Below are 975,081 nucleotides of genomic sequence, written 5' to 3'. Positions count from 1 at the left end.
ATTTTCAAAGTATTTTGCATATCTTAGTCTAGTCTCACAACAACTAAGTAAAGTAGGTACAATTATTATATCTATTTGACATATGAGGTATTATCTAGTAAGAATCTGAAGCAGGAGTAAAATTCAGATTATCTTGAATCCTAGCCCTTCATACTCTGTGCCATGGATCCTCAGAATCTTACACACAGGAAGCATTTCAAAATTTTGTATTGAATTGTTTTGTGACATTAGGCAAGTCACTCTCTGGATCTCAGCTAATGAAATCAAACCTTTATAGCTAAAAGGGAGTTAGAGATCATTTATTCCAAACCCTTCCTGCTACAGAGAGACAGGCTCAGGGAGATGACTGAGCCCTCAGCCAGGGACACATAGATGGCAAATGGGAAAATGTTGGATTTAAACTAGGATTCTTAAGCTTAAAATCCAGAACTCTTTTGTTTCCTAAATGATCCATCAGTTCTGCTTCTCTACTTGTCCTCTACCATTGTACTTTTTCTAAAACAATGCTCTGGAGGGCTCAATCCATTTGTCTTGGAATCACTACTCTGGGGTCATGTCCTGATTTTTGAATCAAACAGCATAAAATCACCTGGCCCACTTCATCCACTTTATCTAGCCAACTCTAACCATATTTTTTATCTCGCCCCACTGCCTATCCTGCTGCTGCCATCTTTCCCCATTTCCTTTTTCTACCTTTTGTTTGCTCCAAGAACAATACCCAAATCACTATCCTAGCAATGCTTCTAGATAAGGTTTGCCAGTTGACTACCCTATGGTACCACCCACAGCCCCTGTGACTTCTCAAACCAAAACACCTTTCTTGGCAACCGTGTCCTTGGTTTGCGCAATGAATTGGAAGCTCTTGAGGCCAAGGAATGTCTTCTTTTTCCCTTTTGTATCACCAGCTTTGAGCACAACACTTGGCCCATAATAAACACTTGTCATTCTTATATTCATTATTTGCTTTACATCAGAACTATCCCAATTTTTAAAATTAGAAGATTAGAGTAAATGATCTTTAAGTGGTTTCCCTCTCTGTATCCTCAGAATGATTTTAAATAGTCTAAGAATGGTTGTAAAGGTATTCTTTAAAAAAAATAAATGTCTTAGGAATAATGAATACTTTTCTCATTAATCCTTAGCATTGCATATTATCTCCCCGGATCTCTGTCCAGCCTAAAATCTGTATCAATGCTGGATTCTCTTTTCCCATTCATTTAAATCACTTCAAGCTCTCATAACTAGTAACTCTGATCACAGATCAACTCTGAGGTTTAATAGCACGGTACTATGTGTAGCTCCTCTCAAAGCTGCAAGCTATAACTTGCATCTCAACTTCCCTCTCCCAGCTAGTCGAGGGAGATAGTGCAGGTGGGTAGAAAAAAACATGATTATCACTTTGACTCCCCTTTCTAAGAACTGGTCTTTCTTCTCTTTCATGACGGAAGAAAGATTTTAGTGACATAGATTTATGTATTCCATTGGAAATTTTTTCTTTTTTTCCCACCAGTTAAAAAGTTCATGGAGGAGAGAAATAGAATGTCTTCATAGAACATCCAGGAGACCAGCATCAATGGATCAAAGGCAGGAATAAATATAAAAAGACTGAAAAGGTAGGGGAGGGTTAGTTTATGAAGGATGTTGAACCCCAAACAGAACATTCTGTATTTGATCCTGGAAGCAATAGAAAGCTACTGGAGTTTTTTGAGTTGGGTAGGGAAGGTGGGGGTTGACATGGTCAGACCTGTACTTTAACTAAATCTCTTGGGGAAAGGAGGGAAGAAAGAATCAAAATAGGGACATAGATTCCATATTGCAAGATTTTGCAAAGGTGCATGTTGAAAACTATCTTTGCAAATAATCACTTTGGTGGCTGAATAGAAGGCAGTTCACGTCCCTATTTATTGCTACATATATGCTGCTAAACAAAGGTAGAGAAAAGTATGCAATTGTTCTGAGTGGATCCACTATAAATTTATGTCACATAATTTCAAATAATGCTTTCATTCATTATGGGACCTAGGCCCTTACATCTGTTAGGTAAACTTATTTTACTTACCTTTTAATGCTTCATCAGGCCTCCCTGCACTCTCTTGGCTAAAAACCTCCTCATATTTTACAGAAAAAATTGAAGGCACTTACTTTAGCTCCCTCTTCTCTCCTCTTCCTCATCTATAACTAAGTTATTTTCTGCTACTTTTTCCTCCTTCATTCTTGTTTCACATGATGAAGTGGGCTTTCTTCTTAATAAAGATGGAGGATCCCATCCCACTCTGGCTCCTCCAATTACCCCCTCTCAGCCACACCCTCTTACTTATTTTTAATCTCTCCCTCTCTACCCTCCTGCTTACAAACAGATCCATTTCTCCCAATCTTGAAAAAAACTCTCATTTGCTCCTTCCATTCCATGCTAATCGCCTTATATCTCTTCTATCCTTCCTAACTAACTCCCTTGAAAAAGTGATGTACGTAAATGATCAGCAGAACGCTTTTAGAGAGGTCTAGAGGGACTTAAACTGATGCTGAATAAATGAGTAGAACAAGTAGATTATTGTACACAGCAACAACAAAATTATGTGATGATCAACTCTGATGGATGTGGCTGTTTTCAACATCCAGGTGATTCAGGCCAGTTCTAATGGTAGTGTGATGGAAAGAGCCATCTGCAGCTAGAGAAGCCTGTAGGGACTGAGGGTGGATCACAACATAGTATTTTCATTCTTTTTGTTGTTGTTTGCTTGTATTTTGTTTTCATTCTCATTTTTTTCCCCTTTTTGATCTGATTTTTCTTGTGCAGCATGATAATTATATAAATATGCATACATTTATTGGATTTAACATATGTTGGATTACTTTTCATCTAGGGGAGGGGGTCGGGGGAAGAAAGAGAAAATTTGGAATACAAGGTTTTGCAAGGATTAATGTTGAAAAATTATCCATGCAGATGTTTTGAAAATAAAAAGCTTTTTTAAAAAATCAAATTAAAAAAAAAGAAAATTATCCATAGCTGTTTTGAAAATAAAAATCTTTAAGAAAATAAAAAGCTTTAATTTAAAAAAAAAAAAGCAAAAAAAAAAAATAATAATAACATTGTGGAGAAAAAAAGGTCATCTACAAGAGGCACCTCTCTACTTTCCTCTCAACCCTTTACAATCTGTCTTAGGATATTATATCATTCCACTGAAACCATTCCCTCCAAAGTTACCAGTGACCTCCTGGTTGCCAAATCCAATGGCTTTTTCTCAACCTTCATCCTTCTTGACTTCACCGCAGGTGACACATTGATGACTTTTTCTTCTTTGACACTCTCTTCTCTCCAGGTATTCAAGACACCATTGTCTTCAGCTTTTCCTCCTGCTTTTCCTTTTTTCCTTTTTTCTATCTAGAAAAAATTCCTTTTTTCTCTTCCTTGTTGGACCTTCTTCCAGTTCATGCCTTTTAACTGTAGGTATTCCTCAGGGTTCTTTCCTAGGCCTATAATCTATACTATTTCCCTTGGTGATCTCAATAGCCCCAGTAGATTTCACATATCTTAAAGTGGATGTCCACTACACATCTTAAATTCAATCTTAGATATCAATAAGCTCAAAACTTAAACAGAACTAATTATCTTTTCCCCCTACATCCTCCTCTTCTACTTTTCCTAATGCTGGAGAGGAAAGTACCATCTTCCCAGTCCTTCAGGCTCCCAGATTCCCACCCTAGAGGTCATTCTGGATTCCTCAATATTTCTCCCTCCCCTCTCCAATGTCCAATCTGTTGCCAACTGTCAATTCTACTTTGTAACATCTCTTTAATGTAGCTCTTTCCCTCCTCTGACATAGGTGTAGTGAGGACCCTCATCACCTCATATCTGGCTTGTTGCACAAGGTTATTGTCGGGTCTGCCTGCCTAAAATGTCTCCCTGATCTAATCCATCATCCATTCAGGTATGGAGGTGATTTTTCTAAAGTACTGATTTGACTACATCTCTTTTTAGTGTCTCTCTACTGCCTCCAGGAGCAAATGCAAAATTATCTATTTGGCATTCAAAGTCCCTCATAACCTAGCCCACTCCTACCTTTCCAGTTTTTTTACATTTTACTTCCCAAAATATACTTTACAATCCAGAGACAGGGGCTTCCTGGATGTTCTGTGCCTTCACTCCTACTGTCTTTCATACCTGGATTGCTCTTCTTCCTCTACTCTGACTACTGACCTTCCTGGTTTCCTTTAATTCCAAGCAAAACCCTAACTTTTCCACTAAGCCTTACCTATCTGCTCTTACTCCTAATATTTTTCCTTTTATAATTATTTCTTACTAATCTTGTATGTAACTTGTTTTGTAAAAGCATGTCTTGCTTTATTGTGCTTTGCTTTATTGCACTATGAAGATAATGCATTTTTTTCACAAATTGAAGATTTGAAGGAATTCAACACTGTACAAATCTGTTGGTGCTATTTTTCCAATAGCATGTACTCATATCATATTTCTGTGTTACATTTTGGTAATTCTCACAATATTTCATACTTTTCATATTGTTATATGGTTATAATGATCTATGATGAGTGATCTTTGATGTTACTATTATAATTGTTTTTGGGTACCATGAACTGTGCCCATATAAGACAGTGAATTTAATTGATAAATATGTGTATTCTGACTACTCCAGCAATCTACCATTCCCCTGTCTCTCTCCCTCTCCTCTAGCTTTCTTATTCTCTAAGACACAACAATAGACCACAATATCCTCCAAGTATTCAAATGAATAGACCCCGCAGTGTGGAGATATACCTTGGTTTTGAAAGATTGAAACTGAAGCAGGAAATCAGGTCTCTGGTGATATCTTACACAGAGAAATCCTTTAGGGAAAAATTTCCCTGGAGAACTCAAGGATTCCCTCTAAGAGGATACCTAGAGAACAGCTCCATTCCTTAGTCCCATCTGCAGTTGACAATTGTTGTTTGAAAATTAAGATAAACTGAGAGACATAGTTCTGAATATGATCAATTTATTAGTTAGGCTAATAGTAATCAATAAATTAGGTCAATGGCCTCTCTCAATGACTAAAGAGAGAGACTGGCAGGATGATTTAATAGACATGCTTATAGTAATAGGGAAAAGGAGGAGCAAAAGAGGGTTTAGGGGAAAGGTAATGAGTTCTATTTTGGAATACTGAGTTTGTAATGTCTACTAGACATCCAGTTTGAGATGTCTCAAAGGCATTTGGAGATGTAAGATGGGAAAGATCAGCAGAGAGCCTGGAGCAGGATTGGTCAGCATAGAGATGATAATTAGTGAAATAGGTTAGAAGGAGAATAGAAAAGGCCTAGGACAGAACCTAAGTAACATCAATGGTTAAAGGGCATGATCTGGAAGATAGTCCAGCAAAGAGGGTAGAAAATGAGAGGTCAGATAATTAGGAGGAAAACCAGGAGAAAACTATGTCCTAAACACCTAGAAATTAGAGAATTCCAAGAAGATGAGAGTGATGGGTCGTGTCAAAGTTTTCAGAATTGTAAAGTGAGAAAAGGCCATTGCATTTGGCAAGTAGGGGACTAGTAGTAACTTTGGAAAGAAGAGTTTTGGTGGAATGGTGATGTCAGAAGCCAGATTGTAAGAGGTTAAGAAGAGAGGGAGAGGAGAGGAAGTAGAAAAATCCATTTTATGACTTTGGAGACTACCAGCCAGTAATTCCCTGTCCCTGGAAGCCCTATGAACGGGAGGAGGGAATTCCACATTCTTTCTTCTTTAGAAGCTCTGAAGGTTACTGCTCCCTTTTTCTGTGAGGGACTAGGTAGAGTCAACAAGCATTTGTTAAGCCCTCATTATGTGCCAGACACTAAGTTTCCCCGTGCCAGGGCTTTCTGCCAAAGGCTCTTGTCCCTGCTGGAGCCTGCCTCTCCTTCCATTTTAGGGCCTACTGCTGCCTTTCTCATGCCAGGGCCTGAGCATTTCTGTAAGCATTAGGCCTCTCCTCTACTGAAGCAGGAACTTTTCTTTTTTTTTCTTTTTTGAAATTGCAGAAAGGATTTTATTTTTTTTTATTATAGCTTTTTATTTACAAGTTATATGTATGTGTAATTTTACAGCATTGACAATTGCCAAATCTTTTGTTCCAATTTTGAAGCAGGAACTTTTCTACAGACACTTCCATGAATGGAGACTGAACCCCTGTGATGGGTCTTAAATGTTAATCCCTTTTTGAGTGATACTTTGAGTATTTCCATTGCACACCCCCGCCCCATGCCAGGACCTGATGCCTTCCCTGCCTTCCCTGCCTATGGCTCTATCTCCACCTGGGGCCAGAGGACTGCCCTCTTGTCTCAAGGGTGCTGTCCCATCAGCACCAGCGTTCTCCTCCCACATGCTAGGGCCGCGAGCCGGAGCATGTCTGTCCATGACAGACTCACCTTATTGATGAGATCAAGAACAGCTGCACACTGTGGCTGAGGCAACCCCAAGGAGTTCGGACCAACCAGGCCAGAGCATAGGTGCTTCCTCTTATGATCATCTTCCTAGATACTAAAAATTTCTGACATGGTCATCTTGGACCGAGGGATTCAGGCATCCCTGATACGTTGAACTCACAAAAATTTGTAACTCAAGCAAAGAGACACAAAACAAAAGAGGCAGGCAATATATGTGCTCTATTTGCCATGGATAAGCAGTCACCATCTCTACCAGCATGTGGGAGAATTCCTGGAGTCTTAATTCTGCAGAGAACCCTCATCCACCCTTCCCTGGAAATCCTAAAATAAGAAAGCTACAGTTCACAATTCTAAAATGAGATCACAAGCTGTCTTTCTTTTTAAATTTCTTAAGCTAATACAGTCTACCCCATTCCTCATAATTGGAGTATATTTGTTCACACCCCAGTTCTGAAATGGTCTCTGGATTTCTGGAAATGATCCCACAACTTTCCAGTGCCCTGCACCAAAAAAGGAAGACGGGGAAGAGAGGGAATATGTTCCAGGCACTGTACTAAGCCCTTTAACTTATTGTCATATAAATGTGGAAATATGTATAGAATTACACATGATTAGATTGCTTACTGTCTAGGGAAAGGGAGAAGGGTAAGGGAGGGAAAAAAATTTGGAACACTGAGTTTTGCAGAGATGAATGTTGAAAACTATCTTTGCATGTATTTTGAAAATAAAAAACTATTATATAAAAAATAAAAATATTATCATAGTTTTGCAGTAGCTTCCCAAATGCCAACTAAAAATCTCCACACTTTCCTTTTAGCACAGTTTTACAACAATCATGAAATTATAGTCTTTGGTTGGGAGGGGGAAGAGCAGTACTACCAATGTTTCAGGAAATGACTATCATCCACTAAACCAAAAATTATATAAATTCAATAAACAACAGTTTACAATAGTTATCATCTTCAGGAGATCTTAAAGCCTCAGAGCATATTTATTTCTGCCTTGATTTTCTGAATCCTCAGAAACAGTTTACTGTCTGATTCTGCTGCGGTGATAGGTATTACTCAGCCAGAGGCTGATAATAATCTGTCACTACCAACAGAAACGTAGCACAAGAAGCATCAAGGATTTTACCTTCTTACTATCTCTCTCTTCAATGAATCTAGTCCCACACTGACTATATCAGAAGTAATAGACCACGGCTCACCAGATTAGACTGTTAAATCAGGCTTAAAATTGGAATGACAAGATGTTCAGACTCATCTAACAATTAACAAAAGGAGGTCTACCTAGTAAGTATTGCTCCTATCATAGAATATGCTCTTGGGAGAACCACTCCCTCACTCTAAGACTCAGTTTTTTTTATCTGTAAAATGAAGGGATTGGGCTAGAAGATCTCTAAGACTTCTTCCAGCTTTGAGGCTATGAGGTTATAATTTTATTATTTATTATATATATAATTTATTATTGTTTATGTATTTTGTTATTAATATTCCAATTAGCAAATCCCAAGTAATATGTAAAAAAATCAGTATATATATATATTGTCCTTGAAGCTTCTTTTTCATATATTCCTATATGTAAATTCTAAATTCATGCAGAGGGGAGGAATTGAACAAATATTTAAATTAAGAACTTATCATGAAGTGCTTGGGCAGCTAGATGACTCAGTGGATAGAGCACAGGGCCTGAAGTCAGGAAGACTTATGTGATTCTAGACAAATCATTTTACCTTGTGTTCATCAATTTCTTCATCTGTAAAATGAACCAGAGAAAAGAAAAGGCAAATCACTCTAGTTTCTTTACCAAGAAAATCTGAAATGGAGTCACCAAGAGTTGGATGCAACTGCACAACTGAACAACAACAAATGTAGGGTTTCTTTTTACAATTTTTATTTTATTTGAGCCTCATAAGAACTCTGGGAGGTTGATGCTATTATCTTCACATAACAGCTGAGGAATCTTAGGCAGATGTCTTGCTAATGATAATTATAATAACAACAATAATAACAGCTAACATTTATATAATACTTACTGTTGGATTGGGCATTGGACTTAGCCTAGCTTTACAATTATTGTTTCATCTGAACCTCCCAGCAATTTTGGGAGGTAGTGTTATTATCCCCATTTTAGAGATTAGGAAAATGAGGCAAACAGAAGTAAAGAGACTTGCTCAAAGTCACACAGTTAAAAAGTCTCTGAGGGCAAATCTGAACTCTGCCCACTGTGCTAACTTGCTGCCAAGTTTAACCTTAAACAATTTATACTTCCATCCAATTCAGTTCCAATTGATCAATGATAGACAGAATCAGCTATACCCAAAGAAAGAACACTGGGAAATGAATGTGGACTACTTGCATTTTTGCTTTTCTTCCAAGGTTATTTTTACCTTCTGAATCCAATTTTTCATGTGCAACAAGAGAACTGTACAGATCTATACACATATATTGTATTTAAAATATACTTTAACATGTTTAACATGTATAAGACTGCCTGCCATCTAGGGGATGCCGTAGAGGGAGGGAAGGGAAAAGTTGGAATAAAGGTGAGTGCAAGGGACAATGTTGAAAAATTACCCATACATATGTTCTGTCAATAAAAAGCTATAATTTTTTAAAAAGAAAACATAGCAAAAAAAATTCAAGAAAAATAAAGATAAATAAAAGTAGGCTTCAAAAATAATTTATACTTCCTTCTATTATAATAGAAACATGTGGTTAAAAAATAAAAATATTGTTGAGCTCAGGCTTTGTTATCAACAGACAATAATCAGTCTCATGTTACAATCCTTAAAAAGAAGACAAAGAAATTATCAGCTGGTTTCCTGGTCTGAAATTACTCTCAGACAGGAAACAGAAACTTCATATTTTGTTTTTGGGCCAAAAGTGAGAGAGAAGGAATTATAGTTGGGGAGGAGAAAGAAAAAGTTTTCATGAAAACTACATTTAAAAGTCTCTGCCCCTGACTTTTAACTTTCAGTCTCTTGTGCTACATTTTCTGATTGATCTGATCAAATGGAGTACTCAGTTAACAAAATATGGTACATGATTCAATTTCAACAGTTTCATTAGATTTTTTTTAAACAAGCTTAGCCAGCCCCACCTGCTACCTCCAGTCCTGAATTGAGCAAACATTCACATGAGCTTGATTAGTCATTTTGATCAATCTAACATTCATCTGTGGCCTCTATGAGCAAATTTCTTTTCTTTCCAATAACAATCAAGTGTTTAGCTATGTGCAGAATGTAACTTTTAAAAATAAACTTTTGAATATATAGAGAACTGACCCTAATTTATAAGAAATCAAACCATTCTCCAGTTGATAAATGGTCAAAGGATATGAACAGACAATTCTCAGATGAAGAAATTGAAACTATTTATAGACATATGAAAATATGCTCCAAATCATTATTAATCAGAGAAATGCAAATTAAGACAACTCTGAGATACCACTACACACCTGTCAGATTGGCTAGAATGACAGGGAAAGATAATGGGGAATGTTGGAGGGGATGTGGGAAAACAGGGACACTGATACACTGTTGGTGGAATTGTGAACACATCCAGCCATTCTGGAGAGCAATTTGGAACTATGCTCAAAAAGTTATCAAGCTGTGCATACTCTTTGATCCAGCAGTGTTTCTACTGGGCTTATACCCCAAAGAGATACTAAAGAAAGGAAAGGGACCTGTATGTGCCAAAATGTTTGTGGCAGCCCTGTTTGTAGTGGCTAGAAGCTGGAAAATGAAAGGATGTCCATCAATTGGAGAATGGTTGAGTAAATTGTGGTATATGAACGTTATGGAATATTATTGTTCTGTAAGGAACGACCAGCAGGATGAATACAGAGAGGACTGGCGAGACTTACATGAACTGATGCTGAGTGAAATGAGCAGAACCAGGAGATCATTATATACCTCAACAATGATACTGTTTGAGGATGTATTCTGATGGAAGTGGACCTCTTTGATAAAGAGAGCCTTAATTGATCAAAGATGGACAGAAGCAGCTACACCCAGAGAAAGAACACTGGAAATGAATATAAACTGCTTGCATTTATGTTTTTCCTCCTAGGTTATTTATACCTTCTGAATTCAATTCTCCCTGTGCAACAAGAAAACTGTTTGGTTCTGCACACATATATTGTATCTAGGATATACTGCAACCCATTCAACATGTAAAGGACTCTTGCCATCTGGGGGAAGGGGTGGAGGGAGGGAGGGGAAAAATCGGAACAGAAATGAATGCAAGGGATAATGCTGTAAAAAATTACCCTGGCATGCGTTCTATCAATAAAAAAAATTATTTAAATAAAAATAAATAAATAAACTTTTGAGCTCATGTGGTGGAAAAAAGATGATAGAGTAGTGGATAGCAGTGCAGAGAGCTTCCCCAACAAAACTCCTCCAACCTATTTAGAAAATGCACACACTGAATCCTGATGGGAAAATACAACAAAAAGTTAAGTGAGCCATTTTTCGAGCCTTGGTTGACTCAGAACATTCTGGGAGCCTGTAGATACTAAAGACTGGGTCTTCCAGGAATAGTCTTGTGGAGCATTCCATCATTTAAAGAAGGGCTAGTATGAAAGGCAAGGGTCCAAATCCCTCGTGGAGTACCCCCAGACACATATCAGTGCAACCACAGAGCCCAGCTTTGGGTCATAGATCCCAGGGTGGTTGGAGGAAGAGTTCAGGTAGGGAGTGGCAGAAGGCTCTAGATAGTATGCTGAGAAGTGAGTTCAGAACCAGAAGCACCAGTGTGACTCAGGCTGCTGGACCAGAGCAGGGTCTCAGTTCAAACTTCTAGTCCAATCTGAAGCCTAAAAAAGGGCAGGAATATCAGTCATAAAAGGAAGTTTTCAGTTCTGTCACTCTTAACCAGAGGCGCTTTCCAGCTGCCTGATAGGGGTTAATAGACCAAGAAAGCAGCAACAGGACCAACCCAGATCTTTACTTTAAAAGTGCTCAGAGCTTGGCCCTAACATAAAGTCCAAAGTCAGGAGATAGGTTGGAAAACCAAGAAAACCAAGAAAAAAAGAAAGACTCAGAAACCTCTAAAAGTAAAACCACTAAGAGAAATGCAGCCTAAGTACAAATTCAGCTGTAATTTTCAGAAGATTTTTAAAAAGGATTTAAAATGTTTTTATCAGTGAGATGACAGTGCTAGAAGAAAAAAATTAGAAAATAAATGAGAGCTGTGGAGGAAAGGAGGAAATCAACAGTTTGGCATAAAAGATTGCTTACCCAAGAAATAAAAATTCCCTGAAATTTAGAACGAACTGAATAGAAGCCAATGACAGCCTAAGATAGCAAGAAATATTAAAACAAAGTCAAAAGACTGAAAAAAAAACTTAGAAGAAATATAAAAGATTCCATAGCAAAAATAATTGATCTCAAGCTATCATAAGGAAGGAGAAGCAGGAAGAAATGGAATACGAAAAATTTAGAGAGGAGAGGAAAGAGTGATCAGCAGTGTCCAAAGCTGCAAAGAGGTCAAGGAAAATGAGACTGAGAAAAGGCCACTGGATTTGGCCAACAAGAGATCATTAGTAACTCTGGAGAGAGCAGTTTCAGCAGAATGATATGGTTGGAAGCCAGATTGTGAGGGGTTAAAAAGAGAGAGAGAGGAGGAAAAGTGAAAGTACTTATTATAGCCTTTTTGAAGAGTTAAGCTACAAAGAGCAGAAGAAATATAGAATGATAGCAGGGATAGAAGTTTCAAGTGACAGCTTTTTCAGTTTAAGGAAGGCAGTAGGGACTAAATCAGTAGAGAGGGAGAGATTTAAAATAAGGGAAAGAATGGGTCTGATAAAGAGAGCAATCTTTTGGATGGATGGAATGGGATCACTTGAACAGGTAGAGGAGTTAGCCTTGGTAAGAGTTAAGACATCATGAGAGACAGAGGTGAAAGAGGAGATAATGGCAGAAGTTATTTGAGTGATGAGATGAGGAAGAGTAAAGAGTTAATAGGGAGTTATTGCAAATGGTTTCTTTTTTTCTGTAAATTATGAAGCAAGTTTCTCAGAATGAAAAGGAAGAACTATAGGAGGTTTGAGGAGAGAAGAAAACATTAAGAAGAGTTTTTTTGTTTTGTTTTTTTTTTTTTAGAAAATGAGATAGTGAGTTGATAAAGGAAACATATTAGGATTGCCTGGCAGCAATGAGGAATCGGTAGAAGTTGTAAAACATTAATTTGTGATGAACTCAGAACAGTTAGATGATTTTCTTCACCCTTATTCAGCAGTACATGGTGGTGAATTTTGAGAATAATCCAAGGATGAGGCTTGACAGGGCATAATCTGTAATTTAATAAAGGGGGTAGGGTATCAAAGAGATGAGAACATTGTAGAACTGAATGAGCTTACCAAGGAGTCAAGATGGGGAAAACGTGAGACAATGGAAGCTGCAGGAGGCAATGACCTGAAAGAAAATTAATTAATTAGAGGTATCATTGGATAAAGGGTAGGGTTTTGTAAGCCAAAGCAAAAGGAGAGGTGAAAAGTTAGAGAAGAACCACCAGTGTAATGGGCTGAGGCTCGAGTTGATGCACTGAAGTCCCAAGCACGTGAAGCTAAATAGTAATTGGACCATACTCTATTAATATATATGCTTGGAGAAAGAATGGCCCCGGCCCACTCTTTGTGTAAGTCCTGATGTGTTGTATAGGAAATGATGATTTTGGTGGGCAGAGGCAGAGGGGCAGGAAGAGAGGCGGAGAAAGAGACTGCTGGCTGGCTTCTTGTCGCAGCTGCTCACATTGCTATCTCAATCCCCCTTCACCTCCACAGAGAATAAAGATCAAAGATTTTCCCTTAACCTGAATTCCTGACTCTGGCTAATTTTAAATACGCGGTCATCACACACTAGGATTTTTATTGGCAGATATATATGAATATATATGAATTGTAAAGGAAGAAAAGTTACTGAGTGTTGGGAGTAGGGAGAGAACTGGAAGAAAGAATGGGGATCAATCAGTATTCCAACTCCAGTTCCTCAAGTTAGCCAAGTAGTATGCAGATGCAATCAGCACTGGTAAGGGTGACCAGGGAGACTGTTTCATTTCTGGGGAGCCAGGTTTCAGAAAGAGCTAGCAGATGGAAACACTGGAGGGTCTGCACATCTCAGTTGGGAAATTGGGCTGGCAGCAAGAGGTAGAAGTTTCTTAGTACTAGCACAGATGGAAGTCATTGCTTTCTGGCAGGGGGAAGTCCTTTAGGGCAGATGGAAGATGTCCAGTCCAGTCCCTTGCCTCTTTCCTTCAGGGTACACCCTGAACCTAACAGGAGATGGAAGGTACAAGGTGTGTGGTTACAAGAACTTTTGGCCCCTATTCTCATCTGAAGAGGTTAGCCAAAAGCAGAAGTAGGAAGTGGTAAGTTCCATGTTAAGAGGAAGTCCAGTGGGGCTGATGGAAAACATAAGACTATTTTTAGGAAACTTTTCTTCCTTTTGGGTGAATCTTTCATAACTATATTTTCCTGAAAATTTCATCTTTAAGAACCTTTCATTTCTCTTGAGTTGTGTTGATTTTTAGGTTCACAGGACAGACTTTAAATATTCCAAAGTCTGCTTTCTTAAAATCTAGGATGGAAATCTCACTATGGCCAGTATTCTCCACCTTATCATGAACCCTAAGATAATGTGGTTAATTGCCCTCAATATTTCCATCATTTCCAGTTCTCTTTAGGAAAAAACTTGTTAGCAAGATAAGTCAAAAATATCTCGATACCCAGATTTTTATAGGATAAGGCCTCTATCTAGTTAATGCTCCAGTACTTAAAGTCTGTCATCATTGTTTAATATTGCCTTTGTGCCAATTTTGTGATCTATATCATCCATTTCCTCCTTCTGGCTAGGTGATCTACAGCATATTTCTGTAATGCTAACATTTTGGTTTTCCCTTTTATTTTCAACCAAATATGTTTGTATTTGCTCTCCTTTGGGTTTCTCCTTTTAAGTTCCTGAGTTTCCACAACTGACATACTGTACTATTTTATCATTCTTTGTCATATTTATATTTTTAATATTATATAATATTTTATTTTTATTATATTATTAATAATTATTGTAATCAATAATTAATCATATAGTAACATACTATTTTAATATTATAATATTTAAAAATATATACACACTTGTATGCCTTTACATATGTGTATGTATATAGATACCTGTATCTGTGTATAAATATGTGTGTGTATATACAAATACATATACATGTGTCCCTTTCCCTTTTCAACTGTGAATTTAGATCCAAGATCCAAATAATAATTATTAATAACAGTTATTTCCTTCCATTAAATTCTCAAATTCATGTATTACCCATGCTCTCAATGTATGTGAGGTCATAAGTATCATTCATAAAATTTTTAAAAATCATAACAAACAGGAAAAAAATGAGAAAGAAAATAAAATGCAAGCAAACAACAACAAAACTGCTGGATCAAAAGGTATGCACAGTTTGATAACCCTTTGGGTTCCAAATTGCTCTCCTGAATGGTTGGATGTATTTACAGTTCCACCAATCTTGATTTTTTTTGTGTTGGTTTTAAATTTCAGTTTAAAACTTTCTTGATCAGATCATAGAATCCTAAGCAAATACACTCTTGTTTGTTCTCATCAAATGTGTTCTATCCATCATAGTCAAAAGCCCATCATTCTATTATTTTGTGCCTTGTTTTAGAGTCATAACTCAGATTCTTCAATATCATCTGCATTGATAGTTGTTTGCTTCTGATAACATGCTTCTTTCACTATTTCCAGCTTCAATTTAGAGAAGAAGTGAGAATCAATTGTGTTTCTATGTCCTTCAGTCTTTTGTTTAAGATTTTATAATTCCTAGAGTTACTTTTCAGGGTTCCTTTATCTTCATTCATTCTCAAAGAATCACCACATGTTGGGAGCAGTTGATAGATTTGAAGTCACTGAAGACGCTTTGTCACATCATTTATAAAACCTCCTGGAAGTCAGTGTCTACTTTGACCACATTAGGGAAGTTCCCATCCATCTGGGTCAACATCTTTAACCTGGGTATCACTGATTACCATGAGGCAGCTCTTCCTTCTAGGGCCAGGAAAAGATTCCAAAAAGAATTTCATTTAGAAGAAACGTCAATGAGCATATAGTCTGTCCCATACTTGAAAAAAGAATTTCGCCAGTACTTTCTCAGAAAGTTCTCCCAATGTTAAGGATAATTCTAATTTCAGGAAATTTTTCCTTAGATCAAGCATAAACTTGAATTTTTTTTTTTTATGGTTTCATTCATTGCTCCTATAATTGTCCTGTGGGTTCTAACAGAGCAAGTCTAATTCCTTTTTCATATAACAGTTACCTTTTAAATGAATGAAAATAACTGTCCCATTAACCTCCAAGCTTTCTTTGCATTAGGCTAAGGAAAGGCAGTTACTTCAACTGATCCTTATATGTCATGTACATGAGTCCCTTTAAGTCTGATTGCCCTCCTCTAGATATTTTTCATCTTATTAATATCCATCTTTAAATGTGGTACCCAGAACTAAACACAAAATCCACATTTGATCTCATCAGGGTGGAGGACAAAAGGACTATTGTGTGCTTTTTTCTGGAAGCCATACTGCAATAAAGGCAGCTTGAAGACTGCATTCACATTTTTGGCTTGAACACCACCATGATGACTCATATTGAGCTTACAAGCTGCTCAAATGATGCTTTTGCAGACAAAATGCTGTTTAGCTAGCGCTTACCCACATCTTGGGTTTTAGAAGCTCATTTCCTGAGATGACATGTTCTATATTTTACATTGATTCTCACTAAATTTTGACTTAGTTCAGTAGTTTTGGGCTCCCAAGTCTATCACCCACCATATTAAGGAAACTGTGTCCTCTGCTAATTTGATATGTGCCTCCAAGACCTTATTCAAGTCTTCCATAAAATGTTAAATAACACAAGGACAGTCATAGACTCCTGGAGAAATGCTGCTGTCTTTGCTACCAGGGAGCTAGGTGGCACAAGGGATAAAGCTCTGTGCCTTGTTTTGTAGAACCCTTATCTCCATCTTTGAAAAACAAAACAAAACTGAAGTACGTAGTGTAATAGGGAGAAGGAAGATAATGAGCACTTTCATAACCTGTATTATGTGCCAGGCACTCTACTTAGTGCTTTTTACAAATATTATCTTATATGGTCCTCAAAATAATCCTATGTGGTAGGTACCAGCACATGGTACATGGTAAGTTTTTAAATTTTTGTTGTTGAGTGTTACATAATTCTAGTGACCAACTTTGGTCCTAAAGAAATGATGGGAAAGTATATCACTCTTCTTTTGTCAAAGAGGTAAAAGAATCTGTATATAGTTTTTATTAAATAATGTGGGCCTTTTTTTGGTTTAAATTCAAGAAGATCTGAATTCAAATTTGACCTCAGACACTTATTAGTTGTATGACCCTAAACAAGTCACTAAACTTCTGTCTGCCTCAGTTTCCTGAACTGTAAGAAAGGGATAATAATGGCACCTCTATGTCAAGTATTAAGTACAGTGCTTGGCACATAGTAGGTGCTAGATAAATGCTTATTAATTTCTCAGTTTTTTCCAGTTCCTTGATTTAAATGGTGTGGGGGCTAATTAATATAGGGAGCAATCTAGAGGGGAAACTCCTGTTGCCAATGTATATCAATAACTCTCTGCAGCATAGGGTCTTAAAACCTTATTTGGGGGTTTTGTATTATCAAGGGATCATATAGTGAAATATACTTATTTGTCCTTCTACATGATTTTTTCCCAAATATTCATCATCATGCTTCCTGTCTCTGGTTCTTGGATTTCCTCACATAGGTATATCTTTTGAATGTAAAATGTGATTCTATTCCCCCCTTATTTGTCCTGTTTTTTGGGGAAAAGTTATATTCATCCAGAGCTATATTTTGGTCATGAAATTTTATTCTTCCAAGTCTGAGTTAAATTTGCTTCCTTTTATTAGGACCTTGAGCTCCTCTAGCTGGGTTGCCTAAACTTTATGTGTTTGTTTATAGAGTTTCTGAACTAAGTATTTCAACTTAGACTTCATCTATTATTTATTATTTAATTTTATAGATATATGTTACTTTGATATCACATTAATTTTCAGATATATATATCTTCTATTCCTTATGCCAGAGCCTTCCCTTAAAATAAAAAATATTTAAGCCATTTAATCAAAATAATATCTGTAATTCTCTATCTCTTTGACAAAAGGAGGGAGATATATTTTCCTGTCCATTCTTCAGAACCAAGTTTATTCATTAAAATTATGGAACATTCAATAATAATAACAATAATAACAAACATTTATGAAAACTTACTATGTATCAGATTTTGGCATCTATCTCACAGTCATTTTGAGGACCAAATGAGATAATGTTTGTAAAAAGCACTAATTACAGTGCCTGACACATAGTACATGCTATGTAAAGTACTAAGCACTTAAGTTTTGTTTTAATTATTCAGTTTTGTTTCATTTTTCAAAAATAGATAAATAAAAGTTTTACATATAACAAAATATAATAGAAGAATTTTTGTGGTTGCTTATAATTGTAAACAAAGTTAGTAACTATTAGTTAGGAAATGGTTAAACAAATTGGGATATAAGAATATAAAGTAATATTTGTACTATAAGAAATTATAAATATGAAGAATTCTGAGAAACGTGAAGACAAATATGAACTGATGTAGAGTAAATAGAATCATCAAAACAATATACACAATTATTACAACGTTGTACTATATATTTTACTATTGACTTCTTAAGATTTTATCTCTTGTGAACTAGATTTCTCAGTGGCTATTCTACCTTCTATAATATATCTTTTCTAGGTTGGTGGCTATACAAAGGCAGTTTTCTCTCATCTTTATCTTGTTCAGTTGAAAGTTCTCTTGATTAAATTTGCAAAACACACTCAAAAAAATCTCACTTATTTTTTTTTTAGATTGGTTCTTTATCTTGTCCAGATTGGATGTGCCCCATCCCAGTGTACTCCATCCCTATCCAGAATGCCTGTCGTCCTATATTTTAGGCTATAATCAAGAAATCCAAATTCCATTCTCAGATATCATCTCTTTCATCAACTGCTTACTTCCCAACTCAGCTTTTCTATATTGCATCCCTCACCTTTATTTTATTTTCAGCCCTCCCTTTAATTAGACAGTAGTAATGAAGTTTGTGTTCTTTAGTTTCTTACTCAAGATTTTATTCCCTTTGTCAATGTTTTCTAGGTTCCTTATTGCATTTATATTCAAGTAAATCACCTTAAAGTGGGGAGCAGTTATCTGTTTAAAGCAATCTTGGTCTATAATCCTAAGAAAATAAAAAAAAACCCAGACCAAAAAAAAAAAAAAAAAAAAAAAAAAGGAAAGAAAGAAATCTTGGAAGGTTCTATTATGTCTCGGATAAATGCTCTAGAAAGATTACAGTCTTCTTTTTTGTGTAAGAAGGCTTACAAATAGCTGACTTAGTTTCTCTAAACACGGAGCATTGGCTCATAGATTTAAAGCTATAGATAACCTTAGATATCATTTAATCCATTTAGTCTCTTGCTTTGCAATTGAGGAAACTGACTCCCAGAAAAGCTAATCTACTCCCAAGTAGTAAGTGCACAAGGTAAGGTTTTAACTCTGTTCTCTCTGATTCCTAATTCAAATTCAGTCTTCTTTCTGCCTTGTAAATGTCTCTTTTTTTCCTCTTCTGACCCTTATTAGATAATTTCCCACCTGAAAAACAAAACAAAACATGAATCATTGTTCCTTGGTGGATTAGCAGCTTTCTTCTTAAAATATTAAGCTCCCTACTCTTCACAAAGAGCTCTGAATTTGTTTTTTAGCTCCATTGTTCAGTAATCCTGCATTCTTTATACCTTTACGGTACATTTTTTTCTTTTTGCTCCTATCTAAGGAGCATCTAACTAACTACATTTATCTAAGGAGTATCTAACTCTTTTTTTTGCTTTTCACACTGAAAGCTTTCTTTTGGTTGATTAAAGAGTACTTCCTTGTCCCTGAAACCTGAAGTGTGGATAAAATTACTCAGATTCCTCCTCTTCGCTTCTAATGGGAAAAACAATTCGAAACTTGTTGTTATTTGTTCTTCATTTTGGAAGCAGACCAATAACATCAGGAGGGTGATGTCTTGACTTGTGCATGAATTGAATTTAATTTCAAGTAAGGCAGAACTGTGCAAAGTCAACAGTCTCACTGTCTCCTACAGAATCATTGAAGTTCAGTGGCAAGATAAAAGTCAAGACAACTGGTGATGATTCAGGATGCAGGTCCCCCACTGTATCCTGAACGACCAGTTGTCTTGATCTTTATCTTGCTATTACACTCATTCCAAGACTTCAAGAACTGACAATGAACCACAGAGGTTTTGGTCAGAGCTCTCATTGGCCATTCAATGAAAGCCAGAATGATTTGGGTTTAGAAGTATAATCAAGTAGCTCCATTTAAAACATAGTGGGGTTATGATAGAATACTATTATTCTATAAGAAATGATGAATAGAGCGCTCTCAGAAAGACTTGTAAAGTCCTCCATGACTTCCAGCAAAGTGAAATGTACTGTGTACAAAGTAATAGCAATTTTGTGGGATGATCAGCAGTGAATGACATTGCTATTCTCAGCAATTCAATGATTCAAGACTACTCATACACAGAGAAAAAACTGATTGTGTCTAAATACAGATTGAAGCACACTTTTTAAAATTTTATTTTTCTTGAGGGTTTTTATGGGGGAATATATATTTTCTTTCACAACATAACTTTTATAGAAATATTTTGTATTACTTCACATATGCCTCCTCAGTGGGGGAGGGGAGGGAAAAGGGAGGAAGAGAGAGAATCTGGAACTCAAATTTAAAAAAAAAAATGTAAAATGTTTTACTTATAACTGTAAAAATAAAATATAAAATATTTTAAAAAACACATTGAGTTTTTAAAAGCCTGTCTTTTCAGAGCTATATTTCAAGAAATCAAAACTGTCAGGATAAAAAAGTAGACTAACTTTTGAAGAAGGAGGAGGAGAAAGATAAGAAAGGAGAAGGAAGGAGAAGAAAAAGGAAGAAGAACAAGAAGAAACTGCTTCTGCTCAATTGGGTCTTTAAAAGGCAGTTACCCTCAGGTAACATGGTTAAGAGAGCTGATGCAAAATATTCTCTTTAGAACCTAGTTCACTCCTTTCCACTAATATACACAACATCCATAGAAAGAGTAATAGTAAAGTGAGGCATATGTATAAGAAATACCTGTGACAAGGTTTAACTCATAATACATGCTCTAGTAGTCCTTCCTTCTATGTAGAGACTTCATACAGGACTCTTATTGTTTGTCCTTTGCTCTGGAAGGGGGCCAATGATATCATAAGGGTATCTTGACATGTCCATGAATTGAATTACATTTAAGCTTCACTTTCTCCTCCCAAGTCATTGTAGTTCAGGATTACCTGAAACTTTATTAAAGGAGTTGTAGTCACTTGACTTTGACAGAAATATAAACATAACAGAATCAATGTAAATTACTGCATATTTTTTCCTCCCTTTCATTGTCATTCTACTTATCTGTCACTTCTAAGTCTCTAAATTTTCTTTTTTTTTCTCTTTTTTTTGTTTTGTTTTTTAAATCACACATTATATTCATTAATCGTTGTTTTTCTATTTTGTTAATAAGATAACTTTTATGGGATACATTTTTTCCCTATGAGGACTGATTTAGCTGCATCCCAGAAATTTTGGCATATTGTTTCATTATGATGATTTTATGTCACATTGTTACTATTCATCCTCCCATTTCGAAGATGACCAGTGACATAGTGAGATGATGTCTTGACTTGTACATGAATTGGATTTAAAGTCATCAGCTTCCTTTTTTCTTCCAGAATCATAGAAGTCTAGTGGCAAGATAAAACTCAGATGGCTGATGCAGTAAATGACCTTGACATCTTCCATCTCTGACCAAACGCCAAGCCCTCCAGAGTGCCTGCTTCAGTTGCCTTGGTGGCCATTGGAACAAGTTGTTTTCATCTGCCCATTCCACTGGGGAAGTTTTCACGTGTTTAGGGTAGACATTCCCTTAACTCATGGATGAGTCTGAAGCCTGTTGGGCATCTTCCACTTGGTTTATCTTGTTTGGCCAGCTAGTTTTACTGGGGTGTGGCCACTGCACATGTTGTAGCTTCTTGGAGCTACAGGTGAGAGCTGGGTGAGAGGGGAAGGCTAAAGATGGATGAGCAGCTCTGATTATACATTCTTTTTAATTGTTTCTGTAATTTGTTTACTGAACCATTTATTATTAGGGATATCATTATTAAATCTTCATTTAGGTCAATATTCTTTTAATATGCTTGCTTTCCATTGTCACTGGTAGTTTATATCCTTTAACTATGATGTTTAGTCATTTCAATGGTGTCTGATTAAGAGTTTTCTTGGCAAAGATAATGGACTGATTTGCCATTTCCTTTTTCCAGCTCATTTTAAATGCTCATCTGTAGATGAGCAAATTGAGGCAAAAAGGCTCAAACGACTTGGCTAGGATCAGGAAGACAAGTCTTCCTGATTTCAAGCCCAGTACTCTATCCACTGGCCCTTTTGCTTTGCCCTTTATCTAATTGTTAGTTATGATTCATCTCCTCTTCACATTTTAAAAATTTTTTTTCATTTATAATTTGAGTTCCAAAGCCCTGAAACCCAAAGAGACTGATAAGTCTCTAAAAGACCTGAAGAGACTTGAACTTTTTTACAATCAAAAAGATTTTTTTTTTTTCTGGGAGGGGAAGATCCTCAGGATTTCTAGCCAATAGAGAAACAAGAAAACTTGTTTTGTTTTGTTTTTTGACTAGGTAAAAGAGACCAGCACACCTGGTTTTAAGCACTGTTTGGGTATTGCTTCAGTCAAACTAAGACCTGTTAAACACCTTTGCTTAAAAAGGTCAAGGTCTCCCATTGCATCCAGGGCCATCTCCAGTCATCCTGATTTATATTTGGCCACTGAACCCAAATGATTCTGGAGGAGAAAGTGAGGCAGGTGACTTTGCACAATCCTGACTTACTTAAATCCAATTCACTTGCATGTCATGACATCACCTCCCTGATGTCATTTTTTTTTTTTTTTTTTTTTTTTTTTTTGGCAATGAAGGATAAACAAAAACAATAACATGCTTCTTAAAGCTACATTCAGCCTTAGGTAACTATTTCCCCATTTCTATGTCTATCTGTATCTTGGCTTTCTCAAATGCCCTTCAAACTTTCTCAACTTGATATCCAACAAAGATTGGAATATCTGCTGAGTGGACAGCTCCATTGCCAGATGTCATTGTTTTTAGAGGAAGAGGTGAAAAATTAGGTTCTTGGCCAACTCTCTCTTTGAATTCCTGGAGCTCTCAAACTTCTCTACTGACTCCAGTGGAGCTTATTTAAAGCCCCCATGAGTATAGCTAATTTTTAGACTAGCCAATTCTCTTATCCCTTTAAATTCAATGAGAAAGATGGGCATTCAGGTTTATAAAAGAATATTTGCTGTGACATATCTTGTGTACATTAACTCATCATATGTGATCATGTCACTTCTGAGCTAGGGTAATCAAAAACCCACTCTTTATATTTGTTCAGAATGTAGAATTTTAGAACAGCAGACAGGGAATCAATCACTGGACTTGGGTTCTTGTTCTAATTCTGTCACCAACTCAAGCAGATCATTTAATTTCTCTGAGTCTTAGAGAATCATAGAAACTCAGAGCTTCAGGGAACCTTAGAAGTTATCCAACTCAACTCAACCTTGAAACACCTATAAACCAAATAGTCACCCTGCTTTAGCTTGAACCTTCAACGATGGAGAACCCATTATCATTGAAAGAACCCATTGTACTTTCAGACAGTGCTAATTGTTAGAAAGTTTTCTTCTTTAATGGAATAAAAACTATCTCTTGAAACTTCCCAGGTTGTTGCAAGGTCTGCCTTTTGGAACCAAGCAAAACAAGTCTAAATCCTTTTTCATATAAGAGATGTTGAAATACTTGAAGTTATCTAAGTAACACTGAGCTGATGTGGTCTGACCAGGTCAGAATATAAGGCTTCTATAGAGATGGACTTTGAGCTTACTCTCCTTCCTTGTCAGGAAGAAGCCCATCTATTGTATCAGGCATAACCAAGTCTCAGACTATCCTGCTTGTATAGAATGATTTGTTATGATGGAACTCTTCATCAGCCTCCATATCCCTCAAACCTCTTTCATCTTTAAACAAACTTTGATATATTAATTAGCATATCTTTAGATAGATCTGGATCTGTTCTGCCAGGTGCATCTCATCTAACTCCTCCTTGATCCCCTTCTTTCTGAGCTACCAAATTCTTTCTAGTACTTCTCTTCCTCCTCTGAAACTCCCCCAGACTTGTATTTGCTAAGTCCTTTCCAGGACTAAGTTTGTGATAAGGTACTTTCTCTCCCTCGCAGTGTCTTCTATTCAATGGCATTTTCCCCTTCCTATATAGTTAACTCTGGTTAGTTTGCTAAACTCTTCTATGGATTTAAGCTGCCAATCAATGACATACTCATGGCATATTCTTTTAATGGATTCTTCCAAACTCCTTTCCTTGGTAATCCTATTGCTCTTCGAAATCTATTTCATATTTGCCATTCTGGTGCTTCTTTTATCTCTTCATTTTATCTGCACCTTCTTCTCCTAAATAACCCCACCTTTTGGCAAAGAGAATGGCCATTGTGAATTTGTCACATGTTTACTTTGAACTAGGAATTGATGCTCTGACCTAATCACTATCATATGCCTCATTCATAACATTATCAAAGCTACTAAAGTGCCATTAATTTTCTTGGCTAGCATAAAAAAGGGATTCTAGTAAATGGTTAACAATTTGCTCTTTGGGAAAAAAAATTGTATCCAAAGTATACTTTTAAGTTTATCCTGAATTATTAGTATTTTCTCCATCATTTTCATAAGTCTAAACCAGGAGTCCTCAAACTACAGCCCAGAGACCAGATGCAGCAGCTGAGTACATTTATCCCCCTCACCCAGAGCTATGAAGTTTCTTTATTTTAAGGCCCACAAAACAAAATTTTTGTTTTTACTGTAGTCCGGCCCTCCAACAGTCTGAGGGACAGAGAACTGGCCCCCTATTTAAAAAGTTTGAGGACCCCTGGAAACAATCAGTGAAACAATAATTAAATCTTGATCTGTAACCCAAAGACCCCAGCTTTTGGGATTAGAATTCACTATTTGACAAAAACTTCTGGGAAAATTGGAAGCTAGTATGGCAGAAATTAGGCATTGACCCACACCTAATACCATATACCAAGATAAGGTTGAAATGGGTTCATGATCTAGACATTAAGAATGATATTCCAAATAAATTAGAAGAACATAGGATAATTTACCTCTCAGATCTATGGAGGAGGAAGAAATTTGTGACCAAAGAAGAACTAGGGATCATTATTGATCACAAAATAGATAATTTTGATTATATTAAGTTAAAAAGTTTTTGTACAAACAAAACTAATGCAGACAAGATTAGAAGGGAAATAACAAACTGGGAAAACATTTTTACAGTCAAAGGTTCTGATAAAGGCCTCATTTCCAAAATATATAGAGAATTGACTCTAATTTATAAGAAATCAAGCCATTCTCCAATTGATAAATGATCAAAGGATACGAACAGACAATTCTCAGATGAAGAAATTAAAACTATTTGTTGTCATATGAAAAGGTGTCCTGAATCACTATTGATCAGAGAAATGCAAATTAAGACAACTCTGAGATACCACTATACACCTATGAGTTTGGCTAAAATGACAGGAAACGATAATTATCAATGTTGGAGGGAATGTGGGAAAACTGGGACACTGATGCATTGTTGGTGGAATTGTGAATTGATCCAACCATTCTGGAGAGCAATTTGGAACTATGCTCAAAAAGTTATCAAACTGTGCATACCCTTTGACCCAGCAGTGTTTCTACTGGGATTATATCCCAGAGAGATCTTAAAGGAGGGAAAGGGACCCACATGTGCAAAAATGTTTGTGACAGCCCTTTTTGTAGTGGCAAGAAACTGGAAACTGAGTGGGTGCCCATCAATTGGAGAATGGCTGGGTAAATTGTGGTATATGAATGTTATGGAATATTATTGTTGTGTAAGAAACACTCAGCAGGATGATTTCAGAAAGGCCTGGAGAGACTTACATGAACTGATACTGAGTGAAATGAGCAAGAACCAGAAGATCATTATATACAGCAACAAGACTGTACAACTATCAATTCTGATGGACATGGCTCTCTTCAACAGTGAGATGATTCAAAACAATTCCAATTATTCAATGATGAAGAGAGCCATCTACACCCAGAAAGAGAACCCTGGGAACTTAGTATGGAATACAACATAGCATTCTCACTCTGTCTCTTATTATTTGCTTGCATTTTGTTTTCTTTCTCAGTTCTTTTTTTTTCCTTCTTGATCTGATTTTTCTTATGCAGCAAGATAATTGTATAAATATATATACATATATTGGATTTAACATATATTTTAATATATTTAACAGGTATTGAACTACCTGCCAGCTAGGAGAGGGGAAGGAGTGAAAAATTTGGAACAGAAAGTTTTGCAAGGGTCAGTGTTGAAAAATTACCTATGCATATGTTTTGTAAATAAAAAACTTTAATAAAAAAATCTTGATTTGTAACATTTGCCAATTTTTGAGGTGCAAAATTTAGCAATCAGCTCTCATTAAGTGGTTTTGAAAGAGCTTCAATACACTCCAGGGGGTGTTCTGCCCAAAGGAATATAAATTTTGATGGCTGAAGCCTTTCAAGTTATCTTGGTATTATAGCCTAAATTTCTTTTTTTTTAAGGACCTTCCTTAAACCCAAATCTCTCTGACTCTTATTCATTGGTCAACAATAGGTCCCAGCCCAAACCTCATTTGTTCATTATTTGGACTCTGATGGCTCAGGGTAAGTGTAAACTGGAATTGTTTCTGTTTTGGTCAGAAACTCTCAAGATTGATTTTTTTTTTAATTAGGTAAAAGGCCATTTTTTGCCTCATTTCTTACTTGGCTGTTGTCTCCGACAAACTGAGACTTGAAAAAGAACTTAATTTAAAAAGCCCAAGGTCTACCACTGTAACCAGGGCAATTTCCAGTTGATCTGATCTATATCTTGCCACTGGGCTCAGATGGCTTTGGAGGAAAGGCTGAGGCTGGTGACTTTGCAAAGCCCTGCTTCACTTAAATCCAATTTACTTTCAAGTCATGACATCACTTCCCCCCCTCCTTCCCCTGCTGTCCATGATCCGGTTCAAGAATGAAGGATAAACAACTGTAACAAGCTAAGATATTACATTATGGATTTTAGTGCATATGCTACCAAAGTGAGCATCACTATATTAATTTATATTAAGCTTTCAATCCTCTAAAACTCCCAGATCTTTTTCATAAGAATTGAATAAATAATCAATTAACATGCAGTTATTAAATACCTACCTACTTTGTTTTAGTCTATCAAACCTCCCAGTTCAGTTCTTGGTATGTTAATCACTGCTCTAAGGTTCATGTCAGGTTACAAAGCTGATAGATATATCATTTATTCCTTCAACTAGGTCATTTAAAAAATATTGCTTCATTACAGTCCCAAAATTTAGGTCTATGGCATTCAAGTAGATATAAACGCAAGTCTTTTTCAGCTCTAAAATTTTGTGATTGTATTCCTTCTTGAATAGCTACAATCCCAAACAGAAGCCAAATTTATTTTCTCTATTTGTTAGTGTGTATCTCCAAAGGAAAAAAATCAATAATGAATCTTTGATAATTCTAATTCCTTTCCATAAATCATTTAAGCCTAGAGGTCACATAGTGTATTCTTTTGGTATTATTCAAGGCAGCTTGTACAGTTCTGGCTATTAGCCGGCACAAAAGGCTTCCCATAAAATATTCATAGGCTTAGAGCTCAGACTTTCCCAGTTACCATACACATTATCTGTACTGGAGTCTATTGCCTGAGGGATAACAACAACAACAATACCAATAATAGACATTTATTTGGCGCTTTCAAGTTTGTAAAGTACTTTACATATATTATCTTCTTAGAGGGATCACTAGTGAAAGTTGGAATAAATGTTGCTTTAGTCCACTCTTCATAGCTTAAGTATGTACTCTTGGCTCAATAGTAAAAGGAGAGAGACTGGGGCAGAGAAAGGGGGAAAGGAGAGAGAGAAAGAGAGGTACATACAAAGAAAGCGTGAGTAAGAGAGCAATGAGATAGGTAATAGATAGATATGTAGATATATAGACATAGAAACTATGATAGTTAATAGAAACTAGGTTAGAGCATTTTTAAAGCTTTCACTGTCTACCAAGAATCAAGCTTATAGCAAACAAGGCAAACCCTTCCCTTAGGAAGTTTATATTCTTATGGAGATGGGGTGGAAAATAACACATAAAGGGAATTTAGTAAAGGGCATGATTGCCAGAAGGATGGGGTGGAGTCCAATGTTCTGTTTGCTAGAAAAAGAATATGACCCTAGTGGAGCCCTCAAGGCATGGACTGGAAATGGTGAAAAGTGAGGAACCAGTAACACAGAAGTTGGCCAAAATCCAGGATATATCCAGAGATGAAGTTCAAGGTTCTTATAGAAAAGACATTTTTCACAGTCTATCAGCCCTAGTCTGGCTTCACTTCCAGTCTTAACCATCAGGTTAATGTTAAGCTATATACTATCCTCTACCCTTGAAACTTTCAACACTTTGCTATGTCTTGCTAAACTCCATCCCTTGGTATGGGATTTCCACTTTTTTTTCCTGATTGACTTTATATTTCATTCTTCACAGTGACTTTCAAACCTTCTCTTCTCTCCTCAATTCTCCTATACCACTTACTCTCTCTAAGCAGAGGATTTTGCTTCCCATTTTATTGAGAAAATACAAACCAAAAGCTCCCTTCTCTCCTCCCTTCCACAGCTTAAAATTTCTCTTCATCTCCCATCCCCTCTTGCTTTATTCCAGTCTTCCTATACATAGCATTCCATTTTTTACCATGTCTTGAGAGAGAACTCATTTTGTGGGCTTTAGACAAACCAGAGGAGGACCCCAAGGTTGAGGGAAGCAGTACTGGACTCTGAAAAGTCTCTTAAGTAGAAGCTAGCTTCTTTGGATGCTAGTGCCCTGGGTCAAAGTGCTTGTCACCTCACTGGAATTATAACTGCTTCTATGTCCTAAGTATCTAGAATAAACTAAAAAAAAAATCAATTTATAGAAACATAGTCTAATTTTAAAAAATGATTACACATGAAACTACAAATCTATTATGTATGACTTGCTATTTTAAAAAATATATAATAGTTATTATGTAAATTTTTCCCTTCCCCCTAGAGATGACTACCATCAGACACAAAAAGTATATAAGTAAAATTATTCTGTATATATTTCTATTTATCAATGCTTTCTCTGTGTTGTGCCAAAGTTCCCTTTTAATGTCGTGACCCAGTTTCTCCAATTGTCCTATTTAGTTATTCTGCCTCAGGTTATAACCTTTCCCTTTTAATGTTTGATGAGATAAAGATCTACCTCAGTTGCTCTGCCCCAAAACCCTAGGTTATAATCATTCTCTCTTAAATGATTGATGAGATGAAGGTTTTATATCTTTAGGTTATAGACATTCCTTCTTAATGTTTGACAGGATAAAGGTTTATCCATTTTAGATGTCATTAGAATATCAGTAACCTCCCTCCATTGTGTCATCCTAGGAGCCTCCCCCACCATTACATTTATCCCCACCTAGGTACCTCCCCATTATGTCATTGTTCTTGTTATCCTATAAAAAGCTTGCTGTCCCCATACTCAGTGCTGGACTCTTTGAGATGATAGTCTCGTCCAGACAGTATCTCTCTCCATTTAGTAAACTATTAAATTATTCTCTAATATCTGTCTTGCTCAGTTTCTTTGGCATTACATCGGGATGCAGATAACATTTTTTTCCCCATATCCTTTATTTATTTATTTTTTTCATCACTTATGCCTCCTAGGATTCCTATATTTCGTCACAATGCAATTCAGGGGTCATTTAAGATCTTTTCTGATCTTTTATCCTTCTCTCCCTTCCAGATATTAGGCTTTCCACCACTTGAAAATTACTTTGTATTTATTTTTCTGTGTAAATGTTGCTTCTAACTTGTAGAATATAAGATAGTTCAGGGAGTGGCTATTGGTGTTTCTATTCTAGTATCCTCAGTTCCTTATAGTGTTTTCTCAAGCAAAACTGCCATCTCTTTCTTAAGTTATAATTGTTCATACTTAAGTTTAAATATTTGAAAATATTTACAATCAAAATGTAACATTCAGTTCATTTGCTTTCTGATCCCTTTATGAGTTCTAGTAAGGAGCTATAGAAAACAATTAAGATCATTTTTTGGTGACATGTAGAAGCAAGTAAAGCTGAGTCCCAACCAGACCAAAAGTAGGGAGGGACAAGGAAAATATAAGTCACCTGTGATTCAGCTCTGTGATCCAGAAAAGGAAGCAACAGGGCCCAAGCAAATGTTGAGATGTTGAATGAAAGAGAATGTCTTCTGGACCTGAGTCTAACTTGGATTTTCCTTCTTTCTGCCTGCTTTGACCAGTCAGAGAGGGACATGGCACTGGCTAGGACAGCTGCCATATCTCAGGGGAGGCAACGAGATATGAGAAATGTTCTCCAGGTATGATAATTGGCAATGGACTATGTTGTATGGAGAAGTTGTACATATATTTTACATTGAGTATCGTCTAATTTTCATAATTGGTATCATTTTCCACCTGGAACACCTACCAAAGGTGCCTTGCCTAGATATTACTATGTTTATTTGATTTTGAAATCTTGTGTCTATATGAATACATAATGGATCTTTGATTCCATCAGGGTAGAGATTTCTGACATGGGAATTCTTTCAACAGTAGAAACCACAGCTTTAACTCAGATAAATAAGTTGTTCAGAATAACATAGCTAGTGTCAGAGGTGGGGATTTGAACTTGGGTATTACTGATTCTAGCCCTCTAGACAGCTGGACTCTCCTTATGAAATAGAAACATAGAGATGAGATTGTCTCTCCAGTCCTCCCATGAGTTTGCCAGTGCAACCCACCAGGTAACATTGAAGACCAGAAATAGACCAATCTCTCTTTTTCCCCCCCGATAGCATTTTATTTTTCCAAATATATATAAAGAGAGTTTTCAACATTTACCTTTGTAAGACTTTGTGTTCTAAATTTTTCTCCCCTTCCTATATTTCCCCTCTCCCCAAGAAAACAAGCAATCTAATAAAGATTTAATATGTGGAATCTTTTTAGACATTTCCATATTTGTCATGTTGTACAAGAAAAAGCAGACTAAAAGGGGAAAAAAAAAACATGAGAAACAAACAAGCAAACAATAAGGTGAAAATACTATGCTTTGATCCACATTCAGCCTCCATAGTTCTCTTTGGATGTGATCCGTCTTTTCTATCCCAAGTTTATTGGAATTGCGTTGAATCACTGCATTGTTGAGAAGAGCCATGCCCATCACAGTTGCTGATCTATCTCTTAAGCAGAAGGAGTAATTTAAATAAGGATGGGCAGCTAATCTACTCCCCACTCCCTTATTATTAGTTGAGTTTCCCTGACAGCTCACCATTACTTCTTCAAGGGTGTATCTTTCTTTTTCTGAATTCTTACATCACAAGGATGTTGCTTTCTTTTCAAACTTAGGTTCCCTGGTTTCTCCAGAGAAAATAGAAGTGGGTGAAAGCCTATCTTTGCTTGGTCTCAGCCTGGGATTATAATCAGTTTATGTTTTTGGTTTTAACTAGGGATATCTGGGTTTGGGATTCTTTTTGGATTTTTTTTTTTTTTGCTAGATTTTTAATAGTTACTCTAATACCAATCAGTCCTTCGACCCATGACAGCAGGACAAGATTGAATATTAGATTTCATCTCTCTTTTTTTTTTAAGGGATGTTTTTCTCTCTTCCTTTTATCTAGATAAGTGACCCTGAACAAAAATATAGCTTGGAATTTATGTTGGTTAACAGGGTTGGGGTTTTGTTTGTTTGCTTTTTTAATAGTAAGTCCTTCAAGAGATGGGAGTACTAAGTCTGGAGGAATCTGTATGTGGGCCAATAACCAACAGTTAGAATTGGACATGGAACAACTAATTGGTTTAAAATTGGAAAAGCTTTACATTGTCACCTTATTTATTTAACTTATACGCAGAGCACAATATGCAAAACACCAGGCTGAATGAATCAAAAAACCGGAATTAAAGTTGTGGGAGAAATATCAACAATGTCAGATATGCAGATGATACCTCTCTGATGACAGGAAATGAAGATGAATTAAGAAGCCTGTTGATGAGGGTGAAAGAGGAGAGTGTAAAAGCTGGCTTGAAGTTTGACATTAAAAAAAAAAAAAAACAAACTTTAAGATCTTGGCAACTGGTGCTATCACTTCCTGGCAAATAGAGGGAGAAGTGGAAGCAGTGTCAGATTTTATTATTCTTGGACTCAAAGATCTCTGCAGACAGTGACTGCAGCCATGAAATTAAAAGATACTTGCTCCTTGGAAGGAAAATGATGGCAGATCTGAACAGCATACTAAAAAGCAGAGATATCATCTTGCCAACAAAGATCCATATAGTTAAAGTTGTGACTTTTCTGGTAGCAATCTATGGCTGTAGGAATTGTACTATAGGGAAAGCTAACTGCTGCAGAATTGGTGCTTTTGAATTGTGGTGCTTTTTTGAGAGTCCTTTGGATAGCAAGGTGATCAAATTAGTTCACACTTAAAAAAATTAATTCAGGTTATTTACTAGAGGGTCAATGGATAGAATGCTAGGTCTGGAGTCAGGAAAACTCATCTTCCTGAGTTCAAAGCTGGCTTCAGACACTTAATAGTTGTAGGATTCTGGGCAAGTCACTTAACCCTGTCTGCCTCAGTTTCCTCCCCTGTAAAATGAGCCAGAGAAGGAAATAGCAAACCACTCCAGTATCTTTGTCAAAGAAAACCTCAAAAGGCAGAAGAGTCAAATGTGACTGAAAATGACTAAACAACAAATACTGAAGTTAAAGCTTAAATACTTTCACCACATAATGAGAAGACAGAACTTATTGGAAAAGACCCTGATGTTGGAAATGATTGAAGACAAAAGGAAAAAGGTGATGGCAAAGGATGAGATGGATAGAATGTCATGGAGACAATGAACATGAACCAGTACAGACTTCAAGAGATAATAGAAGACAAAAGGACCTGGTGTCCTACGCTTCATAGGGTTATTGTCATGTATCATTATTGGACCGAAAATTCCCAACAAATTATTTTATATTATCAATCAACAAGCATTTATGAGTTGCTTACTGGTTTTTTTTTTTGTTTTTTTTTTCTGAGCCAATTGGGGTTAAGTGACTTGCCCAGGGTCACACAGCTAGGAAATGTTAAGTGTCTGAGGTCACATTTGAACTGAGGTCCTCCTGATTTCAAGGCTGGTGTTCTATCCACTGTGCCACCTAGATACCCCTTATTTACTATTTTAGTACTTATTTTGCTAGGTAGCTTGGTAGTATGGGAGACAGAAGTCTGAGCTTGAAAGCACAGAAAATCTGAGTTCAAATTCAGCCCCAAATACTACCTGTGTAATCCTCAGTAAGTTAGCTGTAAAATAAGGATGATAATAGCATCCTTATGAGTAGGTTATATTGAAAGTCCATTTTTTTTTTTTTTACAAAGTCATTAGCACAGGACTTGGTACATAGGATAAACTTAATAAATATCTATTCTCTTCTTTTTCCCTAGATGCCAGACCCTGTGTTAAACACTGAGAATACAAAGAATGGCAAAAACACAAAGACAGTTGCTGTTATCATGGAATTAACATACTAATGAAGGAGACAACACATAAATAAAGAGTTTCATATAAAATACATACAGACCAGATAGAAAGTAATCTTAGAGGCGAAAGACCAAGAGGGTATGTGAAATAGGAAAGGTCTCTTGTAAAATGTATAAAAGGAACAGGTTTTTTTTTTTTGTTTGTTTTTTTAGTTCTTCTTGGCTTACAATTCCAAGATGAGTTTGGGATAACAGAATCTAAACCTATGCTGAGAAGTGAAACTTTATGGAATAAACTAGCATAATGTCACCATACTGCCCACAGACCCCTAATTAGCACGCATGTAAGATGTCATGAAAAATCTTTATATTAAATATAGTTAAAAATGCATTTTCTGGTGAAACTGAGCATTTAAGAGAAGTTTTATGACTATTCCCTATGCTAATGAACCAGTATGATGATCTTGTATCCATATGTGGGCCAAAGGATACTTAGCAGGAAACAACCAATTCCGTTTTAAAAGCAAAAGGCAAAAAAAGAATCCATCTAGATTAGAGCTTCTTCGGCATTAGTTCCATTTCTATTTTTAAATAGCTTTTTATTTTCAAAATACATCAAAGCTAGTTTTCAACATTCACCCTTGCAAAACCTTGTGTTCCAATTTTTTTTCTCCCTCCCTTCCCTCCTCCCTCTCCCCTAGACAGCAAGTAATCCAATATATGTTAAACATGTGCAATTCTTCTATATATATTTCCACATTTATCATGCTGCACAAGAAAAATCAGATCAAAAAGGGGGGAAAAAAGGAAAGAATAAAAAGCAAGTAAACAACAACAACAAAAATATTCAGCTCCCATAGTTCCTCTTTCTAGATGCAGATGGCTCTTTACATCACAAGTGTCTGTTGCATTCCTTTCTTTTAAAAACAGCAGGAGAGAGGTAGCTTAGTATATTAGATAAAGAATCAACCTCAGAGGTACCATTTCACATCCATCATATTGGTTAAGATGACAAAAAAGCAAAGAGACAAGTACTGGATGATTTGTGGAGAAACAGGCATACTGTTGGTGGAGCTTTGAGCTAGTCCAAGCATTCTGGAAAACCATTTAGCATTATGCCCCCCAAATTGTTAAATGAATCCTTTTATCCAGCTGCTACTAGGTCTAGGAAAATGATCTCCAAAGATATCAAAGAAAGAGGGGAAGATCTATATATACAGAACTATTTATAGCAGCTCTTTTTGTGGTGGTGAGAAATTGGAAACTGAGGAGATACCCATCAATTGGGAAATGGCAGAAACAAGTTATGGTGAATATGTTGAAAAACTATTGTGCAATAAGAAATGATGAAGAGGAAAAAAAAGAAATGATGAAGGGAATGGCTTCAGAACAACCTAGGAAGACTTCTATGAACTGATGTAAAGTGAAGTGAGAAGAACTAAGAAAACAATGTATAAAATGTATAATAACTGCTATATTGTGAAGATGCTTAACTTTGACATACTTATAACTGATCAGTATAATGACTAATCACAATCTAAATGACTCATTATGAAACATGTTCTCCACATAGATGTAAAGAGCTGAGGGAGTCAGAATGCAAATTGAAGTGTAATTTCTTTTCTTTCTTTTTGGATATGACTAAGGTGGGAATTTGTTTTGCATGACTATGCATATTTGAAATGAGTTTTCTCTTTCTTCCTTTTCAATAAGTGAGAGAGAGGGAAAGAAAAAGGAAGAGATTTAAATCTGAAAATAAAATAAAGTTGAAATTTTTAAAAAAGAAAATGTCCTAAGTAAATATTGAAGGTTATTTCACAATGAGAAAAGAATAATAAAATAAAAAAATTATAACTTAAAAAATGAATAAACTTCAGAGTCACAGGATCTGGGTTCAGGTCTTACCTCTGGTCTCTGATTCCTATTAGATGTGTGATCCTGGACAAGTCACTGAATTTAGCAGTGTCCCAGGTAACTCTCTAAGATTGGCAATTTCAGCTGTGTTCACAAAAAAATAGTAGGAGTAAGGGGCAGTGTGGTGGTGCAGTGGATAGAGCATCAGTCATGGAGTCAGGAACACTAGAGTTCAATGTGACCTCAGACAATTAATAGCTGTGCAAGTTTGGACAAATCATTTAACCCAGATTGCCTTAAAAAAATAATGATAGGGAAAGTTTCTTCCCTGAGAATTCTCACATCAAATAAATTCTAGGTCTAGTAAAACAAACAAAGAAAACATAACTAAGCAGAGTAGTCTTAACATTTACTGCAGTCAAGAAAATATTTTTTCCAAATCTGATGTTTTCATCCATTCATTTGGCATGTAACTTCCTAACATGTAATCACAATGACATTTATCTCAATTGTTCAATTAAGATTTCATGGTTTAGGTTTAAAAATAGCCTTCCCAGACATCTGATTGATTTATCACCTTTTGTAACTAAAATCTCTCCATCCATCAAAAAAAGAGATTTTTAAAAGTTGCTTGAATGCAACTGGGTTATAGAAAGAGTTATATATCTGTTAACATCTTGAATTCCTTTTTGTTGTTTGTCTTTCGTTCTCGAGGAGGACCAAGACATCAGGGACATGATTTAAATGAGGGAGGGTGGGGTAAGGTCACTGGCTTCACTTTTCCCTCCAGAGCCATCTGGGTCCAGTGTCAAGACTAAAGATGGCCTTGGGTGCAACGGGAGACCTTGGCCTTTTTAAGCTAAGGTCTTCAATGGGTCTCAGTTGGACTGAAATTGTACCCATTCAGTGAGTAAGCCTGGGTGGCTATTGAGGCAAAGAATCTCCTCTTTCACCTCATCCAAAAAAAAAAAAATCAAAATAAATAAATGAATGAATAAATCTGGGAGGAGAAGAGCACTTTACAAAAAAATATATATATACATATATATATTTGCAACTCTTGGAACTTTTTAAAAAAATTATCTTTTATTGTGAATTTAACAATCATCTGCAAACTGATGATTGATTTCAGTAACCTATAGCATAGCCTCTGTGGCTACTTCCCAAACACCATTTTGATTGACAGGTCAGGTCCTCAAAGAAAGCTTAGCTTCTTGTCTCATCAGGTTCCTAGAAATAATCCTGACGGGTTGGGAGTGTTTTCTAGGACTAGAGTTTACAAGCCCCTATAGAAATGTTTTCCAGTGATTATTAGTAACAACTTGTCAGTCAGATTTAATTAGCTTTTAGAAATGGGTCTTTACTAATGGCATGACTTGACAAGAACACTTGATATTGAACATCCCCTCACTGTTTGAGAGGGACTTTCCCAAAATTACAAAGAGTTCAGGAGGAAGTTGGCTCAAGGAGGGAGTAAGTAGGACATAGAGTTGAGTCTCAGTTTCTGGTTGTCAGAAATCCACGAAGTCCCCATGCTCTAACATGGTATAGTTTTCTACTAGGTTTCTGGTAGAGTCCTGAAATTACTGTTCCTCAATGTGCCTAGCTTGTCCTAAACTCCCACTTGTCATGGGAAGTCCAAAATCTGACTTTTAAAAGTTCACAAGGTCATTTTCTGGTCTGGGATGAGGGAGGAGATAGAGGCTTCTTCTTTCCCCAAATGAATCTTTATAACGGCTTGAATGATAGTTTCCTGCTCTCATGATGAAGCTGTCCCTTATCAATGGACACCCAGTTTCCAATTAGCTTTTTAAAAAATTTAAATCCTATAGGGCATTGTTGACTAATGTCTCATTTCAACCAATGATTTTCACTTGATTAAGGGATTTTGGGGGGAATATCTTTTTTTTTTTTAATCTAGTTTAATTGATTAATTCCATCAGTAGAAGTATTTTTACCTGATGACCTTGCAATAGAATTTGTGCCATATTTGCTGATATACCATCCATAGGATACTAGAGTGCCAAACCAGAATGAGCAATGAGGGGAATTGTAAGATCAGATCCTATCTAGTGTGTCAAGTTAAATGGAATGCACAATTGGATTTGTCGGTTGATTTCTGTTACCAGAGGAGAATGGCTGGCAAACCTAGGCAGCCTAACAGATAGGCTTTCCTTTTATGGATCTTATTATCACTTTTTTTCATTTTACTTATAGACTTCTACTTACCATTTTCCATACATAATAATGGTGATGATAGTTAATATTCATACAATGCTTCAAAGTTTACAAAATACTTTACATATGTAAAGTGTACATCTTGTGAGGATCTTTTGATCTTCACAATAATCTTGGGAAATAGGGTTTATTATTTATTTATTATTTATAGTGTTTATTAATTCTATTTTCCAAATGAGAGGTTAATTGATGTCCAATCATTTAGCTAATTAATATCTCAAGCAGGATTGAAACTCAGATCTTCTGGACTCCAAGTCTATTAATTTATTAATTGCAAACTGAGTCTCTCTCACAATCTATAGTAGCAGCAGGAATGAATGAATGAGTGAATAAGAATTATTTTTTCCTAAGCATTGGGGTTGCAATAAAAAAGCAAGATGGTCCCTAGGAGAAAACACATTTAAAAAGTTTCATTTGCACACTTTTGAGGAGGGAGAGGGTGAAAGGAGAGAGAGAATAAGTGAGAAGAAATATTAGCAATACTAATTGTAAAAAAATTTTGAATCAGGTTTCTCTGATGGAATATTATTGTTCTTTGGGAAATGATGAGCAAAATGCTTTCAGGAAAAAACATCACCACCTGGAAAGTCCTCCATGAACAAAGTGAAATGTACTGCATATAAAGCAATAGCATTGTTCTTGGTTGACCAGCTGTAAATGACTTTGCTATTTCAATCATCCACAACTACTCTGAAGGACTTATGATGAAAAATCCTATCCAGGCCCAGAGAAGGAACTGATTGTGTCTGAATACAGATCGAAGCATTCTCCATTTCTTTCTTTCTCTCTTTATTTTTAATTAATTTTTTTTGAGAGTTTTTATTTTCATTAGAGTGGGAGATCTGTGTTTTCTTTCACAACTTGATTTTTATGGCAATATTTTGCATGACTTCACATGTGGTTTTTTAATTGTGGGTGGGGATAAGGAAGAGAAACTAGAAGTCAAAAATCTTTTTTAAAATGTTAAAAAATTGTTTTGAATGTAACTGGAGAAGGGCAGTAGGTGGTGCAGTGGATAGAACACCAGCCCTCAAGTCAGAAGGACCTGAGTTCAAATCTAATTTCAGGCACTTAACACTTCCTAGCTGGGCAAGTCACTTACCCTAATTGCCTCAGCAAAACAAAACAAAAAGAATGTAATTGAGGAAAAAAATCAAATCAATTAACTAAAAATGTAAAAATATACACAAAATATATACAAAAAAAAAAAAAGAAAAGAAAGTTTCATTTGCAAGACAGACCAAAAGCCTCCTATAGTCCTTAGAGGGGTACAATAAATGGTACTGACACTTCTTTAGTGTCCTTTTCCTTAATAAAACCATATCCATTTCAGCCACAGAGATATTTGAAAATACTAAGACTGGTGGTGAGAACATTCTTTGAGTTCTTGGGAAAGTTAACATGTAAGGAAGAATATTTGAATCTCAGAATCTTCCCTTAAGCACCAGCAAGTTTTTCCTCATTCAATTTCATTTGAATACCCCAGATCTTGTGATTTTGAGTTTGGAAAATTTTCTTACCTCATCTGAAAGCAAAACGAGTCTCAGAGGAGTTTAATAAAGGAACATCAAGCGCGAGGACAACAGCGACCCTTGCTGACCAAGTCCCTTCTTGCAGGCAGTTTTCCACGCCAATACAGTTTGAAGGACACAATGGAGGCATTTCTGAGAAGCTAAGCGCCAGCTGCTTTCTGGAAAATTGATTCATATTTTAAATCCTCTAGGGGAGCCAAAGGAATCATATCTGCTTATTAATACAATAACAACTTCCATTATATGGAAAAGCACATTATAGATTTCAGAGAGCTTTTGCATATACAATCTCGTTTGATCAACCCTGTGAGATTGATACCTTTTGGAGGAAGCCATGAGAGCTAAGCCTTTTATCCTGGGCTCTTTTCAAGTTATATACAACTCACTTTTCTGTCTCTAGACTTGTATGCATAACTTCGAGAGTCTCGAGTTTAAATAAACATAGATTGCTAGTTTGAAGTCAAGTGACCTCAAACATTCGCTATTCTCACATGTGCAGGATGAATCATAGACCCATGACAAATTGAAGTTGTCCACTACACTTGTCTGACAGGGAATCATATATTATTTGGCTCTATATAAGAAAAAAAAAAATGATAAAAATGGGTAAGGTGCTGGCTTTCAAAATCTGTCTCTGATATTATATATATATATAAAATTGGGCAGATTATTTATCTCCCATGAGCCTCAGTTTCATCTGTAAAATGGGAATAATAAAAACTAGCCTTTATATAATACCTTAAGATTTGTGAAATAATTCATAAATATTATTTCATTTGATCCTCACAATCCTGAGAGTGAAAAGCTATGAGATAAGGAAACTGAGGCAAACAGGGTTAAGTGCCATGTCTAGGGTCACCCAGTATCTGAAGTCAGATTTGAACTCAGGCTTTCCTAACTTTAGTCTCGGTACTCTATTCACTCTCTGTGTCACCTAGACACTTAAAGCTTAATGTATAATAAATACATCTATATGTTTGATATATGTACATTGAGTTTTACTCAATAATCTGATTTCCATAAGAGCCTTGAAAATCCCACTGCCTTAATCTTCTTGAGCCTCTGTTTCCTGATCTGTAAAAGGAGAGGATTGCATTGTTTTTTCTTGTAGCTCTAAATCTGTGAGCCTGTGATGTCATTGCAATCTGTGAACTCACTCTTTCCCACCCTAATTCTGGAGCTCCTCTGGCATTCAAGGAAGAGTCACTAACTGCTTTGCTTCCAAAACTTATTCTCAAATTTCCAGATTGGATTAGGATCTGGGTGAGAAATCAGAGGGCTGGGACTCAGTTTCCTTATCTGTAAAATCAGAGGGTTCCTAAGGTCTCTTCTGGTTTTAAGTCCCAAGATTATGACATTTTGCAGATCTCTATAATCTATAATCTTTACAATCTCTATAAACCTATAATCAAGGTCTAACACAGCAAAAATATCCTTAGCCTGCTCCAAGCTTGGCTTAATTTTTAACTGGAACTGTGATCTCCCAAGTGAAATGCAGGTGAGTGGTTCCCTCTAGTGCACTTAGTTATAATTGCAACCCAGAACCAGGAAAAAAGATTTTAATTTTCAAGTGAGAGTTTTTTTTGCTTTGTTGCTATTGAATTCGCAATGATCTTTCTCCATGCAGACTTCTCAAAGTCTCAAATTTCCTCATTTTTAGGTTCTGGACCTCTCTTCCATTACACTGGTATAAGACAAAAGGCTAAATAAACATGATCAGTTTCTTTAACCCACCTTACTTTTAAAACCTTTTTTAAACAAACCTTTACAAAGCTTTTTCCATTCTGGTCGTCCTCTGGATGCTTTCCAGTTTACCAATAATCTTCCTAGAATGAGCCTCCCAGAACTAAAAGATTCCTCCAGGTGTGTTTCTGACCAGGATAGAAGACAACAGGATTTCTGCTAATCTCATAGACATGTAACAATAGGTACTGAGATCTCTTCTCAGTACTTGATGGTGGGAAAATCTGTAAATCCCAGGGATTTTAAGATTCCTGGACTGTAGGTACCACCTGTCTAGTCCTCTGAGAGGTCATTTGGAAGAGAAAAGAGATAAACTCTGATCACATAATAATAATTGACATTTCATTTTTTATTAAAGTTTTTTATTTTCAATAAATATGCATGGATAATTCTTCAACATTAACCCTTGCGAAACCTTGTGTTCCCAATTTTCCCCTCCTTCCCCCCACTTCCTCTAGATGGCAAGTAATCCAATATATGTTGTACATGTTAAAGTATATGTTAAGTCCAATATATGTATACATATTTATACAATTATCTTGCTGCACAAAAAAAAGCAGATCAAAAAAGAAAGAAAATTAGAAAGAAAACAAAATGCAAGCAAATAATAACAAAAAGAGTAAAAATACTATGTTGTGATCCACACTTAGTTGCCACAGTCCTCTCTCTGGGTGTAGATGGCTCTCTTCATTACAAGACCATTGGAACTGGCCTGAATCATCTCATTGTTGAGAAAAGCCACGTCCATCAGAATTAATCAATAACTGACATTTCTTTAGCCTTTACTGTTGAGATTTTAGCTGACATGCTAAAGCTCAGATATTGTATCCTCAGAACAGAAGCAACAAATTTATTAAGCTCCAAGTAAAGCTGGGCAGAAAAGAAAGACATGGAAAAAAAAGTTTGTCCACATCAGTATTTCCCTAATGTTCAATCTTGCCAACTTTCCTCCTCTTGACTGAAGCAGGGATTTTAATCTCCTACATTTGCCTTTTGCTCTGCTTAATTATACCAACTCCCATTTATTTCAGTCTTAAAATATACAAAGCACTTTATTCAAAAGTATAGGAGATAGGAGATGCAAGTTTTACCCTATTCTACACTTGAGGCGACTGAGGGAACTTGTGTTTTAATTTATTCCACAATTCCTCTTTGCCTCAGCCACTAGGTCAGAAGGAGTTGAGTTTCTGCTCTCTGGAGCTCTCAAGCAAAGGCTATATAACCGCTTCTCCATCATTTTGTAGAAGGGATTCTGCTGTGAGGATGGCAACTGAGATGCTTTCTAATAATAAAATTCTTTTTTTTTTTTAATAAAAATGTTTTTTGTTAAACATTTCTAGAAGGCACATTCGCAATTCAAAGTTTTGCTCATTACAGGAACCACAGCACTTTCCCATAACCTTTATGGAGTGGAGCAGTGACTCAATCCCTGTCACCAAGGAGAAAATAACTAACCCAAACATGAGTGGCGATAGCAAAGGGTTACTGGGCAGCTCCTCTGATGGTGAAAGGGGTTAGAACAGCTCAAATTCCCTAAGCATTTGCTTAAAGCTCTTTCATTATGCCAGACCACCTTACAAAGCTAGTTCATAGAAAGTAACAGAATTGGGAAAGTGGGAGGGAGGGAATTCAGGGACTTTATTCAAATAGCCGGAGTTTATTAGATGCTGGAGTCATCAAACACCTAATTGGAATTCTGGTCTTCCAAGTCTTTCTCAGATTCCCTTGTGAATATAACCCCCACAGAAATAGTCTGATCTAGTGAAAATAATTCTAGAACTGCAGTCTGGAGAGACCTGGGAGTGAATTTTATCTTTGATATTTACATCATATAAATGTTAATTTTTTTTTAAATTAAGAAAAATCCATTTTTTTTCTCATTTAGCTTTTCCCACGTTAAAAAAAAAGAAAGACAAAGTCCAAATTTAACAAATATACATAATCATACAAAAGAAAATTCTGCATTGATCAGGCACCTTTCATATATATATATATGCATGTATATATGCATATGTATATATGAATGTGTGTGCATGTGTGTATAGATATTTGTATATGTAGGGCAGGTTGGTGACCCAGTGGATAGAGCATTGGACTTGGAGTCAGGAAGACCTGAGTTTAAACTTGACCTCAGATACTTGTTAGCTGTGTGATTCTGGACAAATCACTTCACCTTGTCTGCCTCAGTTTCTCATCTGTAAAATGATTTAGAGAAGGAAATGACAAAGCACTCCAGGATCTTTGCCAAGTAAACCTCAAACTGGATCATGAAGAGTCAGGTAGGACTGAAACTACTGAAGAACAATAACAAAATCAATGGACACTGAGTCTATCGCCTCTTGTTCAGGAGGTATGTAGTGCCAGCCTTGTGGATTTGTGCTTGGTCAAATCAAGTCAACCAACATTTATGAAGTGCCTATTGTGTGCCAAGCACAGTGTTAAGCACTGGGAAAACAAAAAAAGGCAGGATACAATTTTTGTTTTCAAGAAACTGACAGTCTAATGGGAAGCTATGTAAGCAAATGTGTGAATATAATTTTAAAAGATAAATTAGAGGTGATCTCAAAGGGAAGGTACTAAGATTAAAGAGGATCAAAAAGAGCTTTTTGCAGAAGGTGGAACCTTATTGGAGACTTGAAGGAAGAGGGGAAATCAGAAGGCAAAGGTGAGGAAGGAAAGAATTCCGGGTTTGAGGGAATGTCCAATGAAAATGCCCAAAGTCAGGAAATGGACTATTGTATGTGAGGAGGCAAAAAGGCCAGTGTCATTGGATCTCAGAAGCCATGGAGAAAAGTAAGATAAACTGGAAAGGCAGGAATGGGCCTAGTGATGAAGAACTTTAAAGACCAGAGGGTGTATCGTTGGTCTGGGGAGTGATAGGGAGCCATTGCAATTTATTGAATGAAGGAGGGCATGGTCAGATCTGTGCTTTAGGAAGATCAATTTGAGAATTAAGTGGAGAGAGGATTAGAGTGGGGAGAGATTTGAGGCAAGGAGACCAACCAAGAAGCTAACGCAGCCATCCTAGTGGGAGATGATGAGGACCTACATCAGAGTGGTTGCAGTGTCAGAGAGAAAGAAGCATATGGGAAAGATTTAGCAAAGATAGAATCGACAGGACTTGATAACTGTTTGGATGGGAGTGGTGGGAAGAGTAAGAAATCCAGGGGTCAATAATAATAGTTCTTAAGTCTTTTAATGTTGTTTTGTTGTGCCATAGTTTCCTTTTATTGTCCTGCCTCAATTTCTCTAATTGTCCTGCCTCAGTTTCCCTAACTAGTTCTGATTCAGTTTCCCTGAATTGTTCTGCCTCAATCCCCGTGGTTGCAAACCCCTCCTCTAGTACATTAAGACTGATATAGCTCAGGGCTACTCACCCTAAGGTTATAAATTGTCAAAACTCAAGATAAGGGGAAGTTCAAATTTCCTGACTACTAACTCCCCCTAAATCATCAAGAATTTATAGCCCTACCCCACACTCTGTCAGAACCCAATTGAAGTCTGTTCCCGCTCTCAGTGCTCGGACTCCGCCCCTGCCTCAGTGTACTCCTATAGCTGAGCCACGTGTGAATATATACTTCCTGGGAAGTACACATTAGGGACTGGAAGCTTTGGACATCAGCCCTGGGGGCAGCATGTCCCTAGCACAATCTCTCCTCTTCAAATAAAATATTAAAAACTCTCTAATCTCTATCTTGCCTCAGTTTCTCCGGCATTACAGTTTTTCCTTATAATGTTGTTATTATTGTGCAAATTCATTCTCCTAGCTTTGCTCACTTCACTTTGCATCAGTTTGTACAAGTCTTTGCAGATTTCTCCCAGTAGATAGAACACTGGATCTGGAATCAAGAAGAACTGAGTATAAATTTGGGCAAGTCACTTAACTTCTCTATGTCTCTATTCCTCCAATTGTAAAATGGGGACAATAAAAGTATGTGCTTTCTAAGGCTATCACAAGGATCAAATCTGATATTTGTAAAGAAAGAGAGAGCACTTGAGAAGCTCCTTGAAGGAGAGATTCTTCTTGAACCCTCCTCTGTGAGACCCGTTCCAGGGAATCAAGATAAAGTGGTTTATCTTGCTGGGACTAGTTGAAGTAATCTCATTTAGTTGGAGATCAAGATTTCTATTGACCCCTATTGTTGGCTCAAAACCACTCCCAGTAAGTGGTCTCATCAAGGGCCTGGGGGCAGTGACAGCATTGAGGGAATTTCATTTGGTTGAAACTTCTGTCTCAGATTTCCTTATAAAAACGGCAATTTTAAACTCAGTCCTTGCTGAGGACCTAACATGCCAAGGAACCTCACCCTGGCATAGCAAATACCTCTGCCCGCCGAAATGATATTCTCTTTCAGTATTACCCTCTCTTTATCTTTCTCATCTATTTCCTTAACAAGACTTTATACCTGTCAGGATTTCTCTGCTAGAAACTTTACTTCTCTGTCAGGACCTTGCCACTAAGGAATTCAGTCTTTCTATTCATGCATAGCAAGACTGACTTCCCAATGCCAATAATAAACTTCTTTTACCAGTCCAGCTTTTCGGGTTCATAAATTCGTTTACGAAGGATCTCTGTGCTGCCATAAGGGGGTTCCCACAACTCCCTAACCTATACAGAATCCTAGGGGAATCTAGGGGAGCCAAACCTCTTCATTTGGTTCCTTGAACCCCAAACCTGCCACTAACCTCATCATTTAACTCCCTGACCACCAGGAATCCTAACATCATCAAAAGCACTTGGCACAGTTCCTGATACACAGTAGGAGCTTAATAAATGCTTCTTTCCTTCCTTCTCTGAAACCATTTCTTATTATATATGATATTCAATAATCATCTAACCTTTCTGAGCATCATTGTCCCCAGATGTAAAAGGATGATAAGAATACTTGTAATCCACATCTTCTATAAGGTATCTTCTATATGTCATAAATGCTTATTGACTTGATTTGACCAATCCATGTAAGGAAAGTGTTTTTGTATATACTTTAAAGCTGATGTGAATGTGTGGTTTTATCATTAGGCTAGGCTAGAAATTGTCATGATGATTTGAAATCACGGAAACTAGAGATTTAATTGTCCTTATAGGATCATAATTTTTGAGTTGGGAAGGGCTTTTCAGGCTGTCTAGTCCAATCATCTCATTTAACAGATAAGGAAATGTGGCCCCCAAAGGTATATTGATTAAACCATGGGCATTTGCCTTTGCAGAAAAACAATCACAGATTCAGTGTTACTGCGAAATCATCTTGCTTTCAGTTCTTCATGAGTCTCAGTTTTTCAAACTGCTTGTCAGAAAGTATCACCCAGCTCATTAGCAGCTCCTTAACATTTTGATGAATTCATTATCTCTTCTTTAACAACTTTGATAGTCACATTCTTCTTTCCCTTTTCTGTTAACTTCTTATCTTGTCTTACCAACCACCTTTTTGCTTTTCTTCCTACTGGGGTCCTAATTTGTTTATTTATTTAAAGCACATCCCCTTATTCATTTATTTAACAAACATTTAAATCCAATTCACTTGCAAGTCATGGCATTATCTCCCTCATGTCAAGATCTTCTTCAAAAACAAACAACAATAGCATGGCCCAGATAAGTCCCTGGTCTCTAGAAGCTTATATTCAACCATATGGAAACAAGACACAAGCAGATAAATCAGTAGTGAATATATGCAAAATATCCCTTTTGATTGAGCCCTTCTCATCCTTTGAGAGAGTGTATTTTTATTTCTGTCCTCTGAAGAAAGCTGAATATGAAAGAAAGAAAATCATTTGGGCTAAATTAGGAGGAAATTGTTCAGATAAATTAGAGAACTTTGGGATTATGAAGAAGACTAAAGAATGAATTTTGGGAGGGAGAAATTGGGAAGAACTTAATAAAGAGTTGAAGGAGAACTATTCTATGTAGGAAAAAATGTCTAAGTTCTGAGAGAAAAAGTGTCCTCTTCTTTGGCATTCTAATAGTTTTAGGGACTGTGAAAAGAATGCAAAGGGGTAGCTAATGTAGCTTGTGGAGCCATGAGGTAAAACCTCTCCTGAGGCAGATGGGAACTGACAGGTTATCAATGGAGATCTTCCATATGATTTCTAACCCAGAGATTCTGGTTCTAGGTCAGTCAATCAATACACATTTAGGACCTACTTTGTACCAGCTAATATGCTAAGTACTGGGGATACAAAAAGAGGCAAAAGTGTTTTGTCCTCAAATGAACTTACAATCTACTGAGATAAACAATATGCCAGTAAATATGTACAAACAAGAGATATAAACGAAAAAATATGAAATAGCTAACTGAGGGAAAGCATTAGAATTAAGAGTGATTGGGGAAAGTATCTTGTAGAAGATAGGATTTTAGTTGGGGAAAAAAAAAGTCAGGAGAGTCAGTAGGCAAAGTTGAGAAAGGTGAGAATTCCGAGCAATGGGGGCAGGCAGAGAAAATGCATACTGTTGAGATTGGAGCCAAGGAATAGGATAATAAAAGCAGAAGTGAAGAAAATAATTGGAAACTCTTACCATTGGTAAACAACAACTTCAGAGTTATGACTGTGAGAAAAATAATTAGTTCAGTATAAATTTTTTTTCAGTATAAATTCTTCTACTTTTAAACCCTACCTTATGTGATTACAGGTTGAATGTTGCCTGAACCCAGGCATTCGATCGTGATGGCTACCAGGGCTCCCCCCAGATCCTGGATCTAAAGTATTCTCATTTTGGGTTGGACAAAACTTAAGGTGGGTTCATTTGAACTTGCGTTTTAAGTTCCTCTGTGTTTTGGCATTGCCCAAATTTTCTTGCATGTTTATTTATATTTATTTCAATTTATATCTCTTTCAAGTTGTCCTTTCAGCAAAATTATTTAATGGCATTTGTGGGTGGGATTGTATGTATGTATGGGTGTGTGTCCCCCGGTCTAAATCCTATAAAAAGTAAATCTTGTACAGCCTGGATGGAAGGGAGCCATATCTCCTTTCTAAACTTCTCTCCCCACTGAACCACTTATCTGACCCTCTACCAAATAACCTGATAAATTTCTCTCTAAAAATATTTCAGATTTTGGGGTCTTTTTCTCAGAAGCAACCGCTTCTGGGAGGAGAATGATTCCCTCCCCTGCGGGAGCAAGGGCCTGGGTTGATTGCATGAGAAGTTCAAACAAAACCAGATAAAACCTTGGAGCAATGGCTCCTTAAGGTGTGGTCTAATGATGTCAGTGTTGATATGCTGAACACCTGAGCTCTGAGATTTATTGGTACAGAGTCAGCTAGATTTATTAGATGCTCCAGACAGGGACCTGCCTTTGTCCTTTCTTAGGTGGCTGAGATGGGAAGTTATTTGTATCTAACCCCATAAAGATGAATTCCTGTTGCAGCCAGTTCCCTGATGAGAATCTGGGAAGGGAGGGGATGAAATTACTAAAATAAATGAGTTTGGCAAAACTAAGAGCTGGTTTTATTAAAAAAAAAAAAAAACCAACAGAATAGATAAACCTTTAGTTAATTTGACCAGAAAAAGGAAAGAAGAAAATCAAGTTTTTAGTATCAAAAATGAAAGGGTGAACTTTCCACCAATAAAGAGGAAGTTGGAGCAATAATTGGGAGCCATTTTGCCCAATTATATGTCATGTGAATTCTACCAAACATTTAAAGAATAATTAATTCCAACATTATGCAAACTATTTGGCAAAATAGAGAAAGAAGGAATCATACCAAATTCTTTTTATGATACAGACATGGTGCTGATACCTAAACCAGGTAAGGTCAAGAGAAAGAAAATTATCAACCAGTTTCCCTAAAGAATATTGATGCAAAAATCTTAAATAAAATATTAGCAAGAAATGAGTTTGGTAGATTGGATTCATGGCTTCCCTCACTTTACCCTTCATTTTCATCACCCCTGAAATTCTCACTTAGTCCACTTTGCTCCCTGGGCAGCTACATCCTGACTTCTGGGTGGAGCTCTACATTACCCATAGAGTCTTCCACCTGGAGACAGTCATGCCTTGAGCAAATACTGCAATTAGTGTGAATAGGTGTTCTGGGAATGAGGGGAGGAGTCTGGAGTCCTTTGTAGGAATGGGTGGGCTGAGGACAGGACAATGAGAACCTCTGGTATGTCTCTTGAAACATAGATTTGATAAGGAAAGAAAAAAATGCTATTAAATTCTATTAAAACTACAGGGAAATTTAATACCAAAATTGTAGGGCCCTTTTAGCCCCACCAGGGCATAAGGCATTTTCTAAAGTCTCTGCCCCATATGAATAATTCTCATATTGGCCCCAAAGGGCCCATATTTCTAGAAGTTTCTGCCTATAAAGACTAGGATGAATGGAGTCTTTGGCAGGCACAGAAAATGGTTGGATTATGTAACTTTTAGTTTCTGGAGTTTCAAGTTCTCCAAAATGGTCATTCACTATACCACTTTTGAAAAGCAATTGCTCAACATTTAACAAATTTAGTAAAGTTGCAGGGTATAGAAATAAACCCATTCAAATCATCAGTATTTCTATATATTGCCAATAAAACCCAGCAGGAAGACATAGAGAAATTCTATTTAAAAACTTGTAGAGGGAGACTATATATTGCTTTAAAAGCACCATAGACAAGGAAGTAATATAAATTCTAAATATATCAATAAATAACATAATCTTCAATCATTTATTTATTTATTTTTTTTATTTTTTGGCTGAGGCAATTGGAGTTAAGTGACTTGTCCATGGTCACACAGCTAGAAAAGTGTTAAGTGTCTGAGGCCAGATTTGAACTCAGATCCTTTTGATTTCAGGACTGGTGCTCTATCCACTGTTCCACCCAGCTGCCCCAGTATCTAAATTCTTAAAGGAAAAGTTAAATGATTATAGAAGGAAATAAACAGTAAAACTATACTAGTGGGGGACTGTAACTTTCTAAATCTAATCATATGATAAAGAAGTTAAGGAGATGAACAAAATCTTAGAAAAGTTAAATATGACAGATCTCTGGAGAAAACTGATGGGAATAAAAAGGAATATGCCTTTTCTCAGCTATATATGACACCTTCACAAAAATTGACTATATATTGAAGCATAAAAATTTTGCAAATGCAAAAACAGAAAAATTAACTGCACCCTTTTCAGATTATAATGCAATAAAATTATATTCAATAAAAGTCTGCAAAAACAGATTAATAATTGGAAACTAAATAAATTGATCCAAAAAAAGAGTGGGTTAAAGAACAAATCAAAGAAACAGTCGATAATTTCATTAAAGAGAATGACAACAATGACACAACATGCCAAAATTTGTGGGATGTAGCCAAAAAACTTATATCACTAAATATATACATCAATAAAAGAGAGAATGAACAGTTTAATGAATTGACTTGAAATGAAAAAAAAAAAAAAACGCCAGAAAAATAGCATTAAAAAAACTCCAATTAATCACCAAAATGGAAATCCTGAAAATCAAAGGAGAAATTAATAAAATTGAAAACAAAAAATTGCACTAATAAATAAAACTAGATGCTAGTTTTACAAAAATTCCCCAATAAAATAGAGAAACCATTAGTTAATTTGATTTAAAAAAAAAGAAAGAAGAAAACTAACTTATCAGAATCAAAAAGGAAAAAGGCTAATTTGCCACCAATGAAGGGATAATTAAAGCAATTGTTAGCAGTTATTTTGCCCAATTACATGGCAATAAGTCTGTTAATCAAAGTGAAATGGAAGAATATTTTCTTTTTTTCTCTTTCTTTTTTTCTTTTTTTTTTTTTTTTGCTGAGGCAATTGGGGTTAAGTGACTTGCCCAAGGTCATACAGCTAGGAAGTGTTACATGTCTGAGGCCAAATTTGAATTCAGGTCGTCCTGACTTCAGGGCTGTGCTCTATCCACTGAGACACCTAGCTGCCCGCATGGATGAATATTTTCAAAAAATGTAAATTACCAAGATTAACATAAAAGGAAATAGAAAACTTAAGTAATCTGATCTTATTATTATTATTAGGAAAATAAGATTAAGAGGAAAGCAAGAAACTCCATTATCATCATTATAATGTATACTAGCTATAGCAATAAGACAAGAAAAAATTGAATAAAAATAAGCAATGAGGAAATGAAACTATCAGTCTTTGCAGATGATAAGAAGATGGTATATGTAGAGAACCCAAGAGAATCAACCAAGAAAGGATATAAAATAAACTCATATAAATCATCAACTTTTTTTATACAATCAACAAAACATAGCAGAAAGAGATAGAAAAATAAATTCCATTTAAAATAATTGTAAACAACATAAAATACTTGAGTTTACCTGCCAAGACAAATTTGGGGACTATATAAACACAATTACAAAACACTTCATACAATTAAAGACTTTTAAACAACTGAAGAAATCTAAACAACTGAAGAAATATTCATTGGTCATGGGTAGACCAAGCCAATATAATAGAAATGATAATTCATATCATACTATACTATGCCCTAGAATTCTTATTTATTTATTTATTTGCTGAGGCAATTGGGGTTAAGCAACTTGCCTAAGGTCACACTGCTAGAAGAATTCTTTTTTAGAGCTAAAAAAACATTAAAATTCATCTGGAAAAACAAAAAGTAAGATACCAATGAATTCAATGAAATAAAAATATGAAAGAAGGTAACCTAGGAGGATCAGATTTCAAACTGTATTGCTAAGTGGTAATCATAAGAACAATCTAGTACTGGTTAAGAAATAGAGTGGTGCATCAGTGGAATAAATTAAGTACACAATATGCAGCAGTAAATAACCATGACATTCTACTATTTGATAAACCCAAAGATGTAAGCTTTTGACAGAAAAACTCATCACCTGATAAAAATTTTTGGGAAAACTGGAAGCAATTCGGAAGAAATTAGGCAGACCAATATCTCACACCATTCAAGATAAAGTCAAAATGGATAAATGCTTTAGACATAAAGGTTGCTATTACAAGAAAATTAAGGAAGCATGGGAAAATGTACTTGTTAGATCTATAGATGAGAGAAGATTTGAAGACCAAACAAAAGATAAAAAGGATTATGGGAAGTAAAATGGATCATTCCAATTACATGAAATAAAAAAGCTTTTAGACAAACAAAACCAAAGGAGTCAGAATTAGAAGGAAAACAAGGAACTGGAGAATTTATTTCATTCCAAGTTGTTAATAAAGGTCTCATTTCTCAATTCAATAGGAAATTGAGCAAAAATTAGAAAAATAAGAGACATTCTTCAAATGATTAGTGGGAGGATATGATCAGTTGTTTTTCAGATCAGTTTTCAGAATAGTTTCAGAAAACTATTAATTGTCACATAAAAAAATGCTCTAAATCACTCACGGTGCAAATTGAAACAACTCTGGGGTATGGCCTATCACATTGGCTAACATGACAGTAAAGGAAAATGACAAATGCTGGAGGGAATGTGGGAAAATTGGGACTCTAATGTATTGTTGATGAAGTTGTGAATTAGTTCAACCATTCTAGAAAATAATCAGAGAGAGCTATGTCAAAGGATTGTAAAACTGTGCATACGCTTTCCAAATAATACCACTATTAGATCTAAATCCCAAAGAGATTAAAGAAAAAGGACAAGGACCCATATGTACAAAAAATATTTTTAGCAGTTCTTTTTGTGGTGGCAAAGAATTTGAAAGTAAGAGAATGTCCATCAATTGAGAAGTAACTGAATAAATTATAGTATATGATTCTGATGGAATACTATAAGAAATGACAAATTGGATCATTTCAAAAAAACCTGGGAAGACTTATATGCACTGATGAAAAGTAAAGTGAGTAATACCAAGAGAACATTGTACAAAGTAACAACAATATTGTAAAGATGATCAACTGTGAGAGGCTTAGCAACTCTGATTAATGCAGTGATCCAAGGCAGTTTCAAAGGATCTACAATGAAAAATGTTTTCCATCTACAGATGGAGAGCTAATAGATTTTGAGTGTGTATTGAAGTACATTTTTTTCTCTTTATTCTTCTTTCTTTTTTTCCCTACAGCATTGCTAATATGGAAATATGTCTTAATATGTATAACAGATAACAATGGTTTTTTTTTTCCTTCTTAATACATGGGAAAGGAAATAGAGAGAGAAAGAAAATTTGGAACTGAAAATAAAATTTTAAAAAGAAAAGAAAGAAAAGAAGTTGTTTACCTGTTACTGGATCTTAGTTGCTACTGAACAGATCACATATAATTATCAATCACCTTTTATTCATAATTGACTACTATAGTCTGAGTCATTCATAATGGTCCTTTACAAAGATGACAAGGATATACAATTTACAATACAAGGAAAAAAATTTCACTGTTTTTGTTGTGGTTTACTTGAATTTTATTTTCTTTTTCTTTTTTTTTTAACTTTTTGAGCTGATTTTTTTTGTGCTGCAAGATAATTGTATAAATATGTATGCCTATTTTGGATTTAACATATATTTTTACCACGTTTACTATATATTGAATTACATGCCATCTGGAAAAGGAGTGGGAAAAAAAGAACACAAGGTTTTTCAATGGTCAATGTTGAAAAAATTATCCTTGCATATGTTTTGAAAATAAAAAATTTCAATAAGAAATTAAAAAAAATATGGCAAGGATACAGGAGACTTCTAATACTAAATGGAAATGATAGATTCAAAATCTCTGAGTCCCTCCAGTGGTAGCATGTTCTTCACAAATATGTGACAACCTTTGTTTGCTTTTTTCTTTCTCATGGTTTTCCCTTTTATTCTGAGACTTCTTTCACAACATGACTAATGTGGAAACATTTTTAACATGATTCTACATGTATATCAGATTGCTTGTTGTCTTGCTGAGAGGGGAGGGACAAAGATTTGGAGCTCAAATTCTTACAAAGAAGAATGTTGAAAGCTATCTTTACATGTAATCGAAAAAAAATACTATTAAGAAAACCAAGCAAAAAAACAAAAAACAAAATCCAAATAAGTGGCAACTGTGAAAGAAACTAAAGCCTTTGGTCCAGACCCTGTAAACCTGCCTCCTCTTCTGGTCTAACACTCTCCCACTTATAAAGACTTAGTGAAATTTAGGGATGAGGAATGTCGTTTTGCCTTATTTACCAATAAATAACTGTCCACTACAAGAGAGGCACATGCAACTGGACTTCAGCAACTGGATTTACTAATCTGGTAACTTGAATGGAATCCCTAGAGAATGGGGCTCTTAGAAAATCATTTCATGCAAATTAAGACAACTCTGAGATCCCACTACACACCTGTCAAATTGGCTAGAGTGACAAGGAAAGATAATGCGGAATGTTGGAGGGGATGTGGGAAAACAGGGACACTGACACAGTGTTGGTGGAATTGTGAACACATCCAGCCATTCTGGAGAGCAATTTGGAACTATGCTCAAAAAGTTATCAAACTGCATACCTTTTGATCCAGCAGTGTTTCTATACCTCAAAGAGATACTAAAGAAGGGCAAGGGACCTGTATGTGCCAAAATGTTTATGGCAGCCCTGTTTGTAGTGGCTAGAAACTGGAAAATGAAAGGATGCCCATCAATTGGAGAATGGCTGAGTAAATTGTGGTATATGAACATTATGGAATATTACTGTTCTGTAAGAAATGACCAGCGGGATGAATACAGAGAGGACTGGCGAAACTTACATGAACTGATGCTAAGTGAAATGAGCAGAACCAGGAGATCATTATATACCTCAACAACGATACTGTTTGAGGATGTATTCTGATGGAAGTGGATCTCTTCGATAAAAAGAGCTTTAGTTGATCAAAGATGGACAGAAGCAGCTACACCCAAAGAAAGAACACTGGAAATGAATATAAACTGCTTGCATTTTTGTTTTTCTTCCCGAGTTATTTCTACCTTCTGAATTCAATTCTCCCTGTGCAACAAGAAAACTGTTCGGTTCTGCACACATATATTGTATCCAGGATATACTGTAACCTATTCAACATGTAAAGGACTGCTTGCCATCTGGGGGAGGGGAAAAATCGGAACAGAAGTGAGTGCAAGGGATAATGTTGTAAAAAATTACCCTGGCATGGGTTCTATCAATAAAAAGTTATTAAAAAAAAAAAAGAAAATCATTTCAAAGGATTGAACTCTGGACTGCATGACAGACATGTGAGAGAGCTTTAAGGGGTAGGGAGGAGGATATCTTCATGTACACTGATTTCTGGATAGTGGTCTGAGACCTGGAGAGTACAAGACAAGACAACCAAAGACTCTTCCCTTTGGGATTAGGACCAACAGAAGAATTTTACTGATGCCCCATGTGGATCCCTAATGTGGATACACATCCACATCAGGGCTGTTACAAGAGCATCAGAATTTAGAAAATGGGGTTCATCAATAATATGGACTTGGGTGTTGTGATGCTTTTTTGTACTAGTATTCTGACTAAGACCAAGACAACTGACCAATTAGACTCCTTGTGTCAGTTACACCATCCATTTAACCTAAATGACCTTCAATCTGTTGCTCACAGGCAAAATGATACTCTCTAATATCATGTTAATCAATAGCTGCATTTTAAAGCATCTGACTGCTCACAGAAACCATGACATTTCCAAATCAGTGGAAGTTCTAACTCCAAAAAGAGAAAGGCTCTCCTCACCAGTAGTTTTTGGAACCCAGTCTTCAGGAGAGGAACAGACTATTTTTAGACATAGTTTTGGCTAACACTCACTTTTCTTAACATTAGAATGGAACAAACAGAGTCTTGGTGTTAGACTCACCCCTAACACAGAGGAAGGAAACCTTCTCAATCTACTTTTTTCCCAGAAATTACCTGTTAAATCAGTGAATAATCCATAGTTACACCATGTCTTTTTTTCCCCCCTAACAATAGGCTAATCAGATGGAAATAGAACAATTTAAAGTTACCATTTTATCCTTCTTTTGATGAATACTTTGTTAGATAATGCTTTCTTTTTACGTTTACATTCTCAGAATCAAGGATGAGAAGGGCTTAGGTGGTTCTCTGTGTGGGGGCAACTAATTCTAGTCCTGTATTCCTAATGTATTCCTAGAATCCCATAGATATATGAAACTGAGGGGCTTTCTACTCTTCCCAAGACACACAGATAAGACTCATTTCCTGTGGTCTTATTCTATGGACACACTCTGCAGAAATAATGATTAAACTATATTAAACTGCATTTGGAATCAAAAGACCTAAATTCAAATAGTTTGAATTAGAATAATTCTTATAGTATTGGCAAGTCACATTACTTGTGTAGGCCTCAATTTACTCTTTTTAAAAATAAGCAAGTTGACCCAGATGATGTCTGAGGACCCTTTGATTTTAGAGATGCAATAATGGATAGAGTGTAGGAACTCTTCAGGAAGATCAGAGTTCAAGTAAGTTTTCAGATATTTGCTATTTTCCTCATCTATAATTTCTTTTTTTCTTATTTTCTAATTTTTATTTTCCTTATTTATAAAAATGGGGAATAATAATAATAACAGCATATAATAATAATAATAATAATAGCACTTACTCCCAAGAGTTGCTGTGAGGATCAAATGAAATAATATTTGTAAAGTACTTTGCAAGCATTACATAAATGTTTATATAAATTATATAATTATATAAATGTGCTATGTAAATAATAGCTGTTAAATACTGTGACACTATGATTTTACAGTATCTAGATTGAATTGGGTCAAACTCAAGTGGATCATTATGGATATTCATCCTCATGATAGAGACTGCAACCTATTCATTAAAATGTAAGCTCCCTGTTAAGAGGAATTTTTTTTTTTTTGTACTTGTTTCCCTAGAATTTAACACAGTGCCTCATATATAGAAGGTGTTGAGTAAATGCTGGTTGATCTTGTCCCCCCTCCCAAATTTGTTAGAGAAAGTTTTTAATTTGCAAGATACCAGAGACACATACAAGCTATCAGTTATCCTTCACTCATCTATGTGACTAGCTAGCTTTCCTTTTTTAAAAAGAAATTTCTTTTTGTCTTTATATGTTTCTTTAATGATATCCTTTATTCTTGTTCTTTTTTATGGTTTCTTTTTGTGTATGTATTGCAGCCTTTATATACCTATAATATATCTCTCCATTGTTTTCTAAGTAATACTCATTTAAAAATTTTTTTTATTTTTAAAACTTTTTCTTTTCTTTTTCTAAAGTTTTTTATTTTCAAAATATATGCATAGGTAGTTTTCAAAATTAATTCTCCAAACCTTGTGTTCCCAATTTTTTTCTCCTTCTCTTCCCCCCACCCTCTCCCCAAATGGTAAGTAATCCACTATTTGTTAAATGTGTAATTCTTCTATACATATTTCCACAATTATCATGCTGCACAAGAAAAATCAGATCAAAAAGGAAAAAAAGGTGAAAGAAAACAAAGTGCAAACAAATAACAAAAAAGTGAAAATACTATGTTGTGATCCATACTCAGTTCCCACACAAGATGGCACAAGACCCTTGGAACTGGCCTGAAATCACCTCACAGTTGAAAAGAGCCGCATCCATCTGTATATAATGTTCTCTTGGTTCTACTCACTTCACTTAGCATCAGTTCATCTAAGTCTCTCCAGACCTCTCTGAAATCATCCTACTGCTTGGTTCTTACAGAACAATAATATTCCGTAATATTCATATGCGATAACTTATTTAGCCATTCTCTAACTGATGGGCAGTTCCTGGCCACTACATAGAGGGCTGCCACAAACATTTTTGCACATGTGGGTCCTTTTCCCTCCTTTAAGATCTCTTTGGGATATAAGCCTAGTAGAGACACTGTTGGATTAAAGGGTATGCCCAATTCAATAGCCCTTTGGGTAGAGTTCCATATTGCTATCCAGAATGGTTGGTTGGATTAGTTCACAATTCTACCAGCAATGTTAATACTCATTTTTAATTCTTCTGGTATTGTAGTATTCTATATCTTGAAACTATACACTGCCAGAATATTGATATTAACAAATGGGCTTTTGTTTCTTGAAGAAATTTGGGATCATTAAAAGGACTTTGTAATTTTCCATGGGAAATTTCTGTTCTATTGCAATTTCTGTTTAATTTTTGGGTCCAATAGGGTTCATCTAATAAGCATTATATTTATACAGACATACACACATATCTTTACATATAAATTTGGGTGGCATATATGTTAGTAGTTGATATTTTCTCTGCTACTGCTTTTAGTTTTGAGATTATTTCCATGCTTTTGCTATCTTTCCTTCTTTCAAATACTTTGTGAGTCAGTCCTCTCAATGTTCTCACAGTTCTGTCATCCTCTCTATGCACATTATAAAAAGAAAGTGATTGCTTTTTTTTAATGAAAAATTGAAGTAACTTAATCTTAGTTACAAGAGAATATAAAAGATATTGCTAAGCAAGGAATATTGTATACTGAACATGGAGATAGAATCCATTTGAAAATGTCTAACAGAGTACCTAGGCTTTAATCTGTAAATTCTGTTCTAGTTCCAGCCCAAGGAACCTTGGAATCTTCTCTTTAAAATGTTTTCATTTTACCTCCAAGGGGTTCTTACAGTTTTTTTGTTTTCCTTTTTAGCGTTATTTTAATTTCCTCTGTAAGCTCACCAAGACCCATGATATCAAGATTCAAGTGTGGTGTCTTCTCTATCCCTGATAATGGAAAGTATTCATTATAGAACTTATTTGCAAATCTTTTCCCTCTTTTTTTCTGTTTGTTGTCTTTCAGTTTTTATCTTTAAATACTCTCAGGGTGATTTTGCTTATTTGTTTCTCTTGATAAGCCTTCTTTAAATTGGTTTTGCATTTCACTGCTGTCCTCTGTTTTTTGAGGTGATGCTGCTCATAATCTTCTGCAATCCTCTCTTACTCTTAAATTGATCTTAATCTGACAAATGATATTTGAAACCAGTGATTCTACTGACTTTTATATCTCCTTAAACCTAATGAGAATTTTTAAGTTTAAGTGAAGGCTTGGTGAAGAAGCTAAAATATACTCCAACAAAGTCAAAGACATATTAATTATAGTGGCCAGTATTTTTTATGGTAGGAAAAAAGAAAATTACTCAGCATTTATTTGGGAAATGACGAAATGATGATGAATAAGTAGATAAAAAATGAAATGTTTATTTTGCAGTAGACACTATGCTAATCTCTAATGTTATAAATAAATGTGCTATTCTCTATTATTAAGAAATTTACATTTTAATGGAAGATAAGGCATAGAGTAGACTGGAGATGTCTTGAAAGTGGGCCAGAGACCTAGTAAGACCAGGCCAAAGTTAAAGCCAATGAAATTTCAGTGAGTAAGGAATGGATATGGCAGTCCTAGTGCCAGTACACAAATGAAGATGTTTAGGAAGTATAGTAATGTAATGATATATTAAAGTGAAGTAAAAAACAAAAAAATTGATGAATTGAGAGCAATTTGAGAAGCCTTTTTTGAAAGACTACAGGGTAAAATAAGCAGAGTCAAGAGAATGATATACATAAAGATCATACCATTTAACATACTCAAGAGATTTTGGAATCTCTTAGTAAATCAGAATAAAATCAATGCAATGATCTATCTTATTTCTATAGGAACCAATACACCTTCCTGATCTTGGTAGGGAGCTTGTATGTTTCAGGTGCAGAATGAGAAATGTATTGTCTGACTAAGTGCAGAATGAGAAATGTATTGTCTGACTAGGTGCAGAATGAGAAATGTTTTGTCTGATGTGGGTAATGTGTTTGTTTGGATTCTGGGGGAAAGGAGATTATTAGGAAGTCATGATATTTAAAAATAAACAAGCAAAAACATCAGTAACACTTTTTTTTCTTATTTTTATTAGAAGAAACCAATGAGGTCCTTTGCCAGTCAGTCAGTAATCAGTCAATAAACATTTATTAAGCACCTACTATGTGCTATGTGCTGTGTTAAGTACTGGTGGATAATAGAAGCAAAAGACAATTTCTGTCTTCAAGGAGTTTACAATTTAATAGGAGAAAAAATATTTTTTAAAAGATGAAAAGGAGTGAAAGGAAAAGGAGGGAGGGTCCTCAACATAAAGACGTGATAGAAGTGGAAAATAAAGTGTCTGCCCTGGGTTTCTTCCCCAAATTGAGCATCTAAGATCCTCAATTTCCACCCTCCTTCCTCTATCAGAGGGTTAGAAGGATCCAAAGAGCAGGGTATTACTAAGGAGGTGTGAGTTTCATAGTTAATTTGCTCTTGCAAGATGATGAGATTGCAGAAAGATGAGTTTCTGAAGATAATGATAAAGTTTCAGTGAACAGCCAAATGGAAAATGATGTTGGGAGAAAGGACAGAAAGCAAGACAGAAGGTAAAGAGGCAGTGCACTAAAAATTCATTGCTCAGGAGGGGTAAGGAGTTTTGAAGACCTTATAGAACAATGTGAAAGAAGGGACAGAGGAGAATTAGAGAAAGTGACTGGGGGAAAGGAGAAAGCAAAAAAGTTGACAGTGACATTCTTCAATTCCTAAAATATATCAAAGAAAGAAAAAAGGAAAGAAGAGCATTTACTGACAAGCTCTAACCCATTCTTCCACTTGACATTTGTGGATAGCTTGAAAAATCCTGCCATAAAGGAGAGGCCAGCAGTGTTGGAGGGGTAATATGTGGGGCTGCATGTTAAAGGCATTTTCCCCAAAGGCTGGGAAATGCTGGATTTCATTTCATTGGGCCTTTGGGCTGAGGATGCATTTTGAATGATCTTTTCTCATATAGACTCTGGAATGGGAAGCTGGTTCTCCCGGACTCATAAAAGCAGAGCAGGGCCAGACCCAACAACAAAGCAAATAGGAAAGTCCAAAAGGGTTCTCATTAGGGATTTTCCCCTCATTAAATCCTCTCTGAGAAATCACATTAGGAAATCTCATCTCCGGACAGTTGGCATTGGGTCTCACTGGATGAATTTTGCCCCAGAACACATTAGCAGCCTCACTCATGATTCCCCAGGTTAGAAACCCTTAACATTTCACATTATTTAAATGTGGATTTTGATTGAAATTTCTCCTCATTTGAAATGCAAAAGCTGGCTTTCCATTTACACTGTGTGATTAATTCTCATTGCTATGAGCTCTGGATGGAAAACCTATATCAAATATGATCTCAAAAGCTCCCAGACAGGGTACTTTTTTAGGACATTTCTTTTTAAAGGAAAAGATAAGGAAAAAAGGTAATGTATGTGGAACAGGAGAAAGAATATCAGCCCTGGAGTCAGTGGATGTGTGTTCAAATACTACCATTATTGCTTATTCCCTGTGTGACCTTCAAGATTTGCAAGGAAGAAAGCAAGCTACATTTTCTCATTTGATCTTTGCAACAACCATGGGAGATAGATATTATTACCATTCAGTTGAGGAAACTGAGGTGGCCAGAGATTAGGTGCTTTGCCCAGGGTCAAATAGCTAGAAAATATCTGAGGCCCACTTTTATTTATATTATATATATATACATGTGTATTATATATATATATATGTTATATAGATATGTGTGTGTTGTATATGTCATGTGTGTATATCTATGTTATCTCATTTGGTATCTCCTCAAAATAACCCTGAAATATAGCTATATAGCCAACTTATATTGCCTTATATGGACAACTTCCCATTTCTGCGTCTGTTTACTTATCTATAAATGACACTAACAATAATAATAATAAGTAGCATTGGATATAGCACCTTAGATTTGCAAAATGAATTACAAATATTATTTATTTAGGGCAGCTATGGCATAGCAAATAGAGCACTAATTCTAGAGCCATGACGATCTAAATTTAAATCATTTCTCAGACACTTACCAGCTGTGTGACTCTGGGTAAATCACTTAACTACAATTGTCTCCAGAACAAAAAAATAAATATTATCATGTTTTGTCCTGCTAACTGACCTGGGAGATAGGTGCTATTATGGAGAAATTGAGCCATGGGAGTTGGGTAAAGGGAACAAGCATATTTATAAGGGTTTAGTGACTGACTCCTATATTCCAGACACGATAATAGATGCTTTAAAAAACATCATCTCATTTGATCTTTACAACAACCCAGTATAAGTGGTATTCCTATAAAAAAATAGTTGAAGAAACTGAGACGAGGAGTTAAGTCTAGGGTCACATAGCTAATAAGTATGAGGCTGGTTTTGAACTCAGGTACTCAGGCTAGCACACTATCCGTTGTACCACCCGGCTGGCCCTTTCTGGGCCTTCGGTTTCATCATCTATAAGATAAAGAGTTGGATTAGATGGTCTCTGAGGTCTCTGATCCTGAGTATTTTTAGATAATGAGGCAGAAGAAATTGAGACCTTCCTGCACCCCCCAGCCCAGATGTTTGGTTTAGTCATATAATCACACCACTTAGCTGCCTGCAAGGTCTTTAATAGGGCTCATCAGAGGGGAGACCACGGGGACATTCTTAGCTCAGTAATGAACATACCCATCGAGCAAAAGCTGACCCGCAAAGCTTTGGGACCATCCGGGGACTCATTAGTTCAACAACATACAGATCTATCAATAATGACTTCTATCGTATAAAAATATAGTCTTAAACATAATAGTAAACCTTTAAGGCTCACAATTATCCCCATCAAGAAGATTATCAACAGATTATTGTCATATCTGCCTTAGTCCCAGTGTGACCTGCCTGGACATAAGTGTGTGAATCTTTCTCTCTGTCTCTGTCTCTCTGTCTCTGTCTCTCTCTCTCTCTCTCTCTCTTTCTCTATCTGCCCCCTCCTCTTGCTCTCCCTTTCCCTCTCCCTCCCTTTCCTTTTCTCTCTCTCTTTGTCCCTTTCTCTGTTTCTGTGTCTCTGTGTTTCTCCCCCTTCTCTCTCTCCTTCTCCCTTCTTGCCCCCTCTGTCTCTGTCTCTCTCTCTGTCTCTATGTCTCTCTTTCTCTCCCTCTCTCTCTGTCTCTCTGTTTGTCTGTTTCTCTCTTTGTCTGTTTCCCGCTTTTCCTCTCTGTCTCCTTTTCTGTATCTGTGTCTCTGTGTTTCTTCCTTTCTCTCTCTCTCTCCCTCTCCTTCCTTCTCCCTCCCCATCTCTGTCTCTGTTTCTGTCTCTCCCTCTCCCCCCTTCTGTATCTCTCCCTTTCTCTCTCTCTCTGTCTGTTTCTGTCTGTTTCCCTCTTTTCCTCTCTGTCTCCGTCTGTCTGTCTGTCTGTTTCCCCTCCCTCTCTGCCTCTCTCCTTCTCTCCTTCTCTGTCAATGTCTGTCTCTGCTCTGAACACTTTCTCCACTTCTATCTTTTTGTTTTATTGATCTTTTTAATCTAAAAAACTAGTTACAGTTTATCCCCTTTATGTGCGAGGTCTCTTGTAAAAAATAAAACAATTAAGTAAAACTAATAATGGAGTGACCTCATCTGAAAGTACATACAATGCTCCATATCTGTAGTACCATCCCCACCAGAGGTGTGCTGGTAAATGTTTAAAACTTGCATTGGGGGAGGGAGGAGGCACATCTATAATACTCTTTAAATTTAATTTTCAGTATTAATATTTTTCTGTTATATTCTAATAGCTACACAGTTAACCAAACCAGTCAAGCCATGATTAAGGATGATTTTCAAGGAGTAATTGTTTACAGTGAAAATGTATCAGTTGGCTTTCTAGAGATAATCTGACTACAGCACACCATTGCCCTCATCCTTCTCTTTTAAAAAAAGTTCATCATTTTCTCTCTCTCATTTCTTTGAAAATAAAAAAGAAAAGTAAAACAAATTTCTTATAACAAATATACATAGTCAAATAAAATAAATTTCCTCAAATGGCTGTATGCAGAAATAGATGTTACTATAAAAATATCATATATAATGAATAGATTAATATGTCAACAATATAATACATATAAAAAGATAAATTTATATATAAATATTTATATGAACATATATAGTTATAAATAATAAAACAAAATAAATAACATGTTTTCTGTTAATGTGTTAAATGCTAATATATAAAATATATTTTTATAATATAAGTGGATTTAGGTTGTAGAAGAATGTAGACATTCATATGTCACACACACACATACACACATACACACACATATCTCACATTCTGTAACCTAAAACAATCTTTTCTGGATTGGATAGTATGTTTAATCATCACTCACATAAAATCATGAATGCTCATTGTTTTAATCATAGGTTTTGTATCTTTCAAAGATGTTTGTTCTTACAATATTGTTGTTATTGTACAATTAATAACAATTTATTCTGTTTCACACAAAGATTTCTCCAGGACTATCTGTTGTCTCTCCTATATTCTTGAAGAGAACCATGACATCAGGGAAGTGATACCTTGACATGAGTTGGAGGACTTGAGGAAGGATTGTGCAGGGTCACCTGTCTCACTTTTCCCTCCAGGGCCATCTGGGTCCAGTGGCTAGACATAGATCAGGAAGACTGGAGATGGTCTTGGATACAATGAGAAACCTTGGCCTTTAAGGTATTTAATAGGTCTCAGTTTGACTGAGGCAACATCCATTCAGTGATAATGATCTCGTAGAGAGGAAGAAGAAGGAAGAACAAAAGGAGAAGTGGATTGCTGGATTCTGAGTGCTGCAGACTTTTTCTCAGTCTGGGGTGGAAAGGAAGGATGGGGGCAAAAGATAAGTGGGTACAAAGCCAGGAAGCAACTTGCTTGTAGAAAAAGAGAAGGAAAGAGAAGGAGCAGAACGTAGATGTGTCCACTGTCATAAAAAGTCAACAGGCAAAAGGTGGCTCTGCTCCCTCAGCAGCCCGTGGCCTGAGAAGGATAGGAAACAAGGTCAAAGAACAAAGTCTCAGAAATCCTGCCAACTGTTTGTTGTCAAATTAGATTGTATACTCAGTCATATATCACCTTAGCTCCAGGAGGATGCAATGCTATCTGCTTTGGAACCTCTGTCAGAAAGAAGGCAGTGTGAAATGAGGGAGTCTGTCCCCCATCAAAATATTCATCTTATAATGGTCTCCTAAATAGTCTCCCTGCTGCAATTTTCTCCCTACTCATATTCATCTTCTACACTGATCTTGTCTCTCCCCTCTTCAGTGTTTCCTCTTACCTTTAGGATAAAATGTAAACTCTTCTATTTAGCTTTTAGAACCCTTCTCAACCTGACCTTGGCCTTTTTCCCAGCTTCATTGGATAGTATTCCCTCTCCTATACTCTTCAAGTCAGTCAAACTAGTCTTCTCTCTGTTCCTTAGACTGGAAACTTCATCTCCCATCTTTATATCTTTATTTTGACTATCCCCGATGCCTGGAATATTCTGCTTTTCATCTCTGTCTCAAGAAATTCCTCTGTTCCTTCACAGCTCAAGTACCACTTTTTAAATGAGGTCTTTTTTCATCTCTGTAACTGATAGCACTTTTCCTGAAAAAAAAATTGCTTTATTATATTGATATTTATTATTTAATATTTGATTTATTTGATGTATTTGTCTCCAGATTAAAAAGGAAACTCTTTGAGAAGAGAGATTGGTTTATTGTTTGTGCTTATATTTCTCATGCTTGGTATATAGAAGGTGTTTAATAAAATACTTGTTGATTGATCTGTCTTACTCCATCTAAATGTCCCATATTGCATTTTTTAATAGTATTTCATTTTTTCCAATTACATATAAAGACAATTTTCACAATTGATTTTTTTAAATCAGATTTTGAGTTTTAATTTTTTCTCTCCCTCCCTCCTTTTCCCCTTCTCCAAGATGGTAAGCAATCTGATACAAAGTTATACATGTGCAATCATGTAAAACATATTTCCATATTTGTCATGTTGTGAAAGAAGAAAGAACAAAAAGAACAAAGCCATGAAAAAAACTCCAAAGAAAATGAAAATAATATACTTTGATCTGAATTCATACTCCATTGGGCCTTTCTATGAATGCGGATGGCATTTTCCATCATGAGTCTTTTGGAATTATCTTGGATCACCACATTGCTAAGAAAAACTAAATCTATCACAGCTGATCATCTCATAATTTTGTTATTATTGTGTGTAATGTTCTGGTTCTGTTCACTCAGCATCAGTTCATGTATGTTTCTCTAGGTTTTTTTTTAAATGCTCCTGCTGATCATTTTTTATGGAACAATAGCATCCCATACTTTCATATACCACTTGTTCAGTCATTTCCCAATTGATGGACTGCCCCATACTTGTTAAAGGAAATCCGTTATAAGCATGGATGAATTGTGATTGATACCTGTAAGTGAAGCTTATTCACATCCCACAATCCCCTCACCCTGATATCTATCATCTTAAAGGACCAAGAGAAAGGCCTTTAGAAAACTGAGTAGATCCACTGTGGAGGATTTATGGGAAGATATGGACAAGAGACTTAGAGAATGAGGAGTGAATGGTTTATCAATATGCATCATAGGAGGAAACTACCATATTGATGAAATTGTATATCTATAATGAAGTATTTGAATAAAATTTCCATTATTCTAAGTTTAGCACATTATGGATCTGAGGAGAAAATGGTACTGACATTGGGCATATAGAGGAAGAATATAGAACAAACTGTTTCTAAAATTAGGAAGAATATTTCTTATTTTTTCATCCATAGTGCTAAATAATCATTGATTTATTAATGCATCCATATGGCTTTCTGGGAAGTCTATTACCTAGGGGAAGAGGAAATCCCTGGCTGTGGAATTTTTGTGGAATCAATTGTATGATTCGAGGAGAGTGTTGACAAGCTAGACCTTGGAAGAAAATGTCTCCCTTACTAGCCTGAAATTTCCTCCTTAAAAGAGTCATTCAATTTGGGTTGAAGTAATTTTCTCCAGAAATCCTTTGAAATATACAGTTAAGATTGGGTTTATGATCCCTGATACCAGGGAGGCTGAAGTTGGTGCATATCTTGAGCTATCCAAGTTCTGAGTTCCGAGAGGCATTTTACTAACCTATCTGTTGTCTGTAATAAGCCCGGCATTAATATGCTGAGCCCCCGGGAAAACCAGGTTGCCTAAGGAGAGGAGGATTAAACTCATCTAGATAGAAAACAGAGCAGATTAAAGACTTTTTTGTCCATCAGGGTAGAACTAAATCAGACCAGGAATATATTGTCTCTAGTGCTAGCCTATGTGAGATGCTGAGACTAAGGCTTTAAAAGAAAGAAAGAAGGAAATGAACATGTTACTTACGAGAAATGATTCATTGGCCCACTATCATTAAAACATTTAAAATTTGTGTTTAAAAATCTTAATTTAAAAAAGTGTTATGGATATGATAGTCCTATTTTGTTGTATCCTTTGTTGTGTGGAGATAATCATGTGTTCTTGAATGTTCTGCCAAGAATGTCTGATAAGATCAAGTTGGAGAATGTCTTGGTATAGAGAACTCGGTTCTCTAGGAATGAATTTATGCCTTTGACTTCTTAGGGTCATACTAACTAGGTTTAGAGCAGCAATACCAGAAGATAAATTTTGTATATTCCTTGCAAATGAAGATCATATTATCTATTATATCTGTAGTCCTAGCACCTAGTGTGTAGGTACTTAATAGATATGCTTGGTTGATTGATAGCTTTTTTTTTTTTTGAGGTATTTGAATTTTTTATTTAATAATTACTTTATATTGACAGAATCCATGCCAGGGTAATTTTTTTTTTTACAACATTATCCTTTGCACTCATTTCTGTTCCAATTTTTTTCCCCTCCCTCCCTCCACCTCCTCCCCTAGATGGCAAGCAGTCCTTTATATGTTTGATATGTTGCAGTATATCCTAGATACAATATATGTTTGCAGAACCGAACAGTTCTCTTGTTGCATAGGGAGAATTGGATTCAGAAGGTATAAATAACCCGGGAAGAAAAACAAAAATGCAGATAGTTCACATTCGTTTCCCAGTGTTCTTTCTTTGGGTGTAGCTGCTTTTGTCCGTCATTTATCAATTGAAACTCAGTTAGGTCTCTTTGTTAAAGAAATCCACTTCCATCAAAATATGTCCTCATACAATATCGTTGTCGAAGTGTATAATGATCTCCTGGTTCTGCTCATTTCACTTAGCATCAGTTCATGTAAGTCTTGCCAGTCCTCTCTGTATTCATCCTACTGGTCATTTCTTACAGAACAATAATATTCCATAACATTCATATACCACAATTTACCCAGCCATTCTCCAATTGATGGGCATCCATTCATTTTCCAGTTTCTAGCCACTACAAATAGGGCTGCTACAAACATTTTGGCACATACAGGTCCCTTTCCTTTCTTTAGTATTTCTTTGGGATATAAGCCCAATAGAAACACTGCTGGATCAAAGGGTATGCACAATTTGATAATTTTTTAGGCATAATTCCAGATTGCTCTCCAGAATGGTTGGATTCGTTCACAACTCCACCAACAATGCATTAGTGTCCCAGTTTTCCCGCATCCCCTCCAACATTCATCATTATTTTTTCCTGTCGATTGATAGCTTTTTAACAAGGCAACTCATTAACCATTTTACTAAGGCATAGAAGGATTGTTAATTGTATCAGTAGAGAATGTTTTTATTGTTCAGTTGTTTTTTTTAGCCATATCTGACTCTTTGTGACTACATTTGGGGTTTTCTTGGCAGAGATATTAGAGTTATTTGCCAATTTCTCTCTCCTGTTCATTTTACAGATGAGGAAACTGAGGCAAATAGGATTAAATGATTTGCCGATGATCATGCAATTAGTAAGCATCTGAAGTTGGATTTGAAAATGGGATCTTGAAGATTTGAACATGATTGAAAGCAACTCAACAACAAATTCTTGACTCTGGATCCAGCTCTTTATCTACTGTGCCACCCAGCTGCCCAGAGAGTAGCTATGCTAATGAAATCCTGTATACTTCAATCAAGGAAATAAACATTAATTATTATGTGCTTGATATTATACTTAACACTTCATTACTTTTATTTCATCTGATCTTCATAATAACCCTGTGAAGTAGGTGCTATTATTATCCACAGTAGATAACTGAGGAAAATGAGACAGATTAAAGTTAAAAGATTTTGTACAGGATCATACAACTACTAATTATCCAAGGTCAGGTCTTCTTGGGTCCACATACTCAGAGTGCTCTGTGTATTGCCACCTAACTGCTAATCAATCCTTCAATCAGCCAACAAGCATTTATTAAGTACCTACAACATACCAGGCACCCCAGCATAGAAATTTTAGTAGCTTAAGAGTCTACTAGGAAATGTCACACTTAATGGGACTAATGACCAGAAAGAGGAGTTTAATTCAATCAATTGAGATTGTTTGTGAAACCATAGGACAGTACATTTTAATACTTTTCAGGAATTGATTTGATTATTTCTTTATTTCCTAAGCAAAGGTGAAAACTGGCAGAGTGGGTGAAGGGAAAATGCACAGCAACAGGACAGATGGCAATATTCTCAATCAGGGCATCAGGTGGTTGATGGGATAATGGGAGGCTGAGGTCCTCCTAGCTAGCTAGAGAGAAGACTGAGGTGAGGATTGACTCATTTATCCTCCAATCACCCAGCAAACTGGAGCATAATCCCTTCTATTTGTAGAGAGCTTTATAATTTACAAAATGTAGCTGAACCATGAATCTTTGTCAGAGTGTCAAAATTGTCCCTCCTGGTCTGAGTGAGTTAACAGAAGCAAGGGCTAAGCACACACCGGCTTTTCCCTTTTCTTTTTTCTTCCACGGCATCTGGAGACCTGGATAGCTCCAAGAAGTCACCCTGGATAATTTGGTGCAGCCACCTGGAGGAAAATGGGAGGTAGAAAGGCAAAGGGAAAACAGCTCCAAAGTACTCTGCTGATCTCTGCCTCTCTCCCTTAAGGGAGCCACATTCTAGGGGAGGAAGGAGATCAAATTCATAGAGAAGTCAGAAATGAAGAGGGAATAGAAAGCTGTTTTCCACTTGCATCCCCTTTGTTTGTCCCCATCCATTTTGTTTGTACTGTGGGGCTGTGGGATTTAGCTATAAAAGAACAGAAATACATGGCTCACAGCCATTTTCATCCTTTGAAGGAATCAGAGAACTGTAATATTGTCTGTGGGACTTCTGGGTAAATTCATGGTTCATGGTTCAGCCGGTTGAGAACTGGCACTTTCTCCTGGGGAGGAGCCAGGGAGCATTTGCCAGAGGGCAGAGCAGCAGGGAGAAGGGCCCATCGTGCTTCTTGGAAGGGAGAAGAGTGGAAATGGAGTAGTGGAACATCTGTGGAAGGAGAGCTGAAAAGTTGGAAGCAGCAGAACAGAATTAAGATAACAACCATAAGAAGGATCATGATGTTGACTGGAAGCAGAAAGCAATGACTTCAGTAAAGTGGAATGGTGGATGCCTTCTGGCATCGAGAAAGCGTTTTGTAAATCTTCTTCCTCCTCCTCCTCCTCTTCTTCCTCCTTCTCCTCTTCCTCGTTGGACTCCCTTTCCCCTTCTTATCCCTTATCTTTTTGAAAACCCATCTGACACTTTTCTGCTCATTCACAAAGTCCTTAAATGATCTTTCTGAAGGTTTTCCCTTTTGGCATGGACTTTTTTTTTTTTTTTGCTGGTTTAGTATTACCTACAAACTTAGAGATGTCATTATGTACTCTCTAACTATTTATGGGAAATAGGACTAGTCCCAGGAGCCAGCCCTAGGGACCCAGCTCTAGGTTGTTACCACTCCTCTATTCAGTGAAGTAGCTGTTTGTCCTCATTGTTTCTTGGTTTTAAGTCATTTTCTTACCCATGATAAATTTTCTCCAAATTCCATATTTTTTTTTGCTTGCAGTATCTTTACTATTTTAATCAAAACAACTTAGAAAAACAGGGTATGAAAAAAAAACTCTTCCTTAAATGTTGAATAGGAACTAAGACCATTGAGTTCCCCCATAACTTCTATAAACACACAGTCAAAACCTTCATGCTGGGATATTAAAAAATTGTACAGCATCCATGACAGGTAATAGGAAGCATGAACTACACTTCAAAAAGGTACTTTTTGTGAGAGTTTTATGCAGAAATTAAGCAGAACTTGTCTTATCACCTTGATGGAATAGAGGTGACAAGAGATGCACACAAAGAATCACAAATTGTTCTTCCAGTGGGGTCATGTGGCCTTTTCATCACAGGTAAAAAAAAAAAAAAAAGATACTGACTCAATTAAAAAAAAAAAAGGCTTAAATGCAAAAACTCACCAAAGGCTTTCTAAAAGTCTGTCTCATAGGATGTATTCCGATGGAAGTGGATTTCTTTGACAAAGAGACCTAACTCAGTTTCAATTGATAAATGATGGACAGAAGCAGCTACATTCAAAGAAAGAACACTGGGAAATGAATGTGAACTATTTGCATTTTTGTTTTTCTTCCCGGGTTATTTTTACCTTCTGAATCCAATTCTCCCTGTGTAACAAGAGAACTGTTCGGTTATGCAAACATATATTGTATCTAGGATATATTGCAACATATTTAACATATATAGGACTGCTTGCCATCTAGGGGAGGGGATGGAGGAAGGGAGGGGAAAAATTGGAACAGAAGCGAGTGCAAGGGATAATGTTGTAAAAAAAAATTACCCTGGCATGGGTTCTGTCAATAAAAAGTTATTATAAAATAAAAAATAAAATAAAAAAAGAGAGGAAAAAAAAGTCTGTCTCATAGTCACTGATTCCCATCTTGTCCACACACTTCAAAAACTGGTAGATTAATCAGACATGCATTCCTTTTACAGACAAATCCTTTGTTTCCTCCTGAAGATTTTGCTTGCTCACAGTGCATCTAACATAGCATCCATTCATTAAATAATTGTTGATTTTATTTTTGATTAATTAATTTCTAGCGTCTCCTCTGGAGCCTTTCTTATTGAGTAGAATCATACTGGCAACATGCCAGTCATGAAGCATTGTGAATATTGTCCTATAGTTTTGTGATTTTTTTATCCTTAAATTTCTCTGAAACTTTTAGATACCTGCCATCTATGCTATCTCTTGGTAATTTCATTATCTCTAGTCTTAAAAAAATTAGACCATTGGGTCTCTGATTTGATAAATTGAGGTAGGTTTCTTTTGTGAGGGAGGCTGCTGACTCTAGGATCATCCCTTCCTTGAAGCTGGAGGACAAAATAGACATGAATGTTTTCTACCAGAAGTAATACCAACTAATTACCAAGTATCATGACCAAGGTGGTCGTGTCAGGATCCCATCAAAGTCAGCTCCACCAAATCAAGAGCCAATGATTAAATCTACAGTATGAACATTTATACCCTGAAAATGAGCAAATGCTAAAAATAAAGGCTTGTCATTATTTTTGCTGGGGCAATTGGGGTTGGGGTTAAATGACTTGTCCAATATTGCCCCAGTGACTTGGGGGTGGTATTATAGAAAGTATAGGCTGAACTTGATATCCTAAGAGGTCCCTTTCAACTCTGACATTATATGATATAACTGCTAAAAACCAGACACCAAGTCCCAGTCACATAAACATAAAAGTTTTGCTAATTTCAGTTCAAGAAAATTGCTCTGAGCACTGTTGAAGTCTTACATGCTCCCTTTACATTTTCATAGGTTTAATAAAGAAAGGGATTAAGGAATAGTGAAAAAATGTCAAGGATGTTAAAATGTTAAAGTATTGAAGTTTACACAAAATTTATGTAGTTTTTGTGTGTTCCATGGCCAAAGAATTTACAATTCAGTAATTCATCCAGATTGCTATTAAGGAGCCTCATTATACTCACCTAGTCTGGACCTTGGGCAACAGACTGTGCTTCACTGGGGCCATACTGGAAAACTTGACAGGATGGTACACCTTGCTAGAATTTGAGCTCCATTGGAAACACTTTCAGGACCACAGTGTTTCCTTTCAACTACCATTAGGCCTTGCAGTGGTACCTTAATGAAACACCACTGGCCTCCTTGCCCTGTGACAAACTATTCCTTCATTTGGGGGCATTTTCACTTGCTGACCTCTTTGCCTGAAAAACCTTTCTACCTCATCTCTCTCTTCTGCTTCTCTGATTTCCTTTGGGTTTCAGCTAAAATTCCAATTTTTATAAGAAGGCTTTCCCTAGTCATCTTTAATCTAAGTACCTTCCCTGTCAGACCACGTTCTAGTTTAATCTGTATTTATCTTTTTTGTTTGTCTGTTTGCTTCCATTAGACTAAGAGAGCTTTGAGATGAGGGATTGTGTTTTGCCTTTCTCTGTCTCCCCAGTGACTGGCACATAGTCACTATGTGCTAATTGATCAACTTCTAATAATCTAGATAGTTTATAAATATTAAATATTAGCACCATCAGTGTTGGGGCAGTGCCAGATCTGGACTCAGGGAGACCTGAATTCAAATCTAACCTGACACTTAGCATGACTCTGTGGGTTACTTAACTCTGTTTGCCTCAGTGTCCACATCTGTAAAATGAGCTGGAGAAACAAATCATTCCAGTATCTTTGCTAAGAAAATTCCAAATGGGGCCATGAGGAGTTGGGTATTGCTGAACTGATTCAACAACAATGTAAATGTGGTGACCATTGTGGGATGTTCTTGATGAAGTCATGGTTGATCCAGACAGCCTCTGAAGTCAATTCCAATTCTGAAGTTCTGTGACTGATTCTGTGATTTTCTGTTGAGGTCATGAAGAGGCTTGAATGTTATCCAAGTATTTAAGAAGTTCCATGCCATCAAAAATTTGGAGGTGAGAGTGGGATAAGAGGGTACCAGTATTTCCTAATACCCTAAGAGACTGCCAATGCTTTTTACTTGTAAGGCAACAGAAGAACTAAATACTGGCAACATAGTTGCTAGGATCCAAATCTTAGTGTTGATGACCTGTTTTATCCAATTCTCATTTTTCAGAGTTAACATCTTATTTAAAGAGGTTCAATTGGAGATGCTGTAAGTATTTTCATTATCATCTTCCCATCTTGATACTTTGTTCTGACCTATTTATGATCTGACTGTAAAGACAGCTGGCTTTGAAATGACTCCCACATTAGTAACCAGTTACTGTTTCCTGTTAAGTTGCAGTGATGTTAGGTGCTTGTTAGGTCTATTGCCTTCCAACTCTTTTGTATATATGTAAATCAAAATTAATTTTTTAAAAAATAGCTTTTATAATTTATACAGCTTGCCCCCAAAATATTAGTGCAGTACTAAGATTTAGTAACTACATTAAGTCTTTTGAGACATCCTGTATTTAACATGCTATTTAAATTAGAAAAATAAATATTTTGTGTGATGAATTGATTATCACTCCCAGTTTAATTTGGGGAATCTTTATAATGTAATATGCATTATGATAAATAATATAATAAAGTATCATAATAGTTTATTTTTATAAAGTTCACAATCTACTTGCATAGCAACAGTCCTATAAGGCAGTATTATTGAGACCCATTTTACAGAGAGAAAATTGATGCTCAGAGTAATTATCCCAAAGTCCCATAGCTATTAAGTGGTGAATTGGGGTCATGAATCCAGCTCTTCTGATACTGAATCTATAGGTCTTTTAACTTCATGACAGCTTCTTCATTTGGGTTTACTGTCTTCAAAACAATCACTCCCTGATAAATTTCATCATTAAAAAACATTACCTCTTTTAGTTCCCTTTTATGATGGCTGTACATAGAATGCTACTCTTGGAGTGAGGAGGCTCTGTATTTAAATCTGGCTTTATGTATTTACTGGCTATATGGACCTGGGCAAGTCATTTAGCTTGCTTGTGCCTCAGTTGTTTTTTTTTTTTTTTTAACTTGTAAAGTGGGGATAACAATAGCACTTACCTCCTAAAGTTGGTGTGGATACCAAGTGAGACATATGTAAAGCACTATATAAATGCTTGCTATTATTTAAATTTTTAAAAAGTAATATTTTCCCAACTATATAAAGAAAATTTAAAACTTTTTTTGGGGGAAGGAGTGAGACAATTGGGGTTAAGTGACTTGCCCAAAGTTACACAATTAGGAAGTATTAAGTTTCTGAGGTCAGTTTTGAACTTCTGACTTCAAAGCCAATGCTCTATCCAGTTGAGGTCAAGAATGGCCCAGATGACTATGCCAGTTATGGTCTGACCAGATTACCATAGTATAATGACCTCAGGTAGTGACTTTGTCAGCCTACCTCCTACACCCATCCCTTAGAGTAGAGTTTCTTAATCTCTCTCTCTCTCTCTCTCTCTCTCTCTCTCTCTCTCTCTCTCTCTCTCTCTCTCTCTCTTTTTCTCTCTCTCTCTGGGTGTGTGTGTGTGTGTGTGTGTGTGTGTGTGTGTGTGTTTTACAGATAACCTCTGGCAATTTTTTGAAGACAATAGACCTCTCTCTCATATTCAAATAATTGAAAAAAGTGTTAAATTTGTGTTAAAGATCAGTGAAAATAAGGATGTAATGTTTTTCACTATCCAAGTTCACATAGCCCCTGAAATCTATCTATGGATAAGAACCCTTTCTTTGGGACTTTAGGAATCATTTTCACTTTCTTGCTCTAGTATTCTTGGAATCTCAAAACTTTGAGGGTCATAATCTAGCACCATCAGATTTCCTGACCTTCCCCTGTTCCTTCCCCACAAAACAGATTCATGAAAATTTGTTGATATGGGAAGATTAAGGGTTTAATGTATATATAAGATTAAGGCATGAGAAATCATGGGGCTAAAAAGTAACTTGATCAATGACTTTGAAGTGGCCCTATTCCTGTCTAAAGTTTATAAGAGTTCACCTTACCCAGCCTAATGTCCTATAGAGACATCATCCTAAAGAGAGATTTATTTCTGGTTTTCTTAGAAGAAATTCATGTGCCATAAGCTTTGTCCTTCTCCAGGTCAGGTAATATATTGATAAAAGCCCTTAGATAGCAGAGCTCTCATTGGATAGAATGTCAAATCTAATAACTTTTCTCTTCTGACTCTTATTTTTTAAAAATCTTTTTAGCTAATCATATATGAAGCTAGAAAGTTTTATCTTTTTTTTTTAAATAACTTTTTATTGACAGAACCCATGCCAGGGTAATTTTTTACAACATTATCCCTTGCACTCACTTCTGTTCTGATTTTTCCCCTCCCTCCCTCCACCCCCTCCCCATGATGGCTAGCAGTCCGTTATATGTTAAAGGTTACAGTATATCCTAGATACAATATATGTGTGCAGAACCAAACAGTTCTCTTGTTGCACAGGGAGAATTAGATTCAGAAGGTATAAATAACCCGGGAAGAAAAACAAAAATGCAAGCAGTTTATATTCATTTCCCAGTGTTCTTTCTTTGGGTGTAGCTGCTTCTATCCATCTTTGATCAATTGAAACTGAGTTAGATCTCTTTATCGAAGAGATCTACTTCCATCAGAATACATCCTCAAACAGTATCATTGTTGAGGTATATAATGATCTCCTGGTTCTGCTCATCTCACTTAGCATCAGTTCATGTAAGTCTCGCCAATCCTCTCTGTATTCATCCTGTTGGTCATTCCTTACAGAACAATAATATTCTATAACGTTCATATACCACAATTTACTTAACCATTCTCCAATTGATGGGCATCCATTCATTTTCCAGCTTCTAGCCACTACAAACAGGGCTGCCACAAACATTTTGGCACATACAGGTCCCTTTCCCTTCTTTAGTATCTCTTTGGGGTATAAGCCCAGTAGAAACACTGCTGGATCAAAGCGTATGCACAGTTTGATAACTTTTTGAGCATAGTTCCAAATTGCTCTCCAGAATGGCTGGATGTGTTCACAATTCCACCAACAATGTATCTGTGTCCCTGTTTTTCCCACATCCCTCCAACATTCTGCATTATCTTTCCCTGTCATTCTAGCCAATCTGACAGGTGTGTAGTGGTATCTCAGAGTTGTCTTAATTTGCATTTCTCTGATTAATAATGATTTGGAGCATATTTTCATATGTCTATAAATAGTTTTAATTTCTTCATCTGAGAATTATCTGTTCATATCCTTTGACCATTTATCAATTGGAGAATGGCTTGATTTCTTATAAATTAGAGTCAATTCTCTATATATTTTGTAAATGAGGACTTTATCAGAACCTTTGACTGTAAAAATGTTTTCCCAGTTTATTGTTTGGGAAGCTTATCTTTGACTATGCAAAGTGAGACAAAGATCCAACACCTTATTTGAAAAAAAAAAAAAAAAAACAACCAGGAAATTTGGGTTCTAGAACCAGCTCTGGGGGTGGGTCATTACAAGATATTGAATAATTCATAACCTATTTAGACTTCAGTCTTCTTGTGTATAAAATGAGATTAGGCTAAAGATTAAAGAACCTTGGAACCTGCTTCTTGTTATCTCACTCCCTCAGAGGTCCCCAGTCATCAACATGATCTTTCTCTATCCAGGAACTTGGGCTTGTGTCTTCCCAGGTTCAGTATCCCCAAGTTTATAACACTGCCATCTGTCCAATTGACAGAAAATATTTTAAAAATGTTTAGCACAATTATGAAGTACTTAATAAATGCTTATTTTCTTCCCTTCCTTTCCCTTCCCTCATAAAAACTGGCAAAATTGGTAAAGAAAAGATTGAGTCTTTTCTCAATATAAGAACTACCAAGCTAGAAATAATTAAGGCTTTATTTTCTTGTAGGATGTATTAGGATGATGCAATATTCAGATTATACAGAATGTTTCTGAGTTGGAAAGGATTTTGGAAATCCTTTAGTGTAATCTCATTTTGTAGATAAGAAATCTGAGGTCTGGACAATTTATGAATTATTCATTATCTTATGATGACCCCTTGAAATCCAGATTTCCTGATTTCTTTTGATATTTAGCTAAATAAAATCTTAAATCATTTTCTTATCTTGCATTATCAAAGAAAGTTTCTAGCTCTACTCCTGTGATTACCTAAATATATATATATATATATATATATATATATATATATATATATATATATATATATAAAAGACAGAAGAATAAGAAAAGAAAAATTATTAGATTGGACATTCTATCCCAAGAGAGCTTTGCTATTAGGATGTATTCATTAGCACATTCTCTAGCCTTGAGAAAAACAAAGATTGTGGCACATGAATTTCTTCTGAGAAAACCAGAAATTAATATCTCATTTCAGAAGGATGAGTCAACTCCTTTGAAAGCACCTAGTAGTATCCAGCCAACCCCTATTTGCTACATCTGTGAATTGGTTGGCAAGTTGCTAAATTGCACCTATTGGTGAAAACACATGTAGGATTGTTTCTTTTAGAATTTCAGATGTCACATCATTCATTGCATAGAATTATTTATCAAGGTGATCCTGTTGTGTCCTGAAAGAACTTCTTCATCCCTGATGAAGGACTGAAGGTGAGAGAGAAATTGACTTATTCTGGCCCATCATTGGATTAAGTTCACAATGATTACATGGGTACAAAATCCCAAGTAACAGACTTGATTGTGATCGGAACTTTTTGTTCTCTGTGTTGTTTTTGTATCTTAGGCTTTGGCTGAATTTTCCTCCAGAAATCTGTGTTCTGGGTATAGATTTGGCTTAGGGAAAGCCATCCATCTGGATCTGTTTGATTTTAAAGTATGATCTTATATTTAAAATTAGAGTTTCCCATGATGAATGTGGGTCCTATTGATGTGTTTCCTTTCCTGCTCCCCTCCTCCCATGCCTGGAGGCATTCAGGAAGCTTCTGGGGGCTTAAAAAGATAACTATAGGAGGCATACTATATGTGAAGCCATTTGTTTTGCAGAAATATGTTGATTCCAAATCTCTGGCAAGCTCCACACTAAGTTGCTTTGCAACTTAAGAGTGTGGAAATCTCATTATTCTGATTGATCCTAACCATTTATCTACTAAAAAAGTTTTTTGACTTGCATCATGCTAAAGAGACATAGACTAGTGTAGAAGTTATTTCACCTGTTTTTCATTAGTTTTTCCTATTTCTTTTGTTGTTGTCAAATTGTTACTTATCCTTTCTTATTGCTCCTAATACCTATCTCTATTAACTCCCTTCCTTAAGTCTGCCACTTGTCATATGAGAGGTAAACCAGATAATCCAGCTCATTAGAACTGTATATGAAGTAAGAATAAAATGGGTTCTGAGTTTCAGGGAAGGGGCTTGCACTTTTTAAAATTTACTTTTAAAATTTGTTGTGTCTGGTCCTTCATGACCTCATTTGGGGTTTTCTTGGCAAAGATACTGGTTTGTCATTTCCTTCTTCATTTTATTTTAGATATGAGAAACAAATAAATAGGGCTAAGTGACTTCCCCAGGATCACACAACTAGTAAGTGTCTAAGTCTGAATTTGAATTTAAGTCCTCTTGATTTCAGGCCTGGTTCTCTATCCACTGTACCATCTATTTAGCTGCCTCAATTTTTGTTTTTGTTTTTTAATTTAGTTTTGTGTTTAGTTCCAGTCCCTTGACTTTGTTGCATATGGTTAGTATTAGATAAATGACTTCCAGATAATTGAGATATTATTGTATTTACATTGAAAATACAGCATTTGTATTTTTTATTCTAAAATAAATAACAATGAAATTATAAATTTCTCATTTATGAGGTTTCACAGTAGAGTCAGTTATTTTAAGTGAATTTTAATATAACTTAATCCTTTAAGAATCCCAACTTCTTTGACTTTGCAATTTTTCTCTTTTAGATGAAAAGTACTTTAAAATATCATACATTTCCCTGCCCTCTTAAACACAGGGATATTGAAAAAAATTAACTTTTTTTTTTTTTTTAGCTATCTCAGGATCATTATTATGAACATTCATTAATCTATTATCCTATTATGTACAATAGTCTTTTATCTACTTTTCAGCTTTTCTGGTTCCTTTTGTTAGAATCAGGACCATGGAAATCCCTTGGTGGTTCAAGGAGAAAGTCAACTGTATTCTGAAATTTATCTTTTCCATTGGTAAGCAGAGAGAACATTTTACCTGAGGCATTTAAGAAGGAAGCTATTCAGTCATTTCAGTCTTTCTGACCCCATTTGGAATTTTCTTGGCAAAGATACTGGAGTGATTTGTCATTTCCTTCTCCAGTTCAGTTTACAGTTGAGGAAACTGAGGCAAACAGGGTTAAATAATTAGCCTAGTTATATAAGCTAGCAAGTATCTGAGACCAGATTTGAATTTAGGTTCAGATTAATTATATCTCATGGAGGTTAGAAGAAGCAGTATCAGGAAACTCTCAAGATCTCTCTGAAGATCTTTGGTATGGATTGTGAGACACAAGAGATGCTGGCCAAGACCATAAGACCACCACAAGAAGGTATTATATACCATGAGAAAGAAGAATTTAAACAGCACAAAGGAAGTGAGAACAGTGCAAATTTAGAGATGTTATCTCTGATGATCCTATGGGACTACCTGTGCCCAATCTAGAATTGCATAGATCAGCTACATATGAACATATTCCACCCTGCCCCAACATCACGATGGCATTGATTCTCTTCAGAAGGAAATATAAACAGCAACAACAATCCCCATGCCCAACCTTCATGATCATGAAAGTTGTTTTGCTTATGACTATTCCATTAACAGTATTTTTCTCATGCAAACCATAAGTGAAAACTGCCTTTGGCAATCTTTTATTGATGAGTTCCACTTGGAGTCTCTACTTGGAGACGGGGCCCAGGCTTTATTATTTTCTTAGCATTTTTCTGACTGTATGAACTTTAAAATCAATACTGTCCCTCCTTTTAGCTTCCTTTTGTGTGTAATTTTCCCCTATTAGAATATAAGCTCCTTACCATGTCCAAATGACTATCAAACTGTGGATACCTTTTGATCCAGCAGTATCTCTACCGGGATTATATCCCAAAGAGATAATAAAAAGGGAAAGGGACCTGTTTGTGGCAGCCCTTTTTGTGGTGGCAAGGACCTGGAAACTGAGTAGATGCCCATCAATTGGAGAATGGCTGAATAAATTATGGTATATGAATCTTAGAGAATACTATTGTTCCATAAGAAATGATTAGGAGGATGATTTCAGAAAGGCCTGGAGAGACATGAACTGTTGTTGAGTGAAGTGATTAGAACCAAGAGAACAATGTACATGGTAACAAGAAGATTATGTGATGATCTTGGCTTTTCCTCATAATGCAGTGATTAAAGACAATTCTAATAGACTTGGAATGAAAAATGCCATCCTCATTCAGAGAGAGAACTATGGAGACTGAATGTGGATCAGAACATAGTATTTTCACCTTTTTTTGCTTTGTTTGCTTTCTCAGGTTTTTTTCCCCTTTGGGCCTGATTTTTCTTGTACAACATGACAAATATGGAAATATATTTAAAAGGACTGTACATGTGCAATCTAAATCAGATTGTTTATTGTCTTAGGGAAGGTGGAGGGGGGAGGGAGGAAGAAAAAACTTGAAAGACAAAATCTTGCAAAAATGAATGTTGGAAACTATCTTTACTTGTATTTGAAGAAATAAAATATTATTGATAAAAAAAATGAAAATGACTAAAAAAAAGAATATAAGCTTTTTGAGGGCTGGGATCACACACACACACACACACACACACACACACACACACACACACAATTTATTTGTATTTGTAGTCCAGTACCTAAAGCTTAATAAATATTGTTTCCTTACTCTTCCTTCCCTATTAATTATGGAGGCAGCTAAGTGGAGCAGTAATCCTGGCCAAGTCAATGCTGTTTGCCTTAGTTTCTTCATCTGTAAAATGAGCTGGAGAAGGCAAATCACGCCAATAACTCTGCAAAAACAAAACAAAACAAAACAAATGGAATCACAAAGAGTCAGACACAATTAAAAATGACTGAACAACAAGAATGACCCTCTAGTTTTATGGTGCTAGATCATCTGAAAGCTGCAAAGTGTTAAAAGACCAATTAGTGCCTCCTGGAAACATTCCCCCTAAAATAGTTAGAGATCTTTTGCTGCAAACTTTGAAATGAATGAAAACTGAAAAGGAAAATTAGAGAGAAGTCTAGGTAATGTGTTTCTTACCCTGTTTAGGGAAAAGGATCCCAAAGGAGCCAGAAAAAGCACCTGGTTGGCTTAAGGAGACTTAGCATAAGCATTTTCCTTGATCTGGTTTTGTAAACTCACCAAACAGTTTATTGCTACTATTTTGATTTTCCAAGTAAACTCCTCTTTTGGGAAGAAAATAAGCTGACTTGGCTGCATAAATATTAGGCCACTTAGAAATGATATAATTTTTTAAATATTTTATTTTATTTAATAATAACTTTATATTGACAGAATCCATGCCAGGGTAATTTTTTTTTACAACATTATCCCTTGCACTCGTTTCTGTTCCGATTTTTCCCCTCCTTCCCTCCACCCTCTCCCCTAGATGGCACACAGTCCTATATATGTTAGATATGTTGCAGTATATCCTAGATACAGTATATGCTTGCAGAACCGAACAGTTCTCTTGTTGCACAGGGAGAATTGGATTCAGAAGGTAAAAATAACCCGGGAAGAAAAACAAAAATGCAAATAGTTCACATTCGTTTCCCAGTGTTCTTTCTTTGGGTGTAGCTGCTTCTGTCCATCATTTATCAATTGAAACTGAGTTAGGTCTCTTTGTCAAAGAAATCCACTTCCATCAGAATACATCTTCATACAATATCATTTTTGAAGTGTATAACGATCTCCTGGTTCTGCTCATTTCACTTAGCATCAGTTCATGTAAGTCTCTCCAAGTTTCTCTGTATTCATCCTGCTGGTCAAGAAATGATATAATTTTTGAACTTATGTGAACTCCACACACTATTTAGCTCAACTCCTTCATTTTGACAGATGAGGAAACTGAGGTACAAAGAGGTATATCAAGTATGATAATGTAGAGTAAGGAGCAATGACTTTGAAGACTAAGGAACTGGATTGGAATCCTATATTTGTCACTTACTACATCTCTAACCTTGAATAACTCATCATTTTTCTGGCCCTTAGGTCCTTCTAGTTTTTTTTTTTTGGGGGGGGGGCAGGGGAGTTTGATGAATCAATTGGGGTTAAGTGACTTGCCCAGCTAGGAAGTGTTAGGTATCTGAGACTGGATTTGAACTCACATCCTCCTGACTTTAGTGCCCCTATTTACTATGTCACCTAGCTGCTCCCAGATTCTTCTAGTTCTAAAGCACATGATTTCTATAAGTGAAATGTTCAAGGTCCTATGTTTATTTAGAGGATTTTTTTATTTAATTAAAGCTGACTATATCATGATAAATTCTTTTTAAAAAAACTTTTTAAATTAAAGTTTTCTATTTTCAAAACATATGCATGAATAATTTTTCAACATTGAGCCTTGCAAAATCTTGCATTCCAAATTTCTCCTCCTTTCTCTCCATCTCCTCCCCTAGATGGCAACAAATCCAATATATGTATACATATTTATACAATTATCTTGCTGCACAAGAAAAATCAGATCAAAAAGGGAAAAAATTAGAAAGAAAATAAAATGCAAGCAAACAACAACAACAAAAAGAATGAAAACGCTAATGTTGTGATTCACCCTCAGTTTCCATAGTCCTCTCTCTGGTTGTAGATGGCTCTCTTCGTCATGATAAATTCTTAACTTTCTTTGCTTGGTATAAATCCATTTTGTGTGAGTTCAGGAATATAAACCTAGTTTTCCCCAGGGTCTGATTATTCCTGAATAAGCTAACTGGGGATTCTAGATTTCCAGATTTGGGAGACCAAGCAGAATATAAATCAGCCTCCTTGTTGTTACTTCCTTTTAAAAAACAATTGGTCAATTAGTTTTTACCTTAGCCACAGATGGAAAGGAATAAGGCTTTCTGAGCCATTGAAGTGGTCCAGGGACTGGTAGAGTTTGAGAACACCTTACTCTAAAGCATTTGAAGAACCATAACTCTCATTTACATAGCACTTTATTCACAAAAGCCCTGTGGGATAGGTCATGTTCAAAGTTGGAAATCAAACTTAGGACATTTGAATGTAAGTCAAGGGTCCCTTCCACTATGTCATACTGACTCTTTTTTCCAGAAGAGAAATTAACTTAAAGAATTAAAATGTGATTTTTTTTGTTTGTTTTTTGTTTTGTTGAGGCAATTGGGGTCATGACTTGCCCAGCGTCACACAACCAGGGAAATGTTAAGTGTCTGGGGTCAGATTTGAACTCAGATCCTCCTGACTTCAGGGCTGGTGCTTCATCTACTACACCAATTAGCTGTACCAAAATGTGAATTTTTTAATTCTCTATGCAACAAGAGAATAGTTGAGCTGGGATTAAAACTTAAAACACTTCCATGATAGAAGATTACTTTTTCATTGGGGAAAACAAATCAGATCACTTTCCTTACCTGCTCATTCATTACCACAGAAAAAAATTTGTTATATAGTGAAACTTCCAAAAAGATGGAATAACTCCATAAAAACTTAAAGGAAAAAATTAATTTTCCACCAGGACTATATGAATACCTAGAAGAAACGAAGCAAAAAATAAATGAAACAAGATCTCTGGAAGAAAATACTGGAAGGAAAAATTGTTTTGAAGAGAAAGTGATAAAGCATTCCCAGACTTCCTGAAAAATAGAATATACTAAATGAAAATCAGTGACTCTATGTGACAGTAAGACCTATTAAAACAAAATCAAAAGATTGAAAAAATAGAACAAAATGAAAGATGTTTAATATCAAAAACAACTCACCTGAAAAACAAGTCAAGCAGAGATTATTTAAGAGTCATTGAATTTCCTGAAAAATATGCTAAAACAAAATTGTGGACCTTATATTTCAAGAAATCATAAATCATAACTCTTCAAGGTCCAGCCCCTTTCTCCTATTGGTGAGTTCAAACTGGAGTCTCCATTTTGTGAAGGGCTCTAAGCTGGCTTTATTTCATTATTTTCTTGGCATTGTTCCTGACTTCAAAATCTCCCATTTTTCAGTTTCTTTCTGCATGCTATTTTCCCATTAGAATGTAAGCTCCTTGAGGGCAGGGAGGTTTTTTTTTTTTGGTTTACATTTGTATTTCTAGTACTTACACAATGCCTGGAATATAGTAAAAACATAATAAATGCTCTTTCCTTCTTATCCTCTCCTCCCCCAATTACTTCCCCCTTCCCTAATTCCTTTCCCAATTGCACACTTTTCCAGACCAAATCCAGAGTTTTTGATTGCAACCATTACCTTGGTATCCTTGATTAGCTATGACCTCCCCCTCCCCCCGAAAAAAAAAAGATCCCCAGATTCATATCACTTCACAGGAATATGAAGAATGGGAAAAGACCCTTGTTTTTCAGTTTTCCATTTCCCATCGGTTCATGTTATATGCACAGTCAACAGGGAAGTAAAATCATTTGAGGCAAAGGAAGTTTAAACACACACCAATAATTTGGTGTGGAAAATACAGCAAACTCAACAAGGAAATGAGTGATGATGGGCTAGGGGAATGGTTAGAAAGGAAGGAATAATACTATTAACATAATAGTCATAAGCAAAACAAATTTCCTGATTATGAAGTTGGGGAATGAGGAGTAAAAGGGAGAGAAAGAAAAACAAAGAACTAGATTCTGTGGTTGTATGCCCACCAATTGGTGAATTAATAAATCATGGTATGTGAATATAATGGAAGGACTACTATTGTGCCGTAAAATATTAATGAAAGGAATAGTTTTAGAGAAACTTGAGCAGACATATTAATAGATGTAGATGTGATAATATGTAGATAATAAATGTGAAATGAGCAGAACCAATAAAATACTTTATACAAAAACCACAGCATTGTAAAGAAAAATTATTTTGAAAGCCTGAAGAACTCTGGTCAATGCAATGATCACCCATATCTCCAGAAGACTTATAATATGACTTCCTGTCAGTGAGGTGATGGATTCAAGGTGCAGAAAGAGACATATATTTTTGGACATTTACTTAACTTGATTGTACTTATTTATTACAAAGGATTACTGTTGTTTTTATTGCATAGAAGAGAATAGAAGGAAGTTCAGAAGTAAGCACAGATAAACAGGACAGTTTTGAAAGTAACTTGTAAAATTTTTTATATACTTTAAAAAAAGCAAATAGTCAAAAATGGAGACTCACTGTTTCATATACAAAAATAAGATGCATAGATAGTGCAATAGTGTTGGTTGTGATATTTAAAGTTTCCTGAGCCCCCTCGCCATATGGATACATAGAAGAATCAACAGCTGTCCAATGAATCACAGAATTACACTTAAAATCTCAGAGTTGAAGAGGACCTCAGAATTCCTCTAGTTCAACTCATATCTCTACAATAACCCTAGATTATCTAGCCTCTACATTAAACTTTCTATTAAGGGGAACTAATGAAGGATTGACTTCTTCAGAAGAAGGCATATTAGGAATTATTCCTGATAGACAATATGGTATAAATCTTACTAGACCCTCTCCAATTGGAGAAGCATTGAATCCAAGTCAAGGGTGGTTAGGTGACACAGTGGATAGAAACCTGGATCCAGAGTTAGGAAGACTTAAATTCCAATCCATTCTCAGACACTTATCTGTATGATTCTAGGAAAATCACTTAACCTCTACTGGCTTAGTTTCCTTAATTGTAAAATGAGGAGAAGAATAGCAACTAGCTTTTAAAAATTTTGATAATAGATTTTTATTTTCAAAATACATGCAAAGATAGTTTTCAACATTCACCCTTGTAAAACCTTGTGTTCCAAAATTTTCTCCTTCCCTTCCCTCCACTCCTTCCCCTCGACAGCAAGTAATCCAATACAGGTTAAACACAGCACCTTCTTGTAAGGATAAAATGTGATGATATTAATAAAATGTTTTGTGAACCATCAGACTCCATGTACATGCTAGCTATTATTATTATTTAGATGAAAATATGTCTTTACTTTGTTAGAATTACAGATCCAGAAGAAAATTCTCTCACTACTTTTTCCTTCTCTCATCATTTACTCCCTTATGTTTTAAACAATAAATGCAGTCAAGAAGGACTGAATTCAACTTTAACATGTAATATTTGTTGTGGAACCACAGGCAAGTCACCTCACCTCTCAAAGCCTCAGTTTTCTTATCTGTAAAATGGGGAGAATGATAATTATAGTCCCTGCTTCATAGACTTCTTATGAGACTCAAATGAGATAATAGATGTAAAACTCTGCAAACTTTATAAAAGCAGTCTACCAATGTCCACTATTACAGTCATTTGTGTATATGTAGACTATAAGTACATTGAAGACAGGGACTGTCTGTGTCTTATCTCTCTTTGTAGCTTCCCTTGTCTCCCCTCTGCCCCTTGTCTCCCAACACACAGGGCTTTTATCATTCATCATTATCAATATTTTGATAAAATTTTCGATAATAAAAGTTTTGTTGGATGAAAGTTTATAGAATGCTCTATCCCTGCAGAATAGAGCCCGGAGCAGAGAAAACAACTAGAGATTTGGAACCAGAAGGGATCTTAGCCCCAATAGTTTCTTTTATAAAAGAAAAAATTGAGATGTAGGCAAGTAGACTCTCTTTGCCAAGAACACAGTTGATAAGTAGTAAAGCCTTGATTTTAAGCCAACTCCACTGACTTACCTCTTTCTTTCTTTGCTCTCATCTAATTATTATTCTTTCATGCTCTAAATTACTGGCTTCCAGATACAGTAGTGTGTATATGTCTGAACTGGGCAGTTGGCAGTGCAGTGGATAGAATGTTGAGCCTAGAGTCAGGGCGACTCATGTTCCTGGAGTTCAAATCTGACCTCAGACATTTACTAGTTGAGTGACCTTGGGAGAGTCACTTAACCTTGTTTGCCTTAGTTTTCTCATTTATCAAATGAATTGGAGAAGAAAATGGCAAACCATTCTAAAATCTTTGCCAAGAAAATCGCAAATGGGATCACAAAGAGTCAGACATGACTGGAATTACTGAACAACAATAAAATATGTTATGTTTGTTCTATCCTTTGATTCTCATAATAACTAGCTTTTAAAATCTGACCTTATCATTCAATGTGTCAGTAATTTTTCCAAACTTTGTATTGTTTGCAGCCCTATAAACCTTCATCCAAGATTCTGATAAACATGTTGGCCTTGGATACGTTGGACTCCCCACTAGAGACCACCTTTCAAGTTAACATCTGCCTATTGATGACCACTCTTTGGATCCAGGTCCCTGGATGAATCTCATCTAATCCATTCCTTCCCAGATAGTCTACATGGCTAGGATGAGACATTATCAAATCCTTAGTTTAAATTTAGGCATTCCATGTCTACAGTATTTCTTCTAAATTACTCATCTAGAAATCCTATCATAAAATGAAATAAACTTAATTGGTCTTTACCTAACCTTGTTGAAAGCTTGAAATCTTGCTTGTTTTTTTTTTTTCTCTTTTGCATCCAACATAGTTTTAAAAGGACCTTTTTTTGTGGCCCTTACTACTCCCTGCCAGTCTCAGCTCATTCTGAACTTTAGGGCACTTGACAGTGTTGGATTCCTTATCAATTTACCTTCCCTTGTTTTGTCAGTGTCTTTTTTAAAAGTCCACATCCATAAATTCCTGTGTCTCTGTATAGGTTGCTTAAGACAAATCCTTTTTATTAGAAATGTCTGTGTATTTGTCATTAGAATTTTATTCTGGAGATTGCCTAATTCTCTTGTGTTGATTTTCCCAGTGGAATGTTAGAACACAGTATCCTTCCTGTCCTTTCTGTGTACTCTTCAAAATATGCCTTCTCAACTATCTCCTTTAGGCTTAATATCTTCAAAATAATCACTGTGACAAAGTAAATTTCACCACTGAAAATATTATCATTTTATTTTTCTTTTAAGGACATAATGGCAGTAGTGTTTCTTAAGCAGCTACATGGAACAGTACATAGAGTGCTCTATTTGGAATAACAAAGACTTGAATATGAATACTGGTTCTGTGACCCTGGCCAAGTCAATTAAAAAAAAACCTCAAACCTCTGTGCCTCAGTTTCCCAATCTACAAAATGGGGATAATAATGACCTTTGTCTTCCAGAGTTTTTGTAACTCTGGAATATATGTAAAACTCTTTGCAAAAGTTAAGGCACCATATAAGTGCTAGTTATTGTTATTATTATTTTTATTACTAATTTATGTGTTTCCTTTAAATGTAAATGGTCACTTCAAACCAAGATTCCCACAATTTCTATTTTATACTTCCTCCATATTGGTCATAATCAGGCTCAGGATAGCAGTTTACTCTGCTGCTTTTTCCTCTCTTTGGAGAATGAAGTTATTATTAAGATAAACCAGGAATTATCAGCTACTTTGCTTTTGGTAGCGAGGGTGCAGCAGATGTCTAGATAGTTGAAGTTTTGCATCACAACTATATTGCACTTCTGTGCCAGGTTTGTGAACCATTTCCTGAACTCCTCATTTATTTCCTCCTTCTGTTCTCACTTCTGTTTCTCTCTCCAATGATCCTCACCCAAATGTGCTTTCCCCTTTAGTTCCTGTACTTCTTACATGCATATATCTCCTTGAAAGGTAGAATTGGATTGTGGATAGAGGTCTAGACTGGGAATTAGGAATTAGGCTCCAGCCTTGCCTTTGAGGGTTATATTAGCTGTGTGTCTTTACTCATCAGTGGTACAGAGAACCCTACTAGACAATAAGTTGCAGAGGAGATACCATTCTGAATCAGAATCAGAATTTCCACAATAGGAATTTCTATTTAGAGCATTGCAATCACAATCTGGTCTGAGTGTGTGTGTGTGACACATATAGGGCTATTCTGTCCTACCTTTTTATACATACTGTGCCTTTTGAATGAATTCATTCAACAGAATCTTCTGTATATATAATGTACATATATAAGTATATACATTTATATTATATATATACACTCATACATACATGTGTATAGATACCTCTTTGTCTTTTAATGTCTTTTTATGTGTTTAATTATATGTCTAGCTATTTATGTGTCTATCTGTCTATCTGTCTCTCTCTCTTCTCTCTCTCTGTGTCTATCTGTCTACATCACTTGTACAAAGTACAATTGGTCTCTGTAAAGGAAAAGATAAAAGGATTGGGAAACATGTCTCTTCTCTCCAGGTTAGCAAATAGAATGCAGTACTCCTAGAAAGGATAGTAGAAATATTTAAAAGGGAAAATTAAGAGAAAAGCAGAATTTTAAGAGAGAGACAGTAGAAAGTATATATGTGTGTGTATGTATATTAATATATACATAAAAATAAATGTGAGTGTAGATAAACACATATTATCTCTTCCAATAGATAAAGATTCTTTGTATCCAAAGAATCTTGCCTAGTGCCTGTATATAGTAGGTTCTTAATAATTGCTTTTTGGCTCATATTTTTCTATCTCAATATAGTCTACATTATCCCATTTTTGCCTGTTTTATAACATTTACAATAAATACATCCTTTGAGGCAGCTGGGTGGCACAGTAGATGGAGCACCAGCTCTGAAGTCAGGAGGACCTGAGTTCAAATTTGGTCTCAGACACTTAACACTTCGTGGCTGTGTGACGGGCAAGTCACAACCCCAGTTGCCTCAGCAAAACAAACAAATAAATAAACATATCCTTTTTTAAATAGCTGTCTCATCTCACTGTCTCAGTGATAAGTGAGTATGAATTTGCTTCTTTGTTTTGTTCATTAAAATAAAATGCTGGGTATTCCCATGTTGTCCCTACTGAAAGTTCAAGAATGACTCAAGGGACTGATCTCACTACCAGTTTTAGCATGCGTATTTGGACCTGATCTGTTTCTTATCTGGGCAGGTTTGTCCATCCTTCAGCAACATAGTGGATCTCTGCTCCTGGGGACTCATCATATTAAAACTAAATTTAGTTCATACCTGTTTAGTTTAAAAATTGAAGTTATGATATTTAACATGTATGAGACTGCTTGCCATCTAGGGGAGGGAGTGGAGGGAGGGAAGGGAAAAGTTGAAACAGAAGTGAGTGCAAGGGATAATGTTGTAAAAAATTACCCAGGCATATGTTCTGTCAATAAAAACCTATAATAAAAAATTAAAAAATATAAAAAAATTTTAAAAACATCCTCTCTATGACATAAAAAACTGATGTTATGAGCTATATAATTGACTTTCAATTTGGATATCTTCATCCATGAGTATCCTCTCTACTGCTATTATTGTTATTATTATTACTATTTTATGTCATATTTCCTATTCTCCATGATATCTAGTTTGACAGATATATGCAATCTTCTTTAACTTTGCCCATTTTCAATTTAAATCCCTCTCTTACTAATTGATTAGAATCTTAAAACTTCAGGCAATTGTATATTTACCATGTTTCATCAGATATATTCTGCCCTTGGACTTGATCCTATCATTCCTATCATTTTTAATCTCAGAAACCCAAATTCCATTCTTAGACACCACTGTATTAATGGACTGTTTACTTCCTGAATCTGTCTTTCTTGTAAAACCTCTACCTTTAATTGGCAATGGGCAATGAAAACATTACCTGTGGCCTGAATGTTGATCAAATCATAATCCACAGCAATGATACCTTGGTGTCTTGTGGCAACATCATTTACTCCCATTTGAATCATGAAGAGTTTGTAATAGTCACTAGATATAACAAATGTCAGGGGTTCTATGCCATGTTTCAGAAACATGCCTTAGAAAGATGTCAGGTTTTCTCGTGCCTACACTGTTACCAAAGATGACCATCCACTATCACTCATCTTTTCATTTGAGAAGTGTCAAATTGGTGACCTTTCTTAGTGGACATATGAATGCATACTAATTTCTCCTAGAGTAGCAAAAGTTGCTATTTCTTCTGAGGGTCCAGTTCTTACCCTATAGGAATAACCTCATGCTTACCTATTATATAAAAATTTTAATTGACCTTTTTTTTCTTTCCTTCTCTATGTTTCTGGCCTATAGTAGGAACTTAATAATGTTTCTTAATTATGTCATATTCTTCTGCCTTTAACCTCCAAAGCCTCATTGAGAATTAAGGACAAACTACAACCTCCAAATATAGGCTAGTATTTCTGTCTCTTAAATTCTTTTTTTCTCTCAATTTATCATCTTATGTATCTCTTCTTATTCTTACTAGGATCATTTCATTGTCTTTGATAATTTAGAGAGATGAGAGACATTCCTCCAACCCTTTTACCTTCTCCAGTAAGAAAAACAATTTGTCCTTTGTAGACATGTATCTATTTCTTGGAATTAGGTCATTGAAAAATTCCCCTTGACCTTCATATTTTCTGGAAGTGAGAGCCTCAGAATTTTATCACTCTCAGTGATAGCTATTATGACTAAAGGCCATGACCAATCACTATAATGAGTCTTCAGATACTTTAGTTTTTTGAGTGAACCTCTTTATTCCTATCTTTTCCTGAGAAATTATGTTCCTTTCCTCAGCTTCTTTTGATTGATAACAAGCAACTTCTCAAGAGAACCCAAATGCAAGCAAAAATTGCCTTCAACTGTTTCTTTAGGGCTTCTTCAGGCTAAACATCACCAGTTCCTTCACCAATTTCTTTTTTTTTAGCACTTTTTTGGCTTTTTTACTATCTTAGTCACTCTCTCTTGAATAGCCTTTATTTTTTCTAGTTTTTCAGTAATAATCAAAATTTCAGCCTCTTCCTATCCATTCTGAGAAAACCTCAGATAACTTCTTCCATTCAATAACAATTCAGTTCAACAAACATTTCATATAATCAGAGAATCTCAGAATTGGAAAGGAATTCAGAGTACATCTAGGCCAATCCATATCTGAACTAGAAGCCCCTTAAAATATATCTGACATGGCTAAGAACAGGAATTTGAAGGGGATGGCTATCAATTGAGGAATGACTGAACAAATTATGGTATATGATTATGATGGAATATTATTGTGCTATAGGAAACAATGAGCTCAATGATTTCAGGAAAGACCTGGAAAGACTTACATGAACTGATGCAAAATAAAGTGAGCAGAACTAGGAGAATGTCGTACACAGTAACAACAAAATTGTACAATGAAGAATTGAAAATGACTTAGCTATTCTCAGCAATACCATGATCTAAGACAATTCCAAAAAACTCATGAAGAAACATTCTATCTGGAGCTAGAGAAAGAAATGGTATTATTGTGAAATGTTGGAGGGGATGTGGGAAAACAGGGACACTGATACATTGTTGGTGAAATTGTGAACAGAGCCAGCCATTTTGGAGAGCAATTTGGAACTATGCTCAAAAAGTTATCAAACTGTGCATACCCTTTGATCCAGCAGTGTTTCTACTGGGCTTATATCCCAAAGAGATACTAAAGAAGGGAAAGGGACCTGTATGTGCCAAAATGTTTGTGGCAGCCCTGTTTGTAGTGGCTAGAAGCTGGAAAATGAATGGATGCCCATCAATTGGAGAATGGCTAGGTAAATTGTGGTATATGAATGTTATGGAATATTATTTTTCTGTAAGAAATGACCAACAGGATGATTTCAGAGAGGCCTGGAGAGACTTACATGAACTGATGCTGAGTGAAATGAGCAGGACCAGGAAATGATTATATACTTCAACAACAATACTATATGATGATCAATTCTGATGGACCTGGCCATCCTCAGCAATGAGATGAACCAAATCAGTTCCAATAGAGTAGTAATGAACTGAACCAGCTACACCCAGTGAAAGAACTCTGGGAGATGACTATGAACCACTACATAGAATTCCCAATCCCTCTATTTTTGTCCACCTGCATTTTTGATTTCCTTCACAGGTTAATTGTGCACTATTTCAGAGTCTGATTCTTTTTGTGCAGCAAAATAACAGTATAGACATGTATACATATATTGTAGTTAACAAACACTTTAACATATTTAACATGTATTGGTCTACCTGCCATCTGGGGGAGAGAGTGGGGGGAAGGAGGAAAAAAATTGGAACAAAAGGTTTTGCAATTGTCAATGCTGAAAAATTACCTATGCATATATCTTGTAAATAAAAGCTATAATAAAAAAAGAAATGATATTATTTGAATACAGACTGAAGCATACTATTTTTCACTTTCTTTCATTATAAAAATTTGAGTCTTTTTGTATAAAATCACTAATATGTAAATGTTTTACATGATTGCACATATATAAACTATATAAGATTGCTTGCTGTCTCAGAAGGGGGTGGAAAGAGGAAGGGATAGAATTTGAAACTCAATGCTTAAAAATGTTAAAGATTGTTTTAACCTATAATTAGGGAAGAAAGAAAAATATTAAAAATATACATCTGATAATTGGTCATTCAGACTTTTCTTGAAGACTTTTAGTGAGGAAAAACTTTTGTGAAGAAGTTCATTCTACTTTTTGGATAGCTTTAATATTAAGAATTTTTTCTTTATATTTAGAATAAATCAGGATTAAGGTCCCAGAGCACAGAAAAGACTCAAATAGATTCAAATACAAAGCACTCCTTAAAGAATGAAAGAATAACCTACATAGCTAAAGGGACATTCAGTGCTCATGGCTAAACCATGCCAATAGAATAAAAATGACAATATTGCCAAAATCAAGCTTATGCTTTTATTGTTATATCAATCAAGTTAATTTGAGGATATTTCACAAAGCTTGATAAAATAATAGCAAAATTCAGGCCACGTAAGAACTCAGGTTAAAAGGCTAAATTTACTTTCATCAGCTTCCATCTATTGCTCCTAGGTCTGCTGTCTAGTTGAGCAAGCCTAATCCCTGTTGCACATGTCAACTTTTCAAATGTTTAAAAACTTATCTCTGCTTCTCTCTTCTCCCCCTCCACCCCTCCACTAAGATTATCCTTCCTTAGCCTAGCTTTCCTCAGTTTCTTCAATTGATTCTTTTATGGCAAATTATAAGTTCTGTCACCATTATGATTACTTTCTTCTGGATGCTCTCTGTTTTTTCAATTTCTTACTAAAACATAGAATATAAAATCTGAATTTAATATTCTGGATGTGGTCTGACTAAGCAAAGTGCCTCAAAATATCATCTTCTGGGTCACAGATACTATGCTTTTCATAATGCAGTTTGAATTTTCATTTGCTTTTTTAGATGCTGAATCATACTATTGACTACTATTGTACTTGCCCTCCCCAAACAGATGATACCTTGTTTCCACTGCTTAATACTCACTACATTAAAAACAATGAAAACTGAAACATTCTCTGGAAGTAAGAAGCTTACATTCTACTGGGGAGATACATGTGCCTGGACAAGTAAATAACTTTGTATTAATCTATTATTTCTGTTGCTGTGGAGCTGAGAGACTTAAGCAGACACTATCCCAGAGTCTACTAATTGGTGATGATTTTTAATTTGAACTTCTAAGAGTGTTTTGAGGGATCTCTAGGAAAAGAAGTTAGTTCATTAGTTGGAAAGTTAGAGTTCTTGAGTGAAGTTATTGTCTATTTTCAAGTCATGAGGCAGATCTAGGTTAAACTGAGTGATTGCTTCCCTATTCTCTCTCTCTCTCTCTCTCTCTCTCTCTCTCTCTCTCTCTCTCTCTTTCTCTCTTTCTCTCTCTTTCTCTCTTTCTCTCTCTCTCTCTCTCTCTCTCTCTCTCTCTTTCTCTCTTTCTCTCTTTCTCTCTCTCTCTCTCTCTATTTCTCTCTCTCTCTTCTCTTCTCTCTCTCTCTCTCTTTCTCTCTCTCTCTCTTTCTCTCTTTCTCTTCTCTCTCTTTCTATCTCTCTTCTCTCTCTCTCTCTTTCTCTTTCTATTTCTCCCTCCCTCTTCTTCTCTCTCTCTCTTCCTCCCTTCTTCCCTTCCTTCTTCTCTGTCTCTCTCTCTCTCTGTCTCTGTCTCTCTGTCTTTGTCTTTCTGTCTCTTTCTCTGCCTCTCTCTCTCTCTGCCTCTCTTTCTCTCTCTCTCTTCTCTCCTCTCTATGCAGTCTGCAGCCTGTGCTGCTGCTATCGATAATGTAGTTGCTATGCTAGGCAGATGGAAATGAGACCTGAGAGACTTCCAAGAGTCATGCTTAGTGAGCTAATTCAAGTGCACCTTGGAGACAGCATCCTTCCCCCTCTTTCCTATACTCAGTTCCAGGGAAGAAAGCAACTCCCATCACTGTTCAACTCCTCTGCATTCTGCCTTTTTGCTCTTTCCCATGAGGATGAAGGAAAGGAATTAAAGGCAAGAGAGGCAGATTCACTTGAGAAAAGAGAAGAAAGGCAAAAAAGGAAGATGAGACCTCAGGGAGATTACATTCTAATGGAGGGAATACAACATATAAAGAGCAACTACAGGGGAGTAGATGGATAAACTGCTTGCAACAGTATGGTTTGTTGTCGATGGCTGATAAGTGAAGCAGAGACTTTTTCTAGGCATGATGAGGCGAGAGTTTCCCATCTGAGCTCAGGGTGGTTCACTGCCAGAACATCTCCCTGATGCCCAGTGCTGGACCTTCTTGATCCTGAAAACTGAGAGACTAGACCACCATTCTTTCTGTTTATACACTCCTGATTCTTCACTCCTTTTGTCTAGGCTTTCTCCCACAGCCCACTTATTGGAAATTTTCTGTACTCTATTTTTTTTTTTTGGGGGGAGGAGATACTTCAGGGCTAAGTACTTTCCTAAAGTCACACAACTAATAAGTGTCTGAGACTAGATTTAAACCCAAGTCCTTCTGATTCTGGGCAAGGAAGCTTGCACTGCACCATTTAGATTGCCCAACTTTATCTACTCTTTGACCTACTCTAGCAGGTCAGTCTAGTAATTTTCAGTTCCTAACAATCTCCATTCTGGTCTAGCTTGCTGTCTATTGAGCCTGGTATTGACAACGTTTGCTTCTGAGTTTTCAATATGAAATATAACCGTAGAGAGAAGAAATTCTAAACTCATAAGAATGGATCTTTTCTCCAAGATATGGAGTAATAGATGGATCCAGTATGTGAATATGTGGATGCAGAATCTAAAGAATCCTAGATATATGTCTATCACCAAGGATTGCAGTTCTGTCATCTACTATCTTTTTGACCTTGAACATAACACTTCCCTTTTCTAGGTCTATCTTTTCATCTGTTAAATGAAGGGATGAGGCCGGATAGGTTTCTTCTAGCTCTAAATTTATGGGTAATGCAATGGAATGGAGAAATTGTTTCTAGTCCTAGGAAACATGTCAATCTGGAAGGTAAGAAAGTGGCCACATTAAAAATAAAATGGAGAAAACTATTTCTAAAAGCTATCTAATGCTAACCATACCAATAAGAGAAGAGAATGAAATCAAAGGAATTAGAGTAGGCAATGAGGAAACAAAATGATCACTCTTTGCAGATGATAAAACGATATATTTGGAGAGAACCAACTAAAAATTTAGTTAAAATGTACAGCTTTAGCAAAGTTGCAAGATATAAAATAGACTCACATAAATCATCAGCATTTCCATATATCACCAACAAAGTCTAGTATCAAGAGAAAGAAAGAGAAATTCTGTTTAAAATAATTGTAGACAATATAAAGTACTTGGGAATCTACCTGCTTAGACAACCTGGGAATTATATGCATACAATTACAAAACACTTTTTACACAAAAAAATCAGATCTAAACTATTGGGAAAATATTAATTACTTTATGGGTAGGCCAAGCCAATATAATCAAAATGACAATTTTACCCAAATTAGTTTATTTATTCAGTGCCATAGCATTCAAACTACCAATGAATTATTTAATAGAACTAAAAAAAATAACAAAATTCATCTGATAAAAAGTTAAGGATATCAAGGGAATCAATGAAAAAAATGTGAAGGAAGGTAACCTAGCAGTATCAGATCTCAAACTATATTACAAAATAGTAATCATTAAAACAATCTGGTACTGGCTAAGCAAGACTTGTGGATCAGTGTAATAGAAAAGGTACATAATACAAAGCAAAAAAAAGACCAATCCAATTTTTGGACATGAATTAACTATATGACAAAAACTGCTGAAAAAACTGGAAAGCAGTTTGGCAGAAACAAGGCAGAAACTAATACCTCACATTATAAACAAGATAAGATCAAATTGGGTATGTGATTTAGACATAAAGGGTGATATCATAAGCAAATTAGAGGAGCATAGAATAGTCCAGCTGTCAGATCTATAAACAAAGGAAGAATTTGTGATTAAATAAAAGATAGCATTATGGGATATACAATTGGTATTTTTGATGACATTAAATTAGAAAGTTTTTGCACAAACCAAACCAATGCAGCCAGTATTAGAAGGAAAATAGAAAACTTGGAAACAACAGTTACAACAAGTTTCTCTGATAAAGGCCTAATTTCTCAAATACACAGAGAATTGTCAAATTTATAAGAATACAAGTCATTCCCCAATCAATAAATGATCAAAAGATATGAACAGGGAGTTTCCAGAAGAAGAAATCAAATCTATTGATAGTCATTTGAAAAAAATGCTCTAAATCACTATGATTAGTAAGATGAAAATTAAAATTCTCAGACTGATTAATATGAAAAAAAAGAAAAATGATAAATATTGGAAGGGATGTAGGGAAATTGGGACATTAATGCATTTCTGGTGGAGTTATGAATGGATCCAATCATTCTGGAGAACAATTTGGAATTATGCCCAAAGGGCTATAAAACTGTGCATATCCTTTGACCCAGAAATAGTACTATTAGGTCTGGATTCCAAGGAGATTAAAAAAAGAGAGGAAAGACCTATAGCAGCTCTTTTTGGAGTGGCGAAGAATTGAAAATTAAGAGGATGTCTATCACTGGGAGAATAGCTGAAAGTTGTGCTGTATGATTGTGATGGAATACCATTATACTATAAGTTTATAAGAAATGACAAGCAGGATGTTTTCAGAAAAACCTGGAAAGATTTATATAAACTGATGAAAAGTGAAGTGAGCAGAATAAGAAAATGTTGTGTACAGAAATATTGTATGATGATCAGCTCTGAAGACTTAGCTATTCTTAGCAACACAATGATCTAAGATAATTCAGAAGGACTTATGAAGAAAAATGGTATCCACTTCCAGAGAGTGTGAGTGTAAACAATTTGTTGCTAAATTGGAGGGAATGCTGAGTAAACAAATAGTAGCAGAAAAGGAATGGGCAGCTTTCCGAGATTTGGTGTAGAGTACCTCATTCACTCAGCTGGGCTTGAACACTCACAAACAGCAAGACTGTTTTAATGAAAATGATGAAGAAATTCGAAAGCTGCTAAATGAAAAACAAGAATTCCATAGGGTTTACCAGAAGGATAGTTTGTCCATGTCAAAAAAGGCAGTATTTAACTCCATCAGAAGTACAAGTAAAGCTTAGAGTGATGCAGGATTCTTGGCTTTATAAGAAAGGAGATGAAATCAGCTTTATGAATTAAAAGTTCTTCTATAATGCCTTGACAGATATTTTTGGGCCAAAAACTTATGGTGCATCTCATCCACTCCCTGCTGTAGGACACATTGATTAGTGATAAGGACATGATCCTGTTAATATAAGTGATATATTAACACTTCCATAGCATTCTCAAAGGATTGTCATTATCAATTGCAGAAGCCATTTACTACATATTTGAGATTGAAGCCAGTATTTTTCTAGTTGAACTTCCAAATGAAGAAGAGATTTTGAAAATCATTAGAATCCTTTTGTATAACAAATCACTTGCTGCTGATTCTATTCCAGCTGAGATTTACAAGGCAGGGAGCCCACATTTCATATAAAAGACTGAAGTCTTCTGGATAATATGGCAAGAGGAGGTTATTCCCCCAGATACCTCCATTGTCCCTCTCTACAAAGGAAGAAGAAATTTTGTTCTGTGACGATCACAGGGTGTCTCTCTCTTAGTCACAGTCAGCAAAACTTTTACCGGAGTCCTTCTTAATAGGTTGATCCCTTATCTCAAAGATGGTCATTACTCAAGAGCCAACAAGGCGTCAGAAAGAGCTTAGGAATGGCTAATATGATATTTGCTGCCCGACAGTTCCAGGAGAAATGCCAGGAGCAGAACAGAAATCTGAAGACAACACACATTATTTGATGCTGATAGTTGTGAGGTCTTATGGGAGATCATGGCAAAATTTGGTTATCTGGAAAAGTTAATCAGTACTGTATTCTGCTTTCATGGTGGTATGCTTGTACTGTTCTAAATTACTCTCTCAAACTTCCCCAGACAACAATGGAGTGAAGCAGGATTGTGTGCTGGCTTCCATTCTTTATAGTATGTTTTCAGCAATGTTGTTAGATGTTTTCAACAAAGACACAAATCGTATTGAGATCAGCTTCCACCGAGATGCAACAGATATAGACTGATTTTCTGCCACTTGTGCTAATTTTGGGCTAACAATAAATACCAAAAAATAGGCTCTCCACTGACCAGCACTGAACCATCCATATGTGGAACATATACAGTAAAAGTAGAAATTTTGCATGCTATGGATAAGTTCACTTACCTTTTCAGGGATGTCACATATATTGATAATTGATGTATGTATTGCTAGAGTTAGTTCAGTGATTGGGAGGTAGCCAAGGAAAGTGTGGGACAATTTGCTGACCAAACTGAAAGTCTATAGAATTGTTGTGTTGACTTCATTGTTTTATGCCTGTGAAACTTGCACAGTTTATCAGCATTATTCCACAACACCAAATTGCCTTCATCTGAAGTATCTTCTGAAAATTCTGAAGATCACCTATCAAGATAAAGTACGGACACAGATCCTTTCTCAAACTGAACTGCTAAGCATTCAGACTCTACTGTAGAAAGCCAATTCCAATGGGATGGTCACATTGTTCGAATATTGTTTTATAGAGAAAACATATGAGGTAAGTGGTCACAGAAGAAGTGGTACAAGAAAACTTCTCAAGGTCTCTCTGAAGAACTTCGGAATTGCTTGTGAGACATGGGAGATACTGGCATAGGAACATCCAGCATAGCATGCCCATATCAAAGAAGGCTATGTTCTATGGGCAAGGAAGAATTGCATGCACGATGTATAAATTTAGAGACATCTCCACTCCAAATGTTTATGTGGACTTCTTGTATCTGACCCATAGTAAAACCTTCCAGACTTTTTATTGGTCTGATCAGCCGCTGTCTGAAACATTGTGCGTTGACCCAACATTTTTTTTTATTTTTTAAAATAATTTTTTATATTTTTAATTAAAGCTTTTTATTTACAAAACTTATGCATGGGTAATTTTTAAACACTGATCCTTGCAAAACTTTCTGTTCCAAATTTTCCCCTTCTTCCCCCCATCCCCTCCCCTAGATGGCAGGTAGTTCAATACATGTTAAATATGTTAAATCCAATGTATGTATACATAGTTATAGTTATCTTGCTGCACAAGAAAAATAGGATCAAGAAGGAAAAAAAATTGAGAAAAAAACAAAATGCATGCAAACAACAACAGAAAGAGTGAAAATGCTATGTTGTGGTCCTCACTCAGTTCTCATAGTCCTCTCTGGGTATAGGGTAGCTCTCTTCATCACTGAACAACTGGAACTGGTTTGAATCATCTCATTGTTTGACAGCCACATCTATCAGAATTGATCATCATATAGTCTTGTTGAAGTGTATAATGATGTCCTGGTCCTGCTCATTTCACTCAGCATCAGTTCATGTGAGTCTCTCCAGGCCTTTCTGAAATCATTTCTTATAGAACAATAATATTCTATAATATACCATAACTTATTCAGCCATTCTCCAACTGATGGGCATCCACTCAGTTTCCAGTTTCTGGCCACTACAAACAGGGCTGCCACAAACATTTTTGCACAATTATGTCTTTTCCCCTTCTTTAGTTTTTGGGATCTCTTTGAGATATAAGCCCAGTAGGACCACTGCTGGATCAAAGGGTATGCACAGTTTGATAACTTTTTGAGCATAGTTCCAAATTGCTCTCCAGAATGGCTGGATCCATTCACAATTCCACCAACAATGTATCAATGTCCTAGTTTTCCCGCATCCCCTCCAACATTCGTCATTATCTTTTCCTGTCATCTTAGCCAATCTGACAGATGTGTAGTGACCCTAAAATTTTAATGTCCTTTTGGTCCTCTTTGAGGATGAAAGACAACGACCAAACAGCTATGCACCAAATGTACCAATCACTTACTAGTGTCTGTGGATATGAGATAAAAATGCTTTCAAGAAGCTTACATTATATTTGGAAAATAACACACACCCTTTAAGCAAACAAAAATATACACAAAATAAATCAAGATGACTTCAGAGAAGAAGCCCTAATAGCTAAAGCATCAGGGACATCATGCAGCAGGTAGCATTTGTGTTTTGAAGTTCCAAAGTTTCTAAAATATTAGAATTTTGGGTCAAAGTACAATGGAGAAGTTGGTGTAAATAATCTGAAACAGAAGCCCCATAATAAATTTTGCAGGAGGAGAAACATAGAGGAAGCCATTACAGAGATTTATGCCCAAAAAAGCAGATGGGATATTCATATAGAAAGAACAAGAGACAACCTTACTGGTCCAGTCTCACACAGCTAGTAAGCTGGATTTGGACTCAGGACTTCCTGACCCCAGAACCAGCACTCTCCATTTTGGTTGGAATGGATAGGTCAGAAAGGAGTATGACATCATTTAGTTTAGTTTAGTTGTTTTTAGTCATGTCTGACTCTTTGTGACTTCTTTTAGAATTTTCTTGGCAGAGATAGTGGAATGGCTTGCCGTTCTCTAGCTCATTTTACAGATGAGGAAACTAAGGCAAACAGGACTAAGTGACTTGACCAGGGTCACACAGCTAGTAAATGTCTGAGCCTGAATTTGAATCATCATGATTCCAAGACCAGTGCTCTATTGACTGAGTCACCTAACTTCTCTATAGCGTCATATGACATGAAAGAGAAAGTGATGTATTATGGGATATCTATGAGTACAATTTTTTAAATACTCTAATAAGAATATGACAAAGAAGGTCCTATATGTTATATGACTAGGATAATGAGAGTGAGGTATAACAAATGAATTTGCAGAAATTTCAAAAGTCAGGTCAAGTAGCAATAATGTTTGTGTGTGAAATGTAATTATTAAAACTCAACTTTTCAGGCAACACCAGGAAGTTTTAAATTAGAATAACAATTTTAATAAGACAAATGACTTAGTTGCTATACTTTGTTCTCAGAGGACCAAAATGACATCATTATGCTGAGGTCAAGGTAGAATATGTCCAATTGTGACTGATTAGACCAATAATGATCTTGGAAGGTTCTGCCACTAGTAGGGCACAAATAGTCCTTTGAACATTTGGAGTGGAAGTGCCTCTAAATTTGCATATCTTACCTTTCTTTTGTGTTACCGAAATTCTGCTTTGGTCATAGAATACAATGTGTTTTTTGAAGTGGGCACACCATGATAGATCCTATGTCAGTGTCTTCCAACACTGGACACTTACAACAGATTTCAAAGTTTTTCAGAGAGACCTTGAAAATACTCTTGTGTCACTTCTGATCTCCATGATAACTCTTGATTGTGACTTAGAACAAGTATTCCTAGAATCCTCAAGTAGACAAGTAGATAGCAGTAGCATAATGTTGACAGCATTGAATCTGGAATTATAGAATTATAGAATTTTTTTAAGTTGGAAAGAAACTGAGTGACCATCTAGTCCAAGGAAAACCATAATTTCTCAAGAACCTATTTACTTTTAGACAACATTAATTATTAGGAAGTAATAATTTCCTAATCTAAATTTTCCTCTCTAGAACTAAACAGAATAAGCCTAATCCTTACAACTGACAGCTCTTTAAGCCCTTCAGGAGAGCTGTCATATTCTCTCTGAGTCTTTCCCAAGATTCCTTGAACTGATGCTTAGAATCATGAACTCAAAGTTCTCAACCACCCTCGTCATCCAGTTTAGAATATTCTCCAGATTATTAAAGTCCTTAAATTGCAGTGGCCAGAACTGATAACAATATACTAGATGATATGTGATGAGGGCAAAGTTCAAAGAAACTACTACTTACTGCTAAAAGCGGTGCCTCTCAATGTACCTTAAATCATGTTAGCTTTTTTGGAATGTCATATCACACTGATGATTCATATTGAGTCTACAATTCATTAAAACTGCTAAATCTTTTTCCAGCTGTTGTCTAACCATGATTCCTCCATCTTTTAAGTGTAAAAAATTTTTTTTGTGCCCAAATATAAAACTTTGTATTTATCTCTTTTTAATTTCATCTTATAAGATTCAATCCAATGCTCTAGCATGTCAAAATCTTTTTAAATTCTGATTTTGCTTTCTATTTTGTTATTTATCCTTCTCAGCTTGGTGTCATGCTATTGATGTCTTTATATTAAACACTAGCGACCTATATATATCTTTAGGATACTGCCCTGGAAGTTTCCTGTCATTTAGTCAAGCAAGAAACATTTATTAAATGCCTACTATATTCCTGGCACAGTATTAAGTAGTGGAGATACAAAGAGAGACAAAAGTACCTGCTTTCAAGGAGCTCACAATTATTGGGGAGACAATTGGCAAACAGATATGTACAAACGTGCTATATTCAGGGAAAACATAAACAAAAAAATTAAGAGAGAGAAGGTTAAATTAAATTAAAGAAGTTGGGAAATGCTTCTTATAGAAAAGGAGAGTTTTAATTGGGACTTTAAGGAAAGCCAGAGGCAGAAATAAGGATGGAGAAGATTGCAGACATGGGGGAGTCAAGAAATGGCACATCTTATTCAAAAGAGTATAGTCAATGCATTAGAAAATGTGTGTGTGGGAGGTGTAAGGGGGTAAGATGTAAGAAACCTTTGGAAAGGGTGTGGGAGTTAGATTTTGAAAGGCTTTGAACGCCAGGGGATTTTCTTATTTGATTTTGGAGGTAATTGGGAGCCACTGGAGTTTGTTGAGTGGGAGGGGTAGGAATGGGGGTAACATGATCAGATTTGTGCTTTAGGAAAATCACTTTAGTGGCTGAATGGAGGGTGGTTGAATGTAGAGAGACTCAAATCAGGTAGGCTATTGTAGTAGTCCAGGCTTGAGTAATGAAAGTGGTAACCAAAAGTAACCAAAGTGGTGGCAGTGTCAAAGGAGAGAAGGTGGATTATTTGGGAAATGTTACAAAGGTAAAATTGACAGGCTTTGGCAGTCTTTTGACTAAGGAGAGACAGGTGAGAAATGATAAGTCAAGGATAATTTATAGGTTATGAGCCTGAGGGACTGGGAGGATGCTGTTGCCCTAAGTGATAATAAAGAAAGTTTATGTCAAAGAGGTCATAAAAATGTAAAAGGATACACTTATACAAAAATGTTTGAAACAGTTGCTTTTTTTTTTGTGGTAGCAAGAAACTGAGTGAATGTCCAGCAATTTGAAGAATAGCTGAGCAAATTATGGTATATGAATGTAATGGAATACTATTGTTCTATAAGGAATGATGGTGAGCAGGAGATTTCAGAAGAAACCTGAGAGGACTTACATGAACTGAAACATCGTGAAGTGAACAGAAACAGAGAACACTGTATCCAATAACAGCAACATTGTGGGAATGATCAACTTTGACAAATTGCTCTTCTCAGCAGTATAATAATCTAAGACAGTTCTAAAAGACTCATGATGAAAAATGCTATCCACATCTAGAGAAAGAATTATAGAATTTGAATGCAGGTTGAAGAATACTATTTTCACTTAATTGTTTTTTTCTTTCTCGTGGTTTTCCCCTTTTGTTCTTATTCTTCTTTTACAACATAACTAATATTGAATTATGTTTACTATGATTGTACTATAATATTAAATTGATTGCCATCTTGAAGAGAGGCAAAGGGGAGGAGAAAAATGGAAATCAAAATCTTATTTACAAAACAAATGTAAAAAATGAATAAGTAAATAAAAAATAGCAATAGGGAAGGTAGGAGGGGGAGAGAGTTTAAGAGAAAGATAATAAATTTGGTTTTGAACATGGTGAGTTTATCATGCCTACTGGACATCTAGTTTGAGATATCTGAAAGGCAGTTGGAAATGTGAGATTAGAGGTCAATTGAGATGTTAGGATAGAATAGAAAGATTTGAGAATCATTAGTAGAGAGCTGTTAATTAAATCCAGGGAAGCTGATGAGATCACCAAGTGAAATAGTATAGAGAGAAAGAAGAGAAGAGGACCCAAAAGAGAAACCTGTGGCATGTCTTTGGCTAGAGGGCTTAATCTGGATGAGTGATCAACAAAGGAGACTGAGGAGTAGTTGGATAGAAAGGAAGAAAACTAGAAGGCAATATCTTGAAAACCTGCAGAGTATCATGAAGAAGGTGATCAATAGTGTCAAAGGCTACAGAAAGGTCAATGTGAGTTCAGGTTGAGAAGAGACCAATGGATCTGTCATTTAAGAGATCACTGGTAACTTTGGAGAGAACAGTTTCAGTGGAATGATAAGGTTGGAAACCAGTTTATAAACAGTTAAGAGAATGAATGGAGAGAAAGTATGGGAGAGTACCTATCTTTGACAGCCTTTCCAAGTTGTTTAGCCAGAAAAGATAGAAGAGATGTCAGATGATAGTGGGAATGGAAGAGTCAAGCAAGAGTTTTTTGAGGGTGGGGGAACCTTAGGTATGTTTGTAGGCAGTAGGGAAGGAATAGTACACAGAACAGATATAAGGTAAATAAAAAAGGGATGTTAAAAGAAGCAATCTGTTGGAAAAAATGGGATAAAATGGATCATTTGTGTAGATTACAGCGGTTAGCCATGGTAAGGAATAAGGCAACCTGCCACATTGACACTAAAGCATTAATAGCTACTCTGAGCCTGGATATCTAAGTGGTTCTGAATAAGTTAAATTGTGTTGTCTTTGCTATATACCTCCATTTCCTCCATAAGAATAGTATTCAATAATTTATCAAAGCTTTATTAAAGTTCAGGTAAACAATAATACATACAGCATTCCCCTCATTTAGTAATTCAACAACCCTGTTAAAATAGAAATAAAGTTATTTTTTCTTGAACTTTTCTTTTTTAATGTTTGAAATCAATTAATTAAGAGATTAGGCATCTGCAATGGTGATTTTACATCTGGCTCAATGCTGACAGATGTGATCTGGTTAATAATTTCAGAAGAACTGTGCAAACCAATGAGAGATTTGTGGATTCTCATCTGGAACCCATCCCAAATCTTTGAAGGTTCATGGTAAGGAATTTTTCTTTATTGCTATTCAAAGTGTCTTAGCCGGCATTTGAACAGAACCCTTCACTTTCAAGTTCTTTTCTTTCACTCTAATTAGATCAGCACACACCTTCTCAAGTGATTTCACATGGTGGATGATGAGGGTCATTTGGCTCCTCAAGTGTCTTGCTGGTGTCTTTGAATGTTATGGTAGCAGAGCGGCTTCCTGAAAGACTTTTTCCGCTCAGTGAGCGCAAAAAGCAGAGAGTCCAGTGTGGACTCAAAGACTGACGGCTCCGTGCGACTGCCTTGATGGTACCTTTCCAAAGAACAAGAACTTCTTTAATGAAGCCCTGTTGAGCTCTTTGTAATTACCACTTTCCTTATTAGGTGTTCCCCAACCATCTCTTTACTGCTCTCTTCTATAATTTTTTCTTCTTCAAGCACTGAAGATAAATCAGCAAGATAATACTTTGCAGACTTATTTTCTTCTCTTCTTCATTTTTTAAATCGGAGGCAACATTTATTCATCTTCAGTTTCACGATTATTTCAATAGACTGATGGTGGGTCTGGCTGCCTCAAGTTTCTCCCCACTCTAATCCAACCTCCATTCAATCATTAATGTACTCCTTCCTTCCCTCCCTCCCTCCCTCCTTCCTTCCTTCCTTCCTTCCTTCCTTCCCTTCCTTCCTTCCTTCCTTCCTTCCTTCCTTCCTTCCTTCCTTCCTTCCTTCCTTCCTTCCTTCCTCCTTCCTTCCTTCCTTCCTTCCTTCCTTCCTTCCTTCCTTCCTTCCTTCCTTCCTTCCTTCCTTCCTTTCTTCCTTCCTTCCCTCCCTTCCTTTTTCTTTCTTTCTTTTCCCCTTCCCCTTCCCCTTCCCATCCTTCTTCTTTTCCTTTCCTTTTCTTTCTTTTTCTTTCCTGATTTTCCAAAGTCCAGATCTGACTCTGCCACTTCCTTGTTCAATAAACTCTAGTGACTTCTTATTGCCTCTAGGAGCAAATACAAAATGTTCTCCTAAGCATTAAAAGCCCTTCATAACTTAACCTTCTTCCATCTTTCCAGTCTTAAATCTTACTCTCCTACCCCATCTCTTTGATTGAGTGATGCTGGTCTGTGCTCTCTTCTATGAAAAAGACTCTACACCTCTCAGTTCCTCGAATTCTCTCTGGAACACTTTCCCTCCTCTTCTCTGATACTAAACATCCTGGCTTCCTTTAAGTCTCACCAGAAACCCCACTTTCTAAAGGAAGCCTTTCCTAACCTCTCTTAATGCCAGTGCTTCCCCTCTGTTAATTATTTCCCATTTATCCTGTATATATCTTGTTTGGTATACATTTGTTTGCATGTTCTCTCCCCTATTAGGTTATAAACTCCTTGAGTGAGGGGATTGCCTTTTACCTCCTTTTTTTTTTTTTTTTTTTTAACATCCCCAGCACTGAGCACAGGATCTGGCATATAGTAGATGCTTAATAAATAGTTTACTCATTTATTGACTGTGATACCTCTTCCATATTCCAAAATTTTTGAAATATTACTGATCTTAAGCATTAAGAAAACCTCAAACCTAGATATATCTTTTCTTTGTCTGTGTCTCTATGTCTCTATCTCTGTCTTTGTCTTTTTCTTTGTCTCTCTCTTTCCCTCAACCCCTCTGGCTATTTCTCTTTTTTCTAAGAGTTCAAAAATTCATTTGGGTCAAGATGACCCACTTGGATCCAGGAGAGTAATCTAATCCCATCCTATTTTCAGTATTGTTGTACCTTTAGGGTTCAGTTCAGAAGAAAAGTCTCAATTTATAGAATACTCTTGTTTTATGTGAGCCAGAAATTTCCCTTCAGAATATGTACAGAATATTAAATACACCCCTGCTCCACTCCTCAAGGGAAAATTTTCAGCAGTGTTCAGCCCAGTAAAGTATATTGTTAATTTTTAAAAATTAAATTGATTTTTTTCAAGGAACAAAAATCTATTTTTCCTCCCACCTTTCTTCCTTACCACCCTCCCTTGCCCTGCCAAAAGAAAAAGGAAATCCTAATAACAACTAAGCATGATCAAACAAAACAAATTCCCACATTGGCCACATACAGAAAATATATTTTTAATTTTACATCTTGGGTTCTGTACCCTGCCGTCAGAAGGTAGGTAGCATGCTTCATCATTGGTCCTCTGGAATCATGGCTATTCATTACACTGGGCAGAGTTCTTGGGTTTTTCAAAGTTGTTTGTTTTTATTATAATGCTATTATTATTTTTCCTTCCTCATTTCATTTTTCATTTTTTTTTCAGTTATAGAGCATTTATTTTATACTCTCTCACCACCTCTCCCACCCCCCCCCCCCCAAACTGGAAAAAAAGAAAACCCAGAGCTCTTTTAACAGATATGCAGAGTCAAACAAAACAAAGTCCCATTGTCTATATCCAAAATATGGTGTTTTATTCTGCTACTTGAGTCTATCACTTCTCTGTCAGGAGATTGGAGATCTATCACTTCTCTGTCAGGAGATTCTTCATCATCAGTCCTCTGAAACCATGTTTGATCAGAGTTTTTAAATCTTTCAAAACTGTTAATTTTTACAATATTTGTTGTTATAGTACAAATTATTCTTGGTCCATTTAACTTCACTCTGAATACAAATCTTAACAGCTTTTAAAAAACAAACATGTCTTTAGTAATTTCTTATAGCACAAAAGCATTCCATTACATTCATATACCATAATTTGTTCAACCATTATCCATTTGATGGGTATGCCCTTACTTTCCAATTTTTTCCATTAAAAAAGAGATTATAGAAATAATTTTGTGTACATATTGGTTTTTTTTCTCCTTCCCTTTGATCTCTTGGAGGTATCTGTTTAGTAATGGCATTGGATCAAAGTACATGAGAGATTGAGTAACTTTCTGGATATAATTCCAAATTGCTCTCAAGAATATCTGGAGCCCTACCAACAATGTATTATTGTGCCTGGTTTTCTATAACCCCTCCAAAAATTTTCCTTTTCCCTTTTTTTTGCTTATCTTGTTCATCTGTCGAGTATGACATGGAAGCTTAGAGTTATTTTAATTTTGGTTCTTTGAATTGCTAAATATTTGGGGCATTTAAATTTCTTCATTTGGCTGTTGTACAAGTGAGCACTCAGCTAGTTCTCATTTGAGTCAGGATGAAAGGCATTTATGGGTCATTGAATAGTTCACAAAGTGGTTTATTTTGCCAGACCTTAGAAAAGATACTTAAAAAGAACATGGTAGCCCACAGCTTAGGTGCACAAAGGGGTATTCCAGATCTGAGGTGAAAACTGATTGTTAAAATTTTAGTGTGAGAATTTATAACTGAGAAGTCAGAAAATTAGGGTTTGATTTTTTCTTTTGTTGATTCTCTTGATTTAAGAAAATGATGAAAAAAAATGTTAATAATGAAGATTAAGCTTAAAGAAGCATACATATACAAAAAACCAGCACGGGTTATTATACATTTACCAGTATACTTCTTCATGCAAATGTATCTATTCAGCAGGGTAAGCTGTCAAAATTTATGTTGTTTGGGAAAATCCAGCAAGTCTAAAGGGCCTGGACTCTAGGCGGGTGAACCTTTTTATGCCTTTGTATGACCAGGAAGCCATGTCAATATGACCAGAGGCTACCAGGAAACTACATTAAGGGAGAGGCTGAGGCCAACCGGATCCTGGGAATAGCTTTGTCATTATTTGAGGAAAGCTAGCATAACTCATATCATGGGAAATGGGAGAACCCTGGTAGATATTGATTTTATCACAGCTGTTGACATGGATGATGGATATAAACTGCCTGTTTATATCTTCTGATCATTTATCAATTGAAGAATGTCTCTTACTTTGTAAGTTTGAATTAGATCCCTAAATGACTTGAAAATTATATATTAAAATTATAACTAAAATTTTATTATTAAATAATTAAAATTATATATTAAGGAAACCTATTGCAAAGATTTTTCTTCTTTTGATTATTTTCCTTTTAATTTTAATTAGATTGATTTTGTTGTGCAAAAACTCTTACATTTTATTTAAACAAAGTTATCTGTTTTTATCTCTATTCCTTGTTTGACCCATCAAATTTTCTCCTCTCCAAAGATCTGAAAAGTAATTTCTTCCTTATTCCTCTAGTTTCTTTATGTTTTTACCTTTTATGTCTAAGTGAAGTATCAATTTGCAACTTATTTTAGCATGTAGTATAAGATTTTGGTCTCTGCCTGGTTTCTGCCTGATTATAATCCAGTGGTTCTAGCAGCATTTGTCATATAGAGAGTTCTTACTCCAGTAGCTAGGGTACTTGGGCATCATGCACTAGGCTACTCAATATGTTTGCTTATATATGTTGTATTTCTAATTTGATTCATTGATTAACCTATGTCTCAATCAATACTAAATAGATTTTATGATTAATGTTTTGTAGTAATTTTTGGTGGTATTTCCCCTTTTATTCTCACATTTTTTTCACTATTTTCCCTGAAATTTTTGATCTTCTGTTCTTCAAGATGAATTTCATTGTTATCTTATTTCTAGTTCTATAAAGCAATCCTTAGGTGATATGATTAGTATGGCACTGAGTAGTAAGTTGATTTAGGTAGCATTGTTGTTATTATTATTATTATATTAGTCCAGACTCCCATGAGCAATGAACGTTTCTCTAATTATTTAGATATGTATTTCCATAAAGAACATTTTGTTGTTATATTCAAATAGTTCTTGTGTGTGTCTTGGTAGGTAGACTCCTAAGTATTTTATATATTCAACAGTTATTTTAAATGGAATTTCTCTTTCTAGTTACTCCTGCTAGGCTTTCTATTATTCATTTTCTTAAAACATTACCTTCCAACTTGAGGACTTCAAAATAGTTTTAAAAAACTATTTTGAAAATTGCGTAAATATAACTGGTTTTCTTTGTAACCTTATGGATTTTATTTTCAATCCATCATTCTAAGAAAAGATTCTTAGGTTTTGCCAGAAGGGTTCATAATACATGAAAAAGATTGTTTGCTGAAGCTTCTTATTTGGCTGAATAATTAATTAAAATACCAGAAAAGAAGGTGAGTATGGCATTCAAAGTTCTGCAAATGGTGGGGTTTGATGATGGTATTGGGAGTGCTGAATCTAGGCAGCTGAGAGATATCGATCATTAGTACAGGAACCCAGTGTGTGGAGCCCAGGCTAATGTGCCTAATCCTGGGCTTGGGATAAGAAAGGATAAGAATCTGAGAGGGAAGAAACAGCCACTAGAGGTCAGCCAGAGACCTTAATTCCGCAGCAAACAGTTTTCCTAGACCCTTTGGGGCTAACATTTCTAAAGTGGGGGCCTAAGGTACTAAGCTTGTTGGTATACGTTAATGGTGACAAATTTAAATAGGAACGGGAGCCATTAATGTGTCCATAAGAATCCCTGCAGGCCATATATGGACTTAGTTTTAAAATGTAACTAGCATTGTTTTATTATACTATTCTATATTTTGTTAAATGTTTCTCAGTTATTTTATTTTGGTTCAAGCCACATAGGGAGTATGGCTAGCCATATGTAGCCCGTGGGCGGTATGTTGGACACCACTGGAAGCAGGACTAATCCTTCCTCAGTAGGTGATCTGGGCGATGTCCCTCTTGCTTGGAAGGACATCAGTGTCTTTCCATGAATCTACCAGCATAATGTGAGCTTAAATCCAAATTCTCTGTATTCCCTTTAGTTCTGGGTCAGAACAAAATGCAAACTCTTTCATTTGTCATTTAAAGTCCTTCACAAGATACCTCTCTGGACTCCTTTTAGAGATGGGGCTCCATAGATGAGGAACAATGTGTCAGATTTTTTTCATGTATTGCTTGATTTTGCTGATCTTTTCCTCTTCTTTTTTCTTAAAAACAAACAAACAAACAAACAAATCATAACTTTCTAGGAATGGGTGAGAGAAGGATGGGGGAGAAGTTTAGGCAATATAAAAACAAAAGATATCAATAAAATTTATTTAAAAATGAACCCACAATCTGGCTTCAGCTTACTTTGCCGGGCTTATATATTATTACCCTTCCTATGCTCTATGTTGCAGTCCAACTGGCCTACTTACAGTTTGTTCCCTGCTGTTCTAGGACATTTTATTTTCCTGGTTCTGTGCCTATGAAAATAGGGTTTCCTCTATTCTGGAGGGGACTATATCTGGAATGTATTCTCTTTACCTCATAGAATCCCCAGTTTTCTTCAAAGCCCAGCCCGACTGTCACCTCCACAGGAAGTCTATCTTCATCTCTCCATCTGTTAATTCCTACCCTAAAGAAATTATTTGGTATCCACTTTGTCTATATATTTGTAGTTACCATTCTGTGCATATGCTGTTTCCCTCCAATAGAATCCAAGCATCCTAAAGGCAAATCCTGTTTTGTTTTTATCTTTGTAGTCCCTTATGGGTTCAATGTCTGACTTGTCAGAGGGGCTTAATACCTATTTTTTAAATGTTGAGTGAAAAGGAGGTCCAAGGTGAGAAAGAGCTGAGCCACATCCTCATGGCCCTAAGGCACCAAGGTGTTTAGTGGACAAGAGTCATAAATTCAGAATTTCACCTTGGGTCCAAAGACCTTGACCAGATGGAAGAATTGAGAAGATAATTAGGGTGGTTCTTAGTACTGTTTAACCCTAAAGAAGGACTGAAGGGTAGAAAGGATCAGAGAACAATAGATTTAGATCTGGAAGGGATGTTGGAGGACATATAGTCTAACTCACTCATTTTATGGATGAGGCAACTGAGGCAAAGGGAAGGTAAGTGACTTGTTCAAAGTCACACAGGTAGGAAGTGGCAGAGAAAGAATTTGAACTTCAGTCATCCGACTCCAAAGCCAGTACATTCCCCGCATCCATACTATTCTTTCTCTTAAAGAGGCAGTAAACCAAAAAAGTGGTATAAATGCTGGCTAAGACCCAAGTTCATTTCTCAGCTCTGATTGCTTACCACTAATCCTGAGAAATCATTTCACTTCCCCGTGCCTCAGTTTCCTTGGGCATACAATGAGAGGATGGGAACAGATGACCTTTAATGTCCCTTCCAACTCTTCCTCTGATCTATGATTTGAGCTTTTACTAAGGCATTTAAAAATAATTTCCTGACTTCCTGTGGTTTATTGACTTTTTAAATCTCTACCTCTAACAAAGGCATTTTTTCCTCTGGTCTTCCTTTTCTAAAATGGAATAACCATCTGGCGGATATCTTTGGTTTCCCTCTCCCTCTAGGGGCTTCACTTTGTCTTCTGATTCCTCTCACACAGTGGCCCCCCAGAACCATTTCTAAGGGGCAAGTAGGCTCTGGCTTACCTACCTACATCATGTGGTCTTTACTCAGCCCATCATCTCCACCTCTTCCCCATCATAACCTTGGAGCCTGTCCCTTGTAGGCAGGTTTGGACCTGGGCTCTGATAGGTCAGCTTTGAGCTAATCTTGTCTGGGTCCAGTCAGTTGTTGACTCTACTGACCAGTTTCTGTTATTCTCCATACATACTCATGCTTCCTGAGCTGCATGAGGATTCAAGCAGAGGAGAAATGAACAAAACTAGAGAAAGTGGAATGAATAAAACTAGAACAGTTTACATGACAACCATCGTAATAGAGGGGAAAGCCACTTTGACAGACTCTAGAACTCAAACCAATGCAAGGATCAATCATTCAGAGAGCTGATTATGGAAGATCCCACTCATCTTCCGGATAGAGAGGTTATGAACCAGAAGAGACATGCATTTTCGAGCATGGTCAATCTGCCAATTTGTTTGCTTACCTGTCCTTATTTGTTAGGGTTGCTAGGTAGCAAGACCAGGCCTAGAGTCAGGAAAACTCATTTTTCTGAGTTCAGATCTGGTCTCAGATATTTGCTAGCTGTGTGACCCTGGACAAGTCACTTAACCACGTTTGCCTCTATTTCCTCATCTGTCAAATGAGTTAGAGAAGGACATGGCCAACCACTTAGTATCTTTGGCAAGAAAATTCCAAAAGGGGTTATGAAGAATCAGATATGACTGAAATGACTGAATAGGCTAATTTGTTACATTGCAAAGTTTTTATTTTTTGAGGGGGCAGAGTGAGTTAGTGATAGAGCTGCAAAAAAGGAATAGCAATGAATCATTAAAATATAGGAAAGAAAGCAAAGTGAAATTCAAAAAAAGACCTAGATAAATACCATTGCATTAAATTTAATATACACTTAAAAAGTCACAGAAATTTATGGTTTCGTATGCAATCTTTCTTTTTTCTTGAACATTGAAATGTTCAATTTCACTGATGATTAAGTTTTTAATAAAAAAAACTTTTAAATAATCTATGTACATATTGAAGGACTCCTTGATGAGGATATTAGAAAGGAAGAGGTAGGCTTTCACAAATAATATTAAACAATAGATCACATCTCTACTATTTCACAATGACTAAAAGATAGGGAAAATGCAAGATCCTATTGGCCTTATTGTTTGTTGAATAAAAAAGCCTGTGACAAAATTATATAAGGTTCCTTGAAAAAGATAACATAAAATAATTTTCAAAAAAAATACCCTTTTGTTTATTAGTATTCAGCAAGGCCTAAATCAGATTAATGTATTCTTGCCAGAGGTGTTTACTGTGATCATGGATGGTATGCAGTACAGAAAGTGAATAAGGGATTTTCTTGTAAATGGAGAGGGCCTTCAGATGTTTTGTCTTGCAATTGACATTGTGCTGATTATATCAAGGCCAGGAACACTGCAGAGTCTACTATATGAAATCTGTGCTTACCTAAAAAAGTTTGATATAAATATCAAAACAAGAAAAAACAAACAAGTGAAGAATTATACATTTGAATGATAAACTAATATAACTCATCTATAAGTGTATGTCTTTTAAATATAATATCTTGTAAAAAAATACACACATCTTGTAAATACAAGTTATTTACAAAGTTATAAATCTTAATAACAAATGACCAAAACAATATCTATCTATATCTATATCTATCTATTTATCTATCTATAAGATCAATTGGAGACAAAATCTGAGGAAAGACACTAGTATTAAGGACCAAGGAAGACTTCTTGCAGAAGAAGAATTTTAGCTAAGACCTGAAGGAATCCAAGGAAGTCCGGAGGTTGAGATGAGGAGAGAATTCCAGCCAGGGGAAAATGTGTGAGGGAGGGAAAGATGGAATCAATATGGTGTGGTAGAAGGAAACAATACAGCTGAACTCCTGTCCACAATTCCTCCAAACTGATCCAGAAAATTCATCAGACCAAATTTTGATATAGAAATCCAGAAAAAGTTATATTGAGTTCTTTGGCCAAAATCAGCATAGGAAGACAAAAAAATCCATGGACACTGGAAACAGAATTAGATTGACATAATACTATCTATCCATCTCTTCTACATTTGTGTCCTGGATCAGATCACTTTGGAAGTCCTGCAAGCCTTCAAGTTTCCAGTCCATATCTAAGATAGTGAAATAATACAGCACTTACTACCTCAAGAAAATAGCAATATGACTATCCCAGACCTTTTCTCTGGAAGTGTGGTAGAATTCAATCCTAATATCAAGTCCAAAGTCAGAAAGGAAGCTGGAAGAAAGAGACAAACAAAAAAAAATTATATCATAATGAGCTATTTATGGTGGCAGGAACACTCAAGACACAAATGTAGAAGAGAATGGCTACAGAATGTCTGCAATCATTGCCTGAGAGAAAAACACAGCATTGGTACAAATTCAATTAGTATTCCTAGAAGAGATGAAATAAGAGTGTAAAAGAAAGTTTAATGGGTTTTTAAAACAAATTGAAAGTACTAAAGGAAAAAATTGGAAAAAAAGTGCTATGAAAAAAAGAATTGGAAAAGCAACAATTTATCATAAGAGGTAAAAATATTGTTCAGCAACACATTTCCTGAAAATTAAAATGGAGCAAATAGGTCAATGATTTCATGATGCAATAAAAATATTAAGACTAAATTTAAAAAGGTGAAAAATAGAAGAAAATGTAAAGTATTTTATCACAAAAACAATTGGTTTGGAAAATAGATTAAGGAGGGAAATTTAAGAATCACTGTATTGTTTGAACACCATCACCAAAAAAAAGAGCCTTGACATCCTATTTCAAGGAATCTTAAAAGAAAACTTCTCAAATTTCCTAGAATCAGAAAAGAAAGTAGAAAAAGAAAGCATCCACTGATTATTTCCTAAAAGAAACCCCAAAATGAAAACTCTGAGAACATCATAACCAAAATTCAAGGTTTCTAGGTCAAAAGAAATATACTGCTAGCCACCAGAAAAAAAAAGAATTCAAGTATTAAGGATTCATAATAAGGATCACACACAACTTTGAAACCATTAGTACAAATGAACAGAAAACTTAGAATATGATATTTCAGAAGCCAAAGGATATGGGTTTATAGCCAAGAATAACTTACCTAGTAAAATGAAAATAATACTAAAGAGGAAAAAGTTAACCTTTAATGAAATAGAGGACTTCCAAGCCTTCCTGAAGAAAAGATCAGAGCTGTAGAAACACTTTGAAGTTCAAACATGAGAGTGAAGAGAAGCATAAAAAATAGAGATGAATGGAGATGGGGTATGTGTTTATTCTGAACGCTATCATCATTAAGGTTCTTAAAGGAAGTTTAATTAGACAAATCCTCAAAGTAGCTGTGTTACATCTTGATAATCTTGATAATGGGAAGAGAAGGGAAGAGAAAGGATAGTAAGAGAAGTTTACCTCACATGATTACATAATTAGGGTACAGCTGCAGGTGAACAAAGTGGCTGGAATTCAAACGTTAGTCTCATCTGAACTGGTAAAAAGAAGGAAAAAATATACATAAATACATGTATTTAGAGTATTTAGAGTTTAGAAATACATTTCACTCAGAAGGGAAATAGGAAGAAAAGGGGAGAAAAGAGAAGGGATATTTAGTGGGAAGGTAAATTAAAGGAAGGATTAATTTTAAGCAAAACAAATTCTAAGGATACACAAAAACATTTATGGCTACCTCAAAAGATCTCCACTGGAGTTGTTGAATGGTTGAATCTCTTGTCTCAGGAAAATTACTTTGGCAACTGAGTGGAAGATGGATTGAGTAGAAAGAGGTGTGGAGACCCACCAGCAGACTATTATAATGGCCCAGGTATGAGTTGATGAGAACCTACACCTGAGTGGTAGCAAAATCAGAGAGAAGGTACATACAAGTAATATTATGAAGGAAGAAGCCATAGTACTTGACAATAGATTGCATATGGAAGGTAAAGGAGAGTGCAGACTTGAGGATGGTTATAAACCTGCATGATTAAAAGGATGGGGCTTCTGGCAAAAAAATAATATCAGTAAGAAAAATTGAATCCAATGGGGAGCAGACAATATATATATACTCACTCCAGACAGCCATGGATAAAGAGATAGTAACTGTAGGGAGGAAACAGCTTCAGGGACAGTGACATCTGGCAACAGAAAAAAATTAAACATTCCCTGTCTTTAGTATCTCATTGTATGGTGAAAATACTAGATATTGAAAGTATTAGGACTCATCCTCAAACTTCAAGGTTTTATTTTTAATTTTATGCATATAGGCAACATTCCAAGGTGGTACTTCTGTCAGAGAAATAATAGTGGGTTATATGGACATTTTAGATGTTGTCCCAGAATTCAGTGGCGGTGTTGCTGTGTGACAAAGTCATTTTGGGTGACAGCAAGTGGGGATGGCCAGATCAAGAGATTTTCTTGTCTCTCCTCCAGTCTTCCAGCATAGCTCACTTCCATCAACCAGTATCTCATCTGAAGACCTCCCACCTACTGCAAAGAAAACCATTCTGAAAACTCCCTTTTCTTTTCTCTTAATCTCATATCCGTCAGACATCTTCCCCCACAATCTCCTCCTTTATAGGAGGTAGTCTTTCTTCCTTAAAAGGTCAATCATATTACATGAGCATGAGTCCTTTCCTTATTACCTTCTCTAGTTGGGGTATATGAGGCATTCAAGGACAACTAATATCTCTGAACATCTTGACTTTTGTCCTGCTGCTGCTGGGCTTCAGTGATTCTGAGAGGGGGGCTGATGATTTTGTGCAACTCTGTCCCACTGAAATCCCATTTATTCAAAACGTCATGTCATTGGTCCTCTTTAAAAATGAAGGAAAAAAACAACAAAGGTCTTTTCCAGTAGATTATTCTCACGATCATCTTCATTCTCTTATCTTTAATCACTTCCTATTGAATGGCTCCTTCCATACTGCTTACAGATGTAGTCATGACACCCCCATACTTTAAAAAGTTCTCCTTCTTGATCCTACCTTGCCCACTTCTTATTGTCCCATATCTCTACTTAAAAAAAATAATCTAACATGCAACATTTCCACTTTTCACTTTACTTTTTTCTTAATTCCATAATCTGAATTCAACCACATTATCTTAGTTACAAATTATCTCTTTATTGCCATAGCCAAAAGACTCACTCATCCTTCTGGAACTATTTTGCAGAATTTGTTCATCACATTCTCCTCCTAGATTCTTTCTCTTCTCTAGGTTTTTTCTTTTTGCTCATGGCACCTATTGAGAGAGATAGCTTTTTCTCAGTTTTTTGTGTTGGATTTTTATCTATGTCACTTCTACTAACCATGGCTGTATCTCGAGGCTCTATCCTAGATCCTTTTTCTTTCTTATTATTTGACTTGGTGACCTTCTCAGTTCTCTGTGCAGATGATAGTAAGATTTCTGTATCCATCCCTAGTCCCTCTCTTGAACTACCAGTTGCCTAATGGATATCTTCAACTGGTTATCCTTTAGGCATTTCAACCCCACCATGTCCAAAACAAAGCTCATTACCAAACTCTCCCCATTCTGAACATTCCTATCCTTTTGAGGGCACAGCCAAGAATCCTCCCAGTCCACCAGTTTTATCATGCTCAACCCTTCACTCTCCATATCTGTTACCAAATTTTGTTATTTCTACATCTTTTCCTATTCATCCTCTTCTCAGATCCTCATCACATCTAGCTGTACCATTCTTTTAGTCTTCTGATTGGTCTCCCTGCTTTAAAACCAATTAATTCCTACTAAAATTCAAATTCATCAAGTCCTACTCTAGTTCATCTGCCATTCAGTTGACAAAATGCTTTTCCTAATACATGGGTCTGCTCATCTCATCCCCTACTTGGGAAACTCCAGTGATTCCCTATTTCTATAGGATAAAATATAAAGTTTTATTAGGCATCTAAAGTTTTTCATTACCCAGCCTCTCCCCACCTATATAGTCTTCTTATAGCACACTTCCTTTCATGCATTCTATGACTATGCTACACTGACCTAATTGCTGTTCCTTATATTTCTCTGTTTGTCCTGGATGTTTCCATGCTGTCTTCTGCAACAGAACTTTTCCCTTCTGAGACTATTTTCCATCAATTACTTATATATCTTGTATATATATGTGTATATTGTACACATGTGTATATGTGTGTATTGTCTAATGGATAAGACAACATGCAAATATATATATATATATATATATATGTATATATATGTATATATATATATATATTTGCATGTTGTCTTATCCATTAGAATGTGACGTCCTCGGGGCTAGAGATTGCTTTTTCCTTCCCTTGTATAACTAGTACTTAGAACAGTGCCTGGAACATAGTAAATAATTAATGTGATTATTGACTGGCTGATACACTGACTGAGAGGGTGCCCCAAGTCTGGGAGAATTGTATTTTCTGGCAGACTATAGAATTCCCTTCTGCAGAGGCAGCAGATAAGGGGCTAAGACAAAGAAAGATTTGCTCTAGCAGAGGTCTGGATTGTCCCCAAGAGAGATGATAGAAAATCAGCTTCCAGCTCAAATCCTGTGACTGATTCAGTTGCTAGGAACTGCAAGAGGATCCATGAGAGGGAATTTAGTTTGCCTGTCATCACCAGGACTGCTAAGGAGATGCAGGAGGTAACACCCACTGGGAGCTTTGTCTAGTTGGGACTATCAAAGAACAATGAGGAAAACTCCTTTTCTGTTTTACCTTCCCATTCTTTTGAATCATCGAGCCACCCACCCAGGTTTTTACCTGCTCCCAGCGCTGGGATAATCATGATTTTTGAAATATATTATTTGATGTCATAGTTGAAATGATAGGGCCCTATTGTGCAGTCACTTAGGCTAAGTGATCCTAATGTTCGTAAAATATATAGGAAATGACAGACAATTTCTATTTTCCTACTATCCTGACCCATTCTAACACTTTCAAGCATTTAATGATAACAGCTTCTGATTGGGTAAGACTCCTATCTGACAGTAGCTGTTTATGAGCCACTCCTTTCTAACAGCTTCAGATGGCCAACTCAAACCCTTGCTCAATTTCTGATCCTGATGAAAAAGCTTTTTCCATCTGAGCTTGGTATCATAAATATCCCCTCCATCCCCCAATTCCCCCACCACATCTGGGTCTGATTAGGAATAGCTCCTCCCATATCTAGCATCAATGACCTCTTCTCATTAAGCCAGTTTTAGGGTTTAAAAATTTCTCATTAATACCCATTCTCTAAGCATGTACTTCCCCCAGATATCTTGTCACTGAACATACCTTCCTCCTTGAACTGGATGAGTTTCTTTGCATCTATGAGGTTGAACTTCTTCTCTGTATTGCCTGCCTCTCTCTCCCTCCCTTCTTCTCTCTTTCCCTGTCTCTATCTGTCTCTCTCTGTCTCTGTTTCACATTGCTATTGCAACCGCCCTTCACCTCCAATCCCCTTTTCACCTGCAATCCCCTTTTCACCTGCCATCCCCCTTCACCTCTGCTGGCTGGCTTCCTGTCGCAGCTGCCCATATTGCTATCGCAATCCTTCTTTACCTCTACTGAGAATAAAGATTGAAGATTTTTCTCTTAACCTGAATTCCTGACTCCGGCTGATTTTAATTACGTGGTCGTCACATTCTCTCTCTCTTTTTCTCTGTTTCTGTCTGTCTCTGTCTTTCTTACTCTGCCTCTGTCTCTCTCCCTCCTCTCTTTTTGTCTCTATCTCTGTTTTTCTCTGTCTCTTTTCCTTTCTCCCTCCCTCTTCCCTCTCTCTCTTGGTCTCTCTCTCTTTCTCTCTGACTCTGTTTCTGTCTGTCTCTGTTTCTGTCTGTCTGTCTGTCTGTCTCTTGTCCCTCTGTCTCTGTCTCTGTCTCTCTCTCTTTCTCTGTTTCATCTGTCTCTCTCTCCAGCTTTCGTTGTCTCTATCTCTGTCTCTGTCTTTGTCTCTTTCCCTTTCTCCCTCTCTCTCTCGGTCTCTCTTTCTTTCTTTGTCTCTGACTCTGTTTCTGTCTGTCTCTGTCTCTGTCTGTCTGTCTGTCTCTCTCTTGTCCCTCTGTCTCTGTCTCTCTCTCTTTCTCTGTTTCATCTGTCTCTGTCTTTGTCTCTGTCTCTCTCCCCAGCTCTCTTTGTCTCTATCTCTGTCTCTGTCTTTGTCTCTTTCCCTTTCTCCCTCTCTCTCTCTCGGTCTCTCTTTCTTTGTCTCTGACTCTGTCTCTGTCTGTGTCTGTCTTTTTTGAATTAATTTCCTGAAGACCAATATCTTAACCTAAATCCCCAAATCCAGGTCTTTGTTTTAATTTGAGACACGAGAACAAATAAAGCAAGCATCCTCTATGCTATACCTGGACTTCTAGAATCCATGAGCCCATATCTCATGCATCCAAACCTTTCTCTCCACTCCTCTGAGCTAAACTAGGTCTTTCTTTTGTGCAAAAGCTTTCTAATTGATCTGCCTCAAATCTCTCCTTTCTCTAACCTATTTTCTTTAGAGCTTTTAAGTGATATCTAAAGCACAGATCTGATCATGTCACTGCTCTACCTCAATAAGCCCCAGTGGGTCTGTATTACTTTTGGGATCAAATATAAACTCCTCTGTTTGTCATTTAAAATCCTTCATATTCAGGCATCAAAAGTTCTTTCCAGACTTATTATTTATCTGGCTGATGGGACTGTAGTCAGCAATAACAGGTAACAATTATATGTGCTGAGCACTGTGCTAAAAACTTTATAATCATTACTCCTTTGATCCTCACAACAACCTGGGAAGTAGAATTCTATCATTACCTTCATTTTATGGATAAGTAAACTGAGACAATTAGATGTTGAATGACTTGTCTAGGATCATAGTTATGATGAATTTAAATTCAGGTCCTCCTGACTGTCACCTATAGTCAAGACAGATTATGAAAGACAAGCTAAGAATTAATGAAAAGGAGCAATCCCTTTTATTCTCTTTATAATTTAGATAAACTGCCTTCTTTCTCTTCCATATAGACAGGAATAAATCTCTTATCTATGGGCTACTGCAGGTTCTCCCCCAAAGCTGGAAGGCAGTACATGCCCAGCTCAGAATCCCTTATTTCCTTTAAGACTCAGCTTTAAGCCTTTAAGACTCCAAGTGCTACACAATTTCCTTGTGTGATCCTTTTTACCCCCTACATAATCCTTGATCCCCTAGCTGCTAGTACTCTCCCAGGAAATTACCTCCTCTTTACTTTGTATGTTTATTTAATTGATTCATTGATCAATCAATCGATCTATATCCATCCATCATCCATCTATCCATCCATCTATCTATCTATCTCTACCCATTTATCTAACCATCTATTCACCCATCTTTATCTGCCCATCTATTTATTTATCCATCTAGGTCTATTCATCTATTTAATCTTTACCCATAATTAGATCTATGTATCTATATATCTATCCATTCATCTCTCTATTTATTTATTCATCTAACTCTATGTAGCTACCTATCTATCCTATCCATCTATCCATCCATCTCTTTCTTTCTGTCTTTGTCTCTGTCTCTATGTCTCTCAGTAATCTATAACTATGTTGGCTCCTCTGACAGGTTATAAGCTCCTAGAAGGCAGGGATTGTTTGTTTAATTTTGTATTTGTATCTCCAGTGATTGTGTAGTCCCTGACTACTATTACTATTATAACAGACACATAGTAAATATTTGTTGATGGATCAATAGATACAAATGGATTTTTTTCAAATGTCAGGAATGTAAAATAAATGTGAACTTGGGGTCTAATTGGAAGTTTTTTGGCACTTGGGTTGAGATAGTAACCGTAACTCTCAATCATAATCTTTTGCTAACAGGAGCAAAATTGGATATAATTCAGCTCACACCAGCCTGAGGCCAGTCTCTAAGGGAAGATATTGTGACTCATTTTATGTCTCTGAGACACAGTTCCTTCCTTGGTTAAATGAAGATACTCACACCTGCCCTCCCTTCTCCTCCCAGGGATTGTAAGAGAATGACTGCAATTTCATAGAAGGAGATTACTGGTAAATATGAAAAAGTCCAGTATAGCACCATGGACAATTGGATAACTTTAATAAAAACATAATAATAATAATAATAATAATAATAATAATAATAATAAGACAATGCATCACCAAAATTCTCTTTGAAGTCCTCAGGGACTAGGAACTTCAGTTCTGGAGGTCTGAGGTACATCTAGGAGATGCACTGGATAAAATGATAGGCTTTCAAATTTAGTTTCAAAGATATACTTGACTGTATGATCCTAGGTAAGTCATTTAACTTCTTTCAGTCTCAGTTTCCTTATCTGTAAAATGGGGATAACAATACCATCTATCTCATAGAGGTGTTGTGAGGATCAAATGTGATAATATATGTAAGGGTTTTGCAGATCTTAAAGTGCTATAAAAATGCCATTGCTGTTGATGTTATTCTCAGCTCTTGGGGAGAAATGAGCTACATAGAAATTGTATATCATGTGAACTTGGACATTAGCACCATAGACCAAAGCTTTTGGTTGCATGACTGAATGTGGGGGTAGTGAAAAATTTGGCAATAGTAAAAAATATCAAGTATTCCACCAAAATTTAATTCTTTACATAAAAATAAACCAACACATCCATCTCCTTAGTATGCAAATTTGACTATCTTTAATAAATGGTAAAATTATATTTATACCAAAGAATTGTTTTCAAATATTATCAGTAACTGTGATGGACTTAGCTCTTTTCAACCACATGGTGATTCAAGGCAATTGTGAGGGGTGCCATCCACATCCAGAGAGAGAACTAGGGAGACGGAGTGTGGATCAAAGCACAGTATTTTCACCTTCTTTTTTTGATTGTTGTTGTTTGTTTGTTTTTCTTTCTCACATTTTCTCCCCTTTAATCTGATTTTTCTTATACATTATAATGAATATACATTTTGAAGAACTACATATGTTTAACCTATATTGGATTGCTTTCTATCTTGAAGAAGAGGGAGGGGAGAGAGGAGGAAAAATTTATAACACAAAGTTTTGCAAAGGTGAATTTTGAAAACTATCTTATAGGTCTGTATTTGGAAAAATAAAATAATATTAAAAAAGAAGAAGCTCTGCCATAGACTACACTGAGTGCCATTAACACCATAACAGCTATATCTTTAACAAATGGTGTTGTAACCAAAGAGTTAAAACAAAAACAGGAAAAAGATATTTTTTAGGATTTACATAAAATCTGCCCATGTTGTTCTTCTAGTTCACAGTTGATCATTGTACGATGTTCTCCTTGTTTTGCTCCCTTCACTCAGCATCACTTCATATAAGTCTTTTTAGGTTTTCCTGAAATCTGCTTGTTGATCATTTCTTATAGCACAGTAGTATTCCATCACAATCATATGAAAAAACTTGCTCAACTACAGCCCACTTAATGGGCATCTCCTTAAATTTCAGTTCTTTGCCAGTATAAAAAGAGCTTAAGCAGTTCTAATGTTAAGGAAATATTTCTCTCTCCCTGTTCCCCTATTTTAAGCTGAAATTTACCTTCCTGTATCTTCCAGCCATTGGTACTAGTTTTGCTCTCTAAGGTCACACAGAGAAGTTTAATCTGTTTTTCTGTGACAACCTATTAAATATTTGAAAACAATGATTATCTCTTTCATTTCCCAGGCTTTTGCCTCCTGACAGTCTGGCCACAATATGGCTCCTTCACCATCCCAGCCAGTCAGTGAAGCTGGAGCTGACCTTCCTCTTGTGGCAGTAGATCTCTGCTTAACTTCATCCTGCTTCCAGACTTTCTGATTGATTGCCTCCATGGACCACTAGGCAAATGCTTGATTCTTCTCTGGTAAAGAAAAGCACAAGGCTCTGTTAGGAAAATCAATCCTTGATGGGCCTGGCAAATATTGAACTCTGTGAGAGTACGGCCTGCTTTTGCAGGGATATTTGTTTGTTTATCCCCAGCACATAGTTGGCCAAAGGAAATAAGCATTTATTAAGCATCTCTATGCCAGGAAGCTAGGTCTTTATTGCCTGCTCCTATCTCATAATTTTATTGTGTTATCTGCCCCATTTGGATGAAGTGTGACTTACAAAAAAATTGCCAAATAAAACAACTCTACTCTCTTCCTAGGAAAATGAGATCTGAACATTAAACCTCATTGGAAGGAATGAAATAATGTTTTCACATTCGTTAAATATATATTAGTTATATAAAGTTATGAAATTTATAAAGAATTTAAAAATAAATTACCTCATTTGATCCTTAAAATAACCTTGTCAGGTAAATTGGGTAAATGCTATGGGTCGTCTTATGTAGACTGGGAGACTAAGGCCCAGAGAATTTCAATTACTTGGCTGATGTTTCTTAGTCACTTACTGATAGGATCACTAGATTTCAACCCATCTTCTAATTCTTGGTTTATTATTCTTTTCCTCTACTACCTGCTTTTTTTGCAAAGTAGATGTAGAATACTCTACAGTTGCTAGGACTGGTTTAACTTATAGATTTCTAAAAATGGGTTGCAAAATAGATTGTCTTTATTGCTTGCCCCTCCCTTCCCTTTCTGTGTTCTCTGCCCCATTTGGGAACTCCACCCCCTTCCCTGCTCCAATTCTCCCTGCCACAAGATACTCAGGTACCTTGACTTGCTTTTTGACCCCTCAGGTCAAGTTAAATCAATAATCATTGATTAAGCTAAAGGCAACTGAATGTTGATAGATCTATTGAGTATAGATTACTGGTCCTGGGTTCAAATTGCTCCCTATGTTTGTTATCTTAGACAATTATTTCACCCTTGAAACTTCAATTAAGAGAGTCACCGGAAATCATTGTGAAAATGTACATATTTTACCTGGAAAGGGTAGCATTCCACCATGGGGTCAAAAGCCACAGCAAAATGGGCATAATAATAGCACCTGCTTCCCAAGGTTATTGTGAATATCAAATAAGAACATTTGTAAATAGTTCCTGGAACATTTTGTTGTTTATTTTTTTTCAGTCTCACGAGACTCTCTGTGACCCAATTTGGGTTTTTTCCTGCAAAAATACTGGAATGGTTTGCCATTTCCTTCTCCAGCTCCTTTCGCAGATGAGGAAACTGAGGCAAACAGGATTAAATGACTGGCACAGTCACACAGTTAGTAAGTTTGAGGCCAGATTTGAACTGAGGCCCTCCTGATTCCAGGGATAGTTGGCTCTTCATCCAGTGCACCACCTAGCATCCTGCAGCATAATCAATGCTTGTTAACTGAATTTCATTGGAGGGCCCTGGGTATCTTGTGGCGAGGAGAATGAGGTCAAGGAAAGCTCCTAATGGGGGGGAGAACACAAAAAGAAGAGATGGGGGAAGGCAACAAAGACCTAGTTGCTTGGAACAAAGTAGGTGCTTAATAAATGACTATTTCCTTAGGTCTACTACATGCCAGACACATAAATGCCTATTTCCTTTGGCCTACTATGTGCCAGGCCCATAAATGCCATTTATTTTGGCCTACTATGTGCCGGACACATATTATACTAAGGTGCTGGGGATAAACAGGCAACCTTGCAAAAACAGGCCCGACTCTCACTGAGCTCAATATTTGCTGTGCCCATCTGGACTTGATTTTCCTAACGAGCGGTATTCTGAACCTTGATGCTACTCCTCGCTCTAATAAAAATGATCATTCTTTGTTCCCTCTCAGAACCTTTCTGTGTTCCATCACTCAGACTCTCCAAGGAGGCTGCATGATATAAATAGAATGAGTACCAGACTAGGAGTAAGGAAGCCTGGATTTTTGTCCCAGAACGTTGTCTAATTACCCATTTGATTCTAGCAAGTCATTTAACCTTCCAAAGGCTGTTTTCTTATCTATAAAATGAGAGGTAAGAATACAAGGTCTTTTAGCTGCCTTTAAAATGCCTTTGGACTATATGATAGAAGGCTACCATTTCCATGTGAGATAGGTCCTTTTTTCCCCTTTTTTGAGGGGGTAAGGTGGGGATGGGAGGCAAGCAGGGTTAAATGACTTGTCCAAGACCACACAACTAGTAAGTGTCAAGTATCTAATCAGGATTTGAACTCAGTTCCTCCTGATTCCAGGGCTGATGCTCTACCCATTGCACCACCTGGATACCCCAGAGAGGTATATTTTCACAATAGCTTTCTATAAATACTGCCTTGGTGAACAGCACTGAGGGGGCTACAATGAATAGGTTTTTGGACTTAAGTTTAAGAGAGATATTCATATTCTGTTATATACTATTATTGGCTGTGTGATGGTGGATAAATTACTTAATCCCTTAGACTTTTTAATGCCCTTCTCTAAAATTATTAACTATTCTGCCTAGCAGGGATAACTGGGTGGACAGAATGCCAGGTTTGGAGTCGCTCTTCCTGAGTTTAAATCTGATCTCAGATACTTACTAGCTGTGTGGCTCTGGGCAAGCCTCAGTTTTCCTATCTGTAAAATGAGCTGAAAAAGGAAAGGGCAACTCACTCCAGTACCTTTGCCCAGAAAACCCCAAATGGGGCTACAAAGAGTCAGATATAGCTGAACAACAATCTAACACGATTTTTGTGAGGATTGATTATGTTGTTATCCACAAATCCTCCCCAGATCCTAAGGCTCTATGATTTTATACTAACTGACTCATGTGTTCTCATTTCACTGACAAATTCTCATTTCCTCCTAGATTTTGCATGTCATTCATAAATCATCTCAGTCTCAAGGAAAGAGTTTAGTTAACTTAGTAAAAGTATAAAAAATAATAAGTTTTAGATACACATATGTCTTTTTTTTTTAAAGTAGATACAATATTCCAGTCTTTTTTCCCCAACTCTAAATCTCTTTTTCAGGTTAGAGACTATTTTCAATCTAGTTTCCTGGGCTGCACAAAGTAGAAAATAACCTATGAGTTCAATGTTTTATAATAAACCTCCCATCTTCTGGTAAAAGCAGGAATGACATTGGCAGTTACCTTACAAGGGCAGCTAGATGGCAGTGAATAGTATGTAGGTTCTGGAATCAGGAGGACCTGAGTTCAAATGTGACTTCAGATACTTACCAACTATGTGACCTAGTCAAGTCACTTCATCTTGTTTGCCTCAGTTTCCTCGTCTGTGAAGTGAACTGGAGAAGGAAATGGCAAACCACTGCAGGATCTTTGTCAAAAAAAAAAAAAAAAACCAAATTGGGTTATGTAGAGTCACATACAACTAAATAGCAAATTAGCTTAAAACAGGTTGCTCACACCAACATTAAGGAATGATCAGAGTAAGGAAGTCTAGATTTTGGTTCCAGGCCATTCATTTAACCTCCCAGGAGATGTTTTCTTATCTTTAAAGTGAGGGATGAGAATAGATGGTCTTTTAGATGCATTCCAGCATTAAAATACTATGATTCCATGGTGGAATGCTGCCCTTTCAGGTAAGATAAGTACATTTTCACAATGATTTCTGATAACTTTCACAGAAACTTCAGTGATTCTCTAGTTGAATGCATGGGTAAACTACAAAGAAGTATTTCTGACTCCATGAGCTTATGGCTCCTGGACTTAAGAAATTTCACTATACATTGATTTCATTTACTTACCTGTCCATTCCTGTATCCCTAGTCCTGAGAAAGGGCCCAAGGGAGAATATTTTTATTTGTCTGCCCATTTCCTATAGTACCTAGAACAGTGTTTGCCACATAATAGACCTTGAATTAACGTTCCCTGAATGGATAAATGTAGGGCAGGCCCTAGAAGTTTGTACTTTATAGTAACACAAATTGACACAGCCTACACCCAATTTTGTCTTCCTTGAAGAAAACCTAATTGGTGCTGAGGAATGAAAACTGTTCCTTTGTGTGAACCTATTTGCTCTGTCATTTTGATTGCACAGGAATATCAAAATGGATTGTTTCTAGGAAAACTCCTACCAAACCACAGGTGTCTGAAATACCTTGCTTAAAAAGTAAAAATGTAATGGGAATTTGATACCTGTGCAGATCCAGACTACATCAGTTTTTGCTAAGGGAGTGTCATTTATGTGAAGATGCTAAGGAGCTACTTACAGGAGAATTTTCAAAATTAAAACACATGTGGATATCTGGAAACAGTTCGGTTGACCTTCTACTGGTTGGGAGGAGCCTTTTTTCCTTGACCTCATTATTGATAGCTCAAAAGGGCAGGAGCACCCCTACTGTCTCTTTGCTACATTCTCATCTTGAAGAATAGGTGACTCTTTCAGTCCTGGCAGGACATTTCAGCTAGCCCAGCATCGTTGCCTTGAGAAACAGGGATGCAGCTTTGGATGTAAACTTAGCAGCACCACTGCTATGTGAGAATGAGCTAAGTTGTGAGTTTAATCACCTCCATCCCTTTTTGTTCACTCTTTTTTTTTTTGTTCTAGATATAGGGAGATGAGTCTCTCATCTAGGCTAGGAATACAAACCACTGGGATGTAAAAGTCCAGGAATGCAGGATTTATGTTGCAGCCAGCCCAGCATATAACCTTGAGAAACTGGGATTCAGCTTTGGATATAAATTTGGTGTTATGTAAGAATGAGCAAAGCTGTGAAACTAATTACCTCCATCCTGTTTTCCCGGTCTCCCCTTCTCCCCCTCCATAAGCTAACTACCAGTGTCTTATTCCTAATTTTATTGGAAGATGGCAGTTTTATTATACAGCATTGAATTCATAGGTTGTTTTACATCTTGTACAACCTAGGAAACTAAGTAGAGTGAAAATAGTTTCTAACCTAAAAAAGAAATTTGGAGCTGGGAAAAAACCGGGAACTGATATCAGAAAAAAGGAATAACCCACAAACCCCTCATCCTGCTCTATAAAAGGGCTGGCCCTGGGAATGGGGCCAGAATGTACCATGTTACAGAATAAAATAAAAGTTACATGACAATCCTAGAATCATAGGAAGGTGGAGTGGGTAGAAGAAACCACAAAATAGTTTTTAGCGTGATTATGAAATTGCATACTGGAGAAACCACATAGAAGTTTCAGAAGTATTTGAGTCTGGTATCTTCATGTATACTGGTGTTCTCACAAAAGATTAGGCAAACCACAGATTCAGGGTCCAGAAAAAAGGGAGCATCCATTATCTGTGGAGTGAGGGATGCTGGGAATACTCCTCTCACAGTGTGGGACAGAGGAGGAGGCTTAATAATGCTCTTAAAGTCCTCTCATTCATCAAATTCACTCATAGGTGAGTGCCCTGGAAGTGGAGAAAGCGGGTCTAGGAGAATGCAGGCGCCTAGGAGTGGGCTTGGAGGTCGCATAAGGCTGGTGCTGTACCGCCCCTAAAAGTATCTTAACTGACAGCTAGCTAGAGCCGTCACTACGGTAACAGAACTGCACACAGCAGAAGAGGCGGTCCATGTGCTGGGGACCAGCAAGGGAATGCCAGAATGCTCCATCCAAGAGTTCCCTGCCCCCTCCCTTTAGTTAGACTTCTTGACAGCAGCCCCTCCCATTTGGGAGGGCAGTTGCTACCACAGTCACTATAAGAACCAGGGCCAAAATTTTTTCTCCGTATTTTATTCTAAAAACCTGGTCCTGCAGAACCATGTCTCTGAGAGAGAAAGCAGTGGGAGAGCTCACATTTGGAGTTATTTATCATGGACACAGAACTCTACCCTATAGCATCTGGTGTCTAGCCCCCTTTCCTTCTGTTTGTAAGTCTGGATAATTCTTCCTAGGCCAGCCTTTTGGGGTTCTTGTTCAAGGAGGATGGGGCAAATCAAGTCAAGAAATCTTTATTAAGTGATGACTCTGTGCTGGGCATTGTCTGTGGGGATGGGATGGAATCAGGGGTGATATAAAAATTATAAAACATACTCCCTATCCAAAAGGAGCTTACTGATGGAAGAAAATAAGAGACAAATTCATGTTTCCAGGGCCAGAGAGCTTCTTTGCATGTCTTTACTTTTCTATTTGGAGGTTCAGTCGGGACCACAGAGAAGTGGAATTTGAGAAACAAGGATTCAGCCTTGGACATAAACTTGGCAGTACCACTGCTAGGTAGGAATGAGCAAAGTTATGAGTCTAATCACCTCCATCCCACTTTCCTGATCTCTGGGTCTTGATCTTATCTACTGGCCAGGAACTGCAGGTCACCGATAAGAACTGACCTTAGACTAGTTCATAAACTCCGACTTGAGAGGTTGTTTTGAACATCTCTTTGTTTAACAGCAAGAGGAGTGATCTGAGAAGACATTCTCTTTGCTCCACCCATAGGGACTTGCTCCTAATCACAGTTTTGCTATTGTTTGAAACCTAAGTGCAGTAAGAGAACGATCCACAGAACAAAGAAGATTTTTTGGAGGAGGATGTTTGGGAAGATGAGCTCAGTCAGAAGTTCCAAGCAGCTTGAGAAGCACAGAGAGAGCACTGAGATAAAGGTTAAAAGGAAGGCAGGCTCGGGAGTCAAACTCTGCCTATTCCACAGTTTTATTTAGGGCTAGATCTGCTGTCACATCCCATTCTAGGATTCAGAGGAATTGGGATCATTAGGGCCTGTGGATGAATTTCTCTACATGCTCTCAGTAAGACCCTTTTGTACATGACACGAAAACATATAAATCACTTTCAGATTTATGCAAAATAACAAGGAAAGGCATTTCCTCTAAATTACTAGAAAAAAGCATGGTACGCTTTATCTAGATTTATGCTGAAACCAATAGAGAGAGTTACAAAGTAATTCTGTTAATGGCCTCGGATGTTCCCATTTTCCCTAAATGTGACATTGTTGTGTTGTTGGGGTTTTATGGAAGTGGGCAGTAGATAGGTTAAGAGAGATTAATTTTTAATTCTGCAAGTGATTCTTTTTCATTACCTCTGTATGCATTTAGGATAACAGCCATTGATATGCCTGAATTTTAATGCTAAAAGATCCTGTGGGTAGGGCTGGGTTTCCACCTAGTAGAGTAGCTAGACAGGAATCTTCAGCTCCTCTCATCATATGAAATTCTGACAATTAGAGATCAGTTGGGTTAATAAGCATCCTCTCTAAAAATGTGAATATCTCTGAAAGGATTAAGGGCGGGGAGGGAGACAGCCTCAGCATGGCCCCTTAGTATGAAATAATTTAACCACTTCAATTGAGCAACCCTTTATCAGGTGCCTGTTCTACACATGCAAGGTACTGGGCTGCTGCTTTTTCAGTCCCATCCTACTTCTCCCTAAACCCCATTTGGGGTTTTCTGGGCTTACAGGAGGGGTTTGCCTTTTCCTTCTCTAGCTCATTTTACAAAGGAGGAAACTGGGTTAAGTGACTTGCCCAGGGTCACACAGCTATTGAACTTGGGAAGATGAGTCTTCCTGATTCCAGGTCCCCCCAAGTTCTGTCCACTTCACCATATAGTTGTAATCGCTCAATAATATGCTAGCTATTTTATGTACAAAGGTGAAGTGAGACAGCTTCTATTCTTCCCAATGCGAAATGTATCTTTAGGGAATGGGAATTTTGAAACAAGAAGGAGAGAGACTATTTTGAACTGTGCTTGGGGATAACAGCTTGACTTGGAGAGTGTTTTGGGTAGCCAGAACTTCTAGGCATAGGCAGGAGTATGATATAAGGGGGAGGGAGAACAGATGAACTCTGGAGGCCACCAAGATTAATTTTACCTACTTGAAATTTTGTCTAGGACTAGTTGTAATTACATACTTTTTTTCCTCTTGATATTTTTGACAATAGAATAATCACCTGGGATAATTTAGGAAGAGTCCTATCTGGAAGGAAATGAAGAAAAATCTGTTAAATTAACAAAGAAATCATTGTGAAGAATACACTTTTTCTTTGTTGATAGAATTTTTTTTGGAGGGGAGAGGTAATTGGGATTAAGTGACTTGCCCAGGGTCACACACTAGGAAATGTTAAGTATCTGAGGCTGGATTTAACTCAGATCCTCCTGACTTCAGGGCCAGTGCTGTATTCACTGCACCATCTAATGCATCCCTTGAATTATAGTTTTTCTTATCATAAGAAAATGATCTCTTAACGATCCTATCTAGTGGCATTTTCTCATTTCTTATACCCTGACCCTCTCCTTCCCTAACTTCTATCAGTTTCCATCCCCAGGGTGTTTCCTCCTTTACAAATCATTGGATGCTGTTGACCACCTTTTTCTCCTGAATACTTTTCCCTTCCTAGTTTTGTAATCTTTCCTGATTTTCCTAATCCCTGTCTGATTGTTCTCAATTTGCTTAGATGACTCATTATCCATATTATACTTAATTCTTTTTTATATTCCCCCAAGGCTGGATTCTGGACCCCTTTCTCTTTGCTTTCTTATTTTGTCTCTTTTGGTAACCTCATTGGCTTCCATGGATTGAACCATTTCTCCGTTTATGACTCCTTAGTTTCTCTTTCCTGAACTCTAGTCCCATATCACCAACAACATATTTGACATTTCCAACTGGATATCTGGGAAACAGCTTAAATCCAACATGTCTAAAACAGAATTTCTTGCTTTTTTTTTTTTAATCTTCTTATACTTTATTTCCCTCTTTACATTCTACATTCTAGCTATTCTGGCTTACTCACTGTTTCATATACAAAATGTTCCATCTCCCCTCTACATAATTTTGCATGTACTCATATGCATTTCTCTTTCCTGTGCCCCATGCCTAGAAACATTCCTTCCTTACCTCTGCCTCTTAGCATCTCCAGTTTCCAATAAGACTTAATTAAAGCCCCACTGTCCTGGAGAAGTACTCTTTCTGACTCTCTCTCTAAGCTTTCTTGTATTCATTTTTATATATTCTTTATATATTGATATAGGTAGAAGCTCTATTCTCCCTTAGAATATAAGCTCCTTAAGGGCAGGAACTGTTTGACTTCTGTTTTTGTATTTCTGATGAATAGTATAGTCCTTGTTACCTAATAAATCTTCACTAAATGCTTATTGGTTGATTGACTTTTTAATTTTTTTTATTTTTAATTAAAGCTTTTTATTTTTAAAATACATGCAAATACAGTTTTCAACACTCACCCTTGCAAAACCTTGTGTTCCAATTTTTTTTCTCCCTCCTTTTCCCTTATTCCCTCCCTTAGAGGGCAAGTAATCCAATATATGTTAAATATGTGCAATTCTTCTATATATATTTCCACAATTGCCATATTGCATAAAAAAACAGATCAAAATGGGAAAAAAAATGAGAAAGAAAATAAAATGTAAGAAAACTATAACCAAAAAAGTAAAAATACTATGTTGTGATCCACACTTAGTCCCTATAGTCCTCTCTCTGGGTGCAGATGGCTCTCTTCATCACAAGACCATTGGAACAGGCCTGAATCACCTCCATATAAAAAGAGCCAAGTCCCTTGATTGACTTGTTTTAGGAAAAGCAGAGAGTGAGGCTGCTGCCACCCTCTTAACAATTTAGTATCTATTATGTAGTATCTACCTTTCCTTTCCTTCCTATGAAAACTATTTTTAGGAGGCTCTTAGATTTTAATGAAAACTTGTGTTGTTCAGTATCAATAGGGCAAAATGAACCAGTTAGGCAATAATAGGAGACCCTTCCTTTTGATTCTCCTTTTCTTCCTAAGACATCTGGACCTAAGTTCTGATCTGTTGGAGGCTGATAAAGAATGATTCTTAGGCAAAAAGGATTATAGGGTTTATGGTTCTAGATGCTATCTGAAAATTTTAAACACAAAATGGTCCTATTGTTTATTGATTAATGAAAAATCATTTAAAGTTTATTGAATTCCATAATTTGTCCTATTCTGGCTTTTATTTATCAATGTTCATGATACAAACATATTCAATGATGGTAAAAGAGTTCGTGAATCTCATTTCCAAGCAGAGCAACCCTGTATAGATAGCCAGTGAATGAATGGTAGGATCAGGTTGTGAAAACCAAGGCTAAAGGCTTTGGAGGAGGAATTGCAGATTTTCTTAGGGAGCTCTGTAAATTGTGCCTTTTTCCATTTCTTTTCAGAGTTTCTTTAAAAACAAAACCAAAAACAAAACATGTTGCTGTTTGTAGTCCCTGGCTTTCTATATTTAGTGCATTTGAGACAGATTGTGGTTCTCTTATTGAGGAGGTAAGGAAGAGAAGAAAGAGAGAAAGGAAGCACTGATTTCCCTGATTGGTGAAATAAGAGTCTCATCCAAGTGATTTCTTTTGATCATAAAGTTTTTCTTGTAGGATGAATTACATACTGATTCCAGAAAATACTGTGGAGGAGGGGAGGGGGCAATAAATGAAAGGTTATGTGTGTTTGTATATATGTGTGGGGAGAGGTTGAAAAGAAGTAGAGAATGGAATAATTTATTTTTAAAAATAGAAATAGTTTGCTTCAAATAAAAATAAAACTCAAAAATGATTTACAAAGCAATTGCAGGAACACCCCTGGCTTGACTGGATTGAGTGGAGAAAAATATGACAGTATAAAGTAAATCATCTTAGGAGGGAAAAAAGTTAGAAGAGAAGAATAAGAAAACATTTTTTTTAAAGATTGTGTTCTTTTAGGTTGGTTCTAGTGCAGAGGCAGTAAGCAGCAGGGGCCTGGGCTATGGGATACATAATTGGCCCAGGAATAATAAAGCCAAAATTGGATATTAACAGCAATTAGTTTCTGCAGTGACACTGGGGAAAAGACTGCAGAAAACCCCATTGGGGTTTAAGCTGAAGCAATCTGAAATGAAACCAGTGTCTCAATTAAATGGGAATAAATATTGCCTCATAAATCTATGCAAGTGTGGGTGGGGGAGAAGGGCAGCTCGGGTGAGAACCAGATGTGGGGGGAAAAAAAATTGATTTGCCACAGAAGCGTTTAGTCTTCCTGTACAGGACCTTATTGATGCCTTCCCCTTGAGGTGTGTCCTCCAGAGATAGTTCAGGTTCTTGTTCCCTTAGGCATCTCATCTGGAATCCAGAGCCCGGAAAGTTACTTTAGAGACCTAACCTTAATCCAAAAGGTTGTGTGAAGAAGAGAAAAGGGAAGATCCAGACTCCAGGTTATATAGAGAAAAGGACATTGGACCAGATGAGGAGAACTGAACTGTAGCCTAGAGTAGGCTAAAAAATAGTACTAAACTTAACTGCCCCTCAGCTTATAACAGTAAAGGGGCTGTACTATATAACCTGTCAAGTTCCTTCCAGCTATAATATTGTGATGGAGCTTATTGAACCAGGAATGAAGACAATTTAGGGGAAGAAGACTAGATTTAGACAAATTTTAAGCTTACATTTAACTACCCAGGGCGGAAGAAGAATAATATTTCAGAGTTTCACTGGAAAACATCCTTGGGAAGAAAGGGAAAGGAGCCGATTCTTTCCCCTGCATTTTCAAGCAAGCTGATTTACAAGTTTCTCTTTCCTCTCTAAGACCATCTGGGATAAGCTCTGATCAAGAAACATCTGATGAAGAAACATGTTGTTAGGGGTTTTTCAGTTTTTAATTTTTTTCTTTTCGGTGAGGGGGCGGAGAGGAAGGCAGGTGGTTGAGGATTGCGGGGCGGTAGCTGCGAGTGTGGGTTGAAGATTGCCTGGGACTGGGAAAGAGTTGACCCCAGGCTTTGTAACAGCCACTGATCCCCGGGGATTGGGGGTTGGGGATGGGCGGGTGTCATGCATAAGCACGGATGATGGATTGAGGTTAAAAAGAAAGCCGGGGGGAGCGAGGGGAGGGGAAGGTCACTTTGATGCCCCGGCCACTAAGATTGGAAGGTGAAGGGACGTCAGAGGTAGGGCTGATTCCGGGCGACTTCCTCTGACACGTTCATATTTCCCTATCCTCTTCGGCATCATTTTATTCAAGCAGCCCAGTGAAGGATGGAGCATAGGAGGGGTTTGGAGTCTCCACGGGCCAGGGAGAAGTTAAGGCCGAGGGGTCTTTAGGAAAGGCCCCGGACAAAGGCCGAGGCTTTAAGAAACAAGCCCGAGGAGCTGCAGGACGGTAGGGGGCAGTCATCCGGGAAGGTTCTGGGGTTCGGACAAGTGGACATGGCCGGAAGGCTGTGCGGACACGTTTGTGGCCGTGGAGCTGAAAGCGCTATTCCTATACTGCAAGGCTCCTTTCTTCTCCAGGTCCCAGTCTGGGAAGTCAAGCCGATGCCTCCTTCCTGCTCTCCCCCTCCCCCACGCTGTCCGCCCCCCGGACTCATTTTCTGAGCTGACTGTCAAGTGTCCATCTGGCGCCTCGGCGAAAATGGGGCGAAGCAGGTGCATCGAAAAAGCAAAACTATTACCCCGTTCTGCAGTCACTGGCTACGCCGCCCTCGCTTTTCAGTCACTTACCTTCCTTCTCCCCACCCGTTTTAAAAAAAAAAAAAATTCTTTTTTTCTTTTTTAGGCACATAGTTAACTACCTTTAGTGGCTAAGCTTGAGTTTCCGAACACGATGGGGGGAAATGTTAAAAAAAAAAAAAAAAAAAAAGACCAAGAATTCTTGGGCTTTAGTTCTGCCCATTCTGGACAATCTCAAGGAAGCGGGAGGCTGCAGCCCCTTCAGTCTGAGGGGACTGAGGCCTAGGAGACGCATCAAAGTCCCCCTCCGACCCCCCTCCATTCCTCTTATCCAGCCACAGTTCGTTCGGATTAAAGGGGAAAAAAGATCCTATAGGGCATTTTCTCAAGCGACAAGCACCGTGCCCTGCACACAGAAAGCACTTAATTAACGTTTGTGGAACGAACGAATGAATGGATGTAGTTGGAAAATGAACCGCAAGAAGGTCACCTCCCGCACCTCCTCTCCACTAAAATGACCTCTATTCAAAAGGAATCAGGAACGCTTTTGAAAAACAAAACAAAATTAAACAAACAAATAAACAAGATACCCTGGGCTTTTCATTTCGGAAACCACACATATCGAGGGGTCGTGGAGAGGAGGCTCTCTTGAGATCGGAGAAAGGCCAAGAAGCCTCCCAGGTTGTGAACTCCGAGCTCCCTCCCCCCAGTTTCAGGACCAGATCGGGCTGACGGAGCTATCGAGCCCAAGGTAGGGATTAGTTGTCATTTACAATAGGGGAAAGTCCGAGGTCAAAACCCGCTGGTTTTACTGCAAAAATGTTCAGCGCCGGGCCTCTTGCCTGGGCTAAACGTGAGTCGGGAGCATCACAAAAAAGAAAACAGCTCTGCCCTAAGAAGCTTTCCTTCAATATATTTTCAATCTCTCTGCCTCCCCCTCCGATAAAAATATGTTTAAGAATTGTATATATTCAATATATCTTATTATATAATCTGAACACCCAATAAGTCAAGTCCATCATGTTTGTCTTCAAATACGTAGGCACATAAACAGAACTGAGCCAGATGAAGTCAGGTAAACAGTTAACACTTTTTAATTTAAAATAAAACGTTTCCATCTCTTTGTTTTAGGAGAGGGGACAAAAAGAACCCTTATAATCCCTCTGATATAAAATGTAAGAGACACATGTGTCTCTGGGGTGCCTGGCCCCTGTGCCTGATTTCTTGGTGAGATTTAGGATTTTAAAGAAATACAAAGAAGGGAATAAAGGAAAAGGTTGATTTATAGCGAATCTTTTACCACTGCACTCCTAGACAGAATTATCAGAGAAAAACAAATGACTCCCTGAGTTTTCTCTGCCAACCAGATTGATGTGTTCCACCCAAATCCATATCCCATTTCTATCAAAAGTAGAGCTTGAGGTGTTAAAAAAAAAAAGCAATTTCTATTTAAACTCACTTCCTTTCTTCTATATTCACCTTTGAAATGCAGTTTTTAAATAATAGCAATAATGATAATGAACAAATAAATTAATTGCATGGTTAAAAAAAAACTTCAATGTACTTGAGAAGAGAAAAAAATCTTTATTAAGTATAATCATTTTTCTTATCACTATCAACATATTTTTCATCTACCAAGCCACTTGCTATTACATCATCTCCAGAAAGTTCCTCCTCTCCAAAGCCTTATAAAATATTGGTAAGTAAATAGAGCCTTTGAAGTGAGCTAAAGGCCAGGCATTTTCAGAAAGACTAATCTGCTGGTGGCCCAAGAGAGAGAAAGGATGTATATAAATGTCATAAGGGAATAGAACAATTTTCCTTTGGAGAAAGGTAGAAATAGATTTTTCTTTGGGTGTGTGACTATAGATAGATGTCCTTACTTGTGTAAAAAGTATGCTGACTTTTTGATACATGTATGGATAGATCTATAAGTATAAACTACAGAATGGTTGCTATGGGGCAGCCTTCTCTATTAGGGTCCTTCTCTTTTCAGCAATAGCCCCTCCCTTCCAGATTTTCATTATCAGTTCAGGTAATAGTTACCTCAGGGTTGTTTCCTCTGCTTCTGTTAAAGATCAATTTCCTTTTCCTTTATACAGGAAAGTGGCCTACCTTTAATGAGAAAAAAAGGAAAAAATAGAGAATAATTATACTACTAAGAGCAATTTCATAATGTCAAAGTATCATAGATTTAGATCAGGAAGGTACTCGGAAGATCATTGAGTATAACCCTTTAACTCTGAATGTTTCTTTGAAAATCCTAAGCATAGAGTAGGAGCTAAATAAATGCTTGTTGAAATTGAATATGGTATGGGTAATAGGAACTCTTAAAAATGATATAATCAATAAGTGGAACATGTGAATAGATATATGCTTTGAAGGGAAGAATAAAACAGCTTAAAAAATACCTCCAACATGATCTTCATTTTTGGCATACGATGTAAATTAAGTTGGGAGAGAATGGGGAAAAAAGAAGACAGTATTTGTAGATGAGGGAGAAACTGAAAATCTTCAGGTTTTCTGTGTCCAGATACTGGAGCACAAACAAGCCTTGAACATGCAAATGGAGGTTAAGTATTTACCTTTGTAATGGTCCTTTAATTGGTAAGAAATGAAAAAAGGACCTAGTAATGGTGAAAGAGGAATTAAGTCCATTAACCTTTCTTCTATTTATTTTTTGCCATTAAAGCAACATATAAGCGTACATTCTTTTGAGTCACAATTGAAAGCAAAAACTCAGGCACACAAATACACACAGGCACATGTGCACCTATTTTCTAATAAACACAGGACATATTCTGACCACACTCAGGCCCTATACCCCCATGATACCAGATCTCAGGAGGAAGTATGTGTATGTGTATGTGTGTGATAGGGGTTTGGAGTTCATTAATTCTGCCGATCCACTTGGATGCTCTGTGGGAGAGTAAATCATAATCAGAAGCATGTAATTATGGGGAAGAGGCTTACTAATATAGAAAATTCTGGGATGGTATGACACTGGTAACCAATAGCTCAAATCATGTTTTTTATTTGGTCTCTTGGTAATTTCTCCAATGCAAAAATGGTGTTTTCTACTCTTTTTCTTAATAAGCCTTGTAAAAATGTGTGCTTCAAAGAGGAATTATTTCAAAGGAGCCCTGCAGTTGCCATCATCCCTTGTTCCAAATACTGCAGAGAGCAGACAGCTCTTCTTTGGCTTCCTCTTAAATGTTTTCAGCAGAATAAGATGTATGAAGTTCCTATGATGTATTTTCTCTTGCCTCATGTGTTCTGCAGTTCTATCCTAGCAAAGGCAGGTGGCTTATGTCACATCTCTGCAGGCCCAGAGAGGCTTCTGGGAAAATGACATTGTATTATGGTCAATATTTGTGTCCTGGGAGTCCTCAAACACAGGGATAGAAATTTAGCTGGTACCCAATAAATGTTAGTTACAGTGAATTGAAATTGGGGAGAGTGGTGTTGCTACAGGATAACTTTTGTTATCAATTCACAGTATTTGAAAGCAGATGAGAATGAGTAACCTGAGGTTCTTGGCTACATTAATTGAAATATATGGTATTAGTAATAATAGTTAATGTTTATATATGTTTGTGAAGCATTCTATATGATATCGTTTGATCTCTACAACACCACTGTAGGGTATTTCTGTATTCCCAAAGGATACCATAGAAGAAAATAAGCAGATAAACAGACAAATTCTGAATTCCTTTCATCAGACTAGAGAACCTTCCACTGCAATATGCAGTTTTTCAGCTCTTGGCTGTTGAAAAGATAGACATCACTGGTGGGCAAGAGTTAAAGAACCCCAAAGCTCCCTGCTTCAACTCCTGATTCATGGGTTCTGATGCTCACTGATGGTCCAAGCTTCCCAAGCTCTTTCTCCCCCACCCTTTTTTTCTTCCCCTTCTCTCTTTCCCTTCCTACACTCTTCCCTTCCCCCATCCTCCAATCTCTTCTCCCGAGGGGGAAAAAAAAATGAGTTTAGGTCTTGACACCCACCTTCTGGTCCTTACTATGCCCTGCAGCTCAGAACTGTGCTAGCGTAATGCGGAGTTGGAGGGGGAGGGGGTAATGTTCTCTGGGTCCCTTCTGAAGAATGGAGTAGGATGCTGTGAAGCTGGAGTGGAAAATGCAGGGCGCAGCTGCTGCTCTAGGTCTGGGGGTCTGGGGGGTGGGGAGGCAAGGCACGATTAGACAGCCAGATCCTGCAGTTAGAGGGCAGGTTTAATCCTTTCAGGTCTTTCTCTGCTTCTTTTATAACATTCTCTAATCAAACCCCAGACATCTGCCCTATACGTCACATTTTCTTTCTGTTCAGGTTTAAAGAGGCACCATCCTTCCCCTCCTCAGACCTCCTAGTTTACTGCATTTTGCACTCATGTCGCCTCCTCCATCTCAACAGATTTCTGAGTGGTCCTCTGAAACAATAGTAATCATAAGCAATGATTAAGTTGGGAAGCTCTTCTCGGCTTTGGGTGGGGGTGTAGGAGATGTCAGGCTCCCTTTTCTCTCTGCCGGTCCCAAAAGGACCTCGGACAATCTCTCTCCCTCACCTCTCCCCACCCTCCAATTTCAGTCCCTGCGGTCTACATCCTTCCCTGCGGCACGGTGACCCTGGCTTCCAATCAGATGCCCCACAATACTCACAACACCCCACCTGTCCTCTAGGCATCCAGAATACAGCTTTTCAAGGGCACAACCGGACCCAGCGTCGAAAACAAAAAAACGCAGACCGCAAGCTGACGGTCCTTAGACACCCATCAGACAGATACACAAACACACACACACAACAGGAAAAGTGTATATATTCGCAACTTCAGAACACGCAAACGCACACATGCAGGTCAACGCGAATATACACGCGGAGGTCTCCACACAAATGCATCTATGTTGCAGAGACCACACACACACACACACACACACACACACAGAATGCGCGCGCGCACACACAAACACACGCACACACACCCCTCCTCACCCGGCAGGCCCCAGCGCGGGGCTAGCCCTGCCCGCAGTCGGTGCAAGTCCCCTCCCCGGCTCCGAGACTCTGCCGCTGTGCCCCAGTGGCTGCTGCAGTGCTGCGCTATGCGGAACCTCAGCTCCGCTCCCAACGATCGACGACGCTGCTCAGCCCCATTCTTGGCATTCACCGCGTGCCTTAATTGTATGGACATTTAAATCAAGGTCCGCTGTGAACACGGAGAGAGAGGCCTTTCTCCTGAGGGAGGGAGGGACGGTGGGAGAAAGACAGGAGGGGGGGAAGAAAGAGAGAAAAAGAGAGGAGGGGAGACAGAGAGAAAGGGGCAGAGAGAAAGAGAGAGAGAGAGAGAGAGAGAGAGAGAGAGAGAGAGAGAGAGAGAGAGGAAAAATAAAGAAAAAGAGGGGTGTATATGTGTGTGCTGATGATGGGGTGAGGGACTTGAAGGGGGTGTCAAGAGAAAAGGACAGTAGCATCCTCCCTACCCCAGCCTCCCCTCTCCCCCCCACTACATAACAGACAATGAGATAACAGCGATGTCTTCCAATGGCTCTTTGTTCTATCCTGATCCTTTTTTCATCCAGGCTCTTCCTGCAAAGCGAAGGGGGTGGGGTGGGGGGTGGAGGTGGAAGTAGGGGGAGAGAGAGGCATTCCTTCCCCATTTTAATTACTCCTTCTTTTACTTCTTTCTCTCCTCTCACCTCACCCTCCCTCAGCTCCAGACAATAGGAAAACAAAACAAAACAAAACCCACCTCGTCCTAGAGAAGCAAAGTCAACACCTACCCTCTCCAGCTCTCTTTTCCCCATCTCTGCCCAGGAAGAAAAGGGAGGGGTGGGGTGGGGGTGGGGTGGAGGGTGAAGGATGGGGAAAGAAAGACAAGGAGGGAGGAAAGGGGCTTGCCGCTGCTGACAGGGCGGCTGCCTTCTCTACCTCTGGTCTCAGAGTCACTGCATACACACAGCCTCCTCCAGTTTTCTGCAAAAATGGTCTGCTGCAATAAAGGGGCCTGGATCGCAGCAATAAACCGTCCCGGGCTCGCCTGCTGCAGTCAAGTCCTTTCGCTCAGGTCCCAAGTGGTGATGGGGGGATGGGGATTGGGGGGGGGGGAAGAAAAGAAAAAGAGAAAAAAAAAACCCATAAGAGCGGGGCCCATCTGGCTTCTCATCAGCTTTGTCAAGTCTTGCATACGCTAAAATGCTAATGACCTAGATAGCTCATGCAAAATGCAGCAGAGAGGGAGGGAGGGAGGGAAGGAGGGAGAAAGGGAGGGGGGAGGAAGGGGAAAGGGGGGGAGGAAGAGAGGGAGAGAGAAAGAGAAAGAGAGAAGGGGGAGGGAGAGAGAAAGAATATGTCTTAGAGACACCCCTGCATATAATCTCCCTCCCTACACCCAGACAATGTACCTTACCAGGTAAAGGATGGGCTTTGATTTAAAAGGTCACCCGAGTAAAATGAAAATACATCTAGGGTATAGGGTGTAGAAATGGGAGAGAGATCCCTAAATCATACTGACCATAAGTGACAAGGAATCAGAGAGATCATTTAAAGTCTCCCTCCCTCATCTTTCTCTTTATACACCAAAGGCCATTCATTCACTTTTATACATGTATATATGTTTATACTCATATACACACATATATTCTTCCCTCTAAGGTGTCTATGGGATACTGATGAAGATTGCCTTATCCCCATCAACACTCAGCCTGTAAAGGGGAATCAAAATAAACGTTTCTCTTCATCTATCCATCTCCTACCAAATACAGCTCATCCATCCTCAGTACATTTTAAGATTCTTATTCTTGAAATACCACATTTACACATCCCTCACCCCACCCTATCTCATTATCCCCTAATACCGCACAAGGAACGTCTCTCTTCAATTTTGCTTTTTTCTAAACGGATCATTGAGTTTCCCCAGACCCCTAATATGCTCCATAATAACACTTCAAACCTATGCTAGACGACCGTATTAAGAAGGTGGGATGAAGAGGAGTAGGAGGAAGCTAGAAAGCAAAGTTGCTACATCCACAGATTTTTAAAAAAAAAAAAAAAAGATACTAAAATACACCTTTATCATCCCCACCCTCAGTCTTTCAAAATGGGAGGGAGAAGAAGACAGAGAAAGCAGAAAGAATCAAATAGTAGTAGTAGTAGTAATAATAATAATAACAATAAAGTACCTTATAAGGACAAAAAATGTCAAACCCTAAATTCCCTCTTGGAAGCTCAAACGCTCTGGGCGCTCTTCTGTCGCAGAGAAAAGCTGTGCGAAATTTAGGGAATGCTCTTCCGACACCCTTCTCTCTCAGGTCCCATCCTTCCAACCGGATGATGCAGCAGCGGCCGCAGAGAAGGCGAGTCGAAGGTGCTGGGGCTGGGTGTCAATCCAAGGGCTTTTTTTTTTTTTTTTTTTAAAGGGGGTTGGTCACTGATAGCAGCATCCCAACCCATGCCCATGAAAGCCAGACAGCATCTACCGGGAATAAAAACCGAAAATGTAAAGTGACAGAGACAAAACCAGAGATAGGCAGAGACAGAGGGAGAAGAGAGAAAGGAAAAAGGGAAAAAGAGAAGGGAAGAGAGGGAGAGAGAGGGGGAGAGACAGAACGAGAAAGAGAGAGAGAAAAAGAGGAGGAAGAGGAGGAGGAGGAGGAAAAGGAGAAGGAAGAAGAGAAGGAGGAGGAGGAGGAAGAAGAAGAGGAGGAGAAAAAGGGGGAGGAGGAAGAGGAGGTGGAGAAAAAGGAGGAGGAGGAGGAGGAAAAGGTAACCAAAGGCTGCTAGCTGAATAATACAGATAAACACCAATCAAAGAATAGACTGGTGGCCAAGGTCGAATCCTTTCCCAGAGAGTCCAGGGAAAACCAAGCGTCCAGGAAGCAGGCGATGGTGGTCTCTCCACCTTGCAGGAGAAAATAATAACCATGATAAGGAAGATCATCATCATCATAATGATAAAAAATTCAGGATCTCCCTTTGGTGAACCAGAGCATGCGTGCAGAAGGAGGACTGCTGCTGCTGCTGGTGGGCAAGGCTAGCGGATCAAAAGACAGTATAATATTAATCATGATAACGTGCAGAGAGCAAGATGTCCTTTGCAACGGAAAGCCTGTAGCACAGGTTAGCTTTTATGAAGTGAGTTTTATAAATGATAGAAAAAGAGTTGAAAACGGGAGAGACGGGAAGGTGGGGTGCGGGAGGGAGAGAGAGAGAGAGAGAGAGAGAGAGAGAGAGAGAGAGAGAGTAAGTAAACGCTGGCGGCTTTCCAATTTATCATTAACAAGCCTGAATCTCGCTCCCTATCCTCTTTGGTGAGGATGAACTTTATTATTATTGTTGTTATATCTTTAAAGGATTATTAATCTCAAAGAAGTCTCGATTGCTTAGTTTCCCTAAAACAAGATTAGAATGCTCGCGATCAAGCCAGAGTCCTGTCTGCTTCTTCACTCTCCCTATCTTTAAACACAAGCAAGTCATAGTCCTTGCCCTGCAGTTAACCTTCCTTTCTTTTTTGCTCAGCTCAAGATAGCTGCGGTCATAGGAAATGAGGATTTTTGGGGAAGTGGGAAGCGGAGGATCATGGAAAAGCGGAAAAAGAAGAGCTGGAGGACGTTCGATCTGCATCCTTTTATCCCTCCCGCGTTCTCCTCTTCTTCCCTAACTTCTATCAGTTTCCATCCCCAGGGCGTTTCCTTCTTTACAAATCAATTTGGGATCTGCTGCTGTTTGTGTCTCCAACCCCTTAGACGCGCCCGTGCGCGTTCCCTCCTTCCCATCCCTTTCTCGGACTGCACAGATTCCATCCACTCCTTGCAAATTTCTCCCAGCGGCATGTGGTGCAGCTGAAGCTGAAACCCAGGCAATGGCTCTCTCCCCCGCCTCCGCACTCCCACCTCCCACTCCCCACCCTTACCCCTCCCCCATCCCCACCCCCACCTCCGGTTGCAGTCGCTCCTCGCCCGGCATCCATTCATTTATTTACTTGCTTATTTATTATACAGTCATCCGACTTTGCAAAGCGAGGTGCTGGTATTTGAGCGGGGGGAGTAGAGAAAGGGGGATCCGGACTCCAGAGTCCTTCCTTTCAGTGCAAAGCCTGAGGAGGTTGGGATAGGTTTGTTGGGATTTTGCCAGCTAGAGATGCTCAACTTTGGGGGCGGGGACCGGCTGGCTTTTGCAGCTGACATCACTGCAGAGAGAGGATGAGCTAGCTACTTGGGCTACTGCAGGGTTAGAGGGGATTTTGCAGTTTTTCCTTTAACATCTTCAGGGGAAGGATAGCTGGATAGATAGCTAAAAAGGCAGACAGACAGGTAGGTAGATTGATCAATAGATACAGATACTGAGAGACTTATCCGCCCACCCTACAAGATTCAAGGTGAATGTGAAGGAGAGATGGACACGCGCATGCAGCACACGCGCGAGCTCCAAACCGCAAGTCCGGAGGCACATAAGAGAGAGGCAGAATGCGCGTGCACGTAAATCCGTCCCGTTTAAATTTAGAAGCATTTAGGTGATGTCCCTTCATTCTTCCGGTGTACATGGTGGTAACCTTGTGTACACAGCAAGGACGCAGAGTAAGCTGCATTGTAAAGGAAAAACAAAAAACAAAACCAAACCAACAAAACCCAACAAGCTCTGAATGCATAAGGAAATCTTTCCATCTTTCCAGTGAGGGAAGTTTTTATGAGCCCGTTCTTTCTGCCTGGGTTCTATGTAGAATGTAAACCCTTTTTACATAAACCCTGGGCCCTTCTGCCTCCTTTCTCTTCACTCTTCACTCACAGCACTTGCTTGATGATGACTACAAAAACCTACATGGAAATAATGCTGTAGTTGAATATTAGTTACATTATTCTCTCCTCCCTCCAACTAAAAACAGCTAGCCCCAAATAAAACCAAACACAATTGGTTAAATAAAACGAATCCACCGGGATTTCTGCAGATACATAACGATGAATGCACAGAGACAGACATATAGAAATGGGTGTTATTTCCGGTGACATAGTTGACCCCACGCACTTTTCTACCTTATAAATGTCCATTTTATTTTTTTAAGTAGATTATTGGATCTCCTAAAAATCAGAAAATTTCAAGGAAAAAAACAAGCCCCTAACTCTGGACTTTTTTTTTTTTTTTTTTAAGAGGGAGGAAGGATGCTTTAATGGAAGAAAAGAATCAGTTTCCCCAAGGGAAGTCAAAGTGCTTGTAAGGAGAAAGTTTGGTCTAAATGTTAAAAAGACAATCTGGCACTATGAAAAGCAGCAGCAGTATTGAAAAAAACAAACAAACAAAAATTGTGTTTGCATAGGAGTGCTTAATATGAGATTCAGACTGCAGTTGTTATCTGCAAAGATACCATAATCTCAGACACTTCACTGGAGAAAGTTACTATTCTGATCTTCCCCACTGTCTTTCCCCCCCTCCCCTCAAGTTAAAAAAAGTGATATAGAGGGAAGAGACTATAGTAGTTTGCTTCAGAACTTAGACTGCAGATGATTTCAGATCCTGGACCTTTGCCGTTATTAGCGTTAGAATATAGATTCTTGAATGACATGGCAAAAGTTATACGGCTATTATTTCTTACCATTTTTAAAAAACAGCCTGGCTTTGTTTGGATGACAACTGTTTCCTTTCATCTCTTTTAGTGTTACAGGGTCTTTGCTCTCCCTTCCTGATGGTGGAGGAAAGAGAGGAGAAAGATCTACTGTTTAAGTGCAATGCAGCTCTGCAGATCTGATTGGAATGCTTCAAATGATGATTCCTGGGTTAAAAAAACAGCTGATGCTGAATTAATAGCTAAAATGTACCCCTGGGGCCCTTTTTAGCTAGAGGGAGCAGGAATCCTATCCTACTTCACCTAACTCTAACATTTCCTGGATACTTATGATCATTCTGGTAATATACTGGACCATTCTTGATGGTCTCTTTAAAACCTAAAACCCTGGGCTTAAGTGATGATCTCTGCCCTCGATCAGGTGCCACTAAAAATATTAACACATTAAGAAATGACATCATGAAACTGCCCCAAATCGGATTGCCTGGGATGCTCCAGGCCCATATGGCTTGGCAGCTGTGCTGACTCCACTTGAAAAGACACCATTGCCCCTCGGATGGCATCAACTAGGGGGGTTCCCCAGAGAGCTCAAACATGACCCAAGAATTAACTTAGCCTGGGGTGTGAATGAGTTAAATCTCTCCCATCTCATAAAGCTATTTTTTTTAAAGTGGAAACAACTAAAAATAAAAATAAACTTCAACAACAAAATAGGTGTGGTTTTTCTGTACTGCCTCCATTACTGTCTGCTTTCTTGCTTAAGGAAAACTCCAGATATAACCACTCATCTGCTTACCTCAGGCATTAGCTGAACAGTCTGAAGGCAAAGGAAATCAGGGAGGTGGAAGGGGTGGGGGGAGAGAAGGAACATACATTATTTGCCAGGAGCACCATGTGTCAGTGAAATTTGTGTTCAGAGAATCTGGGGTTCTGACCTCAGCCAATGCCCCAGCCTTACCTATAAAAATATACCTTCACAGTTTGATGGCCTTAGCCAAAAGATGAGGCACTGCTTGAAAAAAGAAAGCTCATTATAAACTGCAGCCAGATTTAATTTTTAATATGATGGCGTATCTTCTAACTCATTCCTCACGGTGTTTGTGTTCAGAATGAGTGATTCACTTGCTCTATGGCAGGCATCAGAATAACGCTAAGCCTTCCTGAGTGAGATTGCTATTGTAACATAACCTAGTTTAAAAAGATGTCCCCAAACAGAATATTCTGTAGCCTTCCAGTTGCGTGGCCTAGGAAATTAAGTTCGAATTTTCTCATCTTGTTTGGTGTAAAGCTCAGTGAGGTGACATGCAAACACATAAAAAGCCTCTTGTTTCCAGTGAAATTTTTGAGAATATAAAATTATATTTAAAATCTAAGAAATGAAAAGATTCAATATATGATCTATATGATCCTCGGTTGGTCATGTAGACTTCCTATAGAGTGTTTATCTTACATGTGTATATATATATATATATATATATATATATATATATATATATATATATATATATATATATATATATATATACATGCATAAATAATCACACACATATATACATACACTCATTTTTGAAAGTATCAGTTTTTCAATTTTTAACAGGTACAACCAACACTACAGAGAAAAAATTTTTTATAGATAAAACTAGAAAATAAAAAACTCTTTGGAAAAATAAGCTCTAGGTTTCTGGTCTAATGACTGGAATTAAACTGCAACATTTTTAAAAATTGTCTAGATGAAATGCTTTACATGTTTTTCAACTTAATTTTAAAACTCCAAATGAACTTAATAGATTCAGATGTGTTTCTTCATGCATCTTTAGAAGTGGATAGAGATGCTTTGGCCTTTGCTAGATTTATCCCATCCATATCTCTTTCTGTCTCTCTATGTCTGTCTCTGTATCTCTGTCTCTGTCCCTATCTTTGTCTCTATCTCTGTCTCCTCTGTCTCTATCTCTCTCTCACTCCCTCCCCCATCTCTTCTTCCCTCCCTCCATCCATCTAGACATCCAGAATCCATCCATCCATTTATTTAGCCATCAATCTTTCCATCTTTCCTTCCATCCAAACATCCATCTATCTATTTTTTATTTATCTTTATAACAATGCAGTTCTGATATATTTTTTTAATGTTTTGATGTTTTAACTTCTAGGACTTATTTGAATGACATACATTACAGTACCATAGAGCTGGAAGAGAACTTAGAGGTCATTTACTTTAACTCTTTTCTTTTTTAGATGAGAAAACTGATTCCCATCGAGGTTTTGAGACCTGCCCAAATTTGCTGTCTAGGATCCTTTTCAAAATATTGCATGTTATTGCCTGCGATGATCTTTTTCTAACTGAACTTTCAGGTTACCTGCAATTTGGGATGAGAGCAAATATAAGAAACAAAAAATCCTTAACTTGTTCACCTTCCATATCTGTAAATTTATTCTAAAATCCTCTCATTTTCTTTGAACTGTGGCTAGTTTTTCACATTCCTACAAAATATATTTTTATAGAGGAGATAGTTTTAACGAGGCTTTGGGAATGGGAGCCTGGAGGAGAGAATGCAAAAATCACAGTGTTGCAGGTACATCATATATTGTCCTGCCTTTACCCAGTGAACAAGTGAAAAGTGAAAAGATTTTGGGGGAAGAAAGCATACAGCTTCGGGGCAGCACATAGAATCAGCTCTTAAATTGTTTTAAGGGGAAAAGGAAGCATTTCCTCTATCTTTCTCCTAACTCAATTCACAGTACTCTAGGTCTTTTTTTTTTTTTTATTGGGTCAAGATGTTTGGTGTATAGGGCTCATTAACAAAATCATTTTTATTTTATTAAAATTATTATTATTAGGAGGCAGAATAGTGTAAGAGAAAGACCACTAGACCACCAATCACTCATATTCTCAGTTTTGTCTCTGCTTTATCTCAACTATGAATTTGCTGTGTGACCTTTTGGGGTTTCAATTTTTTCAACTATAAAATAAATGGGTTGGACTAGTGGTATCCAAGGTTCCTATCTGCTGTTAAGATTTCATAATCTTATTGCAAAGGAAGTAAAACAACAACAAAAAAGGGAAGGTAAAATGCTTCTGAATCTTGGAAACATTCTCTTGATTTAAAAATTTATCTGGTTAAGCCCATATAGGGCCTGGAGGATTAAAGCTTGAAGGAAAGAGTTTTATTTTGTGTGTGCTTACGCTCATTTGCCTGAAGCTCTAGGTCCTGTGTTAAAATGGCATTCATCTTTTTAAAAAATTCTGATTATGTTTTGGATCAGGTTAAGGTCCATGTGTCAGGTAAAAGCATTTTCCCATTTCCCTTTGTGCCATCCAGCATAATATAAATGTCTGCCTAGTGTTTATTCACATAAGCAGATTTAAAAGCTCTCCTACTTAGCCCTAAATCCTGACCTAGATTGCAGGACCAAGCCTAATGATTCATTTGCAATGCTTATGATGGACAGCTCCTTCAGTCTTTTTTTTTTTTTTTTTTTTTTAAACTTCTTTTCTCTTTTCCTTATTCAGGAGGAAACCTTTATACCATTAACAACTGTTATTGCTATAAGTAAATATTTTGGTTCTATTGCTATGCACTCGGTAGGAGGTGATTTTCTCATGAATTATCTATCTTAGAGAGGACTACATTTCACCAGAGCTGCAGACAATTTTTACCATATGTTTATAGCCAAGATTTGTGGCTTTTTGGGAGGTGTTGGTGGTGGAGCCTGGATAAGAAAGTGGAGATGGGAAGGTGAAGACAAAGTTCTTTTTTTTTTTTTCTTTATGGATTTAATGTAGATCTACCCATTTGATTACTTTTAAACATAAAAGTGGTTGCCAGTTTTTATTAAACTGACACTGACATGAGCCTTATGTCTTCCTCGCCCAGGGAATGGAATGAATGAGATCCTGAAATGTTAGCAAGACAACAAGAGCTATTAGAGTTGGGGGTGCCCTGATTGTATGCCATGCAAAGGTAACAGAACATGTATTAGTCATTATGGACTCATCATTTTTAAAAGAAAAAGGTTCTGACAGATAATGAGGTGCCAATTGATCTTTTCTTTAAATATACAAACCAAAGAGAATTAGAGTGAATCAAAATCCTACCATTTGCCCAAGAGAGGACAACCAGAAATGATTGGGAATAACCACATTTTCTCATATCCTGGCACATTATGGGTTTGGTTCTAAGATGATTTAAGTGAAGTTGGATTACTCTTAGGTGCCAAAGTGGAAATGAGAAATGTGGCCATTTGGGACAAAAATAAATCTATAAGAAGAGGAAGATAAAAAGGAGTGGGAGTTACTTTAGTAAGGAACAGAAATAGAAAGGAAAAAGATCAAGTAGTTTGGTGAAGAGATAGAAGGGCAGAAGGGTATGATATAGAAAGAGTCTGTATAGAAAGAGGCTTTGGATTCAGAAGTTCTGAGTTGAATGGATGCCATTTACTATTGCCTATATAGCTCTGGACAAGTCATTTAGTGTGAAATGAAGACACTGGACTGAATGACCTCTAAGGTCTCTAGTTCTAAATCTATGAACCTAAGACTAAAGGACAATTTGATGGTAGAGAAGGAAGGAGTAGTATAATAGGTAATTCAAAGGGAAGAAGGAGGGGGTAGTTTAGTGGGTATCTACTTTAAAATAAATGAATGACATCTGGATGATTTATTTCCCATTGCCAACATTGAAGAGACATCTTACTGTTTTCCATAAAATGTAATCATTGTTCCCACTGTGTTGAACAGTATCTAGCAAATTTTCTCTATGTATATCTCTTATGGTATTTAAGTGTGGCAAAGAAAAATGCCTCTTTACCCTTGTGAACTAGCTAGCAACAGAAATGGGTGTTTATCTCCTTTCCTTCTTTAATTTAAAGAGTGGAGTTTATACACACATATAACCTTTACATATAAAGCAAATGAGACTTCTTAGCAGGTTTTCCATAAAGAATAAGGCAATTATGTTATAATGTAAATCCTGGATGAAAAAGTTTTCTTAGCATTTGTCACCTAAGGCTTCATGTACCATGTTGAAGCAAACAGTGAGACTGACAGAGCTGATGAAAAACACCACTTAAGATAATTTTTTCTGCTAAACTCTGTTGTACACTATGCAAATATGATTGCCAAAGTGGGACATTATCAACACTTTAATGCTAGTTATCTTTCAAAGATGATACTTAGAGTAATCAACATAAACTTAGTATACAGTATCTTAAATAATAAAAATGTTGGCTTACATCACTCTGACATCTCCATATGACCTAGAAAGACTGGATGTATTGATGTAGTTGATCTAAAGCTATAATAATACTATGCATTTAAATAGGAGCTTAACAATTCTTTTAACTTTACTGGGAGTGGGTAAAAGAGGAGGTGGCTGGCAACTGAAAATAATTTAGAGTTCTAGGCCTGGAGTTTAGACATTACTAGCTGTGTGACCCTGGGCAAATCATAATCTCTATCTATCTCAGTTTACTCAACTGTAAAATGGGGATAATAAAAGCACCTTCCTCCCAGGGTTGTTATGATGATCAAAATGGGGTAATATTTGTAAAGCACTTTGTAGAGGCACCAAGTCTGTACTTAATAAAAGCTTATTCCTTTCCTTCTTCTCTTAGGATAGGCAACTATAAGCAAACCTAGAGATATAGAAGGAAAGTTGAGCTGTTAAGGGATATTGCTTCCTACAACATGAAAGGCAAATTACATGACGAGTGTTGGGTCATATATACTGCACTGGCATCCTTCTCATATCAAAAGGTCTAAAGGAAGGAATGTTGAGAAAACCCACAGAATATTTACAGGAGGACATAGAAAGGATTACAATATGGTGAGCAGACTTGTAATCTGCATCACTGGATGGAAGATCTACAAGAATAGGATCTAGCCAACAGTGAATAGGTTTAGGAAGAATCACCTCCAAGGAGGCTATATTGGATTTTTTTTTAATATTAAGGAGCTCCAGAAATAGTTATGGAGCACATCAAAATCTAGGCAACCGAAATGGAAAAGCAAGAGCCATACACACCCTTTCATAAGGATGATTTCTGTCTTGGTTGGAAATGTATGGTGGGGAGGGACCATTGCCTCAGAGTTAGAAGACCTTAGCTTCAGCTGTATGACTTTGAAGCCTTTACTTCATCTTTCTAAGCCTTAGTTAACTCATCTATCAAATAAGAGAACTGATCCATTTGATCTTTAAGATCCCTTCTAGTTGGTCTGTGAGCTCCCTAAGAGAGATTAAAATGAAATGGGTGATGGAAGAAGGAGCAGGTGAAGCTTTTTTTTTCAGAGGGAGAATTTTGTGATCTGTACTCTATCCTTTCCATTTACCCTACCATGTTACCCACACAGTAACATGTGACTTTTCACCAAATAAAGACCTATGCATAATGGAATTCTTTGACAATGAAAACATATGTTTTTATAAGAAGTAGTTTTTAAAGTCTTTGTTGTTATGCTGCTCTGCTTATGCCCCAGACAATTGTTTGCACTTACCCCTACTTTTGACTTTGTATATTTGAATTTGAATTTGCCAATCTTGTGCATTTAAATTGTTGAGCAAATGAAGCAGGTAAAGATGGTATCACTTGCAATAATCCTGGAGATTATCTTGGAGACTTAGTAGGCATAACAGTAATCATTCCTCTATCAGCAGTGACCATAATACACCTACTGATAACAATGACAACGAATTCATTCCTATTAACCCTGCTACATAATAAAGACACATTCTGGACCCTTGTTCCTTGCCTTAGGTCATGAAAAACAGACTACTGAAGTTGAAAGGGGCCTTATGAGTCATTAACCTTGGAGTTCTTAATCGGGGGTCTGTAAACTTCAAAAAAATCATGATAATTATCTTTAATATAATTGTCTTTCATTGTAATTCCATATATTTTATGCATTTAAAATATTGTTTTGACAAGTGGTCCTTAGTCTTCATCAGAGTACTAATGGGGTCCACAACACAAAAAAGATAAAAAAATTCCCAATTAATAGAAACCTTTCATTACAAAGATGGAAATTGAAATGAAGGGAAATGAAGTGACTTGCAAAGACCTGAGATTAGTAACTCAAAGTTACATATAAAAGGTCTTATTAATTTTTTTTATGAATCATAACCCATGTTTTCTTTCAAACAAATCATCATTTCTCTTTCTGTCTTCTCTCCTATCATCTTTTCAATTTTGGGACAACATTCTTAGTAGAGGGGAAACATTTCTCAGGACATAAGGATAGTAGATTGAATGTTTCAACTTTTAATTTATGTTAGCTATCCCAGCTCCCATGTAATAATGTTTAATCCTTTATTAAGGCAGAATTTTGAAGTTGAAAGACTTCAGGGTTACCAGCCTCTTACCGATGCATGTTATCTACCACTTGCCCCCTTTGGTAACTGAATGTCTTTCTGTGTTCTTTTCTTCCTGCTTCTAAAACACGTGCTGTCAATAAACAATCTGATATCAATTATTCATACTTAAGTGTGAATTTGGAGTCATATATTACCTCTCAGGGGTAATGTGTACTTTTTGTCTTAAGAATTCTGTTCCTTTGGAAAAGGCTTTCAGAGAACACTTGAAAGGGGAATTATCAGGGCAAAAAGGACTTTCCCTGGCCATCTTGAAGTGTTAGTCCCAAGTTTTTATTTCTGTTATAAAATACAACTAATGTGACCTAAAGCCCCTCAGAATCATGAGGAAAGACCCCAACTACAACTTAGAAATTTCATCCATCATCCCATTCTTTCCTCTAACTGGGGCAAGAACCTAGAACCCCTTTATACTGTTGCCTAAAAGGCTCTGCATTGCCCCAAACTGATCTCTAGCAGGAGTGGCTTCTTTATAAACTTTGAAAATCCTGAGGTTTTCAGGACTTTCCACTCAGTGGGGAGAAAGAGCTAGAGCCAGAGAGGAGAATGGGTTTACACTTTGCTGACTCATTCTCTGCTTGGCTCCTTTTACAGAAATGCCATTTTGTGGACAAATTTCTGAGAGGCAGAAAAGCAAGATGAACCCCAATTTTTACAAAGCCATGGAGGAAAATAGAAGGAGAGAAATTAGCGTTTAGACTAGGAAATTTTTTAGTTGAATGTAGGCTTGATGGTGATGATGATGATAACTGATATCGACATAATGCCCCAAAGTTTGCCAGATATTTACACATGTTATTATATTTGAATCTCATTACCATTCTGTGGCAATAGGGACTACAGGTATTATTGTCTCCATTTGAAAGACAGAGAAAATGAGGTTTAGAGAATTTAAGTGATTTGCCCATCATTACACAGCTAGTGTCAGCTGATATCTACATAGGATCCTACATAGATTTAGAGTTGGAAAACACTTTTGAAACCATCCACTGCCCTCATTTTGTAGGTGAGGAAATTGAGTCCCAAGGAAGGTAAGTTGTCCAAGATAGAAGTGAGTAAATTCCTGGAAGATGGTTTTGTCTTTGCATTCCCAGCACAGTGCCTGGCACTTAGTAGGTACTTAATAAATCTTTGTTGAATTGAACTTGGAATCTCCATTTGACACTTCTGAAAATAGGGCCAGAGAATTTAAGTTATTGGCTCAAGGTCATACAGTAAGTTGTGGAATTGAGACTTAAACTCTGGATTCTACTACAATGTCCTTAGCTGAAATTCCCTCATTTTAAAAATAGGGATGATAATAAATGCTTATTGATTGATTGATGATTCATGCCTTTTCCTATATCATAAGGATGGTTTAAGAATTAGAAGAGAAAATGTATGTAAAAGTGCTTCATAAATTGTAAGGGATCATATGATATTGTTGTTGGTCAGTCATCTCTGACTCTTCACAGCTCCATTTGGAGTTTTCTTGGCAAAGTTACTGGAAATGTTTGCCATTTCCTTCTCCGGTTCATATTACAGATGAGGAAACTAAGGCAAACAGGATGAAGTAACTTGCCTACTAAGTGCCTGAGGTTGGATTTGATCTTCCTGACTCCAGGCCCAGCTCTTTAATCACTGCATCACCTTGCTATTCTATAAGCAATAATACTATTATTATTAATAATACAAAAATAGATAATGATGTGAAAGGTTTTATAGATTGTAAAGACTGTGAAATGGAAGGTGGTATCCTTGATCATGATAATGATGATGATGAAAATTTTAATACCAAATCATTATGTCTCTTGTAGTTCAGTTTCTTTTAAAATGTAAATACTTCTTAGAGAAGTAAGTCATTGTCAGACTTCAACTTTTATAGGACATTGACATGAATATCAGATCTTTTTGCTAGCAAGACCCTGATAGAATGATGAATTTTGATTAGTCAGGTTCAAGTGGAAAGGCCACCTAGAGCACTGAGCTTATAGGTTTGTGTGCTCTAGGGAAACTGTGAGAAAATGCTGGGAGTGGGAGAGGGAGAAGAGTCCAAAGAAAGGAAAGGAAACTTCAAAGTGACAGCTTATGAGCTTTGATTATATTGTCTTATCTAATCCAGCTCTGCCTAAATTGTTAGAAATCTGTTTAACAACCGGCTTCTAAAAGCCGGGGTGGGGAAGAGTATGCTTGATACACTTTTATTTTTAATTTGCATTATTAAAATTTCTTAAACACTTTTTTAAGTCTAAAGAGCCAACAAAACAATAAACCAATCCCTGATTTATATCACTTGCTAAATTCTGAAGTTTAGATGCTCAGACTGAAAATTTAACAATATTCTCTCCCAAATGGGTAGGAGTGAGCTCTAGCACGTCATTGTCTGAACTGGTTTCATGAAGAAAAATTCAGCTAAGGAGCTAAACTTCTCTTCCCCCAAACTTCTCTGTTTTCACTGTTCTGAAGACAAATGAGGTGAAATCAGAATGAAAGAATACTCTTGTCCACAGTGTGGAGCTACTGTAGCTGAGTAAATGGTCAAGTATTTAATAGTTGAGATACTGAAAATGCATGGGAAAAGATAAATCCTAGAGAGTTCTTGGTTTCAAGGTATGTAGGACAGCAGATGTGAAAACAGGGGAGAGACCTGAAAGCTGAAACTCTCTAAGTTAAGAGTTAACTTGAAAAGATAAAAATCAGTCATAAGACTGTCTAGTACAGTCAAGACAATGAACCATGGCCCCTGTTGGAAAGACCTAAAAGAAATCTGGATAGGCCCATTGAACTTCCTAATTATCTTTTCATCTCTTTTTAAGATCCTCATAGAGCTTTGGTATTTATATAAAATAGAACTTTCTCATGTGATTAAATGAGATATAATATGTACAGTGTTTTGCAACATTTAAAGCATTAAATGCTATTATTATTATTATTATTATTAATTGTCATATTATTATATAGGGTGTTCTAAAAGCCTTATGTTTTAATAGTTTAAAACTACACTAAGACTTATGGGACATCCTGTATTTTGGATAAAGACCCTGAGGTCCAGAGAAATTAAGTGAGTTGGCTCATCCTAGGTTTTAGCACTCTTGATTCCTAGTCAAGTTTTCTTTCTACATTATTTTACTGTCTCCCATGTCAAATCTCCCTTATAGAAATCTGTATAGGTGGTAGAATGCAGCTGGTAGCTATTATAAGCAGTCATTTAAGGGCTCAAGGGTATGAATATTAGAAGTATTGCTGAAATATTCTAAGTGTAATTTTAGTGGCCACAGTAACCATAGTCCAATATTTCTGATTGTGTCATTAGCAGAGAACTTTAAGTACTGGTCACTGTGGCTGTATAATCATGTAAGTGGGCAAGGGCTGCTTGATTTGCTAAAAGTGGTGCAATGGCAATTTAGCTGGGAAATGTGTAGACATGGCCTTAAAGTGTATTGATATGGGCTGCAGCTGTGGTCAAAACTCTAAAGATGATGAGATAATAATGATAAATATCCATGGATCCAATGCAAATTGTTCAGATCAGAGACAGTTGATTTTCAGTTCATATGAATTGAGGAGAGTAATGGATAATTCTAAATAAAGACCAATAGAAGTTAAGTTTTGAAATGAAATATTGAGGTCATAGGATCCAGAGTTAGAAGGAACCTTAGAGATTACCTGGTCTAAACCCCTCACTTTACAGATAAAGTAACTGATGCTCAAAGCGATTAAATGACTTACCAAAAGCCACAGGGTCAAGTAAGTGACAGAGTTGAGATTAAAAATCAGGATACCCGATTTCCAGTCTAATGCCCTTCCCACTATAGCTCATTTTAGAGGATGAATCCAAGAACACAGAAAATGAAAAGCTGCTTTTAGAGACAACAGGAAAGAAAAAAAAATAAACCTAAATTTTTTTTTTATCATGAAAGGACTCTAAGTACTCATTACCTTTTCTTGCCAAAAGACTGGTCTTGAACCCTTCCTTCTCCATCCACTAACCACCCTTTGACCCTGCTAGGATGATTTCTTAGTACACAATGGCTTCCAGTAACCCAAAGAACAGTCTGGGTGAAAAAGATGGCTATCAGGACTGGAGCTGTTGAGAGAAAACAAGTAAAGCTATTCCCTTGCTGTTCTCCAGGCTGCAGCTGGTCAGAAATGAGTTCTCATGTTTACAGGAAGCATCAAGATGTGGCTTATAGATAGTTCTGCTGCAGCTGGAGGGAAGTAAATAACTTTGTGAAGAGGCACCTTGCGTCTATTTATTCTACCTACAGCTCTGGTGGTACAATTGCTTCTCTGATACATATACTCGGCACTCACTCACACACACACACACACACACACACACACACACACACACACCCTAGCATTAGGATTTTGCTATTGTCCAAACCTGACACCCTAGTGCTCTGCTGCAGTACTCACCACCCTTGGAGTGAGACACACCCCAGCTTGCTCTGGACTAGGGATCCATCCGTCTTCTTTGTGACCTGGTGCAATTATGGCTCACAAATGAGTTAGAAATGGTACAATCTGATTGTTTCCCTCCCCCCTCCCCCCAGCTGCTCCTACTGCAGCCACTGTGTGGCCACTGCAGCGCTTGCTGTTCCTACCACACTGCTGCTGCATTAGCACAAAAGTGCTGAGGCCAGCAGAATATCCCTCTCAGGAATGGTGGAGATCTGTGTGCTGGGGACTGGAGTGGGAAGGGTTACCAGCTTTCTGAGATCCATGGCTATACATAGGACAATGCATGTCAAGGGAGGGAGTTCTGCTTGAAGAAGGGGAAAAATCCCTAAGGATGAATTTGAAGGCATGTATGTGGCTTTGGTCAATAGAGTGGGGCCCTGATGGTGAAGCGGTCGGGCACATCGGCTGGGGAAGAGAAGCAGATTTACAGGGTGACCTATCCGCAGTAAACCTGCAACTGCATTGTTAGTGATGATGATTCAGTCTTTAAGACACTTAGAAACTTGTGCCTTGATTTTTTTTGAAGGAGATTTTTTTTTCTCTCTCTGATAGTTTAAGGGATCTAGAAAGACGTAATTCTATTCAATTAAAAGATGAAGCATTGGAGTCACAAGATCAGCTGTGATCAATTAGCTGGAATGAGCAATTGGGGCAAAACAGAGCAGAACCGTAAGACATGAGAGACAATAGTTTCTCCAGTATTTAGCATGATTCCAGGCCCAATCTTTACACTGATGCACTGAGGGCCTTCACCTGCCATTCTCTACTTTCCCCATACTCTTCAAAGGTTGGTGCTTTCTCTGTTATTTTTATTTCAGTTCAGTTCAACTCAATTCAATTTTGTTCATTTCAAGTCGTTTGTATGTTGTTTTTCCCACTAGCCTGTAAGTGAGCTTTGAGAGCAGGAACCTTTTTATTTTGCTTTATTTATTTATTTATTTTTGCATCTTCAGCACTTAATATAATGTCTGGGACACAGTAGATGTTTAACAAATGCTATTTGCTTAATATTTATTAAGCAGTTACTGTAATGTATGGTGATAGAAACAGAGATAGGGACAGGGCCAGTGATTTCACTGGTATAGGGTATATTCACTGGTATATTTCTCAGTAAAGAAACTCCTTTAAACAATGTAGGTCAGTGCCTTCTCTGCGACTTATAGTCTTAGAGTTACTGAGGACATTGAGAGATTAAGTGATTTGCCTGAGGTCACATCATCATTATGTGTCAGAGACAGTCCTAGAACCTAGGACTTCCTGCCTTTGAGGCTGGCTTTCTATCCATTATGCCATACTGCTGGGAATAGAAAGATAAAAATAAGTGCTGCCATTTATGATCTGTGTGGCCTCAGAAAAATTACATAGCTTTTTGTGCATCAATTTCCCCATTTATAAAATGAAGGGGTTGAATAACTTCTGAGGTCTCAGTTTTGACTCTAGGATTGTGATCCTTGACCAGCCTCTGCCCTCATGCAGTTTACATTCTATTGGACATTCTTAAGGACATCATAGCTGTAATAAAACCAGTGCTTTGATTTTTATAAGTAGGATACATGTTAAAAAAATCTTCATGTGTTATCATGTGGATGGTATCATTTGTTCTTATTGCAGGAATAATAATGATGATGGCTTACATTTATATAGCACTTTGAGACATGGATATTCCTGTCACTGAGAGAGGAATTGCAGCAAAGAAAATTCAGGAGTCTTCTCAGGTGCACTTAGGGAATCTGTGGTCTTTGAATGATAGTCTCAGAGTAGAAATGGACCTGAGAAATCATATACTCCAACCCCATAATTTTATAAATGAGCAAAACAGCTCAGAGGAGTTAGGTAATTTGTCCAATGTTATGCCGATAGGAAGCAATGGAGGCAGAATTTATCCCTGTTCTCCTGATTCAAGAAACAGTGCTCTTCCCTTATTATGTTGCCTCTTCCCTAAGTTTTGCTGCCTCCAAAGAATTTGGGATGTGGTTCTACCTTACTCACATTCTAATTCTTTTTATTTAACCCAGATTTTGTTTGTTTTTGCTGTGTTTCATATATTACTCTTAGTATCACTGTTGTCAATCCTGATTCTTTACTCTCTGCATAATGATAGAACATTAGGACTGTTAGGAACCTTGGTGATCCAGCCAATCCACCCATCTAACTTTACAGGAGAGGAAATTTAAGCTTTTAAATGTGAAGCTCAATGTCATGCAGTCTTTAATAATAAATCCAGGACCAGAATCCAAAGCAGGAGCACTGGCTGTAGTGCTTTCTGCCCTATCATAGCTACTTACAAGCCTGGTCTGGAGTTAAACTTATCTCCAGGAGAGACCAGAGCAGATGGAAGTGGAAGATGTACAGATATCATCTGGGCCAGAGGGAAGGGTGGCTGAGACACTAATTTAAGGCAAGAAATAATTTTTTACACAGTAAGAAATATCCCATTTCAGCATTTCCTCCCCTAAGATTCCTGGGAATTTTATAAATAGCCTCTCTTCAGGTAGAGCCAGGCAAAGATGTGGAAGATAGTACCTTGATCATCACCCTCCCTTTTTTATCCTTGAATCCCTGTTTTTCTTTGTTTCCCTTCCTTCTTTGTGGTCTGTTCTCCATGCTTTCACTTTATTTACCAAATACTGGATTACTAACACACCAGAAAATTTTTTCTAGCCTTGATTTCATTGTGGTTCTCTAGCTAATCTTCCTTTTCCCATGTATCTCTCTTTTCCCCAAAATAGTATGGGGGTTGATTGGAAAAAGCCTGCCACTAGGGACAGATTTGTTCCTTTTACTCTATAATGCCTTTAGAACCAGAGTGCTGATTATTCCTATATGAACAAGTTACTATACTAGGTATTATTTAATTGTGTGTGTGTGTGTGTGTGTGTGTGTGTGTGTGTGTGTACACAGGCATATTCGAAATCTCCTTCTACCTACCATAAATAAAAAGAAATACCTTTCAAAATTATTTTACTTTTTGAAATATAATTCACTTCTTTGAAATAAAGAAATGTAAATCTAAAAGTCTACCTTGAGAAAGTAGAAAAAAAACTGAACTGGAATTGGGAACTTTGGGCACTAATCCTGGCTTTGGTACTTATGAGCTACTTGACATTGAAAAGTCATTTCACTCCTTCATGGCCTCAGTTTCCACATCTGTCAAATGAGGAACTAGAATTTGTGATCTCTAATATTTTTTCCAGTTCTTTGAAACCTGAAATTTCTTTACCTTTGGAACAAATGGCTTTTCATTCCACAATTAGATGAACATTTTATTATATAACTATTGAGCCTTAAATTCACAAAATAGTGAAAAATATTAACATAAATTCTATAGTTTAGAGCAGTTTTTAAAATATGGGGATGATGGTTTATTATGGCATAATGGATAAAACCCCAGTTTTGTAGTGAGAAAGACCTAAATTCAAATCCTGTCAGACATTTATTCAATCTATGACATTGGTCAAGTGATTTAACCTTTAACCTCACAGAATTATTGTGAGGATAAAATAAGATAGCACATGTAAAGAATTTTGCAAATCTTAAAGCGACATAGAAATGCTAACTTATTTTTTAGTGGGAAAAGAGAATGCCAGAGAAGGAAGAAAAATGAGGAATTTGGTTACAAATGAAAACTTCAGCAATTTCATAGTTTTTTTTGTAGGTCTCTCCTTGAGACTATCACTTATACATTCTAGAATTTTGAGAACCCTTTATTATTCCTGAATTCATTATTATCAGCCTTAAAAGAACAAGGCTTTGGAAATGTGGTGATAGTGTTGGTGTTGTAAAGAGAAATATGAAGAGCATATTGTCCCTATTTCACAATAGAGGATACTAAAATCCAAGGGCAGGGATTCATCTTTAAAGCAAAATAGTGAGAGAGTGTGAATATCATTCTAGTTTTCTTGCTGCTAGCCATGGACTTGGGCCACTAGGCTGTGCTACTTCAGCACCTAAGACAGCGCCTTGGGTAAACTGCATAGGCAGAACAGGACATAATAACTCACACTATGCTGCTGTTTGCAGAAGGTGCATTCTCTGTATGTGATTTAGAACAGACATAATTTACTAAAAAGCATTTATGAAGAATTCGGTGTTACGTATTGAGGAAACAAACAGCAAAAAGCAAAAATAAGATTGAAGTGTGTTCCAAAGTAAATATAGCATTGAGGACTCTAACTTGAATTTCTGGTTTTACCATTGTTCAGGATTTTCTTTTTTAAAGGTGTTCTTCTAGCTCTCATAGTACCCCAAAAGGTCCTAGATACCTTTCCTACAGTGTCTTCCAAGAACACATTATTTGGCCTTTTCTTTTTTTCTCTATTTCCTACAGAGTTCTTTTTACTCCCAATTGATTTAATCTGTGCTAGTCTCTTATAGTTTCTTTTTCTTTTCCTTCCTTTCCCCTTCCTGTTCTCTACCCTCCTCTTTACCACTTTGCCCAGTTCTGTCTTACAAATGACAAATAGGTGAAAACTGTTTCTACTCTCCCTTGCCCAATTCCCTTCCAGGTAGTAACTACACATTTTTGTCTTGGCCTTCTAGAGACACAAAAGGAATAACAGCTCCGATGGGAATTTCAGAGCCCTATTAGGTCAGATGAGAAAATTGTTTTGGGGAAGGCCGAAGCTTGTGAAATACCACAAATTATGCCATTTAGGGGATCTCCTGCCCTGGTTATGTGTAGGGCCACCCCAATTCCACATAGTTTACAATAGATAGAATCTAACAATAATGATCCCTTCATCTGTACAAATTAGTACACACATTCATTTCAGAAAGAAACTTTCAGCTCTGTTGGGGTAGCCCAATATTATTGGAGAAAGAGTTCTTAATTTAGTCAAAAGACCTAAGTTTGCTTCCTTGATGAGCAATTCTTATATGATTTCAAGTAAGTGATAACTTTTGAGATTTAATTTTATCTATAAAGCACAAGAAAGTATAAACAACTCTAAACAACAAAATATAAATAACAAAGCATAAAGGGACAATAATTGGGATAACTAGGTGGCAGAGTGGATAGGGCACAGGCTTGAGTTCAAATCTGGGCTCAGACACTTACTGGCTGTGAGATACTGGACAAGTCATTTAATCTTGTTTGCCTCAATTTCCTCATCTGTAAAATGAGCTGGATAAAGAAATGGCAAACCACTCAGTGTCTTTGCTAAGGGTCACAGAGTCAAATGACTAAAGAGCAAAAACAGAGTCAGACTCAAATGACTAAAGAACAAAACCAAAGGGACAATATTATGTAATACCTATCTCATAGTACAGCTGGTAGAATCAAATTAGATAGCATATATAAAATGCTTTGTGAAAGGGCAGCATGATGTCATCTCATCTCATCAGTGGTGGATTCAAGCAACTAGTGACCAATTCCTGCCCATTGTGGGCTGTGCAGAATTTTATGCAAGTGTCCTTAAAAAGAAGGAAGGTGACAGCATTTATTAAGCACCTACTATGTGCAAGGTACTGTGCTAAATGCTTTACAATTATTATCTCATTTGATCCTCACGACAACTCTGGAAGGTCCATTTGCATTGAGGAAATTGAAGCAGACAGAAATTAAGCAGATTTACCCAGGATTATACAATTAGTAAGTATCTAGATATGAACTCAAGTCTTCCTGATTCCTGACTAAAGTTCTACTCAAAGAAAACTCTGACACTCAGTTTAATGATCTCTAAAATGGGGATAATTATTTCTGCAGCACTAATTTGCAAGGCTGTTGTAAGGCTCAAATGAGATAATATATGAAAAGCACCTTACAAATAACACTTAAAGTATCATATAAATGTCAATCTTTGGCATATTTGGCATATATTTAGCAAATAAACACATGAGTTATCTTTCTAGTTATTTACTAATTATTGCTAATTAATGGGGGTTGTATATGAGAGAGTGGATTTCTTATATTAGAACCACATCAAGACTATTTATGCAATCATCCATGATTTATCAGGTATTCATAATACTATTGGCAATAGGCAGCAATAGATCTCCAGGCAAACAGAAGCCTTTCAACTTTTTGAAGTCTCTAATCCTATAAATTCAAAGTTATTGCATATTAGAATTGAAGGAGATTTTAGATAGGTCATCTATCCAATTACATCATTTGATAGATGAAGAAAATGAAGACCAGAGAGTAAGTTGCCCAAGGTCATAGAGGTGATAGAAGTGGGATTATAATTCAGCTCTTCAGAATCTTAGTTCAGTTATTTTTTTCTGTAAGCTCACTTATCCATAGGGTTTCCTTAGAAGAAATCATCTTCTTCCTATTCATTCTAAAGCTGTTTCTCCTGCTTAGCTTCCTTCTTTTTCTGAATTATTTTCCTTCCATTTAAAAAATTGATGCCTTTGATTTTTATGTCAGATTAATTTCAAAATATATCTGTCCCACCACAACCCAATGTGCCCTCCCTTGTATATAAAAAAGCAATTAAGCAAAATTGACCAACATATCAATGTTATCTGAAAGTATATACACAATATTTCAACCCCTAGTGTCCCATCTTTTTAGTCTTGTTTTGGTGAATGTGACTTTAAGAGTAAATGCTTTGCTTTTTCCTATCTGTAGATAGTGGACAGAGTGCTAGGAGTGAAATTAAGAAGAACCAAGTCCAAATGTGGCCTCAGACACTTTTTTAGTTATGTGACCTTAATGAAGGTCACTTGACCTCTGCCTTAGTGCCTTTATCTATAAAATGGGGATAATAATAGAATCTATTTCCCTAGAGTTGTTGTGAGGATCAAATGAGAGAATAATTATAATGCTTTTAGCACAGTGCCTGGAACATTGTAAGTACTATATAAATGTTAGTTATTATTTTCATTATGATTATTATTATTCTCTGAAGTGGCACAATGCAGTATTGTCAAACTGAAACAGAAAAGCAGCCACTAATCTGAACAGAAGTAACCCTGCTGGCTACATATTGACTTAGTTTTAAAATGTAATATTATTTTTGTTTTATTATGTTTTTATGTATTTTGTTAAGAATTTCCCAATTATACTTTAATCTATTTGGGGCTAATTCAGAAGTATTGTGGGGCATTTGTTTGGTACCTTCGGCCCAGTGGCTGACCTGAGTTCAAATCTAGCCTCAGACACTGACTACCTGTGTGATCCTAGGAAAGTCACTTAATCTCTGTCTATCTCAGTTTCCTTGGCTGAAAAAATGAAAATAGTAACAGTGCTCTTCTTCCAGGTTGTGAGAATCACATGAAACAATATTCATAAAGCATTTAGCAGAGTGTCTGACACATAGTAGGTGCTTAATAGAAGCTTGTTCTCCTCTCTTCCCACATTCCCCAGCCTAAGAATGGCTAGGCATCTACAAGGTGCTTTTATTTGCTATAATAGTGAAAAGAGTTTGGGAGATTCAAATCCTTCACTTAGAGCCAGAAAATCTATCTGTATTTGAATCCCAGCTCTAGTATTTGCTACATGTGTGACCTTGAGCAAGTCTGAATTTTTTTGGGGAGGGGGGCTCAGTTTCCTCATTTATAAAATGAAAGAGTTGAGATAATCTATAAAGTCACTTTGAGTTATAAAGGCATAAATGCAGGTAGTATACCTGTTTTATCACTCTCTGGACATCTCAATTTTAAACTGCAGTTTAGGATGAAAGAAAAAGACCACAAAATCCCAGAGGTGATCTCCCACAAGGCTGTGAATAATTAATTACTAAATCAATTGTGCTATACATTTAACCATTTAACAAGTCTTTTTGATTCTGCCTCTATAGCACCTATCTTCCTTCTCTCTAGTCATACAACCACCATTTTAGTTCAAGACCTTAATACCTGTCACAATAGCTTCCTAACTATTCTTGTTTCTTACTTTTTCAATAATCCATTCTTCCACAGAGATGACTAATTGATATTCTTAAAACATAGATCAGATCATGTTACTCCTATGTTCAAGAAGATTCAGAAGCCCCCTATTACCTCTACAACAAAATACAAGTTCCTCTATCCAAAGCCAAGTCCTAAAGGACTTAACTCCTTTATACCTGGTAGCCCAACGTCCTGATTGGTGTTACTTCTGCCACCAACCATATCTAAGCCTGGGCTCCAGTCATAATTCCCTTTGCCTTGTGAAACTTCTCACTGATCCAGAAAACAAGCCCTAGAGGACTTTGTCCTTTTAGGTTTTAAATTATTCTCTCATTCCAGTTGGGAAACAATCAAATCAATTCTGTTGTTGCTCCTAAATAGGGTGTGTTAATTTACTCCCTTATGGCTTTGACCTTCTCTATAATTTTCTAAATCAAATGTTCTACCTTGTTGTTGTATCTCCTATATGTGTTGGTCCTTGTGTTAGAATAAAGCTTCTTGAGGGTGGGAACTGTCTTTGATGTTTTATTTTTTTTCTATAGAATTTAGCACAGCACTTGGCACATATCAAAGAATTAATAAATGGTTTTTCATAAGTGTTTTTTAAAATTTATTCATAATCTCTGAGGTAAAATGTAAACTCCTTTAAGGAAGGGATGGTTTCACTTTTTCCATTGTATTCCCAGCATACCTACTTAAATAGTTGGCTATTTTCACATAGTTTGGTGCTTGATAAATGCTTACTAAATTAGATTATGCTATTAATATTATAAATCATAAATATTTTAAAATATTATACATTATGACCTATAACTATTATAAATACAATATAATAAATATAAAATATTATATTATAAATAACAATGCAATATAAAGAAATATGATATATAAGGAATATAATAAATAAATAAAATAAAAACTATATAATATATAATATAATAAAAATAATGAAGTAGGAAGAATCATTTGAGACTATGATTGGCTCAAACTTACCATGACCCTATTTTCTGGGCCATCTTCATGGCCCTATTTCCTATTTCAGACCCAGCTCTGGGGGCCCTGAGTTCTCATTGAGGAGAATTCTTCCTAACTAGTCTGATCTAGATTTGCCATGTTGTTGCTTTCCAAGCATCTTCATGTTCTACATTCTTCTACCCTTTCTCTGTCTCTCTCCTTTCTCCCTTCCCCGCAGGCCCTTTCAATTTCTTGCTCTGGGAACAGTAATCAAAGCAAGTCTACCATTCTTGGAAAGAACCTGTCAATCAATTGCTCTAGGTCTCTATTCACCATCCCTTTGACATCCCAGACTAAATGTCGGTTCAATAATTTATATTCTGGCTGGGCCCAGAGGTACTAGGACTGCTTTCTTAGCAGGATCAACTCCCTCCCACTCATACCCCTGCCATTTCTTTGCTATTCAGAACTGGCAGCTCTCATAAATTTCAGAATAAAACTTACCTGGCAATTTGAGGTTGGGAGCTAAGAGTTAAGAAATACAAGATTATGAAAAAATGCCTCTCTTAAAATTTTCTCAAATTAGAATGTGGTTAGCAGACACTGCACTTCACTTTGTGTTTTTTTTGTAATTAATATTAAAAATTTCAACTTCATAATCACCAGATAAAATGATCATTTTCATAATCATAGTAGAATTTTTAAAAAGAGACTAATACATGAAACTGTAAATTTCTACTGTATATAGATTTTTTTCTTTTAAAATGTTTAATAAATTCAAGATATAACTTTCAAAACTTTCACTTGTTTGTTATTATTCTTGGATTTCCTTCTGTCTTTGTCTGTGAATTAAAGTGCTTCAATGATTTCCTTTTCTTTTCTTTTCTTTTCTTGGACCTATCTACCTCTAGCTCCCTCTCTTTGATTCATCTTTCATTGGAAAGAAAAAGAAACTTCTTCATTATCAGGCCACTAGAATATTACATTGATCAGAGCTAAATTGTTTCTTTTTAATTAACAAGATTAATTTCTTACTTAATGCCACCCTTCTCTCACTATAGAAAACAAACAGTGCTCATGTAACAAAAATACATAATCAAGCAAAACAGATTTGCACATTGACCATATCCAAAAATGTGTGTCTCATTTTGTATTCTGAGTTTATTGATGGTAAATGAGTAGCTTCATCATCATTCCACTTGTCTTGGTTGGATATTGCATCAGAGTTCTTAAATCTTTCTTTTAAAAAATTAAGTTAAAAAATTTTAAAGCATTTATTTTTTCTCCTTCCCATTTCCCTTGCATCCTTCTCACAAAAAAAAGAAAACAAATATTCATTGGCAAATATATTAAATTCCCAAATTTGCCATATCCAAAAGTATCGGTCTCATTCTTCTTGTCCCTTGTTTCTCTCTCTGGAGATGGGTAGCATTCTTTATCATCTGTCCTCTGGAATGATGATTGATCATTAAATGTTTCAAAGTTGTTTTTGCACTGGGCAAAAGAATGGAAACTCACAGTTTTAAGTAACCTCATAAACTATCTCATGCAAACTTCCTACCCAGTATAGTAATCCTTCTCACAAAATCCTTAATGTATGGTCATCTCACCTCTAGATGAACATGTCCATTAACAGTTAGGCTATAAGTTTATTCCAGATAGTTCTGAGTCCTTGGGAATCATATCCCTGTATTGCCCATACTTCCTGGATTCGAACTCATCCTAAATACCAGGTTTATTATTTTTTTTACCAGAAAAAACAAGAGAGGAGATTCTGAAGAGGAGGGGAATCTCATCTAAAAACTATAGAGTACAATGATATAAAGCTAGTCCCAGTCCCACTTTCCCCACATTCCCCATAACTACCAAAAGTCTGTTTGGAGAATGGAGTCAGAAAATATTAAGAATCAAAGTCCTACTAGCCACAGCCAGCATTGTGGGGATGCAGCAAAGGGATTGTTGTCGCCTTGCCTCCATAAAGGTGTCTCTCACAAAGCACTCTGAGGTCATTGTCTCCATATGTTCTTCTCCATTCCACTTTTTGTTTGAGGTTTTTCCACAGCTTACGTTGCCATGGTATCTGGGCCCCTCGTTGCCATTCAAAAACCCACAGATGAAAAAGAAGAAGATAGGGTTCTTTGAGAATAGAACCGTTTTTGTTTTTTAAACTAGATCTGATCCTTAAGGCAGGGTTAGAAATTGAAGTTACAAAGATAATGGTCACTGTCTATCCGGGATTTATTTAGTTTCTTGCTCCAAGGAGTACAAATCACTTTTCAGGTATCCTCTTGTTGAATCTCACAGTGTTCTTAAGAGGTAGAAAAGGAACAGGGATTGTGTTCTTTGTTATTCATTATATGTCTCTATACTCCTTATTCCTTGACTTGTTCTCTGTACTTTAGCCTCCCAATTGGCATAAAAGATGGGGATGGGCCATAGCAACTCACACAATGTAAAAAATTCATGAATCTCTATAGTCATATCTTTATTCTTTGACCTGCTCTCTTCCATCTGGCACAAAAGATGTACTCTTTGACAAGGGGATATTGTATAAAATGGAGAGATCAAGAAAAAAGGGTTATAAAACAGATAAAGAATACACTACTGCATCTTGTATAGAACTGGAAGGGACTTTAGAGACCATCTGGTCAAAGGATAATCAAATTATAAAACCCTAGATATATAGCTATAAAGAATGATAGCTAAGATTTATAGAATGCTTTAAGGCTTTAGGTTTAAGGTTTCCAGATATTACTTCACTTGTTTCTCACAATAATCCTGTGAAATAAGTGCAGTTATCATCCCCCTTTTACAGATGATGAAACTGAGGCAAAACCAAGGGCAGATAAGAGACTTAATCCACAACAAGGGACACACAACTAATAAGTATCTCTTGCACTATTTGAGCTCAGGTTTTCTGGATTTCAAGCTCAACTGTTCTTTTCACTTCACTATTCTGTTATCTCTAGGAAAAAAAGGGATTTTACAGATGGTACAACTTAATTGTGATTCCATAGCTTTGCAGATGAGGGCACTGAAACCAGAAAGGGGAAGGGATTCATACATAAACAACAAACCATGAGAATCTCGTCATAGAGTTTTTGTAGACATAGTCTAGTTGATTAAAAATATATTCTCTTCAAGTCCCATACATTTTATGATTAACACTGGCATTTGACTGGAGAAAGTGACAACGGATATAGCTTCAAGAGAGAGATAACATGTTCAAGGTGAAGAAAGCAAGATAGGTATTGGGACCTTTCTACTTGCTCCATGAATGACGATCTAGATACAAATGGAGGCGGTTGGAGATCATGCCCAGGGAAATGATAGCCTAAAATGAGGATATTTTCTGTTTTCTTTTAACTCAGCCTAGATCCCAAGTCCATTTCCCATGACATGAATCCCAGGTCAGAAGTCTGTGATTGCCCCAATGGATGCCCAAGTCCCAGCATTGGGTTTGAACTGTGCTAAGTGGTTTATACTCATGAGTCCATTCAAAGGAGGAGTGAATCTGTATTTTCTAAAACATTTACATTTGAAGTAGTTTTTAAGTCTATAACTTCTTATGTCTGGAGAGCCTCAGGCTTGCAGCTGGTAGGTAGAAATCTTTTTATCTTCTCTCTCCCATCTTCTTCCCTCCCCATGCCCAGCTCCTCCTTATCCCTACTAGAGGGCTCTATGTATTACTCTCTCACTCAGTCAAATTTGACTTTGGCTATTTAAGGCTGTTCTTTCCCCAACTCCTCTATCTCCAACCTTAATTTTTTCCTTGAGAAAAAAGCAAAACAAAACATTTTCTGTCAGTGGGCACAGTTTTAGTATCAAGAATAAAAGCCTCATGAGTTCTTTTTTGAATCTTGTGGCTTTTGCAGAGATTCTTCATGTTTGTGTATTTTTTACTCTTTGGCAGTCTGGTGAAGTTTCTGGATTCCTGCTTAGAATGTATATTTTTAAACAATTAAATGAAATGCTAAATACCAGAGTTTTTACATAAATTTTATGTAATTTATATATTCACATTTTTTCTTATTAAAGTTCACAGATCTCAGATTAAGACCTTCCTAATGACTTCTGGCCTGTAAGCTTGCCCAAAACAGAATATCCATCATTTTTCAGAATCTAAAATTCACATGTAGTTATTATAAATTCTGTCATCAGTTCCTTTCTAATTACCCTGAGAAATAGTTACATGATATGCTAAGGGGAACACTCTCCACATCTTTTTTATGCAACTTTTATTTTTAATTCACAAACATCCCCCACCCTATCCTGCTCTGTTCTACCTCCCCCGCAATGGAAAAGAGAAAAACAAAATTCCTGTAAGAAATATACAGAATCAAATAAAATGAATACCTATATTGGCTATTAGGGGAAGCTAGTTGGTACAGGGGATAGAGTGCTGGCCCTGAAGTGAGGAAGACATATTCCTGAGTTCAAATCTGACCTCAGACATTAACAAGCTGTATGTGAACTTGGGCAAGTCATTTAATCCTGTCTGCCTTAGTTTCCTCATCTGTAAAATGAGCTGGAGAAGGAAATGTCAAACCATTCTTTGCCCAGAAAATTCCAAATAGGGTCATAACAAATCAGGTTTGACTGAGATCACGGAACAACAACTATTATACAAAAATTTAGAATTCATTCTTTATTATTATTTATACACTGTATCTCAAATTTGGTTTTATTTCTGTGGTTTAAAAAGGATAGTTTTTATTATTAAAGAGGACTTAATTTAGTTATTCCACAATAAGACACATTCTGTTTTTTTTTTAAACTTTCCACTCCATTCAGGAATAGGGGAAAGGGAAAATAAAAAAAAAACAAAGCATAAAATTCCTCTCATACTAGGTTCAAATCCAATATGTAAAAAAAACTGATTCAAATTTGTGGGAATAAAAGCCATTCTCCAACAAATAAATAGTGAAAACAGTTTTTAAATAGACAGTTTTCAAAGGAAGAAATCCAAACTATTGACCACAAAATTTTTTCTATACCATCAATGGAAATGCAAATTAAAACAATTGAATTTCCATGTCATACTCTTCAGATTGGCAAATGTGGGGGGAAAAAAAGGAAAATGACAACTGATTAGAGGGGCTATGAGAGCACAGGAGCACTAATGCACAGTTGGTAGAGCTATGAATTGGTCTAGCTATTTTGGAAAGTAATTTGGAAATACACCTCTAAGTCACCAAATTTTGCATATCCTTTGACCCAATGTTAACACTATCAATTGCTACCACAATGGTTTCACTACTACTACTAATGAGTCTGTGCCTCAAAGAGATAAAATGAGAAAAACAGGAACTCATATTTATAAAAATATTTACAATGCCTTTTTGTGTGTGCATGTGTGGTAGCAAAGAACTGAAAACTAAAGGGATGCCCATCCATTGGGGAGTGACTAAGCAAAATATGGTACTGTGTTATTGTCAACTATACCTCTTGAAAACTGATTAATAATTTCTCCCACCTTTTAACAGGTAAGCTACAGCTTGAATATACCTATTTGTCATAAGATAGTATGTTTATTTTGTTTGTTGAAGTGTGTGTGTGTGTGTGTGTGTGTGTGTGTGTGTGTGTGTAGATAGAGGGGTGGAAGTGATGGGAAGCAAATAAAAAAAAGAAAGAAAAAATGATAATGAAACAATAAGAAAGTAAATAAAAGAGAACTGCAGAAATTCAGACACAAACAAGTAAGATGGAATCAGAATTACTATGTTAAATTTAGTATATATTTACATCCACCTATCAAATAGTACATAGAGATTCATAGTTTCATATGTGATTTTTTGTTTTTCTTTACATATGAAAATGACTATATTTATTGATATTAATCAAGTTCATAATTTTTTTCTTTTTAAAATTTATTTTATTAAAAAAAGAAAAACACATCATAGAGCAACATGCATACATATCTATCTATATTCAGACACACACACATTCACCCATATGCAAACATGCATCCAAAATAACATCAACATGGCTGACATATAATGTAGATTTCTCTCTTAATTGAATCATTAAATTTTATTTCTCTCTGCTTTCCTATCCCTGCTAACTCCTCTGCTATAAATCTGCTCCTAACTTGCCTTGTTATTACTTAACCTACTCCCACCTATGGATTAGCCCATCTTCTTCCCCCACCCTTTGTTTCCCTTTCCATCCATTCCCTCCCCCTTATTTCTTTTCTTTTTAAAATTTAAAAAAATTATTATATCTTTTTATTTACAAAACATATGCATGGGTAATTTTTTTCAACATTGACCCTTGCGAAACCTTCTGTTCCAAATTTTCCCCTTCTTCCCCCCACCTCCTTCCCTAGATGGCAGGTAGTCCCATACATGTTAAATATGTTAAATCCAATATATATATATGCAGATCTATACAGTTATCTTGCTGCACAAGAAAAATTGGACCTAGAAAGGAAAAACATACCTGAGAAGGAAAACAAAAATGCAAACAAACAATAACAGAAAAAGTGAAAATGCTATATTGTGGTCCACATTCAGTTCCCATGGTTCTCTCTGGGTGAATATGGCTCTTTTCATTACTGACAATTGGAATTGGTTTGAATCATCTTATTGTTGAAGAGGGCCACATCCATCAGAATTGATCCTCATATAATATAGTTGTTGAAGTATATAATGATCTCCTGATTCTGCTCACTTCACTTAGCATCAATTCATGTAAGACTCTCCAGACCTCTCTGAAATCATCCTGCTGGTCGTTTCTTACAGAACAATAAAATTCCATAATATTCATATACCATAATTTATTCAGCCATTCTCCAAATGATGGGCGTCCACTCTGTTTCCAGTTTCTAGCCACTACAAATAGGGCTGCCACAAACATTTTTGCACATGTTTCCCCTTATTTCTTTATAAATTTTGGAGGATGTTAGACCCTTGATGGTATATATGTAGTGTTGCCTATTTAACTATTCTTGATGTGAGTAGGTTTTCAGAACTATGAGCCCTCCTCCCTCCTTTAGTGCCTCTGTGTCTATTCTTCCTCTGTACCTCATTTGCATAAGATAATTACTATTTTTACCTTTTTCTAGGCAGTTTTGCTTTTTTTTTTTCAAAAGTCAACTCAACTCTACTTCAATTTTTCTTTTAAGCTACCCAATTGCTGATGCCAATCTTAAATATATGGTATACATTTTCATGTAAAAGAACAATTTGTCCATGTTAAATTCTTTAAAAGTGATCTTTGACATTGGCTTTTCTATGTTAAATTTTCTATTGAGTTCAGGTTTGGTTGAAAGTTCTGAAAATCTGCAAGTTCATTGAATGCCCATTTTTTCCATTCAATATTGTGGATAATTTTGCAGGATGTGATATTTTTTGTCCATAGGCCTAATTCTTTTTTTGTTATTATAGCCTCTTATTTACAAGATATATATGCATGGGTAATTTTTCAGCGTTGACCATAGGCCTAATTCTTTTAATTGCTGGTATAATATGCTTACAGGACTTGTGGTCTTTTATTGTGACTGCTGCTAAGTCTTGTACAATTTTAATTGTAACTCCAGCATATTTGAAATTTTTTTCGTATTTCTTGCAGAATTTTCTCTTTGATCTCAGGATTTCAAAATTTTCTGTGTGATTTCCACAAAGGATCTCTTTGAGGTGGTGTTTGGTGGATTTTTTTCCTACTTCTACTTTTCCCACATGTTCTCTCACTCCAGGACAATTTTCTTGGATTATTTCTTGCATCATTGTGTCAAGGTTACAGCTTTCAGGTAGTTCAATTATTCTAATATTTTCTCTTTTTGATCTGTTGCTAGATTTGTTGTTTTTCTTATGTTTCACATTCTGTACTATTTTTCATGCTTTATATTCTGTTTTGTTATTTTTTTGATGTCTCATAGTTTCACTGGCTTCCCCTTGCCCAATTTTAATTTCAAGGAGTTTTTTGGACTCTATATTCCCTTTTCTAGTTGCATAACTTTTTTCCCATAATTTCTTTGTTTTTCTTGGATGGTTTTTATTTTTTTATTTTTTCCTCAGTATCTCATTTAATTTTTGAATTCTTTTTTTGAGTTCTTCTATAAATTCTCTCTGGGATGGGAGCCATTTCATGTTACTCTTTGTGATAGAAGAAGGTTTTTTTTTTTTTTTAACTTCAGTGTCCTCTGATCATGAAGCCCAGTTTTCCTTGTTCCAATAGTAAGTTTCTATGGTTGGAGTCTTTTTTCTTTGCTGGTTCATTTTTTTTTAAATGAGAAGTATTAGTGTCAGCAACTCTAATTGTGGGGTGGGGGGATGGTGCCTCTGGCTTCACCTGGAATCCCAAACCAAGAGCTCCCCCCTCCTATAAGTGCCTGCAGCCAACAGGGTCCTGCTCTACAGCCTCTGCACTCACCAGGTATGCTGGCTCTTTCTTGTCCAGGGCCATGTATCTACAACACAGCTGGCCTTGGCAGTTTCCAATCAGCTGAGCTTCCCTCAGTCCTCCCGGACTCAGATCCTGGACTCCTCACCCAGTCTGGGGGTGAAAGTTTCTAAGGTTCCTGTTGAGGCTCCAGACACACCCACCTCATCCCAGGGTCCTTGCTTGGTATTTGTGCAGAGCTAGCCAAGGTGTGTGTCCTTCACACTGGTTAATTCCCTGAACTGGGGTCTTTCTTTGGGTCTTGTTGGGTTTGATGCAGGAGGACCTCTGTTCTGCCCCAAGTCTTCTTGATTTTTCACCAGTTTCACCTCTTGAGGCACAAATGTGTTCTATTTGTGGGGGAAATCTGGAGAGTTTGAAATTTACTGACCTACTCCTACCATCTTCCCAGAATTTTCAGTCAAATTCAAAATTAAGAGAAAAGGAAGAAATGGAAGCTATAGTCTAAGATTAGCAGGCACCTTCCTGGTTCTGCTCAGTCTTACTTTAGCTCTGAGATTTGTTGTCTTCTGAGCAGCAGAGTCTGAACCCCAGATTCTGGGCTCTCTCTCTCCTATACCTGACTACAGCTAGATTTAGCTTTTATACTTCTGCTACAAGATAACATTGCTGATGGATCTGGTTGGGAGTTTGAGGGAAAAGAGAGGAAATCTCCATTTCCTTCCATCCCCAAACTACACTCTGCTAGAAATGATCTTACAATCTGAATGTCTTGAAGTTCAACCAGGTTTAGATCCTTAGCTTTTAAACTCTTTTATTTTCTCCTGTTTTGCACAGGTCAGTGAGTAGGGAAAGAAAAGGCAATAAGCTAAGACTATTGTTGTTGCCAGACCTCAACTGTACTTCCAGATCCTTTCATATGCAAATAAACATTAATGATCCATTTCATTTCTGGATAGTTTTGTTATGAAAACTTCTCATCAAGCCTAACATTGTCTCTTTGCATTTTCTACTCATAGTTCCTGTAGCTCTATAGGACCAAGTAAAACAAATTAATGATCTTGTTATCTGTTACCTGGATATTATATTAGTAGCTCCAACTGTGAAACTCTGGACTCAGTGGATCTGAAGTCCTCTTAAGAATTTTTGCTGGGGCAGCAAGGTGGGCGTAATGGATAGAGCACCAGCCCTGAAGTCAGGAAGACCTGAGTTCAAATCTGGTCTCAGACACTTAATACTTCCTTAGCTGTGTGACTCTGGGCAAGTCACTTAGCCCCAATTGCCTCAGTCCCCCCTAAAAAAACCCCAAACTTTTGCCACATAAAAATAAAGCAAGACATCCCCAGTCCTCAAAGTGCCTATATTTTATTGAGGGATTCAACAGAATCTCAGAATTTTTGTATTGGAAGAACTTCACTGCCCATTTTGTTTAACTCACATGCATATTGAAAAAAGAATTCTATCCTTTCTCTGAAAATCCATCTTTTGTCTATATTGAAGACTACTGAAGACTAATGGGGCTAGAACCCATGAAGACAATCCATTTCATTTGTGGATAGTTTTGTTATGAAAACTTCTCATCAAGCCTAACATTGTCTCTTTGCAATTTCTACTCATAGTTCCTGTAGCTCTATAGGACCAAATAAAACAAATTAAATCGCTCTTCCACACCACAACCTTTCAGATTTGTGAAGACAACTATAATCTCTCTTGAATCTTCTCCTTCAGGCAAAACATCTTCAATTTTTCATTCAATTCTTTTGTTCCATGAACTCAAGGCCCTCTGCAATTCTGGCTGACGTCATCTGGACATTCTCCAACTTATCAGTATCCACGACATGAGATACTTTATCAGATGCATTGTTAAAATCTGGATAAACTATGTGTAAAAGTAGGGGTTTGTTGCATTAGTCAACCAGATCGCCCCATTTCACTTGAAATAATAAGATGGTCCTATACTTTGGTCGTTTAAGGTATCAAAGGCATTAGACTATTTTTTTAAAGTTCTTAATTAACTTGGAAGGAGAAAAATGATTCCAGCCATTGCATGATATAGAATTATGCTACAAAGGAAGTCTATTGAATTAGTTGAAGAGTTGATCACATTTTATGGACCTTAGATAAAAATAGCAGGGTAGTTCAGAATCAGATTCTTGGAGTAGGCCAGTCTTAAAAAAACACCTTCAGCCAGCTCCAGAGAAGAAGTCATTTGGGATGGAGGGAGGAGAAAAAGCTGTCTCTTCCCCCTCTTCTGACAAGAGGATGACATTGTGAATTTCAAAAGGCCAGAACATTTTAGACTTTGCAGAGGTATTTAGAAGTATCCCCAGAACAGTTGTGTTTGACAAGAACAGCTATATTGGAAGCCAACTATATATGCTAAGAGAAGCAGCTTCATGTTCTGCATTGATGCCAGCAGAATGCAGCACCCGACTTAAGGCTAAGTTCACAAGGATCCCACAAAGGACTCTTCCAATAGCCATGAATTGTTAGCTTGCCAAATGTTATCTCCAAGTTTAGCTGACTTTCTTCTGGACTCTGTATATATCTGAGGTAAAGTGTGCCCCATGTTGGGGGGATGTTTTGTATCAACTATTTTTAATATCCCCCAAATGTACCTCTTTGTGGGTAACATTTTGCTAACTGTCCTAAGCCCTAGAGTATCATAATAGCCCCAGAACTGTTTCATAAAGTCCATGATTGTTCAAATAAATTAGACTAACAATCTACCTAGGAAAAGCTAAATGAATGAAGATTGCCTATTGTCCAAACTGTGATTACATAGTTAGATGCACAACCTTCATTATGTATAATCTGGGGCAAAAATGGCAAATGGATAATGAGCTAAGCACAGAATTGACTCGAAAGTTAAGAGTGCTCTGGATTGCATTTTGAAAATCATAGTACTTCTGGAGCAGTCAAATGGCACAGTGGATAGAGTGCTAGTCTTAGAATCAGGAAGATTCATCTTCCTGTTCAAATCGAGCCTTGAACATTTACTAGTTATGTGACCCTAGAAAAACTACCTAACCCAGTTTCCTCATATGTAAAATGAACTGATTAAGGAAATAATAAACTACTGCAGTATGTTTGCCAAGGAAATCCCAAATGGGGTTATGAAGATGCAGACATAACTGAATAACAAAATAGCACTTCTAAGAATACTAAACTGATTCTTGAGACATTGAAACCCTCAACATCTTTTTAATACCAACACCAATATTTTTCTTGCAATGCCACATGGCTGTGAATTATAGAACACCACAATCTTAATACGTTCAAAATTGTGCTTGACCCAAAGTGCAATGGAGAAGCATATGGTGGGTATAAGCAAACTGTAGCACATTGCCATGGTGATTAATAGGCAACATGATTGCTTTTATGTACATGATAGAGCTAACTCTGCCAAGTCCCTTATTTGACTCTCTGAGGAGAATCTGTGAACAATCCCCTCCTTGTAGCAGAATCTCATTTATGTGCTTCTGGCTCCATTTGTAGTAATCTTTTATGGGAAGTTGAGACACCTTTGGTTTATCTTCCAGGGCTAGCTGTGTATCCTAAGCAGCAGAGATGAGGAAAAAGAACATTTCAGACATGGAGAACAGACTAGGTAAGAGCATGGAGATGACACAAGGAATTTTATGTAGAGGGGACAGCAAACAGGCCAGTTCAACTCAATATAAACATGAGAATGCTCTGTGATATGTATAGAAAGATAATTCAGATCCAAGGTATGGAATTTTAAATGCCAGAAAAAGAAGTTTACATTTTATCCTAGAAACAATAGAGAGCCACTGAAGCTTCTTGAACAGTGGAGTGATGTGGTCATACCTATTTTACATTGATGTGATAGTTGTGTAGAGGATGAATTACAAAAAAAAAGACTTATAATAGAAGTTTACCTGGAGATCCATGGATAGTTTTCCATGAACTTGGTTATAGAAAAAAATTACATCTTTATTTTACTAAAAGCTGAAACTTAGCATTTCCTTCAATTATGAATTTTAAAAAATTCTAAGAAGTTATAGCTTCATCAGACTGCCAATGGGTTCTATGACAGACACACAAAAAAGTTCAAGAACCCTAAATTAGAGGCAGTATACCAAGTGAGAGTTTATGAGGACATAAGTAAGACTGGTAGCTCTGTTACTGAAAATTACTTTGAATTTATTGATTACATATTTTGTATGTACTGTACTTATCTGTGTATGTCTTGTTAGAGAATGCAAGCTCCAGGAGGGCAAGAAGTCTTCTATATCTCCCTCCCTGACCAACAAATCAAGTCAATAAGCATTTATTAAATGCTAAATTTATGCCAGGAACTGGCCTTTGACACACAGTAGGGACTCAATAAATCCTTGTTGAATTCAGGAGAATAGAATCTATCAAATGAAGGAATTGGACTAAATGATCCTGGCTGGGGACAGGGGATGGAGGGAAAGGTCATTTTCAGCTCTGAATCTCCTTGAGAAACAGTTTTTCTTATGTAAAATAGAAATAATAATACATTTATTATGTATTTCATGAAGTTTTTTGTGGGGAAAGCACTTTTTAACTTTTCAAATTCTACATAAATGTGACCTATATAATTCCTTCACAAAGTAAAGTTCATTATTATTATTTAATCAGCAAGAATTTATTAAGCACCTGCTACATGCCAGAAACTCTCCTAGGTGCTGGAAGTACAAAGATAAAAATCCAACAATATAGATATAAAAACAGAGACTGAAGGGGAAACATCCCTTCTAAGTCATCCAGAAAATCAGAAAAAGAGCTTCAGGTTCAGATCTCTTGACTTCCCCTTAGCTAGTCACTAGTTCCATTCAAACTCTGAATAAAAATTTTAATTAGTATTTTACCCAATTTTGCTCTTGAAGTCAAAAGCATCCATTGACTTGATCAGTAGACTCATCCCTCTCAGCCTATACATGCAGTGCCAAGTAGAATGGTGCTACCGTGAGCAGAAAAAGGAAGCAGAGCAGAAGCCCACGGGGATGGAAGCAGTGAGGGGGACCAGCTCTGTGTTAGGACTCCCTTACCCCCTTCCTGGGCTTGGCAGTTCTACTTGGTTGCTAGCAGCAGACTGAAACTGACAAGTGATCTTGTGAATTGGAGCAGAGCATGAGAAAAGGGGAGGGGGATAGAAGAGGAGGGAATTCACCAGGGAACAGATGTGATGGAGTGAGCAAGCAGCAGAGGAAGGCAAATGGGAAGGAGATGGAAGGGGAAGGACAATGGCCCAAAGAAAGGAAAAGGAAAGGAAAATTGGGAGGTGCTGGAGGGAAACCCACTGGGCAAAAAAGTAGAAGACTTGATGAAGAGACAAATGGAAAAAGACAGACAAATTTATGAAGCAGAAAGGAAATAAGATCTGGAGAACAGTAAAGAGACAAGTCCTTGTTAATAATGAAATTAAAGAGCATTGTTGATTGATTAATAATTTATAATAAACATCTAATAAGTAACATCATCAAAAGGCATTTTATGAATATTAAAATAGATTTCATATTGTAAATAATATTCTCTGCTCTCCTTTTACAATAAGGGTTAATAGACTCATCACTTTCCTCCATTTAGAATTCTTTCATCCAACCAGAACTATGTCTTCTTCTCACTGTCCTAAAGAGGGTCCTTCTATAAACTGTCATCAATCACATTTTGCCTTCCAGGCTGAGAGCTCCAAAGATTAGAGGGGATAGAAAAAAATAGCTCTTACCATGTAGTTCCCAGTAGCATCCCAGGCTTGACTGGAGGGAAGAGGAAGAAATACCTCATCTCTACGTAAGTCAGATTAAGCAGTTTCAGTCTGCTGCTAGCAACCAAGTAGAACTGCCAAGCCCAGGAAGGGGGTAAGGGAGTCCTAACACAGAGCTGGTCCCCCTCAGTGCTTCCATCCCCGTGGGCTTCTGCTCTGCTTCCTTTTTCTGCTCAGGGTAGCACCATTCTACTTGGCACTGCATATATAGGCTGAGAGGGATGAGTCTACTGATCAAGTCAATGGATGCTTTTGACTTCAAGAGCAAAATTGGGTAAAATACTAATTAACCTTACAACCTTACAATTCTTTGCCTGCATGTGGGCAACAGAATTCTGCAAAATTGTAGTCAACATAAGGATGATGGGTGGGGTAAGGAAGGTCAAAATTCACTGTTCTTTTGTCATTCTCCCCATCCCCAGAAACCACTGTCTCTACTCTCTTTTAGGTACTCAGGCCCCTTTTTGTTCTTTTTCTATCCCTATGATTCAATGCTGTATTTTTCTGAGTCCATAAGACTTTTTCCTCAAAATGAGGAATTGGTCATTATTCTACTCATTTCATTTCCAATATTTGACAGCAAATGCTTCTTCAAAGTAGTGATTTTGTAGTAAATTAGTATCGGGACTAAAAAAGGAAAAAGAAAGAAAGCAAATAAGATTAATTAAAGGCTTTTCTTTATAATCTTTATAATCAGCCTAGGTCTCAAGAGTACTGAAGGAAGATGGGTGATATAACAAATTCCAAAGTCTGATTAAATCAATTCACTGGAGTTGGTAAGGAAGCTCCAAAGACGGTTTCCAAGCTTTCCCCCTTTTTAATTGAAAAGGTCCTATCTGATATGTATCAGGGATGTTCACCAATTTTCCTTGTTTCCCAAGCATTTTAAAGTAGAGAGTGGTAAAGAAACTAGGGACTTTCTGGTATACCATAATCCCAGATTTATAAATTGGGTTGTTTTAGCATTAAAATTAATTTAAAGTGTTAAGAAAGGAGAGAAAGAAGGAAAAAGAAAACTAATATCTCTATAGTTGACCTAATTGGGCCTCTTTTCACTGGGTTCATTCTCATGGTTTTGGCTGGCCTCTAAGAAATTTTCCCTGTGCTCAAGATTATTCTACACAAATTGCCATTATTTCATAAAGTTAACATGGCTAAATAAATAGCAAAGGAATCAAAGTTTATTTATTACCTAAACTTCCAACAATTCCTAAGTTTTCTGAACTTTAAAAAATTTTATTTAATTTCCAATTAACAAGATTTTATTTTTATTCCCCAATCTCCCTTTTCCCTACTGAAAAAAAAGAAAAGAAAAAGAAATATATTTATGCATCTTAAGTCCATCACCTCTCTTTTAAGAGGTGGTTTAGCATGTCTATTTAAATTCTTGGGAATTGTGTTTGGTTATTGCACTGATCAGAGTTCTTCAGTCTTTCAACATTTTTTTTGTATTTAAATATTGTTATTATTGTATAGAATATTCTAGTTTTTCTCATTTCACTCTGCATCAGTTCATACAAAGCTTCCTAAGTTTTTCTGAAGCCATCCTTTTTGTCATTTTTAGGACACAATAGTAATCCATTATTTTGTTCAGACATTTCCCAATTAAGGGATACTTCCTTAGTTTCCAATTCTTTCCATAACAAAAAAAAACTTCTATAAATATATTTTTGTACATATGGGTCCTTTTCCTCTCTCTGAGCTTTTTTCCCCCCAAACTATAAAGCATACTGTTGGCACAATAGATAGGTTAATTTTAACCTATAATAATATAGGCTATGAAACTTCCAAGGGTTCATTAAAACAGAGATAAATAGAATAATATTGTAGCTAGCCTGATTGCTATTGCTACCTCAAGTAGTGAAAGAGCCACAGGGAAATCTAAATATGTTGCTCTTCAACTATAGAATATAAATAGCCCTCATGTCCTGGAATTATACTCTGCCTAGAATTATATGCTGGTCCTGCAGCTCCTTCCTTTGATTGGTTAGTTCCTTCCAGAACCGCCATTTTAAAGAAAGTGCCCAAGCAAGCCATATCTTCTCTCACTGTTCTCCAGACTCCATTCCAGATCAACCCCCCCACCATATCTCCCACCCCAGGTACCTTCTTCCTTCCCTTTATTATTTTTTCCTTCATTTTTAACTGTCATTTTCATGTGTTATGATATAGCAAATTGAGGGCAAAGATTGTCTTTTTGTTTGTGTTTTTATTTTCAGAACTTTGACCAGTACACACCACAAGTGCTTAATAAATGCTTGTGTTCTTGATTAAACTTGGAGTTTGGGACTCAAAACTTGATATGATGAAGTGACTTGAATTTATGAGCTGGATAATCAGATAATTTCCAGAGACTAAGCTAGATTCTACTCAAAATAATGTAACTCTTCTCTATGCAAACCTATTCTCACTCACTGAAGTAAAGGATCTGCAAAATAAGGTATTGTATCCCCTATGACCAACACAAGTCACATTTTCACAATCATATAATTGTCATAATAAAATTATATATTAATTCCATCAGTAAGCACTTACTATTATTAAACACTTACTATTTGCCAGATCCTGTGCTAAATGGGGAGATATAAAGGAAAAAAAAACAGTGTCTTCCCACACAAAGAACACATTCTACTGGGGAAGACAACATGTAAATAATTATGTGCATACAAGATATGTATACTATAACTGGAATATATATGTTTGTTATTTGGAGTTTTTAATTGGTTGAACAAAATATAGCTTTAGGGATTTTCAGGTAAGATGATAATATGGAAAGGTCATAAACAGTCCCAGATTTTCCATATAAACCTCAAAAAATACTTGAAATGTGACCCCAAAAATATAATGATAAATAAAACCAAAAAGAAACAAAAGTAAAGTTCCACACTCAATTCATAACTATACAAGAAAATAACCACTTTAAACAAGCAAAGAATGACAATAACAATAGGAAAGCAAAAGTTCAGATAAAAGCAGAAATTGATAACATCAGGGAAAAGAGCAATACCATGGAAGCATTATCTCAACCCAGCATGAGCTCTATTCATTGAGGACCTGAAGTCAGATCTTGACCCTGTCCTGTCAGAACAGAAGTAAAGATAGAACTATTCCCCAAAGATCATTGTATAGAGAGATGGGGCCCAAGTGTACACTCCACAAGAAATACAACAAAAGACAGTCAATTTATCATCTGGGAATCAGTCTGCTCTGTGTAGAAAGCCTGAGAGAGTATACTCTCTAGCAATTCTCTGGGGACCATCAAGGCAACAGCAGGCATGGAGTCAGCTCCCAGTTGGTGACCATGTAAAAAGAAGATGATAGACTGGAGAAAGACAGGAGACAGGAACTAAGGCAGAGGATAGGGCCTAATAGTAGTGTATAGATGAAAAAATATGAAGAATATCTCCAGAGGCTGATAGAAGGTAAAGGATAATTGTGTACTTAGAGCTAAAAAATGGCCTCTTTCAAAAAAAAAACTGATCCAAAGTGAATTGAGTGGAACTAAAAGAACAATTGATAATATAATACCAATATTATAAAAATGAACAATTTTGAAAGACTTTAGAACTCTCATCAGCTAAATAATCAACCATCATTCCAAAGGACTGATAAAGAAGAATGATGTCTACCACATGACTAAAGATAGACTCATATGAAGAATAAGAAACACATTTTTGGATGTTACCAATGAAGAAATGTTTTTTTTCCTTGACAATGATTACATAATACAAGGTTTTAAATTTTTTTTCCTTCTTTCCTTTCTATCTCTTCCATAAGTAGGAGGGAGAAAAATAATTAATACTTGATGATTGAAAAAAAATTAATAGTAGGGAGTTGGATGTTCTGATGAACTGCTTGTCTTTCAGGAAATAAGAAGTAGATCCACAAGTCCTGTCAGGTGAAAGACCAATCAGTAAGGGTCAAAAAAAGAAGAGAAAAATAATGATGGTTGGTATTCTCTCCTGAGGGGAACTGAAGTAACTATTTATTTACCCAATGACATTAGAGGGATCTTTTGTCTTTTTGGTGAATGTATCTGAGATGTAACAGACAATCCCAACACCTATGAAGACTGATGACTACTACCCACTTTTGATGATTCATAAGGGCACAAATGACATTGCCAGAAGGAGCTGAGAAAATATTGTGAAAGATTACAGAGTCCTAGCTGAGATACTAAAAATCATAAGGACACAGGTTGTGTTTTCCAAATTACTGCCCACTGAAGGCAAAAGATGCATAAATGAAAATTGTTTTGGAAAGTAAATAATTCTCTAAAAAGATTATGAGAATAAGATTTGGATTTCTGAGTTGCATCTTAAAACATAGTGATGATGGACTCTACCCCAATGCTAAATGGTCCCTAATAAAATCTGGTTAAGAATTAAAAAGCTGATATTTTCTAAATCTAATCAAAAGGCCTTTAAGATAAAAAAGATGCGGGAGAAAGAAAATGACCTATGTATATGCACTATGCTATATACTAGGAGGGAAATACAACTTCTGAACACAGAAGTTCACATGCAACAAAATTCAAGAAGAGGTAGTAGTAATAATCAGAGTCAATATGGTAGAGTGAATGTGGGAATTTGCCCAATTTCTCCCCCAAAGCCATCCAAATATTTTTAAATGATGACTAAACAAAGTTTAGAATATCAGACACAAAAAGATGGAGTGGAACAATTTTTCAGCTGAAGACAACTGAGAAGATCAGCAAAAAAGATTTGTTGTACTAAGGTGTGAGGGGAGCCCCAGCAAATCAGAAGCAAGTTTTAGGAGCCACTGAGAAAGAGTCAGTAGTAAAACTTACAGCCTTCTGAAACACAAGGCTATACAAGGGTCAGTGCTGAAAAATTATCCACACATATGTTTTGAAAATAAAAAGCTTTAAAAAAAACCTCACAGCCTCAAATATTTGTGTTCTGATGTCCAAAATTAGGTAATAAGTAAGAAAAATTGAGAGTCCTAATGCAAAAAGACACATTTTATAACAGAGATATCATAGAGACTCAATGGAAGAATTCTGTGGCTAGAAATCTGACTGGTTATAATATATTAAAAAGAGACAGAATAGGTAAAAAAAAAGGGTGAAATAAAATTGTGTATTAAGAAGGTATATTCTTCTTAACCCATATTGTATGGTAGCACATTCCTGTAATCCCAGTTAACTGGGAGGCTAAGGCTGGTGGGTCTCTTGAGCTCAGAAGTACTGAGCTTCATGTAGACTAATCAGGTATACACACTAATGTTCACATCAATATGATGAACCCCCTGGAATAGGAGGCCAACAGGTTGTCTAAAGTGGGGCAAACTAACCTAGTTTGGAAATAGAGCAGGTCAAAACCAATCAGTGATAAGACTGCATCTGTGAGTAGTCTCCAGTACATTTCCAGCTTGGGTGATATAAAGAAGCCCAGTCATTTTTTAAAAGTATATTTTTTGTGAGGAAATCCAGGAACCAAAAGAGTGTCACATGGTAAAAATCATTTTGGTGAAGATTGATGGAATGAAAAACAAAAGTGATTTTATCATTAAATTATACTACAAACCACCCAGAGAAAATAGATGAGTTCAAGAAACAGATTATTACCTTTATACAGAAACATAACATGATGATCTATGTAATTGGAGTTTCTTTCTTCCTCTGTCTCTGTCTCTCTCTGTGTCTCTCTCTCTGATTCTCCCTCTCTCTCAAAAGTAAAACAGCTAATCATAATTCAAAAGATGAAAGAACCAAAAAGAGCCAACTCTGATATTGAATCTTATTCTCAAAAATTGGGAAGAAATAATTGCTAGAATAGAAACAATGGGAACCCTTATGGGAAAAGACTATTCACTTCTAGAGGATGTCAAAACAAATCAGAGGAAATCTTGGCATACTATGCCTTAGATTTGGGAAAAAGCAGACTTCAAAAAGTTTGATAAAATCAATCAATCTAGATCTAAGCATCTAGATTAGGTAAAATCCTATGGACTAAAATTCTATAGGGCAAACGGTCCCAGTGTAGAAGGGAAAATTGAAAGAAGGAAATTTTGAAGGCTCAAAAGAAAGTAATCCTAATGTGGAGAAAAAATGAGCATTGTCTGAAGAGAAGGACGGAGCCCTCTCACTTCCTCTTCTCAGTTTCCAGGGCTTCCTTTAAGACTCAGTTCAAATTCTGCCTTCTTGAAGGTGTTTCCCAATTTTCCCCCACCCCAGCTACTAACACCTTCCCCTTTCAGAAGACTTTCAACTACTCTATATATGTCTAATATGAACATAAACTATTTGCATATTATTTCCCTCCACTAGAATGTACATTTCCTGAAGGAAGGGCTGGTTTTATTTTCCTTTATTATCCCCCCATTTTCACAAAAGATGTCTAACACTAACATATTTGTTGACTTTCTTGCTAATGGCTTTACACTGCGAATTTATGAACCAACCTTAGTTTTTTAAGGAAATGTACAGAACAATTGAAAAAGGTAATCCTGAGATTATCAATTATATTTCAAAAATAAAGAAGAGCTCCATAAAACCAGAGAAGGGTGATTATTCTAATTCTCACAAAAGGAAAGAAAATAGTCTAAAATTATAGGCCAACAGATCTTGACTTCAATTCCTAGAAAAAATTCTAGAACAAATTCTTAAAGAGATAGCTAGTAAATATCTAGAAAAGAAAAAAAATCATTACAAAGAGCTAATATGGCACCATCACGAACAGACAATAACAAAGTAACTTTATTTCATTTTTTTGACAGAGTTACTAAATTAGAAGATAAGGAAAATATTGTGATATATGGAGCACAATCTCTGGGGGCTATTATCCCCACACCGCCATTTGCACACGTATGCTGGGTCTCCAGGTGGTAACTAGCTACTTCTCCTCTCAGGGTTTTAGGGATGACTCTAAAAGACTGACAGTGTCTTTTAATGCTTTTGCTTATGAACTTGTAGTAGTAGGCTATCCCCATTGATTGCCAGTTGATATCCATCAACCAAACAGAATGAATTAGCTCTTAGAAATGGACATTTACCACTTATGGGAAATTCTAGGGCCATTTGGGTTGAGTCTACACGACAGGGGCAAACTATTCCTGTGTTTTACCTGTCTTGGTACTGAAGATCAGAAGTCATCATATGAAGTTATCTCTGTAGATGCACCGATCAAGAAATCTTATAATCTTAAGTTATGAATAAGGATGGCTTTAAAATCATAATTTGTTCTATTGAGTCAAATGCTTTCTTAGATTAAAAAAATTTCCCAGTGAGATCTTGTATTCTTTATGCTTTTCAGTCAATTGTGTGATTAAAGATGTGTTTCACTATAGAAAATCAGTTGCAATAGGCTGCTTTTTCCTTTCTCATACTTGCACTAAATACCTTTGGTATGTGTGTAGATCATTCTTATAAAGATTTGCAGAGATTGTCGGGAAGGATATGGATCCATAATTATTGATGTTTTTTAGATGAACTTTTTCATGAATAATAGGCAGCATGGTGTAAGGGTAGAGAGTTAACCTCAGAGTCAGGAAGAACTGAACTAGAGTCCTTGATCTAACACATATTGACTAACACAGGCTAAGTCACTTAACCCCTCAATGTTCCCAGACAGCTGCCTGAGACACAAAAGAAGTACTCAGCAAGGACATTCTGAACACACATGGAGAAAGAATTCTGGTAAAAATGAAGAAAGGGGAGTTGTCTAAAAAAAGGATTGATGTGCAGACAATGATGTGTTCATTGTCTGCCTATCAGTCTTCTATGTATATATGTCACATACACACATATAAAACCAAAAGTCACTCTCAAATACATTGGTTTTTTATGTATATATGAGACATAACATACACACACACACATATATATGTAAATTAGATTTTAAAACAAAAAACTAATTTATACATATAACTCTCAAAGAATTCCAGACTATTCAGAACCATGTGAAAGAATGCTCTAAAACATTACTAGGAGAAAAGCAAATCAAAACAACTTCACTTCAATTCATTTCTCTTAATAAAGAAAACCTTCACTAAGAAGCATTTGCTATTGACTCATTGTCCTCAGAGCTTTGCAATAATTCTGACTGATCCACATCTTTCTGAGTCTTCCTTCTGACCATTGGTAGCATTGGCAAACTGCTGGCCAATCCTTGGGAAACAATCTTTTATCTTGGCACAGTGTGTGTTAAACAAATATATGACTTCAGTCTTAACCATAACATGCTCTAACCCAGGTGGATAGAGATCTGTATTTCTATTATAACTTCTAATTCTTGTTCTGAATACAATGACTGAATCCATTTAAAATTTCCTATATCACTATTTCCAAGGATCCTTTGAGATAATAGTAATAGCTATTATTTATATTCTACTTTATGGCCTGTAAAGCATTTTACAAGTATTGTCTCACTTGATTCCCATAATAACCCTGGGAGGGAGCAGCTATTATTGCTATCATTTTACAGATGAAAAACTGAGGCAGACAGAGGTCAAATGATTTGCTTAGGGTCACACGGTGTGACCAATCTTTACTAAAATGTAGCACATTAGACTGGGCACAGTACTTCAAATAATATCCCATTGGGGTAGATTTGAGGCTGAATTTGAACTCAAGTCTCCATGTTTTATCCTAGTGTTTTATCCACTGCATCATCTACTTATCTCCACTTAAATGCAAGTCAAAAATATTTTGGGCAATGGTAGCATAAGTGGAATAAGTATGTTTCTCTTAGCGACTACAATGAAGGTAACACTTTTATGCATAATCACACCATTTTAAAAAACAAATATCCAAATGGATACTATTCCTCAAAGTAAACACTAATTTTAATGTAACTGCCACTGCCCAAAAATTTGTCAGGAGAACTAACTCCTCTTTGGGAGTCTGCAGAGATAGCTTGGTATTCCCAGATCCTCCCCATATAGATGCCAGAGTTAATGTGAATACCCTATCAGCTTAGCCTTGCTGCAGCTGAGAACTCCTGGGTATAATCCATCAGCCTTACTTTTCCCACTAGTGGGACTTACTGGCATGTACCACCAGGAATAAATAGGTGGTAATTCTTAACAGTGTCAAGCTAGATGGCACGGGAGATAGAGTGCCACGCTTGAAATCTGGAAGACTCATGTTTCTGAGTTCTATTCCAGCCTCAGACACTTACCAGCTGCTGGTGTGACCCTAGGCAAATCACTTAATTCTGTTTCCTTCAGTTTATTCATCTGTAATATGAACTGGAGAAGGAAAGTACTTTAATATCTTTATATCCAAGAAAATCCCAAAATGGGATCACAAAAAGTCAGACATGATTGAAAAATGACTGAACAATTCTTAATAGTATAAGTTTAATAAAAAGAGCTCTTAATTTCATCCAGATATTTGTTATTTTTTCTAATTTCTTTTTTTCAAAAAGATGATTGGACACATCTAAAGGCACAGAGGTAGCAAATAGTATACTATCTAGTGGGTTTTGAATTTAGGTCTTTTAAGGTACAAATCCATTGCTTTTCCCTAAATGGGAAAATGGTGACATTCTAGACTGTATTTATTCCTGTTTTCTCCTCTAAGATTCAAGGACCTTAAGAATACCTGGCATTCCTTCCTCACCAGTCTTGCTGCTGGTACTAGTCAAGTAGGAGAGAATAAAGACTTTTTTATGAAAGCAAAATATACAATCAATTCAGGCAATTCTTGACAAATTCAGTTGAGCTAAGTCATCGGATCATTAGTGCATAGGATTCAAAACTGTGAGGAATCTTCAAGATCATCTAGTCTTGCTCCCTCATTTTAAAGATGAGTAAACTGAGGTCCTGAGAAGGGAAGTCATTGCCAAACTCATCTAGTTACTAAGTGGCAAAGGTGAGATTTGAACATAGGTCTTTTTTTTTTTTTTTTTGCTACAAATCTAGGTGCTCTACAACCATATGTGTTGTTATAGATAAATGGCCTGAGAAATTAAGGTCCACAAAGCAAATTCAGTATGGAGTTCTGTAATAACCCTAAAAGACAACATGGAGGGAAGAGTCCCTGAACATTATAGAATCAGACAATATCAGCTTCAGTCCCAGCTCTTCCATGTAATTCTTTTTTTTCCCTGAGATAGTTAGGGTTAAGTGATTTTTCCAGGGTCATACACCAGGAAGTGTTAAGTGTCTGAGGGCAGATTTGAACTCAGGTCCTCCTGACTTCAGGGCTGGGGCTCTATTCACTGCACCACCTGGCTGTTCCTCTTCCATGAATTCTAAAGCTTAACTTTGTCACAACCTTTCTGAGCCTTAGGTTCCTTAATTATAAATAATGTGAATTAATAGACCCTGTCAAATACAAAATCAATGTGAGATTCAAATGAAAAGATGGAAGTGAAATATTTAGTCAACTATAATGTAATTTATACATGTAAGATGATGATAGTGGTGGTGATGGTATTACTGATGAATCCAATGGTCCCTGCTCTTTGAGAAGTGGGCACGTTATGTATATACATACATACATATATGTATATATGTATATATAATACACACACATATATGTATGTATGTATGTATGTATGTATATAGTTTAGAAGCCTGGACATCAGAGAAAAGAAGAAAATCAACTCTTGAATTGACTCTACCACTGATAACCTAATAATCTTGAGAAAATTACTTCTCTGAGCCTCAGTTTCCTCATCTGTAAAATGAAAGGGTTGCATTAGATGACCCAAAAGGGCCATTCCAGCTCTGGCTCTGTTGCATTATTCTCCTACTAGTTGCCTTTCTCCAGAAAAGTTCCAGGTTGTTGTTGTCTTTACTAGAATGTGGCACCTGAGACCGGACACAATACTCCCAATAGTGTCTGGAGTGAGATGAATACTTTATCAATGGCTGTCTAGTCTATCCTTCTGGGTCAGGAAGCTTTTTAGAGCCTTATTCTTCACTCTCCCTCTCCCCCTTATCCCCTAAGCCAGCCTTGCCCAGGTCCATTTTCAGTGTCACCAGTGATGGATCGCTTCCCATGGGGAAATACCTTCCTTAATGCATGCATTTTTACCGGGGTGGGGGTGGGAGGGAGGGAAGATGGTGGTGGAGTAAGGAGAGATCCTGCCTTGTTGTTGAGCCTAAATGAGCCTCTGATTCTGCATTGATTATAGCACCCACAGACGTCCCACTAGGAATTCCCAGACTATTTGGTCACTAATTTCCTACATTTCCGAAAATTACTTTTCCTCCCATGGGCTGAGGAGGAAGTGGACTAAATTGTACTCAGAAACACCAAAGACTAGGGAGGAAGCGGAGGCGTTTTATTGAAGAAACCATGAGGAAAGGGAATGAGAAGGATTTTAGAAACGTCATTGTTATGGGCTTTGTGGCAGACTAATAATACTTTAGCTAGGGCTCTCCGGAAGAGAGGGGAGCCCTGAATTAATGTGTCCAACATCTTTGCTATAAATGAATGCTCTGCTTCTTCGGATTTTACTATTAAAGGGCAGTGTAGATATAGTGTTCTGTCATGAAATGGTTTTCTCCTCACTTTAAAAGTCCTAAGACCGATATGGTCCACAGGTACAGTTGATCCCTGACTGCTTTAGTACAGAATGCAGTGCTGAAAATTTACTAAGCAGATAATTTGAGCCAATAAAAGACAGATTCTTTAAAATTTTGCTGTTCAGATGTTCTAGTTATGGCCAACTCTTCATAACCCCCCTTTGGGGGTTTTCTTAGAAACGATACTGGAGGGACAGCTAGTTAGTGTAGTGGATAGAGCATCAGCCCTGAAGTTAGGAGGACCTGAGTTTAAATCTGGTCTCAGATGCTTAATATTTCCTTGCTGTGTGACCCTGGATATGTGGGGTCACTTAATCCCAATGGCCTCAGGAAAAAAAAGATAGGGAGTAATTACCCGTTTCCCTTTCCAGCTCATTTTACAGATGAGGAAACTGAGGCAGACAGGGTTAAGTGACTTGCTTAGGGTCACATAAATTTGATTGGGAGAATGAATCTTCCTGACCCCATCCCTGGCACTCTATCCACTGTACCATGTACCTGTCATGTACCATGTAGCTGCCCAATAGTAAGATGACACTTAATAAATGTTTCTTGATTCGTATTTAATACTTACATGACCCTAAGTGAGTCACTTAACATTTTTGGACGACTCAGTTTCTCATATGAAAGATAAGGGAGTCAGAGCTGATGACCTTCAAGATCCATTGTGACTCTAAATTTATGACAAAACATTAGTGTAGGTCCCCAGAACAAGTGGAGTTAACCAGAGAGAGATGCATTGTATTGATTGGTTAGTTGCTATTGCAATTCTTTATGTGTTTTCTTCATTTTCTGTGGTTTGAAATAAAGGCTATCTTGTACCTGACCTATGCATTGTTCCCAGGAGAGCTTATAATTGAGCTGGGGAACCCTCCTAGTGGTACATTGGTAAATGTCTAAGAATTGACTCTCTGAACAAAATTGCACACCCACAACACTTTTAAATTTAATATGAATTATTAATATTTTTCCATCACTCTTTTATGTCTCTCCAATCAACAAAATAATAAATCAAAGCCCGATTTGTAATACTTTCTAATTCCCTAGGTATAAGTGTTCACACTCAAAAATCTAACTATTGGCTCGCACAATCTAGTTTGAGCTGGCCCCAATACCTCCTGGGAATATAAGTACAAATTATATTCAAGGTACATAAAGAGAGTTCCCAAAGTCAACTGTGAATTGAGGAAAACTGAGTCAAAGAGTTATACTTTTTAAAAGGACTATGCCTAAGATTAAATCAACTAATCCTTAAGGTCTAGAGTCCTGGGCCATGGATTAAGTTTTTATCTCCACTTTTCAATTTAGGGAACTGAAGCTCAGAGAGATCAAGCGTGGATAGTCTAAGCTTTCATGGATAGTGTCAAAGGCAGGGTTCAAATCCTGTTCTGATTCCAAATTCAATCCTTTTCCAGCTATACCACACCAACTCTACAAGAAACCTTTTTTGAACCCCTATGTCCAAGCTGACATTCTCTTCTTAATAAGGTGGCTCTACAATGCATAGAGTGCAGGGCCTGGAATCAAGAAGACTCATCTTCCTGAGTTCAAATATGGTCTCAGACATGTACCAGCTGTGTCTGTGTGAACAATTCACTTAACCCTGTTTATCTCAGTTTCCTCATCTGTAGAATGAGCTGAAGAAGGAAACGGCAAACCAAAGACCTAGAATCTTTGCCAAGAAAACCCCAAATAGGGTTATAAAGAGTTGGACATGACTATATTTGTAGCATTGTATCTATACTTCTCTTATTACAATTATTATGTATTATTTTTTACTACACATAGAAGATATATTTGTGGATTTTTACAATGCTTATGATTGAGAGACCCTCATTCTTTTCATTTCTAACTTTGCAAACTGCTACTCTCCAAATGTAAAATTATTATGAACTTTTCAAAAATTTAGGAAAAGAATACAAACTTTAATGAATAATATTATATTATCTTCCAATGTCTCAGGATAAATATCTAGAGATGTGGTAATCTAGTTTACCTTATTCATCTCCATGGTAGCCAGGAAAAGAAAGGAACAACTTGTTTTTTCTTGGCTTTAGCCTGAAGAGTTTTTATGGATTTGAACGTTAATCATATAGCACCTGAATTAGGATGAGATTACTTCAGGGTAAGAGGCCTACTTTATTTAAAGTAAATTGAAATTATGGAGTGGACATTCTACATGATTTCTTATGATATATAGATTGTTTTTGCTTCCTGAACACTTTCAGGAATGAATCACTCTAATTCCTTGAGGGCTAAGACCATGTTTTTACCTTTATTTATGTTCCAACTTTCACTCTCTCCATATCCCCACCCTCCCCAACATAGTACCTGACCCATAAGTCTTCAATAAATCCTTGTTGGTTAATTGAATAGTCTTCCCTTAGATCAGGAATTTTTAATTTTGTGTGTGTGTGTGTGTGTGTGTGTGTGAGGCTAGTGAACCTATAGACCTTTATTACAAATAATATTTTTAGAGAAATAAAATACAATACAATAATCAAAATGTTACAGAAATAACTTAGCAAATGCTTTAGTTAGGCAAGAGATAATAGGTGATAAGATTGAGAGATTTGATGATAGATGTCAATATAGGGTTAAATTGATTAATAATTGGGAGATCAAAAAAAGTACTGAGGGGTTAGGAATTGCATGAGGGCAAAGTATAGGTTAGGAGAGAAACATGCAATAAAAAAGTGTGGTCAGCTAAGGGAATGTCAGATAATGGTGAGACCTACTATGTGAACAATGATATGTGGCTGAGGTGGAGTGAAGTGGTAGCTCATGGGAGCTATTGGGAGAATTGGGAGGTTACAAAATTCAAAGGAATCTCAGTATGACTGCTAGCCAGCCAATATGAGGCCAGACATTGGGGAGGAAAAGATGTTGAACTTTACTTTCTCTTAGAAGAAAACATTATCAATCTAACTAAGGCAATCTAGATGTACAGGCTAGACATGTTTGATTTTTCAAACATTTGGCATTTTGAATTTACCTTCAGTTTCCCTAACTGATGATGATATATTTAATTCAAGAAACATTAATTGTGGAAGACATTGTACTTGGTGTTGGAAATATGAAAACAAAAACAAGTCCCAGCCCTTTAAGGAGCCTAAATCTATTCAATCCAGTAAGCATTTCTTAAAGATTCTTCTCTTCTGCTGGATCTTCCTTTAGGTCACACGCCCTAACTGTGGCTGCCTCATAAGGGTTGTCAGGACCTCTTTTTTTCTCCCTCTATACTATCTCACTTGGTAATTTCATCAGCAAAAATTCAATTATCAACTCTATCTACTCGCTTCTGATCTATAAACTCTCTTTTGACTTCCAGTTTCTCTAGACAAGTGACCATCTATCTCATCTTTGCAAACTTCCAGTGATGGGGAACCTATCCAATTACCTCCTGAGGCAGCTCATTTCACTTTTGATCAGCTCCCATTGTTAGGAAGTTTCTCTTTACCTTGCAATGAAATCTTTCTCCTCATGTAAATTGCAGAGAATCCTGTTTCAGATCAATAGTTCTTCCCTCTGGGGCCAGGAAAAGCAAATCTATTTCCTCTGTTCCTCCAGAATCCCGAACACACTTGAAGACAGCTAACTTTCCTCCAGGATGAACATCCCCAGTTCTTTCTATTTATTCTTAATATGGCCCAGCTTCTAGAACCCTCAGGTTTTCAGCACAATTGAATGAATGGGGGAGAAAGACATTCATTAAATACCAAATATGCGTCAGGCATTGTGCTGGGAACTGGAGATGATTCTAGTCGATTTTTTTTTTTTCTCTTAGTAGAGGTGAAATATAATGTAGATAGCAAGGAAGGGACTCTTGTCTGGGTATTCCAGAAATGGTGAGTGGAATCTGCTGGTCACAATTTTCCTCCTCAAGAGTAATGGCAGTATTACTATGATTGCTGTTCCCAGAGCAAGAGGTGGAAAGTGTGGGTGGCAGGGATGCAAATTAGTGGTGGAGGTTGTTTTACTGCTCAGCAGGTAGATACCAAGATACCCTGGGTGGGTGATTATATGGGTTGGGACTTGCTTGATATAGTAGTTGGGTGGATTTAAAATCATTCACTTGCCAACTCAGACCTTTCTAAAATGGAGTCTGAGGGTCGGAGTAAGAGATGAATGGTCTCTGGAGGGCTGGGGGTAGAGGGTATAGTTCCAGATGGATGGAAGAGATAGTGCCAGGACAGATGGTGTGATGCTTGTAGTGAGTGGCTAGATGTTATGGGAAGAATGGTCTGTAAATGTCTCTTTTAAAATATGGTACCCAGAGCTACAACTAATCCTTTGGTTATGATCTGACTGAGGTGGAGTATGAGTGGGCGATCACTTCCCTTATTCTGGACATTATGTCTTGAATAATGCAAGTAAAGGTCATGTTAGTTGTTGTTGTTACAGTTGACGCATATTAAATTTGTAATCAACTAAAAGCCTTAGATCTTTTTCATGAAAACTGTATTTTTGTCCTATTTCTTCTACCCTCTTACACTTAGACCGTTGATTTTTTTTTAAAACCACAAATGTAGGACTTTACATTTATTGCTATTAAATCTCATCAGGCTAAAACAATGGGCTAAATCAATAAGAAGAAAATTTTATTTTGATACTTACCATTAATGCTTACTTGGGGCTCCATTAGAAACCTTCCCAGTTGACATTGATCCATTAATGACTACTCTTTGGGTTCAGTCATTCAACTAGGTCTGAATCCACTTAACTATATTATCATACAAGCCCACATCTTTCCAGCTTGTCTACTGAGTTATCATGGAAGACTTCTGCAGAAGCTTTGTTGAAATCTTTGTGTTTTATTTATAGATGTTTTCTGATTTATCAATCTACCCCATCAAAAAGGAAAGTGAGATTAACTGGCATAGCTTGATTTTGATAAAGCCAGGCTGGCTCTTAATGGTCACCACAACCCTTTCCAAATGCTCACAAAACATCCCCTTTAATAATACAATTTAGATCAGAGCTATCAAACATGACACTTGCCCTCCCTCAAGTGCCACTGAACCAAATTAAACTATAATTGGGAAATATTTAACAAAATAGAAAAATCATAGAGAAAATATTAATAATATGTGGTTTTCTAATTCAATTTGTGACCTGTAAGGGGCACAATTTAGTAATCCCTATTTTCTTTTTGAGTTTGATACCAGTGGTTTAGATTCTCTTAAGAACTGAAGTCAATTTTGTCTGCCTATGCTTTGGAAACTATACCCTTTTCCTTTTTGAGGACATTTTAGCCTATCTCTGGGCTTGTAGCAGCACTTCTATTCCTCATGAATTTTCAATGATCAAAACAACCATGCCTTAACAATCATACCTATTCAAATGCCAAAATGATCTTCCTTAACTTCATTTTGATCATGTCAACCCCCCAACTGACAAACTCCAGTGGCTTCAAATATAAAATCTTGTATAAAAGGTACCTATCTTTTCCTCCCTTCATGATATGTCTCCTCACCTTTCCAGTCCTCTTCTACTTTACTCCCCTCTAAGCGCTATAGGATCCAGAAACACTCATCTTCTTGTCATTCTCACATGATATTCTGTCTTTTTGTTGGCTGTCCACTCCCTACCCCTTGCTGGAATGCTCTCCCTCCTCACCTCTACCTCTTGGCTTCCTTGGGTTTCTTTGAGTCACAGTTCAAATCTCACCTTTGGCAAGAAGTCTTACCCAGTCTCTCTTAAGACTGATGCCTTCTCTGGTAAATTACTTCCATTTAATCCTGGATATATAGTTGTTTGGATGCTGTCACGCTGAGCTCCTTGAGGGAAGGGACTACTTTTGGCTTTTTTGTTAAGCCTTACACAATAAAGTACATAGCATATAGTAAGGATTTAACAAATATTTGCTGAATTGGCTGGCTTGTTTTCCCCACATTCTGGGTTATAGTTTATCCAGTTCTAATAATTTAAGTCAGTGCTTGAAGTATTGACTTTGGAAACAACCAGAGAAATAATAGGGCAGCTAGGTGATACCATAGTACACAAACCTCTGAGCCTGGAGTTGGGAAGATTTATTTTCCTGAGTTCAAATCTGGCCTCAGACACTCACTAGTTGTGTGACCCTGGACAAGTCACTTAACCTATTTGCCTCAGTTATCATATCTGTAAAATGAGCTGGAAAAGAAAATGTCCAATTAGTCCAGAATGTTTGCCAAGAAAACTCCAAATGGATCCTGAAGAATTAGGCACAACTGCAAGTATCATGTGTAAAGAACAAGAAGACCAGTAGTTATGGACTTGTAGAATGTGTGGAGGAGAATATGGTGTAAGAATACTGGAATGGTAGTAAGGAACCAGGTCAAGAAGGGCTTTCATTGCCAGAGGATTTACCAATTTATTCTGGAGGTAATAGGGAGACACTGAAATTTAATCAATAAAAGAGGGGTGTGTGGCATTCTTAAACTTGTGCTTTAAGAGAATAATTTTAGCAGCTGAATGGAAGATGGATTGGAATAGGGAAAGAGTTGAGGCGGAGACCACTCAACTGGCTATGGAAATAATCCAGGTGTGAAACAGTAAAAGATTGCGTAAGAAGATATGAGTGAAGTGAAAGGGAAGTATAGGAGAGATATCTTTCCAACCCCTTGCCTCCTATCTCTATAGAGCTAAGAAATCAAATGACAGAGTAGAAAGAACTGAATTCAAATTCAACTTCAGACATTTACAAGCTGTGGAATTCTGGACAAGTCATTTCTATCTGCTTCAATTTTCTTATCTATAAAATAGGCATAATAATAGCACCTATTGTGAGATCAAGTCAGATATTTGTAAAGCATTTTGCAAATTTTAAAGTACCATATAAATGATGTTGTTACTGTTTATTATTATTATTATAGTATCAATAGTAGTGATAGTAGTAGTAGTAGTGGTAGGGGGAGAAGAAGGAGAAATAGGAGTAGATTATATACCTGACCCCAATTGCTCTGATCCTGTCATGTCATATCAATAAGCAATATTCTGAATGTATACTCAAGCCTTCTCAGAGATTAGTGAGCCACACATTGTTGGCTTTTGTCCTAACCCTCACAGCTAATTTAAATTCATTTTTACTCTCCAATTTCACACAAACCCCAGTCTTCCAAGACCTATAAACCTTAGGAGCAGCTTCTTCTCATGGGCAAATGCACATTTCACTACCATCCCTTACAAGGAGCCAAGTGGTCTCACCTGTTTATTGAAGTGCCCCCATATTATTCACATCAGCATTAGTGTCTAAATCACATCCAAGCAAAAAGCTCTCAGAATATATCAAGGAGTTCCTCAGGACCCTCTATCACAGCAAATTGAACTCTCATTCATTTTCTCAAGTGTAATATCTCTTTCAGCCTAAATGTTAGTACCACATCAATTTATAAAGCTGTGGGTATCAATTCACTGATACTCATGTTACCTCCTTCCTGTAAGGATGAGAATTCTAGGGTTGTTAGGATTTTAGAATAGGGCTTAGGGAAGACTTGTAGAATCTCTTGAATAGTTTGATTAATTAAAGGTCACTTAGTTCAGCCTCCACCAAAGGCAGGACTATCTTCTACCTTTCCTTCCTTGACGAGTCAAGCCTTTTACTGAGTATTTTCTGTAATAGGGAACTTCATGCTCCATGAGGCAGCTCAGAATTATTGGGCAGAACTGATTTTTAAAAATTATTTTTCTAATTACATGCAAAAACAATTTTTATATTCATGTTTCAAAATTTCAAATCCCAAATTCTCCCTTCCCCATTGAGAAGACAAGCAATAATGTACATATGCAGTCATAAAAACACATTTTCATATTAGTTATGTTGTGAAAGAAAACATAGACTAAAAAAATCATGGAAAAAATAAAGTAAGAAAGAGTATGCTTTGATCTGTATTCAGATTCCATCAGTTCTCTCTCTGGAGGTAAATAGCATTTTCCATCGAGAGTCCTTCAGAATTATCCTGCATCCTTGTATTGCTGAAAATAGTTAAGGCATTTACCTTTGATCATCATAAAATGTTTCTGGTACTATTCACCTCACTTTGTGTGTCAGTTTGTGTAAGTCTTCCCAGGTTTTTTTTTTTTTAAAGCAGATTATATTTAAAATATTGAACCCTGTAATTCTAGTTCTGACATATTTTTTATCATAAGAAACATATTAAGGAGGCAGCTCCGATCTCGGCTTTAATCTTGCTTTTCTATGTGACCTTCAATATACTTTTGATCCTTTTATTGCTTCTCATGTCCTAGAATTAGAAATGATCAATTCAACAAAATTTTTTAAAAATGGGGTGATATTTGGATCTGTGATTTCATCTGTATGGGAAACTATCAGTGCAGAACTTCCCTCTAACAATTCATATCGACAAGTCCTTTGTAAGTTATTATCTTACAACTAGAGTTGCCTGTGACACTGAGAAGTTGAGTTACTTACCCACATTCATCTTACTAGTATGGGTCAGAGGCAACATATGAACTCAGGTTTTTCTAACTCCAAGATTGGCTTCTTATCCATTATGTAACAGTGACTCTCAATACAAAATGAAAATATAAAAAATGGAGATTTGCTGAAAATGAGCTCTTTCACTTAAGATTTTCAAAATGAAACAAAACATACCCCAAAAGGAAACTATTATGCAGGTAGTTAGAGAAAAACTAAGCTCTTTTTAAATGACTATAAGAGCTATTTTCATATTTCTGATTAGAAACTACATTATAAGCCCTAGGATAATACATTTTTTATAGTATAAGAGGCAGTGTTGGGGAATTATTTTGACCAAAAGGAATGGAACCTCTTCTAAGAGGTGTACCCATGAGTGGATATGTCTGATAACCATGTTCAAAAGTAAGAGGCCAAACTAAAAGCAAAGAAATTTGTTATCATGCTTAGGAATACTGCTCTTGCTGAATTTCATCTTCCTACCTTATACTTTTTTTTTTTATAACCTTTCAGGTCTACATAAAGGACACAGCTGATCAGCAACTTAGGATAGATAAGTAAAGTGCTTCAGGAGATGGAGAAGTAGAGAAAGAAGGGAAACAGTCAAGAGAAAAGGGTAAGTTATTTGGAATGCAACTGGTAAGATCTGAAATAAGACAGCCCTTGTTCAAGAGCAGGAGACAAAGGGAAGTGAAAAAATACCAAATGTAAAAGAAGTCCTTTTAGGCAAAACTTCAGGGTCTGTCATTCAAGGACAAGTAATTATTATAACAGTGAGTGAGAATATCTGCTTTACTGTATCTTTTTATAGTTTGTTATATTTAATTTCCCCTTCAATAGGGCTGGGAACTTTCTAATATTAAGTCATCAGGTTGGGATATTAGTTTATCAAGATGTTGCAAAATAATTGCATATTGTTTCCCCCACTGTAGGAATAAGTGGAATAGTCAGGATTTCTCAAAATTTTTCCACTCTCACAACTCCTTTTTCCACCAAGAAAATTTTACATGACTTGGGATGTAGAGGTATATAAAACAGGCATACAAATCAAATATTTACTGATAACGTATCATAATTTTGCTATCCCCACTTTCAGTTATAAGACCCTATGTGGACTGCGATCCCCAGTTTAAAAATATAGGGGATTTAGGGTCAGAAAGACCTGATTTCAAATTATTTCTTAGCCTTTTGTTATTGTTTAATCATGTCTGATTCTTCATGACCCCATTTGGGGTTTTCTTGGCAAAGATAATGGAGCCCTTTGCCATCTCCTTCTTCAGCTCATTTTACAGATAAGAAAACTGAGGCAAACAGGATTTAGTGAATTGCACAGTTATTAGTGTCTAAAGCCAGATTCGAAGTTGGGTAGATAAGTTTTCTTGACTGCAGACCCAGTGCTCTGTGCACTATGACTGTTGTCTCAGCCATTTCTCAGCCATTTAATAATTGGGAAAGTCTTAACCCAAGGCACAGTGGTACTTGCCTATATTTCCAGCTACTGGGGGAGATTGAGGTCAATGAATCATTTGGACTCAGTAGTTCTGAATAGAATAGGGCTAAAGCCGATCAGATGTCTGCAAAGTCTGGTACCCAAATAGTGAGCTCCTAGGAGCTGGGACCCATCACACTGCGAAAGGAGGGGTTAATCATCCAAGTTACACATAGAGCAGATTAATTAATGGGCCTGGGCCTCTCAGTAACCACTGAACTTCCAGGTCAAGTGAGATAGACACACTTTATCTTTTTTTTTTTTAAGACAAAAACCTATCTCAAACTTAGTTTCCTCATCTGTAATATGAGAATAATAATAGTATCTTTTTCAGAGGGTAAGGATGAAAAGAGATAATAACACAGGAAAAGTGCTTTATAAATGCTGTAAACTATTATTCACAATGCCTAGTTAGGACAATTCTCTGCATATAGTTGACCCTTGATTAAACCCTGGTGATAGTATTTCAATTTTCAGATTTTAATCCATTTCCCCTAAAAATAAATTGATTTTTCTTCATCAGTCTCCTGAGAAATCCCAACTGCAGATGAGGTTCTCTAAACTCAATGATACAATAGCTTTAGATATTTCAGTATGGATAAATGAAAAAAAAAAACCATGCCCATTGATCTCATTTTGCCCCGCCTGCACCCTACAGCATGTGGACCTAATTGATTAATTACCAGCAAGAGGTAGCTGTATAGAAAGAGATATTTAGTAAGTGAAAAATGTTTGTAATTGCTTTCCTATAGGGTTTGAAATCTGAGGTTGAGTCATAGGAACCTTCCTACATGTACTGAACTCAATCTAATTCAATGAGTTTTTATTGTAGGCAGATTTTGTGTGATGGACAAATACAATATGAAAATGATAAAAGGAATAGTTAATCACCACTATCAAAGACTCATGTATGGGCTCAAGTGCCAATGTTCCTTGGTCTCTTTTCCTGACTTTGTTGTGAATTTTCAGTATTATTCAGGAAGTCTAATTGTCTTTCAAGGCCAAATGTTTTTCAGAGACCCAAAGGAATATGCAACATTTACTAAAGTCAAGATTTAATTCAGGCAGGATTTCATAAGTTCACTGGGATAGAAAGCTGGTCTTATAAAAAAAAAACCCAACCTTTTTTTTTTTTAAACTACTCAACTCATTAGAGCTCAAAAGAGAATAAGCATCTGTTTCTGTCTATATGATGCTAAAATATATGTCAATTCAATCAAACAAGTGAATGATTCAGTGAAAAAAACAAATCCGGTGGGTTCTCCACATGAATTGTCAGGCTGATTCAGATAAAAACAATTTGTTCAGTACTCTTTTGTTGATATAGCCAGATGTCTTTGCAGAGGTCCCAAGAAATGAGTTTTCAAAGTCATTAAGCAGTATGGTAGGGTAGCTAGAGAAAGGACAATCTGAGTTCAAAACAAGCTTCAGATAATTACTAGCTGTTTAAATTTGGGTAAGTCACACGCTTTGCCTCAGCTTCCTCATCTGTAAAATGGGGATAATAATAGCACCTACCTCTCAGGCTTGTTGTGAAGATCAGATGAGATAATATTTATAAAGCACTTTATAAACCTTAAAGTGTTCTGTGAATGCCTTTTCTCCCCTACATTGACTCTGGTGCTGTCAAGAAGAAAGAAGTGGAGGCAGCTAAGTGGTACAATGGATAGAACATTGGCTCAGAATGATCTGAGTTCAAGTCCAGCCTCAGATACTAACTAGCTATGTGACTCTGGGCAAGTTACTTAACCCTGATTGCTTTAAAGAAAAAAAAAAGAAGGTACTGGCATAGAAGGTATTCTCCAATATATATTATCCATAAAAGCTTTTGATCAAATATTTGCAAGAGAATAAATTCCTCTAGTGCTCTTGAGTTTTACCAGTTGTGGTTCAAAGCTCTTTCTGGGAGCCCAAGACTTTCACCTTCTCAGTGCTCCTCGTCAGCAGCATTTCCTCCTGTTTTGGTGTTGGAAATGTCCACAGTACCAATTTTATCTACAAAGGGGCAGAGCCACTGCTAACCTGGGGAAATAAAGAAAGGAGGATGAGGAGAAAGGAGATGGGGAAGGATTCCCAAAGCCTAAAGGAACTGGTATGGAAGCCTGACTTTCTTTTTTTTTTTTGGCCAACTTCAATGTTGAGAGTGCTAAAATTCCTTATGGCAAAAAATATACTACTGAAAGCATTGAGTCTCATTGGATGAGATTATATTCTACAACTCTATGGCTCCATGATTCTGTTTTTCTATGCTTATTGACAGCATCAAAGTAAGACCTATTATTAAGGTCCCTTCTCAGATTTATGCCTGCAAATGGCCTTCAAAATACCAATGAGCTTCTAGTGGTAATCCTAAATTACTAACCTATATATTGTTGGTAAATACCCAAAAGAATATGCAAAAGAATGACTCTGTGAGAAAACCTTGGCCTTTTAAAAAATTCTCTCTTCTTTCTATAACAGTGAACCCTGTGAGCCAGGTAGATGGAATTTTTTGAGGAAAATTGTTAACCAGGACCTAAAAATGACTGAATAGCCTTCTTTTGAGAAGAATAAGTAGGCAATTGAAACAAAGAATTAGAAAATGACTAATGTGAAATAGCATGGAGAGGGTAAGTAGGTAACAAAGTAAAAGAAAAAACAAGAAAAAGAAGAGATTTGGCTAATGTGAATAATAGGGAGAGGGTAAATGAAGAACAAAAATAAATAAAAGCAAACTTAAAATAAAATTTAAAATTATAAAATATGATGAAAAGATATAAAAAGAGTGTAAATGAGAAACAAAAAATAAATTGAAAATAAAAAAGTAAAATAAAATAAAAATTATAAAATATGATAAAAAATATAAAATTGTTTTAAAAGCATGAATCACATACTAAGAGAACTGAGAATTCTTTTATTCCAAGAGTATTCACAAAATACCAAAAGATCCTCCCTGAGGATGATTTATAGAAAGGTATGTACAAAAGTTTCATAGGGTAGGCAGGTATGGACGGGATCATAAGAACAACATTTACTTCATTAATTCTAGGTTAGTTTTTTCTTTCTTTTTTTAATGAAAACTTTTTAATATCCAAAATATAGCATGGATAATTTCTCAACATTAACCCTTGCAATACCTTGTGTTCCAATTTTTCTACCCTCCTCCTTCCACCCCATCCCCTAGAAGGCAAGTAATCCAATATGTGTTAAAGATGGTGAAAATATATGTTAAATCCAACATATGCATACATATTTAAACAGTTATCTTGCTGCACAAGAAAAATCAAATCACAAAGGAAAAAAAATGAGAAAAAACAAAATGTAAACAAACAACAAAAAGAGTGAAAATGCTATGTTGTGAGCCACACTAAGTTCCCACTGTCCTCTCTCTGGGTGTAGATGGCTCTCTTCATCCCAAGATCATTGGAACCGTAGGCTAGTTTTTTCTTTAAAAATACTGAAATTTCCCTTAATACTCACTTATTCCTGGGAGCAAAGGTTCAAATCATGACTTTAGCTTCTTTAGAGTCCAAATACAAATATTATATTTTTAGACTTAGTTTCTGTTACTTTTTATTTTTATTTTCCCAGGGCTGCCTATGCCACGTTTCTTATGGCTCTTAGATTAGAGTTATTCAGTAAAAATCTGAAGGCCATTTAATGAGTGGAATGTCTTCTATAAGACATTTAGGATCTTGCCCTCAAGGGATGTTATGCTGTAGGAGCTTCCTTTACCCCACATAGACTAGACACATTTTTCATTAAAAGATCATTGAACCATCCTCAAACTTAATTGGTCAAGAGGACTAAGGTTTTGCTACTGATATTGCTTTCTGTTGCTCTAAATACAGAAGTTAACTCCCAAAGTGTGGTGCTCATTCTTCAGACTTGATACATGCTTCTGACTGGCATGGACATAGTCAACACAGAGGCTAGAAATTTAAATCCAAATATATCAATGTTTTGTTTTTGATGGATATTGTTTCCATGCTATGGCTAAGCAAACTTTCTTTTATTAACTTTTAAATGGTCTATGAGCTTCTCATTTCATTTCAATCCTGAGTCTAAGTTCCAGATTGGATTTATGATTACCTGGCCTACAATTGATGGTTGTGATATGCATTATTTAAGAGTGTGCCTACATTTATAAAATGACAACTCTAGTGAAGAAATATTAAAGAATCAGCTGAGGAAAAGTTAATAAGAAGATATATGAAACAAGAAATATTTAGGAGCTGAATATAATTGTGAATCATACTTGGCAATATAAGAAGGATAGTTTGGTTCAATGGGCAAGTGGTAGGAAAGTGTATTTTCCCTGAAGAAGTAAAGAGTAGACAAAGAGAATTAAAGTATTTTTAATCCAAGATTGTGGCGTGATTCTCTCTTTTCCAAGAAGACCCTGATTCTTGCTTCAGAGAACCAGGAACTGTGACTATCATTATTAGGAGGCCCTATAGGTCTCTCTTTCTCATGAACTTTTCCAAGAGAGCATGAAGACTAGCTCATTACAAGACAGATAACTCACATTTCCATGTTGTGGAATTAAGTTCTGTATTTGATGAGAATTGTCTGGATTGCCTTATATTCTCTCTGTTTTCAAGTGTTTGTACAGAAAAGAAGTTATTTTCCCATGCAGTCTTTGTTAATTCTGAGAAGAAGGATAACAATGAAAGTTCTGACATTTACAGAATATTGTAAGCCAGAAAATGTAAATGTGTCTATTAGGTATATATTCAAACCACTCCTTTTCTTTACACCACATGCTGCCAATTCCAAACTTAAATACTGATATGCTTGATGGAGTGAAACTGACAGCTTCAGTGATGGAGACAGAAAAGGTGGCAAAAAAAAAACTGGTTTTTTTTTTTTTTTACATTCTCAGCTATTGCCCCTCACCCCCACTCCTAAAAAAAGGCATAGTGGAGTGGACAGGCATGCAACTGGCATGTTTCTGAAATCAGTAAAAATCAAAGACTGGAAGTCCTAATTTATCATGTATTCAATGCAAGGCTAGACAAAGACAATTTAATATAATGGATTGTTTACAAGTAGAGGGGAGTCCAAGTTATTAATGGATTACAAATGGATGAAAATTTGTCTCATCAGCAAAGGGGAATTGCATTAGATAAAAAATGTCTTCTAAATCACCTTTGCACTGCTAAAATATAGAAAACTGAAGAGGCAGAATTTTTGGAAATATTAAATTAAGAAAGTTGGACTCAAGAAATTGTTCTCACCATCATAATAGCACATATTCATTTTATGATTCCAAGTTACAAAATATCTCAACCCTATGAGATGGGATCAATTTCTGTCATCTCCCTTTATAGATGAGGAATCAAAGACCTGGAGGGCTGAACTGACTTAAGTCACAAAGCTTATTATCAGGAGAACTAAGACTATAACTCAAGTCTTTTGCATCTTTGCATAGTGACTTTCTCTCTAAATCATGCTGTTGTTGAATGACATTTCTTTCTATGAAGCAGAGAAGAAACTTAGAAATGAGAGCAGTTGTACAGTATACTGGGAAGAAAAGAATTATAGAAGAAGAAGAGGTGGGGGTTGCTGCATTTGAGTTGGTAATTTAGGATACTGGGGAGTGTTTCTATTTTTGTTCATACTTGGGGCAATATTGTTCTCTTGAGAATTTGGTTGAGGGAAGATAGTGTAAAAGTTTTTCTGTATTGAACAGAGCATGGTTTCTTATCTCATTTGAGGGTCTCTTTAGAGAAACCAAGGGATATGCTTTTGTAAAGGCAGGATGGTGTAAAGAGCATTACACATCAACTCAGAAAAGCCAGATTCTGTCAGGACCTTAAACAAGTAATTAAACTTAAGCTTCTGTTTCTTTATTTTAAAAATGGTGGTAATAATGCATCTTCATGCCTTCCTCATAGGATTGTTGTGAAGATCAAATAAGATAATGAATGTAAAAGCAAGTTATAATGATATAAATTTATATTTTATATATAAAAATAGAGAGAAACCATGTAGGTTAGTGGGTAGATAACCAAATTTGGAGTCAGAAAGACCATCTTTGACACATTAAAAAAATCTGACTTTTATATTTGTTTTTTTTTTAAACTGACTTTTATATTTGGTCTTAGAATTAAGTTCTTATTGTATACAGTAACAGCAATATTGTTTTAAGAACAACTTTGAACAAATAAATGATTTTGATTATTATAATTATCAAAATTAATTATAAAGGAATTTAGGTTCTTGCTCTGATGGTGTTTATTTTTTAAATAGTTTTCTGGACAGATTCTTTAACCTTTCTAGGCTACTCTTTTCCGTTGCAGAGTAGAAGCTGATATATATGAGTAGACAGATTTCTCCCATTGGGAATTCTCTCTATCCAGTTTCTCTCTCTGTATATAAACTATATAATTTATGTCTCAAATATATTCTATTTTAATTATATTTTCAGGTTCATAGATTTTATATCATATGTGTATTTGTATTTTATAAGATTTTATATTACTAATGAGGAAACATGGGCTAACAGTGTGCTAGATTTGAATCCAAGAATTCAGGAATAATCAAATCCTACCTTCTTCACCTACTATATGACCATGAACAAGTTACTTCATCTCAGTGAGTCTTAATTTTTGATTTGTGAAATGGGACTAATAATGCCTGGAATATCTATCTCAGAGGGCTATTGTGAAGCTCAAATAAGATCACATAAATTAAGGATTTTCCAAACTTTCAATCACATAAATATGTGATTTTTAAAATGATGATGATGATTATCATCAGGTTTCTAGATGCAACACTTCTAAATATCATGCTACTTCCACATTCAGTATGGAAGTTGTTTAGGACAGCTCCAAATGCAACTGTTTGCAGGCTCATTTTGACTGACTAACTCCAACTTCAACCTGTCACTTTACCTGCTAAGTTCCAGCACTGAGCCTCAGGAGGGCTGTTTGAAGCCACCACTAGCATGACAGGCTGAGGACTTAAGGAAAAAAAAAGTCAACTTAGGGCAGGTATGAATTTAAATAGGAATGGAAAATATGACCAGTTCTGAACTGCTTTATATTACTATGCCCCTCTATACTTTTGGAGGAATTATCCAGAGGACCTAGGTAAGTCTGGAAAATAACTTGAGAAAATATTCAGAGAATCATAATCATCATAATAATAGACATTTATAAGAAAAGACACTGGGTTCAAGAGAGCAAAACATTTTATATATTTTTCAACAAAGAATTTGTTATCTCTACATTAAAATCATTTAAGAGTCTTTGAATTATGCAGGGTCTCCCAAAAGTCTTAGTGCCATTTTAAGCTTTAGTGGCTAAAATGGCACTAAAATTTTTGAGATATCCTTTATCACAAGCAGGATATCCTGCTTGATAGCTGTCTGGTTGTAAATACCAGGTGTGGAATAAATGAGGAAGCTCCACTCTACCTTTGCTGCTTTGACTGGTTTCAGTCCATAGAACAAGATACTCCTCTAAGGTTAAGTTCATCAGCTCTCAACTCACTGCCATGATGCTAACTTAAGCTTTGACTGATACCACTTCCCTCAGCCTCTTCTCCCCTTTAATTGGAGGGAGTATCAAGCTCTCCCAATGAATTTCTTTATAGAGGGCAGAAATTAGATTTTTTTGGTTCAGAAACTGGACTTTTGGGTTTAACAGCATTCTCACTCTGATACTCTTTCTAGTTTCAACTCCATGGGGCAAAGAAATCCCTTGTACTGGGTTGCTCTTGGTGTTCCCCCCACCCATTTTCTGCTTCTTTTTGTGTGTGTTCTCTCCCAATTCCTATTAGAATATAAGCTCTTAAGGGCAGGTTCTGTTTTTCATTATATTAATTTTATCCCCATTTTATCAATAGTTAATAAATGCTTATTGGATCAGGAAGATGTATACTCACCAAAAGTATTCCCTACTGTGAATGCAGGAGGTCCAGCACAAAGTATAACTTGAAGAGTAATTTCTTGTGAATGGTGTAAGATCCTCTACATCTGTTTGCAGATGATAGACTGCTTGCATTGAACACTGTATCTTGGAAGAGATCTGTAATTATTCAAAGGAGTTTCACCTGACTATAGACACAGGAAAGACTAAATGGATGAAGCATGTCTATTACCCAAATTATAACATGCATTTGGATTAACAACTTGTAGAGTTTGACTATTAGGATTTGTATCTGGCACAGTCATTAGAGACAGACAATGAATTGGGTGCAAAGTTGAACAGAAAGAAGAGTGGTTTGGGTTGATTTGGGAAATTACAAAGTTTGACCCTAGCTTTCCATAGAAGCAAGGGCCCTTATTTTAAATGCCAACATTCTGATGTTTCTGTCTGGCAAGAAATCATGGAATAAAACAGCTTCTAAAAAGTTAAAAATGCATAGCGGTTATTGGAAATGGATGGTGATGAGTGTAAATTATGACAATAACCAACAAGACTTCAAAAAAAACAACTAAAATGATATTATTTTAAAATTGCATAATTGTAAGACACTATGGGTTGGCTACATGGCACAAGTGAAGGATGATTGCACTCACCCTCAAAATGTCAGGGAAAATTGATTAAGAACTTTAGAACATTGACTGAATCTCTTTGTGGTGAACTTATGGAAGGGCATGGATAAGAGCTGAGCTTCAGAGGCAAGAATGGGTTGGGAAATTCCAACTTGATGATATCACAAACCATTTGCTTATCTAAGGCTTTAAGGTTTGAAACTCATATTATGTACCTTTTATTTGATCCTTACAACTGATCCCCATTTCACAAATAAGGAAAGAGATTAAGAGAGATCAAAAGAAAGATTTATGTGACTTGCTCTGGGTGACCCAACTAGCAAATGTGTAAGAATGAATTTGAATTTAGGTTTATATAACTTCAAATACAGAACTAAATTATTTTAGAAGTGGAAGGGTCATTAGATATTATATAACTCTTCCAATGAAGACATGAGGAAGTTCACGCCTACTGAAATGAAATGAATAGCTGAAGATCACACAGTGTGTGTGGATAAGTCAGGAGTAGAATCCATCTTTCCTAACTACTATTTTAGGCTGCATCTGTTGTATATCCACTACATATGCATATATATGTACACAAATAGGGAATAAACCGATTAATCTGTAACATAATTTATATATATTTTTGTAGTACATTCTACATAAAAAGCATCAGCTGGGTGAAAAGGGGCAAGTGGGAAATACTTATGGAAGTGGAAAGAATATTAAAAGGTCATCTGGACCAGCTCTTTGCCCCTAGGTAGTGACTATGTAAATTCTTCATGACAGATGGTTGTCTATCATATTTTTTAAGATCTCTAGAGATAGAGCCTGTTGCAATATTTAATCAACCTTGCAGTTAAGAAATTTTTACTTATATTTACTTGCATAAAACAGAAGGGTATGGTGGGATGATAGAGAATTATGCAAACATCTGGGTCCTGGTCCCTGGCTACTGTTGGCTAAGAGTAAAAAGACTTTAATCGAGAAATTATAATGGAGAAACTTCAAGTGAGAAGTTGTCAGTGTATGTTTTATGTGGCTGTGCTTGAGAAATAGCAATAGGGAAGGAAAGCAAATACAGGTAAAAAGCAAAGTAGTGCCTACATTTTGGAACATTATGTTTTCTCTTCTTTCAAGCTTCAGATTTGGTACAGAGGAAGAATTAGGAATCTGTTCTGCTAAAAACCCTCATTCTAGTGTTTGTTTCCTTTCCCTGACAAGCATTAAAATCTCAAGCAAATATCCTAGTTGGTCAAGTTAAGAATTAACAGCCTAGAGTCCAACTTCTGAAACTATGGTTCACAACCCCCTATGGGGGTCTCATATCTGAATGTGGAGATTATTAAATTATGATTTATTATCAGCAAATGTTTGATTTGTATACTTACTTTACATACCTATATATAGGGGAATAAAAAATTCTTGGATGAAAAGGAATCATCCCAATCTAGGGGAGATGGGAGAAAGCCAGAGATAGGAAAGGGATAAGGGGGCATCTATATGGCCATAAATCAATAAGTTTTGAATTCCTTTCTTTGCCCTTTAATGCCAGTTAGTGGCAAGTTTCTATGTTCACGCTCCTAAAATACACACACACACCCCCACACCCACACACCCACTTCAGGTCCCTGGAACTTGGCTTCCTCTTCCCCTTAGGGTTGAGGGGTATTCTTAAGGGACAATAGAGTGATTGTTATAAGCTATTAGTTCAAATCTCCTTTTCTCCAATATTAACTACATCAATATAGTCTAACAAATTAATATCAATTAGCTACTACAAAGAAATGTTTACTAAAAAAATAATGAGAAGTACAAGAACTTCTCTGCAAACTGGGGGAACACTATTCCTTCTATCACTAGAATCCCAGGGGATAGTGGACGCAAATTTAAAATAGCAGCTACAAAGCATTCATTCCACCAAATTTACTTCTGAATGTGATTAGAATCACTGGACCAATAATTCTCTTGCTGTAGGATCAGAGCCTTGACTCCTGGGTTAATCTGCTGTTAGGCTCTGTCCAATAGTCATCTCCTCAAGTCTGTATTAGTACATCAGATGTAAATGCAGACAAACTCTGGTATAGATTTGTCACGTAATCATTACTCTTCCCATTCTTTCTAAGTCTCACAAGGCCTTTGTCAAAGGAAAGAAGACACAAACAGGAGTTAGCTCACATACAGAGGCTGGTTTATCAAGGAGGCCATTTAATCAAAGGCATCCTTAATAGGGAAGATCTACCCTGGCCCTCCAGAATTAAGAGAACAATCCTTAAAACTTCATGGCCAACAGGAAGGAAAGTAAAAAAAGAAAATCTTCATTGGAATCTTTTTATGAGTATTTTTAGTTCTGGTTCAGTAGTCAGTAAAAAGGCCCCTCTTCACCAAAAGGTAAGTAGAAAAGATACATTCTGGTGAACTACATTCTATGTCATCATGAACTTCCAGCAGCTGGCTCACCAAACATCCACTGCAACTCTTCTAGGAGTGGGTTCTCATTGGCCAGCACCTGATTATACTTTTCATCTTACTTAAATTTTTTAAAATTGTCCTTGGTGAATCAGTCAGGGTGTATTTTGAAGCCATTGTCTCCAATTCAGACTCCTGTATCCCCAGTTCAGAACAAACCTTTGGAATACTGAAAAGGTGAAAACATTCTTTCTGAAGGCAGGAAAAAGTCTCAAAACAGTCAATGCGGCAGAACTCTTACACAGCCCCATCTATACAGGCAAATGTCACAATTGGCCCAAATACAGAATTATAAAAATTCTCCATAGAACACTTTACAAAATTTATTAAAGAATTCTGTTTACTTTTTACGTAAAAAGAGCCAGTCAGTACTTGGAATGGCTTTTGCTGACCCAATGATAATGAAGAGGGAAAAAAACCAAAGACAATCAGCATTCCTGTCTTAGAAAAAATTTTCATCCAATTGGAGTTTTGATTCTCATGTCTTGCTAGAATTCATGCGGCTTGTGTTTATGTTGAGAGAGTAGATTTTTCTTATAGTTTTGTTTGCTTGGCTCCAATATGCAAGATTTGAAGTATCCAGAAATGCCTCCTGATTGATAGCCCAGCTCATGTGGTCTGTGATGTCGTTTCATGTTAGGCAATCCCCGGACTCTTGTATGAAACTTAAGCTTCTGAGGTCTTACCCCTATTAACTATCAGAAAGCAATGTCTGGGGGCAGGAAGAAGAATAAAAGGAGGTTGTGGTGGGAGAAGCAAAATGCCTCACAGACAAAGCAGGATGCAAGATGGTCATTCATTCATGTATTCTCTCAACTCATATTTATTGAGTACTTGATTTATGCTGGGAATAGTATTTGGCATTGTGGGAGACACAAAAATAAACAGCAAATGCCCAGTGGCTGGGAAATAGTTGAATAAAGTTGTAGTACTTGAATGTAATGAAACATTAATGTAACGTAAGAAATAATGACCATGATGAGTCCGGAAAATCACAGAAAGATTTATAAGAACAGATGCTAAGTGAAGTAAGTAGATCCAGGCAACATTATGTTAATGATAACTGCTTGAGGGATTTGGAGACTTTTTTGTGCTGATCAAGAAACAGGAAACCACAGGTCAATGATTGGAATTACTCCCATTAGAGTGCTCTAGGGACATGCCTGAATCTTATGGTTCGGTGGTTCCTATTTATATCCACTACTAGAGGGAATAAACAATGTGGGAGAAAACAGAATTTGATACATCTTAGTCCTATGACAGTCATATATTTATTTTTTGAATATTTTGATGATTATAACTTTCAATTTCAACTAAGCCATACACGGACAAACAAAACCCCTAATAATAAGGTTCTAAAATGTTACAATTTTATTCGTCAACCTCATTGCTCTGATTCTATACAATGCTTAGATTATTATAATATCATTTTAATATACTTTTACATGATGAGATAAAGTAGATGAACACTTACTGTTAAGTAATATCATTGTTACAAAGTAATATTACAATGCTTCCCCATTAGATTGTGAGATCCTTGAGGGCAGGGACTTGATTTTGACTTTCTTTGTACCCCTAGAGTGTCTGGGATATTAATGTTTATTGACTGACTACTATGGATCAAGCACTATGCTAGTGACTTGGCAGATACTGAAAATAAGGAAGGGAAAAGAGATTTTAAAAAAGAAGAGAATAGGGGCAGCTAGGTGCATTAGTGGATAGAGCACCAGCCCTGACGTCAGGAGGACCTCAGTTCTAATCCAGCCTCAGACATTTAACACTTCTTAGCTGTGTGACCCTAGGCAAGTCATTTATCTCCAATTGCCTCAAAAAAAAAAAAAAGAGAATATTCTCAAGTTAGTAAGGAGAACCCCTGGCTGGGTGCTTAATTTTATTGGTCCAATAGTAAGTATTCTCTCTGAGATAATGTTACTTTTGCAAAGAACTGCACCCCAGAACAGTCCAGTTCCTGTTAGGCTGTTCTGACTATTCCATTCAGAGTAAAATCTCTAAGGATTTGATAAGATTGATTAAGGAGGTAGGAATAATGGCTGACCACATTTCATTCTCATTATTCCCTGAATTAAAGGCATTTTCACATTTTCATTTTCACATTACTGAGTACAAAAGGCTTCTATTTTCCTCTGGCATCTAGGCATTAAGCTTTAAAAAATAGTAATGGCAGAATTCCTCCTTTGAGGAAGTGATAGCACTCCAGGTGAAGCTAGAAACTGGGTTCAGAGAGAAGCTCTGCAAACTCTTGACCAGTAGAAAGACATTTTACCATTGTTACCAATAAAATGAGCAGAGCAGCCATACAGGATCAGCAGGGAGCAAGGACTGTCAATCAGTACCCCTGAGAGAGCCTGAATGACATATGACCAGCAGGGAGCAGACACAGCAAGAACAGAATCATGATAAAATCTCCAGAAAACATTGGTGGCTTTGCAGTAGCAGAGATGAACAGTTCCTTCACTTATATGCCCTGGCTATCTATGTATTCTCAGTATGTGTCATTCTCTTTACTAAACTCATACACTTCTGTGCCTTATATATGTGCCCTCCAAAACATGTGCCCAGGCTACCTATGTTTGCTATTTGTTTCAGCTTTTTTTTCCATTTATTGGATGAATATTTGTGAAAAATTTGTGGAGGAGATGTTTATTTCTATTTTATTTATTACAATAATTTTATTAAATCTTCTACTACAATTAATTGTGTCTTCTGATTGATTAGTGAAGATAAACACATCAGTGAGGGCTCATGAACTATAGTTTTCAGTGGGTATGGGTCCACAGAATACCTTAAATTTGGCATAGCCTTTTTTGGGCTATCTACTGTTCAAACTGGGTATGCCCTGATAAATATGGAAATATGTTTAGAAGAATTGCATATGTTTTAACTATATTGGATGACTTGCTATTTAAGGAAAAGAGGAGGAAAGGAGAAAATTTGGAACACAAGGTTTTGCAAGGGTGAGTGTTGAAAACTAACTTTGCATGTATTTTGAAAATAAAAAGCTATTATTTAAAAAAATTGGGTATGCCCAATACTAATTATTATGTCAAACTCCTGTACCATATCATCTCTATTTGCATTCTACTAGATAAAAAAATAGATTGAATTTGGAAAAATAATCTTAGAACAATGAAATAAATCTTGGATGTGACTTTCAGTAAATATGAAATGAAAGTGGTAGGGATTGGACTTGTGATTTCACTGATACAAGAAATGCTAAGATTAAGAAAAATCTTTCTACTTAAGCAGTTTACTGCCTCACAGTATTTACTAGAGCACTGAGAGGTTAGGATTTTTCTAAGGTCAGGATGTGTCAGAGAAGGCATTTGAACTCAGGATTTTCTAGTTTCTAGATGATATTAAGAATAATGATGTCAGTCAACTCTTTTTTTTTCTTTTGAGTTTTATTCTTATTTTATTTTTATAATAATAATAGCTTTTTATTTTTCAAAATACATGCAAGATAATTTTCAACACTCACCCTTGCAAAATCCTGTGTTCCAAAATTTTTCTCCCTCCCTCCTCTTTACCCTGTATAGAAAGTCATTCAATATAGGTTAAATATGTGCAATTCTTCTAAACATGTTGAACCATCTTTTTAATATCAAAAAGGCTTTTCAGGAATAGATAAATGAAGCATTTATTAAACACTATTAATTTGTATTAGTATTATTACTGTAAAGCACTCCTCAATTAGATTTGTGAGCTTCTTGGAGGCAGGGATTGGCTCTTGCCTTTTTTTTTTTTTTTTGTATCCCTGGTTCTTAGCACAGTGTCTGGCACATAATAGGCACCTAATAAAAGTTTTTTGATTGATTCCAACCAGAATCCCTGAGTTAGAGACCATATGGATAATCCTAGGCTGTAATCTATCAGTTCCCACCTGGTTCTCTCCTACTTCTCTGGGGATTCTTTCTTGGATCTTCATTCATGCCATGCCTGCTAACTGTGAATACTCCCCAAGACTCTGTCCTGGGCTTTATTTTCACTTTCTATTCACAACTGACCTCATCATTTCTTAATTCAATGCTCACTTCTATGCAGATGATTTCCATCTAGCCCTACTCATTCTTCTGAATTGTAGTCCCTATCACCAAGTGCTTGTTAGACATTTCAAACTTTATGTCTCATGGGCATCAGCATTCCAAAACAAATCATTATCATTTCCCTCCTCTTGCAAATCCTCTCCTATTGTGAACTTCTCTATTACTATTAGGGACACATCCATCCTTCTGGTCATTCTTGGTTCTTTTTGCTCACTCATACCACATTGCCAATCACTCGTCAAATCTTATTTCTCTAATATGAACTTAAGTTTGCTTATCTTCAGAAAAGAAATAAATAATGCCTGTAGTACCTACCTTACCAGGTTATTATGAGGCTTAAATGAGATATTGTACTATAGGTAAAATGTTTTGCAAGTCAGGGCTATGCAAAGTCTAATATTCTTCCTCGGGTTAGACATCCCTTATTTGTTCTGCTGATTCTTATTTGGCACAATCTTGATGCATATTCCCATCCCAAATGCCTTTTAAAAATATTCTTCAGTTGGGCCAATGTCTTCTTCCAAGCCCACTCTTAATGTATGGTCTGGCCATAGCAGAGTACAATAGGACTATCATTTCTAATCTTGGACACTATATGTCTCTGAATTCCTCTTGCAATCATGTCTTTTTGATTGTCATATTACCCTGCTTATATCATTCAAAATTCATTAAACTTCTTCCCCCCCTTTTTTCCAGCTGATTTACTGTCTACCCACTTTCCTCCATTTTATATTTGTGAACTTAATTGTTTTGAGCCTAAATATAATAATGCACATCTCTTTAAAATGTCATTTTAATCATTTTGGATCTTTTTGAAGTTCAACTTGTAACTCTTGTTCTGAGCTTTGATTCACTCATAAATTTAATAAGCAAGTTATCATCTATTGCCTTTACCCAAATCACTTAAAAACATGTTTAACAGCACAAAGCTTAAGATAGATCCTGGAACATTTTATTAGAGATTCATAAATCTAATCGAAGAGTACTTTACAATAACAATACTATAGTGTCTTGTAGCCTACATTTCTTCACCATTCCACAAAAATAGCTTGAAGAATTGTCAAAGGTTTTACTAATATCTAGATAAATATGAAGGTTGATGGGCAATATATTGTTAATTCCCAAGTCCATATTTCTTGGATAGACACCATAAATAGACAATACGTTTGACCTAGGATTGAATTTGAAGAAGAAAGCAGGCTGGCTTTTATTTAGAACACTGTGCAGTGTTTTCAAGAATCCCAAGCTGTTCTTTGATATAAATATCCACTTTCAAATACTAATATTTTTCCAGTGATATTTTAAGGCTACAAATCATGAATATTACAAATTTCTAAGGATCCAAAGTTGTCGGTAAACCCAAAAGGCAATAAAGAGATTCATGGTGAGTTTAAATAGGCTCTAACATATTATTGATGATGACTTGTGTGCAAGATGTGGAATAAAATCCAGGAAAAGGTTTACTAATGACATCGAAAGATAACAGATGAACTGCCTGAATGTTGCCCTGGTATCCATGAAATATTAACTTAGAGTGGTGGTTTTTTAAAGTGTAGGCGATGATCCCCTGGGGTTTCTCAAGACCCTTTCATGAGATCTGTGAGGTCAAAGCTATTTTCATAATAATACTAAGACATTATTTGTATTTCAAAATACTCCTCTTCCTAACTACATATCTGTATGAGGCCAGATTTTCTTTATATACTTTCATTAAAATATTATATCTTGACAGATTGAATGTAGAAGCAAATATGAGAATCTAGTTGTCTTCTATTAAGCCAGATATTAAAGAGATTTGCAAAAATATGTAAAATAATGCCACTCTTCTCACTAAATATTTATTAGTTTGGAAAATAGTTGTTTTCATAAAAATGCTTTTTATATGTAACCCATTACGTGTTAACATACAGTGGGTTTATTATTTTTAATTTTTAATGAGTTAATATGTATTTAGCAATTTATCTGTTTCCATTTTTAATATAGTAAATATCAATAGACAGCCTATGTAAACTAATACTCTTTGGTATTCTTCATCAAATGAAATAATATCTGAAAAGCATTTAGTTTAATGCCTGGCACATAGTAGGCATTTAATAAATGTTTATTATCTTCCCTTCATCCCTTTTTAATAATTTCTAAAAGAAAGAGGGAGTCTCCAGTGATTTTTAGAGTGAAAAGGGTCCTGAGACCTAGAGGAAACTTCTAGATCCTCTTGGGAGTGTTTTGGGGAGAAAAGACATAAAATCCATAGGTTTAGGAAAGCATATATGGATTAGGATCCACATGGAAGAAGGGAATTGATTGATCTATATTGATGAATCCAATGAGAATGTAAGAAAGGCTACTAAACATAATAATGACACACAGATGTTTATCATGATATGATTATCTATGTGAAAAGTAACTCTTTATACCAGCCTGAGGAATATCTGGTTAGCATACAGATGGAATGCTGGATTAGATGCCCTATTGTGCTTTCTAAACTTTCCCAATATTTTCCATGTTGGTTTGTTTAACTGGAATTTTTTTTAAGGTAATAACTATAAGTTGGATAAATTCCAAATGATAATGGCATAGAATTGTTTAGGGTAAGAAGTCTTACTTGAGGAGAAAAATGAGAATGTTACCTGAAACAATTGATGTGTTTGAAAGGGTATTTGATTTATCCAATGCAAAGCAATTCCAATTATTTTCACTTACAGATAATACCATGGGAAGAAGAATTACCCATGTTTCTGAACATCTTTATGATCAATTAATTGAGAGATTAAAATTTTCTATTTTTTTCATTGCAAATGGATGAAACAACAAACACTTATTTAATTATGTATGTACTGTATATGATATGTTGTTGAAACTAATGTTAGGAATTTGTTACTTTGCAAATCTATTGATGTCAATGTTACATCAAAAGAAAATTTCAAGATAACTGGTGGCTTATATGTGAAAATGATCCAATGTGGGAGAATTGTACTGGGCCCTCTATTGATAAAACTCAATTGATAATAGGACAAAATGCAGGTTACTAGTGAAAAATGTATGTCATCATGAAATTTGGACATATTATATGTTATACAATCAGTTGTATCAAGAAATATTTTTTCTATATAAAATGTTTCAAGTGATTATAAGATTCATTAACTTCAAGAAACAGCTCATTAAAAGGTGGCTATAAGCAGACTGAGTATAGAGAGTTTCTATATTCTATATTATTGAGAAACAGTTTTGGTTTTCTTGTACCTGAGTATTTCTGATGGCATTTATACAAAAAGAGGAGACTAGTTTTTCTTAAAGATAGTAAATAGATGGAGAAAAATAATTTTTAACAAAAATTTCCTGTTGAAATGTATTATTTCCTGGACATTCCAGAAAAAAACCCTAAACATTTAAAATTAATTATGGCTAGATTCACAAATACTCAGACCCAGAAAGATGAATTGATTACAAATATGAAAAAGCAATGGAGGATATACTTTAAAAATGTTATTTTGATATGTTTCCTAAATTCAAAAATATCTGTCCTCCCCAAGCATTTTTAATGCACACTTACCTGTTGCTGTCGTCTTTGCTGAAGTGAATCCAGATTAGAGCTTTTAGGATTGTCCCCAAAACAAATGCAAGCCTTTTTGCCAGAAAACTATGAGCTTACATGTAATTTGTGGATTTGAAATATTGGAATTCCATTTTTTTCTTATCTTGTTCCCCTTCCCCCAACATGTCTCCTCTCTCAGATATCTCTCTCTCTGTCTCTATCTGCATGTCTGTCTGTCTGTCTCTCTCTTTCTCTCTCTTCCCCTCCCACTTTTATCCCTCTTTCCTTTTCTCCTTTCCCCCCCCTCCCCTGCTTGTGAGGACATATATGTCCCAGAAAGACTCCTTCAGTTACATACAATTCTGTTTATGAAATGACATCATTGCCCCATTCATCATGCTTGTCTTGTTAGTATTCTTCCAGTTAGTAGACTGAACTTTCAGAGTTTATACTTTTGAAAAGTGGAAGGATCTCAGTTTTGGATATTGTCATGTTTTCCCCATTTTATTTTATTTTGTTTGTCTTTTTTTAAATAAAGTTATTTAAAGCCAGTGGATAAAACAGAATAAATTTCTAAATTGAAAAAAATCTGTCTTACATGAAATAAAAAAATTACTAATCATTTGGCTGTTATGCAAAAGCAATTCCTATTTAATTTAAAAGACTTAGATATTGCTAAATATAAATAAGGAACTCATTTTCCATGAAGTCAAAACTTTTTTGTACTCCATATGAACAATAATAAATAAATAAATAATAAATAATAAAATTATTTAGTGGAAAAATTTGCTAACATTGTTTAATAAAAGGTAGGAAGAAGCAGGGCAATTTTTTAATACAAAGGGTACATTGCTACATAAAGTTAGGAAATTAATGCGGTTAAAGTGTCATCGGATGAAGAGAAAAATTCTGATGGTTATCATTTCCTTCCTAAGGAAATCTTGATCACTTTAGATAGCTCTTGAACTTTGGAGTTCTCAAAATCAGGAAAATCCATGAGGTAGTGCGTACAAGGCATACAAACAGTCATTCCTGGAAACTCCAGTCTCTGATTTATGATTAGGAAAGGAAATCAAAAGGTAGCAGGCAGCTGGAAATCGAAATCCATGAACTGTCTACTCAGGCCACCCTGAAAAGCCCAGGCATATCCCTAAGTGTTACTATTTTCTACCAAGAGAAATCTCCCTTGCAGCATTGTGCTCAAAGTTCAAGAAAGAAGAAAGCTGAGCTTTTTCACAACTTGCATTTATTGGCCATTGGGAAAAGGAAGCTCTTCTGACTAGACTATGTCCACACTTTCCCCTGCCACCTTTTTATTTCATTTTCCTGTCAGCTGGAGGCAGCCTCAGTTACTGAGAACTAACTAGAAGAGATCTCACTGTCTTCTCAGCAAGGTGTTAGAGTATGCTTATAATACTTCTGTGGGAAGTAACCTTCCGGCAAAGGTCAGAGTCCTTAATCTCCTCAAGTGGATTGAGGAATTAACCAAATTGATCAGAGACTTCCCCATCCTCACCCCTGTTAGAGCCTCTAAAAATGATCAGGATAGACTAAGCAGTCAGATAAAACCAAGCAATGGTTTTGGAAATGGAAATAACTTCGGTTTGCTCTTTCTCTTTATGTCCTTTCCCTATCCAACCCGATTCACCACTCTGAGTCTCTCTTTAATTAGGGAGTTGGGCTGGATCATTTGCAAAGACCTTACCAGCTGTAATATTTCATGAACTTATCTTAGGAGAGGTACAAAGGACCAATGCAGTATTTCTAGAACTTAATTCCATTTAACTCACTTTGTTAAAAACAAAACCCTATGAACATCTGATGTGTTTTTCCAAAGACAGATAGAAATGGAAGTGTTTTAGTGTTTCCTTTCTGTTCATGTTGATAGAATAATGCTGTGAACTGGGGATAGCTTATACTGTGAACCAGCCATGGATATCTGAAGCTGGCTGCTGGCTTGCAGCTAACTCCAGAAATATACAACCTTTAGACTTTATTAAAGCAATTAGTTTTTAGACTTATTTAAATTGTCCCTGTATTATTTGGTTATAGTCTCTGCTTCAGAGGAATCACTCTATTGAAATGAACTCGACCTTCACTGGAGTTACTTGAGTGATAGCTTGGGTCCCAATCCTTGATGCCTTGAGGCAATGCTGCTGCCAGAATCTGTGTTTAGGCTGCTGTGTGTGGAGAGTGTGGGGAGTCACCTTCTCCTCCTTCTTCCTTTTTCTTTCTTCTTCCTTCTTCTCCCCTTTTCTCCTCTCCATTCTTTCTCCTTATTCTTGCCCCTATCTCTCTCCTTTAATCCCACTCTTTCCTCATATTCTCTGGAAATGGCATGGGAAAAAGATTTATCTGTTTATTTCAAATCTTTTTTATTTTAGCTAATGAATCCAGAGTGAAATATGACAGCTCCTTGATTCTAGTGCGGTGCTGATACTTTTGGGAAATTAAAAGGTCTAGAAGCCACCTTGTATATTCTTCAAATAAAGATTTGGAGAAGATTTAAATAGAAAGAAATATGGGATGAGTTTAGACTTTTTGAGGGAGAACTCGCATTCACAAGAACACAGATGCTGATCTGCTTGATCTCTAGCCTCAGATTCGAAGAGGTGTGAGAGCTCCTTCTGATCAAGAGCCTCTTTAGATGTCTTCTAAGAGAAGATTGACAGAGCCTGATAGAGTGACTTCCATTTGTGTAACATAAGGCAACTTCCATCTTCTGTTTCCATCCTGATTTCTCTGATATAGACAACTTCTGGTACAGAGGAACGGCCTTCTTTTTGAGCCTAGACCTTCTATCTCCCATTGTACCTGTCCATTGAGAGAAGAGGAAGAGAAAAATCAGTGGGAAGTGGGACTCCCATCTCCAGCTATACCATTTCCTAACTAATCTCCAAACTTCTGAGAAAAAAGTGAAGTTGTAAAATGAGGCTTCCCTTTTGACTACCTGACTGGATACCTTGTATCTCATGTTGCTTTTATTTCCAGACTGGTTTTCAGTTTCCTCTGGGAAAAGGAGTGGTGCATTATACTTTATAATTAGCTCATTGATGAATATTCTTACATTTACTCATACTCTATACCTCCTAATAATTCGGAAGCCTCCCCCTTCATAGGCCATTATCCAAAACACTTTCTCCAGCCTCCACCACCTGACTCTTATTTCTATTCCCTTCATCCCTTCCATCCAAAATTCCAACTTATTGTTACCCATCCCTCTGTTCCATAGTTCGATAAAATTTCCCTTCATTCTAATTTTTTTTTCCTTTCCCATTCCTTCTGTTTCTATCTCTCACTGAAATCTGGCTCTCCTTTGATGAAACAGTCTCCTCTATTCCTTCCAGTAGTGGCTGAACCTTCCTACACTTCCCTCTTCTGCTTGAGGTCAGAGTTGGTATATTTTTTCTCTCCATTACCGCTTCCATATTTTCCCCCTGTCAACATCGTTCAGTAACCTCTTCTCCTTTGAGGTTTTTGCATTATATTTACCACCCAATCGAAAACCTGGCAGCTCTTGTTTACAGACCTCCCAGGTCATCCCTTTCCTTTCTTAATGAGTTTAGTACCCAGTTCACAATTTTTCCCTTCCCAATTTTCCCCTTATACTAGGATAATTCAATATATATATATATTTTCTACACCCTAACTATTTGATTCCTCTTTCTGAAATTACTTGTTTCTTATGAAAATGAATTCCCTACCTCAGACACAGGCAAAGACAGTTATACCCTTTATCTTGCCATCATTGGCAAATGCACTCACTATACAGTATAATTACTGTACACACACATAGTATTGCACCTTCCTTATCAACTCACTATCCCATTCTCCACAGTAATTCTTTCAACCTTTTTATTCTTCCTCAAATCTTCCATAGTTCTTCCTCTACCCTCTCAACTGAGAAACTTGTTCAATATTTTATTTCCTCAATAATGCTTTATTTTTTCAATTACATGTAAAGATAATTTTCAACATTAATTTTTGTAAGATTTTGAGATTTTTTGATTTGTAAGATTTTTTTTCTCTCTTCCTCCTTCCCCCTTCCCAAGATAGCAAACAATCTGATATAGGTCATACATGTATAATCATTTTAAACATTTCTTTATTTGTTTTGTTGTGAAAGAAAAATCAAAACAAAAGGTGAAAATAACCCTCCCCTCCAAAAAAGGTGAAAATAGTATGCTTCGATCAGTATTCACTATCTATAGTTCTCCCTCTGGATATGGATTTGCCCAACATTTTACAGAGAAATTGGGATCATTCATTATAAACTCTCTCTTCTCTTCTTTATTTCCTATCACTCATGTCTTCTGTAACTATTTCCTTTTTTAGCACCGTCTCATATGAATGATAACCTTATTCCTTACTAAGGTTAACCCCTATACTAGCAAAAGTAATCCCATCTATCTCATTTGATCCAGCTGATTGTCCCCTCTGTAATCCCCATTCTGTCCCTTACCTTCAATCTCTCCTTGTCTACTAGCTGCTTGCCTACTGCCCACTTCTTGCCCAACATCAAAGAAATCTCACTTGATCCTTTAATCCCCACTAATTATTGCCCCAATCCCTTCTGCTCTTTATGGTTAAACCCTAGAAAAGGCTGTCTACATTAGGTACTTCTACTTTGTCTCTTCTCACTGTCTTCTTAACCTCTTATAAACCAGCTTCTGACCTTATCATTTTCCTGAAATGACCCTTTCCAAAGTTACCAATGATCTCAGAAATGCCAAAGTCGATGGCTTCTTCTCAAGTCTCAGACTTCTTGACTTCTCTGTAACCTATGGTCACCCTCTTCTCCTTGATACTCACCTTTCTCTATATTTTTGGGACACCAATCTCTCCCATTACTCCTCCTACCAGTATTCTTTGCGGGATCCTTAAATGGATCATGTGCTCTAATTGCAGGTATCACTCAGGGTTCCTTTCTGGAATCTCTTCCCTTCTTCCTCTATACTGCTCCACTTGGTAGTCTCATCAGCTTACATGGATTGAATTGCCATATCTCTGCTGATTATTCTCAAAATGATTTAACCTCTCTGCTGATCTCCACTCTAGCATCTTCCACTGCCTTTCTGACATCTCAAATTAGATGTCCAGTAGATATCATAAACTCAAGGTGTCCAAAGCCTAGCTCATTATCTTTCTCCCAAACCCTTTCCCCTTCTAATTTCTCTATTACTGTAGAGAAAGAACAACATCATTTTTTTCTAGTCCCTCAGGTTCACAACCTAGAAGTCATCCTTGATCCCTCACTATTTTCAGCCCCCCAATTCAATCTGTTGTAAAGATTTGTTGGTTTCATCTTTGCAATATCTCTTAAATACACCTTTTCTCCTCTGACATTGCCAACGTTCTGGTTCATGCTCTCATTTCCTCACACCTGGACTGTGTTACAATAGCCTACTAGTGATCTGTCTTGAAGTCTTTCTCCACTCTAGTACCTCCACTTTTAGGCTAAGAAAGTGATTTTCCTAACACAGAGATCTGATTTTGTCATCCCTTCATCCCCTGTCCCCCCCAGACACATACACATTCATTAAATTCCAGTTGCTCCCTATAGCTTCCAGGATCACATATAAAATCCTCATTTGGCATTCAAAGCCCTTCATAATCTAGCTCCCTTTTTCCTTGCCTATCTTAAGTTTTATTCCTCTCCATGTAATCTTTGATTCAGCGTCCCTGTGCCTCCTTGTTATTCCCTAAAGAAGATATTCTGTCTTTTGTCTTGGGGCATTTTCTCTGGTTGCTTCCCATGCCTGAAATGTTTTCTCTCCTCATCTTCACCTATCTACTTCCCTTGCTTTCTTTAAGTCTCAACTAAAATCCCATCTTTCAGAAGCCTTTCCCAATCTCTTTTAAGTCAAGTGTCTTCTCTCTCAATTATTTCCTATTTAAATTGTATATTATTTGTTTGTTTTCTGTCTCTCCCATTACATTATGAACTCCTTGCATCTTCTGTCTCTTTTTGTATATCTAGTGCTTAGCACAGTTTTTGGTGCACAGGAGGCACTTAATAAATGCTTATTGACTGACATACAGATGCAGTTGAAGCATGGAAGTATTGTATATGAGCACTAGCTTTGGGGAAGCAGCATGGTTTCAGTGAATTCCTGATTCCTGAACTGTAAGTGTAAAATTATACACAATTCTTTAGATGATCCCAGTTATAGGCTCTCTAAGTGCCGTGCTTTCTCCTGCCTTGCCACTTCTCTACTCCAGATTTCCCACCACCTTACCAGCAGACTTCTCACCATGGAGATGCCTTTACCCTCTAGCCCTCTCCTTTTATTGGTGAATTCTTGATCTGTTCCAGCATTTCAGAAGGTGCCAAGGCCATCCATGCCCATGTCAATCCTACCTCCACTCCTGGCTCTTTAGATTTTTCCAACTTTGCAGGTATCTTTCTCTGCTTTCCAACTCCCTTTTATGCATTATCTTCTCCCTCTCACAGGCAGCTAGGTGACAAGATGAATAGTGTGCTTATCCTAGAACCACGAGAATCTGAATTCAAATGTGGATTCAGATCTTACTAGCTATGTAAAATGTCAAACCATTCCAGTATCTTTTCCAAGAAACTTCCAAATTGGTTCAGGTAGAGTTGAATATGACTAATCCACTAAACAAAAACTCCTCCCTCCTTTCCTTAGGATGTAAGCTACTAAAGAGTAGGAACTTTCCCCCCTTTTATTTGCTTTGTATTCCCTGGGCTTAGCATAGTGCCTGGCATATAGTAAGCATTTAATAAATGCTCATTTCCTCTCTTCTTCCCACTTCCCACCCTCCTCTTCTTTCCCTTCCTTCCTTCCTTCCTTCCTTCCTTCCTTCCTTCCTTCCTTCCTTCCTTCCTTCCTTCCTTCCTCCCTTCCTTCTTTTCTTCCTTCCTTCCTTCCTCTCTTTCTTTTTCTCCCCCCTCCCTTTCTATTTCCTTCTCTTACTCTTTTTTCCTTTTTCTTTCTTTCTTTGTGAAACAGAGCTTACCAGATCATCTCCCTAGATAGCTCCTAGAAATACTGTGTCTCTCAATAAGTTCTATAATAACCAAAGATCAGTTTGGAGGAAAATCTCCTGGATTTTTCCTTTAAAGATCTAGCCTTGTATTACATGTTTCTGAAATCACAACATTTGTTTCCAATAAAGTTTTTCTCCAACATCTCCTCTGACTTTATTTTCTCAACCAATAGAACACAACAGAGTTCAGGCCCAAGAATAAAACGTGTATCTGTTGTCTTAGAATCATACCAACTTAATTGGTAGATTTCTATTTTGAATGGTTATGGAAATGCTGAATTTTTGAATCAAACTTTCAAAGATCATCTACTAAGTTATATATAAACTGGAATACATGTCAATGGAAGGTGTATCCAATATCTATTTCTATGTATCACAGATCACTGAAGAACTAAAGACGGAGAATAGCTAGAAGAAATTTTAGTGATCTTTTCCAGCCTTCTTATTTTGTGGATAAAAACTTAAGCCCAACGAGGTGAAATGATTTGTCCAAGATCAAATAGCTATTTAGGAAGGGCCAGGAGTACAGCCCATATTCTTCCCTCCTTATTCACCATACATTTCACTAACAACATGATTTAGTCCCATAAGAATTTGTCTTTTTCTGTGTTTTTCACATTCTGAAATCCTAGAACTTCAGGCTATGGTGCCCATCACTCTAAATGACTGTATACCAGAGCTATAACTAACAATCTTTGTGCCTGAGGCAAGTAAGGCAAGAGTCATGATTTCAAATACTGATTTTTATATGATCATAGGTTAGAGTAGTGGTGGGCTGCTGAGAAAATGAAGAGCTTACTCTGTGAAATCACTAGTGAAGGGAATATTGGAATCCACTTGATCCAATTCATAATAACCAATGATTAACTTTTGTTTTGATAATTTACATCTCAGAAATTAGCAAACATTACAAATCAGACCTTGACTGTCTATACTCAAGAAAGCAATGGATAAAATGTTAATAATGCAGGTTCAACTTACAAGTATCTCCTCTGAATACTGCAGAGGATTGTTATTGTTTCTGGGAGCCAATCCTTAAAAAATTACAGGCACAACCCTGGATAGCTTCTTATTTAAGCTAATTATTCTTGCTAACTAGATGCTAAGCTTGGTGGTTTCTTTACTGCTAAGGATCTGTAAGTATTATCAGCATTCTCTGAATTTCAGTATATTGAGCCAATGCTCCAATCACTGTGCCCTTGTTACAGTTCTGCTGTGTACGTTTCAATGTGATGGCATGTTTTTCCAGATTCAGACAGTAACAAGTGAAGATAAGTATTTTAATGTAGAAAATCTTGGTTTTTTTTTTTTTCTTTCTTGACAGATAGTTAGACTTACTCAGTTCAAATCTATAAGCCATTTTGAGAGCTGGGGGAATGGAGATAATTTTTTATTCAGTGTTTGAAGCTATTAGAGCCACAATTTAATTCTTCACATTAAGAAGAAAGCCCCATCTCTCCCAATTTGTACCCACTCAGCTCCAGATCCAGTTATTTGAAGGTTGTAGCATTAGAGAGAAAGAGGAAGTATATGGAAGTCTGTAGGAATCCCTGATTACTAATCAATACCTTCAAAGTATTCAGTAATTCTAAAGAGACAGTCTGCTAGAATAAGAGGGTAGTGGTATAGGAAAATGGTTGACTGCTTTAGGATCAAAGCTTCTCATTAGGTTCTGCATCAACATGAAGCAGTAAGAGAGAATCTGGTCTGAGAGTTTTGCTTCTAATATGAACCCCGAGATTCCTGCTTCTTTTCACATTAAGCCTTGTGAAGTGGGTACCACAATTGTTATTTTCTCCAATTTACTTAGGAAGAAATTGTATCACACCATCAATATAAACATGGCTAAGTTCCATATAAAACTGCAAATGAAGCCAGCCCATAACTTCTAAAAAATTATTTCTGTTCAATAAGACTAAAAACAACAAAAAATAATTTAAACTAATTTTAAAGGATAATGAATGATAAAATTTATGTGGTATTTTCCATATATTATATCATTTGAGTCTTAAAATAACTTTGTAAAGTAGGTGCTATAGTTGTTATTCATTTCATTTGGCAGGAATGAACTGAGATTCATAAAGACTCAATGACTTGTTCAAGATCACCAAATTAGTGTCAGAGGTGAAAATTGAACCCAGGTCCCTGACTCTAGATTCTGTTCATTGTGTCACTGTGTTCTACAGTGAAGGAATTTCTCTGAGTGATGATTAACACAACCAGGGCTGTAAAATTGGCCCATTTTAATCTCATAGATCTGGAGGGTAACTTTAATATTTTGGGGAATAAGATCTCTTAATAAGCCCATTTTGGAAGTTATTATATCTCTATGCCTAGATCCAAAGCAAGTCAGAAGAAAAACACAGTTGTGTAGGTGAAGCAATTTAAAATAGAACTTAAGAGTCTTAGAACTAAAAAGGATCAAGAAGTCGATGAGTTCATCTCTTATTTGACAGAGGACTCTATTTTTAGGAAGAAAGTATGAACAGAGATGGAAGTATTAGGCAGATGTCCTCTTTTTATTTTTAGGCAGATGTCCTAAGTCTAGGAAGGCAAGAGACAGAATTCAAAAAAGTCAGCAGAAGAGGGAAGAAATAATCTAGTCCAGGATTCTGTCTTATGATGAGAAATCCAGACTGATGTAGATTATGCAATAAAGTGGTAGAAATTGTGAATATATTTCTGTAGTTTGCAAAAAGTTATTTTATGTCAGTCACCTAGAAAAATATCAGCTGTCTAGAATTATACATCAAAAGCTCTCTATACTTTACAGACTACATTCTCTTCTTCTGGGTTTCCCCACACACACACACACACACATTTTTCCAGCCTTAATTCCTCTCATTTTGCCTGATTTTAGATGTGATATTAAGGCTGAAATCTGTGACCCTTCTGGAGGGAAGGTCTGGATTGATCCTGCTATTACTTTCTTAGATTATTGAATATTATGTTATTTTGGAATATCAGGAACAAGTTGGGAATCTGCAAGTTTTCAGTGTTCCCAAAATAGATGTGGGGCAAAATCTGATTGTTGCCCTTTCTGGTTTGAGCTCTGTAATTTCTGACAAGTACGGGTCCAAGCAAGAGTAGATACTACTGTATTTTGCCCCATCAACCAGCTGAAAAACTGTTGGTTCAGAGTGGCAGAAATATAGCCTCCCCTTTATTCTGCTCTGGTTATTTTTCTACAGATTGGGCTAGATGCTAGAAATGAGACTCTGAAGCTCTGGGATCAGAGCTACAGTATTGCTGCTGCTGACTTCTGAATTTCCTCCTTTTTCAGTACACTGCACAGGGCCTCTCTACCTAGAAACATCACCTGTGCTCAAGTCTTCTTCCTAGTTTAACCTGGATCTGTGACCCAGAATTGTTACAGTGCCTTATTATAGATCCAAAGGACTCCCAATATGTAACTAGATTTCCTTTTGCCCCAGCAAATGTACAGCTCTTCCTTTAAACTAGAGCACTCTGTTCAAAGTTTACTCTTGGCTAGACATCCTCATCAGTGTCTGCAGACTTCCCTGTGTGTCACTTATATCAAGCTGGAATGGATAAATGACTAACTATGACTTTTTCTGGATTTCTCTATTAGGATTCAGTTTGGTGCATTTTCTAGATCTATTTAGAGGAATTTTGTGGAGGGAAGTCACCATACTTCTTATTACCCCCTCCTCTTTCTTTGCTTTACTTCATTTATATAATTTTTATAGATTATTAATATTTAGGTCAGTGTTTTTTAATAATAACTTTTTTTTTTTTTTTTTTTGCTGAGGCCATTAGGGTTAAGTGACTTGCCCAGGGTCACACAATTAGGAAGTGTTAAGTGTCTGAGGCTGGATTTGAACTCAGGTCCTCCTGATTTCAGGGCCAGTGCTCTATCCACTGTGCTATTTAGCTAGCCCTTTTTCTTATCTTTTTAATTTTTAAAATTATATAGTTAAAAAAATACATGCAAAGATAGTTTTCAACATTCACTTCTGCAAAACCCTGTGTTCCAAATTTTTCTTCCTTCCTTCCCCCATCCCTTCCCTTAGACAGCAAGTAATCCAATATATGTTAAACATGTGCAATTCTTCTATATATATTTCCACAATTATCATGTTGCACAAAAAAAATCACATCAAAAAGGAAAAAAATGAGAAAAAAAACAAAAAAGAAAGTAAAGAATAACAAAAAGGTGAAAATACTATGTTGTGATCCATATTCAGTCCCCGTAGTCCTCTCTCTAAGTACAGATGGCTCTCTCCATCACAAGTCCATTGGAATTAGCCTGAATCACTTCATTTTTGTTAAGAGCCGAGTTCATCTTGCTTAATCTTATTGCATAATCTTATTGTTGCTATGTACAGTATTTTCTTAGTTCTACTTATTTCGTTTAGCATAGTTCATGCAAGTCTCTTCAGGCACTTCTGAAATCATCCTGCCAATCGTTTCTTATAGAACAAGAATATTCCATAACATTCATATACTATAATTTATTCAGCCATTCTCCAACTGACGGGCATCCGCTCAGTTTCCAGTTTCTGGCCACTACAAAAAGGACTGTCACAAACATTCTTGCACACGTGGGTCTTTTTTCCTTTTTTATTATTTTTTTGGGACACAAGCCAGTAGACAGTGCTGGATCAAAGGATATACACAGTTTGATAGCCTTTGGGCATAATACCAATTTGTTCTCCAGAATGGTTGGATCACTTTACAACTCCTCCAGCAATGTATTAGTGTCCCAGTTTTCCCACATCCCCTCCAACATTCATCATTATCTTTTCCTGTCATCTTAGCCAATTTGAGAAATATGCAGTGATTTAAATAAATCAGTGTTTTAATAAATAACTTCTTTTGATTAGAAATGTCAGTGTGTTGAATAATTGATTCCTAATAATTAATATAGGATTATAGGATCATAGATTTGGAACTGGAAGGAATCTTGGGAGTCATTTAATCCAAGCCCTTGAGGAAACTGGGGTCTAGAGAGATTACAAATTGACCAAAGTCATATAGATAGTAAATATGAATTGTTGGTTCTTCTGGAATTCTTATTAGGAATTCTGGATGGTCCAGCAGCAATTTATAGATACTTTCTTTCTTTCTTTTTTTTTTCTTTCTTTTTTTTTTTTTTTAAAGAAAAACACTTCTTTCTCTTGCAATAATGACTCAGGGTAAATCTTACATCTTCAACTATTTTCAACTAAATATTTCAACTAAATATCAACTTCAACTAAAATATTAGTTTCCTGATGGGTAACTTTCATGTTTAACCCAATTCATGTAATAATTTTAAGCAGAGTAGTTTGCCTTTTTATCCTGTAACCATATACATATGTATTATATATATACATGTATATACACATACACATACATGTGTGTATACACACAAATATATGGCTCAGTGAATAGAGTGCTAGGCTTGGAATCAGAAAGAACTGAGTTCAAATCTGGCACCAAATACTAGTTATGTGACTCTGGAAAAGTCATTTAATCTCTTATCTCTTGCCTTAATCCCCTGGAGAAGGAAATGACAAACCATTCCAATGTTATTTCCAAGAAAAACTGCATTGACAGTATTGGAATGGTATGCTTCATGGGTCATAAAGAGTTGAACATGACTGAATGACAACAAAATATGTATGCACGTGTATAAATGTCGATCTTCATGTGTATATGTATCTATATACATATGTGTATTGTGTGCATGTATAAGTATGTGTGATGAGAGTTTGGCACATACCCAGATCGATTAAGGTGGAATAATCTAAATGGAAGCCACTCTTTCTGGGAAATAGGAGAACTGGAGCACGCCTAGGCATTCTGCATTGGCCTGAAACGGGCTCCAGGTTTTGGTCCTGTTCTGTTTGTCCTTTATGGTTCTCAGACTAGGGAATTTGAGTCCTCAGTTCAAGTCATGGTGATTTGGGAGTTCAGTAACCCAGGCTAGATACCCAGTCAGCTCAGGAGCAAAGCCCTGAGGAGTCACAGACCATGATGCTGCTCGCTGGGATTTGGACTTGAACTTGAGACTAAAGATATCTATCGGCTCTGATTTAAACTGTAAGCCTAAATCTCTTTGCCTTGTCTTTCAGATGAGATAGGGGACTAATCCAGGAGATGTTGGGGAGATATTTATATTTCTTCCTGTTGTACCTTTGGAGTGAATATTCCTTTGTAAAAGCTAATCTGATGTTAAATGATTAAATGGCAATGGAATACCAATCACTGGACTCTAAAAAGGGGAGGGAACAAAATGGTGGGGGCTTTGCCTAATGATAGGAGAAAAGAGGCTCCCTTAACTCTTTAGGGTACTGGAGAACACAGGGCAGGTTAGTAATAGGTAGGTTAGTGTAACTCTTAGAATATTAAATTAAGTTTATTTATTTTAAATTTTATTTGTATTTAATTAATTTAATTTATATTTATATACATATGTATGTCATTAAAAACAAATAAACTTAAATATTCTAAGAGTTACACTAACCTAGGAAGAATTCACTGTTGTTGATTCATGAAATCCAGTAGGTAAATTCTATAGTTGCCGCAATATGACTATTGATGAGTGAGGAGGGATTTTGGCTACTAAGCTATCTTCATAAAAGGAAACTGTTTTGGGGAGAAATTGTGAGTACAATGCTTTCTGTCAGTGCCTTGTGCTGACCTTTCCTAGGCTTTGAACTGTAGCTCTGGCCTCCATTTCATTACTCTTGTCTAACTTTCTGCATTTGTTTACTCCAATGAACTCTTTGATTTGTATGCCAGTAAAACATTCACACTTTCCCTTTGTAGGCATATTTTCTTCCTCTCAAAGTGCCTGTTAATTGCCCCACCATACAGATTAAGGACCTAAAAGCTGCCTCTGGGCTTATTGCCAGGAAATATCTCTTGTATGATAGTGGCAAACTCTGGCTTGATCACTGTGAATCAAAATACAATATTTGTGTCAGCTGAGATAGAAATATCATGAACTAGAAAAAAGATCAGAGAGAAGGAGCAGATCTGGTTCTGGTGTGTGTTGTGCCATTAGCTAGCTGTAGATGTTGTACAAGTCACCTTGCCTCTCTGCAGCTCAATTTTCTTATGTTTGAAGTTAGAGGTTTGGATTAAACAATCTCTTTGGACACTTTAAAAACCTATTCTTATGACCTTAGACAAATCACACAGCCTCTCAAGGCCTTAGTTTTCACATATGTAAAAATGAATCAGTTGGATTAGAAATCATTTCTAAAATTCCTTCCAGTTCTAATACATTGTGATCAAGGAAAGTAAAGATAAAAAGTTTAAGAGTTTCTACCAATGGCTACAAAACAGGACTTGTGACAGACAAGAATAGTACAATTCCCAAATAAATATCTCTAAGCAATGGAAAACTTTACACACACTTTGAATGATTAGTGATAGCTTTGATTTCTTTTTTTATTTAATTACAACAGCATTTTATTTTTTTTTTACATTTTCAACATTCATTTTTGTGATATTTTGAGTCCCATATTTTTTCCTTCCTCCTCCCTTACTTCTTTCTCCTCCCCCTGACAGCAAGCAATTTGACAGATTATACATCTACAATCTTTAAAAAACAAAAACAAAGACATATGTCCACATTAGTCATGTTGTGAAAGAACACAGGACTTGTGACAGACAAGAATAGTATAATACACTTAATGCTTTATACCAAGATAAGTTAGAAATGGGTTCATGATTTATACATAAAGAATATTATAAACAAATTAAAATAATAGAGGATAGTTTATGTCTCAGATCTGTAGAGAAAAAAGGAATTTATGGCCAAAGAAGAACTGGAGTACATTATTGAATATAAAATAGGTAATTTTGATTATATTAAGTTAAAAAAATTTTGTACAAACAAAACTAATGCGCACAAGATTAGAAAGGAAGCAATAAAACTGGGAAAAATTTTTATATTCAAGGGTTTTGATAAAGATCTCATTTCTAAAATATATAGATAATGGACTCAAATTTATAAGAATTCAAGCCATTTTCCAATTGATAAATAGTCAGAGGATATGAACTGACAATTTTCAGATGAAGAAATTGAAACTGTTTCTAGTCATATGAAAAGGTGCTCTAAATCACTATTGATCAGAGAAATGTAAATTAAGACAACTCTGAGTTACCACTACACATCTTTCAAATTGGCTAAGATGACAGGAAAAGATAATGACAAATGCTGGAGGGGATGTGGGAAAACCGGGACACTGATACATTGTTGGTAGAATTGTGAACTGATCTAACCATTCTGGAGAGCAATTTGAAATTATGCCCAAAAGGCTATGAAACTGGTGCATACCATTTGATCCAGCAGTGTTCCTACTGGGCTTATATCCCAAAGAGATCATAAAGAAGGGAAAGGTACCCAAATGTATGAAAATGTTTGTGGCAGCCCTTTTGTAGCGGCAAGAAACTGGAAACTGAATAGATGCCCATCAATTGAAGAATGGCTGAGTAAATTGTGGTATATGAATGTTATGGACTATTATTGTTCTGTAAGAAATGACCAGCAGGATGATTTCAGAGAGACCTGGAGGGACTTACATGAACTGGTGCTAAGTGAAAAGAGCATTGTACATGGAAACAAGATTATGCAGTGATCACTTCTGATGGACATGACTCTTCTCAACAATGAGATGATTCAAGACAGTTACAATGATTTTATGATGAAAAGAGCCATCTGTACCCAGAGAAAGGACTATGGGAACTGAGTGTGGGTCACAACATAGTATTTTCATTTCTTTATTGTTGTTTGTTTGCATTTTGTTTTTTCTCATTTTTTTTTTCTTTTTTGATCTAATATTTCTTTGCAGCATGATAATTGCAGAAATATACATATAACATATATTGGATTACTAGCCATCTAGTGGAAGGGATGGGAAGAAGGGAGGAAAAAAATTTGGAACACAAGGTTTTGCAAGAGTGAATGTTGAAAATTATCCATGCGTATGTTTTGAAAATAAAAAAAGAAGCAAAAAAAGTAAAGAAAAGCCCTTTTGCAAGAAAAAGTAAAGTCAAAGAGTTGGATATTTACTTGGGGGTAGATGGAATGATGATAACTGTCAATAGAAAGAAGCCACAGTTATTTAAGTTTTATACTGCTTCTCTTTTAGATGCCAAGGAAAATAGACTTTTCACTTGAAAGTGATGAGATTAGGGTGGTCAGGGAGTTAAATGATGAGGTTAGTAGCAGGTTCAGGGTTCAGAGAACCAAATGAAGAGGTTTGGCTCCCCTAAATCCCTTTAGGATTCCACACAAGGCAGGGAGTTGTGGGAACCCCCTTCTGGTGGCTCATGGGTCCTTCATAAGGAATTTATGAACCCGAAAAACTAGTCTGGTAAACGAAGTTTATTATTGGCATTGGGAAGTCAGCCTTTGCTATGCATGAATAGAAAGACTGAAATTCTTAGTGGCAAGGTCCCAACCTCATTTCTATGCAGATGCTTCTTAGATCTATTTATCCATCTCAGACATCTATCCATCATCCTCACCTCTAGTTTCACATCTTGGACATCTAGAAGTTGTTCCTTCCCTTCCTCTCAGTCTTCTTCTTTCTTTCTCATCATGTACTCTACAATGCAGTGGACATTGGGCTTTTTGTTGTTCCTTGCATAGGATACTATGTGGTTTTTTTCCACTGTCTGCCCCCTTTGCCTAGAATACTCTTTTTCCCCTTATTTCATCATCTAGAATCCCTGGCTTCTTTTTCAGCTTAATTTCTACCGCTTGATTCCCCTAAATTCTAGTGCCTTTGCTCTGAGATTAACTCTAATTTATCCTGTACATATCTTGTATGTTCATTGTACATTGCACATTGTTTTCACATTGCACATAGTACATAAAAAGAAATATGTTAAATTGTATGAAATTTACAGAGTGTCATGTATGAGACCAGAATTTGCTCATTGACTCCTCCATTAAACTGTGAGCTCCTTGAGGACAAGAACCGGTTTTCACCTTTCCTCAGCACTTAGTATGGTATCTGGCTCATAGTGCTAATTGTCTTGTTAATCAGTGCTTGTTGTATGTTGCAGTATGGACTAAACAAGACGATTGATAAATTATCAACTGGTTGAATAGCCAGATTCAGATTAATGGCAAATGGTTTGAACATAGCACTAGTTCTTCAGTCGCCAAGGGATTTTCCTTAGCCTACGCTTTTTGCTGTTTTTAATCTGTGATGTGGATAAAGGTATAGATAAAATGCTCATAAACTTGCAGATGACACAGTGGATGATGAAATCAGGATCCCAAAAGATAGATAACAACATTGAGCTGAAATTAATAAGATTAAATTCAATAGTTGTAAAGGCAAAGTCTTATTCATAAGAGCAAAATAATCACTTTCACTAAGATGGTCTGGAGAGGGCACAGTTGGACAGCAGCTATTCTGGAAAAGATCTGAGAGTTTTAATGGATTGTAAGCTTAATATAAATTAGCAATATGCTATAGCAACCCCCCCCCCCAAAGAATATAATCTTAGGCAATGTTGAGAGGGATAACTCACAGGTAAAGGGAGATGATAGTACCATTATATCCTGGCTCTATCCCATTCCATCTGAAGTACTTTGTCTAGTTGAAGTACAAATGAAGAGCAACTAGAGGAAGGCAGCCAGGATAATAAAGGACTTTGAGTCCATGTCATGTCAAGACTGATTGAAAAGATTGGGCACGCATGGATCAGAGAAGTCTCAAGGAGATTTTAAAAGCTGTCTAATATTCAAAGATCTGTTGTAAGAAAGGAGGGATAAGATTTGTTTTGTCTGCCCCAGAGCATAAAACAAGGAGCAATGGGTAGAAACTGCAAAAGTGGCAACTTTAGGCTATCTGATGTTAAGAAAAACTTCTTAACAATTCTAAGTGTCCAAAAGTGGAATGGGCTATCTTGAGACATAGTCACTTCTCCACATGAGTATTTTACAGTAGGGATTCATTTTATGCATGGATTAGATTGATTTCTTCCAACTACCCAATTTTATGATTTTATGATTCTGTGATCCCTCTTGTTATAAATGATCCATTCCTAATTCTGAAGTCTCACAAATAATACTTTATAAATTTCATGCAATTTAAGACTTTTTTTTTCTATCACATTTTGATGTGAATATACCTTATCAACCTGGTTGTAATAGCTTACATTTGTATGGTATTTTACATATATTTGATTCTCACAAAAAGCCTAGGAATTAGGTGAGACAGATACTATTTTCTCTCTTTTGCTGTTAAAGGATAGATTGAGGGAAGGTTAAGTAAATTATACATGGCCAATCCATCAATAGGCATTGATGATGTGCCTATTATGTGACAAGACTATTTACTTAACAATTGAGTGACAGATCATTGAATCAAACATGGGTCTTGACTGTTGGTACTCTAAATATGAAAACCTTATCTAGTTACCCACAAGTAAACATGCTACTAGAGAAAATGAATCATATTAATCTTGATATTTTTGATAACATGTAAACCATATACCAAAAGAAAGTTACAGACTGGCAGTTTCTCCAAGGGGAGACAAAGAAAGGAGGTAATAGAGAGAGTTTTGTTATGCATGTAAAGGCAACAAGAAACATAATTTCTTTTTTCAACATTTATGTTAAGCATAAATAAACAAAAAATATCACAAATATAACTGCAGCTTCTGTGCCAATATGGAGGAGGCAAAGAACCTCTGTGAAGAAATTGGTAAGACTTCAAATTAAATCCGTGTGTGTGTGTGTGTGTGTGTGTGTGTGTGTGTGTGTGTGTTTCAATACTTGGTGACTTCAATGAAAGGAATTGTAGAGGAAGACGAGAAAAATATGTCTCAGAATAAAAAAGTTAAAATGTCAAAGATTTATAGAAAACAAAAACCATTTATTAAGTGTCAAGTGTTTCACAAATATTAACTCATTTGATTCTCATAACAACTCAAAGAAGTGGGCATTCATATTATCATTATCATTTTACAGATTAAGAAACTGAGATAGATAGAGGTTTTGTGATTTTCCCAGAGTCTCATAGCTAACAATTGCTCTACTTACTGTGGCATCCAGCTGTTTATAAGTTGAAACCTTTTGCCTAAACATCATATGAATACCTATTTCAAGAAGATAGTTTGGAGGCTTTGAAAATGGGGGAAAGAGGAAAACATCACACAATTAAATCAACAGGAAATAACTGGTTATTAAAGGCAAACAGGTGCAGTGGAAAGAATGCTGGATTTGTCATTGAATGAATTGTGGCAAATTTCTTAAGCTCTCTGACCCTCAGTTTCTACAATGGACTAGTCATTCTGGTTTCAAATTCAGTGTTCTTTCTACCATACCATACTGCATTTGAAACAAGAGGGATGTTTAGGCTTAGAGCGTTCTTAATGAATTAGAATTTGCAAGGTACTTATATATTCTCCAACAAACCTTGTACAGAACACAGATCTTCAACAGGATATCTTCTTTATTCTTGCTTAGTATTCTTTTTTTTCCTACCATTAATGATTGTATAAAATTGGTTTTCCTTATCTCATATAATCTTCAATCCTATAAGGAGCAACAGGATTGAACAAAAACTCTTATCAAACGCAGCCACAACCTGTTTAATTTTTTTTTAATATATCAGAGAGATTGTTGCTTATTTCACCTTTCCCCCTAAATTCCAAAGTGGTTCTAAATAGCTCACACAAAACAATTTATTTTTTTTCCCCTTACTCTCTTCTGTTCATTTTATTGACTCTGTGGAAGTTGTCCCTCAATTTCATCAATATAGTGGGACTATATTAAGAATAGTTCTTCTATTGTAGCAAGTGGCAGAAAGAGAATTATGTAGCTAATAGCAATGGAATACATAAATTATTCACCAAAACACATACTGCTTATTTGAATGTATTACTGCTTTCTAAGACTAACACTGTATTGGAAACTGATGTGTTGATTTAAAAGGAAAAAGAGACCCATTATTTCTGGTACATTTTTGGGAGCTAAATACTTTACTTATTCTGAGTAATAGCCTGAAAAGAGAAAAATGATTGACATACTTAAAAGGAATGGGTACAATTAGGCTTTGTTAACTTAGATTTATGCTTATCAAAGATAACTTTCCTAATATAGTTATACCAGCCTAGAAGGCTCTATTCTTATATTCAAGAAATATTTTCCAAAATGTTTTCTATATTCAAAATAATGTGCTATATGCTGGGGATCTAAAGACAAAAGAGTTAAATAGCTCCTTCTTTCAAAGAGTTTATATTTACTAGGGAGATATATATATATACAAGTCAGTAAATGATATCTCTTCACTGCTGAAGATTAGGTTGTTCAGATTAGATTGGCATTAGGTTTGGTGACTATTATATCCTTCCCTTCCAGAATTGATTTTTGGAGGATTTAATCATTGCAACTTCTAAACCTCAAGAACAAGGTGGGCAGTATTGGTCAAGACCAGAAAAGCTGGAAAATAGCTTCAAGCAAAATGATATTTGCTAATAATGGTTGGGAAGCAGAAGTAGCTGAAAACAAGGTTGAAATGCTGCAGATGGAGTCACTTGAATTCATTGTTAAGGTATTTTTAATTTTCATATTTATTGATGAAAAATGAAGGAAAGTGACATAAAATGCTTCTTTCATAGCAAAGTACAATTTCTTAAGCAAGGCATTCAAAACTCTGTGGTAATAACTTAGTTATCTGGTCTTATTTACCATAATTTCCTTTCATAGAATTTCTTTTCCATGCAAACTGACCTTTTAACTCCTATCCCCAAATGTGCTTAATTTTCTTGCCTTTATTCATTCCATAAAACCAACAACAATAATAATAATAATAATAATAATAGCTTATGCTTATATAATATGCTGGAGTTTTCAAAGTACTGTACTTTATCTGAATTGTCTTATATGATCCTTACAGCAACCCAGATGGTACAATGGCTAGAGTGCCAGGCCTGGAGTCAATAAGATTCATCTTTTTTAATTCATATCTGGCCTCAGACACTTACTAATTGGATGATCTTGGGCAAGTCATTTAACTCTGTTTGCCTCAGTTTCCTCATCTGTCAAATGAGCTTAAGAGGAATATAATAAACCACTTCAGTATCTTTGCCATGAAACTCCAAATGGGATCATGAAGAGTTAGACACGACCGAACAATATAGGTATTATCCCCATTTTATAGATGAAGGAATAGGCTTAGTTTGATTAAATGATTGTCCTAGGGTTATAAAGTTAATTAAGTAGCAGGGGCTGGATTTGAATGCATCTATCTTCTGTTTCCAACTTCAATTTTTCTCCCCATTAGACTTACAATGTCCTTCCCTTGCATTACCACCTTGTGAAGTACTATCCTATCTATCAAAGTCTTCCCCATGAAGCTTTTCCTGATCTCTCTGACTGTAAGCTCTTTCGACCCTTTGTACTTTTCACATATACTTCTTTCTATGTCATGCTATATACTACTATGCCATGCTGTGGTCTGCCATGCTAGACTATACTACATTCTACTATGCTCTGCTATATATGCCCTCTAAATTTTTTGGTATTTTGGGGGGATATTTTTCTCTTATATGTTTCTTGAGTTCAGAGACTGTATTTTATTCATCTTTTTTCTTTTGTTTCAGTCTCATCAGTTAAAAACAGGGCCTGACACATAACAGATAATCAGTAAATCTTCATTCAATTAAATGGAACTGAGCTAACTTATCTCTAATAACTCTCCATCCCACCCTCTGCAACAACCCAACCACCTAACAAACCATGCTATTCCAAGAATTTTTTGGCAGATTGAAAGATGTCAGAAGTTCTTATGGGGCCATACCATTATGCAAAAAGCACATGAATAAAACTTCTTGAATTATTTTAAAAAGCAGTAAAAGTTTTTTTTAATCTTGTTCTGAATCTCAAATGTCACAGCTATAATTTCTTACTAATTATATAATTAGATTGTTATGTAGTACTAGTAATTGAATACTTGAAATGCTTTTTAGAAAATTCTAGTTTTAAGAAAGTAATTACTTAGTTCCACTGCATTTTTCTGATATAAATTAAGTAGTGAGTAAGGTTCTGTCTTTTGCACTTTTCTCGTCTTAATCTATATTCTCTCCCTTGGCAATATTATCTACTCTAACAGCTTCAACTCTATGAAGGCCTACTTCAATTCTCTAAACTCCGTGGGACCTCTGTGAAGATGACCCCACATCTGTACCTCTAATTAAGACTATTCTTTGAACCACAGGTCCATGTAGACTATGGCCTATTGCCTATAGGACATCTCCATTTGCACACTTAAGACTGCCTTCTAATTCCACTGTTTCTACTTGTGACATCGCCATTTGCTTTTTTCCTACTGCTATCTTTGATTCTTTCTTATTCCTTATTTCTCAAAATTAACCATTTACCAAGTTTTACTTATCCTACCTCTGTGACCCAGCCCCTCATTCCTAGAGCTGTAATCATTATCCTAGTAAAAGTTTTTAATCTTTTCTTTTAGAAAATAAAAGTCTTCACTCTCTAAAAGTCTTCAGGCAAAAACTAGAAGATCATTTGAAAAGTTAGCTCAGGACCCCAAAACCAAGAACTGTGGGTTCTTGGCAATTACTCTAAGACAAACTATCTTGTTCTAGCTTGTTTCCACAGCCATTGTTGGAAGAATCAACCACTGTGAAAAAGTCAATCAACTAGAATTTATTAAGTATCTATTATGTACAAAGCACTGTGCTAAGTCTTAGGTACACAAAGAAAGGCAAAAACCAGCCTCTGCTTTCAAGGAAGCACTGTCTAATGGGAGAGACAACACATAAACTATGAACAAAAAGGATGATAGACAAAATAATTTGGGGACAGCCTCAGAGGAAAGATATTAAGATTAGAAAGAAAAAGGAAAGGTTTCTTTCAGGAGGTGAGACTTTAGCTGAGACTTAAAGGAAACTAGGGAGACTAGGAAGACAAGAAGAAGGAAAGCATTTAAGGAGTGGAAAATAGTCAATGTAATTGTTTTAAGTTAAGAAATGGAGTGTCCTATGCAAAGAACAGCAAGGAAGTCAGCGTTACCTTACTGTGGACTTTGAGAAGAAAAATAAGCTGTAAGAAGATTGAAAAGGTAGAAAGAGACCAGGTTAGGAAGGATTTTAAAAACCAAAGATGGGATTTCTTATTTGACCCTGGAGACAATAGGGAACCCACTGGAATTTATTGACTATAAAGGTGATAGGGTTAGACCTGAGCTTTAGGAAGATCAGTTTGATAACTGAGTAGAGGATGGCTTGAAGTGGGAAGAGACTTGGAATAGGGAGAGCAAACAGAAGGTCAATGCAACAGTCCAGACATGGGCTAATAAGGCTTGCCCCAGGATGATGGCATGAATGACAGTGTTATGAAGGGAGAAATGACAGGACTTGATTACTAATTGGATATGGGGGGAAGGGGTGAGAGAAAAAGGAGTAGAAAATGATACCTTGGTTGCAAGCCTGAGTGACTGGGAGGATAGTACTAATTACAAGTAGTAATATTGAAGTTAGGAAGATGGGAGAATTTGTGGGAGAAAGGTGGGGGAAAGATGGTGAGTTCAGTTTTGGACATGGTGAATTTAAGATGTCCACAGGACATCCAGTTTGATATGTTTAATGAGCTATTAGAGGTGTGAGACTGGAGGTGGGGAGAAAGGTTAAGGCTTGACAAGTATGTCTGAGAGATTTGTATAGAGATAAGAATGGAAACCATGGAAGTGGATGAGATCACCAAGCAAAATAGTATGGAGGGAGAAGAAGGTCCAGGGAAGGGACCTGGGGGACCTCCATGGTTAGGGTGGGAAATGGAGGAAGCCACTCAACAAGTATTTATTCAATGTTTCCCCCTCATGGGGCAGTCCGAGAACCTGAAGGGGAGATAGACCCTTATTTGCTGGGGGGAATAATTGCAGCTTTTACTATATAAAGGAAAGTAAAAACACTGTTCCTGCCTTCAAGAAGATCATTCTAATGATAGAAACAACATGTAAATAACTATGTACAACCAAGATTATCTGCTCCATTTAGAAGAGATGAAGGTCATCTTGGGGGAAGTCACTAGCAATGGCAAGGACCAGGAAAGGCCTCTTGTTTAAGCTGTATCTGAACTGAATCTTGGATGAATGAAGCCAGGGAAACTGAAAGACAGAAGAGAAGAGAGAGAACCACTTCAGGTATAAGGGATAGTCAGATCAGAGAGTAAGGAACTGGGAGATGGGATCTGAGAAGTAGCAATTCTACTTTGGGTTGTAGAATACATAGAAGGGAGTAAAGTGTGAGAAGCCTGGAAAGGGAAGAAGCCAGGTGATGAAGATCTTTAAATGACAAACAAAAGACTTTACATTTAATCCTGGGGATATTAGAGAACCATTCGAGTTTATGAAATGGGTCATTGTAAGAACAGAACTTTAGTTAAGTCAGAGGGACAGCCTGAGAACAGAAGTGAAATGACTTGTCTAGGGCAATCCAGATGGATTCAAACACAGGTGTTCCCGTACAAGGCCAACATACCATCCATTATATCATTCTGACTTTACAAAACTCACATATGGGGGAAAACACCACAGTCACTCTGGACCAATGTAGCTATAATATTTTCTGGTCATAAGGATGTTCTATAAATTCCTTTCCCTCCCCCTACATGCCATCACTCTGTGATAGAATAAAGAGCTCATTTAAAGACCAATACTAGCAATGGTTACTTGCCTTTCTTTCTTAAACATATTGGCTGCATGCATCCTCATCATGAGTGGAAATACCACCAGGGCAATCTCATAGAACAAACAGCTGCACCCTTTTACTTTCTACATCCATAATTCTATTCCATTGCCTTCCCTACTGCGTTAACAAAATGTATAGCCTTGGAAGCTAACTACCTTGAAGGGAAACACTCATTTGAATGTATAAATTTTGGTCTGTTTTGCAAAAAAAAAGGAAAGAAAAGAAAAGAAAAGAAAAAAATCAATTGCTTCCTAGGCACACCTCCTATATTTTGTACCCTGATATTCCAGGGTAATGGTATGGTAAAAGGAGATTTATTCTTTAAATGGCTGATTGACTTGTACTCACACAATCTTTTAATGCAAGTTTTACACTTGCAATAAGGTGCTAAATTAACAGTTCAGGAAAATACAAGGCTTATGTTCTTCTGTATAATAAACAGAGAAGAAAGAAGTAAAGTAAGCTTTATTATAGATGTGTGCTTGTAAAGTACATAATATGCACACAAAAACCTTTCTTTGAGCTACTGTGCTTTTATAAGTAGGGAAAAGAATCCTGATAATCATTCAAGATTTTTCCCTTGAAACCTTCTGTTGAATTCTAAATCAATATGTGAATTGCTGTAACATAGTAATTACATTATATTTATTTTAAAAAATAACATGACACATTTCTTCCAAAGAGCTTATAGAATTATGGGTGAATTATCTTCATTTATCCTTTGCACATTCCCATGAAGCAGTTGTTTCTGACTCATTCTAGAGGATGCATGCAACATAGGGGTTCTTTCTGCTCTCATTTGGTTTGACTTTTGTGTGTGAAGGCAGCAGGCTATGATTAGGAGATTGTGAGGTGTCCGTGCAGACTGTAATTAAAATGGGGAGAAAAATGTACAAAACCTTACTCAGTTTTATCCCTCTAATTTTCCTTCCTCCACTTCTTTTCATTGGATGTGTCACAGACAACTAAACACTTCAGAGGTGTGGCCTAGTACAAAAGTGTTTGGGAAATGCTTGTCTAGAATAATAATTATTCATAATAATAGCTGGCACTTATATGACATCTTAAAGATTGCAAAGTACTTTGCACAACAACACTGTGAGGTAGGTACTATTATTATTATTCCCATTTTATAGATGAGGAAACTGAGGCAAAAGGACTTGCTTATGATCACACAATTAAGAGGCAAGGTTAAGACCCAGATTTTTCTGACTCTCAAACACTCATCCATTATATCACTTAACTGCTTACTGTAATTGTGGGCATCTTCCTGACCTGGAATGAGTGGAAGCTAGAGCATCAGCAGTGGCCAGCAGGGCAAATACTCAGATTCTGCGGCTTTCAGGAAGGAGAAAATCACACATACTACTATTACTACTAATAATTGACATTTATACGGAGCACTTTGATTTACAAAGCACTTTACACACGGTCCCCATATTTGAGATAGCCTGTTTGTTCTGGATTTTCTTCCCTTTAGATTCCTTTCCATTATTCCCATCCTGAAGATGCAGAAGCCTTCAGGGATTACCATAAATGGAGCTGCCAAGAGGTAATGCAGCTCCATGTAGTGGTGTGCCATTTAAAATGTAGGCAGTTGTCTGCTTTATGGGAAGCCATGCCAGAGGAGGCCCTGAGGGGCACATGTTTGTAGGAAACACACCTGAGAAGCAGCACGGGCAGTGAGCCTGAAGCTTGGCGGACCTACGGGGGGGGGCACTGAATGGGGTGCTGGGGCTAGAGTCAGAAAGAGTCATCACCCTGAGTTCTAATGTGGTTTTGGATACTAACTGGCTGGGTGACCCTGAGTAAATCACTTATCCCTGTTTGACTCAGTTTCCTCATCTGTAAAATGAACGGGGGAAGAAAATGGCAAACCCCTCCAGTATTGTCAAGAAATCCCCAATTGATAGGACATGATTAGAAACAACTAAAAAAAATACCTACAGAGAGAAGGCCTGGAACTGAGTAAGATTCACTGAACTCTAGCTGTCTCCTGGTGATCAGCCAGGATGTAAAAGCTGTTTCCACAAGAATCTAGATAGGAGTCACTATTTACCACGTGGAGAAAATGTCCCCTTCTTCCGTTGGTGACATTTTAATTGAGGGATTGCCTGATAGGGCTCTTCTTCAAATGGCCTCTGGTTACATCTGTTCTGCTGCTGAAAGAGACATTGAGATATTAATGGGAACAGCTGAAACTAGTGTGAGCTTGGGATTTTGGACCTTGCTAGGAGATATAGGCTGCTTAGGAGTGAAAATATTATACCTTTCTCCAAGCAGCTATACCCAGACACAATAATATTAATGTCTGTATCTTTCTATTTTAATTCTATTGAGCAAATGTACTTTATAATAACAGTAATACAAAAAATAACTACACAGCATTTATATAGTGCTTTAAGGTTTTCAAAACACTATATCTATGCTATCTCAGATTGTGAATATTTAATTCTTTGGGTCCTGCAAAGTTTGGAAGGACAGATAAGAGTCTTAGTGGGATGGGGCAAAGCCATGTTGGTATAATTTATAAACTAAGTTATCATAATGTCTCATGTTTAAACATGTGTAAAAGAGGCAAGCTAAAACCTCAGGTGATAGCTAAGGCCCAAATGGGTCTGGAAGCTAGCAGGAATCCAGGCAAGTTTGCTTCCACACTCTCAAAGAAACAAAATACTTAGGTTAGAAGCCACAGGGGTCTAAATGGGGTCTTGTTGCACATGTGTGAATCTCTGTAGGTGACCTAGAAGCTGGAACTGCATGAATTCAATCTCCACCTGTTAGTTTATTTGGAGATTATATTCAGATTAATGAGTTGAAACCCAACCATTTGCTTGTTTCTAGTGCTCATGTAAAACACTTACTTCTATAGAGTCCTCACATCTCTCAGTCTATCTGTCTGTCCCTCCCCCACTCTCTTATCTCACTCTCTCTCTCTTCTTTTGCTCTTTTTTCTCTCTCTGTCTCCTCTCTTTCCAACTCTCTGTCTCTATCTCTCTGTTTCTTTTTTCTTTCTTTTTTTCTGTCTCTCTCTGTCTCTCCCTGTCTCTGTCTCTCTGTCTCTGTCTCTCTCTCTGTCTCTCCCTGTCTCTGTCTCTCTGTCTCTGTCTCTCTCTCTGTCTCTCCCTGTCTCTGTCTCTCTCTCTCTCTCTCTCTCTCTCTCCCTCTGTCCTTCCACGTGTGTATACACACATATGTATATATAATTTCATTTAATTTTCTCTACAACTATGTGGGACAGATACAATGACTATTATTATGCCTTTTTACCAAAAAAGAAAATTGAGACAGAAGTTTAGGTGATTTGTCTGTGGCTAGGACAGCTAGGAAATATAAATTATGGAATCTGAACCCAAGCCTTTTTGACTCAGGCCTAGAATCCTAACGACACACTGCCTCTAGGAAAAACACTTGAATTTGAATCTTAGCTCTCAAACTTGTTAGCTCTGTAGACTACTTCTCTGGACTTTGCTTTCCTTATTTATAAACTGAGGGGATTAGACTGGGTGAGAGGTAATATCTCTAGGATCTCTTCTAGCCCTAAACTTATCAGTAAAACTTTCTCCTATTTTTATTTCTCATGGTTGTTGGGAGAAAAATGCTTTATAAAATTTTAGAAATATGAATTATTTTCATTCAATAAGCATTTATAAAGCACCCAGAATATATAAGCTACTGTGCTAGGTGACAAGGAACCTAAGACAAAAAGGAAATGCTCTCTGCCCTTAAGGAGCTTACTTTACAGTACTACTAACTAATTATTATTGTTATCCCTTGTGAAGTCACTGGACATCATTATAAATGGCATCTCAAATATTTTCTAGGTCTCTGAAAGTTAAGAAGACAAATACAAGGATATAAGGGAAATAAAAGCATAATAGCACAATTTCCTCTGTTCTTTATGAGGGTCTAATTCTTGACCCAAGAGGTTGTAATAACTTGCATTTCTAGAGAACTTTTTAAAAATTTCGCTTGATCTTCATAACATCCCTGTGAACTAGGCAGTACAGATATTGACCCCAAGTAGATGAGGAAACTGAGGTTCAGCAGTGACTTGAGACCGCACAGTTAGGAAAGGGCAGTTTAAGAACTGAAAGCCAGAGCCTCTGACTCCAAGTTCTTTCTGTAACATACTGTGCTGCCTCTCTGTCTGGACTTACACTGGTTTGCAACTCACGTCTACTTGAAATACACCAATCTGGTGCCGCGGAAAAGGACCCCGACTTTCATCTCTGATCTGCCATTTAGAGCAATATAGCTTTTGAGACGCAGGCACCTCTCTGGGTGTCCCATGGCAAGCAGTGGGGTGGGGCTAGGTGACCTCTGAGGTATTTGCCAGATGTTAACATTCCACAGCTCTTCCGTGATGAATGCTGCTCGGCTGTGTGCTTGGCCAGCTGTGCATGACAGAAACCCCCCTGTGAATCGCTTCTATTTGTGTTCGGGGCCATCTGCGGACAAAATCATGGAGTTTGAAAAGTTTGTCTTTGGTATTCCCACGTTCATCTCTTTAGTCATGCTTGTCTCCTCCCTTTCCCAGCCGTGGCGCTCCCTGCTCCTTTACGTGCTCATAGCCTCCTGTTATCTGACTTACAAGAACATGGAAAGATCTGATATCAGTCGTAGCAACCTGCTATGAGACCAATAAAATTACATTTGAATAGAGGAGACAACTTGTGCATGTCTTTATACATACATACATACATACATATATATATATATATACACATATGTACATATACAAACACATATATGTCAAAACTCTTGGGAATGAGTTGGGCTTCCCAAAGCTACCAGCCCCCCCCAGGATTTTAGGAGTATGCTCGATAGATTGGGAGGTTGTCCTTCCAGGATTATAGCTTCTGAGCCACCCCTCCCCCTAGCAGTGAACTTTCTGCCTTAATTATAAGTTAAGAATTATTTGGGCAATTAGGTGGTACATCTGGGGCTGGATGCAGCCTCAGACACTTACTAGCTGGGTGACCCCGGGCAAGTCACTGAACCCTTGTAACACTTGTAAAGTGAACTGGATAAAGAAATAGCAAACTATTCTAGTATTTTTGTCTAGAAAACCCCAGCTGGGGTCATAAAGAATTGGACACATCTAAAAATGACTGAACCACAACAAAAGACCTAAGTACCCTTTAGAAAGGAGTAGTTTAGTCAAGAACAGTTGGTATAAAACATCTTCCAGTTCAAGCAGCACTGAGGGAACCAGGAGCTCTCAAACTCAAAAAGCCACCTTCCAGGTTAGATTATTCATTTAAGAACTACTGCTCAGTCATTTACCATCAGGTAAAGAAGTACCAGCAGAAGAACTGAGGTCAGTCTGGGGTCCAGGCTCAGACTCGCCTAGGCAGTTACATATGTCTGTGGGTGGGAGAAGCCATTACTACTTTCCTTTCTCTCACATCATGAGGGAACTCTGAAAGAGTTCCATGTCACACCTGGAAGATGTGGAAGGAAGAAGAACAAATACAGCACATACATCAACAAAGATTACAACTGAGAAAAATCTCAGATTTGGCAACTAAAATATTGTTGGACTCTTTGGAAAGAGTAATTTAAGTTGAGAGATGAAGTTGAAAGTTGGACTGCAAAGGAGCAAGAGGGAAGAAAAGAATTGAAGACTGAGAATGTAGATAACTTTTTAAAAAGGACTGGGAAGAAAACTGTAAGTTGTTAGCTTGAGGGGATGATCAAGTATAGTAATGGCTTTTTAAGGTTGGAGGAGACTTGGACTTTCCTGAAGGCAGAAGGCAAAGAGGCAGTTGATAGGGAAAGATGGCGATTTGAAACAGTGCAGGAATGATTGAGGATGCAATCTGTTGGAGAAGACAGGAGGGGATAAGACTAAGTGCTCATGCAGCGCCCATGTAGTCTTAGCTTTGGCAAGGAGAAAGTCCAGTTTTTTGGTGAAGGACTAGAAGAAGTAGGAGAGAGCAGAAAATGATGTTAAGGAGTTTGGAGATGAAAAGAATGGGAGAAAAGGGAGTTCATTTTGAACTGTCTTAACTTTTTTTTTTCTCAGTAAAGTAAGAGGAAAGCCCCAGAGAAAGAAAGAGAAAGAGAGGAGGAAAGAAAAAGAGGAAGCGTGAAGGTTTAAAGAGGGAAGAAAAGATTTGGAATAACTTCTGTGGAAAGTGAGATAGGGAATCAATTAGGGAGAAATAAAAGATTTCCTTCCTGCAGTGATGAGCCACCCAAAATCGGATAACATAGGAATTTGTAATATACCCAGTCAGCATGATGATAGTGCTTCCTCCCATTTTGTTCAGTGGGTTGTAAGGAGTGGAGGAGGTGGATGGTGGGAATAATTTAGAACTGAAGTTTGGTAAGGAAGAATGGCAATAAAAGGGAACAAAGAACTCAAAAGCAGAGGACAATGTAGAATTGAAGTGAATAAGTACTGGATAGAGGCTGAAGAAGTAAGGAAGTGAAGTCAGAGCAAAGGTAATGGTCTGAGAAAATAGTAAGGGGTAGAAGAAATGATAGTCTTGATGAGATAGAGAAGGGGTGAAATATAGGGAGAGATGGAATGATGGGAGGGAATGGTCAGATATAGGGGGATGTCATTTTCTACTAACTAAAGGAATGAAACACTTGTAAGTAACAACATGAAAATGTGTATGACCATTTATATCTGTGGCTGGGGTTAAAGAGTAGGTTATGGGACTTAAGATGGTTAAGGAAATGAGAGTTTAGAGGGTTTGAGAAATTATATGTTATTATGGTAGTTTTCTGATACTTCCCCTGGCTATTAAACTCTCCTGGTAAAAGGATAGAGAAAGATGATGAATAAGTTCTGATTCCATCTCAAGCAACTAGGTGGCTCAATGGATGGAGTGCCTGGAATCATAAAGATATGAATTCAAAAGTAACCTCAGACCGTTTATTAATTATGTGACCTTGGGCAAGGCATTTTGCCTCTATACAATTTCCTCAACTGAAAAACAGGGTTAATAATAGCACGTGCCTCCCAGGATTGTTAAAAAGATTAAATAAGATATTATTTATAAAATATGTGGCATAGTGATTGAGTCAGAGTAGGTGCTTAATAAATGCTTGTTTTCTTTCTCTCTTTTTTTTTTCTTGTTAAAGGAGGGGCAGATGATCTTGGGATCAGCATACTACAGCAATGATTTAGGAAAACATTTTTAATTGAGTGAACTTTAAAAAAGGAAATGTAGCTAATGAAGGAGGCAATGAGTAGCAAGGAATATCCTACAGGGAAGGGAGGGATACCTATTATAAGAAGGGAGACAGTTTTCAATGAAGATTAACAGATGGAAAGAGTGGGAGAAAGAGATTCAGAATGAAGGATGAGTAGCATTGTTTGCTAAAGAATAGAAACTTTAAAAGGTACAGTGTTAGAGTTGAGTAGAGTTGATTTGGACATGGGTAGAAATAAGGGACATAAGGATAATGGGGATGAAAAAACATTAAGAATAGGGACAGAAAAAAATCAGCAGATAGGTAGGAAGAAAACTGGGAGAAAACAGTCTCACAAAAACCAGAGAAGAGAGGGTATTCAGAAAATGATTAACAGATTAAAAATAATTAAGATTAAGTAGAGGCCTACTTTTGGCAATGAGATCACTGATGACTGGAGAGAGCAGTTTCAGCTGAGTGATGAAATTAGAAGCCAGATTCCAGAGGCTAAGAATCAAGCCAGAGGAGAGAAAGTGAAAACATGGAGTAAAAATGATTTTCCCACCTCTACCAATGACAAATTCCCCTTTATCCATGTTACACTTCCCTTTCCCCAAGGGCTGGGGGTGAGGGGTGAGAGACTAGTCTGTACTCTGAGTCTATCACTTATCTATTTGAAGGTAGAGTCAAGAGTTACTATGTCTTTCAGAGTTAATTGTTATAATATTGTTATCATTGTACAAATTGTTCTGGTTCTGTACACTTCACTTTGAATAAGTTCGTACACATTTTGCCAGGTTTTTGTGAAACTATCCCCTTTATCATTTCTTACAACAGAACTATACTCTATCCTATTTGTACACTATAACTTGTTCAGCCTTTCTCCATTTGATGGGCATCTCCTTAGTTTCCAATTCTTTGTTACCTCTCCCCTTTTCCCCCTGCTCCCCCCGCCCAAACACAAACAAATCTACTATAAATATTTTTGTATGTATGGATCTTTTTCCTCTTTTTTAAATAGTCTCTTTTGGGTATAACTCTAATAGTGATGTCACTGGGTCAAAAGATATGCACAATTTAATAGTCTTTGGATCATAGATCAAATTGCTTTCCAGAATGGTTGAACCAGTTCATAGCTTCATCAGTAATATATTACAATACTTTAAAGAACCTATTTCCTCACAACCTCTCCAACATTTGTCATTCTCCTTTTTTGTCAGGCTAGTCAATCTGATGGTGTGAAGTGGTATCTAAAAATTGGTTTTGCTTCTGCAAATTTTATGTAACCAAAATTGTTTATTTCATCTCTTATTGAGTTTTTCTCTCTCTTTTTGGTCATGAACTCCATGGATTTGATAAGTAATTTCTTCCTTGCTTCTCTAATTTGCTTATGATACCATTTTAATGTTTAAGCCGTACCTTTTTGGAGGTAAGATATTTATCTATATTTAGTTTCTGCCAGATTTTTTTCCAGTTTTCTCAGTACTTTTGTTGAATAGTGAATTCTTGCCTAAAATTTATCCATTTAATTTAGATCACCATTTTTATTGGCATATTGGGATTGTAGGGTTTATCAGACACCTAGGTTATTGTGATGATTTCCTTCTGTGTACTGCATATCTAATCTTTCTATTTATTAACCTCTCCATTTCTTATCTAGCTCCTAATTATTTAACAGTTATGACAATAATATAGTATGAGATCAGATATTGTTAGGCAAAAGATTTTATTGTTCCGTTATTTGAGCTTATCAGACTCATTATGATCCCATTTGGAGTTTTCTTGTCAAAGGCACTGGAATAGCTTGCCATTTTCTTCTCCAGCTCATTTTATAGATGAGTAAACTGAGATAAGGTTAAATGACTTGCCCAGAGGCACATAGCCAGTCAGTGAGGAGATGAGATTCGAATTCAGAAAGACTCATCTTCCAGACTCCTGGCCCAGCACTCCATGTACTATGGTGCCACCAACACAGCTATTCCATGTTTTCTACTCTGTGTGTGTGTTTGAAACAAGAATAAGTGTTGTGTTTTGTCAAAAATTTTGCATCTATAGGAACAATTACATGATTTTTGTTATTAAAATGGTCAATTATGCTAATAGTTTTCTGAATATTGAATCAGTGCAGCATTCCTGGTAAAAATCTAATTTGGTTATAGCATATGACATATTCCTATAATCTCCTTGTTAGTATTTTACTTCAAATGTTTGCATTAATATTCATTAGGAAAATTGGTCCATAATTTTCTTTCTCTGTTTTGACTTTCTCTGGTTTTAGTATCAAGATCATTTTTGTGTCAAAGAAGGAATTTTGTAGGGCCCTTTCTTTCTCTATTTTTTTTTCAAACAGTTCATGTAATATAGTGGTACTTTGACACTCATTTACTTCAAAACTCGTTAGATTCACTATTCAATGTATTTTTATGAGAAAAAACGCTTCAGCAGCTGACATTTGTTCTGCACTTGTCACACATGATTGTTGTCTTGGTTGGGCAGTTGGGCTGTGACGTTGGCCAGGGTCCTGCCAGGCCCCTGCTGCCACTGCTCTCAGCCATGGGCAGCTCCTCCCCAACAAAAGCAGAGGTGCACAGGACTGTCAGGTTGGAGTTTACCATACAGAGATTGTATGTGCCTGTGGGCAGGTTGTGGGGCAGTTCCAGTACTAGAAAGGACAGAGTGAGTGATATGCTCAGCAGGAGGAGAAGCAGCAGGAGCAGGAGTAGTGATGGTGCTCTCTTATTTCTCCACAGTTGGAAGCCCATTTGCCCCTTTGGGGAATTGGTGGGGAAAGATTGGTTCGGTTAAAGACTGGAAATGTTTTCCTTATGGGAAAAATTTGTTCTGTACTCATTGTTTTTTGTCACTTGTCATGCCTTTTCGAACAAATTAACGATTAGTACTGAGGTACCACTGTATTGGAATTAATTGTTCCTTAAATATTTGATAGAATTAGCTTTTAAGTCCATTGAGTCCAGGACTTTTTTTCTTCAGGACTTCATTTATAGGTTGTTCTTATTTAAATATTTTACTTCTGTTAATCTAGATAAACTATATTTCCATAATCTGGATAAACCATATTTCTCATTTTGGTTATATTGTCAAATTTATTAGCATAGAGTTGGATGAAATAGCTCCTAATCATTGCCTTTATTTTTTCCATTAGTTGTGAATTCACATTTTTTATTTTAAATTATTTTAACTTGGTTTTACTCTTTCCTTTAAAAAATCAAATTAGCTTATAAGTGCATTTATTTTATTGTGTTTTTAAAATAGTTCCTAGTTTTATTTATTATTCATTCAATGGATTTTTATTTTCAATTCTCTTAACCTCTTCTTTGCTTTTCAGGATTTCTATTTTGTTGCTAAATTGGGAGTTTTAAATTAGCTGGCTTTCTAATTATTGTTGCTTTTTAAATTAAACATTCAGTTCATTGATCAGCTTTTTCTCTCTTTGTTGATGTGTTTAAATAGAGATGTAATTTTTCTTCTTGGTGCTGAGGTACCACTGTATTGTAAAAATGCCACATACAACTGAGAAAATTTGTGTACTCCTTTATATTCTCATTGAATATTCTCCACTAGTCTATCATATATAACCTTTCTAAAATTCTATTTACCTCCCTAACTTCTTTCTTTTTTTTTAAGGACTGGATTTACCCAGGTCTTAAAGGTATAAATTGATGTATGACCCCTATCCCCCATTAAAGTTTTATAGTTTATTTCCTCCTGTAACATGTAACTTTAAGAATTTGGATGCCATGCCATTTGTACTTCTATGTTCAGGACAGATATTATTTCATTATCTATAGTATCTTTTAGCAAAATACAGTTTCTCTTGTTTCTCTTTTAATTAGATCTATCTTTGCTTTTGCTTTTTCTGAGATCATGAGTATTCCCCCTGACTTTTTACTTCAGAGGAAGCATAATATATTTTGTCTAGTCTTTTATTTTAAATCTAAATGCACCTTTCTCTTTCAAATTTGTTTCTTATAAACAAATATTTTGGGATTCTTATTTCTAATCCATTCTTCTATGTTCTTCAATTTTGTAGATGAATTTGTCCTGTTTACATTTATACTTATGATTGCTAGCTGTGCATTTCCCTCTATTTTATTTCCTCCTTTCACCCCTATACCTAAAGAGTTTGTTTTGTTTTTGACCACTGTCTTCCTTAATTTATCCTTCCTTTAATTTACCTTCATCTTTCCCTTAACCCCTTTCCTTCCAACTTCTATTAGATTAGGTGAAATTAATTATCAATCAATTTTATTCTTCCCTTCTCTAATCAGTTCAAATGAAAGCCAAGTTTAAGTGTCACTCTCCCCATTGTAAAGACCTCTTTCTTGCATACCACATTCATGTGAGATAATTTCCCTCATTTCCAGTGCATTCTTGTTCCCCCATTCTTTCATTCTTCTTTTAAGATCATTCAAACATATTGGAATCATACCCAGGCCCTTTGTCTAATTAAACTTTTGTAAGACATTTGGTTATGTTACTATTCTAAGGAATTATATGTATCATTTCCCCATTTAGGAACATGAATAGCTTAATCTTCTTTAGATTTTAATGATTTCTTATTCATGTTTATCTTTTTATACTTCTCTTGAATCCTATGTGTGAATGTCATATTTTCTATCTAGTTCTAGTTCTGGTCTTTTTTTTTTAATCAGAAATATTTGGAACTCTTTTATTTCATTAAGCATCAATTTTCCCCTTGAATGATTATACTAATTTTTTCTGAGTAAGTTATTCGTGATTGTAATCCTAATTTTTTTCCCTCTGGAATATTATTATAGTATTATTATATCTCTATTATTTTATACTACTGGCTACTGAAACTTAAGTGATCTTGACACTTTGGTACTTGAGTTCTTTCTTCTTGGATTCTTATAGTACTTTTCCCTTAACCTGGAGATTCTGGATTTTGTCTATAATATTGCTGAGTTTTCATTCTGTAATTTCTTTCAGGTGGTGACCAATGGATTCTTTAATTTTCTACTTTGCTCTCTCATCCTAAGATATTTGGGCTGTTTTCTTTTATTGATTCTTGAAGTTTTATGTTGAGGCTACTTTTTTTGCTCATGACTCTGAAATAGCCCAATTATTCTTAAATTATCTCAATCTATTTTCTAGGTCAGTTGTTTTACCTATGAGATATTTCACTTTTTTTTTTTTGAGGCAATTGGGGTTAAGTGACTTGCCCGGGGTCACACAACTAGGAAGTGTTAAGTGTCTGAGGCCAAATTTGAACACAGTCCTCCTGACTTCAAGGCTGGTACTCTATCCACTGCATCACCTAGCTGCCCCCACTTTTTTTTTTCAATATTGTATGTGTTTCTCCCCACCCCCCTTTCTTGATGTCTCATGGAATCATTAGCTTATATTTGACTGGTTCTCATATTCAAAGAATTATTTTCTTCAATAAGGTTTTGTACCTCTTTTTAATTTTTTTAGAATTATTTTTTGTCTTTTTTTTGACAGTCTATACCACATGGTGTTCTTAATTGAGATGTTCTCAGTGGCTATAACATATACTAAGGTACTTTTCTCATATAAAAAATGAGCAGGGCTTTAATTTCTCTGTGACAGTCACTGGGACTTAAGAGCTTTTAGGCATAATGTAGCTTTATATATTTTATGGTCTGTGGAGGTGATTTTTTTTAAATTTAAAGTTGTTGTTGTTGTTGTTGTTGTTTTGCTTGCAGGTAGATAAGTCTAAGTAATGCTGCACATATCATATAGTCCAGTTTCTGAAAATGATTTGTGACCCCGAGTAGGGGATCACAAAATTATAATTTATTATTACTAAAACTTTGATTTGTATACCTATTTTATATGCTTATATACCCAGAGCCACATAAAAATTTCTTGGGCAAAAAAGGTTGCAAGTGGAAAAAGTTTAAGAAGCTCTGCCATAGAGTTAAGAACACAGCTAAGTCTAGCAATCAGTGTTTGGTGGAGAAAACAAAGACTGCTCCCCAGAATCCCAGTCCCATTGGGAAGGCAGTAATAAAGACTTTTCTTTTATTCTTCAGGGAGACACAAGATTGTGCAGATTAGGGATTTTTAAACTGGAATCAGTCAGGGATGCAGAATGGTGGGGGTGGGAGGGGATGGAAGTGGATTGCAGGGGCACAGATTGGGGATCTGGCCCTCTTTCCTCCATCTCCACTGCAGCCAGACCCTGTGAGAGACGTCCTTGAACCATTAAATGGATTTGATTCCCAGGAGTTACCACAAAAAGCCATGGGAAAGTTGTGGGCCACGTCTGTCTGACTTTGCAGGATCCTGTCAGACAGAAAGGGGATGGAGCACCCTAAGCAGATGAATTCCTTGCTGGGGATGGGCTGGGGGTAGGGTATAGGAGCATAATACTTGAACAAGGAAGGAACTGACGACTTGAGGCTGCTCCTAAGGGCTAAGCCTCCGATTTTTCCCTTTTGTTCTCTCTATCCTGACTACACCTTGGGCAGGCCAAGTCCAGGGTCTGGGGCTCCCGGGCCAGGCAAGGCTATAAGGTCACCCAATATGACTGCCCACAGCAAAGGAAGGGTGAGGTGGGGCAGAGGGATGGGGTGCCAGAACCAGTGGCTGGCTCCCTGATCCTGCTGGGTCAGGCCTTCCCAGGCCAGAGGCCCCAAGCCTCAGCTCTTTGGCTTGTGATCTGGGAGGGGGAGGAGAGTGGAGAGGAAGCCTGCACCAGTCCCAGGACGGGGAGGAGCAGGACAGGGCGTCACTGGCTGAAGGAGAAGAGAGGGAGAGGGACCTGCTGGGGGCCCAGGAGTTGGAACTTTTATTTAGTCCCTTTGGCATCCTGGTATCCACCTTGCAGTCCACGTCCTCATCCGAGCACTCCCCTGGGCCTTTTTGGGACAGCCAGCAGGGCAGGACAAAGGGCCTGTCCCCACGCCTGACCTTGTTCTCGAGGAAGCTGACTACCCGGTTCACGGCACCAACCTTCTCCGTGGCACCCCCAGCCCCACTGAAGCTTCCTGCAGGACACATTGCCACTGAGCCTCCTCCTCTGCCTCCTCCAGCTGCTTCAGACTCTCAGTCCCCTTGTTGGCCTGGTTCTTGTACCACTTGGCAATGTGTTGCTCACTTCTACCTGCAGAATCGTGTCCTAGCTTCTTCTCAGCCCAGCGCATCTGCCTGAGGGCCTCCCGGAGCTCCTTGTCTCCTTGTCCAGTTGCTCCTTGGCCTCCGAGTGTTGAGGGACGCCTTGTTCTTGGACTTGACCATGCTCACCATCTCCTCTAGCTTCACCTTGAGCTCCTTGTTCTGATACTGCAGGTGCTGGTGAGCGTTTTCACTCTTCTGCTCCTGGCTATGCTCCACATTCAGGTCAGTATTGATCTGGTGATTCTGGAGGCTGGCTCTCTTGAGCCAGTCATTGACCAGTTCTGTGTGCTCTGCTCCTCCTCCAGCTGAGCGAGCCAGGCCTCCAGGCACCACTTCTCCACCAGAGCCAGGGCTCCTTTGCCATTCCTACTGGTGGTCTCCTTCTTTATGGGCCTGGTGATTGGTGGGCTTTGCAGCTGCTGATTCCTCCCGAAGCTGAATCATCTCCGCCTCCATACTTTTGAGCTTTTTCTCATTCTTCTTGGACTGGTCGAGGATCACCTCTTGGGAGATCCTAGTGTCCCTAGCTCCTGCATGCACTCTTTATCTGGGCCTGCAGTTTACACAGCTGCTTAAAGGCTCGTCCTTGCTCTTGATGGCTGAGTCAATATTGCCCTCCAAGGCCTTCAGGTCCATCTCTAGCTTTTCCCTGGCAGGCATCCAAAATAGCATCCTTTCTTCTGGTCCCCCAACTCAGCCTCTATCTCCCAGACTTGTGGGATCAGCTGCTTCTTTTCCTCACTCTGTTCATTGTGGCTCTGGAAATCCTGAGTCTTGAACACTTGCAGATTTGCTTTGAGCCACAGTGTAGCATCCTCAATGGTCTGGAACTCATCTTCCAGATGCTTCAGCTGGGCATTCATTTCTTCATCACCTACTGCTCTAGGGCTCACTTTGACTTCTCCAGCTCATGGACACCTTTGCTGACACAGTCCTTGGAGCTCATCAGGTCTTTCACAGAGATGCTGGTAGAGGAGTTCCAGCTTGATGACTTCCTCCAGGGTTCCAGCAAGAGATAAGGCCTTCATCTCCTTCTCTTGTACCTCAACTTCAGCTCAGTTGTATTCCTTGATATACTTGCTTAAGATAGTCTTCTCCTCTGTTAGGAGCTGGTCAGACCAGCTCCTCAGGTTGGAGATGATCCACCTTGATGAGATAGTTGTCCAGCTCAAATTCCAGTCACATCTTCATCTTCTCCAGCTTGTTGTAAATTGCAGCTTTTTCTTCATACCCCTGGTCCTATAACCTCCTCTAGGCTTCCTCCATTAACTCCAACAGCTCACACCATTGACCATCTTTTTCTTCATATCAACTATCTGGACATTGAGGTGACAATGTGCTTTCCCAGGATCCTCTTGGCTTCTTCCTCCTTCTCTAGCTGCTGCTTTAGGGTGATTTTTTCACCCTCTTCCTGCTTCAATTTCAGATGTTCAGGTTCAGCTTCTGACAAGTCTCCTCCGGCAGAAGCTCCTGTGTATTTTGAAGCTGAGACTCCAAAGCAGAGTAGTCTCTGGACAGTTTATTGGACTTTCTGTCTAATGGACTTAGGAGGCCTGTGATCTTGTCCAGCTCATCCTGTGCCTTGGTCACCTTGCTGATCAGCTCCTTCTGCACCTGCTTAACCTCAGTGAGCTTCATCTGCAGCTCCTAAAGCTGGGTCTCCCTCCTTCTTCTCTCTGCACAAGTATTCTTCCAGGTCTGTGATCATGGCCATATGCTCATGCCTTCAGCTAGGCCAGACTCTTGGACTTACCCTCTTCTTCCATGAAGTTAGTGGTGAACTCTAATATTTTATCCTCCAGAAATTTCTTCTCCTTGGTGAATCTGCATTTCTGGTCATCCAGAATGATCTGATCTTTTTTGCTTCTTCAACTTAGTCTCTTGTTCACCTCCAACTACAGCTTCTACCTCTTCTTGTATCTTTCTTTCTTTTCCTACTGATCTTTTAAAAGTCTCTTTCTTTAAATCTACTAGGAATTATTATTGGTCTTATTATATCCAATCTTCGTTTTTCTTTGAGCCTTTGTTTATAGATACTTTCAAGTCATTGTTTTCTGTGTCTGTTTTGATCACTTCCCTTACCTTTAGCAGTTATTTATTGTTGGGGTTTTTTCCCCCTCATTCTCTTAGACTACTTCTTGAATTTGGCTTTTATGTTAGTGATAGATTTAATCCTTTGAGGGAGAATATCTGGCCTAAGCTTCTGTCCTTCTGCTGGTTTCACAGGTCCAACTGGAAGCTTGCAAGTTTTCAGTGTTCTCATAGTAATATGAGTAGTGTGAATTATGGTAAGGTCTATTCATTGCCTTCTTGGTCTGAGTTTTGTAAATTATTGTCCCAGGTTTGAATTTGTTGCCTTATGTATTGTTGAGTTTCAGTAGACTGCTGATGGATTTTGTCACTGTTAGCTCTTGGGAAGCTCTGCAGGTTCAGAATGACTGAATCAGTGTTTGGTGCTTTGGTCTAGAACTCTTATCCTGGTTATTCTACTGTACACTTACATGCTAAGCTATAGTTAAAACCAAATCATTGCTTTACTCCTGGGTTTAGGGCCATACAATTACATTTCACAAACTTTTTCCTTGTTCAATATGTATCTAAGGCTATGCTGAATCTATGACTCAGACCTGAGGAATGGGTGACAGAGTTGCCAGATGGTAGCTGTTCCTGTACCCAGAGTTAGTTCAAAGATCCCCAAAGATCTCTTTCTGCCCCATGTTTCCTTTTTTGGTGCTCTGTCTTCTTTCCATTCCTGGATACTGGAATGATCTCGTTGCTGTGAAAACTGTTTTCTTATCCAGCCCAACCAACTTTCTACTATCTGTGGCTCTCTCTTTGTATCTCCCTAACCTGCCCTGGGCTAGAAAATGATTTTTTCATGGTTTTCTTGGTCACAATTCAGAATGGAATGTTTTTTAGGTTGTTATGGAGGAGATATACTGGGTAAACAAGACAAAAAAAATCTTCCTCTTATTCCACCACTACTTCCACAAATAAGTTTTTTCAAGATAGTTGAGACATAGGATACTTGGTGTGGATAGTAAATATTTGGAAACAAACTTGCTTGAGTTTGTAGGCAGCATGGAAGAAGCCAGTAGAGACAGAAACTGAAAATTTGTGAGAGAATGTGAATGAGTAGAGGTAATCTGTTAAAAAAAATGGGAGAGGATAGGATCAAGTTTATATGTAGAGAGGTAAGGGGAAAAAAGGGCATTCTTTTTTATCAAAGATTCAAGGACAAAATAGTGGATAAAGTCATAGGTTAAAAGGCAAGGAAGAGAGGAGAGGGAGTTCTTAGTAGATGGTCTCTTTTTCCTCAGTAAATTATAGAGGGACCAATAGCCTGAAAGGATGGAATGGAAGGAGTTCTGGGAAAAGGGAAGGTTAGGAATTGCTTCTAGTAGTGAATGGGATACAATATGAATTTGAAAGAATTTTAAAAAAATCTTTATTGAAGTGAGGGCCATCCAGTCCAGACTGGATAACAAATTAAGTTTTACAGCTTCCTTCAGTAAACTAACTTCAGAAGATGTGAGTCAAGAATAAAAAAGGAGGGTGGGGTTTGGAAAGAGAGAGCAATGATGGTTCAAACAAGGTCATCAAGAAATTAACTGTTTTTACTAAGGGGTCAAGATGAGAAGGGAGGAGAGAAAAGTGACATCATGAAAAAGAACTGAGTGGTAGATGATTGCAGATCACAGTAAGGATAAAGAATTGGTATAGGATAAGGCACAGGAGGAAAACAAATAATACAGTATTTTGATTAGATAATAGAAGTAAAGAGTTCTTGATTATAGAAGGCTAATATATGTGTATGATGGTAAGATCAAGAGAGTGACCAGTTTTATGCATAGTAAAGGAATGGAAGGATAATATTTGGAAATTCAGTAGACTGAGAAACTGGAAAATTAAAGTAGTTGAGGGAACCTATGTTGGAGTCTCATAGCAGGAGGGCAGAAATTGGGGTAGAGTGGGAAGACTGTGTGCCCTGGGCATTGGACTTGTTGATAGAGGAAGGAGAATGTCTTAGTGGATAAACTGCTATCAGGATCTAGTTTGGGTGACAAATATGAAACTGGCAAATATCAAAGAGAGCTTTCTAAGTCATGGCAGTCAAGGAAGGGCCTAAGAATAATAAGCATTTCAACACTACTTCCCCAGAATCTGTGAGTTGTGGGGGTATGAGAAAAGATGTAATGAAAACTGGAAAGGATGGTCAAGGCGATAATGTCATCTGGGTAGAGCCAGGTTTCAGTGATGGAAGGGAAAAAATAAGCACTTATTATACATCACCTACTATCTACCAGTTACTATGCTAAACACTATAATTATCTCTCATTTTAGCCTTGCAACAACCCTGTGACATTGATGCTATTATTATCTCCATTTTGTAGTTGAGGAAACTGATCCAGAGATGACTCGCCTAGGATCACACAGCTAAAAAAGTATGAGGCTAAATTTGAATTCAAGTCTTCCCAGTTTCAGAGCCAGCACTTTATCCATTGGGTCAACAGCTGCCTCTAAACTCTAGTGAATTTAAGAAGATGGTAAAATCAAGAAGAAAAGGCTAAAAATGAAGGAAGTTGTTGATTATAGAACAGAAGCTCTAGATCAGAGTGGAAGGGGCAAACATAGTTGGTGGTCTGCTGGGCAGAGATTCTTTGTTATTGATGTAGGGGCTCAGCAGGAAAGCATAATGTTCAAAACAAGGGGTGAATGCAAAATATGGGGTATTTCTATAGAGGAGGGAGCAGAGCTTTAGCCACATGTTTAATCATTTTTACATTGATGTAAATGATGTAAAGATATTGGCCAGACCCACTTTCAGACTCTGACCAGTTGTATCTGCGTTTGAAGGAGTCGGGCAGGTACAGAAACAAGATCCCAAGGCTTAGTATGCTGTCTCTGACTTTTTCTCTACCCTGTCATCCTACGCGGCATAGAAGAAGAGAAATCATTAGTCTACCGAGATGCTTGGCAATTATTAGACAAATAACTACTGCCTGTTTTATAGCCTAGCTTTCAGGGATTGAAACTGGGAAATATGTGGAATAATTATTTTAAAAGAGGTCTCTATCAAGCCCTAGACCAGAAAGAGGAGCCCAAAGACAAGATTAAACATAAAGGATTAAATGTTAGCTGGGAGGACCCTGTAAAAAGGGTCTAAAGACCTTTGCTCTAAAGAGTGTGGTACTTGGGTTGAGAATATTTTGTAAAGGAAATGAAAGGCCTGAGGAAACAGAAACTATCTGCTGATTCTAGTGGCAAGGGTTCTTGGACCTTGTTTAACAGAATTAGAGAAAAAAAAAAAAGGAGAAAAATGCCTGCTATAGGCTCTAAAGGAGCCCAGTAGCACCTGCTCTATCCTGGGGAGGCAGACATGTGACTTTCATAGTAGCATCCCAAAGGCTAGTGTCCTGCAGAGGCCAGTGGAGCAGAGTGGACCTTATAAAAATCAATGTCAGGAGCAGGAAGATTACAATGTCATCCTCACCACAGCACCTTATAGCATGAGGCATGAGTTAAGGCTCTGCACGGTTTAGGGTTCCTTGTGTTCCATATGTACACCTCTGCAGATATGTATCCAGGCCACTCGAGTTCCCAGCATCTCTCCATGTGTGTTCCTTATGCATATTTGCTCTTTACCTAATGCTCCGTAAATGCTTTTGTGGAGAACTGCACTCTAGGGTCATGGGGGAAATGTTTTGTTGTTGCTTTTTGTTATGCTGTTGAATTGTGGCTTTTCCTCCTGCTGGCTACTCAAGATACACACAATAGTGAGGGCTTATAAAAACTACACTAAATTGGTATGTGTTAGAGGTGGGAACCGAACCCAAGTTTTTTTGCTACGAGACAGGTTCTCTATCCATTTATGTAATTCATGCCATTTAGGTTGCCACACCCTACTTAATACTAAAATAATTCTCTAGTTGGTGCTGTGAAAAAAAGGATCATTTCCTTGAATGCTGACATTGATATGCACATCTCACTTCATTACAAGACCACCCAGATAATAGACTATAAGAAAATGATAAATCTTATATGTATCAAGGCACACACCAAAATTTATTCCTGGGCAGTGATTTGATTCTGCAGTTACAGGTGAGAACCACCAGATGGCTTAAGTAAACGAATACATCACAAATGTAAATTCATGCAGAAAATCTGAAATGGAGGTGGGGAAGAAAGGAATTAGGAATAAAAATGCTCTACCCAAACAGACCAATGAATTCTAAGATAGAACTATCGCTGACACAAGCACAGACCAAAAGATGTCTTAAAATTGCACGATATTCTTCCAAGTACAAATGATAGAAATCTGACCATTAAAAAGAAAATCCTGAACTGAATGGAACCGGTCAGTACTGTGTCTGCTTGTTTCTTAAAGTGCTTCATTTGTTTAAGCCACTGTAGATAAAAGTTCCAAATAAAGCCTCTAATAGTCTGTTGATCATATATAACATACTAATGGTGACTAATATTAGTATCACCAACTAGATGACTACCCTCTAAAAATTTATGAGATTGTGTACAGAAAGTTTTTATTTTCATATATGTGAACAGACCATGACTTTTTGAAGCCAGACAGGAGTTGGTAATAACATTAATGACAGTATACTTTAGGCATTTTATCTGTAGGCAGAGCAGGCAAAATTAGATGAATAAATTTTTTAAAAATTGAAGATAATTTAAACTTAAGATATAGTAATGTTCTGAGCCATGATCATGAAATGGAGATTAAGTCTTCTGATTACATAGTACTTGACATAACATATTCAGATAAAACAACCTACTTACAAAACTTTCCTTAAAAAGGTCATGGACTCTTTCTACCTCTTTTGGTTGGGGAACACAGGACAGACTATTATCTATTACCATGCTAAAGAAAGGGGAAAAAAGTCTATTGATATCAGTCTCTTTCAATAGGCCTTTCATAAAACCAACTACAATATGTTTTAAGACTATAGAGGGATAAAACATTTATAGATCAGAGATTTATAGGTGGAAGGGGCTTTAAAAAGTATGTGTATGTTTCCCTCATTTTACAAAAAAGAAAACAGAGTAAGTAGCAGAAATGGGATTTGAATCTAAGTTCAATAACTGGATGTAGATTTAAAGAAAGTTATTCAAGTGGATTGATGGAAGGCCCTGATGCACATCCTTTAACAGAGTTTACCAAAACATTAATTTGCCTTTTATAGCCATAATTTCTTTTAAAAGTTTAGACTTCTATTTTCATATGAACTATTCATGAATAGGAAACTGTCTTTTCCTGCTCAGGCTATGAATAAACAGAAAGATGAAAATAGTTGTTGCTATTTAATTGTTTCAGTAGTGAGTGTCCCATTCTCTGTGGTCCCAGTTCTTTGTTTTTTTTGGCAAAGATACTGATGTAGTTTGCCATTTCCTTCTCCAGCTCATTTAAAAAAAAAAAAAAAAACAGATTAGGAACTAAGGCAAACAGAATTATTTGTCTTGCCCAACATTAACCAGCTAGTAAGTGTCTGAGGCCACATTTGAGTTCAGGTCCTCTTGACTTCAAAGGTTCTCTTGACTCTCTGCACCACACTTATTAGCTACCTGAAAATAGTAGCATAACCTAATTTTTTGAAATATAGCAATTTGACTTGATTGAAATAGGCTATTTAATCTTTATTAAAACAAAACTCAAAACTCTTCAAGATACCATTTTATACCCATTAAGTTGGCAATGTTTAAAAAAAAATCCAAAGCTGGTGGGGCTGTAGAGAAATAAGTACACTATTACATAATTGGTTATAATTGCAAATTGGTACAATCTTTTTAGGAAACAATATGGAGAGAGAGAGAGGGAGGGAGAGGGAGAAAGAGAAGGAGAGGTGAAGCTAGGTGGCAAAGTGGATAGAGAACCAGCCCTGAAGTCAGGAGGACCTGAATTCAAATTCGGCCTCAGATATGTAACACTTCCTAGTTGTGTAACCTTGGGCAAGTCATTTAATTCCAATCTCAGCCAAAAAGAGAGAGAGAGAGAGACAGAGAGAGAAAGAGGGAGAGAGAGAGAGAGAGAGAGAGAGAGAGAGAGAGAGAGAGAGAGAGAGCTATAGAATTACACATATCTTTTGACCCCAGTGATTCCATTGCTATGGCTAAATCCTGAGGAAGTTATTCAAAGGGAAAAAAACTTTTTCAAAAATATATACTGTAATTTTTAGTAGAAAAAAATTGAACAAATTCATATTCAATAATTGCAGAATGGTTAAAAATGGTACAATCTTATGAAAAATTACTAAGTCATAAAAATCAAATATGAAGATTAAAAATAGAAAATTATTTTAAACTCATGAATATAAAATTTAGGTGTTAAAAATCAAAAAATCAAATCAACTGAGGTTTTTAATTTGTGCATCTATTTTCCTTTTGATTTAACATTGATTGCCACACACAGGTTGACTTTCAGACAGTTCAGCTCCTGGTTCAATATCTAATTGGGGATGGATGGGTGTGAGCAGGGGAGACTATGGGGTTGTAGGCAATAGGTAGAAGGTAGGTAAGGAAATTCCTATTCTAGATTTCCTTTACCTCCCAACTTACTGGACTTAGATGTTTTTCCAGGAAGATGTCAGGCACAACTGTTCTTATAATAGCTAACATTTATTTAGAGCCTACTATATATGGGGTACTATGCTAAGCACTTTACAATTATTATTTCATTTGTTCCTTAAAACAAATCTCATGGGGCTTTTATTTCACCCATGGGGAAACTGAGGCAACAGAAGTGATTTGCCCATGATCACATAGCCACTATCTATATCTATATCTGAGGTTGGATTTTGAATGCAACTTCTCCTGACTAAAGGCTAGGCATGATATCCATTGTGACCTGTGATCTAAACAACTATCCTCTTTGGAATGGGATTCTTTTTAGCTCTTGTTTAGTAGCCATGTGATCTCAGACAAATCAATTAACATACCTTAGCTTCATTTACAAATCCATGTGCCCAGCCTACCTCACAGAATTGCTGTGAGGACTAAAGCATCAGCAGTATTTTTAAAACTTCTTGGAAAAGAACCAGAATATGCCTTTTCCAGTTAAATCTTGAAACTTGAACTAAGGTATAAAAGAAGCCAGAAGGCAGAGAAGAAATGGGAAGTGCTCTAGACATGGGGTCAGTAAAAAGTCAATAATACCAAATCAGTGTGTGGAGGGGAATAAAGGTAAAAAGGAGCCAGATAACAAGTCACTTTAAAAGCCAAAAAGAGAATTTTATATTTACTCCCCGAGTTGATAGGGAGACAACTGTAGTGACCTGGTCTGGAGTTGACAAAAATTGATTTGGCAACAACGTTGGATGCATTAGGAAGGAGAGAGACTCAGTGTGGAGATGACAAGTGGGAGGCTATTGTAATAATCCAGACAGGAGGTGAGAAAGGCTTGGCCAAAGGAGGTAGCTACTTGAACAGGAGAAGACTCAAGGGACATCGTGTCAAGGGACAGAAGGAACTGGATTGTGAGGGGAAAAGGCTAACACCAAGACTAAGTCTCGTTGACTGAAAGATTTCAATAGAAATAGGGAAATTTTGGAAGATGATGATTTTTGGGGAAAAGAAATTGAGTTTAGTTGTATACATGCTGAATTCCAGATACTCTCAAAACATCCGTTTGGAAATATCTAGCAAGCAGTTGGAGATGTTGAGCAAACTTCAGAAGAAAGGCTGGGACTGGATAGAAGTAACTGATACGAGAGTTGTCCATCACCAGCTCACTCAAAACTAAAAAAAGAAATCCTAAAGAAGTTCCGAGTATCAGGGAAATGAATGTGAACCACTACATAGAATTCCCAATCTCTCTATTTTTGTCCACCTGCATTTTTTATTTCCCTCACAGGTTAATTGTACGCTATTTCAAAGTCCGATTCTTCTTGTGAAGCAAAATAACTGTATAGACATGAATACATATATTGTATTTAACATATACTTTAACATATTTAACATGTATGGGTCTACTTGCCATCTAGGGAAGGTCTGGGGGGAAGGAGGGGAAAAATTGGAACAAAAGATTTTGCAATTGTCAATGCTGAAAAATTACCCATGCATATATCTGGTAAATAAAAAGCTATAATAAATTTTTTTTAAAAGATAAAAATAAGAACAGTATGAATTGCCTTCTGACTGAAAATCCGTATGACCTTGGGACACTTCCCTTCTCTGGGACTCAGAGTACTTATTTTTAAACAGTGGGCCTCATTAAGTGATTCTGAAGATTCCTACCAACTGTTCATACTAGGAGTGAGGAGGGGGAGAAGAAATCCAACCTTTGCTGAGATATTGAGATGTCTGCCTCATGTGGTCAGTTCACTGATATTATACTTCTGTTATTACCCCATATAGTCAGTTCTGAGACATGATTATTTCGTATTAACTATCTCTGTACTTGAAAGATCTTGTGAGATATATATAAATTTTACAATTACAAGCCATTAGTGACTATTCAAGCTCTATAACTTATGATTTCTTTTCTTTTTTTTAAGAATTTGAGCTAAGGTTTCCTAATTAAAATTTCTTTAATGTCATTTAATCAACTGTCAAAAAAACACAAAAAACAAATCACAAAATGATGCATTGAACATGATGACCTATGATACATCACAAATGAATAAAATGAAAGCTTTTTAAAAAATCTGCTTGTCTGTATAATTGCCTCAATCCTTCACTTGCCTGATGAAGATTTGGCTAACCCAGGTCTTTAAGAACCAGGTCTTTCAAGGTGGGGGGGAAGGGGAATAAATGGATAAGGAGTAGAGAGAGGATTGGAACTAGGACTTTGAAACTGACCTTATTAATTAGGTTGTGGAAAAAAACACTACTAACTACTAACCCATGAGATTTTTTTTTGGTCTGAAAGAACACTAGGGGTGAAAATAACAAGTTAGTCAACCATTTTTTGCTGAACCATAGTTATTTGTTCTAGAACACTTGTGGGGCTATTCTACTGGAACCTATCATATTCCAGACTACATTAAAGATAGTAGCTGCAGGTTAGCCCAAGACCTTTTAATTTCTTTTTGACAATAAATATTAACATAGACCAATACTTCTTAAAACTATGGATCATGATCCTGTAACTGAATGCATAATCATAAAAAATATGGTAACAGTAAAAGGTATGTAATATTCCACCAAAGATTTAATTATTTATGTAAAGGTAAACAAGCATATCCATCTCATTAGTATGCAAATTTTCTTTCATTTTTAATAAATGGTAAGATTATATATAAACCAAAGAATTGTTTTAAAATAAACTTCTTTATTATCAGCAAATCTTTGATTTGTATACCTATTTTGCATACCTATATACCTAGATTATATAAAAATTCTCAGGCAAAAGAGGTCATAAGTGGAAAAAGTTTAAGCCCTGATACAGAAGTTGTACCTCCCATTGATCCTAGAGATTAGCCACTCATTTTGAGAAAACATTTGTATTAAGCCAAAAACTTACTTTTGGGACTTCTAAGTTATTTATTTGGCTCCACCTATAGAAGTCATTTTAGCAAGTGAGACAAAGCAGAGAACTGTGTTTATTTGTAATAACAAAATGTAGTTCCATTTGAGAAATAAAAAATGTTCTAACATCACCACAAAATGCTATTAAATATGCCTGAATTAGTCTGATGAACTCTGCTGTTACTTTCCTGCTAATAACTAATTTATAAAGTGCCTGCTCAGTGCAAAGTTGGTGTCTCTACTTTTTGCAAGAGTTAAGAGGCAGAGATGCAATGGTTCCAAGTGGATAGTTGCCCTGTGTTTTCACTTTAGGTAATTGTTAAGCCATTAGCTTATGATTAATTGGTAAGGGTAAATTTTAATGTTCCTAAAGCAAGATTCCTAAAATCCTAATGGCAATATTGAATACACAAGAGGACACAGAGTGGTTAGAGTGCTGGGCTTGGATTCAGGAAGACAGGATTCGAAGTCCTAAGGCACTTACTTCTTGGGCCTAGTTTTTCATCTGTAAAATGGGGATAACACTTACCTTATAGGGCTGCTGTCAAAGAATAAAAGTGAGTGCTATGCTATGTATTTTAGCCATGTCTGCCAGAAGCCATTTTATTAACATTCTAGATCCAAATATTTTTTAGCTTAAAGATATATCTAAATCAGTAGTCAACCAATCATGCTCTCAGACATGTTTTTAATTCATGACAACTGAAGGTAACATTTATAATTATCTGAAACAGGGAGAATGTTATCTTAAAATATAGTTTTGGTATGACATTCCAGAACTACAGTCATGATCTCAAATTACTGTTCTTTCATTGACCACTCCTTACAAATTAAAAAGAATTGTAAATATTATAGTTCTTTCTGAATGGAGGGAAAAAAAGGGCTCTTCTATTGGGTTGGTCACTCACTTTACCAGGGAAATGGCAAACAGCTTAAGCAGATAAGAGGTACTCTTTAGTAAAGTTTGGTCCTTACTCTTAACTATTTCCCTAAGAAGGACTTTTTGTTTCTGACCTAACAACACTTCCAAAAGAGGAAAGTCAGGAAAGACTTTTAGGCTATAGAAAACTTTTTTTTTTTTTTTTTTTTTTGCTGAGGCAATTGGGGTTAAGTGACTTGCCCAGGGTCACAGCTGGGAAGTGTTAAGTGTCTAAGGTCATGTTTGAACTCAGGTCCTCCTGACTTCAGGGCTGGTGCTCTACCCATTGCACCACTTAGCTGCCCCAGAAAATATTTTTTCTTAAAACTTTTAGTTGAAATAATAATAATTTTTATTGCTTCCACAATGTTAAGCTTAATTAAGAGAATGTCTTTAAAGTGCTTTCGAAAATCCATAAAAATAATTATTCTTAGTCAATTGCTGGTCAGTTCTAGATTGTCTCCAACAGAATATTAAACAAGCAAGGACTTCTACATTTTCTGTTATGTATTCCACTCACATTAAATAGGACAGTGTAATAAATGCTAGCACCAGGGTTACAGGGAGGTTTTGCGTAAAATAAAAGTTCCTGTTTGTTTAGCAACTTAAGTCTTACTTTCCCCACAATCCTGTTGTGATAGGTGGTGTTAAGTAATATTAGCTTCATTTTACAGATGTGGTAATTGAGCGCCAAAAAGGGTGATTTGCAGAAGTTACAGTTGGATGTCGGTGAAAGGTTCAGGAAAAAAATCACACAGATCTGGGCCTTAGATGTCATTAGTCTCATTTTACAAATTAAGAAACTGAGGCCAGATAAATTCGGTCTTAGAGGCAATAAATGTCAGAACAGAATTCATATTCAGGTTCTTTGACTCCAAAGTAGCAGGTTTTCTACTTCATCACTTTCTGCCCCTTTTTTTATGTCTGGAAGCAACAGGCACTTAACAGTCGACTAGCATGAAAGAATTCAGATTTCTACAGCTGGACCCAGGTCTTAGTACGTGGAGGGGGGAAGAATCTATAATTTTCTCATCAGTGACCTAATTTATCAGAATTTGAACCCGGGATCGCAAGCCAGACGCGGTCCACTCTTCAGGACAAAAGTTCAGGGTCTGTGACTCCTGACTCCAAGTCCCAAGCACAGGAATCAGAAACTCCCCCACAAAACTCGCACCAAAGACAAAAAGCCAGAATGCAAGGCTCCTCCCATCGGAAGACTCGGTAAAGCCACGCTAGCTAAACGGTTTATGCAACTATATTCCGGGGAAAAGCGCTCCCCGAGAATGCTCAGACTTTGCAGAGTGGCCAGCCCCAGCGGCACGCCCACCCTCTCGCGCCTGCCCGGGACTCCACACCGCCCCTTTCTCCAGTCCCGCCCGCCCGCTCGCCCCGCCCACCCCTCCACTCTCGGCTCTCGACTCTCGACCCTCGACCCTCGACCCCCGACCCTGTCTATGCTGTCTCGGATCGCAAGTTCTCGGAGACTGTTCAACGATTTCTGGCCTCGCTTCTCCACTGGTATGATGGGAGACTTAGCCTCAAAACTCATCAGACGCGAGGACGCTATAGCTGGCCGCAGCGAACCGCTTAAAGTAGCAGGTAGGGACCATAAGAGTGACGCGCGCTCTGCCGCGCAAGCGCGCTGCTGCCCTCCCTTCTCCCGGGAGACTCCTGGAGGAAAAAACGGTGCCCAGCTTCATCCCGGGCACGTAACGTGGGGTACAACGCAGGCGCAGAAGGGAACCACAACTAGCAGTGGGGGTGGGGAGGAAGTGTGGAAATGAGAGAAAATGCGGGTGGGGGGGCGCTAAGCCTTGTGCTAAAGGCCTAGTTATGTTTCAGCAGCTTCGTTCTGGTCCGTTATTTCCTTAATTTCTTTTCTTCCTACAAAATCTCAGGCGTGTAATAATAATAATAATAGCATTGTGATTTCCACTATTATCTTTCTGTCTTCCATTCCTGGAATGCTCTCCCTCCTTATCTCGGTTTCCTGGCTTTCTTTAAGCCCCAACAAAATCCCCCTTTATACTGGACCTCCTTAGTTCCAGAGCCTTCTGTATATTCATTATCTCTCTCTCTTAAATCCCGTGTATATTTTGCCATTTATTGTTTCCCCTATTAGATTGTAAGCTCCTTGAAGGAAGAAAATGTGTTTTTGCCCCTTTGTCAGGCCCCAGGGTTTAGCACCAATGTTTGGCAAAAAGGCACTTAATAAATATTAGTTGAATGAATTACCTCATATTTTGTGTGACGTTGAGACATGATGTGGCCAGACCCCAAAGAACCCCAGAGGGTCATTTTGATTTTTTCTCTTCCCTCCTTTACACTGTCCTCTTCTTGGGGGTCAGTATTTGCTGTTTCTTTCAGCCCAGCACATAATAAGCACTTGACTGGGAAACATTGCTGAGGGGAAGTCACAGCAAGTATACAGGAAGCACTGAACACGACTGCTTCTGTACAAAAGGAATAGTGTGTGGGGGCACTTTCCAGCCCCAGCCTTGGGTGTTCTCCGAGGTAGCTTTCCTTCTGTAGGTCACCCTTTCTTTCCTTTTTTCCTTCTGTAGGTCACCCTTTCTTTCCTTTTCTGGCATACTCAAGAAGTCAGGTCCTGCTGCTTTTTTTGGAGCTTTGCCCTTTAAAGCTTGTACTGGGCTGAATATTCCTGGTTGGGTAAAAGCTCACTGTAGAAATGGAGAAAATCTCAGGGTTCTTCAGCTCCCCCCTTTCCTCCGACCAAAGAATTTTGTGGGAAGGGACTCAGAGGGCATCGTGTCCAAGTAGTACCTGAGCAAGAATCCTCTTTATAGCTTTCCAGACAAGTGAGCATTCAGCTTCTGCCTGAAGCCTTCTAGCAATGGAAAAGTCAATGGAAAAGTCATTACTTGCCACTACAGCTTAGTTCACTTGTGGACTGTTCTGTTAGGAAAATTTTCTCTTGTGGAGAACCCAAATCTTCTTTATAGTATCCCTGTAATATAGAAGCCCAAAATTTCAAACTAATTTAATATTGATCTCCTATTTCTCTTCAAATGTGTTGCTAAAAGCCAAGTATGCCATATCTACAACATATCTCTGATGGATTTACCAGCAGAAAAAACCTAAACCTTTTTCCATATGATAGCTCTTCAAGTTAGAACAACCAAGCTATTCAAAAGTGCAATTAATGGATTACTTTTCTCAAGAGTTATTTAGGTGAAAGCTGGATAACCAATATTGGGAAATGTTATAGCAGGGATTTCTATTTAGGTACAGCTTGCCCTACATGACCTCTGAAATCCCTTTCAACTCTGAATTTGATATTTTAAGACAGCTATCATATATCCTATTCCCCCTTCAGTCTTCTAACAGGTAAAAATCACCAATTCCTTCCACTGATCCTTGTATGGCATAGTCCTCAACCCCTTCACTATTATGATCACCTTTCTCTGGATAGACTCCAGCTGGTCAATATTCTTCCAAATAAAATATGATGCCCAGAATTAAAAGTTATAATCAGATGTAGTCTGGTCTGGAAAAATACTATGGGACTGTCACTCCATTATGAAAGCTTGCTTAGCTACTTTGCTGGACGAGGGATTTAGGATGTCCTAGAATAAGCCAAGCTTATAGTTAAATGCAAAAGCTGTAATTATCTTCATAGTGATCTTCTGCAGATGTTTATCATCAGCATTGTAAAAGTAGATGATCATAAAATGATGTTTCTCATTGCCTTTGAATCCATGATATAACTAGTTTTGTCAATTTCTTTACTACTCTTAAAGTAGTTTAATATCATTTTAGCTTTTCTGGCTTCTTTATCACATTTGAAAAATCAGATTAAGATAAAGACCATTAAAACAAAATGTTATTTAGCAATATCTCTATTCGTGTGAGAAATTATAGGAATTTACATTTGTACTAGGCTTCTTGGGAAGTGTCCTAAACTCAGGTATCAGGATGGTACTATTGGTTGTCCTAGAATAAGCCAAGCTTGTAACAGAATAAGTTTACTTAGTTTATAAGAATACAGAGTAATGATACCTATTGGTAGTTCTGATGATAGTTCAGTTGAGCGCTAAGTTTTTCTCTGATAGCCCAGTCTTAATTTACGTTATTGCAAAGTCTTAAGTTAGCCATGAAACAAAGAAATTTTATGTTTTGGCAGTTTCCCTGGGAAAGGGACAACTATCTATTAGCATTCCTTAAGTCTCTGTCCTATTGGGAAAGAGGCAAAATACCACCTACACGTAGGATACAGCCTAGGAATTTTCCTCTTGAAATCATGGTAATGAGCATAAATTTGGTCATATTCTACCACAACATTTTTTTTTATTATTAAATGTTGTCTTATACTTTTCTTATTAGAATTTATAAATTAGTGTTAGCCAATCTTCTCTGCTTTGTGTCACCCATAAATTTGATAAGTATGCCATTGATGATCTCTTCCAAGTTAGTGATAAAATATGACATCATAGGGCAATCAGTAGATCTCTAGGATTCTATACTAACTACCACTTCTCCACAAACTGCTAACAATCCATTAAAGACTTCTCTTTGGTCATTCATCGTTCAGCTACATCTCTTTATCTTGTCTATAATTTTGTCTATAATCATATGATGGGAGACTGTCAAATGTGTTGCTAAAAGCCAAGTAAATCTTATCTACAATATATATGTGGTGGATTTACCAGATTAATGCCTGTGTTAAAAGCAAAATAAGGTCAGTTATACCTCATTCAACCCAAAGTTCCCCAGCATTGAATTCTCAATGAAGAAAAGACACCTCTCATTTTACTGCCTAATCATTTACTTAAAAGTATAAAGAACTTTCTAAAAGTTTACACAAGCAAACTAAAACTTCAACTTTAACACTGATGTAAATGTAATTCACTAGGAGATATCTTAGACCCTTTTCATTTCAGATTGATTTGTGTGTACTTCATGCATACATATACATATATATGTATATGTATGTGGGAATATAGTGCCTCTTTGTATCATAGATATCTATGTATAGGTATATGGATATTTATTTGGAAAAATATTGTCTGTTCTTTAGAATGTAAGCTCCTCCATAGCAGATACTATTATATCTATATATCTCTAGAGCCTTGCATATTGCCTGACATAGAATAATGTTCTATTGGTAGAGTGACAAGAATTATTTGTTTAATTTGTTTTCTCTATTAAGTCATGATATATAAAGGCATAATTACCTTATACTTTTAATGTCACTATTGATAACTTTAATTTTAGCTTCATACTTTGTTCAGTCAAGAATCTGTCACGTACATATGTAATATATGCTTATGGGTTTATTAATTGAAGGAAAACTGCCATTCAGTAAACTACTGACAGTAACAAAGTCCTGCTCTCCAACACCTCTAAGAAAGAAGCCCAAAATTTCAAACTAATTTAATATTGATCTCCTGTTTCTCTTCAGGCTACCTATAATGGGCCAGATCTGACAATGTCCATGGAAAGTAACTGGATCTTGCTAGAAATGGATTGAATTGCTCTATGTGAAAGTCTTTGTACATCTATTGGCCCTAGCACAAGTATTTGGATTTTTGGTCCTTTCTACTTTTCTGTCCTTATTATTCTGTCATTACAGTGATTTACTTAGTCTCCTTTGTGAAGGCAGTTTAATCCTGTTCTCCTTCTTGGTTATGTAGAGATGCACTGAGACGGAGGAAAGAAGAGAATTCATGCTCCTTCAGGTGAATGAAGGGGTTAAAGAACCTTGAAGTAAAATGGTCTACAGCATTCTCAAAATACCTGGAGTTCATTTTTCAATGAAAAAAAAAAACTGAAACATCTATCACAGATTGTGTAATTTCTCTTCTTTCTCAAATAAACTTACGGCTAATGGAAATTCTCCATGTTGACTCTTTTACATGAGTTTTTCTTTGTATTTGGAAAACATTACTCTTTGGTTGGTAATATATTTTATGTTCTGGTGACATCAATCAAGACTACTTTACAGTTTTTCTTGGCTTCCTTTAAATACCTACGTTTTTGCCTATATTTTTAGATTATGTTTAGTCTAATTTTAGCTTTTTTTCTTCCTTTTCTTCCTTTTTTGAACTTAATTACTTTGTATTTATATATAGTTATTCTCTTTATATTTATTCTTTTATAATCAATATATGTTCTTGTATATGTATGTTTAACACACACATACACACACACACGCATACACACACATACTGGAAAGAATGTTTTCTTCTTTGTACTTTGTGGTCTTAGTGCCTGTGATAGTGTCTGGTACATTATAGATATTTAATAAATGAATTTTGATTAATTTCTCTTTCTGTATTCATCCAAGTTGAATTATATGCAACCTTTAACAAACATTCAACATCTATCATATGCAAAATATTGTTCAATTATAAACATTTTTTTATTGTTTTTTATTCTTTAGCTTTGTTATCCATTTTCCCATTCTTTAGCATTCTTTTTCTTAGCTATTTCAAGTGTGTTTCATTTTATTGTCTTGTTTTTTGTCATGTACATTTTCCCCCAAATTGCTTTTGTAATCAAAATCTACATTTTGACATGATTTTGAAACCTAATTTTAGGGAAGGGAATTGGAATAAGTTAATCTGAGTCATTTTACATTTCATAAATATTCATTTTTGCAGGGGCATCATTAGTATAGATAGGATATCTTTAGAGACAAATTTCTTTCACATTTATGTGAAGGATATTGTTGACATTTCTTTTATTTTCACACACACACACACACACACACACACACACACACACACACACACAGTAGGAAATAGTTTTTCACCAGGGATATTTCTCCTCATTAATTTCTAGGTTCTGGGTCACATAATTGATATCAATGCTGTCTCTTCTTTCCTGTCCATTCCTCTTTGATCATGTCACTCTCTTAATTTATTATCTTCCTGAAATACTTCTTTAATTATGTGAATACTAAGGTTAAAAAAAAAAAACAAGTCCTTCAGTAATTCCTCATTGCTTGTAGGGTAAAGACTAGACTTTAGTTTAATGTTTGGGGCCCTTTACACATTGGCCCTAGTTTGCCTTTCCTGCCTTATTTCTTATTCTTTCCAAGAAAGGATCCTTTACTCTAACCAAATTGGTTTTCTCATTGTATCTTGAACACATCATATACTATTTCATCCCTTTACTTTTTCTCCTTCTGCCTCATCCTCATGAATTCCCTCTTCTACTTTTTCTACATACACAAATCAATCATATGTAGTGTTTCAAAACCCTGCTTTATATATTCTGTCTTCCCCTTAAACATTTCATGAGTATCCTACTTACTTCCCTAGCCAGAGGTGATAACTCCTTCCTCTGAACTTGAGTTACTGTGATTGTTTTTGTGACTGGTTTGCCACATGATATTGCCCTGGGCATCTTTTCTATTGTTGTTTTGAACTGTTATTTAAATATTTTTCTTTTAGATTATAGATTGTGGAGCAATTGCTCATCTGCTTTGGGAGAAAGGAGTTCCTTATCTGAAATCCCCTACCTATACCACAAGGAACAAATCTATTATTTTACTGTATGCATATTTATATGCCCTGTCTCCAATTAGTATGCAGACTCCTTCAGTGTGGTGCCTTCTGAAGGATGAAGAAAAGCTAGACTAAAAAGATTTTCTTAGCTTAAAGGAATTTAAGGTATAACTAAGGCTAAGGAAATTAGAAACAAGGAAAGAATTGGATAGACTCTCAGCCTAATTCTGTGGTAGTTTTGAGATAAATTGATACGGCACATCCTCCATCTGTCCTGTAAAGAGAAATGATTAGTCAGTACTATACTGTGCTGAAAGGTAGTCACCAATGCTCTATTTATCTATCTATCTATCTATCTATCTATCTATCTATCTATCTATCTATCTATCTATCTATCTTTCTTTCCTTCTTTCTATGTATCTATTTCAATCATTTTCTTACTAGTGGTATCATGAATTGCATAGTTTAAACTGCAGGCTTTCAGGCTGCATATAAATCATAATAGCTCACATTTAAATGGCACTTTAAATACATTTTGTTATTTGTTTCTCAGAATAACCACGTGAGGTAGTTACATGTGAGAATGAGGGAATTAAGTGAGAGAGCTCAAATAATTTGTATGGCTTATAAGTTTATCTGAGGTTGGATTTGAATCTACTTTCCAACTTCAGCTTCATTACTCTTTCCACTGTCCTGCTTCCTCTATATTTAAAAAGAGATATAATTTCTGGTAATTTAATCATTTTATTAATAATGCCAGCATTTTAATGGAAATATAATCATTTGGCATATTTAGATCATTTACTTAAGTTACCTCCAACCTTGGGTTGTACAAAGAATTCATCCTCTCTCTCCCTCCCCCTGTACACTCAGCCTAAGAAGAAAGTTTCATCTTAGATTAGAAGTCCATTTTTTTGGACAAATTGAAAGAATGTTAATCCTATCTTCCTTCAGCTCTATCCTTGAGAGACTGGATGAGGAAATAGTACAGGAGAATAATCTGGTGTTTTCTCAGTTTTAATAATTGACTATCAGTATGAGAGAGAAATAATCATTTCTCTCATGAGCATAGTTTTTCTTTATAAACAGAATAGGTAAATATGGCTAGACGTAAGCAAAATTCTGATGGATAGAAAACTAGGCTTTGATATTCTTAGTCTTAAAATAAAATCAAACCTCTAAGTGGAGGAAAAAAGTATCTTTAATCAAGATAAAGAATGTGTTGAGCTTGGATAGTGTGTGTGTGTGTGTGTGTGTGTGTGTGTGTGTGTGTGTGTGTGTATTCTTATGGAAAGTTTTTTCTACTTTTGGGAGGAAAAACAGGAATGGGTCATGTGAGGAGCGAAGTCTAGTCATAAGACCCCAGTGCTCTTGGCAATCCAAGCAAATCCAAGCAAGGAAACCCACTTCTGTTTGTTTTTGCCTTCATGATCTAACTTGCCATAAATCTTAAGGAAAGAAGAAAGGACATTTGGTAGCTGTGGCCAGCAAGCTAGATCTGTTCACAGTATAAAAAGATTCCAGGCTGCAGGCCCCATCCTCCCCCCATACTGAGCCTCAAGAGCAGGAATGCAAGGACATTGCTAGGAATGTTTAGAGAAAGGCTGCCTGACAAAGGAGAAAATGTTTCATTTGATCTTAATAATATTAAAGTTAATTTTCCTCCCAATGCCAGTCATTCATAATTATGAATGAATTTCAATAAATATGAGTTATTTGTTTGCGTAGATACATGTAGTAAATATATGCATATAAAAATATACAAAATATAAGCATACAAATTTTTAAAAGTATATACAGAAACACACACACACATATATATAAAGATACACAAAATTAAAAAAATATATATATATACATACACACATCCAACTTTTAAAGTCTTATTCCTATTATACTTCCTCCACCCCCATTTCCTGTCAGTATTACCAACTTCTTTTTATAGCAAGGCAGAGTGTAGTAGAGTGGAAATAACAACAGTAGCCTTGAATTGGAATTCTGTCTTTGCTACTTGGTAGTTATAGGACCATGTGGCTAATAATTATACTGTTCCTACCTTAATTTATAGGGTTTTTGTAAAGAAAATGCTTTCTACATATGTATTAGATGTTGTCATGAAGATAAAAATGATTTTTCTCTCATCTAAACTTAATGTTTCGAAATTCTTTAAAGCACATATACAGATTGTTTTTCAGGATTTAAGTAATAGGTAATAGAGAGTTGAAAGGGATCTGAGGTCACTAAGTCCAACCTTCTTATTATATTACATTACGATTTGTAATTTACAAAAACACAACACAACACAGCATATTTACAAAATAATTAAAATTCCAATTAAAAATAGTTTGTGATTCATTCACTACTTGGCTATAAGCTTCTTGATGGCAGAGGTCACCTTCAGTCTTTATTTTTACATTTTATATTTTTTAGTGTTTCATACAGTGCATTCTACTAAACATTTTTTATATGAATGGGTGAAAATTTGTTGTGTGCTTGGATATGTAGGATTGGTTTTTAAAAAAATTTGTGAAAAACAGTGATAGGGAGTTTAACCATTGGGTCACATGTGTATGGTGTATTAAAAGCAAAAATGTGTTCCATGGATTTTTTTCTTAATATGAGGGAAAAACAAAAACTTCAGAGCTAGAAAGGAACATGTATCTGAAAGAGGAACCCCCACTTTAAGATGCTGAAAAATGATCCATCTAGCTTTCACTTGAAGACTGCAAATAAGGGGTGACCAGAGGCAACCAGCGCACTCAACTTTTAGGCAGTTCTTACTTTGCCATTTCAATCCATTACTCTTTGTTCTTCCTTCCTGTGGATAAGTAGAGCACGTCTTTTTCTTGAGATAGCCTTCCAAATACTTAAGGACAGCTATCATGTCTCGCCTGAGTTTTTTCTGCAATTAATTATCTTCAGTTGTTTTAACTCATTATTATCTTATGTGGATCTCCATATCCTTCTCCAGGCCCCCTTCCTGGTGGCTCTCATTTGAACACTGTCTACCCTACCAGTTTTCTTCCTGAGAAAAGTGATTATTAAGTCAGTTATTAATATGGGAATCAGTTTTTTCCTTTTCTGTTTCCTCATTCAAAGTCCAATTCTCTTTTTTATTTTTTTATTATAGCTTTTTATTTACAAAAAATATGCATAGGTAGTTTTTCAACATTGACCCTTGCAATTACTTCTGTTCCAACTTTTCCCCTTCTTCCCGCCCCCCCCCCCCCCCCAATTCCCTCTCCTAGATGGCAGGTAGTCCCATACATGTTAAATATTTTGAAGTATATATTAAATACAATATATGTATATATGTTTATACAGTTATCTTGCTACTCAATAAAGATCGGATCTAGAAAGAAGGTAAAAAAAAAAAATTGAGAAGGAAAACAAAAATGCAAGCAAACAATAACAGAAAGAGTGGAAATGCTATGTTGTGGTCTACACTCATTTTCCATAGTTCTCTCTCTCAGTGTAGCTGATTCTCTTTATTACTCAACAATTAGAACTGGTTTGGATCTTCTCATTGTTGGAGAACTACATCCATCAGAACTGATCATTGTATAGTCTTGTTGTTGAAGTGTATAGTGATGTCCTGGTTCTGCTCATTTTACTCAGCATCAGTTCAGGCCTCTCTGTATTCATCCTGCTGGTTGTTTCTTACTAAACAATAATATTCCAAAACATTCAGATACCGTATCTTATTCAGCCATTCTCCAATTGAGGTACATCCTCTCAGTTTCCAGTTTCTGGCCACTACCAAAAAGGCTGCCACAAACATTTTGGCACATACAGGTCCCTTTCCCTTCTTTAGTATCTCTTTGGGGTATAAGCCCAGTAGAAACACTGCTAGATCAAAGGGTATGCACAGTTTGATAACTTTTTGGGCATAGTTCCAGATTGCTCTCCAGAATGGCTGGATATATTCACAACTCCAACAACAATGTATCAGTGTCCCAGTTTTCCCACATGCCCTCCAATATTTACCATCTTTTCCTGTCATCTTAGCCAATCTGACAGGTGGGTAGTGGTATCTCAGAGTTGTCTTAATTTGCATTTCTCTCATCAATAGTAATTTGGAACATCTTTTCATATGGCTAGAAATAGTTTCGATTTCTTCAATTGAAAATTGGCCATCAATTGGAGAATGGTTTAGATTCTTATAGATTTGAGTCAGTTCTCTATATATTTTGGAAATGAGGCCAAAGTCCAAGTCTTGTGAAGGACAAGGCTGACAATGAGACATTCTTCTCATTCTTGAGCGGGACCTATCCAACTGGGAAAGCTTATTTCTAATTAAATCATAGAGAATCTAATCCAGGTAAATTTTGGCCTGTTGTTCTACTCAGATAAGATTGGGTGGGGAGGATTGATCCTTTATTATGGATTTTTGGAAGCAGAATGATTTGGTTAAGTCTCTTTGTCCAAAAATGTCCAAAAATGCTGACATGATCAGAGTCAAGTCCATCTGACTCTCATTAAAAAAAAAAAAAGCCCACCTTATTATAATATTCATTCTCTCATTAATTATTAAGCACTCAGAGTTGATTTTGACCAATAAAGGATAACCCCTTTTTTGAAGGAATTTAAGCATTCAGCTGGCCTCCATACAGACAGGTCTTTGATTTCTGAGAGAACTACTAAACAATATATTATCTGTTAGCCATAATTAATAAATTGGCTATTAGTTAACCAGAAACTCTTCCTTTTGGGTTTTTCTTTCATCTTATTCATAAAATGTAATGCCCTGAATTGAACATAATAAGAATAGCTAACATTTATGGAGGGCTTTAAAATTTGCAAAGTGCTTTGTGGTTTTTTCCCCTTGTTTTATCATCACAACAATTATGGCAGATGGGTACTGTTATTACTCTTATTTTACAGATGAGGAAACAGACAAGCCAGGGTTAAGGGATTTCTGCAGGGTCACACAGCTCTTTTAACATTTCTGAGATGTCAGTCAGGCCTGCCTCACTATAGACTTACTACTCCCTATGCTATTCCACCAACATAATATTCTAGATATAGTGTGACTGATGGAGATTATAGGTAGGAGAGAGTATCAAGGGCTAATATATGAATGGTATTTCCTAGTTGTTTAAGAAAAATTTCTTACTTGTCTTCCTTTCTTCTTAAATTTTAGATCAAGAAGACTATCACAGCATTGTCTAGAATAGTAAAAAGACTAAATTTTAAATAAATATATCATAATTAAAATGAATTGTGCTTTAAAGTAATCATCTTGGAAAACTGCTTCATTTCTTTGATGCCATTGCTTAGAACATTTTTGCATCTTTTTGGGAGTCCTGTTAATGACTAACTTGGGAAAATAAATTGCATTTCCTTATAGCAAACCTTATTTTTAATGATATTTCTTAGCTTGATCAACCAACTCAATCAGTAGACTTGGCTCTGAATAACTTTAGGCTATTTTATAAAATGAAATATCCCTTTTAGGATAATGATCTGCTGTTTTGGGGACTATTCAAAGAATATATTATAGACACTGAAGGAAATTTTGTTTTCTTTTGTTGTTATTAACAAAGGAAATAAAGGAAGATTTTGTGAATAGACAAATCTATCCCTACTATTGGTTTAAAAGAAAAAAGGTTCAGAGCACATGGCTTTGTGATGATAACTCATTATCATCATACTGACATATAATTAGAGGCACATTAGTAAAATTTCACAATTTGTGTGATGATTTTAGTACCATAGAGCTGGAAAGGAAAGTAGAGCTGAGTCTAGCTCATTGATTTTATAGATAAGGCCGGCAAATATGAAGTGACTTGTCCAAATTTAGTTATATCGTTGGAAGAGCTGAGACTAAAACTTTGGATTCTGGGATACCACTCTAATGTACTACATTCTTTTCTTAGGAGACTGCCAGAAAACTTATGGGAAATAAAGCCATATTTTAACATTTGCAAAGTAACATTAATTTTAATACCTCTCCTGGGTTATTTCTCAACTTTCTCTCACAAGTTGGAATCTCCTGAGGATGTCTATTTCCAAAAGTAATAAATAGTAGCTCTACTGGTAAACCTAATGGTGGCCACTCCTAAGACTATTGCTCATGAATCCACAATGGTATGCTTAACATTAACATTTGACCAATAGGTTTATTATTATTTATTAGAAAACTAATTTTCAAAGGCAGTATAGTAAAAACAGTTAATATAAACATTCCCCTTTAGACTTGTGATATACCTTGCCACAAATATCCTCAGCATCTATATGTGGTAGCAGGGTATGGGTGTATGCTATATGTTTGACAATGGGTAATTCACAGCTCCTGGTTCTAGAAGCTCTTTTCCTCTTGGTAGAGTTTTCACTCAATGTCCCTTGAGTGTGTCAGTTGGGTGGGAAGGACATTCATTTGTGTATCCAAGGACAACTTCTTTTTGACTTGATATAGTAGTTTGCCGTGAAGGCTCATATATTTTGAAGCTGACTTTTACCTAGGTAACTATTTTATTTGTCTCATCATGCTGTGTGTGTACTTCTACTCCTGGATAGATGGATTTTCTCCCATTCTTCTGGTAGCTCCCACGATAAGGATAAGAGAGAAGAAGTGTTCATTCCCCTTGTCACTTACACAGAGGCCCAAGGAGCATGACTGATTCTCTTTGTCACAAGATGTTTCCTGGGACGTGTCAGGTGCTTTCTCCCAGTGGCCAAAGCTCTTTTTAGAGTTTTATAAATTGTTTAGAGATTTATTCACATATTGTGCTGAGGTTGTGGGAAAACGCCTTACCATCTGATTTAGAAGGTTTGTGATTATATTCTGAGCCCTGCTGATCACATCAGTTAAGATGGGAAGGGAGACTTCCCTTATTTCTGTAACATTTCAACTTTTTAAGGATGCTGTTTAAGCCCAGGCAGTATGTCATAATTGATGCTTATTCTATATCTTGTACTTTATTCTAGTAAAACATTCTTGCAAAAATTGTCATATGGTTGGTTGTTGTCCTTCATTCTAGAAGTGGACCAAAATAACATGATTATTGTAGAGTCAAGTTACAGTGTGTCTGACTGTGACTGATCAGATCACTATGAGCTTAGAATGCTCTAAGACAGGTCAGGCACAAAGACTCCCTATGCACGTTTAGGGTGGATGCTCTAAATTTGTCTATCTGGATTTCTTTTGAACTACTACATTTCTGCTTTTCTCATAGAGCACAGTCCCAAATCTGATGAGGGCATGGAATGTTGGGTGGTCCTGTGACAGTGTCTTCTATATCACACAATCAATTCCAAGGTTCTTAGAGACCTTGAGAATGTCTTTGTATTGCTTTTTCTGATTACCACGTGAGCATTTGTCCTGTGTAAGTTCTCCATAAAATAATCTTTTTGACAAGCATACATTTCACATTTGAACAATGGGGTCAGCCCAATACAATTGTGTTCTTTGCAATAGAGTTTTAATGTTTGGCAGTTTAGTTTGAGAAAGGACCTGTGGTCAGGATCCATTGACCCTCTCTATAAAGGTAAAGGGAATAGTTTGTCCTATGACAGTTGTGTGTATGGGGGAGGTGAGAAGAGTATCTCTCTGTTAGTCATTGTTGGCAAAATTTTTGTCAGAGTCTTCCTTAATAGACTGATTCGTCACCTAGGAGATGATCATCTATCTGAGAGTCAGTGTGGCTTCACAAAGGGTTGAGGAAGGATTTATATGGTGTTTGCAGCCTGACTGCTCCAGGAGAAATGCCAGGAGCAGAACAGAAGTCTATATGCAACATTTGTAGCTCTGACCAAGACCTTTGCAATATGCAAAATTATGTCAAAATTTGGTTGGCCAGAGTTTATCCATATTGTACAACAGTACGCTTACCTAGGTTCTGGATAATGCTCTCACCCTCTCCAGCAATGAACATCATGTAGTGGAAAGAACATCAGCCTTGCTCTTATGAGACTTAAGTTTGAGTCCTGGTTAGTAAGATGATCATTTGATTTCATTGAACTTTAGTTTACTCATCTGTAAAACTGCAATACCAATCCTCATATCATGTATGTTTTAAGGTTTCTATGAGTAAACAACTGTTATAAGAAAACTTTAAAAATCATGTATCCATTGGATAAAAGACATGGTAGTTGGAGGGCTGACACTGGGGCCAGAAAGGCCTGGGTTTAAGTCCTGCTTCTGACACATCTCAACTGTATGGTCTTCAACAAATCCTTCACTTCTCAGGGCTCTATACAACTCTGTAACACCATAAGGTCCTGACCTGTATTGTGAGAGGGAGTTTGCCTATCTAAGAATTCCCTATGCCAGTGAAACCACAGTTCTCATCCCTATCATTGTGTAAGTGTGAATTATTATTATAAGAGCTGTGCAATCTTACTTAACTAAAACTTAAATTAAAAAAAAAGAGTTTACAGAGCTATTTTATCCATGTATTATGTTTTCATTCAGTATGGACTGTTTGTGTTTGTGTAGACAGATGTTTCAGTATTAAAACAATTGAAAAAAATACAGAAAAGGACAGGGAAGCAGGGGAGATAAGGCAATAGAGGAAATTACAAAGAAAAACTCTTAATCTTCATATTCTCAGCTTCTTTTAGTTCTCAGTCTTTATGTGTGTTTTTGTGTCTGTATTTTTATTCTTCTTATTCTTTCTTTACTATCCTAGAAAATATTTTGACCTAATAACATAACTCTGGATTGTTTTAAAACCAATGACATAAGTCTGTTTGACATCTGTGCTAATGGTCCTAGCATTCATTGGTTCCTTTGACATTTTAACAATATTTTAAAAAATGATTTAATGCTGATTGCTCTCATTTTTCCAAAGTGAGGAAGACTGCATCTTCCCCTCAGGATCCTCGAACTAATCTTTAGCACTTGGTGCTATCTTGAAGGTGCAGGAGATAAAGCACAGGCCCTGGAGCCAGGAAGACCTCACTTCAAATTTGGCCTCTGACACTAAATTTGTGATCCTAGGCAAGTCACTTAACTTCTGTCTGTCTCATTTTCCTCGACTATAAAATGAGGATAATAATAGCGTCTATCTTACAAGGTTGTTGGGAAGATCAAAAGAAATATTTCTTTTTTTTAATTAAAGCTTTTTAATTTTTCAAAACATATGCATGGATAATTTTTCAACATTAACTTTTGTAAAACCTCATGTTCCAATTTTCCCCTTCTTTCTCCCTACCGCCTCCCTTAGATGGCTAGTAATCCAATATATGTTAAACATAGTAAAAATATATGTTAAATCCAATATTTACATACATATTTATACAGTTATCTTGCTGCACAAGAAAAATCAAATCAAAAAGGAAAAAAAAGAGAAAGAAAATAAAATGCAAGGAAACAACAACAGAAAGAGTGAGAATGTTATGTTGTGATCTATACTCAGTTCCCTGCTGTCCCCTCAAATGAGTGCAGATGGCTCTCTTCATCACAAGATCATTGGAACTGGCCTGGATCATCTTATTATTGAAAAGAGCCACATTCATCAGAACTGATTTTCATATAATCTTGTTGTTGCCATGTACAATGATCTCCTGGTACTGCTCAAGGAGATAATATTTCTAAAAGGTGCTTAGTGCCGTAATTGGCACATAGTATGTACTCTATATATGCTTATTTCTCCAGCTTGACTCCCTTTTATCCCCTACATCCATATTACTCCCCCTCCCCAATTCCTTTGCTCTGATAGCACTTTGCGCCTATTTTTATTCAGTCAACATTCAACAAATATCTTTTTTATTATCCATGTTGTGCAGGTATACTATGCTTAACTACTGGCAGAGACACAAAGATGTGCATTCTGTATTGTTTTGTTGTTAATTCTGTATTGCTATATTTTAAATTATAAAACAACTTGGTAATTCTGTAATGTTTCACTGAGAGTTCTGTACATGGCCCATCTTCCCTCCTAGACTGTAAGTTCCTTGAAGTAAGGGACAGCTACTTGTTAATCTTTATAGATCCCCTATTGTTTAGCGTAATTCTTTGCATGAAGTACAGGTTAGTGTTTGTTGAATGAATGAATAAATGAAAACTGTTTGTTTAGAAGAAGTGCTCAGAGGGAAACAGATGATACTCTAAGCATAACTAAGTGTAATATATCATAATCTGCATGGGGAAAATCAGGACACATCAAGTTGACTTTCTCTTCAGTAGTTCTATTATTTATTTGCATAATTTGAAAATAATGACTTCATTTAGAGTTGTTAAAGAGGGAGGCAAATATCAACCTGTCAGGGAATAAAAAGATAAGAAAATTGGGTAATCATCCTTATTTTACTCAATGTTACTTATCTTTTTATTCCTGTTTTTTTGTTTCTAACTTTTTGCAATTCTTTGTAAAGAAAAGGTAAGAGAAAAGAAGTTATTGTTCCTATTAAGTATGCAGCCTTGGAACTTCATTCTCACTCAACTTGTGGTCTGTTTCCTGGGACACCAGAAAAGATCATTGCCTTAAGTTTTGGTGCTTTTGTAATTCATGATATAAAATTAAAAAACAATTCTGAATTTAATCCTAATTAAAATGGGTATTTCCACATACAAAGTAAATAAGAGGATTGTACATGAAACTTCAAATCTTTCTTAGGTACAAATTGCTTTAAAAATATTATGTTATTGTGAAATAATATAATATAAATAATGTAAAAAAGTTTATAAATATAAAATAATAATATTACATTTGAAAAATAGCTTGATCCCCAACTTACTTTGGTTAGAGAAGCACTGCCCTCCCCTCAGTGATGAACATTCTCATACCTGTCATACTTTTCCTATCCCAGTGATTCTAAACCTATGTAATTCATCATCCAGACTCCATTTCCCAATCCCCATCACCTTATTCCTCATTCCTATCCCCCTTGACCCTCCCACTACAAAACTTTAACCAAATATCATCTACTTCTTCAACTGTCTTCTGTGGAATTCCTGATCCTTCTCTTCATCCTAAGTCTTCCTCTTTCAGTGCTTTCATCTAATAGATCTTATTGAAATCTGACTTGTTTCTGATGGCACAACCTCCTTGGTACCCTTTCCAGTACTGGTTTCACCTTCACTCATTTAAATTGGAATATCCTTTGTTCCCTATTGCTACTTCCAGTTTCTTTCAACATAATAATCTTTTCTGCTTTGAGATTCATGCTATTCATTTCTTTAAAAAAAATTCAATAATATTTTATTTTTCCAAGATTATAGTTGATCATCATATAATCTTGCTGTTACTGTATACTCTGTTCTTCTGGTTCTGTTCACTTGGCATCAATTCATAAAAGTCCAGGCTTTTCTGAAAATGATCTAATTATTGTTTCTTACAGAACAATAAATAATATCCACTACAGTCATATACCATAGTTTATTTAGCCGTTCCCGAACTGATGGGCATCCACACAATTTCCAATCCCTTGACTCCTCAAAATGGGCTGCCACAAACATTTTTGCACATGTGAGTCCTTTCCCCTTTTTTATGATCTCTTTGGGACATAAGCCCAGTAGAGACACTGCTGGATCAAAGGGTATGCACAGTTTTATAGCTCTGTGGGCTTAGTTCCAAATTGCTCTTCAAAATGGCTGGATCAGTTCACAATTTTCCCACATCTCCAACATTCATCATTATTTTTTCCTGTCATTTTAGTTAATCCAATAGATGTAAGATGGTACCTCAGAGTTGTTTTTATTTCAGGCTATTCATTTCTGCCACCCAATCAAAATCCTGGTAGTTATTGTCTACTGACACTTAGATCACTCCCATTCTTTCCACAATGGGGTTGGCACATGGTTTCCATTTTCTTGTTTTTCAGTTCCTGCCTTTATACTAAGGAATTTCAATATGTATATATCGACTCTTCCTCAAATATTCTTCCACTCATTTCCCATGAGCTACTCCCCCACTGCACCTTAGTTTCACACAAAGGTGGTCATACCTTTGACCTTGTCAGCAGCCACAAATGTAAACGTCTATGTTCAATAATTGCTTATCTGACTGGAATCTATTGTTTTTCCATCTCTCTCTCACAGCCTTCTCTTACAACTCTACTTTTCATCCACGCCATGCCTCTTAATCTGAATCTTATTCAATTCTCCACCAGGTTATTCCTCCAGGACTAGCTACTCTCCCCTCTTTTCACTGTCTTACTCCTTGGTGAATCAGTTCAACTCTATGCTGCTCTCCTTTCTTGAATGCCCAGTCCCTTAATCATTTTGCCAATCACACCTTGCCAAACCTCAGCTTTAGCTGCAGAGTTCCCTTCCCTGCTTCTTCACATGTGCTTCTGAACAGAGGCAGAGAAAATCACACAGCTGCTCTGACTAGGTGCACCACAGATTTATGTTACATAACCTCAACTAAACCCTTACTGCTCCAAGGCAGTTCTTCTATGTTTACATTATCAACTTATTCCAGTCTGCATAGTGGCTATCTCAAACTTTTCCAGTCATCCTCAAACTTCCCATGGCTCTCACTCCTATTCTTTTAGCTGAGAATTTTGCCTCATATTTTACAGAAAAAAAATGAGGTCATTTGTTGTGAGATCCCTTTTCTTCCTTTTTCCTTGTCTTCTGTTACTCAGATGCCTACTGTCATTTTCTCTTCTCCCACCCCTTTTTTATCTGATAAGGTAGCCTTTTTCCTTACCAACACTTACTCAAACCATCCCAATCTCCTTCAACAAATTGCTCCCTCTGTCATCCTTACTCTATTATTTATTTTCCATCTTTTCCTTTCTACCACCTCCTTCCCTGTTGCCTGCAAACATACTCATTTCCTCCCATCCTGAAAAAAACTCTCTCTTGGTCCTTCCATGCTTGCCAACTATAGTATTATATCTCCTGAACCTATCTCATTTCTGCTATCACTATCTATTGGTGTTCGTACTAGTGTCTATTTCCATTTTCTATTTTCCCATTATGGTGGTGAGTGGAGCATATGGTGACTGTGAATGTCTCATCAGCTGTACTCATTGCACTGAAATCCATTATGTTCATGCTCCTAAGGTACCTATTACCTGGAAACTCATCATCCTTTGAGATTACATCAGCTTTAATACTCATGCTTATTAGTGCTCTGCTCTCCTACATTTAAGAAAGGCTCTTAGACTAGTCATCTCTTTGTTTCTCATTGCTGCACTCTTTAGACTGGATTCTACCATATCCCTGTGCCAGGTACCTTTTCTCCCAACTTCCTGCCTGTGTCCCTTTCTCCAAAACTTTTTATCTTCTTTTTTGGTATTTTCTTCCTTTATTTGATTATAAGCTTTTTGAGAGCAGGGGCTATCTTTTTAATTTGTGTTTTCTCAGTGCTTAGCACTGTGCTTGGCACATAGTAGTTTTTTTTTTTTTTTTGATTAATTGACTTGACTGAAAGACAAGAAGATATTTGAGGCTTGGAAGAATTCTGTGACACTGATTGTATTTGGAACCAAAAGTTTCTATGCTTAATAAATGAATATTGATTGGCTGATTGCTGATCCTGAATCATTGCTCATGGTGTTTTAGAATACAAGTATGGACCAGAATTGTAGGAGAAAATTATAAATGTTATGGGTGGATTCCGCCTTGAAATGCTTATCAAATGTGGACCAGCTGAGCATATGTCCTCTTTCTTATTCTTAATGAAAATGTACCTGATAGCTAGTATTGACTCTTTTCAACTCTATACTGTGTTCTAGTTGGAATCCCTTGTCTCTTTGTCCTATTGGTGTCCATTTCTTGATAAATCTCAACCCTGGATTGTTCCCACTATCCGTCTCCTCTCATCCTACTCATATGCTATTGAATAGAACTGGACAAATCATGCAATTGAACCTACTGGACCCATTATAAATTTATGTTATCTAATCATAACGGCCTTCACTGTGGCAATAGACTTCTTTTGATTCTGTTCTGATTCTCTACCCATTTCCCACAGAGGCTATCTCAACATTTTATTTTCTCTTCAGTCCTCTCATACTGTCCATCCCTCCATCCTGTCAGATGAAGTCCTCATATTTGATTGAGAAAATAGAGAAATTTTTTGTGAGCCCTTTCTCCATTCTCCTCTTTTCTACTTCTCAGTACTTCTTGACATCATCTCTTATTTTTTTCTCCATTACTCTACTCTCTGATGAAGAAGTGACTTTTTTGCCAAGGTTACCCCGTTCAGAGATTGCTTGTCATCCTCCAGCCTCCAACCATCGATCTGAAGCAACCTTTGGCACAATAGAGACAGTATTGAATTTGGAGTTAAAAAGACCTGAATTCAAATGGTGCCTCTCTAGTTGTGTGACCCTATCTGACTTATTTGATCTTTTTCAGCCTGTTTCTTCATCTGTAAAGTGGGGATTGAAAATAACACCTATTTCAGATTATTGTGAAGATCAAGTGTGATAACATATGTGAAGTGCTTTGAAATTTTGAAGAGCTATACAAATGCTAGTTATTACTATTGTTCAATCTTTCCTTATATTCTGGTTCTTCCCTATTGCCTTTAAACACTATGAATGAATGAAAAAACATCCATTAAAGCTCTATGCTTTGGGTCAGCAGAGTTTCCATACACTGAAAAGATATTCAAGCAGATAGTATAGTGGGAGGATTGAGATTATTGCTTATCTTTTGGGTTAATTCTCCCAGAATAAACATTTATTAAGTGCCTGTTATTTACAGTAATGTGATAGGTACTGGTGACATAAAACCCAGTTTTATTTAAAACTGGAATTTAAAACTTAGAGTTGAGAGTAGAGTGAAGCATCTACTCAAATAGCTGTAAAACATGGTAGAATATAATTCTAAGAAAAAAATACACACATATATATCCCAATATATAAACACACATATGTATCTATGTGTGCATGTCATATATGTATTTGTTTATAGATACAGATATAAAATTCTAAGGCATGGAAAATGGAGAAAGAGCTAACTCCTACAGGAATCTGAGGAGATATCCGGCACCTTGAAGGAAGATCTGGCAATCTGCAAGCATTTATTATCAGTGCTAGGCATGCACTAAGCACTGATGATACTAATACAAGAAGAACAGTGCCTCCTTTCAAGGAGCTTGTATTCTTTTTTTTAAAGTAAGTTTTTTATTGATGACTTTTTAAAATATCATCATAGATTGCCTCAACATTCTTCCCCTTTGCCTCCCAGATACTTGTCCTATATAACAAATAATATTTTTAAAGACACAAAAAAGCAGAGAAAAATCAATGCGACCTATTAACACATTGAAAAACTCTAAAAATATATGCAATGAATATTAACACTTGCAGCTCTCCCACCTCCATGCAAGGGTGATTTGAGGGTATCCTCTCAAATTTCATCGGTTGAGTCATGCATGAGCTTTATAATTTTGCTACAAAAAATGAAAAGAAAGAAAAAAATAATTTTGCTACATTCATTTTTTATTTTGTTTGTGTGTGTGAAGTTCTTTTCATTTATATCTTAGTTACTGTGTATATTATTTTGTTGGCTCTACTTTCTTCATTTTGGCTTCATTTCATATAGATCTTTCTATGGTTTTATATATTCATTACATTCATCATTTCTTATAGCAGGTAGTATTCTGTTTTATTAATGTGCTACAATTTGGTCATTCTCCAATTGATAAATTCCAATATGTTATTTCCAGTTTTTTTGATATCACTAAAAGTAATGCAGTATATATATGTGTGTGTGTGTGTGTGTGTGTGTATAAATGGAGACTTTCTTTTTATCAAACTCCTTGGGGTATAAGCCCAATAATGGAGTCAGTCTGGTTTAAAAGGTATGGATATTTTAGACATTTTATTTTTGTGATTACAAATTGATTTCCAAAGTGATTTTGCCTTTTAAGAACTCCACCAAGAATGTGTTAGTGTGCCTATCATTCCATAACCCTTCTGCTGTGATATTGCTTTTTTTTTTTTTTTTTTTTTTTTGATCTCACCAATTTGCAGAGAGTGAGATGAAATCACAGGGTTGTTTTGATTTTCCTTTCATATAGCCAATGATTTGAATTATTCTTCTTTGTGATTGAGAATATTTTGCAGTTCTTTTAAGAACTATTGTTGATAGCTTTTGAATACTTATCTATTAGAGAATGTATATGCATGTATTTGTTATACACACATACATATATGTGTATATATGTCCATATCTAGAGTGCCAGACTCTCAGCAGAAAAATTTAACACAAAGATTTTTTTTTCCCCATGTGACTGCTTCCATTCTTATCTTAGGTGCACTAATTAAGTCCATTCTTACCTTAGGTGTGTAAAAGCTTTTCAGTTTCATGTAATCAAAGTTATACATTTTATCTTTTGTAATTGTCTCTATTCCTTAGTTAAAAACATTTCCTATCCATTTCTGTGAGAACTATAAAGTAACTTATATTCTAATGGAAAAAACAACATTATATATAGATAAATATATAGAGAGTAGATACAAAGTGAATTCAGGGAAGTTTTGGAAAGGAAGGCACTTGTTACTGCAGTTACTAAGAAAGGCATCATGAAGAAGATGGTACTTGAGATGAATCTCAAAGAAAACTAAGGATTGTAATAGACAGAAGTGAGAAATCAGTGAATTCTAGGTGTAGGGAGAAAGATTACAAAAATACTGTGGATAGAATTTAGCTTCACGTGCCAGGGACAGCATGTAGGCCAATATGACTAGTTTGCAGAGGGCATGCAGAGAAGTATGGGTCAAAAATTGGGAAAGTTGGAAGAAGCTTGCGGGTTAATGGGGAAGACAATATATACACAGTTATGTACAAACATGATATATACAGGGTCGATTGAAAATGATTTCAGAAGAAACACTGGAATTAAGGAGAACTGAGAAAGGCCTTTTGTATAAAATGGGACATTAGCTGAGATTTGAAAGAAGCAAGGGAAGTCAGTGGCAAGGAAGCATGGTAGGAGATTTATTATATGAGTTATTATATAAGTTAGGTGAGGAGTGATACATCCCATAACTTCAGAGGTAGTAATGCCATCAAAAGAAATGGGGAAATTAGAAGGAGGGGCAGATACAGGGTACAAAGAGATTGGAAATAAATCCAGTTTGGAACATGTTCCCCACTTATTGGTGATGCTGTTGCCAGCTTGTCTATTTCCCTGTATTTTAAAGTGATTGGTTATTGTCATTCTCTTTATGTAGTCTGAGAAAGAAGTAAATGATTTGGGAACGTAGGTTCTCCCCACGACTTTGTAAAACACTTCTGACTTTGTAAAACTTCAAGGAGTTAAGAGAAAGTAGTTTTAGTCTTTCAGCAGTTTCCAGGTGATTTCTAATTTCTTTAGCTATTTTCCCTCTATAAATTGTAGAATTCTGGACTTCTTGGTAGCTGTGGTTTTGATAATATTGGCTTTGAAAATTTTAAAATCAGAGAATATGAAAATGACTATGTATATGAATGATTATGAGTGAATAGAGATAGAAAAAAATCTATGTGTAAAGGAAGGTAGCTAGAAATTTGGGTTTTCAAGCAAATTTCAAAATAATCCCTTACTTTTTAATAATAAGACAAAGGACCGGCTTTCTGCAATGCAGGAGTATATGGTTTGTATTTACCACTGATAGACAACAAGAGAATGTTGTCTTGCCTAGGGGGAACACAGGCTTTATGAATAATTAACCTCCCAAAAGTCTGAGTATATCACAATTTTAGCAATTGATCTTTGACAGGTTAAACTACTGAAATTTTAGTGCGTTTATTAGAAGTGATTATTATATGTGAATGAAATATCTTGGAGGCTTAACTTTCTTTTTAAAAATATAATTTATTTTTAACATTCTTTTCTTTTAAAATTTTGAATTATTTTTTCCCCCTCTCCTAGCTTTCTCTCCACTCTCTGGGAGTACAAGCAATGAAGCTTAACTTTCTGATAGCCATGTGGAAATATCCTTTTTTTGAATTAGTAGAAACTGGATTTCTTAGCCTAGGGATTGTCACTAAACTGGACCTAAATAAATGCTTGTTGAATGAATGGATGCATGGATAAGTAGAGTGCTATTATTGTTTGGCTCCTATTAAGACCTCTTGAGTATTCTGGGTTTTTTTAAAATAATTTTTCAAAATATGTGCAAAGATAGTTTTCAACATTCACCCTTGCAAAACCTTGTGTTCCAAGTTTATCCCCTTCCCTTCTCCCTTTCCTCTCTCCTCCACAGTAGGTAGTTCAGTATAAATATGTGCAATTCTTCTAATGATATTTGCACATTTATCACATTACACAAGAAAAATCAGATCAGAAAGCGGAAAAACAGAGAAAAAAAAGCCAAGCAAGCAAACTACAAACAACAAAAAAGGTGAAAATACCATATTGTGAACTACATTCAGTCTTCATAACCTTCTCTCTGGATATAGATGGCTCTTTCTATCACAAGTCTGTTGGAATTGCTCTAGGTTGGTTTTAAAGAACCTTTTAGTGTTGGACAGGCTCCTTGAACCAAAGTTATGGTTAACATGTTAACATCAATAATCTGAGTTAACTAACCGTCAGTGTGTGATTCTATGTCTAATTCTTTTGATATCTGTATGCCCCCAACATTTGGCCACCATAGTGATCCCCAATTTGTTTTGCTGCCTTCTATAATGTTTTTAATTATTAAGAGATTAAAATATTCCTCTTAATTCTTTAATCAAAAGGTTGTAATAAGCTTGCTCTTTAAGAAAAAAAGAATAGTGAAGAATCAAACAATGAAGTTAGTGGCATACTCGGTCTGTCTCTGGGTTCCAATATAACTTCTACTAATCACTGTGAACAATAATAACTTTATATAATGCTTACTATATGCCAGGTGTTTGATTCTCATAATCACCCTGGGTGGTAGGTGCTATTATCCCCATTTTACAATTAAAAAAACAAAGGCAACAGAGATGATGTGATTTGCCTAGGATTGTCCAAGGTGAGTTTATCACTCTAAAAGCCTATAATTTCTGCTATTCCCATGATGGGGTGTGGCAACTCCCCTAATTGTTGGTATTTATGAGTCTAATATAGTATTATAAAAATGATTGAAAAATTAAGCTTTTTTTTTTCACTGACACCTTCCAAGATTCTACATGAAGGCAGATATTGTTCCTCTTATATTTCTGTAGAGGTGAAGTTTAAAAAATACACTTCAGAAAGGGGAATTAACGATATTTCTCAGCTGGTAGTACAGTTCTGATCACAAGCTTGTTGAACAAGTGTATAAAATTTGCATTATAATACATTTAAATCCTAGTGCTAGTCAACGAGGAATGCAAAGTGACAATTTGCTTCAAGGCTAAAACTCCTCTTTTTCACTGCATGTTACATAAATGTTCATTACATTTTTTTAAAAAATGAAGACAAAAGTCTGGGAACATTGGAAAGACCTCCTCAAAGCATCCATGTGTAATGGACCCTGAATATCGAGCAACGTGGTGAGACAATGATAATTACCCAGAATGAATTTTCCCCTGTAAATTTTAAAGAATATTTTCCTTTGATTTCAGTTTTTGCATCTGGGGTATTCTGAAGTACCTTATCCTTTCCTTGGGCCGAATATACTTCAGTTTTGTTCAAAAATTCATAGTTAGGGAACCAAAAAATGATAAGGAATCAAATGCAGAAGGCATGAAATATGTACAAAAGCTATATGTATCTAAAATACTATTCTTTGGCCAACTGTACCCTTTATAATTTTAACAGATGCTGCTTAGAGAAAGATCATAAAAATAGAGGGTTTTATGAGAATTTTTGGTTTGCCAGCTGGAGGGAGAAAAAAGGGGCCTAAAAGTCAGAAACGTGCATCTCCTATAGTTAGCAGACAAAAAGAATTCGAGTGTCTTAGTTTTCAGATCTAAGTAGCCAGCTGTCAAACCGAGTGCCTGAGAAAATGCTGCACAGCCGCAAAGCTGCCCTTCCTTAGGGCGTCTTCAGCCCCAATTCTTCCAGAGCGACGTCATTCCCCAGCAGCTCTCCGCAGACGCGCCTCAGGCTCCAGGGTGGCCGCGGGCTGCTTAGCATTCCGCGCACACTCCGCGGTGGGCACAGGCCCAGAGCCTCACTGCACAAAGCAGTCCCCCTCCGGAGGGCGGCGGGCGGGCCTGTGAAACGCGGCGAGCGCTCCTCCTGCGCTCTCCCTGGTAACAGAAGAGTGCAGGTTGCTGGGAAACAGCATAATTTAGGGGGCAGAAACTTTACCCAACTGGCAGTGTTTTCAATATTAAAAAATTGGCTTGAGGTGCCCCACTGCAGGTAACTTAAATGAAAATGGGGAGAGGAGTGGAGAGAGAAGACACGGGGCGGGCGGGGGGGGAGGGGGAGAAACAGAGAAAGAGAGAGGGAAGGAGGAGAGAGAAGACAGAGTGCAAGAGAGAGACAGAGACAGAGATAGAAACAGAGTCATAGAGAGAGAGAGACAGAGACAGAAATAGAGGGAGAGGGAGAGAGGGAGAGAGAGTTAGAAACGGAAAGTGAAGAGAGTGAGAGAGGAGGAACTTTATTTTTGAGGATTATGTATTATGTATGTAGCGTCTCTTAATATGTGGTAGAAGAGGATTATTATTTTCTGGAGAAAGGTAAGGTGTTAGCTAATAAGCAAGATCCAGTAGTAGCTATAATTTAGGTATAAGGCACACCAGATTTATGGACAATGAGCCTGAATTTTCAGGAATAAGATAGGAACTCTGGCATTTGTATTAATATTTTATAAATTTCACTATGAATGAGAACATTTAGTATCATTTTTAAATACCAACTCTTTAGTTAAGGATATTCATTAGAAAGCTGGACTTCAGCGTTTATAATCAGGGTCTTTCAGAGATCCCCAAAATGGATAAGTCCCTTCAACTTTGAAGTTCCTAGCTGTAATGTCTGAACTAGTTCTCTGGAGGACCTCAGGCCCAGCCCAAGTCCTTGGGCTTAGTGGAGGAGACAGGAGAGCCATCAGGAGGTTGGTCAAAAATAGAATGTCTCATTTCCAGTCCTTCTCAGCCCTTATAAACCTTCGTACAATTCTATCATTACAGCATACTGAATATGTGTGTACTAGAGAACCATTATATTCCCATACTAAGTACTAAGTACACATGTGCACTGGAGAACCGTCATCTCATCAATTTCACCAAGTTAACACCTTGTTTCAAGTATACTTGTTTTAAATATACTTCTCCAACATTCTGGCCCTCTACACCTAGCCATAATAAAAAGTAGCGATACCTGAAGACAGAAGAGCATACTGGGGAAAAATAGGATATAGTTTAATTTTTAAAAATTAATGAAACAACATGGCAAAGAGAGCTGAGTTTATAGTTAGAGGACTGAAATTCAAATCCTGAATTTGTTCACTATAGGATCTTGAACACATTACTATAACCTCTCTGGACCTCAGTTGCTTCATCTGTAAAATAAGGCCTTTTGGCTAGATGATCTTTAGGGCTTACCTTCCTTTCCTTTCCTTTTCTTCCTCCTCCTCCCCTCCTTCCTGCTCCTCTTTTCCCCCTCTTCCTCCTCCTCCTGTTCTTCCTCTTTTTCCTCTTCCTCTCCTTTTCCTCTTATTCTTCCTCTTCCTCCTCCTCTTCCTCTACCTCTTCCTCCACCTCTTCCTCTTCTTCCTGTTCTTTCTCCTCCTATTTTTTCCCTCTTCTCCCACCTTTTCCTCCTCCTCCTCTTTCTCTTTTCTTTTTTCCAAATCTGTATTCTGTGGTGTTTTTCCAGTCTTCTTTTGAGTGCTTCTAATCACTAATTATTCATGGATAATCTAGGTTTCATGCAGCATCACAATATATATTTTAAGCCCAATGAGACTATTTAAATGCTCTTAACCCATAGCTAAACTGGAATAATTTTTAATAAGTAAATTTTGGGTTCTTTCTGAACATTAGGTTCAGGCCAGATATCTTTATCTCCTGTTTTTTTCTGCTGGTCTTGACCCTACTCTTTACATTTTTCCATTTAGTATTTACATGGCAGTTAGTGGTCTAAATCATGGTTAGGAAATCTTCAGTGCTGGAGTGTAGTCTGCCTCAAAGATATGTCAGTGTTATAGTAATACATAGGATTGTGTTGAAATTATACCATTAAAAGAGATTCAGATGCTTTTTTTTTCCACGAAGCCCCCCTGACTCTCTAGCTGAGAATGCTCTTTCCCTCACCTGCCTTTATACTACTCTAAAGCTCTTCATCTTTGGGGGGAGCATCCACAGTGATCAGATCACTGATCCATTAAAGAAAATGTTTCTTTGAAGAGATACCTACTTGTTTATTTGCCTTATGAGGTTCATAATGTAAGTTCTAGGGGACAAGGACTATATCTTATTTAACTTTGTAGTAGAACATAATGTTCAGCACATTCTGTTGTAGGCATTTCTCTTCCCTTTCAACATGATCCAATCAATGTGTATTGAATAAATCAATAAAAATGAGTGGAATCTTGTCCCACAATTCCAACCCAGAGCCCACTGTGGGTATTTTCTTTTTCTTTTTTTTTAATTTTTATTTAATAATTACTTTATATTGACAGAATCCATGTCAGGGTAATTTTTTTACAACATTATCCCTTGCACTCATTTCTGTTCCGATTTTTCCCCTCCCTCCCTCCACCCCCTCTCCTAGATGGCAAGCAGTCCTATATATGTTGGATATGTTGCAGTATATCCTAGATACAATATATGTTTGCAGAACTGAACAGTTCTCTTGTTGCACAGGGAGAATTGGATTCAGAAGGTATAAATAACCCGGGAAGAAAAACAAAAATGCAGATAGTTCACATTTGTTTCCCAGTGTTCTTTCTTTGGGTGTAGCTGCTTCTGTCCGTCATTTATCAATTGAAACTCAGGTCTCTTTGTCAAAGAAATCCACTTCCATCAAAATATGTCCTCATACAATATCATTGTCGAAGTGTATAATGATCTCCTGGTTCTGCTCATTTCACTCAGCATCAGTTCATGCAAGTCTCGCCAGTCCTCTCTGTATTCATCCTGCTGGTCATTTCTTACAGAACAATAATATTCCATAACATTCATATACCACAATTTATCCAGCCATTCTCCAATTGATGGGCATCCATTCAATTTTCAGTTTCTAGCCACTACAAATAGGGCTGCTACAAACATTTTGGCACATACAGGTCCCTTTCCCTTCTTTAGTATTTCTTTGGGATATAAGCCCAATAGAAACACTGCTGGATCAAAGGATATGCACAGTTTGATAACTTTTTGGGCATAATTCCAGATTGTTCTCCAGAATGGTTGGATTCGTTCACAACTCCACCAACAATGCATTAGTGTCCCAGTTTTCCCGCATCCCCTCCAACATTCATCATTATTTTTTCCTGTCATCTTAGCCAGTCTGACAGGTGTGTAGTGGTATCTCAGAGTTGTCTTAATTTGCATTTCTCTGATCAATAGTGATTTGGAACACTCTTTCATATGAGTGGTAATAGTTTCAATTTCATCTTCTGAAAATTGTCTGTTCATATCCTTTGACCATTTTAGGCCACTTTTTTCAACTGATGCTATCTTTGGATATCAATCCTGTTTTGAAGAACAGCTTTAGCAGAGATATCTTAATTTATGGCCACATCTGGGAAGATGGGAAAGGATTAGAGCTGATGGATATTTTAGGAGTTATAGACTGAGTGGTCTTTTTTATATCTCCACCAATTAGTGTTGTATCCATTTGGCACATGAATACTAGTACCTCAGTTAGACTACTCATTTCTCGTTCCTTGAATTATAGGTGTTTATATTTAATGTGCCTCATAGTTAGTTCTGGGGCCCCACTGTATAAAATTCCAACTCCAATAACTTCTTTCACTATTTTAGCTCTTACTAGACCCATAACTTTTCCTAGAAATTTTAACATCTGGGACAAATTAATTTAGAGGGAAAGGGTGAGGAGATTGGGGATGGGGATTTAAAAAGTCCATTTTTCTTTGTAGTTGGATTGAATTGGAGACACAGATCATGGAAATAGAGGAGATTGGAGATTAGGGAAGCCAAGATATTCTAAGGGAGTGTTGAAAATGATGGTAACGAGAATTTGGATAGACTAGAATGGATTTTATAAGAGGTTGCTGATAAGTGGTGTTAGAAGGAAGGTCTGAAAGTGGCAATGGGTTAAAAAGAATGCCTCCTTCCATTTCTGTGTATCAGGAAATGTGAAAGCCCGAATAGCTGGCCATGAGGAGGGGACTAAGAGAAGTAGTTAGGTTTCATTGAATATCAGGAGATTGAAGGCAGATGAAAAGAAGAAATTTTAAATAAAATACCATGGATTTATAGCTCAAAGTGACCTTAGAGATCATCCCACTGCAGTCCTCTCATTTTGCACATGAAGTAAGGGAATTTGCCTGTGGTCACATGACAAATAAATGATAAAGCCAGAATTCAAACTCACAGCTTCTGACTAAATACAATGATCTTTTCACCACTCAGAAACAAAAGAAGGGTCTCAGAAGAAGGGCAGAGAATAGTGACTGGGGCGAAGGCTGTGGCTGAGTTTATTATGGGTGGGAGCCTGTTCAAGTGGCCCAGGTCCCCAGGTCTGGCATGGAGGAAGGGGATAGGAAATTCTGTACTCCTTGGAAAAGAGCCATAATATCCATAATACCTGGGAGCAGGGTTGGGGTGAGTGGCAGCCATGAGCTGGGCAGGGAGCAAGTTCCTTGGGGGTAGTCTTGGTTGCCATGTGCTGAACATCACCATCTCTAGCAATTCATCTACCTTCAAGAAACTAAACTGCAATTCTGCTCTGTCCACAATCTCCTGTGCTTCCATTTCTCTTACTCTCTCACAATCATCTGTTACAATTCTCTTCTTCTGTCATAATTATCTGTCCTTAACGCAGAAGTTGTTATGAGGATGTGTGCCATACAAATGTCATCTCTCATTATCACTTACACTAAATTTTTGCCTTGAAGGTGACCATAGATCTCTGACTCATCCCTGCTCTTCTCTGCCACCTCCCCAGTAGGGTTTCATTTGCATCTGCACTCTACTTGACTGTAGCTAGTCACTTCGATGTTTCATTAACCACTTCCCCGATCTTCCGCTGACCTTGTCTTTTTTGACCTTCTAATTTTCAAGTCTGGGTAAGCCCCACTCTCTGATTTCTCTGTTTTTGTGTTAACACTGCTTGGTATCACTTGAAAAACTCATGAAATTGAACTGATTTCATAATCAAGCTTATAGTATGAACCTTGATACTGCTTCACATTTGTTCCCTTGTAATGGAAAAAGCCTTGGTTCTGGAGTTAGAGGACTTGGATTCCAATTCTACCTCTGGTACCTTTACTTTTTTGGGTGATTTAGGACAAGTTTTTTAAATCTTTCTGGAACTCAGCATTGATAGAGTAAATTAATGAAGTTTAGATCTATCTTTCTGGTCACAGGAAGAAATTAATAGTTCTGCTCCTTACTAGTTCTCAGAGGCCATCTATTCCAATTTCATTTGGCAGATGAGGAAGCTGAGGACCAGAAGTGAAGTGTTTTGTCCAAAGTAATGCACGTGGTCATCTTGAGAAGCAGGGCAAACCTCTGACTCCACAGCCAATGTGGCTTCGAGTTAACCTATCTTCACCCATTCCTTTTCATCTCCTCTAGAACAATTAACTTCTCTACCCCATGATCTGTACCTCTCCTTTGACTTCTTCCTATCTTACCATAAATGCTCAAACCTCATTAATGACAAACTTTACTTCACCACTCCTTCCAACTTCTTAAACTATCCTCACTCTTCACTTTATTACTTTTCAGGTTCTTGAAAAGTTGTTTTGATAATTTCATTTCCTAAACACCCACTCTTTTCTCAACCCTTTGTATTCTAACATCTGTCTTTAGTGATTTATTTAATCTCTTCTCTCAGAGGATACCAATGACTGTCTAATTATAAAATTATATATTGTTGTCCTTTATATTTCATTCAAACTATATTATTTTCAGTCCCCTGAATGCACCCTTCATTTCCTCATGGCTTTTGCCTATCAAACTATGTCTGGAATAGTTATTCTATTCAATTACAATTCTTTTAACTAACTCAACTCAAAACACCAAATTTTTTTTTGATGGGGGAGGGGAGCTGGCATAATTGAAATTCTTTAAAAATTCTGTACATAACATTTCTGGCAGCTTTCTAGTTCTTTGTTCTCTTTGTTACTCTTTATTTTTTTCTTACTGACCAGTAAAGAAGAATGGCCCCTTAGTAATCTTAACAGTTCTTATGTTTATATAGTATTTCAGTGGTTACAAAATGTTTTCACATTCATTATTTCATTTGAGCTTCACAATAACTATATGGGATTGAAAGGGCAAATGGAATTATCCCACTTTTCTTTATCATGACTTTCAGGCCCAAAGAGTGGGGACTTGCCCAAGTTAATTAGTATCTTATGATAACCAAACACTCCTTTTATTGTAAGCCTCATCTTTGGAAAAAACATTAATGATGTTGATAATTTCTTGAATGCAGAGGATGGAGATGCATGACCCTCTTTTCTTCTGTTTTGGCTTCTTTCTTATCAGTTCTAGTTCTTCCTTTCTTGTGGCTGTTAAGGGGTGTTAGTCTTTTCCTACTCATCCCTTTTTCCCCAGAGACTTATATCTATTCCTCTGAAAATTTCATAGAATGACAATAATTTTATTTTTATAGTTATGTCCCTAATTTCTTGCGCTGTGTTTTGCATATAAAAGATGCTTGCTAAATGCTTATTGAACTGAGGAAAGGATAGAGTAAGATTATTACCTTTTAGTATTGATTATCTTGGATGAGAATGAGGAGAAAGTTGGTTAGGAAATGACTTCCTCCAATCTGATTGATCTAACTCCTTGCTATTTTATTTTTACTTCATATTTCTATTAGAATTTGAAGTTTCAAATAGAATCTAGAGTTTCAGGTTGCGACCACGTTTCACATTTCACCTAGTCATCTACCAAGACTTAGCTCAGGCTTTTTGCCATTTGCACTGTTATCCCACTTCTCTCTATTAGGAGCAGTGATTGTCTAGACCCAGATGCCTATAATAGTAGGGCAGATGAAAGGGGCAAATAGATTTTCGTTCATTTTTTCTCTTAAGGGAATGGAATTTCTGGGAATATGAGGATTTCTTCTGGAGGATAGATGTAGATTATTTTGATACCAATGAGTTGGAATTGGCTCTAAAGACCATGACCCCTCAATTTAGGGGAATGAGTTCATTAGGCTCACAATGAGGCTAAACAGTCTTGGTTTCAGGTGAGTGAATGAAAACTTACTTATTCCACTCTAATCAGCCCCAAACTATGTTTTACAGCCCATCCAGATCTTCATCTGGACACTAGGGCTTTCACAGCACAAGTCTATCTGATAGTGATTATCCAATTAGTACTTCCATTGCTATTTGAAAAGAAGTAAAAATTAGTGCCATATAATTCTACCTTCTAATCCCAGTGGTTGCCTAAACCAAGGATCAGAAAACTGGTCCTCATGTCAGCTCTGTCCTGTTGCTTGTTTTTTGTATTGCCCACCATCTAAGAATGCCCCTTACTTTCTTAATAGTTTACATTTTGGCCTAGACCAAAAGTTCGTTCTGTGGTCCCAACATGTCAGTGTTCCAACAAGATATATATAGCTTATATTGGAGATAATCAATAGAGGGAAGGTACTAGCATTAAGGGGATCAGGAGAGACTTCTTGTCCTGTATTTGTGGTCAGAATGTGTCGGGTTTCAAGAGTGTTATGGGCCAGAATGTGAAACAAGGTGCTAAGTCAGTGGAATTGATAGAGACAATGTTTATCTAATTTGGCAAGGTGCTTAACAGTTCTCTAATTCAGTTCATGTACTTAGTACTTAACTATAGTTCTACAAGATTCACACCTTTGATAAGAGAGCATATATAATATAAGAGCCTCAGCCAGGATTCAGTCAGGGAGATTCAGAAGCCAGAGAAGGCAGGCAGGAGCTCAAGCTCTCGGAACCAAGGTCAGATTGAAAGGCTCTCCAGAAAGCTGTCCAGCCGCAGGAAGGAGATAATAAAGGATCTAGACTATAAGAAAGTTAACTAGGCCACAGGAAAGGAGACAAGACTTGGAAAGAGACAATAAAGGATTTGGACTTTATTCCCTGGCTGCACTTGTGGTGATTAATGAACTGAAACGAAGGCTGCTCCCAGAGAACCCCAAGAAAACCCCAACAAGAGAATATTACATTTTAGAGAAGAATATTACAAGGAGTTTTTCTGTCTTAGAAGTCTGAGTTTCCTACCCTTTGGGAAGAACATCATAGAGTTCAGGTGCCTGTGGATTCTCTCTGAGCAGAATTGTAGAAGCTTCTTATTTGTTGCCTTCATGCTGAATTTCCTATCAGGATCCCTTTTCTATTGCCCCTCTTTTTTTGTATAGTTTTGGGACTGGATGAAGGAGCTTACTATTGTTTCTTCTTGGATTACTTCATTATTATTTGATCTGGTACCCTTTTAAAATCTTTGCTGGAGTACAGGTGAGAGAGCTGGGCTTCAGTGTGCCCTTTCAAATATCCATTTTTTCCAGAAGTCTAGAGGTGCTCTTCTGGAATCATTTTTCAGGTTTTTGTGAAATAAGTGATTACTATATAGTTACAGACTTTACAAGTGAGGGAAAGTTAGAACTGATCAAGAAAGGATTCAAGACAGAAGAAAAGAAGAGGATCAGATGTCTCTACCCTCTGACTGTCAGGGAATGTCAACATTGTTAACCTTTTTCAAAGCTGAGGCTGAGGGTACAGTAAAAGTAGCGATAGGATCAGAAGACAGATAAAACTGTGATTAGTATCAGAAGATGCTAACTAGGTTGGACAAATCCTTCACTTTCTGGGCCTGAGAGATATCATATGGAAAAATAGAATAATGTCCTTTGCCCTTCTTACCCCACATAGTTATTGTGAGCCTTAAATGAAATAACAGATGTGACAACAGTCACTACCATAAATGTGTAAACCTGTTTTTTTTAAAAAGAAAAACAAAGAGTGTGCTGTTTCTGTAGCATTATGAACAAATTTATATGAAATCATAACTAAAAATTCAATTATAAATATTTAACTCGGCAGAGAAGTAGCAGGTAAATAAAAGCTTTTGATAATCTTTGGTTTTCTGACATCTGAATCTTTCTCTTCCCTCATCTTTTAGTTATCCTTTGTTAAAATCTGCTTACCTTCCTTTTCAAAGAGTCCTTATTAACATAAAATTTCTTTCATCATCTGTAGATTTCCTGATCTAGTTATATCAATCTTAGAGTCATTTATTTTATGTTCTTTAATTCATTCTCCTTAGTTACCTATCTTTTCCTGCTTTTTCTCTATTTCTATTGGTTGTTCTAATTTTATGTCCAGTGATTAGAGTATTTATAGGAAAGAAGGAAAACTAGGTTAATGAAGAATGTCTATTGTCCAAATCAAGTCAAGCCCCAAAGCATTTATTAAATGCTACTTTGTGCTGTATACCATGCTAAGTACGGTGAGTACAAATATAAGTAGAAAGTCCTTGCTGTTGAGGAATTTATATTTTAATGGGAGAAGACAATATATAAAAAGGACCTGAAAATCAGTGGGAGATTGGGGGAAGAAAATACATAACTGGAGACATAATATAGAAAGTCTAAAGAGTCTTAAGTGAAACTTAGGGAGTAGTGAAGATACAATCTGCGTTTTTAACCTTAAAATGGAAGTTACGGGAGAGGAAAGGATCTTTTAATGTGAAAAGTCTGGGGGTAAAGTGAACTTTCAGACTGGGGAGGCATGTGTAGCAAGTTAGGGAAAATTTAGAATGTTAGGAGTGTAGTCTAGGGAGGAAATGATAACATACAGCTATAACATGACGTTATATGGACAATCTGTAGAGGTTATCATTGGTATATATGTCTTTAATAGACACTATATTTGGACACTAAGTTTGGCCCTGAATTAAAGATGAGAAAAGTTGACTGGCTTATCTTTGAAAAGTCTTAGCATTTTTTTTTTAATAACTCTAACCTTTTCTCTAAAATAAAGGTCTGTCTTTAAAAAAAATATATATTTTTTTTTTTGCAAGGTAATTGGGATTAAGTAATTTGCTCAGGATCACACAAGTAGTAAGTAAGTAAATTTCTGAAGCTGGACTTGAACTCAGGCCCTGTTGAATCCAGGGCTGGTACTCTGTCTATTGCACTATCTATTTGCCCTTAAGGTCTGTCTTTTTAATACTAATATTCTACCAGTGAGATATCTATATCTTTATATATCTGTAAGTCATGAGATATTATTGTCTATTTAGATATTTTCACTGAAAGAGGAGGCAGCTAAGTGGCTCAGTGGTTAGAGCACTGGACCTGGAGTCAGGGAGACCTGAATTCAAATCTGGCTTCAGACCCTTACTAGCTGTGTGTCCCTGGCTGGGCAAGCTACTTGATCTCTGTTTGCCTTAATTCATTGGAGAAGGAAGTGGCAAACACTCCAGTGTCTTTGCCCAGAAAACCCCACGGACAGTGTTATCCATGGGGTCATGAAGAGCCAGACACAACTGAATAATTACTGAGAGTAATTGAATCATCATGGTTTAAGTGGGCTGTAACAGAGCAAATAAGGAATTATGAAGAACTAGAGTAAGAATGCCTTCAAAGAAGTGTGAGATCCAAAAAGAAGTGGAATTGATCATATGTTAAAAGCAAGGGATAACCGGATATGCTTCATGTAGTCTACTAGTATTTTTGTGACGTCAAGGGAAAGTGAGGAAGGTTATCATTATATTGGGAAAACTGTGGCAAAATTACAGGAGGAACATGTTGTTGTGATCTGCATTTTTGGAAAGAAAATTCACATTGATTAAATCACAGAAGCATTTGAGTATTTTGAATGACCTTGGGCAATTCTTTCACCTTCTTTAGACCTTGTTTTTTCATCTACAAAATCAGGAGGCTAGACTTGATAATCTCTTATTCCTTCCAGTTTTAATTCCTGTGATCTGTATCTTTATTCCATATCTTAATTTCTACCTTTCATATTTAGCTATTACATTGACCCTGATTGATTGTTTAATAGTTTTATTTGGCAGGCATTGTAATAAGCAGTGAAGACACAAAAACAAAAGCTGAACAATTTTTTCCCTTAAGGGGCTTATATTGTAATAGGGAACACATCCTGGACATAATATAAGTATATACAGAATATTTTCAGGATAAATACAAAGTAGTTTGGGGAGGAAAGGCATGAGTAGCTTGGGGGAATCTAGAAAGAAATCATGTAGAAAGTGCTATTTGAATTTCTAAGGAAACTAGGGGTTCCAAAAAGCAGAAATCAGGTAGGAGACCATATCAGAGTTGGGGGACAGATAGCACAAAATCAAGGAGATTGGAAATATAATATATTTTGTGTGGGAAACAGCAAGTAGATCAGTATAGTTGGAATGCAGAATACATGGAAAGGATTAATGTGTAATAACACTGGAAATATAAGGAAGGAACCAAGTTTTGAAGAACTTTAAATGTCAGAGAAATTTTTATTTTATTCTAGAGGTAATTGAGCATGGGCCTGACTTGATCAGACCTGCCTTTTTAAAAAATCACTATGTAGCTATGTAGAAGAAAGATTGGAATTGGTAGAGACCTGAGACAGAGAACCCATTATTGTTATTATTTAAATAACATTTTATTTTTTCCTTCAATTATATGTAAAAACAATATTTGTCATTAAAAAAAAAGTTTTGAGTTTCAAATTCTGTCCTTTTTACCCCTTTTTCCTCTCTCTCTGAGATAGTAAGCAGTTTGATATAGGTTATACATATGTAATCATATAAAACATATTTCTACATTTGTCATTTTGTGAAAGAAAGCTTAAGCCAAATAAGGAAGAAAGAGAGGAAAAAAAATAAGGAAAGAAGGAAGGAAAGAAAAGGTGAAAAATGGTATGCTTCAGTCTGCATTTAAATGCCATTAATTTTTTTTTCTGGAGGCAGATAGCTTTTTCATCATGAATACTTTGGGACTGTCTTGACTATAAAGGATGAATCCATTGAATTACTGAAAATAGTTAAGTCACCATTACAGTAATTTTATAATTATGGGAAACTTGAGAGCTATGAATTCTAATTCTGACTTCTATTGATTTGGTATACAAATTGGTTAGTTAACCTTTTTTTTTTGTACCCCAGTTTCTGATTGTGTGAAATAATAAAAAAATGCTTTAGAAGTAAAGGAATTCAGGGAAGCCAGGAGATGGTGATGAGAAAGGAGAGAGTTCCAGTAATGGGGAGACAGTCAATGAAAATGTTCAAAGTTGGGAGATCAAGCGCTCAAGAAACAGAAAAGAGATCTGGTTTTCTGGATTGTAGAGTATGTGGAGAGGAATACGGTGTAAGAAGATTGTAAAGGTAGGGGGGATTGTGGAGGTAATAGGAAATTCCTGGAGTTTATTAAATGGGAGGCTGACTTTGTCAGACTTGTGCTTTGACAGTTGATGGCAGATTGGACTGGACTGGACTTGGCTCAACAGGCTCTTGCAATAGTTCAGGTGTGAGGTGATAAAGGCATGCACCAAAGTGGTGGCATGAATCATATTGGTTAATTATTATTTCTCAACCTGTTGATATCTCAGGTTCAACATACCCAGCACAGAAGATCTTATTTGTGACTTTCCTAACTTTATGAATGCCACCATAATCTTCCAAGTTATCTTGGCTTGAAAGCTATGAGACATCTCTTTTACTGTATTATTTTTCCACCTCCTCCTCCTCCTCTTTCTCCTCCTTCTCCTTCTCTTCCTTCTTCTTCTCCTCTTCCTCTTCTTCCTTCTTCTCCTCCTCCTCCTCTTCTTCTTCCTCCTCCTCTTCCTGTTTCTCTTCCTCTTCCTTCACTTCTTCCTCCTCTTCTTTCTCTTTCTTCTCCTCTACATTATCTATCACCCTTGTGGTCTTCACATCTAGTGCTACCACCCTAAGAGAAGCTTCTAAACTAGTTTTTCTGACTTTATCTATAGAATGTAGATTATAGTGTCTACAGCGCTCATTGGCTAAAAACTCAAATGCTATTTCTATTGTAGAATGTTCTCATCAGTAATGGTCTCTTTCACATAGGAGAATATAAAAAATAAATAGAAAGTAAATTTTAAGGGGAAAGCACTAGTAGTTAGGAGGAATCAAAAGGCATCAAACAGAAGATGATGCTTGAGCTGAGGTTTGAAGGAAACTAGGAATTCTAAAATCCAGAGGTGACAAGGACAGTATATTCAAATCATAGAGGACAACTAGTGAAGAAACAAAAACAAGAAAATGTTATGTGTGAGGAACAGGAAAAAGGCCAATTTGGCTGCATGAAAGAGTATCTGAAGTAGTCGTGCATACTAAGGCTACAAAAATATATTGGAACTAGATTGTGGGGGTTTTAAAAGCCATATGAGGTTATATTAGGTCCTGGAATGAACTACTGGAATTTATGGAGAATGGGAATAATGTAGTCTCTTTAGCAATTGTGTGGAGGAAGGATTGCAGAGTGAGACTTGAGGCAAGACCAATTAAGAATTTTTTTGCAACAGTTCAGGCAAGAGGTGGTGACATCCTAAACTGGGGTAGTAGCCATGTAAGTACAAAAGAGGGAACCAATGCCAGAGATATTCCCTTTTTTTTTATTCCCATTGCCTTCTTACCTCTGATGGTTTCTATACTTAGCATTCAACTGAAACTACGCTTTCCAAAGTTACCAGTAATTTCTTGATTGTCCAGGATAATGATATTTTCTCAATCCTTCTCTTTCTTAACTTCTTTGCAGCCTTTGAAACTCTTAATTAGGTACTTGACCCTCTCTTCTCTCTAGTTGCTCAGGACACTGTTCTTTCTTGGTTTATGACCTTAGTAAATCAGGTCATGCCCAGTAAATGTTTTTGTTCCATGGAGCTTTCTTCTCGACCCTCTTCTCTTCTTCCTCTGTACTATTTCTTATAGAGATCTGATAATTTCCTGTGGATTTAATTGTCTCTTTGTTGATGGTACTCAATTCTATCTATCCAGCCCTTCTTTCTTGATCTATCTTGAAATATATGTTTCCTTAAACTCAAAATCCCCCAAACAGAATTCAATATCTTCATCCCCAGCCTCACTTTCCTTTTTTTTTTTTTTAATTTTTATTTAATAATTACTTTATATTGACAGAATCCATGCCAGGGTAATTTTTTCTTTTTTTTTTACAACATTATCCTTTGCACTCGTTTCTGTTCCAATTTTTTTCCCCTCCCTCCCTCCATCCCCTCCCCTAGATGGCAAGCAGTCCTTTATTTGTTGGATATGTTGCAGTATATCCTAGATACAATATATGTTTGCAGAACCGAACAGCTCTCTTGTTGCATAGGGAGAATTGGATTCAGAAGGTATAAATAACCCGGGAAGAAAAACAAAAATGCAGATAGTTCACATTCGTTTCCCAGTGTTCTTTCTTTGGGTGTAATTGCTTTTGTCCGTCATTTATCAATTGAAACTCAGGTCTCTTTGTCAAAGAAATCCACTTCCATCAAAATATGTCCTCATACAATATTGTTGTCGAAGTGTATAATAATCTGGTTCTGCTCATTTCACTTAGCATCAGTTCATGTATGTCTCGCCAGTCCTCTCTGTATTCATCCTGCTGGTCATTTCTTACAGAACAATAATATTCCATAACATTCATATACCACAATTTACCCAGCCATTCTCCAATTGATGGGCATCCATTCATTTTCCAGTTTCTAGCCACTACAAACAGGGCTGCTACAAACATTTTGGCACATACAGGTCCCTTTCCCTTCTTTAGTATTTCTTTGGGATATAAGCCCAGTAGAAACACTGCTGGATCAAAGGGTATGCACATTTTGATAACTTTTTGGGCATAATTCCAGATTGCTCTCCAGAATGGTTGGATTCGTTCACAACTCCACCAACAATGCATTAGTGTCCCAGTTTTCCCGCATCCCCTCCAACATTCATCATTATTTTTTCCTGTCATCTTAGCCAATCTGACAGGTGTGTAGTGGTATCTCAGAGTTGTCTTAATTTGCATTTCTCTGATCAATAATGATTTGGAACACTCTTTCATATGAGTGGTAATAGTTTCAATTTCATCCTCTGAAAATTGTCTGTTCATATCCTTTGACCATTTATCAGTGCTAATGGAGAATGGCTTGATTTCTTATAAATTTGAGTCAGTTCTCTATATATTTTGGAAATGAGGCCTTTATCAGAACCTTTAACTGTGAAGATGTTTTCCCAGTTTGTTGCTTCCCTTCTAATCTTGTTTGCATTAGTTTTGTTTGTACAAAGGCTTTTTAATTTGATGTAATCAAAATTTTCTATTTTGTGATCAGTAATGGTCTCTAGTTCATCTTTGGTCACAAATTTCTTTCTCCTCCACAAGTCTGAGAGATAAACTATTCTATGTTCCTCTAATTTATTTATAATCTCGTTCTTTATGCCTAGGTCATGAACCCATTTTGATCTTATCTTGGTATATGGTGTTAAGTGTGAGTCCATGCCTAATTTCTGCCATACTAATTTCCAATTATCCCAGCAGTTTTTATCAAATAATGAAATCTTTTCCCAGAAGTTAGGGGCCTTGGGTTTGTCAAACACTAGATTGCTATAGTTGACTATTCTGTCTTGTGAACCTAACCTTTTCCACTGATCCACTAATCTATTTCTTAGCCAATACCAAATGGTTTTGGTGACTGCTGCTTTATAATATAATTTTAGATCAGATACAGCTAGGCCACCTTCATTTGTTTTTTTTTCATTAATTCCCTTGAGATTCTCGACTTTTTATTGTTCCATATGAATTTTGTTGTTATTTTTTCTAGATCATTAAAATATTTTCTTGGAAGTCTGATTGGTATAGCACTAAATAAATAGATTAGTTTAGGGAGTATTGTCATCTTTATTATGTTCGCTCGGCCGATCCAAGAGCACTTAATATTTTTCCAATTATTTAAGTCTGACTTTATTTGTGTGGAGACTTTTTTATAATTTTGCTCATATAATTCCTGACTTTCCTTTGGTAGATAGATTCCCAAATATTTTATGGTATCAACAGTTATTCTGAATGGAATTTCTCTTTGTATCTCTTGCTGTTGGGTTTTGTTGGTGATGTATAAAAATCCCAGCCTCACTTTCTTATTTTATCTTTCTTATATTTTGATTTCTATTAGAATTCAAACTCTGTAAGTATAGCTTGTATATCTTTTGTATTTGTGTTCCTAGCATTTAATACTGTGTTTGTCATTTTGGAATACTTAATAAATACCTTTTATTCATTCATTCATATATAGATCTTGAAGTCATTTGCATAGAAATGATAATTAATGAGTGCTAATGAGACTAACATGTTAGAATGTGGAAAGAGAAGAGAACCCCAAATCAAGACAGAGATAGTTAGAGAGCATGATGTTGATGCTGATCTACAAAGTATGACTAAACAGAGTACTTGCCTAGATAGACCCAAGAGACAACTGTGTCAGAAAACCTAGAAAGGAAAGAGAGAATGCTTTATTTCACGACTCTCCTCTAAAAATCTTTCAGTCCAACAAAGCTTGTTTACACATTTACTATTCCAGGAAAATGTCTCTGTTTGTGCCTTTTTTCCCCATGAAGGTTTACCTATCTAAAGTGATTTTCTACTTCCTTCAAAACCATAGCTTAGTCTGAACTATAAATTTGGTACTTATTCATATATTACCTTATAGAAATTATTGTATCATTATCTTGTATTAATTTATTTTTGTATTACTATTTAACTTTTCATGTGTGTGTGTTCTTTTTTCACAGTATTCATCTGGGCTTTTAAAATATTACAGCTGGAAGGGACTTTAGAGATTGTAATGTACAGATGATTAAACTGAGGCCCAGAGTGGCTACATGAGTTGCTTAATAAAAGTCATTTGACTAGTAAATGACTGAGCTAAGACTAGAATCCAGGTCTCCTGACACCTAGCTTAATATTCTTTCCACTATGTCATCCTGCCTTCTTGTTTCAGATTGTAAGCTTTTATAGGGCACGTGTTTTGTGTAATTCTTATATCTATCATACTGCCTACCCAGGTGCTATGTAATTATTAGGTGAATTAATGACTCTATTTTGTATTTAGGGTAATCTTATATCAAGAATCTACTATTAAGCAGAAATGAGATCTCTTTGTTCATTCAAGCCCTCTTACTATATTACATACTCATTAAGTATTAATATTAACGAATTTCTTAAGAAATGTGTGTTATGTTTTCAGATTTACCTTCTAAGACAAGCTGTATATCATCAAACCTCTAAGTTCAAATAGGAATGCTTATGTGAGCTTAATGGCTCCCTCTCCTAGTGAAGAGGAGTTAGGATCCTTTAGTTTCTCTATTTGTGTTTAATATTTATAGGAAAAATTACCTTCTATAAATATGTGAAAACATTCACCAGTGAAGGAAATGGCTCCCAGTGTGACAGAAGAAAATATCTTTAAAAGATCTGCAGTTATCTGCAATTTCCCAGAGGTTGTATTTACATTAAAAAAAAAAAGACATTGTTTTATGTTCTGGAATCAAGGGATGATTTTACGATTTAACAAGTTATGTGAAGAACTTTCTTAAGATTATCAGTACTGAAATAACTGCTACAGAGATCACATAGCAATATTGGTATGCAGACTTATTGAGTTGGCTTCCTTCCTTCAGTGTTATTCATATTTTTCTCTTGAGGGTACCACTTTCCTCTCCATCTGACTTAATGCAAAAATGTGGAAGTTCATTTATGCAGCATTGTATGATACTGGGAAAAGAATGACTGTCTGTTCTCTTCTTCTAGGATCCATCACCATAATAGGTAGATGATTTTTAGCCTTTATGTAAATAAGTGATTTGGGGAAATGTATTATTTATTGTTGAGGGTTCCATAGAAGAGTTTATAGTAGAGGCAACACTTAGCTCTAGGAGATCTCATGTTCAATGATAGTGGCTAGCTATGAAAGGAAATCGCAGTAAGAAATGATGGTTTATAGCATAGAATAAGGAGGTAGGCAGACTGCAGATTCATTCACCAAACCTATATTTTAACTTTCTTTCTGAGTGATATTCCTCATTTTAAAGGAGAAATGGCTAGAAGCCTGAACCTCGAATTTATTTAGACCTTGTATCATTCCCTGAATAACAGTATATCTTCATAGAATCCTAGATTAAAAGCTGGAGGAGACCTTCCTTTGACATCATTATATCCAGCCTTCTCAGTTTCACGTAAGGAAACTGAATTTTAGAGAAACAAATTGCCTTTCCCAACGTCAAGTTGATAGTGAGGGGTGGATCTAGTATTTTGAACATAGTACCCGAGATTTAAAATCCAGAGCTCTTTCTGCTTCATCATGCTGTCTCTGAGTATTCAGATGCTCAGAACAAGTTTTCCTTGTGGTTGTCTCTTGAAGGTCTTTCCTTAAGGTATTTTACTATAGTTCAAAGCTCCTAAATTTCCCTATACCCCTAATATTTTTAGTGTGGTCAATTTTAATGAGGTATGGGCACTTTTAATGACATCATCACTTGAGAACTTGAGAAAAATGAACTTTCCCTTTTGAGAAATATTTTCTCATGGTTAAGACTCTTTGATAAGCCATCACTCAGTTGCCTGCTGAACTTTCCTTTAAGAATGATATGAACTTGTTGAGGATAAGGAATTATTGTGTTTGCGTCTTTGTATATCTAGCATTCATATGATGCCCAATCAAAAAAAACAACTCAATTTGATTGGATTGAATTCAGTCATTACATATATATTCAATACCTAGGATGTACAAGGCATTGTGTTAAATACTAGTTGTGTAAGGGCATAAATGAAAAAATACTCTTTACCTTTAAAGACCTTCCATTCTTCTGGGCTACTTGGCATGTAAATAGATAGCTATATGTAAATAGATAGTGAGAGAGAATAATAACAAGCCAGGAAGTAGATCAGGGGAATCTTCTCTAGAAGGAAGTCCCCTCAAGGGAGCCTTGATGATAGCTAAGGATGTTGAGAGGCAGAGGCAAGGACTGAGTTTGTTTTTCTCAGTTCAGTTATTTTTCAGTTGTGCTTGACTCTGTAATCCCATTTGGGATTTTCTTGACAAAAATACTGGAATGGTTTGCCATTTCCTCCTCCAGCTCATTTTACAGACAAAGAAACTGAGGGGAACAGAGTCACGCAGCTAGAACGTGTCTGAAACTGGATTTGACTACAGGAAGAAGAGTCTTTCTGACTTCAATCCTGGTGCTCCATTCATTGAGCCACTAGTTGCTCCAGCATCATTATCTCTAGTTCTGACTTCTCTTCTGAAATCCTGAGCTCCATCCATCTCTGCCTGTGTAAACTCCTGGCACCTCAAACTCAACTTGTCAAAACCACGCATATTTTCTTTTTCTCTAAACTTGATCCTTTTTTCTGACTTTGCTATTTCTGCTGGTGGTACCACCACTCGTCAAGATGCATGTTTTTATTTCTCATATCCAGTTAGTCCTGTTGATTTTTTTTAGGAATACCACTCCCATTTGTTCTCTTGTCTATTCCTTCAGCTACCACTTTACCACAAGTTTTCAATCCTGTCTTCCTGGACTATTGCAATGATTCCTAAGAGGTTTCCCAATCTCCATTTTCTCTCCCCAATAAAACATTTCATATTATTTCCATAATAATCATTTTTGTATAGATACTCTTTTCAGAAATCTTCATTGTTTATTTACTTTCTACTGAGTAAAGTTCAACTTCTTTCCCTGATAAATATGATTTTTTACAATCCTCATCACATGGAACTCACCTTGCATAATAAAAAGGAACATTAGGACTCAAGAAAGAAAATTTTAATTTTAATCTTGATTTTGCTACTTACTGCTTTTGTAATTTTAGATAAGTTGGGATAACCTCTCTGAGCCATAATTTCCTTTGTAAAATGGGCATTAAAGCATCTCACCTACCTCTTAGTGTTATAATTGAATGAGATTATGCACTTGAAATAATTTTATAAACTAAAGTTCTTCAAGCAAACAAGAATATTATTTATTGTTAGAAATGTGTTTGTTTGATCTGAGAGATGGTCTGATGTTCCTTGAGTGGAGGTTAATGTTATCATGATGTTTGCAATTTCCCAAAGTGATGGGAATCAGTCAGGATCAATTGGGGTCACTTGGGAAAAGGATTTCAGGGAGCAAGTTGGTTCTCAGTCAAAGCAGATTTTATTGTAAACACCAACGTGGGTTTAGTTCTTAAGAGACCAGCAGCGAGCTAAACAAGAGGTCCCATATTTATATTAGTTTCTGGTTTAGGTATCATGGACTGAATTAGGGCTTATATGGACACTTAACCTCAAGGAACAGAAAAATAGGGTGTGATTGTCTACCCCAGCCAGATATAGGGGGCTTGGGTCATGTTATATCTTTCAGAGAACTGGGGTTGTAAGCAAGGTGTCATATATTCAGAGCCTCCAAAACAACCTTTGTTCCTCTTTTTAAAATGAACTTCATTTTGCTAAAAGTAATTTGTAAGCTTCCAATGTCTAAATCCCATTGAGTTGGTTATACCAACATTGGTTATATTATAGCTCAGTCATTTTGGTTTTGAAAATTTTTTTCTCTGGTAACTTAGGATTAATTGTCAAGAGGAGACTTGTTTTTCATCTAAAATAGCTTTGTTCCACTTCTATCTCTTCTCTCTATTCCTTTAAATGAAATCTTGATGATTTTGATAAGTGTTTGGGTATTCAGGACATTTCATACCTCCCAAAAACTTGGAAACAACATTTTTGTAAATGAATGTAACTTTAAAAATTCTTTTACTAGCGTGTTGGATGAATACTTTGGATTTTTTAAAAATGTAAATTTAGGTCTTTGTACAGCAAAGAAGTTTATGCTCTGAAACTTTTAGTCAGTTTGAAATAAAAAAGCAAGTAAACTTCAATTATGACAGTTTTACATTAAATTAACCACTTACAAGATGTCTTTGCCAATCTTCCTTAATGCTATTTGCCTTTCCTTTGTTGTTTCTCCTAGACTATAAATAAGTTTCTTGAAGATAGAGACCATTTTTATTTTATTTTTTTAATCCCCAATGCTTGGCATTGTGCCTGACATGTAGTAGGAGCTTAATAAATGCTTTTAATGACTTGGTTTGATTTTAATTTGGAAGGAGATAAAAGATTATCTTCAGAGTTTAACAATAAACTGTATTCTGGCATTGAATGCAAACACTTTTTTCCCCCTGTGGTTCCATGATAACACATTGCTTCCTATTCGATCTATCATGCATACTGAAAGAATTTATTGAGATAGCAAGAAAACATTTGTCTAATGCCTAGTTGTGCACACTATTCTGTGCATTATAAAGAAAATTGTGTTAACCTTGCTTGTCCTTCAATAACAAGATTGGACTGTGGTCACTTGAAGTAGCACAAAAGGGGTGTGTGTGTGTGTGTTCTTTGGGTTGTTTTCTTTTCTTCCCCCATAATATTACCCTTAAATAATTTCATGCACATGAGATTAAAATTACCATATCCTGGATATGAACATGAATAGTAATTTTCTTTTTGTTTGATAACTGTTCTACCCTTGGAGCATATATAATGAGTATAAGTTGGGCAAAAGAACCTGGCCACTTTTTAAAACTATCTTAAATGAAATATGTTCTTCATTATGTACAATTTAGAAAGCTACGTCTTAGATTCAAAATAGTAGCCTTTTTTAGTCAATAAAGTCTTAAATAGATTTTGATTTTGAATCTCTTAAAAATGACTTATATTCTTGTGGTAGTTTGTAGATTTAAAATTTGTCCATAGTTTCATCCTCTTAAAGGTATCTTTCCTTCCTACTGATGGTCTTAGGTGCTTATTATGAATTGATAAGGCAAATGTTGTAGAATTTCTTAGCAACAGTGAGGCTTCAATTTTGGGTGGAAACATAAATTTGTAGTAGACCCAGTCAGAACAGTTGCATGATTTTTTCTATCTTTATTCAGCACATGTGCAAGAGCCAAGATGATGTAGGATGGAATGATCTGAGGCTTAAGCTCAGTTGGGCTTAATTGGTAGTATGGGGAGAAGGATAGAAATTCTAGGTTTCTGAATATTATTGAGTTGAATTGACTCACCAAAAGGTCAAGATGGGGAGAAGATGGGGAAAAAGAGGTTTGTGAAGGCCTGAGAGAGAATTGATAGATTAAGAGACTGGAGGTCATATGTGGATGGAGGAATAGGATTTTGTAAGAGAGGCAGAGACGCAAGTGGAAAGCCAGTAGATTTTGGCCAGATAAGGGGATTAGGGGTTCTTGAACATTGAGACAGTGCATTTGTGGGTGATAGTAAGATCAAAGGGCTGACCATTTTTCTGTGGATCAGAGATGTAGTGGCAGAGTAGTTTGTGGGAAGTGAGTAGATTAAGAAATTGAGTGGTTAGGTTGTTTGAAGTAGAGTCAAAATATATACTGAAGTCCCCTAGTATGATAGATTTTGGGGAGGAGAGAAAACTTGAGAACCATTTACTGAACTTAAAGAGTCATCGTCACTGCCCTAATTAAGGTTTTGATTACATTTCATCTGGACTATTGTAATATATTTTTTAAAATTTATTTTTAATTAATTAATTACTTTTTATTATAGCTTTTTATTTACAAGATATATGCATGGGTAATTTTTCAGCATTGACCCTTGCAAAACCTTCTGTTCCAACTTTTCCCCTCCTTCCCCCTACCCCCTACCTCAGATGGCAGGTAGACCAATACATGTTAAATATGTTAAAGTATATGTTAAATACCATATATGTATACATATCCATACAATTATTTTGTTGCACCAGAAGAATCAGACTTTGAAATAAGGTAAAATTAACCTGAGATGGAAATTAAAAATGCAAGTGGATAAAAAACAGAGGGATTGGAAATGCTATATAATGGTCCACACTCGTTTCCCAGAGTTCTTTCACTGGGTGTTGCTGGTTCTATTCATTATTGAATGAATAGAACTGATTTGGTTCATCTCATTGATGAAGAGAACCACCTCCATCAGAATTGATCATCATATAGTATTGTTGTTGAAGTATATAAAGATCTCCTGGTCTTGCTTATTTCACTCAGCATCAGTTCATGTAAGTCTCTTCAGGCCTCTCTGAAATCATCCTGCTTGTCATTTCTTACAGAACAATAATATTCCATAACATTCATAGACCACAATTTATTCAGCCATTCTCCAATTAATAGACATCCATTCAATTTTCAGTTTCTGGCCACTACAAAAAGGGCACACACATTTTTGCACATATAGGTCCCTTTCCCTTCTTTAAGATCTCTTTGGGATATAAGTCCAGTAGTAACACTGCTGGATCAAAGGGTATGCACAGTTTGATAACTTTTTGAGTATAGTTCCAAATTGCTCTCCACAATTCTACCAACAACGTATTAGTGCCCCAGTTTTCCCATATCCCCTCCAACATTCAGCATTATCTTTTCTTGTCATCTTAGCCAATCTGAGAGAGTGGTATCTCAGACTTGTTTTAATTTTCATTTCTCTGATTAATAATGACGTGGAGCGTCTTTTCATATGGCTAGTAATAGTTTCAATTTCTTCATCTGAAAATGATCTGTTCATATCCTTTGACCATTTATCAATTGGAGAATGGCTTGATTTCTTGTAAATTAGAGTCAATTCTCTATATATTTTAGAAATGAGGCCTTTATCAGAACCTTTGAATGTAAAAATGTTTTTCAGTTTATTGCTTTCCTTCTAATTTTGTCTGCATTAGTTTTGTTTGTACAAAAGCTTTTCGATTTGATATAATCAAAATTTTCTCTTTTGTGATCAATAATGATCTCTAGTTCTTCTTTGGTCATAAATTCCTTCCTTTCCCACAGGTCTGAGAGGTAAACTATCCTATGTTCTTCTAATTTGTTCATAATCTTACTCTTTATGCCTAGATCATGAACCCATTTTGACCTTATCTTGGTGTACAGTGTTAAATGTGGGTCAATGCCTAGTTTCTGCCATACTAATTTCCAATTTTTCCAGCAGTTTTTGTCAAACAGTGAATTCTTATCCCAAAAGCTGGGGTTTTGGGGTTTGTCAAACACTAGATTATTAAAGTTATTGACTATTTTTTCCTGTGAACCTAACCTATTCCACTGATCAACTAGTCTATTTCTTAGCCAATAGCAAATGGTTTTAGTGACTGCTGCTTTATAATGCAGTTTTAGGTCTGGTACAAGTAGGTCACCTTTATTTGATTTTTTTTTTCATTAGTTCCCTTGAAAGTCTTGACCTTTTGTTCTTCCAGATGAATTTTGTTGTTATTTTTTCTAGGTCATTAAAATAATTTTTTGGGAGTCTGATATGGCATTAAATAAATAGATCAGTTTAGGTAGTATTGTCATTTTTATTATATTCGCTTGACCTATCCAAGAGCAGTAATATTTTTCCAATTGGTTAGATCTAACATTATTTGTGTGGAAAGTGTTTTATAGTTTTGCTCTGTAGTTCCTGACTTTCCCTTGGCAGATAGATTCCCAAATATTTTATGCTGTTGGCACTTACTTTAAATGGAATTTCTCTTTGTATCTCTAACTGTTGGATTTTGTTAGTAATATATAAGAATGCTGATAATTTATGTGGGTTTATTTTGAATCCTGCAACTTTGCTAAAGTTGTGGACTATTTCTAATAGTTTTTCAGTAGAATCTCTGGGGTTCTCCAAGTATACCATCGTATCATCTGTAAAGAGCGATAATTTGGTTTCCTCATTGCCTACTCTAATTCCTTTAATCTCTTCCTCAACTCTTATTGCCAAAGCTAATGTTTCTAATACAATATTGAATAGTAATGGTGATAGTGGGCAACCTTGTTTCGGTCCTGATCTTATTGGGAATGGTTCCAATTTTTCCCCATTACATATGATGCTTACTGATGGTTTTAAATAGATGCTACTGACTATTTTAAGGAAAAGTCCATTTATTCCTATACTCTCAAGTGTTTTTAATAGGAATGGATGTTGCATCTTATCAAATGATTTTTCTGCATCTATTGAGATGCAGATGGTTTGTTAATTTGGTTATTGATATATTCAATTATGCTAATAATTTCCCTAATATTGAACCAGTCCTTCATTCCTAGTATGAATCTTACTTGATCATGGTGTATTATTCTGGGGATAATTTTCTGTAGTCTTTTTACTAATATTTTATTTAAGATTTTAGCATCAGTATTCATTAGGGAGATTGGTCTATAATTTTCTTTCTCTGTTTTCAACCTACCTGGTTTAGGTATCAGTACCATGTCTGTGTCATAAAAGGAATTTGGTAGGAGTCCTTCATTCCCTATTTTTTCAAATAATTTATATAACATTGGAATTAATTGTTCTTTAAATGTTTGCTAGAATTCATATGTAAATCCATCTGGTCCTGGGGATTTTTTCTTGGGGAGTTGATTAATAGCTTGTTCTATTTCTTTTCCTGAAATGGGACTATTTAAGCAATTTACTTCCTTTGTTAATCAGGGAAGCCTATATTTTTGAAGGTAGTCATCCATTTCACTTAAGTTATCAAATTTAGGCATAAAGTTGGGCAAAGTAACTCCTAATTATTGCTCCAATTTCCTCTTCATTGGTGGAAAGTTCTCGCTTTTCATTTAAGACTAACAATTTGATTTTCCTCTTTCCTTTTTCTAATCAGATTTAGCAAAAGTTTATCTATTTTGTTGGTTTTTTCATAAAACCAACTCTTAGTTTTATTTATTAATTCAGTAGTTTTTTTGCTTTCAATTTTATCAATTTCTCCTTTTAATTTTAGAATTTCAAGTTTAGCATTTGATTGGGGTTTTTAAATTTGCTCTTTTTCTAGCTTTTAAAGTTGCAAGCCCAATTCATTGATCTTCTCTTTCTCTATTTTATTCATGTTGTCTCTCTTGATAGAATATGAATTTCTTGAGAGGAGAGAGTTTTATTTTTTTCCTCTCCTCAGCAAATAACATATCACTGGACATGAAATTTGTGTGTGACAAATGCTCTTTGACTAATTCATCATTGAATAACACTTCTGTTACTGTAAATGGGAAGCTCTAGATTCAAATGTAGCCTTAGATACAAGGAATTTTTGATTCTGCCTAATCACTTAGCCTCTCTTGAGTTTTGAGTAACTCTTTAAGACATCTAATAATTTATAATGATTTGCTTTGGTCTAGAATGCTAACAAAAATGTACAGAACCTCAAGATATTGATATAACAACAAAAATACTTATATGTAATCTTTTGGCATGTAGCTTAATTAAAGTTTCAATTTTGTCTCTGTAGTAATTAAATTAGATATTACTACAAATGAACATTGGCCATTTGTAGTAGGGGGTTGTTTCATAATCTCTGTGTTGATCCCATTAAGACAATAGAAATAATTGGAATCAGCTATATTGTATTTTGCCATTTCATGTAAATAAATCTAGTCTTAATCTCTTGCCATTTTATTCTAATTCATGCCGTATATCTTTACAAAACATTTTATAGATTTGTGTTTTATCAGCCCATTCTTCATTTAGGAGTTTCCTAAATATTCTTTTGTTCTTTAAGCACAATTTGTTACTTCCAGTGATTAAACAAGTGGATATTTTCAAGACTGATTATAAAATCTACTTATTGTAGTTTCTATAAAAGTGTCAAAGGGTGAAGTGGGTAGTTACTTTACTCATAGAAATGAATGTACCTTTTTCTTGATGGTGGTAGTAGCAGTTGGTAATACTAGTCTAGTAGTAATTAGCAGATTTTCTAAAATCTAGGTAGATTATCTGTTAGCTAAGATAAGTTGAAGGGACCCATAAAAATACTTTGAATTCTAACCTAGATTACACTTTTACTATAGTTACTAATTTGCCCCATAATTAGAAGTTTTATGTTGCATGATCACATGATTAGTTTTATTATAGGGTATAGTTAAGCAGCTAATAGGGAGTATAAGGTGAATAACTTTATCTAGGGAAATGCTAAGTGTGGAAAGGCAGGTGTGCACCTAGGGCCATGACTTTCTGTGGTTAATGGAATCTGCTTCTGTCAGAGATAGTAGGGTAGGATGCTGGCCTTGGTGCTGTCTTTAAACTCATGAAAATGCTATCCCTTACATGAAGTCTTCCATGTCTGGTTCTACTTCACTCTCAAAGAGACCTGCTTTGATTCTTGGCTTTAATGCTTATTAAATGTATGATCCTAAGCAAATATTTTAACTTCTCTGAGCCTCAGTTTTCTACTTTGTAGAACAGAAATAATAATACCAGTAGGTATCATGATTTAGGTCCTAGCTGTACCAGAATGGAGCTGGGTTTGAGCAAGTCACCTTACTGGGTTTTTGTTTTTGTCTGTAAAATAAGAGAATGATAAGGTACTTTCTAGCATCAGCATTCAGTGATTCTGTGATTCTCAGAATGATTCAATAGAACATGTCCATTCTCTAATTACTGTCCAAGTTACAAACTTCTCTTATATAATATTCTCTTGATATAAGTTTATATTCATGATTTCCATTGACTAAAAGATGTGTTCACAAGGAAATAAAACAAATTATCTATATGGATAGATTCTACTCCTCCCTTCATACACATCATGTAATGATGAATAGAGGACTGGAATTAAAAACAGACATGATCAAAGAAACCTAGATTCAAATCTCACCTCTTGATACTTAACAGTTTGTGATCATGAGCAAGTCACTTAATCCCTCTGAGACCCAGGGAATCTGCCTAGTCTGAAAATTAGGTAGACAAGTGACAATCTGATTTGGTGGAAGAAATACCAGTATTACTGGTCCTTGACATATTTGAGATAATAACTCTGCTTATGCAAATCATTTAAAAAATGTTATAAAGATCTAAAGATAACTTTTTTTGAGTTTTCAATGATTATAATCCATATTCAGCCTGAGACTCTTGCTGAATCTTCCTTTTTATGACCTCCAACAACTTAGTTACTTATGGAATCATAAAAATAGAGCATGAGGGGACTTAATTGAGAAAATGGGTCCACAGTGAGATAAAATGATTTGTCCAGGTGGAAATGTGAAAGCCTGAATTTGAATCTTGATATTTTTACTCTAAATTCAATGTTCTTTTAAATATTATAGCCATTTTTGAAGGTAGATGATTTGGAATATTCAAAGTCAATCATGCATGGGTTTAATTTCTGTCCTGTTCTCTTTGCTATTCTACAGGTAGATTATAGATTCAGAGTTGGAAGGACTAAAAGAAGTATGAGGAAACAGGATTAGAGAAAAGTTGTTTACCTAAGGTCCCAAGTAGCAGGACCAGGATTCATATTCAGGACCCTTCAGTTTAAATTCTGCTTTCTTTCAACTGCAGCTCACCTGAAACCTTTCTCCTGTAAGGCAAGAACTTTATCTTCCAACTTGATCTCAGGATGATTTGGGAAATGGAAGAGTGGAAGATGGGGTGGAGAGAAGGAGAGTAAAGTTCAGTCAACATTTTCGGAACACTTTTGTTATTTATCATGAAAATTAAATTTCAAATCATTAGGGGGAAGAAAAGAAGATAATTGAACAGCAAATGGACTTTTAAATATTCTTTTGTCTTGCATAGTAATAATAAAACACATTTTTCTACAATGCTTTAAAATTTGCAAAGTACTTTAACTCAGAACAACTTTGTGAGTTATGTAGACACCAAGAAATAGTAATTATCCTTCATTCACTTTCTTCATTCCAAAAGAATAAAGTAACATTTCAGGAAATAACAAATGACATGTAGGCCAAATTCTGTTACAATAAATTTATCTATCCATGTTCATTTGTATAGTTTTCTTTACAGTAGCAATCTCCAGGAAGCACTGCAACTTTTTGTTACATGCTACTTCTGGAATGTACCAGCCTTTAACTCAGAGGGACTCTCAGAGCAGTTTTTAATTAATTAATTTTTATACTTTATCTTATTGTTTATGTATTTTGTTTTTACAGTAATGACATGAAACCTGCTTCTGGGAAGCTTATCCTTCCTCTTTAAAAGACTCCCTTAGCTCTTGACTCATACATAAAGACAGGGCTCAGACTTTGAGAACCTGATCCTCCAAAAGAGGGTTCAATCTCCTTTTTGTTGTCTCCTGATCTTTATGTATTCCATCTTGGAGTTGCAGGGAAAATAACTCAAAGCTTAGGTTTGTCTGATGTCTAGAGCTCTCCTAAAAAGGAGAAAGTCCTTAATGTACAGTGTGAGTCAGGTAGGCTCAACAGATTTACTCCAATATCCAGAGCCAGAATTTTCCTTACCTACACCTATTTCATATATATATGTATATATATATATATATATAATATATATATATACTATTGCTAGTTTTCATATTTTTTTTTCCTATTTCCTTGCAACAAATTGCTCCCCTTTAACAAAGATTAAAAAAGAGAAAAAAAAAAAAAGCAATTCAATAAAAGAAACCACCATCATATGCCTGGCAAAAAATTTAATATCTCATACCCATAGTCTCACATTTCTCTCACTCCTCATGAAAAAAGGAAGGGATTTTTTTTACTTTTTTCTAAAGTCAAACTGGGTCATTTTAATTGTAAGCACTATTTCATTTAATTTGCTATTTTTCTCTTTATCTCCTTTGTCATAGTTAATGTATGTATAATTTTCCTGGTTTTGCTTTCTTCAGTCTACATCAGCTAATTTGAATTTTCTCATGCTTCTCTGAATTTCTTATGTATATTATTTCTTATGCTGCAACAATTTTTCATTACATTTACATATCAGAATTTGTTTAGCCATTCCCCATCCTATGAATATCTGCTTTGTTTTTAGACCTTTGTTATTATAAAAAGTACTGCTAGGAAGATTTTGATGTATATAATATCTTTCTTTCTTTCATAGTATACATACCTAGCAGTAAACTCTCTGGGACAAAAAAGTTTGTTTTGGTAATCCTTGATTCCTCACTCTTGCCCTACCACATCCAATCTATTACCAAGGCATACCAATTTAATCTTTGTATCTCATCTCCAATATGCTCTCTTCTCTTCTCTGACACTGTCATCCACTCTAATGAAGACCCCAAACACCTTTTGGCTGGATCATTGCAATAGCCTACTTGGAGGTCTGCTTGTCTCTACTCTCTCCCTCTTTAAATCATCCTCTATTTAGCCACCAAAGTGATTTTCCTAAAGTGCAGGTCTGGCCATGTTGCCTCCCTACTCAATAAACTCTAGTGGTTCCCTGCTGCCTGCAGAAGCAAGTACAAAATATTCTGTTTGACATCCATGGTCCTTCATAGAGCTCAGTTTCCTGCTACCTTTCCAGTCTTCTTTACTTCCTGCCATGTAGTCTTCAGTCGACTGACACTGGCTTGATTGCTATTCCACAAACTAGTCACTCCATCAAAAGATTCTGGCTATTTTTCCAGAGTTTCCTTTATGTTTTTCCTCCTCATCTCCATTGGCTGAATTATCTGGCTTCTTTTAACTCCCAACTAAAATTGCATCTCCTCTAGGAAATCTTTTCTAACCCCTTCTAATTCTATGCCTTTCATCTTTTAATTATTTCCTATTTATCCTTGTTATATATTTGGTTTGTATATATTTGTTTGTTGCCTCTTTCATTGAATTGTAAACTCTTTGAGAACAGGGACTGCCTTTTGCCTCTATGTAGTTCCAGAACTTCCCACAATACCTAGTACATAGTATACTTGATAAATGTTTATTGATTGATTGATGTAATTCTTTTTTTTCCTGAAAAATTTTATATTTTTTTCCAATTACATATGAAAACAATTTTTTTAAACATTCATTTAAAAATTTTCCATTGCAAATTCTCTCCTTCCATTGTATCCTCCCTCCTTGAGAAAGCAAACTTATTTGACAGGGATTATACATGGCAAAATATATTTCCATATTATTCATGTTGAGAAAGAAAACACAGAGATTGATATAATTCCTAATTGCTTTTCAAAATGTTTGGATGAATTCAAAACTTACCAACAGTGTAATAGTGCCTTTTTGATGTTTTGAAGCCCCTCCATTGATTATTTTCATCTTTTGTTATCTTTGGCATTTTGCATGTCTAATATAAAACTTTTAAGATATAAGGATAGAAATAACCTAAAGTGTAAGGAAAGTGGTTGTAGAGAAGAAATTTTGGGCAATAGTTCCTTCTTTTGTTTTTTAACTGATAATGTAAAATCAGAACATTTTGATTGCTATTACGAATGTTCTTTCCAAAGTTACCAATGATGTCTTTGTGGCCACAGCTGATGACGTCAGTCCTCTCATCCTTCTTGACTTCACATTCTCACACCTGGTCATACATACTCTTTTTACATTCCACTGATTCTGAATTCCTATAGATCATCACCCAAATCCTATTCCTACCACCTACTTCTTCAATCCCATCCTCATTAATCCTGCCACCTAAAAACTTTACTCAGCTCTTCTACTCTGCCTTTTGAAGTGCCTGATCCGAAGGCAACAAATTTTTCTTTATTTTAAATCTTTTTCTTTCCTAAATCTTTTCAGCTACTATTATTGAAATCTGGCTTTCCTAAAATGACACCTTGCTGCACCTTCATTCAATTTTTTAGTAAATGAAGAGAATGGGTTGGAACAAAGAGAAATTTATTTATCAGTTTTTGACATGTTTTGTTTGAGATGCTTTCAGGACACCCAGTTTGAGATGTCCAAAGATGTACCAAACAATTTGGTAACAGTTGGCCTGAAGCTCAGGAGAGATATTAGGAAAGGATATATAGACCAGATAGTTGACTACAGAGAGATAATAATTAAACCCAAGGGAGCTGGTGAAATTGTCCACATATGAAAATATACAGTAAAAAATAGAAGACTCAGAAGAGGAGCTTGGGGGCACCCTTGATGATTAATGGGTGTGCCATGGCTGAAGAAATCAACAGAGGATTCTGAGAAGGCATTAGATATGTAGGAAGAGAAGAACCAAAAGGGATCAGTGGTAGAAAAAATCTAGAGAGGAGTGAGGGATTATGAAATTCTATAAAGTTATGATATTAGAATTTTGTAGTTGGACTCTTTAGTCAGATATGCATTTTATAGATAAGGAAGTTGTGGTCTATTAAGTTCATTGACTTTGACTAGAGTTTTACAATGAGCTAGTGGCAAGGCTGAATTTGTACTCAAATCTCCTGATTTTCTACCCACTAGGTATTCTTTCCTATGTATTGAGTTTGCCTTTTGGATGAAGGTAATGGATTTTTTTTTTTTCAGGAGGAAATGAGTACAGATAAAATTTCTATGCCCGAGATAAAGAATAGATAGTTTCCTCCAGCTGATGGGCTGTAAAAGAAGTACTATCTATTGACCTGTTTAAGTAAATGTAAGAATGTGATATAGAGTAATAATAATAATAAAATTATGATAAAATAATAGGATATAATAGGATGCTTATCTGGAAAGGTCTTTAAAGTTCCCCTATTTTAACAGTCTTTTATTTTTATCTCATCTTACATAGAGAACTCAAACATAGAGGTCAAATGACCATTCCAAGGTCATTCAGCCAGGAAGTATTTGAGCAAAGATTCAAGTGTGTATTTAGTCTTACTCCAAATCCTAACCCAATTTAATTTAAAATTCCAAATCTATAAAAGTCTCTATGGGAATACTTTATCATATTAAAAAAAATCTTTGATTTTTTTTTTTTATGAGGAATTTCTGTTTTTGAAAATAAGTCCTTTCCCCTTTTCCCTCTTTGCCCTCCCTTCTCTTTTACTTGCAATAATTGGTATTTTGAAGATTAGACATAGCTACAGCTTTGATATTTGATTACCTTTAAGACTTGACATTCTGATCAGAATCACCTAACTTTGCAGCAAAATTTTCAGAAGATAAAATATGATTATATGTATATGCTTCCATTTCTGTTCTTCCCAGGATTCTTTGCAGTAGGACAAGGAAAGCCAAGTATTATAAAAAGAAATACAGTATGTGGTACGTACTTATTAAAGTTATATACATCCCCTCTCCCAGAAGACTCTTGATTTACTGCAGGTTGTGCAAATGTCGCATATGGGCATTTCTAGAGAACAGATTCCTTATCGCTGAACAGTGAATGGCTTCCGATATTCCATGATTGCTTCAGGAAAATGTTTATAGTGATTACGAAAGGTAGGATACCATGAAATCTGTAAGGTGATTTGGCAGGAGAAGAGGCTGTTGGTGCCAGGATTTGGTTACTAAACCACGGTTTCCTGTTTTTAAATATATTAATTGATCCGCAAAGGGCATCTTTTGGAAACAAGAATTCAGACAGACTGGCACAGGTTGGAGCTCCGCCAAGCCTGCTCGGGAAGGTTGCCATACTGGGAGCAAAAGAGAGTGAGAGAGAGAGAGAGAGAGAGAGAGAGAGAGAGAGAGAGGGAGAGAGCTGAGGAAAGAAAAAAAAAGGCAAGACTTGGCACAGCTCAGTCAAATCAGCTTCTTTTGTCTGCTTTCTCGGCTTGAGCTTGAGGAAAGAAACCGTCCTGGGGCACAGAAAAACCCAGAACTTTTTGGTTTTCAAACTTAGAAGGCTTTTTAAGTCTCTTGGGCTATTTAAAAAGTGGTGGTACATACAATTCCGGTCAGTCACCAGTATTAAGGGAAATAAGAAGCTTTTCAAATGAAGCTTCCACAATGTCCACACATTTGGGAAATGTTGCATTTGGTTTTTGCAGGTATGATTACATTGTAAGGGAGACAGGATTAATTTAGAAGATGGCAAGGCAAATTTCCAAATTAAAGGGAGAATCTTAATTTTCGACAAAAAAGTTTGCTCATCAGCCCAAACCTGCTTTCAAATCAAATCAGGCATCCTTCGGAATGTATTCAGAACGTAAGTTTTCAGATCTTCTTTTCTTTTCTTTTTTTGCCCGTTAAAGAAATTAACTTTTTCAAGGAGCATCTCCAAGATTTTATACAACTCAGCCAAGAACTAAGAGTAAAAGTTGTTTTATCCAAGTATTTAAGAAAATGTTTTCTTAAAGCAACAGCTTTTATTTTTGATGCTTCATGCTGTCCTAACTACATTCCCCAGCAATTAGTGACAACACTGAAGACCAGAAAGGCAAGCTGAAGACACCCAGACTACGCCTGAAGGGCAAACCAGAAATGTGAGCATTGTCATTTTTTTTTTTTTTTTTTGTCTCTGCTCTAAAACATTTTTTTTTTTTTTTTTTGGGGAGGTGGGGTAGTGTATAATGTATAAAAGATGGGTAACATTAGTGAATTATCTATGCGAGGGGGAAATTTTCAAAGGTAATGTTTCGGATGTTAAAAGAAATGACTGAGTGGAGAATTGAAATTTGAAATGTTTATAATGGATAAGCAAACCAGTATGTAGCGAACTGTGTTTGAATTAAGTAATGGAAAAAGATTCCATGATTTTCAGTTGATTAAATTTAATTAAGAAATTGTTGCATTGTGGACTTCTGTTGAAATTTTAGAGAGATCAAAGGACCATTCATTTTCTTTGAAAAATTATCTAAATTCTCAGTGAAATAGGCACTTCATTTTGAATTTTACAATAGCAAATATTGCCCAATAGGCCTGATTATAGTTAGATTATACAACTTTTGCTCTTGAAAACAATATTATTGTAAGGGATAATACTTGTAAGCTGTAAGCCATGTATTTTTATGAACCATTTTCACTTTCATTAAGTTTTCTGCTATTTTAGGAGATGATTTGATTCATTTGGATATGCAATTTTATGATTTCTATAAAAATATATTTTCCTTTTCATTGTATGTGTTAGAAGAGGAGAAAATCAAGGACATTCAAATCATCACTACTCATTCACAACTATAGAAAAGATTGTACAAAACTACATGCTTTTGTTTTGATCTTATTTGTGGATCCTTGGACAAAAGAAAAAGGCTTTGTGTACATGTACCTATAGCGACACATTGTAGAACTTAGATCACAGGCATCTTTTAAATAATTTTCTAGCATGACAATAATATATCAACAAGCATAATGACATTTACTATATGAATTTTATTTGAAAATGGGAAAACTAAAACAAATTTTTGAGTTAAGATTGTAAGTTTTATTATTAAGCCATTTTATTCATCAACATTTTAATCTTCAAAAAAAATTTCACTTATTAGTTTATGTGGATTGGCAAAATACTATCTTTTATTGTGTAAGCTGCTTAATACAGTATTAATCATGTTTGTTAAAATGGATGCCTGGAAAGAAAAAGACACACCGATACTCCCTGGAAAAGGAAGTGTTTGTGTGATCTCTGTTTTTCTTTCTGAATTAGCCATTTTACAGCTCATTTCTTTACCAAAACAGTTAACATGTCACAGATTTATAAAAGAAGATATGAAAGCAAATAAGCTTTCTATCAGAACTATATATCTTATGATTTTATCTAATTATTTAGATCTTTGGGTCTAGATACCTTTTAAAAAGCAGAATAAAATTTTTTATTATTTGTTAATGCCAAATTGAAAAACTTTCTCTTTATATTGAAATGGCCTTTGAGAACTTACTTCACTATTTCTTTAGAAAAAACTAAGATTTTTGAATAGGAATAACTTTATAATTCTAAATTTATATTCATATTTCACCCCACAGAAAGCAATATAGTCAAAGGTACATTTAAAATTGATAATTTCAAAAGACAATTTAAAATTTTAATTGTTTTAATTATTACTCTGATTACATTTTTATCATATTCTTTTTACTTTCATTTTATCAAAAAAATAAATATTTTGCTTTTTAACGTTTCTTACTATTACCATTGTTGTATTATCTTCGGCCTACATGTTAAGGAATCTAAAAATGAATTTCGCTACCACCAAAATACTTCATGTAACTGTATCTGGGAGAAACAAACTTCTCCAACTCAGTTTTTGTGTTGGTTTGTTTTTGTTTTTTACAAGCGGTAAATTAGGCTGATGGTTTTGTACAATAAGGTGAATTTTGGTTTATATACGATATACTTCTTTTCTCTTTGGCAATGCATTTCACTTATGTACTGAAATTTCAAATTTTCTGAATATTTTAGGCATAGTTTAGATACTTCTGAGCTTTTATTAGGTGCTTGGATATTAATAATTTGATTTTAAATAAGCATTTTCTTAAATGTGTTCATATTTTAAACTGCACAACATCTTACAATCTCACTGTTAACTGACGGAAATAAATTGGGAGTTAAGTGATATTTGGTCTGTTATTAAGTTACTTTTAGGTATATAAAAATTACAAATAAATCCATCATTTTACATAATAACGTGAATATTTTAGAATTACAGCAGTGTATTTGTTCATTCATTCGACAAATATTTTATCATTCCTTGTAAGAGCTGGCATTCTACTCAATCATGTATCTTAGATGGCAAAGAAGAGCACAAGCTAAATAAGGAGTAGCATTGAAAGAAAAGTATAAAAGATTAGGTAGAAACGTGTAGTCTTGATATGAAGGTTTTTTTAAAATAAATGAAAAACTTTTAAAAATAGTCTTATTTTTTATATATTATGTAAATATTAAAGTCCAATTTTTATTCATTAGTCGTTTAATACACTAAGTAAGGTCAGAGCTGGGTAGAGACATTTGTGTGCCTGAAATTTGAAAATTGTCTTGCTTTGCATTTGAAATTTGCGCTCCCTACAGTATGTTACTGTCCACCAGAAGCTTTGAGCCTTCATTGTAACTTGTACAGCTTGACTGTCACCATAAATAATTACTATTGTATCACTGAGAAATTTTCTGTCATTGAAAATATGGGCTTTTATAAAAACTAAATTGAAAATGTAGAAGAGACCATAGTCATATTGTTGTTTGTCTTCCTGCTGTTTTCATGGTCATTAAGTTTCATTTCTATAAATTGCCCTCTTAGAATCTGTAAAATTAAGCAACAGTAATTCTAAACTCTTTAAGAAATAAGTTATATAGAAAAGATTGAATCAACCTTAATATGCTGCTTTTCCCCTACTTCTGCTGGGTCTTATGGAATTTTGGGATATGGGATAAATCAAGCTATGCTGATGGCTTTAATTGAACAGAGAATTATTTTTGTTTTTCTAGCCAGAGATTGCTTATATGGTGCAGAGGAGACCAATGCTGAACATTTGTGTATTTTAGAATTTATATTATCTAGGCTCATTGAGAAAACATTTAAATGGTGGATTTAAGGAGCCAGCCAACATAATTTTTATAACCCTAAATCTTTTATAATTCTTGGGTTTTTTTTTTTTTTTCATTTTCCTTGTCTTCTATAAGGTCACTAATGACATATAATCTCAAATCAGATGATTTGTTCTCAGTTTTCATTCTCCTTAATCTTTCTGCAGCATTTGGTTTTGTTAACCACTCCCTTTTTCCTTTTGCTTCTCTTGGTCCTCCTACTTCTAGGCAATTTTTCTGTTGTCTTGTATTCTTATTCTCATTTCAACCTCTAAGTGCTGGCATGTCTCAAGGTTCCCTTTTTTCCTGTATTTACTCTTGCCTTTGGTGATTTAATTTATTCCTATGATTTTAATTATTATCTCCATATTTTTACATCATTGTCTGTATATACCTATGCTTATGTCCTTGTCCATGCCCATGTCTGTGTCTGTCTCTATATATATGTATATGTAAATACATATATATATATATTTTTTTTTTCTGCAACTTCTTTGATACTTCTCTCTTTGTCTCTCTGACTTTGTCTCTGTGTCTCTATCTCTGTCTTTTCCATCTCCATGGGAATCTTTCTTTTGACACAAGTCACATATTTCCAAATATCTATTGAACTTGGACATCTTCTCAAAGCCTCAAAGGCAATGTGATGAAAACTGAATGAATAATTTCCTGTCTTCCCTATTTTTGTTGAATGTATTTACTATTTTTTTAGTTGTCTAGGCTTAGGAACAGAATCTTTTTGTTTTTTTCCTCAATCAATAAGCATTTCTTAAAACACTTATGTGTCAGGCACTGTGCTAAACACTTAGAATAATAAGAATGGTTAAAAAAAAAGGTTCTTGATTTCAAGGAGCTCATATTCTAATTTTAACATAAGTAGAAAAATACATATAGTTCCATATTCTTAAAGAGAAGAAATGCTATAGAAAGCTCATGGGAGATTATTTCCAAAGAACAGTATAATTTAATTAGCCATGCAGTAATAATGTTCTTATCTCCCAAATTCTATAATTAGAAAAATTAAAAAAGAACAGGGGGAAAATGGAGTTATGTTTGGTAACAACTTATTGAAAAAAATAAAAATAGTAAGTTTGAGTTTCAACAACTGAAAGCATTGGACTGGCATGATTTGAATATGTATTTAAGAAAATAAAACTGAACAATTATTTATCTTGTATTCAATTCAATTCAACAAATTTTTAGCAAAATTCTATTATGTTCAAGGTATTATGTAAGGCACTGGGAACTCAAAATAAAATAGTTTATACCTTGAGGGTTCTACTAAGATAATATGACATTTATCATTTTTTCCGCACTGAATTTATGAGAAAGGGACCACAAATTTGGAGGTAGAAGGGAACATTTAGTCTATCCTCCTCATTATAAGTGAAAAAACTAAGGCCCATTTAAATTAATTGACTGACCCAAATAAAACACAGGTAGAAAGTGGAAAGCTGGGATTTAAACCGAGGTCCTCTGACTTTGGATTAAACACTCTTTACATTATACCATGTTGTCTTATTCTAGTGCATTTACAGAGAAGTATAAAGGAATGTTGTGATGAACTTGTGGTATCCTTGTAAGTTAAAAAATAAAGCAAGTTCAGTCCTTGTTCAGAGATAAGCATATAAAATCCATCTTATTGTTCTGATTTGGTTTTTCATGGTCTTCATTAAACTTTCCATGTAACACCCATACCATAATGGTGTAAGTATGAATAAAGTCACAAAGGCAGAAATAACCATGGTCTTACTCATAGTACAGTGAGGAAACCAGCCTGGAAGGAATGTTAATATGAGGGAGTTAGGTTTGAATAATTTGGAATTTGTCTTGAGGATAGAGAAGCCATACTAAAGGTATCTAAATGGGGAAGTGACATGATGAAAATAAAAATTTAAGAATAATCCCTTGAAGGGAGAATAAGGCATGAGAATTAAAACAGAAAAGTTAAAACATCATTATAGTGATTTTGGTATACAGTGACAATGACCTACTATGGTAAGAGCAATGAAAATGAGATAGGTTTAAAAAAAAAGTTCATTTTAGTAAATATTACTGTGAAAATTGATTAAAAAAACAGCATTTAGATCTAGAAAAGACCTTTGATATCATCTAATTAAATCTTCTCATTTTTACAATTGAGAAAACAGACTCAAAATAAGTGTTATTTATTATATACAAAGATGAAAAACAGCATATATGTTATTCTCAGGGAGCTTACAGTCTAATGACTGTGAAGTGGGGAAATCTAATATTGCAACTTGACTCTAGACTGTATGACTTTGCTTATCCCATCTTATATTTTTGCATGGTACTGACCCAGTTTTGTCAGACATGTTACAATGCTAGTGGTACATTCTCAATGATGTCAACTGCTTTTCTTTTTACCCAGTCTGAAGCTTCAGTGATCAATAGAGAATTTTTATCATGATTGAAGATGAAAATCACTTTTATTTTTTATGTACTACAATTTTCTTAGTGTGGATAAAAAGCATTCTTTGTGACTTAGGTATAAAGTCTGAAGATTGTTGAAGGTTCTGTTCTGAGCCACAGAGTTGGGACTAGAGCAGGGCAGTGGTAGAAAAGCACAAATGACTCCTCACAGTAGGTTAAGGGTAAAACAATGTCTGGCCCCAGTGCTTTGGGAAGTAGGGGAAATTCTCACCATGAGATGATTCTTATTTGGGCTTGTTACTCTGTATGGCCACTAAGGTCCCTTTTAATACAGAGATTATGATGAAGTGATGTGTAGAGCCACTCTGTTAGCACAGACAACTATGGCACTTGTTCCTGATAAGCGACTATTGTACAGGTGGTCTCTACTCAAGAGACAGCAGTATTGTAAGCTAACAAATTATCTTTTCTCACTTGTCTAGAAAATAGGGTTAGACAAAGGAGTATGATGAGGTAAAGTTGGTGCTTCCTGAAGGACTTCATATTAGATGGTTCAATTGCCACTTATATATAGATGAATCCAAAACTAAGTGCTTAATCCTATCTCTGTACCTTTTCTGTAGTTTATGTTCCACTTATGCTCTAGTTTTGAAACTGTTGAAATTGAGCTTTTTCTGAAACTGGCTTTTCTGCCTTATTTTTCCATTATAATTAATAGCACCATCATCCTCCTAGTCCTCAGACGCATTTTTGGAGATATTTTGACTTCTTTCTTTCTGGTGCTCTCTAGAACACCAGGGCTGCTTCCAGCCTGGTCCCTGTTGCCATCATTCATGGAAAGGAACAACTTTGGAACACTTTCCTCAGTAACTCACCAGCCACTGAGCAGCTGCTACAGTTGGATATATAAATCCAAAGACTTTGAAAACATCAGTGGCACCCTTTTTGCAACCCCTCCTAGCCATCATTTCAGAAAGTAACCTTGTAAATGCTACTGTCGGTGCTGTGATCCAAGTTAGCAATCATAGCTATTGAAGATGTAGAAAAATAAAGTTCTCTCCACACAAGTCTTTGATGTTGCCAAATAGGATTTTATCAGTGGAAATATTAAAGAAAATGCATGACCATCAACTTTTCTCTTGTACTTTTAAGAACCATAAAGCCTTTCCCTTTGACTTGCTGTTGAAATCTTCTATAGTCATTGTCTCCATCACTAGAATGTGAGCTCTTTGAGAGCAGGAAAAGTTTGTTTATCTGTTTGAATCTCTAATAATTAACACTGTTTTACACATTCTAGTCCTTTAATAAAGATTTTTTTTGCTTATTTCTTCTTTCAATTTCTGTAGCTTCCCTTTTAGTTTGGGTTTTTAATGCTTAATATTTAGACTTGTAGCAATCTTTGACTTTCTTTCATTTCCTTTATACAATTAACTAGAATAACCTTCCTCAAAACTTAAATCTTTGGGACATGCTAGTTGAGGAAACAGTTGTTCTCTGCTATAGAACTGCTATAGTAGAGCCTACTTAAGTAGCTTCCCTTTATCTTATCAGATCTTAATTCTACTCGGCTGGTTAGGACTCATTAGATATATCTGTATCTATTTAGATAGATAAATAGCTTTTTATTTTACAAAATACATGCAATGCAAAGAGAGTTTTTAACATCCACGCTTGCAAAATCTTGTGTTCCAAATTTTTCTCTCTCCCTCCCCACCTCTTATTTTCCCTAGATGGTGAATAATCCAATGTAGGTTAAACATGTGCAATTCTTCTAAACATATTTCCACTTTTATCAAGCTAGTCAAGAAAAAATCAGATCAAAAGGGGAAAAAAAAGAAGGAAAAAACCCAAATAAACAAACAAAAAACCCAAGAAAAGTGAAAATACTATATTGGGATCCACATGCAGTTTCTATAGTTCATTTTCTAGATGTAGATGGCTCTTTCCATCACAAGTCTATTGAAATTGCCTTGAATCACCTCATTGCTGAAAAGATCCAAGTTCATCATAGTTGATCATCACATAATCTTGTTGCTGTGTACAATGTTCTTTTGGTTCAGCTCCCTTCACTTAGCATAAGTTCATGTAAGTCTTTCTGGCTTTTCTGAACTCATCCTGCTGATCATTTCTTCTAGAACAATAATATTCCTCCAGTTCCTTGCTACTACAAAAAGGGCTGCTACAAACATTTTTGCACATGTGGGACTTTTCTCTTTTTTATGATCTTTGGGATACAGACCCATTAGAGACACTTCTGGATCAAAGGCTATGCCCAGTTTTATGGTCTTTTGGGGATAGTTCCAAATTGTTCTTCAGAATAGTTGGAAATTCAATACTCCACCAACAATGTATTAATGGCCCAGTTTTCCCACATAACCTCCAACATTTTTCATTATCTTTTTAGGACACATTTATTTAAGTGTCCAAGGGAGAGTACCCAGGATTGTGTGAAGTCTGAAAATTATGTCTAGGAGGTGTTTATTTTGTAGAAGAGAAGACAAAGGGGAGACATTAGTTATCTTAAAACATCTATGTAGAAGAGGGAATGTTTTTATTTTCTGTTGTTCTGTCTAGAGGGTAAAAATAGATCATAGAGCAGCAGATCTAATCTTTACTTAAATCATAACTGTCAAATCATTAGACTTGTCTATCCTTGGAATATCTTGCTTCTTAAAATAGTGAGCTCATTGTCACTGATAATATTCAAGCAGATATGAGATTACCGTCTTTTAGGGATACTGTAGAAGATAATAAATTCACATTTATTTAATACTTTATGGTTTGTAAAATACTTTTCTCACAACAATCTTGTGAATTAGATTTTACAATGTCAATATTATGATGTCCATTTTGCTGATGAGGACTTAAGTTCAGCGATTAAGTGGAATACAGCTATTAAATGGATGAGCCTAGGGCCTTTACCCTACTCAATTTCCAGGATGATTCTTTTTTAACTACATTATGCTGCCCTTGAACTGTTTGGGATATTGGGTGTGGAGTACATTTTGCCTGTTTAGATAGATGAAGTTTGTCTTCATTGGAACAATACTTTCTAATTCTTGTTTTATTGAAGATTTTAAACACTAAGAAAGAATCATCTCTCTTTCTTTTTTTTTTTTAAATAAAGGTCAGTGGCAAGAGACTTGGCTTTGGATATAGAAAATTTAGTCAAAATTGTGCCTTTGGTGCCCATTGATTGGGTGACTCTGGAAAAGTTAATTAACCTCCCTTGTCTTCCTTGTTTTTTATCCGTCAAATTAAACACGTTGGAATAAATTGTCTCAGAGGTCTTTTTTTTGCCTCTATAGCTGTGATCTGGTTTCCCCAGGATATCCTCCATGATAATGGCAGATTCCTTTGATGAGTATTCGTGTGCCTGTTTTATGCCTTGCTTGATACTGATAACCAGAAGATCATTGACCCACATTTTCTCTGTGGTTGCATCTATCATGGAATCTTATATGTTCTTAGAATTTGCATGAGAATTTCTTTGTTGGATGAAAATCTTAAAAGGCTGCATTTTGTCCTATTAAACAAAGAGCTTTTTTTTTTCGATCAAGACAAAGAAAACACGTTGTACAGTGGTTTTGTTTCTTTATCTTTTATTTATTCTAACTTTGATTTGTGATTTCTTTTTCTAAAGAAAATTCTTTTGGCTTAAAGAATTCTGAGGAAAATGACTACTTCTCTATCTTATTACTCATGTTATCTCTTCCATTTTGTTTTATAAAACAGTTTTTATCCTAATTTGTGGGCAGCTACATGGCACAGTGGATAGGGCACTGGATTTGAAATCAGAAAGACTCATTTTCCTTAGTTCAAATCTGGTTGCAGATACTTATTAGCTATGTGACCTATGTTATTTAACACCATTTGCCTCAGATTTTATAAAATAAATATCTTTGCCAAGAAAACTCCAAATTGACTCATGAAGAGCTGGACATAAATAAAAAACGACTGAACTGAAATCCTGTACCATTGTTCCCCTTGGTTGCCCTGCCTTTTTAGTTAAAAGGAGATTGAATGTTTGCAGGCTAAAAGTTTTGGTTTTCCTTTGGCTTCTTCTTTATGGTAATTGTTTTATATTGGTTAAACTTTTATAAGAATAGGATTAATAATAACAGTCTTTATTTTTACCAACTTTCCTTTTTTGGGGGGGATCAAAAGCTGATTTAAATAAGTTGGGTTGGAGCTGTAGTAATCAGATAAAAATCTGCTTCAAATGTATTCATTTTGAGCTTCATTCTAATGAATCAGTGGTCTGCTGCATACATATATTATATATACATAGACTACTATTATTATTATCATCTCATTATCTTTTTTTGGTATAGTTCGTCTCAGTCTCTATCTTACTATTCTTTTATGTTTAATGTTTTGTGCCTTGTTACCAGGTAGATAACATAAATCCTTTTAGTAACTGAATAAAACTCATCTCTTATACTCACTGAAAGCAAATTTGAGACAGTCTCCTTAATAGATTAGTTTATTGATGATCATATTTTCCTACATGGTTTTAATTTTCTCCTCTACATATCTCTTTTGAAAGCTTTAAATTCCACATAGCTTGGAAATTATGGATATTTGGTAAGGCAACATCTATTAAAAATATCGTTCTTAAATTTTTATGGATCCATATTATGTACGGGTAATTGTGAGCAATTTTTTTTGTCTTTATTCTCAAAGGTATTTTGAGTTTTTTCCAAATTATAGAAAATTTATCATTGATTATGAAAAAGAGCAAGCCCCAATTTTTGTAACTTTGCAGTTTCTATGTTGTAAATGTAAAAAAAAGCTGTAAAATTTGCATTGATCCAATAGGATGAAGCTACTTGAGGGAAATTCTATAATTTTGGTAGTGATGACCTTTTCCTGGTTATTACCATAAATTTGTGATTTCTAGAAATCAATCTATATGAATCAGCTATTTGTTCAACAATTCTTTGTCAATGTATTGTTGTCTTGTTGGGACTGTGCTAGTGTTGTGTGGTTGATAATTTGATTTTGGACCATTGTGAGAAGAAGGGAGTACTTGGTCTGTAATGTCTCATAGTGTCCATACTTGCTACTGTGGCTGGATTTGGATCTCTGCGTTCTATCATTCTATTCCTTTTAATCTTTTCACTTTATTCTTCATTCACCTTCAGTTCCAGTGATATGTAGTCATTGATTTTTTTAAAGACTGGGATGTTCATTTGACCACTTTCTTACTTGAAGCTCAGAAAACCCCAACTTAGTAGGAATTAGTATCAAAGAGTAGATCTATGCTTCTTCAGCTTTTGGGTCATATTTTCTTGAGTTTCTGACATGGTGTCTATTAGTGGAGGAGGATACATTTTTATATCCTTTTAATATTGAAATTTACTTAACATTAGAATTTATTTTTTAAATTTTCAATTAGTAATATGGTTTTTAGTGGATTTGTTGTCCATTATTACCCCATTTGGGGTGTTCTTTTTTCTCAATGAGGACCAAAGTGACATCACTATGTTAGAATCAAATTAACAGTTTGTCCAACTGTGGCTGATCAGACCAATATGAGCTCGGAATGCTCTGACATAAGTTGAACATAATTTTGGGCTGGCTTCTCTAATTTTGCACTCTTGCATTTCCTCTGAGCTAATTCAATTCTGCTTTGCTCATAGAGCACAGCACTTTGTCTGATGTAGGTATGCCATGCTGGGCAATCCTATACCAGTGTCTCCCAGATCATACACTCCATTATAAAGTTTTTAAGAGAAACTTGTGTACTTTATCTGAACCACCTTGTGACTACTTGCCCTATGTGAGTTCTCCATAAAATAATTTTTTTTTGGCAAGTGTACATTTGGCATTCTAACAATGTGGCCAGCCCAATGGAGTTGCATTTTCTGCAGTAGAGTTCAAGGAAGAACCTCAGTATCTGGCATCTTCTCCTGCCGGGTGATCTTCGGAATCTTCCTGAGACAATTCAGTTTCCTGGCATGGCGCTAGTATACTATCCAGGTTTCACAGGCACAACAACAATGTCCTCCAGGCAGAATTACTGGATTTGCCAATTTAGACTTCACTCAGGATATGTTGGTCGAGAACATGGGAATTACATCGTTTGGATAGTCTTTTGATTCTACTCTTGGATCTTAGTCATTTCATATTATTGCTATTGTTATTATTCTCATTTCTCATATTTTTAAATGTAGTTCATATAGAAATGGCCCTGGGATAAGCTGCTCCTGCCAAAATTCTTTTATATATAATTTTTTGTAGACTTTTGTATAAGTGAGTAAATAAGTGTTTCTGTAATTGGATAAAGCATTTATTTGATTTCATTTTCTGGAAGTTCACTGAAAGCATTATTAAGACAATCTTAGGAGCAAAGAGGATATGGGGATGATGTATATGCTCTATCTTCTTCCTTCATGAATGAATTTCTTCTGCTAGCTATATCAACTTTTTTTGTTCCACTTAGTTTGAAATTAATAAATATTTGTATGGTCAAATATAAAACATTCTTCAGTTTTTGTGAATCAAAATTATTTGTGGATGATTTTGAACAAAAATTATATTTGTAATGTCCAGCACAGTTATTGTTTGAAATTTTCCAAGAATATTTTGAAGTTTATGTGTATAGGAGGGGGGATTTGTCACCTGTTAGTTTTTAAAAGATAATGAGCTACTGATGGTATAATTCTAGCTACCAAATCATGTCTTGCCAGATAGTTAGCAGGTGCTTAATTGTTACAGTCTGAAGTGATGTTTTACACAGTTACTGTTATTTTCATGAGTAATCTGTGTTGCTATTAGCATTATAGAAAAATCATTCTTTTTTGTTTGTTTGTTGGACTTTGGATTGAAACAATCTTGGTACATGCTATTTTGTTATTATTTGTTTATAGTTAATATTCAGTGGACTATTGCTTAGGTAGATAAAATAAGTACTTTAGTAATTCGCATGAAAGGATTTGACTCTTTTATTGGCCTGATGAAAGCATCTTCAGGATATTCCAATATGTCCCTATCCTTTTTCTAGCAGATGATTATGTTTTCTGCTAGGTCTGTATTTTGAAAGCTTTTTATTCCACTTACATTCAGCTTGGAGATTATTAGTATTTAATATAGTGGCATCTATTAAAAATGTTGCCTTAAAGATTTTATGAATCACTGTCATGTCCTGCTGATTGTGAGCAATAGTTTTTCTGTTTTAATGATCTGATTCCAGTATAGTTTATTGGTTTGCATTCTCAAAGATATTTTAAAGATTGTATTATGGGAATTTATCATCTGTCAGTCTATGAAACATAGGAAGCTTCCAACAATCAGGTCATGTTTTGCTTGGTATCTGGTGGGTACTAAATTTTTGTAGACTGCGGAATTGTATAACAAAGTGTCTGTGATTCCTTGTATAAACTGTTTTGAATACCAAATCCAGGCTCCTTAAACATTCTATAATTTCTGGTGTCTATGACCTGGTCTTGAATTGCTGTTAAAAGCCATGCTATTTCCATAAGCACATCTGCATGACACCACCATTCATTCAGTATGTTTTTGTCAATGTCTTGTTGGCCAAGTACATGCAGGAAGAAGTTTTCCATGGAAGTTCTTTTGATTCCATTCTTGGATCTTAAATGCTTTTGTTAGGATACTTTCTAATTTGTCCTGACTTATTTTACAAAAATCTAAAAAGTATACATTAAGCATGCAAAAAGTATACATTAAAATGGGTACTGTATTAAATTAAGTATATCCTTCTTACTCTTGGCTTTCAGGATGAACTTTGATTTCTAAACCTATTTAGCCACAGCTTTTTCCCTGATAGCTTTAAACTCATTGTATCTTACCTGAAACTAAGGTATTTATTTGTAAGTGTTGTCTTTGTTCCTTGGCTCAATTAACTTCTAGCTCAACTGCATCAAAAAAGATAAGAACAAGATAGTAGCACTGATATATTAATAATTTATTTATAGGTACTGTCTTTGTTGTTTCAATTTGAGATAATATTTATAAGAAAATAATTATTATGATTTATTAGATAAAATGACAAAATGTATCCTGAAATGTCTTTGTTTTAACTGTTATGTCTCTTTTAGGAACAGATAGCAATTTTTATAGCAGGGCATTAGAAACTTATTTACTCAGTTTTGAAATATTAAACTCTTATTTCAAGCATCTGAAAATTTCCCTAGAGTCAGTGTTTTCTGCCATTAACTGTGCAAATAACTTTTTTTTTTTTTGTATTTGACAGCAACATAGCAGAAAACACTTATAGGTTATGTTTATTGGTACCAGAAAAATTTCCTCAGCTATCTCAATTTAGCCTTATTGTCCTACCATTTGGAAACTACCTGTTTTATTTTTGAGTGTCTGAGTCTTGCAAATTCCAAAGAAAAAGAATGCCTAATCTTAAGTGCATAAACACCATTTTCTCCTCTTTCTCTTTGAGCTTAGAAGAACTGATTATTTGTGATTTGTTTTTAACATTATTTTCTTTTTCAATTTTAAGTTTCATTCTCTCCCTCTTTCACTCCTCCCCCACCGGTTTAGAAGGCAAACAATGTGATATCAGTTATACATGTGAAATCATGCAAAATAATTCTATATTAACCATTTGACAAAACAAAATGAAAAAAATGAAATGAGAAAATTATATTCAATTTGCGCTTAGATTTCATCAGTTCTCTCTTTGGAGATAGCATTTTTTTATCCTCTCTCCTTTGAAATTGTTTTGGATTATTGTAATAAGAATAGCCAAGTCTTTCATTGTTGGTCATTATTATAACATTACTGTTACTGTGCATGTTGATCTCCCATTTCTCACTTTACTTCACATCAGTTCATATAGATCTTACCGTGTTTTTCTGAAATCGCTCTCCCTTGTCATTTCTTATAGCACAATAGTATTCCATACAATCTTATGCCATAACTTGTTTAGCCATTCCCTAATTGATTAGCATCCTTTCTGTTTCTAATTCTTTGCCACCACAAAATAGTTGCTATAACTGTTTTTGTATGTACAGGTCTTTTTCCTTTTTCTTTGATACTTTGGGATTTAGATCTAGTAGTGGTATTGCTGGATCAAAGAATTTGCACAGTTTTATTATATTACCTTTTGGGGTAAACTTCCAAATTGTTCTCCAGAATGTTTGGATCAGTTCATAACTCCACCAACAAGGCATTAGTGTCCTGGTTTTTCCATATCTCCTCCAACATTTATCATTTTCCTTTTCTGTCATATTAACCAACCTGATAGATATAAAGTGGTATCTCAGAGTTGTGTTATTTTGCCCTTTTCTATTTAGAAATGATTTAGGGAATTTTTTCATATGGCTGTGGATAACTTTGATTTCTTCTTCTGAAAACTGCATATTCATATCCTTTGACCATTTATCAATTGTTTTTATAATTTAAAATTTAAATTTTTTTTTATTTTTAGAAATTTGACTCAGTTCTTTATATGTTTGAGAAACGAGGCCTTTATTAGAGAAACTTGCTAATTTTTTTTTTGGAATCACTTCATTGTTTAAGGCAGAAAAATGTAGTTTTCCTAATTATCTCTTTTAATTAACTCTGCTTTTACTTTTTCTTTGTCTGAGATCATGATTTTTTTCCCGACTTTTTTTTTTTTTTACTTCTGCTGAAGCATAATGGATTTTTCTCCAGCTCTTTATTCTAACTCTGTGTAACTTAATGTTTCAAGAGTATCTCATTTACACAACATATTGTTGGATTCTGATTTCTGTTCCATTCAAATCTAAGCTATCATCTTCCATTTTATGGGTTAGCTTATCCCATTCCTGTTTACAGATATGATTACTGTGCATTTTCCTTCATTCTGTCTCCTCTCTTTTCTCCTCTGTCCTCTGTCCTTTCTCATCCTCTTTCCTCTCTTCTCTTTCCTCTTTCCTCTCTCTTTCTCTTTCTCCTCTCCCTCTCTCTCTCTCTCTCTCTCTCTCTCTCTCTCTCTCTTTCTCTCTCTCTCTCTCTCTCTGTCGCTCTCTCTCTGTCGCTCTCTCTGTCGCTCTCTCTCTGTCGCTCTCGCTCTCTTTCTCGCTCTATCTCTCGCTCTCCCTCCATCTTCTTATCCCTCTTCAGAAGTTTCTTTGTTTTCTCACTACTGCTACCTTAATCTTCCCTCCCCTTTACTTTTCCCCCCATATCCCCTTCTCCTCCGTTTTCCCTATTGGGTAAGATATATGTATGCATTCAACTAAATTTGTATATATATCCATCCCCTTTTTGAAGAAATGAGAGCAAGATATAAATATTGTCTGCTGCCAGACCTGCCTTCCTGCTCCTCATTTTTTTTTCTATTATAAAAGTTCTTCCTTATTGGCCTTTTTATATGAGAAAAAATTCTTCATTCTTCCTCTCTCTTCCTTCTTTTCTTAGCGCATTCCTCTTTCTTATTCTGGGGGTTCAAGCTTCAGGCTTTTTTCATGCTGCTGTTTTCAGAGACAATTTAGGGGGTTTGCAAATTTTCTCTGCTTCCAAGATGATATCATCAGTGGTCACTGTTATCCTTGTTGCTGTCCAGAAAGAGTCTTTAGTCCCCTTTCAGCTGCAAGTAATATGTTTCCCTTGGTCCTGAACCTGTGACCAGATCTCATTGCTCCATTGTGACGGATCACAATCATTTTTCTGTCTTTCAGCTACAACTTAGATTAGCTTATGGGCAATTAGTGCTAGCTGCAGTCATTGCTCCTATAATCTTTCTGATCGGTTATCTGGTTTCCTTACCAAATCTGGTCTGAGAGCTTCCCAAGCTGCTGCTGCTAGTGCTTCTGTCCTGACCACCTTCAAGATCCATCATTCATGCTCCTGACTTATTCTGGTCTCAACCTACCCTGGTGTTACAAACTTTTCCTGTGGACTTCCCAAGTAGTCTTGGGCAGGATAAAGATCACTTTCTGATCTTTCATTGGTTCTGTCTTACCAAAATTTGATTTGAGTCATTATTTTAAAGTTGTTTGGAGAGAACTGTTGGGAGACCAGTTGGTTTCTAGACTGTATTCTGCCATCTTGGTTCTATCCCCACCTTATTAGCTTCCTTCATCCTTTCTATCCTTTTTTGTACCCTTTAGTAGCTTCCTTCTTTCATCAAAAAATTAGAGAATTTAGATTTAGGAGGAATCTCATTTATCTAGTCAACTTCTACATAAAATTAATCTATACTATAATATAGTATGTGATTATATAACACAAGCAAGTGGTTATCTGCCTTATTTTTGAAGTCTTCCAAGAGGGGAAACATTCTTTTTTAAGGTATCTTGGATAATTCTAATGATTTGAATTTTTTTTTTTTTTGGACTTGTGCCTCAATGATTAACAAACTCTTACACCACCATATCTTCTCCATCCCAGTGATTCTGAATCTTTGACTACCATTGTTCAGAGCCATCTCCAACTACTCTCTTTTTCCTTCAACCTTTAAAACCATCCATTCCTTTCACTGTGTACTTTGGAATGGCTGATCTATTGGTAATACAATCGCTTTCATCTTAAATCTTTTCCTTCCCTCTTCTGGTATTCATTGAGAAATGGCTCTCTCTTGATGACACAGCTTTCTTGCCTCCCCTTCACATATTGGTACACTTTCATTCATTGTACCAGCTATGAATGCAGTGGTCCAGGTGGGAAGGTGGATTCTTCTCTCCTTAACACATTTTGACCTGATCAATAAACAGTCCAACATTATATTGTTTTCTTCTTGTGAGTCCTTTATGTCTTTATCCTATACTGTCCTGTCCTCTCCACTCCCTTCCCATTCAGTCCACTCCCATCTCCTCCTAACTCTTCCCAATCCCTTCCCTTTCCTCCCATCCCATCCTATCCTATTCTATTCTATTCTATTCTATTTTATTGTGCCCTGCCAAACCTCTGATTGGAGAGTTGGAGAGTGGAATACCAAATTCCTCCCAGTGGCTTCCAATATTGAGGTCAGAAATTGGATTTCCAAATTACTCTACTTTGCATTTCTGGCTCTGCTGGTTTGGTTTCAACTCAGCTGAACAAGATATCCTCAGGGTGGTTACCACTACCTGCCTGGGTGTTCCTTTTACTTCTGTCTAGGTTCTGCCCTACTTTCTTTGGTTTTTTTTTTTTTTTTTCATTTTTTTTTCTTTTTTTTAAATTTTTAAATAACTTTTTATTGACAGAACCCATGCCAGGGTAATTTTTTACAACATTATCCCTTGCACTCACTTCTGTTCCGATTTTTCCCCTCCCTCCCTCCACTCCCTCTCCCAGATGGCAAGCAATCCTTTACATGTTAAATAGGTTACAGTATATCCTAGATACAATATATGTGTGCAGAACCGAACAGTTCTCTTGTTGCACAGGGAGAATTGGATTCAGAAGGTATAAATAACCCGGGAAGAAAAACAAAAATGCAAATAGTTTATACCGTGTTTCCCCGATAATAAGACACTGTCTTATTAAATTTTTTTTGGACAGAAAAACACCAGAGGGCTTATTTTCAGGGGAGGGCTTATTTTAATGAATATTGAGAACAATTTTAATAAACAGGTAAATGTGAACAAAAAAAAGTACCTTTATTCAATAATGATCATGGCATCTTCTTCAACAACATCGTCATAAGTGTCCATACCCTGAATTCCGTCCTGGATGTCTTGCGCCTCTATTTCCTTTTTTTTTTTTTTTTTTTTTTTTTTTCTTTTTCTTTTTCTTTTTTTTTTTTTGCTGAGGCAATTGGGGTTAAGTGACTTGCCCAGGGTCACACAGCTAGGAAATGTTAAGTGTCTGAGGTCAGATTTGAACTCAGGTCCTCCTGACTTCAGGGCTGGTCCTCTATCCACTGCACCACCTAGCTGCCCCGCGCCTCTATTTCCTTCAGAAGAAGTGGACCCAATCTGTCATGTCCAGCAATATAGCTCTCTTTAAATGAACATGTCTTGTCCAGGTAACCTGCTCGTAGTGCCTTGGCGACACGGCTGTCAGTCATTTTATCCCATGACTTTTTCACCCAAGTCACGACTTCTTGCAGACAGGGCTTCACAAAGTTTCCACGCTGATTTCTTTCCATTCTATTTTCAATGTAGTCATTGACTTCCATGCGCAAATGGTCCTTAAATGGCTTGTTTATTGCAATATCAAGGGTCTGGAGATAGGCAGTCATTCCTGCAGGAATCATTACTTGATCTATTCTTCTCTCTGCAAGGAAGTTCTTCATTTCTTTAGCGTGGTGAGTGCTGGCTGAGTTCTTCTTTTATCCTCCATCATGTCCCTTTTATCCTCCATCATGCCCCCTCACTCCCTCTTACATACCGGGTTTTTATGTTGTCCTGCCTCAGCTCTCCTCCACGGCACTGCTCTCAATGGCGCCAGCAAGCAAATCACTGGGGAAGAACAGGATGACACACTCACTGCTGCAGCTCTGATTGGATGCAGCTCGGAGCGCGGTGTGCGTTTCACCCAGGGGGAGGAGGGGGACGGTGCATACAGAGGGTACCATAATGTAGTGTGTAGCGCAGGGGATCACCTTCACTACAGTAGCAATCTCAATAGGGCTTATTATCGGGGAAACATGGTATTCATTCCCCAGTGTTCTTTCTTTGGGTGTAGCTGCTTCTGTCCATCCTTGATCAATTGAAACTGAATTAGATCTTCTCTTTATCGAAGAGATCCACTTCTATCAGAATACATCCTAAAACAGTATTGTTGTTGAGGTATATAATGATCTCCTGGTTTGGTTCATTTCACTTAGCATCAATTCATGTAAGTCTCTCCAGCCTCTCTGTATTCATCCTGCTGGTCATTCCTTACAGAGCAATAATATTCCACAATGTTCATATACCACAATTTACTCAACCATTCTCCAACTGATGGGCATCCACTCACTTTCCAGCTTCTAGCCACTACAAACATGGCCGCCACAAACATTTTGGCACATACAGGTCCCTTTCCCTTCTTTAGTATCTCTTTGGGGTATAAGCCCAGTAGAAACACTGCTGGATCAAAGGGTATGCACAGTTTGATAACTTTTTGAGCATAGTTCCAAACTGCTCTCCAGAATGGCTGGATGTGTTCACAATTCCACCAACAATGTATCAGTGTCCCTTTTTTCCCACATCCCCTCCAACATTCCGCATTATCTTTCCCTGTCACTCTAGCCAATCTGACAGGTGTGTAGTGGGATCTCAGAGTTGTCTTATTTTGCATTTCTCTGATTAATAATGATTTGGAGCATGTTTTCATATGTCTACAAATAGTTTTAATTTCTTCATCTGAGAATTGTCTGTTCATATCCTTTGACCATTTATCAATTGGAGAATTCTGCCCTACTTTCTAGACTCTTTTTGCCTTCTGTCTTTCTGCCATTAGATTGTAAGTTCCTTGAGGACAGGGACTGTTTTTGTTTTTTGGGGTTTTTTCTCATTTGTATCTTCTGTACTTATTACAATGCCTCACTTGTAGAAGTTGCTTAATAAATGTTATGTAGTGAATTAAAATGAATTCTCATCTTTGCATTTTGAAATTCCTAATTCTTTTCAAAGCATTCCAATATCTTTGCCAAGAAAATCCCAAATGGGATCACAAAAAGTCAAACCTGACTGAAATGACTAAACAACAAAAGTTCTCTTCAAACCTCAGCTCAGTCTTACTTCCTTTGTGAATCCTTTCTTGATTCATCCAGTTGATAGTGTTCTTCTCTTCTCACTAAAATGACATTATATTTATTTTGTATTTACTTATCTATACACGGTTTTCTTCCCTTTCTCTCCCCAGAAGAATATAAACTCTTTTTTTTTCTTTTTTCTTTTTTTTCAATTAAAGCCTTTTATTTCAAAACATATGCATGGATAATTTTTCAACATTAACCCTTGCAAAACCTTTTGTTCCAATATGTCCCCCTCTTCCCTCACCCCCTCCCTGGAATGGCAAGTAATCTAATATGTGTTAAATATGGTAAAAATAAGAATATAAACTCTTTATGGGCAGAGATTATAGAGTATAGCAAAATGCCAGGGTATATAATGGGGCCTTAGCAGGTGCTTATTGAATTGACTAAAAGCTACAAAAATCATACCTTTTAAATTTTGCAACATCTTGTGAGGAAAGGATGAATTTTGTTTAATGCAACAAAAATCCTTATTTATAAGATTCTAAGAGGGGTTGGAATACTAAAAAAAAAAAAAATTTGTCCTAAGAGCAATCTACTCTAACTCCTTCTCTTTAAATAGTTAAGAATTTTTATTCTTAGGGAGTCCCAGAGAAGTAAATATCACATTTTCTCTTGGTAACACTTTAATATGATTAACAGTGCCTAGCAGGGAGGTGCTTAATAAATACTTTTGGACGTTTATGATTCAAAACATCATCCACTTTTAATCTTCCACCTGGATTCCTTTTAATGCTTTAGAATAGCACATCAATAGAAGGCTGCTTTGTTGGGCTATTTTTGTATACAATTGCAAACATAGAGAAAAAGTTCAAAGAGAAAGATGAGTTTCTTTTCCAAGAGAGCTTTTGCCATTTTCCTAATGCTTATTCTCCTTTTGAGAGCTCATTACTGAACACTATACAACATTAGCTTACAGTGGCGAATGTGTCTTGCCTAGAGCCAGGGGATGAATTAGATGACTGTTAAAGGCCATAAGATCAGACAAAATCACACCTAAATTATCCTAGACAGACGAGAAGCTATTCTATTTTTTAAAGATCTCCAGAGAGCATCCCACAATCTCACTTGGTTTCTCTTTTCAATGTTTAATAACCTTCACTGTCAGTAAATTCTTCCTTATATTTAACTCAGCTCTCCCTTGCTACAGCTTAAACCCAATTCCTCCTGTTTTGTCTTTAGTTGAGATGGAGAACATCTGGTCATTATCCTCTCTATAATAACCCTTCGTATAGCTGAAGGTCATTATTAAGTTTTCCCTAAGTCTTTTCTTCCCCAAGTGAAATAATCATAGTTCCCCTTTAAAGCTTCTCCCCCTCATAAATTACATTTTAAAATCATAAACATCTTTATAACTTTTCTTTCATTTTTTGATCCAGATAGTATGCTATAATAGAATGGACCCGACTAGAAAGAAGATAGCTTTCTATCAAGTGTGTTCTTTTACAGGTCACATGATCTGTTTACTCTTTTTAAAAATTATTTCTTTCTGAAATGCCTTGAACCTCATATTATTATCAACACAGGTTTTATTAATTTGTCTATTGCCTATATCTACATCTGATATTTTAACCATACTTTATGACTTATAAGGATCAAATATTTCTATAACAAAGTATTTTGAAAATATTTTGAATCTGATAAGATTTAATAGAAATAAATCTTTTAAAAATAGCTTTTTATTTTCTTTTTTAAGTAGCTTTTTAATTTCAAAATATATACAAAGATACTTTTCAACATTCACTCTTGGAAAACCTTGTGTTTCAAATTTTTTCTCTCTTCCTTTCCCTCATTCTCTCCCCTAGAGAACAAGCAATCCAATATATGTTAAATGTGTGTAATTCTTCTATATTTCCACAATTATTATGCTGCACAAGAAAAATCAGATCAAAAAGGAAAAATGAGAAAGAAAACAAAATGCAAGCAAACAACAAAAAGAGTGAAAATACTATATTGTGATCTACATTCAGTTCCTATAGTCCTCTTTCTTGTGTGTAGATGCACAAGTCTGTTGGAATTGGTCTGAATCCCCTCATTGTTGAAGAGAGCCACGTCCATCAGAATTGATCCTCATATAATCTTATTTTTTTATTATTTTAAATAACTTTTTATTGACAGAACCCATGCCAGGGTAATTTTTACAGCATTATCCCTTGCACTCACTTCTGTTCTGATTTTTCCCCTCCCTCTCTCCACCCCCTCCCCAAGATGGCAAGCAGTCCTGTACATGTTAAATAGGTTACAATATATCCTAGATACAATATATGTGTGCAGAACCGAACAGTTCTCTTGTTGCACAGGGAGGATTGAATTCAGAAGGTATAAATAATCCAAAGAAAAACAAAAATGCAAGCAGTTTATATTCATTTCTCAGTGTTCTTTCTTTGGGTGTAGCTGCTTCTGCCCATCCTTGATCTATTGAAACTGAATTAGCTCTCTTTATCGAAGAGATCCACTTCCATCAGAATACATCCTCAAACAGTATTGTTGTTGAGGTATATAATGATCTCCTGGTTCTGCTCATTTCACTTAGCATCACTTCATGTAAGTCTCGCCAGTCCTCTCTGTATTCGTCCTGCTGGTCATTTCTTACAGAACAATAATATTCCATAACCTTCATATACCACAATTTACTCAACCATTCTCCAATTGGATCCTCATATAATCTTGTTGCTATGTATAATGATCTCCTGGTCCTGCTCATTTCACTCATCATCAGTTCATGTAAGTCTCTCCAGGCCTCTTTGAAATCATCACACTAGTCATTTCTTACAGAACAATAATATTTCATAACATTCATGTACCAAAACTTATTCAGCCATTCTCCAGCTGAGGGTATTCACTCAGTTTTCAGTTTTTTGCCACTACAAAAAGGGCTGCCATAAACATTTTTGCACATGTGAGCCCCTTTCTCTCCTTTAAGATTTCTTTGGGATATAGGCCCAGAAGAAACACTCTGCTGGGTCAAAGGGTATGCACAGTGTGATAACCCTTTGGGTATAGTTCCTTATTGCTCTCCAGAATGGTTGGATCAGTTTACAGTTCCACCAACAATGTGTTAGTTTAAAAATAAATCTTAAGTACTACATTTGGGTTCAAGAAAATGACTTCACATTGAGAGGAGGTAATGTTTAGTAATTTTCAAAAAAAAAACTGGGGATTTTAGTGGCCTACAAGGTCATTGTATGATGATGCAGCCAAAAAAATTTGATTTTGAGCAACATTTAAAAATATCATCCCCAGTAACAAAGAAGAAAGGAAATAGTTATTAAGCATCTACTGTGAGCCAGTAACTATGCTAAAGGCTTTACAAATATTTCATTTATTCTCACAACAGTCCTGAGAGCTGGTGCTATTATTTTCTTCATTTTACAGATGAGGAAATTAAGACACAGGTTAAATGACTTACTCAGCAGCACACAGCTAATAAGTGTCTGAGGCTGGATTTGAACTCAGGTCTTCTTGCCTTCAAGCCCCGCACTCTACTAGGCAATAATACTTGGCTGCGTTAGTAATAAGTATTTTGTGTTTTTTATCTATTCAGACTAAATCTGGAATCCTTTGTTTGGTTCTGGACATAATACTTAAAAAAATATTTTTTTATTGATGTCATTTATTTTTTACACCATCATAGTTATTCCCTATCTCTCTCTTCTCCCTTCCATAGATCCATTTCATATATAATTATGTTTCTTAGACAAAGAAAAAAAGAAAATATTAGTTTAACTGAACAATGTATTGAAGTATCTGAAAACATGTTCCATGCATAACATCTATAGACTTCATGTCTTTGCAAAGTGATATGTTGGAAAATGTACTCTCATGTCTCTTCTTTATAGAGATATGCTCAGTCTTTATAATTTTATAGTATTCACTTTTGAATTTTTGTATGTGTGTGGTTCTTTTTATTTACTTTGTTGTAGTCATTATTGTTTTCTTGGTTCTACTTAGTTCATCCTACATCAGTTAATGTAGAATGAACTTTCCACTCTTCTTTGTGGTCACTGTATTCATCATTTCAAATTGTTTATCCCTTACCCAGTTGACGGGCATCTACTTTGTTTCCAGTTCTTTGCAATCTCAGAAAGTGCTCCTATAAATATTTTGACAAACTTTCTTCTTTTCAATGATTTCCTTGTGGTATTAGCTGCATATTACATTTTAATAAAGACTGATAAATTTTCATATGTTCAGAGTGAGCAGTTAGATTGATGAAGAGTCTTGAATTCATGCCTTATTAGTATTGTTGAAGGAACTAGGAGTGTTCAGTTTGGAAAGAGGAGACTTTGGTGGTAGTGGGATATGATAGTTGTCTTTAAATTCTTCTATTGCAGCATATATGCCATTAGAATTATTTTAATTCTGTTTGGTTTTAGAGGGCTCAACTATGAATAATGAGAAGAAGTTGCAAAGAGGCTTTGACATTAGGAAAACTTGAAATAATAATAGGAATCCCAAACATAATGGACTATCATTGAAGTTTGAAGGTTCCCTCACAGTAGAAATTTTCTTTTATGAAAAAAATTTATTTTTAATATTAAGTTTTTTTTGAGTTCCAGATTCTCTCCTTTTCCCCCACTTCTTCCTCATTCATTGAGAAGACTTCAGTTTAAACACAGAGTTCATCAATTCTTTCTCTGGAGGTGGTTAACATTTTTTATGATGGATACTTTGGAATTGTTTTGGATCTATCAAAGTCTTTAGGTCTTTCACAGTTGATAATCCTTACAATATTGTTATTATTGTGTGCAATGTTCTCTTGGTTCTATTCATTGCACGTTGCATCAGTGAACATTGTTTCTTTTTCTTTTTTCTCAATTGTATTTTATTTTTCCAAATACATGTAAAGATAATTTTCATCATTCATTTTTTTGTAAGATTTTGTGTTCCACATTTTTTCTCCTTCCTTTCCTTTTCCCTAAGACAGCAAACAGTCTGATATAGGTTACATATGTATAATCCTTTTAAACATATTTTCATATTTGTCATGCTGCAAAAGAAAAATCAGAACAAAAGAGAAAAAACAATGAGAAAGAAAAAGCAAAATAAGCAGAGAAACAAAAAAAGGGGGCAATAATATGCTTCAATCCACATTCACTCTCTATAGTTCTGTCTCTGGATGCAGATGGCATTTTCCATCCCAAGTCTATTGGAATTGTCTTGGATCATATATTTCTGAGAAGAGCTAAGTCTATCATAGTTGATCATCAGATAGTTTTGCATATATTGTGTGCAACGTTTTTCTGGTTCTGCTCACTTCACTCAACATCATTTTATGTAGGTTTTCCAGGTTTTTCTGAAATCAGCATGCTTATAATTTCTTATAGAACAATAATATCCCATTACATTCACATATTATAACTTATTCAGCCATTCCCCAATTTATAGGCATCCATTCAATTTCCAATTCCTTGTCATTACAAAAAGAACTGCTATAGACACTTTTGTACATGTGGATTCTTTCCCTTTGTTTATGATCTCTTTGGGATAAGTAGTGACACTGCTGGATCAAAGGGTATACACAGTTTTATAGCCTTTTGAGCATAATTCTAAATTATTTTACAGAATGTTTGGATAATTTCACAACTCCACCAACAATGCATTAATGTCCCAGTTTTTCTACATCCCCTCTAACATTTATCATTATGTTTTCATTTTTTCTTGTCATTTTAGCCAATCTGACTGGTCTGAAGTGGTACCTCAGAATTGTCTTAATTTGCATTTCTCTAATCATTTCTGTAATCATCTACAGCATTTTTTCATATGAATATAAATGCCTTCATCAATATAAATTTCTTCATCTGAAAAGTGTTCATATCCTTTGACCATTTATCAACGGGGAAATAATTTGTATTCTTACAGATTTGAGTCAGTTCTCTATATATTTTAGAAATGAATCCTTTATCAGAAATGCTATCTGTAAAAATTGTTTCCCAGATTTTTGCTTCTAGTCTTGGCTGCATTGGTTTTTTTTGGGCAAAACCTTTTTAATTTAATTTAATCAAAATATCCATTTTGTATTTCATAATGTTCTCTGGTTCTTTTTTGGTCATAAATTCCTCCCTTCTCTATAGGTCTGTGAGGTAGACTAACCCTTACTCTCCTAATTTGCTTATACTCTCATTTTATGTTTAAATCACACACCTATTTCAATCTTATCATATACGAATATAACAAAGATACAAAGATAGTTGGATCTATGCCTAGTTTTGGCCATACTATTTTCCAATTTTCCCAGCAAATTTTGTCAAATCGTTCTTATCCCAGAAACTGGAATCTTTGGGTTTATCAAATAGTAGATTACCATAGTCATAGGCTACTGTGCCTTATGTATCTAATCTATTCTATCAGTGGATATTTTCAGGAAAATTCTATATAATTGTATGTTGGATATACTTTATAATTCTTTTTCATGTATGAGCTCATTGTATGATATGATCATAAATTTTGAGTTGAAAGACCTTAGAGGTCATTTCTTCTGTCACCTTCGTTTTGCAGATAGTGGAACTCACGGTTCAGGGAAAATAGCTGAATTGTTCAAAGTCACACAGTAGCAACTGTTGAGCTAAATTTGAACCCAGATCTTTCCATGTCCATCACTGTTTTCACTGCACTATTTTAATTAACAGGCTACTGAAATTTCTTCCAAATCTGAAATTCCATGGTACCACCCCTGGCCAACAATAGCTCCTAAGCCAAACTCCAGTTGATCTTTGTTTAGGTCCTGAATAGCTCCCAGGGAATGAAAACAGCAGTTGTTTCTGTTTTGATCAAAATCCCTGAGGGTCTTCTCTATCCAGATTGATTTTTTTTTTTAATTGGGTAAGGGACTATTCTTTACCACTATTCTTAAGTAATTGGCTGTTGTCCTTTGTTCTCCCAGAGGACCAAAAGGACATTATTGTGTTAGAGATGAGTTATAGTGTGTCTGACTAGTTGATCAGAATGGTCGGCCACAGCTCGAGCACAAATAGGCCCTATGAACATTTGGGGTGGACTCTAACTTTGATATCTCTCATTTCTTCTGAGCTAATTCTGTTTTGCTCATAGAACACAGCACCTTCTCTGATAAGGGCACGCCATGCTGGCGGTCCTGTGCCAGTGTCTCGCATGTCATACCATCAGTTGTAAAGTTCTTAAGAGAACTTTAATTTTTACCTAGGCCTACCTAGAAGTCAGGTTTTATTTAGATTTAGTCACTGAATCGGTGTTGCCTCAAAGTGGGACCTGCTAAAGACATTAGGTTAAAAAAGGCCAAGGTCTCCCACTACAATCTCCACTTGTCCTGATCTCTATCTTGCCACTGGATCCAAATGGTTCTGAAAGAGAAAGTGAGGCTGATGATTTTGCACAGCCCTCTCTCACTTAAATTCAATTCATTTGCATGTCATAGTTGTCTTTGAGAAAGACGAATAAACAACTCTAGTTGATATTACTCTATTTGAACTTTATATTAAGCTTTATTTCTGCTCATTAATTCATTAAATTAAGCGTGTGCTATGTATTAGGCAACATGCTACATCTAAAGATAGAGAGAAACAATTCCTTCCATCAAGGAGCTCACATTCTATTAATGGAAATAATGTGCACATAAAAGATTGAATATAAAGTAATTTCTGGGAATTGGGTACTAATAGCTACACAGGATTAGTGAATGGGTGGCAAAATAGGCATCTTCTAGGAGGTATGACTAGAGATCCTAAAAGGTAGATGTGGGGAAGGAATATAATCTAATCATGGCTGACCATATGTGCAAAGGCACAGAACTAGAAAATAAAATGCCACATATGAGAAAATAAAATGCCATATATGAACAATAACAAATAGTTTGGCAAGAACATAGAATGCACAAAGTGAAAATATCAGGTAGCCATGGCCAGTCTTCTACCTTCATTCACCCCTGCTGAAAACTTATTTATCCTTCAAAACCAAGTTTAAATCAATCTTCATAATGCCTTCTCTTATCTTGCTAATTTTTATCTGCTTGACTTGATTCCCTTCTTGATTTTTTTCTCTTCTAGGTATCTTGTGGATAATTTTTCTATATACTCATGGTGTTTTATATTATAGTTATTAGCATGCATATCTTCCCTTCTAGATCATAAAACTCCTTGAAAACAGAGACCATTTTAAATTAATCTTCACATTTTCTTTAGAGACTGGCATAGTGTAATATACTATTATGTAGGTCCTTAATAAATAAATAATAAATATTCATTGAATATTGAAAGAATGAATGAATACACTTTTATCTTTACTCAGTTTTCTTTTGGAATACATTGTCTAAATCGCTCCTGTGGCCTCAACATTCTCTCCCCTGTGTTATTATATTTTTTTATATTGTTCATCATGCTCTAACAGCAAAATGTAAGCTCATTGAGGACAGAAATTATTATATGTTTTTTCCTCTTGGTATTCTATATGTCTAGGATAGCATAAGCAAAGAGAAATGGGAAAAAACAAAAAACATGGGAAAGGACTAAGATTGTTTTTGGAAAATAGTGGGCAGTTTAGTTAGTCTGGTTAGAATGTATAGTTTGTGTAAGGGAAGGAAACATTTCTTTATATATGAAGAAATTATAGGTTATTTCTTAATATTTTAGATCTTATCATGCTATAAATTAGTGCCTTGTACAAAGTAAATGCTTACCATTTTTGCCAAATTTAACCCAAAATCTCAGAGTTGGAGGCAACGTCAGTGGTCAGTTATTACATCCCACACTCAAAGACAATTCTGTCAGCAAAATATACAGATGGTCATTTAGCTTTTCTTAAAAATTTCAAATGAGGGAGAACCCAGTACCTTCTGAGGTATTCCACTTTTAGATGCCTTAGCTATTAGGAAGTTTTTCTTGCTATCATGGCCATTGTTTTTCATTCTGTCTTTGGGGACCAACCAGAACAAGTCATATCCCTGTCATGTGAAATGCCTTCAGATTCTTAAAGAGAAATATTGTTTTTCCTGAATCTTTTCTTTTCCAGATTAAATATTTCTTTATGCTATTCCCATGGAGCATGACCTCAAGATCTTTATCATTCTGATTGCTTTCCTTAGTATATTCTAGGGCTAATTAATGTTGTAGCTAAAGTGTGATGACCAGAACTGAAAGTATTTCAGATTTTATCTGACCAGGGCAGAGTATAATGAGACTATCACTGAATGTTTTATATATATAGCTACAAAGTTCGTTATAGTTCAAGACTGCATTTGCTTTTTTGGGGTATCCATATTATACTGTTTAGTCACAAACAATTTTTCAGACAGATTATCCTAAGCATTCCTCTCTATTGTGTACTTTTAAAGTTGTTATTTTGACTCTATGTGAAAGAGTTACAAAATTGGATTCAGCTCAATGGTCTAGACAGTTAATATATTTTTGAGTCACGATGTTTTCAGCTATCCTTCCCAGTTTTACATGATATCCAAATTTGACAAAGATATCATGTCCTTATTCAAGTCCCTGATAAAATTGTTAAAACAGCCTGAGCCAAACATAGATCCTCGGAACATTTCACTTAGGACCTCCTGCTAAATTGGCATCACACCATTAATAACTATTCTTGGATTCTGGCCAGTCAGCCAGTTCTAAATTCATCTAATTTTGCTATCATCTAGGTGACAGTTCTCCATTTTTACCCCCCTAGAAAAATTATTTTAATTACTTTGTTAAATCTAGCTACGCTATGTCTGTGGTGGTGCCCTGATGTACAGTTTTCATAACTCTGCCTAAAAAAGAAATGAGGTTCTTCTGGCAATCAGACCTATGCATGTTTAAGCTGTGTTGGTTCTTTTTGATGACTTCTCTAGATGTTTTTTATAACCATTAAAGTCGGGTTCACTAGCCTAAGGTTTGGAAATTTCAGTGTGCTCCATTTTGAAAATCAGAATCTGCTCCCTTTTTTTCAATCCTACAGGATCTTTACTGTTCTCCCTTGTCTTTCATATATCATCAGTGATGGCATAGCATTTCTTTTCTCTAGTTGTTACATTTACTGAGAATATAGTTCTAGTTGACTTCAATTCATCAAGGATGGTTAGATGCTTTCTTGCCCATCTTCTTGTTTATCCTGGGTATCAATTCTTTATTAGCTGTTTTTGTCAAGTTTTTTCTACTCCAAAGGTCATTTTTATTGATAATGAAAACAACCAAGAGAAGCATTTAGCAGCTGTGCCTCACCTTCATTGTCTGATAATATCCCATCCACCATGAGTATTGGGCCTATATGTTTCCTGATTTTTTTTTAAACAATAGTGCTTAAAAATCTCTCTCTCTCTCTCTCTCTCTCTCTCTCTCTCTCTCTCTCTCTCTCTCTCTCTCTGATTATTAGCTTCCCCCCCTCAACCTCAACATAACCTGAGCCTTCAGATTTGCTGTCACTCTTCTTGCAGGATCAATCCACACCTTTGTATTCATGCCCTGCTATCTGCCCAAGCTCATACTTAGAATCATAGATTGAACTGAAAAGGGAGGAGAGGGGAAAAAGGTTGCATACTACATGGCACCTATCTTCTGTACTTAAAATTTTCAGAATATTGACATATACATCAGTCTCTTCAGACAATTCCCATTTTTCATCTACATTCATACTTGTTTCTTTTTGCAGCTTCAGAATTTTTTTCTGAAGAGTTTTTCATCCCCTCCTGGGCTGACTTCCCCTATAATATCTCAATATATAGGATTCTATCTTTCCTCTCAAGTCCTTTGTTTCTTTACACTTTCCACCTAAACATAAAAGCAGCACAATTATTGCTTTGCTACTTGAACAGGCAACACTTCTCTCCCTGACTGCCAGGCTTTGAGCAGATGAAATAAAAATCTATTTATAACATGTCTCTGATGGATTTCCTCCCTACCTGTGGTGGTGCTCCATCAGCAGGTGTACTGAACAGATGGAGAAGGGTTTTAATTTTTCAGTTCAATTAGATCAACTCTCCAGGTTCAGACCAATGTGTTCTCTTTCTGACTTTTTTCTTTCCTCTTGGCATTAAAATTGTTGAGCACAGCAAAACACAAATTAAGACCAGGAGAAAAAAATGCATGCAGGTTTGGACTTTAAAAACCACAGTTTAGTTTTGTTGCTAGTTAGATCTACACAGCATGATTTTATACTGTGGAAAGTTGGTTTTAACTTTTTGTCATAAATTCTTATTTTTAAGATAATGTTCCTTTGCATTAATGGATCTGAGAGGAATGGTATAGTGGGTAGAAAGCTGATCTCAGAACTCAGATTTACTTCTTTCCTCTACCAAAAACTAACTTGTAACTCTTGGCAAGCCACTTAACTTCCACTCTTCTACGCTATTCTCTAAGATGCTAACACATTAGTAGAGAAAGAATTCTTCATCTGGACATTTTCATACATATGAAATCATAAATTCAGTCCTTATTTCCATCAGTGAATCTAAAGTAATGCCTAAGTGCTCAACCTACAAATATTTTTTAAATTCATTTTTTCAAAGTATATACAAAGATTGTTTTTAAAATTCAGTCTTGCAAAATCTTGTGTTCCAAAATTTTCTCTCTCCTTTTTCCCCATCTCCTCCCCTAGATAGCAAGTAATTCAATATGTTAAACATGTACAATTCTTCTGAACATATTTCCATGTTTGTCACGCTGCACAAGAAAAATCAGATCAAAAAGAAAAAAAATGAGAAAGAAAACAAAATACAAGTAAATAATAAAAAAAGTGAAAAAATTATATTGTGATCCACTTTCAATTCCCATCGTCCTCTTTCTGGATTAAGATGCCTCTCTTCATCACAAGTTTATTAAAATTTCCCTGGATCATTTCATTGTTGAAAAGATCCATGTCCATCAAAGTTGATCATCACATATTATTCTTGTTGCCGTGTACAATGTTCTCTTGGTTTTATTCACTTCACTTAGCATTAGTTCATGTAAACTTTTCCAGGCCTTTCTGAAATCATCCTGATGATTCCCACAAACATTTCTTTTGGGGATAACATATCCTTAGTGTTAAAACATTTCTTTAAATGAGATAGAGCAAGAACAATACCATTTTTAGACAACATGTTGATTCAGTATTATGTTGAAAGTGAGGGAGACGTATCTTACAATGAATGATTTTAGTAGGCAATTGAGGTAATTTCGTAGAGATTGGTTCCCTTCTACCTCTGAAATTCTTTTTTTAAATAGTATTTCCTCCCCTCCCAAAAAACTAGGTAAGCTAAGATAATTTTCAGCATTAATTTTTGTAAGACTTTGCATTCCAAGTTTTTTCTCCCTCCTCCTACCTCTTCCCCCAGACAGCAAAGCAATCTGATATAGGTTAAGTATGTTCAGTCCTTTTAAACATATTTCCATACTTGTCATGTTGTACAAGAAAAAGCAGGCCAAAAAGAAGAAAAATATGAGAAATAAAAAAGCAAGCAAACAAACAAAAAGTGAAAATACTACATTTTGATCCACATTCACTCTCCATAGTTCTTGCTCTGGTTGCAGAGTGAGCATTTTCCATCCCAAGTCTATTGAAATTGTCTCGAATCACTGTGTTGCTGAGGAGAATCAAATCTATTACGTTTGATCTTCACATAATTTCCTATAACTATGTAGTGTTTTCAGGTTCTTCTTACTTCACTTAACATCAGTTCAGGTAAGTCTTTCAGACTTTTCTGACATCAGCATGATCATTTTTTATAGAACAATAATATCATTATTATTATCATTAACTCTTTTTTCATATTTGTATCTTCATCTCAGCACATAGTAAGGACTTAATAAATTCTTTTTTCATTCACCTTGTGGCAAATATAAGTCAATTCATCATTATTACTGATATTAACTGACACATATTAGTTCTTTTTTGTCAGAAAAAATATGTATTTAAAAAATATTTGCTACTTATATAATGCTGGGTTTTTCATATGAGGTTGTAAGCTTCTAAGAACAAGGATATTGATTCATTTACTCATTCATTCACTCATTCAACAACTATTTATTGACTGTGTTGTATATAGGGCATTCTGTAAAGCCCTGTGCAAATTTCAAAGATGCTGTGGTCCCAGCCTTCGAGAAGGTGACTGGACAGGAAAGATGTTGCCACAATCTATGAAATAATGCCAATTTCACATATTTTATTCCTTGATAGATAAAATTGGGATGTGGCTCAGTCATGCCATCATAATTGTCAAAGACTACTTGCTAAAAAAACAAATAAAAAAATCATATATTTGTATTTAAAGTTCCTTTCTTGGTATACAAATTCAAATTTATTTACATAACTGATTATTTATGCTTGGTTTCAGTGCTTTCATAGAATCAGTAACTAGCAAAAATCAGCATGATGAATGGGAGATTTAGTTTGAGGCAAGATGAAAAGAGAGGGGCAGTCTGGAGAAGTAGATACTTTGCTGGTGGAAGTTAGGTCTACTTGGGGGATTTAGGACAAGAAAGGGACTGCTTGAGCATTCTAGATACCTAAAAGTCAAGGGGAAAAATGACAGAGCTGGAAAAGGGAGAGGAGAAACTTATTTTTTTATATACATTGTAATTTTTTAAAATAACTTTTTATTGATAGAACCCATGCCAGGGTAATTTTTTTTTACAGCATTATCCCTTGCATTCACTTCTGTTCTGATTTTTCCCCTCCCTCCCTCCCCCCCCCTCCCCTAGATGGCAAGCAGTCCTTTACATGTTGAATAGGTTACAGTACGTCCTAGATACAATATATGTGTGCAGAACTGAACAGTTTTCTTGTTGCACAGGGAGAATTGAATTCAGAAGGTAGAAATAACCCGGGAAGAAAAACAAAAATGCAAATAGGTCACATTCATTTCCCAGTGTTCTTTCTTTGGGTGTAGCTGCTTCTGCCCATCCTTGATCTATTGAAACTGAATTAGCTCTCTTTATCGAAGAGATCCACTTTCATTAGAATACATCCTCAAACAGTATCATTGTTGAGGTATATAATGATCTCCTGGTTCTGCTCGTTTCACTTAGCATCAGTTCATATACATTGTAATTTTATGTGATGATCTCCTGGTGTTTAGCACAGGGAGAAAAGTAGTCTGTAGTGAGAGTTGGAAGCCCTACACTCTGCTTGTAGCTCAGTCAAATGATACTATGACCATGGCACTAAAACTCTCTGGACTAATGTTTGCTTATCAGTAAAACCAGAGTTGGACCAGGAGATCTCTAATAACAATTTTGAATATTGTATGGCTCACTAAAAATAAACCTGGTGGTTGCCTTTAGTGCGTAGCATATCACAGATGACTGATAGCAGATTTAGAATGGCGGCAAGTATTGGGAAGGCGTTAACTTCATCTAGTAAAAATTTAGACTAATTTAGATTATATTAAGACTTAGCCTGCCTTACCTTATTCCATTTCAGCCCATATTTCTCAGTCTCACTGTGTAGAAGAGGATTAAGGGGAAAAGAGGAGTAATTATGCACCAACTCCCTGAAGCTGGGGAAAGGTACTTAGTTTTAGAAGGTCTTTCTCTTCTCCATTCCAGGCCATGATGATGGGGTTATAGTTTCAGAACTGAAAGGGACCTTAGAGGTCACCAAGTCCATAAATGACTCCCACAGCTAGTCAGTGTTTGAGGCAGGATATGAACTTGTCTTTCTGATTCCAAGTCCAGCACTCTATCCACTGCTCTCATGTTTTCCCTCTGTCTCTCTTTTGAGAACTCAAGGATTACTTTACTGGAGAGGATCTCTAGAAACTTTACTGTGAATGTTGAGAGGTTCCAATATATATTTTAACTACCAGCACACTTCTTCAGGTTATGATTGTACATAGCTGTAGTTCATTCATTAAGATATACTGCCATTCATGCTCCTGCCTAGATGAACTACCCTGCTTTATATCCAGAAGAGCACTCTAGTGAATTACAGCTATTAACTCCATGTGATCTGTTATCTTCTATATTATCTCTGGAATGTGTTAATATTGGTATATAATTTGCCCATAAAAATGCATGGGTTTATAATGAAATGTGAAGGAGACTGAACTTAAAGTAAAGGTTTTAAATGTAGCAAACTGATGACATATTACAATATGACCCTGTTATTTAAGCCTCTGTTATGTCAAGGTCATTATGATCTGAGATGGGAGCAGAAATGGCTGCTTAGTTAAAATGGTTTCTGTTACTAGAACAGAGCTACAGCACCGTAGGGGTGGTAGGCAGTAGGGTGAGTAGTTAAACATGTTATTGACTATGGCTCTTGAAGCCAGTAAGGGTAACAGAATCTTGGCAAATGAGTTGGGTCCCCTATCCTAAGCTAAGAAAAACTTAAGGATCACCATACTGGGTCATATCCATCGTGAGCATATTGTGCTATTTTAAACTGTGTCATAATGGTGTAGTTTCTTAATTTTAAAATTATTTTAATTTCCCCATTTCTGAAATTTCTTTAATTTTATTAGACTTTTTTTTGAAGTGTGTTAACCAGAATTGCTCACAGAATTATAGATGCAAATATTGCAGTATCTTATGACTCAAAATGATATAAATATGTTTATACATATGATATGTATATATACATTTATGGATACACCCCCCTGCCATATTTGTTTTATTTCCATGCTGCTTATCATTTTAGAGATACACACTGCAGATTGTGTAAATGCAGATGCATTTGCAGATGCACTTTGGATGAGCAGCTTGGTGGTGCAGTGAAAAGTCTTCCTGAAATCAGGAAGATCATCTTCATGAATTTGAATCTCAGCCATTTATCAATTTGTGACCTGAGCAAGTTACTTAACCCAGGTTGCTTGAGTACTATAAAATGAACTAGAGAAGGAAATGAAAAACCATTACAGCATTTCTGCCCAGAAAACTCCAAATGGGGTCATGTAGAGTCCGACACAACTGAATGACTGAACAGTACTGCATATCGGACTATTGTTTTCCAGGAATAATCTGTAGTGATTCCCTGTGGTTTTTATTGAGTTGTAAATGATAGTTTGAATGCCATCACTATGTAAAACTTATTATTCTCCATTAAATACATTACCTTGCAATGACTCCAAGTGAATTTTCTCTACCACTATTTTTGCTCTTCACAAAAATTTTACAAAAACTTTACATTTTGTTTTGTGAATGAACTTGATTGTAGCAGGATTTTTTGTTTGTTGGTTGAGTTTTTTGTTTGCTTTTTGGATCACAGGTTCACAATGTCAACCTTAAATTTTTTCAGGATTTTAAAGTGAAAGCTAAAATTAATCTTGGTGGTTCATCTACAATCTGGCCTTTTGTAGACTTATAAATTTCACTATTCTTACTTCTAATTCACTTATAATATAAATAAATAAAGCTAGTTTTAAGGTCAATCCATGGATTAACAGTGTTTAGTTATCACTTAATAACAAATTAATCCACAATAATTAGTTGTTAATGTGATAATTGTAAACTTTATATTGTTTGATATTATCAGTTATAGTTCAATATTATTGTTATTATGATAGAACTACAATATAGAGTTGCTTAGGCTCAGTGGTCCTAATGCCCATAAAAGCAAATAGGCCAAAACCAACAATTTATATTTTTTCACTGTTTCACTCTCTTTATGTCAGGAAGATAAGATTCATAGCTTTTGACTGGATGAAACTCTTGAGTGGCTGAAAATTCTTGAGCCATTTTCTACTGCCTTAGATAATGTTTGATTCTCATATCCCCCCCCCCCCCCCAAAGACTTCCCTTTCCTAAGCCTACCTAAAACTGATAATAAGAAATGATCCTAAGAATGTTTCTGTCACAGTTAGATTTGTTTAGGAATGTTCCTTCCCACATCTGTCATGAGATCTATTCTTAATCAAGCTCATACTTAGGGGTATATAATTTTACTGCTTGGATCCCAATTTTGAGTATAATCCCATCCTAACATATCTCCCTCAATTGCCATGTAGTGTATCTATATATGCTTTTGTTTGCCTGTTTGCTATGATGCATAATATTAAAACTCTTGATTGTATTAGTTTTCTGAGTACCAATTTTCTAGAAATTCTTAAACCTAGGTCTTTGTTTTAACCTGAGCCATGAGGCCAAATAAAGCAATAATCTTCTATAGAGAAAAGTACTTATTTCTGCCTTTTTTTCCTGTCTCTAAGCCAAATCTTTATCAATGATAAAGCAGTACTATCATTGTCATAATGACTCAGATTGAAAAAAAAATTTTGGCATGAAATCTTGTAAAAGACTTTTTGAAATCTGCCAACATTAAATCAGTTTTTTTTTCTCTTAATCAACAAGCATACTAAATCAATATGAATACTTACCTTCCACAGAGAATTCTAATAAGACTAGTCATTTTCCATTTTAAAAGTTCAAGTTGTCTTTTTCTATTTCATATTTTTTACACTTGGGCCATCATGTCTACCTTCTCTCTAAAAAATTAGATTCCATTCCTGGAATGACCCTGGGCTTTGATAGGTCAGCTTTTAATTTATCTTGCCTAAATCTAGGCTACTAAGCACTTTCTGATCTACTTCAACCTATGTTTCTAGATTGTACCCATCCCAAACCTTTTCAGATTCCCCTTCATGTGTTGTCTTCCCCCATTAGAATGTAAGTTCTTGGAGGAAAGGGATTGTTTTGCTTGTATATGTTTACCTAGTGGGTAGCATAGTACCAGGCATATAATAAAATCAATCTCTCTCTCTCTCTCTCTCTCTCTCTCTCTCTCTCTCTCTCTCTCTCTCTCTCTCTCTCTCTCTCTCTCTCTCTCTCTCTCTCTCTCTTTCTCTCTCTCTCTCTCTCTCTCTCTTTCTCTCTCTCTCTCTCTCCTCTCTCTCTCTCTCTCTCTCTCTCTCTCTCTCTCTCTCTCTCTCTCTTTCTCTCTCTCTCTATCTCTCTTTCTCTCTCTCTCTCTATCTCTCTTTCTCTCTCTCTCTCTCTCTCACACATCTCTCTCTCTCATCTCTCTCTCTTTTCCTACTCCTTCCGTTTCTCTCTTCTTACCTAAATATTTGGGGATCTTACCTTTTATTATATAATTTTATTATCTTATTTTACTCAAAAAAGATCTTTTGATCTAGAGCTAAAAGGAGCCTTTCCTGGTCCAACCCTACTCACTTTGTAACTGAGAATTTTGGTAAAGTGGCTTGAGTGCAAAGGAAGGCAGCCAGGATGATGAGAATCTTGAGTCATATCTTATGAGGATTAAAGAAACTAGCTTACAAAAAAGACTTAATGGAGCATATGACAATGTCTTCAACTATTTGAAAGACTTCTTTTGGAGGAGGAATTATACTTGTCCTGTTTGATCTCAGAGGATGCAACATGCAGTGGTTGTAAAGATGCAAATTTTATATCTGGGATATAATATCCAGAAACATTCTCTAGCAGTGAGGGCTACACAAAGATAGAATGGGCTGCCTTAAGGTTTATTGAATTCTCTTCTTGTAGGTCTTCAAGTGGAGGTTGCAGGAACAGTTTTGTGGATATGTTGTAGTGAAGCATTAGGTTAAACTAGAGAACCTTGGAGATCCTTTTCAATTCTCAGATCTGATTCTGAAAATCCAGATCCTTCTATTCCAAATCCATGGAATCTTCTGCTGTGTATACTGCCTCCAATATGCAGTTTTTGTTTTTGTTGGCAATTTTGTTTATGTTTATGCAAGGCATATGCAAGGATCATCCCCATATCAAATTTGAACAGTCTCATTTCTTTTTTTTTTTTTTATTCTTTATCTCCAAATTTATAAGTAGTATTTCATGTGTTCTCCTTTTCCTCCCATAAACATATAATTCATGCTTGTAATTATGTAGAAATTCTTGCTTCCAGTTTGAATGGAGTCCAGAGAGCTCTAAGTTTGTCTCAGCTTCCTTAGAAATTCCTTTTATCACTTTGTCCCTCTGGGCTTCTGGTCCTTCCTCTCTAAAATGAGGGGAAGAGAGGTTAGACTTAGCATTTGTTCCTAGCTCTAACTTCTATTGCTTCTACTTGAACCAGTCCTTTTCAGTTTTCATTATGTTCTGAATGGTAACTTTGGCCCTATGCATGTAGTTAAATCTGACTTTTTGCTACTTTGGTTTTAGTCAGACACTAAGTATGCCTTCCATTATGAGACATCCATCAGTAAATAGAATAGAAATGTATGGTTAAATAGTTAAAATTATTTTCATCATTTTCATCATTACAACTATAATATGCATTGCCATTTCAACCCAAATAACCACTTATCTTCCTTGAAATATCACAAGAAATCTATTATTCAAGGGTGCAGAGGAGGGTTTTTTTTTTTTTTTTTTGGTTGAGTTAAATTTTGTTATGGATTAGATGTGAATTCAGTACAAATAATTGAATTAAATTGGATGGTATGAATAATTCATGACATGTAATTTCACATCAGCGCTAGCATAAAAATAAAGCTCTTGGTTTATGTGCCAGGAAAAATGCATTTTATTATTTGAAAGGTAGTGAACATTTATTATTTTGGTAGATAATTCACTTTATGATTAAATAGAGATATTAAAAGTCTGAGATTGAATGAAAATCTAAAGTTCTAACTCTGAAGACTTGATACATACATAACCATCTCTGTCTACTTGGTAAAATAAAATCTTTGAATGTGTGTATGCATGTACATGTGTACATATATGATTAGTGACATTTGCAGTTAACATCGTGGTAGTCTTTCCCAGATATTGAAAATTAGTCCTTAACTCCCATGATGCTCAAGCTTAAGACAACAGAGAACTAATTAAACTTGTAGTGCTCCAAAGACATTCATAATACCAACTGAATCCCTAATGGAACTGACGGAGTGCTTCTCTATCATCTTCTCCATAACCTTTGTTAATCTATTAAGAGATCATTATTAATTTTTGTGATATGGATTGATTCCTACTCTCACTGGTGAAGAGTTCAAATTTTAGTCATTGGGATAATCAATTAAATCTTTGCCTTTTCTGGGTATTTCCTATTTTCCTGTTTCTTTGTTTTCTCATTTTACCTCTATTGAATCAGAAAGTAGGAGACAGAGGAAATCATGCTCAAAAAGATAAAAGAGAAGGTTTTTGAAATGGTTGTATTGATACTCTATTTAGAACTTTAAGATTTATGAAATACTAGGTATTCTAAGTATTATTATGTCCCTTGAATAGATAAGGAAATGGAGACTTAACGAAAATAAATGACTTCTTCATGTCTACAAAGGTAATATAAGTCAGAACTGGAATTTGAGTCCAGATTCCCTAATTTTTTGCATGACACCTGGTTGTCTCTCAGATCTGTGATATCATCAGTATAAGTGGGTATCTCCACTGCCAAACCATATTGAACTTAATAAAGTTGCCCTGAAGTTCATTGGTCTCAGACCCCTTTACACTTTAAAGCAAAGGCTATACACCCCTTTTCAGAATAGTGTGTTTAAATGCATAAAATGAATACAAAGGAAACCAATTATGTCGAAATACATTTATCAAAATATATTTTTAAGAAAGTTTATGATTCCAGATTAAGAACTCCTGATATTGACAAAGAAGCACAGAATATATTGCTGAATGATAAGGATCCCCTAAAAGAGGAGGGTGATACAATTAGACCTGCATTTTAAGAAGATCATTTTGGCAGCTGAGTGGCGATGGTTTGGGGAGTGGGAGAAACTTGAGGCTATGACAATGATCCAAGCATGACATAATGAGAACTCCTACCAAAGTGGTGGCCGCCAGAGAGGAGAAGTGGGTGTATGTGAAAGTTGCTATGAAAGTAAAATCAACAGATTTTGGCAAATGTGAGAGACTGAGAGTTCAAGATGACACCTAGGTTTTGAACCTGGATGACAAAAAGAATGGTGAATTACTGTAGACTGAAGAGTGATCAGATAGATAGAAGGAGAACAAGGAGAGAGCAATGTCACAGAGACCTAGAAAGAAGGAGAGAGGGTAATTGGGAGAGTCACAGACTGCAGAGAATTCAAAAAGGATGGGGATTGAGAAAAGACCATTAAATTTGCCTAAGAATTCAGTGGTAAATTTGGGCAAAGCGATTTTAGGTGAATGATGGGAGAAGTGGAAAGTGGAAATGACGTTATTTATTATAAGTGGCTTTCACAAGGACTTTGACCACAAAGAAGAGGAAAGATAGAGAGGACAATTGTTAGTGGGAATAGATGGATCAAGTGAAGGTGGTGGAGACATGGGCAGGTGTGGTGTTCTCTTCTTTAAAATATAATAATGGTTCTCTCTGATGGAGAGCGGGTTTCTTGGGGAGGTTTTCTGGAGGCAGCCTTAGTTTCAGTTAAAAGTAATAATCATCCCAAAATGCAGCCAGGTGATAAAAGTTCAGATCTTTTATTGCTTCCTCCAAAATAGCCCAGTTAGTTTTCTTGGTGGCCTATCTGCTTGGTTCCAAGAGCTCCCTCCGAATGTCTCCAAATCCAAAAGTTTGTCCTTCAGCCTCCAGCCAGCACAAAGGTGGAAAATGGAATGGATCTGACGACTCTAGCTCAACTCCGAATGTCTCCAGCCAGCACCAAGGTGAAAGTTGGAATGAATCTGTCTGGCCTCTTAGAGAGGGCTTCTGCTGAACTGACTTGACATTCCCCTCTCAATCTTTTCAGCTGAACTCCCTTGACTGGCTCACTGAAGCTCTATTTATGCTCCTTTTCCGAGAGTGGGATTGTGGGATCCGAGAGTGGGATTATGGGTTTTCTCCCAGAGTGTTCTCTGGCCTTAAGAGCTTCTTGCTTATATGAGCACATTGCATTGTTTCTCAATTCCACTTAGTACTTTGTTTCTTCTGGCCCATAACATCTCCTTGTAAGATTAGATCAAGGATACTGAACCATGCTAAATTAGATAATTATTGTCTCTATCAACTCTAATGACTTAACAGTTTGTAAGGATTCCATCAGGCAGGTAGGAAGGAATTGAAGATTTTTGAGAGAGTAGGGTTGATAGAGAGAGGGGGCAGTCTTCTGAGAAAAAACAGGATGGAATAGGATCACTTGTGTATATAGAAGAAATTACCTTGGCAAAGTAAGACAGGTTTGAAGGAAGAGTTAGTGATTGAAAGCTGAAGAAAACTGGGGAAATTGTTGTGAAGAATGAAGTGGGGAGTCGACCCTCTCATTTTAGATAAAAACTATGGGCTAGAGACAATGATTTGCTTAATGTTAGGCAGAAAGCAGATATGGACCAGTATTCTCATCACAGATTTATTGTTCTTTCCACCATTACAATTGCCCTACTGTATACAGACATCACAGTTAGAATGTAATAATTTTATTTACATAATCAGAGATGCCCAAAGGGGTGTGAGGAAAAGGCATAACAAAATTCAAGAAGGGTTTATGCTAAATTAGAGCTCAAATTTGGGAGTCAGCAGTTAAGTAAATATATCTGATGAGGGTTTAACTTTAATCAGGGTCTCTGTTCAATTAGTTAGGGACTGATAAGCAAAATACAGCATCAAAGGCGAGGAATACTGATTTTAGAGTATTATTCTTCACATAATTAGATGGCATATACCTCTACCCTTTTCATTCCTCTACTGAGCCAAAGCAATGATGGCATTAGTTTGGTTTACATACATTATTTCAGTTGAACCTCATATAATTCTGGTGAGAGAGGCAAGGCTAGTATTACACATTCTTTTCTGAAATTGTTCTTGCATTTATTGTTTGTATCAATTTAATATCTCATATGTCTTATCATTATTTAACTGCTTTATATATATGTACACATTTTCTCTCTAATGAGATTATGTTTCCTAAAGGTATGAAGTACACCTTATTCTTTTTCTTTTATCCTTGGCAGCACTTATAGAATATATATATATATGTGTGTGTGTGTGTGTGTGTGTGTGTGTGTGTGTGTATTTAAGATTCAAGCTCATCTCTTGGAGAAGGCCTTTCCCACTTTCCCCAGTTGCCAGTGGCTACCTTCCTAAAGTTACTTTCCATTCACTCTTTAGTTATATATATTCCGTGTGTGTGTGTGTGTGTGTGTGTGTGTGTGTGTGTGTGTGTGTATGATCCTTGTGTTCATGGAATTCACATTCTAATTCTTTTTTTTTTTCCTCTTAAAGCTTTTTATTTTTAAAAACATATGCATGGATAATTCTTCAACATTAACCTTTGCAAAACCTTGTGTTCCAATTTCCCCCCTTTCCCCACCCTCTCCCCTAGATGGCAAGTAGTTCAATATATATTAAACATGGTAAAAATATATGTTAAATTCCATATATGCATACATATTTACATAATTATCTTGTTGCACAAGAAAAATCAGATCAAACCGGAAGAAAATGAGAAAGAAAATAAAATGCAAGCGAACAACAACAAAAAGACTGAAAATACGATGTTATGAATCACACTCAGTTCCCACAGTCCTCTCTCTGGGTGTAGATGACTCTCTTCATCACAAGATCATTAGAATTGGCCTGAATCATCTCATTGTTGAAGAGAGCCATGTCCATCAGAATTGATCATTATATAATCTTGTTGCCTTGTACAATATTCTCCTGGTTCTGCTCGTTTCATTTAGCTTCAGTTCATGTAAGTGTCCCTAAGACTTTCTGAAACCATCCTGCTGATTGTTTCTTAGAGAACAATAATATTACATAACATTCATATACAACAATTTATTCAGCCATTCTCTAGTTGATGGGCATCCACTCAGTTTCCAGTTTCTGGCCACTACAAAGAGGGCTGCCACAAACATTTTTGCACATACAGATCCCTTTCCAATATCTCTTTGGGATATAAGCCCAGTAGAAACACTGTTGGATCAAAGGATATGCACAGTTTGATAACTTTTTGGGTATAGTTCCAAATTGCTCTCCAGAATGGTTGGATCCGTTCTCTACCAACTCTACCAACAATGTATTAGTGTCCCAGTTTTCTGACATCCACTCCAACATTTGTCATCTTTTCCTGTCGTCTTAGCCAATATGAGAGATGTGTAGTGGTATCTCAGAGTTGTCTTACTTTGCATTTCTCTGATCAATAATGATTTAGGGCACTTTTCCTTGACTAGAAATGATTTCAATTTCTTCAACTGAAAATTGTCTGTTCATATCCTTTGACCATTTATCAATTGGAGAATGGCTTAAATTCTTTTAAATTTGAGTCAATTCTTTATATATTTTAAAATTGAGGCCTTATCAGAATCCTTGAATCACATTCTAATTCTAATGCAGAAGAGAGATTACACATAATATAAAATAAAACAATATAACATAATATCGCTACATATTACATCATATAAATATATAATATAATCATATCAATCAATAAAATCTCTTCCATTGGAGTTTTAAGTTTCTTGAAAGAAGCAGCTATTTTTTGCTTTTCCTTTGTGTTCCTAATGGTTAACACAGTATCCTTAATAAATGTTTAGGTTGATTGATTATTATAGTCTATATTTTTTGCAGTGTACTATAATGTTCTGTGGATATCTCACCAATTTTCATATAGTTCTGGTTACTTCAAGATGGGATAGTACTACAGACATCTATAACATTCTCTCTCTCTCTCTCTCTCTCTCTCTCTCTCTCTCTCTCTGTTTCTCTCTCTCTCTCTCTCTCTCTCTCTCTCTCTCACACACACACACACACACACACACACATACATGCACACACACACACACACACAAACTCTGCTCCTTTCCACCACATCCCTCCTTTTCTTAGTAACTTGCTTAGAAACTTTCAGTGGCATCCTTACCCTAAGGAATACAGACAAAATTCCTTTTTGGACTTGAGTTCTGTCTTGATTTGACCTTAATATAGCCATTCTAATTTTATCTCCCACTCATACTATTTGCTCTGCCCCAGTTAATTGAAACTCTAAATAGTCTTTCCCTGAGACAGAAGTGATCTAATACAATACTTTATACTTTCCATTCCTAAATGTTCATTTTCTATTTTGTGTTGTAATTATATATATAATTGTATGATATATGCTATTTTATATGATATAACATGTAACAATATCATATTATATTGTTTTATTTTGTGTTATTTGTAATGTCTCTTCTGCATTAGAATGTGGGCTCCATCAATGTGGGTTCATGTCTTATTCTTATTCATATGTCTCATAGCACTAAATGCTTCTAAATGGTTATTAAATATACAAATATGTCTTTTAAGGCTTTGCCAAAAAGAATTGTTCCATTGAGAGTTTCTTTTTTCCCAAAGATAATAAAAGATGTGAGATAGAACTTGGATTGGTGAGGTAGTAGCGCAAATTTTCTGTGTATGTGCTTGAAGGTGGCTCACCAAATGAATCGTTGGAGTCTTTTTCTGATATTATGCTGTGAAACTGAAAGTGCCAATAAATAGCCTAGGAATGTGATTGCTTTTGAAGACTTAAAGAACAACTGACAATATGGTAGCTAAGTAGTATTTTCCAGTGACTGGCAAGAAACTGCCATTCTTACGGTATTGCTAGGATTTTATCACAGAGCCTTTGACAGTACATAGAAGGCTAATGATCTTCAAAGGAATAGAGTCCTTAGTTTTTAGTAATAGAGATGCATATGATACTGAAATTTGGATGTAATCCAGAAGATTCATTATTTCATGACTGTAGACATTTCTGCCAAAGGCGTTGCAACCCCTTCTCCACACTTCAGCAGGCAGTAATTCACAACTTGATATGCTCCCCTTCCCCAGCAGGCAGCCTTGTGGTGATGACTCTCCTGGTGTTTGCAAGGCTGGGCCTCTGATGATAGACATGGTCCACTGCCTGGTGAATACCCAAATCCTTTTCAGATTAATAGGACCAGCCAGAGATTTTGCTCCCTTGTGGTTACCTTCAGGATCAAGAACCACTTCCATGCAATGAGGAGGCATTGGTGATGAATTGTGGGAAAAGAAGCTTCATAATATTAGCTTTTAATGCAATTATTGTTGTGCTTCTAAGAATTCTGAATGTCTCAGTTGTTAGCCCATTTACTGCTCTGATAGGAGGAGGCTGGGACATCCCTGTGGCCTGCCACCATCTCCTGTTTCCCACATACGTTTTAGGACTAACCCAGGACATGGAATTTCTTTCAGCTTCTCCCTAGAATTCACTATACATGGAGGCAAATTTCTGCTCCACTTCATGTGAAGAAGCCAGAACTTGCCTTCTTTGCCTTTTCTCTAGGTTTCCAGATTTTAAGGGACACCCAATCTTGGTCTGATCCTTGACTCCTCACATTTTCACTCCTACATATAATTAATTGGTTGTCAGCTCTTCTAATTTCTTTCTCCATGATCTCCCTCACATATTCCCAATGCTTCTCCTTCACCCAGCCCCTATCCCAGTAAGACTCTCATCATGTCTTACCAATCCATTCTCCATATAGCCGACAAAGTGTTTTTTTCTTGAAGTGGAGGTCTGACCGTCTTATCCCTTTTTAAGATTGTTAGCAGCTCATTATCAATTTTAGAATCTGTTTGGCATTTAAAGCCCTTCACAACCTGTCTTCTTCCCAACTTGTCTTTTTAAAAACAAAAACACCATTATGGCCCTCACATATTCTGTGGTCTATCTGCTCCCCTTCTTGTGATTCCACACCCACGCCACCCCATCTCTTGCCTTTACATAGGCTGTACCCCAGTCTAGAATAATCTCTCACCTGATCTCTTTTGAACAGCTAGGTGACTGCAGCGATAGGTTTGGAGTCAGGAAAACTCATCTTCCTAAATTCAGATTCAGCCTCAAACTCTTATTACTCACTGTGTGACCTTAGGCATGTCCCTTAATCCTCTGTTCCTTCATCCATACAATGGGCTAAAGAAGGAAATGGCAAACCCCTCCAGTATCTTTGCCAAGAAAATCCCAAATGGGATCACGAAGAGTTGGACAGGACTGAAAAACGACCGTATGACAATATCTTGTTGCAAGATATTCTTGTTTTTGTTTTTTAAACCCCTAACTTGCAAGAAGTCTTTATGACTCCTGCTAGATTCTAAGGCTTTCCCACCTGAGAATTTCTTCCCTTATCTATGTATTGTCTCTTCCACTGGAATGGAAGCTTCTTGAGGACAGGAACTATTTTTATTTTTCCTTTGTGTCCCCAATACTTAGTACAATGCATGGTACAAAGTGAGTACTTAAATGTTTATCAGTTGGTTTTATAGGAGTGAAAATGTGTGTGTAGACATTGTAATGGAGTTAAGAAGCACATTCACCTTGCTTTTTGCAAGTGACAGCATAAGAAATGTCCAAACTATAACCCATCCGTTTTGAAGTAAGTTTGATTCTCAGAGATGGAACATATTATTGGAGAAGAAAGCTTTAGGAGATCCACTGGATGGGATCAGGAATATAAGGTGTCACCTGACCATACTATTTTACAGTGATTATTAGGACCCACATGGCCTTCCTGAGTATCTTTCTGATACAACACCATTGCCTCAGCTATCGAGTCTGAGAAAATGTAGCAAAGAGTTCTTATAGGGAGAACCAGATGAGAAGCTAAACTTGCCTTTCATAAGTACCTAATCATCTAATATTCTCTCTAGTAACTATAGCAAATTCCATTTTTATGTAATGCCATTTTAATGGAAATGCCAATTTTAGTAAATGAAAGTGAATAACTGGTAAAGAAAATTTGAATAATATTTATAAGCCTTTCATATGATTTTATTGAGGTCTTTTTTTTTTCTTCTAATTCTTTAGTAGAGGTGAAAAGAAACAAGGACATGGTTTATTTTTGAGCATTAGTCAAATAGGATTGACTTTTTGTCCTTAAAATTTTAGAGTAAATAACTGAATTAATTTTTTTGGTAAAATAAATACATTTTAATTACTTATCCTTGGTTTCTACTTATACCATAAAAAATAGTACTTTACTTTTAATATTCTGGGAAATGTCTCTGCTCCCTTTGCTTTTCTTTTCTTTTGGCATCAAGATAGTAGAATAGATAAAAATAGAGAAGGCCCTCTAAATCACTCTTTTCCCAGGCATAGATAATATGTAGTCCAGTTAGATTACTTCAGTCAGGGGCTGAGTTGTGACAGTAGCATATCAGGCGCTTTCTTGGACTGCTGATTCATGTTATTGGATCCAGCAACATATTACAACAATCCTAGACCCCTGAAATATGGAAGGATTTTTTTTCACTAGCTAATTTGACTATAAAGCAAATGTCTGCATTAAGGACTACATTTCCATTTATTCTATTATATTTGAAAATTGCCCATGCCTTTCTTTGAGGTCTGCCCCTATCCTGTCATCTCTGGTCACTACTGCCACTGCTCAATTTTTGTTCTGGTAGCAAATGTTACATTGTTTTTCTCTTACTGAGGTCAAGCCTGTTACCCATTTTTTTTTTCTGCCAGTTTTAAAGGGCTTAGCACCATCACCAAATTCCAGGTTCAATTTCTATCACCTCCATTATAGTTCTGTCACTGCCTAAGACTAGATCTACTGAAAAACTGGGGGGGGAAAGGCCTATAGGAATTAGAGCTAGAAGAGAGCATACAAATCATTCAGTCCAGTGTATCACTTTGCAGATGAGGCCATTGAAGCCTCACAGCTAGTTTGTGACAAAGCCAGGACAATGAGCCTGATCTTTTGACTCCCCACCAATAGTCTTTCCCACTGTACCACACTGCTACTGAGATAAGATGCATTTCAGCTTGCCAAGGCTTGTGCATGTCTCTCAGCAGTTCTGAGCCTTGTTCAAAGACAGGCAGAATGACTTGACTGCCTTAGTTAAGCACTAATTAGGTGTTTAGATTAGAAGTCTCCCTTTTTTGTGGCAGAAAAGATCAACTGATAGCAAATGTTTGCTTGAAACATTTGTGATGAAATCATTTTATCTGTTTAAAAACCTTGTTAAGTTTTCGTTTAGGTGTTGTTTTAGCAAGTTATATTCTGGCTGGAGTCCAAGAGCTTTCAGAAATAAATTCTAAGGAACTCTTTTGCTGAGAGTGATCTGTACCCAAGGCAGGCTGTAAAAGGTAGATCTGTTGCTAAGGTAACCATCTGAAAAATTCTAATGTATAAACCTTGGTATTGTGTTTAAATTTCATCAAACACCTAATCCAACAACTCTGCTAGAGATTACTATTGGGAAAGGAAAGCTCTCTCTCTTTTGAAAATAGCAGAGGGGAAAATTACTCCCTTATAACTTGGAAAAAGATAGTCAGGAGAGTTCACACTCTCAGGGGTTTAGAGATGAACCAACTGACTAATCTTTCTCTTTCTGCTAAATTGAATAGAGGGAAGGAAAGGGCCTTAGAAAGCCTTACTGAAAAGGGGAAGCAGTGACTCCCTATCTTACCACTTCTCTGTTAGCTTTGGGAGGCTAGATTGGGATAAAACAGACATAACCTAGAGCCAAGGAAACTAGTGGAAACATAATATACAGAGCTTAAACCACATGCAAGCTTGGGCTTTTGGATGCCAAATCTAGGAGGTTACAGAAAAGAGCTAAATATTTTTGTCTCTGAAACCCTGAGGGAAAAGAAATAATGGATTATGAATCATAGAATTTAAAGACCTATTTAAAAAACCTGAGCCTGTTTCTGTTTAGGGGTTTATCGCTTTACAATTTGTTGTTTAAGACTACTTTAGTATTTAGCTGTGTTAATAATTTTTTATATATGTTTATACATATACACATATATATGGGCATATACATATATACTCACCATACATATACACATATGTGAATATGTTTTTATTTCTATATTTAATACACTAGTAACTCAATCTTGGACAACTACAAGGACAGCCAAAAGCCATTTATTAAGACCAGGTGACTATGGCCAAAACACTATTGTTATTTGGTGGCATTTTCCTCCAGTAATAGACAAGAAATTAGGAACAGCTAATTTTGAATATCAAAGTTAAAAATCAGAATCAATTAAGGGACAGTATTAATGTTAGAGTTTCATGGGCCAATTTTGCTGCTGAAAAACTAATCATTCAAATTTAAATAGCTGTTGAAAGTATTATCCTTACAGAAATCCTGTGAGAAAGGTAATATTAATATTATCTCCATTTTATAGATGAGGGAACTGAGACTATGAGGTTAATTGACTCCCTCTCCTTTTCCCTCCTCTCCATTCTCTTTAATGTGAGCGCTCCCTGTAATGGTGTCTATCAAAACTCTTTCATTGACTGCCTATTCTTGTATAACTCTTAGCCACTTCCATTTGTAAATCTACCTCAGGGTATCCACATCATATTTATGGTACTTTGTTTTTCTTGATATTGCAAACATATGACATGAATAAATGTTCATTCATCTCAGTCATGTCCAATTCTTTGTGAGAATCTTTGTGACCCCATTTGAGTTTTTTCTTTTTTCTTTTTTTTCCCAAAGATAATGGAATCCTTTGCCATTTCCTTCTGCAACTCATCTTATAAATAAGGAATCTATAACAAATAGTATTAATTAAGTGACTTGTTCATCTACTAAGTGTCTGAGGCTAGATTTGAACTCAGAAAGATGAATCTTCTTGATTTTTGGCCCATCCTGGCTATTCTAACATGTGACTTGACAAATAGTAAATTCCAAAGCTCATATTAGATCGTCTGAACTCCATATTTAGCACTCTTTCCCCCATCATATATTTAGTTTGGTCTCTTGCCCTTGCCCATCACATCACTTCCACATTTATTGTATTGTATTATATTTGATTTTGTTTTTTTTTTTTTATGTAAATACAGATTTAAAGTTTTAATATAATTACAATAGCTCTGACTGGTTTCATTTGTATCAAGGAATACAAGAATATTCTGGGCCAATTGAGAAGTTAAAACAAAAATTCTATTATATTAGTGTTATATCTTAGAGATAATTGTAGTCTAATTCTCTCATTTTATAAATATAGATATTAAGACTCAGCTAAGTGATGTGACAGGCAGAAGATCACACAGACAGTGTCTCCTATGATTCTAGTTTCCATGTCTTTGTTTAAGATCCGTAACTCTGCCAATTCACAAAATGCCATGGGGCAACAGATTTCTTTTATGGGTTGAAGATTTCTTGAATAAGTTCTATTTTCCTGCCCAACTTGGGCAGGAAAACTTGGCAATTAGAAGGCCTGGTCAAGGTGAATAAAATTCAGGGTACAGAGTGGGTAAGGGAATATTAAAGTGAATTCCTGGTAGGTCTCCAGATTGATTATCTGAGGGATAAGAGAATAGGCCTATTACTATCCATCAATTTCTGGGGAATCTATTGTTTTTTTTTTTATTTATTTTTTATTTTTTTAAATTTTTTATTTAATAATTACATTATATTGACACTCATTTCTGTTCCGATTTTTTTTTCCCCTCCCTCCCTCCACCCCCTCCCCTAGATGGCAAGCAGTCCTTTATATGTTGGATATGTTGCAGTATATCCTAGATACAATATATGTTTGCAGAACCGAACAGTTCTCTTGTTGCGTAGGGAGAATTGGATTCAGAAGGTATAAATAACCCGGGAAGAAAAACAAAAATGCAGATAGTTCACATTCGTTTCCCAGTGTTCTTTCTTTGGGTGTAGCTGCTTTTGTCCGTCATTTATCAATTGAAACTCAGGTCTCTTTGTCAAAGAAGTTGGGGAATCTATTGTTGAGGAGCTTGTGGGATTATAGTCAAATCTGGTCTTTCTACACGTAAGGGCTCCTTGGGGTATATAATGCCAACCAATCATCTCCATATTTATGGATTACTTTGGTTGGTCTTGGGTATGCTAAAAGATAGCCTAAGGAGCATCCAATTTTCTCTCTTAGTAGTTAATTTTTGGAATTATAGGGTAAAAACTGAGTATGGGGAAAAAAAACCCCATAAGTATAAATTAAACAGAGAGCTGTGTTTTTGGTGGGAGAATGAACAGAATTCCATAGAAAGCAGTAGTACAGCCTACTGATGGTAGGAAGCATAGCATTGTAGATATTGTTTTATTTTTTTAGGCTAATGTGCCCTTTTTGCCCTTGAGGGTGGGGATAATATGCTATGAAAAAGTGACTATTTATCTGAAGAGCTACAAGTAGAGAGATTGTTCTTACAGTATGGACTTCACTTTGTATTGATTTATAAGAACCTAGAAAGAGTTCTAGCAGGTAAAGGGAGAAGGCCAGGTACACTTCCTTAGTTGTTTCTTTTCTAACTACTTTTTTATTTTGCTTATTTTTATTTTATTTATGGGTACTCAGGATATTAGTTTTCTAGATTACTGGTTAGTCTACTAGATTACTTATCTATTAGTGCCCATTGGTTGTTGTGACTACCATTAGGTTGCCATAGGATCTTTGGATACTCCCTTAGTCTCTTTGGGAAAAAATCAATTCCTTAAAGTGATTGGGTTTTTTTTCTCATTTAAATAGAAAGGGTTTATAATTTTTAAAAATCCAATTACCAAGAGTTACAAATATTTTAAGAAATTAAAAAGGAAGAAAGAGGATTATATAAGAAGCTTTGAAGTTCTGTGACATACAGTATATTGTTTTAAAAAATATCTAAGGCTTAGATATTTTTTAAAACAATATACTGTATGCCTTCAATGCAAAATGCCTTCAATGCCTTCAAATGAAAAATTAGACCCTGTAATAATTAAATTTAGGAGCTCATATTAATCTGGAGCGGCCTTAATCACTTATATCTCTCCAGCCCCCAACCATATATGGGCAGAATAATTTTCCTTAGTGTGAAAATAACCCCATCTTTAAAAAGTATACTATTTTTGCTGCATGTGAATGTGTCTTTCTTGATGAGCATATAATAAAATAAACATAATTCATTTATTTCAGAGACTGGAAACAACATATAGAAGTAGCATTCAGTTTACTATTTCACTGCTGATATGGTGCCCACATAATATATTGACTTCTTGTTTCATACTTTGAATATTTCTTCAACTCTCGCTACCACCAATTTTATAGAAAAGGGATATTTTTTTCTTCCACTTAATTTCTACCCTGTTGAGTTACCACTGGTGGTGGCAGCAGCAGGCCAGTAATCTATTTGAAGCCACTCTTCTATGTTTCTTTGAGATCAGACCAACATAGCAGCTCAATTTAATATTCTTATAATATGCAGGTAAATTTGTAAAACTAATATTTTCCCATTTTTCCATATTTGAAAATTTAAAAAATATCATATAATAAGTGTGTTTGTCTAAGATAAACTTTTTTTTGTGGGGGGGGAAGAGGAGACAGTGGGACATCAACATAAATTATTGCAGTCTCTGACTGTTCTTTGTCAGGACTGATTAGCTTTCTATCAGTTTACTTATATAGAAATAGGTCTTTTCACATAGGTTTAGCACCAGCTTGGAGGAGCAGCATGCCACTTATTCAATTTAAACTTAATGTCAAAAGTTTATTTTAAAATAAAGTTTTATTTTGTCATGGAATTGCAGACTTTGTATGTTTGAAGGAATAGTTTCAATGCTATTTGTGTGTGTGTGTGTGTGTGTGTGTGTGTGTGTGGTGGCTGTGGGTGGGTGGGGGAGTGCCCTAATCAGACAGATAGGACATTGATATAAAAATAGTACATCTAAATTTTAAGAACATATTTGACAAGGTGTCTCATGCTATGTTTAAATAGGGAAATGTAGAATGAATTTTAGACATAGATAAAACTTGTTATTCTTGGAGGATAGTCTCTAGAGGAGTGTCCTAACTTTGTGTCCTTGACCTTGTTCTGTTAATATATTTATCAGTGATTAGGATAAAAGAGAAGGAGACATATTGGTTCCATTTTCACTTAACATGAAATTGAAATAGAAATGCGTTGAGTCCTAGAATCTCAGAATTGGAAAGGGCCTCACATGTCACCTATTCTATTTCCTTTACGACATATCTGATAAGTGGTCTCTAACTTTTGTTTGAAGATCTTGGCAATCACTCCATCCACCCAGATCACTATCTACGGAGGAGCTCTTGTTAGGAATTTTTTCCTTGTATTAAGTCTAAATTTTTTTCTTTGAAACTTTAATCTATTACTGTAGTCCTATCCTTTGAGATCAAGAAAAGCAAGCTAAATAACCCCTTTCCCAGCTGCAATCAAATATTTAAAAACAACTATTTTGCTCATTAAAAATCTCCTCATTTTTGTAATCAACATGTCTACTTCCTTCAACTGATGCTTTGATGGTATCTTTTGGAATTCTTTTACCATATTGCTTGCCCTCTTCTAGACTATCTCTAGTTTAGCAGTATGTTTTTCAAAATATTGTGCCCACACCTGAGTGCAATGCTCTAGAAGTCATTTAACTAGAACTGAGTATCATGAAACTATCACTTCCTTAGTCTTAGATATTACAGCTTCCTCAAAGTATCCTTACGTCACATTAGCATTGTTGGCTAACATACCATACCATAGATCACATTGAGTTTATAGTCCACTAAAACCTCCAGATCTTTTTAAATTAGATTGCTGTCCAGCTAGTGCTCCCCCATCTTGCACATGTGAATTTGGTTTTTGGAATCCAAGTCTAAAATTATATTTCATCATAAGTGAGTCAACTCAACATTTTAGCCTGTTATGATAATTTTTTATCTGCCTCTGTTATTTCATTTGCAGGTAAGTATTTAAAAATTAAAAAAATATATACATGATATACTATTAAATACGTTTAAGTTTATTTTACATTAACATTTTCCCCCATAACTTCAGATAATCCACAAAGCAATAAATTATACCTTGTGTCACAGAGAGTATTAAGGATAAAAATGTGATCATCTGTGACAGAGATTACAGAGAGATCAAGAGTAAGGGGATTGAGAAAAGACCATTGGAATTAGCAACTACAAGATCACTGGTGACTTTGGAGAGAGCAGTTTTGGTTTAAGCATGAGGTCAGAAGCTAGAAGGTAAGAGGTTAAGAAGAAAGTGACTAGAGAGAAAGTGATGACACCTATTTTCTTTCACTTTATTGTTTATTTTTCTGTTAGATTTGTCAAGACTTCAAAGGTATACATTTAGGTCCTCTACTGTTATAGTTTTGTCATCTATTTCTTCTTGTAATTTGATTAACTTGCCTTTAAATTTCAAAATGTTTTGCCATTTAGCACAAATATATTTGTACTATGCATATTTGTATATATCTATATATAATATATATACATATGTAGAATGTTGATATTGATTTATTATCTACAGTACCTTGAAGCAAAATATAGTTTTATTATTTTTCTGTTTTAATCATATGTGTTTTTAAACCATTGCCAAATTCACATGTGCAAGATTGATAATCATTTGCCTATTATCTTCAATTTGGCTTTTATCTTTATTGTTCTACCTAACTATTCTATTAAAAAATATCCAATATCATCAGTACATATAGTGAATTTTTCTCAATCTTTAGTCTTCTTGACTCAGCATGGCATTTTATGTTCTTGACCATTTCTTATTTTTTGAAATTTTTCTCTTCTTTAGCTTCCATGATACTTCATTATCCTGGTTTGAAAACTACTTGTTCTTCATATATTTCTAAATACTTTCACTTCCTCCTCTTCATTGACTCCACTTAGTTGTTTCTGTCAGTCTTCCTTAGAGGTCAATCCTATGCTTTCAGTTCTTCAACTATCACTTTATGCTGGCAAATCCTAAAACTATATCTCTGCTTTACTGGTAGATAGTGATCTGGGTGGATGGAGTGATTGCCAAGATCTTCAAACAAAGGTTAGAGGACCACTTTTCAGATATGTCATAAAGGAAATAGAATAGGTGACATCTGAGGCTCTTTCCAATTCTGAGATTCTAGGACCCAACGTGTTTCTATTTCAATTTCATGTTATGTGAAAATGGAACCAATATGTCTCCTTCTCTTTTATCCTAATCACTGATAAATATATTAACAGAACAAGGTCAAGGACACAAAGTTGGGATACTCCTCTTAAAAAAAAAAAACAAATTTACAAATTCTGTTATCCAACCTCTGTCATCATATCACCAAATCCCTATGGGATGTATCCACTTGGATATTCCACTATTATTGTAAAGTGAACATAATCAAAACTCTATTCATCATCTTCCCTATGAAATTATATTCCACAATTTCTAGTTTCTACTTGTAATACCTTCATTTCTCTGAAAACCTTGAAATCATCTTTGATATTTCCCTCTCCAATCACCAATAATTCTTTACTTCATAAATTCTCTTCTCTTTGTCCTGCCTTCATTTTTACTGCTACCACTTTACTCCAAATTCTCATCATTTAATGTCTGGATTCATATTAACATCCCACTGGCATTCTTGGTTCTAATCTATCTATATTCCAGTCTAATACATACTTTACACTAATGTCAAATTTATGCTTTCAAAACACCATCTTTATTTTGTCACTCTTTTGATCAAGAACACTTAATGATTCTTCATTGTTTTTATAGCAATTTCATACATTTATCTTTTACAGAATTTTGTCTAAGTCATAAGACAAGGGTAAATAACCCGGGAGGTTGGCAACCTTTTCCATTGGTGTGTGTATCAGTAATTGTAAAAACACACCTTGGTTTTTCAAGTCTCAACTGGAAAACCTTTAATAACCACAAGATAATGGTGTAGCTCCATTAAAGTCTACTTTGTGTATGCTTATCATTTTCTGTGAGTCTATGCATGGATCTTTCTCTGTATTTCTGTCTCTCTACATCTGTGGAGATTGATGTATATGTCTGTCTTTTCTTCTTCTTTACCCATCTTTTTTTCTGTGTCTCTATCAATTTCTCATACCTCATTTTAAATTTCATTTCTCTCTCTTTTAACTGTCCAATTCCATACAGCTAAAATCTACTTTTCGTTATTTGTAGTATTTCCTGAAGATCTTTATGTATTCTTGTATCCTTACTTGTATCCTTAATTTAAAGATAACAAATGGACTAGTTTATTAGTTTGAAGATAAAAGATGGGATATTTTTTATTTCACTAAAGGGAAGAAAAGATTCTTAATTATTTTTAGTCATAAGCAATTCACTTTATATGTGAGCTAGGAATTGTTGATAGAGAAAAGTTTCCATATCCAGCACTATAGTGTAATCTATGATATCCCTAAAATACAGTCAGTCTATCTCTATTTGAATATTTGCTGTGACAGTAGCTCATAACTTCACTTGGCAGTACCTTTCTTTGTTGGAAAACCCTATCTGATAGTATACTTTCCACTAGGATGCACACCTGTAAAAACATATAGAACACAAAATACCTTTGTTCTGATAGATGAAGTGAAGTTGTTTCAATGTAAGACTTAACATGAAGATATCAAAATATAATTAATCTATGATCCCTTCCCTCATTTTTATTCCTTTTCTAATAGTCTTTCTCTCTCTCTCTCTTTTTTTTTTGAGTGATCCATTAACTTGTGAATATTGCTTTGAGTAAATTCTGTGAAACAATTTGATTCAATTCTATTACTTACTAAATACCAACACTATAAAGGACTTTGGTATTGCAAAAATAAATAAGTCATAGGCCCTGCTCTCAAGAAATTTAAATTATAATTATAACTAATATTTATATCACATCTTGAGTTTTATGAAACAATTTAGCTATATTAGCTCTCAAACTTTTCTTTTTGTGTTTTATATTCTCTGTTCAATGAGAATGATCAGTTATTCACATTTTGACCAACCACTCACCCCTCAAAAAAAAAAAAAAAAAACAACCAAACCTATGGCAACCAGAAGCACACTACACAAGACTAAAGAAATAAAGCTTATGAGGAAACCTGGATTTAATGTACAGTTGTCCTTCCACATTGTGACTTTCCCCATTATGGTTTTGGCATAAAAAATTAGATGGGAATTTTTTAGGATTTGTGGAAGCTTCAGACAAGTGAAGGTCAGCAGATGACCCAGAGTGTATGGGAAAATGTTTAACCCAAATTTATGGTAAAGTATTATAAATACTCCATAAAGAAAAAGAAACAATTCAGACTTCTCTGGTACAAAGGGAGGGCCAGAAATTTTTACTCAGATTTTCTAGATCTTAAGGGTGCCGCACCCCTGAAGCCCAGCCATGTAGAAGGGATAACTGTACTTGTAGCACATATTCTAGAGTTGCTCTCTCAATACCATTCATATTAACAGGCTGGTACCCCAGAGGTACCCTAAGTGTTCTAGAGAAGTCTTGGTATCTTTGTATATTCCCAAAGTATGTGATCTTCATTGATTATTAGTTGTTATCAATCAGCCATATTTAATTTCAGAAGGGGCTATTTACTAAAGTGATTGAATAACAATAAAATCTATCTTAAAGCTTTGTGATATACTCTCCCACCTAAATATATATATACAGTACAGGGGAAAGTGGGCTTAATTGTGGATTCTTTGTAGCAAAGGAGTAACTCATGCCTCCTGGTTAATAGAAGTCCTTTATTTCTTTTCATAGAAAACTCTTGAAGTGCCTCAGAGGCACTCTCTTTGTTGGGTTCCTTGTAGAGTTTTGGGGAGTCTTAAGCTATTCCAGATAGTCTGATATTCCAAAATCATCCAGACTTTTTGAAATTTAATAAGGTGCTTAAAATTCATAAGATGCTGATGGCAGAGATTGAGACTTCTCCTTGCTCTCATTTTCTAGCTATTCTGTTTTAAGAGTTTAGCTAGATTGATTTTCTCCTCTTTGCTGTAAGACTCTAGAATACTCAGATTCTGAGCTGGCTTGCTATTTTATATATGACCTTGTGGACTTGACTGAATATTCTCACCCAGTGAGTGACAAGTTCCTGTGAAGTATTACTCCCTTGTACCCAGTGGCTTTCAAGGACTTCTCATACTTTGTCTAATGCCTTTGATTGATTAATTGATTCACCAGTGGCATTTTTACCTGCTTAAGGTAGTTGATTAAGTAGGGTGGGGTGATTCACTTATTCAACTTACCCCCATCCTTACAGATAGAAAAAGGACATTTTTTTTTTTTGATTTTAGAATACTGAAAAAAATCTATCAAAAATGACCAACTTTTTATTGCAGGATAAGATTCATTTTATTTAATTCAAGGATATTCAAATAAATTAGATGAGTATCAACTTTTTTATTATAAGTTATACTCTAATATTTATGGAGGACATCATCTATCTATCCATCTCTCTGTCTAGTACCATCTTTAATAACCTCAAAGGCTAAAAGTGACCTAGATCAAATGATCTTGATCAACCCATACCCTTAGGCATAGCAATGACAAATTATCTAGGTCAGACAGCTGACTTTTTTTCCCTTCCTTAAAAATCTCTAGAGATAGGAACTCAATAACTTTTCTCTACATGCTAATCATCTTCCATTAGCCTTTATCCCTGATTTTTTTTTAATTGAGCGTCATCATCCTTTCAATCTCTTTATATGATGAGAGTGCGATAGGTTTTCCTTCTCCTTTATGCAATCTGGAACTCAGTCATGACAAACTTATCTTTTCTGTGTCTTTACTTTGTTATCCATAGATTTTCTGATATTTATACATGCAAAAATTGTTGGGTAGAACAAAGATCATTCTGTTAAGTATAGAAATGATTCTTTAGGTATGTTTAGAGCATTTTGAGATATCTTTAAAAGGTATATTTTAGAGCAGGACTTCTTAAACTTATTTCACTTGTGACTCCTTTATGCATGAGAAATTTTTATGTAACTCTGATTGTATAGTTATGTAAAGTATATAAAATAACCATGCAAATCAAACATTTATTGATAATAAATCATAATTTTGTAACTTCGACATTTAATCACAAGACCTCATATGGGATTGCACCCCCACAGTTTAAGAAACTGGCTTTTAGAGAGCATGATATATTCATTATAGTATTCAATTAAAAAAAAAACCTATCTACTGTATTAATGATGAAGTGTTTTTATTAATCTAACATTAAATTATAATATTTAGACACATTTTCCTCCCTAAAATAAAAATGATGTAAGTTACAGTGATTACTAGTTCTTGTTTAAATGACTTAAGATATCCACAATATCCATTATACTTAGAATGAAAAAGAAACCTAAAGTTCTCATTAAATAGAATGTATACATGTGAGGCAATAAAGCTGTAAAATATTTTCTTAGCATCTTATGCAAAATAACTTATTTAGACATTAAAAAACTTATTATAGCTAATTATATGTTCATCGCAAACACACAGAAAACACATATCCATTATATGTCATATTATCATGTATTAAATTCTTCATTTTATTTCTTCCAGGTAGGATGTGGCATTTCATTAAAGAGGGGGCATTTCTTCAGTGACACTAGTGGAATCATCTTCATTAGTTTCATTTGATTTGTATTTAGGGACTTTAGTACATCTTTATATAATAAGATAACCAGAGCAAATTTGTTAGTTTTGTAAACCTCTGAAGTTTTAAAGTTTAGATAACATAATGGTGAGGGGGCTTAATTCCAAGAATTTGTGGTGATGATTGTTGTTGCTATTGAACCCAACAATGAGTTATCTGTTAATTTTTGAGTCTTTATAATTCCTTTTATATTTGCCAGTGAACTATTGGGACAATGTAGTCTGAATTAGTGTCAGTTTGATATAACTATCTTATAAACTTTGTCTTCTGATGTGACTTTCATAATTTTGCAGAGTTTTGTCTTCTTCCTGTTTTTTTCACCTTTAGCAGCTTCCAGGATACCTCTGGTTATAGTCACTATTATCAGTGATTGAGAGTTTGGAAGAAATCTTAGTGATCATCTGTTGTAATCGCTTATTTTTTTTTTTTAATTCTGGACTAATTTAATTTTCTTGAACTTTTTTTCTTGTCAGCAGTTTTTTCTTTTGTATTGATTAGAGACAACATTTCTTATCTCTGAGTTATTTTCAGATTATGTTTTTCTTTTCCCTTTTCACAGTTTTCTTCTCTCTTTTCCCACAGAAATATAATTTGATAACTAATATGTTGGCATTATCAACAGTAGAGTATTCTTGCAATAGAGTACTTCTTTACAATCTTCTTCCTTCTTTCTTCTAAATACTCAGTTTGTGGAAATAAATATAAACTGCTTGCATTTTTGTTTTTCTTCCCGAGTTATTTATACCAATTCAGATATAATTGAATAATTGAATTGTGAATCCAATTCTCCCTGTGCAACAAGAAAACTGTTCAGTTCTGCACACATATATTGTATCTAGGGTATACTGTAACCTATTCAACATATATAGGACTGCTTGCCATCTGGGGGAGGAGGTGGAGGGAGGGAGGGGAAAAATCGGAACAGAAGTGAGTGCAAGGGATAATGCTGTAAAAAATTACCCTGGCATGGGTTCTGTCAATAAAAAGTTATTAAAAAAAAAAAGAAAAAAAATACTCTGTTCTTTCAGATGCAATATGTAACTGTAATGAGCTGAGGCTTGAGTTGATGCACTGAGGTCCCAAGCACGTGATTAGCCCATACTCTATTAATATATATGCTTGGAGAAAGAATGGCCCCACCCACTCCTTGTGCAAGTCCTGATGTGTTGTATAGGAAATGACAATTTTGGTGGGTAGAGGCAGGGGAGGGAAAAGGGAAATGGAAAGAGAGACTATTGGCTGGTTTCTTGACACAGCTGCTCCCATTGCTATCATCGTGGCCTTCCCTTCACCTCCAATGCCCCTTTCACCTGCAATCCCCCTTCACCTCTGCTGGCTGGCTTCCTGTCGCAACTGCCCATATTGCTATTGCAATCTCCCTTCATCTCAAAAAGAATAAAGATTGAAGATTTTCCCCTTAACCTGAATTCCTGACTCTGGCTGATTTTAAATACGGGGTCATCACATATAACCATGGCCCATCAGTCCTATAGTATTATCTAGTCTACTAAGGCTTCTTAAGAAGTTGGTCAGTAAGCATTTATTAAGTGCTTATTATGTGCCAGGCACTGTGCATTAACATAGTGAATTATCTTGGGGATACTGGAAAAGGGAAAAAGCACAGTTATCTCTATTAGAGTGGGAATGTCTTTATGATTAAAAATGTCAGTTAGGCATTTTTTGCCTGAAAAATGCAGTTTTCCTTTCCTTCATTGGTTGGTTTTGTATATGAGTTTCCTTAGGAAACTCAGCGCAGCAACAACTTCTGGCCTTTATCTTGTAGCACTTTGATCTTGGAAGCCACCAGTCTGTGTTTAAATCCATTATAGATAGTCCCCTCAACATACTTAAGACCTTCCTCTGGTTGTTTTAAAATTATCTTGGCACTATGCAATACAAACATTTTTCTACTGAGTGTAGTTCTAGATAATGAATGTTTTTCCTCTATAAAATTTATTTTTTAATAGAAGTTAAAGTTATTTGTAGAATTTCCATAGGTCTTACAGGATCAAACATTTTGATTAAAAAGTCTTAGAAGATAGTGAACAGCTTTATTTACTATAATAGTTACTTCAAAGGTCCTACTTTTTGGGCTTCATGTACATGTGAAATTCATGAAAAATAGTGGAAATACTTGTAATTACAGCCTATTAAACACACAGGACAAATATTATATTTACATATATATGTGTGTATATGTGTGTGTGCATGTATGTGTATATATTGTGAGAAAGAGAGAGTTATGTAGAGGGGAGTGCTTTATATAGAATTTGTATTTGGATTGCTTTATTTTTCAGTTAGTTCCATTCTCTAGCCAATCAGGTAGGAAGCTTAAATATGCAAGTAACTAGAAGTGATAGGGGCTTGATTAAGCTTATCTAATATATAAAAAGATGGTGACTTATGAATTGATTAAGAATGAAATTTAATGCAACATTCATTTGAGCCACCAAATCACCAATTCTACTTTACTTTTAACTTTTCAGTCATGTTGGGATGGTTAACTCCTCAGTTAAGTCTGTGAACTCTCCATTGTCACCTAGCAGGGCAGGAGGAGCTAATGCTCCCTAAAGATTAAGGGCAATTAGATGGGCCCAAGAGAAAGTACACTGTTGGACAAATAACATAGTCCAAGTTGTGATCAAGGAGAGTAAAAGAAGAAGCTCAACAAAACCGGTGTATACTTTATAGCAGGATCCTTAATCTCAAGGTGAGAGCTCAGGCAGAGGGGGAAGGGGCGGGTGTCAGAAGTCAGGGAGTGAGTGAAGTGTCAGAGAGAACAAACCAGGAAGGGAAGTAATAGGCTACCGTGAAGTGACAGTGTGTTCCAGAATCGCCTGGAGGATGTCATTCTTTTATGGCATCAGCATGCTAGCCATGCCCTCTGCTTGCTGCGCTGTGTGACAATAATGGTACGGGTCCTGATGCTTCCTAACATTTTTACAATTTTTAAAGCTTTGCATAACTCAATTTTTGTATCTTTATGTATTTAGGTAGAAAAATTATTGTAAACATTCTGTAGAAATACAAATAAATCTACTAGCTTTAGCAAACTCTGCTTATTTCTCATACACACACACACACACACACACACACACACGTATATATAGGATTTTCCACAGGTCACATTAAACATTTATTCCTTATCTGTGCTAGCAAAATCATGTTATAGTTCTGAGTAGATCTCAGTTTTACAAAATAATTCTAAGAAGGGAGATTTTCTTCCTTGTTGTTTTATTCTTTTTTATAAGAGAGGAAAAATTGAAATGTTGTTAACTCTTTGATAATTCTATCTACACATATATATTTATTAATCAGATGGCCTGAAAGCAAATGGAGTGTTGTATGCAAAGAGGGGAGGAGTGGGAAAACTGGGAAAAGTTGAAAGTAAGATTCTTGAGTCTTAATTGGAAAAGAACATCAGAAAGCCAAATGCTTTTAGAAAAGGGACACTTCATGGAATAATTTGTCTGGTATGGCATCACAGTTTGTTGTGTAATTTCAGTTCTGTTACTATGGGAACTTGCTTTAGTGTAGCTGTGATTGTTAATCAGGATTTGCAGACCCCTTTCATCAGTAGGCTCTATATCCTTATGGATTAAATCAGAGTTCTCATTGACAATGGCATAGATCAAACATTATTGCCAGAAATAAAATCCTGCCAGGCTTCCTGTTATTTTCCTCACTGTTACCAGAAGTTGCAAATGCAGACCCAAATCTTAACTTTTACAAGAAAATCAATCAAGGTTCTTCTTAGTTTTTCCGACATTTCTAATTACTGCAGAATCCCACTTGGAGAGAAAGAATTATTTCCTTTAAAATAATCTTCGATATGTATGAAAAGGACACACCAATTTATGCTATCACAAATGAGCTCTTGAAAAAAAGAGTTTGTTATTTTAAAATGATTTCTAATCTCTCTTCCATCAGTACTTTTATTTGTACTTTAATTTTAGTTATTTAATGAAATCCTTTATTCTACAAGTAGCAAAAATCCTTTTTTTAAAAAAGAGATTTCCCTAAATTCTAACCTGCAGCCTTCCCGGATGAACCCCAATTTCTGGAAGTAGTACCGGTAGATGCCAGAAGTTTCAAACCACCTCTTGGACATTAATTTCCTTCCAGAAAATATTAAAATACCCAATTATTTGCTCATCCCACCTAACTTAAGATCTGAAAGCATCTTTTGGCCATATTATCATCAGAAAATTAAGGACCTTTAGATATAGATATAGATTTAACAGTGCCAGCTTATGAATGATTTTGAGAAAATTACTTTAAAAATATGGAACCTGTAAAGGTCTTATTTCAAACTACTCTTTTTCAGATATTGTGTTTCAGTTTAACTGGAATATGTTATCCTCTATTCTTATCCTGCTTTCTTCCTTTTTTTTTTTTTTTATGTCTTTGTTCATATTTCTTTCCTTCAAGATCCAAACCAGGAATAATCTTTTTCATGATCCTTCTTCTACTAGATGCCAGTGATCTTCTCACATTTCTCATATATATATATATATATATATATATATATATATTATGCACACATACACACACATATATGTTTGTTGCTTTGACTCTCTTCTTTAAATTTATGGCATTTTCTCTTGAATTTGGGAGGGTGGCATTATTAGTAGGGGTTGAGGTTGGTCAATCACTTGGGTTTGGGAATTCTGAGCTGCAATAGGACTAAAATTTATTGAATGTTTCCACTAAATCCAGTATCAATATAGTGAGTCCTCTAGAGCAGAGGGCCATCACCAGGCTGCTTAAGGAGGGACAAATAACCTAGATTGAAGGAGCCAAAAAGGTTAAAGCTTCTATGCCCATCAGTATTGGAATTGGGTCAAGTTACTGTGGTGATTATACTTCCAGCTTGGATGAGACAGGGAGATCTAGTCTTTAAAAAAAAAGAAAAAAAAAAAAGAATAAAGATTGCGTCATATTTGCCTTGCATCTCTAGCACCAAAATAATGCCTTGCACATTGTAATTGATTAAGAGAATTTGTTGAATGAATAAATGAATGAGTGCTCAAACTTTTTCTATGTAATATGGAATGAGTACAGATAGATCACTAACAATAGTCAATCCATGCCCTAATTTCTAATTATCCTATTTAAGGCAAGCATTTTTAAATAATATAAGAGTTACATTTAATTTTTGTGTATTCAAAATATATTTAGAGGATGCATTATTCAAACATTAGTGTGGAAATAGTGCTTGCTCCTACCCTCTCCATGTCTCCCCACCCCCACTATATTTTCCCTTTCTCCTGTTTTTTCTCCTTTTCATCTTTGCATATGCCCAACCCCCATGTATAATTCTGATTGGCTAAATTAATTCTGCAGCATCCTGCTGTGAATAATTATGTTGATCCAGTGTGTATTCTGATGCCTTTTTCCCCCCTTTGCTTAAATTATAATGTGACAATTGCAGCTCACAGCTGGCTCATCAGAGGTGGGCAGTTTGGGAATTGGCACTGAATGTGCCTCTCCGTTAACTCCCTGCCTTGATTGCTGAAGACAAGACATATGTAAACCCGATGATTATTGCCATTTTGGTGGATTTCACAAAGATTCTTCTTTTAAATATAAAGCTGTCGTATTTGTTGTGGGGGAGGGGAGGTAGTAAGATTTTTCTCTACCATCCTCCCTTTCCCTTCAGACAATAAATAGCTGTCAGGCTGATGTCAAGGATGAAATTATAGGTGCACATGGGGCCTTGATTACATTGTTTTGGATAGATTGCTATTAGCATACTGAAATGAAGTCTAATTTTTCACTGACGGAGCTGAGTCAAAACTCGAATGACACTAGCAGGGGATATCAGCTATAAGAAAAGAAAGCTGTAATATGAGCACCTGTTCTATAGTCTGAGTCAGTTTTCAGCTATTTAAAGCAGATAATAAAATAAAAGAATGAATGCTTTAGAATATAGTGGCTGGAAATGGAAGATAAATTGGTAGAGTATGAAACAAGACATTCAAGTTAGATATGGTTCTTTGTGAAATTGCTGAGTATACTTTGAAAAGAAATTTCGAGTGTATTTAATCCATTTTATTACAGCTTCTCATTCGTTTATTATATTTGTGTTCCATGGCTGGAAAATGGACTGTAGGTTATTTTTTTTTCCTCTCAGTGTTTGCATAATTCATTTTCTATTGCCCAATTCCCCAAGCATGTATCCTCTAAAGATGCATGCTGATTATCATCTAATCTGCAGGGCAAGTACCCTGGTTGTGTTTTTATTGTTTACAAATTCTGATGATATGAACACATTGCCTGTTCATTTTGGAAATCTTTAATTTTATATTCTGGAAGTTTTCTCTCCTTTCAGTGTCTTGAGCATATGATGCCCCCTATGATGACAGTTTTATTAGGCATATATGTATTACATTAAATACTCTTGTTCTGCTGAAGTGGGGGGCTAAGGGAGGTAGAAATTCAGCTACAAATATTGGTCTTTGAAGTATTTAAGCCACATGGAAAATGGTTTTTATTTTGACCGCTATAATTTTGAGAATAACATAGTAAAGAATCCTAGATTTGGGATTCTGTAGGACTTGGCTTTTAATCCCGGTTCTGCCACTAAATGTCTATATGTTTGTAGGAAAGTTACACCATTGAGATGGATCTCAGTTTACCCCTCTATAAAATGAGAGGATTCCACAAGATGTAAAAACTCTCTTCCATTTCCAAAATTCTATGATTCTGTTGATAATTTAGTGAAGGTGTGTAATGTAGGGGTTGTGGTGTATACAGGCAACATAGTCACTTTAAGATCATTGATAAAAAGCTGGAAGCAATATTTGATGCCAGCTACTCCATTCTCTTCATTTTATAAATGAGAAAAAGAGGTCACAAGTACTGCCTTGTGAAGATTATGCAGGTAGCAAGTGACAGAACTAGTATTTGAACCCGGGTTTCCTGACTACAAATGAAATGCTTTTTACAATATTTTTTTCTGTTTGAATGAAAATCTTTCAGTATTTGCCTATTATCTATCAGATAAACATTTGGCATTCAAGGTCATCTACAATCTGGCTCTAGCCTGGCTTTCTAGGAAAATCTCACAGCTCTCTATTACATATACTGTATGGTTCTAGTCAAATTGTATTACCCCTCTAATCAACTTTATTTATTTATTTATTTTTTGATTTTCAGGATTTTTTCTTCTCAATTATGTATGTAACATAAATTACATTTACATAACATTACAAAATGTAATCACAACTTTTAAACTTTTTTTTTTTTTTTTTACAATTTTGAATTCCAAATTCTTTTCTATCTTCCCTCCCTTCTTCCATCATTGAGAAAGCAGGTGATTTCACATGTGCAATCATGTAAAATATATTTCCATATTAGTCATGTCGTGAAAGAAAATACAGACCAAAAAACCTAAGAAAAAATTAAAAAAAAATAGCATGCTTTGATCTGTAGTCAAATTTCATCAGTTCTTTCTCTAGAGGTCTCCACCCAATTTTAAAGCTATACTATCTTATATCCTTTGCCTTTGCTAACTCTGTTCCTGGAATGGACTCCATACTCTAACTCTCATCTTACCCCTACCTCACATCTTTGGCTATTAAAGTTCATCTCTTTGTCATCTAGTTGAAGAATCACCTGCTCTTTTAAGTCATTCCTGATATGTTCAACTGGAAATGCTCATTTCCTCCTTCATTTTTTTATAGTACCTTGTATCAGTCTCTCTTTTGAATTTAATGTCTAATTTGCATCACAATTTTGTATTTCTCTTTTCTCTGATTTTAGATTGTAACCACTTTGAAGACAAGCCTGGAATTTTTTTTTTTTTTAATCTTTATCATCCCCCCTTGGAGAGTAAAGTTTTTTTTTTTTTTAAAGCATTTTAGAGCAGTAATAGAATACATAATAGTAAAAGAATACATGCTTTAGAATATAATGCATAAAAATGAAAGATAAATTTTTGGAATATGAAGTGACATTCAATTTAGATATGGTTCTTTGTGAAATTGCTAATTGTACCTTGAAAGAAGGGTGGCTGTAGTCAAATTACTTAACCTCTTTGGACATCAGTTGTCTTCAGTAAAATGAAGATGTTATATTAGATGATACTTAAATTACTTTCTAATTCTAGATTCTACTTTCCTTTCAGTTCTAGATCTATGATCCTCTGAAACTAGCACTTCACTAAAGAGACTACTTGCTATTAGATAATTATGTAATGTGCTATTATTTTTGGATAACTTTTTGTTTCCAGCATTTGTCACCAGCAATGTTCATAGCTAGTAGCAGTGGTCATTACTCTTTATTTTCTGCATTTTGTATTCATAGATTATTGGAATATTCAAGAAGTATCTGGTAGATGGGAAAGATCATTTGACACTATTGGAGACTGAACTGAAATTCCCTGTTTCCTAGCCATGTATATTGGCTGATCATGTTATTATCAATAAATTCCAATTAATCCTTATTACATCTAGGATCAAATAGAGGTTTCTTTGTTTCATATTTAGAGATTTTGATAATCTGGCTCTAACCTATCTTTCTGATCTTACTGCATTATGCCCTTCTGTGTATGCTCTAAGGAGGAGCTAAATTTGCCTTAATTTTTCTACATTTTCTATCTCTCTCTCTCTATTTCTCTATATACCTATCTACAGATATAATCTTACTCTATATATGTACATATAGTATCTACAATATCTATATATCTATTTTTTGTATCCTAGTTCATCTCCCATCTCCATATCTTTGTATTGTTATCCCCTGAAATGTGCTCCTTCATCTCCTCCATCTCTTTCCCTTCTTGGTTTTCTTCAAGAATCAGTTCTAGCACCACTTTTTATATAAAGCCTTTCCAGATTCCCCTAGCTGTTGAACTTTCCTCAAAATTACTACATTTATATTTTGTATGTACATCTGAATACGTGTGTGTGTGTGTGTGTGTGTGTGTATGTGTGTATACATATAACACCTTTGTAGCTCTGGCGTTGACACTGAACGAATGAAGGAGAGTCATATATAGTAAGGGTGTATTGGATGCAAGAAAGAAGTATTCCCTAGGCAACAGGAGCCGCTCGAGGCTTAGCCTGAGAATGACATAGTAAGGTCTGTGAGGTAGTAGAAATAACACCCTTTGGGTGGCAGATAGAAGGTGGGCTGGAGAGCGAGAGCCTTGAGGTAGGAAGACGAAGGGAGAGGCTATTTCAATTGTTCTGGTAAGAAATAATGAGAGCCTGACCCAGGATGATGTCTGGGTCTCACTATGTGGAGCTGAGAGTCATCTGTGTAGAAATGATGCTTGAACTGGTGAGGGCTGATGGGATCATTAAGAAAGAAGGTATAGAGAGATAAGAGAATGATTCAGAACAGTTATAGCCTACAAACTAGTAAGGGATCATACGGCCATCTATTTAGAACTAGAAGGAATGTTAGTGCTCATCTGTCCTAATGCTATAATTGGACAGATGAGGCCCAGAGAGGTTAAATGGCTTTTCATGTAAGTAGGAAATGTCAGAGCCAGAATTTGAACCCAGGGCCTCTTTCCATTGTACCTTGTGGTGTAGCCAAAAAAGCAAGACTATTAATAGTAAAGTGTGGTGAATTCCCAAGTGCAGGAGGTTTGGAAGCAATCTACTATTTAGCCAGATAGGAGGCCTAGTGGACGGAGCATCTGTGTTCAAATCTGGCCCCATATACTTACTCTGGGCAAGTTAGTTATTAACTTCTTCCCACCTCAATTTCCTCAGCTACAAAAAGGGATACTAATACCTCCCAGGGTTGTCATAGATCAAGTAAGATATTTGTAGGGTGCTTGGCACAATGCCTGGCATATAGTAAGCACTTAATAAATGCTTATTCCTTCCATCCATCATTGAAGGGAATCCTGAAACCAATATCATGGACACTGGAAATATTAGAGTTAACTGTGTAGACTTTCCAGGTCCTTCAGGCATCCTGGTATAATGAAGGCCTAGATCAGGCTTGTGTTCTATGCTCAGATTCATCCTTTGCCAGGTAGAGGAACTCGTTGAAGCTATTTAATTCCTCTGATCTTTAGTTTTTCATTTGTAAAAAAGAATATCTGCTTCTCTTACCTCACTCTAATTGTTAAGTTGTGAAAAAATGTAGTAAAGTCTGTGAAAGCACTTTGTGAACTGCACAACCCTTAGAGTTACTTTCATTTGTATTTTTGGGATCAAACTGGAACCAGATTGAACTATGGCAGGTATAAACATTGTGAAAAAGGACTGTTCATCTGACCTCCTCAAAGTCAAATTTCCCTTCAAAGTTATAGTCATTTGAGTATTATGTTTTCATTTGAATTACCTTCTCTTGGATCAATCATGCAATAGAGGATATGCTAGATTGCTACTAAGAGCTTGGGAATAATATCATCTGAATCTTATTTATATTCATTAACTAATTATTTATTATTATTAATATTTATTATTTAAGAGTTTTATTGAGAATTGTACTATATACTTCTCTTATGTAGGCAAATTTTCAGATTGTCAAAGAATGTTTAGGAGAATCAGTTTACACAGTGGGACCATGAGAGATAGGACATGGAATTGACATATTGTATACTATTAAGTAATCCATTCAACAACTATTTATCAGTGTCCTATTCTGTAGAGAGAACACACTAAACTCTGGGGAAGATTAGAAAAAGAGTAAGACAAGAGTGTATATTGTCATTTTGTTTATTTAACTTATATGCAGAAAATTCATCATGCAAAATTCCAGGCTGGAAGAATAAAAAGCTGGTATTAAGTTTGCTAGGAGAAACATCAACAATTTCAGATGTGCAGATGAGACAATTCTAATGGCAGAAAGTGAAGAGGAATTAAGAAGCCTCTTGGTGAGAGTGAAAGAGGAAAGAAGCAGCTTAACATAAAAAACCTAAGATCTTGGCAACAGGTCCCATTGCTTCTTGGCTAATAGATGGAAAAAAAATGAAAGCAGTGTCAGATTTCATATTCTTGGGCTCAAAGATCCCTGCAGATGGTGACTGTGGCCATGAAATTAAAAGATGCTTGCTCCTTGGAAAGAAAGCTATGGCAAATCTGTGTAGCAGAGACATCATCTTGCCAAAAAAAAGGTCCCCAAAGTCAAAGTTATGGTTTTTCTAGTAGCAATGAGAATTGGATGATAAGGAAAACAGAGAGCCATAGAATTGACATTTTCAAATTGTGATGCTAGAGAAAACTTTTGAGAACCCCTTGGACAGCAAGGAGAGCAGTCAGTCAATACTTAGAAATTATTTCAGACTATTCACAGGAAGGTCAAATACTCAAGCTTTGGCCATATGATGAGAAGACAGGTTTCATTGGAAAAAACTCCGGCATTGGGAAAGATTGAAGGCAAAAGCAAAAGAGATGATAGGGGATTAGAACATATGAAATATTTACAAGTATACCTAATAAGACAAATACTACAATTTTATGAATATGACTACAAAACAGAAGTGTGTGTGTGTGTACGTGTGCATGTGCGTGTGTGTGAGAGAGAGAGACAGAGAGAGAGAAAGAGTTCACCTCTCCTTTAAATCAGATCAGATGAAAGCCTACTCTACTCTCTTCCCACTCTCCTGGTTTATATGGTCTTCTCTTTTAATCTACTTATGTGGGGTGAGTGGTACATCCTAAGTGGATCCTGATCACTGATCTCCTACATCTAGCTCTCTAGGCGTTTAAGCCTGATTTGGGGTCAGAAGGACAGAATTGCAATCTCTAGGTTTTCTTGGCTAAATTGGCTAATATCTGTTCTGAATTATCATCTCTCTTCCTCTTTCTACCATAAACACCCAGTTTTAGACCTCTCTGGCTCCTCCCTGGTCTGTGTTCTGGAAGGCTTTCTTCCTTTGCTCCAGGTTGGGCTTTTCTGGCTGTATCCCACCTCTAATACCCAGAGGATTCTATTCTGTTTTTGAGTGGACTGAGCTGGCAAAATGTCCTTACTGTATTTATTTTTCCCTTCAATTCTCTTTTGAGTATTCTGGCGCTCTCTCGCTCTCTCTCTCTTTCTCTCTCTCCTTCCCTTCCTCCCTCTCTTCCTCCTTCCCTCCCTCCATTTTCTCTCCCTCCCTCCATTCTCTCTCCCTCCCTCGCTCCCCCCCTCTCTTCCTCCATTCCTTCCTTCTTCCTCCTCTCTCCTTCTTCCCTTTTATCCTTTCCTTTCTTTCTCTTTCCCTTCATCCTTTCTTTTTTGTCTGTCTGTTTCTCTCTCTCTTTGAATATGGATATAGATATTGCAGGTTTGAGGAAGTTGGACTTTTGTGCTTCCTTTCACTCTGTCTACCATATTGAGGACAACTGCTATTTTCTTTTAGGAAGTCAAGAGCAGGGAAGGGAATATTAAACAGGAATCTGAAGATTCAGTAGTGGTTGCCTTTGGGCTCTTTCCAGAGTGGTGGTGGGCACTGCTGAGGTTGCTGCTTGAATTCCTCTCTTTGTATTGCATCAGACAAAGAGATGAGGGCAGAGAACTCATTCAGCATCATAGTCACAGGCTGGCTGAGCTGACAGTTAGGACTAGGTAAACAGCACAGTATAATGATTCAGTTAAAACCATGGCTGGCTGACTTGAATTGTTTTTTTTGGGGGGGGTTCAGTTTTTCAGTTTTATCATTAGACTGTAAACTACTTGAGGGTAGGGGTGCCTGTTGACTCTTTTTGAATCTCCAGTATTTAGCACAATGCATGACACATAATGTTGATTTATTGATTATTGGTGGTAACACAAATATGATATGAAGGAATAAGTTCTTCTTCCTCCATAACTATTTTGGGGGCTCAACAACTCCTATGTGTACCCTTTGCTTGACTTTCATTGACACTTTCCAAACCAAATGATATCTAATTCATTAAAAAGTCCTTTATTTTTTCCAATAGATTTTTTAAGCCATTAAAGAATATTTTACCACATTTGAATTCAGATTACACTATTGGGATTGTGAGAGATTATTCTAAATGAAATCAGAAACATTTAACAAGAATTTTCAGTTTGAGTAATATAAGAAATTATGAGGAAAAAAAGAACAAAAGTATTGAAAGCTGGTCAAAGAGTATATAATCTGCAAAAAAGTGTCATGGGATGAAACATGGTTTTATATGCTGCATTTTATGTCCCAAATTTTAGAAAACATTTTTTTAAATGTAGGAAGCACCTGAAATAGAAGTTCCTGTTCTTATTTATAGTAGAAATTAAACCTCACATTTATGGTGAGCCTACTAATAGCAAAACTGTAAAACCTCTCTCCAAGATTAAACCCAACTTGTCATATTTTAACAGATATGTGTACATCATTTGTAATTACCAGTCATTGTCTTACCATTTTGACAATACTATTAATTATCTAATCAATGATAATTAAATACACAAGTCTAAAAATCCTAAGAGAGTTTACATTTTGTCAATTGAAACAAACCAATTAAAATGTTCGAAATGCAAACATGTAATCAACAGCTTAACACATGCTAATTATGACCAAAATATCAATTAATGTGTTAATATATTACCTCAAATTCACAGAAACAGAAAAATAATGCAGTAGTGATGCTTATAGTAATTATAGGCAATTTTGAGTGGCAGGTATCTGTAAATTTGTTTTTGTACCTTGTCGTGGGATATTCACTTATATCAAAGGATCTGGTAAATATTAGCAAAAAAAATTTTCCTTTCCCCCTTTTTGGGGAGCATTACTTCTTAAACACAAAAAAGGACATTAATTCTTTCATATACGGAGAATAAAGGAATTACCCTTCTGTCATCTAGACTAATATTCAATGTGAGAAGTGAATTATTTCCTGTGCAGTCATTAATTTTCATCTTTACACATTTATTTTCATTTTATATACAAGAAAGTTGAGAAAAGTAAAATTAAGTGATTTGCACAAAATAGGTTTTATGCAGTCATTAATTTTCATCTTTACATGCTTATTTTCATTTTATATACAAGATAGTTGAGAAAAGTAAAATTAAGTGATTTGAACAAAATAGGTTTTATATATGATAGGTCATTTAGATCTTTAAAAGGAACTATTTTAAGTAAGTGGATATATTTGTATAGAAATGCTTAAGCATTTAATTAAAGTTGGTTTATTTAAAAATTTCTGTTTTGAAGACATTTGAGAAATTTTTCAGAGCTTCAGCAATGGATCTAATGAATGTACTGTTTTCCCTAACAAGTTGGTTCAAAATTATTAATGAAGTTTACCTGGTATGATAGGGGATAAGATAAGATAGATATATATAAATAACTACAATGCAAGTTATACATAAAATTCAATCAATAGCTATCTAAAGATGGGAAAGTTTACTTTTTACTGATGAAATCAGGAAAGTTTTATAAAGAATGCGGCATTTGAATTTATAACTCTTTTGGAGACTTCATTTGAGCTTTCTGCCAAGTGTGTCTTGGAAGTTGAAGGTGAGGAAGCCTCACCTGGAGGTAATCACAAAATGGTGATTTTTATATAGTCCTACCTCACTTAAATCCAATTCACTTGCATGTCATGGCATCACCTCCCTGATGTCACATTTTTCTTCAAGAATGAAGGATAAAACAACAATCATAATTGGTGGTTGAGGGTGAAAAAGCTCATAATAAAATGTCCACAGGCAGGATATGAACTCAGAATCATGGAACCTAAGACCTATCTACTCCAGTGTACCTTTGACCAAGAATTCTCTTTCTAAGATCCCCAACATGAAGTTGTCCAACCTCTGTCTAAAGACCTCCAGGGATGGCAGCCCACTCCATTACTGGACAGTTCTCATCTTTGGATGATTTTTTTATATCCTCAAGCTCAAATGTACTTTTCTGCAACTTTTCCCCTATAATTGTTACTTGGGGGAAAGCAGAACAAATATATACTCCTTCCTTATTTTTCTGTATAAGTAATAACTTTATGTACTTTGATGTGCTGAAATGCAAAACATTTTCAATACAAAACACAAAAAGTATCAGAACATTAGCATAAGCTGATTAAAAAAAGGCTGGCCAGTTTGATGTAAGTGTTTATGCATATATTATAAATTTTCTAAATCATACCCACCCCAATACTGGTCTTTAAATAATTATAACTATGTGTTTATACTTCCTTTTTTACATTGTTATACTTCAAATAATTGAGTTCAGGACCATTTTTCCTACCTGACCTACCTGACCCTCTTCCCAAATCCCTCATTCTTTAACTTTACCATTTCATACCATACCATACCATTTACCAACAACTACGTGTCACCAACCCGGTCACTCTCTCGCATTGTGCCCCAGTATAATATCATTATTATTTCTGATATTTACATAACACTTTGCCTACATGATCTCATGACCATGTTATTGAAAAGAAAAAAGGTAGATTTGAATGCTTTTTTGAAGGTAGGCTTGCTAAGACGTGGCATCTGCATGGAGATAATGATGAGACTGAGTCAAGGAGTTTGAAGTGGTGAACTTAGTGACTGGAGAAATGATGGTTCCCCAAATAAACATAAGGAAAAGAATGAGGGATAAGTTTAAGGTAAATGTGAGTTCTGATTTTGGACACGTTGAGTTAGAGATGCCTATGGAACATCCATTTGGAAATGTCCAATAGACAGTGATATGGAATTGGGGATTAGGAGAAAGATGAGAGGTTGGACCTTGAAGTTCAGGAATTACTGCAGAGATGATAACTGAAACCAGAGGAGGTCATGAGATTACCAAGAAAGAGGATGTAGAGAGACAAAAAGGCCCAAAGTAGAACTCTTGGGGACAGCCACATTCAGGGAATAGGGCAAAAACAATGGTGCAACAAAGGAGTCTGAGAAGCCAGCCAGGAGAGGAGTCAGAGAGGAGCCAGACAGGATAACTGGTCATGTCTCTTTTCTACTGTATTGCAGTGCCTTTCACTAGGAAGAGAGTGTTCCTTCCCTTCAGTTCGCAGCATACCTCATTTATAACTGTCTTGTGAGATCTTGTAACTTTCATTCATTTATTTTTCAGTGAACATTTAAGTGCCTATACCTGTCATCTACCAAGCCCAGTGCTACGTGGTGAGAATACAAAGACAAACCCCAAAAAGGCCCTGCCCTGAAGGAGCTTGTGTTCCATTTAGCTCCACTCTTCATATAACTCCGCTGAAATCTGTCCGAGAACCTCTGTCTGTTTCTTTTATATGAGAGAGAGGAATTGTGGGATACAAGAGAGAGGGATTATGGGTTTTCTCCCATAGTGCTCTCTGGCCCTAAGAGCTTCAAGGGAGGTGTGAATTCACCAAGTTACACAGTTAACTTTGTGAATCTGGCATACTTGTGAACTCCAATGAGTAAAGGTGTGAACAATTGATAATTGTATCAATTAGTTCTACTTAGTACCTTGTTTCAGGTTCTGGCCCAAAACATCTTCTTGTAAGATCAGATCAATAATTTATCAACTCTAATGAGTTAGCAGTTTGTAAAGATTCCAACAGTCCCAGGGGATAGAGTGCAGCACTTGGGATTATCACACGATTTCAAATCTTGCCTTAGAAATTTACTGACTGTGTGACAAGTCACTTAAATTTTTTTGGCCTCAGTTTCCCCTTTTATAAAATGAAGTTAATAACATCTGTTTCAAAAGATTGTTCTTAAGAATAAGATGAGGTAATAGGTACAGTGCTTTACAAAACCTTAAATGCTAATTACATCATCATTATTATTTGGGATGAATTAAAATACAGATAAATACAGGTAAATAAAAAATACAGATAAATAAATAGAAAGCAAACACAAAATGATTTCTGGTGTAATGAATATTAGAACCAGGAAAACCAGGGTAGTCTTTGGATTAGGTAGCACTTTAATCTGTGAAAGAAGTCAAAAATATCTTATTTCCACCACTAGACTATACATTTCTGTAAGCTTTTCTACTCTTGAGTCCCCAAATTTTTTTGGGAAGCAGAATACCCTACTGGTTCTAGAATGGAGGTCTAAGTAGTTCATTTCTCTACATGTTTCTTATGTAACTAGTCATCTCGGGAAACGCACAAAGAGTCTTGTGTGGAACATAGGAAAGGGGAGGATGGCAGATACTTAGGAGAGTTGTACTTTTGTCATTTGCACAATTGGGAGACATTCCCTGGTTTCCCCAGTTCTTTGCTTTCTTACATCAAAAGCTCCTGAAGAAATCATAACATTCCAAGAGTCAAACCTTTCATGAGTAGGCAGCAATGGGGGCCTGCTGGTAGTTGTAATCAGTGGCAGAAATAGTGGAATATGGTTCCCCAGATCACTCTCCATAAGTATTGTCTATCCAGGGAGATAACTATTTACTGAAAATTCAAGTTTAATATTGTAGGGTAATGCAAGTCAATGAAGAAGACTTGCTTCCATCCTTAAATAGAGAATGAGGCCATTTAAAAAGGTTAGCTTGCCCTTTTCTGAATTGAAATATTTAGCACTGCTCCATATCATCAGCTGGCCCTAATTTTCTTACAGTGTTGTGGCCAATTTGGAGGATGATTCAGTTTTATTCAAAAGGAAGCTGCTGCATTTCCCAAACAAGTTATCTATTAAAAAAAACCCAAACAACTTTTATGTGAGCATGATTCCACTCTGATGCCTAGTGTTTGTGAATAACTGGATCGGCAATTTCATCATGAGCAATTGAATTGAGTTTGTCCATTTTTTGTAGCTTCAAGAAAAATCTTGTTGGAATCCTTTGAAAATTTGTTAAATTGGACTTTATTTTGGAAAAGATAATAAAAAATTAATAATAACTGCAGCAGTATTAGCATTTATGTGATATCTTAAGGTTTGCCAAGTGCTTTTTATGTATCCTCTCAATCAGTCCTTAGAAAAACTGATGAAGTAAAGTGCTATAAATATTCCCACTTCATCAGGAGGAAAATGAAGCAGACAGAAATTAAGCAAACTTATATATCTATGGTGACAAAAGGTAAGTAATTGAGGCAGGTTTTGAACTCACATTACTGCCTCCCTGGTCTGATTAATTCTATCACTATGCCACTTAGCATGTGTGTGTATGTGCCTATGCATGTACATAGATAGTCTGAGTCAGAGAATAAATATAATATGCACAAAATCCAATACAGAATTAATCTTCCTGATTCAGAAAGGAAGAATACTGTAGAGATGTTTTCAAGACAGAGAAATACATAGTGGTTGTTAATATTTGTTAATCTGATTTCCTTGCCACTTCAGGATTCTGAATTTGAAGGCCTTAAGGAATCACAGGATAATTTTTCTAGGTTAGCTAATTTGATATAATGACTAAATGAATGATTAGATATTCATATATTTCTCCAGTATGTAATGATTTATCTGTATTGTATTCTGGAGGATGTTGCTAAAATGATTGAATTATTTCAATAATAATTAACAAAGTAGCACTTAAATTTTATCTTTGGAGAAGATAAGACTGTCTCTCCAAAAATAATATAAACTCTTTAAAAGCTATCTTCCAAAGGGTCTTGACCAGTATAAAATGCTCCCAGAAATATTTAAGAGAATGAGATATTAATTTCTACAAATATTTCCTAACCAGTTATTCAAACTATCAACATGCACCAAAAATCTCATGACAGAGGTCTCCAAACTCATTTGGTTTTTATTTTTTAAATTATTAGTATATTTTATTCTTATATAACCTATGTTTCAAAATACATTGTTCTTTTCTCCTTCCCCAGAAAGTTGCCCCTTATAACAAAGAATTTTAAAAAGAGGGGGAAAAAAAGTCCATCAAAACTGATTAGCGCATCTAGAAAGTCTGTCATTACAAGCAGTGTTTCACACATGTAGTCCTCATCTCTGCAAAGATCTCTTCAAATTTCTTTTTTGGGACCCAACTTGGTCATTATAATTTCATAGTTTTGATTGTTTTGCTGTTGTCCTTCATCCTTTTGGTGTTGCATTCATTACATATATTGCTTTCTTAATTCTGCTTACTTCACTTTGAATCAGTTCATAATTTCCTTTACTTCTCTATATTTTTCATTGTCCTCATTTTTTAATAGCATGGTAAACTTCTATAACATTTATATATTGCATCTTGTTTAGACGTTGCCTAAATAAATAATGTGGACTCCTTGAAGACAGTGATTCTTCTATTTGTTTCTCTAGCATTTAGCATTGCATTTGGCCCATGGCCCATCAATAAGTGATTTTTCATTCATTCAGCTTAGGAATCCATTCCCCCTCCCCCTCCCCGTTTTTTAAGATTGATTTCCCTATTCACCCAAGCTGAAAGTATAGTATTCTAATCATAGGGCTAACCCTATGGCATGGAAACTTTAATGTACTCCATTTTGGACCCTCTACTCCCAGGGCCCACCATATTGATTCTACCATTGGTACTACAATCAGATACGGATTATAGCACTGCAGCTCAGAACTCCCAATTTTGGTGATATGTCAGTCTCAGCTTCCTTAGAAGCAAGATCTATTTTGTGTACCACCATGATCTCCTACATCAATACACTTGCTAAAAGTAGATTTTTATGTTCTTTGGAGATAGGAATAATGCTATACAAAGAACACTGGTATAGTAGCATACCTGGATTTTAGTCCTGGGTTTCTCTATAACCTTGGTTAACTTTTTTCAGTTCTCTGAGCTTGGTTTCTCTATGCAAAGTGAGGGTTTTGAGTTAGTAAGTATTTATTAAGTGACTTCTGTTAGGCCAAATAGGCAGTAAGAATCAGATATAAGGTGTGATCTCAAGGCCTTTGTTCCCTGAATTTCAGAAGTTTTTGTCCTTTGTTTCCTCATTATTTCTTTTTTCAATAAACCAATTGATATTAGTTAAATTGATAATTAGATATTGGTAACTGAGATGATATTGAGGAGATAATAACTGGTGACTGATATTGGAGAAATATTAACTAATGGAGAAAATCTATCAGGTGAGGGGTTTGTGAGCTATAGTATTAGAACAATTATCCTCAAATCTCTGAGAGTTACCCCTAGAACTCTTAGGATGATAGAGCCAGTCCAGCCCTAGGGATCTGAATTATTAGTCCAAGTGTATGTTTGGAGAATAGCAGCTCTAGAAACATACTACATAATCATAGAATCATATAATTTCATAGTAGGAAATTATAGAGGTCATTTAATCTACATTCCTACCTAAAAACATGAATTGATTTTATAAATTCCTTCCCCCTGAAAAGTAGTTCTGAAGGATGGGCAAGATTTCAGTAAACAAAGGTAGAGGTAAGGGTATCTTCTGACTATAGAGACATATATCGGGAAAAATTACCAGCCTTGTTCCACTATAATATATCATATATATGAAGAGAATAGTAAATTATAAGGCTGAAAAGACAAGTTGGGACCATGTTTTAGAGGTCTAATTAGAGAACCCATACAGTGAGCCCATTCAGAGTAGAGGGCCACTAGTGAGCCTAAAGCTTGGTGAACCAGCCTTGGTCACAATTTAGAGGACTGAAGAATTTTTATAGAAAATGGAAAATCTGTGAAAGATTCTGGATACTGAAGTAACATGATTGGAGCTAATAAGTAACTACTTATTGTTTGTTTTATCTTTAGTATCATTTAACTTCACGCATTATAACACAATGAATAAAGAACCAACTTCAGTCAAGAAGTCCAAGTTCAGGTCTTATCTTTGACATATACAGCCTGTGTTAGACAAATTGCTCAGTTTCTCAGTGCTTCAGTCAATTCTTCAAGACTCTAAAATTCAGACTTGCCTCCAATTTGTATTGGTAGAAGTAACTTCCTCTTCAGGAAAACTCTCTACACAGAATTTTCAGGGCTAGATTAAAAATATCCAAAATATCCAAAAATATCCAAAAAAAAAAATCCAAAAAAATTGTTTACTTCTGTTGCCATTTTATGTAACACATTGTAAACTAATATTCATTCTTTTAAGTTTTGTTGTGCTATGGGTAAAATTGAAAAGTCATTAAAAACAATCTTAATATTTTTTGTTTTATCAAGTCTATTTTTGTTTTGTCAATCTAGGATAAGGTACTAAAGAGTGTTATGTGTTGTCTCTTAAAGTCATAGAACTAAAAAGGATGTTAGAGATTATATAGTTGATCTTTTTCAATTTCTAGATAAGATAATAAGGACCAGGAGAAATGAGTACTGTGAATGAAATCTAAGTATCCTTTAGACACAGATCATAGTGACAGAGATTTTTTGTGCTTTATCTCAAAACTAAAAAAGATGAGAGCTGAAGAGAGATTCAGAATCCATCAAATATGAATCCATTCAAGAGACCAAATATCCAGATGAAAATAGAAAATTTGATTAAAATATGTTTTGTCTGCAGTATCTTAAACTTGGTCTCCAGGATGAGTTTTGATTCTTTACCTATAAAATCAAAACTCCAATAATTTTTCCCCAGTGTGATGAACAAATAGTTTTTATTCATAATATTCAATGTTATTTCACTTATTTCTCTTGTTCCCTGTTTTGTCAGCTAGAAAAGCTTCCTCCCTCCTTTCCTTTCCTTTCCTTTCCCTTCCTTCCTTCCTTCCTTTCCCTTCCTTCCTTCCTTCCTTCCTTCCTTCCTTCCTTCCTTCCTTCCTTCCTTCCTTCCTTCCTTCCTCCTTCCTTCCTTCCTTCCTTCCTTCCTTCCTTCCTTCCTTCCTTCCTTCCTTCCTTCCTTCCTTCCTTCCTTCCTTCCTTCCTTCCTTCCTTCCTTCCTTCCATAAATTCTTATTTTAAAAGTAAGTTTCACTTGTTTCTTTATAATGTTCAACCCATTATTTAATTATTTAGACATAACTTTTAAAAAATTATTATAAAATGTATTGGAAATGGTTTTATGTTTCTCTTAGAAACTGCCATCTACTGTTTCTATGGAAATTGGAACTGTGCTTATGAAAGACTCTTAATGGAGGTTTATAGCAGCTTAACATACCAAAGCTGAACAGCCCCTATTAAAAATCACTCAGAATTTGCAGTATTTTTATAATATGGTTATTCTTTCATAATAGCTGTATTCTGATTCTTATATACTCTGGTATTGTTTTACATTCACTCTTTGGGGAACCAGCTAATTTTAGGGGTAATGGGATAATTAAAAAACCCATTTTTTTAAAGCTTGCCAAAGACAGAAATTTTGCATATAGAAAGAAAATTTGTGCCCACATTAACCTCTATTCAACCTATAATTTGGCTTTTAATATGGCTACATAGAGATGTATGTTTGGGCGGTTGCCTCGGAAATAAAATACCAAGAAAAACTTTCTCTTTATTCAAGTTACTAGGATGCTGATTATTTCTCTGGAACAGTAGAAGTGTAGAAAAGTCTGCCAGTGAAATTAGGCATGGACCCACACTTAACACCATATACCAAGATAAGATCAAAATGGGGCCATGGCCTAGGCATAAAGAACGAGATTATAAATAAATTAGAGGAACATAGGATAGTTTATCTCTCAGACTTGTGGAGGAGAAAGAAATTTGTGACCAAAGATGAATTAGAGACCATTACTGATCACAAAATAGAAAATTTTGATTATATCAAATTAAAAAGCTTTTGTACAAACAAAACTAATGCAAACAAGATCAGAAGGGAAGCAACAAACTGGGAAAACATCTTCACAGTTAAAGGTTCTGATAAAGGCCTCATTTCCAAAATATATAGAGAACTGACTCTAATTTATAAGAAATCAAGCCATTTTCCAATTGATAAATGGTCAAAGGATATAAACAGACAATTTTCAGATGATGAAATTGAAACTATCACCACTCATATGAAAGAGTGTTCCAAATCACTATTGATCAGAGAAATGCAAATTAAGACAACTCTGAAATACCGTTACACACCTGTCAGATTGGCTAAGATGACAGGAAAAAATAAAGATGAATGTTGGAGGGGATGCAGGAAAACTGGGACACTGATGCATTGTTGGTGGAGTTGTTTACGAATCCAACCATTCTGGAGAGCAATCTGGAATTATGCCCAAAAAGTTATCAAAATGTGCATACCCTTTGATCCAGCAGTGCTACTATTGGGCTTATATCCCAAAGAAATACTAAAGAAGGGAAAGGGACCTGTATGTGCCAAAATGTTTGTGGCAGCCCTGTTTGTAGTGGCTAGAAACTGGAAATTGAATGGATGCCCATCAATTGGAGAATGGCTGGGTAAATTGTGGTATATGAATGTTATGGAATATTATTGTTCTGTAAGAAATGACCAGCAGGATGAATACAGAGAGGCTTGGAGAGACTTACATGAACTGATGCTAAGTGAAATGAGCAGAACCAGGAGATCACTTTACACTTCGACAACGATATTGTATGAGGATGTATTCTGATGGAAGTGGACTTCTCTGACAAAGAGACCTAACTGAGTTTCAATGGATAAATGATGGACAGAAGCAGCTACACCCAAAGAAAGAGCACTAGGAAACGAATGTGAACTATCTGCATTTTTGATTTTCTTCCTGAATTATTTTTACCTTCTGAATCCAATTCTCCTTGTGCAACAAGAGAACTGTTCGGTTCTGCAAACATATATTGTATCTAGGATATACTGCAATATATCTAACATATATAGGACTGCTTGCCATCTAGGGGAAGGTGTGAAGGGAGGGAGGGGAAAAATTGGAACAGAAGTGAGTGCAAGGGATAATGTTGTAAAAAAAATTACCCTGGCATGGATTTTGTCAATATAAAATTATTATTAAATAAAAAAAAAAGAAATTTTCAAAAAAAAAAAAAGAAAGAAAATATTTCCCTCACAATTAAAAAAAAAAAAAAAAGTCTGCCAGTGAAGTAGTGAATTGAAGGGCATTTTTTCCCTGGTTCCATAGTAGTGATTTTAGCTTCATAAGAATTGAATGAAATCTATACATATTAAGGCAAAAAGGATTTTACTTTTATCATAGTATATTATGGAAAATTAAAAAAAATACAATGTGAACTTTTTCTTTACTTGAAATATTTCCTCAAATAAAAATGATTGTGCTCTTTGCAGAAAATTTGTGGTGGTAAAATAATGTCAACAATAAGGTCATTACTGAATGCAGAGTATTTGAAATTTCTCCCCAAGGTATACTGTCTCACCTTATTAGAATGGAAGCTCCTTTAGTACAGAGGTTTTTTTTCCTCTAATTCCCTAGGATTTAGCATAGTTCATGTTTGTTTGTTTGTTTGTTTGTTTTTTTGCTGAGGCAATTGGGTTTAAGTGACTTGCTCAAGGTCATACAGTGTTAAGTGTCTGAGACCAGATTTGAACTCAGGTTCTCCTGACTTCTTGGCTGGTGCTCTATCCACTGCACCACCTAGCTGCCCCTGCATAGTTTTGTTATAGAATAAATGCTTAATAAATGTTTTTTTCATTCATTCATGTGAGACAGCATGATATAGTAAAAACCTTATATGAGAGATTTGGGTCCAGCCCTGTTACTAACAAGTTCTAGACAAGTCATGTATCTGAATCTCTCTTATTTTAGTGGTAAAATGTGTATATCAGAAGAGGATGTAAGCTTCTTGAGAGTAGGCCCTATTTATTTTTTGTCCTTGTATCTCTCATGCATAGAAGTGCACTTTACACATGGTAGACATTAATAAATGTTTGTTCACTGAGTAAATAAGAGTTTAACCAGTATTGTAATCATACTTTATTTAGAATTGGAAGAATTACATGAACAGACAGGAAATATAAATTATAATATTTGTCTGCAAGTAGTTATTGTAGTTAATAAGTTTTTGGTTCTTGGATTTCTTCATTTCTCAATTTAAACACCTTGAGGAACTGCTGACAATAGCAGTTACCTGGATTTTGATTTTACTCTGGCAATTGAATCAGTTATATAATATATGGGTTAAATATTCAAAAGTCTGTCTCTATTTGCATACTAAAAGTCATCATCTATGTGATGCAGTTTAGCTGACTAAGATGGATTTAGCATAGAAATAATGTTCAGAGTGGTGTGATAGTCTTAAGACAGTAATTACCTGATTAAGTATCTCAGTAAAATGGGCAAAATGTGTTAGTTGGCATGGATAGGGGGAAGATGTATTAGGATTGAGGCTATTATTTTGCATACCCATCTTCCATTTTCAATTTTTTTTCCTTTAACTGAATTTATTTTCAGATTAGTTTATTTCAACAAATATTCATCTAGCATCTGCTTTGTATAAGGCATTGTGTGAGGTAATCTGAGGTAACTGCTTTCATGAGCATTACTATTTTATTGGGTAGTTAAGGCATATACATATCTAGCATTTATATAAAGTACAAAATAATATATGATGAAATGTCAAAATGTGTGGATGAATAATAGCTAAAGATCAGGATGGGATGAGTCTGGTGAGGAAAGCTAAGGATAGAAAAGGAGGATCAAAAATGAAGGAATGAATTAAGGAATGAAAAAGCATTTGTTAAGTACTTACTCAGTTGCCAAAGACTGCTTGAGAAACAAAAACAAAAGCAATGACAAAGTCCTTCCTTCAAGGAACTTACTTACTTTCCAATAGTTGCAGATAACATTATAGTGGATTGGTAGCTGTGGAAGGATATTTTGCTTCTGAAACTTACTGGGATGGTGGGGGTTGAGATCTAAAAGATCTTGTCAGCTAGAACAATGGGCTGAATCTACTTAAATGAAATTTAAATATTGCATTTGGGTTCAAAAACAACTTCATAAGTATAGGATGGACAACCACTTAAAACATAGGGATTTTAAGGAAATCTATTGGAACCCACAATGTAATATGGAAACCATACCAATTAATATCTTGGGCTTTATAAAGAGAGTGTGTGTGTTCAGGACAGGGACACTTTAAATCCCAGTATACTTGACCTACATTGGAAGGAGATTGATCAACTAAAGAGAATGTTGAGGATGGTGACCTGTGTGATGGGAGAAGAGACCTTGTCAGATTAAGTTTGGTTGAAGGAAGTGAGAATAATAAGCTTGGAGAAGAGAGGCATTGTAGCCTAATGGATGAAAAAACCATGTTTAATGCAGAAGGACATAGTATTAAGGACATAGCATTAAGGACCTGGCATCAAGGATGTATATGACCTTGGGCAAGTTAGCTCATCTTTCAGTGCTCCAAGCTGCTAAGATTATAAATTATAGAATAGATATCAACCTGGACCAGTAGAAGGATTTTCCTCACTTTTTCCTTTTACTAGTGAAATCACACATTTAGTCCCTATCCCTGTCCCTGTTCCTGTGGTATTTTAAGTAGAAAAGGGATTGGATTTTTTCTGCTTGAACCCAGGGGACAAAATCAAATAGATTGGTAGTAAGTAGGAGTACCAAAGAAATACAAATATGATGAGGATGCAAGTGGAGTGGTTGTGTGGGGTGTGTGTGTGTGTGTGTGTGTGTGTGTGTGTGTGTAGGGGACTTTCTCATGAATGTCTTCCTTCTATTGACTATTGTGCATAGCTTCTTGGATGTTGTCTTCTCTCTCTGACTGTTTACTCCTTAAGGGCAAGATCTGTTTTTTGTCCATTTTCATGTCTTCAGTGTTTAGCACAGTGCTTGGCACATTGTAGATGCTTAATGTTTATTGACTTTACTGAATAAAACATTTAAAAATGCACAGTTCTGGGTCTCAGGTTCTAGACAAGAATCTAGGTTTATAAGAATACACGGGATTTATGTTTGCTATTGCTGCTCAGTGGTACATGAGATTAGTGGGCTAGGGTGGTCAGATAATGCTTCATGGGGGAGGCAGGATATAGGTTAGTACTTGGCAAAATAGAGAGCAGCTAGGAAGATATTATTCAAGGGAAACAAACTGGGCCAGGAATGTATATGACTTGCTTCTATGATGTAATAGAGATGGTTCTGAATGAAACCCAGGATTTGTCTTAGGAAATAGTGGGAAATAAGAATAGAAAGTTAGGTTGGGGTCAGTTTGTAGAGGGTATTAAATGACAATTTTGGAGTTTGGTTTTTATTTTCTTGCCAATGTGAATTTTTTGAGAAACCAATACAAAAGCAATGACATTAATTGGTTTTGAGCAGAAAGGATTGATGTTACAAGTGGTGTTACAGCAAAATTATTCTGATCATTCTGGGTGGGACTTCCATTTTCCATGGTGAACAAGGCATGCTAGGAGTTTAAGTTTAGTCTTAAGTTTTAAGCTTTAAGTCTTTTCATTTATAAGACAAGGGGGATAGGACCTATGACTTTTGTTGGCATAGAGAACTCCCAAGTGAGGAAACTCCCTCTACCGAGGCAGAAAAACAACCTCTTTTCAATATATATAGAGCAACCCAAGCACAGAAAAGTTTATCGCGTTGCCTAGGTAGTATGTGTCACAGTAGGACTTGAGTCCAGATCATATAACATGCTCTCTCATCAAACCATTTCTAACTTTAAAATCCATTATTTTCTTAGTATTTGAATATAATTTTCATTTAGTCTGTAGCAGTCCTACAATTTAAAGGTCATGTTGAGCACTTACCCTCCCAGAAGCAGATTTGTTTTGGCATACAGGTTTGTTACTGTAATTTGCTTTTTCCCCCCTCCTTGGTATTATTTTGATACTTCAGTTTTAGCATCTAGAAATAAATCCATGTTGAAAGGCCCTGGATTTAAGTAGAAAGTCATGGATTCAACTTTTGACTTTGCCACTTAGTGGTGTGACTTTGCCCTAGGCTTCAGGTTCCTTCTGTACAATATGAGGTTATATGAGGTCCAGGGCTGTACCTGGGGTGGGACTCCTTGAGAAGTACAGATTTCAAGAGAAACTTGTAGAAATGTCAGTTGCTCCAAGAAATTTTGAAATATTGAGGCATTTAATGGTGTAATAGATAAAGCATTGGTCCTGGAATCAGGACTATATGTGGACATATCTGGTCTCAAACATTTATTAGCTGTGCAAATCCTTTCCCTTTCCAACTTTTTTCTTCCCCCGTTCCCAAAAAATGAAAACATCCATCACAGCATTGGTACAGCAAACAAGGTGAAGGATATAGCAATACATTCTAAATCGAGCGATTTAGAATCAGGAACTCCTTGGTTTACTTCCTTTAATATTCACTAGCTTTGTGACCCTGGATTGGTGACTTACGTGCTACTTTCCCTTATCTGTAAAGCAAGAAAGTAACCTCTACGGTCTAATTCTGTGACCCTGCAACAACAAGTGGAAAAAAAAAGTGGGGGAAGGCCTCCTGTCTCCTGTTTTAATTGTGAATAAATTTTTATTTAAAAACAGCTGAGAGATGCCTGCCTTTATTTCAAAGACCTTATTGGCTATGTATAGTCTGGCCACCTGTTTCTCAAATCCCTACCACTAAGGATTATGGTGTCTGTTTATAGAATCATAGAACTAATGCATTTGATGAGCCCTGGTCCTGCCTTCAGAAAGGTCACAGACCTTTTCTTCTAAAAACTAAAAGGGAAAGTCCACAAGCTTTTGCAAACTCTGTTAGCTCTCTCTGTAGATTCTGGTAGGTATGTAGAAAAAGTCAGTTTTGGAGAAAATCAAAGCTGGTGCTTCCCCCAAAGCTGTTGGCCCTTCTCCCCTACAGTTCCCATGACTTCATTCAGCAGCCCACAAAACCAAGGTTATATCTAGTCCAATTCCCTCAGTTTACCAATGAGGAACTGGAGACTCAAGTAATTAAAATTAATTGTTTAAGGTTTGTGATTTAAATTTTTCAACTCCCTTTCCCTGCACTCTATGAGTGCAGCTGCATTATGTTCTTTTAATAGAAGATACTGAGGTGGAGAGAGGTTAAAATAATTTATACAATATACTATATATACTATTATATAATGTATATTATATAATAAATGCCAGAATCACTTATAGAGAAAATGGTACAGCTGGTCCTAAAATTGAGATGTCTTGAGTTTTTGTCATTACCCTCTCAAATACATGTCTTAAATTTGCAAATAGTTATTTCAGAGAATATGGATGTATTTATTATATATTTATTTTAATTTATTCTTTTCATCTTTTCAAAGCTATCCTTTCTCACTTACCTTCCTTTGTTTTTATTCTTGTCTTTGCAGAGGATGCTTCTGTTCCTTGTGAAGGAAAAGAGAATGCCTATATTATTTTTATGTTATAATTAAGCAAAATATTTCATTGTTTCCTCATTTATGATATATGAGGCCTTAATAAAATACAAATAATAGAACTTTGCACCTTTGGAGAGCTTTTCATTTAAACTTAAGCCATTTAAGAATGAATTATTTAAAAGGCTGCTAGAGCATGTTTTGGTGCTGGAAATTTTAGCCTCACAGCATTTCTAGAGTACTAGTAAGAATATTTTGATTCTGCAAAGGGGCTTTCATCATTGGCATCTTAATAGACTTAGCTATTTTAATTTCTTAACATTTCTTGTTTTTATCTTAACTTATGAACATATAAGTTATTTGTATCATGTTTTAAAATGAATTTTATTGATATCTTTTGTTTTTGTATCACCAATATTCCCCAGTATTTCCTATAGCAAAACAATATGTTATAATTCATAAATCTTGTTTTTTTGTCTAGTCTCCAAACTATATGGCTATCTACTTTGCTACTACAAGAAGTGTTGTTATAAATAATCTAGTACATGTAGGGTCTTTTTTTAAATCTTTGACCTCCTTGGATTATATTCCTAGCAGGAGGTGTACCATATTGTACGAAGTGAAGATTGAATTTAAGATCCTGCTATTTCAGTGGTCTCTCAGATGTATGACTAAAAAAGAAAATATATATTCTCTAAACTTTGTCCTGGAGAAGAGTTTAGAAATTTCACCTCCATTTCTGAGTTGTGGGTCTGTAGATGCAGAATATTGCATATATTGTCAGATATGGTTGATGTTTTATTTGATTTCATTGACCTGTTTTTTTCCCCCTTTCTCTTCTTAAATTTTTATTAAAAGGCAGCTCTCCATGGATAGGGGAGAAAGGGATATATTTAGAAATGGATGCAATACAAAAAAACAAGGCATCAATAAGAAAATACACATTCAACTTATTGAAGTTATGGATTTCTATAAGTTATAGGATGTTTTTACCTAAAAATAGAGAAATCTTTACCTTAAAAACATAAAGCATATATTTGTTTTTGGAGAGGCACCATGATATGGACAGAAAACCTGAACTTGAAAGCAGAAAATAGGGTCTGAATTCAAATTGTGCTGTGACCTTGAGCAAAGCACTTATAATTTTCTTGATATCTTTGGCCTATGTTTCTCCATTTCCTTATTCTCCCTCTCTCCAGAGGTTCATCCTATATAACAAAAACTTTTTAAAAAGAAAAAAAAAAAGGAAAAAAATCAGACAAATAAATACTTTTTATTTTTATTATTTTTAACAGTATATGCAATGCTTTATGTCACCCCCACCTTCAAAGTTTTGGGAAGAAGAAGCACTTAACCTTTCTAAGTCTTATTTTTCCTCACCTAAATGGACACAAATGATACTTGCATTGTTTACCTCTTAGAACTGTTGTATTTATGTTTTAAGATGCAAAAGGCGTTTAATTTTGAGAACCCTGCCCCCCCAGCCTTATAGCCTTCAAGATAATGAATAGATGTTAACAAGGTGTTTTAGAATAACTGTAAAACAGAATATTCTCTGATCCATTTATTCTGTGTGAACACCTTTCTTTGATGGAATTAAAGGGAGCAACATCATTAGATGAGCAAAAATTAGACACACCTTTGCAGGGCTTTAAATAGCTAAGCCCTAGGGCTTATTTGGGAGAATGGATTATCCAGCTCCCATGTTCTGAAATATAGAGCAAGATGAAATAATATGTGAGGGGACAGCTTTAAGCCCTAAATGCATTCTTTTTATATAAAGCATGTTCTTTTAGGATAGGATTGCTGAAACTGATACATTTTGATAATTTGTTTTTGTTTTTGTATTCTTGGTAGTTTTCTGACTAGAAAGGAAGATAGGCAAAAATTAGGAGGAAGAAAGGGAAGATGAAGGAATGATGACAAGGTCATCTTATTTCCCCTGTCAGCTTCATTATCCTAATGAATAAAATAAAGAGGTTGGAATGATTGACCCTTTTGCACTTTTATGCATATAACATTTCCTTTTGTGGACATGGGAATGGAGAGGTCAGTGGAGGAGATGAGGAGGAGAAAATTGGCTAGAAAATAAGAAGGGCAATATGATCACATGCATTCAATGGTAAAAAAATTTTTCTCAGATCAATTTAAAGCTATATCTGGTTCGTATGAAAGGTAGTCACATAGTTTTAGAAGAATGTCTGCTTTCCTTCAGAGGCCCAAAGTCCAGCACATAAACATTGTGGTACATATTTTTAAAAAAACAGGGAGTACATCAAGTGAGATATAATAAAAAGCAATGCCAAAGGCCATTTGTGGACCACTGAAACTTTGCTTAAGGGCCATTGTTGCAATCAGTCATGAAGCTTGCTGCCATCATTATTGTGGGCTGCCACTATGACCCCATGCCTGGATTTTTCTAGTGTTTCGTTCTGAGAGAGGATCATTAACGGAGGCTGGTACACATCTTTCGTTTTCTCCCCCAGGACTTCGTCATCAGTAATCTTCCTCTCCCCAAACCAGTGATCTAGAGAATTTAAGGAAATAAATGTAGTCTTGCCTAACAAGAAGATGGGGGAGTTCTGTTTTGCTCCAAGGAAAAAGGACAAAGTCTGCCCGAAGTAAGAGTTTTCTTCTGGACTAGTTTTGTCTGACTAAAACTGCTCTGAGGCCTATTCTTCAAAGTCGTGTAGACTAATACACACAGAGATGTGTATTAGCTGTGTGACCTTGAACAGGTTGCTTAAATGTTCTTTGATGCAATCAAGGAGGAATGCTGGGAGACAGAGAGGAGACAGAAGCTGACATAACTGATTCTGCTCTTTCCTCAGAAACAAATAGTGACAGTTTTCATTGTCCCTTAGGCATATAGGATACAATTAAAAAACAAAAAACACAATACTATGGATAAAGCTCCTTTGCATCCAAATTATAAGTCCACAAGATATGGATAAACATTCCCTGAGTCTTTTTCATGTTAGAACATGTAAAACATGGAACAATTAGTTCTTTCCTACATTTTACGTTGACATCTGGAGGTAGGGAAAAAAATAACTCAGGCTGACTTGTCAACAGAAAAGATGTGTAGTTCATTTTTTTATATCAAGTTGTGTTTTTCCTTTAAATCATATGATTTGCTAAATTAATTTGGCAATTTTTTGTATTCTCTAGGAACATGAGGAAAATACATTGCTAATCTTTTAAATATGTAGAAATGATTATTATTGTTGCTGTTGTTTTCCGCTTATAATTGCTGAGTAAAAGGAACCTTTTTATCTTCTATTTATTGGTGGCCATTTCATACCTTTATTATGGTAACCTGATAAAGGTTCTAATCAATGTATTGATCAGATATTTTTACCTATACATTTTTACTAGCTCTATTTGCCAGGCAGCATTTTAGTGGTTCAATCTTCAATTTTTATTCTTTTTAGTTGTGGTATTTTTGATTCACATAATAGTCAATGAAATCAGAGAGCCTTTTCCCATTCCATCACTGCAGCAGAAGCTTTTTTAGTTGTTTTATTCTTAATTTTGGGCTTCAGTTAACTTGTAAATTCTGGAAGAACATGTTTTGTTTTGTTTTGTTTTTCCTTTTCACCTTTTTTTTTTTTGAATAAAAAATAGATTAAAAAAAGAAAAACAGACAAGGAAAATAAAACAAAACAAGACAAATCAGAACATTGTCATGTGCCCAGTAGAACATCAGAGAGGATTCAAAATATGTAACAATAAATTATTGGTTCAAGAAAGGATATATAATAGAAGAAATTATTTTCATGAGTGTCCATCTTTTCTTTGCTCCTTTGTAGATTGTTCTTTTGTCTTCTGCTGCACATTTTTTTTTCTTTTTACTTTATTCTTTTTCCCCCTTTCATCCTCTCACCTTCTCTAAGCAGGCTGCTTTAAGGATCTATTAAGGATATATTTATGAAAACATATATAGACATACATGTTCCTGCCATTGCCCCCCATCCTCCCTCACATATCTTTTCTATCCCTGCTAACTCTTTGCTTTAATTCTGCTCCTTAGCTTGCCTTGCTATTGCTTAACCTTTCCTCATCCATGGATCCCTCTTTTGTCTTCTTTCCCCACCTTTTATTTCCCTTTCCATCTATCCCTCCTTCCTTATTTCTTTATAGATTTTTGGAGGTGTTATACTCTTCATGGTATATATGTAGTATTTCCTATTTAATCCATTCTGGATATGAGAATTGTAAACCTTCCTCTCCCTTTAATGCCTCTATGACTCTGAACCTCATTTTTATAACTTTATTATTTTTACCTAAATTCTGCACCAATCTTCCTTTTGAGTTACCCAGTTGCTGAAATCAGTCTTAAGCATAGATATACATTTCCATGTAAAAAACATAAACAAATTGTCCATGTTAAGTTCCTTAAAATTGATCTTTGATATTGGTTCTTAAATATTAAATTTTTTATTGAGTTCGGGTTTGGTTGAAAGAAAGCCCTGAAAATTTGCAAGTTTTCTAAATGTCCATTTTTTTCATTCAGTATAATAGATAATTTTGCTGGATATGATATTTTTGGCTGCAGGCCTAGTTCTTTTGATTGCCGGTATATATGATTTCAGGACCTGCGGTCTTTTATTGTGGCTATTGATAAGTTCTGTTCGATTCTAATTGTAGCTTCAGCATATCTGAATTGTTTTGTTTTGGTTTTTTTTCTTATTTCTTACACGATTTTCTCTATGATCTGGGGTTTTCGAAATTTGGCAATAATATTCCTACGTGTTTTCTGTGAAATTTCTCTTTGAGGTGGTGATCAGTGGATTTTTTTTCTCTTTCTAGTTTCCCTACATATTCTATCACTCCTAGACAGTTTTCTTGTACCATTTGTTGTGTCAAGGTTCTTTTTTTGGTCACAGCTTTCAGGTAGTCCAGTTATTCTTATGCTTTCTCTTCTTGGTCTGTTCTCCATATTGTTACATTTCTTATAAGATGTTTCTCATTCTGTTCTAATTTTTCATCCTTTATGTTCTGTTTTGTATTTTTCTTGGTCTCTTACAACTTCATTGGCTTCCCTTCGCCTGATTCTAATTTTTAAAGAGTTATTTTTGTCTTTAAGATTGTATCTCCTTTTCTAGTTAGATTACTTTTTTCATAATCTTTTTGTTTTTCTTGCCTGGTTTTTATTTCTTACTTTTTATCTTTTCCTCAATATCTCTCATTTTTTTTAAATTTTATTTTATTTAATAATAACTTTGTATTGACAGAATCCATGCCAGGGTAATTTTTTACAACATTATCCCTTGCACTCGCTTATGTTTCGTTTTTTCCCTCCCTCCCTTCACCCCCCCCCCCCCAAGATGGCAAGCAGTCCTATATATGTTAAATATCTCATTTGTTTTTATTTTTATTTTTATTTTTTTTTTTTTGAGTTCTATAAATTCTTTTTGGGAAGGGAGCCAGATATCTTTGGGATATAAGAAGTTTTTTTATTTCAGTATCCTCCTCTGAAGACAAATCCTGGGGTCTTTCCTGTTCCCTTAGTAAGTTTCTGTGGTGGGGTTCTTTCTTCTTTGCTGGTTCATTTTTTTTTTTTAAATAAGAGGTATTAGTATAAGTGCCTTTAATTGTAAGGTGTGTGAATGGTGCCTCAATCTTCCCTTCAGCTCTTCCCTTTGACCTGGAACCCTAAACCAAGAACTTCCCTTTCCTGCAGGTGCCCACAGCCAGCAGCATCCCTATCTCCCTGCCTCTGCATTCCAGGTGTTCTGTTTTCTTCTCCCCCAGGGCCATATCTCTGCAGCATAGCCAGGCCTGGAGTTCCTGAGCAGTGGAGGTTTCCTCAGTCTTCTAGGACTTAGAACCAGGACTCCTCACCCAGTTTGGGAGGTGAAAGTTCCTGTGATTCCTGCTGAGGCTCCAGCCACACCCAGCTCACCCCAGGGCTCCCCACTTGGTGTTTGTGTGGAGCTAGCCCAGAGGTTTTTGCATTGCACACTGGGGTCTTTCTTACAGTCTTCTTAAATTGTACCAGGAGGACCCCTGTTATGCCCCAAGTCTTCTTGATTTTTCAGCAGTTTTTGTTCACCCTGAGGTGCAAGTGTGTTCTGTTTGGGGGGAAATCTGGAGAACTTGACATTTACTGACCTATTCCTCCATCATCCCAGAATCCTCCTTCCTCTTTCCACTTTCTTTAGAAAATGACCTTTATAACTTCAACTTCTTTTCATTTTTTCAGAAATGATTACAGATCTAGCACTCAATTCCCTCCTTCTTCCCCTCCCTCCCTCCCTCTCCTCCTCTCTCTCCTTCTCCCTCCCTTACTTTTTTCCCCTCTCTCCACTTCTTCCCTTCCTTTCCTTTCTTTTTTTCTTTCCTTCCTCCTTCCCTCCCTTCCTTTCTCCTTTCCTTTCTTCCATCTTTTCTTTTTTTCATTTCTCTCTTTCTCTCTTTTACTCTCAATCATTAGAAATCGTGAAAAGGAAACCATTTTAATTTTTTTTTTTTTTTGGATTTTGTTTCATTCAGAAGAAGATGGGATAAAAATGAGAAGAACAAATTAGACTCATGTCTGACCAAAAAAATTATTATGCAAAGCCAGGCTAAATGTCAAATCTATTATAGAATCTTTTTTTTTCTCCAGAGAATCATGGAATCTTAGAGGCAATCTAGTTCATACCCCTCATTTTACATCTTGAGAAGCTAAATCACACTGAAGAGATGTGACCATGTTCAAGGTCACATAACTAATTAATGGCAGAGTCTGGCCTGGATCCATATCCTGTGAAGAGAGCAGAGTAGTGGTCGTCATTATTCTTGTTGTATAGATTGTACAGTCTAAGGTCCAGAGGAGTGAAGGACCTTGTCCAGAGCCACAAAAATGGCCAAGGCAAGACTTGAGCCTATATTTGGTTCTTAACTTTTAACTCAATGCTTTTTTTAACCTTGTTATATGTACTACCTTTTCCTTATAAAAAGATTCTTGTTCAAGAAACCGTTTCTCTTCCCTGAAAGACATTCCTTTCTTCTTGGTAGAAAGGAGGAAAAGCATGATTCACATTTTAAAATTTCACCTTGAATTACAAATGAATCCACTTCTAGATTCATTTAGCTATAGTTTAAATAGAAGTAATTATGACTGCATTAGTGTAGCATTAATGAACATTGGTAATTCTTTGGATGTAATTATGTGTAATAATAAAACATAAATATTGAATGAATAAACCTGGGCCTTTAAAAAAGAAATATTGAGTGCACATACATGTTATATCATGTAGATAGATAGATAGACATATCATTGATTCACATTTTGAATGTATGTTGCTACCAAGGCTTTCAGACACCCAATTTGTAAACATAGTCATTATAGATTCTCGTGGGGGAAAAAAATGAACATCGTAGGGATGCTTTCTCAGCAGCATGATCCAATGTATGTATGTTTAGCCAGGTAATAATTCCTTTCCTAAGAGAATTATTGAGAAGAGTTATATAATTAAATATCATCTGTTACCCTCTTTAATGCCTGTTTTTGTTTTTTTGCCTTCATCCTTTCCCTGGCTGATCAGTTGCCTCCTTTGTTTGGAAATGGCTAAAGAAAATGGCTGCAGCCCTGACGAATTGCATTCATTAAGTTCTTGGGATGATGAATCCCCAAGCAATGCTTCATTTAATTTAGCATGTGCCAAAGTCAAACATTTTATGGAAGGCCCAGAGCAAAGGAAGCTTTTATTGCAGCTCTAGGTGGTTTGCTTATAAAAGAAATGGAAAACTGGTTCTCTTAGAAAATAACTTTGGGAAATACTTTTGTTTCACAGGTAAGCACACATCTTTTAATTAGTAAGATGAATAGCATAAATACTTTCTTTTGCAGAAATGAACAAAGACTGGTATAGTAGAAAGGGATTACAGAATAGGATCCAATCCTTATTCTAATGATAACTATCAGTATCATCTAATGTTAGATTTGGAAGTGATAGAAAATTTTGATAATTTAATGCAACCTCATCATTTTGTAGTATAGTTATTGAGGAAATAATATATTTGAAATTATTTGGAGACCATTAAAAACCCACACATGCAAATAAAATCAAGTGGTAGTCTAATATTTAATAATTATATTCATTTCTCACCACAGAATCATCATTTTTCTTATGTTTATTTGATGTTATATGGTTATGTTATTTGATTAGAGATTTTTCTAAACCTCTAAAAATCTGCTAACATTCATAAGATATCAGTGACAGAGTGACAGAGCCATGGCTCCAGCCAGTAATTTCCCATTATATCACTCTACCTGCTTTATTGTCAAATTTCTACAATTACAAAGTTCCACTACTTCTGTGTGTTAGGTAAATCAGGTATATATTCTGAGTAAATCAGTCAGTCAACGGACATTTGTAAAGTCCTTACTACTATGGCAGGCACTGTGCTAAGTGCTGGAGATATAAAGAAAGGGAAAAACATTATCCTTACTTTCAAAGAACTCATATTCTAATAGGGAAGACAACATTAGAGACTGCATTTATATATGTGTGTGTGTGTGTGTGTGTGTGTGTGTATACATTTATATTTATCATATATATCACATACATGACAGATACATATGATATAAATGAGTGATAAACTCAGAGGGTAAGCAGTATTAGTCATGGGGGTGGCTGGGCATGGGGAGTAAGAGAGGGAAATAGATTTTGTGAAATCTTATAGATTTCAAAGCTTATAGAAGGTGGTATTGGAGCTAAGTCTTGAAAGAAGCCAGGGAAAGTAGAAGGTGAAAGTGAGGTGAAAGAGCATTCTAGGTGAGGACATCCAGTGAAAAAGCATAAAGACTACCCAGAAGACTATTGCAATAATTCATAATGCGATGATAAAGGCTTACATCAATACGGTTTTTGTTTCATAGAATATATGAAGTACAAAGAAAATAGAGTCACAGAAACCTACTGGAAATAGTAGCAAAGTTGCAGGATATAAAATAAACCCACACAAATCATCAGCCTTTCTATATATTACTGACAAAGCTCATCAGTAAGAGATAGAGAAATTCCATTTAAAATTACTGTAGACAAAATAAAATACTTGGGGGGGTCTACCTGCCAAGACAAACTCAACATATGAACACAATTACAAAATACTTCTCACACAAATAAATTCAGATCTAAACACTTGGAAAAATATCAATTCTTCATAGTTAGGCTGAGCTAAAATAATAAAAATGACAATTCTCCCTAAATTGGTCTATTTGTTCAGTGCCATACCTAGCACACTGCCAAAACATTACTTTATAGAACTAGAAAAAATAATAACAGGATTCATCTGGAAGAACAAAAAGTCAAGAATATCTAGGGAATTAATAAAAAAATTATAACAAAGGATAGGGACTTAGCAGTACTAAAGCTAAAATTATATTATAAAGCAACAGTCATCCAAACCATTTGGTACTGGCTAAGAAATAGAGTGGTGCATCAGCAGAATAGATCACATACACATGACACAATAATGAAGGCCTACAGAGTCTATTATTTGATAAACCCCCCCAAACTCCAGCTTCTGGAATGAGAACTTATTATTTGACAAAAATTGCTGAAGAAACTGTAAAATAATATGTCAGAAACTTGACATATCCCTGCGTCTCACACCCTATACCAAAATAAGGTCAAAATGGGTACCTGATTTGAACATAAAGCATAATACCATAAATTAGGAGAACAAGGGATAATTTATCTATCAGATCTTTGGAGAAGGGAGGAATTTATGCCCAAAGAAGAACTGGAGAACATTATGAAAGGCAAAATAGACAACCTTGATTACATTAAATTAAAAAGGGTTTGCACAAACAAAACCAAGAGAAACAAGATTAAAACAGAAGTACAAAGCTGGGAAATAATCTTCATAGCCAGTATTTTTGATAATACTCATTTCTAAAATATATAAAGAATTGTATCAAAAGAATACAAGCCATTTTCTAGTTGATAAATGGTCTAAAGAATATGAACAGTTTTTAGATGATACAATTAAAGTCATCTATAGTTATATGAAAAAGTTCTCTAAAGTACCACTGATTAGAGAAATGTAAATTAAAACAACTCTGAAATATCACCTCACACTTCTCAGACTGGCTAAAATGACAGAGAAAAGATAATCATAAATGTTGGAGAGAATGTGGGAAAACTGGGAAATGATCCAATCATTCTGGAGAACAATCTGGAACTATGCCCAAAGGCCTATAAAATGATATATATTCTTTAACCCAGCAGTGCCATTACTGGGTCTGTATCCCAAGGAAATCATAAAGGAGGGAAAAGGACCCACATGTGCAAAAATGTAGCAGCTTTTTGTGGAAACAGAAAATTAGAAAACGAATGAAGGTCCATCAGTTGACTGATGGCTGAATAAGTTGTGGTATATGAAGGTAATGGGATATTATCATTGTATAAAAAATGATGAACAAGCTGATTTTAGAAAGGCCTGGAAAGATTTATATGAACTGATGCTGAATGAAACAAACAGAATTAGGAATACATTGTACACAATAACAGCAAGAATATGTGATGATCATTTATGAAAGACTTGGTCCTTCTCAGTAATTCAGTGATCCAATGTAATCCCAATAGACTTTGGATAAAAAATGCCATCTGTATCCAGAAAAAGAATGTTATTAAAACACATGCTGTGTTCACTTCTTTTTTCTGTTTTTCTCCTCTATCCCATGATTTTCCCTTTTGCTCTGATGTTTCTTTCCCAACATAATTCATAAAGCAATATGTATTAAAAATAAATATATTTACTACAATAAGAAAGGTAAAAAAATTGTTTTCAATATAACTGGGGGAAATATTAAATAAAAAATTAGTTTTTAAAAAAGAAGTATAATCAATAGGACTTATAAATTGGATATGGGAAAGAGAAACTAAGGAGTTGAGGATGATGCCTAAGTGTGTCTTAGTTCTGTCGATCCAGCCTTCCTTGCCAGTCTCCTTTGGATCTTTATCAAGTTCATATCTGCAAATTAGGGATATCCCCACGTCTCTGTCCCTAGACCCTCTTTCCTTCTTTCTCTATATTATTTCCCTTGGTGATCTGATTAGCTCCCATGGATTAAATTATCTTCTTCATGCCATGATTCTCAGATGTATTTATCCAGCTTTAACCTCTCTCCTGACCTCCATTCTCACATCTTCAACTTCATATTAAACTGAGTGGCCTATAGACCTCTCAAACTCTCCTTGTCTAAAATGGAACTCATTATCTTTCCCTCCAGACTTCTCTCTTTTTTCCCTATTACTTTCAAGGGTAAGACTATCCTTGCAGTCCCTAAGGCTCACAACCAAGGTGTCATCCTTGACTCCTAACACTCCCCTTCCCAAATCCATACCCACTCTATTGCCAAGACATGTCGATTTTCCTTTGCAGCATCTCTTTACATTCCCTCTTCCCTCCTTCTCTCTTCTGCCACCAGCCAGGTGCAGCAGAAGATAGTTTTATCTTCTTGTCTCCCACCTTTCCCAACCCCATCCATCCTCCATTCAGCTGTCAGAGTGACTTCCTCAAGCATAGGTGTGACTGTGTCAGTGTCAGCTCTCCCACACAACAAGTGCCAGCGGCATCTGACTCCTAAGATCAAATATAAAATCTTCTTTTGGCTTTTAAGTCTCTTTGTAACCTGACTCTTTCCTATTTCTCAGTCTCCCTCCATCTTATTCCCTTCTATAGATTCTGTGATCCAGGAACCCCGGCCTCACTTTTCCTTGCAGAGGACACCATATCCTGCCTATCTCTTTACTGGTTGTCCTCCATTCCTGAAATGTTCTACCTCCTCTTGGAGTTCTCAGCTCAAATCCCTCTCCAAGAGGCCTTCCACTGTCCCCTTCCATACTGATGCTTCCCTCTCAGATTGTATTCTCATCAGGCAAGTGAAATTGCTTTCCACAAAGTTTTAAAAATACTTTAATGCCAAATCAAATGATCTTTTCTTAGTCAATTCGACACTGTTGAGTACCCTCTCTTCTTGGATGCTTTCTTCTCTTAATTTTCATGAAACTACTCTCTCCTGATTCTCCTCTTACCTGCCTTACTTGTCCTTGTCAGTTTTCTTTTCTGACTCATTATGCATAACAATCCTTTTCCTTAACAAAGTCTTTGTCTTGGGATCTGTTGCATTCTTTATGTTCTTTCAGCCTCTGTGGTTCTATTATTTGTATGCAGTTATTCTGTGTATCCAATTTGAGGTTCCCTCTTGAATTTCAGTCTCACTTTACTCACTCTCAGTTTCATACTGGGATGTGCCAGAGACATCTCTCACTCAGTATGTCCAAAACAGAGCTCATGACCTTTCCTCCTAATTTTGCCCAAATCTCTCCATTTTTATTGAAAGAACTACCATTCTTCTAATCTCACAGGTACATAATCTTAGCATTTTCCTTCACTCCTCATTCCACATATCAAATTGCCAAGTCCTTCCATTTTCTATCCCTACAACTTATTTCATATTTTAAATTTTCCAGGTACTCTCACTGATGCAACTGTAGTTTGATTTCTTTTATTCTCTTGTCTAGAATATTTCAACAGACTTTTAATTGATTTCTCTGCCTCAAATATCTTGGCATTCTAATCTATCTTCCATATACCTGTCAAAATGCTTTTCTTTAAGTGAAGATCTGCCCACGTCCCTCTCCAATTCATTAAATTCCAATAGCTCCCTATTGCCTGTATAGTCTTTTAAAGCCTTTTGTAATATGATTTTTTTTCCTCACTGCACTACTGGAACTTCTTTCTTCTTTCTCTCTTTCTCATTTTCTTTTTATATTTCCTATTCTCCTTGATTTTTCTGTAACTTTAGATATTGTCCATCCCTCCTACTGGTTATTTCCTCTGTCTTCCCCTGGCTTCAAAGATCTTTACTGTTTCTATTTTCATTTCATTTCTTTCATTATGTTGGCTCTATATCTAGATTGACCTCTCCTTGGAACCCCATACTCATATCTATAACTACCTCTAAGGGCAGTGCAATATAGATGTTCTGTTGGTATCTTGAATTATATCAAAATGCCCTTGTTGTCTCTTTAAAACCATCTTATTTCTCATGTTCTTAACCATGAGACTGTATTTTACTTTTCATTTCTTCACTTTTAATGTTTAATCAATTGCCAAAATGGTTTAGAAAATTGTAACTTTTTCAAATTTTTCTTGAAATTATCTACTTAAATAATTAGCCTGAGTTTATATTGTACTAAAATGAAATTTTGGTTTTATGTAATCCTAACATAAATCATAAATATAAAGCATAATATGCACAGATTTAATTTTTTTTAAATATTTAATTTGAGAATTTGTTATATAAAATAATTATAATAATAATGATAATGTGATGTATAATCTTGGTTTTTAGTTTAAAATTTCTCAAAACTTGAATTCTTTGATGATATTAGCACACATTATTTTTCAGCTATCAAACAAAATTAACATTTTAGCAAGATAATGACCATATCTAAAAACTCTTTTGATTAAATAAGATGCTGCAAATAATAGCAAAATTTCTCTCTCTTTCTTTGACAAACTAGAGAATTCTTTATTCACCCATAACAAAAACATAATAAGATTTTCAAGTTTAAACACTTCTTTCAGCGTGGTGACAAGTTCATTAACTGTTCTTGTTCAAATGGAATAAGAACAATTCTATTACATTTCTGCATGGCACGAGGGTTTCTTTGCCACTTATCATTAGAAATATCTAGGTCTTTAAAGTGTGAACTTCTATGGATTGCTCACATTATTAATAAGCAGGTCTTTAATTTGCTTATTTCATTTGAATGTCATCTTTTTAAAAAAATTAAATGTATCCAAAATATTACTTTAAATTTATTATTTTTGATAAATGCAGTTATTTAATCTTTTTAGATCAGACTATTAATTTGAAGATCTAGCATTAGCTTTCCAAAAATATCCACCAAATTTCTGTTATAAAATGTATTTCCTTCGTTTTTATTGTCACTTTAAAATGGCAATTTCTTCCTTTAGCACAAACACCAATTAGAGTATTTTATTTAGCACAGCAAATCCAGGGTGTTGTGTTAAAATGTAAATCATTAATATTCTGTCCTAATATTGCAGCATGATTTTGTAAAAAGCATTCATTTCAACTGGCTCTTTTTATAAAGGTAATTATTCTTATAGCACCTTAAAAAACTACATATAACTCTTCACTTATGTTTCTTCATTTAAATGATTATCAGTGAATTATGTGACACATCCTGATTATCAGTGAATTATGTGACACATCCAACTTGTACAAAATGCCACATTTTTAACTAGTGCTTATAGACCCGCAATTTATCCTGAGGTTGAATCCCATTAGTGTAGAGTCTATTACAATTCTCCTAGATTATATCATTAAAAAAAAAATGTATCAATTTTTGTTGTTGAACATTTGTGTTGAATTGTGTTGAAAATTTCTCTCTTACTAATAAGTTTACTAAATAATAAATTGGGCCTCACCTAAGTTTCAATAATATATTATAAATATGCAATCAAATCAACATTGTTATGTCTGTTGTTTTATCTGCTTGTAATACAAAAGATTGTAGCTCCTCAATTAATGGATCAAAAAAATCTATTAACATAAAAACAACACTACTTCTCACCATATTACCTGCAAGTTGAATCAGAAGTTGTTTGCAGTTGTCAAACATTGTTTCAACCATATCATTAGCTGTAGGCAGAATCAATATCTCTTTTATTGAAATTTTTTAGGCTTAGCAATTCTGTAAAGAAACTTGTATGACAAGCAAAGTTACTGTCTTTATTTTTGAAAAAGTTTACTTTTGTTTATTAAAAGCATTTAATTTTTTGTGGAAAAATTCACTTGACTTACCCGTGTATTATCCATGTATACTTTAAAGATATTTCAATTGCTTAGATTTAATACTACTTGTAATTTATGCATTTATATAAAGCAAACACAGCAAGTGGTATTTCTTCTCTGTTAAGAACAGAATTTGTGAAAGCTAATGATCAATATAACAATGACTCTGGTAATTTAAGTGAGAGCTTTGCCATTCTGCATTTCTGTTGCTGAAACTATCTCTCTTGTCTTTTTTTAATATCAACTGCCCCAAAGTATTTTCTCTAATGTGTTTATTCATCATGAAAGAATATTACTTCACTTTTAAAATCTGAGATAATAATCAATTTTAAGACAAATAACTTCATATATCTTGTTGAAAATTTCACATCTCTATTAACTATTTCAGTTTTTAAAAATTTCAGTTCTTTTTGAAAGTAAGCTTACTGTATTGCACTCACTAAAGTTAATGACATTGAAAAATATAATAGATATTGTGCCACTTTTAAATAAGTTCAAAATGATCAAGCAATGAAATGTTACTCTTACTGTGGGTCATGAGTCTAATGGTGATGACAGAAGATTGCTTTTATGTCAAGATTTAATATGTGCTGAATCAAATTTGGCCTCATTTGTACATGTTGTTTTAGAGATGATCAGGCTTCTCCCTTCTAGAAGGAGGCAGTCTTAACTATTCCCCTTATGCTTCCAAGGATACTGCTAAGGTATGGGGAGTCTGTTCTCCAGTGCTATCTACCTCACCTCCCATTCTGATATCTCTTACTGTTAACTAGAGATTAATATTTCTGTTACAATTAATCAATTAATGCCAATTGATTTTTAGAAAAGAATTTTTATTTTGAAGCTATAGCAAGAATAAAAATCATAAACATTTCTCTTCAACATTCCTCTACATTCCACTGGTGAATGGTAGGCTCAGACTTTAAATAATTTTTACATGCATTGGTTCCACAATCTCATGTCTAAGTTAGCATAGTAAATTTTAGGGTACTACATGCTTAATATGAATTAACAGGTCCCAAATCCCAACATGATCGATGTTAGATTGTCTTAACTAAGAACCACAACTCCACAAGATATGAGTAGAAATTAAATTTATTAAAAGAGAAATGAACATGCACGTAGAATGTCTTGGTACAAAGGAGCCCAGCAATGCAGGCAAAGCCTTGGATATTTATATGTAGCAGTGAGAACGAGAGTTTGCAGGAGGAGGGAGAAAGGGGAAAATTCATCAGAATTGAATCATGAGAAAAGGGAAGCATGGCTGGGACCCTTCCTGGGAACTGCTCAACTATGAAGAAAAGATGGTCTTACTTCTCTAAAAGCTACAAAAATGGCTTCTCAATCTGAGTTAGGCTGGATGGATCTGGGATTGTGACTGATTTATTTTCAAGGGCACTGAGAGTTTAGTAGAGTTCAGTTGCAAAAGATCGCTGTTGTGTTAGTTCAGGGGACCTTTATCTCTGGAAAATAGGGCAATTCAAGAAAAGAAGTTCAAGGATTCCTTACACAGTTGCATTATGAGAGGTAATGTTTCCAGAATAAAGGAAGTGGGTTTTTTTGGCAACTAATTCTTTGCTTTGCATTTAGTTCTGGTTGCTCCATTTTAAGAAGGTCGTTGACAAACTAGAATATTTCTATTTTTTTAAAACAATATTTTATTTTTCCAAATATACACAAAGATACATTCATTTTTCATTCATTTTGTAAAATTTTACATCGCAAATTTCTCTCCCTCCCTCCCTTACATCCCACCAAGACAGGAAGCAATCCAATATGGGTTAAACATGTGCAGTTCTTTAAAATTATTTCCATATTTATCATCTTGTGCAAGAAAAATCAGATCAAAAGGGAAAAGCATCATGAGAAAAGAGAAAAAAAAAAAACCAAGCAAACAAGCAACAAAAACAACAAGGTGAAAATACTATCTTTTGATCTACATTCATTCTCCATAGTTCTCCCTCTGGATACAGATGGCACTTTCTATTCCAAGTCCAAGATTAAATAATCTTGTTATTACTGTATATGGTGTTCTCTTGGTTCTGCTCACCTCACTCAGCATCAGTTCATGTAAGTCTATTCAGGCCTTTCTGAAATCATCCTTCTGATAGTTTCTTATAGAACAATAATACTCCATCATATTCCCAAATGACAGCTTATTCAGCCATTTCCCAACTAGTGGGCATCCATTCAATCTCAAACTCCCATCTACCATAAAAGGACTGTTACAAACTATTTCTGCACATGTGAATTCTTTTCCTTCTTTTATGATCTCTTTGGGATATAAACCCAGCAGACACATTACTGGATCAAAGGTTATATACAGTTTTATAGCCTTTGGGCTTAGTTCCAAATTGCTCATCAGAATGTTTGGATCAATTTACAACTCCATTAACTATGCATTAGTACCCTAGTTTTTCCCACATCCCCTCCAACATTTATCATTATCTTTTCCTGTCATTTTAGCCAATCTGAGAGGTGTGAGGTGGTACTTCAGAGTTGTTTTAATTCGTATTTCTCTAATCAAGAGTGATTCAGAACATTTTTTCATATGATTAAAAATGGCTTTAATTTCTTCAACTGAAAATTCTGTTTGTATCTTTTTATCATTTGTCAGTTGGCTTGTATTCTTATAAATTTGGATCAGTTATCTATATGTTTTAGAAATGAGTCCTTTATCAGTAACACTGGCTATAAAATTCTTTTTAAAGCTTTTTATTTTCAAAATACATGGATAGTTTTCAATATTCACCATTGCAAAATCTCGTGTTCTAATTTTTTTCCTCCCTCTCTTCCTCACACCCCTTCCTTTAGATGGCAAGTAATCCAATATATATTAAACTTATGCAGTTCTTCTATACATATTTCACAATTATCATGCTGCACAAGAAAAATCAGATCAAAAAAGAAAAAAATGAGAAAGAAAACAAGATGCAAGCAAACAACAATAAAAAAGTAAAAATACAGTGTTGTGATCCACACTCAGTTCCCATAGTTCTCTCTCTGGGTACAGATGGCTCTCTCTGTCACAAGACCTTCAGCACTGGTCTGAATCACCTTGTTTTTGAAAAGAGCCGTGTCCATCAGAATTGATCATTGTATTGTGTTGCCATGTACAGTGTTCTTCTGGTTCTATTCAATTCACTTAGCATCAGTTCACGCAAGTCTCTCCAGGCTTTTCTGAAATCATCCTGCTGGTTGTTTCTTATAGAACAATAATATTCTATAACATTCATATACCATAATTTATTCAGCCATTCTCCAACTGATGAGCATCCACTAAGTTTCCAGTTTCTTGCCACTACAAAAAGTGCTGCTTCAAACATTTTTGCACACGTGGATCCTTTTACCTTTTTTTATAATTTTTTTGGAATACAGGCCCAGTAGAGACACTGTTGGATCAAAGGGTTTGGATAACCCTTTGGGAATAGTTCCATATTGCTTTCCAGAATAGTTGGGTTAGTTCACAATTCCACCAGTGATGTGTTAGTGTCCCAGTCTTCCCATATACCCTCCAGCATTCATCATTATCTTTTCCTGTCATCTTAGCCAATCTGAGAAGTTTGTAGTAGTATCTCAGAGTTGTCTACATTTGCATTTTTCTGACCATTAGTCATTTAGAGCATTTTTTCATATGACTAGAAATGGTTTTAATTTCTTCATCTGAAAATTATCTGCTCATATCCTTTGATAATTTGTTAATTGGGGAATGGCTTATATTTTTATAAATCTGGATCAATTCTCTATATATTATGAGTCCTTTATTGGAAGCACTATCTGTAAAATTCCCTCCATCCCCAGTTTTCTGCTTCCCTTTTAATTTTGACTGCATTGGTTTTGTTTGTGCAGAACCTTTTAAATTTAATGTAATTAAAATTATCCCTTTTGTATTTCATAATGTTCTCTAGTTCTTCCTTGGCCATAAATTTCCCCCTTCTCCACAGATCTGGCAGATAGACTATCCCTTGTTCTCCTAATGTGCTTATAGTATTGCCCTTTATGTCTAACTCATGAATCCATTTAGACTTTATCTTGATATAGTTAGTGTTAGATGTTGGTCAATACCTAGTTTCTGTTGTACTATTTTCCAGTTTTCTCAGCAGTTTTTGTCAAGGGTTTTTAATCCCAGGAGCTTTTGACTCTTTTCTTTGGATTTATCCAACACTAGATATTATATTCATTGATTATTGAGTCTTATAAACCTAACCTATTCCACTGATCCACTACTCTATTTCTTAGCCAGTTTCAAATGGTTTTGATAACTTCCAGTTTATAATATAGTTTTAGATCAGGTGCAACCAGGCCACCTTCTTTTGAATTTTTTTTCCATTAATTTCCTTTTGTTCTTCCAGATGGATTTTGCTATTATGTTTTCTAGCTCTATAAAATAATTTCTTGGCAGTGAAATTGGTATGTCACTGAATAAGTGATTAATTTAGGTAGAATTGGCATTTTTATTATATTAGCTCAGTCTACACATGAACATTTGATATTTTTCTAATTATTTGGACCTAACTTTATTTACATGAAAAGTATTTTATAATTGTGGTCATATAGTTCCTGGCTTTGTCTTGGCAGGTCCAAAATATTTTCTATTATCTACAGTTAATTTAAATGGAATTTCTTTTTCTATCTCTTGCTGCTGGGCTTTGTTAGTAACATATAGAAATGCTGGTGATTTATGTAGGTTCATTTTGTATCCTGAAACTTTGCTAAAGTTCAAACTGGAGCATTTCTATAAGAAGGAGATATCGTTAAGCTGATTAGAAATCATGCCATTTAAGAGTCAGTGGAAGGAACTAAGTATGTTTAATCTGAAGAAGAGAGGACTTAAGGCAGATATGATAAGATATGATAAGGCAGATATTTAAGAAGATATGAAAGAGGTCTTTTAAGTATTTGAAGAGTTGTCACATGGAAAAGAAATTAGACTTTATATAATTTGTCCATAGTGGGCAGTCCTAGAAATAATGGACAGAAGTTGCAGAGGCAGACTTGGGTTAAAAATTTTTGGATAAAAATTTCTCACAGTGAAAGATAACCAAAATTAGAATGGGTTGTCTCAGGAGTTAATGAGTTCCTTAATGCTAAAGTTCATTTTTGCATGTCTAGATGTTATAGAAAGAATAGGTTAGAATTAGACAAGTGAGCAGTGATCTTACATAGTAATTTGTTTACATCTTGAGTTATGTTGTACTCCAGATATTCATGTATGCGTCCTATCACCCATTGGAATTTAAACTCAATGAGGACGAGAGAATCATAGTTTATCTAAATTTTGTGGTTGCCTTATGTTCTGTGCAAAGTAGGAATTTAATATTGTTTATGTGGGACTTACCGAGGTTACTTAGGATGCATGGTCAATAGTGGCAATGAGAAGATTTAAGTTTGCTTGATCTTTTGATTCATCTATATAGTCTCTCAGGGAAATATTAAATATTCTAGATCTGGAAAAACAAAGTAACTGTTTAGGGCTAATTTTTTTTCTTTCTGATAGTTCCTTTAATAAAAAAATTAAACCAAACTATTTTGTGCAGAAATAGAAAGAGAAAAACTAGAAAAATACAAGGATGGAGATTTCCATTGTTTTCATATGGCAGATATTTATATATTCTAGAGATTTGTGACCAAGGGAATCAAATATTTCCTATCCATTGTCACTGTACTCTCTCACCTTGCTTAAACAACCCAATAACCCTTTGAAAACTAATCAAATAATCACCTTAAGAATAAAAACATCAACCTAACAATGTTGCTAACACATAAAAGATTTGGAAATAAGTCACTTTTTAGTATGACAAGTTTTCAAAATGTGTTTCATTTGAATAAGGGAGAAAAAAGAGATATTTGTATTATCAGTGATACAATGAAGGAGGTCCCTCCATTTAAATCTGGATGAATATTTATATGTGCACGGCATGACAACAGCAATCATTCCAGCCTGAAGATTAGTATCAGCATTTTTTCTAGTAATTCCAAAATGTAAATTTTAAGTATGTCTAGTCTTCAATCTGAAGACTGCAGCGTTTTAAAAAAGTACCTTGTTGCTTCTTGTCACTTTATGTACCATTCTTAATTTTGTGCTGTTTTTCAAACTTGTGCATCAGAGGATAGTCTGAGATTACATCGATGCATTGTCAAATATCTGAATACTTGACAACATTAAATGACTGACTGAATTTTAAATATTTTAAAATTGTATGGCAGCAACATTCATCTAGTCTCTCATGATTAAAATTTTGGTATTATTTTTGATTTTTCCATTACCTGCCCACATTTAATTAATTAGCTTAATCCTATACTTCTGGATGAAACAATCAGTAGACCTTCCTTTGTATGAAATGGCACACATGGCATTAACTTTGAAATTTTGTTTCTGACTACTAATTGATACAATTGGAAAGTATAGTTAGAAAAGTTTCAGAAATTATCTTGTGAAAACTTCTGACTTCATGGTTCAGTTCCGGAGTCAGTTTTGAGCCTCTCTGAGTTGGTGACATTTCTATCTTGAACTATTGTAGGAGCAGGAAAAATTTTTAGCTTAATGGAATTTATTTCAAAATTATATAGAAAAGTTGCATGCCATGTAGGAGGAATATGCTTGATAATGAATTGTTAAATAACTATGTGTTAGGCACTCACTATGAGAGGCTCTGATTTCAAGGTGCCAAAAAGCCATTTGGAAAGATAAGAAATATACAAAGAAAACAGTTATTTTGTGTCTCCAAGCTTTGTTTTCCTAATTTATGATAAAAGAAAAGGAAAAAATGGAATTGCAACTCTAGTAGTCCATGATTGTAAATTAAGTAACAAATACAAGACAGGATGTGATAAAGTAACTATCAATACTATTCCTGTCAATATTGTTAGAGTATATAGAGACAAGGGAGATAAATAGTGGCTAGAGCCTTTAGAGTAGGGCTTCATAAATTTTTTTACTTGTGATCACTTTTTTCCTGAAAAACTTCTATCTGATCCTGAGTATATAGGTATATACAAAATAGGTATACAAATCAAACATTTACTGATTAGACATCATAATTTTCCAACCCCCCATATATTGGGGTTAGAACTGGGTTCCAACCCAGTTTGAAAAGCTGAGCATTTTGGGGGACTCCTTATGAGAGTGGGAACTTGAGCTAGGTTCAGAATTATAAGTATTTAGAAAGGCAGAGAGCAAGAAGTGTATGTATGTATGTATCTGCCATATAAAAACATTGGAAGTCTCTATTCTTGTATTTTTCTAGTTTTTCTCTTTTCATTTCTGCACAGAATAGTTTAGCTTAATTTTTCTGATTAAAGGGACTATTAGAATGAAAAAATTTAGCCCTAAACAGTTATCTGATTGTACCCCTTTTCCCCTCAGATGTAGAATGCATCTAGTGTATTTTAGTGTTCTCAATAAACATTAATCAGGTAAAGTATTGAAAGTGTGGTACATGATAGCAATTCTATAGTTGTGTTCTTGTCAGCATTGTCCATGGTGATTATATCATTTACCTAGTTTAATAAGCAACAGTTGAAAAGGAGGGGATGCAGCTAGAGTCAGGAAGATTTTAGTTCAAATGTGGTCTCAAACACTTTCTAGCTGTGTGATCCTGACAAGTCACTCAGCTCCAGTTGCCTTCATAGAAAAAAAAATAAAAGAAAGAAAATCAAGGAGGAAAGTTTCATGTTTGAGGAAAAATAGTAATGATATGATTGGGACAGTAGTGTTTTGTTTTGCTTTGTTTTTGGTGCAGAATTGGGATTAAATGACTTGCCCAGTTGCACAGTCAGTAAGTCAGTGATCAAGTGCCTGAGGAAGACTCAACCTCTCCTGAGTCCACAGCTGGTGTTCTATCCATCACATTACTGAGCTACCTCAAAGTAGAGTTTTAAAGTGAAAACTGTGCCTACTTTTTTTTACTTAAAGCATCTTTGGTTCAAAATGTTTATTTCTGGCATAGTGAGTTAATAACTTAGAGAAAATCTGTTTCCATCTTACTTTTAATACTCGAGTTCATGTCCTCTATGTATCATTAGCATAGCTATATAACTTTGGGCAAATAACCACCTATAGGCTCTCATTTTCTATAACTGAACTGGTGATGCTACTTTTAAAATGTATCTTCCAAGGCTGAGTGAGAAAAATGTTCTGTAAGATATAAAGTGCTATTAATGATGATAGCTTCAAAGCAGAGCCAGGTTCTAGTCCTGCTCTGTATAACCTTGGCCAAATGGCTTTACTTAGAGGTGATGGTGTAATGGAATGAGCATTTGATTTGAAATCACAAGTCCTGGATTATTATATTCCTGCCTCTGACACTTTAGGCTTCTGTGATCTTGGTCATCTAGTGCTTCTTGCTTTTTTTAATTTGAAAAATGATGGGGTTGGAGTAGATGATCACTAGGCTTTCTCCAAGCTTTAGGGAAATGTTCTCATGATGCTGTGAGATGACTTGGTGCTAATTTCCTTATCTATGGCACAAAATAAAGGGTGAGGTTAGGCAAGATGGTGTGTAAGGCCACCACGTTTGGCTCTAAATATTAAGAGAGTCCATGAGGATTTCTTTAGATAGAAGAAAAGAAAACTCTCCAAGCATCATACAATGGACTCTCCACCCCACCCCTGCCACGAAGAACACTTATACCTTGCAATTATAGAGTATATTATGTTTGTAGAGCCTTTTCCTCATAAAATATCTTATCTGATCCCCCAAGTGCCTCCAAGATTAAAATGGGCAGAATAGATATGTTTGTAAGCCTGAGGAGGGTCCTCAGAGGATGTGAATATGTGGGTATTTGCTCCATCAGCGCAGATAGCAACACATCTATGCCTTATTATGCTCTGTGATTTTTGTCACTTTCCCCATAGAACCTTCAGAGATAATCTCCAATAGAAAGAGGACTTTTTTTCCTTTATTTTAAAAAAATATATAGTAGCTATTAGTGTGTGATGACTAAATATTTAAAAATCAGCCAGAGTCAGGAATTCAGGTTAAGGGAAAATCCTTGATCTTTATTCTTTGTGAAGGTGAAGGGGAAAAATGGCGATACAAAGTGAGAACAGTAGCCACAAAAAGCTGGCCTGCAGTCCTCTGCCTCTCTCATTCAACCAGCCAGATAGTTTATGCAATCTCCTATACAACACATCCAATTTACACTGAGAGTGGGCGGAGTCATTCTTTCTCCAAGCATATATTAATAGAGTATTGTCCAAATGCTAATTAGCCTCAAGTGCTAAGAGGGACCTCAGTGCCACTAGAACTTCAAGAGCTTCAGCCCATTACATTAGTGTGTCAACTTATTCTAGAGGCTAAAATCGTTAATTATTCTGAGCCCAACAGATACAGTAAGATATTGAGAAAATATATCTGGCTGCTAAAACCCAGGGATTTATTTCAGTATCTTACAGGTTACAGTGAACCAGAGAATGTGTGTGTGAATGTCTTTGTATGTATATGTATGTGTGTATAGACAGATATAAATATGTATTTTTTCTTTATAGTTTCCTCCATTAGAATGTGAGTTCCTTGAGAAAAGAAACCATGTTTTTGCCTTTTCTTTGTATCTCCTGCACTTAGCATTGTGTCTAACTTATAGTAAATGCTTGTTGATTGACATCGTTTATATTTACAGTATTCTTTATATACTTATATATGTACTTACTGTTTCCCACTTTAGAATATAAGAACCCTTGAATTCTACAATATAAGAATTCTAGAATAATAGAATCCCTAAGAATAAGAATTGGTGGTGGTGTGGTAGTTGTTTTTTTATATTTGTATCCCTAATACCTAGCACAGTGCTTAATATATGCTTGTGGATTGATTGACCTGTGGTTTAGGAATATCAGCTTTGCAACTGTGTGAAGAATAGATTGACTTGGGTGGAGGGAAGCTTTCCTTGATGTAAGAAAGGCAATTAGATAAGGCAGGGGATGATGAAAATTTAAAACTAGGAAAATGGCCACACGAGTAGAGAAAAACGGACAGATATTATAGAGGTGGATAAGTCAAGATGTAGCAAATATTTTGGAGCATGAGGTGAGAGAGAGTGTCAGTGATAATTTTTAGGTTGTAAACTTGGGAACCTGGAAGAAAAGTGCTATCCTGCACAGTAAAAGGGAAGTTTAGAAGAGTGGGATTTTGGGGAAAAATCATAAGATTTGTCATAGATATGTTAAACTTCAGGTGTCTACAGTACATCCAAAATGAAATGTGTAATTATTCATAATGTCAGACCAGAGTTCAAGAGAGAGATTGGGGTTAGATAGGTCTGGGAATTATAGATTCAGATCTGGAAGGAACCTTGTAGATTGTTGAATTCAGTCTCTCATTTTATAGTTGAAAAACCCAAGGGACATAATGCTTAGGTGACTTACCCAAAGTTTCACTCTTAGTAAGGTAAGATAGGGTTTGAATCCAGGTATTCCAAATACTATATCTGTTATATTATCCACAGTGGCATGTTGCTTTTTGAGTTATTGGTATAGAGATTATAGTGAAACTTGTGAAAACTGATTAGGTCATCAGATGAAAGAGTAGATAGGATAGAGATAGGACAAAATTTGAGGTTATACCAATAATTAAGGAACATGATACGGATGGTGATTCAGCAAAGGGGACAGAGAAAGAATGGTTTTATAAATAGTGCAAAAGCCAAAATAGAGCAAAATAGTGGCTCAGAATCCCATTAGATCCGTTAGCATGTGGCCAACAGTATTAAGTACCATGGTGAAGTCAAAAAGGAGAATTGAAGAGATAGGGAAAAGACCTTTGATTTCATAGATAGAGGGAACTCCCAAATTAAGAGATTCTCTCTACCAAGTAAAGTCAGCTACATCTCTACAATTTATGATCTTAGAAAACTGGATCTAGCATTGATGGGTTGAGCAATTTGCTTAGGGTCAAATAGCCAATACATATCAGATACAGGACTTGAATCCTGGTTTCTCTGGCTTTTCAAGTCCTTTCTATTTTGACTATGCCATACTACATAATAACGTTAGGAAGTATCATTAAATTTTATAAGTAATAGGTCATTGGTGATTTTGGAAAGAACAACTTCATTTGAGTGATGAGATCAGAAGCCAGAATACAAAGAATTGAAAAATTACTGAGAGTAGAGGAAGTAGGGCAAGGATAGATAACTTTTTTTTATGAGTTTGTATGAAGAAAGAAGATGAGATATAGAAAAGAATTTGAAGGGATGGGAAGATTTAGTGAGTTTTCTTTCTTTCTTTCTTTCTTTTTTAAACAGGCTGTGGGAGTCTTGGTCATGTTTGTAGGCAGCAGGGAAGAAACCAGTTGACAGGAAGAGTTTGAAGTTTTGGAGAATGAGGAGGAATTAGAATGGAGGCAATTGGCTAGACAAGACAGGAAGGGATAAGATCAAGATATTGACCTTGTAAAATTGAAGAGAAATTCTCCATTAGAAACAAAAATAAAAGAGGAAAGAACAGGGTAATGTCAAGGAGTCTTGACATTTAGAGAAAGAAAAAAGAGGAAGCCTGGAATGGCCTTGATTTTCTTGGTAAAGTATGAGAAGAGGTCTTCATGAAGGAGGAAAGCTTGTGGAGAAAAAGATAAGGTTTGAATAGCTAATTGAAGAGAATAAGATAGAGAATCAATTAAGGAGAAGTGAAAGGATTGTCTTGCTGCAATGAAGGCCCACTTGAGAATAGCTTACATGCATTTGTAGCAAACTTGAGTTTGTCAGCATACTTTCATGACTTCCTCTAGCTCCATTCAGCAGTTCTTTAAAAGAATAAAAGGAAATGTAGGGTTAGTGTTTGGCAAAGGATTAGTGGTGATAGACCTTGGGGAGCAAGAGATTTGAGAAGAGAAGATAGAGTTGAGCTGTTTTACTAAAGGATAAAGTAAGAAGGGATAAAGTGTGGCTAAAGCAGAGGTGGTGGCTTGGGAAATTATTGAGGAGTGGAGGGATCAAAGATTATGGTAAAGATGAATAGGTATAGTAAGAACACATTATAGGAAGAGATGGAATGGTTATAATTATGGTCAGATAATAGAATTGCAGAGTTTTTCATCACAGAAGTAGAATCTCTGTGGCAAGAACAAGAGTATGATCATTGTTTTATTTAGTTGAGATAAAGTGTAAAACTCAGTAAGTCTTTCCCATATGGATGTGGAGGTAAGGATTCTTAAAGGAACATCAGCAGTCCCTTACTATAAAAGGAGGGGTTGGATTAGAAAGGATGTCTGTACGCTAAGCACTGAATTCCTTGAGAAAGGAAAGAGAATGACCTGTGGACCTGTTGTCACTAGGATATGGAATAGGTGATAAATTTGGATAGAATGAACTTCAAAGTGGGAGAGATTGTTGAACAGCAGTGGCACAGGAACAGTCTGTAAAAGACAGTAGGGTCCAAGGAATTTTCTGACTCTCCAGGATATGAAATTAGGTGCAACCAGTAGTGGTTAGGATGTCTCACTATGCAATATCATGCATAAGGGATGACTCATTCTATGCGTGCCAGAAGGTAGAAGGAGCATAAGAAGAGAGATCTAAAATAAAGGAAAGATTATTACTTATGGGAAGGGAATTCCAGAGGGCACAGAGGAAGGAGTTGACTTAACTGGTATGGGTTGAGATATATGGGGAAGAGAAAACAGGAAGTAGTACTTATATGAGACTGGGGAGAGAAAGGGTTATTTACTTTTAAGCATATATGAATTTCATTTTTGTGTTTGTAACAGGACTACATATATATATATATATATATATATATATATATATATATATATATATATATATATAAAATAAACTTTAGAGCCTGTGAGATAAACAAGTCATATATTTATTGACAACATAACAAGTAAATATTATTAATGAATACAACTGTAAGAGGAAATATATTTTTTAATTTGTCAAAGTTGTTCATTCCCTAGTGACTAAATTACTGCATATTTGATTGCCCTGGAAGCAATAGCAAACTACTGATATGAAATCACCCAGTTAATTAAATAAAGATTATGTTACTAGAAAAACCTAAATCATCAACTCAGCCATATTAAATACACTTTCAGAATCATCTTTAAAACAGCTTCACAGTTTGTTAATCTAGTATTGGAATTTTTGCATTATATTAATCATTATATAAGATTTTAAAATAATATTTTCCAAATCAGAAATGATTATAGTTCTCTTTCAGCTTTAGTAGTTTGGACGAAAGGGTATTGGAGTTAGAATCAGGGGACCTACATTCAAATTTTAGGGTTTGATTCTAAGAAAATCTCTTGATTTTTCTTTGTTGGGCCTCTGAGAGGATGAAATCATATAAATTTAGAGTAACCTTACCTCGAGCTATTAATTCTTTAACCTTTATTACTCTCTATTTCCCCATCTATAAAAAGAGGATCTTTGTTTAGATGATATTTAAAGTCTATAAGATTATATTTTCAGAGATGGGCACATTTTGCAGATCAACTACCATTTCCAGAAAAACAGCAATCTCAGGACAAATTGTTTGCTATTTAAATTTTACCTCTCCTTCAAAGCAAAACCTAAATATCACCTCCTCTAGGAAAATCTCCCTAACTCTATGATGATACCTCCTTTTTCAGAACTTAATTCTTACTATTTCACATAAATGGCATTTCACTGAATTTTACTCATCCTTTGAAGCTCAGCTTAACTGCTACCATTTCATAAATGCTGAGGTTAGTAGTAGTAACTTTTTCTGAGATCTCACATAATATTTTGTTTATCTTTCTCTAATGCTTTGAATTTTAAAAATTTTGTAATTATCATATATGTATAAGGAATCAAAGCTAGTAGCTTTTCTATACTATATATTTTTTATTAGACTCTAAGCACACAAGTGCTTAATATATTTGTTGAATTGATTATTATTTAGATCTTATCAAATAATTTAAAAAATAAAGATTATTCATGCTTAAATATTTTTAGGATCTGTGGTTTCATCCCTTTTGGCACTACTTTTAGCAGAGCAGACCATAATCATTCCACAACTTGGATGAAATTCTTAGAGTTTATTATAGCCAAAAAAATTCTTCACAGTGCAACCAGCCTGGGGATGAGCCTCAGCTATTTTTGCTCTCTTGTGACAGACGTACTATGGATCCCCTGGGCCCATATTTAAGACTTTTAGCTTGGATAGGATCTAACATGGATCTTGGAGTTACCTCCATGTCACAATGAGGCTTTGAAGTAGGACGTTAGTGGAGAATACAACATCCATGCTTCTTATTTATTAGAAATATGTCATTCATTCATACATATAGCCATTAATTTATTCATTCAGTAAATATTAAGTATCTGTTATGTACAAAGCACTTTGCTAAGCTCTTATAGAAATAAAACATCTAAAGTTTTAATTAGATTGTGGTGGTTGTTTTGTTCTTTGTTCTCTTTCTGGAAGAGGATCATAACATCCAGAAGGTGATGCCTTGACATGCAAATGAATTAGATTTAAGTAAGGGAGGGCTGTACAAAGTCATTAGCCTTATTTTCTCTGCAGACCATCTGGGTCTGGTGGCAAGATAGAAATCAGGGTGACTGGAGATATCCCTGGATGCAGTGGGGTACCTTGGCCTTTTTAATCTATGGTTTTTAATGGCTCTACATTTGACTGAAGTAAAACCCAACCACTGATTAAGGCTAGGTAAGAAATGAAGCAATGATTAGCCTCTTTTACCTAGTCCAAAAAAAAAAAAATAGAAAAAGAAAAGAAAAGAAAATTAGATGGGATTTCAATGCTTATCTTGGTAAAAAAAAAAAAAATAGTTTTTTTTACCTTAAAAGACTTAAATAGTGTCTTTTATACTGCACTATGTGTAGTGTATTTTTGGTAATAATCTCATGCATTTTCCCATTTTAATTTGCATTAAAGTTTTTTACTTCCTTTATTATCACCCTCTACATGCCTCCTCATTATGGCATGGTAATAATCCTGGCTTCTTTTGGGCTATGCCAGCAGATCTCAGACTCTGGTAGGTCATACCAATCTGCAAAGTTTAAGTGCCAGGTTGTATATCTGTCATGGGAAGACCAAGGGGATCTGCGTGAAAGATGTGACTAGTGGGTGATAAAGTTTTTTTGTTTCTTTTTGGCTGTAGCAACTAATAAATCTGATTGTATTATTCCTGGTAGAGGGAGTACACTCACAAAAATGGTATCTTTATCTACCTGTCTAGATGGAAATCTCCATGGGTTCAGTTCTTATTTATTTTTGAATCTTCTCCATAGCTTAGTACAATGCCATCTCTGATATTTGTTAAATTTGAATTTTCCCCTAAATCATTCAGCCAGGAGAAAGCCAGAACTGGATACCAATCTCTCCATCTTTGATCCAGTGGATTTTCCTGTATCTTACCTTAGACTTTTTCATTTGAGGACTTGGAGAAGGGAAAATCCAAAGTACAAATGTACAAAGTACAAAAGGAAATAATATCTTTGTTACCCTTCCAACTTCATTCTTCCTCATTTTTGTGGTCCTCATAAGACTGATACATTTCTGACTTTTCTTCTTTCATTCTCCATCAAAACTTCTTCCTATTTCTCTATAGTAAAAAGTTGTTAAATTAATTTATACTAACATGTACATGACCAATGGTTTCGTAAAAGGATAGTCAACTTGTTTTAGGATTTTCAGAATTTCAGTGTTAAAGGTAAAGGACCTCAGTTGTTGTTTTCTCCAAAATAATATATATTACTGTGGAAATCTCTATTGCTGGTTGGTTGGAGCATCCTATGTATCTTTGTTGTATTATTTCAGATTATTTCAAAAGACATACTACTTTTTCTTACTGTATCAAAACATGTAATAACCGTTTTTTTGTTTTGTTTTTAGGTTCTAAAGGTAATGCTTTGGCTCCCTTGGTCTGACATCCCTCTAAGGGAAATATACTTTTTGATGTTGTATAATCCTTTGCCAGGCACTATGCTAATTACTGGGGATAAAAATACAAGCAAGTGAGTCAGTTCCCATCCTCAAGAAGCTTACATTTTAATTTGAGAGAACAAAACAAAAAAGGGGGCCAAGGAAGAATGAAAGAGTGAGTAGTGATGACATGCTTTTGAAATTAACATTAAGTGCTATGGAATCTGGTTCCAAGCAAGATAAGACAGGATCATTCATTAGCTTCTAGATCCCAGGATACAGAGTCTAAGGTACTTGGTGGGAAGGGGATGAGGAGGATGAGAAAGCTCTAATGAAGTCTAAAATGCTATCACCTGCAGGTGGCAGATGGAGATCATGGGTACATGGAGCTAGAGCTAGAAGGGACCTTGGTGGTCACTTAGTCCAATCTTTTCATTTTTCATAGGAGGAAACTGGGGTCCAAAAGTATTACAGTGGTATCTGGCTGAGATTGGTTACAGACTCAGATCCTATGGATAGAAGTTCAGCATCATGTTTTTCAAATCTCCCCTTTCTAGCTGTTGCTATTTATTCAGCATGGGGTACTGGAAGATAAACTAAAAAGACTTGGCTACTAACAGATATCTCATAGAAGAAAAGGTCAGAAGACCACCTGTGTCTGAATCCTGGCTCTGCTAATTAGGTCTTGTGACCTTGAAATTATTGCTTTTCATATTGCTTTATGTTTTACTTCTCTGTAATCCAAATGTGGTATCTCTCCCAGTAGAATTTAATCTCTTTGAGAGAAAGAAATATTTCATTATTGTTTTTTAATGCCCAATGCCATGCACAGAATAGGGTCTTAAATGTTTATTGAACTGAGTAAGAGGGAATTGAATTTGACCTCCTTTGGCCTTAGTTTCCAGATATTTAAAATGAGAAGCTTGGATGGGGTGCCCTGCTGAAAGACAAGTTGTCTTTTTCACCATGCTGGCTTCTCTTCTTAATTCCACTCTCTTTCTGGCCTTAAGCTAGCCAAGCTTTTTCTACTAGCCCCCCCATCTTTGAGGAAACAAAGCCCCTTCTTGCTGTTTTCTGGCACTGCCTCTCAAAGCTAGGGTAAAGCTGCTCTCTAGGCAACTCCCCAATATGCCAAGCTGGTTCTCTATCCTCCTTGGGCTTTATGCCCAGAATCTTTTTCCTCATCTCTTTTTTTCCTGGGCATTGGGCCAGGTTCAACTTTTCAATATGTTGTCTTCCAGATTCTGCCTTGATTAACTCAATCTGCTGTCCTCTTCATTTATTCTTCTTTCTTCACCTTTTTAGCTCTTTCCAAGTCTTCTCTTTCTTTGTTCACACTTTTGGCTCATCTAATGTTAGCATTTGGAAGGAAGTAGATTTACATTTAATTCACATCAGATAGCTTTTGTCTATTGCATGAAGAAACATACTTCATAATATACATAACATTGAGAAGAGGGAGGGTATCCTCAGGAAGGGAGTCTATATCCTTAATAAAAGGTTTCCATGTAATATCTAAGGTGATAAAGAATTTTAATTAGTACTTTAATTGAAACAATGAAAGAGAACCCTCAATTTTTCAAAGTTAAAAGTCCTAGAATAGTCTCAAACCAGCTCTTATTGGAACTAGAAGCAACCTATTAGCATCATAGAAGACTGGCTGTGGAGTTAGAGAACCCCAGTTCAAATTCCATCTCCAACATTTATCATATTTTACTTTGGGGAAATCATTTGACCTCTTGGGCTTCAGTTCTCTCATTTGTAAAATGAGGAACATAGATTAAATGATGTCTGAGTCCCTTCAGTTCTCGATCTATAATCCTATAATTCAACATCTCTTTGGGCTAATGACATAACTTATGGCTCAGGATTCATTTGCTATTTTAAATTAGAGATTCCAAATCTGAGATAAAGTGGAAAACCAATAAAAAATAAAAATTGAAATGGAAGGAAAAGAAAGGAGAGAAGTAGTTCATGGTTTTATCACACTTTATGGTTTGCAAAGTGCTTTCCTCACAACAACCCTGTGAGAAAAATAACATAAATATTATTTTTCCCAGTTTACAAATGAGGACATACAGTCCTAGAAGGGTAAAAATGACTTGAATGTGAGGGTCTTAAGATATTGGGTGCTTGAGCGTTGACCTTGTCTCAGAAGACCTCTTCTCCAAATCAAAAGATTTGCTCCTGAAGCTCTTATGGCAGTGGCTACTTAAATAGTGACTTTGAGGCTGAAGTACCCATTGTCTTAAGAACCTTGAAATAAAAAGGTCCTGCAAATGAACTGAAGTTGTGAGTGATACTCACTCTCATCCTTCAAGTGTCCTCTAGTCTTACATCTCCAATTTCTCAAGCTCCTTCTTCCTGTGGTCTCATCCATTTTGGAAATGCATCCTGCAGTGACCTCTAGCAACCTGCCGATGACTACTAAGAGCAGCCATTTCATTTTAGAGGCTGGAGAGCCACCTCTGGAAGTGCTTGTGCAAGGCTGGGAATAAAGGATTGTTGTTCAGTCATTTCCCCATTTGAGATTTTCTTGACAGAGACACTGGCGGGTTGGCCATTTTGTCTCCAGCTCATTTTACAGAAGAGGAAACTGAGGCAACCAAGTTGAAGTGATTTGCCCAGAGTAGTAAATGTCTATGGGAATAAAGGATAAGATGATAGATATCTATCTTCATAAGCTAATGGTTAAGGAGGAGCCAGAGATCTGGAACCGGGTGAACCTTCCTTGGGGTGTAGTTCAATACTTCAGGTCTGTTTGAGATAGCAGGGCAGAACTGGACCAGCAGAATAAAGTCAGGGCAGATTGAGGGTCAGAAACTAGGACAACAGACTGGAATCAAGAAGATACAGTGGAACAAGGGAGGTTACCGAAGCCCAGATAAACAGTGAAGAAGGAAGATGAGTAGCCAGCACCGATCACCAGTGCGGGAGCCAAATGGGCAGCACTGAGCAAAGGGAAGGCTAGAGTAGCAGGCAAGCCCCAGAAAGAACCTCATCACTTGAGACACTGGTCTGCTTCAGACCCACAGCCTTTAGATGTTTCCTGTTGAAGCAGGCACCAATTTTAGTTCCTGTGGTCTGGTTCCTGAAGGGGGAGAGAGCAATTATTATTACTTGGCCTAAGGTCATGGGTCAGAGTAGGTGGGCAATGAAAATGAGCTTGCAGCACTACTAAGGTTGTATTTTTTTCCTTTCACTTTTTTTTTCTTTCCATGAGGCAATTGGGGTTAAGTGACTTGCCCAAGATCACACAGCTAAGCAGTGTTAAATGTCTGAGATCACATTTGAACTCAGGTCCTCCTGACTTCGGGCCTGGTGCTCTATCCACTGAGCTACCTAGCTTCCCCTTTCCTTTCACTTTCTACCTTCAACCATGAGTGGTTTAGTACTAACAACTCTTTGCACAAATAAAGCATCATAGATTCACACCTAGAAGGAGCCTCAGAGGTCACTTAATCTTTTAAGATTTACAAGTGTGAGACCTTGTGTTGCACAAGTGCCTCCAGCAACATATAATAGGTACTTGGTGAATATTTGTTGAATTGAATATATCTGTCTCTATATGCTCAGGATGTGCTCCAGTTAATTTACACATTCTTTGTTTCCAATTCTTTGCTATCAGAAAAAAGTGATTATTAATATTTTTATGTATATGCAAAGTTTCTTTCTGTCATTGTCCTCCTTGGCACATACACCCAACAATGACATATTTGGATCAAAGGGTAGCATCCTTTTAGTCACTTTCTAAAAACAAAATTCCACAGTACCTTGTAGAATGGCTGGGCCAGTTCACAAGTATACTAGTGGGGTTATTTGTATGCCTATTTTCCTGTAGCTTCTTTAGTTTTATTTTTAAAGCCCTTCAAAATTGGTTCTAATTCATACATTTGTACACATGATTTTCCCTCACTTGTCTTGCAGTCCAATCAATTGGGCTTACTTGCTGCTCTCATATAGAGCATTCTATTTCTTATCTCCATGCCTTTGTATTTTCTTCCCAGGGCAATACCTCAAATGCACTTCTTTCCCACTTCTGCCTCTCAGGATTCCCAGCTTTTTTTAAAGCTCAGCTAAAGTATTGCCTCTTACATGAGGCCTTTCCTGATCCTTCTCAACATTCATGCCTCCTCCCCCACAAATCATCTTGGATTTGCTTGGGATGTTTTTTGAATCTGTTTCTATCTGGACTGTTTTATGTTTTTGTCCTTCTATCCTTAGTACCTTTCACAATGCTTGGTATATAATAGAACTTTAATAAATATTTGTTGATTGACTAATTATTCATTAGTTTTTCTTCCTTCTCTTTTACCTTGCCCTCATTCCTTAGCCCTTTACTCTTCTTCAGAGGTTATCTTTTCTTCACAATTTCAACTAGCATTTGCATCCTGATGAAATGCAAATTTATTGCTATAGTTTTTGTCCAGTGCTGTCTTGCTGCACATATTCATTGGATTTGCCAATGTAACCACAAATTTATCATCTCCAGATCCATCATTTCCCTTTCTCTAGTCTTACCTTCTCGAAATACCTTCTCTCCATTCCTCTCAACATCTTCATTGTTGAAATGAATCATGTTGCTGTTATAAAAATAGTTCATAAGATTTAGAACTGGAAGGAACTTTATACACAAAGCTTAGCTAACCTCATATGATAAGTAGGTAGAAAAGTCAGAATTTGAATGATGTTCTTCTGACTCTAAACCTAATATTCTTTCTATTATATCAAATCAATCCCAGTTTTTTTTACAGTGACATACACACACACACACACACACACAGATATAGATATATTTTAAATTCTCCTTCATTTTTTATGCTCTTGCAATGTGTAACCAAATCCTTTTGGTTTTCTTATTGAAATATCTCTCATAATTGTCCCTTAAATCATACTATCATTGCACTGGTGCTGATCCTCATCACTACAATAATCTCGAAGCAAGTCTCTCTCACTTCAGTATTTCCTTTACCTGGTCTCTCTTGCACATCACTACTATATCTTCAATACATCAATCCTTGAAATCATTTCATTGATTCCATATTTACCACCATTATCAATCAAAACTTTTTTGCTTCTCCCAACCTCAACCTTCTATAATCTTATTATATCCTACCTATGCAATCTTATTTTCTACTCTCTTCCATCAATTGCAACTATTTGTTCTAGTTAAACCCATATTTTTTTGACCATTCCAGAAATATAGAGGTAATAATAGTGCTTAGAAGTGGGACAAGGGTAATAAAAAGACGATAGGGTCAATCTACAGAAGTGATTCTACAAAGAAGACAGCACAAGATGTCAGTTAATGGCAGTTTGAATTGGATTTATCTCCATTTGATACAGTTACCTTCTTTTTTTTTCAGTCAAGCCCTACTTTATGTAACACTATGTGGATGCCATTTTAAAACCAGAGTTCACTAATCCATTGATTTAATTGAGTCCTTTTATAGAATGTTAGAGCAAAAGGAATTTTAAAGATCATTTAATCCAACCCACTTGTATCACAACTCGGTAGCTGAGTCATGTTTTGGTTTTGGATAGACTATAAGCCTCTTTTTTGCAAAAGAGCATCATTACTGAAGAATTAAGCTTGCCAAAACCATGAGCAAATTGAGGATAGCATTTTTCCTTCTCTTTATACAAAGTTGAGATAATTTTATTTTGAAAAAAATTTATTTTTGGGGGGGAGGGTATATAAAATATTTTGAGGCTAGAAGAGAAAGCTCTCTGAAGGGTGTATTTTGTTTTTCACATTCCTTTCAGTTCAAGTACCAGAGAAGTCAGGCAACAGCATTTCCTATGTTCCCTTCTATGTTTTGTCAGCATTTCACTTTTTTTTTCTATATTGCCTTTCCTGAGTCATCAGTATTGGTCTAATGGACTGGAACAGCCCAAGTTGAATGGTAATTACTTATTGAGTTGCTGATAGGCCAGATGAGAATTGGACTTATTAGCTCAGTAATAATGGAAATCTGTGTTTAATGCAGACATTTTAAAGCTATTTGAAATGCTCTTGAATCTTTCTCTCTATGTTATATGTTAAAATGCAATATTCATATTTTAAAATTCTGTGCAGGGATGCCTGCATGTGGAAGAAACCTCATAGGTGTCCATTTAAAAACTAGAGTAGCTCATTGAAAAGGTTTAAGTGATTTTTTTTAAAAAGAAAATCAGAAAAATTCATTCTAGAAAGGATATAGAGAAGGCACATAGATATGCATCTCTTAAAGGAGGAGAACTGTCTCACTTTCCCATCTCTCTCCCCTCTCCTCTATTTATAACTGTTGACAGATAATTTTCCCTTCTGTAGGGATCTATTCAAAATTCCTAACTAATTCCCAATTATCTGCTGACTATATCATTGAGTCCCTAAAAATTTTGAGAACTCTAGCTCTGGAGTCATTTGCTTCTTTTCTGAGGTTCAGTGTGAGTTCTTTTGGGAAATCCTGTTAATCATAGCTGAGCCTCTACTAATGTAATATATTCTTTTTATAGCCCATAGAAGTCATAAATTTAATAATAAGCATTTGCAGCATACAAATAATATAAATAACCAAATAATCAAAGTTACAGAATCATTCTCTGTCCTCATACAAAAAGACATAATCTCTTCAGAGATTCCAGGGGGATTCTAATCTAAACTTCACTTTAATTTCACTTATTCCTCCAAAATTTTGGGTAAGGAAAGGAATGGCTTTGGAAGCCATCATTTATATGCTAAACATCTAAGGTTCAGTGCCTCCTGTCTTATGTACAAGATATCTGTATACTTGAGTCATGATGAAAAAATGGCCAAAGCCTTAAGTTATACCACTTGCCTCAGCCTTGTAGTCTCTCAAAACACTAAGATTTATAGATTCAAGTGTAGAATGGAAATACTATTCTGTGTGTTCCCCTCCAACCTTCTATCTTCTCTTCTCTATCTCATCTTGACCCTCCAACCCTATTTTTAAAAAAAGTCTTGTATTTTTAAGAACATTTTCTACTAATCAGAGTCCTAATATGATGACATCACTGTTCTGCACCTAGATATATAGCCTTCTTGAAAATGTAGTTCAGGGTATTTGTCCCAATCTAGAAATGCTATCTCAGCTTAATTATCATTGGTGAAGCCTTGGGGACTTTTCACCTTAGTCATGCTCACTACACAGATAAAACTAGCTTAGAATTCAAGATCTTTCATTACCTGACATTTTTCTTTTTTTTTCCAGCCAAAGTTTATTTAGCTTTCATATATTTATAGTATTCCAGCTGGACTACTTATCATCCCTCTCATATATTCAGTTCTTTCCCAACTCCCTACCTTTGTTCATGCCTAGAATGCCCCAGAGATGGGGACATCTCTAATGTATAAAGTTGTTTTCATCCTTCAAAGCTTAGTCTAAATACTTTCTGTGTAAAAATTTCCTCTAATTCTCCTAGTCAGAAATAATATTTTTCCTCCTGGTGTTTTATGCTATGCTACTTTGTATCTCTCTATGTGGTACTATATTGAATTTCATTTTGTATGTGTATGTGTGTATAGACACATATAGGTATATACAAACATATAAAGACATGTACATGTGATATTCTCCCTGCTAGATTATTTAGTCCTTCAGAATTTGGGTTTAATTATTTTGTACTTTCCAGTACTTTTGTAGTGGAGCAAAGTCTTCCATATATACAATAGGTACTTAATTACAGGGTTGTTGATTGGTTTAATAAATAATAGTGGTTTGATAACTCACTCTGAAGTTAAAACAAGTTTTGGTAAGAAAATTTTTTTTTTAATCCAAATAATAGGTAAGAGAAAATGTCACTGCCAAGATGTGTGTATGTTCTATAAAGGTGAGTCAATAAGTAAGGAGCATTTAGAGTTTTTTAAGAGTTGAAAGGAATTGTAGTCTAACCTCCATATTTTTCATATACTCTTTCTGTTATCTAATTTCCTTTAGTGACTTACCCATGATTGTACAAATCATGAGCAGTAGAGGTAGAGTTAGAATATAGATGCCCTTCCTCCTAGTTTAGTATCTTTTTCCTTCAGTCAGCTATAATATTTTTATTTTAGTGACTGACAGACTTTCTGATTCTTCCAAGAAAGTTTTTGGTAAAGAATTTAACTAATAATCTTACATTCCACATATATAAAATGAGATGGTTAGAATAGATGACCTCCTCACTCTCAAATGTTATATTCCAGTATGTTCTTTATCATCTTTGAGCTATACCTGAAAATCACAAATGTAAGAATTAACATTACTTTACTTTTGTGTACATGTTCTATAATAAATTTCACTAAGTTTAGTTTTTTTCATTGTAAAAATTAAAGGACTACAGTTTGACAGTGAAGCATAATTTAAAAACACAACAACGATTTAAAAAACCCTTTGCAATAACATTGCTGACCTGATTGATATCTCAGAAAGTAGGTACCATATCCTCAGATGTACACTCCTAAAGGATGTTAGTTATAAGCATGAGAAGTACGTCATGTTTCTGAAAAGTGAAACTATACCTCACTGACTGACATCTCCTTGCCAGCTCAGCCTTTTTAGTCATTCTGCTGCTGCACCAGTTTGGGTGACTATAATGACTGTTCTGACAATTCAGTTTTTATTCTTCCACTTAAAATACATACTTGAACATGTTAGTGAGTGGAGCCACATCACAGTTCCCCCACTGATCACACAGAGAAACAAATAAGAAAGAAAAACTTTTTGCAAGGCATTGGATCTTAGGGGTAGTGTTAGTCACTGTTTCCCAGAACTAGGAACTGGGACAGGTATCTGACAACTGAGAGGAAATGAATGGACTCTAATAAGAGAAGTCTGTTCTCCTAGTAGCATTGGAAGGGAAAGCATTGCAAATTTAATGAGAGTTTTCTTTTACTGAGGGAAGGAATTTTTGTTATTGTTGTTTTGTTTGGGATTTCCCCCCTGTTTTTTATTTTTTGTTCTTGTTTTTTGGTAATGGGAACAAGTATTCTGGAACATCCATCAGATTGCTCATTTGTGGAGGTCAGTGTCACATCAGATATGTTACATGTAGTGAAATTCTTCTTCTTTTTTTTTTTTATTATTTTTACACCTTCCTGAGTATTCTACTCTCTATTATTGCTATAATTAATCAGTGGTTCAGCCTGAAGGATTGGTTTCCTTAAGATCAGAATTCTATCTAAGAGTGTTTGGATCAGTAATTTCTTCTAAGAGTGATTGGATCAATAATTTCTGTTAATTCCATATAGATGATTGAAATCCTTTGTGTAGTATAAGGATTGAGATGTCCAAATTATTTTTTATTACTTAAAAAATTGAACACATTCTACAAGATCAGATCCTGAGCAAAAGATCTTTTGTAAGATCTATAAATATCTGGACATGAAAACTTAACAAATCATAATAGCTATGGATTCAGGCAAATTCACTTTGTGACTGTAGATGAATTACTTCCCATGTCTGGACCTCAGTTTTCTCATCTGTGTAGTATGAGGGTTGGATTAGATTAGTGATCTTCAAACTTTTGTTTTCAGGACTCTTTCATATGCTTAAAAAGTTATTGAGGACTCAAATATCTTTTGTTCATGTAAGTTATATCTATTAATATATCCATCCACTATGATACCTATAGTGGCCATTATGTCATCTGCCCTCTTGTCCTGCTGAGCTGCTCTTGACTTTTTGCTCTTATACATTTCTTTGTGATGAATTGTTCTAGTACTGACCCCTGGTCTTCATTTGAATTCATTATCTTCAGTCCTAGAAACTGGACTTCTCCTCTGAACTCTGCTTATGGCATCTCCAATTCCAGCTGTTAACTTGATACCTTGAGTTGCTTGCTGTTTGTAGCAGAGTGTAATACCTCCATCAGCCAAACCAAGAAGTAGCCCTATCTGTGCAACTCTGGTTGCAATTACACCTCTATAATTTCTGACCATCTTACATATAACACAGAATATTTTACAAGGCAGGCATCAAAGAGCTTCCATTTCCAGATTGAGCTGCTTTTGTTTTTCCCTGATCACTATTATTACTTTCTGGTTTTGATCTGCCTTCCTTTAGAATCTGAATCCTTCTTGTCTTTATGTCCTTGAGGTAATTCCTAACTCTTCCTCCTTAGCTAACTCATTGCACTTGCCTAGCACTGTTCATCTGCAAGAAGTTTTGCCAAACTTGTCTGTCTTGCTGAATTCTCAGTTGTGGTTCTTGTTGGCCAGGATTTCCCTAGATAGGACTGTGATGGGTAGTTGGAATTTAATGCAGAAAAAAAAGGTAGTAGGGGATAGATTATATGGGAGAATGGTTTTCTTTTTTTCTTTTCCCTCCCAAAATATATGCCTTCAAGTGTGAAATAACTGAAAGAGGGAGAGAATAGAATTGTTTCTCAAGAACTTTGTAGGTTTGAATCAAAGCTACTTTGTTGGCACATGCATTGCAGTAGGAACCGCATTGGATTTGGATCAGAAGACTTGGGTTTATAGCCCATCTCTGCAACTTAATGTTCTGAGATCTTGAGCAAGTCTCTTAATCTTGCTGGGCCTTGGTCTTCTTATTTATATAATGAAGAGTTTGGACCAGATGATCTCTATGTTTATTCTAGCATTAGAATCCCATGGTTAATGATCCATAGTTTTAGAGTGTGAACAGCTTCCCCAGACTCTTTACTTCTAACTAGGGAGGAGAATGAGTTTGCAATAATATGATTGTATCATTAAGTAGATAAAGTAAGCAGCATTAGTTTAGTCCTCTTAACTATAATAATCATAATGATAATAATAATGACTTTTTATTTTTCTTTGCTTAGTCATTTCAGTAGTGTCTGACTCTCTGTGACCTCTTTTGGGGTTTTCATGGCAAAGAGAATAGTTTGCCATTTCCTTTTCCACCTCATTTTTCCAATAAGAAAACTGAGGCTAGATTGATTTGCTGAAGGTTACACAGCTAGTAAGTATCTAAATCCAGTTTTGAATACACACACAAATACACACACATAGATTTGAAGCCACATTTTCTGATTCCAAATCCTATGGTCTTTCCATTTGTACCATGCTGCTCTCTCCAATACATTTCTTCAACCCCTATTCTAGTTGCCTTCCTTTGGATAATCTATAGCTTTTCATTATCCTTCTTCAGCTAATTAAATTTCAATTTAACCAATACTGTTAAAGCATCTACTGTGTTCAAATAACCAAGTTATCTTTTGCTCTTTGAGGTTATTCTGCATTTTAGAGACAAAAGAGAATAAATCAAGGACCAGAGATTTATTTCTGGAAGAGACCATAGAGATTATATAGTAATGCATCCCTTTTTCTTATTTTTTATATATCAGAGAAAAAATATCCAAAGAGACCTTGCCCTAGGCAATGCAAATAGAAATTCAATACTCTTTCCTTTATCTCAACCTGCATCTCCAGATTTTCTTTGTCTCCCTTCTCTATTGCTCTTACTTTTAACTCTTGTTTTATTTTCACTCTTGGATCCCCTTGTTACCCTAGTCATCAGGCATTGGACACATCTTTTTGCTTTTTACTGATTTTTTAGTATAATGGGGTCCAGAGATCATAATTCAGGAGTGATTTTGATTCTGAGACAAGAGTGATTTACCATTTGACTTCATTTTTTATTTTCTGGTGGATGTGATGGGGCCAGCAAGTATATTCAGGGATGTGGTAGAGCTGGGATATCTTTTCAAGATTAAAAAAAATGGAAGAGATGCTGCTAAGTCCTTGTCCCTAGAAGATATGAATCAACCCCCCTTCATTTCTATACAAATTTCTGCTTCTTGGCCTTTCTTTTCCCAGAATGGAATTTGCTTGGTTTCATTACCCTCAATGCTAAAGATACATTTTTTATTTTATTTTTTTATGGTTTGCTCACCATTTCCTTCAGAAAATATCTTAGAAACTGGGAGAAAGATTTGTTATTTATAAATATACTTGGGAAAATACGTGTAATAAAATATTAAGCAAAAAACAAAACTGATTTAATGATTCATTTAAAAATTTTTTGAGTTCCAAGTACTCTTCTTCCCTTAAGCCTCTCCTCACTCCTTCAGAAAGCAAGCAATTTGACATAGATTATACATGTGAAGTTATGCAGAATATATTTTCATATTAGCCATGTTGCAAAAGAAACAAATAAAAAAGTAAAGAAAGTTAAAAAAAAAAAGCTTTAATCTGCATTTAGACCCTCAATTCTTTATCTGGAGGTAGACAATATTTTTCATGTAAGTTCTTTAGAATTGTTTTGGATCATTGTATTGCTTAAAATAGCTTTAATCATTCACATTTGATCATTGTACAGTTTTGCTGTTACTGTATTCTCCTGGTTCTGCATACTTCAATCTGCGTCAATTTACATAATTCTTCCCAGGTTTTTCTGAAAAATCCTGGTCATCATTTTTTATAGCAAAGTAGTATTTCATCACAATTTCTGGTAAATTGTTTTCCAGCTTTTGCAGTAGTTTTTGTGAAATAGTGAGCTCTTGTCCCCAAAGCTTAGATCTTTGGGTTTATTAAATGCTAGATTAATGTGTTCATGTACTACTGTGTATTGTGGACCTAGTTTATTCTACTGCTCTGCCACTCTATTTCTTAACCAGTACCAGATTATTTTGATGATAACTATTTTGAAATTCATTTTGAGGTCATTTATATCTAAGCCACCTTCACAAATTTTTTTTTATTGATTCTCTTGATATTTTAACCTTTTGTTCTTTCCGATGAATTTTGTTATTATTTATTAACTCTATAAAATAGTTTTCAGTGGTTTGATTGGTATGGAACAAAGTAAATAATTTAAATAGAATTTTCATTTGTATTATATTGACTCGACCTACCCATGAGGAAATAATATTTCTCCAGTTGTTTAGAGCTGACATTAATTGTGTGAAAAGTGTTTTGTAATTGTATTTATATAATTCTTGAGTTTGTCTTGGCAGGCAGATTTCCAGTTACTCCAGTTAATTTAAGTGGAATTTCTCTTTCTATTTCTTTCTGATGGACTTTGTTGGTAATATATAAGGGTGCTAATGATTCATGTAGGTTTATTTTATTTCTTGCAATTTTGCTAAGTTGTTATTATTTAAACTAGTTTTTTGGTTGATTCTCTAGGATTCTCTACCATTATATCATCTGCAGAGTGATAGTTTTGTTTCTTCATTGCTCAATCTAATTCCTTCAATTCCTATACTTTTTACTTCATTTGTAGCTTATAAACCTTGTGCTGTAGCTATTTGTATACTGGCTTTGTTACTCTTCCCCTAAACTGAAATTAATTGAAACCAGAAAATGGATTGCTAATTCTTCTTCCCCAAACCCCAAGTATCTAGTGCAGAGTTAGATACTTAATAAATATTTATTGAATAGAAATTGTCTAGAGTGAATAATAACAAGATAGAAAATTTATGTGATATTCATTAAAACAGACTGAATAGTCTATGTCCACAATTGTATAATTCTTTATATAATTCTTAACTCCTTTCTCTTACTTATCATGCTGTTTAGCAGTATTTATTGTTAAGTCCTTTCCTTATAAAGAATTTTCTTGAAGATCCAGTCTTTTCTCTGTCCCTAGAGATTGGCTGTACCCTTGAATGTGAATCCCCTGGTGGACAATTGATGATTCTAGGACAGCTGGCTGTAAGGGGCAGTTCAATCAGTATGCATCACCACTAGGGCACTACAGTCATTAAAATTCATTATAAATGACTCACAGTCCCAGGAACCTCATTTAGTTCTCATTCAGCAGCTGGAAGATGCTGCCAGCTGTGAATGTAGGGTTTCCTCAAAAATTTTACCCAAGAGTGGGGGGCAAATAAGTCAAATTTTTATATGATGAGTAGGAGTAAGGAAGATATAGAATATTTTAAATAAAAAAAATATATATATACATATGTACATACTGCATAAATGTACACACACATATATAATGTAACCATAAACTTGTGGAAATGTATAACATATATATATATATATATATATATATATATATATATATATATATATACACATCATATAGTCTTTTATATGTGTGTGTATAAATTGTTGTCATTAGAGTTGCCATTTGGTCACTTGGTTAAGGGAAAGGTGAGATTGTCCTTGGGAAACTGGCCAATTTGAGTCATAGAAGAAAAGGAAAAAGAAAAGGCAGCAGAGTGAGTAATGAGACAAGAGTGAGGGAGATAAGACTAGAAGGAGAGAGAAAATATGCTACATATGATGAATGTTGTTAAGAGTGCCACCAACCACTACATTGCCTTCCATTGTGACCAGTTTCACATCTTGTCCACCCATGAATTGGAGTGAAGCATAACTATCCTGCAGGATTAAAATTAAACCATAGAATCGAACTTAAGTATGCTCCTCTTTGAGGAAAAAAAGGACAAACAATAACAAGAATAACGTTTCAACTAGGACTTGGTTTAGAAAAAGAATTTGACATATCATTTGCCTAATGAACTTATCCAAGATTATCTTTCCCCAGTACTAAAATTCTAATTGGAATCAAAGGCATTTTTCCTTCTTTAAGGTATTTTAGGTAGTTTTTAATTTTCTTAATTTTTTTAAATAACTTTTTATTGACAGAACCCATGCCAGGGTAATTTTTTACAGCATTATCCTTTGCACTCACTTCTGTTCCGATTTTTCCCCTCCCTCCCTCCACCCCTTCCCCCAGATGGCAAGCAGTCCTTTACATGTTGAATAGGTTACAGGTACTTTAGGTAGTAGGAGAGCTTTTTAATTCAGAGATGTCATTCATCTTTCCCCCTTTCCCAAAGCATGGATTTCATAGAAATCTGTCTATGCTCTGGTTTAAAAAAATATTTTTGCTAAAAATTGTTTAAAATACTAGAAGAGAGATCAGTAAATAATAGGAATTTTTTTTCTTTAATTTGAGCAAGAACAAAAGTGTTAAACTTTTTGTTTTATCTTTGTACTAGGGTCAAGTTTGGTTAGTGGCCCTGTAATTTTATTTTTCTTAGTAGCATCATCTATTTCTATTGGTTTTCTACCAGTATAAGCATCATGGAATGAATCTCAACTATTTCAAGTTTCCATTCAAGTTACATTTTTTTTTTTTTTTTTTTTGCTGAGGCAATTGGGGTTAAGTGACTTGCCCAGGGTCACATAGCTAGACAGTGTCTGAGACCAGATTTGAACTCAGGTCCTCCTGACTTCAGGGCTGGTGCTCTATCCACTGCGCCACCTAGCTGCCCTCAAGTTACATGTTTGATCTCAACTTGATTCTCAGTATTTGATCTCTTGTGTTAACCACAAAATAAATTTTTTTCTTTAATGTGACAACATTAGCAAAAGGAATTAACAACTACTAATTGTCCTCTTAAAAAGTTCCAGTGAAAATCAACCACTTGAGTGTATGGCACAATTGATATATTTTTATATCTTTAGGATTTGCACAGTGCTGTATACATTATCTTACATGCTCCTTAAAACAATCCTAAGAAGTGATTACTACAGATATTACTGTTTGTATTTTAGAGGTAAGTTGAAGATCAGAAAGGTCAAGTGATTTCCCATGTTCCCATGGCTAAAAGTAAGGAAGTACTGTCTCTACTAAACTCTGAACAGGTCAAATCCATTGGGGGTATTTTATTTAATTCTAGGGCATGATACGTTAGTAGAAATATTGATAAATTGGAATGTGTTCTAAGAAGAGTGATGAGGGAGGAACATGAAACCATGTCATTTTGAGGAACAGTTAAAGGAAATAGAGCATGTTTTTTCCTGAAAAAGAGATGACAAGTTAAACAGGATAACTCTTTAAATTTTTGAAAATTGGTTATGTGGAAGAGAGATTTAACTAATTTTCTATAGTTTTAAAGGTCGGAGGGAGAACAAAGGATAAAAGTTCCAAGAAAATATATTTCAGCATAATACAAAGAAGAAATTTCCAATGATTTGACCCATCTAAAAATGGAATTTTGGGGCAAACTAAGTGCCACATTGGATAGAGTATCAGATTTGGAGTCAGAAAGACTTTTCTTTCTGAATTCAAATCTGGCTTCAGATACTTACTAGCTGTATGATCCTGAACAAGTCATTTCACATGTTTACATCTGTAAAATGAGCTAGAGAAGGAAATGGCAAACCATTCCTGTATTTTTGCCAAAAAAATTCCAAATGAGGTGACAGAGATTCAGACACAACTAAATTGAGTGAATAACTATGAAATTGACTACTTTCTGAGGAAATGGATTCTTATTCACTGGAAATGTTCAAGTCATGTTTAGGTGATGACTTACAAGTGATATTACCAGCAAACATTCAGAATTAGGCTAAAGTTTACTCTCGATTGGACCGCTAAGATTCCTTCTAACTTTTACCTTCGAATTTTAGATGAGCTTAATTTTAGCCTTGGTTAAAACTTAGTATATAACGAGGCCCATGATCCATGTGCAGCTGAGGCCTTTCCATTAAATACAATTCAAAGACATAAATAAGCAGTTTCTGGTTATTTGCACTGGTATTCATTGGTATGCATTCTTAAGAGTTAAGATTCCTAATTAAGATCACAAAATGTTTTTTCCTTATGATACTATTTACTTCTTGCCAGAATTTATATATTAGTTATTCTATAGCTTCTTCTATAGTAAATGATATGCCTGTAAAATCATCCAGCTGCATTGTCTTTACATTAACATTAGCCAAGGATTTTTTCTTTATGCAGTAAGACGGGACATTCTCTCTCTATTACTGTGCTTTTACTAAAATGTGCTTTTTGACTGGGCAAAGGGTTCCTTTCTTACTGGCTTTCCATTGAGAAAGGTCTCTTTAGTTGTGGGTAATAGTAGAGGAAAGGGGGCTGTAGGATGAGGGAGGTGGAGTGTATTCAGTCCTGGATACTATGTTTTAGGAAAGACATTGATGCATTAGGAGGATAGTAGTCCAAAGAGGTTATGCTAGATGTAGATTGGTTGAGGGAAATGAGGATGTTTAGTCTGTAAAAGTTGGGAAGGGATATGACAAATACTTGAATGATTGTCTTGTGCAAAAGTGATTAGATTTGTTTTCTTTGGTCATAGAAGGTAGCACCTGGCTTGATATTAGAAGAAACTTCTTAACAAAGCCAAGAGTGGGCTGCTGCTTCATAATTCAAGGATTTCTCTCCATGTAGAACCTTCTACATGACATTCTTTTTCAGATCTAGGTTGGATTAGAAGGAACATTGAGGTCTCTTGCAATGATGAGATTCTTTCATGCTATGAATGTGTTTCTAGCCTTTTGAATTGAAACCTGGGACAGATCTCACAGGTACAATGATATATAGACTTGCAGGAAATATTCCTTGTACATTGTAGATTAAATAGGCTCTTGTAGCCCTAGTTGTGACCAGGGATCCTAACCCTCCTATGTAACATTGCATCTGTGGAAAAACTTGACATTACCAAGTTCTAAGCAACTGACTTTTATATCTCAGTCTTGTAATTTGGAGATCACTTGTTTTGCGGTTAAAAGGGAAGCTTGGAGAAGGAGATTAAAATGACAGTTATTTTTAAATTTTGAAGGATTATTGTGTAGAAAAGGAATTCTTGTTCTGTTTGGCATTAGAATCAGTAGATCAAATTTCAGAGTCACATTTTGATTCAGCATAAGGGAAAACTAGCTAAAAATTAGAGCTATTCAAAAGAAGAATGGACTGCCTTGGATGGTGTTGGGTCCTTCCTCACTGAGGTTTTCTATCAAAAACTTGTAGATGTTAAAAAGGGGATTTTCAGTCACACAGAAAGTTGGACTAAAACTAGTCCCTAAAGTTTATTCCAAAGTTGTGATTCCAGGATTCTGTCACTTTCTCATAGTCACTTAACTAATACCAGGCTGAAGATTCAAATTCAGATCTCCTGACATCTCCAGATTGCTTTCTTCTGCCTGGGAAAAAATCTTAGTTGTTTCCAAGAGGATGCCAAGAGAACAAATATTTTTGGAAGTGTAGGTCACCCTGGGGCCTTCTTTTCACTTTTATTTTTCAGTAATAGAGAACTGATGTATGTTTGCTATGCAGTTGTAAAATTCAACATTCCTTTATTTCACCCATTAGATTTTGAATTATTAGAAAAGGGATAAAGTCATAATGCCCTTTCTTGGTTGGGATTGGTGGGGAGGGGATGTGGCTTGGTGGAAAGGGCCTAGCCTTAAACCCTGGTGATCCTGCTTTGCAATGCCAACAAGGGACATTGAGGAGAAATATGTGGATGTTTGCCTGGAACAGATTGCAAGGGGAGGTCTGGGCCTGTCAGGCTTAGCTGAGCATTAGACCTGATCATTTATCACTGTCAGATGGAAGTGGGGGCAAGATGCACTGGACCATTCCTGCTCATCTGCTGACTGACGTTGAATGCAACCTCTAGGCAGATAATCTGCCATCATGGGGGCATGTGCAAGCGTGAGATATTATATCACAGACTGCAGTGCTGCTCCCTGCTTAGTGCTCCTGACATCTTCACAAGCAGAGAAGAAATGAGGACCTCTCACGCTGTGCTCCTTTACTAAAATCACGTGCTGCCTCATTTCCATGGTTTTGTGTAGATCCGTTCGTTAAAACGGATTTAATGGTGTATTAGAGACATACATTCAGGCTGAGGAATAATAATCCGATCCTGATGATAGGATGAGAAAACACCACTCTGTTTCATGCCTTAATTTAATTCCCAGGACTTGGATACACTGTGAAGCACTGATTATTTTAATACCACAGAACTGACATTGATGAATGCAAGGAGGAAAGCCAATAACTTTGTGAATATCTATTTGAAAGTGACAAAAAAAATTCAAGTAAAAAAAAAGTTAGCCTGTGAAAAGGGGAATAAAAAAGCAGTAAAAGGAAGTATAGGATTTCAGAATAAAAAGTCTGCTTAACATTAATTTGTAGAGATATGAAATGTATTTTAAAATTAATACAGATATTATAGCCTTTGGAAAACCATAACTTTAAAGCCATATGAAGAGTCTTTTCTGCTGTATCTTTTTGACTAAAATGAAGACTTTATATTGTTTGGACAAATCTTATTTTAAATGAATTGTTAAGTTAGTTCACAATATTTGATTTTGATACTTATCACAAATTACATATCACAAGTAGCCAGGGAAGCACTTCATAAAAATCAGATGGAAATTTTCCAATAAATTAATATAATTTTTATAGATTCTGAATTAGACGTTGTTGTTAAGCATTATAATTCTAGAAAGAGTATGCAAATTAAAATCAGGTTGTTAGATCAATGAGAAGAGAGGTATTGGCTTACTGTTATTTCATTAATAATGGGTGATCTTGGATGCATGCTGGTAGGGAAAGAAAAGATATTAATGCTGGACAGGACCACAAGGACAATGGAATAAGAAAATTTCTTATTATACAATTAAGGAGACTAAGGACCATATTGAATCTTAGGCCATTCTTCGGGGCTCAAGCCCCATCTCTTTATTTGTAGACTAGAAATTTTTGCAGAGGGATGAGGAGAAGGTACTGTGTTAAGCACTCAACAGATATCAATAGTACCTCACAACAACCCTATGGGTAAGTGCTATTTTTAATCTCCGTTTTACAATTTAGGAAACTGAGGTTAAGTATGTCTAAGATCAAATTTGAACTTAGGTCTTTCTGATGTTAGCCCAAGGTTTTATGCACTGTACAGCCTAGTTGCCTCAACAGCAGATTGCTTCTAAACCTCCTGCACCTGGTTTCACCAGATAGTCATATAACACTACTGGCTTATAGAGAGTCATTCTCAAAGACACATTCTTCAGATGTACTAGCTATGTGACCTTGAGTAAATCACTTAATATGCTAGTATTCTGACCAATGGTCTAAGACTTTTAAGTTGCAGAGAAAATCCTGACTGACCATGATAGAGGTAGTTTCTTCACTCAAGAGTTTCTTATACTGATAAAATTGCACTTTTTCCTTATTTTAATTCTTTCTCTTTTGGGTCCTCACCCCTATTATTCAAATATGTCTTAAAATAGAGCTCTATACTAAACCAGCTATGTATATCATTTAAAATAGTAGCTAGAATTAAAAGTATACAACTAAAGAAAGATTTAAAAGAAATATCAACTCATAAGTACAACTTGGCATCCTTTTGGCTCATATTTAACTTTTCTAAATCACTAATTAATGTGAGCCATGTTTTGCCAAATTTGAGTTGAAAATTTACTTTAAATAATCTCAAACCTTTATACTTTAAGTCAAAAGCCTTTCTGAGGATTATTCATTACCCTAGTGCTTTCATGCTTGAGATCAATTTTGGGGCAAAACCCTTTGTCTTTGTTTTTAACATTTAAATTGCTGATAATACCTCCCTCCTCGTCTGCTCTCCTGCTATACAATTTTGTTTGGTGATCTCAATCTCATCAGCTCCTATGGATTCAATCATTTTAAAAATGATTTATTTTTAGTCAACAAAAATCTACCTTCTCCCCCTCCTACCTTCAACTCTTCCCACTGAGAAATAAATTTCTGTTATGGATGTGTATAGTCAAGCAAAATAAATTCCACCAACAACAATACCCTTGGATTCAGTTACCTTCTTTATAATGATGATTCTCAATATTTATCCAGCCCTAACTTCTCCACTGACTTCCTTGCACATTTCCAGATGGTTATTGGACCTCTTTCAAACTGGTTGTCCCACAACGATCTTAAATGCAGCCTGTTCAAAACTGAACTCATTAGTTTTCTATCAAATTTTCCCTTCTTCATTAGTCTCTTATTATCAGCTTCCCATTCATGTAAGCTAACAACCATCCTCAACTCCATATTCTCCTCATTCCCCTTGAACCCTCACTTATTTCCAATTTGTTACTAACCCCTGTTGATTCTATCTTTGGCATTGTCTTTCAGGTATAAGCCCCGCTTTCTCCTCTGACATTGTTACCAAGTACCAACACCATTTGATTCAGCTCCTCATCAACTCATACTTGAACTAATACTGTCTCATCACTTCCTATTTCAGTCTGTCTTCCACTCAGTTATCAAAGTAGTCTTCCTAAAATTCAGATCTGATCATGTTATCCCTCTTAAACAAATTCCATCAGATCTGTGTGATCTTCATAATCAAAGGTAAAATTTTCTGTTTGATTTTAAAGCTCTTTTTAACCTTTCCCTCCCACTACTTTTCCAGTCTTTCTTTTGTTTTTTTGATAAATCTCCTTGTCTAATCTAATATTGGTATACTGCTATCATGTGCCTTGGCTACACTCTTCCCAAATTAGTTTCTCTAGCTCCTAAATTTCTTTTGCTTTTCTCTTTCCTGCCTGGTAACAGCATTTTGGTACCCAGAACTTTATGCTGTTATTCTCAGTGTATTCAAAACATTGTCAATTCCCCAGTGTCAAGTGGAAACTGATTTTCTAATGAACAGTGTTGAGTGAATTGGGGAGTAAATGGCCCTGGAATGGACCTAGGTCCCTAGAGGTGCCCCTAGATTGGTGATAATCTGGGAGTCAGACAGATGGTGCATGGGCAATTTGAATGTAACTGGATTCCCGCTGGAACCAAATTGGCTTTTTTGATAGGAAGGGCAAGATCCCAGACTGTCCAGCATAATTCCCTACAATGAGGCTACAAGTTTCTGGTAAATTGTTATTTGTGTAGGCAGATGTGAAATATACCAGGTTAAGCCATGGTCTAGGTCACATGGGGAATTAATTCAAACAAGAAAACAGGGCCTCAGATATGAGGCCCACTGTAATGTCTGTTGTCAGGCAACCAGTTTGTCTGTGTAGTTTCATCAAAGATACCCAAAGAATTTCAGAAGAAAAGAATCTCAGAGAATAGTGTTTGTTCTTATTTATCTGGCTTCAGTGGAAGGAAATTCACCAAAACTTGGTCATGCGTTGGGGTAGAGAATCAACCATAGTATTGGATGTATGGATGAAAAGAGGTTCCTATTCTAGTTGATGAGGTGATCATTAGGTAGATTTTCCTAATTTAAAGTCTAAATCGACTTCTTTATAATTTTCAACCATTGTTTCTGGTTTTGCCCTGAGATCAAATAGAAAAGTTTAATCCCTCTTCCATTTATGATAACCCTTCAAATACTTAAACACAGCTAATCATGTCTCCCTTGAATTTTCTTTCTGCCAGTCTGACTAAATAATCAAACAATAAGCAGCTCTGCATCTTTTAACTAGTCCTCCTATGAGGACTTTACAATCCTTCCCTGTCAAAGTTGTCCTTCCCTGCACTATTTCCAGCTTCTTAATGTTCTTCCTTAACTGTATCTTGCAGAAGTGAGCGCAGAACTCTAGCCATGGTAAGATTAAGTTAGAGTACAGCAGGGAAATTAGCTCCTTTTCCCTGAAAGCTCTCTGAGTGCAATCCAAAATCACTTGGCTGCTTCGTCAAATGGTGAACTAGCTGCCTAGTAACCAACCTGGCCTTCTCCAGACTTATCCAGTCATGCCTCCCATCTTGAATTACTTGGAAAGCAGATTTTTCTCATACCAAATATGACTTCCCACACTTCCCTCTTAAATTTCATTCTCTTTGAGTGGGGCTTGCTGATCCACAAGCATTGATTAAGCATTTGCCATATGCAAAGATTAGGTGCTGGGGATACAAATAGCCTCTGCCTGAGAGCTTACATTCTATCAAGCTGATATCATGTGCTCATAGAGAAGTAAATACAGACTCTATCCAAAGAAGGATTCAGTCATAGGGGGTGAAGGAAGTGGCTCTAACAAATGAGAAAATCATAGATTTAGAGCTGAGAGTCTAAGAGTCATCTGGTCCGACTCATTCATAGCACAGACAATGAAACTAATGCTAAGAGAGGTTGTCTAAGGCTATACATTGACACTTTGAAATATGTATCGTCCCAAGAATTCTTGACATTTGATACAGATTATAAACCTTGTTTCCCAGTATATCATTTCTCCTTTGAATTGTAAAAAAAGATATTCACATAACATCCATTAATTCAGCAGATATTTATTAAACAGTTATTCCATGCTAGGTACTGTATTAGTATGAGAAAAATGCCTTTCTGAATTCAAGAAACACAAAGTGATTTAATTTGATTGGAACTTAGAATGTAGGAAGGAAAACAATATGAAATTAATCTGGAAAGGTAGGCTGGGGTCAGATTATAAAGTGTTTTAAATGCTGAGATGAGAAGTTCATATTTTATCTTAGAGGCAATAGGGAGCCAAGCAAGAATCTTTAATGGGGAAATGACATGGTCAGTTCTGTGCCTGAGGAAGATAATTTGACAAGAGTGAAGGATAAATTAGAAATGGGAGAGACCGGAAGAAAAAAAATTAAAATTTTTTCATTAACATTTTATTTTTCCAATTACATGTAAAAATAGTTTTCAGCATTCATTTTTATAAGATTTTGAGTTCTAAAATTTTTTTCTCTCCTTTTCTTACCTCCCTTTTCCCAAGACAGCAAACAATCTGATATAAGTTATACATGCCCAACCATTTTAAACATCTCTACATTATCCATGTTGTGCAGAAAAAAATCAGAATAAAAGGGAAAAACCACACAAAAAGAATACAACAACAAAAAAGATGAAAATAGTATAATTCAATCCACATTCAGTCTCCATGGTTCTCTTTCTGGATGTGGATGGCATTTTCCATCGCAAGTCTGTTGGAATTGACCTAGGTCACTCACTGTACCTCCAAGAAGAGCTAAGTTTATCATAGTTGATCATCAAGTAGTATTGTTGTTACTATTTTTCTGATTTTTCTCACTTCATTCATCATCAGTTCCTAAAAGTCTTTCCTGAAATCCACCTGCTCCTCATTTCTTTTAGAACAATAATATTCTATTACATTAATAAAACAATAATATTACATTTTATTCATATAACATTCAAAAAGCCATTCCTTAATTGATGTTCATTTACTCAATTGAGGAAACCAATTTGGAAGCTACTATGATAGACTAGGTGAAAAGTAATTAGAAACTGAATTGGAGTGGTGATTCTATGTTTTAGGGAAAAGGGGAAAGATGCAAGGTATATTGTGGAAGTAGAACTGAAAAGACATGGGAATGAGGGAAAGGAAAAGTAAATGACTTAAGTTGTGAATCTAGATGATTTGAAAGGATACTAGTAGTGCTCTCAATAGAAGTAGAAAATTTTGAGGACCTGTTTTTTTTTTTTTTTTTGTTGTTTGTTTGTTTGTTTTTTAGACTATTGTTTTAAGAAGAATAATCAGCTCTATTTTGGACAATTTGAATTTGAAAAGATGATTGTGGGATATCCAGGTTGAAGTGACTATTAATCATAGATTTACAGCTAGCCTGGACCTTAGAAGCCATCTAGAAGAACCATGTTGTTTTACAGATGATTAAGTGATTTGCCCATTGTCATACAATTAATGCAACCTGTGAGTCTTATCCAGGATTTGAACCTAAGGCCCTTTGACTTCAAAACCAGATCCCATTCCACTGTAAGTTATGGAAGACTTCAGCTTAGAAGAATAATTAAGACTGGATATAAAGATTTGGTAATCATCTTTATAGAGAAGAAAATTTATCTCATGGGAGTTGATTAGAGTACTGAAGGAGCGGATATAGATAGAGAAGCTATCTCCTTGTCATCGTTGCAAGCATTGTGCCTTACTATTTAATCGTGAACAATAACACAAAATCAAATACTGTGTAAATGTTTTTACCTCCATTATCTCAAATGATGCTTATGCTTTCTGTAACTGATAGACTACTAGCTAAGCTGAAACAATACACATTGTGCATGAATGACTATTTTACTTCTGAATATATGTGATTTCTGAAAGGCATGCTAGTGTGCTATGGTACAGAATAAACCAATATAGGTAGTGCTCATGTATTCTCATTTTGACATTGAGGAAATTAAGTCAGAGAGTAAATCAACAAGTATTTATTAAGGATCTACTATGTGCCAGGAGCCTTGCTGAGGACTGAGGATACAAAAAAAAAAGGGCAACAGGATAGTCCCTGTTCTTCAGGAGCTCCCAGTAAAATTGAGGCTCAGTCTAATTCACATTGCTAGTAAATGATAAATTTGAGGGTTGAACTTAGTTCCCCTGATTCAAGTCCATGTCTTTTGCATTAATACATTACTTCCTCATTCTATTACATCACCCTTTCCTTATCTACCCATTTGAATTTTGCTTTCTAACTCAGAGAAGATGGCTAGCAATAAAATGCTTTATAACATAAAAAAATGTTGATTATTAATGTAATATAATAATAGCTAGAATTTAAATATCACTTCAAGGGTTGCAAAACATTTTAGAACTATTTTATTCTCACAGCCACCGTGGGATGGCTTCAGATGAGGAAACTGAGGCACAGAGAAGTTAAATCACACAGCTAGTTTGAAGCCATATTTGAACCCACTTGTTATATCCACTGTGGTACCTAGTTGAATATGATACATCAGTCAAATATACGCTTTTTTTTTGAGACAATGTCACACAAAGATAGTTTTGTTAGAAGTTGGGAACTCTGGGCAAGTCACTTAGTCTCTTAGTAATGGTAAGTTGCAGAATAATTGCTTTTCTCTCTAGGAGGACCCTCCTAATAAAAACAGAGATGAAAAAACAACCACAAACTCCTGCCTCCCAAATGTTAAGATCTCTTTTCAACATCAGTCAGGTCAAGCTTTATTAAATGCCTCTTGCAGAATGAAGTGAGCAGAACCAAACAAAAAGAAAGAACAGTCATTCCCAATTTGGCAAGAACATTAAATCTGAAGCTAGAGTGCTTGGGTTCCTGGCTTAGTACAACTACTACAGGATCCAATTGGAGAGTGACTAAAGGTGTCTGGGCTTCAATTCCTTCATCTATAAAATTAATGGAAAAGGATAATAAAACTTATATTACCTACTCCTTAGGGTTTTTGCAAAGATAAAAGGGTAGTAGAGTAGAAAGAATGATGGATTGAAAGTGAGACAACCTGGTTTTAAATCCTGGCTTTCCACTTAATAATTAGTACCGATTGGGCAATCTTAACCCTTCTGAATCTCTGTTTCCTTTTCTGTAAAATGAGGGGAGTTGATTATTGATTTTTAAGGATACTTCTCTCATATTATGATGCAAAGATCTTTGAAAATTATGAAGTAGGATTTTGGTGTATATTACTGTTGACCTATTAATTCCACTTTCTATAGTTGGGCAAGAGCTTAAGACTAGGAATCAAGGGACCTGAGTTCTAGTTTCAGCTCTGTATCATCACTACCAGCGCCACAGTAGGAATATTAGATATGCTTTAAGATTTGCAAAGCATTGTAAAATAGTATTACCTGAACTGATCCTCATCACAATCCTCTGAGATAGATGCTATTATTATCCCCATTTTCACAGTTGAGGAAATGACATCTTACACCTTCTGTCTCTCCCCCATTCTATGATCCAATAATACTGGCCTCTTCACTATTCTTCATCTCCCAACTCCAGGGAGGTATTTTCTCTGGCTAGCTGCCCTCCTCATCTTCATCTTCTGGCTTCTCTGGCTTCCTTTAAATCCCAGTGACTATCCCATCATCTTCAAGAAACCTTTTCTGATCTCCCTTATTTCTTTTGTCTCCTCTCTGTTGATTATTTCCAATTTATCATTTATGTGGTTTGTGCATAGTTATTTGCTGTGGTTTCTCCCATTAGAGTGTAACCTCCTTTTTAGGAATTTTGCCTTTTTCTGTCTACCCATTGCTTAACACTGTTGATATGTTGTTTATTTGACTGACAAAAATAAACAGAGATTAAGTGAGTTGCTCAGCATGGCAACAAGCTGGGTAAATTTGGACAAATCATTTTCCCTCATTTATAAAAGTTGGGAATGGATATGGGGATATATTAGGGTCATCCCTATGACCTCTTCCATTTCTCTCATCCTGAGATTATCTGATTCTAATCTTAGTGTTGTTTTTTTGTCTTATTATAGTCTTGCTTATTAGGGTCTAGTCCCTAAGAATAGGCACATGTAAATCAGAATTATCAAAAACTAAGAGAAAATAAATCTAGGCTATTTTTTCTCAGGCAGAAAAAGGCTTCTTACATCCAGTAGATACTTATTATTGATACTAATAATAACATCTTATATTTGTATAGTGCTTCACACTTTTCAAAGCATTTTTCATGTCTATTATCTCATTAACCATTTTGGCTGAAAAGCTTTTCTCAGTTTTTTTCCTTGGCTAACATTTGGGTGGAATGTTTGACAGGATGTATTTGATGCCTACATATTATGAACACAATGGCTATACATTATAATCTCCTGCCAGAAACTATTACCCAGACTACTTCATTGAGGAGGTGTGAGTTTAGGACTTTTTTCCTTATTTTTTTCCCCTCTTGTCTTGCACTTTAGAAAATTCTGGTTTCTCTGCCACTAAAGGAAAGGAAATGGTACTGAACTGGGAATTAGGAGACCTGGATTCAAATCCCAGCTCTGCTACTGACTCATTCTATGAACTTAATCAAATCATTTTAGTTTCCTTCCCTGTGAAATAATAGATTGATCCTGATGATCTTCCTAAAGTACCTTCTAGCTCTAATAATCTCTGAATCTATTAAATGTAAGTAATGAGCATCTGGTTTATGCCCTTTTGCAAACTGATATAATAATAAGCATACATTTTATAAAGCACTTTCATAAATTTATAAATTATAGTTTATAATTAGTTTATAACAATTCTATGAGGTGGATAGTCTTGTTATTATTATTATTCCCACTTTTCTTCTTCTTTTTACCAGTCTTTGTTGTGGTGACTGAAAGAAATCATGTATGTAAGGAGCTTTATAATTTTTTCCCATGAAGAAATTGGGGTTAAGTGACTTGCCTAGGGTCACACAGCCAGGAAGTGTTAAATGTCTGAGGCCAGAGTTGAACTCAGGTCTCTTGATTTCAGGGCTGGTGCTCAATCTACTACACCAACTAGCTGCCTCAGTTTTATAATCTTTAAGACTAAATAAAATGTTTGCTACTATTATGTGAGGGAAGACAGAAGACTGATAAGTTAAAATACAATTCTGGATGACATGTCAGGTTTTTTTTTTGGACTAGCATAAGTATATGATAGATAGATTTATCTAATTCTTGACCTTTTTTCTTTAGATTTTGTTTTTTGGTATTCTGGAAGTTTCAGCATGAACACCCATCTTCTAAGCATCTATAACCTAGTCCCAGTGTCTGTGGTTATGGTTTCCTTCCCTATCCCTCATTACCTTTCCTCACTTATTCTCAGCCCCTACCTTTCTTGAGTGTATGATTAATCTCCCTCTCTCAGTCCCAGATTCTCTTCCATGAGCATGTGGATTTTGTGGTTGTCTTCTTTCTTATCTCTTGTGGATTCTGGGTGACTTGGCTGCCAGTGTACTTTTTTTCTTTGTGGTGCACTATGGTTCAGTGGAAAACTTGGGCTGATAGTCAGGTGAACTGGGTTCAGATTCTGGCTCTTACTCCACTTGTATGATCTCTCGTTAACTTCTTGTGGCTTCAATTTTCTCATTTTACAAATGAGAATAGTGGATTGATCTTTTATATCTCTTCCACAATTTCTTGCTTTAGGTATAGCTCTCCCACCATTTTTAGTTTAAAGCCTATTGATTAGATTTAGAAGACAGGCAAAATCATTTTTCCCCCTTTTAAAAAATTCAATAGTATTTTTTCCAATTACATGTCCAGACAATATTTTCAACAATCATATTTTGAAAGATTTTGAGTTTAAAATTTTTCTCTTTCCTTCCCTTACTGCCTCACCAAGAAGGCAAGCAATCTGATATGTATAATCATGTAGAATATTTTTTCATATAAGTTACGTTGTGAAAGAAAAAACAAAAGAAAAAGAAAAAACTCAAAAAGGTGAAAACAGTATGTTTCAATTAGCATTCAGACTATGTAGTTCTTTCTCTGGATGTGGATAGCATTTTCTGTCATGTGATTTTTCCATGGTTTTTCTGAAGTCCTTTTGATCATCATTTCTTATAGCAACACAGTATTCCATTCCATTCATACACCACAACTTGTTCTGCCATTTCCTAAATGATAGGCATCTCTCCAATTTTCAGTTCTTTGCTATCACAAAAAAGAGCTGCTACAAACATTTTTTGTGCAGATGGGTCTTTCCCCTTTTTCTTAATGATCCCTTGAGGATACAGACATTGTAGTATTGCTAGATAAAAAGGTATTCATAGTTTGATAGGCAAATACATTCTGGCTAGTCTTTGTTAGTATCAAAGCACCATAGACATAGAACTAGAAGGGATCTGAAAAGTCATCTAGTCCAACTCTTTCATTTTACAGATTGAAAACCAAGGACTCTCACATATTAAGTGACCTCCCCAAAACATAGGTAAAAAACCATTGAACTAGAATTCAAACCCAGATCCAAATGCAGCCTCTTTCCACTGTACCATTGCTGTTTTCTCCATCTTTGGCCATAGACTATCATTCTTGTTTTTAAGCAGGGTCCAGAAAGCCAAACCTAATTTTTAATACCATCTGCTTCGGTGTGCTTTAGTTTCTTCCACAAGACTTCATGATCTTTCACTGTACTTACTAGGTTCTTTTTGGTGGTATCATTTGGATTCAGATGAATCATCAGAAATAGGTTGTAACTATCTATATTGATAAATCTTGACCACCCTGCCTGAAAATCATCAATTTTTTTTCAATTTTCTCTTCTTTAGAGGAAAAGTAGTTAGAATTCCTTTTGTTTAGGAAAGATTTTAAAGTTGCTTTTTAAGGTGTTCCAAATCATTATTGATCAGAGAAATGCAAATTAAGACAACTCTGAAGTACCACTATGTTAGAATCCTTACAAAGTGATGTCAGTTGCCTAATTTAGCATGGTACTTAGCAAATTCTCTAGCTCACTAATGTATTTAAGTACTCATTGAAGTTCACACTTTTGGGAGATTCACAAGTCAGTATTCAGTATGAGATTCACAAGTCAGAAACCCACAATCCCACTCTCTCAGAAGACGAGTCAACCTTTTACACCGAGCATAAAAAGAGCTTCAGTGAATCAGTCTGAGTCAGTTCAGAAGAAGCCATGAGTCGGAGTTGAGCTAGAGCCAGAAGTCACTTCAGAAGATTGACAGAATAAGAGTTCAGTTCGGGAGACTGAGAAGCTAATCTGTAGTTGGGCAGAACCAAGATTCAGAGAGAGACTGAAGCTAGCAACAAGAGCTCTCAGAACCAAAGAAAGCTAACTGGGCTATTTTGGAAGAAACAATAAAGAACTGCTTTAACACCTGGCTGCATTTGGAGTGATTATTATTCTGAACCAAAACTAAGGCTGCCTCCAGAAAACCTCCCCAAGAAATCTGCTCCCAGAGAACCAATCTTATATTTAAAAAAAAAGAAGAACATCACACCACTACACACCTGTCAAATTGGCTAACATAACAGGAAAAGATAATGATGGATGTTGGAAGGGATATGGGAAAACTGGGACACTCTTGCATTGTTGGTGGAGTTGTGAATGGATCCAACCATTCTGGAGAGCAATTTGGAACTATGCTCAAAAAGTTATCAAACTGTGCACACCCTTTGATCTAGCAGTGTTCTACTGGGCTTATATCCCAGAGATCTTAAAGAAGGGAAAAGGACCCACGTGTGCAAAAAAAATGTTTGTGGCAGCCCTCTTTATAGTGGCCAGAAACTGGAAACTGAGTGGATGCCCATCAATTGGAGAATGGCTGAATAAATTATGGTATATGAATGTTACGGAATATTATTCTTCTGTAAAAAATGACCAGCAGGATGAATACAGAGAGGACTGATGAGACTTACATGAATTGATGCTAAGTGAAATGAGCAGAACCAGGAAATCATTATATACTTCAACAACAATACTATATGATGATCAATTTTGATGCACGTGGCCATCTTCAGCAATGAGATGAACCAAATCAATTCCAATGAAGCAGTAATGAACTGAACCAGCTACACCCAGTGAAAGAACTCTGGGAGATGACTATGAACCATTACATAGAATGCCCAATCCCTCTATTTTTGCCCACCTGCATTTTGGATTTTCTTCACAGGCTAATTGTACAATATTTCGGAGTCCGATTCTTTTTGTACAGCAAAATAATGGTTTGGTCATGTATACTTATTGTATATCTAATTTATACTTTAATATATTTAACATCTACTAGTCATCCTGCCATCTAGGGGAAGGAGGGAGGGAAAGGAGGGGAAAAATCGGAAAAAAAGGTTTGGCAATTGTCACTGCTGTAAAATTATCCATGTATATAACTTGTAAATAAAAAGCTATTAAAAATTTAAAAAAACCAAAGGAGAAATTACAAAAATGAAGGTTAAAAAAGAAAGGCATTAAACTAATAAATTAAAAAAAAGAAATGACTAGCAGGATGAATACAGAGAGGCTTGGAGAGATATACATGAACTGATGCTGAGTGAAATGAGCAGAACCAGGAGATCATTATACACATCAACAACAATACTTACTATGTGAGGATCAATTCTGATGGATGTGGCCCTCTTAACAATGAGATGAAACAAATCAGTTCCAATTAATCAGTAATGAACAAAACCAGCTACACCCAATAAAAGAACACTGAGAAATGAGGGTGGACCACAACATAGCATTTCTACTCTTTCTGTTATTGTTCACTTGCATTTTTGTTTTTCTTCTTAGGTTATTTTTACCTTCTTTCTAAGTCCAGTTTTTTTTGTGCAGCAAGATAACTGTATAAATATGTATATATATATATATATATGTGTGTGTGTGTGTGTGTGTGTGTATATTTAACATATACTTTAACATATTTAATATGTATTGAACTACCTCCCATCTAGGGGAGGGGGTGGAGGAAATGAGGGGAAAAGTTGGAACAGAAGTTTTTGCAAGGGTCACTGTTGAAAAATTACCCATGCATATGTTTTGTCAATAAAAAGCTATGAAAAAGAGTTTTAGCTGCAAGAGGACATTTGACTTTTTCATTTCTTTTCTTCTCTCTGTGTTCTTATTCCATTCTTAAGTCTTCTGACAAAGCCCAAGTTTTTGTCACTTAAGATTTTTTTTTAAATCTATGTCCCTCTCTGTATGTGCAAGAATGTTTGTGGCAGCCCTCTTTGTAGTGGCCAGAAACTGGAAACTAAGTGGATGCCCATCAATTGGAGAATGGTTGAATAAACTGTGGTATATGAATATTATGGAATATTATTGTTCTGTAAGAAATGAGCAGCAGGATGATTTCAGAGAGGCCTGGAGAGACTTATATGAACTGATGCTGAGATGACTATGAACCACTACATAGAATTCCCAATCCCTCTATTTATGTCCACCTGCATTTTTTAGCTCCTTCGCAGGCTAATTGTACACTATTTGAAAGTCCGATTCTTTTTGTACAGCAAAATAACTGTGTGGACATGTATACGTATATTGTATTTAATTCATACTTTAACATATTTAACATGTATTGGTCAACCTGCCATCTGGGGGAGAAGGTGGGGGGGAAGGAGGGAAAAAGTTGGAACAAAAGGTTTTGCAGTTGTCAATGCTGTAAAATTACCCATGCATATATTTTGTAAATAAAAAAGCTATTAAACAAATCTATATCCCTCTTCTATTTTTTCCCCCTTTGAGAACTTTGAACATACAGAAGTATTCTTTGATTCCCTTCAGCTTCTATTCTAAGAAAGCAAACAGCCTCTATTTGGGACATAGCAGCAATCATTTGACTCTGGCAGAAATACAGACATAGCATACTTAATGATGTTAATGTAGGATTTTAATGTTTTCCATAGCTACTGAGATCAGGCATGCTTTTTGAATGTCTTGTGATTCTTTAAACTTATCTCCTAAGCAGTTGTGAAGATTTTTACAATTCTTTTTTATCTTTTAGAATCTTGACAACTACACCTGACTTCTTTTCCTTTTTCTCAAAAAGCCACATTATTTTTCATTTTCATTTCTCTTCTTTCAAAAAAACCCCAATTTATTTCCTTATCAGTTTGCTAACTGTTTAAAAAAAACTTTTTAGTTTGTGACACTTTTTCTTACCTTTCTTTCCTACTATTTTCTTCTTTTCTCTCTCTTTGAATTCATTTCTCTGGGTCCTTGCTTCAAATTTCTTTTGTACCCACAAATTGAATCCTTCTTCAAATTTGCTTCTTTATCCTCATTCAGCTCATCTTTTCTTTTATTCTATCTTTAAATTTTCTCGTATTTGTTTTCCTCTAAATTCAATCACTGATTCTTCTCTTTCTCCTCAATACTTTTCACTAAGAAGCCAAAAGTTAAAAGTCTGAAGCTAGAGATTTTCTATCATTTTTTCCTCAATTTCTCTCAAATTTCTCCTGCCAAATTAAGTATATAGCTTTCTCTCCCACTCTTCTCCCTGCTGGAAGTAAAGTCTTTGTTAATCTTTGTGATTATTTTTTAAAAGAAATTGTTTATTTAATATTTTCCCCAGTTACATTTACAACAGTGTTGGATTTTTTTTTTTTTTTACATTTGTTTTTAAAACTTTTGAATTCCAGGTTCTTTGCCTTATACCCATTCCTAATACTCATTTAGAAACCATATGTGAAGTTATGCAAAACATTTCCATAAAAGCCATGTTGTGAAAGAAAACATAAAAAAAACCTTAAAAAAAATAAGGCATGTGTGTGTGTGTGTGTGTGTGTGTGTGTGTGTATGAGAGAGAGATAAAAAAAGAGACAGAGAATGAATGCTTCAATCTATATTCAAATACAATCAGTTTCTTCTCTAGATTTGGATATGATTTTTCATCATAAGTCCCTCAGAGTAGTCATGGATCATTGTACTAATGAGAATAGCAAAGTGATTTATCGCCTGTCATCCCAGAACATTGCTGTTACTTTGTATATAGTACATTTCACTTTGCTTGAGTTCATGGAGAACTTTGCACTTTTTTTCCTTGAGAACATCCTGCTTATCATTTCCCATAGAACAATCATATTTCATGACAATCATAGACCACAATTTATTCAGCTATTCTCCAACTGATGGACATTCCCTGAATTTCCAATTCTTTTGTCCTGAGAGCTGATACACGTATGCTTGTACATATAGGTTCTTTTGGTATTATGCCTACTAGTAGTATTGTTAAGTCAGAGGATATGCCTGAACTTTTAGGGCATGGAGCATATCTTTTGATCATTTATCAGTTTGGGTATGGCTCTTATTTCTTTAAAAATTTGGCTCTATGTTTGAGAAATGTGGTCTTATCAGAGAAACTTGTTAAAATTTTTTTTTACAATAATTATTGCTAACTGTATACCCCCATTTATTCTATTCTCTCTCCTTTTTACCATTTTGCTACTGACCATTCTCTCTTCTAGTACACCCTCTGTTTTATCACCCTTCCCCCCTACCCTGTATCCTATTCCTCTCCTATTTTCCTACAGAGCAAGATAGATTTCTATACCCCATATTGAATTCGTATGTTATTTCTTATTTAGGCCTATTCCCCCTCTCATTCTTCTTTCTTTCCTTCTCTTCCCCTCCACTATAAAAGCTTTTTCTTACCTTTTTTTAATGATACCATTTACATATTTTACATAATTTACATATTTTACATATTACATACATTACACCATTCTACTTCTTCCTTTCCCTTTCTCCAGTACATTCTTCTTCACCTCTTAATTTCATCATTTAAAAAAAAAGATATTGTCCCTTTATATTCAACTCACTTCTGTGCCTTCTGTCTGTATATACTTTGTCTAACTGCCATATTAAAAAAAGAAAGTTCTAATGAGTTAGTTATAAGTAATATCTTCCTATGTAGGAATGTAAACAGATAAATCGCTCTTCCCCTTCCTCCCCAGTTATTTAAAAATATTATATATCAATAACATTACCTTCATGTTAATAAAGTACTTTTAAAGGTGAACATTCCAATTTGGAACTTTTAAACTGTTTTTTACAACAAGGCAGAAGGATATTTTCATTGTAGTTGTTTAGGAGGCAGGCCTAGCCAAACATTTCAAAGTCATTGTGGCATGTTGTTTGTGACCATGAGCAAACTGTTTAATTTTTCAGAGCCTCAGTTTCTTCTTTGGAAATTGAGAACTGTTGCATCATCTCCCTTTCTAAACCTTAAACTCTTATTTAAAGGGGTCTTAATATTATTTAGTTTTATATAAATATATATGTTTTTTATGTATGTATACATGTGTATATGTATGTATATATCACAATTTACTGCCCCTTCTTTTTCTTCTCCTTTTTATTTTTTCTTCTGGTCCTTCATATTGTCTGGAAATAGGGCTAAAGATAAGACAGTGTGGGAATCTCACTAGGCAGGATCCATTGGCAGTCAGTCAAGAGGTTTTTGTCTGAAAAAGTTCCTTCAAGGTAGGAGAAATAAAGGTGGGAAAGAGACCAAAGCTGTTGTAGTCTGTCACCAGGACATAGTTACCCACAGACATATGCATGGATTGATTTATTCTGCAGACTTAGCTATGCTGTTGTCTCTGTAGTCATATTTGGTACACATACTGCAAAGTGAGGCTCTCCAGCAGTCTAACTAGTTTGCATAATTGCAGGTATGTTTTCATACATTATAGTAGATATGTTCCTGAAGAGATGTCTATAAATTTATGAATCTTTTACATGTACTGGTGAAGCTTTTTATTTAAAGAAATTATGGTAAATCCATTTATAAAGCAAATGGAAAAAGGGGATACACCAGAAATTCTGAACTTAAGAATCACAGAAGCTGACTTTCAATACTCACTCTGTCACTTGGTTTGTCTGACCTTTGACTGGTCACTTCATTTCTCATGGCACGAGCTCTTCATCTGTAAAATGAAGGGGTTTGCCTATATAATTACCCATGTTGTTTTCAGCTTTGGATAAGATCTAAAGAACTTTCTTAAGACAAATGGTTGTCCTTTGCTCATGTTGACATCTCTGTGTATTAAAACTACATGAGAGATAATCAGACTTTTATGTCTGGCATGTCACTCAGCAAGTTATTACTTTTACAAATAATCTAAGAGAATATAGAACCCTATTTAACTTCACTTCAAATCCTACTTCAGACATTCCCAACCCATATGGTTCTAGATAGGTCACTTAATCTTTTATGCCTCAGTTTTCTCATCTGTAAAATGATAATAATAATCATAAAATCTACCTCTGCCTCAGGGAGTTGTTCTGTGAATCACATGAGCTTACATATATAAAGCACTTTGAAAACATTAAAAAACCCTATAGAAATGCTTATTATAATGATCACAAATGATTATCTTCCCAATTTATATTTTGAAATTTTGAATACTTAAATCTGGCCACTTCTGTTTTTTAAATTTACATGAGGAATAATCTGGCCTTTGTGCAGGTATGTCACATAGCAGGTTGCCACATTTATATATAGCATTATAGAATATGGACTTATGAGAAACCCCAGAGAACTTCTAGTTTACCTTATATGTTTTATAGATGAAGAAAGTAAGGTCAAGGAGGTCAAAAATAAAAGCAAAATCCTAATTCAAACTCGGGTCCTCTAACTCCAAAAACTGCCCTTTTTACTAGTCCCCATGAATTTTTATATTTTTATTTAGCTCTTATAAAGATACAGAGATGGAAGCTGGAATGTTCTGGGTGAAGAACAGGGAAAAGTCCAGTTGAATTGTCTTGGAGGGAGAATAGTATCTAGTGAAGTTGGAAAGATGAGTTAGATTCAGGGTGTGAAGAACTTTAAAAAGTCAACAAAATAGTTTATTATAGGGGCAATAGGAAGCTATTGGAATTAGTTGAGGAAAAAAAGAAATTGCACTCAAATTTATGTTTAAAGAAAATTATTATGGCAGCAAGTGCATAGGATGGATTGGAGAAACTTGAGGCCAGGAAGACCAGTGAAAAAGACATTGTCATAATCAGTAATTTTCCTATTCATTTCTTGGCTCTTTCTTGGGTCTGAATCAGCTCAGAAACAGATATTTCTCTGTGCTCTGTGTTTCTTCCACTTCTAAATATGATTAGCATCGGGTGTGTGTGTGTGTGTGTGTGTGTGTGTGTGTGTGTGTGTATACATATGTGTGTGCATATATAAAAATGTCATCAAGACAATTCCATTTAGGAAAAAAACAACACTACTCCCTCTGTTTTTTTTTTTTTTCTGATCCTCTGAAGTATTGTGTGATTGAACATACTTTGATCATGCAGATATGTCTACAGTGCTTTATATCCTTCCCCTTGAGACTATTAGGATTTTTTGGTCATTATCTTAATGAACTCTTTATAATTCTTACATTAACTTTTACCTTTTTCTACCTCCTTATGTTCATGACACAAGCAACATTGTTAGTAGAAAGTGGTCCATGGGATCACAAAGACTTAGATATGATTGAACAACAAGAACATAGCTTAGTAAAACAGTTGAGCTTCAGCTGGTTTCTAGTTTAGGAGATGAAGAATAATGGAATATAGAAATTGAATTTGGAAAGAATTTTAGATGCTATTTTGTCTTATTTTTCATGTGGAGCAAAAATTTCCTTTTCAACATCCTTGATAAATGGTCACTTTAAATACATCCATTGATGGAGAGCTCACTTCTTTGTTAGGTAATCCTCTTTATTTTTAGATTACCTATACTGACAAGGAATGATCTAGGGAGGAAAGGTCTGCTTCCAATAAAATGAAAAAAATTAAGACATGGGAAAACTTAGGAAAAATCGAAAAAGAAAGCATCCTAACAAGATTTCTTTTGTAAGACAAATATATCACAATACCAAAAGCAGGAGGTCAATAAAGCAAAGAAGGAGAGCTATAGAGCAATATGAATAATGGATAACAATTAAAATTTTTAAATAAATCCTGTTAGACTATAGTAATTCATATAAGATATTAGTCAAGTTTGATTTATATGGGACTCCAAGGTTAGGAAAACAGGCAAAATAATTAGTAGTACTAAGAAAATGTTAATAAAAATTCAAAAAAGGTGGGGGAAAAAGATAAGAATGAAATGAGAATAGTACTTTTAGGCTTCATACTAAAATCTAAAGTAGCATTCATCAAAACTATTTAGTACTGTTAAAAAATAGAGAAGTGATGAAACAGAGTAGAAAAAAGAATAAGAAATAATAGAATATTGTTTGTCTTGTCACTTCAACTATGTTCGTAAAGCTCCCATGTCCTAATAAACTAAACTCATATGCACTATAAACTAAACTCAAGTATTATAACTACAAATATATTGTTTTTATCTTAGATGTTTCTTTCTAAATATTTATTGGGATGCTGTACTAGAGAAAATATGGTCCTTGACCCATTCCAATAGGGTTTACATTTAAATTTGGATAGGATTAATAAGAACACAATATATTTTTGCTTAGGTATATTAATTCTGTATGGTCTTATACCAGATCCTTAAATTAGTTTCTTATCACCTCTTCTGAGACTATGTCCTGACCCTGATAGCCTAGACTGAGGAAAAAAGAGTATTTAAGAAGTTATAGGCATCTGCATTTGAAGAATTATAGAATAAAGTGGGATGCCATCTTGTGTGTTTCTTAAAAAATAAGGTCCCGGAAAGATCCCACTACCATTTTATTGTTGCCTTGGTTGTATCTGAATATATACTTTTATAATTTAATGGATCTCTGTTTTCATGCATGTGTATTCTGCCATGCCTACTTTCACTTCATTTTCTGTTATGATTCTTGTACATCTACTACAAATCCATGATAGAATATCTGTTCAACATTTTGGAGACTTTCATCTAGGTCTAATATTTTTTGAGTACCAGTACAGCATTTTTGCTCTGTTATCCTTTTTCTTGTCATAAAATCAGCCTACCTGGCTTTCCTCTATTCCTGTGCATTACTCATTTGCTAACCTAAAGTGCAGGTCTATGTCTATCTTGTCCAGCTCCTTCTGCCTCCCTGTTCCAGCCTTACATTCAAAAAACTTACTGTTAGCCACGGATCACAATCCTTCCTTTGACATTTAAAGTCCTTTAAAACCTGATCCCTTCCTAATTTTCAGTCTTCCTGTGTCTTTTTTTTACCTATATTCTCTGATGCAGTGATAATATCCTCTTAGCTGTTCCTAGAACAGGACACTTCTATACTGAGTGGGTATTTTACTGACTGTTCCTTGTACTTAGAACGCTGTTCTCAGGATCCCATAGCTAGTAAGTATCTGGGGTTGAATTTGAACTCAGGTCCTCCTGGCTCCAAGGCCAGTGCTCTATGTACCAAGCTGTCCCCCAAAGTGTTTTTCAGAATGGTGTAACTGATTAATAGATCAGCTAAAAACATAACAGAGTGCTTAGCTTTCTACAACCTGTCTGGCTCTGACTGTTTGTTGTGTATTCAGTATGCAGTGAAACCTCAAGCTTGTTTTGATTTGTATTTTGTTATTGCTAGTGATTTGGAGCATTCTTTCATATGATTGTTAATTGTTTGCAATTTTAATTTTGAAAACTTCATATCTTTTGACTATTCATTTAGTTGGGAATGGATTTTGATTTTTTTTACATGCGTGTATATGTTTTATATGTATGTAAGAACATGTATTCACATGTATATAGATATAACCCCATATATAAGCCCTTTTGGTCGTGTGTGTGTGTGTGTGTGTGTGTGTGTGTGTGTGTGTGCAGCAAGATGATACAGTGAATAGAACACTAGGATTGTAATCAGGAAGGCCTGAGTTCAGATCCATGCCCATAAACTTGTTAGCTGTGCACACGTCACTTAACTCTATTTGCCTCAGTTTCTTCCTCAGTAAAATGAACTGGAGTAGAAAATGACAAACCACTAGATCTCTACTAACAAAATCCCAGGTGAGATCATGAAGATTCAGACAAATCTGAAATTAAATCTATATACACATACGCACATACAGTGCCTTGACTCACTGACATTTTAAAATATGTCTGTCAATATGTATTTATGGACTTCCACTTTAAATTTTACATTTCTTCTTTTTTTTTTTTTCTAGCCAGACATCATGTCAATGGAAATAAGACTGTTGAACCTTTCCCAGAGGGAACACAGATGGCTCTGTTTGGTAAGATATCAAATCTGAAAGAAAACCCAAATTGTGTCAAAAAATAGGGGCCAAAGTTTTTAGTTTTAGTAGGGACCCTCAGGGTTTTAATATTTGGATTGCTCTAGATAAATTATTCTGGCCAACTGAAAACTATTCTGTTTTTAATAAATTCCATGATTAGGCTTTAGTTAAAGATTTGGATATTTTTCTCATTTATGTCTGTACTATAAAATAACCTGATGATTTGGTTTTTGTGTTTTTATTAATAAAAAAGAAAATAATGATTTTTATGTTGGCATCATATGGGTCTACTACTTTCATTGCTCACCAAAATAGTTTGATTTGCTATTCCTATAGTCATCCCCATTCATACAACTTTGGTCTGGAATCATTAACATATAACAATTATTTATCCAGAATTCAGACACTTATTCTGTGCTTAACACTATACTTTGTTCTAAGATTATAGAGACAAAGACAAAGCCACTTATATACCTGCTAGGAATATTCCTTCACCATTGTCTTCTCTGGCTGCTTTCAAAGAACTTTCATTTTATTGGGAGATACAACGCGTACATAAATAAATAGCATTTACATATATGGCAGCTAGTTGGTGCAGTAAATAGAGTACTGGGCTTAGAGTGAGGAAGACTTATGTACCTGAGATCAAATGCAGCCTCAGACACATACTAGCAGTGTGACCTGGGCAAACTTCAGTTTACCCAACCATAAAATGGGGATAATAATAGCATCTACCTGGAGGGTTATTATGAGGATCAAAATGAGATCAAAGCAGAATATTTGTAAAGGGCACTTAGCATAATGTCTGGCATATAACAGATGATATAAATGCTCATTCCTCTTCTCTTCCCAATCCATATTCTACAAGTCTACCATTTGATTAGGTATATAACTATACAACTCCTCTGCTAAGCAAGTTTCAATGGCTCTCCTATTGCCTCTAAGAATAAGCTCTAATCATCTGTATTTGGCATTTAAATCTTTTTACAAGCTGATTCTAGCTTACCTCTTCATGCTTAATATAGAAAAATACTTTATTTCATACTATCTATCTCTCAGGCACTCTGGCTACTTCTAGCATTCCTTCTCTCGTCTTTGATTAGATGGTAACAAGTCTTTAAATAGGTCTTTCTAGAACATGCTCACTCACCCCTCACCTACACCTTTTCTATTCTCTGCTTCCTACATAAAGCTTTTCTGATCCCCCATCATGCTAGTGTCTTTCCTTCACTTGCTCCATTTTTGCTCTTCATATAGTTTGTATTTATTCAGTATATGTAAAAGCTCTTCTTGTAGACTGTAAAATCCTAAATAGGAGGGTATGTTTCATTTTTTATTTGTTTCTCTAGTGCTTAGCACAGTGACTATCACATATTTTTGTTCAGTCACTTCAGTTTTGTCCAACTCTTTGTCACTCCAGGTGGGGTTTTCTTGTTAGAGATACTGGAGTGATTTGCCATTTTCTGAGGCAAGCAAAAAAGTAACTTGCCCAGGCTCACACACCTAGTAAGTGTCTGAAGTCAGATTTGAACTCAGGAACTTCCTGATCCAAGGTACTTCATCACTTTGCTGCTACCCATCATATAGTAGATACTAATGGATGCTTGAGGACCATTTGTTAGGGATTTTGTTGAGGATGCCCTTTTTCAGGTATGACTTAGATTAGATAAGCCTGATGTCCCTTGAAATCCTGAGAGCCTTTGGTTTTGTGAAAGCATAGACTTTCTTTTTTTTTTTTAATTTTAATAACTTTTTATTGACAGAACCCATGCCAGGGTAATTTTTTACAGCATTATCCCTTGCATTCACTTCTGTTCCGATTTTTCCCCTCCCTCCCTCCACCCCGTCCCCCAGATGGCAAGCAATCCTTTACATGTTGAATAGGTTACAGTATATCCTAGATACAATATATGTGTGCAGAACCGAACAGTTTTCTTGTTGCACAGGGAGAATTGAATTCAGAAGGTATAAATAACAAAAATGCAAGCAGTTTATATTCATTTCCCAGTGTTCTTTCTTTGGGTCTAGCTGCTTCTGTCCATCTTTGATCAACTGAAACTGAATTAGCTCTCTTTATCGAAGAGATCCACTTCCATCAGAATACATCCTCAAACAGTATCATTGTTGAGGTATATAATGATCTCCTGGTTCTGCTCATTTCACTTAGCATCTGTTCATGTAAGTCTCGCCAGTCCTCTCTGTATTCATCCTGCTGGTCATTCCTTACAGAACAATAATATTCCATAATGTTCATATACCACAATTTACTCAACCATTCTCCAATTGATGGGCATCCATTCATTTTCCAGTTTCTAGCCACTACAAACAGGGCTGCCACAAATATTTTGGCACATACAGGTCCCTTTCCCTTCTTTAGTATCTCTTTGGGGTAGAAAGCATAGACTTTCAATGCTCTTCTAAACTAAAGGACAAAATTAAGACATTAAAACATTCACTGAACTCTGATTAATGCACAACACTGCTACATCTACTGCCTAATAGTATTGTTGGAAAAATTAACATTGTGTCTGTCAAAGCACTATGAAAATGTGAATGATTCCTTCCATACTTTGGGGATCTTGTGGTTTTGTTGGGTATATATTCTGACTCTCCTAACACCTAACTAGATGTCCTAACACTTAACTTGGTGAATTATGGTGGCTGTAAAACATATTACCCTATGACTAGCTTGGTTAACCCCTCAAAATGTTATTTATACTTTTCTCTAAAATATGTACTCTTTTATTGGACTTAAATTTGAAACCTTTTCACTTGGTAGAATCTATCAGAGTTTGCTCTCTTAATGATCTCTCCTTTTAAGACCCAGACTTATTGCACAGCCTAATAAAACAGGTAGCAGAAAATATTATTAAGCAAGGTCTATTCAATAATCCTTTTATTCTTGTCTTATGAATTTCTAGGCTTTCTCCTACACCATCATTTTTCAATTTTCTCTTGTTTCTTAACTTCACATTTCCATTTTCCCATTCCTTATTTATTATATAACTTTGTTTCTTACTTTGCTAAAAAAAAAAAAAACACCCTCATTTATTCTTTCTTTTCCTAAAATATTTTTCTCCATGTTCTGAATGCTCCTTTTTTTTTTTTTTTCCTTTTCTTGATAGTCTCAGAGGAGAAAGTTTTTCTTGATCTCAGAATTTAACTCATTAGCCTGTGTTTTCAAGTCTGTTTTCTGCCACTCCCTAAAGAACCTGTCTCCCACAGGGTAAAACAAAACAAAAGAAAAAGAAAAACTTTTTATTTGGTCAAGCTTTGCTTTCTATTTGTTGTCCTATTTTTCTCATTCTTTATGAAGCCAAATATCTGGAAACCATGATCTGTACTTTCTGTCTTCATTGCTTCACCACTCCTTCTCTCTCCTGTCCTCTTAGCAAATCTATTTGATTATAATGATTACCATCAATCTTACCCAGTTATAATTTGTTTTCCTCCCATCGACTTTTTTTTTTTTTGACAATGCATTATCCTAGTCTTCTTTGTATACCTGTGATCCTTTATTTTCTCAAACACTAGGCCCTCTTTTTGCTTCATTAATAAATTGTGAATGTCCCAAGCACAGCTGTTGGCCCACACTACTTTTTTTCTTGACACTTTCTCAAAAGTACTTCTTTTTATTGGTTTTCAAGGTTATCATTATTTCAAACTCTCTAAAACCTGCCTCTCCAACCTTCAGCTCTCACTTAAGCTCTGGTACTATATTTCTAACTGCTTCTGAAACATTTCTAATTATGTATCCATTAAACTTCAAGTTTAAGTTAACATGTATCTCCCATGGTGTCAGTCTATGGACTGCATGGGCAAAATCCTCCAGTGCTTCCTGAACCAGATTAAAATATAATGAAATGTTTGTCAAAATAAATAAAAATATAACATAGAAATTGTTAACTTTTTGATTTTCTAAGTCAATATGCATCTTGCAAGAATGTTTCTATTTGAGTTTGAAACCATTGATATAGAAAACTAAACTCATCTTTCTTATGTTGCTACCCCTACTTCTCTGTTTCTATTAATGATACTTTTATTTTTTCAGATTCCTAGATGGAAACCTTGATGTAATATTGGATAGTGGTTTTCTTTCACCCCTCATATTCAGTCAATTAGCAAAACCTAGTGAGTCATCTTTCCAAATGTCATTTGTTCCTGTTCCTTCCTCTCTGTGACAACTATCAACATCCTACTTCAACCTCTTGTCACCTTGCTTTAAAGATTTATTTAGCAGTCTCCCATCTAAGTGTTTCCCACAGATATTCTGCATCACATTTTATAGTACCTGGATTTCATTATGTTTCTTTCCTTCTCAAGTACCTACAAAAGCAACCAATTGCTGCATCTTTGCAACTGCCAGGCTAACTCTTGTGAACTCTTATAACATGACTCCATTCTCCCTGTTTTTCCTTAAACAGTTCCCAGTAGAAATGTTCATTCTAGAATATACTAGTTGTTTAGTTTCATTTGTATCCTAGTATCCCTCCCATAATCAGTGAAGATGTTTATTGTATATTTCCTGTCTGGCCCCCAAGATTTACTTGCCACTGCCCTCCATATCCTAAGCTGATGTAGATTTACCTCTTAGCTTTTTCTCAGGATAGTCTTATTAGATGAATTAGCCATCCTTGTTACTCTCCACCAGGCTTTCCCTGAGTGCCAGTTCACACTCACCTTTCGCCGTCTTTTGTACTGCTTACAACACACAATTAACACCTTATTATGTGCCCTATAGGGGAAGGGCACTAAAAGTAAGAAGAACCAGGAAGAGCCACCTGCAAGAAGGTGAAATTTGTACAAATTTAGGAAGGAAGCCAGGGATCTGATGAGATAGAAGTGAGAATATAGCACATTCTAGGCATGGGGAATAATCAGGGCAAAAATCAGAAACCAGGATAGTGGCTTTGTTAAGTGAAGGAAGACATGAAGAGTTGGGAGTGATGCTAAGGTTTTGAGAATAGGTTCTAAAAGGATGTTGAACCTCAAGAGTAATATTTCACCATTATAATAAAAACTCACATTATTAAAATGATTTGTGGGATCTCACAAAGTGTTGAAAGAGACCTCATAGGGCAGCAAGTCCTTGTACCTGAATACAATACAGTAATAGCTAGTACTTGTACTAATAGGCCATTTCTAGTCATCTTGAGCTATCTCTGGCCACGGGACCCAGATGGCTCTGGAGGAAAATGTGAGGTCGGTGACCTTGCCCAGCCCTCCCTTACTGTAATCTAATTCACTTGCATGTCATGGTATCCCCTCCCTGATGTCATGGTCCTATTTGTGAATGAAAGAAAACAACAACATAATAATACAACATATAGCATGTATATTAATAAAATATAATACTATAACATTATATTTATAACATAGCATAATCATATAGCATTATAATAGCAATTTGAAGTTTGCAGAGCACTCTGTAAACAATATCTTATTAGACAGATATTCCAACCTTAGGAGATAGGTATTATTATTATTATTATCCCTATTTCATAGATGAGAAAAATGAAAAGAAATAGAGATTAATAACTTGCCTACAATCACACAGTAAATGTCTGTGGTTGAATTTGAACTCGTCTTCCTGTGCCTGAAATCCAGTGCCTGAAGTTCATGATTTCAAAGCCATGGTGCCACCTAGCTGCTGATTGACCCAACACTGGATCATCCACTTGGCTTTAAGATTCCTAGTGAAGCCAAATCGTCTGTCTTCCAAGGTGTCCCATTCAGCGTTTGTGAAATTCTGGTTGTTAGTAATTTCTCTTTGTTGGCCCTCACTCGGCCTTTCCCCAGCTTCTGGTCATTGTGGTTTTTTCTCTTTTTTAAAAATTTCTCTTGGGAGCCAAGAAATAGTCTTAGCTTTCTACGTGCCAATCATTCAGACAATCTGCAAACATTCATTAAGCTTCCAGTGGGTATAAGGCACTATGCCAGAGATAAAAAGGATGTGGACCCTGTCCTTGAGGGTCCTTAACAGTTTTTCAAATACTTGGAGATCGTTGTCCTGCCCTCTTGCCCTCACGTCTCTTTGACACATATTAGTACCTAGAAGCATAATGAATGTTTGTTGAACTGAAGTGAACAATCTCTGTGAGGCTGGGAGCAGGTAGTAGTACACCCGTTTTGGAATTTGAGAAGCTAAGCTTTAGAAAGATAATGCCTTTAAGGTTAGAGTCAGTAAGTGACAAATCAGGACCATAATTGAGAAGATACTCTTTCCACTTATTATGATGTACTATGACAAATTGTTGTGTCTTAGTCTGAGTCAGTATCCTTCTTAATGACCTTGGTGCATCTGAAATGATTCCAAATCCACTCTTTGGCCCTCTCAGGCCAATGAGCCCCAAGCTGCTTACTGCCTGCTGGTGTGCTTCTCTATGGTATAGTTTTCTTTTTAAAAAACTTCATATATTTAATTCTATAATTATAGCACATCATTTACGGGCAAAAATTGCCTTTATAAAAATGTTGCCTGTTATTGTTGTTTTATGAAAGAGAGAAGGGGAGTAATGTCCTAAAAGTGCTGTCCTTTGCAACAGTTCTGGTCAGACAATGGGAGAGGGAGAGAGGGAACAAGCACCTACTATATACTAGACACTATGTTAAGTGCTTTACAAATCATCTGATACTTATAAACACCTTAGGAGGTGTTTATACTTTAGTATACTATACATTACTATACCTTGTTTTATAGTTGAGGAAATTAAGGCAAAAAAGTTAAATGACATACCCAGAGTCACAAAGTCATTTGCATGGTTGTCATGTGAGAAAATTAGTTTTTATGCCTGCTAAAAGCTTTATTTAATTGTACTAAAAATCATTTCAGAAACTTTTTTTGTGATTCATTGATTAATTTTTCAGCTTTCAAAATACTTGCTCTTTTCCCTGTCTTTTGTTTTTTTGTGATCAGAATGGCTTTAGTCTTGTGTGATATCCATTCTGTGTGTTCTGGGAGAATGATAATGAAAGTAATGGGCTGTATTCTCCTGGTGGGTATCTCTTGGTGTCTCTTCTGTGAAGAGAGCTATTTTAAGGCAGTGGGAGTTGTTTGCTCAAAATCAGGAAAAAGAGAACCCAATATCTTACAATTACTCATTTCCTTTGTTCAAAGTAGTTGAAAGTATCCTATAGGATATCATCTTTTTAGTCCTTAAAGTGGTCCTATGACATGGGTGTCATAGAACTCTTTTATAGAAAGGGAGACTGAGGTACCCAAAGCTTAAGGAATTTCTTCAGGTATGAGAAGTTTAGCATAAAATTGTTGATATATATCATCTCTCTTAAAAAATAAATGTTTGTTGAAATAAGTTAAAGCAAGAAAATTTCTGAGGTTTTGGGGGAATGTAATGATTTCTAGTAATTAAATCAGTTTAGAATTAATGAAGTATTTTGTTGTTGCTTTGAAACATTGAAGAATTGTTCCATTTTATTTGAAAATGCTTTCCTATCATAAGAAAGTTTTTCCACAGAAAAGAAAATTCAATTATTATTTATTAATTACAAAAATAAGAAAAATGTGTAATTTTCCTTATCTTATGACTTGAACTTTACTAATTAAGATAATAATAGATCACATTTACTCAGCACTTTATAATTTACCCAGGACATTCTGTACATGGGACGCTAAATAAATAATGCAAATACTATAACCCCCATTTTGTGGAGGAACAAACAAGGATTCAATGATTTGCCTCTTGTCATACACCTAGTAAGTAGAAGGACTGTCATGTGGATCCATTCAATCATATCTAAAGTCAGGATTTTTTTTCCTGTTTACTTCATTATTTCTAGAATTAAAAAAAAATGTAGTTTTGCTACTTAAATACAAATTACCTTTTTAGGGCCTTTATAAATACACATTGAGTTTATTTGAATTGAAGATATAAATGAGCTGAAGCATGTATAGTGAAGTAAATTAATAAAAACACAATTCATAAAAGACCTACATTTTATGATAATGGATAATAAACACTTTTTAAGCATAAAAAATAAATCCCCGCGGCTGCTTGTATTCTCTGCACTTCCACAGATTCCCATTTCAATGGCTCATTGTAATATAGAGGTGGGTGACCCTGGGTGCTTGAATACAATTCACATTACAGCCAATTTCTGGCAGGTTCCCCTGTACTAAAATATGTGGTCCCGACAACAAATTCTAATTACTGAAGTACAGCCTAGATAAATACAGGGAGCCTTACCATCAATAGGAGAGCTATTTGGTGATAATTCCTTTTTTCATGATAGCACATGAAATAAAGAAAAAAATTAATGGCCTTCAGTTTTGTATCCACCCTATTTTTGTGGTGGTGTAGTGATGGGAAAGGAGGGAAAGGAGATACTTAAATTAAATTTTAAGAAATATTAGAGTCTTGACCAGTAAAAAATGAGAGGAAGTATATTATAATGTGAGGTTGTGTGTATGTGTGTGTGTATGTGTAACCATGCTATATTATATATATATATATATATATATATATATATATATATATATATATATATATATATATATACACACACACACACATTTTATCTATCAGTTCTTTCTTTGGAGATGGATAACTCTTCCTTCATGAGTCCTTTGTAGTTGATTTGAGTATTTGTAATACTCATAATATTTTAGTTCACAGTTATTGTTGTTACTATATAAAATGTTCTCTTGATTCTGCCCATTTCATTCTTCATTTTTTCATGCAAATCTTTCCATACAAATCTTTTCTAAAATCGATCTGCTCATCATTTCTTATAGCACAGTAGTATTCCATCACAATCATACACCACAACTCATTAAGTCATTCCCCAATTGATGAGCATTCTCTCCATTTTCTGTTCTTTGACACTACAAAGAGAGATGCTATAAATATTTTGGTCCTTTTTCTTTTTCTTTCTTTCTTTCTTTCTTTCTTTTTTTTTTTTTTTTTTTTGATCACCTTGAGAAACAGATCATGGTAACAGTGTTGCTGAGTCAAAGGTTGTACACAGTTTTATAACTCTGGGCATAATTCCAGATTGATCTCCAAAATGGTTAGATCAGTTGACAGTTCCACCAACAGTGCTCCAATTTTTCTACAATGCCTCCAACTATCCAGCACTTTCTGTACAAGAAGAAGTATATGTTGGAATATATGTGTGTAAATGAATAATGCATCTAGTAAGTATCTGAATAGATAGGCTAAGTATTAGGGGGAAAAGTTACTAAGTATTAGGAATATAAATATGAGCAGAATGAATCTCAATATTAGTATAGAATATAAATGCTTTGTCAAATTGTATGGATAAGTATAGAAGTTTATAAATAACTGCCTCATAAAATAGGAAGATCTAGTGGAGGGAAGAGAAAATTTATGGAAGCTTGATAAGAGATCTTGAGGATGTTAAGAATACAACTAGAACAGCAGACAGAAAGGGGAAAAGATCTGTCAAGGTTTTTTTTTTTTGTTTTTTTTTTTTTTTTTTAGTAGATGATTTCTCCAGTAATGGCATCTTTCAAGAAGCATTTATTAAATGCTTACTATATCTCAGGCTCTACCCTTAGAACTGGGAATACAAAGAAAGACTCACTTTTTCCTCACCATTTCCCCCCCCCAAAGTTCCTGTTCTCAAGAAACTTATATTCTAACTGGGAAGATGACCTGTAAATAACTAAGTATTTATAAGATAGGTGTAAAGTAGATGGAAAGCAATCTGAGATCTGAAAGCATTAGTACCTGAGAAAGGGAAGAGGGAATGAGTCCAGAGAAGTTGAGATTTGGTCTGTCTTGAAGGGAGCCAGAGAGGGTAAGAAGGCAAAAAACTGAGGACAATTGAGACAGGAACAGTCCCTAATATGCTACTTTGAACAAGTAAAAAAGGATGCTACAGAAAACTGAGATGGGAAGAGCAGCAAGACTAGACCAGATATATGTTTGAGGAGGTCTGTGTTGGAAGGTATGTAATTCTGAGCATGTTGAATGATTGTTTTCAAAGTATCTGGGAAGGAATAGATTTCATCAATCTACAGACCATATTTTGTAGTCACACATAACACAGATGGCTGAAAGGTTAAAAAAAAGTCAGATCATACTGTGCTTTATTAGTTGTTGACTATAAAAAAAATTGCTTTTGATTCATTAGACTGAAATGTCTTAGGTTTAAAGTATCTATTAGGGTATCTATTGAGTATGCATATGTTAAAGTCATACAACATTCTTTGATAGATGTAGCAAGAGATAATTTGGATTTTCTTCTGATTATTAATATCAAGTGAGGCATGAAACAAGGAAACTATTAACAATCTCATCAGACTTGTTTGTCATGTCATGGAGGATGTTCAGTACAGAGTCCAAATGGTGAGACCTTCCATATACTTATGTTCTTAGATGTTATTATACTGATGATATCAGTCCTTAGGATATTAGAGACTTTTTAAGTGAAATACATAATCAGTCTGTGCTGGGAATGGGAAACAAAGAAACAAGTGTGGGAAATACCTGTTTATCTGACTATGTTGTATAGCTATATAGACCATTCATTAAGCTCATACATAAATACATATATATAGTATAGAAATTCTAAATTTATAATGAATTGCTTTGAATTGAATATGAAGAGAGTAAGTCGAATTGTTTTGGGGAAATCATGCAGTTATTTTAATGACTCCAAGCTATTTTTTATTCAATTGTATTCTTTCAGTCATTCCATATAGCTGTGAATCATGCATGGAATAAAAATCAACAAAGAATTATTATGAAAAGTCATCGATAGGACAAGAGAGAAGTGGGTAGTGGATATAAGTAGGCTGCAACAGATCACCAAGCAAGAATTATATGAGAGAAAGCGTAAAAGATGTCACCTGAGATATATATTACCAGAAACAAAATATATGGGAAGGTCTTGAAATGGTAGTGAGGTGTCACTGTGAGGGATTCTTTGCTAGCATATGTGCTCTGCTAAGAGATCTAAAGAAAAGCACATTGGGCAGACCCACTTTGGAGATTTTGTTGAAGAGCCTACACAAGAGTTATCTTCAAGAAGTACCTATAGAGATAAGCTCATAGATCCACTGATGTATTGAAATATAACAAGAGAATCAGTAAAAAAAAAAAAATAATAAGAATCAGAATCTATTAAGAATCTCAAGGTCTCAAGGTAAATTGTCTTATTCCAAATTTGGAGAGTCAAAATCTATGAAGTTTTAATACTTGACATAGATGTATGTGCTTGTATGTTTATAAGCACATGCATATATATAGCATATATAATATATCAATAAATTTATTGACAGAAATAGATCTCTGCCTCTTAGTGAGGCTTCCCATGACTTAGAGTCTTCAAATACAGGCTAAATGATAACTTTTTAGAGATGTCATAAAAAAGATTTCCATGTTGAATGGCAGGCTAACCTAAATGTTTTTCTGAGATTTCTTCCAGCTTTAATTTAATTTTGTAATCTGGATCCATTTACCCACGTTCCTCGGGAGTGTGTGTGGGGGGATTATAAAAGCTAGATGGGAATAGCAGTGAATTTGGAGCCAGATATTTTGGGTCAGATTCTGTCCTTGCTCTTAGTTTGCTTCTCTGGGCCTCAGTTGCTTCATCTATAAAATGAAGGGATTGCACTAGGTCTCCTTTAAATTATCTTTCAGCTCTAAATCTGTGATTCTAAAACCAGAGGACAGCATCAAAAAGAAACCACTGAATTGTTTGTGCTGATATAGCTTGGGGAAAAGATGGAAGCACCTCAGAAAGCTTATACTAGCCTGAAAATAATGAATTGGTGACTTGCTAACAGCAGAAGACAAATGATTAAGAAGCTTTTCTATTTTAGTCTCTCTGAAGGCTCTTAGATTAGGCAGGAGTAAAAAAAAAATCTGTTTAAATTATTATGGGGAATGCAGTGACAATAACTTCTCAAGCATAAATATTTAATGCTAAGCCTCATGAGCAGGAGAAGTGGCAAAAGATTACTTGAGGACTGTGAGAGAAGTCAACTCTTTGGAGGGGAGGGTGGGGGAAATAGCATTGTGGGAAAACAAGAAAGTGCATATTCAAGACTGAGCAAAATGGCAACCTTTGCTTATTCGTGACATGCTTTTGCTGCTTTCTAGACTAGAGCATCTGAATAAAGATAAACCATTAGGATCTAAAAGAAACAGAGTTAAGTGTTTGTGAGAGGAACCGACTACAATAAATTCTTACTTGAATCAAACTGTAGGTGATTTTTGAAACAGCCAGTTATTTGTCTGCCAGCCAAGCAAATAACATTGAAAACAGCATGCAATATGTCAGACTTCAAGGGAAATTCTATTGGTGTAACATTGGCTTGAATCCAACATTATGTTGAAAAATAATCTGATTCTGGTATGACATATTTCTTCCTGAACCTTGACTGAAAATTATTGAAGATCATTTTGTGATTACTGTAGTGGTAGTTCACTTATGGCTTTTAAAAGTCTGGAAGAGTGACCTTGAAATTTGTTGATAATTAGCTAAACACTCTGAATTCATAAGCTTCTTGGAATGGTGTGTTACCACCCACTGCAAGCTTCTTAAATGATGTGACAGGTGAGGAAGCAAATACAAGGTTTTCTTCATTAAAAATGTACAGCTCTTCTAAGAAATGTTAGCTAATTGGATATTTGAATCACTTGGTTAATATTTTTAACCAAATTTATAATATGCTATTTGTGTACTTAATTTAATAGCTTCTCTTTCCCCTTTCTTGCTTGTAGTGGAATGGCAAGGGAAAGGGGGAAAGAAGTCAGATAAGGGTTATTTCACCTATAAAAATCAGCCCATCTCTTTACATAAGAACACACAAGAAAGTCCAAGCATAAAATCATAGATTTTTCTAGCATTTAAGTTGGAAGGGAATATTAAACTCCACCCTGAAGAGCCCTCGTGTTAGAGATGAGAACACCGAGGTTGTTGAGGTCAAGAGAGCTAAAGTGACTTACTTGAGGTTCTAAGATTTGAACTTTGTTGTTGTTGCATCCTTTCAATTATAGCTGATTCTTCATAACCTCATTTGGGGTTTTCTTGGCAGATACTGGGAGGGGCTTGCCATTTCCTTCTCCAGCTCATTTTACAGATGAGGGAACAGATAACCAGGGTTAAGGGTCTTAACCAACATCACCAGCTAGTAATTATCTGAGGCCAGAAGTGAATTCAGGAAGACGAAACTTTTCTGACTCCAGGCTTGGCCTCTATCCTTATACTGCATTCAAAAACATCCTAGTTTTCCCCATTCTTAAAACAACAACAGTGACCACTACCTTCACTGGAGAGTACCACCTTCTCAGGCTAACATCCTGTATATGTCTTTTCCTTTCTTGGTCAAACTTTTAGAAATAGCTGTTAATACTTGTTCCTTCCATTTCTGGTATTCTTACTTCCTGATCCTTAATTACATTATGACTTCTGACCTTATTACTTATCTTAGATTGCTATATCCAAAGTTACTGATAATGTTTGAATTACCAACATGAATTTATTTTCTCAGTTTTCATATTTCTTTGACCTCTCATCTACATTTTACATACAATATTGATCAAATTGTCCTCCTGAATATTCTTAGTACAAGGTTTTCATGATATGAATGCTCTTCTGGTTCTCCCTTTTTATCTTAATGACTTCCTTCTTAGTCTCTTTTGCTGGCTCATCATTTATAGTACATCATTAACTTTTGATATTTGCTAAGACTTTTTCCCTGGCTCCCTTATTTTTCTCAATACTTTATTAGTGACTTCTTTTTACTCAAGTAGTCAATTACTTTAGCTTAGTTCAGGCCTTTATTACCTTTCCACTAGACTATTGCTCAGGTTATCTCATTGATTTCTTTATCTCATGCCTTTCTTCAATCCATCCTCTTTATCATTGCCAAAATGATTTTCCTTAAGTTCAGATTTACCCGTGTCAGTACTCTACTAATTAACACCAATGATTCCCTATTCACTGATATGAAGCACTAAAACTGGAATGATAAGTAAACACAAGAAGATAAAAAAAAGTACTATAGATCCAAGAGGACCAAAAATTCAATCCTAAAGGAGGATATTAATCCATAATAATTGTACTCAAAGACTCAAGGGAAAAATGTATTTTCTTCTAGGACTGCATGAGTACATAGAAGAAATAAAAGAAAAGATGAAAAACAAAATAAAATAAAAGCTTTGAAGGAAAAAAATTAATGGATTAAATATCTTAGGAAGAAAGTGGTAAGCAAATTCCCTGAGAAAAACCTAAACTCTCTGAAAACTTAGAATAGGTCAAACATAATCAGGGGCTCTATGAGACTGCAAAAAATATTAGAACAAAACTGAAAGATTGAATTATTAGAAGAATGTTTAATATCAAAAACAACTTAACTCAGGAAACAAGTCAATGAAAGATAATTAGAAAATCATTGTGCTCCTGGAAAACAAGTTAAAACAAATCAACAGCAACAACAATAACAAAAACCATCACAAAGCTTAGAAACCATATTTCAAGAAATTCTAAATGAGAACAGCCCAATTCTCATTAAATCCAGAGAACAAAATGAATATAGCAAGAATCCACCCATTTTACTTTTAAAAGAAACCCCAAAAAGAAAAGTCCCAGAACTCTCAGGTAAAATTTATAGCTCCTATGTCAAAGAAAAAATAAAGCAAGCAGCCAGAAAGAATGACTTCAACGATCAAAGAACCAGAGTCAGAGTTACATAAAACCTGTTAGCTTCTAAGAATTTTTAAATAAGAGGAGATCTTGGACTACAGTGTTCTAAAAAGCAAGAGACATGGACTTAGAAGCAGGAATAACTTTATTTACAAATCAGAGTATAATCCTACAGAAGAACAATGGAATCTTCAAGCAAATAAAGGCCTTTAAAGCATTTCACATGATTGGAATGTATTAAAAGAAAATTATACAAACATGGAAGAAAGATAGGGGACAAGAATCAGATGAATCATATTCATAAGTGAATTGAAATAAATGGGAGTTTGGCAATTCCCTTGAAAAAAACACAGCATCAACAATAGCAAAAACCAAACCAAAATCAAAACCAAAACCCAGCCTATTAAGATGTTTTTATAATGCAGGAAAAAAAAAGTAGTTTAGAAGGAAATATAGAACTGTAAGTAACACATGGAACTAAATATATACTTTAAAATATAGCTTTTTAAAATGAAGACTCAAGAGTTTTATATCCAAATCTTTTTAGTGTTATGCTGTTTATAAGAAAATAGATTTTTTTCAAGTGTAGGTTTAGAACAAAACAATAAAACTTATTTTTAAAAGGTTGCTTTAGTATATAAAAGAAAGAACAGAATGAATAAACTCTTAATCAACAAATAAACTGATAATATTAACAATGTGATAGAATTTATTGATATTTGTCTTTGAGTAAAATTGTGTAGAACAGTTAAGTAGGTATCTAGCTGACAAAAGCAGGAAGACAAATGTGGAAGGGGAAGGATATGAAATAGGATAAAATAGAAACTGGGAAGAAACATTTAATATCAGCTCATCCACTGCCTTCATTTGACAGGTGAGAAAACTTTAAAAAGAAAGGGCTTTTATATCAGTAACTGGCTTAGTTTCACTTAAATGCATTAGGATATTATATCTCCATTAGATTTTTGCTACTACTCAGTCAATGGTATATTATAATACATGTAACTAATAAAACAATCAAGTTAATTTTTTAAAAATCTGAGAATTTTAGTGGATGTTTAGCTTAATAAATGTCAATAATATCACATGACAATCCCCCAAACTATGAGTATCTTATTTCATTAATAAAGTCATAGTGTCAATACTGGTGAAGTGATGTCTTGATCAGAGACCTGTCTTCTGTGAACTGCATTTTAGAAAGTAAATAAACAAGCTAGAGTATATCAAGAAAGGGATGAGGATGTTGAGACTGTCAGTGGTTATATTGCTTTGTGAGATCCACTTGAAGGAACTTGGAATATTTAGTCATGAAAAGAGAAAATTTTTTAAAGGGTTTTTTTTTGTTTTTTTGTTTTTTTGTTTTTAAAGAGAAACGTTTTAATTATTTCAGTTATCTGAAAGATTGTCACATGGAAGAAGGATTGGCCAGGTTCTGCTTATCTCCACAAGGCTGAGCTAGGACCCATGCAAGAAAGTTGCTGCAGAGCAGATACATACTCACTCTAAGGAACAATTCTTGCACAATAGAGCTATACAAACATGTACCTCCATTAAGAGGTATTTGTTTCTCCTTTCTTGAAAGTTTTAAAGAAGAGGTTGGATCACTCTTAAAGCCCATTTCCCCTTTTATATAAGTACTTTACTATTGGCCATGATGTGTATGATAAAATGCTTAATCAACCAGTGAAAAAAAACAGATGAATTTCATAAGAATCTAGGGAGCTTTTCACAATTGTTGGACACGATGTATCAGGAAAACTATCCAATCAAAGATCTATAACAGATGCTGCTATCAGAATAATTTCTGTTAATGATTGCTTATCACAAGAAAACTTGATCTTACTGAAATGTCATCAGTGTCCTAAGGCTCAGAAAACTAGTTTATGATATATACTAAGACCATGTTTAATTCCTGAATCTGCTGTCATGGAAACTGACACTTGCTTAGAAGATGAATGTTTAAGATGATATATAAAAGTAAAAAAAAAAAGATATTTTAAAATATGTTTGCAACGTGATTTAAATGAACACTCTATTGGATTCTGAATCAGTGAAGTCTAGTTTATTCAGAGGTCAATCATATTTTCACAGAAACAAAGTAGAATAATCCTTCCCTATCCCATAATTCTGAAACCAGTTTAAATGGATTTAATCTGAATTGTTCTTTCAATTTGGGGCTCCTATTTATTTCGTCTTCCTATAGAGTGTGTGTATAGTAACATTCACTAGGTTAAGTGTTATGCAAGCATTATTCTTCCTGCCACTGTGTTTATATTGTGGTATCCTTTCATTAGTTTTAGCACCATTTTCTAGAAAATTAGGAAAACATAAAACAGACCAAAGATTTAAATGAATCATTTCTGGTGAATGAAAAGAAAGTAAACGAAAAAGAACTTGAGTTAAAGTGTGGAATAACATCAGATAGCAATATAATAACCTAATGATATTTAGCATTATCATGAATGTTGATGGAATTTAAGAATCAGCTATTTGACAACCATCTAGATCTTTTGGGAGATCCAGAGAATGATGTGGTGAATATTTTTGATAGTATTGTACTATTGAGAAAATATATATATATTTATAAATTCTGAGAAAGTTGCATTTTGGTCCTGACATATGATTGTCAGAATACCAATCGTTAATTTACAGTAAAGACAATGTAGTGCTATATGCACCTGGTGGAAACCACTAGCAGTTATAACATGATTATCATAGGGCTCTTTTCACCTGAACTAGAGAAAGGTCTCAAGGATGGTAACAATTTGCTCAGAGATGGAATTCAGAAGGAAGCAACCAACCCAAATACTATAGGAAAATGCAGGAGAGAGGCCAGAGCTTTAAGGCTGACTGGTAATACCTAGGATGGTCACTTCAAGTTCAAACTAGTAATTACTATATTACTGGGAAGAGGTTGGTAGAGGGAGACAGATCAGGCAGGTAGAGGAAAGGATTGAAGCAACACTCAAGAGAGCCAGAGCAGGGATCAGGGTGGAAGCCAAGTTCTGAATGCTGGTGGGTCAGAATTGGGTTTTTAGGATAGATCTTGATGTGATGGACTTAATGCACAGAAAAAAGTGTGTATGATTCTACCACCTTTTGAAGAAATAACAAGGAATTGGAGTTTGTGGGAAATGTATGTGGCCTAATACTATGTTATCAGTGGAGGACAACCCAAGAACAAGTTCTGTTATGATAAGGATGTAAGTAGAGGATTAAATACATAAGAGAATTCATCCAGAATGGCATGAGTGAATAAAAGAGGGAAGTATCACTTCTGGTTGGTAGATAAATGAATTTTGGACAGGGCAGTTTTAATTAAATGATGAGATCTGAAGTTGTTGGTTGATTGATTGTTGTCCTTTCTTCTGGAAGAAGACCAAAATTACATTGCTGTTAGAGTCAAGTTAGTCTGAAGCCAAATTAGACTTGTTCACTAGTGACATTTAAGCTCTGCCTTGAAAGAAGGAAAGAAGGATTTTCTAAGTAGAGATGGATTTGGGAAAAGACCATTCCAGGCTTGGGGATGGTGGTGATTTGCAAATGGCATGGAGACTGTGAAAGGATAAATAAAATTAGGTAATTGTCTGTTTTGATTGGACATAGAATATACAAAGAAGAATACTGTAAAACAAGTGACATTTTTAAGTATTTATATGACTAGAAAAGGAAGTGAGCTGATCATTTAGCAAAAGCCAATTATAACAGCTGGACATCCAAAAATTTCACTACCTTTTGGAGAAGAAATTATATCTGGAGAAGGGTCACCTGAGGGGAATTATTTTATTGCTTTGTCTCTGTATCCTTCTTATCTAACATCTCCTATTATTTTGGTGTTATGCCATCTGTTATGTTCTTCATAATGAACTTTGAAATGGAAGTCAGAAATGTAAAGTCAAAATAGTAAAATAGTTTACATGTTTTAAATCTCCTTATCATTTTGTTTTTTTCTGTCACCATCTTGGTGCTGCACCATGCTGCCATCTCCTTTGTAAAGAGCATGGGATAAGGTTGTGGTCATAATTTTACCACTTCACAATAGCATTTGTGTAGCACTTTTAAGATTTGCAAAGTGCTATTCTTATCTTATTTCTTTTAATCTCACAGTAACCAGTGAGCTAGGTACTAAATATTATTAGCAGTCACCCATGGTAGGAACCATTTAAATATATTTTCTAGTTCAAAAATTCTATGAATCGGTGAATAAGAGAATTCTTTTTTGTTGATAGGAATGGTGTTTTGAAAACACTCAGACAGTGATGGATCACAAGCTAGGTACAATATTGGACAATTGGAAAATTTTATTAAAACTTTATAAACTGGTATAGTTAAGTTAAGAATTAGGAAATCTCTGTTTCCATCTTAAAATGGAGTGTTCAATGACATGATTTGAATTGTAGATAACATTTGGTGTACAGGGAAGGGAGAAACCATGGAACTATCTGATAATTTTTTAAAACTGAAACATGGTTACAAATTTAATACATGAAATTGGCAAACTAAATGGGAGTTTCAAAGAAAATATAGACTTCTACAGGCAGCACTAAATGTCACAACTCTAAAAATAATCAAGGAAAAAAATGAGTAGAAAAAAGTCAAAAGAGTGAATCTCTAGTGAATCACAGCCTAGCACATACTGTGTAACTAAGAGTTGGGTTTTCAGGAGAAAATGAAAAAGTTTTAGGATTCCAGAACAGCAGGCCAGCAGAATTTTACAAAATTTCCACATCATACCAGTATGTAGCAGGAAATCATGAGTTCACAGCAGCAGCCTCAAGGGGCGGTAGCCTTTCCTATTCTTGGCAGCTATTCATCACTAGAAGGGAGGAAGGAGAATGCTATGATACTAGTGTAGAGAGAAGACTTAGATACTAGAGTGATCCAAGAGAGTCAATCCATTCTCGTATGAGGGCCCTAAAAAAAGGTAGATCTATAGATCCTCAGTAAATGAGCAAGTTAATGGTATAAGGAAGATTTCTATTTTATTAGGAACTGGAAGATCTCTAGGGAATAAATGGAACATTTTAGAGGAAGGCAGAGCTTCTCTTAAGCCTAAGTGGCACTGGGATTCAGGGCTAGAACTTAAAAAGGTGGTAGAACTAAATCTGAACTGAAAAGTGGATGAAAGTTAAAAGTACAAAACAACTAGAGGTTCAAATTGAAGAGCTAGAGATCTACCACCCAGAATAGAATCTTAGAAGCATGTTGCTTAGGGTACTTAAATGGGAATATCAACAGTTGGAGGAAGAATTTTTTTTAAAGTTATTTGGGCATAAACAGAAAGAAAAAGGTGAGAGATTAGTTAAATCATATAAATGGTGGTTAAATCATATGAATCTATGGTAAGCATAAGAGTAATATTTCCTGAAATATAAGTAATTGGCCTCTAAGCGATGAGACAGAAACAGACAGACAGACACATACACAGACACAGAGAAGGACAGAAAAGAGTAAAGGATGATATTAGTACTATTTCTCAAAATTAAACCCAGAATTGACAGAGTTCATTATGTTTCCTAGTTTACTTCCTTTTCTTAGTTAGATTCACCTCTGATTCTTAAAGCAAGGATATAGAGACTGTATACTTCTTAAGTCAGAAAATGAAGAGACTAAGTCTAAGTCAGACTCGCCCTTATGCAGCTGAGTTTAATACCAATGGGCATTAGATAATTCCACTAGGGGAGATTATGGTCATTTATTACTTCCAAATATCTTGGCTATAATTTCTATCACAAACTCCAATTATGTCTGTCTCCTTTTGCAATGCAATTACCTTTATTCTACTTTTAGAATCATTTAGAACACTACAATTCTTGCCACATCTCTAGTCTTAATTTGACTTCCTGTTATCAACTTCCACTCTGCTGAGGTCTGCTTTCTTCTCTAACTAAAGGTAGTCCCATTACCATTCTTCTATCTCTTAAGCAGCCCTAGAATTACCACTTGATGGCTAGATTCCACTTAGTTCAAGAATTTTCAAATTCTGTAAGATTTAATACCTTGTAGTTGAGTTAAGAATGTATTACAGAAGAAATTTGGAATTGGACAATTTTCAGAATAAATAGTGTTGTTGACTTAATTGAGCATATTTATTGAGCTGGGACAAAAAGAATTGAACTAATAAGTGAGACAAGGGAAAAATAATATATAAATGCATATTCTCACATCTCTGTACTTATAGCTATAGAAAATTTGGAAATGAGGAAGTACTTGTATTATTAGTGAAGCCAATAATGTAATTCCCACGGGGCCCCATGGTCTTTACCTTGTTTTAAGTCCATAAACTAGACCTCTGGCTCGGACAAGAAGGTCAATAAACATGTTATTCAGTAAGAGAATTGGGGAAGAAAATAGGTTAGCAACTATCTTTTATCACTTCTAGGAATATAATTCATAATTCTCATTCTCTATTGATGAGAAGTCCATAGTGTCCACCCCTTCTCCCTAACCCAATTATTATCTTTAGCCCTAAAATCTGCCCCTCTTAATATTTCCTTTGTCCCCCTCTTTTTTAAGGTATCAGAATCCTCCCAATCCCCTAGGCTGACTGATTTTTTTCTCTGCCTTATCTTTTACATCTAAACATTTGCCAAGTCCTGTCAGTTCTACAATTCTTATAGTCTCTTTTCTTTATTCATACTGTCACCATTCCTAGTTTATTCTCTTTTATAATCTTTCATTTGGACTTTTGTAACTATTACTTATTAGACCTCTCTCTTTTCAGTTCCCTTCCTCTTTACTGCTCACAAAACTTTCAAAAATAATTTTCTTAATTTGACTCTCTTGGTTTCCTGTTAAAAACAACAACAACAACAACAACAACAAATTTTCAGTGGTTTCTTATTTTCTCTAGGATAAAACACAAGCTACTTAGTTTGGCATTCAAGATCATCCAAAGCTTGGCTCCAACTCACCTTAACCTTCATATAATGCTGTTATGGGAAGGTAGGGGCTCTGTGTATTTAGGGAAAGAGTGCAAATATTAAGAAAGGAAACTTGTTTTTTAAAAAAGATTACATTTATGTAGCATTTACATTCAGCTAAGTTCTTCACAGTAAACTTGTGGCAGAGACAGTGCAAATATGCCTTCTATTTTTTATAGATAATAGGTGAAGTTCAGAAAATTTAAATAATAATGTTGTTCTTGTTGTTGATAATAATGATGATAACTAACATTTATATAGTACTTACTACATGCCAGATACTGTGCTAAGTGCTTTAATGACTTATCCATAGTCAGAGAAATAGTTATTAGCAGGACTGGAACTTGAAGCCAAGCTTTCTGATTTCAAATACATTATCCTTTTCCTTAGATTGGGTTGTTGGGGATTGAGGCAGGGGGTGGGAGGAACTGAAACAAACAAACAAAGAAAGAAATCTCAGACCTTTTGGGAATAGAGGAATTGAAAAGGAAATAAAGTATAGGATGGCATCTTTTCCTCCCAGGGGAACCCTAAGTGCTGGAATTTAAGCATCCATGATAAAGTATGGCATTTGGATATTATAGGACTATTCTCATCTATGGTGAGGTTTGGAGTAAGCAAGGAGTAAAAGGCCATGGCTGACATTACTTTTTATCTAGAATAAAAGCGTGTCCATCCACTGGCTGGGTCAGTGGGGATTTGCTTTAATGTCTACTGGGCTAATCCAACTTTTAATTAGTTGGTATACTAAAAATGAAGTACAAGTATAGTGGCGGGCCTTCTTTAATGATTAATTTCTGGGAACAAAAAAAAACCCATTGTTAGAGTTCAAATGTTGGAGTTCTTGTTCTTCTCAAAGCACAGGGCTTAGAGGCTTAGAGCCCTCTGAATATCTCCAAATCCAAAGGTTCTGTCCTTCAGCCTCTGCCTCTGCTTTCTTCAGCCTCCAACCAACACAGAGATGGAATGTCTCTCTTATCTCCTTCTGGGAAGCCCAGCCACCAACTACAGTGGTGTGAGATGAAGATGAATCTGGTTGTCCACTGAACTCTCACTCGTAGCTTTATCCTCTGAAAGCTCTTCATCTGCCACCAGCCAGCCAAGAGGAAAAAATGTATTCTCGAATAGCTCTCTCTCCTTATATGCGAATCTTCTGAGAGAATGGGATTATGGGTTTTCTCCCATAGTGCTCTCTGGCCCAATGAGCTTTAAGGGAGGTGTGAACTCCCTTGAAGTTAGAAAGTGTACTTTGTGAAGCTAGCATACTTGTGAACTCCAATGAGTAAAGGTGTGAACACAAGCCTTGTATTAATTAGTTCTACTTAGTACCTTGTTTCAGGTTCTGCCCAAAACATCTTCTTGTAAGATTAGATCAACTCTAATTACTTAGCAGTTAGTAAGGATTCCAACAACCCATAAATGTTATACTTTAGCTTTGGGGAAAAGAAAGCCCCAAGATTTCTAATATTGGACAAACTGGTAAATCTTTTTGAGAACCTGGTGTACCTGTCAGAGGAGGCATATCTTTCACAATAATATGCTACATTTTGATAAATGCTATGGATAAAAAGGTGAAAACAAAGCACCCCCTGTTTTGTTTGAATTTATGTTCTTTTGGGGAAAATAACATGTGCATAGATAATTAAATACAGAATATATTGGGAGGGGTAGTAGAAGGCACAGGTATAGTATGAAGGGCAGTTAGCTAACAATGGAAGGGTAAGGTAGAATGGGATTAGCTACACTGGAGATATGGGACTGACATGGGTGGTTATAAGTATTACTAGCCTGGGAAAGAATTTCAGTCTTAGCATTTTATGACACAGAACTATTCTCAGTAGAACTAAAGAGTAGTGATCGAATTAACTTTGATTTGATCATCAGTCACTGAGAAAGAAGTAGAAACCTGGGGTGGGGCACATGGTGGCAGGACTGAGGGGAAGTTCCTAATTCTGCCTCTAATCAGACAGGAGGTCATGCAGTCATAGGGTCATGGGATCTGAAATTAAGAACTAGAAGGGACCTTAGAGACAATTTTATCCAATCTCTTTGTTTTACTGCTAGTGTTTTACCACGACTGAGGTTTAGAGAATTAAATGACTTATCAATAGTGTTATGACTATTAAGTCAAAAAATAATTTCTCAGGGAAAAGGACCTATTTATATAAAAAGTATTTCTAGTAGCTCTCTTTGCGGTGGCTAAGAATTAGAAATTGAGAGGATGCCCATCGGTTGGGGAATGGCTGAACAAGTTGTAGCATATGCTTATGATGGAATGTTATGCTGCTATAAGAAATGACAAGCAGGATGATTTCAGAAAAACCTGGAAAGTGATGGAAAGTGTACAGAAGCAGAAGAATGTTGTATGTAGTAACAGCAATACTGTATGTTGAAATTTGTGAATGACTTTCTCATTCTTAGAAATACCAGAGGCAAATACCAAAAGCCAAAATACCAAAGGTCTCATAGTAGAGCATGCTATCTGCCTTCAAAGACAGAACTGATATATTGAAAACAGACTGAAGCATGCTTCCTTTCCTTCCTTACCCTCCTTCTCCTTCCTTTCCTCCCTCCTTACCTCGTTCCTCCCATCCCTCATCTTTTTTCCCTCCCTGCCTCCCTCCCTTCCCTCCTCTCCTCCTTCCTCCCCCTTCCCTCTGTCTTTCTCCCTTTCTTCCCTCTTCCCCTCCCTCTCTCCTTCCTCTCCCTCCTTCCCTCTCTCTAACCTTCTTCTCTCCTTCCCTCGCCCTCCCTCCCTCCTTCCTTCCTTTGCTTCCTTCCTTCCTCTCTTCCTCCCTTCCTCTTTCCTTCCCTCCCTCCCTCCCTCTCTCCCTCCCTCCTTCCTTCCTTCCCTCCCTCCTTCCCTTCTTCCCCCCTCCCTCCCTCCCTTCCTCTTTCTCTCTCTCCCTCCCCCCTCCCTTCCTCCCTCCCTCCCTCCTTCCCCCTTCCCTCCATTCTTTCCTCCCTTCTTCCCTTCCTCCCTTCCTCCCTCCCTCCCTCCTTCTCTCCCTCCCTCCCTCCTTCCCCCCTCCCTCCCTCCCCCTTCCCTTCCTCCCTTCTTCTTTCCTTCCTTCCTCCCCCCTCCCTTCCTCCCTTCCTCTTTCCTTCCTCCCTCCCTCCCTTCTCCCTTCCCCCTCTCCCTCCCCCCCTCCCGCCCTCCCTCATTCCCTCCTCCCTCCCTCCCTCCTTCCCTCCCTTCTTTCCTCCCTCCCTCCCTCCTTCCCCCCTCTCTCCCTCCTTCCCCCCTCCCTCCCTTCTTTCCTCCCTCCCTCCCTCCTTCCCCCCCCCTCCCTCCCTTCCTCCCTCCCTCCCTCCTTCCCCCCTCCTTCCTTCCTTTCTCCCTCCCTCCTTCCCCCCTCCTTCCTTCCTTTCTCCCTCCCTCCCTCTCTCCTTTCCTCCCTCCCTTCCTTTCTCCCTCCCTCCTTCCTTCCCTCCCTCCTTCCTTCCCTCCCTCCCTCCCTCCCTTCCTCCTCCCCCCTCCCTCCTTCCCTCCTTCCTTCCTTTGCTTTCTTCCTCCCTCCCTCCTTCCTTCCTTTGCTTTCTTCCTCCCTCCCTCCCTCTCTCCCTATCTCCCTCCCTCTCTTCCTCCCTCCCTCCCTCTCTTCCTCCCTTCCTCTTTTCTTCCCTCCCTCCTTCCTTCCCCTCCCTCCTTCTCCCTTCCCCTCTCCCTCCCCCCCTCCCGCCCTCCCTCATTCCCTCCTCCCTCCCTCCCTCCTTCCCTCCCTTCTTTCCTCCCTCCCTCCCTCCTTCCCCCCTCTCTCCCTCCTTCCCCCCTCCCTCCCTTCTTTCCTCCCTCCCTCCCTCCTTCCCCCCCCTCCCTCCCTTCCTCCCTCCCTCCCTCCTTCCCCCCTCCTTCCTTCCTTTCTCCCTCCCTCCTTCCCCCCTCCTTCCTTCCTTTCTCCCTCCCTCCCTCTCTCCTTTCCTCCCTCCCTTCCTTTCTCCCTCCCTCCTTCCTTCCCTCCCTCCTTCCTTCCCTCCCTCCCTCCCTCCCTTCCTCCTCCCCCCTCCCTCCTTCCCTCCTTCCTTCCTTTGCTTTCTTCCTCCCTCCCTCCTTCCTTCCTTTGCTTTCTTCCTCCCTCCCTCCCTCTCTCCCTATCTCCCTCCCTCTCTTCCTCCCTCCCTCCCTCTCTTCCTCCCTTCCTCTTTTCTTCCTCCCTCCCTCCTTCCCTCCTTCCCCCCTCCCTCCCTTCCTCCTTCCCTCTTTCCCCCCTCCCTCCCTCCCTCTCTCCCTCTTTCCCCCTCCCTCCCTCCCTCTCTCTCCCTTCCTCCTTCCTTTCCTCCCTTCCTTCCCCCTTCCCTCCCCCCTCCCTCCTTCCCTCCTTCCTTCCCCCCTCCCTCCCTCTCTTCCTCCCTCCCTCCCTCTCTTCCTCCCTTCCTCTTTTCTTCCTCCCTCCCTTCCTCTTTTCTTCCTCCCTCCCTCCTTCCCTCCTTCCCCCCTCCCTCCCTTCCTCTTCCCTCTTTCCCCCTCCCTCCCTCCCTCTCTCCCTCTTTCCCCCTCCCTCCCTCCCTCTCTCCCTTCCTCCTTCCTTTCCTCCCTTCCTTCCCCCTTCCTCCCTCCCCCCTCCCTCCTTCCCTCCTTCCTTCCCCCCTCCCTTCCTTTCTCCCTCCCTCCCTCCCCCCTCCCTCCTTCCTTCCTCCTTCCTTCCCCCCTCCCTCCCTCTCGCCCTCTTTCCCCCTCCCTCTCTCCCTCCCTCCCTCCCTCTCTTCCTCCCTCCCTCCCTCTCTTCCTCCTTCCTTCCTTCCTTCCCTCCCTCCCTCCTTCCCCCCTCCCTCCTCCCTCCTTCCCCTCTCCCTCTCTCCCTCTTTCCCCCTCCCTCCCTCCCTCCCTCCCTCCCTCTCTCCCTCCCTCCCTCCCTCTCTTCCTCTCTCCCTCCCTCCTTCCCCTCCCTCCTTCCTCTTTCCTTCCTTCCCTCCCTCCTTCACCCTTCCCCCCTCCCTCCCTCCTCCCTCCCTCCTTCCTTCCTCCCTCCCTCCTCCCCCCTCCCTTCCTCCTCCCTCCCTCCCTCTTTCCTCCCTCCTTCTCCCCTCCCTCCCTCCCTCCTTCCCTCCCTCTTTCCCCCTCCCTCCCTCCCTCCTTCTCCCCTCCCTCCCTCCTTCTCCCCTCCCTCCTTCCCCCCTCCTTCCTCCCTCCCTCCCTTCCTCCCTCCCTTCCCTCTCTTCCTTCCTTCCTCTCTTCCTTTCTTCCTCCCTTCCTCCCTTCCTCCCTTCCTTCCTTCCTTCCTTCCTTCCTTCCTTCCTTCCTTCCTTCCTTCCTTCCTTCCTTCCTTCCTTCCTTCCTTCCTTCCTTCCTTCCTTTCTTCCATCTTCTTGTATAAAATTGATAATATGGAATTGTTTCACATGGATTTAAGTTACTGTCCCAGGAAGAGAAGAGAGAAGGGAGGGATAGAATTTGGATATCATTACTTTAAAAAAGTTGTTCTAATAAAAAAAATAAAAATATATAAAAAATTAAAAACAAATATATAATATAATATATAAGAAAAATGTAATATATATAATAAATAATATATTATAAACATAAAAGAAAAAAAATTTAAAACAAAGACATGGTCTCTAGTCTCCAAAGTGAACCAAAATCATTCATAGCAAATTCAGTTGTTAATCTAAATTTATAGAAAATTCCTTGGAAGAAGAAATCAGGCTGCCATTGTTACTGGGTGTTGGAGGTTTGTGAGGAGAATCTATCTTGGCAAAGCAGTGAGCCGAGAATTCCCAGTGCTGTCCCTGTGTTAGACCTGTGGAATTTTAAATATCTTGCCTCAAGGTTTGTTTTTCTTTGCCCCAGGCAAACTGTTCCACTTATTTGTCAGCCACTGGTCTGGTATTGCTGCTGTAGCTTAGTGAGCTTACTCATGAGCTCCATGCTCACTATTTTTAAGAGTTTTTATTTTCTCGAATTGAGAGGCTGCTCCCTTGTTGATCTTTTATGTTTTGTTCATCCAGTTAGTTGCAATTTGTTTTCCATCAGCTTCAAGAATGCCCTTACCCTAGACGAATTGGTTTTGGTTTAAGCACTTAAAAAATAGGGAGTAAGTATAGGAACTGAGACCTTGGTAATTTTACACAGTTCTGCTACCTTCCTGGCCCATAAAGACCTGGAACAGTCTAGGAAAGATTTTCTGCCCCAGGGTTGAAATGCAATCAGTTGTGATATATAAAATAGAAAGGTTTCTTTATCAGCTATGGTACACAGTGACAGTGAGAAGTGTGTGTGTGTGTGTGTGTGTGTGTGTGTGTGTTACTTTGAAATTAGAGAGGGAACTTCAAAGAATAATTTCTCAAATGAAAGCAATAGTAGAAATTGATGTGGGCAGAAAGTAATTAACTGTCATTAAATACCGAAAATATCAATTAGACACTAATTGCTCTATAGTTTGTTTTATTTTGTACAATTAGATGTAGGTGTTTTTAGTTTTTTAATAGGTACATATAAATAGGTGTATGCAAAAAACAAAGCTTCTTAAATTTTTAGCATTATGTAAGTTTTGGAAAAATAATAAAACTCTTCTGCCTTTTGAGTGGAATTAAGAAACTGAAGAATTTTTTTTTTAATTCCCTGTTGTTACATGTTCATAAGGCTTCAAATTGAATATTAGAAATATTACAGAATTATGAGATTTAGAATTATTATTAGATTAGAATATTAGGCTTGGGGAGAGGGGAGAGAGAGAGAGAAAGATAAAGAGAGAGAGAGAGAGAGAGAGAGAGATGGGTAGGAAGAAATGGTTATAGTTTTCCTAAATATCTCCCCATTTACCTGGAAAGGGCAGTCTCAGGCTAAGAAGTGGAGACAAAATCTTTAATCAGGGCAATCTATATATATTCTTTGGTTTTCTGAGAGATTCCTGTTAACAAGTACAGGTATCCTTATAGGCCCAGACTAGGAAATGTTCTGATGGGAAAGCACAAGCTTAGGTATTAATCTCTAATACCCCTATTAGGAATAGTTTAGGACAGAAGTTGCTTCTTTAAGTATCCAGGACATTGCCCTCTTCTTTTCCCTCTTCCTGCTGGTAGAGGAGGGCTCTTCAAAGTCAAAACTCTTTTCATGATATGAAAATGTTTTAACTTCTAATTTGATCAATATTGATAGATATAAGTCCTATAAACAAAATTATTGCTCCTATAATTTTTAAGAGCGCAAAAGGAAGCTTTCTATCAAGGGACACCATTCTCTCCAGACCATGGAAAATGAAAGTGTTGGTTCTAAGGATCATCTTTTCTTCCTTCTCCTTTATCTCTCTGTTCGGAAGTCCCTAAGAATTCAACCTCATTTTTCTTGCTTTGGACCCCTGAGATTTGAGCACTTTTAACAGAGGCTATAATACTTGATAATTACAGAGACTTAGTATTGGAAGGTACTTCAAAGATCACTGAGTTCTATCCATATGTGAAGCAGGAACCTCCCCTATAGGAGTCCTATCGAGTAGTCACTGCATAGCCTATTTTTTCCTTAAGAGTCATATGATTCACTTATAAGCACAGCTTAAAATTTTAGGGAATCCTCCCTCCTGTGTTGAACTTAAACTTACCTTTTACAGTTGTGCCTGTTGTTCCTAGTTCTGTCCTCTGGAGTCAAGTAAGACAGGCCTAATCCTTCTCCATGGACAGCTCTTCAAATATTTGAGACCATCATCTCAGACTCCCTTTTTCTGGGCTAAACATCCCAGATTCCTCCAATTAATTCTTATAATGCATCATGTCACCTCATCATGGTGGCTGTCTCTTCTGGACTTAATACAGTTTTTTCAGTGTCCTTGTTGAAACTCAGAAATCAACAGAATGAGTGCTCCAGATGAGGTTTCACAGGGTGTGATCAGAGTGGGACTCTCTTTATTTTGGGTACTCAGCATCTGTCAGTGTAGCCCAAGATTACGGGCTCTCCAACTGCCACATCACAGTGTAGCCTCCTTCCCTGGAGATAAAAAGCTACACACAGATCGGGTGCTGACACACAGCAGCATGTGGCAGCCCTCTTTATTACCAGATCACCCCACTTGTTTGTTCAGGTGTGCAAACACCCAAGTGAGCCAAGATGATAAAGCTACAAGCAGCGTAGAGACCCTTTCTGCTCCTATACAGTCATTGCATCACAATTAATGGTGCTGCGTTTTCTTGTGTGAAAGCAGAGATGTCTGGATATTTTTTCTCTTTTTCTTCTCTTTCTTTTTGCCTCAACTTTCCACCTTGTACATATGTTTGTTATTCTTTTTATTCCTTCCCAGCTTTGTAAAAAAAAAAAAAAAAACACCTGTTTTTCACAAGACCCCTATTTGTTATTATCTTCACTATTCAATCCCTTGAGTGTTTGATTTGTTACATCCTTTCTAAATAATCGATTTGATTATGAAAGGGTTCTCATGGAGACATATATCTTTTCAAGAATCAAACTTTACTGTACAGGGAGAGATCCCCATCATCCCCACCCCATCCCCGGAATGTATACAGCCCAATTTTCCTGTAAACAGACTGAGGGGGTATTCCTGAACCTGTTTATTTGTCTTTCTCAAAATACTAACTTAAAACTTCAAGCTCCAATAGTCTCTCATTCGATTCTCTAATAATCCTTGCTGATTATTGTTCTATATAGTTGTCCTATGTACCTTTTCCCTTTTTGTTTTATGAGAGCCATCTATGCTAGATGCCTCTACTTCTTTTCCTCTCACTCAATGCAGTCTGGCTTCTGACCTCATCCCTTAAATGAAACTGCCCTCTCCAGTTACCACTGATCTCTTTTTTGCCACATCTAATGACATTTTCTCTATCCTCCTCCTTGACTCTTCTGTTTCCTCTGACACTGCTGGTCACTGTCCTTTTCTGAAGACTTTCTCCTCCCTAAGTTTATAGGATACTGTTTCCTTCTGTTTTTCTTGTTACCTGCTTTACTGCTTATGTTCTGACTTCTTTGCTGGATTTTCATCCAAAAACTCCCATTAAATCTTGTGATGAAGAGAGCCATCTACACCCAGAGAGAGGACTGTGCAAACTGAGTGTAGTATACAACATAGCATTGTTACTCTTTTTGTTGTTTGTGTGCATTTTATTTTCTTTCTCATTTTTTTCTTTTTAATCTGATCTTTCTTGTTCAGCAAGATAATTGTATAACTATGCATACATATATTGGATTTAACACATATTTTTAACATGTTTAATATATATATTAGATGGGTGGGGAAAGGAGGAAAATTTGGAACACAAAATTTTGCAAGAGTCAATGTTGAAAAATTATTCATGCACATGTTTTGAAGATAAAAAGCTTTAATAATTAAAAAAACACCTCCCATTAATTGTCTCTCTGCTATTATTTCCCAGACCACCCAGCCCTATTTTCACTCCTACACTCCAATCTTGACTCATCAACTCTCTCTTAGATATATCAAACTGGATGTCTTGTTGACATCACCAATTCACTATATCCTAAATAATTCTAATTCATTGTGTTTCCTCTACAATGTTCTTGTTTTCCAGTTTTCAAGGCAGCTGGTAGTACAGTAGATAGAACACATTAGGCCTGGAGTCAGGAAGACTTGAGTCTGAGCAAGTCACTTTACTCTGTTTGCCTCACTTTTCCTCATCTGTAAAATGGGAATAATTATAGCACCTACCTCTCTGGGTTGTTGTGAGGATCAAATAAGATATTTATAAAAGATATTTTTGCACAGTGTCTGGTGTTGGAAACAAAATCCTGGACCCAAACAAGGGTGCAGTAAATGAACAACCTCAGGATGACAGTTTAAACTTTGAATATGTTCCTGCAGGAATGGGTATGAAAATTCAAAAAGAACTTACACACTTTACAGAAACAAGAGGCATAGCCTTTTATCTGTGATCCTGACTGCAGAATCCCTCTCCTATCTACCCATTGGCTGGAGTGATGAAGCTAATGTTCTTTCCCAATCCTCCCACAACATACATCCCTTAATATGTACCCCTCTTCCTATTACATACATTACATGAACATTAAAATGAGCCTTACCTCCCCTGGGAGGAGTTAATATTTATGAAGCAATTAATTATGTGCATGCTAGCCAAGCTATGACCTTTGTCTACTTTCAGCCTCTTTTTCTTTTTCTTTTTTTTCACCACATAACTAGTTCTGTCCAGTTTTACCTAGTTCCCACTGGTTTCAGAAGATCCTCTGCTCTCCTCCTTTGAACTACTTTTGGTTCCAGACTTTTGGTTTTCCTCCACTATAATCATAACTGTTTATTGTTTCTCACACTAGTACGTAGTAGGAACTGTCCTTCCATTTCTTCCCTACCTCAAGTCTCCTTTCTCCAATCTCTTCTCCACTTGACTTTCAAAGTGATTTTTCTAAAAAGCAGGTCTGATCTCGTCTCATTGCCATTCAGTAAACTCCATTGGCAATTCATTGTCTACAACAAGTTCACAAACATTTAGCAAGTGCTTTTCCTTACATCAAACACAAATGAAAAGTTCTCAGCTTCTGCTTGCTCCTTCCCAGGCACTCCACCATCAGTCTACAATGCTCAACTTTCAATTTCTTGAACATAGGTCAGATCCTACTTGTTGCAGAAAGTTATTCCCTTAATAATGCCCTCCCCCCAACCCTGCTTTCCAGTGAGCTTGCTGAAACTCAGAACTCAATAGAATAAGTGCTCCAAATGAAGTTTCTGAGATTACGTCTACTCTGTATTTATCATGTGTATACATAGTGAATTATATGTTGTTTCTGTAATTAGAATATGGACATCTTGAGGACAGGGGCAGAATTTTTTGCCTTTCTTTTTGTCCCTAGTGCTTACCACAGTTCCTTGTGCATAGTAAGCAATCAATAATTTCTTTTTTACAACCTGACTTGGAATTCAACCTTTTGCAATCTAGCTACTGAAGATTGCATTACTCAATTGAAACTGCTCTTTCTAAAATTTCTAAACATGGCTTAATTGCCAAATCTAATGGTGGTTTTTTTTGTTTGTTTTGGGGTGTGTGTGTGTGTGTGTGTGTGTGTGTGTGTGTGTGTGTTTGTTTTTTTTGGTGGGGAGGGGAGGTTGCCTTATCTTTCTTAACCTGTTTTCTGCATTTGACAGCATTGACTTTCTCACCATTATCTCCCATTTTCTTCTCCCTGGATTTCTGTGATGAAATTCTTTAAGTTCTCCTACTTTTCTGCTTCTCACTCACTTTTCCTGGCTCATCATTCTGTCAAGCTCCCCAGCAGGGGATGTGCCAGGCTTTCCTCTTTTCTTTCTACACTCTGTATCTCATTAGGTCCTGTGGATTTAATTATTATCTCTATGTAACAGTCCATATATCCAGCCATGTTCTCTCCTTTGAGTTTTAGTCCCACATGACCAATTGCCTATTGAACATTTCAAATTGTGTCCTGGATGTCCTGGAAAGATCTCAAACTCATCATATCTAAAATAGAACTCAACGAATCCTCTTTTTCCCCCCAAATGTCCTTCTTTCTGTCACAAGGTATTGCAATTCTTACAATTTTCAGGATTAATAATGTTAGCATTACCTCCCTTCATCATTCTTCCTCACTCTACATATCCATTCAGTTACCCTAGCCTGCCATTTCTTTCTCCACATCTCCTGCATTTGCTTCTTTTTCTTTACTCATATATCTACTTTCACAGTAGTAGATAACCATATTTTCCTTTACTATCTCCCTTTGTAGGGAGATATCTCATGTAAGAAATAGTATTTTTAAATTCAAAAAAGAAAAAGAAGAAAAATGAGCATGACCCACAATATATTAAAAACATCTGAAAATGTGTATTCCATGCATGACATTTGTGAATCCCCACCTCTGCAAAGGGGTAATATTGGCATATCTTTTCATATCTCCTTTTTAAATTAGTGCTCGTTTTGGTAAATTAGCCTCATTCATTGTATTGGGGTGATGGTGGTGGTTGTTTTTTTTTTTTAATTTTCATTGTAGTTATTATGAATATTATTTTCTTACCAGTTTACTTTGTATAAGTTCATATAGAATATTCTATACTTCTCTGTATTCATCTCCATCATCATTTTTTACAGCCCAGTAATATATTTCAGTACTTTCTTGTACCACAATTTAACTATTCCTTAGTTTATGGGCATCTAGTTTATTTTCAATTTTTGCTCTTACAAAATTGTTGCTATAAATATAAATATAGATGGTTGCTAATATTTTGTAATTCTTTTGAGAACTGTTTGTTCTTATCTTTTGAATACTTATCTAATGAGAAATACTTTACATTATTATGTAACTGTTAACTGGTTGTCTAGGATAAGTCCCTTATTAAGAAATTTGAATCCCTCCCCCTCCAATTAACCGCTTTCATTCTTATCTTAGGAGTAATCATTTTGTTTATGCAAAAGATTTTTGGTTTTATATTTTATCTTTTTAAAATTATCTCTATCTCTTATTTACTTATAGAATATGATCTTATAAATAACTGTGAGAGGTATATGATCTATTTTGTTTCAGCATTTTTTGTACTATGATCCTTAAAATTAAGGTCTCATATCAATTTTGAATGTGTTGTGGAATATGATATAAAATGTTGTTCTAAGCTTTACTTCTGCCAGACCAATTTCCAGTTTTCTTGAGATTGTAGTTCTGGAGTTTTGCAACAATGTTTCTTGGGGGTATTCCTTGTGGGATGTGGGCAGAGTATGATATATAGATTTTTCAATAACTGTTTTGCCCTCTGGTCTTTGATGATCTTTTGAAACTAAACAGGCTCTTTTTTTGGTCATGGCCATCAGATAGACCAATAATTTAAAAATTGTTTCTTCTGGATCTATTTTCCAATGAGTAATTTTACATTTTCTTCTTTTTTTATTCATTCTTTTTAGTTTGTCTGATTCTTGACATCTCATAGAGTCAGTAGCTTCCATTTGCCTGGTCCTAGTTTGTAATGTATGATTTTTTTCAGTTAGCTTTTGTATCTCTTTTTGCATTTTTATTATTTTTACTTTTCCTGGTGTTGTTTTCTTCAGTAGATTTTTTTTTTTTTTTGGCCACTTATATTTTTTAAGGCATTATTTTCTTCAGTCCTTCCTTTTCTAAATTGTTGATTCTCTCTTACATACCTCTTGTTTCTTTTCCTAATTTTCCTTCTGTCTCTCTTATTTGCCTTTCAAAATACTTTATGAGTGCTTCTAAGAAGCTTTTTTGGCCTTGAGATCAATTCATATTACACTTTGAGATTTCCCATGTGAGCATTTTGTCCTCTTCTGAGTTGGTGTTTTGGTCTTCCCATTTGCCATAGAAACCATGGTTAAGGTTCTTTTCTATTTTTATTCATTTTCTTTCTTTCTTTCTTTTTTTCCTATTGTGTGACTTTTAAGGTTTAGCTGTGCTCCCGGGTACAAGGGCACTGTCCCAGGCTTCTTGTGCTACTCTGAGCCTTGGCTTTCAGCGCAGGAGCCCCTTGTTTTTGATGTTTTGCTCACAGCAGGGATACCTGGTTTCTCCAGACAATGACCTGGTTTCTGAGCTCGCAATTTGCCTTGTGTGGAAGGACTGGAGGCTGGCACATTGGTCTGCTTTGCTGCTGAGTCAGGACCAAGGATCTCAATTCCTGATCTGCTGTGATGAAGATCCCCTCACTGGTTTTCCTGGATACCATGTGAACTGGGCTGAACACCTCTTTTACCCCTCTGATACTGAAGTCCTTTCTTGAAGTCCTTCTAATCTGTCTTGAGCTGGAGAGTGGTTTCATTCCATCAGACTCTGTTCAGAGCCTTGGTGCCATGTGATTTTTGAAGGAAGGTGGAAAAACTCAAGCAGTTCCTTGGCTTCAATCTGCCATCTTGGGTCTCTCAGTTCTATTGTTTCTAATTCTCCCTTGTCTAGTTGGTTTTGTTTCTCTGTCTCTTTTATTTTATCTAATACTAGATGTTTTTTATGACTGCTATTTTATACCATAGTTTAGTGTCTGTAAGTTCTTCTGCATCCCTCGTTCTTTTCATTCAGTTCTCTTGATATTGTAGATCTTTGCTTATACAGATTAATTTCATTATTTTATTAAGTTCTATAAAATACCTCTTTAGCAGTTTGATTGGTAGAGTACCAAAAGGCATAAATTTGATAGTGTTATTATTTTTATTATATTGGCACAACTCAGGTATGAACACTGAGTATTGTTTCAGCTGTTTAAGTTGTTCTTTGTTCTTTATTTCTTTAAGACACACTTTGTAATTGAATCTATGTAAACATTTTGCATATTTTGCCAGATTTGTTCCCAAAGAGTTCAAATTTTTGTAGTTATTTGGAATTGAATTTCCCTTTCTATTATTTCCTCTTGGATTTTGTTATCATTATCATATTGACATATAGTTAAGTTTTTATGGATTTATTTTCTAGCCTGCAATTTTGCTAAAGCTAATATCTTAATTATTATCTTTGTCAATTCTCTAGGATATTCTGTTATCATATCATCAAGGTATAAGGATAGCTTTATCTTTTTAATGTGTATTTATGCTTTTAATTTCTCCTTGCCTTCTTACATCTCAAAAATTTTATCAAATAATAATAAAGAGAATGGACAGCCTTAATTTACTCTTGCATTTATTTGGATATCCTCATTTCATCAGATCATTATGTTTTATTTTATATATTCATTTCCTATGATATTAAAAAAGTCACTCTATGCTTATACTTTGCAATTTAAAAAAATAATAAATTAGTATTATTCTTAGTTAAAGCTATTTCCCCACATTTGTTGAGATAATCATGTGGTTTGAGATGCTTTTATTTTTGTTTATTGTTTTCCTAATAATTGAACATTCTTGTAATCCTTATATAATCTCATTTGGTCATGGTGAATGATTTTTTTGGATCAGTAGTAGTAATTCGTTTGACATGCTTTTATTCAAAGTTTTTGGATTGATCGACTTAATAATATTACTCTTTCTCTTCTTTCTGTGCTTTATATTTCCCTGGTTTAGATCTCAGGATTATATTTATCTCATAAAAGGATTATAGTTTTTGATTTCTTTAATTTTGAGAATAATTCATGTAGCATTAGTACTAAGCATTTTTCTGGGTTCTAGTTTGCTGGTCATGTCAGTCATATGACAAATAAGATGGAGAACTTTTTTTTTCTTCAGTTCACACTAAATCTCAGAAACCTTCCAGAAGGTTTCTATGGATCAAGAAATCATGAAACCCAATACAGTAATAGCTTTATGAATTAACTCTTGGAAAATGCTTTCACAAAGTACTTCTCTTCTACTAGTCTCTAATTTCTGGTAGAGTGCAAGGACTAATTCTTGGAACCAGTATAGTTTCCTCTTTTGCTACAGGGACTCTCCTAATGCACCCCAGCACCTGTTTATCTCTTATCCCACTGTAACAAGTGTCATGAATTTACTCAACCCTGGAAGATTCTTTGTTTTTGTTTTATTTTTAATTTCTCCTTGCCTTCTTACATCCACTCCCTGTTAAGAGCAGAACAGACTTAGCTTAACCAGAGAATGAAAGAAATAAAAATAGGAATAGAATCTCCTGCCTGGGATAGGAGTATCAATATGAGTGATTATACCAGAGTGGAAGGGAAGGGTAACTAAAATGGAACCAGGACCATTCTTATCATCCTAGAAGCTATTTAAGGCAGGAAATGAAGTTGGTTAAAAAAAATTCCCACCATAGGGAGATGCTGAAACAGCTTTTTGTTCAGCTCTAAAAATGCGCCCCTATCAAAAAGGGAAATGATAAAGGAAGAAAAAGGGAAATATAAAAATGAGAAAAGGCTGAAATTGCCAAATTTTTGAGCAGAAGAAAATTCAAGTAAAAACCTTCAGCACGAACAATAAATCAACAGAAAGGATTTTACTAAATTTGCTAGGAAGAAAGAGTAGTAAAATATTGAAAAGATTACAAACTTCTTTAAATCAGTATTATAAAATGAAGAAAATGAAACAATTGTCAGATGAAACAGGACTCTGTGGAATCCCACAAAACCATGAAAACACAATAGGATGTTCCAGAATTATTCAAAAAAGAAATAAAAACATAAGAAGTTAGAAAGAAGCAAATGCCCATTTTATGACCACAGCAAAAATAATGAGCAAAATCGGGGGGAAAAAACAACTTTAATTTACGGTGATGGGTCTCTTCAAAGAAGCAAAAAGGATAGACTTTATTTGAAATTAACTGAATTGAAGGAGAACCTGAAATAATAATAAAAAAGCAATACACTTCCAGAAAACAAAATAAAACAAAAACAAAACCCCTGTTTCAAACTCTAAAATGGATAGTAGATGTATTTAACATTTCTGGAGACAAAAAAATCATATTCTGCAAATGGACAGGAGAAACACATTGAAATATAAAGGGATGGTAATGGGAATAATAATCACATAAGAAATTCCTGAATGTGGCAACTTCTCTAATACTGTAAATAATAAATTCAGTTACATATGTCACTAAGCAGTTAGGTGATTTGACCAGAGTCCTTTAATCAGTATGTTTCAAAGGCAGGTACCAGAACAGGTCTTTATGATTCTGATCCACTTCTATCTACTGTTATAGTTTATATTAAAATTTTTTTTCTGTTGTTCATACAAAAAAACCTGCTTGCATTTAAAAAAATTCATCATTAAAATACATATAAAAACTAAGAAGTTTCCATGGGACAAAATAGGTATTTTATTTTATTATTAGTATATGCACCAGACATTTGCAAGAAAGGCAAATTAACCTCTCCTTCATCCTCCAACTCCTGAAGCAGGGTGGGAAGGGGTAAGGGAATAGAAAGGTTGGGAGGATTGCTTATATATGATTAATGAATTTAAAACCCTACTTTTTAAAAAAATGTATTTAGTTTATTAAATTTTCCCCATTTATAAGTAAAAAGATTATACTCAGGTTTTTTCTTTTGTAGAAAATTTTTTTTTATTTCATCAAATATTTCCAAATTACGTATAAAAAATTTTAAAACATTTAAAAAATTATGAATTCCAAATTTTCTCCCTTCCAGCCACTTTCTCATCATATGAGAGGGTAAGCAATATGCTATCAATTATATGTCTTCATACAACATATTTCCATATTAGCCATGTTGTTAAAAAAAAATTCACCCAGAAACAAGAAAAACAAAGAAAGTAAAAAAATGATGCTTAAATCAGTACTCAGAATTCATCAGGTCTTTTTCTGGAAATAGATAACTATTTTTCATGGTTAAATCCTTCAAAATTGCCTTGTATTATTGTCTTGATCAGAGTGGCAAAGTCTCACAGTAGATCATTGTTATAGTATTGCTGTTATCATAATATATAATGGTTTTCCGGTTTTGTTTGCTTCACTTAGCATCAGTTCATATGTCTTATGTTTTTTTTTGAAACCATCCTTCTTGCCATTTCTTATAGCACAGTACTATTTCATTGCAGTTATACTGTACAACTTGTTCAATGAAGCCTTTACCAGAAATTTTATGTAAAATTTTTCTCCCAATTTCTTGTTTTTCTTCATATTTTAACTGTTAGTTTTGTTCATACAAAAGCTATTTAATTTCATCTGATCAAAATTATTCACTTTACTTTCTGTGATCTTCTCTGTGCCTTGTTTGATCATAAACTCTTCCCATATCCATAGATCTGACTGGTACATTTTCTATGTTCTTTTAATTTACTTATGCTATCAGCCTTTATGTCTAAATCATGTACCTATTTTGAAATTATCTTAGTATACAGTGGAAGATATTGGTCTATGCTTAGTTTTTGCCTCTCTTCTTTTCAGTTTTCCCAGTAATTTTTGTCAAATGATGAACTCTTACTCCCAACCTTAGATCTTTGGGTTTATTCAACACCTGAATATGATAATCATTTACTACTATGAATTATGGACTTAATTCTACTAATCTGCCACTCTATTTCTTAGCCAGTACTAGATTGTTTTCATGATTGCTTTGTTTTTCTTTTCTCTTCTTTTTTTTTTTAATTATAGCTTTTTATTTACAAGTTATGTGCATGGGTAATTTTTCAGTATTGATAATAATAACCTTTTGTTCCAACTTTTCCCCTCCTTCCTCCCACCCCCTCCCCCAGATGGTAGGTTGACCAATACAGGTTAAATATGTTAAAGTATATGTTAAATACAATATATGTATACATGTCCATACAGTTATTTTGCTGCACAAGAAGAATCGGACTTTGAAGTAATATACAATTAACCTGAGAAGGAAATCAAAAAGGCAAGCAGATAAAAACAGAGGGATTGGAAAAGCTATGTAATGGTCCACACTTATTTCCCAGAGGTTTTTGCTGGGTGTAGCTGGTTCTACTTATTATTAAACGAATGAAACTGATTTGGTTCATCTCAGTGTTGAAGAGAGCCACTTCCATCAGAATTGATCATCATATAATCTTGTTGTTGCCGTGTATAATGATTTCCTGGTCCTGCTCATTTCACTTAGCATCAGTTCATGTGAGTCTCTCCAGACCTTTCTGAAATCATCCTGCTGATCATTTCTTACAGAACAATAATATTCTATAATATTCATATACCATAATTTATTCAGCCATTCTCCAACTGATGGGCATCCATTCATTTTCCAGCTTCTAGCCACTACAAACAGGGTTGCCACAAACATTTTGGCACATACAGGTCCTTTTCTCTTCTTTAGTATCTCTTTGGGGTATAAGCCCAGTAGAAACACTGCTGGATCAAAGGGTATGCACAGTTTGATAGCTTTTTGAGCATAGTTCTAAATTGCTCTCCAGAATGGCTGGATGTATTCACAATTCCATCAACAATGTATCAGTGTCCCAGTTTTACCACATCCCCTCAAATTCAGCATTATTTTTTCCTGTCATCTTAGCCAATCTGACAGGTATGTAGTGGTATCCCAGAGTTGTCTTAATTTGCATTTCTCTGATTAATATCTTTTCATATGGCTAGTAATAGTTTCAATTTCTTCATCTAAAAATTGTTCATATCCTTTGACCATTTATCAGTTGGAGAATGGCTTAATTTCTTATAAATTAGAGTCAATTTTCAATATATTTTGGAAATGAGACCTTTATCAGAACCTTTGACTGTAAAAATGTTTTCCCAGTTTATTGCTTCTCTTCTAATCTTGTCTGCATTAGTTTTGTTTGTACAAAAGTTTTTCAATTTGATATAATCAAAATTATCTATTTTGTGATCAATAATGATCTCTAGTTCTTTTTGGTCACAAATTCCTTCCACTTCCACAAGTCTGAGAGGTAAACGATCCTATGTTCTTCTAATTTGTTCATAATCTCACTCTTTATGTCTATATCACGAACCCATTTTGAACCTTATCTTTGTATACGGTATTAAGTGTGGGTCAATGCTTAGTTTCTGCCATATTAATTTCCAATTTTCCCAGCACTTTTTGTCAAACAGTGAATTCTTATCCCCAAAACTGGGGTCTTTGGGTATGATTGCTACTTTGTAAAATAGTTTGAAACCTGGTTTTGCTAGACTGCTCTTTCTTTTAACTTTTTTTTTCATTTATTCCCTTGATATTTTTGACCTTTTGTTCTTCCACGTGAATTTTGTTACTGCTTTTCTAGGTTTGTAAAATATATTTTTGATAGTTTGATTGGTTTAGCAGTGAGTAAGTAAATTAACTTAAGCAGAGTTACACCTCTTCTCTTTATGTGGACAGAACTTACTCTTCTTCTAAGGTGTGGTTTTTATTTCAAGTATAAAGTGTTACTAGGGGAAAGTAAAATGGCTGCCTACTTCAGCTTGCTCATCTTTGTGATTGTTACTGACTTAAGTTTATCAATCAATTGTCTTCCTATCCTCTTTTTTCTATTTTTTTAAATCTCTTTTTCTTATCTCTGTTTTATGTTTGATTTCTGAATCCTGAGCCAGTTTTTATTAGAAAAATCCAATTGGGTTTATAACCTCCCAATAGTTTTGATTTTCTCCCTTCCATGTTTTCTTTCCTCTTTCAATCTCACTATCTCCTTTCAAATAAGTATAACTAGCAAAATTTTATAGTTCTCTGGTTTTAAAAGTATTTCAATCACATAACCAGAAATTACTGCTTAAATTACTGCTTAAAAAGATAGCAGTTCTAAAATATTGACAGCTCAGTTTGAGCCAGGAAAGCAGAAGAGAAACTATCCAGTTGGGATATGTGAAAATCAGAGATAGACTGGATAAGAATAAAGTGGATTTTCACTTCCAGGAGAGCACTAGAGAGAGCTATTTTCCTAGTTATCATACCAAAAGACTACCACTTTTCTATAGCAATCTGTAAACTATCCCTTCTATGCATTGCCTGCTTCCAGTACTGGTACTTTTAAACTCCATCAGAGTAGCAGTGGCTACTTTAATCTATGATTTACCTCATACCAGAAAAGTTTAATTTAAGGATTCCAACTAAAGCTCTTTTCTGATGCCCAGTTTCCCTTTCTTTACTTCTGTTCTATATAGTCTATATTCTATACTTACAAGACCACAATATTATTTCTTCCCATCAGAGTAAAAGTGAAAGGAAGGAGAATTTGGTTCTCTGTCACCTGTTATCAAACCAGTAAGAAACAGAACATGATCCAGATAAGAGTACCTTTGCTCCATCTGTTATACCCTTGAACCTCACTGGCTGGCCCCTGGAATGAATGCTACTCAATAAATGGGGTAAAAGCAACAAAGGTTTTTGCCATTATGATCCCTCAAATTCAGGAGGAATTTCATGTTTGTTCTTCCCATGTAGCACACCATCTCCCAACTCCTGCTCTTATCTAGAATGTTCTCCCTCCTCATCTTTCCCTCTTAACTTCCCTGGATTTTCAGGTAAAGTCCCACCTATTACAAGAATTTTTCTTAGTCCTTTTTAACCACAGTTCTTTCTCTCTGAGAGTCTCTCCAATGTATCTTGTACAAATCATATTTGGATGTTATCTCATAAACTGCGAGCTCTTTTTTTCCCTTTTCTCTTCTTTTCTTTTTAATTTATAGAATTAAATAATAATTTCCATAAAATAGTATAATGAAAGAGATGATTGTACATGAAACTGCAAATCTACTATGCACTACTCACTATTTGTTTCAAAAAGACAACAAAAGCAATAAGAAAACTGTATGGTTCTGCACACATATATTGTATCTAGAATATACTATAACATATTTAACATGTATAAGACTGCCTGCCATCTAGGGGAGGGAGTTGAGGGAGGGAAGGGAAAAGTTGGAACAGAAATGAGTGCAAGGGATAATGTTGTAAAAAATTACCCATTCATATGTTCTGTCAATAAAAAGTTATAATAATAATAATAATAAAAGACAACAAAAATATCACAGAAATTTCTTAAAGAAGGGAAAAGGACCTGTATATACAAGAATGTTTGTGGCAGCCCTTTTTGTGGTGACTAGAAACAGGAAAATGAATGGATGCCCATCAGTTGGAGAATGGCTGAATAAATTGTGGTAGGACCAGGAGATCATTATATACTTCCAACAGCAATATTATATGATGATCAATTCTGATGGACGTGGCCATCTCCAGCAATGAGATGAACCAAATCAGCTCCAATAGAGCAGTAATGAACTGAACCAGCTACATCCAGTGAAAGAATTCTGGGAGATGCCTATGAACCACTACATAAAATTCCCAATCCTTATATTTTTTTGTCCACCTGCATTTTTGATTTCCTTCACAGGCTAATTGTATACTATTTCAAAGTCCGATTCTTTTTTACAGCAAAATAACTGTCTGGACATGTATACTTATATTGTATTTAATTTATACTTTAACATATTTAACATGTATTGGTCAACCTGACATCTGGGGGAGGGGATGAGGGAAGGAGGGGGAACATTGCAACAAAAGGTTTGGCATGCATATAACTAACTTGTAAATAAAAAGCTATAATTTTAAAAAAAAGGCTTTTCATGGTTATATTAAGAAATGAATTCTAAAACAATCTGTCAGTTCAGTAGAGTGCGCTTAGTTTTTAAATCATTTGTTATGTGCAACAGTGATTCCCAGGAAAATAAATTAGTATGTTTTGATTGATCCATGACATATCACAAGGACTTTGGATCATCTATTTTTAAAATAAAACAATGAAAGTAATTTATTGAGTTATTTAATGTATGAAATTGTGTTAATTGGAAATAATGCATCCATTTGAATTGTACCCCCACTGTTTATAATTTGTAATATAGTTTATTATTGTTCCCCCATAGTTAAAGATGGTATATCAAAAAGGCAAATTAATATTTAATATTTTATGTTTATGTTTTGTTTAATATTTATGTTTATAAATTAATGTTTTGACAGCTTGTTGATCAATTAAAATAAGATACCTAAAATATATGTAATTGACTTTCAAGCAACCAAATATATCATTTTTGTTTTTCAAGTTTGTGGCTTTGTAAGATTGTGTTTTGCCTAAAGAGAAAATATTAGGTAAACTTATTTTGAAAATAGAAATGCATGTATAATCAATACCATCACCCCTACAGATTGTTGAATATTTGACTAAAAAGTAAGCAGGGAAAAAGTAAAATCCAATATTATTGTGTAAATGACTGACTTGTCACTAAAATATTATTCTCTCTTATGCTTTTTCAGGAATGGGGTGTTTTTGGGGAGCAGAACGTAAATTTTGGGACTTGAAGGGAGTATATTCTACTCAAGTTGGCTATGCTGGAGGTTACACTTCAAACCCCACTTATAAAGAGGTCTGCTCAGGTAGGAAAATTTTGCTTTCTGGATCACAAATGTAATGTGTAGTTGAGATAGATAGCTTTTCTTTCCCCCTCTTCCCCCAATATATGTATACATATTTATATAGTTATTTTGCTGCACAAGAAATATCACCTTGCGAAGGAAGGAAAAGAAAAACTGAGAAAAAAAACACAATGCAAGCAAATAACAACAGAGAGAGTGAGAATGTTATGTTGTTTTCCACCCTTTGTTCCCATGGTTCTCTCTCTGCGTGTATATGGCTCTCTTCATCACAAGTGGAACTGGTTTGAATCTCTCATTGTGGAAGAGAGTCACATCCATCAGAATTGATCTTCATATAGTATTGTTGTTGAAGTATACAATGATCTCCTGGTTCTGCTCATTTCACTCAGCATCAGTTCATGTAAGTTTCCCCAAGCCTCTCTGAAATCATCCTGCTAATCATTTCTTATAGAACAGTAGTATTCCATAGCATTTATATATTATTCATAATTTATTCATATAAATTCATAATTTATTCAGCCATAGTCCAATTGATGGGCAGGTAGATACCTTTTCTGTACTGCTTACATAACTCACAAAGCTCATTGCACCCTCTCTGTGCTGGCTCACTCATTGTAACTACCTTTCATGTTGACAGATCTGGGTTCCCAGAGAAAGTGTAGCACCAACTAGTTTCAATAATATTTGGTTATTAAGACTAACTTCCTCAAGTCAGTACTACAGCTCCTGAATCCCTATTGGTGTAGTTCGAGTTTCACAAAACTACCATTCACAATAATGATATTCTTACCTCTGAAATATAACCATTTATTTAACCATTTGGCAGAAGAAATAATAACATAATAATATAGTAAAGCAGATGTAGGAATAATAAATATGTTGCAGTCCATACACAAACCTGAGTCACACTCTTCCACCAGTGTATTCAGTATCTGTGAGAGTGAATCAGTACATACTTATGGAAACACAGCAGCAAATTAATCATATGAATGAGGAAAATCCATGAGCAAGGTTATCTCATAACTCCTCTCTGTGTCTCACATATTGTCTGTAATATTTTCTTGATGAAGTACCTTGTGTGTTGAATAAATCTATCCACTGCTAAGATGAGCTGTGCAGTGCTGTGATTGACTAACAGTTCATTGAGCATAATGTCTCAGCTAAAATAATGGCATTTTTTTCCACACCTCAATAATGGCACAATAATCCTCTGCATAGTCTCCTTACTTAAGGCAGTAAAACAAAGTTAAGCAAAACCATATGCTGTAGTAATGTGACTGACAAGAGTATTCTCTGTCAGTCCATACTTTAGTCTAATTCTATTCAGAGAAAAGAAATGTATTTCAAATCAATCATTGGATACCAATATTGATTTTCCAAAATCATAGGCACCTTATTACCTCCAGAGTCTTCATAACCTAAACCTTTTAGACTTTTCAAGTCTTAGGACACTGTACTCTCTCACACACACTTTCCCATCTAGCTACTCTGGCCTGCTTGATGTTCTTCAAGCAAATTCCCCTATCTGGGACTTTTTGCTGGGTGTTCCCCAGAGCCTATTAATATTTTTTCTCCTCACCTTTGCTTTTGGTTTCCCTAGATTCCTTCCAGATTCATCTCAAAATCCCAGCTTCTTCAGAAATTTTATCCCAGTCCTCCCAATTAGTGTTATCTTCTCCTCTAGGAAGGTCTTTCATCTACTAAATCTACTAAGTATATATCTAGTCATTTTTATGTTTGTTTCTCTCAGTAGAATGTTAACTTCTTGAGTCTATGGAACATTTTTACCTTTCTTTCTTGGCACTTAGTGTGTACTCAGCATATAATTAGCTTTTATAATAAAGGGTTTTCTTTATGTATCTACTTGTATATGCATTTTAAATTATTTTAATATTCTTATTCTGATTATAACATGTTCTGTGAAAATTTACATTTTTATTTCTAATTTTGGTATCATACGCATTTATATGTTTGCATATTTTGTTGTTTAATCATTTTTCTGCTGTATCTGACTCTTGGAGATATCATTTGGGCAGTTTGTTAGTAAAGTATTGGAGTGGTTTGCAATTTCCTCTTCCAGCTAATTTTATAGTTGAAGAAACTCAGGCAAACAGGGTTAAGCAATTTGCCCAAGGTCACACAGTTAGGAACTGTCTGAGGCCAGATTTGAACTTAGGAAAAAAGACTTTTGGTTGCAAGCTTGGTGCTCTGTACTCTGTGCCACCCAGCTGTACTATATATATAAACATAACATGTAACTATATTTATTTATGTATCTTTGGAGACATTTGTATAGATATGTAAATGTTTATGTATCTATATTTATATTATGTACCTGTGTGTATCTTTTTTAATCCTTGTGAAAGTAAAGCAGTTTCATGAATTGTGGATGTGTTCATTTTTATGTTTATGAATGAATTTAAAAGAGGATATTTATATGTGTATAAATATATTATTGGCCACCCAGGTTTAAAATCTTAGTCTTACCTGACAATTCCTTCTCCTTGCTTTCCTCTGTTTTCTCAAATTTGTCAATTTGAACTAAAAAATCATAGAATCAAAGAATTTTGGAATTGGCAGAGAATTCAGCAATTATATACGCTAACCCATACTTGAAAATGAATCCTCTTTATAATACATCTCAAAGATATTTATCCAAGTTTTTCATAAAGATTTCTAGCAAGAGGGAATCCTTTATCTCTTAAGCTCTTTCTACTTTTGGAATGCTCTGGTTATTGGCTGTTCTCTTAGCCTGAAGCCTACCTACATTTTCTCCTTAGGCCAAATAAAATAAATCTACTCATTATCCTCTGACATGAAAACCCTTTCCTATCTCCCTTTCTAACCCCAATCTTTTTTCCTGTCTAAACAGCCCCAGTTCCTTCAACTGATCCTATATGGCATGAACACTAGGCTCTTCACCATTCTGGTTGCTCCAGGCAGGTTGCTCTCCAGCTTACTGACATCCTTCCCAACATGTGCTATCCAGAACAGAACACAGAATTCCATTATTCTTTGACTAGGGTATCTGCCTTATTCCTGGAAATTATGTTTCTCATAAGCTTGCACAAATTAGTTTTCTGGACTGATGCATCATTTTGCTGACTTACTGAGCTTATAGTGTACCAACTTATTCTAAAAATTGCTCATCATATCTCCAACAAAAATTTGAGGACCACTGTTCTAGCCTGTCTAGATCCTTCAGGAATTTAATTTTATCATAGAGAATAATAGCTTTTCTCCTAAGCTTTGTGTCATTTGCAGAGTTGATAAGCATGCCATCTCCTTGCCTTTAGTGAAGTCATTGATAAGAAATTTTTAAACACACAGAGGCTTGCACAGATCTTGGGATTTTTCCCTGGATACTTTCCTTCCCATGTCTAAATGAATTGTTTTTAAATTAGGCCTTTCAATTGTTGTTCACTTGCTTCACATGATTTACTTTTTATGACTCCATTTGGGATTTTCTTAGCAAAGATACCTGCATGGTTGCCATTTCCTTCTCTAGCTCATATTACAGATGAGGAAACTGAGGCAAACAATCAGGATTAAGTGACTTGTCCAGAGTCACACAGCTAGTGTGCTGAGGCCAGATTTGAACTCAAGAATACTTCAAACTCTGTGTTCTATTTACTGTATCACCTAGGTACCCTATTTAGTTGCTTCTATTTTTTTCTATAAGAATAGTTAAAAGATTTATCAAATGCTTTCTTCCTTCTCATCCTCGTCCTCCTTCTCATCTTCCTTTTTCTCCTCCTTTTTTTCCTCTTCCTCTTTTTCCTCCTCCTTCTCCTTAGTTTTCTCCTCCTCCTCAGTTTTCTCCTCCTCTTGTTCTTCCTGGTCAGTTCCCTAGTACTTTTTCTCCTTTTTCTATCTTTCAGGTATCACTAACAGTAATTTGAGTAATCAAATTCACTTAGACCTGAATATGTTGTCCATCTGGTTAATGTAACTTTAACTTACTAAGGATATCTAAGTAATCCCTTCCCACCTATTTATTTATCTTGAGTATAAACTCAAGCCTTTTTTTTTTTTTTTTTTGGGGTCATTCCTAATCCAGAAGTCATTGTCTGACAGAAAATAGAAACAAGCAAAAATACAATTTGAGCAATTCTGTCTTCTTCAGTTATCATTTTCTTTAAAATATATCTGAAAATAATTGCTTTTCTTTCCTTAGCTTTTCTCATAAGCCTTGGCTTATTCTGAGTTTTAGTATTCTTTTTTCTATTCTTCCATGCCATACTTTTTATACTTTTCCTTCCTTTTCTGCCTTTTTTTCTTCCTACTATATAAATTTTTAAACAAATCTTAATGCATCAACATTGTTCTCTTCAGAGGACTTTTTCTCTTCAGTGAAATTGATTCTCTTTGTTATTTTCAGAATTTCAATGACAGGAAGCTTTCCATCAGTCCTATATCTACTTCCTCTATAGAATTTTAACTTTTGGTCTTTGACATTTCTCCCATCTCTGCCATCTGTCTCCTCTCTACTTAAATAGCCGTTGCCTTCATTATCTTTCCTCTGGAATATTGTTATAGTCTTATAAATGTTCTTCTCTATGTTGCCATTCTTTCTACTCTTAATTTCATCCTCCATATAACTGTCAATATAGTCTTTCTAAGGTCCTTGGCAACCCATTAAAAATCAAAGTGGCCCTCAGGTAGGTGTGGCTCCCTATCCTTTTCCAGTGACAGATAATGGAATAAAAGGGGGTAGAGAAAGAATCAGAGCATCTATAAACATCAAATTATTTTTACTCTAAATATGAGATACTTATATATTCACCATTGAGTTGGCACACAACTACTGAAGCAACTAAATTGCATCAATCTTGGTAATCTCACTTAATGAAGCTAGAAGAGAAAAGAAAATATGAAAACTAAAGGGAAGGATGACTCATAGGTTCTCTACAAAGAGATAAATAGTGGAGTTGGTGGATTTGGTAGATTTGGTTCTGTGTATTTTGTCCAAAGTTAACAAGAAAGATAATTTTATGTCATTTTAAGCATCTCTTATTGTAGTAATCATAATAAATATTTACAAAAAGATAACCATAAGAATTAGTCCCAATTATGTGCAAATATCTATTACAAATGATGAAGAGATGAAAAAATTCTGCAAAGAACTCAATAAATTCCTTCAGATTATCTTAACGTAATTAAATATTTGGTGACTTCAATGTAAAAATGGTTGTAACTGAAGATAATAAAAATTGTTACAAAATGTAGTCAAAGAATAAATAATCAGAAGAAAAAAGTTTTATACAGAAGCCTAATTGCTATATTTTATGAATATCCTTTTTTGGGAAAAAAGAATTAGACTATGTTAGACATGGTGACCACCAATAACCTAATTAAAATTATATTTTAATGGACAAAAATAGCTTACTGATGTGAAGTCATTCCTAAATTGATTGTATAGTCAGACCATGAACTTAATAGAATAGTCAGTGAGCTTTTATAATAATAGCTTTTTATTTTTCAAAATACATGCAAAGATAGTTTTCAATATTCATTTTGGCAAAACCTTGTGTTTCACATTTTTCTCCCCTTTCTCTCCCTTTTCCTCTCTCCCCTAACAGCAAATAATATAATATAGGTTAAATATATGCAATTCTTCGAACATATTTCCACATTTATTATGCTGCACAAGAAAAAACAAATCAAAAAGAAAAAAAATGAGGAAAAAAGCAAACAAACAGCAACAAAAAAAAAATGAAAATACTGTGTTGTGGTCCACCTTCAGTCCTCATCATCCTCTCTCTAGATTGGTTTTCTCAGATGGCTCTCTCCATCACAAGTCTATTAGAATTGGCCTGAATCCCCTTACTGGTCAACGAGTTTTTATTTATGTATTTATACCTATCCATTATTTTGCTAGGTTCTAGGGATACAGATACCAAAATATAATAGTTATTGCCCTCAAGGATTTTATATTCTATTAGGGAATATCACAATCTAAAAATAGCTATATACCAAAAAAAATACAAGCTAGAGTTTTGTGGTTTTGTTTTGTTTTGTTTTTTAAGTGGAGAAAGGGGAGTGACTAGCAACTAAAGATACCAGAAAAGACCTCAGGTACAAGACCATACTTCAGCTGAGCTTTGAATGAAGGAGGGATTCTAAGAGGTAATGATGAGGAAGAAGAAAATTCCAGGTTTAAGAGATGCTGAGGAAGAAAGTTTGAAGAGAGGCCTTGAAAAAAGAGTTTGAGTGTCCTGTGTGAGTGAGAACAAGAGGACTAATTTACTAGGATGCTGGATTGTGAGAAAGAAAGTCATAATAAGGATAAAAAGATAGGTTGGACCCAGATTGTATAGGATTTTACATGTCAAACAGAGAAGTTAGCATTTGAATCTGGAAGAAACAGGGAGCCATGTAGAGTCCCTAGAGTGGGAATATGTCATAATCACATCTGTGCCTCAGAAATATTGATTTGGCAATGGAATGGAAGATGGACCAGAAAAAAAGATAAAAAAATTAATGTAAATGTAAATGAAAGAATAAAATTAATAAAAAGACATGCTTCACAATCATAACAATTATAGCTATTTAAACAAGTTATTGGTACTGACAAATAGGAAATGGGCAGAGGAACTGACACCAACTTTTACTGAAAACTGTTTCCTAAAGAATTTTCAGCTATGTTGAGAAACTGCCATTAAGAGAGAAAGAAAAATTCTAGAAACACTCAGCCATCAAATATTTGTTCATTTTGTTAAGCAGGGACATAAAAAAGCTGAAGGGATCAATTCTTTGATGTTTAAAATGATTGCTGGGCTCTTTTGTTAATTATTTATTTTTATTTCATATTGTTGATGTTGATGTTGAGTCATGTCTGACTTTTTGTGACCCTGTTTGGGATTTTCTTGGCAAAGATACTGGAGTTGTTTGCCATTTCTTCTTTGACTCACTTTACAAATAAGGAAACTGAGGCAGACAGGGTTAAGTGACTTGCCTAGGGTCACACAGATTTGAATTAAGGAAGATGAACTTTCCTGGCACTGTCCACTGCTTTTTATTATTTCTTTAAAATTTTACATTCCATCTGTCTGAACTATTAGAGGAGATCCTCAATGAGATAACTCAACTAATGTATATTCCATCTCATATCTCTGTATTTTCCCCTGCTTATCATATATGCTTGGAATAGAACCAGTCCTAATTCTTGCCTCTCAGGATTCTTGTCTTCCAGATTCAACTTAGATACTGTATTTCCTTTTCATAGCCTTCTCTGATCTGCCTAGTAATTAGCACTTTTCCCCGTCTAATAATATATTTACTCACATATATATATATATATGTATGTGTATATATATATATATATTCATGCTGCATCACCTGTCCCTTGAAGACTATTATTTCCTTGAGGTCAGGGATTGATTTGTTTTTGTCTTTGTATACTAGCATTTGTCATTTTATCTTACTGTTATTGAGAGTATATGATGGTATTTGTTGACTTGAAGTACATAGAATTGTAGTTATTTCTGTAAAACAGCAAATCTTAAAAATTGAGTAGTTATTTATAATCAATAATCAACTTTTGTGATAACTCCAAGAAAGGTGTGACAATCAAAAATGCTAATGTTGCTATATTGAACCGATAAGAAAAGGGGATTAGGTTCCCACAACCACCAAAAATTGACATCTTTCCCTAGAACGTGATGAACATATACTTTCTGCATACAGTCTTTTATAACATTAAATCTGATAATATATACTTTTCCTAACACGGAAACAATTAAATAATCCATAACATACAATACACAAAATAAAATTGGTAAAATGCAAAATCTTTTTTCTTTTTAGTACTTTACTTCTATTTGTGTATATAATGAGTCATAAAGTTGTTAACCAAACTTGCTGCCATTGTGATTGTAGGCATTCCTGAGCAAAGTTCAGCTAACACTTTTTATTTTGTCACTACTCCACATCACTGATTTTGTATTCATGGGCTTAGAATCCAAAGGACTTGCACTAGGCTTTGGGGCACAATAACACAAAATTTGAGTTTTAAAGGCAAACACTGAAAATATGCAATGAATGCACTGAGAGCTCTTTACAGTGGTAGTAGGATTAAGACCAGTAAAATGTCCAGTAGGGTACCAACCACTCAACAAATATGCATGCATTGTTCCTCTTATTTTTTCTACTGGGCATAGATGCAAATGTGAGGATTGCTAACTCAAAAATTAAAATGATGTTACTAATAAAATTATGGGAATACTTGAAGTTGTGAAAGTTAAATGGGAGAATGTTGAGGATCGACTGACTAGTTTAACATCTTCCTTTTATCCCATAAATTCCTGAAGTTCCATGACAACTGTTCTCACAGAATGGAGGCCTTTTACATGATTTTTGGTTTTTTGCCTTATTTTGGAAATGTATGTGTCACAAGTTCCCAGGAAATTACTTTCTATCATCCTTTTTCTTGCTTCTGGTTGGGTTTTCTCTTAAGGCTTACCTGACCCAGTCCTTGCTAGTTTTTCCTTATAGTGATGAGAAAAGGAGGGTAACAGTAATTAGTTGGGAAATATTTCCTCCCTATCCAGAGACTCCCTAGCACTATGAAACAGAAGACAATTCTTATGTTAATAACTGATAATGTCAATATGCTGCTATCAATATGCTTCTTTGCTCTCTACTTCCATTCATCACAAACCAGACTTTAATAAAATTTTTAAAAGGGTCATATAACAACATGACTATTGTAGTTGTGCTAAAACTAGACTTCATCTAAGTATTAGCTGTGCTTCAAGGTGCAGGATATTGGATGTCCTATATTGATAACAACCCCACAGATTTATCTCCTGGCAAGAATTAATGAAGCTTTATTTCCATAAACAACCATTTCAATGAGAACTTATTTCAACTTTAAAACCAAAGGGAGCTGTATATTAGTGAGATCATTAATTAATACTCGGAGTTAGAATTTGTTTTCAGTAATGTGGCGCCCATACTTGTTACAGTTGTTGTAGATATACGTTAAGACTGGAAGTACTAGAAAGGAGGTCACAGTTTTCATGGAGGAAGAGTATGGTTGGTTACAGCTCTACCCTGCACCATCTTAATCTGCAGAGATGGGGGCTTGGTATGACAAGCGTGATGAAAAGTGAAGGGAATTTCCTTTCCCAAATATCGGAACTTTAGGGAGATATGACTACTGGAAAGCAAAGGGAGCTCACAAGACAGATTTGGCTTTAGAGACTTTAGCTATGCCTTTTATCTTAATGGGAATAAATGTAGAGTCAGAAAGAACATAAGAGTCAACCTCTCATTTTGCATATGTAGTTTGAGAAGCCTCTCTCTATATAAAGATATATATATATATATATGTGTGTGTGTGTGTGTGTGTGTGTGTACATATATGATATTCAGTTTGAGACGTTTGGTGAGGAAGATGAGGCCTGAATAGATAGATCTTGGAACATTCTACATTGAGAAAATAATTAAACCCATGGGAACTAATGACATCACCAAATGAAATAGTAGATGAGGAAAGAAGACAATCCAAAACAGAATCTTTGGAGAGCCTTTGGACATCACAGATGTCCATTAAACAGCCCAGATGAACATTCTGCAAATAAAGTTGGGAAAGAAGTAAAGGAGAGAAAGCCAAAAATGAGTAGTGTCAAAAAAAAATCCCCAAACATCCAGAGAGGAGAGCTTCTGGGCAGAAAACATAATCAGATGTTGCAGAGAAGTGAAGAAAGATAAAGTCTGAAAAATACCATTTAATTTGTCCAATAATTGATCATTGGTAACTTTAGAGATGATTTATATCAGTTAGAAGGCAAGATTTCTGTGGGTTAAGCAGAAAATGAAAAGTCTTGAATTAGAGGCATATATTAGAGATAGCTCCCTCATGAAGTTTAGCTGACATTTGGAGAAGGCAAGACAAGAGAAAAGCTAGCATGGATGGTAGGGCAAAGTAAAAGTGTTTTAAGCTTGGGGGAGATATCGCTCTCTTTATAGACAGTAGAGAGGGAGTCAGTAAATAGGGAAAGATTGAAGAGATAATAGTAGAAAAGACAAGATGAGATTGGTTGGCTTTGGCAAGAAGGGACACCCCTTCATTTTATAAAAGAAGGACACCCACTTATAATAGTGGGAAGAGATGCTATGAGATAAAGAGGAGGGAAAGAGGGAGCACTCCTAAAATGACCTCAGTTTGTTCAGTTAAGTGTGAGCAGAGGTCCCCAGCAGAGAAGGGTGATGGTATCCTAGGAAGCTTAAATTGAGATTAGAAAGCTTAAAACAACCAAGCCCTTTTGTTAATAAACTGTCTTTGCTTTGAGTTGATATGTCCTTTGGTTTAATATTATGAAAAGAAATTTTGATTGGAGAAGGTAAATAAACAGATAAACTCACCAACTTAATAGAGAGTGCTATATCTTTCCATATATTTTATTCTTTCAGTAGTCTTTAAACTTGATAACAGGGAATGGTGCTTTTTTACTTTTTTAAAAAAATCTTTATTTCAATTTTGGCACAATGCCTTCAATATGTCAGACTTTAAGATATGTTTCTCTAACTGAAGTGAATCAAAATCACAAGTTACCACCTCTCTTTTTTTTTTTTTAATTGCAAGTAGCCATGAAGTTCCTTGCTACTAGAACCCAATGGATTAGTTTTTTTTAAGTTATTCAATTCCAATAGATTTCAGATGAAAAATGCCATCCACATCCAGAGAGAGAATTATGGAGACTGAATGTGGATCGAAGCATACAATTTCCACTTTTTTTTTCTTTGTTTGATTTTCCTTTTTTATTGTTTTTTCCCCTTTCGGTATGATTTTTTTTTTTTTTTTTGCATAACAAGAATAATATAGATATATGTTTAGAAGGATGTTACATGTTTAACCTCCATCAGATTGCTTGCTGTCTTGGGGAGGGAGGAAATTGGGAATAAAGGGAAAAGAAATTTGGAACAAAATCTTACAAGAATAAATATTGAAAACTATTTTCATATGTATTTGGAAAAACAATATACTATTGAGGGAAAAAAGTTATTGTTGGCAAGAGAACTAGATTCAATCCTCAGGGGTTGAATATCCAAAATAAAATAATTACAAATTCAGGAATGCAAAAGGTCTTTTGCAGTTTGCTCCTTAAATAAGGGACACCTAAGTGGATAGAACACTGGACCTGGAGTCAGGAAGACTCACTTCTTGAGTTAAAATCTGACTCCAGATGCTTACCAGCTAGCAGTTTGATCCTGAGCAAGTCATTTATCCCTGTTTGCTTCAGTTTCTCATCTGGGAAACCACTCCAGTATTTTTGCCAAAAAAAAGTCCAAATGAGGTCATGAAGAATCAGATACAAATGAAAACAACTGAACTACAACAACTATGCCTTGATATTACTGTTTGGATATGAATATGTTGACTATCTTTGTTTAGCTGATTCAAGTATGAAATGGAATATATTTGTTAATTTTGAGTCCCTACTTACTTATAGCTTTGGAGGAAGAGTGAAACTTTAAACAAATAATTAAGTTGACAATGAAGGCTAAGCTGGAGACAATTTGTAGGATATTATTAGCAATATGTATAATATCATATAATATAATAAATAGTAATATATAATAATATCGTAACATAATGGAATATATTAGTTCTTCTTTTATATGATAAGTCTTTACAATGGATCATTATCTTTAGGTTGTTATCCTGAAGTAGATATTCTAAGTAATCATAACTTTTCACTGAGACTTCCCATTTTTAAACCATTTTATAAATTCTGAGCTCACAGCTTTCATATGCCCTGTGGAACATTGTACTTTGGACTTGTAGTGTCATTCAGTACTGATATAACCATTTTCATCTATTAACTGACAAGATTAGAATATATAATCTCACAGGATCTTCTAAGTATTAAAATTATAATCCTTTAGATATGTCTCCCTTTCAGGTAGACCTCTTAACCCCACTGAAATTCTAACCCACCATATATTTAGTTTCTGGTTAAAATCTCAGTAGTTGCTGCCTATTTCAAGAGATGTTGAGAAGCATTATGAGTTATGTGGCTAATCTTCTAAAAAACATATGGTTCTTTTTTTTCCTTTTTTTCTTCTTCCTCTCTTTTCTCTCTCTTCTTTTCTTCTTCCTTTTTTCTCTTGTTCTTCTTTCTCTCTCCCTCTTCCTTCTCCTTTCCTCCTCCCCTCCCTCCTCCCCTCCCTCCCTCCCTCCCTTCCTTCCTTCCTTCCTTCCTTCCTTCCTTCCTTCCTTCCTTCCTTCCTTCCTTCCTTCCTTCCTTCCTTCCTTTTTTCCTTTGTCTTTCATTCTTCCTGTATTTACCTGTATATACCTGCTGTAACATAGCCTTCACTAGCCAATAACAGCTCATATTTTAATAATAAATAATATATAGGTTCGTATAGAGTGTTTTCCCCATTTTACAACCCTCATTATACAGATGGGGAAATTGAAATATAATTTAAGTGACTTAACTTGGAGTCATTCAACTAAGTAAGTATCAGAGTTTGGAATCAAACTCGCTTCTTTTGAGTATAATAAATCTAAGACTTTTCAATATATACACTACTGACATGAGAATTCCTTTCCCATAAGAAACTATAGGGGATTGTTATGTTTAGAAGTTACACCAAGGAAGAACAGCTTTTCTTGAGTAAATCCCAGAGCACTGCCATCCATGAGTTTACTGCCCTAAACTCTGACTTGAGTTAAAAAAAAATTAGACTTTTTCTTTTTCTCACACCCACATACACAATAGTCATTATGCAAACCAGCCTATCAGCTGTCATGTTGTTGCTTTACTACATTGATTTTAGAGGTAATTGAGCTATTCAGATTCCTGAAGCTTATGAATACACTGATAGAGAATTATTCTTACATTTTATAATAACTGCTGTACAGATGAAAATATGAAAAGACATTCTGCAGTGGATAAGCATTCTGGGTTATTTTCAGTACATTAGTCTAATACACAAATACGCCATATTTGGCAAGCATTAGACAACCCAGGATGTTCATTCACTATGAAATATCTTCTCATATTTTGCTTACAGATGTTCAGAACAATTCCGTGTTTATTAGTGTATTCATAAGCTTTTAGAAAACTGCACAGCTGAGTGCCACCAAAATCAGGGGCTTGAAGGGTGAGGGAGGGAGGAACTGTATTATTCCTTTTCACAACTTGTTTCTATACTATTACCATGGGAAATCTGAGGCCTAGACACTTTTCTTTTAAGCAGCAAATTTCTTTGGACTTTTAGGCTCGAGTTGAATTTATGAACATGTCATATTTTAATTCCTTTCTCTCCATCATGTTCTTTACTGATAAAAATTATGTTTTCACATTTCTTAAGTGCAATAACTAGGATATTGTTAAGAAAATGTAGTTTTTGCTTTGGATGCTTGAGAGTTGTATCTAAAGATACCATAAATTTCTTACAAATATAAGAATACTGCCTCATTTTACTTGGATTTGGTGATGGAGTGTTAGTGTTTGTCTGTCTAAGTGCAGCTATGATTGGGTTTATGCAATTCACTTCAACAGGTATCTCTTAAGCACCCATTATGCGAAGGCCCAGGAATATAGAGACTAATTGAAAAAATATTATTGACTCTAAGTAACTTACTTTCTAGAACTCAGTGCATTTCTTTAAAAACTAGCCTTAATTTTCATTTTATGACTTTCAAAAGTGGCTTTCTTACAGTAACCAATGAGTGAGGTAGAGAATGTGTCACCAATCTCATTTCTTAGTTGAAGAAATGCCAAACATAGGCAGTTTAGGTGACATGTCCATAGTAATGTAATCACAATAAAATTTTATCCTAAATCTATTGCTCTTTTACTATATTGTGCTATGTCCAGGAATGTGCTAGTAAATGTTTAACAACTAGTTCTTTGAGGGGGAATACATACGCATGATCCCCTTTTAAGTTTAATTTTTATTATTAATATTTTATCCATCACTTTCTCAAGTCTAGACATTCAACAAAAAATAAATCAAACACTGGTGTATAGCATTAGCTGATTTCTGAGGCATAAATGCTAATGCTGAAAATTTAACATTTGATTCCTGTTGGAAGCTTAACTGGCCACAGCACACTTCTGGCTATGACTCAAAATAATAATAATAATAATAATAATAATAATAATAATAATATATCAACAATAATTTATCTTGTTAAATTATTCCAGCAATAAATTAAAGAAATGTATGTTTAGAAATTTTCCCTAAAATTATTATTTAGGGTTATAACTAGAATTATTTTAATCATTTCAAAAATGGCTATATGTTTATAATAGAGCCCACCACTGAAGAAATCAGTTCAGTTAGCAATTTTCTTGTTCTTATTTTCATGTTTTTACTTCTTTGCTTCTTTGGTTTTTGTTTCTTTTTTGTTTCTTTGGTTTTAAAAACAAACATGGGGAATGCAGGGTGTAAAGAGTCATTTCCCTCAGTCCAACAAGTAGGAGTGGTTGGTACTGCATTTACCATAACTAAGCATTTGCTTAGCATAGTAGCATGAAGCAACAGAAATGGCCCATGTATTGATTTCTTTTCAATGTGGGTAAGAATATGGGATGTGAGAAGATCAGATGTACTCTTGGCTCAGGTATTGATTATCTTTGTGAGCCTGGACAAACTAAGATCTTTCGTCCTCAGTTTTCCAATCTATAAAATGAGAGGAAATGGGGTTAAATGATCATTAAGATTCTTTACAATTCTAAAAACTATGTTCTATAATATACTGGGATTTCCAAAGTCAATCCTGTAGAGTAGTCTGTCTCCCTTAGGAATTGAAAGTACAACCTATATATATAAAGATTCTCTTTCTCTACTGGAGACTGTTCATGTGCAAGGCAAAAGAAAAAAAAATACAAATTCATTGGGCACTAGTACTTGATTTCTGTTTTATCAATGAACTTTGCAGCAGCAGTAACATAATTGACATTAGTGTCCTTTTAAAGCTTACAAAGTACTTCATATACATTATCTTATTTGAAACTTACTTTGTAAGGGAAGGTCTAAAAAACAATTTTTCCCCTTGAGGCAATTGGAGTTAAGTTGCCCAGGGTTACACAGCTAGGAAGTATTAAGTGTCTGAGGTCAGATTTGAACTCAGGTCCTCTGTACCATCTTGTTGCTCCTCTTTTTTTTTTTTTTTTTTTTTTTTTTTTAAATCAAAGTCTTTTGGTATTGGCTTAGAAATAGATTAGTTGATCAGTGGAAAAGGTTAGGTTCACAAAACAGAATAGTCAACTATAGCAATCTAGTGTTTGACAAACCCAAAGATTCTAAATTTTGGGATAAGATTTCATTATTTGATAAAAACTGCTGGGATAACTGGAAATTAGTATGGCAGAAATTAGGCAAGGACCCACACTTAACACCACATACCAAGATAAGATCAAAATGGGTCCATGACCTAGGCATAAAGAACGAGATTATAAATAAATTAGAGGAACATAGGATAGTTTATCTCTCAGACTTGTGGAGGAGAAAGAAATTTGTGACCAAAGATGAACTAGAGACCATTACCAATCACAAAATAGAAAATTTTGATTATATCAAATTAAAAAGCCTTTGTACAAACAGAACAAATGCAAACAAGATTAGTAGGGAAGTAACAAACTGGGAAAACATCTTTACAATTAAAGGTTCTGATAAAGGCCTCATTTCCAAAATATATAGAGAACTGACTCAAATTTATAAAAAATCAAGCCATTCTCCAATTGATAAATGGTCAAGGGATATGAACAGACAATTTTCAGATGAAGAAATTGAAACTATTACCACTCACATGAAAGAGTGTTCCAAATCACTATTGATCAGAGAAATGCAAATTAAGACAACTCTGAGATATCACTACACACCTGTCAGATTGGCTAAGATGACAGGAAAAAATAATGATGAATGTTGGAGGGGATGCGGGAAAACGGGGACACTGATGCATTGTTGGTGGAGTTGTGAATGAATCCAGCCATTCTGGAGAGCAATCTGGAATTATGCCCAAAAAGTTATCAAACTGTGCATACCCTTTGATCCAGCAGTGTTTCTATTGGGCTTATACCCCAAAGAGATACTAAAAAAGGGAAGGGGACCTGTATGTGCCAAAATGTTTGTAGCAGCTCTGTTTGTAGTGGCTAGAAACTGGAAAATGAATGGATGCCCATCAATTGGAGAATGGCTGGGTAAATTGTGGTATATGAATGTTATGGAATATTATTGCTCTGTAAGGAATGACCAGCAGGATGAATACAGAGAGGCTTGGAGAGACCTACATGGACTGATGCTAAGTGAGATGAGCAGAACCAGGAGATCATTATACACTTCGACAACGATATTGTATGAGGATGTATTCTGATGGAAGTGGATTTCTCTGACAAAGAGACTTAACTGAGTTTCATTGGAGAAATGATGGGCAGAAACAGCTACACCCAAAGAAGGAATACTGGGAAATGAATGTGAACTATTTGCATTTTTGATTTTCTTCCCGAGTTATTTTTACCTTCTGAATCCAATTCTCCCTGTGCAGCGGGAGAACTGTTCGGTTCTGCAAATATGTATTGTATCTAGGATATACTGCAACATATTTAACATATATAGGACTGCTTGCCATCTTGGGGGGGGGGGAGGAGGGAGGGAGGGGAAAAAACGAAACATAAGTGATTGCAAGGGATAATGTCGTGTAAAAATTATCCTGGCATGGATTCTGTCAATACAAAGTTATTATTAAATAAAATAAAATTAAAAAAAAAAAAAAAACAAAGTCTAAAAAACACTTTTGTTAATCCAAATTTATAGTCATGTTCATTTAGGCCCAAAGCTTTAAAAAGAGCTTTGCAAAAGAGTCTTAGATCCAATGGAGCAAGTTTATCTGTTATATATTTCTTGTACATGTTATAGAAATAATAAAATGAGGCTTGAAATGGAGTATCAGGTCCAAAACAGAGTCCATTCCTGAACATTGAAGTTGGGACAAAATCTGAGCACCTTCAAAATGGTGATTTGTCATCTTTAAATTAGGCTTGATGCAACTAATAAAATAAAACTAGATCTAGTGCTATGCAATTTTTCCAGGAGCAAATTTGCTTGTGTCTTGAATTTGTTCCTCACACTGATGAAGCTAAGTTTTCCTGCTTTTTGCTTAGTATCTTTGTTGTTGTTTGTGGATGACTCAAATAATTCCTGAATAAATTTATCCCTGGATTTCCATCTTACAGATGAGAAAACTGAGGCTCTGAGGACTGGACAATTTTGCTTATAGTCACATAGCTAGTAAGGGTCAAAGGGAGGATTTGAGCCAGTCTTCCTGATTTTAACTCTAGCTCTATGTACTACATTAGAGGTGTCAAATATGTGACCCATAACCCTGACCCATGATTAAAATTTTGATTTTAATGTGTTGATGTATGAATAAAAAAAGAATATATAAGCATATATGGTTTTCTAAGCCCACAGGGATCTTCATGTATGACTTAATGGCCCCTGTTTCTATTTGAGGGTGACATCACTATACTATGCCATACTGCCTCAAATGTCCTTATATTTCACAATAACCAAAAGCAAAGTAAGGCTTTTGAAATTCCCTTCTGGATAATTTTTTTTCCTGGTTCCTAATTTTAAGGAAAGAAATGTATGGATCTTATTCCTATCATACCCTTTAACCACCTGCCCACCAGCAGGGTCAAAGATGGTAGTATAACAGAACTCGCCTCCCACCCAAGCTCCTGCTTTGGTTTCTCTTCTTTTTCATCAATCATTGATTAAGAAAAGAAAAACACTGATCTGAAAGAAGTGTATCTCATTTTTATTTTCTCATTTCATATTATCTGAATCCCCATAGTAAAGTTTAAAGTTTTAATGAGAACAGTCTATACAGCACGCAAATATGCCATGATTCTTGAAACTGTCTTTGAAACAAAACAAAACAAAGTTATTGGACCTTACTCAGGGCAGCTCAAGATGTTTAATTACATAATGCAAATAATTGTTCAAATGTTTAATTAGGTAATACAAATAATAGTTCAAAAGCATCTGTCTGACCATTCTACTCCTTTGTTCCAGCATCTTCAGGGGCTCTTAATGCGAGACAATTAGGCAGCATAGTGGATAGAGCTGTGGCCTTGGAGTCAGAAGATTAAGTTCAAATACAGCCTTGGATACTTACTAATTATATGGCCTTGGACACTTAATCACTGTCTGCCTCAGGTTCTTTTTTTGTAAAATGAGAATAATAAAACCATTCCTAATTCATAGGTATTTACTTTCTAGTTTTTTTTTTTTTTGCTATTATTTAAAAAAAACTAGTTGCTTTTAATTTTTGGTATCTATGGGAATTTTTCAAATCATTGGTCTCCTAGAAGTATATATCTAGGTTTATAATTTTTATCCAAAAGTGTATGAATATTTTGTCATTTTCTTAGCATTATTCCAAGTTAAACTTTATTTTTTAATTCTAACAGCTTGTTCCACTGACAAATCTACTTCTTACTTTAAAAAATCTAACCTACAAATAGTACAGAGTATTAAAATAAAGTTTGTTTATAAAGTGTTTTATACACGTTTATGTGCTTATAAAGTGTTTTTAATTCATAAAATATTTTCCTTACAGTAATTGTGTGACATAACTAAAAAACGCATTATCACCTCCATCTTTCAGTGGGGGAAACTGAGGTTCAGAGAAATTATATGACTTGATCACAAACCAGTAACCATAAGATCTTGGACTCGAATCCAAGGGTCTTCACTCTACCTCTTATGCTCCTTCTACTACACCATCAAATGTATTTATTCTTTAAATCTAGCAATAGAAATAATTCTGATACTGTCTAAAGATCTATTTTTAATAATACAATTAAGAGGAATTTGTTATAGCAAACAGTTCTTAAAGAAATAGCTGATGGTCACTATGTTTGTGTTTTCATATTATAAATGACTTAAGCATCAGATATGGAAAGACACGTATACAGAAATTGTTCATCAATGTTATGAAGATTGTCCTAAAAAGAGTCAAAATAAAAAGAGAATTCATTAGTGACTGAGAGGTTCTCCAGATACTCCTGTCTGTGGATGGCGTTGCCCTTGATTGCATCTAGCCCTAAAATGCTACATGGCATTCTTAATGAGTTATACGGACATTTGAAAGGTATCAGTTTAGTTATCCACATCAGAAAAACAAAGCAAGTGAAGAATGCTTATCTCTATGATTATGATTTACAGTTGAATAGGGAGCTCATTGTATTTGTCTTTTGGCATTATTATCCTGGACAAAAACTGCAGGTGAATTGAGCTGTGCCTATAATTGAATAGAAGGAATGAATTGAGCTGCAAAGCATTTGGGAATTGGTGAAACACTTTGAATTCAGCCAACATTTGCTATACACCTACAATAGGTAAGACCCTGTGCTAAGTTCTGGGAACATAAAAACAAAATTGAAATAGACACAGGGTTTTAGATTTAGTAGAGCTAGAAGGATCCTTTTAGGTCACTTGTCTAATCTAGTCTTCTCATATTACAAAATTAATAAACTGAGGACCAGAGGGACTCAGTGACTTGTCCAAGATTATACAAAGTGTTGGAGCTTCTCCTTTCATGGATCTCAATATCAGTACAATACAACTCAAACTTCCTCCCTCCCTCCATTCCTCTCTTCCTCTTTCCCTCCCTCTCTTCTTTTCTCTTCCCTTCCCATTAATGTATGTGTGTGTATAGATAGTACAGAAGGGCAATGAAGTGGACTTAGAGATGATCAGAGTAAGCTGTATTATTTTGGGAGAATTACCAAGCTCCTTTAATGATCAAGACTTCCCAAAGATGCAAAGGACTATTTTTTGTGTCTTTAAAAAAAATCATTATTATACCCATAGTGCTCTATGACAGCAAAACATGAAATACAACAATCTCTGAAGAATTAAAAATTAATATCACAAAACAAAATTGAGCTGAGAAGGCTACAACCTACAACCATTAGACCATATAAAAGAAACACAGTATGTATACTATATATCATCAGGGATTTGTATTAGAAGAAAGGGATGTACTGCTTACATGATGATATTCAGGGATGACAGCTGCACAAATGGACTATTAAGGTACTCCATAAGTATTTTCACAATGTTAGAAAAAAGAGAAGTAAGCCTCCAACATGTTAGATGGACACTAACCACCTTTAGTTACCTTAAGGGAAGATATTAACAAGAGGGTGCTTATCCTGGACATAAGCTGGATAGGCATATGGATTGCTATCTTCATTGTTGGAAGGAACTTACAAATACAGCCTTGGATACTTACTAATTATATGGCCCTGGACACTTAATCACTGTCTGCCTCAGGTTCTTTTTTTGTAAAATGAGAATAATAATAATTCAATAATAATAATTCAAATCAGACACCCGACACTAGCTGTGTTAGCCTGGGCAAATCATTTAACCCCAATTACTTCACAAAAATAATAATAATAATTAGTAACATTAAGAGACAATATATGCTATCTTATTGGATAATATGATTATCCAATTTCTTCATGAGAATTTAGTTGTCCCACTCTGTATTGTTTGTTGTTTTTTTAACAGCTAAAATATTCACATGTTAATCAAAGTGCTAACCTAACCTGGACCTATAATACAGAACACAGTGAAATCACAGATCCATTTCAGCTAGGAAATAATGTAAGAGATAACTATCAGGTGGCGGGGGGGGGGGGGGGGGGGGGGGGCGTGGTGGTGCACAAAAAAAGGTAAAACTAAACTCCCCTTGGAATTTTTTGTATTCTGAATCTGTTACCTTCATAGTAGCTGAGAGGTTTTTAGTGCCTTTAAATGACTTAAGTAACTTTTACAAAATTCTGAGTATGCTTATTTTTCCCAAAATTCAGCCTCAACACATATAGACAAAGATACATACATTTGTGTGTACGTGAACATGTATATCATACATGTCATATGTAACATGTAATGACCATTACTTATCCCATGATGTGAGATCTACATCTATCTATATTTAAATTTCAAGCAGTTGAGCCAAAATAAGAATGTTGTTACATTTACTGCTGAATCACCTGTCATAAATATAAGTGACTTGACACAGTCAGAAAATGATTTGCTTCAGGATAGCCACTTGGTAGCTGCTATTCTTTTGTTTCAGAGATGCCTGCCCCTCATCTGCATGTGAAATGTTTCCAGACCACTGAGTTATCTCTCAGCTGTGGATCAGCTTCACTTAATAAGATCTATCCCCCGATGAGTAGAATTGTGGTCTCATTGAACACCAGAGAAGTGGGCTGATTTCAGGGTTTCCAGCCTTTAAAAATGTCAACTTGCATAAATGTTTATTTGATAGAAGTACTCTGAAAGGCTAATGTCTGCTGAAACACAAAGTATTTCATCATCTTGTGTCTGCAGATTGTGTTCTGTATTATAGGTCCAGGTAGGTTAGCACTTTGATTAACATGTGAATATTTTAGCTGTTAAAAAAACAACAAAAACAATACAGAGTGGGACAACTAAAGTCTCATGGAGAAATTGGATAATCATATTATCAGATCTCCTCTCAGACATGTGCAAGCTGTGTAACCCTGAGCAAGTCACCTAATCCTGTTTGCATCAGTTCCTCATCTGTAAAATGATCTGGAGAAGGAAATGGTAACCACTCCAGTATCCTTAACAAGATAACCCTAAATGGGGTCTCAAAGAGTCAGACATGATTGAAATGACTAAATAGTATCAAACAACAAGCAATTAGATAGTTTTTGATATTTATTTTCAGTACTTTTTTCAATACTCTTAAAAGAGTCTAATCTTATCTGTGTCCTTTAATCTTGATTAACTATTCTGTTCATTCATTCATCATTCATTCATTCATTATTTTTTGAGCAAATGAAGTATGTATGACACTGCCTTAGATGCTGAGGAGGACACAAACATGAGAAATATGTGGTATTTATCTTAAAGGAAGATTCATTCTGATCTAGTGGGAAAAGCACAAGATTTGGTGTCAGAAAATTTAAGTTTGAGCTTTGGCTCTGACACCATGTGACCTTAGGTAATTAATTTAACCCCTCCAGTCCTCAGTTTCCCCATTTCCATGTAATGTTGTTATGAGGAAAGCATTGCATAAACCAGATGTGACTCTGTTAAAAGAGTATAGGTTACCATAATCAACAAATATTTATTAAACAGATACCACACACAGTAAATTCCCAGCCAAGTGCTGGGAATATATATATAGCTTCTGTTTTCAAGGAGCTTACAATCCAATAGAAGGGAAAAATATGTACAAAGATAATGATTATCTTTCTGAGAAATCTCCCTTTATAGCATGAGAAACCTATTCCTTAAGTGCTTCCTGTACTGTCTTTGAAGAACTATAAATCAGGTTTTTCCACCATAATTTCATTTCAATAAGTGAAGTTAAATGAAAAAGTATCCCTTTTTTAGGGCATGATTTTTTTAAAAATATGGTGTTTGGCAAAAATTGACAGTAGTCTTTTTATCACTGCTGTCAACCTGAAGGAGGGGATTTAAAAGAGAAAGACAGGACACAATTGGTTAAGAGATGGTATCAGAGAATAGGATTTTATTTTTAGACCACAATTTCAAATATAGGGAATGACTTTCCTGCCCAGAGATGAAGTATACCTTACAAAGACTGGGAGAAAAGTATTTTGGGAGTCATCCAAATCTCAAATAATGAAAGCTGAAGAGGAAGTTATATGGATATATATGGTATACATGTATATGCACATATTATATACATATATGTATGCATAAATATTTATCTACTTAGTATGTGTATACACACACACACACACACACACACACACACACACACACCCACTAAGCCTGATATCATAAAGAAGTTCTACAATTGCAGTGCAGGGATAGATTGAAGAATAGCAGTATAGAGCCTCAGAAATTCACAGGGAAAATAATTCAGAAAAGAACAAGTAATAAAACTGAGTCTTCATCATTTGTATACAAATTTATAAAATATGTATATAGTATGAAAAATGGATTTGAGAGTCTAATACAAGAAGATAAATTTGCATAATTATTTTTTAGATTTAGTGGGAACAAACTAGACTATGGCATTAGAAGATGACCATATCATATTTGGAAGAAACAGGTTGAAACAGTATGTGTTAGATTTGAGGTGGTGAGGAGGAAAAGGAGAAGTATTTTATATTTCAGAGTTGTACTCATGATAGGAAATCCATGGGCTGGCATGTATGTGTATGTAGGTGGCTTGGGGAGCAGTAGAGTAGGGAACAAGAATCAAGATGAAGAACATTTGAATTAAGAATCAAGGAAAAAAATCTTGAATGATATTTATCATTATCATATATTTCAGACCAGCTGGAAAAAAAAGTAAATAGATGTGGATTTGATTTCAAACCTGGCACAGAAACATGATTTAGTTTAGGATAGGGAAACTCGATTAATCCAGATATTTTCTGTAGATCTCTTTCTACTAAAAGTAGAGAAGTTCTTAAATTCTTTTTTTGTTTAGATAATGATTTCATTCTTCAAAAATCAAAGGAACTAATGAAGAAAACTGTCATTCAGAACTTAATTCTAGTCAACAAGAAAGAACTGATTTCTAGGGCAGAAATGATAAGAAAGCCAGCCATTCAGAAAGAAATTTGGAACTATATGCTAAAAAGTCATTATGCTATATATGCCCTTTAACCCAATAATATAATTACTAGATCTCTGCTCCAAAGAGATATACAAAAATACAGCAACTCTTTTTTTCTGTGTAATGACAAACTGCTGAAAATAATGGAAGTACTCCATAGTTGGGGAATGATTGAACAAATTATGATATCTATATGTGATGGAATATTATTGTGCCTTAAGAAACGATGAAAAGAAAGGTTTCAGGCAAAACTCAGAAATCTTTAGTTAACTGATACGGAGTGAACTATGCAAAAACTAGGAAAAATTTTATACAATAACAACAGCTCTATAAAGAAAGCCATGTAAAGATGACTGAAAAAGTCTGATCAATGCAGTGAATAACCACAATTCCAGAAGCTGATATTTTCCCCCACCTCCTGATGGGGATGTGATAAAACTCAAGTTATAGAATAACATCTATATTTTTAATATGACCTATTTATGAATTTGTTTTATTTACCTATGTGTGTAAATAAAGGCAAAGGAGTAAATTAAAAGGAATAATCCAGTGTTAGGGTTTGGGAAGGCATGACCAGTGATAGAACACCAGAAGTAAGAGATTCAAGAGTAGAAGATAAAGTCAAATAGAGTATAGTCAAGCCTTCATGATGGCCTTCAAAAGAACTGAGAGATGGAGGCGATGGAGGCAATGGAGGTCTCCATGAGGAGGAAGAATAGGAAGAATTAGGATTCTAAAACAAGAGAAAATATAATGGTGAAAGATTGTGATCATTTAAAGAAATTTTGGAGCTCTTCACATGGAAATAGAGCTCTAATGGGTGATTGCAGGATCAAAAACATGACTGCCTATGTGCATAAATGAGGGAGAATGCAGGAATAAAACATGGAAGTTGAGTAAGTCAAGGAATTTATAACATTTGAGAGAAAACCTCTCTCTCTCTCTCTCTCTCTATATATATATATATACACACACATACACACACACACACATACATACATACATCCCCAATTATGAAGGAAGGAGATTGGAAGAAGAAAAAAATTGTGAGATATGCTTTGAACTCATTGAGGAAGAAAAAGAAAAAGGAAAAGAGAAAGAATCTAGGGAAGGAAGGAAGAAAAAGAAAAAAAAGGGAAAGGGGAAGAATGTATTATGGTACTGGGCTATATTAATAAAGGTTTAGGGTCCTACACTAAAAACATGTGCCCTAGTCAGACCACATCTGAATATCGTATTAATTTCTGAGTACCACATTTTATGGAGGACATTGATAATGGACAGTGTTTAGAAGATGTCATATTAATGGTAAAGGATCTAAAGATCATGCCATGTAATAACCATATGAAAGGAATAAAGATGGTTACACTGGAAAAGAGAAAACTTGACATGACAGTTATTTAAGTATTTGAAAGACTGTCAAGAGGAAGAGAAGATAGATTTGTTCTTCTGAGCCTCAAAAGACAGACCTAAGAGCATTGGGTGGAAGTAGCAGAGAAGTTGAGTTAAGGTTTAATGTAAGGCAAACCTTCATGATAATAAAAACTATCTAAATGTCGAGTAGGCAGTCTTGGGAAGTGCTTTGATTCCCTTTCAATATAGATTTTCAGTAAAAACTGATCACGTGTCATATGTGTTAAAAGAGAAAATTTTTGCCCAAGTCCAGATTCAGCTAGATGGTCTGTAAGGTCCCTTCAAACTCTGTGATTCAGTATCTAAAATTCTATTTCACTTTTGAAGCTTCCCTGCCAGTCCTTTTTCTTTTTTTTCTATGATAGAGACCATTCTAAATGCCCTTCTCCACTGCGGGTGGAATGCGATACATGGTTCTTAAAGAATTTGGAACTGGAGGAAAAATGCCAAAAATACTTCTGTTAAAAACCTAAAAACTAAAAGGATTTTCAAGTTATAGAACTGAGAAAATAAAACAGCAACATATATCTGCGCAAAACAGTAAGGAATACTTTTCTCTATTTGAGAGGCTCTAAAGATTCCTATGAATAGGCAAATCCTGGACTATTCTTTCATTTATTACTAACTCAAAATACTTTGGCCATCTGCCTACTTTCTTTGGAAAATGCTCCCCATTTTAGTTTTATTTTTTAAAACTCTGTTGGGTAGAAAGATTGTTTTGGATGCCAATGTGACTTTAACACTTGTAATTTATTCTAATAATATAGTGTTCTTCTCTTTTAAACTTAGGATTCAAGGATCAGGCAGTTGTAGTGAATGAAACATAGAAGGTTAAGGCTGAAATGCTGCAAAGAGCACAGAATCTTTCAGCACAGCTTTTTTGAAACAACCAATTCTGAGTGCACTTATCCAGACAGTTTAAAGAAAAGATTAGAAAAAGAAAGGATGTTTTCTTCACACTTAACAACATTGGAAACTGGAAGAGATCTCAGTAATGATACTGTAGGCCAAGCTCCTCATTTTATAGCAGAGGGAAACAAAGATGCCAGAGGGTGAAGCAATTTGGCCAAATCCCAGTTAGTAGCAGAGCCAGGACTTAGGCCCAAGGAGGCTCAGTGGGAAGCGTAACAGGCCTGGAGTCAGAACACCTAAGTTCTAATCCATCCTCAAGACACCTACAGGTTGTGAAATCCTGAACAAATCATTTAACCTCTGCCTTAGTTTCTTCATCTGTAAAATGGGAATAATAATAAAACCTGTCTCCCAGAGTTGTGAGGATCAATGACATAAGTATAAGACAATGTTAACTGTTTTCATTGTAATCATCATCATCATTGTCAATATTACTGCTCCCTACTGATTCCTTATATCTGACAGATTCTAAAGTGCAGGCTCAGTTATCAGATTTATAGATTCTACTCTTGTCCTATGATGGCTATTTATAAAAATCTAGCACTACCATGGCCACTTTTTCTGCTCAGCCTGTTTTATTTAATACTGGAGGACATGTGTGTGCATGTCCAATTTCCCCTACTTCTTTGGAGCAGGAACCACATCATACTTATTTGTCAGAGCCATACAGGGAATTATTGCATCTGGGCCAATCTCCACCAACTGCATTTAAGGCCACCTTTAATTGAAGGGAAAATGCAGGATGCCACCCAATGGAGAGGAGAGACTCAAGGAAGCACGTATAAGGCTGCTGCTGGGGAGAAGTGCCTTTGCTGAGAGAGTAAGATTGCTGGTCAGGTAAAGAGCTCCTTCCAGTCATCCTCTATTTCAACTAATTGCCCTTAATTATCAGGTACTAAATTCTGTTGTTTCTGTGCTGCTTTGGAACTGCAAGTACTCTCATTTTTTTTTTTCTAAATTTGACACTTAGAGAAAAATTCTTGGTTGGCACACCCTAGTAATGGTTCATTTCATTGTTATATCTCTCATAGAACCCTGTGTATGGCCAGGAAGAAGGAAGGGAGGAAGGGAGGGAGGAAGGGAAAAATGAAGGAAGAAGGCAGGGAGAGAGGAAGCAAGGAAGGAAGGAAGGAAGGATGGAGGGAGGGAGGGAGAAAGGAAGGAAGGGGAAGAAGGAGGGAGGAAAGGAAGGAGGAAGGGAGGGAGGAAGGGAGGGAAGAAAGGAAGAAAGAGGGAGGAAGGGAAGGAAGGAGGGAGGGAGGAAGGAAGGAAGCAAAGAAGGAATGAAGGTGAGAGGGAGGAAAGAAGAAAGAATAAAGGAAGGAAGGGGAAGAAGGAGAGAGGAAAGGAGGGAAGGAGGGAGGAAGGAAGGAAGGAAGGAGGGAAGGAGGGAAGGAGGGAAGGAGGGAGGAAGGAAGGGGAAGAAGGAGAGAGGAAAGGAGGGAAGGAGGGAGGAAGGAGGGAGGGAGAAAAAAAGGAAGGAGGGAGGGAGGAAGGAAGGGAGGAAGGAAGGAGGGAAGGAGAGAGAAAGGAAGGAAGGGGAAGAAAGAGGGAGGAAGGAAGGAGGAAGGGAGGGAGGAAGGAGAGAAGAAAGGAAGAAGGAGGAAGGAAGGAAGGAGGGAGGGAGGGAAGAAGGAAGGAAAGAAGGAATGAAGGGGGGAGGGAGGAAGGAAGAAAGAAGGAAGGAAGGAAGGAGGGAGGAAGGAAGGAAGGGGAAGAAGGAGGGAGGAAGGAGAGAAGAAAGGGGGAGGGAGAGAGAAAGAAGGGAGGGAGGGAGGGAGGAAAGAAGGGAGGGAATGAGAGAGGGAGGAAGGGAGGGAGGGAGGGAGGAAGGGAAGAATGAAGGGGGAGGGAGAGAGAAAGAAGGGAGGGAGGGAGAGAAGGAGGAAAGGAGGGAGGGAGGACAGAGGAAAGGAGAAAGGAGGGAGGAAGGAGGGAGGGAGAGAGGAAAGAAAGGAGGGAGGGAGAGAAGGAGGAAAGGAGGGAGGGAGGGAAGAGGAAAGGAGAAAGGAGGGAGGAAAGAAGGGAGGGAGAGAGGAAAGAAAGGAGGGAGGGAGAGAAGGAGGAAAGGAGGGAGGGAGGGAAGAGGAAAGGAGAAAGGAGGGAGGAAGGAAGGAGGAAAGAAGGAAGAAGGAAGGGGGAGGGAGAGGAAGGAAGGAGGGAGGGAGAGAAGAAGGAAAAGAGGGAGGGAAGGAAGGAGGAAAGGAGAGGAAGGAAGGAGGAAAGGAGAGAAGGAGGAAAGGAGGGAAGGAGGCAGGAAAGGAGGGAAGGAGGGAGGAAGGGAGGAAGGAAGGAAGGAAAGGAGAGAAGAAGGAAGGGGGAGGGAGAGAGGAAGGAAGGGAGGGAGAGAAGGAGGAAAGGAGGGAGAGAGGGAAGGAGGAAAGAAGGAAGGAGAGAAGGAGGGAGGGAAGGAGGAAAGGAAGAAGGAGGAAGGGAGGGAGGAAGGAAGGAAGGAAGAGAAGGGGAGAGGGAAGAAGGGAGGGAGGGAGGAAAAAAGGGAGGGAGGGAGAGAAGAAAGGAAGAAAGAGGGAGGAAGGAAGGAAGGAGGGAGGGAGGGAGAAAGAAGGAATGAAGGGGGAGGGAGGAAGGAAGAAAGAAGGAAAGAAGAAGGAAGGAGGAAGGAAGGAAGGGGAAGAAGGAGGGAGGAAGGAGAGAAGAAAGGGGGAGGGAGAGGAAGGAAGGGAGGGAGGGAGGGAGGAAGAAGGGAGGAATGAGAGAGGGAGGAAGGGAGGGAGGGAGGGAGGAAGGAAAGAAGGGAGGGAGAGAGAAAGAAGGGAGGGAGGGAGAGAAGGAGGAAAGGAGGGAGGGAGGACAGAGGAAAGGAGAAAGGAGGGAGGAGGGAGGGAGGGAGAGAGGAAAGAAAGGAGGGAGGGAGAGAAGGAGGAAAGGGGGAGGGAGGGAAGAGGAAAGGAGAAAGGAGGGAGGAAGAAGGGAGGGAGAGAGGAAAGAAAGGAGGGAGGGAGAGAAGGAGGAAAGGAGGGAGGGAGGGAAGAGGAAAGGAGAAAGGAGGGAGGGAGGGAAGAAAGGAAGGAAGAAAGAAGGAAGGGAGGAAGGAAGGGGGAGGGAGAGAAGGAGGGAGGGAGGAAGGAAGGAAAAGAGGGAGGGAAGGAAGGAGGAAGGAAGGAGGAAGGAGGAAAGGAGAGAAGGAGGAAAGGAGGGAAGGAGGAGGAAGGAGGGAAGAAGGAGAGAAAGGGAGGAAGGAAGGAAGGAAAGAAGAAAGAAGGAAGGGGAAGGGAGAGAGGAAGGAAGGGAGGAAAGAAGGGAGGAAGGAGGGAGAGAGGGAAGGAAAGAAGAAGGAAGGAGAGAAAGGAGGGAGGAAGGAGAGAAGAAGGAAGGAGGAGGGAGGGAGGGAGGAAGGAAGGAAGAGAAGGGGAGAGGGAAGAAGGGAGGGAGGGAGGAAAAAAGGGAGGGAGGGAGAGAAGAAAGGAAGAAAGAGGGAGGAAGGAAGGAGGGAGGGAGGGAGGGAGAGAAGAAGGAAGGAAGGGGGAGGGAGGGAAGGAAGAAAGAAGGAAAGAAGAAAGGAGGGAGGAAGAAGGAAGGAAGGAAGGAGGGGAGAAAGGAAGGAAGGAGGGAGGGAGAGAAGAAGGAAGGAAGGAAGGAGGAGGGAGGAAGGGAAGAAGGATGGAGGAAAGGAGGGAGGAAGGAGGGAGGAAGGAAGGAAGAGAAGGGGAGAGGGAAGAAGGGAGGGAGGGAGGAAGAAAGGAAGGAAGGAAGGAGGAGGGAGGAAGGGGAAGAAGGATGGAGGAAAGGAGGGAGGAAGGAGGGAGGAAGGAAGGAAGAGAAGGGGAGAGGGAAGAAGGGAGGGAGGGAGGAAGAAAGGAAGGAAGGAAGGAGGGAGAAAGGAAGGAAGGAAGGAGGGGAGAAAGGAAGGAAGGGGAAGAAGGAGGAAGGGAGAGAAGAAAAGAAGAAAGAGGGAGGAAGGGAAGGAAGAAGGGAGGGAAGGAAACAAGTACTATATATTGGGCACTGTACTAAACTACAAATACCATCTGATTTGATTTTCACAAAAACCCTGGGAGCTGTGATCTCCATTTTATAGTTGAAGATACTGAAGTTGACATTAGTTAAGTAACACGTCTAGGATTACACAGCTAGTAAATACCTGATGCAAGATTTCACCTCAGGTCTCCCTGGTTCCAGCGCTCCTATGCACCCCCTATGTGCCTCTCTGGAAGCCACACAGTACACTGTCCTAGGACCTCAGTTTAAATTCTTCTTCTGATGTTTTCTGTCTGTGTGACTACAGGTGACTTACTCTTCCTTGGTTACAATTTCCTTATCTATAAGATGAAAGTTTGACATCTGAGGTTCCTTCCACCTCTTGATCCTAAATATTCATGTGCGATATTTTTTAACTGAATGAATATAAGAACAAATGTTGAAATAATAATCTATTTCAAATAAATAAATCACCTTAATTTGTTCATAATTAGAAAAACAAACAAATCAACCACACCATTGTGATTAGCAGAGTGGACTAGGAAGAACATGACACAATATAGGGAGAATTGTAATTTACCCTTCACTGGGTAAGTGAGGAAAATGCCTAGGGATAGATAACATCTGGCCTGAACACCTTCCAGAAGGTGGCATGTCACTGTTCAGTGCCCTTGCCCAGTGCTTCAGTGATTAAGTAAGGAACAGTAAAATACCCAGTGTCTGGAAAAAATTCAAGGAAAATGTTGTTCAGGAATAAAGGTGATGCAAAGGAGGCCTTTAATTTCCTTCCTACTATGGTCTGGTAACAAGTTCATGAGGACCTTGTTAATTGCATAAAGAATGATTGCAAATACAGAGGGAAAAAGCAGGCTTCCCTTAGGTTTTCCTACAATGGAGCAAATTAGTTATCTGATAAACAGAGAGTCCCAAATGTTCCTCAGCAGGTTTGGCTCTGTCAAATGTAACAGTGCTCCTACCCAGTACAAAATCTGTCCTGTGTTCTTGCTTATATCTTGGTGAAGAAGATGAACATTGATGATTTCTTCCTGATATGGTCAGAATACACAGTATAGTCCATTATGTTCAGTCACATCCAACTCTTTGTTGAAAATCCATTTAGGGTTTTGGAGTGATTGCCATTTCCTTTTCCAGCTCAGTTTTTTACAGATGAGGAAACTGAGGCAAACAGTTAAGTGACTTACTTGGAGTCACACTGTAAATGTCTGAGGCCAGATTTGAACTCAGTTCTACCTGAATCTAAGCTTGATGCTCTATCCCCTTGCCTCACCTACTTGCTCCCACCTAGTCTAACTCTTTCATTTAATAGCTGAGGAATATGAGACCCAGACATCTTTATTCTATGAGATTATATACAATTAAATTATAAATTAACCATGACCAGGTATATGAAGTAGCACAGGCTCTGTATACACTAGGCCTGCTTAAAAGTATTTTTTTATTTGAATTAAGTAAATGTTGTGGCAAGGAATCTGTCAAGACAAGTGATTAAGAATGGTTGTAAAAAAATATCAGCCACCTTTTCTATTTGGATCCTTTATTAGTTTGTGGAGAATATAGCTTGGAGCAGTTACTATAAGTGCAAAAGCTTCATTTCTGAATGAGGAGATGCTGTTGTAAGTCAAAGAACCATTTAACTCCATTCTCCTACTGTTTAGGATATATCAGATTGAATGTGATAGCTGAAGCAAAAGAAAAAGAAAAGAAAGAAAGCTCCCCCAAATCCCAAAAACAAAAAGAACCCCCCAATCCTGTAACTAGCACAAAGATCAGTGGAAGAGAGTATGTGTGGGGCTTCCCCACGAGATAATCACCTATACTTAGTGAAGTAATTTACAAACACAGATGGGCAGGTCACATAGCCTGAAGTTAGGATAACAGATGGACAATTCTCTTCACAAATTGGATGCCCAGGGACTGCAAACGCCTGCTAGGAAGACCAAGGACAAGTTCACTTGACCCAATGACAAAGCTATTTGGTCAAGAGACAAAAACTAGGTAGGTGGTCATATAAAAATATAGGTTATTGAAAAGAAAATCAAGGAAAAATGAAGAAATGAATAAAGGGTCATCTCCTTAAATTACCCTTGTCGTTCTTGACTGGGATTACCCTAAAATATCTCCTGCTTCTACAACATGAGTCAAATGCCATCACTTCTAGGAGTTTTTCATGAAATTTTAATGATATTTGATATTGACACTATATATTATCTCATTTCAAGTTTTTAACACTGTGAGATAGGAAATAGAAGAATTAATTTTATTTTCCTCATGCTTCAGTAAATAGCCTCCCTCCACCTTTATTTCCATTCCCCACTATCACTATTAGACTATCAATCTAATCCAAGTCTTTATTATTTTATAGATGGAATATTGTCATATCTTTTATGATGTTTTATTTAAATGCCAGCCCCTCCCCCATTCCTTTGATCTCCAATTTATCTTGTTTTTATTTTGTTTATACATAGTTGTCAATCAAGAGGATCAATGACTTGCCCAGAGTCATGTAGCTAGTAAGTGTCAAGCCCAGGCTTTCTAGACAACTCCATGGAGTGCTCTATCTGCTCCATCCATGAGTCTTTTTTTTTAACATATCATGAGGCCTTTTGGTGAGATATTTTGATACAAGAAACATTTCTAATGCTTCTCTTTTCATATAAATGTATGTCTCCTGTTTTTTATTCCTGATTAAAAGCTTGGTGAAATATTTATCTTTTTGAAGCAGTAAAAATATGCAATATAAAAAATTCTCTAAAAAACTATGCCTCACTGTTCTTCTTTTTTGGTCCTATATGAGAGACAGTACAGCATATGATAATATATAATATAATATATAATAATAATAGATGAGAGAAAGTTTAGTTTGTAATAATGATATGTAGTATAGCTTACAATAAGAGTATAGTATGTAATATATAGTACATAATAATATATGATACAGTATAGTATATAACATACTATATGAGATAATATATTAATAATATGTAGTATAATATATAATAACATGAAATAATATTCTAGAAACTATTATAGTTTATTGTAATAATATATGAGAGACAGTATATATAATAATCTATGAGACAGTATAGTGTATAATAATTTGTTAAGTATATATTAAGAATATAGCATATAATAATATATGAGATAGCATAATATATAATAATATAGTAATAATGATAATATAAGAGAGAAAGTATAGTATAGTCAGCTAGCCTCAAAGGCAGACACACCTGGACTTAAGAATGACCTCTCTTGAAGGATCAACGAGGTAGCAAAATGGATATAGTACTGGCCCTGGAATCAGGCAGAGGAATTAAAATCTATTTGAATGACCCTGGGCACCTGGGCAAGTCACTTAACCCCAGTTGCCTCAAAAAAAAAAAAAATAAGAATGGCCTCTGATACACACTGGTTGACATTTTAAGTACCTCAGCCTCTCAAGTTGGAAGGAGATCTTTAAGATTGCAAGTTGCAGACATATTACCAATTTATGATCACAGCAGATTTTTCTCATCAGGTGTTCTCTGTACCAATTAAATCACAGATCTGAACAAAAATAATTAAATTGCATATGTATTATAAGTTAACTTCTATATTTATGAAGGCTATTAAAACTCTATATATGTGTGTGTATATATATAGGCACTGAAAGTCTAATACAGGAATATTTGTTTTTTTTATTTTTTTATTATTTTTAAAATTTTTAATAGCTTTTTATTTACAAGTTATATGATGGGTAATTTTACAGCATTGACAATTGCCAAACCTTTTGTTCTAATTTTTCCCCTCCTTCCCCCCACCCCCTCCCCTAAATGGCAGGACGATCAATACATGTTAAATATATTAAAGTATAAATTAATACAATATAAGTATACATGTCCAAACCATTATTTTGCTGTACAAAAAGAATTGGACTCCGAAATCTTGTACTATTAGCTTGTGAAGGAAATCAAAAATGCAGGTGGGCAAAAATAGAGGGATTGGGAATTCTATGTACTGGTTCATAGTCATCTCCAGAGTTCTTTCGCTGGGTGTAGCTGGTTCAATTCATTATTGCTCTATTGGAACTGATTTAATTCATCTCATTGTTGAAGAGAGCCATGTCCATCAGAATTGATCATCATACAGTATTGTTGTTGAAGTGTATAATGATCTCCTGGTCCATACAGGAATATCTGTGAACTAGTGATGTTTTTATTTGACTATGATGTAGATAAAGGTGTAATTGTGGTTAAACTCTTGCTACTGAACTGATTTCAGCATAGCTTGTATTGTTTATTGTATTATAAGTGTCACCCTTCTAACATCTATGTTGAAAATGGTGGGATAGTTTTTGACAACCTTTTCCATAGGCTCTCTGAGACTCTTTCCAGCTCTAAATTTATAAAATAATATGTTTATATATGTGTATTATGTTATATTTTATATATAATTTTATTTTGTCATCTTAGCAAAGTTTGTTTTTAAAAAGTTTTTTCTATGCTTGGACACAAAAAATTAGGCAGAGTACAGAATGAGGAATGTGTGATTAGATAGCAAATCTTGAGGAAAAGACTTGGAGTAATTTAGTGGACTACAAGTTCAGCATAGTGTGATATGACAACCAAGTAAGCTTATCTTATACCAGTTTTGTCCCATTAAAATGAAGTTGCATTCATAGAAGCAGAGTCCAGAACGAGTGATGTAATAATGCTGCTGTATTCTCTTAGGTTGTATCTGGAGAATTAGATTCATTTTTGAGATCCCATTTTAGGAAAGATATTGGAAAAATGGAAGATGTTTAGAAGAGAATGGTCACGAGAGCAAGAGAGATGATGCTCTTTGAAGATAGTTGAATGAACTGGGGGTTCTCATCAGTTATTTGGCGGGCTGCCACTTAGAGGAATTAATTTTGTTCTTCTTGATCTCATAAGGTAGAATAGGATGACTGTTTTGAATCTGCAGAAGAACAATTGGGTTCAATTTAAATAAGAATTTGTGAGGCATTAAGGCTGCCTCACAGAAGAGTAAGCTGCCTCAGTAGCAAGTAAGTTTTCCCATCACAGGAGATAGATCACTGAAAAAACCAGAGAGAAGATTCCTATTCCGGTAGATATCAAATCAAATTGCTCCTGTTCCTTCCATGTTCAGATTCAAAAACTGTAATTCCATTTAAGGGAAAGTCTAAACCATTTAGAGTATCCATTTGTATCATTATCATCTAGAGTGAGGTTCTATAGAAACCTAAACATGTGGAAGCAAAGGTTCCAGGTGTTGAGCCTGGAGTAGGGAGGACCTGAGTTTAAATCTGGCTGTATGATCCAGGGCAAGTCATTTAATCTTTGTTTGCCTCAGTTTCCTCAATTGTAAAGTGGGAATAACAACAGCATCTGCTTCATAGGGTATTATTATGAGGTTCAAGTGAAATAATATTTGTAAATGCTTAGCACAATCCCTGGCACATAGCAAGTACTATACAAGCACTTAATCCTTTCCTGTTTCCACTAGGTAAAGTGCATTGTAAAACTTTGTGTTTTATAAATGTCAGTTATTATTATGTGACATAGTGACTTTCATTGTTGAATTTTTGTCCTTGAATGCCCAACACCTAGTACATTGTCTTGCATCTGAAATCAATTGAATTGAATCAATCCTTTAGGGTAGTAGGTGAGGTGTGAGTAATCCAAAGACCCGTGTCATACTCTTTTTCATTGACTCTTTATATGATCTTGTGCACTTGATTTAATTTCTCTGTTCCTCATTTTTCTCATATATATAATACAATAATTTTTGCCATAGCTACTTCTCAAAGTTAGCTTGGAGAGTGAATGAGACCATGTTTGTGATGATAGCTTTTTTTTTTTTTTTAAGGAGAACTAAGTAAATGAAAAGTATTATTAGATCATACAAAGCCTCAATTCCTCTAGTTCCTTAATAAATCTGTAAAATTCAGAATTTTGTGTTGCAGGCACAAACCTGCCAGAATAAATTTTCATTAATTTAGACTACTCTAAGCTAAGCATCTTTGTTTAGAGAGAGAACCAAATATGGAGCAACCATATGACTTGTGAAATCTTTCTAACAAGTCATTTTCAAGTTATTTATAGCATTTTTAGATAATATGCAAAATTCCACAATGTCATAGAACATATAGAGAAATCAAGGTAAAAGTTCAGTTAGCATTTTGCTTTATCAAACAAAATAAGAATCACTTAGCTTTTGATAATCTTTTGATAATCATTTTCCTAAAATCATTCAATCCTTCTTTGATCACACTCTCTAAGGATTCTGCTTTCCAGCTGGTCATAAACTACACAGACACATCAATTATCTGAATAAAAAATCTTCCTTCACTTAGCCTATGCCAAATACATGAGAAGTAATTTGAAATATTTCTAAGTCTAGTTATCACTCAATTATTTTCCAGAACCTCAACATCCTTCTTTAAGCTTTTACACAGATTCTAACAGAAAAGTTGTTTGGCATTGTAAAAGGGAGAATGCACTTAATTGAGGGAATTTTTTTTTCAAACATTGATATCTCCAAAATTTAAAGAGGGAATAGCCAGTAGGAAGGGGTGGTTAGAAAGGTAAAGTACTGCAAAGAAATTAAGAAGGATAAAGGATGAAGATGAGGGAAAGCAAGCATTGAATTTGGTAATTAGGTAATCACTGTTGACCTTTGGAAGAACAGTTTCAGGAAAGCAGTTAGGGTGAAAGCCAGATTGTAAGAGGGTAGAAGAAGGAGATTGTAGTATATTTGGAAATATGAAATATAAATACCTTTTAAGGAGTAACCAGTGAGGGGCAGCTAAATGGCACAGTGGATAGAGCAGCAGCCCTGAAGTCAGGAGGATCTGAGTTCAAATCTGGTCTTAGACACTTGACACTTCCCAGCTGTGTGATCCTGGGCAAGTCCCTTAACCCCAATTGCCTTAGAGGGGGAAAAAGAAGTAATCAGTGAAGGAAAGGAAAAAAGTAAAGGGACTGGATAAATAAAGAGGTTGAGAGAAGGCTCATTTAGGTTCAAGTGAGAAGAAGCTAGTGGAAAGTGAGAGACTGAATCTCAAAAGTACTTGATCCGGTGATAAATGAATGACTGGAGTCATTGCTTGATGGTTGGAAGGCCACCATATCATAATCAGGTGACAGGAAAATTATTTGATTGAAATGCTTTTTTTGTGTCATTATTAGTCACTTTTCTGATTACCTTAAAATGATGATGTTGTTTTTTAAATACCTATTTTGTATCTCAAATGGTTTTGGCTTCAGTTTAGAATTTCACCTTTTCCAAAATATTAGATGGAAGAAATTATACTTTTTCTAAGAATTGAGAATGTCATAAATGGTAGCATTTTCAAACTGCACTTCAAAATGTTTGCATAGAATCATAGATTATTGGAAAGGGACTTAATCCTCCCCTTGGGGACTCAGACACATTAATATAACCTGTCCAGTGTCACACAGATGATATATATTGACATGGCTAAAACCTAGATCTCTTGATTCTTAGGATAATCAATTTTGGATACCTTGATTCCTCCTACTGCAAAATATTAAATCTGTTCCCAATGTAATCTCATGATGCAAGCATAGTGATTAAAAAAAGTTTAGAAATCATTGAAAAAATTTTGTAGATATATGTAATTCCACATTTTGTAGAAATTTAATCTTGAATATTTTTATAGCTTATATACATCTATGTAGCTATTTTACTTAAGAAATTTTTTAAAAATTGTTATGATTACTATATTACAGTCACTTCCCAGGGTCCTTTCATCATACCTTTATTTAATTAAAAATATATATAGTATCATTTGATACAGTAATTTCAGGGGACAGATTTTAATATTTTAAACTTCTATTCCACAGCAGTTCTTTGGAAGAAAAGAAACTGTGTTCCAATACCAGTCTTCTGAAGTAAACATTGATTATTACATTGAATCTGAATGCTATTGTCTTTAATGTTGTTTTCATTTACATTATGATATTTTTTGTCTTCTGGGTCTGCTTTCTTTTTTCTGCATCAGTTCATATCTTCCCAAACTTCTCTGGATTTCTGATGTCTTTTGTTTCTTTTGAGCACAGTAGTCATGGATAATATGTATATAAGTATATCAAGCCATATGTAGGATAAATAGGAATTGATTTGTTAATACATTCCCCAATTGATGCCACTTGCTTTATTATTTGCTTTTTACTACCACATAAAATATAGCTTTAAATCATTTTAAAAGGAAATGAAGATGATTACAACTTTCCTTTAAGCAATAAATAGCCTATTTTGAAATGATGCAGAATCATAAAATATGAAAGCTAAAAAGATCCATGAAAATAGTTGAGTCATTCTCTCCTTTTGTATATGAGAAAATCGAAGCTTAGAAAAATTATGTGATTTGACCAAGGTCATACCACTTGTAAATGAATAGCTTTTGATTACCAGCACTGTGCCCTTTCTGTAGTGTCACATGTTTTATGGTTTTAGCTCACTCTTAATCTGAATTTTCAGATTATTCATATCATGAGAGCATAGATTGTTGCCTCTAATATGGTGGCTTGTATGCTTAAAGTGGTTTATAAACATGACTTTCATCCTTGGTTGACCTGCACCTGTACCAAGAGTTCTCTAGGAAATTTATTTCTAATTTATTCTGTTTGCCCCATTAAATTAAAGATAATTACTTGTTTCCTACTATGGTATGGCATATATGGGGGCATATACTCCATTCTGTTAAATCCACAAAACATTGTATTATCCATGAGCATTTTAAAATATATAATTCTATAACAATACAAAAAAAGATTAAATAGGATAACAAAGGCCATTTATCTATTTTTCTGTCTATATTGTATCTTTCTATCCATGTATCTTTCTATACACACACATATAAAAATCTTTATCTGTCTATAGAGAGTGCTTGCACATATACTGGTGTCTAAAGACTGTAAAGGGCATGTTTGTCTCTTACATATTTTATTTTTTAGTTTAGTCATGGATATCATTTGTAAAACCTAAGCTAACCAGAATGTTCCAGAATAGGCTTTTCTGGATAATTTAAATTTTCTGGTTAACTGAGGAATAACTAGCAAATCTTTTAACTTTCACTCTTATTGTTTATAATATTTCTTGTGCATAATAATATACTCTCCTATTTTAATTTAATGAGCATGACTGAACCAATAAATTCTAATGGCTCCCTGACAACTTTGGGATGCAAATGCAAAATACTCTGTTTGGCTTTCAGAGTTCTTCATAACCTAGCTCCCTCCTACCCTCCAATTATTTTACATTATATCTTATGACATGTTTATTAATTAGATCCAGTGACACAGACCTCCTTCCTTGTCCAGGGGTCTTCCTTCTGGCTGGTCCCTGAGCTTGGAATGCACTCCCTTCTACACTGATCTCCATGACTTCCTTTAAGTCCCAAATAAAATCCCACCTTTTATAAGAAGCTTTCCCTCACCCCTCTTAATTCCAGTGCTTTCTCTTTTAAAATTATTTCCTATTCTGCAAATGGCTTGAGATATATGTGTGTATACATATACACATACACACATATACGCATACATACACACATATTTGCATGTTATCCCCCTCATTAGATTGTAAGCTTCCTGAAGACTAGGACTGTCTCTTGCCTCTTTCTCTCTCCTATGCTTAGCATAGTGCCTGAAGATGATGAAGAAGGATCACAAGTTTTAGCTCATCCTGCCAAACAGGAGACTTTAAGTTCGAGCCTGGTGATAGATGCTATATGTTGATCGTCTAAGGACCAGGCCAGCCATATTTGGAAAGACTTATCTCCAGATGGCTGGCCATCAGTTGATCAATTTTTTGAACTCCAACATCATAAAGATGGCTTACCAAGACTTGTAGGGTTTGTGTGTGTGTGTATGTATGTATATATATATATATATATATATATATATATATATATATATATATATATATATAGGCAAATGGTACACATGGGATGATTTTATATATATATATATATATATATATATATATATATATATATATATATATATATATATATATAGGCAAATGGTACACATGGGATGATTCTTCAATTGTTGAAGTAAATTAATAAAATCCACAATTTCTGTCAGTTGAAATGACAATAAATTATGCATAATTTTGAAAACACTAAATATGTAGTTCACCTGTGGCTGCTTTACATGGGTTGCTCACTCTTAAAGTCTAATTTCTTAGTTACCTTGCTTACTAAGTAAAGATTAAATGACCCAATTGTTAGCCCCAAGATATGGCAGGAAATTGATACAAAATGAGGAGCTGAGATTATAGGTTGATGGTCTGTATATCAGAAACTGAATAGTTAACCAGAAAAACCGGTAAGGAGGAATTGTTATTCTGATGGAGCTAACTAATCCACAGCTAGAAAATTCCATACTTCTATCCCCATTCGAATCTATAAAATCAAAAAAATTCTATAACCAAGTGATCTTCATAGACTCTTCCTGATCTAGATCTTACAATTCTGTAAAATTGATCAAGAAACACAATTTAGCAAATAAACATGGGGATTAACGTAAGGGTAAAACATCAGGAGAAATGGTCATAATCTGTAACCAGGAAAAATTATATTGAATCAGGAGTTCAGAGATGTTACTATCTACTGCTGTGTTATGCTCACCACAGCATACCTTGATGGCAGGTTGTATGGGCTAGCCCCATTCATTCCTGCTGTTAGGTTTGAGAGTAAGGCTATCAGTTTTCAGGGCTCACAGAAAAAAAGTTGTTTTTTTTTGTTTTTTTTTTTTTTTTTTTAAAGGGACAGGGTCTTTGTATCTCCAGAACCATTGTTCACACATTCTACAGCCTTGAAACATTTGTTGAAATTAATTGGATTTAAAGAGAAAGTAGATTTATAAGTTAATTATAATTTTTTTTCCATTGTTAAATATTTTGTCAAAGATCATAAGAAATATCTGCATAAATAAATGTCTAAATAAAAAGGTAAGAGAAGTAGACTAAGTCTTTACTTTGTTGCTTACTTAGTTTTTGATCCTGGTCAACTCATCTAATCTGTCTATCCCTTACATTTTTCTGTTAATTGTTAGGATCAAAAAATCACAGAATGTTAGAGTTGGAAGGGACATTAAAGGTAATTTAACCTGCTTGTTTATTTTGTAAATAAGAGAACAAGGGCCCCAGAAGATGCTTCTGTACCTATACATATATCTTTCCAAAATTCATCATTTATGAGGGAGGCTATACAATACATTGAATAGAGAATTGACTTCAAAGTCAGAAAGGCTGGATTCAAATCCAGTCACTGAAACATATTGTCTGGGTCATCCTTGTTAAAGAGTAACTCGGCCTATTAGGGCTCTAGACATTTCTCTTAGACTGCAAGTCCAGAGTATGTACTCATATTCCTCACTGAGAGTTCTACTGTACAGAAATCAAAAGTCTTATAAAACAAAGAAGAATAAGGGCATTATGGCAACATTGAAAACCAATAGGCAAGGGATGGAGATTTTAAAAATAGATATCTTTGTTTTCAAATCTACCTTCTCTTAAATGGCAACTAGGAAGGGAAGGAGGCTAAAAAGTAAAATGGAGTTGGAATCATATTGTTGACATTTTATTCCTTCCCTCCTATCCTTCTTCCCCCACCTCAACCCCATAAAATTTTTTGACAAGAAAATGTTTAAGATTCTACAGATAACATGTCAGAGGGACAAAGATCTTCAGAGTCTACATCCAATTCTATACAACCAAAATTTTGTGTTAAGCACTGTATAAATCATTGAATTTGTAGTATTTTAATTTGAATACAGAATGCTGGTGATAAAGGGAATAGGATTAAACTAGTCAATATTCTACTTTTAAATTACTTGTGGAACTTTTATATAGGTTCTATTCAATGAATAAATATTACTTCCGAGCTTCTTGTATGGGTATGTAGACGAGCTAACTTAAGCCTGTACTTGTTTCTTAAAGAGATAAAATTAAAAACAAACTTTCTTTTCTGTTCCATATGTAAATATTTTCAGCCCATCATCTCATAAATTTATTCTAATATTACATTTTCATATGGAACATAAATTGAATTCTGTTAATATTGGCTATAAAAAGAATATCAATTTCTAGAGGAATTAGCACAGCCAACTTAGGTATGTGTTTCAAAAAGATTTGTGCATATTTTCTGTGAGCTTAATTCATACTGAGGCCTATTTTGTGTGTTTTCTCAAGAATTAGGTACATTTGTCTAGCTCTTCATATAGTATTATAACTATATTAAGAATTTCCAGGATCCACGGGGAATTTAGATTAGTTAAAGCATGCCAAAAGAAGATTGAAACAACTCTTCCTTATTCAGTTTCACTGACCTGAAGTGAAGATGATAAAAAGGACACATCCTTCTCTAATTTTTTGTGTCCAGGGCACATACTCAGATAATACAAGGACTATAAGGAAAAGTGAAATCTGTAACTACAAGGAGATAGAGGTGTGTTGAAGATATTGCTATACTTAAGGAAAGTGAGGTAAGCTAGAGTCATGAATAAATGAGAATCAAGTAGCAAGCAAGAAACTTCAGAAAAGGAAATGGAAGTGATTACTGCAAAAAGATGGCAACAAAGCCCAAAAGCTGGGACAGAAATTTTTCATTTTCTAGGGCCTATTATTTTTTTAAATTATCTGTCAAATTCATTGATGTGTTTTATTTCACTTTTGTTAATTAAAATATTTAAAGGTAAACATTTTCCCTTAAAGACTATTTTGCCTTCATTTTCAATATTTTATAGCATATATCTCCTTTTCATTAAAAAAAATCAATTTTCTTTAAGGTTTGTTCTTTGACTCATCAGTTTTTTAGGATTAAATTATTTTGTCTTCATTTAAATTTGAGTCCTTTTTGTAAAGGCTATTTATTGATTTAAATTTTTATTTAATTCTTGACAATAAAAGGTGTGTTTAATATTTTGACTTTATTTGTCTTTGGAAATTTTATGCATTAACATATTACGATCAGTTTTTATTAAGATGACATGCTTGACTGTGTAATATTCTTATTCCTTTCTATTCCCATTCAGTAATCACCAAACATATGTCAAATTTTAATTTTCTAAGATCTTAATAAGCTGTTAGATTTAGAGGGAGATAGGACATTAGAAGCTATTATGTCAAGTGCATCATTTTATAAATGAGAAAGCTAAAACACAAAGAAGTCAAATGACTTACCCAGGATCACTCAGCTACTGTCAGATTTGGGATTTGAAAACACCTTTTTTTTTATTCTTGGCATAGCCTGTTCCTATTTTTTGTCTTCTTTTCACTAAGTCCAGACCTTGTCCACTAGTTCTTATGTTTTTTCTTTTAATTTCTCTTTAAAACCTCTTGCCTAGCTGACTATTCCTTGCACAATCCAAGTTCTTCTTATAACCTGCTTCCATTTCCTTGTTCCTTTCTGTACTTCTGTGTTGATTAACATATTTTTCATTTAAACTCTGTGTGTGTGTGTGTGTGTGTGTGTCTTTTGTGTGTTCATCCATCTTTGATATGATTCAGATAAGAGGATTATGAGATGCTGTACCTCCAACCGCCTTCTCTATGTTTTATATTCTTGTTATGAACCTTATTTATTATTTTGATCTTTAATAAGCCTTTGCCATTTACCATTTAGAATATTGCATTGATTTTTTTTCCTTAATAGTTCCTTTCAAATCTTGTGTGATCTTAACTTGGCACTTGAACTTTATGACTTCTTTTTATTTGACATAGTAATTCTGGCTTTTGACCAGGACATCCTTAATATTTTCAATTTGGGCTTCATTTAGGAAGTGATCAGAGAATTCTATTTTCCCTTTCCTTGCAGGTTCTAAGAAATCTAGGTAGCTTTCTTTTAGGACTGATTAACATATTATATTTAAGTTTTTTGTTTGGTCATTGTTTTCAGGAACTCTTATTCTTTTCTCCTTAAACTGTTTTCCCTGATGATGGATTTTTTTCCCCAAAATTTTTTGTTCCAATATTATCTTCTGTCTATTCATATCTTCAGTCTTAGTTTCTGATTTGAGACTTTATGCCAGAACAATGTTCTACATTCTGCTTAACTATTGAATGAATTTTTAGGTTCTGTTTGGTTCTTCCCCTGATTTCTTGGATTTTTTTTGGTCCATGCATACATTCACACAGTGTATGTCTCTATACATATGTGTATATATATATATATACCTATACATTTGTACAAAGCATTTGTGAGAATAATTTATACATACATTGAGGGCGTCTTTGATAAAATATGATGAGGAAATAAATGTATATATTTGGTCTGATGTTTGATTGCATTGATATAATAAGCTTTCAATAAGGAAACCACTTACTCCAATGTAAATTGGTGGTACTACTCTGTAACTTAGAAAGTTTTGTAGGGTATTGATTGGTTAAAACACTTGTCAAAATTCATCAAGCTTGTATATATGTAAGATTCAAGATTGAATAAAGATCTTCTTGACATCAAGATTATCTATCTAGGTATAGATATATAGATTTTAAAATAGAGGTAGAAGTTGATATGGATATCTACATAGATATACACATAATCCTAAATTTTTCCCAATATATTTTGCATATATTGTACATTTTTTGTATTATTTAAGGAAATAAGGTCATTTGGGACAATCAGTGTTTTGTTATTTTCCTGATTTCTAATATGAATCTATTTAGATTAAGAACAAATTTCTTCACTATTTAATGAAGATGAATATAGTACTGGACTGAAGTTTAAAACCTTGTCAACAACAGTGATTACCCATTGTTTGCTTCCCCCATTTTTGTTGTAATTATAGTACTTTCAATTTTCTGGAGAGGATGCAGTTTTTAATCATGTAATTATGTTTCTTGAAGGCTCCACAAGATATTCTATATAACATAGTGCACCATTTCCACTATAATATAATAAATTAAATGTATAGTACGTATATATCAGTGTTATGAAGAAATGGTGGAATAAAACTGAGGATACAAGTAAGAAGACCATCTAAATCAAATTCTCTTTTGAAAGGGTTACATATGAGAGGATATGAGTAGTAGAGAATATGAATTTTTATAAATGTATATTTATATATGTGTATAATTATTGAAAGAAGTATGGTTTCTTAATGCAAATTGAATCAAAAGCCTTTGCATCTGATTTTCACCAAAAAAAGAGACTAGATCAATTTCTACTTAGGTGGAAGTTATACATTTGTTTACCCCAACCTAAGTATTTATCAGGGATTAGTTTGTTCATGGTAGTGATAGAGGAGGGATAAAATATAAGAGCAATGGGATTAAATATGTAGGGCTCAGAAAGATTAGTTTTGGGAGTTAAGGATTCAGGAGTTTATATCATCAGGCTCTTAATTTTCAGTTAAGTCTAATAGTAAGATTATAGAATTTTAGGATTGGAAGGAACCTCATACCTGAACTTTAATATTGAATACTGAATGTTATATTCTATATTGACTATATTCAATTAAATTGAATATGTAATTTTAAATCTATCAATATGCTCATATTGATCATATTCACGTTCATTTGGAGTATAAACTTTTTCCAAAGTCTGATGGTAAAAAAAAAAAAGGAACAATATTATGACCAGTATTATCTCAGAAAACAGTAAAAAGTGGTGAAATGAAAAATAAATTCACAAAATACTTGTCATTAGACTCTATTAAGAAACATCATTCTGATAGCATTTCACAATGAAATTGAAAGGAGGATAATGGACAAAAAGTGGAAAAAAATAAATGAAAATTTTTATATCAAACTTTTCACTCTCACTGCCATTGGAAGCACATTTGAAATCTGTTCTTGACATTTTGGTTATAATAGCACAGAAGTAGAACTGATATTTAAAAAAACAAAGCTGGGAAGAATGGCTGGACCAAAACAAGTATATTTAGAAGTCCATACAAAAAACCAAAACTATTTCAAAGGCCTTTCTCTTCTTCCTTCTGTCTCCAATTTATTTCATTCCCAGTCCACAAGCAACACCTGTGTCAGTAAAGGCTGCTTTGCAACACCTTCATATGTTATGATTCACAGGTGGGGAGGCTCTCAGAGAGTTGACCTGCCCCTTCACCTAGCCATGGTTCTTAACAATTCCCCATTTTTTGTTTTATGCATATTTTCCTCCCAACGCATGGTCAGTAAAGTTTGTGCATTTGCTGTTATCTGAATCCATCAGCTTCAATGATCTTGTGATGATGAGAGTCATGTACACCCAGAGAGATGACTATGGGAACTGAGGGTGGATCACAACATAGCATTTTCACTTTTTTGTTCTTGTTTTGCTTGCTTTTTGTTTTCTTTCTAATTTTTTTTCCTTTTTCGTGTGATTTTTCTTATGCATCACGATAATTGTGGAAATATGCATTGCTTGATATTTAGGGGGAGGGGTGTGGGGGAACAGAGGCAGAAAAAAATTAGGAATACAAGGTTTTGCAAATGTTACTATTGAAAACTATCTTTTCATATATTTTGAAAATAAAAAAGCTTTTTTAAAATGCCTGTCCTCAAGAATTTTACATTCTACTAAGAGAAAACTCTTTGTCTGTCTGTCTCTCTCTGTCTCTTTCTTTTTCTCTTCTCTCCCCACCTCTCTTTCTTTCCCTCTCTCTCTAGATAGATGCACACATACATTCTCACATATATATACATACATACACATAAATACACAAAATAGCTTTGAATAGAGGTAGCCATTACAAGGGCCAGAGATGAGGATAAAGACCATTACAGTGCCAAAGCATAGAGATAAGAGATGTATTATCTTGTACAAGGCAACAGGTAGGGTGGTTTAGCTAAAATGAGTTGTGTGAGGAGTAATGCAAGTCTAGAACAGATGGCTTGGAGTCAACTTGAGAAGAACTTTTAATGTAAAATGAGTTTTTGTTTTTTATCCTGGAGGCAAAGGAGAGAATAGTGATGTGATTAATCTTGTGCTTTAGGAATAGCCAATTTGGTAGCTAGATTGAGGACATATCAGAAAATAGAAAGACTGAAAGTTAGGAATTCAATTAGGCAGCAATGCAGGATTCTTGTTGTGTCTGATCAATGGTGGTTGTGGTGATGAGAAGAGAGAACAATGATATAGACATGAAAAATATGATAGAGGGAAAATTGACAAATTATACATGTTGTTTCTTACTAATAGAATGGTAATGGGCCATTTTATTCTTGCCTCTATATCTTAAGCTCTTAACCAGGCGTCCTCAAACTTTTTAAATAGGGGGCCAGTTCACTGTCCCTCAGACTGTTGGAGGGCCGGACTATAGTAAAAACAAAATCTTTGTTTTGTGGGCCTTTAAATAAAGAAACTTCATAACCCTGGGTGAGGGGGATTAACGTCCTCAGCTGCTGCATCTGGCCGCGGGCCATAATTTGAGGACCCCTGCTCTTAACACTAGGGAGTTGTCTATGGTCATACAGCTAGAAATTGATAAACTCAGTTTTCCCCTTCCAGGTGTAACTGCACTTTCTATCTTGTCATATCTTCATGCTAAATCATATAATATTAGTTCTCAAAGAAACCTTAGAGGCCATCTAATTATAGGGAAATAGGTATGTTTATAAAAAAGCACAAAGTAGATCCAAAGTGATTTTAGAGAGAAAATTTCTGGCAGCTGGGGTTGGAGAAGAAATCAGGAAAAGCTTCTTGTAGAAGGTGTCCTTTAAGTTGAACATTGGAGGAGACAGAGCAGAAGAGGTTATACAGTCCAGGCATGAGAGACAGCCAATGGAAAGTTATAACAGTGGGAAATAGAGTGCCGTGTATGAGGAAAAGCAAGAAAGACCATTGGCTACAGGGTGATATCTTTGGAGGCAAGTAATAGGTATCAAGGCTAGAAAGGTAGATTGGGACCAAATTTGGAAGGAGCTTTACATGTCAAACAGGTGTTTATATTTGATCCTGGAGGTTATGGGGAGCCTATGGAGTTTATTAAGGAGAATATTAATGGAAGGGAGAATGGAGAGGGGAGAGACCAATTAATTAGAAAGCTATTGGCTGCTGCAATTGTCTAGGGAAGGAAGTGATAAGGGCTTGAATTAGGATGCATGGCTATTGAAAAAGGAGTTAGAAAACAACAATGTTTGACAAATGAGTTTAAGCATAGACACTTAAGTTGTGAACCCATCACTCAAAAGAAGCACTGTGAATAAGGAACCAAAATATACTTTCCCTATGTTACACTCCTGATATATTTGCAAAGTTTCTTTACCTCAGTATTTCAAAAGATCTCTTGTTTTATCAGAATAGGTGCTTTTCTTGGTGATGTAGTTTCTGAGTCCTTTTCCTTTAGAGATGATTTCATGAGTTGTTATAGAATGACAGACAGACAGATGGAACAACAAACAACTCCTTTTTCTTAAATATTCAGTTCTAGTTTACTGGAAATGATGCAGACTCACATATTTGACATAAACAGATGAGGGAAGCACAAAAAAATCTGTTAACCTTTCTTGATGTGTTTTTGTATGTAGTCATCTATTAAGTACTAAAGATACTTCTACTTTTATTGACCATGTGTAAACAGACCTCTTTCACATAGAGACATTTTTCTCACAGAATGCAATTTGTCACCCTGCAGTGTAGTCAGATAATGGGAAAGGAGTAGAATTCACTGAAACAATTACTCAAAGCAATGATACAGGTGAGTGGGTCTTTCTTGGTTCTCTGAAAATTGAAATTGTTTCAGAGTATTTTATTCTATTGTCAGTTCTCAGAGGTTGGGAAGTAAGAGGCTGGTGCATCATTCATGGGGGAATTATAGATGAGATGCCAAAATATGGAACTGTGGACAGCCAAGGATCAAAAGTAGGTGCTGTAATGAGGAAAGAATATGAAACAAAGCCTTGCAGCAAACTTAACAGATTTTTTGGGGCCCTCTACTCTGTACTACTCTCTATATGTACATGGCATTTTGTGTGTGTGTGTGTGTGTGTGTGTGTGTGTGAGAGCCCCAAGTGAGATAATGGTTTGGTGATGGAATGGGAACTCAACTGTTATAACAAGGACTTTCAGAGACTCTCTCATTAACTAAGCCCAATTTGTGAAGAGGTCTCAAGAGAGAAAGGATACTGTAACATGCACATTACAGAGCATCTAAGTAACCTCTTTCTTCCTTGTCCACCATCCTTATTTGACATAGGAAACCTTGCTTGAGGTCATACAGCTAACTAGCAGGCCTTAGGCCTGGAACTGGAGTCCAAATCTCTTTTAAATTTGAGCACATATATAAATGTGTTCCCACCCTACCCTCTCCCAAGCACAGGAAAACACAAACTTTCAGAAATAATAGTCCCTAAGCCTACATCATGGAGGGCTAACAACAGTCGTGGCACTGTACAAAGAGCCATTTGGTGAAAGATTTTATTTTTCCCTTAGAAGGTTATGTTATGTTGTAGTAGAAAGAACACCAGAGAGTGGAGTCAACACTAGGTCAGAGGGAGTACTTTTTACCACCGGGGACAATTTAGGAGTGCTCATCTGTTACGCCGGTGTGGTGCTAGGCCTGGGGCCTGGCAAAAGCACCGAGGCGGTGAGGGGTCAGGAAGCTGGTGGAGAGGGGTGCTTAGGCTCCCACACCAGGGAGCAAGAGGAGCAGCAGCATTCGTGGCTACAGAAAAGCGGGTGACCTGGTCACAGTTCCAGGGTTAAGAGAAGAAATAATAAACTGAGTATAGTCCTTGGGAAAAAGTGGTTATTCGATGAAATGAAGGACTTTTCAAGAAATTCAGAATTGTAAAAAAATTTATTTTGAAATACAAGACTCAGGAAAAACATAAAGAGGTAATCAGGAAAGGGCTATCCTAAGGGACTTAATAAGGTTTCCTGCCTATCTTCCTATATGGGAAGATGATATTTGTAAACTCATTAGAACTTTCTCATTGTTACGGCAATTAGAAGGTATATATATATAACAGAGGGTACAGGTATGAGTTGAATATAAAGGGATAATATGTAAATAATATAATATCTAAAAATGTTAAGCAGTGAGAGAGAAATGCATTAAAAGGGAGAGGTAGAATGGCATAAATTATTTGCCATAAAAGGCAAGAAAAAGCTTTTATGGTAGAGGAAAAGAGAGGGAACGGAGAGGGAATGAGTGAATCTTGCTGTCATCAGAATTGTGATTTAAGAAATAAATGATGAGGATGATGGCTTAAAAAAAATGACAAGACCTCTATGAACTAATATACAGTGCAGTGAGAAGGACTGGGAGATCATTGTACACAGTGACAGGGATATTATAATGATGACCAACTTGGCTACTCTGATCAATACAATAGTCCAAGATAATTTTAAGTGTCTCATGATGAAAAAATGCTATCCACCCCCAAAGAGAGAATTGATAAAATCTTGAGTGCAAATTGAAATATGTTCTCTATTTTATTTTTCAAATATAACTAATATGGAAATATTTTTATAGGATTTCACAGGTATAATTTAAAAATTTTATTTTAGTAGTATATTAGAAAAATAATACACTACTAAAATAAAATTTTAAAAATTTTAAATGTAATCTTACATGTAACTTTACATGTAAAGATGGTTTTCGACTTTCATTTTTGTAAGATTTTGATTTCTAATTATTTTTCTCCTTCCCTTCCTTGTTTCCCATTTTTACACTAGCAAGCAATCTGATGTACATTATATGTGTACATTCATTTTTAACAATTCTATATGATTCATGCTGGGAGATAAAAATCAAAGCAAAAGGAAGAAATCTTGAGAAAGAAAAAATAAACAAAAGAAAAAAGTGAAAATAGTATGCTTCTAATTGTTCACATATGTAATGTCATATTTCTTGCCTTTTGGCAGAGAGGAAGAAAATTTAGAACTCATTTTTAAAAAAGGGATTGTCAAAAATATAAAAGAAAAAAAGAAAGCCATTTATATGAAAAAAAACATTGGGTTGATTTGGAGACTTAGATTCAAGTTCTAGGTCTGTTTTTTTTTTTCTTTTTTTAAACTAACTGTGTGAACACAACAAATTATTTCCTATTTCTGGGCCTTAGTTTTCTCATCTATAAAATGTGGTAGCTGTACTAACTGTCTGATGTCCCTTACAAAGATGTGATTCTCTAAGATCTCTTCTATTGGAAGACATTTGAGGCCATTTCTACTAGAAATAAGTTAGAAGTAAGTTCCATGAGGACAGGGATTAAATGTCTCTATAAACTTTGTCTCTCTCAATTATGAACAGAATGTTCTATGTATCACAGGTATGTAATTAATGTATGTTGAATTAGCTAAGAAAATAATTTTGTGATTTTTGTTTAATGACTGACTCGTAGAGCTCTTCCTTCTCTTTTTGTTTTGACCTTTAGTCTTTTGGCTTTCTTCCTTTCTCTTAAGTTCTTTTTTCATAAATTTCTTTTTTGAATATTTGAAAGGAGTATAGACCTTATTGGAGACATTTCCAGGACACAAAAATTAAATCTGAGACTTTTCTGTCATAATTGAGTTCAGACATTTTATGTAGATCAGAAATCCTAAAAGTTATATACTGCTTTATTCCAAGAAGAATACATAGCATTCCATTTCCCATCTCCTTGCCTTTATAAGGCTGTTCCCCATACCTGAAAGGCTCTTCTTTTCTACTGCTTCTCCCATACTGCTAGAAGGGATTTGAGGTAGAATTTGAACTCATGTATTCCTGATTCCAAGTTGAGCACACTATCTACTTGATTAATGTATTAATAATCAATTGATTGATATATTGGAACAAGCACTTTGCTGGAAGTTCAAAGACCTAAGACCTCTTCATAATGCTACCATTTAGCTAACTATATGAACACGAACGATTTTAAAATAACAGCTAAGTGTCACCTCTAGGCAAGTCCCCTAGCCTTCCTGAGTTTCTTTTTTCTAAAATGATGGGATCATATTTGACTATCCCTAGAGTTCTTTGCCGTTTTCTTATTCAAAGACTTTTTGTCTTCAATTGCCATCTTACATGGAAAGAATTTGCAAATATTGCTTGTTAAAAAAAACAAAACAAAAACAAAAACAAAAAACAATCCAGACCTCATCATTGAAAAACAAACAATTCTCAGACACCTTTGGCTGCTTCAAATGCTAAAGTAGCTGCTTGGTAAAGTAGAAACCCTGCACGTCCTGTGTTTGCCTGATATGTTTCCCTTTTCTCAGCACAAGGCAAATTTCGGTGCCCCAAGTCAAAAGTAACCTGGGAAGTGGAGTGCCAGGCACACTTACCTCTCTGCTCCTAGTCTCTAGCTCAGTACAAAAGACAGAGGTGATGTTTGAAGCCAAGGAAATGTAGCAGGAGTTGTGGGGATTCCAAAATTTCTTTTCAAATAGGCCCTTTCTAATTGGTAACCCTAAGCAATGGTTAAGTGAATAGAATTCATAGCAGCTGTTGAGTGTTCAGTGACTGGACCTAGAGTGATGGTTAAGTGCATGCAACACTCATCCCTTCAGTCAGAGTAGTAGTAAGCTAATCACATGCAATTCATTGAACAGGGGAGTTGCACTTACAGAGCAGGAAGCTGCCTTGCAATTGTGTTCAGGCTTTTTCAGTATCTTGCAGTATCTTTTGTTTCTGCTGGAGCAGTTTTGGTTGCATCCTGAAAACTGTCAGTTTGCCTTATTTTTGCAAGGGCCTAACAATTCCTGCCTCACAATGCAGTTTAAATTGGACCAGATGCTGCATCAATAGAACAGTCTGCCCATCTCCGAGGCATTAAGCCCAAAATTATTTAGAAAATTGAAGCCTTTAACATACTCTGGATTAATGTGATTAAGTGGAGCTTGCTTTAATTCGTAGCCATCTATTCCTTTATTAATAACCGTCTCATCAACAGGAGTAGCACATATGGGTACAAGACAACTGAAAGTTAAATTGATTGCACTAAGCCTGTTAAGAAAAGCATTTGGTGTTTCAATAACAACTGATATAAGACTTCACTGTTAGGCAGTTTGGATAGATTTAAACCTGCTTGTAGACACAGAATTTATGATTGTCTCTTAATTTTTTATGTAAACTTAATAAGTGAATGAGGTCTCATTCCCCACCCAAGATCTGCATTTGATTATTATCTCTCTTTAAGTAATAAAGAAAATAATCTTTTCTCATCTGAATTGTAACAGCTGGTATAAACTAGCAGAAATATCCTTCAGGCTTAGAAAAGGTGAAATTAAAAGGAGCTTAATTTTTTAACATATAATTGAAAGTGCACAACCATTATGAGTATTGTGAATCTTTTTTATAAAAAGAGAAATACAGACATTTTATCAGCATGAGACCTAGGTACTCATTAAATGATACTTATTGTAGGAATAGAAAAAAGAATGTTATATATTTTTAACATGTCTCTAAACATTCTTATAGATACATAAAATTCTTTCCCAATGCTTACCCATGTCTGAAGAATTTTTGATGGTAAAAGCTTACAAACTCATCTTGTTTAGCTCTTTGACAGTTTAATTGATAACAGTTTGTGTTCAATTATTATTCTGTGAAGACATAATAACCTTGGGCTTTTTCAGGGTGAGACAAGCTTGCAAATACAAGTTGGGAGATCAGATTTCTGGTCCCAGCTCTTACTAATTAATAGAGACCTCCAGTAGATCCCTCCAGGTGCCTCAGTTTCTTTATCAGTCAAGTGAGAGGGTTAGATAAATCTACCTTCCACTGGTCTAGGTATATTTTATAAAATGTAAATATGTAAAATGTCCCTCTTTGTTCAAAAGAATATATAATTGTATTAACAAGTTTTTGTGAAGATAAACAAAGATATGTATGTATGTATGTGTCAGAAGTACAAAGAAATGAGTGCCATATATAAATATCTTTCCACATTGCCCCCAAATCGGAAAAATCCACATAAAAATTTTTGGCCCTTCCTTTGTATGAGAGAAGTCTTAATTTTTTTCCTTCTTCTTTTATGGGATGTTTATAGTATCTTAAAATTTCAAGTAAATTCCCATTTACTTTCTTATTCCAGCCTGCGATATTTTGAAACTGTGATGGAGTAAGTCCGGTTGTGAAAAGGATAACTGTACTTCAAAAAAATGCAAAATCTTGTGTGATTCTGACAGAAGCTCCATGATACCTGAATGGTTTCTTTTTGGCTGCTTGTAATATTTTCTCCTTAACTTGGGAGCTCTGGAATTAAATTCCTAGAAGTTTTCATTTAGGGAGCGCTTTTAAAATATCATCAGTAGATTCTTTCCTTTTCTGTTTTGCCCTCTGTTTCTATCAATTTTCATTGATAATTTTTTGAAATATGACATTTAGGCTCTTCTTCTTTTTTTTAATCATGGCTTTCAGATAGCCTAACAATTATCTCTTTTTTTATCTGTTTTCCAGGTCAGTTTATTTTTACAATGAGATATTTCATATTTTTCCAAATTTTTTCAATTTTTTATCTTATTTTATTGTGATGTCTCATGGAGTCCCTAGTTTTTACTTGTCCAATTCTAATTTTTAAGGAATAATTTTCTTCAGTGAGCTTTTGTACCTCTCTCCCCATTTAACCAGCTCTACTTTTTAAGCGATTCTTCTCTTTACTGGATTTTTGTGTCTCTTTTACCATTTGTCCAATTCAGTTTTTTAAAGTGTTTTTTTCCTTTCAGGTTTTTTTGTGTGTTGTTAAGAAAACTAAGCTATTCTTTCTCTTTTCATAATTTTCTTGCTTCATTTCATTTCTTCCCCCTATTTTTCCTCTCCACATTTTATTCCATTAATTCTTTTTAGGTTTGTGTCTAATTCATTTTTTTCTTTGAGATTTTACTCTTATCTGTTTTGACTTCATTGTTTTTTGAGTTTGTGTTTTGATTTTCCCTCTCATTATAGTAACTTTTTATGGTCAGGTTCTTTTGTTGTTGTTGTTTGTTCATTTTCTCAGCCTATTTCTTGACTTTTAATTTTATGTCAAAGTTAGGTTCTTCTTTTGGATAGTAGATAGTAGTGCTATAAGTTTCAGGGTTTTTTGTGCTGCTATTTTCAGAGCTAGTTTGGAGAGAAAAGGAAGACTATAAGTTTTTGGTTTTTTCAAGGTGTTATCATCTCAGAGGAGTATGGGTTTTGTTCTTCTGGCCTATGCTTTGCTCTGTGAGTTACCACAAGCATTCTTCACTTGGAAACTGTGACCAGGCCTCTGCTTCCGAGGCAGCAAGTGCTTTCTTTCCTTATGGTACTGGAACTATAACTTAGGCCTCTGTTCTCCTGTGAGCAACTTCAAACACTTGTTTCTATCCTGGAACTGTGATCAGGGATTCGGCTTCCCTGTGACCAGAAGAGTGCCCCTCTTTGCCCTGGGATGGCTGCTAACAATTATATATGGTCCCCTGATTATCTGGCATTGAGAGCTCCCAAACCCCTACCACCAAGGCAGCGGTCTCCAAGATGGGCTGGGGCTTGTTAAGTCCAGCTATCCCTCACACCACAGTGAGACATACCTTTCATGCTGACCTCCTAAAGGTTGATGAAAAATGTTCACACTGACATGTTATTGGTTCTGCCTCTCCACAAAGTGATTCGAGGTATTATTTTAAAATCGTTTGGAGAAGAATTTGTAAGAATTCAGGTGAATCACCAGGTTGGCTTCAGGATGAAAAATTCTTTGAGTGTAACAAATCTCTAAGGGCAGCTATGAAGGTATAAAAGAGATTGTGATTTTGGTCCATAGAGAGAGTACTCAAACTGAATAAAACACAGTTACTTCAAGAAAACTGCACAATTCTAGTTCAATTGAGACTGTCCAGCTAGTATTTGAGAATTCACCAAGAAATAATATTTATTTCCCCCTTGCTCCTAGGTTTTCTGAAATTATTTAAAAATTTTTACTGGCATTCACTGAAGCCTTCTTTTCTGACAGTTTTAATTTTCTATTTTATGGTAGATGAGATTAAGGAAAATACATAGATCTCTTGAAAATAAACATTTTCAAAGGTTCAAGGAAAGCAGTCACATAGAGCTAATTCAAAGATTAATGTGCATTTTGGAATTCAAAGTAAATTGTAAGAGTTAAATTAACTCTTAGTTACAAAGCTGTCTTTATAATTTATAGTATCAGTTAATGGTAACAAGTAGCATTTTGTTTTTCCATCATGAAAAGCAGACTGCAACCATTTGTTAAGAAACTACTGGGTGTCAGGCACTGTTCTAAACTTTAGAGATTCAAATATAAATAGAGCTAGCAATTTTTACCCTCAAGGAGCTTAATGAGGAAGAACAACATATAAAAAAGAAGTAAAACAGGAAGGGAAGGTTCCCAGAAAAAACCTCACGAATGAGAGAGAAGAAATAACATGAAGGAGAGATATTCCAGGCTAAGAAGTCAGCTAAAGTCCAGGAGAAAGAAAGTAGCACAGTCAGGAGGGTAATAAAAGCATGGCTTCACTTCACTGGATCCCACACACCTGATCTCAGAAATTGAAAAATGGGACCAACATGGCCAATATCTGTCCTAGAATAAGAAGGCATTTAAGTCACAAGGATTTGATGGCTAGTTAAAAGTGGATGTCCATTTTCTTTTATTGTGACTATCATGAATAGAACTCTTCATTTCTTGAGTTAAAGTAAAATTTAATAATAAAAATAATAGATTACTTTTTTTTATATTGCATAAGTTTACAAAGAAGTTTTCTCTCATAAGTCCTGTGAGTTGGATATCAGGATTTTTTGTGGTTGTTGGGTGGGGTAAGGTGAACACTCATTGGTGTGAGAATCTTTCAGTGCAGAAACTCCTTTTAGTTGTAATTTATAGATTTAGAGGGTGGCCTGGGAACATTGAGAAGCTGAGTGACTCATTCATAATTCAGAGGCAGGATTTGAACTCAAATGTTCCTGTTTAAAAGAAACTTAGCCCTCTATCTACTATGCCACAGTGCTTACCAGTGTCTCTAGAGTGTTATTGTCTTAGTTTTATTAAAATTTTTGATTTATTATCTATTTAGGAAAATCATAAACTTTATGAGCAAAACTACAAAACACTTTCCACACAAATTAAGTCTGATCCAACCAACTGGAAAAATATTAAATGCTCTTGGATTGGGCGAGCAAATATAATAAAGATGACAATACTACCTAAACTAATCTATTTATTTAGCGCTACACCAATCAGACTCCCAAAAAACTACTTTGATGAACTAGAAAAAATAACAACAAAATTCATATGGAAAAACAAAAGGTCAAGAATTTCAAGGGAATTAATGAAAAAAAAATCAAATGAAGGTGGCCTAGCTGTACCAGATCTAAAATTATGTTATAAAGCAGCAGTTACTAAAACCATCTGGTATTGGCTAAGAAATAGACTAGTTGATCAATGGAATAGGTTAGGTTCAAAGGACAAAACAGTCAGTAACTTTAATAATACAGTGTTTGACAAACCCAAATGCATTATTTGACAAAAATTGCTGGGAAAATTGGAAATTAGTATGGCAGAAACTAGGCATTGACCCACACTTAACACCGTACACCAAGATAAGGTCAAAATGGGTTCATGACCTAGGCATAAAGAATGAGATTATAAATAAATTGGAAGAGCATAGGATAGTTTACCTCTCAGACCTGTGGAAGAGAGAGGAATTTATGACCAAAGAAGAACTAGAGATCACTATTGACCACAAAATAGAAAATTTTGATTATATCAAATTGAAAAGCTTTTGTACAAACAAAACAAATGCAGACAAGATTAGAAAGGAAACAATAAACTGGGAAAATATTTTACAGTCAAAGGTTCTGATAAAGGCCTCCTTTCCAAAATATATAGAGAATTGACTCTAATTTATAAGAAATCAAACCATTTTCCAATTGATAAATGGTCAAAGGATATGAACAGACAATTCTCAGATGAAGAAATTAAAACTATTTATAGACATATGAAAAGATGCTCCAAATCATTATTAATCAGAGAAATGCAAATTAAGACAACTCTGAGATACCACTACACACCTGTCAGATTGGCTAGAGTGACAAGGAAAGATAATGTGGAATGTTGGAGGGGATGTGGAAAAACAGGGACACAGATACATTGTTGGTGGAATTGTGAATGAATCTAGCCATTCTGGAGAGCAATTTGGAACTATACTCAAAAAGTTATCAAACTGTGCATACCCTTTGATCCAGCAGTGTTTCTACTGGGATTATATCCCAAAGAGATACTAAAGAAGGGAAAGGGACCTGTATGTGCCAAAATGTTTGTGGCAGCCCTGTTTGTAGTGGCTAGAAACTGGAAAATGAATGGATGCCCATCAATTGGAGAATGGTTGAGTAAATTGTGGTATATGGAAGTTATGGAATATTATTGTTCTGTAAGGAATGACCAACAGGATGAATACAGAGAGGACTGGCGAGACTTACATGAACTGATGCTAAGTGAACTGAGCAGAACCAGGAGGTCATTATATACCTCAACAATGATACTGTTTGAGGATGTATTCTGATGGAAGTGGATCTCTTTGATAAAGAGAGCTAATTCAGTTTCAATTGATCAAAGATGGACAGAAGCAGCTACACCCAAAGAAAGAACACTGGGAAATGAATATAAACTGCTTCATTTTTGATTTTCTTCCCAGGTTATTTATACCTTCTGAATTCAATTCTCCCTGTGCAACAAGAAAAATGTTCGGTTCTGCACACATATATTGTATCTAGGATATACTGTAACCTATTCAACATGTAAAGGACTGCTTGCCATCTGGGGGAGGGGGTGGAGGGAGGGAAGGGAAAAATCGGAACAGAAGTGAGTGCAAGAGATAATGCTGTAAAAAATTACCCTGGAATGGGTTCTGTCAATAAAAAGTTATTATAAATAAATAAATAAATATTCTAAAGGATTTATTATCTGTTTATATTTATCAGTGGGGAAACAAAGGTTCAGAGGATAAATGGGTGCGCTCTTATACAAGTAATAAACAACTGAGAATGAGTTTTAGAGAATGAGAATTAGACAAAGGTCTTCTGATTCAATGTTCTGCTCTTTCCATTCCATCAGGATGCCTCCATTAGCATACATTGATAACTAACATCTTTTGAAATAAAAATTGTGCTACAGTGAATCCCAGGTTTTGTGCATAAACCATTCATCATAATCAGATACCAGTAACCAAATATTTCCTACCATCTGATCCAAATTAACAGGCAACATGGAACAGTAAATAGAGCAGTAGCCTTAGAGTCAGGTGAGACTGGGATTCATGTCCTGTCTCCTTAATTTATTTGCTATCTGACTATTTCTGAAACTAAGTTTCTTGTTATTTCCATTAGGTGAATGACTTCACATGGGTTCAGATCTAACCAGTGTTAGCCTGGTGACCATGGAAATCTTCCCACCTTTCTGAGACATAAACAACTCTTTAAGACAAATGATGGAAAGATTGTGAAATTCATTGGTATAGAGTGTTTCCAAACTGAAGACCTGCCTGTAATTTATTGTCTGAGCCTCAAAAAGGTTGAATAACTTTTTCAGGGTTATATGGTTTCAGTAAGTTGCTAGTAAGTTTCAGAGGTTAGATTTGAACCTATGTCATCCAAACTTTTACTCTAACATATCCACTATTTCTCATTACCTCATGCATGTACATAACACATATGTACATTTAACAAAAGCAGCATCGAGCTTAGTTTCTAAACAGTGGTCTACACAGTATTCCTTGTGCTTTTAAGTGCCCAACAAAAAGATACAACAGTTCATCAATAATCTTATAAATCTCAATGACCTCCTCCTCTAGGCAAAATCATTTTTTATCAAGGCCACATTGTTAAAAGTAAATTCATTCTCAGTTACTAAACCAGGCCCAGTCTGCTTCAAACCCAGCTTGGTTACATAGCAGGGAAAGATGGTGTATTAAACATAATCAAGAATAGACAATTAAAGGGATGATTGCATTTGCACAATGTGAGGGAATGGATGGTGCCAAACCCGATTATTTCTTACATTTTCTTACTGTCCCTCTTATCATATATAAGTAAAATGGATTGGCAACAAGAAAGAGAAAGAAAGAAAAAATTGTCAGACAGCTTCCAGTATATTTATTATCATGCTTATAAAGCTGTCAATATCTTACTCAAGAATATGATTAAAATTAAAATATGTCTGTCTAAGAGCTGAGGAGGAAAGGGAGAGCATTTCTTTGGTCTCAACTAAATGTGCTTTTTAAAGGACACAAGATGCCTTCAAACCCAGTGGGAGAATTGAGAGAAGTACTCAATCATCCCACAGCAAAAGGGATAGAGGGCAATAGCATAACACAAAAAAGATAGACAAAATAATTAGAAGAAAGCTGGGGGATAGAGGGGGCTGTCTTGCCTATACATCTCTCCTTCACTTTATCTTTTTCTTTATTGAATTGGTATCACAAGATGGTAGAAATAATATCAAATTTGATGAGACAGAAAGAAATGAATTAAAAACCTTTTGCTAAGTGGAAGGATTAAGCTTGTAGTTAGTAGAAAGAATTTGAACTTTAGTAGTATAAAATGTTAGCACAAACAATAAAGAGAGTGTAAAACTATTGGGACATGTTATAAATATGGATGATAATAATAGTAAGAAAAACAGTAGCTAGCATTAATATACTTTCAGATTTGCAGAGGGCTTTGCATGTTTTATCTCATTTGATCTTTACACCCTTAGAGGCGTTATTATTATCCTAATTTTACAGATGAGGCAACTGAGTCTGAAAGAGATTAGGTGACTTGTCAGCATAGTTATATTTGAGGCAGTCTTTTTGACTCCCAAGTCCAGTATTTCACACACTTGTCACCTGTTAAGGACCATGCCTAAATGCACTGTAAGGGAGGTCAATTCTCTGAGAGCCTCCACAGCTGTGAACATCTGAAGGCAGCTTTTACTGACACAGGTGTTGCTTGTGGAGTGGGAAAATAAATTGGAGACAGAGGGAAAAGGAGAGAGGTCAGACAATGCAAGGGCCTCTCAGTCTCCTTGAATCACCATCATCAGCTCACAAGAAGAGAAACCACAAGAGCAGCAGATAACAGTCACTTAGCTGCATATGTCCCAGGGCCATATCCTGAACTCTCTTGTTTTTGTATACTTTTTCTTTTGGTGATCTCTGTAGTGCCCATATTTTAATTATCTCTGCATAAATGGTGCTCAAGTTCTAATTTTTTTTCTCCTAAGTTCCCTAGGATGACTTATGGATTTTTCAAACTCAATGTGCCCAAAGTAAAACTCATTATATTTTCCACTAAAATGGCTCTTCCTCCCAGCTTCCCTATTTCTGTCAAAGGCACCATCATCTTTTCAGTTATTCTTTCAGTTATCAGAGGCATAATGGTAGCATAATGAATAGAATGCTAGTTTTGAATTTGGCAAGACTTGAGACCAAATTAATTCCCAGACGCTTACTACCTTTGTAATTTCTCTTAGCCTCAGTTTCTTCATTTATAAAGTAGGAATAATAGTACCTACCATCTATTTCCTAGGATTGGTTTCATGATCAATTGGAGTTATGTATGTAAGGCTTTTTGCAAACCTGAAAGTGCTATACACATGCTAGCTATTGTTATTATACACTTTACAAAATGAGTCATCCTCGAATCATCTTTGTCCTTCATTCCCCATATAATTGTTTTATGTTTATTCTTCCTCTATGCCCTTTTTCCCATTCACATGGCCACCATCCTATTTTCCTCATCACTGCTCCCTTCTTCCATTCTTTTCACTTACAATCTGGCCTGTACATGGCTGTCTAAATTATCTTCTTAAAAAAGTACAGTCCTGATGAAGTTACTTTTTTGCTCAAGAACCTTCATTAGCTCCCTACTGCTTCCAGGATGAGATACAAATCATATAAGGCCCCTCACCATATGTTTCCAACCTGCCTTTTCAGATTTATTATATATTCCTCCTTTTCACATATACTACATTCCTATTAAACTGTCCTATTTGCTTTTTCTGTATCCCACTTCTGTGCCTTTGCCCAAGCTTTTCTCCATGTTTAGAACACTACTCCTGTTCACCTTTGTTTCTTTGAATTCTTTTTTTTCCTTTAAGGCTCAGCTCAAATGCCAGTCCCTTACATGATAAGGCCTTTCCTGGTCCCTCACATTGCTAGCCCTCACCATTTTCTTCACACACACCCCCAGATTACTTTGGACATATCTACTTCCCCAACCTCCTCCCTCCCTTAACACATATACAAAAATAGAATGTAAACTTCTTAAGGGCAGGAACTGTTTTGTTATGACTTCTGTATTCCCTAGCATAGTTTCATATACATATTTTCCATACACATATTCCATATACATATACATATCCCATATTAATATATAATAGTTATATTTCTATATATATATATAATAGTTATTCTTTGAATGAACCTGGAATCTTTAATAAAATTTTTCATCTGTGATTGAGGCCCCTTACACCTAGTAGGAAACACTTGAATATCTTGATCCCTGGCCAAATGTCTGTATAGTCTGTTAAAACTCCCTGAAAAAAGTTTAATTTTATTCCATCTTGATTCTTAGATTTTAATAGAGTTTTTTCTTTTTATTAAAACTAAAGATCTCCATGGAAAGAAATTATCTGCTAGTGGTAAATATGTTTTTGATTTAATTGTTCCCTAATGCAATGAATATTTTTTTTATTATGTGTGCCCTTGTTTTTAAGGAGATATCTGGAAATGTGATCTATTGAGTATAGTCTGCAAAGACATTCAGTCTTCAGTTGCCTAAATTTAAGTGGTTTACATAAAAGTGTCAAACATTTTTGTCCCATGGCCACCAGCAATGCTTCAAAGTGTTGCCAGAAGGGATTAAATTGTAATTGGGAAATATTTGATAAAATAAATAAAAATGAAATAAGGCATAGATAGTATTTCATTTTTAATCTAATTTAACATGTGGCCCTCAGGGATCCTTATATACAAATTAGTGGCCCACACTTCAATTTGAGTTTGACACTAATTTTTCAGACTAGTTTTTCAGCTAACTTTGGGAAATAATCTCATTAACAGGATAAAGAACTTGGATGCCTTTGGAAGGACGCAAATAGTCTTAGTCACAACAATCTAAAAGATAAGAGGGAAAGGGGAAAGATTTATAAAAAAGCTGTAAGGGTAAGAAGGTGATGAGTAAATGTGAATAAACCTAGAAAAATATAAAAAAATAAAGAGGACATTCCTGGAATTTAAGGGATTAACCTTCCTAAATGATTGTCAGCAGCGAAGGGACAGAGATGCTAAAATGACAACTCTATTCATGTTATAATTAGAATTCTTACAAAACAAGGCATTTCAAAGCAACTACTCTTGAGAATCCAAATCACTAATGCAGGCATTAGCCATATCTCCCTGCTGGGCTCAGGTGAATGTGGCATCCATTAGAAATCCATATTCCATACTATCAACAACTACTTAAAATTTCTTCAAGAGATATTGCTACATCTTAGTGCTTTGAATAATGTAAAGCCCTATCCAAATGGAGATGATGGTGATGATAACCATGATGACCGAGAGGTGAATATCATAGTGTCTATTTTAATGTTATTCATAACATCATGGAGGCAAAAAGGATCATAAGCAATGTTTAACCCCCAGAATTTATAGGCAAGGAAAGTAAAGTTTTGTCATTCAAAACTGCTAGCCTTTATTTACCCTGAGAGTTATTCAGACGAAGGAGAAAATACTTTATCCAAAATGGGAAGGTGGATTCTCAGTGTACACTTATTCCTAAGAATCCTACAAAGCTTTGCCAGAAACCATTGGAAGTTGAAACAGCCCTACCAAAAAAATCATACCATAGTGGGAAGATGATCTTGTTAAGTACTTTTAAGGACCTTCTATTTCTTCCTAGGATATTTCTTCCTACGGCTTCTTCAATGGTAACCTGGGCTGTACAATGAACAGCTTGTCCCTTCAAAGACAGCTGGTGACTAAGGCTACAAAGTAGGGGACCTTCTTTTTCTGAGTAATGTTGAGCCAGGTGGTAATGTCTTAGCAGGGTGACTCTTCACCTGGCAAAGCCTTTTGGTTAAGCACTAGGAAAGATCCCAGAATCATAGCCTGTTAGAACTGGAGGAAAACTAAGAGATGATCAATCCATTTTATAGGTAAGGAGATTACAAGCTAGAGAGGAGTAGCAGGCCCCAAACCATCTAGTTAGCAGATGGTACCTCTGGAACTTCACCCCTGATGCCAGCAATTCTTGTGTGTCTCAGAGATGCGAAAAGAAAGCGCTGGGGCTCCAGAACACGGTATCTATCAGGATGTAAGTCACTAACAGCCACAAAACTAGTTTCACAATGCAGAGAATCAGAGAAAGGCAGAGGCCCACGCACAGCCACACAGACCCTTCAGCTGAAGCAGTGCTCTAGAGCCTCAGCTGTCATGGAGGGGGGAGGAGCGTCAACACCTGAAGAAACTTCTCACTCAGTGGCTGTGACAAGGCTAATTCCAGCATGAAAACCTTTCAGGAGGAGGATCCAGATGTGTCCCCTGTAGCTCATTTCAGAGTTCTCCTCCTTAGGAAGGTGTCTGCAGATATAAAGCCCAAGTTTTGCTCCTCCTAACGTACACCCGATGCTTCTGCTGGTGGTATCCTCTCATCCAAATAGACAATCAAATACCTCTTGGACATGACGCCCTTCAAGTCCTTGACAGCCCCCATGCCCTTCCAGGCCCACCTGTTTCCCTGAGTCTTCTCAAGGCTGGGCACCTCTACTTGCTTTAACTGATCCTCATATGACATGGTCTTTCACCATCCTTTCACCTTCCTTTGGCATACTTTAGCATATGGTAGGCCCTTTATAAATATGTATTGATTATTATTGATTGGTTATTGATTATGATTATTATGATTAGTATCTTTTCTAAAATTTACCTTTTAAACTGAACACAGTACTTTAGATGTGGTATGATAGAGTACAGTAGGTCTACCACCTACTTCTTCCTGAAATCTATATTTCTCTTTATTATAATCTCTTCATGTAAAGCTTTAACTTTCTTGGTTGCTGCCTTATGTTGCTGATTCATATTGAGTTTGCAGTCTGTTAAATCTCTCAAATCTTTCATAGATGAATTGCTGCCTATATGCATCCTCCCATCTTATATTTGTGAAATTGATATTTTGAACCCAGGTATAAGACTCTATATTTATCCCTATTAGATTACATCTTTTTAACTAAAGTCCACTGTTCTAGCCTATCAGTTAGCCCAGGTTTTATCTGTTTCCCAAGATTCCTAAGAAAAATTTTTTGCTGGGCAGAAACTCTACAACTCTACAGCTGGGATGTTTGTACAGAGTCTTGTGCTTCTGGGAATACTCTGGGAATTACAGTGTGGTATAGTGAACTGAAGAGCAAAATGAAAGTTGGAAGACTCCCTTATCTCTATCCTGAAGTATCTAATCCATCTCAACAAGTCCCCTGATTCTTTTTCTCTACTCACAGATAGACTAGCAAGTTTCGATTGATCAAATAGTTGCTCAAAATAACGGGCTTCCTCTGAGAATTTCTCTTTTTCTACTCTCAAAGGATCATTAGTATGAAAAAAAGAGAGGACATATTCTCAGGCTCTCTTAACTCCTTGGAGTTTTTGGTCTTTCTGGTCATAAGTAAAGGAGTTTTCAAGGGATGAAAGGTATTTGGTCTTTTAAAAATACTAATATGAGACAATTAGAAGCACACTAAGCATAGAAAATCCTATGAAAACTGGTATATCTACATGGCGTAAGATGTTACCATTGCTGTTTCTGGCTACTAGGATTACAGATATGGCTAGGCTTCAAACACACACACACACACACACACACACACACACACACATACACACACACTAAAATGAATAGCCACTCCCACAATGTCACTAGCCAAATTTTCAGCTGGCAAAAGATTTGTTAGGATTGATTCTCCTTAGAAATACCTGGACATCTGCATTATTTTTGTCTTTCATCTGAATATTGGGTATCATGTAGACATATTTTCTTATTTTTTAAATAAAAATAACAAACAGGACCAGATTCCATGGTTATTAGGGAAACATAACTAATAAAATGGGTTTACAGTGAGGTTCATGAAATAAAAATGTTAATGTCTGAGTAAATAAGCAATTAATTCTGCACTACAGTCTCCATCTTGGCTCCACTATTTCTATCCTGCAATCTCCATCTTCTCTTATCTACAAATTAGGGATAATTCTACTTACTTCAAAAAGTATTTGAGAAGAGAATGTTTGAAAAGCATTAAAAATTATTATTAATTAGAAAGAACAAATAAATTATTTTAGCTACTAATACATTTCCATAATTCAAATATAGTTTCAATGCACTGAAGAAAATCTTGAAGATATACATACCATACTTGCTTAGAATAATACTTAGACTGCCATTGTCAAATCAAATACATTTCTCTATTTTTAAAAAGCCCCTTAGGGCAGCCCAGGAGAGCTAAGAGAGAAGTCTCATGTTGCTTTGTGCTTTCACCTCAGAGGCAGAAAGAAATGTAATTAGAAATGTGTCAGAGAAGCCTTGGCTATTGTACCTGGTTGTAAGCTTCAGATGTTTGGATCTCAACTTGATAATAGCAATCATCCATCATCTTTGTTCCTTTTTCATGTTTGCTTCTACTTCATTTGCAGGGTGGGGTCAAGGTTTCTACTCTGGGGGGAAAAAACAGTGAAATTTTAAAAAGAAGCTCCACTCCAAAGAATCAAATCATTGTGTATGTTTCCTATCTTTTCCAAGTGAGAGTTTCCTGTTAACTGTATTTTGGAAGCTTATTATATATGTGTACTTTTGCTACATTGGGTACTATCTTAGAATGGTGCTTTCACAGACAACATAATTCCAAGCCATTTATATTAATAAGCACTGACATATTTGATATTCAAGGTTGTATCATTAAGGTCTGCTTGGTTACCACTAATTGGTGGAGTAGAAATGGTGAAACTATGTGGATTTTAATGTTTTCCATAAATTGTCAAGAAATTAACCCCTTATGCTAAGCAGCTCACATTGTCTTTGTAGTTCTTTTAAAGCAAAAGAAAGAAAGAAATTTTAATTATAAAATTGAACTGAATGATTATTACTGATGTTTGAAGGAAGCATTAGACTTTGAATCAGGTGACCTAGAGTTATATTCCATTTCTCCTTATTATCAGTGTGAACTTGAGCAAGTTTCTTAACTGTTATAGGGTTTAGCTTTCTCTTCTGCAAAATGAAGGGGTTGAAAAGATGGTCTCTAAAGATTTTTTTTGAAGTTTTCAGTATTCTATGATTCTCTTAATAGTCATTCATTAATTTTTCAAATAATATTTGGTCAGATTTTGAAGGTGATATGTTGGGAAGTATGGAGTTTATTTTTGAGTGGCATGTTTTAGAAAAAAGATGATAAATAGGAGGAAATCCAGACAAAGACAACTGGGATGGTTGTCATACCATGGTATGTAAGAATGAAATGAAGGAACTCATGATGTTTAGTCCAAAGAAAAGAAGGTTTTGAGGGATAAGATCTTAACAGAATTTAAAGAACTGCCATGTGAAAAAAAATTAGGCTTTTTCTACTTGACTTAGAGGACAGGGGAGAGATGGGTAGAAATTTAGGGTTGATGTAAAGTAATAATAGTAATAATAATGATAAAAGCTAACACTTATATAACATTTACTATGTGCCAGGAACTATCCTTACCACTTTATTATTGTATTTGGTCTTCACAGCTATCATTACTCCCATTTTTCAAATGGGGAAAACAAGTTAAATGACTTACCCAGGGTCATATAGCTAGTGTCTGAAGCAAGGTTTTAGCTTGGATTTTTCTGATGCCAGGCCAAGTATTATATCCACTGTGCCACCTAATTATCCCCATAGCATGGATAAGTAAAGATTAAAACTATCCAAAATTAAAATAGACTACCTCAGGAGGCAACAGATTCCTCCTATATGCTGGCAAATGTTTAACCACTAGATCTCTATAAAAAATGTACTCACAATTCATTTTAAATTTAATACATATTATTAACATTTTCTTCATCACTTTCCTTACTCTAAATAATCAATAAAACAATGTCAAGCCCTGATTTGTTGCATGTATTGATTAATGATGTATAAACATTCACACTGAAAACTTAGATATGGCCCTCAAATCATCTGCTGGCTCCAGCATACCACTCATTTTCCCTTTGCTGGAAATCTTGCAGCAAGGTCAATTGTCCAATATACAGAGGGGATTATTGCTCCTACTATGGGTGGACTAGACAGTGTCTGAGATTCTTTGATTCTATGAAAATGCTATATTATAAATGAGAAAACCATGGAGGAGTTAAGGAACTATCTGAAAGGTTCAGCTCCTGCTTTTGGTTTGTCCCTCTCAACCTTAATTTGACAGTGTCTCTATGATCCAGGGTGACTCAGTACTGAGTGACAGTGGGCACCAGGTGACATTAGAATTATATTGTTACACATTGTGCCTCTGGCTTCCTAGAACTTGGCTTTTCCTTCCATCCAAGATGAAGCTGTGCTCAAGCTCACCTTGGAGATCTGTGATAAGGCTGAATAATCAGAGAAGTCTATGTCTCTTTGCTAAAATGTTAGCAGATTTCTAAACAATCACCAAAATCAGGTTATGCTCTAAAATAATAACTGGCATTTGTTAAAGATTTAAAAAGCTTTAAGTGCAAATTCAAATCCAAAGATATGTGTATCTTTCTTTTCACATTTTTAACTCTTACTAGTCTTATTTCTCTCCTTTTTGCTCAGTATTTAGCCTCACTGTAGACCCCTGGAGTCTTTTATTTGAGCATTTGAGATTGTCACTTTGCCCTCTCCCAACTGCCGCTTGCCACTCCTGGGCTGTGAGGATCGTGCCACACCAAAAACTCCCCAGTATCCCTGAACTAGATGAAAAAATGTAATTGGAAAATGTTTAACAAAATAAACAAAAATATAATGCAGCCCCAATATACTCATTTGTGGCTTTCTAAATCATCAGGGCTCAAGATTCACACCTCTGGCTTAGGGAATGGTCCTAGGATTTTTACTTGATATCTGTGTAACTTTGAGTGAATCTTATTAGGAATCTGAGGAGACTGGACAAGATAACCACATAAGGTCCCTTCAAGCTCTAATTTTATAGTCCTGTGATCATTACTGTAAAGCCTTCTGCCATTTCTTTTTTATGTGAGATTATAGATTACAAAGCTGGAAGGAGCTTTAGAGGCCATCTGGTCCAACCTCATTTTATTAAAAATTTTTTTTTAATTAATAAGCTTTATTTTTTTCATTCCTACTCTTTCCCCACAAAAAGAAAAGTTTTACTAAAAAATGGATATAATATAGTTCTCATTTTATAGATGTGGAAGGGGAGGGAAGAATAGTGACTAAAAATTAAGTGACACCTAAGATCACACAGGTGGTAAGTTAGGTTGTTAAATTTGAACTCAGGTCCGTTGACTCCAAATTGAACATTCCTTGCCCATTACCATCATTTCTTTCTTCTTTGGTAATTTCTTGCTCACATTTTTATCTCTGCTCAGTTATATCTTCAGTCCTTTGTTCTCTTTTCTTGGAAGAGGACTTAACAAGGGAAGAAAGAAGAAAAGGAAAAAGGAACAAAAATATTATACATGTCCCTAGAATGAATGGCAATTTTTTGTATGGCATTCACCTTTCACAGGAAATATGTGCTTTATCATCTCTACATATTAATTTTTTTGAGTGACCTCTTCTCTTATGTTTGACAAAAATCTTCATATAATATTTATTTTAATTATTATTCTTTCTCCTGATTTTCTCTGTCAATCTCTAACAACTGATATGAGATACAGAAAGATTTTAAAAAGCCAGAGCATCTAAATTTAGTACAAAAACTGAACATAAAATAAACTGATTTCATCTCAGGAGCTTGAAATAGAAGTTCCTTTTCCTAATTTTCAAAGTAGCTATCATAAAATGTACTTACCTGAAGTGTTCTGAGTATTAAAATCTACAAATCACTTGAAAATTCATTTAATAATCAGGTATATCAGTGTACAAAATTTGCAAATTAGTCTTAGAAATGCCTAGAAAATTAAATCTATTTGGCTTTTAAGGTGAATCTAAGAAATAGATACACAAGTCACAGTTTCATAGTCTGGACTGAATTGGAAATGAACTCAAATTTTCATTGTCTATGTGTAGAGGAAAAGTTCTAGACAATATTAAAATATCTTCATTCACATCAGCCTATTCAAATCTGAAAGTGCTTTATAGATTTTATTCCTTATAATACTTCTGATAGGCAAACTCTACCACAACCTCTTTCCAAGTAGAAAAATGAAACAGTAGTTATCTCTCCATGGGGTAAATTGGTCAACCATTTTCATTAAATTAGAACACTAGTTCAGCCCTATGGCTTTCTGAATTGACTTCTTTTTTGAGTGAATTAGCTAGTTTTTTGGCATCATGTAGATAGTCCCAAAGTTATAGCTATGTCATACTACAAATGGTTCAGAAATAAAAAATTGAGTCAACTGAGTTCTTGTTTTATGTCCTTTCCCACCCCTCATTAACATATACAATCAAAAAATTGATGGATTTTTTCTATTGAATTTTTGACTTGTTTTGATGTTTGCCTCAGTGCTTTATTGATACAAATAAAATATTAAAAGACAGGGATGAAGAAGACCTCTGACATATTGTGTTATAGGGATTTATGTGGAGTATCTATGGAAGACTGTAAGAATTGAAAAGGATGAGAAGTTATGGCTAGATTGCTATTTGCAATTATGAAAGAAAATATGGTTGCAATTCCACTGATGTATATATGTGTTAAAATCTAATTTAACTTTATATAGGCCATAGTTTGGAATATGCTCAGTCCAAATAGCATGTCATTATAATTCTAAGAGATTAAGATTTTAAAGCCTTGATTCCTAGATTCATTCTTATCAAATATATATTTAAGTAAAAATGAAATTATGGCTTATTCCTAAAGATTTTGAGATCACCAAATAAGGAAAGACAGTGTTTCTTTGATAATCTTACAAGTCCGTTTTGTATGGGATATTTGCAAATAGATACATAATGTAAGTCAATAGAATATATCAGTGCCACCCACAGACTTTAAAAATCAATAACTGTAATGCTGTTTCTGTTTAAAATGAATGGGCAATTATCATTATCTTCAGATGAATTCAAGTAGCTCTACTGGAAATCTGTGTAATCAGCTTGGGCATTAGTAAGAGCAGATTTCAGTATGGCTTTTATTCTTTGTTTGTTCCCCTTCCCCCTTTTTTCAATCTCAAAATATTTTTTTTTGGAGGGCAGAGGAATATTAAACAAAATGTCTCCAACTGAGTTCTTAAGGACACTACTGTCAATGTAATTTTTTAATGTTTGTTTTTCTCAATAAAAACAAACTATATTAGTCTTCTGATATGTAGTGTATAAAATAAGGAGCTGTGTGATATACTGAAAAGAGCACGCCATATTTGGGAGTCAGAGACATCTATGATGAAATAGTCTGGTTTGCAACTCTGCTCATCCAATTCTCATAACTTTTTTGAGGTTTAGTTTCATCATATATGCTATTAGACCCATATGTTATACCTTTTCTGTGCATGTTTCTAGAAACTGTCTTAAATTAATTTGTACGTTAATATTGAATTATTAGTTTTGCTAATATATTAGTTAATGATATTGTTGCTTATTAGCATGGCTAACATAAGTAATATGGCTATTAGTGTTTCTCTTCTACATGCTTACAAACTCTCTTGGAAAATGTAACAAACACCTTTGTTATGTTTGAATATAAATAATTATACATTTCTGACCTTTCACAACAATATCCTGTTTTAAGATAGCTCCTTGTTATGATGAAAGATGAAAACCTAGAGTCATGGAGATGGAGGTACCTAAGAAACCATATAGTTTTAACCCCTCTTTTAGAGATTGGAAAACTAAGGACTAGAATGTTTTGTCTAAGATTACAAAGTGGCAAAAGCCAAGGTTGCATTATAAGGATCCCCAGTCTAGTCCTCCTTCTGCTGCCTTGACCTCCCAATGTCCCCAAACTAACCTAGCATTAAAAGCCTAGTGCAACCCAAGTATGAGTGTTCTGTTAAAAACTAGTGAAAAGATTCCTTTAGTAGCTTCTTTGAGTCAGTGTCAATATTGGCCAAGGCCTGTCAGCCCTGAATGTTGAAAGGGCCTTTTTTGTAAGGAAGATAGCTCCTAGAAATTCTAGGGCAATTTGAGACTGCAGACTCCCCAGCAACTCTTATATCTCCCATGGTTGTTTGACCATTGCCTACAAGTTGACCAATATCCTCAAATTTTTCTCTTAAATTTTACACTTGTATTCCATTTTTCTCTCTTATGTGCTTAGTGTGGATTTGGTAACATCCCAACTTTATACACTTATTTGTATTTTTCATTAATCCTCCCTGGTTCCTTTACCAGGGATCCTCAAACTTTTTAAATAGGGGACCAGTTCACTGTCCCTCAGATTGTTGGAGGGCCGGACTATATTAAAAACAAAAACTTTGTTTTGTGGGCCCTTAAATAAAGAAACTTCATAGCCCTGGGTGAGGGGGATAAACAGCCTCAGCTGCTGCATCTGGCCCACGGGCCGTAGTTTGAGAACCCCTGCGTCTAGCCTTTCCCAATCCCTTCCTTGCAAGTAACTTCCCAACCAGAACAAAACTTGGTGCTATCATTTTTATCTGGATCTAGTGATGTATTCCTCTATGACCATAGAGTACATTCATTACCATTGTCAATCATGTCTTGAACACATGCATATCCTTGTATAGCAGCTTGGTGGCTCACTGGATAGATTGATAGGCAAGAGTCATAAGGGCCTGAGTTCAAATGTGGCCTCTTATATGTTCTGGCTCTGTGAACCGGGACTTCCGGTTAAGATGGCTGAGAGGAGGCTCACAGCTGCATAAGCTCTGTGCTTTCTCTCACTATCCATTTCATTACAAGCCTCTGAATTAATGCTTGACTGAAAAAAACCCACAAATAATTACCAAGAGAAGCCATCCTTGAGATCCGCCAAGAAAGGTCTGTCTTTACTGGAGGGCTGGGGCGGTTTTAGATCGGGCGCAGGCTGAGGGCAGCAGCAGTGAGAGCACGGGAGCAGACTGGAGAGGGGGTGGGGAGTGATCGCAGCCGTCTCTGCGGGGAGAGCTTCGCTGCAGGACTGGATACTTTGCTCCGGCAGCAAGTCAGCAGCCCAGCAGAGAAGCTAAAAACACCGGGGGTGAAGAATACAACCCCAAACAGCTGGAGTCTCTCAGGACCTGGCCGCTCCCCCCCTCCCCCCCACAGTGTCTCAGCACGCTCTGGGCTCAGGCGCACACAGTCCTGTTAGTGCCTCACTGCTGCCCCCTGCAATCTGTAGAGGAAGCTCGGTAACACACCCAGCCCCTCCCCCAAAGAAAGACTCCAGTTTTTTCTTTTTTCTTTGCCAGTTTGTCTCTGATTAATAGACAGAATGAGCAAGAAACTTAAGAGGACTTTAACCCTTGACAGCTTCTATACAGATAGAGAGCAGACTCTAAATCCTGAGGAGACTAAAAACAGGCAGTCCCCAGGTGATTCCCCAAAGGAGGAGATCGTCTGTTCCTCAGCACAGATGAACCTCATAGAAGTGATTAAAAAGGCTCTCGCAAGGGAGCTAGAAGAAAAATGGGAGGCTTGGCAAAAGAGCCTGGAGAAGTCATTTAAAGAGAGAGTGGATAAAGAAGTAAAATCCTTGAAAAATAGGATTAGTGAACTGGAAACAGAAAACAGCTCTCTAAAAAACAAAATTGGCGAAATGGAAAAAAATTCCACAGAACAAAAGAACTCAATGGGACAAGTAGAAAAAGATTTTAAAAAGTGAGTGAAGAAAATACTTCACTGAAAATCAGAATTGAACAATTGGAATTGAATGACTCGAGGAGACAAGAAGAATCAGTCAAGCAAATCCAAAAAAATCAAACAATGGAAAAGAATGTAAAATACCTTCTGGGGAAGACAACAGACCTGGAAAACAGATCCAGGAGAGACAATCTGAGAATCATTGGACTCCCAGAAAAGAATGATGAAAAAAAGAGCCTGGACACTATTTTCCAGGAAATTATCAAAGAGAACTGCCCAGAAGTCATAGGAACAGAGGAAAAAATAAATATTGAAAGGATTCATCGATCACCCACTGAAAGGGATCCTAAAATCAAAACACCAAGGAATATAGTGGCCAAATGCCAGAACCCTCAGACGAAGGAAAAAATATTGCAAGCGGCTAGAAAAACCCAATTCAAGTATCAAGGAGCCACAATAAGGATCACCCAGGATCTGGCAGCATCCACATTAAAGGATCGAAGGGCCTGGAATATGATATTCCGAAAGGCTAAGGAACTTGGTATGCAACCAAAAATAACTTACCCAGCGAGAATGAGCATCTTTTTCCAGGGAAGAAGATGGACATTCAACGAAGTAAGCGAATTTCATCTATTTCTGATGAAAAAGCCAGAACTTAACAAAAAGTTTGATCTACAAGTACAGAACTCAAGAGAAATCTAAAAAGGTAAAGATTAATCTTGGGAACTATATTTCGGCTATAAAGATGTATAAAGAATACATGTATACCTTGTTCTAGAAACTGATGTGGAAAGGACATTGTACCAGAAAAAGGATAAAGTGGGGGTAGTACATCTCATGAAGAGGCATAGGAAACCTATTATATCTGAGAGAAAGAATGGAGGGGGATGAATATAGTGGGTATATTACTGCCTTCAGAATTGGCTTTAAGTGAAAAATCTTAAGACATATTCAATCCATGGTGAAACTTCTCCCACCTCATTGAAAAGTGAGAAGGGAAAAGTGAAAAGGGAAGGAATAAGCTGGCTCTGTGAACCCCATTTAGTTTCCTCATCTGTAAATTGAGCAGTGTAAAAAATAGCAAACTACTCCAGTATCTTTGCCAAAAAAACAAACAAACCCTCAAAAGGAGTCATGAAAAGTCAGACAGGATTGAAACAAATGATCAACAAAAGCAATAAAACTGTACACAAAAAATTTAAGTAGATTAGCACAGATGTCACTAATGTTAATAACAAACTACAAGTTATTTGTCCTTGTTTTCGATGAGGACCAATGGCAGCATGGGGTGATGTCTTGACTTGTGTATGAATTGAATTCAGATAAGGCAGAGTAGTATAAAGTCAGTCACTCTTATTCTTTTTTCTGGAGTCCTCACATTGTCTTGTCTCAATAACAACAACAATAAATAGCTAGCAATAATATAATACTTCAAAGTTTACAAAGTGCTTTAAATTAGTTATTTCACATGCCATGCTAATAACAGAATAGACATGTCATCTTCATGTATGTGGATTTGCCCATTATTATTTTTTGCATACTATTATAGTTGTTAATTATTAAAACAGTTTTAGAATGAAAAAGTTCTTTTTAGATACAGTGAGCTCCTAGAGACTGTATCTTAAAATGAATTAGTAAGTTGTACATCCAAATGAGGTAGTTAACACTGCTTTTACACAATTAAATTATTCTTTTTCTCTTTTTCCTTTGTTAGCTCTCTAGTATGTATTATCAACACTACTATAAAAGCAATTTTACAATAACTTGTACTGCTTAATTTTAATTATAAGTAATAGCTGACACATTTATAAAACACATTAAGATTTACAAAGTGTGATATAAAAGCATATTATATATATATTGTGTATATATAATATACATTAACTTATTTTGATCCTTGCAATAACCTTGAGTTAGATATTATATATATAATACACATTTTATGGATGAGAAAATAGTCTCAGAGACAGGTAGTGACTTATCCACATTCACACACTGAGTGTCACAGGCAAGATGTGAAACAGGGTTTCTTCCGTCTCCCAACTAGTATTCTTTCTACCATATAATCATTACCACTACTGTCAGGTAGCATATATTCACACCTATTAAAAAGTAAACTTCCTGGGTTTATAGCCCATCGGCAAACAGTTAAAGTTAATTTAACTCTTGCCTCATTTTTCCATTTTCCCTGTTCTTCCATCAACAGTTTCTTATGGAACAAACTTCATAAAATAAAATAAGGGTGTGCAGATATAGGAGGAAAAGACCATATCAAGTGCCTAATTAATCACAATCACCCATTCAAAAACCCTTAAAGACTAAAAAGCAGCATTGTCTTCACAGTCAACCTTATATATTGTAGTACAATTTCAGAGTCAAAGTGTCTCCTTTACCTATTTTTCCTATTTCTATTGCCTTAAATTCATTTATGCTAGTTACACCAAGGACCCATTGAAGTGATGAGGTTCAGAAGAATCTTGATGTAGATATGCTAACTTAGAACAATGAGATTTGAAGTCAAAAGACTTGAGTTTGAATCAAGTGCTGTTACTATGTCACTTACCTCTCCAGACCTCAGTTTTCTAACTGACAAAATAACAAGATGGGATTCTATGATTTCTGGGTCCCTTCTATCTATCTGTGTTGAGAGAAAACTGTAAAGGTATATTTTATAGCAGGCTTCGATAATCAAAGCTTCAGACCAGTAGATGACAGAAGTTGATGCAAATATTATTCTCTCTCCTTGCAATTCAGGGAAGATACTAATAGTGCTGATCAAATTAATATTGATAACCCTTAACTAGGCTTATGGAAATGTATGGCTCATTGGATTCAATGAAGGCAATTACTTGAGTTAAGAAATGTCATGACTCTCTCTGATAGTATAACCCAGAATGTGTCATTGAGAGGTAAGTGCAAAACTACCTCAACCAGAAAGCTTCCTCATTTTCTCTAGGACTCCATAACCATGTAAACCTGTGACTTATAACATTTTTAATAGAATGAAGTGAGCCATAAGTATACGAACAAGTAGTTCTCAAAAGATGAACAAATCACATTGTTCATAATGACCTGAAAAACTGTTCAAATCCTCTCTCAGAAAAATAAATTAAGACAATTATGATATATCATCTTTTCCCATTAAATCTGCAAAGATAGTTAAAATGATACAATTAAATTCAATACTGGTGGTGCTGTGAAGAAATTGACACTTATATTACACTATCAATGGAACTCTCAATTAGGATCACAGGACTACAGAATCAGCTGGCAGGTACCTTACAGGCCATTGAATCCAGCCATCTCATCATATGTATGAGGAAAATGAGTCTAAGTAAGATAAGTGATTTTACCTAGGGTCATATAGATTATATTGGTGGTGAAATTTGAATCCAGGTCTTCTGATAATCAGAGGTAGCCTGCCTTCCTTCCTTCCTTCCTTCCTTCCTTCCTTCCTTCCTTCCTTCCTTCCTTCCTTCCTTCCTTCCTTCCTTCCTTCCTTCCTTCCTTCCTTTCTTCCTTCCTTCCTTCCTTTTTTTCTTTCACAATTGGGGTTAAGTGACTTGCTCTGGATCACACAGCTAGGAAGTGTTAAGTGTCTGAGGTCAAATTTGAACTCAGGTTCTCCTGACTTCAGGATTGGTGCTTTATCCACTGCCCCACCTAGCTGTCTCCAGGGGTAGCCCTCTTTCAATTGGTACAATCTTTTGGAAAGCAATATGGCCATGTACAGTTAGAGCTACAAAAATATACTTTTTGACCCAAGCATCTCACTAGTAAAACTATACCCTGATGATATTATGAAAAGGAGGAATGGGGGTAAATTTATGTATACAAAGATATTTATGACAGAATTATTCAAAATTTAAAAAAAAAAACCCACAACCCAACAATTGCAAAAATGCTACTGTGGTCAGGATGGAAATTGAGAACGTATCAACAGAATCATTAACTTAATTATTATTTCTCTAATTATATAATAATGTATTCTTTAATATAGGTATAATATTAATAATAAAATATAATATATAACATTGTTATTGTGTTTGTCTTCTCTGTGCCAGGCACTGAGCCAGGTGCTGAGGATACAAAGAAGAAATGAAAGTGCCCTTGACCTCATAAAACAAATGTTCCTTTTGTAAAGAATTTATTTTTAATTTATGAAAGAAAATATTGAAAAGTTAGTAGTGGAAACAACCAGGATATTTATTTTTAGAACCTTATTAATATCAATATACCTATTTTAGATGATAAATTATAAGGAATAGAGTTTATACTTTCATTAAATAGTTTTAAAACTTTAAAATATTTGTTTTTATATGTAATTACTAAATTTAATTTTTTAAAATAAAATTATTAATGTAAATGAAATATAAAATCAGAAAAGGAAAGCAGAAATTCTTTGTCTCAAGAAGTTAAAAAATTATTAGCTTCAGGTTTTACCCTGTCTTAGTTTTAGACAGTTTTCTTTTAACTTTTAATTAAACGTATTTATATTAAAACTTTTTCTTTTAAAAAATCTTTCCTTCTTTGTTTCTTTTTTAGTTATGGTAATTTTCTAAGTAGATAATTATTACTTTAAAATAAGATTTTCAAAGCCTTTCCCTACCTCCAAAATTTAACCTTAAATGGCACAACTAAACTTTAAAAACTTAAACAAAGATATTTTAGTTTGAAGTGACAGATACTTCTTTACTCCACTCATGTAGGCCACACTCCCGTATTTGGAATTGCGGGCAAGAATACTATAGTCTTCCCTATTACAAAAGCTCTCTAGTTCACCACCTTTTTGTGCAATGACAAATCATAGAAATGTTGAACTAGAAGAGACCTTGAAAATAATCGGGTCCTGTACCCCTCATTGTACAAATTCATTCAGATTCAGAGAGTTAAGTGACTGGTGACTTGCTGAGCACCATAACAGTGCTTGGGGAGCAAAGAGGGGGATGTATCTCCTCTAGTAATAGCTCCCAGCCCATTGTTCTTTCCAGCTGCTCTGGACTTAGACTTTATATTGTGATGAAAGAATAGCTTTTAGCTAAGTTCATGATATGACCTCTGGAACTTTTTTTTCTTTTCTTTTCTTTTTTTTTTTTTTTTGGAACTTTCAATGAAATGTGAAAATATAGTGGAACTTAAATACTTTTGAATTTCATCTGTGAGGGCATTCCTTCCAATGACATAGATCACTAATTTTCCACACCTTATTGAATGCCTTGGATGAGTTGATGTGGTAAAAAACAAACAAACAAAAAAACCCTATTATCCAACCTTCTCATGATAAGCCTTTTCTACAAATATTGGGCCGTTCTTCTCTCCATCTCCTCCTCCCTCCTTCTCTCTCTCTCTCTCTCTCTCTCTCTCTCTCTCTCTCTCTCTCTCTCTCATACACCCACACACACATCCTATGGCCCCAGGAGGAAATATCATTGTTGAATGTTAGTAGAGATTTCACTTTTATGTGTGTCTCTTTATATTTATACATATGATACATATAAATGTGTATATATATATATATATATATATATATAGTGTGTATGTATATATGCATATATATAGAGATAAAGATGTGCACAGATGTGTGTATAAATATGTGTGTGGTATATACATAAATATATACATGCATAAATATATGATGATTTATTGTATATTTGTACATACATATACTTTTATTTTATCTTTTTAATGTCATGACCTATCAGGGACCATCAGGGTCATTCCAAAAGTGGTAATTCATTGAGCAGGTGATTAGAGTGGAAATTGGAAAAGTGTCAATAGAGGAATCTCTGTTCCTCTTTAATCAGTAAACAGGCCAGAGAAAGTGATAAAATAGGAGTTTGTGAGGGCCTACAAACACATTAATCTATTAGAATAGAAAGAAGTGCTGAACTGGACTGTGAAACATGATCCCAGTGTTAGCATGATCACTAGATATACATATTTGCTACCATGGCAGTCATAAACCAACCAGACTAAATATAGTACACTTGAGCACCTGACTACTCATGTGCAGAAAATTGTGAACATGCCTTGCTGTCAGTTGGCTAGCTGACCTTGATTTGCTTTATGAAGGCACATGGTTCCATGTGGAACTTACCTTCTGTGTAGATTCTAGTCCAGAATCCCTGGTGTTTTAACACATGGACAAACCTTATGTTTTCTTTTAGAAAATTTTATAAGATCTCAAATGGTTTTTCAGAACCTGTCCTCTTGTTTTTGTTTCCCACTGAGCATTTAGGGTTAGCCTGTCGAGAAAAGAAAAATTCCCACCAAAATGCAACTCAACATTTCTTTTAACATCTTTCCGTTTAAGGGCATTTTTCAAACACATGCTAAAACACATATTATGCTGCTTTGACTCTTTAACAAGCACATTTGCACATCACATCAGTTCATGTCATTTGCACAGCATGTGTGATCAAAGCTCATCATAGTTTTAAGGTCTGGTCCTTATCTCAGTGAAGCATAAGACAGTGTTTGCAGATTGATCTCAGAAATCAGATTAGCCTAGGACACTGGTTCATTCCTATAAAATGTGAGGATTACTGTGAGTTTTTCATAGGCCCTTAATCCCTTTGATCATTTGCACTGTGTAGTTTTATACAGGTTGCTCTGCTTTGGAGAAATAAAGTAAAGAAACATAAAGGTGAATTTGACAGAGGCATCACTTCACTGTTTATCAATGCAGAGAGATCTTGAATTTTAAGGGTAGTAGCTATAAAAGATTTTTTGACTAAGCTGCTCTTAAGCTTTTCTGAATGTGTTATCTGTACAAAGATTTTTTTAAATCAGTCTCTAATTATGCCTATAAATTTGCTTAATTTGATATCCAATAAAGGAAAAACATTTCTAAATAGTATAGCTAAATCTTTGCATTATAGTTACCATAGACTCCTGATTTATATCATTTTCTAGGTAACATTTGCCGTCACTTTATTGTGTGAAGTTTTCTAAATTCACTTTAAAGACTGCTTTTTCCCTTTGCTTCCCATGAAATTAGGGGATCTGCTATCACTAGGCATTGATGATACCTTAATACATATGGCCAGATCCAGACTATAAGGTATATGTTGGTGTGAGGTCCATAATGCAGAGAATCATGAATTTTCCATCCTTCTATAAAAGAACATTCTATACTTTAATAATCAGTTATGAAAAAACATTGATTGTGATAAAAATAATGCTATAGAGCAAACTTAGTAGTAACTGATAATAGACAATAATGGTAATGACAAATGAGAAGAGCAGATTTAAAGCAATTAACACCTACACAATATCAGACTTTTAAAAATGTTTTATTTCAAACTTAAACACAAGAAACTTTTAGCATTTCTACATATATATCAGAGCACAAAAAAGTAGATTGTACTTGAAACTATGAAGTTTCCATTTACTACTGCTTTTAAAAAGAATAATCAATTCCAAGTATTACTTCTAAGACTGTCCTAAAATTGTACACTTTTAGGATTATAAAATGGACCACAATGGTTTTTCCAAACCAAAATCATGTTTCAACATTAGCAAACATAGTGCTTGTTATCCTAAGGAGTATTTAAAATATTAAAACTTCCTCACCCCAAAGTATGAAGACGATTGATAGGTATTCTAAGAGCACATGTTAAATAGGCCAAAGCAGACAGAAATAATTTTGGATCAAGTAGTCATTCCTTCACTGAGCAATAATAAGAACTGATAACAGAATTGCACCATTGGATTTGTCTAATGTAACTGACAGTGGTTTGCCTCTGGGTTGAGTGTGTGAAATCGCCAATACCCCAAAAGAGGAATACAAAGGCCCTCTATAGGTAACATCTGCATGAAATCAACTAATAACATCTCAATAAAGAAATTTCAAACAAATAGCTGAGTCATATGGATTTGTTTATGGAAACCCAAGGGTTTATGATGGTGATTCAGAACTGTATCATTAACTTTATGGGATCAGAATTTGGTTAGCAGTGCATATCCCAAAAGGAATGGTAGAAACTATACAACAGAACAGTGGCACCTCCCAAATGACAAGACATAACCTGGTGGCTAGAAAGATAAATCAGAAAGTTCATGAACTGGCAGCCGATGCTCCTCCTACAACTACACACTACTTGTTGCCCATGATGATATTTATAATGATGGTAATAGTAATGAAGATATAAGTTCAAAGTGGCACAACGAGGTGGCGCCATAGTGCATGGAATGCTGGGCCTAGGAAAAAGGCAATTTTCCCCTAGCATAAGTGTGACCTTAGACTTAATAGTCAAATGATCCTGTATAAGTCATTTAACCCTTTATACCTCAGTTGCTTATCTATAAAATGAACTGGAGAAAGTAAATTACTACAGTGTCTTTGCTGAAAACACTCCAAATGGAGTCATGAAGAGCTGGATACAACTGTAATATCTAAACAAAAGCAAAATTAAAATGGTAACTTTCTCATTAATTTAGTCATTTTGGCATTCCCTTTTCACTTAAAGGAAGGAAATCTCTTAGACATGCATTTAATTTCTTGGTTCATACTTTTAATAAATTATACCTGATAATAAGAACAATGATAAAACTCATGTTTAATAAATGTTTTTGGAGTATTGTTATTTTATTACACTAGCATGGTCTAACCAAGAACAAATTACATCTTTTCACTAATTAAGGCTCATCTTTATTTCTCAAAAGAATGTTTTGTAGTTTTATTCATATATTTCCTTTGTATGTGTTGTTATTTACCTCTGAATAAATCATAATGATACAAAATAGCATACTTTTTTCCGCAGTTCTATCTTCATGTTTTTAATTGTTATCCCTTTTCTTGTTGTTGTTGTTCAGTCATTTCAGTCATGTCCTCTCCATGATCTCATTTTAGCTTTTCTTGGTAAAGATACTGGAATAGTTTGCCTTTTCCTTCTCTAGTTCATTTTATAGATGAGGAAACTCAGGCAAACAACGTTAAGTGACTAGCTCAGGGTCACATAGCTAAGGAAGGGTCTGAGGCTTTATTTGATTTTAGGACTTCTTGACAGATCTCTCTCCACTGTGTCATCTAGTTCCTAGTTGTTAACCTTTATTTGACAGTTCTAGAAATGCTAAGTTGAATATCTGTATTGTTATGTAATTTAAAAAAAAACACAAGAAAAATTCTGATTCAGATTCAAAGCATAAAATGTCCTCTATGTAAATTTACCTGAGTGTAATATATAAATAAAGTTTTTAAAAAGAATGAACTGGCTACATAAAAATCCTAAATCTATGTTCTTGCTTCTCTTATGCTTCATCCCTGAAAATCTTTAAAGTCTTCTTTGATGGCAGATAAAAGATGAAAGATGAACTTTTAAAATATAGAGACAACATAACCAGCCAAGAGGATACAGGTATAAGTTGTTTCATACCAGGTTATAAAACCACTGTACCGAAGAAGATGGTGAAAAAGTGAATTCCAGAAGCGTAAAGTCTTTGAAGCAAACATCTGGCTTTCTGATCCAAGGAGTATCCCTCTTGGGACAGACTTTGAGAATGGGCCAGCTGATGACAATTGCAGGAAAAAAAAAAAAGGAATTAGCAACACTAGTTGTTTACCACAGAGACAAATTAGGTGAAGAAAACGCTTACTGCCCCAATGGGTATTTGAACCCAACCCTTGCAACAGTGTTAACAACATAGCAAATATGTCCCTCTGTTAACTAATTTATCTAATGTGATTGAGCTATAAGCCTGCTTTTTAAAGGCTGCGTGTTCAATGTCATCTCTATTAGTAGTGCAGCTGAACTTGTAGTATTCAGGACACAGCACTTCCATTCATTTAAAAAAAATTTTTTTTGTTTGTTAGGTTTTTTGTTTTTCTTTGTTTCAAGAACTCTTTTAAAGGTTCACTTACAATTCTGTTGTTTGGTTGGAAATCAGGTTTTGACTTGGGAATTTTTTTTTTTTTTGATTTTGTGTGTTTGTGTATTTGTTTTGTTTATTTTTGATAGAACATAATAAGGTCACTATAATTTCACAGTCTTCCACTTGAAATCTCAGAAAAGAACAAGTGATGTCATGGAAAAGTCACTGGTTTTAGAATCAGAAGATTTTATTTCATATTTAAATTCTGCCATTTATTAATCATGTGACTTTTCCCTAATTTAAAAAGGGAGTAGTGAAAGAGATAGACAACAGAGAAGGGAGAGAAAAAAGAACAGGAGGAGAAGGGGACAGAAAATATTTATATTATCTATGTCATAGGGTTATTGTGAGGAAATAATAATTGCAATGACTCATATTTATAAAATACTTGAGGTTTATAAAGCTTTACATTTATTGTTTCATTTGAGCCTCATAAAGCTTTGCCCTAGTGATATGCCCATTTTATAAATAAGGAAACTGAGGTTCAGAGAGATTACGTTACATGCTTAAGATCACATAGCAAGTAAACATCTGAGGGAGGATTTGAGTCCTGTTCTTCCTGATTCTAAAAACATATCTAAATGCAGAGTTGAAAGTACTTTGAAATGAGCCAAGTATATGTAAATATGAACTCTTGCTTATAAAAAAAATAACTAAAACCTCTGTTTCCAAATAACACAGCAACAAAAACTGTTTCAGACATTTTGGGGGAAATTGTTTCTTTCATCTGTGCCTATTATCATCCTGTCTTTTTCTTATTTCTTGGTTTCAAAAACAAATACTAACTTTCATGTGCATTTTCTGTTTCCTTTCAAGAGAAAACTGGCCATGTAGAAATTGTCCGAGTTGTGTACCAGCCAGAATACATCAGTTTTGAGGATCTGCTCAAGGTCTTCTGGGAGAATCATGACCCGACACAAGGTAGAGTGATGAGTGAGCCAGTATTTAATTATCTTACTAATTACAGCTGGGATAATTAGTGTTTGAGCTGCATGGAAGAGATGAACCTTGAAATCACACAGGAGTTCAAGAATATGATGGCAGACATTTATTGACAAGGAAAAAGGAGAGAGGGAAAAAGAGGAGAGACAAGAGAATGGAAGCAGACTTAGACTGTCTGCATTCCCCACTGCCTCTCCATTTACAGCTGTCTGTGGTGGGAGAATTCCCACAGAGAAATACATGAGACAGTAGAAAATCCATTCACCTTTGATTATTACATTATGCTTCCTTAATGCAGGCTTTTGTCTATGAAATTAGTGCCTTTTTTCAGCCATTCCAAAGTTGTTCTGATTTATGCTTCCTGTATTTCCTTTGGTTTAGGTTTTTTCATCTTTTAAAAACTGCTGTTAGATTTTGTGTATGCATAAGGAAAATAATTGAACAAAAAACATAAAGCATAGTTCTCAGGGACAACTATAGTGGAACCCATGATGTTTATCATTCAAGCATCCTCCGAGGAAGAGATTACATAGAGAAATGAATTTATATCTGTGCAAACAATGGCAATCATAATTTTTTTCTATACTGTTATGTGCATAAAAGCAGACACCCATGTGAGTGAATACCATTATAACACTCAATACACAAGACTTTTTTGTTCTGGCCTAAAGGCCATGCCAATACTGCTTTGCTAATGTGGTGTTTTCATATATGAAAATCTATTAACTAAAAATTTCTATATAACAGATGTGCTATTCACTGATCTCTACCCATTTGGCAATCACTTTAATAATGTCAATTTCACAACAGTCCTATTCATATGGTATTTGTGGTTGATATCATTATAATATACACATACATACATATATATACATATATATGTATACACACACACACACACACACACACACACACACTCAAAGATAGATAGATAGTTTGAAGTGGTCTGTCCCTGAAAACCCATATTATATTTTGAAGAGTTAAGGGAGGTAATGGGAATCACTTATTAATCATGTAATCTTCCCCTAATTTAAAAAAGGAGTAGAGAGACAGATAGACAGACAGAGAATGGATCAGGGAATATATCTTTTGATATAAAGTACCTCCTGGTACTTTCCCTCCTGGGAAAGATAGGAATTCTTTTGTCTATTTTGATTATTAGGATAAGTTTCTTGACTACTCATTTTTAAATCCAGCCAACTCAATCATGTTGTTTCTTCAACTTATTCCCAAGTAGAGGTGGATGGGTAAGTTCAAAATTTGTGTGTTCTATTATGTCAGTATCTCAATGTAACAACAATAACAATAAAGAAAAAAGGAATAATAATAATTATTATCATTATTTGTATAATTTCATGGTTCATCTCCCTTATTGAACTGTTACCACCATTAAAAGCTTATTCTAATGCTGGATAGGACACAATCCTAGTTTCTTGGAAAATGATAAGGTAACATATACAATGTGAAATATCTTTAAAGATTATCTAATCATTACTCATTTAGTAATGAGGAATTAGTACTCACTCAGAGCAGTAAAGTAATTTGCATGCAGTCACATATCTAATAAGAGCTAAAAGTTGAATCCAGATCTTTTAATGCGAGACCTGGAGCTTCTTCTCTGGCATCAGGTTGCTCATCTGCTGGTGTAACCGAAACACTGAAAGGTCCTCTCAAATAGGAGATAGGTTGAAGTCTTCACTGTTGGATGGAATACCTACAATAATGAGTTCACAGGTACATTTTAAGTATTTAAAGAGGTAGCAATTCTGATCTCAGATCAAGCAAAAGTAAAAATTGATCTAATTAAAAGAGATAAGGAAAGAAGCTATATTTTGCCAAAGGGGAGAGTACCATAGATAATGAAGTAATAGTAATACTAAACGTATATGTATCAAGTGGTATAGCATCCAAATTCCTTTTTATTTTTACATTGGTTTTCTGTTTATTATAAGTGATTTGTAAGAAGTGTGTTTTTAAGATGTTTAAAAACAAAGGACGTGGTAACAAGGCAGGATTGTCCATAAAATTAGGAACTAAGGATTCCTTTCGTCTCCCCATTCATAACATAGGTAACGAAGTACAGCTCCCAAAGAATCCTGAGTTTTGTGTAAATAACTATGCTGTCAAAATCGCATTTGAAGACATCCAGTTGGAGCTAACAAACCCAATGGGCCAGGTCCTCCGCAAGGTGCTCCAGCTACAAGGACAAAAAGCCAATGGTCTCTGTCCTCAAGGAGCTCACATTCTTCTGGGAAGGTTGGGGGAAGGACAGGGAGAAGGGAAAACATGGTAAGGAGGAATTATGGCCTGAATACATCAGCATCCAAATTCCTAAGGAAGTTAAGAAAGCTGCAAGAAGAAATAGACAGCAAAACAATATTAGTGGGGGGGATCTCAACCTTGATCTCTCAGAACTAGATAAATCAAACCACAAAATAAATAAGAAAGAAGTTAAGGAGGTAAATAGAATTTCAGAAAAGTTAGATATGATAGATATTTTGAAGAAAATTGAATGGGGTCAGAAAGGAGTACACTTTTTTTTCTCAGCGGTTCATGGAACCTATACAAAAATTGACCATATATTAGGGTATAAGGACCTCAAAATCAAATGCAGAAAGGCAGACATAGTAAATGCATTTTTTCAGATCATGATACAATAAAAATTACATGTAATAAAAGGCCAGAGGATTATAGACCAAAAATTAATTGGAAACTAAATATTCTAATCCTACAGAATGAATGGGTGACAGTGAAAGAACTCTGGGAGATGACTTTGAACCACTACATAGAATTCCCAATCCCTTTATTTTTGTCCTCCTGCATTTTTGATTTCCTTCACGGGCTAATTGTACACTATTTTAAAGTTTGATTCTTTTTGTACAGCAAAATAACTGTTTGGACATGTATACATATATTGTATTTAACTTATACTTTAACATATTTAACATGTATTGATCAACTTGCCATCTGTGGGAAGGGGTGGGGAGAAGGAGGAAAAAGGTTGGAACCAAAGGTTTTGCAATTGTCAATGCTGAAAAATTACCCATGCATATCTCTTATAAATAAAAAGCTATTTTTAAAAAAGAATGAATGGGTTAAACAACAAATCATAGACATAATCAATAATTTCATCCAAAAAAATGACAATAATGAAACAACATACCAAAATTTGTGAGATGCAGCCAAAGTGGTTTTTAGGGAAAATTTTATATCTCTAGATGTTTACTTGCATAAAATAGAAAAAGAGAAGATCAGTGAATTGGGCTTGTAATTAAAAAAAGCTAGAAAAAGAACAAATTAAAACTCCCCAATTAAATACTGAATTTGAAATCCTGAAAGTAAAAGGGGAGATTAATCAAATTGAAAGTAAGAAAACTATTGAATTAATAAATAAAACTAAGAGTTGGTTTTATGAAAAAACTAACAAAATAGATAAACCTTTAGTTAATTTGATTAGAAAAAGCAAAGAAGAAAATCAAATTGTTAGTCCCAAAAATGAAAAGGGAGAATTTTCCACCAATGAAGAGGAAATTAGAGCAATAATTGGGAGTTTTTTTGCTCAACTATATGTCAATAAATTTGATAATCTAAATGAAATGGAGGAATACCTACAAAAATATAGATTGCCCAGACTAATAGAAGAGGAAATAAATTATTTAAATAGTCCCATTTTAGAAAAAGAAATAGAACAAGTTATTAATCAACTCCCTAAGAAAAAATCCCCAGAGCCAAATGGATTTACATATGAATTCTACCAAACATTTAAAGAACAATTAATTCCAATACTTATAAAACTATTTGAAAAAAAACAGGGAAAGAAGAACTCTTGCCAAATTCCTTTTATGACACAGATATGGTGCTGATACCTAAACCAGGGAGGGTGAAAATAAAGAAATAAAATTGTGGACCAATTTCCCTAATGAATATTGATGCAAAAATCTTAAATAAAATATTAGTAAAGAGATTACAGAAAATCATCCCTGGGCTAATACAATATGAGCAAGTAGGATTTATACCAGGAATGTAGGGCTGGTTCAATATTAGGAAGACTATTAGCATGTTTGACTATATCAATAACCAAACTAACAAAAATTACATGATTATCTCAATAGATACCAAAAAAGCATTTGATAAAACCAATGCCCATTCCTATTAAAAACACTAGAGAGTATAGGAATAAATGGACTTTTCCTTGAAATGATCATTAACATTTATCTAAAATCATCAGCAAGCATCATGTGTAATGGGGACAAACTAGAACCATTCCCAATAAGATCAGGGGTGAAACAAGGTTGCCCACTATCACCATTACTATTCAATATCATATTAGAAATGTTAGCTTTGGCAATAAGAGAAAAAAAAAAGATGAAAGAAATAAGAGTAGGAAAAAATAAAGAATAGGAAACCAAATTATCACTCTTTGAAGATGAGATGATGGTATACTTAAGAGAGCCCTAGAAAGTCAACTAAAAAACAACCAGAAATAATTCACAACTTTATCAGAATTGCAGGATACAAAATAAATCCATATAAATCATCAGCATTTTTATGTATTGCCAACAAAGTCCAGCAGCAAGAGATACAAAGAGAAATTCCATTTAAAATAACTGTTGATAATATAAAATATTTGGGAGTCTATCTGCCAAGGCAAAGTCAGGAACTATATGAACACAACTACAAAACACTTTCTATACAAATAAAGTCAGATCTAATCAATTGGAAAAATATCAAGTGCTTATCATATGATAATACTACCTAAATTAATCTACTTATTTAGTTCCATACCTATCAAACTCCCAAGAAATTATTTTACAAGTCTAGAAAAAATAATAACAAAGTTCATGTAGAAGAACAAAAGGTCAAGAATTTCAAGGGAATTAATGAAAAAAAAAAATGCCAGTGAAGGTGACCTAGCTGTGCCAGATCTAAAACTATATTATAAAGTAGCAGTCATCAAAACCATTTGGTATTGGCTAAGAAACAGAGCAGTTACTACTGGGTTTATATTCCAAAGAAATACTAAAGAAGGGAAAGGGACCTGTATGTGCTAAAATGTTTGTGGATCTTTTTGTGGTGATTAGAAACTGGAAAATGAATGGATGCCCATCAATTGGAGAATGGTTGGGTAAATTGTGGTATATGAATGTTATGGAATATTAGTGTTCTGTAAGAAATGACCAGCAGGATGAATACAGAGAGGGTTGGAAAGACTTACATGAACTGATGCTGAGTGAAATGAGCAGAACCTGGAGATCATTATACACTTCAACAACAATACTGTATGAGGATGTATTCTGATGAAAGTGGATTTCTTTGACAAAGAGAAGATCTAACTCAGTACCAATTGATCAATGATGGACAGAAGCAGCTACACACAGAGAAGGAACACTGGGAAATGAGTGTAAACTGTTTGCATTTTTGTTTTTCTTCCCAGGTTATTTTTACCTTCTGAATCCAATTCTCCCTGCACAACAAGAGAACTGTTCGGTTCTGCATACATATATTGCATCTAGGATATATTATAACATATTTAACATGTATAAGACTGCTTGCCATCCAGGCAAGGGATTGGAGGGAGGGAAAGGAAAAGTCAGAACAGAAGTGAGTGTAAGGGATAATGTTGTAAAAAATTACCCAGGCACATATTCTGTCAATAAAAACATAAAAAAAAAAAAAAAAAAAGCAGTTGATCAGTGAAATAGATTAGGTTCACAGAACAAAATAGTCAATGATTATAGTAATCTAGTGTTTGACAAACCGTTAAGACCCCAGCTTTTGGGATAAGAACTCACTATTTGACAAAAACTGCTAGGAAAATTGGAAACTAGTATGGCAGAAATTAGTATTGACCCATACCTAACACCATATACCAATATAAGATTGAAATGGGTTCATGATTTAGACATAAAGAGTGATATTATAAGCAAATTAGAAGAACATAGGATAGTTTACCTCTCAGATCAGGAATTTGTGACCAAAGAAGGACTGGAGCTCATTATTGTATACAAAACAGATAATTCTGATTATATTAAGTTAAAAAGTTTTTGTTCAAACCAAATTAATACAGACAAGATTAGAAGGGAATAAATTGGGAAAAAAATTTTATATTCAAGGGTTCTGATAAAGACCTCATTTTTAAAATATAGAGAGAACTGACTCAAATTTATAAGAATTCAAGCCATTCCCCAATTGATAAATAGTCAAAGGACATGAACAGACATTTTTCAGAGGAAGAAATTGAAACCATCTCTAATCGTATGATAAGGTGCTCTAAATCACTATTGATCAGAGAAATGCAAATTTAGACAACTTTGAGATATCACTACACAACGCTCATATTGGCTAAGATGACAGAAAAAGATAAGGATGAATGTTGGAGGAGATGTGGGAAAACTGGGACACTAATACATTGTTGGTGGAGTTGTGAATGGATCCAACCATTCTGGAGAGCAATTTGGAACTATGCCCAAAGAGCTATCAAACTCTGCATACCTTTTGATCCAGCAGTGTTACTACTGGGTTTATATCCCAAAGAGAATATAAAGTAAGGAAAGGGATCCCCATGTGCAAAAATGTTTGTGGCAGCCCTCTTTGTGGCAAGAACTGGAAACTGAATGGATGCCCATCGATTGGAGAATGTTTGAATAAATTATGGTATATGAATGTTATGGAATATGAGAGCGGCCTGGAGAGACTTAACATGAACTGAGACTAAATGAAATGAGCAAAACCAGGAGATCATTATACATGGCAACAACAATATTATATGATGATCAATTTGGATGGATCTGGCTCTTCTCAACAATGAGATGATTCGGGCCAGTTCCAATGATCTTGTGATGAAGAAAGCCATCTGCACCCAGAGAGAGGATTGTGTGAACTGAGTGTGGATCGCAACATAGCATTTTCATTTCTTTTATTGTTGTTTGCTTAAATTTTATTTTCTTTCTCATTTTCCTTCCTTTTTAAACAGATTTTTCTTGTGCAACAAGATAATTGTATAAATATGATTGTATATATTCTATTTACACATATTTTTTACCATGTTTAACATATATTGGATTACTTGCCATCTAGGAGAAGGGTTGAAAGGAAAGGGGGGGTGGAATTGGAACACAAGATTTTGCAAGGGTGGATGTTGAACATTATCCATGCATATGTTTTGAAAATAAAAGCTTCAATTAAAAAATTTTTTTAAAAAGTGTTATAGAGCATTAATAACATTCTCTTCTGTTCGATAACAATGCCATGTGGAGCTAGCATGTGGGATCATTCTGTAAATCAGAAAGATGCCTTTAGATATCCAGGTGCTAGTTGACATTTACAGAGTAATTGAAGATATAAAGTTCAAATTTGAGAATAATTTATCAGGTACCTACTATGTACAGAAGAGAGAATTTTAAAATATAGTGCTTGCCTCAATTTATAGTATGACAGAGAAAAATAATATATATACGAGGAGTAATGGTGATATAATAGAAAGAACAATTGATTTAATGCCATAAAGTCTGGGTACAAATCCCAATTTTGCCACTTCTTACCTGTATGGTAGGCAGCCAAGTGATACAGTGCTGGCGTTTGGGTCAGAAAAACTTTTTCAAATCCATCTTCTGACACTTCCTCACTGATGACCTTTAAAATGATCTGGATTATCAGGAATTCTGGGCAGCATATTTATAGAAAAGGGAAAACATTTGCCATTTTCTGACTGAATGGTGAACTTTTTAATAACATATTAGTGCATCTTAAATGGTTGAAGTCAGAGTAAAACCTTTTAAGTAACAAATGAAACTCACAGACTTTACAAGGTCCTATTATAATCAAGGTTTGTTATAACAGTAGATTGGGCTGAGAGATCAATATTGAGAGTCCAGGTGGTTTCACAGGAGTGCAGGCTCAGCACTTCAGAGAGGCTCAGCAGTAGGTACAGTCAAATATCCATGTAGTTATGGGTAAAGTGTCAGTAGAGGATAAGCAGTAACCATTTGGTATTAGGAACAATGCAGGCAGTAGTGATCTAATCTCTGCAGTTTATTGTTGGTCTGGAGTCTTTGGAAGGACTGGATCCTTAAGGCACAAATGTTTCAGATAGAGAATTAGAATGGGAACTAAGTTTTGTGCTTGAGAAGGGACTTGGAGAAGGCAGGTACCAAGTTTTAATAGGGAGGCTGCTCTTCTTGCTTCCTCATTCTACCCTTCAAACTGCTATCTGAGTTATTTCCTCATGAACTATTCTGATCATGCTCCTCCATTTCAAAATCTTAAGTAACTCCCCTTTGCCAACCAAATAAAGTATCATTTCCTGAGATTGGCATGCAAGGCTTTCTGCAAGTTGGCTCCAACCTACCATTTGAACTATATACATATATACATATTGCATTTTCTAGGTAAACTGAACTGTATCGTAATCCTTTGTGAATTGGTCCTTTGATACATTTATCTTGGACAGGAACTGCAGGTAGCAGCAGTAAGCTAGGCCCAGAATTGAACAAGAAAATAAGCTCAATTGCATTTGGAAATAGAGCAACTCTTTTAATGACTTTAGTTTACATTAATATATGTGTATGTATGCATGTGTGCACATATGTGTATTGTATATATGTGTGTGTGTTTTCCCTGTGTTGTGATGTGCCTCAAACCAAAGAAAACCATAATCTCAGAAAATTCAAATCAGAAGTGGATCTATAAGTTAATAATAGAAGTATAGTAAGTTTGAGTAAGCTAAAGCATGTTGCCAACAATGACTTGACAATAAGAAATGGTTTAAAATCACCAATAAAGAAATGAATGTTTAGAAAAGGAAGTAAACCAATAGCATAGCAGGACAGCTCTAATATTTCACGGGTATCTTTGAAATAGTAAAAGAATATAGGGAAGGATTAATGAGTAGTTTTTCTATTGATTTATGGGAGGACAAGGAGTAGGTCTACACAGGAAAAGAAGGCATGGATAGAATGAGGTTTGTTTGTATTGGTGAAGGGAGACCTAACATGTGACATTGTGGATCCACAGGAATATCAGTCTTATGTTATGTAATTTGCTTTACTTCTCCAGAGACAATCAGTGAACTTGGATTGGGGAGGAAGATAAAGTAGTGGGATAAAGGAAGGGTAAGGACATAGAGAAAAGGAAGAAGAAAAAGATAAGAGAAAAGGGTTTTTCTTCTCCATACTCATATAATAAAACTTTTCCAAATGCAAAGAAAATAAAAGAGCCCAACATGACTTCCCCAGTGAAAAACCAATAGGCTAACTTAAAATATATATGTTTTCTTTCTGTGGTTTTCTTACTAAGTTGGGCAACAAGCTCTGCCAAATTAATGTCTCAACTTCATGATGTCCAACATTTTTAGTTAGTGAGTATTTTTTATTAGTCTCTAGTTTTGAAGGACTGCACTTTTTTTTAGACAGTGTGTGAGGAATCTATCATCTGCAAATAATTAGACACTGGAAATTACATTGTATTGCTAATGAGCAGATGTGTATACTTATAGGGGAAGAACAGCTGCACACACATAAATTGCTAAAACAACCCCAAAGCAGCATTATGTATTCTGAGAGAAGTTGCATCTTCATTTAAGAATCTCAGCACCAGAAAATTAGGGGGAGAAAAAGAAAATTTGACCATTTCTGTTATTCTGGATTATAATTGGTTTATTGTTGATTGTTCTTTTTCAAGGGACAGAGTATCTAATGTACTTTATTTAGCACCTTATCTTAGTATTTCTGATGTTAACAAGAGTTTGATGTGCCCATGGTACTGAAATATGCCAAAAGCAAGAAACAAGCTATTTATGAATAATGACATTGAAATATTTTTATGAGTAAAATATCAGATCCAGTACTCTATCAGTTCCAGAGTACTTGTTATTTTCAATGATGAGGAAGAAAGTCTGATGATCTCTTGAGGAAGCATAAGATTGTGAGGAACTTCAGATCCTTTGGAAAATAGTGTGGTACAGAATAATTTAAATAAAAATAAAAGAGGTAAAGAGGACAACTAGAATTCATCTTGAAAAAAAAGGATAAACTAGACAAAATTTGTGGTTGGATTGTGATGAAATAGTAATGACACAATCTAGAAATTCTAAAGGATAATGCATTGGTAACTGAGTCCATTGTGATAGTGATAATAATTCCTCACATTTACTTACATAGTGCTTTAAGGTTTGCAAAGTACTTTTTTCAAAGCATTTTTGTGAAACAAGTGGTACAGTTATTATAATCTCCACTTTACAGATGAGATAAGGATCCAATAGGTTAAGGGACTTGTTTGTGATCTCTTATATCTAGTTAAACATCTGAATCCAAATCTCAGGCAGCTAACTGTTCTATGCTTTCTCTTTAGATAATATGAATCTTCTTACTATGATTTCTGCCTTACTCTGTGCCTACTCATGATCCTTATTGATATATTTTAAATCTAAATATCTCAAATTGTATAACATGATACTCTACTATGGTGGAAAACCTTAGTTTTGACCTTGCCATTTACTTCATATATATTCTTGAACAAATCACTTAATTTCTCAGAACTTCAGTTTACTCATCTGTAAAATGGAGATTGCAGTTCTTCTACTACATACCTTACTAGGTTTTTGCAAAGATTAAATAATATGTTTTGTAAGCATACTTTGTAATGAAGTGCCATATAAATGAGAATTGTGGTCATGATATTAGCTTGTTATCTTTGATGATGATATGTCCCTATTGTTAGACAATAAGATGTTTTGTAATGATAATAAAAATATATTGGTTGTGCTGGGGTGGGGGTCTTAGTTCTCTTCTTTTTCTCATTTCTGTTGGGTTATTTTATCCATTGTGTTATACTTCTCAGGCAAATTAGAACTAGGGCTGTTAAATGATTAGTAGCTACAATGCCGGGCCTGGAGGAAGGAAGAATGAAGTTCCCGAGTTCAAATCTAGCCTCAGATACTTGTTAGCTGTGCAACCATGGCCATGTCTGTTTGCCTTAACCCTATTCCCTCACGTCCTTGTCTTTCCAATGAGCTGGAGAAGGAAATGCAAACCATTCCCCTCTCTTCTTTCTCAAATCTCCCTGTTTTAGCTGTCTTCCACAAAAAAGAACTTCTACCATCATCCTTTCTTTACAGAATGCTCTCTTAACCCCCATCTTCTCCCTGTTCTCTTTTCATTTGCTCCATATCCTTGTGATGAGGAAAATCCTATAAACAGTAATAGTTTCATAGGATTCAAAATCTCAGCTCATCTGCATTTGAAGTCATTTTCATGGGCCTAGGGACTCATGGGAAATGTAGTTCTTAATCAGATGGACTATGCCTGCAGCTCAGCACACTGAAAAGTATTAGAGTGTTCTCATCTAAAGCCTTTACATATGGTTAGACAAACCTTTTCTTATGACATGGCATATTCAGTTGTGCCATATATGTTTGCCAAAATGCAGTAATATAGTAGCTTATTAGTTATATGGGGCTTTACAATTACAAAGACCTTTCACACACACTAGCTTTCACAATCACCTTTTGAGCTAAGTAGAACATGTAACATGTTAATAAAAATATATTTTCCTCCAAAATGTAGTTGGCTTGTACAAAATCTCAGCGCAGCCTATAACTACAACACAATTTGCTTTTGACCACCATTATACTAGCTTCTCTGGATGTAAAATTTGTAGTTAATCACACAAGGATTTTTGCTCCTCTCTTCTTTCTTTTCCCACCAAATTAAGGGTTTTAAAAAAATTTATGAACAGTGCCTTATGACTGATGGAATACTACTATACCATAAGAAATGATGAGCTCAGTGATCTTAGAAAAACATGATAGACTTGCATGAAATAATGAAAAGTGAAATGAACAGAAACAAGAGAATATTGTATATAGTAACAGTTTTGTTTTAAGAACAACCCTGAGTGACTGTCATTTTGACTCTTAAAAAATACCCAAATTAACTACAAATGACATATGAAGGTAGTTATCATCTATTTCCAGAGAAAGAAATGATAAATAGAAATATGTGTAAAATGGTTTTCTATATTTACATATTTCTGAATAATGCTAGCCATCTTTTGTGTGGGAAAGAGTGTAGGCAGAAAAAAAGGGGGGGAAGAAAGTTACATGATAACTTTATTATATATTTAAATAATCAAGTAGTATAAAATAGATTTGTGCTCTCATGTACAATCCTTTTTTTTTTTTTTCCTATTCTACTGTGGAAATGCTTGTTTTATTTCTTATGTTCAGAATAAAATAAATAATTTTAAATATATAGACTATTGATAAATGGTCAAAGGATATGAACAGACAGTTTTCAAGTGAAAAAATTGGAACTATTTCTAGTCATATGAAAAGGTGCTCTAAATCACTATTTGTTGGAATCTTTACAAACTGCTAACTCATGAGAGTTGATAGATTATTGATCTGATCTTACAAGAAGATGTTTTGGGCCAGAACCTGAAACAAGGTACTGTAGAACTAATTGATACAATGCTTGTGTTTGCATCTTTATTCACTGGAGTTCACAAGTATGAGAGATTCACAAAGTAAACTTTGTAACTTTGTGAATTCACACCTCCCTTGAAGCTCTTAGGGCCAGAGAGTATTATGGGAGAAAACCCATAATCCCTCTCTCTCCTATCCCACAATTCCTCTCTCTTGAATAAAAGGAACAGACAGAGGCTCTCAGACAGATTTCACCAGAATGGCATGAAGAGTGGAGCTGGCTGGAGGCTGAAGAAAGCAGAGGTAGAGGAGGCAGAGGCTGAAGGACAAACCTTTGGATTTGGAGACATTCGGAGGGAGCGCTTGGAACCAAGCAGAGAGATAGACCTCTAAGATTCAAGCTAACCAGGCTATATTAGAGACAATAAAAGATCTGAACTTTTATCACCTGACTGCATTTGGGGTAATTATTGATCTGAACTGATACTAAAGCTGCCTCCAAGAAAACTTCCCCCAAGAAACCTGCACCCCTTCTCCCAAAAAGAACCATTATCTTATTAGCCGCTGCCGCCACTTCGGGGACCCGGCAGGCAGTGTGGGGGCCTCCGCGGGGAGAAAAGAGGCAGGCAGGAGGCAGCTGCAACTACTGATCAGAGAAATGCAAATTAAGACAACTCTGAGATACCACTACACACCTCTCAGATTGGCTAAGATGACAGGAAAAAATAATGACGAATGTTGGAGGGGATGTGGGAAAACTGGGACACTGATACATTGTTGGTGGAATTGTGAACAGATCCAGCCATTCTGGAGAGCAATTTGGAACTATGCACACCCTTTGATCCAGCAGTGTTACTACTGAGCCTGTATCCCAAAGAGATCTTAAAAGAGGGAAAGGGACCCACATGTGCAAAAATGTTTGTGGCAGCTCTTTGTGTAGTGGCAAGAAACTAGAAACTGAGTGGATTGAGTCAATTGGAGAATGGCTGAATTAGTTATAGTATACAAATGTTATGAAATATTATTGTTTAGTAAGAAATGACCAGCAGGATGATTTCAGAAAGGCCTGGAGAGACTTACATGAACTGATGCTGAGTGAAATGAGCAGAACTAGGAGATCATTGTACACAGCAACAAGAAGATTATAAGATGATCAATTCTGATGGACGTGGCTCTCTTCAACAATAAGATGATTCAAACCAGTTCCAATTGTCCAATAATGAATAGAGCCACCTACACCCAGAGACAGGATTGTGGGAACAGTGTGGAACACAACATAACATTCTCACTCTTTCTGTTGATGTTTACTTGCAGTTTTGTTTTCCTTCTCAGGTTTTTCTTTCTAGATCCGATTTTTCTTGTGCAGCAAGGTAATGTATGGATATGTATACATATGTTGGATTTAACAAATATTTTAACATGTATTAGACTACCTGCCATCTAGGAGAGGGGGTGGGGGAAAAAAGGGAAAAATTGGGAACAGAAGGTTTTGCAAGGGTCAGTGAAAAATTACCCATGCATATGTTTTGTAAATAGAAAGCTATAATCATTAATGTGTGTGTGTGTGTGTGTGAGTGTGTATAGACAGTGACAGCTTCTGATCCTTTCTGAACTGTTTATATCACCATGTCCTCTCTAATGAGAGATTTTTCATGCTGTGCCAGCCTCAAACTAGGCAATCTTTTGAGCTCCTAAAATCAGACCTTTCTCCATTCAAGTGTAAAGAAGTGTTGTATAGTAGAATTAATACCATATTTGGAGTCAATAAGATCTGGGTTTGAGATCTAGGTCTATTGTTTATTGTCTATGTGCCCATGAAAATGCCACTTTACCATTCTAAGCTTCTGTTTCCTCTTGTTAAAAATAAGGATGCTGTTATTTGTACTACTTATTGTTATGAAGAGAGTATTTTGTAAACTATAGAGTACTATATCAATGTGACATTTGTTATTTTCTGTCATAGTTCTACAGTATTGGTTGTACCTTCTCACACTGATTCTAGAAAATCAGGATAGTTCTTGCTCCCTATTTCTCTCTCTCGATTCTCCCTTTGTTGCCATAACTAAGCAACCTCTTCTTTGAAGTGCATTTTATTAAAATCCTTCCTCCTCATTAGATTATGGTGACTATTGTCAACTTATCCCCTGATTATTCCCCTTTGTCCTGGTCATAGTTCCATGTCTAAAACAATGGATCCCTCAGCACCCAATAGTTCAAATAAAGAATCCCTGCAATTAAAATGTCCAGCCACTTCCATACAAAAGACTTATCACTGAGCCAGTAAAAACCATTTTAGAAAAATAAAGGCATGGAGAAGCTACTATCAAGAAAACTGAAAACACTTGTCAACTTTGTAACTTTTGAAGCTCCTCTCCCCAAGTGGTAAAACTTTTTATATTCTCCTTTCAGTTGTACAGGGAGGAAGGTAAATGCCAGATACTCAAGGTCTGCTCCATACCATCTTATCTCAAAATGATAGGATGAACCCTGAAACTAGTTTCAATAATATATTGTAGTTGATATTATGGAAGTGTCGGCTTTAACTTAATTGTCTCCAATTTTATTAGTGTCTTGGCCGCAACATCTTGCTTTTCACAAGAAGTCCAGCACCTGACTTACAGTCTTGCTATCCTTCCTGAAAAGTTTGGCATTTTTGTTGATGCTCCTTCAAACACTTTCACCTCCAAGTTCCTCAAATGCATCAGTTCGCTCAACTGACTCTTCCACTCCAGTTTAGCCACAAAGGGATGTCATATTATGGATCCTATCATTACCCACAAACCTTAACAATTAAAAAAAACAAACAAACTTAAGTCTTACCTGGCTATAACTACTGTTATTCCATTTGCCCCTATACCTGATCTTTCCTAAAGCTTTTCTTTATTTGATTGGGATTTCCAATCTCTCCTCCCCTTAATACTTAAATTAATGGTAGAGAGCTTTAGATGTTCCCTGATGATATCATTGTGCCCTTCTTTTCTGGATGTCATGTTGTCTCTGATGGACATTTCTGTTGGTCCAATGGCTGTCAAACTTCTCTTTGCTACTAGTTAGAAATCTTAACCTATTCAGAGTCATCCATGACTCTTTCTTGCCATTCACTAAAGTGTAGTGACTAGAAAGCCTCTCCCCAGCTATGGCAGGCTGAAGCTTTTAATGCATATCTGTCTGTGATTACAGACCAGTTCACTTAGGGAGGCAGTAGCTAACAAAAGTCACCAGAATGCTTCAGACCAAAAAGGTTGTTCTTTTTTTTTTTTTTTTTAATAACTTTTTATTGATAGAACGCATGCCAGGGTAATTTTTTACAGCATTATCCCTTGCATTCACTTCTGTTCCGATTTTTCCCCTCTCTCCCTCCCTCCACCCCTTCCCCCAGATGGCAAGCAGTCCTATACATGTTGAATGGGTTGCAGTATATCCTAGATACAATATATGTGTGCAGAACCGAACAGTTTTCTTGTTGCACAGGGAGAATTGAATTCAGAAGGTATAAATAACCCTTTAGAGGTTAGAGGAAGAAAAACAAAAATGCAAGCAGTTTATATTCATTTCCCAGTGTTCTTTCTCTGGCTGTAGCTGTTTCTGTCCATCTTTGATCAATTAAGGCTCTCTTTATCGAAGAGATCCACTTCCATCAGAATACATCCTCAAACAGTATCATTGTTGAGGTATATAATGATCTCCTGGTTCTGCTCATTTCACTCAGCATCAGTTCATGTAAGTCTCGCCAGTCCTCTCTGTATTCATCCTGCTGGTCATTCCTTACAGAACAATAATATTCCATAACATTCATATACCACAATTTACTCAATCATTCTCCAATTGATGGACATCCTTTCATTTTCCAGCTTCTAGCCACTACAAACAGGGCTGCCACAAACATTTTGGCACATACAGGTCCCTTTCCTTTCTTTAGTATCTCTTTGGGGTATAAGCCCAGTATTCACTCACAAATACAATACTCACAAAGAGTATTCACAGTTTGATAACTTTTTGAGCATAGTTCCAAATTGCTCTCCAGAATGGCCGGATGTGTTCACAATTCCACCAACAATGTATCAGTGTCCCTGTTTTCCCACATCCCCTCCAACATTTCCCATTATCTTTCCCTGTCATTCTAGCCAATCTGACAGGTGTGTAGTGGTATCTCAGAGTTGTCTTAATTTGCATTTCTCTGATTAATAATGATTTGGAGCATATTTTCATATGTCTAGAAATAGTTTCAATTTCTTCGTCTGAGAATTGTCTGTTCATATCCTTTGACCATTTATCAATTGGAGAATGGTTTGATTTCTTATAGATTAGAGTCAATTCTCTATGTATTTTGGAAATGAGGCCTTTATCAGAACCTTTGATTGTAAAAATGTTTTCCCAGTTCATTGTTTCCCTTCTAATCTTGTTTGCATTTGTTTTGTTTGTACAAAAACTTTTCAATTTGATATAATCAAAATTTTCTATGTTGTGGTCAATAGTGATCTCTAGTTCTTCTTTGGTCATAAATTCCTCCCTCTTCCACAGGTCTGCGAGGTTAACTATCCTGTGCTCTTCCAATTTATTTATAATCTCATTCTTTATGCCTAGGTCATGAACCCATTTTGACCTTATCTTGGAGTATGGTGTTAAGTGTGGGTCAGTGCCTAGTTTCTGCCATACTGATTTACAACTTTCCCAGCAATTTTTGTCAAATAATGCATTTTTATCCCAGAAACTGGTGTCTTTGGGTTTGTCAAACACTATATTATTAAAGTTATTGGCTGTTTTGTCCTTTGAACCTAACTTATTCCATTGATTAACTAGTCTATTTCTTAGCCAATACCAGATGGTTTTAGTAACTGCTGCTTTATAATATAATTTTAGATCTGGTACAGCTAGGCCACCTTCATTTGATTTTTTTTTCATTAATTCCTTTGAAATTCTTGACCTTTTGTTTTTCCATATGAACTTTGTTGTTATTTTTTCTAATTCATCAAAGTAGTTTTTTGGGAGTCTGATTGGTATAGGGCTAAATAAGTAGATTAATTTAGGTAGTATTGTCATCTTTATTATATTTGCTCGCCCAATCCAAGAGCATTTAATATTTTTCCAGTTGGTTAGATCAGACTTAATTTGTGTGGAAAGTGTTTTGTAGTTTTGCTCATAAAGTTTCTGATTTTCCCTTGGCAGATAGATTCCTAAATATTTTATACAATCAGTAGTTACTTTAAATGGAATTTCTTTTTGTAACTCTAACTGTTGGGTTTTGTTAGTGATATATAAGAATGCTGATGACTTATGTGGGTTTATTTTATATCCTGCAACTTTGCTGAAGGTGTAGATTGTTTCTAATAACTTTTTGGTAGAATCTCTGGGGTTCTCTAAGTATACCATCATATCATCAGCAAAGAGTGATAATTTGGTTTCCTCATTGCCTATTCTTATTCCTTTAATCTCTTTCTCAACTTTTATTGCCAAAGCTAGCATTTCTAATACAATATTAAATAGTAACGGTGATAGTGGGCAACCTTGTTTTACTCCTGATCTTATTGGGAATGGTTGCAGTTTGTCCCCATTACATATAATGCTTACTGCTGGTTTTAAATAGATGCTACTGATTATTTTAAGGAAAAGTCCATTTATTCCTATACTCTCAAGAGTTTTTAATAGGAATGGATGTTGGATTTTATCAAATGCTTTTTCTGCATCTATTGAGATGATCATATGGTCAAAAAGGCTGTTCTTTTGACTGCTTTTATTTTGTCTTATTATATCCTTAATTGAGAATCAATATTCTCAAAATGTATTCCAAGAATTCTGATCAAACCTCCTTAAGAATTATGCAAAAATTTGGATGTTGAGCTTATTGTCTTTGAGGCTTTTCTTTTTTAGTCTAAGGAGCTCCAATATCTTAATCTGATATTCACTCTGTGTGTATGTATATATGTATGTATATATGTATGTGTGTTTATATGTGTGGGCATATATATGTGTTTATGTATGTGTACATGTATACACACATACTAGAAGAATGTTCACCATTCTGATTCCCTTCCATTTTTTCCCCAGTGTATAGATTTTTTTCCTAAAATATGGAAGGTTTTCTCATTCCCTTTGTCACTCACCTACCTCATTCTGGTCTGTTAGTATCTTCTTTCTCTTTCCCTTTTCTTATAATGCTTCATCTGTATTTGCTTGTGTCACTTTCTGCCTCCTAATGTTCTTATTTGTGTACATGCTATATTGCCATCCCCTCCCAACTTAACCATTAAATTCTAGGTTTCTTGCTGGCAAGGTGTATGGCATTTTTCATTTTTATATCCATAGTACCATGAACAGTGCTTTACCCTTAGTAAATGTTTGATGAATTAAACTATGCTAAGCTGAATTAACCCAATATGTGAGAAGGCTAAAATATATCATTGTTATGTTTTCAGCCTAGTATCCAGCAATACATTAACATGAAAAGCTGTTGTTGCTTGTAATTATATCACTAATTATTCACTAAACTACTTGAAAGGGAGTTCATTCATCTTATTAAAGTAAATATTGATTTGGAGAGAGAGAGAAAATGACCAATCTACACCTTAACTTTCATATAGTTATATTTTAAGGAATTAAACTCAACTTGAAGCTCTATATTTCATGAAGAAAAGAAATGTTAAAAGTAAGAGATATCTTCAGAATAGTAGAGAGGTGATAATATAATAAATTTTTTTCCAACACGGGCACACTGACCAGACAAAGAGAGTCTATCAAATATTTCTTTTAGTCACAGTAATTATCAGATACAGATAAACATGGATACAAAAATAGATACATATAAGAGATGTTCAGAGGAATCCTATGATAGCTTACTACTTATAAGTGGAATCTTATTTGGAAAAAAAAAAAAAGTTGATGGAGAAATCTCTAACAGTTGGTAAAAGTGAGGAGGTCACTACTTCTTCATGAATTCCAAAAAGCTCTGTTCTCATTAATCAATTTCTGGAGCATTTCTGAAGAATGTTAAGTTAAAAAAGTGTTATTTCTGAGCCAATAATTTGCTCTTCATCCAACACAGCTCCTTTTAAGTCTGGAATATCAAGTCCATAGTTTGCTTTCCTGGGAAAAGAAGCAGCCTCATAGCATCCTTAATTTATCCTCTGTTTCTCTGAAGCCATTGGGGGAAAATGGAGATTCTTGGCAGAATTTTCAATGTTTATTTAATCTATGTCAGAGCTAGTTCTGTCTTTATTATTATTAAATTAACCCACAGGAGAATTCTATAAAGTGATGCCTATACTGGCTGAATTTGAGCTCATCTGCCTGGCTTTTAATTCTCTTGATAACCTGACCCTATATAGCTTTATTTCCTACTACTTCCCAGTATAAGCTCTCTTCTCAGGGCAGGCAAATCTCTTCCTTCACCAGTGTGCCTTTTGTGATGATGTTTTCCTCACTCTGAGGAAATTCCTCTTCTTCCCTCTTCATATCAAAATACCCTTGCACTCCTTTGAGCTCCAACTTTAGTCACTTATGATCACATTGGCTCATTAGATCGTAGTTTTACAGCTAGAAGGGAATTTAGAGATTGTCTAATCCAATCCCCTCACTTTCACCAGTGAGAAATCAGAGGAACTCCTCAATGGCATCTTCCCTCACCCCTGCACCCTATCGATTGACTTTACTTTGAACTACTAAAGTAATTATAATAGCTATTGAAGCATGTAGCACTTTGTTGTATTTTATCTTATAGTGTTCCCTTTTGTTTCACAGTTTGTCTCACAATTACCTATTCACTGAATTGTAAACTCTTAGAAGTAGCTTATGCTGCTCCCATAATCGCAGGTGCTATACTGGTGCTCTGCTATACCATAAGCCTGTATAGTAGGCACTCATTGATCAGGATCGTGATTTAGAGCAGAAGAGACTTACGGGTCACATAGTTCCATTGTCTTTTTGAGGATGACAAGAGTGACACTCAGGAAGGCTAAGTAACGGTGCCAAGGTCACAGAGGTGAATAAGCAGCAGAGCAAGGTCATGAATCTAGGTCTTTGGACTCCAAATGCAGCTCTGCCTACATGCCGTCTCTATGTGAACCTCTTAACAATCTTCATTTTTCTTTAAATCTCAGCTCAGATCATACTTCATTTGGGAAGTCTTTATTAACTCTATTGGTTCTTGGAGCTCATACACTCCTCAAATTATATTGTATTGACTTTTCATTGCCTTATAGGTGCTTAATAAATGATTGTTAAATTAATTTGTTGTTTATCAATTAGTGAATGTTTCAATATGCCAGAAAAAGAAAGTCTGTTTTGTTTTATTTTTGCTGATTTTTCTGTTTCCTTCTTGAAAGATAATTTTTGTCAAATAGATAACATCATTATAAGGTTTTGAGCTCACTTTGAATTAATTGTAATATTAAGGCCAACTAAGTGTCACAGTGGATAAAGTACCAGGTCTAAAGTCAGAAAGATTCATCTTTCTTGCATCTTGCATCTTTCTTGATATATATGAACTATGTATCACTTCACTTTTCCATTGTCAATTTATGTGCACAAACTAAATGTTCCCAGCCCCTTTGAAACTAGTCACTTTGTTCCATATAGCCTTTGTTCCATATAGCCTATTCAATCTCTCTAGGTTGACCTCAAACATGGGTAGCAACCTAGTTCAATTGTTAAGGTAGCCAACTGATTGATTTGTTCATGTTAGTCTATTTGGTTGTCTGAAAACATGTTATGGCTAAAAAACAAGCAGATTATTTTTCTTACCCAGTTTGAAGACCCTAGAATAGACAGGGCAGAAGTAGTAAACCAAAGGGAAGCCTACAGTTTTATCATTGGGAACCAGCAGAACTTTCAACCTAGGTGATAGTGGATGGAGTCCCATAGTAGTCTATTGCAATTCTAAATTGAGTAGACCCAAAACCAGATCAGGAACTTGCAGAGATCAGAACAGAGGGACAAATATCAGATTTTGCCATGGATTAGATTATTTTGCACTGAAAGCTTGCACATCCCCAGCCTGAATTGTCCCTGAGATCCTTCAATAACACAACATTCATTATATCAAGAATCCAGCAGAAGGGCTAATGTAGATATTGCTTCTAGAAGTACATGTCCTTTACATTGAGTATGAAACCAGGAAGTAGTCTAGAAGAATGAGCTTACCAAAAAACAAACAAACAAAAAGGATTCTGCTATGAAAAGCTATTAGAGTAACAAGGATGCTCAGAACAAAAACGTAGGAAAAGATGATTATTACAAAACTTTTACAAGCAAAGAAAAACACAGATTGTGCACAGATTAAAATAGAATTCTAGAAGAAATGAAGTAAAAGGTTAAAAAGTTCAAATGTTTGTTGTAAATGAAATGAGCACTAGAGGAAAAATGAAAAAAAATTAAAGATGCAAAAAGAAAAAATAGGAAAGAGAATTAACATTGTGCAACAAGAGGTACAAAACCTTTGAATTCTTTGTATATTAAAATGAATTTAATAGAAACAATGATTCCATGAGATAACAAGAAACATCAAATCAAAGTCAAAAAACTGACAGAAATAAAGTGTAAGATATCATTGTAAAATAATTTAATTTGAAAAGAGATTGAGGAAAAAATTTAAGAATCAATAGGTTACCTGAAAACCGTGGCTTTTAAAAAGAGCCTAGATATCATGTTTCAATTAACCATAAAATAAAATAGTACAGATGTTTTAGAAGATGGCAAACTGAATGGTAAGAATACATCATTTACCTCCTAAATCAACCTTCCTCCCCCAAATGAAAATGCCCAAGAACATTTTATCTAAAATCTAGAACTTTCAGGTCAAAGAAAAAGTCCTTTGAGCAGCCAGAAAGAAAGCATTTGAGTGCTGAGGAGCCATAGTTAGGATTATACATGAATTAGTAGCCACTATCCTAAAGGACTGGGCAGCTAGAAGACAAAGGATCTAAGCTTACAACCAAAAATAACTTATGCAACAAAGCTGAATGTAATCCTATAGAGGGAAAATTGGATCCTCAGTGAAATAGAGGACTTCCAAGTGTTCCTGATGAAAAGATCAGCATAAAGAATCTTGTCCAAATAGAGGATTCAAGAGAAAAATATGTAACAGTCAACATGAATGAGTAGTCATAGGAGACTAAACAAGGATAAGCTGCTTACTTTTTAATGTGGAGAGAGGATATACATGTTTCCTCTGAAGCCACAGAGGAAGTTTAATTAAATAAAAGATCTGGGCATAGTTCTGTTATGTCTTCATAGTATTTAAAAAAAAAAAAAAAAACAGAAAAGAAGGAGAAGTGGAACACAGGATATTTCCAATTTTCCCCCTAGAATAGTTACATCTCTATCGTTAATATACAAAAATGATTGTCTTTTCATAATCCCTCCAACACTAACTATTCCCAGATTTTTCATCTTTGACTATTTACTGGATGTGAGGTAAAATTTTAGTTATAATTTGGAGCATTTTTCACATGCTTGCTAATAGTATTCCACTTCTTTTGTTCATATCCTTTGAGTGCTTGTATATTTGTAAATAATTTTTTATCTTAATATATTTTTTCCGAGTTGTCTATATGTTTTGGATATCAGATCCCTGATTAGACATATTTGATACTGTTTTTTTCCCCCAGATTGACTACTTTTCTTTTTTTTATACTTGTTTTAATTTTATTTGTAGCAAACTTTGTCAATTTCATATAATTTGAATTATTTATATAATTTGAATGCCTTCCCTGCACTGATTATTTCTGTTATACTATATCATAGTATAAAAATCATATATCATAAATATATGTATCATATATCATAAACATATATCTAATGTATATGTATTCATATACACCCACATATATGTATAAAATAGCTTGTTGGTATTATGAACTCCTTGAGAGCAGGAAGAGGAGGAACTATCTTTTGCTTTTATTTGTATCACCAACACTTAGCACAGTGTCTGACACAAAATATGCTCTTAATATATGTCTGAAGATGAACAACTTGCATCATTTGGGGTAGTTAGGCAGTATATTGAATAAAGCCTTGTATTTGGATCCAAGATAACCAGAAATTCAAATTTTGTCCAAGACATATGTTAGCTTTGAGACCCTAAGAAAGCAATATAACCTCTATTAGCCAGTTTCTTCCTCTGTTAATGGACAAAATAATAGTACCTATTTTCCCAGAGGATTAAATGAAAAAGTATATATACAATGCTTTGCAAACCTTAAAATAATATATAAATGTTTTCTCTTTTTTGTCATCATTATAATTTATCTTTATCCAATCCACACTGAATGGCAGTTCTGTCCCTTTTCTCATTCTCTTTTTTCTAACATATTTTAAACAAAACAAGTCCTTTTTGTTATCCTTAGTTTTACTCATCAGCTTCCACTCATTCTGAACTTCAGCACTCTATAACAATCTCATAAGACAGCACCATGCTTTTGTATTTATTCTTAATTGTCTTCTAGTGATTCCATCTTCTTTATATGTCCATTTGAAATATAAGGTAGCCATAGGCCCTTGTGCATACACAACTTTTTTTTTTTTAAACAGTTCCCTTTTCCTTTCCCCATTAGAATTGTTTCTCTTTATGTCTTTACAATTTGAGTCTTGAGATCTTCCTTTTCCTTCTCGATTTTAATCCCATTTAGAAATTTGAACCTTTGAAAACTACTGCCTCTACATCTAGGAAACATGTCAGACAATGCCTACCTTTTTTTTTTTTTTTTTTTTTTTTTTTTTTTTTTTTTTTTTTTTTTTTTCCCTGTATCAGAATTCTAGGATGGAGTGTCACTTCTTTCCAAGGTGTCCATCATTTCTGCTTCAGTAACCAAGTTCCTCTTTCTTGTCTAGAATAGAAGTTCCCTTCATCTTTTATTTCATCTCTTGAAGAATGAAATTGTTACTAAGGCATGGCAAGAATTTATTAGCTCCTCTGTTTGGGGGAGACAAAGGAGAGGAGAGGAATAAAGAGAGGAAAGGGAAAGTTCTAGCTGATGTCCGGATAGTGTAAGTCTTTTAGTCCTTAATAATTCTTTTATCATATATCCATGCCATCCTTCTAAGCTGTTCTCCAAAGCCCTCATCTATTCTCTTCTTATGCCCAAGTCAGCTCTAGAATAATCTCATAACCTTATAACTTCTCCCCATTGACTTTCATTAATACCTATGTTGAATTATTTTTTATTATAGTTATTTTTTATTTACTTCAATACTTTACTGGAATGCAAGATTCATGTTATCAGAATCATGTCTTACTTATGCCTAGAATATTACTGTGCATACAATTCATGTTTAATAAATTTTAAAAACTTGTTTAATTGTACCAAATTCCATTTTGACTCCCTTTTAAAAAGGATAGTCCAAATTAAAGATTGCAGCTGATGTGATTATTCAGTCATTTCAGTTGTATTTAACTCTCCATGACCCATGTCAGGTTTTCTTGACAAAGATACTACAGTGGTTTGCCATTTCCTTCTCCAGCTTATTTTACAGATGAGGAAACCCAGGCATACAAAGTTAAGTGACTTGTTTACAAATATCTAAGACTGATGTAGACCTCAGGAAACCCAGGTACTTCTGATTCCAGGTCCAACATACTATCCACTGCACCAGCTTCTTATAGCTGATATATTTATTATAATTAGTTATTTTGAATAATCAGTTCTTTTGTTAAATTATTTTCATACCTGTAACTGACATAAGGAAAGTGACAACTCAGAAAAGGCATTTGATTTTACAAGTGTAAAAACCCCCACCCCAATTAATGTAAACAAAGAAGTCCTGGACTTTTTGATTTATTCAATCAATCAAAAATTCAAATTAGTAACCAACACCCTTTATCAGTTTGTGAAGAAGAAAGTACTTTGATTGTTAGATGGAGATCCATGATGCTATGCAGAAAATAGCTTATGCTTGGCTGAAAAGATCAGCATATTTCTAGATCTAAGTATTAACTCAACTGCCAAATGAGAGGATTCCTTACTAGCAGTAAGGAATCCAGTGATGGTCAAATCTGGTGATGAAGTATTCCCCAAGGCACTTACCTCTGGGGGAAGGTAAGAGGAAAAGATTCACCCCCCCCAGACACCCATTGGACATTATGAATTTTGGAAGGTTACAAGATCTGTAGCCCAGGATTTTTGGAGCTGGTCCCAGTTCTTAGAGTGTCTAGGTTAAATAAACTACACCCATTCAGGTAGGGTAGCTTCAGCCTTCTATTGGGAAGCTGACCTTCAGAGCCCCGCAGTCAACTATACCAAAGAGGACATTAACATACCTAACTGGAGTAGCAAATACAAAAAGAAAAAAGGATTTTTGTATAAAGGAACATTGCATTTTTAAGTTCACCACTCCTTAAGCAGAAGAGGTCACATATTTTAGCTTCTGGACTTTTGGCTTATCAGTTCATTACCTTGCCCAGAACTCTTAAAACTTTCAGAGTTTTTTGTTTTTTTTTTTTCCCCTCTATAATGTCATTTTACAAATTGTTCTATTTCTGCTCACTGTTTTGCACTCATTTATAGTCTTGGGCTGGAGAGGTTGGAAAGTGATGTTTTTATAACAACTGTCTTTTCTATTCTTGCTTAGTAAATACCTCTTTCTAAAAGCTAATTAAGTATGGCTGATGATCATTGGAAAGCACAGCAGATGGAGGCTTGTGTATAACAATACTAAAAATTCCAACCTCTTGATGTCATTCCTAGGACCTGAAAGAAATAGTCTGCTGCCCTCTGGGGAAGCTTGTCAGTGTGAATGAGAATTGGGGAAGTAGTTTGGAGTGGTTCCTACATAAGCAAAATATAATAAAGAATTTTCTAGCATAAAAGAGTGTGATTCTACTAGTTTGGGGTATATGAGATTTTTTTTCATGGTCACTTCAGTGTGAAAATTGGAGAAGAATTAAAGAGACTTCTGTAAAGATGATGATTGATAATAATAGTAACACAATTTTTATTATACTTTAAATTTCACAAATTACATCATAGGTACTTCATCTGACACTCACAAACCTGAGAGATAGGAGTTATTTTCCCTTCTTACAGATAAAAAAATTATGGCTAGGAGAGGGGTAAGTGACTTGTCTGAGTCACATATCTTATATCTGAAATAGAATTTGAACTCAGCTCTTCCCAACTCCAAGTTTAGCACTGTTACTATAAATCATCTATTTCATTAGCTCCAATCTATATTAGAGGATCATTATTAAAATCACTTCTTAAAAGGTTATTATTTCATTATAGACCTAAATATTTTGATGCATTGATCATAAATTAATAATCCATATTTTGTATAGCAAAAATTGTCAAAATGAATTTTTTTAGACTTTTGGCTATATCTTTTAGTTTTGTGATTGGCCTATAACTATAAGATTCACATTTAAAATTTATGTGCAATTGAAAAACAGTCAGGATGTGTCAATGTCACATTGGTTAATGTAGAAAATAGTTTCTAAATCTAAGTTAAATAAATAGTAATTATATATAGGAGGTACATTAGGTATAATAAATCTGATGCCATATATAATAACTGCTCATTTACATAATATTTTTATGACTTGTTAAGCTGTTCCATTTATTATGCATCATTATGCATTTTAATTCTTATAATAACCGTGTAATATAGACAAGAATAGCATTTGCATTTTGCCTCTATAGAAATGGACGCTCAAGGAGATTATAATTTATCTATGGTCATATAGCTAGTTTGTGATAGGCCCCCAGGTTTCTTTTATTTATTTATTTGTTTGTATGTTTTGCTGAGGCAAATGGGATTAAATGACTCGCCCAGGGTCACACAGCCAGGCAGTATTAATTGTTTAAGTCCAGATTTGAATTCAGGTCCTTCTGATGTCAGGACTGGGACTCTATCCACTGCACCACCTAGGTGTCCCTGGCTCCCCAGACTTCTAACTCTGAGTCTGTGGCTTTCTCTATTATACTAAGTTCCATTTTACCATACTATTCCACTAAAATGAAGTCATCTGGACATCTGGACACCTATTCAGTCCCGGTCACTCTGTGTTTGTTTTTTCTTTATAGGAATGCGTCAAGGTAATGACTTCGGCACCCAGTACCGTTCTGCTATCTTCCCAACCACTCCAGAACAGGCAGAAGCAGCTCTTAAGTCTAAAGAAGTTTACCAGAAGGTAAGAATGAGCAACATACAAATTGGGTGTTGGATAAGACTAGCTTAGGATGTGCACACAAGGGCTTCTTCAGATCTGTGTATTTCACCAGTGGGGGCTGGCTACAACTGCTTTAAGCCAAAATGTGGACTTAACTTCATTTTGTTGAATTACTTCTTATCCATAATTCAGTTCTGTTTACAAATTTTTAAAAAAGATTATGCCAAGTACTTGGTTGTTCAGTTTTTTTTTGTTTTTTTTTTTTTACTGAATTGTGTAATTGCCTTTAAAATAATCTTTGTACTACTCTATATTATAATCAATGAATTGAAAAATATTCATGTTTTCTGATGCAGTAATATTTCTCTTTGACTTTTACAAGTGCTTTAAACATCTTTCATTAATAGAAGACTAGATCTTCAAAAATAAATCTGAATCTAAAGGTTTTATTTTTATTTTCAATTTTATTTATTTTTTATTTTTTAATTCCCATTATGCAATTTAAGTGTTGAGGACCGTGTATCAAAATGATGGATGATACTTTGGGATGATGTTCTGACATCACATTTTGAAGTATCCCATTCCTTTCTGTCCCCCACCATTTTATCTGTCTGACTTTGCTTTATATTGATCCTTCCGGTTTTTAAATTGTTGCTCCTGATTTCATCTGGCTTCTTCTCATCTGTTCCTAAGATATGATGACTTGCTGACTAGTAAACTGCTGGACTTAATATTAGAACTATGACAGGATCACAGAGAGAGCTGGAAGAGACCTTAGAGGGCACCTTGCCTGCCCTCCTTCCCCATTTTACAGATGAGGAAACAAAAGTAAAGAGAATTTAAATGTTTTACCCAAGGTCACTTAAATGATAAACATCAGAGGTGATATTTGAACCCAGTTCATCTGAAACCAGGTCCAGCACTCTCTCTACTATATAACAACTTGTTATGCTGATTCTCAGTTTCTCTTCTCTAGTTTGTTTAAGGTTTGTGGATTCTTTCAGTCTAGTCATTATTATTTCCCTTTTTTTGTTTGTTTTTCTATAATATTAGAATTGCTATTATTGCATTGGTTGTCATTGATACTAGTAAAATAGTTATTTCTAGGTTAATCAACTGAATTATGAAAAGTTTAAACCATTAGTTCTAGTTAGTTCTGTATGTAAGAAAGGAAGAAAAGGGAAACAGTGATTTTTACTAGAAAATTAGAACAGATGAGAAACAAATCACCATATTATATAATATGTACTGTAATGTCAGTTGGAATTTTGTGAACTATATAGTTCACTCTATGAGCAAATCAAGACATAACCCTCATGATGTTATAGTTTCTCTTTGAGAATGAAGGATGAACAACAACAGTGATAGCATTAGAAATAATGAGTGAATGGGAACATAGCTGAATGTGGCTAGAGAAATCAAAGGAATATTTTTGTTTTGTTTTATATTGTTTTTGGATTAGAAGAACTTGAATATATTTGTCAACATATGAAAAAGAAGCAATAGAGAGTGAGGAACTAATCCCTTTTTAAGAGAGGATGATAGCAGAAGGAAGCTCCTGGAAGAGATAAACAGGGTTGCAAATAAGGACTTAAGTAGAGGAATTAGTCTTTGTCTTGGTTATAGGGAGGAAACTGCATTCAGAGAATTTGCCACCTTTGAGACCTTGGGCTAGTAATTTCCTTGCCATGAACCTCAGTTTCTGCATCTTTAAAATGAAGGAGATTGGACTGATGACATCAAGATCACTTTTATCTCCAAATCTATGATCTATGATTACAGAACAGCTTTTTAGCATTAAGTTGAAATATTTTGACACTGGGTAAGAGAGATTCAATTTCCATCAAAGAAAGCGTTCAAGCCATACATAAATAAGTGTTTGCAGAATTGTGTTTAGGGGCTTGAGGAGAGAAGGAAAAGCTTGGAATAATCACTGTAATGGAATGAGAGTGAATCAGTATGAATGGAGCCTCTTTGGAGGCTCAGCTGAACTTATGGGATTTATATTGTGATAGCTTGGTTTTATTATTTTCTCCATCGATACTCAGAAACTATGGCATAGGAGAAGAGATATTGGATGATCAATAGGGGTTACTCAGAGTAGAGGATTAGCGAATTGTGGGGATCAAGAGAAGTGAGCTATTCTAGGAATATAGCTAATGAACATTAAAGTCTCTGGGAGAATACCAGCAGCAATCAAAGAATCACTTTACATAAGAAGGGTTTCTTATCACTTGAATTGAACAGATTGTCCTATGTTCTCATTGGTAGCCCATCAAAACAATTTTGATGTTCTGATTATGTCATCTACAGTATTTTCTTTGTTTCTTTAATGATAGTTTCTTTTGGATGTAAAGAAATGTTAGTATAAAATGGGTTCTATCTGCGTTGTGGGGAAGGGGAGTTTTATAGCACCGTACTCATTGTTGTATGGACTATAAAAGAAATAATAGACATTTTCCTCTCCTCTAGAAGATTATAATGATCTTCATGATATAAGTTCCTTCCTGACAGAAACAGCCTATGTATACTCTGATGACTTCTCACTTCTCTGGCTTATTACTCCATTCACATGAAACTTAAGATATGAGAGGATTTCCTAATTTCTTCATAATTAGAAAACTAAGGGTGAGCATTAGATCTACTTAAAAGCAGTAAGGTTGACAACACATTTTTTTAAAGTGTTCTTATAAGAAACCCAATCACACTTCCAAGGGCTAAAATACTCAGGCAATACACACACACACATTTCCTTAGGAACCCCTATCATCCTTATGCTTTATACTGTTGTCTTGATTAGGACTTCAGAAAGAGGGAAGTTCTCTTCTCCATATTAATGCTCTGCTCCTTAGTGTCTGAGCCTTCAATGGTTTCTCTTCTATTCCAGTTACCTGCTACATTACTTTCCTCTGGGCTTTGTTCTCCATTTATTGGTAATAAATGGTAATTCCCTGGTAATTGCTTTCTCACAGGCCTCTTTCCTATTGATGCTTCACCATATCATTGAAGATGTCCTCAATTCTTGCAGACATCTTAGTATTTTTGAACACCATTACTGATGTCATTTTGTTTCTATTGGTTCTTCCTATTTTGTCTCTTCCCCACCCATTATTTCTGATCCCCAGAAGATGATGTCAGTAGCTCTCAAGCAACTAGAAAATAGAGGAATCAAACTGGAATCCTCACAGACAACATAACATCTTTTTCAGGATTTATGATCAAATGCCTCTGGCCTATTTATATCTTCTTTTGTTTAACATGGAGGTCCCCATGGAGGATAAAAAGCATAAATTAAAACCCACATATCCACTTTTTGTCCTTTTATCTGCATCTTCCTCAAGATCCTGCCCAATGTGCCTTATGCTTGATCATCGTCTTTCACTGAATTATTTTGGAGTTTTGAATATAACTCCTGTTTGTCTTTATAACTATCCAAGAGGCAATTATACCAAGAAGTGTAGTAGACTGAGGATCAGAAACTTAGTAGCTGTGTGTTCTTGATTAAATCATTTAACTGATGTTTGCCTCAGTTTACTCATCTGTAAAAATGGAAATAATAATAGCACCTACCTGCCATAGTTGTGTGGATCAAACATGATAGTATTTATGAGCATTAATATAGTACCTGGCACATAGTAGATATTATTATAAAGGTTAGCCTGACACATAATAAGTGCTATGTAAATTGTGTGTGTGTGTGGATGAAGAGGAGGGGGAAGGAGGAAGAGAGAGAGGGAGAGAGATTTTTAAAACTTCTGAGTTTGTCTTGAGTTTCCCTTTCACCATAGTAACTTTTTATAGTCAAGTTCTTTTTTGCTATTTTTTCCAGCCTAGTTCTAGACTTTGGACTTTGTATTATAATTGGAATCTGCTCACCTCTGGGCATGGGTGAAGGGAATATCTGTCATGATCTTCTGATTTTTATGTTCTGCTGTTTTCACAGTTAGTTCTGGGATCCTGTAAGTTTTGGGTACTTCTAAGGTGATATGATCCAAGAATTTGATTATTGTCTTGGTCTAACTTTGGGATCTGCCACTTTGTGACCACAACTGTTCCTCTTTGCCCTGGAACTATACCCTAGCACTAGTTAATGGACAATAGATCTACCTCCAAGTTAACATTGAAATCATGGATAGTACTTGAATCCATTTAATTATAGCATCATCTAGTCTACATTTCTCCATATTTTTCACAATAAGATCATAAAATATTTTATCAAATGATTAGCTCAAATCTATCTTGTTTCCCAGTCTCCATAACCTCTTTGTCATCCTTTCAGAGGATGCTTCAATTTGTGCTCTTCCCAAATATTGTACCCAGAACTGAACACACAATATCAAATTAGTCTGAGCTGGTCAGTTTACAGTAGAATTAGGACTCTCAAGTTCCTTACAAATTTCTTAGTATGCTATTTATTGGATAAAATCAATGATCTCATTGGAAGGATTTAAGAGAAACTTCCATCTATTGTAGAGTAATTGATATTTTAAATCTATTGTTCTACACATATTCCCCTTGTAACTTTGTGATATCATTAAAGAACTTATTAAGAATCTGAAATTGGAACATTTTCAATAAATGCAAATTTATTGGTCTATCCCAGGAAGTAGGAATTTATATACTCAAGATTTTAACAAATTATTTGCATCCAAATGACAATTTATTTTTACTTATTGCTATTTGTTGTATAGAATGTTCAAATGGCTACTTAATGTACATTTTTCTAAGAAGAAAATCTATCGGTTCTATGCTGTTTATTGATTAATGGATGAGGGGAGAAGTTCATAATAATGGGCTTACACATTACTAAGTTGAAAAGCAAAATTTTGTCCAAATGAAAAACCTCATTTCTATTATTGCCCTCTAGTGGTCCTTGCACATCTCCACAGCAGAGGAAAACTGCTGTACACAGTAGCACAGTACCAGAGAGTTATGGTTTATGAACTTGTCTTGGCATTGCAGAGAATTACGCTTTGCCAAATAACTTCCTTTATACTTAAGTTCAATGTATTCCCCTAGGATGCTGTTTCTTATGTGGGATAATGATCACTGGTGTCTTTGCAAGAGCTTGATAGGACATTTTATTTCTGTATAGGGCAATTGATAGGTTACTTTGCTGTCTCCAAATCACTTTATTATGCCAGAATTGCAATTGGATATTTACATATCACAAATATGGATATATATACTATAATTGTTTTCAGTGTGATATAGAATTAAACATTAATCAAAGTGGATATTAGTAACATTTTAAAATTTCTATTGTGTATAAACTACATCTCATTTCTCAGATTAGGAAGGGGAAGCTTTTTTTTTTTCTCTCTTACTTATCTGATTCATATAACAAGACAACTGGAATTAGACCTACATAACATCTTGTTTCAAAAACAAATATACCAGTTAATCTTGTGAAATGCAGGTAAGTGCACTCTGGTTAATTCTAGGGGAAGGTTAGTGGAAATATTTTAAATCAGTATTTTTGTATGGATGAATTCAATCTGGAGTTTAAGAAAGGATCTTTGTTGTTTCTTTCAAAGGCTGATAACCCTTGACTTGAGTGAATCAATAAAATGACCCTAGGAATAGTTAAGATCTGAAAAACAGAGCAATTGTGTGCATCTTCATTTCAAGGAAGTAGCACTGAAATTGAAGTAAAATCTATTGTGAGTCTACCTACTCAGTACATTTGGCTTTAAAATACCAATTGACTCAGCTGCAGCTCCATGTGGTACGATTTCTCCAACCTGTTCTTAAATGGCAGCAGAATGGCTGCTTGAATTCTCATAATGGAGAAGAGATGTTCATTTAGAGTTTAAACAAAATCATGGCTTTCATGTTCTCCCAAAGCTAGGAAAACTCAAGCACCTGTCTGGAAGGAAGGAGAAGGGTGTGTGTGTGTGTGTATGTGTGTGTGTATGCAGTATGTGTGTGTTTCAAACTTGATGGAAGTACACACATACATACACACACACACACACACACACACACACACACACACAAAAGGAAGAAGAAAGCAAGCAAACTGATATTACAGCTTTGCACTTGCTTCAGAAATGACTCACTCCCTCTGGTGGGAACATTTAACACAGAATGTGTGCACCTCCCCCTCCCTCCTCACCCCCGTCACATTCATCTTGGCTCATGTGACATCTGTTCAGGATGCTGCAGAGCCCATCGTTCGGTTACTATGGCAGCCAGCCCATTGAGCCCACCCATTGGCTGAGAGCAGAGAGAAGCTGAAAAAAAGGCCTGCAGTGTCAGGGGTCACTGTGCACAGTGCCCGCCTTCCTCTGTTTTCAATCAGCTGTGTGTCCTGGATGAACTAAGGGAGTATGCCAAAAGGGGGTGAAGTTCACAAGGTTACCTTGGCTGCCAGCTGTGTACACTGCTAGGGTGGAACAGAGGCAACCTCAAGGTCAATGCCATTAGCTTTTCCCTCGAGGGTGAAGTGGTGGAAGCCCAGTAAACCAAGCAGAAGATGCAAAGTTTGGATGATTGTTTTTCCTCCTTTTCCTTGAATTTCACTCTCAAATTTTTTTTATCCTATTTAGATTTCAAATTTGATAGCAAATAATTTTTTTTTTAAACCTCCAGCATGGTCCAGGTACCTGAGTTAAATTACTAGCGTGAGAGTCCTTTTGTCTTCATGTTTGTTTCAATCTGCACGGTGCCATTAACCAAAAAGGAGGGCGGCACCATCATGGAATCCACACCGAACCTAGGTGTTGTTTTTTTACCCCAATTTTCCTTTGATTCACTTTATTACTGACTTTAAGCTGTTTTACCTACTGTCTAACCTTGCTATTTTCCCTGTGGCCTGATGAAAAAGAAGTAAAGGGCTTCAAAAGCCCAGCCCATTCTATTTTTAGTTGTTGGAGAAAGAGATCCTAGAGAGCACCTGGCCATTTGTTAAGTACTACCAATAATTAGGTTATTTCATGTTTCATAGAAAAGGAACTAATAGGAATATGGCAAATAGGAGTTAATGGGAGGTTTCAGCTTCGAGGGTTTCAGCCACATTGTGTTTCTCTTGCCTGTAATAATGTGATCTGAGAGGCATATAAACAAGGAACTGCTAAAGGTTATAGTACACTCTGGGTCCAGTGATAGAATATTCTGTGGCTCATTGTACCAATCAATTAACTGGTGTTATTAGAATTTAATAATCTGAGAGAGAAGTAATATCATCAGTAAGGGGGTACAGTGGTAGGCTTGGAATCAGAAGTTCAAGTTATCACTCTTTATACTACCTATATGATCATGGGCAAGTACATAAACTCTGAGCTTCTGCTTACTTATCTGTTAAAGGAGGGAGTGGATTAAATGACCTCTGAGGTTCCTTCCAGATATAAATTTATGATCCTATAAGCTATATAATAATATATAACAATATGTTATATCATATATAATAGGATAATGATACTTATAATATATGCCCTAAAGAGTTGCTATGAGGACCAAATGATAGGATCTTTGTAAAATGATTTGAAAACTTCAAATAGTTATCAGCTACCATTATCATTATAAAGAAAGTTTTCTCTGATCTTTTGCCCCTACTCTCAAAGCTGGAAGTGTTTATCTTATCACATTTTATATTTCCCTTTATGCAATATAGTCATTTTCTAAATTAAAATTTATGTGTTCTCATTTGTTTATATATGTGTGTGTGTGTATATGTCTATATCTATCTATCATCTGTCTATAAAAGTGTGTGTCTGTGTGTATATACATACATATCATACCCCTTACAAACTGTAGACTTTCTGAGGACAGAGGCAAATCTTGTTTACTTTTGAATCTTCACCAGTACTCATTCTAGGATTTGTCACATGAACAGTGAAGTCATCATTGTTATCATCTTTATTGTCTCCCTTTCTTCTTCTTCCTCCTTCATTATTGTCACCATCATGATGATGATCTTCTATGTGCTCAGTGACAAAAATGAAGCCAGGGAGTGAATCTACACCAAAGTCATCATAATATTTTAAAAAATAAAAGTCATCATATTTTAAAATATTTAAAAATAAAAATCTTGTTTCTAAATATAAAAATCTATCATAAATTTTATAATTAAAAACTGTAGAAAAATGATTAAGAAAAATACATTCTTGTTTTTTCCTTATTATTTTTTTTTTCTCTTTGAATTTATATATGTTAACTGTATCATTGACAAAGAGGAAGAATCAAATGTATGAATAACATACAAATCAAATTGCTTTCCAACAAATTCTGTTTTGTTTGTGCAGTATTATTTCTTTGGTTGACTGGCATTTGACAGGAGAAATTGACTTGATTTATGCAGCAGACAGAGGGTTGAATTGATTGACCTTTTGGATCTTTTTCAACTATAAGATTCTCTTATTCTGTAGTTTTATAGCAAGTACTCAATATGACAATAATTGTGTGTTAATGTTTCTGCCAATCATATCTTGGCTCAACCCCCATTTTATTGATTGCTCTTAATATTTTTGCCACCAGTTGTGTGTCTTATCAAATATACCTATACTATGGCTTCTGTGCTGCTTGGATTCATGTGAATTATTTTCTATTGTGTAGCACCATTTACCTCTTTGCAGTTTATGCATGATCTAAAATTCCATTGAGTTTTGTGCTCTTTGTAGTCTCCAGCACTGAAATTGGGGACAAGTATGCTCTGCCCATTTGGCACAGTCATAATAGGACATATTCTAATAAGCATTGAATGAAGAGTGCAAGCATTACATGTAACTTAGATGTAGATAGTTTGATCCCCTATATAGCCCATTCCAAAAGAACCCAATTGTAGAAGGGTCAAAATCCATTTTTCTCTTTATTCTCCTACCCTGGAGATGAGGACTATCCTGAAAGTTCAGATCTCAATTCAGTTCCTACTGAATAGAGTTTAATAAAGGAATTTTGTTTTTAATTCACATACTTGTTCTGTCCAAACTTAGATTTCTTGCTTGTCACTCTATGCATAGCATCTTGACATGGCTTTTCTGCTGCTTGGGTTGATGTGAATTATTTGCTCTGTTGTATAACCTCATTTATTTCTATGCAATTTATGCATGATCTAAATTTCTGCTGAGCTTTGTGTTCTTTGTAGCCACTGACCCTAAAATTGGGGACAGGTAAAATACTCCATGCTATGTCCATTTAGCACTTAGTCATAATCTGGATTTCATAGTAGAAAAAGGTGAACTGTCTTGATCTTAGATCCCATTAATATCTTTCTCCATTTTTTACTTTCATATTGCATATTCTGCCCTATTTGACATCATCCATACAAGTGCACACTTAGCCAAGATGACATGTGGGGGGGACACAGGTACAACAATGTTGTAGTTTCTATTGTCCATAGTTCATATAGGCTTTCTCAAATTTGTTTTGTATTCATCCAATCAGAGCATTAACAGGGCAAGTATAACCATATCTCAGCAAAAGGATTCCTTGTCTTGGTACACTATCTGAGCCCTACTTCTTTTGAGAAACTATATCCCTAGCTTGAGGATCAACATTCACACAAACTGCTTACATGTATTGTGGTGGAAAGGGCAAAGTGCTTGTCTAGCTATTGTATTTCAACTCAAAATGATTTGTATTTCAATGGATCTTGTACTGCATTCAGTCTATAATACAATTTTTTAAAATTTAATATTTTAATTTTCCCCCAGTTATATGTGAAAAAAAATTACATTTGTTTTAAAAATTTTGAGTTCCAGATTCTCTCTCTTCCTCCCCACTCTCCCCCTATTGAGAAGGTATATATGAAGTTATGCAAAACATTTCCATAAACATCATGTTGCAAAAGAAAAGATAGATTCCCTCCCCCAAAAAAAAACTCAAGAAAAATTAAGTAAAAATATGCTTCAATCTATATTCAGATACAATCAGTTCTTTCTCTGGATATGAATAACATTTTTCATCTTAAGTTCTTCAGAGTAGTCTTGGATCATTGTATTTCTGAGAATAGCAAAATCATTCACTGCTGATTGTCCCACAACATTGCAATTACTTTGGACACAGTACATTTCACTTTGAATTCGTGGAGGAACTTCCAGGTTTTTCTGAGAGCATCCTGCTCATCATTTTCCATTGAACAATAATATTCCACCATAATCACATACCACAATTTATTCAGCCATTATCCAATTGATGGGCATCCTTTCAATTTGCCCTAAGAAAAGAGCTGCAATAAATACTTTTGTACATGTAGGTCTTTTTCTTTTCTTTTTTTATTTTTTAAGTCTCTTTTGGGATTCATGCCTAGTAGTAGTATTGTTAGGACAAAAATAATGCATGATTTTATAGCCTTTGGGCATATTTTTAAATCTTTTGATCATTTATCAATTGGAGAATGGCTCTTATTTTTTATAAATTTGACTCAATTCCCTATACATTTGAGAAATGAGGTCTTCATCAGAGAAACTTGCTTCAAAATTCTCTTCACAATTGCTATTGCTAACAGTATTTTCTCCTGTATATTCTATTCTCTTTCTTCTTTCATCCAGTCCCCCCTCAAAAGTCTATTGCTTCTGAACACCCTCCTTTTCCCATATGCCCTTTCTTCTATCACTTTCCCCCCTTTTTGTATTCCTTTCCCCAACTACTTTCCTGTAGAGTAAGATAGATTTCTAAAACCATGTTTTGTGAGTATTTAATTCCGTCTGTAAGCCAATTTCTATGAGAGTAAGGTTCAATCACTCTCCCTCCTATCCTCCTTTCCCTTTCCACTCTAAAAGCTTTTTCTTGCCTCTTTTATGACAGATAATTTACACTATTCCACCTCTCCCTTTCCCTTTCTTTCAGTGCATCCCTCTCTCCTTAATTTTATTTTATAGATATATAATTCAATTTTTAAATTATTTCATAGATGTTTTTTAGATCTCAGAACATATCTACTCCAGTCTAAATGTGAATAGGAATACTCACTACAAATAGATATACAGCTTTTTCTTGAAGATCTCCTATAAGGGAAAATCTATTTCCTTCTGATGTGATCCTTTCTCTTTAATATCCAGCCTAAATTTGCCTGTGCATTTGCCACCATTTGTTGCTAGTTCTGCCCCATGGAGCAAAGCATTTAATGGATTTAATTAAAAGGAATCTATAAAATTACAAATCAATTTAGTGAAATACTATTAGCCTTCCATTACAATCAGTGTGTAATGATTAGCTTGCCTATCAGGTTCTTCACTTCTCTAGTTCCCATATTGGGGGCCATATAATGTCAATATTTAAGCTTGGCCTGTCCCTACTTCAGCCCCTCTAACTCTGGGATCATATGGGGTCAGTAGAAACATCAGATCATGGCCAGCAACGAGGTTAAGTTTATACTGGTCTAATTATCAGCAATCTTTCCTTCATCTTATTTCTCCATAGCTTAGTTCCTGCCTTAATACCTTTTATACCCATTCCTTTGAAACTAGGACCTTAGCTTGCAGAATGACCATACCTAGATCTGGTTATTTGAGCATTCTGGCTATTGAGGTTCACTATATCAAAGTTTTCAAAAAAAACTTAAATATTTTGGATATATATATATATGTATATATATTTCTTTCAAATATTACAGAAGGAATTATTATTATCATCTTCATTGTTTTCCAGGAAACAAGCACATCACTACTTCTTCAAATGACTGTGTAATTGGGTATAAAAACCAAATCTTTGACTTCTAGTCCTGTATGTTATCCATTAAGACAATGAAGCTTTTTTTTTTTTTCAAAAGCTATTCCCACTGAATTAGTGCAGATTGGATTTATTTCTGCATAAAGACACTATGATTATTGAATGGTAGGATATCTTTTCAGACAGGATATAATACCAAAACCATATCTATTTTGGAAAATAAATTGTGAATTTGTGATTTTTTTTTTTTTTTAGTTTGGAAGAAAGGAAGGATGGAGGGTCTTAAATTTGAAAATTTGAAAAGTATTATATATGCTTCTCCATACACAAAATCATCTTTTGCAACATAAGAATAATTTAGGAACTTCTTCCTGACAGTAAGGTTGGTAAACTCTGGAACAATGTTTCCTGGTAGAAATATTGAATTTTTATAAAAAGAATTTTTTATAAATTCCTAAGAATTTATATAAAAAATTAATGAAAGACTCATTTTACTAAAATTGCTTTACTATATTTTTTCCAGAAATCACTCAATTTACTTTCATCCTACTGAATTTGTGTTTCCATTATTTCATAGGACTATATACCTAACATCTCAGACATGTCAACTTTTTTTAAAAGTATCCTCCTTTATCTAGTCATTTATGACTAATTAATGTACTGAAAAATAATCCTTGATCACTAAATGTTTTGATGGCTTAGAAGTTAACCTGCAATGAAAAAGTATCAAGAAATCAGGATGGAAATAACTCAAAACAAGAAAATGAGGCTTTCTATCATCTTTAGGACAAAAAATACACTGTTAACCACATTATTCTTTATTTTCTCTTTTCCCTTCTTATCCATAAGTCACCAGTATCATAATGTTCTCTCTGTACTAACCCTTCTTTAAAAGTTTGTCCCATGTACCCTAAAAGTATAGGCTTCTTCCCCTAGAAATTTTCCCCAAGTCCTTTGCTTCACTCTATTTTGATTTTATCTTTCCTTAGGCTGTTTATTTGTTGAACAATTCTGAGATCTTTAATTTCAGTTTTTTACATCTTTCCTAAGCTTCAGTTATTCTTTTCTAATGATTCCCTCCTTAAAATATAAGCTCCTTGAGGTCAGGGACTCTTATTTTCATTTCTGTATCCACAATGCCTAGCACTTGGTAGGCATTTAATAAATGTCCATTGAATTGAATTGTGTTATTGGATATTAGGACTCTCCTTCTAGATGTCCCAGTGGCATCTGAATTATATCCCAAATTGAACACTTCATCTTCTCTAAACCTGCACTTTTTCCTTCTTCAGAAGATCCATAGTTTGAACAGTGAACCAATAGATTCTGACTCTTTAATCAGTTGATTTTCTTGATCAACTGCTCCCCCCACCAAAAAAAAAAAAGTTTATCATGGAAGAGCCATTGATCTTATGATAAAGCTTTTCCATTTAAGACATACAATAACTTTTCAGTCTCTATTTGAGATCTTTCAAGCTTTGCAGAAGTTGCAAGAATTTGCAGCCTACTGACCTTTTGAAAACCGGCTCACCTCTGTGCTTCAGTGAATCATCACAGTTTGTGGAGTTGTGACTTGCTTCTCCTCCAAACTTGAGGTTTTTTTTTTTTTTTTTTTTTTTTTTTATGGTGCCACCATTCTCTTAGTCACCCAAGCTTGACATTTTAGTCATTTTTGCATCTTTGAACAACAGACCCACTCCATCAAATCAGTTGTCTGGCTCTGTCCCTTTTCCTTCTGTAGTTTCTCTCAGATCCATTTCCTCTTTCCTGATTCTGCTTCCACTGTCAAGTCTGAGTCTCAGTGACGCTACAGAGTAATCATACAATAAAATACAATTTTCTCCTAACTTGGACTTTCTCCTTCTAGTGTCTCTCTACTTGAAGTCATGTTTTTCATACTATTGCCTGAGTAATTTCCCTAATTTGCTACATTAGCCTGAACATGCTATTGCTTTCCTCAAAAACTTTCTTTGATGTTCCATTTCTAGGCATATACTCCAAGAAGGTCAATGGCTCCCACTTCAGCCCAAAATAGTAACTGAGAAGACTAAGCACTTAAATGTCTGAGTGGGATAAACAATCTAAGGTTCTTAACCTGTTTAGGCTTATCTCCTTCTTTATGGAAGCACTTAAAATTGCTTGTCTTATCCTCCATATTCTAGCAATTGTGTAGGAATCAGGGAAAATTGGTATTGGGTTTCCAATTATTGCTGGATGCATTGCCTGAAACAGTTATCTACAACATATAATCATATTCCTCTTACTGAATCCCAAACCAGACATCTATCTTTAATACTAGGCCTTTTCAGATAAATTTATTGTTGTTGAGTCAAAAAGTTATCCTCATATAGGTTATTCAGTATGTAATCAGCATTGTTCTAAGAGCTCCAGCCCTACCTGTCTAACTTTATGCATGTGACCAGGCTAAAAACTGTGGTCGTATAAACAGGATCTGAAGTATAGGAGTCTTCCATGTTACTAGTAGAGACATGGTACCATTTATTGAAAAGAGGAAAAAAATAATTGTGACTCTACTATAACTGTAAAATCCTAAATGCAATCATCATATAGAATTGCTGTCACTTCAGTCAGCAGCCCAATAGACCAATTAGCAAGGATAGTGATGATCACTAAATTAAATCTCTGAGTGCATCCATCTAGTGTATATACAAAGATCTGACAAAAGAAAGATGGCATTGTCTATTCCACATGCCCAGTATAAATACTGGATTATGATATTTATCTTGAAACTATTGTGTTTCAAAGTTCATTAATTCAGTGATTCAAAATGTGTTGGGCCAGTGATGGTCATTTATTTTGATGATATTCTCATTGCATCAGTGATCCTGTTCAGCAGGACAAATTGGTTTAGACTACTCTCCATTTCCTATACTAGAATCAACTTCTTACCAAATTCAAGAAAATCCAAATTAACAATGAAAAGACAGAGTTCCTTAGATACACAATAGGTTAGTGGGGAGTTTATATGGATTTGAAAATGTCATCCATGATATTCTTATGAATGGCATGACATCTGGAGTTTTCTTTAATGATTTCCTGAAAAATTGTGTCTAGCTCTTTTTTTTTAATCTTAGTTTTCAGGGAGTCCAATAATCCTTAGTTTGTCTCTCTTAGATCTATTTTCCAGGTCTGTTGTTTTCCCAATTAGGTACTTTATGTTTTTTTCTAATTTTTCTTTTCTTTTCTTTCTTTCTTTCTTTCTTTTTTTCTTTCTTTCTTTCTGTTTTTTTTTTTTTTTTGGTTTTGTTTCATTAATTCTTGTTGTCTCATTCATTTCCATTTGTTCAATTCTGAATTTTAGTGAATTATTTTCTTCATTTACTTTTTTTACTTCTTTTTGTATTTGTACAATTGAGTTTTTATATGAGTTGTTTTGTTCTATGGAATTTTTTTCCATTTCACAAATTCTGTTTTTTAAGGAGTTATTTTCTTTTTCTAGTTCACAAATTCTGTTTTTTAAGGAGTTATTTTCTTTTTCTGTTTCACAAATTCTGTTTTTCTGGGAATTATTTTCTTTTTCCATTTTATCAAATCTATATGCCTTTTCCAAACCCTTTTGCATTTTCTTTTCCCATTTTTTCTTCTAGCTCTCTGTTAAGATCCTTTTGAATTTATTCTAGGGGAGCCTTATGTGATGGGGATCAGGTTATAGCACCTTTTGGGGCTTCATCTGAAAATGGTCTGCCTTTAGTTTCCTCAGGGTTTGAAATCTGTTCTTCTCTGTATGGTCAGAGTCCTTTTTACTTTTTTACTCATTTTTTTTTAAAGTTGAGATCTGCTTTTAGGGCAGGGGAGGGTTTCCAAGTAGCCACAGCTGTGCTGGGTCAGTGCTGATTCATTCCCAATGCTGGATGACCATGGCCAGGTCCCATGATATTCTGGCATTTCGGGGTTCACTATTGATCTTTTGTGTTTCTGTTGGACATTTTATAACTTCTCTGCTGATCTACTGGTTTGCAGCCAGGGCAGAGTGGCCAATACTGCTGTAAATTCCTGTAGATTCCTCCCTGTAGAGACTCCAGCACAGGGAATCCATGCCGCCTGGGACTCTGCACTATAGCACCGGCATCTGTGCTCACTGTTTGTGCTTGGCTGCCTCCCTCCATTTCCAATTGTAACAGACCTTTTTTGGTGATCTTTGAAATTATTCTGCTGGTAATTTGTTGCACTCCCACTATCTGTGGATCCTGCCAGTCCAGAGATAATTCAGAGGCTGGATTTGCTAATTGGTCTGAGGGTCATAGGAGAAGGTCAGAAAAACTGTGTGTCCTCTCAGCTACCTTGGCTCCACCCCCTTATGAATGCCTTGAAGAAAAATGGCTTAGCCTATAATAGCACAATTAAATGGATTCAGAATTTGTTGTATGAACAGTTATTAATAGTTCAGTACTAAATTAGAAGGAAATTTCCAGTGGAATATCCCTGGAGTCTGTCTGTACTTAAACCTGTACTGTTGAACTATTTGTCAATCTTAGATAAAATAATACATGGCATTCTTATCAAATTTCAATATACAAAGCTAGGTAGGATAGCTAAGGCATGAAATGATATTCAGAACTCCAAATCTAGGTATGGTGTGAGGAAGATAAGATGAGAATTAACAAGGACAAATACTTGGTTAAGAAAGTAACGTGCATAAGTACAACATAGGTAAAGCATAAGTAAAAGGTCTAAGAGGGACGTTGGGTGTTTTAATAGACTTTATGTTCAAAGTGGAGTCAGTAGTTTATATACCTGCTTATATATTCTAACTGGCTTCCCTGCCTCTCCTTTTTCTCCCCATTTTCTAATCTATCCTTCATACAGCTTTCTAAACAATCTTTCTGGTGAATAGGTTGATCACCTCTGTTTTTTAAATTCAGAATCTCCAATCTATAGTAAAAAATTCAGGTACTCTACGATCTGATTCCAAATTACCTTTCCAATATTGCTCAAGTCTACTATTTTTCTCTATGTGGCAGCCAAAATAGACTACTAGCAGTCTCCTAATCTTTTCTCGTCTTTTCTATCTTGATTCATTCACACAGACTGTCCCTAGTTTCTAGAATTCAATACCTTCACATCATTGCCTTTTCAAATCTTTCCCTTCTTTTAAGGCCCAAGTGGAAGTTCCTTGATTCTGTTGCTGAAAATGCTGTTTATTCTTTTGTATTTTCTTTCTGAATTTCATTTGTCCTTATCACATATTACTTTGTGTCATATTTGCTTATCTAGAGGGCAGATTTTTTCTCCCACTTTTGTTTCCTTTACTTAACACAGTTACTTAATTGAATTGTTGCAAAAGTGCTATCACAGGTTGAAATCAATGTTACTATATTATTATTTTGTGTTGCACCAGAAGTTTATGTTACTACATTATTTAATATCACTCTCCCCATGATTCATTGAGAACCAAGAGAACCTCAAAGAACCAGTTAGACAAAACCAACAAATTCATTGTTAGACTGATAGTCCTTTTAAGAAGTAATCAGTGGATTCTTTCAATTTTTATTTTGTCTTTTTGTTCTAATAATTTTTGGTGATTTTTTTGATTTTCTGAAATATTTAATCCAAAATTTTTGTTTGCTCGTGGTTTCCAGTAAGTCTGATTATTCTTAAATAGTCTTAATATTTTTTCTAGCCTAGTTTACAATAGTAAAATACCTTACGTTTTCTTCTCTTTTTTCAATCTTTTGATTTAATTCAGTAATATTTCTTCTTTCTTCACGAGGTCCTTGAATTTGGTTTACTTCATTCTAATATTTAGGTATCCACTAAAATAAGGTTTTTAACTTTCTCTTCTCAGCTATTTAGTTTCTTTCCAATTTTTTCTTCTGGAGATATTATTTGACTTATAAAATATTTTCCTCCTGTTTTATTTTTTCCAGCCATCCTAAGGATCTTGAGCCCAGCTAATTTTTTTAATGAGATGTTTCTTGTACTTAATATGTACTTAATAAGAGACTCTTGTCTCTTGACCACAAAGTATTTCTTTGCTTTGTTTGGAATTACTTCTATTTATACATGTCTCTAGTCTTCAGTTTTTTTTCTTGATATACATCATGAAGTAAATATGGCATTAGATACATTCTCTCCAAGAATCAATCAATAGACATTTATTAAACACTTTCTATGGCACTGTGCTATGTGCTGAAGATAAAAAGAGGCAAAAGACCATTCCAGACCTCAAGAAGCTTTAAAATCTAATAGCAATGCAAACAAATTATACAAAGTGAGCCATATACAAGATAAGTAAAAGATAATAGATGTCAGAAGCTAAAGTTAAGATTGGTTGGGAAGAGCTTCTTGTAAAAGATGATGTTTTGGTTGAAACTGAAAGAAAGCTTAGCTGATTTAAGGAGGAAGAGCATTCAAAGCATAGGGAATAGCCAGAGAAGATGGTCCAAAGCTGAGAGAGCATTTTATTCACGAAACATCTAGGAGACCATTATTGCTAGATTGAAGAGTACATGTTAGGGAGTAAAATGTAAGAAGACTGGAAATGGTAGAAAAGTTATGAAAGTTTGAAGGTTATGAAGGACTTTGACTGCTGGATAGAGCATTTTTGTATGCACTTTTAGAGGCAATAGGAAGCCATGAGCAGGGAATTTGCGTGAATGACATGATCAGGTACTCATTTTAGGAAAATCACTTTAGTGGCTAAATACAGTATGGACTGGAATGAGGGGAGACTTCAGGCAAATATACTGACCAGTAGGCTATTGTATTGTATTGTATTGTAGTCATATTATATTAACATGAGGTATATTAACACTATATTAACATAAGGGCCTGTAACAGAGTGATGGTGTCAGGCAAGAGCAAGAGAAAAATTCCCGATATGTTACAAAGGTGAAAGCAGTCTATTTCCTTGGTAACCAAATAGACATTGGAGGTGAGATATAGTAGGGAATTAAGGATGACTCTCTCTTTAAATCTGTAAGTACTTAAATTACTAGTTGTTTGACCCTAGGCAAGTCACTTACTCTCAATTTGCCTTAGTTTTTTCTTCTATAAGTTTTTTCTTCTGTAAAATGGAGATAACAATACCTCCAAGAGTTGTAGAGAGGATCAAATGAGACATTAATTATAAAATGCTTAGCACAGTGCCTATCACATAGTAAGCATTTAAATTCATCCTTGGTCTTTTAAACAAAAAGTCATGGTATCCCCAACATTTACTCAGGACTCTTCACAGTGCTTTCAGTGCTATAGTATCACTTTGTCCCTTATTTCCATTCCATATCTTGATCTTGACTTGAGGCTGTTCTAAATTATCACTGTAAAACTACAGTAACAATTTTCAGATAAACCTTAGTTCCTCAGTGTCATAATTTTTTAGAAAAGGAAGAATTTCCCCTTCTCCCCACATTATACCGCAAGCCACTGCTCCCACTTGCGTCCTAGATTATCTGGATAATTCAGGTTCCCAAGTCCTACATTTATTTCTATATCTGACATCACAACCAAAATAAAATCTTAAAATCTTGTTTCATTATCACATGAATAAGTAAAGATGCAGATGTGACTTTCCGGTATAGCAGTTGATACAAGGGCTAGCTTTTGGGAATGAATGGAACTAAAAATAGCACCTGCCTTTAAGGAACTTAGATTCTAGTGGGGTGGGGTGGGGGGGGGTTAAAAAATTAAATATATATGAAATAATTCAAAATGTGAAAGAGCATTGACTAATGGGTAGGATCAGGGAAAAATTCCCCCTAGGAGTTAGCACTTGAACTAAACCTTCACAGGAGACTGGCATAAGAACTAGACTTTTACTTCAGCACTACTTTTACTTGAAATTATTTCTTTAAGGAAAGTCCCAGAGGACACAAGTGATTTTAACAAAACTTTTATTATCAACAGTAACATTTTGTTTTAAAAAAGTGACATGAGGAAAAATATGAACTTAGCCTTGATGATATTGTTGTATATGAAAAAATCATTTAGATGAATTATTTTATCATTTTCATTTATATATGCAGAAATGACTGTTATTTTAGAATATTCATACATTAGATTATATTAACAGCCATACATCCAAATGGAATATAGTTATTAACAGGAATCTTCAAGGAGTTTAACCTCAAAACGCCAGTGTATTAAGGAAACATCATTAAAATGCCATTAGTATGCAGCAAGGTATTCCTCTTTCTGCTAAATCAGTTTGTAAAGTGGTCCTACAAATGCGCCCTTTCTTTGTTATGACAGCAAGTCTTTGTGCTTCTGGTGCAAGACTAATAAGACTTGAAAATAAGAGAGCTAAATTAGGTGGCCAGAAAGCTATGAGTGAGAGTGCCATGAAAGAAAGAGGAGGGACGAAAGAATGACCTGAGAGTATATGCAAAGAGAGAGTGTCTGTGCTTGGAAAAAATGAACTCCCTAAGGCTTAAGGAGAAAAGGACAGGACTCCAATGATGAAACAAATAGGAAGTAGTGTGTGTACAATACCAACACCAAGAAATGGGTTTATGAAGGAAAATAACAGCATTAAGTAATGAACCAAAAGAATACCATACAGACAGAAAGAAAGTCTAGTAGTCCTATAATGAGAAAGGAAATTAAGAAACAATAAAATATCAGGTTAGTCACACTCAGAAACCTTCATGCATTTTTATAAAACATTAGCATCCTTTAAAAAAATTTTTTTCTTGGGTACTCATTTGTAAGCCCTTTAAAAAATAAATAAAAATTACAGCCGCAAAATGAAATCCCATGCAAAGGTGCTTTGTAACAAAAGTGCCAGATTTTTGGCAGATTTTAGCAAGTCATAGATTGTTTTTATCTTATGGTTGTATGTGACTCGCGTTCTTGTTTTCCCATAAGTTCTTCATGGATGATCTAACTTATTCACTAGAAACCTTCCTCTTTTTTCTTCTAATATCTCAAAACTATCTGTTCTCTTTTGGTTTGTGTCAAATTCCTGATAGACTATAAGTTCCATGAGAGAAGCAGGGTTGAAGTCTAATTTAAGCTTTTTATTCTCCTTATCTTTTAGCACTTAAATGTGAGGTTGATTATTATCCTTAGTTCTCAAAGAGTACCAAAATGACTTCCCTATATACAAGCTGGGAAGGCGGTACTACAGAGTAGGTACAAATAGTCCGTGTTTACATTTGTAGTGCTATTCCTTTTAAATATATCATAAAGAATGTTAATAATAGTGAGAAAGCATTTATTTGACCAAACATTTATTTATTGACTACTATGTGCATAGCACTATATTAAGCGCTTATAAGGTTCAAAAGAAATAGGAGATGAGCAAATTTAAAAGGAATAACAAGTTGTACATAATAGATGTGCAGTTTCATGTACAATCATTTTTTTCCTATTGTATTATGTTATAGAAATGCTTGTTTTATTTCTTAAGTTTAGAATAAAGTTTTTAAAAAATCTCTAGGTTATGCTATATTACTTTGATTCCTAGAAGACCATTTTCTCAGAAAAATTATGCTTATAAATGTATTCTGTGTATATTATGGACAGGGAATACATCCTTTTTTTTTGTCTTTTATCTGTGGGTACATTGTACAATGTTTTGCCCATGGGAAGCTCTTAATTAGTTTTTGTTGAATTGAATTGCCAAAAAACTGTACAAAAGTCAATTGAAAGAATTGTTAGCATAGTGAAGCTGTAGATCACTGCCAAGGATAGCTTGCATGTAAAAGCAATAGGAATGATGTTGGAAATATGTATGACTGCAATAGAGAGGTAAGAGACTTAAGTAGAATTTTGTATCATATGTGTGTCTCAATAAATCACCAAAGTTGTACCTATTTTGTTTTTACTTTATGAATGTCTTAAACACAGATAACTGTAATATATGTATTATGCAATAATTGCATTAGAGAAAGAGAAAGGAAATACTTTGGACTGGGGTAGGAAAGAGAAGGTCATTGTCAACCAGAGGTGGTAATAATAATAATCCAGTTGACACCTGACATTTTCTAGCACAATAGCATCCTCTAACTGATGGCATGCCTAAGAGATTTTCCAACCTGTAAGAACTGTCTCTTTTATTCTTGGTAAATGAAGCAGTTTTGTTGCAGGCACAGAGGAAAATTGAACTATACATAGGAAAAATTAGAATTGTCTCCTTTTAGCACAGTATAGTTCCCTAATTTCATCTGCTCACTTGGCTACTGAACTGTAGAATGAACATAGATCATTCATTGATGGCCACAGAAAAGCACGTGAGCCTATTGGTCTGGCTAAAATGCTGTTATTATTGCCTTTTCCTGTGTGGTAAAGTCCTGCCTGATAATTTGCTGTGATTTCCTTGCTTCAGCAATTTTTCGGTCAAAAGGAAACTCTCCCTTTGAGCTAGAATGAAGATGCCACTACAAACAGAAAGAATTTAGTCTTTATACTGCCTATGTCCTTAGACCTCAAATTCAAATCCTCAGCCTTATCATCCTTTAAGCTAAAATGTAAAAGTTCAAATTTTAAAAGCCCATCTCCTATGCAGAGACACTGAGAAATATGTCAAAGAAAAGAGAGAAACGAGAAGTCACCTTCTGCCCTTCATCCTCCTGTCCTTATTCGGTGGTGTTATCACTAACCATCCCTGTGCTTAGCTTCCTCTTGGGGGAAGGGAATTTCCTGAAGAACAACAAACAATTAGCAGCAAACTTGGCCCTAGAATTCAGATTTCCTTGATTTCCTAGTCTAGGGCTCTTTCTTCTGTTTCACAATAAGTTCTCCTACCTTGATAATATTTTTTTTCTATTTTATAATTTCAAAGTATAAATGTATGATTCCAACAAATCAGGTTGTAATCATACTAGGTATTACTATTAAACACTCAAACCAACCATATCCCATTATGTTTTCAAAAGTAATTTGTTGTTGTTCAGTCTGTCAATTCTGTTCAACTCTTCATGAGCCGTGAACCATAGCACTCAGACCTATCCTACTCTCCACTATTTCCTAAAGTCTGTCCAAGTTATGTTCCTTGCTTCCATAGTACTATCTATCCATTTCATTTTCTGCCACCCCCTTTTCCTTTTACCTTCAATCTTTCCTTACATCAAGATCTTTTCCAATGTGATGATAGTCCCTATTTCTGACAATTTTCAGGATGTTCTGGCAAGATAATTCTGCCAAAGAATTCCAAGCTCTAATTAGGAATGCTATGTCTCTCTCCTTTTTCAGTAAGCTGAAGGTAGAACTAAAATTGGATATAATTAGTATACACATCAAATCCCACAATCCACACTGTATGTCATGTAAGCAGTGTTTTCAAGGTGGGGCAAACTTTATAATGAGTCAAAGATTGGCATTATTACAGTCATTAACCATGGCATGATTTAAGATGATTGGAAATTATTTCTAGCATGTGTTTTTCTCTTTAAAAAAAAGTTGATTCTATTTCCTTAGCACTTTTCATTTACAAACTCTGTATACAATTACCTTCCAATTATTTGATGCTGATTCTTCCATAAATCTCTGCAAGGGCCATCAATGTAACACATAGTATTTTTTGGCTTTATAGGAACCAATGCACCAATATATACATAAAACAAATTCATAAAGAATATGGATAATATCTGTGATTTACTATATGATCTTGGACAAGTCACCTTTTCTCATCTATAAAGAAAATGCATTTTAAAGCAAAACAAAAAAAAAATTCTTAACAAAATGCTAATCCATCAACAATGTCCATCTCTGATGAGTGTTCCTGTGACATCTCTAGAAATGTAGCAGTCTTTCAGTAAACACATTAGCTCAGAGATTCAAAAAAGTGTATATTTCCAGATTCCAGAATATCCTGCAAAATTCAATTCAACTCTGCACGTGCTTCTTTGTGGCAAGACAGTATTAAAGAAGGATCTTCTCAGAGAAATTCACTGTATCACACTAAGGACTAAGCAGGCAGCAAGCGTTACTGTGTCATATTACTACATATTACTATTTACATATTGTTTTCCACTAGGGAGAAACTGTGCACATCCTGGGGAGAAATAAATACAAAGTAAATACAAAACAATTTTAGGATTGAGGCAATTGGAAGCTGAAGGAATCAAAATGGACTGCCTGTAGGAGTTACCATTTAAGGTGACTTTTAAAGAAGCTAAAGATTTTGTTTCAAAGAAGCATGTGATAAGTACTATCATGAATTATTATACAAATTTAAAACCATATAGTCTCAGCTGAAAAGAAAAATAGATCCCACTAAATTCAACTCATCCCTGACCAAGAATCCTTTGTATGATGCCCCTAATATATGGTTATTTAGCTGCTTTTTGAAGGAAAGGGAAGAAGAACTTATATAATACCCACTATGTACCAGATTTCCAAGTTTTACCTCATTTGAACCTCATGATAACTCTGCAAAGTTATCTCCATTTTACACTTGATTTTTTGTGGTTGTTCAGTGATTTCAATCATGTCCTACTCTTCATGACCCCATTTGGGTTTTTCTTAGAAAAATAACTATAGTGCTGTGCCATTTCCTCCTCCAGTTCATTTTACAGATAAGGAAGCTGAGGCAAACAGGGTTAAGTGATTTGCCCAGGGTCACATAGCTAGAAAGTGTCTGAGGCCAGATTTGAATTCAGGGAGATGCATCTTCCTGACGTTGGGCACATCACTCTACTGTGTCACCTATCTGCCCGTTTACATTTGAGCAAACTGGGGCAAACAAAACTTAAGTAACTTGTCCAGTGCCATACAAATAGTAAAAGTTTGAAGTTAGATTTGAACTCAGGTTTTCTTAACTCCAGGCCTAGTACTCCTGTAGCTGCTTGAAGACTTGAAATGTGAGTGGGGAAAATCCTTTCCTCCCAAATTAGCCCATTCTATTTTTAGATAGCTGTAATTGTTGTTTTTCCTTATATAAAAACAAAATCTCCTCCATCTGAAATTTCCCTTCACAGTTCCTAGTTTTTCGTCTCTTGCCAAACAGTCTAAATGACATCCTCTGATAGGTGGCAATCCTTGGAGGCAGTTATTATAACTATTACTTTCCTTGGCTTGGATATCATACTTATCTTAATGGAGCCCAAGGTTGTGTTGGTTTTTATGACATATCCCTTTGGTGACTCATTTGAGTTTACCACTCTAATGAAACCGACAAATCTTCATATAAACTTGTTTGTTTAGCCATATTCCCCCTTTCTTGTACCTGTTAAGTTTTAATCCAATTGCATAATTGTACATTTATCCCTATTAAATTTCACTTTTTTGGACTTCACCCACTGTTTCAGGTTGTTGAAATATTTCTGTATCATAAATATTCCATTCCAAATTTAAACTTACTGCTGCAACTTTGAGTAGAAAGAAATTACCTCAGAAAGAAGTGGCATGCTTTCAAGGGAGGCTTCCTGGTGGAGGTAATACCTTGGGTCTTAAAAGATAGGTAGAATTTCAATAAATAGAAATCATCAGGTCATAGATTTAGAGCTAGAAGAGATCTTACAGTTCATTTAGTCCAAGCCCTTCTTTTTGCAGATGAGCCATTTGAGACTAAGGGGCTTGCCCAAGGTCATGTATATAGTAAGCAGAAGAGTCAGATCTTTTGACCCCCAAATCTTGATTCTTTCCATTACAACATGTAGCTTGCTGCGGGAAAAGAATATAGAGTGTGACCTATGTCATGAAACTATAAGTTCTTTGGAGCTAAAAACTAAATTTTTAGCCTCCACAATACCTGGCACAATATTCTATCTTAGGCTTTTTTTTTTTTTTGAAAGAGTGAATGAATGATGCAATTAGATTGAGCATGCAAATGGGACCACACATGTATTTACTATTCCATCAGGCTTTTAAATTATTTTATACTGTGTTTTGCTTAGGTAAAACCAGCAGATAGATGCTTAGAATCCATTTTAAAACTAGAGTATCATAGGAACATAAAATCATGTTAACAGGCATACAATTTAGTAATTTTCATTTTAATCTTGACTCAAAGCATGAAATCTCTTGGTAATGTTCAATAGAATTCATGGAATCTCCTAATCTCAGAAGAAATAAAATGTAAGATGACCCAAAGAGTAATGACGAGGAATATGATGGATGTTTATATAATTAGGTACAGCATATTTCCATCAATGATAAGCACAAGAGATGACATAAAAGACAGAGAATCATAGAAGCTTAGAGGTCCAGCTGGTATCTAAGCAAAACATTCTTTTTATCCTCCTCCCCCCCGCCTCTGACAAAGGGACATAAAACTTTATAAAAGATATGATGATTGGAAAAGAAGGTGGATTAGTCTTTCAGGAATAAAGAGAGACCATAGATAGAAGACTTGATTGTTATATTAGTATTCTTGAAATAGTAAAATAGCCTGAGACATGACTTCAGGACTTTATAGTAAATCCTTTATGGAAAGACATAAATAAGGAGGCATTACTATATTATGATATAATCTATATGAGGACTTCTTAAATTATTTCTTCTCATGAACCCTTTTTACCTGAGAATTTTTTATACAACCCCAGATATCTAAGTATATAAAATAGGTAAACAATCAAACATTTGCTGATAATAAATTATAATTTCATGACTCCTCACATTCAATTATGTGACCCCATATTGGGTCACAATTCACAGTTTAATAAGCTTTGATCTATACCAATGAAGTAGCACTCACAGATTGAGCCAATAATATGAGTTATCATCATTTAGTCCCTCATTTGTAGAATAAAGTAAGTTGTTTTTGTTTTTGTTTTCATATTTTGAAATCAGTGATAGCTTCTTTAGGCAACTTTCTGTTTCCCACTTTAAAATCAAAGACCACTAGGACCTGAATTTCATAAGTCAGAGGTAACACAAATAATTATTATTATTATAAGCATTTATATAATGCTTTCCTCTAGGGAATTTAACAAATTGACTTGAAAAGATTTTAAGACACTTTCTCACCAGTTAACTCTCCTCATCATCTACTTATATGGGAAATAGAGTTTTGGTGGCAGGATTTAGAGATGGTAAGTAACTTGGATATAAGAGGGAGAAAGAAAAAAACAGTAAGAGGTAATCAGCATAGTCATCAAATAGCCTTCGATTCATGATGGTTCAAAGGGGGAAAAAATCTCAATTCTACTTGAAAAGGTTTTTAAATCTAATGATTTAAAAAAATTAGATACATTTATTTTAGATCATGCATTTTTGTGATGTGATAGAAAAACATTTGGGGAATGCTAGCATTACAAAGTTTTCTAGCCCCCCCAATTGCAATTAATATACAATGTGCCTACTGAATCCACTCAAACAGTACATTTATTATAATTAGCCAATATATAATTATATATGATGATGGTGGATACCAATAATTATATATACCATTGAATGTCTTTATATGTTGGCTTTTAAAAAGTCAAGATAGTATTTTATAGCATCAGCATCTATGCTGTCAGCATATTTGCTTGCCTTTGTTACCATGATTACTGATGCATGAAGCATTTTAAAGTGAGTTTAAGAATACTGACATATTTTACCTAAAGTTAACTGGTTTTAAGAAAATGCAACTTTTGATGAAATAACATTAAAGGAGGCAGTCAGGTTCTTAGGAATACAGCAGAAGAGAATAAAACTGGACTTGCTCTGACAGAGAACAGGAAATAAGTAGGAATAGCTTGAGCTTTTTGGAAAGGGAGTCTATGTTGTTAATGGCATGTATGTGGCAAAATATGTATATATATAAAATATATAATTATCTTTCTACATAGAATCACAGAATTTGAGAATTCAAAGGAAACTCAGTGTTCATCCAGTATAACCCCTCTACAAAAAGAATTATAACATACCAAATAAATGGTCATCTCATTTCTTGGTGAACATAGAGGAACCCTCTTTCTTTCAAGGCAGACTATTCCAATTTTGGATAGCTCTAATTTTTAGAAAGTTTTTCTTAACCTTAAGCCTGCATTTTCTCCTTGGCAACTTCAAACCATTGCTTCTACTTCTGTCTTCTGGAACCAAACAAAACAAATTGAATTCTTTCTCTGTCTCAACTTTCAAATACTTGAAATTAGCTATCATGTTGCTCTTGAGTGTACCTTTCTCCATATTGAATATCCTCCCACTTTTTTTCAATTGATTGACTCAAGACCCTCCACCATTATCGCCAGTTGAATGACCAACCATCCTGATTAACTCCATCTAGATATATTCCAGTTTATCAGCATCCTTCTTAAACAATGTTACCCTAATAAACTGGGAAAACATTTTTACAATCAAAGGTTCTGATAAAAGCCTCATTTCTAAAATATATAGAGAATTGACTCTAATCTATAAGAAATCAAACCATTCTCCAATTGATAAATGGTCAAAGGATATGAACAGACAATTCTCAGACGAAGAAATTGAAACTATTTCTAGACATATGAAAATATGCTCCAAATCATTATTAATCAGAGAAATGCAAATTAAGACAACTCTGAGATACTACTACACACCTGTCAGATTGTCTAGAGTGACAGGGAAAGATAATGTGGAATGTTGGAGGGGATGTGGGAAAACAGGGACACTGACACATTGTTGGTGGAATTGTGAACACATCCGGCCATTCTGGAGAGCAATTTGGAACTATGCTCAAAAAGTTATCAAACTGTGCATACCCTTTGATCCAGCAGTGTTTCTACTGGGCTTATACCTCAAAGAGATACTAAAGAAGGGAAAGGGACCTGTATGTGCCAAAATGTTTGTGGCAGCCCTGTTTGTAGTGGCTAGAAGCTGGAAAATGAAAGGATGTCCATCAGTTGGAGAATGGTTGAGTAAATTGTGGTATATGAATGTTATGGAATATTATTGTTCTGTAAGGAATGACCAGCAGGATGAATACAGAGAAGACTGGCGAGACTTACATGAACTGATGCTGAGTGAAATGAGCAGAACCAGGAGATCATTATATACCTCAACAACGATACTGTTTGAGGGTGTATTCTGATGGAAGTGGATCTCTTCGATAAAGAGAGCCTTAATTGATCAAAGATGGACAGAAGCAGCTACACCCAGAGAAAGAAAACTGGGAAATGAATATAAACTGCTTGCATTTTTGTTTTTCTTCCCGGGTTATTTATACCTTCTGAATTCAATTCTCTCTATGCAACAAGAAAACTGTTCAGTTCTGCACACATATATTGTATCTAGGATATACTGCAACCCATTCAACATGTAAAGGACTGCTTGCCATCTGGGGGAAGGGGTGGAGGGAGGAAGGGGAAAAATTGGAACAGAAATGAATGCAAGGGATAATGCTGTAAAAAATTATCCTGGCATGTGTTCTATCAATAAAAAGTTATTTAAAAAAAAAAAAAAAAAAAACAATGTTACCCTAAACTGAACACAATACTACTGCAGATGAGGTATGACCAAAATATGGGAAGATAACTAGCACTCTATTTCTGGAAGCTGTGACTCTCTTAATGCAACCCCAAGTTACATTACCTGAAAAACTGGGAGTAGGAAATAGGAGAGGGCAGGGCAGCCAATTTTCATTCCTTTGCTGAATCTCTGAACTGTCTATACTTTAACATCATAACCTTCCCCCAACCCACATAAGTACTTGGTCCCCATCCCACCAATTTTTCAGTTCCCTTTTGTGGGATGTCTTTCCCCATTAAAATATAAGTTCCTTGAGGTCATTCTCTGTCTTTCTTTTAACTTACATTTTTATCTCCAATGCTTAGCACAGTGCCTAACATATAATGTTTGTTGCTTCTTGCCTCACATATAGTATGCTATGCCACAGAGTTGCTATTTTTCTGCTTATTTAGAGATATCCCCAAATTTTCTTCATATCAGATTAACTTCACTGAGTTTAATCCTTGAAGATTACCCAGGCATATTAGCTGCTATAAAATAAAGCAGCCTGATACTTTTTATAATCATTAGAGCAAAAAACCATTTCATTCTCTGTTTAGTTTCTAGTTTTCCTTCTATTTTAAGATTTTTCTGCTATTAAATAAAGCAAGACAACAAATCAAGACTACAAGTACACGGAACAATTGGGAATATTGCCTCTTTGGGGTCCAGACAGAAATATCCCTTCTCTCCAGTTATTTAAAAATGGCAAAGTGGATCTGCCACATGAGGATTTTTTCTTCTGTTAAGTGAGAGGGAATCAAAGAGATGATGTCTATATTTCTTCCCAGATATAATGTCTAGTACCATGCAGCCAGTTCCAAAGCTTCAGTGTACATATTGCTTATTGTGTCTTTGCTGGCTGAGACCTTTTAGGGAAAAATGAAGCAGTGGTGAGTAGGATGGGCAAGATTCAAACTGCATCTGACTAAGTTGCTAATCAGCATCAGCCAGCCACATTAGAACAAGCAATTAAAATGTGAAGCTATTTAAGTACTTGTTTGTGGTGTTTTGCTATATTTTTTCTGGCTTGCATATGTGACTGCCCTACTTTTAAGGAGAGGTAGCCGTGGGTAGAACAGTATGAATTCTGGATTGGAAACAATAGGACCTGTATTGGAGCCCCAGCTTTGATACTTACTGTGTGATCTTGGGTAGGTCTATTAATTCTCTCATCTTAGTTTTGTCATCTGGAAAACAGAGATAATATATACACTCTCTGTATCACACGGTTTTCATAAAGATCAAGTGTTATCTATTATTATAAACATCACTTCATTATGTGCTATTTATGCTGCAAAAAGGAAGAGCTGTGGCTGAGTCCTATCCAGTTATTTGGTGTCATCACTGAGTAGGAATTATTATTTAGCTCCCTTCTCTGTTCCAACCTTAGTCATTCTGATGGCATTAGCAAGACCATCAAAACCTCTCCCTTCTTCCTCTTCCTCCAAACTTTCAAGATCAACATCACAAAAATAACCAGTAGCCTGAGGGGGGAAATGGGGGAAAGTTAGGTAAGGTGTACATGACACCTCCCTCTTTCTGCTGTACTGTACTGGATAATTTACTTCAGAGAAGTTGGTTGCCCATTTTGTTTTAATTGCTGGCATTGAAGAGTGAAGGTTCATTTACTTTGACAAAATGCCCTTTACCAAGAAACAAAAACAAAACAAAGCAAAAAAATGGTGAGCTTCTCTGAGTTCATTATGATGGATTTACCTGGATGTATTCTAAAATGTATCCAACACACCTGAGACTCACAAAAATTGCCTTTGTTAAGTTGGAATCTGAACAGTCATAGAATTGGAGCTGGCAAAGGACCACAGAGATCATTTAGCTCTATCCCTTTATTTTGTGTGAAATAGAGACCCTCTGGTCCAAAGAGCCTAAGTTTCCAGAGCCAGCTCATAGCCGAGCAAAACTAAAACCAGGTCTCCTTATTCTCAAGCTCTTCTCCCCCACCCCACTGTGCTGTAGTACCTCCTATAAATGTCACAATTCAGTATTTGTAAAGCTATGAGGCTAAGTACACAGCCTGTGTTGCCATTTCCTAATGAAGCTGGGACAATCCTCTAATGTATTAACTTTAACTTTGCAAAGAGTAAAGATGATATGGACTACTTTGCACTTTAGGGAAGAAAGGAATTTGCTATATAATCTTTGTTCTTGTAATGCTCTCCTAAAGTGCCACTTTGTAACAGTAAAATGCTCACTAAAAATACTAAAATATTTTTAGTGGGAGAGTACAAATCAGATGGAGCTGCACATTTCCCTGGTGAGCAAAAGTGATGAGTTTGTGTTCATTAACTCCAGGCCATCTGGTGCAGACATGCTGCAGTCTGTGAATCAAGCATGCACCAAACTCCAGGGATCAGAGTAAGTGCCAGATCCAGTGTTTTGGAGAGGCAACAACAGCAATGGGGTGGGAATGAGGTAGGGGGGAGGGGGAGAATTTGACTATCTTTTCCTCTTCTTTAAAAAAAAAAAAAAAAGAAATCCATTCTGCTATGCTGTATATGAGGACATTCCAGGCTGCTCAGCTGGGAGACCACATTACAATCTCCTCATTGACCATCTGAGCAGTCTTTAGGGTGTACTTCCGCAATTAGAGTCATTTTGCCAGGCTTCCTCTCCATTTGGGGGCAGAGGGATGCATACATTATATTGTGCTTCTCAGAATTTTCACAGAACTGCAGGCCAGAGTGAGGGATCCTCACATGCACTCTCACATATGCTCACGTGGTTGACAGAAAATCTGGAAGCAAAGTCAAGGCTTTGAAAGCTCACTGATGCTTCACAGAAGGCTGAAAAACATTCTTGGGAGAGGGCGTTTCAGGAAAACAGCCATTTTCTTGTGAAAAGTTCTCTTTCTGGAGCTCTGTTCATTTTTAAAAAATGGAGTTCCTTGGCAACAAGATTTTACTTCCCACAGATTTGCTGCATTGTAGTGTTATAGGCAAGGACATTAAAAAGGATTCATGTTCCTGCCATCTCAGCCTAAAGTTCTATTTGAACACACACACACACACACACACACACACACACACACACACCACACACATACATACACACTTTTACTGTACTTGAAATCACAAATCACAAATATGAGTTCAAGTCCCACCAGTTATTTATTCAGGTAAATCTCTTCAGCTTTATTTTTCTCATTTGTAAAATGGGGATAATAATACTTTTTCTTGCCTACTTCATACAGTTATTATAGGATTGAGATTTGGAAGTATACCATCATTTTACAGACACTAAGTGATTTGCCCAAGTTCACACAACAAGTGATAGTTTATAACTAATGAATTCAAATTTGAATTCTGAATTCAAAATCGGTATTCTCTCTTCAAAACAATTTCTGTGAAAAGTGCTTTGTAACTGTAAATTTCCATATATACGTAAGCTACTACTACTACTACTACTACTACTAATTATTAGTATTATTTCTACATAGATAGAATTATTGTTGCTACTCAATGCCAACATGAACACAAACTACCTTTTTTTTTTATTTAGTCTGAGACAAAAAGGGGAATCTTCAGTTTACGTGTATTTGGGGAAGTGTTGTTTCTTATCACTAGATTAGTTCTCATTTAGACAAGAACATATCAGACCTTCATATCATATCAGACCTTCATCTTGAATGAACTAGGAAGAATCCATTCAAACATATCTGATCATATGATCTACTCACAGAATCAGTCAGAGAGTCAGAGATTGGGAAGGGACCTTAGATGTGTGCATTTCAAACTCACTTTAAAATGAGGAAACTGAAACTTAAAGAAGATGATTGACTTTCCCCATGCCATGCAGTAGTAAAACCAGAATTTGGATGCCCACCAGGATTCTGGATTCAAGGCTCTTTTGCCACCATTTATTTTCAAATCAGTCATGAAGACAACATACATTTTCAATGTATCCATGGTCTTATTATGGACCATGGATAATTGTAGAAGCTGGGTCTACAAAGAAAGGCAAAAACAGTCCCATCCCTCAAGCAACTTGCATTCTAAAGATTGAGAAATCATGTAAATAATTAAATATAATTATATTTATGCACATATATAAACAAATGTACACACATATATTAATACTTAGAGTTTGCATGATTTTACGTATATGTGTATATGTATGTCTATATATACATATATAAGTGTGCAGTACTAGATACATATAATATTACATACTTTTATGTAAATTTGCAATACTATAATTAAGGAATATACAGAATTAGTTGTTTGTGCTCAGAAATGATATCACTGTATGAGGGTCAAGGTACAGTATGTCCAACTGTGGCTGATCAGATCAATACAAACTCAGAAGACTTTACCACAGGTCAGGCATAAATAATCCATGTGAATATTTAGAGTGGAGATGGCTCTAAATTTTCACATCTCACATTTTTTTGTGCTACTATACATAAGATATATATATATAAGAAACTGTACATAAGTTATATACACAGTAGAAAGAAGGCAATCTAAGAGGGAAAGACATTTGCAGCTAAGGAGACTTGAAAGACCTGCAACAGATTAGATTTGAATTAAATCTTGAAGTCAGAGGAACTAAGAAGTGGAGGTAAGGAGGTAAGGGGACATAGAAATAAGGGAAAGTTGGTTCAAATGAAGAAACAAAGAAAATAAAATGCTATATTTGAGACACTGCTAGGATAGATTATAGAATGAGTGGAAGGGAATAAAGGATAAGATTAAAAAGGAAAGAAAAAGATTGTCAAGAGCTTTAAATGTTAATCATCTTTATATTTGGTCCTGGGATAATAGGGAGGAACTAGATCTAGCTCATTGAGCAAGAGGTTGACTTGCTCAATGAAAAACTACTAAACAACAATAAACTTCTTCCTCAATAAGAGTTTGACATGGTCAGGCTTACCCTATAGGAAAATCACTGGCTGCTGAGCAAAAGTAACTTAAACTGGGAAGAGACTTAATCCAGGATGACTATTTAGGAGGCTTCTAATAATGGCCCAGGTGAGAAGTAATGAGGATCATTGTAGCTATATGAGTGCTGAGAAGAGAGCATGTAATTGCATCATACTGTATGTAAAAAGATAATTGACTTGGAAATAGATTTTAGATAGATAGATTTTATATTTATATATATATACACACATATATATAGATAGATAGATAGATTATATATATATCTATATATACATATAGATATATATATACACATAATATTAGTGAGAATAAGAGTTGAGGGTAACACTAAAGTTGTGAGCTTGTATGATTGGGGTGATTGGGAGGATGCTGGTATCCTCAATAGTAATAGGAACTTTTGAAAGAGATGAGGGTTTGATGGGGGTAATAAAGAGTTCTGTTTTGAACATATTGAGTTTGATGTGCCAAAAGGCTGTTTAAGTGATGCAATGGATAGAGTGATGGACCTGGAGTCAGGAAGATTCCTCTTCCTGGCTTCCTGAGTTCAAATCTGATCTCAGACATTTACTGGTTGTCTGACTCTGCGTAAGTCACTTGACCATGTTTTCCTCAATTTCTGTAAAATAAGCTAGCGAAGGAAATGGCAAACTACTCCAAGATCTTTTCCAAGAAAACTCCAAAGAGGTCACAAAGAATCAGGCATGACTGAAAAACTACTAAACAACAACAAGAAAAAGGAAGTTGGTAGTATAGTGTTAGAATTCAGTAGAGTGAATAGGGCTAAATATATAGATCTGTGAATCATCTGCATAGACATGATAAGTCAGTCTTTGAGAGCTGATGAGAATAGGACTAAAATGAATAGTCTGGTATAAGAAAAAACACTAATTATTGTGTTGCTAGATTTGGAGTCGAAAAGAATTGCATTGCCTCAGACACTTCTTTATCATAGGCTAGTTACTTTATCTCTTAGGGCATTAGTTTTCCTCTTCTATAAAAAGAGGAATAATAATTAGAATCACCTCAGGATTGTTGTATCAAATAACATAATTCATGTGAAACTCTTTCTAAGCTTATAAAGTTGTTGGGTATTTTTTGTGCTGTTTGCACTGGACGAGAGCTTTAATTGATGAAAAGAAGTATTATGATATTGGTATAGATGTGTCTGTATGTGTATATATACATGAAGTAGTCGTTTTCCAATTACATGGGTGATAGTTTTCAAAATTCATTTTTAAATAAAATTTTGAGTTCCAAATTTTTTCCCTTCCTCCTGTCCTATCTCCCCAAGACAACAAGCAATCGGTTATGATATAAGTAGATATGCAATCAAGTAAACACATTTCCACATTAGTCATGTTATGAAAGAAAAAACAGTCAAACAGGGGAAAAGCCATGAAAAAACAAAAAAAAATGAAAATAGTATACTTTGATCTACCTTCAAAACTCCATCAATTTTTTTCTCTGGATATGGATAGCATTTTCCATCATGAGTCTTTTGGAATTGTCTTGGATCTTTTGGATTGCTGAGAAGTCATATTTGGTCATCATACAATGTTTTGATACTGTGTACAATGTTCTGGTTCTGCTCACTTCACTCAGCATCAGTTCATGTAAGCCTTTCCAGATTTTTTTTGAAATCTGCCTATTAATCATTTCTTATAGCACAGTAGTATTCTTTTGCATTCATATATCACATATGAATGTTGTTCAGCCATTCCCTAATTGATGGGCATCCCCTCAATTTCCAATTTTTTTGTTACCGCTCAAAGAGCTTGTATAATATTTTTCCTACCTGTAGATCCTTTTCCCTTTTTTATGATAGCTTTGTGATGTAGACCTAATGCTGGTGTTCTTTGTAATGACAAAGAATTGGGAAATGAGTAAATGCCTATCAATTGAGAAATGGTTGAATAAGTCATGGTATATGAAAGTAACGGAAAATAATTGTTCTATAAAAAATGATGAACAAGCTGATTTTAGAAAAAGGCCAAGAAAGAGTTACACAAATTGATGCTGAGTAAAACAAGTAGAACTAGGAATAAATTGTGTACAGTAATAGGAAGATTGTGTGATGTTTCCAACTTTCTTCCTAATCTGGATTACATTGGTTTTGTTTCTGCAAAATCTAATTTAATGTAATAAAAATAATTCATTTTGTATTTCATAATGTTCTCTACCTCTGGTTTGGTATTAAGTTTTTCCCTTCTTCATAGGTATGATAGGCAAACTATTTCTAATTTGCTAATTTCTAATTTGCTAATAATATTACCCTTTTTGTCGAAATCATGTATCCATTTTGATTTTATCTTGGTCGTATATCTTGGTATATGTTGTGAGATGCTGGTTTCTGCCTAGTTTCTGCCATGCTCTTTTCCAGTTTTTTCTCTCTCTCTCTCTCTCTTTTTAATAACTTTTTATTGACAGAATCTATGCCAGGGTAATTTTTTACAGCATTATCCCTTGCATTCACTTCTGTTCCGATTTTTCCCCTCTCTCCCTCCACCCCCTCCCCAAGATGGCAAGCAGTCCTTTACATGTTAAATAGGTTACAGTATATCCTAGATACAATATATGTGTGCAGAACTGAACAGTTTTCTTGTTGTACAGGGAGAATTGGATTCAGAAGGTATAAATAACCCAGGAAGAAAAACAAAAATGCAAGCAGTTTATATTCATTTCCCAGTGTTCTTTCTCTGGGTGTAGCTACTTTTGTCCATCCTTGATCAATTGAAACTGAATTAGCTCTCTTTATTGAAGAGATCCACTTTTTCCAGTTTTCTCAGCACGCAATGTATTATTCAATATTTCATTTAAATTTTTCATATGAATCTTCATTAGGGAAATTGGTCTATAACTTCATTTCTCTGTTTTGGCTTTTCGTGATCAAGTATCAGCACCATATTTGTGTCATAAAAAGCATTTTGTAGAACTCCTTCACCTTTTTCCCCCAAATAGTTTATATAGTATTGGAATTATTCTTTAAATGTTTGGTAGAATTCACTTGTAAATCCATCTGGCCCTGGCAGCTTTTCTTAGGGAGTTCATTGATGAATTGTTCAGTTTCTTTCTTTCTTTCTTTCTTTCTTTCTTTCTTTCTTTCTTTCTTTCTTTCTTTCTTTCTTTCTTTCTTTCTTTCTTTCTTTCTTTCTTTCTTTCTTTTTAAATAGTGTTTTAAAAGTATTTTATTTCATTTCTTTTGTTATTCTGGGTAATTTATGTTTTTGTAAATATTCATCCATTTCCCTTAGATTGTCAGATTTATTGGCATAAGGTTGGGTAAAAAGGGTAAAAAGGTTATTGCTTTTTTTCCTCTTCATTGATAGTGAATTCACCCTTTTCATTTTTGATACTGGCAATTTGGCTTTCTTCTTTTTTGTTTTAATCAAATTAACCAAAGGTTTATCTATTTTATTGAGTTTTTTTGTCTTCATAAAACCAGTTCTTAGTTTAATTTAATAAGTTCAATAGTTTTCTTACTTTCAGTTTTATTAATTTCTGCTTTGATTTGCAGAATTTCTAATTTGGTATACAATTGGGGATTTTTAATTTGGTCTCTTTTTAGCTTTTTAAATTGCAGGCTCAATTCATTGATCTGCTTTTTCTCTGTTTTATCATGTAAGCATTTAGAGATATAAAATTTCACCAAGTACTGCTTTGACTAAATCCCATAAATTTTATTATGTTGTCTCATTAATGTCATTCTTTTTCAAGTGAAACTATTGGTGGTTTCTGTGATTTGTAGTTTGATCCCCTCATTCTTTAAGATTAGGTTATTTTATTGTAAAATATTTTTTGATCTATCCATAGTTCTTTATTGCATATAAAGCTTATTTGCATCATGATCTGAAAAGGAGGTTTTTAATATTTTTCCTTTCTACAAGTAAATGTAAGGTTTTTATGCCCTAATAGAGGGTCAGTTTTTGTGTAGGTGTCATGTCATATACTGAGAAAAAGGTATGTTCCTTTGATTCCCCTTTCAGTTTCTTCCATTCTACTATCATAATTAACTTTTCCAAAATTTTATTCACTTCTTTAACCTTCTTGCTTATTTTCTGGGTAGATTTATTTAGTTCTGAAAAGCAAAGGTTAAGGTCCCCCATTACTATAGTTTTGCACTCTGTTTATTCCTGTAATTCCCTTAACTTCTCCTTTAAGAATTTCAACACTGTACTACTTGGTGTATATATAGTTAGTGTTGATATTACTTTGGTTTATAAAGTAACAAGATGTAGTTTCCTTCCTTATCTGTTTTAATTAGATGTATTTTTGCTTTTGCTTTATCTGATATATCTTTATCTGATATATATCTTTATCAGGATTGCTACCCCTGTTTTGTTGTTGTTGTTGTTGTTTTGTTGTTGTTTTGTTTTGTTTTTTACTTCAGCTGAAGCATAAATAGATTCTGTTCCAGGCCCTTTTACTCTGTGTTTGTGTGCATATGTGTATGCTTCAAATATATTTCTTATAAACAACATATAGCAAGATTCTGTTTTTTAAAGCACTCTACTATTAGCTTCCATTTTATGGGGAGTTCGTTGCATTTATATTCACAATTATAATTACTAACTGTATTTTTCCCTCCATCCTTTTTCCCCTTGTTTATACATTTTGCTCTCTCCTTTTACCTTGTTCCTCCTTACCAGTGTCCCTTCTGATTACTGCCTCTCTCAAGCTGTCCTATCTTCTATCACCATCACCCTCTTTTTGTTTTCCCCTTCTCCTCTTACTCCCCTATAGGATAAGAAAGATTTCTTTACCCAACTGAGCATTTATGTTATTCTCTCTTTGAGCCAAATCTGATGACAGTAAGGTTCAAATAATGCTCACCTCCTCCTATTTTCTGTCTATAATAATAGGTCTTTCATGACTCTTCCTGTAATATAACTTACCCCATTCAGTTCCCCTTCCTTTGTTCTCTCAGAATAATACTTTTTCCACTTGTTAATAAAAATTTTCTTAATCATCACATCAAAGTCAATTTATACCCACATCTTAAGTATCCTCCTTCTAACTGCCTGACAAAAATAGTTCTCAAGAGTTGCAAGTATCATCTTTTCATATAGGGATGTCAACAACTTAACTGTATTGAAACTATATTCCCCCCTTTCTTGTTTATCTTTTTATAGCTCTCTTGAATCTTGTATTTGAAGATCAGATTTTCTGTTCAGCTCTGGTCTTGTCATCAGGAAAGTTTTAAGATCCCATATTTCATTGAATGTCCATCAATTTACTTGTGTAAAATTGTGTCCAGTTTTGCTGGATGGTTAATTCTTCGTTACAATCCAATTTCCTTTGCTTTCCAGAATATTCATATTTCATGTCCTCTGATCTTTTAATGTAGAAACTGTTAAGTTTTGTGTAATCCTGACTGTGACTCCTTGTTTTTGAAATGTTTCTTTCTGGTTGCTTGCAGAAATTTCTTCTTGACCTGATAGTTTTTGAATTTGGCTACAATATTCCTTGGAGTTTTCATTTGAGATCTTTTTTAAGAGGTGATCAGTGTACTCCTTTTTACCCTCTGGTCTATCTTATTGCTCTAGTTCTAGGCTATCAGAGCAGTTTTCCTTGAAAATTTATTGAAATATGCTGTCCAGGCTTTTTTTTTGATCATGGCTGTCAGGTAGTACAGCTTTAAATTATCTCTCCTGGGATTTATTTTCTAGGTCAGTTGTTTTTCCAATGAGATATTTTACATTTTCTTCTGTTTTTTCATTCTTTTGATTTTATTTAATTGATTCTTGATGTTTCATAGAGGCATTAGCTTCTATGTGCCGAATTCTAATTTTTAAGGAATTTTTTTTTCAATTAGCTTTTTTACCTCTTTTCCATTTGAACAATTCTACTTTTAGAGGAGTTGTTTCCTTCAGTGAATTCCCTCCCCCCCAAATTTAGTCAATTCTATTTTTTACGGAGTTGTTTTCTTCAGTCAGTTTTTGTGCTTATTTTTTCAAGCTGTTTTATGATTTTTTTTACAATTCTCTTGCATACTTCTCATTGCTTCCCCCAATTTTTCTTCTACATCTTTTACTTGATTTTTCAAATCTTTTTTGAGCTCTTCCAAGAAGACCTTTAGGCTTGAGACCAATTCATATTCCAATTTGAAGTTTCACATATAGATATTTTGATGCTGTTGTCCTTTCCTGAGTTTACATATTGACCTGCTCTGTTGACATAGTACCTTTCTATGGTCAAAGCTCTTTTTTTGTTTTTTGATCATTTTTAAAAGTTGAACTCTGCCCCTGGAGTTCATTGGCACTGTCCCAAAATTCTTGTACTGGGAAGCCAGGCGGGCTATATATCATTGGCTTTCTGCCTCAGAGTGTTTGAGGCTGGCAGCTTGCCCACTTCACTTGGGTGGCTTAGCCTAGCCATGCCTGTTGTGCCCTGGGTTTCTAGAGTTGCAAGTTTGCTGTGCTGGGGTTAGAGGCCTCACAGCTGGCCTAATGTTAAGCCAGGATTGTGGAGCCTCGAATGTTGATCTATGTTATATGGCAGAGCATCTCCTGTTGGTTTGTCAGGACACCACATGTGCTGGTCTCTGCTCCTCTTTAAACCTTTCTTGAAGTTCTTCTTAGATATCTTGGGCTATAAAATTGTTTTACTCTGTTTTTTTGTGAATTCAATCCCTCCAGAATTCTTTCAAAGTCTTGATTTAGCATTGTTTCTGAGGAAAATTGAGGTGAACTCAAGTTTCTTTTCACCATTTTGGTTCTTCCCTCAGTATTGTGATATTGGCCAGAATTTTAGTAACTATTAACTTCCTTGTCAAAAGTCAAGCCAGTAAAAATCATAGTAAACCAAGTATAAATCAATCTAAATTTTTCAGTAAACATCAACTTAAAAAAGACAAAGAGTTTAGGGTTAAAAGAGCCAAGGAAGATTGCTCCCATCCCACTGAAAGAAGGGGTGTACACAGGGCAATAGATGTACAATAACTCTTTTTTTTTTTTTTCTTTTTGCTGAGGCAATTGGGGTTAAGTAACTTGTCCAGGGTCACACAGCTAGGAAGTATTAAGTGTCTGAGGTCACATTTGAACTCAGATCCACCTGACTTCAGGGCTGGTGCTCTATTCACTGCACCACTTAGCTGTGTACATTAATTCTGATCCATATTAATAGAAGAATAAAACTCCATGAACTGTTAGTACTCAAGATAAGAAAGCTAACTGAGGCCCTTCTGAGAGAGACTCATCATAGATATAGTTTTGTTTGTTTGTTTGTTTTTGATTTGATTTGATAGTGATTGATGATGTTTGATGACTGGTGAGAGAGAAATCAGGAAAACTGGGTTTTCTTATTGGCTTAGGTATGCATTTGTTATATGATCATAGGCAAGCCACTTTCCTCCTTTAGCCCTCATTTAAAAAAATCTTTTAAATTAAGGAGTTGAACTAGATCTAAGGTACTTAACTATATTTATATGTCTGGTAAACCTATGGCCCTCTTCTTAGAGTAATGTTTTTATAAACATAAAATAGAATTACAAAAGAAATAAATTATGTTACAGTTATCAAACATTTAAAACAACAACAACCAAAAAAAATTTTCACTGACCCTAGATAAAGTACCCCTGAACTAGATGGTCTATATATATAGCATACCTATCAATTCTATAATTCCATGGAGTCTAGAAATAATTAGATATTCCAAATAATTTTAAGACTTTCTTCCTTTTTGTCAAAATGCACAGGAAAAAATTATGTAAGCTAAGGTGATTAACTCTTCTCTTCTGAAGCTCTTAATAAGACAGTATCTTTGCAAAATACAATATTTTCATATCATTAAGCTTTTCTTGAAATTAACCACTTGGGAACAACTTGTAGCCTTGAATATTGTCCATCTCCTTTAATACTGTGGAGAGAGGAGTATATTCAGTCAAGGTTGCAAGGATCTTGACAAAGGAAGAAGGCCTATTGGAGGACTTGTTTTCCTTGTTCCCAAGAGAGCCTTAAGCCATTATTGCTATTGAAGGCTTTCTGCATCTTTATATTTTTAGATCTTACATACTTGATACTCTTTCAAATGGATTTCTTCTGGCAGGGTGAGTAAAGAACTCAAATAACAAGTGGCATTTAAAAACTATAACTCATGTTAAATTATGCCCAATAGCCACAATCCTTTCTTACTGCTTTGGAAGTTTTAGTCCCTCACAATTTCAGCTACACATTGTAGTGTAGTCCAGTGGTCAGAACTCTACAATCAGGAGAGTAGGGTTCAAATTCTTGATCTCTCCATAGTATTAGATACTATCAAACATCCTCTCTGCTTGGAAGTTCTTTCCTCTCAGTTTTCTTGGCACTGTTCTCTCAGCTCTTTTCTTACATGTCTGCCCATTCCTTCTCAATTTTTTTTTTCTGGATCATTGCTGACATGCAGATGTATCCTAATTATGGGTATAACCAATGGATCCATCTGGGTATCTTCTATATATGTACTCTCTTCATGATCACAGTGGAGCTTCCACTGGTTCAATTATCATCTCATCATAATTTCTCCCAAGTTTATATATCTACTTTTGGTCTCTTTCCTGAGCTCCAGACCTATATCACTAATTGTCATTTAGATATTTCCAGAATCTCAAATTCAATATATGTTAGATTTTTTTTTTTTTGGCTGAGGTAATTGGGGTTAAGTGACTTGCCCAGGGCCACATAGCTAGGAAGTGTTAAGTGTCTGAGGTCAGATTTGAATTCAGGTCCTCCTGACTTCATGACTGGTACTGCCCCCAAATTCAGTATATCTGAAAAGGAACCAATTTTCCTCAAAACCCAACTTTCTTCCACATTTCCTGATTTCTGTAGATGACATCACCATCCTTCTAGTCACCCAGATTCATAATGCCATAGCCATCTGTCAAGCTCTATGCATTCTTTGTCTACATCTGTCATTTCTATCCTGATCTCCACTCAAATAGCAACTGCTCTAGGTCAGGTCTTTGTCACCTCTTGCTGGGATTATTGCAGTAACCTTTTTATATTGACTCTCTGCCTCAAGTGGTTTGGTTTTTTTCCCCTAATCTTCATATAGTTGTCAAGTGACATTTCTTTCTTTTTTTTTTTTTTTTTAAATAACTTTTTATTGACAGAATCCATGCCAGGGTAATTTTTTACAACATTATCCCTTGCACTCACTTCTGTTCCGATTTTTTCCCTCCCTCCCTCCACCCCCTTCCCCAAATGGCAAGCAGTCCTATACATGTTAAATAGGTTACAATATATCCTAGATACAGAAGGTAGAAATAACCTGGGAAGAAAGACAAAAATGCAAGCATTTTTATATTCATTTCCCAGTGTACTTTCTTTGGGTGTAGCTGCTTCTGTCCATCCTTGATCAATTGAAACTGAATTAGCTCTCTTTATCGAAGAAATCCACTTCCATCAGAATACATCCTTAAACAGTATCGTTGTTGAGGTATATAATGATCTCCTGGTTCTGCTCATTTCACTTAGCATCAGTTCATATAAGTCTATCCAAGCCTCTCTGTATTCATCCTGCTGCTCATTCCTTACAGAACAATAATATTCCATAATGTTCATATACCACAATTTACCCAACCATTCTCCAATTGATGGGCATCCATTCATTTTCCAGCTTCTAGCCACTACAAACAGGGCTGCCACAAACATTTTGGCACATACAGGTCCCTTTCCCTCCTTTAGTATCTCTTTGGGGTATAAGCCCAGTAGAAACACTGCTGGATCAAAGGGTATGCACAGTTTGATAACTTTTTGAGCATAGTTCTAAATTGCTCTCCAGAATGGCTGGATGTGTTCACAATTCCACCAACAATGTATCAGTGTCCCTGTTTTCCCACATCCCCTCCAACATTCCACATTATCTTTCCCTGTCACTCTAGCCAATCTGACAGGTGTGTAATGGTATCTCAGAGTTGTCTTAATTTGCATTTCTCTGATTAATATTGACTTGCTGCATCTTTTCATATGACTAGAAATAGTTTCAATTTCTTCATCATTTTGGAAATGAGGCCTTTATCAGAACCTTTGACTGTAAAAAATGTTTTCCCAGTTTATTGCTTCCCTTCTAATCTTGTCTGCATTAGTTTTGTTTGTACAAAAACTTTTCAATTTGATATGATCAAAATTTTCTATTTGGTGGTCAGTAGTTATCTCTAGTTCTTCTTTGGTCATAAATTTCTTCCTCCTCCACAGGTGTGAGAGGTAAACTATCCTATGCTCTTCCAATTTATTTATAATCTCATTTCAAGTGACATTTCTAAAGCACGGTTTGAGAGCTTCTGCCTCTAGAATCAAATACAAACCCTTCTGTTTGGCATTTAAAGCTATTCAGCCTTTTCAGTCTTATTTCATATTACCCTTCCCTACCCCTGCCTCCACCAGTTAAGAGTATTCAGCCAAACCATCCCACTTACCCTTGCTCACACATAAAATGCCACCTCCCATTCCTATGCCTATTCATAGGCTTTCCCCCTACCTCAAGTGTACTCTCTCCTTACTTCCATCTCTTAGAAACCTTAGCTTCCTTTGAAGCTCACCTCAAATAATTGCTTCCTACACGAGATTATTTTTACTATCCTCAGCTATTAGTGCCTCACCTGTTGAAACTGACTTGTATTTACTTTGCACTCAATTCTAACTTACTTTTTTCCCCTGAGACAAGTGGGGTTAAGTGACTTGCCCAGGGTCTCACAGCCAGGAAGTGTTAAGTGTCTGAGTTCAAATTTGTACTCAGGTCCTCCTGCACTGGAGGTGCAAACAAACAAAACTATATCTATGATGAATCTCTCTCAGAAGAGCCTCAGTTAGCTTTCTTATCTTGAGTACTAACAGTTCATGGAGTTTTATTCTTCTATTAATAAGGATCAGAATTAATGTGCACAGCTAGGTGGTGCAGTGGATAGAGCACCAGGGCTAGTGCTCTATCCACTGCACCAACTAGCTACCCCTGCACTCATTTTACTTTAAGGGAATAAACATTTCCTAAGCACCTACTATGTGCCACTGTGCTAAACACTTTACAAAGAACATCTCATTTGCTCTTCACAATGACCCTCTGATATAAGTGCTCTTAAGAACATTTCATAGTTGAGGAAACCGAGGCAGAGGGAAGTTGTGACTAAAGTCATACAGCTAGTAAGAAGCCAGATTTTGTTGGACTTCTTGACTCTGGGCCCAGTGCTCTGTGCCATTTAGTTGTTTGTACAGCAGTTGTGGAGCCAGAATCTATTCCACTATACCATGATGCATATGTGACTAACAAATGTAACAGACCATTGGCCCGAGGAGCTGAGACAGCCTTTCCCATACTCTAAGAAGCCACTTCTAGACTCATAACCAGACTTAAACCTCAGAGAGGTTGTCCCCATAATTGTTTAAGCAACACTTAGGTTTGACTCATTTCAGAGGTCCCCCCAAAAGAGATTAACAGAAAGCTATGTAGAAAATTATTTCATATACAAAGCAGATCAGATACAACTCAGTTATTTATTTCTTCCACAACAAAAGAACTGTTTAAAACACAAAATATTCATATGTAGGCCTTCACAAGGATTTAAATAATAAAACAGTAATCTGTCACTCATTCTCTCCTGGAAGACTGAAGCTAAAAATATACTCTGAGCAAATTCTCTCTTAGTAGTCAGTTCTAATTGACCTTTTCTGAATCCTTATCCTTTTCGACCTTTCTGCAAGCTCTGACACTGATCACTGTCATCTCTTTGACACTCTATTCTAAACTTTTACAACACATTCCTCCTAACTCTTTGCTCTCCTTTCATTCCCTTTTGCTGATTCTTCATCCGTAGGTCACACCTTCTAACAATAGTTGTTCCAAAGGAATCTGTCCTGAATACTCTTCTCTTCTTCCTCTATGTAGTTTCACTTGGTTATCGCATCAGTTCCTCTAGAGTGAATTGTGGCTCTTCATGTACTTGTGTCATTAAGTAGTAGTTCAATTACCAACGACTTCTTTTATTCCTTTCTTCAGTCTCCGATTTAAGAGATATTTCTTCTAAGAGGTAACTAATAATCTAGTTCTAATAGAATTGAACATCTATTAAGGTAGCACTCTTATCATCTGCTCTTTCAGATAGAAATTGTTGTAGAGGCAATAGTTAGTAAGATGAGGTCTTAGTCTAAGCTGTGCTGCTGAATCACTTACTAACATTGGAATGTCATCTTTTGGGGCTTCAGTTTTCCTTCTCCAGTCTCACATTTATAGACTTTTTTTGTTGCCATTGTTTTTTTCTAATTGAACTTCCTCAAGATGGCAGTAATAGCACTTTTGTTTTGTTTTGTTTTGTTTTTTAGCATTTGCTCTTTCATCATTCCTTCTCTTTGCTATATTGTTTTCTAGTGCAATTAAGTAGTTGCATTAGAGAATTTCCAATGCCTCATTTCCATCTGTATGATTCTCAATCTTCTTAAAGGATTATATATTTGTATTTCTTTCTTTCTTAGCATATTATTCTTTCCCCCATGGATGAATCCAAGAAACTTAGCTTAGTAATAGATTACTAATAGCTTAGTAATGATTTGTTGGTTTGATTTTTAATGGTATTAGAAGATCTTTCATCTAGGATTCCCTTCCTCCTCACTAGTTGAGTATCCTTTTCAACAGAAAATTTTCCATCCCCACCAAATCAAACCAAGAATATATTTCATAAACAATAAACCAAGCAAACAAAAATGATTAAAAAGTCAAAACTTGTGAAAAAGGAATTTGGATGGGGAATCCCTTAGTCAATCTACTCTTACTTTGCTCTGTTCTTTCCTCAAACCCTTTATCTAAATTCTTGGAGATTCCACCTAGTTGAATAAATATGTTTATATTTACTGCCCGTTCTAGAAATTTCCCTACTTTTTTTTTTCCCCACATGACTTTGATCTCATGTAGATTTTTCTGGTTCTTATCACCGACATAGCTATCATCTAAGTAACATTTCATTGAGTTCTTGAGAACTCCAGAGACATGCTTTATCCTCTTGACTTCCTTTCTCTTCTCCCTTCACCCCCTTTCATTACTAATGAAATAGATAACATTTTGAAACAACAGAATGATATGCTGTTGTGCATAAGCAATATTTTAAATACTTAACAGAGAAAAGATACTGGAATTAAGAGAGGTTGGGGAAGACTTCTTGTTGGAGGTGGGATTTTAGTTGGGATATAAAAGATGCCAGGGAGTTTGGAAATCAGAGCAGAAGAAGGAGAGCTTTTCAGGAATAAGTGAATGCCAGAGAAAATGCCCAAAGCTGAGAGAGGGATTATCAAAATTGGAGAACAGCCAGGAGGCCAGTATTACTAGATGAAAGAGTATATTAGGCAATAAGGTGTAAGAAAGATAAGAGGGAGCTAAATCATGAAGGGCTTTGAATGCCAAACAGAATTTTATATCTACTCCTGAAGACAATAGAAAAATAATGGCATTTGTTGGGGGTCAGAGAGTGGTTGAGTAGATTACATGATTAAACCTGTATTTTAGGAAAATCTCTGTAGTGGCTAAATGGAGCATGGATTAGAGTGGGAAGAGATTTGAAGCAGGCGAAACCATGAGCAGGATATTGCAGTAGTCAGAGAGTGGAGTGCATAAAGATATTAGATTATCAAATAGTAGATCATCAGAGCTTTCCAAGGACTTTAGAAATTATCCAGAAGCCAAGGCTTCTGATTCGCCAATCTAAGCTTTCTCGGAGATATCTGCACAGCATAAGCCATGCCACAAAGCAAAGAGATATTGACTATGATTATTTTTTTCTCCAGTAGTTACATGCCTTTCTCACAGGACAGGGACCTTTTGCATTGGACTAAGTACTCAAATACATAAGGAGTTTAATACTTTTATTGATGTGAGCAGTGCTGACAACTCTGCAAATATCCTAATTCTTTCACATCTTTTCATCCTGTTTAATGTTTGACTCTTTTGAGAAATCCTTCATAAGAGATTAGAAAATGCATTGGAGAGGGCAGCTAGGTGGCGCAGTGGATAGAGCCCCAGCCCTGAAATCAGGAGGACCTGAGTTCAAATCTAACCTCAGACACTTAACACTTCCTAACTGTGTGACCCTGGGCAAGTCACTTAACTCCAGTTACCTCAGCAAAAAAATTTAAAAAGCAATGGAGACATCCCTATGGGTCTGTTAATATTCTATAGATAACAATGCAACGATTTATTCTGGCCATCTTACCATGTCACTCTCCACAACTGACCCTTTTCATTTTCTAGTTATACATGATTCATTTCTTGAGGGCAAGTTGTCATTGGTAGTAAGCAGCAGTCAACTTACTTATTCCCACCATATGACTTTCTATTTCTTTTTGGATCTTCTAAAATTTTGATCATTAGCATAATGATTTCAGAAAATCCTGGAGAGACGTACATGAACTGATGCTAAATAAAGTGAGTAGAATCAAGAGAACATTGTACACGACAGCAACAAGATTATGCAATGATCAATTTTGATGGACTTGGTTCTTTTCAACAATGAGATGATTCAAGCAAATTTCAACTGAGGAAACTCACCCTATCAATATCTACAATTATTTTGCAGCATATAGTTTTAGAGAATCACCTCATTAAATTATTAAATGCCTACTCTGTACCAGGAATAGATGCTGGAGATATAAAGAAAATTAAATAATAGTCCCTAGTCTCAAGGATCTCACATTACCTCGTGGGGGAGAGATGAAAACAACTTTGTACAAACAAGATATTGAAAAGATAAACTGGAAATTATCAACATAGGGAAAATTCTAGCATTAAGAGGAATCATGAATGGCTTCTTGTGGAAGGAAGGATTTTATGTGTGACTTGAAAGAAATCAAGGAATCTAGGTCTCCTTCTGATACACTAGACTTGGGAACTCTAGAACTCAGATCTCTCAAATTGAGGATTATAAATAATTAATCCTCAAAGCTAACAACATTGATTCTCAAGATGACTAGTCTCAGAACTCAGAAAAGGAAATACTAAAATAGAAAAAGACAACCAGAAACTTTCAGGCTCATCTAGGCACCATTTTCTATTCCTGACTAGCAAGGAAAGAGATAATTACTGAACTCCATACCTGATCTTGGGAGACCAGTGGAGAAAAAGAATGGAAAGAAAAATGGATCAACCTGTTTCAGTTTATTTTATGAATTACAGGAGAAAATGTGGCTCTTCCTACAAGAGTCAGTCCTTGTTAAGTCTTAATTGTCAAATCAGGTTGGAAACAAGTACCAATTAAAGCAGTTCTCTATATTGTCTTAGGAAAGATTTGGGATTTCTCCATAGACTGTGCTCTTCTAAGAAAGGTTTACCATACCCTATGATTTCATTAGATTGATTGAGAGACTGCATCAAATTCATCATGGGATTCCCTAATTTATTCATCATTAAAATATACATAAGGGACAGCCTTCATGGAGAAGGGGTTTTAAGATTAAATTTATTCTGCCTAAATAAATGTTTCTTTGAAGTCAACAAATGAATGGTTTTATGGTATCAAGCACTGATAGTTAATTGTAAACTTGTGCAAATGTACTGTCATCTATTGTAGAAGAAATCTTTAAAAAGACTTATTCTTCTCATGTTTATATCAATGATAGCTTTGTCATATATGTAGCCTGTCCTCCAAGATTTTATAAAGTTGAGAAAGTAGAAATATGAGTCAGATGTTGATGATATCTACTGAATTGCCTTTTAAAAATTAAATTGACACCACTGATGATATTTTCTATTCCACTTTAAAACAAATTTTCTCTCTTGAAAATTGACCCCAAATGCTTTTAAAATTGTGTAACTACCCACACATTTTTTTCTTTATATATTAGGTGAAGTCCGGCCACTTTGTGGATTTCACTTTCTTAAATGCCATTTTTACTTTCTATCATAGGATATGGATACTGTGGCCAAATGAAGTCATTATTTTTACATGGATCATGAAACTAGATCCCTTTAGAAATTCTGGTAAATATGTTTTATTTAACATCTATTTCCTTCTTTCTAGTTTCACCTAGGTCTATTTTTAAGAAGATCTGGCTAAACTGTATATCATATTTAGTTTTCCTTCAGTTTCCATTGGTTTTTCATTTACATTTACTTTTTCTGTTTTTTTTTTTTAATCATCTCTCTTTTCAAGATGATGTTGCAAATCATCTTGTATGCTAGCTTATGTTGCCATTGGTTGCCATATTTGTCCAAAATATTAAGTATTTGTTGACTAAAGTGCTTTCTGGGTCACTTTGGCCTTTTTGCTGTAGTAATTGTTTTTACTGTTAAACCTTTTTAAGAAATAGTGATGTTAGAATCAATGTCTTTTATCCATTTTCCTATTTTTCAGAGGTAGCAATTTTAAGCTCTAATTATATGTAGTATCTTCTCATCTTTATTCTTTTTTCTAATTTGCTATTGACTTTGACCTATATTTTTAACAGTCTATAGTTTCTTCACACTGATAGCTTTCCCAAAATGGGTTTATTAACAAATTATTTTCTGCCTGTTAATCTAGAGTCAAGTTCATTTTTTTGTAAAAGTTCATACTTTTCACATGCAGTATCTTCTAGGGGAGGATCTGTGATACAGATATGAACTTTTTCAGTAACATGTAATCATTTGACCTCCTTTCTTGATTCTGAATCACATTTTCCAATGTATTTTTTTTCTATCTTTAACCTACCTTACATGTACATTGAAGTCATCATATATTAAGATCTATATTGACTTAGTTTGAAGGATTTTACTCAATCATAAAATAGCTGTTATTTAGTGCTTTCTGTAAACATAATACTGCCTTTTTTGTACAAGGAATGTATTAAAAAATAATGTTTTCTACATGATCCTTAAGTTTTCTTGTACCTCTAAGATTATGTGATTCTAAGAAATCTTTGTCTTGCTTCATAATATTTCACATTCCTAATATTTTATGAAGTTTTTTAGTTTTGAAATATTTGAACATCATAAAAATTTTTTTTCAAATGTCTATGTAAACCCAGTCATCTAATGTTAGAACTTCTGAGTGAACCACATCCTTGATGGCAGAGAGCCTTTAAGACAGAAAAAAATGTGAGAAGGCAAGGTAGAGCCAGACTGGGAAGAGCTTTAAATGCCAAATAGAGGAATTTCCTTTTTTTTTTTTTTTTTTTTACTATAAGTAGTGAGAAACATAGAAGCTTCCTGAGCAAGAGGGTTATATTCAGGCTTGTGATTTAGTAAGATTATTTTGACAGCTATGTGAAAGATAGATTGAAGAGGAGAGAATGGATAAAGGGAGACAAGAACTAGATGACTGTTGTAATGGTCAAAGGTGAGAAGTGTTGAGGCTTCGAGCTAGGATTATGAACCTAGGAGTGGATTGAAAAGGATGGGTATGAGCTATATAGTAGAAATGGAATAAACAAAACTTAAATAATTAAATAAGGGTACAGAGAATGAAGGGAAAGGAGGAGTCAAGGATGAAGTTGGGGTTGCAAACTTAGGTGACTGGAAGAATGATATTTCTTTCATGTAGACACTTATTGGGAATTTTGAAAAATGGCACATTTAGGGAAAAGAAATTAATTCTTTTTTTTTTTTTTTTTTGAAAATAATGGGTTTGAGAACTTTAAAAAACTCTTAAGTAGAGTTGTGTATTTATTCATTTAATAAACTTTTAGGTATTAGAGTTTAAAAGAGACATAGGATTAGGGACTGAACTTGTGATTTTACTGAAAATGGGAAACTTCAGGATGAATAAAAACCAGGGCAATTTGGGATACTTTCTCTGAAACTTATTGATAAGTTCCATGATTTGTTCAAAGTGATGCAGCCAGTGTATGTCGGAAATGGGATTTAAGCATAAGACTTTCTGGCTTCAAGACCCAGCTTTCTATTTGTTGTGAAAGCTGTCTTTCTGAGAGGCAGAATTATAAATTTGGAATTCATCTGCATAGAGATGATTGAACCATTGAAAGCTGATGAGATAATGGAGAAAAGGGGCATAGAAAGAGAAGATAAGTGAACTTAGAACAAAGCCTTGAGAGCATTCACAGGTAAAAGATAGGAGATGAAAAATAGTCCAGCAAAAAAGATTAAGAATGGTCAACTAGGTAGGAGAATCAGTAAATCTTATTAATGTCTCCATAAAATTTCTCTACTTCATCCATTAACGTTTCCAAATAATATGGAATTACCTTAAATGTGGTCTGTTGTAAGGTGAATTGTGTTTGTTCATTGACCAATTGTTTCTCAACTCTCTGAGGAAAACTTGTGAGCAGTTGCAACTTTTATGTCATTTGAACTCATTTAGTCCTAAGAATGTCATAGATATGATTAATCTTCTAAGAATTTACCAACTGTTTGATTAGCAGTCATTATACAAAAATGCCATATTGAGGATGAGTAGAGTATTGTACATATTCTGACAATTGTGTCTAACAACTATGGGATTCTTGGATGCCCTTAGCATTTTTTCTGTTACCTCCACCTTGACAGGATTGTAGAAATAAAAAGGAACTCTGTATAGGATTGAGGGTCATTTTTAAAAATTTTTATTTGTTTTATATGTTAGTTTTGGTAAATAGTAACAATAATAACAATAACAACAACAATACTTTGTCATTTAGCAGTCAGCTTTCCACTGAAGAGCCTCTTAAAACTTACGGTCTTCAGATATTGGACACAGTCTGTTTTTGGAAGTAGACTAGAAATCTTTCCAGCTTGGCTTTAACCTCTCAGAACATATGTTTCAAGAGTGTAGCTTTTGTGAAACCCAAGTCACCTCTACATCATGTTGCAAAAGAAAAGTAGAACTCTTGTTGAGAGATAACAATTATTGATTCACTTGTTTTCCAGGAAGAGACAATAGTCATTCTATCAAAATTTCTTATGGAGCTCATTAACACTCTTTGCATTCTTTTAACTATTGAGGTCCAATAAAAAAAAGTAATTTGTGTTTTTATTATTGCTTTAAAATTCAAAGACTCCTCACCAATTAGGAAAAATTTAGTATTGCCATTATGTTAACAAAAATTATAAACAAAAATGTTAATAAAAGTATTGAGAATATTAACAAGTTTCCCCTTGCAGCTACTAATGTGGTTATACTGCAGCAGAAATAATAGATCTTTCATTTTTTCTATCATTTTATTTTAAAATAAAAAGTAGGTCAGCCTTGCTCAAATACAGAGAAGTATTTTGACTTCCCAAAAAGCACTAATATTATTTGCTCTCAGTTTATTTGATCAAGATAAGTATACTCTATATAAGTTGAACTAATTTTATCTTTCAGAAACATCAAAAATTTTCAAACTTTCATGTCTTCCAAGTACTTTGTGATGGATCCGTCCTCAACCAGTAGATGAGAGTCTCCTGAGCTTAAATCTGGCCTCAAACACTTACTAGCTATGTGACCCTGGACAAGTCATTTAACTCTGTCTGCCTTAGTTTCCTCAATTCTAAAATGGGAATAATAACAGCACCCACCTTATAGAGTTGTTGTTGTGAGGATCAAATGAGATAATATTATTTAAAGTGCTTAGCACAATGCCTGGTACTTAGTAGGTGCTATAGAAATGCGGGTTTTTTTCTTTTCCTGGTGTATCCTTCCATTGTGTCTTTCTCTTCTCCAATTGCCTCAAATTCATAGGAGAGAGTGGGTGTGGCTGCTTTAACTTTTGCTGCTTTACATGGAAATATCATTACCAACTTGCATCCACTTCCCTTTTCTCTGCTAACTTAATGAAGTCATAATGATATGGGACAATAAAGGACAGGTAATTCCTACAAAAGCCTGGTGATTCCAATTGTAATGAATGGCTTTGTTTATTCTGCTCCTCTCATCAGAAACAATTTGATGCAGTATTGATATAAGATCTGAGGACTGACCAAATAGGAAGGGGCTGAAGAAACTCAGGTCATTTCGCATTGAAGTGGCTCATCCAAAATCATATAGTGAGTTAATAGAAGAACAAGTGCTAGAATTTAGGCCAGGCTACCAACCCTTTTAAAATATCTTGACAATTCCCTTGGATTTGAATGGATCCAGACATTCTAACAAGTGTGGGAGGAGCTGAATAATCCTTTTGCAAATAAACTTGCTCTCCCTATGCAAGTGAGAATGTAGCCGGTACCACTGAAGACATTAAGTTTCTGACACTCTCTCCTGCCTTAATGTCTAGAACTCCCCAGTGGAGACTGTGGGTTTGACAGCTTTTAAATGTGTTTATGATTTCCTGTACTATGACTCATTTGTACTAATGGAATTAATTCTTAAAACAAGCAGATAAAGTCTCAGAAATGTCTCTTCAGCTTAAAGACTGATTGCTTATTGAACCCCACTGGTTCCAGAATTTTTACCCTATCAGAGGACAGGTTCAAACCCTTCATTTTCTAGGCTCTTCTAACCTTGGACAGCACCTCTCCAGTAGATTTTTTTTTACAACACCTACTCAGGGCTCAGAGGACAAATTAGCAGCTTAATGAATGCTACTGACTTCCACAAGGCCTTCTCAGTTTTGGAAGAGAGTGCATCCAAAAAAAAAAAAAAAAAAAAGTATAGCTTGGAAGAAGCAAACTTTCAGCTAATTATCATCTTTTTTCCCTTCCCTTCTGAGTGCAGACTACTGTTCTTAATTTCCTGACCAGCTTGTGCCCCTCCCCCGCTCCTTTCCAAGCATCTGTGGTGGTTTCAAATTGAGCTGTGCTACCTGCTGCTCTGACTTTCTAACATACCATACCAGTTGGTTTGCCAAACAGTGAACTGCCAGCCATCTGCCATCCCAATCGGAATTTACATTGTTTCATCTTAAAATAACGCCTTCAGAATATCAAGTAACTCAGTGCATCAGGTTTTAAAATTGAATATCAGCCAGAATTAAAAACAAATACCAAATGGGCACATTAAAGGGAAAAAGTTTGGGGAAAAGTTTATTTTTCTATCATTTACCTGGTCTCTACCAAAGTAGTCATGTTTAATTTTATCAGCAACAGTAGGAACAGCTTAGAAAATAATAGTTAACCCTTTTCTTACTGGGTTATTGAGGTACAGATCTATGGAACTGGAAAAATTATTTATTCTCAAAACAGAATCTGTTCAACTAACTGTGGACTCCCTAGATTAAAAGGAAAGTCAATATTACTGCATTTAGGCTCAGAATGTTAGCCTAGAAGGAGCCTTACTTAGAGGTCCTCTGATCCAGCCTCTTTCTTTTCTACATGAAGAAATGAAGATCCAGTACAGAGAAAAGATTTGCTCAGTATTACACAATACATTACTGACAGAGCTCAAAGTAGGGCATTTCTAATTCCCAGTTCAGTTTGTGGCCTACTGCTTTACTCTCCCAAATGTGGCGTGGGACTACTCGAGTCCTACAGATTGAAAATTGAATTTGTGAAAGTTAGGTTACAGAGAAATGATGGTCCTATCAGAAATATAGATAGTATGACTAGAAGGAAATGAAACTGACAGCTCTTTCAAAGAATAGATGTACTTTATCCAGAACATAGTTGAAAAATCAGAGATGAAGCAAAAAAAAAGCCTTTCAACAACCAGTATTAGCAGGTCCATGCATGCCAAAGGCTGTGATTTGGAAACCCACAAACATTTAGAAAAGGGATTGGGGAGAAAGAGGGAATGTTGTCCAAGTCAGGTACTCTGACATAATGAGAAGGGCTATCTTCCAACTTACTTGCGAAGAATGAACACAAGAACTCAAAATACACAAAACTGGGGACTTGTAATATGGGGGCAGAGATCCCTACATACCTCAGCAGTCCATCAAGAAAGCTTTTATTTAGTTTCCTGTTAAGAAGACAGCAGAGTATGTCACATTTTATAGAAAGGTTTATATCCCAAATGATCATTTTTTTTTTAAAAAGTTTGGTATTTAAAGCAGTAGCGTTTCATATATATATATGGAAGATTCAGCCACCACCCTAAAAACGCAACTATTTAAAATTAATTATTCCACAGTGGTCACAAGAGCTGAGGTCTTACTATATGTTGTATCTATAGTTGTACAGTATAGTTGAAAACCCATATTGTATTTGGATCTTGGCTGAAAATGTAAATGTTTAACCTGGAACAAATCAGCTCATTTTCTGGATCCCAGTTTCCTTTGTCTGTAAAATAAGACTATCAGAATAAATAAAATCTAAGATTCCTTCTCAGTCTTGGAAACTTGGGCATTAATTCCATGATGCTCTCCTTGGTCAAAAAGGCCTGATGCTGAATGTTTCTTTTGGTACTGTAAAGGAAGAGCCACAAAGCTGGATACAATGATGAGAACACAGGTCCCAAAGCTTCTGAACCTGTAAAGGCTTAAAAATATAGCTGAAAGTGATATTTACTTCAAAAGAGCATTAGGGGTTTTGTTCTTCATTATAGTCATTGGTAATCCACTGTAATTAAGTGACTCAAGAATTGTACTTAAAATAATAATATGATTTTACATTATATTATATGCTTTTCCCAGAAGAATGTTATACCTATGATCACATAACTTGTTAATGGCAGAGTTAATTAAAAGAGGTAAGTTTTATTCCTGTTTTTTGAATAGGGAAAATAAAATCTAGACCAATTAAATGACCAGCTCAGGGAAGTATTGAAGTTTGAAACTGAACCGAATTTTTCTTTTTTTTCTAGTTTCCATCCACATAGTTGTATTTGGATAACCCTAATTATAGCCCAAAGACCAGGCCTTTCCAATTGTTTAATACAAAGAAACCTTAAGATATAACATGCCAACTGTATTCTAATAGCAAATGTTTACCTGGTGCTTTAAGATTTCCAGTGCTTATTTCATATATTATTTTATTTAATCCTCACATAAACTCTATGGAATTGGTGCTATAATTATCCCCATCTTACAGATGAAGATAGAGTGACTTGCTCAGGGATCACACAGCTCATAAATATCAAAAAAATGATTTCACCTTCTGTCTTCTATATCATGTCTAAAGCCTTTCAAAAGAAGCATGATCCAGGAATACATTCAGGATTCTGAGACCAATGATGGACTGCTTAATGGCACAATTTATACAGAATATTTTTTCTAGTATATGGAACATATTAATCTTAGGTACAAACATCTTCAATATCCTCATCCTCTATAAATAAAGTTCGATTTGCCTGATTTAAGGAATATCACTGTATTTAAGACACCCTTCTTTTTCTCTATTTTCTGCACATTATAGAAATTGTGCTTTTCCAGCTTTGTCTCATATTATTACCTTCCAGGTATTCTATCCTTCAACTACACTGGACAACTTTTGGCCCCAAGAACATCTCTTGTGTTCTCTTGCTTACACTATTCCTTATGCTTAGAATATATTTTATTTCCCCATTTGCCTTTTGAATTCCTTCCCATTTTTTGAAATTTAGCTTCCATGCCTCCTTTTATGATTCTCTTTCTGTTGGTAAAGACTGCTCTTCTTGAAGCTTGCATTGACCTTTATTTTACAACTCCCTGATATCCTTACTTTATTCTACTGTGTATTATAATTATTTGTGTTTATATCTAATTATCCTATTAGATTGTTATCTCTGAGGACTTTTTAAGTCCCTCAATCTGTTCTCTGAATACAGTTGGTGCTTAATAATTCTTTGTTGAATAAAACTAAATGTAGGAACAGGACTTCTCTAAAACTCCTCTGACTTATTTGCAATAAAGGGTCCATCTTTTGCAGTTTTACTAACCATAAATTTAACAGTTGCTATTCAGTTGTATCCCACTCTTTGTAACCCCTTTTGGGGATTTTCTTGGCAGAAATACCAGAGGGGTTTATCATTTCCGGCTCTAGCTCATTTTACAGATGAGGAAACTGAGGCAAACAGGGTTAAATGATTTGTCTAGAATCATATAGCTAGGACTTTGAACTCAGGTCTTGCTGACTCTGACCCAGCACTCTCTTCACTGCACCACCTACCTGCCCCCTTAGCTATTATGTACTCCTAGATTAATAGGGGGAAAAGCATTATGTATGATATGATAAAGCAGTTCAAAATTTCTTGGGGGGCAGGATTTAGTCTAGACTTTAAACAGATTTAAAGTGACTAAATTGATTTGAAGTGACCTGATAAAAACAATCCTCACAAGTGAGGATCTGGCAATTCATAATTCTTTCCATGTAAATAATAACCCAATAAATACAATATATAACTGTTGAATAATAAACTTTAATAAACTTTTGAGCAGTTTAAGAAAAGAAAAAACATGTTGCAAATCATAGAGAATGATTTTAAGTTAAAAAAAAAACAGAAGAAAAAAATTGCTAATAATTAACATTTTCTGCCATGATAATCAAAAGTGCCAGTCATATCTATATATATTGGTGTTTAGGAGGAAATAAAAAACAGATGTAAGGTGGGCAGGCTGGCTCACTCAAAAATTATTTATTAGCCACCACTTTCTTTTAGGAGGAAGGTATTTCTTGTCTTGTTCCCCAGGATTTTTTTTTCCGCATCTGTCTATCCTGTACCTCTGTCTCTCTGTCCTTGTGTCTCTCCTCTCCTTTCCTCTTTTTTCTTCTGTCCCAAATTCTCTCTTCAAAAAACATTTTGAAATTATTAGATAACTTAAATTATGGAATATTTTAAAAGAAATTCAGACTTATTGCATTGCAGCATACATACACAATGAATACTAGTAATAACCAAGAATTGCCAAAGAGAGAGCCTGCTGGATATGCTTTAATGAATAGATAAAGATCATGCTTACTGTATTAATTATTTATATTAAGATGAGTACAGCTAAAATGCCTGGAAACACTGCTCTCAAGTAGGCGAACCCTCCCCTCAGCAATCTTGTTTATGCTATTAATTTGCTCAAGCAAACTTTTTGTTCCTAGTTGATACAAAGTTAAATTTCAGCTTAGGCTATTTCCAAATTATTATGAATTCCAAATTAATGGAGCCCAAGTTAATGAGCTTGTGCAGCATTAACATTTTATCAAAAAATTGTTTTTCTTTCATGCACTTTAAAAGTTTTGCTGCCTTAAATATAACTCTATTATAACTATTATTCAAAGGTTTTTGCTCCAATTTATTAATATAACAAATATTTCTTTTTAAAAATTTTTCTAGTTATAAGTAAAAATTAATTCAGTTTTAGAAATTTTGAGTTTAAAATTCTTTCCTTCCTTCCATCCCTTCCCTTAATTTTCATTGAGATGCAAGTAATATGATATAAGTTGTATAAATACAGTCATGCAAAAATTTCCACATTGGTCATGTTGTGATGAAAGAAAACAAACCAAAAAGAAAGAAATGAAAGACAAAGGGTTGTGTGTGTGTGTGTCTTTGTGTGTGTATCTTTATGTGTGTGTGTGTGTTTAAAGCATGTGTCATTCTGCATTTATATGCTATCAGTTCTTTCTCTAAGGTGGATAGCATTTTTTATCTCAAGTCCTTTGGAATTGTCTTAAATCATTGTATTGCTCAAAATAGCTAAGTAATTCTCTGTGGATCATCATACAATGTTGCTATTACTATATACTATAGTCTTCTGATTCTTTTCACTTCATCAGTTAACTGATGCATCAGTTCATGTAAGGTTTTCCATATTTTTCCAAAAGCATCTCCTTCATTCACTATAATTTTATTCATCCATTCCTTAATTAATAAGCATTCCTCCAATTTCCAATTCTTTGCTATCATGAAAAGAACTGTTCTCAATATTTTTGTACATATAGCTCCTTTTTCCTTTTTTTTTTTTTTTTTTTTTTTAAATCTATTTAGCAGATACAGACATTGTAATACCAATTCTGGGTCAAAGATATGCACAGTTTTATAGTCTGTTGGTCATAGTTCCAAATTGCTCTCCAGAATGGTTGGATCAGATGATCAGCCATGCATTGTCTTCCAATTTTTCCACTTTCCTTCCAACATTTGACATTTTCCTTTTTTGTCATATTACTCAATTATTTAGGTATAAATTATCTCAAAAAAATGTTTAATTTGCATTTCTCTAATCAGTAGTGATTTACAGTATTGTTGGTGTGATTATAGATAATTTTGCTTTATTCACCTCTGAACATTTATCAACTGGGAATGACATGTATTTTTATAAATTTGACTCAGTTCTCTGTATATATTTGAGAATTGTCATTCCTATTATATTGACTTGCCCTACAACCAAGCAATCAGTATTCTCCCAGTTGTTTAGATCTCTACTTAATTGTGTGAAAAATGTTTTGTTAACTGTGTTTTTATCAGAAATGCTTGCTATAACTTTTTCCTTCATTTTCTGTTTTCCTTCTAATCTTGGCTTTACAGGTTTTATTTGTGCAAAAATTTTTAATTTAATATAGTCATTTTATAATCCATAATGCACTCCATCTCTTATTTGGTCACAAATTCTTCCCTTGTCCATATGCCTGACAGTCTTACAGGTAAACTATTCCACGTTACCTTAATTTGCTTATAAACCCAGGAGCTATATGAACACAATTATAAAACATTTCACACAATTCAAGTCAGATTTAAAAATTAGGAAAGTATTGATTGCTTGTGAGTAGGACAAGTCAACATGATATAAATGACAGTTCTACCTAAATTAATTTATTTATTCAGTGTCATACCAATCAAACCACAAAAACATTATTTTATAGAGCTAGAAAAAATAATAGCAAAATTCATCTGGAAGAAAAGAAGGTTAAGAATAACATGGTAATCACTGAAAAAATAAGTAAAAAGGAATTAATGTAAAAATAGGTGAAGAAAAATGGTTTAGCTAGGTTTATCTTGGCAGGCAAAATTCCAAATATTTTCTATTGTCTACAATTATTTTAAATCGAATTTCTTTTTCTATTTCTTGCTGTTGGACATTGTTGATAATACATTTTTTAAAAATGCCCATGATTTATGTAGTTTTCTTTTCTATTCTGCAACTCACTAAAGTTGTTAATTATTTCAACTATGTTTTTAATTGATTCTTTAGGATTCTCCATGTATGCTATTATATCATCTGCAAAAAATGATAGTTTTGTTTACTCATTGCCTTATCTAATTCTTTTTCTTTTTTATTCTTATTACTATAGCTAGCATTTCTAGTACAAATATTGAATAATCAATAAATTATGATGATGGGTATCATGGAGTAATGATAATGGGCAACCTTGCTTTGCCTCTGATCTTATTGGGAAAGCTTTTTGCTTATCCTCATTATACTTGCTGATGGTTTTTAAATAGATACTACTTATTTTAGTGTTTGGAATTTTGAGTGTTGTATTTTTTTAAAAAGCCTTTTATGCATCTATTAACATAATCATGTTTTTTGTTGTTATTGTTATTGCCAGCTATGCTGAGAGTTTTCTTAATATTGAATCATACTTGCATTCCTGGTATAAATCTTACCTGGTGATAATATGTGATCTTTCTGATGTTTTGCTCTAATCTCCTTATTAGTATTTTACTTAATATTTTTTGCATCAATATTAATTAGGGAATTTGGCCTATATTTTTCTTTCTCTATTGTTGCTCTTCTTAGTTTAGATATCAGTGAGATATTTGTGTCAGAAAAGAAATTTGGTAACATTCTTACTTTGCATAGTTTTCCAAATAGTTTATGCAGTATTAGAATTAAATGATGTAGTATAGGACTGTTATTTAAGTGTTTGGTATAATTCTCTTGACTTAACTAGAATCCATCTGGTCCTGATATTTTTTTCCTAGGGTGCTCATTGAAAGCTTAATTTTTTCCCCTAAGATAGGGTTAACTAAGTATTCTATTTTCTCTTCTGTTAATCTGGGTAATTTATATTTTTGTAAATATCCATCTATTTCACTTAGATTAGATATATTGGCATGGAATTAAGCAGAATAGCTCATAATAATTTCTTGAATTTCATCTTCATTGGTAATAAATTCACCCTTTTCATTTTTGATATTAGTAATTTGGTTTACTTTCTTTTTTGAAATTAAATTAATTTTATCTGTTTTATTGGTTTTTTATAAAGCCAATTCCTAATTTTATTTATTAGTTTAATGTTTTTCTCACTTTCAATTTTAATGGAAGTATTTACATATATCCTCCAAAATATATTATTATTATTAATAGTAGTAATATTATTAGTATTATATAATAGCCAAAGTATTGCTTTGGCTACATCCCATGAATTCTGGTATGTTGTCTCATTGTCATTCTCTTTAATAAAATTATTGATTGTTTCTGTGAATGGTTTTCATACCCATTCATTCTTTAGGATTAGATTATTTAATATCCAATTAATTTTCTAAGAATCTGTGTTGCTTTTTATTGAATCTACTTTTATTGCATTATTATCTGAAAAGAATGCATTTAATATTTCTGCTTTTCTGTATTTGATTGTGAGGATGCTATTCCTTAATATATGGTCAGGTTCTTTATAGTTGCCATGTATGTCTGAGAAAAAGACATTATCAGTTCTATTCCCATTCAGTTTTCTCCAGAGGTCTATTTTGTTTTTAAATTCTATTCATTTCCTTAACTACTTTTTAAAATTTACTTTGTGGTTAGATCTATCAAGTCCTGAGAGGGGAAAATTGAGGTCCCTCACTATATCATAGTTCTATTATTTCCTCTTATAATTTGTTTAATTTTTCCTTTAATAATTTGGATGATGGATACCATTTGGTACATATATGTTTAGTATTGATATTATTTAATTGTCTATGGTTCCTTTTGGGAAAATGTGGTTTCCCTTCAAATCTCTTTTAATTAGATCTATTTTTGCTATGTTAGAGATCATGATTGCTATCCCTGCTTTTTTTTTCTTTTTTCCTTCAGCTGAAATATAATATATTCTGCTCTGGTTCCCTACCTTTATTCTGTGTGTCTCTCTTCTTCAAGTGTATTTACTGTAAACAATATATTGTCAGATTCTGGTTTTTAATCCATTCTGTCATCTTTTCCATTTTATGGGTGAGTTAATTTCATTCATATTCACAGTTATATTTTTTCCATCTTGCTTCCCCCACATACGTGCTTTTTAAAAAATCTTTCTTTCTCCTTTCATCCTATATCTCCTCAAATTTTGCCTCTGACCACAACTTCCCTAAATTAGCCCTTCTTTCTATCATCCTTCTCTTACCTCATTTTATAGAGTAAGATAAGTTCTATATCCAATTGTATGTTATTCTTTTTTTGAGCCAATTGTGTTGAAAGCAAAGTTCAAGCCTTGCTTGTCAGTCCAATACATTCCCATTTTTCCATACACTGTGAAAGATCTTTTGTGCCTCTTTTATAAGAGATAATTTATCTCATTCTATCTCTTTTTCCTTCTCCCAATACATTTCTTTTTCCTACCTCTTAACTTTTTTTAATATCAATCCATCATAGCCAACTTACATCCATTTCCTCCATTTATGTATACTCCTCCTAACTACCCTAGTAATGATAAAAGTTCCTATATAGGAATATAAACAATTTAACCCTATTGAATCCCTTATGATTTCTCTTTCTTGTTTATCTTTTTATGTTTCTCCTGAGTCTTGATTTGAAAATTAAATTTTCTGTTCAGCTTTAGTCTTTTCATCAAGAATATCTAAAAGTCCTCAATTTCATTAAATGTGTATTTCCCCTCTGAAAAATTATACTCAGTTTTTCTGAGTAAATGATTATTAGTTATAATAGTATAACTTTTCTTATTTTTCCACAATATTATACACCTCCATTCTTTTGATAGTAGAAACTAAATTTTATGTCATCCTGATTGTGACTCCATTATATTTGAGTGATTTTTTTTGACTATTTACAATATTTTTCCCTTAACCTAGGAGCTTTGGAATTTGGTTATAATATTTCTGAGAGTTTTTGTTTGGGGAGGAGTTGATCAGTGGAATCTTTTAGTTTCTATTTTACTCATTAATATCAGGGCAGTTTTCCTTGATAACATCTTGAAATATGACATGTATAATCTTTTTTTAAAATCATGGCTTTCAAGTAGTTCATTTGTTTTTCCCATAAGAATAGCTCTTTTTTCATTCTTTTGATTTTGTTTTATTGTTTCTTGATGTTTTGTAGAATCATTGGCTTCTACTTGCCTAATTCTAATTTTTAAGGAATTTTTGTATTATTTATTGTTATTTACCACTTATTATTGAACTATTAATCATTAAGCTTTGTACTTCCTTTTCCTTTTGACCAATTCTACTTTTTAAGAGATTCTTTTATTCAATAAATTTTATATCTTTTTTCCATTTGACCAATTATGCTTTTTAAGGTGTTCTCTTTCTCAGTGGATTTTTGTGCCTTTTTTTATCATTTGACTTTTTCTGTTTTTTTAAGGTATTATTTTTTTCAGTCCTTTTTTATATCACCTTTGTCAAGTGTTGTTTTTTTTTTTTTTCCCCCTCCATGGTTATTTTGCATCACTCTTACGTCCTGTACTATTTTTTCTCTCTCGCATTTGAATTTTAAAATTTTGAGCTCTTCCAGAAATTTTTTTTGGTTCTGACATCAATTCACACCTTTTTTTTTTTTTTTTTTTGGCTTTGTATATAGCTGTTTAGGTTTTATTATTTTCTAAGTTTTTATTTTGATCTTCCTTATCACCATAGTAATTTTTTTTTATAGTCAGGTTCTTTTTTTGCTCATTTTCCATCGTATTTCTTGACTTTTAACTTCATGTCAAAGTTGGACTCTGCTCTAAGAGTAAAGAGGGCAGTGTTTCAAGCTTCAACTTTTTCATGCTGCTGTTTTCAGAGCTAATTTTTGCTATCTATAAGTTTTCTGTTTTCAAAGGTGATTTGATCTAAAGAGAGGTGTGATCTCTGCTCTCCTGGCTTGTTCTCTAGTCTGTGAGTGACCACAATTACTCTTTTCTACCCTGGAACTGTGATTAGGGTTGCTGCTCCTGCTACTGCTCCTCTTTGCCCTGGGACTGCAACCTGGCACCATATGTGGACACAGCAAGAGAATCCTACTCCCATGGTCTTCTGGGTCTCTTCTGTTATCTCCTTCTTGCTAGCTGTCCAACCCCCTTACTCTCTGTGGGCAGAGAGCTCCAGAAGAAACTACTGCCACAGATTCAGTGGCCCCCAAGGCCTTCTCCTTGGCTTTCCAGGTGAAATCTGTATTGGAAGAGACTGTACTGGATTGCACTCCACCCTCACCTCAATGAGATAGGCATTTCCTGCTGACCTTTTAAGTTGTGTTGGGTTGGAAAATTGTTTCACCTTGACTTTTTGTTGATTCTGCTGTTCCAGAGTTCATTTTGAGGTATTATTTTAATGTTGTTTGTAGGGAAATTTGAAAGAGCTCAGGCCAGCCCCTGTCTTAACTCTGCCATCTTAGCTTTGCTGCTCTCCTTAATAAATACTTCTGAAACACCTATTATATCCAACATTCATCTTATATCAATTATCAATGGTAACTTTATTTTATCTATACAATAGTATTCCACAAATGTTTGCCTTTCCAAAAGCTCTAATCGAGAGTCAGCCAAGGTGCTTCTGATACAACTTTTTCATGAAATTTGACATATCTTTTAACATAGCATATTACCTTTTAAAAAACATCATTGGTATGGGAAACTTAAGTTCAAAATGATTTGATCACAAGAGGCAATCAGAAGGCATCTCATTTAAAGTGTTTTAATCAATGTAAGATAAGAATACATCATGAATTTAGATGGAAATGGAATTTGTCCCCCTAAAAATGATTTACAGATGAATATTCCATATATATGTCTTTTCTAAGTAGCAAAGTAAATAAAATGCTGTTCATGAAGTCAGAAAAACTTGAGTTGGATTTGAACTCAGACACATACTAACTGTGGGACTCTGGATAAGTTACTTAACCTTGGTCTATTTGTTTTCCTTATCTGCAAAGCAACATTAATAATACCACTTACCTTGCAGGATTGTCCTGAATATTAAATGAGATAATATCTCTAAGTTGTTTTGTAAATCTTTAAATATGATATGACTTCTAACTATTTGTAATTTTTTTTTTTAATTCAAAATGACACTTACCTGCAAACCTCCCTGAATCTATTGGTATACAAACTATCCAAATTAGGCTGGCCATTGTAAGATCCATATTTTAATATAGAATGCTAATTTGAAGGTTGAAAAGTATATAATTTGCTAGCAGCAAAAGGCTGTAGGAACTGTACTTGATATATGCCCAAGAAGCACTTCAGCATACCCCCATATTGGGTGTCTAGTCAAAGCATATAGAATTGTCCAGCTGTAGAAATTATTTCTTTTATCAAGTAAATAATTCCAGCACTGCATTGCCCATCGGGCCAATTTCTCTCCATACCTGGAAGTGCAGTGTTTCTGCATATAAAAGGGAAAATTGAGCCTAATGATCATATTCCATGATCACAAATCTGTTTGGCAAAAATAGAAGCACAGTTATCTCTGTTTTTCAAATGTTGGTATGGTCATTCTCCTAAAATCTTTCTCTGAACAGTGGCATAGATTTCCTGGTTTCTAGTCCAGTTCCTTTTTCTATTCATTTAACATATATGTTTCGAGTTCCAATGCCTTTCTTATCTTTTTGTTTAAAGAATTATTATCAATATAAAGATTGTGAAAACTAGCAAGTAACCATATGAAAATCTTATAAGGATGAGATAAGCATATATCTTGACTTTAGCAAAACTTTTGAAAATCTCTTTTAATATTCATATAGTTAAGATGGTGAAATGTTGACTAGAGAATAGCATAATTAAGCATATCTATGGCTAATTAAACAATCATTCCCAGTAGGTACTGATGAAGAATTCTTTGTGAATCTCAAGCTCCTGTGGGTCTTTCTTGAAGCACTATGGGGCTTTTTCTGTGAGACTATGTTGTTCATTATATTTTAACAGTGACATAAAAAAAGATGTTTATCAAATATGAGTGTGACAACATTGGAAGGGACAGCTAAAACTAAAGAGCAGAGAATCAAGACTGAAAGAATCATAGATTCTCCATTTACATCATAAAGGATTAAAATACCTTCATGATCTTCTAGCAACTGTCTCTGTTATGTGATGATAATAATAATAACACCTTGCATTTATGTAGTGTCAGGTAGTGTAATGGATAGAACACCAGGCCTGGAGTCAGGAAAACTCTCTTCAAACTTCAAACACTTACTAGCTGTGTGATCTTGGGCAAATTAGTTACCCCTATTTACCTCAATTTCCTCATGTTAAAAGAACTGGAGATGGAAATGGCAGACTACTCCAGGATCTGCCAAGAAAACTCCAAATGGGGTCACAAAGGCTCAGACACAATTGAAATGCCTTAACAATAACAACAACAAAATTTATATAGTGTCACAGGATTCGAAAATTATTTTACAATCATTATTTTATTTTATTCTCCCATCAACTTGGGAGGCTAGGTGCTATTAGGATCCCTATCTCTCAGATAAGGAAACTAAGATAGAAAGAAGTTAATTAAATGACTTTCCCCGGATCACATATCTAATAGGTATCTAAGATTGGTTGGAACTCAGATCTTCCTGACTCCAGATCCACTACTGCCCCACATGGTTTTACAGATGAATTTGCAGAAAGGTGAAGTGAGTTTCTTGTCCAGGATTAAAATGTGATCGATCCATCTCTTCCTTGATGACATCATTTATTCTTGTTCTTTCTCAAAGTTCTCCATGGATTGTATACTGCAGTTTACTCGTATCCATTGCATGCCTCTCCATTGTCCTGTATGAGGAACTCACTTTAATTCTTCAGAAACTATTGTATTCCATGTTTTGTTGACATTAAAAGCACTGATAGAATATTAATATTAAAAAGATGGGTCTTGAATTTCATGGGGATCTATCACCGCCACTACTATTACTGCTACTATTACTGCTGCTGCTGCTACTACTACTACTACCAATACTACTACTACCTACCACTACTACTATTACTATTACCACTACTACTATTACTATTACTATTACTACTACTACCAATGCTACCACTATTACCAATACTACTACTACCACTACTACTATTACTATCACTACTACTACCACCAATACTACTACCACCAATTACTACTACTATTAAGCATTTATATATAGTCTTATTTTAAGGTTTACAAAGACCTGGGTAAAAATTTTGCCATGGACCCTTATTAGCTATGTAATCCTGGCCAAGTAACTGAAGCTTTCTAAGCCTCATCTATAAAATGGGGATACTAACAACACTTAAACCTCGCAGGGTTGTAGAGAGGATCAAATGTGATAACCCATGTAAAAGGGGACTTGCAAATCTTAAAAGTGCTATCTAAATGATAGCTATGACAGTTGTTGCAGTCAGCTCATTATATTGCAGTTGTTGATGTGCAGTAGCTGGGTTATGAAGTGATGATAGGTAGGAGGAAGAGAGAACTGGCTGAGACTTCCCTGCCAGAGCAGAGCCTTTTGAAGGTCTGTGATTGCTGGGTATTTATTCCCTATCTCTGAGGAAGTGTTGTATGATGGGAAGTGCTGTGTGCTACATGAGGTCTGGGCCCAGAGAATGTGTAAGGGGTTTAGGGATGATAACAAAGTGAAGTCTAGCTGCATCTTCAGCAACACCTCCAAATTATAGAATCACCTCTTTTTACCTTTTCCCATTTTTTCATGCATGCCTTTATCAAAAATTATAGATACAATAGAGAAATACGAAATGGGTGGATTTTATCTTTGAAAAACCCTTGTGCTCTCAGCTCACAAAGACGCTTTCCAGATCTCTGAGTCATATCCAAAGTCGTACACAGCTATTAAGTGGCTGAGCCTCAGTTAGAACTCAGAATTCCCGATTCCTAGTTCATTATTCTTTCTACTCAAGTAGGCATAGGAATAGTGGAAGGGATACTGACATTTGAGGCAGTTGCTTTGGGTTCAAATCCCAGCTCTGTGATACATATTAGCTATGTGGCCTTAGACAAATCATTCAACTTCGGTTTTGGAGTAGGTGATCTCTGAAGTCAGAATCTTTGAGCTTTAAATCTATATTCCTCTGATTCTCTATAGGAATCTATAGGAATGTAGAATTTAAAACATTAATATGCTATAAATAGAAGATACAATCTGGGTAAAATAACTATCCTCACAAGTATTCAAGATATTCCCTCTTCAGATCTTTTGTACAGTCCACTACTGACACTGGAGGAGCAGAAGAAGAAATCAGAGAGGAGTGCAGCTCTAGAGGATTGATTGTTTGGTGTAGGTGGATCTATAACTCCTTCCCTCTTTCCTTCTTTCACCGAAGTTGGGTTTCAGCTAGGTATAGGTATGATGAAATGACGCTAGCTTAATTACTCCTTTTAGGCATCATTGTTCTCATCTCAAAGAAAAGCTTTTGAGAAGGCAGTGCTGAATAAGATGCTTGCAAGAAGCTGCAGGACACTCCCCCTCTTCCTTTTTTATTTCCCCCAAAAGAATCTACCCTGGCAAGAAAGTATATAGAATCAGCATCTTAGTAGCAGGCAATATCCACTCCTTAATGTTTACCTTTGTAAGTAGCGATGTGTCCAATATCCTCTGTAAAAGCAGATTCATCTTAGGGGGAAAAAGAAAGGAGATAGGCAATAGTAACTCCTGAATCCCCTAAAGGAAGATCTTCTGACCTGAAAGTAAGCTTATAAAGAAATATAGTTTAACCTATAAATGTAAACTTAGTCCTCCTTCCCCCCACCCCCCCAAAAAAATCTGTCCTTAATATAGAGATGTTGCTGGCTGTTAATTTTTGGGAGGATGGGGGTTGGGAGAGGGAAAGAGGTTGCATCTGGGGAAAAAAATTCCACTGGGAGTTGAAGTACCATTTGGCAATATAAATGGGTTGCCAGAATGATATGTCTATTTGGGCCTTTACATGAATGGAAAATTATGATTAAATAGCTTGTCTTGGAGTCATTTCCATAGATTTATACACAAAACCACATTTGGCATGGGAAAGAGAAGACTTAGGGGGGACATGATAGCTGTCTTCAAATATTTGAAATGCTGTCATGAAGAGGAGAGATTAGACTTATTCAGCTGTGGAAGTTACAGAAAGGCAGATTTTTTATTCCGTATAAGGAAGGATTTCTTAACAATTGGACCTTCCCAACTGTTAACTGGGCTGCCTTGGGAAAGAGCAAATACTTGTGTTCAAATAGAAGCTGGATTGCCACTTATAATAAATGTGACAGAGGGGATACCTACATCAGATAGAAGCACCATTAGATAGCCCTCAAGGTCTCTTCTAACTCTGAGATTCTATTTATACAATTTTTTTTGATCTTCCTTTCAGGCTTATTGAATAGCTAAAATGAGGTGTTTAGGGCTTTGAACCCCTCAAGAAACACATGATGTGAATCTAGAGGCAAATCTCCTTCTATTTCTCATTAATGTCCACTTTGCTTAAGTCAAAACATACTACTTGTCGTTTCCTAAGCATGTCTCATGCTTTCCCAAATCCATGGTTATCCTTATTCCTCAACTATCATTCTCTAATGTGTGCAATCATAAGTGTGGATAGACTTCAGGAGATACTGGAAGATGAAAGGACCTGGGATGCAACAGTCCATGAGGTAACAGAGAGTCAGAGATGACTGAATAACTGAACAATAACAAAAATGAGTTTTTGATGAAATCCTATATATGATTCAAGGCCCAGCTCAAATGCTACTACCTCTTCCATGAAGTCTTCCCTCCCCCATCCCAAATAGGAGTATTCCTTCTCCCATTTTATAATTGATACCCTTCTTTTTCACTTAACATAACTTCATATTAATTTGGGCTTATAAAAATTATAAGCCTTTCCAAGTAGATTGAAGCTTCCTTGAGGGTAGGAACTTCATTTTGTAAATCATAATAGTACTAGTACTAGCTCCTGAACATTACACAGCCTCTTTGCTTTAAAAGGATGATTTCCCTCTAAGGGAAACATCTGATCAGATTTCTCAAAGACAGTATAATTCAAGATAATAATGTTTGACATTTACAAAGTTCTTCAGAGTTTTCATATCCATCCTCTGTGACAGGTAAAATATAAATTCCTATTGAATGAATCTACCACTGCAGAAGTTCTACCTCAGTGTCTCCTCAAGTCAAATAGGTAATCCTAGGTTCTTGAAGACTATGCCAGCAGAGTAGAAGTTTTTGTTCTGCTGAAGTAGAAAGGCCTTGGGTCTAGTCACAGCAGTAGCCTGTAGTTATTACCCAAGAGTCTGTAGGAAGGCTCGTCACTAGAAAGCTGAGTGCTAAGTAGTTAATGTTTTGTCCTGAGAACCACAAAACAGATACCAGTGGCTATCATTACTGTGCGTTTTCTCCCACTTCCATCATTACCAAGAATACTGGCAGAAGGGGGCAGAGGATGATCTGAATACCCCGGCTTTGATCCCATTTATAAACACTAGCATAACTATGCATTGGGACTCTTATGTTTATTCAGTGTCTGATAGTGGATAAACCACTGAACAAACTGAAACACACACTAAATTTTGGTTTTCATTAAAAATCAGAAGATGCTAAAAAACTGAAGCTATATATAAGAATGGCTTGTGGGTTCCCTTTGAAGAGACAAATAAAGGAGTGGAAAGAATTGGTTTTATCATGTTCTGAAAGGCAACACATAACATCATTTTGGGGGACTTTGGGCCATCTCACTTTCATAAGTATGAGCAGAGAATGGACCAGCATACTCTGGGGGAGCAGACCACACTTATGGTCATTCAGGACTCATGATGATCATAAACAAAGAGGTTGCCATGAGGATCAATACAGTTTATATTTTTCTATCTGTTAGACCTAGCTATGCCTGACCAACTATAGAAAAAAAATCCATATAGGAAATGAAACCTGCAAGAACATTCAGAGATTGGTGTTCAGAATACTCCAAAGACAAGAAAACAATATGGGTAGTAGTATTTCTTACTGAGATAAGTGGCTAAGAGGAAGCATGGTATAGTAAAGGATATAAACAAGGTTCAGATCCTAAGATACTGCTTACTAGTGTTTAGCAAAATAATTCTACCTCTTTAAGCCTAAATTTTTTCATCTGAAATGAAGAGGATGGAATAGGGGACCTCTTAGGATCATTCTATATCTTAATCTTATCATTTGTTCAGAAAAGATCAGCATTTAATGAACCATAGACCTGCCTTTTAAAAAAAAAATTCTAGACAATGGTCTGTGCCCACATAAATGGTCTGTGCCTTGGTTAAGATACAAGAATGGAACAGGCAGACTTTTATAGATGTCTGCATTTGAACATATCTCCAAACTCACAGAATTAAATAAGAGATAGAGAAAATATAAGATCATTCAATGACTATTCCTTGTCAATTACTGCCCACTACCCCCACTCAAATACTGAGTATTTGACTCAGTAACAGAAATGCCAACCTAAAAAGCTTATCTCAATCAAGATATCTTCCATACATGCAAGATTCTATTAATGTGTTTCACTCACAACCTCATTCAAGGATTTGAGGAGTCAGGAACCAGCCAGGTTCAAATCTTGTCTTTAACACTTCTTTACTAACTATGCTACCATGGGTGTTTAAACCACTTATCCTTTCTGACTCTCAGCTATAACATGTCTGCAATCCTTATAACTGATGAGGAAACAGTCTGAGATTGAGTGGTTTGCTATGGACAAACCTCTAGTATGTGCCAGTCTGGGAATCTTTTCATTGTATCTTGTGGCTTTTCTGTTTGTAAAGCATTATCACCTGTTGTCCTAAAGGTACAGGGGAGATAGATGAAAAAGAGAGAGAGAGTAAACATTCATCTAGCACTGACTATGTGCCAGGTACTTACACAAATACTATTTCATTTGGTTCTCACAGCAAACCTCCAGGGTTGGTGCTGTTATTATCCATGTTACAGATGAGAAACTAAGGTAAACAAAGGTGAAGTGACTTGCTAGTAAGTCTAAGATCACATTTGAATTTAGGTCTTCTTGATTTCAGGGTCAGAGCCATATTGAAGGCATCACCAGCTGCCTCAAGGTGGTAAGGATGTGGGATGTATTTTAATCTGGATTTTAACAACAGAACTTATTTTAGCAATAGAATAATGAAACCAACATTATAGAAGGGCTTTTTGAATTTGTGGAAATTTGGAGTTAATTGATATAATAGTATTCCCATTGTGAGTGTCTCATTGTACTTATTTAATTATGACTCTACCAACTTTCTGGTATTTATCTATAAAGATCTATGGGACAGTATTTGTGCATGGAGTTTATTTGATTTTAGTAATGGGATAATTATTCCAACTTTTCCATTAGTGAATTCCCTTTCTACTTGCATACTAAAATTTCTGACTACTTAAGAAGCTCAATATTATTTAGAAGTGAAAACAGTTCTTATAATATATTTTAATTGAGAATAGGGATAAGTAAAAACCATTTAATATAAACTTAACAGAAGTTCTGACCTTAGGTGCAGATACTTCTCTTTGGAAAAGGAATTTGCCTTTGTAAGGGTGATGGAGAGCAGATAACATTCTGTGGACTTCCCCCGCATCATTATCTAAGTTCTTATTATGTTTCCATATGCCTTGAATCCTTGAAAACCTTGAGTTGTTTGCCAAATGTAGGCCTGATTAAACAAAGCACACTGGAAGAAGCATACCTCCCCAAAACCCCAAATTCCCTGAAGATCTTTGATGGGAAGGAAAAGTCATCAGGAAATGTACTTGGGAAATCCTGAATCACATCTAGCCCACTCATTTACTACAGTGTAGGCACAGCACTTTGCCTCTTTGGCTCCCAATTGATCCGTGATTGATTTTGCTTGGTGCAATGACGATATTAATCTAAAAACCAGTGACTCCCTCCACTCTGCTATCCTAAAATCACTGGCTTTAGATTCAGAGAATTCACATGACTTTGGCCAAGTGAGTTCACCTCTTTGAACTTTAGCTTCCTCACTTGTCCAGTAAGAAGGTTGAATTGATGACCAAGTCGTGATCATAATCTTTTGATCCTCAGTGGTTAATTACCTGTCATCTACAATATCTACAATCCCTCCTCTGTCCCTGTCAAATCTAGTCCATTGTGCTCTCTGCTACTCTAGCAAAACCTTTGGTGTCTATAGTCAAGACCAGTAGTGAGATACTTTTAACATGTCTTATTTTCATTTTGAAGTTAATCTGGAGATGTTTGAACAAAGCCTTGTTGGATGACAAGGCCTCTGAGAGGCAGAAAGAGATAAGAATGGCTTGCATTCTAAATCTGGAGAGTGATTTGTGCAAATGTATGAAGGATGTAGTACTGAGTGTGGGGGGAACTATATGTAACAAATAGAGAAGAAATTCATCCTGGAAATTAAAACTTAGAAGCATTCAGAGATTGCTAGGTGGTACAATAGAGTCCTGGACCTGAAGTCAGGAAGACTAAAATCATAATTAGCCTCAGACGCTATATTAGTTGCATGATGCTGGGCAAGTCAGCCAATCAGAAAACATTTATTAAGCACTTATTACATACCTGGCTATAGAGAGGAGACATAGGACCAAGACATGGATGTTGCAGGCAGGTCAATTTTGAGTCAGTAATTAGGAAGAACTCCTTAACAATTAGGCCTGAAAAAAAAAAAAATAGATTAGTTAACTAGGAGGCAAGGCCCCTGTTTCCGGGGACTCCTTTAATATGTGGCAGAAGGTATCCTAGGAGAGAATTATACTATATGATAACTTATTACTTCAAGCTCTACAGTGAATTGTCTTACCTAATTGTTCACTATCTTCAGTGTGTTTACTCATCTTTTCCTTAATAACCTGCTGCATAATTCTTAGATTATTGACAACAGTTTCATAGTATAGTGGAATGAGCAGGGAACTTAAAGTTCTCCCTCCCACTACTTCTTCCCAGAAATCTACCTTGTCAAAAAGCATAACTCTAAAACAGACCATGTTGTCACTACTACCTGACTATGACATAAAAGACCATAAATCTTAAGGCAGTTTGTTAAGAACTTATTTTCTTGTCTATCCACCAATCATCTGATTAGTGGATATAGTCGAGTCTTTTTTTTTTTTTTTTTAATTTTACCTTATCCATTTGGAAGGAGAGGATGAAGAAGTTAGAGGATGTAGGAAATATTTGTATCTGGAAATGTATTTTGATTTTGGATCTTTTGATTTTGTCATTAAATTAATCTGTCTTTGAATTGACTTTGAAAATGGCTTGCTGCGGATAGTGATAGGAAAGACTGTGTATCTAAGCTGTGGAAAGATGCATTGGCTATTTTGCATTGCTTGGTAATCCAGAGCTGACCACTTTTGAAGATGCTGCTTTCTGCACCAAAGCAAGAAGCAAACCTCTGCTGTGTCCCATTCATAAGCTTTAATTACAGTACTTCCATACAACTACCACATGCTGACAAACTGCTTTTTCAACAAAAGGGTCATGAATACCAAAGTGTTCTGCTTGGAAGTGATGATGTATCTGAGAGTGACTTCTAGCTGAGAAAAGTTTAGCACACTTTTTCCTGACCTCCTAAGAAGAGGCTGCCCTGATAGAACTATTATTGGTGGACTAGAAGGATCCCAGTTTGAGCTGTAGCTATAGAAGTATGCATGTGACATCCATACAGGAAGGGCTGGCCCCAGGACAGAAAGCTGCTAATCACTGAGACCTACTCAGGACAAATGGCCTCTACTTGGCAAGTTTTATCACTGAAGTCTCTCTCAGTGACTGAACAAAGCAGACTAATAAACTATGCTAAATTCTGGAGCACAGATTATTTTAGAAAACCCAGGGAGGCAAAAGCTTTGGGGATGTGATTAAGATCAGAATGAACATAAAGGAGTGAATCTTACAGCACTGAATCCCTAACCTGGTAGTTGACCCCACACAGTGTCTACTTCCAGTACCTGCTCTCCAATAATACTGAGCCTATGTCCATAATCTGTGACAGGTAGTTATTTAGCTTTACAACTAGGAAATTTACCTTTTATCTAACAAATAACTCTGTTGCTCCAAATTTTGTCCTATTTCTTCTAGTAGTTCTGTCTTTTCATATATAGACCAATGGGTCTACCTCTTCCTTATTATACAGCCTGTATCATTAGAAAGGCAGAATCAGAGTCAGTGAATATTCACTAAGCACCTACTATGTACCAGGCACTATAGTAAGCACTAGGGATAAAAAGAAAGACAAAGGACAGTTTCTACTCTCAAAGAGCTCACAGTCTTAATGGGGGAGATAGCACATAGAAACACACACACACACATACACACAACCACACACACACATAGCTGAGAAGGGTGGGCAACAGGTCTAAGAGGGAGGGTGTCTACATCTGAGGAGGAAAATGATCTGAGAAGTTATTTGTCACAGAGTTTAATTCATCTTGCAGAGTTATGAGTACCAGAGATCATGAAGTCCAGGAGAGCAGCAGTGTGGGAAATGATGACATGAATTCCCTTCTTAAATGGTAGAGACCCTATGAAGAGGCTTGTCTACCCTCTCCAGTCAAAGGAAGGAAGGAGCTCTAAGGACAGGAAATTCTGAGGTGTGAGTTTGAAAGTTGATTTCATCTTGCATAATGATTAGTTTCTATAGATTATGAAATCCAAGAGAGCCTCCAGGTGGGAAATGAAGGCAATGATTAAATCATTCAGTCTTCTTTTCACCAGGCAAACTAACTCTAATTCCTTCAAACTTGCCTAAGATATATTTTCTGTTCTATTCATCACTTTTTGCTATTTTTTGCCAGACTATTTCCCTTTTCTCCTCATCTGAGACAGTAGAGAGCAAAACTGAGCAGAATGTGACCACTAAAGAGAGAGTAGAGGTTACTTCTTGACCTTGGGCATCACCTACATATATAATATTAGCCCTTTAATAATACTACCTCACTAATTTTTCTTCTGCAAATTGTATTATAATTCAAAGCCAAGTTCAGTTTCTACTTTTTGATTTTTCTGTCTTCTTGTTTGTTTATGAGGCTGATATCTATCTCTTCTCACTCTCTTATTACCAGTGTACCTACTTCTAATAGCCTCCCCTCCACTTCAAGCTCATTGTTCATTGGATATAACCAAGATCGTTATGATTACATACAAAGTAGAGAGCAAATGGACAAAGAGAATGGATCTGCAGGGAAGATCTCTCCAGTTAACAAAAGTATTCAAAATCTCTGATTATTTTGGAGGCTCAGAAACCTTTAAAAATATTTCTAGATTCTTGTCAATATTATGGAAAACTGAGATGCCCATTATCCTGCATCATCCTCATCTTCAGTCCTAAATCATTGGGAAATTATAGTTGTCAACTATGACAAACCATGGGATTCTAAAGTGACTTTTGTTTTGTTTTATGGGTTATAATTGCATTTTGCTGGATTTGGAAACTGGTAGTGCTGGTGCCCTGGAAAATGTAGTAGACTAGATCCTAGCCTTAGGTCTAATTTTCACTAGCTTTTTGACCAAAGGGAATGATTATTCCTCTCTAGGCCTCAGTTTCCTGATCTTTAAAATGAGGGGGTTCTAAGGTTCTTTTAGCACTATAAACCTTGGAAAAGTCATTCTTCCTTTTTATGATGATTTGTCTTTTGATTCCCTTGGATTTTCCCACTTGTTAAGTTTTCTTTTTTAAAATTTTAGACTAAAATCACCCCTTCCTAAGTCTAATTAATTGCCATATAAATGTGCCATTCAGGAAGTTCTTCCCAATTTGGGCAGTTTCCTGTACATGCTACTTTTTTCCCATGGATCTATCACCACCTTTTCAAATGCCCAGAATGGAATGAAACATCTCCCTAAACACTTGAATGGAAGAAGGAAAATGGAAAAGAAATTACTCTGGGATGTTGGCTTTTTCTCCCCATGGACTTATTTTTGTTTTTGGTCTAGAAGTTAAATAACTTTTGTATCAAGAGAAGTCTTTCTACTTTCTGCAGCCAGTTCTTTTTCTACTACACTAGGTTGCTGTTAATGTTATTAAAGTAATATTACTGCAACAATATTCAAAGCTTTCCAATGGATCTGTGATCTCTGTTTAGATATTTCTTCTGAGGAGGTCCCTTGCTCCTCAATATTGTGTCTCTAGTCTCTGGCCATTCTGCTCTTTACAATACTGAAAGCCAATTATGCCATCCTTTTCTCTCATCAAGAGACTGATCCTCAGGAAATTTCCTTCTCTCATAGAAATAATTAAGATTTCAAAATTAAAGTTTTATGCAAGGCTTACTTACAATTTGGTCCTATAGTTCCTTTCTCCCTAGCTACTTACATAGTTGAGAAATTACCCTGCTGCTGAAGGATATGTAGAGATCCTCAACATGCTACAGAAACTCATTTCTCAGACCACATGATAAAATAACAGCATATATACCCCAAATCTGCTATTAACAGCTCCTAGGCTCAGGGATGGGGGGAAGTAGGAAAAAGAACACCTCCTACAACCAATAAAACTTTCAGGATCTCTCCAGGAACATGTGAAAAGGAAAAAATGGAAAGGACTAAAAAAAAAAAAAATGTCTCTTTTAAAGGTCAGTACAAATGCAGGATATATTAATTCTTTATTCTTTTACATTCATTAACTTCTTATGCCTTTACATCATTTTATCACCTCTTAAATGATTTCACAGTTACATTCAACTTCACTTACTCTCTCAAACTTTACTTTACTTCCTTTTTAATATTTACCTTGTTGATCAACTAGCTTCTTTTTTTAAGTACTCCTTCTTCCCAGGTCCTTTCTTCCATCCTTTCTCTATTTAGTTTTCCTTCAGATTGAGTCCTTTTCTTCCTTCATTCTAAGTAGTTCTCCTTCAACTCTTCCTCCTTCATCTTAGATAGTTATCCAACTCTTCCTCAGGCTCTCCCAAATTTCTCCTCCTGATTTAATATCCTGATATCTCTATAAGTCCAGTGTCTTACAATTCCTCTTTTCAACTTTCTTTTCCTCTTCATTGAAATCACATCCTCCTCCTTCACCATTTCCCATTATCATAAAATCTTCTTAAGCCAGTAGTTATGATTGTTGACTGCAAAAAGAAAAAAACAACAACCAACAAAATATGGCTTATTAGAGCAAAGTGGCATCTTAATAGCATTCCTCCAACTGGATGTCTTCTATGCATATGTTAAGATCATATAAGACATCAATGTAAGTATATCCATGGAGATAACATTTGTCAACTATATTCTGAGTAATAGCATCAAAAAGCTTAAACAAAGAAATAGGTTAAAATATGCTTTGGCCATTAATATGGGAGATATTCTGTACAGAGTCCAAATACGTTGTGGTTTAGTTATATTTAGCTATGTCTGACTCTTCCTGACCTCTTTTGGATCTTTCTTGGCAAAGATACATTTCCCTTTCCGGCTCATTTTACAGATGAAGAAATTGAGGCAAACAGGGTTAATTGACTTGCCTAGGGTGACACAGCTAGGAAGTGTTTAAAGTTGGATTTGAGTTCCCTCATGGCTCTATTTCTCCCACTCTATCTATCCCCTGGGTCACCTAGCTGCCCAGTTAGACACTCTTATTTGTAGATGACATATTCATTTCATTTAGCTTTGCTAAAACAGTAAGAGTTTTTCTCAATGATGTTCATTGTCACTTAAAAGATTTTGGCTACTAGTCAATGGAATTAAACTAAGAAGAAGAATTCCTTTTACTCAGATTATTACCTGATATTCCACAGGAAACCCATTGAGCTCATCCTCTAGAAGATACAGATACACATTACAAATGGGACAGTGGAAGAGGCCTAGACTAGAATAGACAGAACTTGGCCTAAATTATATTGAAGCAATTATACTATTCTTTCAATAATTGAAAGCAGCTCCATTTTTTTTTTTTTAAATACCAATATGCTCCTGCTGAAGTTTTATGTCTTTGAGCCATGGAAGAATTAAGTCAAGAAGAATTAAGATTGCATCTACCCTTGCACACAGTAAAAGCAACACTGTGCAATGATCAACTATGGTAGACTTTAACTCTTCTCAGCAAAAAGGAATCTAAACTAAATCCAAAATACTCGTGATGGAAAATGCCATCTACATCCAGAGAAAGAACTATGGAGTCTAAATGCAGATCAAAATACACTTTTTTTCTGGAGGCAGTCTATGAGTTTTTTCAATTGGGATTTTATTTTCTATGTTCAGAAGATTTGGGCAGTACTCTTCTGTTGTTTCCTTCATTATAATGCTGAGGTTTTTTTCTGTCCTATTATATTCTTCTGGAAGAGCTGTGCTTCTTAAGTTAACTCTGGACATCCTTTCTGGAGATCATATGTTTTGTTTGCCTAGTGAGCATAATTTTTTTTTTTTTTTTTTTGCTCTTCTTCTTCTAGGTTATCCTTTACTTCTGTGTATTTGCATTCCCAATCTATTTCTCTCTTTTGTTTCTCTGGTGAGGTTTGCCATGATGAATTGAAGTTTTCCTGTTTTGTTCATTATTTTTGCTGTGCAGTACATAAATTGTGCTCTTATTCTAATTTCCCCTTTAAGCCACTCAGAAATAGTATGTTGTGGTTCCATGTTCTCTTCAAATTCCATATCATCTTCCATCTCATTGAAAATTCGATCAATTACTTCCTTCATTAAGCAGTATTTATTCATAGATGCCTAAACTCATTTACTTGTTTGAAGGTTATGTTTCCTTCTGTCACTGTTTTTCCTGTCGATTTGTTTGTTTATGTTCAAGGTCTTTGAGATTTCTTCTTCCTTACATCTTTAGCATTTTCGGTTTTGACCACCATGAACGACCCCTAATTTTCCTAATTATTCACCTATTAAATCAGCCTTCAGAATTGTGGTTTCTTTGGGGTCTGGATCTCAAAGTATTTAGCCTCCTCCCACATAGAGTAATTCTTAGTTCATCAGCCTAGGTCTCTGCCCCAGCTAGATGCTGTGCTCTTTCTCTCAGATTAGGTAGTGTTCTATACAACTTTCCACAGAGTGTTCTCTCCTGGTCATCCATTCCACTACTTGATGACCCATTCCACTCCCTCTATTTCTTAGTTCTTTGGCCCAGAACCATAAGTTCAGAGGTTGTTCAGCAGTTCAGATTATGTTTGCCTTGACTTTGGAAGTTCAGAATTTTGCAGCACTGGTGCTTCCAAGTTTCTGGTGGACTTTTGCTCTTGAAGGCCTGTGGCCAAGCTGACTATGGAGATGCAAGCAAACTTTTCTCAAGCCTGGAACCAGGTTTTCTATGATATTAGAAAGTGAGAGAGTTGAGGTATGGGTTAAAAGGGTGGGTTTTGATGGAATCTTATATTGTGTCATTGGGTCTGCTAATGAGATCTCACTGCTGGTAGCATGAAAAATGGAGTAGTGAGTAAGCTCAGGATCAATGACCTTTGGGTTGTTGTTGTTGTTGTTTTTTTTTAACTTTCTTTTGGATTCTGAGTATCATAGATCATAAAACAGTTGAAATTGCTTTGTCTTTGGTACATAATTTCTGTTTTATAGATGTTTGAGAAGTTGTGGAGATTGGAAAAAATTATCCAGACTACTTTTTTGCTCACATGACCCCAGAAGTCTACACTTCCTTCTTCTTTGCATTTGTCAAGGTACAGCAAATGAACAGCCTAAATTTTACACTGAACTGATATATATGGATTAAAGGGGGAAAAGAGTATATATTGAATAAATTTTCTTTTTGTAGTACTTATTGAAAGAGCTGACAATAATTGCACAGGATGAGAATATGTAGCCCTTTTGTATTAAGGACCCAGAAGAAGAGTCTAAAGTTCAGATAGATTGTAATCCCAAGTTTAATAAATGGTTGTACTGATGATCATAAGTGAGGACAGTGATAATGGTGCAAAGCAAAATCATTCTCACTTCCATATATTGTACTGTTGTGGTCCATAGCTCATAATCACACTGTCTTTTTGTCTAAACAAGAAATTCTACATAACAGCAGCATGAACAAATCTGTTTATAAAACCTGCTTTCCAAAATATACCAAGGTGAAGATGGAGCGGTATAGGTAAGGAATGTGGAATAGTGATACAGGGTATTCTGATTCTTTAGTTATAAGTCCTTTGGAGCAGAGATAAACATTGGGGGCAGACATAATCAGAATTAATGAAATGTCAGGTATCCATCCAGGGGGTTGAACTATCTAGAAGGGTTGGTGGCTGGGAGTTTTGAGGAGAAAGGCAACATTTAGATAGCATATGCTTTGTACCAGGTACTGTGCTAAGAGCTTTACAATTATTATCTCATTTGAACTGCATATCAATTCTGGGAAGTAGGCACTATTATTATCTCCATTTTACAGATGAGGAAACTGAGGCAAAGAGTGTGACTTGCCCAGGGTCATATACCTAGTAAGCTTTTGAGGCTGAATTTGAACACTACCAACTGTGCCACCTGACAAAAAAGAAAAAAATTATTTGAGAGTGTCAAGGACTTTGGTGACAAGAACTGAAATGTCATGGATCCCTATTGAAAAATGTCTCTTGTGTGAATTTCCACATGTGCTCTATATAACAAAAGCTGGTGCCTACATAATCAAATTCACAAAGAGAAATGTTTCCTAATACTTCTCAAGTTTGTAGGTGATTTTACTTAGCTAAAATGTAGATCCTGACCCCTTTGCTTGGTCAGTCAGTTACCAAGCATATAAGTAACTCCTAAGCCCTCATGGTTTCTTTGTGCTATCTGCCATAGTCTGTGTACTGTGAAGATGTAAACTGGGTCGGGGGGCCCAGTGAGAGGTGACTTCCCCACTGTCAGTATTCTCAGGTCTCATGTCCAGTCAGACATCTGTCCATTTCAAAGTGAAAGAGAGGGCTAGAGATATGAAGGTCTGGGACTACTCTGAGCATTTGTGCAAACCTTTTGGACTTAAATTGGGGAAAGAGGAGCATTAACAAGAAAAGAATGTCTTCTCCCAGCCTCCGATTATAGTAGGATTACCGAAAAATAAAAAGTGGAAAGGAAGGAGTTTGAGGAGTAAAAATGGAATGTGACAAGATAGATGTTTTCTATTATCTCATTAAGTTTCCCATTTCTTCCCTGAAGAGCAAACTTAGGCATTTTCTGAATTAAGGTATTTTGTCTAATCAAGAACTGACCTAATGAGGTCAGCAGTGAGTATGTCATTCTTACAACACTGAAGTCCCAACCCAGTAATCTCTAGTTTGGAAATAAACATGGCTATCACCCCATCAGCAGTTATAGAACTATTGAAGGTAGAATCATTTTGTTTAGTCCCAAAGGAATGTGGGTTTGCCTTTATTCAGACTCTCAAGCCTTCCCTCTTCTTTTTGCCTCAGGCTTCTTCTTACTCTCTACAGCTATTATCTATCTTCTCTAAGCTTTGAGCCTTTTAATATGTCATCTTTGTAGTCAGGGACCATCTGAGAGTCAGCTCCCTGTCACTCTCTTTCCGTTAGCTGTTGGATTCCCCCTTAAGATATTTCACATGGAACCTGCTGAAAGGATAGAGAAAGGAATGAGCACCATTACTTTGACCTTCCCAGCCTTGATGATTCACCTCCACCTTCTATCATGGCCCACCAGGATTCTTCACTTTCATCATTGACCTATTTGTGTTTGAAAAGTGGAAGGGTGGAGGAGGATGACCCATTGATAAAAAGAACAATAACAGAGAATGATGTATTTTTTACACTTGCTCCAAACTGTCGGGGAAACTGAATTTTAGGCACCTTTAGCAGTACCTCCAGTGTTCCTCTTCTACCTCATGCCTCAGTTCTTACGTAGCCTTAAGCGCTAACTGGGCCTTGCCTCAATCCAAGTTAGGCCTTTTAAAGACAATTTAAAAAGGCCAAAGTCTCCCATTTCATCCAGGGCTATCTCTAGTCATCCTGATCTGCATCTGGCCACTAAACCCAGAAGGCTCTGGAGGGGAGAGTGAGGCAGGTGACTTCGCACAGCCCTTCCTCACATAAATCCAGTTCACTTGCCTGTCATGGCATCAACTCCCTGATGTCACAGTCCTCTTGGAGAACGAAGGACAAACAACAAGAACAATAACCTTGTACTGATTCTTGCTTTGCTGTGCTTCCTATAACTATTACCCTGGAATATGTGTGTGAAATTCCCCCCAGGGAGCTTTAACTAAAGCAGAATTTGGAAGTTTCATTCCAAGATCCAGAAGGCTGTATGTGCCATCATGGGCTTTATGAACTTGACATTGAAATGTTTCCTTTCTTTTTCATTCAATTTGCCCATCATTTATTTTTCCTCAGATATATCGAAGAATTATTCTCTCATTGTGTAAAAAATGTAAAATAATCTTCTTGGAACGATGGGGAGGGGGCTAGGATTTGGTGGTCAGTACTGGTGCAAATTTATGCAGTGTTCCTACTTGAAGATCTCCAGCAGCACACATAAAATTTACATGTCAGATAATATTAAGGAATGTATGCATCATCCCGAAATGGCTCATGTTTACTTATATGACTAATAGTGTGGGTGACTATCTGGCAATGCCAGGCTTTATTAGGATTTCTCAGAAAACCATATTAGATGCACCAAAGATAATTCTGAATTCTCCAGCTATAAAAGACAAACTTACAGCTGCAAGCCCTATTCTTTAATTGGTTAGCCATAATGATCTAATAATGTACATTCTTCTTTATATTGCAATAGCATTAAAGCTTCTAAGCAACTGTGTTTGGAGTGCATATTAGCTTCTTGAAATGTTTTAATGAAGATACAGACAGCCACTAGGGAAAAAAAACCAAAGATAGCAGTTTCCTGCATATGCCAAAGATGAACCTTCACTTTCATAGCGATGGTACTTTGTGAAGTTTCTAAGTTAGAAAAAATAGAGGGAAAAGAGAGAGAACCAGAGACAGAGAGAAACAGACAGAGACAGAGACAGAGAGACAGAGACAGAGAGAAGACAGAAGAGAAAGAGGAGAAGAAAGGGCCCTAGAGTTGAAGTCAGGAGAAATTTGGGTTTAAATCTTCCCTTACTAGACCTTGAGCATGTGAGGTTGTTTCACACAATTATACCTGCATTATACACTTTTGGTTTGTTGTAAAGCCAAAATGAATTAATGATGTTAAGCAATTTACAGATCTAAGAGTCCTTTAGCAGTCAAAATCTACATACATTACTTATTATTTTTAATGCTATCTGAAATATAAGGAGTCTTTCCTTCTCTCCTTGGCCATGAGGAGTACCATCCCAAGATTCTCTTTTAGCAAAGGGAATTCTTTAACTTTATTTTTTCTTCTTATCTTTCCTTCCTTCCTTCCTTCCTTCCTTCCTTCCTTCCTTCCTTCCTTCCTTCTTTTCTTCCTTCCTTCCTTCCTTCTTTTCTTCCTTCCTTCCTTCTTTTCTTCCTTCCTTCCTTCCTTCCTTCTTTTCTTCCTTCCTTCCTTCCTTCCTTCCCTCCCTCCTTCCTTTTGTTCGTTCTTTCTTTCTCTCTCTCTCTCTCTCTCTCTCTCTCTCTCTCTCTCTCTCTCTCTCTTTCTTTCTTTTTCTTCTTGCCAAGACTAATTCTCTACCTGCTCAAGTGATTTCATGTCTTTCTGACCCCTCTGTCATCCCTCTCTATCAGTTATTTAAAATTTCTTTCTCAGAAACTCTTGTGGATTGTGTCCCTGTCCCACTCCAAACTTCCCACCTTAAGTCATATTGAAATTTTCTCTTAAACAGTACTTCAGCATCTGATGTATTGTGTTCAGTTTGGGGTGCTACATTTTAGGATGGAAAGGGACAACTACAGTTATTGAGGATGACAAGACTCAGCCTGGAAAAGAGAAAGATTTAAGGAGGAATCATTGATAGCTAGCTTCAAGTCTTGTATGACTTTACCAAATCACTTAATCTTTTTTAGACCTCCTCTACAAATGAGGGGTTGCACTGGATGTGATCTCTAAGATCCCCTCTAGCTTTACATTCTATGATCCTGTCAAGCATTTGAATGACTATTATACAAAGGACTTGTCAAGCTTGCTCAGCTTGAGCCCAGAGGGCAAAACTATAAGCAAAGGATACAAATTGCCAAGGCAAATTTTTACCTTCAAATGAGTAATTACTTGCTAATGACAAGAGATTTCCAAAAATGAATTGGGCTGCCCTTTGAGGAAGTGATTTCCTTATTACTGAATATCTTCATATAGAAACTGAAATAATGTGGGGGGGGGGGGAAGGGGGGACGACTTTCTATTGTTCTTTGACCTGGTTCAATCCCTTATCAAGATAAGGGGAATAATTTTCTTCTTGGTTGAGGTATACTGGTGGGTTGAGGGGTAGGAGCTTTATTAGTTTGTAAGCCATTTGAAGGCTACTTTTCCTTTTACTTATAAAGTCTTTCCCAGTAGTTCAGTTCTGTTTTGGCCAGAAACCTGAGGGTCTTCCCCTCCCAAATTGATTTCTTTTTTTTTTCTTTTGGACAAGGTAAAAAAGGCCATCCTTTACCTCATTTCTTTCTTACCTATCCTTAATCACTGAATGTGTGCACTCTCAGTCAAACTGAGACCTATAAAGACTTTAGCTTAAAAAGGCCAAGGTCTCCCATTCCATGAGGACCATTTCCATTTGTTTGATCTATATATGGCCATTGGACCCAGATGGCTCTGGAGGGGAAATTGAAGCAGATGATTTTGCACAGTGTTCACTCACTTAAATTTAATTCACTTGCAGGTCATGGCATCACCTCCCTGATGTCATGGTCCTCTTCTAGAGTGAAGGAGCCATTTTTTGGCTTGTCTTCCCTTAGGGATTGCACATTTTTCTTTCTTACCAGTGACATAATTCCAACTTTCCTCTTTTGTATATCTCGCCTCGTTATCTATTATTTTTTCTTTCCTTGTAGTCATTAGAGAAAAGGATCCAGGGGAGAAATGGCCAGAATGTGAATTCAGTAGCATAACCTCAGAAATGGATGTCATTCCCAACTAGCAAAGAAGGTCATAGACTATTTTCTTTTTGTTTTGTTTTGTTTTGTTTTGTTTTGTTTTGTTTTGTTTTGTTTTGTTTTGTTTTTAAGACAATTAGGAGGCAGATACATGGTTCAGGGGATAGTAAGGAAGTTCTGAGTTCAAATTTGGCTTTAGAGATTTATCAGCCATGTGATCCTTGGCAAATCACTTGGCAAATCACTTCACTTGATTGTTTAAAAAAAAAAAAAAAAAAGACACTTATTCCCCATTCCCCATAAGGCATGTTTTTGCCTGTGAACTCCCACAATAAGTAACAGCTTCTCCACCTCACCTTGTTTTCGCTGGTATGGAAAGGAAAAGCCCATGTCAGCTGACAAGGAAGGCCTGAAACTCTCTAAAAGTCTTTCTAGGAGAAAGTCTTCTTGAATCCTGCCTCTGTAGGGAACCCCGCTCGAGGACAAACAGCTTCATTCTGTTATCTAGGTGGGGTTGGTTGAGTCCTGAGCTAAAGAATTCCAACCATATTGAATTGAAGATTTTCTATTCAATTTAGCTCAAGCTGTACCCAGCCCCATTAAAAACTGCCCCCAGTTTGTAGATAAAAAGAGCCTATTTTAAACTCACACCTTGCAGAGGACCTAATATGCCATCCCATGCAGAGCAGCAAACCTCTTCATTTGGTTCCCTGAATCCTGAACCTGCCACTCACCTCATCATTTAACTCCCTGACCACCAGAAACTCTAACCTCATCATTTTGGTTCCCTGAATCTAATCTCATCACAGCCACTGCTCTTGGCACTACCACTGCTGTTAAAAACTGTTCTCAGATGCTTCTAGTCCTCTTTGCCAATACCACTTGCTTCTGGGTAGTCAGCTCTCACTCTCATTTGCAAAACTTTTCCATGCACCTCTCCAAGACTTATCCCTGTCCCCAACCCAATTAATGCCTCTCTTTACCAGTGAGACAGTGAAAACGCAAAAATCCCTTTCAAAGACTTTGTTGGTTAAGGTCACTCTTTCTGTCTGAGGGATAGGACAGCCTCCCCATACTTTGAGAGAACTGCTATAATATGTTTACATAAAATTATTCTTCTTACTTTCAAAGTTGAATTTTTTTTCCCTCTTTTTTTGATAATCAGTGAGCCAGAACAAAGTGATGTGATAGGTTGCAAAATTCCACAGGGAATTTCACATCATTATCTGATTTTCATATTCACCTGTCCATTCCAGCTAAAATCTCAGTGCATTGTGCTGTGGAAGAAGTTTTTAATTTTAAGTTAGAGATCTAGGATTCAAATCTTGGCTCTTATTTGCTCCTTGTTTGACATAGGCCAAATCACAGAACACTTCTGACTCATTTTTTCATTTTTATTCTGAGGGGCTTGAACTAGATAACTTCAAAGGTCTTTTTCAGCTCTACATTTATAGTCTTCCAGGTCTGCTTCTGTTTTTAAGTTAAGAATCCTAAAGTATTAGAAATATATATTGAACCTATAGACTGATATTACCAATGGATACAATTAAGTCATCACAACAAGATCACAGCAAAAAATTATTTTCTGGAATCAAATTACATTTATAATAGGGATGCAAGAGTGCCTCACAATTAGGAAAACAATGGATATAATTAGTCATATTAAAAATAAAACCCCTGCAAACCACATGATTTTATCATCAATAGATGCACAAAAGTTCTTGAAAAAATACATTTATTTATACTTAAAACTTTTTTTAAAACATCATATCCATAAGAAGCCATTTTAATATGATTGAAATATATCAAAAATTATTATTATTATTATTATTATTATTATTATTATTATTATTTTCATTGGGGAAACATTAAATCATACTGTGGAGGATCATATTTTATATAAAACCAAGCAAACTAATAACAAAATTCATTTAGAGAAATGAAATGAAAAATTGGAAAAATAGAATTAAGGAAAGTTGCAAAAACATATATATATATATCCCCAGGATATCAGTTTTAAAGAAAGAAAATGCATATTAATGCATTGTTGGTGATCCAACCATTCTGGAGAGCAATTTGAAACTGTGTCCAAAAGACATGATCAGCAGTGTCACTACTGAGTCTGTATCCCAAAGAAATCATAAAAGAGGGAAAAGGACCCTCGTGTGCAAAATTGTTTGTAACAGCTCTTTTTGTGGTAGCAAGGAATTGGAAATTGAGTAGATATCCATCAATTGAGGGATGGCTGAATCAGTTATGATATATGAAATTTATGGAATATTATTTTTCTAAAAAAAAAAAATGATAAACAGGCTGATTTTAGAAAGGCCTGGAAAGATTTACATGAACTGATGCTGAGTGAAAGAAACAGAACTAGGAAAACATCAGACATAGCAATATAGAGATATATGTATACATATGTATACACATATACAAATATAGATTACATAATCTATATATATATATGTGTGTATACATATACACATTAGTTAGCTAGATAAATAGAATTTTAAGGATCATTACAAAATAAAAGCAGTAACACCAATCTTGTAATACAATTTTGAACAATTTTTAGAATTCATCAGCATTTTATCACTTACTTTAATTCTTTCTTTGGGACCCAGTTTCCCTACTTGCTGAGAAAATGTGTTATAGAAGTAAGAAGACTGAAATGAGAATCAGATGTTGATTTTTAATCCTAACTCTACCACTGAATGAATGAAGGTTGGTCTCAGTTTTTTCAACAGAGAAAGGGAATCATCATCTTTGTAAAATATTTAACAGAGTCTGGCATCTAATAGATGATAAATGCTTGTTTCCTCTCCTGCCTCAGGTCTCTTCCATTTCAGTCCACCCTCATTCAACCGCCAAAGTAGTTTTCTTACCCACAGATTTAATCCACAGTGGCTCTGTCTTCCCTTTGAGATCACACCTAAACTCCTCTGTTAAATCCTTCACAGTCTGGCTGCAGCATATCAGAGCTTCTTGAGGACAAAGACTGTCTTTGCCTATTTTTGTCTTCTGAATGTTTATCATAGTACCTGGCACATTGTTGCTGCTGCTCTGTTAGTGTTGTTGCCATTGTTGCAGCTGTTGTCCAGGCATTCAGTTATATCTGGACTCTGTGGAACCCCCTGAACCATATCACACCAATACAGCCCATGGGATTTTCTTGGCAAAGGTACTGTAGTAGCTGGCTATTTCCTGCTTCAGTGAATGTAAGGCAGAAGTTAACAGACTGGCCCAGAGATCCACAGCTTGTAAGCATCTGAGGCTGGTCTTGAATTCAGGTCTTCTTGACTCCAGACCAGGTATTCTATCTTGTGAATCACTTTGGAGTCTCACCTGATACACAGTAGGTGCTTAATAAATGTTTATTGATTGACTGATCTTTCAAGCTTTATTGTATATTATTGTCTTTTGGCACTCTATAGTACAATCAGTTTTGTTTTGTTTTTTTGCTTATCCTTATATATAACCCTTTATTTTTCGTATCTGTGCCTTTACATTAACTGTCCCATACTCCTATAATGCACTCCTTTTTTTAACAATGATGATGATGATGATGATGACGACAACGATAATGATAAATACTTGCTATCCATTATTAAAATCTCTAGTTTAAGCAAAATTCGGTTTAAGTTCCACCTTCTATATGAAAACTTGCTTGATCCTCTCTCCCCCACAATCCCTCCAAATCAGATTTTATTTCATTTGGATATCTTTTGTATGATATTTGAAGGCAGAGATTGTCTGATTTTTTTCCTTTCTATCCCCAGGAGCTATCACGATGCCTCTCACACAGGAGGTGAATGCTTATTGATTTAATAACAGGGTACCCCATATTGGTCTTAGAATAGATTATCTAGTCTTGAAATGATTTCACCTTTGCTGATCTCATAGCACTATTCAGAGGACTTGGAAGTGAAATCCTTGCTTGGAAGTGGAAATTACTCTCCACCTGTGTTTTCCTGAACAAGTCTGTTAACTTTCCTGGACCTATTTCCAGAAGTTGTGCCAAATGGCCTGTATCATTCCTTTCAGCTTTACACAGATTTATTCTGATCTGTGATGAGTTTATTGGTGCAAATGTCTTCTCACTACTTCTAAACTCTAAACTTAAATGAGCAAACATTTTTAAGTATCTACCATAAAAACAAAACATAGTCTCTGTTCTCAAGGAACTCAGTCTAATGGAGGGCAGACAATACATCCTATATCTGTTTTACTCAATCCTGGGTATAGAGTTTTCCCCAAAGTATATACTTAAAATTCTTTTTTTTTTTTCCTTGGGGGAAGGCTTTTTAAAAGTCTCAGGTACAAATTCTTAAAGAGGTGAAATGAAAGAAGATTCAATTCTTGCTGAATATGACCTTGTTTACAAACTAAGGAATGTGTCTGCAGAGACCCAGTACTGTCAGATGCTAAAAGCAAAGAGCTGCATTTGTTAGCAGACTGTGGATTCAATAGTATGAGATGATTTTTCATTGAAATACTAGCCATTTTCCTACACACACACACACACACACACACACACACATACACACACACCCCTAGTCAGTTGAATATACTCATGTTTTTTCCAATTTTGTTTAACATTTTAAAAAAAATTTTGTATTTCAAATTCTATACCTCCTCTCCTCTTCTGCTTTCCCCTTCCCTGAAATGGCGAGCAATCAGATACGTTATGCATGTGCAATTCTCTAAAACATTTTTGGTACAAGAAGACGCAAATAAGAAAATGAAAGACAGTGAAATCTGTATTCAATCAATATAATTTCTTTCTCTGGAGGCAGATGGTATGCTTCATAGTCAGTCCTTTGGGATTGGGAATGGCCAAATCATTTATGTTACTTCATTGAACGTTCTGCGTACAATGTTCTCCTGGTTCTATTCACTTCACTCAGCATCAGTTCATTTAAGTCTTTCCACGTTTTTTCTGAAATTATCCTGCTTCTCATTTCCTTCTCCTCCTCCTCCTCCTCCTCCTCCTCCTCCTTCTTCTTCTTCTTCTTTTTTTTTTTTTTGGCTATGGTAGTTGTGGTTAAGTGACTGCCCAAGGTCACACAGCTAGGAAATGTTAAGTGTCTGAGATCAGATTTGAACTCGGGTCCTCCTGCTGCTTGTCTTTTCTTATGGCACAATAATATTTCATTAAAATCATATACCAGTGAATGTTATGGAATATTATTGTTCTGTAAGACCAGCAGGATGAATACAGAGAGGCTTGGAGAGACTTGCATGAACTGATGCTAAATGAAATGAGCAGAACCAGGAGATCATTATACACTTCAACAACAAGATTACATGATTATCAATTCTGATGGATGTGGCTCTCTTCAACAATGAGAGGATCCGAATCAGTTCCAATTGATCTATAATGAACAGAACCAGTTATACCCAAAGGACACTGGGAAATGAGTATGGACCACCACTGATATTGTTTGCTTGCATTTTTGTTTTTTTCTTCTCATGTTATTTTTATCTTTCTAAATCCAATCTTTCTTGTGCAACAAGATAACTATATAAAATGTATACATATATTGTATTTAACATATATTGTAACATATTTAACATGTGTGGGGCTACCTGCCATCTAGGGGAGAAGGTAGAAGAAGAGAGAGGAAAAGTTGAAAAAGAAGGTTTTGCAAGAGTCAGTGTTGAAAAATTACCCATGCATATGTTTTGTAAATAAAAAGCTATGATAAAAATAATTTAAAAATAAATAAATAAAATCCTATACCATAGTTTGGTTAGCCATTCCCTAGTTGACGGAAATTCCTTTGATTTCCAATACTTTGTCACCACAAAAAGAGGTGCTAAAAATATGTTTGTAATAGGTCCTTTCTTCTTTCTTTTTGATGTCTTTGGGATATAGACCTAGCAGTGGTATGGATCAAAGGGTACGCACAGTTTTACAGCCTTTTGAGTATAGTTTCAAATAGCTCTAGAATGGCTGGATCAGTTCACAGCTCCACCCACAGCACATTGATTGAACTCACATTTTAGCTGTATTTCAGTTGCTTAAGAATAATCATTTGACGAGCCTGTATGTACTGGACCTTTTTCAATCATGTCCTGAAGCATCATGTTTTATAGGCCACATACTGTCTCACCACAACTCCAATGAAATATAACAGCTTCTCTCCGTGTGATGCCAATATCAGATTTAATTAGAATCTTTTAATACAAGTGGTAATGTAATTTCTCTTTAAAAAAAAAGAAGGCCCCTAAAACTCTTGCTGGTTGGTTCTGCATCCTAGTGAGAAAACAGGAGATCATATAGTTCTTTTTTTTTTTTTTTTTCATAATTATAACTTTTTATTGACAGAATCCATGCCTGGGAAATTTTTTACATTGTCCCTTGCATTCACTTCAATTCCGACTTTTCCTCTCCCTCCCTCCATCCCCTCCCCGAGATGGCAAGCAGTCCTATACATGTTAAATATATCAGAGTATTATCCTAGATACAATATGTGTGTGCAGAACCGAACAGTTCTCTTGTTGCACCAGAAGAATTGGATTCTGAAGATAAAAATAACCTGGAAAGAAAGACAAAAATGCAAACAGTTTACATTCATTTCCCAGTGTCCTTTCTTTGGGTGTAGCTGCTTCTGTCCATCCTTGATCAACTGAAACTGAATAAGCTCTCTTTATCGAAGAGATCCACTTTCATCAGAATACATCCTCATACAATGTTGTTGAGGTATATAATGATCTCCTGGTTCTGCTCATTTCACTTAGTCTCAGTTCATGTAAGTCTTGCCAGTCCTCTCTGTGTTCATCCTGCTGGTCATTTCTTACAGAACAATAATATTCCATAACATTCCACAATTTACCCAGCCATTCTCCAATTGATGGGCATCCATTCATTTTCCAGCTTCTAGCCACTACAAACAGGGCTGCCACAAACATTTGGGCACAGAAAGGTCCCTTTCCCTTCTTAGAATTGCTGGATCAAAGGGTATGCACAGTTTGATAACTGTTTGAGCATAGTTCCAAACTGCTCTCCAGAATGGCTGGATATGTTCACAATTCCACCAACAATGTATCAGTGTCCTTGTTTTCCCACATCCCCTCCAACATTCCGCATTATCTTTCCCTGTCACTCTAGCCAATCTGACAGGTATGTAGTGGTATCTCAGAGTTGTCTTAATTTGCATTTCTCTGATTAATATTGACTTGCAGCATCTTTTCATATGACTAGAAATAGTTTCAATTTCTTCATCTGAGAATTGTCTGTTCATATCCTTTGACCATTTATCAATTGGAGAATGGCTTGATTTCTTATAAATTAGAGTCAATTCTCTATATATTTTGGAAATGAGGCCTTTATCAGAATCTTTAACTGTAAAAATGTTTTCCCAATTTATTGCTTCCCTTCTAATCTTGTCTGCATTAGTTTTGTTTATACAAAACCTTTTCAATTTGATATAATCAAAATTTTCTATTTTGTAATCAATAATGGTCTCTAGTTCTTCTTTGGTCATAAATTCCTTTCTCTTCCACTGATCTGAGAGGTAAACTATCCTATGCTCTTCCAATTTATTTATAATCTCATTCTTTATGCCTAGGTCATGAACCCATTTTGACTTTATCTTGGTGTACGGTGTTAAGTGTGGGTCAATGCCTAGTTTCTGCCATACTAGTTTCCAATTTTCCCAGCAGTTTTTGTCAAATAGTGAGTTCTTATCCCCAAAACTGGGGTCTTTGGGTTTGTCAAACACTAGATTATTAAAGTTATTGGCTGTTTTGTCCTTTGAACCTAACCTATTCCATTAGATCATATAGTTCTAATATAAAAAGTAAAAGAAATTTCCCAATACCTAGTATTTCAGCACTGTACTTCAAGGATCTTAGATCCAGCTGGGAGAGACATCACTTCTCTGACCTGAGAGTTGATGACAAAATATTCAGGATCCAGAAGCCAGCCTGGTATTGAGTCTCTTTTCAAACTTCACTGTACTGGTCCTCAGACAATGGACAGGAAGTCCGTTACCAGCTCAGTGAGAACTGTCAAAATTTGAACGTCTCTGGCATAGCTTTCTAGAACTCAGGGTCACCTCCATACCACAGAGAGGATCAGAGAAGAACTATACTGGAATAATTTCTAAATTTTTTTTTAATTATTCATTTTGTTTTCAATTGCAGCAACAGATAAAAAAACTGGTTCAAAAAATCAGTCTACCAGTTACTTGTGACAGTGATAAATGATAGTCACTGTCATAATTTTTTGTGTCATTTCTAATTTTACCTCTCCCTCTCCCTTCCCTTACAAAGTGCTAATCTTCATACTATGACCTTGACTTCTTTAAACCCTCAGTTCTCTCCCAGGTCATGTTCCCCGCACTAATCATTCTTTCCTCTTCTCTCCATCTTGATACCTTGATAAGCCTCAGCACTGCATGACTTCTACCATTTGCAACCTTTGCTCCTATACATCTGCTGCTAAAAGAAGAAGAAAAGCCTGCAATTGTTATGAATGGTCTGCTTACAAATTTGCTTTGCAATTTCAATTGGGCCTTTACTAAAACTAGGCAGTCCCACTATACCTTCCTTATCAGCTCTCTAACGCATTGTCCCACAGGGGTTTTCCCAAATCTTTTCATCCCTCCTCACAGCTCTCTCTCATCTCATGCTCTTAACTGACAATCTTGTCTTATATTGTAAAAAAAAAAAAAAAAAAAATTAAGGTAATTCTCTGTATCTCATATCACTCAGATGCCTTCTACCACTATTTCCTCCTTTACCCTGGTCTCATAGAATGGTGAGATGGCCTTACTTCTTGCTAAGGCTAACTCCTCTACCTGCTCAAGCGATCTCATGTCTTTCTGACTCTTCCAACAGATCTGCCCCCGCCCCACCCCCCATTCTATCATTTTTTCTTACAATTTCTTCCTCTCTGTTTGCTCTTTCCCTACTGCCTATCCACATGTCTGTGTCTCCACCATTCTCATAAAAACCTTTACCTAATCCTTCTGTCATTGGTGACTATCATCCTTTATCTCTTCTACAATTTATAGTAAAATTCCTTAAAAAGACCACATATTCTAGATGCACCACTTCCTCTTCTCTCATTCTCTTCTTAACTCTTTACAGTTTAGCTTCTGATTTATCATTCCAGCGAAACTGCTCTTTCCAAAGTTACCAATGATTTCTTAGTTGCCAAATCCAGTGACCTCTTCTCAGTCCTTTCAGGTTCTCTGCAGCCTTTGAAAGTGATTACTCACTTCTCCTGCATGCTTTCCTGTTTCTAGGTTTTGGGGATACCATTCTCCTCTGGTTCTTCTACCTGGCTGCTTTTTATCAATCTTATTTGTGGATCCTCATCCACATCATGCTTTCTAAAAATGGGTGTCCCTTAGGGTTCTGTCCTGAGTCATCTTCTCTTCTCTACTACTTCATTTGATGATCTCATCAGCTCCCATTGATTTAATAACCATCTCTAAGCTAATGATTCACATATATAAGTATCTGGTTCAAAGCAGAACCTATTGCCTTTCCCCCTAAACCTTCCTTTTCACATTCCCTGTTTCTGTTAAGGGCAACACCATCCTTCCAGTCCCTCTGGTTCACAATCTAAGAATCATCAACTCTTCACTATCTCTAATCCACTATTTCCAAAATGTTAGTCAAGGTCTGTAGAGTTCACCTTTACAACATCTCTCAAGGGTGTCCTTTTTTTTCTTGGACAGTGCCACCAGTTTCTTGCAGATCCTCATCATCAATACCTTGTTGGTAGATTTCACATCCCTACTCAGTCCATCTTCCATTCAGACAATAATGTGATTTTTCCTAAAACTATGCTCTAAACATATCACCCTTCTACTCAGTAAACTTCAGTGGTTCCCCATTGCTTCCAGGATAAAATATAAACTATTCTGATTGGCATTCAAAATGCTTTATAAACTATTCTTCTTGATCTTAAAGTGTGAGGAAAAAGGACCCACTTTTGAAAAAATGTTTGTGGCAGCCCTTTTTGTAGAGGCAAGAAACTAGAAACTGAGTGGATTCCCATCAAATGGAGAATGGCTAAATATGGTATATGAATGTTATGGAATATTATTGTTCTGTAAGAAACAGTCAGCAGGATGATTTCAGAGAAGCCTGGAGAGACTTACATGAACTGACACTAAGTGAAGTGAACTTCAGAACCAAGAGAACATCATACACAGCAACAGCAAGATTATATGATGATCAATTCTGATGGACGTAACACTCTTCAACAATGAGATGATTGAGGCCAGTTCCAATGATCTTGTGATGAAGAGACCCATCTACACCCAGTGAGAGGTCTGTGGGGATTGAGTGTGGATTACAACATAGTATTTTTACTTTTTTTGTTGTTTGTTTGAAATTTATTTTCTTTCTCATTTTTTTTTCCTTTTTGGTTTAATTTTTCTTGTTCAGCAAGATAATTGTATAAATATGTATGCATATATTGGATTTAGCAATATATTTTGGAGGAAGGGGAGGAAAATTGGAACACAAATTTATCCATACATATGTTTTCAAAATAAATTTTTTTTTAATTATAACTTTTTATTGACAGAACATATGCCTGGGTAATTTTTTACAAAATTATCCCTTGCATTCACTTCTGTTCTGACTTTTACCTTTCCTCCCTCCATCCCCTCCCCTAGATGGCAAGCAGTCTTATACATGTTAAATATGTTATAGTATATCCTAGATACAATATATATGTGCAGAACTGAACAGTTCTCTTGTCGCACAGGAAGAATTGGATTCAGAAGGTGAAAATAACCTGGGAAGAAAAACAAAAATGCAAACAGTTTACACTCATTTCCCAGTGTTCCTTCTCTGGATGTAGCTGATTCTGTCCATCATTGATCGATTGGAACTGAGTTAGATCTCTTTGTCGAAGATATCCACTTCTATCAGAATACATCCTCAAACAGTATTGTTGCTGAAGTGTATAATGATCTCCTGGTTTGCCTCATTTCACTCAGCATCAGTTCATGTAAGTCTCTCCAAGCCTCTCTGAATTTATCCTGCTGGTCAAAATAAAAAAATAAAATAAACTATTCCTCTTCTACTTTTCCAGTGCTCACACATACCTTACTCCTCACTGTGTATTCTTCAATCCAGTGACAATATCTTCCTGTTTCATGAACAAAATACTCCCTCCCTTGGTTCTGGGCATGTCTCTGATTGTCCTCCATACCTGGAATACTTTCTCCCCTCCTCATACCTACTTACTGGTTTCTCTGGCTTACTCTTAATCCCTAATAAATTCCCATCTTTTATAGGAAACATTCTTTTAAGTTAAATGTAAAGTAAATTAAAATCCCTTTTAATTTCAATGCCTTCCCTCCATTAATTATTTTCTATTTATCCTGAATATGGTTTTATATTTGTTTGTTTGTTTCTCCCTTTAGATTTTGAGCTCCTTCAGACTGACTTTTGCTTCTTTCTGTATTCCTAGCATTTAGCACAGTGCCTGGACCTGTGCAATCTTTTTAGTTGACTTTTTTTTTTTTTTCTTGCAGCTAATCTTTTTTTTTTAATTTTCATAACATAATTTAATAACAACTATATTTGTTTTTAATTAAAAATAATGAATAAGGAACAGTTTACAATTTGTATCAATTGGTTAAATAAAATTTTTTTTGATGAAATATCATGAAAAATTTGAAAGCATAATCAACCAGTGGTTAAGTTAGAATATGCTGTTTTGCTTTTCTTTCTTTCTTTCTTTCTTTCTTTTTTTTTTTTTTTGGTAAACTTATTTATTTTTGATATACTTTGCTTTAAGAATCATATTGGGAGAGAAAAGTCAGAGCAAAAGAGAAAAACTATGGGAGAGATTTAAAAAAAAAAAAAAAAACAGAAAAAAGAAGTGAACATAGCTATCATGTGTTGCTTTATATTCAGTCTCCTTAATTCTTTTTCTGGATGCAGATGGCACTTTCTCTCCAAAGTCTATGGGATTGCTTTGGATCACTGAACCACTGAGAAGAACTAAGCCTTTCATAGTTGAATATCACATATTCTTGCTATTATAGCATCAATTCATGTAAATCTTTCCTGGCCTTTCTATAATCAGCTTGTTCAGCCTTTTTTAGAGAACAATAATATTCCATTACTTTCATATACCACAACTTGTTCTGCGATTCCACAATTGAAGGGCAATCCACTCATTTTCCAATTCTTTGTTACCATAAAAAGAGCTGCTACATTTTTGCACATGTGGATCTTTTCCCCTCCTTTATGATTTCCATGGGATACAGACCCAGTAATGCCACTGTTAGGTCAAAGAGTATACACAGTTTTTTAGGCCTTTGGGTATAGTTCCAAATTGCTCTCCAGAATGGTTGGATCATTTTACAACTCCTCCAACAACGCATTAGTTGCATTGTTGCATTTTCCCACATCCTCTCCAGCATTTATCATTATCTTTTTCTGTCATATTAGTTAAGAGGTGTAAGGCCTTACCCAGGTTTTAATTCACATTTCTCTAATCAATAGTGATTTAGAGCATTTTTTTCATTAAACTAAGTAGTTTTAATTTTTTCATCAGAAAGTTGTCTATTCATATCCTTTGGTCATTTATCAATTGGGGAATGACTTGTATTCTTATAAATTTGACACAGTTCTTTATATATTTTAGAAATGAGACTTTTATCAGAAATACTGGATCTAAAGCTTTGTATTTTGTACTTTGTACATGATTTAAAAAATCATGTTTCTATTGGTTTTGTTTGTACAAAACCTTTTTAATTTAATGTAATCACAGTTGTGCATTTTGCCTTTCATTAATGTTATCTAGTTCTTTGGTCATAAATTCCTCCCTTCTCCAAAGATCTGGTAGGTAAATTATCCCTTGATCTCCTGATTTGTTTATGGTATCATCCTTTATACCCAAATCCATTTTTACCTTATTTTAGTATGTGGTCAAAGAGTCAATTCTTGATAAGTGCTTATTGCTTGATTGTGTGTGAGAAATATATTTGTACACATTTACTTCATTGACCTTCATTGACCATACAACTTCTGTATCAGATTTAATTCAGTTCAGCAAATATTTCTTTAGCATCTACTATGCATAAAATACTCTGCTAAGGACTGGTGATACAATGATAAAAATGAAGTTATCCCTGCTCTCAAAGAACTTACATTCTACTATATATATATATATATATATATATATATATATACACATATATACAAGGAAGTATCTGAATAATTTCTGTAATCAAGTTAGCCAACCAAATTGGTTAATTTTGGTTGCAAAATTAAATTTGGGTCCTAAATTACCTGGATTTGCTGCTGATTTTGATCAGATTATTGGACTGGTTGCCAAATCTCCACATCCTTTCAGGCTTTTCATATAGGGCTCATGTGTCAGAAAAGAACGATAAGTACTTCTTAGGTGTGATTCTTTTCTGAATTATTCAGAAAACAACTTGAAATCATTTTATATGTGTGTGTCTGTGTTTTATTTTAATCTTCATCACAGTCTTCAGAAGTGAATTCTTTAGCTAATAATATTGCCATTTATAGATAAGGAAACAGATTCACAAAGGTTCAGTGACCTGCCCATCACTATACCATATCAGAGCTCTGGTCTTCTAAGTCCAATATTCTTTTCACATCATAAAGGAGATCCAAGATTCTTTCATACCCTCCTGTCATTCCTGGACTAACCATATTACATTTACTTGCCCTGATTGACTGCAAACTGTGTATGGCCTGGCAACTCTGCTTCCACTTAGTCCATTTGGTTTTTTTAGAGGGGAAAAAATAGACTCCTTAGCTGAGACTAAGTAGTCTAACTTTTCTAGAACTTCAAGTATTTTGGCAGGATATTTAATCCTTACATTTAATATATTAATTACAGATGGGTTTCACTGTTCAATAAAACATTCCTAACACCCTTTTCTTTTCCATTTTTTATAGGAACATTGATAATTGAAAAATAAAACTAACAGACATCATCATATCTTAATTTCTTAAATCCTTGAGTTCTCTCTCTTCACTATCTCAGACTGGCCTTAAAGTTTACCTAAATGTCTAAATTAATGAGGTTTTATTATAACAGGCAGAACATAATCACAACTTTGGAAAACTTTAGCTTAGTCCAAAATACCATATAGGGAAAAGAATAGTATCCAGGAACCTGGAAGCTGGCATCACTTCTGCCACCAAACCACTTGTATGGCCCTAGATAACTGACTGTTTCCCTGAGCTGGTTGCCTCTTTTATTAAATGATGGGCTTTGACTAGATGATCTCTGAAGTCCTTTCCAACTCTGAAATTCCCTGATGCTCTCATGTGAAGGAGAGATACAGCAAAGGCTACCCCTGGCTTCTGGTAATCTCTGTCTCCTGGCCAGGCATTTTGGGAAGAAGATTCAGTAAGATTGGCAGTTATTTCTGGCACTTAGATGTTGCTCTCCACCACCTGGAAATAGCCAGTTAAGTGGAGGAGAAAGATACATTCTGTCTGCAGAAGACAGGATAGGCTTTGGCTGAATGTCTTTGCTTAGAAGATTTTGTGGGTGTTTTTACTCTATTATTTTTTCATTTAACTTTCTCTTAATGGAATTTCAGACTTGAATCCAAAGCTCTTATTAGAAGGCCTGCCAATGATCATATTATCCAAAAGATATTTCTTGGCTCTTAGCAGGATCTCAACCTGATGTTTTCAGCAAAAAGGAAATTCAAGTCAACAATATTTATTAAGCACCTATTATTTATGAGATACATTGCTAAATATGGGCAGCTAGATAGTGAGCCCCAGACTCAGACACTTATGAGCTGTGTCACTCTGGGCAAATCATTTAACCCTTCCTGCCTCAGTTTCCTTATCTGTATAGTGAACTGGAGAATGAAATGACAAACCACTCCAATATCTTTATCAAGTAAACCCCAAATGGGGGGTCCTGAAAAGTCAGCTACTACTGAAAACCCCCATACAACAAAAGCAAATATCACTAAATGCTGAGGGCAATACAGAGGGGATAGGAATAATCATTCATGTAGCACCTACTGTATGCCAGGCACTGTGCTCACTTCAAAGCCATTATCTCATTTGATCTTCTCAGCAATCCTGGGAAGAAAGTGATGCTATCCTCATTTTACATTTGAGGAAAATGAGGCAGAAAACCACCAAGTAACTTGCTGGAAATGAGATAATCTTTGCCCTCTGTGAATGATAACACTTGCCTTTAGAGGTAGGCTTGCAGTAGTAGATAAGGAGCTGGTCTTCAAGCCAAGATTTTATTTCTTTCATGGTGGCTCTGTGCACCTGGGCACCTGAGCACCTGAGTTTGCTCAGCTGGGAGTTCCCATATGAAGGAATTCACAGGTTCAGTCTATATAACTGTCATCAGAGGAGATATCCTCCAGCTTCCAGCAGCCATTAAATTTGCTAAAACTTCAGAACTTTTGACATGCAAGACTCTTGGGATTTTTTCATTTTGATCTTAATGTACCACCAAAACTATATTCAACAACAAATTGCACAAGTTTGCTCCAGAGTCCAAGATTCTTAATGGTGATCAGCATATGTTATTAAAAATAATTAATTTATATTAATAAACCACTTTATCAAAAATAGGTTAGTAAATTAATAGTAATAACAAAAAAGAATAATAAACATGAAGAATCATAGAGAAAGATTATTCCTCCTAAACTCAGTAGGATCTGCCTGGAAAGGAAGGGTGGATAGAGAATGAGAAAGAGATAAAGAGAGACTGAAACAATTAGAGAGATAGAGACAGAAGAAGAGGCAGCAAATAGATGGTTCTTTGCCACCTCACTTATCTTTAGGTCATAATCTCAGCTAAAGTTTCACCTTCTGCAAGAAGACTTCTGGTCTTTCTTAATCTTAATGCCTTTCCTCTGAGACTGCTCCTAATTTATCCATTATGTATCTTGTTCATAAATAGTTGTTGGTGTGTTGTCTCTTTTATTGGACTACTAGCTCCCTGCGAAGAGGGACTATTTTTTGGTGGGGGAGGTTTGTTTTTGCCTTTTCCCAGTGCTTAGTATGGTGCCTGGCAACAGAGTAGGCACTTAATAAATGCTAGTTGACTAATTGATTGGTCAGTCCAGGCCTGCAAGAAAATCTGGTGGGAATGGAGGCTTAAAGCACTTCTTGAAAGCCAAAAGGGAAGGAATGTTCAAGGTTAGCCCAATCCTATCCATAGCCAAGGGAGAAGAGAGAAGATATAGCAACGAACTAAGCTTCTGCACCCTTGGCAATCAGTTGACTGCTTGACAACCCATGGGAAGTTTCCTGGACAGAGGAAAGATAGAAGACATGAAATGTGGCATTAGTCTAAGTTTCCAGTGGGTTGAAAGTAGCTTAGTAGTTTCTGGCCTCTTTACCTTCCTCATTTACAGTAACATTTGAATATTTTATCAGTCTCTCAGTCTTCCTCCTCATGATCACTTTTCCTTATTGATCTTTCAAAAGAAAAAAAAAAAGAAAAGCCTATGTTTTCACTAAAGAGAAACCTCAGTTGATATTATAAATCTGTGGATTTGAAAGTCAGCACTCTGCAGTGCCCTAAAAAAATACCTTTTGTATTTTCATAAAAGCCATCAATCCTTTACTGACATTAGTGAATATCACTCTTTCTTCCCCAGCGCCTTTACCTATTCCTTCTTACCATAGTACAGCATCCCCCCTCAAAAGATAATAACAGTCCAGAATAATGCTCTAGGAGTTCTTTCCTTGTCTCATTGCTTTAGAAATTAGAATCAGTTACTTTATAAAGCACTTTGTGATACTAAGAATATGAAAGATGACAAATGATTCCATTCTAATGATGAGCCAACATGACCTATTTAATCAAGTGTTACAGTAATTGTTTTTCTGACTGAATCAGGTCAAGAGTTTTGGGATAAGGGCTAGTTATTTATTGTGCATAAAGCAAAGAACTGGAATTGAATGTTGTCACAATCACAAGTCATTCATAAAGAGGGGATTATGGATTTAGATCAGGAATATCAAAGGCAGTTAAATCGTGTGATAGTCTTGGATGTGGGTCTCAGTAGCACAGAGCGAAGGGGAAACTTTACAATTATGCAGTTTATGCATTACATGTATGATATGCATTATGATGAATGAAGAAAGTCAGTTTGTGTTATCCAGAGCTCAAGAGCAATCCAACCCAAGTGATCTTGGGATAGTGTAGTGCTGAGAGATAATAAGTGAGAGGAAGTGTACAGATCATTTTGGTTCTCAACATGACAGATCATTGGGTTCCTTTCATAGCCTCTTCCTTTAACTGGTTTGCTCCTAGAACTTTTAGGAAAATACCTAAGCGTGTTCACTTTTTAGTTTCTTTCTGCGTTCTGCTCTTTACTGTCAGACTTTTCTCTCCCTCTTTCTAGCTTTCTTAAAGTGTCTTCTCTCAGGAGAATGTAATCTTCTTGGGTAAAAGTTAATTTTTGCCTGTATTTTTGCATTCCCAATACCAAGTGCAGCACAAAGCACTGGTTTTGATGTTATTTTTTCAGTTGCATCCAACTATTTGGAATTTTCTTGGCAGAGATACTGGAATGGTTTGCCATTTCCTTCTCCAACTCAGTTTACAAATGAGGAAACTGAGGCAAGTGGGATTAAGTGACTTGTTTAGGATCTCACAGCTAGTAAGTATCTGGGACCAAATTTGAACTCAAGTTGAGTCTTTCTGAATTCATACCAAGTACTCTATCCACTGAGTTACCTAGCTGCTTGCGCCAGGGACTAGAAAGTACTTATTAAATGCTTGCCCTTTTTTAATCTATCCTTTTCAAAAAATGGAACTTTATAGAATTTTGCTGAAATGTAGTTTCTAGGAGCTTAGGGACTATTTGTAAAGGATCCCTTTTTCCTTCTGGAGGAGGAATTAGCCTTCTCTGAAACGACAGAGGACAGAACTAGAATGCTTGTGGGTAAAAGTTATAAGAAAACAAACCTCATCAAGATGAAAATTTTTCTCACAATTAAAGCTGACAATGAATGAAATGGACTGACTGACTTTTGAAGCAGTAAATGAAGTTTTCTTTTTACAGGCTAATTCATGAGTGAGCAGCAGAGTTCAGATTCTTTCCCTCGGTATGTCCTTTTTAAATAAGACCCAGTTTTCTCACTCAGTTCCTCCTTCTTACTTATTAGGCATTCCACTTCTGGTTGTATAGGATATTGATGACTACCATCCCATCTTCCAATTCTTTCAGTCTTTGAGGATTTTATCAAAAGCAAGGAGATGCCCTCTTACTATCTCCTTACATATCTTGGATATCAACTTCCTATGAGTTGTTTTTGTTTTGTCCTTTTCTTTGGGAAGGTTAATCTCTTTGGTGGTGATTCTTCTCTTTGTTGTTGTCCTTTTTTTTCTCTGATCTCCTCTTTCCCCTAGAGTGGCTTCACAGTGATTAATAGCCTTTTTAATGAGCCTGATAGAACCTTCATCCATCTTTAACAAACTCTTCTTCATCTCAGGCTTTTTTCTCTTTCTTTCTATGTCCTTGCACTCATGGATATCTAATTTCTTCTAAAATATTTTACCCTTGTCTCTTTCTTCACTGTTGGGATTTTCCTACTGAAACATACTAGACCAGGAGAAAGAATGATCAGTCTCACTCCATGCTCACTGGTGGCACTCCCAAACGATCCTTTTACCTCCTCCTCCTTTGAGGTTTACTCCATCTATCTCTGACACCCAATCCAGGTGTTTGTCCTAGTTATGTCCTGGCCTTGGATCATTCTGCCTCTTTTTTCAAAGAGTTTAATATAGGGCTCACAGTCTTCCTTTAAATATGAAGATGAAAACAATCTCTATTTTCATATTTGGGAACATCTTTATGATGAGGTTCTGGGTAGTCATTGCCAGAGAAAACCTGAATTTCTGTAAACCATTTAGAAGTCTAGAAACCCTCTGAGAGGAACAAGATAGGATTATAAGTGTATCCTTTTGATTTTGTTTAGGCCTATTGTTCTTAATTAGGCCTTAATGTTCAAACAGACTTTTTATTACAGTTACAACACAGGTGGAAGTTTCTAGAAATTCCACCTTTACTATATCCAATCAGAAAATCAAGTTATGATATAAAATCCTGAGGTTATATTTCCCCTGTAAAAGATCTGTTCATACTGTAGATTCTATAAACTTCTCTATGAATTTAGTCCACCAGTTAATGGTACACTCCTGGTTATTGCTAAATACCTTTTTAGGGTTAGCCCTCCAGTCAATGGCATAATCCCACCTCATGGCATCTTTCCTCTTAATGGTATTTTCCTCCTGGTTAATTGTTGTGTTCCACTAGGAAACTTGTCTTTCTTTTGTTAATTGGTAAAACCCCTTTTCCTTACTAACGAATTATGAATTTAGCCTGCTTTTAATAGCATAATAAAATCTTTGCCCCTTGATTTAAGCTATCTAAGCCTACAAATTCATTTGAGATGATTCAGATACCAGCCCATATAACCCCAACATACTTGTGGGTTATCACCACTATACCCCATCATTTTGGGAGTTATCACATTATTTTGATGGCCTACTATGGAGAGAGTCTGATTGCACTCCCCAAACCTCACTCCCTGACTTCCTTGAAGCTAAAAATCTGCAGACTTCTGCAAGAAGTCTTTTCTGATCCCCTTTAATTTTAATATCTTTGTCTCTATTGCTTTTCTTCAATTTATCCTTTATAGCTCTTGTTTGGCTATAATTGTTTGCATTTTTGTCTCCTCCATTATATACTAAGCTCCTTGAGAATAGGAATTGGAATTTATTTTGAGGGGTTTTTTTTGGTGGGAGAAGGTTACCTTTCTTTGTATCCCTCGTGCTTAATACAATGCTTGATATTAGTAAATGCTTAATATATGCTTGTTGACTGCTTGCCTGCCTGCAAAATATCATGCCTGTATTTCTTCCATGATATACATTTTTTATAACTATATCAAATGGATCTATTACCTTATATCTCATTACTGCATAGCAACTTTTTCATTCTTTTCTGCTTGATGATATCCTATGAAGCAAATATTTTAAGATTCTTCTCTTATCCATGCACCGATACCACTCTGTTCCTCAGTGAAGGAACTTATCTCTCTTGAGGAAAAAAAGGCCCATTTTTGTTAACATCTGCTCCATCCCCAGAAAAGATGGTCTTTCTCCCTGCCAAGAGCATCTTGTGTCCTTGATTTCTATGCTCTGGGAATTTGTTCTCTCGATCATTCAGGTCATCATTAGTTCTCTTTCACTCATTTTCATTCTCTCTTATTTACTCTCTCCTTCCTTCTTTCTTACAATAGTAACTAAACCTCATGCATTCTTAAAAACTCTTTATTTGACACTGATATGCCCTCAAAGTATTATGACATATCTAATCTCCTTTTCAGAGCCAAACTCCTAAAGTCATCGCATTCATTACTTCATTTTCTTACCTCATACTTTTTCTCAGTTCTTTACAATCTATCTTCTTTTGTTGCCATGACTCAGCCAAAACTGCTCTGTTACCTAAAATGCCTTAATTTCCAAATCCTATGGCTTTGTCTAATTCTTCATCCCAAATGACCTCTATACAGCTTTTGATCTTGTTGACCACATCCTCCTTTGGCATTCATGATAGTGCATTTTCTTGGTACTCTTCCCTAATGAATTCAATATCTCAGGCCCCACAGAAGCTGTTCCGAACCTTATTGTTTCTTTCTGAACCTCTCACAGAACCTCCTCTTCCCCGTCCTCTTAGTTAAATTAGTTTTATCCTTCCCTGAAAATTTTGAGGATATTCTAAGAGCTTACCCTTTCCCCTTGCTCTGCACTTCACATCATTCAGATGTCCCCCCCCCACTATCCCTTTATTACTGTCTCTATGTAGTCTATCTCCTTTCCTGATACCCACAAAAGAAAGCCTACATCTTCTTTGTCCTTTAAAAAATCCATGCTTGATCCTCTTATTCCTGCTATCTTCTTATATTTTTCTTGTTTTTCTCAGCTAAGTTCCTTGAGAACAACATAAACTCTGCCTTCATTTTCTCAACCTCTTCAGTCTGTCTCTGACATTATCTTTCAAATGAAACACAGTTACATATCTCACTTCTCCGTAGCAGTCTAAATCTAATGGTCTTTTCTCAATCCTCATCCTTCAAGATGTCTCTCCAGTTTTTGTCACTACCACTCCTAAGTAGTCTCTCTTCTCTAGATTTCCATGACACTGCTATCTGTTGGCTTCCTATTTGTCTGATTGTTCTTTCTTGGTCTCCTTTGATTGATCTTCATCAATGTCATAACCATTAATGATAAGTATTCCCTCAAGGTCTGTTTTAAGCCTCAGGAACATTTCTCTTTCCCTCCTATAATATTTCACTTCTCATCAGTTTCTGTGGGCCCAATTATAATCTCCATATTGACCTATGTCTATTACCATATCTATATATCCAATTCTAATCCCTCTCTTGGGTAGCTAGATGGTACAATAGATTGAGTGCTGGACCTGAAATCAATTAGAATCATCTTACTGAGTTCATATATGGCCTCAGACACTTATAAGCTGTGTGTGCCTGGGCAAGTCACTTCACACTGTTTATTTGTCTGAGTTTCCTCATCATCCAGAAAAGAAAATAGCACATCACTTCTTTGTCAAGAAAATCTCAAATAGGATCACAAAAAGCCAGACATGACTGAAATGATTCATCAGCAATAATGAAGTCTCTCTTTTGTGTTTCAATCTTGAATCAATGGCTGCCTCTTAGACATATCAATTGGTTAGCCAGTATGTATTATCTCAAGCTCAGTGTTCAAAGCAGAACTCATTTTTCCTACCCAAATTCTCCTCTTTTATAAAGTCTTCTCTTACTGTTAGATACCAACAGTCTCATTGTCACTCAAAACTGCAGCTTCAGTGTCATCCATCACTTTTAATTTTCATTCTACATATCCAATCCATTGCTAAATCTTCTTGTTTCTACCTTTACAACATCTCTTTTAGCTGTGTATCTTTTTCTTTTCCCTACCTATTGCTTCTAGGTTAAAATGCAAATTCCTTTGCCTACAATTTAAAGCCCTATACAATTTGCTTCTTGTTTTTTTTCTACAGTTAGTTCATGCCCCCCTGAAAGTACTATATAATCTAGCTAAACTTTCCCCAATCTTGCTATTTCATAGCCCATCTCTGTGCCATTTCACAAAAGTCTTACACTTGTAACATTCACATCCTTCTCACCTCCTCAGAAGCTAGACTCCCTAGTTTCCTTCCTTGGTGGAAGTCTCTCTTAACTCCTACAGTCATTAAGCTTCTCTATCTCCTAATATTTTCTCATATCTGCTTATCTCTGCATATCTTTTACCCACTGGTAGGTTGCAAACTCCTTGAAGATGGAGACCACTGACTGTTTTTGTTATTTGTTTTCCTCTTTATGGTGTTTTGTATAGTATTATAGTGTTTTGCATATAACAGACATATAATAACTATTTGATAAATTAAATTGAATTGAATTATATATGTAGCTTGTCTTTCACAATCCATAGCATCTGGGACTGTCTTATCTAAATCTTATGTTTCCTTAGTACCTAGCACAGTGCTCTATGTACAAAATCAGTGTTTAAGAAGTATTATTTTTGTTAAAAAACATGAACATTTTTATTAAAGAACATTATTATAACATGAGAAGAGATAGACTTCTTTTTTGTGATCCTATCCAAACAAAGGTTAGTTTTAAGAAAGGAAATGCACTTCTTTAATCCCAAATCCAAATATACAGCTTTTGAACTCTACAGAATTTCTGCCCCCTGAAATCTGGACCCAGGAGATTTAAGATGAGTCACAAATGTAACTAGGCTGAGAGTTTTAAAAATTGTAAAAGAAATAACCAACTTTGGAATGAAACTCCTTTTAACTCTTTAATGTTTTGAAATGGAATTATGCAATATTAAAGTTAGAAGGACATTTGAAATAATTCAGTACCAGTCCCATCATTTTGCAGACAAGGGAGGTAGAGCCCAATGAAGTGTTTTAGCCAATTACATTAGTGATAGAGCTAGAGCTAGAACCCAGTTCTCTTATCTTCCACTTCTTTCTCCCGCACTGGGCTGTCTAATGAATGTTAATATGTTTCAACAGGCCTTGAAATCCACTCTAAATATGGCAGTCACTTATCTTTCAGAACAGAACATGTCAAACCCTCCCATTCCTCCTCACACCCCGCATCCATCCTCAACATTTCTCTAAGTGTTTGCAGAAGCTTTGTGTGGATACACTGAGAAATACTGGTGTCTTTGGTAATCAAGGCAGTGCTCAATTCTTCTTTGTTACCTCCAGGAGGCTCAGAGAAAAGTGGCATTGATGACTAAAGTTAATGAATGGAAACTCCAAACATAGAGCCCCTTTTCCACAAGAGCTCAAATCTGAAGTTGACTTTTCATAAGTGTTCCTACAGATCTTTGTGAGCCTTTCAGAGTGGGTTCAAGATCCTCTATGCTTTCTTTAGAGCTGTTTACTTGTTGATACAATCCCTATTTAATGCTATTCACTTACATTCAGGTACTCAGCTTCAGCCTTTGATCTCTCAGACTGGCATCAAGTTACTACAAGGACTAATCACCTCTCGATTTACTCTCTTTGCCATTTACTTAATGGACCCAATAGCGAGTGAAATTAATTACAGGGACAAGTTGTCCCTGCTCTTATTATCCATGTTCTATGTCCTTGATATAAGTATCAGATCTCAGAAAGAAAACTATTTATGCAGTCACCCAATCAATAACAAAGGTCTCCCTACTTCCCTCCCTCCAGGCCTCCTTTTGAGTTATTCATGTATTTATATATTTATTTATTGTGTGTTAAGTGGCCAGACATATAAAAGAAGCTCTAACATTTCAGTGACTCCTTGTTTTCTTTCTTTTGAACCATGGAAGAAATGAGAGGTTCAGTGACTAAGAAAATGCTGCTAGGAAATCTACAGAATTACAGCTTTTAAATTTTTACCACAGCATTCTTTTTCTGGCAAAATTCACCCTGAAGACTTGTGTTGTGTCCAGTAACCCAATCCCTGAAAGTTTCTCATAGCTTTAAAATATCTTTGGCGTGATGATGGATTGAGATGATTTCCTTGACATTTAAAGATTTGAGGTTTGAAATCATTTCTCATCCAGGTCTTTCTCAGTGATATAGCCACAACTTTGCACTTCTGAAGAACCTTTTCTCTCTGTCAGAAAGAAGCATCTACTGGTGGATTAATGAAATGTTTCTCTCCACTTTCCTTAATTTACAGAATGTTCAAGTTGGAAGGGCCTTTAGAAATCTAATCCTCTATACTAGGTCGGCCCTTTCATTTTATAGGGGAGTGAAGTACAGTTCACATAAATATATGGAGAAGGCCACTGAGTGACTTTTGTGGCAGGGCAAGGAGTCAAGCCACAACTCCCTCCTCCTGGTACAGTCTTCCTGTGATGTCATTGTGTTTATTTGTTTCTCTGTCCTTTTCCAAGGCCAGGATGTTCTGGTTAGAATATATAGACTTAGAGAATAATTAAGCAGCTTAATTTATGATGGGATTGGAGATGTTAGAGCATCCTTCAAGGTGCGATTGGATTTCTTCATTTCAAAGGGTACAATCCCTCAAAAAAAGATTTGCTGATTTGCCTTGGCTTGCCACCTCTGTGCCAATATCAATGCATAAGCCTTAAGATGAACCAGACTGTATCTTTCTGACTTGGCCAATGGGAAAGCAACTATAGAACAGTCTAGCAGATTTCCTAGCATTATTCAAGCAAGGAGCTGGGAATGTGGAGAATTTTAGACCCTGCATTCCTCTCCTGCACTGTAATTACTAAGTTTCAGAAAATCATGGAATGCTGGAGCTGGAAAGAACATTGGAAGGGACTTCTTTTACAGATATCTCAAGCCTTTTAGCACCCCTTTTCAGAATAATGTGTTTATTTCCTAAAGTCATAGTTGAAGGAAATGTTAAATTTCTGTTAGAGGTTAGTGAAAATAAATATGTAGTTTTTCTCCCATCCAAATACAAAGAACACCTGGAGTTTACCTATGGAAGCCTTAAAAGTCTGTAGACTTCAGCTTAGGAACCCTTGGTAGAATATACAATCATGGCTTCATAGGTTTATCAATTTGTATTAGAAGGAGAGCCAGAACCTACAACTTTAGTGTTTTCTTAGAGAAAAACAAGACGCATTGATAATAAATTTGTTTTTAGAATTCTGGACATTTCAAATAAATAGAATGAAAAATCTTTCTTTTGAAATTCTGTTTTTAATAGTCTTTAGAATTTCTCACTTCCCAGTCACCCCCACTCCTATTAATCCTAATCTTAAAACGGCATATAAATCCATTTTATTAAGACTTGTTAAACAATGGCTATACACCACAGAAAAATTATATATCATGTGCAGAAGGATGAGGAGGTCACTTCTCTGTGTGAAACGAGGAGAGACTAGAACTCTAAGCATTCTCTGGTCTCAATAGCACAGAATCTCAGAGCTAGGAGGGAGCTCAGAGGCTATCCATCTAGTCCAAACCATACCTGGACAAGAATTCACATCAGGGAATTATCTCTTCTTAAACTCCAGCAATCCCTGTAGTGTTGAAGTCTCTTCTGTGCTTCAGAAATTAATTAGTTGTTGAGTCTGATGCAGGGTATGAGACAGAGGCCTTAAGGAAGGACAGTTTTCTGCCTGGACTTCCTATGATGAAATAAATGAACAATGCTGTGATTTCTCCACACTGTCCATCTCCTAATTAGGCTGAGCTTAAAAGGGAGCAGTTGGCATTCCTGTTGGTCTGGGCCATGTGCTACCTGCAGCAGGCCAACTCCAAAGTGAAGCTGATTTGTCTCTTACCTTTCCTCTGCAGTCAGCAGCTGCTCCTGACAGGTGCTTCCTCTCTTCTGTAGCAGATGGAGACCAAAATGGGTGTTATTGGCAGGTTTGACTATAAGGCAGCCTTCTTATCACACATACTGATGTGTATACAAACATGTATCCAAACTTTCAGCTTTTGTTATAAAGTGATTTTGCCTTTGGTTTCAGGTGGAGCCAGAGAGATATTTTCCTACCTTTATTCCTCACCTTCTCACTTCTTTTTTTTCCCCTCCTCCCCAAGGCTCAGTGGCAAGCCTTTCAGCATTTGGCTAACAGATTGTGGGGCTGGCAAACATTTGCTAATGGACAGGCACAACTTTCTCCCCTGGTCTCCCATTCTTTCTAGGCAGCATGTTGAATGTCACTGGTGTGTTCAGAATTGTATCTGTTTACCAACTTTTTCATCATTGATTACTGCTGCCCCTCAGGTATTCCAGGGTTCCTGTTTCTCAGAGGGTTTTGTTCTCTGCCATCAGTGAGGTAAGTTGAGGTAATGCAAAGAGCTCAGGATATAAGGCCAGAAGATTTAGATTTTAATAAGTTTTACCTGTGACCTCTAGATCCACAATCCTTCCTTTGTCAAGTGAAAACTTGATAGCCTCTAGATTCCTTCTAGCTCTAATATTCTAGGTGGCACAATGTCACTGATTTAATTCAAAATGTCCAGGTAACTTCATTTCTTTTCTGAAATAGCTAATCATATCCAAGCTTTAGCAGGGACCTCAGAAAGGGGAATTGTCCAGTGTAACTTTTTTTTTGAGGAGAGTCAGTCATGACAAACTTTGCTCTTCTGGAATTTGGCTACGGGGTTACTTCTGCTTCCACTGATTGGGCTAATCTTCCAGGGAAGAGCTGCCTGCATTATCTAAAGTTTCTGAAAATTAGGGCATGGATGGAAAGCTCTCTCCTTTACCACCTTGCCCTGTGATCAGTCCTGGAAGGACCCCCACCCTCACTCACTGTGTTTGGACTGTTCATTTCAAACAAATCATCCAGCCAAGACAACCAGATGAGGATGGCATCTGGCTCCTAGGCTGCTGCCAAGTCACTGCTGCCGCATTGCTGGCAGAAAAGAGCTGTGTTCTTGCCAGGTTCTTCCTTTCAACAACAACAAAAAGAGCACATTACATTCCCAGCATTTTTCTCTTTTATCTCTCCCCCCGCCAACCCGATATGTCAGCTGCACTAAGCCCTCTTTACTTTTCCTGAAACTTAGAAATTGAAGGCCCAGGCAGTATTCACAGCCCTAATCGAGAAACCCAGTTCACCACTATCCAGTGTTCAAGCTCTAGATGTCTTTTAAACTGACCAAGAGGAAGCTTGATATAGGGTCCAAAGACCTGAAGCCAAAAGACCTTGTTTCAAACCTTCCTCTGACCCTTGCTGTATGGTCTTGGTCAAGTCCTGACTCTCTCAGGGATTCAGTTTCCTCATCTGAAAAGTAATAATAATAATAATACAATACTTATAGCACCAACCTCACAAAGTTCATAGAATCAAAGATTTAGAGATTTAGACCAGACATCTGGTCCAGTGCCCTCATTTATCAGAAGAGGAAGCTGAGACCAGAGGGGTAAGATCAGTCAGTCAACAAACACTTTAATGACTTGCCCAAGATGAAGAAGCAATAAGTGAAAGAGGTGAGACTTCCACCTCAGTATTTTGACTCCAAATCCAGTGTTCCATGTACTTTTATTTCTCACTGTTATGAGGAAAGTGCTTTGTAAAGCCTTGAGGCTCTCCATAAGTGTGATTTATTATTGTATTATTGAAAGTCATGACTTGGAGTGTGGCTGACCTTCTGTCTAATACAGAGATGATATGAGTTCTTTAAAAGGAAGAAATATCTAGAAGCTAAGGATGAGGAGCAGATGAGTGACAGACCACAAAGGAAACAGACGGCCCCTGCCCTCCCCATTGGGCATGCTGATTAGGCTTTTCTAACAGAGAGGAGTAATGTAAGATGGATCATAGGGAAACTACTAACTTTGGGATTAATCATTTCCAAACTGAAACATTTTAGAAAACATAAGCATATGGGTTCCTTTAACAGATTAAAATTGGTAAACTTTGTCCAGCACTGTTTGAGCCAACTCAGAAGTCAGAGATGAAAGCTCTGTGTTTCTGTATAATCCCCTTGTCAGAGTCCTTTTATTAGTCCTGCATTCCCTTATTGGCAGGTTTTTTTTTTCCCTCTCTGTCACATTGTTTGTTTAGATTCTGTGAGAATTACAAAACCCACAGCAGTTATCCATCACAAACTTAGGCCCAAAATAGCATTGTCAATTGTCTAGAAAACTGGACTGGACGTTTTTGAATCTTTGGATAATTCTTGAGTCTTTCTGAGGCCATGTCAGGGAGGTCTTTAAAAAGAAGTTTTCCTGTCCTTTTCTGAAAGGATGCTAATGGCAGCATGTAGCTGCCAGAAAAGGACTCTCCCATATCCACCAGTGCAGAGCCACCCCACAGAAGCTGCTGCTGAACAACATTCCTGGTTCTACAACAAAGAGAAAGAGTTAGATACAGGTTTTCTGCACAGATGAGGTTAGAGGAACAAGGCAAGGTTGTGGCTACATAATTGAATATTTTGATCTCCTTCCCCACTCTTGAGCTCAGAGACTTCAGGGTTTGAGAGCTCACTAAATATAGAACCTACAGTTCGGAGCAGGGAGCAATTCTTCCCCTACATAATACATATGTTCTGGAGGATAAGGAGTTAGAAGAACCTGGATTTTATTCCTGTTTCCCCAACCAACAAGCTATATGATCTTAGCTAAATCATTTAATGGCTCTGAGTCTTAATTTTCTGGGGGTTAGGGGAGGGGAAGAAAAAAAGAGTAGTATGAGCTAGATTATTTCTTAGTTCTCTTCTAGTTCTAATATGCTTGGTATCGAGCTGGATAATAATAGAAAAGTGTCAGCTACACCCTCTGACTGATTGGATTTTTCTTTTCTTGTAAGTTGATCATGAAGTGAAATGCTAAATACAGAACACAATTTTCCTCTATTTTGTCTGCTGTTAGTGCTACCCAGCCCTTGATATATATGATAATTTTTTCATTGCCATTCTATCACAGAGCTTCCAATGAGTCCCTTTTTACTTACGTTCCTCTACCCTACTGTCTGCAGTGTGCTAGATATGCTATTGTAGGTGTTATTAACAATTATCAATACTTATTCATGATGACAGCATATATATATGTATATATATACATATATATATATAATGATTTCTAGTTACCAAGGTCTTTATCTCAAGGTCTTGATCTTCACAGCAATCTGTGACATAGATGGTGCAAGTGTCTTTATTCCCAATTTATGTAGAAGGACAAAGAAGACACTAAGTGCTTTGCCCTAAGCCATGCTGCTTAGCAAATTACAGAATCAGGGCTGTGAATATGCCCCATGAGGAGTCGACATCCTCAAGATCACCATCCCTTATTTACCTGGCACTTTATGGGTTATACTTGCATATCTTTTTGGTTCTTTGATTCTTTCCTTGCTTTGAGAAAGATGGTGGGAAGATAATCTTCTAGACAAGAGGAGAGAGGTTAGGATCAAGAATGTCTGTGGAGGGGTTGGCTTTTGAAAGGAGACTGACTTCATCAGAAAATAGAATCAAAAATTGGGAGACTTGGGTTCAAGTCCTTCCTCTACACATATTGACTGTGTAACTATGGACGTGTTATTTATATTCTAAATGCTCCAGTGTAACTTCTTTGTGACATACTTTGCTCTTCAAAAGACTGTTCATTTGAAGAATTAAGTTTGCTTCAATGTGGTCAGTTTCCACACCTTGGGTTGACTGCCCCAGTTAAATCACTTGACTGGACAAAAAAAAGAGGAGGGGGTGGGGGGGAGGAGGAAGAGAGACAGAGACAGAGAAACAGAGAGAGCCAGAAAGACAGAGAGAGAGAGAGAGAGAGAGAGAGAGAGAGAGAGAGAGAGAGAGAGAGAGAGAGAGAGAGAGGTGGGGGAGGGAGGGAGGACAGAAGGAAGGAAGAGAAAGAAAGAAACAAAAAAGAGGAAAGAAGGAAAGAAAGGTTATAAAAGTAGGTATTAGATTCTTTATTTAAAAAAAGAAACAACTTACATAGTAACTACCTATCATTCCTAAAAAGCCTAAACAAATTGAATGGAAAGCTTTTAATCTACATTTCTCTCTATTAGCACAAGTCTAATTTTGTACCACTTGAAAGATATCAAGGACTTGAAGAACAACTGTGCATGATGAGTGCATGTGTTTCTTAGAAGTTCCAGTGACTTTACCCCAAATCAGAAAGCAGCCCATCTTTTCAGCTCAAAAAGATCATACTGAAACTTCTGTACTATCATGGGAAGTCAGCAAATTTAGTTACACTGTGCCATCTTTAAACCTCAGATGTAAACTACAGGGACTTCTTTTTATTTCATAGTATCTTAAACTTTTCTCTTATAAAGCTAGACATAAAAATGCCAAGGACTTTTAGCTCTTAAATGTATTTTTGGCTTGTTACTTAGGGTTTATTTTTTCTCCCTTCTTGCTTTGTCATTTGAATTGTGCTGTGTTTCTTCTATCCAGGCCCCACTCCCCTCAAAAACATTCCAACCACTTTTTCCCTTTTCAACATTAAATCTTAGGTGATCATGTGTGCTGCAGCCCTAGTGAGAATGCTCACTAGCTTTTGTAACCTACTAAAGGACAAATAGAGGCCTAGGGTAAATTCCCTGTCCTCCCCATCCCCTCTTCAAGGTGCTGTCCTTAGTCTTTATGGTTCTTTATATTCTGATTTAGTAAATTCATTTATTCCCATAACTTCAACCATAAACTCTAAGCCACTAATTCCTAAATCAGTATCTCCAGTCCAGACCTTGCTTTCAAGCTTCAGAATCCCATAGTTCATATGACCTCTCTTCTAAGGGTATCTTCACATAGCTCAAACCAAATTAGTTTTTTTATCTTTTCCCAAAACTGTTTCTCTTTCTGATTTTGCTTTTTTCCTTAGTACTATTACTCTTTATCCAGCTTCTCAGGTTCTAAATTTTGGGTATTATTGATATCCCCCTTTTTCTCATCTCTCATCACTAAATAATGGCAGTCCTGTCGATCTTACTTTTGCAACCTCTCTCCAGTCTTCCTAGTACTAAGCTTTCATTACTCTTCATTTTATTCATTAAATATTTTCTTTTTTTTTTTTTATTTTTCCTAGTTATATGTAAAAGCAACATTTGGGGGTTATATATATATATATATATATATATATATGCATTTTTTTTTTTGTATTTCCTTATGAAACGTTAGGAGAGAAAAATCAGAACAAAAGAGAAAAACCACAAAAATAAAAAAAATTTAAAAAAACAAGGAAAAAAAGTTAATATAGCATGTATTGATTTACATTCAGTCTCTATAGTTCTCTCTCTAGATGTGGATGATGTTTTCCATCCAAATTTATTGGAATTGCCTTGGATCACCAAATTGCTGAGAAAAACCAAGTCTATCAAAGGTGATCATCACACAGTCTTACTGTTGCTATATGTGGTATTTTCCTTGTTCTGCTTGTTTCACTCAGTATCAGTTCATGTAAATCTTTCTAGGCCTTTCTAAAATTAGCCTGTTCATCATTTTTTCCCAGAACAATAATATCCCAATACTCTTTTGCAATTGATGGGCATATATTCACTTTCTAATTCTTTGCCACCACAGAAAGAACTGCTACAAACATTTTTGTACTTGTGGAACCTTTTCCCTCTTTTAAAATTTCTTTGTGATACAGACCCAGTAGTGGCACTCCTGGATCAAAGGATATCGGCAAGTATTTTCTAGGCAACTACTATATACAAAGCACTAGCTTACTGAAAATACAAAGATGAAACAAAAGCAAAAACAGTCCCTTCCTTAAAGGAGCTTATAATCTATTGGGGCAGAGATATAGTACAATACTTAGTGAAAGTACACTAAAAACTAGAGAGATGAAGAAAGATTTTCCACAATAGGTGACAGGAATTAAACCTGGAAAGCAGATAAGGTTTGGAAGAGGCAGAAGAGAAGGGATGCTTGTAACCAGGTTTGCCTGTTCAAAAGCAGGAGATAGAATGGTGAATTCGGGGAACAACAAGTGTATTTAGGAGAGTGTTTAGGAGAGTACATGAAGTGCTGTGAATGTGAAATAAGCCTGGAAAGATAGAGGAGTTAGTATTTTATCTCAAAAACAATGGTCAACCACTGAATAGTCATGAATCAATCTGTTAAGAGATTTTGACAGTTAAATCTGTCCTTTAAGATTATTTTACATCTACCTGGACTATTACAATTTCCTTTCCCCCTCTATTCTCTTTCCCATTCCATTCTTTCTCTACATGGACATCACTCTATGACCAGAATAAGCTTCTTTATTCATGCATCTGATCCTGTCATTCCTTGGATCAAAAAAAAAAAAAAATCATTTATTCCCTATTGTGGGCTGAGTGGTTCTGTTTAGTTTGTATTCATGAGCTTTAGATATAAATGAAGAATCTGAGGGGCCTACTGGGCTAGTTCTGGTGTCTGTCTTTAAACAGATGCAATCTTTGTTTAGATACTGTGGTGTTCAGCATTTTTAAATGAAGAATTTTCCTTTTAATGAAATTTGCATTTAATCTGAAAGGTGAAAACCAGGCATCCTTTAGCTTTCTCAGAGAAGCAGGCTCTTTTATGTATCAAATGGTAAGGACACAGATTGCAGAAATTCATTTCAAATAAGAAATGCCACCAGCATCACAACCCAAGAGTTTGAAAAGAAAATCTCCCTTTCTGGAAAGCTGAATGTCACCTAATGAAAAGCAGTAGACAACTTAGCTAAGCTTCCTTTTTGCAACAAGAAAGCCTCAGCAAAAGATCAAATGAAGCAGAAAACAGCAAGCTTAGAATAATTGATCCATGGTATTCACTTTATCAGTACAGAAGAACTCATTTACTTTTACCTGGCCTATGGTAATAGACTTAACTAATCTTCCTACTTTAGTGTCCCTAACTACCTCCACCCAATCCATTATTCATATCATTGATAAATTACTCTTCTTTATATACAGTTCTTATCATATGATTGCCCTTTTCATTGTCCTTCAATGGTTGCCCATTGTCTACTGAATAAAGTCCAAATGCTTTAACCTTACATTTGAGGCCCTTCTACCAACAGGCTTCAGGATATGATGGTATCGAGATGCTGAGCAACTACTAGTGTTAGCTGAAGAACCTAAAATTCTCAGTGTGTTTTGACTGAATTTTTGAAAGGGCATTATAGAAGAGAATTCTGCTCAGAAACAGATTGAACTAGATAATCTTTGAGTGTCTCCCTCCCACCTTTTTATAGTTCTAAAATCCTGTGATTCTGTCTGTCTAGCCTGCTTTCCTTATGCATCTTACATTCTTGCTTTATTTCCTCCATTCCTTTATTCATACTGTTCCCTATACTTGAAGTACCTCCCCATATTTTTACTGCTGAAATTCAATTCATCTTCTCAAGTGCAGTTTTCCTCTTTTGGAATGAAGAGGCAGAAGAATCAGAGCAAGAACTCTGAACAGTGATTAATCAACTAATCAGAATTTCAGTAGGAAGTGATAATTGGTTTTTACCTTCTAAAACTAATCTTGAGACCTCTGAACCTTTTTCTCAATCTTTTTCTTTCTCCTTCTGTATTTGGGTCTCTCTTTGTCTCCCTAAGTGTGTCTCTTTCCCAGAGAAGCCTTTGTTTCTCTCTCTTAACTTTTTTCCCTAGTGATTTGTGCCTGAAGTTGCTAAATAAATATCTGTCTAATTGAATGGAATCATCAAATTTCTTCTAAACAACCTTCTTCCTTCTTAATTATAATCCCCTTACCCTCAACTAGCTAACAAGTAAAACTGAAGTATTGTGTTTGTCCTCCTTTTTGAACAAAATGTGCTTCTCTTCCTTGACCTCCCATGGCTCCCCGCACACATACACACACTCTCTCAGCTGAGAACTTTACCTCATATTTCACCGAAAAAAATTGAGGCCATTCACCCTCTTATCCCCTCCTCATCTCACATCACTCAGATATCTTCCTACCATAATCTTGTCTTTCACCCTTGTCTCACTTGAGAAAGGTGTCCTTTCTCTTTGCCAGGGCTAAAGACACCTATGTGCATTAGTGATCCTGCTCAATCTTGTCTCTTCCAGCAGATCTCCTCCTCTATTATTTCCGCTCTCACTTATCTTCAATCTCTCTTTCTATTCATTTTACTTCTCTACCGCCTATAAATGATTGCACTTAATCTCTTTCTCCCACTTTGCTATCATTTCTTTTTCTTTTTCTTTTTTTTTTGGGAGGGGGGGATTGAACTTTTTTTTTTTTTGAGTTTTTTTATTTTATTTTTTTTTAATAACTTTTTATTGACAGAACCCATGCCAGGGTAATTTTTTACAGCATTATCCCTTGCACTCACTTCTGTTCCGATTTTTCCCCTCTCTCCTTCTACCCCCTCCCCCAGATGGCAAGTAGTCCTTTACATGTTAAATAGGTTACAGTATATCCTAGATACAATATATGTGTGCAGAACCGAACAGTTCTCTTGTTGCACAGGGAGAATTGGATTCAGAAGGTATAAATAACCCAGGAAGAAAAACCAAAATGCAAGCAGTTTATATTCTTTTCCTAGTGTTCTTTCTTTGGATGTAGCTGCTTCTGTCCATCCTTGATCAATTGAAACTGAATTTTTGCTATCATTTCTTAGCACATCTCCCCTTTGTGGCTAGACTCCTTGAGTAGACCTTGAATAATTAGTGATATTATTTTGTTTCCTCATCTACAATTGGTGCCTCTACTTTATTTCCCCTCAGTTTCTTCTTAACTCTCTGCAATCTGGATTCTAATTTCATTCAACTGAAACTTCTCTCTCCTAAGTTACCAATGATCTCTTAATTGCCATGATTACCTTTACCATGGCCTTTACCATGGATAACCTTCTTGTTCTCAATACTCCCTTCTCTCTAGGTTTTTGTCATGCTTCTTGCTCTTGGTTCTCTTCCTTTTTGACCACTCCTTTGCTGGATCTTTACCCAGAAAACTCTGGGTGCCCCCCCCAAAGCCCTGTGTTGGGCCCTATCTTCTTTTTCCTCATTGGTATCTTAGTTGGTGGTCTTATCAGCTCCAGTGGGTATAATTATTACCTCTATGCTAGTGATTACCAGATGTATTTATCCATTCCTAACCTCTCTTCTAACTTCCAGTCTTTCATTTCCAACTGACCACTGCACACCTCAAACTTAGATATCCCTCAGACAACTTAAATCACATTTAAAATGGAATTCCTCTCTTCCTCTCCTAGTCTGCTTCCTTCTAACTTCCCTTTTACTATCCTCCTAAACACTATACTCCTCACTCTCCCTCTCACCCCTTATATGTAATCTGTTGCCAAGTCCAATTGATTCTGCCTTTGGGTCTCTCCCACATACCCCCTTCTCTCCCCTGACATGGCCACCACTTTAGCACAAACCTTCATCACCTACAATAGCCTACTGATTAGCTTCCCTGCATCAGGTATCTCTCCACTCCAATCCATCCACTCATCAATGACATTCTCAAAGCATAGATATGACTAGGCTATCCCTCTCTAATCTCAGTATTCAGTAAACTCCAGTGGCTCCTCATCACTTCCAGGACAAAATGTAAAATCCTCCAATATCAAAGCCTTTTATAACTTGGCCTCCTCTCTTACTTTTCCCTCTTCTTATATCTAAATTCCCCATCCCATAATGAACTCTACAATCCAGTGATAATAGCTTCCTTTTTGTTCGTTGCACAGGGTATACCATCTCCCAACTCCAGGTACTTTTACTGATTGCCCCCTATGCCTTCAGGCCCCTTCTTCTTCATCTCTGTCTCCTGACTTCCTTCCCATCACAGCTAAAATTCCACCTTCTACAAGAAGCCTTTTCTGAACCTGCTTTCATGCCTTCCCTCTGTTGATTATCTCCAATTTTTACCACATACTTTTTTCCCCTATTTATTTATATATTGTCTTCTTCATTAGACTAAGAACTCCTGGAGAGCAAGTACTTTGTTTTATTATTGTACTTTGTTTTCCATTTTCTTTCTATCCAGAGTTAAAACAGTGCAGAGAGGATACTATTAAGTATACATTATGAAGTGGTGTGGTTAGAGTGCTGGGCCTGGGATAAGGAAAATCTGAATTCAATTCTAACCTTGGACACTTACTAGCTCTGTGATCCCGGGCAAGTTACTTAGCCTCCTTTTTCTCATCTGTAAAATGGGGCTAATAGCACTAGTCTCCTAAGGATATGAGAATCAAATGAGATAATAATAGTAAAGTGTTTAGCAAAATGTGTAACATAACAAGTGCTATGTTAACTATTAACTGGTGCTTGATACATCTTTGTTGATTTTCGTATTCTGATTATTTCCTTTCTTTTTTTTTTTATTGTAATAGTAAAGTGCTTAGCAAAGTGCTTAACATAATAACAAGTGCTATATGTGCTAAGTATTAACTGGTGCTTAATAAATCTTTGTTGATTTAACTTAAAAATTATGTTCTGGTTATTTCCTATCTTTTTTTTAAAGGAAAGGAAAATTGTTCTTTATTTTCATGTGTCCCTTTCCCTGCCTATTTCATGAGTCAATGGCTTTTAATAGAAAAATAGTTCTCTCTCCCCAGCCCTTAAAGTACCATTCAGGTACTTTTATTATAGAAACTGACTGTGATAAGGACCAGGAAAAGCATTTATTTATTTATAGTCTGGGCTTCTACATTGTAGATGATTTGTTATAACCATATCAATAGCTCTTACTCTGGGTTATTGGCCAGGACATGAGAAATCACTCTGTGATGCAAAACACATCTTTGAAATGGCGTTCACTGTAATGGGATTCCACCCATATAATTGATAGTATAGACAAGTTAATTTTGAAAGTCTATTAGCAATGGTGTATTTTTAGTTCAGATTGACACTCCTTTAGATACAGGCCTAGCTGATGTTTGTTCAGTAATACCAAGACATGTCACAGAATATGAGAGAGCATCTGTTACCTCTAGTAAATTTTAAACCAAATGCAGTGCCAAGGAAAGTAGATGACAGATTGATATATAGTTCTTCAGATCAAATAATTTTTTGATGAGAAAAGGCATAGACCATTTAACTGACAGTGTCAAATGTAAAAGAACAATTCAAATCCTCCTGTATGTGATACTTATTAATTGTGTGACCATGGGCACATAAGTCATGTAACCTTTCTCAGTCTTGGTTTCCTCATCTATAAAGTGGGATAATATCTCATGGAATACCTACCTCTCATAGGCTTAAATATGATCATATATGTAAAATATTTAGCAAATGTTAAAGCCCTATTTAAATATCGGTTGTTATTGTCATGCTATATATAGATTGTTTAAAGGAATTGAGGATGTTTATCCTGGAAAAGGTGAAGGCTTAGAGAAGAGGAAAGGGGAGGGAAGAGGAATAGGTATGATAGCAGCCTTCCTGGAGGTCTGAGATAAGAAGGAGGAATTAGACTTTGGCCAGTCAATCATAGGTACTATCTTCCTGGGAAAAGTGTATAAAGATTTTTTTTTTTTTTTTTTTTTTTTGGTGTAAGATAAGCATTATATAGGATAGCTAGGTGGTACAAGTGGATATATTCCAAAGTGTGGAGTCAGGAAGACCAGAGTTCAAATCCTACCTCAGGTACTTATTGGCTGTGTAATCTTGGACAAGTCATTTAGTTCTGTTTGCCTCAGTTTTCTCAAGTATAAAATAAGATGGAGAAGGAAATGGCAAACCACTCCTGTATCTTTGCTAAGAAAACCCCCAAATGGGGAAGAGTCAGACACATATTGAAATAATTGAACAACAATAAATTCTTCAGGTTAAATATTCTCAGTTCTTTCACTATTTCTCTTAGTTTCATTGATCATATAGTTTCAAGACCCACATAGATTCTTTACCATTCTCCTTTGGAAAGACTAAATTATTCACATGTGGCATTCAGAATTGAATATAATACTTCAGAGTACACGAGGACTATTATGGTCTGTGATCTAGTCACCATGCTGCTATTAATGAAATGTAACTATGCTAGCTTCCTTTTTTAGCAGTCTTAATACATTTTTGGCTCCTATTTAATTGTGTTCAGCTGAAATCCACAGATCTTTTCCTCTCTATGACAGATCTTCCTTATCCTAGACTTGTGCAATTGATCTTTTGAACATGGATAATAATAGCTAACATTTGTAAAGCATTTTAAGGTTTGCAAAGTGCTGCATAAATATTGTCATTATTATTGTATTATGTGTTGTAAAATTTATAAATACTTAGATATATTATTTTATTTGAGATCCACAACAATCCAAATAGTCAGGCACTTTTACTATCCCCATTTTATAAATGAGGAAACTGAGTTAAGTGTTTAGCCATGGATTGCATGGCTCATATGTGTCTGAGGCAGGATTTGAATTCAAGACTTTCTAATTCCAAATATAACACTATTTCCACTATACCATCTAACTGCCTAAGGAACTGAATTTTCTATGTATCATTTTAAAATTCCTTCTTGTTGTTCTGTGCCCAGCATCACAACTTATTTAAATGGCTCTAAGTCTTCTTTTACTAGTAGAATTAAGTTGTCTCTCACAGTGTTGTATTATCCTCAAGTTTAATAAGTATGCCTTCTTTATCTTCTAATTCAGTGATAAAAATATTGAACAGCACAGGACCAACAACTAAATCTTGTGTTTCTCCACGGAGATTACCTTCTAGATCAGAGGTTAGCAAACTTTTAAGAGATAAGAATCATTTGGGGGTAAAATATTATTAGAATATAATTTCGGGAAGATCATATCATAGAATGATTGGTAGAGAAGCTGACATCAATAAGTTAATTTCTCTTTTGCTAGATGAGTTATTCAGTATGAAGAAATAAAATAGAGAACCTAATGTTATTTAATTTCACTGTATAGTCCTTCAAAAACAATCCTTTATTATTTTTGAAACTTAATTATTTTGGGTATTCTAATGAGATAAATCAACTCACAGGTACTAATGTATTTACTTATTTGGAATAAAATTGCTGCACATATATACCCAAACAGCTAATAGTCATTCTTAAGGATTTAGATTGACATGTTCAAGTTCAATCACTATGAATCACTAACTATAATATTATCTAGCCTATATTTTATTACCCACAGGACTAATTGGGAAATTTTGGCTGGTGTTTTGCTGCTTAACTGAGAACACAACTAACAATCAACACAAGATTGGACAGTATATGATTAATTCACTTACATGAATTTAATGCAGAGTTTCTCTTTTAGAAAGAATTTTATTTTCTAGTGTAGGAAAACAAGAGATATTTTAATGTAAATGTAACTGAATGTAATTTTCTGGGGGAAAAAAAGAGTCAGAGAAAGAGATAAATCTAGTCTTCCTATAGAAAGTTACCCTTGAACTGGAAGGAATCTATGGATTCCACGAGGCAGAGATCAGGAGAAAGTGCATTCCAATCTTAGGAGAAGATACAGAAATGGAATATGGAATATTCTATCTGGTTGCCCTGTCAACTATAATTACTTTGATATAATTTATTCTTATCAAAGCCAGCACATTGTTGACTTGTAATGATTTGAATTTTTTTCTCTTATATATCAGATGTATTCTGGAATCATATCATGGACAAGCACAAATAGTAATAACTATGCAAAAATATTAAACACGTACATTAAATAAAGAAAGAAACCAACTGTTCAATTTTGTAGTTATGCCTTGAAGTTATTACCTTCTTCTCATTCTTATGGTCCCAAAGGATACAATCTTCCCAGATTAAGCTTTCTTTGTTGTTCCTTTTCCTTAATCAGCTTCATCTTCTTTTACTTCCACTATTACTGAATAAAATAATTTTCAAAGGACATACTTCCAGAATCTTCAGCCCTGATCAGAGAAATTAAAAGTGGTTTGCATAGTTAGTATGTACAAGCCTGCTCCTTTTATAGGGAGCATAGTTTCTTCTTCAGACTCTAGAAGTTGTATCCATTAACCACCCAGTAAAGAGCAAGAAGGGAATATGCTGAGTAAGTGACCACATTTTGCTCATTAGGTTTCTAGGTTAGAAGTTATTTCCCTTAGCATGGTACATCCATTTCAAGGATTGGGCCTCTCTAAGTCAGGAAGTCTCTTTATCTAGACTGATTCTAACCTTTTTAGAAACCACATGGGAGTCTCACTGGCACACCCAATGGAGTCAACTGATCTCTTTGCAAGGATTGACAAAATATTATATTCTTATTCAAGTAATCCTAAAACATTTTGTTCAGATTTTCTGTTGCCCCCATGATTCCTGCCTTGGATTTATTTAATGATATGAGTGTATGTGTGTTAAGAGCAGAAACTGTACCATTTCTAAAAAATTTGCATTCTTTAGTGTCTTAACGTTATATTTTGCATATTTCAATTTCAGTTGATTTTTGTATTTCAGTTAATATTCCAGTTAATAAGTTTAATTGAACTGATGGAGAATAGAGAAGAAATGAGATAAATAATTGGCTAGGTATGCATATCATCATCAGAAGTAGATACTTTCTAAATAGACTACTTTTAAATAACTTTTTTTTTTATTAAAAAACTAACAAAAGCAGTATGGATGCTTTTCTTGAGACACCATCATGTATATGGTCTGATATGATAAAGCTATTTTAAAACTTTATTTAAAATATGTTTCTTTAATATTATCATAACAATATCGGGATATATTGGTACAAGCTTGAATTTGTAACTAGAAGTTTTGTACAGAATGCAGAAAGCAGACTATAAAAGTTAAGAACATCTAGGAACCATGAAATTGTATTTAAATTACTAATAATCTAGCTTTGCCTTTAAATGCCTTTAAATGTTGGGAGTAGAAAGATTCTTCCCTTCTCCACCCCCAGTCCTTCCTTTTTTAAAAGAGAGAGTAGAAAATGGTTTTCTTCTGATTTGGGAAAAGGCAGTCATGTGGTCTCACACATCACTTTCTTTTGATTTCTGTCCCATTCAGGAAAGAAATGAGGAGAAAATGGAAGATAGGAAGGCAAGTTGAAGTCTTTCTCTGATTAGTTGGAATCACTCATACAGATATATTGTCTTGCCCCACCAGTATCATTAATTGGTTCCAAGAAGAACTTGATATTAGAGGAAACAATATTACAAGGATACAAATATAATATTATAGATTGAAGAGATATATATTGCTAGCTAGTCAAAATTTGTATGCTAAATTTTTTTTTAAAGGAGAACACAAGAGAAGAGATTCTATCAGGATAGAATTGGTTCAGAAGATAAGGGAAGATAATATGAAAGAGAAAGAAGAAAGTGAATGAACTTTATAGAAGCCTATCTGGCAATTATTTTCTCATTGGTTGGATCCAACATTCAACCATAATGTGGAGGAGTGCTCCAGGGAGAAGAAAAAGAGAAAAGAGTCACTACTTAGAATGCAAAATTATGTCGATTATGACTGACTGTATTGTTCCTAAATATGGAAAATTACTGGTCAGTGAGAAAAGCTAACTTTCAGGATTTGGGCAGAAATAGATATCAGAGGAAGCCATTTTACCAGTCTGGTTACAGTGGGTATCAGAAGATAGAAAGAGTAAGAAAGGAAGAGATATGGAATGAAGGGCAGTTTGTTAATTATGGAGTATGTATTCCAGAGGGTGCAATAGAAGGGATCAGACAGATATAGACCAAAACAGTGGTGTCTTTGGTGGAGCTAATAGTAGTAAGGGAGTAGGCATTTGGGAATAGGGATGAAAGTTTGTGCATTGGTAGTCAATGTTTCGATATCTCTTGCAAAGAGAGAGAAAAGCAGGTAAGAGTATGCTAAAAATTGAGTAATGAGTCCAAGCAGAGTAATAGTAATTAAAGTCCTTTTGGGGATAGACAAGTTAAAGGCTCTGCCTTGTTCCAGATGATGCTATTATGTACTGGGAGACCAGATTCATCACAGTCATGGTAATACAGAAGCCCAGTCAGGTGGCAAGAAGTGCCGGTCTTAAATAGGACTGTCTGAAGAAGGCCTTGGGAACTGTTGGAAGCTGGTTTCTAGTGTCTGGGTAGCCATCTGGGCCTTGCTATCAGAGTCCCTAGGGGCTAAAATGGACAACAGGAGGAAGGTGGTGGGGCAGTGTACTGATTTACACAGGCCCTCTAGGCCTCCTAAGAGAAATTTCTAGTTGGAAATATAACCTTCCCTAACAGGAAGGTTACCTATCTTAGAATGAAAACACGATTCATATCTCCTTCCATCAAAAAGAAAAAAGTCAATTTCAAAAGTCCTGAGCTGTATAAAAAAGATATACCTTTAAATGTAGTGTAGTATTTTGTCATATTTGAATTTATATATTTTAATAAGATGTTTTATTATGGTTAAAAAAAAATAAAGAATGGAGGGGCAGCTAGGTGGCGCAGTGGATAGAGCACCAGCTCTGAAGTCAGGAGGACCTGAGTTCAAATCTGGCCTCAGACACTTAACACTTCCTAGCTGTGTGACCCTGGGCAAGTCACTTAACCCCCAATTGCCTCATGGGAAAAAATAAATAAAGAATGAAAAATATATTGATCTGATGTTTTTTCAGTTAAGCCACACCAGGCTCTCTGAACCACATGATTAAAATTGAAGTATAATCACCACCTAGTGTCAGCAAAGCTAGAGTACAGATTCATTTCTTCTGAGAGGTGAGAATCTCCTGCCAATGAAGTCATAAAAGTAAAGGAAACCAATTGTCACCACTGTCATGAGGCCTATGGATAAGCTTATAATGAGACTGAAATGTACTTGCTCTTTTCTCTTTCTCCCTGAAGATTCCTTCTGTACCTGTTACTCATTCTCAATGGCTTGTTGCCTGACATCATTGATGTCATCCCTCTCTTTCATGGCACATCAACATATCATTCAATACCAACCAAAGTACTGTCTCCTGTACCTCAGGATTGACTTTGAGCCTCCAGAAACTGAGTTTAGTCTTCAGAGGGCTTTCTGTATTCATGCTCTTTGGGCCCACCCACTATTCCTTTAGGAAAGAATCAGAAATTACAGTTAAGAACTCTACTTTCTGCTCCTCTGTTCCCATTATGTTGTCCATGTGAACTTTGAGGCTTACAGAATAATTTAACAAAGAACAGGTTTATTCACAACAGAACTAAATTAGAAAAAAACCACTATATCCCCTTTTCTTGTAAGGTTTCAGCCAATTAGTGAACAAGCTTGAGGGGCTCTGCTTCCACTGATATCTTCTCTCTTCCCTCCCACCTTTGGTGCTGATCCTTCAGTCTTGGGTACTCGGATTCTCTCCTGACCCAATGGCTGCCATTTCTGGGCAAACTCTGCCTCTAGAGTCACTTTTTTTGTAGTGTGTTCAGCTCTCACTGGCCCCTTCACTAATTATGGTCAGTCAGTCCTACAATGACAATACATATTCCCTCTCCTCCTGCAATGTATTGCTTCTGGCTACACAGAGAAGAAAAACATCCTTATCACTAGCCAGGCAACACTCTAAATATCTTACTGTTAAAATCCATTTCCTGTGCATGGCAAAAGTCATCTATCCCTTTGGACAGCAAAGGCCACAATTAACACTGCCTCATCTGTTCAGCCCTGTGCTGGAGGCCTCTTGCTCTGCACGGCCATCTAGCAGCCAGCCACCGTGACTCCGTGGTCCTTGGAGTTCCACGGCTGCCTCGTTTCCTCATCTGCCTGCTGGCTTTCTCCCTGCTGCGCGACCACTCCTGCCTGAATATTCTAGGTCAGCATTTGTGCCCGCGCTCCCCATGCTGGCCAGACCCCGACTGGCCCATGTCTGTCCACCTCTGTGGCGATTCTTGTCTGGCATCATTCAGCTTTCCTCTGCTATGCTCTTGAAGCATGTGGCAGGAGAGACCTGGGAAACATTTCTGTGGGAAGGCTTATTTCTTAGGAACCTGAAGCAGTCCTTTTCCCTAACTACAGCTCCACCATTATCTCCACCCTTTTCCAATGTAAGCTAGGTCCCACTAATTCTTTGATCAAAAAAAAAAAAAAAAAAAAAGAGTCTGTAACTATATAATCTTGAGCTGCAAACCATGTAAGAGAACCAGGATAAAATGAGGCAGAAGGTAACGTAGGAGAGGCCGACATTCTTCTCTTTGTTTCACAGTGCTTTTTTCTTTTTTATAATATATGAGGTTTTCTGGGAGCAGGTTTCTTGGGAAGTTTCTTGGAGGCAGCCTTAGTTTCGTTTCAGAGTAATAATCACTCCTAATGCAGCCAGGTGTTAAAAGTTCAGATCTTTTATTGCTTCCTCCAAAATAGCCCGGTTAGTTTTCTTGGTGGCCTATCTCTCTGGGTTCTAAGAGCTCTTGCTGCTAATCTTTTGCCTCTGCCAGCTTTGGCTTCTCTTCTTCCAAAGGTCTCCAGCCAGAACCGAGGTGAAAGTTGAAATGAATCTGTCTTGCCTCCGAGAATGGGCTTCTGGCTCTCAGTCTCCCAGAGTGCTCCGTGTCTGTCCCAGAGTGCTCCCCTCACAATCTTTTCAACTGAACTAACTAACCTGAAGCTCTAAGAGCTTCTATATATATATGATCTCCCAAAGGTTGCCTCCTCCTCTGAGGGAGGGATTAAGGGAGGTGTGAATTCACAAAGTTACAAAGCTAACTTTGTGAATCTCCCAAAAGTGTGAACTCCAATGAGTATTTAAATACATTAGTGAGCTAGAGGATTTACTAAGTACCATGCTAAATTAGGCAACTGACTTATCACTTTGTAAGGATTCTAACAGGTGGGATTGGAGGCAATGTGAGATTTACCTTAGAGATCATAGAAAGCGTAGCCAAAGAATATGGCCTGAGGCCTTGGAGCTCATGTAGTCCAGTTCTGTGCTTTGCAGATGAGGAAACTGGGGTTCCAGGAGGGAGAATGCTTATCCAGTCACAAGCAAATTACTGACAGGAACAGAAACCTTCAGAAAAAAGTATGGAAACTTTAAGTATAAGGCTAAAGTGTCTGATTCCAGGTTCCCAATTAGAACTTACAAGGGTTATTTATTCACATAAACAAGTTGTTTAAAAGTGTCATGTTGGGGCAACTAGATAGCACCAGCCCTGAAGTCAGGAGGACCTGACTTCAAACCCAGCCTCAGATGCTTAATGTTTCCTGGCTGTGTGACCGTGGGCAAGTCACTTAACCCCAGTTGCCTCAGGGGGAAAAAAAGAAAAGGGAAAAAAAATATCCAAATGTCATTTCTTTTCCTATCCTCTCCATTTGTTTCAGAGATCAGCCTATCCAGGTTGTCAAGGGGCCATATAATTCTGATTGAACCTTGTAAATGGATAATGCTTCTGAGTTTAAAGTCCCCTGTAAATATCATGTTGTTGTCTGAATGACCTTTTTTCTTCTTCTGACTAACTGTAATTGATTGAATCAAAAAGCAAATTGTATTTACTCCAGCAGGGCCTTGGATTTGCGTTGGTTTGGAGTCTTTTAGAAGAAAAATAATAAGTACTAGAGTTCCACTTCATGGCCGAAACACCAGGGGCAGATTTAAATCATATTATGATGGAGAGTTAACATTATTGGACATAGGCGGCATGTTCCATATATGCTGAGCACAGGAATCAAGGAGCCCCATTCAGCACCAAATCAATAGCATTTTCTTTTGTAGTGGCTTTATTTAAAAGCTATAAAAATAACTTCCATCCTTTTTTTTTTTTTTTTTTTTTGAGGATGCTTGTTCAGTAAAAATCTAGCTTACCCAAAACTTGCCCAAGAAAACAACCACTGAATCAGGATACAGCATTAGATCAAGGATGAAAGCAGACCCTGATCTTTTTGTTAGAGAATGGTTTGCTGTCCGTTATGTCATCAGTTGTCAAACAAACAAACAAACAAACAAACAAAAAACCACACCAATCTTATCTCCTACTTTCTAGAGAAAGAAGTAATAGCCCTGAGAATGAGCCATCAAATGCACATACACCAGAGGAAGAGGCGGAGAAGTCAGTGGCAAGATCCAGAGAATTGCTCTTGTTTTTTGATCCCAGGATCTCTCTCTTATGTCAGATATACCAGTGAGATCCAGGAAAAAAGAATCTGATTGGAAGTTTATCAAAGGATATATAGGGTTGAATTGGGGATGGGGAGCCCAAGGGGAGGATCAGCCTAGAGGAGGAATAGTGGTACTAAGCATTATGAGTCCCAGAGATAACAACTAATATGTAGTGCCTTAAAGTTTGTAAAGTCCTTTACAAATATAATCTCATTCATTCCTCACCTTAGCTCTACAAGGTATCCCCCCCCCACCCTTTTTTTACTTTTTTGCTGAGGCACTTGGGTTTAAGTGACTTGCCCAGGGTCACACAGCAAGGAAGTGTTAAGTGTCTGAGGCCTGATTTGAACTCATGTACCAGGGGTACTAAGACAAAAATTAAACAATCTCTCCCTATTAAAAAGCTTATATACCACTAGGGAACATGCTATATTTAAACAGATAAATAAAATCTAGTTTTAATAGGGAGCAAGCAGAAATGGGATTGGGGGAGAGAGAAACTGGAAGTACCTGAGTAAAGCCTAAGAGGAAGCTAAGGATCTTGAGAAGCAGAGGCTGATGTCAGAAAAATTATGCTAATAATACAGTTGTGATTTTTTTCTCTTTCAAAAGTTATGCAGAACCCTGTGCACCATAGTAGTCATTGCAGTTGTAATCTAAGATTTCATTTCTACAAATAGAAAGGTATTCAGTAAGCAGTGATTGAGCACCTGTGCCAGGTTCAGTACTTTTTCCACCATATCTTGCCACCCATCATATTGCATGCTAGCCTGAATGGCCTGATACTAAACAAGAAGTTGCCCAGGTAATCTTTTTCTCTTCCCCCTTCTAATAATAAATAGAATTTTCATAAGGATCTTTTGAAAATGCTTACTTAAATGGCTGAATAAGTTATGGTATATGAATGTTATGGAATATTATTGTTCTGTAAGAAACGACCAAAAGTCTGATTTCAGAAAGGCCTGGAAGACTTGCATGAACTGATGCTGAGTGAAATGAGCAGAACCAGGAGATCATTGTATGCAGTGATAAAAAGATTATATGATGATCAACTATAATGGACTTGGCTCTTCTCAACAATGTAGTGATTCAAGACAATTCCAATACACTAAAGTTGGAAAATGCCATCTGCATCCAGAGAGAATTATGAAGACTGAATGTTGATCCGAGCTTAGTATTTTTGCCTTTTATTGTTGTTTGTGGGTTTTTTCTTGTGTTTTTTTTTCCATTTTAGTATGATTTTTCTTGCATAACATGACAAATAAGAAAATATATTTAAGAAAATTGCAAATATTTAATCTCTATCAGATTGCTTGCTATCTTAGGGAGAGAAGAGATAAAGGAGGGAGAAAAATCTGGAATGCAAAGTCTTACAAAAATGCTGAAAACTATTTTGACATGTATTTAGAATATAAAATATTATTGAAACTTTTTTTAAAAAAAACAAAAATACTTCCCTTATCTTTTTTGTCCAACCCAAAGGGATGATACTGATGGTGGGAATTCCAGGTAAGAAATAGCATTATCTTGGTAAGTTAGAAAAGTGAATTAGTTTTTATTTTGGTTTAGTAAACTTTGAATGAAAAAGAAAATCAATCAAGCGCTTCTTTCCATTTCCTTACCATTTAGCTGTGAATGCTTTCTAAATGAGTGATTTTTGTGGTAAGCCAGTGGCCAGGCCAGGGAGATGAAAGATGGCTCCCACACAAAACTTACATATCCTATTGAGGTTTATTGATGGGATGTTCTTTTTTACAACCAGCGGAAGCCTAGAAGTGGGAGAGCGGAGATAGGGGGTGCTGTGGTTGTTTTAATCTACTTCTCAAGATGAATATCCACCTGCTATTTGAGAAGCACAGTTCCTGTGGTCTCAAGGGATCAGACCAAAGGTAGTTTCTCAATACCCCACACACACTTTTTTTTTTTTTTAAAGAAAAAGATTTCATCTCTAATGTGTTTTGCCACTTTTTCTTTTTTTCCTAAGGTCCTTGGGTAATGATCAGTTTTTTACCTCCACTCCTGGTTGTTCACTTTGAGATCTTCCAGTGTTTTCATTGGTTGAAGGAACAAGAATTCGAATCCTGCTTTAGATACTTAACTATCTGTTATCCTGGAGCAATAATAGCACCTACCTTACTTGGGGCTTGTGAGGATTGAATGTGTTAACATATGTAAGGCCTTTTCAAGCCTTAAAGCCATGATATAAAAACTAGCTATTTTTTATTATTAAAAGAACTAGTAAAGGCAAGAATGAAGAATTTGACTCATTCCTCAGCTAACTCAACAAATCTATGTCTGCTCTCCTGGCCTTGGCTGGAGACTGACTAAGAGCTCACTTCTCCACACAGATAGCTAGTATTGCTTTATTGATAAGGCTTCATGGCTCAGGGATGATTAGCCAATGGCAAACCGAACAGGGATCCATTGTTTCTTCATTGCTTAACTATCTGACAACTCTTTTCTCTCGCAAGCCAGTCTGCAGACCCTAAAACATGATATCTATCAATATAAACATAATGACAGCAATGAAGCAAGCAGCATTTCCTAAGCCCTACTTTGTGCCAGGCACTGATAAAAAAATGAAAATCCACCCCTGTTCCCAGAAAGCTTAAGGATGAACATCAACTCAGGGCTTTTGTTCAGTATATCATCTGTTGAGGTGTCCTATAATCTTTGAGATAGATCAGCAATCAATTAGTGGGGCCAGTAGAACATATAAGAGACCAGAAAAATCTGACCAGAGTCTATGTGGGTAGAAAAGAAAGAGCCTTGAATTTGGAATCAAGATTTGAATGTAGAACTTGCCACTTAAGACGGTTTGTGATCTTCGGTAAATCACTTCATTTATCCTCATCTATAAAATAAGACTTTTGAATTGGATCTTCCATCTCTAAATTCTATGATGAATTGTATTCCGAGTTACTTCATTTTTATACTGTGCAATATTTGTAACTTCACTTTATGTAACTTGAACATGAGCTTATAAATAGAAGCAGCACAATAATTATATTAAAATTTATCTAAATTATTTTCCCATATAGGCATGATCTCAGTATAAAATAGTGACAGTTCATGAAGAAATAAAAAAAGAATAGAGCAGGAAGTTGGAAGAATTGGATTTTAGACTTAATTTTGCCATAAACTATAAGGCAATATACACACCATTTTTAACTTTCTAAGACTAGTTTCTTTACCTATAAAATGAAGTCAAGCTAGTAATCTTTAAGGTTCCTTTTGACTCTCTGCCCCTAACAGTTTGCAAGTTAAAAGTCTGTTAGAATGAACTATATCATATATATTCAAATTTTGTCAGTTAACAAGCATTTAAAAAATTAATCTGTCCCTTCTTCTTACCCCCTTCTTCCTACTGAGGAGAAAAAAAAAAGCTTGAAAAATTAATCCCTTAATACATAGCTACAGTGGCCAGCAAAACACCTTCACATACTGGACATATCTGGAAAATGTGTCTTTTTTTCTCATATTAAGTTCACCACTTCTCTATCAGAAGGTGAATATTATATTTCATCTTCATTTCTTTGATAATTGCATTATCATTGTCTTGATGAGAATTCTCAAGTATTTCAAAGTTGTTTTTCTCTGTAATATTATTATCATTGCATCAATTGTTCTCTTAGTTCTCATTTTGGTATTTATGGTGTCTTTTAATTCCTGGTTAGCCAGTCTTAAAAGAAAAATAAAATGAAGTGTATGCCATCTTGTGGAAAAAAGATGGTACTGACAGGGTCTCTTGCTGGGAGGGGGGGGAGGGGGAATGACTTAAGAAAAATGTCCCCAGATAAAGATAAATGAGTACGTTATTAGCTATAGGGAGCAGAACTAACTGACAAGAGGGAAATAGCCTGTACAAATGGCAGAAAGGGGTAATACTGAAGGGATGGTTGCTGAGTGCCAGGAAATCCAAGAGGCCCAAAAGTCTCTGCACCTGGGGAGTGAGTCCATATTCTCCCATATCCTCCCAGTGATAGGAATTAAAATGTTGTTCTCCATACTTAAGACACACCCCTTGAGCAATTCCCTTCTTTATTTTTGGAATGTCCACTTCTTCCTGCTTTCTCTAAAAAGCCTTTTTCAGCTCTTTCAGATAATAATGGTCCTTTTTCATCATATCTGATAACACTTGGTGCGTTTCTTGTAGAATCATTTCTGATGTTTATCATCTACTTACTTGTGTACATGTCTTCCCTGCTCTATTACACTGTCTGCTTTTTGTGGGAAGGGTCCGCATTAGTGCTCTTTGCAGCTTCCTCAGAGGCTAGCACATACATAAGTGTCTGAGGCAGATGTTTGTTAAAATTCAAATTCAACAAATACTTTATAAATTGCCTTTGATGTGCAGAGCTGGTTGGCTAGTTAGAGCAAAGGTTGATGTTAATGTGAGATTAAAAGGGGAAAATTGAGAAGATTGGGTACAGTTATATCTCCTTCATATTAAATGAAAAGTGGGGAGTAGGTAAAAGCAAAGATTTAGAATGTCATCTTTCTGCCAGAAGTTTATAGCATCATAGATTTAGAAGAAGGGAAATTGAGGTACAGAGTAAGTGACTTGCCCAATAATCCTAAATTTTGAAAACTGAGGGAGATAGATATTTTGGAACTAGCCCAGTTTCATACAGCTAGCTAGTATTTGAAGCTAAATTTGAACTTGGAGCTCCTCCACTCCAAGCCTGTGGCTCTATCCATAGTGCCACCTGATTGCCAGAACTACCTTCACCAGAAAGTATTTTGCTTCCTTGCAAAACAATGAAACTTGGCAGCCAGAGGCAACATTGGTTTATAGTGCCAAACCCATGTGCAAAATCTTACAGAGGAAGATCGTGAGCATTTGTCTTAAAGCAATGAACAACAGTAGAGAAGAAAACAGACCTGCAAAAAGTTCCAACTGAGTCAGATCATCTGAAGAATGTGTAGATTGAATAAGAACAATGTGACATGCATATATTATATACAAGTACATATAAGATAGAGGAAAAGGTGATGGGACAAATATACTCCAGGAAATCGTGAGAAGTCATTTTCAACTGGAGTGATCAGAGAAAGCTTCATGGAGGTGGTAAATAAACAGACCTTAAGATAATATGATGATAACCATTGGCAGAATTGAAAAGAATATAGGAAACAAGAAAAAGCAGAATAGCAACAGATAAAAGCTAGTAATTCTATTTGTCTGCATTGCAGAATACATTAAGGATGATAGTATAAAATAAGACTGAAGAGGGAGATTAGAGTCAGATTGTGGAAAGCTCCAAATACCAGATCAAAAAGACTATCTTTTTTTTTCCCCTAATCGGCAATCAGGAGTCACTAGTGAACTCAAGCAGAGAAGTAACATGATAAGACCACAATATGAGGAAGATTATTTTGGCAGGTTTCTGAGTTTAAATGGATGAATAAACTGCCTAGATAAAGTCTTTTATGATCAATTTAAGATGATATGAATTCCTTAAGATGTTCTGAATAGTTCTCAACTTCCTAGAATATGATAAAATATAGGAAGCCCCCAAAGGATGCCTACTATATGATTATTTTCCCCTCAAAATAAATACATGAATAAAATAGATTTTCATTTTAGTAGTTCCTGAAGATTTACCTTAGATTCCTATTATTTGGATATAATAAAGAAACTGACCCCAATAAGTTTTTTGATGCTTAGAGCCTATCAGATTTTTTTTTTTTCTTTTCTTAACCATCTTCATCCTGGAAGCTTCTTCAATCACACAAGAGATTCTTCTTAAGGAATAAGTTTAAAATAAATTATGTTAAGGCACTTTATAAAGGACATAAATTTCACAAAATGTTTTTCTCATAAAAACCCTCTCAATTAGGGAAAGAAAACATTATTCCTTCTACACTGATTAGGACATTAAGGCCTGGAAGCAATTAAAAATAACTTGCCCTCCAGATCACTCAATTAATTAAACATAGCAGCAGAACCCAAATCCTTGATTTCTATCTTCAGAGACAGATTTTTTAGTTTGCCACACTGCATCTCTAGATATAGACTTTGTCCTCAGACAGCTTTCAATCTAGTAGAGAGGAGTTGTACCTGATCACAAATAACTCTGAAACAACATAAAACACAATACATAAAAATGCTCAAACAAAATTCTCTAAGGGTTCTGAGAGGAGGAAAAACACATATCAAGTGAGACAAACAAGGAAAGTTTCATGGAAGAGGTAATATTAGGATTAGGCTATGAAGGATAAGTAGTATTTTAATAATCATAAATGTTAAGCATAAGGCAAAGGAGATCAAGGGGAAGGAGAGAATATGTTTGTGCAACTAGGAAAAGCCCAATTGGCTAGAGCATAAAGTATACGAAGGAATAATGTGAAGGGTAAAGAGCTGACTTTTTTTAATGATTTGTAAAGCACTTAATTTAGAAGGTAGATTGAGGAGCTTGGGGCATGGGAAAGAGCTTGTACAAAGGCAAAAAGATGGGCAATAGATGATCATATGAAAGGAACGGCAAATAGGTTAATTTGACGAGAGCATAGTGTGTGTGAGGAACAATAATGTGCACTAAGTAATGTACATTGATTTCCCTGGCTACCTTTAAGTCCCAACTAAAATCTCACTTCTATAAGAAGCCTTCTCTAAAGCCCTCTTAATTTCAGGACCTACCCTCTGTTAATTATCTCCTATTTTATCCTGTATGTAGTGTGCTTTGTATATGTTTTGTTTCCTTGTTACTTCTTCCATTAGATTGTAAGCTGCTTAAGAGCAGGAGCTGGCTTCTGCCTCTTTTTGTATCCCGCTACTTAGTGTTATTAGACCCTTAATAAATGTTTGATTAATTGACTAAACTTAGAAAGATAAACCAGCTTGAGCCTGATTGTGAAGGGCTTTAAATGACAAACAGAGGAGTTTGTTTTTTATCCTAGAGGGACGAGAAGCCTCTGAAATTTGTGAATATAAGATTACAGATTTGGAGGTCACTGAGCACTGATAGAGAGGTGTTGGGATGAGAAAGGTCAAAACTAATGCTGAGGTTTGAACCTGGATGCTTTGGAGAATCATGGCACCACTGATAGCAATAGGAAGTACCAAAAGAAGATTGGGGATATTGATTTGGTTGGGTTTCTTGTTTGTTTGTTTTACCTTTCTTTGGTTAGGTCCTCACTGCTAATCCTCACTTACAGGGTCTGATTTTGTTAGAAAGATAACAAGTTGTCCTAGAGGTTCCACCTTGGATTCATGGACTAATAATGTCATTGCTGCAATGCCAGAGGACATCCTTGACATTACCACCCTGCTGTCCCACTATAAGGAACATCACATTCACCAGCGTAACTCAAACGGCCTCAGGAATCCCGTTCCTTAGCGAGAGGCAGGGACCAGGCTAAGCCTGAAGGGAGTCTGCGTTAGGGCTGGGGCAGAAGTGCGCCCACTTAGGAGTAAAATGCCCGGTGGAATTTAGGAGGAGGAATGGCACTCGGTGCTGAGGGCGGGCTGGACCCTGTGACAGCAGCTAGAGCCAGTGCTGAGTCCCTGTGTGTCCCTGGCTGCAAGGACTTGCGGAGCAGCCATACAAATCATTTGGATGTGACAGTATAGGCATTCAGGGTTTTTTTTTTTTTTTTTTGCTATTCATACTCCAGGGAAGGCTGCCAGGAGAGAGAGCCTATCTGCAGTCTCCTTGTTTCCCCTCACTCCCCACAACCCCAATTCAAATAACCACATGATATGGTACAGGATGAAACAGCTGCCTTTCCCTGCATGTGTACACTTCACAGGTGCTGAAAAGTGTGCTCTGAACCCAAAAGGAAATTTGAATCATCTTAATTCTCTGGTGAACTCATTTTTTTTTTTTTTTTGGCATGATTCTTAAAAGATTTTTTTCTCCCACTTTCTGTGGAATTAAATCATTTTTTGAGAAATAAGTATTTTCTAAATAAAACATTTAGTTTAATAATAATATTCCATTTGAGGAGGCTGCCTTCAACTTACTCTTCTAGCAGACATAGTACTAATACTGATTGAAATCTACCAGGATGTTCTCAGTCCTGAACCGAATTGTCTCTGCTTCCCTTATGCACAGAGTTTCTTTAGAATTCTCTCTCAGGTTTAACAAGCTAGGCAAAGAATGTGTCACATTTAAATCCCAGCAGAGAATCTTCATCTTTTCAGGGAGATTGAAATATTCCAAATTTTGTTCTCTAGTGTGATGGGGAGTAAGCAGGAATGGGAGTGGGGAGGGGAGGCTGTGATAGAGAGAGATGGAAGCTTCCTGAACAGTTCGAAATTCTCTCTCCACACCTCATTCTGCTTACCCTGCCCACTGCCTAGAATCCTGAAGCCGGGTACTGCCAGTAACTCGTGTAGCCAAATATGCACCTGTGTCCAGAGCATGCCATGGCCGTTGCTGGGGAAAGCTGGCATGTCTCTATTCCCAGGAAGCTGTGAATTCTGGAGCTCAGCTTCTGAATGCCTAGAATAGGAAACATGTGACTGGAGACAGAAGCTGTTTTCTATTCTAACCTAGGATGTTAGAGCTGGAAGAGATCCCAAGCATTTTTACTTAAATTTTCTGTGTTCTTTAAATGAGTCTCAGCTTATCTAGTCTCCTTATTACAATTTAATGACCCTGCCAGCACCCAAATTGGGCTAATGTTAGGAATTGGGATGGGGAGGGGGGGAAGAGGTGAGGGATGGAATACCAAAAAAAAATAAGCCATCTCCCTGCCTTCAAGGAGACTCCATTCCACTAGGAAGATGGGACATGAAAAGATAAAGAATCAGTAAAAGGAAGAAACAATGATTAGGAAGCCATAACAAGGATCTTGTGGAAATAACAGACAATGACTTTAAAGTAGGCCGTCAGCCCCCATTCTGTGACTTTCCTCAGTAATCTTTAAGCCACCGGTTTTTAATCTTAGGTCTGTGCACCTGTTTTTTTGTTTGTTTTTATCATTTTATTTCATTTGTAATTGACTTATTTTGTAATTCTTTGCATTTATTTTTATATATTTAAAAATTTTACTCTGAGAAGGGGGTTCATAGGTTTTGCCAGACTTACTGCTGAAGATTCCATGCCACACAAAAAAAGCTAGGGCATTCTTAGGATGAGTCTACAGGAAATCCAGATAAAAATAAGAATTGGTAACGCTTAGTCTATCAATAATATGAACAACCACCTTAAGCAGCAGAAAGGCTCATAGGCTGTGTGATTTTTGACCCTTGTGAAAATGTATCTCCTTCCCAATAAGAAGAAATGTATTAAGCCTTCTTAGTCTTATATCTCTCATTGTGAATGATTCGAATGATTCGCCAGTGGTCCTGAGAAACACAAATTCTTGTGGAATTGGGTTGAATTGCTTTCATAGGGTAGGGGAAAGAGGGAGTAAGGAAAGTCACCTTTGATTATATTCTTTAAATTCTTCACCCAGCCATTCACCAAGGATTACCAATTCTTCCTTTGAAATAACTCATCCTTACTCTCTATTAATACAACCACAACTTAATTATATTTTCTTAAGAGGAATGAAACAGGAATACAGGCAAATAACAAAAAGCAAAGGAGAAGTTAAAGGACGCTGGGACTATATGACAAAGGAGAAAATTCTGATAACTATGGAGGTCAGCAAAAGTTTAATAAAATACTTGGTTAGGACACTGAGTCTTTTTTTTTAAAAGTAAATTTTTTCCCAATTACATGTCAAAATAATTCATTAATTTTTTTTTAAGTTTTGAGTTCCAAATTCTATCCTTCCTCCTCTCCTACCTCAAGCCCCAGATAGTAAGCAATCATGTAAAACATTGCCATGTTGCCATATTATTTATTTTGTACAAAATGACTTGACGCAAAAAAAGAAGGAAAGGAAGCCAAAAATTAGTATGCTTCAGTCTGTATTGAGATGACATCACTTCTTACTTTGGAGGCAGATAGCATGTTTCCTTATGAGTCTTTTCATTATGAATCTAGTAGAATTGTCTTAGATTGTTGTATTTCTGAGAATAGCTAAGTCATTTACAATTCTTCATAAAACAATATTGCTGTTACTATATACAATATTTTCCTGATTCTGTTCACTTCACTTTGCGTCAGTTCATGTAAGTCTTTCCAGGTTTTTCTAAAATCATCCTGCTTGTCATTTCTTACAGCAGAATAATATTCTATCACAATTATATATCATAGTGTGTTTCAGGCATTCCCCATTTCCACCACAAAAAGAACTGTTATGAATATTTTTGTAAAAATAGGTCTCTGGCACTGAATCTTAAAGGATAAGGGATATGAAAGGCAGATATAAAGAGGGAGCTTATTCTAAATCTGAGGTATGGCTATGCAAATACAGGAGATGGGGATGACATGTTGAGTGCTGGAAATCTGGAGTAGGCTAGATTGGAACATAAAGTATCTGAAGAATAATAAGGTGAAACTAGTCTGGAAAGCCACTAAAGAGAGTCTCAATTCCCAAGCTAAGGAGTTTATATTTTATTCTAGAGTCAGTAAGAAGTCACTGAAGATTTTTGAGTAGGAGAATAAAAAATAGTCTATCATGAAAGCATACATGGTCTCTTCCTGCCTGATGTTGAATCCTGAGGGGTACCTGAGAACTTTGAGAAGATATTTTGGGACAGGAGGAGAAAAAGAAATAGTTGCTTTGTTTAAAGAATTCATAATCAGGTCAGAGAGTCAGGAAAATAGCCATGCTATCAATGTTGGAAAAATTTCCCATGCATATGCTTTGTAAATAAATAAAAAAGAAAATAGCCATGCTACTAGGCGTGATATGATGGAAAGAATACTGGTCTGGCTTCACATTGCACCTCTGGTGCACACCACAGATATTACTTTAGTCAAATCACTCATTTACTCCCGTTGGGCTTTAGTATCTTCATCTGTAAAATGAAAGGGCTGACAGCTGAAGCTCCTTTCAGCACTAGACCTATGAAAGATGTCAGATGGTTTAAAGACTTAGGACAGAGAGATCAATGAAGAAGTTGCTCCAGTGAGCATAGTGAGCACAGGGACTTGATGACCATTACCAAGGATCATGAGGTTTAGTGCTGGGCCACCTCTAGAAATAATTTACTTTGGTTCCATCATTTTCCAGAACAAGAAACTGAAGCAACAGAGAATAAAGTCAAAGGCACAGGTAGAGATATTAGCTATGAAAAGGATTGACATTTTTCTCTAAGATGGATCAGGAAGCTGATCTGGGAGGGCTTGGGGTGTGACTATGGGGATCACTCTGATCTGAAAGATCTAACAGAGACAAAATCAACTGGATATGATGGTGAGCTTGATATTGGGAATAAAGAAGAAATATTCAAAGATGGTTAGGAAATTTGGAAGCCTTTGGTCTTTTCTGGAAGTAATGGGAGAACTGAGATGAGCTTTTGGTTTAGTGATGGGCAGCTAAGGAGTGAGGGGAATAGAGCACCAGACCTGGAGGCAGGAAAACCTGAGTTCAAATCCAGTCTCAGATACTTACCAGCTGTGTGACTCTGGGCAAATCACTTAACATTCTGTGCCTCAGTTTTCTCATCTGTCAAATGAGCTGGAGAAGAGAATGACAAACCACTCCAGTGTCTCTGCCAAGAAAAGTCCAAAAGTCCAATCTCTCTGCTTATGAGACTTTATTTTACTTCCTCTCACATAGGAGGTCACAAAGAATCAAACACAATTCAAAAAGACTAAATACCACCAATAAAAAGTTTAGCACAAATTATAACAAGCTCTAATAACAACATGTTAAGCTTTAGACATCCTCATGGATATACAATGGAAAATCAGGTACTGAAATGTTACAAATTTGGAAAGAATGTCATTAGATCAGAGGCAGAGGAAGATTTAAAAGCTTCTCTGAACAGATAATGATTCCAACTATGACTGGATAAATCCCATGCAGAAATTAGTGTGTATAGATAGAAATGAGCGGAGCAAAGTTTGAACTTTGAGATATAGTAGTGATCAAAGAGAAGATGAGGAACCAAGGAAAGAGATCGAGAAGTAGCAGAGAATCTTGAGATAGAGAGAAGGCCAGACAACCAAGATTAGAAACTTGCTAAGGGGAAGACATTGATCAACAGAGTTAGAAAAAGTAGAGATAATGAACGCTGTTGTTCACCAAGGAGAGGAAAGGATTGTTTTGGATTACTTCAGGCTCTTAATTCATACCTGTAGGCCCCAAACAGAAATAGGGCCAATGAAGTGGTACTGAGGACACAGTGGGGTGACAGAAAAGACATGGTAAATGCTGGAATTAAGAAAGAGCTTCACCAGGTGTACCTTTGTCATGGTGGCCCCTGGGTAAGTAGGCCCTATTTCAAAGTAACAAGCTCATTCTCTTTTTTCTGATGTCACTTAACACTGCATGAGAAGAACAGAAGGAAGCTGATTGGCATTGAAATTATTGGCCTTGCTTCCTATTGACACTTGTAAACCCTATGAGAGAATTGGTTGATTCTGAGCCAGTTGGTTGGATAGCTCTCTTGGCACTGATTGGTTAACTTCATGTTGCCTTTGTGGCCTACTCTGTTTAAAAAAACACAATCTTTTTCATCCTATGTTAGTGAGCAAAATTCCAAATTACAAATATGATCTCATGGTTCCAAATTATATTCAAGGGCTCTGCAAAATTTAAAATACTGCAGGAATGCTTCATAATAAACCCAGGCCTTTTTTGGTAAACTTGAGACTTATCACCCAATTCTCCCAGTTCATCTTGACTAAGTGGTAGTCAGCGGTTTCTTCTAGATTGTGGATAGGAAGAGCATGATCCTGGTTGCCTGTGAAATGAGGGTGGTGCCCTTGATAGAAATAGGGGAATTCCAGAAAGAAGTACCAGTGATGAATATTTTGGACACAAAATCTTTCAGTGGTTTTCTTCTATGTCACAAATTAATTGAGAATTGCTTTGGTGAAAAAAATACAGTGACAAAATATGAAACTAACTTATGTACGTTATATATGTGTGTACATAAACATACACACATGCATGTATATCCATATGTCATCTCTCTGCTGTTAGAACCATGAAACCTTATTTATTTCCTCTCACATAGGAGGTACTTAAAATATATTGAATTGAGCTACCTATTTTAATAATAGTAGTAGCTAATGTTTTATAGTGCTTACAATGTGACAAGCACTGTGCTGAGCTTTATTCATTATTAATTATTTCATTTGATCTTCTCAGCAACCTTGGGAAGTTAGATCCCGTGGTTGTCCTCATTTTACAGATGAAGAAACTGAGATAAATAGAAGTTAAATGATTTGCCAAATGTTAAATAACTATTAAGTATCTGAAGCCAGATTTTAACTGAGATATTCCTTACTATGGGCTCAGCACTCCATGCACTGTACCACCTATTTTATTTGGTGACTATTTTATTCGTCAGAGACATAGGATGAAAATATTATGCATATATACTCATTAGGTTGATATTATATAAAAGATTGACATAAAAATCAGGTGGCTCTAATCTTTAAGTCTTAAGGGATATATTTTTCTTTAAAGAAAAAAAATCATTTTAAAATCAACAAACATTTGCTTTCTGTTCCTCTTCTATTCTATTTATTCTATTCTTCTTTTCTATTCTAATTTATTCTATTCAGTACAATAACAACAACAACAAACCAGCCCACTTATTACCTCTTGTAATAAATATACCTAATCTAGCAAATTCATTCATTTCATATTTTCAAAATTTTTGGTTTCTTTCTGAATTTTTAGTCTATTTCCTCTCTGCAAGTAGCATGGTTTATCTTTAGTCTTCAAAAATCATGATTTTTAATTGCATTCATCCAGGTTTTCCAATCTTTCAAAGTTGCTTTTCTTTATAATTATATAAATTGCTCCCTTGGTTCTGCTCACTTTATTCTGCATCTGTTAATCTATAGGTGTTCCAGTTATTCTCTGAAACTGTTCATTACATCATTTCCTGCAATATCACATTACATTCATATATTATAATTTGTTTAGCCATTCTTCAATAGGGGAATATGCTCTTTAAGTTTCCATTTTTTTTTTAGCAAAAAGTTGCTATAAATATTTTGGTAGAGACATGTCCTTTTCCTCTTTCTTCAATCACTTTCTTTAAATTTTTTTTTATTATAGCTTTTTATTACAAGACATATGCATGGGTAATTTTTCAGCACTGACCCTTGCAAAACCTTCTGTTCCAACTTGTTCCAACCTTTCCTCTCCTTCCCCCCCACTCTCTCTCCTAGACGGCAGGTAGTCCAATACATGTTAAATATGTCAAAGTATATGTTAAATGCAATATATGTATACATATTTTTACAGTTATCTTGCTGCATAAGAAAAATTGCAATCACTTTCTTAATAGTGGTGTCAATGGGTCAAAGTCAGTATTTTACTGACTTTGGAAGGATAGTTTCACATTGCTTTTGATAACAACTATAACAAATCACACCTCCACCAGCAGTATATTAATGTGCTTGTTTTCCCAGAGTCATTCATACATTTGTCATTTTCTTCTTTGGTCAACTTTGCAAGCCTAAGGAAAGTTTGGTTTAATTTAATTTGTTTTAATTATTAATGATTTTGAGCATTTTATAGTTATTAATAGATTGTTGTTGGAATCTTTACAAACTGCTAACTCATTAGAGTTGATAGATTATTGATCTTATCTTACAAGAAGATGTTTTGGGCCAGAACCTGAAACAAGGTACTAAGTAGAACTAATTGATACAATGCTTGTGTTTACACCTTTACTCACTGGAGTTCACAAGTATGTGAGATTCACAAAGTAACTGTAACTTTGTGAATTCACACCTCCCTTGAAGCTCTTAGGGCCAGAGAGCACTATGGGAGAAAACCCATAATCCCTCTCTCTTGTATCCCACAATTCTTCTCTCTCTCTGCTTGGTTCCAAGAGCACTTGCAGTTTTGTCCTTTGCTTCTGCCTCTGCCTTCTTCAGCCTTCAATCCAGCTCCACTGTCTGTTTCTTTTATACGAGAGAGAGGAAAACTGACTTCATATTCTTTGACTTTATGTCTGTTGGGGAAATGGATCTTTTTTACATATTTGAATAATTTACTTATATATCATGGGTATGACATCTTTATCAGGAAAATATGCTGCAAAGTTGTTATTTTTCCAATTATCTGTTACCCTGCTAATTTTAAATGTATTTGATTAAAACTTTAAATTTTACATAACCAGAATTGTACATTTTGTCTTCTGTGACCTTTCTTTTATTTGTTTGGTCATGAACTCTTCCTCTCTTAATATATCTGAAAAGTCATTTCTTCCTTATTTCTTTAATTTGCTAACGATATCACTTTTTGCAGCTAAATCATATATCCATTTGGAGTTTATCTTGGTATATGATATGGGATGTTGGTTTATAATTTCTGCTAAACTATGTCAATAATCTTTGTTGAATAGGTGGACTTTTGGGTTTATTGAACATGACACTACTGTGTTTATTTGCTTCTGTTTGTTATATATCTAAGCTCTTCCTCTGATTAATCTTTTTTTAAAATCAAGATTTTTTTGGCCACTACTTGGTGTAGTGTACTTTAAACTTTGATACAACTAGGATTTTCTCACTTTTATCATTTCTTTTGAGATTCTTAACATTTTGTTTCTTCAGATGAATTTTCTCCTTCTATCAATTGATTGGTACAGCATTAAGTAAATAGGTTAAGTAATATTGTCATTTTTATTATAGTGGCTTGATCTACTCATGAGCAATAAACCTTTACTCTGATATTTAGATCTATTTTTATAATCTCATTTGTACAGTTCCGGGTATGTATTAGTAGATAGACTCCCAAATATTTTAACATCTGTAGTTGTTTTCAGTAAAGTGTCTCTTTTTCAATCTCTTCTTCCTGAGCCTTTTGGATGATAAATAGAAATTCTTATTGTTTATATGGCTTTATTTTATGTTTTGCAACTTTGCTGAATTTTAGTTAATTTTAGTTGACTCTTTAAGGTTCTCTAAATAGCCCATCATATTACTTGCAACAAAAAAAAATAACTGTTTTGTTTCTTCTTTGTTTATGCTGCTTCTCCTAATTTCTCTTTCTTGTTTTTTGCTTAGCTAGCACATGTTAAAAAATAGTGATGATAAGAGATATCCTATCTTATTGGAAAGGTCTCTTTCTTACATTTTATATATAATGTTTGTTCTTGGTTTTAAATAAATATTACTTATTGTATTTAAAGAAAAATTCATTTTCTTATGCATTATAGTGTTTTTAACAAAAATTGATATGGATTTTTTCAAAAGCCTTTTTAACTTTAATTTATATAATGTGGGTTTTTTATTATAATTTGTTACTTTTATGATTTATTATAATGGCTATAAGTTTCCTTACATTAAACCAACCTAGCATTCCTGAAAATCCAATCATAATTTATAATCTTTTTAATATATTGTTAATATATAGCCTATTTGCTTGTGGTAAAATTTTCAAGCCAATTTCTCCTGCCATACTTTTGGAGAAAGTGGTACTTCCTTCCCTGAGTTTCTTAAGGACTTTTCAAGTAATTCTTGCCTCCTCCTAACTTTGAGACTTTAGAGTAAAAAAAAAAAATCCTCCCCCAAACATCGTGATAATGAGGCTTTAGAGAAATGAAAAAAAAAATTCTACCAAAATAAATGTTAGGGATATCTGTTCTAAATGCCTACAAAATTATCATATACTGAGAGGGAAAAATCAAAACAATGAAGAGAATTAAGTATTGTTTTATGTACTTGTTTTCTGGTTTTATATTTTTATCTTAAATATAATTATTTTGTAATTAAATATAATTTTATATATACACTCAACAAATATTAATTTGATTATTGTCTTACTGTTTATCTCTTGATGTTCCCCTTCACTTCTTTCTATACCACTAAAAGTTCTTAAAAGTTATACTAGTAATGTATGAGCTCTTATCACTCCTACCAAATTAAGAATACTCTGAATATTGATTACTGAAGGACACCCTGGATGAGTGGCTCATCTCAGGATCAGACTAGCTAAATTTGGAGAGGCTCATCATTGGAAAGCTGATGTGATTTAATTTTGTAGTCAGGATAATTCATGATGCCCTTTACTAAGGCATAGAAGGATGGAGAACCACATTTGTGGAGGATGTGTCTATGCTAGTGTAATCACAGATTCTATAAATTTTGAAGCACAACTATGGAGTTCTTGTTCTTTAAGATATAATATAAGATGGTTCTCTCTGGCTCTAGCTCAACTCCGACTCATGGCTTCTTCTGACTTGACGCTCTCCTCTCCATGTAATTTGGTTGAATTCTCGACTCGTACCTTCTTCACTCTGAAAAACTTTGTTGACTGGCTCATTGAAGCTCTATTTAATGCTCCTTGGAGTGAGAGGGATTGTGGGATGCGAGAGAGAGGGATTATGGGTTTTCTCCCATAGTGCTCTCTGGCTCTAAGAGCTTCAAGGGAGGTGTGAATTCACAAAGTTACATAGTTAACATTGTGACTCTCCCATACTTGTGAACTCCAATGAGTAAAGGTGTGAACAAAAGCATTGTATCAATTAGTTCTACTTAGTACCTTGTTTCAGGTTCTGTCCCAAAACATCTCAACTCTAATGACTTAATAGATTGTAAAGATTCCAACACACAATGATGATGATTCAATTTGAACAAAAAGTTTTGTGGCCCTTCCTTGATGAATTTTAAATTGATGTAAAATTATTCACTGTGGACAACCTGAAAAATAGGTTGTTGTGAATAAAGGGCTTTATAAATGGCAAGGTCTTTCCTTATAAATGTAATCTATTATCTCCCTGATATATGAAACAGTTGATGTAACTATTTTACAGCCTGGCTAATTTGAAAGTTGACCACTTATAAACTTGGTTTTATGGAAACATAGAATGTCAAAACTGGAAGATAACTGACTGAAAACTATTGGGGTAGAATGACTTGTCCCTAATCAAACATCTAATTCATAGAAGAGCTGGGCAAGACCCACGCTTTTTTTGGTTCACTCTGTCCTACTTCATTCTGTACTGATTCATCAAGCAGTCATGTCATCCCTGAGCATCTCTCTCCTTTCTTTGTTATACATGTAAACTTTAACGGTTGGAGTTCAGGAGCTAGAGGACATGGATTCAGACTCCAGCTTTGCCACTTACTCACTGTGTGATCTTCAGCAAATTGCTTGACTTTTCTGTGCCTTGGTTTCCTCCTCAGTAAAATGGGGATCACCATAGATTAGAGTCAAAAGGAAAGTTGGATCTCATTCAGTCCAATCCTCTCGTTTTATAGATGAACAAACTGAGACCAAGAAAAGTTAATACAAGATACAGGCAGTTAACAGCAGAGCCCGGCTTCACATACTGTACTCCGGACCGCCTTCTTTTGAGGATTGTTGGGAAGATCAAATGAAGTGAATATCAGAAGATATGTGTTCAAATCTTCTGATCTTATGAGGGTCCTGATCTATGAAATGAAAAGAATAATGCGTTTATTACCTACCTCTCAGGAGTGTTATGAGAATCAAAGGAAACAATTCACATCAAATATTTTAAGTGCAAAAGCTATATTAAGGCTAGCTACTCTGTTGATGATGATGGCACTGACTAAAAAACTATTCTCTCTTAACAGGTCCTTAATGAAAGTGGCTATGGTGACATTACAACTGATATTCGAGAGGATCAACGATTCTATTATGCTGAAGATTACCATCAACAATACTTAAGCAAGAATCCCAACGGATACTGCGGGCTGGGAGGCACAGGAGTTTCCTGCCCCATTGGAATCACAATGTAATTAATGCCCGTATGATGGCATTCAGATTGCATTTGCTATGGCACGGGTATCGGGTAATTGACCAGAGGCATTGCTTTCAACTTCTGACTCTGTAATGGGTTTCCAAACAAATGAAAGATGTCAGTCTGATATGAGATGAAGATCTCACACTAAATTTTGATGATGGCTGAGTTTATGTGATTATTGAAACTATACCTTCTGGTATGGGATACTAATTAATATGATTAAGCCTAAAAAGCGAGCATTTCTAGCTTTTGAGAAAAAGGGGGAGTATAAGGGATTTGTTTCTGGTGGGAAAATCTTTACTACTGCCCTGGCCTAGGCAACATGCAATCTTTCTTTCCTGTGCCTTCAGATTTGTAATCATTTGTAGCCATGATAACGTGTTTACAGAAATATTTCTCTGTACTGAATACAAATGGATAGTTCCACTAGAATAGAGCCAATGGAACTTTTAGTGCCTGTTACTGGCTTCCTCATGGCAATAGAAAGATCCAAATTTGCTTTATGGATTATGATGCTTCGCTTGTAGCAATGAGAAGGATAGCAACTGCATAATCTAATAAAAGTTTATAGTCTGATTAAAACCAACCTGATGTTTAGCTTGCTTTTTACCTGTTTCAAAGCAGTGTCTCAATGAATTATAAGATGAATTTGCATCCTTTAAAAGAATGAACAGAAAAACAACACTACCAATCACACATTTCTCACCATTTTCTCTAAAGAGAAAATTCAATATAATTGAAAATTTGGGGGAAAATAGTATATACCTCAAGGATTTATAAAGGAATTTTGTAGTAATGGAGTTCAGTGAAATAATTACAGAAGACATGAAGATGCAGAGGTATCACCTCTTCTCCCTATTTCATTCTAAGAGATTGACTTTTGAAATAGCCAAACGGCATCTGGCCAGCCAGGGATGGATTGAAAGGGTTTAGTTGTGGCTAAAGGATTTCCTTCAGGGCCCAGCTCTTCGAATATGGCCATAATTCTGGGAGAGTCTCTAACACCTTGCATTCCACTTTCAATTATTCCTAAAATTATACTTCTCATAGTTCTTATTTTCATTATTTCAATTTTTACTAACTATAGAAGAGGGGAGAATATTGATTGATAGGTCTATTTTATAATGACACAGTGTTATAGCAGATAGATAAGAGTAATTTGGTTGGGATCAGGAGAAAAGAATTCAAATCCCACTTCTAGCACTTTCTACCTATATGACTTAATCTCTCTGTATCTGAGGCAGTTTCCTGAGACTTATCTAAAAAGTCATAAATGAGTTGTGTTTGTGTCTTTGAGGAGAATCCTCAACCCAAGAATTTCCTACATGATTAAATTTATCCTTGACTTAAATCACATTTCTAGACAGGAAAGGCAGAAATGCAGATTAATATTAATGACTGACAGATATACTTTGTTTGCAAAGTACTTTATCTAAACCTCACAACAATACAGTGAGGCAGGTACTCTAGGAATATTTCCCATGTTTTACAGGTCTCAAAATTGAGACTCAGAGAAGTTAAATAACCAGGCCATGAAAATACAATTAGGAGGTGTTGAAGGTAGGATTCAAATTCAGTTCTTCCTGATTTCTTCAAATATCAGTGATGAAAGTTCTATGGGAATCTGCCATGTGAGAAGGCCTCATCTGTCCTATATGCCCAATCACAAACATTGCTTTTTTATTTATTATTATAGCTCTTTATTTACAAAACATATACATGGCTAATTTTTTCAACATTGATCCTTGCAAAACTTTTTGTTCTAACTTTCCCCTCCTTTCTCCCACCTCTCCCCTAGATGGCAAGTAGTCTAATACATGTTAAATATGTTAAAGTATATGTTAAATCCAATATATGTATACATATTTATACAGTTATCTTGCTGCACAAGAAAAATAGGATCTAGAAAGAAAGGAAAAAAAAACCTGAGAAGGAAAACAAAAATGCAAGCAAACAATAACAGAAAGAATGAAAATGCTATGTTGCGGTCCACAGTCATTTCCCATAGTTCTCTCTCTCTCTGGATGTAGCTGACTCTCTTTATTACTAAACAATTGGAAATGATTTAGTTCATCTCATTGTTGAAGAGAGCCATATCCATTAGAATTGATTATCATATAATATTGTTGTTGCTGTATATAATAACCTGGTTCTGCTCATTTCATTCATCATCAGTTCATATAAGTCTCTCCGGGCCTTTCTGAAGTCCTCATGTTGGTCATTTCTTACTGAACAATAATATTCCATAATATTCATATACCACAATTTATTCAGCCATTTTCCAGTTGATGGGCATCCACTCAGTTTCCAGCTTCTAGCCATTACAAACATCCATTCGTTTCCAGTTTCTAGCCACTATAAAAAGGGCTGCCACACAGAAATTAGGCAAGGACCCACACTTAACACCATATACCAAGATAAGATCAAAATGGGTCCATGACCTAGGCATAAAGAACGAGATTATAAATAAATTAGAGGAACATAGGATAGTTTATCTCTCAGACTTGTGGAGGAGAAAGAAATTTGTGACCAAAGATGAACTAGAGACCATTACTGATCACAAAATAGAAAATTTTGATTATATCAAATTAAAAAGCCTTTGTACAAACAGAACGAATGCAAACAAGATTAGTAGGGAAGCAACAAACTGGGAAAACATCTTTACAATTAAAGGTTCTGATAAAGGCCTCATTTCCAAAATATATAGAGAACTGACTCAAATTTATAAAAAATCAAGCCATTCTCCAATTGATAAATGGTCAAAGGATATGAACAGACAATTTTCAGATGATGAAATTGAAACTATTACACTCACATGAAAGAGTGTTCCAAATCACTATTGATCAGAGAAATGCAAATTAAGACAACTCTGAGATATCACTACCCACCTGTCAGATTGGCTAAGATGACAGGAAAAAATAATGATGAATGTTGGAGGGGATCCGGGAAAACGGGGACACTGATGCATTGTTGGTGGAGTTGTGAATGAATCCAACCATTCTGGAGAGCAATCTGGAATTATGCCCAAAAAATTATCAAACTGTGCATACCCTTTGATCCAGCAGTGTTTCTATTGGGCTTATATCCCAAAGAGATACTAAAAAAGGGAAAGGGACCTGTATGTGCCAAAATGTTTGTGGCAGCCCTGTTTGTAGTGGCTAGAAACTGGAAAATGAATGGATGCCCATCAATTGGAGAATGGCTGGGTAAATTGTGGTATATGAATGTTATGGAATATTATTGTTCTGTAAGGAATGACCAGCAGGATGAATACAGAGAGGCTTGGAGAGACCTACATGGACTGATGCTAAGTGAAATGAGCAGAACCAGGAGATCATTATACACTTCGACAACGATATTATATGAGGATGTATTCTGATGGAAGTGGATTTCTATGACAAAGAGACCTAACTGAGTTTCAATGGATAAATGATGGACAGAAACAGCTACACCCAAAGAAGGAACACTGGGAAACGAATGTGAACTATTTGCATTTTTGATTTTCTTCCCGAGTTATTTTTACCTTCTGAATCCAATTCTCCCTGTGCAACAGGAGAACTGTTGGGGGAAAAAATGAAACATAAGCGAGTGCAAGGGATAATGTTGTAAAAAATTACCCTGGCATGGATTCTGTCAATACAAAGTTATTATTAACTAAAATAAAATTTAAATTTAAAAAAAAAAAGGGCTGCCACAAACATTACTTTTTATATGAATATTCAAGAATCCCTTCTACCTAGGTTCTAACAATTCATCCTTCTTGTCATTTAAAAACTCTGTTCAAATAAAGTCAGAAAGAAACATGAACAAGGAGGACAGCTTTAAAAATTACATGTTGAATTTATCATATACTTAAAAGGAAAATCAAACTATACATAATGGAGATTTGCAGTTCTGTGTACAATCTTCTCCCCTTCCCTCTGGTTCTGTTATTTGTATGGAAAAACTACTTTTATTTGGTATTTAAATTCAGATTTTTTTAAATTAAAATTTTGCTGTCTTTTATTATTTTTTAATTCAGTTTATTGACTATATCTAGAGTCATCTTTGGCATTGGGGTTCTTTCCTTTAAGGAAGTATAAACTAAGCATTTATTTTAACATGTTAACATGTCTGTAATATAGAAACATGGGCAGAAATAGCATTCTCCCTATTCCCTAACAGTTTTATACTAATTTAACCTGCAGAATTCCTTCCAGAATCAGAGTAGTAATATCTCATACTTTAAAGTGATAGTTGCTTTTTTTTTTTAATTTGGGAGAAAAGGTATAAAGATTTTTGTTGCTTTTTTTTGTATTCAGATCCCCTTTTCCTCTCAAAATCCCTCACTTCCCCTACCAAAGATCCATTCTGTGTAACAAAAAAAAAGAGAAAGAGAAAAAAAATCTTTTCAATAAAAACTAAGTTTGCAGCCCCATCTATTAATATATGCAATGTTTCATATCCATAGGTCTCCATATTTTCAAAGAAAGACAATGATGTGTCACTGCTTCTTCCTGTCCTTTCAGGGCCAAGCTTGACTGCTATAATTAGATAGTGTTCAGTTTGGAGTTTGTTGGAGATTTTTGTTCTTTTCATTTTATTGTTGTAGTCATTATATATGTCATTTTCCAGATTCAACTCTTTGTATCAGCTTGTATAAGTATTTTCATACTTACAAAGCCTCTTACTTTACTGAGAAAATTGAGACCATTCAATATGAGCTCCCTCTTCTTTCTTAGTCTTCATGTCAAAACCCACTCCTTTCTCCCAGTGACTAACACAAATGTGGCCCTTTTCCCTGCCAAGGCCAAGCATGTTCTTCATCCCACCATATCCAGCTTTTTCTAGAAGATTGAAATCTCAATACTTACCCTCCCCACCCTGTTCCCATCTACTGGTTTCTTCTCTACTGCCTTAAAACATTCTTAAGTTTCTAATATCCTTAAAAACTTTAACAAAATGAAAGAGAAATCCCATGTAAAACAAGTGAAGATGATATGAAATATTTGGAAATCTACCTTCCAAGACAAAACCAGGCACTGAACCATACAATTATAAAATTCTCTTTACACAAATATATCTAACTCTAAACAATTGGGAAAATATTCATTGCTTATGGGTATGCTAAGTCAACTTAATAAAAATAACAATTCTACCTATGTTAATTTACTTACTTGTTGTCATACCAATCAAACTACAAATGAATTATTTTATAGCACTAGAAAATAGGCATAAGCCAACATCTCATACTTGAGACAAATAAAAGAAAAGGAGATTATAGTTTTAGAGTAATTAATAATCTATTAATTAGAGTAGCTAATAGTCAATAAACTGATAGTCAGTGGCTTCTCTTGAAAACCAAACACAAAACCATGAAAATTAATGAATGCTTAAATATCTTTGGGGAAAAAAAATTGATTTTCAGGAAAAATCTTGGAAATGTCCTTTGAAAAAGGGGTGCCCCTGAAAGGTGAAAATCAACTCTGGTGAACAACTAATAAGAGGATAGACTTTCAAACAAGGAGATGGGCTGAATGCTTTTATCTCCTCTTGTTGAGAATATGATGCTCATGAGGCTTTGCCACTTCCAGCAATCTGGACAAAGGCATCTGTTTTTATCCAGATCCTTCTAGTTGGTTTTCTCCTAAACTCCAATTGTTTGGATACCCTAAACTCCAATTGTGGGATAAAAGGGCATAGATAAAGTTAACACTTTAGAGCTGGAATTCACCTCGATTAGATTTTGTTTATACTCTAAACAGAAGTAAGCTGTTCTTGCTGGATGAGGTCCTGCTGAAAATTGAGAGTGTGTTCCCAGAAGATTTGGGGAATCTCATCTATCAGCAATATCTTTCAGAGACTGACTGACTGGTTTACAGAGTCTGATCTCTTAATGAGGAAATAAAAAGCCTGAATCCTAAATAATAACATGTTATTAATATGATAGAAAATAATTTCTCTCACACTCTGCCAAAAATATGGATAAATGCCAAAAAATATGGATAAGGGAAGGGCTTATGAGCAAATAAGATATAGAGAAAATCACAGGAAGTAAAAGGGATAACCTTTGATTACATGAAATTTAAACAGTTTTGCAAACAAAATGCAGCCCAAAATAGAAGAAAAACAAGAAATTGGGGGGGAGGGGATTTTACAGCAAGTTTCTTTGATAAAGTCCTCATTTCTTAAATATAGAAGGAACTGAGCTAATTGTATGAAAATATGAGACATTCTTCAGTTATATTGATAAATTGACAAATGGTCAAAAGAAATGAACAGGCAGTTTTCAAAAGAAATTAATCAAAGCTCTTAGTCATATAAAAAATGCTCTAAATCACTATTAATTAAAGAAACGCAAATTAAAACAATTCTGAGATGCCACCTCACATGTATCAGATTGGCTAACATGACAGAAAAGGAAAATGACAAATGCTGGCAGGGATGTGGAAAAAACTTGGACACTAATGTACTGTTGCAATTGTAAACTAACCATTCTTGAAAAAAAATTTGGAAACCCACCCAAAGAACTATAAAACTCTTTAAAACCTTTGATCCAGAAATATCCCAGAGAGATCAAAGAAAAGGAAAAATTACCTATTTATTTAAAAAAAATTTTACATACCAACTTTTTCTATAGTAGCAAAGAACTGGAGATTAAGGGGATGGCCCATCAATTTGGAAATGGCTGAGTAAGTTTTAGCATATGGTTGTGATGATATACTATTGTGATATAAAAAATGATGAACAAAATGGTTTCAGAAAGACTTGGGAAGACTTTATATGAACTGATAAAAAATAAAATAAGCAAAACAAGAAGGACATTGTACACAGAAACAGGAATATTATAAGGCTGATCACCTACAAAAGACTTAGATGTTCTTATAAAGACAATGACCAAAGGACAATTACAAAGGATCCATAATAGAAAATGCTATTCATCTCCCAAAAGAGAACTAATGAATTCTGCATATAGATTGAAATATACTTGTTTTTAACTTTATTTTTCTTGCTCGTGTGTGTGTGTGTGTGTGTGTGTGTGTGTTTTCTTTTACAGCATGGCTAACATGGAAATATTTTTTATGTGACTTTAGATATGTGTAATCAACATCATATTACACACTTTTTAAAGGATAGAGAAAGGGCAGGATGGAGGAAGAGAATTTGAAATAGTTTTTAAAAAGTTAAAAATTTACATATAACTGTGAAATATTTAATGAACTAAAAATATATTCAAAAAACTTTCACTAGACTTTACTATTTATCCCTTCATCTCTACTCACACAATTACCACAAGTCACCTCCTGCTTAGACTATTGCAACAGTCTTCCTTGTTGGCTTCCCTGATACTAGTCTCAGCCTACTTCAGTCTTCCTCATATAATTTGCCAGATTTTCTCTGGCTTTATGTAAATATGTATCTGTGAACGATCTGGAGAGACTTACTTGAACTGAGGCTAAGTGAAATGAGCAGAACCAGGAGATCATTATACATGGCAACAGCAAGAGTATACAATGATCAATTCTGGTGGACTTGGTTCTCTTCAACAATGAGATGATTCAGGCCAGTTCCAATAGACTTGTGATGAAGAAAGTCATTTACACCCAGAGAGAGGCCTGTGAGAACTGAGTGGACCACAACATAGTATTTTCACTTTTTTTGTTGTTTGCTTGCATTTTGTTTTCTTTCTCAGTTTTTTTTCCTTTTTAATTTGATTTTTCTTGGGCAGTAAAATAATTGTGTAAATATGTATGCATATATTAGATTTAACATATTTTTTACCATGTTTAACATATATTGGATTACTTGCCATCTGAAGAGGGGGTTTGGGGAAAGGCAGGAAAAAATTGGAACACAGATTTTGCAAGAGTTAATGTTGAAAAATTATTCATGTATATGTTTTAAAAATTAAAAAGCTTTAATAAAAAAGAAATTCATCATTCCAGAGATTGCAGCAAAAAAATGTAAAAAAAATTGTTTTACATGTAGAGAAGATAATATTACATACTTTTTAATTTTTTTTAAAATTATGTCATTCCCCTAACTCAATAAAAAGTGGCTTGCCTCTAGAATCAAACCTTTCAAGCCTTTTATAACCTTGCCTGCACCCCATCTTTCAAACAATTTCATTGTTCTTTACTCGCTCTCACATTCTGTAATCCAATCATAGTGGATTTTTTTTCCGTTCTTCACACAGAACTGACCCCAAACTTGCAATGCACTCTACTCTTAATTCCATTCTCAGAATCTTTTCCTCAGCTCAACTCTGATCCCCTCAACTGCTGATATCCTTCTTCTTAAACTCTGTTATATTTAACTACTTTGTGTTAATTTTCTTTATATATATTCTGTATATAATTTATAGATATGTATGTAGTGTTCACATAGCAATCCTTGTTGTCCTCCATCACTAAAATGCAATCCTTTTGCCAGTAAGAATTGTTGCATCCATTCCTAAAACAGTGCCTGGCACAAAGTAGGCCATTCCTGCATCCTAGTCCATCACCAGTTATCTGATTTTTGATTTTTGTCCTGCCTCTGGACTTTGATGACTCTGGAAAAGGGAGTGAGCATGATGACTATAGAATTCTGCCTCAGTTAAATCCTATTCATAACAAGTCATCACTCCATAATGTCATTATTCCTCTTCAAATGAAGGACAAAAACAAGTGTCTAACATTAAGTAGGAAATTAATTTTATTTAATTGAAAAACATTTATATGTGTGTATTTATATATATTTACATATGTAAATGTTTTTCAATCTACAAAACTATCTTTTTATACACATATATAGATACAGACACAATCTTATTTAATACTCGAAACAGCTCTGTGAGATACCCCATATGAGGAACCGAGGATCCAAAAGATTGTGTGATTTACCTAAAGTCTCAAAATTGGCAATGACACAGGAGGAATTCAAACCTACTCCCTTCTTCTTCCAAATTCAGTGCTCTTGAAATTACCTCTCTTAAAACTTGACCATCCTGCTTAAGCACTAGACTACTGTGACCTCAGCAGTTATGAATAAGCCATGTGATGTCATATATGGCTAGTAAACCTGGATCTCTCAAATTTATGAAATATCTGTCAGGCTGTTACTTTTGACTTTCTGGAACCCATAACTCTACTAGAGTGTGTTAAATGTGTAAGGAAATAAGACAACTGTGAAACAACCATAATGTTGCTGCTCTTAATGATTTTTCACCTTCCATTATTGGAAAATACCTTAGGAAAAAATAATCCTGAAGGTAAGTACATGTCTCCCAAGGGAAAATAATTCTCATTGCTTCATAGTCTACCTCAGTAGGTTTCAAGTGAATATCTATATGTGTGTATATGAATGTGTATGTATACAAATTATAATTTACATATGTACTTATAGGTTCTTAACCAGATTTGTGATTTATTTCATTAGTATAAGGAATCACCTCTGTTAAAACTTGACCATCTTCCTGGACCCTACTTAAACACCAAACTTCCTTTAATAGTGTGGATTAACATCTGCTCTACAATTTGTGTCTGGTAGGTGCTTGATATATTGAGAGGATAAATGACTTTTCCAAGATCAAAAAATCAGTGTATGTCAGAGACAGAACTTAAAACTCTGGTGTTCCTGACTCCAAAATCAGCTCTCTATCCCCTATGCCACAAAATGTCAGAGATTGTCTTTTCCTTCTTTTTGTATCCCCAGAGTTTAGCACAGTGCCTGGTGTTAGTGCCTTAACAAATATCTATTATTGATTGATTGGAAATATATGTATATATGTGTTTGTGTAAATGTGGTGAGTTCAAATGTTGGGTTCTTGTTCTTCTTTAAAATATTATAAAAGTTCTCTCTGGGTGCCTTCCCTGGAATCAGGATTTTGTCGGTCCCTGTTCGGGCGCCAGAATGTGGTGAGTTTTTTCTTCTCAAAACTCAGCCAGGTGATAAAAGTTCAGATCTTTTATTATCTCCAATATAGCCCGGTTAGCTTAGAGGCCTATCTCTCTGCTTGGTTCCAAGAGCTGCCTCCGAATGTCTCCAAATCCAAGGTTCTGTCCTTCAGCCTCTGCCTCTGCTTTCTTCAGCCTCCAGCCAGCTTCACTCTTCATGTCATTCCGGTGAAATCTCTCAAAGTGCTCTGTGTCTGCAACAGAGTGCTCCTCTCCAATCCAGCTGAACTCTCTTCTGCGACCAGCCAGCCAAGTGGAAAGGGTTTTATCTCAAGTCCAATTCACATATAAATCAAGATATCATCCTCATGATATCATTATTCCTCTTTGAGATCAAATGATGAAAAACAAACAACTGATCTATACATATACCCACAGAGAGGTCTAAATATATACATAACTACACCAGTCTCTGAGTTTGTGTATTTAAAGATATCTTTAAAAATATGTTGAAAATGATATTTTAAACTATGTTTAATTATATATATGTCATCACTTTCATTTCCCAAATGTATCCATGTATATTTTAAATATTATAGATGTATTTATATATGCATTTATACATGCATACAGGCATAGGCATATGTATATTCATATAGACAGCTATAAGACATCCCCAAAGTCTTTGTGCAGTTTTAAGCTTTAATTAGTTTTATTAGCTTTATCATTCACTGAGACTTTGGGGAAACCTAGTTATGATCATCTTCCTAAAAGTTAGAAGCTATTGCTTGGATATTGCTGATTTCTTAAATATACCCCCTTTTCTCCTTTTCTCCTTTTCTCTGGGAGAAGGAACGAAATGGTGAAGAATCCAGGATGATTTCCAGGTTGCAAGCTTGGGAAACTGGGAGGATTGTGTGTTCTCTATAGTAATGGGGAAGATTTAGAAGGAAAGATAATGAGTTCTATTTTGGACCCATTGAATTTAAGAAGTCTATTTGACATCCAGTCTGAGCTGTCTGTGAATTGAGGAGACTGGATTAAGTGTCTTCTAGGGTCCCTTGCTAGTTCTAACTTTTATGCGTCTCTGATGGTTCAATTTTCTGACCTATTTGTCCCAGAGCTTCGTATCCTAGGATGATATAGAAACATTTATAAAAGAGTTTGTCCCCTTAAAATTCCCAAAAGCAAGTCCTTGAGTCCTTGTGTACACACAGAAATGCCTGAGCCTTAAGGGGACCATCCAGGATGGAGAGGGAAAGTGAGGAAAGCAGAGGAAACAGGGAGAGGAGAAAACTATGAAATTCCAGTAGCCTTTGGGCCATAAGAGGAGGCAGGTGGTGGAAAAGTAATGCCTCTTCTGATCAGTTGGGAGATGTTTGGGTTTCTGTTTCATCACCAGGATAATGAGGTAGCTAGAATAGAGTCTTGGACATAGAGTCAGGAAGCCACAGTTTCAAATTCTGCCTCAAACACTTAGAGCTATGTGACCTGGGGCAACCTAAAGTCTTTCAATCTCTTTTTCCTTGTCTATAAAGGGAGAAGCCACCTCTCAGACTTTTTAAGGATAAAAGGGAAAACACATGTAAATCCATTTGTAAAATTTAAAACATCACACAAATTATTGTTATTGTTAAAACATCTCTGATATTTAATGTAAATATCAATATATTTGGGAAATGAAGATGATCATAACTAGGTTTCCCCAAAGTCTCAGTATATTCTCTCTGGCTCTTCCCCATATCTGGAATGATCCCTCTCCTCAAACCTGATTACTGACTTCCCTGGCTTTAAAGTCATAAGAAAAATACCACCTTCAATATGAAGTCTTTCCTCAATCCCTCCTAATATCAGTGCTTTCCCCCTGTTAATTATTTTCATTTATATAACTAATTTTGTAATATATTTGTCTGCATGTATTCTCACTCATTAGATTGCAAGCTCCTTAAGGGCAGAGATTGCTTTTTCTCTCTTTTTGTATCTCCACTGTGCACATAGCACAGGGCCTAGCACATAATAGGCTTTTAATAAATGTTTACTGATTGATTATATATCCTGAAAGGTCAATTACTCCCCAAGTTTTCTGAATTTTGTTGCAAAATAAGGCAAATACACATTCTGGGAAAATGGCAGAATAGGTCAGAAATCTGCACACTCTCCAGATTTCCTCTACAAACAGACAGAAAATTGCCACAAAATAACACAGAGTAGCAAAAATAAAGAGACAAAGCAATTGTCCTCCTAGGACATCTTGAGAGGACCTAGAAGAAGACTCCAGGGCTGAGTGAAGTGTAAACACCTAAGCCATTGAATCAATAAACAGTGGATTCTGACCTCAAGAAATTTCACCTCCCAAATTTTCAACTAAAAAGTAGCAGATGCTGAGGGAAGATTGAAGAACCCCCTGTTGTTTGAGCCTAGCCGGGCTGACCCGATGTGATCTCTTTCTGTAGCTGTGGGTGAGAAGGAATGATGAGCACATGTCCAGTGGGTGTGGTACTATAGGGAGCAAAAACATTTTTTGTGACAGCTTGGCTGCGTCTTAGGGGAATTAGAGAGTGTCCCTAAGGTTGAGCCCCTCCTTCCCAACAAAATTCAGAAAGCAATAGTAAGAAGGACTTGAGATCTAGATCTTATCCACAACTCAGGATTAAAACTTGAATTAAATGTTAAAAATAAGATAAATTAAAAATAAAAATAAGCAAAGGAAAAAGAACCTAATCATTGATAGCTACATTAGTGTAAAAGAAAATCTGAGTTCATATTACAAGGAAGATAGTGAAATTTTGTAAAAAGCCACTTTTAACCCTAACAAGTAATGTCAAATGATCACAAGCCCTAAAAATATCTTAGAAGAACTTAAAAGGGAATTTAAAAATTAAATGAATGATAGAATAAGGAAAAGTTAGGGGGAAAAAAGCAATTCAAGAAAATTATGGAAAAAAAGTTACAATGAGAAAAAGAAATAAATCATTAGGAAGAAAAAATGAATTTAAAAAATCAAATAAGAGAGAATGAAATAACTAAAGGAAAAAAGCAATTTGAGAAAGTTATGAAAATGGAGGGGAAAAAATTAGAATTAGAATGGAAATACAAAATCTTCAGAAAAAAATAACTCCTTGAAAACTAGAATTGAGCAAAGTAGAACTGAGTGACATTTTAAGACATCAAAATATAATAATACTAGAAAAACTACAAGAGAATCTGAAGCATCTTAATAGAAAAGTAACTGATCTGGAACACAGATCAAGGAGATACGAGATAAGAATTGTCAGACTATCTGAAAGTTACAATCATAAAAAAAGAATCTGGATAAAATATTACAAGAAATTTTTAAAGAAAAATGCGCAAAGTTCTAAGACAAGAAGGTAAAAAAGAAATAGAAAGAAAGCACTGATTACCACCTGAAAAAGATCTTTACAGAAATATCTTAGCCAAGTTTCAACATTTTCAGGCTAAAGAGAAAATACTGCAAACAACAAGAAAACAATTTAAATCCTGCAGAAAACCAATCAGGATTTTACAAGACCGCGAGTCCTCTACACTAAAAGACCATAGGTCCTGGAATATTATATTTCAAAGAACAAAGAAGCTGGAATTGCAACCCAAAATAACTTATCCAGCAAAGTTAATTATGGTCCTCAATAGAAAAAAATGGAAATTTGTTGAAGTGAAAGACCTTCAAATATTTGTAACAAAAAGTCCAAAATTCAATGGAAAATTCAAAATAAAAGATCCCGAAGAAATATAAGGCAATCATTAAAGACTAATTATAAGGCATTGATCAAAATGAAACTGCTTACTTATTATGATATATGAAAATGTTAGCAGTACTTGTAAAAAAAAATTTTACCAGAATAATTTGAATGAAAGATTGTGGCTGAGTTATGGTGAGGTGATTCTTTTAAAAAAACCAAACAAAAAAACATTGGGTAGGAAAAGGTAAAAAGGAATGATTATCTCATAATAATGGGGTTGAAAGAACTAAGACAGAGGAAACGGGGGGTGGGGGGTGAAGGGCTAGTAAATGTTGGAACCTTAGTCTTATGTGGGTTGAAGGAAACAAAGTATACATCTATGAAGAGATTGAAGAGTCTTATTTTCTAGAGAGGGAAGAAAGCTGGGGGTTTAGGACTGGGGAGGGACTTTTAAAAGGTTGTAAAGAATAAGATTAGGAGAGTGGAAGGAGAAAATGAGGGAATTTTATTAGAGAAGTGGATAAAATAAGGAATACGAGGAGAAGAGGAGAAGATAAGGTAACAGGGATAGGGTAAAGAGAGACTGAAAAGGAAAATAGTGAATAAAAATAAGATAGAGAAAAATTAATAAATGGCAATTAGAACTTTGTCAAATCTGTAAGGATATGAATCATTCCTCAGTTGATAAATGGGCAAAGGATAAGTTCTCCTAATTTGTTTATGGTATCATCCTTTATGCCCAAATCATGTATCCATTTTGAAGTTATTTTCATATGTTTGAGATGTAGGTCTATTCTGAGTTTCCTTCATATTATTTTCCAGTTTTCCCAGCAACTTTTGTCAAATACTGAATTCTTATTCCAAAAATTGCAGTTTGGGGGTTTATCAAATATTAGATTACTATAGGCCTTAATTATTGTGTTGCATATATCTATTCTGCTGTACTTCTTAGCCAGTACCAAATGGTTTTGATGACTGCTGCTTTATAACGTAGTTTTAGGTTTGGTATTGCTAAGTCACCATCCTTATGATCAAAAAATATGAATAGGCATTTTTCTAAAAAAGAAATCAAAACAACTTATAATCACATAAAAATGTTTGAAATCATTACTGATTAGAAAAATGCAGATTAAAGCAACCTTGAGATATCATTTTACACCTACCAGATTGATTAAAATGATAGAAAGGTAAAGTAACAAATGTTGGAGAGGATGTGGAATAACTAGGATACTAAGTCCTCATTTGTGTAATTGTAAAATGATCAAGCATTTTGGCAAGCAATTTGGAATTATGCCCAAAAAGTTATTAAAATACCTACCTATACTTTGGCCTTTGGTCTATTTCCAAAGATGAATATGGAAAAAGGAAAAGAACCTATGTGTTTCTAAAATAGTTATAACTTCTCTATAACAAAGAATTGGAAATTGCAAGGATGCACATCAATTGGGAAATGGGTGAACAAGTCATGGCATATGATTGTGATAAAATACTACTATGCAATGAAAAATAATGAGTTCAATGATTTTAGAAAAACATAGAAAGACTTGCATGAAATAATGAAGATTTAAATGAGCAAAACCAAGAATATTGTTTTAAGACTGACTTTGAGTGAATAAGTTATTTTGTCCATTATAAATACCCAACTATATTTAACTAAAAAACTATATTTAACTATAAAAAACAAAAGAAAAAAGAAGCTCTCTGCATGCAGAGAAAAAACTGATAAATAGAAATAGAATAATTTTGCATATATGTACATACATATAATGTTTGTATGTGTGTATATATATACATTTATATATATATTTACATATATGTATTTATATCTGGTGGTAACCATCTGTTGGGTGGAAGAGAAGAAGAAAAAGGAAAAAAAAATTACATGATGATTTTGTTGTACTTTGAAAGGAAAAGCAAGTTGTACATAGTAGTTTTGCAGTTTCATGTACAATTGTCTTATTGTACAGTGTTATGGAAATACTTGTTTTATTCCATAAATTAAAAAGGAAATTAAGGAAAAAAATAGAAATCAATTTCCTGACCAAGGAAGAAACAGCTTCAAGAGACAGAGAGCCTCTAGTCAATTGTCCTTGCTGTAATCTCTAGGGATCACGAAATGTCAAAGAACAGAGAAGGCTTCTTGAGAGTTGAATTCAAATCCTTAATTTTATTCATGAAGAAGCAATTATTAAATGCCTTCTATATGCAAGGCACTGTGCTAAATAAACATCGGGAATACAAAAAAGTCCAAAGGCAGTCCCTACCCTCTCTTCTCAAGAAGCTGCTCAAAGGCATAACAAGCACTAAGTAGCAGAGCTGTGATGGGTACAGAGCTCACCTGACAACTAGCACAGCAGCCTTTCCGCTGCAGCATGAGTGTATTCCCTTTACCAGGTTTGAAAAAAAGAGGGAAGAAAGGAATTTTCCTTTGCAAACCCAGACAGAGACTACTTTTTTCTCTTTTTCTTCTTCGCCTCTTTTTTTCCAGTAGTTTCCTGTGGTCACATCATTCCTGCCTTGAAAAATGAAGCTTCCCTCATCCTAGGGGGAGTTGACACTTCTAGTTCTGAAGTTCCATGGCAAGTGCGCATCTATTTCAATAACACTCACTTATGTGGGGGATCAATACTCGATAACTGGTGGATTCTAACTGCTTCCCACTGCTTCGTAGATGACAAGTAAGTATGGAGAAAATGCGTTTGTTTGTGGGTTTTTTTTCTTTATAGAATGACAGAATCTCAGCGGTCTCCGGGTCTACCCATTTCTGAACAAACCCCTTCTCTACCACATGCCCCGTGGTCATCTAGCATTGACTTGAAGGGCTGGGCAGCATCTTCCATTTTGGGACAGCCCCAAACTGTCAGGCCAGTCTTTTCATCGAGTTTAAACTTGGTTCTTCACAATCAATACCCATTAGGGTTGGTTCTTCCCTATAGAGTAAAATAGAATAAGGTAATCTGTGCTTTTAAGATTTATTCTTGTGGAACACACACACTTAGACAAATGGAGCAGCCCTGAAACAAAGCACAGGAATGAAATTGGAGTCAGCTGCTTTTATGTAATTGGCTCCTGACAATTCCTGTAGTTAACTCCTTTTTTCCTCGCTAGGCTTTTTTTTATTGGGTGCATCTATATATACAAGCACAGAAAATGCCTTCTAGTTACATCATATTAACTATAGGAACTTAGCACAACCATAGCAACAGCTAGCATTTATATAGCACTTACTATGACCTACACTAAGTGTTTTACTTTTATTATCTCCTTTGATCCTCACAACAACTCTGGAAGTAGATATTAATACTCACCCCATTTTACAGTTGAGAAAACTGAGGCAGACAGTGGTCAAGTGATTTTCCCATAGTCACACAGTTAATAAATGAATGATGCTGTATTTGAATCTTCCTAATGCTAACCCTAACACTCTATCCACTATGCTACCTAACTACTCCAAAGGACCTTAGACATCCTTTACTCAAACTCCTCATTGTGCTTAATGAAAAAGTAGACCTGTCAAGAATAAGGCATTTATCCAAGGCCATGCAGCTACTTAGAGGCAGACCCATATCTGGTCTAGTACTGTTCTGATTACACTATTCTCCCTCTTGAAGATCCATCAAGTGTTTTTCCTAGGCATTAATTCCAACTATTGTAATCAGTTAATCTACAGGTTAATTGAGTCCCCCATTTCCCCCTTCTCTTTAGCTCAGAAGCTCTTGATATTTCTTCTCTGGCACACTATTTATTCCATTATATTGCTCTCTGAAGAAGATCTCTGAAAACTTTTTTCTGGTTTCCTTGGCCCTTGCTAGAGTCAGTACTCCCTCCCCTTCTCCCTTCCATTCCCTTCCTCCCCTCTCTTTCTACCTTTATATATATATATATATATATATATATACATATATATATACATACATACATACATACATATATATATATCACTCTGCCTCTATATATATCACTCTGCCTCTATCCCTCTCTTTTTCATTGTTAATCTATCTTTTCTTATCTATTACGTCTTCCACCATGCTTATAAACATCTTCAGGACTTTTCTATTCTTAAAAAAACAAAGCAAAAACAAAAAGAAATTTATGACTCTGAAGGTACCATATAAGATTTCATTTTCTCTCTCACAACCAAACCCCCTAGAAAAAAGCTGTCTGCATTCAATGCCTTCACTTCATTTCTCCTAATTCAGTTCCCAGTTCACTTGGATTCTTATCTTATAATTCAATTCAAACTTCTTTTTTTTTTTAAATCTACTTTATTTTCAGCTCTAAATTTTCTCCCCCTTCCGCTGCTTCCCTTCCATTGAGAGAGGAAGAAAACCCAAACTGTTACAAACATGAATAATGAAGTGAAATAAATTCCTCTATCAGCCATGTTGTAATAAAATAATAATAGCATCTCCTTTGACAAAAACTGTTGGAAAAACCAACTGCTCTCCTCAGAATTACCAATGATCTTTTTTTTTTTAATGACAAGTAATAATGAATCAACAAACAAACATGTACGTGCTAGATGCTAGGGAACCAAATAAATAAAGTAAGATTGTCTTTGATCTAAGAAGGAAGTTACTACTGGAAGGATGGAGCAACATGTATAAATGAATACAACATATACACAAAGCACACATGCAAAGTAATTGGGGGAGCATTAACAAACAGGAGAACCCAGATAGCAGTCGTTTAAGAAGTGGTATATAAGCTTCGCTTTGAAACAACAAGGAGAGAACAAGTATTCGAGGCATGGGAAATCACCTGAACAAAAACATGGAAACATCAAAGAGTGGTGGGGCAGGATGGGAGAGATGTTCTATGTGGGAAATATCAAGAAAGCCAATTTGACTGGAACACAGACTGTAAGGAAGTAAATAATGTGGAATGGGGGGAGGGGGGTTGAAGGGAGAAGAAAATGCAAGCATTTATTAAGCACCTACTATGTATCAGACACTGTGCCTAAGCACTTTATAAATATTCTCACAACAACCCTGGAAGTAGATACTATTATTAACCTCATTTTGTATTTAAGGAAACTGAGGTACATAGAACTGAGGCAAGATAATTAAGGGTCTTGAGACCTAAAGGAGTTTATATTTTATTCTAGAGGGAAAATCATTTACTAGATGAACCCCAAATGGAACCTAAGCGTAGGAATTATTTGGTCAGACCTGTAATCCAGGAGTAGTACTTCGGTAAGGGAGTAGTTTATTATATAAAGAGATACTGGGCAACAAAGCTGACAAAGAATAATCCATAATCATCAGTCCTGGTATCTAGCAAAGCTTCATGTTTTGAAGAGATATATTGTATACTAATCAGGTACCCCCGTCCTGAGCCATATTCCAGCCAAGGATCTCATCCTACCAAATTGCCATGATATCCACTAGATCAAATTTGTCTCCTTGCTTTGGGAAATCTAGAAAAGGTTCAAGTCTCTCTTCCACATGGTAGCCTTCATAATGGTCCAGCACTCTGTCCATAACATCACTTAGCTGCCTTGGGTTTAGTTAATTTGTCTTCCTATTTGCAATTTCCCAATTTTTCCTCATCTTTTTTGTTTCCAATCAAGCACAGACCATTTGGAAGTAATCACGGAATTGGGGGAATTTGACAGGAAGACAGTGGAGAAGAGAAATGTGAAAAAGCTCATTCTTCACCCCAGGTTCAACCAGTTATTTATGGATCATGACATTGCTTTGATGTTGCTCAGTTCTCCTATACAATTTAGCAGACAGAAAACACCCATATGCATAAGGAAAAACATGGACAATTTGAAAGAATGCTGGGTATCTGGATGGGGATTCACAAGTGAGTGGTTTTTGCAAAGTATCTAACATCTCTCACCCCTGTGTGGCCATGAATTAAAAATCTTTGGGGATTTGCTTGTCCTGTAAAAATACTTAGTTTATCTAGAAAGCCCTATTCTTTGTTTTGCATCAGAAAGGCACAATTTCTGCTTCACTGGCATCATGTGTTACCTCACCTAATGTGAAAGGGGGTGGCAAGCCCTTGTGGAAACCCTCTGGGATTCTTTCCTCCAACTAGGATTATAGCAGCACAATAGGATTATGTAATGTTGCAGCTGGAAAAGGATCTTAGAAAAATAAAGGGAAATTTCATTTAGGCATAGTTTGAAATAGATGGCCTCTGAAGATTCCCTCCCATGCCTTAATTCTGTGATTCTGTGAAATCATCTTCTATAATTAACAAATGGCTTAAACTCTTGATACTTGACTTAGACAAAAGTCTAAACTCTTGATACTTGAAACTCCAAAATCTGGCTCCCACATATCTATAAAGTATTCTTGTCTGTCTAGTATCCATTATTCATTCTTTCTTTCTTTCTTTCTTTATCTCTCTCTTTTTCTCTTTCTTTTTCTCTCTCTCTTTCTTTTTCTTTCTTCTTTCTTTCTTTCTCTCTCTCTTTCTTCTTTCCTCCCTCCCTCCCTTCCTTCCTTCCTTCTTCCTTCCTTCCTTCCTTCCTTCCTTCTTTCTTTCCTTTTCTTTCCTTTTCTTTCTTTCTTTCTTTCTTTCTTTCTTTCTTTCTTTCTTTCTTTTTCTTTCTTTCTTTCTTTCTTTCTTTCTTTCTTTCTTTCTTTCTTTCTTCTTGCTTTCTTTCTTTCTTTCTATCATTTATCTATCTATCCATCCATCCAGCTATCTACCTATTTATTTATCCATCAATCTGTTGATCTATAACTCTATCTATTGATCTGTATCTCTATTTCTCTGTCTCTTTTTAATGTGCAATTCTTTCCTTCAAATGGACTAATAATTATTCCCCAATATCACATTCTACAATCTTACATCTGGATATTTATGCATTTGTTTCTGATGCCTGGAATGCATTTCCTCATCATTAGAATAAAAACTTCTGGAAGGCAGGAACTTATTTCTGCTTTTGCTTTGTATCACCAGCAATTAGCACAATGCCTGACACACAGAAAGTGCTTAAAATATTCATCGGTTGATTGTTGGCTGTTGAAAATCTCTGCCTGCTTCAATGTCCAATTCAGTTATCATTTTCTTCAAGAAGCTCATTCTGATTTTCCTCTGGGAAAAGTCTCCTTTTTCACCTCAAATTTTCTTACAGTACTTTTTGTATCTCTTTTGTATTGATCTCATTCTACTTTGTATTGTACCTATCTTTGTCACATTAGCCCTTGTAGATTCGTTATAAGCTCCTGGAAATGAGAGTCTATGTATCATTTTTCATCTTTGTAGTCCTTGTGCCTTGCATATAATAGATGCTGGATAAATGTTTATATAATTGATATAAGATCAGTTGAGTGGGAAAACCAGCATTCTCTATCTCATTCATCCATCCATTTTAATTGGGGGTGAGGGAACTCCCTGATATGGACAGTCCCTCCACTGAAGCAGATTGCCATCTTTCCATAATTTGTAATCTTAGAGAGTTGTCTGGGGAACAAGCTCAGTATTTGCCCATTATCACACAACTAGTACATGTTGGAGGAAGGAGCAGAACCCCAAGGCTAGACCAATTTTCCCCTACTAATCTGCTTATTTCAATAACTGGTGGTATCCATAAATTTTGATAAGCTTTTTAGAAAACAAACTTTAATTCATTCTATCTTTTTTTGGCTAGATTTTTAATGTCTTTAGATTGCTATTATTATCCCCATATCCCACTTAAGCAAACTGAGGCAGTCAGAGTGAAGGGCCTTGTCCAGGTTACACAGCTATGAAATATCTGAGGTTGGATTTGAACTCTGGTCTTCCTGGACACCAAGTCATCTTCTCTATCCAATGCACCACCTAACTACCTCAAGAGAATCCTTAAGGTGAAAGGGTTTGGGGTAAATTAAGCCCTGTTGAAATGGGTCTACTCTCCCAAGATGTGATATAAAATTTCCCTTATAATCATTGTCATCACACTCATACACTTACATGTGTGAGGGAGCTGAATAAACATTCAACATGTCATTAACCTCTGTGTTATCTGTAGCCTGTTAGATACCAGAGGAAGAAAAAGGCAAAACAATAAATACACTTTCGAACAAAGGTAACAAATTTATCCAAGAGCTACCACTCACTCTACCTGTGTCTGTTAATGGATTTTAAAATAGGTTTGCAGGGCTTCAGAAGGTATTCTGTGAGGGCAAAAGACTTTCAGAGCAAAACTAATGGTCTACCTCTGAAATGGATAGGATATAAAGGGCTGAACTCTTATGTTTGCTTTTTTCTGACTCTTAAAAAATGGTGGATGCTGTCTTAGTTGATTGTCACAACAAGCCGGAGTTATATGCTGTTATGATTTCCTTTTTACAGTTGAAGAAACTTAGGGAGAGGATAAATGAGTTGCTCTGTGTCCCACAGCTGAAAAGTGTCTGAGGCTGGATTTAGACTCAGGTTTTTCTGACTTTTAGGCTACACTTAAGCCATTGCACCATCAAACTGCTAAAGAGAAAGGAGGATTCTTGGTGGGTGGCCAGGAGGGCAGGGTCTTAGTTCATTTTTGTACAGGGCTGTCATAACTTTTTGTGCCACCAGCACCTTCACAAAAGGGGGACACTCAAGATGTGTGTCATGGTGATGGCAATGAAGCAAAAAAACATTGGGGTGAAGAGTTGGGGGAAGCCTAGACATGAATGGAGTTTGATTCCTGATTGGATAATGGTTTGAGAACTAGGGCATCTTTTTGTTTCTTCTTAAAAGACTTCTACTCCTAGCCAAAATCTATGATGAAAGAGAAAGGAGAGGAGAGAAGAAGAGAAGAGAGGGGAGGAGAGGAGAGAGAAGGAGATGACAGGAGAGGAGAGGAGAGAAGAAGAGAGGAAATGAGAGAAAGAAGAAAAGAGAGGAGAAGTGAGAAGAGGAGAGGAGAGAAGAGGAGGAGAGGAAAGAAAAAGAAAAGAAAGCAAAGGAGAGGAGAAAAGAAGAGAGGAAATGAGAGAGGAGAGGAGAAGGAAGGAGAAGAGAGGAGAAGAGAGGAGGAGGGAGACAGAGATACAGAGAGAGAGAGAGAAAGCAAAAAAAATAAGAAAGATAAAGGGGCAGAAACAGACAGAGACAAAGATAGAAAGATAGAGCCACAGAGACACAGAGAAATACAGAGACAAGACACAGAAGAGATGTCCTTGAGTTAAAGGGGAGGGATATTAATGATCATCAGATCTCTGTAGTCTAGAGGTATTTAAAATCTACCAAAAAATAGTTTCTTACTTCAGGTTCCCCTTTCCTCTCTTGATCTGTCTTTCCTTTTGGTTAGCACCCATGAAGCAAATGAATACTGTACTGCAAAGAGTCAAGCTTGAGCTCTTAGACTGGAACGAATGCCAAGCAAAAGTTTACTTGCTCACTGAAAACATGCTGTGTGCCTGGGATGCAGAAGGAAAAAAAGATACCTGCCAGGTAATCAGGACTCTTGTCATTAGATTCACGGTCAACTCAATTCCCAAGAACCCTTTGTGACCCCATGGCTGGGTGAGGGGCGTTTCAGTGTAGGCTACTTCTTTCTCCTTGACGTTTCTTTTAACATCTGACACGAGAAGAGGCAATGCTATGCCTTGTTACAGCATCCTGTAATCTAAAATGCTTTTATTCTACACAAGTCTTAAAGGTGCTTCCCTTGTATTCCTTCAAGGCGTAGAATTCCCTTACCTAGCTACTACCCTTTAGATGACAGACCAATCCATCATTTATTAAGAACACACTCTGTGCCAGGTGTTGTACCATGCATTGGGGATGCAAAGAAAGATAAAAGACAGTCCCTATTCTCAAGGAGCTCTTAATGGAGGAGACAATATATAGACCACTATATACACGCAGGATATATGCAGTATATATTGGAAATAGATAGTATATAGTGGGAAGACGCTAGAATTAATGGAGGAAAAGCTTCTTGTTGAAAGTAGGATATAAGGATAAGGAAGACAGGGAAAATATTTGGAATCTGAATATATGGGACATTCTGTTCAAGTAACATCAAAAAGACCCATATAATTAGATTACAGGGAATATGGAGGTGGGGGAAGACATTAGAGGCTAGAAAGGTTTGGAAGAGGTTTGAATGTCAAACTGAGGTTTTATATTTAATTCTGGAAGTGATGGGAAGCCACTGGAGTTTATTGGGGAAGAAAGGTGAGATCTGAACTTTAGGAAAATGACTTTGAAATTGAGTGGAAATATCTAACATATATAGGACTGCTTGCCATCTTGGGGAGGGGGTGAAGGGAGGGAGGGGAAAAATTGAAACATAAGCGAGTGCAAGGGATAATGTTGTAAAAAGTTACCCTGGCATGGATTCTGTCAATACAAAGTTATTATTAAATAAAATAAAATTTAAAAAAAAAAAGAAATTGAGTGGAAGATGGACTGAAGTAGAGAGAAACTTGTGTCAAGCCAACCAACCAGCAAGCTATTTCAATAGTCCTAGTGAATAATGATGGGGACCTCAAGAATCAGGGGAAAGAAAGGGATACAGATAAGAGATGATATGAAGGTACAATTGGCAGACCTTGATTCATTTTGTTTATGAAAAAAACAAAGGCCCATAAAAGTTGCCCAAGGTTGTACAGACAAAAAAAGTGTCAGAAAAAGGTTTCTAATTGTTTTGATCCAACTAGAATATGATTGGTGAAAGAATAATATTTTTCTTTCTCCCCTATAGGGTGACAGTGGGGGACCTTTGGTTTGCAACCACCAGAATAACCAGAAAAAATGGTACCAAGTGGGCATTGTCAGCTGGGGAGAAGGTTGTGGTCGAAAAGGGAAACCTGGTATATATACAGCTGTCTCCAATTACTTGCTTTGGATTGTGCTAAAGACCCGCGAGGCAGGCTATCCATACATCTGGTCATCATCTGAAGATTTTTTTGCTCTCCCACAATGTTTAATTTTGTCATTGTGTTTTTCATCTTTTTTCCTGCAAAATTTTCTCTTTACAATTATATAATTCAGTGCCTCTAAATCAAGTGTCCTGATTGGAGGGTATCTAAAATCATGGTGATCTTAAGAAATCACTGGAACAGTTTTGGAGACTAGATATGGATGAGGCTTAGATTTTCTAACCAGCTGATGAACTTCTCTACCATCTCTATCCTCGACACCATGGTATAATGGGGAAAATACTCACTTGGAAATAAAAACTCCAGGATTCTAACTTGGGATCTACCATTATCTATTTGATCAAGTCAATTAGTCTCCTAGGGTCCCAGTTTCACCTTAAATAAAATAGAGATTTATTAAATAAGGAAATGTGATAAGAGAGCACATAGCTTTCCTCAATGAGTTCAAAACATCAGGCGTGGACAGATCATCTCCCAAGATTCTAGGGGTAAAAAAACAAACTTATAAGTGTTCTTATAGAATTGCTCTCATGAGTGAGAAATTATGAAAAGATAAATAGTAGATGTAAGCAGATACCAGAGGATGGATTATTCAATCCAAAGGGGACAAATCAGCCTAAGATTCCTAGCAAAATTCTAGAATTAATTATTATGACATTGTGTCAGCATTTAGAAAAGGAGAAATGAACACCATAAGGCAGTGTATCATGCCAGACTTATTTTATTTTTTGACAGGATTATTAGGCTAATAGGAAAGAGAAATGGCATGGACATGATTTATCTGGATTTTGGCATTTATTTAGCAAAGTATCCCTTCTAAAGAAGATGGAGAAATACAACAGAATAATGCTATAGTCAGATGGGTTCATAACTTGGTTGGTCATTGTCATTTCTTCTCAAAGAGGACCAAAGTAACATTACTGTGTTAGAGTCGAGTTACAGTTTGTCTAACTATGGCTGATCAGATCAATATGAGCTGGGAATGCTCTGCCACAGGTTGGACACAAATCGTCCCTATGAACATTTGGGGTGCCTTCTCTAACTTTGCACCTCTCATATTTCTTCTGTGTCTCCCAGGTCACACAATCAGTCTTAAAGTTCTCAAGAGAGACCTTGAGAGTGCTTGTTGTCTCACTTTCTCTGACCACCTTGTGAGCACTTGCTCTGTGTGAGTTCTCCATAACTAGTTAAATGACCAAAGCCAAAAACTATTTAATGGATTAATGGCAGTCCTTCCTCATTCTCTTTTGTTTGCACAAAATATCCTCTCTTCCCCTTTTTACCCATTCTTCTCCATTCTTAAAGCTAAATTTGGATGGTACCTCAACAATAAAAACCTTTCATATAAGACACACATAGCACTTTTCTTCAGACCTTTCTAATGCATGAACATTATTTTGTATTAGAGTTTCTGCAACACCTTTATCCTTCTGTTTTGTCAGAAATTTGCAAAATTTTAAGAATTCTACCTTCTGTGGTATTTAAAAGTATTTGCTTTTGATTTTTTCAGTTTGTATTTGAGTTTCTTAAATATATCAATGTAAGTTTGCTAAGTTACTTATAGGAAGTTAAATGACAATGAAGTCAATTGCTAACTTAGAAAAGAACTTTGCCCCAACTTCTATGTCTACTTTGGTGAATATTAATTCTTCAACCAAAAGGACTCATATTGCAAGTCAGGTTCTCATAGATTTTTGAAAAAAAGATTCTTCCTTTAACTTGTTTTGTTAGCAATGTCTGTATCAAGATATTTAAAAACTGAAATTATCTGAAGTTTTAAGTGGATTATGGTTTCCTAATTTAATGTTTTCCTTATAGCTCTATTGTTAATAAGACCAGAACTGCAAGGTTCTTAATTTCACCACATGAACTAATTATTGGAGAAGCAGAATTTAAGAGGGTACACTAAATTTGTATTAAGATCATATTTTGTAAAAGATTTTAGCAAAAACATCTAAAGATCTACAAGCAATATGGAACTATAGAAGAAAATCTCCTAATGAAAGTATCACTTCATAGCTGCTTAGGGGATGAGACCTATTCTAGAGGTCTATGTGAGACATCTAAGAATTAAAGATAAAATGTCCTGATAAAATGGACATTGGGTGAGAGTGGGTTATACTAGGAATAAGAGACGATGTGAATTAATGTTGTTGATTATTATTGTATTACTTTGACCTTTTACTTAACAGGTATCTATGTTTGCTGAATCTTTTAATTTATTCCATGCATTTGGATGGTCTTTATTATGTTTGTGTTATGATTAACTAGCCTTGTTATTCCTTGTCAACTTTGCATTAGTTACATCTTAACAATTATTTCTATAATCATATGGCCTCTGCTCTCAACATATAGTAGAGAAAATGTTGGACTTGGAGTCAGGAGAGATTTGGGGTCAAATCTTATATCTAATATTTATTTGCTATGTGACTATGAGCCTTTGTTTCTTCACATAAAAAATATGGATAAAGACCTACCTCCCATATTTTTTGATAAAATATAATGAAAAAGTACATAAAATGCTTTAGTATACAAATGTCAGTTATTACAATATAGTATGAAGCTTCTCCACCTCTTGCCACAGCTAACCGGATTCTATCATCCAAGAGTCACTTCTATTCAATGACTTCTTTTGTAGGGAAAACAAGATGGGAGTTTGCTTCTTTATTAACTGGATTGGGTGTCTTTTTCCTGAGTTCCCATGGGTCTCTTATAGATGGGGAAAATGGTGGGGGAGGGACACAGGATAGGGGAAAATAAAATTTGCTTTTGATTGGAGTATCAGAATAAATATTTGTCCATGATTATATATCAGTGTCTTGCCCCTGGAGAATGGTACAAGAAGATTAGCTTAAGAACTGGAATTCCCCCTCAATTGTGGAATGGTTAAACAAGCTGTGATATGATTGTAATATTATTGTCTATAAGAAATGACCAGCAGGATAGTTTTGGAAAAAACTTGGAAAAACTTAAATGAACTGACACAAAGTGAACTGAACAGAACCAGAAGAATATTGTACACAGCAACAGCAATTTTGTTCGGTGAAGAACTGTGAATGAGTTAGCCATCACAGAAATACAATGATCCAAGACAATCCCAAAGGAGTAATGATGAAGCATACCATCTACCTCTAGAGAAAGAAGTAATAATTGTCTAAATAAAGACTGAATCATGCTATTTTTCACCTTTCTTTAATTTTCTTTTATTCACATCTCTTTGTACAAAATTATTAATATGGAAGTGGTTTTTGCACGTGCATAAACTCTTGTTCATTATCTCAGGGAAAAGAGACGAGAAGGAGGAAAGGAATAACATTTGGAATTCAAAACTTAAACAAAAATATTAAAAATTGTCCTGACAATTTAATCAGGGGAAAATATATAAAAGTTTTTAAAAGGTGGTACAAGCCTACAATAAGCACAAAGATTAAATTAATCAATAAGCATGTATTAAGTTTGTTCCAAGCATTATGCTGAGTGCTAGGGGTATTAAGACAAAAGTCAAGTCTTCTCAAGAAACCCATATTCTGTTGGGGAAAATAAAATGTATGTATGTAATTAAATATATACATATTGAGTTTAAGAAAAATTTAACTCTGGAGGCTCTAAAAGCTTATAGAGATAATATCATGGTAATAATTATTATTATAGCTCACATTTATATGGTGCTTTAAGGTTTGCAAAGAATTTACAAATTACCATCTCATTTTTTCCTCACAACAACCCTGGGAGATAAGTGCTTTAAAAGCTATAGAGATAATACTCTAGTAATAATTATTATTATAATTCACATTTATATGGTGCTTTAAAATTTGCAAAGAATTTACAAATTACCATCTCATTTTTTCCTTACAACAACCCTAGGAGATAAGTGCTATTTTCATCCCCATTTTACAGATGAAAAACCTGAACAGGCATAGGATAAATAGCTAACCCCAGTTCCTATAGTTAGTATGTGTCTAAGGCTACATTTGGACTCCGGTTTTCTTGATCCTAGGTCTAAAGGTTGCTTCAATTCTCAAAAAAGGGAAATACATCAAGAATGTGAGCAGAAAGGAAACTTTTAACATGTTTTACTTCACAGTTCCACATTTGGTCAAAGATTCAAGTTCCTTAAGAGCCCAGAGCCAATAGAAAGAGAGCAAACCCTCCTGCCTAGAACCTGATGACAATTCCCTCTTGATTGTGACCTCACATGGGCTGAATCCATAGAATTGCTGGTGTACCGTGTGGCTGCTGATACTCCAGAGAGATGTCAGTAGACCTCTCAGGCTGGGGAGGTTATTGCCATTGCATTTTGTGACACCGAATTCTCTACATTTCTCCTGGACTATTCTCAAGAGTGAAGTCAAATATGAAAAGCAGGAAATGGAATCATATAATTATGTGGTTTCTGCCAATGCTGCTTCTCTTTCTATTGATGGAAAATGCTTTGGGAAAGAAAAAGAAAAAGGGTATGTAATATGTGTGTGTACATGTCTTTTTTCTTCACTAGAAGTGAGCCATTCTAGGTGTGATCTACTAGGGCAGCATTAATGGGACTATTATCATTCTAATCTAGTACACTAAGATAGTAGAAAAGTTGTAAAGAGAAAAATTAAGCTTTGATGACAAGAAAAACTCCAGACTTATAATCACATCATTTCTATATATTTTAAATATTAGATCCTTATCAAGCTACTAATACATTTTCCTAATTAACATTTTCCCATCCTATTTTACCTATCTTCATTTTTCTTTGTGATAAAAGGGTTTTGATTTCACGTAATCAAAATTTTCTATTTTTGCTTTTTGTAATCATCTCTATTGCTTATCTGGTTAAGATTTTCCCTCCCTCCCTTCCCCCAGAATTCCCCATTTGACAAAAACAATCCAAAAAAGCCCCACTTGGTGGGAAAATGAAAAGCAATTTGGCAGAAATTAGATTTGGACCCACATCTTACATTCTCTCTCTTAAATAAACTCAAAATGACATGAAGAGGAAAAGATGGGCCACAAAAAAATTAGAAGAGAACCAATCAATGAACTTTTATAGTTATTGATAAGGGAAGAATTTTTCCCTAAATAAAGCAGAAAACTATTACAAATATGCAATAGATAATTCCCATTACATGAAATTATTAAGCTTTACTAGATTAATGAAAGAAAACATTGAGAAAATATTTGTTTCAAATATCTCTGATATGTGATATCTAAGGGACATAAGAAACTCACATGTATAAGCCCAACAGTCACTCCCCAAAACATAAATGGTCTCTGTGTGTGTATATGTGTGTAGATACACACACAAATATAAACAATTCTCCAAAAAACTGAAAACTATTAGCAACCGTGTAAATGATTACCCCAAATCACTGATTTCAAATTCAAATCAAATTACTCCAAATCCCTCCAATTCAAATCATAAAAACCTCTGAAGTTTCATTTCACATTCTGTTAATCAATAAACATTTATTAAATGCTTATTACTATGTTCCAGACATTATATTAAATTCTGAGGATACAAAGCAAAACCAAAAGTAATTTTTGCCCTCATAGAGCTTATATTCAAATGGGAGAGAAAATATATCTGTATATGTGATTATATATAAGCTACAAAGAAGGTATAAAGTCATCAAAGAGGAGAAGGCACAGCCAGAGATAAATGAAAATGTCTCTTAAAGTATAGTTTGAGCTGAATCTTGAAGGAAGCCAGGAATTCTTGAAAGATGAGCTAGGGAGAAAAGTCAAAAGGGAAAAAGTTAGTATACATACATATAATACATCCATGATTACGAAGTATAGAATGAATGAAGATCCCGCAAAGGAAAACAAGGAGTGAATGAATGGACAGGTAAGGAAGGAGTCTAGAGTGAGCAGTGCGTTGAAAATTCAGAAAGAAGAAAATATTTAGGAGGATAAGGAGGTCAATAGTATTAAATGCTATAGAGGTCAAGAAGGAGGAGAATTGAAAAAGGCCATTAGATTTTATAATTGAGGAATTATTGGTGCTTCTGGTTAAGATGACATGATGAAAGATGATAGTAGATTTCACACATACTTGAGCAATGATCCAAATCATCCAATAATCAGGAAATAGAAGCCAGCTCCTTTATCCAGCCCAGGACTAGACATAAAGCTAAAATTCATGAATGCTGTAAGAGAGAACCCTTCAGGGAAAAGCCAGCATGTTCTAACTGGAATTGGCTGAGAGCCTGTAGTACATCCCCGATCATAAAAGTCCTAGAAAAGGAGGAAAAACTGGAACAGTCTCCTTACTAGTGATGCCCTGAAAAACCAGAAGAAACTAGTGGGGGATGCCCCAGGAGAGAGTCATAGCAGCATCAAAAATGGGGGTGCCATCAAGACCACAGAAATTCCCTGACCATCAAAGGGACAGTGACAAGGCTGTGACCAGTGATCATGAAGCCTGTCAGTTCTCTGAAAACAGACCCACTAGGGAAGGTAGAAGTCAGTGTCTGTAGTCTGGGAAATCAAGGTTAAGAACAAATAGGATCAAAAAAAAAAGAATAGGATCTGACTGTCCCCTTCCAAGGATGGATAAGGGGCAGAACCTGGCCCAAACCCCCAAATTAGGAACTAAGGTTTGAGATGTGAATAAGACTTCTAATACTATAAAGAAATATTATAGAACCAGAGACACTCCAAAGATAAACCCAGATGACTCAACATGTGTAAAGGGAGCCTTAGAGGAGAAAATGCCTTGGTCACAAGAACTACAAGAGGACATAAAAGAAATGAGGCATGAAAAATGAAATGAGCTTTGGAGAAAAAGAAATGAAGAAGCAGATAATTATGATAAAATATATCACAAGCCACATATAAATGAAAGTTATATTCTCCCACCTAATGTACTCAATATCTGTAGTGAAAATAGAACCGTGCATGAAACCTAACCTAGAAGCACATGGGAAAGGCAGGCGCAGGTACTCCTAGTAATTCTTAACTCTGGGCTGCAGGTTTTAATGGCATTAGGCCATTCAGGACCTCATACACCAATCAAAATTACTTCTCTACCTGTGTATTGGTTGCTAGTACTTACTGTTTTTCAGCTGAGCAAATCCTTTTTCTAGTAAAACATAGCATTTACAAGTGCTTTCAACTTGTTCAGTCATTTCACATTGACCCAATTTGGGGTTTTCTTAGCAAAGATAATGGAGTGGTTTGCCATTTCCTTCTCCAGCTCATTTTACAGATGAGGAAACTGAGGCAAACTGGATTAAATGTTTTGTCCAGAGTCACACAGCCAGTGTCTGAAGCCAGATTTAAATTCTTGATGATGAGTTTTCCTGAGTCCAGGCCAAGCACTTTATCCACTGCTACACCTAGCTGCCATTTTCAATTTATTACCAACTTCTATTTAGAAAGTGTAACTTTTTAATGTGAATAACAATTCCCTTAAAACCAGTCAATTGAAACATTCATCAGACTTTGCTCATAAACTTACTCTCCCACTCTCCCCAGCAGTTCTTCAAAAGCATTTTATTCTTCCTCAAACCTCCCATGGTTCCGCCTGCCACTTTAGATTTAACCAGAAAAAAATTGAGATGCTTTATGCTGAACTCTTGCATCTCCACTCTTCTTCATTTCATATCACTCATATGCCTATAGGAATCCCAAAAGGTTCTGTTTTGGACACTTTTTCCTTCTCCCTCTCTACTTTTTAACTTGGTGATCTCGTCAGCTCCCATGGATTAATTATCATCGCTATGCTAATAATTCTCAGACCTTTCAATCCTGCCCTAATTTTTCTGCTGACCTCTAATCTCACATCTCCAACTGCCTGTCAGACATCTTGAAATGGATGTCCAGTAGATACTTTAACCTTACCATGTCAAAAATTGAACTCATTATCTTTGCTCCTTGATCCTCCCTACTCCTACCTTCTCAATTACTGTAGAGAGTAACAACATCTTCCTAGTCTGTCAGGCTCACAATCTAAGAATCATCCTCACTATCACCTTCCTTAATCAAACTCTTGTCAATGTATCAATTTCACCCTTGCATCATCTCTTTTCATCATCATCTCTTAATTATGCCCCTTTCTTTCTTCTTACACTAATACCAATCTATTAGAGGTCTTCATCTCCCACCTTGATAACTGCAATAGCCTGTTGGTGGATCTGTCTGCCTCAGTTCTCTCTCTACTTTAATCTATTCAGCCCCAAAAGTGTTTTTCTCAAAGCACAAGTCCAACAATGGAACCCTTTACTCAATATACTCCAGTAGCTCCCTATTGTTTCCAGATATAAATCCAAAATGCTTTGTTTGGCATTCAAAGTTCTTCATAATCTACTCCCCTCATACCTTTCCAGCTTCTTTATACCTTATTCCCCCAAACTTACTCTTCCATATAATGATACTGGCCACCTGGCTGTTTCACAAACAAGACACTCCATTTCTCAATTCTGATCATTTACTCTGGCTGTTCTCCATGCCTGGAACTCTTTCCCTCTTCAATTCTTACTACTGACCTCCTTGATTCCCTTTAAAGTCCCAACTAAAATCCCATCTTTTAAGGGATCTCTTCCCCAACACCTCTTCATTCCAGTGCCTTTCCCTCTCTTAGTTATTTCCTATATAACCTGTATTTACTGATGTCAAATTTAGATAGAAATAGATTTGGGATGGTTGCATATTGACATAGAAAACCACAATTTTGTCCTTGTTGCCTTGTATATTTTTGTATTTTGTTAAACATTTTCCAACTAAATTTTAACCTGGTTTGACCACCTTGAAGCCTATGAAATTGTGTCTTTTGACTTCATTTATTTATTTACTTATTGTATCCCCAATGCTTAGCACAATGCCCAACACAAAGAAAACACTTGAAAAAAAGTCAATGACTGACTGAAAACAGAAATTGGTTATCTCTGGTCATAAATGGACCAAACCAACTAGTTCTTCACTCACTAGAATGCCTTGTCAACCAATCAGAATCAAGATGACAGAAACTAAGCTCAAATTAACTCCTTAAGCTTGGGAAACAAAGTGAGGCTGCTCCCTTGGATACACAAGAACTTCAAAGCAGCTTTTTACCTCACCGGCATCCCGGCTTTTCCTTTTCAAACCTGAGGTGTCAGCAGAGAGCAACAGAATCCCCACAGATGGCTCTGAAACGCTTCTCTTTCCCACCAATCAGGATTCTCCTAGCTGAAGACTAGCTCTGCTGCTTCTAGCTGTCATAGCAACCAAGGAGCTTTTCTGGTCCTCTGGTGTATCTTTCACCCTTCTTGAGTCGTTGATGTACCAAAATCCTCTTCTTGATTCCTACCTATAATTTTAGTGGCTTAATGAAAAACCTCCTGACTCTAAGAAATCTTTCACTTGAAAAAGCAACAGCTCCCCCAATTTTTCACATGAAATCAATTTTTTGTTATTGTCATCTCTGACTCTTTGTGACCCCATTTGGGATTTACTTGGCAAAGATAGTGGAATGATTTGCCATTTCCTTCTCCAACTTATTTTATAGATGAGGAACTGAGTCCAACAGGATAAAATAGGGCTAATCCAGGGTCATATAGCTAGGAAGTGTCTGAAATTAGATTTGAACTCAGTAAGGTGAATCTTCCTCCCTTTAAGTTTGATATCCTGTTTACTATGCAAGTTAGCTACACTCATAAGATTGATAATTTTAAAAAATCAAAACCCAGTCTCATTTGATTGGATTTTTAATTTTTTATAATTTTACTCTTTTTTGCCGTAAAATAATTATGGCAAATTAAGATTTGCCAAATTAAGTGAGGTATCAAAATCCCTTGTAGGTTTGTCTTCAACACAGTCAATATAGGCATGCTACTTTGCGGTCCTAGAAACTGTGTTTCTTAATACTCATGTTTGTCTAGTTTTCAGCGATTAAAAGTTATTTCTCTGCTTCTTCAAAATATCAAATTCTTCACTGACAATCATTCAGCATTATATTCAAGAGTATCAAGGGACATTTTAATACGGCCTCTGTCAGTGCAGTTTAACTCATTGCCCTTGAGGATTTAGAGAGCAAACTATATAGGACCAATTTACCAGTCAAGAATCAGATGTAAATATTATGTTTTCATAAGAATCTTACCCCAAAGGTACTTGTAGGAGGCTATTGTTTTGGTACAGTTATATGAAATGCATTATAAAATAATATATCTAATAATATAATATTATAATCTCTAATAATACATTTTCTCCTGATAATTTATATATTTTATGTTTATATAACATTTTATATTTGAGGGTGACAGGAATCTCCAGACTCATCAGCTGTACTGTATTGGTTCTGGGTCTTTCATTTCTTCTGCTATATCTTCTCTTACTTGTCCAGCCATTCTTTTTTCTTTGTCTTGATCCTCTTCTATGTCCCATTCCTTATGTGCGGGAATTCCCTTAAAGCTTTTGGTTCTTTCTCCCTCCTTCCCCTTTTCCCCTTCCCTCTCTCTCTCCCCCATTGGTTCTCACTTCTCCCTTCTTCTGCCCTTTGCCTATTAATATGATTCCAATTTCTGATTTTGGGGAATCACCTAATGCATAGTAATTTTATTTCGACCATTTTTTGATTCTGTATGTTTTACACTGATGTTTTGTTATTGTCATCTTTTTTTTAACAACCTTTTCTTTTTTATTCTTTTAGAAACTTGTGGCAAGGTGGAACTTACAACAACATTAAAATTATAGCTTCCCTAATTATAGGAGGTATCCCAGTTTCCTATGGTGAATTTCCATGGCAAGTAGGTATTACTTGGGAAAGAACAACACTTCTTTGTGGAGGATCATATTATGTCTTATGGCTTGTTTTAACTGCATCCCAGTGCTTCTTGACTAATAGGTAAGTATTGAGTCAATTATCTGTATTATAATTTAAATAAACAATAATACTTTCTTTGCAATTGGTACTTAATGTAATGTTATGAAAAATATTGATCCCTATAATAAAATAACAAGAGGGAAGATTTGGCTAGTTGCTTCCACCTCATACCTTGCAATATTGAGGAAGATGGCCTTCTGCTTGGATTTTCTATATGGGATGGTGAGAATAGATAAAATACAGACAATGCCCTGATTGAACTTTGTAGAAACATGGAAACTGACAACCAGAAAGAACTCAGAGGGCACCTGATCCAAACCTTTCCTTTTACAGAGAATGAAACTGAGATTCACAGAAGTAATGTGACTAGGTCAAGATCACACAACTAGTGAGTTCAGAATCTAGTAGCTTTAGTTTCAATATTAGATGCTAATATCTTCATAATTTTTAGGATGTCAAGTGCTTAGGCTGTCTAGGTAAAGAGGAAAACTTATATGCCATGTTTTAATCCAATTTTTAAAATCATGAGTTAGACTAGAGAATGGGCTCAAAGTATTCAGAAGACTTTGAGTCCTGTGAATACCTCTATAAGGTTATAAATAAAAGTTAAAGGCATTATAGGTAGAGAGAGAGAGGAAGTTTAGATAAATTATTTTGGTTGTAATTGTTTTTATAATCTATTGCAGAAATAAAACCAAATACAGCCAAGATTAGAAGGGAAGCAAAAAGATGGAAAACAATTTTTATAGTTAGTATTTCTGATAAAGACCTCATTTCTAAAATATATAGAGAACTGACTCAAATTTATGAGAATAAAAGTCATTCCCTAATTGATAAAGGGTAAAAAGATATGAACAGGCAATTTTCAAATGAAGAAATTAAAGCCACTTATAGTCATATGAAAAAATGCTCTAAATCACTATTGATTAGAGAAATGAAAATTAAAACAACTTTGAGGTACCACTTCACATCCATCAGGTTGGTTAAGATGACAGGAAAGGATCATGATAAATGTTTCAGGAGATGTGGGAAAACTGGGACATTATTGCATTGTTGGTGGAGTTGTGAACGGATTCAGTCATTCTGGAGAGCAATTTGGAACTGTGCCCAAAGGACTATAAAATTCTGCCTACCTTTTGATCCAGTAGTGTTTCTACTGGGTCTGTATCCCAAAGAGATCATAAAGGAGGGAAAGAGACCCACATGTGAAAAAATGTTTGTAACAGCTCTTTCCATAGAGACAAGGAATTGGAAATTTAGTAGATGCCCATCAATTGGAGAATGGCTGAATAAATTATGGTATATAAATGTTGTGGAATGTTATTGTTCTGTAAGAAATGATGAGCAAGCTGATTTCAGGCAAGTCTGGAAAAACTTTCATAAACTGATGCAGAATAAAGTGAGGAGAACCAGGAGAACATTGTACACAATGTCAGCAAGATTATGTGATGATCAACTATGATAGACGTAGTTTTCACAGCAATGCAGCAATTCAAGACAATTTCAATAGATTTGGGATGGAAATACCATTTGCATACAGAGGGAGAATTATAGGGACTGGATGCATATCAAAGCATAGTATTTTCACATTTTTTGTTTGCTTTTTCTTTCTCATTTTTTCCCCTTTTGTCCTGATTTTTCTTTCACCACAAAACAAATATGGAAAAATGTTTAACACCCCTCCCCCAATCTATTGTGGAAAATTGTTTGATATGTTAGAAATAAGGAACTGGGTCAATTTCCCATTTCTTTAAAGATGTGGGGTAAGAGTGTCTTGTCATATCCCTTCTTTCTAATTCTGCACAATTTACCTTGAATAATACTGATGTAAGTACAAATTACTCTTTTGGTTCTGCTTACTTGATTCTGTCATATTTATGACATATAAGTCAATGTTCCTTTGAAATCTTCATTTTCCTCATATCTTAAAGAACAACATTCTATTCTATTATATATTGAATTTGTTTAATTATACCCCAAATGATTGGTATCCTTTAGTTTCCTTTTTTTTTTTTTTGGCTACAACAAAGAATAGCTGTAGATGTTTTTGTATATAAATGCCTTTTCCTCCTTCTTTGATCTCTTTGGAGATGTAATACTTTGGAGTGCAATAACTGAGTTAAAGAACATGCACTAAATAAATTTTTGTACATAATTCCATATTGCTTTCCAGAATAGTTGGAGCAATTCACAGCTATATCAAGTGTATCAATGTATCTCTTTTCTTGCAGTCCTCACACCAGTTGTCATTTTCACCTTTTGTCATCTTTGCCAATCTGAAGTGTATGAGGTTAGAATTCTATAATCAGCATTTCTCTATTACTAATTTGAAACACATTTATGTGATTATAAGTAGCCTAGTTTTTTTTCCTTTGAGAATTTTCTGCTCATATTTTTAGACCATCAAATGGAGAATGATTCTTATTTCTATAAATTTAAATATCTTGAAAATAAGAATTTAATGATTTCAGAGAATTTCTGGAATGATTTTTTAAAAAAAGATTAACATGAACTGATGCACAGTGAAGTGAACAGAATCAGGAGAATATTGAACATAGTGAGCACACTATTGATCAAGAAAAATTGTGAATGACTTAGCTATTCTCAGTAATACAATGATCCAAGACAATCCCAAAGGACTAATGATGAAGAATACTGGTTGCTTCCAGAGAAAGAATTAATATTGATTGAATTCAGACTGAAGCATGTTATTTTTCATTTTCTTTCTTTCCTTCTTTTTGAGTCTTCTTGTTCAAAATGACTAGTACAGAAATGTTTTACATAATTGCACATGTATAACCTCTATCTGATTACTTATCGTCTCAGTGGGGGGGGGGGGAGAGAAGAGCAAGGGAAGATAGGATTTGGAACTCAAAACTTTAAATAAAAATGTTAAAAATAATTTTTAAAAAGAAAAAAATAGTTTTTTTATCAAAAAAGAAACTTGCTACAGAGAATTTTTCCTTAGTTAATTTTTTCCCTCTTAATCTTAATTATATTGGATTTATTTGTGCAAAAACTAATTTTACATAAAAATTGTTCATTAACCTTTTGTGATCCTTTCTATCTCTTGCCTGATCATGAATTCTTCCTCTAGCATTAAGTATAATAGTATTTATTTTTTTATATCTCTTGCCTGATCATGAATTCTTCCTCTAGCATTAAGTATAATAGTATTTATTTTTTTATATCTCTTGCCTGATCATGAATTCTTCCTCTAGCATTAAGTATAATAGTATTTATTTTTTTTAATTTAGTGCTCTACTTTGTTTATGATGTAATTTACTGTTTATAGTTTTATACACATTGGGGGATTATCTTGGTGTAAATTTAATTTCTTCCATACTGTATTATGTTTATTTTTCCAAAAAGTTTTAATGAAATAGTGAATTCTTGATCTCAATAGCTGAAGTATTTATGTTTACCGAACATGAAACTACTGAATTTGTTTGATTTTTATTTACTGAATATTAAAATTCCTCCACAAATTGATCTTCCTATTTTTTATTGTTTCCTAATATAATATTTCTGTCACTTCTTAGCTGACTTTATTCCTACTTCTCATTATTTACCTTGAAATTTTTGATATTTTGTGCTTCTAAATTAATTTTATTATTTTTTCCTAGTTTATGAAGTAATCCATTTGCAGTTTGATTGGTGTGGCATTGAATAAGATGGTCATTCTATAGACATTTATTATTCAGCACCTATGGACTAAGCATTATGATAAGTACTAGAGATATAAAAAAAGACAAAACACAGTTTCTATACTCAAGGAATTCACAATCTGATGAAGAGACAACAATTTAACAAATATGTACAAAAAGGCAGGATGACTGGGCAATAATTAAAAGAAGAAGGCACTAGAACTAAGAGGGAATGGAAAAGGCTTCCTATAGATGATGAGATTTTAGTTGGAACTTGAAGAAAAATAGGGAAGCCAGCAGGTACGGATATGAAAGGGAAGTATTCCAGAATAGGACAATCAGAGAAAATGCATGGAGGCAAGAAATGGAGCATCTTATTTATAGAAAAGCAAGGAGGTCAAAGTCACTGTATCAAAGACCATATGGTAGGGAATAAGTATGAGAAAATGAAAAGGGAGGAGGGGATGTTTATGAAAGGTTTTGGATGCGAAACAGAGGGTTTGATCCTGAAAGTAACAGTGAGCCATTAGTATTTATTGAGGGGCAGGGAGATGGTCAAATCTGGGTTTCAGGAAAAACATGTTGGTGACTGGAGGATGGATTGGAGTAGGAAAGAACTTGAAGAGGCAGACTCACTAATAGGCTATTGCAAAAGTTAAGGCATGAGGGATTGCTTTGGAGTGATAGGAATGTTAGAGGGTATAATGTTTGGGCTAGCTCTTTGGAGGACCTCAGGATCAGCCCAAGTCCTTGGTCTTAGTGGAAAAGTGATGAAGGCAGAACAGCCATCACGATGCTTGTCAAAGTGGAATGTCCCATTTCCAGTCCCTGTCAGCCCTTATATACCTTAGTACAATTACATCATTACAACATACTGAATATGTGTGAACTAGAGAACCATTTACATCACCATGCTAAGTACTAAGTATATGTAAACTATCATCTCATCACTTCCCACTGAGTTAACACCTTGTTGTAAGTATCCTTGTTTAAAGTATATTTCTCCAGAGTTCTGATTCTCTACAGAGGGGAGAAGTGAATATATTTCAAAGATGCTTCAAAAGTGAAATTGGCAGGACTTAGCTACATATTAGATATGGGAAGTAATAGTAAAGAGTCAAAGATGATTCCCAGATTGTATCCTTGAGGGGCTAAGAGGATGGTATTGCCCTCTATAATACTAGAGAAGAAGGAAAGATGTAGAAAGATAGTGAATTCTATTTTGAACATATTGGACCACCTCAATTTGAAAGGTCTGAAAAGTATTTGGATATGCAAGATGATAGGTCAGCAGAGAGACTAGAATAGGAAGGTTTGAATATATCAGCATAGAGATAACATTTAAATCCATGAAAACTGATGAGATCATCAATTGAGGTAGTATATAGAGAGAAGATAAAAAGGGTTCAGGGGAGAAGTCTATATTTTAAGGATAAAGGAAACATGGGTATATTTATAGGTTGTAAAGAAGGAGGTGTTAAATTGGGAGCCATTGAAAACAAATGATAGAATGGGGATGACAGAAAGCAGCTGTTAGAGAAAATAGCTGGAAGCAAATTTGGAGGAAAGCCTAAGAGGAAAGAGAAGATGTAAATGCAAAATTAGCAAACAAAAAAAACACACACTTAACAATGATAATTGTAAATGTGAATGGAATTAACTAACCCATAAAATGGAAAAGGATAGCAAAACTGATTAGAAAACAGAATTCAGCAATATCTCATTTACAAGAAACACGCAAAAAAATTTACAAAGTTAAATTTTTTATTTTTTTGCAGTTTTTTTCAATTTTTTATTTTAATTGAACTAAAAAACCCAATCCAAAGATAGTGAGTATGATCTTGGACAAGATAATGTTAAAAACAACACATATGAATAAAATAAGGAAACTACATTATGCTTAAAGTTACCATAAGCAATTACTTAATAGCAGTACTTATATATCTATATATGTATATTTATTGAATCACTTCCATCTTAAAAAGAAAAAAAAACCTCTCACTTATCCTCTAATCCTATCATCCTTCATCTCTCTTACTTTTTTGTAGTTAAACTACTTGTAAAGATCATTTACATTAGACACCTCCACTTTTTCTTTTTTGTCTTAACCCCTTTCAATGCTCTATTATCATTCCACTGACACTGCTCTCCCCCAAAGTTACTAATTATCCTAGTTGCCAAATTCAATCACCTTTTCTCATTCTCATTCTCCATCTTTCTGTACCTTTTGACATTGTTAATCACCTTCTTTTCCTGGATGTTCTTTCTTCTCTATTTCTCCTGGTTCTCCTTTTACTTATCTGTCTGCTCCTTCTCAGACTCTTTTCTTTGGTCCTCCTATAGCTCATACCCTCTCATCATAAGTGTCATGAAGGGTCCTATCTTGGACCTTTATTATGTCTTCCTTTATATTACTTCACTTCTTACCAACTTCCATGTATTTAATGGCCATCTCTATACAAATGATTCTCAAATCAAGTCATTCTCTCCTAATCTCTCTGCTGATCTTCAGTTTTGCATCTCCAATTGCCTTTGAAGACAAACTGGATATTCAGAAAACATCTTGAACTCAACCTCTCCAAAACAGAACTCATTAATATTCCCTCTACACTGACCCCTCGTCTAACATTATGTATTATTATAGAGGGTAACACCATCCTCTCAGTTCCTCATCCTCACAACATCCTGGCCTCCTCATTGCCTCTAAGTCCTTATGTATAATCTGTTGCGCAAATTGGTCAATTTTACCTTTGAAATACCTCTCAAATATGTTCCCTCTATCCTCTGACATTATTACTACTCTGTGTAGGTTTTCATCCCCTCATGCCTTTATTATTATAATAATGCTTGCTGGTGGGTCTGCCTACCTTAAGTCTCTCCCTCCTGCAATCTATCACTAGCAGTTTCCCTAACGCACAGGTCTTATCATAGCATTCCCCTTTCAATAATCAAATACAAAATGCTCTGTTTGACATTCAAAGTTTTTTGTGTATATATATAGATATATAGATATATAGATACAGATATAGCCCTTCTAATTTTTCACTTTCTTGTACCTTACTCCCCACCATGTACTCTTTTCTTCAATAATATGGGCCTCTTGGCTATTACATAAACAAAATACTTCCATCTCTAACTTCTGAGCTGTTCTCCAAGTCTGGAATGCTTTCCCTTCTCTATTCCAATTATTGAACTCCCCAACTTCCTTTAAGTCCCAATTAAAATACCCTCTTTTTTCTTGGCCCTGCTTACTTCATTCTGCTAGCAGATGTCTTTAACAAAAATGAAAATAGCATCAATGTCAACTACCACACTAATGGTTAATTGTTTAACTTGAAAAGGCTACAAACCAAGACTAAGAGAATTGGTGTACAACTTTTTGTTTGCATATGATTGTGTACTCAATGTAGTCTTTGAGGCTGAAATCCAAGAGTATAGAGAAATCTTTTCCACTTTTGTTACTTTTGTTCTGACAATTAACACCAAGAAAACAAGTTCTCTACCAATAGGACTACATTATCCCTATATGGAACCAAATGGAGAAATTTTGAATGCTAAGGATAAGTTTACTTTGGTGGTATACTTTCCAGAGATGTACATATAGGTAAAGTTGATGAACTCATTGCCAGAATTAGCTCAGCTTTTGGCAGACTTCCAAAGAAAGCATTAGAGAGCTGCGTTAGGCTGCCTATTAAACTGAAGGTCTACAGAGTCATTGTGCTAATCTCATTATTGTATGACTGTGAAACCTGGACAGTCTATCAACACCATGCTAGGACAGTGAATCATTTGGTTTGTGTTAGGAAAATTTTGAAGATTACCTGGCAAGATAAGATATTAGTTGCTGAGGTCCTTTCCAGAGGTGAACTGCCAAGCATTCAAACTACTGTAGAGAAAACAATTCCATTGGGCTGGCCATGCTGTTCAAATGTCAAATGTACATTTATCTAAAAGATTACTTTATAGAAAACTCACACAAGGAAAGCCCTCATACGGTGTTCAGAAGAAACAATATAAGGACACTTTCAAGGGGTCTGTGAATAACTCTGGAATTGATTGTGAGACATGGGAGATACTCACTGGCACAGAACTGCCCAGCCTGGTGTGTGCAAATCAAAGAAGGCACTGTGCTTTATGAGGAAAATGAGAAAAAAATGTGAGATGCACAAATTTAGAGACATCTACACTCCAGCTGTTCATCTAGACTATTTGTTCCTGATCTGTGGTAGAGGTTTGTATTTGTTTGTTTGTATCGATCTGATCAGCCAGAGTTAGACATGGCATACTTTGACCCCAATATATTAATATCATTTTGGTCATCTTTGAGCACAAAAGACAATAAACATTATATAATCAGCAAATGAATATAGTTTTATCTTCTCTTTAAACATCTTTACATCTTGAATTTTTACAGTTTTACATCTCTAATTTCTTTCTGTTGTTTCATTGCTTGCATTTTTACAACTATAGCAAAGGATGCAAAGAGTGAGCATCCTTAATTACCATATTTATTAATAAATTCTTGTTGTCTAACTACATTTAAAGTTATTGGAGCAAGTATTTGATATTTACTGGATTGGATTTTTTTTATGACACTGAAAGAAATTTCCTGTACTTTGCAGGGATTTTGTGATTTCTGCTTTAGCATAAATGAGCTCTGTACTTTGTCAAAGGCAATTTTTCTCCATCTATTGAGATGATCATCTTGTTTTGGATGTTTTAGGTTTTAATATCATTATGATAATTCTCTTTCTAATGTTGATCCATCTTGCATCTCTGGAATAAATCCAACTTAATCATAATTAATGACTTCTTGGATAAATTACATAAATTTCTATAGTCTTTTGGACAGAATTTTATTGTTTTTAAAATTGATGGTTTAGGACCTTTATTCATTTCATAAAAAAAGATTCTGATATTGTGCTTTCTTAATTTTTGAGAATAATTTGTATAGTATGGCACTAATAGCATTTGTAGAATTGTCCTGTGAATCCAATACTAAGTTTTTCTTAACATTTACTTTTTCTCTTTTGAGATGAGATTATTTGGTTCTCTATTTTGTCTTTGGTCAATTGAGTTTTAAAAATATATTATTAAAGCTATTCCTCCATTTCCTGTGTGTGTGTATGTGTGTGTGTGTATGTGTATGTGTGTTTGTATGTATGTGTATGTGTTTTCTTGGTGTTGTCAGTATATAATTGTGCATAATAGATTTTTGACTATTTTTATTCTAGTTTTTGTTATTGATTTTGCTCATTTGTTATTTTTATTGATTTGAAGTACTGTCCATTTTTAACAGATTAGATAAAGGTTTATCAATTTTATTATTCCTTTTAAAGAACCAGCTTTTTAGTTTTATTTATAATTTTCTATTTTTTTGCTTCCAGTTTATCTATTTTCCTCTAATTTTTAATATTTTTTCTTTTGCATTTATTTTATTTGTTGCCTTTCTCATTTTAAAAATACAAATTCATTTTATTAATCATTTTTTATTAATATAGGTTTGTAAGGATATGATTTTTTTCCTTTGAGAATTATTTTAGCTGTATCTCAGAAATTTTAGCACATTGTTTCATCATTATTATTTTCTTTCACAAAATTATTAACTGTTTCTATTTTTTAATTTTTCAACACTTTTTAGGATTTTATTGTTGTCTCTATATGTCTGTCTCTTGTTTATTGTCCCTGAACTGATTATTTTTATTGCACTAAGTGCCTTAAGGAAATATTTTTCCTTTTTGTATTAGTTTTCAATATTTCATGACTTAATCCATAGATAATTTTTGTAGAAGATCCACATGGTGCTGAAAAATAATTATATTCATTTTCAGGTCTATTTACAAGATATCATAAGTCTTTAGCTCTAGTTTCCCCAACAATTTGAATTCTATATTTTCCCCTTTTGTCTATTTTTCTGTTAGATTTATCCCAAACTGAAAAAAAATACACTGAAGTTTCCTTTCATTATTGTGTTACTATGTAGTTTTTTAATTAGTTTCAATTATGAATTTTGGGTGTTAAGGCATTTATAGAATATAAGTTTAGTATTTATATCTGCTTGTTATCTACGGTTCCTTTTAGAATAATGTATCTTGCTTGTTTATCCTTTTTATATTTTGAATGTTTGTTTTTGTTATGTCTGATAACATGATTGCAACTTGCTTTTTTTGGATTCATTTAATGCATTATAATTTCTACCTGGCTCCTCAGATTTATTTCTGATTTTTAGGTATATTTTTTGGAAGCAAATTGTGGGGTTCTGTTTTGTTATGTAATCTGTTGCTTTTTCAGTTTATTGGATTGTTTAATTCATTTATGTTTAAAGTTATGAGAGTAAAGTTTTCACTTATATTTAATATTGAAAGTTCCCTCCCCACAAGTTATGATTTCCCTCTCTTCTACTGCAAACATAATACTACCTTCCTAATTTAAGTTAGCTTAATCTTTTTAAAGGTAGTCTGTTTCGCATTAATTCTTTTTCCCTCAGTCTCAATCTTCACCTTCCTATTTGTTACCCATTTCCCTGGTATTGATGAGGAGGAAGTGTTAATTATTTCTCTTTTCTTTCTTACCTTTATCTAGTTTTAATTTTTCTCCTTTTTTTCCTTCACAGTTAAAGAGTCAAGTAAACTCTTTCTTTTCTCCCCTTAATTTAGTTAATTTCATTTTCTGTGTCTTTTTCTAGAAAGGGTTTCTTTCAACCTCCCTTTCATTATTATATTTTTCTGCAATATATATATAGTATATATTTTAGGTTTTTTATTCTTTGGTTCATGACCTCTTTATTCCAGTAGTTTCTCAGGAAAAAAAAAAGAGCATTCTGGAGAATGGGTAAAGAAGCAAAGTGAGAGAGTGAAAAATTAGGAAAGACAAAAACCCTGTTTTGATGGTGAAAGGGGGATATTATTGAAACACTTTGGGTTTGGAGCTTAAAGAAGCTATCATCTATCAGGAGAAGGAATGAGAGGTCCTGGGAACAACTGGTACCCAAAGAAGTGGTAAGGCATGGATTCAGAAAAGAGATTTTGAGGCATATAAGCAAAACATAACCAAGGGGAAGAGTAAAGATAAAAAGTGAACCACATTATCAGGTACATAAAAATCTTACCATGCAGCAATATTTTCTTTATCAGCTGCAATTTTTCTAAGATTGGGGACAATTGAAAAAAGGGGAGAGAGCCAGGGAACAAGTTCTACAAGACAATGATAAAAACTGTTTAGAAGTAAAAATACAAAATAGGTATCTCAAAAATTTTGATTCCATGAAGAATACAGAGAATAAAGAATTAAATGAGGCACATAAAAGCACATAAAAAGAAGGAGGGGAGGAAGACATGACTCTCTTCTTTGTGCTGTCCCGTTTTGTAATTTGGCAAAACAAAAAAAAATATTACTGATTTGTAGATGGTATTGCATAGATAAGTCCATGGTGTTTCACGCCTGTTCCTCTAATCACTTCTATTTGATTTCTGCTTTTATTCTCCTCTTCTCATGCATATTCGAAGTTTCTTAATGGTATCTTTGTTATTTTGTTGTTGGCCTTAGTTGTTGTATTTGTTTACCCTTCTTGTATTTCTGTTGCTTGTAGTATGTGAAAAGTAAATAATCTCTTTACTTCTGGTTTCATTTCAAAGAATGTTTTGAATATCTCTTTATCATGAACATCCATTTTTTTTCATTTATGGTTAGCCTCGGAGCTTCAGGCTAAATCACTTGGAATTGTATGTTGAACTCCATTGCTCCTTAGAACACACTATTTTATCATCCTCTATTTTTTGGTGAGTGCATAATAGTCTTATATTCTTCAAATTTCCTTTCTTTTATACTTGACTTTCTCCTGGTTACTTGCAGAACTTATTTAATTCTCATGGGAATTGTTAAATTTAACTACTACATATGTTACTTTGTAGCCTTGGTTGTTGTTGTTTTTCTAGAGACTATTTATGGATACTTTCAATTGACATTTTGTTTTCTGTGATTAGAAGTTTTTTTTTATTATTATTTCTTTGCACAGTGATATTTAAATTTTTTTGGCTTATTATGTTCTTGTGGGAGACTTTTTAGTCTTTCAATAATCTCTGAACTTCCTGAGTTTCATTATCAAGTTTTGTTCACATGGAGAGTATATTATCTTTTAATATTATTCTTTTTTACTTTTCTTCTAAATTGACCATCACTTCTTTGTATTTGTATTCTCAGTCAGTTATTCTTTCTTGTTTATTAGGTGAGACTAGCCATCACAGATTCTTTTTTCTACTCTGTCCATTATGTCTGCTGTGCAAGCCATATTCTATTCGACTGATTTTTATTTGTCTTTTAAACTATTGAAGAACATCTCTCTGTGGTTCCATAGACTTCCTCAAAATATACTGGTTCTTCTGCCTGCTTCATCAGGGATTGAATGATTTTCCTTTATTTTGCAATATTTATTCACAAATGTCTGAACTCTTATCACTAGATTTAGGGTCCAATTGAGAGGGCAGAGTATAGATAGTAGAGTAGAAGAAGCAGTCCAATTGAACTCTTCCAATGTTCTCTTAGTAATTTAAAAATAATGTGTCAAATTGAATTCTGGAGTGGCATTTCCAATTACAGGTAAGGACAGGACATTTTTCTTGGGCAAGACAACTTGGAAAGTTGAAAGGAGAGATCTGTGAAACTGGAGTTGGAACTGGCCCAAAGTGCAAATACCTGAAATAGATCTTGGAAGCTTTGACAATGACAGCAACATCAGCAACAGTTCTGGGAATTCTCACTATCCAGGAAGGATGAGGATATTGGACAACTGTTCAGAGGAAAATTACAGGGGACCTCTGTGTGGGCATTTTGTACAGGAACAACACCGCTTAGCAGTTCCATGGTCATTACTTAGGTTCAGGTCACAGTCTCAGAGTGGGTAAGAAAACTTGGTAGCTACAGAGGATCATGGGTTGTGGTTTCAGTTCTAGTAGAAAGAACTAGGGACAATTACCTTCTGGTAGCAGTTCTAGAGCAGAGAGAGGAGTACTCACACTTGGAGACCAGGGAAGAAGTAGCCATACCTTTCCCAGATGACAGCACCTTGGAAGCATTAAAACTTACAGAGTTTCATATCTAGCTTTGAATATATCATAATAAAAAACCTGAAGCTTGCAACAGTGACCAATGCCATCACCACCATCCTCAAAGATCAGCAGAACTCAGTTTTATTTGCATTGCTATATGGGAATATGGTTGCTGTTTATCCTTTTATATCTCTATGTGCTTACATCAATAAAAGAGAGAACAAGTAAATCAGTCAATTGGGCAAAAAAATCTAGAGACCATATTTCCTTTTGCTGTTTTCTTTCATGTTGGTTTATCTGCTTACACTTAAAGTTTTTGAAATTTGTTGTTCTTGAGACTACTGGTAACTTCAGTCTTTTATTCCTTCTTTATTCTATTGTTCATTTTCTGACTCTTTCCTTTCCAATACTGGGCAATTCACAGGTCACCAGCCTGGCTTTCTTAAGAAGGTGTGCCCATCAATTAGCAAAAGATAGATAACAAGTGACATTGCATGAATGTAATGAAATTTTATTATGCTATAAAAAGTTACAAAAAGAATAGATTCAGAAAAACCCCAAAAGACTTGAATGGCTTTATATAGAGCAAAATGGAGATAACTTGGAAAACAATTTATTCATTGACTACACCATCGTAGAGAAAGACAACTCTGAAAAACTTAAGAAATCTAAACAATGAAATTATCAACCATAGCTCCAGAAGACCAGTGATGAGCATCCTGCTCACCTCTTATTTAAAAAGGTATGGATAAAAAGATGCAGAATGAGCATACATTGGGGGACATGAGCAATTAGAGATTTGTTTCATTATGCTTATCTGTCAGAAGGGAGGGTTGCTTCTTGTTTTAGTTTTTTAATTCAGGAAGGAAAATGGGGAAGTGAGTAATGATAATGTCCAAAAAGAAGGCAAAGGAAAGAGAATAATGAAATAATGAAAAAAATAGAGCAGAAAAAAGGAAGCTTGGAGAAAATTAACAAAAACAAAACAGCTTAAAAAAATAACATATTGAGCTTATTGTGTGTTTTTTAAAAGGACAAACTATTCCAGTACAGACTTTTCGTTTCATGTATAATTCTAACTTTCTGTTTTTTTAATTAAATATAGAAATGTTCATATTGATTCATACATGTCAATCCCAGAATAATAAAAATAACAAATACATTTAAAATGCTAGTGAGGATAATTAAGCAAGAGAAAGAAATTAAAGGCACAAACATTGGAAAACTAGAAAGAAAATTATCCTCTTTGCTAACAACATCATGGTTTATTTACAAAACTCCATAAAGCTATCAAAGAAACTAAATGAAAATTTTAATAGCTTTATTAGCAGGCTATAAGTAAGTTCACACACAATAAGGAAGTAACAGAAAGGTAGATCCCTTTCAAAATTATTTCAATTTGCTCAAATTTTATGGAAGTCAGGATGCACCCAAATTTATGTAAATATGATTACAAAACACTCATTAAATGAACAATGACAAATGATTGGAGAAATATTCGTGGCTGCTCTTAGTTGGACCCCATCAGTGTAATAGCAATGATAATAGTAGCTAAGTTAATTCATAAATTTTAGTGTTATATCAATCTAATAACCAAGGGGATATTTTATAGAGCTAGGCAAAATAATAATATTTATTTGGTGGAAAAAATTAGTCTTATGGAGAATATTTTTAAATAGGAAGAAAAATTATTTTATTAAACAGTATTCATCAGAACTACTAAATATGTATTGATTAAAACAAAGAACTGACAAGAATCAGAAATGAACAAACTCAGTTACTCTGATCATATATATTAGAAATGTCAAGGTAAACATGCTCAGAAAATTGGAAATCAGGCTTAGGAAAAAATGTATACCATAACCATAATATATCCAAAATGAATATACAACTTGAATATTAAAGATTATACTATTAAAAATAAAAAAAACTAAATCAATTAACATTCACAGAGTGGTCTAAGGAGTAAATCTTTACCAAATAAGGGACAGAACTGATCAAAAATAAAATAGATCATTTTAATTACCTGAAATTGAAAGAGCTTTTCACAAAGAGATTGTGACTAAGATAAGAAGAAAAATATTCAACTGGGGAAAAATATTCTTATAAAATATATTTAATAAGGGCCTGATGTTATATAACAGATTAGATCTTTAATTTTATTGGTATGGAGAGCTCTCCAGTAAGGAAACTCTTTACAAATTCAACTTGATACTTTCTCAGTCACTTTTCGTCTTAATGTATATGCATAAGACTGAGAGAGTAGATGACCTGTATGTATTAGAGGCAAAGCTTGAACCTGCGTTTTTTCTGATCGGGAGTCTAGCTCTCAATCCACTACATTTAGTTGCATTATGTAAACTGATATTCAAGGTACATGATCAATTAGCCAAAACTTTTAAACCAAAAGCTATTCCTAATAGATAAGTGGTCAAATGGATATGGAGAGATAATACTCAAAACATTTGCAAACTATTAAGGATTTGTTGATTTAACAGATTTGTTTAACTTTGCATAGTGGCTAGAAAACTGGCTGTGAAACAGGAAAGACATAGATTAAAACCCTCTCTCTATTCTATATTGTCTATGTGACCTGGAAAAGTTCATTAATCTTTCAGGGTTTTAAACAATTTTCTAAGATTTTCAAGTGCAGAAAAGGTGCTAACTTGTTGTGATTGGAGTTTTTTCACTTTGGGAGTTCCCTATACCAATTAAATCCAGATCCAGCTCCTGTTCAATCCCTACCGTAAAAACTATTTGAAGATAAATTCTAAATTACTACTAATAAGAAAAATGGGAAATAAAACAATCCTGAGATTTCACCTCTCATGAAACAAATTGATAGGACAAAAAAAGATGGGAAGAATCAATACTGGAGATGTCAAAGAAAGACAGATATATAAACGCACTGTTGATGAAGTTATGAATTGAGCCAAGCCATAGTGAAAAAAATTGAAATTATTTGAAGAAAATGAGTAATATACCTATACCATTTTGTCCAAAAATTCCACTATTAGGCAAATATCACAGGGTAAGAAACTCCTCATAAATGCTGAAAAATTTATAATGGTATTTTCGGTAGTAGTACAAAACTGGGAACAAAAAAAAAGCAATGTACATCAACTGAGAAAAAAACCTAATATAGTCATACAAATATACAAAGGAACATTAATGTGCTGTAAGGAACGGTGAATAGGATTCATACAGAGAAACATGGAAAAACCTAAGTGAACTGATAGAATGTAACAGAACCAGGAAAATGTGTGTAAACATATGTATATATATAATGGCAAAAATGATAAAAATGAAGAAGTATGGAAAAATTTGTATGAATTGTTACAAAGTGGAGTAGGCTGGATCAGGAAAACAATAGATTTAATGACTACAACAATTTAAATGAAAAGAACAGCAAAACAATTTAATCTAAATATTATGACATAGTGTTCAAACTTAACACCAAAGAAGAGATATGAAAAGGCTCATTTAATGCTTCTTTACAGAGAAAGAGGACTACGGGTACAGAGTCAGATGATCAGATTTTTTTCAAGTGTTGTTTAGTTTTGACAAACTGTTTTCACCCCTCTTTTTTCTTTAATACCAAAGGTGGCTCTCTGGGAAAGACCGGGGAAAGTTCCATATTAAAAAATATTTGTACACGGATGTATATGAATGTATGTCATACCATATAACATATATATGCATATTTACGTATGTGCACATATATACATGTACACATGTATATGTATACACATACATCCATGCTTAATTTAGCCTGCTTGGGGAAAATTGGGAGGGGAGAAATGGGTGAAGAATAAGTAAAAAGTATACAGCAGAGAACAAAAGAAAACCTACAATAAAGCAAAGAAAAAACGGACAGTTCTGAATACAATGTGTTCTATTATTATATATACTTTATTGAAATGGTAATTGATACATATTTTGAATCCTCTCATGTTCTATTGTGCACATGACAATTTTTTCTTTTATTTTGTATTTAAATTTTAAATAAATATTTTTTAAAAGAAAATATTGGGTGAAAGTATGGGCAAAAAGAAAGGATGAGGGAGCCAATTCAAATTGTACATATTCTAGAAAAGATAAAACTTTTCTGATGTGGCTTTTACCTTGGGCAGAGTAAAGTAATGGTTAAGTAAGAAGGAAGCCTGGTACATTCTGTCCATACCATCACATGTCAGCCAAACTGAGGCGAGAATGAGAACAATCACAATATAAAGCAGAAACTTTGGAGAATTAAGTTCAATTGCAATTAATCCCAGTACTGCTTATTTCACATCCTGACCTAATATGTCTTACTACTTTAAATATATGTTCCAGTAACTAGTCTTTCTGATTATCTCAATTTCTAGATTTTATCCACAGATATCTTAACTCCAAGCAAGACTAGTTTTTTGTTTTGTTTTATTTTTTAGTTTATACAACTTATCTTTCCAACTAAACACTGCTGCTTCTTCCCCAGGCATAGATTACTTTATTCCTTAGATCTCACCTTCCTGTACCTCTAAATACTTGAAACCAACAGTTTGCTTAATCCATGACACATTTTAGTTTCAATTTAGATAAGAAACAACAAGGATCCTGTACCCTGTCCTTTGGAAATTTTAGAGGTATCTAGCACATTTTACCATGATGGGGCTGTTCTCTTCTCATAAATCAGAGAAGTTTTAGAAAGATAGCATAGAGTAGTAAATAAAACATTGAATTTAGAATTAAAAGACCTGCATTTTGAGAACTAGATTCAGCTCTGTTTCTAATTCTATGGATGATTTTTGGAAAGTCGTATTCTGAGCGTGTTTCCTTATCTGTAAAATGGACGTAATATTCACAATAAACGCAAAGAAAGCATTTTTCAGTGTAAAATACTATATAAATGTGAGCTGATATTATTATTTTATTGTTATTTCCATTTATTCCTTGAGAGAGTACTAACCCAATTCTATTTCTAACCTTAGCTTTAATCCTAATCCTAACCCTGATCATTTAACTCTTTGACTAAAACCTCCTTTTCTCTGATGTATATATAACTTGGCTTATCCTTTCCTGTTGGAGTCTGTATCTCCTATTCCCAGTCACATAACCAATGAGACACCCAGTTCCTTAAGCAGTATCAGGTATACCTGGCAAAGGTATGCAGAGAAGATGACTGGAAAAGGGGTATCTATATTTCTACCTTAACCTAACCAGACCTAACTTAATTCAATTTTACCTTCCTTTGGACTGAACAAAACCACCTTCCTACTCATAATTTGCCTTTTCTAACATTCATTTTCTTTCTTCTTGTTTGTTTTTTGTTTTTTTTAAATTAAGAACAGATGATGTTGACATAGTGATGGGAACAGAGTGACAAAATAGTAAATATGGAGAATGGAAAAAGTGAAGAAGATCATTAGTCATTCCGATTTCAACCATATATATCTGAAAAATGACATAACCATGATCACATGGTTCAGGATCCAAAACAATTCAATAAACAGATAATGCCCAACTTTCTGGCAAAGGACAACATGGTTTGGGAAGAATGCTGGGTGTTAGAATGGAGAGAAGCAGGTGAGTTTGTATGCTGACACCATTATCAAAAGATTCCCTTTTATTTTTGAGACTCACATAGTAAAGGCAGGCAGGAAAATGTAGCTAAGGGGATCCCAGTTCAGAAATACTGTCTTAGATTGCTTCAGAAGCAATCTTCCAATTCAGATTCTGTGGCTTTTTTGAAATGTAGAATGAGTGGATGAATGAATGAATGAATGATTCTTCATACACAGCACACACTATTCTATGTTCTCTACAGAGATAATGATTGATGCTCACATGCTTTTCAGAATCCATAATTTAAAAACACAACGAGCAATCCATATACATAAGCTAGGATCCTACAGACAACAAAGTTAAAGCAATATGTTTAGTCTTCAAAGCATTACCAAGATATACATGTCAAAGATAGGGGAAATTCATGGTGGATGGCCAGGAGACAAAGTATATCCAAATTCCTCTAGCTTAGGGAGCTTTGTACTCTCAGAACTTGCACAGAAGAGATACTCAAGAAATGTATAATGATGGCGGTAATGATAATGAAGTAGAAGCATTGGAGTGATGAATAGGATGAGTCTGGCCCAACTGGAGTGCCATTTAAAGATCAGATATGGTTAACAGTGGCCCTCATCTGTTTCCTGTGGGAATACGCCCTTGTAAGCAGTCTTAATTGAAAAGATGTTCTCTTGTTTCTTGTCTGAATGTGTGTGTGTGTGTGTGTGTGTGTGTGTGTGTGTGTGTAGTGTATGTTGATGGGCATGAAATATATATCTGTGTGTGAGAGACAATGACAATGATCATTCCTCTGAGTTCTAAAAGTATTTTATTTTTGCCTAAAAACAGTTCTTACAGTTCTTTGTTTCAGGTTCTTCTCTCTCTTCTAATAACCTGTCCTTTTAATTAGAGAATATAAAGATGGAATAGTCACCCCTTCAAAAAGTCTGACTTCTGTTGGAATGGGATAAATGACACAAATTAGTATCTACTCACTGAAAACATGATCTGTCCCTGGAAATCCAAAGGAAAACAGGACCACCACTAACAACTATCTGGGGAGATGACTTCTTCTTCTTTGGGGTTTCAGGGCTTTCTGATACTAGCAATGCTGAGGGGATAGCTAGATGGCTCCGTGGATAGAGCACCAGCCCTGAAATCAGGAGGACCTGAGTTCAAATCTGGCCTCAGAGACTTACTAGTAGTATGACCCTGGGCAAGTCACTTAATGCTTCTTACCTTCCTCCCTACCCCCCACCCCAAATACTGGACCTGATGATAGGTCTAATGTTCAGGCTAGCTTTTAGGAGCTTCTCCAGAAAGGCCTTGGTCTCAGCAGGATAGTCTCCATGAGGATGAACAAGACTAGAGTCCAAAATCTTTATTGTCACCTTCACAGTCTGTGTCTGTCATAGTCTGACCCAGTCTCTTCCAGCAGTCTGCCAGTCCCAACCAGTCTCCCTCTGAGTCTGACTTTATCCCCAGTTCTCTCAGCCCTTAAATACCCTATTATAATTATATCATTACAGTATACTGAGTATAAGCCAATCTAGTGATTATATCATTATATTAAACTAAAGTGATTATGTCATTATATCAAACTAGATATATGTGAACTAGAGAACCATTATCTCATCAATTCCACTGAGTCAACACCTTGCTTCAAGTATACTTCTCCAGAATTCCAGCCTTAGATAGGATCATAAATTTAGGTTAAGAAGAAACTTTAGAGGTCATCTAGGTCAAACTCCTCCTTTTTACAGAAAAGGAAACTGAGACAGAGAAAATAAAAGATGATAAAATTATAAATTGCAGAGTTCTGAATGAAAGCAAAATTCTTAGAATTCAAAACCAAGTGTTTAAAAATTCTGCATCTCTAGCACCTGTTCATATGATCTGGCCTCTCCCCAATCATGGAGATAGTTCTTCATTGTTCTTTTCTTTTTAAGATAATGCTGAATCCCCTTTAATTATCCGTATAGAATTTTTTTAATAAACCCTAGCTCATTCTGGATCAATCAGTCAGCATTTATGAAGCCCATATTAAGTGCCAGGCAATAGGGATACAAATATAAAGAATGAAACAAAACCCTCTTTGTAAGGAGCTAGCATTGCCACATGGAGAAAACAAGCATATATTTACATAGATATGTATGTATAGATATGTATATACAATAAAATACAAGGGAGGAAATTTTCTAACATTTAAGGATCCGGAAAGGATTCAGGTAGAAAATAATGTTTAAATTTTATACTAAAGGAAGAGGTAAAGTGGGAATGAAGAAAGAAGACATTTCAGGCACGGGGAATGCACATATCTGAGAAATGAATTGCCAAGGTGTTTATATGTGAGTTTGTATGTAAGAAAAAGCCTGTTTGGCTGGATCACAGAGTATAGGGAGGGAAGTAATATCTAGTGAGTCTAGAAAGATAGGTTGGCATAAGTTTGTGAAGGATTTTAAAAGGTAAACAGAAGAAATTTTGCCTTATCATAGAAGTATCAGAGAACCACTAGAGTTGATTGAGTTGGAAAAAGATGTGTTCCAATTTGCACTAAAGGAAAATCATTTTTAGCAGTTGAATGGAGTATATACTCTGAAGTGGAAAAAAGTTTGATGCCAGGAGTCAGAAAGCTATTAAGAGAAAGTAGGTAAAAGTTGAGGAGGACCTGTGTGAGCAGAGAGGAGTCAGACATAAGAGGTTCTATGGTGGCTAAAATAGCAAGATTTGGAAAATGAAATGTGTATAAATATTCACATGTGTATAAGTGGAGTGATACAGAGGGAGAAATCTAAGGATGGTTGTTTTACCAGAAATAGGAAAGTTTGAAAGAGGTGAAAGTTTGTGTAGAAAGATAATATTGCAAGAATTCATTTATGTCCATCTCTTTTATATCCATTTTTATTTATCGGAGCAGGATGTAACCTCTTTGAGAATAAGAACTGTTTTTCCTTTGTCTTAGTTTCCAACATGACTTACCACAGTTGATAGGTGCTTAATAAATGCTTATTGAATGAATATGTGAACCCTTTCCCATTATTAGCTATTTATTAGTGCATCAGCCAGTGATTAGAGTACTGTTATTAACATTTCCCTAAAAAATAATCTTTGTTCCCATTGGGATATAATACTACAATCAACCCTATGCTTTACATAGTGTCTCACATATAGTAGCTATTTAATGACTGCTTGTGAATTGATTGACTAAACTTCACTACTTATTGTTTTTTGGTAATTTTCAGCCACGTCTAATTCTTCATGATCCCATATGGAATTTTCTTGGCAAAAATATTGTACTGGTTTGCCATTTCCTTCCCCAGCTCATTTTATAGTGGAATAAACTGAGACAAGTAGGTTAAGTGACTTATCTAAAGTCATATAGCTACTAAGTCTCTGAGATTGCATTTTGAATGGGATAAACTGAGTGAAGACCTTTCATGGGAATGTGGTCTTGAACTATATACTAATTGTGACTTGAGACTGCAATAACAAGTTGAACACTAGCTAAGAAGCTGCAGGGGCTTGATTCTCTTAGATGAACACAATGTCCCTTCCTGTTCCCCCCCTTAATTAGCATTTCGGTACTTGATGGCTTTGGGAATTCAGGTAACAGAATTCTGTCATCCAAGAATATCTGCTTGTACAGCAATTCTTTAGGGAAATTTGAATTGATTCTTTTGTTTTGGGGATAGATTTCCATGTTTAGAGTGTGAACCTGAATTCCTCCAGATAATAGGAGAAAAGGTTTTTTTTTTTTGGGGGGGGGGGGGGGGGATGTCTGATTTATGTAATCTTGTGTTTTGCAGTTTGTACTTTGCACTCCTCTACTGATACCTTGTCTGTTGGAAGTTGCCCTTTTGCTCTGAGATTTTAATAAACCTTTTTTTAAAAAATATTTTTTATCTTGAAAATCTCTGGTTTTAATTTGAGTAAAATTGTCCTGCATAGTTTGAGGGATGATCCAGGATATTTCCTGTTTGTGAGTAATGTCTCCTAGATAAAATTCTGGAGTAGGTACTCTCTGGAGAGTTCTCCAGTGGTCCTTGGACTTGGGTTGGGAATTCCCATTTTGATAGGGTAAACTCCTAAAGACAGACACTCAGGGAAAGCAAAAACAGAAGCGGGTTAGTAAAAATAGAGGATTAATTTGGCTCAGGAGATAAGCCAGCTGAGAAAATTTTGAAATCAGTCAGGTAAGTGCACAACCCAGGTAGAGCAAGCAACTGGTGAGGGGAGATAGACTCTAACTGGTCCAACTCCATAAGAGGACTTCCTCTTTGTCAAGAACTGGAATTTGGTATTGGAAGAATTTAAAGCTCCCATTTCCCTTTAATATTGGGAAATTCCAAGAGGTTTGAATCTCTAAGAGTTCTCCCATTTTCCTTTGATAAAATTGAGCGAGTCCTCCATGAGAGAGGATAAGATACTGTGCACCTTAGCAAAAGAAGATAGCTGTCTATTTAGTGTCCTGGAAAGATAGCCCTTTAGGAAGAATTGGGAGGAAGTACCAAAATATATTAGAATTAAATACTCGGAGGAACTGTCCATCCCCTGAAGGCTGAGTGTAAATTCAAAAGAGCCTTCAGTATTCAGATGGCCAGCTCCTAAAGTTTTAGCTTAGGAACTCCCCTCCTAGCTTTCATCTCAAGTTGGAGTTGAGAATGGGAGTTTGATAGATTTTAAAAAGCAGTTTGTGTTTGTGTGTGTGTGTGTGTGAGAGCCTGTGCTTTTTTCCCCTGTGTTTCTATCAGCCAAATTACAAAGGAAAAGATCTGGCTATTTGGGATTTAAAAATGCTTGTTTTGTACATAATTGGATTTATGCAAATAGCTTTTAGCTAGAGAGAGGAAGGACTAGTTTTGAAATGGGGAAAGTTTTTAACTGCCATACCAAAAAGAAAAAACTGACATATTTCGGTGGACTAGATCTGGCCAATTTGGGTCTGAAGAAATAGTTAAAAGCTATAGAATGGCTAAAACATTTTAGCACATTCTGAGGTTTTTGAGACTAAGTTTTAAGTTGTTTGTCACTGTCTATTATTAAGTTGAGTTAATCTATTGTATTTTTAAGTAGGCCTAATTTACATGACTAAAAGCCTTCTGAGGGCCTGAATTTGAGGCTTACAGAAAAACTGCAAAAGGAAAAAAAACACCTTTCTGGGATTTTCTCTCTTTTGGAAAGACTGTTGTAATCTGTCCTGGATAGATAGGCTAGTGTCCCTGGCTGTCCTGGACATCTTTGGGGTTTATGCTGGTGCCCCAATATCTTTGACTCGCCAATTTCTGGCATGGAGGGTGGGCTAGTCACTGGGCCACAGATCTGCAACTGGACACCCTGGTCCAAATTTCTCCGACCCTCTCCCTCTAAAGTCTGCCAATTTTTAAAGCCCTGTAGATAGGACTCAAAAGGGCAGTTTTCTGCCACCTTAAATTTTGGGGCTATGTGTGTTTAAATTGAAGTTCTGATTCTGAAATTATGAGGTAATTACTATTAACTAGTGCATGCTAAAATTATAAACTTGATAATCTGGGATAAGATTTTAGAAATATGTATGTTCATATTGAAGTATTTTTACTAGAAATTTAAATCTGTATTTGAGTTGATTTTAAGTTAAAAAAAATTGTTTCTTTGATAACTTATCTAAAGAGGTCACATGTTTATATCTCCTAATTAGGCCATGTTGCTTTCTAAATTGAATATTGGGTAATTTGTAAAAACTGGATAAGCTGTGCTTTAACATTTTGTCAGCCCAGCTGGATATATGGTATAAATTTTGTGAAATGTGGTCCAAAATTATTTAGATATTACTTATATTCTGAATCTTAAGGTTTGTCTTGCTTTCTCCTTTTAACAAAGAAGTAACAGCAAGAAAATATGGTGTATAAGGATATGTGCAATTGCAAAACAAATTGCATCTGAAAAATGTGTGATATGTCTAAAGATAATAAGAAATTGTTGAGGAGGTGTCCCTCTGGAGGGAGAGAGCCTGGCTTCAAAATATTCAAGTTAGGTTTTAATGAAATGACACCAGTGGAAGCTTTTTCTTGAGCTCTCCTGCTTTAAGAAGAGTTAGTGGAATGACATTGGAACAAATTGTATCTAATATGGATTAGTAGAGACCAAAATCAATAGATTTTGGTAAAGGAACATATTTTACTTCTAAGGTTTTATAAGAAGTAATAGGAAGTTAAGTGGAAATTCCATATATCTAGGCATTTGCCTTCATCAGGAAAAGTGGAAAGAATGAATCAGATACTTAAGAAATTACTAAAGTGATGCTAGAGACTAAATTGCCTTGGACCAAATGTTTGCCTATTGCTTTGGTAAAGAATAAGAACATCCCCAGAAGTGATCTAGGACTTTCCCCATCTGAGATTGGTTTGTTTTATTTGGAAGGAAAAAAAGGAAATACCCTCTTTTGAAACAAAGGATAGTTTTTAAGGAATTTTGTATTGGCAGTGTTCTCATCCCTTTTAGTTCTTAGAAAACAAGGATTGCTGGCCCAGACAATACTTTTGGAGTTAGAAGTTCCAGGAGAGTGGGTACTTATTAAGTCCTGGAAGAAGCAGAGTGGGAAAGACCTTACTAGATCTTTATCGATGACTGAGATTGCAGTCTGGAGGCTGAGAACCCCAGAGTTAAAGGACCAGTGGAGGAACCTCAAGAATGAATTGTTAAGGACAATTTATAACATCTAAAATTGACTTTGCAATTAGAAATGTTTTGGTAGGAGGAGAGATTAATTGTCCTTAGAGGAATTTTAACCATATTGATAATTGTACCTGTTATTTATATTTCCAGAAAAGTTTATAGAGATTCCTCCATTGGAGGAAATTGAATTAATAACTTTTAGGATAAAGAAATTACTAATGTTGATTCTGATATGGTTTTTAATGTGAAATTAGGACAGTATATTCTATATTCTATATGAGTTTTAGTTGGTTGTATTGAATCATTTTAAAGGTGCTTCCATTGTTTAGGGAGATCTGAGGACAATGGTCTGTCTTTGTCCCTTTGAACATGCTTAATATCTGTACATGTTTTGATATAGATTGAGTAGTGAGCATCTCAAAGTGTAATGTTGAATTTAAAACCCATTTACTTGATATGAAGATAAACTATGAACTTTTCTAGGATGAGTTTCTTACTGTTATCAATGTAAAATTATAGTCAATACTTATTTAGGATATGTGACCCTAGAGCTAAATTGACCTGAAACTTTGATTAATGAGACTTGCTATTTGAGATTAATCTCTTGGAACAGTAACTGATATTATTTGGAGCTTTGAAGTCAGGTATGATTATTTAATGGATCATTAAACCAGTAATCTACCATTTGAAAGGAATATGCCAAAAGTCACTTAGAAGAATGTGATCCTAAATTGTTACATTTGGAAGTTAGTATCTGGGCAAATAGTTGAGGAAACAACCTTGGCCTCTGCTTAATTCTGACTCAGTTTCCCAGGGCTGTTCCTTTGAATAAGAACCCACTTGATTATTTATGAGTCTGGCTAAGGTGGAATTGTTATTGCATACAATTAGCTGTCATACATGTGTTTTAAGGTTCAGGCTTGAAAGACCAGTTTTGATGCTATCATAATCATGTCCTTGCTTTTTCCTCTGATAGCAAACTATAATCAGGGCAAGTAGCACAATTCAAGTGTCTGAAAATATGTGGTCATTATATCCTAAATTAGTAGGTAAGTGAGAATTTGTTCTAGTCATCTATCTGTTGCTAGATGCATATTTCTGCGTGTTTCTTTTAGTATTTCTGTTGTTGCTGACTTTCCTGATAGGCATTTTTATTTGTGAAGAATTACCTACTCTAATTACTGGGGACACAAATGGTCGGAGTGATAGATGGCCCCAGATGGGAGTTGGGGGTACAAAATTTATATGCTGAATAGGTTCATATACTCCAAACTATGGTCAAAATAATTAATAATCAAATGACAAAGGCACTGGATTTGTTAACAAACCAGAACATTCAGACTAAAAAAGCAGTATTCCAGCATAGATTGGTATTAGACTACTTGTTGGCTGAAGAAAGTAGAGTTTGTGGGAAATCAAATTTTTGCTGTGTGAAAATTGATGACAATGGTAGTGAAGGGAATTGCCAAAGACATCAAAAAATTGGTGCATGTCCCATTCCAGACTTTGGTCCTCACTGATGTGATTTTTGGTGTGCCAAGTGATGGTGAACACCAAAAGTTGGGGGGTTGGTCATATGAAGAATTCACAATGACCATTCTTTTTGGTGAAAGGTAATTTTATTTGGAGAAATGGATTATAAACAAAATGAAAGAATGGTAAATATGAAATAGATGGGAGAGCATAGAAAAGCCTAGTTTCTCAGTGGAATTCATAATTCCTCAGTAGAAAGAAAGTATCTCATGAGGTTGAGGCCTGCCCTTGATTGGCAGGCTAAATCCTGAAGGGAACTTAGCACCCTAAAAGTGTTAGTTAGCTGTAAGGAGGAGAAATGGGGTTGGAAAGCATAGTGGAGTTAGGGGAGATACCATATTTTAAAAGATACCAAAGGCAGAATGCTATGGTGGGGTGACCCAAAAGAAGATAGAAGTCATGCCATGAGATGGTCCACAAGTAGGTTTTATAGAGAAAATTTAACCTCAGGGACATGACTTGGATTTCCATAAAGGAAAGATTGAACAACCTGGAGGGGGATGCCCAGTTAGACTTGGACCTTTAGTGAGTGTGACCCTGGAATCAAACTGAAAACAGATTCTTTGATTCCTGATGAGGACGAATCCCAGTAGAGAAAGGACAAACCAAACCTAGGGGGATTGGAGACTGAAAACGAGATGGTTGAGGAAATGTGTCAAGAATGATGTGAGGTCTTCAAAAGTTAATAAAGAGAAGGGACTGAATAGATAAACTGAGTGAAGATCTTTCATGGAAATGTGGCCTTGAACTATGCCCTAATTGTGACTTGAGACTTTGCAATAACAAGATAAGGTATGGCTAAAAAACTGCAGGTGTTTAATTGTCTTGGATGAACATTTCCCCTCCTCTGTTTCCCTCCCTCCCTTAATTAGCATTTAAATACTCAATGGCTTTGGGAATTCAGGTAACAGAATTCTCATATCCAAGAATATCTGCTTGTATAGCAGTTCTCTAGGGAAATGTGAATTAAGAGTTTGTTATTTATTCTTTTGTTTCTGGAATAGATTTCCATGTTCAGTGTAAGTGGACTCCCCCAGACAATGGGAGAAAAGGTTTATGTAGGAGTACTTCTGGTCTTGTGTTTTGCAGTTTGTATTTTGCACTCCTCTATTGACACCTTGTCTATTGTGAAGTTGCCCTTTCACACAAGATGGTAATAAATCCTTTTTGTTTTTTACCTTGAGAGCCTCTTGATTTTAATTTGAGTAAGGGTCGCTATCCTACACACACTTGAACACAAGTCTTGCTGACTCCAGACAGGATGCTCTAATTACTGTGTCATTTAGCTTTTCCACTTCCCCTATTCATAATAATAATAGTATGCCTCACTGGATCTGTGATTTCATTAATGAAAGAATAATATAGATCCTATTCTATGCATGAATTCTCATTCTTTGTAATCCTTTCCTGAATCCTTCCACAATCCTTTCTGGCCTTCTGGAGGTCTGTCTCTCTAGAGTATTCACTAATCTCTGTACCAATGGAACACTCAGGCTATGTAGCTGTTGTCCCTACTCCCACTGAATGTTCAGCCTCTTTCATTATGGCTGAAAGGTTAAATTTAAGAGAATCAAAAGCTATTTCCAATGCAATAGCTCTCGCTGCTTCTTTTAATAAAGTTCTGAGTATAAAATGAATTTGATAAAGACAGGTTAGGAGTATTCTACTGTCAGGAAACAACTGATGTCTTTTTCACTTTCCTATTTTAGAGCTTATTAAATATTTCAATGGGGGGGGGGGGAGAGTCTCTTTAAAAAGAGAATATCACCAGAATACTTTGTTAGAAAGCATATGGAAGATCTTGCACATAATACAGAAATAAATTGAGAATTTTAACAAAGGCAAAAGAAAATTTTAAGTAATTCTAAGAGGTTTGAAGTCAACATTGAGGAAGTCTTATAAGAAGGAAGACCTTAGGGAAACATATTAACTATGTATTTGTATCATTATTGTAGCATAAGCATTCTCTTGGGGTCTTTATGGAAATTTGCTTCCAGTCATGAAATTCAGGGCAGGGATGAGATGAAAGATGATTCCATTTTCATATTAACAGTTTCATAGTAATTAGGGTCTAGCAATTATAATTATTTGGCAAAGGCCCATCACAAAAGGTTGGCTACCAGGTGATGAATCTCAGGGAACAGAGCAACTCTGGTAGGGGCTTGCAAACTGCACAGTTGGAGGAAGTTTTGCATGCTGATGAAATTATAGATCTTTTGATATATTAGAGTAATTTTCTTGCATTAGAAAACTTTGGGGGCTTTTTCTTATTAGTTGGAGGATGTTCCTTAGTTTATTTCAAGGTGTTAAATGCTTATCAGAACTATAAAATTACACAGCTTTGTCTTTCCCCAAATTAAGTAGTACCTACTCACTATATCAAAGTAGTCTTCATGTATTTACTTAACATCTCCATGCTGATGATCCTCAAATTAGAATAAGTAAACATTAATAAATATGTATCAATTGGTTCATTGATTATTAACTTTCTGGATTATAGTCAATAGTAAATAAAGATTTATTAAATATTGTGCCACGCACTATACAAAGCAATATGATTACAAAGAAAGATAAAATACAATCCTTACACTGGAATAGCTCAAAATCTAATGGAGATGACATGCAAACAACTCTGTACTAATAAGCTATATACACAATAAATCAGTAATAAACAAAAGAAAGAAGGCATAAGAATTAAGAGGGATTGATACAAGTTTCCTGTAGAGAAAGCACTTTAGCTGAGACTTAAAAGGAGACAGGGAAACCAGAAGGTGAAGATGAGGAGGGATGAAGATAGCCAGTGAAAATGACCAGAGGTGGGAGATGGTGTCTTCTATCAGTAACAGCAAGGAGACCAGTGTCACTGAATCCTAAAGTACATGGAGCAGAGAAGGAAGGGGTGTATCGCTTAATGCAGGACAATATCTCCTTCCTTCTTTTGGCTACCACATAACCCTTTGGACCCTTTAAGTCTGCAGTCTCCTAAAGCATCCAGGTCTTTTTCACATTGACAATTTTTAAGCCAAAGCTTTTGTTAGTTTGTATTTCCAAGAGACTTAGACTCAAAAGGGAGCTTTGAGGTCATGTGGTCCAAACTGTACATGAACAATAATACCCAACATCAAGTTTAGAGGAGTGAGTCATAACCTCTGAGAAGGAGCTTTTTCCACTTTGAGATAAATGGAATTATCTGTCTTTTTTTTTCCCCTTTTGATCATTGCTGTTACTTTTGCCCTTAAGGCTAAGCAGAACAAAGAAAATAGTCTTAAGTAGCCACCAGATACTTAAAGACAGCTATCAGATTCTCCCTGAGTCTTCTCTTTAGGCTACCCCCACCCCACTCCAATTTCTTCATGTGATTCTAAGGTATAATCTCAAGTATCTTCACCATAATTTGGATGTTTGGGGATTGACTGATATGAACCCATGTTATTGGAAAAATGCCTCCAATAGACTTGCTTGCCACAAATCTTAAATAAATTAAAATAAAAAAAGCAATATCTGTGAAGCACAATAAAACAAAGCAAAATAAAATGAGATGCCTGTGTTACATTTTCTGGATCTGTTTGGAAGTGGGTTTTATTTTTTTTAGGTGTGTATGTGGGCGGGGGGAAGGGAGTGTCAAACACTTATTATTGTTACTTGACTTTATATAACTCTGTGGACCATAGCACATCAGGCTCTTCTATCCTCCATTATTTTTTGAAGTCTATCCAAGGTCGACATTCATTGTTTTCCATGACACTATCTCTCTGTCTTATCCTCTACTATCCACCCTTTTTGTCTTTAATCTTTCCCTGTAATGCCTCGGTTTCCTTGCCTCAGTTTCCCTGGTGACCACCCCCTTCCTTGCCCCATTGGGACTGAGAATTGGGGCTTCGAATCTCTGGCCACTCACATTCCAGAGTCATAAAACTGCAGCTGGCTTATCTCAAATGCCTGGTTATCTACTGCCTCAGACTCCTGTCTCCTGATCGACCATCTTCAAAGACCCCAAACCTGTCTGAATTAAAACTTATGGTTCTTTCCTGGAGTTTCCAGTCACCCAGTGCTTTGCCCCCCACCCTTGCCTTTGTTTCCCTGATAGCTGGAGCCCTATAAAAGTCTCTGGAATTACTTGCTGGTTGCTGGATGCTTTGAGGCAAATCAATTCAGTATCTTCACCAAGAAAATCTTATGGACAAAGCCTATGGGTTCATACAGAGTTGGACATGACTGAACAACAATAATCCTTATTCTATGCAATCTAAAGTAGAATTTGCATTTTTGGTTTCCATGTCATACCACCAACTTATTTTGAGTTTGACATCCACTACCTGCCCCCTTCTCTGCTTTACTTTTTCTATATGAACTGTTACTTAGCCATGTCATTTCTTCAGTTTATTTTTAAAACTCAAAGGCAAGATTTTACACTTAGTCCCATTACAGTTTAAATTCTAAGATGTGGCTCCCTAAACTGGTACACTCTCTTCTAAAACTACCCTGTGTTAATTTTTAATGGGTAATGCATATATTTATATCATGTTCTCTTTGCCATTAGAAGGTAAACTTCTTGAGGGCAGAAATAGTTTTATTTTTATATTCCAAGAACTTAGCACAATACATGCTAAGCATTAAATAAATGTTAATTAGTTTATAATTTAATTTAAAAGTAAAAATTCACATTTTTATAGTTCACATTTAATAACTTGCTGGTCTTGGTCTTAATCTAGGCCTTTTGTTTCAATATCTAGTGGTCTTTTCACTATACCAAAGCAACTCAGTTTGTAAGGATGTGATTTATGGAGCATAATAAAATATTTCCCTCCTAAATTCTCTCCCCTCATTCTTCCTTTAAGAAGAGTATGATGGGCCTGTGTTATATAATACCAAAATCCCCCCAAAAATGGTTTATGTGGGTATTATCAGCTGGGGAGAAGGCTGTGAACAAAAAGGGAAGCCTAGAATATACACATCAGGGCCCAGATATTTGGACTGGATTGTTGGATAGACGTAGGAGGCAGGCCAACCCTTTGAATTCTTTTTTTTTTTTTAAATTAATTAATTAATTAATTTTTTATTTTTTTAACCCTTTGAATTCTTAACAGTCTCTAGTTACAATCTGTATATCCTGATGTATTTTATGTTGTGTATACAAGATATACAAGATACTTCTTGTATCTCTTCTAACCCTTAAGTTGCTAGTTTTGTGATGATTCAATAAAATTTTGACGCCGTAGTCATAGTGTGTTAAATTGAGTATACGACAAGTCATGGGGAGAGGGGAGTCACAGTGGGGTTCTCATACTGACTTCTCAGCTTTTAAGATCTTAAGAATTAGAACTAGAAGAGATCATTTAGTCTGATTCTCTCTTTTACAGACAAAACTAAGGTCCAAGGAAGTAAGAGGGAGTTTCTCAATGTTGCTCAGGATTAATAGAATCAGTATTCACAACTCGTCTGTTTCTATTACATAATAATCTGTCTCCATCTAAGCTCTATCAGGCCAGCCTTTTTTTTCCCTTGAGGAGATTTTCCTTGATAACCTTGTCAGGACTCTTGATGGTGACTGCCACTGGAAAATATATACAATTTAAAGTTTACAAAGTGCCATATATATATTATTTCATTTAATCCTCATGACCATTTTGAGATAAGTGCTAAAGATACTATTCTACTTTTACAAGATGAAGAAACTGAGATTATGAGAAGTGGTAACTTGTCAATGGTCACATTGTTAATGTCAGAGGCCATATTTGAACTCATCTTCTTGACTCTGAACTCAGTTCTCTATTATCTATTTGGAATCCATCTAAATTTAACAAGATAGCTATTAAAAATTCACCTGAACCTTGAGAGAGTTAAACCTGATTATGCATTCACACTTTGGAGCAGATTACTTGAATGAGAAAATTTCTGGAATGAAAATTTATGGGCTAAGAAAGATGAGAATTCACCTTGGAGCTAAGGTACTTTGGGGAAGGAGGCAAATTGAGATGAAGCACAAGATATTACATCTTCTCATTCCAGGCATTTTCACTGACTGTCCTGCATCCCTAGAACTATTTATCTTTTCCTCCTGGCTTCCCAGGTTTTCTTCAAAGTCCCAGATAAAATCCCATTTTCTACAAGAAACCTTTCCTGATACATATTAATCTTAGTGTCTTTCCTCTGATGGTGATCTTTAATTTATCCTGTATATAGCATGCTTGGACGTAGTTATTTGCATGCTTTCTCCCCAATAAAATTTTAATTTTTGAAAGCAAGAACAATTTTTTGTTTGAGGGGATTTAAATTTTTTTGTATCCCCAGCACTTAACTTATTTTGATAAATATTTAGTAATTGCTGATTGACTTGATTATGTTTGTATGCTTTTAACAGTTAAGTGTGAGGTCACTTGGAGTAATCATAGAAAAAGAATGGGAAGTCATTAAAGAAAATCTAGCTATACTTTTTAACTTTCCCTATTCAATTTTTATGCCACAGAAATTGCTAATTTGTCTAATATATATAAGGATGAAGGGAAGAAGAAAAAGAGAGAAAGGAGATTTGAGTGTCACAATTCTACTTCTCTTTTACATTTTCTGAAACACCTGTTGGAAAGCTTTCCCCCTCTCAGCCAGCACCTCTATATCTCTTCTGTTCCCACCAGTTTCGGGGGGCGGAGGGGAAAAGAGGCAGAGAGGGGGGCAGTATCCTTACCTCAAATCTTCCTGGAATAATCAAAGCCTCATCCCACCCTTAGTTCTCATTTATTGCATATCTCAATACCTCTAAACATCTTCACCTGTTGTCTTTACCATTGCTATAATCTCTAGGGAGTCTTGTTCTTTTAAAAGCTAACACCTTTATCCCAGCTTTAAATCCTATCCTCTTTTTTCTTTTCTGGGAGTTTTCTCTAATGGCAATTATTTCCTCATTTTCTCTTTACAATCTTAATTTTTATCAGCATTGACAAGCTGCTTTAAAATACAGTACTTCCTCCATCCTTTCCTCTAAAAAACCTGCACACATTTGCTTTTGATTCTGTCTTTTGGGACTAAACAAAACAAATTGCAATCCATTCTCCAAAATATCACCCTTCAAGTATTTAAACACAGTATTCCTGACCCTCTGGATATTCTCTTTTCCAGGTTAAATATGCACAATTCCTTTACATGACATTGATTGAACACCCTTTACCATTCTCGTTGCCTACTCCAGACTTTCTCAAGCTTATCAATCTTCTCAAAGGAACATAGTATTGTTGTTTTTATTGTTCAGTCATGTCCAACTCTTTTGTTATCCCATGGACTAAAGTGGTGTTTTCTTGGCAAAGATATTGGAATAATTTTTCATCTCCTTCTTCAGGGGATCCATCAGAAATTAAGTGACTTATCCAGGGTCGCACAGCTAGGAATTGTCAGAGGCTGGATTTGAACTCGAGTCTTCCTTTCTCCAGGCACAGGACTCTTTTCTACTGAGCTACCCTGTCTTTCCACAAATGAGTATATTAGGTATTGTCACCACTCTTTTTTCAGGAAGTAATGCATCTTTAATGTAGCCCAAGATTGCATTAGCATTTTTGGCTGCTACGTGATCTTGCTGGTTAATTGAACTTGATTACAGAACTACTGCCTAACCATGTCTCCAACTTACTCTTATGAAGTTGATTTTTGCTTCTAAAGATAAGACTTTACATACTTTTCTAATGAATTTCATCTTAACAGATGTAATCCAATACTATTGCCTATCAAGATTCTTTAGAACTTTGACTGTCATAGAGGCATGTTAGCTATTTTTCTTAGCTTTGTATTATTTGCAAATCTGATTTACATGCCTTCTATCTCTTTACCCAACTCACTGATAAAAATGTAAAGCAGCACAGTTATGAACACAGATCTCTGGGAATCACTACTGAATACTCCTGTTATGTTGACATTTAACTATTAATAACTGCTCTGAGTTTGACCAGTCAACCTGCTCAGAATCCTTCTAATTATATTGCGTTCTAATCCAAATCTATCTTCTCTATAAGAATAGTATGAGATACTTTATCAAAGACTTTTCTAAAATCTAGGTAAGCCCCATCTACAGCATTGTTTTATCTATTAGTTTAATAATCCTTTCCCCAAAAAGGGAAAGTTAATCTGGCATGATATTCTGTGCCGACTCCTTGTACTCATTATTTTCTGGAGTCATTTAGAGTGATAGTATCAAATTCAAACAGAAAAGAGGGTCAGCTAATCCAGACAGAACTATCCTTGAAGATTTATCTATGTTTTACCCTACATTTATTTTGTTCAATATTTTTCAAGTGCATTTTATTTTGCAGCTGCACAGGATATCTCTGTGATCTAGAATTCATTGTCTTTCAAGAGGCTTACAAACCACTTTTTAATGACTGATTTTAGAATTTTCCCAGAAATCAAAATCAAGTTTACTAATTTGTTGTGGACAGATTAGTTTTTGTATCTTTTTTTTAAAAATTTTTTTTTTCTTCTCTAATTTTGTGGTAGAACAGCTTGGCAGCACAGTGGATAGAGCTACCTAAGAGATGAGAAGACCTGAGTTCAAATTTTAACTGCAGACATTTGTTAGCTGTGTGATCCTGGGCAAGTCATTTTACTTTTTGCCTCAATTTCCTCATCTATAAAATGACCTGGGAAAGGAAATACCAAACTACTCCAATATCTTTGCTAACAAAACTCCCAAAGAGGTTATAAAGAATCAGAAATAACTAAAAAATGATAACAAGAGGAGAATAGTGCTCTTTTCTTAGTGATATAGGGTTTTATCTCCCTAGTAGTTTTCATTCAGTTATCCTTAGTATAAGTGTCATTTGCCTTTGTAAGAAAGCATAGGCAAAATAAAAATTGAGAAGTCTCTGTTGTTAGTTATCCCATAAATAAAGGTTCTCATCTTTCTTTGTCCCTTCCTTTCCCCTTCTTCAATAGTTATTTAAAAAGTCATTTTTATTGTCTTTAGTTTCCCTTACCAGCTTTGGCTCATCTTGAGCTTTAGTGTTCTTGACATTTTATACTACATTGTCAGACTTATATTCATCTTCATTATCTGACCTTATTCACTTCCATCTTCTATATATTTATTTTAAAAATCTGAGTTGGTAAAGGATATGAATAGGTAATTTTTAGAAGAAATCAAAGTTTTCAATAGACACATGAAAGAAGTTCTCTAAATCATTACTGATTAAAGAAATACAAATTTAAAACAATTCTGAGATACCAACTCATACTTATCAGATAGGCTAAAATGACTGAAAAGGAAAATGACAAATGTTGAAGAGGGTGTGGGAAAACTGGGACACTAGTGGATTGTTGGTGGAGTTGTGAACTGATTTAACCATTCTGGAGAGCAGTGTGGAATTATATTTAATTTATATTTAAAGGGTAATAAAACTTACATATTCTTTGATCCAGCAATACCTCTTCTAGGTCTATATTCCAAAGACATCAAAGGAAAAGGAAAAGGACACATATATTCAAAAATATTTATGGCAGCTCTTTTTGTGTTGGTGAACTGGAAATCAAGGTGGATAGTCATCACTTAGGAAATGGCTGAACAAATTATGCTATATGATTATGATGAAATACTATTGTGCTGGAAGAAATGATGAGCAAAATGGTTTTAGAAAAACCTGAAAAGACTTAAATAAACTGATACAAAGTGGAGTAGAACCAGAACATTGTACACAGCAACAGCAATAGTGTAAGGGTGATTGATTAATTGTGAAAAACTTAGCTACTCTTATGCGGACAATGATCCAAGATAGTTCCAAGTGATTTATGATGGAAAGTGTTAGCCATCTCCAGATGAGAGAACTGATAAACTCTGAGTGCAGATCGAGGCAAACTTTTTAGCTTTATTTTTCTTGGTTGTTTTTTTTTGTTGTTGTTTAATTTTGCAACGTGGCTAATATGGAAATATATTTTGTATGACTTCATATTCACACTTGATATATCGCTTGCCTTCTCAAAAGATGGGGAAGAGCAGGAGAGAGGGAAAAATCTGAAACTCATTTAAAAAATATTAAAATCATTTACATGTAGTTGAGAAATAGTTAACAAATAAAAAAATATAAAACAAAATTTGAGTTGGTGTGAGTTCTTTGAGTATCTATATAGATCTCTTTAGACAAATCCCACTCTCTCCTTCTCCACTATGATTGTTTCCCTTTGTGTTTTAAGAAATTTATTCACAGGGCAGCTAGGTGGCAAAGCACTAGCCCTGAAATCAGGAGGACCTGAATTCAAACTTGATCTCAGACACTTTAACATTTCCCAGCTGTGTGACCCCAGGGCAAGTCACTTAACCCTAATTGACTCAGAAAAAAAAAAAAAAAAAAAAAGAAAAGAAAAGAAAAAAGAAAAAAAAAAGAAATTTATTCAAGAGCAATCTTTATTTCTCCTGAATAAGCTTCCTCTATAGCATTTTTATCTTGACATTCTACTTAATTTCCCTCTGAACCCTTTGAATTTCCTTCCCAAAATCTAGAACATACAGTTTATGCCCTTGCAAGGTATTATCCAATTAATGCATTGCCTTTACATATGAAACATTTTAGTGTTGGGTCAAAAGGAGTACACTAGTGACTTTTTGTGCATGATTCCAAATTACTTTTCAGAAGGGATGGACTACTCCCCTGCCTGTGCAGCTTCATCAGTACTCTAGTGTTCTTAGTTTCCCACAACCTTCTAATAATTGTGCTTTTTAAAAAATAATAATCTTTGCCAATCTGATGGATGTGAGATGGAACCATAGACTTGTGTTTCCATGTGAATTTCTCTTATTATTCATGATCTGGAATATTTTTCACATGGTTGTTGATAGCTCACATTTCTTCATTTGAAAACTGGTTTTCATGTCCTTTGCCAAAATGACTCATGGTCTTATATATTTGTTTCAATTCCTTATATATCTTGAATATAAGATCTTTATTAGAGAAATTTGATGCAATGATTTTTCCAGTTAATGATTTCACTTTTAATATTGATTTTGTGTGAAAGTGTTTTAATCTTAAGCAATAAAATTCTTATTTATTATGTCTATTTTTAAACCACTACCAAAATTTTGATGACTTATTTCTCTAGTCTGAGGTCTAGCGCTGCTAACCAATTTTCTTCTCAGATGACACTAGTTTCAGTCTTCCTGAAGAGACCCTAATATGGGCTATCCGTGAATGAAGTGACATTTCCTTGGGAAGTTTCCAATTGGCAACTGGGTTGCCTTCAGCCCACTTGGAAAACATTGAAGTATGCATGTACTGTCCAAAATGGAGCTCTCTCGATCACTTTGCACAATGACTATTTTTTTTTAAAAAAGAGACTGTTACCGTCTCTTTTTTATTTTCAAAGCTATGTCCCAGTTAGGTCAAGCTGAAGATTACTTTGGCAACAGGGTGCATTTAGGGGGTTTATCTCAGACTTTTCCTTGGTGTATCTCCAACCAAAGTTCCCCTAATGAATTTCTTGCCATATTTTTTATCCAGTTCTGAATTGGACAGAGGAGCTTCCTAGTATTTGTTTTTATCTACCATTTAAATCTTTAATTGAGAATTTCACTGGGGAGTTGAATTGGACCTTTTACATCACCATTTTGGAAATCTATCTCCTTTTTTCCCATTTATCTGACCTCTGCCCTAATTTTGACCATTCATCACTGCCTCCCACCTGATCTTTTTTAAAAATATGCTCTAAAAGGGCTCATACTTTCAGCTTCTCCATTTTGTTGTCTTCTACATAGCTTCTACCCCCCTCCAAAAAAAACCCAAAACCTGTAATGCTGGAGAAACTGAGGCAGGAGAAAGATTAGAGAGTTTTTAATATTTTATTAATGGGAGAATAAAATTGACTGGACAGGACTCTCGTCTCAAATTATCCAGTCAGACAGAGATAAAGATATACTGGGATCAAAGAATCCAGATTGGTCCCAGGGCTGGAGGAGACTGTCATCCCAAAGAATCCCACGTCTAGTATACAGCCACCAGCCGCCATCCTCCAGCAATGAATGGAAGAACCCCAACTTCTTAAATACCGTTTCTCTGAACAAAGGAAGGAGTAAGAAGCTGTCAGGATGGGGGAGGCCATAAATCCTAAAAAAAAAAAAAAAAAAAAACCAAAAACCCAGAGACAGGATGTCTGAATACACAGAGATATCTTGGAATATTTTAGAGGGATATTGTAAATTATTGAGGACAGAAAAGAGTCAGGAGGTCTACTCTCTTGTTTATCTTGCTTGGGCTAATAATTTATAACCTTAGAGTAATTGGTCCTCAGTAATGGACCAGAGGTGGGGTTTTACAACTTAGGGGATTGACACAGAACAGTTAAAGAAACTGAGACAAGGGAAACTAGTGCAGGGAAACTGAGTCAGGACAGTTAAAGAGAACTGTGTCATAACAAACTCATTTCCCAAAAGCATAGGCAGAACCATATTATTTTCTGGCTCAAAAACTTTAATATTGGCTCTAGGATAAAGTACAAATTCTTCAGTAAAGTGTTCAAATGCTTCACAATCTGACTTTCTCATATTACCCTTCATACCCTCCATAATTAAGCCAAATTGGATTACTGATTGTGTTCTGAACTCAATATTCCACCTTATGATTTGCATAAATCATTCCCTATATTGAGAACACCTCTGACTCCTACCTCTCCTGAAGCCTAGGCTAAGGTCCCATAATCTCAAAGAAGTCTTTCCCAAGACAATAGCTAGCTTTAGAGTCATGAACACTTGAGTTCAAATCTGAGCCTTGTGACTCTGAGCAAAGCAATTAACCTCTCTCTACATCAATTTTTCCAAATGTAAAAGGATAATGATAATATGAATCTCCCAGGACTATTATGAGGATCAAATGAGATGATATTTGTAAAGCATAGTGCTTCAGTTTACCTTTATCATTTTATTTACCACACCATTCTGTCCTAAACTAATTCCTCTATTATTATATAGCCCCTCTTTCTCTATCCTGTATAACATCAACTAATGTTGATGCTGGGTCTTGTTTATTCTCAAATAGGGTTAATCAAATATTTTATCTTGAAAGCAGTTTTGTCAAGGAAAAAAAAGATTAAAAATGCATTTTTGTGTACTTAAAAATTAGGAGTTCATAGACTTCACCAGACTGCCAAAGAGACCTAGGGCACAAAAAAGATTCATAACAAGCCCAAAATTGGGGAATGAATCAGGATACCAGACTTTGAGATTCTCTTTTCCAGCTCTGATACTGATTCACTGCATGCATTCACAGACTGCAGGTAAGAACCTATGCCTTAGGGGAAATATCTCCATCTGACATCAGAAAGCTGATTACTCTTCCTTACTCAAGTCCCTGAAATCCCCTAATCCTAATGGCTCCTCAGCAGACATCTTTTGCTGGATAAAACACCCAGATAATGCCTTCTTTTGAAGTATCATGGAACCAAAGAGGACAGGTTTGTTTCTTTCACAGGCTGTCAGATGAAGCATGAGAACTCTCATATTCCCATATCTTTTTTTTATTCTCCATATCACAAACTTGGACTGAAACAATTTGAAGTTTGTAAGAAATTTTATTTTTATAGAGTATTTTGACATTTGTGGCTCTTGGTTCTGACAGAGATGAACATTTGCCACTGCTATCTCCCAGAAAGGAAGATTAGATTAGGTAGCAGAACCATGAGACCATTGGAGATGTTGAACAAAAACAATGTAATGATGTGCATGGTCAGTTAGTCAAAAAGCAAAGTAGTAAATGCTATGTTTCAGGCACTGTACTGAGCACTAGGAGTACAAATACAAGCAAAAAGAAAGCTCCTGATTTTGGGGAACATATATTCTAATTGGGGAAGACAACATACACATAGGAAGTGATGATTGGGGAAAAACAGGAAGAAATTTGTCCTGGGGCATGGTAGCAAAGTCCAGAGAATCAGGAGTATGAAAGATAGATAGCCAGCCTGTTTGAATAAGGATTGATCCATAGGACGTCTCCATTTGGAGAGGGCTTGGGAAGGCCATGTGCCAGAAGGGAGATGCCCTACAAGCTACACTCTTACCAGTGCAACTTGGAAAGTAGTCACAGTACAGTAAATATCCTTCACTTTTCAAGAGTTGTTGACAAAATAAATGAGAAAGTTATGTTTTAAAATATTACCATTGTTTCTAAGTTATTAACTATACCCACTCACATATAAATTCTATCGTTTCAGAAGCTTTCACGAGGTGAAAAAAATTCACTAAGGGGTAGGGTGGGGACACTCCCTAAATTTTTGTCATCACAGTGAAACTAGATGGGTCCTTTGATATTGCAGAAAGAGAAAGAAAAAGAGGGGAGGGAGAGAAATAAAAGAGGGAAGAAAAAAGGAAGCAATAGAGAAAGGAAGATAAATGGTTCATGTAATTTCCATCTCTTGTTCATCAAGCAATCTTTTTTGGATGGAAGAATCAGTATTTCTCTTTTTTTCCTCTCCTGAAATGTTCTGAATTTAGAAGAAAAAAAAATCAACACTGACAAATGCATATTGTTTTCCAAACTATAAATGTCACATCCGCTTCCTCCCCCTCGCGGCACAGATGTCCCTCTAGTCTCTTCCAAACTCGTCTGAGTCACAGGCCCGGAGCTTGCTGAGAGCTGCAGGACTAAGCTGGGGGCTGGAGCTGTTTCCTTCCAACAGCATCTTCCAAATGTGCATGCAGATGGAGCAGATGAAAGAGATCTGAAATGATCTGTTTGCAAACTACTCGTGAGGTCACTTGCATTCAAAAGGAGAAAAAACTCTGAACCTGAGCTTTCTGTGGGAGAATTTCTAACTCAAGCAGTGCATCCTATTAATTTGCCTCTTTGATTGGGAATGCTAATTAACATAGCTTACAATGACACAGTACTTTATCATTTACAAAGTATCTTCATATGGCTTAGTTGGTGAAGCATTTGTTAAAAACCTACTATGTGCTAGATACTGTGTTAAGCTCTGGGGATGCAAAGAAAGACAAAATGCACAAAAACCCTGACTTCAAAAGCTCATTACCTCGTGGAAGAAAAAACATCTAAACTGGAGACAATCTCAGAGAAAGATATTACAAAACTGGGAATATCTTGTAGGAGAAAAGCATTCAGCTGAATAAGACATCATTATGCCCATTTTTCAGGTGATGAAACAGAATAAGCCTGAGTGACTTACCAAATGGCAAGAAAACATCCAAAGCAACACATCACATTTTGCAAATGTGGGACAGTTTTGTCTATGCATACAGAGCAGCAGCTGTGATGATAGGACCATTTTAAGATCTCGAGGCAGGAATGCCTTTTGTTCCATGCCCTCTGCTTATTTAAATTGTATTGTCTTTAGACAGTCAACAGGCATTTATTAGGGAAGGCAGTAACAGTGAAGGGACTGGGTTAGGCTGCCAGCATAAGGTGGATTTGAGCTGAACCAGAAAGGAATACAGGGAGACCAGGAGGCAAAGATGAGGAGGGACAATAATCCAGTCATTGGGGACAACCAATGAAAAGGTGCAGTCAGGAGATGGTGTGTCAGGTGCAAAGTACAACAAGGAAGCAGCAAGAATGCAGGTAATGTTGGATTGTAAAGTATATGAAGACATGATGCAAAGTAAAGTGAGCAGAACCAGGAGAATATTGTACACAATAAATTATACAATAATAAACTGTGAATGACTTGGCTATTCCCAGCAATATAATGATCCAAAAAGATCTCAAAGGCCTTATGTTTAAAAATGCTATCCACATCCAGAGAAAGAATTGATGGGATTTTAATACGCATCAAAGCAAACTATTTTTCATTTTATTTTGTGTGTGTGTGTGTGTGTGTGTGTGTGTGTGTGTGTGTGTTTTAATTTTTGGTACATATCTTCTTTCACAATATGACTGATGTAAATTGTGTCCCCCTTTAACCTTTGGGGGGAAGCCTGAAACTTTGTCCCCCTTTGGGGGAAAATTCCTGAATCTCAAACTCTCCCAGTCTCTTGAGAGGAGCTACACCCATTCATGATAAGTAATCTCATTCAATTGGAGATCTTGGTCCAGGGCATAATCACCACTCTTTATTGAATTGGAGATTAGTCCCTCCAACTGCTCCCCAGGACTCAAACTCCCAGTTAAGTAATCTCATTTAGTTTTGAATTGAATTGAAGCCCTGAGCCTCAGGGCTAATAAAATACAACTCTGAACCCCAAATCTTTGCAGAAGTCCTAACAGGATCTTGCCCACTACTGAAATATTTTTTTTCACAATGTTAACCCACCTTTGCTATGTTCCTGGCAGGACCTTGCCCACTGGGAAGGCTGTCTTCCTAGCAAGTGGTCTTCTCAGTGTAAATAAATCCCATTCTTTGCCACAAACTTCGTGCCTGTATTTATTCGGGTTTGCAATTCTTTTGCAAAGCCTGCCACCAGCCAAGGGGATCCCATTGCTGTTAGGGGATTTCTTACCCTTCATTCTTGCACTTCATCATGACTAATGTGGAAATATGTTTTGTAAGACTGCACGTATATAATCTATATCACCTTGCTTACCATTTCAGGAAGAGGGGAGGAGGGAGGGAGAGAGAGAATTTGGAACTCAACATTAAAAAAAGAAAGTTCTTTTTACATCTAATTGGGGAAAATATTATTTGCTACAATATGTCCCACAATGTATCTCCCTCCCCAATCTTCTGCTTCTTCTGCTTTAGCATAAACTACTCAATCTACTACTTTGCTTGATACCAGGATACTCTCAGCCCTCTCAGATCCCGTGATTGTCCCACTCTTTATAGGATTCACCTTCCTACTGGAGTAGAATGCTCCCTGCCCCCACATAAGATAAGGGGATCTTCAGTGGGAAAATCAGTATAGTTTGCCATTACCATCCTCCTATAGTTAATGTGACCCTAGTCATTCTAGCCTTACCCTTCTCTGCCCTCTCTTTTTACAGTTCCCTCTGAAAATCTTAATTATTGATAACTTATTTAGAAAGATGACATAGTGGGAAAAGTGCCAGTGACTCTAGATCTAAGTACCAGTCCTGTGTCAAATGCTTACTGGTTTGTATGACTGGGCAAATGGTATATAACTTTTTTCAGTTTCAATTTCTTCATTGAAAATTGTAATAAGAGTACTTCCCTGACAGTGTACTTATGAAGATCAAATAAGAAAATATTTGTAAAATTCTTTGTAAACCTTAAAGTGTATGTGTTAGTTTTTATAATAACTTGGATCTTAACAATAAAAATAATAGGTAAGATTTATATAGCTCTATAAGGTTTGTGAAGTACTATACAAAAATTATCCCATTTTATCCTCAGAGCAATTCTAGATAATAGGTGCTATTATTATCCTCATTTTGCAGATAAATAAATTAAGACAGAAAGAGGTCAAGTGACTTGCACGGGATACATAGCTAAAAAGTATTTGAAGCTCTGTTTGAACTTATTTTCCTGACTACAGGATCAATACTACCAATTCACTATAATATCTAGGTACCTTTAGCTTATTTTCCTTAATAAGGGAAAGGAAAAGGAATAAACATTTTTCAGTTCCTATTATGTGCCAGACACTGAGCTAAGAAATTTACAAATATTCTTTCATTTGATCTTCACAACTATCCCAGGAAGCAGATGTTATTATTGTCCCTATTTTACAGATGGGGAAACTGACCAAACAGACATTAAATCAGGTAATTGTCTGATGCTGGATCAATGCATTTTGTTCCTGGTTCAGTTTTTTTTTTCTCCAACCTAGGTCTTGCCCTTTCAAGCATCCTGGTCTCTTGAGTCCCTCAACTTTGATGATCTCCATCTACCATCTACCTCAATCACAAATGGGTAGCTAATATACTACCCTCATCCCAAACCTCATTTTCCATCTCCAGCTGAATTTCCCCACAGGTGACCAAATTTCTAATGATGGTTCTATGCACATTTTACCCAAGGGAACCTACCTCTGCAAAGGCAAAGCCTTCAAAAAATATGGAAATATTGCTATATTCAAGGTCCTAGGAACAAAATTACTCCCTCAAAAAGCTTACAATCCAATCTGAGAAACAAATTGTGCAAATAACTACGATAGAATTTTGCATATAATAAGCACCATATTAGGGAATCAAAACAGTGTAGAGAAAGATGAAATGAATGGTTTCTCACTCTGGAGACCATTTAAGGCTTCACAGAAGAGGCCACATTTGAGGTAAGTCTTAAAGTCAAGAGAATGACCTGCCTTTCAAGCAGAAGGAATTCATGGCAAGAAAATAGGTGACATATTTAAATAATGGTGAGTAGTATACCTTGACTAGAGATCAGTATACTCATAGAAAGAAAGTTATAGTAGATAAAACTTAAAAGGTAGATTGATCTCAGACTATGGAAAGCTAAAGACTAAAGAACCTGGACTTTGCTGAGTTTCCTTGGAAAAATTTTTGAATGATGAGTCCACTTGTCTTAGCTTCAAGAAAGACAAACAGAATCCTTACATTTATGATGTTGATAATACATAAACCATTCTAATGAACAAATGAAACAAAAAATGAAATAAAAAAAACAAAAACAAAATCTTGTCCTATTTTGTCCAATTTGTCTTGCACCATTCTAAGTCCCATTTATTAAACTCTGGTCCTAGAAAACACACATCCATAAGTGACCAACCATACCTAGAACTGCTAAAATTGAATGGCCTAGGTAGTTAAGGGAGGTAGTTTTATAGGGAGACAAAGGGCAGTGGGGAGGTAGTGTTTTATACTTATAGGGAGACAAAGAAAAATTAGCCTAAAAGAAAAGTGGGAAGATTGCTAACAACCAAGAATCCAAAAGAAATTCTAGTTTTTTCTCAAACATACCAGTTACATGCAAGTCAAGAGAAAAATGGTCCCATTTCTAAAAAATAATTAGGAAATTATTCAAATTTATAAAAGTAAGAGTCAATCTCCTATTGGTAATAGGTTAAAGGCAATGAACAGCTACTTTTTAAAGACAGACATCCAAAATAGCCATATGGGCTAAAGAATGAGGCAACTAAGTGGTGCAGTGCCAGTCTCAGAGTCAGAAGAAGCTGAGTTCAAATTTAACCTCAGACACTTATTAGCTGTGTGACCCTGGGCAAGTCCCTTAATTCTGTTTGCCTCAGTTTCCCCTTCTGTAAAAAAAGTTGGATAAGGACATTGCAAACTACTCCAGTATTTTTGCTAAGAAAACCTTAAATGGGGTCAGAAAAAGTTGAACATGACTGAAAGATAACATGGTCTTTTTTTTTTTCTATTTTGGAAAGTAGTTGGAAATCAGGTCTAAAAAGTTACTAAACTGTGCACACTCTTTAACTCAAAGATGGTTCTATTACTAGGTGAAGAGATCAGAAAAAGAGGAAAATATCCATCTGTCCAAGAATAGTCATAGTAGTTCTTTTTGGGGTGACCCCCAAACCTGTATACTAAGAGGGTTGCTCAACAACTGGGGAATGGCTGAATCAGTTATGATATATAATATCATCAGAGGACATATTCCAGAGGACATGATAAAAAGGAAAAATATCAATGAAACTTGGAAAGTATGAAATGACCAGAATCACAAGAACAATTAGCACACAACATTATAAAGATAAATAATTTTGAGAGACTTATGGACTCAGATCACAATTCCAGATTCCAGACAATGAAATATGTTACTTACTTCCTGGCAGAGAAGTTATGGTCTCAGGGTACAGAAGCCAAACATATAAAATACACACACACACACACACACACACACACACACACACATATACACATATATACACAGATATGTGTATATATACAGACATACATAAATTTGGATATGGCTAATTGAAGGAATTTGTTTCACTTACCTATGCATATTTGTTATAAGTTTTCTTTTTATTTTCCTTTGTTTGGGAGCTGGGGGGTAAAAGGAAGAACAGATATTTGTTTTTAAAAAATTAAATACATTTTCTTTTCAAAAAAGAAAGTCACCAGATTGGTACAATATTATTCTTCACTAGCCATGTACATATCCTTTTGCTATGTCCCCCCTCTTTTCCCTTCAATGAATAAGGAAAATCTGGCCAACCTATATTGAAGCAATGTTATCAGAACTGTACTTCCGGTATTTGGATTAACCTTGCCATTATGGGAGGTAAGACTGGAAGTGATAAGATACTATGTCAATAGTTCAAATCAGGAGTTTGAGTTATGAGTCCCCAAACCAGGATGATGAAGTTGGAAAAGAAGTCCGGTGAGAAATTCACTAAGGAAGTAGAATGATGGATAGGACTTGACAACAGATTTCATGGAAATGGGGGAAGAGGAGAAAAAGGAATCGAAGAGGACTTTCTCTGGTTCTCCTGACATGACAAGAGTACCAGTGTAGCATGCATACTGTCTATCTGCTATCCATCTTTTCAACTTTTTATGTCCCTTTTTATGACATTCATCATTGGTCATTGTGCCATGGCTTATTTATGAGAAGAAAAGCAATGTAAATAGGTGGAATGCTGAACCCCAAAGCAGAAAGACCTGTGTTGAAATGCTCCCTAGAACATTTATTGAGTTAGGCAAATCATTTAGATTCTCTCACCTTTAGTTTCTTCATCTGTAAAATGGGAACAATATATCATTTTCCGTTGTAGGAATCAAATGAAATAATATACACAGAGCACTTAACAAGCATTAACTACTCCAATATGGTTATTATGATTATTATTATTGATGATGATCACATAGTTCTATATTATCCTTTGGAAATATTGATTTCTCAGAGATTGTGCTATACTATAATAATATTTTCAGAAAAATATTAATTTTTAAAAGATGGACTTTGGTTTCAGGGAAAGGCTTGGGAATCATTGGAAATGCCATATATGTTCTCCAATGTAAAATAGATTCTTCTCTTCTTCCTGTTCAATTTTAGGCCCAACTGAATATGCTGTTGGTGGGCAGTCCATAGTTGGTCCATTATTATAGATATAGATATAGATATATCCATGGATGATACCATGACATGAAAGATCTAACTATTGGCAGTTATATCTGTATAAATAGTGATGGATCAACTCTTTGAGCTGTCCATCCAACTGCATATGATATTCTAATCTTGACAATAGATATTTTTCATCTACTTGCTCATATGAATAGTTATTTCAAACCTTCTTGAGTTATTTTTGGTTCTTATTTAAACAGTTTTGTGATATTTCAGGGTTGATAGAGGCAATTAGGTAGTCTCTGTCATTATTAAATATTAGTTTAAATTAAGAATTAATAATTAAATTACTTTATGATTAATTTTTAAATTAATTAAAATATTTAATTTATTATTGTTGTCTATTAATGCAAAAGATTGGATTAAAACTTTGGGGTACCCTGTAGAGTGCTTTACTCTTTTCGAAAACATTGGCTCCTCAACAGCAATTTGATAAAACAGATAATTTCATCCCTATTTTATAGATGAAGAAAGTAAGGCTCACAGATGTGAGGTGACTTGCCCCCAATTCCACAGCTCTAAGTGTCCAAGGCAGGATTCAAGTTCAGATGTTTTCAAATTCCAAGTCCAGTGCTCTTTTCACTAGGTCATAGCCTGTTTATAGCATGTAAAGCAGACTCTCTACTGAAAGAAGATGTTTCCTATAAAGGAATAAAGGCAGTGACTTTCTCTGAAGATGCAAATTGAATATGTGATCCTCAAAAAGCCAAAGGTCTGGAGCTTAGAGGAGTCAAGTTTTAGACTCTAAGAAAGGTTCCACAGACCAATCCTTATAATTTAGAGTCTAATCACATTAGAATGCACATTATGTTGCAATCAAGCATCTAATTTGGTCCATTATTTACCTTGCCTCTCATCCATCACTTTAACTGAGATTTTTTTCATGGTCATTGATTATTCATGTCTGTTAGCAGTGAAGGACCGGACAATCCCCTCCCAACCCTAGGTTTGCTGCATTCAGAATTTTGTGATTTAATATGAGGGCAGACCCTGAAGGAAGTGCTTTCTGTGGTGGGTTTCTATGTTGTAAGAATATCTCCTCTCCATGTGAGCATGGATGACATCCCCTTGAGCTTCTTGGGAAAGTTTCTCCTCCACTCCCACCACTACCAGTACAAGAATGCTAAGAAGGGAACTCTGAGTTCTGTCCACATTTAAGGGACATCAAAGGAGAAAAAGGAGAAATAGTCAGAGAGAAGGAGAAACTAGATAATGTGATGCCCCCAAAAGCCAAAGGAGTCTTATTAAGAAAGCAGAAACAGTCAATTGTGTCAAACACAAAAGATCTTTGAACAAGTATGTAAACTAATTGGCTAGGGTAATTGTATTATTACAGTCTCCCACTGGACTCTGCAAAGGGACACCATGTGAGACAAGGCTAATATTTTAGCCCTAGTCATAAGCTCAGGACAAAGGTTTTCTTCCCTGGGAGTTGGGTCTTCTCTGGGTCTTCTCTATTTGGAAGTTGAACAAAAATTAAAGCGAAACATTCAACTTCCCCTCTTAGGACTAGATTCCATAAACATCACAATGTCTTCCCTGGTTTTACTCTTCTTGGTCTACTACTGTTTGTTCTTCTCTCTGTCTCCATTGTCAGTCTTTCTAATGCTAATCCTAGCAGGTTCTCACTGATCTTTAAAACCTCCTTTATGATCCTTTCTGCACAATAAGGCAGCAAGGACTGAGAATATGTTAAGAGAATCATACCTCTCTTCCCATCCCACTAAGATCATAGTGTTATAGATGTCGAGCAGGAAATTGCCTTAGAAGCCATCAAGTCTGACTCTTCATTATAGATGAACCCAGAGAGTTACACTCAAGCTTTGGTGACTTGCCCAGGATCACAAACATAGCAATTATATTTGCAGAATTTGAACTCACATCTTTCTGATTTCAAGTCCACTGTTCTATCCATTATACCACACTGTCTCTAGGTGGGTATATAGAAGGGAAGTGAGGGTGGGTGAGGGTTATATTTTAACTGAAATTAACATAGGAAACTAAAGAAATGAGTTATTTTCATTACTTCAAAATTATCATATTTTCTTCTATGTAAATTCTTTTAAGCTCCATAGTCAGGTTGGAAGTCTTCTAGGTATTCATGGGCCTGTTGCCAACCTTTTGGAAATGAGCTCCATCACATTGTACACACAAAACCCTCCAGCTTAGTGGCTAAGATCTGCCAAAGTCTGAGTTCAACTGACCAAGCCTTTGAGAAGACATGAGGTTCATGTCTGCACTAGGATTTGGCATCAGAATAAGGTCCGAGTGAAAAAGAGAGATAGTTACAGAATCATATAATGATAGAAGGTTAGAGCAGGAAGGAATCATAGCCCTCACCAAATCCAAAGCCCACCCTTAATAACTCAGCTGAAGAAACTGAGTCCCAGAGAGGCTAAATAACTAAGATCACAGAGCCAAGCCCAAAATAATAACTCACATTTATAAAGTGCTTAGTATGTGCTAAGTGGTTTAGAAAGATTATCACATTTGATCTTCACAACAAACCTGTGAGGTGGGAGCTGTCACCATCCCAATTTTACAGATGAGGAAACTGAGGCAATAGGGGTCACATAGCTACTAAGCATCTGATGTTGTATCGGAACCCTGTTCTTCTCGCCTGCAGGTCCCATGCTCTATCCATTGCACCATCTAGATGGATTTTGAAAATAGGTCCTCTGACTGTAATACCATGCTGCTTCCTCTCAATTTCATTCAATAAACATTAAATATCTACTACATACAAAGCACCTTCCTTTTATAGATGAGGAACCCAGAGAGAAGCAGTAATTTGTTTAAAGTCACATATAGCCTTTCCCGACACCATGTCCATAAATGTGTTTTAAAGCCATTAGACAGAGCTAATGATTAGAAATGTTCCTGCTACAAGGAAAGAGCATTTCTTACTACTGCCATGCATGGCTGCTCCCTGTAACAGTCCATCCCTAGCTTTCAGGGGATGGAGTCTAATGTTAATGATGCCAGAAAAGAGATTTCATTACCTCCCTTAGTAAATCCCCTTCTGGTGCAGACCCTTCCTAGCCAGGAAGCTCACTTAGGTGTCTAGCCTGTGTTCTCTCTGCTATAACTTAAGCCTCTATCCTATTCTTCTCCATTTTTTGATACAGGGTAGTTTATGGGTAAGATTGCCTCTAAATAGCTCAAGGTCCATTTTCTCACAGAGGCCACTGTGGTTCCTAGAGTCTTTACTTTCTCTGTTATTCTCAGACATCCTGCATATGTCAGGTTTCCTGGGAGCTTTTCCATTTGCCGCACATCTTTTCTATATTCCTGCTGCCAGGGCAGTGGGGCATTGATATTGTTCTTTGTGGTCTGGAAAAGGGAAGCTAAATCTGAGGATTCTGGGAGTGTCAGCCTGGTCCAATAGGTAAGGTGGTATTATTTGCCTTTTGTTGTTTAGTTGTTTTTGAGTTTTGTCCAAAAGTTTACAACTTCATTTAGTTTAGTTTTTTTTTTTTGCAAAAATACTAGAGTGATTTGCTATTTCCTTCTCTAGCCCATTTTATAGATGGGGAAACTGAGGCAAACAGGGTTAAATGATTTTCTCAGGGTCACACAGCTAGTAGTCTCTAAGGTTAAAGTTGAACTCAGGAAGATGAGTCTTCTTAACTACAGATTCAGTGCTCTATCCACTGTGCCATCGAATTACCTTATTATTTGTCTAGAAGAGAATACGTCCAGAGAATGTGTCATACTGACACATTAGAGATCATAGAAATGGATGATGAATATAGGCTGGAGTGACCCAAAAGAACTCCATGGAGAAGGCAGTATTGGAGCTGAGCCTTAAAGAATAAACAGGATTTAGCGAGGCAGTGGGAGGAAGAGAACTACATGAACAAAAGCACAAAGTGAGAATGAATATGGTGATGGCTGAGGATGGTGACAAGGGAGAACCTCCATGTGGGGGAGATGAGATCTATGGTTGCATAACCAACCTCGATTGGAAGCCAGGATTAACCATTTCAGTCCTAGCTAAAATCCTCCAGGAAGCCTTCCCTCACCCCTCTTAATTCTAATATTTACCCTCTGTTAATTATTTCCTATGTATCTTGTAGTTTGTTTTGTATATATTCATTTGCCTGCTATTTCTCTCCCTTAGATTGTAAGTTTTTTGAGGAGAAGGACTGTCTTTTACCTCTTTTTGTATCCTGGCTACAGTCCCTGGCACACAATGGACACTTCATAAATTTTTTTGATTGATTGTATGGTTGTGGGGGAGGTCATGAAGGACGGGGGACTTTTTTTGAAGATGACTAGGAAAAAGGCAAAGGGGGCAATCGGCAGAGAACCAGCCTACTATTTGTAATCATCACAGTACTGTACCACCTCCCTACCCCAACAGTTTCACAATATTAGATAAAAGAAAATGGGAAAGCTCAAATGAATAAAAGTTAACTGCCAACCTCCCAGGGTTTTGTTTGGGGCTTGTCATAGACAGCAACATTTCAGTTACCTGATTCTTCTGAAGAAATTCTTCAAATTTTTTTTGGGCATGGAAGTCTCAAATAAAGATGTCAGGTAATTGAATTTTTCCAAAATGAGTTGAAAATAAAGTATACATCCTGTACCAGGAACCAGTCACCAGTAGATTGAAAGTAGGGGAAGATAAAGGGAAAAAAAATAGAGAAAAAATATTAAGAATAATCTCACGTGTAAAGACTCACACTATCTTCGCTCCTGGTTTCCTACTCCATTCTTTATCTCTACCTGTACAATTCTATCCTTCTTTTAGGTACAGCTCAAATGCCAACTCTTCTGTGAAACTTTTGATGGATCTATACCTCACCTCCCACTCCAAGCACAAAGTAGTCTCTAGCTCCTCTAAATTTCTATTCATATAGCCTCATATAGTAGGATGAGCCCTGACATTGGACTGAGGAAGACCTAGTTTTGAATCTTTGCTGTGATATTTATAAGCGATGGGTTCCTGAGAATATCACTGGTTCTAGAGATCTAAGTCACTCCAGAGATCCCTAATTCTGAGAGTCTGTGATTTTATGAATTTGTACAATTCTACTCTTGAAACTAAAAAATGCCTTTTCCCCGCCATATTCAGCCAAACTGGTGTCTGCAGTCCCTTTCAAGTATAACTGGCATCATAGGAATTATCGTAGAGTATCCAGATTTTACTATGTGAGTGGCACCCACTTATCTGGTATGGCAACGTAATATCTCCCTTCATCTGTTTTGTTGACCAATCATTTTAGTCATGGGCAATTGTTCATAATTTCATTTGACCTTTTTTTTTTTTTTTGGCAAATTTACAGGAGTGCTTTGCCATTTCCTTCTCCAGCTCATTTTACAGATGAGGAAACTGAGGCAAAGAGAATTAAGTGATTTGCCCAGGATCACAGAGCTGGGAAGTATCTAAGGCCAGATTTGAACTCAGGAAGTTGAGTCTTTCTGACTTCAAACCTGGTGCTCTATCCATTGTGCCCATTATCTAGCTGCCTGTTACCACCTGCTTCTGTACCTGATTTTCTACCAAGAGAGATTGCTCCCTCTGGGACTTAGGGCTTTTTGATTTTTAAGTTTCCTCTATTTGAAGCCTGAATAGTGCTGTAAAGGCTCACATTTTACCATTATCTTTTGGCCAAAATTCAGGAAAGAACCAGGCTTTGATTTGTAATTTATTTGTTATCTATGTGAATAATTGTGTAAGTGAAATAAAAGTATGGAGAGACTTTTTAAATCCTGCTTCCCATTGGTTTCTGAGTAGGAGAGAATTTAGACATGGACTAGGTCTTCATTTCCTCATGGTCTCTTCTCCTGGAAAGAGTTTACCTTTCCTTTTAGAATCAGGGGCCAAGAGCCCTGGGCATGGAATCAAGAAGATAATATCAGATTTCACTAGCTTTGTGACATTGGGCAAGTCACTTCATTTCTGTTTGCTTCAGTTTCTTCAACTGTAAAATAAGAATAATAAGAGCACCTATTTCCCAGGGTTGTCATGAGAATCTGTTTTAGGGGTTAAGATTTGTAAATTGCTTAGCAGAGTAGTTGTCACATACAGGTATTTAATAAATGTTTTTTTTCTTTCCTTCCTTCCTTCCTTCCTTCCTTCCTTCCTTCCTTCCTTCCTTCCTTCCTTCCTTCCTTCCTTCCTTCCTTCCTTCCTTCCTTCTTTCCTTCCTTTCTTCCTTCCTCCCTCCCTTCATCCCTCCCTCCTTCCTTCCTTCTTTCCTTTCTTCCTCCCTCCTTCTTTGTTTTACTTCCTTTCTTTCTTCCTCCTCCCTCCCTCCCTTTCTCCCTCCTCCCTTCCTTCCTTCCTCCCTTCTTTCCTTTCTTCCTTCCTCCCTCCCTTTCTTTCTTCCTTCCTTCCTCCCTCCTTCCTTCCTCCCTCCTTCCTTCTTTTATTTCCTTTCTTCCTTCCTTCTTCCCTACTTCCTTCTTCCCTACTTCCTTCTTTTACTTCCTTCCTTCCTTCCTTCCTTCCTTCCTTCCTTCCTTCCTTCCTTCCTCCCTCCCTCCTTCCTTTCTTCCTTCCTTCCTCCCTTCCTTCCTCCCTCCTTTCCTCCTTTCCTTCCTTCCTTCCTTCTTTCCTTCCTCCTTCCTTCCTCCCTCCTTTCCTCCTTTCCTTCCTTCCTTCCTTCCTTCCTTCCTTCCTTCCTTCCTTCCTTCCTTCCTTCCTTCCTTCCTTCCTTCCTTCCTTCCTTCCTTCCTTCCTTCCTTCCTTCCTTTCTTCCTTCCTTCTTTCCCTTGTCATTTATTTATTCCTTTCTTCCTTCCTTCTGCTTAAATTACTATATAAATATTAAAATTCTACATAAATGTAAAGGTGTTATACTAGTTATTGTCATTGTCCTTCAGGTCCTGGCTCAAGTTCCCCCTCCTCCATGAAGCCTTCCCTGAACACTGCAGAGTACAACGATCTGATCTTCTGCTTTTCTATAGCATTTGCTATAGCAGTCTCTATATAGCATTCTGTAGCATTTCTGTATCATTTGTTTGAGAGACAGCCTGACTTTCACAGTAGAAGAGAAAACCTTTGAGATTCTGGGTTCAAGTTCAGTCTTTTGACACAGACCAGGCAGGCTTCCCAGTGGCTCAGACACCTCTCTGGGACAGTTCCCTCCTCTGGAGGTCCCTCGATTGATGACAGGTCCGGGCCAAGGTCTCCCACCGCATCGGGGGCCATCTCCAGTTGTCCTGACCTCTATCTTGCTGCTGGACCGGGATGGCTCCGGAGCAGAGGGTAAGACTGGGGCACAGCCCTCCTTCACTTAAATCCAATTCACTTGCGTGTCATGGAACCACCACCTCCCTAACATCATGGTCCTCCTTGAAAATAAAGGACAAATAACAGCCACCTTTGTCAGTCCAAGCATTTGCTCAATTTGAAACAATATGAGGAACGAGTCATCTTTTTTTGGTCCATTAATCTCCATTCTCCCCTAGAGAAGACTTAATTTTTTCCCTGAGAACTTGTAAAAATCCCAAGGAAGACAGTTTGGGAGATCCAAGAAGAGGACAATGAAGATCCCTTTTACCCACTTTGGGAAATTCGGGAGCAAGAGCCGGAAGATGGAGATGGTATGGTGCCGTTCCCATATTTGGCCACAAGGTGGCACAGTGATTGCACACAATCTCTCCCTCTGGTCCTGGAAGATTTCTGATGTTTGCAAACTGAGAATTGAGATTTCAAGTCTCTTCCCTCCCACACCCCCAACTACCCCCCGCCCCTGGGGAAATGGGAGAATTAGTTAGATGGAGAAGAAGTCATTGGGATAACTCATCTGAGAACTGATTGCGATTGAGGGATGAGTTCTCATGAGATCCCAGCTGATCAAGTAGCGCACCAATGAAATAAGGCAAATAAAGTGCTTTAATCTTAATATACGCTATTAAGACCAGATGATGGTATCCACAAATACACACGCGTATGTATGTATGTACAGGGAGCGATAGCTGAAGTCAGAAGTCTGTGATTCAAATCATTCATCAGATCCTTATTATCAGCATGTGACCCTGGGCAATTCGCTTGACCCCGTTTGCCTCAGTTTCCTCAGCTGTAAAATGAGCCGGAGAAAGAAATGACAGACTGCCCCCGGTATATTTGCCAAGAAAACTCTCAGGGCGCTCCCAGGAGTCGGACCGATAGAACCAAATGAACAACAATAACGTTATTTAGCCCTCAACCTCAGCCTCCTTCTGTGTAAGATGGGACAATAATGCCCGCCTCTAAGTTACTGTGGAGATAAATTGAGATACTATATGCGGAGCCCTTTGCAAATGTTAGTGTTCAATGAATTCTAGCTCTAATTTTTAGATTGTACCTGTAATGATGATTGTATGTGTAATTCCTGGAGATGGACACTAGAGGGAGCATGGTGAACGATCCAGATTTTAAACCCAGAATAAAGGACTTGGCTTTCCACAATTCTAGAAGGGACTTTCCCAGTTCTTTCCCTGTGTTCAAGGCCAAATTTTCCTTAACTCATTTAATTCAACCTAATCTAGAAAAAAAGCATTTATTAAGAAATAAATAAAATACCTTTAGTTAAAGAAATAAATAAAGGAGCTTTATTTAAAGCTCTACTTACTCTTGAGGATACATAGATACAATGAAAAGCAGTCCCCGGAGAGTTTACGTCCTAATGGGAGCTACAAGATATAAATAAATGAGCATAGACATGATCCTTTAATGAGGGAGGAAACATTAATGTGTTTAAGAGATCAGGAAAGGGTTCCTATTCAATGGAGGTGACAAATGACCTGAGTCTTGACACGGAGGTGAAGGAGTGCATTCTAGGTGTAGGAGACTCTTTTGCCAAGATGCGGCGGCTGAAGATCACCTTTGGGAACTGATAAATAGACCACTTCATCAGAACACAGAATCTGCTCTAGGGAGAAACATATAACTAACCTGCAAAGGTGGTCTCAGCCAGGGCTTTACATCCTGAGCTCAAGAATTTATATTTTACCCATGAGGCAATGGGGGCTGACACCATCTTTAGGAGATTGATAGATAAAAAGATTCTTTTGGCAGCTGTGTAGATTGGAGGATGACTTATATTCTCATGACTTCTTAAATGGCCACCAGTCATGGAATAATCCAATTTCCAAAGAAATGAAATTGAAAGCTCAGAGTGGCCATAAGCCGGTTATAACACATCATGAATAAAGCATTATAAAGAAAAAGGTCCGGAAAGGATGTCAAGGTAAAAAAGAGGGATGGGCTTGGGGAGAGGCGAATGAGTTCTGTTGTGGATATGTAAATATTACAATGTCTATAGGACATCCAACTGGAGATGTTCAATTGCAGTTGGCGTCCCAAAACTAACACTAAGGAAAGAGACTTGGATTGGATGTAGATGTGGAAGTTATTTGCATAAAGATGACAATTTAAGAAGAAATTGTGTAAGATCACCAAAAAAGAGGACACACACACACACACACACACACACACACACACACATTATTGTTACTGTTTAGCTGTGTTCAGCTCTTTGGGATCTCCTATGAGGTTTTCTTGACAAGGATACTGGAGTGACTTGCTATTTCTTTCTCCAGCTCATTTTACAGATGAGGAACCTGAGACAAACAGGGTTAAGTGACTTTTGCAGGATCACACAGGTAGCATCAGAGATACCCTCTAGTTCTACTCCTAAGACTTTCTCATTGTGCCATCCTGCCACACTGTCAGAGCCGATAGCAAAGGAGAATAGAATTGGAGGTAATGCCTAGGGAATTTCAGGTAGAGAAAAGGAGAGAAGCGGGAACTGATGATGATTGCCATCTCTGTTTTTGATTAAGTAGGAATCAAGATTTTCTTCTGAGAGGTAGAGGAAAGAGTGGGGCAAGTGTCTCGGAGTGAAAAAGGGAAGGTTTGGAATGGCTCATGTGGGAAGTACATTAGAAACTCAATAAGAAAAGAATAAAGTGATTGCCATGTATTCAGGAAGCATCAGTTGAAATTAGCTCAAGTAGTGGCTCCTCTGTGAAACCTTCTCTCAGTTCCTCAATTCACAATGACTTTTCCCATTATACTTTTGGTTAGCTGTAATTGTTAGGAAGTTGGGGTTTTTTGTTGTTGTTGTTAGGAAGTCTAATTGTTAGGAAGTCTAATTGTTAAGAAGCATAGTCATTCAGGGAGTTTGGCTGTGAAAGGAAGGAGAGCCAGGATAGCAACTTGAGGGAGCAGCAGTGTTAAGTGAAGGGTTTATTTTACAAAAGTCAATAGAGAGGGAATAGTCAAAGATGCCAGAGAGGAAAGAGATGTATATGGAAGAAGGTCCCTTAGGAGTTGGAAATCACAGGTGGAGAAGTTAGCCCTGGAACTGCAGAGAAGAATGTATTTGTGCCCCAAGTGGGGGTAAGGTCAGAGCACCTCCTGCTTTGGGGTATTTTTTACCCCTCAAAGGTGAACAAACATAAATGGAAATTAAGTAGATGATAAAAAGTTATATACCTGCAAGGAGTGGGGGAATGGGTGAAGAAAATGATGAAGTAGCTGGCTCCGGCATTTATGGGTATTTAATGTTATATGATTACCTTTAGGGAACAACAGACCTGATTTGAGCTCATCTTCCTGTGGATGCACAGCAAGTGACAAATCCATTTGAACCAAATGTTTCTATCCCACAAATTTTTCTTTGTTGGGGGATGAGGTAGGGACAAAAAAATCTCAAGTACTAGAAACAAGAGCAGGGCCAAAAAAAAGTTGAGAGATGATGAAAAGGGTATGAAGGAATTCATTCTAGAAATTAATCTTTTTAAAGCACTTACTATGACTACTGAGGATATGAAGATAAAAGTCCCTGCCCCTATGAACCTACACTTTAACCAGGGTGGCAACATGTACACACAACAGATACAATTGCATAAGATTATTCTTATTGGTGAAGATTGATTACTCAATACTCCTCACCTATTAGGTTAGTGAGAACTTGGGAGAGGAAAGAGTTTGATCCTTTCAAGAGAGAAGACATTTGGTTCCAGATTCTTTTCAGGGAGAGGGCTTTGAAAGGAAAGAAATACTCTGAAAGACACACATATATGATAATATATACAAAATGAATTTATGATACTTTGAGGAGGAGTTGAAGGAGTCAGGAAAAAACAAATCTGTAAGAAGGTGATGTTTGCACTGAATTTTAAAAAAAGCCAAGAATTTTGAGAATAGGAAATGAAAAGATGGTGCAGTCCTCCAAAGGAGAGCAGCTTTTGCAAAAACTCTTGAGATGTGAGATGGAGTGTGACGTGTGCAGGACATCCAGTGGCTGAAACACAGACGGGGAAGAAAAGATTAATTGTGCAAGCAGACTGAGAAAAGGCTGGAGCTTGCAAAGGGCAAGGAGCTTGCATCAAATCCGAGATTAGAGAAAGCTCTTTTCTCACTAAAGGGGAAAGCAAGGCCAGCTGCTTAAAAAGAGAGGAAGGGTCTGCAGCAGGCACATTGGGCTGGGAGTCCCTGAAAAATCACTACTGCTGAGCAGTTGGAGAAGACATGAGGTTAGATAACATAAGTTGGCGGTAGCTGAAATTTTCATGCTTCGGCCTCTCTCCTGTGGCTTAGAAACAAGGGGGACCGATTCCGAAGATGACCCAAGAGAAAGAGTTAGTGCCAGCAGCAGTACCAACGGTCAGTGAGCAGGGAGAGTGCCGGCAGGAGAGCCCAACGGCCTGGGTGCCAGCATCAGAGAGGAGACTCCCCCTGGGATGTTCAAGGCAAAAGAAGGCTCCAGTTGAGGCTCCGCACTCACTTGAATGGTCTCGCTCTCTTTCAGTGATATAAAGGGTGAAGTTGTGGGGCTAAAGGAAGAGCTTATGTTCTCTCCAAGCCAATGGTGAAGCCACAAGGAGCTTCCTGGGCTTTTGCAATGAACCTGCCTGGACGGATGATAAGGGAGCAGCCAGAAATTATGAAACTTTAATTAAGCACCTACTGTTTACCAGGCTCTTTGTTGGTCACTGGGAATATGAAGAGAAGGAAAGACCATGAAGAGTTTGATTACACAAATGAGCTGTTGTTGTTTTTGAAAATGACCATGACATCAGGGAAGTAATGCCATGTCATGCAAGCGAGAGAGGACTGTGTAAGTGCATACAAAATATGTATGCATTTAAATATAATTTTTAGGGGATTAAGTGACTTGCTCAGGGTCACACAGCCAGGAAGTGTTAAGTGTCTGAAGCCAGATTTGAACTCAGGGCCTCCTGACTTCAGGGCTGGTGCTGTACCCACTGTACCACCCAGCTGCCCCTATATAAGGTCATTTTGAGATAGTGAAGCATTAGCAGCTGGGCAGGTCAGGTGTCCCAGGCAAGTCTCTAAGACTGCAAATGGCGGAACTGTACATCTGTAGGAAGAGTTGCTTCGCTGGGAATCCTTTATACTAATGTAATCATAAGTCTATGAAAAATGGAAGGGCAGCTGGGTGGCACAATGGGTAAAGTGACAGAACTAGAGTCAGGAAGATCTGAGTTCATATCTGGTTTCAGACGCTTACTGTGTGACCCTGGGCAAGTCACTTAATCCTGTTTGCCTCAGGAAATGGCAAAGCACTGCAGGATCTTTGCCAAGAAAACCTTGAATGGGATCATAAAGAGTGAACATGATTGAAATGACTGAATAACAAAAATGAAATAAAGGGACAGAGAATGGGAAAAGGGAAGAGAGGAGACAGAAGAAGGAAGGAAGGAAGGAAGGAAGGAAGGAAGGAAGGAAGGAAGGAAGGAAGGAAGGAAGGAAAGAAGGAAGGAAGGAAGGAAGGAAGGAAGGAAGAAGGGAGGAAGGGAAGGAGGGAAGGAGGGAGGAGGGAAGGAGGGAAGGAGGGAGGGAGGGAAGGAAAGGAGGAAAGAAGGAAGGAAGGAAGGAAGGAGGGAAGGAGGAAGGAAGGAAGGAAGGAAGGAAAGAAGGAAAGAAGGAAGGAAGGAAAAAGAAGGAAGGAAGGAAGGGATGGAGGGAAGAGGGGAGGGAGGGAAGGAGGAAGGGAGGAAGGGAGGAAGGAAGGGAGGAAGGAAAGGAGGAAGGAAGAAGGAAAGAAGGAAGAAGGAAGGAAAGAAGGAAGGAAGGAAGGAAAGAAGAAGGAAGGAAGGAAGGGAGGGAGGAAGGAAAGGAGGAAGGAAGGAAGGAAAGAAGGAAGGAAGGAAGGAGGAAGAAGGGAGGAAGGGAAGGAGGAAGGAGGGAGGGAGGGAAGGAAAGGAGGAAGGAAGGAAGGGAGAGAGGAAAGAAGGAAAGAAGGAAGGAAGGAAGGAAAGAAGGAAGGAAAAAAGGAAGGAAGGAAGGAAGAAAGGAAGGGATGGAGGGAAGAGGGGAGGGAGGGAAGGAGGAAGGGAGGAAGGAAGGGAGGAAAGAAGGAAGGAAGGAAGGAAAGAAGGAAGGAAAGAAGGAAAGAAGGAAGGAAAGAAGGAAAGAAGGAAGGAAGGAAGGAAAGAAGGAAGGAAGGAAGGGAGGGAGGAAGGAAGGGAGGAAGAAAGAAGGAAGAGAGGGAAGGAGGGAGGGAAGGAAGAAGGGAGAGAGGGGGGATGGAGGAAGAAAATGATGACATCTTCTAATAGGAGAAATATATATATATATATGCCAGAAATCATCATTTCTTCCTAGAAAAAAATCTCCTTTAATTATGAATAGAAAATACCCTTTCCCTGCCAATCCTGTGTTGCCACTTTCATTCCTTTCACCAACTAGAAAATTTCAAAAATGGTCAAGCATTCCAAAGTAATCTCCCCATTACTAAGACAATAAGTGAGAAAAGACTAATACAGATTAATGAGCTCTTCTAGCCTTGGGACTGTGCATAAGGTTGGCCCCAGAAAACCAGATGGTCTGTGACACACGGGTGGGCTGGTATACGAATGTCAGATGGGCCTCACCCAGCTTGGCTGCCTGTTCTTGGGATGTTCCATTCTTAGCCATGACTGGCAATCACCTCCCACCCACTCACTCTGGAAGAACTTGTCCCAGCCTCCACAGACTCTCTTCAGTCACATCATCGGGCAGTCACTGAGAAAACACGTATATGTGAGGCAATGATCTGGTTCTTACAAGCTGGTTGAGTTGGGAAGGAAGAAGAGGGAAAAGAGCAAACTAACAAACTCTGTCTCTGTCTCTGTCTCTCTATGTGACTCTCTCTATCTCTCTTCATCTCTCTGTCTCTCTGTCTCTGTCTCTCTCCCTGCTCTTTCTCTGTGTGTGTGTGATACTGGCTCCTTTGCACCTCTCTCTGAATTCTCAGGTGCCCAGGTCCATATAAAAAAGGCTTTTTTTTTTTGGCAAAGGGAAGGTTGCCAGAGACTCTGTGCTGGAGGAATTAAAGGCCTGAGAAGTGTTGCCCAGAGATAACTCCTTTGCTGGGCAGAAGAGGAAAGTAAAAATTTACAGAGAAAAAAATGGATGATGACAAGAGTTTATTCCCATTCTCTTTTCTCTAACATCACACAGATAAGGACTTATGCACGTGCACACACACACACACACACACACACACACACTGACATGTGAGCCATCTCTACAATCTCTGAAAACCTATTGTGCTATGATGAGTTGCTTAATCCAGTCAACCAGTGAATGGGGCCAGATCATTATTACAGCACACACAACCCACACAGGAGACTTACTCAGTGCCAAGGGACTTAGTTCATTTTGCAAATATGACCTAATCTAGGGGAGTCATCAAATTCAAATCAGTTAATTTCAGGGTAACTAGAAACTAGATGGCATAGTAGATAGAGCACCAATCCTGATGTCTGGAGGATCTGAGTTCAAATTCAACCTCAGACACATAATACTTCCTAGCTGTGCCCTAGCTATGTGGCCCTGAGCAAATAACTTAATCCCAATTGCCTCAGCAAAAAAGTCAAACAAACAAACAAAAATCTCCAACACACATACAAAAATAGAAAAAAAAATCTATACCAATAGAAAATTTTAAAAATCAATTAATTTCAGTGAACTAATGGTTTTCAAATGTCCAGGGCCAAAACTAGACTGGGGCCCCACTCATAACCAGTTCCCCTTGCTTTGTACTAGAAGTCTTCCCCCTTTACTTCCTAGTAACTTAAAAGTTGTCAAAGGAAACAGTAATATACTCTATTGCCTCGTGGATTCTAACCACAAGAAGATACTTCAGCTTGTTTCTGACTGGTTGAACTCTCAACCAGCAATGCTTCAGGAGCCAATGTAGAATAACCAATTAAAACTATCATTGGTCAACTTGAACCTAAGTTACAATACGACAGCCAACCAATGGTATTGATGAAAAGAGAGAGAAGATGTGGCCTCCTCCTCCAGCAAAATCCAGTGAATTAAATATTTTTAATACTCTATGATGATTTCTGTGGTAAACTTAGTATTAGATTCCTCCAATAGGCCTTGTCAAATATTCTATTTCGATAGCATTGCTGCCATAGAAAGCATTGTAGTATGCTTGTAAGAAGTGAATTTGAAATCAGAAAACTTACATTCAGATCCTGGCTCTTTTATGACCTCTCTGACCTCTACTCAATGACTTTCCCTTTCAGGATCTCAGCTCTCTCATCTACAAATGAAGATGCTCTGATTTCTTCTACATCTAAATTTAGTGATCATCTTTCTGTCAAGATCTTCAGATCCTAACATCAAGGATAGCTAGGTGACACAATGGATAGAGCTCAGGATTTAGTCAGAAAGATTTATCATCCTGAGTTCAAATCCAGCTTCAAACACACATTAGCTATGTGACTCTGAACAAGTCACGTAACCTTAATTGCCTCAGTTTCCTAATCTGTAAAATGTGCTGGAGAAGGAAATGGCAGACTGCTCTAGAATCTACTGAGAAAACCCCAAATGGGATCACAAAGAGTTGGACACAATTGAAAAGTGACTCAATAACAACAATAAGATCTGGCAAGTGGTTTTTGAAATATGACATGGTGGAAAAAAATTACCACTCTTTGGTCAATTTATTAATGAGCCTCTCCAAATTTAACTAAACTGGTCTTTGGACCAGAGACAGAGTGAGGAGGGATTGGCGTTGGGAAGGGAATCCCAAAAGTTTGGGTGTCTCAAAAGAAATTGCAGGTATAAACCCATTTCCTTAGCAAAGAGGCAAAGTTTATTGTAATTGTAATGCTATTACAAGCGGAATGAATTCTAAGAGAATTCACAGAAGTGAGAAGACACATTTATCCAGCTTTCTATCATTGATATGCTAATTCTACAGCAAAGAGCTCAGGAGTGATCTCCAACATTTGGTTATCATTAAAAAAGATTATCACTATTGTCTCAGGAGTCTGGTCCTTGGGACTATATCCTGAGGCCAGAAGCTCTCTGACAGTCAGCAAGGAATTGAGGAGTGGTCTTTTCAGAATCAGACAGATTGTTGTTCTTAGATTGGGTGTGAAAAGTCCCTGAGGCAGACTCCAAAGCCAGAAGATTTAGGATTGCTGACTTATTGTTAGAACAGAAGCCCCCCTAAAATCAGGGGACCACAAAATCATGTTACATCAGAGGGGGAGAGGCACTATGTACAAATCTTGTCTCATTTGATCTTCACAATATGTATGGGAGATAGATGCTTTTATGATCCTCATTTTACATACATGGAAAGTAATTCACCCCATCACACAGCTAGAAAGTATCTAAAGCTAGATTTGAACTCCACTCTTCCTAACTCCAAGTCTAGTTCTCTATCTACTCTGCTATCTACCTGCTTCAAAAGACATATAGCTTGTCACCAGAGCTGTACTTGGTTATTCTTTCTAGTGGAGAGGGAACTACTAAGTCTTATGTTTCGTTGACATAGCTTTAGAGAACTCAGGGTAATCTCCGCACCACAGTGATGATCCTTCCAAATTTTGTACCACCCAGACTAAATATCCCATTTCCTTCTACTGTTCCCATTATTGAGTCCTTCTTTCTCCCTCCTGGAAACTGACTTTTAAGTAATCCTGAATGGATTTCACCCCCCTCCTCCCCCAAGATAGGGGTTTGGGGCAGCCAAAAAGGAAGTTTGAAGAGAGTTTTGTACCCCCTCCTCAGGAATCTAACCCCAGAGAAAAAATGAAGAATCCCGATTTTGCCATCCACACCCTAGCTTAGGGCTAGGGTGGCAACAGGGAGCAGTGGCTAATAACTATTTATTGCCTACTGATCCTGAATCATGAAGGTTTCCAATACACACCATCCTATACCTACAGTGAAGGCAGAAGCCCCAAGCTATTTCACATTCTTGGGGTTTAAGACTGACTGGAAGGAGTGGATTTGATGTCTGTGCTTCATATAGTCATAAAAGGTTAGAGTTGGAAAAGACCTAAAGGACCATTTACTTAAAGTCTTTGTCATATTAACTCATATTGCCATATGAGTTTTTGTCAAACAGGTGAGGAGACTGAGTAAAGCCCAAAGAAGCAACTGAATTTGTTCATTTCACTGAGCATTTAACTGCAATTATTCAAGCAATCATTCAACATCATTATTGTTTTTATAAAGAGTGACAGTGACAGATTGAAAAGTAGGTAGTGCAAATATTATCTCTATTTTATAGATGAGAAAATTGAGTCTTAGCAAGATATCTTGGTGCATCGAGATGACACAGTAGATAGAATAGCAGATTTGCAGTCAAGAAGGCCTGAGTTCAAATTTGGCTTCAGACCCTTACTAGATGCTGAGCAAGATACCTAACCCTGTTTGCCTCAGTTTCCTTAGCTGTAAAAATGAGTTGGAGAAGAAAATGGCAAACCACCCTAGAATCTTTGCCAAGAAAACCCCAAATAGGGTTACAAAGAATCAGATATGACTGAAAAATGAATAACAAGATAAAATGCCCATGGTTCCAGCTAGGGAAGTGTTAGAGCTAACAGCCAAACCCAGGAATCTCTCTAAATTTTAAATCCAAACTCTATTTTTCCTGTACTTTATCTTACCCCCCAAAAGTGACACTTCTTCAAAATATCCTTTAAGATAATATGAAATCCTATTGGTCATGAACCCAAAGAAATAGTGTTATGCCACAGTTTTCTTTAACTGTCCTGACTCAGTTTTCCTGTACGAGTTTCCCTTGTCTCAGTTTCCTTAACTGTTCTGTCTCAATCTCTTTAGTTGTAAATCCCCCTCTGACCCAGTAAAACTAAGGATTATTTGCTCTCAGGTTATAAATTAACAAGATAAACAAGAGAGTAGACCTCCTGACTCTTTTGTGTCCTCAAGAATTTACAATATCCCTCTAAAATATTCCAAGATACCCCATGATATCTTTACTTCTTTGTATTCAGACATCCTGTCTCTGGGTTTTCTAAGATTTATGGCCTCCCTATCCTGATAGAGGTTTTCCCTCACTTCTTACTCCTTCCTTTGTTCAGAGAAAAGGTATTTAAGAAGTTGGGGTTCCTCCATTCATTGCTGGAGGCTGGTGGCTGTCAGCTGTATGCTGGACGCTGGATTCTTTGGGATGACAGTATCCTCCAGCCCTGAGACCAACATGGATTCCTTGGTCCCAGTATATCTTTATCTCTGTCTGACTGGATAATTTGAGACGAGAGTCCTGTCCAGTCAATTATACTCTCCCATTAATAAAATATTAAAAACTCTCTAATCTCTCTCCTGCCTCAGTTTCTCCAGCATTACAATAGTAATGTGCTAATTTGTACTTTTGTAGAACATAGTTTGTGTTAGAAATTTGACTTAACAAGTTAAACTCAATTCCATGGGTTAAGGTTGAGTTTATGAATGTGAAATCTTTACTCTGAATAATATAGGAACATAGCATATAGAGTGCTGGGCCTGGAGAAGGAAATGGAAAACCACTCTGCTGTCTCTGCCAAGAAAAGCCCTGTGGAGGTCCATAGAAACTGAGAAGTTAGAGGGAATATTAATATGTCTATATGTTAGAAGTCTTCTAGGGAATATGAGGGAATAGAGAAAGCATGAGCCATATACTGAACTCTACAAGAAGGGAAGAGAATGTTTTGATGATGGGTGGTGGGATATTCTATGGGTAAAATCTACTAGGATCTGAACTGAGTGACAAATTTGAATATTATGAATTTCAAAGGAGAAGTTTCTTTTTAAAAATGTTTGAAAGAAGTTCTGAAAGTGAAAGCAAGGGATTATTCTGATTATCTTACCATAACAGAAAACATAACCAATAGTGGGAGTGGCAAGGGAATGTGTTATAGAGAGGAGCCATTTGTCATTGAGGACCCAAAACAAAGAGATTTAAGATGAAATGAAATCTGTTGCCACAGCTTTCCAGCACAATCAATGGATGCCCATTTTCTTTCCAGTGTTTTTTTTTTTTTTTTTTTTTTGCTACCACACAGTATTGCTATGAAAATATATTGTACTGGCATTGGTGAGTTAAGAATATGAAGAGTTTGGTTCTTTCTCTCACAATTCCTAATTGTATATAGCACCTATCTCCCAAAGATCAAATAAGATAATATGTGTAAAGCACTTAGCACAGTGCCTAATACACTGTTAGGTGTTATATAAATGTTTATTTCCTTCTTTCCTCCTTATTTCCCAGAATGATTGGACCAAGTCACAGTTCTGATAGTAGCATATTGCCTGTATTTTACTATAGTCACTTTTGTATAATTTCTTCCAATTTGGAAAATACAGAACAAGGAAAGGGAATGGAGAAAGAAAAGGATGGTGGGTCAAGAAGAACACAGATTGAGGAGGAAACAGTCAATCCCTATAGAAATATTGACATAGACTTTGGGAAACCAACAACAGAATCTGTTTATATCATACACAAATAGCTGATCAGCTAATATAATAAAGAGATTCTTAACATGAGATCTGTGAACTTTTTAAATTAAGTATTTTGATAGCTGTATTTAAGTATAATTGGTTTCTCTTGAAAACCTATATATTTTATGCATTTAAAAATGTTTTTCTGAGAAGGAATCTATAGTCTTGACTATACTGTCAAAGGGGTCTATGACACAGGCAAAGTTTAAGTTTAATACCAGCTCTATGGGGGGTTGCAATTTGGTGGTTTCCTTCCCAGAGGTCAAAATCACTAAATACCCAAGATATAACTTGTCAGAAATGCTTTCCCAATGTGCCTTCAATGAGTCAGAGGAAAAATTGGGAGAAATGGCATTCCTGGGTTTGTACACACATAGCTGAAGGTGTGCCGCTTCGGGAATGTGATCTGAGATGGAGATGAATCTTGAGGGATGGAAGTCTTGAGTAATCTGCCTATACCTACCCACTGCCTTAGTATATCTAATATACCAATCTTCCTAATGGAAATTAACAGAAAAGAAATTAGGTTCATTTGCTAGCATCTAGATGTAGTTCCCTGGGGGAAAGAACATCTCTACTCAAGGGAGAGAAAAGCATCCATATAATAAAGTTACACTCCATAATAAAACTAAAGTAGGTATTTATTTCCAAATTTTGAAAGTAATGAAAATTGTATTCCTTACATTAAATTACTTTGAAAAAAAATATACACACACATATACAGCTAAAAAGCTTAATTATGACAAAGGGTGGTCATAGAGAAAAAGGGCCCTGTTTTGGCAAGTCCTCTGAGGAAGAAACCTTCTCTAAAAATTATTTAGAGGGATAGCTAGATGGTACAGTGGATAAAGCACTGGCCCTGGAGTCAGGAGGACCTGAGTTCAAATGTGACCTCAGATGATAAACAACTATATGATCCTGGGCAAATCACTTAACTTCAATTCCCTCCAAAAAACCAAACCAAACCAAGACAAAACCGGCTCAAGAGGAGTTTCCAAGACCTACTAGCTACAAAAAGTCAAACAAGATCCAAAGAACTTAGAGGAAAACAGATCGTTCTTGGTCTATGAACAAAACTTCTGTCAGTAGATGCTATAAATGGTGCCAGGCCAGCATGTACCCACTCTTACTCCAGTTTGGGATTGAGACTCTAAGGAAGTCCCCTACTTGAATCAAACTCTCACTAAGGACTATAGATTATTTTATTTTATTTATATATCATTTCTTTTAGCTCACTCTGGGGCTCAAAATGCAAGATTTGCAGTAGTTGAGAGTTTAGGAGGACCTTGCAAATGAAAGTTCTACTAAAAAGGCTACTGAACCTTCCAGGAGAGGATTTGTTTCCAGGTTAGTAGGTGGGAGCTATAGTCAATTAGAGAATGGATACCTTGAATTTTGCATCTTTGATATAAAGTTGATATAAAGCTCACTCAGCTCTGCCCTCACCGTTAGAGCAGAAGTGCCAAAGCTAAACAGTTGATTTTTCAGCAGCAGGTGCCAGTTGATCATTCCTTAGAAAAACTTTGTACAAAGGAGATGATTTTCATTTCCAAAAGCCTCCAAATCTATCTTTTCTTTCCCTTCTCCATCCTCACTTTTTTAATATGACATTTGTATCTCTCTTCTATCCCTCCCCACCACGAGTCAATGTATAATGAAAATATCAACCAAATCAAAGAAATCCCAAATGTCTAGACAGAGGAATCCAAAGGGCAAACGCAGCCTTTCTTGGCTGGATCAGGTCCTCCCCCCACAAAAAAAAAATTATTTTGTTTTTTAGTCCAAAAGCATTTATTAAGCACTAAATATGGGATAAGCACCATACTAAGCACTGAGTTTACAAATTCAGTTCAATTTAATAAACATTTATTAAGTGCCTTCTATATTTCAAACACTGTGGATACAAAAAGAGATACAAATTTTAGTGGGAGGGATGACTGGCATATAATTCTACACAAATATGATTTTATATGGGATAAAGTCCTAATTTACAGGGAAAACACTAGCAATGGAGGGAACTGGGCAAAGACTTCTTGAACAAGACAAAGCATGTCTAATCTCTCTTCAAATACTTGAAAATAGCTTTCGTTTATTTCCTAAATATTCTTTTTCCCAGATTAATCATTCATATCCCTTAAACATTACTCATATAACACAATTCCAAACAGAATTTTCCCTGCTCCAATCGCTCTCCTTTAGACCTGCTCCAGTTTCCATTTGCCTCTCTTAAAGTATGGTATCCAGAATTGAATATAATATTCCAGGTATGGCCAGGCCAGGATACAAGCGTGACCCTATTCCCTGCTTCCCCCTGGAGAGGATGTGTCTTATTAATGACACTATCTCTCTTACTCTGCTTGAGGGTTAAAAGTGCAGCAAGCCAGCCAGGCATGGGAAGAGTATTTTGGAAGAAATCTGGAAGGATATCTTGCCCTTTTATCCTGGCTACAATGCTGAAAGTTAGCCAGTACAAGGGAGGGGAGCTGGGGGAGGGGGGAGGAATCTGAGACCAAACAAAATTATGAATGGACCAAATCCAAAACAATAATATGAAGACTAGAATGGGGAGGGAGAGGGAGATAACCTATTCAGCATGTTGACAACCATCAAGGTCACTGGCCTTATTCAGCAGCCGGTATAAACAAAGGCTCACAATAACCTCCTTTCCTCTAAGAATAAACTCCTCTCCGGGCTTTCCCCAGGGTCCCCACTTCACTTGTCCCTCATCCCTGGATAACCGGTCACTGAAAAGTTGATGCTACTTCCTCAGGCAAAATCCCCAGGTCTTTTGTGAGACCCCATTTCCTCCTCCTGTGGGAACCACCCTAGGCCCCAGTAAACATCTGCAGGACTGGCCAGCCTTTCTCAGAGGCCCCAAGGTGGGAAAGGAGGAGGGGGTGTTGGAAGTGGAAGGGGGAGCCCTCAGCCTGCCCCCAGGCTGGAATTGTAATCACATGGCTGGGATGAGAGAACAATGAAGGGACGCCCCACGACAGGCTCCCCGTGCGCCTCCCTGAGGGCTCCGGATAGCGGACGCTCGGACAGTTTCCTCTTCTCCCAAGCCTGTTCTTTTGTATGTGTGTTTGTGGGCATGTGTGTGTGGGAGGGGGTGCTCTGCAGGGAGGGAGACGGGGAGCAGGGCCAGAGGAGACGAGGCTGATGTCTTAGGGAGGGCAGGAGAGGAAGACTATGAGAAGAAAGCTCAGGAAGGGACTGACCAGCCCGGTGTCTCACACCAACATGCCCTCCCCAATATTTACTGGATTGATTTGAACCAAAGTGGAAATGAGCTGAAAACTCGTCCCCAGATCTGTGAATGATAACTGGGGCTTACATAGTATGAGAGCCTGGGACCAAAGGAGGAACATTGGGTAGGGGAGTCTGGATTTGTGGGAGGCAGGATACACAGTGAAAGAACATTGGTTCTAAGGTCGGGCAACTTCAAATCTCTCTGGCTCTTTTTACCTGTTTGGCCTTGAGCAAAACATAACCTTCCTAGGCTTAAGTTAATTATAATATAATAATAAATATCTATAATATAATATAATTAATATAAAATAAAATTAGATCCATTCCAACTCTAAACTTTGGCCAAGTCACTGGGCCTTAATTACTCATCTGTAAAATGAGATGATTGGAATAGTTGGCTCCTAGATGGGTCCCTTCCAGCTCTACATATATGATCTTGTCTGTGAGAAGGGGTCTCTGAGACAGAAAAGAATCTCCTTTGTGGGATGCAGAGAAGCAGGAGGGAGGGTCTGAGGTTATCAGAAAGTTCAGAAACACCATGTCAAGGAGGCTGATGCTAAGAGCCAGGTTCGATAGACATTGGAAAGACTTGTGTTCTTTCACATGTTCTATCCTGTCAGATATTACCCATTGAAAAGCAGTGTATCTAGGGACAAACTTTTCTACTCCTAGCCAGCTGAGCTCTTCAGTGTCTGTAGGGGTGGGGTTAAGATTGTCCTGAAGGCTAAGGGAAATAATTTCTAAAGCCTTTCCAAGTTTTCCCAGTAACCAAGCAAGTGACTTAGCCTAGAGGCGGCATGACACAGGAGAAAGGGCGTGTTTAAAGTCTCTCAGTTCCTATCCTCACTCTGCTAAATGATAACTTTGGACAAGTTATCGTATTTTTCCCAACTAAAATTTCTATATTGTTAAAATGGAGGAATTCTGGATCTCAGTCCCTTGACCTTATTTATCTCTGCCCAGTTTGCAAAAAAGGGGATGCTCCATCCCAGCATGGCTCCCCACCCTTCTACCTCCATCAGTGCCGGTAAGAATTGCCCAATGTGCTCTAGTGAGAAGGTTGGCTCTCGCTCCCCTGGCTGTTGGCTGGCACTTCATTGCCAACAGTGAAAGTCTTTGCTATCTTCGCAGAACACCTGGAAAGCTGGCTGCTCCTCCCAGCTCTCATGCCTGCTCAGGTCTGGCAGGAAATGCTCATGTTATGTGTGCCCAGTGATTCGCAGATGGGGAGGAATGTTTCCTTTCTCTTTTCTCTTCTTCGGGAACCTTTCATGTACTGCCTTTTCATTTCTTAAGGGGAGTTTGGAATGACTACCTTCCCCATCTGATTTCAAGCCAAGCATAACCTTCCCTGCCATTCCACCCTTTTCCTCTCAGCAATGTGGGTTTAGGATACAGTGGATCTGTGCCCTGGAATATAATTCCTTGTTCCCCACAGGCAGGCCCCAGAGCTCGGGGAAATCTCTCTTCAAAGGAAATGGATGCTCACTGTCTTGCTCTACACATCAAGCTATGTTGGGGAATATCCTCTCTTTCTTTGGTTGGATGAATGGAGGCTATGGGCAGAAACTCCCTTTGACGGAAGAGAGATGGCAGCTATCTGTGGTCTAATGTCAATTCAGGATCTTAAATTTGTTTATTTTTTAAACTGAGATTATGTGATGTGCTAGATACAAACAAAACAAATAACTATTAAAACAAATGGAAACAAACCCAATATTGGATAAGGAGGACACCCATGCTATGGCCCTAATTCTGCCACTATCTAGCTCTGTGACTTTGGACGCATCTCCTTCAGAACTACATAGAAGATATATTTTTGATGGGACCCTAAAACATGTTTGTGTATTTCATGCTGAAATGTTCAGGCTCTTGTCCAGAGCCTCCTTCTCTTTTCCACCATATTCTTTCTCTTAGTGACCTCAATTCGAATGAATTTCATCATCATCTCTCATTTGATAACCCCCAGATCTATGTATCCAGAATCTCCTGACATCTATTCCTGCATGAACAATTGCTCTAGGCATCCTAAAGTCAACATGTCTCAAACAAAGCTCATTATCTTTCTCCTAAAACCCATCCTTTTCTAAAAATCTCCCTTTTTCTATCAAGAACAAGATCAAGCTTTGAACCTTAACTACTCCATGATTCAATAAGTTCCAGGGGCTCTGTCACCTACAGGACCAAATATAAAACTCTCTCCATTTAAAGTCCCTTACAATCTAGACTGGACCCACCTTTCTACCTGTATCACACATTACTTCTCTTCATATACATAATAGTGAAGTCAAATTGCTGTTCTTAACTTTTCTCATATGAGTTAGGTTTTATAACCCTATTTGAGTTTTTCTTGGCAAAAATACTGCAGTGGTTTTCCATTTCCTCCTCCAGCTCATTTTATAGATGGAAAAAAACTGAGACAAACAGAGTTAAGTGACTTGGCCAGGATCATACAACTAGTAAGTATCTGGGACGAGATTTGAACTCAGAAAGGTAAAATATTTCTGAGTCCAAGCTCAGTGTTCTATCTATCTGCTGTGTCACCTACCTAGCTGTAGAGTACTTGCCAAGAAAACCCCAAATGGGGTTACAAGGAGTGATACACATCTGAAAAACAACTTTGGAAATACTTTTAAAATTAACAGAAAGATTGTAACGGTTCCTTTAGTTATCCGGGTATTTTATCATGGTGGACTGGTTTGATGCTGATTGATTGCCAGTTATTTACAGGAAATCTAAAAGTGCAAGAGAATTCATGCATGAGATTCTGCTTCTCCTTCTCCCTTTCTATTCTTTGATGAACTATTCATACTCACAGAAGATCTCAGACTTCAGTGGAATATTGCACCAGAAATACCAGAATCCTTAGAATCCTCTAATTGTTGCTCAGTGATTCCTTACTTCCACATTAGTAGCTGGGGGAATTTCTAATGCAGACCCAGGAATCTCCAAATAGAATACATCTACCATTGTAGTCGGTACTCCTTTATTTCACTTCCTTGGCCATCATTTTCCCACCAGTCAAACTTGTTTTAGTCCTCGATCTTTGATGGATGGACCAGATTCACCCTGGACAGGAAGTTATCTCTCTTAGTAACAATCCCTCTGGTTTATTTTGTCTTCATACAATATTTCCCCTGGAGAAAAAAACAGAATTTGACTCTCTGTTCTTCCTGGGAAAGACAAAACAAAACAAAACAAAAACATCTTTAGATCCCCTGAAAGCATTCAAGCTCACAAAATATTGAATGTAGGGCAGGCTATATATACAACACAACAAAAAATTCATAAAAGGATCTTCAGTAGTCACAAAAATCTATCTTCCCTTTTCTGAAGGGTATCAAGCAATCTTCCCCTCCAGACCTTTATATTCTACATGCCTCACAAGGTCCAAGTTTCTCCTCCGTGCATATGGCTTTCTCCTATGCCAATGCTTTTCCCCTTTGGGACAATCCAGATGGTATGGCCTGTGGACTTCTCTGGGTCCAAGTAAGGCTTGGCATCTCCATGTCCTCTTGTCCCTTCTCTCACTGGGGTTATAAATCCTTTTCTCCTCCCTTTCACTGAGGCACTGTCTTCCCTTCTGTGTCTCCATCTGTCACTGGCCACTAGGCACACATGGTTCCCTGTAGAATCAAGCAGATGTTCAAGTACTTCTCCAGATCTATGTGCACCCAGGCATTTCTGACTCTTTTTTTGGTGTTCATGTATATGTCTTATTCCTGGGCATGTATGTATGGGGGGAGGTGAGCTTTGAGGGTGGGGTGGAATGTATGTTTGTGTCCAAGCCTCAATTCTCTGTACTCTCAAAAGAACTTCTCAAGCTTCTAATACCGCCTCTCTTAGCGTGACTTTTTCTTTTGCCTTTTCTTGGTGGATCTTCACCTTATTTTAAAGATTAAGGCAAGGCAAGTTCAAACTTATAAACTGCATATTGATAACTTGTGATCATTTGCTACTATCCAAAGGCCATGGGTGTGAGACATAGAGGTATCCAGTATGAAGAGAACTCTTACCTTTTGTAGAACTTTGTTTAGGAAATAGTAAGGAAGCTGGAATTTTAATTCTGCTCTTTATTTAAGTGATTTTGTAAAGTGTTTTTTTCTCTAAAGAATCCTTTTCCAAAGAAGTTCAAGAATGTTTTACAGACATAGGTTTTTCTGCCACACACAGATACAGGTTGGGAACAAAACCAGAAATTTGGATCTCCAGTCTTGTCTAATTTTCCTTCAAGATGACATTATCACAAGGAAGACCTACCTTGGAAAGGAACAACATGTAAGTAACATGTTCTTTCTCTGAAGAAATTCTGCCTCTTATGATCAATATAGGTCAAAGATAAATTATGTTGTTGTTGAACTGCTTTTTTAGTTGTGTCTGACTCTTCATGAAACTATTTGGGATTTTCTCAGCAAAGATATTAGAGCAGTTTGTCATTTCTTTCTCTTGCTCATTTTTACAGATGAGGAAACTGAGATAAATAGGATGAAGTAACTTGTTTAATGTCACACAATAAGTGTCTGAGTTCAGATTTGAACTCATAAAGATGAGTTTTCCTGAAACTAGGCCAGGGACATAATCTACTGAATTATTTAGCTGCCATGAAGTAAATACTTTACATTCATATCCAACCTTACCTCACCATGGGAGTTGAGTTCAACACAAACTGAGTTCTATATAAGTACAAGAGGGTACATCAATATTATCTTGGGTTGATGATCAAAAGGATTTCATATTAATATAAAGGAAATTTTGAAGAAATGTCCCTCTTGAGTGTGAAGGGAAAATGTAGAAAGAATATAAAAAGTATTGGACTTGGAGTCTAGAGATCTGGATTTGAGTATGCGCTTTAACATTTACTTAACTATGTGACAATGGAAACTTCATCATGTTGCTGCTCCATTTTTTCAGTCTTTTTTTTAGTCTTTGTGACCTCATTTGGGGTTTTCTTGGCAAAGATACTGAAATTGTTTGCCATTTTCTTCTTCAGTTCATTTCACAGATGAAGAAACAAAGGCAAATAGGGTTGCCCAGAGTTACTCAGCTAGTAATTGTTTGAGACCAGATTGGAACTTAGGTTCTCCTGACTCAGCAGCTAGCCCTGCACCACCTCAATTCCTAAAGATAAATGTCTTAGGCTAAAACTAGGATTGGAAAGATTTCCCTCTCTATATTCCTAAATTGCTACCATAGATCCTGAGCCTTCTAAGATCAAACTCTACAAAAAATGGGAACATACTTATCCATGCTATGTTCTGACTAACTTTCATCCTGGCTGATGCTACCTGCTTTTAGACTGAGATGCCAAAGGCCAGTGGTTGTCCTTGTAGATGGGGAGGGGTGAAGAGTAGACATCCTATCCAGTTCAACTTGGGAACCTGTTTGGTGTATTGCTATGGGTATATACATCTTAAGCTCCCTATTGTTATATAAGTTCCCTGAGGGCAGTGAATATTTGGATTTAATCTTTGTTCTTAATACAGTGCCTAATATAGAGTGCATTCTTTTTTTTTTTTTTTTTTTTTTTTTTTTTTTTTTTTTTTTTTTTTTTTTTTTTTTTTTTTTTTTTTCTTTTTTTTTTTTTTTTTTTTTTTTTTTTTTTAATTTTTTTTTAATTTTTTTATTTAATAATTACATTATATTTACACTCATTTCTGTTCCGATTTTTTTTTTTCCCCTCCCTCCCTCCACCCCCTCCCCTAGATGGCAAGCAGTCCTTTATATGTTGGATATGTTGCAGTATATCCTAGATACAATATATGTTTGCAGAACCGAACAGTTCTCTTGTTGCATAGGGAGAATTGGATTCAGAAGGTATAAATAATCCGGGAAGAGAAACAAAAATGCAGATAGTTCACATTCGTTTCCCAGTGTTCTTTCTTTGGGTGTAGCTGCTTTTGTCCGTCATTTATCAATTGAAACTCAGGTCTCTTTGTCAAAGAAATCCACTTCCATCAAAATATGTCCTCATACAATATCGTTGTCGAAGTGTATAATGATCTCCTGGTTCTGCTCATTTCACTTAGCATCAGTTCATGTAGGTCTCTCCAAGCCTCTCTGTATTCATCCTGCTGGTCATTTCTTACAGAACAATAATATTCCATAACATTCATATACCACAATTTACCCAGCCATTCTCCAATTGATGGGCATCCATTCATTTTCCAGTTTCTAGCCACTACAAACAGGGCTGCTACAAACATTTTGGCACATACAGGTCCCTTTCCCTTCTTTAGTATTTCTTTGGGATATAAGCCCAATAGAAACACTGCTGGATCAAAGGATATGCACATTTTGATAATTTTTTGGGCATAATTCCAGATTGCTCTCCAGAATGGTTGGATTCGTTCACAACTCCACCAACAATGCATTAGTGTCCCAGTTTTCCCGCATCCCCTCCAACATTCATCATTATTTTTTCCTGTCATCTTAGCCAATCTGACAGGTGTGTAGTGGTATCTCAGAGTTGTCTTAATTTGCATTTCTCTGATCAATAATGATTTGGAACACTCTTTCATATGAGTGGTAATAGTTTCAATCTCATCCTCTGAAAATTGTCTGTTCATATCCTTTGACCATTTATCAATTGGAGAATGGCTTGATTTCTTATAAATTTGAGTCAGTTCTCTATATATTTTGGAAATGAGGCCTTTATCAGAACCTTTAACTGTGAAAATGTTTTCCCAGTTTGTCGCTTCCCTTCTAATCTTGTTTGCATTAGTTTTATTTGTACAAAGGCTTTTTAATTTGATGTAATCGAAATTTTCTATTCTGTGATCAGTAATGGTCTCTAGTTCATCTTTGGTCACAAATTTCTTTCTCCTCCACAAGTCTGAGAGATAAACTATTCTATGTTCCTCTAATTTATTTATAGTCTCGTTCTTTATGCCTAGGTCATAGACCCATTTTGATCTTATCTTGGTATATGGTGTTAAGTGTGGGTCCATGCCTAATTTCTGCCATACTAATTTCCAATTATCCCAGCAGTTTTTATCAAATAATGAATTCTTTTCCCAGAAGTTAGGGGCTTTGGGTTTGTCAAACACTAGATTGCTATAGTTGACTATTCTGTCTTGTGAGCCTAGCCTTTTCCACTGATCCACTAATCTATTTCTTAGCCAATACCAAATGGTTTTGGTGACTGCTGCTTTATAATATAATTTTAGATCAGGTACAGCTAGGCCACCTTCATTTGATTTTTTTTTCATTAATTCCCTTGAGATTCTCGACTTTTTATTGTTCCATATGAATTTTGTTGTTATTTTTTCTAGATCAATAAAATATTTTCTTGGAAGTCTGATTGGTATAGCACTAAATAAATAGATTAGTTTAGGGAGTATTGTCATCTTTATTATGTTCGCTCGGCCGATCCAAGAGCACTTAATATTTTTCCAATTATTTAAGTCTGACTTTATTTGTGTGGAGACTTTTTTATAGTTTTGCTCATATAATTCCTGACTTTCCTTTGGTAGATAGATTCCCAAATATTTTATGGTATCAACAGTTATTCTGAATGGAATTTCTCTTTGTATCTCTTGCTGTTGGGTTTTGTTGGTGATGTATAAAAATGCTGAGGATTTATGGGGATTTATTTTGTAGCCAGCTACTTTGCTAAAATTATGAATTATTTCCAATAGCTTTTTGGTAGAATCTCTGGGGTTCTCTAGGTATACCATCATATCATCTGCAAAGAGTGATAGTTTGGTTTCCTCATTGCCTACTCTAATTCCTTTTATATCTTTCTCGACTCTTATTGCCGAGGCTAGTGTTTCTAATACGATATTAAATAATAATGGTGATAGTGGGCAACCTTGCTTCACTCCAGATCTTACTGGGAAAGGTTCCAGTTTTTCCCCATTGCATATGATGCTTACTGATGGTTTTAAATATATGCTCCTGACTATTTTAAGGAAAAGTCCATTTATTCCTATGCTCTCAAGTGTTTTTATTAGGAATGGATGTTGGATTTTATCAAATGCTTTTTCTGCATCTATTGAGATGATCATGTGGTTTTTGTTTGTTTGGTTATTGATATAGTCAATTATGTTAATAGTTTTCCTAATATTGAACCAGCCCTGCATTCCTGGTATAAATCCTACTTGGTCATAGTGTATTATCCTGGTGACAATTTTCTGTAATCTTTTTGCTAATATTTTATTTAAGATTTTAGCATCAATATTCATTAGGGAGATTGGTCTATAATTTTCTTTCTCTGTTTTCAGCCTACCTGGTTTAGGTATCAGTACCATATCTGTGTCATAAAAGGAGTTTGGTAGGACTCCTTCAATCCCTATTTTTTCAAATAGTTTATATAACATTGGAGTTAATTGTTCTTTAAATGTTTGGTAGAATTCACATGTAAATCCATCTGGTCCTGGGGATTTTTTCTTAGGGAGTTGATTGATAGTTTGTTCTATTTCTTTTTCTGAGATGGGACTGTTTAGGATATTTACTTCTTCCTCTGTTAGTTTGGGCAAGCTGTATTTTTGGAGGTATTTTTCTATTTCATTTAAGTTGTCGAATTTATTGGCATAAAGTTGGGCAAAGTAACTCCTAATTATTGCTCTAATTTCCTCTTCGTTAGTGGTGAGTTCTCCCTTTTCATTTTTAAGACTAACAATTTGATTTTCCTCTTTCCTTTTTTTAATCAGATTTACTAAGGGTTTGTCTATTTTGTTGGTTTTTTCATAGAACCAACTCTTAGTTTTATTAATCAATTCAATAGTTTTTTTACTTTCAATTTTATTGATCTCACCTTTTACTTTTAGAATTTCAAGTTTAGTGTTTGACTGGGGGTTTTTAATTTGTTCCTTTTCTAGCATTTTTAATTGCAAACCCAATTCATTGACCTTCTCTTTCTCTATTTTATACAAATAGGCCTCTAGAGATATGAAATTTCCCCTTATTACCGCTTTGGCTGCATCCCATACATTTTGGTATGATGTCTCATTATTATCGTTTTCTTGGGTGAAGTTATTAATTATGTCTATGATTTGCTGTTTTACCCAATCATTCTTTAGTATGAGATTATTTAGTTTCCAATTGTTTTTTGGTCTACTTCCCCCTGCTTTTTTGTTGAATGTAATTTTCATTGCATCGTGGTCTGAAAAGGATGCATTTACTATTTCTGCCTTACTACATTTGAGTTTGAGGTTTTTATGTCCTAATATATGGTCAATTTTTGTATAGGTTCCATGAACTGCTGAAAAGAAAGTGTATTCCTTTCTGTCTCCATTACATTTTCTCCAGAGATCTATCATATCTAGCTTTTCTAGTATTCTGTTTACCTCTTTGACTTCTTTCTTATTTATTTTCTGGTTTGATTTATCTAATTCTGAGAGTGCAAGGTTAAGATCTCCCACTATTATAGTTTTACTGTCTATTTCTTCTTGCAGCTCTCTTAGTTTCTCTTTTAAGAATTTAGATGCTACCCCACTTGGTGCATATATGTTTAATATAGATAGTGCTTCATTATCCATGCTACCCTTTAGCAAGATATAGTGTCCTTCCTTATCTCTTTTAATTAGGTCAATTTTTGCTTTAGCTTGATCTGAGATCAGGATGGCTACCCCTGCTTTTTTGACTTCACCTGAAGCATAGTAGATTTTGCTCCAACCTTTTACCTTTAACCTGCATGTATCTCCCCGCTTCAGGTGTGTTTCCTGTAAACAACATATTGTAGGATTCTGGCTTTTAATCCATTCTGCTAACCGCTTCCTCTTTATGGGGGAGTTTACCCCGTTCACGTTTATGGTTAGAATGACCAATTCTGTATTACTTGCCATCTTGTTAACCCCGGTTTATGCTTTCCTCCCTTCTTTCCCCTTTCCCCCCCTTCCAAGTATTAAGCTTGTGAGCACCCCTTGCTTCTCACAGCCCTCCCTTTTTAGTATCCCTCCCCCCTCCTTAGAGTTCCTCCCCCTATCTTACCCCTTTCCCTCCCAGTTCCCGTATTCCCTTCCCCTTAGCTTATTCCTTCCCTTTCACTTTTCCCTTCTCACTTTTCAATGAGATGGGAGAAGTTTCACCATAGATTGAATATGTCTTAAGATTTTTCACTTAAAGCCAATTCTGAAGGCAGTAAGATACCCACTATATTCATCCCCCTCCATTCTTTCTCTCAGATATAATAGGTTTCCTATGCCTCTTCATGAGATGTACTACCCCCACTTTACCCTTTTTCTGGTACAATGTCCTTTCCACATCAATTTCTAGAACAAGGTATACATGTATTCTTTATACATCTATATAGTCAAAATATAGTTCCCAAGATTAATCTTTACCTTTTTAGATTTCTCTTGAGTTCTATATTTGTAGATCAAACTTTTTGTTAAGTTCTGGTTTTTTCATCAGAAATAGATGAAATTCGCTTACTTCGTTGAATGTCCATCTTCTTCCCTGGAAAAAGATGCTCATTCTCGCTGGGTAAGTTATTTTTGGTTGCATACCAAGTTCCTTAGCTTTTCGGAATATCATATTCCAGGCCCTTCGATCTTTTAATGTGGATGCTGCCAGATCCTGGGTGATCCTTATTGTGGCTCCTTGATACTTGAATTGGGTTTTTCTAGCCGCTTGCAGTATTTTTTCTTTCACCTGAGGGTTCTGGCATTTGGCCACTATATTCCTTGGTGTTTTGATTTTAGGATCCCTTTCAGTGGGTGATCGATGAATCCTTTCAATGTTTATTTTTTCCTCTGTTCCTATGACTTCTGGGCAGTTCTCTTTGATAATTTCCTGGAAGACAGTGTCCAGGCTCTTTTTTTTCATCATGTTTTTCTGGGAGTCCAATGATTCTCAGATTGTCTCTCCTGGATCTGTTTTCCAGGTCTGTTGTCTTCCCCAGAAGGTATTTCACATTTTTCTCCATTGTTTGATTTTTTTGGATTTGCTTGACTGATTCTTCTTGTCTCCTCGAGTCATTCAATTCCACTTGTTCAATTCTGATTTTCAGTGAAGTATTCTCTTCACTCACTTTTTTAAAATCTTTCTCTAATTGTCCAATTGAGTTCTTTTGTTCTGTGGAATTTTTTTCCATTTCGCCAATTTTGTTTTTTAGAGAGCTGTTTTCTGTTTCCAGTTCACTAATCCTATTTTTCAAGGATTTTACTTCTTTATCCACTCTCTCTTTAACTTTCTCCAGACTCTTTTCCCATTTTTCTTCTAGCTCCCTTGTGAGAGCCTTTTTAATCACTTCTATGAGGTTCATCTGTGCTGAGGAACAGCCGATCTCCTCCTTTGGGAATCACCTGGGGACTGCCTGTTTTTAGTCTCCTCAGGATTTAGAGTCTGCTCTCTATCTGTATAGAAGCTGTCAAGGGTTAAAGTCCTCTTCAGCTTCTTGCTCATTCTGTCTATTAATCAGAGATAAACTACCAAAGAAAAACAGAAAAAAACTGGAGTCTTTCTTTGGGGGATGGGCTGGGTGTGTTATCGAGCTTCCTCTACAGACTGCAGGAGGCAGCAGTGAGGCACTAGCAGGACTGTGCTGCGCCTGCGCTCTGAGATCCCAGAGCGTGCTGAGTCACTGAGGGGGGGGAAGGAGGGGGGGGCCAGGTCCTGAGAGATTTCAGCTGTTTGCGGTTGTATTCTTCAGCCCCGGTGTTTTTAGCTTTCTGCTGGGCTGTTGACTTGCTGCCGGAGGAAATTATCCAAACCTGTAGCGAAGCTCTCCCCGCAGAAACGGCTACGATCACTCTCCACCCCCTCTCCAGTCTGCTCCCGTGCTCTCACTGCCGCTGCCCTCAGCCTGTGCCCGATCTAAAACCGCCCCAGCCCTCCAGTAAAGACAGACCTTTCTTGGCGGATCTCAAGGATGGCTTCTCTTGGTAACTATTTGTGGGTTTTTTTCAGTCAAGCATTGATTCAGAGGCTTGTAATGAAGTGGATAGTGAGAGAAAGCGCGGAGCTTATGCAACTGTGAGCCTCCTCTCCGCCATCTTAACCGGAAGTCCTAGTCCACAATCGAGTGCATTCTTAATAAACATTTATTGATTGATAAAGGAAGGGATAGAAGAAGATTGGACCATCTTCAAAAGTTTTGGGCACTTACATTCAGGTTAGAAAGAGAGGTTGCTTATGGTCAGCTAGATGGCACAGTGGATAGCATATCAGCCCTATAATCAGGAGGACCTGACTTCATATGTAGCCTCAAACACTTACTATTACTTTCTTCAATTTCAATAATCAACAATAAATCAAACCCTGGTTTGTAGTAATTATCATTTCCAAGATATAAATGCTCTTTCTAATAATTTAGCAATTAATCTTCTGGAGTCAATTTAAGCTGACTCTATTGTATTTCTGTGATAAGGCCATGGAAAGAAAGAACCATGCTTATTAACCTTTCTTTCCCTAGAGGTTAATACAGTGATCTACATGTAGAATATGAGGGGAAAGGGCTATTTGAATTTGGATTGCAAGTTTCTGTTTCAGTTGGCCTTTATTTTTCCAAAAAAATACACTTCACTTTACACTAGTGAAGATGCAGTTATTTGACTCAATGAGAATCTTGTAACAGCAGTGAACAGAAATGTGAAAAGGCTTTGATTTCTCCTTTTAGATTTACTTTAACTAGTTCCCATCCCCAGCCAGTATCGAGACTAAAGATGTAGTGTGGTAGAATAACACCTTCCTTTCTAAACTATCTTGGAATGTGTTTTGAATTCACTTGTGTAATTTGTGGCTCAAAAGCCACTTGCACAAGAGTCTTTTCATCGCCATAAATGGATTATTCAATGCTCTAAGTCTGAGTGAGGGCAGAGTTGGTGAGAGCTTGGGAAAAGAGAGTTTGTCCCAGTCTGGAAGTATTTAGAGAAGTGGCTTGTTCTGGCTTACAGAACCAATTAAAAGAGATTATTTTCACCCATGTAGTAGAAAAACACAGAATATTTTCTCCTAAAGACAGAGTGCCTCCTTATTAGGTAACCTGATCATGCGCAACTTCTTCACCCTACCCCCTATTCCCTCCCCTCTCTACACACATACATATATACATGTATCTATATGATATATATCTATACCATTATTACTAATGGTAATTACTATATTATTATAATAATGTCTATATTACTATAATAATACAATAATGATATATCTATATGACTATATAGTAACACTACACATAACATACATATGCTGTTTGTCCTTTGTTTCAAAGAAAACTCATGACATCATGGAGTAAAATGTTGACTCTTGTATGAATTGATTTGTGAGGTAGAGTTGTACAGTCAGCAGCTTCACTTTCTCTTCTAAAGTCATCGAAGTCCAGTGACAAGATGAAAGTCAGGATGACTGGTAATGGCCTGGGATACAATAGGTGCCCTTGGAGACTTTGTTGTCTGCCCAAGCTCTAAGTATTCCACAGCACCTGCTCCAGCCACCTTCATGGTTCTTGGATTAAATTGTGCTTATTTGCCCATTCCACCCGGGGATATAGAGTATTCATGGAGGAATGAGGTTTGCCAAGCCCTTTTCAGGCTGATCATGTACCTTTGGTGTCCACCATCACCCTCCCAGACAGAAGGTCTACAGAGCCATTGTGCTGACCTCATTGCTGTCTGCCTATGATGTTTGGACAGTATGTCAATGCCATGCCAGGAAACTGAATCACTTCCATTTGAACTATCTTAGGAAGAATCTGAAGCTCACCTGGCAGGAGAAGGTAGCAGACACAAGCATTCCAACTCTATTGCAGAGAGCACAACTCGGCTGGGCTGGCCACGCTGTTCAAATGCCAAATGTGCGCTTGCCAAAAAGATTCTTTTCTGGAGAACTCACACATGGCAAGAGCTCACGAGGTGGTCAAGGACACTATCAAGGTCTCTCTTACGAACTTTAGAATCGATTATATGACATGGGAGACACTGGCAAAACCCTCATTAGAAGGCATTGCATGCCCTCCTCAGAGAAGGTGCTGTGCCCTGGGAACAAAGCAGAATTGAATTAACTCAGAAGAGATGCGAGATGTACAAAGTTAGAGAATCCACCCCAAATGTTCATATGGATTTTTTACACCTGACTTGTAGCAGAGCACTCCGAGCTCATATTAGTCTGATCGGCTACAGTCAGACACATTGTAACTCCGCTCTGACACAGTGATTTCATTTTGATTCATTTTGAGCCAATCTGTAGCTCAAAGAAACTACAGCACAAGCAGCAGCCACATCACAGTAAGACCATTTCAGCAAACAGGCTAAACAAAGTTGAGGGCAACTAATAGGTCTCAAACCCAGGCGAGTTAGGGGAATGTCCATTCCAACATGTGAAGACATAAGACATATACGCATATACAAAAATGCTTATATATATGTATATACATGTTTATATATGCATATTATATTATTTATATTACATATGAGTTAACATGTATGACACTTTACAAACAGTAAAGCACTACATAAATGTTAGCTATTACTTATACAAGATATTCCAAAAGTCTCAGTGCAGCTTTAAACTATTAAAGCTCAAAACAACACTAAGACTTTTTAAGACACCCTGTATGTACATGTTGTCTTTTCCAATAGAATCAGACTATCCTTCAATCAAGAAGCAACTACTGTGGGCCAGACATTGAGCTAGAAGCTAAGGATACAAAAGTAAAAAACTGAAATAAAACCTGCTCTTGAGAGGTTCATATCCTATGGAGGAGACTACATGTGTGTGTGTGTGTGTGTATAGAGAATACTCTATATTCGCACATAGATTAAAAACATAATAAACAGAAGGTTGCTAAATATAAGATAGTTTGAGAGGGAAGATGTTAGTCTTTGTGGGAATCAGAAAAAGTCCCATGTTGAAGATAATGCTTCTGTTTCACCTAGAAGGAGGTGAAGAATTCTATGAGATAAAAGAGGATGACATGGTGGATTGGGGAGTAAGGAGGAGGTATGGGTATTCTAGATTGGGAAATCCACCAGTGCAAAGACCCAGGTAGGTGATGGAGGATCATATGTAAGAAACAAAGATCAATTTGGCTCAACCACAGAATGCAGAAAGGGGCCAGATTGGAAAATGCTTTAAAATATAGAGAGGTATTATTATTTATTCCAGAGGCAATACAGAGCTATGGAAATTGATTGAGTAAGATAGAATGCAAACCATTTTGACTGTAGTGTGTAGGATGGATTGGAGTGGGGAGAGATTTGAGGCAGGAAGACCAATTAGGAAGTTGTTGCAATCATCCAGATGAAAGGTAATGAGAGCCTGGGCTAAAGTGGTAGGGGACAGTTGTGTGAATAGAGAGAAGGGGTCAGATAGGAGAGGCATAGAAGTAGAAATGGCAAAATTAGGCAACTGACTGGATCTGTGAGGTGAAGGAGAAGAGGAATCAAAGACAATGCTGAGTAGTTTGCCATTTCCTTCTTCAGCTCATTTTATAGATGAAGAAATTGAGGCAGATAGGATTAAGTGACTTTCCCAAGGTCATATGACTAATAAGTATCTGAGGCTGGATTTAAACTCAGAAAGATGAATTTTTCTGACTTCATTCTTGGCATTCCATCCACTGTGCTACCTAGCTACCCCAGAGAAAAGAGTAGAGAAGGTTCCGTTTCCTTTCTTTTCATAATATCATGCTCACAGTGACCTTCTTTGGTTCTCATCTAATCAGGTGAACCAGGCACAATGTTCTTATCTTTCACTTGGCAAACAGCTTGGCTCTTTCAAATACTTTTTCAACAAGGGATAATCATTGAGTGAGTATTGGACCAGGAATCAGTAGACCTTACTTCCAGCTCCAGCTATGCCTTTTACTAATTTTGTAAATTTGGACAAGTTAACTAAATTAAGTCTCAGTTTCCTAATTTATAAAACCAAATATAAAGTTTTATGAAGCTATCTAGGTTCTATGACCATTTATCACAGTAGATATATTCCCCCTTTTCCCTCACTAACTTTCTTTTTTAAAAAAATTTTTATAGTTTTTTATTTACAAGATATAGGCATGGGTAATTTTTCATCATTGACCCTTGCAAAAGCTTCTGTTCCAACTTTTCCCTCCTTCCCCCTACCTCCTTCCCTAGTTGGCAGATAGACCAATACATGTTAAATATGTTAAAGTATATGTTAAATAACGTCCATACAGTTATTTTGCTGCACAAGAAAAATCGGGCTTAGAAATAAGGTAAAAATAACCTGAGAAGGAAATAAAAAATGCAAGTGGACAAAAACAGAAGTGGAAATACTATGTTGCCCTCACTAACTTTCAACAAATCTACCTCACCCCTACCCCATAAGAAGAATTATATACCAGATGCTGAACAATTATAGATGACTTCATAGAACAGATAAGAGGAAAATAGATGGATGGAAAACAGAGGGGAATGGCAATATGCCTTTACCAAGTTATCCTGTTAGTGAAAAGCAAAGAAATAATGACTTTTTATAGTCATTCAGCAGGAAAAAGAAGAATGAGGAAGGTCAGAGAAGGGAGAAGTTGAATCAGTAGATAATATAAATGATACAAAAACAAAAGATAATAAATAAAAAATAACTTTGTAATTGTAAAGCATTGTATAAACAATAGCCATTTATATGACTATAGATTTAATTAGAAGAGAATCTGGGAGTTATTCCTTTGTTCTTCCATGAATTCTAGTCCTAACTTTATAGACTTTCTTCTCCATCATGCCACAGCAGCTTTTTTACCCTGGAAGATACCTCTCTCTGTAGCTCCTTCCTGTGATTGGTCAGTTCCTTCCTAAACTTACATTTTTTAGGATGTAAGACTGAGGCTGGTCATGCTTCCTCAATCATTCCTCTCCAGGTTCAATTCTCGACTTTTCTGTCTATCGTAGTTCTACATCGGTGTCTTCTCTCTGGACTACCTTTTCAGCTATTTTTTTTTTTGAGATGTCTTCTTCCATAAGAATGTGAGCTCCTTGAAGGCAGGATTATTTTTCTTTCCTCTTGTATTTATATTCCTAGCACATGATAAGTATTCCATAAATATTTGTTTATTTAACATCATTTTGCAAGTAAAGAATCTGAAGAGGTAGATTGTGTAAATAACTCTTCCCAAGTGATAGTGACAGGTGAAATTTGAATTAGGTTTCTGACTACAGAATCACTGTTTTTTTTTTTTTCTGATGTATCACATTGACATTATTATGTGGAACTTTTGCTCTCTTTGTGGAGTTTAGGAGAAAAGGAAGATGTCACTACAAGGGGCATTCTCTACTTTAGTTCTTAATCCCATTCAACAAGCCTATATTGAACTCCTAGGATGCATAAGGCATTATGAATTCAGCTGAGGAATATAGGACCCACAATAATTCCTGCCCTTAGGGGCCAAATCCATGCTTATAGCAGAAAAGGTCATGATGGGATTATTTGCAAGTATCCTTCAGGTCTTATCTGAGGAATTGGTATAGGAACAGAGCACCTCTTTGGAATAATGAGAGTCACATAGAAAAGACACTAAATTTGAATCAGAGACCTGTTTTTGGATCTCTACTCTGTTCTTTGCTCTATATGGGACCTTAAACAAGTAACTCAAATTCTCTGGACTTCAGCATCGTCATTTGTAAGGTATAATTCCACTCACCACCCCAACTATTGTTCAAGGAAGCAAACATCTAACATGAAGTGGTCTACAGTTCCTGAGACCACCAATACCAATACTCAACCAATTGTCATTGTTAGTGCAAGCAAGCTAGTGCAGTTGAAATAATAATAGGAAAAGAAAGGAGGCAATGTGTGGCAAATAGGCCAATCCATGGAGACACCATGAGAATCAACTTCTTTCAGACCCACTGGAGACAACACAAGATCCTGTTCCTCCAAGCCTTCAGAGTCACAGCATGCCTTCCCCCCACTAGCCCTGTTTCCCTCCTACCCTCTCCTCATCGTGTAAGGTTCTTCTATCTACATCTCCACCAATTGCCAGCTAATTTCCCTCAATTGACAGGGAGGCTCCCACATCCTGTGAAAAATAGCAACCTCTCACCCTGCCCAAAATCTTTGCTCCTCATAGCCATGATCCAGGAAATAAAGCAAGCCTTCTTGAGAAGGGACATAGCAACTGCATTTGCAGCTGTTAAAGCCTCTGACTTCTCAAGGGCGGCAGCTATTGAAAGCCTGGAAAAGAACGTCCTCAACACCAAAACTCTTGGTTCTTTGAAAATGTGTAGCTTCAGAAACGTTGCTATAAGAGGGAAGGGAACGAGCATTTATTAAACACCCATTATACCAGACACCATGCAAAGTGCTTTATAAATATTATCATATATTTAATATAATATTTTATTATGAATGTTTATATTATGTGTATATTATTTTGTTACATATATTATTGTTATTATTATTATTATTATCATTATCATAAAATATGTATTGCCACCCATGGGGCAACTTGGTGGTTCAGTGGATAGAGTACTTGGCCTGGCCAAGTACTTCTTGAACTCAAGAAGACCTGAGTTCAAATCCAGATTACTAGTTATATGACTGGGGGCACTTAACCCTGTTTGCCTCAGTTTCTTCATCTGTAAAATGAACTGGAGAAGAAAATGATAAACTTTTTCAGCAACTTTACTAAGAAAACTCCAAATGGGATAATAAAGAGTTGAACTCAACTATAAGGACTGAGCAACAACAATATTACCAACTACCTCATCTTTGCAATTGGAACTTTCCAATGGATGCACAAATGAAGCTTCCTGTAAGTATTCTTTGTCTTAGAATTTGAGCTCCTTGAGACCTGAGTTTCTCCTATTTGTACCCCCTACTTCTTTGCTCATTGTTATGACTTTTCATTCATTCATCAGGGGATTAGATCAAGGGATTGCCAAAGTCCCTCCAAGCTCTAAAATTATAACATCTGCCTACCTTCTGTTTTCACTTTGCTTTTCAAACAGTGTTTAGGTCATAAGGAATCTAGCAAAGTTTTCTTGTGCTACCCATTATCCCCCTTCTGTTTTCTTAACGTGCAGGTTATTTGCCCTGCTTCATCATTTACCTTAACTTGCAAAAAATTGGGCAAATGAAATGAAACAGAAAAGAGAAATGCCTAAAATAACAAAAGATAATAAAGCTTTAAATTACATTGCTTGGGAATCCACTTCCCTAAATCACTGAGTATGTAGATACAGCAGTCCTTGTAACTTTCTTCACTATTTTCTATGCTTGCAGCTGACCTCTTGATTGAGAGACCTGTTCTATTGCTTTTGACTTAGTATAATGATCCATCTCAAACAGGTGAGATTTAATGAACATATCATTGAAATGTTGAATCTGGAACGCTTAGGCAGTGATCAGCAAACACCTTGCTTTCACATAGCCCATTTGTCTGGCATTCAGTAACTGGTAGTTGGTAAGTTGTCTTGTACCAACCAGGGTCTCAGATTGGGAAATCATGACTTCCAGAGCTGAAGTGAGTCCTTATATTAGTGGGTTCCATGGAATTTCCAAACCCGGTTCTATTTAAGTCCAGTTCTATGTATTAGACTCATCCCCTAGTCCAAGCGTAGTCACCAAAAGCTTTGGCTCAAAATAAGGAGGACCGTGGATTTAGAAGGTCCCTCAAAGGTCATCTAATTCAACCCTCTCATTTTGCCCAGAGAGGTTAAGTAGTTTGCAAAAGGTCACACAGAAGGACTCCAACTGAAGTGTTTCACATAGGAAGTACCCTTACAAAAAGGGGGGGGGAAGGGGAGAAGTCCAGAGTACTACAGGAGTGGCTGGAAAACAACAACAACAAAGGTCAAGTGTTTGAAAAGCACTAAATGATCATTTTTCAACTTTACAGTTGGAGGAAAACCAACAGTTCAAGCTTTCATTGTGGGAGGAAGAAAATAATAACCTGCAATTCCATGGGGGCATGCAATTTTAAAAATAAGCTTTGGGGCCAGCCCTTTTTAAATGCCAGCTCCGTTGGATCCCCCCTTGCACATAACTCAGGAGCACACAATGTGTTTTCTTGTTATGAATGAGTGTGAAGTATCAGAAAAGGAAAGAGGAAACCCCTAATGGAGTCCTGAATAGACCTGTGAAACGGGATAATAAAAGTTGTCCTGGATTTCCGTTACCAGCAGGTGCTTCCTTCAGGGTTTCTATTCATTTAGACTTCAGGATTTGCCAAAGCTGCCAAATCTTCCCTCCCCCTTCCCCTTCACCCCAGTGCCCTCGAGTTCACTGCATCCATGAAAGGCCACTTTGTGTCTGAAGCTCTGGGGATGCTGAGATCAGGAGTTCCTGATTCCTGGCTCCCATTGTAGAAGGCAGGATCTTTGTAGTATGTGGACCAGAAGGAAAAAAGGTGACAGGATGAGCCACCTGAATACAGTGTGCCAATCACATTCAGGAGGGAGAAGAGAAGCTGAGGCTTCCTTAGTGTGGAAAATCCGAACCTGCATTGGAGACATTGGCCAAGAACATTGAGTATCCACTCTGCCATAGATTAAGAAGATGTGTGGATTTAGACTGGAGGCCATCAGGCCTATAATTTAAGCTTGCAGGGTACCAGGAAGGGATTGGGTTGGATGTCTGGAGAGAATTCCAAAAGTAAAAGCATGAGAGATAGCATGGCATAGGAGATACAGGGTTGGTTTTGGAGATGAGAAAAGCTGAATTCAAATTCTCTAACACATACTCTTTGACAATGGGTCAATCCTATAAGAATATAAATTACAACTGATTTGTTCATTTGAGTTGTAGAAGGAATTTCCACCCTGAAACCCTTTGGGGGACCTGGAGCCGGGTTCAAAACTCCCTTTCTTCCACTCCCCCAAACACACTCCCCCTGTCTCTCTGTGTCTGTCTCTCTGTCTCTCTCCCTCCTGAGCCCTTGTTACCCTAAAAAGAAAACCAAAAACAAACAAGAAATAAATAAAATTAAAAGAATTAAATGGGTCAAGGGTGTGGAATATCCCATACCAATAGAATAAAAAACTGGGGAAGAGAGAAAGGAGAATATTAGAGCAAATCATTGAGGAAGATTGTAGAATTTCCTTTTCTAGTGACTTTTAAGAACAAAAGATAGGGAGCAGCTAGTTGGTGTAGTGGATAGAGCACCAGCCCTGAACTCAGGAGGACTTGAGTTCAAATCTAGTTTCAGAACTTAATACTTCCTGGCTGTGTGACCCTGGGCAAATCACTTAACCCCAGTTGCCTCCGCAAAAAAGAAGAACAAAAGATATTTTGAGATGATGTAAGAGCAGAGTCACTTGAATTAGCATAGATTATGCTTGGTGGCCTCCAGAGGTACAATCTGTGTCAATCTGACCAAACAGTCAGAATTTCAGAGCTGAAAAGGAACTTGGGGAGTCACTTGGTGCTACAATTTCTGTGTCTACAAAGTGGATGAGATATTATTTTGATGAAGTAAGGAACTTTCTGGCATTCAGAGATATCTAAGAGAAGAATGGCCTATCTTGGGAAAGAATGTGTTCCCCCTCAATGGAAGCTGCCAAGCAGTAGCTAGAAATGGATTCATCAGGAAGCTGAAGAAAGTGTTTTTTGATCAGGTACATGTAGGTCTAAGTTTTTAAGGTTACTTCCAACTCAGAAAGTCTACGATCATGACCAAGATAAGAGTTTAGAAGATGTATTTATTTCTGGGTTCCTGGGATAGTATGAGATGTTCAGAAAGGACTAGTATTTCTGATACGAGGGCCTGCTGATCCCCTTTCAGGGCTCCTCAGACATCTTTGCTGTCTGTTTGAAAATCAACTCTCACCTGTGGCTTCAAGAAGCTGTACCACGCCTGGTAAAATCTTCTCAGCAGAGAGACTCAACACAGGTTGAGAGTAACTGATGGGCGTCAAATCCATCTGTGAATTAGGGGGATGTTGACCCTGAGCATGTGAAGACTTCTCCCAGTAGAACGAGCAGATGAGAACAATTCCAAAGGCCTCTGTGAAGCCTTAGAACTTGGTCAGACTCTGAAGATGTCAAGATTAGCCACTGCATCCTGGGCCATCACCAATTATCTCAACTTTTGTCCTGTCACTAGACTGTGATGTTTCTGGAAGAACTGATGACCTTGTGTAACTCCATCTCACTTAAATCCAATTCGTGCATGAACCATCACATCACTCTGTGATGTTATCGGTCTTTAAAAACAAGGACGGGGAGCAACAACAACAGCTCTCTAGCCAAGCTATGGGTAGCATTATTTTATCTGCACAGTTTTTTTTTGCATCTTGTCTTCCCAATAGCATGTGATTTACTGGTGGGCAGGGACTGTGTTTCTGCCTTTTTTTGTGTGTGTCCCCAGCATTTATCATAATGCCTTATACATAATAAGCTGGCACATTAATAAATGCTCATTGATCCATTGATTGAAGAATGTACCTGTGTGTTCCTATAGCGTTTAGTCCCAGGGCATATGGACTCTCGACAGATGCTAAATCAATTTTAAATATCTAAGTGGTGCTTGAGTTTCTCCATCAGCAACCAGTAGAGTTAGTTAGGCTTAGTTGAATGTTTTAAGAGGATTTTATAAAAATAAAAAAACCTCTCTATCCCATTCCTACCAAAGCAAATAAATGACTCTCTCAGGTTCCTTTTGTAAAAATTCATCAGCCCCAGGAGCTGAATTTGAGAGCCTGAGACATCTTAGTGACCATTCATACCAGGTGGTTTAATGTTTTGTTTTGTTTGTTTGTTAACAGACTTACTCAGGGTCACATAGCCAGTAAGTGTTAAGTGTCTGAGGTCAGATTTGAACTCAGGTCCTTCTGACTTCAGGGCTGGGGCTCTATCCATAACACCAACTGTCTCTGGTTTAATGTTTTTTTTTGAATGAATGCATGAACTAAAGTTCCAATATAAAACAAATCTATCAGAGCAGGTATTAACTTGATAAAACTCTAAGTATAACCTTGTGATATCATTCCTATTATCGTCTCAAACTATTTCATCACTATTTACCTTTTTACTATAGATCAGTTCTGGGCTGGGATTCAGCACTGAGTTCAGATCTAAGATCTAAACTCAGACTAACTATGTAATATTGTGGATAGAGCACTAGACTTGGAGTTAAAATAGATCTGACTTCAAAAATGGCCTCAGACACTTATTAGCTGTGTGATCCTGAGTAAAGCATTTAACCTCTGTCTGCCTCAGCTTCCTCCCCTGCAAAAAGGGGATCATAATAGCATCTGTATCCAAGGTTATTGTGAGGATCTAATGTGATAATATTTGTCAAGATTTTAGCATAATGCCCTGATTATAGTAGGATCTTAATAAATGCTTGCTAATTTAATTTCATCAGACATAAAAAAAAGATTGCAGATAAGAAATAATTCTAATAAAAATGGAAACTATAACACCTTGTATTGCTGTTTATGTTGAACAGTTTATATTTTTATAACACTTTTGGGTTTTCAAAACACTAGCCACGTATATCTTTTATTACTAAATTAGTAAAAGACATTTATTATTGGTTGGCTGCGTGTTACAGTGGTTAAAATGCTAGACTTGGAGTTGGAAAAACCTGCATTTCAGCTTCTTCCTCTGCCACTTGCTGATTGGATGATTAAAGGCAAATCACTGATTTCTGACTCAGTTTTCTCATCTGCAAAATGGAAAAAAAATAATACCTATAATACCAAAGTCATAGTTGTGCCAAAATAAAATGGTATCTACAGTTTTCTTTGCAAATTTCAGAGCACTATAGAAATGTAATTTATTATGACTGTATTTATAAAAAACTGCTTATGAATTGCTGACCTATTAAATGTACATCTTCACGAATAATAAGTATGGTACACAGACTCACAAATTTGAATCTGAGCAAAATAAAAAGTCATTTATTTTACTTTTTCATTGTACTGAGGTCAAAAGAGGAGTGACTTACCCAAGTAGAATGCATATCTTGTTCTTCAGTTGTTTTCAATTATGTCTAATTATTCTTGATCCCGTTTGGTTTTTCTTGGCAGAGACACTGGAGTGGTTTACCATTTCCTTCTCCAGCTCATTTTACAGATGAGGAAACTGAGGCAAGCAGGATTAGCTGACTTTTCTGGGGTCATATAGCTGTTATGTGTTCGAGGCTCAGACACTCAGGAACATGAGTCTTTCGAACTCCCTGGCCCAATGCTCTCTGCAGTATGGCAGCACCTTGCTGCCCTAATCTTATAATTTACTTTGTCATTGAAATATCTCAAATCACGTGGTCCTCAAACTTTTTAAATAGGGGGCTAGTTCACTGTCCCTCAGACTGTTGGAGGGCCAGACTATAGTAAAAACAAACAAAAAAAAAACTCCATAGCCCTGGGTGAGGGGGATAATTGTCCTAAGCCGCGGAATCTGGCCCGCCGGTCGTAGTTTGAGCATCCCTGGAAGATATATACTAAGAAATTCTAAGTAATTCCAGGAACTCTCATCTGCTACAGGAAGACTTCCATGACTTCCCCCATGCTTAGCAAACATTTCCTCCCCAAATTCAAGGGTGCTTACAATATTTAATCCTCTCTAACTGGTGAGATCACAGGAGCAAAGGAGCAGAGACTTAGAAATGACTGAGCTCCCCCCCCCCCCATCTGAAGATGAGGAAGATGAAGCCCAAGGTCTACTTAGCAGAGTCTGTATTTGAACCCAGCTCTTTGACTCCAACAACAACTCTATTTCCACCATGTCATATGACACTTAGCCAAATGTCCTTTTGTTAAAAAGTGAGGAGTCCGTGGAGTTCAAATCCAGTATCAAACACTCACTACTAGCTCTAAGACTTTGGGCAAATCAGGTAATCTCTGTCTCAATTTCCTCATCTGTAAAATGAGGTTAATAATAGCAAGATTTCATAGCATCGTTGTCAGTATAAATAACATTTTAAAAGTGCTTAACACAGTGCCTGGTGCATGGCAGATGCTATATCAGTGATACCTACCTATCTATTTGTCTGTTTTTCTATATATCATTTATCTGTCTGTCTGTCTACTTATTTGTCTATCTGCCAATCTGTCTGTCTGCCTATCTACATACCTACCTGCCTGTTTGTCTGTCTATCTATCTATCCATCTATCTGTCTGTCTATCTACTGTCTATCTGTGTGTCTGCTTGCCTGCCTACCTCTACTCACCTACCTATATATCTTCCTATCTTTATTCTTTCCTTGCTTTTTTGCTGTTTCTCTCCCTCCTTCCTTCCTTTCTCCGTCCCTCCCTCTTTCCTTTCTTTATGCCTTTCTTCCTACCTCCTTCCCTCCTTTCCCTTCATTCTTCCTTCCTTCCCTCCCTCCCTCCCTTCCTTCCTTCCTTTCCTCCCTTTCTCCTTTCTTTCTTTCTTTCTTTCTTTTTCTTTCTTTCTTTCTTTCTTTCTTTCTTTCTTTCTTTCTTTCTTTCTTTCTTTCTTTCCTTTCTTTCCACTTACCTAGCTATCATCTATTAATTGATCAATCTATTTGCACAATACGCTTATATACATATATCTACATATATGTAGCATTATATACATATGTATGTACATACATACATACATATGTATAACCTATTTTCCCACCTAAATGGCAAGAGCCTTGAGGGAAAAGAAACATGACTTATGATTCTTTTTCTACATTACACATGGCTCCCTGCCTTTACTAGGGACTCAATAAATTGTTTTTATGCTTATTGATGATTATGAAATGGAAATTCCAAAAATAAGTGACATTTACATAGTACCTTAAGGGTTATAAAGCATTTATCATTTGCTCTTCACCATAATATTACTAACAACTAGCATTTATGCAGAGATTTAAGGGTTGTAAAGAGCTTTATATATGTTCATTCATTTATACATGCTAACTCATGAGATAGGTACTATTATTACCCCCATTTTACAGATGAGGAAACTGAGGCACAGAGAGGTTCAGTGTCATGCAGCATCTGTGGTAAGATTCAAAATCAAGTTTTCCTGATTAGACTCTATCCACTGAGCTATCCACCTGGCTTTTGTGAGTCTCATTTTAGAGATGAAAAAGCTGCAGAATTCAGTCACTTATCCAAGGTTATCACAACTTGGATGGTGCAGCCAAGACTTAAACCAATTCTTTGGATTCCAAGTTCAAAGCTTTTCCTACCTGATAATGGAATGAGTCAGAGTGCTGGACCTGGAGTCAGGAAAACCTGAATTCAAATTCATCTTCAGATACTTACTAGCTGGGTGATCCTGGGCAAATCATTTAACTTCTTTAATTCAGTTTCCTCATTTGTAAAATGAAGATCATAAAAGCACCTGTTTCTCAGGGGAATTGTGAGGATTGAATGTGGTTATAATTGTAAAGCACTTCACACGGAACCATCTGGTTATTTGAGTCCTACTTGAGCTTGTGGTTATTTGAGTCCTAAATTAAAACAGCTGATATACCTCAAATAACTGCCCTCTAGATAATCAATTCTCTTTGGAGTTCACCCCCCCACCACAAGTTAGCAGCAGTGTCTTGGAAATGAACTGTATGGACACATCACCCATAATGATGGTGGTGAGCAGAGGGAATGGCAGGACAGTGGGAAATTTTTTATAACTTCTAAAAAATGTTGAAAAATTGATGACATAAAAAACTTCTTTTGTTTGAAGTCTGCCTATGCAACAGAAGAGCCACAATCAAGTCAACAGGCCTTTATGAAGTACCTGCTATGTGTCAGATTTCCTTTGTCCTGGTGAAGAAAAGGAGAAATCCTTCTAGTATCTTTGCCAGAAAACTCAATTGACAGTATGGTCTATGGGGGTCATTGAGAATAGGATTTATAAGTATTTATGTCCAGATTAGAGGTAGAGATTAGCCAGCTAAATGCAAAATAACTCAGATGTGTTGTCACTATTCTACAAACTCCTGACCATTTTAAGATTGGGAAGTTCTTTTTTCTCTCCTCTAAATGGGTTGGAGGAACTCATGATGTGTGGAAACTACATTTACTGCTGCGCAACGGGCACTTCACCGGTAGTTCCAAGTGGGGCACATGGCACTGAGAGATCTGGTCATTTGTTCATAGTCACATAGGTAGAATGTATCAGAGGCAGACAGGGGTTTCCAACTTTAAGACACTCCCACTACTAAACCAAGATGCTTTCCAGGCTTTTTCTGAAAAAAAAAATAGATCTCTCCTGTTATGCCAGACTATTCATACTCCCTTGGCTCTCCAAGGACATCATTGTAAAGAGAGCAAAAGGAGTACATTATTATGTCCAACATTTTCTAGAAGGGTCAGTGGAGAACCAGATGGATTGGCATGCTGAAGTTCACATAAAACAGCCAGGGATTCATGAATATGAGCCCCATATTAGTGTTTTTATGGGAGAAAGGGGAAACTGAGGAGTGGTGTAACCCAGAATGTCCCAGAAGTCTTTCAAAGTGTCAGAGACATCTTTGGGTAAATAGTACAAGGATGAAAATGCTTTTAGAGAAGTGACATGATACAATAGAAAGAATACTGATTCTGGAACCAGAGAACTTGAGTTCAAATCTTACTTCTGCTGATTATTACCTGTGTAGCTTTGGGCAAATCACATAACCTCCCCCGACCTCAGTTTCCTCCATAAAATGAGAATGATGGCCATTGATGTTACCCTCTGCTCAAGATCTATGTCCTATAAACATGAGTACACACACCCCTGTGCCACATATTTCAGATCATGGACTGCAGACTTCATCTTGCAACCTATGAATTTATGAATTTAACCTGAAACCTATGAATTTAAAAATATATATTTTGATAACTGTACCTCAAATTTGAATTTTATTTTTTGCATTTAAAAACATTCTGAGATAGAGTTCACAGACTGCCAAAGGGTTCCCCCCCCTCCACACACAGAAAGATTAAGAACCTTGAACTAGTCCAACACCTTCATTTTATAGGTAAAGAAACCAAGGTTACATGGGGAACAAATGTTAGAGATAGGATATGAACCCATAACCTCTGATTTTAGATTCAGCACTTATTCCCCTACACTACAAACTTCCTATATACATGTGTCCAATATCCCGGTACCTACAGTAAAGTGAAGCAAGCAGTGAGGAGATGATTTCTATTCATCTGAATTGTTTGGGTCTGTGCCAGCCCCCCCTTCCTCCAAGTGATCCATTTTAGCTATTGTGCCTATTACAGCTGATCTTTATCTGGTTGTTTATCCAGTTGCTGTATAGACTGACTTTCTGAATGTCAGGTTTTGACTGTTTCCATAACAGGAAGTTGCTAGCTGTCTTACTGTATTAAGGAACTCCCTTGTATACAATAGAACCCACAACAAAACTCTAAACACTCCATATGCCTGGGGAACCTCATTGAATCCCATTTTTATTGTTTCTTTTATAGACTGAATCCTGTATTTACAGATAGAAGGGGTTTTGTGTTTGTGTGTGTGTGTGTGTGTGTGTGTGTGTGTGTGTGTATCCGTGTATGTGTGTTAATAGGAAGCCAAGACTAGTGGTTCATTTTCCATGTTCCCCACCTTGTCCCACATCAAAGCTCACCCTGGTGCCAAGTTGAGGTTTCTCTGCTCCAGCCCAGAGCTGAGATTTGCTAAAATGGAGCAAGCCAAGTCCTGCCCCCAGAGAGTTCAGCATCGGTTCCATTTGGCTTTCCTTGCAGGTCACAAGGAAGTTTGAGCTTTTGTTTTCTCTCATGAACTTAATCAACAGAAGAATGACTCCCTCCTTCCCTTTAAACCAGGGGCGCCTAGACCCCCGTGGAGGAAATAGAAGATCAAAGGCAATGGTTTCTTCTTTGCTGCTTTGGTATCTTCTGGTTTGGTTCCCATGACTGGTTGATGGCCTTTCTTGACCAAAGTCTTGCTCAGTATCTGACTAAACTTCTTGGATTCCTCTTAATACTTCCTAAGGTTACAGCATTTGCAGGGACCTTGGAGAGCAACTAACCCAAGCCTTATCTGAACAAGTATCTCATCCACTAAAAACCCAAGTGCTTACTATGTCCCACAGAGGCCATTCCACTTGGGGATAGCCTTCTGCTTCTGGTTCTTCTCTTTGGAGACAGACAGAACTAAGCCTATTCTCAATTCTGAGGCACAGACCTTCAAATTTTTTCACCCAGAAAAGTTTTCTTTTCTCCAGGATAAGCATCCCAATTCCCAGCCTTCACACAAAACGACATCAAGCTCTTCCACCATCATAGCTCCCTATTTCTACCAATGTTTCTCTAGAGTAGGGTTTTTAACCATGAACTTATTTTCTGAATATTTTGATACTATATTTTGACATAATTAGTTTTCTTTATATCCTATATATTTCTGAGAAGGGTTCACAGACTTTACCAAATTTCAAAAGGTATCTATGATAAAAAAGTTATTCTAACATATGCTTCCATTTGGCATCAGAAATGATTATACTAACCATTTGTGGCCTAGAAAAAATGAGAAAAATGCAACTTCCTATTTTTACCAGAGAAGAATGTAACAACAGATACATAGTTACTCTCAATGTGTCCACTGATTTTGCTGAACTTAAAAAATTCTTTCAAGGATAGTTTTACTTGGAGAAATTATGTTCAAAGATGGATGTTATTCCCTTCTTTGGAAAGTTAGGAGATTATGGGTATAAAACACTGCATATAATGTCAGATTTTTTGAATGTTTTAGAATTTTTTTTATTATTCTTTATTATGCAGTGGATAGAATGTCAGATCCAAAGTCAGAGAAACTCATCTTCCTGAGTTCAAATCTGGTCTTAGAGACTTATTAATAAAGTGACCCTGAGCAAATCACTTAAATCCCTTTGCCTCAGTTTCCTCATCTGCAAAGCGAGCTAGAAAAGGAAATTGCAAACTATTCCAGTATCTTTGCCAAGAAAACCTCAATGGAATCATGGAAAGGAAGACATGACTGAAAAGTAACTGAACAACAACAGCAAATAAATTCTCTCTTTGGAGGGATAGAATGAAGAAATATACCAAGGGATTTAGGTGATATTTAAAAAAAAACTTTGAAAATAAACTCAAATTAAAAATAAAATAAAATGTTCATGTTAGAGCTGAATACGATGTTCCAGATATGATCTGAGGAGGGAAAAGGTAAGTGGAATTTTTCCCTCCTAGACACTATCTTAAAGAAGCAGAAGTCAAACTATCTTTTCTAGCTACCATATCACACTTCTGAATCATTTCAAGCTTACAACCCACAAAAAATTATAGCGCTCTTCCCACAAATTGCTATCAAGTTTGCCTTCCTTATATTATACGTGCAGAAATTTAGTTTTTGAACCCAAGTATAGGACTTACATTTTAAAAAAATCTTGACTTTCCCTTATTAGATGCTAAAAGGCTCAGAAGAAAGAAATAATTAAAGTGCCATTCAGTGAAGGAGTGAGTTGGTAAGTTCAATTGATGAGATATCTCTCTCCTACAACAAGGATCTGGAGAATATAAGATCTCAGAAGATTCTTTTGGATTATCTCAATATTATATACATACTTCAGTCCTTCAAGTCCTTGTATTTGGGTATGTGATCATTCCCCCACAAACACTAATTGTCTCCTTTCTGAAACTTAGTAAATAGTCTTTGTGGATAGCCGTGTCCAAAAAATGATTATCACTTGGTGGCTGACCTTCTGGTGATGGGAATATGCTGTACCTTGGGATTTAAACTGGGTCTGGGCACAGTCAGCCCAAACTGTCAGACCAGTTGGTGTGTGCAGATACTCTCCATGGCCAAGTTATTAGCCATAGAAACAAGTTATCTGTATTTAGGCTGATTCAGCCACTGAAGTCAGTTAAACAAGCTCTACAACCATGTCACTTGTGTGCTCTGGCTCCACTCTCTGGCTAGGTCTAACACATTGCCCTTCAGGGTTTGGGGCATCTGAAGGATTTGTTGTCATTTCTTTTCTCTGCCATCAGCTTGAACCCCATATGTTCAGGTCCTATGACTAATACCAAATTCTACTTAACTACTTACAATTGGGTAGCTTTTACAAATGGATACTTATTTCAAATGGCAAGAGCCAAATGCACAAACATTTTCTTGGCGGGGGGGCATAATTCTTCCTATGCAGAACAGCTCAGTTCTTGCACAACATTAGTTCCCCCAAGTTCATGTCCAAAGGATACATCACTCCCAGAAGAGTCTTTCCTCTGAGTTTGGTTTATTATTAAAATTTAACAAGCTCCTACTATGTGCCAGGTGAAGGGCAGCTAAATGGTACAGTGGGCAGAACACCAGGCCTGAAGTCAGAAAGGCTAGAGTTCAAATCTGGCCTCAGACATTTAGTAGCTGTGTGATCCTGGGCAAGTCACTTAACTCTAATTACCTCAGTTTCCTCATCTGTAAAGTGAACTGGAAGGAAATGGCAAATCCCTCTAGTACCTTTGCCAAGAAAACCCCAGAGGGGTCATGAAAAGTTGGATACAACTGAACAACAACAGCAACAGCATTTACTATGTACTGTGCCAAGCACTAGGGAGTCACAAAAATGCAACTTGTACTATGTATTTTTCCAAGCACTGGACATTCACAAAAATAGACTCCTGAGACATCAACTGAGATTTGAAGAAATCCAAGAAAGCTAAGAAGCTGGGTTCCCAAAGGTTACTCCCAAAGAATACTCTTTGATGCTCTGGACATTGATGTTCTGCTGGTTTTAAAATTTCAAACTATGGAACAATGGATGTCAAGGAATCCCCAGGACTTAGTAAATTCATTCCCTTTTCCAGTCACTGATCTCCCCCCAAATCACTGAGACTAAGAGACAGTAGCAGAAGCTGATAGGCTTTTGTGAATCACAAGTAATCAAAGGATTTTCTCCTTGATACATGGGTAGCTGATCAGAACTAGTTACACAATATGTATACCTAATCCACAGCCTATATCTCAAGATATTTCCCTTATTATAGCATCACTATTCTCCCAGAAGTAGGTTCCCCAGTTTCTCCAGGTAGAAAGATTCTGTCTTAGGATTCTGAGGATGCACTAGAGCCCCATTACACCAGTTTGGCTGTATAGACCTGGTTTTCTTCCAAAGAACTCAAACTAGAGTTGCACCTGATTTATTATACAGCAACACTGAGAGAGAGGCAAGCCAGATGAAGCAAAAGGGAAGTATGACTGGTGGTTGATAAAGTATTTTCTCCCTGACAACTCAAAGAGAAATGTAAAAAACAGAACAGAAGTCTGTACACAACATTTGTCAATCTGACCATGACCTTTGATACTGTTAATTGTCAGGGCTTATGGAAGATTAGGGCAAAATTGGATGTTCTGAGAAGTATTTGTACATTAGTTTCATGATTGCATGCTTGCAAGGGTTCTGAATAATGGATGATACTCTTGTGCTTTTTGAGTCATTGGAATGAAGCAGGGAAGTATACTTGTTTCCATTGTTTTTAGCATGAAGTTTTTGGTAATGTTGTTATACCCCTACAGTGAGGATGAAAAGGGCATCAGAGTAGCTGCCACAATGATGTTAAGTTATTTGACTTGAAACGGCCACAAGCCAAGACTGAAGTGGAGAGAGAATCGATATGTGACTTATTGTTCATAGAAAATTATTCTGTCAGTGTGGTCTCTCAGGCTGAAATGAAACTGAGTATGGTTCAGTTCCTTGCTGCTTGTGTTAATTCTGGCCTGCCAATCAACACCAAGAAATCAGAGGTTCTCCACCAGCCAGTATCATTATATCCAGACCTGGAAACCATCAGTTACAACAAACGGAGAAATTTTGAATGCTGTGGAAAAGTTCACTTACCTTATATTATTTTCCAGGGATGTTCACTCAGATGATGACGTTAATGTGCACACAGTCAGAGGTAATTCAGTGTTTGTGAGGATCTGAAGAAAAGTGTGGGACAGAAAAAATGTTAGACTGCCTACCTAACTGAAGGTTGTTCATTGTTGTATGCTTGTGAGATCTGGACAGTATACTAGTGCCATGCCAGGAAAGAGATTCATGTCCATCTGAATTGTCTTAGGATGATTCTGATTAGGATTTTTTTTCTTTTAAATTTTTAAACATTTTCTTTTTTATTTATTAGTTATCTTAATTTCTTTATTATTTATTGTTTTAAATTATTTTATTATATATGTTATATATTATATTAATTTATTTTTATTTTTAACACATGTTGCTTTATGAATCACATTGGGAGAGAAGAATCAGAAAAAAGGGAAAAACCATGGGAGAGATAAAAAAAAAACAGCAAAAAGAAGTGAACATATCATGTATTGATTTACATTCAGTCTCCTAAGTTCTTTTTCTGGATGAGATGGCATTTTCTGTCCAAAGATTATTGAGATTGCTTTGAATCACTGAACCACTAAAAAGAACCAAATTTTTCATAGTGGATCATCACTCATTCTTGCTCTTATTGTGTATAACGTATTCTTGGTTCTGCTTGTTTCGCTCAGCATCAGTTCATGTAAATCTTTCCAGGCCTTTCTAAAATCAGTTTGTTCATCATTTTTTAAAATAGAACAATAACATTCCATCACCTTCATATACCACAACTACTTCAGCCATTCCCCAATTGATGGGCATTTACTCATTTTCCAATTCTTTACTACCATAATAAGAGTTGCTACAAACATTTTTGCACATGTGGGTCCTTTTCCCTCCTTTATGATTTCCTTGATCATAAGAAAATCCAGAAATGGAAACACAGATCCAGAAATGGCATTGCTGGATCAAAGGGTACACACAGTTTTATAGTCCTTTGGGCATAGTTCCAAATTGCTCTTCAGACCAGTTGGATCATTTCACAACTCTACCAACAATGCTTTAGTGTCCCACACCCCTTCCAACATTTATTATCTTTTCCTGTCATCGTAGCCAATCTGAGAGGTATGAGGTGGTATCCCAGAATTGTTTTTAACTTTCATTTCTCTAATCGAATAGTCATTTAGAATATTTTTAAATAACTATAGAGAGCTTTAATTTTGTCTTAGGATGATTCTGAAGATCATCTGGCAAGATAGATACCAGACAGTCTCTTGAGATCATTTCTTGAACTGAACTTCTAAGGATTCAAACTATATTTCAAAGAGCACAACTTTGTTGGAATTGACATGATGTTCAAATGCCAAAATTACACTTGCCTAAATACTGTTTTATGGAGAACTCACATGGAGAAATGCTCACATGGAGACCAGAAGAAATGATACTTGGACACTTTCAAAGTCTTTCTGAAGAACTTTGGAATCCATTGTGTGACATAGGAGACACTGACACAGGACTGTCCAGCCTGGAATGCCTGTATCAAAAAAAAAGGTGTTGTATTCTAATTGCAATAGATCAAAAGAAATGTGAGGTGCACATTTAGAGGAATTTCCACTCCAAATATTCACATGGACTATTTGTGCCTGACTTATGGTAGAGCTTTCTAAGTTTCTATTGATCTGATCAGCCATAGTTTGACAACTTCACTCCAATATATTGATAATATTTGATTCTCTTCCAGAATGCACAACAGCCATGTAATCACAGTCATTGACAACTATTTATGACCCTATTTGGGGTTTTATTGGCAAAGGTATTGAAATGATTTGTGCCATTTTCTTCTCTAGCTCATTTTATAGATGAGGAAACTGAGGCAAACAGGTATAGATGACTTGTCCAGGGTCCCACAGCATGTTCAGATTTGAACTTCACTTGACTTCTTGACTTCATGCTCAGTGCTCTATCCAGCCATCCAGATGTCTATACAAAATGATTACAGCAAAGGAAATTGAAAGAAAAATAAAAAGAAATTAAATAATCATAATGACCGTGCATAGCCTGGGAAAAAGTATGGAAAATGAAATTTCTTTTTTTCACTGGAGAAAAAGGGAACAATGGGTATAAGTAGGGTATATACTTTCAAAAGCAATCAATAGTACATTGGTTTTGGTGAGCTATTTTTTCTTTTTCATTAAAAAAATTGTTACAAGGGAAATTTTACTTAATATGGGAGAGGTATATTCAGATATAGATATGATGTAAAAACAAATATTTTCAATAAGAAAGGAAGAAAAGAAAGAAAGAAGGAAGGAAGGAAAGAAGGAAGAAAGGAAAGAAGGAAAGAAGGAAGAAGGAAAGAAGGAAGAAGGAAAGAAGGAAAGAAGGAAAGAAGGAAGAAGGAAGGAAGGAAAGAAGGAAAAAAGAAAGGAAGGAAGGAAAGAAGGAAAAAATAAAGAAGTAAGGAAGAAAGAAAAAGAAAGAGAGAGAGAAGGGAGGAAGGAAGAAGGAAAGAAGATGAAAGTTACTGTACTCATTTTACAACTGGAGAAATCTAAGCCCAAGGAAAGGAAGTGATTGATCTCAAATTACAGAGCATATCTAGGCTGATAGACAAGTTCTAAAGTGATTTTAGCCTAGACCCCTTCTGTAGAGAGGTGCACACCCACTCATCTAGGAAAGTCTTTCTTTTCAACCTTGAAAGAAGATATAGGAGTCACAGAGTCATGAAAAAATATAATTTTAGAATGTCAGAGCTAGAAGGGGTATTATCCCAGCCCCCTGACATACAAAAGATGATTATGAAGATCAGAGAGAAGTGACTTGCCCAAAGCTATACAGTATCAACATGTCCCCATGTAATGAATCTCTCTTTAGTGACAACTTCCACCAATGGGCAGCTAAGTCCCAAATCTTTGGAAACAGCAACTTCTTCCCCTCCTACCTCTGCTCTCCTCCGTCACTGAGCAGCAGTCTCTGTGGTAACACAACCTGGCAGCTTCTGCTGCAGGTGCATCAGTCCCTACCTCCTAAACAACAAGGCTAAAGACTCTCAAAAGGAAAGTTTTCACCACCAAATCATTGGTACCCTCAAATGGTTCAACATCCAAAACAGAAATAGTTTTATTAATGGAAATGACACTGAAGAATGCACATTGCCATCTGACTTGCTTTTGTTGTGTTTTAAGGACCACTAGAGCTTTACTACTCCAAACTCCTATATGTGTTTTCTCCTCCCCATTGCAATGTAAGCTCCTTGAGGACAGGGACTCTTACTTTTCTATTTGGATTTCTAGTGATTTGCACATATTATACTCAATTGAAACATCTTCATTTATTTATTGAATCATTCATTCAACTTGCTAGGTCCCAGACTCTGTGCTAGATTCTTGGGATACAAAGACAAAAATGCAAGTTCCAGACTTCCACTTTCTAATAATAATACCAATGATACCTGATTTTTATATCAAGCCTTATGATTCACAAAGTGTTTTACTGGCACTGTCTCCTTCGATCCTCAAAACAAGATCTGATAAAGGCAATATGAAGATTACTATTCCCATTTTAAACAATGGGAGCTAAGGAGATTTGTCTGAGGTCACAAAATTGGTAAGCACTGGAGCCAAAACTTGAAGTCCTCTCTTCTGGATCTAAGCAACCAAATCCTCAGTTCTGCACACATACACACACACACACACACACACACACACACACACACACACACACACGATTTCCAGCTATTGTATAGATGCAGCCTATACAGAGAAATCACATTTCTTTGTCTGATGTCACACTAACAGATTGGGCATTGTGTTTATACACAGAGGTACAATGTGAAAAGGCTCTGGCCTTTTTCAAAACCACACCCAAACCATCCCAGAAAACTAAAAATTCAGTTTGTGAAGACTTTTTCCAGACCCCCAAGGTTAGTCATCATTAATATCAGAGTAAGATAAAGTCATAGGGTTTTTGTCAGAGATGACATTAGGTACCATTTAATGCAATGCCAATGAAACTAAAACTCAAAAAAAAATTATCATCACTTCATCCATAAAAGGATGGTGTTGGAATAGATTAGGACTTGGCAAAGTCCCTCCCTTCTAACAATGAGAATTTTAATATTCCATTATTCTGACATTTTTGCTGCTCTCTTGTGTGTGGCAATTAAACATTGTTTTTAATTTCTTTCCTCCCTCTTAATTTTGAATCCCTGGCACAATTTTCCCAATAAATTCAGATTTATCATGTTGCATTTCTTTCAGTCAATTCAATTAACTAGGCATCTACATTATATCAGATTCACACGAATTCCCCATGACGCTGTTTTTTTTTTCCCCCGCTTGTTTGTGAAATGGAAATAACAATGATCTGGATTCAGAAAACTTGCATGTAAATTTGAGTTCTGATCTTACTAGTTATATAACTCAACCTTTCTGAGCCTCAGTTTCTTTATCTGTAAAGTGGAAATAATAATATTTTAATTCCTTGACTAAAGTTGTACTTTGCTTTCTCATTGTGATATAGAGATGACCCCCATTGTCAAAGGCTTCGCCAGTAGAGCATAAGTCCTGGCAGATCCTACCAAATTGGAAAGACTTTGAATACAGGTTGGACAACAGACTGCATTTTTGTCACCCAAGAACCAGGCCAATTTAGAACAGCCCATACCCAGAAGGCTGAATGCTAAGTGATCTGGGTTTTGTTTTGGGGCAAGTTTTGGTCACAGCAACTCAAGAAACCATCTACCATGCCTTGGAGTACAAAGAGAGTAGCTACTCTTATCAAATCAAGAAACTTTTGAAGTATCAAAGCAACAATTGTTCTATTTATCTCACATTTTTTGTTGCTAGGCAAGTATTGAGTAAGTTTTAAAGTACTAGAAATATGAATTCTTATTAATATTATCCCCTCCACTACACATACCCTATTACACATATTCTATTAGCTTGTTATTTCCATTAAAAGTACTTTTATTTACATCATAAATCCCAAATTCTAATTAATGTCACTACTTGGTAGGTAAATTTTAGCAATATCCTGGAAGATCTAGATAAAAATAAATCTTATGAGGAACAAACATAGAAAGTTTATTGTTCATTTATGAAATATATGTAGTGTCAATATTGATAAAGTTATGACACAAATTCCCATAAGCCAACACAGGGGCATTTGTCTCAAAATCATGATATATCATTAGAAGGATCACTGTATAAAAGTCTTCAATTATCAAAAAATTTCTGGATAATGTTAATGTTATTTGGCTAATATTTATATTTTTCTAATCTGGAATGTAGTCATAATATACAGATTGTTCCAAAACTCTTAGTGCAACTTTCAACTTTTATAGTCACACTAACGAATTGTTTTTTCTATATCTTCCAGACACATGTCATCTGTGCTTTTTCATTTTTGTCCCATGTCTTCTTTTTAGATTACAAATTTCTTGTATCTTTTATTTCCTTTGAGTCTCCCTGCAGTGGCCTCTGTACCATTCTGCACATAGACTAGAATTAATTTTGCTATGCTTTCTTCATATTTCCTGTGGCTCTGTTTGTAGTCACTGGGACAATTTTCTTAGCCTGGGCTTGAATGAAGCTGCTCTAGGTAGATAACTTTGTTCTTGAAGCAGTCATGCCAGAAGACATGTAAGAGATTATGGCTCACTTTGAAGTGTCCTGAGCTAATGTGAATGGCAATGTTTGTCTTTGCCACAGGGAGGGATTAGGAATGTTAATATACCTAATATGATGGGTTATCCAAAAATTGTATAACAACAGATTATTAGAGTGAGAGCGGTCCTAAGAGGTCACTAATACAATTATTTTAAAATCATTTTGGTTTGAGAGATGACAACACGTGTATGCTTATATTACTAATTGGCTTTGGAAAGTATATGCTTACAATTGGAAATTGGTAAGCCTAAGAATTTGTGATAATACAAAAGGGAAAACTTAGAGAATGAAAGGTAGAAGGACTTTCAAAAGTCCAATGTCCTGATTTCACAAGTCCAGAAATGACTCAATTTGTTGACTGTCATGTAGAAAATTTACTGGCAGAGTTGAATCTAACTCAGAGCTCATTCTTTGACACCAATGGTGTCAATTCATCAGATTAAAATGTAATTAGGAAGTATAATACAGTACAACATTGGTAATACTATTTCATGATTTTCTAAATCAATATAACTGCAGTAGATATTTTCTGTTTGAATTAAACACCACTTTCTGGGTTAAACATACCTATTTATGGCAATAATTCACCTTATCAGAATAGTACTATCATTCAATTAACCATTTTAAAGAAAAATATACCAAAAATCATGAATCCTAGACTTTTACCTAAAGGGGGTTTTGGAGGTTATGTAGTCTAATCTTCTTATTTTATAGATGAGGAATCTGAAGCCTTCAGAGGTTGTGACTTTACTAAGTTCTGGAAAGCCCAGATCCCACCTAATTTTCCCAATACATCAGTCCCTTTCCTTCACTCTGCAATCCAGTCAGACTGGCCTCCTCTCTGTTCCTCACCCACAACACTTCAAATCTTTTGCTTCCCTGAATCTTTTCATTGGTCATTTTCCACAGATGGAATGCATTCACTTCTCATCTTTCGGCAGGACAGTGTTTAATAATACTAAACCTAGAGTCAGGAAGACCAGAGTTCAAATCCCACCTCAAATACAACAAAGCTGCTTCTTCTTCTTACAGTTAGAAATTGGTAAGTCCAAGAATTTATAATAATACAAAAGGGAAAATCTAGAGTTTGCTCCAGTAAATTGTATGTCTCCTCTGTTTCACTAAAAATAAAGAGGGAGTGGAAAGGAGAAGGAAGAGGAGGAGGAGGAAGTGGAGGAGAAGAATTCATTATTTAGCAATAGTTGGAAAAACTGATAAGTAATGTGGCAGAAATCAATCATAGTTCTTCCTTTCCTTATATTTCTTCTACTCATTGTTGTCATTATGAGATGAAAGACTTATCTTTTTTAAAGATGCAACTCAGATACCAGCTTCTTTATGAACTTTCATAAAGAATATTTCCCCTCATATTCCAGGGACTTATATCCCCTGCCTTCCCAAACTCAAAAGAATACTACTTTGCATATATTTATGCTGTATATGTTTTATCTACTCCATTAGAATGTAAGCTGCTTGTCAGCAGTGATGTTTCATTCACTATTAATTGTATTCCTAATATCTAGCACAAGAAATGCTTAGTAAATACTTGATTATTAATAGTAAAAACGTTTAAGTCCAGATTTTCTAAGCTAGCTTCATCTTCCATAAGCAAGTCAGATTATTCATCTACCAGCTCAATTCAGCAAAATATTGCTCTTTGCAATTTATGTGCATATCATCAATGTACTTTTGTGAAGAAAAATGAAATTCAGGAATACAGGAAACTTTCTGTCATGTTCATATTGTATCAGCAGAGGGAGTTATCTACCCACTTGTTCATGAAGCTTCAAATTGCAGCAAATTTCACTTGCCCAAACCATTTCATTGAGCACCAGCTTATTCCCCACAGTAGGGTTAGATCACTCCTGCCATTTTCCATTAATAATGTGGCAGCTACTGAGGAGGCCCTAAGCGTACTTTGTCAGAATTTGAGAACACAATAGATCTGCCCTCATGGCCCAAAAGTCTAGGTACCTCTGGGGGATCTAATCACTGCCAAGTGGGTCCTAGCTTGGTTTCAACATCCTGGTCTGTATCGCCTTCTGCCCCTTGGCCCAGAACTTTATGGAGTCCTAAGAACCTCCCAAAGGGCAAGCAACCTGGATGTTTTGTTCTACATCTCTGGAAAAATCATAAAGGAGATAAAAATTATCAAGGAGTTGGCTCCCGTGGACCAGATCCAGGACTCATGAGATACACCAGCAGTCACAGACATCACCACACAACATACTTATGGCCCCAACCATAAAATCACCCGGGCTTCCTTCTCACGTTTGACACAGGACAGGCTTGTTCAGTTAGAGCCTTTCCAACAGGATACCTGGGCAGCGTCAGCTGTAGATCTGTTTTCCTGTGCGGTGTGCTGGGTGTGCTGAGTGCATGTAATATGCTGATAATGGGAACAATGCTGCAGAGGAAAAGGCATTAGAGGAAGGAGACCATTCCCCCTGGACTGGGGACTCTCCCTTGAGCTGGTACAGAAGCAAATAGCATTCCCTAAACCTACAGATAGACAAATAAGAGGGGCAAAAGGGAATGTCCACAGGTCACTGGCCCAATTTGGAAGAACAGAGGTTCCAAGTCCATACATGTACTTCTATTAACTACAGAAGGGCCTAGAAGTAGAGCTGCCTAAGAATAAACTCAGTGTCATGCTATCTTGTAGGGAGTTATTAATGTGTGTGTGTATATGTGTGTTTTAAGGACCCTGTTTCATCTTGGTGAACCGGAATAATGTTTTTAAATAATTGAAGGAAATGATAATTTCTAATTAGAGATTAGTGAAAATAAGTGTTATGGTTTTTCCCATTCAAAATCACAGAAATCTGTGACAATGTCCATTGACCTCTTTCAGGTCTATAGACCTCAAGATAAGAACCTCTGCTCTAAGTTATACAGAGAAACAAAACAAAACAAAAAAAAAGACTTAATGGGATTATGGGATTTAGAATTAGAATTTTATTACATTGATTTCAATTAGATGAAACATTTATTAAGTATTATGTGCAAGGTATCATGACAGGTGCAAAATAAAAGACAAAAACCAAACAGTCTTTACCTCCAAGGAGCTGTCTAAGGTGCCTTTCTCATTCTACAAATCATGAGCCCCCACTGCCAAGATTATTAGTTGAGAATCCATTTAGTCAACTGAACTTAAGTAGTGTTTTATAAATGTAATGTTTTTATAAAAAAGCAATTTATGATGATGACATAAGAACACTTCATAAACTGTCCTATAAGAGTCTCTGGTGCAATTTCCTACCAATTCATACAGAATCCAGGGGGAAGATAGACTCAGATTTTGTGTGCACAGTTCCTGGCTGCTAGAAGTCTTTCTTCTGTGTGGGTAGCTTAAGAAATTTCTTGGGGGCAAGGTATAATTTCTTTGCAGAGTTATGTGTGAAATCTTGAATCTAGAACTCCAATTTGATAGTGGCGATTTCAAAATACTTCAGACTCTGAAGCTTTCAAAGTCTTCCTTTAGCCAAAAGTGAGAGAAGGGGAAAATAAGACCTAGACTTGGCCAAAGCATGGGTCTGTCCTTTTCCCAAGTCATCAAGGGGTTCCTCCTAAGGTTGTTTTTTTTTTTTTTTTTTAACTAAAATGACTCATTGACTCCTACCTCTGGAATAATTTTGGTTTTGACATGCTTTATAATTTATGGATGGCCCCTTTTGTTATTGTTATTCCGTCATTTCAATAGTGTTTGACTCTTCATGACCTCATTTGGCTCTTTGTTTCTTGGCAAAGATACCAGTGTGGTTTGCTGGTACCTTCTCCAGTTTATTTTACAGATAAGGAAATTGAGGTAAACAGAGTTAACTTGCCTAAGATTGCACTGCTGGTAAGTTGAATGATGCTATATTTAAACACAGGTCTTTCTGATTGCAGTCCCAGTACCTTATCCACTTCACTGTCTTGCTATCCTATGGATAATCCCTAGGGCATGACTACGTTTTTGTTTTTTAGCCTATCTGAACATGTGCAGCATCACTCCAGTTCCAAGGATGTTTCAAATTTAGTCTAAAAACTACAATGGGTTGATTGATTGAAACTAGTCTGTGATTGAGATTGTTTTTGTCTGGTTAAGATACCAAGACATATTATCATTTACTTCCCCACTTAGTGGAAGAAAGAAGATTTTTGGGAAGGAGACACAGTAACCTAGATATTCATTGATAATAACAACAAAATTTTTGATAGGATGGAATAAAGTTTGAGGGAGGAGAGGTGGTTGCAAAATGATTCATCTAAAAGTGGCATTAAGAAGCAAGGAGTATTTTAGTGTCTCCTCGATCCTCTGTGTCAAGGGGCAGGAGAGGAGAAACCAGCCTTGGAGAAGGTGTCTAGAGTCATGGCTTTCCTAGAGATAGTTAATCTGCATGCTGATTTTCAAGCTAAACCTTCACTGATCGTTGTCCATATCATACCAATAGGGGTCTGAGCACAGAATGTCTTCTATCTCCAAATGTAAAAACACTCTGAGAGAGTGACATAATGACCATAGCACCCGGTGGCATAAGTGGGTGGGTGGGTGACATCTGGACTGTTCAAGATAGCAGGGAGAAGTTATCCTAGGTTGGCCTGCAAAAAGTGCAACTGGGTAAGAAAAAAGAATAACACCCAACCTACATGGATAGATTGCAAAGCATTACATACATTGAATCATATGATCCTCACAACAACCTGTAGGTATTAGAAGTGTTATTACCCCCATTTTATAGATGAGAATATCAAGACTCAGCTAAGTGACTTTACCCAGTGTCACACAACCAATAGGTGTCAGGGATGAAAGGTGAATTTAGATCTTCTTAATTCAAAGCCAAACACTCTATCTATTATTCCAAGCCTCTAATGCTGCAAAAATGGCAAGGAGAATCAGGACTAAGAAAATACTATTGGATTTAGAAATGAAAAGGTCATCTTGACCTTTTAATTAACAGGTAACTTAGGAGAGAGTCAGATGAATTGAGAATTGAATGGATGATGATAAAGTGTAGAGGATGAGTGTAAATCAGTTCCTATTTTAGGAGAATAGTAGTAAAGGGGAAAAGACACCATGGGACAGCAACTTAATTAACAAATATTTATTAGGTATTTACTATGTGCCAGATAGTGAGCTAGGTGCTTTATTAATATTACCTTATTTGAATCTTTCAATAATTGTGGAAGATAGATAATGCTGTCATTATTCTTATTTACAGTTGAGGAAACTGAGACAGACAGGTTAAGTGACTTGCCTAAAATCAAACAACTTGTAAATGTCTGAGGCAGAGTTTCAATGATCTTGTGATATAAAGAGCCATCTGCAACCAGAAAGAGGACTGTGGGGACTGAGTATGAATCACAACATAGTATTTTCACTTTTTTGCTATTGTTTACTTGCATCTTGTTTTCTTCCTCATTTTTTCCCCATTTTGATCTGATTTTCCTTGTGCAACATGATAATTGTGGAAATATATTTATAGAAGAATTGCACATGTTTAATATATATTGAATTGCTTGTTGTCTAGGGGAGGGGATTGGGGGAAGAGAGAGAAAAAATTAGAACACAAGGTTTTGCAAGAGTGAATATTAAAAACTATGCATATGTTTTGAAAATAAAAGATTTATAAAAATAATAGCAACAACAATATTAAACACTTTAAAAAGCAAACAAAAAAGTTATATAAAAAAAAGTCTGAGGTAGATTTGAACTCAGATCTTCCTGGCTTCATGTCCAGTACTTAATCTGCCACCTCGTGGCCCAAGATTCAGGCATGAAGAATACCAACTTGTCAAAGATAATCCTAAGGTTACAACATGGAAAACAGGATAAATGGTGGTGCTATGGAAGAAAAAGTAAAATAACTAGAATCATGAAAAAAAAGAAAAATATTGGATTCTTGAAAAAAGCCTTGATAAAATCCCAACTCTGCCACTTCTTCTCTCTGGGACCTTGAGTAAGTTCATCCTTGACTCAGCAGTCAAAGTGACCCTTTTGAAGAACAAGTATGATCACATCACATAATTTCATTCAACAAACTTCCTCCAAGATCAAATGTAAAACTCTGTATTTGGCATTCAAAGCCATTCACAATCTAGACTTTTCCTATCTTTCAGTTCTAGTAGCTTACTTGGTAGAGCTAGGTGGGATCAGTAAATAGAGCATTGGACTTAGAATCAGGACAATTCATCTCTATGAATTCAAATCCAACCTCAGTCATTTACTAGCTGTATGACTGGTGGACAAGTCATTTAACCAGTTTGACTCAATTTCCTCATCTGTAAATATGAACTGGGGAAGGAAATAGCAAACCACTGCAGTATCTTTGGCAAGAAAACCCCAAATAGGGTCTCAGGGAGTTGGACACAATTCAACAACAAATACTTTATTTTCCTCCAAGTACTTTGTGATTCAGTAGTACCCCGTGTCATAATTTTAGGCATTTTCACTGCTTGTTCCCCATGCCTGAAACTCTCCCTCTTCATCTATTCCTCTTAGATTCCCTAGCTTCAAGTTTCAACTAAAGTTCTATATTTTGGAAGAAGTTGTTTATGCATAGTTATTTACTTGCTATCTTTTCCATTAGACTCAGAACTCCTTGAGGGCAGGTACTGGAGTCTTTTTTAAAAAATTATTTCATCTTTTATTATTATTGTTGTTAATCTCTCTTTGTATCCTCAGTGATTAGCATAATGCCTTAGCACAGAGTAAACACTAAATAATGTTCACTAACATGATGAAGTAAAATGAAGAGTTGCTAAGAACTCTTTAAGTCACAGACTTTCTACAGCTTCACTCACAACAAGCACTTGAGAAAATTTTGTTAGATTGAACTTTATGGGTTATTTTAGGAAAAATTCTCTCACCTCATTTACATAAACCAGAATTTGTGTTCTCTGGGAGCACAGTTTACATTATAGCTGGGATTATATCTAGGATATACTGTGGAGCATGATTTTGAACCTCCCTTAGGAAAGCCAGAAGGTTGATTTTATAGGTGTGTCTGTATGACCTTGAAAAATGAAGTTCATTCAGGGAATCAACAATTTGTAGCAAAACAAATAACACATTATAGGTAGGAGACCTGGGTTTTAGTTTTACTCTCTACCACTCACAAACAGTATAATCTTGGGCAAGTCATCTATATTATTTAGACCTAAGTGATCTTATCTGTAAACTGGAGATAATAATATTCACTTACACTCCTAAAGACAGGGAACTAGACCTATGATGTCATAGAATGAACATTCAACTTAAAAGTCAGAAGTATGGGTTCAAATTTCAGCTTTTCTTTACTAATTATGGGAATTTGAAAAAGTCACTTAGTTTCTCTGAACCTCAGTTTCCACATCCGTAAAAAGAATTGATTGGACTAAATGATCTCCAACATCTCTTCTAGCTTTAGGTCTATGATTTTATGACCAAATAATTAGCTGGGCATTCTAAAGTGATGCTTTATAAATTGATGGGACTTGAAGAAATCTTGGAAATAAGCGACTCTTTATTTTATAGGGAATGAAAATGATGACCAGACCAGCTAATTGACTTAGCAGCATTATACAGTTTGATTATGGCAGACCTAGACTTCTATTCAAACACTCTTTCAATTCAGCAACCAGCACTTATTGAGTATCTGTTGGGTTTAGAATATGAAGAAAGGAAGAAAAAATAGTCCAAATTCTAAAGGAGCTCACAGTATCACAGGGGAGATAACACACAAACAGCTATATATTAGCTATGTATTTTAGTGTAGTTAGCAGAACCAGAGCATTGTACACTAACAGCAAGATTATGTGATGATCAACCATGATAGACTTAGCTCTTCTTAACCATGGGGGTGATCCAAGACAATTCTAATAGAGTTAGGATGGAAAATGCCATCTGCTTTCAGAGAGAGAGTTATGGAGACTGAATACATATCAAATCATACTATTTTCACTTTTTGGTTGTTTGTTTGCTTTTCCTTTCTTGAGTTTTTTTCCCTTTAGTCTGATTTTACTTTTACAACTTGACAAATATGGAAATGTTTAAAATGATTGTACATGTATAACTAAAATCTTACAAAAATGAATGTTGAAAAATATCTTTACATATAACTAGAAAAAGATGCTATTGAGGAAAAAAGAAGTATCTGTCTATTAACAAAAATCAGAGATGATCAACAAAAGGTACTAGCATTAATTTGCCTCTTGTTGTTTAGTCATTTTTCATATGTATCTGACTCTTTGTGACTCCTTTTGGGAGTTTTCTGGGGTGTTGTTTGCCATTTTCTTTTCCAGCTTATTTTACAGATGAGGTTAAATGACTTTCCTAGAATCACAGAATTATCTGAGGCTAGATTTGAATTCAGATTTTTTCTAAATCTAAGTCTGGAACCTTTATCCACAGGGCCACTTAGCTAATGAGGACTGGAAAAAGCTTCTTGTTAAAGAGAAGATTTTAGGTCAACCTTGATAGAAGCCAGGAAGGTCAAGGAACTGAGATATAGGAGAGAATTCTAGACTTGAGGGACACTTTATTGACCATTAGCCATCCTATCATGATTTTTGTTAACACCAGTTGTTACTATAATTAATTTGACCATGTAACATTTAAAACTTGAAATATATTGATGGAACTAGTTTTTCCTAGTCTAGAACAAAGGATGTGAAGTATTGTATATCTTGGAAAGAAAGAGAAAATAAAGGGGGAAAACTAGTCCACAGAGGACCAAATGTCTAACTGCTTGAACTGATCATCTTTGCTTGTGTAATACACATATACCAGATGTTGAATTTAAAGTATGCTTTGGGAAAAACTATTCCAGTTCAGATAATTTCAAGTTTATTTTCAACATCAAGACAATTTAACTTTGCTGTCCTGTACCCTGTAAAACTGAACCTTTGGACTTCTTTTTACCCCAAAGTAGTTCCCAAGAGAGCCTCACTTTGCCATTCTGCTGTGTTTCTAGTAATTTTCTCCCCCACCCAATCAAGAGCCCATCACCCACATCCCTTATTATGAACTGTTCTGTCAGCACTTGGCATGCACTCAACAGAGGTGACACCAATTATTTGTGTCAAGGCTCCCTCTGGAAGACGGAGATGTATGAAATCTGGCTCAAGGGCAATCCATCAAGGCCCGATAAGGTGCCGAGGGCCTGTCACTGCAACAGGGTATTGAGGGAAGCCAGAATCTCCTAGGACAGATGGCTGATGAAGAGTACTCTATCATAGGAATCGATGCATCTGCTGAGACTGAAGGAATGTATACAACCTGGCCTCTGAGGTGCTACAGAAATGTGAGTTATTATTATTAAAGTTATCATTATGTTAATGTCAGTTACATCATTTTCAGGGATCTGCTTGAAACTAAAAGTCCTCTGTTTTTAGTTGAATTAAGAAGACTCACCCTTTCCATTTTTGGTGGAGAGGAAGAGACTACTTCTTGTTTCCCCTACAACTTTGAGATCATTAGGAGGTGAGGACAGAAAGAAAGGAGAAAAGTCCTTGAATGGTAGTGTTATGGAGGATTTGGGAGTTAATAGTCAAATCCCAGAGAAAAGTGGAGTGCATGATACTGCCTCCAGAATCCTGGTCAGAATTATAGAGGGAGGATCCTACTAAAGAGAAAGGTGAAAAAAAAGGTGAAAAAAATTAGGATGGGGCAGGGGTGGGAAGGGTTTGACCACTGGGATTTGGAGATCCTAGGGAGTGACATGAAACTTAATGAGCAAATGAAAGCATTTCTCCTCTGTCTGCAGTATCATATTATACCTCATGATATAAATGAACCCTAAATTCATTGAGTGGATCAAAATTCATTAAAATTTAGATTAAAGTACAATTTCAGAACTTTGATTAAGGGAGGAGGGAAGCATATTTCAAGCACAGAGAAATGTTATAAAGTTAGGCCAAACCACAAGCTACAAACCAATAAGAATTTGGGTCCAATGATGCTCTGGGAATTGAAGGCTCTAAGCAGAAAATACTAGAGGGAGGGGTGCAGCAGAGATAAATGATTTCTGGCCACAAGAGCCTTTATTTTGATTTAATCACAGATGTGACAAATGCTCTAAAGAGAATCTTATTCTGACCTTATTTCTAAAGTCTGGGGAATAATACTGATGAAGTAATTCTTGATAGCTATGCCATAAAGAAATGGTTAAAAGCTCTAATGAGATCCAAGACAGAAAGGTATCATATATCAGCTTCTTCATAACATCACTTTTTGTAGAAATAAAGCAGTAGTATGTGCCTGTGGATTAGGGAAGGGTTAAATAAATTCTTGTGCATGAATATGTCATAGAATATTATTTACTGTGTCACAAATAATGACACAAGAATTCTGATATAGTTGGCAATTCTTGTATGAATTGATAGAGTTAGATAACCAGAAACAAGATAACAATGTAGGCAGTGGCTACCAAAATATAAACAGAGAATATAAGGTTAACAACATGAAAATAAATAAAACAATGTTTTAGAATTATAATGATTAGATTTGGCCCAGGAAGAGAGCTGAGAGAATATATTCCCTTCCCTTCATTGCAAAGGTGATAAACTCTGGAAGTATGAAAGATAGAATTAATACATAGACACAAAGTGTATCATACGTAGTCAGTTACAGTTAACGTTTTGGTTAGTTTTCTTCTTTGTTTTAGGCAGTGACTTACTGTTAGGGAAAAGGGAGAGATATATTTAGAAATTAATATGATATAAACACAAAAGGATAAAACAAGATACCTTCTAAATAAATGGCTAAAAGTCAGATAAACACACATGTAGACCTATGAACAATACTTAGGTGTTGAAGAGAATTCATAGGATAGTAATATCAGCAATAACAATTTTAAAAATTATTTTTCACAATCCAAATAAAACAAGTTTTATAAGATCAGTTAAATCTGACAGATTCACCTTTTCTTTGTCTCATCTCAGTTTCTCTATGCATCTCTCCTCTTTAATCCCTTCTTCAGTCTTTAGTTCATTCTCTTGTGTTTCTCACCCTTTTTCTTTCTTCCCACCTACCTGTCACTCTTAATCATTTTAATTTTGCAAGCTTTCTTTCTCTGTGTTTTTCTCTATCTCTGCCTCTGTCTCTCTCTCCCTCTGCCCAACATCAATTTGTGTATACATATATATATATTATGAAATATATAAATATATATTATATATAATATACCCAAAGTTATATCTCTCTCTATATCTTTGTATCTATCTACCTATGACATTGTTCATGTAGAAAACTGCTGGTAAGAAAACTGTAGATTTACACCTATTCTACAATTTATAGTCTTACAGAGTCAGGGTCATATAATCATAATATGTATCAGATGCAGAAGTTGAATAGAGATTTCCTGATCCTGAGACTAGCTCTTTATCTACAACATTATGTCACTATAAATATTCATGTGTTAGTTTAACATGTTAAAGAATATTACTTTTATTTAAAAAATTCATATCTCTAATTTCTAGAGCAGATGGTTTGAATATTTTATTTTTCTTTAAAAAAACTCCTAATTCATTTGCTTCAAAATTTGTGGGCTCCAATTGATTATTTCTTTACTGCAGTCTCTTAATAGAAAAATTTCCCTCATTGTCTAAACACCCAAAACATCTTCCCTTTAAATGTCAGTCTTTGTTAAGGGTCTTGTTCAAACTTCCAGAGAAATGATTTTATCCAGTAGACTCCATTTGAATCCAAACTCAGTTGCAGGAAGAGCTAGCTTTAGGTCTTGCTTTGTTGATATTTCCTATGCATTTGCATGAGAGTTCAATGTTCCTAATCTGGTAGATTTCCCAGGCAAAATCTTAGGAGTCAAAATAAAAATTTTTAGCTTCTCCTCCTTTACAAATCCCTGAACTTCTGTCCCACAGAGAAGATGTGAATGAAGACCAAAGAGTTGTTGATACCAAAGCCCACAAAATCACATCATTGGCAGAAATCATCCTACCTGGAAAGCAGATCACTAAAGTCAAGTTTGTGGTATTCAGGAGAGTTAAGTAACATAGCAGAGTTCCATAGGCCTGAAATAAATTGGATGGGGACTAAAGAAAATGTAGAAAGGCCAAACTCAAGATCAAAGTTTTAAAGTTTGTCAAAGCCATCCTGACCTTGTCTAAGTCTGGAGGAGCCCTTAACGATCAGAGGCAGAAACACAGAATTTGAGAGGAATTTCAGATTTGGGAGAAATCTTCAAAGCCCTTCATCTAAATCCAAATTTAAATGTTCTCTATAATATACTCAACATTTGCTTGTAGACCTCTACTGATGGGAAAAACGGTACTAGAAGGGCTAATTCAATTCAATTCTCTATTAGCAAGTCCCCCTGGGGCTTCATTTGGGAGATAGGCTCAAACTGGTTATGCTTCATCTCCCTCCCTGTTCTGCTTCTGACTCCCTGGACTTTATTGCCATGCCCTTATATTAGTACTCTCCACTCCTCCTTTCAGCTCTCTTTTTTGTGTTGTCTTCCATGCTAGACTGTAAGCTCTTTGGGGGCAGGGCTGTCTTTCTTCTAGCTTTTATTTGCATCACCAGGACTTAGAACATTGCTTAGAACATCATAAGTACTTAATGAATGCTTGTTGATTGACTTTATTACGTGCATACTATGTGTCAGCCATTGTACTATACACATACAAAGACAAGAAGCTTATATTCTAATGGGGGAAGCAACATATATGTAGATAAATAAATAAAAAACGTACATCTGGAACACTGTTAATAAGTAGGACAATTTGGAAATGTCTCATGTAGAAAGGAGTTGGTACATGAGATAGGTAAATAAAAGCAGGGATTCCAACAGACAGAATTGAGGAAGAAGACTATTCCAGAGCAGGGACAGCATCTATACAAAGAAAATTGTAGATGAAATGTGATATAGGAAGAACAGCAGATAAGGCAGCTTGCCTGGGATGCAGAATGAAGTGAGGAAAGATATTTTGAAATAAATCTGGAAAGACATGTTGGAGGCAGATTGTGAAGGTCCAGAGAAGTATTATAATAATGTCCAGACAATAAAACCTGCATTCTACTCAAGGAGAGGAGTGAGGAAAGAGCAGAGAAGGGGATAGAAATGGAAACCAAAAGGATGATGGGATAAATGACTGTGAGAGGCATAGGACTGTATTCAGGAATTTGGAGCATACAGGCTTTCAAGACATAATGTTTACATAATGAGTTAAGATTTACAAAGTGATTTCCATGCATTACAATAGCAAGTAAGCTCCTTAAATCTAAAACCAGTTTTTCATCTGTCTCTGAAACTTTCACATTTAGCACTGTTCCCTGCACATGCAAAGTAGATTGAAATTACTTTATTTGATTCTCACAACAGTCCTATCAGGTAGAGACTACCAGTGTCATTATCTTCATTTACAGATGAAGCATGTAGTTGGTACAGGGAATAGAACAAAAAGGAAAACCTGAGACCAAGTTTAGCCTCAGATATTTACTAGCTGTGTAACTCTGCATATGTCACCGGACCTCTGTCTCCCCTGGTTTCCTCATCTGTATAGGATAATACAGATAAAACAGAGATAATAGAATCTATTTCACAGGTTTGCTGTAAAAATAAAATAAGATATATTGTTTGTAAAGTGCTTTGGAAAATTTCAAAGGGTCATATAAATGCTAAATATTATGGGAAAACCAAGATTCAAAGATCAGAAGTCTTTTCCTTGATTATATAATGTCAGAGCTGTTTTAAGAAGCAATGGAGTATCTAGGATATACTGCAACATATCCAACATATATAGGACTGCTTGCCATCTAGGGAAGGGGGTGGAGGGAGGGAGGGGAAAAATCGGAACAGAAACGAGTACAAGGAATAATGTTGTAAAAAAATTACCCTGGCATGGATTCTGTCAATATAAAGTAATTATTAAATAAAAATTAAAAAAAAAGAAGCAATGGAGTATAATATTTGACATTTATGTAGGATTTAAAGATTTATATAAAATGCTTTACATGTACTATCTCATTTGATTTTCACAACAACCCATTTAGGCTGCTAGATGGCACAATGGGTAAGAGTTCTTGACTTGGAGTCAGGAAGATACAAGTTCAAATTCTGCCTCATACTCTTATTAGAAGGGTGACCATGGGAAAATGATTTAACCTCTGTGTACCTCAATGTCCTCATTTATAAAATGGGGATAATGGTAGCATCTGTTTCACAGATTTGTTGCATGGCTCAAATAAAATTTTACATGTACAATGCTTTTCAAACCCTATGGTGTTATGTAAATGATAGGTAGGTAGTAATAGAAAACTGAGACTCAGAAAGATTACAATCTTCTTAGAATCCTATGGATGGTAAGAATCTGAGGCCAGGTTAAAACTCCAAGTCCAGTTCTCTACTTAACCATGTCTTAACTGAGACTCAGGGAAATTTAATGATTTGCCCATAATAACTCAACCATGATGTGACAGAGATGTGATTTCAGGAGCCAAAAGGTATTCCTACCCAAGCATATCTTCTGCAAGTACCCATGATCCTTCCTTAACAATGCTCTAGTTAGTAGAGATTCATGGGCTTATTAAGTTTTTATCCTGTAAAGGATAAATAGGATATCAAAGCAGCAAGTCATTCCAATGACAGGGGTGGAGAGTAGAGATGAGAATAAGTTTTGTTATACCTACAATGTACCAGGCACTGTTCAAAATGCTCAACAAATATGATTTCATCTGATCATGTTAATCCAATGTTAGCATACATTACTTCAATCTGATACTATCTTCACACTGCTCTTCTGCTCTAAGAGGGAATGAGAGTTTTACTTGAGTAAGAAGAAAGCAGCCAACTCCAAAGCTTAAAAAGCTTTCAAGGGAACAAAGTCTTTCGTGGTCCAGTCCAATGAAAAGTATCAAGCTATCAGAAGGAAATAGAGGACATCGTGCCTAGGGAGGAGAATTGGAAGAGTCACCAGATTACTAAAAGGAATGCACAGAAGGGGTGGTAGGAGGGCACCACAGATAAATCTTTACATTTTGTCCTGGGCTAGCCCTAGTTATATAGGAAGTAGAAACTGCTAAGAAGTTATACTTAATTTCCTTTTCCCCTTATACAATGCAGAAAATAATTGTGGCATTGGTTTCATTTCACTGATGACAAAATGAGAATCAGAGAATAAAAATGGCAATATGGTGACACAGAGCAAGGATCAATAAGTGACTGCTTGCCTCCACTATCCCTTTAGGCCAGTACTGTTGGCAGTTCCCTCAAGTAGCAGGTACATCCATCTTGCTGTTAAATCTAAGAAATTTTGCTTACTCCTTGATGCCTAAAAAGATTTTTCATTTTAGTTAATTCAGCACCTAAATGACACTTTCTTCTTCATCTCTGGAGAGTCCTGGTCTAGGAGTCAGGGAGTCCTGAGTTCAAAATCCTGGCTCCAGATTTGGAAGTTAATAGTTTCCTTGATGAACCACAGAGGTTTTTTTTTAATTGATTCATTAATTTTCAACATTTACTTTTGTAACATTTTGATTTTCAGTTTTTTGTCCCTCCTTACTTTCCTCCCTTCTGTCTCCCCAAGACAGCAATCTGATAAATGTGATACGTGTATAATTATATTAAACATATTTCCACATTAGTCATGCTATGAAAGAAGAATCAGAACAAAATAGAAAAACCATGAGAAAGAAAAAAACAACAAGGTAAAAATGATATGCTTCGATCTGGTTTCAGATTCAATAGTTTTTTCTCTGAATGTATATAACATTTTCCATCATGAGTCCTTTGAAATTGTCTTAGATCATTGTATGCTGAGAAGAGCTGAGAAGATCCATACAATCTTACTGTTATAATGTACAATATTCTCCTGGTTCTCTTCATTCCACTTAGCATCAGTTCATGTAAGTTTTACCAGGACCCCAGAGGTTTCAAAAAGCATCATGGAACCCCAAGATGACATAATGGAAGGAGCATCTAGTTCTAATCTTGGCTCTGTCTCTATCTACTCAATGAAGACTGGGAAAACCACTTCCCACTATGGTCTTTAATTACTTCACCTGTAAAAGGAAGGTGTTGGACTCTTATTATCTTTCTCCAAGGCCCTCTTTCAGCTTAGTGAGTTTATATTTGAAAACATCCTAAAAAAAGTCATCAAGCCAGCTCCTTTCTCCAAGTAGGTTACTACTTCAGTTACCTAAGATAAAGAAATCTGTATTCTGTGTTTAAAGATCTCCAGAAAGAAAGGGGCTTCCTAACTTCACCCTTCCATTTGCTTTCTCATGATCTGAAATGAAAATAAACAAATTAGTATAAAGTAATTAGGTGCAAGATATTATTTAAGAACCCCCTTTTAGGACTCAGGAATAAATCCAAAACTCAATTCTCTGATAAACTGCTAAAATAAGGGAAACTTAAAGCACCACAGAATTAATTAATTTTAATTTTTGTAGTTATTGGTATTGTTGCTGTTGCTGTTTGTTTTTTAATTCCACCTGTGATGATAACAGGAAGTAGTCATCTGAGCATTTCCTCTCAGAAGAATGAGGCATCTTTCTTTAAGGTCATGCTTTGGAGCAAAGTTCATGTTCTGGGTCAAATATCATTGACCTATGGCTGATTATGAGCATTGGAGGGGGAGTGTTCATTTTCTAATTCTTCATGTCATTGAATCACAGGCATACTACTGCTAAAAAGGACCTAAAAATGTACAGATTTCAGGCTGGAAGGGATTGCAGGCCAGACCAATTTCTCCAATTTTACATTGAGAGAAAAATGCCCATAAGCAGAGTAGTCCTATGGGAGCATGGCATGGACAGGTGAGATAAAGGTACTGAGACCCAGACAAGTGATATGACATGCCCAGGTTTGTGGGACATCAGGCAAAGCAAGATTGGACAAATCCTGGGCTCTGGCCTCCCAGTTCAATGCTCTTTCCACTACATTTCACTGTGGCAGATGCCCTGAAACACGTTACAGAGCACAAGGGACTTCCAACCTCCACAGTGCATGACTCCCATGGGGACTCCCCGCTTTGGGCAGCTTCCTCAGGCTTTGCATGTGGGTGGTTACCCCCGAATAGGGAGGGCAGCATCCAAACCTAATTAGAAGCTGTAGAGGAGCCGGGACATGGGAGGTTGTGCACAAAGATTAGTGTGCCTTTCATAGATCATACGCACACAGGGGACATAATAAATAATCCACCCAAAGTTTTTAAAGGTAAAAATCAGCAAACCATTAATAATGTCCTTGGCACCATATATCAAGCTGAAATCTTCCCATTACAGCTGATCCCTAGTTTCCTGAGGCTGCCGATTTGCATTTTCTCCCTTGCTTTGGTAAAGAGCTTCCCTTAGCTTTGGAAAAAAACTTTCCCCCTCCTTCTCCTGTCCCTCTCCCCAACTTGACTTTGGGGAAGGTGGCATTTGGATCCTCGTTTTTAAAATAAATCTATATGGGTTTGTGGGAGAGGTGACCATTATCAAGATTCCTAAAATTTATTCCATCAGTTGAGCAAACATTTATAGAATATCTGCTATGAGGGGGACAAAATAACAGCTGACTAAAGGGAGGCTTTACGATGACATTGTATGGAAACTGAGACTTTTACTCAATATTTTTTCTCTTTCTCTTTTTAATCACCTTTCTCTCCAACCTGAATGGACAGCTAAACCAGTTAACTAGATCCCTTCACTGGTGTTAAATAGTAATCTTTCCATAGGCCTTTTCTCTTGATGATTTAGGTGCCTTCATTAATCAATCCATCCATTCATTACTAGTGCAGTTTAGGTCACATTAAATATGAAAGTAGCTTATTGGTGGTGTTTCAAAACCCTAACATAAGTGCTTGCTGAGGTGGGGATGTGGTCCTTTCCTACATTAACAATCTATGACATGATCTTTAAGTGAAAGCAGGAGAATGAGGAGTTCAGATGGGAAAGAGAGCAAAATCCCTAGTGTTGCTGATTTTCCTCCTCCTATCCTAAATGTAGTGGAGTTCCAGGAAGGGCTTAATATGTGCCAGCTGAGGTCAGAAAAAGCCTCACTATTGAAGTGATTTCTGGGAGGAAGGCAACATGTTTCCAGGCGATCACTGCTCTTATCTGAGAAAGAGTACTTGGCCGACAGCTAGGCAGCTCAGTGGATGGAGCGCTGGGCTCATCTTCCTGAGATCAAATCTGGCCTCAAACACTTCCTAACTATGGGACCCTGAGCAAATCATTTAATCCTATTTGAGTTTCTTCATCTGTAAAATGAGCTGGAGAAGGAAATTGCAAACTATTCATTATCTTTGCCAAAAAAAAAAAACCTAAATGAGGTCATAAAGAGTTGAACTTTTGTCTTTGATCATAATCTTTGTCTTTGATCATAAGATCCTAGATTTTTGAGTTAGAAGGAACTTCTGAGGCTATCTAGTTCAGCCCTCTCATTTGGCCTCATAGAGACATTGTAAGAATCAAGGTTCTAGCTGGGATAGACTCAGTTCTTTGGTTGGGGTTAGTAGGAGCAGGTGCAACAGTGCAAGGGTCTTAAGGACCGGCAAAAGGTTTTCCTGGTGAAAGACAAGGTAGAAAATGAAAGACTAGTTTTGATTATGTTGCAGTATGACCAGCCCCATCTCCAGGGCAATATTTCTTTGGATTTTTTTCTTTCCGTTTAACCATTCTCTACTAATATTCCCATAGAATAGTACTTAAAATCTTAATGTCAAAATAGTGAGATATTTAATTCAATTAATAATACCTGATATTTAAAATCTTAGAAATTATTTCTTCTCCTTCCTATTGAACTAGAAATACAATCTAGGATTTCTACTTTCCATCCAGTTTTCAAATCGTTTGTTCCTACTTTGTATATATAAAGTACATACAGATATGTAATAAATATATATGTATTTATATAAACAATGTACATATACAAAGTATATATACATATGTATATATAGTATATATTTATATAAACAAAGTACATATGTATAGATACATACACATACATATATATGTGTGTAATATACAGATATTATGTATATCTAGAGGCAATTAGGTGGCCCAGTAGATAGAGCCCTGTGCCTAGAATCAGTAGAACGTGAGTTCAAGTCCAGCTTCAGATACTAAGTATGACCGTGGGCAAGGTACTAAAATCTCTGCCTTGGTATTCTTATCTGTAAAATGATGATAGTAATATCATATACCTTCCAGAGTTGTTGTGGTAATTAAATGAGATATTTATAAAGAATGTAGTACAGTGTGTGACCTAAAATAGGCATTTAATTGATGTTTGTTCCCCTTTCATCACTTTAGATTTACAAATTAGCTAATTCAGTTGACCTTCTCAACAACTCTGTGAGTTAGGTATTAAAAATATTGCAAATCCCATTTCATATATGAGGGAACTGAGATTCAAAGAAGCCAAAGGACTTCCCCCTTTGGCAAAATGGAGAACACCCGATTTTTCTCTTCTGGTTTCCTTGTCTTTTCTTTCTGTGCTACTTTCCCCTTTTAGGCTCAGAGACTTCCTTTCTTCCCATGTACTGAATATCTTTAGATGCCCTTCCTCTCCTGGGAAAAAATGGGTCTGATAAAGTTGCTGGCTAAGATGTTAAGACCCTCTTCTCTTGGTAGATGCATTTTAAAGGAAGATCCTATAGGGAGCAGTACTTACCACAGAAAGGTCCTGAGTCAAACTGGGTCTTGAAGGAAGGTATTCAGGGAAAAGATCTTCCAAGTGGTCCTCAAATCATGTCAGACAACCTAATCAGGCCAAAGTACAACCCAGATTCTATTTATTTGGGCTGGAGACTGCAGATAGAGGGAGCAAGAACTGTGTAAAACCTGAGTTAGAGCCAGTGGAAATGTATTTTTATCTGTCTAAATATATATACTGGCTAATGATTTTTGTGTGTGCTCATTGTGTCCCTTCTGGAAATTTTCAAGTATCAAACTGAACTTATGCCCTGGGATGTGATGGAGAAGTTTTAGGGAGAGGCCTGTTTAGGACAGAAAAAAGGGCAAAAGCAATTCAGAAAAAATTACTAGGGTTTTGTGAAACAAGGGTACTGCAGACATATACTAGAGCAAGCCTGGATGAAAATTTTCTATTGAAAATTTGCATTTTAGAGAACTTCAAAGGCCCTAGAGATCATCTAGTTTCATTTTACAGGTGAGGAAATCGAGCTCCAAAGACTTCAAATAATTTCTCCGAGGTTACACAACTAATTATTATCTTTTCTTCTGAGTTTTCACATTGAGTGCATTTCTCTTATCTTCAAAAATTATACAGGCCTGTATTGTAGGTATCAATTCAGTTGTATAAATGGATGTGTTGGAAGAAAATCCTTTCCCTAATCTTATATCCATATTTGGTGTGCAGCCCAATCTGCAACCATCTCTCTCTGCATTTCTGCCTTCAGTGTTGGTATGGTTACATAGCCCAAAAGAAGGTATTTTCTACTCTTTTCCCTATCCAAAACCTATCCATTCTTCAAAGCCCAACTTCATCCTTGAAAATTTCCCAACTTGAACTGAATTTTCCCTCCCCTTCCCTTTCCCTCTATTGCATGAATAGTTTAATCAATCAATAAACATTCACTAAGTGCCTAACTATACACAAAACAATGTGTTAAGCACCGGAGGTACAAAAAGAGACCAAAAATATGCCCTTGACTTCAAAGATCTTACCACTAACCTTAGGGAAGAACTTAAAACAAAAGGGTTAATACCTCCATTTCATTAGCATTTGTTCCATCTCTCCAGTTGTGTACATTCCCTGAGGGTATGGACAGTGACTTATAGCCTGCATATCTTTCATAGCACTCTAGCAAAGTGCTGAATACACAATACAAATTCTCGATTGAGTTGGCTGGATCCATGTCATACTTCCTGTGATATTTTAATGGGCTTCCTTGCCAGATGCCCTATTTTGTCCTAGGAATACCTAAGTATAAACAATTAAGGGGTATGATACAGATAATAAATTAGCAGAGGGTATCTCATACCTGTCTAACCATCCTTTTCAGTCTCTTTTGATGGTACTCTCAGTTCCATAAGAAGTACCAAATTAACATGGCTTGGACCATGAAACAAATGTTGTCCCTCCTTCCTTTCAAAGCGGACCAATGACATCACGGGTTGATATCCTGACTTTGCCTGAATTGGATTTAAATGAGGCAGAGTTGCACAAAGTCATCAGTCTCACTGTCTCTTCCTGAGACACTGAATTCCAGGGGGCCAGACCAAAGTTGGGATGGTTAAACTTCATTCTCTTCTGCCCCAGTGTTTAGTCTCCCTTCCCTCGCTTGCCAGCCCTTCCCCTACAATCAATAACTCCTATTGCGTCTATTTTTTAGTTCTGAGGAAAAGTATGGGATGCATGCCTCGTAGTGGTATTGTTAGGTCTTTTCATTTGTCTTTTTTATTCCCATCTACTTTCCCTCTAAGCGGCAAGGTACAATGGATAGAGTACCTGCCTAGAGTCAGGAAAATTTATCTTCCTGCATTTAAATCTGGCACTTACTAGCTGTGTGACCTTGGGAAAGTCACTTAAAGGTAGCTAGGTGGTGCATGAATAGAGCATGGGCCCTAAAGTTAGGAAGACCTGAGTTCAAATGCGATCTCAGATACTTAATATTTCCTAGCCATGTGACTCTGGGAAAATCACTTAATTACCTCAGGAAAAAAAAAAGTCACTTAACTCTGTTTCCTACCGTGTCTTCAACAGTAAAATGAGAAAGAGAAAGAAAAGGCAAATCACTATAGTATCTTAGCAAAGAAAATCCCAAATAGGATCACAAAGATTCACAAATTACAGAAAAACTGCTGAACAACAAATCCCCCTCTCCCTATTAGCACCACGATATACATATTACCATAAGTCTAGGAATTCTAGAGAGAAAGTAGAAGATCTGGTAGCTAATATATAGCTATATGGGAGCTCTGTAATGTGTTCAGATATGAAAAAAGCACTTCAAAAGATGAAAGAAGAAATATATAACTATGGACAAATACCAGTGAGAAACTGATACACACATGGAAATATAAATTAGTAAGAAAAAAAATCCAGAATAAATTGAGGTTGCTAAAAATGGCCAACTAAAGAAGATATTTTTTAAAAATAAAATTTTGGGAGTAAGAATGAGAATGAAGTAGGCCTATTGCTTGAGAGAAATCATGTAAAATTTACTGAGAGAGAAACTCTGAATTCTCCATTGCATCCTTGTTTGTATTCTTGTCTACCCAGGAGAAAATCCTTTAGACTAGAAAGAGTAGAAGAAAAAAATTAAAGAGAAATCCACTATGGGGGGGGGGATAGAATAAGGAATTCTTTGCTGCTATATTATCAGGCAAAGTCTCCTCATGCAGAGCATTTGTACCCTGGATGTGATCATGAAACTCTTAAGAATCATGAAAAATAGGAGAGAAGTCTGGACATGATTTTTTAATCTCATTTTAAAAAATATAATGAAGAAAAGAGGATTTTTGAAAAAGTATAGACTGATAGGCTTGACATCAGTCTTCAGAAAAATTCTAGAATAAAATTTTCAACTCTTCAGAATTCAATTCAATCCATCAAACACTAAATGAAAATTCAGGTCTCTTTCCATTGACTCCCCAAAACTAATATGGAATGACAGATTGAAGATTTTTTAAAAGATGTGAACAGGCTGGAACAATAGGCTGAAGAAAAGATACATGTAAAGGTCTACCTTTAGGTTCAGATGATCAATTGCATAAATACAAGATTCAGACAACCTATAATCTGTTTATACTCCTACATGGGAAGATAATATTTTTAACTCTTAAGAACTTTCTCATTATTAGGGCAATAGAGAGGAGTATATGTATAGTCTGAGGGCATAGATATGAGTTGAATATGAAGGCATAACATCTTTAAAAAAATAGAATTAAGGGATGAGAAAGGAATGTATTAGGAGAAAGGGAAAGGGAGAGGTGGAATGATATAAATTGTCTGCTATAAAAGAGGCAAGAAGAAGCTTTTACAGTGGAGGTGAGGAAGAGAAGAAAAAGGGAATGAGTGAACTTTACTTTCATTAGAATTGGCTCAAAGAGGAAATAACATACACACTCAATATGGATATGGAAATCTATATTACCCTACAGGAAAGTAGGAGAGGGATATGAGAAGGAGGGAGGGTGATAGAAGGGATGATATATTGCAGAAGGAGTGGGTCAGAATGAAAATACTTTTGAGGAGGGACAGGGTGAAAAGAAAGAGAAAATAAACTAAATAAAGGGAAATATAATTAGCAATAGCAATTGGGAAAAGAATTTTGAAGGAAGTTTTTATTCCCCCCCCTCCCCCCGGAGGCAGTTGGGATTAAGTGACTTATTCAGAGGTACACAGCTAGGAAGTGTTAAGGGTCCGAGGGCAGATTTGAACATAGGTCCTGACTTCAGGGCTGATACTGCATTCACTGTACTATCTAGCTCCCCTGAAATAAGATTCTCTGATGAATACTTCATTTCTCAACCATATAGGGAATCGAATCAAATTTATAAAAAATAAGAGTCATTCCCCAACTGATAAATGATCAAAAGATATGAATAGTTTTAAATGAACTAATCAAGCTATTTATAATCATATGAAAACAATACTCAAATTCACTATTGATCAGAGAAATTAAATTAAATTAAAACAATTCTTACTGGATTGGCTAATGGGATAGAAAAGGAACATGACAAATGTTGGAGGGAAAGTGGAGAAAATGAGACATTAACACACTGGTAGAATTGTGAACTGACTCAACCGTTCTGTAGAGCAATTTCAAACTATTCCCCAAGAGCTATAAAATCATGCATATCCTTTGACCTAACAATACTACTGCTTGGCATGAATCCCAAAAGAGATTTTTTCTTAAAAGGAAAAGTACCTATATGTACCAGAATATTATAGCAGCTTTTTTCTTGGGGTAAGGAGTTGGAAATTGAGAGGATGTTCATCATTTGGGTCATGGCTGAATAAATTGTGGTATGTGATTATGATGGAATACTATTGTGCTATAAGAAATGATAATCAGGATACTCTCAGAAAAACTTGGAAATTCCTACATCAGCTCATGCAAATGTGTACAAAGTAATAGCAATTTTGTGGGATGATCAGCTGTGAACGAATTTGCTATTCTCAACAATACAATGATCCAAGACTACTCTGAGGGACTTATGATGAAAAAATTCTGTCCATAGTCAGAGAAAGAACTCATTATGTCTGAATATAGATAGAAGCTTATTTTTTAAACTTTATTTTTCTTGAGGAGATTTATTTTGGGGAGGTGATCTATGTTTTGTTTTGTTTTGTTTTGCAACATGACTTACATGGAAATATTTTGCATAACTTCACATGTGCCTTGTCAATGGGACAGGATAGGAAGGGAGTAAGGAAGAGAATCTGGAGCATGAAGTTTTGAAAAACAGATGTTGAAAGTTGTTTTACACATAACTAGGAAAATAGAATATTAAGTAGAAATGAAAAATTGTAGTACATTTAATTCTTTTAATTCTTAACTCCAGACAACCTAGTTTATAAGCCATCTTTGTTCATTGCTCTTTATTAAAAAGCTCTTTATTAACCATATAGTAAGTGTCAATCAATAATACTTATTGATAAATAATGATATTTATTAAGTACCCTACTATGTCTCAAGTAATGTACTAGGCATTGGGAACACAAAGACTAAAAAGGAACTCTTTTCGAATTAATTAGAAATTAATAAAATTAATATTCAATTGGAGGAAACATGTATGTATATGTCTTCACACATGCATATATAGACATATACATTGTGTTCTTGTGTGTGTATATATATATACACACATATACATTTATGTAAAATAAGTTACTAATAAATATAGTTGTCCATCTATAGAATGGACAGCTTTGAAAAGTAGTGAGCTCCCTATCACTAAAAGAATGGTCTCTAGAAGAGCTAAAATGACCATTTTCTAAGGGTGTTATAGAAGAGATTCTTGGTTAAAGTGGAAGAATGTACTAGAGAGCTTATAAAGCTTTTTCCAATTTTAAGAATTCATTATTCTAGTATTCCATTTTTCCAAAAATCTTCTAGGAGTAGACTCATTGCAAGGACGTCTACATCACGTTATCCCACTGGATGAGTTTCCCAGATTTCTAAGTGGCAGTTTGAGTAATCCTTAAAAGGTAATCTGAGTTCTTGATGTTACCATAAACATCTCCAAAGATAAGAATATTCACCATGTTAAGTTTTTTTATATATTGTCATCTCTTTTAATTTATTATTCTTTTTCTTCTTTTTTTAGTGAGGCAGTTGGAGGTAAGTGACTTGCCCAGGGTCATACAGTTAATATACAGTAAGTGTCTGAGTCCTGACTACCATGTTGTTTAGTGAAAGTTCAGGGTACTTATTGAGCAGAGAAATGCAAATTAAGACAATTCTGAATTACTACTATACACTTCTCAGATTGGCTAAGGTGACATGTAAAGATAATGATGAATGTTGCGGGGCATGTGGGAAAACTGGGACACTAAAACATTGTGGTGCAGTTGTGAACTGATCCAATCATTCTGGAGAACAATTTCGAACTATGTCCTTTGATCCAGGAGTGTTTCTACTGTGTTTGTATGCTAAAGAGATCATAAAAGAGGGAAAAGGATCTATGTGTGCAAAAATGTTTGTGGCAGCCCTTTTAGTAGTGGCAAGAAACTGGAAACTGAATGGATGCCCATGGCTGAATGGCACGAATAAGTCAGAGAATGGCTGAATAAGTTATGATATATGAATGTTATGGAATATTATTGTTTTGTAAAACATGACCAGCATGATGATTTCAGAGAGGCCTGGGGAGACTTACATGAACTGATGCTGAATAAAATGAGCAGAACCAGGAGAACACTGTACATAGCAACAACAAGATTATATGATAATTAATTCTAACAGATAAGATTTTTCAACTGTGAGGTGAATCAAGCTAGTTCCAATGGTCTAATGATAAAGACAGCCATCCACATGCAGAGAAAGGACTGTGGAGACTGAGTATGCATCACAACATAGTATTTTCATCATTTTTATTGTTATTTGCTTGTACTTTGTTTTCTTATTTTTTTCCTTTTTAATCTGAATTTTCTTGTGCACCATGATAATTATAGAAATATGTATAGAAGAACTGCATATATTTAGCATATTGGATTACTTGCCATCTAAGGGAGAGGATCGGAGGAAAGGAAGGAAAAAATTTGGAACACAAGGTTTTGCAAAGGTGAATATTCATAAATTTTAAAAATAAAAAAGCTTTAATTTAAGAAAAATAAAGAAAATTCAGTGTACTTGCAATCAGAAGTCCTAGGATAGAATCCTATGTCACACACTGAATGAAGAGTGACCATAGGCAAATCATTTAACCTAACAGAGCCTCAGTTTCCTTATCTGTAAGATAAGAATGGTATTTGTATTGTCTTATTTCAATGGGTATATAGTAAGTTAAGTGTTTCCAAAACTTAAAAGTTTTTTTTTTTTAAATATAAGCTAGTATTATTCCACCCAATTTTCAATATAGGCTCATTTGGCTAAGGCAGTTTCTACAGACACCAAAAAGAGGAGAGAGTCCTAGAAATAATAGAAGAGTATAGATTTAGAAACAAAATTGGTTCTTCTAGCTATTCTGGGTGTGATTTTTCTTTCTGTATTCTTCACAACCTTCCCACCACTCTCATCTTTCTCTGTCTCCGTCTATCTGTCTGTCTGTCTGTGTCTATTCACACTCTATTAGGTGTTTTTCACATAGGTAGCCCAGATGGGTTCAGGAAGTGAGATATTTCAGCTACCCCTGATATCTCAAAGGATAAATCTACGTACCTCTCCTCCCAAGTCCCACCTGTTGACCTGTTCAGGATCTAGGTATGAGTAAAATCCCAAGGTGCTACTAGAGTATTATTATTATTACAGCATTCAAGCCTAAAAGGACAGGGATGTAACTGAACTAGTCTAGACTGGTATGATGCTATCCTGTGTATAATATCATCCATTGTTGAAATCCTAGTGTTAACTCAACTTGAAACAAAGTGATAACTCAAGAGAGATGTTAGAATCCTAGTGTTAACTCAATGTAATTGATATAATGCTTGTGTTCACACCTTTACTCATTGGAGTTCACACGTCTGGGAGATTTCAGGGTTTAGTATGAGATATCCGAATTCACACCTCCCCTGAAGCTCTTAGGGATAGAGAGCACTCTGGGAGAAAACCCATAATTCCTCTCTCTGATATATAAGAAGAAAGCAGAGGACCAGTGAGGAAAATTCAGCTAAATTACATTGGAGAGGAGCACTCTGGGACAGACCCAGAGCACTCTGGGAGATTGAGAGCTAGAAGCCCTCTCTTGGAGGCAAGAAAGATTCATTACAACTTTTACCTTGGTGCTGGCTGGAGGCAGAGGCAGAAGCAAAGGACAAAGCTGCAAGAGCTCTTAGAATCAAGGAGAGAGATAGACCTCTAAGAAAAGCTAACCGGGCTATATTGGAGACAATAAAAGATCTGAACTTTTATCAACTGGTTGCATTTTGGGTGATTATTACTCTTAACTGATACTAAGACTGCCTCTAGAAAACCTCCCCGAGAAACCTGCATTCTCCCAGAGAGAACCATCTACATATTATATTATTTTAAAGAAGAACAAGAATTCAACAATCCATTAAAGAAGAGTTTTTCACATCAGTGTTGTATGTTATGTGATTAACACATTAGGAACTTTTCTCTCACTTCTAGTCTATGTACCTGATTCCAGGGCTGTCCTTTTTCTGGAACTTCTGGAGACAATACCTTTCTTCTGAAACAAGGGCTCTTATCTTGGGATACAAGGACTCTGAATGTGTATATGAAAAAATTTCAGGAGGTCTGCGAATTTCAGTGAGGAAAAATGATGTCCTTATTTCAATATAATTGGTTTCCTTTGTAATCCTACGTATTTAATTTTTTAAATTCTATATATTATTCTAAGACGGGGTCCATAGACTTTACCAGACTGCCCAAAAGATACGTGAGGCAAAAAAGATTAAGAAACCCTCCTCTAAAAATATAATTTATGGTGGTCATTCCAGGTACTAGTTGGTAGCAGTTTGGTAAGAGAGTGGCTCTGAACCAAAGGCAGTTTGGTATAGGAGAAAAAGTAGTGGACTAGGAGCCAGGAATCCTGGGTTCTACTTTCAGCTTTCAACTGTGGCTATGTAACCTTGGGTCAGTTATTTAATTTGTAAGGGCTTCTGTTTCCCCACTTGTAAAATGAAGGGTCTAAGCTAGATAATCTTTAAATCTTTCATCTTAATTCTGTGAAAATGAATAAGGAATAGAGAATAGTTAGTACTGAATTTTCCTGAGCTATCTCCCTAGGGTCCTTTGCAGAGATAATGAATGGTTAGCTTCTTTTTCACATAGATCTTAGAAAGGCCTCTTTGATTTACAAAGAAAATCATGAGGGGTGTGTGTGTGTGTGTGTGTGTGTGTGTGTGTGTGTAATTGCCAATGCCTTATTCTTTTAATATTGCCTCTTTATTTTCTTTAACACTCTAGGGAACAGTGAGAGA

At 35.9% G+C, this 975,081-nt stretch overlaps 2 protein-coding genes, 2 long non-coding RNA genes and 1 pseudogene across 6 annotated transcripts; 3 read left to right on the top strand and 2 right to left on the bottom strand.

Annotated features, from left to right (window-relative positions):
- Positions 1-261,388: 261,388 nt before the first annotated feature.
- LOC127546500 (myosin-9-like) lies at positions 261,389-271,451 on the bottom strand (annotated as a pseudogene).
- A 4,145-nt stretch (positions 271,452-275,596) lies between these two features.
- MSRA (methionine sulfoxide reductase A) lies at positions 275,597-803,483 on the top strand. Of its 2 annotated transcripts, XM_051975734.1 has the most exons (7): positions 335,154-335,548; positions 335,750-335,825; positions 495,503-495,571; positions 539,658-539,777; positions 624,139-624,243; positions 651,697-651,803; positions 802,728-803,483. In XM_051975734.1, the coding sequence occupies exons 3-7, from the start codon at positions 495,559-495,561 to the stop codon at positions 802,890-802,892; spliced, it is 510 nt and encodes a 169-aa protein (XP_051831694.1). In that variant the 5' UTR covers positions 335,154-335,548; positions 335,750-335,825; positions 495,503-495,558; the 3' UTR covers positions 802,893-803,483. The 2 variants fall into 2 exon arrangements, with proteins under 2 accessions (XP_051831695.1, XP_051831694.1); XM_051975735.1 differs by lacking the exons at positions 335,154-335,548; positions 335,750-335,825 and adding an exon at positions 275,597-275,990.
- On the bottom strand, positions 487,928-526,475 carry LOC127548350 (uncharacterized). Its single transcript, XR_007950364.1, has 3 exons — positions 524,670-526,475; positions 491,289-491,352; positions 487,928-488,924 (listed from the first exon to the last, which is right to left on the bottom strand). It is a non-coding gene; the product is annotated as an uncharacterized LOC127548350 (long non-coding RNA).
- An 8,492-nt stretch (positions 803,484-811,975) lies between the features above and the next one.
- On the top strand, positions 811,976-827,543 carry PRSS55 (serine protease 55). 2 transcript variants are annotated; one of them, XM_051975733.1, is made up of 5 exons: positions 811,976-812,129; positions 818,944-819,130; positions 822,025-822,263; positions 825,688-825,830; positions 827,089-827,543. In XM_051975733.1, the coding sequence occupies exons 1-5, from the start codon at positions 812,060-812,062 to the stop codon at positions 827,371-827,373; spliced, it is 924 nt and encodes a 307-aa protein (XP_051831693.1). In that variant the 5' UTR covers positions 811,976-812,059; the 3' UTR covers positions 827,374-827,543. The 2 variants fall into 2 exon arrangements, with proteins under 2 accessions (XP_051831693.1, XP_051831692.1); XM_051975732.1 differs by having other exon boundaries at positions 818,941-819,130.
- A 3,958-nt stretch (positions 827,544-831,501) lies between these two features.
- Positions 831,502-856,249, top strand: LOC127552404 (uncharacterized). Its single transcript, XR_007951366.1, has 3 exons — positions 831,502-831,720; positions 837,882-838,076; positions 856,072-856,249. It is a non-coding gene; the product is annotated as an uncharacterized LOC127552404 (long non-coding RNA).
- Positions 856,250-975,081: the final 118,832 nt, after the last annotated feature.

Source organism: Antechinus flavipes, chromosome 2 (genome assembly GCF_016432865.1).
Source record: "Antechinus flavipes isolate AdamAnt ecotype Samford, QLD, Australia chromosome 2, AdamAnt_v2, whole genome shotgun sequence".
NCBI classification, from domain to species: Eukaryota; Metazoa; Chordata; class Mammalia; order Dasyuromorphia; family Dasyuridae; genus Antechinus; species Antechinus flavipes.
Note: the sequence above shows the minus strand (reverse complement) of the source record. Positions and strands in the feature narration are given on the sequence as shown.

Coding starts and splice junctions, on each gene's coding strand:
- MSRA (XM_051975735.1), top strand. CDS start 275,639: ATGCAACTATATTCCGGGGAAAAGCGCTCCCCGAGAATGCTCAGACTT. Junction 495,572..539,657: donor AACACAGATGGCTCTGTTTG/GTAAGATATCAA, acceptor ATGCTTTTTCAG/GAATGGGGTGTTTTTGGGGA. Junction 624,244..651,696: donor GAATCATGACCCGACACAAG/GTAGAGTGATGA, acceptor TTTTCTTTATAG/GAATGCGTCAAGGTAATGAC.
- PRSS55 (XM_051975732.1), top strand. CDS start 812,060: ATGTTGCTGCTCTTAATGATTTTTCACCTTCCATTATTGGAAAATACC. Junction 812,130..818,940: donor AGGAAAAAATAATCCTGAAG/GTAAGTACATGT, acceptor CTTTTTTTCCAG/TAGTTTCCTGTGGTCACATC. Junction 825,831..827,088: donor GAAAAAAAGATACCTGCCAG/GTAATCAGGACT, acceptor TCTCCCCTATAG/GGTGACAGTGGGGGACCTTT.